General features: G+C 41.1%; 3 protein-coding genes, 1 long non-coding RNA gene and 1 pseudogene across 5 annotated transcripts; 2 read left to right on the forward strand and 3 right to left on the reverse strand.

Moving 5' to 3' along the window:
• Positions 1-4,667: 4,667 nt before the first annotated feature.
• PTGS2 (prostaglandin-endoperoxide synthase 2) lies at positions 4,668-12,513 on the reverse strand. Its single transcript, XM_062211523.1, has 10 exons — positions 12,445-12,513; positions 11,720-11,836; positions 11,474-11,617; positions 10,713-10,856; positions 10,135-10,316; positions 9,279-9,362; positions 8,903-9,149; positions 8,331-8,617; positions 7,684-7,831; positions 4,668-7,542 (listed from the first exon to the last, which is right to left on the reverse strand). The coding sequence occupies exons 1-10, from the start codon at positions 12,494-12,496 to the stop codon at positions 7,133-7,135; spliced, it is 1,815 nt and encodes a 604-aa protein (XP_062067507.1). The 5' UTR covers positions 12,497-12,513; the 3' UTR covers positions 4,668-7,132.
• A 152,147-nt stretch (positions 12,514-164,660) lies between these two features.
• On the forward strand, positions 164,661-315,178 carry PLA2G4A (phospholipase A2 group IVA). 2 transcript variants are annotated; one of them, XM_062211524.1, is made up of 19 exons: positions 164,661-164,748; positions 189,806-189,889; positions 194,881-194,983; positions 207,754-207,835; positions 232,680-232,828; positions 233,800-233,913; positions 245,406-245,443; positions 249,679-249,820; positions 258,254-258,390; positions 266,458-266,680; positions 267,317-267,431; positions 276,372-276,509; positions 276,607-276,699; positions 281,766-281,837; positions 286,712-286,951; positions 296,146-296,330; positions 303,267-303,462; positions 304,781-304,938; positions 314,605-315,178. In XM_062211524.1, exons 3-19 carry the CDS (start codon positions 194,951-194,953, stop codon positions 314,734-314,736), a joined length of 2,247 nt encoding a protein of 748 aa, XP_062067508.1. In that variant the 5' UTR covers positions 164,661-164,748; positions 189,806-189,889; positions 194,881-194,950; the 3' UTR covers positions 314,737-315,178. The 2 variants fall into 2 exon arrangements, with proteins under 2 accessions (XP_062067508.1, XP_062067509.1); XM_062211525.1 differs by lacking the exon at positions 189,806-189,889 and having other exon boundaries at positions 164,662-164,748.
• Positions 175,990-176,522, reverse strand: LOC133773667 (large ribosomal subunit protein uL23-like). The gene has a single exon (XM_062211229.1). It carries the CDS (start codon positions 176,512-176,514, stop codon positions 176,038-176,040), a length of 477 nt encoding a protein of 158 aa, XP_062067213.1. The 5' UTR covers positions 176,515-176,522; the 3' UTR covers positions 175,990-176,037.
• Positions 315,179-318,937: 3,759 nt separating the features above from the next.
• LOC133773942 (uncharacterized) lies at positions 318,938-821,415 on the forward strand. Its single transcript, XR_009867982.1, has 3 exons — positions 318,938-318,982; positions 471,265-471,325; positions 821,302-821,415. It is a non-coding gene; the product is annotated as an uncharacterized LOC133773942 (long non-coding RNA).
• Positions 334,128-340,473, reverse strand: LOC133773812 (interleukin enhancer-binding factor 3-like; annotated as a pseudogene).
• Positions 821,416-1,153,433: the final 332,018 nt, after the last annotated feature.

Below are 1,153,433 nucleotides of genomic sequence, written 5' to 3' on the forward strand. Positions count from 1 at the left end.
GGTAGAGGCAGTTCCTCATCTGTCCAGGCAAGCCCTAAGCTGGGTCATACTTGGGTCTCACAGTTGCCAGGCCCTGTGAAGTGTCCAGGGTACACACCAGGCCCACCTGAGGCTGCTGCTGATACATGCTGACAAGTCCATCCCACTTGACCATGGATCTCTGCCAGTAGCCAGGGAAACTCTAGATACTCCTTTTGTGAGCACTGGCCTGGAAAGAGGGGTCTTGGGTTTTATGGGGTGCTGCGTCTTAAAGTGCTGGGCCTGGCTCTGAACTCCAAGGCAAAGGTTTTAAGCTCCCTCTCCTGCTCTGCCCTAAAGCAGCTGCTGTCTTGATCTGCTTTCTGCTGGAAGCTGGAAGAAGTGTGGCCGAGGTGGTCCCCTGGCCACTTGGTTGTAAAAGTCCAAATACTGTCTGCAGATATAGGTCTGGAGAGAGGCCCATGGGGCCCTGTCCAACTCTGAGTTTTGTTGCAGTGAGCCTCGCACTGGTCATCAAGTCTAAGGACTGGACTTTATTCTTTCTCCCGCCTCTAAGTAAGAGACATCTCTCCATACTGTGCTACCTGCAGCTGTTAAGTGGTAATGTGGGCAACTCTCTCCTTCCTGTCTTCTTCAATGTGATGCTTCTTACCAGGCACCATGGCCTCTTACCTGACTTCCACAGCTATGTGAAGGGGACTTGATGCCTGAATAGCTGTTCAAATTGGTGTCTCTGGGGGAAGATGGTTGCCAGAGCTTATGACTCAGCCCCCATCTTGCTTCTCCCCCTAGTAGGTAATTGTTTAAGTCTGACTTTTTCACTACACACAATTCATATAATTTCCATGAGTTCCATTTCAAGTTCCTATTTCAGGTTTCAATAGTTCCTTTTTTGCTATGTGGTATCCCATGACACAGATACACCACAGTTTTTTTTTTTTTTAACTATTCACCTATTGAAGGACAGATGGGTTCTTTCTGGTGTTTGATGGTCATGAACAAAGTTGCTGTGAGCATTCACATAGAGGATTTTGCATTATCATAGGTTTTTGGTTTCCTGGGATGAATGCCCAGAGTGCAGAATTGGGCTGTATGATATGGAAATATTGGTCCTCCCAAAGATGTCCATGCCTTAGTCCCTGTAGCCCCTGAATATGTTGACATGGCAAGGGAGTGTTTGTAAATTTGAAGAAATTAAGAATCTTGAAAAGGGGTGATTTTCTCTCACCTCAGAATCAGCCCTTAAGGCATTCAGATCTGGCTCAAGAGCCCATGAGAGTATTTTAGGCATGGGAAGCCAAGACACTCTGGCAAAAAAAAAAAAAAAAAAAAAAAAAACCTAAATGAAAGATCTCTGCGAGTGAGATCCCGGTAGAAAGAACAGGCCATCAAAGAAGGAGGTACCTTTCTCTGAAGGGAGGAGAGAAGTTCCACTTTGACTATGACCTTGTCTAAATAAGATCGAAGTTGGTGAACTCAAAAGGTTTCCATAGCCTTGGCAACTCATGACTAGAGCCTAGGGAGATTACTGACACCATAAACAAGAGTGTCAAATTGTTAAGTCAACAACAGGAGTCACTGTGTACTTACTCCTCATGTAGGATCTCTGTCCTTAATGTGTTGTCCAATGTGAAGTAATGCTATAACTAGTACTGAAACAGTATTTTATACTTTATGTTCTGTGTGGGTGCAAACTGATGAAATCTTTACTTAATATATACTAAATCGATCTTCTGTATATAAAGATAATTGAAAATGAATCTTGATGTGAATGGAATGGGAGAGGGAGTGGGAGATGGGAGGGCTGCAGGTGGGAGGGAAGTTATGGGGGGGAAAAAGCCATTGTAATCCATAAACTGTACTTTGGAAATTTATATTTACTAAATAAAAGTTTTTAAAAAATCAAAAAGAAAAGAAAAGAAAAGAAAAGGGGTGATTTTATTGAATTATCTCTGTGGGGCTGTGGTGATCAGAATGGTTCTTTGGGGGCAAGAGGGCCAGAGGCTGAGACACTAGAGGATGCTACTCTTAACCTTGAGGATGGGGGAAGGGGCTGTGGGCCAAGACATAAAGGAAGTCTCTAGAAGCTGGCAAAGGCCAAGGACTGATTCTTCAGGAATTTTTATGGAAGCATAGATCTGTTCACACCTTGATTTTAGCTCAAATGACTTATTTCATCTGATCTCCAGGACTTTAGGTAATGAATTTGCCTAATTTTAGTTGATAAATTTGTAGCAATTTTTTATTAGTAGGAATGGAAATCATTACATATTGTTAAGTGAATGTTCAGCTGTGGAAGAAACTGCCAGACTTTCCCAAAGTGAAAACTTCTCTTTTCCAAAATCTTACTCTTTCTTCAAGAGTTGCCACGTAGTCTACTTTCATGAGGCTTATTATTATTACTTAATCATGTATTGTTGATGTTTTTGATGCCAGACACTGCTTTGAGGACAGTGAACAAGGCAGCAAGGTCCTTGTTTTCACAGATACAGAATTCTGGAGAGAGTAAAGTTAGTAAACCGATAAACACAGAAAACAGAATCATTTCAGATAGGGAGAAATAAATGGTATAAAGGAAATGCAGCAACAGCCTGAGTACTTGCTTTAGTTTGGGTAGCAGGAAGAGGCCTTTCTTGGGAGGGGAAATTTGAGCTGAGATTTGAATGTCAAGGAGCATCTGAAAATCTGCAGAAGGAACAGTCTATTTATTTATTTAAAGATTTATTTATTTATTTATTTGAAAGGCAGTTACAGAGAGGCAGAGAAAGAGAGATCTTCCACCTGCTGGTTCACTCCCCGGATGGCCACAATGGCTGGAGCTGCACTGATCCGAAGCCAGGAGCCAGGAGCTTCCTCTGGGTCTCCCATGCAGGTGCAGGGGCCCGAGGACTTGGGCCATCCTCTACTGCTTGAAGAACAGTCTCAATTGGCACAACAGCTTGTGCGTCTCCACTGATGGAGTAAATCACAAGCAGGTCAATGGGACTGGAGCATAATGAATACAAGTGAGGCCATGGTTTGTCCTCATCAGAACCCGGGCTGAGATCTGCTTGCCAGTGTAATGGTGTTGGGAGCTGGTGGGCCCTTTAACAGGTGTTTGGGTCACAAGGTTCCACTCTCATGAAGGGACTAATGGAATTCCCAAGACAGCTTAGCTGTTGCAATGTCCCTTCTTCCTTCGCATGAGCCCATTTGCCCTTCAGTCTTTCCTTCAATAGTCGACTCAGTGCAGGCCCCTGAAGGAAGCCAGTCAGATGCTGGGGCCACGCATTTGAACTTCCCAGGATCTGGAGCATGAGCCAAAGCCAACCTTATTTCTTTATTGAAAAAAAAATGCCCAGTCTCAGGTAATCTGTTACAGTAGCACCAGAAAATAGACTAAGATAAATAGGGAATTATAATAAATGAGATCAGATAGGCCAGGCATAGATCATTGAGCTTTACATAGGATAGGGTGAGGAGTTTATATTTATCCGTCATGTAGTGGAAGCCACAGGAAGATGCAAAACAGAAAGAGGCAAGATCTGATTGAAGTTTAGAAATGATTCAGATAGTGATCGTACTCACTGCTATAAGGAGAATGGTTTGCACTGGGGAAAGAAGATTAAACACCAGTGAAGGGACTGATAAACTGACTAGGTAGTGGAGCTGGAGGGGAGGTGACAGACTATGGTTTGTGGCATATGGTCCACAAGATTGCTGCTGATAAAAACTAGGGGGTACTGGTGTCTTCAACCTGGGGTAATTATTATTTGAGGTATATGATACTAAGAAGAAAGAGATATTAAATAAGCAAGTAAACTTATTAATCTCGGTGGAGAGGTTGTCAATTGACAATTAGTGGTTGGTCCTGGAGACGTAAGTTTGGGAGTGATTAGTGTTTCAAATTATGTGCTTAGATATGATTAACTTGGAGGAGCAGAGAGAGAGAAGAAAGGGGTCAGACACTTTGACTTACAGCTCAGGAGAAGAGGAAGAGCTTTTTTAAAAAAGAAAGACCAAAAAGTAGCACTCTGTGAGGGTGGAAGACCAGGAGCATGACTGTGAAGCCAAGGGAAAAAAAGCAGTAAAGAAGCTGCAGACATTTGTGGTGAATGCTCTGAGATGTCCAATAATAAAAAGAGTAGGAGAATGACTGAAAGTAAATTGTGCCAAATGAGTACAACAAGGGGAGAGGAAACAGGGGCCAAGGGAATAACTATAATGATGGGCGATGAGAAGAAGGAAATGCGGACATAAAATGGGTGACAGATGACAAGAGGATGAGACTGAAGAACAGCAATATCATAATTTGCCCAATGAGTATAATCGCTTCCTCTTTGAACTTTATTTTGTACCTCTTCGGAACATTTGTCTTGTGTTTTTTTTTTTTTTTTCTACATCAGAAAATGAAAACAAGTTTGTTGCTGTCTCCTAGAGCACAAAGCACGCATTTTCCTACACAGTGTCACAGAGAAGAAGAGATTATAAATAGTGACTCTAGGGGGCCTCTGTGTGATGATGGTAGAACCCTTTCTCTAAAGGTCAGCACAGTTTTGAACAGACAGGAGAACCCCAGATAATGATTTATTTTAGAGATCACGCTTCAGGGAAACCATAGATCATAAGACAAAGGTATATGGAAACAGTCAAAATTTATTTTCAGAAAAGATTTTTCAATCCTTAAATAGTATAAAAATAAACAGACATTTGTTTCAAGGCTTGCTTTACATAAATTAATTTAAATACACATTTGTCTGAGGCACTGAGACATTCACATCAAAGCCCGAATCCCCAGGTTCAGTCAGCAGGTTGATATCTATGACAAATCAAGGTCTCTGTTTAATCTCAAATCAGTGAAGTCAACAGTTTTCACACAAGACCTTCTAATCTTGACTATTTGTTTTTTAGATGCAAAACTTTTCAAACATAAAATCTTAATGAAAGATTCTCCTGAGTTATTTCTGTTTAATGAAATTCACTTCATTTCTGCCTTCTTCCTAAGAGAAACATTTTTCAGTTATTTACACAAATACTGATGTTATTTGTAATCAGTGCTTGATTTTAAAACATTATAACCTATAGTACTTTGTACAGAATATTTTCTTATTAAATTGTAGTTGAATGAATTAATGAACCACCCGCAGCTCCTTCAAAAATGGATAAATGCCCAGTCTTAGGTCACTTGCAGACTAACATGACAGCGTCCCGACAGGGGTGGGTGTACAGGTAAATCACAAAGACGTAAACTCTGATCTTAAATATCTCAGTATGCCAGAGTTGGGTTCCAAAAAAATCCATCCACAAACCTTAATCCAATCATTTCTTCTGATGTTTACATAACAATTCAGAGAAGTAATCACAAAACACATACATTGATTCTGACATAGTGAAAAAAATCAACAATTGTAAGCTTAAACAGTTTGTAACAATTATGTCTCAATAAAGCATAAATAATCACCCTTAATAAATTAAGTAATATACAGTACCATTAAGTTCAGCTGACAGTGAGATGCGGCGTACTGCTCTCATTATTGCTGAGAACGACACAGAACTGTTTGGTTTCGTCTCCAGACAAGAAGGAGCCCTTGTTGAACAGGACTATAACTTTCCTCCTGTCCGGAACCCTTCAGTTCCTTCTGAGTACCAGCCTCCGTAGGCTCCTTGGTGATAGTTAAAATTCTCTATAAATAAAATCCTCTGCTTTGCACTTAAAATAAGTGCAGTTGTTGTTGTTTTTTTTTTTTTAAAAGCGCCATATTTTCTCTTTTATTCCTCTTAGGAGGAACTAAATAGTAGTCCTGAGCTGAGGTTTTCCTGAAAACTGCAAAATTTCAAGTAAGAAATATTGGTCGAATTCAAAGAAAGAACTCTCATCTTCAAACCAGGAAAACAAACCAGAAGAAATACATGAGTTAGACGAGAGATTCTCTTAGCACAAAAGGCTGTAAGAGAAACAGCAAGAGGAGCAGCATGTGCGTGGCCCGACTTGGTTCTGATGCACAACTGAACTGGCTGATCAAGATTTGGAAGAAAGCAATGCCTGAATGGATTCAGTAATACCTAATGGATTCTGAAGAGGCATTTCCCGAGGCCACTGCGAAGCCACACTGTACAACAGAAAATCTAAGAAAACGGCCCGTCAGTGAGGCCAGCTTGGAAGTTCAAGACCCTCAGAGTGAAGTCTGTTGAGTACCAGGCCCGTAGTACACACAAGGCTAAAGTAAAGTCTCCTTAAAGAGTTTAAACCCAAATTTATACTGCTTTGGTTTTCTTCTATTTTTATTGCTGATTGTAAATGTAGAATCTTGCTATCATAGGTTTTGTTACTAGGCACAAAAACAAATTGTGGAATCTCTCTACAAAAAATATTTTAAGATAGGACCTCAGTGGCTCCACCACCTTAATACATTTGGCATTTTTATTTGAAAGGAAGTTGTAACAGTCACATTAGACTTTTGCTCTTAGTGGAAATGCAAAGTCTCTTCTGCACCTTTTAACCAGCAGTTTGTAATATAATTTCCACTGACTTTAGAGATTTAAATCTATGAAAGTTTCTTCTACTGATATGAATACAAGTTTATAATTGGTACAGAAAATAAAATAAATTTTTAAAAGTGATTCTACCCAGTGAATTTAGAAATTTCAAATTACTGTTTCAATGCTGCTTTAAAAAAGCAGACATGAAATTATTGATAATGTCTGAGCTAAACATTCCTTTAAAAACAGACTTGAATCTTTTTATTTGATGAAAGAGAAAAATGCCCTGTAGTTCTTTAAAATCCAAAGATGTTCTTTGCTTCTAATGCATCACGGAAGAAACACAGATCTGACAGTACAGAAACCTGCAGTGTTTTCCATGTTGCAATGACATTAAGCATTCAGACATCTTTGACTTTGTTCTTATTCTAACATCATATAAATTTAAATTCAAGTAAAAAGATGTCAAAATTCATTTACCATTGGTTTATAAAAAAGAATGAAAACTTGAAGAAGAAAATATATCTTTAAAGTAGTGACATGAAAGTTTTCACAAGTATGAGCTCTTTCTCTGCAACTAGAGTACTGCCTTCTGTTACAGAAGATGTTAGGTAACATAAGGAGTTTACTATAAATATTATTAAATAAGTTAAAAGAACTGGCTCATAAATAAATAAATACAATCACTAGACATCTACAGTTCAGTGGAACGGCCTTTCAGCAGGACTGTGGGATTGATGTCCTCTAGCCGGGAGTGGGAGGTGCTCGCGTTGATGGTGACCGTTTTGGTGAGCTGAGGATCTGGGACATTGAATGACGTGGAGGGACAGCCCTTCACATTATGGCAGATGAGGGACTGAATCGAGGCAGTGTTAACGATTTTGAAACCAACTTCTCCACCAAACGTGCTTGGCTTCCAGTAGTTAGGGGAACATATAGGATTACCCATCAGTCCTTTCAAGGAGAATGGTGCGCCCATTTCTACCATGGACTCCCCAAAGATGGCATCCGGGCGCGGTCTCTCCACCAGAAGGGCGGGATACAGCTCCACTGCATCAATGTCGCCGTAGAGCGCTTCCAGCTCGGCAGCCATCTCCTTCTCCCCTGGGAAAGGATGAAGACAGAACACAATGAACGTGAACCGTGACAAAGCAGACTGTAGTGTTACTCGGTTTACTCTCAGGGTCCCCATGACTTCCCTTTGGCCCATGGTTCTCTTAGGAAAGGTTGGAAACTATTTCTCACCTGTAAGTTCCTCAAACGATTCATAGGGCTTCAGCAAAAAGCGCTTGCGGTACTCATTAAGAGACTGGTATTTCATCTGCCTGCTCTGGTCAATTGAGGCCTTTGCTACTTTCTGCACCGCAAGTGGAACGTTCCTGCCGCCGGCAACCTGTGGGAAATGAACTGCATGGTAAAACAGGGTTTTTAGGCATATTTACTATGTCTGTTCTCTAGGTATCAAATAGTTAAGATCAATGCTCCTGGCTGAGATCTAAGCTATTTTTCTTTCCTGGAAAGAAGCTTTCATGTATTCCAACAGCAGCTGTGCTTATAATTCAACAAGACAATAATCTAGAACTTCTGGCCTTTTGAGATGATAAAAATTAAGCTGAAATTCAAGTCTGAAATATTTATTTCTATAATCTGTAAGAGCATAGAATGTTTTTGAAAATGTCTACTTTTAAGGTATGGATACCTGTTATTTGGTTGAAAACTGGAGACTGAAATTTTAGATTTTTTTTTAACAAAAATTAGCCTTGTTTTATGAAAATAATTTCACTAGCAAAATAACTATTATCTTAGTAAGCTCAAGAAAAATAATTTCTATGGCTGAAATTCTAAAGTTATTGACCAGCCTTTTGTTTTTGTTTTTCAGAAAAAATGCTTACCCTGCCAGCAATTTGCCTGGTGAATGATTCAACAAACTGGGTAAGTCCATGTTCCAGTAGTATAGAGTTGTTGTAGAGAAACTGTTGATAGTTGTACTGCTGGTCATCAATTTGAAAGGTGTCAGGCAGAAGGGGATGCCAGTGATAGAGTGTGTTAAACTCAGCAGCAATCCGGTTTTGGTACTGAAATTGTTGGTTGAAAAGCAGCTCTGGGTCAAACTTGAGTTTGAAGTGATAGCCACTCAAATGCTGTACATAGTCTTCGATCACAATCTTAATAGTCTCTCCTATTTGCACAAAATAATGAAGTAGGAACATTAACTCTTTGTGATAGCAACTGAAATGCAATTTTGTTAATTATTCCTTATTTTTTTAAATTTTTCCTTATTACTATCAACATAAAAGGTAACTATATTATCAGACATGCTCACAGCTTGAATTATAGCGTGTGCTTTTCTCATTCACTATACATTTCCTTGGCATTCCTCGAAAACACAGCAAAGGTGGCAATGTGGTTTTCTCAGAGGAGGAGGGTTTTACTGTATTTTAAGTTACTTTCTTGTCTTGCTTACCTATCAGTATTAGCCTGCTTGTCTGGAATAACTGCTCATCATCCCATTCTGGATGCTCCTGTTTGAGCACATCGCACACTCTGTTATGTTCCCGGAGCCAGATTGTGGCATACATCATCAAACCAGGCACCAGACCAAACACTTCCTGGCCCACAGCAAACTGCAGGTGCTCAGGGATGTGAGGCGGGTAGATCATCTCCACCTGCGTATCCTTGACTGTTGGAGGATATACCTCTCCATCAATTACCTAAAACATAACAGTCATAAGTAAGCATTAGTAAAAGAGTTAGGAAACAAGTTTCTATCATTGAGGATATTAAAATATGAGAGTAAGGGATGAGTCATAAGTGATTCGTAGCATTCACAGGGAATATACCTGATATTTCATTTTTCCATCCTTGAAGAGGCGCAGTTTATGCTGTCTGTCTAGAGTTTCACCATAAATATGATTTAAGTCCACCTAGAAAATTATGGAAAGTTTAAAAAGTTTAAATGTGTTACTGTTGAGGTGTTTATTATATAAAGTGTATTTATCGTGAAATACTTTGATGTTTTATCTTTCTTTAAAATTTTTCAATAAAACACTTTTTTTTAAAAAAAACACGTTTTTATAGCCACAAAATACTACATTAATGGATTTACACATCAAGGTTGCAAATATATATATATATATATATATATATATATACATCTGCATCTCCTGTGTTTCAAGGAATTAGTATCCAATATGGAGCTTATGAGTATACCATATGCTTCATTCTAATCACATAGCATTTCTAACCAAAGTATCAGCAAATTTATTATTGCCACTAAATCCTTACTAATAAACTGAAGCTGTGTTTTGGGATCTAAGAGCTAATGCTGCAAAAGTCTCACCTTCTAATAATAAACAGCATAATCATGGCACAACCAGGTTTAGGTAGCATAACATTTTATAGCGCTAAAATTTTCGACTATAAGTATGAGACAAATTACAAATAGTAAAAATATCTCTATCACTGTCTAACTCTATCAAATAAAAAATATCTATATATATATCTGCTTGAATGTGTATATAAATATATATTATAAATATACATACACACATGTGTGGGTGCACTTTTAGTAAGTCACTGAATTAATGGAAACTCTGAAGATTTTCATAGTATAACATTTTTTAAAAGAGGCCAAATGGTTTGGTGTGGCAGTACTTCATTCTACTTTGCTATGACTTTAATTTAATTCTGTCTCACCCCATGTCCCAGTCCTTTGGTGAAGGCTGGTCCCCGCTTAAGATCTGTCTTGAAGAACTGGTGGGTGAAGTGCTGGGCGAAGAATGCAAACATCATATTTGTGCCCTGGGGATCAGGGATAAACTTTCTTCTTAGGAGAAGTTTCTCCACCACCTCTTTAGAGTCAGGAAGTTCTTTCTTCCCTGAAAAATAAGAAAGCTATGATTAAAAAAAAATCTAAAAGTTCAAGGAGGCAGACAGTGACCGCTGTCACTTACAACTGTGAACAGGATCATAATAGGAGTCAAAGTCCTTAGATATGGAGGGACAAATTCTCTTGGGACAACTTAATTGTTTCAACCAGCATTAATTCAGTTTTAACAAAAGAATGTAGAAATATGAAGACATTATACCAAGAAGCCCATTTACTTTTATGGGACAGTTTATATAAATTCATACTTGAAAATAAAATCTCTACAGATAATCATAATGAAAAAACCCATACTTTTGTGAACACATGGTGGTTTAAGGGGGCACTTTCTAGGGAGCTGTCCCATGCCCACTATAGTTACCAGCATCCCTGAGCACTTCTCACTCACCTTTCACACCCATGGGCGTTGGGCAGTCATCGGCCACAGGTGGAAGGGCTCTTGTGTAGTAGGAGAGGTTAGAGAAGGCTTCCCAGCTCTTGTAGTTGTAGTGCACATTATATGTTGGTGGACTGTCAATCATATGTGATCTGGCTGAAATTTTCAAGGCAAAAAAAATCTGCTTTATTTGTCTCTATATGCGAAACAAATCTAATGCTCACTATCACTGCAAATGTGCACAAGCGGCACTAGAAACTTTTACTCCAACAATCAGAAGTACTCTTAAAACAACTCCACTCTAACATCTACCTTCACTTGGAATGCATCTTTCCACAGTGTCTGCACTCAGGGCATTCCCTGTAGCCCTCCTGGTACTTCAGGTACCCACCCCACTCACTGCTGCAGGGGTCCCTGGCAGGAATGGCTGGCCCTGGCTCTGCTGCTCTCTTTGAGAAGTACAGAGAGTTCTTTTCTTGTTGACCCAAGCCCAAATGAGCCATTTATCTGAGTAGGGGATCCATGGGCCTTCGACAGACAGCTGGCCCACACCTCCCTTGCAAAGTGGCCAGAACAGTTGAGGTTAGGGGAGGTGTTCAAGAAGGCACGCATGGGACTGTCAGTATTCTGGGCCGTGGAGACAGAAGACAAACTAAAAATGTCTCTCTAAAGTCATGTTGACAAGGCAGGATTAGGCTTGGTAAAACAGGGTGCCTAAAAGGCACATTTTTCTTTGAGGAAGCTAAAAACCTTGGAAAGAGACTTGTACTCACATGTCAGCACGTATTTCATGATTGAATTGCGCAGGAAAGGAATGTTATTGACGATGTTCCAGACTCCCTTGAAGTGAGTGAGGATGTAGTGCACCGTGTCCGGCGTGGGTTTCAGGAGCAGTTTGATTCTGGTCAGAAATTCCGCTGCAGGAAGAGGGCAACAGAGGGAGAATTCAGCAGGGCTCCTTACAAGACAGCTGCAATTGCTGACGCTGCAGGCCCCATCCCAAGTGCAGGCAGACTTACGCGTGGAGCAGTTTTCACCGTAGAATCCGGTCCGGGTGCAGTCGCACTTGTACTGGTCAAATCCCACGGTCATACACACACCTCGGTTTTGACATGGGTTGGAACAGCAAGGATTTGCTACAATGAAAAAGAGGACAGAAAACAGGTCATTCTTCAGTGTCTTAATCTTGACCCAAACACTGGTTGCATTAACTGATGGTCAATTTACAAGAATAAATTCAAGAAAAGTAAAGGCAGCCAAAGAAAAACACTGTTTTAACCCTGCTCCCACAGATAAGTGGAAAATGCCAACTTCTATACTGAAAACTTAGGGTTAACAGAATATTGAAACCCGGTAAAAGGCATCAAGCAAGCTCTTCCTTAGTAACTTTTTGGACGTTGAAGTCAGCATCTTTAAGAAGCTCCAAGAAGTAAATAGCACTTTCAAAATGAAAACATCAAAATTGAGGAAACTTTCCAAACGTCTACTTTAAAAATATCTTGCCTGTGTTTAAAAATAGCCTGGGCTTTCCTCGGGCAGGCACCGAAAGCGAGGATCCCAGCGGTGGCCTGCGCAGCACCCTCGGCCCCGCGGCCTCCGGGTGACCACCTGCGCAGCGGCAGCTCGGGCCGGTTCCTGGGACGCGCACAGGGACCGCGCCCTGCCGCCGGGGCTGGCGGCTCCGCGCTTCCTTCGGGTCCCCGAGGGGCGCACGGGCCGGGGCGGGGCGCGGCGCGGGACTCACCTGCGTGGCTGAGCGCCAGCGCGGCGCAGAGCAGCAGGGCGCGGGCGAGCATCGCGGCGGGCTCGGGCGTCCGGGACGGCGGGCGGAGCTGGGCGTGCTGCAGACGCTCGGCCAGGTCGTTTGACAACTGCACGCTAACGGGGGAAGCCTGCTTTTATGCGCGAGCTCCCCGGCCACGTGACCGTGACGGTTCTTTTCCGCCTCCCCCAATCCTGCAACTCTGTTTCCTCCCCGTCGTCCCCCCCTCCGGGGGGGGGGGGGGTTGCGTAAACCCCTTGCGGACAGGACTTTTTTTTTTTTCTTTTTTTTTTTTTAACCCACGCAAATGAGAAAATCGGAAACCCGGGAATCCGCCTTGGGCCGCCCCAGGTGGGTGCAAAGCGGGTGTCCCCCCGCCCTCTGCTGGACTTCCTGCGCCCCCCGAGGGTCCCGGCGGCTGGGCGACCTTCTGGCACGCCGCGTTTTACTTTCCCGGAGCAGCCGCAGCCTCCTCGCTCGGGAGCGCGTCTGAGGTTCGCGGCGCAGCCGCTCCCGCACGAGCGAAGCCCGGGCGCGCCGGCTCTTGGGGTCTTGGCGGTGCGGTCCCCGGGGCACCAGCCGAGCTTGGCGTCCGGACCGCGGCGCGCCGCTGGGGTCCCTCTCCCCGTCCCCGCCTGGCGGGGCTCACGTCTGCTGCCCAGGAGCGCAGGCGACGCGGGATGAATGGACGGAAGGCTGATTTGGGCAGTTTGGGATTTCCTTTTCCTTGTTTAGCATTTGTTTTCAGAGAGTGGAAAGTGAGGGCGAAATACTTTAAACACACACACGCACAATGGCCACAGCAGAGAGTGGAGAACGAAAGACTCATTTAAGCCTCACACAGGCTCAGCATTCGTGGGAGAAGATGGAATCCATAAGGAAACCACAGCGGCTGTCTCAGTCCCTGGGAGTCTTCCAGGGCAGGAGAAGAGAGTGGCTGGAGCGCTGTGTGTCCACTGTTGGCCTGGTGTCCACTTGCTGGCATCTGTGCCCACTCGCTGGCCTGGGGTCCACTTGTAGGCCTCCAGTGCACTTGATCTGACCCTCTGAGACCCCGGTGACCAGGGCTCCTGCCTCCTGCGGGCGCCTTGTGACGCCTGCCCTTTGCCAGCCCCTGCCTCCCGCAGGGCTCCCTAGCCTGGGCTGGGGTCCTGGCTCTGCCGGCTACTAGCCCTGTGAAGTCCTGCTGCATGTGGGGGAGAGTTGGAAAAAAGCAGAGCGCTGAGAATGACCACACCTGGACTGCTTGGAACTTAAAAGAAATTGACCTCTGCCTCATGATGGAAATCCAATTTTAAAAACATTTCATTGGATAAACGACTGGGTTTAATCTGTGACTTCTGTGGCAGGATAGAGTGGAGAGAGTTCCACATAACAAAGTCGGGAGCGAGTTCCAGCAGAAACTGGGACCTAAAGGCTGGGAGCAGTTTTGAAAGGAAGTCCAAGTATGGGCCTAAGGGGGGTGAGGGCATTATTATATAATGTATTAAATAACTTTGGCAACTCTAAGACAATAAAACAGATGAGTATGTTTTGAGACAATGGTCACAGGATAGTAAGTGCTCCAGACCAAATCCGGGTGGCCAAACCTATTTTGTCCAGAAAAGTACTGTAAATATCGTGCAGCATAAAAACAAGGTTTTGAGTATGTTAAGATTCTAGCTCTCAGTTTTGTGTACATTCAGCGTCTCTGTGCATATTTCAGGCAAATGTGTCTGTTGTCCAGTTTCTTTTATTGACTTCTGAAATTGGTTGGGAAATCTTCTATATGAAGAGAAAATAAGGAGGAATTAAAAAAAAAAAAAAACCTTCCAGAGCTTTCTGTTGAGTTTTACTGCCCCCTTCTGCTGTCTGAGTTTTTATCTTTTTTTTTCCCCTAATATTCTGGCCAGATTGCTAGACAGATTTTGTCTAATGTTAGTGTTCCCAATCATTCCCAAATGCGTGCTCCTTTAAGATTTAAGTTTCCAGAATATACTGAAAAGGAATGAACTGTTCATTAACCAAACCTAAGTTACAAGCACTTGAAACCATAGATTCTTTATCTCCAAAATTCCAAATGAGCTAATGCTCTTCGGAGAGACATGTCCTGCTGCCAGACCAGGGTTCTGTCACTCAGAGGCAAAAGGAGGCTCAAATCCTTGCCCTAGGCAAGGAGTCCTTTCCACTTCCTTCCTTGGTTGACCTAGGGGGCTCACTTAGGGGAGATTGCGCCTGTGCTTTTTCCTTCATGGCATGCTGCCCAAAAAAGAGCTTTGCCATCTCCCACCCGTTGTCCTGGAGAGACTTTAGCAAGGTGTGCCACAGAGCGCAGCTGTTCCTAGAAGGGCGGAGTGTTCGTGGTGCAAGATGCCTTTGTTAGTCCTTTAGAAGATTCTGCTTATTCCTGGCTACTCAAAATAGAAATTTTGAGGCTATAACCAAAAAAGCAAATCATTTTAAAATTAAAAAAATAGTTTCAAATAAATCAACGACGAAACACCAAACAATGTAAATTTTTAAATTTTGTATAGCATTGATCTTTCTTCTCAACTAAATTCCTTCCTCTCTGTCTCTCCCTGTGTGTCTCTCTCTCCACTTACCGTGATTGTTTATCATGATACTCAGATGGGTCCTTGTCCCCGGCATTTCACAGGGGTGCCCAGGAGGCAGGAGAGTGAGCTGCCTGAACTGGGGAGCGTGGTGAGAACCCGGCCACTCGTGACCGAGAGGCTTGGGGTTTCCTGTCTGATTCTGCAGGGAAGGAGCTTGGAACTGGCTGCTCCATCCTAACAACAAGTAAAATTCTGAATAAATTAAGAAGCCAACACTCTCACTTTCAGGGAAGTGAGGCAACAAGGCCAACCACTTCCCAAAATACTGGGGAGAACAACTCACTGAAGTGGAAACTCACAGCAGAAAGCCCACGGAGCCAGCACCCTGCCAGGACAAGCTGAGCTCCAGTGGATGAATTGCTGGGGGATCAGGTAGGACAAGCCTGGGGGCTGGAAACTCCAGAAGCCCCACACTTGGTGGGCCTGCCTGCCTGGAGCTCTACCAGATTGTTTAGTGACTGTCAGGAAAATCCCCCTCTGCTTTCCAGCAGGGGGCAGGAAAAGGAACTAGGGGAACCAGACTGTACTGTTGTGACAGGGCCCATTCGCAGGAGAAGCTACTTGGGTTTTGCCACAGCCTAACTGAACTGGAAGAAAGCAAATGCCCAGGTGCAGCTGTTTTTGGCTGTCCTTGGAGGAAAAGGTACAGCCCCTGTGCAGCCGCCCTCCCCAGCTATCCTGTCCCACATCAGCGGAGGGAGGGAAGGTGGGGACTGAGAGGCCCAGGCTCAGGAACAGGTGAGGCCCAACCAGGACATTGCCGGACCCCTCTCCTCCTGCTCCCTCCCCTCACACTGCGGAAGTGCTATTTATTGCAGCTCCTTTCACCCTGTGCACTGTGTCCAGTTTTCAACAAAAACGTAGAAGGTATAAGACAAAAAATACGGTCTGAAGAGATAGAGCAAACATCAGAATCTGACTCAAATGTGGCTGAGGTTTTTTTAGGTTTCTGAGATGGCGAATCTGAAACAACTATGAGGCCTCTAATGGAAAAGGCCTCAGGCCACTAATGGAAAATAGACAACAGGCAAGAATGGTTGGGCAATGTAAGCAGAGAGAGAGAGGGCAATTCTAGGAACAAAAACGGAAGGCTGGAGATCAAAACGACAATGACAGAAGTGAGGAGTGTCTTTATGGGGCTCATTAGCAGATTGGAATCTCTGTGACTGGGGAAAGAATAATAAAAAAGAGAAGAGAGAGAGAGAGAGACAGAGACAGAGAGGAGAGAAAGAAAAAAAGAAAGAAAGAAAGAGAAAGAAAGAAAGAAAGAAAGAAAGAAAGAAAGAAAGAAAGAAAGAAGAAAGAAAAGAACTTCCAAACCTAAGAAGTAAAGAGAAAAGGCACTGGAAAAGAACAGAATGAACATCCTGAACCGTGGGGTGCCGGCAGGAGGTGTACTTCATGTTCCAAGGGAAGACAGGAAGGAGGAGAGAGAGAAGGGGCAGAGCGGTATTTGAAGCAACACTGAGAATTCCCCCCAAATTAATCAAATTAATGTCGGACACAGAGTCACAGAAGCTCAGAGAACACCAAGCAGAATAATGCCAAGAAAGTCCACACATAGGTGTATCCTATTCTAAAACAAAGAAAAAAAATTCCTGAAGTAATCTAAAGAGAAAAGCGCCTTTGGTGGCACAACAGGTTTGAGCTACCTCCAGCGACGCCGGCATCTGGTATCCAACGGCTCCATTTCTCATCCAGCACTCTGCTAGTATGCCTGACAAAGCAGCTCATGGACGTGGGCCCTTGCCCCTCACGTGAAAGACCCAGTTGAAGTTCCAGGCACCTGGCTTTGGCCTGGCCCAGCCCCAGTTGTTGTGGCCATTTGTGAACCAGCAGATGAAAGGTCCTTCTTTCTCTGTCTCTTCCCTCTGTACTTTGCCTTTCAAATAAATAAAATAAATCTTTAAAAAAGAGAGAGAATTAGACACAGCTGCTCCTCAGAAACTGTGCAAACCAAAAAGTGGGGTGCGATACTTAAAGTGTTAAGAGCGTATCAGGCTAGAACTCTGTACCTGGGAAAGTTGTCCTTCCAAAGTGAAAGAGAAATAAAAACCTTCTCACACAAACTAACACTGAGAAAATTGGTAGTTGGTAAGTCTGCCTCAAAAGAAATGTTAGAAGAAGTTGTTCAGAGAGAAAAGATTGAATCCACATAAAGAAAGGAATAATGTGAGAAAGAATAAGTTAAGGAAAACTTTTCTTTTTCTTATTCTTAATATATAACAAGTTTTTAAAATGCTACAATACTGCGTTCGAGGTCATGGCTTATGTATAAGTGAAAAGAAGGACAGCAATGACACAGAGGATGAGGAATGTATGTTTTGTTGTCATAAAATCCTTGTGCCACACATTAAGTAGCCTTGTATTATCTGAAGGTGTAATTAGGTGAATTTAAATGTGTATTGCAACCTTTAGCGAAACCACTAAAAAAAGGTAAAAAAAAAAAAAAAACAGTACAGTCGATATGCCAAGAGAGGAGAGATTAGAGTCATATAAAGTTTTTAATTAGAACCACAAATAAAAACCAGTGATGGAAGAACTTTCCCTGTCTTCCTTTGTCTCTATCTCTGTCTTTCTCTGTCTCTGTCTCTGTCTCTGCCTTTCAAATAAAATGAAAAAAAAGACACATACCTTACACCTCTCATAAAAATTAACTCAAAATAGATTATACACCTAAATGTAGAATGTAAAACTATGAAAGGGGATGGGATGAATTTTTACCTACATCACCAAGGGCATCGCCTGAGAAAGAAATCATTGATAATCTTATGTGCAATAAAACTAAAACTTTCTACTCTGCAAAAGACACTGTTGAGAGTGAGTAGGTAAGTCCAAAACTGGAAAAAAAAATTTACCAAAAAAAAAAAAAATCAGATAATGGACTGTTATCAAAATGTACAAAAAAATCTCTTAAAACTCAATAAACAACCTAGTTACAATAAGAGTCAAAGACCTCAACAGATAGCTAACCAAAGAAGAGATACAGATGGCAAGTAAGCATATGAGAAGTTCTTCTATTAGGGAAATGCAAATTAAAAATGAGATGCTACTCTATACCTGTTAGAATGGCCCAAAGCCAGAACATCTGACGAGGATGTGGGACAACAGGAACTCTCATCCCTGGTGATGGGGAAACAAAATGGTATGATCACTTTGGAAGAGAGTTCGGCAGTTTCTTAAAAAAATTAAACATGTTCTTACCACATCCTCCAGCAGTCCTGTGCCCGGGTGTGTACCACAATGAACTGAGAACTTCTGTCAGTACAAAAACTGCATGCAGATGCTTACACCAAGTTTATTCTTAATTTCTTGAGCTTGGAAACAACCAAGATGTTCATCAGAAGGTGTTCAGGTAAACTGTGGTACCTCCAGTCTATGAAATATTAGAACCTAAAAAATAATAGGCATCAACCACTGAAAGACATGGAGGGATCTTAAGTGCATATTACCAAGTGCAAGAAAGTCTGAAATGGTCACATGCTATGAGAGTCCAACAACATGGCAATCTGGAAAGAGCAAAACTAGGCAGACAGTAAAAGAAGTGGTTACCAGGAGTTTTGGGGTGGGAATGAAAAGACAGAGCACAGGGGGAGCTTCAGGGTAGTGAACTTATTCTGTACATTACTGTGATGGTAGATGCATGTCATTGTACATTTGTCAAAGCCTGTAGATGCTCCACCAAGAATGGACCGTAATCACTGTGGCCTTTAGGTGACACTGAAATGTCAGTGTAGATGTCATCAATTGAACAAATGTGCCAGACTGGTGGAAGAGCTGATGGTACAGAGGGTTGTATGTGTCGGGACCAGGAATAAATTGAAGCTCTTTGTTTTCTCCTCAGTTTTGCTGTGACCTCACACCTCTAAAATAAATAAATAAACTTTGTTAGTCTAAAAAGTCCACAGAGAGGGCTTTTGATTTTAGCTGCTCTCTTCTATTGGTTCCGCCTTGGACAGATGTTACCCTTTATTCTGAGGGATGTAGAAAACAACCACAGGTGAGACACACGCCTGTTTTGCTGAAGGCTGTGCGTGTTTGTTTGCTGACTGCTCACAATCATCGGGAAGAATCTGCAAGGTTGGATCGCTGCAGACGCTCACTTAGGGTAGTCATGGAATTGGCTGTCTACTTCCTTTTTTAACCAAGACCCCACTCTTTCTTAAGGACAGTGATTCCCTCGCAGGCATCTGAGGAATTTTTCCATTCTCTCATTCCCCTCATCTCCAGGGTTGCATGTGTGTAGGGGAAGCATGCCTCTCCCTCTCTTGTCATTGAGATCTCATCTCTTCCAAGAGCTCGCACCAGCACTTCAGGGTTCTTGCTTCCAGCGCTCTTATCTCGTAAATTCCCGGTACTCTCACCTAAGCCTCATCTGTGCTTGTCCAGTTGTCCCCTGAATCCTTTGGTTTAACAAAACTAAAACCCAAATTTAATAATATTTTAATAAATTTTAATACTCTCCACAGGAATTAATAGGCTCACAATCCACCTAGAGTTATTACTTATTAGTATTTATCAAAATCTAATGTGCTATGTATTTTGCTTACAATTTTGTTGACTGTCTTTCCTACCACTCAATATGTGAATTGCATGAAGACTGGGATTTTGTCTGCTTTGATCACAGTTATATTCCAAGTACATAGACAGATATCTTCTGTGAAATCAACTTTAAAAAGTAGATAACTCGAGGCCAGTGCGGTGGCATAGTAGGTTAATCCTCTACCTGTGGTACCAGCATCCCATGTGGGCACCGGTTCTAGTCCAGCTGCTCCTCTTCTTATCCAGATCTCTGTTATGGCCTAGAAAGCAGAAGATGGCCAAAGCCCTTAGGCCCCCGCACCCTCATGGGAAACCCAAAAGAAGCTCCTGGCTCCTGGCTTTGGATCAGCCCAGCCATTTGGGGAGTGAACCAGTATATGGAAGACCTTTCTCTCTGTCTCTCCCTCTCACTAACTCTGCCTCTCCAATAAATAAATAAATAAAATCTTTAAAAAAGTAGATAACTCTCAAGTCATTATATAACCATTCCCTAAAAATAGAATTCTGAAATTGAAGGCATCAACATTTTAAAAGCTCTTTTTTAAATACAGTGACACTGCTGGAGTCACCTCCATGTGATGCTTGGAACTTCTGTGGCCACCTTATACCTGAAGAGCAAGTCAACGTATCAATGATACAAAAAGGGAATGTTTAAAAGGGAATGTTTAAAAGAACCTGGGTCCAGGGTGTTATTGAGATACAGTCCTGATGGATTTCCCCTAGAGCTTGCTCTCTCTATTTCTAGTGTAGTAAGTCCCAACAGCTACACATAGGCAGTTGAGCTGAACAAATGCCAAGTTTCAGGTTCCTAGTTTTTAGATATATACCATTAAAAATTGATGATAGCCATCACATTCTACTTGTTAAATGTAACAGCTACCCCACAATGCTCTTAGAATAAATCCAAACTCTTCATCATGGTCAACATTGCCTTTGCTTGCTCTTCAACTTTTTTTTTTTTTTTTTTGACAGGCAGAGTGGACAGTGAGAGAGAGAGAGACAGAGAGAAAGGTCTTCCTTTTGCTGTTGGTTCACCCTCCAATGGCCGCCGCGGTAGGCGCGCTGCGGCCGGCGCACCGCGCTGTTCCGATGGCAGGAGCCAGGTGCTTCTCCTGGTCTCCCATGGGGTGCAGAGCCCAAACACTTGGGCTATCCTCCACTGCATCCCTGGCCACAGCAGAGAGCTGGCCTGGAAGAGGGGCAACCGGGACAGGATCGGTGCCCCGACCGGGACTAGAACCCGGTGTGCCGGCGCCGCAAGGCGGAGGATTAGCCTGTTGAGCCACGGCGCCGGCTCAACTTTTTCTCATACAACTCTCCCTCCCTCCCTGTCACCCAGTCCCACTGAGCTTAATGTGTCTTAATGATATTTATCTCTTACTCGAGGGCCTTCGCATTTGCTGTTATCTCCAAACAGCTAGTTTTCCACTGTGTCTGGAGTTTTCTTATTTTCAGTTCAAACATCATCATGTTCCCTGGTTACTATCTCCACTGCATCTTCTTATTTTGATTATCGTGCTTTTTACAATCTCAAAAAATTTATTTATTTTCTCATTGTTTTTCTCCCTCTCTCGAATAATTCATCATGAGTACATAATCCTTGTCTCTCCAGCTCGCTTCTGGTTGTCCAACACTTAGAAGAATGCCTGGTACATTTACTTAATTCATGGTTTGTGCTCAAAAATATTTCTGAATAAATGAATGTGAATCTATGATTATCATGATGAAGGTTATATAAAAATACAAAAAATAACTTGAAATACCTGTGTGTTTTTGAAATTACTTACAACAAGCAAAATTAAAAAGATGAATTATTCTAGAGGAATACATTTGGCAACTATTATGGAATTCACTAAATAAAGAACATTTGAGAATCTATAAAAACATAAACATACCAATAGGTAAACATAAAACTATGTTTTATGCAAAACTATGACCAACTAACTCAATAAAGAATTGCACTAAAGAAAATAGATATAAAAATAGATTGCACTAAGAAGCGAAGAAATACAAATAAAATCAAGAGATCATTTTTTAGCACAAATTAATAAATTAATGTGAAATAAGCACTATCAATAGTGTCTGCATGTTGATTTACCACTATATGCCAATGTAAGTTATTTTCCATCTTTACATACATGCAATGGAGTGAAAATGGTCACTGTTAGAAATGTTCAAGAAACAAGGCCAGCATGTCTGGCTGGCAGAGACAGGAGAGGCTGAGAAATGGGGTCTGAGAGACAGTGTTTCTGGTAGTCAACAGGTGCTTACTATTTTTTTTTTAATAGCTTTGCTGTCTCTTAGTAGTGGGGCTTATGGTCATTTTTATTTTCATCCTGTTATATAATCTGTTTCTTATTTTTTTAGAAAGATTTATTTATTTGAAAGTCAGAGATACACAGAGAGGTGGCGGGAGGGGGGAGGGGGAGAGAGAAAGAGAAGAGAAGAGAGAGAGAGATAGAGAGAGAGAGGTTTGCCACCTACTGGTTCATTCCCCAGTTGGCTCTAACAGCTGGAATTGCACCAATTCTAAGCCAGGAGCCAGGAGCTTCTTCCTGGTCTCCCACGTGGGTGCAGGGGCCCAAGGACTTGGGCCATCTTCCACTGCTTTCCCAAGCCATAGCAGAGAGCTGATCGGAAGTTGAGCAGTGGAATGCAAACAGGCACCCATATGGGTTGTTGGCACTGGAGGCAGTAGCTTAACCTGCAACGCCACAGCACTGGACCACTGTGTTTCTTATTTTATAGATGAATGTCTATTACCTTAATATTATAAAATACATTTTAATAAAACTCATATATAAATGAAATGCCATCAAAGGAATATGAAAAAATAGATTGTTCTATGAGATACTAAGAATGCCTAATTTTCTTCATAGATACAATATAGTTCCTTTCTTCCCTCTGTCCTATCATTTACTTATTTACATAGTCTGTATCAAAGTCTCTATCGTTATTGTCAAAATAGTTAATGAAAGAAATGCCTAAATAGAGGCATTGGCCATACAGCCTTGCACAAGTGCTTCCATTGGTTATGTCTCTTAAGTTTATTATGAAGACAAATAAAATATGTTAACCGCTTTAAGTTATGAGAAGCAATCTGAATCTAACACATGCAGGCTGCCTGAAATCCCTCGCTTGAAATGCAGACAGGTTGTTGTTGTGCTCTGTGCACTTTCACCTTTGCAGTTGCAGAGTTCGGACTATTCTGAGATCAATCCTAGGGCTGTTGGCTGTTAGAAAACATGTTATCTCCCACAGAGATGATCACTGAGCCGATAAAACATTCAAGGGAACAGGTCAGCTTTTGTGGTTCAGCTTGATTCCGTTTTGGTTATGTCTGAAGAGCTGCAAATAGGGTTTTGAATTTCGGTTCTTCATTTGACATTTAAGCAAAACTTTACTCTGTAAGTCAGCTGTTTTCACTTACAAGTGCTGCATGGAATTTATTTTAGAGTCAGTGGGGGGAAAATCTAAAGAAGATGCCTGCCCCCAACTTTCGCAGTCCTTGCCAACTTTTTTCATATACAAGTAATTTGGAAAAGCAAAACCAAAAATGGTAAAATTATTTAATGGGTGCATTTAATATTTACTAGGCCATTTAATGTCCATTTCCAAAATGTTTCCCTAAAGTAATCCTCTTATATTAAGCTATCTTTTATATCCTGTTCATGTTTCTTCATTGAATGCTTTACCCATTCATTATGATTGCATCTGCTGCCTTATTTTCTCAAAATATTTACTAAGAGTAGATATTACATAGAAGGTAATAAGTATACTGAACCACGCAGGTGTTCACCAAGCTCAGTACTCCTTTAATGAGGAGAGGGGAGAGACGGAGACTCTGGATCACTGGAGGACCCTGGTATTAATCACAGAACCTGAAGAGCTTGGCCACACCACAGGATCATAGTAGCCAACCTGTATGTAAGCCTGCTGTCTACGTGGTTCTATATAAATTTCCACACATTAACTCACTTAATTGCTAAAACAGTTCATGGAGGTAGTAGCGTTATTCTCACACAGTTTACAGATAAGGGCCCTGAGGCACAGAGATCACATGCAGTGTACCTAAAGTCACACATATCTTAAGTGGCAGAACCAAGGAGTGAACCAGGGAACTCTGATGCCAAAATTCATACTCTTCACCATCCTGCTAAACACAAGGCTTGTAGTTGTTGTTATCAAATATGCCTGATAGACTTTTCTTTGTTTTTTTTTTTATAATTTATGTGTTTATTTGAAAGGCAGAGTTACACACAGAGAGAAGGAGAGGCAGAAAGAGAGAGAGAGAGAGAGAGAGAGAGAGAGAGTCTTCCATCTGTTGGTTCACTCTCCAGTTGGCTACAACAGCTGGAGCTGCACCGATCCAAAGACAGGGACCAGGAGCTTCTTCTGGGTCTCCCATGTGGGTGAAGGGGCCCAAGGACTTGGACCTTCTTCTACTGTTTTCGTAGACCACAGCAGAGAGCTGGATCAAAAGTAGAGCAGCCAGGACTGTAACCAGTGCCCATATGGGATGCTGGCACTAGCAGGCAGCAACTTTACCTACTGTGCCGCAGCGCTGGCCCCAGAAGACTTTTCAAACGAGCTTCATAGGTACATATTTCCAAACCTCTTTTTCAAACAGAAATATAAGCTTGTTTAAGGCAAGAAAAATCAGGGGACATTTGAATAAGGATCTATTTAATAGAGTCATTTTAGAAAACATTCTTGATTTTCCTTAGAAGCAAATTCACACCAACAAAATCTCTCGTGTCAGCCCAGGAACACTTTCTACCTGACGGATGATTATTTACACACACGGTCTCTGAAAAGAAATTCACACTAGGTGATGGTGATGAACCATCACCATCACAATCACCAATCACAGTGCATTTTAAGCATTTCCTCCTGATGAGGAAATGTAACTGAAAGACTGTTCTGTCCCCTAGACAATGCCTGATGTCCACCAGGTACAGGGTATCCTAACAGGCTTCTGGGAATCACTCAAGACAACTCGGGCAATGCTCTGCTCTCAGTGGGCCCAAGTGTCCTCGTATCTAAAGTTCTTTCTAAGGTTTTAAATTTTTCTATGATGTTCTAGTAGAAACAAATGACTCGATTAAAAATGAAAGGACTCATCTGAACATGTATGCATATCAGTAAAACTGTATAGCTTACATATATAATGTGAAATACAGAGACCCTTATGTATTTATTTGTAAAGTTGAAACGAGAAGAGTCGTGAAGTTTAAAGAGTACTTAGACTGATGTAACTCTACCCTGATAGCATTTGGGAGCGTGAAATGTCAGAGATCCTTTTATTTTATTTTATTTTATTTTTGTTAAACATTTACTTGTTTATTTGAAAGATAGAGGTAGAGGTAGAGATAGAGATAGAGAGATAGAGAGAATCTTCCATCATCTGGTTCACTCCCCAAATGTCAGGGGCTGGGCCAAGCTGAAGCCAAGGGCCCAGGGCTCCAGCCAGGTCTCCTACATGGGTGACAGGGGCCCAACCACTTGGGTCATCTTCTGCTGTCTTTCCAGACCTATTAACAGGGAATTGGGTCAGAACCATCATTCTGGTACGGGATACTGGTATCACAGGCTGCACCTTGACCCTCTGCACTTCCATTTCGGCCCCCAGAGATCCTTCTAATAGGTACGGTTGAAAACGTGACAAATATCTTTGAATAAACAAAAGAAATTTAGCAGGAGAGCCTCACTGCTAAATCATATTCTCACACAATTTTTATTTTTATCCATGTATACTTTTTATTTTTATCAAATTTGAGAGCGCTGTATTCACTGGTCTGCATCATATTTTTATCACTACAAAATACGTGTTGGAGGCAGTTATTTGTTAGCACATCCTATCTTTTGTGAACATGTATCCTTTCTTGACCTCCGGCTAGGATCAAGTGTGAACATCTACATGATGTGTCATAGCATCAGTCTTTTTTTTTTTTTTTTATTTAGTGAATATAAATTTCCAAAGTACAGCTTATGGATTACAAAGGCTCCCCCCCCACAACTCCCCCCCCCCCCGCAACCCTCCCCTTTCCCACTCGCTCTCCCCTTCCATTCCCATCAAGATTCATTTTCAATTCTCTTTATATATAGAAAATCAGTTTAGTATATATATAGATTTCAACAGTTTGCCCTCCCATAGCAACACAAAGTGAAAAAAATACTGTTGGAGTACTAGTTATAGCATTAAATAACAGTGTACATCACATTAATGACCGAGATTCTGCAAAATAATTTTTTTTTAAAAAAAAGATAGATTATTTTTCTATGTAATTTCCAATTTAAAAAAAACCAAGGTTTTTTTTTTTTCATTTTCAATTATCTTTATATACAGAAGATCGCTTCAGTATATACTAAGTAAAGATTTCATCAGTTTGCACCCACACATAACCACAAAGTGTAAGAATATTGTTTCAGTACTAGCTATATCATTACTTCACCTTCAACAACCTATTAAGGACAGATCCCACATGGGACGTAAGTACACAGTGACTCCTGATGTTGTTTTGACAATTTAACACTCTTGTTTATGGCGTCAGTAATCTCCCTAGGCTCTAGCCATGAGTTGCCGAGGCTATGGAAGCCTTTAGGGTTCGCTGTCTTCGATCCCATTCCAACAAGGCCATAGTCAAAGTGGAAGTTCTCTCCTCCCTTCAGAGAAAGGCACCTCCTACTTTGATGGCCCCGCTCTTTCCACTGGGATCACACTCGCTGAGATCCTTCATTTAGGTCTTCTTCTTCTTCTTCATATTTTTTTTTTCCCCCCAGCGTGTCTTGGCTTTCCATGCCTAAAATACTCTCATAGGTTCTTCAGCCAGATCCAATTGCCTTAAGGACTGATTCTGAGGCCAGAGATCGCATCAGTCTTGATCCGTTTTTCATCAGTTCCACACTTAGGATTTATATAGTTTCTAGTTTTAATATATGAGTAATATCGCAAATAATGTTGATAACTTTTGGATTTATCACACACATGTGAATATAACTAAGAAAAATTCCTGGATGTGTAATTAAAAATCCAAATGATATGTACATTAAAATATTCATAGGTATTGGCCAACTGATTAAAAATGTTTAAGGAAATTAAAATTTAATTCTGTCATGTTCAACATCTATTAATTGGCCATTGCTGAGTTTGAGGGATTATTGTATGTGTGTAGCTATGTATTTATCTGTGGGGATACAGCAGTAAACAAAATATAAGCCTGAGATCAAATACTAAAGAGACGTTAATGACTAAAGATAAATACATACATAAAGGAATTTTTCCACATTGTTCACCTGTGCCCTGAGCCAAGGCTTGGCCTGGACCCTCTTGTCCGTGGCAGGTGTTGCAGGCATCGCCCTTCAAGATCCCGCAGTGGCTTCCAGGGGTGTTGGCTGCGAACAGCTGCTGTTCCATGGCTCCTTTCTACCTAATACTACTTCTTTGCCACTCACGTTCTCTGGGGCATTCCTTCTTTGACACACGTCCGTTGTGAAAGTCTGCGTCTCAGAGACTGCTTCCTGAGGAACCTGAGCTAAACACCTGACTGCATGCAGCAGGTACCCTGACCAAGGGAGTCACGTACTCTGGGCTAGAGACTGAGGCCTTGGACTGGGCCTCAAATCTCCCTGAGCCCTTCCAGGACTGGCTCCCAGGGACAGGGTGATGGTTCATGCTGCCTGGTGAGCATGTTTCCCTGACAGAGGAGCGCTCCTTCACTTCCTTTCCACCCTGCCCAGGGTGCCCCGCATAACTGGCTCAGACTTTCTTAGGGTAGGCTCCTGCCAGCCTCCTTCCTAATGTGTCTTTTTCCTGCTGCTGTTGTCAGTGCCTATGTGTATAAACACACAAACATGCACACACAAAATGCATGCATACCTCCATGGTGGCAGTTACTGATAGTTACACACTGGTGTTACTTTTTTTTTTTTTAAGATTTATTCATTGATGTGAAAGTGGAATTATAGAGTGGCAGAGAGATAGAGAGAGATCTTCCATCCACTGGTTCACTCCCTAGATGGCCACAATGGCCAGGGCCAGCCTGAAGCCAGGAGCCAGGAGCCTCTTCTGGGCCTCCCACACGTCTCCCACATGGGTGCAGGGCCCCAAGGACTTGGACCATCTTCTACTGCTTTCCCAGGCCATAGCAGAGAGCCGGATCGGAAGTGGAGCAGCCAGGACTTGAACTGGTACCCACATGGGATGCAGGCACTGTAGGTGGCAGCCCCACCCGCCACACCACAGCGCCAGCCCCATTACTGTTTTATTGTAGTGCACTCCTGTTTGTCAGCCTCTTTTTGGCCTCTGAGTGTCGAGTGTGAGGAAAGGCCTCCTCACTGACCGCCTCCCAGGTTTTCATCTGGACTCTCACTTTCTCATTGTTTTTGCAGTACACATGTGATACGCTGGGGATTTCCCATAGCCTGAGGGCCTATGGAAGAGCACAGCTTAGGTTTATTCTTTTCACAGCAGCCATACAGATAGCCAGCATCACTGATTGCAGGCTGTCCCTGTTACAAAATGCCGTCTCGTCGCATCTCTGACTCCAGGTCCCTTCCTGAACTCCATGCTATTGACCTTTCTGTTCGCTGCTGACGTCCTTGCTTCAGTGAGTAAACATCTATGGCACTTAAAATCTGACAGGGAAGTCCGTCATTACTTTTTGTTTGCTTAGTAGTCTCTATTTTCCTGCACAAATTTTGCTGTTTCTTTTTCCCTCGACTACATATCTGGGGGCCAGTACTATGGTGCAGCATGTTAAGTTGCATCCTGTTATCAGTGCCAGTTCAAGTCCTAGCTTCTCTGCTTCTGAGCCAGCTTCCTGCTAATGCTCCTGAGAAGGCTCCTGACCCAAGTGCTTGGGCCCCTGCTACCCATGTGGGAGATCTGGGTGCAGTTCCTGGCTACTGACTTCAGCCTGGTTCTGTCCTGGCTGTTGCAAAGCATTCTGGGAGTAAACAACAGATGCAAGATTCTCTCTCTCTCTCTGACTCTCCCCTTCTCTCTGTCATTGTGCCTTTCAAATAAACAAATATTTAAAAGTTTGTATTTATATTTTATTGCATTTATAATTTAAGGAAAATAAACACAATTATAACACTGAACCTTTTTTTAAAGCACTGATCCTTATTCAATTTTTAAAATATGTCTTTTTGTGTATATTTTCATCACATAGTTCTCATACATTAAAGTTCATTCCTATATATTTTTGTTTTTGCTGCTGTTGCTATTATAAATACAATAGTTCTTCATTACATTTTCTGAACTGATCACATGGATAGTCACTGTAAGAAAGCAAGTAATGTTTGTATATTAATATGTGGCCAACCAGCTTAATTGTTTTTTTTTAAAGATTTATTTATTTATTTGAAAGACAGAGTTACACAGAGAGAGAAGGAGAGGCAGAGAGAGAGAAGTCTTCCATTTGCTGGTTCACTCCCAAGATGGCCGCAATGGCTGGAGCTGTGCCGATCTGAAGCCAGGAGCTTCTTCCCAGTCTCCCATGGGGTTCAGGGTCCCAAGGACTTGGGCCATCTTCTACTGCTTTCCAAGGCCATAGCAGAGAGCTAGATCAGAAGTGGAGTAGTCAGGACTCAAACCAATGCCCATATGGGATGTTGGCACTGCAGTCAGTGGCTTTACCTGCTACACCACAGTGTCGGCCCCCCAGCTTAATTCTTTTCTAAGCTTACAATGTATGCAAGTTGATACCTTTGGGTTTATAGATATACATTCAAACTATCTGAAGTAAATTATATTTTCTCTCTTGTTTTCAGTTTTTATGGCTGTTACTTTTCCTTTTTCTGATTATATTATTTTTCTAATTATATTAATTATAATTTATTTTTTTGAAGTTATGGTAATTAAAATTAAGTATTAAGTGTGCTATTTAATATTAAGATAGTAGGCATGCGGGGCCGGTGCTGTGGCTCACTTGGCTAATCCTCCTGCAGCGCCGGCATCCCATATGGGCGCCGGGTTCTAGTCCTGGCTGCTCCTCTTCCAGTCTAGCTCTCTGCTGTGGCTCAGGAAGGCAGTGGAGGATGGCCCAGGTGCTTGGGCGCCTGCACCTGCACCTGTATGGGAGACCAGCAGCAAGAACCTGGCTCCCAGCTTTGGATCGGTGTAGCTCCAGTGGTAGTAGCCATTTGGGGGGTGAACCAACGGAAGGAAGACCTTTCTCTCTGTCTCTCCCTCTCACTGTCTAACTCTACCTGTCAAAAAGAAAAAAAAAAGATAGAAAAGATAGTAGGCATGCACACTTATTGTGTTCCTGATGTAAGAGTGTGAATATAGTTTCCTCATTAAGCATTATGCAATTTGAGTTGGCAAAAACAATTTATTATGCTATAAAAAAATCTATTCTTTCAGTTTTATGAAAGCTTTATTTTGAATCACTAATGGATGTTTAATTTTATCATATGTCTTTTTGGCATCTATACTGATGATTAAATGGCCTGTTTCCTTTGACCTTTTAATTACACTAATTATTGCAGTAGATTTCCAAATAATGAAAACCTGTGGGAAAACCCCTCTGAGTCATGGAATTATTTTTTAATAAGTTGCTATAGTATATGTAAGCTGGGCCTATACTTTCAAAAGATATCTTGGACAGAGTGTCTGGCATAGTAGTTGTCACTGCTTGGGTCACCGGTGGCCCCCTATGAAAACTCCTGGGTTCAAGTTGTGACTGTTTCTGATCCAGCTCCCTGATATTGTACACTCTGGAGTTAGCAGATGATGACTTAAGTACTTGGGTCCCTGCCACCCACGTGGAAGACTAGATTGAATTCCAGGCTCCTGACTTTGTCCTGAATCAACCCTGGCTCTGTTATGGGCATTTGGGGAACGAACCAACAGATGGAAAATTTCTCTCTCCCTTTCTCTCCACCTTTCAAATCAATAAATTTAAAAATTTTTTAAAGAGACATTTGTCAGCCTTTGTTATCAGTGTTTTATTGTGTGTCCATCGGGATTCTCAATGGAAAGAAACAGAAACATACTCTAACATTGGTAGAAAATGGATTTGTAAAATCATCTGGGAGGCTCACAGGATCTCATATTGGGAACAAGCTAGGAGGTTACACATCCAGGAGCTGCGCCACTAGGCCTGTCCAGCATGGAGAAGAGGACAGCATTTCTGCATGGCCGGGCTCCACACAGGGATCCCCCTGGGACCAGCAGATCACCTGCCACTGCTGCTTCCGGGCACCACGGATGAAGGCAGTCAATTCTGCTGCTTGTTGTCTGATTTTATTTTATACCAGCTTTGGATCTGGAATCACTGGCTGATTCATAGTCAGGGGTGGGTTTGTCTGCTCACTGGAGCCTTAATTTTGTGCTTAGCTTTGGCTGCAAAGGAGGCTTGGAAAGTAAGTGACTGGTATTTCCTCTGCTACAGCAGAAATGACCAGTCTGGCGAATGCAGAATTCCCTAGTCAAGAGATGGCCTGCGCTGCCCAAGAAAACCAGAAGCTTGGAGATTGTTAAGAAAAAATTTTTTCTCTCTGTAGGGTTAAGGATAAGTTAAGTATTATTGAAATCATTTATTTGAGTAATGTATGATTTATTGGCAAGATCATTCAGATCTCTATCTTTTTAGGAAGTAAGTCTTTGACCCCTTCCTCAGTTTTTTTCTAATAACATTCATCTGTTTAAATTTCCTGTTTCTTTTGATTCCAGTTTCATTGTTTATGTTTCCAACAACCATATTTTTCATTCAGATATTCAAGTGATTTTTAATCACATGGAACAAAGTATTTAGTTTGTATTAATACAGTTTCTAGTATATGAGGGATCTTCAAAAAGCTCACAGAAAGTACATATTATGAAAAAACTGCATGGATTTCAAAATTTTTTTGCACCAGAATAAACTTGTATTTTAATTCTATTTTCCATGAGCTTTTCAGAGTACCCTTATATAGGTCTGGTTATTTTTCTCTTCTCATTTATGGTTTTTGTTGTTTTAGGCATTTCTATCTTTTCTACTTTGACTGGTTTTGTTAGCTGGTGTTTGGTTGGACCAATAGTTTTTATTTGCTTATTTATGAAGCTGGATCATGGATTTGGCTATTATTTTAGCTGCCTCCTGCTACCTCATTAGTCAGAATTATCCAGAGAAACTGAACCAAAATGATATAAATGAGAATACATTATTGGCATTGGAGACACACACACACACACACAGAGAGAGAGAGAGAGAGAGAGACAGAGAGAGACAGAGACAGAGAGAGAATCTTCTATCTGCTGGTTCATACTCCCAAATGCCCACAATAGCCAAGATTGCCCCAGATGGAAGCCAGGAGCCAGGAACTCCATCCGAGTCTCCTACACGGGTGGCAGGGATCTTAGTACTTGAGCCATCTTCTACTGCATTCTAGGCCATTAGCAAGAAGCTGGATCAGAAGCAGAGAAGCTGGGACTCAAACTGGCACTTGATATGGGATGCAGTGTCACAGTAGCAGCTTAACTTGCTGCATCACCACACAGACCCCATTTGTTTTAATTTTGATTATGTTTCATTACTACTTTATTTCACGCATAAACAATCACAATAAACAGAGCTTCATTTTTGGTGTCTACTTTAATAAATTCTTGTTTATTTTCATTTAATGTTTTCCTCTCACTCATTTATGATTATACTGAGGTTGACAATGGTGCTTTCTTTTTCCGTGCATTTACCTGTCATATCCTTTCCTGTTCCGCTCCTCCTAGTCTTCCTTAGTTGTTTTGTTTTATTTGTGTTTTACATATTGCAAATAGGCTTTGTTTTTATGATCTAACCATGGTCGTGCAGACTTTAAGAAAACAAATATACTTATCTCTGAGAAATGTTGAACTCTTTTGATCTCACACGACTTTGCACAGTGCAATGGTTCAGAGATTATGTGTGTGTGTTAAAGTACTTGGTAACAGCACCTGGCCTAATTGGAGAAGAGTGACCAGGTGATGCCTCCCCAGGTCCAAAAATTCCATTGTTTAAACAGGCTTCACATGCCTGGTGGGCCAATGTCCTTGCAATTGGACATATGTCTATGCACATTTAAAGTAATAAGACAGAAGAGGTGAGGAAAATGGTAATTCTCCAGACTTTACAGTACTTAATCTCTCAGCGCACAAGTTGCTGTTGGTTTGCCTTTTGAAGTGCTCTGGGGTGGATATTTGGCCTAGTGGTTAGGGTCTGGTTCAGACCTGGGTAAGAAGCCTGCATCTCACATGAGGGTACAGTTCCTGGCTCTGGCTTCTAATCCCAGTTTACTACTAATGCAGACCCTGGGAAGCAGTGCTGATGGCTCAAATACTTGGGTTCCTGCCACCCACAGTGGAGGTCTTTGGCCCAGTTCCAGCCATTGTGGGTATATAAGGAGCAAACTGGAGAATAAAAGTTGTCTTCCCCTCTCCCTATGGCTCTCAAATAGATAAATAACAACTTAAGGTGCCCTTTCCTGTAACTTGTCTACAGCTCCCATGGCTTTTCTCCATCTGTGACCACTCTTCATCACACATCTGTACAGGTTCATCACCCCTGCTCTGTATTGTACACCTTCCAAAACCTGATCTTAGCTTCTCTCTTCTCACTTTCTTTTCTCTCTCCCCAGGTCAGTTGTATGCAGGCTGTATGCTCAGATGTCCCTGTCTCTACTCTGACTTCTCTGGGCTTCAAATCTGAATATCTAAAGATCTGCTTGCTTCACTTGAGTATTTCAAAGTTACCTCAAGCTGGAACCTCCAAATCGAACTCACGACCTAAGCCCTGTCTGCTCACCTCAACACAGCTGCCTGCTTGCACTCTCCCCTTTCAGTAGCACGATCCTTCATTTGTGATTTTACTTCCTGAAAATATTTTACATTTCTGTAATTTTTTTCCATCTCCACCACCCACCACCACCCTGGCTCAAGCCCTAATCTCCTTTCACACCTTTTCCCTGTCTCCTTCCTGTCTGTTTCCCATTGCAGCCAAAATTATCTTTCTCCAATAAAAATTTGATGAGTCATCCCGTGACTTAAACCCCTCCAATGTTTGCGGATGCTCTTCCAGTAAAGAAAAACCCTCACCAGAGCCTCGAAGGCTTTGCTCGGCCAGCAGCCTGTGCTCTCTGCCGGCTGCACTCACCTTTCTGTTTGCACAGATGCTCCCTCCACCTGGCACGGTCTTCCTGTCTTTTCCTAATGGTGTGTGTCCACCCTTCAGACCTCACTGTGTCACCTCCTTATGGAAGTCTTCCCGTGACAACTCCCTATGCAGTGCATGCTTTTTATTCATGGTACTCAGGACCATTGCATTTTCTATACTTTCTTAGGGGATTGTTTGAGTGAGAGACATCGCTCCTGTTAGACTCTAAGCTTCATAAGGAGGACTGATGGTTTTACTCACCACTATGTTACTATAGTGCATATACCCCTCTAGTGATCGAAGGAATAATTCAACGAGTAGTAAGAGACTGAGGCTATTCAAGCGGATATTAAGATATCATATTGAAGCTTCATGTAACACATATCCCATCATAACAGTTGAACTTTCCACAAAATAATGAATATTCTGAAAAGTGAATTATATGCACATTTTCTCTCTTTTTTTTAAATTTTATTTAAGTTAAACAAGTTTCTTGTATTTCATATACACAGATTTAGGAACACAGTGATATTTCCCACCATCTCTACCCTCTCACCCATGCTCCAACCAACCATTTTTCCTCCTCCATCTCCCATTCCCACTCTTAATTTTTCCAAAGATCTATTTTCAGTTACTTAGTGATCATAAAGTTAACCCTACACTAAGTAAAAGAGTTCAACAAATAATATGAAGGAAAAAACTATTCCTCAATGGAAGAAACAAGGGCTGTAAACAGTCATTGAATCTCAAAATGTCCATTTCCCTCCAATACATTACATTTTAGGTACTCTATTAGTTACCTCGGATCACGGAAAACATATGACATCTGTCTTTTTGGGGCTGGCTTATTTCACTAAGTATAAGGGTTTCCAGTTGTGTTCATCTTGTTGCAAAAGACAGGATTTCTTTTTCTTTTTCTTTTTTTTACAATTGAGTAGTACTTCATAATGTATCTATACCATAATTTCTTTATCCAGTCAGTCAACAGTTGATGGACATCTGTGTTGGTTCCTTATCTTAGCTATTGTGAATTGTGTTGCAGTGAACATGGGGGTACAAATAATTCTTCCAGATGCTTATTTCTTTTGGTTTGGGTAAATTCCCAGGAGTGGGATGGCTGGATCATATGATAGGTCTATATTCAGATTTCTGAGATTATATACACATTTTCGTGACTGAGTGAAATTTCTCTGCATATAAACATGATTTAATTGAAAGGTATTAAATTGCAGAATCTTTTGTTTGAAAATGACTTCTATACTAAATATCATTAGAAGTCAAATGATCTATATTCAGAAGACCAGGCTTGAAAATAAGTAAACAACTACAGTCTTTAAAAAGTCCAGCGATTTACACAATGCTGTGTATTTCCACTTTATTCATGTGGCATTAATCAGAATCAACAGTTTTATGGTTCAGAAGTCCGTCATTGCCATAATCACATTAATTTTAAGACAGCTTCAGTGACAACATATGTCATAGTTGTTGCAAACTGAATATGTAGAAACACAGTGTGTGGAGTGAAAGCGTCTAGGTTCTACTTCTGGTTCTATCATTTATCAGTTCTTCAAGTGTCAATCTTCTTTAACTTGAGAAAAATACTTTCTGCCTTATGGTGTTGCTAATTATTACCCAATGAATGGCCTGACTTCCTTCTTGGAGACCCGCTTTTTAGAAGCCAGCCCTTTGTCAAAGCTCTACAGGTGATTCTGGTGATGAGCCAGCCTCTTCCACCTCAGCTTGGGTGTGTCACTCTTTCTGTAACTGCCATTTAGTGTGATGAGACAGTACTTTACTTTTATTACTCACAATGGTTCCATAAAATTTCTGTGGTACAGAAAATTTAAATAATTTGTCTAAGTTCCTATAGTTAGTTTATGGACAGGGTATGAGTCAGGTGTTGATAAATTCCAATGTTTATTTCCATTTACTTATTTATTTTGAAAGGCAGACACACACACACACACACACGGCATCCATCTACTGCTTCACCCTACAAACGCCCACAATAGCCAGGGTTGGACCAAGTTGAAGACAGAAGCTTGGAGCACAGTTTGGGTCTCCCACGTGGGTGGCAGCGATCCAAGTATTTGAGCCATCGCCTGCCTCTGCCTCCCACCCCCAAGTATGCATTAACAGGAAACTGGAATCAGAAACAGAACCAAAACTCCAATTGGAATGTGGGCATCCCAAGGGGCAGTTTAACCACTGTGCCAAACATCACCCCAAGGCTGGTTTTCTTTACCGCTCTATATAGCCTCTCCAACCCAATAAGGGTGAAAAACTATACCTGGCAATTTTTCCAAATTCTTTACTCTGTCACTTCTAGGATGATATCTGATAAGAACCTTGAGGCTGCCTCGATGGAATGAGTAGCACCAGATTCTGGGTGGGAGAGATGGAATGAGTGTCACTTCTGACACTCTGGCTTTGTGGCTTTGGGCAGATCTTTAAATTTGTCTGAGTCTTGGCTTCCCCAGTTGTAAAACATAGATGATACATCAGATTATAAGAATTCTCTCATGACATTTATGATGATAATAAGAGGATGTGGCATGAAATGACACATCAATATGACCTTGGTTTGTAGTGTTGGAACTCTGAGTAGGACCCCTTACAATCAGGCATTATTCTAGTACAGTAAGAGAACAGGTGTGTATCTGTGAGTTTTTAATTAGCTGGTAGTTCTACATTCTCTCAACTGTTAACCATTTCATAGGTCTTTAGAAAGAGACCCAGTTAAATGAGCATTGTTTTTCAACTTTTATTTAATAAATATAAATTTCCAAAGTACAACTTTTGGATTATAGCAGCTTTCCCCCCCCCATAACCTCCCTCCCACCTGCAACCATCCCATCTCTCACTCCCTCTCCCATCCCATTCTTCATCAAGATTCATTTTCAGTTATCTTTATATACTGAATATCAACTTAGTATATACGAAGTAAAGATTTCAACAGTTTGCACCCACACAGACACACTAAGTATAGAGTACTGTTTGAGTAGTGGTTTTACCGTTAATTCGCATAGTACAACCTATTAAGGACAGAGGACCTACATGGGGAGCAGGTGGACAGTGACTCCCATTGTTGATTTAACAACTGACACTCTTATTTATGACATCAGTAATCACCTGAGGCTCTTGTCATGAGCTGCCAAGGATATGGAAGCCTCTTGAATTCACAAACTCCGACCTTATTTAAACAAGGCCATAATCAAAGTGAAAGTTCTCTCCTCTCCTCAGAGAAAGGTATCTCTTCCTTTGATGGCCCGTTCTTTCCGCTGGGATCTCACTCGCAGAGATCTTTCATTTAGGTCATTTTTTTTTTTTTTGCCACAGTGTCTTGGCTTTCCATGCCTGAGAAACTCTCATGGGCTTTTTAGCCAGAAAAATGAGCATTTTTAAGTAAACTTTTACAAATCATCATTACTGTTCATTTGCAGAGTGCTGAGTACAAACTAAGATCCAAAGATGTCCAAGGGTCATTCTTACATTGCCATGGTAACTTACAATTCCTGTTGTGCAGGTTATAGTTGCACCTGAGATAAACAGAAGACATGTTCTTCTGAGATAAAGGGTGAGGAAGAGGGGCTGGCATTGTGGCATAGCAATGTAAAGTCTGCACCTGCAATGCCGGCACCCCATTTAGGCACCGGTTTGAGTCCTGGCTGCTCCACTTCCCATCCAGCTCCCTGACAATGTGCCTGGGAGAGCGGTGGAAGTTGGCCAAGTGCTTGGGCCCTGCACCCACACAGGATATCTGGAAGAAGCTCCTAGCCCTGGTTGTTGTTGCCATTTAGGGAATGAACTAGCAGATGGAAGACCTCTCTTCTGTTTCTTCCCCTCTCTCTCTGTAACTCTTACTTTCAAATAAATAAATCTTTGAAAATAAAGGATGAAGAAGGAAGTGACTTGGGGAGATGTAAACATTATGTATTTTACTTGAGCCAGTAACATCATGCAACACTGAGTTTATGGGGGATATGAGGGAGGAGAGTCCTTGACTGAGGTTGTATTGCCATCTCTTGTAATGTGATAGGTTAAAGACCAGCGTTTATCAATCATGTTTGGATTGAGTTCTTGCTATAGGCCACTCTTCCTCCGACCAGTTACCACCATCCCTACGAATTTAACAGGTTATGTGATCTCAGGCTGTTGAGACTTTGGAGACACTTCCTGCATGTTCCAAGACTGCTTACAAACGGAGCCTAGAGGACTGACTGGAATAGGTCACAGTGAGGGAGACATTTGTAATGTAATCTTGAAGATTACTCTGACTCAACGGTAGGCACCCAATTTCCTGTGATTTAGTTTGCTCTCTCGGGAGCACACAATGAAGTATATCAGCTGGAATGCATCCCCCTCCCCAAGTCTAGTTGTCCCAAAGGAACTTTAAAATCTCTAAACAAAATATTAATTTGACATGCAAAATATAATTTAGCATAAATTCATATGAAAAATATAATTTAACATGAAATTATGTATAAAAATATAATTTTACACTAGAAATGATGAAGCAGAGGGAAAGACACTGGTAATGGAGAAGAGGAAGCTATTTACGTATACTAAGATGTTAATAGGTGATGTAGTATTGTCACATTGAAAGCAAAGGTAGGTGTGGACATATCTCCTACTGAGGAGTAACTTGAAGATATTATGAGTGACTACAGAATATTTAGTCTCTCATCAGCTTCACTACGTGACATCTATCAAATGCGCAAAAACCCAAGTTGTAAGACAAAGATTTCTTGAGATTTCCTATGTAATAGTAAGAATGTTAATTTTAAAACTAATAGTTTTCATTGTGTATGAAACTTAGTGAGCTTTTTAGTGATGGATGTTAACTACAGTGGGAAGAAACAGTGCTTATTCCAAAAGCAATGATTTAAAAAAGTAGTAGGGGTAGCTACCTTCCCATATGGGTGCCAGTTAATAATATCATGAGTGCTCCACATGCGGCTCCCTGCTGATGGCCTGGGAAAAGCAGCATAAAATGGCCCAAGTGTTTGAGCCTCTGCCACCCATGTAGGAAACCCAGATGAAGTTCCTGGTACCTGGCTTTAGCCTGGCCCAGTGCTGGCCATTGTGGTTATCTGGGGAGTGAACCAGTAGATGGAAGATTCTCTCTCTCTCTCTCTCTCTCTCTCTCTCTCTCTCTCTGTGTGTGTGTGTGTGTGTATTTCTCCCTTTCTCTCTCTGACTTTCAAAAAATGAATAAGTAAATATTTTAAAAAAGAACAATAAACCTTAAGTTTTTGGCAAGATACAGAGTCTAAGATGCAGGGCATCAGAACCCAGCTTTGCAGGAAAACAGCACCAGGGTTGCACAATGGCTTAGCCAAGGTGTGTAGGAATGGTGAGTGGATGATGAGTGGGATCTCAAGGGGACACCACATTTGAAAACCCTGTCTGCCTTGCAGTTGTTACTGCTGGAAAATCAGTAAGAAAGCAGCAAGGCTCCAACTCACTTAGTGGACAATCTCTAGGGCTGTGATCCTCTGAGGTGGGCATGGTGGGCTAGGAGACTAGGAGGGGGAAGTCCTGGGATAGCATTGCTGTTGTAGAAGACAGACTTTGGTCCAAGGTAGAGTTCACTTCTAAAACCTGGGTACAGGGTCAGGGATAGCTAACCAGTAAGATGGATTAGTGCAAAGGCCAACCATCTGTTGCAGCTGTTTACCATGGCAGGACCTGGTTCTGAACCTTGGCTCTACCAGATCACAAGCTGGTCGTCTTGGACAAGTAGCTTGACCAACTGTAGCCTTCCTTTACTCCTTTGGACTCTTTGCGGCTGTCTTAAGAAATACATAAATGCTAATTTATAATTCCTCCCCATCACCCCCCAGGCCCCCCCCCCCCAGTCACCTAAATTCCCATGTTGAGCTCCTCAATCTCAGGATGATGCTGTTAGGAGATGGGGGCGTTCAAGGTGATTATGTCGTGGGGGCAGAACCCTCATGAGTAAGATTAAGTTCCCTTATTAGAAAAAGAACAAAAACAAAAAAACAAGAGAGACCTTTGCCCCTTCTACTACGTAAGACATAGCTAGAAGATGTCTTCTATGAACCAGGAAATGAGTCCTCACCAGACACAGAGTCTGCTGATGCCTTGATCTTGGGCTGCTATGCCCTAGAGCTGTGAGCACTCAATTTCTATTGTTTACAGGCTGCTCAGTCTATGATATTTTATTATAGCCGCCCACATGGACTAAGACACTCATTAGGAGACTTAGGCTTGCACCCTGCTGTATCTTGCACCGACAGACTTGGTTTTGGCTATCACCTTGTCTTTTTCAATTCTAGTCCATTTCTGGTGTTTGTTTGTTTGTTTGTTTGCTTTTGCTTTTTTGAATTCCTTTTACTTGCCTATCCCAAAGATGGAAGTTGGCAGGGCAAGTAAATGTTTCCTAATCCCTCTCAAAGCCCCTTTCTATACAGAGGAGCACTCCATACAGCACTGCTACACCTTCTGAATGGCTGTGTGAGAGCACTTTTTGGACTTCATTCTCTGTTTCTAACATGATGTCCCACTTGGGAAATACACTTAGTACTAAATTCTGATAGTAATTCTAAAATACTTCAATGTTTTCTTCATTTTGACAATTAAAGACTTATAATTCATGCTGTATCCTTTTCTGCTTTGCCTACCAATAACATTAAATCAAATGTGAAATAGCATTGTGTGTGTGTGTGTTTACAGTCCCTAGGTCTTTTAGTTTTTTGTTTGGTTTTCTGTTCATGCTTACATTTAGGATGTCACAGACTCCTAGGGAATGGGACCCAGCAGCTCAGGCCTCTTTCCTTTGGTTCTGACACGGTGGGCTTCTTTGGATGGAACACGGGAGCAGGCTGGAGCTTCGTTTGAACCCAGGTGCTTTCTCTTTAGCTTCCTTCTTTTTATGATCATTTTCCTTCATGTATTTAAAGAAGCCACCTCTGCTCTTAGAATGCTTAAAATGTGCAGTACTCCCATGAAGTCTCTTGGCAAGAATCTTGCCTTTATTTACAACAATGCCAACAGCATGCGTAACCCTGTAGACTCTTCCAGTTCTGTTATAATCTATGGGGCACTCCTTTTTGAACAGTGCCCACTCCCATGATGTCTGCAATATCACATTTCTTATAGCTTCTCATGTATGTGACCAAAGGAACAACTCCATCTTTTCTTTCCTTTTTTTTTTTAAGATTTATTTATTTATTTGAAAGGCAGAGTTACAGGGAGGCAGAGGCAGAGAGAGAGAGAAAGTCTTCCATCCACTGGTTCACTCCCCAAATAGCTACAACCACTGGAACCAGGCTGATCTGGAGCCAGGAGCCAGGATTTCCTTCTGGGTCTGGGACTTGGGCCATCTTCTTACTGCTTTCTCAGGCCATAGCAGAGAGTTGGATCACAAGTGGAACAGCTGGGACTCGAAGTGGTGCCCATATGGGATGCAGGCAGCAGCTTTACCCGCTTGGCCACTGCGCTGTCCACTCCATCTTTTCTTAAAGGTCTGGGGCACATGTTTCTGAGCCTCTTTTCATCCCCGCTGTGTTCATCATCTTAGCGAGATACTGGAAGCTTGTGGCTCCAGCCAAGAGCTATGTGTGGTCTTATGATCTACATATTTGGTTTCCTGATTTTGATGTGTTAATTTAATTCATGTTTACTTGATTCTGATTTTTAAATTCATACTTACATTTTATACCTGTATTATAGGCTTTTTGTGCTGACAACTTTGGATCCTTTGCAGGAAAAAGTTTAACACAAGCAAACTTCTAATTCTGTCCTACTGTGGTTCTTATCACTCTAGGAATGATGGTTAGTGTGTTATATCTTCCACATGGCTTTAAATCCGTGTTAACGCTTATATTTACAGCCTTTGATTTACTTATTACAAGTAAGTAGCAAGCATGTGTTTGTTGTATGAATGAATGATAAAGTGTGCAACATTGGGAGATGGAGATTGACAGTGTCATTTGTTCATTCATTCATTCATTCATTCATCTAAACTATTAAACAACAACAGTTTTTCAGACACTCCTGTAAGTGCTAGGGATATATAAATGGAAGCATCGATTCGAAATCTTACTGGACTTTCTGGAAACAGAATGAATGTTCCTTTGTGGAAAGCTACCAATTCAGGACAGGATTTTGAGGGATTTTCTGTTTTGAGCAGACAAAGGAGAAACAGCTTAGGCTAAATAATTGTGAGTGGATTCTCTCAGGAACACAGGCAAAAGGTGAGCAATTGTATCTCACATACAAGAATATAAATAATAAGGATTAAGATTTGTACTATAAGAAGAATTCCTAAATATCAATCATAGACTTCTCAATGAACATATGGATAAATAGATAGATATTTCAAAGGAGAAATACAAAGTTCCAGAAATATATGAAAAGTTGCTCTATCTCCTAATTATAATTCAATGCTCTATCATTTTGTATCCACCAGAATGTCAAAATTTTAAAAAGTCAATATTTTGAGAGCAAGATTATAGAATGAATTTGCTTGAGACTAGAGAAACTCTTAAATTGACCATCAACTAAAGCTACTACAACACTGAAAGTCAAAATGGACTTGTGATTGAAATGAGTAGTTTTGAAAGTATACTACGTGTAAGACTCTCTGTTTACTGGATTGTTTTTGCCAATAGAGTAAGATGTGTATCTGTTTTGTTTTCAGCTTGATCCTTAGTATTTAGTACAATACTGAGTGCTCATAACATCTTTGTCTCATGTGTAATTCATGAAAATTAACTTGAAGTTGATTTGAAACAAGTCCAACTTAACAAATTTTGAATGAGAATACATTATCTTTGTGAAGAGGTTGTTAGCTAATCTGTAGCTTTCCATTCTTATTTGAACATGGTGAGAACTTGGAAAGTGGAAAATTCCAAATCTTAGGAAAGGGATTTTTAAAATCATTGGATTAATAAAATGGTGTACTTTTAATAAACTCAGTCAAAATTTATTGCTCTTGATGCACTCTATGAGCTCTGACGTTATAAATCACTGAGAGGATGTTTAAAGATTCACAGTGATTACAGAAAACAAAGGATTTTTGGGGAGTGCACATCATCTTTCTGTGTGCACTGTTTTGACTTATTCATTCTGGTACAGAGGATGCAGCACGGAATTATATCTCACTTACTTCCCTGCCACTAATTCCTGGAACTTTGTTCACTTAACTTCTGTGGGTCTTTTTTTTTTTTTTCCTACATACACGAGTGAGATTCTTATGACCTTTCCTGTCTGTAAAAATGCAGGGAACTGACTTATATATTAGGTTGGCTGGTGTAAAGAATCTTGTTTATTATGCATGTAAGGTATGAACTGAATTTACTTGGAATTCTTTGAGGTCTTTAAGATACCACCACAATAATCAAAAGTGTCCCTAATCATAATTTAACTTAATTTTGTCTTCATCTCACCCCATTCTTTCTCAATACTATTAAGTCTCGTCTTTGGGGACCCTTGGCCAGCATATGAAGGATTTGTCTCCCCCAACCTTTTTCCTGAAGTTGAAAAATAAAGTGTCTGATAATAAAAGTCTTACTGGAGGGGGCTGGTGCTGTGGCGCAGTGGGTTAAAGCCCTGGCCTGAAGCACCAGCATCCCAAATGGGCGCTGGTTCTAGTCCTGGCTGCTCCACTTCCGATCCAGCTCTCTGCTGTGGCCTGGGAAAGCAGTGGAAGATGGCCCAAGTCCTTGGGCCTGTGCACCCACGTGGGAGACCTGGAGGAAGCTCCTGGGTCCTGGCTTCGGATCTGCTCTACTCCAGCCATTGCAGCCATTTGGGGAGTGAACCAGCGGATGGAAGACCTTTCTCTTGCGTCTCTACCTCTCTACCTCTCTTTGTAACTCTGTCTTTCAAATGAATAAAAATAAATATAAAAAAAAAGTCTTACTGGAGTCAGAATGTAAATTTCCAGTCTATTCATGGTCTATGATACATCTATGATACATTTACTTGACATTATCCAGAGCCTTTCCCTTCTACCCGCAACTAACCCCAACCTATTCATTCTAAAAAAATCCGACTCAAATGTCATATTCTGGAATGCCTTGTGTCCTCTTGCTTTCTGCTCTTATTTCTCCTCTGACATTTGTTCTTGTGACTTCTGTACTGTCACCTGACCTTTCCAAGATCATTGTATTATAAATTTCATGAGGGCAGATGACAGTCCTGTTCATGTTCAAACCTCATGCCAAATGCAACCTCACACACAATGAATTAATGAATGAAACAAGTTAATTGAGTGTCTGTTGTCTGAAGAATTTCCTTTGGTACTCTCTCCTAGGCAGAAACTTCCCCAGAGATTCTTCTATTTCTGCCAAGCCCTATAATTTGTACCTATTGGAAAGACAGCTCTGTGCAGAGAGAAAGATAAAACTTATGCTCCAGCCCCAAACATTTATTAAATAAGTGAAACAGCCAATCAGATCTTTCCCTAAATATTTAGTGAAGTCCTTTCATTTCTTCTGCACTCTGCTGGCACTTCTGTTAGTAAATTACATGTTGAGATGAACCCCGTCAGCTCTAGGATTGTGAATTTGTTCTGGTCATAGCTGGTGTAGGTGACTGCTCCACCCTCAAAGGGTACCTCAAAGAAATATAAGTTTCTACCGGAGCTGGAGCTTTTAGTGGTGGTGGTAGGGGAATGTAAAGAGAACCAGGCTGGGACATATCCCCCACATCTTTCTTTTGCCCCTCTGCCTCTTGGAGTTTTCATCTTTTTAGGCAACCACAGATAAATTCCTACATATTTCTGTCCTTGCAAAACTGAAAAGAAACTGGAGAGTAGCCCAAGAACAAGAGTGGAGATCTGAGGCAGGCTGAGCTACACTGTGCAGTTCACTAGAGTAGAATTACACTAAGGCTTGGAACCAATACTCGGGTTAAAAATAAAGAATAGAATGGCTTCTTAAAAATTATATTATATATTTCTTGGAGATCTAGCTATGGTATCATTCATTTTTGTTAATCAAGGATTAATGGATTTGGCTTTAATTATCTCTCCCAGGAAATATAATTAATAGCAGAATGCCTGGGTAAATTTTTGGATTGAAGAGTGATGTGATGAAAACAATGTGCTGTGAATATTTTTGTAGCAGTGTCCAGGGACAATTGAGAGGGTACTGTTCCTGCACCAATCAGGAATTTGTTTTGTTAATGCAGGATGTGGTAAAGAGGAATAAACTAGTGAGTTCATGGGAGTGGAGATGAGAAGAAAAATTAAAAAGTGCACTGTTATTGCATGAATCATGGATTATAGACAAAGACAAATATTATTTTATGTAGTTTACCCATTATGCAACAGGCAGATTGCAGGCAGAAAATTCGCTTTCAGTTTATGGAAAAATTTGAATAACTTTCAAAATATATACAATTTAAGTTAAACACAGTTTCTAAATTTACCATGCTTCTTAATTTTAACATTTTCTTAATACATTCATTTTCAAAAATTCCTCTTTTATCCAAATTTAATGTAAAAATGCATGTTAATTAAATGTGACTTTTCAATCTGATATTAGTACATCTTCACAATGTTGTAGTGAGTAGAAGGGAAAATATACATAAAATATATAGAATAGGAGCTGGCACAGAGTAAGCCATCTTAAAATGTTATTTCTCAGGGGCTGTCATTGTGTTGTAGTTCATTAAGCCGCCACCTACGATGCCAGTATCCCATATGGGTGCTGGTTCAAGTACCAGCTGCTCCACCTCCAATTTAGCTCCCTGCTAATGCACCTGGGAAAGCTTTGGTTATGTTGAGCTTTTGTATTTTATGTTTTGTTGTCAATTTTGTTGATTTCTTCTCTAATTTTTTTATTAAACTTTTATTTAATGAATATAAATTTCCAAAGTATAGCTTATGGGTTACAATGGCTTCCCCACTCCCATAACTTCCCTCCTGCCCGCAACCCTCCCCTTTCCCGCTCCCTTTCCCCTTCCATTCATGTAAAGATTCATTTTCAATTCTCTTTATATACAGAAGATCAGTTTAGTATATATTAGGTAAAGATTTCAACATTTTGCCCATATAGCAACATAAAGTGAAAAAACTACCATTGGATTACTAGTTATAGCATTAAATAGCAATGTACAGCACATTAAAGACAGAGATCCTACATAATTTTTTTTTCAAATTAATTAATTTTCTATGCCATTTCCATTTTAACACCAGGTTGTTTTTTTTCATTTCCAATTCTCTTTATATACAGAAGATCAATTCAGTATATAATTAGTAAAGACCTCATCAGTTTGTGCCCACACAGAAACGCAAAGTATAAAAATACTGTTTCAGTACTAGTTATAGCATCACTTGGCTTTAGACGACACATTAGGGACAGATCCCACATGGGGTGTAAGTACACAGTGACTCCTGTTGCTGATTTAACAATTTGACACTCCTGTTCATGGCGTCAGTAATCTCCCTAGGCTCTAGTCATGAGTTGCCAGGGCTATGGAAGCCTTTAGAGTTCGCTAACTTTGATCTTATTCCGATAGGGTCATAGTCAAAGTGGAAGTTCTCTCCTCCCTTCAGAGAAAGGTACCTCCTTCTTTGATGGCCCCGTTCTTTCCACTGGGATCTCACTTGCAGAGATCTTTCATTTATGTCTTTTTTTTTTTTCCATGGTATCTTGGCTTTCCATGCCTGCTATACTCTCATGGGCTCTTCCTCCAGATCCGAATGCCTTGAGGGCTGATTCTGAGGCCAGAGTGCTGTTTAGGACATCTGCCATTCTATGAGTCTGCTGTGTATCCCACTTCCCATGTTGGATCTTTCTGTCCCTTTTTGATTCTATCAGTTAGTATTAGCAGATACTTGTCTTGTTTGTGTGATCCCTTTGACTCTTAGACCTATCAGAGCTATCAATTGTGAGCTGAAATTGATCACTTGGACTAGTGCGATGGCATTGGTACATGCCATCTTGATGGGATTGTGTTGGAATCCCCTGGCACATTTCTAACTCCACCATTTGCAGCCAGTCCGATTGAGCATGTTCCAAATTGTTCATCTCCTCCCTCTCTTTTTCCACTCTTAGATTTAACAGGGATCACTTTTCAGTTAAAATTTAAACACCTAAGAATAATTGTGTGTTAATTACAGAGTTCAACCAATAGTACTAGAACAACAACAACAACAACAACAAATACTAAAAAGGATAAAGTATTACATTGTACATCTAAAGTCAGGACAGGAGCTGATCAGTTCATTGTTGCTTCTCTAATTTTAATTGTTTCTTTTCACCTACTAGTTTTGGGTTTGGTTTGCTGTTGTTTTTCTAGTTCCTCTAGATGCATTGATTGTTAATTTATTTGGTGCCTTTCCCATTTCTTGATGTAGGAACCAAGTGTTATAAACTTTCCTCTTAACACTGCTTTTGCTGTCTCCCATAAGTTTTGATATGGTATATTGTCATTTTCATTTCTTTCCAGAAATATTTTGATTTCTCTTGATTTTTTTCAATGACCCACTGTTCAATCAGGAGCATGTTATTCAGTATCCATATGTTTGCATATGCTCTAGAGATTCCTGAGCTGTTGATTTCCAGCTTCATTCCATTGTGGTCAGAGAAGATATATGTTATGATTTTGATTTTTTTTTGACAGGCAGAGTGAGACAAAGAGAGAGACAGAGAGAAAGGTCTTCCTTTTTGCTGTTGGTTCACTCTCCAATGGCCACTACCACCGGCGTGCTGCGGCCAGCCGCCATGCTGATCTGAAGCCAGGAGCCAGGTGCTTTCTCCTGGTCTCCCATGTGGGTGCAGGGCCCAAGGACTTGGGCCATCCTCCACTGCCTTCCCGGGCCACAGCAGAGAGCTGGACTGGAAGAGGAGCAACCTTGACAGAATCCGGCACCCCGATCAGGACTAGAACCTGGGGTGCTGGCGCTGCAGGCAGAGGATTAGCTTAGTGAGCTGCAACGCTGGCTGATTTTGATTTTTTTTTTTAATTTTCTGAGACTTGCTTTATGGCCTAGCATGTGGTAAATCCTAGAGAAAGTTCCATGCACTGGTAAGAAGGTGTATTCTGCATCTGTAGAGTAGAAAGTTCTGTAGATATCCGTTAGGTCCATTTGTTCTATAGTTTTGATTAACTCTGTTGTTCCCCTGTTGATTTTCTGTCCGGCTGATATGTCCATTTCTGAAAGTGGGATATTGAAATCCCCCATTACTATTGTGTTGGAGTCCATGTCTCCCTTAGATCCATTAACATTTCTTTTAAATATCCAGGTGCCCTGTAATTAGGTGCATGTATATTTATTATAGTGGCATCTTCCTGTTGAATTTCGCCTTAACATTGCATAGTGCCATTCTTTGTCTCTTTTCACAGTTTTTGTGTTAGAGTCTATTTTGTCTGATATTAATATGACTACACCTGCTCTTTTTTGGTTTATGTTAGCATGAACTATTTTTTTCCATCCTTTTACGCTCAGTCTACATGTATCTTTGTTGGTGAGATGTGTTTCTTGTAGGCAGAAAATAGATGGGTGTCATTTTTTTTAATTTAACTTTTATTTAATGAATATAAATTTCCAAAGTACAGCTTATGGGTTACAATGGCTTCCCCCTCCCAAAACTTCCCTCCCACCCACAACCCTCCCCTTTCCCGCTCCCTCTCCCCTTCCAATCACATCATGATTCATTTTCAATTCTCTTTATATACAGAAGATCAGTTTAGTATATATTAGGTAAAGATTTCAACAGTTTGCCCCCATATAGCAACACAAAGTGAAAAAAAAATACTGTTGGAGTACTAGTTATGGCATTAAATAAGAGTGTACAGCACATTAAAGACAGAGATCCTACATAATTTTTTTTTTCAAATTAAATAATTTTCTATGCCTTTCCAATTTAACACCAGGTTTTTTTTTCATTTCCAATTATCTTTATATACAGATCGATTTAGTATATAATTAGTAAAGATCTCATCAGTTTGTGCCCACGCAGAAACACAAAGTGCAAAAATACTGTTTCAGTACTAGTTATAGCATCACTGCACATTAGACAACACATTAAGGACAGATCCCACATGGGATGTAAGTACACAGTGACTTCTGTTGCTGACTTAACAATTTGACACTCCTGTTCATGGCGTCAGTAATCTCCCTAGGCTCTAGTCATGAGTTGCCAGGGCTATGGAAGCCTTTAGAGTTCGCTGACTTTGATCTTATTCCGATAGGGTCCTAGTCAAATTGGAAGTTCTCTCCTCCCTTCAGAGAAAGGTACCTCCTTCTTTGATGGCCCCGTTCTTTCCACTGGGATCTCACTTGCAGAGATCTTTCATTTAGGTCTTCTTTTTTTTTTTTCTTTTCCATGGTATCTTGGCTTTCCATGCCTACAATACTCTCATGGGCTCTTCCTCCAGATCCGAATGCCTTAAGGGCTGATTCCGAGGCCAGAGTGTTGTTTAGGACGTCTGCCATTCTATGAGTCTGCTGTGTATCCCACTTCCCATGTTGGATCTTTCTCTCCCTTTTTGATTCTATCAGTTAGTATTAGCAGACACTTGTCTTGTTTGTGTGATCCCTTTGATTCTTAGACCTATCAGAGCCATCGAATGTGAACTGAAATTGATCACTTGGACTAGTGAGATGGCATTGGTACATGCCACCTTGATGGGATTGTATTGGAATCCCCTGGCACATTTCTAACTCCATCATTTGGGGCAAGTCCGATTGAGCATGTCCCAAATTGTACATCTCCTCCCTCTCTTTTTCCACTCTTAAATTTAACAGGGATCACTTTGCAGTTAAAATTTAAACACCTAACAATAATTGTGTGTTAATTACAGAGTTCAACCACTAGTACTAGAACAACAACAACAACAAATACTAAAAAGGATAAAGTAGTACATTGTACATCTAGAGTCAGGACAAGAGCTGATCAGTTCATTGTTTCTTATAGTGTCCATTTCACTTCAACAGGTTTCCCCTTTGGTGCTCAGTTGTCACTGATCAGGGAAAACAAATGATATTTGTCTCTTTGGGACTGGCTTAATTCACTCAGCATGATGTTTTCCAGATTCCTCCATCTTGTTGCAAATGACTGGGTTTCATTGTTCCTTACTGCTGTATAATATTCTATGGAGTACATGTCCCATAATTTCTTTATCCAGTCTACTGTTGATGGGCATTTGGGTTGGTTCCAGGTGTTAGCTATTGTGAATTGAGCTGCAATAAACATTAATGTGCAGATGGCTTTTTTATTTGCCAAATTAATTTCCTTTGGGTAAACTCCAAGGAGTGGGATGGCTGGGTTGTATGGTAGGGTTATGTTCAGGTTTCTGAGGAATCTCCAGACTGACTTCCATAGTGGCTTAACCAGTTTGCATTCCCACCAACAGTGGGTTAGTGTCCCTTTTTCCCCACATCCTCACCAGCATCTGTTGTTGGTAGATTTCTGAATGTGAGCCATTCTCACCGGGGTGAGGTGAAACCTCATTGTGGTTTTGATTTGCATTTCTCTGATTGCTAGTGATCTTGAACATTTTTTCATGTGTCTGTTGGCCATTTGGATTTCTTCTTTCGAAAAATGTCTATTGAGGTCCTTGGCCCATCTCTTAAGTGGGTTGTTTGTTCTGCTGTTGTGGAGTTTCTTGATTTCTTTGTAGATTCTTGTTATCAACCTTTTATCTGTAGTATAGTTTTCAAATATTTTTTCCCATTCTGTCGGTTTCCTATTCACTTTCCTGACTGTTTCTTTTGAAGTACAGAAACTTCTCAATTTGATGCAATCCCAAATGTTAATTTTGGTTTTGACTGCCTGTGCTCCTGGGGTCTTTTCAAGAAGCCTTTGCCTGTTCCTATATCTTGCAGGGTTTCTCCAATGCTCTCTAATGATTTGATGGTTTCGGGTTGTAGATTTAAGTCTTTAATCCATGTTGAGTGAATTTTTGTGTAAGGTGAAAGGTAGAGGTCTTGCTTCAAGCTTCTGCACGTGGAAATCCAATTTTCCCAGCACCATTTATTGAATAGACTGTGCTTGCTCTAAGAATTGGTTTTAGATCCTTGATCAAATATAAGTTGGCTGTAGATGTTTGGATTGATTTCTGGTGTTTCTATTCTGTTCCATTGGTCTATCCATCTGTTTCTGTACCAGTACCATGCTGTTTTGATAACAACTGCCCTGTAGTATGTCCTGAAATCTGGTATTGTGATGCCTCCGGCTTTGTTTTTGTTGTACAAGATTGCTTTGGCTATTCGAGGTCTTCTGTGTCTCTATATGAATTTCAGCATCATTTTTTCCAGATCTGAGAAGAAGGTCTTTGGTATCTTGATGGGTATTGCATTGAATGTATAAATTGCTTTTGGGAGAATAGACATTTTGATGATATTGATTCTTCCAATCCATGAGCATGGAATATTTTTCCATTATTTGGTATCTTCTTCTATTTCTTTCTTTAAGGTTTTGTAATTTTCATCGTAGAGATCTTTAACGTCCTTGGTTAAGTTTATTCCAAGGTATTTGATTGTTTTTGTAGCTATTGTGAATGGGATTGATCTTAGAAGTTCTTCCCCGCCATGGCATTGTCTGTGTATACAAAGGCTGTTGATTTTTGTGCATTGATTTTATATCCTGCTACTTTGCCAAACTCTTCAATGAGTTCCAGTAGTCTCTTAGAGTTCTTTGGGTCCCCTAAATAAAAAATCATATCATCTGCGAAGAGGGATAATTTGAGTTCTTCCTTCCCAATTTGTATCCCTTTAATTTCTTTTTCTTGCCTAATAGCTCTGGCTAGAGCTTCCAGAACTATATTGAAGAGCAGTGGTGAGAGTGGGCATCCCTGTCTGGTACCAGATCTCAGCAGAAATGCTTCCAACTTTTCCCCATTCAATAGGATGTTGGCCGTGGGCTTTTCATATATTGCTTTTATTGTATTGAGGAATGTTCCTTCCATACCCAGTTTGCTTAGAGTTTTCATCATGAAAGGGTGTTGTATTTTATCAAATGCTTTCTCTGCGTCTATTGAGAGAATCATATGGTTTTTCTTCTGCAGTCTGTTAATGTAGTGTATTACATTGATTGTTTTGCGAACGTTGAACCATCCCTGCATACCAGGGAGAAATCCCACTTGGTCTGGGTGGATGATCTTTCTGATGTGTTGTTGCATTCTATTGGCTAGAATTTTATTGAGTATTTTTGCATCTATGTTCATCAGGGATATGGGTTTGTAATTCTCTTTCAATGCTGCATCTTTTTCCAGCTTAGGAATTAAGGTGATGCTGGCTTCATAGAAAGAATTTGGGAGGATTCCCTCTTTTTCGATTGTTTTGAATAGTTTGAGAAGAATTGGAGTTAGTTCTTCTCTAAATGTCTGGTAGAACTCAGCAGTGAATCCATCTGGTCCTGGGCTTTTCTTTGTTGGGAGGGCCTTTATTACTGTTTCAATTTCTGTCTCAGTTATGGGTCTGTTTAGGTTTTCTATGTCTTCCTGGCTCAATTTAGGTAGGTTGTATGTGTCCAAGAATCTGTCCATTTCTGATAGATTTCCCTGTTTGCTGGAATACAAGTCCTTGTAGTAATGTCTGATGATTCTCTTTATTTCTGTGGTGTCTGTTGTTACATTTCCCTTTTCATCTCTGATCCTATTGATTTGGGTCTTTTCTCTTCTTTTTTTAGTGAGTTGGGCCAATGGGGTGTCAATTTTGTTTATTTTTTCAAAAAACCAGCTCCTCGTTTGGCTGATTTTTTGTAATTTTTTTTTATTCAATCCTGTTGATTTCTTCTTTGATTTTAATTATTTCTCTTCTCCTACTGGGTTTGGGTTTGGTTTGCTGCAGATTTTCTAGATCCTTGAGATGACTTGAAAGCTTATCTATTTGGTGCCTTTCCAATTTCTTGATGTAGGCACCTATTGATATAAAGTTTCCTCTTAACACTGCTTTTGTTGTATCCCATAGGTTTTGGTATGTTGTGCTGTTATCCTCATTTACTTCCAGAAAACTTTTGATTTCTCTTTTAATTTCTTCTATGACCCATTGTTCATTCAGGAGCATGTTGTTCAATCTCCATGTGTTTGCACGTGCTCTAGGGATTCCCGAGTTGCTAATTTCCAATTTCATTCCTTTGTGGTCTGAGAAGCTGCATGGTATGATTCTAATTCTTTTGAATTTGCTGAGACTTGCATTATGGCCTAGTATGTGGTCAATCCTAGAGAAGGTTCCATGTACTGCTGAGAAGAATGTAAAGTCCTTAGATGTAGGGTGAAATGTTCTGTAGATATCTGTTAGATCCATTTGGGCTATAGTGTCATTTAAATCTACTGTCTCCTTGTTGATCTTCTGTCCTGTTGATCTATCTCTGAGAGTGGAGTATTGAAGTCCCCCAGTACTATTGTATTGGGGTCTAAGTCTCCCTTTAAGTCCCTTAACAAGTCTTTTAAATAAGCTGGTGCCCTGTAATTAGGTGCATATACATTGATAATTGTTATATCTTCCTGTTGAATGGATCCCTTAATCATTAAATAGTGCCCCTCTTTGTCTCTCCTAACAGTTTTTGTGGTAAAGTTTATGTTGTCCGATATTAAGATGGCTACGCCCGCTCTTTTTTCATTTCTGTTGGCATGGTATATATTTTTCCAGCCTTTCACTTTCAGTCCGTTTGCATCATTGTTGGAAAGATGAGTTTCTTGTAAGCAGCAAAAATATGGGTTTTGTTCCTTAACCCAATCAGCCAATCGGTGTCTTTTAACTGGACAGTTCAGGCCATTAACATTCAATGTGACTATTGAGAAGGAGTAACTTTGCCCTGTCATTTGTCAAAGATTTTTTCTAATATATGGTTTGAGACTTCTGTGATCTTTTGCTGTGAGGTTTCCTTCCTTTATCTTCTTTCATATTGGTTACTGTGTTTCTGTGTTTCTGTATGTAACACATCTTTAAGCATCTTTTGCAGGGCTGGACAAGTGGCGACAAATTCTTTCAATTTCTGTTTGCTGTGAAAGGTCTTTATTTCACCTTCATTCACAAATGAGAGCTTTGCAGGATATAATATTCTGGGCTGGCAGTTTTTCTCTCTTAGTACCTGGGCTATATCTCGCCATTCTCTCCTAGCTTGTAGGGTTTCTGATGAGAAGTCAGCTGTGAGTCTAATTGGAGATCCTCTGAGAGTAATCTGGCGTTTCTCTCTTGCACATTTTAGGATCTTTTCTTTGTGTTTCACTGTGGTGAGTTTGATTACGACGTGTCGTGGTGAGGATCTCTTTTGATCATGTTTATTAGGGGTTCTATGAGCTTCTTGCACTAGGATGTCTCTGTCCTTCTCCAAACTTGGGAAATTTTCTGCTAGTATCTCACTAAAAAGGCCTTCTAATCCTTTCTCTCTCTCCATGCCTTCAGGAACTCCTAGAACCCGAATGTTGGGTTTTTTAAGAGTATCCTGTAGATTCCTGACCGTATTTTTTAGATTTCTGATTTCTTCTTCTTTTCTTTGATTTGACTGTTTCCTTTCCTGTTCTCTGTCTTCTAATTCCGATATTCTCTCTTCTGCTTCACCCATTCTGTTTTTAAGGCTCTCAAATGTTTGTCATTTGATCTATTGAGTTCTTCATTTCATTGTGGTTTTTTGTCACTATCAGAGTTTCCTGTTCTACTAGTTGTTTCATTTCATTTTGATTCCTCCTTAATATTTCATTTTCACGAGAGAGATTTTCTATCTTGTCCATTAAGGACTTCTCTAGTTCAAGAATTTGTTTTTGAGAACTTCTTAATGTTCTTATCAATTTTTTGAGATCTGCTTCTTGCATTTCCTCTATCTCTTCATCTTCATAATCTTGGATTGGGGTGTCTTGTTCATTTGGGGGCATCATAGTGTCTTCCTTGCTCTTGTTACCTCGGTTTCTGCATTTGTTGTTTGGCATGTTGGAGGTAATTTATGGTTTTTTTTTGACTGTGGTGTTTTTTTTTCTCGTTATACTATGCCTCTAAGTGGGCTGTCTGCTTTGATGGATCCTTAGAGGCTGTGATGGGTGTGGCCAGAGAGCTCTGCTTGATTCTTCGGGTTTAAGGCTGTGCAAAAAGCCACTCACCTAGATTGTTCTCTCCCTTGCTCCTTGCTGGATTGCGCTCTCTCTCTCTCTCTCTCTCTCTCTCTTTTTTTTTTTTGACTCAGTTGGGAAGTTATTCGGTACAGGTGAGTGGAATTGAGTGTAGTTGAAATCTGGCCTCTGTGAGTATTCATTTGATCTACCCCTGGGACCACACAAAGAGTTTATGCAGCCCTCAATGTGTTCTCAAGTTTCAAGTTACTGAGTTTGTGAACTCCTTGGCAGCGCTTTAGATATGTAAAATGGTGCCTGCTTTTTGTTTTGCTGGGTGAGTGAATAGAGAGGCCTCTGCTCCCCCCCCCCAATGTCTCAGGTTTCTGACGCCTTTGTCTTACCTCCAGCTCATTCCTGCGCTGGCGAGATTCTGCGGCTTGGCTCCTGCGGTTGGGTTTCCACGTGGTGGGCTCCCTGTAGGTTCTCTGTGTCTCATCCACTAGATCCGGAAGCGTTTCCTCTGCAGTTTTTTTCTTGCATATTTTCCTGAGGCTACAGTAATTCCACTTTTATGAAACTTTATTTTCCCAAACTATGGCGCACGTCCTCACTATCCGCCATCTTGGCTCCGCCCCCCAGATGGGTTTCATTTTTTAATCCATTTAGCCAGTCTTTGTCTTTTAACTGGAGAGTTTGAGGTTGTTTACATTCAAGGTAACTTTTGATAAGCAATGACTTGGCCCTGACATTTTTCCATAAATATTCCTACTGTTTACTTTGGATTTTCTTTGTACTTTTACTGGGAGATTTTCTGCCTTCACCTTCTTTCATAGCGATGACCATGTTTCTGTGCTCCTGTGTGTAGCACATTCTTAAGCATCTCTTGTAAGGCTGGACGAGTGGTGACAAATTCTTTCAATTTCTGTTCATTATGAAAGGTCTTTATTTCATCTTCATTCATAAATGAGAGCTTTGTAGGGTATAGTATTCTGGGTTGACAGTTTTATTCTCTTAAGAGAGAATTCGCTCCTAGCCTGTAGAGTTTCTGATGAGAAGTCAGCTGTGATTCTAATTGGAGATCCTCTGAAAGTAATCTGACATTTATCTCATGCACATTTTAGAATCTTTTTGTTATGTTTTGCTGTGGAGAGTTTGACTACAATGTGTTGTGGTGAAGATCTTTTCTGGCCATGTCTATTAGGAGTTCTATGTGCTTGTTGTATTTAAATGCTCTTTTATTTCTCCAAATTAAGGAAGTTTTCTGTAATTATTTCTTTAGAAGTCTTCTAATCCAATATCTCTTTCCATGCCTTCAGGAACTCCTAAAACCCATATGTTGGGTCATTTGATAGTATCCCATAGATATCCAGCACTGTTTTTTAGTTTTCTAATTTCTTCTTTTTCTTCTCCTTCTCCTTCTCCTCCTCCTCCTCCTTCTTCTTCTTCTCCTCCTCCTCCTCTTCCCCCTCCCCTCCCTTCCCCCCACTCCTCTTCTTCTTCTTTCTTTTTTTTTGTCTGCTGAAAAATTTCCAGCAATTTGTCTTCTAACTCAGATATCCTTTTTTCTTCTTCACTGAGTCTACTGTTAAGGCTTTCCACTGCGTTTTTATTCTATTGAATTCTTCATTGCCAAGATTTCATTTTGATTTCTCTTTAAGATTTCAATTGCATGGGAAAGATTTTCTTTCACGTCATATATGGATTTCATTAGTTCGTGGATTTACTTCTGAATACTTCTAAGTAATCCTAAAATCAATTTTTTGAATTCCATTTCTGGCATTTCTTCAATCTCTTCATCTTCACATTCTAATATTGAAGTGTTGTTTTCTTTTGGGGGCACCATGTGTCTTCCTTATTCTTGTTTCTTGAATTTTGCATTTATTATTTCGCATTTGTGGAGAAATTCATTGGTTTATTTTTTTGTTTTGTTTTGTTTTTTTCTGTGATGGCTTTTATCTTTGGAATAGACCTCTGTGGCTTAGTGGAGTGTCCACTTTTTCAGTGAATACCTAGAGGTGTGTGATGAGTATGGCCAGGGAGCTCTGTTCAGTGCTCCTAGATGAAAGGAGTGTTCAAGGTGACACTCAGGTTGGACATGATAAATCTCTCTCTCTCTCTCTCTCTCTCTCTCTCTTTACCAGAGGGGAGATTAGTTCTGCTTTGTTGGCATAGTCTCATGCTAACCTCCTCTCCTCAAAGAAGACCAGTGCCTGTGCACTAGCCCCAGTGGGTACAATATTTGTCCACCCTGCCACAAGAACCACACAAAGGATCTGTGCTGTCCTTTGTGTAAGCACGAATTCTGCAGCAATGACCCTCACCAGGGAATCAGGGAGCCCTGAGCATGTGAAGCCTCTCACAGTGACTGCCCAAAGTCCCAGCCACACCCTGAGTCTTCCCACACAGCCACTGTGTGGCACATGAGCCTCCCACAGTCATGCACACCTAGCCCTCTGTTAGGTCTTCCAGCCACACTCAGCTGTCTCTGCTTGGCTAATTGCTGTAAGCATGGACATGAGCTGGTACAGCTGTTACTTATGTTCCAAATGGCACCCTCCCTCTCTTGGCATGTTACAGGAAATCAGTGCAGAGCTGACAGAGAGAGAGAGAAATACGCCCCCTTTTTTTCTCCTCTAGTTTGGCAGGTACACTGTCCTCCATAGGGCTCCAACTTGGATTCCCACCAGCCTATTTCTGCAGCCTTATTGCCAATGGTTTGGGCTGATGAAGTTTGATCTCACTCACTCTCTGAAGGTGGTGCTGAGTTTCTTGGCTGCTGGGATCCTGAGTTATGTGTGTCCACACCCTCCCCATAGGTCCAAAGTGTCCCTCTAATTTGCATGGAGTTTCCTCTGGCATTTTCTCCCTAACTCTTCCCTGAGGCTGTACTCTCTCCACTTTTCATAAACTATCGTATCCTGGACTAGAGCAGTAAGCTCCCTTCCTACTCCACCATCTTGGATCCATGACGCAGAGATTTCATAATGCAGAGCTAACTAGGTTTACCATTCAATCCATGACAAAATAGTACACATTTACCCAACTGATAGTTGGGAATAAAATGGAATGAATTTTTTAAAAAGACAAAAAAAGAAAAAAAATGAGAAAGTACAGGTAGGGAACTTATAAACAGAAGCAAATTTAACACAAATATGTCAGTAAATACATGACATGTAAGTCAAATATTCCAAAAAGAGAATGCCATATTGGATAAATTTACAAAAACTGACTATATACTGATTACAATAAGAACAATATTTATAATATTTAAGATTTAAAATATTGCATAGGTAAAAGGATGGAATAAAATATAGTATAAAAATAAAATGGTTAATAATATATTAGTCTCGGAGTTAGCACTGTGGCGTAGCAGGTAAAGCTGCCACCTGCAGTACAGGCATCCCATATGGATGCCAGTTCAAGTCCCAGCTGCTCTGCTTCCAATCCAGCTCTCTGCTATGGCCTGGGAAAGCAGTAGAAGATGGCCCAAGTGCTTGAGTCCCTGCACCCTTGTGAGAGACCTGGAAGAAGCTCCTGGCTTTGGATTGGCACTGCTACGACTGTTGCAGCCAATTGGGGATTGAACCAGTGGATGGAAGACCTCTCTCTCTCTCTCTCTCTCTCTCTCTCTCTGCTTTTCCTTCTCTCTCTGTGTAACTCTTTGAAATAAATGAATAAATGTTTAAAAAAATAGATTCACCCCCTTTAAAAATAATTTATTATTGTTAAATTAAGTGTACTTTAAGGCAAAAATTACCATAGATGAAGAGGATCAGTTGATAATGATGTAAAATTCAGTTCATTAGGAAGATAATCAACTCTAAATTTGATGTACCTATACCATAACTTCAAAATATATAAGGCAAACACTTGCATGTTCTAAGGAGAAGTAAGAGCAGCAGTATACTTCTGAGAGCCTCTCCCAACCATGCCCTAAGCAGCATCTCTTGACGGTTAGTGAAGTCATTTTGTCTATTATACTCTTCCTGACATGTCAGTTAGTAAAATGAAACTATTCTAGGCAACAAAAATGATCTCCATTGTAAGAGTAAAAAAAGAAATTGTAGTACCTGCCAGAAAGGGAGAAAATAAACAAAACAAAAATGGATCAAGTAGAGAAAAATGAAGTACTATTTCCTTAACACAGCATCATTTGGTATTCAAACCAACAGCTACATTATGGCACTGTACAGCTTTCCTCTAAAGCATTCTAAATGGGCTTGTGGAACTATACCAGGTATCCTATATTCATAGCAGTGACAATTCATAGCCTTTTGGAAGGAGCCATTTGACTGCCTGATTTTTAATGCTATTATGATAAAATTTGGCGCTAAATAAGCAAAATGTGATGACCAGCCACACAGAGATTTTAGCAAATCCAGACCTCCAAACAGTGAAGTAAAACCAGTAGTAGTTAACGGATCAGAATGTAGAGGCAGGCACCTGAGTTCAAGTCCTGATTGTATCACTTACTAGGTGTGTGATTCTTGTCAATGTTTCTTAACCTTTCAACGCTTCAGTTTCTTTATTTAAAAAATGAGATTGGGCTGGCACTGTGCAGTAGCAGGTAAAGCCATTGGCTGCAGTACCAGCATCCCATGTGGGCTCTAGCTCAAGTCCCGGCTGCTCCTTTTTTGATCCAGCTCTCTGCTATGGCTTGGAAAAGCAGTAGAAGATGGCTCACATTCTTGGACCCCTGCACCCTGTGGAAGACCCAGAGGAAGCTCTAGGCTCCTGCTTTCAGACTGGCTTAGCTCCAGCTGTTGCGGTCATTTGGGGAGTGAACCAGCAGATGGTTCACTTTTCTCTCTGTCTCTCTCTCTCTCTCTGCCTCTACTGCTCTGTGACTCTTCTTTCAAATAAACAAACAAATGTTAAAAGAAAATAAAAAATAAAAAAATGAGATTGTAATAAGACTTGGTTGAGAATTAAAGTAAGATAACATATAGAAAACACTGGCACATGTTAGGCACTCAGTAATTGGCTGCTATTAGTATTTGTTACCTATTTCACCTTGTGGGAGTCTCTCCAAATCAACTTATGTAGCTCAAAATCATTTCCAATAGGTGAGTAATAGACCAATAGGTGTGAAATATCTTCTATTGATGGAAATATTAAATTATTTGTAACAAAAAACACACTGATCATGACATGATTTGCCATGATTCACGTACTGAATCATTGAAACGAGTCCTATCATGTAGCTACTACAATGATTTGGAATAATTTTAGTATGAATGTATTTCTGGCAAGAGCAAGAGTAGACTTCAGATAGCCCCTCCCAACCACACCTTAAGCAGCATCTCTTGAGTGATTAGTAGTCGCCATGTGGTCTTCTATTGTTTTGTCCGGTAAAATAAAAGCCAGTAGGGAGCAAGTGACTTGTAATTGGCCATTTAAAGATTGTCTCTCTTTAATTCTCACTTACTGTTTTTCTTAATCGAATAGGGGGCTGCCTTTTCTATTCTTCAAGGATTATTTTTCATTTTCTATTGCTTCGACTCACAATTCTGTTACTTAGTATTCAGATAATCAATTGTTTGGCCCAAGCTTGCTGTCTAAATCTGTCTCATATGATACTCTTTCCAACCTGGAGCACTTCACCTTTTTCCTGGTGTGCTTTTTCCTTAGCCTGTTCTGTCTTTTCACCCACCCTCGCCAGTATCAAGGTCCAAGACTAACTGAGTGCCACCTTCTCTGCTACCCGGATATCCTGCCTTCACTCAACCCATGTCATTAAGTCTCTCTCATGACTCCTTATGTGTTCTATTTGAGTTTTGTGGCAATGTGATTGCATTTCTGATCACCTCTATCAAATTATAATCTCACTCATCTCTTACTACTCTTTAAATTAGACTAGTATATTGCCTTGCATATATTTAATGCTCAGTAATGTAGTCTAAACAAATGAATGCATACAATAGACAAAAACAACTAAAAGACAGTTGCACTCTTAGGTAAACGGCTAGAGGAACACCGTTACCATGCTCAATTGATTAATTCACAGCTTATTAGCTAGGGTTACTAGTAACTATAGAAAATATGAATGATTATTTGTATTTCAGAAGTATAAATACTACTAGAACTAGTTAATTTGCTTAGAAACAAGGCATCAAATCAATACATTGCTTTAGAGAAATTAACTCATGGAAATACCCTTCTTTATATTTAAGAGACTGTAGAAAAAATTTCCAGGGAAATGCCAAAGCATTGAGACCTTGCACAATTTCTTATCTTTGAGTCTGCCAGGATCATTCCTTTAACGCTTTCTTTTTCTATCTATGTTTAATGTACGGTGGGCATCTTACTTAAATAATAGTGGCTACATATCTGAAATACTTTATGAGTACCATTTCCTTTAGCTTATTCATTTATTTTTTTAAAAAAGGAATGCTCATTTTAAAAACTGATTATAGAGTCACTGAAATGAGCCGAGCCATTTTTAAAACTGCTAGCCTACATTTGCTTTTCCTAGCTGCATTTTATATAAAGATTTTAAGAAATGCAAAGTTTGGAGAATTTTGTTAATTGCAGAAGCTCAGTGGAATGAATAGGTCAAGTAGAAATTATTAGTTAGATGGCCAATGTCCACTGGACTGTGAATTGCCAGATGGGATTGTGAAGTACTTAAAGACCAAGTTCATGCCCATGTTTGTCTGAATTCCTGGTTCCTGGGACATTTTTAAAATGGCTTTCAATGTCTGCTGAATCAACAATGCATGAGTGAATGAGTAAGTGAATGAATGAATGTTAAGCTTCCTGCCTGCACTGCACTTGGAAATGACATATCTGTCAGTCTAACAAGACAATAGGCTTCAACTCCAATTGTCAGAAGAGAATTGAATTCAAGACGTGACAGGACCTGCTTCCATTAATTGCCTAGTGACTTTCTATGAAGTCTGATTAGTTTTAAATGGAGAGAAATTTTCTTTTATGCTTCACTCACCATCCACTGCCTCCTATTCCAGTTGTTTAGAGACTCTTGTATCTACCTGAGCATAACTTGACTTTTGGTCAGTGATGATTCAGATGGGCACCCTTAGGTGATTCAGAAGTATGCGCTGCACCCAGGTGACCTATCATTTCAGAACACCTTTTCTAATTATGATGCTGCAAGTTTTGTCTAGAATGCAGACCTCATTCAGATGCCATGCCTATTGGCCAGCAGGCACTTGTTTTACATGGGAAATTAATTTATAAAATTCTCATCGTTCTGTGAAAAACCTCGAATTGTTTAAAAATGTGAAAATCATTAATGAACAATCATTGTCACTGTCACCTGTTCCTTGGTACCATTGGGCATCCACTATTTATATGTCTTATTTATATTAGAGGATGAAAAGGGAAATTCTACTTTTTCTTAATTTGCTTTTGAGAAGCAGAGTGTCAGACAGACAGACATAGCTCTCATCTGCTGACCCACTCCTCAGGTGCCCCAACAGCTGGAGCTGATCTGGTTTAAAGCTGGGACCCAGGAACTCAATTTAGATCTCCTTGTGGATGGCAGGAACAAAAATCACTTGAGCCATCGCCACTGCTTTCCAGAGTCTATGTCAGCAGGAAGCTGGAGTCGAGCTGGAGCTGGATACTGAGCCCAGATACTCCAACATTAGACGTGGTATTTCCGTCCGTGTGTTCACCATTAGGCCACACCTGCCCCAAATCCTGCTTTTGAGAGGATTTAAATTCATTCAGAAACAGGTGACACACCATAAAAAAAGTAAAAATAGCAATATGTTTATCTTTATATTAAGTTATAAATGCATGTGTCTATAAAATTATTTGTGGTGAGGCAGTCACTGACATCTGAGGTATTGCATTCAGCTGGGATCAATCCTAGAAGTACCGTGGGCATTTTTGTGAGTATCCATAATAGACTATCACAATACAGACTTTATGGACAAGTGTAGGAATAGCCCTACCACCTGGAATATTTCTTTCTGGATACAAGGTAGTCATTAGGTAGGAGCCACCTCAATTGCTAGTTTTCTAGTCACAAACTTTCTTAACACTATGTATTTTCCCATTACATCAATGGAAGAGGTAACACCTGGCAATTATTTCCACTACTTGTACTCCAGACTCCAGCCTCTCTTCTTTCACTGGAAACTTTGGGTCAGGCTGAAGCCAAGAGCCAGGAGCTTCTTCTGGGTCCCCCACATGGGTGGCAGGGACCCAAACACTTGGGCTGTTGCTCACTGCTTTCCCAGGCACATGAGCAGGGAGATGGATCAAAGTGGAGCAGGCCAGCGCCGCGGCTCAATAGGTTAGTCCTCCACCTTGCAGCGCTGGCACACCGGGTTCTAGTCCCGCTCGGGGCGCCGGAGTCTATCCCGGTTGCCCCTCTTCCAGACCAGCTCTCTGCTATGGCCCGGGAAGGCAGTGGAGGATGGCCCAAGACCCTGGGCCCTGCACCTGCATGGGAGACCAGGAGAAGCACCTGGCTCCTGCCTTCAGATCAGCGCGATGCGCCGGCTGCAGTGGCCATTGGAGGGTGAACCAACGGCAAAAAGGAAGACCTTTCTCTCTGTCTGTCTCTCTCTCACTATCCACTCTGCCTGTCAAAAAATAAATAAAATAAAATAAAAAAGAAGTGGAGCAGCTGGGACTCGAACTGGCACTCATGGGATGCTGGCCCTGTGGACAGCTGCTTAACCTGCTACGCCACAATGTTGGCCAGTTTCATTCTTAAAATAAGAAAATTCCACTCAACTTTGTAGCCTTGTATTTTTTACTGACTTCTTACACTTTCTACTTTCCATTTCAAAGAGTAATTTCATTCTCTCTCTCCTGATCATTTGAAAACACTTCAGTTTGGTCTAACTCTTCAGAAACTTTTGTTCAAAATATCAGTAGTGATTTTTGTTGCGTAACCCAGTTAGTACTTTTGTTTTGTTGTTTTTTTAAAACTTTTATTTAGTAAATATAAATTTCCAAAGTACAGTTTATGGATTACAATGGCTTTTTCCCCCTATAACTTCCCTCCCACCTGCAGCCCTCCCATCTCCCACTCCCTCTCCCATTCCAGTCACATCAAGATTCATTTTCAATTATCTTTATATACAGAAGATCAATTTAGTATATATTAAGTAAGTATTTCATCAGTTTTCACCCACACAGAACATAAAGTGTAAAATACTGTTTCAGTACTAGTTATAGCATTACTTCACATTGGACAACACACTAAGGACAGATCCCACATGAGGAGTGAGTACACGGTGACTCCTGTTGTTGACTTAACAATTTGACACTCTTGTTTATGGCGTCAGTAATCTCCCTAGGCTCTAGTCATGAGTTGCCAAGGCTATGGAAGCCTTTTGAGTTCACTGACTTCGATCTTATTCAGACAGGGTCATAGTCAAAGTGGAAGTTCTCTCCTCCCTTCAGAGAAAGGTACCTCCTTCTTTGATGGCCCCGTTCTTTCCACTGGGATCTCACTTGCAGAGATCTTTCATTTAGGTGTTCTTTTTGTTTTGTTTTGTTTTGTTTTTTTTGCCAGAGTGTCTTGGCTTTCGATGCCTAAAATACTCTCATGGGATCTTCAGCCAGATCTGAATGCCTTAAGGGCTGATTCTGAGGCCAGAGTGCTATTTAGGACATCTGCCATTCTATGAGTCTGCTGTGTATCCTGCTTCCCATGTTGGATCATTCTCTCCCTTTTTTATTCTATCAGTTAGTATTAGCAGACACTAGTCTTGTTTATGTGATCCCTTTGACTCTTAGACCTAGTAGCATGATCAATTGTGAGCTGAAATTGATCACTTGGACTAGTGAGATGGCATTGGTACATGCAACCTCGATGGGATTGTATTGGAATCCCCTGGCACATTTCTAACTCCACCATTTGGGGCAAGTCCGCCTGTAGTCCCAGCTACTCGGGAGGCTGAGGCCGGAGGATCGCTTTAGTCCAGGAGTTCTGGGCTGTCGTGCCCTACGCAGATTGGGTGTCCGCACTAAGTTCAGCATCAATATGGTGACCTCCCAGGAGAGAGGGACCACCAGGTTGTCTAAGGAGGGGTGAACTGGCCCAGGTTGGGAACGGAGCAGGTCAAAACTCCCATGCTGATCAGTTAGTACTTTTTTAGCCTTACCTTACCTAAGCTTATAATAATATTTAAAATTTTGAATTATCCCTTCTTTTGAAGCACATTATTCCCTAGATTTCTGTAATAGCATGCCCTCATCAACATCTACCTCTTTTTTTCTTTTTTAACAGAACCCAGATTATTTTTTTCAAATATCAGGTGACACTGTATTCAAAAAACATTATCTGGTTCCCCTTTAGGAGTGACTGGCTTAGGAGAGGACATATGTTTAGTTCTGGCTAATCAGGCATAAGGAGAGCTTTGTTAGAGGGCAACTGGCAAGCTCTCTAAGTTAAAAAGAAAGTGATGTCTAAAATTCTGGAAGCCATGTTACTAGTCCAAATGAGCGGTAGTAATACATAGTGTTTTAGAACATGAACCCCAGAATCCACTGTTCAAGTCCCTATTCCAAAACATTATCCGTCCATGGTTGATTGAATCCACAGATGTAGAACCCACAGATGCTGAAAGCTGACTGGATTGTTTATTCCTTGGTGTATAAGGGATCCACACCTGTGTTATTCTTGAGGTCCTCTCCCCAGTTACCTCAAGTTTCATGGCTCCAGTTGCCATATCATGATGACTCCCAAATGTAAATGCACAACACAGAGCTCCCTTCTGAGCTCTGAGCCTACGTATCAAATGATTATTGTATTCCTACAGGTGTCTCAGAGGCAACTCAAATATATTTTCCAAAGTGTGCTCATTATTTCATCTCAGCTCCAAAGCAGGTCTCTCATCCATACTCCCTTCTGTGTAGTAAATATCCCTAGTGGGCTGAATCACAAATTTAGGTTTTAATCCTAATTATTCCTCTCCTCCACCAATCCACATGCAAATCAATCCTTTGGTCTTGTCAAAAAAAAAAAAATCCAGGAGTAGCATTGATGGAGCAGAGTGAGCAAAGTGGAGAGATTAGAAGGAGATTAGGTCTGAGAAGAAAGGCAGGGCCACATCACAAAGACCTTACTAGCCTTTGGCTTTTCATTGATGAAATTGAAACCATAGAAGTGGGGTGGTGGTGCTGAATCAAACATGGCATGATCTGTCTTCGTTGTGGATAACAGGCTGACAGTGCAGGACAAAATCAGACAGACAGACAAATTAAGAAGCAATTAAAATAATGCAGATGACCCATGAAGGTGGCTTGAGGGCTGTAATCCATTTTGGATATATTTTTAAGGAAGAGCCTGTGTGATTTATTAATGGATTCATGTGGTCTAAAAGGAAAAGAGAAAAATCAAAGATTACTGCAAGATTTTGGTCCTGAGTAACTGGAAGAACAGAGTTATCATTGGCTGAGACTGGGAAACTCTACATAAAGAACAGATTTCAGAAGTGAGTGTCTACAATTTATTTTTAAGAATGTGAAGTTTATAATGTCTATTAATAATCCAAGTGAAGAGTTTGAGTGGGCTGTTTAGTAGATATGTATAGATTTCAAGGACAAGATTGGACAGACAATACAAATTTGGGAGTCATCAGCATATAAATGAAATGTAAGACCATACAACTGGATATATGACTAGGGATTGAGTGCAGAATGAAAAAGAAATAATAAAAAATGGAGCCCAGAGGAACTGTGACATTCCTCAGAGGATCTGAGGAGTAAAGGAGATTAAGCAAAGGACACTGGGTGAGATCTGTGGTAGGAAAGCCAGAATAGGGTGATTTTCTAGAGTTCAAGTTGAAGGAAACAAGCAGCTCTGTCAAGGCTGTTGACAGACTGTTCAACTAAAATGAAGACTGATAACTGACTACTGGATTTAGTAACATGGATGACAATGATTATCCGGGTGAGTTAAATTCTATTTACTTTGGTTTCATCTTAAATGCTATCTCCATTTAGAAGTCTTTTGTGACCATACAAAGCTGGATGTAGCACCTCTGAATGTGGGGGCAGGTTTGGCCTAGCAGTTAGAACTGTTTGGAATGCCTGCAACTCATATCAGTATGCCTGGCTGGAGTCATAGCTCTGTGACAGCCCAAGTGGTTGAGTCCTTGCCATCATGTAGGAGACCTGGATTGAGTTCCTGCTTCCTGACTTCAGCCTGGACCAGTCCCACCCATTTTGTTCATTTGTGGGGGTGAACCAGAAGATTGGACTACTGTCTCTTTGCCTCTCAAATCAATACAATAAATAAAAATAAAAAGAGAGAACCTTTCATTGTGTGTTATATCACACCTGCCATTTTACATTCTAATGATTTGAAACTGCCATTTTATTTATCTGTCTCCTCTAGACTATATATGCCTCAAATGCAAAGACTTGAGTTTGATTACTGTTTTGCTTTGCACAATATCTGCCAAAGAGGGGTCAGCACTGTGGCATAGTGGGTAAAGCTACCGCCTGAGTGAGTGCCAGCATCCCATATGGGCGCCAATTCGAGTCCCAGCTGCTCCACTTCTGATCCAGGTCTCTGCTACGGCCTGGGAAAGCAGTACAAGATGGGCCTCTGAACCCGCATGGGAGACCTGGAAGAAGCTCCTGGCTCCTGGCTTTGGATTGGTGCAGTTCCAGCCATTGTGGCCATCTGGGGAGTGAACTAGTGGATGGAAGACCTCTCTCTCTGCTTCTACTTCTCTCTCTATGTAACTCTGACTTTCAATTAAATAAAAAAAATCTTTAAAAAAAAATCTGAGAAAGAATAAAAGTATAGGAACAATATTACCAAGTGAAATTGAATTGAATTGCTTGTGATTTGTACTAGATGTTAACCCGTCAGGTTAAAAAAAAAAAAAAAGTGTATAGCAGGGAGTAGCCAGGTGTAGCAAGTATCAGTGACACATCCTTCGATGACAAAGACTGAAGTTTTTACCTCATTTGGTCTACTTCCGATTCAGAGTAGCTTGTTAGGACAATCCAAAGTGAGCTTCTAATGGAATATATAGGTGTGCCGGTTACCTGAGGGCAGAACAGCCCAAAGCCAGCTAAGCAAATTCATGAGCAATTGTCATCAGTCAGCTATGCCCACCTCAACAAAACCTTATCGATGGGTAGCTTGTAATTTTCCTATAATTTTTATGGAAGAGTTGCTAACAATGGGAATCATATGTGCATACTCATCTACTAACTGAGAAGTTGGCCAAGGAATACAAATTTTTTTAGTCAAAGATTATAAATTGGTTTCACTATTATTTCTAAAGATATGTATTTTTCATGTTCCTTTTTGAGGTGTAAATATTCCTAAAAGTCAGCTGTAAGACTAACTATAATATTAAATAAATTAAAAATTACATAATGTTATCAATAGCTTCATGTTTGAATAATCATTATAGTAGGTCATTTAATTTTGAGGGTAAGTGATAAACACCAATGTGAGAACTAACTGAATAGGCTTTGTTTTTAGGACTTGTAGACAACTAGTTAAGTTAAATTTCTTTCTAGAGGTGAGAGTAGACCTCTAACTGTAAACTTTTATATGATAGTTAATTTTGTATTAGTAATAGTTTATACCATGCTAATTACTGATTACTGTCTTGTAAAGCATCTTCAGCATACTGAGATTTATATTATATTTCCATGTAATTGCACCAAAATCTCCAATTTATAGGTGTATTATAGCTATATATATAATGTAATATATATATATATAGATACAAATCTTAGGCATAAAACAGTTGCTAGGTTAGATGTAACTATATGAGTACAGTGTTCTTATTTTCCAGAAAGTAATTTTTAGACATACTATCAAAATTGCACCATTCATTCATTTATTTGCTTATGTGTTGCCTGCCTCTGTGGTCCTCCTACTTTTCTTTTTCCCAAGAGCTATTTCTTCATAAAACTCCATGACTTCTGTAACTTGTTTTGTTCACTGCTCTATGCTGTATGCTCAGCAAAATGACTAATATGTGCTAAGTTTTTAGCAAACATGAGTTGAATGAATGAGGAAATAAATGAATACTCAAGTTGTAAAGAAAATAGAATGTACATAGATACTGCTTCTTTCAAAGCACTATTGTGGCTTCTAAAATAGTACTGGAGACTAATAAATTTTTGTAGTAATTCACACAGTAACCTCAAGGTTTTTTTCTTTTTAATCAGCTGATACATTGCCTCTGTCCTCACTTGAAAACACATTCGCATTTCCAGTTTAAACACGCTCTGTAATAAAAACGCTTTCAAAATAGTGACAATACCGAAGTCCGTTAGACCATTATCTCACCCTTGGTCCCCACTTTCTTTTTCCCGTCTCCCTTCCTTCCACTCCCTTCTCCTCTCTGGAATCCATGCTCTCTCTCCAGGCTTCCAATAAAGGAACATCACATCAGAGTAGGAGAAGTGGATCCCAACTTCAAAACTGGGACAAGCATCAATAACTTGATTTCTGTTGACCACGTTTACTCCAGGACAGCTGGGCAAATGTTTCCTGAACTCTTCTGCACTACACGTAGTAACTTGGTTCCAAAGAACAGAGTATGGGAGGGCTGTGAATTACATTCATAGTGCAGAAAATTGTATCTTTTAAGTAAATCTAAGGCTCTTCTAAAATACAAAGATTTTGTTAAAAAAATACCTGCAGCCACTAAATTCTGTATTGATGTCTTCTATAGCTTTGCACAGATATTTGTTTGAATATTACATTCCTTTATAATCTTGTTTTTGCAGTAATCATAATTTAAACTCTGGTTTCTTGGTAGCATATAACTAATATAAAAATCTGGTCCACATATTTCAGCAAGGGAACTTCAATAATCAGCAAATTTAAAAATTTTACAATGGTCATTTTCACCATTCCAGATTTTTGAATTTATTTTTTAATTTGTTGTGTTATTCATATGAAGACAACAAACTGAATGTAGTTCATAGATAGGATTCTAAGAATATAATGATATTCCCTTCCCTCCCTTCCTTCCTCCCTTTTTTCTCTCTTTCTTTCTTACTTGTTTGATTTTTTATATTTAGTTAATGTCTGCCCTTTCCCTAGGGGCTACTCAGGCATTCATAAAATCCCGAGTTAACATTATTTGAATATCTCTGCTATTTTGACATGTTAATTCTTAATATGAGAGTGCTTCACAAAGTTCTGGGCAAAATGGAATTGAAAGATAAGATAAGTTTACGTTGGTGCAAGGTAGACATTTTGAAATCCACACATAGTTTTTCATAATATGTACTTCCCAAGAGGTTTTTTTTTTTTTTTTTTTGACAGGCAGAGTGGATAGTGAGAGAGACAGAGAGAAAGGTCTTCCTTTTGCCGTTGGTTCACCCTCCAATGGCCACCGCGGCTGGCGCACCGCGCCGATCCGATGGCAGGAGCCAGGTGCCTATCCTGGTCTCCCATGGGGTGCAGGGCCCAAAGACCTGGGCCATCCTCCACTGCACTCCCTGGCCACAGCAGAGAGCTGGCCTGGAAGAGGGGCAACCGGGACAGAATCCGGTGCCCTGACCGGGATTAGAACCTGGTGTGCCAGCGCTGCAAGGCAGAGGATTAGCCTGTTGAGCCACAGCGCCGGCTTCCCAAGAGTTTTTGATGACCCCTTCATATGCATGAAACCCAAAAGGTCTTGACTAAATAAAACGTATTGTAACTCTGTTTTCTATGAGCTTTTTGAAGCACCCCTGAGTAGTGTTAATCCAGTGGTGAAGAGAGAAGAGGGAAATGATTATCTTTTCTTTATTCACTTTTCTGTTATTCCCTTTGCTGCGTGAGCTTATAATTCTCAATGCAATACCATTCAGAAAAATTATTGATCGTCAGTGAACATTATCCTGTCAATAGGCATTAACTTTACTCTGTTTTATAGTGACTTTTATGTAGAATAACTAGACAGAAACAATTGCTCAATGCTAACATTTTATAAAGCTCCATCTCTAAATTGATTGAAAAGATTTACAGTGTCCTAGGATGGTACAAGTTAATAAGGTTTTGATCCTCAATTGTGCTCACAGTTAATACGTTTTGTTGCTATTTTTTTTGGCTACGTCAGTCCTTTTTAATTTTTTCCATTTACATGAACTTTCAAAGGAACAATTTCTTATGGTTTTGAAAATTGCTGGCTTGCTATTATTTATATTCATTAACTTCCAAACACTCAAGGAATACGTGCCTCAGGGAGCTGGGGTAATTGTCCATGCTAACCAAGTAGAGTGATAAAGTGTTTGACAAATAAAACTTTCCACTTCTACTTCCCTTGTAGGAAGTGTATTAACATTTACAACCCCCATGATGTTTTAGCAACCAACACTTACTAGAAACCACTTTGTGAAGAGATACTGCCAGTTTCGTGCCAGTTCCCAAGAGGGATGGGACTAGCTGGCAGTGAGTTTGATGGGTCAGCTCTCATTACTGGGGTCATCCAGACTGTAGCAGGGAGAAAACCAGGGCCATTGCTTGCTTGCTCGGGAGGCAGCCAGGGTTTCCTGTGATGGCTTGGGAAGCTTGAGGACGGCTTCACTCAGCATCCAGGGTATTTCAGAAGTGGGACGTTTGATGCTGCAATGAAGTGACCACACTTTGGTTGTTCTCTCCTCTGACAGAGCAGTTAATTGTCGCCTCCATCTCTCTGTTAGAAAGCAGCCCTGTATATAACGAAGCATTGACTGCCATCGAATTTAAAGGTTGAAGAGATCTGGCAAAGTCATGAAAACTTTTTGGGTATTGTTTACTTCTAGTAAATGAGGAAAACAACACATATCTCATAGGTCACTGAAAGGAAAATCAAGACCTCGTGTGTTAAGATGCCATAAAAATGTGGAGCATATGTGGGAACCTCTTCCAGATCTGAGGAAGGAATTGGATTTTCTTATTCCTTTTTGACTAATTTTGTCACCTAGCCTTCAAGATACCAACAAAAACAATAGCTAAATTGTTGCCGTTATGAATAAAACCATCCATTGTTAGTTTCTTTCAAAGGAATTGAAACAAATGACTCAGCAGGAAACTCTATGTTTTTATTATTTGCCTTAGTGTATAAAATTGTGGGTTTGCAAAGATATCAGATCCTAAATATTTAACTTAACACAAGGCATTTGAATTAGTATTTCCATTCAATCATTTCTGCACACTTAGTGCCAATCAGGCTCTTTATCACATAATCATTTTTCCACTTGGATCTCAGAATATAAACCAGAACTCCTCTTTTCAGTGTGTTTGTTCCTGTCTAGGTATGTCTGTGTGGGCTTGAGTGTTTTACAAATATTTGTTACAAAGCAGATTTTTTTCCCCAAGCAGATGTTCATCAACTACTTCCACAAATTTATACTTACCAAGATTAAGCTAACTTTAAGAACAATGTTTATGGATGGAAAACAGGTATAAAATAAATGGCTAAGTTCTTCTTGAAAAATAATAGTTCCTTTAGTGCTGGTGAGAACATCTGAACTTTACAGAGGTCTATAAAAGTCACAATCTTGCTGACTTTATATACCAAGAATTTCAGGAAAGTAAAGTTTTCTGATGCTAGTTAGATTTTGCATCCCCATTGTGCAGTTATAAATGTGTGAATTCTTTCCCTTGGAGCATTGAATACTGTCTTCATTACTTGCAGACTGCTCAGATCTCTGTATGTATTTTGTCTACATTTTGCCTGTCTCACACAGATGAGGCACATGCATCTTTCCTGGCTTGGGAAACCATCCAACCTACTTGTTAAGATATTTATTTCAACATTAAAAAATAAGAAGAGGAGAAATTCAGGTAGCCGAACAGCGTGGTAGTTGTCAGCACAAGGGTCACTTTGTGTCTGGAAAGGAAAGCCCTTGCCGGATAGTGATAGTTATTAGCAAGCTGAACAAAGGTATGCAGATGAGAGCAGCAATTAATCAAAAAGTTGGGGAAAGGAAATGTTGCAAAGCATAGCTGAAAGCTAAATTAGTCAAATGTGCCTGGAGGGATCCACTGTAAAGAGGTAATACAGGTCTACAGTGTGTTCCTGGCTATCCTGGATGACCTGGTGGCTAAACACCCCAAAATGCAGAACCCTGGTACCAGCCACTGGCGAGAAGGAGCTCCTACAAACGACAGCAATGCACCTTGCTCAGCAAGACAGCCTTGACGATCCAACTAAGTGGTGCTGTTCTGTGGTTTTGTACTGCTGAAAGTAAAACTTGCCACAAAGTAGAAATCAGTTCTCCAAAATAAAATCCTGTTTTGTATGATGGATTACAGTAATGACATCCACATTATATTGATTTTTTTCCCTGAAATTTGTTTTTGTAGATTTCTCATAGACAAATTTGGAAAAAAAGATAGGGAGAGGACATTTCAAAATGCTAGAGTCCCCCCAAAAGTATGTAGCTAAAAATATGTATAAAATACTGCACCGAATAGGTCATAGTCAACAATAAATGTATGTTTATTAACTGCTAAGTTACCAAATTCACGCCACTCAGCAGCCCAGTAATGCTGACTAATAAAAAATCAGCATTTTTAATAAGCGTTATGGCATTCTCTGATCTGGCCATGAAAATAATCAGGTGTTCACATGCCCAAGGTGAGTGCTAATAGGAGCCTCCCAAATTCTTGCACCACGTTTACTTCTCCTGGGAAAATACCAGTTACGAGAAACGTAGAGGACAACAACGTAATTTGAATTTTGAGTCTACTTGCCTTGTTCTCTCATAAACTGAAATTGAGCTGTTGACTCTTTTTTTTAATGAGTCTGTTGAATTATGCCTTTACACAGGGCTGGTCATCATGTGTGGTGTCAAACTCAAGTTCTAGTCTAAATCAAAACTTGTAAAACTAGGGACTAGTTGAAAAACACGATAGACTACAACATATTAAATGTTTTAAGTGATTTATCACTTGCCTAAGATCTACTGAATAGTATGTCCAGCCTGGCTTTAGAAACATAATTTTCCAGTATAAAATCCTGCCTAAGTACAGTCACTAAGTATTGGGTTGGAGGGCCAGGCTGGCTCTCATCTACATGAAGAAAGCAAACTCCTCAAATTGCAGCTATACACATAGAGATGAAACAAGAACATATCTGAAACAGAAATTACATAACTCTCTCTTAAGAACAACCAGAATTTAAGAAATTGAAAGACGGATATGAGATAGTCTAGGAAAAAAATTTCCTGGGAGAAAAAAATCAGACGTTAAAGAGGGTCTTAAAGAAAGCAAAATTTAGTCAATGACTCCCAGCCCAGACTATGCACTGGAATTGCCCAAGGATCTTTTGAAAACTTTCTGGGCCCCACCCTCAGAAATTCTGATTTAATTGGTCTGGGGTGGGGCCCAGACTATTTTTTATAAAGCTCCCCAGGTGATTTTAATGTGCAGGCATGGGTGAGAACCCTGAAGTAAGACAATGAAGAAGATAAAGGGAAGCTGGAAAGTAAAAGTTTAAGAGCACGTAGCAATTTATTGACTCACTCAATAAAAACATTTATTCAGGGTCGACTTGATGCTAGTCATTGAACTAGGTGGTGGTGGGGGGTGTCAAACAAAACATGATTGAGAAATGATGCTTCAAGTTTTCCATGTGGTAAAGCGATTCATATATAAGCAAGTTATGACGAAGCAATGTGATACACTGCACACAGAGTGGGGGTTTCACCTAGTGGTTAGGACACTAGACAAGAACGCCCCTTTCCAAATCCCAATTCCAACTTCCTACCAATGCAAACCCCCGGACGTATTAGATGATGGCTTAAGTGGTTGGGTTTCTGTCATCATGTGTGAGACCTGTATGACATTCAGGTTCCCAGATGTGGCTTGGCCCTGCCCCTACTGGACATTATCTCTGTCTGTCTTGCTGCTCTCAAATAATTAAGTGTGTGTGTGTGTGTGTGTGTCCATCTACTATGCTTCACAGCACGTTATAGGAAAATTATTATCCATTTTTGTTGCTTAGAGCACTGGTTCTCAAGGTGGCTGCAAATTGTAATCTCCTGACCAGCTTTAACAAGCACTAATGTTTGGATCTGACACTCAGATTCTTATTGATTGGTTTTAGAATCAGAATTAAAAAAAGAAAACCTTCCTAGGTTATTCCAGTGTACACCACTGAACTAGAGGCACTGGCCTGATCCAAGTGAAAGGTGCCTTTGGCAGTCAGATTAGATTGTCAGGCAAAACAGGACACAGTGAAGTCTTCAATTCCCAGGGGAGGATCTGGGGCTCACCACTGAGTGTCCCTGAAGTCCTCTGTGATTTGGGGAAGTTGTAGGAGTATTCTCTAGCAACCAAGACTGGAATAAGGGAGGGCTTCCAAGGGCGATTAATCCAGCAGGCACAGTAGCCACAGTGCTTAGCAGCCCACGAAAAGGTTTTCAGGTTCTTTAAAATCATAGAAAAAATTAGAAATAAAAAACACACCAGCATATTGGGCTTTACCAATACAGTGGTAAAATACAAACTTCAGTGTGATTTTATGGAGGAAGCAGCCTTCAGAGGCAAAAGTACTTAGTTGGACAGAAGTCAAAAGTTGTAGCTCTGGGTTAAAGGAGAACCTAGTCCCAGCTAATTTTGATTTCTATCAAATGTAGTAATTTTACAGACAAGCAAGCATTTGCTTTCCCATTCCCTTGAATCCTTTCTGCCTTGATTCGGTGGAACTAGACTGCAAGAACAATTATTAAAATGTGTAGTTCCATGTGCTAATGGACATAAGGTGTCCTGTAGCTTAGAATGTCACCAAATAATCACATCGCTTAGAAAGCACATCCCCATAGCTTTTTAAGGAAGGGTTAGGGGAATGTCTAGCATGTCAATAAGGGGAAGTGGGAAGGCTATTTCTGCTCAAGCAACATATATCTTTATATATTGTATGTTCAAAAGTCTGACTCAAGGGCCAGCATTTGACTCAGCAGTTAAGTTGCCCTTTGAGATGCTTGCATTCTGTATTGGAGTGCCCAGAGTCCCAGCTCCTCTTCTTCGGAGCCAGTTTCCTGCTAACATTCACCCTAGGAGGCAGAGGGAGATAACTCAAGTGCTTAGGTCCCTGCCACACCTGATGGAGACCTGGGTGGAGTTCTGGGCTCTTACCTTCAGCCCAGGCCAACTCCAGTTGTTGGCAGCATTTGCGGAGTGAACAAGCAGATAGAAAATCTTTCTATGTCCATCTCTTTGTCTGCTTTTCAAATACGATGAAAATAAATAAATAAATAGTATAAAAATCTGAGTCATATTGGGCCTCTTGCAGCTTTCCTTATGTGTGAAAGTATAGCCTCTCTTGAGTCCAGTGTTGTAAGATAAGTCTTCCTGGAATACCCTCTGAAAAACAAGCTCTGATGAGAAAACTGCTCCAGATTGTCCCCGTTCCTCTGCCCAACTCTTGCCAAAATCCTACACTCTTGGTTACATTTTCTGCAAAGAACTGATTGAATGAATCAAGAAGTCTTGTTTCAAAGGGCTATCGATTTTCACGAGACACATGGTGTTTTCTCTGCCTTGAATGCTCTTAGCCACTGTGTCCAACTGGAGAAGTTTATCCTTCAAAATTTACCCAAAACTTTTTAATACTGAGTGTAACTTTCTCTACTCTGTCCTGTCACCTACCTAAAGAAGTAACTGTGACTTGTCCACCCATCACCATTCTGTGCGTCCATTGTTACTGTGCACTCAGTGCGAGTGGCTATTAAGTGTGGATTGGTCTCTCCCAACCTGACCCCAGCATCCTGGTTTACTCACTGCTGCATTCCTAGGTTCTATCATAATCTCTGACATACAGTAAGTGCCTCAAGTTATTTGCTCATTAGCATGGTGGGTCAATGTGTTATTAAATATTGAAACCTACAATTTGAACTATTTTTTGGAGGATAATTCAGTAGGTGAGGTCAAGTTCTGGATATCAAAATTGTTTTTTAGTAAAATGAAGTTAGATTGCTTCTCAAACAATTTACACTCCAAATAAGCTAAGACATAAATAGATGAAGAATGTTAGTTAAAACCTTACACTTCCTGATAGCCCTCAAGGAACAATTTTTTTTAAACTGGTTCAACGGATGGTCAAAAAACAGAAAGGCCTCAGCAAGAAGCCATCACCTTGTACCCTTTGTTTTGAACCGCAGCATGTGCTGCACTTACTCTGCCAGAGCTGGACAATGTGTGGAGCATCACTGGCCACACATCTAAAGAAACTAGAAGAATGAATGTAAACCCATCATTCTGGAATTCATGGTAACTGTTTTTTCATAACCCTTTAAAAAAAATAGGTCCATCTGTTCACATTTAAAACATGCTTTCTTTATCTCAACTATGATCAGACTAAAAATTTGGCTGCTTTTTGCATTTTCCAGGAAGCACGGAGGTCCAGAGTGCTATTTTAGCTGGGACAGTTGTGTAAATGCTGGTTCAATTAAAGACAGAGGAGCATTTGAGTTCTCTTTAATCTCTGGCTGGTTGTTTTTAAGCCAGTACCTAAAGAGTACTTGCACTGACTGTAAAATAGTCCACCAAGCTTGAACCTGAATGCCAGCTATGCTGATTTCACCTCTAGAAATCACGCAACTGCTTTTTACGGTGTATTTATAGCTTTGAGTCAAAGACCATCTCCTCTAAAATGCAGTAACTAAGCTGAGATTGAGGAGCTGGGAGAGTTATCTGACCTGAGCTGAGAATTTTATGGGTTGCTGCGGAAAGTTGGGAGGAGGAAATCGTGGAAGAACGGATCTGATCAGTTAGTGGAAGAAGGATATAAGGAGAAGAAATGGAAAAAATAGGAAAGATTTGGATGATCCAAAGGAAATACACTTGACACTGACTAAGTGTGACTGGCATGTGTGTCATCATGGACGTAGTGGACCTTCAGGCCCCAGTGGAAATTTGTTATCACGACAGGTCTAACTCTGTGAGTGGCAAGTGTTTCAGGCTGAGTTGGAAGTGAATGTCTAAGGGAATTTTCTGAAGTGAGATCCAGAGATAATAAAAACACTACACAATCACAAGAGGGTCACAGTCCAGTAGCAGTGGTTGCAAGTTAAAATGACTGTGCAGTGTGTTGAGTGGACCCAAGGAGAGAGAGGGCAAAAATAGGAGCCCGTGGACTCATGTGATGCACGTGGCAGTGGTACGAGAAACGGGGGCACTTTCAATGTCGTGAGGAAGTGTGTGCACCCTCAGTGTAGGGCATGAGACACACGCGAAAGCATAGCAACTTGGAGCTGAAGGAGGCCTTGGAGATCATGACACCATGGCCTCATTGCTCACGTGACAAAGGCAGCTTGCTGCCGTGGTGAAGAGCACAGGCTCTGAGGTTAGGCTCAGATCTGAATTCTTCCACTTAGGTAGTGCAGGAAGGATGATGAACCATGCTGCCTTCTGGTTCTGAGATTTAAATGAGCTATGCCAGCTGGAATGTTCAGCAGCTGGCATGTGATAACTTCTCGATAAATGATAATTATACCTTTGTATGGTTGTAGAGACTGGGATAACGTCGGCAGTGTAGACGGACACCTCCAGATGTGCAATGCTTCTCCACCCCAGCCTTGTTGGCGTTTGTGTGTCAGGTAAGTGACAGAACGTCAAGTCGTAGCCCTGTCACCTTTTTGAATTTGTTTTTTGCTTGTTTTCTGGTTAATTATGTGATTTTGTTTAAATAATTAAATTTGTGTTAAATAAGCTCTTAACAAGATTATAGACACTCTTACGTTTGTGTCAGTGACAAAACCAACCAAAGCTCAATGTACTGGAATTGTGCATGTTGGAAGGCCTCCATAACCAAGGTCACTTCCCATGGAGCCTCCCGGTAGCTGAGAGCGGTGGGTTCCCTGCAAATACAGCCTGTGCTCAGAGTCTCTGAAGAGCAAGGGTCCAGCTGAGAACGCTGACCAGCTCGCTCATGTCTCCTAGCTTGGAATTCTTTGCTGTTTTAAAGGAAAGGAAACAGTTAAATCCTGGCTCCAGGCCCAGCAAAGGGGAGATGGGAGGGCTTCCTGCCTCAAGCATGCATGGCACACAGATCCAAACACATACATACACCGCGACACCTGTGAGCTGAACCGCGTGGAAGAACTGCTGCTGGGTTGCACCACCCTAAATTGCATATCAGCCTGCTCTCAGTAGAAATCAAATTGCATAGTGAGAAATTTAAGGAGAGCTTAATAAAGAAACTGTTTACAAGCATGTAAATGATATTTCAGAAAAAGCAAAAAAAAAGCAAATGCCCTACTCAGGGAAGACTTTAGATCTTTAGGCCTGAAGGGAGAGCAAAAGTTTGGAAGAATCTCAGACAGAGAGAGCTATGCACAGAAGTCCGCTCACAGGCGCAGTGGCTTTCACCTAAGGAATGCAGCCACCTTGGGGAAACTTGGCAGGGAAGAAACCCATAGCTTGCTTTTCTCATGCCTTTCCTATCTCTGGCAATGCATCCCTGGGCTGAATCAAATCAGTCTCTAGGGGTCAAATCCTTGGGGGAAAATAGGATACAGATTGTTACCTGCAGGAGCACATTCCAGCCTTTTGCTTTTTCATCATCAGTTCTTGTCTGGGTGAAAAGTTTGCATCCTCAACACATGGAACAGACATGGTCCTATTTCCTAGGGTGCTGTTGTAGGATGATCTCAATTTTGTCATAATCTTACCTAAAATACAAGGGTACCATGAAAATTTGGTGGAAAATGGAATTAAAAGATGTTTATTTTTGTGCAAAAATTTAGAAATTTATGCACAGCTTTTTCATAATACACTTTTACCATGAACTTCTAAAAAAGATATGTTTAGAAGGCAGATTCACAGAGAGAGAGGGAGAGACAGAGACTGAGAGAGAGAGAACGAGTGATCTCTTCTATATGCTGGCTCACTCCCCAAATGGCTGAAATGGCCAAGGCTGGGCCAGGCTGAAGCCAGGAGCCTGGGGCTCCATCTGGGTCTCCTGAGTGGAGTGAGTGCCTAAGTACTTGGGCTGTCATCCACTGCTTTCCTAGGCCCTGACCCAGCAGGGAGCTGGATCAGAAGTGGAGCAGCTGGAACTCAATCTGGTGCCCAGGTGGGATGCTGGCATTGCAGGTGGTGACTTAACCCACTGTGCCACAATGCCAGCGACATCCATGAACTTTTTGAACTGCCTTTGTATTAGCCACAACCAATTCTGTCCAAGTAAAATGCATATAAAGCAGTTTGAGTGCTGTGTGTTCATAACAGTTTCATTAAGGTCAGTATAGTGACAGCTTAATCAGCTTACTGATTAGTGTGATCAATGCATTTATAGTACACATTGGATTGTCAGAGTTGTTAGCTTATGAATGCAAGTTTATGATATCCATCTGTGTATCAAGTGAACTTTATTTAAGCTAGGTGAACACTAGCTATTCTAGTTTTGCCTGCATAATGATATTTGTATGTATTCAGAATTATGCAGAAAATTACAAATTTTTTTAGAGAGGACCTGGAATCGGTATATAAGTTGGCCCAAGTACTTGAGCCCCTGCCACCCATGTGGGAGACCCAGATTGACTTCCAGGCTCTTGGCTTTGGCCTGACCCAACCCTGGCCGTTTTAGCCATTTGGAGGGTGGATGGAGAATACCTCTTTCTTTCTTTCTCTCTTACTCTCTCTCTTTCTCTCCCCCCTCTGTCTTTCTCTCTCTCTTTCAAATAAATAAATGAATTAATCCTTTTAAAAAAGGTTTAGAATTGAAGAAATAAAGAACACAATCATAATTGGACACTGTAACACATCTGTCTCAGTAATTGTCAGCAACGATGTAGGGGATCTGAACGATGCAGCTGGTTATCTTGTTGTTTTGTTTGGTCTTTAATTGAAACCTCACCCAATAGCTGTGGAATGAAAATTTGTTTCTGGTGCACCGGATACTTTCATGAAATGGACTATCCTAAGGGTCATAAAACAAATCTTCGTGTATTACATAATATTGGTATCTTACAGGCTGTATCCTCTGATCGAAATGTAACAGAGTTAGAACTCAATACCCACACGTCACCTAGAGATTATTTCATTCCTATTCTCCTGCTGTGGGTTAAAGAATAAATCACAAAGGCAATTAAAAATATCTTGAACTGAATGATAAAAGCACCAAATAGAGCAGCTGTACTAATGCTTAGAGGGAAAATTCATAGTTCTAGATGTTTTACTAGAAATAAAGAAAAGTCTAAAATGAATTTCCTAAGCTTTCAATTTAAGAAGCTAGACAAATAAATGCAAATAAGTCCAAAGTAATTAGAAAGAAGGAAATAATAAAATTAAGATAGGAAATAAATAAGATAGGAAATAAATTAACTATAGAGAACAATGAAATGGTGGTTTTTTTGACAGATAAAAATCAATAAAATTGATAAAACTTTACTGAAACTGATCAAACATAAAAGGAAGGAATGGTCACAAAATACTGTTGGTAATAAAAGAAGGGCTACTAATACCAACCTGTGGACATTAAAAAGATAATATTGAAATGTTATGGGCAACATTATCCAAAAATATTTGACAACTTAGGGGAAATGGACAAATTCCTTGAAAAATGTAAATTTACCAAACTAGCAAAAAAAAAAAAAAAAGCATGCAGAAAATCTAGACTGGTCTTTATAAAAGATACCAAATTTCTTATCAGAAACCTTGAAAAATAAAAATCTTGAAACCAAAACTCCATGCCCACATGACATAATTGTCGGATCTCCCTAAGATTTTAGAAGTAATGCCAGTATTCAGCTATTTTTATCAGAAAATGGAAGAGAATAGACCACAACATATGCCATTAAGCCAGTATTACCCTGCTGTCAAAACCAGACAATGTTATTTGCAGGAAAACTACATACAGACCAATAATCATCATATAAGATGCAAATAATCTTAACAGCAAATAAGCAAGTCAAATCCAAGCATATACAAAACAATATTGTGGTCATCTGGATGCAAAATTAATTTGATACTTAACAACCATTGCATATAATTCACTAGATTAAAACATTTGTAAAAATTATATGATCATCTCAATTGATGGAGACAATATATCTGATAAAATTCAGTGCTCATGATAAAAAGAACTTTAAGCCAAATAGAAATAGGATGGAGAGTCCTCAACTTGGTAACAGAGTCAAGGGAAAATGTATCACTAACATTATACTTAAGGGTGAAAGATTGAAAGCTTTTTCTCCAAGATTGGAAACCAGCCAAGGACTGCCATCATCACTACTTGTATTTAGCATTATATTGGAGGCCTCAAGCTTATGCAATAAAGAAAGAGAAATAAAAAAGCATACAGACTGGAAAAAGAAAAATTGCCCTAATTTTCAGATAATTATATGCATAGAAAATCTTAAGAAATAATGAAAACCATACTATAATTAAGTTATTTCAGCATAGGCACAACATTCAAGATGATATAATACATAAAAACCAATAATAATTTATTTTTAGATTATTTATTTATTTTCCTTTATGTTTGAAAGGCAGAGAGAGAGAGATAGAAAGGGAGAGGCAGAGATGGAGAGAGATCTTCCATCCACTGATTCACTCCCAAAATGCCCTTAACAGCAGGATTGGGCCAAATCAAAGCCAGGACCCAGAACTCAAGCTAAGTCTCCCATGGGGGTGGAAGGGATCCAGGTACTTGAGCAAGCATTAGAAGGGACTGGACTGGAAATGGAGTAGCTGGGGACTAGAGCCAGGCACTCTGTGAAGGGATCTGAGTGTCCCAGGCAGCAACTTAAACTCTCCGTCAAACATCTGCTGCCCCCACCAAGTATTTTACGTTAGTATAATTACAGCAATTTCATTTGCAGTAGTACAAGGAAATATGAACAGCATAGGAAAAAATTTAACAAAGTACATGTAAAACTGATCAGGAAACTAAAAAGTCTCTGAATTAGAGACCTATCTAAGTGAATGGAGAGATCCACCATATTTAGGAATTAGAAGATTTGGCATTCTTTTTTAAAAGATTTATTTATTTACTTACTTACTTAGAGAGAGAGAGAGAGAGAGAGAGAGAGAGAGAGAATCGACCTTCCATCCACTGATTCACTTCCCTAAGGGCTGCAAAGGCCAGGGTTTGTCCAGTCTTGAGGCTGGAGCCTAGAACTCCACCTGGGCCTCCCACATGGGTAGCAGGAGACCAATTACATGAGTTGTCATCTGCTGCTTTGCAGGTACATTAGCAGAGAGCTGGATCAGAAGAAGAGCAGCCAGGGCTTAAACTGGCACTCTGATACAGGATGCTGGCATTGCAAGTGACAGGCTAACCCGCTATCTATAATGCTGGCCACAAGACTTGATATTCTTAAGATGTCCTTTCTACCCAATTTGATCCAGAAATTTAATGCAATTTCAATGAAACTTCAACAGTTTTAAAAATAGAAATTGATAAACTTATTCTAACATTAATATACAAATAAAAGTATCTTAATAAAGCCAAAGCACTTTTTAAAAGGAAAAATAGGGGACTGGTGTCTTGGTACAGTGGGTTAAGCCACCACTTGAAATGCTAGCGTCCTGTATGGGCACTGGTTCGAGTCCTGGCTGCTCCACTTACAGTCCAGCTCTATGCTAATGCACCAGGGAAAGCAGCAGACGATCCAAGTTCTTGGGCTCCTACCACCTACAATGCAGTTCCAGACTTCTGGCTTCAGCCTGGCCCAGCCCTGGCCATGATGGCCATTTGTGAGTGAACTAGTGGATGGAAGATGGCTCTCTGTCTCTCCCTCTATCTGTCTGTAACTCTGCTTTTCAAGTAAATTAAATCTTAAAAAAAAAAGAAAGAAAAATAAAGTGGGAGGGATTATACTAGTTGATTTCAAAGCTTAGGGTAGAGCTACAGTCATCAAGGCAATGTAGTGTGAGTGGAAGGTGGACATGTACATCAGCGGAACAAAACACAGCAGGCAGAGGAGCACTTAGGGGAAAATCACACCTGTAGGTGTATGACCACTTTGCTTTCAACAGAAATGTAACAAATATTTAGTAGAGAAAGGAAATCCTTTTAACAAATGATACAAATCATTGACCTTTACCTTACCACTGACACAAAATTAACTCAAAATAAATTCTAGACCTAAAGGTAAAAGCTGTAATTATGCAATTTTAGAAAATATCTGCGTAAGTTCAAGATTTTTTAGCTAATACAGAAAGAGTAAAAACATGAAAGAAAGAAAAATAAATTGGAATTTATCAAAACTAAAACTACTTGCTCTTTAAAAGAGAGACTATTAAAAATAAAAAGTCACAGAATAAGAAAAAAATAACTATTTGACAAAGAACATGTATGCCAAATATGTAAGAACATTTTCAGGGGCCACTGTTGAGGCATAGCAGGTAAAGCCACCACTTGCAATGCTGGCATCCCATATGGGTGCCATTTCATATCCTGGCTGCTCCACTTCTGATCCAGTTCCCTGTTAATAGCCTGGAAAAAGCAGCTGAAGATGGCTCAAGTGCTTGGACCCTTGCTACCTTTGTGGGGAACCTAGAAGAAGCACCTGGCTCCTGGCTTGGGCCTGGCACAGTGCTGGTCGTTGTGACCATCTGGCGAGTGAACCAGCAGACAGATCTCACTCTGTCTCTCCCTCTCTCTGTACCTCTGACTTTCAAATAAATAAATAAATCTCTTTTTTAAAATAAATAAATAAATCTCTTTTTAAAAAAAGATTTATTTTATTTATTTGAAAGAGTTACAGAGAGGGCTAGAGCCAGAGAGAGAGAGAGGTCTTCCATCCACTGGTTCACTCCCCAAATGACTGCAACGGCCAGAGCTGAGCTAATCTGAAGCCAGGAGCAAGGAGCTTCTTCGGGTCTCCCACGTGGGCACAGGGGCCCAAGGACTTGGGCCATGTTCTACTGCTTTCTCAGGCCATAGCAGAGAGCTGTATCAGAGGCGGAACAGCTGGGACAGGAACCCGTGCTCATATGGGATGTTGGGTACTGCAGGCCCCGGCTTTAACCCACTGTGCTACAGTGCTGGCCCAATAAATCTGTTTTTAAAGAATATTTGCAACTGAAAACAAAACAAATGCCCCCCTTAAAATATTAATAAAATGTTAAACAGACACCTCACAAAAAATATAAATAGTACATAAAAGGCCATATGGGATTTCCAAATTAAAATCACAATGAGATCCTACTACACACATTTTATATTAGGTGAAATTTTAAAAGGCTAAAAACTAATAATCCAATTTAAAAATGGGCAAAGGACCTGAATAGATACTTCTCAGAAGAAGACATACAAAAGGCTAATAGATAAATGCAGAGGTGTTCAACGTCACTAATCATTAGGGAAATGCAAATTAAAACCACAATAGGCTCAAAATCCAAAATATCTGGTTGAAATAAGATTTCTTAAAATCATGACATAACATAGACCAAATTTGATCATTGTTACAAGGTGATTATTCAAATTTTTGAAAAAAGCACATATTTAAATAACCCATAGCTCTTAATAAAAATTCAGCTGTTTTTGAACAATTAGAATTTAACAGACATCAAGAGAACATAATAGATTACTTTAACACATTGCTTTAACAGAGCATCAGAGTTTAATTCTATGTCAAAGAGAAATTGAGCTTCCTGTGATCTTTTGCTGTGAGGTTTCCTTCCTTTACCTTCTTTCATATTGGTGACCATGTTTCTGTGTTTCTGTGTGTAAGACATCTTTAAGCATCTTTTGCAGGGCAGGATGAGTGGCAACAAATTCTTTCAGTTTCTGTTTGCTATGAAAAGTCTTAATTTCACCTTCATTCACAAATGAGAGCTTTGCAGGATATAGTATTCTGGGCTGGCAGTTTTTCTCTCTCAGTACCTGGGCTATGTCTCGCCATTCCCTTCTAGCTTGTAGGGTTTCTGATGAGAAGTCTGCTGTGAGTCTAATTGGAGATCCTCTGAGAGTAATCTGACGTTTCTCTCTTGCACCTTTTAGGATCTTTTCTTTATGTTTCACTGTGGTGAGTTTGATTACAACATGTCGTGGTGAGGATCTCTTTTGGTCATGTTTATTAGGGGTTCTATAAGCTTCCTGTACTAAGATGCCTCTGTCCTTCTCCAAACCTGGGAAATTTTCTGCTAGTATCTCACTGAAAATGCCTTCTAATCCTTTCTCCCTCTCCATGCCTTCAGGAACTCCTAGAACCCGAATGTTGGGTTTTTTAATAGTATCCTGTAGATTCCCGACAATATTTTTTAGATTTCTAATTTCTTCTTCTTTTCTTTGGTTTGCCTGTTTCCTTTCCTGTTCTCTGTCTTCTAAGTCTGATATTCTCTCTTCTGCTTCGCCCATTCTGTTTTTAAGGCTCTCTAATGTGTTTGTCATTTGATCTATTGAACTCTTCATTTCATTATGATTTCTAGTCACTATCAGAGTTTCTTGTTCCACTAGTTGTTTCATTTCATTTTGATTCCTCCTTAATATTTCACTTTCACGAGAGAGATTTTCTATCTTGTCCATGAAGGATTTCTGTAGTTCAAGAATTTGTTTTTGAGAACTTCTTAATGTTCTTATCAATTTTTTTGAGATCCACTTCTTGCATTTCTTCGATCTCATCATCTTCATAATCTTGAATTGGGGTGTCTTTTTCATTTGGGGGTGTCATAGTTTCTTCCTTGTTCTTGTTAGCTTGGTTTTTGCGTTTGTTGTTTGGCATGTTGGAGATATTTGGTTTCTTCACTGTGGTGTTTTTTCTTGTTACACTATGGCTCTATATTAAGTGGACTGTCTGCTTTCAGTGGAGCCTTAGAGGCTTGAGATGAGTGTAGACTGAGAGCTGTGTTTGGTTCCTCAGGGTTGAGGGTGTGTCAAAGTTTCAAACAATCTGGTCTCTAAAATTTCCAGTAAATCCTGGACTTTGGTTTTTCCAGTTTGGGCCCAACTGAAAAAATTGAAGGACCTATGTCTCTCATCTTATAGAGACACCGACTAATCAGTCTATTTGGAGTATATTAGAAGTACTGTCAAGATGTGATGTGGTACCAGACTTTAAGTTTCTATAATGGAAAATGCTATTAATACAAATGTTTGAGAATTAAAAAGTCTAATGATCTTGTGTTACTAGACATGATAGTTATCTTAATGAGAAAGCCCCAGAGGCTTAAAGGGTTAAATACTTGTAAAATCCTACAGGTGCTTTCAAAACTACTGTGAAGTAAGCAAGTGCCTCTTGTTGGTTGATGAGTTTATAATTTTAAACATGGCGACTTAAAGTCTTTTGTCATCCACAGTTATATATGATCTGCTGCTCATAAAACTAAAGCGTTGTTGGTTCTGTGTTTAGCTGTCTCCTATAGGTTCCTATGGACTTTTTCCAGCCACTTTTATTGTATTCAGTACTTTGGGATGGCTCTGTAAACAGATGAAGCCAATAATGTATTAACAGTACCAACTGAGAGAAAGTATGGTTAACTGAGGTTACTAAAAACAAAAAGCAATTCAAATCAATTGGCAATCTACAAAAAGAGTTAAAGATGTTAAAAGCTATTATTAAACTTGCTATATTGGTCTATTATGCTATGTTATATCTGTGTACATATTGCATGTCCACATGGGGAAATTTTATTAAGAGTTTTATTTTAAATGGCTTATAGATAAGATTGTCCATAAATTTAAGCTGCTAAAATCAATCAAAGATACATTTTAATTTGTGTGACCTGAATCTGTGTATCATATGTTTTAGACTTGTTAGTAGAAAGAAACTAAAAACATTTTAGATGGTTGTGCTTAAGTTTACTGGCTAAACAAACTACACCATGTTAGATATTTAAGAGGTGTTTTCAAATACATGATTCTTAAAATTTCTAGAAGGCATTGGACCTTCTGGTAAATGTTTTCTTAAGTTGTTATCTAATGGTTGAAACGGTTTGCTAAGTATTCATGTGATATTGCTATTGTCAGCAAGCGATCTAGGACTTGCTCCCTCATTTCTCTATTGTAAGCCCAACTTGTTCTTTAATTTCTCTATTCTCTTCAAGGTAGGAAACTAATTCTATTATGAAGGAATCTGTAGGATGCACAATTTAATCTTTAGACCTTATATAAGAGATGGCTAACATTTTTCTGCAATAGCATAGCCAAAATAAGAACTTAAATAATAATCTCATAGCTAGATTCACTTCGCCATCAGCGAAGTATACAGTAAGTAGAAAAAACCTCCCTTTCAGACCAAAGGGAAAGAAAGTTTTAAAGTGAGAATATAATTTTCCTCATGGGCATTGTCTACCTTAGAAAAACTACTACAGAACATGCCTGTGACTATAGACTTGTAGTTCAGGCCACCGAAGATTAGAGATGGGACATGGGCACTCCCTTGACTTGCATCCTCTGGTCTGCTTTAACAAAAACCAGGAGGAAAAGAAAGCTCGGCATCAGAAGCAATGGGTGGCAGGCCTATTAATGGCTGATCTGTACAGTGATCTGCCCTCAAAGAGACCCAACAGGCCAGTCCACTGCAGTGGCTTTCAATGTGGTAAGCCTGGGCTTCAGCAGAAGTCAGCTTGTGAAGAGCCCTGGCAGCTCTGCCAAGAGTTGGATCACTGGAAATGGACCTGCCCTGGAGTCGAAGGATGCCCAGGTCAGAGCCACAGATCTTATTGGCTCTAAGCTGAAAAGCCCTTCACTCAGCCCAACTTCCAAAGGGACCACTGCACCTGAGGGGATGGTCAAGTAGGGTCAGCAACATTGCAGGCAGAACTGTAAATTTCTTGTTAGAGATGCCACCTGCCTTTACCTGGCCAGCTCTCCTCCCAGCCCAGCCAAGTAATGAAAGTCAACAGAGTGCCTTCCCCTAGGAGGTTCACACCTCCCTTAGGATATACCCCATGTGAAGAGATAGATAGGTCTGGCCTCTGAATTTACAAGGCCTAAAGCCCAACGGATTATTATCAAGCCCCTTCTATCAGGTTCTATTTGCCTCTCAATCAGAAAACTTAATTGTAGCTTAGACAGCACCTTTCTTAGCTCCTCTAATAATGACTCTGTCCTTTGTTCTAGGCCCTGTCTAGTGCACTTGGGCCTCATCCCTTTGTAATCATAACCTCTACTCTACCACCAATGGCTCTACTCCCAACCTGTGTGTACTGATGGTCCTCTTCCCCACTTAATGCTGTATAATTGTTCAAACCTGGTAAATGCCACTCTTAGGATCATTGGTTACTATCCTCACTCTGTCTTTTATGACCTTGTCTAAATATGATCAGATCGGGGAACTTGGAAGGCTTCCATAGCCTTGGCAACTCATGACGACAGCCTAGGATGGTTACTGGCGCCATAAACTAGAGTGTCAATTTGTTGGGTCAACAACAGGAGCCACTGTGCACTTGCTCCTCATGTGGGATCTCTGTCCTTAATGTACTGTACATTGTGATTTAATGCTATAACTAGTACTCAAACAGTATGTTTCACTTTGTGTTGCTATGTGGGTGCAAACTGTTGAAATCTTTATACTAAATTGATCTTCTGTATATAAAGAAAATTGAAAATGAATCTTGATGCAAATGGAAGGGGAGAGGGAGCGGGAGAGGGGAGGGTTGCGGGTGGGAGGGAAGTTATGGGGGGGGGAAGCCATTGTAATCCATAAGCTGTACACTGGAAATTTATATTCATTAAATAAAAGTTAAAAAAAAAAAACCACAATAGGTATCACCTCCTACCAAGGGAGCTCTTGCACACTGTTGGTGGGAAAGGAAATGGCACGGCCATTGTGGAAACCAGTGTGGAAGTTCGTCCAAAAGTTAAAAATAAAACTACCTCGTGATCCAGCCGTTCCACTTCTGGTATATACCCAAAAGAAATGAGATCTGTGTGTAGAGGAGATATTAGCACTCCCAGGTTCATTGCAGCCTTCATCATAGTAGCTAAGCGAAGGGAATTGACCTAAGCCTTTATCAACGGATGGATGGTTAAAGAAAAGGTAATACATGTACACAGTGAAATACTGTTCAGCCGTGGAAAGGAAGAAAACCCTGTCATTGTGACACCACAGCAGGAGCCTGGAAGAAATTGTGCTAAGTGAAATAAAATGCATAAAGAAAGACAAATACGAATTCACTTCTATGTGAAGTCTAAAACACATCAAACTCATAGAAGCTGAGCAGGATGGTTATTACCAGGGAGGGGCTTGGGGCAAGGGGTGTATGTTTGTTAAAGGATACAAAGTTTCAGACAGACATTAGGAAAAGTTCTGGAGATGTATTGTGCAGCATGGTGACTATAATTAGCAATAATGTGTAGTTCAAAGGGGCTCCAAAAAGTTTGTGGAAAATGAAATTAAAAGAGAAGTATATTTTGGTGCAAACAGATTTTTGAATCCATGCACTTTTTTCATAGTGTGCATTTGCCATGAACTTTTTGAAAATTCTTCTCATGTATTTGAAAATTTCTTAAATAATAGATTTTAAATGTTCTTATCACAAAAATGATAGGGATGTGAGATGATACATAATTAACTTGGTTTAGTCATACTACAGTATATACATCTATCAAAAGATTACATCATGCATCATAACAAAATACAACTTGCCATTTGTCACTTCAAGAAAGATATTAAAGCTTCTAGAAAATTGAAGAAAAAACCTGAGAATACCAGATGTTGGCAAAACGTGGATCGACTGGAACACTCTTACGTGCTGCTGATATGAATGAAAAGTGGTACACCTTCTTTGAACAACTGTCTAGCAATTTCTTGAAGATTTTAATCATGTACCCTGCCATTCTGTTCCTAGGTGTTTACCTAAGGAAAAGGAAAATAGCGTCCACACAGTTACTAGCACATGAATGGTCATGGCACGATTCACAGTATCCAGAACTTGAAATAACCTTATCACCTGCAGGTGAGTAGATAAATAAAATATGGGATTTTCATACACTGATATAGTCCTGAAAATCAATGAGTTACTGATGCATTCAACAACATGAATGAATCTCAAAATAACTGTACTCGGAGAAAGAATACAGACAGAAAAGTATGCATGTATGCACTCACTTTATGTTAAATTCTAAAAAAAAGAAAATTAGTCTAAAATAGCAGAGAGTAGATCTGTGTTTGCTGGAGCTGATGGTGGACAGACATACTGACTTTCAAGGGGCATGAGAGGTTTGTCGCAATGGAAACATTCCGTATCTTCATGGTGACTGTGGTTTCCCAGATAGATCCACATCTGTCAGAAATCACTCAGCTGTGTGCTTTAAGTGGGTACATTTTATTGAACATATATTGCACTTTGATGCAATTGTCTCTGAGTTTTTAAAAGACATGCCATTAAGGCCGATCTGAATCCCATACCTCTGAGCAGTACTTATTCCCTCACATCTGGTCTAGGTGCTTGTCCTTATGTTCTGGTGATCTGTAGACTGGAAAGAACAAGTTATCTGTGCCATCCTCTCCGCCCTGCGAGCAGCGGTGGATCAGGTGAAGTAGAACCAGCAGTGAATGTTTCCACTCAGTAAAGGAGGGAAGGGAAGCCTGTGAAAATTGTGAAATCCTGCTGGGCACGCACTGTGAAGTCCCGTACCCCTGCGTGTGGGGGATTTCCTTGTTTAGATGTCAGTTTTACTCACCTGGGGCAAGGCCCTTGTCCGTTGTTCGTGATAGCTGCCTTGCTGCAAGTTGTTCCTTGTTCCTTCCCCTTGGCCACCTCGGAAAGGGCTGTTGAGGTGTTGGGGCCTAGAAAGTGATTCCCCAAAGGCCAGGGGACAGGTGCTCTTCAATTCTCTCAACAGAAGACAACAGAGGGAACCTGATTGCCTTCCACCCCCCACTACAGTCTCCTTATCCCAGAAGAGAAGATTGAAGTATGTAGCCACATCTGGATGGACTTGGTCATTGTTTCCAGCTCATGTAGAAGATAAAGTCTGCCTCGGGTCTGCTCATTTTCCCAGAAACACAGACGATGACCCATCCCAAAGATGTACACCTCCCCTTCTTTCCTCCTCTGAATCACTGTGGGCCAGGGGGCCACGACTTTGCGATTGCCTCCCTGCACGTTAGTAAAGTGTGTGTTTTCTGCCCCCATTCAATCTGTTACTGTCAGTCCATTCCCGCTTTCCCTTTACCCAGAAGATGAGTCCTTCACACATCTGTAGTCACCCCTATGTAGGGCAACCACAAATACCTGGAGGTTGTCCTAGGCGTTGAGCTGGGGGAAGTGTTTTTACGGTGGGCACGTGATTCTTGCTATGCGGTCTTTAACAAGGTGAATTTCCAAACCTGTGGCTTCCCAGCAGTACCACTGGCCAGAAACTGCCCCTCATCAGAACTGATAAACTTATCTCTGCTAACAGCTTGAGCTTAACAGCAGCATTCAAAAAAAACACCAAGATCGTTTTGTTTTGTCTTGTTTGATTTAAAACAAGGGCTGAGTCTGACTTTACCTTTGTAGCATAGAAACCTTCCAAAGTGATTTCCTCCTCTCTGGGTTCTGGAAACACCCGGTTTTCCAACCCTTGGGGTTCCCGCATAATGGCGTGCTCATTCCCCTCCTATCTGCTGGCCAAACAGCTACTGCTTGCCCGAGTTTATGTTCCTTTTAATAACAAGCTGTATATGGCCACGCTTTCAACATCCTGTGATCTAACCTCTACCCTAGTTCCAAGGCCTCTTTAGACCTTTATCCCAGACAATGTCTTTACCAAATGCTTGGATGCCTAACCTCTAGCCCATACCACATAGCTGGGTTTTTTTTTCTGAACGACAACCTCATGTGTAATACAACTTCTGTATTAGAGAAGCAGGGTGGAGGTTATAAAAGATAAACCCTGAAATCTCACAGACTTAATCGGCATTTGTTTCTTGCTGGTGTAGAGGCTTGTCTGTCTGTGGCAGGGGTAGGGTTCTGCTGCACGCAGTCGTTCCAGTCACAGGTCTGTCGCACTCTGCTTCCCTCCAAGTGTGGCCCTCAAAGGTTTTCCTGGGTGCTGGTGTCCTACTGGATAATGGGAAGAAAATGGCACATGGAATTTCTGCCCACATCTGACAACTAGACAAAGTCACCCAGACACATTTAACTGGAAAGACATCGAAGCTGTGTTTTGATATGGCATTGTAAGCAGTGGCTTAACCTTGCTGCCCTACAAAGCTGGTCCCATGAGATAACCTTGACTGTACTGTTGTACATCTGTAGTTTAATGACTGCTTTAAAAAGGACAGTAAAGTGTAAGGTTGTGTCAGTGTTTCTGCTCCTATACCACTGAAAAAAGACAGTAAGACACTAAGGGCCGACTATCTGGTGGATATAAATGTTCCAGTCATTTAGAAGAGCATATTTTCTATAGTTAAAAAGGAAGAATTCTCTGACCTGGGAACATTCTTCAGTCCATTTTGCTGTATTTATTCTCATTAGAATTCTGATCATTAATTTTATTCTTTTTTTTTTTTTTGACAGGCAGAGTAGACAGTGAGAGAGAGAGACAGAGAGAAAGGTCTTCCTTTTTGCCGTTGGTTCACCCTCCAATGGCCGCCGCGGCTGGCACGCTGCGGCCGGCGCACCACGCTGATCCGATGGCAGGAGCCAGGTGTTTATCCTGGTCTCCCATGGGGTGCAGGGCCCAAGTACTTGGGCCATCCTCCACTGCACTCCCTGGCTACAGCAGAGAGCTGGCCTGGAAGAGGGGCAACCAGGACAGAATCCGGTGCCCCGACTGGGACTAGAACCCAGTGTGCCGGCGCCACAAGGCGGAGGATTAGCCTATTGAGCCGTGGTGCCGGCCAGAATTCTGATTATTAATTTTAATAGATATTTGGGGCCAGTGCCGTGGCTCACTAGGCTAATCCTCCGCCTGTGGCATCGGTACCCTGAGTTCTAGTCCTGGTTGGGTCGCTGGTTCTGTCCCGGTTGCTCTTCTTCCAGTCCAGCTCTCTGCTGTGGCCTGGGGAGGCAGTGGAGGATGGCCTAGGTGCTTGGGCCCTGCACCCGCATGGGAGACCAGGAGGAAGCACCTAGCTCCTAGATTTGGATCGGCGCAGCGTTGGCCATAGCGGGCATTTTGGGGGTGAACCAACGGAAGGAAGACCTTTCTCTCTGTCTCTCTCTCTCACTGTCTAACTCTGCCTGTCAAAAAAAATATAGATATTTGGACCATGATGTTACATATTTACCAAAAGCTAGTCCCTACCATTGTGCTTTGAAAAACTTAATTTATTTTTTTTTCTAGCAACTCTCAGTTCCCCGTTTCACTGATGAAGAAACAGACTCATAGTGATAAAGTGAGTTGGACATAGGAGACTCAGCAGGCAATTTTAGGAGTGGGATTTCAGCATGGTTTTATCTGACGACAAGTCCCTCTGTCTCAGAGGATACACTGTCTCGCCAGTAGTGGGAACTAGATAATGTCATTGGAAAGGGGAGCTCTGGATAGTGGAAAAGTACATCTTCAGTGTGAACAAATGAGTTTACCTCCTGTTGTGAGCTTCCGTGGTTTTGGTAGTGTCCCAGGTAACAAAGAAGAAAATTAAAAAACCTGTCGTATATGACCATTGTTGGGGTGTTAGTAAGATACTTAGGGGCTGGCATTGTGGTGCGTTCCATACTGGTGATGCTGGCACCCTGCGTGGGTGCCACTTCAAATTCTGGCTGCTCCACTTCTGATACAGAACTCTGCTGATGGTCTGGGAAGGCAACAGAAGATGGACCAAGTGCTTGGGGCCCTGTCATCCACGTGTGAGATCCAGTTGGATTTCTGACTCCTGGCTTTGGCTTGGTCTGGCACAGACTATTGCTGTCACTGGGGAGTGAACCAGTGGCTGGAAGATCTCTCTCTGTCTTTCAAGTAAATAAATAAATCTTTTTTTAAAATAAGATACTTAAACTTTGCCAATTAAATACTAGACATTAGTCCCCATTTTTGCTTAACAAACACCCTACAGATGATCCTACTTTAACTTTGTATGCTTCCTAGACCTGAAACTACATCCAAACCACCTGTGCACCCCACTCCCTTGGGGATGTATCACTGATCTGGTGTTCAGTATCCTAAGAGAAAAGTATTTATCACCAGATCACACAATGCTGGAGGCAATTTGAGTGGAAAATGTAAAATTTACAAACATGCTCAGATCATGATACTCTCATTTTACTCAAATATGAAAATTCATATAACTCAAAGGACAAACTGTATCCTATGTCCTGTCTACCCTTTTCTGGCTTGTTCTTGCTGGGTCACATTTGCTCTTTTTTTTTTTTTTTTTTTTTTGACAGGCAGAGTGAACAGTGAGAGAGAGAGAGACAGAGAGAAAGGTCTTCCTTTTGCCGTTAGTTCACCCTCCAATGGCCGCCGTGGCCGGCGTGTTGCGGCCAGCGCACCACGCTGATCCAAAGGCAGGAGCCAGGTGCTTCTCCTGGTCTCCCATGGGGTGCAGGGCCCAAGGACTTGGGCCATCCTCCACTGCACTCCTGGGCCACAGCAGAGAGCTGGCCTGGAAGAGGGGCAACCGGGACAGAATCTGGCACCCCGACTGGGACTAGAACCCGGGGTGCCGATGCTGCAGGTGGAGCATTAGCCTAGTGAGCCGCAGCACCAGCCCACATTTGCTCTTGGCTTCAGACTGGCAGCAGATACTTCCACATAAACAAATTTCATTGCTGCACTATGCTAAAATGTGGTGAGCAGTGTCCTCCATGAGTATTTCTTTAACTACGGCTCATAGTTATTCCTCTCCTGTTTTTTCAAGATTCTTACAGGACTTGACAGTTAATGTGTGTGTTGTCTCCCTCTGGCTGTGAGATTAATTCACCAGGACCATTCTATGAGTTGCCTGAAAATAGACCCTACACACCAGGATTTGAAAGTTTGCCTTGTACTTCCTTGTAAAACTGTGTAGCAACGAAGAAATGCAAGTGGAAGAGTGAAGACAGATGAATCAGTTAGCTAAGTAAAGGGTTGACATTTTCCATCTTACTTCTTCCTTGCTATAGATTCAAGTTGAGAATTATATGATAGTTGTATCTGGAAACAAGGGCTACCCATCCAGCCAGTCATATCAGCCGTATCACTGCATTTCTTACTGCTCTGGACATCACGTCTAGAAGGCAAGCAGAAATATTGACATAGGAAATGAGTGAGTGGTGTGTAAGTAGGCAGAGTGACGCAGAGAGAGGGAGAGGCAGAGAGTGATCTTCCATCTGCTGGTTCACTCCCCAGATGCCTTCAGCAGCCAGCTCTGACCAGGCCAAAGCCGGGAGCTAGTTACTCCGTTCAGGTCTCTGCCGCGGGCAGCAAGGACCCATGCACTTGGGCCACCTTCTGCTTCCTTCCCGGACACCTTTGCAAACAGCTGGATTGGAAGCAGAGCAGTCAGGACTCAGAGTGGCCCTCTGATACGGGATGCTGCTATCGAAAATGGCAACTTAACAGCTGTGTCAAAATGCCAGCCCCATACCCACCTTTGCTGTAAAACATCTTATAGGTAGGAAAATGACTACTCAATATTATTCGTCCACATGTAACCACATCTAAAATGAATTAGGACGGGCTTGGATATCAAGATCTCACTGACTTACGTAATTCCATAGCAAGCTGACTTTGAGGAAAGCACTGGGCTGGGCGGTTGTGCACACAAATAGCCTTCCTTCCATGGGGAACCCTGCAGAATTCCAGAAACATGAGCTGACCCTTCAGTAACTATGACAATGTTATCAAACACAAACAGACAAGGCGTTCTTTTCCAAAGTGAGTCTACAAACATTGGGATTTCCTACCTAAGGCTGTTTTCATTGGAGAGAGCTTTAATAGGGTGAAAAGTTTAAGCTGTCAGAGGCAATGCAGAGCGAGTTTTGAAGTCCCAATGTCACATCCTCTCTTTCTCTTGCTTAGGGTGACTGACTCATTTCATGACCGCAGTGACTCATTGGCCTCTCCGTGCCTCAGTTTACAAACCAAGCTTACAAGACACCACCACTGTCATTGAGAGTTACATCGTTGTTTGTTTTTGAGATTCACCACTGGAGGATAGGTTCGTGTGTGTGTGTGTGTGTGTGTGGTTCCATTTATAAGGAGTGTTTAGAAAGGGTGAAACCATAGCGACAGACAGTGCCCCAGTGGTGATCTGGGGTGGGGTGGGGGGGGGGAGGAAAATGCCTGTGACTGCAGGAGGGAGCCAGGGGGCTTTCTGAGGGGCAGGTGTGTTTCCTGATGTGCCTGTGGTCACGGCTGCTCTCCACAACTCCACAGACAAGCCGAAAGCCACTGAGCTCTGTTCTAACAACAGGGGGGAACCGGCATTATCTGTTATCCCTGGGTGGAGGGGTGTCCTCCTATGGTGCCCCCTTCACTGGGAGTGAAGGTAAAGTCCTCTTCTCCCAGGACTTGGCATGATCACGCTCCTCCCTGCCTCTCTGCTTTCACTCTCCTACTGCAGACATCTCCCACCTCAGGGCCTTCGCACTGGCTCCTCCTGTCACTTGGTGCTTTGTGGGCAGGGTCTGGTGGCTATGGACGCAGTCCTAAGACACTGTTCCTGCCCTTGGGCCCACACATCCAACCTCACACATAATTGTCAGGTACATTCCCGAAGGGGCTAGGAGGCAGCTTATTCCAACACTGGCATAAGAGAACTCCAGCACAGCCCAGCCTGTTTACGACCATTCTTTCTACAACCTTTGTGCACCTGTTATGTGCCTGGCTGAGTGAGGGAGTGCTGGTGACATGGTGGTGATCAGGAAGTCCTGGCTGTGCCCTCCTGGGGACCAGACAGAGGAGTCCCCAGACAGTGGTGTTCCGGAGTGGGCAGGCCCGGGACAAGGAAATGCGGTGGGGCTGTGGGGCAGACATCTAAGATCTGTAGAACTAGAAAGGCTTGACCTAGCGAAGAGGGCAGGACACACACAAAGGCTGCTAGGAGTGAGGTAGCGAGGCAACTATTGGAAATGACCGAGGTGTGGAGTGGTGGGTCCTCCTCTGGTCCCGTGGCTCTCAAGCAGGGGACATTTGGAGGGATCTGGAGGTATTTTTGGTTGCCATTAGGGAGGCCGTGTGCTGGGACAGCCTCAAAGGGAAGCCATTGGTGCTGAGATTGGGAAACCCTGGTCTTGCCTGAAGAGTCAGGTCATGCAGAGTCTATCTGCTCTGGAATCTGTGCTTTCTCCTGAAGGCAGAGAGATAAGTCCGGAAAGGCTTTCAGCGGAGGTGGACAAGTGGAGGCTGTGGTGATCTGGAAGCTCAGGCTCACCATCTGTCCCTGCGGCAAGACTGGGCAGCCCTGAAGACAGGATGAGCAACGAAGGGCGTCTTCACCTCAACACAAACTCAGCAGACACCCTCGGAGCAGCCCCTGGGTATGCCTGGTTGGGGACGTCTCGAGATTCAGAACAAAGATCTCCTCCCACATCCTCCACCAGAGAGGCTTGGTCTGGCTCTGGACCCCTGCGGTACCTGGCACAGACCTGTGCCACTGCCCTTGCCATCCAGGTCTGCAACTTGTTCACATGCCAGTCCCATCCCTGTCTCACCCCCACTCCACTCACCGCAGGGTCATGTCTGGAGCCATCCTTGGGGCCCACACAGGGCTGACCCTCCTGTCCACCCTTTCCATGTACAACTGGAGAAACACAAGGAAGCAGCCCAGAGTCACCCAGAGCGTCAGCTTCATCCTCCCCTCCAAACCCTGCATGCCTCCCTTGGGGCTGCCTCCCATGTCAAAGAGACGGCTCACAGCACTTGGTGTCCTGCATCCATCCTCAGATGCCCCAGCCATGGCTGCCCGAATCTCCTGCAGGGCCCTGCAGCCCCAGAAGTCACAGAATTTGCAGTAATTGCCCATGGAACAGTGAGAGCATCCTCATCCTCACCCGCTGGGATCAGTAATTTCTAGAAGATTCTCCTTGGAATGGTTCACGTGAGCGACCTGCAAACACCTTGGTGTCTGTGTTCCTTGGATTCCCACCTGTAAAATGGGTCTGTCTGCCTCCAGGCTGATGCCCTGACTCATAAAGACTACCTGAGCTTTGAGAGGTAGAAAGCTCTCCCTAAATCATTCCCCACAGCTCAGTTGCTGTGAACAAGGCACTGAATACTGGACACTCTCGGAACAGTGTGGAGCCTGGAACTGCAGAACCAAGACCCCGGAGTGCCTGGGACAAGTCTGCACCTGTCTATGCCACAGTCTCCCTCTCCAACAAACAGCTTGGTGGGTGCTGGTGCAGGGGGACCTTGCACACAGAGATCCCAATCCCAGCACCACCACCCCTTCCTGGGCCAGGCACTCAAAGTCCCTCTGGCACTGTGTCCCCCAAACCACTGGATCCTATGAAAAGGGGCAGACACCACCCAGTGGCGGCAGCCCCTCACTGTCCAGTGGTCTGGGTGCCTGACCAGAACTCCTCTTGCTCTACCTGTCTTCTAAGATTTTCAATGCAGGTGACCCTCCATATCTGTGGATTCCACAGCCCTGATTCTACCAGTCACAGAGAGACAATACTCAGAAGAAACAAATTGTGTCTGTCCTGGACATATACAAACAGTTTTTTCTTGTCACGATATCCTAAACAATACTGTACGGCAACTATTTATGTAGAATTTGCATTGTATTAGATATTAAGTCAACTAGAGGATTTTTTTAAATGATATTATTTATTTGTTTGAGAGAGTTACAGACAGAGAGAAGGAGAGACAGAAAGAAGGAAGAACTCAAAGTATCCCTCTTTGCAGATGATATGATTCTTTATTTAGGGGATCCAAAGAACTCTACTAAGAGACTATTGGAACTCATAGAAGAGTTTGGCAAAGTAGCAGGATATAAAATCAATGCACAAAAATCAACAGCCTTTGTATACAAAGGCAATGCCACGGCTGAGGAAGGACTTCTAAGATCAATCCCATTCACAATAGCTACAAAAACAATCAAATACCTTGGAATAAACTTAACCAAGGACATTAAAGATCTCTACGATGAAAATTACAAAACCTTAAAGAAAGAAATAGAAGAGGATACCAAATAATGGAAAAATCTTCCATGCTCATGGATTGGAAGAATCAACATCATCAAAATGTCTATTCTCCCAAAAGCAATTTATAGATTCAGTGCAATACCAATCAAAATACCGAAGACATTCTTCTCAGATCTGGAAAAAATGATGCTGAAATTCATATGGAGACACAGGAGACCTCGAATAGCTAAAGCAATTCGTACAACAAAAACAAAGCCGGAGGCATCACAATACCAGATTTCAGGACATACTACAGGACAGTTATTATCAAAACAGCATGGTACTGGTACAGAAACAGATGGATAGACCAATGGAACATAATAGAAACACCAGAAATCAATCCAAACATCTACAGCCAACTTATATTTGATCAAGGATCCAAAAATAATCCCTGGAATAAGGACAGTCTATTCAATAAATGGTGCTGGGGAAAATTGGATTTCCACATGCAGAAGCATGAAGCAAGACCTCTACCTTACACCTTACACCTTACACAAAAATCCACTCAACATGAATTAAAGACTTAAATCTACGACCCAAAACCATCAAATTATTAGAGAGCATTGGAGAAACCCTGCAAGATATAGGTACAGGCAAAGACTTCTTGGAAAAGACCCCGGAGGCACAGGCAGTCAAAGCCAAAATTAACATTTGGGATTGCATCAAATTGAGAAGTTTCTGTGCTTCAAAAGAAACAGTCAGGAAAGTGAAGAGGCAACCGACAGAATGGGAAAAAATATTTGCAAACTATGCAATAGATAAAGGGCTGATAACCAGAATCTACAAAGAAATCTAGAAAATCCACAACATCAAAACAAACAACCCACTTAAGAGATGGGCCAAGGACCTCAATAGACATTTTTCGAAAGAGGAAATCCAAATGGCCAACAGACACATGAAAAAATGTTCGAGATCACTAGCAATCAGAGAAATGCAAATCAAAACCACAATGTTTCACCTCACCCTGGTGAGAACGGCTCACATTCAGAAATCTACCAACAACAGATGCTGGTGAGGAAGTGGGGAAAAAGGGACACTAACCCACTGTTGGTGGGAATGCAAACTGGTTAAGCCACTATGGAAGTCAGTCTGGAGATTCCTCAGAAACCTGAATATAACCCTACCATGCAACCAGCCATCCCACTCCTTGGAATTTACCCAAAGGAAATTAAATTGGCAAACAAAAAAGTAGTCTGCACCTTAATGTTTATTGCAGTTCAATTCACAATAGCTAAGACCTGGAATCAACCCAAATGTCCATCAACAGTAGACTGGATAAAGAAATTATGGGACATGTACTCTATAGAATACTATACAGCAGTCAAAAACAATGAAATCCGGTCATTTGCAACAAGATGGAGGAATCTGGAAAAGATCATGCTGAGTGAATTAAGCCAGTCCCAAAGGGACAAATATCATATGTTCTCCCTGATCGGCGACAACTAACTGAGCACCAAAGGGGAAACCTGTTGAAGTGAAATGGACACTATGAGAAACAGTGACTTGATCAGCCCTTGTCCTGACTGTTGATGTACAATTTAATACTTTATCCCTTTTAGTATTTTTTTTGTTCTAGTACTATTGGTTGAACTCTGGAATTAACACAATTATTCTTAGGTGTTTAAATGTAACTGAAAAATGATCCCTGTTAAATATAAGAGTAGGAAAAAGAGAGGGAGGAGATGTACAATTTGGGACATGCTCAATCGGACTTGCCCCAAATGGTGGAGTTAGAAATGTGCCAAGGGATTCCAATACAATCCCATCGAGGTTGCATGTACCAATGCCATCTCACTAGTCCAAGTGATCAATTGCAGTTCACAATTGATCACACTGATAGGTCTAAGACTCAAAGGGATCACACAAACAAGACTAGTGTCTGCTAATACTAACTGATAGAATCAAAAAGGGAGAGAATGATCCAACATGGGAAGCAAGATACACAGCAGACTCATAGAATGGCAGATGTCCTAAATAGCACTCTGGCCTCAGAATCAGCCCTTAAGGCATTCAGATCTGGCTGAAGATCCCATGAGAGTATTTTAGGCATCGAAAGCCAAGACACTCTGGCAAAAAAAAAAAAAAAAAAAAAAAAAAAAAAAACTAAATGAAAGATCTCTGCAAGTGAGATCCCAGTCGAAAGAACGGGCCATCAAAGAAGGAGGTACCTTTCTCTGAAGGGAGGAGAGAACTTCCTCTTCGACTATGACCCTGTCTGAATAAGATTGAAGTCAGTGAACTCAAAAGGCTTCCATAGCCTTAGCAACTCATGACTAGAGCCTAGGGAGATTACTGACGCCATAAACAAGAGTGTCAAATTGTTAAGTCAACAACAGGAGTCACCGTATACTTACTTCTCATGTGGGATCTGTCCTTAATGTGTTGTCCAATGTGAAGTAATGCTATAACTAGTACTGAAACAGTATTTTACACTCTGTGTTTCTGTGTGGGTGCAAACTGATGAAATCTTTACTTAGTATATACTGAATCGATCTTCTGTATATAAAGATAATTGAAAATGAATCTTGATGTGACTGGAGTGGGAGAGGGAGTGGGAGGGGTGCGAGTGGGAGGGAAGTTTTGGGGGGGAAGCCATTGTAATCCATAAACTGTACTTTGGAAATTTACATTTACTAAATAAAAGTTAAAAAATGATTTTATTTATTTATTTGAGAGAGTTACAGACAGGGAGAAAGAGAGACAGAAAGAAAGGTCTTCCATCTGCTGGTTCACTCCTCAAATGGCAGCAACAGCAGGAGCTGGGCCGATCTGAAGCCAGGAGCCAGGAGCTTCTTCCAGGTTTTCCATGCAGATGCAGGGGCCCAAGCACTTGGGCCATCTTTCACTGCTTTCCCAGGCCATTAGCATAGAGCTGGATCAGAAGAGGGGCAGCCGGGACCTGAACTGGCACCCATATGGGATGCTGGTGCTGCAGACAGAGGCATTTTAATTAATCAGAGACCTTCAGTGGCTTTGAAATGTTAAAGTATGGCTGCATTACTGTTCTAAACTTCCCACATCTCTCTTAATAATCACTGGACAGCCACTTTTAAGGATAAATCTCAGGATAATGATGTTAGGAATTAACCTTTCTGGGGGTGGGAGTTTGGCCTAGTGGTTAAAATGCTGATTGGGTTGCCCACATCCCGTATCAGATGGGCTGGGTTGGAGTCCCGGCTCCACTCCCAGCTTCCCGCTAATGTGTCCCCAGGGAGGCAATGGTGCTGGCTCAAACAGTTGGGTCACTGCCATCCATGTAGGAGATCTGGATCGATTTTCTGACTCCAGCTGAGGTGGCCAACAGGGGGATGAGCCAGCAGATGGGAGTGCTCTGTCTCTGCCTGTAAAATTTTTTTTAAAAAATGAGATTTTCTTGGTAGATGATTTTCCAGACCTTGAGCTCTGAAAGAAGAAGAGTTATGGGGGTGCTGGGCAAGTTGTTCAATATCCTCATCATTCAGTTTCTTCATAAAATAGGGAAAATAACAGTGTCTATCTGATGGATTGATTATAAAACTAAATGCCTGTGTAAAGTATTTAATGCAATGCCTGGCTTACAATCGGCACTCAGTGAATGTCTGCTCTTGTGCTCAGCCTTGTCCTTTCTGCTCTGAAGAGGCAGCCTTGCAAAGCTCAGAATTTGGAAGCAGGCAGATGTTTCTGATTTTGCTTTATCACATAGACTGTATATGCACTGCCTAACTATGACCTCTTCTGGCTACAGTTTCGTCATCTATAAAACCCTGAGGAATATTATAAAGATTATGACTCTTCTACAAAAGAATCTATTTACAAAATATCTATTTTCATATTATGTATTTTGCCTCTTGCTCATTTAAGCCGTCGTATTCAACACTGTCTTATCAGCACCTGGTACAGCGGCTGCATCTTGTTAGGCACCCAACAGATAAGCACCTCGGGTAAAGGGGTGAGGATTCTCTGCAGGTGAGAACGGCCACAGAAGACTTTATGAAGAAGGTAGGACTTAGGTGGATGATGTGAAATGCTTAGAGAAGATAGTTGTCCTAGAAGTACACAGGATGGCATTTAGGAAACCTGCTCATGACAAGCAGCCTCCAAAACCTAAACCTCACACATAGGGAGAAGGGAAGATCCTTGTAGAAATTCTAGAGGTGAGAGCCTTCACATGTGGTACAGGAGATGCCGAGGGCTCCCAGGCAGGAATGGCATGTCCCAGGAGGAGCAGAGGGAAATAGTGGCTTCAGAACTGGGAAAGACCAGTCAAAATGACCTTTCTTTCCCTTGGAAATCGTGGCAGAACGGTTCATGAAGCCATATTCACAACTGAAATGGTAAAATCAGTTTCTCCTCCATATGTTTTCCAAAGTTTAATTCTAAATTTTCTATTTTGGTTGACATTAAAATGATTAAAATGCTACTTTGAATGGCATTCCACACTCATAAAAGGAAACTTTGGAACAATGGCTGCCTGTGACTATGGGTTACAACACTGTTGGAAGGTGATGTTTCAAGAGCAGGGAAAACCGCACCGGCATCAGTATCTCATTATTCCGTGTTGTTGGTCAGCAGGCTGGGCTCTTACTTAGTGGAGGTACAAAGACTTGCAGACCTATCAGTGAATCTTCTTCAAAGCACTCCTTGACTGCAAGTGAAAAATTGTCGCAGTGCAGAGGCAAGGTTGTGTTTGGCAGGAGTTAAAAGTGGCAAGGACATGGAAATTATAGATACATCACCCAGGTGTCTCAAGGGCGTGGATCCAGGTGTCCTGGTTTTGAAATTTCCTTCTGAGGCTACCTCCTATTGTGTTAGAGGACAATGGTTTATTTCTCTCCGTATTACGCATGCTTCAATAGAACAGGACTAGGTTGACCTGAGAGTTGAGCTCCAGATCCATTCTGCCTGCCTATTAAAAGGACTTTGCCTATTCATAAGCCCTTTCATTTCCTTATTTCTTTTGTGAAACTCTCTCATTTCCATTTCCAGTGGCCACACTCTGGAGACCGTCACCATCCGGCATGACTGTACCTGAAACCTAAACTCAATCTACTCTCTGGCCCCAGTCTTAGTTACACCCTCACCACCTGCCTTATGACCTCATGAGGACTTGGAGTTCCAGAACACTTCCCCTGTGTCTTTCCCTATCGGTTTATTCTATCGTGCACAGCTTTGCCCTCCAGCTGTGACTCCACGCTCATCACTCCCGTCATTGCTCTCACCGGTCATCCATCTAGAGTCCAGTTTACTGTCACAAATCCTTGTAAAGCCCCAGAAACGAGGGATCCAGCATTTCCAACACTAGCCCAGTGTTGACAAGCGTCCTTAGAGAAAACGTTAGCACTTCTCATGTTTTTTGTATTTGGTTTGTTTTTTGTAACTGACAACCACGACAGAACCCCAGAGTTCTGCTCAGCATTCCTTCACATTTCTTCCTGTGCACACTCTTTCCTTCTCCAAAGCTTCTACCCTAGACCTTTTACAAACAAGGTAACTTATCAATGTCTTCCCAACTTCCCCTTATGCGTAGAACACCTTACTGATTAAGAACATGTGGCTGGCGCCGTGGCTTAACAGGCTAATCCTCCACCTTGCGGCGCCGGCACACCAGGTTCTAGTCCCGGTTGGGGCACTGGATTCTGTCCCGATTGCCCCTCTTCCAGTCCAGTTCTCTGCTGTGGCCCAGGAAGGCAGTGGAGGACGGCCCAGGTCCTTGGGCCCTGCACCCCATGGGAGACCAGGAGAAGCACCTGGCTTCTGGCTTAGGATCAGTGTGTTGGACCTCTCAGTTGCAGAGATGCCCACTTGCTCGGGAGGACGCCCAAAGATCCAGACTCCAGACCAGTTGATGCAAAAAGCACGAGGTTTTTATTGAACGTTTGCACAAACGAGCCCCCACCTCAGGTAGTGAGGAGCCCTGAGCGGCAGTTTCACACAGGTTATATAGGCAACGAATTAGCATATTCCTAATGCGCATGCGTAGGATTGGTCAGTTCAGAGGGACCATTAGCATATGGGAGAATGCTGGCGAAGAATGCTGGTGGAGAGTGCTGGTGGAAAATGCAGAGGTGGCATGGGATTGGCTGGTTTGGAGGGACAATTAGCATACCGGAGAATGCTGAGGGAGAGTGCTGAGGTGTTACAGGATTGGCCAGTCGCAGTGACATCATAAGTGCGCGCCTAGAGACTCTCCGAAGGGGAGGGGCAGTTCTGCTCTGGGCGCGCCCAGAGGTTTCCCGGAGGGGAGGGGCAGCTCTGCTCTGGGCGTGCCTAGAGGTTTCCCGGAGGGGAGGGGCAGTTCTGCTCTGGGCGTGCCTAGAGGTTTTCTGAAGGGGATTGACTTTTCCTTCCCAGAGAATGTCCTGCCCGCTAGACTCTGGGGAACATCTAACCTCTTAAGAAGCCCCTGATATTTGCCCAGGCCTAGTTTCTTGTCCCTCTCCCCCATAAGGGTCCTTCATTCCCTCCTTTTCTTTTTGCACAGATTTTAATCCTAAAATCTATTGGACCTCGGAGGTCTTTGAAGCTTGACACTGGTACTGTTGAGTCAGCACCAGGGTTTGGACAAGGAAAAGCCTCTCGCGGATAAACTGGAGCAACCTGTTAAGAATACATGGGCCGTCTCGTATAGTAACATTGTGGGTGACATTGCACCAGTGTCGGTGGGACAAGGGAGGATTTCCTACACAAGTACCTTGTCCCGACACCTCTGTAAGAGTGAGACGCGGCTGAAGGGGCAAGAGGCAATTATTTGCCTCTGTAGTGCCATTCCAGGTCCTGGGGACCGCGAGGCCCTCGTAATAAGGTGGACCTGGGGCTAGGCATAGCCAGCAGGACTCGGTCAGCTCCGGATTGGTCTGGTTGAGGGCCAGAAAGGCCCCTGTCAAAAGGTTAAACAGCCGCTGTCCGGTTGTACGGGGGCTTGAAGCGTTTGGAGTTAAACTTGCCAAGCTAGGCGAAAGAGTGGCTGGCGGGAGGGGTGGCCTGGGGAGAGCCTGCCTCACTGGAGGGAGGGAACTCTGTTCTTGCTGGACTGGGTTGGGTCCCACTGACTGGGGACTGGGAGCCATACACGCCCCAATAGTTAAGACTATTTCCAGGGATTTTTGTCAAATTATCCTGGTCAGGTACATCCCAGGTATCTAACCCAGTAACCAGTTGACATACGTCCGGGTATAAGGTGGGCCACCACGCCCCGGGGGTATGTAACCCACTAACAGACCAGGCCACCCGTCCTGTGGAGGAAATTACTTCCCACGTTAACAATTGTGGAGCATGGGGATTGGAAAAACAATGGGGAAAGGCCAGGAACATCACAAATATTAAACAGTTTTTGAAAGTCTTAGCTTGAGTGGGTTCTGAGTGCGCTGGTCTATCTGGATCCTCGGGGCCCTGGGGGGGTGGTGCTCGCTTCACGTGTGAGGCGTGGACCCAAGCAGCGATTCCGTCGACCTTGAGAGCGGTGGGAGTTGTCAACAGCACAGTGAAGGGGCCTTTCCACCAGGGCTCTAGAGTCTTAGATTGGTGCCTTCGGACATACACAGCGTCTCCGATTTGGAAAGGATGTGGGATGGTTGTCGTCTTGGGTTGGTAGGCTGCTGCAAGAGGTTTCCAGACCTGGTTCTGGATGATCTGGAGCGCTCTCAACCGGGCCTGTAATTTATGGGCATCGGCAACGGAGTCACTGGCAAGGTCAAGCAAGCCTGCTACTGGTGGGGGCCCTCCATAAAGGATTTCGTATGGCGTCAGCCCGCAATGAGAGGGCGTGTTTCGGACCCGGAACAACACCATAGGGAGGAGTTGGACCCAGTCTTTAACGCCAGTCTCCAACGCTAATTTGGTCAAGGTCTCTTTAATTGTTCTGTTCATTCTTTCTACCTGTCCTGATCTTTGGGGTCTATAGGCACAGTGCAATTTCCAATTTATGCCTAATGCTTTGGCCACCAACTGACTTATCTGGGAGACAAACGCTGGGCCGTTGTCGGACCCGATTACCTTAGGCAAGCCGAACCGGGGGAAGATCTCCTCTATGATCTTCTTGACGACCACCCGGGCGGTTTCCCGTTTTGTGGGGAATGCCTCAGTCCATCCGGAGAAGGTGTCTACAAAAACTAGAAGATACTTATTCCCATAACTGCCCGGCCTTATCTCAGTGAAATCGACCTCCCAGTTGATTCCTGGTCGGTCTCCTCTTACCCTAGCTCCCTCCGGGAGCTTGAGGTGTCTGGCATTTACCTTGGCACACGGAACACAGGATTCAGTCACCTGCTGGACTAAAGAGTCAAGTCCGGGGATGTAATAAGACTGCCTATCTTCCTGTAAGGCTGCTTTTAGCTTTTTGTGTCCCAAATGAGTCCATTGATAGAGGTTGGTAATTATTTCTTTAGCCAGTTGGTGTGGCAGGACTATTTTCTCTCCGAGCCTCCAAACCCTTATTTGTTCATCATACTCCGCACCGAGCCGCTGGATCGTATCTAAGTATTGGTCCGAATAGAGGAAAGGTGGTTCCCTCGATCTCAGTTGTCTTTAACGGGAGCACCTGTTGGCCCAGGGCTACCGCCCTAGCGGCCTCGTCTGCCATCCTGTTTCCCCTTGCTACGGGGTCGTCTCCTCGTTGGTGCCCGGGGCAATGGATTATACTCAACATTTTGGGCAGGAACAGGGCCTGTAGAAGATCTAGGATTTCCTGCTTATTTTTAATGTCCTTGCCTGCCGAGGTTAAGAGGCCCCTTAGCCGTTTATCTCCCCATGTACATGGGCAGTGGCGAAAGCATACCGACTGTCTGTGTAAATGTTGACCTTTTTATCTTATGCCAGTTTTAAAGCTTGAGTTAAGGCTATGAGCTCGGCTTTTTGAGCAGAAGTTCCAGGCGTTAAGGCACTTGACCAGATAACGGTTTTTCCATCCACCACCGCTGCCCCAGCCCTCTGCTCACCGTTCTGTAGAAAGCTGCTCCCATCCGTGAACCAGGTCATTTCGGCATCCTGCAGAGGCTGGTCGGTTAGGTCTTTTCAGGTGCCGTGGGCCTCAGCCAGGATTTGGTGACAGTTATGGATTACCTGGGCCTGGGGCCCCAGTTCCGGGAGCAGGGTGGCCGGGTTTAAAGAGGTGGCAGTCCCAAACCGGACCCGCTCTGAGTTTAATAACATAGTCTGGTAATGAGTTATCTGAGCATTTGAGAGCCACCGATCTGGTGGCTGGCGGATAACTGTCTCCACAGCATGAGGTGCCACTATGGTGAGAGGTTGGCCTAGAGTCAATTTGTCCGAGTCTTTCACCAGAACTGCCACGGCCGCTATCATGCGGAGGCACGGAGGCCAGCCGGCTGCTACATTGTCTAGCTTTTTTGAAAAGTATGCCACCGGCTTTTTCCAGGGTCCAAGCATTTGTGTTAGCACTCCCTTTGCCACTCCTTTGTTCTCATCCACGTATAATGTGAAGGGCTTGGTCATATCAGGGAGGCTCAGGGCTGGGGCTGACAATAGGGCCTTTTTTATGTTGTCAAACGCCCGCTGTTGCTCTTCTCTCCATTGAAAGGGAGCATTGGACTTCGTGAGGGGGTACAATGGGGCTGCCAGCTCTGCAAACCCAGGAATCCAAAGGCGGCAGAATCCCGCACTCCCGAGGAATTCCCGCATCTTTCTGGCATCGCAGGGGGGTGGAATTAGAGCAACCACCCTTTTTCGGCTCTCCGTCAGCCACCGTTGCCCTCCTTCTAGGAGGTAGCCTAGGTAGGCCACCTGTTTCTGACATATTTGGGCCTTTTTCGCGGAGGCTCGATAGCCCAATTCCCCCAGTCTCTGTAGCAGGGCCCCGGTACCTTTTAGGCAGTCCTGCTCAGTTTCAGCGGCAAGGAGGAGATCGTCCACATATTGCAGGAGGACCAGGTCCGGATGGTTGACTCGGAAGTCGGCCAAATCTAGGTGCAGAGCTTCGTCAAACAAGGTAGGCGAGATTTTAAATCCTTGGGGCAACCTTGTCCAGGTGAGTTGTCCTGAAAACCCGGTCTCTGGGTCTTTCCACTCAAAAGCAAAGATGGATTGGCTCTGAGGGCTCAGTCTTAAACAAAAGAATGCATCTTTTAGATCTAACACAGTGTACCATATGTGGGTCGGAGGCAAGGTACTTAGCAGATTGTAGGGGTTGGGCACTGTGGGATGCATATCCTCCGTTCTCCTGTTAACCTCCCGCAAGTCCTGTACCGGGCGGTAGTCACCCATACCAGGCTTCTTTACTGGTAGTAGGGGGGTGTTCCAAGGTGAACGACAAGGTTTTAAAATGCCTAGGTGTAACAGTCTCTGGATATGTGGCCGGATACCTTCCTTAGCTTCCTTGCCCATCGGATATTGACAAACTGACACGGGAATGGCTGTGGGCTTCAGATCTATGATCAAGGGAGGCCGGTTGACGGCCAGCCCTATTCCCACAGTCTCTGCCCAGGCCTGAGGAAAATCTGCGAGCCACTTGGGGTCCAGGGGAGCCATGGTGGACGAGGGCCTCTCGAATAATCGGTGTTTGTCCTCCAAGCATAGTGTTAATACCTGGAGGGGCCACCCTCCTGAGTCTGTGATAGTAGCTCCTTTCTCATGGAAGTGAATTTGGGCTCCTACCTTCGAGAGTAGGTCCCTGCCCAGGAGGGGGTAGGGGCAGTCTGGCACTAGTAAGAACGAGTGTGTCACAAGTCCTGTACTCAACTGGACCTCTCGATTGGTTGTCCAGCGATATAACTTCCCTCCAGTTGCCCCCTGAACCCAGGAAGTCTTGGAGCTTAAAGGCCCTTTTTCTGAAGTCAGTACCGAGTGCTGGGCTCCCGTGTCAATCAGGAAGGTTACCGGTCTGCCCCCCACTTTAAGGGTTATCCTGGGCTCAGGGGGGGGCTCCTGGCCCTGACTCACCTAATCGTCTTCTTCCAGGGACAGGATTGGAACTGGTCTCTTCTTTGGTCCCTGTGGTTTCTTCGGGCAGTCTTTGACCCAGTGTCCTCTTTCTTTGCAATAGGCACATCGATCTCTTTCCACCCGAGGCTTTCGTTTGTCTCCCAAGTCCCTATTCTGTCCTGGTCTACTCCTTTCTGTATCCTGCACTATGGTGGCCAAAATTCTACTAAGCTCTCAATTACGTCTTTTGTCTCTTTTGTCTTCCCTTTCCTCCTTCTCCTCTCGGGTCTCCCTTTTGTTGTAAATCTTTTCTGCCTCCTTCATTAAATCTTGTATAGTATACACCTGAAGCCCCTCTAGCCGCTGCAATTTATTGCAGATGTCCGATGCTGACTGTCCTATAAAGGACATGATTACATCTCCCTGCCGGTCCTCTGCCAGGGGGTCAAACGGGGTGTACATATGGTAGGCTTCCATTAATCTTTCTAGGAAGCCTGCCGGCGTTTCCTCAGCCCCCTGCACTACTGCACGTACCTTGGCCAAATTGGTGGGGCGCTTTCCAGCCCCTCTGAGACCCGCAAGGAGAATCTGGCGGTAAAGACGAAGTCGCTCCCTACCAGCAACGGTGGTGTAGTCCCAATCAGGACGGGTTAAGGGAAACGCCTCTTCGATTTCGTTTGGCAGTAGGGTCGGTCGGCCATCTGCTCCAGGGACGTTTTTCCGTGCCTCAAGGTAGACACGCTGCTTTTCCTCAGTAGTGAGGAGGGTCTGCAGAAGCTGCTGACAATCATCCCAGGTGGGCTGATGAGTCAATACAATTGACTCAATCAGCCCAGTCAGAGCCTGGGAGTCCTGAGAGAAAGAGGGGTTATGGGTTTTCCAGTTGTAAAGATCGGAAGCAGAAAATGGCCAGTACTGCATCTGGCCAGCCACTGAATGAAGAGGAAAGGTCTGTGAAGTCCAGACGCTTCCCGAGCCCCTGCCTGCCCCCGATGGAGGCGCAGGCGGATGGAGGGCAGGGAAGGTGCTGAGATTCTTCCCCTGCCCTCGTGGAATCAGGGGATGGTGCAGAAGGTTGCACATCCCGCTCTGGTTGTTGTGGGGGTTCCTGCGGGGGAGCAGGCTGGCCAGGAAGATAGGGTGGGGGAGAGTCAAAGAGCAGAAGGTCCTGATCAGCCGGAAGAACCGGTGGCTTGTCAGGTTTTGGATCTCGAATCTCCTTCAGAGGGTATAGGGAGGAGGTTGGCGCAACCGGGATGGGAGGAGGGGGTATGGGGGAGGAAGGTCCCAAGGGGGAAGGTATTAAAGGAGTTGGGGATGGCCAAGGAAGGGGTAACAGGGTCCGTATGGGCTCCGTCGGAAAGGAGAAGGGTTTTATCCAGGGAGGGGGGTTACGTGAAAGATCCTCCCACGTGGTAATGTAGGGCACCTGATCAGGGTGTCCATTGGATCCTGGCTGAAAGACTCGCGCCTTAATCTGTAAAATAATATCGAGGTTAAAAGTGCCGTTCCTTGGCCAGCCGACCTCGAAGGCCGGCCACTCTGAGGAACAGAATTTTGCCCATTGTTTCCTTTTAACCTCCACTGAGAGGTGGCGCGCCCGTTCTCGAACGTCCTTCCAGTGATCTAGAGTGAGACTTAAAGGGGTGGTTATTTGTTGACCCATGGGTGCAAGGATTTCAGCCCAAACAAAAAGAACAGCCAATGCACAGACACATACAGTAAACAAGACAAACCACATGGCACCAGATCTAGGACAAATCGAACGCTATTGCGCTATTTTTGGGAGCGGCTGCCTGACCAGCCCTCCCCGGGAAGGAGGGAGACTTGGTCTGCGACCCACCTCCAGACCACCCCGGGAGCGTCTTCCGGGGGAACGGACCGAGGGTTTCCCCTACTGGTCTCACAAACCAGAGCGTCCTCCGGGGAACGGACCAGGGGTTGCTGGGCACGCCTGCCTCCCCCACTGGTCTCACAGAGTCAGGTACTGGCCAGTCAGAACACTCAAGACGAAGAACAACAAACAGAAAACACTTAATCGTACCTCCAACTGGTCCGCAGGGAATGGGTCTGAGGGCGACCTAAAATCCCCATACGGGCCACCAAAATGTTGGACCTCTCAGTTGCAGAGATGCCCACTTGCTCGGGAGGACGCCCAAAGATCCAGACTCCAGACCAGTTGATGCAAAAAGCACGAGGTTTTTATTGAACGTTTGCACAAACGAGCCCCCACCTCAGGTAGTGAGGAGCCCTGAGCGGCAGTTTCACACAGGTTATATAGGCAACGAATTAGCATATTCCTAATGCGCATGCGTAGGATTGGTCAGTTCAGAGGGACCATTAGCATATGGGAGAATGCTGGCGAAGAATGCTGGTGGAGAGTGCTGGTGGAAAATGCAGAGGTGGCATGGGATTGGCTGGTTCGGAGGGACAATTAGCATACCGGAGAATGCTGAGGGAGAGTGCTGAGGTGTTACAGGATTGGCCGGTCACAGTGACATCATAAGTGCGCGCCTAGAGACTCTCCGAAGGGGAGGGGCAGTTCTGCTCTGGGTGCGCCCAGAGGTTTCCCGGAGGGGAGGGGCAGTTCTGCTCTGGGCGTGCCTAGAGATTCTCTGAAGGGGATTGACTTTTCCTTCCCAGAGAACGTCCTGCCCGCTAGACTCTGGGGAACATCTAACCTCTTAAGAAGCCCCTGATATTTGCCCAGGCCTAGTTTCTTGTCCCTCTCGCCCATAAGGGTCCTTCAAGTGCGATGCGCCAGCCGCAGCGGCCACTGGAGGGTGAACCAATGGCAAAAAGGAAGACCTTTCTCTCTGTCTCTCTCTCTCTCACTATCCACTCTGCCTGTCAAAAAAAAAAAAAAAAAAAAAAAAAGAACATGTGCCAAATCCAAAAAGAGCCCTCCCAACATCTGTCTCCTGATCTAGTGACTCACTTTTGCTATCTTTCTCCTCTTGAAATGAAGCCAGGTGCTCTCTCCTCCACCTCTACCTGAGCTCTGCATTTCTGTCCAACTTGTCCTCACAGTATTGAGGACATATCACTTCTGTGGCCTCAGATTCACCTTCCGTGTTTGCCCCCTCCCATCTGCAGTAAGCTTGCTGAAACCTTAAGAACAACAATGAAAACGCCCATTGACCCCACATTCGCCACAGTTGGCTATCACGGGCTTCCCTGACGGGCCAACCCTTTGAATGAGTTATCTGCCCTCACTTTCCCACTACCCACAAACTCCCTACTTTTCTATATACAGGTTCTGCTTTTATAAATCCACTCCTCTCACTAAGACTCCTCACTAATGACTGCTTATGGTTAATTCTAATGGACGCTTTTTATCACTCTCTGTAGAATTCAACCTTTTCCATGGATCCTTCCTCTGGAAACCGTATTCCTTGGTGTCTGTGGTGGTACACGTTTTTGTTTTTGTTGTGTCTCTGCTTTTCCTTGCTTTGCCTCTTGGTCATTTTTGTTAGTTTGTCTTGCTTGTCAAACTTTTAAATTTAGATGTTTGAGTGGGCTTTCTTTTCAGCCAGCTTCCCTTTATTATCTAGATTTCCCATTCAAACTAAAATCCATGGTTCAATTTTATACCTATATGGTGAGAGCTCCCAAATCTATGTCCTTATTCCAATGGCTGTGTTCAGTAATAGATTCATGCATGTATCTCCAGTTTATTTTTCACAGCTATATGTCTGTCTTTGCCTGTTTAGGCTGCCATAACAAAATACCATAGACTGGATGGCTCGAATAATAAAAATTTATTTTCTTATTGTTCTGGAAGCTGGGAATTTGAGATCAGGGTCTGAGCATGGCCAGGTTCTTGTGAGGGCTCCTTTCCTGGATTGCAGACATGCCTTTCCACTGTGACTTCACGTGGGAGAGAGAGAGAGAGAGAGAGAGAGAGAGAGGAGAGGAGAGAAGAGGATAGGAGAGGAGAGAAGGAGGGGAGGGGAGGAGAGAGAAGTGGGAGGGAGGAAAGAGGGTGGGAGGGAGGACAAGAGATACCTTTCTCTTCTTCTAAGGCAATAGTCTGACTGGTTTAGGGCCCCACCCTATGACATCACTTAACTTTACCTCCTTGAAGACCTTCTATCTGATAATAGTCACATTGAGGGTTAGGACTTAAATATGTGGATTTGGGGTAGGGGCATAATTCAGTCCTTAGAAATGTCCAAGATTGCCAGCGCCGCGGCTCACTAGGCTAATCCTCCGCCTAGCGAAGCCGGCACACCAGGTTCTAGTCCCGGTCGGGGCACCGGATTCTGTCCCGGTTGCCCCTCTTCCAGGCCAGCTCTCTGCTGTGGCCTCGGAGTGCAGTGGAGGATGGCCCAAGTGCTTGGGCTCTGCACCCCATGGGAGACCAGGAGAAGCACCTGGCTCCTGCCATCGGATCAGCACGGTCCGCCGGCCGCAGCGCGCTGGCCGCGGCAGCCATTGGAGGGTGAACCAACGGCAAAGGAAGACCTTTCTGTCTGTCTCTCTCTCTCACTGTCCACTCTGCCTGTCAAAAAAAAAAATACTGTGAAGAAATGTCCAAGATTGGATTCATCAGCTGTATACTAAAACCAGCTCCATTTTCTGTGTTCTTCATCTCAGTAGATGGCTTCCATGAGGGACTGGTTCCAAAACCCCTGCAGATGCTCAAGTTCCTTCTGTAGAATGGTGTAATATTGGCATGTCACTTATGCCCATGCTCCTGTGTATTTTAAATCATCTCTAGATTACTCATCATATCAAATACAATGAAGATACCATATAAATCGTTGTTAAGTTGTGTTGTTTAGGGGGTAATCACTAACAAGAAAACACTGGGCACACGTTCAGTTCAGACACTTTTTTCAATTCACTATTGTTTGAATCTGTGGATAGGGAGGCTGTAGATACCAATGGCCGACACTATAATGTAGTGTGAAGAGAATGAGCCTTCTTGGGCCCAGCTCCAGGGTCTTCTCTTTTATTCAGTTTGCCTTTGGGCCTGTTTTTTTTTCCCATCTGAACATAGGTTTAATACAGTAGCTATCTGATAGGAACATGCTAGGATTAAGGAAATTGATATAATCCTTAAAAAGAGTTCCAGACACATGGATGGAATTCTGAAAACAGGCTTCGTTGAAGATCAATTATTATTATTACTGGTTGGAAACAAATGCCTGCAATTCATTCCAGACCCCCAGTTCTCCCTTCCCCTCAGGATTTTTAGTTACCAGATTCTGTGTTTTCTATCCCCTTCACATTCAAGGGGTGGTTCACACTTTCCACTCCCTTTCTCACTACTCTTCCGATTGACTGCAGTAACATAGTGGCTGGTCTTCCTTGCCCTGTGGTTGGCCCCTTCCAGTAGATTATCCGCCGCTCCCATAGAAGTTCTCCAAGTGTGCAGATCTGAGTCCGTTTTCTGCCAAAATCCATTAAATGGCTTACCATATCTTTATAATCATTGGCAGAGTCCTTCATGATCCTCCCATGGCTGCCTGTGCACATATCTTCATTTTACTTACTGACCAAATTTGGCTCAATGTTGTAGCCATGTCAGCTACTTTATGTACTCCATAGTAGCACTTTTTTCTTCACATCACAATGAAAAATGCATGGTGCACTGGAATAAACCAACACATTTACTTGTTGTCTAGAGACAGTTGGCCCAAGAACTACCTAACCCCCCACAGATGAAAGATTTATTTAATTACAACTCATGTACAACACAGCAACATACGAAGGGGCCCTTAGCTCGCAAGCCCTGTCTCATCCTCACATGTCAGATGCTCTCAATGATAAAGTCCCAGCACCACCACAATCACGGGCCAAAACTCCTTGAAAGCTAATACTCCCCATCCCATTTGACAGCTCGCTTCTTCCAGAAGCCCTCACAGCCCTTCACGTCTAGATTGGGTATTTTTCCTATGTGCTCAGAATATCTGCTTGAAACTCTTCTTTTCATGGCATATATAAAAACACGCTCCCCAGGAACTTTCCATGTGCATTGGTAATGCAATAATAGATGGATGCCTTGGACCCGATGAGAATGTAAAAAAGTCTGCAGAGAGATTGTAAAGATCCAATACTCCTATAAAATTAACTCTTACTGGGGCCAAAAAATTCTTACCCATGTTGTTACTTTCTATGCTTAATTAGATCAATGTTTTCATGGAAAAATGAAACACTTCTTAGATATCAAGCCAGCTCCCTTTGTAGCTAATGCAACTGCCTGCCTTAGTTATCAGTATAAACTAGCAAACTAGTTGCTTCTCTGAAAAAAGGAAGCGCTCTGCATCCTACTGAGACTAGAATCATCTAATTGAGGAGATTAGTCTTAGAGTTCTTTTTTGTGGGGGAAATTCTTAATTTCCCTCAAGCATCAGATTCTCCCTTATACAAATGTGCATTCCATTACATCTTTCCAAAAACAAATGTGTCTTACAAGCACAAGGACTTTACCCTTTTGAATTCTTGACCTACATCTATTTCAAACTGTGTGAATAATTGAGAATTCATTTGACATTTTAACATTTCAGTTTTTGGAAATACAATGATTCAGCTAATTCCAAAGTGGTTTTAAAAGATAAACTCAGTTTGTTTAACATTTAATATCTGTTTCATCTTCAACACTGATTAAATATATATATATATATATACACAAACAAATGTATCTTATTTTGAATTATGAGCTATTTTTAAGACAAAAGTTTTACATGAGAGAAACATAACAGATATAAGAAAAATGATTATAAGTATTTAGGATTCTAAAGTGAATTCTTCAAAACAGGAAATTTGTGGTTTTTCTGCTAATAAAAACAAAAAATACTTTATTAATTGATTACTTGTTACAAAAATAATATCAAAGGGAAACATAGGAAACCCTATTAGGTAAGAAATTAAAGCCACCTGACTGTTTAGCAAAGTGGTTCTGAAATTTCTTTTACTAGAAATTTGGTTTGTTTTCCTCGGAAGAAGAGAGGGTTGACCAGATGACATTTTGGGGTTCTCCCAAAGTTGTCCTCTTACTAGTCTTTGCTTCCCTTGGCATTCTTTCCCATCTTTTTGCCCTCCTCTCCACTGTATTTCCCCCCTTTTTTGACTTTTACCCATGGTTGCTAAGATATTAGAATTTCTCACTTAGGCCAGTGCCACAGCTCACTAGGCTAATCCTCTGCCTGCAGTGCCGGTACCCCAGGTTCTAGTCCCAGTTTGGGGCACCGGATTCTGTCCCGGTTGCTCCTCTTCCAGTCCAGCTCTCTGCTGTGGCCCAGGAAGGCAGTGGAGGATGGCCCAAGTCCTTGGGCCCCTGCACCCGCATGGGAGACCCAAAAGAAGCACCTGGCTCCTGGCTTCGGATTGGCGCAGCACTGGCCGTAGTGGCCATTTGTGGGGTGAACCAGTGGAAGGAAGACCTTTCTCTCTGTCTCTCTTTCTCACTCGGCCTGTCAAAAAAAATTCTCACTTATCAAATATGAAAGAGAAAACATTTCCTTGGCCTTACTTCCTCCTCTGGCCGTCAGCCGGTTTCCTCTTTTCCCCTTTTCAAACTTATTTAAACGGAAATATCTCCATGTTTCTTACATTTCCTCAACTTTTCTTTATTCTTCCACATGTTGCAGTCTGTCTTCTCCTTATCTTTTGGCTGGAACCATGTTCAGTAACAGGACAATAACCTTCACCTAGTATAACCGGACAGTTTATCTCAGCCCTGCCTGTTCTGTTAGCAACTCCTGATACTACTGATAATATTGCTACTTCTTGACCCTCTCTGTCCTGAAATAGTAAAATTGATCCAATGCATTTGTGTCTGGGCCGTCCAAGAATGGTGAGAGACAGCATTACAGGTGCAACAGTGTACTCCAATGGACCAAGGTCTGTTGGACAATCCGTTGTTAGGGCAGCAGCACCAGCTGTAGCTGTCTGCTCACTCATATTGCTCTCAAATCCCCAATCTAAGAATGAGGAAAGTGGGGTCATTCCCTATTCTGTTAGCCTGAGAGTGAGTAGTACAGTCAACCTCCAACAGTATGGCCTGGCCACCACTGAAGTCACTATGAGAGCCACCAGAGTCATCATGGAAACCATGTGGCAATGATGATATCTAAGGCATTAGGTATTTGAGTTATCTTCTCTGGCAACATTAATCCCACTGCCACGGACCTTATGTCCAAATGTCTTATGTTGCAAGCTGGAAAGCTTGACTTTACATTTGAAGCTGATATTTACTGATGACAGACTCTTCTTCCGGCATTAATACATACTCTGTTCTTTGTAACTCTGCTTATCTATTACTCATTTTCCTACTCATTAAGTGTTAGTGTTTTTTCTACTAGTCCCATTATTTTTTATTTTTTTAATAGACTTTATTTTTTTTAATAGATATAGTTATAGACAGAGAGAGAGAGAGACAGAGAGAAAAGTCTTCCTTCCGTTGGTTCACTCCCCAAATGGCCACCATGGCTGGCACTGCACCAATCTGAAGCCAGGAGCCAGGATCTTCTTCCTGATCCCTCGTGCAGGTGCAGGGCCCAAGTACTTGGGCCATCCTCCACTGCCCTCCTGGGCCACAGCAGAGAGCTGGACTGGGAGAGGAGCAACTGGGACTAGAACCAGGCACCCAAATGGGATGCCGGCGCCGCAGGCGGAGGATTAACCTAGTGAGCCATGGCGCTGGCCCCGTCCCTTTATTTTTTATCTTCTTACCTTGTGTGGTCAACCCAGGTGAGCCCACTATTTTTATTCCAAATCCATGTATCCATCCCAGGCCCGACTTCCAAACTTCAAGCCCAGAAACCATTGAACAGTTCCATCTGGATGTCAGATAGACTCTTCAAGGGAACATGGCTAAGAGTCCTGCTGTGCTTCTGTTTCTGATGTTGTGACAAACTGAGCTAAGGGGGAGCCTTCTCCATTACAAATAAATAATGAAAAGGGTGGCACAGAAGGTAATAAAGCTCACAAATACCTACATGCATGTATACATGTTTTCCGTAAGTAACTATGCTTGGAACAAATAAATCCATGGCCGGCGTCGTGGCTCAACAGGCTAATCCTCTGCCTAGCAGCGCCGGCACACCGGGTTCTAGTCCCGGTTGGGGCGCTGGATTCTGTCCCGATTGCCCCTCTTGCAGGCCAGCTCTCTGCTGTGGCCTGGGAGTGCAGTGGAGGATGGCCCAAGTCCTTGGGCCCTGCACCCGCATGGGAGACCAGGAGAAGCACCTGGCTCCTGCCATCGGATCAGCGTGGTGCGCCGGCCTCAGTGCGCCGGCCTCAGTGCACCAGCCGCAGCGGCCATTGGAGGGTGAACCAACGGCAAAGGAAGACCTTTCTCTCTGTCTCTCTCTCTCACTGTCCACTCTGCCTGTCTAAAATAAAAAATAACAAAAACTGAAATCCAGAGTATCAGAAGCAAGGAGGGTACTAACAGTAGTAACAAACTCACGGCTTCTACACTGTGGTAATCAAGGATGTTGGACCTGAATGTTTGCATTAATGTCCAAGTATTTGTTGTTTTAGCATCTATGTGAAAAAAGCAGATACTGCCTTAGGGCTGCAGGAAGCAAGCACTTGAAATGGAGATACCTGGTAAGGCTGCCTCCTCACAGAGAAGGGGGCAGAGCCCTGAACTGGAAACAGACAAGCAAAGCCAGCACTTGAAGTTAATGCCTTCATAGATATGGGACTCACGTAGTACAAACATGCTTTAGCCCAAGAAGTAAGTAAAGATGAGTCTTGGGACAATAAAACCAAGGACATATTGTAACGCTTTAAAACTTGGGGTATCTTGGGCTCTTAAGAAAACAATCCCTACTGCAGATTATTTCTCAGGACAAGTCAGAAACCAAATTAGTGGCTCAGGGAGGCTTCGTCTGTGTTGCAGCACTGCTGTGTTGGAGCCCTGTCCTCTTACTGTGTAGATGGGCACAGGTGTGGAGAAAGCGTACTTGCTCTTCATTGCCTTGGACTGGGAATGACACATCACTTTCACTCACATTCTGTGTGTGAGGATCCATCAATGACACCATCTAGATATATGAGGCTGAGTAATTTGGTGTATCAGTGTGCCCAAAAGAACCTAACAACTTGGTGAACACAGAGCAGTTATCTTTGCCTCATCAAATGAATTAGTAAGTTATGGATCAAATGTATTAGTTATGGATTCTGCCTCGGGTATCACTGACTAATCCCCAGTGTCTTCAAGCCTGCTTAGACTATCATCTTGGAATATTTCTTTTTTTTTTTCTCATGGGATGACAACAGTATTATAATACTTTCTTATTTGTATTAAAATTAGCTCTTTTCAGATTAGTACTAGCAGATTCTGATTTTTAGTACAGGTTGTATATCTCTTATCTGAAATACTTGGGACCAGAAGTATTTTGGATTCTGGGTTTTTCTGGATTTTCTAGTAGTTGCACAAGCATAATGAGGTATCACAGGGACGGGAAGGGACCAAGCCTAAATATGACCTTCATTTAGGTTTTGTCAAGCTTTATGCACACAGCCTGAAGGTAGCAGGACACGGGATGTGTAACAACGCTGTCACGATGTCCTACTTGAGACACTGTGTTGGCACTGACAAGGCTTCAGACTGTGCAGTGTTCAGGAGTTCAGATTAGGGATGCTCAAACTGTACTGTGCTAAGGCAAGAGAGAAACATAATACTTTCTATTTATTTTTAAATTTCCTATGAACTATTTTCTAGTACAAAACTGTTTGGCATTAAGTGTTTTTATCTCAAATTCTAAAAGTGACCATAGCCCTCAGCTGAACGTTGTGCTCCCGGGCTTTTCTACCTTAGGGGCATTCACACAGTAAACATCACTTCAGTCACTGAGCTCCTCCGCATCACTGAAGTAGGTGCTGTTCTTCATCCTCGGCCGTCTTGAGTCATCGGATGTTGAGGGACCCCTGGACCGGTCTCCATTTTCTTTGTTCTTCAGTTGGGCTTGCGGGAAGGCTATGGCCTGGTGAGGCTGTCCAGAGCAGGGTCTTCCCCTTCATCTTCACTTTCTTCTACTTCCTCAATTCTTCTTCTGGTTCAGGAACTTTCTTTTTTCTTTTTTCTTTTCTTCTTTTCCTTCTTCTTTGGAGGTTCACGTTCTCCAAGCATATTTTTAGGACAGGCATAACTTAAGTGTCCACTTTCCCCACATTCTTAGCACTTGGATTTCTCAAAGTGGTTTTGTCTTTGGATGAATTCAGCTGCTCAAAATGTTAAAAGTACAGTGAAACGTATGATCCAGTATTTGCACTCCTGGGTATATATATCCAAAAGACATGAAATCAGTATGTAGAAGAGATATCTATTCCAATTTTTAATGCATCGTTATTCACAGTAGCCAAGATATGGAAACAATTGAAGTGTTCATCTTTACATTAGTGGATACAGAGAATGTACTAAATAAAGTTGTTTCTTGGCTTCCATAGGGGATTGGTTTCTGGAGGTGCCAGATCTCAAAACTTGTGAATGTTCAAGTCCCTTATATAAAATGATACACTATTTGCATACAACAGTTATACACCCTCAGATATACTTTAAATTATCTCAATATAACTTATAGATGATTTACTTGAATAACAATAGGTTGTTATACTATGTTGTTTAGGTCTGAGGAAAATATTTGTGCATATTTACTACAGGCACATTCTTTTTTCAAATATTTTGGTCTGAGGTCAGTTGATCCAATGCTATACACAATGAAATAGTATTCAACTTTTTAAAAACAGAAGTCTTGTCATTTGCAACAATAGGAATGAAACTGGTGGGCATTATGTAAGTGAAATAAGCCAGGCACACGAAGGTAAATACTACAGTGATCCTGTGTTTGGAGTCAAAAGAAATCAGACTCATAGACACAGAGAGTAGAACAGTGACCATCAGAGATTGGGAGGTAGGGAAACTGGGGGGAAGTTGGTGAGAATCTCAGTTGGGCAGGAAGATGAAGTTCAAGAGACCCATTGTGCACTGTGTTGACTGAAGTTAATAACAATTAATTGTATGCTTGAAAGTTTTAAGAGAAGTGATTTTTAGTGTTCTGGTCATAAAAATAAATGACAAGTAATGAGATAATGAAGATGTTAGTTTAATTGAGCCATTTCATGCCCCATATGTATATCAAAATGTCATGTTGTACACAATAAATAAATACGATTTTACTTGTCAATTAAAAAAGGTGGGGGGGGGGGCGATGCTATGATGCAGCAGGTTAAGGCCCTGGCCTGCAGCGCCAGCATCTCACGTGGGCACCAGTTCAAGTCCCGGCTGCTTCACTTCAGATCCAGCTCCCTGCCGTGGCGTGGGAAAGCAGTGGAAGATGGCTCAAGTCCTTGGGCCCTTGCGCCCGCATGGGAGACCCTGAGGAAGCTCCTGGCTCCTGGCTTCGGATCCGTGCAGCTCTGGCTGTTGCCGCCCTTTAGGGTGTGAACCAGCGGGTGGAAGACCTCTCTCTCTCTCTGTCTCTCTCTGTCTCTCTCTCTCTCTCTCTCTGTATCTACCTCCCTTTGTAACTTTGTCTGTCAAATAAATGAGAGGGAGAGAGAGAGGGAGAGAGAGAGAGAGAGAGAAGGGTAGTAAGAATAGAGGAAAGATAGTTAGTTGAGTGGGGGAGCCAAAACAAAAAGGTGTCTCATGATGTCTAGGTCTCCAAGTAGAGGGACAATTGAATTTTATTTTACCTGCTGAATGCTCTCTGAGTCTCAATGATTTTCTTTCTGCCATCTCCTGTCCTTGGGACCAGGGAGTGAAAACAATTCAAAAGGAGAAATGGATTAAAGTTGAAAAAGAGAAAGTCAAAAGCAAGTGTGTGGTTGGAGGATAGAGCAGGGTGCAAGCCCAGGTTTCGCAGTGTCTTAGTCCATTTGGGTGACTGAAGCCAGGATCCAGGAGCTTCTTCTGAGTCTCCCTCACAGGTGCCAGAGGAAGCACGTGGGCCATCATCTTCCACTGCTCTCCCAGGCCATTAGCAGGGAGCTGGATCAGAAGTGGAGCAACCAGGACTCGAACCAGTGTCCACATGAAGTGTCAGTGCCACAGGTGGAGGCTTAGCCTATTCTGCCACAGTGCTGACCCCAAAGGAAACTCTTGAGTCTTCTTCTCTTAAGGGGACTAACCCCATCCTGAAGGCCCACGCTCAGAACCTACTCTAAACCTAATTGCCTCCCACAAAACCTGTCTGCAGGGCATCACATTGGGAACCAGGGCTTCACTGTATGGCAGTTGAACTGGAGCTATTTTCTGCTGTGTAACTGAATTAAGCCACCTATGACAGCTAAACGTATTTTCCTTCTCCCTTTCCCGGATAGCTTTCCATCTTAAAATATAAATTTGGAAAAAATTAATTAATTTTCTATGCCATTTCCAATTTAACACCAGGTTTTTTTTTTTTCATTTCCAATTATCTTTATATACAGAAGATCGATTCAGTATATAATTAGTAAAGATCTCATCAGTTTGTACCCACACAGAAACACAAAGTGTAAAAATACTGTTTCAGTACTAGTTATAGCATCACTGCACATTAGACAACACATTAGGGACAGATCCCACATGGGATGTAAGTACACAGTGACTCCTGTTGCTGACTTAACAATTTGACACTCCTGTTCATGGCGTCAGTAATCTCCCTAGGCTCTAGTCATGAGTTGCCAGATCTCTGTCTTCAATGTGCTGTACACTGTTATTTAATGCTGTAACTAATACTCCAACAGTATTTTTTTCACTTTGTGTTGCTATATGGGGGCAAACTGTTGAAATCTTTACCTAATAATACTAAACTGATCTTTATATAAAGAGAATTGAAAATGAATCATGATGTGATTGGAAGGGGAGAGGGAGCGGGAAAGGGGAGGGTTGTGGGTGGGAGGGAAGTTTTGGGAGGGGGAAGCCATTGTAACCCATAAGCTGTACTTTGGAAATTTATATTCATTAAATAAAGTTTAATTAAAAAATGCAATTAAAAATACATATATATATATATATATATATAAATTTGGGGATTCTATTTGAACCAATGCTACATTTATCTGGAGCATTAGCTTCTAAAATGCATGTCTATTTATGTCAACTTGCTACTTTCAGAGTGATCCATCCACAGATTTAGGTCAATAAAAATTACAACTTTATTGTGTAGATTACTTCTATTTTTTATTTTTTATTTTTTTTTTAATTTTTTGACAGGCAGAGTGGACAGTGAGAGAGAGAGACAGAGAGAAAGGTCTTCCTTTGCCGTTGGTTCACCCTCCAATGGACGCCACGGCTGGTGCGCTGCGGCCGGCGCACCGCGCTGATCCGATGGCAGGAGCCAGGTGTTTATCCTGGTCTCCCAGGGGGTAAAACTTCTTTTTCCTCCCTTCTTCCCATCCCCCTGCCTCCTCCACTTTGGTCACACTGGCCTCTGCTCTGTTCCTTGAGCAAACTAGCCTTGCCCTGCAAGAAGTCTGCTTGGCTAGCTACCCCCCTAGCTCTTTTAACCTTTCCCCCAAAGCTTTGTCCATGAGTTTCCTTGAGATTATCCCAGAGATCCTGAGGATCCCAGCCCTCCACCTCTCACCCTGATCATCCGTATCCACTCAGGTTTACACTTTTTCCCATGGCACTAATTATCTTCTATGCATTGAAAAAATGCCTGTTATATCCATGGTTATTTTCTATCTTTCCCCACTCAAATGAAGGCTCCCTGAGAGCAGGGATTACTTTGCTCACTCCTGTATCCCACACATCTAGAACAGTGCAGGGGACACAGCATGCACTCAGTAAGATTTTGTTGCATTAGTGGGTGGAATAAGTGCATGAAGAGCCAGCAGGGTCCTTAGCATAGCAGTTGACTGAATGTCCACCTCTGTGCTCACCGGAGTTTGCCGTGACATCACTGCACTTCTCTTGCAAAGCATAAAAGGAGGAGATGCATAGCACTCTTTTCTTATTATTCTAAAGGAAGTGCTGCTTCTTTTCAGATGAGATGGAGCTAAAATCTATTAGATACTTTGGCCTTTTAAAAAAGTAGATACCCAGGGGCCAGTGCTATGGCGCAGCGGGTTGAAACCCTGGCCTGAGGAGCCGACATCCCATATGGGTGCTGGTTCGAGTCCTGGCGGCTCCTCTTCCGGTCTGGCTCTCTGCTGTGGCCCGGGAGGGCAGTGAGAGGATGGCCCAGGTGCTTGGACCCCTGCACCACGTGGGAGACCTGGAGGAGGCTCCTGGCTCCTGGCTTCGGATCGGCATAGCTCAGGCCGATGCAGCCAATTGGGAAGTGAACCATCAGATGGAAGACCTCTCTCTCTCTCTGCCTCTCCTCTCTCTGTGTAACTCTGACTTTCAAATAAATAGATAAATCTTTAAAAATCAGTAAAAATTAAAAGTAGATACCCAGAAAAAACATTCATCCAATTTAAGACGTTGTTTAAACAGTAAAACAAGTTATCCTCCAAAGTAAAAAAAAAAAAAAAAATGTACTTATAAATCAGGTCAGAGTTTGTGAAGTTAAAAAAAAAAAAAGACTATTAGAGATAGAGTCTGGGCAGAGGTGGTTCTTGTGGTATGTTTCTCCTGGTGACTTGCTCTCTGATTCTGTGTTCTCTGTTCTACCCTGTCTTTGGCTTTCCAGGCCTCTGCTCCACAGAGATGAAAGCATGTCAACCCCCAAATTCCGTCCCACAGCAGGCAGGAGTGACTGGAGAAGCGGCCTCCTCGCCTCACCCTCTCTGCTGTCACACTTTCAGTGCTGCGGCCCCATTGCATTTCCTGATTCCAACAACCCCCAGGTGGTGAAATCACTTCCTAGCTGAGAATCTCTTGTGGTCTTTGCAGTTTCCCTTCCAGCCCTGATTCCTTCTGCCTGCACCTGACAGTGACTACCGTGCCTCAGTCTCCCCCGCTGATCCTCCCAGGGCACCTCACCCTGCAGATGTCTAGCTCTGTGCATGCTTCTGGCTGTGGGAATGGCAGTCTTCGCCACAGCTGCTGCTGCAGTCCATTCCGTTACTGCTCACCCTTGAGCTACCTTCCCTCTATTTCAGGGTCATTTTCTCCCTGCAGAGGTGGGCTCATTACTTGCTATCTGCCTCACTCAAGGATGTGGCTAGGACGGCAGTCCCCAGACATTCAGAGGATGTCACATCCTGCTACAGCTCATATCCAAATGTGCTAGGCCACATTTCAAGACAGGAATTCTAGCTAGCTAGCTAGCCATCAAGATCTGAATAAATATACTAGGCGATTTACAGTCTTTTCCTGATCTAAGTGTTTATTATGTGAATTTCTAAAAACAAGCAGCCAAACATGTCATGATCTTGTCTTCTGTAACGCACATGGGCATCCAGTAGCTCCTATGCCCAATTTAAGAATGAGCAAGACATACCACTGCTTTTGGCATAATTTGAATGATATGCGAGTGTTATAGATGTATTCACAAAAGCATCTTATTTGAAAGGACTCCATTATATCATTCAGAATTAGCAACAAATATAGAGGTAAAAAATCATTATTGGCTTGCAAGGGGATTTGCAATAAAACTACTTGGGGAGAGGAGGAAGTATTTGGGCAACACATTTGAAAAATAGGAAGGAAATACTTCATGTTTTGGAGAACAAAGACAAAGAAATGGTCTCCGTGTTGGGAGTGCATTCTGCTTCCCCAGTGTCCAGGGAACTTTCTAAGCCTTCTGTTGGCCCAGGCCTGTTGCTGAGTGGGCAGAGGGGCAGCTCCCCATGAGTACTTTGTACTTTCATGCCGTCTCTTCTCCTGCTTCTCCTCTTCGGCAATCCTGCCCCGGGTGGTGTTTCTAGGACAAGACTTCTTGTGCTGCAGGTCAACTGGAAGTGCCCTGAGGAGCTGCTGTATGTGTGTGGGCACGCGTGGCCTCCCTCGCCACACATGAGTGTGCACAATGCCACCGTGGGCTTTCCCAGGCACAGTGATCTCTGGTTCAGTGTCTGTGTCTATGCTGGTCTAAAGTCCACAATGTTTTCTCTCTTTAAAGCTTGTGCTCCCAAAAGCAGGGCCTACTTTATTACATATCTTATAACTTATGGCTTATAAATTAGAACTTTTAAAAACGTTCTTGACATTACAGTCCCATCAGAGAAATGCCACAAACAGGATAAAGGCCATGCAATGAAAATCCCTTCATATGAAAGGGGAGCCCAGCTAGCACCAGAGAAGACAGCCAGAAGTGGTTGTTAGGTATTTCCCGCTGTTTATTTAAGGCTGGTAGCAGCCAGAACTCTGACCTGACAGACTGCGTCTTGCCCTGTCTTGTTTTCTGGGCTTGGTGGATAAGCCTTCTACCCCACTGAAGCTTAGGAACCGCACGATGTACTGGGAAACAGGCTGAGGCCCTCAGAGCAGAGCCGCTGCAGCAGACTCTGCACCTTGGAGCTGGGAAGGAGTCTTTCAGGTCTTTAAAAACCCCCGTTCTTCAGGTGAGGGCACTGAGGTCCAGGAAAGCTTGTGAGTTACCGAGGGTCACAGAGACGGTGCGTGTGCCAGCCTGCAGAACCAGGACTGTTTCTGCTCAGGAAGCCAGTCCCTTCATCACGTGGTCACTGTGCCACTGTTCTTCGTGCCTGTCCTCTAAGGATTCTTCTGCTGGCTTCCTGAGCTCAGGGGAATGAGCTCTGTGTTGACAACCCGGGTGCCCCCCACAAGTTCAGATCTGTAGCCAGACTGCACAAGATCTAGAGTAAAATCCCAGTGTTGGCCACTTGAGCCTTAATAAGTAACCTTCTCTCTTCCATTCCAATTTCATCACAAATAAGAAACTAACCTTAGAGGGCCATTACACTGCGTCCAGCACCAGTGTCTCTCAACTCCTGATTTCTCTCCACAAGATTCCGTGTCTCCAGTCACAGCTTCTTCAAGCAGAATGACGCAAAATCAGCTCTTATTTGGAAGGCATTTTCGATGGTTGTCCTTGGAAGGTAAACCTAAAGGGAATTAGACAGAATGATCACCTGACAATGCCCACTTTCATTATGGGGCGAGGGAAAGGAAGCACTCCCACTTTATCTTCTAAAGATCCGCTTATCTTTGAAAGCCTTAGATTATAGTGACCTCCAGGGTAATTACAGCCAGCAACTAGAGCAGAGCAGCTACTCAGGTAAGAAAGCAACGTGCAGTTTGCTCTCTTCTCTGTAACAACTCATGCCTTTCGGGAAACCCTGCTTCTGCTTTCAGGAAAGGAACAGATGATAAGCATGCTGGAACTAGTCTTGCCTTTCCCTCCCCAGCGCACTTGGGGCACTGGCCTTACTACGTGCTGGTTTGAAAGGGCCTTGCAGAATGCCTCCCTTATCTTCTGAACACCCTCTGCTTCATATCAGACCAAGCCTCTGCCTGAGTCCCATTCCTTCGTCAATCAACCCACTTACCTGTTTTCAACTTCTTTCTTCCCCTTCAGCTATGAACACTGACATTGCTGTCAATCTAAACAAAATGAGGTTCCATCCTGCCTTGTCATTCACACATCATTCATATTCATACATTTTTCATATCCTTAACAGCCAATTAAAACAAGTTTCTCTGTGCCACCCATTATAAGCTGACAGCTTCAGACCCTCTGCTGAAACTGTTCTTGCTAAAGAGTCAGACAGGTGACTACCACCAAAGTTGATGAATCTTTTCAGATCAGAAGAAACTTGGATTACTTTTATGCATTTGACACTGGTCCACTCTCTTTCATTTTTAAAATGCTTTTGTTTAAATAAAAAATAGAATTTCCTTTTGGAAAATTAGTATAGTAGCAATAGGAATCAAATAACAATGGCCAGTAGTCCACTACCTAGGACAAATTCCTGAGAACAGCTGTGTGTGTTATCTTTGACATGCATACTCACTGTGAGCACGTACACCCTCCCTCTTAGTGGTGTGATTTATTGCATTTGGGGATCTGTTCATTCACTAATGTATTGTGAACATTGTTCTGCCTCGACGACATAATCTGATTCACAGGTATAAAATTGTCTTCAATGGTACAATAAATTTTAATGAAGAATTAATATTATCAATACAAGATATTTGTTTTTTCTACCAGAGAGGCACAGGTTGTCTTAAAGGCATTTTCTTGTCCCCACCACCCTAAACCTTTCAAGATCTTAAGATTTTCCACTCTCAGCCAGCACAGCAGGGAATGATGGAGGTGGTCTGCTCCCATGGGCTCCGTTAGCAAGTCAGAGGAGATGTGGAGATCACTGCTTTGTGCACATTGCTTTCTGACTCTGCTAGTCTATTAGCACAAGTGACGCAGCACGCTGGGAGGATATTACAGAACAGGATTTCCCAGGGGGCTGAGTCTTCATTGCTAAGGTGCATTTCTTCTTGGCCCATAGATCTTTTGTGGTCAAAGTGGTCTTTGACGTGATAGTTCTTTTGCTAGAATGTTTAAGGTCATGGACGTAAGTATAATCAGTGGTGAAGTACTTTTTTTTAAAGCAACAATTCATTCTTGTTATTTTCTCATTGATGCAGGGGCACACAGGAGAAATGATTGGCAAGCTTTTAGTTTCCTAGGCTGCAACAAAAATTCCATATCAAGTATCCTATTGTGTTTTGCTTCATGTTTTCCGTGTTACTGTTTACTCATTGTATGAAATTGACTGAACAGCGCTAATAAGTAACCAGAAGTACTATACAAACTGTATCCTAGGCTACCGGTGTCTATGAAATTTGAGATTTACAGTACAAAATTTTGGTTTTCATTTTGCATAAATGTATTTTAAAGAGAGAAGAAAAGGGATTTTCAAGTTTCTTGTTACAATTTCTGGGTCCATACCTTGATGAAAGAGATGCTCTACTTTTTCTTACTGGAGAAGCTTGAATGTGAAGGCAAAGTGCTAAGAATTCCAGCAGTTTCAGGGGGCCCTTCCCATCTTAATATTGTTTGGGTTTTGAATGTGTTAGCAAATATTTGCAAACCTAGACTATTTTGGTTACACACTGAACAACTAGAGAAGTGGATTCTAACACCTCCTCACTCAGTATGCCATGAGAAGAAAGCATTATTTTGAGGGGTTCTTCTTGTACCTGCTGAGTCATTGAAGAACAGAGAAAATACATACTTGAATGAACTCAAGTGTAGCTGAACTGCACTTATGACCTTTATTGTCGATCTGGACTTGCCTGAAGCTTAATCTCTTGGGATTTATATGTTCTGGAACATGTTTTCCATTCATAATCATAATATAATGATTATTTGTAAAATATTAATGTGTCTGGGCAGCTAAAGCCTGATGGAACTGACTCAGTACACTGACAGATAACGTTGGGGTAAAGACGAGTAATTCTCAATTTAACATTCACTGGCCTGTGAAGTCTTCCTGCTCCACTCCTTTTCTAAGTCTGTAGCCACTCCTGCATTTGGTATGTATTTTTGCATTGCATTTACTAATTCATTGTATTTATTTTATAACAGTTTTATTAAGATATAATTCATGTACCATAAAATTTCCCCTTTAAAAGTGGACTTCACTGCTTTTTAAGGTATTCTTAGAAATGTGCAACCATGATTATAGTCTAACAGGAGAACATTTTGAGCAGCCATTATAGTCATTTTCTTTTCTCTCTGCAGCCTCTGGCTACTACTAATCTAATTAAGTCTCTATGGATTTGCTTATTCTAGATATTTCATATCAGTGGAATTATACAACACATGGCCTTCTAGATTTTTTTTTAAGATTTATTTATTTGAAATGAAGAGTTAGAGAGAGAGAGAGAAAGACGAGAGCGAGAGAGAGAGAGAGAATGAATATCAGTCTTCATCCGCTGGTTCACTTCCAAAATGGCTGCAACAGCCAGAGCTATGACTGGCTTATTTAACTTAACATAGTATTTTTAGGATTCATCTGTGTTATAGTACCTATCTTTTGGCACTCCATTTCTTTTTATTGCCATGTAATCCTCCATCCTGCTGATATGGTCCATGTTTTCTTTACCTGTTAATTGATTGTCTCTATGTGACTGAAACTGGGAAAAAGCACTGTGAACACTTGTCTATAAGTCTTTTTGTGAACACGTTTTTCTTTCTCTTGGGTAGACACACAGAAGTAAAATTGCAGGGTCATACAATAACTCATGATTAATAATTAAAAAAAAAATACCCAACTGTTCTCCACAGTGACTGGATCATTTTATATTCCCACTAACTATGTAAGTGTACCATTCCTTCACATTTTTGCCAATGTTTCCTATTGTTTATCATTTTGATTAGAGTCATCCTGTTGATTGTGAACTAACATCTCATTGTCATTTTGATTTGCATTTCCCTAATGACTAATGATTTTGAGCATTTTTTCCATGAGCTTCTTGGCTCTTTGTATATTTTCTTTATATACAAGTCTATTCAAATCCTTTATTTTTAGACTGCTTGTTTGACTTTTTGTTATTGAATTATGAGAGTTCTTCACATACGAAGGTATTTCGAAGACTTATGAAGATAGAATAAAAACATAAACTTATTTTTGTAAAATACAAGCATAGCTTTTTCATAATATCCATTTTTCATTGAAATTTTTGGAACCCCCCCTCCCTTGAATTCTGGATACAAGTCCGCAAGATACCTGATTTAAAATAAACACATTGTGTTTCAAATATTGTCTTAACTCACAATCATTACTTTCTAGATGGCATTCTCCATATGTATGCAATAAATAACTGTTATGAAATATGTGTAACTCCTAAAAGAGAATTGCTGTAGCTGCAGTTAAGAAGATGAGGGTAGATTGTATATATTGTTACTTTGTCTTCTACTGAGTTTATACATTTCTGCCTTTAATAGTCCTCGGGCAATGGTTACCACTCTACCTTGGTAAATGCTAAATGGTAAAATATCCCTTTCCTGTCATTCTACCTTGATAGATGGTAAGTCTCTTTCACAAGTTGGTTTAACGGTCCATGGAGTGGCGGTTGGACATGTGGTATCTGAATACAGTGTTCCTTCTTGCACTCATCAATCCTCCCATGCACTTAGACATGCTTTCACTAGTCCCACAGTAACTGGCAGGGAGCTTTTGCATGGGAGGTAGATAGCACCAAGCACACAGACAGGAACTAGCGATAAGTGCCATTTAAGACCTGGGGATCTGACCCACTTTGTCAGATCAGGGTAGCATTTCCCCAAGAAGAGATATTTGGACAGTTTGAAGGAAAAAAAAGTTACTAGGTGATAGGGTGTGGAAGAAGTGTCTTAAGGCAGAGGAAACAGTCAGTGGAATGCCCTACAGCATAAGATTTCTGTGTTCCAAGTCTAGAGAAGTCAGTGAGCTGGAGGAAAGGAGAGGAAGAAAGCAGCAGGCAGGGAAGAGCAATTGCCTGAAGAGCAATGTGCTGCCTCTGGAAGATTTCTAGAAGAGAACCAAGGCAAAGAGAACTAAGGCAGCTCACAGAGACTGCAGTGAGGGAGGATTGGTTGTAGTGAACAGGGGACAGAAAGGGAAATCAAACTAGGTGGTTACGCAGAAATCTGAATACAGACCTGCCATCTGACCCAGCCATCCCACTCCTGGGCATTTACCCAAAGGAAATGAAATCAGCATGTGAAAGAGTGATCTGTACACCATGTTTGTTGCAGCTGTATTCACAATAGCTAAGCTGAGGAGTCAACCCAGATGTCCATCAACTGAAGACTGGATAAAGAAATTATGGTATACATACACTAAGGAATATCACGCAGTGGTAAAAAATAGTGAAATTCTGTCACTTGTAACAAAATGGATACAACTGGAATCTATTACACTGAGTGAAATAAGCCAGCCCCCAAAGACAAATACCATATATTCTCCCCGATCTGTGCTAATAACTAATAGAGTCCCTAAAAGATAATTTATAGAAGTGAAATTGACACTTTGAGATGCGATGATTTTGAACAGCCTCTGTCTTGACTGTTGAGGAACAGTGGTTATTTATTTTTTTCTTCATACTTTTTGTTGAACTCTTTACTTAGTGTAGGGTTAATCTTAAGAGTATAAAGTTAACTGGGGCCAGTGCTGTGGCTCACTTGGTCAATCCTCCGCCTGCGGCGTTGGCATCCTGTGTGGGCATCTGGCTCTAGTCCTGGTTGCACCTCTTCCAGTATGGCTCTCTGCTGTGGCCCGGGAAGGCAGTGGAGGATGGCCAAGTGCTTGGGCCCCTAAACCCGCATGGGAGACCAGGAGGAGGCACCTGCCTCCTGGCTTCGGATCGGCGTAGCTCTGGCCGTATCAGCCATTTGGGGGGTGAACCAACAGAAGGAAGACCTTTCTGTCTCTCTCTCTCTCTCTCTCTCTCTCTCTCTCTCTCTCACTGTCTAACTATGTCAAATAAATAAAAATAAAAATAAAACTAGGAGTATAAAGTTAACTGAGAATAGATCTTTGCAAAAAATAAGAATGAGAATAGGAGAGGGAGGAGGAATAAAGGTATGGGTGGGAGGGAGGGTAGGGTAGGAAGTTTCACTGTGTTCCTAAATTCATACATACAAAATGCATGAAATTTGTATACTTTAAATAAAAGGTTTCTAGGTTAAAAAAATTAGGAAGTTACTGTAAAGACCTTGTTAATAGAATTAGTGTAGAGACGATGAACAGAAAGACAGAGGGACACAAATTTAAACGGTAGTTAAGAGGTGACATCAAGCTCCAGGTGATGGAGGATGTTGAGGGATAAGATGCTGAGGACAGCAGTCAGCTATAGAGGGCACTTGCAAAAACAATTTGTGCAAAAGTGGGGTTTAGAGATAAGCTTTTTTCTGATACAAAAAGGTTTGAAATCCATGCATATGAGGGACCTCCAAAAATTTGTGGAACATGCATATTATGAAACACTATGAATGCGTTTCAAAACATTTTTGTTTCAAAATTCATCTTTTAATTCCTTTTCTCCATGAACTTTTTGAAGTCCCTTCATATATGACATTCACTGAGAGAGGTGACACCTCTCCAAGTCTAAGGTCAGGAATTAAATGTTGGTCATATTGAACCGGGGGTAACTTTAAGACAGAAGTGCAGATGTCAGGTAGGGAGGAGTGTACCTGGGTCTCAAGTTTGGAGTTTTTAACAACTTGAAAGGTCAGTGGGAAGGAAAGGTTTTTAGCCTACTCGATTTCATAAGGAGGAAAAAAAAAAACAAAACTGCTCATTTCAGATTTCCTTATCAAACCTAAATACAAGAGTATCAGTGATTATTTACAAAATAAAATGCATTTCCTGGAATTTTCCCTGAGGGTATAAGAATAAAATAAGGGCTGGCGACGTGGCTCACTAGGCTAATCCTCCGCCTGCTTGCGGCAGCGGGTTCTGGTCCTGGTTGGGGCGCCGGATTCTGTCCCGGTTGCTCCTCTTCCAGTCCAGCTCTCTGCAGTGGCCCGGGAAGGCAGTGGAGGATGGCCCAGGTCCTTGGGCCCTGCACCCACATGGGAGACCAGGAGGAAGCACCTGGCTCCTGGCTTCAGATCAACGCAGCACACCAGCCATAGTGGCCATTTGGAGGGTGAACCAATGGAAGGAAGACCTTTCTCTCTCTCTCACTGTCTAACTCTGCCTGTCAAAAAAATAAAATAAAATAAGAACACCCCAAATTGATATCCAATCCCTTCATAAAATCGCACCAAACATGCCTGCCTTTTGTCAGTCACTCAGTCACTGTGATAAATGATTTCTTTGACTTCTGTTCCCGACCTGCCAATTCCTTCTCTTTCTGCTCATTAAGCATTTTTATGCATAGCCAGAGCTTTCATTTTGTAAGAGTTTGTGCCTGAGTGACTTGTGTTTCTATGGATTTGTGTTTTACAAGACTTTTTCATTATTTATAAACTTCATAAAGTAGCAAATGTTGTTATTTTCTAAGGGAACTATATACTCCTAGGAAGGAAACATCCTTGAGCAAAAAAGTTGAAATGCCTCAAATAAAGTAAAACAAACAGAAAACCCAGTAGCTCATGGAAATCAAAAACTGTAACAGTCTTATTAGTAGCAGGCTGAGGCTGCCCACTCCATAGTCTCATCTTGCTTTCTGGTTTCCAAAACATCAGTAAATATTTACTTACCTTGTTCATATGTGTTAGCTTCTAAGTCTCTTGAGACAAGAAGTAATCCCTTTCCAATGATTCTTTATCAGCCGAAAGCCCTCGTGGGAGTTTGAGTAGGAAATCGTACCTCATTTTAAATGATAACATTTGGATTTACAAGTGGAATTCCTGACAGTGCCTGGCAGTTGGACAATGCCCAGAGCCAATTTCAGGAGCCAAAGCTTTGATTCAGGCAACCGTACTAGCACAGTGCTCTGTTGAACTTCAGTATTTGCTGTTTGGGATGCTTCTTTTATTTTATACTGCCCACACTCCCTCAATCTCCAGAACTTTTTTTAAGCAGCTAAGAGACTGCTAGAAGCTGTGTCCATACAGAGCAATCATCTCTGTGCCACGGACCACACGAGCCATCACTTCCACTCTGCCCAGGGCTCTGTATGGTCCCCAAACCCTTTTACCTAAACTTTACCGAAATGTTCACCATTATTATTTCATTTCTTTACACCAGCATTTATATTTTTTGTTGCAAATACTTCTGTGCATGTTAATTGATAAAAGCCCCATCCTACATATACAGTATGACTGCAAGGATTAGATAATTGCCCAGCAGGGGAATTTGACCACACGATGGTGAAGAAGAGTTATCTTGAAATGAAGAGGAAGCTGGGCTGAAGAAGAGAGCCCCAGGGTTGAGGAACAGGAGGGAGAGGCCCAGGGCACTCAGACAAACTTGGCAGCCCTCATGCTCCGGAACAGGCTGGGATGTTTTCATCTAGACTTTCCATGGATTTTGTCATTGACAGACTTCAGTTTAAGGTGGGTCTCACTGTGAACTAGGCTGACAAAACAAACTGATACATTCTGCACAAATATTTCTCAAACATGACCTTCGTAGACAATGTGGGACAACATATAATTTTCGTTTTAAAAAACGCGGGACATTTTTTGCATAGATTGTCTATTATGAGGGGAAATCACAATTGGAGAACTTGAGATCCAACCCGTTGTTTCTTCTTCCGCACCTGATTGGATATTGATGAAAATCTCATGTAAGCTAATGAGATATTGTACGTTTGGCTGGTGATTCAGCTCTGCCATAGTGACATGAGAAATCTGTTCAACTGTTACAACAAAGATGAAACAGGAGTGGAGTAAATAAGAGATACTAAACTGGGGTTGTGGATTATAATACTGTTAAATAATTAAACTAATGGGAAATACTGCCAGTAATTACTGAGCCAGATGGTTCAGGGACACCTCATCCCTTTCAACTCTCTAAGTCTACCCTTAACCACCGAGGAAATAATACATTTTTGTTTATTCATAGTATCCTAAGCTTGGTAAATGATGGTCCTGTTTTTCGTTTAATTTCCTCAGTTTTTTCCTGGGTCGTTCTACTTCCCCTTTCTTTCCTTTCTTCTTTCGTTTTCTTTTCTCGTTTCTCATCCAGTTCTACTCTTAAAATCATGATGACAGCCAAATTATTTGTCCATTCAGATACTCTTGCTAATTTTTCTGCCTAGATTTCCCCCTCTACTTAGAAAAAGTCCTGTGTGAAGTATGGTAACAAAGAGAACACATTTTATCCATAGCCTAGCTTTCCCTTTGTAAAACATAATGAATTATCTTTCTTGATGTGTCTTCATGTTACAATGTAAGCAAGGGTGTTATCTAATTAGTTGCTAATACTTGAGGACATTCTATACATATATTGTATAAAATGGGGTTGACAAAGAATGTTTTTTTAAATTGCAGGGAATTTGTGATTGCCAATATTATGAAATGATACATGTTGTTTATAACGTGTATCACCATATCAATCTTACTCAACGTATCTTCAAATCTGTCACGTGTCAAAGCATGTTCTCTGCAGGTTCAGCCCCCATTACAAAGGCATTGCTCTGTGGACAGTCAGGCTGCAGGGCCTGTGCACCGCCCTCCCACCCACAAAAGATACTGTTGCTGAGTACCCTGACCCCAGTTTGGACACTGTGGTTCTGCTCTGTGATGGTTTTAGAATTTATGACGTCCACATTCCTGGATTTATATCACTCACTCCAACCTGAGTCAGTTTGAAAATGTTATATCACACTTAATGAATTCAATTTAAAAATTATGTTTCTTGCTTTTTTTTTGCCGATGCCAGACTAGATTTTATCCACTTGGTAAGTTTTTTCTGGTAGTGTTTTATCTGATGTTATCTTTTTTTTTTTTTTTTGACAGGCAGAGTGGACAGTGAGAGAGAGAGAGACAGAGAGAAAGGTCTTCCTTTTGCCGTTGGTTCACCCTCCAATGGCCGCCGCGGTAGCGCGCTGCGGCCGGCGCACCGCGCTGTTCCGATGGCAGGAGCCAGGTGATTATCCTGGTCTCCCATGCGGGTGCAGAGCCCAAACACTTGGGCTATCCTCCACTGCACTCCCTGGCCACAGCAGAGAGCTGGCCTGGAAGAGGGGCAAGCGGGACAGGATTGGTGCCCCGACCGGGACTAGAACCCGGTGTGCCGGCGCCGCAAGGTGGAGGATTAGCCTGCTGATGTTATCTTGATGGGAGATAAATAGATGTGCAGATTTATTGAAGTGGAATTTTGACAAGATACTGTGTCTTACTTTTCCTTCTTAGGAACTGTTTTCCTGGTTTACTCTGGTTTAAAGCAGATGTTATCTCTGTGCAGGTCAGTTTAGAAACAGCAGAGAATGGGCTTTACTTAGAGTCCTGTTGGACTGACTTTGGTGTTTTAGAAATTTGCAAAGATATTGTATGCTTAAGTTGTGGCTGGAGTACTTCAGGCCTTGAAAACAAATTACTTTATTTAAGCAGTGTTTGTTAAACATATTGTTTTTACAAGTTGTAAGGTGATTTATTAAACTTTACAAAAGTAAAACATATTGAACCCTACAAAATATTTATGTGAGAGCACTTTAAAAAGTTCATGGAAAGTGGAATTAAAAGATAACATACGGGGTTGGCACTGTGGCATAGTGTGTGAAGCCACCGCCTGCAGTGGCGGTATCCCACATGGGCGCCAGTTCTAGTTCCAGCTGCTCCACTTCCGATTCAGCTCAAAGCTGTGGCCTGGGAAAGCAGTAGAAGATGGACCAGGTCCCTGGGCCCCTGCACTTACATGGGAAACCCAGAAGAAGCTCCTGGCTCCTGGCTTCAGATCGGCAGAGCTCTGGCCATTGTGGCCAATTTGAGAGTGAACCAGTGGATGGAAGACCTCTCTCTCTCCTTCTCTCTGCCTCTCCTCTCTCTGTGTAACTCTGACTTTCAAATAAATAAATAAATAAATCTTAAAAAAAAAAAGATAACATTTTTCCATAAACTTTTTGAAGACCCTGCACGTGTATTTACATCTTTCAACTGAGATAACCATGGACATTTGTTTTGAGTAATAACTACCAAATGGTTATATCTTAATAGAAAAGTTGACATGACATAAAGCATTAAAATTGTTGCTTATTACAACTTACTTCTTGGATACCCTTCTCGAGTATGAATAAGCTTAATGTTGAACAAGGAATAAAATAAAAAGGAATATAAATAAATGAGGAAGTTATGTAACATGGCTTGTGCAACACAAGAAAAACTTTAGATGTCCAAGTTTAAAATTAAATACAAATACATCAGGGATCAGTAACCAATAAGTTGAATCCAGCTGATCTTTATTTATTTATTTTTTTCATTTACTGTTCTAATAAAATAAAATCCTGGATAGAGAGGAATCATTGCCGTCAAAACATGGGCAAGAAGTGCATCAGATAAAATTACCTGGGCCGGTGCCACGGCTCATTAGGCTAATCCTCCACCTGCGGCGCCGGCACCCCAGGTTCTAGTCCTGGTTGGGGTGCTGGATTTGTCCCGGTTGCTCCTCTTCTAGTCCAGCTCTCTGCTGTGGCCCGGGAGTGCAGTGGAGGATGGCCCAAGTGCTTGGGCCCTGCACCCGCATGGGAGACCAGGAGGAAGCACCTGGCTCCTGGCTTTGGATCAGCACAGTGCGCCGGCCGTGGCGGCCATTTTGGGGGGTGAACCAACGGAAAAGGAAGACCTTTCTCCGTGTCTCTCTCTCTCTCTCACTGTCTAAATCTGCCTGTCAAAAAAAAAAAAATTATCTACATGAACTTAGTTGCAAAACTCTGAGGATACTGATGATATATTCTTTTCTGATTCTTTCTTTGGCCCAGGAGAGCAAAAGAACACTTAAACTTGTGATGAATTCCAAATCTGCTTTTTAGAGGAATATTGGCCAAAGATTAAGAAAGACTCCCTTCTTACTGAACCCAAGAGGAATTTATTTTTTTTAGATAGCAAAATATTAAGTACTCCAATAAAAGGATATCAGACAGAAACATTTTTCACTTTGTCTTTTTTCTGTTTTAGTCAAGAAAAATTAAGCAAATGTGCTCATACCCAGGGCCCTTCCTGTGCAGAGGTCCTGTTCTCACCCTCACAACCTGCTGGATCCTGAAGAGCAGGCTTCTCTTGTCTCTGATAGAAATGTCACAAAAGAGCAGCTAATGGTGATTTTTTTTTTTATGCTCCTCTTTAGGAGAAGAAAGAATTTTCCATACAGCAAATGGCCAAGAGGCTTGACCTGGGAGATAGGATTCCCTACAAACCCTCAGGGTATCTCCCAGCCCAGAAATGTGGAAACTGATACTCCTGGTAAAGCTGGGGGAATGTGAGGCCTGTGTCCCTGGCCACATTAGGTTGAGTTGTCCTCACAGAGGGAAGTTTCCAAGACAGCCCTTGCATCCCACAGGAAGATGTGGCTGCTGTGGGGGTCCTGCCTGGCCAGGGGGAGAGAGGCAGTGTTGTCCATGTGCGGGTACCGCGGTGTTAAAGGCTGCTGCTCTGTCTGGCTGCTTCTTGTCTCTGTTGCTGGAGGCGCTTGACAAATCCCTCTGCACCTGCACTCCTGACCCCAGCACCAAGGAGGCAGCCATGCCCACCCTGCGCTTCACCCACCGGTGACCAAGTGTCTGCAGGCATGGCAACTGTGGCTTAGTGGGGAGAGTGAGAGCTCAGGCCTCAGGGGTCGTGCAGATTTTTCTTGCTGAGTAATGATGTAAATGTGTATCATCTCCTAGTGTGAGTTGCAAAAGGAGGCAGAGCAAATGACGGTCTATATTTTTAATAGATGAACAATTCCTGGTACCGTGGTATTCTGCATGCCACAACGGAGTTTTCCAAGCAGTTGGAATGCTGACTAAACACCACACTTTTATTTTTCCATCCCTGAACTCAGTGATTTCAAGAAGTCATAAGAGTTTGACCTGATGAATTCAGTGTCAATGTTGTATTTTTTTAAATAGTCAGTAATGACTTTTATAAGGTAATGGAGGCTTAGTGTAAATTAGAAATTTCCGTTGCTGTACTTCCCACCAGAACGGGTCCTTTTTCCTTTTCTCATTATGTCTGGGAAGGCACCATAACTGATCCTTATCCACTATCCATCTGCTTATGCATCTATTTAACCAAAACAAGTACTTAATACTCAATATAACTCAGGTGCTGAGATACGTAGAAACCAAATGCAGCTGGAAATTCAGGCATTGTTCCAGAGTTCTCTCTCCTGCCCATTGATCATAGTCAGTGTCCAAGCCCTATAGATTCTACTTCTTTAATGTTATTGGATAAGATTCATTTTCCTTTATTCCTTTTACCACCAGCTGGTCTAGCTCCTAACCACTCTCTACACTATGCTGTAGCACAGACAGCGTGATGATTCAAAGAGGCACAGATGAAGGGGCGTTGTGTGTTTTTACTGAGGGCAGATTTGAATCCCTGTTCTCTGAACTCTGTCGGGGCAGGGCGATTGCAGGGCAGGTGGAGGAGGCGAAAGCATTGCCCACACATCCTCTCTGCAGGCTGACACCTTGCATCCCGCCTCCTTTCCATTCTGCTTTCCATGTTCCACTCTTGCTTTCAGAGAAGGAGCCACCCTTGTTCTACACTGCTTGTTCGCAGGAGCTAAGAGGTGGTTGTGAAGAGTGCCTGCCTAGACTTCTTTAGTGATGGTATTAGACAGTGTGATCCGGGCGGCACCAGAGGAGTGGTTGTCACTGAAGAAGAGGGGATCTTAATGCAGGAGAGGCAGCGGAGCCTGCAAATGAGCATATGAGCTCCTGTGGTTGGTTGTCATCAATTTTCTAGAGGAAAAATATCAGTTTGGTCTGATCCTTCGAAGACAATATTAAATTGAAAGTATCAGAATGCACTGATATCCGGGTGCATCAGGGGTACTGGATACCAATAAGGCAGATGTTTTTCAAAATCACCTATAAACCTGAGCATTTTTGAAAACATATTGGGGACCCCCTTCGGAACAAAGGAGCTGCTGCATAGCAGTGCCTGTGAGTGAGGCTTTCCTATTCAGTGTGTGTGTCAAAGTCTTCCATCCCCATAACAGGATATTGCCATTTAAACAACTCCCTTGGGGAAAAGGGAAATGGTCGTGTCGTTACTCTTTAACCACCAACAAACTTTGAAATAACTGAACAGGGTATTCAGAAACCTAATGAACTATGCTGTAAATACTATTGAATCTGCAGCTTCAAGGCAGACAGGGTTATTACGCAGTTATTTTCTCAAGGGCACCCAAGGTCATCCATCTCACTGTCTCTTTGAATATTTACATGCCTCAACCCCCTGCAGTTTAAAAAAAAAAAACATATTCATATTGAATCCACATAACAGTGGAGAATTTTAGAATAATGGAAGTGCTTTGAAATTCCTCTGTGCCTAGGCTCACTATGTAAGCTGTCTTAGAGGGTATTTAATGAATCCGCTTGTCATTGAAACACCATCAAGCACTTTAAGCTTCACTCCTGTTGTCTTTCAGGTCTTGTCCATGTTGACTGGATCAAAGGCATCAATTTAGGCTGTGTGTGTCTAGGTGAATTATTGGATACAAAGTTAGTTTAGAAAAAAAGGTATGTTCAATAGTTATGGTTTCCTTTCCGCTGGAAATGTTAATGTTTACTCAAAAGTTGATGAATTGCCCTGCTTTCTCCCCTGAGCCCACTTGAGAACTACTGGTAACCGGCCTGACGAGAACTACTCCCCGGCAGGCAGGCCTCCATCCACGTAGGTTGTCCCTGGGTCAGAGCCATGTTTACTTATTAATGCAGAAGATGTTATGTAACTTCACTTACCTTCTATCTCTTCTTCAACACACACGTTGCTAAAATCCACTGAGTTGCGCTCCCGAGGGAGACGCTAGTGGTAGGTAAGCACCAGTGTATAGTTCCCAGGCTCCACGACAGACAGAATGTGTAAGCCCAGTTCTTACTTTTCTCTGGCGTGCAAGAAGAACTGCAGAGAGCGCAGGCTTGCTCCGCATTGTTCTCCCTTTTTTTAAGCTTAAAAAACAAACAAACAAACAAACAAACTTCAGGGTGTCCTCTTTTATGTTAACACTCCAGCCAATCATTAAATTCTTTCGGAATTTTTTTCTTTTTAAAAGTTAAAAGAGGGCTGGCACCGTGGCTTAACAGGCTAATCCTCCACCTTGCGGCGCCGGCACACCGGGTTCTAGTCCCGGTTGGGGCGCCGGATTCTATCCCGGTTGCCCCTCTTCCAGTCCAGCTCTCTGCTATGGCCCGGGAAGGCAGTGGAGGATGGCCCAAGTGCTTGGGCCCTGCACCCGCATGGGAGACCAGGAGAAGTGCCTGGCTCCTGGCTTCGGATCAGCAAGATGCGCCGGCCGCAGCGGTCATTGGAGGGTGAACCAACGGCAAAAAGGAAGACCTTTCTCTCTGTCTCTCTCTCTCACTGTCCACTCTGCCTGTCAAAAAAAAAAAAAAAAGTTAAAAGAGAAAATTCTTCATAGCCTACTGTTCCCTGCTCCTGTCTCAGCACCAGTCTTGGCGTGATGTGCTGTGATCATATGCACATTTAAGTGCTCTCAACATGTCAGGCCAGGATGCAGCTGTGCACAGGGTGTAAACCATCTCTTAATGCAGGATTTGAACTTCATAGAGAAAACTCTTGCCTAATTGTTCGTAACAGAGTCATTTTTTCTTTAGGTTTCCTATGGAATTACACTCTAATGCTCCTTGTTATGTGAGAAATTCTATTTTTCCTGAGCTGATTCTTCTTCTTTTTTTCTTTTGAGAAACATGATTCAATCACAGATAAAAGTAGGCTGATTTTTTAAAGAAAGTGATAAATAGATAAGCACCTGTTTGTAAAATAACAAGCTATGGATTTTAAATGTGTCTGTATGGCAGTAGATTAGTTTTTTACAGACTTGTTAGAAGATAGTCCTGAAAACCTAAACAAAGGCTTAATGAAATTTCAAGAGGAGTCACTACATAGGTGAGTTTTATGTGACTGTTCTCCAGCAACTATAGGAGCTTTTAGGGTGATGGGAAGAAGGCTGGTGATGTGACACCCCCTGCTGACCTGCAAGAGAATACCATATGCTTATCCTTCAGCACTGACTGGCAGGTGGAATCTCAGGGCTGAGTGTCAGGACCTCTGAGACTTGCTATGCTCCCTTGCCCTGGACTACAGTTAAACTTGATAACTGCAAGAAACCTTTGGTTCAAGAACGTGGCTCATGGAGTCCTTTACTGTTAGCTTCTGCAGCACCCAAACTGTCTGGTAGTTTTACCAGTTCTAGCCAGGAATTTGCTGTTGTGGAATACCCTAAATTATTTGGGTCCATTGTATTAGGCTAATTTTTACAGATACAGAAACAAAGTTTAATAAACAAGAGGGTCCAGATGATACATGCTAAATTTAGGGATGCTATTTTTTGTTTGTTGGCTGTTTGTTCATTGGTTTGTTGGTTGTTTATTGTTTATCTAGGTTTGTGATGGTTGGCACACACTGACATCTATATAGGATGCAAGAGTCTTTCCTGTTGTCTATTGCCTTAAGGTGGACTCCATAGCACCACTTGCCATTTCCACAGGGGAACCTAATTTCACTTCTGAATGACTCTTAGTTTAGAATTTGAGCCAACTCTGGGTTTTTCTAAAGGGCACAGACATGAGATCATTTTCTATTCTTTTAGATTCTTCCACTAGTTCTTTTATTCTTTTCATTTACTGTTTCCATTATTCAGGAGATATTTATCAACTGCCCACTATGTGTTAAGAATTCTCCCAGAACCACGAGGTGATGATAGATAAGGATGAATCACATGAACTTTGGAAAAACTTCCAATATTGACTATTCAGTGATTGTGAGGTTGGGGTCACAGGAAGGTGGGGTTTTTCCCCCAAGGGAATTAATATTCACACAGGCACTCATTTTGGGTTTGGGCAGGAAATGAGTTGGCACTTTTGGGGGTTTGGGATTATCAAACTTCTTTCTCTCTGAATCCAGGAAGAGTTGGACACATCCAAGTCACAGAAAGGCACAGATGATTCTTTGTGGGCATCATTAATTCTTTAAGTCCCCAAAAGTTAGTGATTTGCATTATGCAACGTTTAAAGAAAATGACGAAGTTGGAGCTAAACGTGATTGTAAGCACATACAATCCTCTTGAAATAGGAACTTAATCTTCCTAAAATTGCAGTAATACCAAGTAGGCATACTGTTTGCTAAAAATATTGGCTAATTCCTTGGCCAATTAAAGAAATTTGTGTTATGAGCCAGTGTTGTGGCATAGCAGGTAAAGCCACCAACTGAAATGCCAGCACGCCATATGGGTGCCTGTTCCAGTCCTGGCTGCTCCGCTTCTGATCCAGCTCCCTGCTAATGTGCCTGGGAAAGCAGCAGAAAATGGCCCAAGTGCTTGGGCCCCTACACCCACATGGGAGACCTGGATGAAGCTCCTGGCTCCTGGCTTCAGTTTGGCCTAGGCCTAGCTATAGTGGTTGCTTGGGGAGTGAACCACTGGATGGAAGCTCGCTCTCTCTCCTCTCTAAAATAAATCTAAAAAAAAACAAAAACAAACAAACAAAAAAAAACCAACACATCCGTGTTAAGAACTGAGGAAATTTAACTCTGTTGTTTTGAAAAGTATGTTTCAGACCGCGAGTGCCTGGGAGCATTTATCCCGCGTGGCGCGTTGACAAGCGCTCTCCCATTGCAGTCTGTCCTCCAGCTCCTCTGCCTCCACTCAGCACATGCACATGTCTCAGATCTAAGGCAGCAGAGTGCCCGGCACAGACTGGTACATAGCAAAGGCCATGAATGGCTGTCGTTGTCAGAATGTTCCAGAACGTGATCCAGGGACCCCAGAATCCTAGTAGGAGGCCCACAAAACAGGCTGTTTTCCTCATAACACTGAAGTGCTGTTTACTTAGTGTTGATTATGTAACCCTTGCTGCTAGTCACAGTACACATAGAAAACGCATGTATGAAATGCAGGTATTTTGAATTTTTTGCATCAAAATAAGCTTAGCTTTAAATTCTGTTTTCCCACAACTTTGTGAAACACCCTTGTGAGCACTGACACTCAAATTAATAGTCTTAGTATTCTCTACCACCATACCATCTTTTTTTTTTTTTAAGATTGCATTTATTTATTTGAGAGGTAGAGTTAACAGAGAGAGGGAGAGACAGAGAGAAAGGTCTTCCATCTGCTGACTTACTCCCCAAATGGCCACAACAGCTTGAGCTGGGCCAATCTGGAGCCTGGAGCTTCCCTCAGGTCTCCCACTGAGGTGCAGGGACCCAAACACTTGAACCATCTTCCTCTGCCTTCCCAGGCCATAGCAGAGAGCTGGATCAGAAGAGGAGCAGCCAGGACACGAACTAGTGCCCATGTGAGTGCCAACACCAAAGGCAGAGGCTTAGTCTACTATGTCACAATGCCAGCCCCCATGCCATCTTAATTTAGAGAAATCAAAACGTTTCACCTAAGATTGCCATTGAAAAGTGGTACCAAAAAAAAAAAAAAAAAAACAAAAAAACAAAACCACAGTAATTTATATTCAATCTAAGCTCCTGCACAGACATAATTTTACTATTCTATATAAAATAAGAAAAGAGGGGGCTAGCTCCATGGTTCACTTGGTTAATCCTCCGCCTGTGGTGTCGGCATCCCCATATGGGCGCCAGGTTCTAGTCCCAGTTGCTCTTCTTCCAGTCCAGCTCTCTGCTGTGGACAGGGAAGGCAGTGGCGGATGGCTCAGGTGCTTGGGCCCCTGCACCCACATGGGAGACAGGGAGGAAGCACCTGGCTCCTGGCTTTGGATTGGCGCAGCGCCAGCCATAGTGGCCATTTGGGGAGTGAACCAACGGAAGGAAGACTTTTCTCTCTGTCTCTCTCTCTCACTGTCTAACTCTATCTGTTAAATAAAAAAAAAAAAATAATAATAAAGAAAAGAAAAAAGAGGGGAGAAAAATGTCAGAAAACACCCCTGCTGCCCATTGGAGGCCAGCACTGTCCTGCGTGAACCTGAACTAAACCACCTTCATTTCTTGTGAAATACCAATTTTAATTGAAAGTCCAACTGCCTGACAAACCACGGTGACATTAGTCTGGCAGACCTTGTCTCAGAAATGGATGCGGCAAGCCTGTCTCCCCAAGGACAACAGAAGCAATATTGGTTGCCAGCAATATTTGAGATTTCACTTGAAAAGTTGATCATCTTAATCTTATTTACTTGAGAGACAGTGGTTCACATACCACCCCCCACCCCAACACCGCCTGTGCCCACAATGGCTGGTTGATGAAACTCAAAGCTGGGAATTCAGTCTGAGTATTCCATGTGGATGGCAGGAACCGTCGCTGACTGCTACCTCCAGCTGGAGTCAGGAGCTGGAGCCAAGGATCAAACCCAGCAACTCTGATGTGGGTCATGGAGGCCAAACCCTTGCCTGAGAAGTAGAATTTAGGGAAACTCACATCTACCACTGTGATCTTGACAGCTTCCCAACACGTAAAGGCTGCTTGATGACACTGGTATGATCTTAACACATGTGATGCTTCATTTTCTGTAACAAGACATTTCAGTGTTGAGAGGAACTGCACAACTCAATGAGGCAACTTTTTTCCAGGGGCTGGCGTGGTGGTGCAGTGGGTTAAGTGGTAGCCTCCTATGCCAGCATCCTACATGGGCACTATTTCAAATCCCAGCTGCTCTTCTTCTGATCCAGCTCCCTGATAATGCACCTGAGAAATCAGAAGATGGCCCAAGTCCTTGGACCTCTGCTACCCATATGGGAGACCCAGATGAAGTTCCAGCCTCCTAGTTTTGGCCTGGCCCAGAACTGGCCATTGTAGCCATTTGGGGAGGGAACCAGTGGATGGAAAACCTCTCTCTCTCTCTATCTCCCTCTTTCCCTCTGACTCTTTAACTCTGCCTTTCAAATAAATAAAACACATCTTAAAAGAATTTTTTCCCTAAATGATGGACTTGTTATGCTACAAAATTGTGAATGGATAAAGGACTTTTTCACAAGATAGGCCAATTGATCCTAACATTAAAAAGTACAAAATATTAATTGATATTTGATATTCGATTCCACATTTCAAATCACACTCTTGATTTTTGGCGTGGTATGAAAGAATTCCAGTACTTTTCTTAAAAAGAGTATTAAAAGACTCCTCTCCAGTGACGAATCTGTGTGAGGTTGCATTTGTGAATCACATATAAAAACAGACTTTAACCAAAAGAATATATTGCAGTAGACAGAATACAGTCACAATATGAAAATCCAGTCATCTTCTATTCAGCTAGACAAGAAAGTGGTTTGCAAAGTCATCCAATAATGCCACTCCAGTCAGGTTTGAAAAATCAAATAAAACGTGCCTACGACCATGTCCACAAGTGCTAGCCTTCTTAGGAACCCAGTAGTGGGCTCCTTCTCTGCTCTCCAACGCAGAGTAACACCACTGCTCTCTCTATGCATAAGTGTCTCATCCAGAGCTAGAGAGCTCCATTTTTTTTTTTTTTTTGGTCTGTTGCCAAATTGTGCTGCTTGCTCTTGTGACAGTTCTTTCTCATTTGTTCTTTCCCTCTGTCCCCACCACCCTCCTGTCATCCAGACAAGATCTCCGTAACAGCTTTGAAGCTGCCTCTCGGCTTCCAGGTGCTAAAGTCCTCTACAGCATTGGTTTGGCGCAGCCACTTGCAGGGATGAAACCCTGCCGAGGCTCTCATTCCCTTTCGAGTTCCCAGCCCAGCATTCCGGGGCACTCAGCATTCTTATTTGTCCCCACAGCTCATCTGCAACACTGTCCCTGGTTCCGCATGAGATGTGTTGACACCTATACAGCAGAATGCCACCTCTCTTTTCCAGTCACAACTTCCCATTCTCATTCCTAGCTTGTGTCCTGACTTTTCCTTGAAATGTTCTTCTCTTTTTTTATAGAACACGTAGAAATAAAAATATCAACCAGCAATATGATTGGAGTGCTTTCTCTGTGTTCTGCACCATTCTAACACCATATGTGTGTTCTTACCTCAAATCCTCATGCTAGGTGACATGGACACATCATTGCTTATTGTTGAGAGGCAGTTAGAGAAGCAGTAGCCTGTGGGTTAGAGGACTGATTTCTGAGCTCATAAACTCCACTTATTGTTAAGGGAATTTGGACAAGTTTTAACATCTTTTCGTGTTTGGTTTTCTCATTTGTAAATGGATATATGCTAATAACATGCATCTCACAGGATCATTGCAAGATAAAGTAGTCCTAAGAGAATGTCTTACAATTGGGAAAGCTTCATGTGCTACTCAGAGTTCTCCAGAGAAATAAGCCCTGTAGGATATATAGGTATAGATGGAGTTTTCTGTAAGAAGAGATTTTTGTTTAAATGGAAACTAGCTGATGTGATTATGGAGGACAAGGAGTTCCACAAATTTCTACCTTCAAGCTGGAGAATCGAGGGAGACAGTGGAACAATTCATTCCAAGGCCCAGCGCCTGAGTGGCAGAGGAGCTAGTTATTTAAGTCCCAGGTCAAGGTCTCAGGCTTAAGACCTGTGAGTTCTGATGTCCCAGGACAGGAGAAGATGATGTCCCAGCTCCAGGAGAAGATGATGTCCCAGCTCCAGGAGAGAGAGCAAATCCCATCTACCTTTTGTTTGATCCAATCCCTCAGTGGATTGGATGGTGCTCACCACAATGGCTCAGGGAGATCCTCTTTACACAGTCGACTGATTCCGGTGCTAGTCTCTTCCAGAAACTCACTTACAAACACACCCAGAAATAATTTTCCCATCTATCTGGTTGTCCCTTAGCCTGGTCAAGTTGGCATTTTAAAATTTAGCATCAAGCTTCATTAGAATGCTTGTTTTTGTTGTTTCACAGTTTCATGTGTGTATGTATTTTTATATCTCAAATTAGTTTATGAGCTATTGAAAGGGAAGTATTGAGTAACTCTTTACTTTTGAATAGCCCTGGGTAACTAGTGTATGATAAAGATTTGAATAAGCCTTGTTGGATGTGGAAATACGTTTTCACAAAAGAAAAGCTGGGAGGGCTGTGGTATCCCACAGTAATTTTCACTTATTTTGCTAAGGAAAGATGATACAGGATGGAGAGGTTAGCAATAGGGAGACTAATGCTACTTTCAGTGAGGGATTGTCTCGTACTTAGGAAAACAGCCTTACTACTGAAATTCCTTGAACCACAGGAATTTTTAAAACATTCCATGATAAATCATTCATAGCTTTTCAATTGAGAATGAGGCCAAATTTTTTCAGGGAAGGAGCGAATCCACAAAGAGGAGACTTAGTATGAATCAACATGAAAAAAATAAAACTATAATAGAGAAGTAGTTTAGCTAACTTCTGGGAAGGTAGCTTGCCTCTTACACAAAATAACTTCTTAAAAAGATTAAAGCTGAAGTCATCTACATAGCTAAGCTCCTAGTATTCAGCCAGCTGAAGGATCAGTAGCTTATATGAAATGTTGTGGGACTACAAAGAAACAAGGGTGAGATGAGTACCTTATGGTGCTGCCAGAATTATAAGAAATGTGATGAAATTCCCAGTAACAAAATGCTACTTGAGCCAGCACACAGCGATGACCCAATGAAAATGTATAACCTGTTCTGGAATGGGCTGAAATAGACCAACAAGAGAAGGACCACAGCACCGTGTTTGTGTGTGCTTGTGAGAGAGAGAAGTCAGCAGTCCTCCCAGACAGAGGCCTCAGAGGCGTGTGATGAACTCACAGGTGTGTGCACCCAAGAGGATGGTGTCTGCCTGTCTCCTTCCCACTGCCTTTCTCCAGGCAGCACACCTGCACCTGCCTGACCCCTGTGTGCGGTGTGTGGTTCTGCTTCGGGCTCTGGAACCGAGTCTAGGGAAATGTCACGAGCCCTCGTTTGTTTGCTGACTCAGCCTCAAGTAAAGAAGTTACTAACCCTTCTCTGACTCTGAGCTTCACCTAGCTCTTGTCTTCTGCTTCTTAGGATGGAAGTGAGTCCTTCCTTGGATAACCCTGCTTCTTTGTTCCTACGCCGAGGCTGAATTGATGTCCTGCTCAGTAAACAGGTTACTTTTCACTTCTCTTTTCCTATTTGTCACAAACATATAACCTATTCTTCTTTTTGCCTTGCTACAAAATATAGAAAATAGATTACATGGCTTTAGACTGCTTAAGTTGTAAAAGCACCTTAAATCTAGTTTTCTTCTCATTGAGGAAAGAGTGGATATTCCATGAAAACAAGTGAAAGGAGGTTAACAAGAATGTCGGACTCTTTATTTGTTGACATGAAGTCCACAAGCAAAGCCTTCTGCCCCTGAACCGTTGAGCAAGTGTGGTGGCACTTGGTGACAGTGACTTGGGGCCAGAGCAGTAGAGCCAGCCCTTAGCTCCACATTCCAAGCTGTGGATGGAGTGGAAGACCTGCACCATGCTCCACAGCACTGTTGGAAACATGGCTCGTTTATGTCGGTCTTCAGCGAAGTGTGCGACGTGCCAAGCTGCATGCTAGCTTTTAGGGATTTGTAAGCTGAGTGAGACAACATTTCTGTCCTCCAGGAGTGCTTGGTCCATAAGGTGGAGAGATGGGGCTGTGGTGATACACCAAAACATTACTGAGATGAAGACGTGAAGAGACTTGGAATGTGGTGCAATTCATCCATGCTGAATAGTTACAAGCAGCAAAATTGCAAAATATCAGTAATAGGCTGGTGCCGTGGCTCAACAGGCTAATCCTCTGCCTGGTGGCGCCAGCACACCGGGTTCTAGTCCCTGTTGGGGCGCCGGATTCTGTCCTGGTTGCTCCTCTTCCAGTCCAGCTCTCTGCTGTGGCCCGGGAAGGCAGTGGAGGATGGCCCAAGTGCTTGGGCCCTGCACCCGCATGGGAGACCAGGAGAAGTGCCTGGCTCCTGGCTTCGGATCAGCACAATGCGCCGGCCACAGCAGCCATTGGAGGGTGAACCAACAGCAGAAGGAAGACCTTTCTCTCTGTCTCTCTCTCTCACTATCCACTCTGCCTGTCAAAAAAAAAAAAAAAAGATTTATTTATTTATTTGAAAGTCAGAGTTACACAGAGAGAGGAGAGGCAGAGAGAGAGAGAGAGAGAAGTCTTCCATCCACTGGTTCACTCCCCAGTTGGCCGCAAAGGCTGGAGCTGAGCCGATCCGAAGCCAAGATTCAGGAGCTTCTTCCAGGTCTCCCATGCGGGTGCAGGGGCCCAAGGACTTGGGCCATCTTCTGCTGCTTTCCAAGACCATAGCAGAGAGCTGGATTGGAAGAGGAGCAGCTGAGACTAGAACTGGTGCCCATATGGGATGCCGGTGCTTCGGGCCAGGGTGTTAACCCGCTGCACCACAGCACTGGCCCCCAGTATCATTAAACCTTAAAGTCAACATTGTTAAACTTGTAATTCTGGTACAACTTGAGTAAATTTATGAAGGACCTGATTACAGGAGATTCTTATTTGAAGGTAATTAGAGCAGACTTTAAGAATAGTGGAATTATAGGCCGGCGCTGTGGCTCAACAGGCTAATCCTCCGCCTTGCGGCGCCGGCACACCGGGTTCTAGTCCCGGTCGGGGCACCGATCCTGTCCCGGTTGCCCCTCTTCCAGGCCAGCTCTCTGCTGTGGCCAGGGAGTGCAGTGGAGGATAGCCCAAGTGTTTGGGCTCTGCACCCCATGGGAGACCAGGATAAGCACCTGGCTCCTGCCATCGGAACAGCGCGGTGCGCCGGCCGCAGCGCGCTACCGCGGCGGCCATTGGAGGGTGAACCAACGGCAAAAGGAAGACCTTTCTCTCTGTCTCTCTCTCTCACTGTCCACTCTGCCTGTCAAAAAAAAAAAAAAAAAAAAAAGAATAGTGGAATTTTAACCAGGGTCTTAAGATAATGATGGAAATAAATTCTAATCCTATAGTCTAGGTAATGTTCTGTGTTAAGTCAGTTTGGTTGGGGCTGGCACAGTGGTGTGGTGGGTAAAGCCACTGCCTACAGTGCTAGCATCCCATATAGGGGCCGGTTTGAGTCCCAGCTGCTCAACTTCTGATCCAGCTCTCTGCTATGGTCTGGGAAAGCAGTAGGAGATGGCTCAAGTCTCTGGGCCCCTGCACCTGCATGGGAGACCCTGAAGAAGCTCCTGGCTCCTGGCTTCAGATTGGTGCAGCTCCAGCCATTGCGGCCATTTGGGGAGTAAACCAGCAGATGGAAGACCTCTCTCTCTCCCTCTCTCTTTCTCTCTCTGCCTCTCTGTAACTCTGCCTTTCAAATAAATAAATAAATAAATCTTTTTTAAAAAGTGAGTTTGGTTGAAGGATGACAATTAGAAGTTATTTACTAAGGTAGGGGAGTCAGATTGCTGACTAGTAGATGAGAATTAAAGTTGGGATAGGCAGACAATTGGTGCCGTGAATACATGCGTAAGAGGCTTCAGGGACCTGTGTGGCAGCCAGTGAGCAGATGTCAAGATTTTATCACTTGCATTGTAGTGAACACAGCAACCCAGCATTTCTGCATGTGTGGGGAGCAGGGATCTATAATCAAGAGGCAGAGATAATCCCTCCCCCATTCCTTCATTTAACGTTCACTGATGCTATTATGTTCTGGGAGATGTTCCAGCACTGAGGATGCCACATAGCACCAAACATGAAGTCTTGAACCTTACAGCACTTACATTCTAGTGAGAGGAATCAGAACTACACAGACAGAAAGCAAATGAGAAAATCACCTTCTAAGAATTGCAGGAAAGGAAAGGAAGGTGACTAGCAGGGAAGAGAAAGACATCGAGTCACTGTTTGCAATTAGAGATGGGGAAGGGTGGTTGGGAGGGAAGCCCTCTCTGAAGATCTGACTTTTTTTTATTTTTTATTTACTAAATATAAATTTCCAAAGTACAGTTTATGGATTACAATGGCTTTCCACCCCCCCCATAATTTCCCTCCCACTCGCACCGCCCCCCCCCGTCTCCTGCTCCCTCTCCCATTCCATTCACATCAAGATTCATTTTCAATTATCTTTATATACAGAAGATCGATTTAGTATATATTAAGTAAAGATTTCATCGGTTTGCACCCACACAGACACACAAAGTGTAAAATACTGTTTCAGTACTAGTTATAGCATTACTTCATGTTGGACAACACATTAAGGACAGATCCCACATGAGAAGTAAGTACACTGGCTGGCGCCGTGGCTTAACAGGCTAATCCTCCGCCTTGCGGTGCCAGCACACCGGGTTCTAGTCCCTGTTGGGGCGCCGGATTCTATCCCGGTTGCCCCTCTTCCAGGCCAGCTCTCTGCTATGGCCTGGGAAGGCAGTGGAGGATGGCCCAAGTCCTTGGGCCCTGCACCCACATGGGAGACCAGGAGAAGCGCCTGGCTCCTGCTTTCGGATCAGCACGATGTGCCAGCCACAGCGGTCATTGGAGGGTGAACCAACGGCAAAAGGAAGACCTTTCTCTCTGTCTCTCTCACTATCCACTCTGCCTGTCAAAAAGTTAAAAAAAAAAAAGAACAAATTTCAGGCATCATGTCTCATGTTCAAAAAGAAAAAGTTCCTTCAGAATTAGGGAGCATCGTTGGTAGCATAAAGGAGAAACATTCGACGCAAACACATTATTGTTATCGCATATAAAATGCAGAGCTACAGAGCCTTGGGAGTTGGGATATCCATTCATCATCTTGTGGTTTCAGTTATTTGAGATGAGCTGTTGACTGTAACAGCCAGAATGAAAAAGAAAATCAAGAGAAAGAGGTTTTAAAGAGACTAAATGGAGGGAATTCGTTTTTGAACACTATTTATCAACATATGCAGACATCACGTAAGCATTGATTATGCAACAGAATACAAAGTAGATGGTCTCTGCCCTCCGAGCGCTGACAGTGTAGATCCTGACAGTGTGGGCATCGTGGGCATGAACCGTTGCTATGAAGTTGGCCGTTCCTCAGAACTCCTTCACTCCTTCTCCCCTGGTGCTTTAATGTACCCCAACTATGCTTCCAGAGAACCCAGAACACACTCCCTCTCTCACAACAACAACAGTGGCATTCAGGCTGTCTATGGACCTTCAGGCTGCCCTATCCAGCCCACTGGACCAACCGGACTAAGCTCTGAGGCTTATCTCCCCACTCTTGGTGGGGAGATAGTTTTCTTTAAAGACAAGTACTTTTGGAGATGACACCCTCAGCTACAAAGAGTTGAACCCAATTTTATTTACCCATCACTGCCAAGTGGTATTCAGGCCCTCACAAGGATTTGGATAGGGACCACAGTTTCCTATTTAAAAGCACCAACACTGGGCTCTGAATAGCCATGACATTCAGAGATAATGTCAGCCTATGGCTTCCCCAGCACTGTCCAAGCAGTTTTCTACAAAAGAAAAAATATCTCTTTGTTAACAGCTAGTTCTGGAGCTAGGATAACAAAAGGCAATCCATGGATCCAGGCTGCCCCAGGAGCACATCAAGGACATGTCCAGGCATAGAGAGTAGAGTCGGTGCGGTTTCCAGCATGATGTCGTCTTCCTTCCCTTTAGTGGACCGACGTTTATGCCTTTGACCTTAATGCTCATACAGAATTGCTCGAGTTCTCAGATTTCAAGAAGCAATAGATGACTGAACTGTAGATACATCAAATGGAAGTCAGATATGACTGGACCCATGTTGTGAATACAGAAGGGATATCTAACTTGCACACACCTTATACTGTGTCCTGCTTAGGGTTTTCTCAGTACTAAGTTATGTCATTTCCAATTCCTACATTCACTGGGCCTTTCCTCAGTGAAAATATGTTTGGAAAATTCCACTGTTTGCAGAAGTTGATGGAGTTCTTACATATTTTATGTCAGGTTAGTGATTCTATCAAAAAGAGAGCAAAAGTTGGCATTTTTGTCACTTCAATACTATTTCATTATTTGTTTATCAGACTTCATATGTTCCCAAGTCTTTTTTTTTAAACATGTCTTATGCGTAACTGCTAATACAATTTGCACTGGATTTTCGTGAGAAGTAAGGATAATAAGCAATATTACCTTTATAGAAAATATGGTGCTGGGGAAAGAAATGTGTAAGATGCATGCAGTGGATTTGATTGTGTCCCCCCATGAAAGAGATGTTGCAGTCCTAGCCCCAGGTACCTATGGATGTGAGTGTAGTTGGAGCCAGAGTGCCTGCAGGTGCTATAAGATGGGTTCATACTGGATTAGGGTGGACCCTAAATTCAATATTGCTGGTGTCCTAAAAAGAGGAGACAGGACGTGGCCACTGAGAGGAGACATCATGTAAGACAAAGTCCGAGATTGGAGTGACGTCTCTACAGGTCAAGCAATGTCAAGGCTGGCTGGCAACCAGCAGAAGCTGGAAAGTGCCCAGGAAGGATCCTTTGCTGGAGCCCTCAGAGAGGACAGCGGGCCCTGTGGGCAACGCCTGTGGGTTTCAGACTTCTGGCCTCCAGAACTGTAACAGAAGAGATTTCTGTTGTTTTAAGCCTGCAGAATGTAGTGCGCTTTTACAGCAGCTCTAGAAAGCTAACACAGTACGTCTACACGTACGAAAACGGATCAACACGGAATTCCCATGTTGAATATCTGCTAAGGGTTACTGGGCATTTTGCCAGGGAAGCAGCAAACAGGAGAGAGACCACCTCCAGTCCTCTGAGGGGCCAAACAGGCCAGTTGTATCATTCTTCCCTGGGTCTTTTTTTCCTGGGATACTCGGGAGGGCACACTTATGGATAGCTGGGGTGGTGTATTGTACAACCAGAACAGTCTTGCACACAAAATTTAATAAATCTTAGGAATTCAGTTTAAACTGAGCTCAGGTGTATAAATACACTAATGACTTTCCTGTTCAGGATTTTAGGACCTGTGGGATGATAATGCTTGGTTCAGATGTCAGAATCATTATAAAGTCATACTTACAGTTAAAATGTAATGTGGCTTATTACACAATAAACATATAGATCGTAAAATGTATTTCTCACTTGCACATCTTTATTTTCTTCTGTGTTAAAGTTTTAAAATCCCACAGATGATTAATTTGGCACCTCATTTTTGTTTCAATATTGACTATTAGTCGAGTTCAAAATGACCGTTTTTATATTAAATGAAAAAAAAAAAAACAGTTAAAAATGAAGTAGGTGTCAGCAAGGCACATGTTGGGAAAGGACAAGAACACATGTGGAGGTATCCAGAGAGAAAAGAGTAGGGGATGTTCTTGGAAGTGGGTCACATCCGTTACAGCTCTGCACGCAGAGCAACAGGCGAAGTTGATTCGAGACAGGGTCGGGCGATGCACTGGCAGAGCGTGCAAAGAGGACAGCTGGCCTCCCAGCGGGAATGGGGACCACTGAAGGGCTCTGTAGATCACACAGATGCTGAATTCCACAGTGTTGCTCCGTGGGATGGACCGGGAGACTCAGCCTCTCTGTTTCTGAGGTGCTTACTCACTGGGAGAGGGCAAATGTTTCTCAGAGTGCTCTTTCGTATCCTGGCTTTTAGATTTGAAAATTTTGCCCGACATGATGTCTCCAAGTGTTCTGATGAGTTCTGTTTTCACAGAGGATGCTGAAAAGAGGCCTGAGAATAGGACAGAAACTGAAAACTTCCTATTTGAAGACTTTCCCAACTTGTGTGTGTTTTAAGGAACATACACATAACCTGTGTATATCCTTTCATACAGAAGCCATTTAGAAAATTAAGATAAAGGATCATCTCTGATAACATTGGTTGCACACAGTGGACATTTCAATTTTGTTTTTACAGATAAGAGTGAAGGCAAATAATAGGTGATGAGAACAGGTGTTGAGTGATTTAACAACTCTTTTGCTAACTGGTTCTTCTGGTAGAAGCTGGAACGCTGGCATCAGGCACGTGTAGCACCCACCTCTAGACAGCCGGCTTGAGGAGGTGTGTGGTTTACTGTGACCTGGGAAAGAGTGAGACAGGCACCAGCGCATCAGGAAGAGGTTACCATTTGCTACGTATGTTAGAGCAGACTGAATACTACTGTCATTCGGTTAGCTGTGGCTTGTGTAAAATGGTGAAGTCAGCTGAAATTGAACAAACAGCTGTCTTTTTAAGATTTCTTTATTTATTTGAAAGGTGAGTTACAGAGAGAGGAGACTCACAGATGTCTTCCATCTGCTGGTTCACACCTCCAGATGGCTGCAACAGCCGGAGATGAGCCTATCTGAAGCCAGGAGCCAGGAGCTTCTTCCGGGGCTCTCACGTGGGTGCATGGATCCTAACACTTGGGCCATCTTCCACTGCTTTCTCAACTGTGTTAGCAGGGAGCTGGAATGGAAGTGGAGCAGCCAGGACACAAACCAGAGCCCACACAGGATGCCTGTGACGCAGGCGGTGGCGGCTTAACCAGCTGTGCCACAACCCCGGCCCCTGGAACTGTCTTGTTTGACAGCTTTGAAGTAAGGAAGACTTGGGTTTGGATGCAGGCTCTCACAGTTGGTGAGAATGTGCAGTGTAGTAACGAGATAGCACCCATGCTGGTTGTCTGCAATCTGCTCAGGGCAGCCAAGCCTCCCGTTCACCTGTGTTCCTGTGCTCATCCGGGGTTCTCTCCATCGCCCGCCTGATCATACTCTGCCCGATGGGATGCATGATGGCTACCATTCTCATTGTCTCACAGTAAAACCTGCCTCTCAGATGAACTGTGGGTTTGGACTGAGATTTTAATTTCAAAAATATGTCGTCAAAATTTGTTTATAATGTTGGAAAACTTGGAAACACTATGACATGTAAAACGTTATTTTTAATAACTACAGCATACTCATACTCATTGTAATATTATATCACCATTAAAAATATCTTAGTGGCACCAAAAGATATTTTTAATAAGCTGTATATAGGAAAAATAGAGATTTAAAATACTATGTAGGGGCTGGCGTTGTGGCATAGCAGGTTAAGCCTCTGCCTGCCCAGCCAGCATTCCATATGGGCACCAGTTCGAGACCCAGCTGCTCCCACTTCTGATCCAGCTCCCTGCAAATGTGCCTGGGAAGGAAGTGAGGATGGCCCAAGTGCTTGGGCCCCTGCACCCATGTGGGAGACCTAGAGGAGGCTCCTGGCTCCTGGCTCCTGGCTCCTGGCTTCAGATCAGCTCAGCTCCAACAGTTGCAGCCGTCTGGGGAGCGAACCAATGGATAGAAGAAATTGAACAATTTCTCTCTCTCTCTCTCTCTCTCTCTCTGCCTCTGCTCTCTGTATCTCTGCCTTTCACATACATAAATCAATCTTTTTAAAAAAAGTCATGACTTAGCTTGTTCCATGCATCCTCTGCCCTTTAGGATGTGAGTTCCATGAACTCACGGACCTTGTCTATCCTGCCGGCTCTGTTTCCAGTGCTGAGCCACATAACCACATGCCTTGTTCTGTTTAGGCCCTCAGGGAACTGGGTGATGATGGTCCACCCACATGGGTGCAGTGGCTCTTGTGTACTTATTCTGTTGATTACGATGCTAATCTCTTTGGTTAACACCTTCACAGACACACCCAGAAATAATGTTTTACCTAGCTTTCTGGGTATCCTTGGCCCAGGCGAGTTGACAGATGGAATTCGAACCTTATAGTAAGGTATCTATTAAGAAATAAAAAAAGAAATATTTAAATGTATTGTGCCATCAATGTTTTCCTTAGTGGTTTCAGCTGTATGAATGAAACATGTGCATCATTTTGCTAATTTGGAAGGATTTGGATTACAGTAAGTGGAGTTGTTTGTTTTCATAGCATCTTTGGGAATTCTGTGGTTGTTGTAAATTATCTCAAGTTTTACTTCACCCTGGGAAGTAAACGTATGATAAACTATGGAATTTAAAGCCAGGGCATAAGTCTAACGAAATTAAATTCTGGTAGGTGACTAGCTTTGTTGTTGGGGTGAAGTTTAAGAGCTACTTGCCTTGTTCTTGTCCCATTTCCCATCAGAGAAAAATGACACATATATAGAGAATGAAGGCAGACAAACTTTTCAAAGAGAAATTTTTGGGCCTGACAAAGTATTCGCAAAATCAAGTAGCAAAGATGTTTTGAAGATTTTTAGTCATTGGTTTCATAAACATAAGAATGCTGTTAACATCTAAGTCCTAGACTACCAAATGTTCTCTTAAATCCTTGTGCTGGCATCTGTCAGAGTCCAGCTACTTAAACGCAGGAAACTCACTTAGCAGTTATTCCTCCTACCCAGGATTACCTCAGAGCAAAGGACACGGACTCAGCCTCTCCCATTGTCGTCATCACTTTTAAATTCCAAGAGCACAAGTATTTCTAAAACCCCGTAAAGTGCCTGCCAGTCAGTCTCCGAGCTGAGTAACTGAGCCCATGCCCATTTTTACAGAATTACTAAACCAGACATGCACTTGCTTTACCAAATTTAGAGGCATCTTGGGGCTCAGAAAACAACCTGCAAAATTATTGCCAGCATAGGTAAAATAAATTAGGATGAACTGACTTTGTAAAAACTTTGTTTGTAGCCAAACTTTCTACTGTGTATTAAGTCTCATTTACTTTTGCCAGTTTGAATCTTTCCATTTGTACAACATAAGTTTGTAATTTGTGATAAAATCAGAAGGAATTGTGATTTGGTTTTTATTTCTATATCTGCAAAAGAAAAAGATATTTCTAAAGTATAGCAGCACATGCAATGGGACACAAAGAAAAGTGGATGGTGTGGGTTTGGCAGCCTGATCTGAGTCATATGGGAGGGAGTAGCCTCAGTTGACCTGAAGAAGTAAGAACAGGGTCATGTGGTTGTATATGAAAGTGAGAGTTAGGCAAGAGTACAAACCAATATTCTGACAGTAAAATGAAAAGAAAAATGAAGATACAAAAATTTGACCCAGAAACTGGAAGGTGAGTGTAGGAGCTGAGCATGGGGGAGGAAGGGACAAGACCATGGCTATTGGTGATCTAAATGAGAGCAGATGAAGGTGCCATTTTCTACTAGTAGCTTCTCTACTACTGATGTCAAATAACCAAGGATTTGGCTGACTGAGAAGATGGTCAAACAAAATAACAGTAAGAAGTAAGATATACTGGAAAAATTGTGGGCTCTGGGATGGTGCAAACTACTGCATTACTAATATGTGTGCTTACATATATCAGGATTTCAAGTAAAGATGCTAACATAGATGTTGCTGATGGAGCACACGTAGTGATCATAGAAAATAACAGCTTTTGCTTTCTCTACAGGAGAAGGAACAGTGATTATCACCAGGGCTTTGTCTCTCTCTCTTTTTTAAAGATTTATTTATCTGAAAGAGTTACACAGAGAGAAAGGAGAGGCAGACAGAGAGAGAGAGAGAGAGAGAGAGAGAGAGAGGTCTTCCATCCACTGGTTCACTCCCCAGTTGGCTGCAACAGCCGGAGCTGAGCTGATCCAAAGCCAGGGGCCAGGAGCTTCTTCTGGATCTCCCATGTGGGTGCAGGGGCCCAAGGTATTGGGCCATCTACTGCTTCCCCAGGACACAGCAAAGAGCTGGATCGGAAGTGGAGCAGCTGGGACTCGAATCAGCACCCATATGGGATGCCAGCACTGCAGGCAGTGGCCTTACCCACTATGCCACAGCACCGACCCCTGTTTATCTTTTTTATTATTATTATTTATTTATTTGGAAGGCAGAGTTACAGAGAGAGAGAGAGAGAGAGAGAGAGAGAGAGAGAGAAAAGAGATTTTCTATCTGCTAGTTCACTCCCCAAATGGCTGCAATAGTCAGTGCTGGGCCAGGCTGAAGCCAGGAGCCAGGAATTTCTTCCCAGTCTCCCACATGAGTGCAGGAGCCCAAGCACTTGGGCCATTTCCTGCTGCTTTCCCAGGCACTTTATCAGGGAGCTGGATCAGAAGTGGAGCGGCTGGGACTTGGACCATGCTCATATGGGATGCCAGCAACTGCAGGCAGTAGCTTAACCTGATGTGTAAAAATTGAGGAAAGAATGTTTTATAAAGTAGTAGTAGTATACCCAATATGTTCAATTAAAAAGAATAAGAAAGTGATTTTTTCTGCTTTTCAGGTCAAAAGGTTGGTGCAAATGTATATGTAGCTACTAGTAGAAATTTGGCTATTAAAATATAGTTTTTGCCGGCGCCGCGGCTCAATAGGCTAATCCTCCGCCTTGCGGCGCCGGCACACAGGGTTCTAGTCCCGGTCGGGGCACCGATCCTGTCCCGGTTGCCCCTCTTCCAGGCCAGCTCTCTGCTGTGGCCAGGGAGTGCAGTGGAGGATGGCCCAGGCCCTTGGGCCCTGCACCCCATGGGAGACCAGGAGAAGCACCTGGCTCCTGCCATCGGATCAGCGCGGTGCGCCGGCCGCAGCGCGCTACCGCGGCGGCCATTGGAGGGTGAACCAACGGCAAAAGGAAGACCTTTCTCTCTGTCTCTGTCTCTCACTGTCCACTCTGCCTGTCAAAAAAAAAAAATAGTTTTTATTAGTAATAAATACTTTCAAAAGCTATCCTTTCATCATTGCATCTAACTTTTAGATTCATGATGAAATAGCTTATTTAGGATCCATTTCACCCTTTCCTCTAATTGAGTTTCATACTTCCAGGAATTTATTGATGTGTTGGGAGACATGGAATATAATGACAGAGGTGGCAGTGATAAGCAGAGTGCTCCTTGGGTGTCAGGTTTAGGATCTCTTTGACCTCAAGATCCTGGACTATAAATACAACACTGACCCACTGAGCTCCTGATGTGTTATGGACTTCGGTTGCAAAGAAGGCCTTGTCTCCTTCCCTCTTGGAACTTGACATATTTTATATAGTCAAGGGGGATATATGATCCATGCTGTAGTGAGTGCTCTGACTCAAATGGGATGAGGGGAGCGTGAGGGGGAATTGCAGACAAGGTGGTCATGCAGGATGAACAGGAGTGTTTCAGTGGCATACGGAGGAAGGGGTGCAAGGAGAATCTGTGTGTTCGTTTGAGTGCAAGGCTGGGATCAATTAACAGATGCCAAAAATAAATCAGAGGGTTACTTCAACCCCTTTGACTTGGCCACTTACTAACCTGATGGATTTTGCTTATATATTTAAAGAAAAGAATGACTTATGTCAGTTGCATTCTTAGGCATGGGTAACTCGCAAGTTTATCAACTTAAAATTTTACTGTGAATATGGCTGCACCAGGAGACCCAAGCATAGCAGTGGCACAGGACACATGGTGGTAACCAGTCAGTTGAGTGATAGCCATTTTGAGTCCACCTGCCATCTGGATGAGACTTCTCTGCCCAACTCTCTTACCACCCCACGCTGGCTAATCATTGTCACTGGACACAGGGACTTAACCCTCATCTAGCATCTCGTTCCCCATGTCCAAGCTCATGGAGCAAACATCACTTTTCTGTAGAGGACAGGAGAGTGAAGTGGAGTAGCACGAAGGAGAATAGAAAGCCCTGCACCTAGAGGAAGGAAAAGTTGTCATGACAACATCAGGTGTTCCACCTGATGACCCACCTGCCCTGGTGGACAGGCCCCGTGGCGAGGGTCCCAGATGACCCACCTGCCCTGGTGGACAGGCCCCGTGGCGAGGGTCCCAGATGGGCCACCTGCCCAGGTGGACAGGCCACGTGACGAGGGTCTCAGATGAGCCACCTGCCCAGGTGGACAGGCCCCGTGGCGAGGGTCCCAGATGAGCCACCTGCCCAGGTGGACAGGCCCCGTGGCGAGGGTCCCAGATGAGCCACCTGCCCAGGTGGACAGGCCCCATGGCGAGGGTCCCAGATGAGCCACCTGCCCTGGTGGACAGGCCCGGTGGAGAGGGCTCTCCTGATCTGCTTGATCCCACAGGTGACAGCTGCCTGAAAGGCACAAACCCTCACTGGCCTGGAACTTGAAGCAGAGGTTCTTTAAGCCACGAGGCCAGCGCTGAAGGTGCTACTGAGGAACTTCACATCGTGAGCCCTAACTCTGTGTCACCCAGCTGACCAGCTCTTCAAGGCGGCCTTTCTTCAGAGTCTCAGGATGAACATGTCCTGCAGGACACGTGCATTCTTTTACCAAGTTTACCGGGGGGAAGGGCGAAACATAGCCATATTCTCTGCTGCTTGAGTTAGCACACACTTTTCAGAAAACTCAGGGTCTTCTTTGGAAAGTGAAAAATTAGATACTCCTGGCCACTGCTAAGAGAGAAAGGTTGCATTTATGGGAGAAACCAAAAGGAGTTGAGTCTTCGGCTACTAGAAGCAGAGAATGTGGAAGATTTAAAGATTTCTTTCAAAGTATTGTAAGACAGGACAATGTGTGCAGTATTTGATTAAAGAAAAACGGAAGATGCCGTGTCTGAAAATAAATTGCATGAACGCGTCGATATTTAAAGACACGAATCTGTGTTTATGGAATTTGGATCAATCTGAATTCACATTGCAAGTCTGGAATTCAACTTGATTTGATATCTCCTCTCTAACCCAAATCTCAATATATATATGCTTTGATATGCTTTTAATTTTTAAATTATTTTTGAAAGGTGCAGGACAGACAGAGGTACAGAGAGGCACAGATAGAAAGAGAGGTACAGACACACACAGAGAATGCTCTCATCCCAGATAACTCAGCCAAAACACACATACCAGGCCCAAGCCAGGGGTGGGGAGAGTCATTGCAGAGCCAGGTCAAATCTGCTCCTCCTGATTTTAATTTTGCATTTAAAAACGAGTGTCAACCCAGGTGTTTTACGTTTGGAAAAAAAGATTTGAACACACTTGATTTTTTTTTTCCAGTGGTCTTCTATTCATCTTTAACGTGCATATTTTATATTCTGACTTTGTTATAAAGGGCTGTAGGTTACTGACTACCTTTTCGGCTTTGTTCTTAGTTTACTGGGAGAAAGCAAAAGGAAACAGTATTTAAGCAATCGCAGACACGTGGTTCTGATGTCCGGGGGTTCCACAGCAGAGACCCTCACCGCTGATACAGGAGTTCTACCTTAAGGAGCCCGCAGACTGGGGAGCCCCGCCCACGCCCGGGCCCCGCCCACACCCCGCCCCCGCCCACCGGGGGCGGGGCCACGCCGTCCTTAAGTCGGAGCCCGGGGGTCCCGGCGGAGCCCGAGGCCCGGAGCGCGGAGACCGCTGTAAGTCGGGGCCCGCGGGCCGCGTCGGCGCCCTCCCGCTGCGGGGTCGGTGGGAAGCTCCGCGGGAGACGGCGGGCGGGGCCGGGCTGCGCCTGAGGCCCGCGCGAGCGCGCCGAGGGGGGGGGGTCGGGCGCGGCGGGAGGGGTTCCCACAGCCGGGGGCGCCGCGCCCCCGCGAGCAGCACCGGCCAGGGGCTCGGTGGTCGCGGGCGCCCGGCGCGGAGGGTCGGAGGGCGCGGGCCGCGGGGCCGGGCGGTCCACGCGCGGGCCGGCCAAGTGCGCACTGGGGCCCGGGAGCGTCCACCAGGGATGCGCTCGGTTTATCTTAAATGCCTTTAATTAGTTAACAGATTCCGTGTGCTTTGTACTTAACAATTCCGAGGACATACTTACATCCCCTCCCTCCCTTCTTTTCAGTTTTGGAGCTTTTAGAGTTACATCACACAGTGGGGGATAATTCAGCTATCAAAAACAACACAGTTCCACCACTCGCAGCCACGTTTTGAGTGTCAATAACCTGTTTCAGTGATTGCATTGCAGAATCAGGAAAAAACAAACACAAAAAGCTCCAAGGCGTTTGGTCTGGAAATGCCAGCGGCTTCCCACAGCTCATTGTGCTGCACCTTGCAGCCCCTTCCGCCTGCGCAGCTGCGGTTTTGGGCGCACACGGGTGAACGGGACAGGCTGTTCACGCCGGTGGTGGGAGAGCAGGAGCTGTGCTGCAGACGCAGGTGTCCTGGGCGGGGGGCGGGCCCCTCGTGGGCGTGGGCTCTGAAGTTCTGCAGATGCAGCTGGGGTTGCTATGGGCGGGGATAGGAGCCACAGCCCACCTGAGGTTCCCAGGCAGCCTAGTGCAGCAAACCCGGCTAAGCTTTAAAAGTGACTCCCCAGAGGTGTGCGGTCACATGGCTTCTGCAGCCAGTGTCTGCGTTTTCAGAACTGGGGAAGAGTTCGGTTTGCAGCTTGGGCAATCATTGTGAAATGTGTAGAGACGTCTTGAAGCTGCCTTTGCTCAAAGCCTTTTCAGAAACTTCCTGGAGTGGGAGCATCTAATACAGGAGGAGAGACTGCTTCCGTTTGAATGCATAAGTTAGTTTTGTTTTTGTGTTTAATTAGGAAAAAGGAAACTTATGAATTAGATTTCTTAGCACCAGCTACAGAAATAACTTGTCCCTGTGTTTTTTTTTTTATGCATCTTAATCTTTCCAGTGCTGCTACTTAAAGAGCGAAGTCATCAAACCAGATCATTTACATACTCAAAAAAAGTTGGAGGAATAAAAAAAGCGGAAGACAGAATTAGAAGTGGTTCCTTTTCTTCTTGCGTGCCTTTGACTTATCAGTCTTCCTTTTCTCTTGCTAGTTTCACGGGTTTAGTTGCTTACGGTCCTTCCTTTTCTCTCTGCTCTCTGTCTCTCTCTCTGTTTTGATCAGAGACCCTCTCACAGGCCTTGTCCCAGCTCGGGACCCCTGCGCAGAGTGCTGCACCTGTACCTTTCCAGCACACACAGATTTGGAACTGCTTTGGGGAGCTCAGAAATCCCCAAAGATGCTTCGTGTCATGTGGCATTTCTTAGAACTCAAAGTTTTTTTCTTTTTTAAAGATTTGTTTGAAAGGCAGAGTTATACAGATACAGATACAGAAGCAGAGAGAGAGAGGAGTCTTCCATCCGCTGGTTCATTCCCCCAGATGGCCGCAATGGCCAGAGCTGCGCCGATCCGAAGCCAGGAGCCAGGAGCTTCTTCCAGGTCTCCCCTGTGGGTGCAGGAGCCTAAGCACTTGGGCCATCTTCTACTGCTTTCCCAGGCCATAGCAGAGAGCTGGATCGGAAGTGGAGCAGCTGGGACTCGAACCGGCGTGCATATGGGATGCCGGCACTGCAGGCAGCGACTTTATCTGCTGTGCCACAGCACTGGCCCTAGAACTCAAAGTTTTATGATAATATCAAGTGGTTAATTAGTAAATCATCTTACTTCTGATAGGACACTTGTTTTTGATTGGGTTGTGGAATGTCTATATTGGCTCCTTTGAAAGTAGAGGAGATTGGGTGAGAACTAAGGGTGACGGGTCTATACAAAGACTGTGAGAAGCGTGCGGTCCGTGTTCGGCAATAACCAGCATAGGGAACACGAGCTCAAGTTCTGGGCCACTCTTCATCTTCTACTTCTGGACTGTGAGGGTCACAAACACGGAGGGCACAGGAAGGTGGATTCTGGAGCTCTTTCCAGAGCTGACAGTGCACGCGTGGGTATTGTTCTGCTCTCTCGTATCCGTGCCTCCCTGAGACTAACACGGCCGTGGCATGTTTTTGCTGCTCTTGTTATGTTGTTATGAGTTGCTATGTCCTGAGTCTCAGTTTTGGATTCTCTGTGGTTCTTGGTCTAGAACACTCTGCAAATACAGTGTACCGCTCCCCTGCGTCACAGGTAGCTGGTGCTGCTTGTGAGCAGTTTTCCGAAGCTGCACCTCCACGCTAGTCACTTACGCAACGCTTCGGATTGCTTGTGATGGCCCCATCGCTCTGAGTGAGCCATCTCGGAGTTTAACACCTCTGGTCAGCGATAATGGGCCCTGCCTTGTGAGTCGGCCACTTCCGTTCCTCAGCCTTCCTCATTTGCTTGACCTCTGGAGTCTGCCGAGAAACCTAGGCAACGGCAGTGTGCTGAGTTAGAAACCGACGGCTGCCCATGGTGTGCGCACCTCCACGGCCTGGACGGTACAGGGGTCCTACCTTCGGAGCACTCCGCTTGGACTTGCTTGGTTTTCCATTTTGCTGTTCTCTGATTTACAAACTGTTTTCTGACTATTTTAGAAAAACATCTGGGCCCAATGATCTCTCATGTAGCAGCATTTTATGATTTATAAATAAATTACTTTAAACTCTATCCATTCCAACAATAACCATATGAGATAGCAAAAACGTGTTACTATCTACAGTTTTTTTTTTTTTTTGACAGTTAGACAGTGAGAGAGAGAGAAAGGTCTTCCTTCCTTTGGTTCACCCCCAAAATGGGCACTATGGCTGGCACTGCACTGATCCGAAGCCAGGAGCCAGGTGCCTCTTCCTGGTATCCCACACGAGTGCAGGGGCCCAAGCATTTGGGCCATTCTCCACTGCCCTCCCAGGCCACAGCAGAGAGCTGGACTGGAAGAGGAGCAACCGGGACTAGAACCTAGCGCCCATATGGGATGCTGGCGTGGCAGGCAGAGGATTAACCAAGTGAGCCACGGCGCCAGCTCTCTACAGTTTTTTAAAAAGCTTTATTTATGTATCTGAAAGGCAGAGAGCGGGAAGACAGAGGAAGAGGTCTTCCATCTGCTGGTTCACTCCCCAGATGGCTGCAATGGCCAGGGCTGGGCCAGACGCCAGGAGCCAGGAGCCAGGAGCTTCTTCTGGGTCTCCCACGTGAGTGCAGGGGCCCAAGCACCTGGGCCATCTTCTGCTGCTTCCCCAGGCGAATTAGCAGGGAGCTGGATTAGAAGTGGAGCATCGGGGACTCAAACCGGAACCTGTATGGGATGCTGGTACTGCAAGTGGCAGCTCAGCCCACTGAGCCACAAAGGTCAACCCTTACTATCTGCATTTACAGAGCTGAAAAAGAGGTGTGGGCAGGTCGAATGGCTGTTTTCATGTTCAAGCCTTAGGATTTTCATTTTAGTGCCTTTTGTATGTTTAAACTGATTGATTATTTGTCTTCTCAGTTTTGATGTGTGTTTTTGAAGTTATTAACCATTTCCTATTGTGCTGAACATCAGAAAAACTATAGATTTGGGGCCAGCACTGTGGCATAGTAGGTTAAGCTTCTGCCTGCAGCACCTGTATCCCATATGGATGCTGGTTCTTGTCCCAATTGCTCCTCTTCCAATCCAACTCTCTGCTATGGTCTGAGAAAACCGTGGAAGATGGCCCAGGTGCTTGAGCCCCTGCACTCACGTGGGAGACCTGGAAAAAGCTCCTGGCTTCAGATAGGTCCAGTTCTGGCTGTTGCCACCATTTGGGGAGTAAACCATCAGATGGAAGATCTCTCTCTGTCTCTCCTTCTCTCTCTGTAACTCTACCTCTCAAATAAGTAAATCTTAAAAACAAAACTATGAGTGAAGGGCTAGTAAGTGCATGGCCCCAGTGTGCTAATAACTCAGTTGTCTGTCCTTTTAACTTGGTTACTGATTGACATAATAGAGGAAGTGGCAAAACACTTAATAATTGGAACAAGTAATGTATGATTTATAATTTTGCTTTTTTGGAACTGTTTTATATAGCTGTGTACTGTTTTAAGAAAATAAAATATGACATTTTATAAAAAATAGAAAATGGACACATTAAGTACGGCTCTCATCCTAGGTTTTGCTTGGGAAATAGAGACATTTCTTAGAATATCCTAAGTATAAGCAACAGTACCTGTGTTGCTTTCTGACTGTTATTAAACCCAGCAGTTGGCATCGAAGTGGCTGCTTTGACCATGGATATATTACTTGTAGGAAAAAAAAAGTTATTATTTTACTTTTCCAAGCAATCCAGTAGCTTAAACAGATGCTCCTCAGGAGGTATAAAAAATCTTTAGCTCTAAAGATGGCTTAGTATGTGTATGTATGCCTTTATAATCAATGAGATCATAGAGCAGGTTTGACTGCTAGGTTCGGTCAGCAAGTGGCTTCTTAGTTTCAGTTGGTAAATTGACACGTTTCCTATTTGCCTCATGGTTTTATGCCCACAGCTTCGACGTGATAAGCGAGCTTAGTGCAGAGTGTGGTCAGAAAACAGGAGTGCCAGCCCCAGGTGGAAAGAGACATCCTGCTGAGTTCCTAGGTCCATGGTCAAGAAGGCAGTCTTTGCCCGGCAGAGTATAGGGTGGAGATCAGGCTCTGATATTTTACTCATTGAAACAAAAAAGCAATTCTTTTGGAGCACAATTTTTTTTTAAAGATTTATTTATTTATTTAAAAGAGTTACACACACAGAGGAGAGGCAGAGAGAGAGAGAGAGAGAGAGAGGTCTTCTATCCACTGTTTTACTCCCCATTTGGCCACAATGGCTGGACCTGCACCATCTGAATCCAGGAGCCAGAAGCCTCCTCTAGTCTCCTACATGGGTCTGGGGCCCAAGCACTTTGGCCATCTTCCACTGCTTTCCCAGGCCATAGCAAGAGCTGGATCAGAAGTAGAGCAGCCAGGACTCGAACCGGCGCCCATATGGGATGCTGGCTCTGCAGGTGGCGGCTTTACCTGCTACACCACAGTGCCGACCCAGCACTTTTTTTTTTTTTTTAATATTTTGTTTATTTGAGAGGTAGAGTTAGAGATAGAGGAAGAGAAGGATATTCCATCCGCTGGTTCACTCCCCAAATGGCCACAACAGCCAGAGCTGGGCCAATCCGAAGCCAGGAGCCAGGAGCTGCTTCTAGGTCTTCCATGTGGGTGCAGTGGCCCAAGCACTTGGGCCATCTTCCACTGCTTTCCTAGGCCATAGCAGAGAGCTGGATTGGAAGAAGAAAAGCTGGGATAGGAACTGGCACCCATATGGGATGCAGGTGCTGCGGGTGGAGGCTTAGCTTACTATGCCACAGTGCCAGCCCTTGAGGACTTTTAAGACATGTGTTTGATGTGACATTATGAATATAGAGAACAGGAATTTAGGGATTAAGAGTGGTTACATAAGAAGTCATAGAAAAGCAGTCTGGGGAAGGGTGCTAAGGATGAGTGTCCTTTTGGGCTCCTCCTTATGGGCTTCTGTATCTGTAATTGTGATCTCCAAAAATTGTCAGTCACTTGTGGCTCCTACAGACTTCAAGCAGGTATCAACTGCCTTTTCATTCACCTGTCATGAAGGGGAGGCAGGTGAATTTAAAGTTAGCTGAGGTCATGAACTTGGATCTGACAGGTAACTGGGACCTCTGTGTAGTCTGAGGCAGTGCTCCAGTGCACTATGGTGAGAGTGCTTTGAGGGAAGGCTTGAAGGGTCCCTGTAGATCTGAGAATTCCACTCACACATGTTAGCAGCTTTGGCTGTTGTCATACTTAATTGCACAGGTGCTTAGCGATATCCTGTCTCTTGGTAGTTGTCCCTGGTGACAGCTAGAGGTTCGTGTTTGAAATACATAAGTGTTCATGATATTTACGTGGGATTTCCTGTCATCTTTATCACTGTCTGCATTGCTGCTCTTGTGACTGAAAACCAATACAAGAATGAGTTTTGTTAAACTCACTTGCTGCTTGCAGAGGTTCTTACTGTCTGCTTAAACTATGGTTTGGATTGATAAATTGGTGGTTAGTTAATACCTTACCTATTACTCTCTTGTCTATCAATGCATGTTAATTGGTATTAATACACATTGATAACCAATACAGGGCAATTTATGTTAACTAGAAATTATTCTATCTTAATACTTTAAGTAATATGTACTAATAAATAACAAATTATTTTAAATTACATATTAGCACAATATTAATATGATAATTAAGATTATTATAAATTGTTAAAATTATGATATTAATATGATAATTAAGACTATTATATAATTAGCAAACCAAGCCAACTTGTCAATCTAAAAGATAAGTTAAACATTTCTTAAAGATTTCTGCACTTTTCATCATCACAGTAAAAATAATGCTCTTATATAAATCATAATTTTCAGTGAGAAAAATAATTTCAATATAGCATTTTAAAATATATGTATATAGTTTGCTTTGAAAAGTAGTAGAAGACTGTGTTTTTTGAGGACTCAGAAAACAGACCAGATATTGGGTGAAGCAATTTTGATAGTCTTTGATACTCTTCTTTTTCTTTGTTTGACAGGCAGAGTTAGAGAGAGACAGAGACAGAGAGAAAGGTCTTCCTTCCGTTGGTTCATCCCCCAAAAGGCCGCCAGGAGCCAGGTGCTTCCTCCTGGTCTCCTATGTGGGTACAGAGCCCAAGCACCTGGGCCATCCTCCACTGCTTTCCCGGGCCACAGCAGAGAGCTGGACTGGAAGAGGAGCAACCGGGACAAAACCGGCGCCCCAACAGGGACTAGAACCTGGGGTGCCGGCGCCGCAGGTGGAGGATTAGCCAAGTGAGCCGCGGCGCTGGCCAATACTTTTCTTTTTCACATAAGGATTTTTACCTACTGGATCAAACAAAATGAGCTATGTTCATTCACTTCTTCACCAATCCAGTACGTTTTAATTAGTATTTAGTAAGATGCGAGGCACCGTGCTACATTTAGGGCAAACCTGGGTGAATAAAGCAGGTGTAGTTCATTTGCCTTTGGAGGCGAGAGACTGTGTGAACAAACAGGTAACAAGTGATAGAAGAGAAGCAAATGAGCTTTGATGATAGAGAGCTTTAGATGATAGAGCATGGAGAGTGGAAGATGGGGTGCACCCCCAGAGGCGTGAGGAGGGCAGGGTGAGGAGCGGGCTGCACGTGGAGAGCAGCAATGGTGGAATAGCCTCAGAGAAGCCAGCAAGACATTCGATGGAGAACTGGGGATTAGGGAGATGCCACGGAGTAAAGGGGGAGGGGAATGGCTTCAGAGGAAGCCCAGAGCTCGAGAACTATGTAGGCGGGGAAGTGACCGCCGCTCTTGGAAACTTGGCGGTCACTGATGATCTTGGAAGCAGTGGTTTCGGCGGAGGGGGTGGTCTGATGTCGGGAGGCAGTGGCGCTGGTGTGGGAGTGAGGACGGGAATGAGGAGTGGAGGTGGGGTGGGAGGGAATTGGGTGCTGGGGTGGCCGGCACAGGGAAGCAAGGTGAGCATTTGAGCCCTTAGAGAACTCTGATGACGAAACGCAACTGAAGCATGGAGACCTAGCAGGGGTAGGAGGGGTAGGGGGTCTGTCCTAGATGCCCCCAGATCTTGGGGGGAGGAGCCTCTATAGAACCCCCAGATTGCATCTGCTCACCTGATGCAGACAAGCCAGTCCCTGTGTCTGAGGTGCGGGGAGAAGGTGGGAGTTTGTTGCAAATCACGAAGCAGGGAGCCTGACAGATACCGCTTCCTTCCTGGGCTCCTCGAGGGGTGCAGTAAGGGATCCTACGCTCTGAAGCTGGGGCCGGGCAGCACATGTTCAGCTGTGTCCATCTCTGGTTGATCTGCAGTGCTCCTGGTCCCCCTTGGGCAGGGATGTCGTGTTCTTTGGGAATTGTAACGATGCATGACTGGGCTGCAATCAGTGAGGTGGTAGTGACTTCTTGCTTGGGGCCTGGGGTTGCTGGAAAAGAAACTCCACAAGATGTTGTCCAGGAGGAGATAAAGGATGTCGTGAGTCTGTGTTCAGGGACCCCAAGGGCCAGCTGGACCACTCCCTAATTTAGTGTGTTAGGTGTGGTAATAGCGGGGCAAGGGAACTGTGAGCTGAAGGAGGGAGGCCAGGAGATGTGGGAGACCAGGACCTTCTGGTATCTGGCGTCTGCATCAAAGACCCCGGATTGGACGGAGAGATGGTTTGAAAGTGACGTTTGATACTGCAGGAAAGACGGTGGTGGGAGTGAAGCCCCTGAGGTGGAGAGGAGGAGTGTGCATGCAGAGCGCAGGCGTGGGGCAGCTCTGTAATGGGACACGCTCCCCGGCACCTGCAGACTGGAAGTGGGAAGATGAGAACCTCCCCTCTGCTGCTTTCTGTTTTCTCAGCACGGGAAGGGGAGGTCATGCTAAGTGTGGGGTGGGGTGGTGCAAGACTAAGGGAACAGTTACTTCCTGCAGTGGGAGCGCAAGTGCCCTGGAGACGCCTAGAAAGAAGCCTGCCCTGCCGTGGAGAGGGGCCCTTGGGGTTTGAAGACCTGAGCCTGCAATGGAACCATACGCCAGGTTCTGTGGTTTTTCTCCAGCCAGGAGCAGGGAAGCCAGATGATTGGGTTCTTCAAGAAAAAGGCTGGAAATCCTTAAAAATGAACCACAGCACCAAGCAAAAATTAAACAAAACAACCTACTCCTGTGAGATCCCAGATCCTCGTATGGAAGGTAGTTAGTGACTGCTGGAGGGGATTTCCAGCCCTGCTGGGCAGGGATAGAGCCTGTGTGCTTTCCAAACTCTTGGTGGGTTCATCGCCCCCCACCCCTGACCCCCCCCCCCCAGTAGCTGGGCCTGGTTCTGCAGCTCCGTGCGTCTCGAAGCCGTTCCCTGTTGCTGGATCCATGGTTCTGGGAGTTTTTTTTCTTCATACCCTGGGTGGTGGGATAGTTGCTGTTGTCATCTGCACTTGGGGAAGTTTCACATTCTGCCCCCCAGGCCTTCGCTGAATCTGGGGTCTGTCTTGTAGCTGCCTGCTCCCCACCTCCCAAGGCTTCGTCAAGTTCCCTGGGTTCCTGAGGGTACGGAGAATTGCCTGACAGAGGGCTCTAACCGTTGGAGCTGCAGTGTATGGAGATGTCTAAAACATTAGCAGGAGCAGGCACCCGCCAACCAAAACAAAACCCAATCAGCGTTCCTACTGCTGTTAGATCCCAGATCCTCGTACGGAGGGTGATTAGTGACAGCTGGAGGGCAGTTCCAGCCCCTGGCCGCACCTGCTCCCTGGTGCGCTTTCCCTAGCTAGACAGAAACCCTGCCCTTGTGTCGAAAGGCACTCCCCTTTCTTTTTCCATCCTTAGAGCTTTAGACAACACCTGGCCACCAGGTTGTGTTTGGGGGACTAAATTTATAGGGGTACTGACCCTCACGTTTCCTGCAAGGACAGAGATGCTCTCCCTGGGAAGTCCATCTCAGTCCTCTCGGGAGAGCCAGGCTGCCTACGGAAGGAAGCAGGGAGTCCGGTGGGCCAGGCTGGGCTTCGAGGTGGGGAGGGGCACGTGCCCCGTGCGCAGGCATGCGAGGCTGCCTTGGCTCTGCCCCTCTCCCCATTCTTCCCCCACCTCATGAGACGCATCACGAATGGGAAATTGTGCTCTGGACTCTTGGCGCTGCCGCATGTGTCAGGCTGTGGTTTCGCTGCTGTTGTCTAACTTCCTCCTGGCCAGTTCCTCATCTGCAAAATGGAGGGGAGAGTCCAGTGTTTCTGTTCATTGCGTATTTAAGGGCAAAAAAACCCCAAAAACCCTGAGTCATTATATGTCATCAGCAGATGCCCGGCTGAAAGCTCCACACGCTGTGCTAACCGTCCTGGAAGCAGGGCTCCATCTTGGTGACCGGCGCTTGGGGCAGTGTGTGCCAGTGTGTACAGATGCCCCGGCTGTAGTTCTCTTCCATCCGTGTGGACCACGCGCCGCACCTGAAATACAGGATGTGCCACTCATTCCCTACGGTGCTAGCAGCGGTCGGCATTGCAAAAAGAAGGCCATTTTCTATCCTTCTACCTAGAGTCCTTATGTCTGGAGAAAACTTATATACCAGACTTTGGAAGTGTCAGAAACAGACAGGGGCAACCAGCTACAAGGGTCCCAGGCAGGCATAAATGCGACCTCGCGTCTGTGGTCTGCTGTGGCCCAGGGGCTCCTCTTGATTCCCTTCGTTTATGATCTGCTGTTTTATGTGGTGATTTTTTTTTTTTTTGACAGGCAGAGTGGACAGTGAGAGAAACAGAATAGTCTTCCTTCTGTTGGTTCACCCCCTAAATGGCCACTACGGCCGGCGTGCCATGGCCAGCCACTGCACTGATCCGAAGCCAGGAGCCAGGTGCTTCTCCTGCTCTCCCATGTGGGTGCAGGGCCCAAGGACTTGGGCCATCCTCCACTGCACTCCCGGGCCACAGCAGAGAGCTGGCCTGGAAGAGGGGCAACCGGGACAGAATCCGGTGCCCCTACCGGGACTAGAAACTGGGGTGCTGGCACCGCAGGCAGAGGATTAGCCTGTTGAGCCGCTGTGTCGGCCGTTATGTGGTGATTTTTAAAATGTCACCCTGTGTCAATGGGTCCTCAGACTGCCAGATGGCTCTCTGGCACAAAGAAGTTTAAGAACCCCAAATGCGTGCTTTACCTTTGCCGTCTATAGAGCTGTTAATCCTGCAAGAGATTTGTCTCCTGTTCCCTTGCAAAGGTCAGTCTGCCTTCCTGGCATCTGGAAGCCCATTTCTGAGACTTATTACAGCCTTAGAAAAGAATGGTGAGCTGGAGTTCCTATCACATTTGCGCAATCTCGGACTTGTCCAGTGCTGGTCTCAAGTTTAGTGGCTTGATTTCACAGTACTGCCTGGGACGGGTGGATGCACAGCTCCTCAAGTTTAGTGGCTTGATTTCACAGTTAATGCCTGGGATGGGTGGATGCACAGCTCCTTGGAGCTTCCTCAATTCCTGCTATATTTTTGTCCATTTGCTCCTCTTTTTTTTTTTTTTTATGGTGGAAAAACATATATTTAGAATTAGCCAGCTGGACTCAGTTCAGATGATCCCAATTTTGTTGGCAACGTCCAGAGCATCATAGTCAGGAGCCAGCCGCACATAGGCCTTCTTCTTCTTCTCTCCGTCAGGTCTGATCAGGGTGTTGACTTTGGCCACATCAATATCATAGAGTTTCTTCACAGCTTGTTTGATCTGGTGCTTGTTGGCCTTGACATCCACAATGAACACCAGGGTGTTGTTGTCTTCTATCTTCTTCATGGCAGACTCCGTGGTCAGGGGGAACTTGATGATGGCATAGTGGTCAAGCTTGTTTCTCCTGGGGGCGCTCTTCCGAGGGTATTTGGGCTGCCGTCGGAGGCGTAGTGTCTTGGGCCGCTGGAAGGTGGGGGACGTGCGGATCTTCTTCTTCTTGTGGCTGTGGACGCCTTTCAGCACTGCCTTCTTGGCCTTTAAGGCCTTTGCTTTGGCTTCGACTTTAGGAGGGGCAGGAGCTTCCTTCTTCGCCTTCGGCGCCATCTTGGTGAAAAGGCCATTTGCTCCTCTTAAAGATGATAGTCAACATCTATATTTTTATCTGCAAGATCAACCTCACCAGCTGTCTGCATGAGTTCCCATGATAGTTAAAAGCAAGGCAAGGGGCTGGCGCTGTGGGGCAGTAGGTTAATCTTCCGCCTGTGGTGCCGGCATCCCATATGGCTGCCAGTTCTAGTCCCGGCTGCTCCTCTTCCAATCCAGCTCTCTGCTATGGCCTGGGAAAGCAGTGGAAGATGGATGGCCCAGGCGCTTTGGCCCCTGCACCCACATGGGAGACCTGGAAGAAGCTCCTGGCTTCAGATCAGTGTAGCTCTGGCCATTGCAGCCATTTGGGGAGTGAACCAGCGGACGGAAAACCTTCTCCACCTCTCGCTCTCGCTGTCTATGACTCTACCTCTTAAATAAATAAATAAAATCTTTAAAAAAGAAAAAAAGGCAAAGCAAGACTGGGTGACTGAGCCACTGATGAAGTGACTCTCGCGTGCAGTGAAGCCAGCGGGATGGTCTCCCTGGAGGTCTTCCATGACTGCTTACCCTGGAGAGAACTAGGGCTTTCCCTGCAGGGGCTTCTTAAGTAAGGGGGAAAAAGGCAGCAGTTAGAGAGGGCGTGGAGCCCTCAACCAAACACTGATGCTCCCCAGGGGAGTGTGTTTGCAACACTTCCGGTCTGGAGAGAAAGCTGCAGAAATGAGCCTTCCCTGAGCGTTTGGTGCCGCGTGGCCAGAGCTGGGTAAGGCGTGCTGGCACTGAGTGCCTCACCACGACCAGGTTAGGCAAAACAATGTTCCTCATTGACACCTGTCCGTCTGAAAGGATTCCAGAATGGTCTGTGTGGGAAGAGGGTTTTTTTAAAAATATTCTAAGATGTATAAGTAAACGACTCACAACCATGCTGAAGCTTAGAAAAGTAGAAAGGCTGAAAGGGACTCTAAGGTCTGTTTGAGCAGTCGTAAGGGGAAATCCACGTTTTGAGCCTACAATACATCAAACGATAATTTGGTAGCATGAGTTTTGGTCACACTAGAGTTTATATATGTCCTCTTTATTTCCATTCTATCTCTTTTTTTACCTGCATGTGAGTGGTGAGAGAGGAGGTGCCGGTAGTGTGTAAAGGAAGAGCACTTGGTTCAAAGTGAGAGGTTGTGTGCAGTTGATTCCCTACGGAAACCTCGCTAGGTTTGCTGACGTCTGCAGACTTCAGCTTACAAATTTGCATAGTGAAGTACCCTCTAGGTGGTGATTATTTTTTTTAAATTTTTTTTATTTTTTACTTATTTATTTTTTTGACAGGCAGAGTGGACAGTGAGAGAGAGAGACAGAGAGAAAGGTCTTCCTTTTTGCCGTTGGTTCACCTCCCAATGGCCACTGTGGCTGGCGCACCGCACTGATCCAATGGCAGGAGCCAGGTGCTTCTCCTGGTCTCCCAGGGTGCAGGGCCCAAGGACTTGGGCCATCCTCCACTGCCTTCCCGGGTCACAGCAGAGAGCTGGCCTGGAAGAGGAGCAACCAGGATGGAATCCGGCGCCCCGACCAGGACTAGAACCCTGGGGTGCCGGTGCCGCAGGCGGAGGATTAGCCTAGTGAGCCGTGGTGCTGGCCAGTGTATTTTTTTTTTTTTTTGAAATGTGAGTGTAGCTTTTTCTTTTTTAATTATTTATTTATTTATTTATTTATTTTTTTGACAGGCAGAGTGGATAGTGAGAGAGAGAGACAGAGAGAAAGGTCTTCCTTTTGCCGTTGGTTCACCCTCCAATGGCCGCTGCGGCCAGCACATCTCGCTGATCCGAAGCCAGGAGCCAGGTGCTTCTCCTGGTCTCCCATGCGGGTGCAGGGCCCAAGCACTTGGGCCATCCTCCACTGCCTTCCCGGGCCATAGCAGAGAGCTGGCCTGGAAGAGGGGCAACCGGGATAGAATCCGGCGGGACTAGAACCCGGTGTGCCGGCGCCGCAAGGTGGTGGATTAGCCTGTTAAGCCACGGCGCCGGCCTGTAGCTTTTTCTTAGGACATATTTTTTATGCACTTTTTGCAGGCCTGCTGTGCTTCCTCCAACTCCACACTTTGGTGACCTTAAAGTACCTTAAAGTATAGCCAGAGTGGTCACCTGCTTTCCTCCCCAGAGAGCTGAAACAATGGAAAATGCCAGCAAACCAGGAATGTCTAGGAAAGAAAACCCGAAAACTGGCCTGGGAGTGGGGAGACATTCCTGCCGTGTTTGTAATGTGGTGTATGGAACTGGACTGGCCAGTTTCCTGCTGAAGTAGGCACGCTCACCTGCACTTGAGCTTCCCAGAGGTGAAGTGGAACAAGAAGCTGTGTTAGGTAGTCAGTTTTCTCCGTGTGTGTGTGTGTGTGTGTGCGTGTCTGTCTGTCTGTCTGCCTGAGAGCTCTGAAACTCCGCTGCCCGCCACATCACTGCTCAGCTGGGTGTCCCGTCCCATCCCGGCTTCTGCAGTGGCCATTGCCCCTGCTCCCCAAGCACCACCTGCTCCAGCCGCGGTTTGATGCCGCTGGTTTACCTGCTGCAAGTGTGCTGTGGAAGTATGTCACTCACACACTGAATCATGGCCCTTCCCAGTTCATCCATGGGCGTCCTGACCCCCAGCACCTCCAGAGGCAGCCGTCTTTGGAGATGAGACCTTCTCCAAGCTGACTACATTAAAGCAAGGCCAGCCGGCTAGGCCCTCATCCAGTGAGACAGGCCTCCTTCTTAGGAGAGGAAATATTTTGGGAACCCACCTGCACAGAGAAAGCACCTGTGGAGAGACAGCAAGAGTGTGGCCCTCTGCAAGCCGAGAAGAGAGGCCTCAAACAAACCAAAATTTGGTGTTGGACTTCCACCCCCAGAACTGGGCGAAAGCAAGCTTGTTTGTGAGCTGCCTGTCCTGCGGTATTTTGTTGAGGTCCAGAGTGCCGCATCTGTCCCCCTGGCACCCTGGGAAGGCTCCGTGATCACTCTGTTGCTGACTGGGTAAGCGGCTCAGGGCCTCCGTCTGTGTGTGGGCTCTCTGGGAGAGTGGCAGGATGACATGCAAAGAAGGAGAATTGGTGTGAGTGGCACCGGTCAGGATTCCAGCACCGGCTCCAGCAGCTCACACAGAGGGCCTGGGAATGTCCGCAGCCTTCCTGACACACAGCTGTCCTGCAGAGTGTGGTGTGGAGCTGCCATCCTTCGAGTTCTCAGTCAGAAATCACTTTTGAAAGCAGTCTCTAAAATGGCAATAATGATCATAACCTTGTTATGAAAATTAAGAGATGCTATTTGTATATATGTGTGTGTGTGTGTGTGTGTATAAATCACTTAACAGAATACTGTACTTGGGAAGTTTTTTTTTTTTTTAAAGATTTATTTATTTGAAAGTCAGAGTTACACAGAGAGAGGAGAGGCAGAGAGAGAGAGAGAGAGAGAGAGAGGTCTTCCATCCGATAGTTCACTCTTCAGTTGGCTGCAATGGCCGGAGCTGCACCGATCTGAAGTCAGGAGCCAGGAGCTTCTTCCGGGTTTCTCATGCAGGTGCAGGGGCCCAGAGACCTGGTACATCTTCTACTGCTTTCCCAGGCCACAGCAGAGAGCTGGATCAGAAGTGGAGCAGCAAGTCTCGAACCGGTGCCCATGTGGGTTGCTGGTGCTTCAGGCCAGGGCGTTAACTCGCTGTGCCACAGCGCCGGCCCTGGAAAGTTGTTGTTATTATGTATTTACTTGAGAGGTAGAGAGAAAGGTCTTCCATCTCTGGGTTCCCTCACCTGGGGAGTTTTAACAAGCGTGAAGTATCCTGCTGAACTACTGCTGAGGTGTCTTCCAGTTTCTCTCTCTAGGTTCTGTGAACCGACCCTGCTTCCTTTGGCTGTTTCTCAGCACAAGACCTTGTTTGTGATCTGACCACTTTCCTCCAGTGTGTCGTGCCGGGTCCCACGTGTGTTCGTTCATCCTTCTGTCCGTGGGAGTTGAGTGATCACTCTGGGCTCGCGAGCAAGGCAGGGAGAGGGAGGCAGAGCTTGCCTCACGTTGCCCACCGTTCAGGAGCCGCGCACCACGTGCGATGGTGTTTGGTGTATAAGTTGTGGCAGGAAGTAAAAAGAAACACAGGGTCCCATCCTGGAAGCTAGGTGGAGGGACGGCGTACTGCGGAATCCTGAGTGATGGGCAGACGGGGTCCTTGGGAGTAGGTATGGGGAAGAGAGAGAGCGCCTGCGGTGGGATGGAGCATCTCTGATGCGCGTGCGTGTCCTCAGAGGAAGCGCCTCCATTTCCTCTTCTACTCAAATACTTCAACAGGTCATGGGAAATGAAATTAGAAGGAAAGCTTGTTTAAGGTGCAGATCCTTTTTGAAATCCACGCGTGGTTTTCTCAGTGCATTTCCCACAGACTACTTGAAGACTCTCATACATCTAAGCCCTGTCGTGTTGTCACATGCCAGCCCAGTTATTTATCACTTCTGTGAGGCCTTTCCCGTTTGAAGCCCTTCACTCTCTCCCGTAGGTAGGTGTGCCGTGTGCACTTGTCTGTTTAAATGATGGGCTTTCAATAATACAAGTTTCAGAGCCTAGGGAGCATTTTCAGAGCTGGGGAAGGAAAGCAGTGAGTGAGCAAAGCGTGGATGTGAGCGAAGGGCAGCAGGAGCCTCACCGGGGAGGAGCCGCAGAGTCTGCCCTGTTGGGTGCCGGTTGGGTTCTGGTTTAAGAGATGGAGCCAAGGACTGACCACCTGCCGTGGTACCTGGGACTTGTTCTCACCTTTCCTGGGGAGCAGGGAGGTTCTCCTAATAAATTTTCTGTACTAAACAGGCATTTCAGATACACAGCAGCTCATTTATCCTCTTAGCTGCTCTCATCTCTTCATTGCCCTGTGCCTGTGGTGATGTCAAAGTTTGCTTAGCACTGGCAAAGACAGTTAAGAAATTAAAGTTTCAGCCATAGTAATTATCGGATAAGAATGGTGATAGTGGAAAGACAATAATACACTGTCTTTTGGCTTTTTTTTTTTTTTAAGATTTATTATTTGAAAGGAACAGTTAGAGAGAGAAAAGAGAAAGAGAGCTCTTCCATCCACTGGTTCACTCTCCAAATGGCCACAATGGCTGGAGCTGGGCTGATCTGCAGCCAGGAGCTTCTTCCACGTCTCCCACGTGGGTGCAGGGGCCCAAGCACTTGGCCCATCTTCTGCTGCTTTCCCAGGAGCATTAGCAGGGAGCTGGATCAGAAGTGGGATGCTGACACCATGGCTTTACCAGCTATGCCACGGCCCACCCCGTCCTTTTAGCTGTTAAGACGTCTTTTTATAGCCAGTATAGCTTTAGCACAAGGTCAAACGTCCAGTGTTTGAAAGTTTAAACATTTTAATGGGTTCAAAACAGCATTCCTTAATTTCTATTAAAAACTCATCGTGGAGTATGAAGAAGTGTACAGTCTCTATGAAGGGTACTCAGCCGACCTGCCTGCGTTACTTCGAGCTCTCCACAGAGCCCAATAAGCCTCAGAGCAGAGGTGGCTCCGGAAAAGCACGTTTCATAAACAGCCCCAAAGACGCATGCTGGCTCCATGTGCTCCTGCCCTGCCAGGTGCTGTGCGTGGCGACTGACGTCCACTCCCCTCCCGGTGTCTGTGTGCACTGTAGGCACCCTTTCCCCGTGTTACGGGTGGGGAAAGTGAGGACAAGGATCCTGCAGCTGGGGAAGGAGGAGGCAGGCTTTGTGCTGGGCCTGGCTCCCCGTGAGAAGCTGCCAGGACGCACTGCTGAGCCTCCTCTCTCAACACAGTGAATGGAGCGAGGCAGAAAAGCACCTTCCACACCCCCACCCCTTCCTCGAGGCCTTCCTAACAGGTCCCTCCTCTGGCCGTAACCCATGGTACAGAGGGAGGTGGCCAAACGCTGTCTCACGTGTCCCGGGAAGTCCTCCGGCCCTGCCTGTGTGACAGAGCTGGGAGAGCCCGCACGTGGCCCGCACTCATTGGAAACCAGCAGTCATGGTGCACAAGCAAGTGTGTGATGGGAAGTGAGTCCAGATCCCCCTCTCTTTTGTGTTCAGGAAGATTCTATTTACAGGATGGGGGAAAGAAAAACAAAGGAAGAAAAAAGAAAGTATAGGTTTCATATCTCTGACTTCACACTTAAAAGACCATGTATATTCACCAAGACTGGTGATTTAGCTCAGTTCTAAGCAACAAAAAAACCCAAAGGCCCTGCTGTTTCATGCGCATTCATTATAGTGGTTGTGCAATCTGATTTGAATAAGGTTTCCAGGACTGAGTTAAGCGTGGGCGTTAGTGGCGGGGGGGATGTTGGCCTGGCCTTACGCCACAGAAACCTAGAATAGCTGCTGCTGCCGCCACCGCTGCTCACAGCTGGGGGGAGGAGGAGTGACTGTCACTGCCGCTGGAAGTGCCCTCACTGTCTGACCACAGTCTGTCCCCAGGAAGGTGACCAATGCTGACCGTGTGCCCCTATTGCTGGAAAGAAAATTGTACAGAGCAGTAAGACCTATGCACATGTATTTGATTCTTTTTAACTTTTTATAAAAAACACTTCTGGGGCCTGCACTGTGGCGTAGCAGGTTAAGCCGCCACCTGTGATGTTGGCATCCCACATGGGTGCTGGTTCAAGTCCCAGCTGTACCCTTCTGATGCAGCTCCCTGTTGATTTGCCTGGGAAAAGCAGCAGAGGATGGCCCAAGTGCTTGTGTCCCTGCACCCTTGTGGGAGACCCCAAAGAAGCTCCTGGCTTCTGCCGTCCATCTGGCTCAGCTCTGGCCTTTGTGGCCATTTGGAGAGTGAACCAGTGGATGGAAGATCTCTTTCTCTCTCTCTCTCTCTCTAGCTCTGCCTTACAAAAAAAAAAATTAAAAAGTATTTATTTGAAAGAGTTACAGAGAGAAAAGAGGAAGGAGAGGGAGAGATCGATCTTCACCCCCTCCTTCATTCCCCAGATGGCCCCCCAACTTCCAGCACTGGGTCAGATTGGAGCCAGGAGCCAGGAGCTTGGGTGCAGGGGCCCGAGCACTTTGGCCATCTTCTGCTGCTTTTCCAGGCTGTTAGCGGGGAGCTGGGTCGGAAGTGGAGCAGCTAGGACACGAACCGTAGCACATATGGGATACTGGTGTTGCAGATGGTGACTTTATCTGCTGTGCCTCAATGCTGGCCCTAAAAAATCTTTTTAATTTTAAAAGAATTTAATAGATTGTGTGAAAAGCATTACACAGAGTTCTCATATATGCTTCTTTTAGCTTTTTCCACTATAAAATCTTACATAACCAAAGTACATTATCAAAACCAGGAAACTGACCTTGGTATAATGCTACTAAGTAAACTACAGACCTTATCTGGATTTTTCCACAATTTTTGATGTGGGAGATTTAATCCAGGCTGACAACTATGTCATTGGAGGGTTAAATCCACTCACATTTAAAACATTTTTTTTTTTTATTCATTTGAAAGAGGGACAGAGAGAGAGAGTCAGAAAGACAAAAAAATCTTCCATCCACTGGTTTTCTCCCTAAATACCCATAGCAGCTGGATCATACTTAGGTTGAAGCCAGAAGCCCCAGACAATCCAGGCATCCCACATGGATAGCAGGTACCCCAGTGTCTGAGCCATCACTTACTGTCTTCCCGGTTGTGCCCTGGTGGGAAGCAGAGCTGGAACGCAAACCCAGGCACTGTTGGGGGATGCTGGTGTCCCAGGTGGCGTCTTCACTGCCGTGCTGAATGTCCACCCCGTGCTGTCATATTAATGTAATAACATTAATGGAGACATGGCCGCACTGCCGTCTGCCATCTTGTTCTCTATGTGTCTCATTTCTTTTCTTCCGTTTCTTGAATTAGGAAGGTAATTTCTGGTGGTTTGTTTAAGTTCCTTTTTTGAATATATATATATATATATATATATATATATATATATATATAATTTTAATGGGAGGTAAAATAGCAAGGTTTATTAGGAAGGGACATCTGTAAGGACGGATGGGCACCTCTCCAGACAGAGCCTGAGAGACTGGGGAGGAGGAAGGAGGGAGGTTACATGTTGAGTGGAGAGATTACACCTGACCAGGCCAGGCGGGTGGCTCAGCAAAGATGCAGAGAGCAGAGCACACAGTCTAGTTGAGGCTGGGGGTTTTTAAGGAGATGGGTCTTGCTTCCCCACCTCTGCTTCTCTTGGAACAAAGGGATTTTTGGATGTAAATAGAAAAACTTCTCTTGAAGGTCTGAAACAAAGGACTTTATGGATGCAAATGTTATCAGACAGGAGGAAGGGAGCAGGGTATTTGAGATGCAGATACTAGGCTGCACCTGGGAGATTGTGGAAGATTGTCAGGCAGAAGGGGTGGGGACCTCCACCTGGCAGGTTATCATGTAGAAGGGGGCAGGGCAGGATGCGAGGGCCAGGCTGCCCCTGAAACATTATCAGGATGACTTTGAGATGTAAATGCATATGCTGGACATAGATGTCTTCTCTTTAGGCCTGTTACACACACATAAGCTCATAACTGACTTCCTACCTAACATTCCCCCCTCAAGAGGTAATACCCAAAATTCTTCTTTGGGATTATGGATGGAGTTCTGTTTTCTGTAACTTCTTCAAAGCTGGCATGTGGGCATCGAGGAGGATTTGGGTATTTTCCTCTTGCTATCTGTCTTATGGTGTGCAACAGTGGCCTTGGAAAGACTGTCCTGCTCAGTCCAGGGGGCTGCTCAGGTCGTCCAATGGAATGGGCTGGAAGCCTTGTCTGACGGCCATTTGGAGTTTGATAGCCTTTAGTCTGTTAGAGACAAAAGGAACAAGGGCATTAAAAACATAAGGTCCGAAGAGAAGCAGCAAGATTACAGAAGTTATTGGGCCAAGGAGAGGAAATAGGCATGACAGATGTCAGGCCAGAAATCCCAGCCCTGCTTGGCCTGGTCCTGGAGCTGTTTGGAATTGTCCAGGAAAAGTACAAATTTGGGTTTGTACCTGTCCAGTCTGATTGACCCAGAGACAACATTCTTCCTGGAGCATGGCACAGATACCTCTCGGAGCAGCAGTTAGCATGTCCAATATTTCTTTCTTTTATAACCTTTTGTGACTTCCACACACCCTCTTCAACTTACTTTAAACATTTCACCATTTCCATTTCAGTCTAGAGTAAACTAGCCATCAGGATAAAGTCTTTCTTACAAACCATGTCCTTTCCTTATTTAAAAAGCTCTTTCCTTTTTAACCCTTCTTAAGTTCCTTTTTTGATATTTTAACTATATTTTTGAGTGGTTTTCTTAGTGGTTGCTCTTTAAGGAGATATGCACCTTAATTTGTTATAATCTACTTCATATGGATAACGATTCTTGTAAAATAGAGAAACTTTGCATGGATTTGCATTTGCTCCTCATTTCTTTGTACTGTTGTTGCTATATGGATCAAACACGTTATAAACCCAATCATATAGTGTTGTATATTGTTAATTTATAGATTCTGTGTCTTTTAGAGAATTTAAGAGAAGAGGAAAAACTATAGAATATTTTATATTAACCTACATGTTTGCTGTTTCTGGTAGTCTTCATTTCTTTCTATGGATTCAGTCAGTGACTATCTGGTATCATTTCCTGGGTCTAATCTAGTTCTCTCTTTTCCTTTTTTACCTTATATATTATACATTAACTTTCATATATATTTAAATTCAATATATTTCATATATATATATGTGTGTGTATATATATATATATATATATGAAACTGAAGTTGAGAGTAGAAAAATGTTTTTCCTATCTTTTACAGTTGTCCATATTCTTAATGTTGCTGGTACCCTCTGTCTCTGTGTGGATTTGAATTACTGTCTAATGGCACTTCTTTCAGCATGAAGAATTTTCTTTACTAATTTTTGTAATGCTCGTATCCTAGCAATAGATTCTCTGTTTTTTATTGGTGTGGGAATGTGTTTCTCCTTGAGTTCTGAAGGGTAGTTTTGCTGATCTAGTATTCTTGGGTTAAATTTTTGTGTTTTGAACACTTTGAATGTGTTATCCCACTGCCTTCTGGTCTCCATTGGTTCAGTTGAGAAGTCATCTGTTAAAGTTATTTTGATTACTTTGTATTTGAAGAGCAATTTTTCTTTTGCTGCTCCAAAATTTTCCTCTCTCTCTTTTTAAAAGTTTTTTTTAATTGATTTGAAAGTCAGAGTTTCAGACAGAGAGGAAGAGACAGAAAGAGATCTTCCATCTGCTGGTTCACTCCCAGATGGCCAAAATGGCCAGCACTGGGCCAGGCCAAAGCAGCTTCATCCAGGTCTCCCACATGGGTGCAGGGGCCCAAACATGTGGGCCATCATCCGCGGCTTTCCCGAGGCCATTCGCAGGGAGCTGGCTCAGAAGTGGAGCAGCTAGGACTTAAACACAGATGCCCATATGGGATGCCGATGTTGCAAGCGGTGGCTTTACTTGCTGTGCCACAACACTGGCCCCTTCTTTTTCCTCACTGACTATCCAAAGATTGGTTATTGTTTCATGTATATCCCACTTGGAATGTTTGGGTTTTTTCGTTGAGTGTTCAGTTAAGTTTGTTAAATCTTCAGCCATTGTATTTTTAGATTTTTTTTCTTTACTTTTGTCTTCTCTTCTGGAACACTGCTCATGTGTACATTAGTATGCTTGATGTTGTCTCCACAGCTGAGACTCTGCTCATTTTCATCCAGAACTTTATTTCTTCTTTCTGTTTTTCAGGTTGGATAATTTCCATTCTTATATATTTAAGTTCAGTGATTCTGTCAGTTTAACTCAGGTTCCCTCTTGTAAACTTTTAAATTCCAGTTATTGCATTTTTAACTCCAGAGTTTCCATTTGATTCTTTCTTTCCTAATGTCTGTATCTGTTTGTTGATATTCTTTATGTTTCTCTTAGTTTTCTAAGCATGGTTTACTTTAGGTTTTCTGACGTGTGTATCAGATGATGTGAAATGTTTGTCATCTCAGTTCACATGTGGAGTTCCCCAGAGACAGTCAGTATTAACTGTGTTTCCCTGCGTATGGCTCATCCTTTCCTGTTATTGTTGCTGTTTTTAAATATTTTTTTAAAATTTATTTTTGACAGGCACAGTGGACAGTGAGAGAGAGAGAGACAGAGAGAAAGGTTTTCCTTTTCCATTGGTTCACCCTCCAATGGCTGCCACGGCCAGCGTGCTGTGGCTGGCGCACTGCGCTGATCCGAAGGCAGGAGCCAGGTGCTTCTCCTGGTCTCCCATGGGGTGCAGGGCCCAAGGACTTGGGTCATCCTCCTCTGCACTCCCGGGCCACAGCAGAGAGCTGGCCTGGAAGAGGGGCAACTGGGACAGAATCCGGCGCCCTGACTGGGACTAGAACCTGGTGTGCCAGCGCCGCTAGGTGGAGGATTAGCCTGTTGAGCCAAGGTGCCGGCCTTTTTTTTTTTTTTTTTTTTTTATTTTGAAGGCAGAGTTACATAGAGGCAGACAGAGAGAGAGAGGTCTTCCATCCACCGGTTCATTCCCCAGATGGCCGCAATGGCCAGAGCTATGCTGATCAGAAGCCAGGAGCCAGGAGCTACTTCTGGGTCTCCCACTTGGGCTCAGGGGCCCAAGGACTTAGGCCATCTTCCACTACTTTCCCAGGCCATAGCAGAGAGCTGGATTAGAAGTGTAGCAGCCGGGAATAGAACTGGCACCCATATGGGATGCCGGTGTTGCAGGTAGTGGCTTTACCCATTATGCCACAGCACTGGCCCCTGCTGTTTTCAAAAGTTGTAAATTGGCGTAGTAGGTTAGGCCTCTACCTGCGATGCCAGCATCCCATATAGATGCTGGTTTGTGTCTCGGTTGTTCTGCTTCTGATCCAGCTCCCTGTTAATGGTCTGTTAAAAGCAGCAAAAGATGGCCCTAGTGCTTAGGCCCCTGCTACCCACATGGGAGACCTGGAAGAAGCTCCTGGCTTTGGCCTGTCCCAGTTCTGGCCATTGCAGTCTTCTGGGGAGTGAACCAGCCAATGGAAGATCTCTGTCCATCCTCTCTGTAACTCTTTCAAATAAATAAATAATTCTTTTAAAAAATAAAAATTGTAAATTTTAAGTGATGTATTAACTTGTAGATTATGCTGTAGATTATATTGTGGTGACTTTGGATTTTGATCCTTTTCCTGGGAAGATTCCTGTTCAGTTTGTCTGTTTTAGTAACTTTCCTCAGCTTGTTCTAAGGACTCTTTTAAAGTGCTCAGTTTCTGATATATTTGTTCAATTTCCCTCTTTTAAAGTTCTTATTTTTGGGGCTGGCACTGTGGCATAGTGGGTTAAAGCCCTGGCCTGCTGTGCTGGCATCCCATATGGGCTCTGGTTCACGTTCCAGCTGCTCTACTTCCTATCCAGCTCTCTGCTATGGCCTGGGATAGCAGTAGAAGATGGCCCAAGTCCTTGGGTCCATGCACTCACGTGAGAGACCCAGAAGAAGCTCCTGGCTTCAGATCAGCTCAGCTCTGGCCATTGCGGCCATTTGGGGAGTGAACCAGCAGGTGAAAGACCTCTTTCTGTCTCTCTCTCTCTGTCTCTACCTCTCTCTGTAACTCTTTAAATAAATAAAATAAATCTTTTTTAAAAAAGGTTCTTTTATCTAAAAATTTGTTATAATATTTATTCAAAAGCTCAGAGAGAGAGACAATCAGGCAGAGATCTTCCGTTTGCGGGTTCACTCCCAAATGCTCACAGCAGCTGAGGCTCGGCGAGGCTGAAGCCAGGAGCCAGAAATTCCATTTGGGTGTCCCACGTGGGTGTCAGAGACTCAAGTACTTGAGCCGTCACATGCTGCCTCCCTAGGTGCACATTAGCAGGAAGCAGGAATCAGAAATGGAGTTCCGGGGCTGGCGCTATGGAGTAGTGGATAAAGCCACTGGCTGCTGCGCCAGCATCCCAGGTAGCCGCTGGTTTGAGTCCTGGCTGTTCCACTTCTGATCCAGCTCCCTGATTGTGTGCCTGGGAAGGCGGTGGAAGATGACCGAAGTGCTTGCGCCCCTGCATCCTCGTGGGAGAACCAGAATAAGCTCCAGGCTGCAGGTTTCAGATCGGCCCAGTTCCAGCCTTTGCAACCATTTGGGGAACGAACAAGTAGATGGAAGGCCTCTCGTTCATGCTCTCGCTCTCTCTGCCTCTGCTTCTTTAACTCTGCTTTTCAAATAAATAAGTCTTTAAAAAAAAACAAAAAAAGAAATGGAGTCCGGACTTGAACCTAGGCAGTCCAATATGTGATGTCCTAGCTAGCCTTTTAACTGCTGAGCCTAGAGTTTATTCCGTAATTCTTGGTTTGTTTTCGCTTTTAGGTCTGCTTTCTTAAGGTCACCTCCAGGTCAGTACAGCTTAGCTGTCAGTCATCGAGTGGCTAAGGATCGGCTTAAACATCTCCAGTGAGTATGCGTTTCCTCTGCCATTTGATATGTATGAGGCTTAGGGAATGCTTTGGAGTTCAGGGAGTTTAACTGTCCTAGGCTGTTTTCATTTTCTGTGTTCCCCAGACCTTATTGTTTGCTTGAATACGCACAGCTTTCTAGCTCTCCAGGAATAAGTTAGGTCTTAGCAAGGCTCTCTTAGCTTGTCTCTCTCTTCAGAGCTCCGTGTTACATTGCTGGCCGATCTCCTGTTCTGTTGCTGGTCCCAACCAGACAGCATTAGACTTCCCTGATTATTTGGTACTGTGATCTCTGTGGTCTTGTTTGTTTGTTAAAGATGTCAGTTCACTTTATTTTCAACTCTACAACCAGGCAGCACGTCATTCCATAGAACAGAGTGAGTGTTCTGTGTTGTTTTGGACAATACTCTGGACATGGAGTTGTCTATGCCTGCTCCAAATACAGTTCTATCCACCCTGCCCCACACCCCCACCCCAGTACCACCAACAAAGGGACTGAGCTACGAGTTCTTAGGCTGACCTGCCTTCATGTTAGAGTTTCTGAGCTGTGGAATTAGAACAGGGTGAGAGTAACCCTCAGATTCCAATTGCTGTTGAGATTTAGTAGATTTAAAGAAATAAATACTTTCCATTTGTTGTATGTCCCTTGGTCGGTCTCCAGAGTTAAGTGGTTGTGATAATTCTTCCTGGTTTCTTCAGTGCTTTTTGGAGAGAAGATTTTCCAGGTCCCCTGCTCATTTTGGAAGTTGGTCCACCTGTGTATTTAACCTTAAAATGGAAGCTTTTGTCAACACTCTAAATATATAAAATACTATAATGCACTGTGAAGCAGCCTACCCTTTATATTTTGTAGTGAGCAGATGAACTAGAAAATTACATGAATCTAAAACTTGACAACGTCACAAGTATTAAAGGACTGAGGTAGTGTAGCAAGGGAGAACCTTGGAAGAGTTTTTGAATGTTGTTTGTTCTGGAGAGCTCTACAGTGAGTAAATCCCTCTGCCCTTGGGGAGAAATGTAGGGGGGAATGCACCTGCTAACCTCCCGTTCCAAAGAAGGCCTTTAAGGAGACTGCCCACAATCTCATCAGGATTCAATGTGTGTCTGCTAGTGTCCGCTGATGTCTGGTTTTGCTTGAGAATTGTAAAGAGACACATGTAGTAGAATAGAGAGCTTCATTTTGGAAAGGATCGCATTCTCAGAGTCTTCTGGGAGAAGGAAAACATGAGTGGACTAAAAGAGAATTCTGGAAAATAGACTAAAGAGAATTCTGGAAATGATTCTTAAGTCCTACTCAAGATATACAGTGGAGTGAAAGGACCTCAGAAAAAGAATCCTGGAAGTGGACCATGAGACGCATTGGGGATGTCAAAGAAAACACAAGTCCCCAGCTAGAGCAAAGTTGAATTTGCGTAAGTCAGGGCACACAAGGAAGAGATCTCAACCATAGGTTGTCTCAGAAGAATCTATACAAATCAACCCTGAAGGAAGAACTTTAACCTGTACTAGTCCCTGGAGAAAACTAAGCCAGCTTAAAGCAGTGCCTGGAAGTAACTACTTTCTCGAACCCTAAATCTCTTTCCCTTCCTTGTTCTCCAACCATGAGCAGCAAAAAACCAGATTCATCGCGCTTGGAAGGGTTAGACTGGGCAGAGAGGAGGGAAGAAGTCTGTGACCTCGCCCTGCCCTGCCTGCAACAGGCTCCAGCTTGGGGAGAAGAGAGACTTCAATGCTAAGTGCAGCTGGTGTGTCAAGCTCCAAAGTCTTTTTTTTTTCTTAAATAAGATCCAAGAGTTAGCAGAGAGGTTCTGAGGCTGATTGAAGTTTCATCAAGGCGGGAGAAGAGTTAGTGCTGCATGGCGTTAAAGAACAAAAGAAGGACTAAAAGATTAAAGCCATGAGTCATGTTTGTTTAGCATCTAGCTATCTTGTACCTAATAATCTGGTGCGCGCACACACACACACACACAACCAGACCTGGAAAGTCGCATCAGAAATATCTTAGCATATTCTCACCTTGGGTTTTCATGTCAGAGCAGTTTCCCTCCAAGTCTGGCTTCAGGTTACAGTGATGCCCAGTTACTTAGGTGGTCAACAGGTGGTTATAATGGAATGGCCAGAAGTGAGCAGAACTGAAGTTGCTGACAACAAACTTTGGGCCCTAGCAACTGATTTCCTTGAAGTGTTTTCAGACTTAATCCCACCCCACTGGAACTTCACTTGTTCTGTTTTTTTTTCTTAATAGTAGAGATTGATAGTTAATACCCTTTGACCTTCAGGATATGAAAAGATGATGCTGTGAATTCCCTTCTTGCATAACCTGGCCTTGCCTTGAGAATACTATCTGTCGACCCACACACAGCACAGATTTTATCCCGATCTTAAGATATTTTAGGCACGGTGCTGTGCACTGTGAACTCTATCGACAAGATGAATTGGGTCCCTGACTTCATGCATCCTTGGATCTTTGAGAAAAGGTGACTTGTGGAACACAGGCTTGGAGCAGGAGTCCAGGGTGCAGACGAGATCTGGGACAGGTGCCCAGAGCACACTCTGAAATGGAGAGCACTTCTTCTATTTGGACTTAAGCCAGTTCATGAAGAATAGGCTGATTTAGCGAGGTGAACAGTGGTTGCCTCCAAGGCCCTCCAAGGCCTGCCCCTGTCTATGCTTCCAGCCTCATCAGCTTGCTTTTGGTCACCATTCACCAGTCACATGTCTTCTTTCACTTCTTCAAACTGCCTGCCCAGAACTTGGTGCTCCAGCACCCCTAACCATGGCCCTCCTTTCCCTCTGTGGCTTTCCAGAGCCCAGCTTCAGGTTATTCTTTGCTGTTTCCATCATTTTATGACTCTCTAGTGCTTTGTTCTTGGATTACTTGTTTTGTGACTACCCTCTAGAAATGCAAGGTCCAGGATGGAAGGGGATGCTATCTAATTCATCACTTCTGCCTCTCCAGTTCCTGAAACAATGCTTGACATTGAGAGTTAGGGCTTAAATGTTTGCTGAATACATGGATGAATGGAAGAGTTGGGCTACAGCCCTGAGTCAGGTGGAGCCTGGCACATTTGGAGAAAGAAAAGAAAATCCACTGTGGCTGTAGCATGGGAGCCATGGGGCTGGAGAAAGGGATGGGATCCAACTTTGAAGTCTTTGTAGTTTTTAAAGGACGTTAGTGAGTGGTGGAATCGATTCAGTGAGCTACTACCACTGTTTAAACAAATGAAATAGAACACAAATCGGGTACATTGTTCTTAGTAAGAGTTTCACATCAAATGCTCGTCTATATTTTATTTCTGCACATGTGTGTAAGTGTCTTCGTATTACATTGTGAAATATAAAGGTCTTCCTGTTTTGGTTTACAGTGAATAGATGTGAAAGCCACAGCTGTAGACCAAGTTAAGGATTTCAGACTTTCTACCAAAGGAGTAGAAACTCACTGAACATGTGTTTTCACAGGGGAGTAGGTTTCAAGTTTCCTTTCTGACTGGAGACATTCATCACAGAACATATTACTGCTCTTAGGCTGAGATGTTCAGAGGTCGAGGCATGTGTCCTTCAGAGGAGAGAGAGGCTGGATCCTCACATGGCAGAGGCAGTGAGAGGGTCTAGGGGGAAGTACCCACTTCCTTGAGTGCTTTCGTTAAGTCACTAAACCCATCCCTGAGGGTGGGGCTCTCCTGGCCTTTTCCCTCTCTTAAAGGCTTTACCTCCTAGCACTGTGGCATTGACAGGTAAACTCCAGCATGGGTTTGGAGGAGCAGGTAGTCAACGTGTAGGACTGAGGCAATTGCTGATTGGCTGATGTTGCTATTAAATTTTCTATGAGTTTTAAAATGGGCAAATTCAAGAAGAGATTATAGTGATTTATTCTGATAAAATCAAAATGATGGTTTGACCTCATCTTGATAAAAAATTATTTAAAATGCTGTACACAGTGTTAGGGTGATGAAAATGGGTGACATAAAGATAAAAATAAGAAGTAATTGATTAACATAAGCAATTTTTAACATGAAAAGCAATGTCCCTCTCCCCACCAGTGACATTTTGATTGGATGGGCTAGAATGAAGACAAGACGAATTTTCTTTTTCTATAAATTTTAAATAGGGGGTGATGGGTGATTTTTTACTTTTATAATATCGCTTCACATTTTTCACATTAATAAATGATAAAGGAAATGAGTTTTGGTGATGTTTAAAAAATTATCTAAAAATGAAAACAAATTTGATTTATTTTGAACTAAAACATTTTTAAAATTTACAACTAAACAAATAATAATGATATTTGAAAAGATGTTCCAAATTAGATATGAATACAGAATGCTGAGATATGTGTATTATTTTATAAAATTTAAAAAGGGTCTATGATGGAATAATACAAATGTTCATTGAATAGCTTTTATTTTAATTTGAATAATGTTACATAATTGTGAGGCTAAAAAGCTATACAGAATATTTTTTATTAAAATATTTTAACTGCTTCCAAACTAAACTGACACCTTAGAATGAACAAGTATTTCTTTAAAATGGCAGTACTAAAGTTTCAATTTAACATGACTAAATTTTTAAAATTCCTAACAAATAGTCCAGGTGAAAAAGTCGTCCTTTCTTATTGTGAATTTGTGTAATGCCGACCAACTGAAGAAACAAGCAAAGACATGTGGCTATTTAATTATAAACAACAAAAACAATTTTTTTGACTTTCTGTAACTTCAATGAGTTTTTCATAAAATGCTTGGCAAATGAAAAAGCAAACCCTAGTTTCCTAATAATTACGCACAGAATAAATATAGAAATTAAACAGTGATATAAAAATGAGTTTCTCTTTCCCCGTTTATGTGCACACTCATTCATATACACAGTTAGGGAACTCGGTCCATCTGGTCCCTTGGGTGTTCTTTGGCTTCTCAAGGTACCTACTTGTCATCACTTAAATATTGGAACTGCATCCAAGAGGAAACTGAACAATAGTGACTGTTTATTTTGTAGGTTTTGAAGAAGCTCGAGTGCCAGAGAAGAACTTTGAAGTGTGGAAAGATTTCCTGTAATTGAAACCAAAATGTCATTTATAGATCCTTATCAGCACATTATAGTAAGTCACTTACTGTTTATATGTTCTCTCTGGGAGGGGACAGACATATTTTTGAGTATCGGTATTTTGGTTTTGCTGGTAAAGCTCTGTGACAACCCCTGGATTTGTTCATGAACTCATATGACCTTAATGTGGTCCAGATAGGCTACAATAAATAAAACTAGCTCATCGCTTCTTTTTATTACTGTAAGTTTCCAGAAAAGAGCAACTTGACAAGGAAAAAAATAGCAGAACAACTGTAGCAATACTGAACTTTTATGGGACAATAAAATATGTAGTTATCACTTAGCAATTTTCAGCCTGCATAGTTAGACCCTTCACATGACTTGGAGAAGAGATAAAAGGATTTCTGAATTCAGAGTTACATTTTGGCATTTATTTCAAAGGTAATTAATTCTGTAAATTTTCCCTTTTCAATTTTTAAACAGATTTTTCTACAAGTGGTTTGTTTTTGGTAAAGAGTTGAGTAATTCAGATGTTACTATGTCATTTTCCAAACTTCATTGGAAGTACTCATTTCTCTTGTAATAAAAAACAGAAGAGGGGTGGGTATTTAGCATGGTAGCTATGCAGGCTGATTAAGACACCACCTTGGAGTACTGGGATTTGATGCCCAGCTCTGGCTTCTGAGTCAAACTTCTTGCTAACACAGACTCTGGGAGGCAGTGGTGATGCCTCAAGTAGTTGGGTTTCTGCCGCTGATGTGGGAGACCTGGATTGAGATCCCAGGTTGTTGCAGGCATGTAGGGAGTTACCCAGGAGATGGGAGTGCTCTCTGTCTGTCTGTCTGTCTTTCTCTCTGCTCCTTGAAAATAAGTAACAGAGGATAGATTTCCTTGCTCAGTTCAACACTTGAGACTCAATTAGGTTTATATAGATTGGAAGTTGCTTAAATAGATATTAAGAAATAACCCACAGGACTGTTTAACTTGAAGTAAAATCCTGTTTTTTTCCAACCTCATTTGATTTGCCCTGCTAAGATAGCAAGAGAGAGAGAGAGAGAGAGAGAGAGAGAGAGAGAGAGAGATTTGGACTGTAGTAATTACCTGTGTGACATCTTCCTATGATGAAACATGCAAAAAATCCCATGCATCTATCACATTTTACTTTCTCCAACATCAGAGCTAGACAATAATTAGTCTTTCAACTCATAGCCCTTTAAACTGATGAGGATCCCAAGAGCAGTTTTGTCCGTTCTTTGTTTTTGTTGTCTGTGTGTGTGTGTGTGTATGTATGTATATATATAAAACAGAAAACTGTGTGCACATGTTTGGATGTCTGTTATTGTGAGACAAGACTCTGGCTCTGGTTTTCATAGAAATATACTTTTCAAAATACATGAGTGAGCACAGTCCACACAGAGTGTCGGCACAAAGGAGAGATGAAGGGAATCGCACCAGCTAACCAGCAAGGAGCAGTTGGTGCCCAAGGGGCCAGTCTGGTTTTGGCTTTCTCCAGGCACAGAGAACTCCACTCCTTTTCAGCACAGCTGTGATGCAGGGACGAGTTGGAGAGTCCTGTGGGCTGCTGCAGCAGTTTGCAGCCGGCCAGCTCTCCTGTTCCCACCAGCGCTGGCTCCTGAAAAGGTGGTGGGAAGAGGACTGATCTGTGCATGACAGCATTTGAGTTTCCTGTGTCAGGAGTTGTGCTTTGCAACCTTAAGGATATCTGCACCTTTGGAATTGCGGTTTTTTTTTTTTTAAGATCAAAGAGGCGTCAGCTTACAAGGAGAGGTCAGGTATAAAACATTTATAGAAATTTCCTCTTTTTACTCTGAAAATATCCCTGGAACAAAAAAACTCACCTCTCTTTTTAGCACCTGTGAGCCATAGATGCCATCCCCACTACACACACATATACACACAATAGAGACAGACAACCACACAGGTGTCCTAGCCTGACTGCCTGCCAAAGTCCAAATGATATTTAGAAAATGTCATTGTAGGATGGCAGGAAATTTTACCAAAAATTGTAGAAAGGTTTCATTCTAGATTATTACAGTAACATAAGAGGGAAAAAAAAAAAAACCCATCGGGTAAGCAGCCAAAGAGCCAGTGTTCAGCGGAGATTCTCGTCTTACCAGTTACGTGCTCATGAGCACTCGGACGCGGCCCCTTCTGGAAAAATGTATGAATAGTTCCTGGTGTGTCTGCTTCCTATAAATAGTAAATTATTATGTGCACAAAGGATTCCTTTGAAACTTAACCAACTAACAAATTTCCAGGGAAGCTGGAAGGTGAGATGCTGCCACTGGGGAGTCAGAAGTATGAAAAATTGTCCCAAAAGCACAGCACCGCACACAGCGAGTGAGTGTTGAGGCACGTAGTCCGCACCGCACGCAGCGAGTGAGTGTTGAGGCCGTAGTCTGCACGCAGCCAGTGAGTGTTGAGGCCATAGTCCGCACACAGCGAGTGAGTGTTGAGGCCGTAGTCCGCACACAGCGAGTGAGTGTTGAGGCCGTAGTCCACACCGCACACAGTGAGTGAGTGTTGAGGACGTAGTCCGCACGCAGCGAGTGAGTGTTGAGGACATAGTCCGCACTGCACACAGCGAGTGAGTGTTGAGGCCTTAGTCCGCACTGCACGCAGCGAGTGAGTGTTGAGGCACGTAGTCCGCACCACACGCAGCGAGTGAGTGTTGAGGCCGTAGTCCGCACCGCACGCAGCGAGTGAGTGTTGAGGACATAGTCCACACCGCACGCAGCGAGTGAGTGTTGAGGACATAGTCCACACCGCACGCAGCCAGTGAGTGTTGAGGACGTAGTCCGCACCCCACGCAGCCAGTGAGTGTTGAGGACGTAGTCCGCACCCCACGCAGCCAGTGAGTGTTGAGGCACGTAGTCCGCACTGCACACAGCGAGTGAGTGTTGAGGATGTAGTCCACACCGCACACAGCGAGTGAGTGTTGAGGCACGTAGTCCACACCGCACACAGCGAGTGAGTGTTGAGGCACGTAGTCCACACCACATGCAGCAAGTGAGTGTTGAGGCACGTAGTCCGCACTGCACACAGCGAGTGAGTGTTGAGGACATAGTCCACACCGCACACAGCGAGTGAGTGTTGAGGACATAGTCCACACCGCACACAGCGAGTGAGTGTTGAGGCCGTAGTCCGCACGCAGCGAGTGAGTGTTGAGGCCATAGTCCACACCACATGCAGCAAGTGAGTGTTGAGGACGTAGTCCGCACTGCACACAGCGAGTGAGTGTTGAGGCACGTAGTCCACACCGCACACAGCGAGTGAGTGTTGAGGCCATAGTCCACACTGCACACAGCGAGTGAGTGTTGAGGCACGTAGTCCACACCGCACACAGCAAGTGAGTGTTGAGGACGTAGTCCGCACACAGCGAGTGAGTGTTGAGGACATAGTCCACACCGCACACAGCGAGTGAGTGTTGAGGCCGTAGTCCGCACACAGCGAGTGAGTGTTGAGGCACGTAGTCCGCACACAGCGAGTGAGTGTTGAGGCACGTAGTCCGCACACAGCGAGTGAGTGTTGAGGACGTAGTTCATTTTGTCTTTGGTGAACACTACCCAATGTAGCGTAAGTGAGGTAGAGGAAGTGATTAGGGTTTTCTGGTGAAACAGAAGCAATAGGAGGTATTAGGTAATTTTCAGGAATTAGCCCCCATGATGATGGAGACAGGAGTCCTAGGAAGTGGCTGCTCAAGCCAGAGACCCAGGAGAGAAATCAGGTGGTGTAATTTACTCCTAATCTGATGGCCTCAGAACCAGGGGAGCCCGTGGCATTAGTACAAGTCCAAGGGCTGCACAAGATAGGAGATGGCCCAGCTCGAATGGTGAGGTGGGAGGCAAAGGATGAGCTCCTTCCTCCGCCGGCCCTTTGCTCTGCTAGGATTAGATGGTGCCCAAGCACACTGGGTGGTCTCCCTCAGTGAGGCCGCTGGCTCAAAGGCCGATCTCATCCTCACTGACACACCTAGAAACAGTGCTTAACCTGGGCGCCATGCAGCCCGTTCAGGTGCCAGGGAAGATCAACAACTGCCTTCTTCATAGCAGCCATGCCCTGCCCAGCCTCTTTCCAGAGGCTGAAGCCCACGGATTGAAGGCAGTGTTTATCTTTCTGCTTCTCGACCACAGAACACAGATCAGAAGTCTAGAAGGTCATCACATTTTTATCTTTCTGTTCACAAGTTTCTGTTTGGTTCCTTAAAAGAAAAAACTGTCTCAGCCAGTTTTTACGGTTTTTCAGTTCTGTGTATGTTTCAGTTTGACTTTTACATCGTTGAGCATAGTACACGTGGTATAGCTGTGTTATGGACTGGCCCGGTTTTGTGCCTGTTAATGGATCATGCAGGTTTGTAATCTTGGTCTCCTGCCTCCTCACTTTCCCAGCAGCTTTTGATTGTGCATTGAACGATAAAATGGCAAATTCTCCACTGACTCGGTCCTTTGAAGAGAGCTTCACGTGCCTCTGGCGGGGTTCTAGGGAAACCAGCAGCTTGGCGTACATGTAAGCCTGGCTTCAGGTTGGTGGTTTTCTGGGCAGCTGGAATCCAGAGCCAGGAAGGGCCGCTCTTCCTTTGGTCTTGGTGAAGCTTCCCACTGGGGCCAGCAGTGCGGGTCACTGGAGTCTTTATCCTAAAACTCTCAGAATCCCTCTGGAGCCCCAGTCCTTCAGTCTTCCTGCTTCCGGGTCAGCTGGTGCCCCTAGGGCAAAGCCAAGCCCACCACCTTGGGTTGCTGTGAGCTCCTTGAGCTCTGCCTCTGTCCTGGTAGTTCACGTTTTCCTATCTTGTTACGGCTTTGCTACTTGCTTATTTATTTATTTATTTATTTTTATTTATTTTTGACAGGCAGAGTGGCCAGTGAGAGAGAGACAGAGAGAAAGGTCTTCCTTTATCTGTTGGCTCACCCCTCAATGGCCGCTGCGGCCAACGCGCTGCGGCCGGCACACGGCGTAGATCCGAAGCCAGGAGCCAGGTGCTTCTCCTGGTCTCCCATGTGGGTGCAGGGCCCAAGCACTTGGGCCATCCTCCACTGCCTTCCCGGGCCATAGCAGAGAGCTGGACTGGAAGAGGGGCAACCGGGACAGAATCCGGCGCCCCGACCGGGACTAGAACCCTGTGTGCCAGCGCCGCAGGCAGAGGATTAGCCTAGTGAGCTGCAGTGCCGGCCCGTCTTTGCTACTTTCAGGAATGTGTTTCTTCATTTTTTTTTTTTACATTGTTATCAATTTTTTAAAAAATTATTTTCAGTGGGATGTGGTCATTTGGATTTTTTATCTGCTATTACCACACTGTGAAATTCCTGACTACTTCTACATTCAGTCAAGTGTATCCCCAGATAATCTCAACAAGATAGATAATTGTCCCATTTTACAAGATTTTCACTTAGGGGAAAATTGTCCCCCAAGCTTGGCAGTCAAGATTTCCCTATGTGAAATTCTAATGTTTGGAATCGTGATTTGTACTGAGGGTCCTTTTGATCCTCTGTCCATGGCTGGAGTGTTGGTTCTTAAGACAGTTTCAGTGCCCAGTTCTTTCCCCATGAAGAGTGTGAGCCTACGCTGCTCACTCATAAGTAAAAGAAGGATTCCTCCCATCAAATGCTGAGTGATGAGAATAAGAAAATCTCATCTCATTTCACATTACCATAATAATAGAAACAATTATGATCATGAAATACTAAAAACTTTTCATAGTTTGCTTTTTAAGATTTATTTATTTGAAAGAGTACAGAGAGAGAGGGAGAGGGAGGTATCTTCCAAATGGCTGCAATTGGCTGTAGTGGGCAGGTCCGAAGCCAGGATCCAGGAGCTTCTTCCAGGTCTCCCATGTGGCTGCAGGGGCCCAAGCACTTGGGCCATGCTCCTCTGCTTTCCCAGGTGCATTAGCAGGGAGCTGGATTAGAAGTAGAACAGCTGGTACTCACAGCAGCACCCACCTGTCTGCGTTGCAGGAGGCAGCTTTACCCTCTACACCACAACACTGGCTCCATCTTAGTACTTTATAGATAATAATTTAATTTTAGAAAAATCCTGTGACGTTGGTAATATTATGATTACCATCTTACAGATGAGAAACCAAGGCAGAAAACTGGGAAACTAGGATTAAAAAAAATAGATACTTTATTGCAAATGTCCTTCTTTTGTGTATCTGTGGTCTTCAGTTGTGAATATTTTATTTATTGCTTAATAAAAGGAACACATAAGGCAATGAAAAGTTTTTAAGAAGTCGCTTAGAGTAGACATGGTTTTGAATGTGTTGGTAAAAGGCCACCACAAAACACATCAAACACCAGAGTAAGGGAGCAGGTTTATTGCCAGGGGAAGGGGGTGCGCAGAACCCAACAGGTTGCCTCCCTGTACACCAGAGAACAGCAGCCTGTACTGGGAGAACAGGTCTTCTATAGCTTCGCAGAGGTAAGGAGGTGGGAGCAGTGAATCCCGTTAGGGTAGGGATGGAGCTGACGCTTACGGCTGGGCTGGGCCATTTGGTCACCTGACTTCTAGTAAGCCAGGCTGGGCTTAAGTTCGAAGCTTATTGTACAAGATGGCAATGGGCGCAGAACCGAAGATGCCATCTGGGGCTTCAGTTGTCACCATTTTACTGTCGGCTCTGCTAATGTTAAGGTTTTCCTCTGAGAATCATCAGTGTGCAATCATATCTCTGAAGGGCCATGGCATGTCACTCGGGCCAGGAATTCTAAACCAAACAAATATGACTGCCCCCAAAGTGTCTTGGAGACTGTGGGAGACATTTTCCTGATGTGTCCAGTGAGCTCCCCCAGGAATGTGAGGGTGTACCTGTCCTTCCCAGCCCTGCCCTCACCCATCGCTGCCCCCAGGGGAGTGAAGATATCTTCAGGAGTATTCAGCTTGGAAAGGCTGAGCTTGAGATGTCTTTTTGTGAAGTTGCAGCTGTTTAATTTCCACTGGATTGGAATCTCTATTGCATTTCCATTTTAAGTGCACCAAGTTTGGGTGACAGTTTCATTCTAAGTATCTTGGAGATACAATAGTCACTGTAAACTCAAGCTGTCTTGAGTAAAGGAAGATTTTAGACCCAAGCTGTCTACATTAAATATTTTCTTGTACTAATTTTCCCTGCAAGATCAGTCTCTTCTGTAATCTTCATCCAAATAGGACTTAAAAATCTTGCTGCAATGAGAATATATTCTGTGTTTACTTTCATTTTTACAGATACATTACCAAATTTGATCTCATATACCTCTAAGTGGCAACATCATTGCTCAGAGAGAAGAATCTCAAGTCCTGTTTCTGATTATAATGAGGTCTGCTAGAGCCAACAAACTCTGTTGCCAAATTAGGTGTTTCCAGCATTCATTTGTGTACATAGCCAACCCATGACTGAGAATTCTTAATGCAAGTGAGACAGCATTGTAGACTCTAACTAAATACTAATAAGACTAGATACTGTTGATTATTCTTTGAAAAATGTGGGTGACTCTTAGCACAATGTCTGTGCTCTGAATTGTATTAGAATGGAATTCCACACTAGGAAATGAAACTGAAAATAAGTACCTAATCACAAAAGGCATCCCTGTTTATATTTGACATCAATGGAACTATATTTTTAAAACATTTCTGAGATTGTTTGAAGTTGCCTGTTGTTGATTTTGTTGATCGTAATCTCTGGGTTCGGTAATAGGATTCTGTAATCTTTATTATACTGATAGTCTATAGTTTTAGTTTGGGTTAAAATTAGGTAACGGTAGTTAAGAAGATGAAAAAATAGCATTTTCAGCTAGACTCTACCTTCTCTTCCATAAGATTTATCTTATAATTCTTTATTGGTTCTTGTAACAATAGACTTTTAGGCAAATTGATAAAATCATCCAGTTGACTTGGTACAAGTGGACTGGTGCTTTTTTACGGTCCCCAATCATCTTAGTTACAGATATAACTCTCCAGGATGAATTTTATGCAGTAGCTCTTTCCTTATGACTGAGAAATTATAAATATGAAAAGAAAAGAGGGTCTTGGTTTTCACCATGGAAAAGATGATGGGTGAAGAATGACATTCAAAGTCAGATAATCCAAGACTTGAAGGAAAAATTTACTCTTGGTGACTAAGTCGGTGGACTGAGCTTAGATTTGACATCTCAATTGAAATACGGCATCGTTCTCTGCCAACCACTGACTATCATTGTCCTGAGTCATTGGTTTCCCCTGGGGAACACTGGCTGTGGATTCACTCATACTATTTCCTCTGGCACCATCCCTGAACTGTAACCAAAAGTTCTCTATCCAAGTCAGAACCTAGCCCTGTCTGGACAAGTTTGAAATTCTATGAACCTTAGGAGAATGGCAAGGGAGTATCAAAAAGACTATCTGGATAATCACTGGCTGAAACTGAAAACTTTGTCCAGGAAGGCGCATTGTACTTTAAAGACAATCCCTTGTTAATCTTTATAGCTCTTAGAAAGAGATAGCTATACATTTTGACACTTGTGTTTTGAAAATAATTTATAGGTGATCTGAAACCTCACAGTGTTTCCCAAAATCATCTTATAAAAATCAAGGAAGAGATCAGTTTGTCCATATTTTCTGTGAACTGTATGAGTACTTCGTTTAATAAGAGGGTAGAATTGAGGCTGATGAAAAAAAAAGCAGTTTAGAAAGGAGAACTAGATGGATTTACAGGAAATAATTCAATTACTAGGTCTTTAGATCAATTACAGATATTACAGATAAATTACATATGGCCATTTATATTTAATAAGTGGAAACAAACTATTACTATTAATTAAAGTTATTGGTTTTGGTATCATTATTATCTATGTAAGTAAAAGAATGTAGAAAGAGTAAAGGCATTGGATTATAATAAAGTTGGCTATTTAAAATTTGTCAGTTATTGGAAATTTAATTTCTCAGATTCTCACTTTAATCATCTATAAATGTAAATAATGATACCAATGTTATAGTACTGTTTAGAAGATTAAATGAGACTTGGTATCTAGTAGTATGTGTAGTGTAGAGTTCATAATCGTTGAGTCCTATTACTGTTTGTTATTAATAAACGCTTGACATATGAATATATTTGTAGCAATTTCAAAAATCTATTTAATAATCTATTAATATTAATCTATTAATAATCTATTAAATAATAGATAAAATCATGTCTCACAATTTTATGTTACAGGAGAGTTTTTAGGCATTTGTAAATCCATGCAGTTTTTGGTATTCTAGAATATTTGAAAATTCATATACTTTTAGATGTTTTAGGATATAGATCTATATATATTGGGGAGGGAATCATTGTTACATATAATAATTACTACTTAGCAGGTCTCTTCGGTGGAAGAAATTAAACCTAAAATTGGGCTTTCAGGATATTTTCTCATTGTATTTCAAGCCTCCTTACCATTTCTCTGGATTCATTTTTTTTTTTTTTAATGTGCTGTATAACTGCTATAGCATCACTTTAAAGAAAACGGTTTCTTCCCATTATAAAACTGTTCTCGTTTCTTTGGCAAAGAGCAGTTAACCATGTATGTCCATTTCTGGACTCTGTCTTCACTTCCATTAGTCTGTTTGCCTGTTTTTCAGCAATATCACACTTCTTGGTTCCTGCAGTTTATATTGTCTTGAATCAGATAGTGTCTGATCTCCAGCTTTGTTACTGTCTCTCAACATTGCACTCACTATTCTTGGTCTTGCCCTGTAAGTCTTCAAATCAGTTATCATATTTATAAAATAGGTTACTGTGATTTTGACTGGTACAGTGTTGAATAGATCAAGTCAAGAACAAATGGCATGGTGACACATTGCTGTGGCACAGTGGGTTAAAGCCCTGGCCTGAAGTGCCAGCTTCCCGGATGGGTGCCGGTTCTAGTCCTGGCTGCTCCTCTTCTCATCCAGCTCTCTGCTATGGCCCGGGAAGGCAGTGGATGATGGCTCAAGTTGTTGGGCCCCTGCACCCACATGGGAGACCCAGAAGCTCTGGCCATTGCAATCATCTGGGGAGTGAACCAACAGATGGAAGACCTCTCTCTCTGCCTCTCCTCTCTCTGTGTAAATCTGACTTTCAAATAAATAAATCTTTTTTTTTAAAAAAAGAACAAAGGACATTCTTGACTGTATTGAATCTTCTTGTCTGTGAATATGGAATATCATTCAATTTATTTAGTTCTTTGGTTTCTTTCCTGAGTTTTGTAGTTTTCCTTATATAGATCTTGTATATACTTCTCTAAATTTATAACTAAGTATTTCATTTCTGAAGATGCTAATGTAAATGATGTTGTGTCCTTAATTTTTTTTTTAAATCTTTTTAAAAAATTTATTTGAAAGGTAGAGTTAGAGAAGGGGACAGGAATCTTCCATTTGTTGGTTTACTCCCCAAATGGTCGCAACAGCTGGGGTTAGGCCAGGCCAAAGCCAGGAACCCAGAGCTTCTTCCAGGTCTCCCACATGGGTGCAGGGACCCAAGAAATTGGGCTGTCTTATGCTGCTTTCCCAGGTGCATTAGCAGGGAGCTGTATCAAAAGTGCAGCAGTCAGTTCTCAAATCGGCACCCATATGGAATGCTGGTGTCACAGACAGAAGCTTAATCCACTATGCCACAACGCTGGCCCTATAATTTCAAACTCCAGTTGTTTATTACTGGTATATGGGAAAGCAATTGACTTTTAAATGATTTATCTATAATAATTATTAGTTCCAATTTTAAAAAAATCAATTTTATTGGTTTTATACATAGATAAACTTGTCATCTGTAAACAAAGGGTTTTATTTCTTCTTCTTATACTTTATTCATTTTTTTTTGTTCCTGCATCAGCTAGGGCTTCTAATTCAATGTTGAAAAGGAATGAGGAGAAAGGGGGTAGCTTTGCTTTGTGATTTTTGTGCCAAGTCTTCTAAGTCTCTCAATTAAGTATGATATTGACTGTTGACTTTCTGATGATATTTTTCAATTTGAGAACGTTCCTGTATATTCATAGCTTGCTGAAATTCATCATCAATGTGTATTTAATTTTTCAAATGCTTTTTATGCAACTATGGAGATGGTAATATTTTTTTTCTTCTTGAGTCTGTAAATATGATGGATTATAATAACTGATTTTCAAACATTAAAGTAGCCTTGCATACCTGGAACAAATCCCACTTGGTCATGGTTCATCATTCCCTTTATATACTGTGGGACCCAATTTGTTAGTGTTTTGTTGAGTAGTAGTAGGTAATGGGCCATTCAGATAGTCTATATCTTCTGGTGAGTTTTGATAAATTGTCTCTTTCAAAGAATTAGGCCATTTCTTCTTGGTAATCAAATTTGTAGGCATAGAGTTGTTCATACATAATATTCCTTTTATTAGCCCTTTAATATCTATGAGGTGTGTAATAAGATCTGTTCTTTCATTTCTAATATTAATTTGTGTCCTCTCTGTATTTTTCTTAGCCTGGGTAGGGCTATCAATTTTGTTGATCTTTCCAAATAAATGTGGTTTCATTAATTTTCTCTATTTTTGGATTTTGTTGAGTTCTTCTCTAATTTTTACCATTTTTTTATTCTGCTTACTTTGAATTTAATTTGATTTCTGTTTCTAGTTTCCTAGAGTAGAAGCTTAGTTTATTGATTTTAGATATTTCTTCACTTGTAGTAGTGTGTTCATAGCTATGCATTTCCCACTGAGCACCTCTTTCACTTCATCCTACACGTTTTCATAAGTTGTCTTTTCGTTTTCCTTCAATTCCAGACCTTTTAAATGTCTCCTGATACTTTTTCTTGACTCAAGTTTTGGAACATTTATATTTTCTTTATAATTGATATTTCCCTTTATGTAGAGCAATACCTGGGCTAATCAGAACTTTTCAGCGTTGAAGACACTCCTCTTTGAAAATAAAGTTGAATAAGCATCATCTTGAAAGATTTTCATGCTTCTCTGCCTCTCTTGAACAAGGTCATGTCCCTCATGCGTGACTTCACCTCTTCTTCGTACCTGTGCTGTGCTGTGCTGTATATCTGAACACTGACCACTCTGTGCATAGTGAACTCCTCAGCAGCTGTTGAGAGCTGGGTAACTTGGCCCTGATGTCCCACTGCCACTGGTGGCTTATGAGTTGGTCTTTGCTATTTACACTTGTTGAATCACTCACTTCTCACTGTTGAAAGTATGTTAGCCACTTTTACAATCAATTATGGACTTTTTAACCAATTAAGCAGCCTCTTAAAACTCAGTGTGGCAGGCTTTTCTAAGATTAAAACAGAAAACACTCGGGCCTTTGGGGCTTTTTCACTTTTCCAGTTGCTCTGAGAACTGAGTTCCTGCTTCCCCTTTCTGTGTTAGTGAGGAAGGTTGTCTGATAACTAATTTCCACTTAGGTGCGGTGTTTAAAATAGCCTTCTACCTGTTAATATTTATTATGGCATGCACCTATTGGGCCAACAGAGACTTATAACATCGCTACTCATAGTTTATAATGGATTCCATTCAACAGCAACAACAAAAACAAACAAACCTAAATGAGGCAGTCTTGCTCTGAGCCGGGCACCCCAGCACAAAGCCTGATTGTGCTCCTGGGATGCCTGTGGTGCTCGTTTCCATCTGTTCCCCAGCACAAACCTGACAGCAGAGAAGGGCCAACAGTCGAGCTGTCGTGACAGTTTGAAGTGGGATCCAGACTTCTCCATGACTCTCTGGTGGGAGAGAAGGGAAAGGCAAAAGAGGGACCAGCCGTAGGATCAAAGCATGTTTCTGGTCTGTGTGCTGTGGATTTTCAACGACAACTTTTTAAGTTATTCTGAAGGAAGCCAGAGCTTGTTTTAAATCAACTGTCATTTGTTTGCAGGTGGAGCACCAGTATTCCCACAAGTTCACGGTCGTGGTGTTACGTGCCACCAAAGTGACAAAGGGGGCCTTCGGTGACATGCGTAAGTGCCTGCTTGCTTTGCCGTTTGCTTCAGTGGCTTGAGTTCCTGGACAGCCAGGAGCTGTGCCTTCCTCAGCTGTGGTTGCCTTTGTGCAGATCTTTGAGTGATGGCTCTCTGAGCAGTGTTCTGATGCAGCTTTCTGTCAGCACGCGTTTTACCCTGGCTGTACGTGAGCCGAGAACACTGGACTCTCCTATGACATGTAGATCTCTGCGGTTCAAGGAGATTCTGTTTCGTTCTGTTTTGGGAGGAGTGCGGAGTCAGGACCTCAGCACGCTGGAAGCTGTGGTACATACAGGATTAAAAAGCAGCAGTTTCTCCTGTTCTCATGCCTCTGAATGTGTAGATGATGTGGGACACAGCTATAGAAACTTGTCTATGGCAGCCTGAGATGCTGTGAACCCCAGCCTGAGAATACTGGTTTTTTTTGTTTTGTTTTGTTTTTTGTTTTTTTGTTTTTTGTTTTTTTTTGACAGGCAGAGTTAGACAGTGAGAGACAGACAGAGGGAAAGGTCTTCCTTCCGTTGGTTCCCCCTCCAAATGCCCACTACAGCTGGCGTTGCACCGATCTGAAGCCAGGAGCCAGGTGCTTCCTCCTGGTCTCCCATGCGGGTGCAGGGCCCAAGCACTTGGGCCATCATCCACTGCCTTCCTGGGCCACAGCATAGAGCTGGACTGGAAGAGGAGCAACCGGGACAGAATCCGGCACCCCAACCAGGACTAGAACCCGGGGTGCCGGCACCGCAGGCAGAGGAGTAGCCTAGTGAGCCATGGCGCAGGCCGAGAATACTGTTGACTTGACTTGTCGACAGTGTTCTTCATGCTTTAAAACAAGTATTCCTTGTTCATCTTATTCAGCTGGCTGGGGTTCATGGATGTGGAAGTTCAAAGATTATGGTGATGAATTGGTGAACCTTTAGACTACGGCCAAAATATGGGAACAGGCACTTCAACTTTCAGACAAGTTTTGGAGGAAGAACCAGATTGTCATTTCTCAGTCAGACTCAGGGAGGTTTCCCTGCTGCGATGAGAGCAAGACTTCCCAGGCAGAGGAAAGGGTCCACTCAGAGGGGGAGGAAGGGCAGAGTTCGTAGGAAGTAACCGGGCCAGTTTTGCTGGAGAAGACCCAGCCCAGGTGCAGGCTTGGGACATAACAGGGTGAAAGGCCCCAGTAGGACAAGGTCTAGCACTGAGACCGGATTGGCAGCATTTAGCCAGCAGGTGGTGTGACTGATTTTTTGAATTTAAAAAATATTTTAGCTGTAGTGCACTTAATATATTTAGGGGGAGGGGTGTACAGAATATTATTTTGTTTCCAGAGAATAGGAGGGACTTGAGCTTGTTGAAATGGCAATGAAAGGCCCACAGACAGGGAGACACTCCAGAGAGAAGGTGAGGTCGCCCAAGCCATCCAGGACTGCAGTGTCCAGGAAGGTGGGGAATAGCACAGGTGAGGGGAGAAATGAGAGGTGGCATCTAATGGCATGCATTTGGATGAGCAGTGGCTTTCACGAGGGTGAGGGGTGCACTGGCAGTTGCCTTAGGGGCGTCCGGATCAAAGCTTTGTATTCTGAGCTTTATCTCGGATCTGACCCCTCCTTTGCCGATGCTTTTCCTAGGTTATTCTCATTTTCATTTAGGATTCCTTGCATTGTCTTCATTGTAGATAAGAGCTCACTGGATGAAGGCTCCTTTGAAAGAGCAGCACATCTGAAATCCTGTATTAGGAGTAGTGTCCCCTTGAACTTAAAGACACAGACCTACTGCTGAAAAGGTGGCATTGTTAGAAAAGCCCTTGTTCATTCTGCTACCACTGTGCCAACAACTCATCAGGCTTGCAAAAGACAGGCCTAATTTGCCTTTGCCAGTGTGGTTGTTATCTCTTAGACAAAGCAGCGGCAGCTCTTTACTGTCCCAGAGACGAGCGATGTGACTGCTGGAGATGAGCTTCCCAGCAGGTGCAACGCTGTGCTCCTAGGGTCTCTTTCCGCTGGGGTGAATCAGATTCTTTAGCAGCTTTCACTGGGGGCTTCAGGTTATTCATTATTAGTGCAGGGCAGAGCATGAGCTGCAAGGACCACCTCAAACCTGAGTCAGCACTGGCAGGGATACTGAAAAACCGAGCCCGAGAGAGTCATTCATCACACAGAACGGGGCACAACACAGGCGGGTGAGACCTCTGAGCTCTCTTTCTAATGAAGCATCCGTAGAAAAAAGAGCCACTGCGGGTTGACTGCTGACTGCTGCAGGGGAACGGGCCCGCAAGGCTGCTCTGTTAAACTATTTTGTGCAGAATTTGTAATTTACTCTTGTTTTATTTGAGACATTGCATAGCATTTGGGGGTGAAGGAAGTTGTTGCCAGTCTGTTACATCAGCTTTGTGAGTTCTTGCAGGCAGCCAGGAAGAAGCAAAAGGGAGTTTTGGAGAAGAGATTTAATGGCAAGGTTCGTCTAACTGGAGGAGGACTTGCCCGTGACAGCCACTTTACTTCTGAGAAGTTACAGGGAGCTGTAACAAGGAAGGATCGAGGCTTTGACCTTATTCTGTCTCTCTCTCTCACTGTCTAAAACTCTACCTGTGAAATAAGTAAATAAAATCTTTTTAAAAAATGTATACAGACGTTGGAGTTCTTTCATACCTAACTGTGGCTGTGTACTGAGGTTTCTTTTTTGGTGCCTTCATGGGACACTGGACTCTTCATCCCTGTAGAATTATCATGGTCCATGTTAGTTCTTCTGAGGGTAGTTGTAGGATTGTGAGTGGATCTGGTTTGTTTTTTTTAAATATTCAAATGCAGATCTGGCTCAGTAGGTATAGGGGAGCACTCTGCGTCTGTAACCTACACGTCTTGCAGGCCTCGCTCATCTGTGGACTACTGCTGGGTTCAGGCACATGTGGGTCCAGGCAATGTCTGGTTTTCTGTTTGCTTCCCTGAGGTGCACAGAGCTTGTGAGCAGAGCAAACACTTAAAATGTTTCAAAATACAATACATGTCTTCAGGTTTTTAATGTTTTTCTGATTTTACTTTCTAAAATGAAATCACTGTAAAATCCTTAACACTTCTTATTTTTAAAATTCTAATAAATATATGTAATTAATGACTCACCACATGATCATTAGGTGTGCGATAGAAAAAACATTTTAGATCTGTATTACAATTACATTTTATAATTCTGAAATTCTTTTTTTTAAAAAAATTTTTATTTATTTGAAAGGCAGAGAGATAGAAAGAGATGCAGAGATGTAGGCTGGCGCCGTGGCTCACTAGGCTAATCCTCCGCCTTGCGGCGCCGGCACACCGGGTTCTAGTCCCGGTCGGGGTGCCGGATTCTGTCCTGGTTGCCCCTCTTCCAGGCCAGCTCTCTGCTGTGGCCAGGGAGTGCAGTGGAGGATGGCCCAAGTGCTTGAGCCCTGCACCCACGTGGGAGACCAGGAGAAGCACCTGGCTCCTGCCTCTGGATCAGCGCGGTGCGCTGGCCGCAGTGCGCGGGCCGCGACGGCCATTGTGGGGTGAACCAACAGCGGCAAAGGGAGACCTTTCTCTCTCTCTCTCTCACTGTCCACTCTGCCCGTCAAAAAAAAAAAAAAAAAAGAGAGAGAGATGGAGAGATCTCCTTCCATCCACTGGTTCACTCCCCAGATGTCTCCAATGGCTGGAGCTGGGCCAGGCTGAAGTCAGGAGCCTGGAACTCCATCTGTGTCTGTCATGTGGGTGGCAGGGGCCCAAAGAGCCATCATCCACTGCTTTCCTAGGCACATTAGCAGAGAGCTGGAATGGAGAGTGCTCTGATATGGAGTGCTGGTTTTGCAAACGGCAGTTTAACTAGGTGTGCCAGAATGCTGGTCCTTGAAATTCTATTATACTAGAACCATGATCATACTAGACTTCCAGCAATGGAAAAAGAACATGCATGTTTTATTGTTCCAAAGATCACAGTGCTTAGCTAAAGTCAAATGCTCAAGTGTATGGAATGATCCATATATGCACATGTTCAACAGATAGCTGTTTTCCTCATATACATGAAGATATCTTCTGTAAGTATTTTAATATGGCTTAATGCTCCCCCCAGCTTAACTTGTGATTAGATGGTATTTGGTACATGGAGTGTGTAACTCCATGTAACTCTCAACTTCACTTTTAATCACTGCAACTTGTGGAATACTAGTTCATTCTTCGCTGCCAGAGCTGTGGGTGAGAAGTGACAGATCTGTGAGGTAACAGAGGCACGTGGCCTGCGGGAAGCTCAGGTTACTCTGTATTGCTGTTGAAAACATCCCCTTTCACATGCTGGCAGAGAATGGTAGTACAAAACCAGGGTGATTCAAACAGAGTGAAACACTTTTTTTGGTATATTTATTTGAAAGGCACAGAGGGAAAAAGAGAGAGACAGAGATCTTCCATCTGCTGGCTCACTTCACTTCCAAATGCTTGCAACAGCTGGAGCTAGACCTGGCCAAAGCCAGGAACCCAGAACTCAGTCTGAGTTTCCCGAGTAGGTGGCAGGGACGTGAGTACTTGAGCCATCACCTGTTGCCTCCCAGGTGTGCCCTAGCAGGAAGCTGGATCGGAAGCGGAGCGAGAACTTGAACCCAAGTGGCATGTTGATTGCTGTGACACAGCCCCTCCCCGGATACTTTTACAGCATTTTAGGCCATGTGCCTTCTTGTGGGAGTTCCTGAAGAAATGGGGTTTTACCACCTCAGAGCCCTGTGGAGAGAAGGAACACATGCAGCTGCAGTTCCCGGGAGCTGTGCACTCTGACATGGGCTTTGGGACGTGAGGGGTGTGTGTTGAGCGTAAGATGACTGCAGGTTCCATTACAAGTCGGCTTTGGCTGCATGTCCATATTTAAAATAGTAACTGAATACTAAGATTTGCAAAAAATATTTGATTTTTGCTGTGTTGCTTTATATGTAGATACTTCACAAGTTCATGAAAAATAGAATTAAAAGACAAGTTTATTTTGGTGCAGAAGTTTTGAAATCCATGCATAGTTTTTGTTTATGTTTTTAAAGATGTATTTATTTATTTGAAAGTCAGGGTTACACACAGAGAGAAGGAGAGGCAAAGAGAGAGAGAGAGAGAGAGAGAGAGAGAGAGAGGTCTTCCATCTGCTGGTTCACTCTCCAATTGGCTGCAACAGCTGGAGCTGCGCTGATCTGAAGCCAGGAGCTTCTTCCCGGTCTCCCACACAGGTGCAGGGGCCCAAGGACTTGGGTTATCTTCTGCTTTCCCAGGCCATAGAAGAGAGCTGGATTGGAAGCGGAGCAGCCAGGACTTGAACCGCGGTGCCCATATGGGATGCCAGCACCACAGGCAGTGGCTTTACCCGCTACGCCACAGCACCAGCCCCTAGTTTTTTAATATGTGTTTTCCATGAACTTTTTGTGGTACCCTTGTATGTCTTTGTAGCCCCATGGAGCTTTTGCTCTAAAAGTCAACACAGTATTGTGGTGTGGGTCCTCTCCATGTTTATGCTCAGGTCTGTGAAACCTCACCTTGTGTGAGTTTTCTACATCAAAGAATTTTGACTCTGCACCCCTACTCCCTGGACCAGATAGGAGGAGTGTGGGTGATCTCCCTTTTGTCAGTCCTATATGAATTCCAGGCATTTTGATTTGCCTGCAAGTTGGGAGTGGGACCCACTTGAAGTCTTGGCAAGGGCCACCATTGCTGTCCAGCCTTCTGTTAAGTGTTGTTGTCGTGGGTCCTGGCCTTCCATCTTGACAGATACTGAAATGCCTCCCAGAGTAATCTGGTCTTCCCGAGAGAGAACACACTTCATCCCAGTCACCCTGTCACCATTCTCAGGTGACAGTGCTTGAAGTCCATACTCCAAAGCCATCCTTTAGGTATTACCCTGCCATGCACCATGGGCAGGAAGACTGGGTTCCCCATATGTATAGAAACTCATGAAAATCCCAGTCCTGAAGAGTTTTGGGGGAAGGTAGCTTGAGTTCTCCCAGCGTTACGCCCCGTTTTAATCTTCTTCAGAGGACCTCTCAACAGAAACTGTTGCTAATTCCCTGGGGAAAGGAGCTTCAGCTTGCAGTCTCTCTGTAAGCCTTGGGATGAGAGGCAGCGGTGGGTCTGTGTGCGGAGGAGCGTTGTTTAGTGCTCTGAGTGACACAGAGAAGTCCCCAGGGACAGCACATGTTCTCAGTCCTGGAGCATTTCTTGCATTGCACAGTGGTTGGAAGCTTCAGGGAGGCAGAACAGCATGGTCTACAAAGGCAGCCTCCCCTGCACCCTGTGTGCTTGGGCAGTTACCTGCTTCCACAGATGCCTTCTCTCATCTTAGAGATGCTGTGAGAATCCAGAGTCGCTACATGTGAAGAATTCACAAGGGGCAGCTTTAAGTAGTTCCTGCACAGATGGAAGTAAATGGTATTGCAAATTTTCCATGAACTTCTGATGCTCCTTCATGTACCTGATGGATAGTAAGTGCTCAATCAACAGTACCAGTTCTTGGGAACATGAATTCACCCATCAAGGAAAAAAACATTTCTTTCTTTTTCTTTTTTTAAAGATTTATTTTATTTATTTGAAAGGCAGAGTTACAGAGAGAGGTAGAGACAGAGAGGTCTTCCATCCGCTGGTTCACTCCCCAGATAGCTGCAATGGCCAGTGCTGCGCTGATCCGAAGCTGGGAGCTTCTTCCCGGTCTCCCACATGGGTGCAGGGGCCCAAGCGCTTGGGCCATCTTCCACTGCTTTCTCAGGCCATAGCAGAGAGCTGGATCAGAAGAGGAGCAGCCAGGACTAGAACTGGTGCCCATGTAGGATGCCTGCGCTTCAGGCCAGGGCTTTAACTAAGCTGCTGCGGCACAATAAGATGTTGCTTATTTCTTAAGCAACATCTTTGTATGATTCAAGGAATACTTTTTTGGGGTAATCTGTATCATGGGATAATTCTGTTTATTACCTTGGAGAAAAGACACTGTCATTCTGAATTTCTGCGTTGAGCAGGTTGTTAGGTCCTTCTCTCTGTGCTGGAGAAGCTGGTGGTAGCGTGGTGCTCCTGTTGGTAAGATTTCTGAAACTGCTTGGGCGCAGTGAGCTTCTGAGCTCCTCTGGCAGGTGTCCCAGTTTCCATTTAACACTGCCACCTTGGAGTGTCATCATGTACTTGTAGAACTGGGGCCTGTGGTTTACGCACTTCCTAAAGAGCTAGTGGTTAGCCCCAAGTCTGGCAGTGTAGTAAGAGCTCAAGAAATAATGAATTAATGAGTAGAGTACAGAAACATATAGCTGTTTTCTTGTTCTTATATATTGCTTTCTTTATTGCCTTACTAAGAAAAGAATTCAAAAATTTATCCTTCACTTTTTTGGTAGATTACAAGTGCCTCTGGCATTTCTATCTACAGTTAACCAGAACTTCTCTAAGGTTCAGTGTACATAAAACTTTGTAGTACCTTTGGATTAATTCAGTTAATCTTTACTTAAGTTAATTACGGAGTTTCAAATCTTATTTTTTTGTAAATGACCTTGTTACTGGCCTATAGATACTTGCTTCCTTACAGTACTTTTTCTGACTGAAACTAGTATCCGTCAGGGTTTTGATTGGACATGAATTTTAGTTTACTAATGATTTTGGAATGTTTTTGAGCATTTAATCTAGATTTAAAAAATTCTACATCTGATGAAATTATTTCCCAAATGGTCTTTTCATGGGAAATAATTTCAGGATGAGTAAAGTGTTCCGTAACACATGTCTGCTCCATATCTCTTATCTTGTGTTTTCTGTGTAATGGAGAAATACAGTGTGTTGGAAGCCCACAGTTCCTCATCCACTTAGAACATCATGCAGTTTATCAAGCTGACAAATAATCTTTTTTCTTCTCTATTTCAGTTACGTTAGATTTTATTTATTTATTTATTTATTTTATTTATTTATTTATTTTTGACAGGCAGAGTGGACAATGAGAGAGAGAGACAGAGACAGAGAGAAAGGTCTTCCTTTGCCATTGGTTCACCCTCCAATGGCCGCTGCGGCCAGTGCACCGCACTGATCCGAAGGCAGGAGCCAGGTGCTTCTCCTGGTCTCCCATGGGGTGCAGGGCCCAAGCACTTGGGCCATCCTCCACTGCACTCCCAGGCCACAGCAGAGAGCTGGACTGGAAGAGGGGCAACCAGGACAGAATCCAGCGCTCCGACCAGAACTAGAACCTGGTGTGCCAGCGCCACAAGGCAGAGGATTAGCCTGTTGAGCCGTGGCGCCGGCCCAGTTACCTTAGATTTTAAAATTTGTGTATATTCATTTGTAAATATATGTTTTAGGTTTGGCGAATGTAGTAAATGTACTGTTCTGTGATGTTCCCATGACATTGATTATTTTTGAGTATATCTAATAGAATAAACAGAACTATATTATAATAGTAAATTTGCTAAGAGTAGGATCCCATGGAGTGAAGAGTGTGTTCTCATAAGAGCAGGCATGCAGCCCAGTGTTCTGTATTTTTTTCCCAAGCCCTATCAGTGATTTGTCCTCCTCATCTAGTTCTTTATCATACATGCTTCATACATGAACTTCATCTTAAACTACTTCTCATTTTAGCATGTCAATGTTGTACGATGTGAAGGAAAGACTTAGTTACCTAATTATGTTACTTAAGAGAGAGAAAGGGATGTAGGGAGAAAGAGATTGGGAGAGAGGAGGAGAATGAGAGTGCTAACATCCGGTGGTTCACTCCTCATGCGCCTTCAGTTGCCAGTGGTCGGGCGAGGACAGACTGGAGCCAGGACTCCCACGAGGACGGCAGGAACTTGAGCCATCACTGCTGCTTCCCAGGATCGGCATTGGCAGGGAGCTAAAGTAAGGCATGGAGCCAGGACTCAAACTTGGGCTGATGCGGGAGGATGATGATGTGGGTACCCCAAGCCCGGTCTCAGCTACTATGCCAGATGCACCACTCCCCGAATAAAATCTTTTACTAATTCCATGTAAAATTTATTCATTTTATTTATTTGAAAGACAGGGACAGAGATACAGAGATCTGGCGATAGCTAGCTAGCTAGCTGGCCAGATAGATAGCTAGATAGATAAAGGGATGGAGAGCTTCCATCTGCTAGTTCAATCCCCAAATGCTTACAACGTCTGGAGCTGGGTGGAGTCAAACCAAGGAGCAAGAAGCTCCGTCCAGGTCTCCCACTTGAGTGACTGACAGGGTCCTAGCCGCTTGAGTCATCACCTGCTGCCTCCCAGTGTGAGCACTAGCAGCATGCTGGAATTGGGAGTGGAGTCGGGACTTGAGCCTAGGCCCTCCAGGATGGGATACAGGCATCCCTTGCAGCTTCCTAATTGCTATATCAAATATCTGCCCCTAAATAATGACATGTTTATATGAAACATTTTACATGAAGTTCCAGAAAAGTTTACTTTTTTTTAATGTTAAAGGTAATTCAAATCTACAGTTACATAATGAAATACAACTCTGAGATTAAAGAAATATAACCCTGGGGTCCATGCTGTCACTTCTGATCTAGCTCCCTGCTAATGGCCTGGGAAAGCAGAGGGGGATGGTCCAAGTACTTGAGTCCTTCCCACTCACTCATGTGGAAGACCTGGATGGAGCTCTGGACTCCTGGGATAAATATGCCTGGCCTAGCCCTGGCCATTGCAGCCATTTGGGGAGTGAACCAGCACATGGAAGGAAGATCTCTCTCTTTCTCCCTCTGTCTCTATATTTCTGCCTTTTAAATAAATTTTATTATATATATATGTGTGTGTGTGTGTGTGTGTATCTCCCTGTGCCTATCCCTGCAAGCCTCTCTTATTAGTATCCTCTCCAAGAAATGCTGAATATTCATCATGTGCTATGTGCTTAGTACATAGTATCTTGAAGAAGTAGAAGAAAAATGAACATAATACTATGGTAGATAGTATTGCTGGCTGTGTGTTTCCTACTGAAGAGGAAGCATGGTGCTGTGAGTGTGGTTTGTCCCTGGAGTGTTAATGTTTGGAAGCGTGGTCCCCCATCTGGTGACTAGAAAGTTGGGGGGACCCATAAGAGGCAGAGCTGAGGACAGGTGACTGGGTCACTGGGGGCACTGTCCTTGGAAGAAATTGATGTTCTCATGGGGATCCTGGGTGGTCCCCCGGAAGGGATGTTGTAGAAGAGTGAGTCTGGCCCTCCTGTGCTCTGGCTTCCTGTCTTGCCATGTGACCTCTCCCACTTGCATGAGCTCCTGCTGTGATGCATGGTGCCATCCCCCATGGTGTGGTGTGACTTTGGGACAGAATCATGCTATTTGGACCTTCAGTCTCCAAAACTGTGAGCTAAATAAATCTCTTCTCTATAGAAGCTATGGTATGGTATAGCAACAGAAAATGAGTTAATACACGTGGCTTAGTTCTTACAGCAAGGACTCTGGCATGGGCTCAATTGGATTCAGATCTTCCTTCCACTATGAATTTTACCATGTGCATTTTGGCAAGTTACTTAGTCTCAGTTTCGCCATCTGTTAAATGGAGGAATAATCGTATTTTCCTTCTAGTTTTTCTTATGAGATTAAGTGATATTGTGGCGAAGTGTGCCCATTGTGTTTGTTAAGTAAACAAAAATGCAAAGCAGAGTTATTAGGATTTTCCTTTATGCTTTGTTTATTCATTTCAGTGATGCTATGCGTATGTGCTGATTTTATTTTAATTTTGCAGATGAAGACATTAGTTATAGATGGTAAATACTCACACTCTCCCAGCTGTTGTGTCTGGGGCTAGAACTGAGACTTGTCCGATGTGTTCTTGCGCAGGGGCTTTGCCTTGGAGTGATTTATGGACAGCAGGAAAGATGACGGTGTCAATTGTTAGCACGATATGTATCCTGTCAATTGAGAGTGGATGCTGTTGAACTGTCTTCTGGACATTTGGTTGATGGTACTTTCTGATAGTTTCATTTCCTTTTACAGAAGGAAATGTGATAATAGAAAGCACTGTTTTGCACTTTGAGGCTATATGAACAATGAAAATAAAAGATGAAGTTCAAATTGGAGGTTCTGCTTGATAAGGATTTCAAAATAGGATTAATGAAGCTGCTGTTGATTTCGAGTGAGAGGAAGGTGTTCTTACCTACCTGAGTTGCTGCACCATGTTGCATTTCCTCTCGGGGCTTTGCTCTTTCCCCGTGTGTAAACAGAGCCACATGGGCTGCTGCACTAACTTGCTAGCTGCAGCACTTCCAGCAGTCTCAAGGATTGCTTTTCAGCTGCTACAGACACAACAGTCCAGTTTGGAGCCCTTTCTGGAAGGTGAACGGGCTGTTCCTTGTAAGCACGTCCCCTGACTTTCTGCTGAGTCTTTGGAGTTGTTTTTAAGGGGAGGTAAGCTGAGATTCCAGGATTCCTTCGGTTCTTTGCATTCAGTACTTGGAAACAAAGGTTAAATACAAATGCACTTGGAAGAAAGGACTGACCATGCTAAAGTACAAATAAATGAGCATGGCCACGAAACAGCAGGAAGACTGAGACCTGTTACTGAACAGCAGGACGATAGGAAGGGAGATTCTTGTGCCTGCAGTCAAGGTTGCCGCTTGCACAGGGTGGCTCAGGGTTGGTCCACCCTCCAGGCCCTTAGCACCGTCTATTGTGTCGCTGGATGTGGCAGTGGAGAGTAGGGATATGGTCCCTGCCATCACGCACCATACACTTTTAATGGAGACAAAACCAGGCGGGAGCCATTCATCTATATTACAGATAATTGTATGGATTGGGCAGAGCAAAGGACTCTCTTCAGCAAGGGTGGGTGAAATCCTGCAGCTGTATGACCTCCTCCTGCTCACTAACTGACTCTGAGCCTCAGTTTCTCCACCCAGTGGTGGGATCTCAGCAGTACCCCTGCCGCAGCAAGTTGGAGCTTTCTGTGGTCATCTGTCCTCTGGGCAGATGTACACACACGGAGCCTCCTGGGAGCGTGGTTGAGTTGCTGGTATTACCCAATGGGAGAATGGAACTAGAGAGGGTGGACTAGATAAGCAACAGAGCAGAGGACATTTCATTCCCCTTATCCCTCAGTTGTGCAGTCTTTGGATTTTTATCTTGGATGTTCGTAGGACAAGAACAACGGGAACGACCTTCTGCTATCAGCGTTAGAGGAATGGTAACGCTATGCACATGTGAAAGTACAGCAGTGTTCTGTTGGACAGATGCTTCTGCCATCAGTGTGCCTGTGTGGAATTTGAAAAATGTGTAGATTCTAACGTTGGCCCGCAAGAATGTCCCACAATACGGGGAGGAGGGTCACTGACCAGAAGGGGAGCTGGGGTTTGGAAGGGCGCGTTTTGGGGTCTTCCTACCCATACACAGGCCTGACTTCACAGGAAATTGGTGTGGAAAGCAGCGACCAGGAGGTGATGTTAGAAGCCCAGGGGAGGAGTCAGTATTTTAGCATTGAAAAATACTGAAACTTGGAGACACATGGAATGTAGTAACCATGAGGAAAAGAGAATGACCCTCGGGTTTCTAGGTCTGAGAGCTACCATAAAATAAAATAAGAATTCAGGAAAAATAGTAATTTTTTGCTCTCAGTTTTTTTTTTTTTTCATTTTATGTTGCTTTGTTTTGTTTTGTCTTGGATTTAGGGCAAGAAAGATTGTAAGAAAATGAATTTGTTCTCTTCATAATGAGTTTGAAGTATTTTCAAGGCATTTAAGGGCAAATTTAAGATCTCAGAATAGAGGTAGGTCTCACAGATGTGATTTTGGGGGACAAGGATATTTATGTGCAAACCACAGCTAAGGGAGAGTTCACAAAGATGCAAAACTGATCCACAATGATTAAAAAAGATGAGAGCCTTTCAAAACATATTACTCAGTCCTGGATTATATATGACCGTGCGATCAAGGACCTGCTATCTGTCACGTTTATCCCGCCTCCTCCTATCAGCCTTGAGGAAATGAAGGAATGTGTTGTGGCTGCCATTTAAATGCTGGAGGTGGTTGACATTAATGGATCTGAAATCAACTAGGCCCCAGGATTGATGTGTGCCCTGCGACCGGGGATGCATATTGAGTGTTTTTAGGACTGTATAAATAACTGCGAAAATTCCTTTACAAGTTGTCTTTTACTACATGAGCAATAAAATTTTTAAAGGACTCATTTCCTTTTGAAGGATTCTGATGGGGATTTGTAAGACATACGAAGGGGAAGCCCACATCTAGTGGTAAATTGAGGAAGACAGAAAAACTGTGAGAGATACAAAGAGGAAATACTTAGAGGGGTAGGTAGGAAATAACAAAGTAGTGATCTATGAGGCACCAAAGAAGGAGAAACTCTCACCAAAGACGTTGCATATCTGCTAGATAAGGTAACTATGAGAAAAACTCATCCACACTGAGGTTATGGAAGGGAGAGCAGACTGATTAGGGTGGTGGAGGGAGACAACGCACACAGTTTGGGAATGTATGGAGTAAAGGGATTTAAGACAGTAATAATGAAATATAAAATAAATAATGTAAAACACATAAGCAATATTTATATTTCCAAAGCACTTATCTTTCCAAAATACTTGATTGAGGCAAAAAAGGCCTTGAGTAACTCACAGAATTAATGAAATTTTTTCATGTTTTAAAGGATGATGATAGATTATAGATTATGATTTATAGATTGAAAAGAGGTAGCTAGGGGAATGTCAGTATTTCTAGATTAAATATAGAGCTGGGTTAATACCTGAGATACGTATGAGTGGAATGGCATGGAATTTGGAGAACAGTATTTCTGGAGAACAGATATTTTCTGTGAAACTTTTTTGTTCATTTTACTTTTTAAAATGATATATTTATTTATTTGAAAATCAGAGTTTACAGAGAAAGAGAGGAAGAGAAACACACACACACACACACACACGGGGAGAGAGGGAAAGAGAGAGAGAGCAAGAGAGAGAGAAGAGAGATCCTTCATCTACTTGTTCACTCCCCAAATAGCTGCAATAGCTGGAGCTGTCCAAAGCCAGGAGCCAGGAGCCTCCTCTGGGTCTCCCACGTTGGTGCAGGGACTCAAGGACTTGAGCCATCTTCCACTACTTTCCCAGGCCATAGCAGAGAGCTGGATCAGAAGTGGAGCAGCCAAAACTCTAAACTGGTGTCCATGTGGGGTGCCAATGTTGTAGGCGGTGACGTTACCCACTATGCTACAACACCGGCCCCTAAAACTTTTTAAATTTAAAGGGAGAAATTAGTATGAATAGGTGCATCTTGAAATGATAAGTATATTTTTCGAGTTGTGGGGAGGGGAACCTGAAAGATTATATCTCTTAGTACCCTTTTATTTTCCAAGGGAAGTGTAAGTCTGACTTAATCCCTCAAATGGGGAGTAGTGAGTAAGGCAGATGATCTGAAAAATTATAAAAGTTTGAGCAGCCATCTGAAAAAAAAAAGAAAGAAGAGGAGGAGTTAGTATGCTTTTTGTCAAGTTAAGAACTAAGTGGTTATTGGTCTATGCTAAAGTGGAGAATGTTCATTTCTTCTAAGAGCAGCTTAAATATTCATGTTAAATCAATTTAAAAAGTCTAAAAAGACTTGAAAGCCATTGAGTAAAGTGAGACTCGAGGGAACCAAGACCTCAGAGAAACGAAGTCATTGAAATAGTCTGAGTATTCCACAAGCCACGTTGCCTTCCCTTCAGTGCCAGCATCCGGGAAAGTTTGGGTGCTGACTGGGAGCTGGGAAGTAGCCAAGCAGTGAACAGGCAGGGAACCTAGCAGAGCTTTGGCGATCCCAGAGGACTGAATAAAAACTGGATTTCAAGATCAAGTGAGATGAAGTTGGGAGACCCAGCTCCCTGAGAGAGGGAAAGCTAAGCAGGCCTATCACGTCATTGTGAGGCAGTAGCCAAATTTTTAATGTGTGCAGAGGGCAACTGACTGAGAAGCAAACATTAAATGCCTGAAAAACAGAACAGTGATAAGAGAAAAAAATAAAAAGGAGACCAGAACTGCCCAGTGCAAACAAGCCTGATAAACACCCTGCACTCAGTTGGGAACCTCAGAATGGGAATAAACAAGAAGCAGATTAAGCTGTACAATGATTTAAATGAATTTAAGTTAATGTATTATATAGCAGGCGTTTCTCTTACTCTTTCTACCAGTCAGAAAATAGATCTAATTTGTCTAGAGTTCTTCATAAAAAGGTCTGTAATTCAATAAAGAAGTGACAGGCTTACCAAAAATGAAAATCAGGAAAAAGAAATATATCTACAAGTTTTAAATATGATCTTTAAAATAACCAAGAGTAATATGTTCCAAAAAATAGATGGCAAAGAGTTTTTCCAGGGAACTTTATGTATATAAAAGAATAAAATGGCAAATTTAGAAATAAAAAAATACAGTACTGAATTAAAAGCTTAGTATAGAGAGGTCTACTATAGCTAAGAGTTTAAAGGGGATCAGTGAGGGTGGTGCTGTGGCATAGTGGGATAAGCTGTGGGCTGTGGTGCCAGCATCCTGTGTGGACACCAGTTTGGATCCTGGCTGCTCCACTTCCTATCTGGCTCTCTGCTGGTGTACCCGAGGAAAACATCAGAGGATGACCCAAGTCCCTGGGCCCCTGCACCCATGTGGGAGACCCGGAGGAAACTCGTGACTCCTGGCTTTGGCCTGGCACAGCCCTGGCTGTTGTGGCCATTTGGGGAATGACCCAGCAGACAGAAAATCGATCTCTGTGTCTCTCCTTATCTCTCTCTGTAACTCTACCTTTCAAGTAAATAAATAAATCTTAAAAAAAAAAAAAAGGAATTGGTGAACTGAAAAATAGATCCATAGAAAATATCCAGACTGAAACACAAAGGTCAAAAAGGAAATAGAATATAGAACAAAAGCATAAGCAATATATGGGGACATGATAGCAAGCACTGGGGATGAAAGAGAGAATGGGAAGAAGCCATAGTTGAAGATTCTGTGTCTGAGAATTTTCTGTAACTGATCAAATATATTGAATCATGCATTGATTAGTGACAGGAATACATCCTGATAAATGTGTCATTAGGCAGTTCTGTTGTGCAGACATCATGGAGTATGCTTAGACAAGCCTGCATAGTGTAGGTCAATCACTAAGTGTGGCCCTTAGTGTAATAGTAGATGCCATGTACATGAGATTTAGGAGGCTGCTGCCAGTGCAACATGGCACACTGCTTACAGTAACCTTTCTTTTTCTTTTTTTTTTTTAAGATTTATTTACTTTGAAAGTCAGAGTTAGAGAGAGAGAGAGAGAAAGAGAGGGAGGGAGGGAGGGAGGGAGGGAGGGATCTTCCATTCACTGGTTCACTTCCCAGATGGCCACAACAGTAAAGTGGGCCAGCTGAAGTCATGAGCCATCTGGGTCTCCCATGTGGGTAGCAGGCACTCAAGGACTTGGGCCATCTTCTGCTGCTTTCTCAGGCCATTAGCAGGGAACAGGATTGGAAGTGGAGCAGCTGGGACATGAACTTGGCACCCACATGGGATGCTGGTAACCATTCTTTAATAAGAGAACAAGGGATGCACTTGAACAACAAAAGTGTAGTAAATGTGTAAACCAGTAGTAGTTGTTTATTATCATTATGGAGTATTATGGACTGTACCTAATTGTGTATCCTGTGCTATGCACTGGAGGTGCAGCCGTGCAGCAGGTTGGTTTCCAGCATCACCATCAGAATGTGTCGTGAGTCATGCTATGACATTATGATGGCTCCAGCGTCACTATTGAAATCCCACGGGACTGCTCTCACATGGGCCGTCTGTTATGCACTGAAGCATAGTTACGTGACATGCAACTGTGCCTATGGATGCTGTGACCCCAAGGATAAAGTGCAAGTTCCAGTATTGGGCGTATTATAGTAAAGCTGCTGAAAATGAAAATAGAAAAATCTTTTAAAAATATTTATTTATTTATTTGGAAGGCAGAGTTACACACAGAGAGTGAGTGCTCTCCATTTGCTGGTTCACTCCCTAGATGGTCACAATGGCCAGCACCAGGAGCTTCTTCTAGGTCTCCCACATGGGTGCAGGGGCCCAAGTACATGGACCGTCTTCTGCTGCTTTCCCATGTACTTTACCAGGGAGCTGGATTGGAAGTATTGGATGTACTGGAGAGCCAGGACGTGACCCAGTGCCCATATGGGATGCCAGCGTCTCGATGGCAACATTAGCTGCTATGGGATGGCAGCAGCCCTGGAAAAGCAAAGATCTTAAAAGACACATTCGAAAAAACAAAAGTCCGAGAGTAGATTTCTTAACAGGACAGACGAGCCATAAGATAACAGGTATTACCTTTGATGAAATGATAATCAAGAAGTTGAAAAATTAGAGGGCTTCGGTGTGGTGTTGGTACAAGCTCAAATGAACAGACATGCAGAAGCAGACTTGCATCTGTATAACTACTGATCAGTGCAGTTTGTATTTCAGCATAGGGGCTAAAGGCAGTATTCCCAGTAAATGATGCTGGACCTGTCAGTTCTAGATAGTGAAACTTAATCCCCGTTATATCATATACAGAAATTAATTCTATTTGGATTTTAGTCTTAAGGTAAAAACAAATATGCAAATAAAATTTCTGAGGAAATCAATGAGGGAGTATTTTATGACAGTGTAGTAATTAAAGTTTTCTTAAATAAAAGACAAAAAACAATTCATCAGGAAACACATGGCTATATTGGACTGCTTTAGAGCTCACTTCTCCCTCCCTCCCTTCCTTTCTATTTAAGATTTATTTATTTATTTGAAAGGCAGAGTTACGGAGTTGCAGAGGCAGAGAGAGCTCTTCATCCACTGGTTCACTCCCCAGATGATCGCAACAGCCAGAGCTGGCTGATCTGAAGCCAGGAGACAGGAGCTTCCTCCAGGTCTCCCATGAGGGTGCAAGGACCCAAGCACTTGGGCCATCTTCTACTGCTTTCCCAGGCCATAGCAGAGAGAGAGGATTGGAAGTGGAGCAACCAGGATTCAAGCCGGTGCCCATATGAGATGCTGGCACTACAGGTGGCAGCTTTACCACAGCGCTGGCCCCAGACCTCACTTTTTCTTAAAAAATACCATTGTAGTGAAGAGGTAAACCCCAGATTGAGAAAAATCTATTTCCAGCATACTTATTTCTGTCAGAGGACTGATATCCTGAATATATAAAGGACACTATAAATCAGTATTTAAAAAACCAACGAGAGCTTGGCCTTCACCCAAGAGAATATCCAGTGGGCCAACACACACATGAAGAAGTACTCAATCTTACACAGTTGTCAAAAACATGTGAATTAAATCCACACTAGGTGGTGGAGTCAATATACCTGATGGAATTGTGCATTAATTCTTCTGAATGTTTAAATAAGAGTAAACTATTGAATGTTGGGAGCAATTGCTACATTATAACTACTATCATTCAAGTATACAATGGCATGATAATTCCATGTCCAACTAATGTAATTTTTAAGAATTTCATAATAGAAATGTTTATGCATGCAAAAAGATATGTATAAAAGTGTCCATAGTGGCACCTTTCTTAATAGTCTAAATTGGGAACAATCTAACTTTTTATTAACTGTGGGATGGATAAATAATTGGTGTGGTACTCATCTCATGGATGTTTTACATCAGTAACAGTGAACAGATTATTCTGCACATAAAAATAGGGATGACTCTTCCAAACTTAACAGCGAGGAAAGGAAGCTAGACATAGTAGAGTGCAGACTGTATTATTGATTTTATAGATATTAAGATAAAAAGCAGGTGAAGATATTTATTGGTGATAGAAGAGAGGGTATGGATCCCTCTCACACAGGGAGGAGGGAACGGCTGCCGACATCCTGGTCCTGTTTTCTGTGCCTCTGGGGGTCAGCAAGCTTGGTGGACACAGCCTGCCTGCTCTTTTACCTCTGTATCTTAGCCGTAAACATTCCAGGTTTAAAAAGAACCGAATTGCTGCTGAAACTCATGCAAACTAGGTGGGACTAGTCATCCCTTTTCTAGTTTCTGACAGCAACTCAGCCAGCTGCATGTGGTTAAAGATGGGCTGCCCTGAAGGGTGCCAGGAGTGCTGCAGGTTTAATGACCGTGGTCCCCCAAATCATAGTGCTTCAAAGGAGCGACCACATCTGAGGATGGCGTGTGGAGGCATCTCTTTTGACAAATTATTATTTAATTTTTGGTCTTGCGGTGGCAATTCTCTTTTGGTGATAATTAAAGCATAATGCTGAGTGTCAGGCCATTGCCAGCAAACACCTCCACAGCTGCTTTATCCTGGGTTTGTTTCCACGTGACCACTTGAACATGTATTTCCTGGCTGGAGAGAAACAGGAGTGAGTGACTGATTGTGCTTAATTTAGTCTGTGGGAAGAACAACTTCTTATGGCAGGCCCTTGAGCTTGTTGCCTTCTCAGTGCCAAAATTCTTCTATTTTTTTTTTCGTGAGTGTTATTATACTAGTGTTTTTAATTCAATCAAATATTATTCCCCAAGCCCGTCATTTTTTTTTTTTTTTAAATATTTATTGGAGAAGCAGACTGGTCAAGTGAGCAAGCAAGCTCCTATCCTCTGGTTTACTCCCCATGCCTGTGAGACCTGAGGCCAGACTGGGGCCAACTCAAGAGCCAGGAGCACAATCCCGGTCTCCAGTGTGGGAGGCAGGAACCTAGTTACTTCAGCCATCATTGCCGCCTCCCAGGGTCTGTGTTGCTGGGACTCTTGCATCAGGAGCTAGAGCCAGGAACTGAACCCAAACACTTTGATGTGGAATGTGAGCTTTTTAACCACTAAGCTGAATGCCTGATTCAAGCTTATGTTAAATTGGGTGGACAATGTCATTGTGGCCAAGTTGTTAAAAATACAGCTTTCCAAGCACAGGACTAAGAATCTGAAGATGCAAGGGGTTTGTATTTTAATGAGCATCCTGGATTTCTGAAGGTTATTGAGTGAATTACATTTTGAGAAACACTGTTTGGGGTTCCCCATCATTGGGTCATAGCTATTTAGATTCATGCTTGGAGGGAGAATTCTTTTGCTGTTTATCATAAAAATCAAAATAGATTACTGATCACCTTTATTTTAGGCAAAGGGTTGAAATTGCTATTTAGTGAAGTGGAAATGAAAAAGCAAAAGGAATATTTAACATAGAATTAGAGTTTTAGGGGCTGGCATTGTGGCCCAGAGAGTTAAGCAACCTTCTGTAACAAAGGTATCACAAATGAACACTGGTTCCAGTGCTGGCTGCTCTACTTCCCATCCAACTCCCTGCTAAAGAACCTGGGAAAGCAGAGGAAGATGGCCCAAGTGCTAGGGCTCCTGCCACCCACGTGGGAGACCCAGATGGAGCTCCAGGCTCCTGGCTTTGGCCTGGCCCAGTCTTGGCCACTGCAGCCATTTCAGGAGTGAACCAGGGGATGGAAGATCTCTTTGTCTCTCCTTCTCTGTCACTCTGCCTTTCAAATAAATTAATACACTTTTTTAAAGACAGAACTAGGGATTTAGAAGTTGCCATCGGTTTCCATCACAAATCACGTACTCATAACTTGGGCAAAGCTGAAGTGACAGAGGGATCTGTTGTTACTTCAGGCAGTCACTCCTTAAACCATTGATGTTTGAGTGTGCATTTTACAACCACAGAATCCTGAAGCTAATTTTGGCACATGTAGTTTCATGTCATCTTTATGGGAACACAAAAGATTTGTATCCCACACCCCCAGCATTTTTGTTTGCCGAGATTTAGATTAAAGGGTGAGATGTAAGAGAGTTTCTGCCCACTCATTACAATTTTGCTTCCCCACCTGTTTGGCTGGAAACGATCAAGGTGAGGCTGATTTAGTGACTCAACACTTAATTGCCTGATAGCCATTAATTCACAAAGCCAGGAAATAAATATACAGGAGGGAAAACAATTCTTACATTTGACTTTTTCTTTCTTAGTGCATTTCTAGGAACCTGTCTAAAGCACTGAGCCATTTTGCTGTCAGAAACCCTTTGTGCAGCTTCCCACTGTGTTTGCTAGCAGGCCAAGACGGTGGTAGGTTATAGAAAGACAGTGAGCTGAGAGAGTGCCCACGGTAATCTGCTGTTAAACTGTGTCTTCAAACTGCTCTTCATCCTGTAGCTTCTGCCGCTGCAACAGATGTTTCTTGCTCCCCAAGATTAGCATTGGTGCACTTGCTGTATCGAAGTCTGCAGCTGCCAGTGGTTTCCCATGTCCATCACCCTTTGACATCTTAGCTTTGAAGTCTCTGGCTAAAGAAGCAAGAGGAGAAACTAGAACAATGGGCATTCTAGACCAACCATTTCCAACATTGATTTTATATTTTAAAGGAAAAATAAATACTAATAATCGGAAGTGACACTCCTAAACTGGCTTCTGTTGATATTTTGACATAGAAAATGGTGCACGCATCTTGTTTCCATGGTGCTTTCCTTTATCGCTTTGTCTGGGTTATAGTGTGTTGAAACACATGAGCTGTTCAGGATCCAAACAGGCTGGGCAGCCCACTCTCTGCCTGATGGATTCATGCCACTGCTACCTACTCTTTCCTATCAGGTTCCTTCCAAGGAACTCCACTTTCTGCTTTCTTTTCCTTGTTTGGTCCAAGGAGTCCTCTGCTTCCTCTGACTTAACGATTCAGATGAAGATACAATTTCAAAAGCCAGTTTTCCCACTGATGATTTGACCTAATTTGTGTGTAATCATTTGGGTGACTGAGTTACTAGTCACTGGCCTGGTGTACCTGCTTGTCTCTAGTTTACCTTGCCTCTAAAATTAGGTATTAGCATCTGACTCACTTCCATAATTTGAATCTGCCGTTCGGGGCTTGGCTTGCTATCCAAGCCACACTGACTTTTGACAGGCACTTCCTGCCATGTGGTGGGCACTCACATATTTGTTGAGTGAGCGAATGGTGTTTACCATTTGCGTGCCTCCCCTTCCCACACACTTTTCATTTCAGATTGGCTTTTACTTGGCTTTGCTTTTTCTAGTATTTCTGGGAAACAGATAGAAAAGAACCATATTCCTATGAAAAGGAAATGGCGCAACAGGGTGAAGAAGGGCTGTGTTGCTTTTCTCTTAATCTGAAGGGTCCATTGAATGATCTCGTTAACATCACACGTTTACTTCTGCTCAGAAGAGGAATACCAGTTTTTCTGAGTGGTCATCTGCACCTGCTCTGCTAGACCTGTCCATTTGTTTCTGGCTTGCGGTCCGAGCACTGGAGAGATGGCAGAAGCACGGTTCAGCCAGGGCCCCTGGTTGTGCTGTGCTGGAGTCACCTCGTGGCATGACCTGTCCTTGTTGGGTCCACGTCCCCTTGCCATGCTTCCCATGCAGTCTTTGTGTTTCCCAGTTTGTCTTTCCTGGGCCTGCGTGGCGTTGGCAAGGGCAGCATCTGCCTCTTTCTCATCTCTGAGGCAGGACATCAAATGCGTGACCAGAAGGTGACCCCCAGCAACCCGGGCTAGACTATTTGTTTATCAGTGCAGGATCTTAATCCCACTGTAGTTCTGTCATGGCCCCCAGGGCCTGAGGAGCCAGGCGTCTGTGTTCCCGTTAGAGGCCCAGGCAGGAGCAACGTTCTCGCTTTTGAGAGCTACTGCCAGGGTCAATGATGCTTGTGCTGCAAGCTGGAAAATCAAATAAAAGATGTTCCCAGGTGTTGATGCCTCCCTTGTACAGTTTCCCGCTTGAAAGAAAAAGGCAAAATTAAGATGAGCCTGATGACCCTGTAACAGAACTATAAGCAGTGTTTAGAAATTTAATGAAGGATGTCGGTCTTATTGTTTGATGACCACATGATTGTTGAAGGACAGGGCACATAGTTTTCTATGAAAATCAGTCGATAGCATAGAAACAGTTATTTTTGTTTCCAACTTTTTGCATTGCTTTATGTGGACCTCCGCCTCTCTCTCTCTCTCTCTCTCTCTCTCTCTCTCTGTTCCTCTCCCCACACCCTCACTTGCTCATGTTCTTTCACTCTGTCTCTTCTCTTTCTCCTCAAGTCCGTCTCTTTTTCAGTAGCAATCCATTCCTTATGATCTCATCTAATGACAGGAGCATGAGGCCACTGAGAGGATGATGGTTACGGTCACATGATCCAGGTTCAAGATCTTGCTCTGATACATGTTAGATGTGTGATGTTGGGCAGCTTACCTAACATGTCTAAGGTCCTGTTACCTCAACACTGCAATCTCTAAGGTCCTGTTATCTTACAGCAATGTTGTGAGATTTAAATGAGACTGGTGGCTGTAAGGTGCCTGAAGCACATCCTACTCATCATTTAGTTATTGGTTTCTGTGGTTATTAATTATAATGGCCTGGGCTGGATGTTTGGCATGGTGATTAGGATGCTGCTTGGGACACCCATGTCCTATATCAAATCATCTGGGTTGGAGTCCCACGTGGGATACCCAGAAGATTCTCCTGGCTCCTGGCTTCGGATCGGCTCAGCTCTGGCCATTGCTGCCAACTGGGAGTGAACCAGCAAATGGAAGACCTCTCTCTTGCTCTTTCTGTCTCCACCTCTCCTTCTCTTTCTGTGTAACTCTGACTTTCAAATAAATAAATAAATCTTAAAAAAAGACATAGATTGAGTTCTGAGCTCCTAGCTTTAGCCTGGCCCAGCCTTGGCTATTGGCAGGCATTTGGGGAGAGAACAATGGATGTAAGATCTCTCTCTCTCTTTCTCTTCTCTCTCTCTGTGTCTGTCTGTCTGCCTTTCAAATGATAAATGTTTAAAAGATTACAATAGCCACAGGAGAAAGACATTTTAAAGTGCATATTTGCTTTGTGTTGCTAGGCTCAGAAGAGTTAATGATGAGTAGATGAGATCCTTGCCCTTAATTTGTTTATAGTATGCAGGAAAAAAACAGAGAGATGTATAATTTCATCCAGAAATACAGCATGTGCAATGCTCTGAGATGCTGCAAGATTCAATGGAATCACTGCGGACAGAGTGGTCAATATTTATACTGATTGGTCATATCTCTCTATATAATACTTACACTGTGTTTGTATGTATATATGTATATAATTATACTGTGTTGGTGTGTATATATGTATATGTATATATACACAGGAGAAATTTAAATATTTCTTTTATTTGTAGTTGTTTCTTTTTTTAAAGAGATTTATTTATTTGAAAGGCAGAGTGACAGAAGGAGAATCTTCCACCTGCTGGTTCACTCTTCAGATGGCTACAGCAGCCAGGTCTGGGACATCCAGGTCTCCCACAAGGGTGGCAGTGGCCCAACTTGGGCCATCTTCTGATGCCTTCCCAGGCGGAAAAGGGAGCTGGATTGGTTACGTGGAGCAGCTGAAACTCCAACATGGGGTTCTGGCACCACAAGGGGCAGCTTAATCTGCTATGCCACAGTGTTGGCAATTTCTTTGTATTTCAGTGGACACACTTACTCAAGGGGGCCATTATGTAATACAGAAAAGGTAGTCATCTGAATGAATATGGTCATAATCAATACATATTGACTATCAGTATGGATGCCATAGAGTTGCTCAGTATACAACCAGTACAATTATACAATTCAACTTTATAACAGTAAACAATATTCCTTTTACAAATGACTTTGGTTGTTTTGCTTGGTAAACAGTAACCAGGGTGATGTTTCTGATGTAGTAGACATCATGACCTTGGGATGAAGGTCATGCTGTAGATAGATGGGTGAGATCATTCTTATCTTGTGGAAGCTGGACTAAGATGCTGACTGCAGAGGGGTGGAGAGAATCCTAATAAGTCAGTCAAGCAATGGTCTCCCCTCACAGGAGCATGATGTGTAGTGTGTGTGTAGCCAACGGTGTTCTTGTCTCAGATGTTATCTCGTCTCAGCTGTTTTGATTCGCTCGCTGCAGATCCATTGGCATGAATCACATTCCTGCTCTTTGTGCTTCCCGTCTGCAGTTGACACCCCAGATCCCTATGTGGAGCTTTTCATCTCCACAACCCCTGACAGCAGGAAGAGAACAAGACACTTCAATAATGACATAAACCCTGTGTGGAATGAGACCTTCGAGTTCATTTTGGATCCTAATCAGGAAAATGTTTTGGAGGTAAGTGAATCATGTGGGGGCTGCTCATGGTCATCACTCACGATGAGAGAAATGCTTGGCTTTGCTCCCTCACTGCCCCCCTTCCCCCGGCCACACTCAGCTGGAGAGCAGCTGGGCCACCTGGTAGACCAGTCCCTAGACCGTGCACATCAAGCCGTGGGAGTGTCCAGGGGAATGCAGCGGTGACGTGGGGCTGGGGACATGAGTGTCCTCCCCTTGTGTTTCGGAGAAAACATATCTTAGATGGCAGAACAGAATTACTTTTGTATGTTTGTTAAAAAAATTGTTTATTTATTTGAAAGAGTTCCAGAGAGAGGGAGAGAGGGAGAGAGGGAGAGACAGACAGAGATCCTCCATCCACTGGTTCACTCCCCAGATGGTCCTAGCAGCCAAGGCTGGGCCAGGCTGAAGCCAGGAGCTTCTTCTGGGTCTCCCATGGAGACCTCCCATGGAGGTGCAGTGACCCAAGAACTTGGGCCATTCTCCACTGCTTTCCCAGGTGCATTAGCAGGGAGCTGGATTGGAAATGGGGCAGCTGGGACTTGAACCAGCACCCATATGAGAAGCCGGCATCTCAGATGGCAACTTTACCCGCTATGCCACAACACTGGCCCCCAGAATTACTTTTAATTTCCTTTAAAATAAATTAAAATAGATTTTTCCCAAAGTAGTTGTATTGATTTTCTATGTTAATTTTTTCTTATATTCCAAAATAGAGAGAATATAAGATTTCATTTCTGAAAACATGATAATTAAATTGACCAGTCAGGATAATATAAGAAAAAATTATGATTTTTAAGCAAATAGAGTGTTCTGTAGGAAGGGATAGAAGTATTGTTATTTGTTAAATACTGGGGACTCAAATAATTACAACATTTGAGAATTTTTATTTTATAAATGTGATAGAGATTTTAGATATAATTTCCAAAGATCCTTGGGAAATTGCCTACTTGTGTTCCTTTACTTCATAGATCACATTGATGGATGCCAATTATGTCATGGATGAAACTCTAGGGACAGCAACATTTCCTGTATCTTCTATGAAAGTGGGGGAGAAGAAAGAGGTTCCTTTCATTTTCAACCAAGTAAGTAACAGAAGAATTGTCTTTAAAATTTATTCCAGGGTAAAATGTACTTATTCTAGTTTGATTTAAAACTTGAAAAGTTATATTTATATAATGTTTTATTTTTTAAAGATAAATTTTTATTCTTCCAGTTACTCCTTGTCATAATAATATTTTACTTTGCTTTGCTGTCTAAATTTGTTAGAGGTATTACACTAAATAGTACTGAGGCACTCATTTCTTGTTGCTTCAAATGGTAGCCTTGAGATTAAGCACTGGCTTTGGACTTCATTGACAGGTCTAGTTGAAACGTTTGGGAGGGCAAAATCTGAAAAGAATGGCAGAGATAGAGAGAGACAGAGAAAGAGAGAGAGAGAGAAGAGGGAGGAGAAAAACTTAAAGATATTGAAAAATACAAACTATTCCAAAATTGCATGCTATTTGACTGTAACCTATATTGACTATTACTATTTTTTTTTTTAAGGGAAAGTGTTTATAGGGGGAAACCCGACAAACTGGAGGGGAGGGGCAAAGAAGGAAAAAGAGAGAGAAGGAGAGTGTGAGAGAGAGATCAAGAGAGATCAAGAGACAGACAGAGAGAGAGACAGAGAGAGGGAGAGATCAGGAGACAAAGAGAAAGAGAGCCAGGTGTTCAGGAACAGGTCCTTTTAAAACTTTGCCGGGGGTGGGGGGCCGTGGGCAGGGAAGTAGGAGCAGCGAATCCCATTAGGATGGGGGTGGAGCTGACACTGGTGGTTGGGCCATGTGGTCACCTGACTTCCAGCAATGACGGCAGAGGCTAGAGCCTAGGATGGATTGACTATTACTTTTATCAGTACATGCATTTATTATTATGTATATTACTATAAATTAGGCCTCACTAGAGGTATATTTCTGTCTCATATATGTCTCAACTAGGGTCAAAGCAGTGAGTGGTCACAGGGTCTAGGTCATTGTGATCTTTTGTTTGTAGGTTTATTTCATTAGGGAAATGCCAGTTGTTTAGGAACAGTAAAAAACCTTAGGAAAATTATATGGAGAGAGCTTACTGGATAATGAGTTCTCTAAGAAACCAATTTAGTATTTGCAGTGAGAAATGTAACACTTGGTGGGCTGGTATTTTGGGGAGGTGCTGGCTAGGAAGTTAATTTATCATTAGATTGACTTTTCAGATCCTTTGTCCCAGAAATCTACCCATCCCTAACTATAACTGCCTCTTGTTACCATCCTGAGTGACTGCCTCTTCTTTGAATCCCCATGAATTGGGAATGAATTGTTTGCATTATCCAGTTTTCCATCTTCCCCCTATAAACTAGAGGCCCACTGGTTAGAAAAGCTGAAACATTGTTTATTCCTGACTGCCAGGTTCGTAAGTAGCTTGTGTTTATTAAGTGAACATACACTTTATTCAGAAAACAACCTAAACCCAAAGTACATCTTCTAAGAAATTTACTTGTTTTTATTTATTTGGATGGAAGACAGAGACATATGTACAGACAGATCTTCATCTGTTGGTTCAGTCTCCGAGTGCCTGCAGTAACCAAGGCTGGGCCAGGACAAAGCTAAGAGCCTAGAGCTCAAACCAGAGCTCCCACATGGGCACCAGGGACCCAAGTACTTGAGTCATCACCTGCTTTCTCCCAGAGTGTGCATTAAGAATCTGGAATCAAGGATGGAGCTGGAGTCGAATACAGAGACTCTGACATAGGGTGAGGGATAGCCTGTACTGTGTGATAATCACTCTGCCAAGGGCTTGCCTCTTGAGGGGCTCTTTCCCAGTCCATGCAACTGGAGTGACCCTCCAATCCCTGCACGCCCAGATGGTGCTAGGAAGTGTGTCCTCTCTCCAGTGACAATAGACCCACTGTGCACATTTCCATTGACCTCTTCACAGCTATTTCATTCATTCATTTTACAGTCACTTACTGAAGATCTACAGTGTGCCAGCCATTGTGTTTGTACGATGAGCAGGAAGATCAGGAAGTTCTTCCTCAGTTATCTTCATCTCTAGGGTGGAGGTGAGGTAGGAGTTGGAATGGGCAGTGGAGTAGAAGATCCATAGGGGTGGTGAAAACAAATCACCACACAGCGAGACAGGTAACAGCAATGGATGCAGGGTACAGTGGAGGACAGAACTACGCAAGATTTTGTTGAGAGAGCGACTAGCAGGTGCACTGCTGAAGTGAGTGGTGTGATTAGTGGTTCACACCTTGGCACTTAATGCCAAGCTATTTGGTGTTTAAATTTCAGCTCTGCCTCTCACCCTCTGTTTCATCCAGGAGAAATCATTTAACTCCTCATGCCTTAGTTTACTCATTTGTAAAACGGAGATAATACCTTATACAGGAGTCATTGTGATTTATTAAATTCATTTTCTATATGAGGAGTCTTCAAAAAGTTCCTTTGAAATGTATGTTATGAAAAAACTATGCATGGATTCCAAAATTTTTTGCACCAAAAAATCACCTTTTAATTCTATTTTCTAAGAACTTTTTGAAATACCTTTGTCTATATAACATTTACATATATATTATAGATAAATATTTTAAATTATATTTTATCATATAAAATATAGAATGCACATTATTATTATATATTTTTTTAATTTTTGACAGGCAGAGTGGACAGTGAGAGAGAGACAGAGAGAAAGGTCTTCCTTTTGCCGTTGGTTCACCCTCCAATGGCCACCGCGGTAGGCGCGCTGCGGCCGGTGCACCACGCTGATCCAATGGCAGGAGCCAGGTGCTTCTTCTGGTCTCCCATGGGGTGCAGGGCCCAAGCACTTGGGCCATCCTCCACTGCACTCCCTGGCCACAGCAGAGAGCTGGCCTGGAAGAGGGGCAACCGGGACAGAATCAGTGCCCCAACCGGGACTAGAACCCGGTGCGCCGGCGCCGCAAGGCGGAGGATTAGCCTAGTGAGCTGCGGCGCCGGCCGCACATTATTAAAATATATATGTCAATTATACTGTTATACTATTCTACACATGAAGTATAGAATGACAGTTTGTTAAAAACATGTGAATACTGTACCAATATAGATGAAGACGTACTTTAGTGCTCACAACAGTGCCTGGTGTGTATTAAGTACTGTACACATGTTTCTTGATATTGTTGCTATTACACATTGAGAAAAGAGTAAGATTTCAACAGGCAAAGGCATAGTTACGAGCACTCTAGGCAGAAGAAATGGCAAAAGCCTGGAGTCTCAAAAAAAGAGCATGTTGGGGCATGGCAAGTTAACGAGCTTAGCAGGTCTGTGCAGGGGAGCGCTCCAGAAGAGCATGGAGGTGGGCAGAGGCTCGATCTGCAGGCCTCACCTGTTGCATGATGCTCAGGTGGGCTCTCAGGAAACCACTGGGGAGGGCTTGGTAAGCACGGTCAGGCCTTCCCAAAGTAAAACATTTACCTTCTGCACTTCAGTCCATGACACAGACTGATAGTAAGAGTAGACACGGTGAGAAAAATGCACTTCCTTTTCTTCCGTCACTTCCCATGTTTAGGTGTGTAACTCCTGGGCTCTACAGGAAGCGTCCACATTCCTGCAGTTCCAGTAGCTTACGTAATTATTTTCTTTAGTGTGCTTGAGAAAATAGTGGCCAAGCATCCTTTCTTCATTTCCCTGTTCTCAAGAGTCTTTTGCAGACTTTATATGAAGGATGGTCCCTTTTGCTGAAGTGTGGGGTGGCTGGTGTGGCCGTGCTTTCTACAACATTCACAGGGGTCATAAAGGGGAGCAAGTGTTGAGGCGATCATGGGAGAGTAGGGACTTGAGCCAACCTTGCAGACGGTTCTAGCAGTGTACTGTTGTACAAACAGTACTTGGACTTGGTGTAGAGAGGACAAATACTTCAAGCCAAGACATTATTAACAAAACCGCTTCCGGCCGGCGCCGCTGCTCACTAGGCTAATCCTCTGCCTGCGGCGCTGGCACACCGGGTTCTAGTCCCGGTCAGGGCACCGATCCTGTCCCAGTTGCTCCTCTTCCAGTCCAGCTCTCTGCTGTGGCCCAGGAAGGCATTGCATGATGGCCCAAGTCCTTGGGCCCTGCACCTGCATGAGAGACCAGGAGGAAGCACCTGGCTCATGGCTTCGGATCAGCGCGGTGCGCCGGCCGCAGCAGCCATTGGAGGATGAACCAACGGTAAAGGAAGACCTTTCTCTCTCTCTCTCTCTCTCTCTCTCTCTCTCACTCTCTCTCACTGTCCACTCTGCCTATAAAAAACAAACAAACAAAAGAAACAAACAAACCAAAAAAACCCTTCCAATTTCGTATTGTCCAGAAGTTCAATAAAGTCAATATGGAGTGATTTCTGTTGCCAGGGGCACCTGGAGAATCCTCACCCTTGTGGAACTTACGCTGTATTCAGTGAGGTAGATAAAAAGCAAGGTACAAAAGTAAATGGCACCACTGCTAGACGGGGACAATGGCAAGTGCTGGATGCACAAGAGCAGCACAAGAGGGTTGCTTCAAAACACTTGTGTGAAATGGAATCAATAGAGAAAACTTTTGGTCTGAAAAGTTTTGAAATTCATACGTGTGTAGGGTCTTAAAATGTTTATGGAAAATGCACATTATGAAAATATGCATGGATTTCCTGCTTTAAAAAATTATTTGTGTATTTTAATTCATTTGAATGAGAATAGAGAAAAGCAGAGTCAAACAAACAGAAAGTTATCCTCCTTCCATTGATTTACTCCTCCCAATGCTCATGACAGCTGGGACCAGGCTGGAGCCAGGAGCCCATAACTCCATTTGGGTCTCCCATGTAGGTGGCAGAGACCCACCACTTGAGCCATCACCTGCTGCGTCCCAGGGTGTTTATTAGCAAGAAGTTGGCATTGGAAGCCCTTTGAGGAGGGGTGCAGGGTGGTTTGAGGACAGTACTGTGGCACCAGCTTTCGTAGGTCCCCAAGAGTTGGAGGAAACACTGAGTGGCAGCAAGGACCGGCTGAAGTTGGGGAGCAGGAGTTTCCCGTGGGCTCAGCCCTTCCTTACGTGATGGTTTATCACTCAACTCCATTTTAAGACTTTCACTAGAGAGTCAAATAGCGGGCTGGGTCCACCTTTCTGTTTTCCTGCGGGACTCATACAGTCTGGGCTAGGCTGTGTTTGTTGGATTTGGAAGCTTAGAGAGCTTCCAGTTGTCATCCAAGAGAAGCTGGTGCGACTGCTTCTTCTGGCCCCAGGTTCAGGGTCACGCTGCCTGGGCTGGAGTCAGGATTGTGCTACTCACAAACTGTGTGGTGTTGAACCTGTGATCTCTCTCTCTTTGCGCTGCATCCTTATCTCTGAAGTAGGGTTACTTGTATTCCTAACTCCTCAGGTTGTAGGTCTGGTTAAATGCAAAGTGTTAAAACAGTGACTGGAAAGCACTGAATAAACATCATATATTCTAACTATAGGCGACCTCACTGGACTGAAACCTCCATCATGTGCTGCATGGTACTGATTTAAGGGAATATCAAGGCCAGCGCCACGGCTTTTAGGCTAATCCTCCGCTTGCGGCGCCGGCACACCGGGTTCTAGTCCCGGTCGGGGTGCCGGATTCTGTCCTGGTTGCCCCTCTTCCTGTCCAGCTCTTTGCTCTGGCCTGGGAGTGCAGTGGAGGATGGTCCAAGTCCTTGGGCTCTGCACCTGCATGGGAGACCAGGGGAAGCACCTGGCTCCTTGCTTCAGATCAGCGCAGTGCGCCGGCCGCAGCAGCCATTGGAGGGTGAACCAACGGCAAAAGGAAGACCTTTCTCTCTCTCTCACTGTCCACTCTGCCTGTCAAAAAAAAAAAAAAGTCTTTTGGGGCCGGTGCTGGGTCGCAGTGAGTTAACGCCCTGGCCTGAAGCACCGGCATCCCATATGGATGCTGGTTCGAGACCTGGCTGCTCCACTTCCTATCCAGCTCTCTGCTATGGCCTGGGAAAGCAGTAGAAGATGGCCCAAGTCCTTAGGCCCTTGCACCTGCATGGGAGACCTGTAAGAAGCTCTTGGCTCATGGCTGTTGCGGCCAGTTGGGGAGTGAACCATCAGATGGAAGACGTCTCTCTCTCTCTGCCTCTCCTCTCTCTGTGTAACTCTGACTTTCAAATAAATAAATAAATCCTAAAAAAAAAAAAAAAAGGAGAGAAGCCTTTTTGTATTTTAGATTATCGGCAGTGAAACTGAAGTCTTTTTTTTTTTTTTGCCGCTTCCACAAGGAGTAATCTACAAATTATAGGGCATTTGAAATGTTCTTGCATCTCTGAGGGTCCTCTGTTGGAGGTAAGTTCTGTCAGGGAGTAGAACATAGCCCAGTTGTTTACCATTGCATACCGGGCCTTGGGCACTTGAATAATTTTTGGAGGAACAAATAACAGAATACACAGAAAACCAGGCAAGCGCTCACATAGGTGTAATCAGAGTAAATGATGTTTAAAAGAGAAGGGCTGGAGGTTCCCACCTGGAGACAAGGAGATACGGAGGGGCTTGGGGTTGTGCTCTAGGAAATCTGCTTTGCTGTATGAAAGTGAACGACTCCTCAGCTCTTCAGAATTGCCACTGATTTCCCCAGAAGCAAAAGGGCCCCCAGATGTCAGGAGGTCACACTATGTAGAGTGAAATAAGGCGACAGGGGAATAGTGCACTTTTTAAATTCCTTTAAAACTTTCTAGGTTTTTTTAAAGTACAATTACTCTGAAATTTTTAAAAAATATTTATTTATTTATTTGAAAAGCAGAGTTACAGAGAGAGAGAGAGAGAGAGAGAGAGAGAAGGAGAGACAGAAAGAGAAATCTTCCATCTGCTGGTTCGCTCCCCAAATGGCTGCAATAGCCAAGGCCGAGTGAGGCCAAAGCCATGTTCTTTCAGGTCTTCCACATGGGTACAGGGACCCGTGGACTTGGGCCATCTTCCATTGCTTTTCCAGACACATTAGCAGGGAGCTACATTGGAAGTGGAGCAGCTGGGACTTGAACCAGTGCCCATGTGGGATGCTGGCGCTGCAGTTGATGGCTTAACCCTCTGCACCATAGCACCAGCCCCAATTACCCTGAATTTTTGAGTGATGGGTTAGATGACTCCTGACAGAAAATACTAATTTTATCTTATGAAAAAAGCTATATATATATTATATATAAAAAAGATATATATATATATATATATATATATATATATATATATATATATATATATTAGTGTCTCACTCAATCCATTTTAAACATGTAAAATTTATACCGATGTGATCTAGCTTGTGTGGTAGGGTTGTAATTTCTGCTCTGTTCTTAAATTTCCTCCTTGTGAGATTCACATCTTGTACTTTATTTTTAAAATATTTATTATCTTGCATAGGTCAGGTAAATACAGATGGAACAGAAAATATTATATAATTTTGGCAAAAGATGTGAAGAATTAAAGCACTGGACAACTGGTGATTGGTTGCTGTTTGTTGCTTCTTAGAAACTAAGTAAGAGCAGTTTTACTTTAGGGATCAGATTTCAAAATAATTTTTATTGAAGGTAAATATTGCAAATACTGGGGCACATAAGAGAAGGCATGGAGTAGTTAAGGACGTCTTTACTAAAGGATAGGTGATCAAATTTAATGTTAGCTGACTATGCATCTTTTTGGAAATAATTTTGTTAGAGGCACTAGGCATGTTGCTTTAGCTTCATTATTCTAGTGATTCTGGATATTTTCAAGAGTATTAATGATTGGCTACTTTAAAACTTACCTTAAAGTCTGCAATGACTTTTCTTTTTATCATTTCTGTTCTCTCCTCCACTCCCCCAAGTGAACATCTCCCATTGTAAGCTTCTGAAATTGCTTCCACTGTGGAAATCAGAGAAGAGAGTGTTTATTTCCACAAGGGTGTTCAGTGGGCCTAGAGTGCTTCTTGCATTTGTAATTCCTGGGAGAGGTGGAGTTCCTCCAGTTTGTTCAAGTTCCTGGCAAAGTCTCATGTGGTTGAAGAGAGCCTGGGAGGTTCAGTTGCCCTGATTTCTGATTTTCCTGATGCTGCAAGCCGTGGGGACCCCTACAGAGCACTGTGTGGGAGCAGTCTCCTGACTGCGAGTGCCTCCCAGAAAGTGCAGGTTTTTGGCTGTTCATTTGAATGACAGGTTCCAGGCAGAAGGTGTGGAGAGACTGTGAACATAGGCACCAAGTGGGAGAGGTTAGAATTCCCTCTCCACTGTGGGTGGCCCCTTGAGGCAACATGTGGAAGTGAGGATCTGAATCCAGTGACAAGGATGGTGGAGACACATCTGGTGGCATCAGAATGGCAGAGAAGTCCTGTGTCTTGTCTTCTCTCATTGTGACTTGATACAAAGAATCTTGTCGCTCCATCTGGGATCTTGAATGTCTTAGAAATGTTATGGAAGGGACATTCTTAGGAAAAGACAAACACAACTATAAACACAGCATGATTGAGTTTCCTTTTATTTATTGTCAGAACAAGTAGGTATTGGATATATTCAAACATTGGGCATTTTAAGATAAGTCAGCTTCTTTGTGACACATTCTGTTAGGAGGTAGCATAGTACAATAGGAGGCCTCTTCTGGTTTTGAATCTTTTCATTGGTTAGAAAACTCTATTGAGTTGTAGCGTTATTCTCTTCATTGCTATTCACCTGTTATGGTTTTTCCCTCTGGGGATAAAAACAGTAAATCTAATATCTTTTTTTAAAAGATTTATTTATTTGAAAGTCAGAGTTACACAGAGAGAGGAGAGGCAGAGAGAGAGAGAGAGGGAGAGAGAGGGAGGGAGGGAGGGAGGGGTGTTCCATTTGCAGCTTCACTTCCCAATTGGCCACAACAGCTGGAACTGCACCAATCTAAAGCCAGGAGCATCCTCCAGGTCTCTCACATGGGTACAGGGGCCCAAAGACTTGGGCCAACTCCCACTGCCCTCCCAAGCCATAGCAGAGAGCTGGATTGGAAGTAGAGCAGCTGGAACTCCAACTGACGCCCATATGGGATGCTGGCACTGCAGGCGCAGCCTTACCCGCTATGCCACAGTGCCGGCCCCTCTAATGTCATCTTACTATTAGTAGTGTTCATGTATTCCTTAACACAAAAGACTATGTTTTACCCGTGTCTTGTTTTTCTTAAAGATTACCAATAGTAGTTCCATTCAACACGCAATGTTTTCTAAGCCCTCTTTGGGAAAGGCTATGACAAGTTTTGAAACGTGTAAGAGACAAAATGTGCTAGGATATGTTTGGAGCAGTGCTACTATCAATAGAATAGATGACAATTGTATTTTGTAGCCAATCAAACTTCTGATGTATAACTGAACTACTATTAATCTGGGCATGTGTAATTCCATTTGTCTGGGGATTCTTCTTCCATTTGCCATAATGGTATTACGATATGCTGCTTTGACCAACACAGGTTCGCATAGTTCACAGAGTTCCGTGCAGGGGAACTGTTCCCTTGGTGAGATCATCCCACGAGTTTTCTCTCTAGCAATGATGAGATACTTCTCAACAAGAAGTGATTGCCTGATCTGCTCCAATACACACACACACACAAACATCTCACAGAGTAATTCGGCAAATATTTATTGAAAATGTGCTGTGTGCCAGAGATTGAAATAATAGATACCTGTATACACACAGAGCTTGCAGTTTTGTACAGATGTTTTTAATATATTTTACCTACTCACAAAACTCACAGAATCCTCTGTGTACTTATTTAAAACTTTTAGTAAACTCCTTCTAGTTTGTTTTGTTTTCATCCTGTGAAACCTAAAAGATAACAAAACTAATAATGTATAGCAATTTAGAGGTTGTAAAATGTCCTTTTCACATAGTAGCCTAGTTATGTTTTATTTCAAGTTATTAACCAAACTCATTCTTTGTTCTTAAGGGAACCAATATAAAAATCATAACATAATTTTACAATTTTCCAACACTGTTTAAAGCATTTTCTCATTTGGTTCTCATAATACTCTAAAGTTGCATTAAAACTAATTCCAGGGCTAGTTAACTAGTCCCGTTCATAGCTGACGCTAGGAATGGTGTTGAGAAGGTCTTTCTGGACCGCAGACTTACAGCCTCCCAGACACCTTTTTAACACCCTGTTGGCTCTGTGGATATCAGCTATTATCTTTTCCATCAAACCAAAATTGTTTCTCAGGTAGGTTGCCGACCTCTGGTGTGTTTGGATTGCTCCAGTAGTGCTGGAAAATAAAAATCCTGGCCCCAGATTCTATTGGTGAATGTTTTTTGAGCCAACCATTGTTGTCTGGGCCCTGGCTCCTGCTGCCCAGCGTGGAGGGATGTTCTATGTCCAGCGCACTAGAGAATGCACGGTCCCCAAGGCACATGGGAGGATTTCCCTCTGGGCTTTCTTTACCCTCCTGGTCACCATGGCCTCTGATTTTGTGACCTGAGGCAGTTCCTGAACAATAGCTACAACATCTTGGAAGTTCTTAGCTCTCAGGCCTTTTTGTTTTTCTCTAAGATTTATTATTTGAAAGGCAGAGTTAGAGAGAGAAGGAGAGGCAGAAAGAGAGAGAGAGAGGTCTTCCATCTGCTGGTTCACTCCCCAGTTGACCGCAAAGGCCAGAGCTGTGCCGATCCGAAACCAGGAGCCAGGAGCTTTTTCCAGGTCTTCCCTTGCGGTTGCAGGGACCCAAGTGTTAGTCAAATGGTGCAGTCTTATCTATGGCACGATCTACACCCGGGACACCATCCTAGGTTCTAGCACCCACCACCGTGGCTGGAAACCAGGTGACCCAATAGCCCAACCACCTGTGTCAGCTCCACCCCCACCCTAATGGGATTCACTGCTTCTACTTCCCTGCCAGCCCCCCGGCAAAGGTTTAAGAGGAATTGTTCCTGAACATGTGGCTCTCTTGATCTCTTTCTTGCTCTGTCTCTCCCTCCCTCTCTCTCTCTTTTTCTCTTATGCTTTCCTCCCTCTTTCCTTCTTCTCCCCTTCCCCAGTCTGTTGGGTTTCTCCCCATAAACCCTTTCCCTTACTCTGCTGTTTGGTGTGTTTTGTGGCAGCCTTATACTAAGGACTTGGGCCATCTTCTACTGCTTTCCCAGGCCATAGCAGAGAGCTGGATCAGAAGTGGAGCAGCTGGGTCTTGAGCCAGTGCCCACATGGGATGCTGGCACTACAGGTGGCAGCTTTAGCTGCCACACCACAGCACCGGCCCTGTCTCAGGCCTTTTTTACATTTTGGATTGTAACTGTGGATCTGCACTATTTCATTTTTAGTGAAGGAAGAAAATGATCAGTTAGAGATAATTCTTATGTTTGTTGAAATAACTTATCAAGTAGACTTATATCGTAAAAAATAGCAAAAAGTTACTTATTGAAATGCACCTATGGTTTATCTGTGTGACTTTTAATTTTTCATAGGTTAAAAACCAATTAAAAATTAAAGTTAAATATTAAAGTTTGAACATTAATAAAAAATAAATAAATGCTAAAAATAATAACCTAGCACTCAAAATTTATTTTGCCTTCATTTGTGGTGTATGTAACAGCCATTTAAAGACCTAATCTGATGACTGTATCTTTCTATAGGTCACTGAAATGATTCTGGAAATGTCTCTTGAAGTTTGGTAAGTAGACAGGAAACATTGTGAATGACTGCTTGGGTGGAAAGTTGTGAGCGATCCAATGATTTATTAAAGAGCGTACTTTTTACATAGGAAATGATTTGGACAGCTTTGAATATGCAAAAGAATTAAAAAAATTCTAATATTCTGTACTTGATTTCCCAGTGGTGGTTAAATAATAAATGTCAACCAGGTGCTTTATTTATTTTTTTTGTTTTATTATTAAACTTTTATTTAATGAATATAAATTTCCAAAGTACAGCTTATGGGTTACAATGGCTTCCCCCTCCCAAAACTTCCCTCCCACCCACAACCCTCCCCTTTCCCGCTCCCTCTCCCTTCCAATCACATCATGATTCATTTTCAATTCTCTTTATATACAGAAGATCAGTTTAGTATATATTAGGTAACGATTTCAACAGTTTGTCCCCATATAGCAACACAAAGTGAAAAAAAAAAATACTGTTGGAGTACTAGTTATAGCATTAAACCAGGTGCTTTATGAAAGTCAGGCACTCTCCCCAAAGGAGTGCAGTTCCCCAGGCCACAATTTTCCGTTGTTTCAGTTCGATACCAGAACATGGACATGCATGTGGAAGGAAGCTATGGTAATTTTTATAAAGAGGAGGAAGTGAAAACGTCACTTTGTTCCTAGTGCTCAGCAGGGTGACAGGTGGTTAAGTTCCATGAGGTGTGTCACTGGTTCACATCGGCCTCCCACGTGAACCTTGGAGAGCCATCTACCTGTTTTCACGTGGTGAATCTAAGGGGACCCAGAGCCGTCTTGATCTAGCTATCTCTGGTCTGAGGCTGAGCTCAGTGGATTCCACCTTCCACAGCCTGTCTCCATCTCTGAACTTCCCTGCTGATGTGGATTTTACTAAGACCACTAGTACACATTTCACACAGATACCATGCACATTAGTTTAACATTCGTGTATCTTGTGAGTTGCCTGATGTATGGTAATGGGTGCATGGGGTCCAGGCGTCTCTTTCTCTTATTTTGATCCCTGACGTCTGTTCATTTCACTTAGTGCTCAGCATAAATTTCTACCACCTCTCCTCAGAAAATATCAGAGGATACCCCAAGTTGGTAATGTTGTGCTATTTTTCATTAAGTTGATTTTTGCTTAAATGTGGTATCTTTTGGCATGAGATTAAAAGTATCTTTGCTATTTGACTGGCTCTGGTATTGATCAGTACCATTTCAAATCGAAAATGATCTTCACTGAGAAAATTAGGACAATATGGTGTGGAATAAATGAGCTTTCACAGGAACACAGCTTGTTTAAAATGTTGGGAAAACTCAGATGGTGCACGTTTATCTAGAAGTGGTTTACATTTTATGTATTACAATGAACTTTAATTAAGCCCACTTTTTATGTGTTAATTTATGTACTGACTTTAGAGTAGGAATTCTTTTTCAAGGAAAAATTCCATTCATTTAAATAAAAACATTCCTCTTTAATGCTTTCCATTAAATGTAACATAAAATCAAGAAACAACATTAATAGGCAAAGATAGTACATAAAAGAAGAATTAAATGAACCATAATCCTCTTACTATATTTATAAAATTGCTAAGCACTGTTTGAATTTTCTATCAGATGTTTAATGACACCTTGTAAAGCTCTATGTTCATTAACACTATTTTTTAAAATCATGATTCTTATTAAAAATAGTATATGACAAACAACTTGGGTTCTAGAATGAGAAATCCTGGAGTTAAGTCTACTACTTGCTAATGATGTTGATGGTTGAAAGATTTCTCATAGCTTTTTTATTCTTTGGTGAAATAAGAAAAGTACTTTATCAGCATATCTATTGTGATAAATGAGAAGTTCTTTTTAAAGTTCTTTTTAGAGTATACTACTGGAAGTGTATACTGTGTTTATGCTGGTGCTCTTTGTTGGCTAATCCTCTGCCTGTGGCTCCGGCACCCTGGGTTCTTGTCCTGGTTGCATCACTGCACTGGATTCTGTCCTGGTTGCTCCTCTTCCAGGCCAGCTCTCTGCTGTGGCCCCAGGAAGGCAGTGGAGGATGGCCCAGGTGCTTGGGCCCTGCACCCGCATGGGAGACCAGGAGGGGCACCTGGCTCCTGGCTTCAGATTGACACAGTGCGCCGGCTATAGCGGCCATTTAGGGGGTGAACCAATGGAAAAGAAAGACCTTTCTCTCTGTTTCTCTCTAAATCTGCCTGTCCAAAATAAATAAATAAATAAATAAATCTCAGCATCAATGGATAAATATGGCATATTCATATAATGAAATTACTCCGCAAGAATATATATTTGAGTTACATCTGTTTATGTAAGAAAAGATGATTCTTAAATGTAAAATATGCAGTGGAAAAATAATTTTCATTGATTGCATTTATAACAAAATTAGAAACCTGAAAAATGACCCTCAATATTATTTAAATAATACCAATTGAAAAGACTGTGGCTCAAGACTAGACTCAAAAACACAAATCCATTATCTTTGATGTGTATGATGTGATTATTATTGTAATTGAATTTAATAAATGTGTAACTCAGCGATTTGCCATAATTTAATGATCATTTGCTGATTGTTGGATAGCGTGGTTAACTGATCATTTGGAGTCCATGACTACTTCCCTTAGAAATCCAGGAGTAGAATTTGTAAATCAAAGGGATTGTACATTTTAATTATTTTTGGTGCTCATTGTCTAATTGCTTTTCAAAAGTGTTTTGCAAATTTATCTTCCCAAAATGAATTATGGAAATAATAGTATTATTTTCCTTTTCCAATACTGGAAAATACATATTTGAAATATTTTAAAAAATCATTAATTAATTTCATAACAATGTTGTTTAAATTTGCTAATGAAATTAAATATTTATTTTTATATTTTTCATTACTTATCAGACTTCCTCTTCTGTGATTTACCTATATGTGTCCTTTGGGAGTAGAAACTAATCTTGTTGATAATGATCCAGCAGTACTATAGAGCACACAGTCCAACGGCTTTGCAATCTCTTTGCTTATGCTTTATTTTACAAGAAAGAAATATAGTGAGCTAACAAACATGAGACTTTAATTTATTCTTAAGATAAGGACTTAACATTTATGTGTAATCAATTATTTCACTGGTGATATTCTTGGCTTCTCTGTTTTGGATTTATTCACATCCCAACATAGATTACTAGGTTGTTTTTTTTTCTCTCTCTCATTTTTCAATCAGTAGCTGGTATGTAGAGTGCAGTATTAGGGCCTGTCTTATTCATGAGGCCTTGCTGCCTGTCTTTGTGGTCCTGGCCTCCCACAATATCAGTGTTCTGACTGAAGACTGTGTGATAAAGGGCCATGTTTGCTCCCATCGCTGTGGCAGTGGTTCACATACAAGTTACCATGTTTTGTCTCTGAGGACTCATTGCCGTTTCTGGAAGGGAAGAGGACATATAGCTTAAGTCCTCCAGCTGTGTACTCACCGGGGGTCACCTCAAGTCAGAGCGGGACGTCTTAGTCTCTTTTCCGTTGCTACAGCAGAATACCAGGGGCTGGGTCATGGATGCAGAGAAGTGGTTCAGTTGGCCCACAGTGTTGATCTCCATCCACTCCACCTCTGGTGAGGGCCCCTGGGCTGCACTACAGTGTGGCAGAAGAATGAATGGGAGCAGCCTCTTGTGCAAGGGACCCCCTGGTGAGACAGGGACCCAGAAGGTGGGAGGGGCCAGTCTTGTTCTTCTGATAATAATGGACTCTTGTGGGAACAGGCTCCCTCCCCGAGACCAGATTTAATCTCTTCTTACCTAATGTCTCCATGACTGCTCCCACTTAGAGGTCCCACCACATCAACAGGGACTGTTCCCAGGACGTGAATACTTGGGGACTGTAGAGAAACCATCCATTGGAACAGGCAGCTTCTGATGGTGTTTCTGCAGGTGTCTTCCTTAGAGGGTAGGGCTTGACGTGTTAGATGGTTCAACGGTGGGAGGAGTCCTGCTGCAGACAGACAATGACCGGATGCTTTATAGAACGTCCCAAGGTCTTTCTGTCATGAGAGACCATTTATCAGGTGCAGTTTGCATGCTTTGTTTGTTTCTAAAGCATCTCATACTCCTTTTTTTGGATTTTTTTTCCTGAGAACATGCCTCAGAGCATACTGCTTAGCGATCGTTGTATTAGGTCCTTCCTGGCTGGTGGGGACAGGGTGGATGTGAAGCAAGGCCACTGGGGACTCTGGCTCACGGCTGTCTGTCTGTCTGTTTATTGTAGTTCAAGTCCAGACCTCCGATTCAGCATGGCCCTGTGTGATCAGGAGAAAGCCTTCAGACAGCTGAGAAAAGAGAACATAAAAGAGAGCATGAGGAAGCTCCTGGGTCCAAAGAAGAGTGAAGGACTGTATTCCACACGCGATGTGAGTTGGACACTGTTCACATGTTCTTACAATGTAGTGACACTTCTGTTTGGATGCTTTCTTCAGAACTTTCACCCCAATACGGCAGTGTTGGATCAAGCATTACTCCTTCAGCGTCTAGGTAAGGCAGGTAGTTCACCAATGAAACTGAAGAGGGCCGTCTCGAATGCTTCCCATGTTTGCAGAGGTTCATCAGACACCTTATTTTTGTTTTTCCTTTTTTAGAGCGGGGTCAGGTTTACAGGAGAACCGAGCAGGAACTATGGAGAGTTCTGTCATACTCACTGTCCCCACACCCGCACTAGTGCCTAACATGTCCCCATGTTAGTTAGAGTTCTCCAGAGAAATAGACCCCGTAAGGCAAATGAACAAAGGTACTTCAAAAAATGTGTGGAGTGAAAATGGAAGAAAATGTTGTTCATTTGAGAGAAGGGGAGAAAGAGACAGAGAGGAAGACAGAGGGAGCTCGCATCTGCTGGTCTACCCCTGCAATGCCTGCACCATTTGGGGCGGGGCCAAAGCTGGGAGCCAGTAACCCAATCCAAGTCTCTCACGTGGTAGCAGGGACTCAGCTGCTTGAGTTCTTGCTTGATGGTTCCTGGGGCCACATTAGCAGGAAGCTGGACGTGGGAGCAGAGCTGGGGCTCAGGTCCAGGCACTTCAGCATTGGATGTGGGCATCTTAACTACCAGACTGGATGCTCTTGTACCCCACACCCCATCCTTGAATTAGCACACCGGTCACTTCTGGAACCTTCTCCTTCATCAACTCCTGCCTCCCTCCCCCAGAGTCTCAGTTAGGCTTCATTTATATTTCCACATGGCACATTCCTGAATTCTCAGCATTTGCTTCTCAGCAGTTGTACTTAGAAAACTTGTGCAGACTTCGTGTCTGTTTTCTCCATCAGAACAGCATGCGTGTTCATCTCTGTGGTCCCAGAATCCAGCGTGAGTCCTAGCCTGGTGAGCCTTGGTGGACAATGTGTCGCAGGAGACAGGGTGTGGAAGTAGGCCGTGGTTTGGTATTGATGAGTGTCAGTGAGGTGATCAGGGCCTCGGATCCCAGCAACCCCAAACTCAGGTTGTTAGAAAGCAGAGGTTGAGGAGAGGGTGTCAGCAAAGACCCCAGCTGAAATGGAATTAGAAATATGCAGACATCTTGTGGCCTTGGTCCTTAGGTTCTTCTAAAGGAGTGCTGTGGTCCCAGCCCCTAGGCACTCCTCTATTGTGGAACGGGGTTGGAAGTCTTCCTGGGAAAATAAGACTTGGCTTAATTTATGTCCATACAAATGAGAGTATGTTAGCTCTTCTGCACCTGATAGGGAGTGAGGTAATTGTGCCTCAACTCTGGAAAATCTGTTGGAAATAGGAAATATGTGATTTTGGAAGTTACTTCTAGAATTAAAATTTTTGTTATTGCTGTTTGGGTTTATGCTTTTTTTTCCCTTGTCTTGATAATCATATTTGACAAAATCAGCACCACGCATTTTCATAAGAAAAGTAAAAATTTTTTTTTCTGCCTTTTTGTTGGCTCCTGGTCTCTGAAGCTCCCACTTGTCTTGCTCCCTGCCTTCATCTTCACTCTGTCCAGTCAGGTTGTTGGCTCCTTGGGGTACACGGGGGAGTGGACTGTCCTCAGGAGAACAGTTCTCAGGGCTCCTTATGGAGACAGCACCTGTCTGGTTTGCAGTTATCAGCACATGGACAGCATTTGGTTTAGGACCTCAGTGTTGATTAAAACAATGATTTTAAATAAAAATAAATTTTCAAAATCATAAATTACATTAATTTTTAGCTCTGTGTCTTCTGAATGAAATGGAGATAATGTCTCTTACAGGGATAAGAGGGTGGGTACTAGTGCTTACAAAACATTCAGCAAAATGTGCAGGGCACATAGTAATTACTCAATAAAACAGTAGCCATTAGACATACTCTTGGGTGCTGCTCTTCTGTTCATAGCAGCCAGAGGCAGCAGTTGCCTAACTCAATAACCTGTGTTTTCCTGCCTAGATAATGAACTAGTCAAGTAGTTAAGGTTTCTGGTAGCTCAAGAGTGTAAGATTGCAGAGTATGAAGATTTTGCTATAAGGTTTATTTCGGTGGAGGTCGGCTGTAATACGCAGTCCTCGCTCAGAAGGAGAGGACTGGGGCGTTCTCGTCTCCTGTCCGGTTCCTCAGCAGCGAGCTGCTATTTTTCCACACGCTGCGTGTGCAGTGAAAGTCGTTTCTTCTCACTTCCCGTTTTCTCTTTCGACTTGGTGGCCGTGGAATTCGGAGCTGCTAAGCAAGCCTGCTGTGGGAGTAGTTTGTCCAGCTGTCATTCTCCGCTGTGGACTCAGACTGAAGTGGTTCCCAGGGAGAGTCTGAATGGGAGAGCGTGGCATCTCTGTCCTCGAGAGGCCGCTTGCAGTTTCCGTGGTAGTAAAGCAGCTTTGGCCCATGAAGCCTCCGGGTTGCAGTCTCTCGTGTGAGGGAGAAATGTTTACGTGGGGCAGAGTCGGTTTGGGAACTGGATTCTGGAGATTGGAGTGGTAGGAAAACGAGAGACGGGAATGGCCAGCCTTAGAGTCTGCGAGAAAAGCTGCTTCTTGGGGAAGACTGGGGGCACTGTATTCCAGGTTTAACAGAGGCAACTGGGAACCTTTGGATGAAAGGCGAGGCCAAGCGGACTAAAAGATGTGTGCTCAGTGCTGCTCCACATCTAAGTTCACGGAATACATTAGTGAAAGCCCAGAGAGGAGAGTGGAACCAGTGAGGGGCGGGGCACGCGGACCTCTGAAGGAGGGAGCTGGCCTTGAGTTGGGAAGAGCGATCATTCCTCTGCTGTCTGCTGTTTCCTCTTGCAGCATGTGCTTCCTCCGTTTCTGCCCTCATCCTAGGGCCCTTGGGGCTGTCGGTGCTTATTCTTCTTTTGGGCCGTAGACATGGAAGGGCACACAGTTGAGGGCTCCTGTTGGTGGAGTGCGGGACAATGAAGCCTTCCACGGGTCAGGCTTCAGGACTCATCAGGTGGGGTTGATGTTTTCCTGTTGGAGGCGGTGGAGAGAAGAGAGAGAAGAGACCCAAGAGGCCCAGACTCTAGTCTGTAGGGGCGTGCCCAAGGAGGGGCCGAGGGCCCAGGCTCTGAGGTGCACAGAGCTGCTGGGGAAACAGGATCCGGGAGGAGCAAACAGATCCGCACTTGTCAGCAGCCGTGGAGGAAGCGGGCTGTGGTGGCAGGTGTTTGCTTACTTTGAGCAATGCGTTACCTCCCTCGTGGGGGTGGGTCTCATCCATTCAGCTGAAGGCCTCCCCCAGCAGCAGGAATTCTCTGCATCTTCAGCCCTCCTGGGCCTAGAGCTCGCTGAAGGTTTGGACTTGCCAGCCTCCATAGCTGTGCAAGCCAGTTCCTTGCATTACATCTCTTTCTGCCTGTATTCTCGCCCTATTAGCTCCATTGTTGTTGTTTCTGAAAACTCTGAGTAATACAGGGGCCAAGAAGACAAATGTCTTTATGTAATTGTCGGATCTACGGAAACCTAAAAACTTAAGCTCTTCAGAATTTCCTTTTGCAAGGGAGGAAATTAGTAATATCTGTAAGCCTCGGTATCAAGACAGAATTCCTATCTGTAAGCCCATGTATCAAGACAAATGAAATCAAATCATGGGGTTTGTTAGTAAATGAAAATTCATTTCCTGTATTCACATGAGAGAAGTATGAGAATATTTGCTGACATCATTCATACACAAATACTCACGATATTAGGTCTAAATATAACTTAAACCTTCTCAACAATGTTTATTTGATTCTATTAGAATTAGCGCCAGGGCTAACAGCTGCCCCTTATAACTTCCTAATTGTTTTGCTGTATCAGAATGACCAAGACTATTAAAACGTCCAGACTTAGCCTGCATTTACACACATTGCATAACATTGTACCGATACTGTTTGAAGTCCTACGTGAATCTGAACTGTGATTTGACTAAGCATCCAGTGGATTCTCTCAATAAAGTTTACTCCTTTTATCTGGGCAATGATACAGCAAAAAGAGCGTGAATACGCACGCAGTCATAGCTCAGTGCACATCCTCCTTGTACTATATATTCGCTTCCTATCTGTCGGCAGGTGGCACATGTGCTCAACTCCTTTGAAAATGGAAAAGAAAACTGACTTCCTTGGAGGTTTTGGAAGAGTAAATAAATGTGTGAAAGTGTATGTGAGGATGCCAAGTACATAGTATGTTTGTGATGTTTCTCATTTCCCATTCTTTTTTATTGTTCATAAATACCTATAATTGTGTACTCTTTACACTTATTTATGAATTATAATATCTAGAATGCTGTTAATTTCTATGAGCTGCCAAAAAAAAATCCAGACACCACCTTCTTGTTTTGTGACATTGGAGAATTTTTCTCTGTGTCTCAGTACTTTAAAGAGAGGGTCCCTGTATACATCTGATGGGATTGTATAAATTAAATTATGTATGAAAATAGTCAAATTCACACACTGAATAAATGAAGGTAATTATAATCTGACAGCCCATTATTTGATTATTGTACTATCATGTACAAATATACGGCATGTTCTTTCACTTGATAACAACCCAGGTATCTGAGTTTTCTTATCCCAAATCCTCCTTTAAAGACTACAGATGGCTAAGTGGTGTATGAAAATAATGTCCATTGTCACTAGTCATCAGGGAAATGCAAATCAAAACCTCAATGAGATATCACTTCACTTCAATAGAATTGGCCGTTATCAAAAAGACAAAAGATAGTAAGTGTTGGTGAGGAGCAAAGGGAACTCTTGCACACTGCTGGTGAGAATGTAAATAAATTAGTACTGCCATTGTGGAAGATAGTGGGGATTATTCAAAAAGTGAGATTGAAACCACTGTCTGATTCAGCATTCCCTCTGCTGGAAATATACAAAGGAAAATGGAATCTACCGGTCAAAGAGACAGCTGCACTCCCATGTTTATTGTGGCTCTATTTAGTCACCAAGAGATGGAAACAAACTGAGTGTCTATCCACTAATGAAGCAGTAAAGAAAACGTTGTACATATGCACAATGGAATATTACTCAGCCACGAAAAGGATAAACTCTGGTCATTTGCCACAACATGGATGGAACTGGAGGCCATTATGTTAAATATATCCTCTCCTCATATGTGGAGTCTAAAAAATAGCTGATCTCATAGAAGTTAGAAATTTGGTGATGATTCCCAGAGGCTGAAGAGGGAAGTGAGGAGGGGATGGTCGAGAAAGGCTGATTGGTGAAAACAAGGTTGTGATCAGATAGGAGTAAGGAGTTCTGGGGCTCTATTACACAGTAGAGCAACTATAGATAAGCTAATGTGCTGTATATTTCTACATTAAAAAACTAGAAGGTAATATTTTGGATATTTTTGGTATAAAGAAAAGTGAAATATTTGAAATGATAAATATATTTATCCTGATTGAACTTTATACCATGTATACATGTAAGAAAACATCGTAAGGTATCCAATAAATAGATACAGTTTTATGTCTGTTAAAATTTGTTTAAAAATACAAAAACAAATAATGAGAATAATGGGTTACCTAATGTATGAATTCCAGTTGAACAGGAGGCTATTTCCAGAATATTCCAAACAACAGAAGATGAACTGTTATATGTGTGTATGGGACTATTGGTGAAAGAAAAACACATGTAGGGAGTTGCTGTCTCAGGATTAGATTCTTATGTTCATTTTCAAAACTTCTCTTATAAATCTCCCTCTAGATTATGCTGTGGACTGTGGGTTGAACAGTGTGATCAGTTACTAAGAACTTAGATTATTTATTTACTTATTTTCATTTTATTTGAAAGGCAGAGGTAGAGACAGGGAGAGAGAGAGAGAGAGAGAGAGAGAGACAGAGCTCTTCCACCCACTGGTTCACTCTCAGGTGCCTACACCAGAGTTGGATCAGGCTGAAACCAGGAGGTTGGAACTCCATCTGGGTCTCCCACATGCGTGGCAAGGACCCAAATACTTGAGCCGTCATTGCTGCCTCCCGGGATGTGCAATAGCGGGAAGCTCATCAGGAGCCGAGAAGTCAGCACTTGAACCAGGAACTTTGGTTTGGGTGCTGGCATCCCAAGTGGTGGTTTAACCACTGCAGCATGCACCCGCCCACTAAGAACATTTAACAGTTCTATTTAAATTACCTTATTGATACTGGGTTTGTTACATTTAATCATACAATGTTATGATTGACCAAACCAAGAGACTCATGTGCCCCTAAATGAGTTTTGAATGATCTTCTGGGTTAGGCCTTGTGGGTCAGTAGTTTGTAGACTGCCACTTGGGATTCCCAAAGCCCATATTGAGGTGCATGTTGGGAGGCAGCAGGCGATGGCCCAAGTGCTTGTGTCCCTGCCACCCACGTGGCAGACCTTGATGGAGTTTTTGGCTCCTGGCTTTGTCTTGGTCTAGCCTTGGCTGTTATCATTTGGGGATTGAAACAAAGGATGAAAGACCTCTCTCTGTCTCCCTCTCAAGTAGATGAAAATAAATAAAGATAAACATTAAAAAATAATCTTCCTTCTTTTCCAATATCAATCTTACTGTTTTCTTTTTGCCTCAAATTCCTTTATAATGCCATTTCATGCCAACTCCCTAATACATTCCTGCTACAATAGTAAGACTGGTTAGTGGGTCTCTAAATCGCACACCCTTTCCTGCTTCTGCTTGTCTTATATGGTACTGTGCACACAGCAGTGGTAAGTATTTGGTGGTGGTGGTGGTGGTGGTGGTGGTGATGATGATGATGAGGATGATACTGCGTCAATCCTTTGTTAAGGCCTTATTCAAATCCCTCTGCATTGTTTTAACTTCTTGTCTGTCTTCTTCACATCTACTGTTACAATTAATAACCCTTTTGCCCACACCATAGCCCACTGCATTTTCCTATCCTAGTTGATTTCCTCCAGATGTGCGTCCAGGAATTATAGACTTTACGTAGTTTCTCACCTTAAATTTAATGTTTGAGGGTAATGTATTTATATATACATGGATTCAAAGCCATTTGAGTTACTCCTTCATACTGATGGGGTAATATTTTAATTGTGTGGTCTCTAGCTTGCATTCAGTTGGAAGCTAGGTATCATGGATTTGAGGCTACCTGGTGTTAGAGAAGTGCTCTGGATTGGGAATCCAATCCCAAGTATCCTATTCATTGGCCTACTTGTAGTAAGTATTGACTTCTAGACTTCCTTTTCTTTAAGAGGCATGGGATCCTTTTGGCTCTTCTAGTTGTAAAATACTCATCCTATGAATACATAGCATTTCAAAAAGTCCATGGAACACAGAATTAAAAGATAATGCATATTTTCTGTGAACATTTTGAAGACCCTTTGTACACCTATACCTCATACTGCTAAGTGGATACTTAGGAGTCAGATTCCAGGCACCTGAAACACAGTACAGGCATGCTGTGTATTCAGCGTTGTTTCTAAGGTTGAGTGCACTATTTCCCACACAGGTGGTATTGTGCCTTTAAATTCTCATCCTGGGTAATGACAATGATGATGTCCTCTGCTTTGGTACAAAGCTCAAAACCTGGCCAGTCTGGCCACCCTCCTTCTCCTCTTCTATTCCTGGTGTCAGATCCCTTACCAGATGTTAAAGGTGGGGCCGGCGCCATGGCTCACTTGGTTAAACCTCCGCCTGCGGTGCCGGCATCCCATGTAGGTGCCAGTTCTAGTCCCGGTTGCTCCTCTTCCAGTCCAGCTCTCTGCTGTGGCCCGGGAGTGCAGTGGAGGATGGCCCAAGTGCTTGGGCCCTACACCCACATGGGAGACCAGGAGGAAGCACCTGGCTCTTGGCTTTGGATCGGCGCAGTGTGCCAGCTGTGGCAGCCATTTGGGGGGTGAACCAACAGAAGAAAGACCTTTCTCTCTGTTTCTCACTGTCTATAACTCTACCTGTCAAATAAATAAAATAAAAATTTAAAAAAATGTTAAATGCACTCCCTGTCAATGTAGCTTGAAGGCACTGTGCTCTCTAGATGACAGATCATCAGCTACTGGAGCTTACACAAGCAGCATCACCCTTTTAGGAATTTCACCTGCAAAATGGACACACATTACCCTTCTACTTGCTTTACAGGATCTCTCAGAGAATTAAATAAATCAATGCACCTGAAAGAAAGCCAAAACTGGCCAAAAGGTGGCCAAATATAGAATAGCATTGCTGCTGTTGTTATTATTAAAGTAAGTTGGCCAATGTAATAATGTCTGCTTTCCTATAGACTTGATTATCTTATGTGAACAGTATTTTCTGCTTTTAAAAAAATTACACATAATAAAGGTATAAATGAATTTACATTTTTTAATAACAAGGTGGAATGTATACCACAGAAAGTGAAAGTAAAAGGTAACATATGCTATGATTTCTACTGTGCATACAATCTCTGTGTTGCATCCTTCCAGGTGCCTGTGGTGGCCATACTGGGTTCAGGTGGGGGATTCCGAGCCATGGTGGGATTCTCCGGTGTGATGAAGGCACTATATGAATCAGGAATCTTGGATTGTGCTACCTACATTGCTGGTCTTTCTGGCTCCACATGGTTAGTGTGCATTTTTAATGTTAGTTCTGTCATTCTAAATGTTTAGGATTTCTCTAACTCAAACATTAGAAAAGAAAAAGGATTTAGAAAATTTAACTTCAAATTCCTGAAATGGTCCAGCTTAATGCCATAATCTACTTAAAATGTTTTTTTAAGACAAATGTATGTATACCTGATAATGACTTTTGCCATGTATGTTTACCCCTTTTAAGCTTGTTTGTAACATAAAATGTCATTAAAACATAAAATTTTCCAAAATTGTATATAATTCTAGATGCATATCACAGAAATGGGATAACACACTCCACCCATAATTAATTTAATCTTCCTATTATTTGCTGATGTGTAGTCCTTCCTTCAGCGAACATGTCTAAGTCTACATGATTCACTGTGTATTCATTTTCTTCTTTAGGGCAAATAGAAAGAAATGTAAGAAGTAGGAAAACCACTTTTGAATTCAGAAATGCAATAAATTTTATTGATTTGTATCTAATTAAGCATGAAATTAGCCCTTCGGATGTGTTGAAGCTCTGCTAGACGTGGAGGGAGTCATAACATCTGCATGAGTAATATTTCTATCCCATAGATTCGCCCTTTCCACAAATAGAACATATTGTGAAAGAAGGCAGTATATACTCTAGGTTTGCCTGCCTCACATAAGCCCACTGGAAATCAAATAAAAGCCTTTGCTCAGATGTCTTAGATATGAATAACACCTGATTATCACAAAACTTCTGACTCAAGACCTGAGTCCCTCCATCATACGAAGCTCACCTATCATCCATAGTAGTGCACAGGTCAGTGCACAGCTTAAAGTCTCTGTGTCATTTTTTCCTGTGACAAGGCTACAGGTGGCTTCATTTCTCAGAAGAAGGAAATTGCACTCAGAAGCGGAGCGACCCATCCTAGATCATTAGCAGAGTTGGCCCAAAACCTGGGCGTTTAATACCTGCCTTCGCCTGGACAGCTCTGTAGGCTGTGGAGAGCTTCAGGTGCAGATAATACGCAGTTCATGAATATTTTGGATTGGGTTCTTTAGTGAAGCCATTGTTGCTGCCTCCTTGTGAGTGGCCCCTGCGTGATTTACCTCCTCTGAAAGCAGGGTGTTGCCGATCATTATTTTCTCCCTTGCAGGAAAGAGCAGGCACCTGCCTGTTGAGTGAGTAATGGGATGGGAACACTTGGACCTTTGCGTTGATTCGCCCACTCGACTGTTTTGTTTTCATTCTTTGGGTGGTTTTCATTCCCTGTGCTTCATAGCTGTTGGGTGCCTGTTGCCCGTCAGTGACTAATGGCAGCAGAAGCTCCCTCTGGGACTCATGCAGAAAGACCAGGCTGGAGCGCCGACGGGCGTTGTCGTCCTGTACCTTGTGGGCTTGAGCAGGCTGCAGGCATGGCTTTGGTTATAGGTTTGAGCAACATCTTACATTCTCTTCTCAGGGGTTTTGGGAATATGTCCTTTGAAATGGAGTTAAGAGAATTTAAGTGTGCAGACACATCTGTGTATCTACAAACGGCTGTCTTCAAAATCTGGTTTCCTTAAAGTGACTTTCCTTTTTTTTTTTTTTTTAATTCTGTTGCCTTGAAGACGCCCCACTCCTCAAGTCCTCACACTAGGTGTTCACTGGCCGGCTACAGATACTGAACTTTCAAATGCAGTGGTGCTTTCTGCAGTTCTCATTTCCCTTGGCTTCTTTTTTTTCTGGCAGGCAGGGGCTTAGGCTTCCCCACATTGCCTGGTCCTTTTGTATCCACCCTAGGCCCTGTCAGGCTCTCTGAGTTTGATCTCCTCTTCCAGTCGCTCATCTGCTGTCCTCACTTCTTCCAGTCCTTCCCGTCTGACTGCAGGCGTCCCTCCAGGACCTTGCTCTACCCCACGTCCTTCCGTGGTAAGTCCAAGTCCTGCTGCTGCAGCTACTGCTGTCAAGAATTGGTGGACCCTCAGAACTTCCAAAACTTTAGTAGACAAAAGAAGGAAGAAAAACCTTAAGGCACACTGTCTGGAAGCTGCCAGAGAGGAGAATGATGCAAAAGACCAGTTCCAAAGGGCAAGGGCAGAGAGGGTTTCACGAAGTAGGATTTTAAGAAATAGGATTGAAAATTTGCAAGAATCTTAGCTTAGGCCTAGGTTTGGCGAGCATTGGTGGTTTTAACAAGAGCCATGAAGTTAAAGTAAATAAAGGGTAATTTTGACCATGCAGTTGTAAAAACAAAAAGGGAATAGAAAGTTATAGAGAAAACTGTGGGAATGAGCTGTGTGTGATTTCAGGCCCTGCGGTTGCAAAGGAACAGCATGAGCAGTTGCTGTTTGCAGAGTTCAGGGAAAAGTTTCTATTTGTTTTGTTCTTTATAATGTAAGAGTCTTGAGCATTTTTGTAGAAGTATGAGATAGAGGACACTAGTGGGCGGGAAAGGTGGAGGCAGAGAGACAGAGGAATCGTAGGTAGGAAAAGACTCAGGCAGGCAGATACGGGATGTGAAGAGCTCGAAGGGACAGGTGAAGTGTACACCGCGGAAGGAAGAGATGTTTCCTGAGAAGGAGGAAATGTGGTCAGGAGGAGTCATGTTGGCAATCATCTCTTGAAGAGTACAGGTGAGAAAGGAAGAAGTTCAAAGGAAGGAATTCGGAAAGACTTAGAAAAACAAATTACACTTCTGGGTTGTGCAACTTTTCATTCTGCTGATCCGTAACCATGATTTTGCATAAATGAGGTAATGCGGAACTATCTGGAGAAGCCCTAGACCTCCCAGAAAGTTTTGTGTGATCACAAAATAGGACTGTAGCCATGACAGAGCTTCCCCTGTAACTGCCACTACCTTTATGGTAATTATTTCTATAGTGATTTTTGAATGATCCTTGTGATTCATGAAATGTAAGTGTTCACCGAGCTGGAGAGCTGATGTGTATGAACTAAAAGACTCATGAGAGTAGACCTGTGTTCTCTCACTCAGGGCTACCACCATTCTCTTGTATCATCATAAGGGGCTAGGATGCTGACAGCCATTTGTGTATGGCTTGGAACATCTCTGCATGTATAGATAAGAGGACCCAATTCATTAAACTAACTAGAACAAAATTTCAGAAGGAAGACTTCAGTTTAACGAGAATTCTTGGAACATTTAATAAAAATAAGAAATTTTAACCCATGTTGTCAGATAGGAAGTGACAAGCTCATGGATCAAGAGAGACAGGAGAGAAGATATGTTCTTTGGGGTGAGGACTAAGCTTGTCCTGTTCCCTAGTGAATCTCTCCCTCTTGGTGCAGTGCTTGGCTTGCCTGAGGTAATGGTTGTTTAATGACTAAATGAAAATATACATAAACAACTTCATTTTATAGGAAAAATTAATCTAGGGCTTTCTTTGGGGTATCAGGATACTTGCCCCACAAATGTCAACTGTCTTATAAGTCATTCCAAATCTTAATTGCATTACAAGAATCACTCTCAGCATTTTTTAAAGCATGTAAAGTCTGCATGTGTATTCATGTAGACTCTGATTCAGCAAGTCCCGGGGGACTAACACTGGTGTTTTAAAACATCAATCATGTGATTTTGGCATCAAAGACTAAAATGAAAATTTCTTCTTTTCTGGCATGACTTGGCCTTGAAAATTTCACATTTAACCAAAAATACTTTTATGTGGAGAAAATTAAATATCCCATTGTATAAATATGTTGCTATTATTAGAGACAAATATTTCCAGATTTATGGGGAAATAAGCATCCGCTTTTAAAAATTTATTTATTGTAATTTTATTTGAAAGGCAGAGAGAGAAACATATAGAAGTCTTCCATCTACTAGTTCACTCCCCAAACACCCACAACAGGGCTGGGCCAGGTCAAAGCCAGGAGCCTGTAACTCCACCTGAGTCTTTCCCATGAGTGGCTGGGACCCACGCACTTTAGCCATCACCTGCTGCCTCCCAGGGTGCCCATTAGCAGGGAGCTGAGTTGGAAGCTGAGTAGCCAGAACTCAAAATGGACAAATGGACACCTAGATATGGGCTGAAGGGATCCCAAGCAGCAACTTAACCACTGTGCCCAGCAGCCACCTCCAGATACCTACTTTTTTGAACCGTGATTGGTATAATTGAGAATCATCTACTGGTAAAGAGATGGTTAGGCTTAACTATGTAGTGAGAAACTGGATGACAGTTACGTGTTGTAGACAGTTTTAAACTCACAGAAACCAATAATATATGAATCTTGATTGGTGCAACCATGGGAACACAGCAAATAAAGCAATTTATGCTTATAGAGCTCCACAGTAAAAGTAATTATTGCCTACTAATCCGTCTTTGGCTATCACCAAATCCCAGACTGGAGTCTTGGATGTAATTGCAGTGACATCATTGAAAGGCTGTCCAGCCCACACTTGCAAACCCTAAGGAATATGTGTTCGTAAATACCAAATCAAGCAAAAACCATGAACCCAATGCCAGTGCTTCACGTATTCTGCGTCTTCTCTCACTAGGGCCCATATTCCCTAGACAGCTGCTCTTTGAGAGAGGAAGAGAGGGAGAGAAAGGAAAGAGAGAACATGAATGAATACGTTTACCTAAACTTTTAGAGAACAGCAATGCACTGCACATCCTGTATGGAACAAGAAGAGAGGGCTGGGTTGCAAGCCATACACACTTTGGCCCCTTAGAAGAATGACCTCTGAAACTATGGTGTGGAGTCCTAGGTTTTCTTAGATTGTAAGTAAGGAAAACAAAAACAAAAACAAAAACAAAAACAAAGAGCATTCAGATCTTGCTAGAGGCAATCTGTTGGGCAGAGGTACATGTTGCAATCATAGATTGATTTCATTTAAAGACCAGCGAAACAGATGGAGAGGGAATTCATGTAACATAAATCAGATTTGCATAATTATACCATTCTATGAACAGTTAGATATGGCCACTCCCAACAGAATGAGCATATCATTTCCTTTCATCTGACTTTAAAAAAATTATTGTGACTAAGGTGCCTATTGATATTCTTTCATTCTTCTCCTTATGTTGATCTTGTCTCATTATAGAAAGGAATTAATATATCTTGTTATAGAGTAAAGCTTTATTGCATACATTAAGGACAAATTTAAGAAGAGGAAAAATGTAATTATAAATCATATTAAAAATTTCTGATGTTAGGGCCAGTGCTGTGGTATAGTAGGCTAAGCCTCTGCCTGTGGCACTGGCATCCCATATGGACACCGGTTCATGTCCCAACTGCTTCTCTTCCAATCCAGCTCCCAAATACTTGGGACCCTGCACCTGCATGGGAGACCTGGATGAAGCTCCTGGCTCCTAGCTTCTGACTGGCCCAGCTCTGGCCGTTGTGGCCGTTTGGGGAATGAACCAGCTGATGGAAGACCTTTCTGTCTCTTCCTCTCTCTGTAATTCTACCTCTTAAATAAATAAATAAACTCTTTTAAAAAAAGTTTAAAAAATTCTGTTGTTTAGCTTTGGGAGACATGCAACACAGTTTTGGATTTAAGCTTTCTAGAATCCATGGCGAATACAAACTATGTACAGTGGCAGGATACATATTTTTTTTTTAAACAAATTAAGGGCAACCCAGTGACCCATGAATATGGAATTATTCCTGGTAAATGATAGCCAAGAGTTTCTTCTTAGTGTTCCCATAAAGACTGAGCCATATCCTGACTGTTTTCAGAAGTGACTACCTAGTGTGATCATACTTTATTTTCCTGTTTTTATGATGTTCTTAAATATAAGCCAAAGCCATAACATCAGTGTGTGCATTTGTTTAAAAAGCATGACAAGGTCCAGAAAATCACATCTGCATTGGTCTGGGTGAATCATATTGCAGACTTTGAGATAACTATAGGAATGAGTGACTGCATCTTGCATATGTTCTAAGCTGTATTTTTTTAAATAAATATTTGGCGATTAGGCTCGAGTTCAGAGTAAGCTAATTTGATTTACCTTTACTACATGCATGGGAATAGTTATGAAGTCTGTTCATGACCAAAAAAAGCCCTTTAAGGAATTTTTCTCTCTCATTCTTTTTTTATTTTTTTATTTGGTTGAGTTTGTTTTTCATTGCCCCTTCATTACTCTCCTTTTATTTTATTTTATTTATTTTTTTTTTTATTTTTTGACAGGTAGAGTGGACAGTGAGAGAGAGAGACAGAGAGAAAGGTCTTCCTTTGCCATGGGTTCACCTTCCAATGGCCGCCACGGCTGGCGCACTGTGGCCAGCACACCTCACTGATCCGAAGGCAGAAGCCAGGTGCTTCTCCTGGTCTCCCATGGGGTGCAGGGCCCAAGCACTTGGGCCATCCTCCACTGCACTCCTGGGCCACAGAAGAGAGCTGGCCTGGAAGAGGGGCAACCGGGACAGAATACGGTGCCCTGACCGGGACTAGAACCTGGTGTGCTGGCGCTGCAGGCGGAGGATTAGCCTATTGAGCCGCGGCACCAGCCACTCTCCTTTTATTAACCTGGCATTATTCCCAACTCATCTCCCAAAAACTTGGATTCCCAGAAGAAATTGCAATTTATTGTGAAGTAGGAATAGTTTTGTTTCTAATAATTAAAATCTTGTGGCTGGTGTTATGGTGCTTTGTGTGACCCAGCACCTACAACTCCGGCATCTCACATGGGCACTGGGTCATGCCCTGGCTGCTCTACTTCCAATCCAGCCTAGCAAAGCAGTGGAAGAAGGCTCAAATGCTTGTGCCCCTGCCACCCATGTGGGAGACCCAGATGAGACTCCTGGCTTCTGCCTGGCCCACCACTGGCTGTTAGGGCCATTTGGGGAGTGACCCAGTAAATGGAAGATCTCTCTCTCTTTATTTCTCTCTCTTTCTCTCTGTAACTCTGATTTTCAAAATAAATAAGTAAATCTTAAAGAATTAAAATCTTACTTAACAGATTTGAAAAGTAAAGCCTTTCAGAAAAGATGGCAAATCCTGAATTCCAGTGGCTGTCATTAATTGGGGAATAAGAGCATATTATTTAAATTCACCAATCCTTCCTTTTCTCATTTTTAAAATAAAAGAACTGAAAGCTACTGTGCGTCTTCCAGACACCAGCCCAGTGCTAGAACAAAGTGGGAGCTCTCTGGCCCCTGTAGGAAGAGAAACCCTTAGGATAGGCATTTTTATTTGAATCCCAAGGGGAAAAATGTGATGTTTTCTCTTTGCTTAGATGAAGTGGTAGAGCGTTTATATCTTTCATTTAGTTTGTTCCATGAATTCATCAGACTGTGCTAACGTGCACCAATAAGGACCATCTTATTTCAGGACCTGAAGGAGGTCACAGTTTATTGAGGGTGACAGATGAGTAAGCAAGTGATTAATATTCAGTCTGAGACCTATAATGCCAGAAACATTGGTTTGTAGGAAAGGAGGTGACAACTGAATGTCTATGGTCTAGACATCAAGTGCCAAGGCCTTGGTGAGTTCCAGTGCTACCCCAAGTTGCCAAATGGCTGGTGGCTAAGAGTATCCACAAGAAGGCATTTATCTCAGAGCCTTGACCCCTCCCCCAGATTTGGCCTTCAGGGAAGCATGCTGAGAAATTCAGAGGCCTAGAGTTGACAGGGTCTGGGATTTTGTTCTCGTTTGCCAATGGATGACTAAAAAAAAATGGTCAACACAATTAGTCATTCATAGTAGTTGGGACAGTGAATTTTCTACATGAAGGTAATCACAGTGGAAAGTCAGATTAAATTGCTGGACTGGTAATACATCTAGACAAGCCCATTTATTTATATGCCTCTGACGGGTCCCCTGTTTCTCACGGTCTGAGAGAGGTACCCATTCCTGGCAGACCAGATGGAGCAGTCAGCCCCGGAGGAGGCATGGTCCTCGCCTCGTCCAGGCCCTGCGTGGGGAGCCAGTGCTTCCTTCCAGACCTCTCCTCTGCTTTGCATCGTTGTAGGATGCTCCTCTCTGCTCATTGCATTCTTGCTTCAGTTAGGTTAATGTCTCCAGCCAGAGAATGCAGTTAGCCAAACATCCCTCCCTCCTCTGTGTGTCGTCTTGCCTGCTTTCCCGGAGGACTGCTGTGTCAAGCCTTCCACCCTTACTGGTGATGTCTTGTTTTCTCTGCAGGTACATGTCCACCTTGTATTCTCACCCTGATTTTCCAGAGAAAGGGCCACAGGAGATTAATGAAGAGCTAATGAAAAACGTTAGCCACAACCCCCTCTTACTTCTCACACCGCAGAAGGTTAAAAGATATGTCGAGTCTTTATGGAAGAAGAAAAGCTCTGGCCAACCTGTCACCTTTACGGATATCTTTGGGATGTTAATAGGAGAAACGCTAATTCACAATGTAAGTTCTGGTTCAATGTGCCATCCTTTTGAGACAAGTAGACAACAAAAATATCGTCATGTTTTAAATAAAAGGAAGTATGGCTCATTTTGTAAACATCACCGTACTCACTTGTTCACCAGTGTGTCCATGGCAGACACTAGAGCTGCCGCTGCCTTGCCAGAAGGTATAAACTCTTCAACGCTTCAAGCTAAGGTGTCCTAATTGACCGAACTAATATCTGCTTTGATTGGGGGGGGGGGCGGATTTGTATTCCTTTTCTTTGGAAAATTCATATTTTTAGTCTTAACTGCCCATTTCTTCCAAGAATGGTAGTCTTTTGAGATGAGGAGGTGAATGCAACGATATTTTAAAAGTAGAGAAGAGTGGACATTACCTGGAAAGAGTTGGGAAAGGGGGTGGGAGGCGTGGGGCGAGTGCATGTGGCACGTGACCACAGCGTGAGGTTTTGTCTGACGATTAGGCAGAATAGGGTGCAGATAATTCCTCTCTTAGAGCTAGTGTTTAGTCTTTTTATTCAGGACCCAGAGATTTCCGGAAGGAATGACTTCTCTTTAACATAAAACGTGAAGTGTTTTGATTGGAAGTTCTGCTCTACGTGTCTTTCGAGCCATCCCTTTCTGTGCTGTGTTCCAGAGGATGCACACTACCCTGAGCAGCCTGAAGGAAAAAGTCAGCACTGCGCAGTGCCCTCTGCCGCTCTTCACCTGCCTGCATGTCAAGCCCGACGTCTCTGAGCTCATGTTCGCAGGTGCGTCCTCCCTGGATCCACACATTTCCCGGAGCCCGTGGTTTCCAGTGATCTTTAGAGGGAGGGCAGGAACAGGTTTGGGTGCTTGTTTTAACATACTTTCTGTAATGTAAGGAGATTTGAAAATATCAAGCTAGGTGACTTGCCAGTTGTAGAGAACATTCCATGAATGGAGTAACTAATTTATCTTCATGAGGCTGGAGAAATAAAATCGTGGACATAGCCATTGACTCAATTTTACCCACTACTCCATCACTTTAAACAAGCTCATGCTTTTAGGCAATGCATGTTCTTTTACTTGCTGGTTATATTTTTATTAATCGGGTGTGTTTGTCTTTCAAAGTGCTATTCTGGTTTCTCAAGTTCAGCACCTGCAGAATCCCAGTCTGTATTTGTAGCAGCTGATGAAGATGCCTTGCTGGGCGAGGGATCATGGTGACCCTTCTTACTTGGCCTCAGTGCATAGGTGCTGCACAGGTGCACGGTGTGATGCTTCTGCTGGCTCTGCTGGGGCTGACCCTCGGGGCAGGGGCATTGCTGACTCTGGCTGCTGGGACTGGTTCTATCTTTAGGAAAAGTATCTCAGTGAGATCAGTCACACCAGGAGCGTAAGAAAGCTCATCACAAATGGAGTGCAATTAGCAGATTTATATCCAGAATCCTTTTGCAATTTCACTGTATCAGTGTTTTTCTTGACTGATTACTCTCAGGCAAGAATTTTAAATGATTTAAATTCCCTGTTGAACAAGTGTTTATTAATAATGTTCAGAAAGCATGTATCGCATTTGTTAGTTTATTTCATTTGTCCTGCAATCCACCAAGGTTGATATTTTTAGCTCTGCTTCACAAAACAAAAACTAAAACCTCAAAGATTAAGTGATGTGCCTATTACCACACAAAAAAGAATTAGCAATGCTGAGAAGTGGTCCAAAAATCCTTTATTATTTTTGTAGTACAGTGTTGTCTCCTCTGAAGACTGAGCATGTATAGTGGGATGGACTGGACATTGCTGGTGGCCCTCCTCCCCTCTTTTGCATGTTGTCCCCATTCTGTAGTCTGTACAAGAAAGTTAGAGTAATCATTAAAGAAGTTAAGGCAAGGGGCTGGTGCTGTGGAGTAGAGGGTAAAGCCACTGTCTGCGGCTCTGACATCCATATGGGCGCCAGTTTGAGTCCTGGATGCTCCACTTCTGATCCAGCTTCCTGCTGGTGGCCTGGCAAAGCAGTAAAAGTTGGACCAACTTGTTGGGCCGCTGCACCCACGTGGAAGACCCAGAAGAGGCTCCCGGCTTTGGGCTGACCCAGCTCCAGCCGTTGTAGCTACTTGGGGAGTAAACCAGTGGATGGGAGCTCTCCATCTCTCCTTCTTTCTCTCTTTCTCTCTGTAACTCTGCTTTTCAAATAAATAAACAAATAAATCTTAAAAAGGAGAAAAGAAGAAGTTAAGACATGAGAGAAGATAGGAATATTCAGATACACTGCCATCTTGGCCAGATTGTATAACCTGGTTAGCCTCAGTTTTGTCATCAGCTAAATAAGGACAAGACCCTCCTGCAGTGTTTTGTAAGCAATAATAAAAATGAGATAAAGTGTGTAGACTCCTGAAAGCAGTGGCAAGCCCAAACTAAGTTTCCAGTAAGTCTTTTATTTTTCTTAATACCACTGATATATTTTTCTTTTAATATGAAATGATATTATAAACTGTTTAACAATTATAAAGCTAATTTCAATGTTTATTAAAGGCCCTAAGCAGATGTAGTATTACTTATATATCTTAGGTCAAGTTCACAAAGTGCATTCCTTTTTTAAAAATATTTTTATCTTTTTTCATGTTTTTATTTTATTTTTAGTTAGCTTTTAAAATTAGTTTACAATAAAAAGGCTTACTACTTCACTGAATAAGAAGTCCAATCTGCAGCTGGCTCTGTGGCGTAGCATCCTTTATGGACACTGTTTTAAGTCCTGGCTGCTGCACTTCCCATCCAGGTTCCTCGCTAATGAGCCTGGGAAAGCAGTGGGAGATGGCCCAAGTACTTGGGCCCCTGCCACCCAGGTGGGAGACTCTGGAGAGGAAGCTCCTGGCTCCGCATCAGCCCAGTTTCAGCCATTGTGGCCTTTGGGAAGTAAGCCATTTGGGGAGTAGACAATCTCTCTTTCTCTTTCTCTCTCTGTTCTCCTCCCTCCCTCCTTTTAACTGTCTGTCAAATATATAAATAAATTTTAAAAAAAGGTCAGAAACTAGAGAATACAAAAAAAAAAAAAGTTTAACCAGTAAAAAGACCCTAGTTTGTTGGGAATATAGGCAATGGCTGTAAGCAGTAGTTGAATGGAAAAATCACTGTTTCACCCGAAATGACTATTTCACCCATATATAGTAAATTGTAACACAATCACATATCATTAAATTTGTAGTAGTAAAGCTTTCTTAACCATTGGTTTAACAGAGGTATAAAAGAGTTTTAAAAAACTATTTTTGCAGCAATACTGATACACACAGATATTTCTTTCTTTCTTTTTTTTTTTTTTTTTTTTTAGTTTTGGCTCCCACATATAAAGGAGAAAATATGGCATTTGCCTTTCTGGGTCTGGCTTATTTCACTCAGCATCCTCCAATTGCATGCATTTAACTGCAAATTTGTAGCTCAATAATACTCTATTGTGTATACCTACCATATTTTCTTTATCCATTCATCTGATGATGGACACTTTGGTTGATTCTGAATGTTGGCTATTGTAAACAGTGCTGTGTAAACATGGTGGTGCTGGTATCTCTTAGATAATTGTATTCAAGTCTTTTGAGTATTTACCCAGTAGTGGGATTGCTGAATCATATGGGAAATCTGTTTCTAGTTTTTTTTTTTTTTTTTTTTTGACAGGCAGAGTTAGACAGTGAGAGAGAGAGACAGAGAGAAAGGTCTTCCTTTTCATCCCCCAAGTGGCCACTATGGCCAGTGATGTGCGGCCGATCCGAAGCCAGGAGCCAGGTGCTTCCTCCTGGTCTCCCATGTGGGTGCAGGGCCCAAGGATCTGGTCCATCTTCCACTGCCTTCCTGGGCCACAGCAGAGAGCTGGACTGGAAGAGGGGCAACTGGGACAGAATCTGCTGCCCCAACCGGGACTAGAACCCGGGGTGCCGTAGCCACAGGGGGAGGATTAGCCTAGTGAGCCACGGCACCAGCCTCTAGTTTTTTTAAAGACATCTTCACATTGTTTCCCACAGTGGCTGCACTAATTTACATTCCCACCAACAGTGTATAAGTGTCCTTTGTCCACATCCTCACCAGCATTTGCTATTCTCTGTGTTTTGGATTTTAGCCATTCTGAAGTGAGGAGAATAAGAACCACAGCTTTGACTGTGAGGGAGCCTGTAGTGGGGAGGTGCAGCTTCTAGGCTCTGTGGTGTCATTGTTTACTCCCCCGGTAGCTATTCTCTTGTGAGCTCTTGAGTTTTTTTTTTGGAATTGGTTGAAAACTAGCACCATCATGCTTGTCAGATATCTCTGTATGACCAATAAATCCTCTCCCCTGCTCCCTCCTTGAAGTGTCATGATAAGGCCAGAAGAGCACTAGGTTCTGTGTTGGCCCTTCTTTCCTAATCCTAAGCTGAAATATCTCATGCAGATCTTTCAATATCGGATTCTCATTATTCAATTTCAATTCGATTTCAATATCGGATTCTCATTATTAAAAACAAAAGCCATCATATTATTACCCATCAGACCATGTTAAGGAGCTATGAAGGCAATCACCTGCAGTATCCCAGAAAACTACAATAGTTTTATTGCTATTATTAGTATTGTTATCATATCTTCACAGTGGCTACTTTTTGTATTGAACTTCTACTCAGTATTCATTCTCAAGGGGAAACCTGACTCAGAAATGCTAACCACCATGATTTGATCTTTGATCTTTACTCTGTGCACCACAAATATATAGAATTAAGGAAAAAAGAGTAAATGATGGTTTGGTGAGTGAGTGAGTGGGGTTCATCTAGAGTCAGAGGAGCCTGCTTTATCTACAGCTGTGGTCTTTGGACCTTAATGTGTCTGATTTGGGCAGCCACCTGTCTGAGGCCCACACGAAGACGACAGCTCACCATCGACCCTCACTGTCTGCCTTCTGTGTGATCTGAGCTGTGCCCCGCCCCCACTTTTTTTAAAAAAAGATTTATTTATTTATTTGAATGCAGTTACAGAGAGACAGAGGCAGAGAAGTAGAGAGAGAGAGAGGTTTTTCATCTGCTGATTCACTCCCCAGATAGAGCAATGGCTGGAGCTGTGCTGATCTGAAGCCAGGAGCCAGGAGCCAGGGGCCAGGAGGCTCTTCCAGGTCTCCCATGTGGGTCCCAAGGCATCTTCTATGCTCCCAGGCCATGGCAGAGAGCTGGATGGGAAATGGAGCAGCTGGGTCTTGAACCAATGTCCATATGGGATGCCAGCACTGCAAGCGGTGGCTTTACCTGCTACGCCACGGCGCCAGCCCCCTGTGTCCTCCCTTAGTCGCATGGGTCTTGTATCCAGATGAACATTTTCAGGTGCATCTTATGTGAGTTTTAGTAGCTTTATCTGAGTTATTGAGGGAAAAAAAAAAGAATGGAGACATATCTATACTTATTCCTTCTGAAGATTCTTAGTTTGAAAATGGTTATATAGAGAAAAACATTCACATAATCTCTGAAATATCAGAGATATACTTAAAATATCAAAGAGCCAAATTAACTTCTGGAAGTCTTATCAACAACTGGACTTCAATACCACAGAATGTTTCTCTTCTCCTGTAGGATAATTTTAAACACCTTTTCCTTTTGGAAAATTTTCAAAAAATAAACATCAGTGTTTCAATTGCTAAGTACTTCTGGCTCCTCCACTCTACTACATTGCTGGGAGGATTTAAAACTTTCATTTAAAAATGTCCATTGCTGAATAAATTGTGTTTACTGAGCATGACTTATGGTTGTGGACTCTGCATCATGCTAAATTCTTTGGCAGGAATGATAGCAGTAAAACATAGTACTTTTCAAGAAAGTTACAATCCCACTTAAAGAGAGAAAAATGAAACATGGTAAATTACTATCACACACCTAGAATATTATTATTTGATAAGGTATTTATACCTGGTAAGGGTAATAGAGAGATTTAGTACAACTCCAATAAAGACTTTTTAGGGGTGATAGGATTTAAGTTCAAGGTGAGCTTGGAAGACTCTATCAAGTGGGGGTTAAAATCCATCTTTCTGGGCCGGTGCCGTGGCTTAACAGGCTAATCCTCCGCCTTGCGGTGCCGGCACACCGGGTTCTAGTCCCGGTCGGGGCACCGATCCTGTCCCGGTTGCCCCTCTTCCAGGCCAGCTCTCTGCTGTGGCCAGGGAGTGCAGTGGAGGATGGCCCAAGTGCTTGGGCCCTGCACCCCATGGGAGACCAGGATAAGCCCCTGGCTCCTGCCATCGGAACAGCGCAGTGCGCCAGCCACAGCGCGCCTACCGTGGCGGCCATTGGAGAGCGAACCAATGGCAAAGGAAGACCTTTCTCTCTGTCTCCCTCTACTGTCCACTCTGCCTGTCAAAAATTAAAAAAAAAAAAAAAAAATCCATCTTTCTGTGAAATGTTACAAAAAATGTTCACAGGAAACTTTTGTTTCCTGTTTGTTTTGTAAATCACTAAAAAACAACCAGCCCAGGAATTGTGCACACATTGGTGAAGAATAAGGGGTATATTTGGGTAAAACCTTAGCGCTAAGCTATGGAAAGATTTGAATTCCAGGCAGAAATTGTTTTACTTAATTTTGTTGATAATGGAAAATATCTAATGCCTTGTGGCAGAGCAATAAAATGATTTGATCAGCACTATTGAAAAAAGTACTTTGATGACTCATGGTGTCTGGCTAGGGAAAGCAACTGAAAGCAGGGATGTGTCTGTCCTTTTGCAATGAGGTCTGGGAGTAGGGAGACACTGATAAGGAAGTAAAAGAGCAGATGGATCTGAAGGACCTAGAAGTCACTGGTGGGGAGGTAATGACCGGTTTGATGGAGTAAAACAGTGGTTTCAGAAAAAGAAAGCAAAAAGCCAAATGACCTGTCTGGGTTGTGAGAGTGTGGTTTACAGAAGTAGGGGTCTGGGCCAGGAGGGGCAGTGCGGTGGAAGGTGATGACAGTACCCTGTAAGTGCCGCACAGGAAGTGGGCCGTGAGTGATGGACGTGCAGGAGAAAGGTTTCAGCTGAAACGTGTGAGTCAGCCACGGGACAGCAGGAGCTGCGTCCTCCCCTCTTCTGTGAGTGGACCATGTAGCTGAGCTCTTGAGAGTCTCCCTAGTTGCTATGTGCACAGACACAGCAGTGATGAAGAAGTGGTCACTATAAAAATTGGCCCTAGGTGGCATTATGTTCCAGGTCCCAAGATAGGTGTGGAATTCAGAGATAACAACTATGTGTCCTGACACAGGAATTTTCCTAATAGCTGCTGACTCATGGCTAGTCATAGCTCACTAACTCCACATAAATCATTATAAAGCACATCACTTTCTGAGCATGGTTATATGTGCCATTTGCTATAATTGAAAATGAACTGTAGTATTATCTTGTCACAAGTGTGATTTTTAACTTCCTTCATAAAGCATGGTTATGAGAAGAGTGCTCCCTCATTTCAACAGTGGTTACTCTCTAAATGAGTTCAGATCAAGTTTTACCACCAAATGAATAACAAAAAAAGCATGTGAATTCTGTTTTTATTTGGGTTTCAGATTGTTGTAAAAGAGGTTATGGATCTATTATAATTTCTCAAAGAAACAAGATGAACCAAGAGTAGGACAAAGCGTTTTGTGTTGGGTGAGTGAGGTGATATGGGACTTTATAGAGGGCTATCTGCAAAGACCTTGGAGTGACGCTCAAGGAGGAGCAAGTAGGCAATGCAAGGATGAGGCACTGAAGTGGAACTGAGTTAAGCCCCTGTGAGGAGCCCCAAGGAGGCCCGTGTTCTCAAGTAGAATAAGCAAGGCAGAATGACGGGAAGGGGCTGCGGAGACGTGGGCACGTGGGGTGAGTCCACGCCATCCTGGAGCCTGGAGTTCCATTGTATTGAGAAGTCATTGGAAACACATTGGTGTTCTGTGGGTTTTGTTTTAAAAAACATAAGCAGTGGCAAGAAGAGTAGTAGGGGAACTGAGTGGAGGCATTTTAGGAGGCGAATGTGGAGGAGTGGAGCAGAGAGCAGGGCAGCTGTACGGGTCTGGTTGTGACCGGGTCCTAACCACACTGACGGATACAGCCTATAACACTTGTTTTTGGGGATGTGAGCTGTAAGGGAGGAGAGCCTTCCTTGGGTAATCCTGAAGTGTTAACTGTGGTAGGAAAGATAATACCATTTTCCAAGAAACAAAAGACTGAAGGGGCTCAAGTGTTGAAATGGGAGTCAGAAACCAGGAGTTCTCTTTGGACCGCTTAGGGCTCAGCTGGTTTAGATTCGGAAGGTTTAGATACAGTTGTACCCAGGAGGATACATGACATACAATGGCAGCTGCCATTTTAGTGAATGATTGTAATACAGGCTGCCTTCTTCTAAGTTGCTTACATTTCTTGCTGAATTGGGTCCTTCAGACAACCCTACAAACTACCTACCTACTGGTTCCACTCACACTATAGGTTAGGGAATGAAGACACCTAAAGTGTGATGTATCCAAGTTTGGAAGTAAGCTTACTGAGTGGCAGAATGGGTTTGAATCCAGACACCGCTTGGACTATGCCCTTTTGGCCATGTGTTTATAAGACCTCCAGCATAAAAACTTTTTTTCTTGTGTGAACTTGTGAGCTAGAATTAGTGGTTAGTACACAAAATAAGTGAAAATGAAGAAAATGTTGTTTTTACCATTTTTATAGACTTGTGCTTTCAGAGAGTCTTTAATTTCTCCTACCTCCTTCAGTTTCCCATTATTTAGAATTAAAATGGACTTTATAAAAGGTGTCTGAGTTTTTAAATGGGCAAGGATATTCAATTCATGCAAATTAGAATGGATCATTTTGTGTCCTCTCATCTCATTTAGTGTTTAGCTTTTCTCCTGACTTCTATACAGTGCCAAGAATGTCAGTACCTGGTTATGTTTTTTTATTTATTTATTTATTTTTATTTTTATTTTTTATTTTTTTGACAGGCAGAGTGGACAGTGAGAGAGAGAGAGACAGAGAGAAAAGTCTTCCTTTTGCCATTGGTTCACCCTCCAATGGCCGCCGCGGTTGGTGCGCTGCGGCCGGCGCACAGCGCTGATCCGATGGCAGGAGCCAGGGGCTTATCCTGGTCTCCCATGGGGTGCAGGACCCAAGCACTTGGGCCATCCTCCACTGCACTCCCTGGCCACAGCAGAGAGCTGGCCTGGAAGAGGGGCAACCGGAACAGGATCGGTGCCCCGACCGGGGTGCCTAGGATTAGCCTAGTGAGCCGCGGCGCTGGCCGGTTATGTTTTTATTTAAATTTTTTATTTTGTGTTTTCTAAAATATTTTCTAAATATTATTTTCTAAAATATTAAAGTTAGAGATAGACTGAGAGGTAGAGTTAGCTAGCTAGAGATATCTTTCATTCACTAGTTTATTCCCCAAATGCTCGCAAGAGTTGGGGTTGGGCATGGTCAAAGCCAAGAGCCCAGGCATCAGTCTGGGTCTCCCATGTGGTTAGAAGGGGCCCAAGTATCTGATTCATCATCTGCTTCCTAGGGTTTGCATTAGCAGGAAACTGAATCTGAAGTGGAGAGCCTGGGACTCTAGTCAGGCACTGGGAATATAGGATATGGTCATTCCAAGCAGCAACTTAACCGCTGTGCTAAATGTCCACCCCTTGTTTGTGTATTCTAAATAAATGAATGAGAGTAATCATGACGTTGTTGAAGTGCTCATTAACTGTGTACATCTCTATAGCATTTTCCTGTTAATGGAATGCCTTATGTTTCAAATGCTTTCAGATTGGGTTGAATTTAGTCCATATGAGATTGGCATGGCTAAATACGGTACTTTCATGGCTCCTGACTTATTTGGAAGCAAATTTTTTATGGGAACAGTTGTGAAAAAGTATGAAGAAAACCCCTTGCATTTCTTAATGGGTAAGTGATCAAAACCAATCATTAATTTGTTTGACTATTTTAAAACCTGATACATTTTGAATAACTCTCTGTACTCTCTGTGTATGGTTTATTTCAGGTGTCTGGGGAAGTGCCTTTTCTATATTGTTTAACAGAGTCTTGGGAGTGTCTGGTTCACATAATAAAGGTTCCACAATGGAGGAAGAACTAGGTATTGTAAAAATGTGCTTACATGTATAAAAATTATGCTACATTGATATATTTTATAGAGAGAATATTCAGTCTTCATAAAGATTTTAATTATTTAAAATTTATCAACAATTTGCTTGAGTCCACTTAAATATTTCCTAGAAATCATATGTAAGTTACTTCATAAGTGTTACTGTGATGCTGAGAGTGTAGAATTCATAAAAACCATTAGTTCTTAAGAATAATTTATATTGGGGCCTCTCCATTCATTTGCCTTGTTATACTTCTTAGCATATTATTTTTGTTATATAGTTTTATTTTTATTAAACAAGGGTAGCTTCTTAAAGATAAGCTCCATCAACAGTTGAACAAAGTGTGACACTGAAAGATAAATTCATGCTTGTCACAGTTTATTTACCCCTCAGTTCTAGCTCAGTAGAATTCTACCAGCACTGTGTATTTAATTTATACTACAAAGAATGGAAAAAATTCAATCACTGCTAGTAAACTAAAATTAATGATTTTCTTTGAATATGACTCATTAGCTCATAATAAAAATGATATTTACATAAAACTTTACAAAAATAAATACCCTCAAGTGAGGACTGGTGGTTTTTATTCATTATTACACCATAGAAACATATTTTCTTACATGAAAATTTGACTGAAAGCAAACAAAATGAAACATACATTCAGCATCTCCCCAAATCCTTGCTGTCTGTATCCCAGTCAACACTAAGTATCGTTATGGCTCTTTTGATTGATGGTAGAGAAAAGCCATGGAATGCTAGATAAGAACTTGGGCCAGACCAGCAAGGACCAGGCACAGGTAGCCTTTGGGCAATCAGTAAGACTCTACTTCCTTGTCTCCGTTTGTGAAGTAACACAGTTCTGTTTGAGAACAGAGAAGATAACAGAAAGACAGGAATGGCTTTCTCCATAGTCAGTTCCTGTGAGAGAGCACATTGATGCAGAAAGCTTGCTGCAGGATTTGAACATTCTGTCATGGGCAGGGGCTGTTGATGTAATGAAGGTTTCTATGCAGAAGAGAAGGCATTAATTAGAGCACCAGAAGATGGTTTATAAGCAGCATTAGCGCTCCTCTTGTAAGGATGTTTTTGTTATTTGGTATTGATATTTGTATTTGGTGCAGTGAACTTCTACAGTCCTTAATATTTTCCTCAAAAGTTTCATTTGTATTTTTGAATAGTTCTTGGTAAGTGAAGGAAAAGTAATCTTATGATTTCATTTGAGCCAAATGTTAAAAATAAATAAATAAAAGCAAACAAAAAAGGCACTTTGTGCTCGAGCTCTCTCCTGTCCCCCCAGCATCACTCTGCCACGGTAGGTGCACTTTTGAGCCCACCGTACCCTGTGATTGGAGGTCACTGCAAGGCCAAGAGTGAAATGGTGACATGGTCTGACCCGGTTTATTTAAACGAGCACTGCAGGCAGGGCAGATGAATGTCCCACTCTCAACTGCAGTGTTTTCAGAAATATCTAACTCTTCTACATGACTGTGAAAATTTCAGGGGACAAAAAGAGTAAACATTAAAAAAAGAAGAAGAGCCACATGTTAGGAGGCCCTCTCCCTGTGCTGCTTCTCTGTGAATAATCCAGATAACTCAGGGTTTGTTGTGTTTTTCTCCCAAGGCAGGAAGAGAGTAGGACTGAAATCACACATCTGCAGGTTGGCGAGACAATGGCTAAAGGCCAAGGGAAAGTTGGAGGGTTTTGCTAAACGGTTTTGAGAAGCCTCTTTGTGGAGAAGTTCCCCTTGAGGCCGGCAGTCTGGCAGCTGCTGTCCCTGTGCTGTGTCAGATGGAGGGACTTCCAGAAGTGAGAGCCACTGAGGTGACATGAGTCAGCAGGATGCCTGTCCCCTTGGATGGAGTCAGGGAACCAGAGCGGACCCAGGGGACCTGAGCCCTGCTGGGAGACTCGGCTCTGGGGGACTGTCCCTCCTCTGGCTGAGCGAGGTCCACGACCGCTCTTCAGAGGGGGCTTGTTTCCCGGCTTGTTTCTCCCTTCTGAAAAAGGACTTTGAGGTACATTGAGCCTCACTGAGGTAACTCTAAATGAAATCATTTTTCAAGGAGTTTTCGATGTGAGCAATTTATGCTCTTGAAAAGATGAAGCTGTGTATTATAAACGGTAGAGATCCCAAATGTATGTGCTCAGAGCCTGAAGCAGGCCGTATCAGGACAACTTCCCCACAGAGAAGATAATATTTTAGTGAATCATCTCTCAAAGCAGAGTATCCATTATGACCAAAACAAAAAGAAGAAAATACTTAAGAAAAGAAGAGAAAATACATGTAGAACCAGAAACATACGTAAGGTATATAATGCCCAGAGTGGGTCATCTCCTAATACCTCTCCTCTTCTACACAACAAACTTGTTGTTGTAGTTATGAATGAAATGAATAATAGTAATAGCCTGTGAACATTTGATTGTATTGAATCTCATAGTTAACATCATGCCATTAGAATTTATTATGGGGCTGGCATTGTGGTGTAGCCCGTTAAGCCACCACTTGTCATGCTGGTATCCCATATAGGAGTCCTGGCTGCTCCACTTCCTATCCAACTCCCTGCTAATGTTCCTGATAAGGCAGCAGATTATGGACCATGTGACTGGACCCTTGATACTCATGTGGGATACCCAGATGGAATTCCATACTCCTGACTTTAGCTTGGCCCAGTCCCAGCTGTTAGAGCCATCTGGGGGGTAAAACAGTAGATAGAAGATCTTTTTCTCTTGTCTCTCTCTTTCTCCCTCTGTCACTCTGCCTTTCAAACTAATAAACTAAGTCTTTTTATAAAAAAAATTAAAAATACAAAAGGTTGTCATTGTGGCATAGCTGGTAAAGCTGCCACCTGCAATCCCATATGAGTAACAGTTTGAGTCCTGTCTGCTCCACTTCTGATCCAGCTCCCTGCTAATGTGCCTGGGAAAGCAGCAGAGGATGGCCCAAGTGCTTGGGACCCTGCACCCATGTAAGAGACCTGAAAAAAGCTCCTGGCCCATGGCTTCGGACTAGCCCAGCTCTAGCTGTTGTGGCCATTTGGGGAGTGAACCAATGGATGGAAGACCTCTCTCTCTCTCTCTCTTTTTTTTTTTTTTTTTTGCACAGGCAGAGTGGATAGTGAGAGAGAGACAGAGAGAAAGGTCTTCCTTTTTGCCGTTGGTTCACCCTCCAATGGCTGCCGCGGCTGGTGCGCTGCCGGCGCACCGCGCTGTTCCGATGGCAGGAGCCAGGTGCTTCTCCTGGTCTCCCATGGGGTGCAGGGCCCAAGGACTTGGGCCATCCTCCACTGCACTCCCTGGCCACAGCAGAGAGCTGGCCTGGAAGAGGGGCAACCGGGACAGGATCGGTGCCCCGACCGGGACTAGAACCTGGTGTGCCGGCGCTGCAAGGCGGAGGATTAGCCTAGTGAGCCGCGGCGCCGGCCAAGACCTCTCTTTTTGTCTCTCCATCTCTCTCTGTAACTCTGCCTTTTAAATAAATAATCTTCAACAAACAAACAAAAACACAAGCTGCAGAGTTATAGAGAAAGGAAGAGACAGATCATCTATCCGTTGGTTAATGGACCAAATGGCCATAATGGCCAGAGCTAAGCTGCGCCGAAGCCAGGAGCCAGGAACTTCATCCAGGCCTCCCAGTTGGGTGTTACAGGCCCAACACTTGGTCCATTTTCTGCAGCTTTTCCAGGTGCATTAGCAGGGAGCTGGATTGGAGGTGGAACAGCTGGGACATGAGCTAGCACACATATGAGATGCCAGTGTTGCAGGTAGTATCTTAACCACTACACCACAATGCCAGCCCTAGCTATTTTATTTTTTAAAAGATTTTATTAGCCTTTCCATTGATCATTTGTGTACTTACCATTTATGTGAGTATAATAAAAATATACAGAGTATTATAAGGAACTCAAACATTGTACCCATGCTTCCCTGAGATTGAAACCTCCAAAATGGTTCTGTCGATGAAATTTGAGAATTTGGTGTTAGTTTCTATTTTTTTTAAAGATTTTATTTATTAATTTGGAAAGTAGAGTTATAGACAGTGAGAGGAAGAGACTGAGAGAAAGGTCTTCCATGTTCTGGTTCACTACCCAAGTGGCTGCAATGGCAGGAGCTGAGCTGATCCGAAGCCAGGAGATTCTTCCAGGTCTCCCATGCAGATGCAGGGGCCAAGCACTTGGGCCATCCTCTACTGTTTTCCCAGGCCACATCAGAGAGCTGGATTGGAAGAGGAGCAGCCAGAACTCATATAGGTGCTCATATAGGATGCCGGTGCCGCAGATGGAGGATTAAACTATTGCACCACAGCTCCGGCGCCCTGGAGTTAATTTCTTGAAATTAAAAAGGAAATTCTAGTGACTAATGGAAGGGGGAAAAGTCACTATTGAGAGAGGATATATACAGCTGTCTGAAGAAAGTTTGACTTCTGTGATTAGGACAAACAGTAATTATGACAATGATTTGCTTACCCTACAATTTAGACACACTTTCCTTGAAAAAAAAAAAAAAACAACTTATGCTAGATTTTGCTACTGTATTTTGAAAAATAAAAAGATTCATGGTTGCTATTTTCATTTTTATGGCTGATCTCTTGCTAGGTCCTTGATTCCAAATGGTGCATTTCAATAGGCAGATTTCAGTGTTGTTAAAAATCAAAAAGTGATTTATATCAGTATATTTTTTCATTTTGAAGAATCTGTTCTTCACATTCTGAAATATTTAATAGAAGAAAAATGTGTGTTTTTTGATGTGTTAAGGAACTTGCTATAATTAGGTTGTTTTTCTTGTCAGAATTAATATAGACAAATAAAATTCTCCCCCTTTAAATTAAGAATGAATGTATTAAATGAATTTATTTTTCATGTCCTGGGAAATTTGTTTTCCAGTGAGAAATGTGAAAACACTAGTAGATTAATCAATCTAGATATATTTAATTGATTTACATTCATACTGGTAGCTCCAACCCACCTCATTCTGCATTACTTTTTCATAGTAAATTCAGTTATGAGTTTTGACATCTGAGATGCTTCAATTTTTCTTTGTTTTGTTTTGTTTCCACAGAAAATATAACAGCAAAGCATATTGTGAGTAATGACAGCTCGGATAGTGATGATGAATCACCAGAACCCAAAGGTAAGGCAACCGGAAACTTCTCTGGCCGAGATCCATGAGGAGCGGAGTGAACGCTCACGTGGTTCCCTGGACTTGCTAACAGTCGTCTCTGACAGCGCCGAATGGCTTGGGCTGTGGCTTTCCACTGAGAGGGGATTGAGCATGGCATGAGCAACGAGAGAGGCAGCAGCTCTATCTCCCTTCCATCCTTCCTGTTTATTCCTTCACAGATATCTCAGTGGAAGAGAAGATCTGAGATGATGGTTACTCGAAGCTCTGTCTGAATAAGGACGTTGGGCTTCCCTGCATGGACATTGTGATTTGGGAATGTGTTTAGATGGCTTTAAAGATTAAAATTTCATCTTTAAAATCTTCCTATTAAGAAATGTGTGAAAAAACATATTCTCACTTCATTCCCGAGCCTATGCTGCGGCCAATCCTCCACCTCGTTGGGAGTGATTAGAGATGAAGTGGGGTAAACTGATCAAGAACAAGCTTCCTATCTTATTTGTTAGAATAAATGAGCCCTGTCCATCCTAACAAGGCAGTTCTGAGTGGCATGCGTCACCACAGTCAGCTATGGATTTGTGTCAGGGATTAGGTGGGTGCCAGTCATATTTATTGGAGAAGTTATGCGATGAAATGGAGAGATCTTACATCTGGCACAGTATTTTGACATTATAAAACATTTATAAAAATGTTCCCAGGAGTTAAATGAAATAAGACATAAACAAACAAAACGAAGACTTTATAACAGCTGGGTGGACATGCCCTATTAACGGTTTGAATACAATCATCTAGATTTTAGAAAATATTAAATGCTTTCATATCTAAAACCTAGTGAGTTGCCCAAGGCATAGGATTGATATTGGAAGAGCCTGTCTTGTCTTTGCATAATTATCAGTAAAAGTAAAATTCTGTTTTCATAGTTGGACTGTCAGTCCCTGGTAAAATGAGTTTGTTTGTACAAGTTAAAGAAAATGAGACTTCCCTGGGGAATGCTGCTGCACAGGGCTGCAGGTCGGCCAGTGTGCAGCATTGTGTGAGCTTTGTGAAGGCCAAGGCTCGTCCTGATGACATGGAGCAGCCGCAGAAGGACCCTGCTGTGGAGGAAGCCGAGTCTTAGGTTGGCTCCTTCACTTAAAAAAAAGTTTAAACATTTTTTGAGTTGTTCAAGTTCATTTTATTTTGAGTTTTTATGAAGGAAGCTAGCTGGTGCTAAGGGAACAGATATCATGGACTTCTCCCTTCTACTGACTCTGTATTGGTATAAGATCTAGTGAGTAAGTAGGGTAATGGTTTGTCAGTTAGGAAAACTGCTACAGATGGTCAGTACACTTGGTGGCCTCCGCAGTACTGGCTGATTCTTAAGGCTGAGATGTTCAAGGACCCCTTGAATGTGCTTGTCTTTCTTTTATTATCAGCTAGATTGGAGTTTGATATTTAGGATGTTTTGGAGGCTTTCTTACTAGATCTCAATAGAGCTAGTAGAGTTTTTTTTTTTTTTTTAAAGACCAACTATAAGTTCAAAGAAAAATTAAGCAGAAAATACAGTTTCCTTATGTCCCCTGCCCTCTGTCTCCCAACACACAGTCTCCTATACTAGAAATATCCCCATCCAGTGTGGCACATTTGTTGGCATCAGTGAGCCTATACTGATACATCATCATTGCCATAGTTGGCATGAAGCTTCCCTCTTTGTGTTGACTATTCCAAAGTTTGGAAAATGCATAATGACTTGTGTCCACCATTGCAACACTCAGTAGAATAGTTTCCTGACCTTGTAGTCCTCTGTGCCCCCCACTCACTCCCTCTTCCCCACCCTCTGGTAAGCACGCATCTTTATTGTCTCAGTAGTTTTGCATTTTCCAGAATATAGTATCCTGGAGTTGGAGTCATACAATATGTACCCTTTTCAAGTTGGTTTGATTCATCTGGTAATATGCATTTAAGTTTTCTCTATGTAGTTTCACAGCTAGATGGCTTATTTATTTTTAGCATGCAATGATATTGTATTATCTGGATGTGCCACAGGTTGCTTATTTATCCATTTGTCAATTGAGAACATTTTGATGTCAAGTTTTGGCAGATACCAAAAACTGTTGTAACCATCTGTGTTCAGGTTTTTTTGTAGACATAATTCTTCGGTTAATGTGGGTATATAACAAGGAGCAGAATTGCTATACCATATGTTAATAGTATATTTAGTTTTGCAAGAACCTTCTAAACTGTCTCCTAACATGGCTGCGCCTTTTTGTATCCTTCCCCCAAGATCCATCCCCCACCCCCACCTTCAGCAATGAATCAGGCTTCCTGTTGGTGTTGCCAGCAAAGTAGATTTTGGTATTTTTTTTAAGATTTGTTTGTTTGTTTATTTATTTATTTGAAAGACTAAATTAAAGAGAGAAAAAGAGGGAGAGACAGAGCCAGAGAGAGAAATCTTCTGTTGATTTCACTCCCCAGATGGTCACAACAGGTGGGGCTAGGCCAGGCTGGGCCAGGCTGGAGCCAGGAGCCGGAGTCAAGAGCTTCTTCCAGGTCTCCTGCGTGGGTGCAAGGGGCCAAGTACTCGGGACATCTTCCACTGCTTTACCAGATACATTATCAAGGAGCTGGATCAGAAGTGGAGCAGACAGGACTTTAACCAGAACCCACATGGGATGCCGACACTGCAGACGGTGGCTTAGCCCACTGTGCTAATGGCCTCAGATTTTGGCCATTCTAATAGGGGCATAGAGATAACTCATTTTAGTTTCATTTTCTTGATGAGATATGCTATGGAGCATCTTTCCCTATGATTCTTTGCCATCTGTACATCTTCTTTGGAGAAGGATTTTTGACCTATTTTTAAACTTGGTTATTACTGAGTTTTTGAGTTCTTTGTATATTTTGGATGATAGTCCATCAGGAAAAAAATTTTTGTAAGTTATTTGTCATGGTAGGGGGCTTGTCTTTTTATTCTCTTGAGGCTCCTTTGTTTTTGTTTGTTTTTGTCATGTTTTCAGGAGGATCTTTGGACGTTCTCAAGTTTAGCTTCTTCAAATATGTACTACAGTCTTCTACCTGATCTCAGGGAGTTGTTGCAATCACCAAAATAGCAAATGTAAACAAAAAGGCATTAAGCTGTAACAAACTATGTGAATTGAAATTTTCTCTTGGTATTTTATCTGATAAGCAACAAGTACAGTGTATCTGTTGCCTACTAAGTCTTGTCATTTTCAAGTGATCATCAAGATGCATTCTCTGCTGGTGCAGAATGGGGCTTGTTGCATAACAATTATGACATGAAGCCCCAACTCTGGAAATAATTGAGTGTCTTATTCATATCCTGTGTAGCTGGGGAAACAAAGTAATTCATTTTAAGCCTGACTTGTAGTGAAAGATATTTGTCATGTTTGGCACTAGAAAAGTGTGGGAGAAGGAAATAAGAATACTTCCAGTGAATATGTAATCATCTGGATTGAACCAAAAGAAAGATCCCTTCCTTTACTCAGCACGGACCAGCTAACCTTTGTGAAGATAAAAATCAGTATTTATTTTGGTTTTATGTATATTTAGTTTACATTTGTTGGAAATTGTGAAGTTTGAATGTAGTTTCTCTTTTCTCTCTTTCAACACACACATGCACAGTCATGTTATATGCATGTATTTGCCTATACCGGGTCCCCAGAAATCAGGACATGATAGGGTAGACAGGTGACGATAGACTCCAGTTCAGTGTCCCTCGACATGGATCGTGAATGCAGAGTGCTGAAAATGATGAGTACACTGGTGCTGCTGCTACACCTGTTAGAATAACATGTGGAGACTTTAACGTGGGCCAAGCACCTTCTAGGAGCCTTCCTAATACATGGCTGCCCAACTCTGCTAATCCCCGCAGCGACCCCATGAGACGTGCTGATGGCCAGGGGAAAGGAGAGATGGGGCAAGAGGGTGGGTGCTACGTGCGGACAGGGGATTCCTGGAGCCGGTGCTCTCGACAGCCCTGGACAGCCTCCCTGTGGAGGTGATGTACCTGGGCTTTAAGGTGAGCGCCATTTAGAACTGCCTCTTTGGGATGATTGCTGAATGTTACAGCATTTTCAGGCAGTGGTTTAAATGGCAGGGTTTTAAATCCCCTAACCTCATATGTAAGGATGAAGCGACAGGTCAGGTGTTTATTGAGCAGCAAGTGGATGTTGAATCCTTCAGCTGTCCACAGTTTGTGTAATTCCTGGATGTTTATTAAACAGGATAAGATTTCTTAAAGAAACACAGACTATGTAGAGAATACAATTGGCTACTGGGGATTTTCCATCTGAGCGTGTCTGCATGAAGTCAGGGAAAAGGAAGAAAAGCCCCTGGGAAGGGAAAATGGAAGAAGTTTACTTGGAAATCTAAGAACAGACCAGATAGTAATGTGAAGAATATAACCTCCACACTGACCATAGGTAAAAGGTAAACTAAGAAGAAAAGTTATTAAGGCCAGTGTTGTGGCACAGTGGGTTTAAATGCCTCCTGCAATGCTGTCATCTCATATGGGCGTAGGCTTGAGTCCCAGCTGACCTACTTCCTATCCAGCTCCCTGCTACTGCACCTGGGAAGCAGCAGAAGATGGCCCACATGGGAGACCTGGTTGTAGATCCTGGCTCCTGGCTTCATTCTGGTCCAGCTCCAGCTATTGTGGCTATTTGGGGAGTGAATCAACAGATCTTCCTTCTCTCTCTCTCTCTGTAACTCTGCCATTCGAATAGATAAGTAAATCTTAGAAGAAACATGATTATTGCAGATATTGACTAGGTTCCTTTGTGTAGGTGAATGAATGCCCAGTCAGAAATCATAGAGCTTCATGGTTACCTTCAGAATTCAACTACCCAAAAATGATGCCTGCACAATGATCTTTTCTTTCTCCTTAGGCACGGAAAGTGAAGACGCAGAGAGAGAATATCAAAATGACCATCAGGCAAGTTGGGTCCATCGCATGCTCATGGCCTTAGTGAGTGACTCGGCATTATTCAACACGAGGGAAGGCCGTGCGGGCAAGGTGCACAACTTCATGCTGGGCCTGAACCTCAACACCTCGTACCCACTGTCTCCCCTGCGGGACTTCACGCAAGAATCCTTTGATGATGATGAACTGGATGCGGCTGTGGCAGGCAAGTCTACGACGTAGGATCCGTGCAAACCAGTTCAGGACAGCTTTCTCTGGGGATGGAGCATTTTAATTATCATTACCACATGTTGAGGGTACAGCCACATGCAGTTAATGTGTGAGTGGGTTCAAATAACTACTTTTATGGTTTTTGTTTTGAAGAGAAAGGTTACCGTGAACAGGAGCTAGCCTAGTCATGCCGATGTAGAAAACTTCCACCAAAACACTGGCAGGGTCCTTAGATTGATCAGCCTCGCTTGCACAAGATAGGAAACCTGCTGTCTCATTTAGCTGCAGAGGGTTTAAAGAGGGGAAGTGGGTGTTTACAAAATTGTTCCAAGGCTTCGAGGAGAAAGCTCTAGGCTGAGCTTCCAGGAATGACTCCAAAAACACTTCAGAACTATCCCCACCAACGCCTCCCCAGCTGAGCTTGGCAGCGGCAGGAGCAGAAGCCATGCCTCTGCCTCACGTCCTCCTTGGGTCTCACCTCATGTAGGTGTTTGCCCTTGGCAGAGGCTGGGCTGGGGCAGAACCAGAGCTCAGGGAGGCTGGCAAGCATGTCTCCCAGGCCGGCGCCCTGGGGCGGGGCAGTCCCGTGTGTAACAGAAGGGCTGGAATGGAGCTGAGGTAGCCAGCCCACACTGCCCTGCCCCTTGGCCCCTTCCGTCCTTGGCAAGGTTCGGTGACTGTCTTACCCTGTAGGAACCTCGCCACGTTCAGGTTTCTCACTTAGCCAAATCTCCAAGAATAATCCCTGTACGACTTAGTTCCTTGCTTTGGTGGCTGACCTGTCATTGTACATTTATGTCTTTCATCAGACCATCATCTTCCCTCTACTGTCCATCATTTCTGGCTGAGAACACTGACAGGACACTATCAAAACGTAAATCAGATACTTTCCCAAAAAGCTTTCTACTGATCTTTGTTTAAGCACAGTACCTCTAAACTGTTTGTGAAAGTTAGGATATGGCTTTCGACTGTGTGGTAGTTTTGGTGGCACTGTTTCTATTTGCTGCTTGGCCTTAAGGGGAATTGCAAAAGCACAAGTGATGCCTGTTGTTTAAATAAGGTGAGCACAAATGCAGGCTACTTGGTATTATGATTGTGGCTTCAAACTCTAGGAGATGACGTACGTCCTACTGTGTACCTGCACTACAAGCCCATTGACATGAACTATAGCAAAGGTCTCTTCGTGATAAAGTGAACGTCTACTTAAAAAAATTCACCCAAAATAGAAATACATTTGGCCATACAGTGACTTCATTTTTCTTGTTTTGTGGCACATGGTTATGCTTATTATTGCCATTGCAGTACCAACTAAATGTGGCCTCTCTAGAAACCTCAGCTTTCCAGATGAAACATGAAAGGCTTAAAGAAACACCTTGTACTCTCAGGACAGCAGGAGGGATCTTCAGTTATTTTACTGTATAGAAAAGAGAGGTCGGAGAAGGTGATTCTGTCATCTTTGCCCAAAATCGCTCTGTGGCTTTGGGATTGGGACACAGTCTCTTGATGTTGCTCCTACGGCTTTCCCTTTGCCCCGGGTTTTCTTAGTCACTGTCGTGATGATGTAAAAGTGGAAGTTTCCTTGTGTACACTTCGTTATATCTGTTTCACGCTGTTGTTTTGATTGCATCAGCCAGTGCTGCTCCTCCTGTGGTTTCACAGCACGTGCTCTGCGTTCCACATTTTAACACTTCCTGGTAGTTTCTGTAGATTTGGTGTTATTCGGATTGCCATATCAAATACAGAATGCCCAATGATATTTGAATTTTAAGTATCTATACTCTGTGTGCAATATAGATGTATAATCCTCGCAACATTTGAGATGCACTTACATTAAACAATTCTTTGTTGATGATCTGAAACTCAGATGAAGCATTCTGCGATTTTGTTAGCTGTGTGTGGCAACCTTGGGGAATGTTCACCTCTATTAGTGTCCTTCAGGTTGTTCTCATTTTCATCTTCCATCTTTTCTTTGTGTTGTTGCACTCGCATAGTGTTTATAGAGCACCTGGTTCTTGGGGTCCAGTGTTCAACAGGACAGATGGACTCTTTGCCTTCATGAGGACTGAAATCATTTCAAAGTTCTTGCTTGAAGTTTTTGTTGATTGGAGGCTTCAGGTGCTTCAGTGAATCATGACAGAAAAGTAGGTGAAACGGAGACCAGCAGGCCTGGGTCTGATGGATCTGTAAGTCAGCAAAGACACAGGCTCACCCAGGGGCCCTGCTGCAGCCTAAGACCATGGGTCGAGTGGATGTTTTCCTCTCCCTCTCTGGAGGGGAGCATGGGCTGAGCGGGTGTTCTCTCCCACCCTGGAGGGGACCATGGGGTAAACGTGGGTGTCTTCTCCCACCCTGGAGGGGGACCATGGGTTAAACGTGGGTGTTCTCTCCCACCCTGGAGGGACCATGGGTTAAACGTGGGTGTTCTCTCCCACCCTGGAGGGGACCATGGGGTAAACGTGGGTGTTCTCTCCCACTCTGGAGGGAACCATGGGTTAAACGTGGGTGTTCTCTCCCACCCTGGAGGGAACCATGGGTTAAACGTGGGTGTTCTCTCCCACCCTGGAGGGGACCATGGGTTAAACGTGGGTGTCTTCTCCCACCCTGGAGGGGACCATGGGTTAAACGTGCATGTCTTCTCCCACCCTGGAGGGAACCATGGGTTAAACGTGGGTGTTCTCTCCCACCCTGGAGGGGACCATGGGTTAAACGTGGGTGTTTTCTCCCACCCTGGAGGGAACCATGGGTTAAACGTGGGTGTTCTCTCCCACTCTGGAGGGGACCATGGGTTAAACGTGGGTGTTCTCTCCCACTCTGGAGGGGACCATGGGTTAAACGTGGGTGTTCTCTCCCACCCTGGAGGGAACCATGGGTTAAACGTGGGTGTTCTCTCCCACCCTGGAGGGGACCATGGGTTAAACGTGGGTGTCTTCTCCCACCCTGGAGGGGACCATGGGTTAAACGTGGGTGTTCTCTCCCACCCTGGAGGGGACCATGGGTTAAACGTGGGTGTTTTCTCCCACCCTGGAGGGGACCATGGTTAAACGTGGGTGTTCTCTCCCACCCTGGAGGGGAGCATGGGTTAAACGTGGGTGTTCTCTCCCACCCTGGAGGGAACCATGGGTTAAACGTGGGTGTTCTCTCCCACCCTGGAGGGGACCATGGGTTAAACGTGGGTGTTCTCTCCCACCCTGGTTGGGACCATGGGTTAAACGTGGGTGTTTTCTCCCACCCTGGAGGGAACCATGGGTTAAACGTGGGTGTTTTCTCCCACCCTGGAGGGGACCATGGGTTAAACGTGGGTGTTCTCTCCCACCCTGGAGGGAACCATGGGTTAAACGTGGGTGTTTTCTCCCACCCTGGAGGGGACCATGGGTTAAACGTGGGTGTTTTCTCCCACCCTGGAGGGGACCATGGGTTAAACGTGGGTGTTCTCTCCCACCCTGGAGGGGACCATGGGTTAAACGTGGGTGTTTTCTCCCACCCTGGAGGGAACCATGGGTTAAACGTGGGTGTTCTCTCCCACCCTGGAGGGGACCATGGGTTAAACGTGGGTGTTCTCTCCCACCCTGGAGGGGACCATGGGTTAAACGTGGGTGTTTTCTCCCACCCTGGAGGGGACCATGGTTAAACGTGGGTGTTCTCTCCCACCCTGGAGGGGAGCATGGGTTAAACGTGCGTGTCTTCTCCCACCCTGGAGGGGACCATGGGTTAAACGTGGGTGTTCTCTCCCACCCTGGAGGGGACCATGGGTTAAACGTGGGTGTTCTCTCCCACCCTGGAGGGGACCATGGGTTAAACGTGGGTGTTCTCTCCCACCCTGGAGGGGACCATGGGTTAAACGTGCGTGTCTTCTCCCACCCTGGAGGGGACCATGGGTTAAACGTGGGTGTTCTCTCCCACCCTGGAGGGGACCATGGGTTAAACGTGGGTGTCTTCTCCCACCCTGGAGGGGACCATGGGTTAAACGTGGGTGTTCTCTCCCACCCTGGAGGGGACCATGGGTTAAACGTGCGTGTCTTCTCCCACCCTGGAGGGGACCATGGGTTAAACGTGGGTGTTCTCTCCCACCCTGGAGGGGACCATGGGTTAAACGTGGGTGTTCTCTCCCACCCTGGAGGGGACCATGGGTTAAACGTGCGTGTCTTCTCCCACCCTGGAGGGGACCATGGGTTAAACGTGGGTGTTCTCTCCCACCCTGGAGGGGACCATGGGTTAAACGTGGGTGTTCTCTCCCACCCTGGAGGGACCATGGGTTAAACGTGCGTGTCTTCTCCCACCCTGGAGGGGACCATGGGTTAAACGTGGGTGTTCTCTCCCACCCTGGAGGGGACCATGGGTTAAACGTGGGTGTTCTCTCCCACCCTGGAGGGGACCATGGGTTAAACGTGGGTGTTCTCTCCCACTCTGGAGGGGACCATGGGTTAAACGTGGGTGTTCTCTCCCACCCTGGAGGGGACCATGGGTTAAACGTGCGTGTCTTCTCCCACCCTGGAGGGGACCATGGGTTAAACGTGGGTGTTCTCTCCCACCCTGGAGGGAACCATGGGTTAAACGTGGGTGTTCTCTCCCACCCTGGAGGGGACCATGGGTTAAACGTGGGTGTTCTCTCCCACCCTGGAGGGGACCATGGGTTAAACGTGCGTGTCTTCTCCCACCCTGGAGGGGACCATGGGTTAAACGTGGGTGTTCTCTCCCACCCTGGAGGGGACCATGGGTTAAACGTGGGTGTTCTCTCCCACCCTGGAGGGGACCATGGGTTAAACGTGGGTGTTCTCTCCCACCCTGGAGGGGACCATGGGTTAAACGTGGGTGTTCTCTCCCACCCTGGAGGGGACCATGGGTTAAACGTGGGTGTTCTCTCCCACTCTGGAGGGGAGTGTGGGCTGAGTGGATGTTCTCTCCCACCCTGGAGGGGAGCATGGGTTAAACGTGGATGTTTTCTCCCACCCTGGAGGGAACCATGGGTTAAACGTGGGTGTTTTCTCCCACCCTGGAGGGAACCATGGGTTAAACGTGGGTGTTTTCTCCCACCCTGGAGGGGACCATGGGTTAAACGTGGGTGTTTTCTCCCACCCTGGAGGGAACCATGGGTTAAACGTGGGTGTTTTCTCCCACCCTGGAGGGAACCATGGGTTAAACGTGGGTGTTTTCTCCCACCCTGGAGGGGACCATGGGTTAAACGTGGGTGTTTTCTCCCACTCTGGCAGGCTTGGGGAGCAAATACTTGTCCAGCCCATTCCCTGACTCCTTTCTTCATTCAGTTCCTTTTGAAAGAAGACTTATGGATGGTGTTTATAAAATCACATGAAGAAAGAAAGAAAATATTAATTGTCCCCAAATGGGATGTTAAATAGACTACATACTTCTTTTGTTGAGATACTTTAAAATGTCCTACCTTAAAATTGTTTTAAATGAATGATCTTTTTTTAAACTTTTATTTAGTAAATATAAATTACCAAAGTATAGTTTATGGATTACAATGGCTTCCCTCTGCCATAACTTCCCTCCCACTCGCACCCCTCCCATCTCCCGCTCCCTCTCCCATTCCATTCACATCAAGATTCATTTTCAATTATCTTTATATATAGAAGATTGATTTAGTATATATTAAGTAAAGATTTCATCAGTTTGCACCCACACAGAAACACAAAGTGTAAAATACTGTTTCAGTAAAATGAATGATCTTTGTAAAGAAATTAACTTTAGTTTTCTGTGTATCTCATTAAAAATTATATTTTGCACACTTTATATTCATTCAGTTAAGAAACTGTGGAGTACTGAGTTCAGTAATAACTTCCATGTTTTGTTGTTTACAGGCCAACATTGCTCCAAGTGAATTTTAGACTGAGTTTTTGGAAGGAGTTAGTGCTTTCTCAGACACAAGATCCCAGTAGGATAGATCATGTTTATTTCTCCCTGGTTGTTTCCAAGTTTTAGAATATTCATATGTTTGGAATGAAAGATTTATCACATCTGGAATCATTTTGGTTCATAAGTCTTTATTAAAGTTTCTATTTATTATACAGATAAAATGCCACAATTTATCAAATCATTAAGACAATTCCTCTTTTAATTTTGTGCATCCTTTCATGTAAAAACATAGGTAGATGTTAATTTAGATGTAATGTTAAAAAATTTTACATTCTAGTTTTGTGGTGACTTTGTTTATACAAATTAAAATTTAAGTATCTTTGAGTCAAAACAATCTCTCAATCTAAAATGAGAAAAAACGGCACTGTTTTTGTGCCTATTATTTCACCTTGCAAGACTATCTTTTGAAAACAAAAAGGGCTGGTGCCATGGCATAACAGGTAAAGCTGCTGCCTGCATTGCCCGCATCCCATATGGGCTCTGGTTCCAGTCCCGGCTGCTCCACTTCCAACCCAGCTCTCTGCTATGGCCTTGGAGAGTAGTGGAAGATGGCCAGAGTCCTTGGGCCCCTGCACCGTGTGGGAGACCCAGAAGAAGCTCCTGGCTTCTGGCTCCTGGCTTCAGATTGCCTCTGCCTCAGCTGTTGCAGCTATCTGGGGAGTGGACCAGTGAATGGAAGACCTCTCTCTCTCTTCTTGTGCCTTTCCAATACATAAATAAAAAAGAAAAGAAAAGGAAACAAAGAGAAATGAGATAAAACCTCCTCATTAGTTTACTGCCAAATAGTTTTATACCTGTAGAAACTAATTTTGGAAAAGCTCTTCATTAGTTACATAACTTCTTTCCTGTTTACTTTTGTGTTTATGTTATTTACTGTGACACACAGCAGCTGGAATAAGAAATCAAGACTCAAAACACAGACATCAAAATATTTGTCCATTATAAACTGAATCTGTGTGATGTGTTTATAAAATGACCATCACAGCTGACTAGCTCTAAGGAAATGCTACATAAAACATAGTAATGTTTCTGTGCCTCTCAGAGAACCCAATGGAAACCTTGTATGCTTTAAACTACCTTCTGCCCTGGTGCTTATCCAGCTTCCTATAGCATTTCAGTAGAAGTTGTTATACAGTAAATTGGGTTCAAGTTCAAGTAAATTTGGAAAAACTGCCAAATTTGCCTCCTTCTTTACAAAGCACTGAGGCTGCACTCTTGAGTTTAATCCTACTTGAAGGTGCCTTGAGTATGGCACTTTGCAAGCAGACTAGCTTTGAATCTTAGTGGGGCCAATTATTAGGTGAACAATCCTGAGTAGTTACTTAGCAGAAGCCTTAATTTACTCATGAAGTAGCGATAGTGGTGATCCCTCTCCTTTAGAGTTATTGTGAAGATCAAGTAGTGATTTCAGACCACGAGCTGTCCCAGGCATAGTACGGAGGATTGCGGCCAGATTAAGAACATAATATAGCATAACTGGCTAGTGCTTTTATGCTGTTGAATCTTGCCTTTCTCAAATCTGTTTGATTATGGAACTCTTATTTGTTTCTCAAACATGTATTTACATCTTACAAAACTATGTTCTTTGTAACACATTAAAGAAACTGAACTTACTGTCCATTTATCCTGAAGGTTAGAACAGCGGTGTTGAGCTGCTGGCCAAAAGGAATTGATCCATATGATAAACACATGTTGCTCAACCCTCTGGTTTCTTCAGTGCTTACCAAATGGGATTTAAAAGCTCTCTCAGAGGGGCCAGTATTGTGGCATGGCTGTAAAGCCACCGCCTGCTATGCTAGCATCCAATATGGATGCTGTGTCCTCTCCAGGCTGCTCCACTTCCTATCTAGCTTCTTGCTAATGCACCTGAGAAGCAGCAGATTATGACCAGTACTTGGGCCCCTGCACCCACCTAGGAGACCTGGATGAAACTCCTGGCTCTTAGCTTCGGCTCAGCCCAGGCCTGGTCATTGCAGCCATTTGGAGAGTGAACCGGTAGTTGGAATATCTCTCTCTCCCTCTCTCTCTGTCACTTTGCCTTTCATATAAATAAGTAAATAAGTACTCAGAGGTCATACACCACAGTCATATATTGCTTTAATACCACAGGAGGTGTACGCATATGCTTTGCCAGCCTTCTCTCTGATGGGGGGGTGGGGAGCAAGTTTGTGGAGCAGGAGACAGAGCAAAGCAGGTGCACATGGCACTTCCTTTGGTTCAATTCTGGTCATACTTCTTCCCCTGCAAAGTAAATTAGAAGCACTGCACCCAAATGTGATGACTGGTGCATCGTTAGTGTTATGTTTTCATCAAATTGATGATCTCCACATCCTGTGTTAGATCAGACCCCCGTCATCTCATTTCATCTTCCTCCTATATGTCGCCTCCTTGGGTTTCTTAGACATGGGATCTTACTCTGTCTGTAGGCCCTTGTCCTGCCTCCTTCCTCTCCCTGCAGACATCCCTGGCTCCCCACATTCTCGGCACCCAGTCTGCACAGCTGTGCTTCAGCTCATTATAGAAGCTCAAGGCTTTCTTCTCAGAGGAGCGTCCCCCAACCTCCAACCATCCCGCTGAAGTCATTCCTTCTCATGCTTCCAGTGTTGTTTGCTTCATTGCTCCTGTCACTGCCTGTCTCCTGACTACGTTTGTTCATTGTCTTACTGGCAGCGTTCCCAGACTGAAGCTCTCAGAGAGCAGTGCTGCTCTCTGGCTTCTTCAGTGCCCAGCTGTTGTACCTGGAGAGTGGGAGACAACACTGGCCGAGTGCTCTGAGTGTTGGTTGGATTATAGGTTCTTGGACTCCTCTCTGGAGTGGAATGCTGCCTCCAGCAAGAGAGGTGGTGTGGCTGCGTTCACCCTCTGCCACTCCCCAGTCACGCCACTCAGGGGTGACTTCTGACTTGTTTCACACCCCATTCATAGCCGTCCTCTACCTCGCCTGTCTGCTACAAGAAGCGCTTACAAAGTAGCATATGAGGAAGTGCTTTTAAGTCAGCAGAGACCTATGTAAAATGAGAAATACTATTAAGGGGATCATAGCTTAGCCTTAACACCGGGGCCAGAGCTAAGTGCTTTCCATGTATTGTGCCCCTAATCCTCACTTGATGATTACTTTTATCCCAATGTCACAGATGAAGAAACCAAAGCTTAAAGACAGTACTTGACCGACACTTGCCAAAGTTGGACTCGGGCCCAGCTTCCTGCCTCTGGAGCCTGAGGGCCTAACCCCGTGGGGATTCTCAAGTTGCAGCAGACATCATTTTATCTTAAATAAGGCCACGCGATCATCTAATTCATTCTTGTCTTTGTGTTTAGATCCTGACGAATTCGAGCGGATATATGAACCCTTGGATGTGAAAAGTAAAAAGATTCACGTTGTGGACAGCGGGCTGACGTTCAACCTGCCCTACCCCTTGATCCTGAGACCTCAGAGAGGGGTTGATCTCATCATTTCCTTTGACTTTTCTGCAAGGCCGACTGACACGAGCCCGCCCTTCAAGGTAGGGAGACGTCTCGTGCTGTCCCGCTCTCTGCCACGTCCTCTTGCGGTACCTTACGGCTCTCTTGGGCCTCCTGGCCCGGCTTGCTTATCCATTTGACATATTCTGATGTGACTGAGTCACTCCCCCGGCGAAGACATGGTTACCTGATTCCAGTGAACTCAGTGAAGTTCAGGACAAGAGCAAGATGCTGGGTCTGCGATTTAGGGAGAAGGTCATTAGGATGAGATTTGGGAGTCAGCCGAGAAGTGGAAACCATGCCGGGGGTGGGGTGGGGGGTGTTCTCTGAGAAGGTAAGCAGATGAACAGGCCCTTGCAGAACAACCATGTTGAGGGAAAAAGGAAGAACACACAGGGAGTGGGCTACACAGTGAAGGGGCCTGAATGTGAGCCATTCCAGTGAGTTATGGGGGCAGAAGTGAGCTTGAGGGAGAGCAGAGCTCAAACAAAGGGAGGCATGTTTATGGGCTGCTCAGGGGAAAAGCAGTTTGCACCCTGTCTGTGAGGAGAGGGGGAAGCAGAAAGCTGTGAGTGTGTGTGTGTGTCTGTGTGTGTGAGTTTGTGTTTGTGTGTGTCTGTGTATGAGTGTGTGTGTCTGTATGTGTGTGAGTGTGTGTGTGTGTGTGAGAGAGAGAGAGAGAGAGAGAGAGAGAGAGAGAGAGAGAGAGAGAGATGTAAGTGCTGGCCAAGACATGAGTATAGAGGACATCTTTGACAGCTGAGTGGATGAAATGCTGCAGGGGCGGGGGACAGGCACATGTCACAGGCTAAGAGACAGAAACACAGAGGCGAGGGGAGTCCATTGAGCCTCTTCCACCCAAGAAGTCAGTGATGACCCGAGGTTCTCGGACAGCACATCTGGCTTCCTTACCCTCGGGACAAGAATAAACTGCACTCCAGACTGATAATGATTATAGTGATAACTTAAACATATGTAAAACCCCACATTTTCAGAGTGTGCTCATATTTGATTTTTTGAGGTTGTGAACCATATTCAGACAAGCATTGGTGAGATCAAGTTTCGTTAACAACTGAAATAAGAGAGTGTATAAAATGAGCAGAGTGCTCGTAAAGTGATCCAGCCTGGACCCAATCCCAAGGCTTCAGAATGAGCACTGGTGCCCTTTCCTATCTGCCCCTCTGGTGCACACTTGGGTAGGCTCTCTCCTGTGTTGGTCACTGGGTGCAGCAGTTGATATTAAAATGTGGTTTCTGATCTCTATAATGTTTGGACTGTTTGTGGGGGGAATATTTTTGTCCATGAGAATCAGTTGGAAAGAAACTGAGACATGTCCTGTTACGTGGTTATTTGAGTTTATATATTAAATATGTGTTTCATAGGAGATCAATGTAAGAGTGAATTGGTGCACCCTGGAGACAGTGAACTTGGACAGTAGATGAACAGAGCACATCTGAAAGTCTGGAGTGATCTGATTAGAAGTGACAGGTACTAAGCTCCCATCAGGAGAGCTTCAGGGGAGAGTGTAAGGCTGGGGGATAGGAAGTTGAGAATCAGTGGAGGATTTCCTGCAGACAAATGACTTTATGGAATCGGAATTTCTGGATGATTAATCTGACTGTGGAACGTAGGGCGAGCTGGAGGATGGAAGGCAGAGGATTAGAATGAGGAATGACTTACTGTAACCCAAGCATAAAGTCATGAAGTCCTGGCCCAGGTGGGTGGCTGTGAAAGCCAAGCAGAATTTGATGGCCCACGAGGAGCTGTGGGGGGATAGGACACTGGGGCACTGTGAGATGCCAGCTTAGAAGCTGGCCGTGGAGCTGCAGGATGCCGATAGGGATGCACAGAGTGGCACAGCTGTCATTCTACATGTGAATCAGGGCTCTGCTGTCTCTGTGAGCTCACATGGGAAGAGGGCTTGGTATTGTTACTTGACACCTCTGAAAAGATGCATTATGCTTTGCAGTAATTTTACAATGTTGATTCATATTTGTGATTAATATATAAAGTATATGAAAATTTAGGATATATATCAAATGCTTCTAGTCAACAGCTGATAATATTTTGGCGTTTTTTTCCATCTAGTCTTTTTATTTTTTATTTTTTTATTTTTGACAGGCAGAGTGGACAGTGAGAGAGAGAGAGAGACAGAGAGAAAGGTCTTCCTTTGCCGTTGGTTCACCCTCTAATGGCCGCCGCAGTAGCGCGCTGCGGCCGGCGCACTGCGCTTTTCCGATGACAGGAGCCAGGCGCTTATCCTGGTCTCCCATGGGGTGCAGAGCCCAAACACTTGGGCCATCCTCCACTGCACTCCCTGGCCACAGCAGAGAGCTGGCCTGGAAGAGGAGCAACTGGGACAGGATCGGTGCCCCGACCGGGACTAGAACCCGGTGTGCCGGCGCCGCAAGGCGGAGGATTAGCCTGTTGAGCCACGGCGCCGGCCCCAGTCTTTGGTGTGTGTGTGTGTGTGTGTGTAAGAAAGAGAGACCACCAGGGTCATAAAATCATTTTGCTTTCTGCTTGTATTTTCCTATGATATTAAACATCTGTAAAACATGATTATAGACATGTAATAACATAAAATAAAAACACATAGCATTTCTATATATGGATGTGAAAGAATTTATTTGACACTTTATTTTCAACTCCTAGATTATTGCTATCTTGTTACTTTTTTCTGTAATTATCATCCTGGCACATTATTGCCTTTTTTTTTTCTTTTTCCTTTTTAAGACTTATTTATTTGAAAGGATGAGTGACAGGGAGAGGGTAAAACAGAGAGAGAAAGAGATCTTCCATCCACTGGTTCACTCTCAAGATGGCCACATCAGCCAGGGCTGGGTCAAGCAGAAAACAGGAGTCTAGAACTCCATCTGCGTCCCCCACATGAGTGGCAGAGCCCCAGGCACTTGGGCTGCCTTTCTGTTACTTTTCCAGGTTCATTAGCAGGGAGCTGGAACAGAAGTAGAGCAGCCAGGACTCTAACCAGTGCTCTGATATGGGATGTTGCACAGGCAGTGACTCAACCCACTGCACCACAACGTGGTCCCTACACATGTATTCTTAATCACATTTTATGATTTCCTTAGAATGGCTCCTAGATACACATCCATTTATGACTTTTATTAAAAAAAAAATTCTGGACTGCTTTCTAGAAAAGCAGCACCAATTTACCTGCTAAGTAAATTAGATATTTACCTTGCAAATTTGAACCCCCATTTAGTGTCTATTCAAGGATAATACCAACGGCATTTATCATATATACATATATATATATATGTATATATATTCCATTCACAGTATGATTTTAATATATTTCTATGCTATTTAAGGTTTTTCGTCATTTTTTAGTACTCAAAATTGAGCATGAACATTTCACAGAAAATCAGCTTTGGAGGTGTTGTCAAATTTTTATTTCCACAGAAAATAGCTTTTGTTAGTGCTATGTAAATTTAACTGTAAATTAATCTGTGGAAGTTGGAAGTTTCTGAGGTGTCAGACAACAACCAAATGGGCACTTGGGACAGAACACCATTTGTGGAGTGCAGTATTTTGTTCACTGCATTTTTTTAAAATACTTTTCTCAGACTTGTGGCTTTACTCACAGTCTATGTCATCGCTTCTCAGACTTGCAGAAGCGAGACATCAGAAAGGAGACAGGTTTTTCCGTCCTGTAATCACTGCGTCTGTCGTCACTGGGTGTTCATCTTTTCCACAGCGGGCTCTCATAAGGAAAGGGAAAGTGCCGGGCTCTTCCTGATTCCAGCGTCTCACGGCAGCTGGCCATCACTTCCCGTTTCCCCTGCCCTGTGCTCCACAGACGTGCACGTCACAGGCCACCCCTGAGTCATGTTTGCAAACACTGGGAGGATCGCGCTTCTCTTGCCTCACGTGGCACTCCACAGTGTGAACTCTTGGTTCTATTTTGGTGCTGAATACTCATGAATGAATAACAGTGAACAGTGCTAGACATGCAATGACCAGCTGGTTAATTTAGCCAGACAGGGGAGAAAGAGCGGGGCGGTTAATGTTAAAAGCTTTATTCTGTTTCAAATGTGAAATTGTTCATACATATTTGGGATTTTCTGGAAGTGAGACAACACTCTTTCTAGCATAGCAGTTCAGGTTGCACATGCTTTCACTTACCCGTCGTCCCCCTGGATTTTTATTTCTTGGTCAGTGGTATTGAGAGAGAGTTGATCAACTTAAAATTCATCATTTCAGAAGCATCGAGAGCAGTGAAAGTTTAGTGAAAAGTGTATTTTCCTCTGAATATAACGTGCCATGTTAAAGCACCTGTTTTTTCCTGAACCTAAATTACTGAGGTTTCTGGACGGTATCTGTCCACATAGCAGTCGTGTGAAGAGACAAAGGTTATTAGCTTAACTTTGCAAAGGCAGGAAACCAGTGCCCGGGGACTGCTGCTTCAGGGTGCTGAACAACCAGTCCCTCTGTGTTGTCACGTGGTCCCTGTGGTGCCGTCACAGGAAGGTCACTGCTCACTGCAGCCCTCTCTCCAAGTAGTTTGTCTCCTGCTCATCTGAGATGACCCAGGGAGTTGTGTCAGGTTGCCCAGACAGCACATGAAGGCATCCGTGTTTGAGCTGGGCGTTTCCAACTGTTTAGCTTGGCCTCTGTCACCCTGTGCTGTGCCAGTCACATCTCTCTCCCATTGCTGTGTTACCTGGAGCACTTCAGCCAAACCCCTCTGTCATGCCTGGAATATAGCAGGTCTCATCATCATTGCTGAATGAACTAATAAGTACACAGAGGAAATAGTGCAGGGGTACTACACAGGCTCAGGAGAGTCTGCAACATGTTCATGGCATTTATCACAGCTTTAAACACAGAGGTTGTTTGAGAGCTCACTCTCGGGCACTGTAAGTCCCATAACGAGAGGCATCAGTGACCTAGTCAGGGTCTCCCATGCCTGGAGTGAGCCAACATCAGCCTCTGGTGAGTGCGGCCAGTGGATCCGTGTGAGTACAAGTGTAGGGCCCTTCAGATTCTCTCCAGGAATGTCCCTGGATCTATTCCGTCTCTCCTCCTCTTTACTTTTCCTGTTTTTCTCCTCACTTTTCCTCTTCTGTCTCTTTTCCTCTTTACTGCTATTCCTTTATCCAGCATTGTGTAGCACTTGACATGTGATAAGCCCTGTTCTGAATACTGCCAGATACTAATTCCTCTAATCTGAGTGCAGTTCTATAGCACACATATTGTTGGGATCGCCTATGCTCTATCTTTCAGGGTATGGAGTCAGGAGCACTGAGTTGGAAATGTGACCAAGGCTCCAGAGCTGTCCTCACTGAACCTCTCCATATTGATTTATGTTTTCCAAAATTAATTTTTTTGTGCTTACACAATAAACTAGTCAGCTTTGATGCAGTGACAGACAAACCTCACATTGGTTGACAACAGCATGTATTTCTTGGTCATGCTACCTGCCAGTCACTGCAAATCAGCTGCTGTGACCCCAGTCTCCTATGCGTCTCTTTCTGCTGGGGATGCACAGTCCTCTTACCAGGAAGGGAGCCAAGAATGGAGCCATAACACAACCTGTTTCTGCCCTCTGCTCAGCTCTTAGTCCTACCACGCAGTCTACTTTTGGCTGCTGCGCACAAAATAGAGATGTGCTGGGGTAGGATGCGGAGCCTGCATCCCATATTGAAATGCTTGGATTCTACTCCCAGCTTTCAATTCCATCTTCCTACGAATGCATATATTTTTTACATTTTTTTTATTTTTTTAAATTTTATTTAAGAAATATAAACTTCATGCATTTAATATATACAAATTTGGGCACATGGTGATTCTTCCCCCTCTACCTCTGTCCCACCATACTCCCACCCTTTTTCTGCCTCCCTCTCCTAGACTTTCCCATTCTTATTTTTTACCAAGGTCCTGGGAGGCAGCAGGCAATGGCTTGAGTGGTTGGGTCTCTGCACTATACAGGAGACCTGGATTGAGTTCCTAGCTCCTGGCTTCTACTTGGTCCAGCCCCAGCGGTTGTGAGCATTTGGTCATTGAACCAGCAGATGGAAGACTCCTCTGTTTCTTTCTATCCCCCACCACCCCTGCCTTTCATATAAATAAAATTTAAATAAATCCGCCAAGGCCAGAAACTTTACTTCTTTGCATAAATGGAAGTTACAAAATCTGACTCAGAGTAACTGAATACGTAATACAATGAATACATTTTAATTAATTAATTTTAACTTTTTTTTTTTTAACACTTTGGCATAGACAAAGGAAGTGAACCCTCCTCCCCAGCCCCAGTTTCAGAGGGTTCTTCCTGCTGTGACATCAGACTCCATTACTAAGGGTTTGAACTCAGAATATTTTTTCTCTAGCAATTTTTTCATTATAATTTCATTAATTTTAGTTCATCAGTGATTTTTCAGCTTTGGAGCTAGCCCTGTGCTAAGAATTGGCATAATAATGATAGTGAGCTTGTTTATAAGAGTACTTAGATAAGTTTTGAGATTGATTAGAAATTTTTTGAAGATTTATTTATTTATTTGAAAGGCAGGATTACAGAGAAGGAGAGAGAGAGAGAGGTCTTTCATCTTCTGGTTTACTCCTCAAATGGCCATAATGATTAGGACTGGGCCAGGCTGAAGTCAGGAGCCTGGAACTCCATCTGGGTCTCCCAAATGGGTGCAGGGACCCAAGCACTTGGGTGCCATCGTACACTGCTTTCCCAGGTGCATTAGCAGAGAGCTGGATTGGAAGTGGAGAAGCAGAGGCTTGATCCTGCACTTAAATGGGATGCCTTTGTTGCAACAGTGGCTTAACCTACTGCGCCACAATGCCAGCCATGGATGGGTTTCTTGAAATCAGGACTGTTGTTCATTCTATTAAGAAGCCTATTGCTTGCAGCTAGTAGAAACCCAATGGCTATTGGGTAATGGTTAGGCCAGCTGAACAAATGAAGACTAAAAATCCCTGAATACATCTTTCATTTTTCCTCATAGGAGCTTCTACTGGCAGAAAAGTGGGCTAAAATGAACAAGCTCCCCTTTCCGAAGATAGATCCTTATGTGTTTGATCGAGAGGGACTGAAGGAGTGCTACGTCTTTAAACCCAAGAATCCTGATGTGGAGAAAGATTGCCCAATTATCATCCACTTTGTTCTGGCCAACATCAACTTCAGAAAGTACAAGTCTCCAGGTATGTTAATAGGTTCTATTCCATAAAATAGAAATCTTCTAGAAGAGCAAGGCTGATATTAAACTGTCTCACACTGACATGGCTGTTCCAGCTATTAATAATTTGAATGCATCCTTTACCTTGATAAATAGCTACTATTTAAGACCTCTCTTACCATAAGGTTCCTGGCATTTCTCACAGCCCAGAAAAACTGAAGTGTTAATAACCAGTTTAGCAAAGATCTTTGGGGCTTTATAACAAGAACTTGGATTGTGTTTGTTCTGATTGATGGGTGCCCTTGTCATAGGTTACATTAAGTATTTTGAAAACCACCCTCGTAAGAGACCTCTTATTCCAGAACAAACCATGCAGATATTCTGGGAATTTTAACTGGCCACAGGATTAATGTGATCTAGATGCACAACTTGGCTAGCAATTACAGGTTGCCATGTTGTATTTCATAGAAAATGAGGATCAAGTTCAAAGAATAGTCAATCCGTTTTATCACATCCTGTGGATTCTTCCTTATCCTAGAAAATGCCAGTTAAGGAAAGGCCATCTAGAGACCAACAGGCAGGATGCTGAAGATTCTAAAATCTGTGTAACGTTGTAGGGCTAGAAATGTAGATTTCCATGTGGTGAATGGAAAGACACAGACACACAAAAATATTCAGAGGAGGTACACCAGGGGAATACAGGGAAGACAGAAAGCACAGATGAGGAGCTCTGTTGCTGTTATGTCTCAAGGGGAGGCTCCCTGAGCAGTTGTCCTGCACAGGGGATTTCTGAGGCATAAATTACATAAGTGTTTCAGTTTGTGTTCTTCTAGGAGCAGGTTCTTAGAAAAGGATTTAAGTGTAAATAGTTTATTTAGGTGAACCAAAGAGCTCTCTGGCTTGTTAATCAGGAAGGGAGGAGGACAAACACTGACTACCACAATGGAACTAGACCCTGCTGGGGAAGTCTAGGAAATGGAACAGGACCTATGTCCCAGAATCATCCTCCCACCCACACACCAGGAGCCAAGGGTGCTGTGTGTTTACAGGGCTAACTCCCTAGAGTGGTTATCTGCTGCCTGGGCCATGGTTTTATCTCCCAGAGTTTCCAGCCAGAGGCATATGAGAGAGCAGCCTCCACCCCTGCAGGGAGAGATCCCAAACCCCCAGGCACAGAGATGCAGACCCTGGTAGTCTGAAGCCTTCCAGGCAGAATACCCAGAACGGGCCTCTGGACAGTAGTCCTAGTGCTTCCTGACTAGTTGGTTGTTTTATTCAGTGGGTTTTAGAAATATTTTCTAGTTTTCAAAATAATGGCATCTATGACTCTTTTCATTATTTAGGTATTCCAAGAGAAACTAAGGAAGAGAAAGAAATAGCTGACTTTGACATTTTTGATGACCCTGAATCACCGTTTTCAACCTTCAACTTCCAGTATCCAAATCAAGCATTCAAAAGGCTGCATGACCTGATGTACTTCAACACCCTGAACAACATAGACGTGAGTGTCTCCTGGGACCTCTGACCCTGGGACCTCTGACAATGTCAGATGACTCCCACACCCCACAAATACAACCATGCAAATAAAATAAGGTGTATGAGTGACCACACCCCAAATAAACCATTCACCTCTCCTGAATTGTTCTGTTAATACCCAGAAGAGCCTTACAAAATTCAGGGCACTAGTGCCTCCAAATGGCATTAGTGGGCAGGGTCCGCATTTTGTACCATTATTTGATTGAATGATTGGTTAAGTTTCTTTCCCCAAGTATCTAATGTATTCATTATGAGGAAGGAAAATAACATACTTATATGAATAGCAAAGTGAGGACAACCAGAAGTTTAGTTGATCTGCATAGATACCATGACGAGTTTTTTTTTTTTTTTAATTAAAATTTTTTTTATTCTTTGACAGGCAGAGTTAGACAGTAAGAGAGAGACAGAGACAGAGAGAGAAAGGTCTTCCTTTTTCCGTTGGTTCACCCCCCAGGTGGCTGCTATGGCTGGCACACTGTGGCCAGTGCACTGTGCCGATATGAAGCCAGGAGCCAGGTGCCTCCTCCTGGTCTCCCATGCGGGTGCAGGGCCCAAGGACCTGGGCCATCCTCCACTGCACTCCCAGGCCACAGCAGAGAGCTGGACTGGAAGAGGAGCAACCGGGACAGAATCGGGTGCCCCAGCTGGGACTAGAACCCCGGGGTGCTGGCACCGCAGGTGGAGGATTAGCCTAGTGAGCTGTGGCGCTGGCCCCATGACATGACTTTTAACAAATACCTTCATGCTTTTAAATGTTTATTTCTGTGGATCTTGGGAATGTTGCCAAGTACAACAGCGTGCCCTCCCCAACCCCCACCTTGAGAAGTCATGAAGTTTTGTTTTAGAAACTTTAGCAGCAGGGTCATTCTCTTTAGTATCAGTCACTCCTAATGGTAGTGTATCTGCCACTAAGGTTCTGTGTCTGTGTAGAATTCCTTAGTTTCTAATTTGCCATTTAGGAGCACTATTGTGTAATTTGAATCATTGGCTTGGGATGACACATTATTATCAGTTGTGAAAGCACAAATTAATTAGCCTATGTGGGTTTTGTACATTAGGAAAAAAGAATATTAGAAAAATAAACAAATCCAATGGAGAAGGAAAAGGTTCCGGTCTGATTTGCCAGTCCTTTTAGAGACCGGATAGCACAAAGGAAGTCAGCTTCAGTGAGTGGGGGGAGCTCTGGCACAGAGTTTACTTGCTTGTTAAGTTTGGCCTGAGACTAGTCATGATCAATTCTGTGCAATCATGGTACTACATTTATTAATAAAACCTTAGATTTTTATAAAATATGAAATTTTCCACAAGAATCAATGCCTACAACTTTAAAATTTCCTTTGCTTCCTGTCTGAATTTGCACATATGTCATAATTCATGTTAAACAAGCTTACCAAAACTTACGGCATATATAATTTTCTCAATATATTTATTCTACTTTTTAAAAGAAATCTCAGAACAGTGGACATTTAAAAGCCCTAGGCTACATTATTTCTGTAGTGATGGTGAAAATTTAAAGACTCTTGAGATAACAATGAGTATTTTAAATTTATAATGTATAGGCAGCAAAAGAGATTCTCAAAATAGAATTGTCTTTTGTAAAACTTCATGCTGTTGAAGAGAACTAAGGTGCAATATCACTGTAAATCCTATTTTTCCAGTGGGAAGTCAATATTCTCAAAATTACATATTCTTTGGAATGAAATGTATTCAATCTGATAGGCCACCCTCAAATGGAAAAACTAGAAATATATAAATACTCTATTGGATCTGTATATGTATGTACATGGATACACACACACACAGATAAACTACATTTATCTTGCTGTTTTCCATTCTGGTTTATATAAATCTGCTAAACTATCTGCTATAAGGAATGAGATAGTTCTGTTTATATAAGTTACAAGCATCCCTCAACATCTGTTTGACACACAGATGAAACAGTTAAAGCCCTAGCAAAAACAGACTGGATTCCAAAATAACCGTCCTGACTGCTTACCAAATGTGGATTCTTTCTGTGCCATTCATTAGGGAATTTTTAACTTCCTTCTGCTTCTACTAACATATCTGGTACTGCAAGTAGAGGCAAGGCCATCATGGTCTTTCTATCATCTTTAGATCCCAGATGGGCCACTCCTAGGACTTTGAATCAGCTGTTCAAGCCTGTTGAGCCCCACTGTGCTCATCTCTGACACAGATGTGACTGGCAGCACTGAACGCTGTGCCCTGCAGAGGGGAGCTGCTCGTGAGTGGGAACCTGCCCATCTGCTCAGGTCTATGTCCTGTATCCCTGAAGGTTCATGGTGAAGGTACCGTGAGACCTTTGCCCATGTCCAGGATTGGCAGCAGACAAGGTTGTGTAGGTTGTAGGTGACAACAGCCCAGACAGTAAGTGAACGTAATTACTGCAGTAAATAATGTAGGCTCTCTCCTGCAGTATGTGGGCATCTAGGCTCATGCTTACGTCATTCTTGTGGAGGTGTGTGTCTCACATCCAGGCAAAACGTCCCATTTTTTTTTTTTTTTTTGACAGGCAGAGTTAGACAATGAGAGAGAGACAGAGAGAAAGGTCTTCCATTGGCTCAACCCCCAAATGGCTGCCATGGCCAGTGCGCTGCGCCGATCCGAAGCCAGGAGCCAGGTACTTCCTCCTGGTCTCCCATGCGGGTGCAGGGCCCAAGCACTTGGGCCATCCTCCACTGCTTTCCATAGCAGAGAGCTGGACTGGAAGAGGAACAACTGGGACAGAAACAGTGCCCCAACCAGGACCAGAACCCAGGGTGCTGGCGCCACAGGCGGAGGATTAGCCTAGTGAGCCGCGGCGCTGGCCAAAACTTCCCATTTTTACTAATATTTTATCTCCCCCTTGGTGACCACTCCTCCCCTTCAAACCAGAAAACCTATGTTTATCATTGTCACAGCTTCATAGTAAGTGATGCCACACAGCCACAAAACCCTGCCACGGTCAGTCTCCTGCACAGTTCCTGAGGCTCAGCTGTAACAGTCTGTCATTGCCACCTGGTTTGGGTGGAGCAGGACCCTGGCGCGTGTTGGCATGGCACGGTATGGAGTTGTTGCAGACGGTGGGCACTGTGAATGTGATCCTTCGACACACTCATCTGCCAGCCCCACAGGAGGTGTTTTCAGCTTTGTGCCCACCATCGCTGTGGCTTAAGGAGACTCGTCCTTTTCGATTCGCACTCTATAATCTTGCATTGAAAAGGCCCTGGTCTCTGGCGGATGCAGGTCCCCGTTGTTTCATTTCCCCTGGTGATCCACACTGGCTTGCGTGCTAACACTGAATTCCAGTGTCTGTTTAGAGGACATGGGCTCTGTGCATGCTCATTTAGTGACAGCCGCCTGCGTTGCTCAGCAGCCTCGTTTCTGTACTTACTCAGTCCTCCAGAATTACTTTTCACTGAGCCTTTCCTCAATGCTTTTATTATTACCGTATTTCAAGTTTCCTTTTAGTGTATAGTGACTTACACTGGTAGATGCATGCTGTGTGGGAGAGGCAGAGTTTGGAGTCAGGCCAAACTGGAAGTTCGAATCCTTGTGCTGCTGTCTCTTGGCTGGGTGCTTGGCCTATTGGTTCATCTTTCCAGTGCTTGCTTTCCTCATTTGTCAGAAGGAATAAGGATACTTGTCTTGTAGGATCAGATGGGGATTAAGCAAAATAATATAACTTGAGGGCTTGGCACGTAATGGCCATCAGTAAGTTGAAGCAGCTAAAGTAATGGCAATAATTATGGGTATTATTAGTGTGCATCGTCTCTTCTCTTAATTATATCCTCCTTAAAAATGGAGCCATGCCTTATTTACCTTGGAGCCGCTGGAGATACCGATCACAATGTCTGAAGCCTGAAATAAATGTGTGTATGTTTTTCATGGTTGATTTTCAAAATGTCACTGCGTCACTGGGGACAGTGAGTGTCAGGAGATACAGGTGCTGTTGCCTGGAGGCAGAGGGCCTGGCTGTCGGTGCCTCTACCTGCTGTGCACCTGGCCGGGTAGCATCACAACACACTCTGCTCATAAACCACAACTTTGATCTTGAGGGAATGGGTCTTCTGAGGTCTGCTTGGAAGGCCTGTTGATTGAGCCACCACAGACGGCTGTGCTGTTCAGCCAGTTAACTCAGGAGGCATTGTCCAAGAGTCTGTCAAGTGTCCATTTACTCAGGAGATGACAGTGATGCGTAATAAGCCTTTAAATTTTTTCAAATCGCCCATCAAGTATTAAATGCCATGTAATAATTAAAGTGGGGAAAAAGCACATCTCCAGAAGTAGTGATGGCTACTTAATTTACTGATGGTTTATCCTCTTGCTAAGAGTTTTCAGCACAGACAAGGTTCTTATCTTTGAAGCTGACTTATGTTTCATGCCTGTGGGGGAAGAAATGCACCGTGCCCCTCCTACCCACGTTAAAGGGGCACTGCCGACATTCCTTTGTTTAAAAATCATTATTTGAAAGGCAGGGTTAGAGGGGGAGAGAGACAGCTTCCATCTGTTGGTTCACACTCCAAATGTCTGCAACAGCTAGGGCTGGGCCAGGCTGAAGTCAGGAGCCTGGGACTCTATCTGGGTCTTCCACATGGGTGTCAGGGGCCCAAGGACTTGGGCCATCATCTGCTGCTTTCCCATATGCATTAGCAGGGAGCTGGACCAGAAGTGGAGAATCCAGGACCCTAACCAGCTCTCATGTGGGATGCTGGTGTCACAGGTAGCAGCTTGATCAGCTGCACCACAATGCCAGGGCTCACTGCTGACATTCCTGTAACAAAAGAGGTTAACAAGAGGAAAATATAACAAATTTATGGTAATGTGGTTTTATCTGACATGGAGCCTTCAGGAGGAAGACCCAAAGAGGTGGGGGTGGCATCTGTTTCTATGTTTGGGTTGGAAGAAGCCTGGACAGCCTTGTGGAGGAGAATATGGCCTGAGGGTACCCGTGCCAGTGGGAATCCAGGCAAGGCTGTCTGCTCGGATTCTTCTGGGCCTCTGAGCAACATTCCTTCCTCAGAGCTGTGGGGGAGGACTCTTAGAGAAAAGAGGGTCTGGTGATCTGCTACCAAACAAAGTAGGTCAGAGTGTTTCCTTATGGCTAGCTCTGAGACAGAAAGGTGGGGGATTACAGGGATATTTTTAGACTTTATGGCTTGTTTTGGGGAAAATAATTCCAGGGAATGTGACACACATTCGGGAAAAGAATTCTTGTTCCTGAGGCTTGCCTTGGGGTGAGGGAAAGTAAACAGGACAGGGAGGCAGGAGAGTCAGAGAGAAACCTTTTCAGAGGCCTTTGTTTTGGGGTTTAACGCTCTGAGCCCCAACAGGCCCAAACTTACCCTATTTTCTGTGCTGTGTGTCATTTCTTCCCATTTCACTTGTCCATTAATTCAACCGTATATATTGCATGTCTACTGTGCCAGATACTGTGTTAGGAATTAGGCATATAGCAATAAATGACACAAAAAGAACAGGGCAAAGTTTGGAGTGCTTACTACGCACAAGTCAGATACTTCCCCCAAATATTTAACACTCAGAATCAGCCTGTGAGGCTTCTTTTTAAAATTCACAAGCGAGGAAACTGAGTCATAGATTATTTAGGCAAATTACTGGATGTCACAATACTCCTATGGGGGAAGCTGAGATGGGTAATAGGGCTTTTCTTGCTGCTCCCTCATTCTTGAGCCATTTATCCTCCAAGCAGCCTTTCTGCTGTTTGTTAGTGTCCCAGGACACAACCTGCTTTCCTGCTGTGTCCTGGTGGGCCCCACTTGCACCTGCAGCTTGTATCCAGTTGTCCCACCGCAGTGCCTGGTCCTTGCTCTCTGCTTACCCAACCCTGCTTGCCCTTCAACTCAAGTTTCCTTGCCCCATGAACCAAACATTATCCTGTCTAGTCGTTCAGTGAGTGTCTTCTGTACTTTTATTAATTTTGCAAATGTTTATTATGCATCTCCATGTTCTAAGTGCTGGAATCATAAATGACAAGACTAATAAGGCCCTTTCTTTCATGACATTTCAATTCTTCCAGGGAAGGCAGACTAAAATTAGCCAGCAAATTCAGTCACCTGGATCAAAATATCTTGCTGTAGTCTCTATTTGTAATATATTTTTTTACTTCTCTCTCAAAATACAATGTAACTTCCTCTCTTGGGCTCTCTTTTACTTCCTAGTAGAGGAAAAAAAAAAAGAGGAAAAAGTTTATATTTGTGAATTGCCTATTATCTGACTTCTCCAAATTTATTCCTCTTTTGGGAGTGGAGGATGAGCTCACCTTTTATGCTTTCATTTAAATTTTGGAATCTTTTTTTTCCCCCTCCTTATGTTCTGCCTTTATTGCCAAGAGTCATCTGTTTCAATGATTAGGGGCTCCTGAATAGCTCCAGTGGAAGAAGACGTGGGTCAGACTTCGGGGTGGGCAGAGGATCTGGAGAAGATTGCGATAATGCTTTGGGATTTCCATGAATTTCCAAGAATGAAAGAGGAAATTAGATATAAATACTTTAAGATGCAGTAAATCTGACATCCTCTTTTGGGTTAAGTCCCATGGTAGTGTGTAGCGTGCCATGGGTTTGACTTTAGCATCTGACCTAGTAGTGAGTTTAGCTTCTTCTGTTTCTTCACAGAGAGCCATGGGCTCTGCTTCACCATTTATAGCCGGAAACCTTCCAGAAATTGATTCAGTCATTTCAGCTCCCAGGAACTGTGTATTTTCTGCAGTACTCTGAGGAATCTGGTTCATAGTGTTAACCTGCCACCTAGTGGTTCAACTTACATATTCTAAGTGCTTATGACTTTCAGGGTTACAAATGAACACTTGTTCATTTTCTTTTATAAGAACAGCCTGCTTACTGGGAACATCAGTTGAGTCCAGTTACGCTGAATCCAGGAGTTAATGTTCTTGATATTGGTGTTTTTGTGCTCATGAATTCATTATAAAGGAATGACAGCAGACATTTCAGTGTAAGTTCCCTGTAGCCTTTTCTATTTCAAAGCTTCATAGGTATTTGGAAAGTTAGTAGTTACTTTTGATTTTACTTGGTATTTCTCTGAGGTTAGGGTGATGTTTTTTAGCTTCTATGAAGAAGGAGCAAGTGGAAAACTTGCTCTGTGGATCTCTAGAAAGGCAGAGAGACTCTTAGATGTAGAAGGATACTTTGAATAATAGAATTTTCTTTTATAAAGATTTTATTGACTTGAAAGGCAGAGTGACAGAGAGAGAGAGAGGTCTTCCATCTGCTGGTTCACTCTGCAAATGGCTGTAAAGGCTTGGGCCTGGTCAGGCTGAAACTGGCAGCCAGCAACTCCATCCAGATCTCCAACATGGGTGGCAGGGGTCCAAGTACTTGGGCTACCAATCGCTGTTTCCCAGGTGAACTAGTAGGGAGCTGGATTGGAAGTAGTGCAGCTGAGACTCGAATTGGTGCTCCTGTATGGGCTGCTGCTATTGTAGGTGGTGGCTTAGCCTGCTACTCTACGATGTTGTCTTCTTCAGAATTGGTTTGTTGACTTATGCCACGTAATAAGGTGACTTATGACTATTATGCTATGTTAATTTCTTGCAAACTTCATAGATTCATTTCTAATTTAGCCTCACTTCAAATTTTTATCACATATAGCCAATTTTAAAATAACATCAGGTTAAGTTGCAGCATATGATCTTGGCATCCCATATCAGACTGCAGGTTTGAATCCCAGCTCTTCTGCTTCTGATCTAGCGCCCTGCTAATGTGCCTGGGAAGGCAGCCATCCCCCAGAGCTTGGGTCCCTTTCTCCCATGTGGGACTACGATGGAGTTCCAGGCTCCTGGTTTGTATCTGGTTCAGCCCTGGTTGTTGGTGACTATTTGGGGAGTAACCCAGTGGATCGAAAATCTTTCTGTCACTTTGCCTTTCAAATAAATGAAAAAAATATTTTGAAAAGAATAGCAACAGAAACAGATACTAGTTTTGAGATGTTTTCTATAAATCAGGCATTGTGTGAAGCACTTTGTATAAATGATCCCAATACCTACAAATCCCCAAATTGGTAACACTATTCCCTTTTTAAAGAAAGGATAACATGCTCAAGGAGTTGGACTAATTTCTGTTAACCTCACATGGCCAAAAAGTATCTGGGCCTGGATGCCTTTGGTCAGTGGCTCCTTCACAGGAGAAGCATTTCCTGCTGCCAGAGGACCCCTGGTGTTTCTCCCAATGTGGGGTCCACAAATATCTGCCTTTCTCAAAAGACTGGATAACATTTGAGCCCATTTTCCCCAGTGGATAATTGTATTATTTTTAAAATAAAGCATATCAAAGAATCACTCTGCTGTGATCAATCCCTCTTTCTGGAACATGACTTCTTGTGGAACAAAATCAGTTGCTATTAGAGCATGGAGGGCCTGACCTGAAGTTACAGATCACTACTCATGACTTGTCACCATGGAGGTCTCTCCTCACTCCTGCAGCTTGTGGGGAGGGGAAAACTCCTGTGTAGTCTTCTCCGAGGCCATGTGGGCTGCCAGCTCTGAGTGGGAGGAGGCCCTGGGGCCCTAAACTGCCAAGTGTGCCTCTGCCTTTGTGTTGCTCAGCAAACTCTGGGTAAGGACTTGCCTTGTTGTCAATCTCTAGCACTGTCCAAGGGAGTGGCTTCTTCCTGATGTTGCACAAGGCCCTGGAGCAGCAATGGCCTTGCTCCAAAGCCCACGCCCATAATTCCATAGTGACTGCTTTTGCCAAGTTCTGAACGTCCCCTCTTCTCCCAAGTTTGTGGCCAGGTTAGCTTCTTCCAGAAATGGTGTATGAAAACCACAGTAGCAATTCATAGAGGTTATTGTTGTCTGTGTTTTATTCTGGCCATCACTTTGGGTATCTGTGAGGTTTATGCTTATGTGAAGTGTGACTTCACAGGGCAAGGAGTTTCCTCAGCAGAGGACGTGGTGGCTTGTTACAGCGTCTGTACAGAGGAGGAGCACCTCCAGGTGGCTCTCATCCCCTTGTCTGCTAACTGTAGAGAACATAAGTCATAGACTTGGAAATACTTGTTTCTTCCCTGCTGTCACCTTCCTTGAGAGGCACAGAACAGAGAAATTCGCTGTGCTTCAAATACTGTATTCCCCAGCATGAACTCAGAGCGCCTTCAGGATTCTTTCTGGTGGGGGAAGAGCAGGCACGGAAGTTTAACAGGTGTGGAATTCAAATGGATAACCAGAGCTTGTAGATTTCATCCTATATTTCAAAAGGAAATCTCTAGTAAGAGGATCAATTATATCTTTGGTTTTACGAACAATTTTTTTTTTTTTTAATTTTTTGAGAGAGAGAGATCTCCCATCCACTGGTTCACTCCCCAAGTGCCTACAATGGCCGGGGCTGGGACAGTTTGAAGCCAGGAGTCAGGAACCAAATCTGGGTGTCCCACGTGGGTGGCAGGGACCCAGCTACTTCAGCCATCACTATTGCCTCCAAGGGTGTGCATCAGGAGGAAGCTGAAATTAGGAGATGAGACAACACTCACATCTCTGCACTCTGAGATGGGAAGCAGGCGTCTTCACCATGTCCTAACCCTTGGCCCCCACCCCGACCTCCCAAACAGATGTTTCAATGAGCTGACCACACACTGATCCCACCCCTTCCATCTCTGTTCACAGGTGATAAAGGACGCCATGGTGGAAAGCATTGAATACAGAAGACAGAACCCATCTCGTTGCTCTGTTTCCCTCAGTAACGTTGAGGCAAGAAGATTCTTCAACAAGGAGTTTCTGAGTAAACCCGCCCCATAGGTTGTATGCAGGAAGAGGAAGCCATTGCTGACGCCGAGGCTGTTGGTAGCCTCCTGAGGACTGGGCCACAGCGGGCAGCAGGGCTGCGGGGCTGCTCCTGGACTGGGCAGCATCAGCGTCGCCTGAGTCGGCCGTGGGCTCAGGCTGACCGGGTGGATCGCGCTGAGGTAGACCTCGCCGCGATTTCCCTCAGCCTAGCATCCTCCGCGCCAGGGTGGCCACACACCAGTGTTTTAAAACATTCCTCACCCGCCTTCTGATGTGTGCTCTTTTTCAAAGTGTGGGTTTCTTTTAAAAATATTTTAACAGATAAGGCTCCTTAAGAGAGGCCTCCCATTGTGTGCGACCGTTCCTCACTGACCAGACTTGTCCGCGCCGTTGAGACAACACTATTTTTTATTTATATGTGCATATATAAACATACATGAAATAAATACGTTATATGCAAACTCGCTTGGTTTGAGGAGTGTTTTGTTTTTTGCAGTGAGATACGGCCCTGTCACATCTGCTGATTCCAGTACAAACAGTGTTAAACCTAAACTCGAATATGAAGCTTTTTATTTTTAAGAAACTATTTGAAAGGCAGAGAAAGAGAGACAGTGGCTGGAGGTGGGGGTGGCTTGGGGTGGGTGTGTGGAGGGAGTGGGGGTGAAGGGAGGGGGAGAGACAGAAGGAGAATTCTCATCCATTGCTTCACTCCCCAAATGCCTGCACTGGCCAGGGCTGAACCAGGACCAGGCCCAAAGCCAGGATACAGGGACTCAAATTCATGTCTCCCACATGTGTTGGCAGTGATGGGTGCTCAGGAGAATATGAAAAAGGGAAAACAGAAGATGGGAAGTCAGAGGTGTGCAGCTTTGAAAAGGGTCCTGGGCAGGGACATGATAAGATGGCCACACAGTGTGAGGAGCTGAGGGAGCAGACCTGTGGGTGTCTGAGGAAGAGCAAATCCAGCACCTAAGGAGAAGTCCAAGCATGCTCGTGTGTGTGTGTGTGTGTTGGGGGGGGGGGGGGTGGAGGGTAAGAATCCGTGTGCCCAGAGCAGAGAGGGGTTTCACCATCATTTGTTCCAAACTTGAAATTCTGTTTGATTTATCATGCACATCCTCCTGTTGAGATAACGAGGACCAAAGAGGTTGAGAAGATTGCCTAAGATTACTACAGTTGACGACTGGGACAGAGTCCTGTGCTTTTGACTTTGTGGCTTTAAAAAAATTTATTTGAGAGGGAGGGAGAGAGAGCATGTGAGAGTGAGAGTGAGCTCTCAGCCAATGGTTTACTCCCTGAATGCCCACAATGGCTGTTGGGCTTGGAACTCAATCCTGGTCTCCCACATGGGTGACAGGAACCCAATCACCTGCTGCCTCCCAGGGTCTTCAATTGCAAAAAGCTGGAGTTAGGAACTGGAGGTTGAAACTGAAGCCAGATATTCTGATGTGAGGTGTGGGCATTTTTTTTTTTTTTGGACAGGCAGAGTTAGAGAGAGAGAAAGGTCTTCCTTTGTCCATTGGTTCACCCCCCAAATGGCCGCTATGGCCGGTGCGTTGTGGCCGGCACACTGTGCCGATCCGAAGCCAGGAGCCAGTGCTTCCTCCTGGTCTCCCAAGCAGGTGCAGAGCCCAAGGACCTGGGCCATCCTCCACTGCACTCCCGGGCCACAGCAGAGAGCTGGATTGGAAGAGGAGCAACTGGGACAGAATCCGGAGCCCCAGCTGGGACTAAAACCCAGGTTGCGGTGCTGACCAGATGTGGGCATCTTAACCACTGGGCCAAATGCCTGATCTGACCTTGTGGCTTTTACTTCATAGCCCAAGGTGCCCTCTAGACACGAGTTAGATGAGCACCAGGAATAGAGAGTGGACAGCCAGGCCATCTAAGACCTGGCTTTTAGTTTCTTGATGACAACATGGAGGCTGAGTCAGCTTTGCTGATTTGTTTCTGAACTTTCCAGAGTTCTCATTGTATAAAAACGCACATTTTGATGATGAATTAAGTCTATACATTTTCTGTCTATAACTCTACCTGTCAAATAAAAAAAAATGTCCATTTTCAGGGGGGTTATTTTAGAGGAGGGTAAGCAGAAAAAGCAACAAAATAAAAACTGTGTATACAAAATATAATTTCATTCATTCTGAAAGATAAAACTTCACATTTTCAGAAATATTTTTGTCCTAATATTAAAACATTTCACACTATTTTTGGTAGTCGTTCTCTTGTTTCTTATCTCTCCCTTACTTTTATTTCCTAAGCAATCTAATCTAAAACCATTGGTTGAGGGCCAGCGCTGTGGCTCACTGGGTTAATCCTCCGCCTGGGTGCCAGCATCCCATATGGGCGCCAGGTTCAAGTCCCGGTTGCTCCTCTTCCAGTCCAGCTTTCTGCTGTGGCCCGGGAAAGTAGTGGAGGATGGCCCAAGTCCTTGGGCTCTGCACCCACATGGGAGACCAGGAAGAAGCACCTAACTCCTGGCTTCGGATTGGCGTAGCTCTGGCCGTAGCGGCCATTACGGGAGTGAACCAACGGAAGGAAGACCTTTCTCTCTCTCTCTCTCTCCCACTGTCTAACTCTACGTGTCAAATAAAAAAAAATAAAGCCATTAGTTGAGGCTGGGACAGGTGGGCATGGTTGCTGGTGGTGTTTGGAGAGGGATGAATCAGAGGACATCAAAGCCTGAGGAGAGTGGTGGGAGAAGGGGTAGCAGCAGGGAGGTCCTTCAGAAGTGGAACAGGGAAAGCAGAGGATGTTTCTAGACCATTTGATTTTGCCCCAGAACAAAAAAATGTTCATAGGATGGGAACTGAAGGTACTCCTGCTGGCTTTCTTTGGGGAAAATTCATCATAAAATAAGTAATGACAGTAACATATTATGAACCATTGAATGATATAGAAAACCATAATTCCATCTGGATTTAAGTAGAAAGTAAGTTGGTAGATTAATAAGGGATCAGATACTTATATCATCTCAAAAGCTTCTTTTTACAAAATAATTATAAAGGAGAGAAAAGTAATGATGTGGTAGAGAAGCCCTACAGGAGAAGAAGCCAAAGTTGCTATCGTCAGTAATGGGGCAGGCTGAGAAGGCGGAGAGAATGCAGCTGCACCATGGGAGTCCTGCAGACACAGCTGGCTCTAATCCTGAAGCCAAGTGAGGCAGACCAAAATCAGGGTGAGTCCCAAGCACAACTGTGTGTAATCTTCAACATGGCTACCAACAGGGGAAATCAAGCAAAGGCTGAAGAACTGTTCTAGAATATGCTCATCTAGTAAGTGAGAGACATGGCAGCCAAAAGCAACGTGTGCCTCTGACCTGACGTCCCGAGTGCTGAATGACAGATATTAGTGGGACAACTGGTGAAACTGGAATGGAGGATCTGATCAGGGTAATGTATCTGTGTTAATATCCTGAGTTTGGTGGTTGCATTGTGGTACTGTAGCATTTTAGCCTTAAATTAATCCAAATTAAAGTATTCGGGGTGATAAGGTGTCATGCATATTGGCAACTTCTAAATGACTAAGAAAAAACTTCGTATTGTACTGGAGTCATTTCTGTAAGCATGACACTGTTAAAAATTTCCTAACATCTTGGTAATATGTTTTCAGTCAGAAGATTCTCTAAAAAATTAAAGAATTTCACATCCTTTTTCCATATCAATGATTTTCTCTTTAAATTCTTTTAACAGCTTTTGAAGGCAAATCATACTTTCTCAACACTAAATAAAAGCCAAAGAAATAAATCACTGGCCAAAAATTCCATAGAATTACTTTTCCCAAATAGTATAGGGTTCAAGTTTTATGACATCTAGTGTTTTTTTTTAAAGTTGCTTTTGTCTTTTAATGCCAAATTACAAACCCAATTTTTGCCAACCTTGGCTTCAAAAGCCTGAGAGCAAACTGAGTAATAACTGATAATAAAAGGTTACTGAATAGAAAAGTTGCTCTTTTGGTTAAACAACTCAATCAACAAACATTTATTGTATCTCGTGTATGTAGATGCCATGCTGGGTTCTGCAGGGACTCTGCAGCAGGTACTTTTGGTCCTCCACCCAGTTGCTCTGAGGGCTAGTTGCTCACAGCCTGTGGCTGAAGACGCTGGAGAACTGTGCTCAGCTGTGAGGTACAGTCGGTGTTCACGCCCTCCTCGTGGAAGCCGTGCCCAATCACTGACCGACTGGGCATAGAGAAGCCTGCCTTCTTTTGCGATGTTTCAATCCTCTGCCATCTCTCTGCTCCCTGGAGTCAGCCCAAGGTAAGATTTCAACTAAGCCCTCTGTCTCCTCTCCCTGCATAGTCCCTTTTTTCCACCTAGGTTCACCAAAGGGCAACACATTTCAGTAGAGTCTTTGTCTCATTCCTGTTTCCTAGACAACCTAACCTTAGATAGATAGCAAAATGCAGGAGACCTGATTGTTGTTTCAGAGTGTACAGACCAGTGGAAGGGAGAGAAAAAAATATAACTCATGAAGTGGCAAATGCCAAGCATTTGATTGCTGTGGGGTGATTCCTTAAAACTGATTAATTAGGGAGATTTTCATCGAGAACAGGCCTTGCGGTTGAGTCTTAGAAGAGGACTAAGTCTTAAGTTGAATCCTGTTTTAGAACCTAAGACTAAGGTGAGGTTGCTTCTGAAGTGAGCTGATTATCTCTTTGCTGCAGGTTCTACCTGTATATCCTTCAGTGCATTTTAATATTTAGGATTTGTTTTGGTGTTGAAACACTGCCTTATAAATGTAAGAACCACTGGAACCTCTCAGTATATTAGTATATTTAAAAAAACAATTTTATATGCTGAAAGCTAAACCTAATTAGTTGAAATTTAACAGGAGCAGTGGAGACCCTGCACTGAAATCCAGCAAACCAAGAGTCAGGTGGGAAAGGAGAGGCGTGTTATGATGGTTTTCAGGTGGACGTTGTCCACAACGTCCAAGCAAAATCCACTCGTGGAGCACTAGAAGCAGTGCCTTCAGCCTGCTCGGGAGGCTTTTATTAAGCTGTTCCTATGGATCAGATGTTTACAGACGTCCCATTTAAACAGAGGTTGCAGAACTATTATAGTCGCCTTTAAACAGTCTAAGTTTGGAATGAAAAACCTACCATGTGTGTTGCCACTTTCTGAGAATTCCTGGCAGGCATAGCCGCTGAATCATGCCCTGATCAGGAACAAATCTGAATGTCGGTTCAAATTCCCACTCAGGCCAGGGTCCATGGTTGGCCAAGTCAACTAATTGGGATTGGCATGGGGTTTAGAAACCACTACTAGGTTTCTTCTGGAAGAAGAATTAGGCATCATATGATTCCAAATCAAATAATAAAGATGTTTCTACCAATTAGATTAATTTAAAAAATGGGGTAAAATTCATGATCAATTCCTTATCACTGTGGTTATTCACATATTCATGGGACACAAATTCAGTGGATTCATTTACTAGGTGGGTGGTAGGTGCCAGTCTAGATAATTTCATGGTGCTAACTCAGAGTACATGATTTTATAATTCTGATTGTATTTAAGTGAGGATGCTTATGATGCTATGAAGCTGCTTTGAAAATGAACCCATGATGATGATGGTACTTTGGGTTGGATAACTGGTTGAAGAGGGAGGTGTCTGAAGCAGAGTTCTAATTATTACCATGTACTGGAACTCCTGAATATGCCTGCTCCAATGCTGTATTTAGTAACATTCCCTTTTCCTAATTTTTAGTCTGAGCAAACTTTCTTTTACTCCATGTTGAGTGAATATACAAAGAGCAATACATAGATTCATTTTGTATGTAAATACTATTTGAAAACAAGCTAACCACACCATGGCTGCTGCACATCCATTGCAGGACCACTTGTCGCCTGATTGCCTACCATTGCTTCCCCTCTCACCCTAGAGCTCACAGGGCTCTGGTTACTAATTTCCTTGTGCCATTCACGATTCCTTTGTACAATCTCTCTCTCTTTCTCTTGATTTGTCCCTTGAGCTCTAGTTGATGTTACTTCTCCAGGGCATCCTCACGACCCCCCTGTGCATAGTCTGGCCTTGGTGTGCGGAGCCTTCACAACAGCATTGTGTCTTACATTCCTAGAGAGGAACTAGCAGATCTGTCTTACACCTGTTTCTGAGATTCATCAGCTAAGCTCTCATTCAACTGATTCTTGATTTAGGTGTTAGCGATTTTGTTACACCTGCTTGAGGTGACCTCTTCCATACTAAACACTGCAGAAGTTTCAGAGAAAGTAGTGACGCACTAAGGTTAATGGAACAACTATATGATTACAGCAGTTCCTCCTTATCCACAGTGTTTTGACTTTCTGTGGTTTCAGTTACCTGTTTTCAACTATAGTCTGAAAACAGTAAGTGGGAAATTCTGGAAATGTTTCATAAGTTTTAAATTCTGTGCCATCCTGAGTAACATGATGAAACCCCACATTATATCTTGGGCATGAATCATCCCTATTTTCAGACTAATCACATTGTATATTACCTGCCAATTCCCTGCCCGTTAGTCACTTAGTAACCATTTCAGTTATCAGAATGAGGTATCATGGTGTTCAAGTAACCCTGATTTTACTTAGTGACCTTAAAGCATGAGTATGGATGCTAGCCATTCAGATGTGCCAAACAGAAACTATAAAATACCTCATTTCAGTGAAAAGGAGAAAGTTCTTGATTTAATCAGCCAAGAGATAATCTCATGCAAGGTTGGAAAGATTTAAAATAAGAACAAATCTTCCAATCATAAAATTATGAAGAAGGAAAAAACAGTCCATGCTAGTTTTGTTGCCTTCTCTCAAACTGTGATAGGTTAAGATGGAAAAGGCATTGCATTTGTATATGCATGTATAGGAATAACTACGGTCTGTGGCTTCAGGCATCCACTGTGGGACTTGGAATGAAACCCCCATGAATAAAGGAAGAACATCCTATATTAATCATGAAAGAAAACCGCAGAAGAAAGAAATAACCAGTACTAAAGCCACAAGAGAGTAAACCCCAGGTTGACCAGCACACGGGAAGACAGAAAACTGTCTCCACAGCCTTGCTGAGACAGTTGTCACCAGCCCCCATGTGGCTTCTAAACTGCTATGAGAATTTCCTTCCCAAATTCAGATTTCATTGTGATCACCTGTTCAGAGTTCTTAACAGCTCTTCATTCGTGTCAGGAAAGCAGAATTCTAAAGGGACACATGTGGGCCCTTCTGATCTCCAGCCCTCTCCCATCACAAGTTTACACCTCAGTGCCCCCTCCACACTCCCCTCACATCACTGCTTGTCTCACTCCACCAGCAGTGCCTTTCTCATTGCCACTCCCTCAGCCTCCAGCCCTCCATCCACGTGTAGCATACGTACCCTCCTCAGAGTCATGGAAGCATCCCTTGACTTCTTGAGTCAGACCAAGAACAGGACCTGGAAAACAATCGGTGGCAATTCTTTTTGATTTAATTAGGAGAAGAGTTTGAAAAGAATGTTTCCCGTGAGGTGAGTGACATGCTTTGGGCTGAAACTAAGAGGATTCTGGCCTCATTTGTTGCCATGGCAACATCACAGCGTGTAGAGGGAAGCAAATGATGGAGTCCAGTAGGGTTGGTTTGATTTAACTTCCCTATTCCTGCAAGACATGCCGTTTGCTTTCCAATAAACACATCTCCCTTAAGTGGCAGAGTCCAACCTGATACATACGACTGATACCTGTCATCCCACGTGGCCATGACTGTCACTGGATGCAACGTGTGGTCAGCTTCCATGCCCCTTGAGTCATAATCCCAAATAGTGTCTGTGCTACTTTGCAGTTTTAAAGCCATGCTTCTCACAGCATGCAATACAATCAGGGTCTAATTTATCAAAATGAGTTATTGGCAATACAATGGACATTTCTCTTTGGGTGAATTATAGCAGCTTTTGTTAATTGCCAGAAATCTGCAAATCTGCAGGGAAGCATTTGTAATAAATTGATTTTTTTCGGACACTGCCTCAGTAAATAAATAAATCCTCCTGGTGATTAATAAATACTCCTTTTGATGTTGTTCTCTTTTAATTAAAAAACTGAAGGCAATCAAGACAAATCTCAGAAATCACAGCGAGAACACAAACCAGATCCCAGGCCCCAAAATTGTCCTCCCTCCAATCTCTACTAGTCATACTCTTTCTGTTGCAAATGATCATAATGGAATTTAGGTAAGATAAAAAAAAATCAGAACATTGTTGAGCTTCTACTACTGGGAATGAGCCTTGTTTCAGGTTTAGTTAGAAATATGAAACATGTCATCCTTACCTTTCTCCTCCTTCATCCTCTGGTTCTTCATGTCTTTCCTTGGAATCTTTTTTGTGCACCCTCTCTAGTTGGCCAAGAACTGGCCACATGATTCTACAACTTGTAGACCCACAGAAAGACAGTCCTCTCTCCCAGTATCCACACATCCACTTGCAGGACATAACACTGGGATGTGAGTTAAATATACCCACTCTGGTGTGGGCCAAGGCAGTGTCGATGTTCATAGGCCCATTCTCTATGCCAGGTATGATGTGAACAAGGGAAACCAGGCCCTGCCCTCTGAGGTTTATATTCTTTCAGGGAAGATGGCAAGTAAACTAACCCAGCTAATCTCTAATAGTAACACTGATTTTGTATTATAAACATGCCCTGAAAGAAAATAAAGCAAGTGATAAAGGGTAGGAGATCACGTGGTTTGGCAATGGTGGTGTTCCTGGTCATTTCAGGCAGTGGGTCGGGAAAGGACCTTTTTTGGAGAGAAGTCCTCTGTCACAACAGCTCTCAGTTCCGTGGATTGCATTGTAGCTTCTTGTTTACATGAGAAAAAGCCAAAAGGGGGGCCACTTGCCTCCTGGGCTGTGAGGAGCATATGTTGCAGTTCTCTCCCGGGCAGCGTGGGGTTGGATGGACAAGAAGGCAGTGCCACAAGGAAGCAGTATGGTTTCCTCCTCCTGAAGAGGTGCGAGCTTCTTGCCCAGACACGTGGCTTCTCTAGATGGAGCTGCGTGTGACTTCCAAGGTCCTTTTCAGCTCTGAAATTCAATGATTCTGAAGTCATTCTCAAAGTAATTCATTTTCATATTTCCTCAACGTTCAATACTGTCAGAATGAATGATGTGAGGAATAAAAAATTGTAGAATTATAATTTACATTAGCCAAATTATAGAAGGACTTTATAAATAACCTTATCCAAAAAACAAAAGTTTTATTTTTTAATGACTCATGTGTCAATATTTGTAAATCCTATTAAATAACTTTTAAAAGTCCAGTGACAGAGTAATTACTTATTTCCCAGCTTCAGAGCAATCTGTGATTAAATTAGCATCTTTGTGGTCAGTTACAGCCTCTAAGTGTAGTTGACATAACCTTGGCAGCTGGGGAACAAATATGTAAAGGAAAACAATCGTAGCAGTTTTCTTTGTGCTTATTAGCAATGGTGCTATTTAATTTGATGAGACCAAGTGAAATATTTGCAGAAATGTTAGTTTGAGAAGCCCTTCCTTTTATTTATCAATCATGCTTAACTAATAAAAATGCTAATAACCATAAACTAGATAGCATTTATGGTGTGGTTACCATACATGGTAGGCACTTTTCTAAATGTTTTATATGTTATTTTAACCCTCACCCATCTCAGAAGCAGTAAAAGAAGTACCCATGGGGAAGAAACTGCCCCAGCCCATGTACCTGGCTGCCAATAGGACTGGGGTTTAACTTGAGGTGTTCTGGGCATTGAGTCAATACTTACCACCTATGAAGTCTGTGGTTTGGATATAGTTTCAGTGTCCCTCATTGTGAGGCATTAAGGAGGTGGACACTTAACCTGTGATGGTGTTTGCCTGGGGCAGGGGAGCGGGTGACACTTTCAGAGGTGGAGGTGATTAGTTTGGGTGAGGTCATCAGAGTGGAGCTCCTAAAACAACCCTCATGGCTTTCTAAGGAGGGGGTAGGGGAGAGCAAGATCGAGCTAGCAGACAGCCACCATACACATCCCATCTCTTGCCATGCATCTCAATCCTCTGCCAGAAAGAAACCACACCAGATGAGACCCCTTGACCTTGTGCCATTGGAACTGTGAGCCCAAACACCTGCTTTTCTTCATGCAGGAGTCTGCTCAGGGGTTTCATTATGGTCATGAAGAGCTGGCTGAGTCATGTGGATGGCAACTTGTATGTATCTTGGTGAGAATCTATTCAAAGGGAGCAGGGAGTTGCAGGACATCCTGCAGCTGTGCTCTGTCACTTTCTCCTTTCCTCTCTTCCCTGTCGCCCTCCCCCCTCCCCCTAACTGGTTCTTTTGCTCTGTGACCCGCAGATGCTGGTATGAGTCATTCACAATGTAGTGTCATCCCAAGTCTTCCCTTTGCCTCTTTGAAGAGGACCTGTAATTTATCCCATGCCTCACAGAGGCACACGTGGGTGGATGAGAGATTTGGAGGGTCAGACTGGAATCACTCCATGGAAGGAAGTCCTCTACTTGCGTAAAGTGTTTTCTCAGTGCTTGCCATTGCAGGACAGGGTGTGCAAGCTAATCATGTTGCATATGGACATGAGGAATGGGTAGGGAGGGCACAGTTGATTTGAAATTGTTCCCCATGATGATCATAGGCTGCCACCCTGATCCAAAAGCCTTGGAGGACAGAAGGGGAAATGGAGTAACAGTCTAATGGTTCAACTGCCTTCCACAGTGGCCAGAGACATCCACAGTGGCACTCACAGGAAACAGTGCTGTCCTGCTTCCCAGACAGACGAAGCAGGAAGGTGGAAGATGTTCCTCTCCCTCCACAGCTGCGTGTGGGCCTCAGGTCTCCCAGCCTCTGTTCCCACCATCTAGGCAGGGCAGGGGTGCTGAGCCAGGACAGCCCAGAGACAGAGCTAATGCCAGTCAGAACCCAGTTTTTCTGGGGTATCTGCTCAAGTATTATTATTATTACTTTAATTTACTTGGCTGCTTTTACCTTCTTGATGCCTTCTATCTTGCCTCAGGTACTGGACTTGGGAAGAAATCCCAAAGAGAATTAGCAGAGCGTGCTCTCTTCGCTTTCCTTGCTTTTATGTTTCTTGTTTCTCCCCCTTACACACACTCTTCTTATCCCCTCACCTCCCTTCTTTCTTGAGAATTTCTGATCCCAGCTGCCTACTCTCGAACTCTGGTCTCACACCTATTTGCTGTGTGACCTTGGGCAAATTGTGATTCTGACTTCTCTGTACCTCAATATTTCATGGAGTCATTTGCAATATTAACTAAATTGAAAACATAAAGTACTTCAGATAGCATCTGATACATGATAAGTATTCAAATATCCATCATCTTTTTTTTAATACAAATTTACTGAGTCCTAAGTTATGTGTGCTAAATTAGGTGAGTAAATGGAGAAAATATTGCAGCAGAACCTTCCCTGCTGGAGGTTGGTGCTCAGAGTTCCCAAACCATGCAGAAAGCTCCCCACGATGGCCTTTGGAGCAGCCCCAACCTCCACCAAGTCTTACTTGTCTGTTTCCCTAGGATGCTCTCTGCCAAGGGACAACAGGGGGCTGGACGGGGTGATCACATGTGCATAATCATGTTAGTGTGACTCCAGTAAATACACGTATTTACAGAAGGACCTTCAAAGAACCCACCTTCCACTACGGTTTCAGATACATAAATCTCGTCTTTTATTCAGTTCTGTCCATCAGCGATGCTCAGTTCACCTCCTGGTCTGTTAACTATTTTGCCTGCACCTGAGGATATACCTCCAACTGAATTCTCTTTTGTGATTAAGGTAGATAATATCAGGGGAGAAGGAGATGTTTTCTACTTGCCCTTCTTAATCTTTTAAAACCACAGGAGATACTCAGTTCTGAGATTCTGATAAGTGTTTTGTTCTGAAGTAATGTGGGCTCATTTCAGTTTCTACTAAGTAATAGTTTTGGAAGCACCTTCAAGTTTCAACTACTTTTTTTATGAGATCCCTGGAAAAGAAAGTTTGCAATCCTGTTGCCACTTTCTATGTCCTTTGCTAGGTTATTTATTGCTCTTGTTTTAAAAATGGTGACAAATTATTTTCTTTCAGAAAGTCATGCATATTGCTAATCTTTTAGCTCACATAGGTTCAAAAACTCATGAAAAAGTACACATTTATGTCTTTTTCTGTCTTTGTTCACTAACATGAGGGACACGTCTGGTTTCCCAACAGTGTTGTAAGATGTCTGGGACTCTCACTGGGTTCACCCTTACAGTTGGCATTTATGCTCCAGGGTTTTCCCCGCAACGCTCGTCTGCTTGTCTGACCTCAGAGTACCCAACGCCAAGGCCGGTCTCTGCTTTCTCCATGCACTGGAGGCAGCATGGAGTCAGAATGATTCATCCAGAGGCCACGGGAGGTTTCTGCAAGTGAACACGAGCAGCCCTGACAGCACAGGGTAGAGTAGAAGGGACAGAGCCCAAAGCCCTGCTCAGAACTCTGATGCCCAGTGTGGAGGCTCCCATTTGGTTGTCTTCCAGCTCTGGGGGATTTTGCCTGCAAACATTTTAAGTACTTTATGAAGATAAATTATACTAGAAAGTGGATTGCGCAGGCCAGCGGATTTGCCTGTTTCATGATCTGTCAGTGGCAGGTTTTAGACAGCGATTTCAGATGCTTCCTGGGGCTGTATTACATTCCAATCCACTGATCTTTCCCTTGGATTAGCACATCTGTGTTGTGTAACATGCCGATGAGTCAGTCATCTTAGCACGAGAAGGGCCCTGTCCAGATGATGGCAAGTGACTTCCTGTGTGCTCATAGGGTCATCGTGAGGATTAAAGAATATGAGCCCCATAAAACATGAGGGCAGCATCTGGCATAGCGATAGGCGCTCATGCTTGTTGGCTCTTAACAGTCGTGCTGTCACTGGTAGGAATTACTCTGGGGTCACTCTAGCCTGTGGTCCTGCCCTGCAATTACAGGAATAGAACCCCAAACCTACACAGGGTTAGGGACACAATAAGAATGATGATTTTAACACTGACTTGCACAGTTCCCTGGCATAAGTTCTATCAGTAGCACTAGCACTGAAAATTCAATGTATGATCATTTTGAGTTCGCTGAGTACCAGTTATTACTGTGGCTGTGTCAGCAATAAGGTAGACATGCTCCATATTTTATTTCTACATGTATTTTCATTAGCTCTCTTTTGTGTTTTGATGAGAAAACCAAAGCTCAGAGACTTAGTTAATTACTCAAGTTCACTGAGCTAGAGAATGCTAAAATCATTCTAATTTACCAAACTGCTTGTAAAAAGTCTTGAAATAAATTCTTTATGATATTTGAGCTGTAGGCTGTCCATTAATTTCTCTTCAGCTCCCTTTGCGTGAGATTTGTTAAACTATTGACAATTTTCCATTGAGTGCTTCATGAAGTTCATGTTAATTTGCTTCCCAGGCATCCTGTCTGCTTGTGACTCTCCCTGTTGACTACTCAAGTTGTTTGCTCTCAACAGTGGGTAGAATAAGAAACTTCCAAACATGCCCATGGCCGAATCCCTGCAGCCTGTGCCTATGCCACTTTCTGTGGGAAGGACACTTTGCTGATGTGGTTAGGTGAAGACTCGGGCGAGAGGTGGTTATTTGTTGCCTGGGTGGCCCAGTGGAATCAAAAGATCCGTAGAACTGAAAAAGGAGGCAGGACAGTCAGATAAGATGTGAGGACAGAAGCAGAGATTGGAGCAATGTGACTGGAGGCTGCAAAGTTGAAGGAAAAGATGCAGAACAGCTGGCAAAGGCCAGGAAAAGGATCCTGCCCTTGAGTGCCTGGAGGACACGCAGGCTGACACGGCTGACTTCAGCCCAGCAAATGCCCACTTCAGACTGCTGACTGCCACATCTCTGATACCTTGGTGTTTTTGTTGTCTGAAGCCGCAGAGTCTGTGGTAATTTGTTACAGATGCAGTGCATCCTCGGTGCAGCATCTGAGAAGTGCCCTTCTTATCTTTGTGCTCCTACAAGTTAGGACTGTGGACTGCTGAGCATCTACGGCAGGGCTCTGAATAACTTGTGTGATGGTATAGCCCATTTTTATCGGTCAGGAGGTCTGGGGGAGTTGACTCAGTCTGTGAGTATACAAGGAAGGATGGGAGATGGGGGCGCTGATTGATGGGAACTGTAGATGATCAGAAAGGTGGGGAGATGGCTCAATTTGAAGTTCCCCCAGGTAGTTCTGATAAGCCCCTGGGAGAGCTTATCTCGCCCCATTGACACTCATGGACTGAATAGGCCTTGCAAGGCTGAGTAAATCTGGGCTACCTGCAGTTCCATGAGCTTTCCGATATTGACTCATCATCACAACAGCCCTGCTGAGGCAGATTCCACTATGCACTCCATGTTAGCAATGAGGAAACTGATGAGGAACAACATAGATTTTTATTTCCTTAGATATTTTGCTTATGGTAGAATTCTTTTTTATTTATTTTTTTAAATTTTTGACAGAGTTGACAGAGAAAAATCTCCCTTTTCCATTGGTTCACCCCCCCCCCCCCCAATGGCTGCTGTAGCTGGTGCACCGTGCTGATCTGAAGCCAGGAGCTAGGTGCTTCTCCTGGTCTCCCATGCAGGTGCAGGGCCCAAGGACCTGAGCCATCCTCCACTGCACTCCCGGGCCACAGCAGAGAGCTGGACTGGAAGAGGGGCAACCGGGACTAGAACCTGGTGTGCCAGCGATGCAGGCGGAGGATTAGCCTATTGAGCCTTGGCGCCAGCCCTATTTTAGAATTCTTAATACCAAGCTGGTTGTGAAATTATAAAACACATAAACATAATTACAGAATTGATGTTCAGTTTTTGGGTTCTGAAAGCTTGTTCCTATCGTTTTGTCCTCAAGCTGCTGTTCAGTCTGGGGTAAGGTAGGTTATAAATGACTGCTCAGCTTGTCCTTGGAGGTATTAAGCAGGAAGCGGCCTCTGTAGAAAGTGTCCACTAGGTGGCAGTCATTTACAAAGACATAAAGAAGCCTCTGGGGTTGTTTGATAGTTAATCTTCTGGGTTTCTTTTTTAGAAAGGGAGACTTTCAACTGTATTTAACATACTTTCAAAATAGAAACAGAGTCTTAGCAGCTTAACACATCCGAGTTATGAAATCTTTTAAAAGAGAACTAACTTTGAGATACATTACACATAAGCTAATCATCACATACCTGTAAAACTGTTTCTGTTTAGAATCAAGCCATAATATTAAATAGTACCTATGGTCTTACTGCCAGTGACTTTATATTAAACCATTCTATTTTTTTTTGGGGGGGGGCATGGAAGGAAGACTAACAAGATATTATACTTGCTCTCAGTCGGTCACTCTTCAGTGCATGACTTTTTACTATGTGCTTAAAACTTTCACGTTAATAACAACCTCATTTGGAATTTCCAGGGCTACATTAGGCGAGATCACAGTTACTGTTTAGTGCTGTAATTCTGGGACAAGGGCAAAGGTATTTTGGAAACTATTTGGTGAATACTTAAATAGTATTTATTTATTTTTGATTTTTAAATAAATATTCATTGATTAGATGGTTGGTACAGAATCTGAACATTTTCATTCTAGACAACTGAATACAAAGAGGTGCAAACTTGTTCTGTTCATGTGGCATAAGCCAGTTTTGTACATAATGTGTAGCAGCAGTTTAACTTTTCGTTGGAAAAATATGAATTCTACACATTTATTATTGCTAAATCAATAGGCTCAACTTCCTTCTTGAAGAGAAAGAGGAGAGGAAAGAGACAAAGGTATGATGAACCTTTCTGAAACTGGCATCTGCCTTCCGGCGGCTGCCCCAGTGGCAGGCGAGGCGGCCCTTGGGTTTGGTTCTCGCGGCCAGGCGGTTCATGTGGTGACTGACTCTCGGCATCCTATGCGCTAATCAGAAAGAAAAAAGTAGAAAAAAACTTGCACCTCAAAAGCTTTGCCGAAGATCCATGTATAGTGTGTGTGGGTGTATACATGTGTGGGTGTGTACCTGTGTGGGTGTGTACATATGTGTGTGTACATGTGTGTATGTGTGTGTGTGTGTGTGTGTAAAAGCCCGAGAGAAGGGGAGGGAGAATCAGACAAGCTGTATGGAAAGAGGTTAGCCAGACGTGCAAAGCAAGCTAGGATTCGCCCTGAGTTTAAACACAATTTCTCAGTTTAATTCTGGGGAGGGGACGCGAACAACAAACCACCGGCCTCACTAATAAAATGTGGAGGCCCTCGGTGATGGCGGGGCCGGGTGGGGAGGAGGGGCCGATCGGGGCGGCCCGGCCTCGTGTGCTCCCTCTCCCGGCTCCGTGAGTCCAGCGTGGAGAGCCGCAGACAGACAAAACACAAGGAACCCCAAGTAAAACCGAAAACAACGATCTCGTAACAACAACAAAAACCCCACAGGGCTGCACGACCCGGCTCTGCCTACACAAAGGGTCGCTGGTTGCGATCTGCGTTCACCTCTGAGGCGGCTCCAACCCCGTCAGAGCCGGGTTCGTCCCTCCCTGTTACAGAGCCAGGTACACCTCACCTCGTTCGCCTTCCCTCACCTCCGGGATCCCGGCTTCCTCAGGTCCCCTCACCTCCGGAATCCCGGCTTCCTCGGGGCCCCTCACCTCCAGGATCCCCGCTTCCTCGGGGCCCCTCACCTCCGGGATCCCGGCTTCCTCAGGTCCCCTCACCTCCGGAATCCCGGCTTCCTCAGGGTGCGAGCGCTGGGGTTCCCGCCACCACAGGGGCGCCGGAGAGCCAGCGCAGGGACGGCGCATGCGTGTCTTCGCGCGCCGACTACAAGCACAGGGCGCGCGTGGCACTGGGGGCAGGCGGGAGGGTCCCGGGGGCGGAGCCACCCCGGGGGCGTGGCCTCCGGTCAGCTGTGCGGCCGTCGATTGCTTTTGCCTGTACACGTGACTGCTGCCTGTCCGGGCCCCAGGGCTTGGTCCATTCACAGGAAGGTCTCTGCGCGCCCTGCGCTGGCCTCTGTGGCCAGAGAAGAAAGGTTTGTGTGAGTCCGGCGCCTGCGACAGCTTCAGGCCTGTGCTCCGGGGACCTGCCCAGGACAGGCGTTACCCACTTGTTTCTGCGGACCGCCCAGGCCAGCAAGCTGACCAACTACAAATAATAATAATAATAAATAATAACAATGTCATCAGCAGCACTTACACCCCAGCGGCAGAGCGGGAAGTCCAGCGTCGGACATCCGGGCCCGTCCTCCAGGCGCCAGGTGGCCGCTGGGTGTGTGACCCTTGAACCGGAACCATTTCGAAGGCGGCCCGCGTGGGGCTGCCCGAGGCTGGGCTGAGCTCTGGGTTTTGGGTGGAGCTGCATCAGAGAGCTCCTCGGCCCACGGCTCCAGTGCTTGGCGAACTCGACCCGGGCCGGGAAGGGGTTGGGCCTCGCGTCTCCTGGGCCTCTCGGTCACTCAGTGGACTCACGGCATCGGCTCCAGGTGCTGGCGGGCGCGGCTTCCCCTCAGTCTGCAGCCCACGGACCAGGAGGGACTCGCCGCGGTCACGAGAGCGAGCTGGCACACCAGCAACAAGAGGTAGTGTGCGCCTTTTGTTGGTTTTATTTAGAGATTGGTTAACTGGGGCCTGCACTGGGGCGCGGCAGGCTCAGCCTCTGTCCGGCCGCGCCGCCTCCCGTCCAGCTCCCCGCGGTGGCCCGGGAAGGCAGTGGAAGAGGCCCAGCTGCTTGGGCCCTGCACCTGCATGGGAGACCTGGAGGAAGCTCCTGGCTTCGGATCGGCCCAGCTCTGGGCCTTGTGGCCGTTTGGGGGAGTGAACCAGTGGATGGAAAACCTTTCTGTCTCCCCTCTCTCTTTAACCCTACCACTCAAATAGGTAAAATCTTTAAAAAAAAATGTTTATTTGAAAGGCAGAGCAAGAGAGAGAGACACAGAGATATTCCATCGGCTGGTTCGCTCCCCAAATGGCTGCAACAGCCAGGGCTGGGCCAAGCCAAGAGCTTCTTCCATGTCTCCCAGGTGGGTGCAGGGTCCAAGCAGTTTTTTTTTGTTTGTTTGTTTTTTGTTACTTTAGCATGTATTGCTTGGAAACTTCCCCTCCCCTTTATTTTTTTAAATGTCATTCAGGATAACTATTTCCTGGTATAAAAAGACATTATTCTCAATCAATAACTTTCTAAAAAGAATACTTCATGCAATCAAAGTTTAAAAAAGTCTCGTTGAACGTTTCAAACCTGTGGGAACAGATCGTGTAGTAACCATGTTACTTGGTTTTTGCCTGAATCAATGCTAAATCTTGCATGTCCAACACAGAGGCGGAGTTTGTCTCTCAGAGATCTGCTGATCAGAGCCAAAGCCATCGTTTCCAAGGAGGGTTCCTGCAAGAAAACACGGGGCTCCGCTGGGAGCCAGAATCACTCCAAGTGCCTCTGCACTCAGCTGCTTCGTGGCCCCTGGAGTGGGTGGCAGCCACGCACCCAGCACAAGGCCCTGCGGAAGCTAGCTCCCTGGGGGAACTCGGCAGGCTCTGTGCTTGAGCATTTTAAAACCTCACTTAAGGGGGGAGGGGCAGAGACATCTAGAATTGCATGCATTTGCAGCTGACTGACGTTATCCACCCTTTGGAGCCTGTCTCTTGCACTAGTTATGGAGGCATGGATGTGATGGCTTTGAGAGTTCACTCTAGCTGAGCAGCCACGAGTGTCCCATCCCCAGACAAGAACCCACCAGAGCATTTACAAAAGGCAGGAGAACTCAGCACGCAGTACAGTTCCCCATGCATCCCCAACATGGTACATGCTCATCACAACAAAATGAAAACGCCGGCTGCTGTGGACTCAGACCTGGTGAATCTCTCACATCGCTGTCAAAGGCATCAGCCAGGTTTGGGGATTTGTTAAAAGGTTAAAAATTCATACAAAATCTGCTGTAAATTAAGACAAAGGTAGATTGGGGCTGGCACTGTGGTACAGTGGGTTAATGCCTTGGCCTGAAGGCGCCGACCGTTGCAGCCATCTGGAGAGTGAACCAACGGATAGAAGACTTCTCTCTCTGTCTCTACCTCTCACACTAACTCTGCCTGTCAAATAAATAAAATATAAATCTTTAAAAAAAAAAAGATAGATTAAAATGTGTCATTGTCTCTTTAAATAAAGTAATGCTTTCCATAGAAAGCAAAGGTGGGCTTTTGCCTTGATGCTGAACAATGCTGGCTCTAGAATTCTGTGCAATTATGCACAAAAAATACATTCTCTGAGAAAATTGTTTTCCACTTATTGTGAACTTCAATATGACCAACTTTAAAGGCAAATCATGATAAAAACTGCCATTGTCTTCAATTCTGCGGGCTGAGTTTCAGACTAACCACAGTGGACACGGTTGAGAAACCCAGTGAAGCACAGGAACATGGCACAGACACTGGGTTTTGGAGTTGGAGGAAATTGGAGTAAAAAGTTGATTTTGTGTGCAGTACTTTGAGATGCTCTAGGAAGACTCAAAATCATGATAGCCGTAGCAGTCTGAAAAAGCCACTGCGGCCTGCTGTCGCTGAGTTGCCTCCGTACCCGTAGCTTCCGTGACCGGTGCCAGCATTCATGTAGCCTGCGTGGTTGGTGCCACCAAATCCTTTGCCTTGCCCTTTCCTGCGGATGTTCCCTCCTCAGCCCCGGCCTTGAAGTTTGGGGGGTGGGGGCACTTCGTTGTGCATGGGGCATCCCATGCCAAAGCCAGGGTCTTGCGGCTTGGCAGCAAACTTGGGCCTGCCTCCGACAGGGACTGGGGCTGTCTTTGTGTTGGCTTCCAGGGCGAGAGGGGCATCAGCAAAAAGCTGCTCCAGCGCAGCATAGGCTTTTGTCATCTCTTTGCTGGAGCCAGCACCTTGAAACTTCTGTCCCTCCACTTCCACGGCAAAACATTTGTCTTGGCTACCCTGGTCTCTGAGATGAGCTCGTACTTGAGGCCACACCTCTTTTTGTTCAGCTCCCTAACTGGGTTCTTGCCATGCTTAGTCAGGATCTGCCCCTGCTTGGCCATGGCAGCGCTGGGGGTAGAGACGACCTCTACCATAGGGAGAAGGGCCACCATTGCAGGCAGCAGGGCCTCCACCGCAGGCTTCGGCTCTGTCTCCTCAGCCGAGTCCTCCCCCTTGCTGGAGTCTCTGCCTTCGGCGCCCGTGGGCTAGCCCATGTCCTGTAACGCCTTGAAGGCTATGTGCAGCTTGGCATTTTTCTTGGACGACCCTGAGGCCCCCAACGAATTGCCATCCACCTCTACCGATGTGGTGAAGATGGGCGTGTGCACGGGGCCTGTCTGCGGAACTATCTTGTACTGCAGTCCTGGCATCAGTCAGCTGGTTCAACCTCATCAGTGCGTTCATGGCCTGGGGAGGCTCAGCCTTCTCCTCTGTCTTCTGAATCTTCTTTTTGCTGGGTGACTTCTCCTCCCCATCCTCTTCCATTGGGCGTTTCATGGGTGTAATGGTGTAGGTGGTCCTGGGGGGTGGGGATTTGAATGACATAGTCAATGGGGTTTTCGTTCTTTAGTTTCTTGGACATCTTAGAAGGCAGGGGGTCCACTCCCAGGACTTTATGGAACTGGTCAAACACTGCAAGGTGCAGTGTGTGCTGCGCACTCTGTGTGATGTCTTCCCATTGCTGTCTGTCTAGATGCCCGATACCATTAGTGGCTTCCTTTTCACAAAAACCGTAAATGCCAGAACCATTTGGCATCACGATGCCTTGCCATGGGTCTGTTGGCTGTGCCAGTGGACTTCCCGCACAGAAGCTCCAGAGGCCATCCTCTGAGAGGACCCCAGGTGGGCACACAGGTGCACAGGTTTCTCAGGACCCTGATACAGTGACACAGGACTTCAGCCCATTGGCTCTGGCCTGGAACCACTTGGCATGGCAGAGGGATGCTAAGGCAGCAAGGCATTTCTGCCTGTCCAGAACATGGAGGTGGGAGTGACTGATAGCATTTCTCCAGCTAATACTTTCTCCATCTCTTCTCTGACAACCGGGGGAGGTAAGGTTGATGGTCAGTCTCGACGGAGGCTCTCTTGTGTGTGTGTTTTTTTTTTTTAATCACAATTGCAGCATTGTCCAGACTGCAGTATCTCACACTTCTGTTATGGCAGTGAATTGGATAGTTGGGCCATCTTCTGCTACTTTCCCAGGTACCTGAGCAGGAAGCTGGATTGAAAGTGGAGCAGCCGGGACTTGAACCAGTGCTAGCATGGGATGTCAGCATCTCAGGTGGCAGCTTTACCTGCTGCACCACAGTGCCAGCCCCTTGAGTAGTATTTCTATCAAAATGTGGTTGATGCATTTATGAGTACACGCACAGTTGCCGGAGTCTGCCCGATGCTGCAGGTAAGGACACAACCGTGAGGAAGGTCTGTACCTCAAGCCCAGGTCCCTGCAACCTGTTCACATTCTAGCACAGCTGATGGATGTGCCCCTTCCTCCTCCTCTTCCCTCAGGACGTTAGCATCATGGTCTCCATGTTTCTAAGACACCATAGTCTCTGACAAACACCCCATCACCTGTCTATCACAGGTGCACGTTCTGAGCTCTGGTTCACTAGATTTTAATATGTAAATGGCCGATTCATGAAAGTTCAAATGAACTTTAAAATGATCAGTGCGGTCTTTGCCCTAATCATGAGAAGGGAAAGATTCTGCTACCAGCCTCTAAACGTAAATGTCAATGACTTCACATTTAACAGTTCTTATTTTAGCTATTGAACTGAATTTATGAGCTGGATTTTTGAGGTATAAATAGTCAGGTATAGTTGAACTTTGATCCTCTTCAGCCCACGTAATGCACAAATAAAATGAAACTCATCAGAATATTTCTCTCTGCTGTTTAGCTGTTTCCTTCTTAGAGGGAACTTGTTCATAACCATTCTCAAATATGAAAAAATCAAACATTAATACTTATTTTACACCTGTACTAAATTTTGCAAATGATTTAAGTTGAGAGGTTTTCATTTCCTTGTCAGAAAAAATTAAACAGGAAAGGAAAGTCAATTACTGATGCTGGTAGACAGAAACAGGCATGATCAGTTAATCAGTGAGGGGTGTATTAATTAACTACTCAGTGATGAAAATGTGGGTACTCAGGATCTCCCTGAGGATTGATGGAACCATGCTTGTTTCCACCAGAATCGGGCATTTGTCATGTTTGCTTTTGGTTTGAAGGATTTATTTATTTGAAAGAAAGAGTGAGAGCAAGCATCAGTATTTGACATCTCCCCCCCCCCCGCTCCCCCCCCCCCCCCCCCCCCCCGCCAAGTATGCTGTCTGGTCCAGATAGAAATGATTGGTCTGTGTTAACTTGGCCAATAACTGTTGTAACACATGTGGTATAACACCAGTTTTGTTGTTTTTTTTTTTTTTTTTTTTTTTTTTTTTTTTGAGTTACATGGCCTGCCAACTGCCATAAAATAAGTCACATATTTTGGAAACGAGACATACTCCAAGTGAACGCCTGGCTAATAAAAGAGGACACATGAAATGACCAAGTGCTAGAAATGCACCTCACTGCTGAGCAAATACCCAGCAAGAGCTCTTTCTCTGCAGATTGTCTGCCTACTAAGGATGAACATCGTGCATCCTTGTTTTTCTTTCAATTCAAAGTAATGCCCTAAATGCCATTTTAAACTATCTTTTCCACTTACTTTGAATTGCAGAATAATATTTTAATTTCCTTAAATAGCTCCATGAAGAAATTGATTTGATCATTTTTTTTTAAGATGTATTTGTGTATTTGAAAGTTTGGGTTACACACAGAAGAGGCAGAGAGAGAGAGAGAGAGAGAGAGAGAGAAGTCTTCCATCTGATGTTCACTCCCCAGATGGATGCAATGGCTGGAGCTGAGCCAATCCCAAGAAAGGAGCCAGGAGCTTCTTCTGGGTCTCCCATGTGGGTGCAGGGGCCCAAGGACTTGGGCCATCCTCTACGGCTTTCCCAGGCCATAGCAGAGAGCTGGATTGGAAGAAGAGCAGCCAGGACTAGAACCAGCACCCATATGGGATTCTGGTGCTTCAGGCCAGGGCATTAACCCACTGTGCCACAGCAGGTGCCCCTAAGACATTATCATAATATATGGAAAATGCATTCCAGAGAAATCTTTGTCAAATGTACCAATATATAAGTTAGTTTCCTCTATAGATGTCTGTAGTAGTATGACAGTCAACACTGATGATCATATTTTTCACATATTCTGATTGTTTTTCTACCAGTCTGTAATTATTCACTTTGGTTTATGGGCTCTTCCCTGTCCTTCAGGGAGTGCTCTCATTCTCTGGGCATGGCAGTGCCATGATGCAGACATAACTGGGAGGCAGATGTGTTTCCTCCATCATGATTTAATGGAAAAAATAATTAGTCAATACTTTGTGTCTCCACACTCCACTCCTGGCATGGCAACATATGGTGAAGCAAACCAGCTGCATTGCCTGGGTATACACTCTGCCACCCAGCATGGAATCAAAAGTATGAGATCAAATTCCTTAAGTTATGAGAATAGGTGTAGTTTTCTAAGTTTGAATTACATCTACCTCAAATAGCCACACAATGTACTTTGCTCCAAATCTGCAACATTTTGTTTTGAAATGCATGTAAGCAATGCCACTTCACACTGAAAAAATGTTCCATTTTCATAAGGAGTTCAGATTGAGAGCAAACCCCATGAAGCAAAAATCAGTTGTGTGAAGCACAAACTTCTGGTTCTCACACGTTATTTATACGCTTCATTTATCCCCTCTGCTGCTCCTCATCCATGCATATAGCTTTCTAGACACGATACAGATGTAGTATCTCTGGGTGTTACAAGCAAAAATATTGGAGAAAAGCACAGTGTAGTTACATTCAGCCTCTGTCATATGCATGGCTACGGGATTGTGGGCCACTTGGTGGGATTTTTTAACCTCTGTCCTAACTGGCAAAATGGGATCGATAAAATCTACCTTATCAAACTTGAAATTGGAGCAACTCTGTTTGATGATGCTGTCACAGGACAACACACACTCGTTACTGATAAGTGATAGAAGTTTGTGTGGCTCCTAGTTCTGGAGTTTGGGACGTCAAAGAGGCTGGTGCTGGCAGGTGTCTTCTCAGTGTCATAACATGGTGGAAGTAAAAGCAGAGGCACCTAAGACAGAGAGGGCAAGAGGTGCTGCACTTACCACAAAGGCATTAGTGTGATAACAATGGTGGTGCTCCAGCTCTTAAAGGTTCCATGGCAACTGGATTTCTTTATTTTTTTTAAAGATTATTTGTTTGGAAGGCAGAGAGAGAGAAACAGAAAAAGAAATTGATCTTTCACCCACTGGTTCACTCCCCAGTTGGCTGCAATGGCCAGTACTGGGCCAGGACAAAGCCAGGAGCCAGAAACTCCAACCAGGTCTCCCACATGGATGGATGAGGCCCAAGCACGTGGACTATCTTTTGCTGCTTTCCTAGTTGCATTAGAAGGAAGCTGGATTGGAATTGGAGCAGCTGGGACTTGAACCAGTGCTCATACGGGATTCCAGTGTTGCAGGCTTCAGCTTAACCTGTTCCACGACAGCAGCCCCAGAAACTGGATTTCAACACGAGTTTTCAAAGGAACATGCAGACTGTTCCAGAGAGTAAATATTAAATGCCTAGGATAGGGGCCTGCACTGTGGCATAGTGGGTAAGGCCGCTGCCTGCAGTGCTGGCATCCCTTATGGGCACCGGTTCAAGTCCCAGCTGCTCCACTTCCAATCCAGCTCTCTGCTGTGGCCTGGGAAAGCAGCAGAAGATGGCCCAGGTCCTTGGGCCCCTGCACCCACTTGAGAGACTCCTGGCTCTGGATCAGCGCAGTTCCAGCCATTGTGGCCATCTGGGGAGTGAACCAGCGGATGGAAGTCTCTCTCTTTCTCTCTCTCTCTCTCTGCCTCTCTGTAACTCTGCCCTTCAAATAATAAATAAATCTTTTAAAAAATTGCCTAGGATATATTATTTTGAATAAATCTATTCATCAAATCACAGAATAAGCAGAGGATCTTAGAATGGAAATAACCTTTAATATTATTTTTATCAGCCTCCATCTCCTTGATAGCATTACTGCAAAGTTCTCTGGGATTGTCAAGTTTGCCCAGCTAGACATGAAGGAGGACCTGGGTGGCACATTGCCAAGTTTTCAGGTGGAAGACTCCCATTGGAGAAGCACAAAGAAGTTCATCACGTTATGAAAAGGCTATTGGTCAGGCAGTTTGGTTGATTTAGTAGCTAATGACACTGAGTCTTTTTTCTGTCTGCTTTGGGATTCTCTGGTTGTACTTTTCTCACTGACTTACTCTCTGATCTCCAGGTGCCTCATCCCTGCCTGGGTGTCTGAGTAGAAAACTCTCTTCCAACTCTAGGACATGGACACATACACATGAAGAACTATACAGTATAAATATACGTGACATGTATATTGGTGTATATATATAAATGTATGTGTGTATATACATATATATAAATGTTTAACACTTAACTCTCCACAAAATTCTGTAAAACAAGCTCATAAATCCTGCTTTAAATCTAAAGAAATAGTAACAGCTAAGCATCTTGCCTAATTTCACAGAGATTGTATGAGGCAGATTCACAAGTTCAACCCCTTATTCTGCTCATCAGCCTGTTCTCTTTCTGGTCAACCAATACTCTAATTGCTGTGATAAATAGAAATAAAAGTATTCTGTGAGACAGTTATAAAGCATAGGCCCCGTGTTTTATGTTGCCTACACCAGAATTAAAGGAATTCCTGTGTTGCTGCTCTTCTTACCTTTTGGCCTTATCCTGAGTGGCATCATGTGCCATGCTATTCCAACAAGTATGTAAAATGGTGGTCAGTGAAGCAGTATGGTTTTTTCTCCCTCCAATCAAACCGATTACTAAATGTAATTATGATCTTGGAGGATGCAGTTTAAAAGATGTTGAATTAAATTGAGCTCTGAAAATTGCTCACCTCATGATTCCTTCTGATTACATCTTGGCATGATTCCGCCAAGTTTCAGCATGTAATTTAGGGATAATGTATAATTGGTACTGGGGCCATTGCTGCTTCTCCACATTTAAATGGGAGGCCGATTTTATTGGTAATAACTATAATAACTCTGCTAAATAGGCTGCATGACTTATGCTCATTAGGAAATTATTTTTCTGCAGGAACATCTTACCTTTATATATTTAATTCATATTTTAAGTAGGAAATTTATTAAACCAAGTGTTTACAAGGAGATACTTTTTATGAATATTGTAGTCAGGTTCTAATCAGACAATTATTTCCCATGGTGTTAAATTCAAGAGCTTATTTTTCATTAAGTCTTATTTTCAGAAAAACTGTTCCCATAAGATGCATTATACAGCTATGCAATAATACTTAGATTCATGAAGCCAAAAACCAGAGAAGTGACATGACTGCCTCTAGTACTTTTTTTAATCACACAGAATTTTGTTGATATGTTTATGTGGAAAATCCTTTTTGTATTAAATCATTACCAAGTTGCACACTAGACATTAATATCCACCAGTAGTGGGTCTCTTACCTGCCATTGAATTGAGGTTAGTGCAACTCACCTAAATGGTAACAGCTCTTAAAGGAGGCTCTCCAGTGAAATAAATTTGAAGAAGCTGATCTAAGTGTTTTTATAGGAGTGAGCCTGCGTATTAAATAAAGCCTATGAGAAGTCCTCGGATGAATAGACCTGTTTTCTCCTTCTCTTCCAAATTTGTTTGTTTACAGATATGTCTTGTTGGGCAACCCTACTGGTGTTTGGGAAATTCTTGAATGCTCTTAATAACTGTTTTGTCCCACTACAATGTCAGGAATCAGAATCTTAGCTGTCTTTGTGTTCTCACATATTGGATAAAACCACGTCTTTACTTGAATGTGTTCTCTGTTTAATCTTCCTGTTGGTTCCTATGGCACAGTCGGAAGGTGAGGACTCAGAGAATGTCAGAGTGATTCCAGGGATGACTGATGGGAATTTGGTCGTCATTGACTCGAAGCTCTTCATCCTCATCTTTTTTTTTTTTTTTTGGACAGGCAGAGTGGACAGTAGAGGGAGACAGAGAGAAAGGTCTTCCCTTTTGCTGTTGGTTCACCTTCCAATGGCCGCCGCGGTAGGCGCGCTGCGGCCGGCGCACCGTGCTGTTCCAATGACAGGAGCCAGGTGCTTATCCTGGTCTCCAATGGGGTGCAGGGCCCAAGAACTTGGGCCATCCTCCACTGCCTTCCCGGGCCACAGCAGAGAACTGGCCTGGAAGAGGGGCAACCGGGACAGAATCCGGCGCCCCGACTGGGACTAGAACCCGGTGTGCCGGCGCCGCAAGGCGGAGGATTAGCCTGTTAAGCCACGGCGCCGGCCCATCCTCATCTTTATAATAAGAAAGGGGCAGGCACTTGGTGCAGTGGTTAAAGCACCACTTGGGACACATATATTCTGTGATGGAGTGCTTGAGTTTGAATCCTGGCTCAGATTCCAGCTTCTTCCTGCTGTGTGCTCTGTGAGATGGTACATGAAGACTCAAGTACTTAGGTTCCTGTCATCTCCTGGCTTTGATGTAGGTCAGCCTTGGCTTTTGTGGGCATCTGTGGAGTGAAGCAGTAGATGGAAGATCTCTTGTCTATCTCTGTTTCTCTGCCTTCAAATAAATGAAAATAAATAAAAGTAAAAATATATTATGTTCAAACTGTGAAATATAATTTTCTATGAAAAGGATTGAAATTCTGAAACAATAATACCATTTTGGTATGTTTATTATAAAGATTAGCAAAAATTTATGGTTTGTAATTCTCCATAAATAGCAACTAGTGATTATAATTTCAGCTATCAAAAACTTTTTATGGTGTGGGTAATGTATAATCTTTTTCTAAATTTTTTTGATACTTACAGAAGTAGTGTACATAAACCATCCAGCTCCAAATATAATAGTGCAGTATATACATGGACTTTAATTCTTTTGGATGTTAGCACTGAAGTACATTTGTTTGCATTTGTTTATTTAGTAGTATTTGGGCCTACCATGTGGAACTATGCTATAGATCCATGAGCAGAAAAAAAAGCAAAAAAAAAAATTCTTTCACATAGCTTTTCAAATTGTAACCAACTTCTGAGACTTTAAAAAGCAAAGAGAAATTTTGTGAGGCAGATAAACAGTAGTGTGCAAAAATTAAATGTGACCACACTAGAACTATGCAGAATCTGATGTTTTGTAAAAGGACCTAGGTTTGATTCCTTGCATGCAGTTTTGGAATATAGCTTATCTACGAGAATGCTGTTCCAAACTCTGAGATTTTTTTTAAGATTTATTTTTATTTGAAAGAGTTACAGAAAGAGGTAGAGACAGAGACAGAGACAGAGACAGAAACAGAGAGAGAGAGAGAGAGAGAGAGAGAGAGAGAGAGAGAAAGAGAAAGTCTTTTATCCGCTGGTTCACTCCCCAAATAGCCTCAACAGCTGGAGCTGAGCCGATATGAAGCCAGGAGCTTCTTCCGGGTCTCCCATGTGGGAGTATAGGCCCAAGGACTTGGGCCATCCTCTGCTGCTTTCCTAGGCACATTAGCAGGGAGAGATTGGAAATGGAGCAGCTCGGACTCGAACCAGCAATCATATGGGATGCTTGCACTGCAGGTTGAGGCTTTAACTTCCTGGGCCACAGCACTGGACCCTGAGCTTCTGGTTTTATGATACAACTCTTTGCATCTTTAACTTACTTATATTTATTTTCCTATGTAACTTTGCAGATACATTTTTATTTGATCTTTGCACACCTTTGTGGAAGGTGATACATGGTTAATTCCATTTTACAGATTGCAGACCCAGGCTCAGAGGAGCTGCACATGTTAACAGATGAGGGGTCAGTGTTGGCAGGGGGAGAACAGAGACTACGTGTGGTCTGGTCAAGGGTGCCCACTCCTGGCTGTGATGGGAGGATGATTCTATTGCTTTCAGTAGGCAATTGCAGCAAAGTGTGAGTGATGCTGATTTCATGCCTAAAATCTAAACATTCTTCAGAGAGATGTCGTTTAAAAAGCTAATTTTGTTTAAAGGGGGATCTTAGAGTATGGCCTTGATCCTGTGTTGCTAATTATTCTAAATATAATTTGCAGTTTTACTTATTTTGAATGAAGTCTAGCAACTTCTTTTTTTCCTGTGCTGTGAACAGGTGCTACAAGATTATGGTAAATCATCCACAAATATGGGTGTACTTTTGATTTCCAGTGGCATTCACAGAGCAAAGGAATTGCTGAGTGAGGTGATGGGAAACTCTGGCTGGGTGATTTATCTAGTAGGGTGATGTGGGCCTATTTGGGGAGCATGGTGACTACAGTTCTGTTGATGGAATCAAGCCAAGGCTCAAATTACAGATCTCCTAATGGACATATTATTTGTCTCCTCTAAGCTGCATTGTTCTCAATGAACAGTAGCAAAGAAACTTCATGACATAAATTTGAGGTTTAATTGACATGCTGGATAAAACTGACAATCATTACTAAGTCAAATATTACTATCTTTCCCATTTGAACTGAATTGAACAATTCAAATTTTATTCAATGGAATTTTCAATGTATTAGGCACCCTGTCATTTATTACTTTAATCAGAAGTTTACCTTGAAGATGTTTTGTGCTTATGGAAATCTTAGTAATAGATAACTATTAAGAAGCCCTAAAATTTGCATAGTAGACATATAAAGAGTTATCATATAGTTAAGAAAGGTATTGTGAACTCGGCTCCCTAAATTTGTCTCATAAATTTCATACTTATATTTACACATGGAGTACTAGAAGCTTGTATTTTTCACAACTCCTTTTAAGAATTCCTTCCATCTATTAGAATGACAGTTAAGCAGATTATCACTTTGTTGACTTTCCAACATGGCAGCCCTAATTTAATTAACTCCTAGGGAGATGGGAGTGGGAGGAAAGCAGAAAGAGAACCTGTAGACCATAACATGCCGATTTATAGCCTGATCATGAAAGAAATCTGATACCCAGAGAGTGCTATGGTGGCAAAATACATGATCCTGGCTTACAAAGTTTGTAGAGAAAATGCCTTGATAAATTCTTGTCAAAGGGTAATGATGGGCCAATTCTGTACTGGGAGTGATCTTCAATTATAATTATTAGGGAGGAGTGGTTACAGAGGGTGAGAATTACATGGAGTGTTCATCCCCAGGGAGACAATCTGCGATTACTGTCTGGGTCGTAACAGGCAATTCTAGAATGTACTACTTTAGGATGGATAGGGAAGGGATGATTTCCCAGTGGTATAATAGTAAATTGCACATCTGAAACACAATGCTTCCACAAGAGGACTTTTTGTTCACTTAGCTATATAGAAAGTAATGCAGTGGAATTAAACTGAGTGTTGTGGCCCTGGGAACCAGGCTGGCTAGGTTCCTAGCTTGGTTCTGTTGCTTTCTAATGGCATGATTGATACATGCCCTAGCTTCTACGTGCTACAGACTCTTCATCCATGAAATAGAGACGATAACAGTTCTTACTTTATAGGTACTCGAAAGGCAGACTGATGGAATCAAGTGGAGGAGGAAGAGGGATAGAGAGAGGTTTTCAACTCATTGCTTCCCTCTCCAGATGTCTGCAGCAGCCAGAACTGGGTCAAATCAAAGCCAGAAGCCTGAAACCCCATTCAGTTTCCAACATATGTGTCATGGTTCCAAGTACTTGAGCTATCATCTGCCTCCCAAGTGTGCATTAGCAGGAAGCAGGATTGGAAGCAGTGTAAGGACTTGGAGCAAAAAACTTGTAGACAATTGGAATTAAAAGTGTGAAGCCACCTTGTACAATTAAAAAAAATTTTTTTTCTGCTTTATTTAATCATCACACATAGTAAGGTTAAAAAAGCACTGTTGTGATGTTCTTCTCTGACCTGTTAGCAAACTGAGTGTCAAGGATTCCAGTGAGTTTCTGGTTTCTGTTGGAATTTATTTGAGCTGCTCTAACAGCATACCTTAGTCTAAGTGATTTATAAATAACTTGTTCCAAGACCAAATGCCCAGATTTGTGCCTGGCAAGGTTCTGCTCCTTGCTGATGGCACCTTACACTTGTCATGTCACAACGTGGTGGAAGGAGGCTACTTCCTTCTGGTTCTTTTATAAGTAGGGGCAAATCCTACTCGTTAGGACAAAGTCCTCATGACTTAATCACTTCCCAAAGATCTCATCTCTCTCATTACCACCACATTAGTAATTAAGTTTTAACTTCAGAATTTTTGGGGGACTTCAGCTTTCAGACCATAGCACTTCCCCAAGTCTTTTTTTTTGGACAGGCAGAGTGGACAGTAGAGGGAGACAGAGAGAAAGGTCTTCTTTTTGCCGTTGGTTCACCCTCCAATGGCCGCTGCGGCCGGCGCGCTGCGGCCAGCGCACCGCGCTGATCCGATGGCAGGAGCCAGGTGCTTCTCCTGGTCTCCCATGCGGGTGCAAGGCCCAAACACTTGGGCCATCCTCCACTGCACTCCTGGGCCACAGCAGAGAGCTGGCCTGGAAGAGGGGCAACCGGGACAGAACCCGGCACCCCGAGCGGGACTAGAACCTGGTGTGCCGGCGCTGCAAGGCGGAGGATTAGCCTATTGAGCCGCGGCACTGGCTTCCCCAAGTCTTATGGTTGGTAAAAGATGTGGTTGGTTCTGTAATGAAATGTCCAGTCTTTCTACTTTAACATCCTCTTTTCCAGAACATGTATTCACCGTCATCATAGTGATAATCTTACCACAGGGTAAATATTTGACAAGATTAGCAGCTGAACAGTGAGAAAAGGCTGTGGGCTCAAAGGAAGTAGGCAGGGGTAACTAGACTGTTCAATTGTGGGACGAATTCAGGATATGAGCACTACTAGGGTTGGATTTTTGTGGATTTTTTGTTTTTAGATTTTATTTAAGGTACACAAATTTCATGTATTTCATATATACAGATTTCGGAACTTAGTGATACATTCCACCCTACCATCCTTCCTGCCCATGTGCCCACCCACTCTTCTTCCTCCTCCCTTTCCTATTCACACTCTTTAATTTTTACAAATATCTATTTTCAATTTACTTTATGGTCATAAGATTAACCCTACACTAAGAGTTCAAGTAGTAGGAAGAAAAAATAACACTGTTCCTCACAGCAGAGACAGGGCTGTAAAACATCATAGAATCTCAAATGTCGATTGCATTCCAATACATTGTATTTTAGGTACTCTATTAGTGACCACAAATCAGAGAAGAAATATGGTACCCATCTTCTTGGGCCTGGCTTATTTCACTAAGTATAAGGGCTTCCAGTTGTGTCCATTTTGTTGCAAAAGAATTTCATTTACTTTTACAGCTGAGTGGTCTTCCATAGTATGTGTGTATAAAAATCAAAATTTCTTTACCACTCATCAGTTGATGACCATCTGGGTTGATTCTGTATCTTACCTCTTGTGAACTCAGCTGCAATGAACATGAGGGTACAGATAACTCTTTCATATGCTGATTTCATTTTGTTTGGGTAAATTCCCAGGAGTGGGATTGCTGGGTCATATGGTAGATCTATTTTCAGATTTCTGAGGTATCTCCATACTGTCTTCCACAATGGTTGCACCAGTTTACATTACCATCAACAGTGGATTAGGGTACCTTTTATCCCACATTCTCACCAGCATTACTGTTTACTAATTTCTTTATGAGACTGATTCTAACTGGGGTGAGGTGAAACTTCACTGTGGTTTTGACTTGCATTTCCCTGATGACTGATGATCCTGAGCATTTTTGCATGTGGTTTTTTTTTTTTTTGCCATTTGAATTTCCTCCTTTGAAAATGCCTGCTCAAATCCTTAGCCTGTGTCTTAACTGTATTGTTTTTGTTGTTATTGAGTTTCTGGAGCATTTTATAGATTCTGGATATTAATCCTTTATCAGTTGCGTAGTTTGCAAATATTTTCTCGCATTCTCTCAGTTGCCTCTTTGCTTTGCTGAGTGTTTGTTTTGCAGTACAGAAGCTTCTCAGCTTGATGTAATCCCATTTGTCAGTTTTGATTTTGATTGCCTGTCCTTCTGGGGTCTTTTCCAAGAAGTCTTTGCCTACACAAATGTCTTGCAGAGTTTCCCCAATGTTTGCTAGTAATTTGATAGTATCAGGTCATAGATTTAAGTCTTTGATTTTTGAGTGGATTTTTATTTTGGTATAAGGTATGGGTCTTTTTCATACTTATGCATGTGGAGATCCAATTTTCCCAGCACCATTTATTGAAGAGATTTTCCTTGCTTCAGGGAATGATTTTAGGTCCTTTATCAAAGATAAGTTAATTGTAGATGCGTGGGTTGATTTCTGGAATTTCTACTTTGTTCCATTGGTCCTCGCATCTAGTTTTGTGCCAGTACCAGGCTGTTTTGATGATAACTGCCCTGTAGTATGTTTTAAATCTGATACTATGATATCTCCAGCTTTGTTTTTCAGTTTTTTTTTAATGTATTTGTTTGAGAGGTAGAGTTACAGAGATAGGAGGGTGGAGACAGAAAGAAAGGTCTCTCCACTGGGTCACTCCCTAAATGGCCAAAACATCTGGAGTTGGGCTGATCCGAAGCCAGGAGCTTCTTCTGGGTCTCCCACTCAGGTGCAGGGGGCCACATGCTTGGGCCATCTTCCACTGCTTTCCCAGGCCATAGCAAAGAGCTGGCTCAGAAGAGGAACAACTGGGACTAGAACCATTACCCATATGGCATTTATGACATGCTGGTACTGCAGGGGGAGGCTTAGCCCACTACACCACAGTGCCACCCCCCACCCCTGCTCTGTTTTTGTTGTTTAAGATGTCTTCAGCTATTCAGGGTCTCTTGTGTTTCCATATGAATTTTAGAATTGCTTTTTATAGATCTGAAAAGAATGCCATTGGTATTCTTTTTTTTTTCTTTTCAACTTTTATTTAATAAATATAAACTTCCAAAGTACAACTTTTGAATTATGGCAGCTTTTCCCCCCATAGCCTCCCTCCCACCCACAACCATCCCATCTCCCACTCCCTCTCCCATCCCATTCTTCATCATGATTCATTTTCAATTATCTTTATATACAGAAGATCAAATTAGTATATACTAAGTAAAGATTTCAACAGAGTTCACCCACAAAGACACACAAAATATAGAGCACTGTTTGAGTAGCAGTTTTACCATTAATTCTCATAGTACAACACATTAAGGACAGAGGACCTACATGGGGAGCAGGTGCATAGTGACTCCCGTTGTTGATTTAACAATTGACACTCTTATTTATGACATCAGTAATCACCCGAGGCTCTTGTCATGAGCTGCCAAGGATATGGAAGCCTCTTGAGTTCAGCAACTCTGATCTTATTTAGACAAAGTGAAAGTTCTCTCCTCCCTTCAGAGAAAGGTACCTCTTTCTTTGATGGCCTGTTCTTTCTGCTGGGATCTCACTCACAGCATCTTTCATTTAGGTCATTTTTTTTTTTTTTGCCACAATGTCTTGGTTTTTCCATGCCTGCGAAACTCTCATGGGCTTTTTAGCCAGATCTGAGTGCCTTAAGGGCTGATTTTGAGGCCAGAGTGATGTTTAGGGCTTTCGCCATTCTGAGTCTGCTGTTATCCTGGTTCATATGTAGCATCATTCTCTCCTTTTTAATTCTATCAATTATTTGCAGACACTGGTCTTATTTATGTAATCCCTCTGACACTTAATCCTATCTTTTTGATCAATTATGAACTTAAACTGATCACTTTAACAAGTAAGATAGCATGTGGTACATGCCACCATGATGGGATTGAATTGGAATCCCCTGGTACCTTTCTAGCTCTACCATTGGGGTAAGTCAAGTGAAATGGATACTATGAGAAACAATGACTTGATCAGCCCTTGTCCTGACTGTCGAGGAACAACTTACTATTTTCTTCCTTTTAGTTTTTTTTTTTTGTTCTACTTAATACCATTGGTTGAACTCTTTAATTAACACACAATTATTCTTAGTTAAGTTTAAGTGAAAAGTGATCCCTGTTAAATATAAGAGTGGGAATAAGAGAGGGAGATGTACAGTTCAGCACATGCTCACTCAGACTTACCCCTAATGGTAGAGCTAGAAACGTTGATATTCTTTTTGGGATTGCATTGAATCTGTAAATTGCTTTCAGCAGTATGAACATCAATTTCAGTAATTTGCGTATTAATTCTTCTAGTCCACGAACATGGAAGATTTTTCCATTTTTTATATCTTCTATTTTTTTTAATGTTTTGTAACTTTCATTGTGGAGATCTTTGACTTCCTTGGTTAAATTTATTCCAAGGTATTTAACTTTTTGTAGCTATTGTGAATGGGATTGGTCTTACAAGTTCTTTCTCCGCCATGGCATTGTCTGTGTATACAAAGCGTATTGATTTGTTTGGTAAATTAGCAGGATATAAAATTAACAAGCTCTTTTATGAGTTCCAGTAGCCTCTTAGTGGGTCTCTTGGTTCCCCTGTATATATAGTTGCATCATCTGCAAATAGGGATAGTTTGAGTGCCTCCTTTCCAATTTGTATCCCTTTGATATCTCTTTCTTGGCTGATGGCTCTGGCTAAAACTTCCAGGACTATATTGAGTGACAATGGTGACAGTAGGATTGGTCTTGATAGAATCTTGGAAGACATAATAAAGCCAGTATAGCATTAGTAAGTAATGGATCTATCAGCCAAAACTGTGAGATATTTTTACATGTAACGAAAAGGCATTAGCAGGCATTGACCTAGTGATTAAAATGCTTAAGTACCATATGGTACATTCTGGGTTGATCCTTAACTCTAGCTCCCAATTCCAGCTTCCTGCCAAGGTGGACCATTGGAGGCAGCAGATTATGGCTCAAGCAGTCATGTTTCTGCCACCCATTTGGAAGAACTGGATGAATTCCCAATCCAGGTTCCTACCATGTTTTTCCTCCAGGTGTTGTGGTTATATTGGGAGTAAACCAGAGGGTGAGAACTCTGTGTCCATCTCTGCCTTGCAAACACATTTTTGAAAAGTATAACATAAAAGATACTGTGTATTACTGAATTGTTTCTACACATCTAGAAACATTCCACTCTATATTTTTTCCTTAGCTTTTTAAGTTTAAGTGGAAGGAAGAAGCCTATATATTTTTAAAAGATTTATTTATTTATTTGAAAGGCAGAGTTACAGAGAGGCAGAGACAGAGGCAGAGAGAGAGGGGGAGGGGGGGGGGAAGGGCAGAGGGGAGAGGTCTTCCATCTGCTGGTTCACTCCCCACATGGTGGCAATGGCTGGAGCTTAGCCAATCTGGAGCCAGGAGCTTCTTCTGGGTCTCCCACATGGGCCCAAGGGCCCAAGGACTTGGGCCACCTTCTATTGCTTTTTCAGGCTGTAGCAGAGAGCTAGATTGGAAGTGGAGCAGCCAGGACTTGAACTGGCGCCTATATGGGATGTCAGCACTGCAGACAGTGACTGTACCTGCTACGCCATAGCAATGGCCCCAAGCCTATATTCTAATAGAAAAGTGACCCCATCACTTAATATTAATTGCCTGGTTGAACAGTTATGGGAGATATTCGACACAGAAAGACAGGAGGAAAATCAAGTCAGCTCTATGAAAGGAGATGCTGTTATTATAGAAAGGCTTTTACTAATGCTACATTGAAAAGCCTTGAGTATCTGTTTTCCTGTTCTGTTATTAAAAACAATATGCTCATGAGACTTGGTCCATTAGTTTTGGATTTTGTTTCACACTGTTCTGTAGAGTAAGATATTCTAATTATCTCATGTAATAAGTTAGCCCTTAGGTGTTTTTTCCTTTTGATTTGGTATGCTCTGATAATGATTTATAAATGCTCAAATGTAACTATTAAAATTTTCATGTATTTAAAAATAATTCAAAATATTGAAGTGATACCTATAAAACTTCTGATTTAAACATAAAAGTTTTGTGTTCCAATTAAGATTTATGCATAACCCTAAAGCTGTAGGCATAGAAGCCTTTGGAGAAGGAAATGCAGTTTATTAACAAAGAATAAAATACTTGGCAACATACATCATGCCATTTTGGAATTATATGTGAAAATGGTTGCAATAAAATAAAAGTTACTAAAGTTGATGAGATTATGAAAGAAACTGTTACACTAAAATTCAGAAAGTCAAAGCTTCATTTTTATTTCTCAGATGGAGAAGAAAAACACTTCATGACTTTAACTACCACAACCTGCTACCAGAATGTCAGATATGACATCCCTGTAAAATGAGTGAGATGTTAAAGAGAATCATTTCTAACTGTCTAGATTATAAATTCTCTCAAGGCACTGATGGAAGTTATTACTGCTCTTTCCAGAAAATGTCACACTGAATCCATGGATTCTAGGTTATAAGAGAAGTTGCTTGTACCACAGGAACTTGCCTTGTGAGATAACTGACTTAGACAACATATTTTTGAAGAGTATTCTCTGTGGAAACCATGGGAAAGATAAGCTTTTCATGTATAGCGCAGCATGTCAGCCAGCCATGAAGTTAATTGAATGATTTGGGGAATTATTATTGACAGAGATACAGGGAAGGCTAAATAGACTGGTAACAATGAAGCTCCAGTGGCTAGGAATGACCCGATTCTGTCTCAGGTGGTGAGGCAGGAAGCAGATCTGGAGAGATGGTGTTGTGGGAGCCAGGTGATAGCTTTTAGATTTTCACTGACTTTCTCCTCACCGTGGGTATTTGGAAAAGATCCACATGTGTTCAACAGAAAAATTTCACCTTGAGAGATAGAGTATCCCCCCCACCCCCCAAAAAAAATAAAACCCTTAGATGGGATAGACAACTTAGAAACAGGAAGACTTAAATAAACAGTTCTAAGATTGGGCATATCATCCAGGTGGTAAGAGAGGATGTTGAATTATTAAGAATTGGTTGCCATCCAAATGAGTGAGTGGAGAATAAGAAAGAGGTCTTCAAAACCAAAAATGTTGACTAATTTAAAAAAACAAGCATGTAGAAAAACAGAACATCTTCAGGATCAAAGTGTCTTCAGCATCAGAAGCTAGGGATCAATCCACCTGCTTCAAGACTCCTAAATACGTATAGTTACATGCATTAAAAGTTTGGGCACACAAAAGGTAGGTAGGACATGAAGAGCGAGTTTATTTTGGAAGATGTGTCAATCTTTATTAGATGTGCTAAAAAGAGCAATTTTAGGGTTTAGAAATCACAAGGTTTTATATATATATATATATATGTATATATAGACCAAAGTTTGATTTTTCTCTCCCCTATACCCTGTAAAAGTCCCATGGAGCATACAGGAAGTACCATGGTTAAGAAAATTCTGCCTACAGAAGTAGATCATGAAACTCAGAAAAACAGGAATTTCTACCAATTGATTGCAAGTGAGAAGACCAAGCATGTTATATGAAACATAGAGGGGAGATACATTTAAAAAGAACCATGAATCAAAAGGAAGAACATCTGCTGTATTGCACACTTTTAAAACCTCATTCCCACTCAGCTATGCAGCACCTGAGAGAGAAGCAATTTGGCTAACCATTTACCAAACCTTGGTTAATTCTAGTTTTACTGAAGGATCTTCTCCTTTTAAAACATTAACATTTTTTGTTACATTTTTGGATCTGTTGTTTGCAGTTTGGATCTCAGTAGACCAGTTCATATAGTTCCTCTTAAGCTTCAAAATGTCTGTTTTTGTATGTCCTTGAAGAATAATATATTGATTTTCAATTTTGGCATGTACACACTCTGAGGGGAAAGTTGTAACAATCTCTAAGTTTTGAGATTGATTACAGAAAGAACAGACTATTGGGTGGGTGCCATGTTTAATCCTTGAAGGATTTATTGAATTGATCTTCAACTTTGAATGTGTTTACAATGAAATAGTAAAAGACAACAATGAAATAAATTTTCAGGTTCTAGAATGAGAGGTAAGTTTATCACTTGAGTCTTAAAGAGCCAATTTCATGCAAAATTCACTTGAACCTAAGTCCCATAGTGAAGAGGTTTTAATTCTGTGTATGTTAGGAGAAGCAAGTACTGTTAATTATCATAAGATCTCCAACAGTTTTGCAAATGACTACAAGCCAGTTTTCCCAATTATGATTTTTGCAACTTTCCTTCTCTGTCTTCCATGGCTTTGATCTATCACAAATTCCTACAAGTGAAAATAGTCCAAGTGCTGCCCATCTAATCTCTCCACCCACACCCACCCAACCTGTCAGCCTCTCAAATCGGAGTCATTTCTTCTGGAGACAGAAGTATTCTTTTTTTTAAAAAAAATATTTATTTATTTATTTGAAAGAGTTACACAGAGAGAGGAGAGGCAGAGAGAGAGTCTGTAGATGCGCTGATCCGAAGCCAGGAGCCAGGAGCTTCTTCCAGGTCTCCCATGTGGGTGCAGTGGCCCAAGGACATGGGCCATCTTCCACTGATTTCCCAGGCCACAGCAGAGAGCTGGATCAGAAGTGGAGCAGCTGGGTCTTGGACGGCGCCCATAAGGGATGCCAGTGCTTCAGGCCAGGGCATTAACCTGCTGAGCCATAGCCTTGGCCCTAGAAATATTCTTCAGTCACTGATCTTTGCCTTATTTTTGTGGAACCTAGAGAGACATTTTGAGATTTATTTATTTGAAAGGCCAAGTTGTAGAAGTGAAGAGGGAGAGAGAGAGAGATGTCTTCCATCCGCTGGTTCAGTCTCCAGATGGCCACAATGGTTGGAGCTGGGCTGATCCAAAGCCAGGAACCTGGAGATTCTTCAAGGTCTCCCATGCAGGTTCAGGGGCCCATGGACTTGGGCCATCTTCTACTGCTTTCCTATACCGTAGTAGAAAGCTGGATTGGAAGTGGAGCAGCTGGGACTTGAACTGGTGCCCACATGGAATGCCAGCACTGCAGGCAGTGCTTCACTCACTATGCCACAATGCTGGCCCCTAGAGAGATATTTTGAAAATATGCTTCTGAACTTTTTTGTCCTGCTTCAAATCAAAAGAAAAACTCAGCAGTGCAGAAGCTGTGCAGTTCCTTGCAGCTACACCAGAAAGGTACACGTGTGAAGGCTAGTGTGACTTGGTTCACACACAATCAAGTATGTACCATGTGGAGAGAGCACAGGCAGGAATGGATGGTAGACCCTGCTCCCTGTCTCTGGCATGAATTCATGATGTAGCCTCAGGAAATTTTTCTTAAGTTTCGACTTCTTAATTTAATAAAGTGAGAGGATTGGATGCAATAATTTCTAAAGTCTGTTTTATTCAATCTAATGAAATGGTCCTGGTTGTGCTGCTATTTCCAGGGAAAGCAGCCCTGAGCAGGACAGCTCTCAGTGCAGTTGATGTGTGGTTAATATGTCCTCAAAGACAGTAGGAGATAGGAGCTGAAAGCAACATGGAAGTGGTGCCACCCTTTTTCTCACAGCCTGTAGTGGCTTGGCATTGTTTCTCTTGCTCTGTGAGGGGCAAGGATATTTCTCCCAACCCTTCTTTATAAGATTTTATCTCATGCAATTTTAACAGTTGGCAGATTATGAGTGGTAGCCATTTTTTACCTTTCTAATATGTTCAGCCCACAGTTGTATATTAGAATATCTGGTCTTGGTCATATTGCTGGTAGAAGAACGATTAAACATCATCATCTCAGGGTGCTGCTAATTGCTGACATTTCCACTGTACAGAGAAAGGAGAGCAACAGGGCACATGGGAGCTGCAGGGGCCGGCTTAGCCATCTTGAGAACTTTCTACAGTGACAGTCCCTGTGAGAATCCTAGCTGTGACCATGGTGAGTGGGATGGAGTCCCTTTGACACTGCAGCTGCCCTGTGGGCAAGTAGAATTGTGTCAGATCCTTGGGAAGACAAAATATGTGACACTTCTAAGAGGGACCACTTTGCTTCTGTGCATCTTCTAGGTATCTGTTGCCTGATGAAAACAAAGTCTTAATTCCTTGTGTGGCAGGGCTACGATCACCAGGTGGTCGTGAATACTTCCTAAGCCTTGCCAGAAAGTGAGACACTTACGCTGAGAGAGAGATTTTTGACCGTTTGGGTGGTCAGACTGTTTCCTACATTTTCATGTCCTATGCAAGTTTGTAGGATTTTTTTTTTTAATCAATTGGAAATGGTAGAGTGTCAGAACAAACTGTCATTCTCTGATTCATTCCTTGAAATCTGCCAATAGCTGAGTTTGGGTCAGGACAAAGCCAGGAGCCAAAACTCCATCCAGTCTCCCACATAGGTAGCAGGGACCCAAATATTCAGGCCATTTTTTTTTGCTGCCTTTCCAGGCACTTTAATAGGCTGGATCAGAAGCAGAGCAGCTGGGAAGTGTACCAGCACTCCCATATGAATTGCTTGCATTAAAAGTGGTAGCTTAACCTACTGCACCACAACACTGGTCCTGAGTTTGTGGTTTTCCAAACCTGCTCAATATTAATGGGCAGGGGCTATAATTGTGGCATAGTTAAGCTGCAGCCTACAGTGCTGGCATCCCATATGAGCACTGGTTTGATTCCTGGTTGCTCCACTTCTGACTCAGATCCCTGTTAATGTGCCTGGGAAAGCAGTAGAAGATGGCTCAAGTCCTTGGGCCCCTGCACCCACTTGGGAGACCAGGAAGAAGCATCTGGCTCCTGGCTTTGGATGGGCGCAGCTCCTGCTGTTGCAGCCATCTGGGGAGTGAACCAACGGAAGGAAGACCTCTCTCTCTGTCTGTCTCTCTCACTGTCTGTAACTCTACCTCTCAAATAAATAAAATATTTTTAAAGAAATTAATGGACTGAGAAGGTGACTTACCCTCTACTCTTGAGAGATGTTAGATTAGGGCTGAAACGTTCCTTTAGGCTAGTTGGGAGGAATGACATTCTGCAGTTATTTAAAGTTCTTTAGTCTTTTTTTTTTTAAGATTTATTTATTTGAAAGAGTTACACTGAGAGAAAAGGAGAGGCAGAGAGGGAGAAAGAGAAGTCTTCCATCTTCTGGTTCACTCCCCAGTTGGCTCCAATGATCGGAGCTGTGCCAATCCGAAGCCAGGAGCCAGGAGCCAGGAGCCAGGAGCTTCTTTGGATCTCCCACATGATGCAGGGGTCCACGGACTTGGGCCATCTTCTACTGCTTTCCCAGGCCACAGCAGAGAGCTGGATCAGAAGTGGAGCAGCTGGGATTGAACTGGCGCCCATGTGGGATGCTGGCATGGCAGGCAGCAGCTTTAGTCGCTATGCCACAGCATCGGCCCCATAGTACATGATTTTAACAAGGGCCTCCTGCAGACCAAGCTAGTACCTAGAGAAGGCTTCTCTGGGAGGAAACTGGACACTGCCAGGTCAGCAGTAACTAAGCCTTTCTGGCACCCATCAAGCCAGAAGACCTCCATTGTGCCTGATGCTACATGTCATCCCCCTACAAGGGCCCAGAATGCCAACTTGACTTTCCAACTCTAAGTTTGGCCTACTGGGTCTGTTGTTAAAACTAACTTTAGAGTTAAGCATGAGATGCTGCTATTGATTAAAACAAAAATCAGGGCACACCATGCCAGTTGTACGCAAGAGATGTGGAGTTCTCACTGTTTGCCACTTTCTTACCTCACATACTCTTTGGTGATGGCAGTTCAGGCATGACATCCTCTCTTGTTCCTCTTCATCCTCTTCCTTCAGAATCTAACATCTGGAAATAATATGAGGAGATATACAGTTCCAAGTGTGAAATTCCCAAGGGATATGAAGAAAATTTCAGCTATAGCTGTTGCTTTTCACTTTTTCTTATGAGGGAAATGATCACATTATTTAATGTTGCATTGAGCTTTTATAGAAAAGCTTATATAAACTTAAATTCATTATGTATGTTACTGACAGTATGGTTAAAATAGTGATGGCCTGATTTTAAATGTGGTTCTAGGGTGGGATATGAGATTACTTAAATTTCACTATTCTACTAATAATGGCAGATTAAAAGCAGTTTATAATCCCAGGGGCAGATATTTCAGCATCCTTGTCCCCTCCAGAGAGAAGTCTTAACAATTACATGTTCATTTTTGGTGGAGGTTGGCATAGGGATGAGATGAAGTTCACTGGAGGAAGTTGGCTGAGGCACATGGATCTGAGATTCCCTGGGAGTATACTGGCATGTCACCATTGTGGCAAAGTGACTCTTGATTTTTGGACTTCAGGATTCATCACAGGAAACTATGCACAAGTAGAGGGCAAATCATAATAGGAGAGTAACCATTTAGAATATTATTTTTTAAAAAAAGACTAAAATAATAGCAATAGCTAAGGAGTAGAGAATCCTGGAAGTAAAGGGGTCTTTTAGGATTCACATAAACCTCATGAATCTTTTTGAATTTTCTTTAATATACAGTTTTTTTTTTACTTTTATTTAATGAATATAAATTTCCAAAGTACAGCTTATGGATTACAATGGCTTCCCCCTCCCATAACTTCCCTCCCACTCACAACCCTCCCCTTTCCCGCTCCCTCTCCCCTTCCATTCGCATCAAGATTCATTTTCAATTCTCTTTATATACAGAAGATCAGTTTAGTATATATTAAGTAAAGATTTCAACAGTTTGCCCCCACATAGTAACACAAAGTGAAAAAATACTGTTGGAGTACTAGTTATAGCATTAAATAACAGTGTATAGCACATTAAAGACAGAGATCCTACATGATATTTTTAAAAAATTAATTAATTTTCTATGCCATTTCCAATTTAACACCAGTTTTTTTTTCATTTCCAATTATCTTTATATACAGAAGATCAATTCTGTATATACTTAGTAAAGATTTCATCAGTTTGCATCCACACAGAAATACAAAGTGTAAAAATACTGTTTCAGTACTAGTTATAGCATCACTGCACATTAGACAACACATTAAGGACAGATCCCACATGAGATGTAAGTACACAGTGACTCCTGTTGCTGACTTAACAATTTGACACTCTTGTTTATGGTGTCAGTAATCTCCCTAGGCTCTAGTCATGAGTTGCCAAGGCTATGGAAGCCTTCAGAGTTTGCCGACTTTGATCTTATTCCGATAGGGCCATAGTCAAAGTGGGAGTTCTCTCCTCCCTTTGGAGAAAGGTACCTCCTTCTTTGATGGCCCTGTTCTTTCCACTGGGATCTCACTCGCAGAGATCTTTCATTTAGGTCTTCTTTTTTTTTTTTTTTTTCCCATGGTGTCTTGGCTTTCCATGCGTACAATACTCTCATGGGCTCTTCAGCCAGATCTGAATGCCTTAAGGGCTGATTCTGAGGCCAGAGTGCTGTTTAGGACATCTGCCATTCTGTGAGTCTGCTGTGTATCCCACTTCCCATGTTGGATCCTTCTATCCCTTTTTGATTCTATCAGTTGGTATTAGCAGACACTTGTCTTGTTTGTGTGATCCCTATGACTCTTAGACCTATCAGAGTCATCAATTGTGAACTGAAATTGATCACTTGGACTAGTGAGATGGCATTGGTACATGCCACCTTGATGGGATTGTATTGGAATCCCCTGGCACATTTCTAACTCCACCATTTGGGGCAAGTCCGATTGAGCATGTCCCAAATTGTACATCTCCTCCCTCTCTTTTTCCACTCTTATATTTAACAGGGATCACTTTTCAGTTCAAATTCAAACACCTAAGAATAATTGTGTGTTAATTACAGAGTTCAACCACTAGTACTAGAACAACAACAACAACAACAAAAATACTAAAAAGGATAAAGTATTACATTGTACATCTAGAGTCAGGACAAGAGCTGATCAGGTCATTGTTTCTTATAGTGTCCATTTCACTTCAACAGGTTTCCCCTTTGGTGCTCAGTTGTCGCCGATCAGGGAAACAAATGATATTTGTCTCTTTGGGACTGGCTTAATTCATTCAGCATGATGTTTTCCAGATTCCTCCATCTTGTTGCAAATGACTGGGTTTCATTGTTTCTTACTGCTGTATAGTATTCTATGGGCCGGCGTCGTGGCTCAACAGACTAATCCTCCGCCTAGTGTCGCCGGTACACCAGGTTCTAGTCCCGGTTGGGGCGTCGGATTCTGTCCCGGTTGCCCCTCTTCCAGGCTAGCTCTCTGCTATGGCCCGGGAGTGCAGTGGAGGATGGCCCAAGTCCTTGGGCCCTGCACCCCATGGGAGACCAGGAGAAGTACCTGGCTCCTGCCTTCAGATCAGTGTGGTGTGCAGGCCGTGGCGGCCATTGGAGGGTGAACCAACGGCAAAGGAAGACCTTTCTCTCTGTCTCTCTCTCTCACTATCCACTCTGCCTGTCAAAAAAAAAGTGAGTTCATTAATATACAGTTTTTACAAAGCCAAATTTGTATTATTCCCAGGGAGATTACCTCTAAATATTCCTTTTGCATCTGTGTGATATTGTTAAACCTCCAATTTGAAAAGTTATCCTCAGTGTTCAGGATACTGGGGAGGGGGGTTAAATAAGAATTACTCAAGAATTTGCACCCCTTGAGAAAGCTTCTGCTGTGATTTGGGATTGGGGTGCAAGGCACCTTAGGAAAGTTCTTTTCAAGGGCGAGAATTTGCACCTCACTGATCTTTAGGAAAGAGAATACTTTAGAGGGGAAAAGAACAGGAAGTTTGTGAGACATCACTGTGACTTCACTGTATTTTCCTGAGGAAGCAGACGAACTCTGTGTGAGGAAATATGGCACTTTCTCTGGACTGGTTGGCTAGGACCCAAACACCAAGCATGAAACCTCGGTGAGTTCTTTTCTCCCTGATAATTCTTGTCCTTTAAAAAAATTGTCAGAGACAAACTCTGTTAGATTCTAATGATCTGTGTATAGAGCATTTCTACTTGTTTTGGGTTTCCAATCATAATTTTAATGCCTGTATCACATCTAATAAGTTAACAGCAGCTCATCCATATTTCATGCCCAGATCATGTTAAATGCTTATTAATTTTCTTTCTTTCTTTCTTTTTTTTTACTTTTTGACAGGCAGAGTGGACAGTGAGAGAGAGACAGAGAGAAAGGTCTTCCTTTTGCTGTTGGTTCACCCTCTAATGGCCGCCGCGGCTGGCGCGCTGCGGCCAGCGCACCATGCTGTTCCGAAGGCAGGAGCCAGTTGCTTCTCCTGGTCTCCCATGGGGTGCAGGACCCAACCTCTTGGGCCATCCTCTACTGCACTCTCTGGCCACAGCAGAGAGCTGGCCTGGAAGAGGGGCAACCGGGCAGAATCCGGTGCCCCGACCGGGAGTAGAACCTGGTGTGCCGGCGCCGCTAGGCGGAGGATTAGTCTGTTGAGCCACGGTGCTGGCATTTTAACATTTTCCATTTTCACTTCATACATAGATATTATATATGTACGCATGCACAATATTCTTGAAAGCAGGATATCAAATCACATCACGTGGGATTCATGATGAAGATCACGGAGTGAGGAAAGAAGGGTTTACTGTGTGAGGGGCATGATTCCATGAGGTCCATGTTTCAGGTACCCACTGTAGGAAGGAACACTCCTCTCTGGAATTAGCATTGAGGGGGCTGCCACACAGAGCTGCACAGAAAGGGGACCGGGAACCTCAGGCATTTGCTTCCTCCCAGCTGCAGAGGCAGAGAGTGCAAATCCCAGGGTAGGGCTGGTTTCCCTCAGGCCCTCTCCTTACCCACAGACTCACTGTGTCTTCTGTTCTTTCCTCTGTGGACAGGTGCACCCCTCCGGTCTCGCCTGCATTCCAGTTTCTTCTTGGGAAAACACAGGTCAGATGGGGTTAGGACCCACCCGGAGGACCTCATGTTAACCTCTTTAAAGACCCTGTGTCTAATAGAGTCCCATGTGTGATACCAGGTTTCTGCTTCACAGTATGACTGGGGAGGGGAACATAGTTCACTCCATCACAGGCCCTGTGTTTAGTCATGTAGGGGAGATTTTAGAGCTAACTGGAGATTGAAATTCTTCTATCTGTCACCTTCAGAAGTGTTGTTGTTAACACTTTTAACTGAATAACTGAGGACGTGTAAGGAATAATTAGCTGTTCCCCCCCCCCCCCATACTAGACTAATTCTACCTTTCCTGAATTCCACAGAAGGATGTAAAAGATTTCCCTTCTGGAAACAATGGAGCAATAAACCCTCCTGGACCTGGAGAAACCTGGGTGCTTTAATGGCTCTGGAGCTGCTTTTAAATGTAGCTTTATAATAATTTTTAAAAAGAAGAGGTGATAATAGCTCTTATTTGTGGTGTGGGTGGTGTTTCCTGTAGTAGTTAAAGGTCAGTTTAGGGTTCCTAGATCCCATATCAGAGCACCTGGGTTCCGGTCCCAGCTCCAATCCCAATTCCAGCTTTTTGCTGATGTGCACCCTAGAAGGCAGTGGGTGATGGGTCAAGTAACTGAGTCCCTGCCACACATGTGGGAAACCTGGATTCAGTTTGGCTCATTTGGAGAGTGAAACAGTGGATAGAAGTTCTCTGTCTCTGTCTCTCCCTCTCTGCCTTTCAATAAATAAAATAAGCAAATAGTCCTTATTTGTTTGAGAAATACGAAGTGAAGCTACCGACCAGAGAGAGAGCAGTGAATGAGTTAGAAACTCAGGCACTTGTCCCAGGGATCTTGGGTGGTGGTTCTCTGTGCTCAGGACTGGGTAGTGAAACCAGGCAAAGGCCATCTAGGGAAAGCAGACAAAGTAAGCTTTCCCTGATGCCTATTGATTCATAACCACCAATGCAGGCTGAGTTAGTGTAAGCATTGTTTATAGTGACAGTTGTGAGCATATACATTGACTTTTCATGTTTGTCCTATTCCCATCAGTAAAACTATTCCCCATGACAGAGTAGGCTTGTTTGACACTCTAAGCATATAAATCCACTCACCTTGCAGCTCAGATCAACACCCTGAGGCTGCACCCAAAGCCCTCGTGTGTCTTAGTTGGACACAGAGCAATGGAGAAGGGAAAGTTATCCAGCTCTGAGCTGCAATATGGGGTTAAAGGAAAAGAACTAGCTTTTTAGCAAAGTGAACTTTTATGTGGAACTTCAAGAAATTAGCATCTACTAGGATATTATGCATTTAGTATAGTAAGTATGAATCTACAAAATCAATAAATACTAGTCTTTGCTGTTGAGAACATTCAGTGTTGAACTTAGTTATGCGAGGAAGGGAGGGCAGAAGGCCTAACTGTGTGTGTGTGGGGTGGGGGGGGAGAGGGAGAGGGAGAGGGAGAGGGAAAGGGAGAATGAGAATGAATGAGAGAGAATGAGCTTTTTCTTCATTTGCCGTCTTCATCGTCCAAGAGTCCTTGGACTTTGAGACCCCCCAGCAGCCAACTAGCTGCTGCTAGTGGGAGGCTTCATCCTGAAACAATTCTATTTGCTCCTAGCATTTCACTTTGATTTCATATACATGGGATTAAGGGTCCTTTGTGCCAAGCTTCAGCAGTGGCTGATGGAATCCTCTTTTTTTATTCTCTGAATAAAGCTGATGACTTAAGCTTCTTGCTTGCTCTAAATTTGGGGTGGAAAAGTCTACAAATGCAGGCACATTCGGTCACCTCAGTTGTGGTGGCATTGGGGAAATATTAACAAAATGGAAATATTCACTCTCTGCCTTTTGCTCTGGGGAAATGTATTCACATGTTTAACCTTTGGAGTAAATATTCCTAGTTGGGAGCAAGCTTCAGAGAGGATAAAAGGAAGTCATGACTGCTCACCTCCAATTAGCTAAGGAATTTCTTAAAGCAAGCAGCTCCAGAATCCTCTGTTGTCACTGGCACAGGGTAAAGGCTGACTGGAGTGTTTTATACTGAGAAGTGCAATTTCTAGTATGTTTACTCAGTTTTTACTGATAAGAAAAACCAACTAGGCCGGCGCCGTGGCTTAACAAGCTAATCCTCCGCCTTGCGGCGCCGGCACACCGGGTTCTAGTCCCGGTCGGGGCACCGATCCAGTTGCCCCTCTTCCAGGCCAGCTCTCTGCTGTGGCCAGGGAGTGCAGTGGAGGATGGCCCAAGTGCTTGGGCCCTGCACCCCATGGGAGACCAGGATAAGCACCTGGCTCCTGCCATTGGAACAGCGCAGTGTGCCGGCCACAGCGTGCCTACCGCGGCGGCCTTTGGAGGGTGAACCAACAGCAAAAGGAAGACCTTTCTCTCTGTCTCCCTCTACTGTCCACTCTGCCTGTCAAAAAAAAAAAAAAAAAAAAGAAAAGAAAAGAAAAACCAACTAATCTACTCTCAAACAGTCAGGACGCACTAAAGCCAAGAGGGAAAATAACTATACAGAGCACAATTTGAGAGCCATTAGCTTAAATGGAAAAGTTGTGAGAAGGAGTCAACAAACAGGTAGGATGGGGTGGGACAGTTGGGGACAAGGAGTCAGCAGGAGATTGAATTTCTAGAATGCACAGTTAGAGGGGGCACTGCGAAGTATCTATGTGGCTTTCACTCCCTGGAGCACAACTCTTGAAGTAAGACAGGTGAATGGTGTCCCTGGCTGTGCTTCTTAGTGTGGCCTGGGAATCTGAGGCCCTGGTGGGGAGGGGTTCCATAATAGATTATGTGTGTTCCTGGAGAATGCATTTGGTTTATGTCAGTGTGTATTAGATGTAAAAAGATTGAACCCGTGGAATGTGCTTAGCCGTGGCTCTAAGATCTGGCAATTTATCTTCCTGTTATTTTTCAGAAAAATCACTGTGTTTGGAAAGTAATTTCTAGGGAATTCCTTTCTTGAAATTGTCTAACCTTTTGATAACAGAGTGAGCTCTGGTAGTAGAACATGACAGACCCCTTGTGTTCTCAATTTCTATAACATTCCCTTTATGTTCTGCTGCTTTGCTCCTCAAATGCGTGTATAGGGATATAAGAATTTACTGAAAAGGATCCTTTTGCTAAAGGTTCATTTTGGCACACAAATATTTATTCTCTGGGCTCTATGAAATTCAGTGTACTTGGTTAATCCTCCGCCTGTAGCACCAGCATCCCATATGGGTGTCAGGTGCTAGTCCCAGTTGCTCCACTTCCTGTCCAGCTCTCTGCTGTGGCCCAGGAAGGCAGTGGAGGGCTTCGGATCCCATTTACAATAGCTACAAAAAAATCAAATACCTTGGAATAAATTTAACCAAGAATGTCAAAATAATTTTTTTTCAGAAACTGCATCTGAAATAGAGTCTCCATTTGATGAATTGAAGGCACCCAAGTTTATACATAGGGCTGAGGCACAAGGATTGATCATAAAGACTAAAGTGATAGACTAAGAGGTTAAATATAATTCCTGAATTTCCCAACAGAAGCAGGATTTTTCATAGAACTTGTTAAAAATACTAAGTGTCAGTTGGGTACGTGTAATGGATTTAATATCCATTTGCCTGCTATGTGCTTCATCAATTCATGGAGAAAAATCATTAGTATTTAGCTAGCATATGGACTAGTCAGAAGGCACAATATTCCTTGCTTTGTATGTCTGGTACCTTCATGGGTAGGCTGGACAGCAGGGTTCAGCAGGAATGGTTTTCCAGAGCACCTTCACCTGGCAACTTCAGTTCAGCCATCTCAGGGTTTTCTAACTTCTCAGTCGGTGGCTCAGGCCTTTCTGGAACGATTTGCCAAACAAAGCCAGGAGAATATATATATTTCAATCTGAGAAACATTTTATTTCTCCTGAATTATACTAATTATGCTCATCGTTAAGGCCAAGCCAGATTTAAAGAAACGAGTTTTGAAACCTCCTAACAAAGAAAAGCCCAGGACCAGATGGCTTCACTGCTGAATTCTACCAGGTATTTAAAGAAGAACTAACTCCACTTCTTCTCAAGTTACTCAAAACAATTGAAAGGGAGGGAATCTTCCCAAATTCTTTCTACGAAGCCAGCATCACCATAATTCCTAAACTCAGAAAAGACACAACAGAGAAAGAGAACTAAAGACCAATTTCCCACTGAACATAGATGCAAAAATCCTCAACAAAATTCTTGCCAATCAAATCCAACAATACATCAGAAAGATTATTCACCTGGACCAAGTGGGATTTATACCTGGTAGGCATGGACGGTTCAACATTTGCAAATCAACCAATGTGATACATCACATTAAGAAACTGAATAACAAAAACCAATTATGATTATCTCAATGGATTCAGAGAAAACATTTGAAAAAATACGACACCCTTTCATAATGAAAACCTTAAGCAAATTGTGTATAGAAGGAACATTCCTAAACAAAGTCAAGGCAATTTATGACAAACCATGGCCAGCATCCTTTTGAATGGGGAAAAGTTGTAAGCATTCCCACTGAGATCCACAACCAGACAAGGATGTCCAATCTTGCCATTGCTATTCAATATAGTCCTGAAAGTTTTAGCCAAAGCCATTAGGTAAGAAAAAAAAAATAAAAGGGATTCAAATCGGGCAGGAGGAAGTCAAACTCTATTCGCAGATGATGAGATTCTATATATAGGGGATCCAAAGAACTCCTCTAAGAGACTATTGGAACTCATAGAAAAGTTTGGTAAAGTAGCAGGATATAAAATCAATACACAAATCAACAGCCTTTGTATACACAGACAGTGCCATGGCTGACAAAGAACTTTTTTCTTTTATTATTATTTATTTTACAGGTAGAGTTATAGGTAGTGAGAGAGACAAAGAGAAAGGTGTTCCTTCCATTGGTTCACTCCCCCAGATGGCCGCCACAGCTGGCGTTGTGCTGATCTGAAGCCAGGAGCCAGGTGCTTTTTCCTGGTCTCTCATGTGGGTGCAGGGGCCCAAGCACTTGGGCCATCCTCCACTGCCTTCCTGGGCCACAGCAGAGAGCTGGACAGGAAGTGGAGCAACTGGGACTAGAACCTGACACCCATATGGGATGCTGGTGCTGCAGGCGAAGGATTAACCAAGTGAGCCACAGCACTGGGCTGAGAAAGAACTTCTAAGAATAATCCCATTCACAATAGCTACAAAAAAAAAAAAATCAAATACCTTGGAATAAATTTAACCAAGAATGTAAAAAATCTCTATGATGAGAATTACAAAACATTAAAGAGGAATAGAAGATACAAAAAATGGCAAAAACTTTCATGTTCATGGATTGGAAAAATCAATATCATCAAAAAGTGCATTATTCCAAAAGCAATTTACAGATTCAATGTGATACCAATCAAAATACCAAAGACATTCTTCTCATATGTAGGAAAAATGATGCTGAAATTCATACGGAGACACAGGAAACCTCTAATAGCTAAAGCAATCTTATACAACAAAAACCAAGCTGGAGGCATCACAATACCTGATTTTTATTTATTTATTTATTTTTGACAGGCAGAGTGGATAATGAGAGAGAGAGAGAGAGAGAGAGAGAGAGAGAGAAAGGTCTTCATTTATGGTTGTTTCACCCTCCAATGGCGCAGTGGGCCATACTCCACTGCACTCCCGGGCCAGAGCAGGGAGCTGGCCTGGAAGAGGGGCAACTGGGACAGAATCTGGCGCCCCGACCGGGACTAAAACCCGGGGTGCCAGTGCCAAAGGTGGAGGATTAGCCTATTGAGCTGCGGCGCTGGCCACAATACCAGATTTTAAGACATACTACAAGGTAGTTATAATCAAAAGAGCCTGGTACTACTACAAAAGCATATGGAACAGAATAGAAATGCCAGAAATCAATACAAACCTCTACAATCAACTTATATTTGACCAAGGAGCTAAAGTCAATCCTTGGGGCAAGGATAGACTCTTCAACAAATGGTGCTGGAAAACTGAATTTCCACATGCAGAAGTATGAAGCAAAACCCCTACCTTATATCTTACACAAAAATCCATTCAAAATGGATTAAAGACCTAAACGTGTGACTTGATACCATCAAATTATTAGAGAACATTGGGGGAAACTTTGCAAGACATTGACACAGGCAAAGAGTTCTTGGAAAAGACTCCAAAGGCACAGGCCATCAAAGCCAAAATTAACTAATGGGATTACATCAAATTGAGAAGCTTCTGTAATTCAAAGGAAACACAGAGCAAAGTGAAGAGGCAACTCATAGAATGGGAGAAATTATTTGCAAATTATGCAACTGATAATGGATTAATGGATTAATATCCAGAATCTACAAAGAGATCAAGAAACTCCACAACAACAAAACAAACAACCCAGTTAGGAGGTGGGCAAAGAACTCAGACATTTTTCAAAAGAGGAAGTCCAAATGGTCATTAGACATGTGAAAAAATGTTCAGGATCACTAGCTGTCAGGGAAATGCAAATCAAAACCAGAGTGAGGTTTCACCTCATCCTAGTTAGAATGGCTTTCATACAGAAACCAACAAACAACAAATGCTGGCAAGGATGTGGGGGGAAAAGTGACCTAATCCACTATTGGTGGGAATGTAAACTGGTAAAGCCACTATGGAAGACAGTATGGAGATACCTCAAAAACCTGAATATAGATCTACCATGTGTTCCAGCCATCCCACGTCTAGGAATTTTCCCAAGGGAAATGAAATCAAATTAAAGAATCATCTGCGGCCGGCGCCGTGGCTCAATAGGCTAATCCTCTGCCTTGTGGCGCTGGCATACTGGGTTCTAGTCCTGGTCGGGGCGCCGGATTCTGTCCTGGTTGCCCCTCTTCCAGGCTAACTCTCTGCTGTGGCCCGGGAGTGCAGTGGAGGATGGCCCAACTGCTTGGGCCCTGCACCCATGGGAGACCAGGAGAAGCACCTGGCTCCTGGCTTCGGATCAGCGCGGTGCGCCAGCCACAGCGCGCTGGCCACGGTGGCCACTGGAGGGTGAACCAACGGCAAAGGAAGGCCTTTCTCTTTCTCTCTCTCTCTCTCACTGTCCACTCTGCCTGTCACAAATAAAAAAAAAATCATCTGCACCTCCATGTTTTTTGCAGCTCAATTCACAATAGCTGAAACATGGAATCAACTTAAATGCCCATCAATTGAAGACTGGATAATAAAAATGTGGAATATGTCCTCTAAGGAATACTACACAGCAGTAAAAAATGAAATCTGGTAATTTGCAACAAAGTGGATGAATCTGGAAAACATCATATTTAGTGAAATAAGCCAGTCCCAAAGGGACAAATACCATATGTTCTCCTTGATCTGTGATAACTAATAAAGCACCTAGAAGGAACAGTGTAGAAGTGAAATTGACACTTTGAGAAGCAATTACTTGAACAGCCTTTGTCTTGACTGTCGAGGAACAGTTTGTTTATTTTTTTTTAATGGTGAATGGGAATGGGAGAGGGAGGAGAAGAGATGGTATGGGAGGGCAAGTATGGTGGGAAGAATCACTATATCCCTAAAGTTGTACTTACGCAATTTGTACTCATTAAATAAAAGGTTTCTTTGCAGGGGAAACACTTCTTTTCAATGAAATAAGTGCTGAAATACTGCCATCTCAACTGATATGTAGTGCTATCCATAAAAAGTCATGTAGTAGGAGTAGGAGCCAGCAACTGAAGAGGTCTTTAAAATATTAGTCACCATTTCCCTACCTCTTAATTTCAGAATTCTTATTTCCATAGCACAATGAAGCGTTTCAACAATCGGATCATCTCATTCTTATGTTTTTTTTTTGTTTTTTTTTTCCCTAAAATGTACTGTCAGAAAATTTGGCTCATATTTCAGTATTTATAGGATTCTTGGACCTTAGGGTTGAATAAGATATTATAGGTAATTTTCAATTCCTGTATTCAATTACCATCTCAATTAGTAGTAACCGCAGGTGTTAGTTTTAAGTAAGGCAAGAGAAAACCATCCAGCCCTGTGACGATTGCCCATTTTTCCCTGTTCTCATTAAAGAGTGATATGCGAGGTCCTGACTCATCAACCACCACTGCCTTTGGCATATTTGCTTTAGGAATAGACATATTTTGTCACCTCAGCCATAGATCTTCAAATAGCTTGGGGACAGAGGCTGTGATCTGAAGTTTAAGAAGCGTACTTCTGTGAAGCTTAGCTGTGATATATTTGAGATTCAGTAGGGGTGCTATAATACCCCGCAGTCATGGAAAGGATAGTTCCACTTTTGGAATCAGTTAGCAGAATTGATGGTAAGACTATATGGAGGCCCATCTATGATGAATAATGAGACAAAGGTTTTAAGGCAGGGGATAATGAACAGAGCTGACGGTTAAATGCAGAGTTATTAGTGGACTGGAAGGAAGCAGGGAAAGGAAAAGATAAAGACAGAGACGCAGAGCAAGAGGCACACAGGACATACCAAAAATTGTATGTATAGGCCCATGCAGCTGTCTGAAGTCCTTTTGGGAATGAAATAAGGCATGTGAGCTTACCAATGAATAAGAATCACAACACAGAGACAGGAAATATAGACAAAGGAATAGAGGCATAACCACCAAACATGCAAATGGACAGAGGCCACCATATACACATTTTTGTACAAACCATAGGTACAAACACAGAGGAGCTGCCTTACAGCAGGCTCTTTCTAGAATAAAATAGGATATTAATTAATTCATATAAAAGTAGCCCATAAAGAAATGCTAAGGTTGACAGGGACTTAGAAACCCAGGTGAAAATGCTTGGAGACATATCTCACAGACACACATCTATTCTAATCTCTTATAATGACATCTGCCATGGAGTATTTTAGGATTTTGCTTTTAAAGCCATTAAAATATGTATTTCACTATAGTATCACATGAAGATATCACCACCCAGGTATTTGCTTAATAAACTGTATAAAACTCATCAAAGTAGATTTTTGGCTCAAGGAATGGAGATTGTTTACTTCTGCTTTACTTTTGGTATTAGTGTAACTATCTATTGCATTATCTCAGAATTACTTGACTAGTTTAACATGTTTTATATTGTAAGAGTAGTTGCTAGCATCTTACTTCAAGTTTAATATTTATATTGCAGTGAGACATTCACATAAGACATTCACATAATTCTCACATTTATTTTTCAGGCAATGAAATATTTTTAGTGGGAGAGGATATGAGAAATGAACCATATTGATAATTATAAATTAAACCTTTTTTGAAATTACATATTAAGGATGAACTTCAAATACTACCTTCTTTTCCTTCTAAATTTTTGTTTATTTGAAAAGCAGAAAGAGAGGGAGGTCCATAGAATGATACATAAACAGATTTCATCAGTTGGCTTATAACATCAATTTCATCAAAGCTTATAACACAAGGGCTGGGTAGCCAGGTTAGCTAGAAGCTGGGAATGCAATCCAGGACTCACACATGGATGGTAGGAATCAACTTATTTGATTCATTACCTGCTACCTCCTAGGATCGGCATTAGCAAAAAGCTAGAATTAGGAGCTGGAGCCAGAATCAAAACCAAACACTCTGGCCAGCGCTGTGGCTCACTTGGCTAATCCTCTGCCTGCAGCGCCGGCACCCCAGGTTCTAGTCCCAGTTGGGGTACCAGATTCTGTCCCGGTTGCTCCTCTTCCAGGCCAGCTCTCTGCTGTGGCTCGGGAGTGCAGTGGAGGATGGCCCAAGTGCTTGGGCCCTGCACCCATGGGAGACCAGGAGAAGCACCTGGCTCCTGGCTTTGCATCGGCACAGCGCCAGCCGTAGCAGCCATTTGGGGAGTGAACCAACAGAAAGGAAGACCTTTCTCTCTGTCTGTCTCTCTCACTGTCTAACTCTGAGTGTCAAAAAAACAAAACAAAAAACCAAACAGTCTGATATGTGACAGGCATAACTGGTAAGCTAAATACTCATCCTCCACCCCCTTTTTGTTCCTAGAAAAGTAAAATTTAAATTCTTTAAACATTGAATTATTGTTCTAGCTGAAATTTAAAAGTGTTTACATTCTCTTTGACATTAAATGAAACCACTGCTAATGCCCATCTTGCTCCATCCTCATTGAAGTTCATGATGATATTATATGAGAACTGATTGATTCATAGGATATAGGTGATGTGCTGATATAGAGTACACATTATGATTGTTGAGAGAACAGAATAAAGAGTACGTATCTCTCCAGAGGTGGCAGACATTTCATAGAGCTTTTAAAGCAGAAAGATAAAATTTCTCTACTTAGAATTTTTAAGCTGAGAGTATGCCTTTTTAAGGTGAATACTGAAAGTGTCAAATGAGATCAATATAGATTTTATTAAAGCATCACAAATTAATGATACATTATCTTTTGAAGCTCTATTTTCTCATCTTGTTACTAGATGACACACCAAATCATATGATTGTCAAATCATAATATGAAATGTCTGGTGATAATAAGACATGAACTGTCATGCTATTTGTGGTAAAATCATGAATTATAAAGGACTGACAATGACCTAAACTTTGTTACTTGTGAGGTAAAATTGAAGGATGAATTGCCAAGATACCCATGGTAGACAACCTTCACAAGCACCAAAGGATTCTTCTCAACATTCATGCACTTCTGTGTCCCTCAGCTTCGACACTGAAGGAGAGAGGTATCTTGAGTGGCTAAAAGGGTATTGCAAATAAGATGGAATGTGACTTCCAAGACTCTTGTATAAAATAGATTGAAGCTCCCCCATTGCCCTCTTAAACCATGAGCTCTTGGGACGAGCCACTCATGAGGACACCTGGAGCTGCTGTGAATGGTCCTGGTGTTAAGGAATGGAGACCCATGACAGCAGCCATGTGAGTAAAGCATCTCAGAAGCAGACCCCACAGCCCTAATCAAGTGTTCTGATCCTGCATCCCTGGTCAATGTCTTGTTTGCAATCTTATGACATGCCATGAGCCAGAAATAACAAGCCAGGCCACTCTGAACTCAGGACTCAAAGACTCTGAGATTATAAATGTGTGTGCATGTGTGTTTGTATATTTCATATGTCAAATGTTAGAAGAGTTTCTTACATTATACTTGCTAATGTTGAGTATATATTGATGATATGGGACTAAATCTAACTGTCATGATTAGATGGCATTGAGATTAATCACTTGCTCATTCTGGGCCTCAGTTTCATTAAGATATATATATATATATATGTATATGTATATATATATATATATTTGCACATGCATGCATATACTTCAAGAAATTCATGGAAATGGAATTAAAAGATAAATTTATTTTGGTTCAAAAAATTGTGAAACTCGTGCACATGAAGGATCTGCGAAAAGTTCACAAAAATACACAGTATGAAAAAAACTACATGGGTTTCAAAAATATTTTGCACCAAAATAAACTTATCTTTTAATTTCATTTCCATAAACTTTTGGAAGTACCTGTGTGTGTAATGCATATTCATTTCACATAAATGAAAGTTATGTATGTCTTATATGTAAATTATAAATTAAATGATCTCTTTGATCCCTTTCAGATAAGTACTGTGGGTGTTGGGTTAATCAGGTTCATTATCTGATTTGAATATTGAAGAAGGGCTGCTTATTCTTAATTGACTATTTTCATTTTATGCTTAAAATTATATTAAAATATAACAAACTTTTTAAAAGACTTAGCAAGCTAACCTATGCTGAAAACACTTTATGCTTGACATATCTATTGTAGAAGGGAAGTTTTTTATACAGCATGTTGAGGTAAGTGGGAAATGAGTTAACGTGGGATGCAGTTGCTAACTTGAGCCTCGGATCACCTGCAGAGGTTTTTTTTTTTTGAATTTTAAAATACTGATGATGGGGCCCTACCTCAGATGGTTGAATCAAATGTTCTAATAAGGGGATGAGATGAAGAGAATTTTGATGTACTTCACAGATAATGACAATTTATGACAATATTGAGAACACCCCCTACACACCTCAGATACTTTTGAGGAGTCCCCAGCAGACTGAAGAGCTGTTACGCAAGTCCAGTGTAGTTAGAAAATCGGGTCTGGGAGGCTCTACAGGGGACCTTCCCTTGTGGGGATTCCCAGGGGCCAGGCACTTGGACTGTTCAGGGGAATGCTGGGCAATGAAGGTTGTGCTCCTACCAAGGGCAAACATAGGAGAAAAGCCAGAGGGGTTGTGCTCACCTGGCCCAGACATGTAGCAATGTGTTGTGACCCTCATCTGAAAAAATGCAGGTCTTCTGTGGGTTGATAATACAGCATTGGCTGAGCTACTTCCTTTTAAAATAATAGTAAAAATATTTGATTAGTCCTCCTAAAGTAATTTGGGAAAATTTTTTTCTTGAGTTTATTTTCCAGTCACAAATGAAATACTACAGGTCAGCTTTTCAGATATGACATTCTCATTATTTCTAAAGACAGTAGTGCCATCTGGCCATAACCCTTCATATGTAGGCATCAAAGATTGCTAACTTTGCAAGTATTATTTGAAGTAAGTACTTCAAGTGCCAAAACTAAAGCACAACATTTTAAAATAAGGTGGAAAACATTTTCAACATAATAAGTAAGGAACTCATTAATCAAACAAAAATAGATTATATTAATAAAAATATGAGCAAAAGACATGACCTGGCAATGGTAAATAAATACATTAGAAGAGGTTCACCCTCATAAGTAAATAAGTTTGTCATATTTGTGATTAGTAATGTTTTTAAATGACTATATTAATACAGTCCATCCATTCACTTATGAAGTTAAGTGTTTCTTTTTTTTTTTTTTGACAGGCAGAGTGGATAGAGAGAGACAGAGAGAAAGGTCTTCCTTTTTGCCATTGGTTCACCCTCCAATGGCCACCATGGCTGGTGCGCTGCAGCTGGCGCACCACGCTGATCTGAAGGCAGGAGCCAGGTGCTTCTCCTGGTCTCCCATGTGGTGCAGTGACCCAAGTACTTGGGCTATCCTCCACTGCACTCCCTGGCCATGGCAGAGAGCTGGACTGGAAGAGGGGCAGCCGGGACAGAATCCAGTGCCCCGACCAGGACTAGAACCTGGTGTGCCGGCGCCACAGGTGGAGGATTAGCCTATTGAGCCACAGCGCCAGCCGAAGTTAAGTGTTTCAAGTGTAGAATTTAGTGTTCTGTAACCAAAATTCAACATGTACAAATTTACTTGACTTTGAAGTTCTGCTCTGGAAATTCAATTTTGAAATATTAAGTGGATAAGCGTAGAAGTATCAGTCTCCAAGTTCACATTATCTTTGCAAAATTTCAGATAATTTGAAATGTTCCAAATGACATTGAAAGGGTTAATATTATAGCTCATCTATACAATGAAATATTTCAACTCTTAAAAATGTTAGTGAATATTAGTTAAACATTTATTGAAGGAGAACAAATCCAAGTTTTTTTCACTGTATTTCTTCTGATTTTATTTTGTATTTACTTGCTAACAAAAGATTCATCCTTTCAAGTGCTTATTGACTCTCTGTACCTTCTGTGAAATTTGTTGGCATTTTGTATTATATTGATTTATTATCCAGTCTTAAAGCTTCTTTACATATTTACATACAAATAAGATAGATGTATTTCATAAATATTTTCTCCAACTATATTGTTCTTTTTTAGATTTTAAAAAAAATTTAAGGTGTATAAATTTCGTGTATTTCATATATACAGATTTAGGAATACAGTGATACTTCTCACCCTACACTCCCTCCTGTCCATGCTCCAATACTACTTCTCCTCCCTCTACTATTCCCACTCCTAATTTGCACATGGATCTATTTGTAGTATACTTTGTACTCGTAAAGTGTTAACCCTGCACTAAGAGTTCAAGAAATAATATGTAGAAAAAACACTGTTCCTCAACAGTAGAGACAAAGGCTGTAAACAACCATTGAATTTCAAAATGCCCATTTCACTGCAATACATTACATTTTGAGTACTCTATTATGTACTCCGGATCAGGGAAAACATATATCTGTCTTTTTGGGACTGGCTTATTTCACTAAGTATAATGGTTTCCAGTTGTATCTGTTTTGTTGCAAAAGAAAGCATTTCATTTCTTTTTATTACAACTGAGTAGTACTCCATGGTGTGTGTATACTATAATTTCTTTATCCAGTCATCAGTTGATGGACCTCTGGGTTGACTCTATAGCTTAGCTATTTTGAATTGGGCTTCAGTGAGCTTGGGGTTACAGATCATTCTTTCATATGCTGATTTCTTTTTCTTTGGGTAAATTCCCAGGAGCGGGATGGCTGGGTCATATGGTAGGTATTCATACTTCTGAGGTATCTCCATACTGTCTTCCACAGTAGCTGCATCAGTTTACATTCCCACCATCAATGGATTAGGGTATGTTTATGCCCACATCCTTGCCACCATTTGTTGTTTCTTGATTTTTGTGTGAGAGCTGTTATATAATTAGGATGAGATGAAACTTTATTGTGGTTGTGATTTGCAGTTTCCTGATGACTAGTTATCCTGGGCGTTTCTTCATGTCTGTTGGACATTTGAATTTCCTCTCTTGAAAAATGCCTGCTCAAGTCCTTTGTTCATGTTTTAACTGAATTATTTGTTCTGTTGTTGTTGAGTTTCTTGAGCTTTTTTTTTTTAATAGATTATGGATGTTAATCCTTTATCAGTTGCGTAGTTTGCAAATATTTTCTCCCATTCTGTCAGTTGCCTCTTCACTTTACTGAGTGTTTGTTTTGTAGTGTAGAAGCTTCTCAGCTTGATGTAATCCCAGTTGTCAGCTTTGGCTTTGATTGCCTGTGCTTCTGGGGTCTTTTCTAATAACTCTTAGCCTGTGCCAATGTCTTGAAGAGTTTTCCTGATGTTCTCTAATGATATGATGGTATTGGGTCATAAATTTAGGTATTCTATCCATTTTGAGTATATTTTTTATTAGGTAAAAAGGTAGGGATCTTGTTTTATACTTCTGCACATGGAGATCCATTTTTCCCAGCACTGTTTGCTCCAAGGATTGATTTTAACTCCTTTATAAAAAATAAGTTGGTTATAGAGACATGCATTGATTTTGGAGTTTCTATTCTATTCCATTGGTCTACAAGTTTATTTCTGTGCCAGTATCAGGATGTTTTGGTGATAACTCCCCTGTAGTATGTCTTGAAATATGGCATTGTGATGCCTCCAACTTTATTTATTTATTTATTTATTGGTATAAGATTGCTATAGGTATTTGGGGTCACTTGTGTTTCCATGTGAATTTTTTAAATTTATTATTTAAAGCATATAAATTTCATGAGTACAACTCTAGGAATATGGTTATTCTTCACCATACACGCCCTCCGACTCACACTCCCACCCCTCCTCCTCCTCCCTCTCCCCTTGCCAGTCCCATTATCCATTAAAATTCATTTTCAAATAACTTTGTACACAGAAGACCAACTCTACACTAAGTAAAGATTTCAACGATTTGTACTCACCCACCCACCCACCCACTCACAAACTGTTTGAAAACTAGTTTTACAGTTAACTCTCATGATACAACTCTTTGAGAACAGAAGTCCTACATGGAGAGTTAGTGCACAGTGACTTGTGTTGTTAATTTAACAATTTACACTCTTATATATGACATAAGTTACCACCTGAAGCTCTTGATATGAGCTGCCTAGGCTATGGAAGCCTTTTGAGTCCACAGACTCCATCAGTATATTCCATCCATAAGCAATGCAGAAGTTCTCTCCTCCATTTAGAGAAGAGTACATCCTTCTTTGATGGCCACTTTTTTCTGCTGGGCTCTCACAGATATCCTTCGTTTAGAACATTTTTTGCCACAGTATCTTGGCTTTCCATGCCTGAAATGCTCTGATGGGGTTTTCAGCCAGACCAGGAAGACTTAAGGGCTGATTCTGAGGTCAGAGTGTTACTTAAAGTGATTGTAATTTCGTGAGTTTGCTCTGTGGTCTGCTTCCCATGTTGGAACATTCTTTTCTTTTTAATTCTATCTATTATTATTACCAGGCACTTGATCCTATCTATGTGATCACTTTAACAATTATATCTATATATTCACATTAATACTTAATATGATCACTTTAACAATTAAGATGACATTTTTACCATCAAGGTTAATGGGATTTGGAGTCCCATGACAAATTTTTAAGCTGTACTATTAGAAGTAAGTCCGTAGGAATGTATGGAGAACTATACAGTTTTACAGTTGAAAACTTCCTCCTCCTTCTCTTATTCCTACTCTTATTTTTTACCAATCTATTTTCAGTTGACTTTATACACCTATGATTAACTCTGTGTTAAGTAAAGAGTTAAATAGTATGAAGAAGAAAAAAAGAAAAAATACAAAAAAAAAAAACAAAAAACATTTCCTCAACACTCAAGACAAGTGCAGTTCAAGTCGTTCCTTCTCAAACTGTCAGTTTCACTTCTACACAGTTCTTTTTAGGTGCTCTATTATTTATCACAGATCAGGGAGAACATATGGTATTTGTCCCTTTGGGTATGGCTTATTTCACCAAATATATTTTTCAGATTCATCAATTTTGTTGCAAATGACCAGATTTCATTTTTTTCTGCTGGGTAGTATTCCATAGAGTACATATTCCATAATTTCTTTATCCAGTATTTGGTTAATGAGCATTTAGATTGATTCCACATCTTAGCTATTGTGAATTGAGATGCAATAAATATGGAAGTGCAAATAAGACTTTTGTAAACTGATTTCATTTCCCTTGGGAAAATTCCTAGACGTGGGATGGCTGGGTCACATGGTAGGTCAATATTCAGGTTTTTATGATATCTCCATACTGTATTCCATAGTGGCTTTACCAGTTTACATTCCCATCAGCAGTGGGTTAGGATACCTTTTTCCCCACATCCTCACCAGCATCCTTGCCATTTGTTGTTTGTTAATTTCTGTATGAAAGCCATTCTAACTGGAGTGAGGTGAAACCTCACTGTAGTTTTTATTTGCATTTCCCTGACAGCTAGTGATCCTGAACATTTTTTTCATGTGTCTGATGGCCATTTGGATCTCCTCTTTTGAAAAATGTCTAAGTCCTTTGCCCGCCTCCTAACTGGGTTGTTTGTTTTTTTGTTGTGGAGTTTCTTGATCTCTTTGTATATTCTGGATATTAATCCTTTGTCATTTGAATTGTTTGCAAATAATTTCTCTTTTAACCTCTTAACTTTGCTGAATGTTTCCTTTGAAGTACAGAAACTTCTCAATTTGATGTAATCCCATTTGTTTTTTGTTTGTTTGTTTGTTTGTTTTGCTTTGATTTCCTGTGCCTCTGGGGTCTTTTCCAAGAATGCTTTGCCTGTGCCAATGTCTTGCAAGGTTTCTCCAATGTTCTCTAATTTGATGGTGTTGTGTCGTAGATTTAGGTCTTTCATCCATTTTGAATGGATTTTTGTGTAATGTATAATGTAGTGGTGTTGCTTCATACTTATGCATGTGGAAATCCAGTTTTCCCAGTACCATTTGTTGAAGATCCTGTCCTTGCTCCAGGGATTGGTTTTAGCTCCTTGGTCAAATATAAGCTGGCTGTAGATGTTTGGGTTGATTTTTTGCATTTCTATTCTGTTCCATGTTTCTGTACATCTATTTTTGTAGCAGTAATAGGCTGTTTTGATTATAACTGCCTTGTAGTATGTCTTTTTTTTGACATGCAGAGTTAGACAGTGAGAGAGAGAGACAGAGAGAATGGTCTTCCTTCCATTGGTTACCCCCCACCCCCCAAATGGCTACTATGGCTGGCGCTGTGCTGATCCAAAGCCAGGAGCCAGGTGCTTCCTCCTGGTCTCCCATGGGGTGCAGGGCCCAAGCACTTGGGCCATCCTCCACTGTCTTCCTGGGCCACAACAGAGAGCTAGACTGGAAGAGGAGCAACTGGGAAAGAATCCGGTGCCCCGACCGGGACTAGAACCCATGGTACTGGCTCTGCAGGTGGAGGATTAGCCTAGTGAGCTGCAGCGCCAGCCTGTAGTATATCTTTAAATCTGGTATTATGATGCCTTCCACTTTGCTTTTGTTGTATAATATTGCTTTAGCTTTGAGGTCTCCTGTGTCTCCATATGAATTTCAGCATCATTTTTTTTTCTAGATCTGAGAAGAATGTCTTTGATTGGTTTCACATTGAATCTGTAAATTGCTTTTGGAAGAATGGATATTTTGATGATATTGGTTCTTCCAATCCATGAACATGGAAGTTTTTTTCCATTTTTTCATATCTTCTTCTATTTCTTTCTTTAATGTTTTACAATTCTCATCATAGAGATCATTGACATCCTTGGTTAAATTTATCCCAAGGCATTTGATTTTTTTGTCACTATTGTGAATGTGTTTGATCTTAGAAGTTCTTTCTCAGCCATGGCATTGTCTGTGTATACAAAGGTTGTTGATTATTGTGTGTTGACACTATATTCTGCTACCTTACCAGCTCTTCTGTTTTTTTCAATAGTCTCTTGGTGGAGACTTTTGGATCCCTTATATATATAATCATGTCATCTATAAATAGGGACAGTTTGACTTCCTCCTTCCTGATTTGAATCCCTTTGATTTCTTTTTCTTGTCTAATGGCTCTGGCTAAAGCTTCCAGGGCTATATTGAATAGCAATGGTGAGAGTGTCCATCATTATTTGGTTTCTAATTGCAGTCAGAATGCTTCCAACTTTTCCCCATTCAATAGGATGGTAACCATGTGTTTGTCATAAATTGCCTTGATTGTGTTTAGGAATGTTCCTTCTATACCCAATTTTCTTAGAGTTTTCATCATGAAAGGGTATTGTCTTTTATCAAATGCTTTCTCTTCATCTATTGAGATAATCATATGGATTTTGAACTTCATTTTATAAATATGATGTATCACTTTGATTGATTTGCAAATTTTGAACCTGCCTTAAATATCAGTGTTAAATCTCACTTGGTCTTACTGGATGATTTTGTGTGTTGATGCATTTGATTTGCTAGAATTTTGTTAATGATTTTGCATCATGGAAATTGATCTGTAATTTTCTTTGTTGCGTCTTTTTCAGGTTTAGGAATTAAGGTGATACTGGCTTCATGGAAAGAATTTTGAAGGATTGTCTCCCTTTCAATTATTTTTAATAACTTCAGAATCTAGTATTTAAGTGTTGTGTTCTTTTGGGGGTGCCATGTTGTCTTCCTTATTTTTGTTTCTTGAATTGGTGTGTTTATTGTTCAGCATTTGTGGAGATACTCATTGGTTTCTTCATTGTTTTTTGCTGTGATGGTTTTTATTTTTGTGCAGTGCCTCTGTATATAAGTGGAGTATCATATTTCAGTGAATATCTAAAGGCTTGTAGTGGGTGTGGCCAGGGAGCTCTGTTTTGTTCTCTAGGGTGAAGGGCATGTCTAAGGTGACACATCCAGGTTTGATACGGTAACTCTCTCTTTTTTTTTAATCAGAAGGGAAGTTTATTCTCAGCTGAGCTCTTCTCCTCAAAGAAGACCAGTGCCTGAGCTCTTGCCCTAGTGGTTATAATATTTGTCAGTTCTGCCCCAACGACCACACAGAAAATCTGTGTAGTCCTCAGTGAAGTTCAGTTCCCCAGCAATGTCCCTCACCAGGTTCCAGGAAGCCCTGAGCATGTGGAGTCTCTCACAGTGACTGCCCAAAGTCCCAGCCGGACTGTGAGTCCTCCCACACAGCCTTAGTTCTTTTCATAGTCCCAGCACAGAAACCTTCCACAATCACGAGCTCTGAGCCCCCTGTTAGTTCTCCCTACAAGATTCAGGGGTCTCCACTCAGCTGTTTGCTGGCTGCTGATGTAAGATCACACAGCTGTTATATATATTCAAAATGGTACCCACTCTATTGGTTTGTTACATGATGTTACTGTAAAGAGTTCAGGCAGAGAGAACATGCCCCTCCTTTTTTTTCTCCTCTAGTTTGGCTGGTGCACTATCCCCTACAGGGCTCCTAGCCAGGTTCCCTCTAGGCTCTTCCTGCAGCTTTATCACCAGTGGCTTGGGCTGCTGCGGTCTGGTCTCACCTCACTTTCCAACGCTGATGCGTAGGCTCTTGACTACTGGACTCCTGAGTTGTGGGTGTCCATGCCCTCCACATAGGTCCACTATATCCCTCTAAATTGCATAGTTTCCTCTGCTGTTTTCTCCCTAATTTTTCCCTAAGACTGCACTCTCCCCCCCACCCCTTTTTTTTAAACTGTAAGCTCCCTCCCTACTGCACCATCTTGGAACTCTCTCTCCATGTGAATTTTAGCAACACTTTTTCTAGAACAGAGAAGTATGTCATTGGTATTTTGATTGGGATTGTATTGAGTCTGTAAATTGCTTTTGGTAATATAGACACTAGCTAATCAAATCCAACAACACATCAGAAAGATCATCTACCGAGACCAAGTTGGATTTATTTCTGGTAAACGGGGATGGCTCAACATTTGCAAATCAATCAATGTGATACATCACATTAACAAACTGAAGAACAAAAACCATATGATTATCTCAATAGATGCAGAGAAAGCATTTGAAAAAATATGACACCTTTCCATAATGAAAACCTTAAGCAAATTGTGTATAGAAGGAGCATTCCTAAACACAGTCAAGGCAATTTATGACAAACCCATGGCCAGCATCATACTGAATGGGGAAAAGTTAGAAGCATTCCCACTGAGGTCCACAACCAGACAAGGAAGCCCACTGTCACCACTGTTACTCAATACATTCCTAGAAGTTTTAGCCAGAGCTATTAAGGAAGAAAAAGAAATCAAGGGGACACACAATGGAAAGGAAGAAATAAAAATATCCCTATTTGTAGATGACATGTTCTGTATATAGGGGATCCAGTAGAATCCACTGAGAGACTATTGGAACTCCTAAAAGAGTTTGTTAATTTTATGTCCTGCTACTTTACTAAACATAAATCATTAGCCTTTGAATACACAGTGCCATGGCTGAGAAAGAACTTTTAAGATTAATTCCATTCAGTAGCTACAAATTAATTAAATACCTTAGAATAAATTTAGCCTAGGATGTAAAAGATCTCTACAATGAAAATTACAAAACATTAAAGAAGTAGAAGACACCAAAAATGAAAGAATCTTCCATGCTCATGGATTGGATAAATCCAAGTTATAGTGAAATCATGGACAGTGAGACCCTGCCTACACAAAAGACAGTGTCCAGACCGTGGAGGAAGCTGATAATAAAACCCTTACCACAGGCCATGGGCAATCATTCTGCAAGAAAAGCCATTAATTCTGCAGTCTAGAACACAAGGACTTGGTCCATCACTGCTGGGTTACATCTTGTTTTTCTGTTTTTCCTCCTCTGCTTCCAACTCTGAATCATCCAGCAAAGGTCAAGTCCATTTTGCTAAGTAGTCACACGGTGCATCCTGCAGGTTGGCCCCCTCCAACTGTGTCACACAAATTACCTCCCATCAGACTCAAAGCTTTCCCTGGCCTCTGCCTGCCTTTGGTTCTGATGGATGCAAGTGGTAGTAAGGAGTCTCTCACTATGCCAGCTCTAAATTAGAAGCCTTTGTTTGCTCTCATTTAAGGGGTCTTTGATTATTTCCACAATAATGTAACACTATGAAAACTTTGTGAGTGCTTGTGTGAGCAAGCTCTTCTGTGTGTATGCCTGGACAGTTAGCTCAGAGCAGTCACCGAGACATGACATGTGGCTACCTCTGACAGGCCAGAGCCATCTTCGTTTCATAGTATTTTGTATCTGAATTTTTTCAGTTAGCACATATAATTTATGTAAATAGAAATGAAGCTACCTTGTGTTTATAAATTAGGTTTTCATTATGCTTAATATAATAGAAACCTCGTATCTACAATTACAAATATTTTTATCCACATATGTTGTATGTGATGATGTGTTGATTTTCCTTTTTTCGTTCTTTAAAAACATGTCTTATATTGAGTGTCTGAAAAGTTTTATTCTGATATTCATTAAATACAAAAAAATTGAGCTGAGAGGCCGGCACCATGGCTCAATAGGCTAATCCTCTGTCTGTGGCGCCTGCACACCGGGTTCTATTCCTGGTCGGGGCGCCGGATTCTGTCCTGGTTGCCCCTCTTCCAGGCCAGCTCTCTGCTGTGGCCCGGGAGTGCAGTGGAGGATGGCCCAAGTGCTTGGGCCCTGCACCCCATGGGAGACCAAGAGGAAGCACCTGGCTCCTGGCTTCGGATCAGCGTGGTGCGCCGGCCACAGCACGCCGGCCGCAGCGGCCATTGGAGGGTGAACCCATGGCAAAGGAAGACCTTTCTCTCTGTCTTTCTCTCTCACTGTCCACTCTGCCTGTCAAAAAAAATTGAGCTGAGAAATATATTTTTAATTACAAAAATGATTAATGAATGTTAGCCATAAGGGGGCTCACTGATTCAATAGTTTCCATTATTCAGCCATAACTCAAATAAGTATTATCATTTCAGAGCTAGAAAAAAAATCCCCTTAGATTAATAAATATAAATCTTTATGGCCATCAATTTTCTCTGATGTTTCTTTAACAAAGTTCCAGAAAGATTAGGTTTTTGAAGGGAGCGTTGTTCATTTCTGGCAACATCATATTATTTATCCTTCTTAGTTAAACAAAACCCTGCATATGACACGGTCTAATTTGGAATAGATATACAAGCTTAAATTCCACAATACAGGGAGCAAAGGAAGTGCAAGGGCAGGCCAGTGTCTCTCGACAAAGCTCCACACTGATCTTAATTAAAGGGGTGCTGTGGACCAGTCAGGGCTCCTGCCTACACCCCTATCCAGCTTCCTTTTCGGCCCTGAGCCCTGTATGTGTGAGGCCATCATCAGGGGAGGACTCATGAGAGATACAAGTGACCATCAAACCAAGATCTTGCTTTTTCTCCTGTGGTATTTTTTGTTTGCTTTTATAGTCGTGGTATTGTTCATGACTCACTGTGCACATGTACACACATGCATTGCTGATAAGGCAGAGCCCTGAGTAGTGCATTACACATGTGCAAGTTATAGCTGTTATTTTTTGTTTCAGTTTTGCAATCAAATTGGAACCTTGCTAAATGTCACCAGTGTGTTTCCTTTTGCCTAGGTTGGAGTACAGGCCTTATTTCTTGCTTCATTACAATTATTAATGAATTTTAAATTATAATGATCTTTTAATACCATTGAGCTTCCCACTCCAAGTTTCTAAAATTCTCACAAAATGCTTACATTGGTCCAGGAATCAGTCTTCCTCCTGGTGGGCAGAACTCAGCAGTGCCAGCAAAACTGTTGCCTGCAGTTGAAGATGCATGATCGCCTGCAAGTTGGGTCTGGGTCCTCAGCTCCACGCTCCAGCCTGGCCTCAGCCATGTCCAGGTTAGGGGCCAGTCAGGGCAAGGCTCTAAGGAAGCTCAGGGCAGTTCCCATCCTCGTGCCACTACCACAAGGGATAAGGCCTTTGTGTTTTGTGGCCATAATTACAGAGTCATCCTAGGAGACCCCTCCACAACAAAGGAATTCGATCCCCAAAATAGAATGAAAAATCCAGTTCGTAGAGCTGCTAGAAGAAGGGAGTAGATTTTAAGTAGTAGTATTGATGCTTAAAATAAATTAAATGGCTAGGTGTTGGATGTATGAAATATTTGTGGCCTGAATTCCCATTGCTTAAACTGTTGCATTTGTGTCTCAGTTGGCAATAAAATTACCAAATTAGGCTCATTCTCTTCCAGTGTCCTCTCATATATACTGCAAGTGGCTGTGTATCTGTTGAGGAACTTTGTGTGTTATGCTTTTTGGCAGGAAAAGAATTTTTCCAAGTTGGGTACTTTCTGAAAATTCCTTCTATACTATAAGGAATAATGCATTACTTCCTGTGGCATTGTATTTTCAAACACCAACTGCCCTCAGTACTCTCAAGCCAACCCCACAGTAGTATTGTAAAATTATTTAGTTCACCCATTTTGGAATCCCTTGTCTATTTCCTCAAAAATTTTTATCATTCTGAAGGCAAGATCTTCAGTCACATTTCCTTGCATCTTTTCCAGCTCCTTGAGCAATGTTTACCATGAAATTAGGTTAGTTTAAGTTGTTTAATCAATTAATTTATTTATTTTGACAGGCAGAGTTAGAGAGACAGAGAGAAAAGTCTTCCTTAAGTTGGCTCACCCCCCAAAAGGCCATTACGCCCAGTGCTGCGCTGATCCGAAGCCAGGAGCCAAGTGCTTCCTCCTGGTCTTCCAAGCGGGTGCAGGAGCCCAAGCACTTGGGCCATCCTCCACTGCCTTCCTGGGCCACAGCAGAGAGCTGGACTGGAAGAGGAGCAACCGGGACTAGAACCCAACACACATATGGGATGCTGGCGCCGCAGGCGGAGGATTAGCCAAGTGAGCCATGGCGCCGGCCCCTAGTTGTTTAATTTTTGATACCAGTGTGTGTCCCAATGTCACAGTTTGCACCTGTCGAACATATTTTGCAGTCATTTCCACTGATAAAATACTGCCCAAGCACACTGGAGGCACAGATCTACTTTAAAATTCATGACCATGTCTGGAAAATTGCAGCAAGTTCACATAGTGAGTGTGTTGGTATTCTGAGTTCATCTTAACTGATTTGATCTGATTGTGTTGGGTTCATTTCAAGGATGGAAAGTCGGGCCACCATTGTGGCACAGTATGTTAGGGTGCTTTCTATGACCCCAGCATCCCATGTTGGTGCTCTGGCTCAAGTTCTAGCTGCTTCCCTTCACTTAGCTTCTGATCCAGTTCACTGCTAATGCACCTGGAAAACAGTGGAAGGTGGCCCAAGTGCTTGGGACTCTGCTGCCCAAGTGGGAAGCCAGGATGGAGTTCCAGGCTCCTGGCTTCAGCCTGATCCTGCATGACCTTTGTGACCATTTGGGGCGTGAACCAGCAGAAGGAAGACCTCTCGCTCTCCCTTCTGCTTTCACGCCTTGTCCTTTCTGCCTCCTCACCTGCCTCCACCTCGCCCTCTCTGTCATTCTGCCTTTCAAATAAATATTTTCTTCCTTTCTTTTCAATGAAGGGGCTACTGTGTGATGTAGTGGGTTAAGCCACTGCCTGAGATACTGGCATCCTATATGAGCATTTGTTGGAATCTCAGCTGCTCTGCTTCTGATCCAGTTCCCTGCTAATTAGCCTGGGAAAGCAGCAGATAATGGCCCAAGTGCTTGGGCCCCTGCATCCATTTAAGAGACCTGAATGGAGTTCCAGGCTCCTGGCTTCTGCCTGGGCCAGCCCTGGCTGTTGCTGCCATTTGGGGTGTGAACCAGTGGAGGGAAGACCTTTGTCTTTCCCTCTCTCTGTAACTTCGCCTTTCAAATAAATCTTTAAAATATTTTAAACAAAATTAGAAGCTGGGTTTTGAAGCTGGGTTTTGAATAAGACATGAATGCTGTTCTGTTTTGAAGATGCTCTTCTCCCTTATGCTGTCCTTCAGTTGTCTTGTCAAATGTCTCTGTACGACCTTCTCACTATGGGATCAGCTCTGAGGGCAGAGTTCTCTCTGTGCCCTCTTCCACTCTGAGCTTTCCTGTGCTTAACCTTTGAGGTACAGGACAGCACTTCCAACACACGCTCCTTGCCTTGTAATGGAGGGGTGAGGATGGAGGTTGTGCCAGGAACAGGGCCAGGACATTGGGAGGGAGACTTGAAGACAGGCTGGAGGCTTTCCAGTCATCTTTTTCAAACAACTCTCGTTTTTCCCCTTTTCAGTAGTTCACCTATGTCACTTGCAGAGAATCCTGGGAAGGGTCCAACTTCCCCATTCCCTGGGGAAAAGGCAGGAGACACTTTGTGTGGCTTGTGATGACCTCACTGCCTAATGAGTTCACGATGAAAGCTTGTCTTTCTTCTTTTGTTATCTATTCTTTCTCTGAAAAGGTGATCCTTGGCTAATGCTTTGAGTGAGTCTTTGCTAGCAGTGATTCCTAACAGCCTTTGATGAGCACTTGTGTCACTAAGATTGTTCTTATTAAAGAACTCTCTCTCAGCAAAGGGCCAGGGAGATCTGCTCTCTGGCAAGTTCATCTTTGACCTCATTCAGTGCTGAGGAAAAAGTGCTCCTATGACTACTTTACCAATGGGAGGAAAAACTATGGAACCTACCAGACACGGTGGGGCACAGACCCTTGTGTGAAGATGGCTGCTACACTATCTTCAGGAAAGCACCTTTTCTGTCTAAGGACGGGAAAACATGGGTAGTATTTGAGGTTGGGTGATTTGGTCATTACATTTGCTGGGCATCTAGGGAGGACAATTTACATTTCTGGGAGGAGGTGACCTCATGTCAGGCTCTGCCACCAGGACTTCCCTTCTAAGCCGTGCAGAGTGGGAAAACTCCTGAGAACTCTTGTCATCAAATGGAGAAGGAAAGCCTGGAGTAAGGATTTGCCGGCCTCCAGGATCGATTCAGTTTGCTCTCAATTGTAAGGAAATTAAATACAAATCTAGCTGAAAATAAGACTGAAAACTCCAATTAGTGTCATCATTAGGAGATTCAAGAAATCCATAATCTTCTTTACTGTATGTTTGAGCATCGGACACTTATTACAAATGACTATCAAAGCTAAGTATTTTTATAGACATAGAAGTCCATATTTTATTTCTTTTTTGCTGAAGCCACTATGTTTTTATAAGTTGAGGAGCATACTTTTTTCTCATGAGTAGTGAAACAGATGAAGAAAAGTATACCTGATAGGCCATTCAGGCATCTCAGGAGAGAACTGATAGCACAGTTTGCATTCAGACTAGGGTTTTCATGAACAAGGGTATGGGGCATCCATTTCTCCTCCCTCCTCCCTGTCTGGAATATCTCCTTGGGTGTGAAATTCTTAAAATTCCTCCCAGAACTTCATGATGGATCTAAGAGCCCCTTTGGCATAGGGTAGGGGAGCTTCCCCTAAGCTGGCCTCCTGGGAAGGGGCAAGACCCCCACAACCAACTTGTTGAACAGTGGCGAGATTTTTGATACATAAATGCTGGTTTGCTTCTAGGCTTCTTCCCTCATTCAACCACACAAAAGATACATCCAACTAGGGTATTGAACAGGGTGAGACTTTTGATATGTAAATGCTTGTCTGCTCCCAAGGCTGGCCTCTATATTTCTTCCCTCATTCAACCACATTGGTCAAATATTGACCCATTGTACACACATAGGCTGATGTGTACCTAACTTCCTTAACATTCCCCTTTCAAGAGAAATGACCCATAGTCTTGTTGGGGCAGTATGGACAAAAGTCCATCTTCTGTATTTTCTTCATGCTAGCGTGTGGGCCTAGAGCTGATTATGCATATCCTTCTCTTGCTGCCTGTCCTGTGGTGTTTGTGAGTGGCCTTGGAAAAGATTGTCATTGTGGTCCAGAGGATCAGTCACATTGTTCAGTGGGAGAGGCTGGAAGTCCTGCCTCATAACCATCTGGAGTTGCATGGCTTTTATTCTGTTAGAGACAAAATGAGGGTATTAAAAACACATGATATGAAGAGAAGCAGTCAGAGTATGGGGGCTGTAGAGCTAAGGAGAAACAACAGCCAGGATTTCCATGACCCAGTACTGGACCAGAAATTCTAATCCTATTTGGCCTGGTCCTGGAGTTGTCTGACCTCGTCATAGAAATGATGAGTATGGCTTTGAACCTGTCTAGTTTGGCCAGGAAAACATTCTTGGAGCATGGCCCAGACACCCTCTTTGGCAGCTATTTGCATATCTAGCTGCTTACTTGTTTTGAAGGTCTGGGTTTATCGACTCTAGAGCACGGATCCTAGGCAGCCGTCCACTGGGTGGGTGATGGCTTTCCCAAAGTAGGGGCCACTGCTCTGGCTTGCTATTGAGGAATCTGATAATAGGGATTTTTCTGCTTTCCCAGGTATAGGGATCCATAACCTGTTAGTCCGAGCAATGCTATTGCTGTCTTAAGGCTGTAGGGGTAGACATTTGCTGCAGGGCCTGCTTACTCTCAGGTAAATTTCAAACCACAGAGGTGAGGATAAGCTCTAAATATTTTCCTTCCTGACAAACTAGTGCTGCTTTTTCTTTGTATATCTGGTAGCCATGTTCTGTTAGGAAGTTAAGGATGTTGGTCAAATGCTGAAAATAGGAGCCTCAGGTGAAGGATATAGACTAGCCAGCCATCAACGTGTTAAATCATCTCTACTCCATCTAGTCTTCCACAAGGGCCTGTCCAAATAGGTGTAGGCTATCTATCAGTCCTGGTGGTGCTATTGTCCAAGTTAGCTGTTACTTTACACCCTATTACTAACCTATTTAAAAGCAAATAGGAACTGATGCGGAGGGAGGTGGTGGTTAGGCTTAACAATGTGTAGACTTAGGCCGGCGCCATGGCTCAATAGGCTAATCCTCTGCCTGCGGTGCTGGCATCCCGGGTTCTAGTCCTGGTCGGGGTGCCAGATTCTGTTCCGGTTGCTCTTCTTCCAGGCCAGCTCTCTGCTGTGGCCTGGGAGTGCAGTGGAGGATGGCCCAAGTCCTTGGGCTCTGTACCCGCATGGGAGACCAGGAGAAGCACCTGGCTCCTGGCTTCAGATCAGCGCGGTGTGCTGGCTGCAGCGCACCAGCCACAGCAGCCATGGGGGGCTGAACCAACAGAAAAGGAAAACCTTTCTGTCTGTCTCTCTCACTGTTCACTCTGCCTGTCCAAAAAAAAAAAAAAAAAAAAAAAAAATGGGTAGGCTTTAAGCTCTGACCAGATATGTGTGAGGCTCAGACCAAACTATCTCTTCATATGGGGTACTGGGATGAGATGTCATCTCATTGACTCCCATTACCTGGCTGGACTTGGAGGAGAACTGGCCTGAACAGGAGGTTGGCAGATTAAGTGGCAACTCTCCCGGAAAGAAAATTTATGGTCCCACCTGTTTTGTCAGCAATGACTCCAAACTCTGTCCCCTCAATTGTGGTTGTTGGCTTTAGAAGCCATGCAAAGCAAAGGCCTTCTTCAGCTTACAGCCAGCAGAGTCTCCAGTCCTGCCTGGGAGTCCTTCAGTCCTCGAGGCAGTTCCATTTTCAGCGATCTGATTTTTCAGGGTGGGTAGTGCTTCTTCAGAAGCCAGCTCTGTCATGACCGCAGTTTGCTCAGTGCCTTGGCTCTCTGCATCAGGTGTTATCTGGGGGGTTGACTGGCTTTGTTGTGTCTCCTTAACAGCAGATCATTGAGTACAGCAGCATTTATTTGGGCCTGCCCCCATACTTATTTTACTCCTTTTGCCTATCTCATGAGGAACATACTTCAGAGGCTTCTGAATATCAGGATGGATGGGCATATTAAGCATATGAAAAATGACTTTAAAATTTTTACTGGTATTCCATTCTTGAGATAAAAAAAATCTTGTAATTTTTCCCAGGAGGTTTAAAAAAGTCTAAATTTGTATCTAGTATACTATTTTTTAAAAATATTTATTTATTTATTTGAAAGAGTTATACAGAGAGAGAAGGAGAGGCAGAGAGAGAGAGAGAGAGAGAGAGAGAGATATTGATTGATTGATTGATTTTCCATCTGCTGGTTCACTCCCCAATTGGCTACAATGGCTGGAGCTGCGCTTATCCAAAGCCAGGAGCCAGGAGCTTCTTCCAGGTCTCCCACACTGGTGCAGATGTCCAAGAACTTTGGCCATCTTCTGCTGCTTTTCCAGGCCATAGCAGAGAGCTAGATTCAGAAGTGGAACAGCCGGAACTCGAACTGGTGTCCACATGGGATGCTGGCACTGGAGGTGGCGGCTTTATCTGCTACTATTTCAAGAGAATCTTGTGCAATATTTCTGCAGTGTTAGGATGTATTATGGTTAACCCAGGCAGAGAGATCCCTTCCCACCACCCTTAAGCAGTCCTTGTTGTGACTTTTGTCAGAATAACTTAATGTTGCTCTTGACCTGTGTCTTTAGGTAACTCACAGCTGAAATATTCTATAGGACAAATCTGTTCAGTTGGTTTATTCCCAGATAAGCACAGTAAACAGGTGTACTTTATCAAAGTGACAATAGCTCTCTCATGAGCTATACTTGCTGATATACTCTCTGTTTTCAAAGCTAATCTATTTTCTGACACATACAAAACCCATATATGAACTAAACCTTCACTTGGGGTGAATGTCTTTGAATTGTTAGTGCAAGGGTGTTCTTAAATAAATCAAAAACGTTTTACTTGGAAAAAATGTTTCTTGAGCTGTGTTAAAAATTAATTAGAAAAAAAGCTAGTAACAAATTTAAAAAAGATTTTATAACATAACACCTAAAATCACAGGAAATAATAAATGTTGTCAAAATATTGTTTGTACTTACCAATCAGCAGTCATTGTGCAGAATAAAGCAACTTCCTAAATCAGAATTTTGACATCATATAATGATTTGCTTTTCATTATTAGCTTCTCTCTCTCAGTAACAAAGCAGACCTTTATCTGATAGCAGTATACTGTAGTTTCAGATAAAGAACTCAGATAATTTTTTTTCAAAAATTTATGTTTGGAAGTATCATAAATAGCATTTTTCGGTATGTCTGCCAATGTAAAATACTGATTTTTCAGCTAATTATTTTAAAAAAAATTAAAAAACACATAGACCAGTGCAACACTATAACACTAAAAAGCTTTTTGCAAAGAAAATCACAATGAAAAAGCAGCACACAGAATGGGAGAAAATACTTGCAAACCATATGTCTGATAAGGGATTAATTTCCAAAATAAAGAAGGAACTCCTACAACTCAACAGCAAATCCCTTAATAACCAAATTGAAAAATGAATAAAAGATTTGAGTAGGCATATCTGTAAATAAGACATACAAATGACCCTGGGTTTATGAAAAGATGCCACCATCACTCACAGTAGGGAAATGCAAATCAAAACCACAATGATGGGTAAAAAAAAAAAAAAAAAAAAAAACAAGGCATGTGTTGGTGAGCATGTGGAGAAACTGGAACTTTCGTAGACTTTGGGTGAGAATGTAAAATGGAACATTTGTTTGTTTTGAAGTTCCACAAAAAAACTAAAAATGTCCAACAGTCTAACTTTTGGATAGTTATCCCAAAGAATTGAAGGCAGGGTCTTGAAGAGATATTAGCAGCTCCATGTTCATGACTGTATAATTCACAATAACCGAGGTGTAGAAACATTTTAAATATCCATGGACAGATGAGTAGACAGAGAAAATATGATAAATACAAAGGCATATTATTCAGCCCTAAAAATAAGAATCCCATATGCAACAACATGGACAAACCTTAAAGGCAGTATGCTGAGTGAACATCACAGAAGCGCAAATGGTACGTGACTCCACTTACGTGAGCACGTAAAATAGTCTGAATCATAGAATTCAAGGATGGAATGCCGGTTGGCAGGACCTGGGGGGGAGGGGAAATTGAGTAGTTAATCTAGGGAATAAAGTTTCAGTTAAGCAGCGTGATTACGTTCCGGAGACCTGCTTTCAGCATCCTGCTCAATAACATGGTATTACACACTTAAAAACTTGTTCAGAGGGTAGAGCTATGATAAATATCCTTGGCACAATAAAATAACACATTTAAAATTGTGTTACAGACAGTGACGTGCATTTAAAGGCACACTTTTTTGGCCCAAGTGTTAGGAATGTATGTATCAGTTGTGTATATTTCATGGGAAGTGACATTTAAACACCGCTTCTGAGAGCTGTGCTGCTGATGAGTCTGATGATTAGTCCTGCAAAAGAGCAAAAATAACAAGTGCTTGGCTGTTCTGCCCTGACCACTCATCTCCGCATGAAAGCACATTTCCCCTGTGGCTTTCCCTCCTTGCTAGGGCAACGGATATGCCCCTCAGCATATCAACTTAAGTACAGAAAAAAAATCATTTTTGCATAACTACTTAATTTTCATTTAGCACTTCCATTCCACCATGAGTAACAGATTCTTATTATCAGTTAATCTCTTTCCCAAGCATGTTATGTGTGCTTTATTTTGAGTTATGTCTAATCTCAAGGGGGTTATGTGTTGGAGTTCTTGAGAGGAGCAGACGCAGCAGTATATATGCGTGTGTGTACTTGCACACACTGAACCACACACATTCACACAAGGATGTTCAATATATAATGAATGTGCGTCGAGAGGGATTTATTTTTAGGAAATGGCTGATGAGTTTGTGGGCAACAGCAAATCCACAGCCTGCAGAGGGGATCAATGGACTGGAGACCCAGGGTGTGGTGGTAGCTTAAGCCCAGGGATCGTCTGCTGTCAAATTCCTTGTTCAGAGGCCTCGGTCATTTCCTGTTGGGGCCTTCACCTGACAGGACTAGGCCCACCCATATTAGGATGTGACATGCTTTTTTTTTCAGAGTCTACTGATTTAAATTTTAATCTATATTTTTTATTTTTTATTTTTTTATTTTTATTTTTTATACAGGCAGAGTGGACAGTGAGAGAGAGAGAGAGAGACAGAGAGAAAGGTCTTCCTTTTGCTGTTGGTTCACCCTCCAATGGCCGCCGCGGTTGGCGCGCTGCGGCCGGCGCACCGCGCTGATCCAATGGCAGGAGCCAGGTGCTTTTCCTGGTCTCCCATGGGGCGCAGGGCCCAAGCACTTGGGCCATCCTCCACTGCACTCCCTGGCCACAGCAGAGAGCTGGACTGGAAGAGGGGCAACCGGGACTAGAACCCGGTGTGCCGGTGCCGCAAGGCGGAGGATTAGCCTAGTGAGCCGCGGCGCCGGCCCTAAATTTTAATCTAAAAGTATCTTCCCAGAAGCATCTAGAACACCGTTTGACCAAGTTTGTGGGCACCATGGCTCAGTGTCATTGACACACAAAGCAAACCATCACCACTCCTTTCACACCATGGCAGTGGAGGCAGGCAGGGGCTTGTCTTGGTTTTGATACCTCTGTTCCATGTGGGTGTCACCAGAGACAGTCGCAGTCGTGGTCTCCTTGGCCCTGTTTTCCTGACCCTTCAGGTATGTAATCTGTTGTCCTGTGAGTACGAAAACAATCTGATGCTTCCTTAAGGTTGTGCAGCAGAATCCAGGAAACTCTATGCTGCTTCCTCTACTCAGAGGTGGGAGGCAGCAGGTCCCTGATCACTGCACTCCCTTCTGGGCACCCTATGGCCTTGTCACTTCCATTTCTCCTGCTGCCTTGAGGTTCCGAGAAACCCTGTGGGAAAAATCTTTCCTCTGTCTCTACCAGGATCTCTCTCCCACTTTCTGGTCCAACCTCATTCCTGCTGCCAGTGTGTGGACTTTTTGAAACTCAAAACTAAATATTAACTGGAGTTTCGCTTTGTTCTGTTTCTGTTTTTCAAACTGTCCCTTCTGTGGCCATCTGCTTCTGTAGCAGTAAGAGCAACGGGGTGGGGAAAAACATAAAGAATACACCTTTATTTATTTGTATGAGTTAAACAGACTATCTTAGAAAGGGTTTGACTTCCAGCCTAGGAAGGAGTTGCTTCTGGCGGTGGGCCATGGCGAGCACCAGGCCACACTCACCTGCACCTACACTTGCCTTGGTGCTTCTTAAGGCTGCTGTGGCCTGGGCCCTTCCTAGCTGCAGAAGCAAATGCAGAGATTTTGTGATGTCCAGCAGATGTCACTGCAGACCTGAGAAATGCGACTCCATTGCTTCAGCGCTGAAAGGACCCAGTGTCAACAGTGACCTGATCCCTTCAGTCCGAGAAGGAAGCAGGCAGGAGGCGCCCGCCTTCTTAGAGCTATGACTGGGCAGCACCAGGAGGGAGCTTGGTGCCAGCTCTGCCCCAGGTGGGCGAGTGGAATGTCCCTTGAGGTTGCTGGCCTAGTTCCTTCCCCAGCCAGTCCTCAGTGCCTTGAACCTTAAATTACCAGTCGGAATTTGGTCATCTCCCCCAGTTTGGAAATGTTATAATTTCTGCTTCACCAATTGCAGAGAAACAAATGCCTCCTCAAAGTCACTGTTTCCTAAGAGTCTGTGCTAGGGGTCATCTACCCCCTATTGCGGGCCATAGACTCTCACTCGGGCAGCCCCCTGAGCTGCTGCTCTCCCTGCAAGCACACGGGAGATCCGTGTCCACTGGGAGCGTTTCCCCCACAGCCACTCTGCTTCCCATGCACTTAACCATGTTTACAGTAGGAGGAATGAGGCTACACAGGGTTCCTTAAAATACTCTTCTTTTTCATTTCCAAATTTCTTCCTATGTGGGGGAACTGGATATGCAAATACATGCCTGTGTACATATATGAATAAAAAATGAACACACGTGCCCATCGCTCAGTTTTAGAAAATAAACATCATTCCTGCTTTATTACACAAAGAAATCCAGTCTTTTATCCCACCAAGACTATGTACAGACCTAAACTTATACCCCCAAATGACATTTATACTAACAAAAGATTATTTCTTCTCAGTATCTAGTGTTTCATAGCTTCATACTGTTAGCGTTTTGCTCTCTTAGAAAAATCAAGTTAATATGTAAGATGCATTTTTACTGCCTATAATCTGTATTTTAAACATTGTGGTCTGATAATGTTTGTTAACTTTTCTATATTTTGAATTAAAATTATAGATTACAGTTCTCATTTTATTAGAATAGAAATTGTTTCATTTCTGGGTGATCCTTGAAGAAGAGAGTAGAGCAAGCATAGAAGAGTGAGGGTTCAGCGTCCCAGAGAGAAGGAAGTTGGGGAATTTTCTAGAAAAATGGACATGGAAATTTCTGAACCAAGAATATCTACAGATGACATTTGAAATTGCCACGGAATAAGTTCATCAGGTTTTCCTGTTGCATATTTACCTTCCATTTCTTTCTGTAGAATTTCCTGGCAGTCCCAGAAGGTCAGGGGCACCACAGATTTCCTTCAGCCTAGAATGAAGTAACACTGTGTTTCTCGGTTGAGGGGCATCTGCCACCCTCCCAAGGGTTAAGAGCAGGCTCTGGAAATGGAGCAGTGATTCTGTCTGGACTGGGAAAACTGCCTGTCATTCCTGATCTCTGACCTGCTTTGCTTGGTGCCAAGCCACTCTGCCTTTGGAATTTATGCCCTAACCACACTTCACATTTGACCATGTTCTGCATTTTTCAAAGCACATTTCAACAGACTTTTCCTTGGACATTATCCCTGTTGCAAACCTAGACTTCTAGGGCAGACATTAGCAGCTATGTTTGGCTCATGGGAATCTGGGACAAGAAAAGGTAAAACTTTTTTTTCTCAAGGTCACGCTAAGCTCAGAAAAATCCCTATTTCCTGCATCCAACACTGTTCAGATGTAGGGTGCTACTTTCTGTCTAAACATAACTCCACTTCATTGTTGGTGATAAAACTCAAGCTGAAATGGCTCTCAGCTCCACACCAGGGCTAGTACCATTTTTTTTTTTCTGTATATATTCTTTCTATTTTCTTTATGCCCTGGGAAATTAGCTCTAGGGAAGTTAGAATAGAGTAATGAATTAGTTATTTCTGTAAAATGAAGAGTGAAATTTGTGATGGGACTTTGAGCCTGACTTCCTCCTTTAAATAGAAGCTTCAGGATCATTATTCACAGTGTTGCAAGAAGCATCACAAATCCAGACCATTGTGAAGGGCCACTTTAGTATTCCCCAAGTGTAATATTAAATGTGTTTTATGGAAAAAATTAGCCAAAATCGTTTGTCAGAGGCCCTGTCCCAGCTTCTAGAGTGTATACTTCTTGCTAAGAAACAGGATGAGTGAGGAGTGTCTTTCGCTAACTTATTTTTCCACAAACATTGTTTTATCAAGTGTTTTTTTTGTTTTTTGGTCAGATTATTCTGTGTGGGAAATGATTCTGTAATGTCTGTAACACTTTTCCTTAGCACAGTTTTTTTGAAGAAATCATCACAGTTTTATATTTCAGAATAGTTTGAATCAAATGGTAGTTGCATAAAATCTTCAGATAAATGTCAATAATTTGTTTTAAAATTTAAAATGTGCAGAGGTTTACATTTCCTTGATTTATTAAGGAAACCAAAAAGAGAGTTCATGTGCACCATGCATGTGTGCAGGTCACAGGTGACCCACACTGCACAAGCTGAACACAGTAGGGATCTGGTTTTTGCTGTGGAAGGTAACACAAAGGGGAGGGTCAAGTTCACAGATTCACGTGATTTCTTCCACTGTCCTGGGTGGAGGTGCTACCACTTCCTAAGAGTCACAATTCCTGATGGTACGTTCACCCTCCAGCCTGTCCCTCTGGCTGAGTTTGAATGTCCCTGTATGTTCAGAAGGCCAGCCAAGAGCATGTGTTCCTCTCAGATGCTTACTTTGCTCTGAGTCCAGGAGTGGATTAAAGATGTCCAACCTCAGACATACATGTCAGATTGGTTGGATTGCAAGCTCAGTTGCATATTTGAAAGGTGATACTTTAACTTCTCCTTCTTCAGAAATCTTATAGCTGGTATAGTATGAAAAGGAACAAAATCCCAATCATTTCCATGATAATAGCTCTGGAGGTTGTTAGTCTTGATAGATTCTGGGATTTTTTTAGCACTTTTACTTTCAGCTCTCATTTCCACTTTGCAGGACATTGTGCATAGGCAGGGTAGTGATGTTCTCTATACGAGGACCCAATGGCCTGTGCAGGAGAGTGAGGGTGGGCACTGTTCCAGAGGGGCTGCCTGACTTGAGCAGTTCATGCTGTGTGCATGTGTGTAGGAGTATTGTGCCCCATGAAGGAGTGCAAGTCATACATGTTGGTCAGCCATAAAACCGTTAAGAGGGGTGAGATCCATGACCTCTGCTTCTCCATTTGGTGTCTATTGTTTTTTCATTATTTGTACCAGCCTGCTTCTTGGCACAAGGCACACTTTCTAAGATAACATCAAAATAAAACATTCTACTTATGAGTTTTGCTACTGTATAAAGCTCTGTCTTATTTTAATGGCAAAATAAATATGCTTACATGTCTCTAGATGGTGTCAAGAGCATTGTATATCAATCAATGAAATATAGTATTTCTCTTTATATTACACATGTATCTTTTTATTTATTTGAAAGGCAGAGTGACGGGGTGGGTAGGGAGAGAGACTGACCAGAGTACCTGGTTTGAGTTTCAGCTCTTATGCTTCTGGTCCAATAATGCATCCTTGGAGACAGCAGGTGATGGCTCAAGTGGTTGAGTCTCTATCACCCATGTGGGAGACTTAGATTGAATTCTATGCTTCTGGCCTGGGTGTGGCCTAGCCCTTACTAATGTGGGTTTTTTGGGGAATGATCCAGCAAATGGAAGCTCTCTCACTCTCTGTTGCTCTTTCAAATAAATAAAAGTAAATAAACATTTGTGGAATAGTGTATTATGAAAAAACCATGCCTGAATTTCAAAAATTTCCCCCAAAAGAAAACTAATTTTTATTACATTTTCCACAAAATTCTTCAGTATCCATGTATTTATACCTTTTAGAATACATTGAGCTTCTGCCCAAAATGCAAGATGGACTTCTGAACTGTTGATTTTGAAGGGGAGAAAATCTTTTCCTGTGTATTCATTGCTAGAACATTGCAATTCATGTAGTAACTCAATTTACATGCATCATACAATTGGTCGGTTTTTGTCTAAATGTGATCAGAGTAAAATGACATATTCTAAGTGGGAAAAATAATTGACATTAAAAGACAACAAACTGTCGATGGAGGGTAGATTTGTCTTCCTGCCTTGCCCTGTTATTTCTGGGAGGAGACAGGCAGGGGACCAGAATTTTCTTCTCATTACCAGGGACCCCCAAGTACTTCTGGCCAGAGATGTTGGCACTCTTTCTTCTCTTCCTGCTCATTAAATTGCCAGATTTTCTTCTTAGTTCCAGAAAACAGCCTTCCTGACACCAATTTCTTAAGTGTGAATTCTAAGGTAATTATTTTGGTTTTCTATTTCATGGAAGAACTGAGGATATAAAGTGGGACATTTTGGAGAAGGCCAGATTGGAGGCTGGATGAATTTAGAGAATTTTCAGAGCTGGTGGAATGTGAAATATACCTTAGTGGGAAAGGCCTGGAAAGATTGCTATTTAAAGAGAGTGGTGGATAGAATAAATATCCTATATGTTTCTATTAGCTATATTTTAAAAGGAAGATAATATATTTTCTTCCTTTTAAAATAATTCCTCTATTTATTTTTGTGCCAAACACTCATTGCCTGCTGCGTGTTGATCCTTTCTTTATGAACCACATAATCCATATTCTCTAATGAGTGAAAAGCATACTTGAACATGACTGAAAACACAAATTCACATCATGCATACTACACAGGCCAGCAGTGTGCAGGGAAAGGTAAGGGGTTACCTTTTAGAGAAGGGGGTTGGAGAAGATGACAAGGACACGAAAATTGATTGTAACGTGAAATGGCAAGCAGTTAACAAAGACATAGCAGTGGAGGTCACCCCAGGCAAGGGAATAAGACCCTTCCCCGTGCTGCTGAGAGAAAGACAGGGTGAGTACGTGCCTTGGAGTGTACAGAGACTTATGGGCAGTGGCTCAGGGCAGCTAAGCAGATGGGCTAGAGGCTGTATGAGATGAAGAGGTCAAAGTGCAGGGATTTGTATGTAAGGTTTGAGCCTTATGCTGTAGAAAACAGAGGTAGCAGGAGGAATGTAGTCTCATGGGAGAGAAACTGGGATTCTTCAATAAAATGGATGAGAATACTCATGTATGGTGAGAAAAGCAAGTAAAAGTGTTAGGATTATGTTCTAGCTGTAAGAAGACAAAATATCTTCATTCTTTCATCCTGAAAGCTCAGGGAAAAGAACACCTGCCATATTAAGACGGCTGTTGCTCAGTGGGACCACACCCCACGACTATCCTCAAGGAAAGTGAGAGCTTCCACACCTGCCTCCTTTGCTCCTTCCTCCTTGTGCAAGTCCATCTCAGTCTGTCCTCTCTTCACTGTGGTCTAAGACCTTCATGTACTTTTCTTTTTGGGGAGGGGGCAGATGATTAATGTTTTCCAAGTTTAAAAATATTAAAGCATTTTAGTGAAATTCAAATCCTTATAAAAACATAAAATACTAGCAAGGCTCTGAATACTGACTCCACCTGCTGTGCATGCAGCATGGACTAGATGGGACTTTGCCAGAAGGGGCTTTGTCCTCTGGGGTCTGAATTCTTTTTGTGTCTTTCCCCTGTTTTTTATTTTTTGGTAACTGATTGAGTTCAGTTAACCAGTTATAACCTCAGCCCTTACAGGCCTGAGAAAGTGGGGCTGCTAGGCTTGGCGTGGTAGGAAAAGCATTCAAATGTTAGAGGACATTTTGGTGCAGGAAAACCCTGGTGTTCTGGTAGCACACATGTAAAACTGGGGTGAAAAATGACTTCCTGGGACATATATTCTTGGAAAAATAGGCTCAGGGAATTGAACATACTCTAGAAGCCACATGTATTTTACATTCACATCTCCCTTTTGCCTGCCTTCTCTCCACCCTCAAAAAAACCTCACAGTGTGTATCTGAAGTATACCAATTAGTCTGAATGTCGTTTCAGTTGGTTGGCAGGCTATTTGGCAAGGTGTCATAGCATATGAATTCCTTTTTCTGTGTGTCAAGTTCAAGGTATAAATTAAGAATAACAATATAATACAATTATGTAAGCAGTTCATACAAGGTAATTGATATAATTTAAAGTGGGCCATTACCTAATTGCTGTATCCTACTTTTTCATGCAGATAACATTTCCTATTATTTAATGTTATATGATGAGATTGGAAAGGAGCAGAACTACCAATAAAGACAGAGAAGAACATCATTAGACTGGAAAGGTGGCAGAAATAACAGATATTTTAAAATCAAATGTAAAATAGAACTTTATATTGGGGGGATGCTGTATCCTGAGGCAGAAAATGCTAAAGAGTACACACAGTGGGGAATGTATTTTTGGAAAAATAGAGAAAAACCTGCAAAGACCTGGCTATAACACTGTACTGGAACACATAGGTCTCTAAGATGTGTGCGGGCCACTAACCTTAGTATGGGGATTTCAGTATCAGAAAAATGGAGATAAATTAGAACAGGCTCCTATGCAGAAAGATAAAGGCCCATGGAGTTGAGTTTACCCATTAGGAAACATAATTGAGTGAAAATGTTTGACCAGCACTAATGTGATGAATGTCAGTAACCAGGCCCCTGGACTTTAGTGGGAATGCATTAGAACCCTGGTGGGGTGAACAGGTCCTCCATCTTGTGGGCCAGGAAGTCCCACTGGGCTTTGCTGGCTGTGTGTCTCCTTAGGTGGGGTCATCAGAGAATTTAAGGGTGGATTCTTAGCATTGGAAGAGACATCATCCCTTGAAGAGCATAGACCATTCCAGGTAGTTAGGGCAGCCTACACCTGGGCACAGGGACACTGGCTACCAACAGCCACAGAATTTCTCCAAGTGTCCTGTACTCTGATCTAGGAAGTTGCTGATCTGAGATTATGTTGTGAAGACCAGAAAGCTGCAAAGAATCCTGCAAATCAATAACTCCAGAAGCAAGGCCTTTGGTTTCTAGCCAAAGTTATAATTTGCCATGGGAACCAAGAAGAGGAACAGAGAGAATTCCCAATTCCCAGGGAGCTGAGCAGAGGGAAGCTGAGGCAGAAGGGCAGGGGTGTGGGTTCCAACCAGTTCACATAAGGTTAGGGCTCTGAGGCACCGTGGGTAACACCAGAGGGGTATATGTTGGTGGTGACACAGGGTACCTGGGTAGCACAGGTCCCCAGCTGCCCCAGAGCCAGGGGAAATTGGGAGTACACTGCAGCATCCATGATGCAAGCCACTGTTCCTCTGGCAGGCACTGGAGACCAGCAGGAAGGCTCTGGAATGGTGAATAGTGAGAGTGTCCTTGTCAATGTTAAATAGTAACACAGGAATCACAAGAAAATTTAACTGAGTCAGTGGGGCACAGATTCACTGTCTGCCCGACTCACAGCCGTGGGCAAAATCTTGGCATGGACCCCTATATCAAAATATGCCTGTACTAGGACTTTGTGACTTCAAGGAGTCAGTGTTGTCCAATTTGGGATCTGTAAGTGAATAATGTCAAAAGGCTCCATTATAGTTTTAGAGTCGGATAAGCAGGAGTGATTACAGAAGTACATGCTAGTTTGTCACAGCGTTCATTAAAGTGCCTTAGGGATGCTTATGTTTCATATCCATAGGTGTATTTTTTATTAATATTTATTTATTTGAAAGAATTACACAGAAAGAGAAGGAGAGGCAGGGAGAGAGAGTTCCTCCATCCACTGGCCCTCTCCCCAGCTGGCCGCAATGGCCATAGCTGCACTTATCTGAAGTCAGGAGCCAGGAGCCTCCTGATTTTCTAGGTCTTCCCGCTTGGCTGCAGGGGCCAAGGATCCGAGCCATTCTCTGCTGCTTTCCCGGGCCACAGCAGAGAGCAGAATCAGAAGTGGAGCAGCCGGGATCTAAACCGGTGCCCATATGGGATGCCGTTGCTGGAGGCAGTGGCTTTACCCACTAGGTCACCACAGTGATAGCCCCCATAGGTGTATTTTCAACTGTTAGCTCTCATTTCATTTTATCCATCTCAGTAGTCATTTTCTTGTGCAAGGAACACAATAGTAATATGGATCGCTTTTATATAAGCCCACCTATAATTCAAACTCTCCAATGCACATGTACATATGTTTGAGTTATGTGATATAGTCATGTTTCACAATGGGAATAGTATTTACTGCACCAAGATGATAGTTATCACAGCCTTCATTTATTTTCCACTTATATTTCCAAATTGCATATTTGTTTACATATATGTATCTCTGATTATTGTGACATAAATGGTATTTTATACAAGGCTGAAAATGATGCAACTACTTAAAGATAATTTTAGTATAACATATCAAAGCAGATATTTATGCAATGATGTAAAATTATATATGTATTGGTGGTTGCACAAGAATTTGGGTTTCGTTTTGGGTCTTGGGAGCTGGTCCATGTTACCTGGGTCATCACTATCCTTCAGGAAGCAGCAAAGAAAAAAAGGATGCTCTTGCACACAGAGAAGCCATTGGACACTTAGATTTAGGAGAAAGGCTTTATAAAGTCGAATGCAGGAGAATAGGGTGGAAATATGATATTCTATATATTTATTTAGAGATAAAAAAGTGAGGATGGATGCATGAAGCTTGTATTCTGTGGATGCTTTTCCTAGAAGTGGGAGATAGGAAATGGGTCAGACAGTGAGTCTTAGCTACTCACAAGAAGTGTGGTCCAGTTCATAGGACTGAAAGGTGTTGAAGCCTGTCATGAAACTTATATACTACCTACTAGTGCTTGTGCCATTGTGGAAAACTCTGCAATCTGTCTTGAAATCTAAAGATATCATGTGAGGAAAACAAGGGAAAAAATCTCAAGGTCTTCAACATTGTGGGTATAGAGATACTGATGTATAAATAATGTTTCAGATGGAATATTTGCTGGGTTGAAAATAGTTCATGATTACATTATCCTAATGGAGAATAGGAGAAACTGAAACTGTTGCATATTTGCTTAAAGATGATTCAGCTTTTTAAACTGACCTAATAAGCAAGGCAGTTGTAAGAATGGTTTCAGCATATCATGTCTGTTTCTGTAGATTCTTGGGGAACCTGGAGGAAAGATTCATCTTTGGCTGGGAAAAGAATCACTCTTGGCAGTGAAGCAGCGTCTTAGAGGAAAGTGAAATCACGCCGGGGAGAGGATTATGCTCCCGAAAGGGTGCTGAGAACTCACCTTCATTATGTTACCAAGAAAAATACAGGAAACATGTCAGCCACAAACCATTTGGGGTGATGGGAACATGAATTTTCAAAAAAATATTATTTTCTATACTTATATAATTTTACAAGCTTAAAATATCTGATTAAACGGAATTATTGTAATCTATTATGCCTCACATCTGCATTTTCAAGGTTCATGTATGAGTGTGGAAAATGACAGAATGAAAACATACCGCAAAGAAAGCCACAGATATCGACTTACTGTAACAGCTTTAATCATGTTTTCTGGCATTCAAAGTGATGGCTAGACATCTACTGTTTCCATTTTTTCTTATCTGACTGTACTTCTGTAAGAACGTTATAACAAAATTGGAAGGATTGAGGGCAAGCAGCACTCCAGTCCTGTGCTGTGCATGTGCTGGGCAGTGTGTGTGTGTGTCAGGTGGGGGCAAACTGGCCTGAGGGACAGTGGCAGGAGCTGGAGCCGCTGGCTCTGCAGACTGATGTGGTTCCCACCGGCTGCACTGTTCCGGGAAAGTTATGTCACGTTCTGCCCTTCATTTCCTCATCTGTGCAGCACGTAGGTAAATGGGACTTGTCCTCCTAATTGTCGGTGTACATGGCTGTGAGGGGTGAGTCAGTGCGTGGTTAGTCCTGAGGAGGGGCATCGCTGTAAGATGCCTTGAGAAAAATCTTACTATCACAGAACAGAGAATCCTGTTCCCAAGGAAAAGCGCCCAACATCTCTTATGGCTCAGTCCTTCTTTTGCAGAGATTCTTTTACAAGGAAAATAATTACATTCTTTCAACAAACTAGAACATCTCAGAGGAGCTTCTCCCTGATGAGCTTGTGGTGACTTCAACAGCATCCTACTTGAAAATGGGGCAGCGGAGGTGCTTTGGAAAAAGAGCTCAAGACCAGAAAGGAATTAAGGACATTAAAGAATATTAAGAAATGTAATAATCGGATAGATGTCAGAAGGCATTAGCATCATGTGCTGAGCAAAGGACCACGTCAAGGTAGTGAATGCTAATGGAGTGTGTTCCTCAGAAGACTCTTCACAGGAAGAGCACATTGTGCTGCTGTCAAGAATTGCTGGGAATGTGAGGTCGAGGAGGTGGGCTGAAAGAAGACGACAGGAGAGAAATAGAATATTTAAGGGGGCAAGGTGAAAAAATTGGGACTAAACTAGCCATCCCCCTGTGACACACACACACACCCCTGCTCACACACATGCCACACAGCAGTCACACAGTGGCAAAGGTGGGGCATTGTTTTATGATGTGATCCCTCCTGTTGCAAACCACCAAGGTAATATATCACATCTGTTATTAACATGACTCAGAGACAATATACTGTTGGCATGTGTTTCAGTCACTCCATTCCTCAGTGTGCTCATGTCTCACTGTGGACTGCAGGCACAGATCTGTGGGAAAGGTAAAGAACGGTGCAGGTAGCAGAGGCAGGTGCACCTGTGAATGCGCCGTGTGCGTGGTGATGACTCTGGGGAAGTGTATCTACTCTGAAAGGGAGGCAGCTGTTTTGGCTGATCCTCGGGCTTGGTGTTCCAGAAATTGGCATTTTATTTGAAATCTTATGATTTTAAAGGCCTATACAAAAATTGAGTGAAATAAATTTTTCTTCTTTCCTTCTTGGTCACTGACCAGTGAAACAGGACTCTGCGAATGTGACTTTCCTATCAGGATTTGGTGCCACACAGAATGTCCCTTTGTATTGCTCTGTGGCTACACTGAGCACTTCTTGTTTCCTTCCTATGCCAGTCCTGTCCTGTAACTTATTCTTTCTTCGTATTATAAAATCTCTTCTTTTGTTAATTCCCTGACGGTCTGAAATCCTCTTGGACAAATGCCAGGGTCACCTGAAGCTTGATGTAGTCACTGCCAATTGAAAGAAACTTTTCCAAATGTAAATCCCTGTAGCACTTCATGCCCTCTCTTCTGATGTTGAAATGTTTCTACCTTGTGCTATGAATATTTGCATGAAGTTTATGACCTAGTCTTTCATATTTGAGCAAAAGAAAGCTTAGCTAGTGCACTCTATGTAGCCTTGAACACGTTTTTGTTTTGATACATTTTCTTCTATTCTTTGCCATGGGAATGTGCCAAAGTAATCTATTCAGCTCCAAGGTGGTTACCTCAGGTTAGCTGGGTATAACCGAGGCAGGAGTAGGTGCCCAAACAGCATGGAGAATCATTATTTTATTCAGGTTTATGCTACACTCAGGCAATAGTTAAGGAAATTTCCATGATAGATGGAATTATAATAGTATTATCAGTTATACTACACATGTGTTATCCTAACCATTTCATACATTGGAATTCACATAATCCTTGGGAAAACCTTATGATGTCTGCATTGCTCCTATCCTGCTGTTATGGAAGATGAAACTGGGATACCAAAAGGTTATGTGACTTACCACAATGGCCCAGTTGCTAAGAGACAGGTAGCGCCAAAACCCACTCTGTTTGGTGCTGAACAACCCCTCAGGGTGACAACTGTGACACCTAGTTTTGTGGATGCTGCTCATCAAACAATGGCTCTCATTGTATGTAGTGCCCAGGTGGGGCATAAAGGGTCCAGGAGAGTTCCAGTTCCTGTCCAGGAGCACAGAGAAGTTGGACTTGCTAGAAATTTCTACTGAAGTGGTTTTTATTTCCATATTAACAAAATTATTTTTGATAACAATTTCAGCTTGGATTTTTGACAGCTAAAAGTTCTGTGGAACGGTATCTGAGCCCAGGTACATTTTAAGCATAAAGTCATAAAGAATTTCACTTGGAGTGAATCTTTTGAGGATATGCATAATATGGATGAAGATGCGGTAGCCCAGGGTGGCAAGGATTTCACATTCCCACTTGTGGAAAACTTTATATATTCCTGAACTTGCACAGGTACATTCTTAGTAATGGCTTTGCTTTTTGCTTCTTGGAATAAAAAAAGAAACACTGCTAGTCTTACCGGATTTAGAAAACACATTTTGATGAATTATTAAATGCATTCAGTAGAAACAAGGGGAGTGCTGGTAAGATTGGGAGACCTCGGCGGGGGGGGGGGGGGGGAGCTTCCTTGTAATTCCTTTGGTCCACCTGCCAACATGAAAGGAATCAAAGAAGCACGGTAATCTGGCTCAGAAGAGCTATTCGCAAGGCAACAGCTGTCTCTGTAATAGTCAAACATGCTGTATTTTACCTCCCAGCTCCTCGGGTGAGTCATCTCTCCCCTCACAGCATCTCAAGGCTGTCATCTTCTGTGACATGTGGGTCAGCCACACCCCTGCTTTGCACGCACCACGCGCAACCAGGGTGTGCTTCCCTCTCCCCCAGGGCATCCTCTGCTGCCTCAGTGTCTGCTGTGTGGCAGTCTTTCCATTTAATGTGTTTAGGGAGGGCCAACTCTTTTCTCTTTGCATTCCATTGTGGCACCTACATTTCAATTCCTTTTTTCAAGATTGAGTACTTACATTGTGGATGTTCTTTTACATGTTGTTCAATTATACATGATTTTGCTGTGAGATGTGTTATCAGCTTTCATTCTACATGCTGTGTCTTCTGCTGGAACTGTGACTGCCACCTTCCCTTGGTATTGAGGGCTAGAGGACACTGTTGGAAGAGATGTGGGTCTGCTTTTCACATTAGGTAGAGATTCTGTGTTCCCAAGTTTGCCACAGAAATTTGCCCTCCTTGCCATTGGATCCTTATTCACAGTATTGTTCTCTGAGAAAGTTCTGTGCACCATAAGTAATCTCATGTTGTGAAAATAAAGAGTGCTCTGTATGTGCGCACACGCATGCGTGTGCATGCATGTAAGTGGGTTTGTTCAGTGAAGATTAGCGCAAGAGAGGAAGAAAGATTTGTTTATTGCCTATAATGATAAGCACACTGAAATGTGATTTCCATATAGTAATCATCATTTTTTTTAAACTTTTATTTAATAAGTTTAAATTTCCAAAGTATAGCTTTTGGATTACAGTGGCTTTTTCCCCCCATAACTTACCTCCCACCCACAACCATCCCATCTACTGCTCCCTCTCCCATCCCATTCACATCAAGATTCATTTTCAATTACCTTTATATACAGAAGATCAATTTAGTATATATTAAGTAAAGATTTCAACAGTTTGCACTCACACAGAAACACAAAGTGTAAAGTACTGTTTGAGTACTAGTTATAGCATTAATTCACATTGGACAACACATTAAGGACAGAGATCCTACATGGGGAGAAAGTGCACAGTGACTCCTGTTGTTGATTTAACAAATTGACACTCTTGTTTATGGTGTCAGTAATCTCCCTAGGCTCTTGTCATGAGTTGCCAAGGCTGTGGAAGCCTCTTGAGTTCGCCAACTCCAATCTTATTTAGAAAAGGTCATAGTCAAAGTGGAAGTTCTCTCCTCCCTTCAGAGAAAGGTACCTCCTTCTTTGATGGCCCCGTTCTTTCCACTGGGATCTCACTCGCAGAGATCTTTCATTTAGGTTTTTTTTTTTTTTTTCCCAGAGTGTTTTGGCTTTCCATGCCTGAAATACTCTCATGGGCTTTTTAGCCAGATCTGAATGCCTTAAGGGCTGATTCTGAGGCCAGAGTGCTGTTTAGGACACCTGCCATTTTATGGGTCTGTGTATCCCACTTCCCATGTTGGATTGTTCTCTCCTTTTTAATTCTGTCAGTTAGTATTAGCAGATACTAGTCTTGTTTATGTGATCCCTTTGACTCTTAATCCTATCATTATAATCAATTATGAACTGAAACTGATCACTTTGACTAGTGAGATGTCATTGGTACATGCCACCTTGATGGGATTGAATTGGAGTCCCCAGGCACGTATCTTAACTCTACCTTTTGGGACAAGTCTGATTGACCATGTGCCAAACTGTACATCTCCTCCCTCTCTTATTCCCACTCTTATATTTAACAGGGATCACTTTTCAGTTAAATTTAAACACCTAAGAATAATTGTGTGTTAATTACAGAATTCAACCAATAGTATTAAGTAGAACAACCAAAAAAATACTAAAAGGGATAAAGTATTAAGTTGTTCCTCAACAGTCAGGACAAGGGCTGATCAAGTCATTGTTGACATATGGTATCGTAAACTGAGATGTTTGGTTTTAAATCTGAGCTTCGTCATTTGACATCATCAGTTAACCTCACTCTGATCCAATGTACTTTTCTGTAAGATGTGAACCTCTGTGGAGGTGGTTTTTGAGGAGTTTAAACATGCCAAAATTGGTGCAGGAGTTAAAATGCTGCTTGGGACACCCACATCCCGCATTGGGGTACCTGGGTGTATATCTTGGCTCCAATTTCAATTCTAGCTTCCTTCTAATGCTTACCCTAGCAGGCTGCAGGTGATGGCTTAGGTACTTGGATCCCTGCCACCTACATGAGAAGTAAAGATTTTCAGCTCCTGACTTTTGCCTGGCTCACTGAAGACTGTTACTAGCATTTGGGGCGTGTGAACCAGCAGGTACAATATCTCTGTTCGTTTCCTTCTCTCTGTGTCTCTTTGGCTTCTAAATAAATACATTTTAACATATTAACGTTAAATAATTTGGTTTGAATTTTGCTCCTCTTATTGTTGTGCTAACATTTGTTCTGGAACTTTTAGTTATGGTTGTTCCTTTGGGCAAAAAAGTCATTGCTTCCATTTCTAAAGATGCACTGAGTAGTCTGATGGGAGAATGTTAAGGAATTGCTCAATCATAAAATACCCAATTGGTGATTGTGATGGAATCAGGACCAAAGTATGCATTTCAGATAAGATATGGGTTTGTTGTGAAAGAGACCTAAAATATGCTACAAGGTGGCAGATATTTTGTATTTTATATGTCAGTCGGTTGGAGGGTCCAGTTAGAAACAAGGAACCCACAGTCCTGTCTTGTTGCTCCTCCATTCTTCAGGGTACCCTGTTTGCCTGCTTCAAGGTGGCAATCCTGGAGGGGAGGGCATGCCCCTTCCAGCATGACAGCCATGTTCAGTCTGGTTGGATGTTAGAATCACTGCCGGGAACATTTAAGAAGTATTGATCCCCTATAGCTGTGTCTCAGATTGACACAGTTGATCTGTAGAAAAGGCATTGGAGTTTGGTTTTATTTATTTTTAAGCTTATTTAATTGCCTCTCTTTCAGCCCGCTGGTGAGGGAGGAGTCCTGCACTAGGTCAAGGGGGCAGCTGAACATGTAATACCCAACCCTGGGCACATGCACTCAGCTACTCTTGATTAATCACCTGTACTCAGGGAAGGAGGACTCTGTAGGTCTGGTGGGGTCTTCAGAGCTGTACCACGGAGCAGAACAACCAGAGGCCACAGGAGGTCAGGGAGTGGGGTTTCCTGGTTGCTGGGAGACAGTCTAATTGGTGTTTGGGTGATTCTGTGGGTTGGCGGAAAACGGAAACCACCACCCAGGGATGAGGAGGAACTGTGCCTGGGTCCTTGGGTCAGAAGGGAAGTGTAGCAGGGCATCTTCTCCCCAGCAAAGAGGGGGCAGGGAAACTTGCAGTTAGGCCATTCGAGGTCCTCCCAGTTTACTGAGGTCAAAGCAGCACACAATGTGGAGCCTTTACTTTAGGAGTCGCCCCACTGTGCTTTGTGTGGATTTTCCAGGTTGGCTGGCAGCTGTCTTCCACCCAGAGAGTCAGGGATTCAGGTTCCTTCTGTTTCATGGGTTGATCCTCTGGGGTGTACCTTCATCTGCCACCTATCAGCCAGAGACCAAAGGCAAAAGCCAGCATAGAGTAAACATTTTTGTTTTTAAAACACATAAGTAACTGTACTAAGTCATGGCATACCATATGTTGTTTTATCATATATACATATTGTATGAAGTTCAAATCAGAGTACATTTATATCTGTGTCCTCAAACATGTATCATTTGTGATGAAAGAAATCAAATTCCTACTTCTGGATATATATATATATATATATATATATATATATATATATATTGCTTATTTAGAGACTAACACAGTGCGTTATCGTGATCTATAGTCACTCTGCCATGCCATAGCACATTAGAACTCCTTTCTAGGAGTTCTAGGCATTAGGCAGCCTCTCCAGCCTCTGCTAGCCACCGTTCTTCTCGCCACCTCTGTGAGACCAAGTTGTACATATTTCACATACGAGTGAAATCACGTGTCCTTGTCTTTCTGTGCCCAGTTCATTTCACTTAACCTCATGGCCTCACTTCCCAGCCATGTTGTAAATGGCAGTGTTTCATCCTTTCATGGCTGAGTAGTATTCCACTGTGTATTTGTACCACATTTTCTTGATCCGTTCATCAGCAGATGCTCACTTCTTTCTGTCTCTTGGCTTGTAAATAGAGCTGCAGTAAGTGTGGGAATTTAGATGTGTCTTCAGCTGGCTGATTTCATTCCCTTTGGATGCATACCCAGTTGTGGGTTTGCTGCATCATATCATAATTCTATTTTCTTAATATTTTGAGGGAATTTAATTCTCTTTTTTAAAATAAATATTTATCTATTTGAGAGACAGAGTTACAGACAGGAAGAGGTCTTCCCTGTGCTGGTTCACTCCTCAGTTGGCCACAGCAGCCAGAGCTGGGCTGGTCTGAAGCCAGGAACTAGGAGCTTCTTCTGGTCTGCCACGTGGGTATAGGGACCCAAGCACTTGGGGAAGCCTCTGCTGCTTTCCCAGGTCATAAGCAGAGAGCTCAGTAGGAAGAGGAGCAGCCGGAACATGAACAGGCACCTTTATGGGATGCCAGCACTGCAGGCAATGGCTTCACCTACGATACAGCGCTGACCTCCATACGCTTCTCCACAAGGGTTGTACTAATTTGCATTCCCACCAACAGTGTGCAAGGGTTCCCATTTTGCTACAACCTCACCAGCACTTGCTATGTTTTAAAAAATGTCATAGGACTTTAATACCAAACTTTACTTTCTACCCAGGAGCCAGAAGATCTGGGGTCACAACTTGTCGTGTTGCTTTGACAGCTCAGTTGCATCTTAAAGCTCAGCATCCTGTGCTGTTTTGTCTGTTGGCCTTGTCACAGAGTAGGTGTTTTAACTGCATAAATACACAGAGTAGGTGGTTTAATTACATAAATATATGTATCATTCATGAATATACTACATTGACATATTTAATGTGTACAAATTTGGGGGTGTATTTAAAATTTAATTTTGTTTTGATCACTCATTCTACATTTAAATTTTATTCAGCAAAGGTTTTTCTCCTTGCTACTAAATAAAGACAGTGGCATATCATATGGCCCTCATGGTCAAACCTGAATAGTAGAACCTTTTTATTCATAGGTACCCTTAAATTAAAAAACATAGAGCTTGCAGTCCAGTGAATTCATCTTTTCTAATTCCTACTCAGAAACCACATGTTTCTTATTTCTTCTTCAGCATTTCTATGTATCTATTGGAAGAAAGATGGAAACTAGTGGTTTCCTCTTTCTTCCTATTTCTCTGGCTGCTAGGCCTTTGTCTGTGTTATCTCGCATTTCCCATCTCTGCTAAAAAACACCTGTTTGGGAGAATTCTTGCATTTGGGTAAGATTCTGCAGGTCTCTTTCTAGATATGTTAGATTTTTCCTGTTTTATCTTATAATTTGTAGTAACTTCCCCTTTATCCTTTTTTACTACTTAATTTACTTATATTTTCAATCTCCTGGAACTGTCTTCTAAAAGTTTCACTCCTTGTATTTAATTTCCTAAGCCTAAAAAAGTTTCTTTCTTCCATCCCAGGGGATAGTCTGGAGGAATGATATTTTCTTTCTTCCTTTTACATTCTTGGTGTACCAATTTCTAAGGCTTTTTCTTTGGATTTTTCATGCAGTGTTGAAAGGTCAAAGCATGTTCCCTTGTCACCTTATGTCTATGTTCTGTGTAGTATAGACCTTGCCTTGTTTCCAGTGTTTTTTGCAACATCCTGTGTTCTTGTTTTCTGGATGAGAGTCAGAACTTCATCTTGATTCTGTGTCCCCAGTTTTGTTGCCCTTTCCCTCATAGCAGGTGGCCTGAGCTCCTTTCTTGGGCTGGTGAGGCCCTGTTCTGTCTTTCATGAAGTCATTCTGTAGCATCGCTGTTCTAGTGTTTGGGCCCACAGATTAAATCTTCCCTCGATCTTTCAGTAGATGAGTCTCTATTAAGCCTAACAAAGCTCAGCAAGTTGTTATTGTTACTCTCACTGTGTGAAATCATCACCTTTTCTTCCTTTTGTCCCAAGTTTCATGGTCTTCTCCCCTTGGCCCAACAGGTGAATTGGCTAGGAAAGATTTCCCATCACTTCTGTTATGCATCAGTTTCATATTTCACACTTAGGTCCATGGTTTGGATTTTTTTCTCATAACCAGAAGCTATTTTACTTACCCTTGTGTAGTGAAGAACTTCTAACTATTTTGTTTGTTCTACCTTACAGAACTTCTTTTTATTTGACACTTCAGGTAGAATGCATTATATATTTCCATTCAAACAGCCAGTTTCCCCTTGGCTATTCTTTGTTATCTTGGCAGTACATCACTACTGCTTTTTCTGTAACACAGAGAGATTATGTTTACTGGAGGAAGATCCATGTAGGTATAATTTTTTCACACACAGCCTTCATGAATTTTATGCATATTTTTATTTTTGTTTGGTTAAGACACAATGACAATTTCTGACATACCCTGAGTAATCTGACTGCTCAGAGTCACTAGATAACCATTATATTTTGCTATTATAATCTTGGGACCCATTAGAGTCTTTCATTTAATTTCCTTTTGTCACCAATATCTGTTTTCGGTATAAAATTTTTTCTTTCTATGTATTTTTAGTGCATCCCCAGTTCTCCCAAAATATTGTAATCCAAATAATCTATGCTATCCTGGTCCTATGGGAAATACTATACTCTCAAAGTGACCAGGATTTTACTGAATTTTGCAATAATAAACATATATAATAAATAGTCTTTGACCCTAAGAAAGTAGTAATCTAGAAGGGGAAGAATATATGTAACCTCATAATTAAACTTCAGGTTGATATACAGAGTAACAAAAGTACTGAGGAGTAGGAAAAGTAGTAGTGGAGAAAGGAGAGAGTTATTAAGAGGTATAAAAGGTGCTTCGTAGAGGCGGGCAGCCCCAAGCCATCTTAGGGCAAATGGGACGTGCTGGGCTTTGGATGTCATTTTGTCCCCCAAAGCTTCCAGAATTGGAGGTTTGGTCCTCCTTGTGGTGATGGGGTCCAGTGGGAGACCACAGTCAGCTGGGGACCTACTCTGGGGTGGGAGTGTGGGACTTCAGTCTCCCTTGGCTTCCTGTATCCCACATGCACTCCAGCCATGACACCATCTACCATAGACTGCCTCCAGAGGCTGAAACTGGGGCTGCCTGATAAGGGACTTTCAGTCTCCAAAACCCTGAGCAAAATCAACCTGTTTTCTTCATAAAGAAGCGTGCCCCAAGCATCTAACCAACACAGAGCAGACTAACAAGTGGTCATGTGAACAGAAAGGAAGGGATTCCTGAGCGATGGAGTGACACAGGATGAGGATTGAGGTCTGGGGCCGACGAGACCTGTTGGGAGCTTCTGAGTAACCCAGTATTTCCAAAGCGCAAACTGGGCCTGCAGGTGTGGGTGAGCTGCAGGAGAGGAGGGAAAGGCAGGTGGGCGGAGGCCGTGAAACATCCTGCCTGTCAGGGATGGGAGTGCAGACTTTATAAGTGAGAAGACATCACGGAAGGCAAGTAATCAGAGGAATGATCGGGTCAGATAGGGCAGGTCACTGTGAAAGATTGGTTTTGAGGGTAGCAGGTTGGAAGTTAACAAGGTCAGGTATGAGGCAATTGCCTGGGAGAGAAATGAGCAGCTGAGCGGCATTAGTGGCAGCGCTGATGGCAAAGGAAAGGCTGGATGTGGGCCTGAGCAGGAGCACGGACCTGGGATGATGGGCAGTGTGGGGGCCTTGGGGTGAGCCCCACTCAAGGCGCTGACCTTGCAGGAATAGCAGAGCGTCCTTGCCATCTGCCTTGTCAGTTCTCTGGACTGTAAGTGCAGAGCTGCGCTCCTCAGGAGGCCTGGCTTCCTAGATGTCCTGCCCCTCAGGCCGGTCACTCTCAGTGCTGTAGATCACCTCATTATTGCTTGTGTAAGAACAGCAAGCTTAACAGGCATTCAAAAAATCAAAGTTTCAAACAATCTGGACTCTAAAATTTCCAGTAAATCCTGGACTTTGGTTTTTCCAGTTTGGGCCCAACTGAAAAAATTGAAGGACCTATGTCTCTCATCTTATAGAGACACCAACTAATCAGGCTATTTGGATTATATTAGAAGTACTGTCAAGATGTGATGTGGTACCAAACTTTAAGTTTCTATAATGGAAAATGCTATTAATACAAATGTTTGAGAATTAAAAGGTCTAATGATCTTGTGTTACTAGACATGATAGTTATCTTAATGAGAAAGCCCCAGAGGCCTAAAGGGTTAAATACTTGTAAAATCCTACAGGTGCTTTCAAAAATACTGTGAAGTAAGCAAGTGCCTCTTGTTGGTTGATGAGTTTATAATTTTAAACATGGCAACTTAAAGTCTTTTTGTCATCCACAGTTATATATGATTTGCTTCTCATAAAACTAAAGTGTTGTTGGCTCTGTGTTTAGCTGTCCTCCTATAGGTTCCTATGGACTTTTTCCAGCCACTTCTATTGTATTCAGTACTTTGGGATGGCTCTGTAAACAGAAGAAGCCAATAATGTATTAACAGTACCAACTGAGAGAAAGTATGGTTAACTGAGGTTACTAAAAACAAAAAGCAATTCAAATCAATTGGCAATCTACAAAAAGAGTTAAAGATTTTAAGCTATTATTAAAATTGCTATATTGGTCTATTATGCTATGTTATATGTGTGTACATATTGTATGTCCACATGGGGAAATTTTATTAAGAATTTTATTTTAAATGGCTTATAGATAAGATTGTCCATAAATTTATGCTGCTAAAATCAATCAAAGATACATTTTAATTTGTGTGACCTGAATCTTTGTATCATATGTTTTAAACTTGTCGGTAGAAAGAAACCAAAAACATTTTAGATGGTTGTGCTTAAGTTTACTGGTTAAACAAACTACACCACGTTAGATATTTAAGAGGTGTTTTCAAATACATGATTCTTAAAATTTATAGAAGGCATTGGACCTTCTGGTAAATGTTTTCTTAAGTTGTTATCTAATGGTTGAAACTGTTTGCTGAGTATTCATGTAATATTGCTATTGTCAGCAAGCGATCTAGGACTTGCTCCCTCATTTCTCTAATCTAAGCCCAACTTGTTCTTTCATTTCTCTATTCTCTTCAAGGTAGGAAACTAATTCTATTATAAAGGAATCTGTAGGACGCACAATTTAATCTTTAGACCTTATAAAAGAGATGGCTAACATTTTTCTGTAATAGTATAGCCAAAATAAGAACTTAAATAATAATCTCATAGCTAGATTCACTTCACCATCAGCGAAGTATACAGTAAGTAGAAAAAACCTCCCTTTCAGACCAAAGGGAAAGAAAGTTTTAAAGTGAGAATATAATTTTCCTCATGGGCATTGTCTACCTTAGAAAAACTACTACAGAACATGCCTGTGACTATAGACTGGTAGTTCAGGCCACCGAAGATTAGAGATGGGACTTGGGCACTCCCTTGACTTGCATCCTCTGGTCTGCTTTAACACAAACCAGGAGGCAAAGAAAGCTAGGCATCAGAAGCAATGGGTGGCAGGCCTATTAATGGCTGATCTGTACAGTGATCTGCCCTCAAGGAGACCCAACAGGCCAGTCCACTGCAGTGGCTTTCAATGTGGTAAGCCTGGGCTTCAGCAGAAGTCAGCTTGTGAAGAGCCGTGGCAGCTCTGCCAAGAGTTGGATCACTGAAAATGGACCTGCCCTGGAGTCGAAGGATGCCCAGGTCAGAGCCACAGATCGTATTGGCTCTAAGCTGAAAAGCCCTTCACTCAGCCCAACTTCCAAAGTGACCACTGCAGCTGAGGGTATGGTCAAGTAGGGTCAGCAACATTGCAGGCAGAACTGTAAATTTCTTGTTAGAGATGCCCCCTGCCTTTACCTGACCAGCTCCCCTCCCAGGCCAGCCAAGTAATGAAAGTCAACAGGGTGCCTTCCCTCAGGTGGTTCACACCTCCCTTAGGATGTACCCCATGTGAAGAGATAGATAGGTCTGGGCCTCTTAACTTACAAGGCCTAAAGCCCACCAGATTATTATCAAGCCCCTTCTATCAGGTTCTATTTGCCTCTCAATCAGAAAACTTAATTGTAGCTTAGACAGCACCTTTCTTAGCTCCTCTAATAATGACTCTGTCCTTTGTTCTAGACCCTGTCTAGCACACTTGGGCCTCATTCCTTTGTAATCATAACCTCTACTCTACCACCAATGGCTCTACTCCCAACCTGTGTGTACTGATGGTCCTCTTCCCCACTTAATGCTGTATAATTGTTCAAACCTGGTAAATGCCACTCTTAGGATCATTGGTTACTATCCTCACTCTGTCTTTTATGACCTTGTCTAAATATGATCAGAGTCGGCAAACTTGGAAGGCTTCCATAGCCTTGGCAACTCATGACGAGAGCCTAGGATGGTTACTGGCGCCATAAACTAGAGTGTCAATTTGTTGGGTCAACTACAGGAGCCACTGTGCACTTGCTCCTCATGTGGGATCTCTGTCCTTAATGTGCTGTACATTTTGATTTAATACTCAAACAATATGTTTCACTTTGTGTTTCTATGTGGGTGCAAACTGTTGAAATCTTTATACTAAATTGATCTTCTGTATATAAAGAGAATTGAAAATGAATCTTGATGTGAATGGAAGGGGAGAAGGAGCAGGAGAGGGGAGGGTTGTGGGTGGGAGGGAAGTTATGGGAGAGGGAAGCCATTGTAATCCATAAGCTGTACACTGGAAATTTATATTCATTAAATAAAAGTTAAAAAATGAAAAAAAAAAAACAGGAACAGCAAGCTTGGATTCTCCAGATGCAGCAGAGATGGTGGGTCCTGGAGTCTCACCAACCACGTCTCACACACAGTCTGCTTACATGAGGACTGAGCCACAGAGTGCGCATTTAATGGCAAGATAGGTACGTGCTTTATTCCATTATGTCCACGAAGCTGAATCAATGCTACTTGATGGCAAGCAGATTTGTTAACATTCCAGGCAAGAAATTGGTTGGTTCTATTTCAGGCCAAAGTTGTCTGGGGGATAGAGGGGATGTTGACCCAGAACTATTCTGTAAAACTTGTTTCCTGGTCAAATTCAGGCATAAGTGTGCTGATGTAAAATGTATTTGTTTTTCTCCATTTAAAATCCTTAGACAGCTATCTTTAAAAATGTAGAATTTGAGTTACTATGCCCTAGATGGACCAGGTATTACTGAGTTAGTTGGGATGCCTCCTCTGTTTACTCTCTTAGCCTTTTCTCCCCACCCCCACACCCCCAGGAAATGCTGTGGGAATCATCTTTTTTGCTTAGATATGGGGCAGTACTTTTAGTGTCTGCCCAAGCTCTCCAGATTTTTTTAAAAGATTTATTTATTTTACTTAAAAGGCAGAGCTACACACAGAGAGAGGGAGAAACAGACTGAGAGATTTTCCATCTCAGGTTCACTCCCCAAGTGGCCACATAGCTGGAGCTGGGCTGATCTGGAGCCAGGAGCTTCTTCCAGGTCTCTCATGTGGGTGCAGGGGCCCAAGCACTTGGGCAATCCTCTGCAGCTTTCCCAGGCCATAGCAGAGAGCTGGATGGGAAGTGGAACAGCTGGAACTCAAACAGGCATCCATATGGGATGCTGGCACTGCAGGCAGAGGCTTAACCTACTGTGCCACAGCTCCAGTCCCTCTTCAGATGTTTTAAACACTCCTTTAAATGCATCCTAGAGCTTTGTTTCTGGATTTTCTTCTGTTACAGATTTTTTTCTTTCACCTCCCTTCCTTTCTTCTTATTTTCTTTTTTTTTCTTACCATTTCCCAATTGCTATCATTCCTATCTTTCTTTCTGTATGCTCAAAATACTCAGTTAAGGATGAGTGTTTTGGTACAGTGGGTTAAGCCTCTGCTTGGGAGCCTGCATTCCCTTTCAAAGTGCCAGTTCAAGACCTGGCTGTTCCACTTCTGATCCAACTCCTTGATAATGTGCTTGGGAGGCAGTGGATGATGGATCAAGTACTTGGGCACCTACAATGCCAGTGGGGGACTCAGATGGAGTTCATGGTTCCTGGCTTTGATCTGGTCCAGTCTTGGCTTTTGTGAGCATTTGGGCATTGAACCATTGGATAGGAAATCCTCTCTCTCCCTCTCCGTCTCCTTCTGCATGTGTGTGTGTGTGTGTGTTCCTCCCTTTCTCTCTCACTCTCACTGTCTTTCAAATAAATAAATCGATCTTTAAAAATCAGCTGGAAAACCTTCATGCTACACGTGTGTCACCGATGCACAGTGTACGTCCGTTTCCTTCTTTGTGTAATTATGATTTCCTTTCTTGATAAATTCCTCCTGCTGCATTTGAAGCAGTGCTTTGCTGGCAGTGCCGACATGCCTGTCAGTGAGCACCAGGTCCTCACTTTCCCTTACTAAGTCTCAAGACCTTACTGTCCTCGCAGTGTTCCCTGGAGCCCCGTGCCATGCGCCATGCAGCAGCAACAACTGCACCTTCTTCTTCACCTCCTGCCCTGCCCTGGCCGTGCACCCCTGTGGCTTCCAGATGCTCCTTCCCCCATATGCTTCGTGTGTTCTTGATGGGGTCCAGATGCCCTGTATTTCCTGGCAGGGAGGGGCGGGATCTTTACGAGTGTCCCCTCTGAGTCATCTTTTCTGTGTCTGGCCATGTCTCTGGAGTTTCCCCCAAAGTGCCACAGGTGCATATGGCTCTCCTGCTTCTTGGCACAGATGTGTGAGGCCCTCACCTTCTGTCTCCCATCACTGCTGTGCTGTGTGTCCCCGAATGGCTGTTTACCTCCCATGCTGCCCCGCTGTGTTGCTTTTCTCATCACAAGCGTCTATCAACCTTGCTTGCTCGCCGGAGAGTAATTTACTCTTCTGGCTTTACAACAGAGATGTTTCCATTTCCCCCTGGCTCAGGTGAATGTCTCATTTCTACTGTGTATGATGTGCACTTTGCTCTTTGGTGCAGCGACTGCTTCTCATACTCTCCACCATTGCAATAGGAACATGCAGTGTGTCAGTGTGGGTCTTTGTTTTGAAACAGGACCTTGGGTCATTATTTGCCTTTTGATTTGTGTTCATTGTGGCAATAAGAGAACACCTGTTCAGAGATTGCTAAGGGCAAGGCCTAGAGCTATAAATACTTATCAAAATCTAGGCATAGGGGATATGCTAACTGTTGGGTACAGTATAATCTCACCTCTAAGCTTTGGGAGAAATGGGTGAATTTCTTAGGCATATTTTTGTACCTATTGGAACACACAAATGGAGCTCTGTCTGTAATTTCATAACTTTCGTAGCTATTCCTTGCCATAAACCAGCTGTTCTGACTTCTTCAAGCACCCATGTAGTAGAGCTTCCTTTTCTGCACTCCCGTGATCCATGGGGACCTGTTTTGTCGGCAGTTCTCGATTCGGTTTGCCCATCTGTCTATGTGCTAAAGCAACAACATGATGACATCAAGACTCTGGCCAGAGTGGAGGTACCTGCTCAGAATCTTATTGATGGTTTTTCCTAAAATAACGCAATGCTTGTCTCTCATCCTCTCTGCAGTGCCCTATAGTCAGTTGTCTGCATAATTATTGTAAGCTATAAATTATATTCATGATTTTTTTCTGCCTCCCAGAGATTTTACCAATGAACTTCTGTTTATAATAATTTTACCTGCAAACATTGCAATTTTTCTCCTCTTGTGTCGACATTGTCTTTGAATAATTGTCTTATTCCCTGTAGTTCTGTGAGAGAAGCTGTTTTGTCTTTTTTTTTTTACTTTAGGTGGTAGACCCATACTCCTGTTTATTTATTTTTATATGTTTGTTTATTTTCATCTACTTGGAAGGCAGAGTGATGGAGACAGAGATTTTCCATCTGCTGGTAGGCTCCAGGTGGATTCTATATGGGTCAGGTAGCAGGGCCTGAGAAGCACTTGAGTCATTGCCTGTTGTCTCCCAGATGCATTAGTGGGAAGCTGGATGGAAAGCAGACTAGATGGGACTCAAATCAGGCTCTCTGATACTGGATGCAGGGGCCCCAGGTAGTCTTAATCAGGTGCCATGATGCCTGCTTCAGGGAAATTGTTTTTATTTTTAAATGTTAAAACTTTATGAGGGTGGGGTTTGGTGCAGTGGTTAAGGTGCTGTCATCCCATATTGGAGTACCTGGGTTTGTGGACTGGGTTTGCTCCTGATTCCAGCTAATGTGCCCTTAATGTGGCATTGGGTCCCTGCTACCCATGTGGGAGTTCTGGATGGGATTCCAGGCTCCTGGCTTTGGCCTAGCCCAGTCTTGATTGTTGTGGGCATTTGGGGAGTGAATTAGATGATGGAAGATTTCTTTCTTTCTTTTTTTTTTGACAGGTAGAGTTAGACAATGAGAGAGGCAGAGAGAAAGGTCTTCCTTTTTCTGTTGGTTCACCCCCCAAATGGCCACCATGGCCAGCGCACTGCGCTGATCTGAAGCCAGGAGCCGGCCCAAGCACTTGGGCCATCCTCCACTGCCTTCTCAGGCCACAGCAGAGAGCTGGACTGGAAGAGGAACAACTGGGACAGAATCCAGTACCCCAACCAGGACTAGAACCCGGGGTGCTGGCACCACAGGCGGAGGATTTGCCAAGTAAGCCGCGGTGCCAGCCACTGATGGAAGATTTCTACGTTCATTGTCTTTTAAAATATAATTAGTTAATTAAAATTAAATGTATTAATAATACTAAAAAGTCAGTTAATAAAAGACTATGGAACCTAGCTCCCACAACAGCTTTTATCCATTTAGTTGGTTTCAAGATAACAAAATCCACTGGAAAAAAAAAAGCAAAAAAAGAACCAAACCAGCTAAATTACCTTTATTCTCTCCACTGCTTCATTGTCCTGTATTCTTCCAAGTATCGAACCATCAGTTTTTCTTTTGTCTGAAGACTGAACTAATTTATTCATACTTTCAGTACTCATTCTCCAGATCTTTAATGGGCATGTTCTTGTGTGCCTGGAACAATAGCACAGACCTAAACAAAAGCCCTGCTGTTTTAAGTCTTCCTGTTTAGAGAGGCAGACAGACAGTCATCTGAAAAGCAAAACACGGATTGCTGTGTAGAGAGAGGTAAGGGCGTAGGGGGAAGCGAATTCTACAGAAATGTGTGGATGTGTGTACCTGTGCGGGTGTGTGCCTGGTGGGATAGACTGTGTTCAGGTGGGTGTCTAGGCAAGGTATCATGGAAGGGTGAGAGAGTCAGCCGTGCTGATATGAGAAAGAAAGATCTCTTTAGTGAAGGGGACAAGAATTCCAGTGCTCTCATCTGGAGCATGAACTGAGGGATTGGGAAGTTTGGGACATGCCCTTGTGGCTGGCGTGCCCTTGGTGAGGACAAGGGTGGAGCGAGGGCAGGTTCAGATGAGGAGAGCTTGAAGGTTTTTTTTTTTTTTTTTTTTTTTTTTTTTTTTTTTTTTAGATTTATTTCATTTATTTGAAACACAGAGTTACAGAGAGAGAGAACCAGAGAGAGAAAGGTCTCCCATCTTCTGGTTCACTCCCCAAATGACCACAATGGCTAGAGCTGAACTGATCCACAGCGAGGAGCCAGGAGCTTCCTCTGGGCTCCCACATGGGTGCAGGGACCCAAGGACTTGGGCTATCTTCTACTGCTTTCCCAGGCCATAGCAGAGAGCTGGATGGGAAGTGGAGCAGCCAGGACTTGAACTGGTGCCTGTATGGGATGCTGGCGCTGCAGGATGGGGCTTTAACCCACTGCACTACAGTGCCAGCCCCGAAGGCATTTTACGTTTCTCAGAATCCCTGTGGCCAGGCTTTCCCAAGTAGTCTTCATTCCCTGTGAGATCCTGGATTATTACCGCTTCTTTCCTTCGTCTAAGGGCTACCGACTCTTCCCCAACAATCCTCGTCGGTCCCTCCCTTCCTCTTTTACCCCATGATACACCTGCTTTTCTCACAACTTACCCTAATAAACATGGCTTCCTCCTTCATGAGCATCGCCTCCCATCGCCCAGACAGGTCCTCTCATGGAGGACGACGCCTGTGCATCAGCTGTTGCCAGGACGCTGTGTTTCCCATTGATTCCTGACTCCCAGGAGAACACAGTGCTCCAGTGTGTGCTGCAGGAATGACAGGAGCAGGCCTCTTCTGTCTCTGCACTTCAGAGCCGTTTCTGGCTTCCTGCGGCCTGCCTTCTCTCCTTCGCTGCCGCATCAGGTGCACAGCACAGACTGACTTCTCTCCTAGTGCCTGGTAGGCCCTGTTTGCACACCTTTCGGCTCAGGCTTTGCAGAGAGGCCGCTTGGCTCTGTGTGGTCCCCGCCCACTTCCTCACTGCTGCCCTGGGGCATGGCTTTGGCCCTAGGGCTCTAAGTGTTGTGTGTCCCTTGTCCCCGTTAGCACTCCAGTGTGACACAGGAGAGCAGAGTCCTGGCCTTGCAGGCTGCGGGGAGTTCTCTGGGTGTTCAGCACTGCTCCATAAGCAAAGCAGTAGACTTTTCCTCTTTGCTCTGCCTTGCAAGGAGGTGTGTGGACGCACGGTTGTGCTGCTGCTGTTCTCCCATAAATCTGCCTTCGGTGGTGGTTTTCCCTCTGTGGATATGGAATACTGACACGATTGTCAGCTCGCCCTAGTTGCATTGTCACATTGTCTCTAACCTCTCCTACTCTCCAAGAGGTCAAAGAATCTACTTTCTCTGTGAAGACTTTCGGCATAGCCTCTGCCTTCACTCTTTGTTCTGTCCTGGACTGCTTTGTCCTTGGAGTTGATGCTACTTGTCAATAACCTTATATTGTTGAATGTGTACATCCATAATTACGTTGATGTTTAATATATTCTTTCTTGTAGATTGATAGCTCCTAGACTCAGTTTATTTTTCTCACTCTCTTAAATTTCATATCTACCACACACTAAAGCAATGCCCAAAAGTAAGTGCTCAATAGTATATTTAAAAAAATGTTCACATAATATGCTTGTCCTCCCTCAGTTTAAGACTTTTCTATTTGGGGCTGGCATTGTGGTGCAGCAGGTTAAGCTGCTGCTTGCCATGCTGGTATCCCAAATTGGAGTGATTGTTCAAGTCCCAGCTGCTCTGCTTCTGAGCCAGCTCTCTGCTAATGTGCCATCCATGTAGACCAGGATGGAGATCCTGGCTCTGGCCTGGCCCAGCCTTTACTGTTGCAGCCATTTGGAGAGCAAAACAGCTGATGGAAAATCTCTCCCCCTCTCTCTGTCACTCAGCCTTTCAAATAAATAAATCTTGAAGAAAAAACAAAGGAGATTCTTTTATCTGTTGCCCTCACTGGAGTGTGAGATGTGTTGGCTTTGCCCAGGCCATGGGGCCCTTCCCTGTGCTTTCCTTGGGAAGAACATTTATCCTGCTGACCCTGGAAAATCTGCTTTGAACTCTTGGTTCATTTTCTGAGTATCTGTTTTTTTCAAAATGTCCCCCACCCAGTTTTTTCTCTCTATAGCCAAATTAAACCAACTGTTTATTCTTTGTTTCTCCTTTCCCTGAGTTCTACATCTGTTTCTTTACCATTCGACACACAAAAGAATCTTTCACAATGCATTTGCCTTGATTTTTTTGTAAAAAGCAATTTAATAATTATCCCACCTAAAACACAAAATTAGTTCTTTTCCAATAGCATTGTTCACAATCTGATAATACAAAAGGGATATGTGTTTCTTGTGGATAATTTGGAAACATTTATTTCCCACTACATCATTTTTACTGTCTACACAATAGTTTATCCTATGAATATTGAGTGACTTGTTTTCTCAAATTCAATTATGAAATATTAGCTCCTGGTGTTTTTCTCTTATAATTCTGAAATTAATCTCACTGAAGACATTGTTTCTTAGTCTTTATTTTAGTTTAAGATGATCAACAGTCTGTGCTGAATGGGCTGTCATATGTGCACCAGACTCTCCTCCAGATCCGTGGGCATGCACTTATGGGGTCATACGGGATGTGGGAGCTGTGGATAGGGTCCCTCTAGATGGAAGCACAGTGAACAGGGTCACCCAGCATGTGAGAGTGCTGTGGACAGGGTGCCCCTGGGTGAGAGTGTCATGGACAGGGTCACCTGGGATGTGAGAGTGTTGTGGACAGGGTCCCCATAATAGGTTTGTCATGGACAGGGTCACCCAGCATGTGAGAGTGCTGTGGACAGGGTGCCCCTAATAGGTTTGTCATGGACAGGGCCACCCAGCATGTGAGAGTGCTGTGGACAGGGTCCCCCTAATAGGTTTGTCATGGACAGGGCCACCCAGCATGTGAGAGTGCTGTGGACAGGGTGCCCCTGGATGGGATTGTCATGGACAGGGCCACTCAGCATGTGAGAGCTCCGTGGTCAGGGGCTCTCGAGAGTACAGTATTTTCTTTTTTTTTGTATTTAGCTTTTCCATATAGCATAGCAGGCTATGATATTATTTTGTAATTTAATATTTCCTGAAATAATAATGCAGTTGGAAGTTTAAAAAGAGATCTGGGCCATTTGTGTGTCTTCCTTTGGGAATTAGCATCATCATCAATCAGCGTCTTTTTCATATTCATTTTGGAGAGATGCCTTGATATTGGAATTGCGAACTCTTTGTCATCCAGTCTGTCAATAGTTCTCCTACTTTGTTGCAGATTTACTTTCTACATTTTTTCATGATGATTTTCAACATGTACACCTCTTATGAGCCTGGGGTGGCTGTTCTGTATCTGAGATTAGATAAACGTTCGCCATATTTTCTTTAAAGTATGTTTATTATTTCTCCTGAAATGGCACAAACTGTGTTTTGTTCCATAAATTGGCTAATCACAGATTTTTTTTTAAAGATTTATTTATTTATTTGAAAGGCAGAGTTACAGAGAGGCAGAGGCAGAGAGGGAGAGAGAGAGAGATCTTCCATCTGCTGGTTTATACCCCAAATGGCCGCAATGGCCAGAGCTGAGCTGACCCGAAGCCAGGAGCCTGGAGCTTCTTCTGGGTCTCCTACGCTGGTACAGGAGTCCAAGGACTTGGAGCTATCCTCTACTGCTTTCCCAGGCCATAGCAGAGGGCTAGATTTGAGGTGGAGCCACTGGGACTTGGGGCCCTTATGGGATGCCAGCATAGCAGACCGTGGCTTTACCTGCTATGCTACAGTGCTGGCCCCTAGTCACAGATTTGAAGTTAATTTTGTAGAATACTTACAGATATACAATATCTCCAAGTTTGCACAGCTACTGATTTGGCCCTTGGTTTATTTATGTTTTTGCCTATGTAATTCAGCTTTGTTCGTTTGTTTCATGTTAGGTATATTTTCCCTTCCAGAGATTGAGATGCTCGTCATTTGTGGCATTTGGTTAGGGAAATCTTCGTTTCATCCCCTGCCCCACTTTGCCATCCTATCTTACAGGGACGCCCTTCCTGTGAGTGTTTTGCTGGTGTCTTGACTTTTCCCATGGTGCTCTAGCGAAGACCTCGGGCTCTGGAAAGCTTTGGTGTTTCAGCTCATGTTTAAACAATTCCCCTCCCCACAAACAGCACAAGATGATTTTTCTTAAGTTCATTTTGTTCTGGTTGCATTGTTTTCCTACTTTCCTCATAACCCCAAAATATTATTTTGGTTTCTCTGAGTCTCAGACTTTCTCTCTAGCCGTCTTCTCCCTTCCCTGTCTTTGGGCCCAGTTCACTATGTGTCGTCTTTGTGATTCCCTTGCAGGTTCAAGTTCCTGCTTTGTCTGTGTTAGGTGTCTGATGACCTCTTTCCTGATTTCATGTGTATTAGCAATTTCCCGGGTTCTGAATCTGAACAGGACAGGGGTTGCAGTTTTAAAGGAAATGATTGATTTCTTTAGTGTCTCACCTCCTTTGCAGTCTCATATTTCAGCGTACCCCAAGGTTATCTTGAATCCCCTTTATGCGTCTCAAGGGCCTCACTTTACCTGATTTCTCCGCTGTGTGTGTCAATAGTGCTCTTGCTCATTTTTCCTGGGTAGCTCTCCAGACTTAATTCCTTTTCCTTTCGGTAAGTTTGCTTTCTCCTTCATGTTCTTCAAATATGCACATCTGCCCTGATTTCCTACCTCCCCCTTCAATGAATGATTTGCTTTTCCCTTAGCTTTTTTTGTTTTTCTGCTTCCCTTCTCTATGTTGAGAACTCTGGTATTCCACTTGCTAGCTTTCTTTTTATTTGGTCTCTTTTTGTAGCTGAGGTGCTTCGTGTGGCTCTGTCTCCACTAGCATGCTGCTGTAGCAGTTACATCATCCTTGTCATTGACAAACGAGCCCCATTTCCTTGTAGATCCACGGTGAATAGGCGTTCTCACCTTCAGTTCTAAAGTGACGGTCTGTCTGCTCTTCTTTTTATGCCCCATATCCTTTTATTTTATTCAATTTCAGGCTCATGGACCCACTATCCTCTATCATTGATGGATTCTGTTTTTTCTCTTTTTCAGATCGAAACATTTGCCTTCTAATAGATTCTGAGTATTTCACTTTCTTACTCCCTAAATGTGAAATTGGGTGATTTTTAAAAAGTCATTTATTCAGTGACTGTGTCATTACTGGAATGGGATATACTAAAGCAGAAACAAGTTTTTGAGAGACAGTGATGGAATCAGTTTTTAGTACTGTGTGTTCTAGCACTCCTCAGTTACTCACATGAGGAAGTCCAGCAGCTAAGGAGATAGGCATGTGGTGGTGGGAGAAAGACCTGCACTATGCATATAGATTTAGACTTAGCATCATGGAGAGGTTGACTGATGCCACTGAGGGAGAGAGGTGTTTTGGGAGTCATTTTAGGGGATGCAGGGGGAGGGATAAAGACAGGAACAAGGAACAGTGGCATTGGAGACTTGAATACTTTCTCTGAAGCAGCGAGGAAGAGCAAGAAGGGGCATGGTGGGGCTGGGGGGCAAGAGTGTAACCACCTGGAGACTGAGGGAAGTTGTAGGAAGAAGGCGATGTCCCAAGTTCCCAAAGCTGAAAGGGGCAAAGAACCGAGAGGGGTCTGAGAGTTCCTACTTGCGAGCTCACACATTGTTTTGCCAGACTTGCGAGGATGTTTGAGGCAGAGCCACAGGAATGTCTAACCTGTGACTGCACAGCACTGAGCTGCTCAGACATAGGGGATGGTAGGTCCCAGTGGGTGCTGCATGCTGGGTGACTTTGCTCCCCTACTGTGGTCCCTGAGCTTGGGCAACACCAGCCTTCTAAAGTGACCTGTGAGCAAAGCCTCCCAGCTCAGCATGGCAGGGAGACAATTTGTTCACGCTACTGGGCATTGAGTAGGAAACCCTTCTCTCTTGAAGGAGGCTTTTATGTTTCAGGAAGGTTCCAGGCACAAAATTCCCTGAACAGGATGTCAATACAGAAGTCGTAAAAGCCACTGTTCTCATGGTGTGGAAATGACGAAGAACTCTTGGGAGGTTGTATTCCATCGAGGGGAGGGTACAACATGGTTGCAACCCCAAATGGCCATTCAGCATTTATCTTACACTCTGCATTCCACTATCATTCCTCTAATTTACTTGTCAAAACAACTTTATAAGTTTTTTATTATTTCCATTTTATAGATAAGATCAGATACTAAAAGATTAATGAACTAGCCCAGGGTCTCATAACTAATGAGTGGTTGATTGCGTGATTTGAACTCGGACACTCTGCCTTCCAAGCTCTGCCATGTCCTTGCTCATCCTTGAAGCAGAAAGAGCACAAAGTGTGTTCCTGTCTGCAGCAGGACAATGGCCACCATGGCCTTTCTGAAATTAGTGCAGTGAGGGGCAGAATCCAGGCTGGTACAGCAGCAAAGAAATTGGGGCAGGCATGATGGAACAGTGAGCATAAACAACTTGCTCAACAATCATCGTTGTAAAGAGAGGGTAGCAATGAAAGAGGGGGTAGAATAAAGATTTTAAAAGATAATTGGAGGCTCCCTCTAAATTTCTCTTGTTCTTCTTCACCCTCTCTCTCTACACCCCCACCCCCTTCTTCACCCCTTCTCTCTGACCTGTTGGATTTCCTCCATCAACAAACCCTTTCCCTTAACTCTGATGTGTTTTGTGGTAGCCATACGTTGGTGCTGTGACTCTAATGCTACAGTTAGGTAAGGGAGAATTTTCTTTGGTATTTTCAGTCTTATATTTAGCCTTCTACACTAATTTGACACGTAATATCCATTATTTAAATTCAAATCTCATTTAAGGCAGTGAAGTCTAAGACAAGAGTCTTAGACATGGAGACAGTTCACAGTGACTTGCCAGTTACCATGTCTTGGGCTTTTGTTAAAGCAGAGCAGAGGAAATCTTTAGGAAGATGCAAGTCTGGGGGGTGCTCAAGTCCCATCTCTAATCTTTGGTGGCCTAAACTAGAATTCTGTAGTCACATGCATGTTCTGATAGTGCTTTTTCTTTGATGTAGACAATGCTCTGGCAACTCTGTCAGCCGATATTTGGGTCATGGAAATGGAACTGCTCTGGAGTCGAAGGACTTCAGACAGAGCCACAGACCTTGCTGGCTCTAAGCTGAAAAGCCTTTCGCTCTGCCCAGCTACCAAAATCACCACTGATGCTGAGAGTACAGCCAAGTGGGGTCAGCAACATTGCAGGCAGAACTGTAAATGTCCTTTAGAGATGGCACCTGCCTTACTTGGCCAGCTCTCCTCCCGGGCCAGCTAGGTAGGGAAGTGAACATCATGCCTTCCTAAGGAGGGTCACACCTCCCTTATGATGTACCCCATGTGGAGAGATATATAGGTCTGGGCCTCATAACTGACAAGGCCTTAAAGCCCAACAGATCATTATCAGGCCCCTTCAGTCAGTTTCTGTTTACCTCTCAATAAGAAAACTTATTTGTGGCATAGACAGCACCTTTCTTAGGTCCTCCAATAATGACCCTGCCCTTTGTTCTAGACCCTGTCTAGCCCACCCATTTGAGGACTCATTCCTTTGTAATCATAGCCTCTAATCTTTTTTTTTAAACTTTTCTTTTTTTGACAGGCAGAGTGGACAGTGAGAGAGAGAGAGAGAGAAAGAAAGGTCTTCCTTTTCCGTTGGTTCACCCCCCCGCCATGGCCACTGCGGCCGGCGCATTGTGGCTGGTGCACCGCGCTGATCCAAAGCCAGGAGCCAGGTGCTACTCCTAGTCTCCCATGTGGGTGCAGGGCCCAAGGACTTGGGCCATCCTCCACTGCACTCCCGGGCCACAGCAGAGAGCTAAACAGGAACAGGAGCGACCAGGACAGAATCTGGCGCCCCAACCGGGTACTAGAATCTGGTGTGCCAGTGCCGCAGGTGGAGGATTAGCCTATTGAGCCATGGCGCCGGCCCCATAGCCTCTAATCTTGGGGCCGGCACCATGGCTCAATAGGCTAATCCTCCACCTGCGGCACTGGCACACCAGATTCTAGTATATTGATGGTATATTGATGGTCCTCTCCCCTACTTAACGTTGTATGATTGTTCAGAATTTTTCTGCAAACTCCTCTACGCACAAGAGGCAAGCAGCCCTTCTCCAAGTCTTGGTTGGGATAAGCTTTGCAGCCTCTCTCTCCTCAGTAGTGATCTCAGCAACAGTTTTGGGCCACAACATGACCTCAACTTCAAAAACAACAGTTACAAGAGGGGGTCACTATGTCCAGTGAGACCTCAGCTGATGCCATCTGAGGTCTCTAAAGCCATATCACCTCACTAATAGCCATGGTACTGTGGAACAGACAGGCCTTAACAGCATTGTTATTATGTTAACCACTCAGGCCATGTAATACCATATTCATCATATCAGGTATTCACTAGGGTCTTCACTAGGGTCCAGAGAGCCTCGCATGTCCTCTCCTCTATGAAATGCTCTCATTACTTGATTAATGCCACTACTAGGACCATTGGCTATTCTACTCACCCAGGCTTTTATACTATCTTGTTTGTATAAATGTTTACAAGCAGTGATAATCAAACAACTGAAGCCTTCACCAGGCAGGCGATCAACCAAATGCTTTTACAGGGATATACTCGGCTCTCCACCCATGAGATCACAGCTTGACACACTGTCCCATGCGAGCAGAGAGTAACTCATCACCCATGTCAGCAGGAAGTAGCTCTAAAGACAGATCATCATCCTTCCACTCCTCCTGGACTTCTGGGGGCTGATGTAATCCCATACCACACTTGCTTTATAAAAAAACAAAGGGGGGTGTTAGTAAAATGGCGCAGTCTTATCTGTGGTGTGATCTGTGCCCCAGACAACATCCTCGGTTCTAGCCCTGCCGCCATTGCTAGAAGTCAGGTGACCAAATGGCCCAACAACAGGGGTCAGCTCCACTCCCACCTTAATGGGATTTGCTGTTCCTATTTCCCTGCCCCCTGCAAAAGTGTAGTAGGACCTGCTTCCTGCAGATGTGTGTTCTCTCCAGATCTCTCTGTCTCCTTCACTTTCTCTCTCTCTTGATCTCTCTCAACACTCCTTTTTCTTCTTTGCCCCTTCCCTCTGACCTGTCAATAAAACTTTTGCCTTAAAAAATAATTGGAGTCTTTGCCTGTGCCTATATCTTGCAGGTTTCTCCAATGTTCTCTAATAATTTGATGGTGTTGGGTCATAGATTTAGGTCTTTAATCCATGTTGAGTGGATTTTTGTGTAAGGTGTAAGGTAGGGGTCTTGCTTCATGTTTCTGCACATGGAAATCCAGTTTTCACAGCACCATTTATTGAATAGACTGTCCTTACTCCAGGAATTGGTTTTCGATCCTTGATCAAATATAAGTTGGCTGTGGATGTGTGGATTGATTTCTGGTGTTTCTATTCTGTTCCATTGGTCTATACATTGTTTCTGTACCAGTATCATGCTGTTTTGATAACTACTGCCCTGTAGTATGTCCTGAAATCTGGTATTGTGATGCCTTTGGCTTTGTTTTTGTTGTACAAATTGCTTTAGCTATTCGAAGTCTCCTGTGTCTCCATATGAATTTCAGCATCATTTTTTCCAGATCTGAGAAGAATGTCTTTGGTATTCTGATTGGTATCGCATTGAATCTATAAATTGCTTTTGGGAGAATGGACATTTTGATGATATTGATTCTTCCAATCCATGAGCATGGAAGATTTTTCCATTATTTGGTATCCTCTTCTATTTCTTTAACATATTGGAATTCTCATCATAGATATCTTTGACGTCCTTGGTTAAGTTTATTCCAAAGTATTTGATTGTTTTTGTAGCTATTGTGAATGGGATTGATCTTAGAGGTTCTTTCTCAGCTGATGAATTGCCTGTGTATACAAAGGCTGTTGGTTTTTTTGCACAGATGTAGCCTTTTTACATCATGTGAAAAATCTTACGATAATAAAATTAGTGAGTTAAACCACCACCTGCAGTGCTAGCAGCCTGTGTTGGAGTCCCAGTTTGAATCCTAGCTGCTCTGCTTCTGATCCAACTTCCTGCTAAAGTACTCGGGAAGGCAGTGTAAGATAGCCCAGGTACTTGCATCCCTGCCACCCATGTGTGAGACCCAAATGGAGTTCCTGGTACCTGGCTTCAGCCTGCCCCAGCCCTGGCTCTTGAGGCCATTTGGGTTGTGAACTAGTAGATGCAATCAATCAATCAGTCTATCTCCCTCTCCCTGCCTGTAAAATAAATAAATCCTCTAAAAAATAAAAATAATCTTATGATCACAGACAGTGAGAACTTGAGATTTAAGCTCTGAACCTTCCTTTACCACTGAACAGATGTCGACAGTGGGTGGTGTCCAGCACAGGCAAGGACAAAGCCCTGTGTGAGTCTGCCAGGCAGTGAAACACAGCCAAGAGAGAGCTCATAAATTAGAGGAAGCTCTTTGTTCAAGGAAATAAGGTTTCCAAGGCAGAGACCATGTGTGTTCTCAGAGTAGTGCAGCACCAGAGTTGGCACACATCGGTGCTCACCTGTGCTCCGGGTTGACGTGAGAGCCAGTGTTGCTGTTGGCAAAGTGGCTTGTAAGTGAGGTTTGTTCCATGTGCCCAGACCTCCCCTCTGCACTTTCTCCCAGTGTTTGGAGCCCTCTTCCTGCTTTGGTCCCTACCCTTTCTCCATGGCTGCATCACTTTTTAGCCACAACTTAACAAGGAGTGGTTTTCAGGCTTTCTTCGAGGCATTGAAGATAGGGTGAAAACATGAATTTGAGTTCACTTTAGTGATTTTTTTCAATTGCTGCTGCTGTTCTCTATTTTACATGGCTCCTTTTGAATCCTAGCCACTAGACCACCAGGAACACACACATGGCTCCCTTTTGATCCCCTTATAGAGCCTCAGTCTGGATCCCTGACCATTACAGGGGATGTTGCTAGGTGCTTCCCATAAGCGTAGCATTCCTATGTGCTGTTCACACATCCACTTCTCCTTCATCCTCCGTTGGAGAACCTCTATTTTCCTCTGGGATCATTGTTCAAGAGCTGAACTTCACCTATTCTCGCTGTCTTGTGACAGGGTTGACCAGTAAAGCTGATTTCCCTAAAACCAAGGGATTCTGAGATGTGAGGTTTTTAGTAATAAAGCTGGGAGGTAAGCCTGGGTGAATTGATCAGAAATACATTTGATTCATTTTCAGCCAATAGTAGGTGGAGGAAATGTATATATATATATATATATATACATATGTATATATATTTTTTAAAACAAAGATATATATATATACACATATGTGTATATATATATATATATCTTTGTTTTAAAAAATTTAAATGGCATAATACTTGGATATATTTTGGGGGGTACAGTGTGCCCATTCAATACATGTTCACAGTGTATATTGATCAAATCAGGGGAATAAACATTTCTGCCTGATTAGCATTCTTCTCCCCTTCCTAACCTCTAATGACTGTTGTTCTACTCTCCACTTCTGTGGCGTTTCCACACGTGAGTTAGAGCACATAGTGTTTGTCCTCCCTCACTGCACTTGTTTTACTTAACATAACATCTTCCAGTTCTACCCATGTTGCTGCAAATGAAAGGATTCTGTCCATTGTTATAGCTGCATAGTATATTGTGTGTGTGTGTGTGTGTGTGAGTGAGAGAGAGAGAGAGAGAGAGAGAGAGAGAGAGAGACATTGTCACTCATTCATCCACCCATAGATATGTGGCTTGATTCCATATTTTGGTTACTGAGAATCATGCTGCAAAGAACATAGGAGAGATATACCCAGAAGTGAGATAGTTGGATCATTTGGTAGATCTGCTTTTAGTTTTTCAGAAACCTTCAGATGAGTACATAGTTGTACTAATTTATATTCCCACCAACAGTGCATATGAAGTCTCCTTTCTCTGCATGCTTACCAGCATTTATTATTTTTTATCTTTCTGAGAGTAGACATTGGGTGTAAATATCTCTATAAAGAGAGAAAGCATATTCTGCCCATCTTTCTTCCTTTCAGGATTATTGGAGCTTCACTGTGAAACTAAAGCTGACCTTGAGAAAGTGCAGCAGGAAACTAGGCACCTGCATTCCAGTTGAACCCGTGCCACCATCCTGCCCTTATACTGTTTCCATTATCTTGGATTTGTTTTCTTGCAGGTGAACTTAACCCTAGTTAACATGGCTGTCTTCCCTTCTTTTTTCTTACTCTAAGTATTTTCTGAAGAAGAAAGGTAATCTTTTGCACTGTAATGGCATAAAGTGGGATATACGTATTGGCTTCACATGGAGCTTTAGACTCAGGGGTTGTAGTTCAGATAGCTGCATGTGAGTACTCCATGTGCTGAGCTCAACATCTTCATGTGAAAGGATGGGCCTCTACCCTGGTACCTTATGGTGCATAGACTGAAAAAAGTTTGGTAATTGTCCTTAAATCTCTCTCTTTTATATCTTTATAACATCAATTAATAGCCAGTGTCTTTCTCATAATATGTATATATGTATCAATATATGTATATATGATATATATTTTGATGTGTACATATATAGGTACTTTTACACTAAATTTTCATTGGTTTTGCTCTTCATTATGTTCTTTTGTATCTTAAATTGCCTCAAATATTTGTGAAGTAATAAGCTATAGTTGAAAATGGCCTCTAGAATTTTCTTTTTTGTTGTTTTTATTGAGAGACAGGGAGAGCTCATATCTACTAGTTTAGTCCCCAAATACCCACAGTAGCTGGGGCTGGGCCAGGTCAAAGCCAGAAACCCAATCCTGGTCTCCTACATAGTTGGCCATGAACCAATGGCTTGATTCATCATCTGCTGGAGGAAACCAGAATTGGGAGTCGAGCTGGGACTTGAACCTGAGCACTCCAACATGGGATGTAGGCATCGTCCAACATGTGGCTTAACCACTAGACCAAACACCTGTCCCCAGAATTATCTTTTAGAATACAACTTGGAGCAGATGCCCTTCTGCATTAAAATCCTTGTCATTGCCCCCATGGTATCAAATCCAATCAGATAAATAGTGATGACTATACCACTTGTCAAAGCTGGTGTATGCTGCCTCTGCCACATCATCTCTATCACTCTATGACATGGACTTCGTCCTGGATGTCTTAGTGCCCTGGGATTACTGGCACAGTTATCTTATAGTAACAGACAAACTGAGTTCTGATTCCCTCACTGCAGGTCCACTGCACTTGGAGCTTTTCCTGCTTGGAGCCCTGACCTCCTGAGAGTGACAGAGTGCTGACACAGAGACTTGCAAACGTTCTTCGTTCAGATCTTTAGTGTCCCAGTAATTTCTCGTGTAGACAATAATTGTTAATATACATTTGACAACTCAGCACAATTTATAAATGTAACATACCTACATCAAAATAAAGTGATTTCGTATTTCTTAAATAATGGCATGTACTTATTGATAAAGTGTGTGCATCCATTGGATAATATACAGCTCCTCAAACTTTAGCATCAGATTAGACTTTGTCATCCTCATTTCTTATCCCACATTGATTTCTGCATAATGAAAGCTTTTGACCCAGAAACCATGGAAATTCCAGCACTACAAAGATGTAGTACATTTGTAGACTATGATCTAACGTTAATACTGTGAACTTTCTCACAGTGGTTCACATTCTGTCAGCACCGCTGTGTTTTCCTAGCAATTTAACAGTGTCCCATGAATCTCTAGTGAGTTTTTCATGGTACCCTGGAGTGTCTTGACAGGAAGGTTTGTAGTTTGGCATTGAAAAGAATGTTGTAAGAATTTACTCCTTCAGTAAAAAGGTACTGATTATTATGCCCAAGACATGGTAATTGGCAAGTTACTGTGAACTAACGGTCTCCATGTCTAAGATTCTTGTCTTAGACTTCACTGGCCTTAAATGATATTTGAATTATTATTTTTTTTGACAGGCAGAGTGGACAGTAAGAGAGAGAGAGAGAGACAGAAAGGTCTTCCTTTGCCGTTGGTTCACCCTCCAATGGCCGGCGCACCGCGCTGATCTGAAGGTAGGAGCCAGGTGCTTCTCCTGGTCTCCCATGGGGTGTAGGGCCCAAGCACTTGGGCTATCCTCCACTGCACTCCCGGGCCATAGCAGAGAGCTGGCCTGGAAGAGGGGCAACTGGGACAGAATCCGGCGCCCCGACCGGGACTAGAACCCAGTGTGCGGACACCGCTAGGCGGAGGATTAGCCTGTTGAGCCACGGCGCCGGCCAGATATTTGAATTTAAATAATGGATATTACATGTCCAATTAGTGTGGAAGGCTAAATATAAGACTGAAAATACCAAAGAAAATTCTCCCTTACCTAATTGTAGCATTAGAGTGAATATTGAAGCACAATACCTAAACTGCCCCTTTTAGTAAGACAGACCAGTTTGTCAAATGCTAAAAATATTTTAAAAATAAAACTTACTTGTTTGAAAGGCAGAAAGAGACAGAGTGCTTCCGCTTGCTGGTTCAGTCCCTAAATGCCCTCAATAGCCAGGGCTAGAGCAGGCCAGAGCCAGGTGGGTGGTAGGGACCCACGTATTCTTGCCATCCCTTGATGCCTCCTGGCATGTGCATTAGCAGGAAGCTGGAATGGAGAGTGGAGCTGGGACTTAAGCCCAAGCACTCAATTATGGGATTCAGGCATCTCAAGAAGTGACTTAACCACTCTACCCACTACCCACCCACATGCTGGAAGCATTGACTGCTGATATATACTGGGACTTGCACTTGGTCACATGACCTGCTCTGTGCAAGGGTGTGCCTCTCCCTGGAGGCTGCACACGCCTGATGACTGCTCACAATAGCCAAGGCCCAGGTCCCTTGCTTAAATTTGGGCCATTTTAAAAAATATTTATTTATTTATTTGAAAGGTAGAGTTAGAGGGAGAGACACAGATCTTCCAACTACTGGTTCAGTCTCTAAATGGGCGCAGTGACTGGGGCTGGGCTAAGCAGAAGCCAGGAGCCAGGACCTTCTTCTGGGTCTCCCACACGGGTACAGGGGCCCAAAGAATTGGGCCATCTTCTGCTGCTTTGCCAGATACATTAGCAGGGAGCTGCTTCAGAAGTGGAGCAGCTGGGACTATGGGACTAAAACTGGTGCCCATACTGGATGCCTGAGTTGCAGGGAGTTTTTTTATGCATTACACCAGAACACTGGAATTTGGGCCATATTTGAGGAGCCCCTGGTGCTCACTGAGGCATTGTCCTAAACCTCTACTGAGCTGCATCACAGTCAGGCTCTTCCTCTACCCACTGTGGCCTTCCCAGTTTATTCCTGGTTTTGGTGCCTGTCCCCGGCCTCTCCCCTCCCCAGCAAACGTACTGTACACAAATCTCTGTGGGTGATGCCTGAGAACTTGAACTAAGACAAGTTCTTATGATGATCATGCAAAATGTCTTTTAATCAACTGCTGCTTTATTTATGAAAGTGCTGCTAAAATGTTATAAATTTATCTGAATCTGTACTGTTCTGCTGACAAGTCATGATATTATATTAGGTACGAACGCCTAGGAATAAAAAGTTTACCCATGTCTTATTTCCCCAATAAATTCTCAAAAATTTCGTTCTTCACATTACTATAAAACAGAAAAAAAGTTATATTAAACATCTGACACACCTCCCTTTCCCAATAAAACTTAACACATAAATTGCAAGGTGTGGGAAAATTTTGTACATTCATTAGTGATACCCACATTAGTATCTAAACACCGCATTTTAAAAATAACAGGGGAGGGCTTTTGTCATAGTGGTTAAGATCCCCGTTGGGACACCTGCATCCCATATCAAAGTGCCTATGCTTGAGTCCCAGCGGCTCTGCTCCTGATTCCAACTTCCTGCCAATGAGCACTCTAAGAGGCAGCAGGTGATAGCTTAAGAAATTTTGTCCCTTCCACCCACTTTGGAAAACTGGATTGAGTTTCTGGCTTGTGTCTTCAGCCTGGCCTAGCTTATGGTATTGTGGGTAATTTGGAAATCAGCCAGTGGATGGGAGCTCTCTCCTTCTGTCTGCCTCTCAAATAGAAAAATTGTAAAAAAAAATTTTTAAAATTGTCTTGAAAGAACAGTCTTCCGCATATTTTGTTAGATTCAAACATGTGCATAAATAAGAGTATAGAGGTTCCCATACTTCATTTTGTTGTCTATCCAGAGACATGAAACTGTGATCTTATTAAGATTGTACAGTTCTTGGCCGGCGCTGCGGCTCAATAGGCTAATCCTCTGCCTTGCGGTGCTGGCACACTGGGTTCTAGTCCCGGTCGGGGCTCCAGATTCTGTCCTGGTTGCCCCTCTTCCAGTCCAGCTCTCTGCTATGGCCCAGGAGTGCAGTGGAGGATGGCCCAAGTGCTTGGGCCCTGCCACCTGCATGGGAGACCAGGAGAAGCACCTGGCTCCTGGCTTCGGATCAGCGCGGTGCGCCGGCCGCAGTGCGCCAGCCGCGGCGGCCATTGGAGGGTGAACCAATGGCAAAGGAAGACCTTTCTCTCTCTCTCTCTCTCTCTCTCTCTTGCTTGACTGTCCACTCTGCCTGTCAAAAAAAATTGTACATTTCAGTCTTAGAAGTTGAACAAATACAAATTGAGAATTTGTTTGATATATTGCTTAAAATGCTAACAGCAAATGCCTCCATGATGGCAGTCAGATGGGAAAAAGGGTGGGCAGAGTTGGCAACAGTATGTACCGTGGGGAAAGGCAGTGGCTGGAATCCAGCCCAAGCTGAGTGATTCCAGGCTGTGGAGCAGCAGCTGGCAAGCTCTGAAGGAACCTGGGTCATTTTGCAATGAGGTCAGAGCACTTGATGCTCAGGGAATTAGCACTCCTGTGTGAGGCTGCGTTTTTGGATGGGTGCATGAAGTGAGCAGAACACTAACAAGCATGGGATCCAGAAAACCTCTTAATACACCACACCTTCACTCTTTACGCTTAGAGCTATTGTGGAAACACTACCTGTTATTCAGTTCATCCTCTCAAGGCTAAGTCTCTTTAAAACATTGACAGTGTAGTTGTCTCCATTTTCCTCACATTTGAGTCAGTTTTAAAGTGACTACAAATGAAAATACTTGAGAGTTAAGCATTAAGAGAAACACATTCATGATTCATTTTTGCCAACAGGTGGTGCTAATGCATCTGTTATGATGAGTTAGGCAGACTTGAAGAAGACAAAGACAGATTCAGTGCATCTGAAGATAGGAAACCCAAGCTGTGGAATAGTGGCAGTTTACAACTTGTGTTTTGCCATATTGCATTTGAAAAGTAAACAACTTCATTTGAAATAAACATTTTCCTGAAAATGTACCATTAGCAGCCTCTCACAAGAGAGTTAACATCTCAAAACCCTTATAAAAGAAATGAAGGATTCTGCAACCATTTTACTTTCTTGCATTCCAGCAACAAAGCTGGGAACAAAGGGAACAGTGAAATAATACCCGAATGGCACGTTTTGTATGTTAGTTTGAAACCTAGACTCTTGTTGTTTTGTCTGTCTACATCTGCATATGATGTGTATTACAGCATCTCCAATATCAATTACTGAGCTTCTAATGTGTGGAGACTTCAAAAAGCTCATAGAAAATGGAATTAAAAGATGTTCATGTGGTGCAAAAATTTTGGAAATCCATGTATAGCTACTTCACAGTGTGCATTTTGCATGAACCTTTTGACAGTCCCTTGCATACTTGGCACTGTGGTGTTTTTCCTCTGAGATTTTATTTTATCCTCACAAAAGCTTTAAGAAGAGGATATTACTCTTGTCAAATCATCTTTTTTTAAGAGTACAGCTTTAATTAATTTATTTTTTAATTTTTATTTAATAAGTATGAATTTCCAAAGTACAGCTTTCAGATTACAGTGGCTTCCCCCCTCCATAACTTCCCCCCCACCCTCAGCCCTCCCCTCTCCTGCTCCCTCTCCCATTCCATTCATATCAAGATTCATTTTCAATTATCTTTATATACAGAAGATCAATTTAGTATATACTAAGTAAAGATTTCAACAGTTTGCACCCACACAGAAACACAAAGTGTAAAGTACTGTTTGAGTACTAGTTATAGCATTAGTTCACATAGTACAACACATTAAGGACAGAGCTCCTACATGGGGAGTAAATGCACAGTGACTCCTGTTGTTGGTTTAACAATTGACACTCTTGTTTATGGCGTCAGTAATCATCTGAGGCTCTTGTCATGAGTTGCCAAGGCTATGGAAGCTTCTTGAGTTCACTGATTCCAATCTTATTTAGACAAGGTCATAGTCAAAGTGGAAGTTCTCTCCTCCCTTCAAAGAAAGGCACCTCCTTCTTTGATGGCCTGTTCTTTCCACTGGGATCTCACTCGCAGAGATCTTTCATTTAGGTCTCCCCCCCCCCCTTTTTTTTTTTGCCAGAGTGTCTTGGCTTTCCATGCCTAAAATACTCTCATGGGTTCTTCAGCCAAATCTGAATGCCTTAAGGGCTGATTCTGAGGCCAGAGTGCTGTTTAGGACATCTGCCATTCTGTGAGTCTGCTGTGTATCCCGCTTCCCATGTCAAATCATCTTAAAATGGGGACAGTGAAGCAAGTGTAGACATGGCAAAAGCTTGTGGTCAGTATTTGAACCCAGGCCATCTAAGTCAGTCTTAGGCACCATGGCATGTTGGCTTTGTAAGTGTTCAGTTTGGAATTTGAGTTCCAGGTCTACAGAATGTTACTTAAACTCTTCCATGTTACTCCTGAAGGCAGTTACTTTCCATCTGTACCCTTGTAAACAGCAGGCATGTATGTACTCTGCCCTCCTGCCTCTTTGGATAGCACACCAGCAACACTGACCCTAGGGGTATCATCCTGGGACCTTCCCTGTATGTGGCAAGTAGCAGAGCGCTGGTTGTGGAACAGAAATAGTGCATGAGTAGCATTGTTTCCAGGAAGCACTCATGGGTAGGCAGAGAGAGGTGGTATTTGCAGGAGAGAGCTAGTAAAATATGACAGTTCTGCAGGCAGATACTCAATCATTAGTTCTATGCAAAAGTCACTGAGGTAAACATTCATCCTTTAGGTAAAATCTGAACATACGTTTCTGTGTAGGTATGTTCAGCACTGAAATATGCATTGTGTGTCGCTTCAGAATTATCCATAAAGCTGATTCTTCAGTTGCAAAACAATTCTTTACTAAGGATTATAAAATGATACATTTTGTGGTTGCAATTTGTTTTAATGTCAAAACGTGATGCACTGTCATGTTTTATAATGTAAATTCCATAAAGTGAGATGAAAGTCAAAGTGATTATTCAAAACCATCAACTTTTAATACTTTCATTACCAGATCAAGATTATGTTAAACTGTGGTGAAAATTATTTTGCATATTTTGCTTCCCCACAAGGTTCTAGATTCATTTATTTCCATAGAAAGTAAATGTGATGAAGCCTATCTGAATCAAACCTTACTGAATTGAAACAATTACCCTGGAAGTCATGAGTGTACCGTGAATTTGTTAAGTGAGGACTACAGGTATAGTTTCTTTGTATATTTTGTATTTTGACTAAAACAAGATGTAATTTAAACGCACGTATGCATTTTAAAATACTTAATTATAGCCATTTCCATTGTGGTTTTTCCCCCCAACTACCGTCCTCTAGTATAATTTAAATTTGAAAATTCCCCCAAAGTCATGATACAAATGTATGTTTAAAAAACACTCAGTCCCTTGGTGAATTTATGTTAACACATCGCCTCCTGCATTTTGTTATGTGGATTAGTCTTTAAAAATGAAGAACAGCTGGCCTTCGCCTGCTGCGCAGCATCCTCCCATGCGCTTCTCCAGGCTAAATAACCCCAATTCCCTGAGCCTCTCATCCTAAATCCTATTTTCGAACATTTAAATCACTCTGCTGATCAACCTGGCCCTCTTCAAATTTACTCACCTCTCTGTTATGCTAAGCAGTCATAATTCATTAACCAGTTTCCAATCAGAAATAAAGCAGCTGCCACTCACCACATTCCCTGATGCACAGGAAATGGCCCACGCAGAAGAGCTGCCATGGACTCAAGTGGACTGAGTTCTTTCCCACGACCCTTTGGCCACACATTTGTTTATACTTATACATCAACTTAAAGATGGATGTAGCATGTACTGGGGGCCAAATCTACTTCACTCTTTTATTGGCATCTACCTTGTTCCTGGCTGGAGCTTTTGGTACAGGGACGAACAATATAGGCCTACTGTGGGGCTTATAGAGTGGATGGTTATTGATCGACTGTATTGACTTTGAAAACATATTAACAGCACTGAGAAAAAAAAAAATAAAACACAACAGAAGAAAGTTTAGGCAAAGGGCATGTGATTAGTAAGTCAAAGTTGGTTGTAGCTTCTCCTTATTGGCCGGGAGAAGAGAGTCTGAATGTACAATGATAGTGATGCTGATAAAAAGCTAATGTTCATTATGTGTTATTAGGTAATCATTCTCTTAGCTGAAGTATGTGTATTATCTCATTTACCACAATGCATCTACAAAGCAGACACTATTATTAGTCTCATTTTCCTAATGCTAAGACCAAGGCTTAAAGAAGTTGGGGAGCTTTCTAAACTTCTGAGTTGTTATCCAACAATTCAGTAGCAAGACCTGGATCAAAACCAGGTCTTTAGGAGTCTGAAGCTTAATTTTTTAATCCCTATATGGTCAGTTACAAATATGTATCAGCAGTTATATACTGTGTGTGTGTTCAGACACAAAGCCAGTTTGAGATATTAGCTGCCCCAATCATGCAAATAATGTGGTGTTCTCAGGAAGGTTAATAATTTAGTATTCTGTCAAATTGGTATTCTAAAAATATGAGTTTACAATTTATTTCAGGGGTCAGGATAAATGCTGTTAGGCTGAGTGGGAAAGGAAATTGTCTGCTTTTCTGAACTTTGAGAAACAAAGCTCACCAAAACCCACATCCCAGAAGGATGTTTTGTGACTATCTTTTGTTACCAAGTGTTTCCTTGAGGGTCTCACCCTATAGTCCCACTCCAAGTATCATTACAAAATATTCCTTCCAACTCTGTTAGGTTGCTCCCTGAGATGATTAAACAAGACTTTCTTCTTGAACAATTATATCCACAATTACATACAATTTTTGTGTTTTAATCATGTCTGTTGATAAGGGATTTGACTGGGTTCTTCTTCTTAATCTGGCTGCCTCAGGGACTGGCACTGAGTTGCACCTGGAGCCATAGAGGGGCAGGAACAAAGGCGTAATATAAGATCCTGGGTCTGATGGGGCCTTCTGTCCTGGGGGGGGGGGGCGTATGAAGCCACATGACTGACTCTGCTGCTCTGTGGAATTATTAAAAAGAGCATAGGGGAGACCCAAGCTTTCATATGCGGGTTGCCCAGTTTTCTTCTTAGACCTCACAAACTAGTAACAAAATTCTTCCTTTTTTTTTTTTTTTTTTTTTTTAAATTAAGGGACTGCAGTAGTCATTTGAATACAGTCTAGTTCATTTCCTTGTAACCACAGTATTTTTGCCACAGGGCTTGTGTGAAGAAGCACGTGAGGAGAACCACTCTTTGGCATATGGTAATTTCTGCCGTTGGCCCTGGTGTTTGCGTTGAAATCCTGGGAAATGGAGAATTGCGGTCAAGGCCAGGAGCTGGGATAATCCCCGTCCTTCCTGATTCCCCATCAAGTCACAGACTACTTGCCTCTCACTCTTACGTCTTCTGACTGTCGATTGTCTTTACTGCAGGAACCTCCCTTTCCCCTCATTGTATCTGCAGTCTGTGCTCTCCTGCCAACGCCATGTCTTCCTGCCGTGGCCCACCCTGTACACACACACTCCTCCATGCACTGCACAGGGCAGGGTTGATGATGCTTCTCTTTCACATGGTGCCCTCTAGGGACATCGCTCCCACCTGTCCAATCACCCTGCTCCTCCGCTGCCTGCTGTCCCCAGTGGTGCTGCTCATCTTTGGGTGCTTGGCTTGTGTAGGACAAGTGATGCACCTCTGCCCAAATGTATGGTATCCTGCCCTCTTTCTGTGGGAGATGGGGGCAGGTCATTATGTTGAAATAATGTTTTCTGCTTAAAAGTTCTTTCATAGAACCTAGAAGTCTTTGGGGACAAGACACTGAATAAATCCAATAAAGAATGAATACATAAATAATAAAAGGCTGGTCATTGTTGAGTACAGTAAGACAATTTTTTTGCTGCTGGGTAAAAGACAGTATAAATTACTATTTTTATAAGTGTGGCAGTCTTATTAAAAGAGGGAAAATTTTCAGATCTTTCCCTGTCTCCCCAGGATAAAATAAGAAGAAACAGGTGTAAATTGTGGTAGAAGGAATTTGGGTGGATACAGCCAGTTTCTACAGGGCCATTATGTTTAAGTAGACAAAGTCAGTATTCTGAGATCATTCAGTAGGAACTGATGAGTGATTGGACTTGTCAGTAATGTTAATCCCAATTTCTGCAAACTGATTTCCATCCTGTGGAAGGTTCTTCAGGTGCTGGATGACTGAGTGGGAGATGACAGCCGTGCTGAGAGTGCCATGCCTGTCTAGGAGATGAGGTTCGGTTCTGTTGTAAGCAGTGCTTGGGGATCAGAAAGACCCACATTTTCCAAACCTAGTTTAATGTCCTCTCAGAGCCTGTTTTCTCAACTGGAATGTTGGGTGATATCTGCCACCTGTGAGGATTATTAGGCACTTTTAGAGAGAATGCATGGAAAGTGCATGGTGTGGTTATCTGCAGGCATCAAGGCCCAGGAACTGGGATGAGTCACACCTGTGGTCTCTAATAAGTTACTAAGAATTGCTATCACCTTTCCCTCCTTACTCTCTCCTGTACTCCTTTCTTCTGGCAAGAATTAATTGGTCTACTGGGAGTCATATTCTAGGCACTCCAGACTGAGGGATACATGTTCTTATAAAATACTAATTGTCAAACAGGGAGAATGAGAAGCCCAGACGTGGTAGAGTGACTGTGCTGACAGTACTGCAACTGCAGCTCCTTAACACCTTTTCCTGTGGCTGTCAACCACGTGCGGATTCCAGCTTCACCTTCAGTAGTCATGATTGGTTGAAGATAGAGGCAGTCAGAATGAAATTTATGAATAAGCATTTATCTAGATAGCATCTTATAAACATTTAAAGAAATAAAAAGGCACAGATACTCTACAGCAAAGGAATGACAGTGAGATTGGCCCACAACAGATGTCAGCCTAGAAACTGGCAGCAGGTGGTACATGGTGACCTCAGCAGATGTGAGGGATCTGCCTTCCTGCCATAGGAAGAACGGTGACCTAGAATCAGGCCAGTTTCCTCTGCTCAGTGCAGAATTCCAGGAAGACTCTGAAATTTGAGGGACCTGAGCAAGCAGCAGTACAGTTGGGGTTGAGACTGGGACTCATAGTTTTCAAACTTGCCAGATTCCCTCCCCAACTCCCCATAGTCAAATGTATGTGCCTTTTCTGACAGTAGGGCACTGGAGTTTTAGTTCCTAGAGGGAAAAAGGTCACCAAAGTGGACATACCTGGGGGTGGGACAGTGTCCCACACGAAGTCCAAAGATACTGTTCCACTCCACCCTAATTCTCTCCTTCCTTGGAAGTGGGCAGTTTATTTCTATGGTCTCTTTACCCACAACCCAAGGGGATTTTAAACATTTTGCCATTGGATAAAACCAGGCCAAAATAACACCAAGGGTCCTGCTGAGACCACCTTATTTATGATTTGAGGTAGGACACAAGCATCAGTAGGCTTAAAACCTCCCCCAGAAGATTTGTTAATGTGAGCAAAGTTGAAAATAACTGCTCCAGGCCGGTGCCTTGACTCAATAGACTAATCCTCTGCCTGCGGCGCCGGTACACTGGGTTCTAGTCCCGGTCGGGGTGCCGGATTCTGTCCCAGTTGCCCCTCTTCCAGGCCAGCTCTGTGCTGTGGCCCGGGAGTGCAGTGGAGGATGGCCCAAGTGCTTGGGCCCTGCACCCTATGGGAGACCAGGAGAAGCACCTGGCTCCTGGCTTCAGATCAGTGCGGTGCGCCGGCCGCAGTGGCCAATGGGGGGTGAACCAACTGCAAAGGAAGACCTCTCTCTCTCTCTCTCTCTCTGTCCATCTGCCTGTCAAAAAAAAAAAAAAAAAAAAAAAGACAGAATGAGGACCTGAGATTCACACAGTAGAGAACAGAGGTAGACCTCTGAAGTCTGTAATGAACCTTGCAAAGAAAGATATTGAACACTGGAGAAAAGAACGCATCACAACACAAAAGATGGAATCAGAGAATTTCAGATCTCATCTGTCTTGAAAATGTTGGCAGTTCACATTACTTGCCATGCTATGAATCCTCTCCCTCCTGTTTCAATCGCTACCCCTCCACACTCTTGGCGTGTTGTTCTCAGCTGCAGCCACCATCAATGCTCATCAATTCTTGTCCCTGGCCCCAGGTGCTAGGAGGTCTCACTTTGGAGCTCGCCTAGATATTGCTTGCTCAAATGCCCTGCCTTTGTCTTGGCAGCACCCACCCTCATCCTGAGAATGTCACACTGATTTCATCTCTTCTACCGCACTTTTCCTGTCTTCCTGCTAGAATCGGATAAACCTGCATGATAATGTTCTGATAATAACATGTGTCTCTGTTATGACTTCTGTATTAGAGGTTCAAAGCACAGCTGTGGAATCAGATAGCCCTGAGACCTGGCATTGGCTGTATTTGAGTTCTTTGCATTACTGAGCAAGAAGCTTTGTTTTTCTGAGCCTGTTTCTTCATTTCTGAGTGAGACTCATCAACCCTGCCCATCTTGCAGGGTTGTTGTGAGCGCAAAATCCAGCCATTGTACACATTACCTGGCACACAGGAAACACACACTTGCTCAGTCTCACTCAGGTTTTGGGCTCTTTTTATGCCACTAGGATGGTCCACCACTCTGGGAGAGTGATCCAGCCTCTGCATGTTGTCTGTTTTGTGGCAGGATGTTGCTATTAGGCCGCTGAAAATCAGAATATCAATGTTCTATTGGTGACACTGAGGGTCACTTAGAGCTGTGGATAGAAGGGTCCCTCCCAGCAGCCATGCGATACTTAGCTCCTCAAATGTTCTGCAGACCATGTCTGGGCTCTCCCTCACCTGCCAGAGTGGCACTCTGCATTTCCTAGGCTTAGTACCTCCTCCCCATGTTGTCTCCATCTGGACTGCTCTTGCTGTCTTCCTGACAGCACGCATCCTCCTCTCCCTCAACCTTTTCCACTCGGAGGCTGAAGACTCCTGGAAGCACGCTGGATCCCTCTGTGTTCTCTTTTTAGTCCTTGTGGTGGCATGTGCTAACCTGCTCCCTTTCTCCTTTCATGTTTTATTTTCCTCAGTCTAATTAGAAGATAACACAACAATAAAAACAACTTTCTTTCTATTGTCTTTTTCTCTTTGGAATCTTGCTGAAGTAATCTACATTCTCCCTGGCAGTGACAGTGTAGAGGGAAATGCTGGAGAAATGATGGCTATTTCAGACTCACTTTGTACACTCTAATGTGATTATGCATTTTATTTATTGTAAACTCTAGTTTTGGTCTCTGCCCCCCCACCAGAACATAATCTGCCTGTGGGCAGTGAGTGTGTCTCGGGTCTTTCACCACAAACACAGGGCTTGGCACTGTTAACTGAACGAAGACTGCCCAGTGCTGTAAATGACCCTTGGGATGGGAAGATGCCTCATTGTCCCGAAAATGGCGTTGTTTACTTATGTGCTGTTTATTGTCAAAGAATTAAGGATGTAAGCTTGCCAGTGTCAATGTGACCTTTGAATTTAATACAATGATTTTGATTTTTTTTTCCATTTTATCAATGCATTTGTACAAGTTCTCAGACTCCATACTAAACGTTCACATGACCAAGTTCATAACACATAGGTGGCCTTGTGTGCTGGAGCTGGGGGAGCTGAGTTTGTACGGTGCTGCTTTGGTGTGTGTAGGAACCACATGGGCTTGCTAGAGAACAGTTCTGAACCAGTAGGCCTGAGATTCTGTCGCCCTGAGAAGCTTCAGTTTATGGAGCATACTCTGAAGCGCAAAGCTCTAGATACATGTGAAAAAGATACCTTACAGAATTCAGAAACAAAGCAAATGGATTGCAAATACAATAATATGCTGTCAGCACAGAGAAAAAGGGCAATAAAAACATGGAAAGTGTTTATCATAATGGAAAGTAAATAACATTACCAATTTTTCTGTAATGTTTGCTGACATTCTGTGTGGATGATCACAGCATAGAAAACCATGCTCCCTCGCAGCGGTTGCAGGGGAATTTTACTCATTGGTGATTATTGAATTGCCTGATTGTTTTTAAATTTCTTTGGTAAAATTTAGACAACTTGCTTGTTTCATGACATTGTTGACAATATGTATACTTGATTGTCATGGAAATTCTACTTTATTAAAAATGACAATTATAAAATGATAATCATGAAACATTAGTTCTTGAAAGTTCTGATATTTGCTTAAATCATGAATAATTTATAGTTAAACTACCACTGTTTTTAATTACAGTAATGAGAAATGGTAACATCTGTCATTTACAAAATGATTTATTTTTTATTTCTAGAGAAAAATCTCACATAGTTTAGTTTCTGTTAGGAAAAATCAATCCATCCAAAATCAGGGACAAAATTATTAGTGAATGTTTTTAAAGTACTTTGCAGACAATGAATAATTTCTATCATGCTGTGTCATGATGTTTATTTGTAATATGCTGTGACAAAAATTAGAATATGTTTGCTAGACAATAAAGTGGCATTTTGTTTCATATTGGAAAACATCTACGGAGAAATATCTGAGCACTTTGCTGCTTAAAATGTGAATTAATTTCATAGGAATTAAGAAAACTTAATAAGCTTAAATGTCTCATAGAAATTGTTCAACAGATCATGAAGCAAATGTCTCCTCTGATGTTAAAAAATAATTTCCAATAATGCTTAATGAATTGAAGGGATATTTTGCTGTTTGCTCTGGCAGGAGCACTGCTGACTGTCTGGGCTGACTGCTGGCCATTGGTCTCCAGCCCTCCCCACATCTGCTTCATGGCACTAACCCTTGTCTCTTTAAAGCAGCAGCATCAGGCAAGATGGACTTGCCCATGACAGCAGGAGCAGACCCAACCACCTCAAACAGGTCCCAGTGAAACTTGGGTCAGAAGAAACAAGATTTTAGAAAATTTTTATCTGTTGTTTTAGTTTTAAGAATTAACATTTTTCATAGTGTCCATTTCACTTCAACAGGTTTCCCCTTTGCTGCTCAGTTAGTTGTCGCCAATCAGGGAGAACATATGATATTTGTCCCTTTGGGACTGGCTTAATTCACTCGGCACAATGTTTTCCAGATTCCTCCATTTTGTTGCAAATGACCCGATTTCATTGTTTTTGACTGCTGTATAGTATTCTATAGAGTACATGTCCCATAATTCCTTTATCCAGTTTACTGTTGATGGGCATTTGGGTTGGTGAGAAACAGTGATTTGATCAGCCCTTGTCCTGACTGGTGATGTACAATTTAATACTTTATCCCTTTTAGTATTTTTTTTTTGTTCTAGTACTATTGGTTGAACTCTGTAATTAACACACAATTATTCTTAGGTGTTTAAATTTAACTGAAAAGTGATCCCTGTTAAATATAAGAGTGGGAATAAGAGAGGGAGGAGATGTACAATTTGGGACGTGCTCAATCGGACCTGCCACAAATGGTGGAGTTAGAAACGTGCCAGGGGATACCAATGCAATCCCATCAAAGTGGCATGTACCAATGCCATCTCACTAGTCCAAGTGATCATCTTCAGTTCACAAGTGATCACACCGATAGGTCTAAGAATCAAAGGGATCACACAAACAAGACTAGTGTCTGCTAATACTAACTGATAGAACCAAAAAGGGAGGGAATGATCCAACATGGGAAGCGGGATACACAGCAGATTCATAGAATAGCAGATGTCCTAAACAGCACTCTGGCCTCAGAATCAACAACAGAGTCAACAACAGGAGTCACTGTGTACTTACTCCTCATGTGGGATCTGTCCTTAATGTGTTGTCCAATGTGAAGTAATGTTATAACTAGTACTGAAACAGAATTTTACACTCTGGGTTTCTGTGTGGGTGCAAACTGATGAAATCTTTACTTAATATATACTAAATCGATCTTCTATATATAAAGATAATTGAAAATGAATCTTGATGTGAATGGAATGGGAGAGGGAGCGGGAGATGGGAGGGGTGCGAGTGGGAGGGAAGTTATGGCGGGGGGAAGCCATTGTAATCCATAAACTGTACTTTGGAAATTTATATTTACTAAATAAAAGTTAGAAAAAAAATTAACATTTTTTTCAAAGTAGTTTTATCAGTGGAAAATTTGAGTCTGGCCTTTATTTACTTTTTAAGATTTATTTATTTGAAAGGCATAGGAGAAAGAGAGGGGGAGTGAGGGTGGTTGGTCTTCTATCCACTGTTCACTCCTCAAATGATCCTAACAGTCAGGGCTAGACTGGAACAAGCTGGAAGCCAGGAACTGCATCAGGGTCTCCTATGTGGGAAACAGGAACCCAAGTCACTGCCTTTCTAGGCACATTAGCAGGAAGCTGGACTGGAAGTGGAGCCACTGGGGCTAGTCTTTAAAGTTGGTTAATTCTTCACTTTTCCATACATACACACACCCAGAGGTGCACGTGTGTGTGTGTGTGTGTGTGTGTAAATATATCTGTATATATTGCAGCATTCAGGTTCACAGCATTTACTAATAGGCTTCCTTCAGCTGAAGGACTTTTCACATTCGAAATAGACTTGGAGATTTTAGATTGAAAAATAATTTTTTTCTTGTCAAGTCCTAGAACAGCATAATGTGATATACTTTATTAGTGAAAAAATCACTTTATCTCTCTCTAAAGTATATTGATTCCTGGATTCTGGAGTAGAACAGAAACAACACATTTGAGGAGACTAAGGATGGAGATCTCTTAGGAGCAGGTTTCCTGAGAAGGTAGAACTGAAACTCATGCCAAAGATGGAATACAAATAATTGTGAGATAATTCAAGAAAAATACCCACACTTCAACAGGCTTAAAACTACTTGTGAACCAAAGAGGCAGGTAAATTAAGTTCAGTGTATACTGATTAAGAAGATGCAGTTATAATAATTTAGGGATGAAAACATGCTTCCAGTTATTTCAGATTCACGGACATGGTCTTCTCTGGCACAAAGTGAGTCCTAGCAGAGTCAGACTCATGGCAAAGTCCTGTGCTGTCATGGCTGTGGCGTGGTGCACGTCACTCATGACATGGTCCGGAATTATCATGGCCGGAACATGATACTGTCAGACTAATGACTTCATCTTGTTCATATGTGGCTAAAGCATGGCACTGTCGTTTGGATGTGGTTTTTCCCTAGTAGGTTCTTGCTTTGGGAGCTTAGTCCTCACTATGGAGCTATTAGGAGGTGGTAGGATGTTCAGATGTAGAGCCTGGTGGGAATGGATTAGAGCACTGGGAGTGCCACCCTGGCCAGGAGGCCAAGTTTGTCTCCTGTTACCTGACTCTGAGGGGGTTGTTACCACCTGGCTCCTTCTCTTCTGGCTTCCTGCCTCCTGACGTTATTTCTCCCTCTGACACAGGTCCCTGCTGCGATGCTCTTACCATGAGGACACAGCCATTGGGTCCTTGCCAGAGCCCACACTGCTGTTAGGGCTTTTAGTCTCCAAAACTACAAAGGAAATAAACCTCTTTATAAAAAAGTATTGGAAAACTGCTACATGCGGGTCAACCTATATTTATATATCAGCCACAGTCCTTAAAGTGCTCATGGACCAGTAGGGCACGGCACAAACAGTTGTGTGCTAGCTGCAACCATAAGTATTTGCAAATATGAGTGTATTGTAAGAAGACGGAGTGATTCAGTGATTAGGGAGTAGGGAGGACTTTACATGGGAGAGATTATTAAACTGAGTTTAAAAGGAGTAATAGACAATGGCAAGAAAGGGATGTGAAGCATGGAGGTTTTAATTAAGGTTTATTTGGATTTCCCTCATTGGTTTCCTTTTTGTGTTGATTCAGTTTTCCATCACCTCAGGGAAAATTAAGGCCATTATAGCAGAAGGAGGTAGAAGAGAGATGATTCCATCCATGTTATTCTTGCATGCATGTATGCCTCCCTCCATTCATTCCCCTGCCCATCCATCACCCGTTCATTCACTGTCCTGTGCCCATTATTGTACTTGAATATGTTAGGTAGTGTTGCTGGAATATTGCTGGAAAATGCTGGAACAGGCCCACGATGATGGGTCAGTATCTGGAGGTAACCTGTGAAGGGGTGTGCACTCAATGCAAAGAGACTGCCAGCTTTCACCCAACCCACACCCTTCTCCTCCACAAGGTGGGCAGGTCCGTGCCTGTGGATTATCAGTCAGAAGAACTGAGAACTTAGATGACTATTTTGCCATCACGGATGTCGTTCTTCCTGTGATGACCATTGGTCATACCTCACGAGCTTTCCCATGGCACCCTGGGGCTTTCCTCAATCCCAGTTAAGAAACCTTCTTTTAAGAGGTCTGGACCACTCATTAACCCCACTATGCCAGGAAATGCGGTCTCCAAGGCCCAGAGGTGTGCTGGTGTGACTGTTTAAGTGGGAGAGCATTTGTGCTTGAGCCAGTTCAGGGGTTCTCCTTGTTGGAGAGAACAGAAAGTCGGAGCTCCAGAGCGGGTTGTTGTAAAGTAGGCTCTCTCAGCTTGCTCTCTTGCTTCTCCTTTCACGCACATTCTGCTCCCACACACTCCTGCTCACCCATCCATGTCATGATGAAACCAGACCCATGGCCAAGCCCAAATTCCATGCTGGGTGGACCTTCAGCCACCAGAATTGTAAGCCAAATACACCTCTTTTTTTAGTGAAAAAGAAAACCAGGGCTCCACTTGACACATAGACTCCAAATTTCCTTTAGAAAGTATTAGAAGGTTTTCAGTGATCCATTATAACCCTCTCTGGGTCCCCATGGCAATTTGAATATGCCTTTATTGAAAACCTGTCACACTTGAAATCACTGATGATTTTTGTGTTTAAATTTCACCCTTATTGGAAACTCTCCTGAGTTAAGAACAAATCTTCTTTGACCTTGGATCCTCAGCACCTATCCCAGTCTGGACACAAGGCAGTCTTCAACTACGTGATTGTGGAATAACCAAGGCATGGAGTAAGGATTACCTGGGTGGGGGAGAGATGCAGTGAAATAGCCCAGCCCAGCCCAGCGTGGCAGAGCGGAGCATTTGCTGGAGAGAGTGGTGGAGGGCAGTGATGGGAGACAAGGTCAGAGGGGACACGCGGGGAGGGGATGAGGTACCTGGAGTCTTTGGAACCTCATGAAGCAGGGAAGCACGTCTAACCAGCAGGTGGCATCAGTGCATTGACATTTTGAGAAGGGATGCCCCAGGATGATGAGTTTCAGTGCCATGAATCTGGAGGACAAGTGGCTGTGGAAATGGATGGGCAACGATGATGTCATAGTTCTTAAAAAGACATAATCGACAACACTGGTGCAGTGTGGGTCATGGACTCCTCTGTGGAGTGAGTGGGGCCTCAGGACATCTGACACTGCAGTAGGAAAATGTCACTGATTGGGAAGCAGCACACACTTGGTAACTTGGTAATGTGGTAAGCTCCTGGGTGCTGTCATGGGCCTTCCACTGGCCAAATACTATGACGGGCAGGACGCCCTGAAATCTGGGATTTATTATTATTATTCCATGTGGCCGGCATTGACCCTCACTCTCTGGCACAAATCTGGAGGGAATTAAGGATACTGCCAGGGAGTTTAGTCTATTTAAATTCTTAAATTCATATACAGCATTTCCATGGCTTATTGCTTGGTTAATGGATAAGCCTTAATGAAAGTAAACTTAAAGTTGATCTTAGTGGGCAGTCTCCCCAATTGCTGGAGACTGACTTGCCAAGTTCACTGGGAAGTAATTACATGGAGGTGATGAGGCAGATAAGGAATAGAAAACGACTCTCAGGTTCCTGGCGTAAGTGACTTATAGCTCCCTTAGTAAGAATAAAATGGCAATGCAGGGAAAAGCACAGACTATTGAGGACTTCTATGAGTTCTGTTGTTGATATGTTGAGCCTGAAGAACGTTGAGATATACAGAAGGAGGCCAGAGCTTAGAACCCTGGTCAATGGAGTGATGATGACAGCTTATTTGTATCAGTGGGTTCATCTTAGCATCAATGCTATTTAAATTGATTAATCAATCTTAAAGTGCTTCCTTTCTTACAATCTCTCTGCTCCATTTTCAACTGGTGATTGAAATTAAGCTCAAAAGACAGGATCGTTCTGTTTGTGACCGACACCTCCTCCAAGGCAGTGGGGACTGTGATGATTGCGATGGGAGCAGAGCATTTGAAGAGCCTGCTGAAGGAAACTCGAGGTAATGACGGTGGTGCAGTGACCAGTGTGTTGGCTTAGAAGACTGTTTCACCAGGTTGTCCCTAATGATGTGTGGGGTGAAAAGTTTCCAACAGATGTCTGTATAAGCACTGTTCTCTCTAGATCTAAAGAAAGCTGCAATTGCTGCCTGAAGCCCGCTGTTACAGGTTTGTTGCCAAGGAAGATAGTTTCAGGTTTTTAAATGCTGAGATAAATAAAGAAGTGTGTTTGTGTTTTTTCATGATTTAGACCTTGGATCCAATGCCTTAGCCAAAGATCATGGGAAACTAATGTAGCTAAACAAAAAAGGTGCTCATCAAAGGCCCCTCTGAGCCTGAGGTAGGAACAGAGATTCTTGAATCCCCAGCAGCCCAGACAGAAGCAGAGAAGCCCAGCTTCTGATGTTTAGCTATGCCTGTGGTGTTCCAGTTGGTTTCCATAGCACTGCATTGTCTCTCTGTGGGTGATTTAACTCTTTAATGCTTATAATAGAAGTGACTCTCTTTTTCTCAGACATATGGATACAGTCAGAAGTCCGTGGTTGCATCGCAAATTAGGGAAATTAGACCCCATTTTTGAGTACTAAGAAAAAACAATGGCTACTTTTATCTGGCTCCCAAAATATGTGATGGGTAAGAGTTATATGGTCAATGGGAAGAGCAGTTTTTCCCTTCATCTTCTGTTCCCAGCCAGCAGATGGCCTGGAAAAAAATCCACACATAATTTAAACTGGTGCTAAGAAGTCACTGAGAGATTGATAAACTCTCCTCTTATTTTAAAATATATATGTGTTCCTCGCACCTAAAATCACATCTGACAATTAATATTTGCTCAATAAATTTGTTATACCAAATTAAACTTAGCATGCTTTTAAAATGTACTTTTAACTTCAACTATTTCCTAACTTTTTTTTTTTCCATTTGGAACTAAATTACTGGTTTTAAAATACCTGGTTAGAGTAGATATTTTTAATAAACACTTGTTGAACTTAACTGTTATGTAGGAGACAAAGAAATAAAAGTTGTTTTCCTATTGACAAATGGAGGAAATAGAGATTTATTGCATATCCAAAAAAGGGTTATATAATGTGTATTTTTGGTTAAAAATAATCCCTGGCACCCATGAAGGTGTCTGCCATACTGAAGCTGGGGTGACCAGTTCAGCCTGGCCTGTCTGTAACTGTCTTGGTTTTTACATAGAATGGCCCCCATCTGGAATACTCCTCAGTGCTGAGCAGCCTGGAATTGTTGGCTACCCTACGCCAGAATACGAGATGTGTGTGTTTCACAAATCCATTCCACAGATGCTGTAGGAAGAAAGCATTCTCACGCTGTAATTTGCTACAAAGGAATTCAGTATGAACCAGACGTGATCGTGTAAGCAGGTGACAGGGTGGTGTGGTTGGAGTTTCATTGGTGGAAGTGAATGTGGTGCAATGGTCATCAGAACATTTGACTGTAAATGACGTGAAGCTCAGATAGCCCCTCCCATCCAGCTCACCGCCCCTCAGTGCAGCTGGAAATCTCTGAAACCCTGTTTGAAGGTGCTTGTCTTAAACAAAGAGCATTGGCACATTATATTTGGGATTCCTCGGCATGACTGCATGATTTCTCATGGCTGCCATGATATCTAATGCTTAAATGTTCTTCCCAGTCCCCGGCCCTCTCTCTGATTGGGATTCCTGGAACTAGGCAATGTCTGGGTATGGAAACCATGCTGTACTTTCCAGGCATTTGCATGTTTGTTCCTTTACAGACCCTCCTCCAATGATTCACTCATTCCTTTAATTAGTCATTCAGCAAATAGTTTGGGAGCCCTTGTTCTGTGTGGACACTATCTAGGTACTAGGAAACCTCAGTGAACAAAATAGTCAAATATTTTCATTGTAAGGGAGCTTTCTGACAGAGGGAAACAGAAAATAAACAAATAAATATTAGATGGGGTTGCTAGGGAGATAAATCAAGAAGATAGTGTTGGGGTAAGGGAGTCAAAGAGAGTGTGTAATAGGGTCATTAGGGAGCCCATACTGGATGAAGATGTTTGAATCAGGAATAGAGAAGGAGAGGGGGAAAGGAAGGAATCTAAAAGGAATAAAGTAGCCCAATGACAAGGGGCCGGTAAGTACAGTGTTTCTGCAGTGTCTGAATTATAGGGCTAGTGAAATAGGGTGGCCAGAAGACAATATGCAATGGGATGAGTAGCAGATGATGAGAAAATAACAGGTGTTGAGGGCATAGGAAGGCGGCAGAGACCACAACACTGTATTGTGCTGTTTTGGTCATTCTACATCGTTGTCTTCTGAGTGATTTGGGAGCCTCAGGGCTGACGAGAGGATTGCGAACAATAGGACCTAATGCATTTTTTTAGTGGACTCTGCTTGCTATATTGCCAATAGACTGAAGAGACAGTGGGTAGAGGCAGGAAGACCCATTGAGAGGCAAGGATACGATTCTGGCAAGAAACATTAATTCCTTTGGAGAAGGATGCAGGCAGTTGAAACGGTGTTAGATTTTGATGGCAGGGGCTGTAGAGCTCAGAGGTTGAAGGCAAAATATAAGAAAATCGAACTGATTACTATAAAGCACTTGCCCAGAGAGACTGGAAAAAGATGGACAATGTGTTAAATATGTAATCCCTAACTGCAATCATGTTCTATAGTAGTGCTTTCTCGTAATCTGACTCCTGATCCTCTGTTCCATAATATAGTGCCCAGTGGGCAACAGTTCTCCATATTAGTCTTGGGTGGGATGGACTCATGCCAGTCTAGGCTCCAAGAACTGACAAATTCTCATATATTTAGATGTTAGTTTCTGGGATATAAAGAAATATCGTATCAGACTTCACATAATAGTTTTCTGACTACTAGCTTCAGTTGCATGTTGTTTCCTGAAATATTAGACATATTTCCTGTAAACCTGATTGACAGAATATTTGATCCTTCCCAGTTCAGCAGTCAGTCATTTTACATTGGCTTTTTAATGTTTCCAAATACATCCTCAGAATTATATTTGTGATTTTTTGATTGTATGAAACTCACCTGTAAAAATGTTTGTTGAGGCAGCCAAAAAGACACAAAAACAAACAAAACACTTCTCTGCAATCCATGTTAGAATGTACTCAGAGCTTGGAAAATGTTCTCATTACCTATCAATTTGACAGTGTAATTACCTTCAAGGAGAATTTAAATGTGTAGCTTTATTTCTCCCTTAGCATTATCCATAAAAGACCATATTGGATAAATGCCATGACAAATGGCATGCTGAAAAGGTACTAACAATCAGAAAGATAACCAATTGACTGATGCACCATTGAGCTTTTTGTAATGAAAATACTCCATCCCTAGTGATTATAGTAGGCTTATTTAGATTTCCTTTAACTCTTCAAAGACTATACAGATCACTTTTATGTGAGATTGTTGACCTTGGTGAAGCCTATTAGGAATTAAAGACTCATGCAATAAAGCTGAATTGTTTTGTTCTAAAAAAATGAAAAAGAATCTCCATTAGACTTCATGTAAATCAATGACATTGCCTGTAATGGAAGATAAATATAAATTCAAACTCTTCAGGATATGAAATAAAATGATGTATTTTTGAAGGTGTGAAAGCACGTATTGCAGTCTGGGAGAAGTCAAACCATAAACAGATTCTATGGTTCTTGAAATAGTGGCATAGTATTTCTTAGGATGGAATTTTAAGTAGCAATAAAATAAGGCATGATAGATCTATAAACTATGGAGTACAAAGCACAGAATTCTGGACCCCACTCACATAACTTATACAAGGAAACTCACAATTTGTCTCTATAACAGGACTTTGTTCATTTTCCCTATATGATGTGTTTGACTACGACAAGTATCTGGAGATTATCAACTAGTTTATTTTCAGCTCTTTTCAGAAGACAGTTCAGATAGATTATCTGTGATGTGATTGTGATGGTGGCGACAAGATGGCACCTTGTTGGATTTTTTGCATTGAGAGTGCAGTTCCAGTTGTGGTGCCAGGTTTAACAAGAAAGCACAAAGTCTGGTAGTCGTTGTGATCTGTTTGGGTGATGCAAGCACAAGGCGGAAGACTAGTAGTTGCAGTTTAACTGTTGATTTCACTTGATTTGTTTCGTGTTTCAGTGTCAAGTAGATGTCTTCAGTGGCAATCTTTCGCCATTCACCAATGAGTCCATGTTCTTGTTGGCCTTTGGATCATGTTTTAAATTTTTATGGGTCTCAGATGCCCTTGGCATTCTCCTAAATGCTGTGAACTACCAGAAACATCTAGGACACATTCTGAAGCTTTCTCTGAATAACATTTTAAAATCTATGGCATAAAACATGACTACTAAGGAAACCAAACATATTGATATTTAGTTCTATTTGGTGAGTCTTTGGGACTTCACTTTCGAATCAGCTGCTTTTTAAATTTATTTATAAAGGGAACAAATTTCATATATTTTGTATATAGTTTTAAGAGCATAATGATACTTCCCACTCTGTTTCCCTTCTTTCCTTGCTCTTACCCTCTCTCCTCCTCCCTTTCTTGTTTATTTTTTCAACTTTTATTTAATAAATATAAATTTCCAAAGTACAACTTTTGGATTATAGCATCTTTTCCCCCCATAACCTCCCTCCCACCCACAACCATCCCATCTCCCACCCCCTCTCCCATCCCATTCTTCATCAAGATTCTTTTTCAATTATCTTTATATACAGAAGATCAACTTAGTATATACCAAGTAAGGATTTCAACATTTTACACCCAACACAGATACATAAAGTATAAATCACTATTTGAGTAGTAGTTTTACCATTAATTTGCATAGTACAACACATTAAGGACAGAGATCCTACATGAGGAGTAGGTGCACAGTGACTCCCGTTGTTGATTTAACAATTGAGGACATTGTATGTACTTTATAATCACATGCTTAACTGCCATGTGGAGGAGGAATTAGAACCTGCCATTGCATATAAGGGGAAGAGGCCAATAGAGAAAAATCCTTGACTTCTGTTTCTCCAAGCTGAGAATAACCAATCCTGTAATAAGCTGGGGAAATTCAAGGAGAGATTTCAGTGTTTGTGTGTATACTTCGGAATGAAAAATGGTGGGAGGTAAGAACAGACACATGTTTACTTTGCGGAATGGTCATTTTGACTTTTCAAGCTGAGAACTCTTGTTTCCTGAATCCTTAGATCCAATTCCCTTGGAAAGGTGTTTTACTATCGAATGCCACTTGGATTGGCCTTACAAGTACTAATAATACTGGTAAGACACAGAGGGTGTTTTGTCTCCTCTCTACATATACCCAGTCCATTGTGTAGAATGGGTAAAGCATGAAAAGGAAGACAGTCTTTCTCCAGGTCACCCAGTGTTTATGTCAGTTTCATCATCAGAGTTTGAAGCAGGAAGGTTTCTGGAATTTTATAAGGCTTGAATTGACTCACTTGAGGAGTACTTATCTTGATGGCAGTACTAATCTCAGGTTCTATAATACTGCACATTTAATTCACCAAAATGGAAATGCATTTTTGTCAACACTCATTTAGGCTTCTTGAACTTCTTATTTCCCTGCTCTGAGAAGGGATACCTGCATTCACCTGTGGGGTCCCAGTTTGGCTCCATGCCTGTACTTAGGTTTTAGAGTTTTCTTACCATTTGCTTGCTCTGGTGAGGTCCTTTTATCTTTATGTTAAGCCGCAGGGCTAACAGTTCTTTCAGACCCGACTCATCCTCATGACCTAATTATTCACCCAAGTTGTGTTTGGTCACAGTTTCTGATGATAACAGTGTATAAAAAGTTATTGTACATTGCATTCTAGGAGTAGTAACAGTGATTATGTGATATGAACCTCACCAAAGTAACAGTCCTAGCAAAATTTTATTACTTACATTTTTTTTTTCTTTTTGAAAACAGCAGTTTGGAAGACTCTTAAAAAATAAGCTAACAGTTCTCAGAGATTTGCTTTCTGTAAGAATCGCTCTGCAGGGGAAGAGTAAGTCTGATTGCATGCCCTGGAGGCTGGACCCCTCGTTCAGACTGGTGCTGGCCTCTGTCTCTGCTTCATCCTGGCATATCACAAGGCAAATGGGCACAATAACATTGACAGATGGGCAAGAGAACAACCCTGCCAAGGCTCCAGCCTGCACGTTCCATTTGAATACCAATAAGAGACTTTTCTCAAGAACATCCATGTGACTGTGTTGGAAAATAGCCTGTAGATTTCAGTTGGCATAGCCCAGTGAGTTAAAAAATATCAAATTAAAAAAATCTGGGATATATACGTACATACATACATATATTTAAAATATTAGTCTATCAAATAATATATTCAGAGTAATCTTAAATAATTGAAGAAAAGACATTAAATGATATCATAAATATTTATTTTTGTTGACTTCCTTTTTTTTAAAAAAATTATTTGTTCAAAAGGCACAGTGATCAGGAGGGAGAGACAGAGATCTTCCCATCTGCTGGTTCACTCCCCAAATTCCTGCAATAGCAGGGCTAGGCCATACTGAAGCCAGGAGTGAGGAAATCCATCTGGATCGCCCATGTAGGTGGCAGTATTTGGCCTGAGTATTTGGCCCATCTTATGCTGCCTTCCCAGGTATATAAGCAAGAAGCAGAATTGGAAGCAGAACAGTCAGGACTCAAGCCTTCACTCAGGGGATGCCAGAGTTGCAAGCAGCTTAATCTGTCATACGGAGATGCTTGCTCCTGTTAACTTCCACTTCATGGGGATTTGCAAGTTGTGCTTAAATGATTCTAGAGTCTGGATTTATGTTGTGTCAAATAGTTCAAAGATAAGCAGATCCAAGGCTGAATCTCACTGAGAGAAACAATGGAAAAAGACTCCATTTTGTTATTTTTCCCTCTGGGTTATCTTTCAAGAGTGAAAGAGATTTTTGTAATACACATACCCATGGATCATGGCTGGGATTTGCATATTATTCATATACAGTATGCAATTAAAGAAGTTGTATTCTCATTTTGTGAGCTTCTTTCAATATCATTAGTTTAACAGGCATGATATCAATAATCAGAACATGCAACATAAATGATGATAGCTGACAGTATTGCTCTGGTAAAAAAAAAAGCAAAAGAATCATAAAAATTAACTTGTGAAAATATATGTCAAGACGATGGATAATTTAGCTGTAGGTGAAATGATTATTGTTTTGCTGAAGATCGAGAATTGTGACATTTGCTGTTCTTTTAGCTATAAATGGATTTTTCTGCCTGCCTGATTTTGTAATCAGAATCTGCCAGAATGCTATTTACATGTACCATCATTTGCAAAGGCAGAGCCACATTCTGGGCATCAAAGTTGATATCACATGAAGTAAAGGCGCTTGCTGAAACTTTGTTATTTAACTGAAATACTAAGATGAATTGTGCTACTCAAAAGTTAGGTTAGTCCATGCACAATTGGGCAACTTTCAATTATAGAATTCTTGAAGCTTCCCTTGAATAGGGCTAGTTATTATCATTGGCCTCACACCGAGATCAAACTGCATTTTTAATCTTAAAGTGCTCATGGTGTATAAAGCACCACCGCTGTCAGAGCTTTTCTGGTTTCCTTCTGCTCCAGCTCACGTTGTCGGTGTCATGAGAAATCTAGGCTTTGGGAATGCTCAGCTGATGGCATTAGGAAAAGGCATCCGAAAGGCTGGCTGGGGTGATGGTGTTTAATGTGGTCCCCATCATTGTCACAAGCCTTCAAGATGCAAATGTTTTTTATTAGGATAAAGCATGCTATTTTATGTGTGTGTGGGTTTGTGTGGGTGTGTGTGGTGTGCTCTCGTGTGTACACAAAGACTCATTTTCTTTCCTGGGAGAAGGGAGGAAAAAAGAGTCTAAATGATTATAATGGAGATTTAAGAAAGCAATTGCAAGTAGAAGAAGTATTTTTGAACTGCTTCTCTGACTCAAAAAATTGATCATCTATCAATTCAATAACAAGAATTCATTAGGGTTACTATGAGTTAAAACGTGATGTAAAATTACTATTTTCAAATCGGTAATCTTGATTCTTTGTTTTCATTTGGTCAGAAATAAAGGGAAGCAGATAAGCAGCCTGTCAAGTAGAATAAAGCTCTACAAAAATTAAACAAGATAAAAGTGCTTTTAGATTTTGCTGCTTTCTTGGTTCTATCACAAGAAAATGTTCTCTTAAAGCTGCAGAAATAAAAGTATTTTTATTTCTGTAGGACTTGGGGAATAGCCATTATAAGCCTGGGTCTCTAAGGTGAACATCAGTTTGAAGATTAGAAGGTAACAGGGTCCTTTATTATTATAAAATGATTCAAAGAAAAAATGAAATAAGGAGAACACTCCACTGATGGAAGCACCCATCCACACTACAAGGGCTGCATGGCCACAAAGTAAACCCAGGCCTTTGATATTCAGCAAAGGTTGGAATAAAAACTTTTTAGAAATCAGATGCAGCTTAGAAATCAGATGTGCTTGGCCATTGCTGAATACAGGACATGGGGAATTGGAGGAACAGGAATTTACTTATTGGGACCTCCATGCTCTGTGGATGAGAGAGCGGATTTTAAAGTGTTGACCCTAGTTCTTCTCCAATGGATGCTGTTTTTTAAATTGCTAGAGAGCACAAAGAAGGATGGAAAACTTCCAATAACTATTATATCATTAGTCCATGCAGATATTAAATAAATTTCCTAGATTATCATGCTAAATACAATGACCAATGAAAGGACAATTTTACCTTCAAAATAATATTTTTGAAGAAAGGAACACTATTCCCTTGGCTGCTACATGGAAATCTCATTAAAACCACACATTTACCCTGATTCAGTCCTCATCAAGCTGATTTTCACCTTCATGTTCAGAAACGAAACAGCTCAGGGGTAACTGCCACTGCTCTTTAAATTCTTTTTTTTTTTTTTTTTTTTTTTTTTTTTATTTTCGCCAGTAACCACCCTAGGCTGTCGTCATGAGTTGCCAAGGCTATGGAAGCCTTCCAAGTTCCCCGACTCTAATCATATTTAGACAAGGTCATAAAAGACAGGGTGAGGATAGTAACCAATGATCCTAAGAGAGGCATTAACCAGGTCTGAACAATTATACAGCATTAAGTGGGGAAGAGGACCATCAGTACACACAGGTTGGGAGTAGAGCCATTGGTGGTAGAGTAGAGGTTATGATTACAAAGGAATGAGGCCCAAGTGCGCTAGACAGGGTCTAGAACAAAGGACAGAGTCATTATTAGAGGAGCTAAGAAAGGTGCTGTCTAAGCTACAGTTAAGTTTTCTGATTGAGAGGCAAATAGAACCTGATAGAAGGGGCTTGATAATAATCTGGTGGGCTTTAGGCCTTGTAAGTTAAGAGGCCCAGACCTATCTATCTCTTCACATGGGGTATATCCTAAGGGAGGTGTGAACCTCCTAGGGGAAGGCACTCTGTTGACTTTCATTACTTGGCTGGCCTGGGAGGAGAGCTGGCCAGGTAAAGGCAGGGGGCATCTCTAACAGGAAATTTACAGTTCTGCCTGCAATGTTGCTGACCCTAATTGGCCGTCCCCTCAGCTGCAGTGGTCACTTTGGAAGTTGGGCTGAGTGAAGGGCTTTTCAGCTTAGAGCCAATAAGATCTGTGGCTCTGACCTGGGCATCCTTCGACTCCAGGGCAGGTCCATTTCCAGTGATCCAACTCTTGGCAGAGCTGCCAGGGCTCTTCACAAGCTGATTTCTGCTGAAGCCCAGGCTTACCACATTGAAAGCCACTGCAGTGGACTGGCCTGTTGGGCCTCCTTGAGGGCAGATCACTGTACAGATCAGCCATTTATAGGCCTGCCACCCATTGCTTCTGATGCCTAGCTTTCTTTTCCTCCTGGTTTGTGTTAAAGCAGACCAGAGGATGCAAGTCAAGGGAGTGCCCGTGTCCCATCTCTAATCTTCGGTGGCCTGAACTACAAGTCTATAGTCACAGGCATGTTCTGTAGTAGTTTTTCTAAGGTAGACAATGCCCATGAGGAAAATTATATTCTCACTTAAAAACTTTCTTTCCCTTTGGTCTGAAAGGGAGTTTTTTTTTCTACTTACTGTATACTTCACTGATGGCGAAGTAAATCTAGCTATGAGATTATTATTTAAGTTCTTATTTTGGCTATGCTATTACAGAAAAATGTTAGCCATCTCTTTTATAAGGTCTAAAGATTAAATTGTGCATCCTACAGATTCCTTCATAATAGAATTAGTTTCCTACCTACAAAAACAAAACAAAACAAAAAAAAATAAAATCTAAAAACTGTCACTTTTTGTTTCATAAAGAAGTCATTGTTATATAAACTACCTCCTCCCTCTCTTATTCCCCCTCTTATTTTTTACTGGTGTCTTTTTAATTGACTTTATATACATATGATTAACTGTATAGTTCTGCATACAGTCCTACGGACTTACTTCTAAGAGTACAGCTTAAAAACTTGTCATGAGACTCCAATCTCATTAAAATTGGTGGTAAAAATGCCATCTTAATTGTTAAAGTGATCATAGTAAGTGTTAAAGTCAACATATAGATAGGATTAAGTGTGAAAGAGATCAAATAACATCAAGTTCTTGGTAATAATAATAGACATAAAGGAAGGAATGTCCAATATGGGAAGCAGTCCGCACAGCAGAGTCCTAGAACGACATTCACTGTAAATAACACTCTGACCTCACAATCAACCCTTAAGGCTTCCTGGTCCGGCTGAAAGGCCTGTGAGAGCTTTCAGGCATGGAAAGCCAAGACTCTATGGCAAAAAATATCCTACACGAAGGATCTCTGTGAGACCCCAGTGGAAAGAAGGGACCATCAAAGAAGGATATAATTTTCTTTGAAAGGAGGAGAGAACATCCACTTTGCTTTTAGCCATATCCAAATACTGATAGCCTTGAGAGCGCATAGCAAAAGCCGTGGGTGATCATTGACATCATAAATAAGAGTGTTAATTGTTAGATGAACAACAGAAGTCACTGTGCACCTACTCTCCATGTAGGACCTCTGCCCTTAATGAGTTGTACTATGAGAATTAACTGCAAAACTTGCTCTCAAACTATACTTTATATGTTGTGTATGTGGGGGTGCACACTGTTGAAATCTGTACTTAGCATTGAGTTGATCCTCTGTTTATAAAGTTATACTAAAAATGAACCATAATGGAGAAGGAGATGGGAGAGGGAGTAGGAGGTGGGACGGGAGTCAGAGTGGAGGCAGGTATGTGGGAAAGAACCACTATATTCCTAAACTTGTAGCTACAAAAAATGCATTCATTAAATAAAAGCTTTAAGAAATTCATTGAGGAATTTTGCTGAGAAATGTACTGAATCAAATAAGTTTTAAGTATAATGGAAATATAGGAACTTAGATCACACTTGATCATTTTGTAATCTGAATAAGATATCAAAGTCACATTTAAAATTTACACTACTACCTAATTTAAAACAAAAAATACATTTTGGAGTAAACTTGGTAGATGTTAAGTTTGTCAAAATGTCAGCATGTGGAATGAAGCAAACTTACCACAGTATAGGGGATAAATAAATTTGCCAATTTTGTTTAACATTAAATTACATCTTTTTTTCCATTCTTTTTTTTTAAGATTTGTTTTATTTATTTTAAAGACAGAATTACAAAGAGAGGTAGAGACAGAGAGAGGTCTTCCATCCTCTTGTTCTCTCCCCAGATGGCCGCAATGGCCGGAGCTATGCTGATCTGAAGCCAGGAGCCAGGAGCTTCTTCCGGGTATCCCATGTGGGTGCAAGGGCTCAAGGACTTGGGCCATCTTCCACTGCTATCCCAGGCCACAGCAGAGAGCTGGATCAGAAGAGGAGCAGCTGGGACTCAAACCGGCGCCCATATGGGAGCATTAACAGGGAGCTAGATTGCAGATGGAGCAGCCAGAACATGAACTGGTGATTGCTTAACCCATTATGCCCCAACACTGGCACGAAGACAGTCTTTTACCAGGGGACTCCTATTGACTGGTTTTGGAATTAGTTGACTATTCCTTTTCATCCCCTCTTTTATTTCAGTCTTCAGCTTTCAGTTCTAGTATGAAGGTACTTCAAAATTTGCATAAAAATAGAATTAAAAATAGATTTATTTTGGTGCAAAAGTTTGTTGGAATCCATGCATAATTTTTAAAAATTATTTATTTATTTATTTGAAAGGCAGAGTTATGGAGAGGCAGAGGGAGAGAGAGAGAGAGAAAGCCTTCCACCTGCTGGTTCACTCCCCACATGGTCACAATGGCTGGAGCTAAGCCAATACAAAGCCAGCAGCCTGAAGCTTCTGTTGGGTCTCCCCCGGGGGTGCAGAGGCCCAGGAACTTGGGACATCTTCCACTGCTTTCCCAGGCACATTAGCAGGGAATTTGATTGGAATGGGGCAGCCGGGATTCAAACCAGTGCCTATATGGGATGCCAGCACTGCAGGCAGTGGCTTTACCCACTATGCCACAACTCCGGCACCCATGCATAATTTTTAATAAAATATCTCTTCCATAAACTTTTTGAAGTCCCCGCATATTTCCATCTGCTTTCTTTTTGTGTGTTTACACATTCAGATTTTCCATATTTTTATTCACTAAGGCCATATTTTCCTTTGTATCATTAATCTTAGTTATAAAAACAGTTTTAAATTCTTGTTGATAATTACATTATCTGGTTCATCTCAGAGTAGGTCTCTATTGTGTTTCTTCTTGAGATTGGGTATTTCCTTAATTATATCCTGAAGATGGTTACTGTGATGTTGAGGCCCAAAATTTTCTTTCATTCCTCTGCAAAGTCTTGTTTTAATGAGCAGTTAACGTGGTTGGGAAAATTTTTCTCTTGAGAGGCAGCTAAAATCAAAGTTCAGCTCTTTAATCCTTAACTGTGCTACTGTGAATTAAGACCATTTACGCATAGAGCTCCATGGTCAAATATTTGAGTAAACTTTATAAACAGAATTTGAGACTCTCCTCCTTTGCCTTTCCTGTTCTGAAGTTCCCCTAGACTTTACAGTGACTCTGGTTAGGATGCCCTCTGGTTTGTAAAGCCAGAGAGACACGGGTATGAGTTTAAAGGCTTGTTCCTTTGCAAAGCTCATGTTGCCTTGTGATGGTACTGTGGGGTGAGGCCTTTGAGAGATGCTGACGACATAATCCTCTGCCCTTGTGAGTGGAATAATGTCCTTATCACAGGGATAGGTTACCCCCACTCCCTCCCTCTGCCCTGTGATGAGAAGACAAGAAGCCCAGGCCAGATGCCAGCCCAGCACAAAACCAACTGAGACAGAATTTAAGGCTCTGGACAGTGGCAGCTGCAACTTTCTATCAAGTTACAAGTCTTTTAAAAATGAAAATGTTTATCACAAGTCTATATAGAACCTGTAAACCATAATGAGTTAGTTTTAAACACTGAATTCGTCGAAACTCTGACATAAAGAATTATCAGTAATAGATAAAGACACAATAATTCTTAGCGCTTGTTCTCCAAACTTGTAAGAATTCTAAAATAACATGGCTTAGTCTGGTTTAATATGCATGGTTAACTGTTTTCAAATGACCTGTGAAATTAATAGCTAATAGTTAAGTCTTGGCCATTGATGTATCTTGAATTGCTGAATTTTCACATGATGATTAAACAGAAGAAAGAGATAATTACGAGAATGGTTTCTCCTGCCTCTTAATTCTGAAAACAGGTTTGTGGAACTTAATTTAGATATTTTCCCTTGAATCACAACCATATACAGTACTTGTACCTGAAAGAACTTAGCAACAGCACTGATCTCCTTTGAACCACAGGCACTGAACAGATTAGGGAGCCCTTACCTGGCTGCTTTCAAATGATTGGCCATCATATAAAGAGACTTGCAAGGCTTGGCACACACTGGGGCTCTGTCCTCAGTCTCTGCGTAGGGATTCATTAAGAAGAATAATTTGCAACTCAATAGTCATTTACTGAGTAAGTGAATGGGAGTGATTCAGAGTTTATGTTATGTTCAATATCCCACATCTTAGGAAACAGTGGGGAAAAAAGCCCACTAAAAGCAGTATTTCTTGGTTGTATATCATAACTTTATACTTGTGTTAAAAAAAATCTTTGTTCTTAGTACAATGCTGTAGCTGTATTCTCCTTCTTTTAAACTTAATGATCAATGTGCCTTATAAATTAGCTTCTCCGACTAACAGAAATGGGCACTAAATTTAGTTCTTATTTTTGGCTAGTTCCAAGGACCACGCAGAATACTTAAAAAAAATTAAAAAACAAAACAAAACAAAAAAAACTGGTGTGGGTTCCATCAAGTAGGAATTATTTCTTGATGGAATCTATTGCCTGTTTTCCTACTACATTTCTTTTTACTTCTTTATTTTATTTTTATTTTTGACATTTAGAGTTAGACAGTGAGATAGAGATAGAAGGTCTTCCTTCCGTTGGTTCACCTCCCAAATGGCCGCTATGGCCGGAACTGCGCTGATCCAAAGCCAGGAGCCAGGTGCTTCCTCCTGGTCTCCCATGTGGGTGCAGGGCCCAAGCATGTGGGCCATCCTCCACTGCACTCCCGGGCCACAGCAGAGAGCTGGACTGGAAGAGGAGCAACCTGGACTAGAACCCAGTGCCCAATGGGATGCCGGTGCCACAGGTGGAGGATTAACCAAGTGAGCCATGGCGCCAGCCCCACATTTCTTTAAATATTTATTCACTTGAAATCGGAGGGAGGGAGGGGAGAGATATCTTCTGGTTCATTCTCTAAATGCCCAAAGTGTCAGGGCTGTGCCAGGGCCATATGAGTGGCAGGGAGCCTGATAATTGTGCCATTCCCTGCCGTGTCCAGGGTTCGGGAAGCTGTAATTCAGAGTGTGGCTGGGACTCAGATCTGGGCACTCTGATAAGAGGTGTGAAGATCTGAAGCAGCCTCCTAACTGCTGTGCCAAATGTCTGCCCCCATTTTTTTAGAGACAGCTTTATAAAGATATAATTGATACACCAAAAACCTATACTTAATATATGCAATTTGATGAATTTGAACACCTGCATCCACCCATGAACCCCTCACCGTACTCAAAATGATAGAAACGTCCATCATTTCTAAAAGTTTTCCTTGTGTCTCTTTGATTTTATTTTTTTGTAAGAACATGCAAATGACACCTACCTTCTTAACATTTTTAGATGTGTGGTAGAGTACTGCTGACTGTAGGCACAGTGTTGTATAGTTCAGCTCTAGAACTAATTCATATTGACAATGAGGAAACAATTCCCTGCTCCACACTGGTTGGATATGGGCAATTGTTGTCCACTGGGTGCAACTGAAACATTATGCTCATTAAACAGCTCACCTCTGCTCACTTCTAGCCCCTGCCACCCTTAACCTATCCTCTGCTTCTACCACTAAAGGCCCCACTGTAGGACCTGGAAATGTAAAACTGAGAATAAAACATAAGGGGAAAACTTCTTACCATTAATCTTTCATTATTTCTTGAATATGACATCAAAATTCCAGGTACCACCAGCAAAAATGGAGAAAGAGAACCACATTAAACTAAAAACTCTGCAGAGATGATGGCGATCATGTATAAAATGAAAGGTCAACCTATGGACTAGGAGAAAATATTTATAAACTGTATATGTAAACTGTATATATAATTAGAGGGAAATATCCAAAATATATAAGAAAATTCTACAACTCAACAGCAAAAATCACACTACATATTTAAAATATTGGCGATGGGTTTGATGGGCACTTATCCAAAGGCATACAAATGACCAACAGGTACATGAAAAGATGGTCAACTTCACTAACCATCAGGGAAATGTAAATCAAACCCACCTAGGGGCATCATCACATTCTTTATAAGATGGCGTTATCAATAAAAGAATAGATAATAAGTACGGGTGAGGATGTGGAAAATTTGGAATCCTGGTACACTATTGGTGGGGATATAAAATGTGAGTTCTGTGGAAAATAGTACAGCAGTTTCTTAAAAATTTGCACTCTCACGTTCATTATTATTATGTATATGGAAAAAATCTGAAAGTTCATCAACAGGTGAGTGGACAAAGAAAATGTAGTACATTCATATAATGCAAACATTCTTAAGACTTAAAAAAATAAGAAAATCCTGCCATCTGTAACAATGTGGGTGCATCTTCAGGTCATTAAAATAACTGAAATAAGTCACTCATAGACAAGCAAATACTATGCGATCTCACAGTTGAGAGATACTTGAAATGCACCAGATTTCTGGATATCTGTATAGAGATTAAGTTAATCTTTTCACCAATATGGCAGCAGCAAAGATTGATGTCATGATGATATTTAACTCTCTGGCTGATTCTATAAAGATGAATGTCACAAATGCCACTTTATAGACAATTGTGATTAACTGACACATTGTTTAACACTTCCCAAAACACTTTTTGAATTTATACATTATTTCCCTTTATAGGAAGAGATATCCTATCGACGGCAGTGGAATGGTTCCCCCTGCTAAACCTGAACAGTGCTTTGTAAGTAGCTCAAAGGCAGACATTTTATAAATATGTGTATTGAGACTTTCCTCCTTGAACCATTTAATATATGTTCTATTGTACTTATTGAAGCATGCCGTTTCTAAAACATGAGCCTGGGATTGATTAAAAGAAGTAAGATATCTTGACTCCTTTAACTGAGGTTTTGAAAAATCGGCCCAAGTAGTTTCAAAGCAGAGTCATGAAATTTTAAATGTCTTTGGGCACTATTTATCTTTTTTCTGTGGAAATGTGCGGTATACCTGGGAAAACATTAATTTGGGCACAGTGCTTGCTTTTCCCTGCTGACACCTATGCCAGTTATCCAGAGGAATTCAATTCTGTCCCAGCTGCTTCCTGGCTTTATTTATAGGTGCCTGTCAGGCCATTCCTAAGTGTATATCTGGTAGTCTAGAAATGTCATCCTCTTCTATGAGACAAACAATTTTGATAAGCACTGCATCTAAAATTTCAGAAGTACTCCAGACGTAGTGAACACAAGTAGCCTTGATATATTTTTTAAAATTAGTTTTTTGTGGTCAAGATACCTTTGGAACATAAACACTTGTATGAAGATAGTAGTGATTGAAACTTGTTTATGGCCCTAAAATTGTATATTGTTCTCTTCTTTGAAAACACATCCTGTAGTAATAACTATTTGTACTTAGAAGAGATCTTTCATCTTAGATCATCAAACCACAATCATCAGTGTGAATGGTGAGGTAGATAAGTGTTCTGTTCACTTCTTAGTGTTTATACTGGAACAACTACAAAATCCCAAGACAAACAATTGAAAAGATGAGAGGACTCAGTCAAAATAGATGTCCTTTGGCTGTACAGCAAGTGCAGCCTTTTAGACTTCTTTGATGTATTTTCATAGATTTGACTGAAATGACTTTGGATTCCAAGTTTAGGATTTTATCTATGACCATGTTCTCATGAAGGTGTGGTTCTTAGCATTGTGTTGAGCCCTCTGAATCCCAACAGCCATATGACTGAGCCCTATGGAGGGACTGAGCAAGCTGGTCATTTTGGTCGTCTGTTGTGCATCAGTGTATTTTATTCCAACTCAGGGTCAGAACATCCAACGTGTATCTCTGTCAATATAACTAGGGATTCAGTTTTGATATTTCAATGATTATAGAATATTCTAGCATATCATTTCAATGTGCTAATCATGAAAAAGTTTGTAGTTTTTTTTAAAAAAGATGCTAAAACAAACAGTGTTAAGTCTGGGCCATGCACCCTTTGAAATACTTTGCAGAAGTTAACTTGAATTATCATAAAAACAAAATAGATATTATTTGTTTCCATCTTATAGATGAAGAAGATAAGGTACAAGGCAATAAGAAATTTGCTCAGTTTCACTTCTGTTAACTGTTAGAACTGTTATGCTAACCTAGAAAATTTGACTATAGACTTACTAAGCATCAGGTTGATAAAGAAGCATCAATAAAGATATGCTCAATTTATGCTTAAATTCTTGTTTATGACTAGATATATCATTTGACAATTATCTTTCTAAAAATGAAAGCAGTCCCTTTGAATAAACGTGATGTTTTATTTATTTAGGGACTTTTCCACTTCTAAAAATTAGATCTCAAAATGTCATTTTAGATAAAAAAAAGAATGAGATCATGCAGAAGTAGTAAATTACCTAAAACAGACAAGTAGGCTTAGTTATATGAGAATACCTCAAGAAAAAAATAGAAATTAATTGAGGGGGTCAAAGGCAAAGCTGGGGAACCTGTATATCTTGTATTTGTTAAGATCTTTTGCATGTATGTTTTGATTCAGTCTGCAACAAACTCCTTAGAGGAGGATATAGCATCCCCAGTTCACAAAATAGTGCCATAAAGCTCGAAGAATTCTAAGTGCGTCATCCCAATTCTCAGGGCTAGGAAGCTGGGATTGGAATCTGGTTGGCAAAAGGCACAGCTGTCCCATCCCACTTCACTTCCAGTGTGTACAGAACATGGGCATAGCTGCATTAGCAGAAGCAAGCTCCTCTCTGGAACTGCATGTACTGCTGGATTTATCTCATGAACCTACATATCAGCTGTGATGGCTACAAAAATGGTCAATGCTATCAGCTAATCTATGAAGATTATTATAGGTCTGCTGAAACAGATGCTTCTGATAGAAAACCTCTACAAATGCAGTCACATTAATTAAGGCAAAGTACACCTGCTAGAGGGAAGCGTGTAAGAGAAAAGAATATGAGGGAACATAATAAAGTTCATATGGAATGACCAAAGACACCCTGGGGATATGGTACATTATACGGTAACTTAAGTTACCATAAAATGAAGAAGAGGATTCAAAAAGAAAAGGAATAAGCAAATGTGAAGCATTAAGAAAATGACAGTCTGATATAAAAATGTCAATGATTGTTATCATTTCTGGGTGTATTTTATATGTCACTTAATATATAATAGAGCTACTTTGCATGATAAATGTCATTATCACCATTTTAGAGAAAACAAAGTCAAGTATTGGTAAATGAATACAGGAAGATAGTGATACATTATTAGAACATGGAACTATGTAGTAACTGATTAGGTATCTTGTCTAGAGTAAGAGCTGACCAGGAAGACAATTCTAATAAAGAACTTTTGTGCTTTGCTCACAGTATTCTAAGCATGGTGGATAGAATTTCTTATTTAAATCTTCACTGACCTATGAGGGAGCTATTGTTGCCACTAAGGTATACATTCAAAAAAATTCCTGAGTCTCAGAAATTAAGTAAGTTGATCAATGTTGGAAAGCTGCCAGTGTAAACATCTTGAGATTAGCTTTTGGCAGATCTTCGTTCTTTTTCTGGGGGAAATGGAATGTAGCTTATATGAGTGTCACAAGGGAGTGATAATGGAAAAAGATGCTGAGAACTGCCACATTGGTTCAAGGAGGGCACTGGTGCATAGGTGGGACCAGATCAGGGTTTGGTAGAGGGCAACGTTTGAGCAACATGTCCACTCGCTAGCCTCTACAACTTGTTTGTGTAGAGGACTGAAGATGACAGGGTGACAGCTTCTCATTGTCAGAGAGCATTACAAACATGAAAGAGTGTAGGCTAGAATGAACCCTGTGGTACTGGGATGGAGTTGGTGATAGTGACAGAACACATGACTTCCCTGTGTGGGGATGGATAGAGAATATATATATATATATATATATATACACATACTCGTAAATATGTGTACATATGTGCTTTGCGCACCCCTGCAGCCGCGTGCATTCCCAGGCACAGAAGGATTAGGACATTTATCTACAGTCCCCACGGCCAGTGTCAGATGAAAGTGGGTTTGAACCCAGACAGTAGGACTCATGGACTTCACTCCTTAACTAGAGTGCTGTCGAAGTTAAAAAATTTTGGTCAGTGAATAAAATGTCAGAATTTTTACTTAAGAAATGAAATGAATACATCTTTTTGTCTGAAGCCTCCAACAGAACCATTTCACTTCAGCACTAAATCTTTTGCATGTTAACAATATTGCCTCAGATCCCTCACTTTGTATAAGTTTTCTTGGGTTAGTCCCTATTGTCTTTATTCTGAAAATATAAAATTGTACAGTTTTTTTCATAATTAAACCTTCATGTAAGTATTTGCATACATGAATATGATGTTAAAATTGTGAAATTTACAGAAAGCTTATAAAAACCTCTGTAGTGTGTTAGCTGCTTTATATAAATTACCTCAACCACTACAACAATGCTCTAATTTTATTACTGATGGATCTCAGGGAGTCTTGAAGTTGTTGCTCTAGTCATTTGAGTTAGAGGCTCTATATTCTGCCACTGGTTGCTGTGAACCCACTGGCATTCATCGTGGAAGCACAGATATGTGGTGCTATGACTCAGATTTCCTGGATGTCCAAGACAAAGAGATTAAGCTGACATGCATCTCTTTTTCCGAAACAAAGCCTTTTGTGGAAAGTGACTGCCTGACCCCTCTTTGTAGTCTGTTTCACCCTGGATAGAGGGAATTTTGTGAGATCACAAAGAACTGTTTTAAGGAACTTAAGGATAGTTCGAGATGAAAGCATTTATCAACTTCTGCTATCAGACTTATTTTTTTTCTAGACATTGTATCACACTGTCCAAAAAAGAGGTATTTTATCATAGAGAGACAGGCCTAGAGCCACTGTGCTCCACACACCTGTCACTGACAAACTAGTCAATTGGCAGAAATGTGAGTGAACTAAAGACAAGGCTTTCAAAGATCTAGCAGCACTGAACTTGCTGAGAAAGGTGTGGAAGCGTAAGCCCCAAATGACTCAGCTGGAATCCCTGTAGAGATTTGAACCAACTGCAGTTGGAAATACAAAGTAGAAGCAGTAGAAACACAGATGAGAAGCAAATGGCAGCCTAAAGCAAACAGAGTCAAATTTGAGATCAACTACCATTCAGTTGCTTGTGAAGGGAAGTGGAAGGGAAAAAATGGAGGGGCTGGAGTTTGATCAAAATAGAATATCTAACAGAACCCGGGACCCAGAGTACAGCAAGGGACAACCAGCTGTCATGTTTTGTGTAACACATTTCTTTTATTTAAATGATTAATTCCATTAATTTATGACTTTGGGAGATTGGAAGCCAAATCTTGTTCAAATCAAGCAATATCTGTGTGTAGGGTTTTTTTTTTTTTTTTTTTTTTTTTTTTTTTTTTTTTTTTTTTTTTTTTTTTTTTTGACAGGCAGAGTGGACAGTGAGAGAGAGACAGAGAGAAAGGTCTTCCTTTTTGCCGTTGATTCACCCTCCAATGGCCGCCGCGGTAGCGCGCTGCGGCCGGCGCACTGCGCTGTTCCGATGGCAGGAGCCAGGTGCTTATCCTGGTCTCCCATGGGGTGCAGAGCCCAAACACTTGGGCCATCCTCCACTGCACTCCCTGGCCACAGCAGAGAGCTGGCCTGGAAGAGGGGCAACCGGGACAGGATCGGTGCCCCGACCGGGACTAGAACCCGGTGTGCCGGCGCCGCAAGGCGGAGGATTAGCCTGTTGAGCCACGGCGCTGGCCTGTGTGTAGGTTTTTGTGTGGACCTAAGTTCTCAAATCTTTTGGGTAAATGCCACGAGAACAGTTTGGAGGTTCTACGGTAAGAGTACAGTAGTTTTGTAAATAACTGCTGAGCTGTCTTCCAAAGGATTACAGCATTTTTCTTTCCCACCAGCACTGAATAAGGGTTTCCATTGCTTAACATCTTCCACATATTTGGTAATGTCAGTGTTCTGGATTTTAGCCAAGCTAATAAGTGCAGTAGTACCTCATGGTTATTTTTTAATTTTTATTTTCCTAATGGTGTATGATGTGGAACATCTTTTATATAATTATTTGACATCTGTATTTTTTCGATGCATTGTGAGTCCATTCCTTAATCAGGTTGCTCATTTGTTCATTTTCTTATTAAGTTGGAAAAGAGTCCTTTATCAGATGTGTTTTTTTGCAAGTGTTTTCTCCTTGTTTTTGGCTTCTCTTTGGTTCTTTCCCTAATCTTTCTTAGATAAATTCCACTTATAAATTATTTCTTTCTTAGGTCATGTCTTTGGTATTCTATCTACACTTATACCATTTCTAAGGTCATACAGGTTTTCTCTTATATTCCAGGAATGTTAAAGTTTTTCTTTTTGCAGTTAGGTGAATGATTAGTTTGGAGTTGATTTTTGTGAAAGACGTGAGGTCTATACTTGTATTCATTGTTTTAAATGTGGACATGCAGTTAGCACCATTTTTTTTAAATGATTGTCTTCATTTCATTCTGTTGTTTTTGTTCCTTTTTCAAAGACAGGTTGCCTATACCTCTGAAGGCTTTCCTCCATTTATTTGCCTACTTATTTGTTTTTTTTTTTAACTTTTATTTAATGAATATAAATTTCCAAAGTACAGCTTATGGATTACAATGGCCTTTTCCCCCCATAACTTCCCTCCCACCAGTAACTCTCCTCCTTCCCTTTACATCAAGATTCATTTTCAATTATCTGTATATACAGAAGATAAATTTAGCATATATTAAGTAAATCTTTCAACAGTTTGCACCCACACAGAAACACCACGTTTTTGTGGTTACAATAGCTTTATAGTGAGTCTTTTTTTTTTTTTTTTTTTTTTTTTTTGGCAGGCAGAGTGGACAGTGAGAGAGAGAGAGAGAAAGGTCTTCCTTTGCCGTTGGTTCACCCTCCAATGGCTGGCGCACTGTGGCCGGTGCACCACGCTGATCCGAAGGCAGGAGCCGGGTGCTTCTCCTGGTCTCCCATGGGGTGCAGGGCCCAAGCACTTGGGCCATCCTATAGTGAGTCTTAATTTTGGGTATCGTCAGACTTCCAACGTTTTTCTTCTCTTTCAACATTGTGCTGACTCTTCTGGGTCTTTTCACTCTACATATAACTTCAGTATTGGTTTGTCAGTATCCCAAAAATAATTTTTTGATTTTGATTGGGGATTTCATTGATTCAATTTATTATGATTTTATTGAGGATTTTGGTATCAATGTACATGACAGATGTTGGTCTGTAGTTTTCTTACAATATCTTTGGTGGTTTCGTTACTGGGACAATGCTGTACTTGGAGAATAAGTTAGGGAATATTCCCCTACTTTTATTTTCTGAAAAGGATTGTAGAAGATGTGTATAATTTATTCCTGAAATGTTGGTTGTAATTCACCCATGAACCCATCTGGTACTGGTGCCTTTTACTTTGGAAGGTTATTAATTTTTTATTCCATTTATTTGGCAGTTACAGACCTATTCAGATTATTTCTTCTTGTGTGAGTTTTAGCATGTTAGGTCTCTCAATAAATATATTTCACTTAGGTTATCAAATTTGTGGGCATGAAGTTATTTACAGTATGAAAATTATGATGATGTAATGTTTAGGGACTCTGTAGTGATGTGTCCTCTTGAATATTTGATATCCTTAATTCATATCCTCTCTTTCTTTTGTTCTGAGTTAGCCTGGGTAGTGACTTGTCAAATTTACTGATCTTTGCAAAGAATCAGCCTTTGTTTATATTGACATTCTCCATTGGTTTCCAGTTCTCAGTTTCAGTGATTTCTCTTCTAATTTTTGTCATTTCTTCTGCTGACTATAGATTTAATGTATGCTGCTTCTTCTAATTTCCTAATTTGGAAACATAGTTTGCTGATTTCAGATATTTACTTTGGATTGTATGCATTTAGTATTATAAATGTGGCTTATACCATGGCTTTACTGCACTCCAAAGGTTTTGATACATTGTGTTTCCATTTTCATAATCTCAAAATAATTTTTTAAGATTTTATTTATTTATTTGAGAAGTAGAATTACAGAGAGAGATGGAGGCAGAGGACAAAGGTCTTCCCTCCACTGGCTCATTCCCCAAATGGCTGCAACGGCTGGAGGAGCTGGGCTGATCTGGAGCCAGGACCTTCTTCCAGGTCTCTAGTGCAGGTGCAGGGCCCAATCACTTGGGCTATCTTCCATTGTTTTCCCAGGCCGTTAGCAGGGTGCTGGATTGGAAGAGGAGCAGCTGGGACATGAACTGATGCCCATAAGGGTGCTCATATGCCACAGCACCAGCCCCAATGTTTATTTTCTTTTGAAATTTCTTCTTTGACCCATGTGGTATTTAGACATATGTTGTTTAGTCTCTACATGTCTTGAAATTAATTCCTCAGAGCAGGCATTGTGTGATTTATGTTCTTTTAGGTTTCAGGTGTGTGTCATGGCCCGGGATGTGGTCTGTCTTGGTGAATATTTCAGGTGAGCTGAGAAGAATGTATATTCTGCTGTTGTTGGAGGAAGCTGTTCACATGTTTCAGTTACATCCAGGTGATTGATGGTGTTAAGTTCAGCTCAGTCATTACTGACGTTCTACCTGCTTGATCCTTCCATTTCTGACAGGATAGGGCTGACGTTTCCAACCAGATCCATCTGTTTCTCCTGCGGTTCTATCAGTTTTTGCCTTATAGTTGATGCTGTATTATAGGTACATACACATTAAAGATTCTTAGGTCTTTTTGGAGAATTGTCTCCTTCATCAACATGTAATATACTCCTTTATCCTTGATAACTTTTCTTTGAGATATGCTGTGTCTGAAGTTAACATAATTGCTCTCAGTTTCTTCTGATGACTATTAATGTGGTTTATTTTTCTCCATTCATTCATTTTAATTTGTACTTGCCTTTATATTTGAAATGTGTTTATTGTACATAGCACATAATTGAATCTTACTTTTTGATCTACTGACAAATGTCTTTGATGCATTAAGCCACTGATGTTTAATTTAATTATTGATTTAGTTGTATTAATATCTACTATATTTGTTTACTGTTTTCTGTTGCTCTTGATCTTTGTTTTTGTCTTTCACTATTTTTCTGATTCTCATTTTTCTATTTTGCTCAAAAACTTATTTATTTGAGAGGGATGGAGGAAGAGTAGGAGGGACTCAGAGAGAGAGAGTGAGAGTGAGAGCGAGAGCGAGAGCAAGAGAGAGAGAGAGAGAAATCTATTAGTGAAAATGCCTGCTGTGGCTGTGCTGGCCAAGGCTGAAGCCCGGAGCTGGGGGCACAATTCATGCCTCCCATCTGGGTGGTAAGAGTGCAGCTGCGTGGCTGGCGCCGTGGCTCACTAGTTAATCCTCTGCCTGCGGCACCGGCACCCTGGATTCTAGTCCTGGTTGGGGCGCTGGTTCTGTCCCCCAGCTCTCTGCTGTGGCCCGGGAGTGCAGTGGAGGATGGCCCAAGTGCTTGGGCCCTGCACCCGCATGGGAGACCAGGAGGAAGGACCTGGCTCCTGGCTTTGGCGCCGGCCATACCGGCCATTTGGGGGGGTGAACCAATGGGAGGAAGACCTTTCTCTCTGTCTCTCTCTCTCTCACTAACTCTGCCTGTCAAAAAGAAAAATAAAAGTGCAGCTGCGTGAGTCATTGATGCTGTTTCCCAAGATCTGCACTGGCAAGGAAGCTGGAACATGGAGCCAAAGCCAGGAGGCAAAATCAGGTACTGTGATGAGGGTTGCAGATGTCTAGGTGCTAGGACAGACACTCAAATCCTCTCATGGTTTAATTAACATTTTATATGATTCCATTTTCTCTTTTCCCCTAGAATATTATACTTTTTTGAGTTATTTCCCCTGATTTTTCAAAATACATTTGCAACTAATACAAGTATACTTTCAAATAACACTATACTGCTTCACAGGAATTGTATGTAGCATATAATAACAAAAGAATCCTAATTTCTCCATTCTTTCCTTCCCTTGTATCATTTTTGGGGTTATTCATGTCACTTAAGCAAACATAGGCACATGTATTATTGTATTTGTTCTGTGGTCAAATTGTTATCTTTTGGATTTTTTAAAGAAAATAGAGATGAAAGTTTTTATTTTACCTTTGCTTATTTCTTCCTGATGCTCTTTTTAAGCAGACTCAAGTTTATTATCTATGTTATTTTCCTTTTCTCTAAATAACTTATTTTAATATTTTTTGCAAAGCAAGTTTATTGGCCCAAATACCTTCATTTTTTTTTTTTAATGAATATAAATTTCCAAAGTACAGCTTATGGGTTACAATGGCTTCCCCCCAAAAAAAATTTCCCTCCCACCCACAACCCTCCCCCCTCCCGCTCCCTCTCCCCTTCCAATCACATCATGATTCATTTTCAATTCTCTTTATATACAGAAGATCAGTTCAGTATATATTAGGTAACGATTTCAACAGTTTGCCCCCATATAGCAACACAAAGTGAAAAAAAATACTGTTGGAGTACTAGTTATAGCATTAAACAAGAGTGTACAGCACATTAAAGACAGAGATCCTACATAATATATATTTTTTAAAAAATTAATTAATTTTCTATGCCACAATACCTTCATTTTTTTTTGATCTGAGAAAGTCTTCATTTCTCCTTTGTTTATGGAGAATGGTTTCACATAGTTTTGAACTTAAGGTAGGTGGCGTATTTATTTCTCTCTTGTCTCAGCACTTTTAAGTATTTCAGATTTCTCTCTCCTTTTTTGCTTGGTTGTTGACAAATGTAATTCTTATTTTTGTTTGTCAACAGATGAGGTGTTTTTCCTGCCACATTATTTCAGAATTTTTCCTGTATGTTTGGGTTTCTGTAGTTTGAAAATGATATGCATGAGTGCAGATATTTTTAGCATTTATCCTGCTTGGTATTCTCTGAGTTTCATGGATCTGTGGTATATTTCTGTTACTATTTCAGGAAGATTCTCAGTCATGTTTGTTTTTCATGTTTCTTCTATTCTTTTCTCTTTTCCTACTCTTTTTGTTACTCACATTGTACACATTATCATGTTATTCCTTTTGTGATTGTCCCACAGTCCTTGCATAGTCTTTGATAATCTGTTTTTTTTTTTTTTATGTTTTGCTTGTTTTCATTGCTTTTCAGTTTTTGTTATCTCTGCTGATATTCCTCAAGCTTTGGGAGTCTGATTCAAGCTCCTTAATTCTTTCCTTAGCAGTTTCCAGTCTATTAATATGCCCACCAAAGGCATTCTCCATTTCTGTTACAGAGTTTTTGATGTCTTACAGTCATTTTTCATTCTTTTTTTGAGATTTTCATCTCCCTACTTATACTCTCTGTCTATGCTGGCATGTTGTCTGCTTTATCCATTAGATCCCTCAGGATATAGGTGTAGTGGTTTTAAAGCCCTGGTCTGGTTTTCCAGCATCCCTGCCAAGACTGGATCTGATATTTGCTACCTCTCTTCTAACTGTATTTTTCTGGTCTTTTGACATGCTGGTAATTTTTTTCTCGATAGCCAGACATGATGGAGCAGATAGAAGAAACTGCTGTACAGATGGCATTGGTAACATGGTAAATTGGTGAAGGCGGGTGAAGTGTCCCATAGTTCCATGACTGTGCCTCTGGATGGTGAGCCTCACAAGTTCTTCTCACGCCCCCTGGCCCTACAGTGACATAGACTGGCTAGAACGGGCTGGGACTGGATATCTCCCCCTTTCTTTGTGTAAGGCCAGAGCTGCTGGAGTTGGATGTTTCTCTTCCCAACATCAGCTCGGTTTTTCTAAGACCCCAGGAAGTTAGAGTTTGGTTAAATAGCTTATTCTGAGGACAGATTGCTAAGAAGAGTGGAGAGCTGTCACACATGTTACAATGGGTCCTTACATAGTTGTGAGCACAAGGGAATTTTTTTCCTAAGATATCTATGCACAGTGCCTGTTTTACCTCTAGAGGTAAAATATACAAAAGGGTTATCCCCCAAAATGGCTGCTATTGGTGGTTTTAAGCCTCAGACTGGTCTGTGTTGAGCCTCTGGAGTTTTTCCTGTTACAGTTGATATCTTCATCCCCCCAGTAATGATTGCTGGGTGACTACTGCTCAGACACCCCTGCCTTGTAAGCTATGACTCCCTGTATCAACCTGCTTATCTCTCCAGTTTTGGGGGCAGAGAGCTGCCCTTTGTCCTCACCTCTGTCACAGATCCAAGAAGAGATGTGCATTCATGGATCTGCTCTACTGCACACTTGTTAGATTAGCAGCACCCAAACCCCTTGCCTTGCTGGACCAGAAGCCAGGGGTCTAGTTGTGACATGCTTTAAAATTACTTTTTGACCTTTTTACTTCTCAAGGTCATTTTGTTTTGCTTTTTGGCGCCCGTTTTTGCAGGCATAGCACTTGTTGCTATCTGAGCTCCTGACTGCGGTTCCTTATCCTGGTCATATTGGTTCCCAAATCACTTCTCCCTGCCACTGCCTCTGCTTACCCTGGAAAGTGCATAGGCTTTAAAACCAATCCACCTGATTAGAACCCATGTTCTCTATGGCTTTTTCTTATGAGTTGTACAGATAACTTGTTGTCTCTGAGCCACAGTTTTTAAATTTGAGAGAAAATATTCTATCCTTTTCAGTTTATTTTTGGATTATTAGACTCTGGCCTATACCCTATGCTATTTAATATTAGATAATGATGATAGCGTGTTTGCTGATCTCATGTTAGACAAAACATAAACTGCTTGCAGAACTTCATGTGGAACTCCTAATTATTCATTTCAGTAGGCATGTACACTTAAAATGTTTAATACAACTTAGTCATTAAAACTTTTTAAGAACACCTAGGATAAATGTTTTAATATTCTGCATAAAACTTAGGTCTCACTACATAGTTCTCAACTATTTTTGATACAGGTAAATTATATAATAAAGATAAACTATGGACCTCAAGGACATGCAGTGGCAAACTTGGCTCTTATCTCAGAAACAAGAGTGAAAAACTCCAGTAAACATATTTTAAAATTAAGTGTGCAGATATTTTAAATTCATGCATATAGAAACTCAAGTACAGTCTTTCAATATATTCACATATTTGAAAACATAAAACTGTAAGGCAAAATTATGTAGTATGCTCTCCACTAAAATGTTAAAGGATGCCTCTACTCTGTATTCAGTCAGGTTGGTATAAATTTCAATCACAGAACTGAAATATAATATGGTAAAATTTCCAAAGGCTGAAGAATGTTAGGTCAATGGAATATGAATATTTGTAGAGAAAGGAAACTCTACAGTCATCGAGAGTGTGTTTGTCAATAATACAGCATCAAGTGGATAACTGAACAAGAAAGAATGAACGGTAATTTCGTGCTGTCATTAGTTCTTTCTTCCACTTCCCCCTTCCTCCTTTCCTTTTCTTTTTTTTCTTCTTTATTGCTGTTTATTTTTGAAGTGTATCACACTGCATGCAGTTTTCAATGAATCAGCAATGTAAGTAGTAAGACTTCACATGCTGCATACCCGGTATAAGACCTGGATCACTGCCAAGGTCTCAGGAACTCTTTCATGCCCTTGTGTGATTACATTCCCCTCTACTTTTTGTACTATTTTCAAATATGCACATATCCTTAAATAGTATAATGGTTAATTTTGAAAAATATACAGCAAAGCCAAATCTAGTTACAAAAGAGGAGGACAGTACCGTGACTGTCAAAGGAAGGGCCCAAGAAAACAGGCTGCAGGAACCTCTGAGTCACAGCCTGACCTGGTCTCCTGGGCAAGTTAAGAGGACTCCTTTAGAGGAAATCAGTGAATATGGATGTGAAACGGTCCTTAAAAACATAAAGCTTTGAAAAATCAGGATATATGACCCAGTTAGAAAGCAGGCCATGTGCTAGAATTCCAGAAGTGTGGAAGTCTACTGCTTCAACCCTCCATTGGCCTACCTCCAACTCATTAACTGTAGCCAAAGCAGACTTCTGTGAGGGATAAGGGAGAGTCATCAGCTGCCCGTTCCCAAGCAGCAGGATATAAAGGAGAGAGGAGTAATGTCATTAGGACATGCTGAGGGATGCCAAGTCAAGATACGAATTTCAGCCAAGTGTACTAAAGCCCTGCTCAGATCTTTCTTGAGTTACAATGCTGGAACCATCACACCAGGCACCGTTAGTTTGTACCTCTCAGTTTGGGGCTCTCTCTTCCCCTTCCTTTTGGGAAATCCGTTGAGGTATCTTCTTCTTATCTCTTGTTGCAATCCATTGCTTCTTTCTTGGTTGTGTTCTAATCCTGGAGAAATACATCATCAATAGAATTCTCAGGAAAAGTGTTTGGGAGATAAATTTTGGAAAGGCCATGCAAGTATGAAAGTGTTTTAGCCTGCTGGCTATTTATTTGGTGTAGAATTTTCATCATAATATTATGCTCCCTTGTGTTCTTGTTTCTGATGTTGCATTTGGAGACATACTAATTCTTGGTACTGTACAGATGATTTTTAAAAGGTTTATTTATTTGTTTGAGAGGCAGAGTTACAGACAGAGAGAGGGAGAGACAGAGAGAAAGGTCTTCTATCCACTGGTTCAATTCCAGAATGGCTGCAATGGCCAGAGCTGGGCCGTTCAAAGCTGAGAGCCAGGAGCTTCTTCCAGGTCACCCATGCGGTTGCAAGGGCCATAGCACTTGGGCCATTTTCTGTTGCCTTTGTCCCAGGTAATAACAGAAGCTGGATCAGAAGAGGAGCAGCCAGGACTTGAACCAGTACCCATATGGGATGCCAACACCACAGGCAGTGGCTTTACAAAATATGCCATGGTGCCAGCCCCTATATATGATTTTTTAAAAAAATTATTTAAGTTATACAAGTTTCATATTTTTCATATATGCAGATTTAGGGACATAGAGACACTTTGCCCCCTACACTCCCTCCTGTCCACACTCCAACCTTTCCTTCTCTTCCCATTCACATTCCCACTGTTAATTTTTATAAAGATCTATTTTCAGTTTATCTAATGATCATATATTTAACCTCACACTAAGTAAAATAGTTTAATGTTCAACAAATAGTATGAAGAGAAAAAGACCCACTGTTCTCAATGGAAGAGACAAAGGCTGTAAACAATCATTGAATTTCAGAATGTCTATTTCACTCCAACACATTACATTTCAGGTACTCTAGTAGTTACCTCAGATCAGGGAAAACATATGATATCTATCTTTTTGTGACTGGATTATTTCAGTAAGTTAATGGTTTCTAGTTGTGTACATGTTGTTGCAAAAGACAAGATTTCATTTTTTAAAAAGATTATTTATTTGAAAGGCAGAGTAACAGGCTGTGAGAAGGAGACACAAAGAGAAAGGTCTTCTATCTGCAGGTTCACTCCCCAAATGGCCACAATGGCCACAGGGAGTCCAATCTGAAGCCATGAGCCAGGAGCTTCTTCTGGGTTTACCATGCAAGTGCAGGGGGCCAAGGACTTGGTCTATCACCCACTGCTTTCCCAGATCATATCACAGAGCTGGATCGGAAGTAGAGCAGCTGGAACTTGAACTGGCACTCATATGGGATTCCAGCACTGCAAGCTGAAGCAGAGGATTCGCCAAGTAAGCCGTGGCGCCGGTCCCCAATTTCTTAATGTAGGCACCAATTGCTATAAATTTCCTTTTTAACACTGCTTTTGCTGTATCCCGTAAGTTTTGATATGATCTATTGTCATCATCATTTGTTTCCAGAAATTTTTTGAATTCTCTTTTGATTTTTTGTATCACCCAGTGTTCATTCAGGAACATGTTGTTTGGTCTCCATGTGTTTGCATGTTATCTAAAGATTCTTGAGTTTTTGAAACAAGCTTCACTCCACTGTGGTCAGAGAAGCTGTATAATTTTGACTTTTTTGAATTTGCTGATACTTGCTTTATGTTATAGCACATGATCTATCCTAGAGAAAGTTCCATGCACTGATGAGAATAAAGTTCATTCTGCAACTGTGGGTTGGAGTGTTCTGTATATATCAGTTAGATCCATTTGTTGTATAATGTCTGTTAGCTCTGTTGTTTCTTTGTTGATTTTCTGTCTGGTAGAACTGTCCATTGATGAAAGTGCAAAGCTGATGTCCACCATTACGATAGTATTGAAGTCCACGTCTCCCTTTAGATCCATTAACAGTTCTTTAAATAGCTAGGCACACTGTAACTGGGTTCATATACATTTATTGTAGTCACATCTTCCTATTGAACTGATCCCTTAATCATTACATAGTGCCCTTCTTTGTCTCTTTTAACAGTTTTTATGTGTTAAAGTCTATTTTGTCTGATATTAGGATGGAAACACCTGCACTTTTGTACTTTCTGTTAGCTAGAATTATTTTTTCTATCCTTTTGCTTTTAGTCTCTGTGTATCTTTGTTGGTGACATGTGTTTTTTGTAGGCTGGAAATAGATGGGTCTTGTTTTTTAATCAATTCAGCCTCTCTGCATCTTTTAACTGGAGGGTAAGGCCATTTATATTCAATGTGACTATTGATAAGTAAATTTGACCCTGCCATTTTTCCATAAATATTGCTTTTGTTTACTTTGGGTTTCTTTTGGACTTTTACTGGGGAATTTTCTGCCTTCACATTCTTTCATAATGATGGCTATCTTTCTATGTTCATGTGTATATACATCCTTAAGCATCTTATAGCTAGATAGCTAGATAGTGGTGACAAATTCTTTCAATTTTGTTTGTTATGGAAAGTCTTTTATTTCACCTTCATTCATAAATGAGGGCTCTGCAGGGTACAGTGTTTTGGGTTGACTGTTTTTTTCTTTTTTTTTTTTTTTTTTTTTTTTTTATTTTTGACAGGCAGAGTGGACAGTGAGAGAGAGAGAGACAGAGAGAAAGGTCTTCCTTTTGCCATTGGTTCACCCTCCAATGGCCGCCGCGGTAGCGCGCTGCGGCCGGCGCACCGCGCTGATCCGATGGCAGGAGCCAGGTGTTTATCCTGGTCTCCCATGGGGTGCAGGGCCCAAGGACTTGGGCCATCCTCCACTGCACTCCCTGGCCACAGCAGAGAGCTGGCCTGGAAGAGGGGCAACCGGGACAGGATCGGTGCCCTGACCGGGACTAGAACCCGGTGTGCCGGCGCCGCTAGGCGGAGGATTAGCCTAGTGAGCCGCGGCGCCGGCCTGTTTTTTTCTTAAGACTTGGAGTATATCTTGTCATTCTCTCCTAGCCTGTAGTGTTTCTGATGAGAAGTCCTCTGTGAGTCTAATTGGAGATCCTCTGAAAGTAATCTGGTTTTTCTCTTGTGTACATTTTAGAATCTTTTCTTTATGTTTTACTGTGGAGAGTGTGATTACAATGTATCATGGTGAAGATCTGCTCTCATCATTTCTACTTGGAGTTCTATGTGCTTCCTGTATTTGGCCATCCTTTTCTTTCTCCAGATTGGGGAAGTTTTTTTTGTAATTGTTTCACTAAATAGACTTTGTAGTGCATTCTGTCTTTCCACACCTTCAGCAACTCCTAAGAACCGTATTTTGGGTCATTTGAGAGTTTCCTTTAAATTTCCGTTGCTCTTTTTTTTTTTTTTAATGATTTATCTACTTATTTGTTTGAAAGGCAGAGGTGCAGAGAGGAGAGAGGAAATAGAAAAGAGGAGAGAGGATAGAGGATAGAGAGAGAGAGAGAGAGAGAGAGAGAGAGAATGTCTTCCATCCACTGGTTCACTCCCCAAGTGGCCACAACAGCCAGAGCAAGGAGCAGGGAGCTTCTTCCAGGTCTCCCACATGGGTACAGGGGCCCAAGGACTTGGGCCATCTTCTACCTCTTTCCCAGGCCATAGTAGAGAACTGGATCAGAAGTAGAACAGCCAGGAGTTGAATTGGAAGCCATGAGGTATGCTGGCCACCACAGGTGGCAGGTTTACCCTCTATGCCACAGTACCAGCCCCCTCCAATACTCTTTTTAAGTTTTCTATTTTATTCTTTTTTTTTTTGTCTGACTGTAAGGTTTCCAAAGATTTGTCTTCTAGTTTGGATATTTTCTTCTTCGTCAAGTCTGCTGTTAAGGCTTTCCGTTACTTTTTTTTTTTTAATCTTTTGAATTCATCATTTCTAATATTTCATTTTGATTTCTTTAAAGCCTCAATTTCATGAGAAAAATTTTCATTCATGTTCTATATGGTTTTCTTAGTTTGTGCATTTGCTTCTGATTGGTTTTGAGTAATCCTATGATTAATTTTTTGAATTCTATTTCTGGCATTTTCTCAATCTCTTAATCTTCATATTAATGTCAAAATGTTATTGTGTTCCTCTGGAGGGGTCATAGTGTCTGTCTTATTCTTGTTTCTTGAATTTCTGCATTTGTTTTAAGGCATTTGTGTAGTTGCTTTTTGTTTTTTCCTCTGATGGCTTTTATCTTTGAGCTATGCCTCTGTGGCTTGGTGGAATGTCTGCCCTTTGACTGAATTCCAAGAGGTATGTGTTGGTTGTGGCCAGGGAGCTCTGGCCAGTGCTCCAGGTGGGGTGAGTATGCAAGGTAGCACCCAAGTTGGCCATGGTAGATCTCAGTGCCCGGATGTTAGTCTCCAGGGTGTTCCTCACCACCATATGAACCACACAAATGATCTGTGCAGTCCTCACTGTGAGCACAGTTCCCACCAAGAAGCTGTGAGCACCCAGTGATTTCCCAGAGATTCAGCTACACTCTGCACCTTCTCATATAACACCCAAGTCCAAATATCTCAGCATACGAGGTTCCCACAGTCTCTGGGTACAGAGGAGTCTCTGCCAGGCCAGCCGGTCCAGGCAGCAGAGAGGCAGCTGATCCCCCAGACAGATCTGCCTAGACGTCTTTATCCTTGGAGGTTGCAAGTGCCTCAACAGCCTATGTAGTTGCCCAGCCACCTCCCAGCCAGGCTCAGAATCAGTGGGGACTGCAGATTGTTTCCTTTGCTAGAATCTCTGTATCACATGCACACCCATGAGCCGAATGTTGCTTTCTCCCCGCTACTGCTGCCACTACTGCTGCCAATTTCTGTGTGCATGCACAAAGTCTTCCACAGTTCCCGCCTAAACCTGAAATGGTGCTTGTCCTTTCTCACCCGGGGAAGTGGATGCTGCTGTGGGGAAGTTGTAGCAAGACAGATGTGCACTCTCCATGTCCACTGGGTCAGCGAGCAGCTGCCAGCACTGGCCATCCCTTAGGCTCCAGTCTGGACTCTTGCTGCACCCTCCTTCTGGTTATATCACCATGGGTTGCCAAGCTGCCACCTGCTCTGGCTCTGAGCTGCTTCAGCTGTGCACTGTGTTCATGTTTGTGCTGTGTGTCTATACCCTCCACATAGGTACATGGCTTTTCTCTTGAAGAATTTCCAGTGCAGTTTGCTGTTCAGTTCTGCCCGAGAATGCACTTTCTACACCTTTTTTTTCCTCACTGTTTATCCATAGCCTTGCACCATAATCCACTATCTTGGAATCTGCTATGTATTATTTTTTTAAAAATCTGTTTCCATAGACTTGTCAATAGAAAACTCACAACATATAGATCTGGTTTCATTCATTGGACTAAGAAATCAATCTGGAAACTGTTCTATGAAATTTTCTAATTCTTTTCCTGAATAAAGAACTCCCTTGATATATTCCATTTCTTATATTTCTGGAAGTCCTTGGAGTATTTTGCAATCTCTCTGTTCTACCTCCAACTTTTTGCTTTTCCCTCTGGAAGGCTTATCAATTTTACCTTTGTAACCTCTTGTCTGGATTTAAATATGCTGTGAGGGTTTTAAATTGTAAAAACTTTTTCTTATTCTCTGTTTCTTTATACTACTCCATCGTGCATCATGCATATATGATTGTGTCTTTCTGATAATACTAAATGCTCTTCCTTTTGAAGACAATACCACATTTCCTTCAGTTATGTTCTTTATGTTTTGTTTGGATTTCTCTTGTTATTTTCAATAAAGAGAGAAACAATGCCTAAGAATGTATAGCATCATAGGTCCCCTTAGGAGATAGGTATTTGAATGGAGAGTGTGATAAAGTTGTAGAAGCAGGTTAGGGAGTAAGTGGGTTGATACAATTCCCTTAGAGCAGGAGGGAGGGGACCTGGAGAGATGCTTGACTGAGGAATGAGAGGACCGTCTCCGATGGGGGCTGAGAGGGAAAGTCAGCAGGAGTGTCTGTACATTCAAGATATTCAACAGTGACAGGGAGGATAACTTCACAGGTGAGAAGAATCAGGTGACGAGCATTGGCTGTACAAACTCAAGCTTGTAGCGGTGCCGCGGCTCACTAGGCTAATCCTCCGCCAGGGGCGCCGGCACCCTGGATTCTAGTCCCCGTTGGGGTGCTGGTTCTGTATCGGTTGCTCCTCTTCCAGTCCAGCTCTCTGCTGTGGTCTGGGAAGGCAGTAGAGGATGGCCAAGTGCTTGGGCCCTGCACCCACATGGGAGACCAGGAGGAAGCACCTGGCTCCTGGCTTCGGATAAGTGCAGTGCGTCGGCCATAGCAGCCATTTGGGGGGTGAACCAACGGAAAAGGAAGACCTTTCTCTCTGTCTCTCTCTCTCTCACTGTCTAACTCTGCCTGTCAAAAACAAAAACAAAAACAAAAACAAAAACAAAAACAAATTCAAGCTTGTTCTGAGAAAGCCATTTTTTTTTTTTTTAATCTGAAGCACACAACTACTGAGGAAAATAATCTGGTTGTAAATGCGCAGCAGCTGCCAGCCTGATTGTTTTGCTTCAGTAGTTCTCTGATTAGTCCCTCAAGTTTTCCGTCTATCACTTTCTGTTTATATACTTGTGTGTTTTAAAGGGGGGCTGTTGGTAGGACTAACGACCTTGGACTGGAAGGAAGTGAAGGTTGGAAATTCCTATTGGCTTTGCATTGCCGTGTAAGTTTGACCAGGTTTTCCGTTCTGTTTAACAAAGCAACAATTTAGAAAGCTAATGAGGACATTTATAATTTGTGCCTGACATTACTATGCTAAACTTATTTACTTATTAAATTTCCAACTGTAACCATAGCATTGCATGTTGCGTATGATGCAAACATTTGGAGATTTTTAAATATAAAAAAAGCTTAATATACCTAAACTATTGCAGTGTGTAAGTATTCAAATTTAAAAGATCTAAGTAACATGGCAATAACTATAAAATGAATATGCCCTTGGTAACAGTGCTGCAGCTTGTACGGCACAGTTGCCTTTCTCAAATCATTTCCCCTTGGATCTCTGTTGTACTTTACATTTTTCATGTTCCTGCAAGCTCTGCCTGGTCTCTCAACAACAGCTGGCTTGGACATGTGGTGATAATGGTAGCATTTCACAACAATTAAGGTGAGGACAGCTTTCAGGAAAAGTTGCCTGAAGTTAGCAAACCCCCAAAGACTTTCAGTAGTCAGAATTTATAATCCTTTTCTTAAAGAAGAAAATACATACCAAACAACCCAACCCAATCCAACCCCAAACTCCTACTGTGCTGAACATTCAGTAGAGAAGTCTATGTAATTATGATAATAATGGATCCCTGGGGCCGGTGCCATGGCCCACTTGGTTGGTCTTCCAGCTGCGGTGCTGGCATCCCATATGGGGGCCGGGTTCTGGTCCCAGTTGCTCCTCTTCCAGTCTGGCTCTCTTCTGTGGTACGGGAGGGTGGTGAAGGATGGCCTGGGTTCTTGGGCCCCTGTACCTGCATGGGAGACAGTGGGGAGGCACCTAGCTCCTGGCTTCCGATAGGCGTGGTTCCGGCCATGGCAGCCATTTGGGGGGTGAACCAACAGGTGAACCTTTCTCTCTGTCTTTCTCTCTCACTGTCTAACTCTGTCAAATAAAAGTAAATAAATAAAAATAATGGACCCCTAGAATGCTTTTTTCTTCTTGATAAAGTAGCAGTAGTGATTTTTATGAAGGGCATAAACTTCATTTATCAATTTTCCGTTACTTGTTGGTAAGGCAATACTAAGTACTGTTTCATTATCCTATCCATAGGAAGATAAAACAAAGGGACTTTAAAAAGTGTGTGGAGGCTGGCGCCATGGCTCAATAGGCTAATCCTCCTCCTGCGGCGCCAGCTCACTGGGTTCTAGTCCCAGTCAGGGCGCCGGATTCTGTCCTGGTTGCCCTTCTTCCAGGCCAGCTCTCTGCTGTGGCCCAGGAAGGCAGTGGAGGATGGCCCAAGTGCTTGGGCCCTGCACCCGCATGGGAGACCAGGAGAAGCACCTTGCTCCTAGCTTCGGATCAGCGCGGTGTGCCGGCCGCAGCATATTGGCCACCGTGGCCATTGGAGGGTGAACCAACGGCAGAGGAGGACCTTTTTCTCTCTCTCTCTCTCGCTGTCCACTCTGCCTGTCAAAAAAAAAAGTGTGTGGAAAAAACTGAATTAAAAATAAATTTTATTTTGGTGTATGAATTTGGAACTCTATGCATAGTGTTTTCATAATAGGGATTTTTGTGAACTTTTTAAGGATTCTGTGTGTGTGTGGAATCACCTGTGGAGGACAGGCCTTTCATTGCATGCTGTGTCCTCATAGCCATACACATTTCCTGATGAGCACCCAAGATCAATAAAGGGAATAAGGAAAGGGGAAAAGGTGGGTGCCACTGCTGCATGAGGTTGAGCCATCCCATTGTCCAGGAAGCCGAGCCTGGCCCAATGCTGTCCTCTTTTGAATCAGGCGGTCTTCATCCTAAGGCCAAACAGCTAGTCTGCAATAGAGCTGGGCTTTTAGAACTCCTGTCATGGCCCCTTGACGTTTTGTTGCTTTATGTTCTGGACTGGTGCTGTCTAATATGGTAGCCACATCTGGGTATTTATATTTAAATTAATTGATTAAAGCTTTCACACTGGTTTTATCACAAGGACTCGATAGCCATGTTTCATTCGTGGTTATTGGATAGACAGATACCATTCCCATCATCTTGGAAACTTCCTGGGGTAGTGCTATTCTAGGCACTAAAATAATACATTTCAAATTAATTCAGAAGCCTCCTGACTGAAGCCCATGAAAATGAAGTTTGAGTATTATGTGGGACTTCTCTATTATGGGTCCATATAAAAATAGAAAAATTTAAAAATTGCCAAAAAGCGGTTAGGAAAAGAGGATAAAATGATATTACCTGAATAAAAGTTTGAGTTCCATGAAGTGATTCTTTGTGTAATTGATCCGAAATGTGAAGCCTTAAGGGAATGGGGAAATCTGTTTTTGCTGCCTCTGTGTACTTGTTACTCAAATGTAAAGTCTTATCTACACAAGAAGGCTGTGGTCTAGAGATCGGTTAGCTTGCACCTGTGGTTAACAGTCTAGTATGGTGCACTTTAAAACGTGTTAAGAAGATAACTCTCAAGTTGTGTTCTTAACACATGCACAGAAAAAAGAACACAAGTAAATGTTTTGAGGTGCTGGCAATGTTTAACCTCTCTATTTTGGTAATGAGATGAAGGGAGTATTTTTATGTCCAAACTCACCAAAATGTATACACAAAATATGTGCAGTATTTTGTATATCAAGTATAACTCAATAAAGCATAAGGTTTTCCAATTCATCAAGGACAATTTCTTTTCAGAAGTCTCTAATTTTATGCCCAAGTGTTGAATTACACTGAAGAGTTTATAAAAGCCAAATTAACTGGACAAATAAACTCATTTAAAAATCCGTAACTCCAAAACATCCAAGTATTAGCGTGCTTGGACTCTTTATTTGTCTGAGTTAATGGTGGAGAATCAAAATTCAAATAATTTATAGCTGATAAGTAGAAAAATGCCTTTGTTTATTGATGTTTTATTATCTGTTTGGCTCTAGAGAATAATAAAATCAGTGAATAACACTGTTGCGGGCTGAATAAGATAGTGATCCTCCTGAAGGTACAAACTATCAGGGCGATTGGTTTAAGCCTAGCAAAAACCTAGCTCACACAGTGTAATTTATAGTAATTAGCTCAGGCCTTCCCTGTGGGCTTCTTCAAATGATTTGCACTAAAGGCCGGCTAAACACTGCAAACACATACTATCTGGAATAATGGCCTTTCACATTATAAAACACTGCAAACATAAGCATCCTACTCTCCAGTAAATATTATATAATAGGGTTTTTAAATAACATATATAGTGTCTGGGGGAGTGTTAAGTGTAATTTTCAGTCACTGAAGAAACAGAAGTGAGGAGAGATGTGTTTTCCAATGATAAGATTGACTTTCTAGGTGAAACACAGGCAGGGGAGCAGAAGCTTAGTTTAATGAAAGGGGACCAGTGTCAGAGAGGAGTGGACAGCTTTCTCTGATTGGGCACCTTTCCTCAGACAGCCCCCTCGTGCAGTCTCCCTTATCTCCTGTGTCATGTGGGAGACATGGGGTGTCTTTCAGGAGGTGATTACCACAGGCATAACTAAAACTCAAGGAAAAGCAATTAGACCAAAATGTAAGTCTTGTGTTTGTAGCACTTGGAGTCAATCACTAGAACCAATGGCTTAAGACTACGAGGTTGTAGGGCAGGTGTTGTGTAATGCTAGGCAAAGCCACTGCCTATGACATTGGCATTGTATATGGGTGCCAGTTAGTGTCCCAGCTGCTCCATGTCTGATATAGCTCCCTGATAATGAGTCTGGGAATACAGGGGAAGATGGTCCAAGTGCATGGGCCCCTGTCACCCATGGGGGAGACCCACAGGAAGTTCCTGGTTCCTGGCTTTTGTCTGATCGAAATGGCCATTGTGGTCATTTGGGGAATGAACCAGAAGGTAGAAGATCTCTTTCTCTGTCTGTCTCTCTCTCTCTCAGTCTCTCCTTATCACTCTGATTTTCAAATAAATAAGATAAATCTTTAAAACAGTAGGGGGTTGTAAAAGGACCCTTTTGGGATGGCCCTTGGTCTTTGGCCCAGTCTCACACCAGATCCTAGACAACAGAAGCCACCCACACGTATCTACAGGAGTCATCGATGTCTGCACTGTGGACAAACACAAGCAGCACAGCTGCTGCCGGGAGTTCAGCTGAAACAGGGGTGACTCAGAGATCCAACAGCAGATCCGTTCTGATGTATGACAGACAGCCCTACCGACTACCTGGGGTTATTTGTGTTCTCAGCATTTCATCATGGACAATTTTAACAAATGTGAACGGGTTGCCTCCAATGCACCGAAGCATTTGTGTCCGTCCAGAGTCGTCTGCTGACATCCTGATCTCAGTGGGATGGTATTTGAAGGTGGCACCTCTGGGAGGAGATCAGGGCTTGATTAGGTCATGAGACGACATTTGCATGAGCTTTGTGTCCTTGTGAAGAGTTGAAGGTCCAGAGAGGATACAATGAGAATAAGGCCATGTGAAATCCTGGGGAGGGCTCTCACCCGACACCACATCTGCCAGCACCCCTTCCTTTTCAGAAAGGTTCACTTTATTTATTTGCTTTATCCTAATACACTCACAAAATAATTTCACAGTTAAAGAAATAGTACTGCCACCAAAACTATAAATTCAAGACATTTCTACATGTTCTGTGTGCCATTAGAATGCTTCAGATTTTTTTTATAACTTACTTGATTTCAACTATATTTCTTTCTGTATACTTTTATCCTTCTCTCAGTGTGCAATGTTTTATTGCTTTGTGTATATTCAATTTATAATTTTTCATTTTGTAGTTTCATGTTTTAAAATGTAAAACATACACATGGTTCAAAATTTTTAAAAAATTAAAAAAATATACACAGAGAAGAGTTTTACTCCTTATTCCTTCTCATCCTCACGTCTCCTATAGCTTTCCATTTTTTCTTAGTTTCTGGTTTATCCTTACTGCTTTTCATTTTTCAGAAGTAATATATTCAAATATTACTCTCTCCTCTCCCCTCTTACTTACACAGAGACAAGCATACTATCTTTTCTATTTTGCACCTTGCATTTTTGGCTTTATCATCGTTGTGTTTGATTGGCTCATGATTGTACTGATTCAAGGTATAATTAGCGTATCCATCACCTTAACCTTCTCTAAAACTTCTTTATGGTGAGTACATTCTGGTGAAATGTGACAGATAGGTTGCACAGTAGTTTAATATATCTAGCAAAATTGCATGGTATATCTCAGCAGAAATAAATTTAAATTTACTGTGTGTTTTAATAATACATTTTAGAAATCATTCTTCATCAGTTTATAGAGATTTTCTCCATCCTTTTTTTTTTTTTTATTACACAGGTAGAGTTATAGACAGTGAGAGACAGACAAAGAGAAAGGTCTTCCTTCTGTTGGTTCACTCCCCTAATGACTGCCATGGACAGCACTGCGCTGATCCAAAGCCAGGAGCCGGGTACTTCCTCCTGGTCTCCCATGCAGCTGCAGGGACCCAAGCACTTGGGCCACCCCCTACTGCCCTCCTGGGCCACAGCATAGAGCTGGACTGGAAGAGGAGCAACCGAGACTAGAACCCAAGGTGCCAGCGCCGCAGGCGGAGGATTAGCCAAGTGAGCCACGGCGCTGGCCTTCTCCATCCTTTTTTTATGGCTGGCTGTATTGAACTTGATATTGTGAGTATATTATAGAACATTCAACAAGTTTCTTATAGGTGAGAATTTTTAAAAATATGATTCATGATTCAAATATAGCTTTATGAAGTAACTTTATGTTTTTTTTTTTTTTTTTTTTTTTGCTTTGTGTGATTGGAGGTATATCTTCAGGGTAGATTCCTAGAAGTGTGAATGTTGGGTCTAAAAGTAAATAGAGGTGTGGGTTTTCTAGATCTTACCTACTCTCTTTCAATGAGACTGCACTGTGTGCATTTCCAAAGCAATGCATGAGAGCAGGACAACACAAATATCCCCAAAGACTCACCAGCAGATAGAAACCTTTGAATATGGTGACTTCCAGGTATTCATGAGCCCCTTTGAGATATAGACCAGACCTTCACTCATAATCCAGAGAACTATATTAGATTGCATTTAAAATTGCATTTAAAATTAGGGAATCCATATAAGCATATATTGGATTTCTTTGCTTAGTTTCTTTATTATCACTTTGTCATTGACGATTTAATTTTTTTTTCATTTGTGTTCTTTTGACTGTTTTAAGTCCCCTTTTGTACTTAGCCACATCTGTTTTTTACGAGTACATTGGTAGTTAAGACTTTACTTCTGGGGTAATTTTACACTGTTTTCTTCAATTTATTGCGTGATTTCACCAAAATTTCATTTAATATGTAACTTAAAATCCGTATCTTTTTGAGCTTTAGAAATTCTGATTTGAGATGCTTTAATTCATATCTGTAAAAGCTTATTAAGATGATCACATATTTTCATTGCTTTTTTTTTTAATGGAAGCATCTTTGTTAGTCAAAATGTTATGATTTTCATTTTACTGACATTGTGTGGCTGTTACTTGGTGAATGCTAGGGGAAACCAGAGACAGGGAGGGAGAATGAGTGAGTGAGTGAAGGCTTCTGGAACGTGGCTACAGGTATAAGTCACAAATCAATCCACCGGCAGCACTCCTTGTGATTTGAAGTCATTTGCCAGGGCAGTTGTGCATGGGGAAAAGGAAATACTTGGAAATTCTAGGCAGCATTTGAAACTGGTCCTGAACCCTTGCTAATATTCTGAGACTTAAAATGTAAACGTGGTCCGCCATTCTGGAGATTTATGGCAATGAGGCTACTGATTGAATTTTTTAAAGATTTTTTTAAAAATTTATTTGTAAAGCAGAGTTAGGAGGAGAAGGTGGAGTGGGGAGAGAGAGAGAATACGAGAATATGAGAATATGAATGAATCTTCTCTGTCTGTTGGTTCACTCCCCAAATGGTCGCAATGGCCAGGCCAAAGCTAAGAATCTGGAGTTTCTTCTGGGTCTCCCACTTGGGTGCATTAGCAGGGAGCTGGATCAGAAGTGGAGCAGCCAGGTCCTAAACCAGTACCCATATGGTATGCTAGCATCACAACCTGAGTTTTAACTTGCTGTGCTACAACACTGGCCCCTGCTGGTCATAGTGGATCCAGTGCAACTGTCCTCCTGGTTACTGATGTTCTCCAAGCCTAAATAGTTGGTGGGAAAAGATGTTCTTAGTGTCAGTAAAATACATTGTTCCTCTAAGTCCTTGAAAGAGGGACTGTTACACCATTAATTGCTCACTGGGTGCTTCTGGAACTGTCTTTGCTAACTGCCAAAATAAACACCACATCTTGGAGCCGATGGATGGAATTATGCAAGGCTGGAGCATCCTGTAACATTTCCGGTAAGGTTGCCTTTTTGGTCTATGCATAAGGCATGAGTTGTGGAGAATGGCTGCAGTTTTCAAGTGGCTTAGTCAAGTGATAATGCCAATATCTGTGAATCCAGAAGTGTGTTTTTATTAAAGCCAATCAACATTGGCCTTGATGCCTAACGTGTTAAGCCTAAAATGCTTTGCCTTACTCCGTATCTATCTCTAATGAAAAGCAGATGCATTTTTCCTTACTCAAACAGATAGAGTCTCCTTTATTGTCTTGCCTTGAAGCTGTGCCAGTTACCTGGTGCCCTTTAACACAGTGAAATGCTATCTTGATCAACTTTGCATTCAACAGAACATCACACAGGTTCATTATATGTATAGTATTACTCCAGTTCCATCTGAAGAACAGGAGAGAACAAACATCCTGGATGCTTTAGTAAGACCTTTGTGCAAGATACTGCGATATCGTCTCTGCGAACATCCAGGGTGTAGCATACTTGGGAAATTTCCAAGGGTCTACAGGTATTTGAGATGCTGTTCCAAACTGAGAGATATTTTGATGCGTTTTGAATGACTTAACATACACACACATACACAAAGAAATACAGTACTACATGAGCATCCGGATTTTAGAGATAATAAATATCACATTTGTTAAATGGTTTGAGCCTGTTTTCTGGGAATTCCACTGGGCTGCTGGCTATGAAATGTCTCAGCAAGAAATGAGATACAGACCACATCATGAGCCACCCTGTACCATGGCATTACTTCACACAAGTTCCGAGTGTCTGAGTAGACACTGGGTAGCGAGCTTCAGTATTAGAATAATAATCGCTACTCCTGAGGCTTTGCAGGAAGACTGTAGCATGTTCTGACAGTATGTTTTGCTCATAGAGAAGCAGCTCTTGCTTTGCTATTGAAACACAACGTGACGATGCACCCCCAATTGCCCATTATGAACTGAGTATTACCTGCTCTACCCAACCATAAAATTGAAGGCTAACAGCAGCATTCTGCTGTGAAAGGGAAAGAGTATGTTAAAGACTGGGACTGAGCAGGTCAGAAGGAATGAGTAAATCATGCTGGTAGGTGGCTCAGGCTCCTGGCACTCCTGCTTCACCTGCTTTATTGGTTCTTCCTCAGCCTGTATCTTTCATTGCATGGGGAGTTATACATAGAAATTAGAAACATTTCTAAAAAGTTGCTTATTGAATTTTAGCTATCGAATGGAGGTCAACCATTTATAATTTATTGCACTCATTGCCTTTTGTTGATCATAGTCCTCTCTGACTTTTATTTATTTATTAATTTTTATTTATTTGACAGAGTTACAGAGAGAGAGACAGAGAGAAAGGTCTTCCTTCCATTGGTTCACTCTCCAAATGGCCGCCATGGCTGGCGCTGCACCGATTTGAAGCCAGGAGCCAGGTACTTCCTCCTGGTCTTCCATATGGATGCAGGGACCTAAGCACCTGGGCCACCCCCCACTGCCCTCCTGGGCCACAGCAGAGAGCTGAACTGGAAGAGAAGCAACCAGGACTAGAACCTGGTGTTCATATGGGATGTAGGCGCCACAGGCGTAGGATTAAGCAAATGAGCCATGGCACCAGCCCCTCTCTGATTTTTAATCCCTATGATTTCTTCAGCAAAAATTGGACTCACTCTTTTTTGTGCATTAAAGTGGTTTCCCAGCTCTTGAGTTCTTTTGAATAATTTATTTTTTAGTAAATATGAATTTTTTGAGAAATATTGTTTTATAGAGATTATAAAACTTCAAGGAAAAATAAGTTGCTTTAAAACTCAAATGAAGAGGAGAATGCAGGGCGGGGGAGGAGGAGATAAAGGAGGAGAAGGTGATGAAGAATAAAAAACAAGAAAAAAACTCAAGGCTGACTTACAGAGACATCTGTGTGATAGCTGACATTGGCTGGCAGTGGGCATCCTCTCTGTTGTAAACCCACACAGGAGAGGTCCCTAAAACAATGGGAAGAGAAATCTCAGTGGACAGAACCTTCTGTGATATATTCACTATCATAGAAATAACTTTATGGTCTGAAGTATATTCTGCAACTCAGTTTCTTAATCATCATTCCCTCTATTTCCAGGAAATCATGGGTCTTCTTACCATCTTCGTATTTTAAAAATTTTCTACAATGTCATGTAGTTGGGGTGATAGAGTATATAGTTGGCTGTTTTCGGTTTAGCAATATGCATTGAAAAATCATCCATGGTTTTTCATTATTTTATAGCTCATCACTTTGTTTTGAGTTGTGATAAATTACACATGTCCTGAAATTTACCATCTTGAACATTTTTAAGTGTACAGATTAGTGACATTATGTACTTTCACAGTTTGGTACAACCTTCACCCCGTCAGCCTCCAGAACTCTTTTCATCTTACAAACTGAAATTCTTTACTCATTAAACAGTAATCCACCCTTTTCTCCTCTGTCCCAGTTCTGGAGACCACCATTCCACTTCTGTTCTTGTGAATTTAACTCTATCACCTCACATAAGTGGAATCACACAGTACTTTTTTTTTCTTTTGACAGGCAGAGTTAGACAGTGAGAGAGAGCCAGAGAGAAAGGTCTTCCTTTTCCATTGGTTCACCCCGCAATGGCTGCTGCGGCCGGTGCACCGTACTGATCTGAAGCCAGGAGCCAGGTGCCTCTCCTGGTCTCCCATGTGGGTGCAGGGCCCAAGCACTTGGGCCATTCTCCACTGCACTCTTGGGCCACAGCAGAGAGCTGGCCTGGAAGAGAAGCAACTGGGACAGAGTCTGGAGCCCCAACCGGGACTGGAACCCAGTGTGCCGGCGCTGCAGGCGGAGGATTAGCCTAGTGAGCTGCGGCGCTGGCCAAGTGCTTGTCCTTTAATGGCTGGCTTATTGCATTTAGCAGAATGTCCTCAAGGTTCATCTGTGCTGTGGTATGTGTCAGAATTTCCTTCCTTTTTCAAGATTGGACATTATTTCATTGTATGTGTGGACTTCATTTGGTTTATTTACTTTTCAATGGACACTTGAGAGAATAATGCTCCTACAAATATGTTCAACTGTTCAATTCCCTGCTTTCATTTCTTTTAGCAATATGTCAAGAGATAAAATTCCTGAGTCTTGTGATAATTCTATTTTTAATGTTTTGAAGCCACTATGCTTAATGTATTATTACAGATTCCTACCAACAATGAAGAATTTATGCATATCCTCACCAAAGAATGTTATTTTTTGATAATAATTATTCCAATGAGTCCACAATGGTTTCTAATTTTTTGATTTTTCCTTTTTTAAATGATTTCCTTTTTAATTTCCTCAGTGAACCATTGTTCATTCAGTAGCATGTTAATTTCCATGTATTTGATTGTTCCATTTTTCTTATTGTTGATTTCTAATTTTATTCCATTGTGGTCTGAGAAGATACATGGTATGATTTCAGTCTCTTTAAATTTACTAAGACTTGGGGCTGGCACTGCGGTATAGTAGGCTAAGCATCTGCCTGCAATGCTGGCATCCCATTTGGGTGCCAGTTCATGTCCCAGCTGCTCCACTTTCTCTCTTTTTTTTTTTAAAAGATTTTATTTATTTGAGAGGTAGAGTTACAAACAACAAAAGGGAGAGATAGAGAGAAAAGTCTTCATCTGCTGGTTCACTCCTTAAATGGCGCAACGGCCAGAGCTGTGCTGATCTGAAGCCAGGAGGCAGGAGCTTCTTCTGGTCTCCCACACAGATGCAGGGGCAAGGACTTGGGCCATATTATACTGCTTTCCCAGGCCATAGCAGAGATCTGGATTGGAAAAAGAGCAGCCAGGACTAGAACTGGCACCCATATGGGATGGCAGCGCCACAGGTGGAGGATTAACCCATTGTGCCACAGTGCCAGTCCCCCAACACCCCAGCTGCTTCACTTTCAATCCAGCTCTCTGCTTATGGCCTGGGAAAGCAGTGGAAGATGGCCCACGTGCTTAGGTCCATGCACCTATGTGGGAGACCTGGAAAAAGCTCCTGGCTTCGGATGGGCCCAGCTCCAGCTGTGCAGCCATTTGGGGAGTGAACCAGCAGATGGAAGACCTCTCTCTGTAACTCTGCCTCAAATAAATAAGTGGAATCTTAAAAAATTACTGAGACTTGATTTGTGGCCTAAAATACAGTCTACCCTAGAGAATGTTTCATGGCTGTTGAGAAAAGATCTATTGTGGGGCCCAATGTTGTAGGTAAAGCTACTACATATGGCACTGGCATCACAGATGGACACTGATTTGAGTCCTGAGTATTCCACTCCCTATCCAGCTCACTTCTGGTGGCCTGGGAAAGCAACAAAAATTGCCTAGGTGTTTGGGATCCAGGCACACCTGTGGGAGACCCAAAAGAAGCTCTAGGCTCTTCTGGCTTTGGCTTGACCCAGCCCTGGTCGTTGTGGCCATCTGGGGAGTGAACAAGCAGATGGTAGCTATTCTCTCTCTCTCTTTGTCTCTCTTTCCCTATCTGTAACTCTTTCAAATAAATAAATCTTAAATAAAAAAAATTTATCTGTTGGGTGAAATGTTCTTTAAATGTCAGATCCACCTGCTCAATAGTATGGTACTGTTCTCAGGTTTCTTAGTGATTTTCTGTTTGGATGTTCTCTCCATTAATGACAGTGGAGTGTTGACGTCACCCACTATTATTGTATTGGAGTCTCTTTCTCCAGTCAGATCTAATAGTGTTTGCTAACTGTATCTGGGTGGTCTTATGTTGAGTGTATATATATTTAGGATTGTTATATCTTGTTGAATTGGCCCTTTTGTTTATAATATCATTCTTTGTTACTATAGTTTTTAATGTAAAGTCATGTTGTATCTGACATGAGTATAGCTACTCCTGCTCATTTTTGATTTTCAATTTCCTGGTATATCTTTTTCCAGGCCTTCAGTTTCAGCCTATGTGTACCTGTGAAGTGATTTTCTTATAGGTAGCAAATACTTGAGTCTTATTTTTTAACCCACTCAGTCAACCTAAATGTTTTGGCTGGGGAATTTAATCCATTTATATTCAAGGTTAGTATTAGTAGGTCAGAATTAACCCTGGTCAGTTGGTTAATTGGCTGTTAAATATACCTGCTTTGTTAGTGAATTTGGTAGTGTAATAGGCTTTTAGTGCCTGTTTTCCATATTGGAATGCCTGAGTTAGGGTCTCCACACTGGTTTCCATTTCTACTTCTTGCTAGTGAACACCCTGAGAGGCAGTGGAGGAAGACTGAAGTACTTGGGTCCCTGTCACCCATGCAGGAGACTAGTATTGAGTTTCTGCCTGCTGGTTTCAGCCTGGGTCAACCCTGGCTATTGCAGTGTTGCAGGCTTTTGGGGGAGTGAACCACTGAATGGGAAATTTCTGTTTCTCAAGTAAAAAGTAAAAAAAAAAAAAGGTTGATTACTATCTTTTTTGTGATTGCTTGAACATTTTTTTGGTAGAATTTTTGAAGAAATTTGTACCATAATATTTGTTATTCAACTTATTTTGCTTAAGGTTATTTCATTAAAAAAAATTCTATTCTTTCACTTCTTAATTTTAAGCCGGATCGGCCATTTGCTAAAGAATATATATTGTGTGTATGTATGAGTGCACATGTGTATGCATGCTTATGTACATGTGTAGTTGTGTCTCTTAGGCACTGGGGAGGTATGTGGCTTGCAACCCATTTACTTGTCAGAAAATCAACGGGAGATCAGGAAACCTTTGACATATATTCGCTCCCTGAGATAAATATGTTCTTGGTTTTGAGGTTCATGAGGTCTCTACAACTAACAACAAGGTTCCACACACTGTTTTGTTAACTCCTGATTGTCCTCAATTTATTTATTCTGATTCTTGGGCCTCATCCAGGAGTTTCATATCAGCCTGTTTTCTTCTTTATCACTGCATTTTGTTTTTATGTTGGATTGGCACTAATTCTTTTCAGGGACACTTTGTGTTTCTGCCACTGACCGCTCCCTTATTCCTAAGTTTCTTGGCTCTAATCAAAGTTTTTGATGGGTGAGACTTCTAAGGTGATCCTGGTTTTAAGCATGCTTTTGCCACATTTGGCATGTAGAATATATGGACTGCTTTCAAGACATGGATTTAAAGATGTTTACTGACGTTCCTACTTGCAATTCTGCTTCTTTATTTGGTTTGCAGAAGATGAGATTTTTCTTCTGTTTTTCAATTTTTTATATTTAAGAAAGAAAAATATAAATGCATGGCATTTTTACCTAAACAATCAGATGTTTTTTTGAAATGTTCACGTTGATTCTCATATCATCTTCTGGTTAAAGGATATGCAGGATAAAGAAGCCACAGTCAGTTGTTACAATGCAACATGGAATTAAATCTTCAACTCCAATTTTTCTTGTTTTCTATGGCATATATGGTTTTTAATTCATATGTTAGTGAAAATCCTGTGGTAGGTAGAAATGATAAAAAGCTCAGAATTCTTTGAGATATTTTTACGGAGTCGGTGTCATCTTTTGGTTACCAGGTATACTTGTATATCCAGGGTCTCATACCTCTCTACCCACCCTGGGAGTTCAAGATCACGTCTTCCTCAGGGCCCTGAAAGAGTAGAGAAACCGCAGTGATTCCAGGGCGGGAGTTCCTGAGAGCCCAGAGCTCTGTTTCCTTGGGCTCGCAACAGTTTAGTCCAGGTGTACTGAAAATTATAAAATCGTGTCTCAGTCTCTTAAGTTAAAAATGAACCTAATGTCTTTGTTCAGGAGGGGTAGGTGGATTAGTCTAATCCTCATTTCTCCCTCATTTTTGAAGTCCTACACTCTGTGATCTGGTTTAGCACAGTTTGAGAATATGTGCGTATTATTTTACTAAGGCTAGGGGATATTAAGAAGCAACACAGTAGTAGGCAGGTAAATAACCTGATGGACATTAATGTTTGCACGTTCAGCTTCCTCCCTTGTTCTCTAAATTCGCTTCGTGTGGTACACAAGGTGATTGGCAGTTGTCCCTGTTACTAAAGACCAGATCCAAAAAGAGACCTCACGGAGGAGGCAGAAACTTCCCCCTCTAGGAAGCCCTGTTCGGGCAGTTCTACATTCTTCTCTAAAGCAGGGCAGGAGCTGGTTCATCCTGAAGCCCAAATCTCATCAGTCTTTGAGCAAGGCTTCCCAACTTCCTATAGCCCATCCAGCATTTCAGCGTTAGGATTGCTTAGTGCCGCCTTTATTTTGGTGTTTCTGCTGGGATTGGCTGAGCAGCTGTGGAGCAGCCTGAGGTGAGGGAGCAGTGGCAGTGCTGTGCAGGAGCCTGGGAGGAGAGCATGGTGGGGACGAGTCAGCACCTTTCACCTGTGTCGACCCTGAATGGAGTGGTCCTCTTCAGGGCAGAGTGCCTGAATAGTTCACTGGGAAAGAATTTTCTTTCATATTTTTAATTTTTTTAACTTTTATTTAATGAATATAAATTTCCAAAGTACAGCTTATGGATTACAATGCCGCCACCCCAACTTCCCTCCCACCCGCAACCCTCCCCTTTCCCGCTCCCTCTCCCCTTCCATTCACATCAAGATTCATTTTCAATTCTCTTTATATACAGAAGATCAGTTTAGTATATATTAAGTAAAGATTTCAACAGTTTGCCCCCACATAGCAACACAAAGTGAATAACTACTGTTGGAGTACTAGTTATAGCATTAAATAACAGTGTACAGCACATTAAAGACAGAGATCCTACATGATATTTTTTAAAAATTAATTTTCTATGCAATTTCCAATTTAACACCAGGTGTTTTTTTCATTTTCAATTATCTTTATATACAGAAGATCGATTCAGTATATACTAAGTAAAGATTTCATCAGTTTTTTTTTAATTTTTAAGATAACATATTTTAAAATTTATATTATAGTCAAAAGCTTAATGACCATAGATCAGCAGGAATATAGGCAAGGGCTATAAACTATAATCAAATGAAAAGTGTCAGTTTCACTCACAGTACATTTTAAAATCACAGATTACTAATCTATAGTGGTATGTCATTCTTAACAATTTGAGAAAGACATAAGCAAATTTTATTTACAGCAACATGATATACATAGGCATGTCTTTCTTTTTTTGTTCTTGTTTTTTGATTTTTTTAAAAAATGTTAACAGGAGCCAGCATTATAATATAGTAGGTAAAGCTATCACCCACAATGCTGGCATCCCATATAGGTGCCAGTTTGTATCCCAGCTGCTCCACTTCCGATCCAGCTCTCTGCTATGGCCTGGGAAAAACAACAGAAGATGATTCAAGTGTTTAGACCCCTGTCACCCATGTTTCTTCTTTGGCATTTTTTTAATTTTATTTTTTTAACTTTTATTTAATAAATGTAAATTTCCAAAGTACAACTTTGGATTATAGAGGCTTTTCCCCCCATAACCTCCCTCCCACCCACAACCATCCCATCTCCCACTACTTCTTTCATCCCATTCTTCATCAAGATTCATTTTCAATTATCTTTATATACAGAATATCAACTTAGTATATACTAAGTAAAGATTTCAACAGGCTACACCCACACAGACACACAAAGTGCAGAGTACTGTTTGAGTAGTAGTTTTACCGTTAATTCTCACAGTGTTTAATAGACATCTTTGCAGTTTAAGATGACACTTTTACAAATAAGATTCTCTTAATGATGACTTGAGCACCGCCACGCGATAAAAAGCTCAGCAGAACCGTAGGATCTTAGTTGGAATTGGCACTCTCTGTTTTAATTTTGTTCCTGTTTATTTTTAAATTTTCTTTTTGTTTCTCTGGAACAGATGATGCTCAGTTTTCAGTGTTAAAAGTGGGGCTGGTGCAGTGGCACAGTGGGTAAAGCTGCTGCTGTCATTTGTATCTCACCTGCCCCACGGTTCTGATCCCGCTCCTGCTAATGGACTGGGAAAAGTGGTGGAAGATGGCTCAAGTGTTTGAGCCCCTGCAACCCACATGGGAGACCCTGGTGAAACTCCTTGTGCCTGGTTTCAACTTGGCCTGACCATGGCCATTGCAGCCATTTGTGGACTGAACCAGTGGATAGAAGATTGATCTCTCTCTGTAGCTCACCCTCTCTCTGTAACACTGACTTTCAAATAAATAAATAAATATTAAAAATATATTTAATTAATGCATAACCCCAAATTGACAAACTCTCTAGTCTTACAGTATTATAACCAATTTTTATTGCACCAAATAGTAATCATCAGGTTATCAAATATTTGGGTAACCTAAAGAAAATTCTGGGTCATACTAGGAATTCACGTTGAGCTTTAGTGTGCATTGATGAACTCCGCTTTCCGTTTTATTAGTATGCAGTAATGCACTCTCCGTAATTCCTCTTCTGAGGGCTTCACAAGTTACTTTAAGAGAGGTGGAAGAGCTTAATCCACGTTTATTAGATGAGGAAATTAAGATGCTTACAGATAAGAAGGGAACACTTAGCTTGTGTCTAGAAAGAATATTTACATTTATAACTGTTGAGATAAGTAACCCAGGAAGCCACTGAAATTGTTCTTGTAGTATTGTTATTTTCATCACTAGGAAAATTGAAGTATTCTAAAGAGGACACATCAATTTTTAACAAAGCTTTTTTGAAAAATGTCTTTGAAACCATCACCAGTCCTTGCAGGTTTTGGTTCAGATAGAGTTGGTTGTGATGCGAATAAATTGATACACTGTAAAAAGGACTAGCAGAATAATTTACATTCGGCAGAAGCTCAAATACTAAATTCAGAGAGATTTCAAGATGAAATGTATCCTGGAGTAAAAAAAAATCTAATTACCCTGGCTGCTGCATTCCATAGCAACCCAAATTTTGCTTTGTATCTCTTCTATTAGAGCAAAATCCTGGTAGCGTTAATATCTATAGATTTTGTATGGTTTAAAGTGGTGATTTTTCATTAAGCAGATGTATCTCTAATTCCAGCTTCTTAATTCTTTTATTTAGTGATTACGTTTATTTCAAGTCTTGTTAGAAATATATTGAAATTACAAAATCTGCATATCAAAAAATAAGTGTTTTTTCCTCTTCAGTATATTCATTTATATATATATATATATATATATATATCATGAAAAAAACTATGGATTTCAAAACTTTTTGCACCAAATTAATCTTTATATATATATACATATATATATACACACACTGGTGGCATGCATTCTTAGTTCTTATTGTCATGTAGTTTCACAGTCCTGTTCTTTGCACTTCTTATTAATCTTTCCATTTGTAATGTATTTTAGATGCCCTTGCATGGTAAAAACAAAAACAAAAACACCTGAGGGCCCAGCTCTGTGGCATAGTGGATAAAGCTGCCTCCTGCAGTACTGGCATCCCATATGGGTGCCAGTTCAAGGCCTGACTGCTCCACTTCCAATCCAGCTCTGTGTTACGGCTTGGGAAAGCAGTAGAAGATGGTCCAAGTCCTTGGGCCCCTCCACCCATGTGGGAGACCTGGAAGAAGCTTCAGGCTCCTGGTTCTGATCAGTGCAGTTCTGGCTGTTGTGGTCATCTGGGGGGCGAATCAGTGGATGGAAGACCTCTCTCTCCCCGCCCTCTCTGCCTCTACCTCTCTGTAACTCTGCTTATCAAATAAATAAGTCTTTAAAAAAAGAAAAAAAGACTAGTACACTTAAAAAAAAAGCACCTGAGCAAATTACAGCCAAGAGAAAAATAACACATGTCACCGTTTCAGGTTTTAATTTTCATAATCTTTAAATTTCTTGTCAATAGAATTCTTGTCCTCCTTCTGTGCAGGCAGCTAATTGCTCAGGATAATCCAATTTATGTTGTCAAGAAGAAGGAAACTATAGTACATCATGAATATGACCTTCTTTATTACATATTCTACCAGCATCGCTCATGGTTACTGAATTGAATAAGCTCTTGAAATAGACCTGAGAGCCAACAAGGATCCTGATTACAAATAACAAATCAGACTTTATTAATTGTCCACAGAGCTACACAGATGTTCTTTTCCCCCAAACTTCCTTGAAGTAAAGCAGCATAATAGATACATCAATACAGTTAACCACACAAAAAAATCATTGCTCAACTTTTAAAGTTGTAGTTCATTCTTATTACTTTAATCTTCTTATCTTAATGCTATTTCTGATTTCTTAAAGTACTGTATTTCTTGAGGTTAAAAATAAATACCCAAAGATTTATACATGTAGGATGAATGATTGTAGGTTTAATTATATTAGAGAGATGGTTTCATTAATTGTTATTTCAAGAGAAATTTCCAAGGCTAATGAATGATATTGGGAGTTGATGGTCAAATAGTATAAGTTCAGTTATTTGTGATGAATCCATTCTAGAGATCTAATGTATAGCATCGTGAGTGTAGTTAATAATATTGTGTTGTATACTTGAAATTTTCCAAGAGGGTTGGCCATAAGTGTTCTTACCACACATGCACACACACACACACACAGAGAGAGAGAGAGAGAGAGAAGAGAAAAGCTTTGTAAGGCAAGGGATATTTTAATTAGCTTGTTTGTGGTAATCATGTTGCAATGCATGTGTATATTAAAACATTACTTTGTGCAAGGGTACTCAAAAGTTTGTGAAAAAATGGAATTAAAAGATTAATTTGGTGCAAAAAGTTTTGAAATCCATAGTTTTTTTCATGGTATGCTTTCTGGTGAATTTATGACACCTCACTGAATGCATGGATTTCAAAATATTTTTGCACCAAAACTAATTTATCTTTTAATTCCATTTTCCAAGAACTTTTAGAACTGTTCATGTACTTTAAATATATACAGCATTTAATTGTCAAATGTACGTCAGCGCAGATGGAAAAAAGAACACTGCTCAAAAACGATAGTGGCAAGAAAGCACTGATTATGTAGGTAGAGGTAAAAGCATGCAATGTTAAAAGTCCAAATTCAAACAGATTCTTAAAATGCAGATAGGAAATCATTGTATCAGAGTCATCTAAGACGCAATATCTACAGGGGATTCAAAAACTAAATTGGAATATAAGAGAAAAGTTTTCAGCCTTGAGCTTAATTAACAGAATGTCATAATAAATAATCCTCTACCAAACCTGTAGCTAATGAGAGAAAGAAGTAGACTATCAGGGCAGAAGGGAATTTGGAGGAACCAAATTAATAATGGTATTAGTGAAAGAAAAATGATTAATAAAGGGAGAAGTGTAGAGGAGTTATACAGTGACCTGAAAAAATACACGTATCTTTCAGGTTTTTTAAAAATTTATTTGTCTGAAAGGCAGTTATGTGGGGGAGGGATGAAGAAGAAGAAAAGAGAGAGAGAGATACATACATACATACATAGATGGATGTTCCATTTGCTGGTTCATTCTCCAAATGGCCGTAATGGCCAGGCTGAGGCCAGGATGCAGGAGCTTTGCCTGGTCTCCCCAGACGAAGGGGGTACAGAGTCCAAGCACTTGGTCCTCCTTCTGTTACTTTCCCAGCTACATTATCAGGGAGCTGGATTGGAAGTGGAACAGCTGGAACTTGAAATTTCGCCCATATGTTACCTTCAAAGGTAGGGGTTTAACCTTCTCTTCCACAACATTAAACCCCCTTTCAGTTATTAATAAACTAAAATATATGAATTGCCTTTGTATTTTGAGCAAGTATATCTTTAGGGTACCAAAACATGGTATACCCAAAGTATGGTTCATGCTTATTTTACTTATTAAATGTTTTTTTTTAACTTTTATTTAATGAATATAAATTTCCAAAGTACAGCTTATGGATGATAATGGTTTCTCCCCCCATAACTTCCCTCCCACCCGCAACCATCCCATTTCCCGCTCCCTCTCCCCTTCCATTCACATCAAGATTCATTTTCAATTCTCTTTATATACAGAAGATCAATTTAGTATATACTAAGTAAAGATTTCAACAGTTTGCACCCACACAGACACACAAAGTGAAAAATACATTTGAGTACTAGTTATAGCATTAAATCACAATGTACAGCACATTAAGGACAGAGATCCTACATGAGGAGAAAGTGCACAGTGACTCCTGTTGTTGACTTAACAATTTGACACTCTTGTTTATGGTGTCAGTAATCATCCTAGGCTCTTATCATGAGTTGCCAAGGCTATGGAAACCTTTTGAGTTCACCAACTCTGATCATATTTAGACAAGGTCATAGTCAAAGTGGAAAGTTCTCTCCTCCCTTCAGAGAAAGGTACCTCCTTCTTTGATGACCTGTTCTTTCCACTGGGATCTCACTCACAGAGATCTTTCATTTAGGTCATTTTTTTTTATATTTAGTATTTTTTTATTAATTTTCTTTTTTTATTTTTTTAAAATTTTATTTAATGAATATAAATTTCCAGTGTACAGCTTATAGATTACAATGGCTTCCCTCTCCCATAACTTCCCTCCCACCCACAACCCTCCCCTCTCCCGCTCCTTCTCCCCTTCCATTCACATCAAGATTCCTTTTCAATTCTCTTTATATACAGAAGATCAATTTAGTATAAAGATTTCAACAGTTTGCCCCCACATAGAAACACAAAGTGAAACATACTGTTTGAGTACTAGTTATAGCATTAAATCACAATGTACAGCACATTAAGGACAGGGATCCCACATGAGGAGCAAGTGCACATTGACTCCTGTTGTTGACCCAACAAATTGACACTCTAGTTTATGGCGCCAGTAACCACCCTAGGCTGTCGTCATGAGTTGCCATGGCCATGGAAGCCTTCCAAGTTTGCCGACTCTGATCATATTTAGACAAGGTTATAAAAGACAGAGTGAGGATAGTAACCAATGATCCTAAGAGTGGCATTTACCAGGTTTGAACAATTATACAGCATTAAGTGGGGAAGAGGACCATCAGTACACACAGGTTGGGAGTAGAGCCATTGGTGGTAGAGGTTATGATTATGAAGTAATGAGGCCCAAGTGCACTAGACAGGGTCTAGAACAAAGGACAGAGTCATTATTAGAGGAGCTAAGAAAGGTGCTGAATAAGCTACAATTAAGTTTTCTGATTGAGAGGCAAATAGAACCTGACAGATGGGGCTTGATAATAATCTGGTGGGCTTTAGGCCTTGTAAGTTAAGAGGCCCAGACCTATCTATCTCTTCACATGGGGTATATCCTAAGGGAGGTGTGAACCTCCTAGGGGAAGGCACTCTGTTGACTTTCATTACTTGGCTGGCCTGGGAGGAGAACCACAGCGTCTTGGCTTTCCATGCCTGAAATACTCTCATGGGCTTTTTAGCCAGATCTGAGTGCCTTAAAGTCTGATTCTGAGGCCAGAGTGCTATTTAGGACATCCGCCATTCTTTGAGTCTGCTGTGTATCCCACTTCCCATGTTGGATCGTTCTCTGCCTTTTTTTATTCTATTGGTTAGTATTTTCAGATAATAGTCTTGTTTATGTGATCCTTTTGACTCTTAGTCCTATCATTATGATCAATTGTGAACAGAAATGGATCACTTGGACTAGTGAGATGGCATTTGGTACATGCCACCTTGATGGGATTGAATTGGATTTCCCTAGTATGTTTCTAACTCTACCATTTGGGGCAAGTCTGACTGAGCATGTCCCAAACTGTACATCTCTTCCCTCTCTTATTCCCACTCTTGTATTTAACAAGGATCACTTTTCAGTTAAGTTTCAAAGAATAACTCTGTATTAATTACAGAATTCAACCAATAGTATTAAGTAGAATAACCAAAAAAATACTAAAAGGGATAAAGTATTAAGTTGTTCATCAACAGTCAGAACAAGGGCTGATCAAGTCACCGTTTCTCATAGCATCCATTTCACTTCAATAGGTTTCATTTTTGGTGCTCAGTTAGTTGTCACCAATCAGGGAGAACATATGATATTTGTCCCTTTGGGACTGGCTTATATCACTCAGCATGATGTTTTCCAGATTCCTCCATTTAGTTGCAAATAACTGGATTTAGTTGTTTTTTACTGCTGTATATTATTCTATAGAGTACATATCCCATAATTTCTTTTCTTTCTTTTTTTTTTAACAGGCAGAGTGGACAGTGAGAGAGAGAGATAGGGAGAAAGGTCTTCCTTTACCGTTGGTTCACCCTCCAATGGCCGCTGTGGCTGGCGCGCTGTGGCCTGCGCACCATGCTGATCCGAAGCCAGGAGCCAGGTGCCTCTCCTGGTCTCCCATGTGGGTATAGGGCCCAAGGACTTGGGCTGTCCTCCACTACACTTCCAGGACACAGAAGAGAGCTGGACTGGAAGAGGGACAACCAGGACAGAATCCGGCGCCCTGACCAGGACTAGAAACCGGTGTGCTGGTGCCGCGGGTGGAGGATTAGCCTATTGAGCCATGGCACTGGCCGCCATAATTTCTTTATCCAATGGACTGTTGATGGGCATTTAGGTTGATTCCAGGTCTTAGCTATGGTGAATTGAGCTGCAATAAACATTAAGGTGCAGACTGCTTTTTTGTTTGCCAAATTAATTTCCTTTGGGTAAATTCCAAGGAGTGGGATGGCTGGGTTGTATGGTAGGGTTATATTCAAGTTTCTGAGGAATCTCCAGACTGACTTCCATAGTGGCTTAACCAGTTTGCATTCCCACCAACAGTGGGTTAGTGTCCCTTTTTCCCCACATCCTCGCCAGCATCTGTTGTTGTTAGATTTCTGTATGTGAGCCATTCTAACTGGGGTGAAGTGAAACCTCACTGTGGTTTTGATTTGCATTTCCCTGATTGCTAGTGATCTTGAACATTTTTTCATGTGCCTGTTGGCCATTTGGATTTCGTCTTTTGAAAAATGTCTACTGAGGTCCTTGGCCCATTTCTTAAGTGGGTTGTTTGTTTTGTTGTTGTGGAGTTTCTTGATTTCATTGTAGATTCTGGTTATCAACCCTTTATCTGTAGCATAGTTTGCAAATATTTTTTTCCATTCTGTCGGTTGCCTTATCGCTTTCCTGACTGTTTCTTTTGCAGTACAGAAACTTCTCAGTTTGATGCAATCCCAAATGTTAATTTTGGCTTTGACTGCCTGTGCCTCTGGGTTCTTTTCCAAGAAGTCTTTGCTGGTACCTATATCTTGCAGGGTTTCTCCAACGTTCTCTAATAATTTGATGGTGTCAGGTTGTAGATTTATGTCTTTAATCTGTGTTGAGAGGAATTTTGTGTAAGGTGTAAGGTAGGGTTCTTGCTTCATGCTTCTGCACATGGAAATCCAGTTTTCACAGCACCATTTATTGAATAGACTGTCCTTACTCCAGGAATTGTTTTTAGATCCTTGATCAAATATAAGTTGGCTGTAGATGTGTGGATTGATTTCTGGTGTTTCTGTTCTGTTCCATTGTTGTATACATGTGTTTCTGTACCAGTACCATGCTGTTTTGACAACTACTGCCCTGTAGTATGTCCTGAAATCTGGTTTTGTGATGCCTTTGGCTTTGTTTTTGTTGTACAAATTGCTTTAGCTATTCGAGGTCTCCTGTGTCTCCATATGAATTTCAGCATCATTTTTTCCAGATCTGAGAAGAATGTCTTCGGTGTTTTGATTGGTATTGTATTGAATGTATAAATTGCTTTTGGGAGAATGGACATTTTGATGATATTGATTCTTCCAATCCATGAGCATGGAAGATTTTTCCATTATTTGGTATCCTCTTCTATTTCTTTCTTTAAGGTTTTGTAATTTTCATCGTAGAGATCTTTAATGTCCTTGGTTAAGTTTATTCCAAGGTATTTGATTATTTTTGTAGCTGTTGTGAATGGGATTGATCTTAGAAGTTCTTCCCCCGCCGTGGCATTGTCTGTGTATACAAAGGCTGTTGATTTTTGTGCATTGATTTTATATCCTGCTACTTTGCCAAACTCTTCTGTGAGTTCCAATAGTCTCTTAGTAGAGTTCTTTGGATCCCCTGTCGGGGCCAGTGGCCCTGGCCCGACATGAGATGCAGCAGGCTGAGGCTGTCCCTTATCTAATCCTGTTTCCTGTGCTTATTGTCCTGAAGGCTGAAGGCACAAGATTTTTCATCCCACATTCCTGCAGGCAGGATGTGACTTCTGATGAAGGTTTATGATGTTCTTTGCTCTATCTGCAGAGCTTGTACCCTGATCATTGCTACTTTGTAAACTTGCTCTATTCCTGTGCTATGCATGATTGCACACAATGAATGTTATCTGTATGGGGCCTGGGGTATATATCCTTGTCTTTCTGTGTGCTCGGGGCTGGAGACTGAAGGGTTTCCTTAGGGAGACTGCCTCCAGTCCCTCATCGGCGGGCCCCCTACTTTGGCTTGGAACGCGATGAGGCAATAAACGTGGTGATGAATTGACTGAGTGCTGCATGTCTCCGTGTGGTTTGTCGGGTGGCCTCCGACAATCCCCTAAATAAAGAATCATATCATCTGCAAAGAGGGTTAGTTTGAGTTCTTCCTTCCCAATTTGTATCCCTTTAATTTCTTTTTCTTGCCTAATAGCTCTGGCTAAGACTTCCAGAACTATATTGAAAAGCAGTGGTGAGAGTGGGCATCCCTGTCTGGTACCAGATCTCAGTGAAAATGCTTCCAACTTTTCCCCATTCAATAGGATGTTGGCCGTGGGTTTTTCATTATTGCTTTGATTGTATAGAGGAATGTTTCTTATATACCCAGTTTGCTTAGGGTTTTCATCATGAAAGGGTGTTGTATTTTATCAAATGCTTTCTCTGCATCTATTGAGAGAAACATGGTTTTTCTTCTGCAGTCTGTTAATGTGGTGTATCACGTTGATTGTTTTGTAGACATTGAACCATCCCTGCATACCAGGGATAAATCCCACTTGGTCTGGGTTTATGATCTTTCTGATGTGTTGTTGCATTCTATTGGCCAGAATTTTATTGAGGATTTTTGCATCTATGTTCATCAGGGATATTGGTCTGTAATTCTCTTTCAATGCTGCATCTTTTTCCAGCTTAGGAATTAAGGTGATGCTGGCTTCAAAGAAAGAGTTTGGGAGGATTCCCTCTTTTTCAATTGTTCTAAATAGTTTGAGAAGAAATGGAGTTAGTTCTTCTCTAAATGTCTGGTAGAATTCAGCAGTGAATCCATCTGGTCCTGGGCTTTTCTTTGTTGGGAGGGCCTTTATTACTGTTTCAATTTCTGTCTCAGTTATGGGTCTGTCTAGGTTTTCTATGTCTTCATGGTTCAATTTAGATAGATTGCATGTGTCCAGGAATCTATCCATTTCTGATAGATTTCGCTGTTTGCTGACGTACAACTCTTTGTAGTAATTTCTGATGATTCTTTTTATTTCTGTAGTGTCTGTTGTTACATTTCCTTTTTCACCTCTGATCTTATTGATTTCGGTCTTTTCTTTTTTTAGTTAGTTGAGCCAATGTTGTGTCAATTTTATTCATTTTTTCAAAAAACCAGCTCTTCGCTTGGATGATTTTTTGTAATGTTATTTTGGATTCAATCCTGTTGATTCCTTCTCTGATTTTTATTATTTCTCTTCTCCTACTAGCTTTGGGTTTGGTTTGCTGCTGATTTTCTAGATCCCTGAGATGAATTAAAAGCTCATCTATTTGGTGCCTTTCCAATTTCTTGGCACCTATTGATATAAACTTTCCTCTTGTTGAACATTGCTTTTGCTGTATCCCATAAGTTTTGATATGTTGTGCTGTTCTCCTCGTTTACTTCCAGAAAGTTTTTGATTTCTCTTTGATTTCTTCTATGACCCATTGTTCATTCAGGAGCATGTTGTTCAATCTCCATGTGTTTGCATATGCTCTAGGGATTCCTGAGTTGCTAATTTCCAACTTTATTCCTTTATGGTCTGAGAAGCTGCATGGTATGATTCTAATTCTTTTGAATTTGCTGAGACTTGCTTTATGGCCTAGTATGTGGTCAATCCTAGAGAAGGTTCCATGTACTGCTGAGAAGAATGTAAATGCTTTATGTATAGGATGAAAAGTTCTGTAGATATCTGTTAGATCCATTTGGGCTATAGTGTCATTTAAATCTACTGTCTCCTTGTTGATCTTCTGTCCTGTTGATCTGTCTATTTCTGAGAGTGGAGTATTGAAGTCCCCCAGCACTATCGTATTGGAGTCTAAGTCTCCCTTTAAGTCCCTTAACAAGTCTTTTAAATAAGCTGGTTCCCTGTAATTAGGTGCATATACATTGATAATCATTATATCTTCCTGTTGAATTGATCCCTTAATCATTATATAGTACCCCTCTTTGTCTCTCTTAACAGTGTTTGTGTTAAAGTTTATCTTGTCGATATTAAGATGGCTATGCCTGCTCTTTTTTCATTTCTGTTGGTATGGTATATCTTTTTCCAGCCTTTCACTTACAGTCTGTATGCATCTTTGTTGGAAAGATGTGTTTCTTTTTTTTTTTTCATTTTTTTTAACTTTTATTTAATGAATATAAATTTCCAAAGTACAGCTTATAGATTACAATGGCTTCCCTCTCCCATAACTTCCCTCCCACCCGCAACCCTCCCCTTTCCCGCTCCCTCTCCCCTTCCATTCACATCAAGATTCCTTTTCAATTCTCTTTATATACAGAAGATCAATTTAGTATAAAGATTTCAACAGTTTGCACCCACATAGAAACACAAAGTGAAACATACTGTTTGAGTACTAGTTATAGCATTAAATCACAATGTACAGCACATTAAGGACAGAGATCCCACATGAGGAGCAAGTGCACAATGGCTCCTGTTGTTGACCCAACAAATTGACACTCTAGTTTATGGCGCCAGTAACCATCCTAGGCTGTCGTCATGAGTTGCCAAGGCTATGGAAGCCTTCCAAGTTTACCGACTCTGATCATATTTAGACAAGGTCATAAAAGACAGAGTGAGGATAGTAACCAATGATCCTAAGAGTGGCATTTACCAGGTTTGAACAATTATACAGCATTAAGTGGGGAAGAGGACCATCAGTACACACAGGTTGGGAGTAGAGCCATTGGTGGTAGAGTAGAGGTTATGATTACAAAGGAATGAGGCCCAAGTGCGCTAGACAGGGTCTAGAACAAAGGACAGAGTCATTATTAGAGGAGCTAAGAAAGGTGCGGTGCTGTCTAAGCTACAATTAAGTTTTCTGATTGAGAGGCAAATAGAACCTGATAGAAGGGGCTTGATAATAATCTGGTGGGCTTTAGGCCTTGTAAGTTAAGAGGCCCAGACCTATCTATCTCTTCACATGGGGTATATCCTAAGGGAGGTGTGAACCTCCTAGGGGAAGGCACTCTGTTGACTTTCATTACTTGGCTGGCCTGGGAGGAGAGCTGGCCAGGTAAAGGCAGGTAGCATCTCTAACAAGAAATTTACAGTTCTGCCTGCAATGTTGCTGACCCTACTTGACCATCCCCTCAGCTGCAGTGATCACTTTGGAAGTTGGGCTGAGTGAAGGGCTTTTCAGCTTAGAGCCAATACGATCTGTGGCTCTGACCTGGGCATCCTTCGACTCCAGGGCAGGTCCATTTCCAGTGATGCGACTCTTGGCAGAGCTGCCAGGGCTCTTCACAAGCTGACTTCTGCTGAAGCCCAGGCTTACCACATTGAAAGCCACTGCAGTGTACTGGCCTGTTGGGTCTCCTTGAGGGCAGATCACTGTACAGATCAACCATTAATAGGCCTGCCACCCATTGCTTCTGATGCCTAGCTTTCTTTTCCTCCTGGTTTGTGTTAAAGCAGACCAGAGGATGCAAGTCAAGGGAGTGCCCAAGTCCCATCTCTAACCTTCGGTGGCCTGAACTACAAGTCTATAGTCCCAGGCATGTTCTGTAGTAGTTTTTCTAAGGTAGACAATGCCCATGAGGAAAATTATATTCTCACTTTAAAACTTTCTTACCCTTTGGTCTGAAAGGGAGGTTTTTTCTACTTACTGTATACTTCGCTGATGGCGAAGTGAATCTAGCTATGAGATTATTATTTTTTTTAGCATAATAGACCAATATAGCAATTTTAATAATAGCTTTTAAAATCTTTAACTCTTTTTGTCGATTGCCAATTGATTTGAATTGCTTTTTGTTTTTAGTAACCTCAGTTAACCATACTTTCTCTCAGTTGGTACTGTTAATACATTATTGGCTTCATCTGTTTACAGAGCCATCCCAAAGTACTGAATACAATAAAAGTGGCTGGAAAAAGTCCATAGGAACCTATAGGAGGACAGCTAAACACAGAACCAACAACACTTTAGTTTTATGAGTTTTATCATATATAACTGTGGATGACAAAATACTTTAAGTCGCCATGTTTAAAATTATAAACTCATCAACCAACAAGAGGCACTTGCTTACTTCACAGTATTTTTGAAAGCACCTGTAGGATTTTAGAAGTATTTAACCCTTTAGGCCTCTGGGGCTTTCTCATTAAGATAACTATCATGTCTAGTAACACAAGATCATTAGACTTTTTAATTCTCAAACATTTGTATTAATAGCATTTTCCATTATAGAAACTTAAAGTCTGGTACCACATCACATCTTGACAGTCCTTCTAATATAATCGAAATAGACTGATTAGTTGGTGTCTCTATAAGATGAGAGACATAGGTCCTTCGATTTTTTCAGTTGGGCCCAAACTGGAAAAACCAAAGTCCAGGATTTACTGGAAATTTTAGAGACCAGATTGTTTGAAACTTTGATTTTTTGAAGGCCTGTCAAGAATGCCAAGAAGGCTCAAAATCCAAAATATCTGGTTGAAACAAGATTCCTTAAAATCATGACATAACATAGCTCAAATTTGATCATTGTTACAAGGTGATTATTCAACTCTTTGAAAATAAGCACATATTTAAATAACCCATAGCTCTTAATAAAAATTCAGCTGTTTTTGAACAATTAGAATTTAACAGACACCAAGAGAACATAATAGATTACTTTAACACATTGCTTTAACAGAGCATCAGAGTTTAATTCTATGTCAAAGAGAAATTGAGCTTCCTGTGATCTTTTGCTGTGAGGTTTCCTTCCTTTACCTTCTTTCATATTGGTGACCATGTTTCTGTGTTTCTGTGTGTAACACATCTTTAAGCATCTTTTGCAGGGCAGGATGAGTGGCAACAAATTCTTTCAGTTTCTGTTTGCAATGAAAAGTCTTAATTTCACCTTCATTCACAAATGAGAGCTTTGCAGGATATAGTATTCTGGGCTGGCAGTTTTTCTCTCTTAGTACCTGGGCTATGTCTCGCCATTCCCTTCTAGCTTGTAGGGTTTCTGATGAGAAGTCTGCTGTGAGTCTAATTGGAGATCCTCTAAGAGTAATCTGACGTTTCTCTCTTGCACATTTTAGGATCTTTTCTTTATGTTTCACTGTGGTGAGTTTGATTACAACATGTCGTGGTGAGGATCTCTTTTGGTCATGTTTATTAGGGGTTCTATAAGCTTCCTGTACTAAGATGCCTCTGTCCTTCTCCAAACCTGGGAAATTTTCTGCTAGTATCTCACTGAAAATGCCTTCTAATCCTTTCTCCCTCTCCATGCCTTCAGAAACTCCTAGAACCCGAATGTTGGATTTTTTAATAGTATCCTGTAGATTCCCGACAATATTTTTTAGATTTCTTTCTTCTTCTTTTCTTTGGTTTGCCTGTTTCCTTTCCTGTTCTCTGTCTTCTAAGTCTGATATTCTCTCTTCTGCTTCGCCCATTCTGTTTTTAAGGCTCTCTAATGTGTTTGTCATTTGATCTATTGAACTCTTCATTTCATTATGATTTCTAGTCACTATCAGAGTTTCTTGTTCCACTAGTTGTTTCATTTCATTTTGATTCCTCCTTAATATTTCACTTTCACGAGAGAGATTTTCTATCTTGTCCATGAAGGATTTCTGTAGTTCAAGAATTTGTTTTTGAGAACTTCTTAATGTTCTTATCAATTTTTTGAGATCCGCTTCTTGCATTTCTTCGATCTCATCATCTTCATAATCTTGATTTGGGGTGTCTTTTTCATTTGGGGGCGTCATAGTGTCTTCCTTGTTCTTGTTAGCTTGGTTTTTGCGTTTGTTGTTTGGCATGTTGGAGATATTTGGTTTCTTCACTGTGGTGTTTTTTCTTGTTACACTATGGCTCTATATTAAGTGGACTGTCTGCTTTCAGTGGAGCCTTAGAGGCTTGAGATGAGTGTGGACTGAGAGCTGTGTTTGGTTCCTCAGGGCTGAGGGTGTGTCAAAGATGACACTCCCAGGTTAGGTGTGGTAAATCTCTTTCTTTCTTTCTTTTTTTGATTTAAAAGGGAAGTAATTCCGCACAGCTGAACGTAATTGGAGGTAGTTAGCAGGCAAATGATATACCCACAGGAGCCAGAGATCGGAAGCTCTTTCCCAAGGACCACACAGGGAATCTCTGCTGCCCTCAGTGTGGGCTCCAATTCTCCTGCAGTCTCTCACTGGGTTGCCAAGTTAGATGCTAATCTCCTGTTATTTCACCCCTCCCCCCAGAACTGGTGCCACAACAGGGACTAGAACCTGGTGTGCCAGTGCTGCAGGCGGAGGGTTAGCCTATTGAGCCACGGCGCTGGCCCCTTATTGAATGTTAATACCAAGTTTTATTAATTTAATACTGCCTTTTTGATTTTCATACATTATTCCTTCAATCACTATTTTGTATGTATATATAGTAGCATATTCTTTTTATTGAGAATGTAGACTCAATTAGCACAGTAAATAGTAGTTGATTTTGTATCTCTTTGAATGAACTTGTATATGATGGCAGAGTAACATAAGTCATTCCAGAATCAAAAGAGATAGGGCCTAGCTCTGCCCATCATTTTTTAAAAAAGAAGTACTGGTTATGTTTCTCTGTTATGAAATAGAAATAATAATACCAGCTTTACCACCTGTTAAGTACATGAGTCTATTTCAATCTTTCTTTTTGAAACCACCCCCACTACCAGACTGTCCTGTGTCCATGCTCACAAGCTCACAGGGTAAATCTGTTTTTCACTTCTCTACTGTCTTATACCTTGTAACCTTATTCAATAGATTCAGAGATGCATTTTAAAAAAATTAACTTCTGTGGTTGGGATGTGTTTTTCCATGTCTGGAGTGTAGAATCACTTCTGACCATTCAGTGCTGTGAATTGTTGCTGCCATAGACACCCCTTGATTATGTGCTGTCTTCTGGGATGATCGAGAAAGTGACAGTATCCAAACTTAGAAACCTTGAAAGAAAATCCAATAGCTAATTTATTTGATAATATTGTGTGAAAAACACAGAAAAATGACTGAGTTGAATGCCATAAGCTTCTTGGTGGCTTTGTGTAACACACAGTCTGTTTGCATTTTAGCAATGACTTGTGGAGCGCAGCAGTCCAAGGGCTGATTCTAGTGACCGATCTCTCAGGTGCTGTGGTCAGTTCATGCTTCCTCCATCCGCTCTTGTCACTCTTGACGGTTCTCAGGTTCTCCCCAGGCACCCTCATTAGAGATCACTTGGAAAATGAAATGTAACTATGTTTGTATAATAATCCATGTAGATTGTAGAAAATGTGGAAACACACTAATGTAGGAGAAATAGAACACTCATAATCTTAACAGAAAAGGCAGCTATGGTTTATACGTTCTCATATTTCTTTTCTGTCATTTTGTTGTTTTTATATAATGGTGATAACATGAGTAGGTAATAGCGTTTCCGCTTTTCATGTAACACTGCCAGTTTACCATGCTATGAAACCGATTGTATGTATTATTTCAATGTCTGCATACGATTCAAGTCCAAGGGTTTCATGAACCACTTACAGTTTGGTGATTATTAATTTGTATATTTCCTGAAAATATCTTTGAACACAAAATTTTTGCATGATTTAAAGTATTTCTTTACCATAAAAAAACACAGAATCTATTGCCAAAGAAAATGGCTTTCTTACTTTTTGCTTTTAACACCAAATTCCTTTCTAAGACCTCCAAAAATATTTGCAGTCCTAACAGCAATGTGTAGGTCGGCATGAATATACTTTTCATTAGATATGAAGAGAATAAATTGTCTTACTTCCCTTCAAGATTCTTTGATTTTACATCATGGCAGTGAAAATTCTGATATAATCAGAATTGGTGACCAGTGTTAAAGCAAAATCTATGAGGACACACAGAACACTGATTAAACAAGTTGATAATATAGTTTGAACAATGTAAAATTAAAATAATTACAAGGTGATTTGAGCCTGCAATAATATTCTTGATCATTTTGTCTATGAATTTTGTAATCCTGAGCTGATATTGTGACACAGTGGGTTAAGCTGCCTCCTGCAACGCTGGCATCCAGCAGTGGAGTGACGGTTCAGGTTAGCACCCTGCTAATGTGCCTAGGAAGTCAGCAGCAGATGACTCAAGTATATGAGCTTCTGCCACTCACGTGAGAGACCAGTATGGAGTTACTGGCTCCTGGCTTTCAGTGGTCCCAGACTGAGCTATTGTAGCCCTTTGTGGAATGAACCAGTGGGTGGAAGATCCCTCTCTCCTTCCCCTCCGTCTTTCTGCTTTTCAGATAAATAAGGCTTAAAAAGAATTTAGTAATCCTTAAGTGTGAAGGATATTTAAGATTAATGAGATACTTCCTATATTCATAGAACATTTATAATTTTGCTCAAATTGTACAATGTGCTGCTAATGTAAACACACCTCTGTGTTTGATACTCTGTTGTATCATAGCTCTTCGTGTTCATAGAACTTTGTACCTATATGTGACATTTTTAAAAGGTTTTTATTATTTGAGAGGTAGAATTGCAGGCAGAGAGTGGGTGAGACAGATTTAAAAGTCTTCCATCTGTTGGTTCACTCCCCAAATAGCCTCAATGGCCAGAGCTGAGCTGATCCAAGGCCAGGAGTCAGGAGCTTCTTCCGGGTCTCCCACATGGGTGCAGGGACCCAGGGACTTGGATCATCTTCTGCTTTCCCAGACCATAGCAGAGAGCTGGAACAGATGAGATGCAGCTGGGACACTAACTGCACCCATATGGGATGCCGGCACTGCAGACGCCACAGCACTGACTGGTTCCCCCTACATGTGCAATATCTTAAAGTTCATTTTGAGAATGGAGTGTTTCTTGGGATCATTTGTATCTTCACTATTTGCTAAATATTTTCCACTGAACCCTTTTAGCCCTGGGGATGTTTCACTGTCTGCTACATGGCCCCATCTCTTGCAGACTTTTTCTATTCTGAACACTTTGTGTTCTACCCATTGTGACTTGTTAAGTACTAGACGGGAGGAAGATCTTTGCAATTGGGGCACAAACATGTGCACTGTAATACTTTAAGCCATTCAGTGTCCTCACTATCTCACAGGGTTCAGCATTTTTATATTTTGTCCTATAAATTCCTCTTCTCCCTAAGTGCTGTTTACCAAAATCCTAACCTCGTTTGTGAGTCATAAGTAAAGCACATCGATTAATCTCCTCAGAAGAGATTATCATTGTTTTAGGTGTGTATGATGCTAATCTGCTTGTGGTTTCCCAACATCTTTCTATTCTCTTAACCATATCTTTGACATTTTAATTTACCCACAGAGGATTTCACTTCTATTTTTAATCTATACAAATATTCTCATTAAATGATTGCAAAATCTGAATTTGTAGCAGTGGAATTTTAGAACTGTATTTTCCTCTGTATTTTACTTTATTATTCCTCTTCTGCCTATTAAACATGGAATCATCTTCTTTGAATACAGGCATATTTCCTACTTCTTCTATCCATTGCCAATACTCTTTTATGTCTATTTATGATAAAATAAGCCTCTGACTGTCCACATATTAGCAACACCACACTTCACATGAAGCTGGCTTGTGTGCTTGTCATTCTTTTCAAACTACCCATTCCCATCTTATATTGATTCTCCAGTTGGAGAAAGATGCTTCTCAGTCTTCCTTTACATTGGATTGACTAATAAACATCCACTTATTCCTAGAACTTTTTTTCTTCCCATTGTAAGTCATTCCTCTTCCCTACACAGTATAAGAAAATCAGACTGATCCCTCAGCTCTGGAGCACATTCTGTTTTGGAGCAGTCTGAGTGAAGTCCATGTCCTTACATCTTTTCTATTGTTGACAACGTCCTTAAAATAATCTCTTTCAGTTCAGTGCTTTCTACTCTGTGCAGCTGAGCTGGTTTGGCTCTCCTAAGATGCCCCATCAACCTACATCTTTATTTTAATTTTTTAAAGATTTTATTTATTTATTTGAGAGGTAGTGTGAGAGACAGGGAGAGATATCTTTCATCTGCTGGTTCACTCCCCAATTGGCTGCAATGGCCAGAGCTGTGCTGATATGAAGCCAGTAGCCAGGAGCTTCTTCTAGGTCTCCCACGTGGGTGCAGGGGCCCAAGCACTTGGGCCATCCTGTACTGATTTCCCAGGCCAAAACAGAGAGCTGGATTCGAAAAGGAGCAGCTGGGACTAGAACCAGTGCCCATATGGGATGCTGGCATTGAAGGTGGAGGATTAACCTATGCCACAGTGCCAGCCCCTACATCAATGTAACTCTTAATATTTGTTCTATATCATTCTTCCTGAGACTTTATTCTTTTTAAAATTACAGTTGAGTAATCAAATCCTTCCAAAATGTTTTCTCCTTTCAACAGTTTTTAAAATTTATATAAAGGCAACAAATATCATACATTTCATATATGCAGTTTTAAGGACATAATGACACTCCCCACCCTACCACTTCCCTTCTATCCCATACTCCCTCCTCCTACATTTCTTATTTTTCTTTTAATTTTTAAAATGACATACTTTCAGTTTACTTTGTAATTGCAAGATTAATCCTCCACAAATAAAGAATTCAACAAGTAGTAAGTAGAAAAATCATTATTGCTCAGGAGTATAGACATGGGCTATAAACAAAAATCTCAAAATGTCAGTTTCACCCACATACATTACTTTTTTGGTACTTTATATATTACTGCAAATTAGGGAAAACATATGATATTTGTCTTTTGGGGACTGACTTATTTCACTAAGCATAATGGTCTCCAGTTGCATCCATTTTTTTTGTGAAAGACAGGATTTCATTCATTTTTATGGTGGATCAGTTTTCCATTATGTATATATAAAACAATTTCTTTAGTCATCAGTTGGTGGACATCTGTGTTGACTTCATATCTTAGCTATTGTGAATTGAGCTGCAGTAAACATAGAGGTGCATATAACTCTTTCACATGCTGATTTCATTTCCTTTGGGTAAAATCCCGGGAGTGGGATGACTGGGTCATATGATAGATATGTTTCTGGATTTCTGAGGTATTTCAGTAATGTCTTCCATAATGACTGTACTTGCTTACATTCTTACCAAAAGTGTATTAGGGTAACTTTCCCCCTTACATCCTCACTAGCATTCCTTATTTTTTTTTTTTTATTTTTGTATGGTAGCCATTCTTATTGGGGTGAGGTTAAATCTCATTGTAGTTTTATTTACATTTCCCTGGCTAGTGATCCTGTGCATCTTTTCATGTGTTTCCTGGCATTTGAATTCCATCCTTTGAAAAATGCCTGTTCAAAACTTTAACCCAGTTCTTACCTGGACTGTTTGCTTTATTGTTGAGTTTCTTGAGTTTTCAAATAGTTTTCTCCCATTCTGTCAGTAGCCTGTTTACTTTATTGAATGTTTTCTTCTCTGTGCATCATCTAAGTTTGATGTAATCATACTTGTCTATTTTCTCTTTATTGGCTGTGCTTCTGGGTTCTTATTCGAGAAGTCTTCACCTAAGCCAATGTCTTGCAGACTTTCCCTTATGTTTTCCTGTAGTAATTTGATAGTTTCGGGTCTTATATTTAGGTCTCTGATCCATTGTGAGTTGATTTTTTATAGGGTGTAAAGTAGAAGTCTTGTTTCATACATCTGGAAGCACAGATCCAGTTTTCCCAGCACCATTTGTTGAGGAGACTGTTCTTTCTCCGCGGGGGTGATTTTAGATCATTTGTCAAAGACTAGTTGGTTATAGTTGCGTAGATGGATTCCTGGGGTTCTATTCTGTTCCATTTATCTGCATGTCTACTCTTGTGACAGTACCAGGCTGTTTTGAATATAACTGCTCTGTTTAAGTCTTGAATTCTGGTATTGTGATGCGTTCAGCTTTGTTTCTGTTGATTAAGATTACTTTAGCTTTTTGGGGTCTCTTGTGTTTCAATATGAATGTTAAGGTAATTTATTCTAGTTCTGAGAAAGATGTCCTTGGTGTTTTGATTGGGCTCACATTGAATCTGCAAATTGCTTTGAGTAGTATGGACATTTTGATGATATTAATTCTTCCAATCCATGAACAGGAAGATTTTTCCATTTTTTTGTGTCATCTTCTATTTCTTTCCTGTTTTGTAATTTTCATTATAGAGATCTTTACATCCTTGATTAAATTTATCCTAGGGTATTTAAGATTTTTTTGTGGCTGTTGTGAGTGAAACTGAAATTACAAATTCTTTCTCAGCCATGGCATTTATTTGCATACACAAAGATTGTTGGTTTTATTTATTTATTTTTTTAATTTGACAGGTAGAGTTATAGACAGTGAGAGAGAGAAAGCTCTTCCTTCCATTGGTTCACTCCCCAAATGGCCGCTACAGCCGGTGCTGTGCTGATCTGAAGCCAGGAGCCAGGTGCTTTTTCCTGGTCTCCCATGCAGGTGCAGGGGCCCAAGTACTTGGGCCATCCTCCACTGCCCTCTTGGGCTACAGTAGAGAGCTGGACTGGAAGAGGAGCAAGTGGGACCAGAACCCAGTGCCCATATAGGATGCCAGCAGCAAAGGCGGAGGGTTAACCAAGTGAGCCATGGCGCAACCATGGTGCTGGACCCCGCTGTTGGTTTTTATGTGTTGACTTTGTATCTTGCAACTTTATCAAACTTCCTTATGAGTTCCAATAATCTCTTAGTGGAGTCTTCATTCCCCTCTGTATAGGATCATGGCATCTCAAACAAGGATAATTTGACCTTCTCTTTTCCCATATGTATTCCTTTGATTTCTTTTCCTTGCTTAATGGCTCTGGCTAAAATTCCTAGAACTATATTGAGTTGTAATGGTGAGAGTGAGCCTCCTTGTCTGGTTTGGGATCTTAGTGGAAATGCTTTTGGCTTTTCCCCATTCAGTATTATGCTGTCTGTGCGTTTGTCATATATTGCCTTGATTGTGTTGAGGAATGTTCCTTCTATACTCAGTTAAGGTTTTTATCATGAAAGATGTTGTATTTTATCAAGTGCTTTCTGTGAACCTATTGAGGTAATCATATGGTTTTTATTCTTCACTTTATTAATGTTATGTACACATTTTTGATCAGAATTTATTGAATTATCCCTGCATTCTAGGGATAAATCTCACTTGGTCTGTGTGGATTATCTTTTTAATGAGTTGAGCTCTATTTGCTAGTATTTAGTTTAGGATTATTACACCTATATTTATCAGAAATATTGATCTATAGTTCTATTTCTTTGTTGTATCTTTTTCTGGATTTGGAACTAAGGTGATGCTAGCTTTATAGGAAGAATGTAGGAGGATTTCCTCCTTTTTAATTGTTTTGAATAGTTTATTAAGAATTGGGATTAGTTCTTCTTCAAAGGTTTGCTATAGTTTGGCAGTGAAGCCATTGGGTCCTAGGGTTTTCTTTTTTGGGGTAGTCTTTATTCCTGTCAATCTCTATATTGGTTTTTGGTCCATTTATATATTTATGTACACATCTTCCTCTTGATTTAATCCTTTAATCATTACATAATGCCCTCATTTGTCTCTTTTAAGAAAACAAATTATGTCTTCAAGTCTATCTTGTTTGCTATTAGGATGGATACTGCTATTGATTTTTTGCTTTCCATCCTTTCACTTTCAGTCTGTGTGTGTCTTTGTTGGTGAGGTGTGTTTCTTGTAGGGAGCAAATATATGGGTCTTGCTTTTAATCCTTTCAACCTATTTGTATTGTTCAATTGGAGAATTTAGGCTATTTACATTGAAGATTGTTATTGATAAATAATGACTTGGTACTTCCACTTTCCCGTAAGTATTGGTAGTGTTTGTTTTAGATTTCCTTTGTTCTTTTACCAGCAGGTTTTCTGCCTTTACATTCTTTCATGATGCTGTCTTTCCCTGTTTCTTTGTGTAGCACATTCTTAAGTTGTAAGGCTTGACAAATAATGATAAAGTCTTCCATTTCTGTTTCTTCTACCAAATGGTCACGGTCTTGAAACTGCAAGCATACACTTTCATCTGGCCCCTGCACATCTTCAGGTAAAACATGCATCTGAACTTCAATGCAAACTCATTGCCCACCCCCCTGCATTTTGATCATTCTCAAGTTTTCATGCAACCTGGGTGTATTTTACTGTCTGTTTACATGGCTGTCTCCTGTAGCCCTTTCCTGTTTTTAAAACTTTGTGTTCCATAAGCTGTGGCAATGAGACACATTAAGTATTACTGCTTCATAAATGACATTGTTATATCTTCAGCTTCCTAAACCAGAAACTTTCTCCATACATCATATTCAGTGAATAACTTAGCCTCAGTTTTATTTCCCCTATTTAATGATTTCATTCAGTTTTCATCATCTCTCACTTAAGAAGGCTGCAATAGGATCATACTCATTACCACTGCCTTATGTCATACTTTCTCTCCAAATCATCCTCAACAGCACTACTAAAAATGCCTTCTTAAATGCAAATCTGATCTTACCTCCTATTCACCAACAGATCATGTCAAATTCCTTACCTTGGTACTGAAGATTCCTTGGGATCTGGACTCATCTGACATCTCCCAACTCAGTTCTTTCAAGTTCCATCTATATTCAAAATAAATGCCAAAATGCCAGATTATTTCTGATGTATCCTAAATGTTCCCTGTTGCTCATGTTTATGTTTGACACTGTCTGGAACACTCATATCTTCTTGTCTGCTTTCATTAAAACTCCACTCAAACATTTCTCCTAAAAAATGTATTGTAAGCTTCCTTTCTTTCTCTTTAGTTATGTATTCCTGCTATGTTCTTTTTATAGCATCCATATTATACTGCATAATGATTGTTCAGTTGTCTTACCTATGCAGGCTCTTCACACTGTAGAGATGAATAGGTCAATCTTATTCTATGCTCTCATAAATTTTCCCATTGCCTTATGATTTGCTTTTATGCTCCTAGAAGGGATTCTGTGCAGGCCTCTTCCCTACCACTTACAACAGTGTGAGAATATCAGAACTGATGTTGGTTAATAATCTTCCAGGCCTTGCTGGTTTAGAATTTTCATAGCAATATAGGAAATGAAAGGGAAATCCCAAACACCTGACGCTTCAATGAGCACAGCTGTATTTTCTCAGAAACAAAGATATACCCATATAAAACTCTTCAGTGGGTATGGAGAGGTGTTCATCTTGTGTCCCCTGGGAAAAGCCACACAGCACAGGTTTGAAACAAAAATCATTATCTAATATAGAGCAGTTTTATAGGAAATTTTACCTTTTGTACCATTCCTCTGTGTTTCTGTAGGCAAAGAATCAGGGCCATAATTAATACTTTCAGCTTTGTTTTGATAAAAGGGTTTCTTACTAAGGCACAGAGCAAGATGGATGATCTGCCCTTGACAAATATTGAAGTAATTTCACACCACTTCCCAGAAAGTTTCTCTCATGATTGGGAATCTGGGAATCAGGTTTTCTGTTCACACCCCTCTAGTTGTTTTTTCATCACCCATGGTTTCTGAGGCTCTAACTCTATCGGTTTTATCCACCTCAGTTCAGTGAAGGGAATACCAAATTCCAAGAGTTTTGACCTCCTTGATTTCAAATACAAAGTCCTTTTCCTTGTAAGTATTATGTGGGATGGGAATACAGTCTTTGTAGTCAGATGTTCTGGAGTTCTCATTGGAAACTCCTTTTCCAGAAGCCATGAAATTGAGATTTTTTCTTTGAAATTTATTTATTTTTATTTGAAAGAGTTAACAGAGAGAGAAGGAGAGGGAGAAGGAGGAAATGAGAGAAAGAGACAGAGAAGGAGAGACAGAGAAAGAGAGACAGAGAGAGAGAAAAGATTCCATCTGCTGGTTCATTCCCAATATGGTATCAACAGTCAAGGCTGGACCAGGCTGAAACTAGAAGCCAAGAACTTCACGTGGGTCTCCCAAGTAGATGGCAGTGGCCCAAGCATTTGGGCAATCTTCCACTGTTTTCTCAGGCCAATAGTAGAGAGCTAGATTGGAAGTGGCAAAACCAGGGCTTGAACCAGTTCCCCTATGGGATGCTGGCATTGCAGATGATATCTTTACTTGTATGTCACAATGACAGCCCCCTTATTGGGACTCTTGAATCCAGCTCTACACATGAGAGAGTGAGGCTTTGCTTGATGAATAAATACATGCAACTCTCTCGTTCATGTTTGTGAAACAGGAGTAAGTTCCTTGACCCAGAAGCAGACCCTGGGGGGTTCTGACTTCATACCCTCCCCATCTTTATTTTTCCCATGAAAACTCTTTGTTCAGATATCAATCCCTCATCCCCATTCATAGCCATACATAGTTGGCCCTCGAGAAAGGTATAATTGGCATCCCATTTCCTATGTCTGCTTTAGGAGTAAACCTATATCTATCCCAATTCCTGACACTCCACAGACCCTGGTGAAATTGTATTCAACACTTTGTTAAAAAGTTCTTTGATTGTCCCGAAGCTGCATATTCACTGGGTGGGGGAGATCATTTCCCTGACCACAATCCAGCCTCATTCTCCATTCTTCTCCCAAGTCATTCTTGCTAAAAAAAAATGGAGCTTCTCTTAGAATGTCATCTCTTCTACTTTTAGTTTACAGTTGAGGAAGCGTATCTTATTTGACATCCTGCTGGCTCTGCTGATGTGGGTTGGAGAGAAGGGTGTGGGTGGAACAAGTGCTAGGAATGGAGGATTTGTTCAGGGATTACAAGTCATTTTGTGTTTTCATAAATATTATTAAAAATCCTTGAAAATATGGAATAAAATAGTCCTCAATATTCAGGACAAGGGCTGATCAAGCCATTATTTCTCATAGTGTTATTTCACTTCTACAGGTTTCCTTTTAGGTGCTTGGTTAGTTGTCACAGATCAGGGAGAACATATGATATTTGTCCCTTTGGGACTGGCTTAATTCACTCAGCATGATGTTTTCCAGATTCCTCCATTTTGTTGCAAATGACCTGATTTCATTTTTTTTTACTGCAGTATAGTATTCTATAGAGTACATATCCCATAATTTCTTTATCCAGTCTTCTGTTGATGGACATTTAGGTTGATTCCATGTCTTAGCTATTGTGAATTGAGCTGCAATAAACATTGAGGTGTAAGAATTATTTTTTACTACTCCATCATCAGATTACATGTATTGTGTGTGTGTTTGCACACACACATTCATATTCCCCTCAGGACTCATTTATCTTCACTGTATTCTCATTAAGGGTCTGTCCTGTTGACATGCAGTGGCTGAAACCGTGGACAGATTGGCTCTCTTTAACCCCTTGGACTTCCCTGGTAGCTCAGCTTATCCTACCAAGTTTCAGAATGCTCACATTCCATTCTCCATATTACTCCTTGAAATTCTCTCCAAATATGCCCTTGTATGGGGATTCCCAGAAAACAGATGTTTTTATCCTTTCTGATGTGCAGATGGCACGTCCTGGGCTCCCCTCCCCAGTGCAGACCACCTCTTGCTGTCCTCTGTATCTGCCTCTGTTGAGAAGAGCTCTTCTTTGCAAAGTTGGTCCCTTAGTAGCATAGCAGTGACGTCCTGGAGGTTCAAGTCTGGTTCTAAGCCTGTCATCCATCAGAATGTACAAGGAAGGATCCACTGGGGGCTCTTTGGTAGAGGTATGCAGGGAACTCATTGAAATAGAAAATTTTCTGAAAGTAAGGAGTTGTCTGTCCTGGAATCCAGGCCTCAGAACATGAAAGTAACAGTTCATAAGGCCAGGGCTCCTTCGGGAAGAGAGAATGATTGGAGATTAAAAGGAACAGGGGCAGATAGGGAAAGAAAGAGGGAGAGGGGTAGGGAGAAGGAGACAAAGAGGAAGAGGGAGAGATCGCCCCTTGTTAATTGTGCCAGTAAAGTGTTTTGGGAAAAAACAGCTGAGCATGAAAGTGAGTTGTGACTTCGAAGCTCAACTACTGGGTTTTCCTGCAGCTGAAGCAGGGACTTGGACCAGCAAGAGCATTTCTCAGAGAGACAGGACTGTCAAGACCAAGCTTCTGGGTCAATGCCCTGAGACATCAAGAAGCAGTAGAAATAGACAATGAATCAGGTTAAATTTTATACCTGCTGGACATTTAGAAGCAAACATACCTCTTTTGGATCTGACAAAAATTAGGGGTTCATCTAGGGTAGCCTGAAATCTTTTAATTAGGTGCATTTGGGATCTGGGGAGATTACCTCAAAACCTAAATAAAAGTACATAATGAGCTATTGCAATTGTAAAAACTAAACAAAGGGACGTTCAGATTACCTGTACTACAGTGTATTATGAGAGCAAATCCATTTTTCTACGCAAACAAGAAAATAACAAAACCATTCAAATATGTTCTCTAGCCAGTGAAAGAAATTGCTTATTAAATAACAAACTCCACTTTTATAAATATTCTAAAGTGGTAAACATGATATGAAGCTATTTATGACATCCATCACACTGTAAGAAAATGTGATGAGGGAGAGATGTCTATAGAATTCTATGAAGTTCGAGGCTGTGGAAACTCCAGTATTCTAGAATAATCTGTTTTACCCCCAGGACAGGAAGACGTTCAAGAATGTTAGCACGTGTGTGTGTGTGTGTGCGTGCATATTGTAAACTTAAGGGACAGTCTGTACTGGTCATCTCGCTATCACAGAGGCAGTTTATCTTGAGATTGTAAAAGCAAAAATTTGAGCGGTGAAATATTATACCTTGGGCCAAATGAAGAAACAGGTCTATACTAGGGAAAGAAAATGCCTCTGAAAATGTATGTTTTCAAGGAGAATCAGTCAACAGACTTGAAAACAACTAAAATTTGCCTTTGGGGAAATGCAGCAAGCATTTGAATACTTTTGGCTCTTTTAATCCCATTGCATTAAAAATTAAGAAACAAAGCCTGGTTCACATGATTTTAAAGTCTAATGAGAGTGAATTTTAAATACTTGTATTGTAGTACAACTTTCCCTCCCCTCACTTTCATAACATTTTTTGTGCTGGAGTGATAAACAGTAGAAGTCTCTTGCTGAGCTAAATCTTCAGGTTAGGATTATGCATAGGAGAATATTCCTACTTGGTGTGAGAAAGTGTATGTTAGAGCAGCTCCATAAATTTTGAGATTAACAAATTCCTGGAGATCTCTGTTTCCTAAGAGTCAAAGTCAGTTTCAGGATAAAGGAAAAACTAATGACTGGGCAATTAAATTAGGATAAAGTCAAAAATACAAGGTTGTAGCTAAGATTTACCGTTCTTTATGATGGCAAGAGGACTTAAGGTCACATGAGTGCCTTTGTAGCTCTGCTGTGGACATTTTCTGAGCAAACCAATACCTTCAGGATCTGCTGTGCCATGGAGGGGATTGGGGACGCATCTCTCTCCCTCCCTCTCTGTGGAATGTTGCTCCTTAGCTAAACTTCCACAGTTTTGTTAATAAATACCAGTTAAACAACTGTATTATGGGAAGCAATTCCAGGGACTGCTAGCTGTTTAGAGAGATGGCCCTGGCACAATGAGCAAATTCCAGGCAGAGCAGAAGCTCAGCTGAAGAATCAGGCATTGTATTAGACTTGTTACATGAAAAGTGTTTTAAATGGAATTTTTAATAATTATGAATTGTGGCTATCCATGAGAAGCCAACGATTACAAGGGCAACTAGTGCTTACTTTTAGCATATTGAGAGAGAGGAAGAGAGAGACAGGGATAGATAAAAGGAAATAAGTCGGGTCCAGTAACCCAGTAATTTAGAATTTGATCAATGAAATTATTTTGATGAAGTCTTCATGGTCACTTAAAATAATGCAGTAATACTTAGACTTTTCCATTGCTAGAAAATGATCTGTTATTCATTACCATGTAATACTCTGTGTAACAATTATATTTTTGTCATTGAATAATTAGCCTAATATTTACCAAAATGTAGAAGGTTGACAGCACTGTGTGCATCTCAAACTACCTGTGTTTCCTCCTTCAATCCATTGAAAGACCAAGGCTTTAAAATGACAAAAATTAATCAGTGATTGAAAGAAATATGACACTTAGATGTCTCAGTGATAGTGCATTGAAGTAAAGATCTCTGAAGGTTGGCACTCAGCAACGTCCCCATCTCGTCCCAGACTGTATTAGTCTGCAGTCCTCCACTGGTCCAGAGAGCACACTCAAGCAGGATTGTTTCAGAGTTGTTTTTTTTTTTTTCCCTGCTTTTCCTGTATTGAAGGTCTCCTTGTGAAACCACAGTCACTATAGAGAAAACCTTCTGATATCTCATAACATCCAATTATTTAGACTTCATAGGAAGGTGTGTATTTTTATCACTTAGTTGGCATATGCAAATAGAAAGAGTCTTGGGGCTGGCTCACTTGGCTAATCCTCTGCCTGTGACGCCGGCATCCCATATGGGCACCGGGTTCTAGTCCCAGTTGCTCCTCTTCCAGTCCAGCTCTCTGCTGTGGCCTGGGAAGGCAGTGGAGGATGGTCCAAGTATTTGGGCCCCTGCACCCGCATGGGAGACCAGGAGGAAGCACCTGGCTTCTGGCTTCAGATTGGTGAAGTGCCAGCCATAGCGGCCTTTCGGGGAGTGAACCAATGGAAGAAAGACCTTTCTCTCTGTCTCTCTCTCACACCGTGTATAACTCTACCTGTTTTTTTTTTTTTTTTTAAAAAAAAAGAGTCTGACATCTTTAGGACTGGAGTGGTATTTAGGAAACTGTATAAAGAGACAAAACAATGAAATGCCTCTTTTAGAGCTTTGATTTATGAACTCTTATTTTTTAGGATGGTCCATTGTGGCTTACAGTTTAGAAAAACTAAATTTTAATTATAACCAGAAGAGAATTTGATTATGGAAGGATTAATCGTAGTATCCTTAGCAAAGATCATAGTTTCTCATCCCATCAACATTAAGAATGTCCAAAACAACTCACACTTCATCCAACCACTTTTAATGAGTCTGTAAAGTTCTCACCCTGTCTAAAAGCTTGTAGCTATTTTATATTATCCCAAATTTGCCGCATTTCTACACAAATGATTCTCTAATTGCTGCATAAATTTACATTTTAAGCTTAAAAGCAACTCAAACAGCTTCTAAACACCATTGATATTCAGGATGGTGTCTAATATACATCAGACAGCAAACCGTTTCTTGAGACTTAGAATATTACCCACCCATTTATTTTATTAATTTATAATCTCAAGCAATTATTGAGTCAGAGCTGTTTAAATTTTGCTTTTCTATTTGTATGTATTCATTCCTTCAGGGGGAGTGCTCCTAAATATTTGGTACTGAGGGTAACTAATACAATTGATATATAACTTCAAATACTTGCTATTAAAAACACCTTTAACTGACTAAATGAGGCTGTGTTGTTGAATTTAGTTAAATGATAATTCACTTTCATAAAAATATTTACAATGACTTTTCTGTAGGTAAATTTAAATTGAATTTACCTATAGACACAACAGCTCTAAAAGACTGAAAAAGTTTGAGCACATATTTTCTTCTTCCTATGTGAAAGGTTAAGTACATTCTGAAAATATGTGGAAGTTTAATTTATGAACTGTGTTTCACCAAATTACTGTCATTCTCAGTAACAATATAGTGATAATATAGATTTGTAAACAGATATCTACCTGTATGACTTGCATGTGTATATACAATAATATCTATATAGGTAATGAAATAAATATGCAGATTAGTTATAATAAACATGTCTGTTTGTCTTAATAGGTTTCCTATACTTCTGATGGGTACCATATAAAGATATAGCAGGAGAGTATATGTAAAAATTCCAGTTTGTTCTAAAGTCACTTGCACTGGTCTTCATTTTAGTATTCTCTTTGTACAGATTTTTCTCCTAGTGCTTGATGCACTGAATATATGATAACAATGTTATTACACACAATGTTATTGTCCATTTACATATGCATATTTTAAAGATTTATTTATTTACTTGAATGTGTCACAGCGAGAGGAGAGATAAAGAGATCCCCATCTGCTGGTTCACTCCCTAAATGGCTGTAATTGCCGGGCTGAGCCAGGCTGGAGCCAGACAGAAGCCAGGAGCTTCATCCAGGTCTCCCATGTGAGTGCAGTGGCCTGAGCACCTGGGCCATCCTCTGTTGCTCTCCCAGGCCACCACAGGAAGCCCAATACGAAGTGGGGCAGCCAGGACACTAACTCATACCAATATAGGATGCCAGCACTGTAGGTGGCAGCTCAACCTGTTACACTACAATGCCAGCCCCTAATATATTAAAGTTGAAATAAATTCTGATCAATTCAAACTATTTTTATTATTTTAGTTATTCTTCCTTCATAGAAAATATACTATTTTAAATTTTCCTTGACAATCAACCTTCTTAAAAGTGCACTCTTCCTCCTGACCAGTCCTAAACTGACCATACTGTGTCTCCAAACAATCTGGATAAATGGTCTCTCATCAAGGTCATTGATAATTCTCATTTTTAAACTTAAGTCTCACTTTTTCAGTTCTTAATTTATTTAAATAGTTGCATTTAATTCTATTTTCTATTTTTTCCTTCAGAGTTCTTTTTCTCTTTGCTTCTGTGACACTGATCTCCGTTTAAGTTTCCTTAAACTCTGCCTACCTGGGAACCTTGAAGACATTCGTGTGCGCTTCAGATGAGGGTGCTCCAGGGAGCTCTGTTCTTTGTACTTTTCTTATACACCACCCCGAGATCTCACCTGCTTTTATTGTTTTAATTAGCATGCATAAGCAGACAACTGATAATTTCTTTATTAGCAAAGAGGCACCTGGCTTTTCTTTAGTATTGAGCAACCCCCCAATATCTCAGAGGCTTACCCCAGTGAAGGCTCATTTTTCACAGGTTAGCTGGGGAGTCAGGTTTCTTTGTGGTCACTAAAGGAACTGATGAATTACACACTGCCTCTTAGAGCATCTTTGCAGAGGCGACACACATTGCTGTTTATAGCATTTTACTGCCATGACCTTACCTTTTAGCAAGGGCTCAGGGGAGTACAATCCTGCTTGAGGAAAGGTGGAGTATCTGTAAATGGATTTAACACTTTCACAACCTCTCACCCCTCCCTCCAGCTCAGAATGTAAGACTTTTATGTTCCTTTGCCTATTGGAAACCTACAATTATCCTCCTGGATGAATTTGAGACACATGTCTAAAACCGGGACTCTTATCTTCCCACTCACAATTGAACAGCTCTTGTTTATATCCTATCTTAGTGAATGGCATTGATTGCCTATCTGGTTACTCAGGTTGAAACCTAGGAATTCATCCTTGACACTGCGATCAGAATGATCTGTCTAAAGTTAACTTTCTTGTATGAAGTCCTTTCCTAGACACATCTTGCAAATAAAATAAAATTAAAAATTTACTAGTGTGGCCAAGGGCTTTTTAGGATCTTGCTTTAGTTATATTAGAAGAGTTATGACCCCAAAGTACACAGTTTGCAGCTTACATTCTTGCTGAATTTAGCTCTGTATTTTAATTCTTGAAAGTCTCTCATATTAATTAATGTCTTGGGTGTGAAAGGCTAGAAGATCTTTCTTGAGCTACTTCTAACTGACCCTGCCAGACTCTATGCTTGCTGCCTTCTCAGAATCCCCACTCTCCCACCCATTCTAATGCCCTACTACACACTCAATTCACTTCCTTTATCAAATTTTATTCAATTACATATTCATTTGTTAATTCTAGAAATTTACTGAGGGCCAACTATAGAAATGATTAATATACTCATAGAAAAATGGTTAGAACTACTCTGCGGTTTAGGTGGAAAACTCAATAATCAGATCAACAGTGTCATTGCATGCCATAGAACATGTTTTAAGGAAATGAAGAGTGAAGTGAGAGGGATTCCTAGTGGCGGTTGTGGGTACTCAGTGGTCACAAGACAGGTGCTCTGAGGAGACAGTAGTTGAGCTAACAATGCCCATGAAGAGCCCACTTGCTGTATAACAAAGGTTGTGAGGCAGGAAAAGGTTTGGTAGGATTAGGGAACAAAATGGAGGCCTATGTGAGGCTACTGCAGTGAGCAAGAGGGCGTTAGGGTGCCCGTGAAGTGATCAGCAGACAGATTAGCGGGGTCTTTAGGTCAGAGTGAGCTTTATCTTAAGAGCAGTGGGAAGGCATTTGAAGGCACACAACTAGAAGAGGAGCTAGAGAAGAAGGAGGTGGCCAGCGAAATTACCGGATCTGTGATTTTTAAAAACTTACTCTGTGTCTTTGTGGTGAATTGTTAGTAGCAGGTAAAAGGGAAACAGAGGACCACTTGGAAATTGATTGTGGTGGTCCTCAGGAAAGAGATCATATGTTTACCACCGTTCTCATTGTGCTGCCATCCCAATTAGCACACAATGCATGAGGTGCTTAAATTTTTTTTTGTGCAGGAGATCTTCACGTGGTAGCATTTGCATCTCCCAAAGGTATAGTTTATTCATGGATAAAAGTCTCTTAATGAATATTCATTGAGTGTTGCATATTAAAGAGAAAGAAAAGATTAGAAAGGAATGAAAAATTACTGATATGAGTAGCATGGCTGCATAGTATCTCATTAATTATAAGTTAAAGACAATTTTGAAGAGCCGTTGGTCCAATTTTCAGAGAGAGAATTTCAAGAAACTCTCAAGATTTACCTACGATGTTGCCATTGGATAACTTTAGAAAGTTTATGTTTTATCCTGAGAGACTCTGTAAGTGATAAAGAACAGAGGTACATGTAAAAGAGTTGAATTTATGAAAAAACTTGCCGTAGGTTCACATGCCCCAACAATTTCTTTGTAATACATTTGGAAATCCATGATTTACAACCAGCTTTCTCTCACCTTTTCTCTTTTGTCTTTTATCCTTCTTCTCTTTCTTCCTTCCCCTTCCCTCTCTTTTACCTCCTTCTCCTTTTCCCTCACCCTACCTCCTTCTCTTCAATGTTCCTCCTAGGCATTGACCTCAAATATTTTAATTGGTTATTTATATGATCATAAAACTGAAGTGCTCTTTAGATTGAGCTAAAATCGAAGGATCACAATCAAAAGGAAAATTACTTTTCAAGGATTAGTGTGAATATGAGATAAAACTAAGAGATTTAACAGAATAGATCAGATCAAGAATGAAGGAATATCAGAATGTTTGGTGAGTTGGACCCATTGGATTGAGAAAAATCCCCAAGTATACAACAGCTGTCTGTACGTCTTGAAGGAGTAGATTGTGTCATTATCATCACATCCTTGTTAGCAGTTGATTTACATACAAGCACTAAAATATTTGTTGAATTAAATTTGGAGATGAGAATGGTGGATAAGCATGCTTCATCTGATCTGACCTAAATTTTAAAGAAAATTATGGTAAATTGAAAAATAAAAGGAAGCTATATTCAATAGCTTGATGTTTGAGAAAAAAAAGTAAAATAAACACAGTAAAGCCATAAGACATAAAATAATTTTTGCACTGCAGTTTAAAGTTAGAAACACAAATTAGGATACACTTTGCTGAGGATAACATAAAAGGTTTAGTGAAATGGAGTGAAATAGACAGTAAAGGAAACAAATAAAAGGCAAATGGACCTTCAAGTGGTAAACACTGGCTATGGACTATATGGTCCCCTTTTCTCTTGCTAGGACCATGATATCCCAGACTGATTGGATTTTAATGAAGAATGCTTTATTTAGGCTCAAACTTCTGGAGGACAAAGGCCAAAAGGTCCCAACTGTTGATGGTTTTTTGCAGGCAGAAGTGGCACAACACATCACGTGGCAAGGGTTGGGGAGCCTGTTTGTGTGTCTTGGTGTCTTTCTCTCCCTGTAAAGCCGACGAGATTCAGTCAGGGGCTCTAATCCTAATCAAATGCCCACTTCTGAACAGCACAGTGATGTTGCTTTCACCCTCTCAATACCTCACAATGGAGATGACATTTTAGTATATGAAGCCTTGGGGGACACTCAACCCATAACAAAGCATCCCAGGATGTGCAAAATGAATAAAAAATTAATGAAAAGATTAGAATATTTTAAAAAGTCCTCTAAATCCAGTATTACTTACATATCCTGAATTTCTAGGAAAAATGAAGATAAGTGGTTTTTTGACATGTGAAATGGTATGACCCCTTTTGAGAGTGTTTAAAGGTCTCATGAGCCAAATGATACAGTTTCTAATTCACTGATCTGGCTTGGTGTCCATTGAGGTCTTATCACATGAATTTGAGTTATTTTAAGTTGAAGGGCACATTTAGAGACTTTTATGTTTATTTATTATTTTTAATTCCTAGGTGTTATGTTAGTAGCCTATTACCAAAATCAGTCTTTAGTAAAGAGATTCTTATTTTAGTAGGCATGATCCTTATACCTTTTTGCTTGTTCAATTTATTTTTTATTTTCTCTACTTTCAGAAATTGATTGTTAGCCTTTCTATTAGCTATCTAGCGAGCAGGCTTCTGTGGCAAAAAAAAAAGGGGGGGGGGCAGCTAAAGCATTTGAACTATTCATTTAGCAAGCCAGATGATGTATTCTTTTTTCAGGAGGCAATTGCAAAAGATAAAGGGTTCAATTCATTACACAGTGCTTGCACATGTAATTGGAATTACATACCTTTTCAGTATAAGAATCATCTTATCCATTGTGGGCTGCATTTCTTAATTAAAGGAAAAACTTAACACAATTCAAATAATTATATTTTCTTAATATTTGTTTCAAGAACAAGTCACTTAAGAATCTAATTTATTGGGAAAGACACCACTGTGGTAGGTTTGTGTAGATGTACACAGGGCACAGAGTCTGTTTAGAATAACTATCATTTTCTGGCTTTTTTTCTATAAAGTAAATATGTCAGTAATTTGTTTCTGTTGACTTAGAATTTCTCATACTTTGCTTAGGAGATAAATGCAAGATTATTTTATGATTGAAAAACTGTAATTCTGATAAAATTTTATAATTTCTCTGAATATGAACATATTTACTTGTTTGATAAGTAGAGGAGAATGTGAGTACCACATCACCTCAGTCCTATTCACCCACCCACAGAACACCCCTTTTGATTGCATATTCTCCTTCTAGATACTTATTTATGCATTATATGTAAGTTCCATTAATCTTTTTAAAAATATTTGTTTATTTGAAAGGCAGAGTTATAGGTAGAGATGGGAAGACACAGAGAAAGAGAAAGATCTTGCATCTGCTGATTGACCCTCCAAATGTTTGCAACAGCTATGGATGGGGCAGGCTGAAGCCAGGAGCCTGGAACTGCAAGTGGGTCTTCCACTTACTCTGCTCTCCCCGATACATTAGTAGGGAGCTGGATGGGTAGTAAAGCAGCCAGGACTCGCACCAACACTCATGGGATGGTGGCATTGCAGGTGACAGCTGAACCTGCTGTGCCTCAATACTGGCCCCAGGGCAATTAAGCATGATTCAACAATCTTGTATTCTGCTTTTCAACTTAGTAGTTTCTTACATAAACACTGATTATTTAATAATGTTTGAAAACATAGTTTTAGTGGTTGCATTTAATGGCTTTGTATGACGTCACTGTTTCTGCTGTTGAGCTTTTCATTTTTATTCTTTTCATAAATCATCCTAATATAATAGCTTTATAAACAAAGCTGTTGACTTCCTATATAATCTGACTAATTTCTTGTTGTTGTTTTCAAGGGCTGGACACAAGCCAGAGTGGTTTAAATTAAAAGAGAGTTGCTAGGTGGATAGTTTGATGAGTCACAAAATCTAGGCATCTAGAGTGGCAAGAATGACACAAGAACTCCACAGCACTTGGAGCTGTCACTGTAAAAGCTGCTGTGATCTCTTGATTTTCTGTTCTTCACAAGTTTTCACATTACCTTTCCTCTTCTGAGCTTCCTGGGCTTCCCTTGGGTGCATGGAATGCAGATGCTACAGCTGGCGTTGTCTTAATGTCTTTGATCATCAGTGAGAAGCTCACACTACTCTGTCTCCAGACCCAAAAATCCAGGGACAGTGCTCTGGGCTGTACTTGAGCCTATTCACCTTTTCTTATCTTTAATTGCGGATTCATCACACATACACAAACACACACGTAGTATATATTCAGTAGCTTGAAAATATACCTGGTTTTAGTCATTCTGAAATTTCACAATTTAGAAATGTTAGATGAGTGTATTTTACAAATGGATGAAATTGTGAAGAATGTCCTGTTTCTTAGCAATCATGATCATGGCATGAATAGCTGACTTTTGCTGTGCTTGCACCCGGTGTGAGGCACTGTTCTGTGTGCTCTAACATACATACCTCTTTGCATTTTCAAAACAATTCTCTGAGCTAGGAAGTCAACCTCTTGTCATGATGGTCCTGGCACCCAAGAATCTCTGAAAACAGAAAGATGTTTTGATTCCTTTGATGAAGAAATTTGCTAGCAAAAATCCGAGTAGAATTGATTTGAAGTGGATCTTAGTCTTTATCCAAATCTACACAGTGCAGTATTTTATATGGTTAGCTGAAAAAGTATTATATTTCCATGTTGGTACTTCTGCAGCTGTGGTGCCATATGGGGAACATGGTATGTGGAGGGGCTTCTCTCGCTAGCCTACTGCCAAATCTTAGATGTCCATCTGAATCCTGGGGCTCTGGAAGGGGGATTGTGAAACTAGTTTCAAGCCTCACTAAGGAAGCAGAGGTACAAAGCTCTCTGGGAAGTTGATCAGGGACACAGTGTTAGTGTGAAAAGAGCTGGAGTTAGTACTGAAGCCCGGTCTTAGAAACCTGCAAGTCATTTTCCTGACTACACTCCAGCAGTGACTTACCTCTTTCATATTCAAATAACATATGAAGAGACATTGATGAATCAGTGCTGCAGAAACATAATTTAGGGGAAAGAGCTTTTGTCTAGGCATTTTTTAAAAAGAATTAATTCTAAGTTCTACTACTAACTAGTTATGTGACCTTAAGCAAATCTCTTAAATTATCTCTGTCCTAAATTCTTGTTCATGTGATGAGGATCATTATCCTTACCTTAAAAAATCTTGTAAAGCTAAAGTGTGATAATAGTGGTTGAAAGTACTTTGAAACTAATTAATGCTACACTTATAAGATTTTACTATAATAGTTTCATAATATAGAGATATTTTTACACCATTTAAATGAAAAGAACATTGGGAACATCAAATCTAAAATACTCAAGAGAAGCATTTCCCAAGTGTGTTCCATGGAGCGTGATGCCACAATATTCCACAAAACATGACTCGGTCTTCCGCAGAACACACTGTTCCACGTGTCTATTCCAGAACCAAAAGGGCTCTGAGCTCTCAGACAGTTCTGAAAAGATTCACGTTTGTTCTCCCCCTGGAAGACCGCAAGACCCAACCAGGTACTAAAGACTCTTATAATCACGACTAAAGAATTTTTTTTTTTTAATTTAACCTAGGAGTTCCCATTGTTGAGACAACTTTTGTATCTTCCAGTGACACCGTGGGGAAAACCTTGGAGACAGTTTTGTTGTATATTTATTAGGAAATTTCCACAAAAGAATGAGTATTTAAAAACCCCAAGTGTTCATTATTTTGTCACATTTAATCTTTACATGAAAATTTTTTATTAATGCCAATTTTTATATCTGTAAAATTAACCAGTTTTATTTCCAACTACCAAAAATATTCTCACAAAATGTTATTTTGTCTTGCATGTGATTTCTCCTCCACAAATCTAACTTGAGAAACAGTAATTCACTTCATTTCATTGATGTTTCTACGGCATACTATACCCCCTGGAACTAAACTTAAGAGTTTCCACTTGCACATTTAAAAAATGTGTAGTAAATTGTACCCACAGTATTTATTATATTCTTTTTGGAGTCTTCTTACATGGATCATAGGGTGTCCAGATATTTGGTCCTGTGTTCCTTCGGGGGCTTCTGTCAACTTGTTTCTGGGTGAGATTAATAATTGAGTCAGTAGACTAAATACAGCAGATGGCTCCCCTCAATGTGGATGAGCCTCTCCTTGTGAGCTGATGGTTTGACTCGAACAAATGGTCGCATGGGATCTGCCTGCCTGACTGTCCTTGAGTTAGAATATTGGTGTCTTCTGACTTCAGATTCTGCCTTGAGCTGAAATGACACCACGCCAGTGCAGAGCCTGAGCTGAGCCTTTTCCTCTCCCTCCTCCTCCCTCCCCCTCTCCCTCTCTGACCCTTCTCCACAATTGATTCTGTTATTCTCAAGAATCTTAACACAGATTGCAGATTTTGTCACTAACAATAGTTCTGTAGGAACAAATATTTTGAGGATGCCTTTTCTGAGTTAGTTCTGAGGTATCTGGAATTGACTTGCTAATGCAATTTGAGTTGAAAACATTAGAAACTCCACATATCCCAGTAGCAAAGAGAGCATCAAGATCTACAGTGTGTGTTGTAGAAATAAAAATCACCTACAAGAGTATGAAAAGAGGCGAAGTGCTCCAGGGCAGCTACCATTGCTGGCAGTTGTCAGCATTCAAGTAGGCAGTGGAGTGGGAAAATGTTACAGTGAAGAAAAGTAAAGAATTCCCGGAGCTGTGGTGCAGTGGGTTAAGGCCTTGGCCTGAAGCACCAGCATCCCATATGGGCGCCGGTTCTAGTTCCAGCTGCTCCTCTTCCAATCCAGCTCTCTGCTATGGTCTGGGAAAGCAGTGGAAGATAGCCCAAGTACTTGGGCCCCTGCACCCACGTGGGAGACCCGGAAGAAGCTTCTGGCTCCTGGCTTCGGTGCAGCTCCAGCCATTGCAGCCATCTGGGGAGTGAACCAGCAGATGGAAGACCTCTCTCTCTGTCTCTACTCTTTGTAACTCTATCTTTCAAAAAAAATAAAATAAATCTTAAAAAGAAAAGTGAAGACTTCACGTGTTTTCTACTTCTAGAGAGCTGGCATGGGGAAGCTGGAGGCAGACTAGCTCTAATTGAGGAGTCTTGTGTAATTGATCTGGGGAGTTTATTTGGCTTTATCTGGATGGTCTTGAATCTGAAGAGAGGACAAGCCCCATGGAGGCTGACAGTCACTGCCAAGTCTTGATGGCTCTGTGCCAGTTGCCACAGAGGTTATGACTTGGCTTCCTGGACTGTGAGTATGGGTTCAGAGTTCTACTGTGCTCTGTGTTTGCTGTGGGTATATTTGGTTTCTCAGTGTGATATTATTATAGTTAAATAACTTTCAGAGATATAAAAAGTGAAATTGCACATTATTTACAAAAGGGAGGATACTCTTAGCTGGTTCTTGCACATACTTCATGTCGATGAGATCGCCCCACAAGTACCCGATTATTATCAAAGTGAAGTAGAAAGGGGAGACTTCAAAAAATCACTCACTCTGGATTTACATGACGAATGAAAGTTGATGTTTATGGGGAAGAGAAGCAGTGTCTTCTCTAGTGCACATTGTTATAACATGCCTTGCTCTGATATAACTTTGCTTGTGGCAGCATCAGCACATTCCACACTGATGCTCCAATTTAGCAAATTCTCCTAGCTGACTTTAGCCCATTTATCCCAGCAGTTGGTCTCCTAATTCACATTAGCCTCTGTGGAAGAGAAAATGGCACTCAAGTAGAAGAGTGATGCACTTGAATGATTAATGTTCATGTACAAAATTCTGCAAATCAGGAATATGAAAAGGTGAGGAGCAGAAACACTGGCTACTTGTTTTTCTTTGAATCATCATTTACATCATTCACCTTCAAAACATAAATGGACTGTTTGTTCTGGGTCAAACATAAATCTGCCACAGATTATCAGAGAGCATATGCACGGCAAAACATTAGGAAAATAATGTGTACATTATTGTGAAATAGATCATTTATTTTTCAAATACCATGAAGAAGAAAAAATTATCTCCTCATGCAATAAGGTTCCTTTACTAAGATAAGTGTTTCTTTCTTTAAAGGCTTTCCAAAGTATTGATAAATACAATTACAGATATATATTTCACAAATGTTTAACTATTGCCTTTGTGTTTTTCATTTATGTACTTCCATTGAGTAAAATATTATAATTTATGTCTGTGATTACAATGATATGTCTTTGAGAGGTTCAGCTCTCAAGACCATTAAGTTGTAAACAATATAGCCTCTTGTTTTACAGACTAATGCCTGCAGACACACAGACTGTCTTCAAGTTCCCAGGCACTGGAGGGTGGTGGGGACATATATGGCACTGGTGGCAATTTTTAAAGAGTTCCTTGAAGATTCTAGGTGGGAGGGTTGGGGAAGGAAAGATCTCTTTCTTTCAGGTCAAACTTGTTGGCTTTCACAGGGTTTCTAGGGTATTGACAAGCGACTTTATGGGAACAATCCTGAAAGTCTTTCCAGTGATGACAGAAGCTGGGTAGTGTCATTTATTTCACCACAGGTGTTATACCGTGCTTCACCTGCAAAATTTATTAGCTCAATTGCCTCCAAATTTTCTCCCTCTCTCAAACTTAATTTTAACTGTAGTAATCTCATTTCCTTGCCTAAATCAAGAGTCCCTGATCTAGCTAGAAAAATCATTGAAGTAGATATTAAGGTAAAAAAAAATAGCTTTGCTTAAGTAAGTTGTCATCTGACCCTTTATCACTAAGCTACTCTGACCCTTTATTGCTCCAGTGTATAGTTATTTTGTTTTCCATATTTCCTCTGTATTTTGCCATGCAATCTTAATTTTCAGTGTTCCAGGGGCCCTTGTTCCAAGGACAACTAACATGTAGGTAGTGTAGCTGCCAACAACTGAACTGACCTGATGGATTGGGGCACTCAGCTTTTCTCCCTTAAGAGCCTGGCTAAAAGCATGTATAATTTGGGTATCTTGTTGGGAGCTGTAGCATTAGGAGCTGTCCAGAGTGCTAGTTGAGCCTAATAAAACCTGTACCATATGAGGTGTAAGTTGACATGGCTAAAGGGAAGAGTTACTTTTAGTGGGAAATACAGGAACCAATCTAAAGGTGGTTTACTCATCTTAATTTTGTAACATCACAATGAAATCCACAACTTCTTTTTCCACTAGGATTATCGTACTAAGCCACGTCAATGCTCTGCCTCCCATTCCTGTCTCCCGGGGACTGGCTGTGCTAGGGCTCTTGGCCTTGATGTTCCTCTAGGGACTCAGTTCCTATTGCTGCAAGGTTAAGGTGACTACAAACCAGCATGATCTGGATGAATTATTTATTTTTTCTTGCAATCACAGTTTCTTCAACAGATCACTTGCTTTAGAAAAATCCTTGTTTTCAAGGGCAGAAATTTTGTAAATAGTGAGAATATTTGAGATCACATATCTAGGTGAGATTCTACAATTACCATTACTTTTGCCTATACATATTTCATTATAGTATACCTATTTCCTGAGTTGTATGACATAGACTTATTGAATAACAAGATACAAAATTTTAATTTATCCAATGCAGAATATAGTAAAAGAGTTTATTTTATAACAGTTGATGGGACTAACCTATATGAATGAGAAAATTTCCAACTTAATATGAAATTAAAACATAGTTAGTATGTGTGCTCTTTTTCCAACCTCAAATGCTAAACTTTTCATCTTTTTAAATTCTTAAATTATTTAGTGACAGGTGGTTCTCTGTCTTAAGACCTGTATTACTGCAGAGATGTGACATATAGGAGTAATCAGAGATGTAGATAAACTATGTTTACACTTGTGTGAGTTCTCTTGACTTCACATTATACTGGGAACGTGATCTCAAGCATCAGATATTTCCTTTAAGGAGCTCCAAGTCGGGGTGACACTGTGGCGCAGTGGGTTAAAGCCCTGACAGCACCAGCATCCCATATGGGCACCAGTTCAAGTCCCAGCTGCTCCGCTTCTGATCCAGCTTTCTGCTAATGTGTCTGGGAAAGCAGTGGAAGATGGCCCAGGCGCTTGGGCCCCTACACCCAAGTGGGAGAACCGGGTTAAGCTCCTGGCTTCTGGCTTTGGATCAGCTCAGCTCTGGCCATTGAGGCCATTTGGGGAGTGAACCAGCAATGGAAGACCTCTCTCTCTCTCTCTGTCTCTCTCTCTCTCTCTCCCGCCTCTCCCCCTCCCCTTCCCGTTCCTCTTCTCCTTCTCCCTCCCTCCCTCTCTCACTTTCTTTCTCTACCTCTCTCTGTAACTCTTTCAAATAAATAAAATAAATCTTAAAAAAAAGAAGCTGCAAATGCTTCTGCATCAGTTGTGAGATCACTTCTCTTGCCAAGAGAAACAGAGAAACTCTTTGTATGTCCAGGAAAATCTGCTTGATGAGTTAGGGAGCAATATCAGCCTGGGAGTCCATGGAGAGCAGTGTCCAACAGCCCTCATACCAGAGAAAATTTCCTTCTTTGGAATCACCAATTGTTTTGGGTCCAGCTTGAGTGTGATATTAGCTTGTCTGGAAATGGCAATCTCAATGGGTCAAGTCCAGTGGCTGCTGACTCTAATAGGACCTGTCTTGTTTCTGGGGTGTGTGGAGAACAGTGCCATTTAGAGAAATGAGAAAGGAAAATTGAAGTTTGAAATGACTTTGTCTTCACTCCATGCTTTATTCACACTGGCAATTTAAAGCCTCATGCTCCAGTCTGTCAGGGTACATTACCACTTAGATTCCTTCTTTCTTTGTGAGTTCAGGGTGTGGGGATGGTTATGTGACACATTTTTTTAAGTGCACATTGGCGTCGCTTGTGGAGGCTTAACAAAGCAGGCTGTTCCCCTGTGAATGCAGAGATGCACAATGGCGAGTGTGCAGCCCGCTGTCTGTAGGCTGTTTGGTCCCTGCCAGCAGTGCTTTCTCTGGGTTGACAGCGGGATTTGTCAGTGGCAGCTGCTTGGCAAGGTGAAGGGAGAGGCATGGGAAAATGGAAGGAAATCACGTTGTAGTACAGCCTCAGAGGCTCTGCACAGCCACCGGGCCTGCACAACACAGCCGTGAACAAGCAACAGATAGTGTGTCACGTAGCAGAGGAAGAGGCTCCACAACCAAAGCTGGTGTTTGAAGTGTTGTGTGAACTTGTAGCTGTAAGGGCACACTGAGCTTTAACACAGTGGGTGTCACACAAAATTTAAATTATGAAAATGCAAGGGTTCATATTTTCAGGTGCAGAGAGAAACAGGAAACAATGTTTTTGACAGTAGATGTCATTGAGGGTTTTGCTACATACGCCCAGACATTGCTGCTTTCTGGACTCCCTGTATCTCCCCACTGTTATTTGTCCTTTCAAGTCAAAGGTATGTAGCTCTTGTTGTTTAACAGCAGTTGTCCTAAAAGCACACGAACAGCTTTAATTTTATGTCAGATTGCGAGATTAAGGTGACAGACGTGGTATACTGTTCTCTAACTTAACCAGTTTTAACAGCTTTCAAGGGAATTTTTGCCATTTCCTGTTTTTACTACATGCATTGATATTAGCATATTGATGGTCAGTAAGGTGAGCACATAGTAAACACGTATATTTCACAGGAAAAGGAAAGGAGGACTTTTAAGGCATGTTGTAATTTGCAGATTCCATTCAATCCCATGATGAAATCCTTGAATGAGCACACAACTACTCATAGTAAACACCAGCTGGAAGTTATATGTGCTAGTAATCACAATCTAAATTTTATAGGTGTTGGTACTTGGGTAGTACTTACATGGTAATTGCTGTTTAAAAGTTATCCAAGTTTGACAGTGACTGTCATCTGAGATGCTTATCGATCTTCACGTGATTATTGCATGCATAGTAAAGTAACCATCAAAGGTGATTGTACCACACAATAATAATGTTTAAAGTATAATTCTTATTATTTTACTTTCTTAGAACAGTGATGGACCTGGGGTGTGTGCTGGGTAGCTCATTGGGGTAAAAGAAGAAAACAATAAACTGTGTTTCTTTATGTTTTAAGTTTTGTTTTTTTAAAAAAATTATTTTTTAAAATTAACATTTAGTAATTAAACATATCTATGAGGCATAGGGCAATATTCCAGGACGTACAGACAATGGGTGCTGACTAAAGCGATTAACTCTTCTATCTCCTTGTTATTTCTTTGTGTCCAGTTTATTTTACTTAACATAATGTCCTCCAATTATATCTATTTTGCTGCAAATGGCAGGATTTCATTCTCTTTTATACCTTAGTGTTCTATTGAGTTTATATACCACATTTTCCTTATCCATATATCTGTCGATGGACACCTTGATTCATTCCATATCTTGAGTATTGTGAATAGTCCTGCACAATAACATTGAAAAAGTCTCTTAATAAGTGCTTCAGGTAAACTTGATACCATATGCAGGAGATTGAAACCAGCCCCTGATTTTTCACTTTATTCAAAAATAAAATAAAAATGTGTCAGTGACCTTAATATAAGATCTGGAACTACAAGACTACCCAAAGAAAAAGTAGGAGAACCACTTCCAGATATCAGTATAGGCAGTGTCTATAAGACAGCAAAAGGACAGAGAACAGAAGCAAAACAGTACAAATGGGATCATATAAAACTATGAGCACAGTAAAGGAAACAATAAATTGAAGAGAAAGCCTATTAACTGGGGGAAAATACTTGCAAACTACTCATCTGAAAGAGGATTAATGGACACAGTACATAAGGAACTAAAAAACTCAACAAAACCCGAATAATCCAATTTTAAAATGGGCAAATGATTTCTCAAAAGAAGTACAAATGGCCAATTAGTATACAAAAAATGCTCAATATCATTAACTGTAATGGTAATGCAAATCAGAATCAAAATGAACTAGCATCTCAGCTTTCAGAATGGTTGTTGTCAGAAAAGCAAAAAATAAATACTGGTGAAGACGCATGCATGGTTAGTAGGAAAGTACATTAGTGTATCCATTATAGAGAACAGTGGGTCTACCATATGATCCAGTTATCCCACTCTGGGTATACTTCGAAGGAAATGGAGTCAGCATATCAAAGAGATACCTGTATTCGCATGTTTACACAGGTACAATGTGTATTTTCTTAATATAAAAATTAAGGAAGAAGTTCATCTTCCTTACTTTTGAGGATGAGTTGACAATTGTGACCCCATCAGTTTCTATTTTTTAAAAAAGTCCTCTATATAAAATCAGGTGTTTAACCTAGTGGTAAAGATAAAGTATCTCAATGGGTGTCTGGATTAAAAACACATCTCCAGACCGTATTGCAGCAGACCCTAGGAGGCAGCAGGTGATGGCTCAAGTAATTGGAATCCTTCACCCATATGAGAAATCTTGATTGAGTTCCTAGTTCTCAGCTTCAGCCTAGTTGTTGTAGACATTTGGGGAGTGAACCAGCAAATGGGAGCTAGCTCTCTCTTTTTCTCTCTCTCAAATAAATATAAAATAAAAAGTAAATGTCTTCTATAAAATATATAAATTATCAAAGAATATTGAGTGTTGCATGGAAATTTAAATATACAATTACTTGATGTTATGTTATTTTGTAAATCTTAAGTTTGGGACATATTAAATATCTCTCATTGTTAAATGTCAGATTTGGACAACAATGATTTCATGCCTGATGTCTTAACAACTCAATATTGATTTTAAGGATGTAAAAATTTGATTAATTAACACTGTCAGTCCAACCCTGCAGTAACCCACCTTGGTGAAAGAATTGAAAACAAACACAAGAAAAAAGCTCTCTACCAAAGTAGCTGTTACATGGCTCACCTGCTGCTCCCCTCCTCCTACTAGCTTCTGCCTTTTGTCTATAGCCTTTGACACGTGTTTAAGCAGAAATGTTAGTCTTCGTAGTAGGATCATGAGTGGCTTTCAGTTTTCAGAAATATTTCTTTCTTGGCACAAATTTTATTTCTATTGACTGTAATAGTGGCTTTAAAAAATCCTCTCTTACTGCTCTGCTAAGGGAAATGCAACACTTTTTTTTCTTCTTACGTTGAAGCAGTACCCCCGTTATTAAGCTAACAGTTCTGATGAAAGCTTAGAGAGAACATTTACAAGAACTGTTAGCCATGCTGTTTAAATGTTACTTAAATAGAAGGGCTAAAATACTTGTCTTTTGTTCTCAGTGGAAAATGATTTCACCTCTAGAAGCAGGCGATCTGTTTCCAAGCATCATAGTATCAAGCTGATTAATCACTGAGAGAATATTGTATTAGCATCATAATAAAGGATCTTATTTATTTATTTATTTATTTTACTTAAGAGCAGGTCTAACCCTAGACTTTTAAAATTGTCCCTCTGCCCCTTTTCTCTTTCCCGTTGGAAGCTTCCACCTGTCTCTCCCCCTTGGCTTTGAGTGTGCCTTGGAAGGCATGGTTATCAGGGGCTCTTCACCCTTGGCCTAGAAGCCTTAGTTACAGAGCTCCCAGCGTCCCTGGCAGACAAAGTTAAATTTCACTATTCAAAGACTCATAACTTTTCAGGTCAGTTATGGGGAGCGAGGACATGAATGTAAGTTACTGGAGGGCTGTGTGAGCCAGGAGGAAGCTGGTCAGAAATTACTTGCTGTCCTTTAGTGGCCTGGCTCAGAAACAGAGACTTAATTTAAATATCAAGATGTGACTCAGAAATATCATAACACAGAACTTTCTAAGCTGTAAATGTACCTAAAGAATTTCCCAATGAAATCTCTCCTTCATATAGTAGAATAATAATTCACGCAAATAAGATTAAAGCTTTCTAATTGTACTTTTTATATAAATAAGACAGTGAAATTCTAAATATATTTATGAAATGCAGTTTTATGTGTGAATAGGTATATTATCCAAAGGATATCTGTTATGGAGATTTCCAAGATTACAGAACAAAGAAAAATAAGACTTGCAAATAGATTTTAATATCAGGTCATAAAAACCTAAAAAAAAAAGTAGCCATGACAAGAAAATAAAAAGGAGTCCAGGAATCCTTTTATATAAGAATGAACAAAATCAAATTTTAGTACAAAGAAAGGACAATACAGAAGTAAAGTAATTGGAGTTGTGCACAGAAAAGTTACCCAAGAGATATAAGCAGATCTAAGTAAGGATAAAAATCAACTATACAGATCTTAATAACTCTTATTGTCAATGAAAGTAGAATCCCAAAAGAGACGCTGGAAAGTTGAACAATTCATTGGCTGGCAATAGAAGAAAATAAAATGTGAAAACAGCTAGATAGGGACTTAGATGTTATTTTAAAGTTAATGCACTGTGAAAAGGAGCAGAGAAATGAGCATACCCAGCATCGCTGTAATAACCAAAGTTCAAGAAAGTTGGTAAGAAAATTCAATGTGTCTTTTTCATATTCTATACACAGAGGAAACAATCTGCCAAGAAATCTTCACAGTAGGTTCAACGCAGAACTTTAAAAATCAGATGAACTAGAAAACATCATTAGCAAGAAGTAGAAAAAATGTAATTATGTTGCAGGCTCATCCTTTTAAGTGGAAGAAATAAAAATGACAACTCAGAAACACCATAGAATCCTTTATAAATCCTGCTGGGGGCATGGGCGATGCCTTCATTTCAAACATATTGTGTTTCTCTTTCTGAAAATGGTTTTTATGTTTCAAGGGCATATGGTTTGATTAGCTCTTTCTTCTATTTTCCCTCTAAATCTTCCTGACCTTTGCCACCCCTGTTTTCCTCCACCCCACACCATACTTTCAGAGGCTCATTTTATTTCTCTGACCTCCTACTTTGTTGAGAAAATTGAGATTTCCAGGCTTGAATTCTCTCAGCTATCCTCTCCACTCCTGTAGACTTACTTATGTCCACTCCAACCTTTCCTTCGATATCCAGTGCTCCAGGTTTAATTGATGGGGTGCACTTTCTGCTTTTAAAAACTTTGGCAGCTCCACCCTCATGCTTAATCTTTTCCTTCTACAGTAAGAATGTATGTATGGGAAGACCAAGATGACCTTGAAGTTTCCCTCATACTGGGACTCCCTTTAGGTCAAACCCTAAACTCTTAACTCTTCTTGGAACATTTACTTTAGAAAACTTGTAAGTCATTTCTTTGTTTCTTTGAGATGTAAATTTTTAAAAAGATTTATCTATCTATCTATTATTTATTTACTTATTTATTTATTTGAAAGGCAGAGTTAGAGACAGAAGCAGAGAAAGAGGGAGAGAAGAAGGAAGGGAGTAGGGGAGAGCGAGAGAGGAAGAGAAGAGAAATCTGCCATCTGCTGGTTAAGGCCCCAAATGACCACAGTGGCAGGGGCTATACCAGGCCAATGTCAGGAGCCGGGAGCTTCTTCCAGGTCTCCCACTTGGGTGCAGGGGCCATATTCCACTGCTTTCTTAGGAAGATTAACAGGGAGCTGGATGGGAAGTGGAGCAGCCAGGACTTGGCCTGGCATCCATATGGGATGCCAGTGCCACAGGCAGCAGCTTTATCGTTGATGCCACCGTAACAGCCTTTGAGATGTAATTAAAAGAAAAAAAAAACCTACTTGAGGGTCTTAAAGTGCAAACATGTCTTTCTCTAGGACCCAGAAGCCATCCCTTTGAAATGTAACCCTCAAGAAAGAGGGTGCAGCTATCTCCCACTTTCTCTGGGAGTATAGGTGCTTAACTTTGGTGAGTACCTGCTCTGAGTTGTGAAACAACCTTCTGTCATGAAGGTATGGGAAGGTCTATCTGTCCTTTAAGTGCAGCCTATGATCCTATATCCAAGCTCTTCAATGCTCTCCAGCTCTTTGTTTCCATGGAGTTGAGGACAGATTGGGTTCTGTACTCTCTCCTGTAACAGTAGTCTTGAATGCATCCTTTCATGCCTGCATAGTGCAAATTTTGCTTTGAGAATATTATCTACCTCCCCCCCCACCCCCAATGTAAAGCCCTTTCTGTCTATGGGTCACTTCACCAATTGTAGGAAGGTGAATTGTCCTATACTCTTTCAAATACCTGTAGTCCAACTTATTCCCCCCACCCCCCGTCTCTCTTATCCAAGTTTCTTGAAGGAAAAAAATTGTTTCATTTCATTTAATTTTTTCTTTGTAAAATGTTTATTTATTTATTTTATAGTCAAAGTTACAAATAGAGAGACAGAAAGAGGAAGAGACCTTCCATTTGCTGACTCACTTCCCAAATGGCCATAAAGGACATGGCTGGGCCAGGCTGAAGCCAGGAGACTGGAACTCTATCTGGGTCTCCCACTTGGGTGTATGGGCCCAAGTACTTGGGCTGTCTACCACTTCTTTCCTAGGCACATTAGCAGGGAGCTGGATTGGAAGTGGAGCAGTGGGTACTTGAATGACACTCATGTGATGCTGACATTGCAGGCGATAGCTTAATCTTCTAAGCCACAATGCCAGCCCCTCCATTTAATTTTCTCACCTACCATTTACTTCTCAAATTACTGTGCCATCATTTTCCCAGTATAACTTCTGAGCTAATAGTACTCATAAATTCAAAGTTGCCAAACCCGATAGGCTGACAGTTCAGATCCTTAAAAACTCTGGTAGTTGAGCTCTTTAATAAAACTCTACAATGTTGTCATTGTTGACTTCTTTCTCTTTAGCATTCTGGTCTTGTCACCTGTGACAAGATGCTTACCCTTGCTGTCTTCCTTCCTTCTTGCATACTGCTTCTTAAACTCTATTGTTGGATTCTGTTTTTCTGACCATCTCAGTCCTTTTCCTCCTCTGCATGTTCCATTCACTCCCTGAGAAACAATTTATCCACCTGTTACAAACGCTGAGAACACAGATGTCCCTCGGTTTCCTAAACTCAGTATCCATCACTTTAGTGAACATCCTCACTTGATACTTACAGGCTCCTCTAACACATTAATGTCCTTGTCCTGAATCAACCTTCCCTCCATAAGGTACTTCCCCCAGTACACTCTCCCTCTAAGACAGCACATATTGTTTCCTAGTTTCAAATTCTGGGGGCCATTTCCTTACACTGCACATTTAAGTAACTGGCATTTTTTTGTCTCTGAAAACTTTCTTGAAAACAATCCCTTCTTCTTCTGTAGTTCCACCTGCTTCATGAAGATGCTCTCCTTCATGATCCATTGCTACTAAAAAGTAGATTCTACTGACATTGTTTTGCCTCCAGCCTCAATCTTTCCTTCACCTTTGCAACAGTGAACTCTCCAACACATCTGTGTGATTGTCATATCTATTCATTTTAATTTTTTCAGAAACTTCCTGGCTCCTCAACTGCAAAGAACAAGTTCTTTAGCAGACCTGAAGAGTATAAATGACCTCATTTTGTTCATCTAAATTATCTAAATTATATCAACCACCCTTCTTTTTCTGGCACTTTAGTAATGTTGACTCATCTGTTCTTCAGATTTTTACTAACAACTTGGGTTTTGACACACATTGTTTAAAAATTCATCTATGCGGTGCCAGCACTGTGGTATAGTAGGCTAAGCCTCTGCCTGGGGCGCTGCCATCCCAGATGGGTCCTGTTTGAATCCTGGCTGCTCCACTTCCAATCCACGTCCCTGCAAATGCCTGGGAGAGCAGTGGAAGATGGCCCAAGTGCTTGGACCTCTGCACCCATGTGGGAGACCTGGAAGAAGCTCCTGGATTCAGATTGGCTCATATCCAGCTATTGTGGCCATTTGGGGAGTGAACCAGCAGATGAAGACCTTTCTCTCTGTCTTTCCCTCTCTCTGTCTATAACTCTACCTCTCAGATTAAATTAATAAAAATCTTAAAAAATTTCATCTCCATTGTTAAGACTCACCTCAGGTACTATTTCCACTGGAATATTTATTCTAAGCTACATCTCTCTCCTGATGATCATTTACTCAGTGGTTGGTGCAAGTATAGCAATAATAAGTTTGAATTGAAATTAATAGAACTATAAAATGTTATAGAGTAGTCTACCTCCACAATTTATAGTTCTTTTAAACTGCTGAAATACTAATTGAGTAAAATATGGGGAGAAAAAATAAATTTAGGATGATTTTGTGTATTTTTTTGTAAGTTGGGAAGGTGTGTCATGTAGCTAGGTTTGGTAAGGCCCCTTCTGAAACCCTGTCTATGGCTGGCGCTGCGGCTCACGAGGCTAATCCTCTGCCTGCAGCGCCGGCGCCCCGGTTAGGGCACCGGATTCTGTCCCGGTTGCTCCTCTTCCAGGCCAGCTCTCTGCTGTGGCCTGGGAGTGCAGTGGAGGATGGCCCAAGTGCTTGGGCCCTGCACCCGCATGGGAGACCAGGAGAAGAAGCACCTGGCTTCTGGCTTCTCGGCTGTAGCAGCCATTAGGGGGGGTGAACCAACGGAAAAGGAAGACCTTTCTCTTTCTCTCTCTCTCTCTCTCTCTCTCTCTCTCTCTAATTCTGCCTGTCAAAAAAAAAAAAAGAAAAGAAAAGAAAATCACCCTAAATGAGGATGGGTCAGTGTGCCTCAGGGTCTTCCCCAAGAAGAGCTGCCCTCTCTGGGCTGGAACAGCAGCAGCCTCAGCTTCCAAAAAACTAAAGACACAAGGCAGAGGCTGCTTCCCTCCCACTCACTCCAAGGAACAAGGCCCTGCAGCTGCAGAATTCCGAGTCGCCACTCCCCTCATGATTTAGGAGGGAAAGGCTGGGATCATGACTTTCTGGCAACGTAACTGATACTTTGCAGCTAAACAATGATTGGAACAAATTGACAAGAAACATTAGATGTCTCCATTACCAGTAGAAGTGAGGAAAAATGAGAAGCATGTCATCCTGGAGCAGATTCATTTAAGCATGGAATCAATCATTTAAACTGGAATCAATCATTTAAACTGGAATCAGTCATTTAAACTGAATCAATCATTTAAACTGGAATCAGTCATTTAAACTGGAATCAGTCATTTAAGCATTCCAGTAAGTGGGCTCTCAAAATGTTACGCTGGAGCCCGTTCACATCCTTGCCTGACATGTACCTGCCATCAATTAATTTACCTGAGCTCTTCCTGAATCTGTGACTTTCAACACGACCTTTCTGGGAAAAGACTTTCGTATGTTTATAATCACTTTCAAGTGTGAAAGGTAACCCTTATTCTGATAATTAGAGATCAAATAACGACACCTGAAGTCCCTGTATACACATCCTTCAAAATGTTTAGACTTCAGTCATCTCAGCTCTCAGCTTTTATCTTCGGAGGTTAGAGACCTCCTTTTTTTTTTTTTTTTTTTCTATGCATCATTAAATGGAAACTGGTCAATCCCATTTCATCTACAACTCTGTTGAAATGTCCAATGTCTTTTTAAAATGTGTTCACTTACTGGAAAACTACTAAAAATCTATTCTAAAATTCCTTTTGAAGCAAAAGCACTTTAAAAATATTCCCAGGTAATAACATGTCCAGAAGGACCCAGAGCATTTGCTTTTCATGTTCTCTGTTTTGTTTTGCTTTTTTTAAATATTGCATAGACAGCTAACAAAAAGCTAGTATAGAGTAAGTCACACGAGACAAACAGCTACCTGCTCATGCAAAGACTTTCCTTCCCAAAATAATCATCGTCTATCCATGATGCCCATCACTACTACACCCATTTTGGTGATAATTTTTGTGAGTACTCTATAGATATTTAATTAAAATTATTTTGAATAAAATGAGAGGCAACATCTTAGTGAATATGATACTTATAAAATTAATGTACACTGTAATATTGATTTATGTTTAATGTAAAATCCAAGCATACTCTTTGTGTGTCTCTTTTCCCTCATTAAACTATAGTGTTGAACAATATCTAGATTTTCCCAGTGTTTAGCAAGGCAGAGCTGAACCCACTGTCAGCACCTTAAATATGATTCAGTGGGTAACGAGGCAGCTGTGGGCCAGCACACCTACCACCTATGCGTTCTGTAATAAATAAAATATTAAAACCTACTTACTCCATAAGTAAAATAGTATTGCATGATAAATTTTGAGTAAACAAATGCTTCAAACACTAACCCAAGACATTAAATAGATCAACAAAAGGTCATATCACAACACTTTGAAGATAATATTAGTAATACTGAGAAGATTTTCCACTAGCCACTGACTGAATAAAGAGAAAAAATTATCTGCAGAGCTGCACATACAAAAGGTACCTGTACCCCTTACAAATATGTAGAATTTGTATTTGCTTACAAATAATACAGGGACTCCCTAAAAATTTAACTAACTACAAAAATGTAAGTATTGTTTTCTTTAATCTCTCGCTTTTAGAAAATGTAGATGGATGATAAAAAATAATAAATCATTTCCTGGTTCCTGTGGGATATAAGAAATACCCTACCATAAAAATCTAAGTAAACATTATCAAGAGATTTTCAGATATAATTTTTAAAATGCCCCAACATGACTACTTCACTAAGTCTTCCCAAACACAGAAGGAACCAGTCCCTGCTTGTACTCATTCGTCAGTACATTCGCCAAACGTACTACGTACCAACGAGGGGGCAGGCACACAGAAGACAGCAATTTCTTCACAGACATCTCCTCCACAGCTGTTGACAGATCAAACATGTGAAAAAATAATAGTTCTGAGTATGAAATTGTCTTGAACTACATTCAGTTGTATTCTTTTCATCCTTAAAATGTATGTAAATAAATCACTATAATAAACTATTAATTGAAGAAAGATTAAGCACATTTTTGAAGAATGATTATATCTTAAATATTACATCTGCATTCATACTATGTAAATATAGTAATATAAGTATTATAGTTTACACAAAGTCTACATTCATGGATTTGAACCAAGAAATCTTTAAAAAATGTTTAAAATTAAGCAAAATGTTCAATTTGGTTATATCTTAGAAATATAGCTAGTGAAATGCTTTATTGTTTTCTTTTTTTCTCAGTGTGTATTTTTTTCAACTTTTTTTTAATAGATATAAATTTCCAAAGTACAAATTTTAGATTATAGCGGCTTTTCCCCCCATAACCTCCCTCCCACTAGCAAACATCCCATCTCCCACTCCCTCTCCCATCCCATTCTTCATCAAGATTCTTTTTCAATTATCTTTATATACTGAAGATCAACTTAGTATATACTAAAATTTCAACAGATTGCACCCACACAAACACACAAAATATAGAGTACTGTTTGAGTAATAGTTTTACTGTTAATTCACATAGTAATTTTCTTTTTTTTTTTTTTTAAAGATTTATTTATTTGAAAGTCAGAGTTACACAGAGAGAAGGAGAGGCAGAGACAGAGAGGTCTTCGATACTCTGGTTCACTCCCCAGTTGGCTGCAATGGCTGGAGCTGCGCCGATCCAAAGCCCGGAGCCAGGAGCTTCTTCTGGGACTTCCCTATGGAAGTGCAGGGGCCCAAGGCCTTGGGCCATCTTCCACTGCTTTCCCAGGCCATAGGAGAGAGCTGGATCGGAGGTGGAGCAGCCACATCTCAAACCGGTGCCCATATGGGAGCCGGCACTGCAGGTGGTGGTTTTACCAGCTACGCCATAGCAAGGGCCCATTTTTTTTTTTTTTTTAAGTCAGAGTTACGCAGAGAGGAGAGGCACAGAGAATATTGTTTTCAGTGTGTCTGGCACCAAGGCAGAGGCTGACACAGGGCTGAAGCTGTAAAGACAAACTAGGATGGTTTGTTAGATCTCAGTAAGATGGCCAGATGGAGAAGATGCTGGACAGAAGGCCAGAATCACATCTGAGCTCAAAGCGATTTTCTTCTTAAGATTTATTTATTTAGGGGTCGACACTGTGGTGCAGTGGGCTAATGCCCTGTCCTGAAGAGCTGGCATCCCATATGGGTGCCGGTTCAAGACCCGGCTGCTCCACTTCTGATCCAGCTCTCTGCTATGGTCTGGAAAAGCAGTAGAAGATGGCCCAAGTCATTGGGCCCATGCATCCATGTGGGAGATCCGGAAGAAGCTCCTGCCTCCTGGCTTCAGATCAGCGCAGCTCCGGCTATTGCAGGTAATTGGGGAGTGAACCAGTGGATAGAAGACTCTCTCTCTCTCTCTCTCTCTAACTCTGACTTTCAAATAAATAAATACATCTTTTTAAAAACTGTATTTATTTATTTGAAAGGCAGTTACAAAGAGAGAGAGGGAGAGAGGGAGAGAGATCTTCCAACCACTGGTTCACTCACCAGTTGGCTGCAACAGCCAGGGCTGGGCCTGGCCAAAGTCAGGAGCCAAAAGTTTCATCCCTATATCCCTGGTGAGTGCAGAGGCCCAAATACTTGGGTCATCTTCCACTGCTTTCCAAGGCATGTTATCAGGGACCTGGATCAGAAGTGGAGCAGCTGGCACACCAAGCAGTGCCCATAAGGAATGTCGGCATTGCAGGCAACAGCTTAACCCACTGTGCCATAGCACTTGCCAGACCAAGCTTTTCTTAAAACCTGTGTGGTCTGCAATGAATGTCTATGGCATCACGTGGGAAACACTGTCACCAAGGCTAATGCATGTAATTGAAGAAAAATACTGAGGTTAGATTCTATCAGAAAGGTCAGGGAGATGGATCTAAGTATCAAATAGACAATCTATATTCAACAAATGGCTTATAACAAGGGTGTTAATTCTAAAGAAAAACTAAAATCTAGTTTCAAACAAAGGAGTGAATATTTCTTAATGATTACTGCAATGATCTGAATTCCATTCTTGGCTCTGCATAGAGACTGCATCATGTTGGGATAGATGAATGATTTAGTCTTTCTGGGCTGCCATCTATCAAAATATCTTGGCAGAAATTATATGTTAAGTCCCAGAGGAAATTTATGAGGATGAGCTTATATGTCTTTCTTTGCCAAAAGGAACAGGAGAGGGCAGGACAATATCTGCAATTATTATTCTACACAAAAAGATAAACAAAGGCATAGGAACTTAATTTTTCCCCAAGAGAATTCTGGTTCAAAGGTAAATTTCAATTCTCTAGCATTTTCAAAGTGTATACAAAAATGTGGCTAAATCTTTTCCTCATTAGTTTTTGTTTGAAAACTATAGCATGCCTTTCTATATGGATGCTAAAATGAATCTTTGGGATTATTCTAAGGTCAAATTGTAAGAGGATTTTAATTTCTTCTCCTTAATATTAATTCAGAATTTCTAAAGCACCGTGACAGAGAAACTAGGGGGAGAACTATTGTGTGTAGATTTTTTTAAGTGACAAAATTAAACTATTTAAAATCCAGGCAGACTAGGACAGGCACTGTGGTGCGGTGAACTAAGCGACTGCTTGATATGCTCATAAGCCATGTCAACGTGCCTGGAATAGAGTCCCACCTCCACTTCCAATCCAGCTTCCTTCTAATGCAGCTGGGAGGCAAAGATGATGTTAGAGACCTGGATAGAGTTCCTAGCTCCTGGATTCAACCTGTCCCAGGGCTTGCTATTGCAGCCTTCTGAGATGTGAACCAGTGGATATAGGATCTCCCACTCTGTCTTCTTGTTTCTCTGTCCTTCAAAGAAATAAATAAAATATTTTTTAAAATCCAGGTGGATTAATATAATGAATTTTACTCTATATTTTATTAAGAGAAAAATTAAATAATTTAAATTGTATTTTAAATGTTTTATGGGTGAATTAAAATTATAATAATATGCATGTATGCATGTCAAAATAAAGTATGAGATTAAACATTTTAGAACATTTATCCTGCAAAAAAGTTTGTGAAAATAGCCATGACAGATGTCTGGGAGAGATTTTCAGATTTTTAGGATAGGTTAGTACATTATTTTATGCAATATATATATATATATATATATATATTTAATTTATTGAGGATGAACCTGAACTCCCTAGAACTGAACCATCTTGTTCAAACCTACATTTCCATTAGTTTCACTGTGTGCACCTGTGAGAGATTTCTGAGGCCGGATTCTACATACAATACCATATTTAGGTCAACAAAAGGACACTGACCCTGAGAAACCCATTTAAGTGACTGTTCTTCACTTAATATTCTCTCTGGTGTCCTGTTCAGTGGTAAGTCTTAGAAGGAAAAAGTAAATAAAGGTAATAATTTATGCTCATCAAATATGGAATACATAAATCTGTAGACATATATGACTTTTAAAGCGGGATTTATATTTATGTACAGCCTTGATTCAACTGGGAGAAAGAAGAGAACAAAAACCACAACTCATAACTCACTGTTTATTTCTGGAATTCCTAGACTTCATTCCCAAAGGTCTTCCTCTCTGGGAGTAAATAAGAGGGTAAGGTTGCAGATAGTAGAGAGATTCAAAGGCAGAGAGAAAAGTATGTTATTCATGTAGGCCCGCCATTACACTAGGGCTGTGAATACACTAAGATTGATCATTATTCCATTGCTGAAATACGTTTTTCAATTTAGAAATCTTCGTGATCCATTCAGCTGTCAGTGGTCACTTAGGTTATTTCCGTATCTTGATGACTGTGAATAGTGCTATAATGATCACGGATGTGCAGACCTCATCTTCAGGACACTGATTTAATTCCCCTTGCAGATACACTCCCAAGAGGGATTGCTGGACCACACGGGAGTTCTGTGCTTACTTTTCTGAGGATTCCCCATACTGTTTTCAAAAATAGATGTGAGGCCGGCGCCGTGGCTCACTAGGTTAATCCTCCACCTGCGGTGCCGGCATACCGGGTTCTAGTCCCAGTCGGGGCACCAGATTCTGTCCTGGTTGCTCCTCTTCCAGTCCAGCTCTCTGCCATGGCCCGGGAGTGCAGTGGAGGATGGCCCAAGTGCTTGCGCCCCGCACCCCATGGGAGACCAGGAGAAGCACCTGGCTCCTGCCTTTGGATCAGCATGGTGCGCCGGCTGCAGTGCAGTGGCCGCGGCGGCCATTGGAGGGTGAACCAACGGCAAAGGAAGACCTTTCTCTCTGTCTCTCTCACTGTCCACTCTGCCTGTCAAAAAAAAAAAAAAAGATGTGCTAATTTGGATTCCCACCAACAACATGGTACAGGCAAACTTTTTCTCCAGGCTCTTGCCAACACTTGTACCTCTTCTCTATCACAGCCACTCTAACAGGTGTAAAGTGATCTCACTGCAATTTTGATTTACCTTCCTCTGATGATAAGTGACATTCAGAATACTTTCATGTACTTATTGACCCTTTGTATATCTTTGGAAAAAAACATCTGCTAAGATATTCTGTGCATTTTTAAGCGGGCTGTTCTTTTGCTATTGACTTTGTGTGAGTTTCTCATATATTTTGGATATTAACTCATGACCATATGGGGTTTGCAGGTATCATCTCGCAACTACAGATGGTGTCTTTACTCTATTGACTGTTTCCTTTGCTGTGTGGCAGGCTCTTTTTATGTAGTCCATTTGCTCATTTTTGCTTCAGTTGTCTGCTTTTGTCATGTCCCAAACTTGGTGAAAACCAACACCAAGGAAGTTTTTCCATTTTCTTCTAGGAATATCAAAGTTTCAGATCTTACACTTAAGCCTTTAATCTATTTCAAGTTAATTTTTGTATATGATATACAATAAGGTTCCAGTTTTATTCTTTTGAATGTGGTTATCCAGTTTTCCCCACACCATTTATTAAATACAATATGCTTTCCTTAATGTGCATTCTTGTTCCCCTATTCAAAAATTAGTTGACCATATGTGTATGTATTTATTTTTGGGAACTTTGTTCCACTAGTTTATGTGTTTTTGGTTTATGTGTATTTTGGGGAACTTTATTCTGTTCCATTGGTTTATGTGTCTTGTTTTGGATGACAGTACTATGTTGTTTTGATAACTACAGTTTTGTCTTATATTTTGAAATCAGGAAGTAAATGTCCCCAGCATTCTTATTCATTCTCAAATTTTTGTATAAGGTATTTTGTAGCTTTGCATAAATTTAAGCATTGTTTTTCTATTTCTATGAAAAATAACACTGGAATTTTGGTAGAGGTATTGTTGATTCTGGAGATTGTCTTGGATAGTTGCCATATTAATAATAATTCTTCTAACTCAGGATTAGAAGAAAATTTTGAATTTATTCATGTATTTCTCAATTTCTTTCATGAATGTCTTATAGCATGCAACAAAAGCTAATTCTAGGAAGTATCTAGAGCTGGATTCTTCTACACTGAGGAAAAAGATAGGTCTTAACCCAACAACCTTATGTCATATCTCAAGGAAATATAAAAATAAGAACAAACTAAGCCCAAAGTCATCAGAAGGAAGGAAATAATAAAGATTAGAGCAGAGAACATGAAATAGAGACTAGAAATGCAATATAAAAATCAATAAATGTAAAGACAATTAAAAACCTATCAAAGAAAAGCTCTCTCTGATAAGAGAAAAATTAATCCCAACCATTCTTTAACTTTTCCCAAAAAATGAAGAGGATGGAACACTTCTGAATTTATTTTATGAAGCCCATGTGACATTCATCCCAAAGTCAGATAAATATACTATAAGACACTAAAATGATAGGGAAGTAGCCTTGAACACAGATACAAAAGTCCTCAGTGAAACATGAAGTTAAAGAAGACATTAGAAGAATCATGTGCCATGATCCAGCGGGATTTATCCTGAGATGAAAGGCTGGTTCAACAAGCAAAAGAATCAATAAATGCCGTATATTATAATACCAAAATGAAGGACTTAAAACCATATGAGGGCTGGTGCCACGGTACAATAGGCTAATCCTCTGCCTTGCGGCGCCGGCACATTGGGTTCTAGTCCCGGTCGGGGAGCCGGGTTCTAGTCCCAGTTGCCTCTCTTCCAGGCCAGCTCTCTGCTGTGGCCCGGGAGTGCAGTGGAGGATGGCCCAAGTGCTTGGGCCCTGCACCCCATGGGAGACCAGGAGAAGCACCTGGCTCCTGGCTTCGGATCAGCATGGTGCGCCGGCCGCAGCCCGCTAGCCGCAGCGGCCATTGGAGGGTGAACCAATGGCAAAAAGGAAGACCTTTCTCTCTGTCTCTCTCTCTCTCACTGTCCACTCTGCCTGTCAAAAAAAAAAAAAAAACATATGAGGGGCCAGCACCATGGCTCAATAGGCTAATCCTCCACCTGTGGCGCCGGCACTCCGGGGTTCTAGTCCTGGTTGGGGCGCCGGAGTCTGTCCCGGTTTCTGCTCTTCCAGTCCAGCTCTCTGCTGTGGCCCGGGAGTGCAGTGGAGGATGGCCCAGGTCCTTGGGCCCTGCACCTGAATGGGAGACCAGGAGAAGCACCTGGCTCCTGGCTTCGGATCAGTGCTGTGTGCCAGCCACAGCGGCCATTTAGGGGTGAACCAATGGACAAGGAAGACCTTTCTCTCTGTCTCCCTCTCTCACTGTCCACTCTGCCTATCAAAATATATATATATATATATATATATATATATATATATATATGTATATCAACAGAAAAAGCACTGACCGAAATTCAACACCCTTTCATGATAAAGATAATCAGTAAGCTAGAAGCAGGGAATGTATCTCAATATAACAAAAACCATCTAAGAAAAGTCCACAGCTGATATCACACATACTGCTTGATGAAAACCGAAACATTTTCCTCTAGATTCAGGAATAAGACAAAGATGTTCACTCTTTCAACTTCTATTCAATATTGTACTGGAAGTCCTAGTCACAGCAATTAGGCAAGAAAAAGAAATAAAAGTAATCAAAGTTGGAAAAGAATAATTAAACTATCTGCTTATGACATATCTGTGTATATAAAAACCACTAAAGACAACACCAAAAACTTTTTGAAAGCAATAAAGGAATTCAACAGTTAGTTACAGGATACACAATCCACATATAAAGACAATTGACTTTCCCTTTTTTTTTTTTTTTTTTTTTGACAGGCAGAGTGGACAGTGAGAGAGAGACAGAGAGAAAGGTCTTCCTTTTGCCGTTGGTTCACCCTCCAATGGCCACCGCAGTAGGCGCGCTGTGGCCGGCGCACCGTGCTGATCCGATGGCAGGAGCCAGGTGCTTACCCTGGTCTCCCATGGGGTGCAGGGCCCAAGCACTTGGGCCATCCTCCACTGCACTCCCAGGCCATAGTAGAGAGCTGGCCTGGAAGAGGGGCAACCGGGACAGGATCGGTGCCCCAATCGGGACTAGAACCCAGTGTGCCGGCGCCGCGGCTCACTAGGCTAATCCTCCGCTGACAATTGACTTTCTAAACACTAACAACAAGCTATCTAAAAAAAAAAAAAAAAAAAAAAAAAAAAAACTTATTCAATAGTATCAAAAAGAATAAATGTACTCAGAAATAAACCAATAACAACCAGTCTCTCCTACTTGTGATGAGTACAGGGGTTTTCTTTTCCATCAGCTCACTACTTGACATACACAGCAGGTATGAATCATATATTGAAAAGGAATACTTGGAGTGTCAGTAATTTTCCCCTGAAAGTAGAAGATTTGGAAAAAGTAGGGGTACTTTTGGGTACGAGAAATGAACAATTACTAGAATGATAGGCCTTGGAGGAAAATCTCCCTAAGTGTCTCTCCTTTTTAGCAGTGTTACGTTTTCTTTTATTGAATCGGGAATTTAAAAAACACCTATTAGAGTGCAAATAGTTTTGCCACAAAGTTATAATATATCAACTCATTAATGTCCATTCTCAAATAACAAGCAAACTAGAGTTTAAAGAAATGTCTAAATGTAGATAATATAGTTTACCTATGATAAGTACTACCTGGGGAAAACAGAACAAAGTAGTGGGCACCACAGTGAAAACTAAACACAAAAGCTGAACAGGGTAGGCAATGAATATAATGCCTAATTACATCTGTGGAGAAAATATTCAGGATTTTAAAATCATCAATAAGTATGGAAGATGAGAAACTAAGGAGATAAAGGGAAAAATTTAATTTAAAAGGAAAAAAAAATCACTGCCTTGAAGTTCTACATACCAATAGATGCTCGTGATATCCTCTGTCCTCGTGCCACCCTGACCCATGTGTCCCCTGTGACCATCATCACCGAGCATCTCTCGCATTCCTATAGGAGCTCTTTCCAGCACACCCTCAGCCCTGCCATGAAACAAGGCTGATGGTGTCAGCCTCAGGGTTCTGGGCTTCCTGCCAGCTGCTCGGTGGCTGTTTGCACTCCACACAGCAAAGAGGAAAAATGTGCTCCCCTTGACCTTGTTGTTTGACTTTCTTTCATTTCCTTCTATCTTGGATCATCTCTTTAGTCAAAAAAAAAAATCTGATGATCAACTATACTGTTTCTTCTTCTTCAACTAAAAATTGCATTCCAAGTTTGAGCATAACTTTCCATTATCGTAATAATTTTTAGTTTCTGTGATATTTCAAATAATATATATATACACATATGTACACACAAATAAATTTACAAGTGTGTATATTTGTACACAAACAAATGCATGTGTATATATAAATGAATATAGCTCTACTAGCCTAAGGCTCCATGGCAGGTTTTACAAAATATGGCCTCAGCAAGTGAAGTGTTTTCTTCCAGTACTCTTTGCATGCCCTTCCAACATCCCTTCCTCTATAGATTCACAGCTTCTATTCCAGAAGCCAATATAAAATTTTAATAATAAAAGTAAACACTGATCCTTGGTAAGCTCTAAGGTAGCTCCAGCATCAGACCCAGAGGCAAACCTCATTAAATGAATTCCTGGCTCCTCCTCTTATCAGATTTAACAATTTAGCTTCTGAAATTAGAAATGGCATTGTTTAATTTCTCTTTGTTTTCTTACAAAGAAAATGAAACTAAAATCTGTGGTCACTCTATAATTGTTGGGATTACTATTTGATGTAAAGCACAAAAAGGAATTTATGCAAATGTAATATGGTATAGCCCACAGCATACATAAATTGTCCCAGTGCAATGAGGGATTATATCAGTGCCCCCATACTGTTCTCATCATGTATTTATTGATTATTCAGGTAACTGTGAGGTTTCACTTTTTGACTCCAGAACACTCAGATGACTCCCCTTGAGGTTGAACTCCAAGGTGTAAACCTTTGTCAGGTGACAAGTGTGACAGGCTCCTGAGCACAGGCCGTGTCAGTGCAAAGAACCTGGAATTGGTAACAACCCAAGTCATGCCAGCAGCTCTCAGATGACAACTGCTTTATCTCTGGAATATTAAGGGACTTTTGTGAGTTCCATCTCCTTGTCTATTAAACGATAATAAAATGCATATTTTATGATGGTATTCTGATAAGTAAGTGCTAGGTAAAAAGAACTTAGCCAAATGCTAATCATGTTTTGTGGGAAAGAGGGTTTTTTGTTTAGATGGAACACAGGGTATCACTTTGGCTTGTTGCTTTGGATTTGGTTCTGAGTGAGCCCAAAAGTCTAACCTCTGAGTGATTTCTTTGTGTCAACATTGTTTACCACTAACTAATGACTACAGCCATAGTGATGACTGCAAGGAAGCTGTTCAGTCTGTGGCAGTTTGAGGAGGTAGAATTCGTGACTTGGAGTCAGATGTTGGTTTCCTAGGGTGTCATCTTCAGTTTCCAGAGAACTGGGTGTCGTTAACATTAGGATTTTTGGAAGACGGAGCCTCTTTTTAGTGCTAAGGGACACTGAAGGAGCTGTCTCCTTGTCCCACTGGGGCTTGTGGCATCAATAGCTGTGGCTCTAGGATTATGTAATGTGAATGGGATCTTCTTCAGGGAGAAGGTAGTGTGCTGGTGCTGGGGCTTATAATACCAAAAACTCTAGACCCAGAAACGGGTTTTGTGAAGGGGATCCTGCTCTGGTCCTACAGGGTGACTATAAGATCTGGGAGATTTTGCACTAGCAGGTGCGGGTCCAGAGAGGTGGAAGGCAGGCAGGTTCTTCCTTGGATCTCACAGGGTAAATTCCAGTGAGTCTGAGGAAATTAGTACCACTTTTTGCTTTTCTGATGCTGTGGGATGTTGGACATGGTGGTAGTCACCTGCCTGAAATAGCAATGTAGAAAAAGCTTCCCAGATTCTGCAAGTGAGTGCGAGTTCCCCCAGAGATTATAATAGCCGCATCAGCAGTCTCAGCTCTGCAAGGGGCTAAGAGAGGAGATGCAGAGGGAACTTTTTAAAATTTATTTAACAGATAGAGTTATAGGCAGTGAGAGAGAGAGACAGAAAAAAAGGTCTTCCTTCCATTGGCTCACTCCCCAAAAGGCTGCTATGGCCGATGCTGCACCGATCCGAAGCCAGGAGCCAGGTGCCTCCCCCTAGTCTCCCATATGGGTGCAGGAGCCCAAGCACTTGGGCCATCCTCCACTGCCCTCCTGGGTTACAGCAGAGAGCTGGACTGGAAGAGGAGCAACCAGGACTAGAACCTGGCACCCATATGGGATGCCGGCACTGCAGGCAGAGGATTAACCAAGTGAGCAACAGTGCCGGCCCCAGAGGGAACTTTCTCAGGTCTGGTCCTGCAAGGAAGCTTGGACAGTTGAGTTTACATGAAAACTTGATTAGTCTAAGTGCTGCCAACAGTAAACATGTTTACTGGGTGTGTCTGTGGCAGATGTTTGCAGATGAGATGGGCTTTTGAATCAGTGGATACCTCAAGATTCCCCTCTCCAATGTGAGTGTCCATCAACTAATTTCATTGATGGCCTAAAAGTCACCCTTTTTGCTTCTTGCCTGCAATATTGAGCTGGGACATTGGTCTTGTCCTATTATAGACTGGGATTTAAACCCTTGGTTCCCTGGTTTTCCAGCACTGGGACCTGGACTGGGATGACACCACCAGCTTCCCAGGGCTGCCAACTTGCAGGGGCAGACTATTGAAATTCTCAGCTCCCAAAACTGAGTGAGTCAATCCCTCACACTAATTTTAATATATGCTGCTATTAGTTCTGTTTCTCTGGGGAACTCCCACTGGGGTGGTTCTCCTTGGCATCACTGATATCTGCAACTTTGTTTTACCACTTCTGGGTCTCTAATTTATGAAAACTTTGACACAGTGAGTAACAGCATACAACCTGAATCGCCTAGTCTATAAAAAGTGAATAATCATTCAGGACATACTACAGGGCGGTAGTTATCAAAACAGCATGGTACTGGTACAGAAACAGATGGATAGACCAATGGAACAGAATAGAAACACCAGAAATCAACCCAAACATCTACAGCCAACTCATATTTGATCAAGGATCCAAAACCAATCCCTGAGTAAGGACAATGTATTCAATAAATGGTGCTGGGAAAACTGGATTTCCACGTGCAGAATCATGAAGCAAGATCCCTACCTTTCACCTTACACAAAAATTCACTCAACATGGATTAAAGACTTAAATCTATGACCAGACACCATCAAATTATTAGAGAGCATTGGAGAAACCCTGCAAGATATAGGTACTGGCAAAGACTTCTTGGAAAAGACCCCAGGAGCACAGGCAGTCAAAGCCAAAATTAACTGTTGGGATTGCATCAAATTGAGAAGTTTCTGTACTGCAAAAGAAACAGTCAGGAAAGTCAATAGGAAACCGACAGAATGGGAAAAAATATTTGCAAACTATGCAACAGATAAAGGATTCATAACCAGAATCTACAAAGAAATCAAGAAACTCCACAACAACAAAACAAACAACACACTTAAGAGATGGGCCAAAGAACTCAACAGACATCTTTCCAAAGAGGAAATCCAAATGGCCAACAGACACATGAAAAAATGTTCAAGATCACTAGCAATCAGAGAAATGCAAATCAAAATCACAATGAGGTTTCACCTCACCCCAGTTAGAATGGCTCACATATAGAAATCTACAAACAATAGATGCTGGAGAGGATGTGGGGAAAAAGGGACACTAACCCACTGTTGGTGGGAATGCAAACTGGTTAAGCCACTATGGAAGTCAGTCTGGAGATTCCTCAGAAACCTGAATATAACCCTACCATTCAACCCAGCCATCCCACTCCTTGGAATTTACCCAAAGGAAATTAAACTGGCAAACAAAAAAGCCATCTGCATATTAATGTTTATTGCAGCTCAATTCACAATAGCTAAGACTTGGAACCAACCCAAATGCCCATCAACAGTAGACTGGATAAAGAAATTATGGGACATGTACTCTATAGAATACTATACAGCAGTCAAAAACAATGAAACCAGGTCATTTGCAACAAGATGGAGCAATCTCGAAAACATCATGAGTGAATTAACCCAGTCCCAAAGAGACAAATATCATTTGTTTTCCCTGATCGGTGACAACTAACTGAGCACCAAAGGGGAAACCTGTTGAAGTGAAATGGATACTATGAGAAACAGTGACTTGATCAGCTCCTGTCCTGACTGTTGATGTACAATGTAATACTTTATCCATTTTAGTATTTTTTTGTTCTAATACTAGTGGTTGAACTCTGTAATTAACACACAATTATTCTTAGGTGTTTAAATCTTAACTGAAAAGTGATCCCGGTTAAATAAAGAATGAGAAAAAGAGAGGGAGGAGATGTACAATTGGAGACATGCTCAATCGGACTTGCCCCAAATGATGGAGTTAGAAACATGCCAGGGGATTCCAATACAATCCCATCAAGGTGGCATGTACCAATGCCATCTCACTAGTCCAAGTGCTCAATTTCAGTTCACAGTTGATCACACTGATAGGTCTAAGAGTCAAAGGGATCACACAAACAAGATTAATGTCTGCTAATACTAACTGATAAAACCAAAAAGGGAGAGAAGGATCCAACATGGGAAGGGGGAGATACAGCAGACTCATAGAATGGCAGATGTCCTAAATAGCACTCTGGCCTCAGAATCAGCCCTTAAGGCATTTGGCTCTGGCTGAAGAGCCTATGATAGTATTTTAGGCATGGAAAGCCAAGACACTCTGGGAAAAAAAAAAAAGACGACGACCTAAATGAAGGATCTCAGCGAGTGTGATCCCAGTGGAAAGAACGGGACCATCAAAGTAGGAGGTACCTTTCTCTGAAGGGAGGATAGAACTTCCACTTTGACTATGACCCTGTCGGAATAAGATTGAAGTCGGCGAACCCTAAAGGCTTCCATAGCCTTAGCAACTCATGACTAGAGCCTAGGGAGATTACTGACGCCATAAACAAGAGTGTTAAATTGTTAAATCAACATCAAGAGTCACTGTGTACTTATGTCCCGTGTGGGATTTGTCCTTAATGGGTTGTCCAATGTGAAGTAATGATATAGCTAGTACTGAAACAGTATTTTTACACTTTGTGTTTATGTGTGGGTGCAAACTGATGAAATCTTTACTTAGTATATACTGAATCAATCTTCTGTATATAAAGATAATTGAAAATAAAAAAAAAAAAACCTTGGTGTTAAATTGGAAATTGCATACAAAATTAATCAATTTTTTTTAAAAATATCATGTAGGATCTCTGTCTTTAATGTGCTGTACACTGTTATTTAATGCTATAACTAGTACTCCAACAGTATTTTTTCACTTTGTGTTGCTATGTGAGGGCAAACTGTTGAAATCTTTATATATTATAAACTGATTTTCTGTATATAAAGAGAATTGAAAAATGAATCTTGATGTGAATGGAAGGGGAGAGCGAGTGGGAAAGGGGAGGGTTGTGGGTGGGAGGGAAGTTATGGTGGGGGGAAGCCATTATAATCCATAAGCTGTACTTTGGAAATTTATATTCATTAAATAAAAGATAAAAAAAGTGAATAATCATACCTATGTTAAAAGGAGGCTGTAATACTTTCTAAAAAAGATGGTTATAAAATACTTAGTCCAATGTCTTAAGTGTTTACTGCTTAATAGTTGAGACTATCCACTGATAACACAGATAGCACCATATGCCCTTCAAAAGGGGCAGAAATCAGAGGCTACAAATAGAGGAAGAATGCCAGGACAGAGACTGACATCATGGGTGTTTACCATAACAATTGGGGCAAATAGCGACTTCTCAAACTTGCCAATCATATTTCTGTTTTCAAAGCTAACTTTGAGAAGTTGATTTTACTTAAACATTAGGTACCTGAAGTAAAGGAATTTCAAAACTACTCAAAAGGAGTTGGAGCTTTTTGAAATATACATAGGGAATTCATCAAACCTGGACAATGAAAGCTGAGAAATACTTCCTGGGTTAAAATAAAGACATCTTCACAGCACACAAGCACACATGGCCCAAGATTTCTTCCAGATTACCAAATGGTGCTAGGAAAACTCAACTCATAATTCCTTGTGGCATCTGTAGTTCTGAGCATAATGTGATGTCAACTAACAGGGATCACACGCTGACTGGTTTTCACTATGCTGGGTCAGAATCCATTGAGGCATTGTAGAAATGTGATGTGTAGCTGAGAAGCAGCTTCCAAGGCTGTGAAGAGGCTCGTATCCAGAATGGGTACAACTTGATGAGCAAAATATCTAAGTAATTTGTTCGAATAAAAATATCCCTTCCCTTGCATGCTATGAGTTGCATTTATGCCAAGTTATTATAGAAAGAGAATTAATTTTGAAACTGGAAGACACACGAGTTTATCAGAACTGTCATTGGCTTTCTGCAGAAAGCATGATTTTCTGCATGTTTTCTCAACCTTCTCTGCAAACACACCCACAATCCACAACAGTCAATGCTCTGCATTATTAAAGCAATGCAGGTGTGCCAAGATTCCATAGCTTGAGGCTGATTCAGGGTTTCATAGGTTTCTGAACTTAAACAATTTGGTTGCAGCAACAAAAGCAAAAACAAGTTTCTTTTTTAAAAAATGTCATCTGTCTTTTGGTCTTGAGAAGCAAATAAATAACACAGTCCATCAAGAGTCTGCCATTAAACACTGGTGTTGTCTTGCATGTCTCAAGAAGATGTGATTTGGGGCATCTCCATAAATAATATATTGTAGTGGCTCATTTAGTGAATCAGCTTGCTTGGGCCACAGGATGTCCAGATAAGTGATGAAACATTTCTTCTGGGTGTGTCTGTGAGGGTGTCTGTGGGTGAGGTTAGCATTTGAGTGGTTGGGTTTTGGGCTAAATGAAGCAGAGTCTTGCTGTGTGCGTGTGCAGCGTTGGTTCTGTTGAGGGCTCAAGTAGATCAACATGGTGGAGAAAGACAGCATTCGCTGTCTGCCTGATGGAGCTAGTACTTATTTTACCCTTCCCTTGGCACTCTGGATTTCAGTACTCCGGATTCAGACCAGAATCAACACCATTTTCTGTGTTTCCAGCTCACAGAGGGCAAGTCTTGGGACTCCCTGGAATTCATAATTGCAGAACCAACACCCTTGATAAATCTCTTTCTCCATCTAGAAAAATATTTACATTTACAAATAATAAGAGTGTCTCAGTAAAAAAGATTGTGGAATCTGTGCAGTTTTTCATAATCTGCATTTCCATAAACTTTTGAAGACTCCTTCAGATGCACAGGTTTCCCCCATTTCATTTCACCAAAATAAACTTATCTTTTTTATTCTATTTTTCATGAACATTTTGAAATACTCTTTGTAGCCTACTGAATGTACACAAACAAATTAAGACAAAGGTTATTCAGTTTTTCATTTTTTTTTACTTTTTTGGGAAGATTTATTTATTTGAGAGGCAGAGTTACAGAGAGAGAAGGAGAGAGGTCTTCCATCCTCTGATTCAGTTCCCAAATGGCCACAACAAACAGAGCTGGGCCAGTTGGAATCCAGGAGCCAGGGGCTTCTTCTGGGTTTCCCATGTTGGTGCAGGGGCCAAGGGCTTTGTGCCATCTACTGCTGCTTTCCCAGGCCATTAGCAGGGAGCAGGATTATAAGAGGAGCAGCCAGGACTCACACCTGCGACCATATAGGATGCCAGTGTTGCAGGCAGAGGCTTAACCTACTATGCCACAGTGCCAGCCCCAACTTTTTTTTCAATTTTAAAGTATACAAATTGCATGCATTTCAAATATACAGATTTAGGAACACAGTGATCCTTTCTACCATACCCTCCCTCCTGCCTGCACTCCCAACCTTCTTCCTTTTCTCTCTTTTATTCTCTTAATTTTTACAAAGATCTATTTTTGGTTTACTTTATACGCATGAGATTAACTGTACAGTATGCAAAGAGTTCAACAAACAGTATGAGGGGGGAAAACACTGTTCTTCAACAGTAGAAACAAGAGCTGTAAACAATAATCAAATCTCAAAATGTCAATTTCACTTCTATACATTGCATTTTAGATACTCTGTTAATTACAATAGATCAGGGAAAACATGGTATTCGTCTTTTTGGGACTGGCTAATTTCACTAACTATAATAATTTCCAGTTGCATTCTTTTTGTTGCAATAGACAGGATTTCATTTTTTTAAGAGTTTAATAAGGAGTGAGTTGAGAGATAGTATTTGAAGCCAAGATAAAAGTAATCTAGCAATGACCTGATTTTTCCCTTCAAGTAAAATGTAGAAGAATCAAACACACATCTATTACAGAGCATCTTTCTCCATTAGCGTGTACATCATTAATTAGGGAGCTACTAACTTCAGGATAGGACTTAATTAACTGTGAGATCAATATCCAATGCTGATTCCAGTTTTACATGCCCCTAGCAGCACTAAACCGATACAAGTGGTTATGTTTTTGAGTAAAACTCACTGGGCCAGAACTTCAGAGTGAAGAGTTCCTGAGGCCCTCTTCAAGAAGGAGATGGTTGGGTTGGTAAAGTTGGCTGTTTATCAATAACTAAGAGAAAGTCAGAAGCTAGAACATGCAGATTATCTGAGTTATAAAAATACTTAACATTTTGTACTAACAATAATTGTGCACATCTATGTGTTACAGTGTGGTATTTCAGTATATGCATACAGTGTATATTGTTCTATGAGAGTCAACATTTAACCTTTTTTGACATTATGGATTGGGGGCTTGGAGATTCTTCTATTTGCTTATGTAATATAAACTGGATGCACTATAAACTGGATGAACCATGGTCCCACTACTATCCTGTGTAACACCAGGAATTCTGCCCTTCAACCTAACTGATTTGATACCCATTGTCCAAATTCCTCCTTTGTTCTGCCACCCTGTTAGCATTTGAAAAATTTGTCATAGCACAATGAATAGATGTCAAGCTGTGTCATCCTATGGACATTGTTCCACACCTAAATGCATTTTAAAATTATAATTTATCAGACATTCAAAATGATGCCTGGTTTTCATCAGACTCATAGCTGATCCATGGGTATTTTATATAAATTTATTTTGCTAGAAACTGTAATTGGATGACTTATATGTTGCTAATGTAAAAAGCAAATGATTTCTGTTTGTTGCTAAGATCCCTAGCTGTAAGTTCTTAGAATTTTTAATTACAGCATTTTTATACTATGAAGAAACATTGTCAGAAATAAGATTTTTCATTATTTCATCGCAGTATTTTTATGTAGATGGACTTTGAGTTAAATTTGTTTATTTACATCATAGTCAGGAGTCATTCTCAGGAGAACACAAAATATTTCTTCCACCTATGAAGGTGCAGGATTTCCACATTAAAAGTGAGTACTTTTAGTTCCTTGAGGATATTCTCACTTCCTAGTGAGAAAGTTTTGACCCAAACTCTAGGCCCCTTTAGGGGAAATTGGGATCTACTTTGTGTGATGCTTTTTAGCCTGCTAGGTAGAAACTTTAGTTATGGGAGCTTTGTTCTAAACACAGCAGCAATGAGAAAGCATCTGTTTATCATCATCATCCAATACTAGTGCCCAAAGTGTCTATTAAGGAATATTAATGTTAGAGGCCAAACATTAACCATCCTGAAACTGAGCATGAAATTGAAGTGCGGAATGCATCTAACATTCTTCACTTTCCTCATTCCTCTCTCTGAATCAAGGACTTGACATTCTTCCCCCAAGGCATAGTATCTGTGTTTTCATAATGACTTTGCTTTGTTCCAAACTAATTGCTTTCGAAGGCTCTGTTCCATTTTGCATTTTTTATGGTCCTCTTGATAGAGACCTGTGTTAATGCATGAAAAGCATGGAAAACACTGTCTGCCCCCTGCTGAGCACTGATGCCTGATTGCCATTGTTGCTGTAATTGTTATTAGACACCATTATTTTAAATATTCACCGTCTAGTCTGTAATAATCTACATAACACAGAATATGTAAGATAGAAGATGTGAGGAGTGGGGCACTGAAGATGGTGGCTGTGAGGACTGGACACTTCCAGCTGCTCCCAAACAGTAGAGCGGAAATGGCAAAACCAGTGACTCCCAGACATCGCTTATAGCAAAACCACTTGTCACACCATCTAGAGACACATCAGCATAAATTAACTATATACTTGTTATATTTATAATATAAGTGCAATATTAAAATGTATTTGCTCTGTTTACCATTTGGAATATAAACATTAAATATGTATTTACCTGCAGATCTAAGGACATGTGGTTAAATGGAGATAATATCTATATATTTTAATACATGAAGATAAACGGGAGGAAAAAGGGAATGCTTATGAAAAGTAGGATGAACTTGCTACTTACAAATATATTCTAGCTACTAAACAAAGACAAAGTAATAGAGAAGAATTTTTTTATCACAGGTATTCATGAATCAGTTTATATAAGAGCTGAGCACTATCTCATAAAAAGAGTTAAACTGATATCATAAACCTTTAATGCAAGAGCCTTTATAATAAGCTCACCTTTAAGGTTAGTGTATTGAAGCAGGCATATTTCTGTGTTCTGCCCTCAGAAGTTTTATGGAGATCCTTCAGTTATTAGTTTAATAAATAATTATCAAAAACCAATTATGTGCCGGGCACAATTATGGTTGATTGGTATAGTGAATTCCCAAACAAAGCAAACAAATAATAAGAAACTAACCCAAATGTATAGTTCAATAGGAGATATGATTGTTAATCAAATGACCTCATCAATGGATGTGATATCTCTGTGATAAGTGGAGAGGTGTATGGTTCTGAGAACAAAAATAGGAGGAGCACACCCAGGCAAATGGGCAAAGAATGGATTATCTAAAAAAAGTGGTATTTAGGGAGGCCTAAGGTGGGAATCGAGGATGGGTGGAAAACAGTGCTTTGGACTGGTGCTGGGTGGCGGTGGTGTGGTAGAGAGATGATGAATAGGCCCTAGGTCAGGAAGGAACTTCATGTGATCCAGGACACTAAAGAAATGAAATCCAGCATGTTAGTGGGTGCAGCATAAAGAAGGATGGAAAAAGAGAAAAATCCAGAACTCAGAGAGGTAATCAGACAACTTCTTGTCTGACCTGGCTGATGTTTTCACCAGAATAAAAGCTGACAGTGGGGACTTTGGTCACCATCATTACAGGCTGTGTAAAGGATGGTTCTTCATAAAGGGTGACCAGATCGTTTGGAAGGGTTTGAGACAGAGGTTTACATGTCTGCTGCTTGTAGTGTGGAGAGCAAATTTAAATTAGTCTGGCTTGCTGTGGGGAGACTGCTCATCCATGAGGTTTATCCAGGATCTGTAGCTGTTATTGTTTGTTAGGTGGTGTATGCCCCCTTGTTGCAGGCACAGAACCTGGCCTAAGATTACCCTAGGAGTTCCTGAGCTATCCTTTCAGGGTGTGCTGCCTTCCACTTCCATGCCGGATCGAGGGATAAAGTTAGGACACCCAGAAGACTGTTCAAGTAGCTGCAGCATACTGTGTTCTCTCTCTTTCTCTCCCTCTCTCCCTCTCTCCCTCTCTCTCTCTCTTTCTCTCTTTCTCTCCACACAAACACACACATTATTATTCACTTTTTGAGGTGCTTCAAAAGGTTCATGGAAAATGGAATAAAAAATTTATTTTGACACAAAGATTTTGAATTATGAATTTTTCATAATATGCAATTTCATGAACTACTTGAAGACTGCTTATAATATATACTTAACAAGCTGTACTAGAAAATCAGTACAGACCCTATCAGTGAGCCACACTGCCTTCAGAGAAGTGTCAGCTGTTTTGTAAGTAATTCCAGATTTAAAAATGGGAGTGGATCTGGTTTCTCTCTTTAAGAAAAAAGTGGCTTTCTTCAGCTTCAATAGGAAAGCACATTCCTAAAATAAATAAGTGGAAGTATGGAAAAGTTATCTTTAAAGGCGAGCAGCAAATCAAAACCACAATGCGGTTTCACCTCACCCCGGTTAGAATGGCATACATACAGAAATCAACTAACAACAGATGCTGGCGAGGATGTGGGGAAAAAGGGACACTAATCCACTGTTGGTGGGAATACAAACTGGTTAAGCCACTATGGAAGTCAGTCTGGAGATTCCTCAGAAACCTGAATATAGCCCTACCATATAACCCAGCCATCCCACTCCTTGGAATTTACCCAAAGGAAATTAAATTGGCAAATAAAAGAGCTGTCTGCACCTGAATGTTTATTGTAGCTCAATTCACAATAGCTAAGACCTGGAATCAACCTAAATGCCCATCAACAGTAGACTGGATAAAGAAATTATGGGATATGTACTCTATAGAATACATACAGCAGTCAAAAACAATGAAATCCGGTCATTTGCAACAAGATGGAGGAATCTGGAAAACATCATGCTGAGTGAAATGAGCCAGTCCCAAAGGGACAAATATCATATGTTCTCCCTGATCGGTGACAACTAATCGAGCACCAGAGGGGAAACCTGTTGAAGTGAAATGGACACTATGAGAAACAATGTGTTGATCAGCCCTTGTCCTGACTGTCAAGGAATAACTTACTATTTTATTCTTTTTAGTATTTTTTTGTTCTACTTCATACCATTGGTTGAACTCTTTAATCAACACACAATTATTCTTAGGCATTTAAAATTACCTGAAAAGTGATTCCTGTTAAATATAAGAGTGGGAATAAGAGAGGGAGAAGATGTACAGTTCGGCACCTGCTCACTCGGACTTACCATTAATGGTAGAGCTAGAAATGTGCCAGGGGGTTCCAATTCAATCCTATCAAGGTGGCATGTACCAATGCCATCTTACTTGTTAAAGTGATCAATTTAATTTCATAATTGATCAAAAAGATAGGATTAAGTGTCAAAGGGATTACATAATATGACCAGTATCTGCAAATACTAACTGATAGAATTAAAAAGGAGAGAACGACCCAACATGGGAAGCAGGATACACAGCAGACTCATAGAATGGCAGATGTCCTAGACAGCACTCTGCCTCAGAATTAGCTCTTAAGGCATTCGGATCTGGCTCAAGAGCCCATGAGAGTTTCTCAGGCATGAAAAGCCAAGACACTGTGGCAAAAAAAAAAACAAACAAACAAAAAAAAAGCAAACCAAAAAAAACCAAAAAAACAAAAACAAAACCTAAATGAACGATCTCCGTGAGTGAGATCCCAGCGGAAGGAATAGGCCATCAAAGAAGAAGGTATCTTTCTCTGAAGGGAGGAGAGAACTTCCACTGTGACTATGACCTTGTCTAACTAAGATTGGAGTTTGTGAACTCAAGAGGCTTCCATAGCCTTTACAACTCATGACAAGAGCCTCAGGTGATTACTGACGTCATAAAGAAGAGTGTCAATTGTTAAATCAACAATGGGAGTCATTGTGCACCTGCTCCCCATGTAAGACCTCTGTCCTTAATGTGTTGTACTATGTAAATCAACAGTAAAACTACTACTCATACAGTACTCTACACTTTGTATGTCTGTGTGGGTGCAATTTGTTGAAATCTTTAGTATATACAAAGTTGATCTAATGTATATAAAGATAATTGAAAATGAATCTTGATGAAGAATGGGATGGGAGAGGGAGTGGGAAATGGGATGTTTGTGGGTGGGAGTGAGGTTATTGGAAGAAAAGCTGCTGTAACTCAAAAGTTGTACTTTGGAAATTTATATTTATTAAATAAAAATTAAAAAGTAAAAGGCGAGCAGCACAAGGACCCTAAATGTCAAATCTTTTAAACCTCACTAAAATCATTGTGTATATAGAAGAAGTTTGAATCCTTGGCCGGCGCCATGGCTCAACAGGCTAATCCTCCGCCTTGCGGTGCCGGCACACCAGGTTCTAGTCTCGGTCGGGGCACCGGATTCTGTCCCGGTTGCCCCTCTTCCAGGCCAGCTCTCTGCTATGGCCTGGGAGTGCAGTGGAGGATGGCCCAAGTGCTTGGGCCCTGCACCCCATGGGAGACCAGGGTAAGCACCTGGCTCCTGCCTTCGGATCAGCATGGTGCGCCGGCCGCATCGCGCCGGCCGCGGCGGCCATTGGAGGGTGAACCAATGGCAAAGGAAGACCTTTCTCTCTGTCTCTCTCTCTCTCACTGTCCACTCTGCCTGTCAAAAAAAAAAAAAAAAAAAAGAAAAAAAGAAAAGAAGGTTGAATCCTACTTTTTAAGAAGTCAATATTATAAGCTTCCAGTTTTCCCAAATAAAAGTACACTCTGTCCTATTCAATTTCAACGATGAACAATGCTTGTTTCTTGGTATAAATATTAATTATTTTATGGGACATAACTTGTACTTGAAAATGCATTGCTTCTCTGGAATTCAAGTTTAACTGGATGTCCTGTATTTTTTCTGGCAATGTTAATTATAAACACTCTCCTTGTTTCTTTAATGTAACATCCAGAAACTGTTATAAATAATAACATTACATGTACAGGAAAAATAACTTACTTTTGAAGAGTATGTCTTTGAGGAGCCTTCCAAATGTAAACTTCTTAGGTGAGATTAAATATGTGTATGTGTGTGTATACCCACACACTCACACAGATAGGTGTGTATGTGTATATGTGTGTGTTATAGTCCCCTGTTTCCATTCCTTTTCATTCATGTGTTTAGTTAAGTTCAGGGTTGAACTTGGGTCAGCACTGCCTCACCTATAGCTGCTTTTTCCTTTCAAGTAGAAGTGATCCAGATGATCCTGGGGGAGTGCATTCTCCCTGGATGGCAGTCCCTGCAGTCCCCAGTCCTGGAGTGGATGTCTCGAGGAAGGGGACTTCTGTTGCTGTGCTCAGACCGTTGACCACACCCTGTGCCATGTCTCTCAGTCCTGCTATCCTTCTTGCCTTTTTCATGTGAGAAAGATGCCTTTAGGTTTTAAACAGTGTCTGTAGGATAAATGCCTATTCAAGTGACGCCTTACACTTTCAAAATTGGCCTTTTACATTTACCAATGGGGTGTCCTTGGTCAAGTTCCTTAGGTTCTCTGTGCTTTGTTTCCTTTATTTACAATAATTCCACAACAGCGATATGTCATCATGATATTTGAGAGTGTCTCGGGGACAACATTTAATGTGCCAGGCACTCAGTGTGTTCCTGAGAATGGTGATGCAGTCAAAGACAAGTGGACGTGGGCAATGCTTTCTGAGAGTCACTGTTCACCTCCTGGGGGCTTGGAACCTTGGTTATCATCATCAGCTAGGATACCCCTAAACAGGTTCAGTCGTCCTGTGTGTGGTCCTCACCAGAGACTGGACATCAGGAAGATGAGCTGAGGCAGAGTAGACCTACAAGCTGAGTTAGCAATGAAGACATTTGGTGCAGTTACTGCTGTCATGGAGGGATGCGGCTCAGGTGCAGCCTGGCAGCTGGGGGCAGGGAGGGACACTGTGTGGAGCAGTCACTCCTCTTCTGACCCACGGGGCCTTGGATGCTCTGGCAATGTGCCCATTGCACCACCGTGGACGTTCATGTATAAGGGGACCCAGTTCACTAATCACAAGTCAGTCTTTATCTTCTCCACTTTTCTATGGTTTTTTTCCCAAGAGGGCTGCATTTTCCTCGGTGCCTGGACTGTTCTGTTAAGCATCATGTTCTCCAAACATTGCCGACGCTGTAACTGTGTATTAGGGGCCTTCAAACCGCGGCGGCCATTGGAGGGTGAACCAACGGCAAAAGGAAGACCTTTCTCCCTGTCTCTCTCTCACTGTCCACTCTGCCTGTCAAAAAAAAAAAAAAAATTTGTGGAAAGTAGAATTAAAAGATGCTGTGCATTTCCACAAGGCTTCTTCACACAATCACTATGTGTCAATCATAAACCAAATTAAAAAAAAATGTTGTATTGGCTAGGAACAGAGTGCTACATTTTCTCAAATGCCTGTCATCATTTATGTCATATCTGGGAAGGGCTATTCTGGTTTTCTTGATTCCACTGATTTTCTCTCTTGCTCGTGCTTCTGAGGCATGTCAGGCAGAATTCTTACAGGTAATTATGCTGAGGAGGGTGGTATGCACCTCTAGATTTTTAGCTGAAAGAGTAACTTCCAGATTATGCCTAAAAAGGAAAATAACTCCCTTGCTGTTAAACAGTCAAATGTATGAAGCTATGAAATACTTCCCTCATACAGTGGTAGCTCAAGATTTTACCGTTTAATCTGCTTGCACTTCTGTGGGATAGACCTCATTCTCATTGATCTGCTCTCACTTCTATCCAATAATGATTAATCAATACATATTAAATTCCTCCTAGAGTTTGCCCCCAAATCGTGGTAATGAATCTTCTGATCAGAAAGTGGAATCTGTTACTCAGCTTATTTCCCACAGCTATAAGACATGCAGATGGATGTAGCCTTGCACTGCAGCCGCTCAGTCAAGGCAGGGATCTGGAGCATCTCTTGCCAGTTCTTTTGTATACATTTCTGGCAGTGTTGAAAGTGTTTAGCGTGTACAGTGTTTAGCTTTTAGAAATACTTTCAGTCATTTTTGATCAGTGCTCTAGGTAAACAATTGAAATAGGCCAGTCACCCTCAGGTTTTTACACTGACGGCTGAATTTCAGTGGCAGCAGGTGCAATTCTGCCTCTGGTGCTCCCCTCTCTCTACAGCGTTCACCCTTGATCTTTGTTGATTTGCCTGCGCCTCTGTGTACTTCTGCCCCTCATTCACTGCCATGCTGCAGCTTTGCCACTGAGGGGCACCCTGCCACCTTATTTAGACATCTTCTGTCCTTCAGCACTGTCGCAGGGGGGTCAAAAGCTGTGTACTGAACCCAGGTGCCCCTGTTGGGATTCCAGGCTCTGACATCTGTTCTCTGACAATGGACAACCTGGATTCCGTCTCATCAGCAAAACAGTTTGTAGTGGTAAGTGACTTTAGGGTTCTTGTGAGAACTAAAAAGTTGATTTAAAATGCTTAGAAGAGCTGCAAATTAAAAACACTCTCTAAAACTTATCCATTATTTTTATTGCCTTATTCAGGATATTACAATGGAATCTGAATATGCAAATGAAAACATAACACAAAATTTGAAGAACAGACTAAAAAAAAGCTGGTGATTCTGTTGCTAGGGTAACCATGAAGGATGGCAAATAGTAGCATTTGAAGAAGATTTATGGTGGGAGTTGCAAAATAATTAATAATCTCATAATAATTGATTTCTTACCATTTATCAAAGTCTTTGTAAAACTAGATGTCTGAGTTTGTCCTATACAAGTATTGGTTCATATCTCCTTCACAATAACTATATGAAATATTTTATACCCCTTTTCCAGATAAGGAAACTGATGTTCTCCTGTAAGGAGACCATAGATTTCAGTCTGTGTTGGGTTTACTCCAAGTCTATTCTGTGTGCTCTTCCTCTGCCATCTGGCTACATTTTCTATCTCAGCGCTCCATGGCTAAAATTTTATTGCCTCCCTCTCAATATTGATTCAATATTCTGGAAGCATTGAGTGCCCTGCGACACCTTGTAAGGAAATCTGTGTGTCTGTGGATTGAACTCTTGTCTTATGTGACAACAGAACTGCCGGTCCCTCATGGAACTGCTCACATTTCTGTGATGGTCCCTTTCTCTGTGACAGTGGTTTCAGCATCTCTATTGCTTGTCTTGAGAAAGCCTCTGGAACACACACTCCCAACAGGGATCGTGTCATGATGCACTCATGAGGGAACTCCTCTCCAAAGAAGGTCCATGTAGGAAGGAAGGTGTCCTGTGTATTTTCAACTACTTTGCAGACCAACTGAACAATTCAAATGTGGTTTTGGAGATGTGGAACAAGCAAGTATTTCCAATAATTTGTACTGAAAGAAATGAATTAAAGTTATGAAGATGTTAAATAATAAAGATTTTTTTGCTTCCTATTCAAGACTTAGACTTGATTACATAAAATAAGGAAACCAGAAAGAAGATGAGATAGAAGTTGATGAAAAATTTGAATATTATAAACTTTTAAAATTATGGTAGTCACTCATCATCATTCAATATGTTTCCTAATATTCAAGGGTACTTCACAATTTCATGGAAAAATGATTTTAAAGTATGAGTTTAATTTGATGCAAAAATTTGAAATTCATGCATACTTTTTCATAATAGATATTTTCCATGTACATGTAAAATTTTATAATAAAACTTGTCTTTGCATCAAGATAAACATACTTTAATTCCATTTTTTCACAAATGTTTGATGTGCCTTCATTAAATATTGCTCGAATATCTTAGTCACTCTTGTTTAGGATGTAAATGGAAACAGAAGTATCTCTATAGAACAAAGGTGATGACTGTGCGGTGTGATCGCAAAGGTCCAAAAAGCCTTTCCTGCATACTCCCTGTAACATCAAACACACACATCACCCTCCTGTACCACAACCTTCAACATCCACATCCACCAGTGTACAGAGAGAAGACACACTTTCACATTGTCTAGGCACAAACACACAACCACACTACTCTCCCACCGCTGAGGGAAGGGCAGGTCAGGGGAAAAATAGTGGCCCTGGAAGGGTAAGGTCATAACTGGCCACAGCTGAGATTCAGCTGCGGGGGCTTCGGTGCAAACTCAGTGCTTCTGATTTGGGTGGCACAGAAATTCAGAGTTCCTTGAACTGCCTCATGTTAGAAATGGCTGTTGGTCAAATATATTCAGTGTGAATGTACTGCTGATTACTTCTTGAGGGCAGATTTTGATAGGCAACTCATACATACTGAGTGCCTAAAGCTAAAGTGAAAATAAGAATAGAGCAAAAAGAGAGGAGCTGGGGTGCCCCAGACACACAGTCAACAGTTATCAGTCCTGAGGTCAGTGCCCAGCAAAATCCTGCAGACACCACTGAGATCAATCCATAGAAATAAATAAGAGGTTATGCAGAAAAGCCTGTAGCTAAGCAGTGTGTTTCCTACTTATATCAGTGAGATGCTTGAAAGGTCACTGTGGTCCCTGTACATCTGGATGTTATTGACCACCACGAAACTGAAGGAGGCACTTCAGACCTCAGTGTGGGTGATCAGAAATCCCAGATCCTAAAATCTCCAATCCAGGAGAAGGCTTAATACTTCTGTCTTTCATAAAAGCAAACATGTGTGTGTGTGTCTTTAATTTACATAACTAAGGGCATGTTTTAATATCTGGTAGAGGTTGTTTATGAAGAACTGCTAGGGAGTTTTGAGAAGCTGAAAACAAAGGACTGTGGTTAACATAGGAGACTTTCTGTGTCAAAGTTAGTGTGCATCAGCCAGTGCATTATCGTAATCTCTGGGGAGTCAGTGACTCAGTCTGGGTGTCTATGAAGAGTGTCATTAGACACAATCATTAAGGACCGTCTTCTATTGCTCTCGGTGTCCTCCAACCTGAGCTTTAGGCTGCCATTCTCCTAATGTCTTAAATGTTATCTAAGTCACAATGGAGTGGGGAATATTTCTTTGAAGATCCATTAGCTTTAAACTTACTTCCTTTATCCATCTGACAAAGCCACATCTATTAACCCAGAAAGTGTTCCTGGAAGGGCTATTTGTTCACTCATAGTTTCAACTGTGAAAATGACTTACGGGACACATGGAGACCAAGTTTGGTATAAGAGTGCTTAATATTGGGTTACCCTGACTGCATTCAGCCTGAATCAATGTAAGGTAATCTTGAGATGATCAAGAATTTTTACTGTAGCAGTAAAGAAATAAAAAATGAATATAGCTATCTTGATATATTAGCTGGGAAATTATGTTTTTTTGCAAGGTTGGGAATATTCTTACCCATATTCTCTAAAAATATTTAGTTGAAAATCAGTAGAGGCAAATATGATGAACAAATCTGTACACTAAGTTTCATGCATGTGCATATTTCTTTCTGATAAAACTCTGCCTTTATTTTTGTGATAGTAAAATTACCCTCTTAATGTCTCAGTTTTCTGAATAATTCATATTACTCATCTTTGTTAGAGTATATTTGGTAACAGTACAAGAGAAAAATGTAAAGAGGGAGTGTCTAGAGTTTAAAAAATCACATTAGATAATGGTTTTTAAATTATTAGACTGAATGGTTGTTTCATCCCTTTTTTAGTATGCAAATATTTATTGAGGACGTGGTTTGTGCCAGGTTATGTTCTAGGATTTGGAGACTGTGCTGAATTAAGACGGAGAAGAACTCTCTCCTCAGTGGATCTTATATTGTAGCAGAGGAGACAGACAATAAACAAATAGGCCTCCTATTCCCATTAAAATATGTGAAGTAAGAGAAGAAAAAAATAAAAACTCACAACATAAAACACCATGTCTGCAGGGAAACCAATTTCAGAAGTTTTATTAACTTTAAACTCAATAAAAAAGAAGAATATTTTAAATTTCCATACATCACCCTGGGAGATAGCAAACTGAACCACCTGGAAGAAGGTGAAATGGGTTGTACCTCTCCCATACTCTCTGTGTATTGGCCCGAAGACCCTGTACTCCACGAGCCAGTGGTCTGCACGGTCACCTTGTCATGGCCCACATGGTGTTTCCACAAAGGTTAACTTCCATCAACTGCCACACTCCCAGAGCCTTTGAGTATACAAAACGAAGGTGCCACACGTATTTTATCAACAACTTGGGAGCCTATGCTCCCAAAATGAAATGAGCATAATACTATATGTTAGCAGTATGTTCATTGCATGTGTGGTAAGAATGACAGAAACCTAAAAATACCGGCATGTGTCACTTAACAGGATTTGTGCTGAGAAATGGAGTACTAGGTGGTTTCATCATTGTTCAGACATCCTCGAGTGTACTTGTGCAAACTAAGACGGCTGCTGCTTCACCAGGTGATTCCATCTCGGGGAACTGTCATTGTGTCCATGGTTCATCGTTGACTAAAACCTCATAATCAGCACATGGCTGCATTCTAGTCTGTTCTCCTCCAATACCTTCCAAAGAGGAGAATTTTTTATTAGGTCTCTGTTATGTGTTGATTTAGGAAATGGGCAATAATAAAAACTTTGAAAAGATAATCTATTAGATTATAGGTTTATGTGTTGTAAACAAGAGGGCATGGCTTAAATAGTATTTCTCTCTTAGGTCACAGTTCAGAGGTTGGTGCCTCCTGGCTGATTGGGTGCCTTGCCATGCTTAACATAAGGCTTCAAACTCAGACTCTCAGATGGTTGCTATCACACACTTTGTCCCTCAGCATCAGGAAAAAAAAAAGGGGGAGTGACAGGGGTATATACACATTATTAGGAAGTGGCGTTATCCCTTCTGCTCATAGACTATTGGTTTTGACTTTGTCACACTTGCCTGCAAAGCTACAAGGATGTCTGGATGTGTAAACTCTAGCTGTGTGGTAGGAAACCGGCTAAAACTCAGGAATTTTGTCATGAGAGAAGAAGTGCATCTATACTGGGACCACCTAGCAATCCGTAACTTAATCCATCCCTCTGGCTACCCTATTACACATCTCTACTGCCTTTCCACAGTGGAGCACAAATAACCACATCCATGCATGGCCACCGAAGCTACCTCTAGCCACAGAGCTCAAAGTGCAAGGTTTCTGAGTAGTGACTATTCCTCCCTATTAACACAGTATGTTCCCTAGCATTTTGGTGACCTATAAACTCATGGAAAAGTTATCTGAGAAAAGTCCATTCCCACATACCCTAAATAATGAGAAAGGATAGGATAATTTCAATTTTTAAAAAATCTCAGAAAAAATAATAAAGGGAAGCACAGAGCAGTCACTTGCCCAGGGCCATACTCAAGTCCTGCTGAGCAAGTGTTGGCATCGCATGATGTCCTGAGTTGATCTGGGTTCTGGCTGGTGGAGGAACTCTGTCCATTTCCACTCTGGCCACTTGTTCCATTTTCCCCAATGGCCACATTTGAAGTTGCATTGCAAAATGTGCTCTCTGGGGGCTGTACAACTGGTGTGGTTTTGGGATTCAAGGGTGGCTTCAGGAGTAAAACAGTAACAGGTGTCTCAGGCCAGGTCACACTTTCCTGGAATAAAAAAAAAATAACATAGTAGGTGCATTCAATTTAGCTTGATATTTCATTTCCATGTGAGAGAGGTAATCATGATCACTGTGCCTGGGGGTAGTTTTTCAGCTTGAAGTCTCCTTGCTTATTTACAGGTCCTGGACTCAGCTTCACCCTTCCCAGTGCATTAGTGTGACTTACTTTGGTCCTTGTGAAAAGCTAGCCTCACTCTGTTATTTATGTGCATCAAATCTGCGTTCCATGTTATCACAGCAGACAGTTACAGCATCCTTCCCAGCCACTGCTAAGCCAATGCTGTATTATTTTGGGGTTTTGTGAGAGCAGTAGGCCACTTTCTGTATAAATTTCTGTACTGGATTGAGTAGAGCCTGATCTTTGTAACAAAGAAACCTCAAATATAACTGCTTAGGTAAGATCAATTTTTATTCTTTTTCATTCCTTAAGTAGTCCAGAGCTGGACATACAGTGCTGTTAGAGATGTGTCTGCATCGTTGACGTGAAGTTTCATTTGAGCATCACTGAACAATCTCTGCTTGGCCTGTTGGAACAGAGGGAGAAGGAGAGGCTTGGGGGAGATTTGGCTCATTTCTTTCCAGGGCATGGCCAGAAAGAAACACTTCTGTTCCCACTGACGTGTTAGGGTTGAGTCGGGAGGCCCCACCAAGCTCTCAGCAGCGTGCAAAATGCTGCCCTAAGGTGCGGAATAATGCAGCTAGCTAAAATGGGGGCCTCTTGTTACCAGTGAAAGCGAGGGTGAGAGTTTGTGAAAATCTAGACCATGGCCAGACTTCATTAAGAACAACGCTAAATTATCAAGAATGGAAATTATACAAAAAGTTGAACAGCTCTAATGTCTGGTTGGGGAATCCTATGTGATTTTAGTGTTTCCTCTATGATTTATTTAGATTTTACTGACTTACCAATTTTACCATATCTCACTTTTTAGAAGTTTTACAATCATCTGTAATTCACATACTCCAAAATGACTTTAGAAATTCCACAAGTGCTCATTGTGTGAGACGCTGTAATGAAAGCTGTCTGCAGAGTTGGTGTATATGGCTAGCCTTCAAAGGACTCTGGAAGAGAAGCTCTAGTGCGGGGAAGGAAAGCTCTAGTGGGAGACATCCAGGAAGAGGGAGGGAAAGCTCGTGTTTGATGATGGAGAAACACTTGAGAAATGGGACAGATGGAGTGGTTTAGAGGGAGAGAGAGCGTCAGCAACACAGAACACGCTAGAATCTTTTGGCATGGTGATCTGGGGAAATGAGTGCTACTTGCTTCACATAGCTATAATTTAAACAATATCATATTGCTGTTGCTGTTGTAAGATATATTCTAATTATTTCTAGAAATCACAATAAAAGGGTAATTTCAGCTCAGGCACTCTTCAGGAAAATAATTGCACCACGGAGTTGGTATAAAATAATAATAGAGTAGGTCTTTGATTTGAAGTTGCCTAAAAATATGTCAAGTTATATTAGCAAAATAAAGAAAACCTCAGTAGGTTGAAGGAAAAACATATCTTGGATTTAGAGGTCTGAAGAGTGTGATTTATGTTTTCACTGTAGGGTATAATTTTTAAAAAATCAGCTGACTCTAGGAGACCTTATAAATGTTCCCCGGATATTCTTAGATGTTTCTCTCTTTCTGTAGAAATGTTGTAGCAATATTAACCCTCTATAGGAAAACAGCTAGTAATTTAAAAAGACGCTTTTATCCTTGGTACTTAAAATTTGACTAAATTCTTAGTGACTAATTTATTCTTACTGTGTTAAACTATTAGAGTAAAGTCAACATTGAGTGGATTTGGGGGGGGGGGGGTTATGAGTTTGAGAGTAGGAGTAGTTGAGCCATTAGCTATATGCAGTGCAGGTGGTAGAATAACCATGGTGCTCTCAAGAGAGGGATGTGTAGACATCCTTTTATTCTGCCTTGAATGTCTGAGATCTATCTCATTCTCAGCCTTTTCCCCTCCCTTTTTCAAGATCCAGATAGCCAAGGAAAAGAACACAGTTGTCCTGTCATGGGTCAGGCATCTGCTCTTGGTCAGCAGGACCACTGCCCAGACAAGCTCTGTACGTGAGGGCTTCCTTGAGACGGGGGATCCTCGAGAAGCAAGCACTCGGTGAGGTGTAAGCCAAACCACAAAATGGAAGGGAGGCTAATAGGAATTTGGTGAGTTATTTTTTCTTTTAGAAATATTTGCAAAAACTAGGAGCAATTAATAAACAATAAACAATCTACCTTTTTATCAGCCAGAACTTCTTATTTCTCTGTTTTTCTTTTAGAGATCTATATATCTATTACCTATCTATCAGTCTACCTTTCTATTTGAATGGCAGAGTGATGGAGAGACAGGGAGGAAAGAGAGATCATCCATCGGCTGATTGACTGCCCAAATGCCCATACCAACCAGGGCTGGGCAAGGCCAAAGCCAGGAGCCAGGAACTCCATCCAGTTCTTCCATGTGGGCTGCAAAAACCCAAAAAGTTGGGCCATCATCTGCTGCCTTCCCCGGTGCATAAGCAGGGAGCTGAATTGGAAGTGAAGCAGCTGGAACCTGATACTGCACTAGGTGTTGCAAGCGGCAGTTTTACTTCCTCTACAACAATATTGGCCCCGATTTTTCTTATAAGCGCACATGAGAAGTACTCATCCAATTAATTTAATCTGTTTGTAACATTTTAATTTTTTAAAAAAATTTTTGACAGGCAGGGTGGACAGTGAGAGAGAGAGACAGAGAGAAAGGTCTTCCTTTTGCCATTGGTTCACCCCACAATGGCCGCTGCGGCTGGCGCACCGTGCTGATCCGAAGCCAGGAGCCAGGTGCTTACCCTGGTCTCCCATGGGGTACAGGGCCCAAGCACTTGGGCCATCCTCCACTGCACGCCCGGGCCACAGCAGAGAGCTGGCCTGGAAGAGGGGCAACCGGGACAGAATCCGGTGCCCTGAGCGGGACTAGAACCCAGGGTGCCAGTGACGCATGGCAGAGGATTAGCCTATTGAGCCATGGCACGGGCAACATTGTAAAGGGCGGTGGAGGAAGAAGAGTATAGTATATACGTATATATATATATATATATATATATGTATATATATATGTAATATATATTATAAGTATAGGTGCTTGCATATTTGATCAATAGAGAATTCCTCTTAATGAATGTTTTGAAAACAGTAAAATTATGGGGTCTTTTTCAGTATAATTCCTTATTTCATGAGTTAGAATAAAAATGTTCTCATCTGGTGCCTGTGTACCTCAACTGTAACCTATGAAATGGAACATATCCATTTATATAAATACTCTGTATCCTGCTGCAGAAGCTTGAACGCCAGTGCCTTGCGATGTGTCTGGGGGAAACCTGGGGAGGGTATAATAGTTTGACTGTTGAACAGAGAAGATGACTTGCCTGTGTCCGTGGTGATTAGCACTTTGAGGAGGTGTTTATCTGTGAGCTGGTAGATACCAGGGCACATGGTTAGAGTTGCTGGACAACAGGTCCACTTGGATGGATGAAATTATCTTGGTAGATATTGGCTAAACTGTTGGTTCAATTACATTCCTAGTTACAATATTTAAAAAAAAAAAGAAAATGATGTGGTATAGTCCAACATTTTTTATGACCCTTTCCTTTTTCTGGTACATGCTTTGGTCACAGGAGAGTAGAATGTATTAAACATTATAATTTCAAAAAGTATGTGTAAAAGGAATGATAAACGGAAGACAGTAGAAAAGGAACCCTTTAAAAAGACTGCTATATGCTCATAAAACTAAAGCGTTGTTGGTTCTGTTTTTAGCTGTCCTCCTATAGGTTCCTATGGACTTTTTCCAGCCACTTTTATTGTATTCAGTACTTTGGGATGGCTCTGTAAACAGATGAAGCCAATAATGTATTAACAGTACCAACTGAGAGAAAGTATGGTTAACTGAGGTTACTAAAAAGAAAAAGCAATTCAAATCAATTGGCAATCTACAAAAAGAGTTAAAGATTTTAAAAGCTATTATTAAAATTGCTATATTGGTCTATTATGCTATATTATATGTGTGTACATATTGTATGTCCACATGGGGAAATTTTATTAAGAGTTTTATTTTAAATGGCTTATAGATAAGATTGTCCATAAATTTAAGCTGCTAAAATCAATCAAAGATACATTTTAATTTGTGGGACCTGAATCTGTGTATCATATGTTTTAGACTTGTTAGTAGAAAGAAACTAAAAACATTTTAGATGGTTGTGCTTAAGTTTACTGGCTAAACAAACTACACCATGTTAGATATTTAAGAGGTGTTTTCAAATACATGATTCTTAAAATTTATAGAAGGCATTGGACCTTCTGGTAAATGTTTTCTTAAGTTGTTATCTAGTGGTTGAAACGGTTTGCTAAGTAATCATGTGATATTGCTATTGTCAGCAAGCGATCTAGGACTTGCTCCCTCATTTCTCTATTCTAAGCCCAACTTGTTCTTTCATTTCTCTATGCTCTTCAAGGTAGGAAACTAATTCTATTATGAAGAAATCTGTAGGATGCACAATTTAATCTTTAGACCTTATAAAAGAGATGGCTAACATTTTTCTGCAATAGCATAGCCAAAATAAGAACTTAAATAATAATCTCATAGCTAGATTCACTTGTCCATCAGCGAAGTATACAGTAAGTAGAAAAAACCTCCCTTTCAGACCAAAGGGAAAGAAAGTTTTAAAGTGAGAATATAATTTTCCTCATGGGCATTGTCTACCTTAGAAAAACTACTACAGAACATGCCCGTGACTATAGACTTGTAGTTCAGGCCACCGAAGATTAGAGATGGGAAATGAGCACTCCCTTGACTTGCATCCTCTGGTCTGCTTTAACACAAACCAGGAGGAAAAGAAAGCTAGGCATCAGAAGCAATGGGTGGCAGGCCTATTAATGGCTGATCTGTACAGTGATCTGCCCTCAAGGAGACCCAACAGGCCAGTCCACTGCAGTGGCTTTCAATGTGGTAAGCCTGGGCTTCAGCAGAAGTCAGCTTGTGAAGAGCCCTGGCAGCTCTGCCAAGAGTTGGATCACTGGAAATGGACCTGCCCTGGAGTCGAAGGATGCCCAGGTCAGAGCCACAGATCTTATTGGCTCTAAGCTGAAAAGCCCTTCACTCAGCCCAACTTTCAAAGTGACCACTGCAGCTGAGGGGATGGTCAAGTAGGGTCAGCAACATTGCAGGCAGAACTGTAAATTTCTTGTTAGAGATGCCACCTGCCTTTACCTGGCCAGCTCTCCTCCCAGGCCAGCCAAGTAATGAAAGTCAACAGAGTGCCTTCCCCTAGGAGGTTCACACCTCCCTTAGGATATACCCCATGTGAAGAGATAGATAGGTCTGGGCCTCTGAATTTACAAGGCCTAAAGCCCACCAGATTATTATCAAGCCCCTTCTATCAGGTTCTATTTGCCTCTCAATCAGAAAACTTAATTGTAGCTTAGACAGCACCTTTCTTAGCTCCTCTAATAATGACTCTGTCCTTTGTTCTAGGCCCTGTCTAGTGCACTTGGGCCTCATTCCTTTGTAATCATAACCTCTACTCTACCACCAATGGCTCTACTTCCAACCTGTGTGTACTGATGGTCCTCTTCCCCACTTAATGCTGTATAATTGTTCAAACCTGGTAAATGCCACTCTTAGGATCATTGGTTACTATCCTCACTCTGTCTTTTATGACCTTGTCTAAATATGATCAGAGTCGGCAAACTTGGAAGGCTTCCATAGCCTTGGCAACTCATGACGACAGCCTAGGATGGTTACTGGCGCCATAAACTAGAGTGTCAATTTGTTGGGTCAACAACAGGAGCCACTGTGCACTTGCTCCTCATGTGGGATCTCTGTCCTTAATGTGCTGTACATTGTGATTTAATGCTATAACTATTACTCAAACAGTATGTTTCACTTTGTGTTTCTATGTGGGTGCAAACTGTTGAAATCTTTATACTAAATTGATCTTCTGTATATAAAGAGAATTGAAAATGAATCTTGATGCAAATGGAAGGGGAGAGGGAGCGGGAGAGGGGAGGGTTGCGGGTGGAGGGAAGTTATGGGGAGGAGGGGAAGCCATTGTAATCCATAAGCTGTACACTGGAAATTTATATTCATTAAATAAAAGTTAAAAAAAAAAAAGACTGCTATATGATGATGTGCCATCTCCCAATGCAAATGTTATACTAAAATGATGTCACAAACAAAGAGATAGAAGGAGTGCAGATCCGGTAAGCATAGCTCCTTTCGTGGGTTATTCTGTCTGATGTGTACGTGCATATAGTCATGCAGCTTGAAAATGAAGCCTTACGGGATGGGTCATCGCATCAGGTAGCAGCTAAGTTTCCTTGGCCTGCATTTCGGTCCTATTGGGAAAATTGTGATCTGGATGGCCCAGCTTAGCTTTAATGCTGAAAAGTTTCTTCATACTTCGCTTTAACTCGGGAAGTTGCCAAATATGGTTGTCATCTTGATAAATGAGAAGCAAAAGTACTACATTCATATGTTTTTGAAAAATATATGGGGAGGCTCATATGACAAAATTTACTAAGATTTATATAAAAGCCCTGTAAACTTTTCATAGAAAATTCTGGCAAGTTCTAGCACTATATTTATTAATTCATTTAAATATGTATTTTAATTTTGATTTTTCAAATAAGTATATTTTCTTTAAACTGTGTTATAATAGAGAACTGAATGTCCTTTTCTGTTTTTTGGAAGATTTATGGATGATATGAGGAAAAATAGTATCTTTGAAATATATTTTGTATTTATGTGTCTAAAAATAAAATTGATAAAGATTTCAAGATAATGAAATTTCCACTGAAATTTGAAGGAAAACTTTCTTTAGCCTTTAAGAAAAGCAGCTGTTAGCGATTAAGAGTCCCCCCACCATCCCAGAACTAGTAAACTATGTAGAGAATACACTCAATCCCAGTCTTTCTGGCTCTAAAGCACATCACCCAACTAAGAAAAAATACACAAACAATTTGATGGAAACTAAATGACAAAATGTCTAAAGGTTAGAAATAGCCATATTTTCCGCCTTGAGGTGCCGGCACACCGGGTTCTAGTCCCAGCCGGGGCGCCGGATTCTATCCCGGTTGCCCCTCTTCCAGGCCAGCTCTCTGCTGTGCCCCGGGAAGGCAGTGGAGGATGGCCCAAGTGCTTGGGCCCTGCACCCGCAGGGGAGACCAGGAGAAGCGCCTGGCTCCTGGCTTTGGATCAGCGAGATGCGCCGGCCGCAGCGACCATTGGAGGGTGAACCAACGGCAAAAGGGAAGACCTTTCTCTCTGTCTCTCTCTCACTATCCACTCTGCCTGTCAAAAAGTAAATAAATAAAAATTAAAAAAAAGAAATAGCCATATTTTGTGGTTGATTGAGATAGCAGAAATATGAGTTCAGAGGATAGAGGGAGGATGCCCATTCCAGGAGAGTTTAAAAAAATTATGAGACAGGGGCCGGTGCCATGGCACAGTAGGTTAATCCTCTGCCTGTGGCACCAGCATCCCATATGGGCACTGGTTTTAGTCCCAACCGCTCCTCTTCTGATCTATCTCTCTGCTATGGCCTGGGAAAGCAGTAGAAGATGGCCCAAGTCCTTGGGCCCCTGCACCCGCATGGGAGACCTGGAAGAAGCACCTGTCTCTTGGCTTCGGATCAGTGCGGCTCCAGCCATTGTGGCCATTTGGAGAGTGAACCAATGGAAGGAAGACCTTTCTCTCTGTCTCTCCCTCTCACTTTTTGTAACTCTACTTCTCAAATAAATAAAAATCTTAAAAAATTATATGAGAGCCAGAAAATCATTGGACTTCTGCCATGTGTGAATTCCCTACGTGGAGTCAGCACTGATTTGAAAAAAAAGATCTACCAGCCATGTGAATATCAGTTGAATGTCCTCATTTCAGAAATACCTTGGTGTCTAAGTATGTGATGAATAATCAGCCATCAACTACTGTGTTTAAGAATATTATCTGGGGGCCGGCGCCGTGGCTCACTTGGTTAATCCTCTGCCTGCAGCGCTGGCATCCAATATGGGCGCCGGGTTCTAGTCCTAGTTGCTCCTCTTCCAGTCCAGCTCTCTGCTGTGGCCCAGGAGGGCAGTGGAGGATGGCCCAGGTGCTTGGGCTCCTGCACCTGCGTGGGAGACCAGGAAAAAGCACCTGGCTCCTGGCTTTGGATCGGCGCAGCACCAGCCGTAGCGGCCATTTTGGGGGTGAACCAATGGAGGGAAGACCTTTCTCTCTGTCTCTCCCTCTCTCACTGTCTATAACTCTGTCAAATAAATAAATAAATAATTTGAAAAAGAATATTATCCGTAATTATTTAGCAGAAAGAATGGTTAAGGCTTAACTTACAAAGGTTTTTGCATCAAGTTTAGATTTTATCCGTTTGATAATTGAGAGTCAATGAATTCTATAAAGATAGAAAATGCTTCCTTAAAACACGCATTTATGTTACTTGGATGTGACAGCAGTTAGGAGGCTGGAAGGAGATAACTGGTTAGAAAGGCACAGCTCAGTGGCTCTTATGTGTGCATAGATGCACCTCAGAGATATTGAAGAGCTGCACTGATAACACAAAGTTGTTGTCGTTGGCTCTCTGGGTAATGCATGGAGAAGAATTATGAGGCTGGGTCTACAGTAAATAGGAAAGAACATATGGCCCATTCGCAATGTCTACCACATTGAGAAAGTGAGGGCAAAAATGTCATTTTGTTTCCCATCCTTGATAAAGATGCAAGCCTCCATCATTAAAGTAATTGCTACTTCCCTGAGAGATGACATAGCCATTCCCATGTGCCCTATTTCTTCCATTTTGGTCTCTTTCCCAAGTTCCTGACCCGATGATTTTCTTGTCCATGTATGTTCCCGTCTTTCTAAATTGCTGTTCTTGAATTTCTATTCAAGTCATCTGGTACCAGAGTCCCTCACCTACATTAATTGTTTTATATTCCTTTCCCAGGAGTTATAGCCTTTCCTTAAGAAGCCATTAGGTGACACATCCCTAGCCACCAGCACATGTACCCCAAACACTTACTGGTTGCTTTCACATACCTTGAGTGCACTTTTTATTTACCCATTATAATGCTTTGCTATTTTGCCTAGTTCTACCCTATTTTAGACATTTGAATAAAACTGGAACATGCATTTTTGAGGTACACATTCTTAACACGTATGGCTGGGGCAACTCATTCATTTGCTTTCCCAATCACAATGACAGTGTCAAGTATCTCTCTATCCATAATTTCTCCTTTATTAGATTGGCTATATCCTGTGAAATCTGAGATCCAAGCATAACTTCATGGGAAAAACAAGTGTTAACAGCTATTAAACAACTCCTGGCCTAATATTTAACTAAATAAGATGTTTTATTAGGATCTGTATATTTATAGCACAGCTACTTTTTAACAACTATAATAAACTCATTCAAAGCAATATGCTACAAGAGATCAGAGAGCTATGTTCAATTAGAGTTGTTCCTTGTTAACCATAGTCATAAAAGGAGTAAGAAACAAATCAAAAGGTGTCCAGTATGTCCTTTAGTGGACCAAGAGTAATGTCACTGTGGTGTGTAGCTTTGAACCAAATTAAAAGCCTGTGGAGCACTGAAGCTCCCTAAGCTATGAGAATACACCTGCCATGGAGACTCTGTCTCTGTTTCTGATACTGATGCCACCTGCAAGCTCTTCCTAAGAATCAAGAGATCAAAGACGAAAAGCAACACCAGCACACTCTGAGGATGCAGCCAGTTTGCTGGCATTGAAGTGAGGTACAGCATAAGTCCACCATACTGATTTTTGTTCGAACAAAATAGCTACAGGTTTCTAAGTGGCTATTGTATATTAGATGAAGTGAGGTCAACAGATGCAGTAAGGGCAGAAAATGACTTAAACTGTAATTCACTGCAAGAAACAGCCCTGTGTCAAGTGGCATGGCGCAAAACCATAGCAGCATGCAGGAAGATGCAATACATGGACACAATGGGTGCAGTTAACCTCTTTGAACAGGTCCGTGAAACCACCTTAATTGCACACAATTCTCTCTTCCTTCCAGGTTCAAAAGTAAATCAGCTTTGATTGTTTTCACTTATTTTATTTACTTGAAAGACAGAGTTATGGAGGGAGGTGGAGACAGAGAAGTCCTCCATCTACGGGTTCACTCCCCTAATGGCTGCAGTGGCTGGAGCAGAGCTGATCAGAAGCCAGGAGCCAGAAGCTTCTTCTGGGTCTCCCACGTGGGTGCAGGGGCTCAAGGACTTGGGCCATCCTTTGCTGCCTTCCCAGGTGCACCAGCAGGGATCTGGATTGGAAGTAGAGCAGCCAGGACTCCAACCAGTGCCTACATGGGATGCTGGTATTGCAGGCCAGGGCTTTATCTTGCTGAGTAACATTGCTTGGCCCTTGTTTTCACTGATTCATGACATACATCCAAGCTCTACATCTGTGGATTTCTCCCCTACATTTTACCATATATGCATGTATTTACCTTTCTGTTTGTCTTTCTTTTTTTAACTTTTATTTAATAAATATAAATTTCCAAAGTACAGTTTATGGATTACAATGGCTCCCCACCCATAACTTCACTCCCACCCACAACCCTCCCATCTCCCACTCCCTCTCCCATTCCATTTGCATCAAGATTCATTTTCAATTCTCTTTATATACAGAAGATCAATTTAGTATATATTAAGTAAAGATTTCAACCGTTTGCACCCACACCGAAACACAAAGTGTAAAATACTGCTTGAGTACTAGTTATAGCATTAATTCACATTATACAACACATTTTTTTGTCCTACTTAATACTATTGGTTAAACTCTATAATTAAGACATAATTATTCTTAGGTGTTTAAATTTAACTGAAAAGTGATCTCTGTTAAATATAAGAGTGAGAGTAAGAGAGGGAGGAGAGGTACAGTTTGGGACATGCTCAGTCTGACTTGCCCCAAATGGTAGAGTTAGAAACATGCCTGGGGATTCCAATTTAGTCCCATCAAGGTGGCATGTACCAAGGCCATCTCACTAGTCCAAGTGATCAATTTCTGTTCACAATTGATCATAATGATAGGTTTAAGAGTCAAAGAGGGCCGGCGCCGCGGCTCAATAGGCTAATCCTCCGCCTGAGGCACTGGCACACCAGATTCTAGTCCCAGTTAGGGCGCTGGATTCTGTCCTGGTTACCCCTCTTCCAGGCCAGCCTTCTGCTGTAGCCCAGGAGTGCAGTGGAGGATGGCCCAAGTTCTTGGGCCCTGCACCCGCATGGGAGACCAGGAGAAGCACCTGGCTCCTGGCTTCGGAGCAGCGCAATGCCGTGGCAGCCATTGGAGGGTGAACCAACGGCAAAAGGAAGACCTTTCTCTCTGTCTCTCTCTCTCTCACTCTCTACTCTGCCAGTTAAAAAAAAAAAAGAGTCAAAGAGATCACATAAACAAGACCAGTGTCTGCGAATACTGATAGAATAAAAAAGGGAGAGAATCATCCAATATGGGAAGCAGGATACACAGCAGGCTCATAGAATGGCAGATGTCCTAAACAGCACTCTGGCCTCAGAATTAGCCCTTAAGGCATTCGAATCTGGCTGAAGAGCCAAGACACTCTGGAAAAAAAAAAAAAAGAAGAAGAAGAAGAAGACCTAAATGAAAGATCTCTGCAAGTGAGATCCCAGTGGAAAGAACAGGTCATCAAAGAAGGAGGTACCTTTCTCTGAAGGGAGGAGAGAACTTCCACTTTGACTATGATCTTGTCTAACTAAGATCGGAATCAGAGAACTCAAAAGGCTTCCATAGCCTTGGCAACTCTTGACAAGAGCCTTGGGTGATTACTGACGTCATAAACAAGAGTGTCAATTTGTTAAGTCAACAACAGGAGTCACTGTTTGTCTTTCTTAAAACATATCTCTGAATTAGTTATTTTATCGTGATTTGTAGTGGGAGAAAGGTACTAGATAAATTAAGTTCCTTTCTCAAGAATAAACTGTAATAAGCAGAGTGGTCTGATTTCTTTTCCTATGTGAAATACTTGTCAACTGCTCAACCACATGTCCTGATAAACAAAGGCTATTACTTCTTATTTCAAACCACATCTGTGACTTAATTACTTTCTCTTAAATCCTCTGTCTCTCATATTCCCATAGATAGGAACACCCTAGGGTTTGAGTTGCTCTAACTTGTGGATTCCTAGTAGGTTCTTTTCTGTGAAATGTCAATCATTAGCAAGGGAGTGGACCAGATATGTGTCAATCTCACTTTAACCCTTTAACAACCAAAGTATATCCAGAATTCTAAGTACCCTTGGTATTTTTTCATATGATAACCCTATTTTTTACTTCCTCTTAATTCAGCCTTGTGCTTCCATCCTAAGGAAATGAAACCTTTCTCAAGAAAGAGTAGAAAACCTCTTGCTCTCTCATTTAGTATTCTTTTCACCATCTTTTGATCTCTTCTGATTTTCATTATCAGTCAGTTTACTCTATATAAGCTTCCTAGACTAATCTAGATGCTTTTGAAATTTTAACATTGAGGAAATCACTTTAACTGTTTTTCAGAATGCATCAGAATAACGTATACTTCACATTTTCATAAGTCTCTTGTTTTGAGCTCAGGCATGATGAAGGGTGCAAATTCTAGTATTTTACCTTAGGAAATAAAGGAAATTCAAAATATTTTAATCCTAAAAGGAAAACAGGATTTCTTCATATGATCCTTTGTGTAAATATTATCCATGGAATTTCATGCAAACCAAAGCAGTGAGAGGATAGGTTTCATTGTGTAAAGCGAAGAAAATGAACAGTATCAGAGAATAAGTGGATTTAAGCTAGAACACAGGTAAGAACAATCTATGCCCATGCAAACCTTAGAGGGGTGCATGCCAAAGACAGAATCAAACTGGCTTTTATAACAGAACTGTTCAAGATAATGTATTCATCCATGAATGGATGAATAATTTGTTGAAAGCATAGTCCCCTCATGACTTAAGTACTGTTGAAAGTCCCACCAAGCCCCCTCTCTTATGTGGGGATTAAACTTCCACAAAGTTCAGCTGGAGACATTCAGAACATGTCACTCTGTTGTAAAAAAAATCTCAGGAAGCAGACAGAAAATTATTTTTGGAAACAGATACTGTAAAATCTCACACTGGGGAATTTTACAGTGCCAGTACAAAATACTGAATTATTAATGGATTGTTTTAGAAAGTCCTTTGCTGTAATGTAACCTCACAATACAAAGATACTAGGAAACATAGGTCCATCACAGTCAAAGGGGACATGGCCAAACTGAGAAGCTAATTGACAGTGGGGATGGCAATGCTAATCATGTTGCTGAATTATTTGAATTATGGTGCAAGTTTTTTTTTTTCTGTACTGCAGTTACACCAAAAAAATTCCAAATCAAGTAAATGAATAAAATACATTAGGAGGAATTTTATGATGAGAAATTACAAGAACACACATTAGTGTATAGTTCTACCACTTTTGTTAGTTTGGTGTTTTGAATGTTTAATTTTGAGTATCTCACCTGCACTTGGAAGTAGGTGGAAAAATCCTTGGCTGTGCAATTGTTCTTAATTTTTACCTAACTATAATGTAAAATTACTTGTGGAAGTTTAACTTGCTATGTCAACATAATGAAATAGTTTGGATTATTGGGTTGACATTCTGTGTAATTAAAAATTTTTTTGATAAGGAGGACTCAATGTCAATATGTGCTTGAAACCATAATCATATTTCTTTTCTTGCATTATTTGAGTAGATTCAATAACTGGGTCATAAACATTTTATTGAGCTGAGGCATGACAGGGTCTTTTTTTTATTGGCTGTTAACATTCTTGTCATATTTAATGTTTCACCTGGGAGTTGGCTTTTAGTCAGAGTTCACTGTTATGTATGTCTACCTTTCAACCTTGATGCAAAAGTAATGACTTCTTATTATCTCAGTCATAAATGAATCTTCAAAAGACACAGGGGACTCTCTGTAATCCGGTTAAGGGTCCCTACCGTGGTAGGTATTAATTGTGCCATTTATTTTATTGAGTTTAATGACTTAAAATCTTTTCTTTATAACAAATGACATTTAGCTAAAATGTCTCAGGATTCCTCTTTAGTATTCTTTGAGCACTATCCAGAGTATGATAATTTATATAATTTACACATCTTTATTTGTAGTTTATGTTCTGGGCTTGAAGAAAACTTTTTTGAAAGTCTTTCATGCCTAGAGCTACAAACATCTAGTAAAAGAGTCCTGCTCAGTAAGAAGGATTTCATGAATATCTATTTCCATCTCCACATCCCATCCCCTCACCTGATCCCTACCTCCTACTCTACCATACCCTCATCTCCATCTCCATCGATATCTATATAGCTGTATCTTTTGTTTTTATAGCTGCTTAAAAATTTTAAATTTTATCCCGTGTTTAACTAAAAGTTGCATTTTTCTAAAGATCCCTGATACTGTGTAGTTATGTAGGTAAGTATAAAAGTTGCATGGTAATGATATACACCAACTTTACTATTTTGGAAAATAAAAGTTTTGAAAGAAATAAAGCAAAATATGAACACCTTTTAAATCTAATTACAAATCTATATTGTTTAATTATGTTCTGCTTATTGGGCATATGAGAGAGAAAATGAAATCAAATGAAGATATAGATTTTTAACTTAAGTTTCTTCCTAATCAAGGTTTCTAGTTCACATTTTCTTGTGCTTTTCTTTTTTTAAAATATTGATTTATTTGAAACGCGGAGTTACAGAGACAGAGAGAAAACAGCAAGAGAGAGATCGTCCATCGTCTTGTTCAGTCCCCAAGGGTTCGAGCTGGAGTTCACAGGGGATGCCAGAATTGCAGGTGCCAGCTTAACCTGCTGTGCCACAGTGCGGCTGCTTGTGCTTTTCTTAATACCCAGAATCTGTACCACAGCTTTTGCTACTCTTCCCTATTTATTTCTTATTAATAATTTCATTTTGTTTTTAAAAGACAATCTGTTTTTACTTTTCCCGTACCCATAACAATTATAAAAGTTTAAGTTTACTTTGTTTTTAAAATTTTATTTTACTTTATCCCAATATAGATAGAAATCCCGAGTATAATCCTCAAAAATTGCACTTCACCACTTCAGCTTAAAAACCTGAGTCAATTTTTTGTATTATACATCTCCTCAAACCTTGACTTGTCTGTCATGTTTCAGACTACTGTTTTTTCCTTTTCACAATTGTCATCACCTACAGTTTGCTTTATTTCATAAGTGTAACATGTATTGTGGTCTGACAATTGGCAAAGACTTGATAGGAATGGAAGTTGACCTTATGTCCTTCCTGTACTTTTATAGATTTTCTTTTTAATGACAATCCCTCAATGCCCTCATCCCAATTGTTTTGACTTTCATTGCCAATCCTGATCTGCTTTCAGCTACCTAAGGTTTTGCATGGGTCTGTGAAATAATTTTCAACAATAAAACTCTATGTTTATACATCAGCTGGCTGCCTGGGGTTATTCTAGTGCCAGAATTAATATCTGAGAAACACATCACTGGTTGTGAAAAGCTGGGCCTCCTTAGGCTTCTCTTTGGAACAAAGGTGTAAAACCTGTGTCTCTTTATAGTTCTGTTTGCTTCCCTCTACCTTTCATTTCCATGTCTCCCTGCAGATTTCCCTATGGGTGATTTATGGTGGGTTCTACCATGTTGGGGCACACCAGAACAGTCAGAGTGTAGAGTCCTGGATCTCTGGGGGTGTATGCTCATTCTTGGGAGGGTTGGTCTTTGCACTGGCACATTTATGATCCCAGTTACACCATGGGAATTACTGGTGACGAGATGAAGGCATGGGCCAATCCCCTCCATAAGCAAGAGGAATCCTCTCTGAACAACAAACCCTGAGTACTCAGGGTGAGATTGTTCCTCTGGTCCAAGGAGCTCTTGGGGCTGTGTTACAGGATTCCCTTCCTGGCCTTTGTCTCTGGCTCAGACTCTGGCCTCAGAGTCACCTTCAAACAAGCATCAGAAGTGGTTGTAGTTCCCAATCTCCATGAACAAGAACTTCTCCTCCTGGTCTTTCTCTCCTACATTCTTCTCTCATTCCAATTTCTGCAAATGAATTTTGGCCAAATATAAGTGTTTCTGTGAAGTTTTTATATCAGATATAACATTTTAAAAGATTGATTTATTTTATTTGAAAGGCCAAGTTACAGAGAGGCAGAGGCAGAATGAGAATGAGAGTAAGAGTGAGAGAATGAGAGAGAGAGAGAGAGAGAGAGAGAGAGAGAGAGGACTTTCATCTGCTGGTTCAATCCCCAGATGGCCGCAATGGCTGGAGCCAAAGCCAGGAACCAAGAGGTTTTTCTGGGTCTGCCACATGAGTGCAGAGGCCCCAAACACTTGGGCCATCTTTTACTGTCTTCTTGGGTCATAGCAGAAAGCTAGATCAGAAATGTAGCAGCCGGGACTCATACTGGCATCCATTTGGGATGCCTGTACTGCACGTGGTAACTTTACCCACTACACCACAGTGCTGATCCCCAGATATAAGCTTTTAAGAAATAGAATCTACATATACCTATAAGAGTTTGTAAGAAAATATGTATATTTATCATAAGGTAAGTAAATCACTTTGACAAAAGTCTTTCAGTTTTAGGATGGAATAGTTCCTTAAGGTTTTTTCATACTTATTTGTTAAACCTTTTGATAGTCCTGTGTTCATAGGAGTTTCAGTATATTCTAAGTTACACTACAAATGTGTCCTACTTTCAGGTAATGTAGGTCATGCCTCTTGGTCTGAAATTGAGCACCTACTATGTGCCAAAAACACTTTGGTAGGCATTGGGATATAGCAGCAGAGAGTAGATGTAGTTCCTCCATTTATTGTATCTATGTTCAGATTAACTCACCACTTACTGTTTGTGAAAATTATTCACTAAATAATTAGTCTCATCTGTTTAAAAAAGAAAGGAAAAGAAACAGAATCCTGATACCTACTATATCAAACTCATAGGTTGTTTTGTGACTCATGAGCTAATGTGTGTAACAGTATTTCATAACTATGATGTTCCAAATTACAGTTATTCATATTTTTAATTTAATTTTATTTTTTAAAGATTTATTTATTTATTTGAAAGTCAGAGTTACACAGAGAGAGGAGAGGCAGAGAGAAAGAGAGGTCTTCCATCCGCTGGTTCACTCCCCAGATGGCTGCAACAGCCGAAGCTTCCCCGATCTGAAGCCAGGAGCCAAGAGCTTCCTCCGGGTCTCCCATGTGGGTGCAGGGGCCCAAGGACTTGGGCCATCCTCTACAGCTTTTCCAGGCCACAGCAGAGAGCTGGATCGGAAGTGGAGCAGCCAGGACTAGAATTGGTGCCCATATGGGATGCCAATGCTTCAGGCCAAGGCGTTGTTAACCCATTGCATCACAGCACTGGCCCCCATATTTTTTTTAATTGTAGAACATTATCAGAAAATATGAAGAAATTCACTAAGAAAGAAAATTTAAAACTTTTTATAAAGTTCCAATAGAACAGGCAATAAAGCCTTCTGCATATACTTAGCTATTTGTAAAATTTCCCTTGGATATCACTGTTTTCAAGTATTTCTTACCATTATTATGTAGCGGTTGTGTTTCTATCATAACTAATTAAGCATAGTCCTTCAGAATTGAAGGGACTGATCTCAAGAAAGATTTTACAACTCGAGGCAAAGTCAGCAAAAATGCTAAAATTATTAACAAATGTTAGAGTTCAGATTTTTTTAAATGGCATTTCATAAAATAGAAGGAAATGAAATAATATTTATGTGACCAGTACCTTGAGATTTATGTAAGCATACATGCTTATCATTGTGTATGTCATAGGAAATTGCATGATTTTATTGCTCCCTTCCCTTGTCTGAGGGATGGTGATTTTTATTGCACAGTTGGTGTCTGAGAGTTATCAATGACACAGGAAGGTGACCAGAGAAGCATCAAACACAGTTGATGAAGAAAACTAGAATTCCTCACTAGGGGGTTTGACCTAGTTAATTATGTTCTTAGTAAACTTTACATGTTAAGATACCTAAGATACCTAGTTGACACCAAAGAATTTAAAGTAATTTGTATGAAAGGCACAAACTGTAGCAATTGGAAAAGTAAAACAAATTGGAAAAATCAGTGGGTTTTATAAATTTGATACTGTTTGGGGGATCTTTTGCTTTCTCTTTTTTTATAAATAACTCATCATTTGTATCCAAGGGCATTTCTGTTCACCATGTGGGTGGCATAACTGCATAGAATACTTTAAATAAAATAATCTTCATGTAACTGCTAACTTATAATCGGAACTTGAAGTCACACATACTCAGGGTTTGATGAATATGCTTGTATTACATGTCAAAATAGGATATAATGTTCTTTTTCTAAAAATAGGATCTAATAAAGTGAAATGATTTAGCATAGATTTAATAGCACAGGTACTCTTTGTCTTCTTAGGGTAACTAATTTCTGTGACACTTCAAAGTCTTGAAAAATAAGTGTTGAAGGTGACCCCTCTCTCCTATTGAGGTCATAAAATACATGGGTGCTGTCTTCAAAGAATATTTAGAAAGAAATACTGTCTTTCTTCAGCCTCCAGTACTGTCTTTAATACCCATTAGTTTTCACCTGCTCTGTGCTATCTCCACTTCCAGGTTGATGAAAAAACATTCCCCTCTCTGGAGAAATAGTTTATTTTTCATCTCCCCAAACTCAAATCTTAAATTTCCCTTTAGTTTCTGATCAAACAAGTCATCTATATTTAGTGTATACACATTTCATTGCCTGTTCCTATGGTAGCTACTAGTAAAAGACACAAAAATTATAGGAACGTTTTACCTTCAAGAAGTTCTTTGAAGAAAGGAATTCCATCTTAAACTTGTCTGCACAAGTATTTGGTTAATATATACAGTGATTTGATCTGACAGGAAAATCAGATGTAAGACTGTATCAGTGCCAAATCTGATTTTATGTTTTATAATGAAAGCTTCTCTATTAGAAATTGTGTTGATGAGAATATACTTGTATATTTTCTTTTATCTAATACAGATGCAAGAATATTTTTGACAACATCTTAAAATTAGAAGAGTATAAAAATTAGGAAAGAATTCGGTTCCAGAATATAAATACAATCATTGGCAACCATTGATGACATCTTGGTATATATATTTTTTTCTATGATTAGGCTAAAACTATCACTGTTATCACTCTCTATATAATTGTATAACTTTAATTTTCAGGTAACATTTTATGTAAATATTTTTATACTGTTTCATCTTTTTTTAATTAAACTTTTATTTAATGAATATAAATTTCCAAAGTACAGCTTACGGGCTACAATGGCTTCCCCCTCCCAAAACTTCCCTCCCACCCACAACCCTCCCCTTTCCCGCTCCCTCTCCCCTTCCAATCACATCATGATTCATTTTCAATTCTCTTTATATACAGAAGATCAGTTTAGTATATATTAGGTAACTATTTCAACAGTTTGCCCCCATATAGCAACACAAAGTGAGAAAAAATACTGTTGGAGTACTAGTTACAGCATTAAATAAGAGTGTACAGCACATTAAAGACAGAGATCCTACATAATATTTTTTAAATTAATTAATTTTCTATGCCATTTCCAATTCATCTTTTAGATAGTAATTATTTAATGTAGAAGCTTCTTCCTTTTTTTTTTTTTTTTTTTTTAGAATTTACTCTGTTTTAGGCTCTAAAGTCTGGACTAAGTCATGTGTTTAAGAGATTATATCCATGACCATGCAAAATACAATTATGCAAGCAGTTTTAGTCCAGTAGAGTAAGTTATAAGGAGACTAAATATATTTCAACAGTTGCAATGTAGGTGTACAAATTGATTCCGTAACCTCACAAAATATTTCACTTGTCCACCATTTTTAATATCTTGAAACATTTAGCACTGTTGATGGTCCATCAGTTACTTTTTAAAAGATTAAAAAATTATATAAAATGAGCAAATTTCGTATTTACAGACTTAGGAGCACAGTGCTACTTCTCATCCCACCTTCACTCTTGTCCACTCTGCCTACATCATTCACTCTTACAAGATGATTTTATTGATCAATGTCCATGGAAATTACCTCACTTTGGGATTATCTCCTTTCTGCTCTTACCTCTTTTTTTTTGTCTTCTGTTATTCTGGGACTCAGCTTCTTGGTTAGGTACTATTTTAGAAATGTTTTGAACAGATCAGATCATTCTTGATATTTACATACTCTTAAGATGGAAGATTTGCATCTTGAGCATGTTAGTATAAGGTCCCTCAGGTCTCCCTGCTTTTCTCTTGTCCTGAAAGGTAAATGCAGAACCCCTTGGCTCCTCTGTAACCTTGCCAGCTACAGATTTTTCTCTATCTTGAACCCAAGCCAGGACCTTGAACCTTCCCAGGCACTGACAAAAATGTTTAGATTCTTGCCCAAAACACACTAAGAAGCTAATCTCCACCCTGAGCCAAATTCTTCAATTATTTTTTAAAGACTTATTTATTTATTTGAAAGTCACAGTTACACAGAGAGAGGAGAGGCAGATAGAGAGAGAGAGAGGTCCTCCATCCACTGGTTCACTCCCCAGTTGGCCTCAACAGCCAGAGCTGTGCTGATCTGCAACCAGGAGCCAGGAGCTTCTTCCGGGTCTCCCACGCGGGTGCAGGGGCCCAAGGAGTTGGGCCACCTTGTACTGCTTTCCCAGGCCATAGCAAAGAACTGGATTGGAAGAGGAGCAGCTGGGACTAGAACTGGTGCCCATATGGGATGCTGGTGCGTCAGGCCAGGGCATTAACCCACTGCACCACAGCGCCGGCCCCCTATTTTTTATAAACTCTCTACCCTGACTGCTTCCTTGTGGACATACCAAGGCAGAGCATCCCTTCCTCTCCAGGCAGTTTCCTCTAATAAATGCTCTGGACAGATCACCTTTGTGTTTAGTGCTGCTTTCCTTAGAATCCCAACTGCCCATCTACACAGGGTTTGGGAAGCACCCTGGGGGAACTCCCTTGCTTGCTCCCATGGAGCCACTCCAGCTGCAGTTTGAATGGGATGAAACAGTTAGGCACCAGCACCTCCTGTGACGATGGTTGGCAGAGATTTCTCCATTACTGGATCCCTTCTATAACATTCAGTTTTTAAAATTTTGTAAACTCTTCCAATGTAGGATAGCTGGTGTCCTGTGAACACAAAATTGCTCAGGACTGGCCTTATTTGTTTACCCTACCAATAAAGAATTTGGGACATATGTGTGCATATAAGAGCTAATAATACCTACCCCCCCTTTTGAGTCCCTGTTCCATGAAAGTCAGTGTAAAATGTTTCTTTTATGTTTTCTCTTTTAATCTCCATAAAAATCCTTACCTATTAATGACTTGCACTGGTATATAAAAGAAAGAAACCGAGATTCTGAAAATATGAGTAGCTAGCATAATACATGCAAAATAAAAATCTATATTTTTAAATTATCATTTTATATAATATATTTCACATGATATACTTTTTTGATAGATCATGGAATCAGGAAATGTGATGCCTCTGGCTTTATAATTTCTCAAATTGACTTTCACTGTTCTAGATCTTCTGTGGTTTCACGTGAATTTTAGAATTTTTAAAAAATTGTTTTAGAAAATATCATTGGAATTTTGATGGGGAATACATTGAATCTATAGATCAGTTTGGGTTGTGTGACATTTTAACAAGATCAAGTCTTCTAATCCATGAATAAAGATGTATTTCCAATTATTTTTGTTTTCTTTAATTTCTTTCATTAATATCTTATTTTGTTTTCATTTTCAATTCTCTTTATATACAGAAGATCAGTTTAGTATATATTAGGTAACGATTTCAACAGTTTGCCCCCATATAGCAACACAAAGTGAAAAAAAAATACTGTTGGAGTACTAGTTATAGCATTAAATAAGAGTGTACAGCACATTAAAGACAGAGATCCTATATAATATTTTTTTGAGTTTATAATTTTTTTTATTTAGTGAATATAAATTTCCAAAGTACAGCTTATGGATTACAAAGGCTTCCCCACCCACAACTTCCCCCCCACCCACAACCATCCCCTTTCCCACTCGCTCTCCCCTTCCATTCCCATCAAGATTCATTTTCAATTCTCTTTATATATAGAAAATCAGTTTAGTATATATATATATATAGATTTCAACAGTTTGTCCTCCCATAGCAACACAAAGTGAAAAAATACTGTTGGAGTACTAGTTATAGCACTAAATAACAGTGTACATCACATTAATGACCGAGATTCTGCAAGATATTTCTTTTAAAAAGATTGATTATTTTTCTATGTAATTTCCAATTTAAAACCAAGGTTTTTTTTTTTTTTCATTTTCAATTATCTTTATACACAGAAGATCGCTTCAGTACATACTAAGCAAAGACTCCATCAGTTTGCACCCACACATAACCACAAAGTGCAAAAATACTGCTTCCGTACTAGCCATATCATTAATTCACCTTTGACAACCTATTAAGGACAGATCCCACATGGGACGTAAGTACACAGTGACTCCTGATGTTGATTTAACAATTTAACACTCTTGTTTATGGCATCAGTAATCTCCCTAGGCTCTAGTCATGAGTTGCCGAGGGTATGGAAGCCTTTAGGGTTCGACGACTTCGATCCTATTCCGACAAGGCCATAGTCAAAGTGGAAGTTCTCTCCTCTCTTCAGAGAAAGGTACCTCCTACTTTGATGGCCCCGTTCTTTCCACTGGGATCACACTCGCTGAGATCCTTCATTTAGGTCTTCTTCTTCTTCTTCATCTATGGAATACTATACAGCAGTCAAAAACAATAATATTTTTTTAAAAAATTAATTTTCTATGCCATTTCCAATTTAACACCAGATTTTTTTTTCATTTCCAATTATCTTTATATACAGAAGATCGATTCAGTATATAATTAGTAAAGATCTCATCAGTTTGTACCCACGCAGAAACACAAAGTGTAAAAATACTGTTTCAGTACTAGTTATAGCATCACTTCACATTAGACAACACATTAAGGACAGATCCCACATGGGATGTAAGTACACAGTGACTTCTGTTGCTGACTTAACAATCTGACACTCCTGTTCATGGCGTCAGTAATCTCCCTAGGCTCTAGTCATGAGTTGCCAGGGCTATGGAAGCCTTTAGAGTTTGCTGACTTTGATCTTATTCCGATAGGGTCATAGTCAAAGTGGAAGTTCTCTCCTCTCTTCAGAGAAAGGTACCTCCCTCTTTGATGGCCTCGTTCTTTCTACTGGGATCTCACTCACAGAGATCTTTCATTTAGGTCTTCTTCTTCTTCTTCTTTTTTTTTTCCATGGTGTCTTCGCTTTCCATGCCTACAATACTCTCATGGGCTCTTCAGCCAGATCCAAATGCCTTAAGGGCTGATTCTGAGGCCAGAGTGTTGTTTAGGACGTCTGCCATTCTGTGAGTCTGCTGTGTATCCCACTTCCCATGTTGGATCTTTCTCTCCCTTTTTGATTCTATCAGTTAGTATTAGCAGACACTTGTCTTGTTTGTGTGATCCCTTTGACTCTTAGACCTATCAGAGCCATCAATTGTGAACTGAAATTGATCACTTGGACCTGTGAAATGGCATTGGTACATGCCACCTTGATGGGATTGTATTGGAATCCCCTGGCACATTTCTAACTCCATCATTTGGGGCAAGTCTGATTGAGCATGTCCCAAATTGTACATCTCCTCCCTCTCTTTTTCCACTCTTATATTTAACAGGGATCACTTTTCAGTTAAAATTTAAACACCTAAGAATAATTGTGTGTTAATTACTGAGTTCAACCAATAGTACTAGAACAACAACAACAACAAATACTAAAAAGGATAAAATATTACATTGTACATCTAGAGTCAGGACAAGAGCTGATCAGGTCATTGTTTCTTATAGTGTCCATTTCACTTCAACAGGTTTCCCCTTTGGTGCTCAGTTAGTTGTCACTGATCAGGGAAAACAAATGATATTTGTCTCTTTGGGACTGGCTTAATTCACTCAGCATGATGTTTTCCAGATTCCTCCATCTTGTTGCAAATGACTGGGTTTCATTGTTTCTTACTGCTGTATAGTATTTTAATGTACAAGTCTTTCACTTCCTTAGTTAAATATTTTTATGTTTTTGATGCTATTATAATGGAATTGATTTAACTTTGTAGTGTTTCATTGTGATTCTACAGAAGTGAAATGAGTTTTGCATACTGACTGCCTTGCAGCTTTACTGAATTCATTTAATTACTTCTGGTAGTTTTTTATGAATAATATGTATGATTATTTATTATATTACATATAATATATTACCAAGTACGTAAGGAATGTTATATATTCCTTTTAAGTTTAGATGACTTTTTAAATTTTCCTTGTTTAATTTCTCAGAATGGACTTCTAGTACTATGTTGATTAAAAGTAAAGAGAGAGGGAATTCATCTTATTCCTGAAATCAGAGGAAAAACTTTCAGTTTTTCATTGCTGAGTATTATGTCAGCTGTGGGTTTGTCATGTATGGACTTTATTATGTTGAGTACATTCCTTTATTCTTAGTTGTCAAGCACTTTTGTCACAAAAGGGTATTGAATTTCATCAAGTATGTTTTGTGCATCTTTTGGGATAATCATATTGTTTTTGTCCTTTACTCTGTTGAAGTGGCATGCTATATTTAGTGACTGGCATATATTGAGCTATCCTTGCATTCCATAAAGACAGATGTGCAGACCAATGTAACAGAATAGAGAGCTCAGAAGTTAATCCTTGTAGGTAAAGTTAACTGCTCTCTGAAAAGCTTACCAAGAATACATAATGGATAAGAGACAGATTTTTTTTCAACAAATAGCGGTAGGAATACTGATTATCTCCATGCAAAAGAATGGACTTGGGCATCTGTCTTACATCATATAGTTAAATAGATGAAAAATAAGCAGAAAAGGCTTAAATGTAGTACTTGAAACTATAAAACTCTTAGAATAAATGTAGGGGAAAATCACCTTGACAGTGATCTTGGCAGTGATTTCTTAGCCATGGCACGAAAAGCATAGGTAACTAAAGCAAAAATAGAGAAATGTGATATTAAATTAAGAAACTTCTGCACAGCAAATAATCAACAGATATAAAGGAGACCCATGAATGAGAAAACATATTTGAAAACCACTTATCTGATAAGAAGTTATCCAAAATATGTCTGATACTACTAAGACTCAGTGGTAACTCACATAGACACATATAAGCATAGCAACAAATTTTAAAATGAACAACAAAAAACACAATAGAAATTCTCCAACAAAGAGACATAAAAATGACCACAAGATACATGAAATGAGGTTCACCTCACTAATCATCAGGAAAGTACAGGCCAAAACTGCAATGAGCTGAAAACTTACACCTGTCAGGAGGCCTTTTTATTTATTTATTTATTTGACAGGTAGAGTTATAGACAGTGAGAGAGTGAGACGGAGAAGAAGGTCTTCCTTCCATTGGTTTACTCCCCAAATGGCTGCTATGGCCAGTGTGCTGCATTGATCTGAAGCCAGGAACCAAGTGCTTCTTCCTGGCCTCCCGTGCAGGTGCAGGGGCCCAAGCACTTGGGACAAGGAGGGCTATTATTTTTAAAAAGGTAATAAATGTTGGTTATATTGTAAAATAACAGTAATGGTTGTACACTGTTGATGTGAATATAAATAAGTGTAGTCTCTACAAAAGCAATATAAATGTGGATGCAGCACTGTGGTGCGGCGGTTTAGGCTGCCACCATATGGGTGCTAGTTTGTGTTGGGCTGCTCTACTCCCAAACCACCTCCCTGCCAATGCACCTTGGAAAGCAACAGAAGATGGCTGGGTCTCTGCACTCATGTGGGAGAGCTGTCTGAAGCTCTTGTCTTCAGTCTGCCCCAGTCCTGGCTTTTGGATCATTTGAGTGAATCAGCAGATGGAAGATTAATCAATCTCTCTCTCCCTCTCTCTCTCTCTTTCTCTAACTCTACCTTTCAAATAAATAATAAGTGTTTAAAAACAAATAAAAAGACTCTATAGTTGTTCTTCAGGAATTAAAAATAAAACTACCCAATGGCCCATAAGTCCCATTTCTATGTATTTATCAAAAATAGCTGAAATCAATATCACAGAAATATCTGCACCCTCACAGATTTATCGCAGCATCATTCACAGTAGCCAAGATAATTAAACAACCCAAATACCCATCAGTGGATGAGTGAATAAGGAAAATGTGCTATATGCATACATGGAGTATTACTCAGATTTTAAATAGTTTTTTTTTAAAGGGGTTTAAAAAACAAAGTCTTTAAAAAGCAGTTCTTTGCTAATAGCCTGGAAAAGGGAATGGAAGATGTCCTAAATGTCTGGGGCTCTGTGACCCACTGGGAGACCCGGATGAAGCTCCTGCCTCTTGGCTTCTTAGCTTCTGCCTGGCTCAGCCCTGGAAGTTGCAGCCACCTGGGGAGTGAATCAGCAGATGGAAGATTCTCTCTCTCTCTCTCTCTCTCTCTCTCTCTCTCTCTCTCTCTCTCCCTCTCTCTCTCTCTTCTGTCTTTGTCTCTCTTTCCCTCTTTCTATGTAACTTTGATTTTCAAATAAATAAACCTAAAAAATGGCGGCATTAACCACATGCACACAAATGAGTTACTTGCATAAGTTTACAAAACTACTAACTTGATATGGTTGGTCTGCTTTATTCTATGAATCTGATGGGTGGTGAATTTCATAAGTTCTTGAATTCTTAAATTCTTACCTGTTTTCTTTGAAATATTGCCCAATACCTATTTTTTTTCTTTTCTTTTTTGGATTTCAGTTAAATATATATCATGACTTCTTACAGTATTCTCACTATCTCATAGCTTCTGTTTTATAATTGACTATTTTCAGTTCACTGTGATATATACTGGTCAATTTCTTAACTAGTTTTTAGTTCACTGCCTCTTTCTTTTTTTCCATTGACTGCCAAGTATGTCTGAAGTGTTTTTAATATTGGTTGCTCTACATTTTTATTTCTAGAAGTCTTTTTTGTTTGTTTGTTTCTTGCTGTCATTTGTCTTAGAGCTTCCTGTAACTTGTAGATAATCCCAATCTTGTTAATTTGCTTAAACAGAGTGAGAGGCATATTTCATAGCGTCCGATAGTTCTAGTATCTAAAGTTGGTGTGTGTCTGTTTCCAGTGTCTACTTCCTTGTTTGTTTTCACTGATGATGCTGGGGGTGCCTGGTTACTTGTAAGTGGGCTCATCATTGCCACTGGGGAAGTGTGTTTGTGTGTAGGGGGCATGGGAGTCTTCAGATGAAAATGCCACCCCAGGAGAGTTTGCATTTGCCTGTAATGTAGGAGCCCTTCAAGTTAGATACACCCACGTGGACCCCACACTCTGCTAGCACAGTTCTTCAAGGAAAGCTTTGATTTCTCTTTTCCTTTGGTTGTTCAGGTTTGTTTCAGTGCCGTGTCAAATGTCTCCACCTGTCCTCACCAAGGCGTGGTAGTGGTGGAGGTCCCAAATCTGCTCATTTTTCTTTGGTCAGTGTTGATTTGGGGGATTCTCCCTCACTGTGGGGGAGCATTCTTTCAGTGACTTCTTTCCCAGACTATCCCAATGAAGCCAGAGACCAAATTCGAGGTTTTCTACACTGGCTTGCCAGTACCCTCAGGGTCACCAGCCTGGCACTGAGAAGCACCTCTTGCTGCTGTGGATGTAGGTTTTACTGCTCCTTGGTTGGCCCAGACAGTAGTTTGTTATCTTTTCAGCTTTCCTGTGCATTCATGTTTATAAAAAACATTAACATGTCTTTATCTAGTGTTTTAGTTGTTTTCACATAAACTCTACACACCAGAAAATAAATTATCCCACCTAACTCCAAAGTGGGACTCATAACAGATTTTTCTCTAGATTATGATGAATACCCTATTATTTTCCAGTTTAAAAATATTTATTTATTTGGAAGGCATAAGTGGGGGTGTGAGGTAGGAGATATCTTCCAACCCCTAGTTTACTCTCCAAATGTCTGCCACGCTAGTGCTAGGCCAGGAACTGGGAACTGAGTCCTGGTCTCCCATATGCCTGGCAGGGACTCAGCTACTTACCGTTTATTTCCCAGGGTCTACATCAGCAGGAAACTGGAATAAGAAGCAGAGCTAGGCATGCACCCCCTCTGATACAGGATATAAGCATCCCAAGTGGTGGCTCAGCCATTAGTCTAATTGCCTGCCCCAATCTTGTTTTTCTTTAACATTATACCTGCCACAATTGTTACACATTGTTTTTCTTTACTGATAAATCTACATGTTCTTCTTTCAGGGGTCAAGTAAAGACAAAAATCTCTAAGAAGTTAGCATGAATAATGCCAACCTACTTAAAAATTAATGTTCAAACTCTTTACAAGTTACACAGAAACAGGGTTTCACACTTGAAAATTTAGGACTGCAATGTGTTCTAACCTTTCAGGACTTTGCATTCATTTTAAATCACAAGATGCAGGAATTTATTAGCATTTGATGTGCAAGTGATGGCATGCTTAATATGTTATATGAGTATGGTGTCCTGTAGTGTTCCCCGGGCCAGCATAAAAACAAAAAGTTGCATCTCATTGGAGCTGTTGAAACACAAAAATTTTAATAAATAAGAATTACGGTGCAATAAAATTCATCATTATGTGAGGAATTGGGATAGCACTAAATGTCTTTGGAAACTCATATTATTCTTTTGCTCTTTGTGTTTCTCTTCCTTTCTACAGTGTGATGAATTTTTTAGATATTTCCTATGGGTTTTTTAAAGTGCAGAGGACCCTCAAATCCCCTTTTCTCCGGAACTACTCCAGGATTCAATTTTAAGATTATTTTCCTTTTCCAAAATAGGGCATCTACACAGGCTGCTTGAAGTTTGCGTTGCACAGACATTCGCAAGTGCGGTTTTGGTTCTGGCCTTTCTTTTTCCACATCCTCTGCAGCGGATGCTGACAGATGCTGCCCAGAGCCCTTGGCTCCCGTTACCCGAGGGCGTGGAAGTGGCGTTTCCAACTGCAAGAGGCTGTGATTCTGAGATGGCTCTCTGGACCCACAAACATGGTCTTTCCTGCGTCACACTGCAAGTGTCAAGGCATTCCCGTCACCTAGGCAGCCCTTAACCAATGGCTGCTGGACGTCGGTGAATAAACAACCTGTGCTTTCACTTTTTGATTCTGCTGTGTGCTTGCTTTCAGATTTCACCAATGGTACACTTTTGACTTCTCTAGTAGCCTCCCTTTCTCACCTGTCTTTTCCTCTCTTTAATACCTGTGTCAGAATCCTTGGATTACTCTTCTAGACTATAGTGGCATGGAAGAGGTGCTGATTAACTGAAAAAATGCATGATTTAGTGCTGTCAAGGGAATTCACAAATTTTCAGATCTATATATCTCTTACAAGAAAATGATCTAGAGAATAAGATTTCTTTTTTCTTTTTTTTTTAATTTGACAGGCAGAGTTAGACAGTGAGAGAGAGACAGAGAGAACGGTCTTCCTTCCATTGGTTCACCCCCCAAATGGTTGCTATGGGCGGTGCAGCCAATTTGAGGCCAGGAGGCAGGTGCTTCCTCCTGGTCTCCCAAGCGGGTGCAGGGCCCAAGCATTTGGGCCATCCTCCACTGCCTTCCCAGGCCACAGCAGAGAGCTGGACTGGAAGAGGAGCAACCAGGACTAGAACCTGGCACCCATATGGGATGGCGGCACCACAGGCGGAGGAGTAGCCAAGTGAGCCATGGCACCGGCCCAAGAATAAGATTTCTAACAGCTTGCTTAACTTATTTAGATTGTACCTTAGAGTGGGAGTAGCAGATATTGGTAAAAAGATGGTAACATATAATGTTTCTCGAATTCATAAAGTAATGCTTCCATGTGCTAATTCTTCACAGTTTAGTATATTAAATTTATTATTAACAGCAGCACTTCCAAGCAAGAAACACAGGGAATGAGAGGTTAAATAACTTGCCTAAACATAGATTCTGCAAGTGATGGGCTAGGGGTAAGGAACCATTTTTCTGACAAGGGTCATGTGGATACTTATTATCATTTGCAGGCCATAACAGAATTAGCAACTTAAAAATTAGCCTGATATAGATTTATTGAATTTTTAAGATTTATTTATTTATTTGAAAGAGTTGCAGAGAAGCAGAGGAAGAGAGATAGAGGTCTTCCATTCGCTGGTTCACTCCACAAATGGCTGCAATAGCCAGAGCTGTGCTGACGAAGCCAGGTGCCAGGAACTTCCTCCAGGGCTCCCAAATGGGTGCAGGGGCCCAAGGACTTGGGCCATCCTCTACTGCCTTCCCAGGCCATAGCAGAAAGCTGGATTGGAAGTGGAGCATCCAGGACTCGAACTAGAGCCATATGGAATGCCGGCGCTGCTGGTGGTGGCCTCCCTTGCTAAGCCACAGTGCCAACCCCGATTTATTGAGTTTTGAGTCCTGCCTACAGTTGCCTTGGCAGAGCCAGATTGTCAGGATCTCCCCCTTTGGGAACTGGCCGGGTTACCATGAAGGAAGAGTGGAGGAGATTGAGGAAGGTCAAGCTAAACACACTTTATTGATACTCTAGGCGACTAGGAGGAGAGATCGCTCAAGCCTACTCTTGTGGACACTAGGCACTACAGACCACAGACCCGGGAGAGAGGCTGAGCACCTCTGGTTTACAGCGGCTGAGGGTCCCCTTATATACAGTGTCTAGAGGCTAGCCCTGCCCACATTCCGACCCCCCAGGGTCCCGTCGTCATGGCAACGACAGTTTGTGGTTAGGCCATCTAGTTAGGCCATCCGTTTTCAAATCTTGCCAGCTAGGGTGGTTACCTTTCTACTTTTCTTTCAAGCTGTGCTACTGCTCAGTTACTTTCTTTCAAAGGGCGCTACAGTTACTTTGTTTCAAAAAGCGCTACAATTACTTTCTCCATGAATGGTTCCCTAACACAGATGAAATGATTTTGTGGGCTTTATATCACTCACAGGCTGGACATTCTCCACCCCTACACCCTAAATACAATCCTAAAAACCATGCTCTAAATTATACATGGTTTTATTTCTTTTTTTTTTTTTTTTTTTTTGACAGGCAGAGTGGACAGTGAGAGAGAGACAGAGAGAAAGGTCTTCCTTTTTGCCGTTGGTTCACCCTCCAATGGCCGCCGCGGTAGGCGCACTGCGGCCGGCGCACCGCGCTGTTCCGATGGCAGGAGCCAGGCGCTTCTCCTGGTCTCCCATGGGGTGCAGGGCCCAAGCACTTGGGCCATCCATCCTCCACTGCCTTCCCGGGCCATAGCAGAGAGCTGGCCTGGAAGAGGGGCAACCGGGACAGGATCGGTGCCCCGACCGGGACTAGAACCTGGTGTGCCGGCGCCGCAAGGCGGAGGATTAGCCTGTTGAGCCACGGCGCCGGCCTGGTTTTATTTCTAGGCAGGGGCAGAAGGTAAACCATACTCTGTAGTTTTCTACAGATATTCATGAAATCTGTGATTTAATACAAATGAGTCTGAGAACATACCACTGTTTTCCCAGACTGATGAGAAGCAAAGCACATGAACTGTGATGCATCTCTTGTCGACTTGCAAAAGTCTAAAGTCCTGGAAACTGAAGTTGTATAGGATGCTTGGGCTTTGGCCCCACTATGATCTTTATTGATGCTCAAGTCTTGCTTTGGAAATACTCCCCCAAGCCTTTGATTTGATCTTATCCTTCTGTGCTTCCCAGATTGTTTAATTACCTTCTGAAAATTGCACACACAGTTCTGCTTTCTGCTTCTATCCAAAATGGAAATGTTCTTCAGGTATTTGTGGCTGCCTTCAATTTAACAACTTTAATTATATAACTGCATGTGTTCATCTTTTGGAACTTATGAGTGTTGTGTTGCTATTTAGTAATATTTTAGTTATGAAATGACAGGTTTTCAAAACCAATTTTCTTTTTTTCTTTTTTCTTTTTTGACAGGCAGAGTGGACAGTGAGAGGGAGAGAGACAGAGAGAAAGGTCTTCCTTTACCATTGGTTCACACTCCAATGGCCACTGCGGCCAGCGTGCTGTGGCCGGTGCACCGCGCTGATCTGAAGCCAGGAGCCAGGTGCTTCTCCTGGTCTCCCATGTGGGTGCAGGGCCCAAGGACTTGGGCCATCCTCCACTGCACTCCCGGGCCACAGCAGTGAGCTGGCCTGGAAGAGGGGCAACCGGGACAGAATCCGGCGCCCCGACCGGGACTAGAACCCGGTGTGCCGGCACCGCAGGTGGAGGATTAGCCTATTGAGCTGCAGTGCCAGCCCAAAACCAATTTTCAATTCCTCTAAATTTCATCTACTGAATTTTTGTGGACATGTGATTGTGCTCCTACATGGAGCAGCATCAATTAAGAGAAAATGTCTTTAAATATGGCTTATTCACTACTATAGTCTATCTAATTTAAAAGAAACCTTGCCAAAATGGAACTGAGGTCAGTACCTGAATTAATAATAATAATATTGATTAACATAATTGCATGTATTTATGGGGCACACTGCAATACTTCAGCACATGTATACAGCATGCACTGAGCAAATCAGCAGAGTTCGCATTTTCATTTGCAGCCTTCAAAGTGTAAATCTCAAAATAGATAGAATTGATATTTTTGAAAGTGCTCATCATGCAGAGATTATAAAAGTTTAAGGTAACAGATATGCTAATGGAAAGAAGTACTATGAAGAACAGAAAATAACATTTAAGTAGAAATTAGAATCTATGAGTTTTTGCTTGGTCAAGAAATATTTCAGAGGAATAGAGGTTATACTTTACTATGATCTGGCAGCATTTTTCTGAGTGAGATGGAAAGTGACTAGAGGAAGATGAACAAAAGTATGGCATATTTTTACATGCTTCAAAAAATTTCTTAAACAATAATGGTCTTATTGATTGATCACAGTTTGACATTTCATTCCACATAAAATGTTACTCATGAAATTAGGTTAGTCAACATTTTCCTGTGTTTGGTGCTACAGTTAGGATTAGAGTCTTGAAGCTCTTCTTTTTCTGTTTGCTCATAAACTATAAAATGATGATTGTGAATGACATTGACCCCACCATGCTTTCTAACAGTGGTACTTATTTTTTAATACTTATTTATTTATTATTATTTGAAAGGCAGAGTTACAGAGAGCCAGAAGCGGAGAGAGAAATAGAGATAGGTGGGAGGGAGGGAGGTCTTCCATCTGCTGGTTCACTTCCCAAATGGCTGCAATGGCTGTTAACTGGGCCAATCCAAAGCCAGAGTACATATAGGATACTGGCACTGCAGGTGGAAGCTTTACCTGCTACACCACAGCGGTGGCCCCAGAATTTATTTCTTTTCTCTAACAGTGATTTAGTACCTATTGCCCAAACTTCCTCTATTCATTGCCCTTCCACTTCTAAGCGGGATTCTTGGTACTGGGTCGGTAGTAGACCTAGTAGGACAAGGGCAGAGCAGAAGATGTTTGGGAGACTGTGCAACAATTTCCTAGAAAGATTTGGTGGCTGGACCAAGGCAGTAGCAGTAGGGATGGGGGAGAAAGTTAATTTCTGGACATGTGATGTAGTTTGATCTGGCAGGAGCTCCTGATGGTAAATATTGAATATGAGGCAAAGAGGAATCAAGGTTACACTAACGTTTGGGGCCAAGCAAATTGTCAGTGTGGAGTTGCATGAATAGATAGGAGGAGTCCAGAAATGGCTGATTTGGGTTTAGACAGATATGCTCAGTTTTGAATTATGTCAAATTTGAAATGGTTTCTATAGAAAATGGAGAAAATGTGAGAAATTATTCTCAGAAATACTGAAGAAGTGGTTTTTATAGGCCATAGGACTTTGGGAATAGTGTTTCCTTAAAAATTCACCCACTTCACTTGTGTCAGCAATTTTTGAGTGGAAAGTAATCTGTCCAGTAGACTTCCTGTCTTTTTTTTTTTTTTGGTGAAGATGAGCCAATTAAATATGAAAATCCTTCAGGCCCTTCTATGAGATAATGCAACACGTTTTTCCAGAGGCTTCTCTAACACCACCGCCATCACTAACAAAGTTGTTCTGTGAATTCCCTTGGCTGGTGTTTATTCTACATCCATTGCTTGATCTAAAATCAATACTCCTGTCTCTAGTCACCAGCTCAGAGGTACTATTCACTCATCTTTAACAGGTGAAATCTAACTTGTTCTCATCACAAACGGGTGAGTGCAGGCTGCCATTTCTGTGCCCATTCTTTTCCTTTTCTCTGTGGTGTGCCTTCCTGGCATGTTGAGAAAGAAACATCCAAATGGGACATCAGCTTCTCATTTTGGCATGCCTGAAACTCAGCATGTAAATATGGCCCCTGAGAGAAGCAAAGAGGAGCTTCCCTCCCGGCAGATGTTTCCACAGGTAAACCATTGGTTTTTCACCTTGAGGAGATAATAAAGCAATGCCGCTTCTCTTTATCAGCAAGAGAGGGAAGTCATCCATCACCCCCAGGGGTTTATGATACTTACAAATGAACAGTGGTGCCAATGTCAGTGTGACTCTTTTGATACTGCAAACCCTTAGATCTCTTTGAGCTGGGATCTTACACTAACAGACCTAACTAGAACAGTGTATTTTTAGAGCTTTCCTACAGATGCAGACACTAATAGGTTTTTCTACATATTTTCAAAGACTTTCAGACTGACATCAGCCAGATTACCTCCTTTACCTTTGAAATTGTTGTGCCCATTGAAAAGTTTTCCAAAAGCACTTAAAATGATATAAGTTTTAAAATGGATTATTTTTCTTTTGGGAAACATATTTTATCTAAAAATAATCAGAAAGTACTACTAAGCAAACAAAATATACCTCTAATCTCACACCCAGAGGAAATGACCATTCATTCATTGTGTATATAATTCTAAGCTGAGATCTTTATATGTGTTTTTGTCTTTGCAAAATACTCATTTTGCATTCACCTTAAATATTCTCCTTCATTTAAGATTATATTTCTTGTGTTTTTCCATATAAACAAATTATCTTTCATGAGTTCATTGTTTTGTGGTTACAAAGGATTCCATGTTATGGTATAAACTATGATTTATTTAACCAAATCTGTTGTCAAACAATTAGATTTATTCTAGTTTTTATCTACTTAAAATATTGTTATGATGTATATCCTTATTATTTATTAAGGGGATATGTTGCTTTTTCTCAATTTAAAATGTCAATATAATATACACATAGAGAAGTGTATATGATTATACAGCTCAAGGGATTTCTACTGAGTGAACACATTTGTATCATGAGTGCGTGAATCAAAACCAAAGCAAAAAGAAAAACAAAAATCCCAAAACAAAATCCCAATCCCTGGGGACTGCTTCTACCCTTTTCCCGGGGACTGTCCACCTTTCAAGAAAGCTTCACCCTTGACTCTGACATTGCAGCTAAGTTTTTTAGTCACATTTCACATTCTCTTCTGCATTTGGAACCTTCCTCTTGACACTGTGACTATGTAATTCATCCATGTTGCTGTGTGTAGTTGTAGCCAGCTATTCTCACTGTGTTATGATAAGGGTCAAAAAGTATTTTCTTTAAAGAATAAGGTACATTTTAGGTTTTGTGGGTCCCACACAGTTCTGTGGCATATTGTCGTGTTTATGTGTATGTTTTGTAATCCTTTAAAATATAAAAACAGTTCATACACAAAAAAGTCTCACATGAGAATTGGCTTATAGGTTTTAGTTTGCTGATATATACAGTGTTGAATTACATGAATATATCACTCTTTACCCATGCCACCATGGATGGACATTGAGTTGAATTTTTGTTTATTAAGAATATAGTAGAGCGGCAAGATGGCGGAATAGGAAGGGAGCACGCTGATAGTCCGGGGAGAGACAGTTTAATAAAAGTGGAGATACTGCAGGTTCAAGGAAGAGTAGGGGAAGAAACAGCAGAGGAAACTCTTCCAGAACTAGTGATTCACAGTGGACCTGTGTGGAGAGTGTGGGAGCCCAAGTTCGGGACACCAGCGGCAGACTCGACACACCAGTGCTGGAACGCGAGGTGAGCCGAACCTCAATAGCCCAAGACACCAGCGGAAAGTGGAAAGAGGAGACTAGAGGGAACGAGGCTTGAAACCCCGTGGGGAAAAGTTCACCAGGCTAACTAGAAGAGAGAGAAAAAAGAAAAAAAAAGTGACTGATACGGACAACGAGTTTCTCTCTCTCCGCTCACCTCTCAAAGGTGAGCAAGACAAAGAGCAGAGGCCATTTTGGACATATGTAATAAGCAGGGCATACTCAGGTCTGCACCAGCCCTGAGCATAGCAGAAAAACCTTACTCTAGAGGGGTGGGGTAAAATAACAGGAGATTAGGATCTAATGAATGTGTGGTGCTAATGAACTGAGACTGTGAAAAATTCACGTGAGTACTCTCCAGAGACGCTACAATTCAGTAACCTTGGCAACCCAGTGGGAGTCTGCAGGAGAATTGGAGCTCACATTGAGGGCAGCAGAGATTCCCTGTGTGGTCCTTGGGAAAGAGCTTCCGATCTCTAGCTCCTGTGGGTATATCATTTGCCTGCTAACTACCTCCAATTCCGTTCAGCTGTGCGGAATTACTTCCCTTTTGAATCAAAAAAAAAGAAAGAGAGATTTACCATGCCTAACCTGGGAGTGTCACCTTTGACACACCCTCAACCCTGAGGAACCAAACAGCTCTCAGGTCACACCAATCTCAAGTCTTTAAGGCTCCATCGAAAGCAGACAGTCCACTTATTCTAGAGTCATATTATAAAAAACAAAACAAAACAAAAAAACACCACAGTGAAGAAACCAAAGAATATCTCCAATATGTCAAACAACAAACACAAAAACCAAGGTAACAAGAACAAGGAAGACACTATGATGCCCCCAAATGAAAAATACACCCCAATTCAAGATTATGAAGATGATGAGATAGAAGAAATGCAAGAAGCAGATCTCAAAAAATTGATAAGAACTTTAAGAAGTTCTCAAAAACAAATTCTTGAACTACAGAAATCCTTAATGGACAAGATAGAAAATCTCTCGCATGAAAATGAAATATTAAGGAGGAATCAAAATGAAATGAAACAACTAGTAGAATAAGACACTGTGATAGTGATGAGAAATAATAATGAAATGAAGAATTCAATAGATCAAATGACAAACACATTAGAGAGCCTTAAAAACAGAATGGGTGAAGCAGAATAGAGAATATCGGACTTAGAAGACAGAGCACAGGAAAGTATAAAGTCAAACCAAAGAAAAGAAGAGGAAATTAGAAATCTAAAAATTATTGTTGGGAATCTATAGGATACTATTAAAAAACCCAACATTCGAGTTCTAGGAGTTCCTGAAGGCATGGAGAGAGAGAAAGGATTAGAAGGCCATTTTAGAGAGATACTTGCAGAGAACTTCCTGGGTCTGGAGAAGGACAGAGACATCCTAGTACAGGGAGCTCATAGAACCCCTAATAAACATGACCAAAAGAGATCCTCACCACGACATGTTGTAATCAAACTCACCACAGTGAAACAAAAAGAAAAGATCCTAAAATGTGCAAGAGAGAAACGTCAGATTACTCTCAGGGGATCTCCAATTAGACTCACAGCAGACTTCTCATCAGAAACCCTACAAGCTAGGAGGGAATGGCAAGGCATAGCCCAAGTACTAAGAGAGAAAATCTGCCATCCCAGAATATTATATCCTGCAAAGCTCTCATTTGTGAATGAAGGTGAAATTAAGACTTTTCATAGCAAACAGAAACTGAAAGAATTTGTTGCCACTCATCCTGCCCTGCAAAAGATGCTTAAAGATGTCTTACACACAGAAACACAGAAACATGGTCACCAATATGAAAGAAGGTAAAGGAAGGAAACCTCACAGCAAAAGATCACAGGAAGCTGAATTTCTCGTTGACGTAGAATTAAACTCTGATGCTCTGTTAAAGCAATGTGTTAAAGTAATCTATTATGTTCTCTTTGTGTCTGTTAAATTCAAATTGTTCAAGAACAGCTGAATTTTTATTAAGAGCTATGGGTTATTTAAATATGTGCTTGTTTAAAGATTGGAATAATCACCTTGTAACAATGATCCAATTTGGTCTATAGTATATCATGATTTTAAGGAATCTTATTTCAACCAGATATTTTGGATTTTGAGCCTTCTTGGCATTCTTGACAGGCATTCAAAAAATCAAAGTTTCAAACAATCTGGACTCTAAAATTTCCAGTAAATCCTGGACTTTGGTTTTTCCAGTTTGGGCCCAACTGAAAAAATCGAAGGACCTATGTCTCTCATCTTATAGAGACACCAACTAATCAGGATATTTGGATTATGTTAGAAGTACTGTCAAGATGTGATGTGGACCAGACTTTAAGTTTCTATAATGGAAAATGCTATTAATACAAATGTTTGAGAATTAAAAAGTCTAATGATCTTGTGTTACTAGACATGATAGTTATCTTAATGTGAAAGCCCCAAAGGCCTAAAGGGTTAAATACTTGTAAAATCCTACAGGTGCTTTCAAAAATACTGTGAAGTAAGCAAGTGCCTCTTGTTGGTTGATGAGTTTATAATTTTAAACATGGCAACTTAAGTCTTTTATCATCCACAGTTATATAGGATTTGCTGCTCATAAAACTAAAGCGTTGTTGGTTCTATGTTTAGCTGTCCTCCTATAGGTTCCTATGGACTTTTTCCAGCCACTTCTATTGTATTCAGTACTTTGGGATGGATCTGTAAACAGAAGAAGCCAATAATGTATTAACAGTACCAACTGAGAGAAAGTATGGTTAACTGAGGTTACTAAAAACAAAAAGCAATTCAAATCAACTGGCAATCTACAAAAAGAGTTAAAGATTTTAAAAGCTATTATTAAAATTGCTATTTTGGTCTATTATGTTATGTTATATATGTGTACGTATTGTATGTCCACATGGGAAAATTTTATTAAGAATTTTATTTTAATTGGCTTATAGATAAGATTGCCCATATATTTAAGCTGCTAAAATTAATCAAAGATACATTTTAATTCATGTGACCTGAATCTCTGTATCATATGTTTTATACTTGTTGGTAGAAAGAAACCAAAAACATTTTATATGTTTGTGCTTAAGTTTACTGGTTAAATAAACTACACCATGTTAGATATTTAAGAGGTGTTTTCAAATACATGATTCTTAAAATTTATAGAAGGCATTGGACCTTCTGGTAAATGTTTTCTTAAGTTGTTATCTAATGGTTGAAACGGTTTGCTAAGTATTCATGTAATATTGCTATTGTCAGCAAGCGATCTAGGACTTGCTCCCTCATTTCTCTATTCTAAGCCCAACTTGTTCTTTCATTTCTCTATTCTCTTCAAGGTAGGTAACTAATTCTACTATGAAGGAATCTGTAGGACATACATTTAATCTTTAGACCTTATAAAAGAGATGGCTAACATTTTTCTGTAATAGCATAGCCAAAATAAGAACTTAAATTATAATCTCATAGCTAGATTCACTTCACCATCAGCGAAGTATACAGTAAGTAGAAAAAACCTCCCTTTCAGACCAAAGGGAAAGAAAGTTTTAAAGTGAGAATATAATTTTCCTCATGGGCATTGTCTACCTTAGAAAAACTACTACAGAACATGCCTGTGACTAGAGACTTGTAGTTCAGGCCACCGAAGATTAGAGATGGGACTTGGGCACTCCCTTGACTTACATCCTCTGGTCTGCTTTAACAAAAACCAGGAGGAAAAGAAAGCTAGGCATCAGAAGCAATGGGTGGCAGGCCTATTAATGGCTGATCTGTACAGTGATCTGCCCTCAAGGAGACCCAACAGGCCAGTCCACTGCAGTGGCTTTCAATGTGGTAAGCCTGGGCTTCAGCAGAAGTCAACTTGTGAAGAGCCCTGGCAGCTCTGCCAAGAGTTGGATCACTAGAAATGGGCCTGCCCTGGAGTCGAAGGATGCCCAGGTCAGAGCCACAGATCTTATTGGCTCTAAGCTTAAAAGCCCTTCACTCAGCCCAACTTTCAAAGTGACCACTGCAGCTGAGGGGATGGCCAAGTAGGGTCAGCAACATTGCAGGCAGAACTGTAAATTTCTTGTTAGAGATGCCCCCTGCCTTTACCTGGCCAGCTCTCCTCCCAGGCCAGCCAAGTAATGAAAGTCAACAGGGTGCCTTCCCCCAGGTGGTTCACACCTCCCTTAGGATGTACCCCATGCGAAGAGATAGATAGGTCTGGGCCTCTTAACTTACAAGGCCTAAAGCCCAACAGATTATTACCAGGCCCCCCTCTGTCAGGTTCTATTTGCCTCTCAATCAGAAAACTTAATTGTAGCTTAGACAGCACCTTTCTTAGCTCCTCTAATAATGACTCTGTCCTTTGTTCTAGACCCTGTCTAGCGCACTTGGGCCTCATTCCTTCGTAATCATTACCTCTACTCTAACACCAATAGCTCTACTCCCAACCTGTGTGTACCGATGGTACTCTTCCCACTTAATGCTGTATAATTGTTCAGACCTGGTAAATGCCACTCTTAGGATCATTGGTTACTATCCTCACCCTGTCTTTTATGACCTTGTCTAAATATGATCAGAGTCGGCAAACTTGGAAGGCTTCCATAGCATTGGCAACTCATGATGACAGCCTAGGGTGGTTACTGGCACCATAAACTGTACAAGGTCCTTGCCATTTTAATGGCTTTTATGCCTTTTTAATAATTTATAGGTATTATATGTATTTTTTCTATATTTATGGGATCCATGTTTACAACTATTTTCTGTCTCTTTTAATGATGTCTTTGGATGAAGACAAAGGTAAACATAGTCTCTATATTTTATTTGTATTTAGCACTTTCTATATCTTTCTTTTTTTATGCTTTTTAAAATTTATTTGACAGATAGAGTTAGACAGTGAGAGAGAGAGAGACAGAGAGAAAAATCTTCCTTCCGTTGTTTCACCCCCCAAATGGCCACTATGGCCATCTAAATCTTTCTAAATAAATTTTGTTCAACCACAGGTCGTGAGAATATTTGCCTTCCTTTTAATTGAAAGCTTTATTGTTTTTCCATTGACATTTATTTATGACCCATTGGGGATTGTTTGCTGTGTATGTGCAAAGTAGGAATCCAGATACTTTTTTCCTCCATGTGGTTAAGCAAGTGATGCAGCACTCTTCTTTAGTGTTGACCCATTTGTAACTCAGGTCACCACTTATGAATATATCTAGGGCACTTGTAGTATACTCTACTGTACATTTGTGTTAATTTTAAGAGTTTTTTGGGGTGCATGCATCATGATACAGTGGATTAGGCCACTACTTGGAATCCTAGATTGGAATTCCAGTTTGAGCTGTGGCTGCTGTGCTTTCAGTCCAGCTTTCTGCTTACGTGCCTGGGAAGGCAGATGAGGTCTCCGTGTTTGGCTACCTGCCACCCAGGTGCAAACCTTGGCTGGAGTTCCAGGCTCCTGGCTTTGGCCTGGCACAGCACCAGGAGTTGTGGGCCTTTGGGGATGCACCAGCAGATGAAATTAATCTCTCTCTCTCTCTCTCTCTCCTCCCTTCTATTTCTCTCTCTTTCTTTCTTCTGTCTCTCTATTTCTTCTCACATGCTAATTCTTATTCTCACTCTGCCTTTCAAATAAATAAACCTGTAAAAATATCTTTTAAAAATGAATAAAACCAATTGAGGGGCTGGCGCTGTGGTGCAGTGGGTTAACGCCCTGGCCTGAAGCGCTTGCACCCCATATGGGCGCTGGTTCTAGTCCCAGCTGCTCCTCTTCCAATCCAGCTCTCTGCTGTGGCCTGGGAAAGCTGTAGAGGATGGCCCAAGTCCTTGGGCCCCTGTGCCCACATGGGAGACCCGGAGAAAGCTCTTGGCTCCTGGCTTCAGATCAGCACAGCTCCGGCTGTTGCAGCCAGTTGGGGAGTGAACCAGCGGATGGAAGACCTCTCTCTCTCTCTCTCTCTCTGCCTCTCTTCTCTCTGTGTAACTCTCTAACTTTCAAATAAATAAATAAAAATCTTTAAAAAAAACTAATTGAAGAAATAAATGCTTCAAAATTGTTTTATTCCCCTTTAAGGTAGAGGAAATGTAGAAGCCAGGACTTGAACCAGTGACCATATGGGACTCTGGCACCACAGGTGGTAGCTTTACCTGTTATGCCACAGCACCAGCCCCTGCTTCACTTCTGAGCTAGCTCTCTACTATGGTCTGGAAAGCAGTAGAAGATGGTCCAAGAGCTTGGGCTCCTGCAACTGCAATGGAGACCCAGAGGAGGCTCCTGGCTCCTAGCTTCGAATATGCTCAGCTCTGGCTGTTGCAGCCGTTTAGGGAGTGTCCAATGGATAGAAGACTTTTCTCTCTGTAACTCCCTCTCACCGTCTGTAACTCTACCTCTGAAATAAATGAATGAAATCTTAAGAAGACTCAATGCAAAGAAAATGGTCAAGAAAATAGTAGGGCTTAATTATTTTGGAGAGATTAAGTTCATTTCATTACCTATGTTGAATCCAACTTTTTTTCAACTTATATTTAATAAGTATAAATTTCAAAAGCTGCTTTTCCCCCCATAACCTCCCACCCACAGGATCCCATCTCCCACTCCCTCTCCCATCCCATTCTTCATCAAGATTCATTTTCAATTATCTTTATATACAGAAGATCAACATCGTATATACTAAGTAAAGATTTCAACAGACTACACCCACACAGACACACAAAGTATGAAGTACTGTTTGAGTAGCAGTTTTACCACTAATTTGCATAGTACAACGCATTAAGGACAGAGATCCTACATGGGGAGTAAGTACACAGTGACTCCCATTGTTGATTTAATAATTGACACTCTTGTTTATGGCGTTTACAGGGATATATTATAGGATACACACACACACACACACACACACACACATATATATATATATATATATATATATATATATATCACATACACACACACACACATACATATAGGGATATACCTAGGAGATCATCATCCCTCCACTCCTCCTGGACTTTTGGTGCTGATATAATTCCATACAACACTTACTTTATAAAAAGGGGGAATGTTAGTGAAATGGCACAGTCTTGTCTGTGGTGCTATCTATGCCCTGGAATCCATCCTAGGCTCTAACCCGTGCCACCGTCGCTGGAATCCAGGTGGCCAGATGGCCCATTGACCAGTGTCAGCTCCACCCTTACCCTAATGAGATTTGCTGCTCCTACTTCCCTGCCTGCCTCCTGGCAAAGGTTTAATAGGACCTGTTCCTGGACACATACTCTCTGTCTCTTATACTCTCTTACCCTCTATTACTCTCTTTTCCTCTCCCCCTGGCCTGTCGGGCTTCCCCCACCCAACAATAAACCTTTCCTCTAAAAAATAGCTAAAATTCTGCCTTTGCATCTAATGACACACTGAGAACTTATTTGTGAATAAATGATATTTGTCAAATTGTATTTGTAAGATGAAAGCAAATTTAACATATTTACTTGCTAAAGAGAATTAATTTCTCTCATGAAAACACCTTCATCTGGGCTCAGTCTTTCCTCTCTGTTTTCCTCTGTGCATTGGTGAGACTTTGCTCAATCGTTATTGAAAAGAAGAGGAAAGATGGCTATAGAGGAGCTTGTGTGTTCATGGGAGGGACTTAAAGGTAGGAAAGAGGCGTTCAGATGAAAATAGGGCAGAAATGGCAATTTAAGTTCAAAGGTAATTATAATTGGCCAAAGGACATTCTAGAAAATTTATTGTAATGACTTTGAAGCGTTATGCTGGCATAAATCAAGCGCTTCCTGACACCATAGGTTGTCCAAACTCCACTAGCTCTCAGTTCACATCTGCTTGTATAGTGGCACAGTTGGGTTATTATTTTGCATGCTGATAGAAGTGTTCATGTGGTAAGAAAGGCTAAAGAACTGCTGAGCTGGTGTTTGTCAAAGATGGGTGATCATAGGCAGGTGACTTTTTGTGGTATGTCTGGGCAGTCCTGATTTATATTTACTGTACTGGTGTAAACGTTAATTGGACCTCTTTTGTTCTGCACTGGGCTTCTCTTTGTTAAGTTATATCTTATCACAGTAACAGACCGTGTGTGTGTGTGTGTGTGTGTGTAATGTGTGGCTCTGCTCAGTCCAGAAAAGTCCCCTTCACAGTGGGACAAGGAAGGACCGCTCAGTGGTTACTGCTGCCTTTTCTCTCCTTGGTGTCGAGTAAAGTCAGCAGTGTGTTTTCAAGTGAAATGAGGAGACTAGTAAAGAAGGTCTATCTTCCTATGAATGTTTTGCAAAGCCGTGAAATACAGCTGGAGTTTAGGGAAATGGTGGCCGGTGGCCTTCTGAGCTCTGGGGGGAGCTTAACCACTTAGCATAAGGCTGCTCTGGAAGCCACACTCAGCAGAGCCACTACAGCCCAAAGCATTAAAAGCTCCAGGGAAAAAGAGAGTCCATTTTCTTCTCTCCACCACATTCCATACTTCTGGGATTATGAAATGCCCTACTGCGCACTTCATTCAATCTAAATTTAAATAGAACTTTTCACTGCTTCCCAAGAGAGAGACAACAATGAAGTAGATGCGAGAGGCCCTGGAAGAAGGCAATGCTCCATATCATTTGGTTAATCTATTCTTGTTTATTAATTTATTACACGGAACAGCAAGTTTAATGGTTTTCACTTTGAAGTGGTAAAGAAGCCCCTGAAGTACACTTTGAAAAAAGTGCAATAATGACTTCAGGAAGACATAGGACAAGGATTGCATTTAATATTTTAAGTTATTTTGTAAGGCCCGCTTTAACCTTAGCCTTCAGATTTATCATTTTACATTAGCCAAAATAAACTACCACCATAAGAAACCATGTTTTATTAAAATCAGAACAGTTTCCTATATTTATTAGTTCAGTCATAAACTTGCTATTAGAAAGGGCATACAGATGAGTTTGATATCCATAAAATCATTGAAACATAAAATGACATTTACTACCTGTGGTACATAATTATACTCACATACTCTTAGATGCATTTATTTCTGTCACAGAATCATTATTTTCAGCAAGTTGTACTGCATTTTCAGAAGTAGAATTTTAATTTTCTCATGCCTTTTACACTTCTGATTTTGACAAGTTGTCATTTCAAGAAAGATTATTCAGGTGGAAAATATCTTAGGGTACATATATATATATATATAAAACTATTTTTGATTTTCAGTAATCTCACTTTTTGTTTATGTTATGAAATCTATCAAACTGCAATAGTATAGACGCAATGATTTTAAAATTTAGTTTTTTTTATTTTTAAGGACTTATTAATACATTGAATTCTCAGGATCACATAAATGCAGGGTAATTACTATAACACAATTGTCATCATTATACATTGATTTATTGATATATTTATAACTGCACCCTAGCTTTTAAAATAAATTTGAGAAACTTGAAAGACTAATGATTTGTGTCTATCACTTGCAGTGTATTTTCTTTCATTCCCTTATTCACTTTATAGACACTAATATTAATAGGTTTATGATTTTTTAGTCTTTTAAATGCACAGAAATGCACTATGATGTAAGTTGGTTGAACTATGCTTTTTAGTAACCAATATCTTGAGAATGAAAAAAGAGAAGTGAGCTACTGAATAATTTAGCCACTCAATATTCAAATCCCATGTGGCTTCATGATTTTCCTCTCTCATTAGCTGTCTATTTTAGTGGGAAATTTGCCTACTCCCATTTGAAAATTCAAGACATTCCTAAAATACCCATCAAGTGAAAAGCTCATTGTATTTTATAATGATAATTCAGCTGTTTGCATATTTTGTCTGAGGGAAGAACATGAATCTAAGGCTAGCAGCAAGAAATGGACATCCTCGATGAAAACATTTACAAATAAAACTCCCAAGTGAGTGTAGGCTTCAGGGTCATTTGTGGTATGGAATGTCACTTTACGAGGCCAAACTTCACCAGCTATGCAAAGCCAGAGAATATTTGAATAGAGAAGAAACATAGCTTCCCAACCCGTCTTACTAATGCTTGTGCTTCTGCATTACTGACGCGAATTTATTTAAAGAGAAAGAATCTATGGCAAATGGGCAGGGGAAAGACACCTAGGAGACAAAATACTGCAGAGAAAAGTCCACATCACAGTAGTAGCTGTAGCTGCAGAAATCTTTTGTTTAGACTCTCTCATGGCCTCAGTGTCATGCGTGCCACAGTAGTGTTTCAGGTTCTCCAGTTCTATTTGTGTTGTCTCTTATTGGAATTATGATGGGATCCTGTTCTGCAGTATCAATTATGTAGGTTTAAGTACTAACCCATAAAGCTGATAGTAGATAGAGCTGGGAAAAAAATAAGGAAAATATCACAGGGACAAGGGATTGTGACTGGGAAACTGAGTCCTGGGATGTCTTGCCCAAGCTGTGTGGAAGTAGAACTGTCTGTCCCCTGGCCTTCTGATGAGTCCCAGACATCTCTTGGGAGGGGCCATGCTTGGTTTACAGAGTTTTTTAAAAAATACTCACTTATTTACTTGGATGGGGGGGTGGATCTTCCATCTGCTGGTTCACTCCCCAAATAACTGCAATGGCCAAAGCAGAGCTGATCTGAAGCCAGGAGCCCGGAGCTTCTTCCAGGCCTCCCATGTGGGTACAGGGGTCCAAGCACTTGTGCCATTTTCCATAGCTTTCCCAGGTGCATTAGCAGGGAACTGAATTTGAAGTAGAGCAGCTGGGACTTGAACCAGCACCATAAATGATCCTGAAGCCCATATGGGATGCCAGCACCATAGGTGGTGACTTAACCCACTACACTCCCGTACAAGATGTTACCCAACCCTCTGGCCTACCAATCTTTGCAGTGACTCAAGATACACATTTGACTTGCCAAGCACAGGGAGGCCTTGCTAGTGATAAGGTACTGGAAGAATGCAAGGAAACGTGTATCTGCACCAGCTCAAGGGACTAAATGAAACCAACTTATTCACCAGCAAGACAGAGGGGGCTTGGTCCTGTGGTGACCATCATCTTCACACCACTCCATTCTGGTAACTGTTACTGTAGGTCAAGCCAACTGCTGGCAGCCTCATTGTGATGACAATTGTGTGCTGTGCTGTAGTATATGGATGGCCTAGTGCTCTGTTTTTGTGTTTATTCCCTGTGCTGTTAGGGTCTAATCGAGAAATCCTTACCGTTCCTATGTCCTAGAGAATTTTCCCTACACTTTATTACAGCAGCTTCAGAATTTCAGGCCTCTCATTCAGGTATTTCATCCTCTTTAAGTTGGTATTGGCAATGTTACATTAAACACAACTAAAAAGTATGAAGTAGCACTGCACTGGAGTGGGTTGATGGTAGATGATGATTTTTCCTTCATTCTGTTTTTTTTTTTTTAATTTTTACTGAATATTTGTTTGAGTTTTATCCTAGAGGTGCCGTTTAATTCAATAATATAGACGTTTTATTAAAAGAAACATTCATTGTGTTTAGATGAATATTAAAAGTCCTTTTTGTGCACTGAAGTAGAAAAATAAGTAAATATAAAAATAAAATGTCTGTTATTTTGAGGGTACTTCAATAATTCCTGGAAATTGGAATTAAAAGATAAGTTTATCTTGCTGTGAAAAAGTTTGAAATCCATGCATAGATTTTTCATAATATATACATTTTTTTTTGACAGACAGAGTTAGGCAGAGAGAAAGGTCTTCCTTTTTCCGATGGTTCACCCCCAAATGGCTGCCACGGCATCCATTCGGCATCCATTTGCTGCGCCCATCTGAAGCCAGGAGCCAGGTGCTTCCTCCTGGTCTCCCATGGGGTGCAGGGCCCAAGCACTTGGGCCATCCTCCACTGCCTTCCTGGGCCACCATAATATATATATTTCATGAAGCATTTGAAGACCTCTTGTAAGGTATCAAATCATACATGTACTGTTTTAAATAATGAAATGCATACTTGTGTGTGTTATTGTAAAAGCAAAGGATGTGGTATCATTTATAATGGTTTTAGGGAGCAGGAATTCAGTCTACTGGTTAAGATTCTCACATCAGGTGCCTGGGTTTGATTCCTGGCTCTGGTTACTGATTCCAGCTTCATATCATGCAGTCCCTAGAAGACAGCAGTAATGATTCAAATAATTGGGATCCCACCACCTACATGGGAAACTTGGAATGCATTCCCAGGTCCTGGTTCTGGCCCTAGCCCAGCCCCGGCCGTTGCAGACATTTGTGGAATGAACCGGGAGAACTTTGTATCTCTATCTGACTCTCAATTAATAATAATAATAATAATATTAATAATAATTAATGGTTTTAGTCATCCATATTTACAAATAATTGTTTAAGATTTATTTATTTATTTGAAAGAGTTACACAGAGAGAAGGAGAGGCAGAGAGCGAGAAAGGGGGAGAGAGAGAGAAGGAGGTCATCCATCTGTTGGTTCACCGCTGAATTGGCTGCAACCACTTGAGCTGCGCTGATCTGAAGCCAGGAACCAGAGCCAGGAGCCTTCTCCAGGTCTCCCACACAAGTGCAGGGGCCCAAGGCCTTACGCTATCTTCCACTGCCTTCCCAAGCCATAGTAGAGAGTTGGTTTGGAAGTGGAGTAGCCAGGTCCTTAACCGGCACCCATATGGGATGCCAACACTGCAGGCGGTGGCCTTACCACTACGCCATAGAAGATTCATTTTTACTATTATAACATTCGACTTCCAACTTTTCTTTTTTTTAAGGTTTATTTATTTATTTGAAAGGCAGAGTTACAGAGAGGCAGAGGCAGAGAGAGATCTTCCATCTGCTGGTTCACTCCCCAAATGCCTGCAATGGCTGGAGCTGGGCTGATCTGAAGCCAGGGACCAGGAGCTTCTTTCAGGTCTCCCACACGGTCCTAGGGCCCAAGAACTTGGGGCATCCTCTACTGCTTTCCCAGGCCATATCTGTGAGCTGGATCAGAAGTAAAGCAGCCGGGACTCAAACCAGTGCCCATATGGGATTCTGGCACTGCAGGCAGTGGCTTTACCGGCTACACCACAGTGCCAGCTCCCAACTTCCAACTTTTCTAAAATACAGGAATTGATTGTGCTTTTATATTTGTAGAAATTGAATATCACTCTTTCTCTTGATTTACTTCTATTTCTCAAACTTATTCCACCACGTATGAAGGAAAGTTTTGATATTTATAGTTTGTAAAAAGCAATGATGAAATCTGAGAAGCTGAATTCAGCAATAAAGATACAAATTGTGCCATTGAAAGATTAGAGTGAGATGAGATGTCTGGGAAGTATTAGAATGGCATCCCTAATAGAGGCAAATGAAAAGTGAAGACCTACTTGGATACTTGTTTCATTCATTCTATTATGTTCTCCCTGAGTCAGAAAAAATAAGTGTTAGAGCAATTTTTCTTAAGCTGATTGACTAAAGTTTTAGTAATTATTCTGCAGATCACGCAGGATGTGTTTTTTTGCTCTTCAACTATGTATGTAAATGCATTATTTTCTCATAAGAGAATATTTTTTGTTTAATTCAGATTTAGATATTATGACTAATAAAGGAATTGGGAAGATGCACCCAGATTGGCTTCATGATATTCCTTATTGCATTTGAACAGTACCTGGCTCTGGCTTCCAAATGACCTGTCCATATTGCGAGGACCATCAGCGTGTGCTCTGGTTCATGAGGATTTGTGGGTGAGGTGAAGTTACACTAGCTGCCTTTTGAAGCACTAGGAGTCTGAGCTCCTCTCGGTACAGTCCTTGATGAGAATGAGCTTAGATCATTCCTAAGAATTTGAAATCTGATCACTGATAAGGTAAAACGTACACTTCTGAGGGGTTCTAGAAGGATTTATGGAATGCTTCACATGGGGTAGGCATGAGCTTCTACCTTGGACAAAATTCGGTTTCCACCTGGAGAAGCTTGGGCAGGTGATATCAGCGGAGATTTTCTGTTGTGGGTACATATGCAATGTGCCTTGAGAGCCCAGCCTGCCAAGGTGGGAACCTCTTACGCAATCAGACATTCAAGTGAGTCTAGCAAGAGGGGCCTCATTCAAGGACGGGTGACAGGGATGTTTTATCTCCGTACTGATTGAAATACCTTTCTGCCACGCCATCTTCCTGGTCAAAGACTTTATTCTGATATGATATGGATGCCATGGCACAATCCAGGTTTCTGTCTCCCTTAGAGAGTCTTTATCTTTTCCAGAGAAGGAGAGTTGTCAGTAATTGTCACTGGACATGTGTGAAGGGATGTATGATTTATATAGCTGGTGGTCTCCTGCATGTATGCGAGGCTGGACAGAAGGTCTCAGTCTCTTTCTCCAAGATCCCAGGTTATCTTGAAACCTCTGATTATGGTTAATGAAGACTGCGCTTACTTTAGAATGCAGTCTTTAAGTTCTTCAAACAGTGGTAGCACCATGGTGTCCCTGACAGAGATGGCTATTTCTAGTCAAGTTTTTTTTTTATCTCCATTACAATTTAAAGTCAATCCTGAAAATAATATTTAACCACAGTGATCTGTTGTCCCATGCCACTTAGAAATATGAACTGGGCCGGCGCCGCGGCTCACTAGGCTAATCCTCTGCCTTGCGGCGCCGGCACACCGGGTTCTAGTCCAGGTCAGGGCACCGATCCTGTCCCGATTGCCCCTCTTCCAGGCCAGCTCTCTGCTGTGGCCCGGGAGTGCAGTGGAGGATGGCCCAAGTCCTTGGGCCCTGCACCACATGGGAGACCAGGAGAAGCACCTGCCCCCTGCCATCGGATCAGCGCGGTGCGCCGGCCGCAGCGCGCTACCGTGGCGGCCATTGGAGGGTGAACCGATGGCAAAAGGAAGACCTTTCTCTCTGTCTCTCTCTCACTATCCACTCTGCCTGTCAAAAAAAAAAAAAAAAAGAAAAAAGAAATATGAACTGGCCATTTCCTTTTATTTTTAATCAATTGAAATTTTACTTAGAGGGAGGGAAAAGATTTTTCAATGCATGCAAAGTGTGTGAAGCAAAACAAAAATGCTTTCAGACAAGACCCAAAGGGTAATCCCTCATTGCTTTTGGCAGCCCCCTGTCCATTGAAGCAAGTCATGAGCCCATCTGCAGTTGATCAGTTGATAGATCAGCAGTTCTGTGAAGATGAAAACTAACCTTGGGCAGGTTTAGAAGGGAAAGGGTGTCCTGTGATTTATTATGCCATTCTGGGCTTGTGCCATTATTCCCTTTCAGCTACTCAGGCTGTGTTAAGTGGAAGCATCCAGCATTTTTAATAAAGTGCTTCATTCAAACCAAATAGTAACCAGAAGCAGTTTTGAAGGGTCTTCTGATTAGAGTAAATGAAATAAGGATCATCCAATTCTGTTCAATAAGAGAGAGTATGCGTAATGAACAGGATACAACATTCTAGTGATGACAAACCATGCTGTCACTTCTTTTCCATGTCAGCTGAGGTCTAGGTGTCTTCTCAGGAATACAGAAACATTTGCATTTTAGTGGGTGGCAGTGCAGACTAGTTATGTTGATAGCCTCAGTAAAAGTTACTCAATAGTATATACTACATTGGTATGTCTGGGTAAAGTTATTTTGAAAATGGTTGTTTTTCTTTTTTGCCCTAAGTCAGTATTAATAGCCATTTTATATAATTTGGGTTTTGTAGCTTAGTCAAACTTCAATATTCAAATTTTGTTTAATTCTAAAATATTCCCGTTAGTTTCTCTGTATTGCATCTTCTAGATCTCATAATCTATTTTCTTCAGCACATTTTTCTACAGCTTCTAAATGACTTAAATGCTCTCAGAATTTATGCTTTGCTGAAGAAATATATAAGATTTAGAGGAAACATTTCTTTGGCAGGAATAAAGAGAAGTTGATAGGAAAGACCAATAATATTAGACATTTTGTCACAAAGTAATCATAAAATCACAACAGCTTTCTTCTAAGCTTTAATCGTAGGTGTTCCTCTCTAATTCATTGTCATGTTTAATTGTATTCTTGCTTCAAATTGTTTAACTAATAGTGTATACCTTACAATTGATAGATTAAATGTGATTTTTTTTGTAATAAACTGATTTAAAAATTAGCCCATTTGAAAATTATCGTTTCTTGTTATATTTAAGGATTAATCTTAGGAAATATTATGAGAAATTGTTGAAATAGACGGTCAGGAAAAGGATAATTGCACTGCTCCATTTTGAGAACAAAAAGATTATAATTAAAAAGGGAAAAGCAGGAGCAAAAAGGGAACAATATTGGATGGGTGTAGAATTTTCCTAAATTGAATAAAAGTGGTTTATGTCAGAAATAATCACATTGGGAGAAAATATGAAAAAAAAGCATTTGGGGATATAGTAGATAATAAACCAGAAAAAATATTTTAAAGTTATGTTATATTTTTACCACTTATTTGATGTCAATAAGCTAAAAATGAAGCCTGGTTTATTTATATTCATCTATTTTCCAAAGGTTTATAGAGTATCTGCTATGTTTTTGATACTGTTCTAGCTTCTGGGCCGCAAAAGTTGGCGAAATGGAGAGGAAAGGTCATTGTGAGCTCTCAGAGTGACTGGGAGTGCTGGTGGAAATGAAACCAACTTGAGCGCAGATGCACACCACCATATGTAGCAGGTGGGTGCCTGCAGCAGCAAGTCCATGCTTGTGCCAAGTGAAGTGAACCACTTGCCAACCTACTTGGTTGAGCCTATACTTAACCAAGTGTTTAGAAAGAATGGAATTTTGTGTCCATGAAACTAATAGAGGATAAATGATATTGTTTGAATTTCTTAATTTTAAAAATTAATTAATCAATTTATATAAAGGGAACATATTTCATATATTTCATTAGAACACAATATCTTCTACTCTGCCCTCCTCCCTCACACCCTCCTTTCTCCTTCCCTTCTTATTTTTTGCTCAATTTTTGCAATGACATACTTTCAATTTACTTTATAATTTTAATTTTACTTCTCCACCAAGTAAAGAATTCAACAATTAGTAGGCAGAAAAGTCACTCAAAAAGCAAATTTTAAAAGGTCAATTTCAATCATACATATTATATTTTTGATAGTTTATTTTACTTCATTTTTTAATCTGGTCTATGTATTTTAAGTGGAATGTTATAAATAGTATCTTAGATGAAAATGGTTTCATAGTATTATAGCCCTGGGATTGGTAGATTTTTCTCTAATGACTTTGTCAAAACCTACTGTGATGTCAGTATTACTAAAACTGAATTCATTCTTTGGCCTAAAGTTCGTGCATAAAGACAAAAGACCAAAATACTAAAAGGAGATTAATAGAGTCCTTTGAATGTGCTGCAACTCTTGAACTTCTTGTTAAATTTTTAATTAATTAGCCTCTTAGAAAAGAGATCATTTTTAAGCATTGTAATTGTCAATAAAAAGAAAACGAGATTTCTTGGGTACATGAATCAAGAAAGAGCCATTAGTCTGACTAACTGTGGTTTAATACTTGCAGCATCAATGACTAAACGAAAATCAGAGGGTTTCTTTTTTTTTTTTTTTTGCCTCCATAGATGACAGTATTTATTTCTTTACTTTGTGGAACATAACATAAAGCTGAGGATATTATAATATAAAGAATATATAAATAAATAATATACATAAATTATACATTACAAATAAATATTATAAGCAAACATTCTGTAGCATTTGTGGTTGGAATAGACTTCAGCTAAAATACAAAAGATAAGTTGTTTGACAGGACAGAACGGTTGTTTCCTAAGTGGTCTCTGCACCACACCTGTCTGTAGGATCCCTTTCTCCATGTTTAGTTAGTTAGACACCTAGCATCTGTCATCTTTAACTTCAGCATTCGTGTCCACAGGATAAATTTAAAAAATTTTCAAAAAACTCCACATCAGTGTGTGAAGGAGCTTCAAAGGTTCATGGAAAATATATATGATGGCAAAACTATGTGGGAATTTCATTTTTTTCTCCAAAAGAAACTTACCTTTGAATTTAAAAGTTCCATTAACATTTCTTTAAACTTTTAAATATAAATTTTCAAAGTACAACTTTGGGATTATAGCAGCTTTTCCCCCCATAACTCCCCTCCCACTCGCTACCCTCCCATCTCCCGCTCCCTCTCCCATTCCATTCACATCAAGATTCATTTTCAATTCTCTTTATATACAGGAGATCAATTTAGTATATATTAAGTAAAGATTTCAACAGTTTGCACCCACACAGAAACATAAAGTGTAAAACACTGTTTAAGTACTAGTTATAGCATTACTTCACATTGGACAACACATTAAGGACAGAGATCCCACATGAGGAATAAGTACCCAGTGACTCCTGTTGTTGACTTAACAATTTGACACTCTTGTTTATGGCATCAGTAATCTCCCTAGGCTCTAGTCATGAGTTGCCAAGGCTATAGAAGCCTTTTGAGTTCGCTGACTTCGATCTTATTTAGACAAGGTCATAGTCAAAGTGGAAGTTCTCTCCTCCTTCTTTGATGGCCTGTTCTTTCCACTGGGATCTCACTCACAGGGATCCATTAACTTTTTGAAATAGCCTCATATATATATATAATTTTTATATAGCTATGTATTTTTTGTACATGGTTTTGGTAGAACAAACATTTCAGCATTTTATATGGTTGCCTTATTCACCCTAGTCATTGAAAAATGGGCTAATATGATTTTCTCAGAGATGTATTTAGCAATTGCTTTTACCAATTACGTTTAGTTTACTAATGTCTCTCCAGATCAGAAGGTAATGTGGCTTAGTTTATAAAGGCAATGCCATATTAAGAACAGAAAAGAATCTAGAGCCAAATGAAAGGTTCTGGGAAAGTGAATTAATTAAAATTTAAAATTTTCCTTACTGCTAATAAATTTTCCTAATGCTACAGCAATAGGATACTAAATACAGAAACTCCCAGTTAGTTCATTATGCTATTAAATAAAAAATTTGGAAATATAATTTTAAAAGTTATCTCATATCTGACAAATCCTTAAAAAAGACCTGTGAATGGAATAGGGAGTAGTGTTAATAACACCAATTCCCCACTTATGTAATAGTTGATAGTCTCCTAAAATTCTCATTGTTTGGCTTAAAATTGTACCTCCTTCTTTCTTCTTCTTTTCAAATACAACTCTATAGTGGCATTTTTCCTTTGAAAGAAAAATCGCTTGACACAAGCAAGATTGTCAAAAAATGTCATTTGCTGAGAAAGCAGTGACAAATGAGAAAGAGCTGAGTCACTCAGAAAGTGCCACACAGACAGCCCCTTAACCAGCACACAATTGAAGACGAGAGTGGGTGGGGGATAGGTCAGAACTGACCAGTGAAGCACGGTCATTACCTGACAAGGCGACCAGCTGTGTTTGCACGGCTGGTAGCCAAGTTGTTTATTATCAGAGCTTTCGGTCTGAGGACTCAAAAATTATGTACATTGATTTTATCACACGCCTTGGTTTTGTGATACTTGCTTCTGCTGAATTTCAACAAGGAGTCATTTATCTTAAATTCCTAAATGGCTCAGAGTAGCTTTATGAGCACAGTGCCGACTGAAAGAATATATTGTTGCATTTTTCAAGAAGCATGTTTACTAAAATTGGAAACAGTCATTTGTGCTTAATGTAAGCTTCTGAAAATAGAACTGCAAAAGTATGTAAAACATTTCTCTAATTCAAAAAAGTTAAAAATGTGGCAGTAGGAAATATATAGGATATTGACATATATCAATCATGGCCTAAGTAAATTGGTAGTTTTTACTTAAAAACAAACATAAGACGGCCGGCACCATGGCTCAATAGGCTAATCTTCCACCTGCGGCGCCCGCACACCAGGTTCTAGTCCCGGTTGTTCTAGTCCCGGTCGGGGCGCCGGATTCTGTCCTGGTTGCCCCTCTTCCAGGCCAGCTCTCTGCTATGGCCCGGAAAGGCAGTGGAGGATGTCCCAAGTCCTTGGGTCCTGCACCCCATGGGAGACCAGGAGAAGCACCTGGCTCCTGCTTTCGGATCAGCGCTGTGCGCTGGCCGCGGCGGCCATTGGAGGGTGAACTAACGGCAAAGGAAGACCTTTCTCTCTGTCTCTCTCTCTCATTGTCCACTCTGCCTGTCAAAAACAAACAAACAAACGTAAGACATTAAGTGATTGCTCATATATTGATTTTCTTCCTCTTTCCGGCTATGAAATGACAAAGAATAAAGCCAAAGTAAATAACACATTCCCTTTGTTCAAATAATGTCTTTAAGAGGATACTCAGAATATAATGTTTTTTTTAACATTTTAATTTTAATTTTTTAACATTCAATATGATTTATACATACATATATATTATAAATATATATATATATATATTATCAGAAGGATCTTTGTCATATGTTAAAATCATCACATGGAAATTCTTTCCTCCCACCCTTAACCCCTTATCTCTACACCTAACCTCAGCTAATGTTTCAATATCTAGGTGTGATTGGTCATCTTGCTTCTTCAACATCAGTTCCAATTTCAAGGAATCCACTTAATAACAAGTGAACTAAATACCTTAAAAATTTCTGGAGTTCTACATAGATTTTTTTTCAATCCCTGGAGTAGTTGTAATTTCTCAAGATATTAAGCTTCTATTAAGCTTGCTCACACCCAAATCTTCACTTGTTTCTTAGACATAGTTATGTCCTATAAATTTATCTGATGTCCCATCAGCCTGTGCATCAAATCAAAGAACCATTAAATTTCCAACAGTTTACCTCTTCTGTACTATAACTCAGGTGTCAGGGGGGTTTCTGTAACTTCTGTCTGAAATGAAGAGGCCATTCTTTGTTTTATTTGAGTATGCACTTAACAGTTATATATATTTATGGGCTACAGTTTAATACTTTGTTACATGTACAAAATGTATGTTGATCCAATCAGGGCAATTAACATTTTCACACCCTTATCATTTCCTTGTATTTAGAGACTTTAATATCCTATTCATCATTATAAATACATAGTCTTTTACTGTGAATAGTAACCCCCTTACTATGCTATGGGACACAAGAAAATATTCCTCATATTTAACTACTTTTGTACTGTGGCACTAAAATGTTGGGGATGTTTGGAAACCTCGGATTTAAAGCAGATCTGCCTTCCTACTAGACACTGAGAAACAATTTGGGCTTGCAGTGTTACTGTTGGAAGGCATTTAACAATGAATTCAGTTTCTTCAACAAATGTTTGAATTCAGGTTATATTTGTGTTCTTGCATGTGGTTTAGTGGTTTCTACCTTTTTAGGAAGGTTCTCATTTTATCTATGATGTTGAATTTGTAGTCATAGTGTGGCTGATAGTATTATTTTATTTTATTAACCTTCAATGCCTTTGTTTCTATAGCGATGCCTTCTCTTCCATTCCTGCTGTTGGCAGCTTGTATACTCACTACTTTTTTCCCTCACATTCTCATTGGCTGGGCATTCATGATAAAGGTTTATTATTTTTATTGCTGTTTTCAAAGAATCAGTTTTAGATATCGCTAATTTCCTTTTTTCATTTCATCAATTTCTCATACAACTCAATAGCAAAACCCAGACAAACCAGTTAGGAAATCAGCAACATAACTGAGTAAATGTTTCTCCCAAGAAAGCACACAAATGTTTAATGCATTCAAATTAAGTTATGAATTGAAGACTGGGGTTTCTTATAAGAGTAAGAGCAAAACTGGGACACTCCTTGTAGTTTTCTAAGCTTGAAGTAGACCAGTGTTATGAATGGTTACCCACAGAAAGGTTTAGCATCTTTCTCTAAGGAAACTTTTTAGCAAGTGTTCATTTATTCAACACGTTTTATTGAACATCTTCTATTGAACATCTTTTTATTGAACATCTTTTTATTGAACATCTTCTATGTGTGAGGAAGTATTTTTGAAGGCAGAGGTACATAAAACAATCTCCATAGTGTCTAGAAACCCACATTCTTAAACAAAAACATAAACAATGAAATAATGCATATAAAATGTGAATGGAATTTTAAAAGTTGTTAACTTTTATAGGAAAATTGCATAAAATTGAGAGCCATAAGGGGGATAAGTAGTGCCATCACGGGATGATTTTAATTTTAAATAAGGAGGTCAGAGAAGGTGTTATTGAGGAGCTGTCATTTGCGCAGGGACTGAAGCGGGAGCTTGCCCTGTGGGTGTCTGGGGTAGAGAAGCAGCATGTCGAGTAGATGACACAGTCAGTGGGTAAGGTCCTGAGGTTCGACAAGCTTGGCACTTGAGAAAGGGTGAGGGAAACAGCCACAGGTTACTGAGGGAGGTGAGTGATGGGGGAACAGGCTGTTGGAATGCCCTTGGATTTTATTCGGAGGGAAATGTGGAAGCTTGGCAGGGTGCTGGGAAAACGAATAACATGATCTGACTTTGAGTTTAAAAAGCCTGACTCCAGACAGCACGCGGGGAATAGTCTGGGGTGTTGAGCATGAATGGCATAATCAAATTGTCATGCTATTTAATAAGGGTGACCTTTCAAGAAGATTTCTCCTTTGAGTCCAATTCAGAGTTCTTTCTCCTTTCCAGTAAAATTGTACTTAATTGTCAAAAATGAAGCATGACTTTATTCCACAATTAATGGGACTTAAAATGGTCAGCTGCAAATCATAATGGCTTAAACAATGTATCAGTAAAATCTGAAAACTGTTGTGATGTATCACATCTAATCAGCTTTTTTGGTGATATTCCTGCTTTGTCATCAATCATATACATTTAGGATGTCCTGAAGGCATTATAGGCTAAATTTGTATATTTTCTTCCTTGTTAAAATGTTTAACTTCTATTTCCTATATTTTTCTATCAACCAAACAATTAAATACTTAGAGTTAACATTCTGTAGTTTTCTAGAATAACAGACATAACTTTTCAGGCTAAGAATTCTGCTACCTGTATCACCAAACCTGTCTTCATGGCAAACTCACTGTATGTAAAACTTAATCACTCATATTTTATGTGGAGTTTATTTTCGAGGTTTATTATATGATGGTGCAATTAGCAGACAGGTGCTTTTATTCTGCTAACTGGAAGGACAGACTAAATGTATGGCTACTAATATTTTGAAAATAATGATATACAGTCTATATGTTCTTGGTATATTTTAATATGTTTAATGAAATTTTTAAAGAAAATATCATCTTAATAACTAACTAGGAATTTTCTCAACCAAAACACCAAATTCAATTAAGATTGAATTCATAGAATGTTATTTATTTTTATTTTCTACTCTTTTTATGGCTGTCACATCTACATTAAAATTAAACCGCCCAAATCAGGTGTTTTGTCCATTTTATTCACTTCAAACAGTGTCAAAATAGTTCCAAAAACACAGACTTTAAATTTTGTTATTGTTAATGACTATATGAACTGTGATAGCACGGTGTGGCACCTTCTTTTCTTATCTGCTAATCTATAAACCTGTATCTTTTACTTGCGTTGTACCTAGACAACTTACAAATACCTCACATTCAGTGCAACAACAATGGAACAAATTTCCGCCCAATTTCAACTTTGGCCTTTCCGAGGTGTTTTACTGCAGCCACAGTCCTTTGGCTCTGCAAACCAGGGGTCTGGGACCCTCTATGGCCCTGTCTTCTCCTTTCTCCTCTCCTTGCGGCCAGTGACTGCTACATCTTGATCATTTCCCAAACCGGTCAAGTTCTGTGTATCCAAACCACTGCCAGCTCAGTCGAAGCCACCGTCTCAGCATTTTGAAATGTTTTCCCAGCCGCACCCTCATTCAAACCCTGTCCTCTGCAGCCGAAGAGAGCACTCAGTCTCTCCTCTTGTTTCCTTTACATCATTTTCATAGGTGCCCATTGCTCCTACTATAAGGAGAAAACTTGATGGAGTCCCTGAAGTCATGCCTGACCCAGCCTCCCAGCTCATCATCCCAAAACATATCCGGCTGTTTGTCTCCAGCCCACGGTGTTTCTTCCAGTCCCTGAGAGGCACCTTGAACTTTTCCCACTTGATGTCTTCCTTCCTTCCTAGGGTGGACCATATTTTCCTTATTCGGTCTCCAACCCCATGTCACTCTCACTCTTGCCACCAGCCTCTGTGGGCTGAGTTGTTTTCACTTCTGCAGTCTTTGCTTAAATGCTTTGTTTTGCTTGTGTATGATTTTTTTTTTGTTGTTCTTGCTTAAATTCCCAAACTGGGTTTGGTTTTCCTGCACTCACTTCCAGAGTACACTTCTCTGGCCACAGTCTTTCCCTTTTTCTTTTTTTGAAACTTAATTTTTTTTCATGTTAATCAAATATTAATACAAACAGAGCTGTTTCAGTGTAGTTCATAGGTAATTCTAAGAATATATTGATTTTTTCTTTCTTCCTTTCCTTTTTTTCTTTCATTCTTTCATTTTTTAGCTTCTGAGATAAAATATTTTTAATTAACATTATAAATAAGGGCTTAGTGGCCCACTAAATAAAGAGATCAACAAGTACAAACCAAAAGAACCCTGGTTCAGTGGTAATACAGGCAGGGGCCGTAAACAATAGTCAATGGAAAGCTGACCATTTTACTCATATACAGAAGATTTTAAAATAATCACAGATCATCAAAACAACAGTAGTAAAACTCTCTTAACCATTGGTTTGGCAAAGATATAAAGCAAAATTTGACCAAAAATATATTTGTGCACATACTCTTTACTTTTAATTATTGTGTTTTTATTAACTTTCACACAGATAGATTATAAACACTATAATGTTGCAGATGCTGTCTATTTTTTTAAAAATACTTATTTTATTTGAAAGGCAGAGTGACATAGATAGAAGATATAGAAGAACTCCCATCTGCTGGTTCACTCCCCAAACGCCAGCAGCCAGAAGCCTGAACCCCAGCTAGGTCTCCCCACATGTGTTTTAGCAACCCAAGCGCATGAGCCATTATTTGCTGTCTCCCAGTGGCATCAGCAAGGAGCTGGATTGGAATCACGGAGTAAGTGGAACTTGAACAGGCACTGCAATGTGGGATGTAAATATCCCAAATGGCAGCTTAACCCACTCTTGCCCCAAATACTGACAATTTAGATCACTGAATTATCCCAAATGTTTTTTTAACATTTTTAAAAATTTATTTCAAATAAAAAGTGAGACACACAGAGAGAGAATGAATAAATGTTTCCATCTCCTGGTTCGCTTCACAAATGGCTGCAATAGCTGGGGCTGTGCCAAGTTGCAGCCAGGAGTCTACAGTTTCTTCCAGGTCTCCCACATGGGTGCGGGCCAGGGGGTTGTTATCCAATTCTTGATACAGTGTTTGAGACACAATGTGTCATCAGTAATTATCTGTTGAATAACTAAATTGGTAGATTTCTTTTTTTCACATAGTTCAAATGTATCACTTTATTATTATTTTTCCCCAAGAAAGCTTTTATTTAAAGAATACTAGCTTCATGCATTCCATTAATAGAACTTTAGGGATATAGTAATTCTTCTCAGTGTACCCACACTCCCACCCCATTTCCTCCTCCCTCTCTGGTTCCCATTCTTATTTGTACTAAGATCTATTTTAAATTAACTTTATATACAAAGAATTGGAAATCCAGGTTTCCCATCATCATTTGTTGAAGGGATTGTCCTTGCTCTAGGGATTGATTTTAGCTCCTTTATCAAGGATAACTTGATTGTAGATATATGGGTTTATTTCTGATATTTCTATTCTGTTCCATTAGTCTTTCCATCTGTTTTTGTACCGGTACCAGGCTGTTTTGATTATAACTTTCCTGTAGTATGTCTTGAAATCTGGTATTGTAATGCCTCTGGCTATATTTTTGTTGTACACAATTGCTTTAGCTATTTAGGGTCTCATGTGTTTCCATATGAATTTCAGCATCATTTTTTCTATATCTGAGAAAAGTCTCCTTGGTGTTTTGATTGGTATCACATTGAATCTGTAAATTACTATCAATAGTATTGAAATTTTGATGATATTGATTTTTTCCAATCCACAAACATGGAAGATTTTTACATTTTTTTGTATCATATGTAATTCTCATCAGAGAGATCTTTAACATCGTTGGATAAATTCATTCCGAGGTATTTGATTTTTTTTAGCTATTATGAATTGATCTTAGACGTTCTTTCTCAAACATTGAATTGTCTGTGTATACAAAGGCTGTTGATTTTGTATGTTGATTTTATATCCTGCCATTTAACAAATTCTCCTATTCCAACAGTCCAGTAGTTCCAATAGCCTCTTAGTGGAGACTTTTGGATCCCCTGTGTATGCAATCAAGTCGTCTGCAAATAGGGATAGTTCCAATTTGTCTCTCTTTGATTTCATTATCTTTCCTAATGGCACTGGCTAAACCTTCCAGGACTATATTGAATAGCAATGGAGAGAGGAGGCATTCTCATCCTGTTCTGGATCTCAGTGGGAATGCTTCCAACTTTTCCTCATTCAATAGGACACTGGCTGTGGGTTTGTCATAAATTGCCTTGTTTTTGTTGTGGAATGTTCCTTCTATACCCAATTTGCTTAATGTTTTCATCATGAAAAAGGGTATTGTATTTTATTGAATGCTTTCTCTGCATATATTTCAATAATCATATGGTTTTTGTTCTCCAGTTTGTAGATGTGATATCACATTGATTGATTTGTGAATTGAACCATCCCAGCATACCTGGAATAGATGCTACTTGATCCAGTGAATGTTCCTTCTGATGTGTTGTTGGATTTGATTTATTAATATTTGCTGAGGACTTCTGCATATGTGTTCATCAGGGAAATTGGTCTGTAGTTCTCTTTGTCTTTAATATCTTTCTCAGGTTTAGGAGTTAAGGTGATGCTGGCTTCACAGAAAGAATTTGGGAGGATTCCCTCCCTTTCAGTTGTTTTGAATAGCTTGAGAATTGGAGTTAGTTTTTCTTTACATATCTAGTAGAATTCAGCAGTGAAGCCATCTGGTCCTGGGCTTTTTTTTATTGGGCGAATCTTTATTACTGACTCAGTTTCTATCTTGGTTATGGGTCTGTTTAGGTTTTCTGTGTTTTCATGGCTCAATTTTGGTAGGTTGGATGTATCCAGGAACTTATCCATTTCTTCTAAGTTTTCTGATTTGTTGGTATACAGGTCTTTGTAGTAATTTCTGATAATTCTTTTTTATTTCTGTGGTGTCTGTTATTACATTTCCATTTTCATCTTTAATTTTATTGATTTAGGTTCTCTCTTTTTTTTGGCTAGTTGGGCCAGTGTTGTGTCAATTTTGATTATTTTTTTCAGAATTCAAGATTTTAGTTTTGCTGATCTTTTGTATTTTTTCGTTTCAATTTTATTTCTTCTCTAATTTTAATTATTTTTTTCCTACTAGTTTTGGGTTTGGTTTACTACTGTTTTTCTAGGTCCTAGTGATGCACTAAAAGCTTATTTATTTGGTGCCTTTCCACTTTTTTGATATAGGTAACAATTGCTATAAGTGTTCCTCTTCACATGCTTTTGCTGTATCCCATAAGTTTTGATATGTTGCATTGTTATCTGTATTCATTTCCAGAATTTTTTTTATATCTCCTTTGATTTTTTTCAGTGACCCACTGTTCATTCAGCAGCATGTTGTTCAGTCTGCATGTGGTTATATATGTTCTAGAGATTCTTGAATTGTTGAATTCCAGCTTCATTCCATTGTGGTCAACATGCATGGTATGATTTTGATTTTATTGAATTTGCTGAAACTTGCTTTATGGCTTGCCATTTGGTCTATATAGAGAACGTTCCATGCAGTGGTGAGAAGAATGTGTATTCTGCATCTTCAGGGTGAAGAATTCTATATATAACCATTAGGTCCTTTTGGTCTATAGTGTCAATTAAATCTGTTGTTTCCTTGCTGATTTTCTGTCCATTGCTGAAAGTGGGCTATTTAAGTCCCCCTTTACTATGATATTGGAGTCTGTCGCCCTATAGATCCTTTAACATTTCTTTTTAATAGTGAGGTGACCTGTAATTAGGTACATATACATTTACAGTAGTCACATCTTCCTATTGTACTGATCCCTTAATCATTACATAGTACTTTCTTTGTCTCTTTTAACAGTTTTTGTGTTATAATCTACTTTATGTGATGTTAGGATGGATACATCAGCTCTTTTTATGGCTTCTGTTAGCATGGAAAATATTTTCCCATCCATTCGCTTTCATTCTGCTTGTTTCTTTGTTGGTGAGATATGTTTCTTGTAGGCAGCAAATAGATGGGTCTTGTTTTTTATTCCATTCATTCAGCCTGTATCTTTTGACTGGAAGTTGAAGCTATTTATATTCAAAGTGACTATTGATAAGTAACAACTTGGCCCTGCCATTTTTCCATATATATTCCTAATGTTTACTTTGGATTTCCTTTGTACTTTTACTTGGAGATTTTCTGTCTTTACCTTCTTTCATAGTGATGACCATGTTTCTCTGTGTGTGTAGCACATCCTTAAGCATTTTTTGCAAGGCTAGATGGGTGGTGATAAGTTCTTTCAATTTCTCTTTGCTATGGAAGGTCTTTATTTCACTTTGATTCATAAATGAGAGCTTTGCAGGGCACAGTATTCTGGGTTGACATTTTTTTTTCTCTTTGGGCTTGGAATATATTTCACCATTCTCTACTAGCTTGTAGGGTTCTGATGAGAAGTCACCTGTGAGTCTAATTGGAGATCACTGAATGTAATCTGGTGATTCTCTCATGTACATTTTAACATCTTTTCTTTATGTTTTACTGTGGAGAGTTTACAATGTGTCTTGGTGAAGATCTTTTCTGGTCATGTCTATTAAGAGTTCTGTGTGCTTCCTGTACTTGGATGCCCCTTTCTTTCTTCAAATGAGGGGACTTTTCTGTAATTGTTTCAATAAAAAGACCTTCTAATCCATTCTCTTTCCATACCTTCAGGAACTCCTAAGACCTGTATGTTGGGTCATTTGATAGTATTCATAAATCTCCAACATTGTTTTGTAGTTTTCTGATTTCTTCTTCTTTTTCCTCTTCTTCTTCCTCCTCTTCTTCCTCTTCCTCCTCCTCCTCCTCTTTTCTTCCTCTTTCTTTCTCTTTCTTCTGCTTTCTTCTTCCTCATCCCCTTCCCCATCCCCTTCCCCTTCTTCTCCTTCTTCTTCTGTCTGACTGTAAAATCTGGAGATTTGTCTTCTAACTCAGATATTCTTTCTTTTGCCTCACTGAGTTTCCACTGTGTTTTTTGTTTGTTCTTTTGAATTCTTCATTTCCAATGTTTCATTTTGATTTCTCTTTAAAATCTCAATTTTTGTGAAAAAACTTCATTCATATCATGTATTATTTCTTTAGTTCATGAGTTTGCTTCTTATTACTTTTAAGTTATCCTATAATCAATTTTTTAATTCCTTCTGGCATCTCATCAATCTATTCATCTTTACATTCTAGTATTGTTGTGTTGTGTTCTTTTGGGGGCATCATGTTGTCTTCCTGATTCTTGTTTTCTGAATTGCTGCATTTATTATTAGGCATTTGTGCTTATACTTGTATTTTTCCCCTATGATGGCTTTGATGTTTGAGCCATGCCTCTGTGGCTTAGTTGAGTGTTGATTCTTTCACTGACTATCCAGAGGAATGTGCTTGATGTGGCCTAGAAGCTCTGTTCAGTGCTCCAGGGTGAAAGGAGTGTCTAAGGTGATGCCCAAGTTGGGTGTGGTAAATCTCCTCTTTTTTTTTTTTTAATAGAAAGGAGATTTGTTCTGCTCTGTTGGTATATTCTCATGCTCACCTCCTCTCCTCAATGGAGACCAATGCCTGGGCACTAGCCCCAGTGGGTACAATATTCATCTGAGCCACCACAGAAACTACACAACAGATCTATGCAGTCCTCAGTGTAGACACAGATCCTACAGTAATGACCCTCACCTCAGAATCAGGGATCCCTCTCAGAGCACGTGGAGCCTCCCATAGTGACTGCCCAAAGTTCCAGCCACACCCTGCACCCTTCCACATAGCCACAGTGTTTTCACAGTCCTGGCAAACAAGGCTCCCAATGTCATTAGCTCTCAGCTCCCTGTCAGTTCTCCCAACCAGACCCAGGCATCTTTTCTTGGCTGATTTCTGGGTGCACCAACATAAGCTGGTGCAGTTGTCAACGTATATTCAAAATGGTAATGGCACTCTCTCAGCTTGTTATGGGATGCCAGTGCTGGGTGGTCGGGAGAGAGAAATGTGCTCCCCTTCTTTTTTCTCTCTAGGTTTGTAGGTACTTTGTTCCCCACAGGGCTCCGAGCTGGACTCCCACCAGACTATTCCTGCTGCTTTATCACCAGTGGCTTGGGCAGCTGCAGTCTGGTCTCACCTCACTCTTAAGCTGGTCCTGAGGGTTTTGGTTGCTGGGATCCTTAGTTGTGCATGTCCACTCCCTCCATGTAGGACCACAGTGTGTCCCTCTAATTTGCATGAAGTTTCCTGGGCCGTTTTCTCCCTAATTGTTCCTTGAGATTGCACTCTCTCCACTTTGTTTTTCTTTAACTGTCTTCCCCTAGTCTAGAGCAGCAAGGGCCCTTCCTATTCTTCTATCTTGAAAATCTAAATTGGTAAATTTCAAAGGAACTTTTGGAATATAGCCAAATTTTTATCAAGTAAGCTGTGAATAATATACACTCTACTTATTTCCTAATGAGTTATCTAAACATCACATTTTTCTGATCATACATTTACATAATAAAGCTGTGCCATGTTTAAGAATTATTTTCATATTTTATAGAAAATGTCTAATTAGAACTAATGTTATAATATAATTAGCATAAAGGTATTTGTTCTATTCTTGAATTCTATAACATTTGTCTTTGGGAAAAAATATAGTACAATAAATCCCTGGCAAGCATCCAATTTGTAATTAGGAAATATGACTTTTCATGAGCAAGAATATCTCTGAGGCCCTTTTACTAGTCCTTTTGCTCATTGTGTTGTTTTAATATCTTTTGAAAGTATCTCTTCCTCACTTTCAAAATTGCTAAAAGTGTCTTATATTTGAGAATTATTTCAGTTTAATTTTTTAAAACTGTACTGCATATACTGATTTCAGTTTATAACTTAGGGCATTAAATCAAAAGTATATGGATAGTGGCAGAGGAAGACTGAACAAACCACACTTCGCAGAAAATAACAAGTTGGTGTACCATAAATGAACTTTTAAAAAGAAGTATTAAGAACTTTCCCTTGGGCAGGCTGTCATATATCAATGCTTGCATCAGGAATCAGATGCATATGTGCCTGGACATTGCTTTGTTTAAGAGGTCACTGGCATTTAAAAAGTAGAGCCAACTCCTACTTACTAATGTCATTGATGCATGCCAAGCACCACTTCTTTATCTGACAGCATTCACCATATTCTAATTAATCATCAAAGAAGGAAAAAAAACTATTCTTCAGATATGGACCAATAAAATGGAAAATTAGATGATCTTTCAGAAATATTTCATTTTCTATTGCTAAATAATGAGTGCAAATGAATCACAACTAGTTCATGTTAAGTCATACTCTTTGAGATGCTCCATCTTATCTATAGAGATCCCTCTGCATTTAAAATCTGCATTTTTTTCATTAAAGTCATTTGCAGTGTTATGAAAAGCAACAAACTGTCATTCACAAACTGTAAGGGGAGCTTCAGCTGAAGCTGGGTAACACAGAAGAGCATAATGAAGTCGAGGCTGAGTGGATAGGTCGCCACAGGGGATATGGACCTCCATTTAGTACTATTTTTTCTCGTTCAGCCTCAGTCTCTTCATTATTAGAGTTGATGACATGGCAGTGTCCCATTTTTTCACTATTGTACTCATCGTAGTACACATAGAGAAACAATGGTCCTGGGGTTTGAATGTTTGTGTTCTTCATGCCAAATCCATGTTAAACCTGATCCCAAGATGATGAAATTAAGGGATGAGACCTTTGGGAAGTGGTTTGATTGGAGGGCAGAGTTTGTGAATTGGATCAGCGCCCTAACATAGGTCTGAAGGAGCCCCTTTGCCTCTTCCACCACCACAGAAGAACAGAACTTGGAGGGTCTGTCTAGGAACCAGGAAATGCGGTCTCTGCAGTCCCTGATTTCCTTTGACGTTACTCTTCCCAGCCTTCCAAACTATAAGAAGTAAATTCCTCTTGTTGTAAGCTACCTACTCTGTGGCTTTTTAAATCGTAGCCCAAATTAAGAAAAATTGAAAAGAAAAAAATCCTTAAGACCCATTTGTATTTGTTGTTTTTTAAATTCACAGTCTCTCTTTTGATCAGTAGTTGAGAATTTCTGTGTATTTTTTAGTGACACCCTGTGCAGTGTTAAAGCCCAAATCTTCAAGGTGATTGGCCTTGGATATTATTGTGGTTCTCATCCACACTTTCATATCCCAAAACCATTGCCATGACCCAGGGACTCCCGGTTTATGTCCTTGAATCATGAGGGAAATGGAAAGCATGAGGGGACAGTTTTAAATACTCCACTTTACCCCAGAATCAGAGACACCTGCTCCCATTTAAGTTTTTAATAGAATAATTTTGTTACCATTATTTCAAAACTGAATGATGACATTTTCAGTGTATAATTCCAATACACTAACTCAATTTACAAACATATTTGAAAAATTAGGTCACATTAACCTTGCCAAACAAATTTTAATGTTTCAAATTCTCATCCATTGCAAAGTGGTACCTCAGACCCCCCCCACGTCTACCCTTTTTGGACCTTCCCCTCTGCCTTTCCTACTAGCATATTATGATGTAACATCCTCATTCTTCAGGCATGGTCCCTTCTTCATATGATCTAGGACATTTAAAGGTTGCTTTTAGTTTTCTGAAGTTGTAATAATAATATACACATTAGTAGGTGCCAAAAGTGTTAATGGAATATTAATAGCCACTATACTCTCAGTTTTCTGTAATTTTATATATTAGGATAGCATATGAAAACAATTCTCTCATATAAAAATAACAGAAATATAGGGCAGATGTCTTGTTAGGCGTGAGAAGATTAAGTTGTGAAATCACATGCTGACCTAATTTTGTGCAATAAAGATGTCCTGTTTACTAACGTTCTTCTTGGAGAAGGGACAGGGACAGACCAGGCAGAGTCGTCAGCCAGCAGGTTAATAAGAAGATAGTAGTTATTTCCAGTTGCTGCCATAGAAACAGGGATATTCCTTACATTTATTTAGCTTTGGTTTATCTCAGCTCCCGTGCTAAAGTAGCCATAAGTGTACCTGGTGAAACGGATTCTGATGAATCAGGAGACCCTGTGAGATCCAACCCTGGTCTGGAGGTTTACCAATATAGAAGTTAGATTTGGTAACGACCAAGCATGATGACGTCACCTCTGTCTCCTTGTAGACTCAGAAGCCCTGGGTAACATCATGTAGGAATTCTTCCACTCTAGCACTGGGGTATGGTGAAGGAGAGGCTGTGTCATTTTGTTTCATTTACAAATATATTCCACAATATATTAGATTACATTTAGGACTCAATGTTACAAAGACATTTAAATGATGAAACCACTGTTTATGAAGATCGGAATAAGCTTCTGCTTATTCATCTAAAGATATTAAGGCTGTAGGTAAGGCAGATCTTTGAAATTCTACTAAAAGACACTAGGAAGCTAGGTCCCATTTTCCAAATAAACAAAAATTAAAACTTTAAACTTCTGTCAAAGATAGATGCTGTGCATAAAGGCTTACACAGTTTAATGTCATTTTGAGAACGGACCTTTAAAGCATAAAGTTTGATTAGTCATAAAGACCCAAATTTGAACAAGACACATTTGAAGGGTGTTACAGCTCACAGAGTTACTGTTTTGTAATTTGCTATTTCTTAAGGATTTATACAATGTTCATGTCGTATAGAGAAGAACCAACATCCAGGGATGGGACTTCCTATATGGGCTTCAATGACTCACATCAGAAAACGTTACTCCAGTGATGTTTTCCCCTGGCCAAGATATTTCAGTCTGAGATGACATGTATAAGGGCAGATGACACTGTTCGCTGCACTGCAGGTGCTGTGATTGTCCTCACACCTTTACTTTATTCTTGACCCTCTGACTTGTGGCCACTGATGTGCAGAATGAAGGACTCTGCCAGCTCAAAGCTTAAGCCTAACAAGTTTGTGTGCTCTAGTTGTTGGCCTTGCACCTTTGCAATTGCCAGGAAAAACTGCCCCAGGTAACTCACATATCCAAGGGAAGTACCAGTGCCACAGGCTAACATCGGCCCCGGTGCTCCTCAGACCTGCAGTGAGGCAGTGTGGTCCCCCAGTTTCTGTGTCTTGGCGCTGAGACTTCTGCAGAGCCCAGCCGAGATCAGCCAAACCCCTTAATCTTCAGATCTGTGAATCATAATGAACCGCATTGTTTGAAACCGCTGAATTTTGGAGTGATGAGCAACTCGGCAAAGATTACAGATACAATAATAAAAAACACAGAAAGCAAGGCAGAGCTTCATTTTGCCCAGACCTTGCCCTAGTCAGTAGCAGATGAAGGACAGGTCTGTACGTCCTTCTCCAAGCTCCCTGTCTCAACTCTGTGTCTCCTGAGAAGAGAACACGGCTTGGCAATGTGACAAGAAGGTGTGCCCCCCAGAGCAGCACAGTCACCGCACACCTGACTTAGAAGGGAACATAAATCCTAACAAACACAATGTCCGCAGAGGCAGCTCTCTCATTAGAACACACAGCATAATGAAATGTGTTCCATAACGAGCACTTGACTCCACTGTCTACAAGATTGCATTTGAGTTAATGGATTCTCAGTTTTTCCTTCTAAATGAGAAGTATGCACTTGCCTTATATGTGAGTAATTAAAGGGCTCATTAAAGTTGTTCAAGGTAGAACAAAACTTACACAAAGGATAATTCAAGTTTTCACCACTGAAAAGGTAAAAACTTTGTGTTTTAACATTTCGTTTGGAGCTTTAGTTCAGAAAATATGGTACATCAGAAACAAAGTCCATGAAATAAGAGGAGCCTACTACACGTGTGTATGTGTGACCATTTCTTCTGAACATTCAAATTTCATACATTTCACTATTGCTGCATAATATATCATCAAATCAATTTGCCACAATTTATTTGACCTATCCTGCATTTCTTCATTAAACTACTTCCAGATTTTCTGGTTATAAAGTTACAAACGAACATATTATGGTATATGTTTATTTTTTATGATGATTTTATGGTAAATTTTTGGATTTGAGTTGCTTCTTTGTGCATTAAAATGGTTTTAAGTATTCTGATTTATTCATTTTTTCATCTTTAAAAGATTTATGTATTTGAAATGCAGAGTGACAGAGAATGAGGAAGGCATGAAGGGAGGGAGTGATTTTCTATCTATTGGTTCACTTCCCAGATAGCTGCAACAGCCAGGGTAGGGCCAGACTAAAGCCAGGAGCCAGGGATTCCATCCTCGCCTCTCACATGGATGACAATAATGCGGACCTGGGCCACCCTCCACTGCCTTCCTAAGTGTGTGAGGAAGCTGGATTGGAAGCAGAGTATCTGGGACTCAAATCAATACTCCATGGTGGGATACGAGATTGCAAGCAGCAGCTCATCCTACAACACCACAATGCCAGTCCTTACTTATATTTTAAAGGCATTTTTAGATACTTAAATACTATTTTCTAAATATGTTAAACTAAAAATATATAGATAAGTTTGAATTGTTTCCTCTACTAGATGCTATTTGTACAACACATAACACATATGTATACACAGAGACATAAACATTTACTAAGGATTCAGCATGTATGTCTTTATTACTTGTGAAATGGGGTCTTTGAGAAACCAGAGACTATTTCCTCACAACTACATTCCAACAACACCTAGGATATTACCGGGAAAAAGAATGTTCTGTAAATATTTTGTCAATGAATCAATAAAATGAAATTGTATTTCCAATAGCTATGTGACTAAAGTTTATTTCAGCTTCATTTGTTGCTAGAGTGCACCTTGGCCATTTTGAGTACTGCTGATGTGAATTAATTATTCATTGCTTTTTTGCTGCCTTTGAGGGTTATGACTGACTTAGAGAATCTACCTGGGGGGTTTCCAGGCAAATTCAAAGAGAGGCCAGATCTCTTCTGAATTAATTATGCAAAATACCAGTCCAAAAGCAGTCTTCAAAATAATCTAGAATATCCTAGAGCCACATTAATTTTAAAATGAATATCTAGATTGATCGTTAAGGAATCCACAATACATCTACAATTATGAGAATGTGTGTAATTTTCCCATTGATGATGTTGTGTTTGAAAGGGTGTAGTAACTCACTTTTAGCTATATTTAAAAATATTATTTTCATTTTATCTGAAAGAGAGAATTTGAATGAAAGAATTATCTTCCATTCAGTGGTTCACTCCCCAGATGCCTGCTGACTGGGCCTAGCTGACACCAGGAGCCAGGGACTCAATTTGAGTCTCTCATGTGGGTAGTAGGGATCAAACTACTACAGCCATCACCTGCTGCCTTCCAGGGTGTGCGTTAGAAGGAAGTTGGGTCAGAAACAGCAGAGCTGAAACTTCAATCAGACACTCCAACATGGGATGCATGTACCTCAAGTGACAACCACTGTGCCAAATGCCTGCCCCTCAACTATATTTTTGTGAGTTTGCTTCGATTACTCTGATTTACAAATACTTGTTTTGAATCTATTTGTAGTCTACCCACTATGTTTTAATGTCTATATATTTCTCAATATATGTTTTTACTTGTCTCTCTAGGAGACTATATATATATATGACTACATATATATATATATATATATATATATATATCTCACTTCTGGTAGCTGTAACTCTACATTATCTAGTCGGAGGCAGTTATGTAGGATATTATAACTTTGAAATAATCGTTGAAGTTTCAAATTAAAGTTAATTTTTAAAACAAACTTCATGCTATTTAAAAAATATGCTTTAGCAAGATAAATGAAACATTTGCTAAGGATAAATAGAAAAGTAGGAAGTAGAGCCAAAGCCAGTCTGGGCTCAGAGCTGAGTTCTTGACTGCTTCTTGTGGATATAAACAGAGTTGACGGTGTTTTTAGCACTTGTTTTTTTTCAAATAAGACTTTGTAAATGAAGAACCACAACATAGTCTAAACAAATGTCAATGTTCTGCATGCGGAGAAAACACTGAAACCCAGAAAATTAGAAAAATCTCGGCTGTGAGAGAAATTTGCCATTGGGCATGATATGTTTAAACTATCTAGAGAGACTGGGTTTTGAAAAAACATTTCATAAAGAAGTAAAGCCACAAGCAATCTGTAAACATCTGGTTTATTTTGGTCTAGAGTTAGGAGGTTTTAATCTCATATTCCGTTAACAGGTGAAAAACAAGACTTTCTCCCTGTGGATACATGAATATTTAGTATATTATTCACAATGCCTCCTGAGCCAAAAAGAGCCCTGTGTAAGTCCCCATCACTGCAGTCATGTTGCTTAACAATCAGAAGGCCCTGACGGTCTGTAATCTAGCATGTGCTTCTGAAGTCCAGCCTGCTTCAACAGAAGCAGTCAACCTTTTCAGGAAGCTGGCTAGGCAGCACTCTCTCATCACAGTGGTGATGGCAACATTTCCAGTAAACACGCAGACACACACAAAACCAGGTGCTGCTAAAACCCAGCTCAGAATGGGCAAGCCACATTTCTGCTACATTCAGTTGACCAAGGCAATTTACGTGAGTGAATTCAGATTGAAATAACGGATAGACAGACACTTCCTCTGTAGTAGATTAACTGCAAAATCCATTGGCAAATGATGTGGATTGCAGAGGGGTGAAAAATTGGGGCTATTAGTTAATCTTCGACAGCGCTGTCTATCCTAAACTCCAGATGTTCAGGGTCAGAAGCACTGACTTAGGAGTATCAGGCATCTGATACTAAGATATATGTGAGCATCGCTTATATGATCTTAGAATAAGTGAGCCAGAGGTGCATGTAGAGTTACAGCATGACAGGCTCTGTCCTCTTTTTATATTAAATTCTCCTCTCTGAGATGAGGCATTATCAAAGCTAAACCCTTTTTCTGTCATTGCTTTGATTTCACATACAAAGGCTTTCTGTTTTCTCCTGAAGCAGGAGAGACAGTGGTTGTCCTTGTTTTCTATTCTTTGGTCTGGCATGGACACTGTTTTTACCACAAATTGAAGTTAAATATCTTAAAATATTAACACTACTTGATGATTCCTTTTAACTTTAATGGTTAGTTAAATAAGATTTCTTAAAGAAACATAATTTCCATTGGCAAGAAAAAAGAAAGACCCCCTCATTAGATACAAATAGGGAAGTCACAGCATGAAGGATGCAGAAGGTTCTATGGCCCCTGACTGCCTGCTCAGTAAGCAAACAGCAGGCACTTGACCCTCAGTTTTGGGCTTAGTTCTCTTAAGTACTGAAAATTCCTGTTTATTTGTCCTATTGTGTGACTAGTTTGGGTGATGATAGAAAAAGTAGTCTGCCTTTGCCCAGTCTTTCTCCACCTCTGGCAAGACTGTTACTGTCCGTTGATGGGTAAGGTGCTTTGCCTTTTTGTTATTTTGCAGTTGTTAACAGCAATTGTGGTTACCATTTTAATTATCTTATGAAATAACATTGCAGTCTCTACTACAAACTATTCTACAACTCCTGAAAGTCAGAAACATGATTGGAACTGTTTAATCTGGTCCCTAAGGTGACTTGCCACCAGGCCTGGACTGGTCTTGCCACAGTCCCACACTTCTCTTTTCAGTCCTGCAAGCATGTCTTCAGCCTTCCCAGCCATGGGTTCTGTTTCTGGCCTGTCTGCCTATTGTCCAGAAATTTCGATCCATCTCCTCCTGGTCTCTCAGAGTCAGCTCAGCATGCAGCAGTCCTACTTCAGCCCTATTTCTGTAGCTTTCCCAGATTTCAAACAATTCCAGTTTTTTCTCAATACTGTCACAGACACAACATAAGTAGCTTTAATTGTATTATGATATAAAGAGGCATATTGTTTATGGTTTCCTCCTCCATCTATGGACATTATACCAGCTTTTTAAATTAATATGTATATAACTTAAAGAAGACAACTAGATCTTGAATGAGTTAACAGTAAGGATTGCAAAGTATTGCAGCATAGAAAAAAGTAGTATGCCATGTGTGTTCTGCAGCATGCTGTTCTGGGCTTTCTGATTATAGTCAGGCTTATTTCATACTTCATGGGAATCTTAATTTTAACTTTCTTTAAACACTTCTTGGCAGCAGTAGAATTTTTTTGAACAGCTCAATGCCTTGATATTGAGTCTGTTTTTCTTAGATAGCCATTATTGCATTTAAATACCGCAGGGCCCAGCAAATCAGAGTTTGTGAACTCAGGAGGCTTCCATAGCCTTGGCAGCTCATGAGAAGGGCCTTGCATGATTACTGACATCATAAATAAGAGTGTCAACTGTTAAATCAACAATAGGAGTCACTGTGCACTTAAACCCCCTGCTTGCAGGATTGAAAAGAGAAGTGTAGGACTGTGGCAAGACCAGTCAAGGCCTGGTGGCAAGTCACCCATGTAGGATCTCTGTCCTTAATGTGTTGTACTATGAGAATTAACAGTAAAACTAGTCTTCAAACAGTACTTAATACTTTGTGTGTCTGTGTGGGTGTAAACTGTTGAAATCTTTACTTAGTATATACTAAGTTGATCTTCTGTAAGTAATGATAATTAAAAATGAATCTTATCAGAGTTTGTGAACTCAAGAGGCTTCCATAGCCTTGTCAACATATGACAAGAGCCTTGGGTGATTACTGACCTCATAAATATGATTGTCAATTGTTAAATCAACAATGGGAGTCACTGTGCACCTACTCCCTGTGTAGGATCTCTGTCCTTAATGTGTTCTACTATGCGAATTAATGGTAAAGTACTACTCAAATAGTACTCTATACTTTGTCTTTGTGGGTTCAGTCTGTTGAAATCTTTACTTAGTATATACTAAGTTGATCTTCTGTATATAAAGATAATTGAAAATGAATCTTGATGAAGAATGGGATGGGAGAGAGAGTGGGAGATGGGATGGTTGCAGGTGGGAGGGAGGTTATGGGAGGAAAAGCCACTATAATCCAAAAGTTGTACTTTGGAAATTTATATTTATTAAATAAAATTTGAAAAAATGAATCTTAATGAAGAATGGGATGGGAGAGGGAGTAGGAGATAGGATGGTCTGCAGGTAGGAGGGTGGTTTTGGGGGGAAAACCCGCTATAATCCAAAAGTTTTACTTTTTTTTTTTTTAAAGTAACTAAAGTTTATTACAGCAAAATGTTTTCCTAGAAAATGCCTCCAAAATGTTTTCCATGGTTGGTAAAGCAGGGGAGTGGAATGAGGGGAAACTTCATGGAAAAGGCTTTTCTTTCTTCTTTGTATATTTTAATTTATTTTTTAATTTTTTAAGGTATACAAATTTCATGTATTTCATATAAACAGATTTAAGGACATAGTAATACTTCTCAACCAACCCTCCTTCCCACCCACACTCAAACCCTTCTACCTCCTTCCACTCCTATTGCCACTCTTAATTTTTTTTTTTCATTTTAAGTTTTTATTCAGTGCAAAAGATGCATGGAAAAGTGAGAGCTTTATCTAAGAGAGGGGTAAATCTGGATTCATACCGAGTACCAGGAACCAGACACATGGAAGAGCATCTAGGCCAGGAAGCATGGGGCAGGTGGCCTGAAGGCCATGTGCCCTGGAGGCGCAGTATTGCAGCCAGACCCCTACTGGCAAGAGGCCAGGGAAAGGAAAGAAGGGCAACAAAGGGCCTGACACACTGTGTCCCAGGCTTTAATCCACTTTCAAAGGGGAGTGGTTACATAATCTGATTGGCTGGTGGGCACTCAGATGTGACCAAGTAGGAGCATGAGGTCACATGGGGTGTGGTGAAGGCGTGGTCTTCCAGCTCACAAACCTAATCAATTTTAACCTGTATGCCTGTCTACTTCATTCCCACCACTCTTTTTTTTTTTTTTGTGGTTGATTAAGTTTTATTTTTTTTTAACTTTTATTTAATGAATATAAATTTCCAGTGTACAGCTTATGGATTACAATGGCTTCCCCCTCCCATAACTTCCCTCCCACCCGCAACCCTCCCCTCTCCCGCTCCCTCTCCCCTTCCATTTGCATCAAGATTCATTTTCAATTCTCTTTATATACAGAAGATCAATTTGGTATAAAGATTTCAACAGTTTGCACCCACATAGAAACACAAAGTGAAACATACTGTTTGAGTATTAAATCAAAATGTACAGCACATTAAGGACAGAGATCCCACATGAGGAGCAAGTGCACAGTGGCTCCTGTTGTTGACCCAACAAATTGACACTCTAGTTTATGGCGCCAGTAACCATCCTAGGCTGTGGTCATGAGTTGCCAAGGCTATGGAAGCCTTCCAAGTTTACCGACTCTGATCATATTTAGACAAGGTCATAAAAGACAGAGTGAGGATAGTAACCAATGATCCTAAGAGTGGCATTTACCAGGTTTGAACAATTATACAGCATTAAGTGGGGAAGAGGACCATCAGTACACACAGGTTGGGAGTAGAGCCATTGGTGGTAGAGTAGAGGTTATGATTACAAAGGAATGAGGCCCAAGTACGCTAGACAGGGTCTAGAACAAAGGACAGAGTCATTATTAGAGGAGCTAAGAAAGGTGCTGTCTAAGCTACAATTAAGTTTTCTGACTGAGAGGCAAATAGAACCTGATAGAAGGGGCTTGATAATAATCTGTTGGGCTTTAGGCCTTGTAAGTTAAGAGGCACAGACCTATCTATCTCTTCACATGGGGTATATCCTAAGGGAGGTGTGAACCTTCTGGGGGAAGGCACTCTGTTGACTTTCATTACTTGGCTGGCCTGGGAGGAGAGCTGGCCAGGTAAAGGCAAGGGGCATCTCTAACAAGAAATTTACAGTTCTGCCTGCAATGTTGCTGACCGTACTTGACCATCCCCTCATCTGCAGTGGTCACTTTGGAAGTTGGGCTGAGTGAAGGGCTTTTCAGCTTAGAGCCAATAAGATCTGTGGCTCTGACCTGGGCATCCTTCGACTCCAGGGCAGGTCCATTTCCAGTGATCCAACTCTTGGCAGAGCTGCCAGGGCTCTTCACAAGCTGACTTCTGCTGAAGCCCAGGCTTACCACCACTGCAGTGGACTGGCCTGTTGGGTCTGCTTGAGGGCAGATCACTGTACAGATCAGCCATTAATAGGCCTGCCACCCTTTGCTTCTGATGCCTAGCTTTCTTTTCCTCCTGGTTTGTGTTAAAGCAGACCAGAGGATGCAAGTCAAGGGAGTGCTCATTTCCCATCTCTAATCTTCAGTGGCCTGAACTACAAGTCTCTAGTCACAGGCATGTTCTGTAGTAGTTTTTCTAAGGTACACAATGCCCATGAGGAAAATTATATTCTCACTTTAAAACTTTCTTTCCCTTTGGTCTGAAAGGGAGGTTTTTTCTACTTACTGTATACTTCGCTGATGGCGAAGTGAATCTAGCTATGAGATTATAATTTAAGTTCTTATTTTGGCTATGCTATTACAGAAAAATGTTAGCCGTCTCTTTTATAAGGTCTAAAGATTAAATTGTGCATCCTACAGATTCCTTCATAATAGAATTAGTTTCCTACCTTGAAGAGAATAGAGAAATGAAAGAACAAGTTGGGCTTAGAATAGAGAAATGAGGGAGCAAGTCCTAGATCGCTTGCTGACAATAGCAATATCACATGAATACTTAGCAAACCGTTTCAACCACTAGATAACAACTTAAGAAAACATTTACCAGAAGGTCCAATGCCTTCTATAAATTTTAAGAATCATGTATTTGAAAACACCTCTTAAATATCTAACATGGTGTAGTTTGTTTAGCCAGTAAACTTAAGCACAACCATCTAAAATGTTTTTAGTTTCTTTCTACCAACACGTTAAAACATATGATACACAGATTCAGGTCACTCAAATTAAAATGTATCTTTGATTGATTTTAGCAGCTTAAATTTATGGACAATCTTATCTATAAGCCATTTAAAATAAAACTCTTAATAAAATTTCCCCATGTGGATATACAATATGTACACACATATAATATAGCATAATAGACCAATATAGCAATTTTAATAATAGCTTTTAAAATCTTTAACTCTTTTTGTAGATTGCCAATTGATTTGAATTGCTTTTTCTTTTTGGTAACCTCAGTTAACCATACTTTCTCTCAGTTGGTACTGTTAATACATTATTGGCTTCATCTGTTTACTTTACTTTCAAAATTTATATTTATTAAATAAAAATTTTCTTTAAAAATGCTGTTTTCAGCTGGTGCTGCGCCGCGATAGGCTAATCCTCCGCCTGTGGTGCCGGCACACGAGGTTCTAGTCCTGGTCGGGGCTCCGGATTCTGTCCCGGTTGCTCCTCTTCCTGTCTAGCTCTCTGCTGTGGCCCAGGAGTGCAGTGGGGGATGGCCCAAGTCCTTGGGCCCTGCACCAGCATGGAAGACCAGGAGAAGCTCCTGGCTCCTGGCTTCGGATCAGCATGGTGTGCCGGCCGCAGTGGCCTTTGGGGGGTGAACCAACGGCAAAAAGGAAGACCTTTCTCTCTGTCTCTCTCTCTCACTATCCACTCTGTCAAAAAAAAAAAATGCTGTTTTCATAGAGCCCTTGTAAACAGTTTCTACTCGTGAATTTAGAAATGAAATTTTGTTTTCTGGAGTGCTTTTACTTTAGGATAGTTTAAAGTGGCTCTGTGATTAAAAAATTTTTTCATGTCTTTTCTGTTCAAACCTGACATTTTAAGTATTTAACTAATATATTTAGCATAACCTGAAGCCTTTGGTTATTTTAAAATTATTTTCTAGAGATATAACAAAACATCTCTTCTTGTGGTTACTTTTATGTTATCAGATTGTTAAGTTTCCCTACCTGAATACCGGCGCTGAATATTTCCTGATTACCCTTCTTAGTGGTCATATAACTTCATTCATTTATTGCGTGGCTCTTCTGAGGTTTTCCATTTAGATGTTTCTGACTATTTTATATTTACAAAATTCCTTAACCACATTATTATTAATATGGTTCTAGAGGTTATATGAATTCTAAAGTATATAAGGAAAGCTAGAAGAGCTAGAAAAACTGATACAGTATTGAAAAAGAACAAAATTGGATTCATGCTGACTACTTTCAATAGTTAATATAAAGCCATGGAAATCAAAGCAGTATTGTATTGGCAAAAGAATACCCAGATAGATCAATTAAATAAGAATAGGATATCTCTAAATAGAAACACACAGATACAACCAACTCATCTTTCAAAAGGATGATTTAATGGAAAAGTATAATCTTTGCAATAAATAGCACAGTGTCATTATACATCCAAATGCAAAACAAAGATATATTATTAACTTAGATGTCCATCAACAGATTAATGAATACAGAAAAATGTGGTATTAATCCACAATGGAATATTAGTCATAAAAAAGAATAAAACCCTGACATTTGCAACAAAATGGATGGATTTGGAGATCATTATGCTACATGAAGTAAGTCAGATCCAGACAAATATCTCTCATATGTGGAAATTTAAACATGCACACACCATGTGAGCGTGCGTGTGTGTGTGTGTGTGTGTGTGTGATGTGAACCTCAAGTAGTGATTACTAGAAGCTGAAAAGTGTGAGAGGATGGGGGAGATTTGACAGTGGTGCCCACCTTCAGTTAGGTCACAGTAATGTGTTCATGATCTGTGTCTGATAAAGAAAGCAGAAAGGCTAGTAGCCTGCTATGAAGTTGAAAACTCTCTGGGTATCTGTTAAAATACTGCACAATATACCACAAAATGTACAAGTATTTCATGTTAGCCCCAAATAAAAAATTAATAAGATAAAAAGGAAGGAATAAATATTATAATAATTTGTGTGTAAGCAACATACCTAACATATATACTTTAAAAACAGACCTAATATTTTTCACAAAAATTAATTCAAAGTATATAATAAATATAAAGGAAAATGTAATATGATCAGATGTATAGAAGAAAATGACAAAAAGCTATATGGTCTTGAGTTTTTAACTACAGTTCTTCAAAGTTTCATGGAAAATGTATATTATGAAAAACTTATCTTTTATTATTTCCATTTTCCATGAATTTTTTGAAGTCTTTTATTGATACAACAATGAAAATAAAATCCACAAAAGAAAAAATTAAGACTTACTAACATTTTGAAAAGACAAAAGACTGAGAGAAAATATTTGCAAAACATATGACTGACATCTCACTAAAAAAGATACATGGATATCAGCTAAGCATATGGAAAGATCTTCAACACTATTTGTCATTAGGAAGTGAAATTAAAACAATCCTTTCTGAAAGACCACTGTCATCCAAACACCATGCAATCCAGCAGCACACACACTTGGATATTTACTCACTATGAAAACCTGTGTGCCATCAAAAACGGCATGCAAGTACTTATACAGCTTGATGCACACTCACCAAAACCTGGAAGCAGAGCAGCAGGTTCCTCAGTAGGTGAGTGGATATTATGACTGAACAATTGTAAATAGGAGGTGGACAGTGGGAGCCAGAGATCTCACTGTGGATGGGAGAATGTAGATAAGGAAGAAGGCTAGAATGACTGATGTGTTAATGAGAGTTTGAAAAAAGAGTTTAATATGGATATATATATTGTATATCTGGATATATACATATATACACATATGTACATATACTATATATCCATATTTAATATATAGTATATATAATATGTATATGATATATATTATAATATAAAATATATAATACGTAGTATACTATATAATATATAGTATATAAACTACATGTAATATAGTATATATAGTCTATATACTATATATTGTATATATACAATATAATATATATGGTTTATAGTATAATAATATTTTTTATTAAACTTTTATTTAATGAATATAAATTTCCAAAGTACAGCTTATGGGTTACAATGGTGTCCCCCCTCCCATAACTTCCCTCCCACCCGCATCCCTCCCCTTTCCCACTCCCTCTCCCCTTCCATTCACATCAAGATTCATTTTCAATTCTCTTTATATACAGAAGATTAGTTTAGTATATATTAGGTAAAGATTTCAACAGTTTGCCCCCATATAGCAACACAAAGTGAAAAAACTACCGTTGGTGTACTAGTTATAGCATTAAATAACAGAGTACAGCACATTAAAGACAGAGATCCTACATAATATTTTCTTAAAAAATTAATTAATTTTCTATGCCATTTCCAATTTAACACCAGGTTTTTTTTTTCATTTCCAATTATCTTTACATACAGAAGATTGATTCAGTATATAATTAGTAAAGATCTCATCAGTTTGTACCCACACAGAAACACAAAGTATAAAAATACTGTTTTGGAAATGGAATAGAAAATTATTTAATTTTAAAAATATATTATATAGGATCTCTGTCTTTAATGTGCTGTACTTTGTTATTTAATGCTATAACTAGTACTCCAACGGTAGTTTTTTCACTTTGTGTTGCTATATGGGGCAAACTGTTGAAATCTTTACCTAATATATACTAAACTGATCTTCTGTATATAAAGAGAATTGAAAATGAATCTTGATGTGAATGGAAGGGGAGAGGGAACGGGAAAGGGGAGGGTTGCGGGCGGGAGGGAAGTTATGGGAGGGGGGACGCCATTGTAACCCATAAGCTGTACTTTGGAAATTTATACTCATTAAATAAAAGTTTAATAAATGAAAAAAAAATACTGTTTCAGTACTAGTTATAGCATCACTGCACATTAGACAACACATTAAGGACAGATCCCACATGGGATGTAAGTACACAGTGACTCCTGTTGCTGACTTAACAATTTGACACTCCTGTTCATGGCGTCAGTAATCTCCGTAGGCTGTAGTCATGAGTTGCCAGGGCTATGGAAGCCTTTAGAATTTGCTGACTTTGATCTTATTCCGATAGGGTCATAGTCAAAGTGGAAGTTCTCTCCTCCCTTCAGAGAAAGGTACCTCCTTATTTGATGGCCCCATTCTTTCCAGTGGGATCTCACTCACAGAGATCTTTCATTTAGGTTGAACTCTGTAATTAACACACAATTATTCTTAGGTGTTTAAATTTTAACTGAAAAGTGATCCCTGTTAAATATAAGAATGGTAAAAGAGAGGGAGGAGATGTACAATTTGGGACATGCTCAATCGGACTTGCCACAAATGGTGGAGTTAGAAATGTGCCAGGGCATTCCAATACAATCCCTTCAAGGTGGCATGTACAAATGCCATCTCACTAGTCCAAGTGATCAATTTCAGTTCACAATTGATCACACTGATAGGTCTAAGAGTAAAGGGATCACACAAACAAGACAAGTGTCTTCTAATACTAACTGATAGAATCAAAAAGGGAGAGAAGGATCCAACATGGGAAGCAGGATACACAGCAGACTCATAGAATGGCAGATGTCCTAAACAGCACTCTGACCTCAGAATCAGCCCCTAAGGCATTCGGATCTGGCTGAAGAGCCCATGAGAGTATTTTAGGCATGGAAAGCCAAGATACCATGGAAAAGAAAAAAAAAAGAAGAAGACCTATTATATAGTATAATAATACTAATATAGTATAATATATAGTATATATACTATATAGTATATATAATATGGATATATAGTATATCTGTTGATGTGTGTATATGTACACAGGTGTACATACACATCTGTTTCCTTACTCTGTTAGCTGAGATGAACTGAAACAATGACACCCCAATGGTGAAGAACATACCCAGCCCCAGATCTTGGTTTTAACTGTGTCCTAAAACAAATAAAACTAGTTGCTTGGAGAAATGGATTGTTCTAAGACTCTATAGAAATCAGACATAATTAATAAGACTTTGGACATCTTGTAGTCCTGTAAAGTAAGGAAGGTTTCAAACACATATGCACAAAGATAAGGATTTTTCACAGTGACACAGAAACCCATTGAAATACCTTCTTCAGCCAAAACTAATAATTTGAGCAATGAAATGTAGTCTTGGATTATAATTGTGTGTAGTAAGATTCTGAAATCTCATAGAAGTAACAAGAAATCTCTCAGGCAAGAGATCCCAAGTAGTATATATGGATATAGCCTCCTTTCAAAGCGGCGAAGCATATGATCCACTACTGCCATGTAGACTGAATATGTTATAGAATGGGGAGAAAGAAGGTTAGAGTAGAGAAACCTGAGAAACCCTACCTTGGTCAGGTGATCAAGGTTAGTATCAACAGTAGTAAGTCATTTTAATAATCTGTGCACTGTGCCTCTGTGGGCCTCTTGCCAAAACTCAGTCTAATCATAAGAGAACTAGAAAAGTCTGAAATGAAGTCTATCCACAAAATGCTGATGCTTCTCAAAACTGTCAAGGTCATCAGAACAAGGGCCGCCTGGGAGATCTTCAGGCAGAGGAGCCTAAGGCGGCATCATAGTTAACTGCAGTGTGACAACCTGGGAGAAAAAGGACAGTTAAAATTAAAACTAGGAATACAGTATGACTTTCGCGTGTTGATGTTGGTTCATTAATTAAAACAGGTACACAAAACTAGTATAAGAAGCTAATGACAGGGAACTGATGTGGGTTGTATGGAAACTCTCTACTTTATTCTTAATGTTTCCATAAATATAAAATTACTTGAAAATGAAACTTTTAAAAAAGAGTGTACCTTGACACCATAGTCATATAACCACAAAACTGGATTTTCATTAGCTTAAAGCAGTTCCAAGACCAGTGTCATGAGAAAATACTTAGCAATACGGGTAGATACTAGGCTAATGTTTCTACACGTTCACTGTATTTCACTTGTATCTTTTCCCTGTCTCTTTTTAGGGACTTCTTAGAGACTATTAGAAAATTTTTAAAAAAATCATATCTCATAACTTTTGCATTTCAATAGCTTCTGTATTAAATTCTTTCAAAATATTTTAATATGGCATTATACAGTCTAGTTTTGGTCTAAAGAGGAATGAAAACCCAAGAATTTTCAGTGTTCTGTTATGAAATCAATTTTGACATTATGTTTATATAGTAAACAACAGGGCAAAGTACTTAGGAGTTTTCTGAATGGTCTAAGCCAAGATGTAATTTAATCCATATGTTTTCTACAAATGGTTCATCAATTATTGATTAGGCTTAATGAGTATGCTAATAAGCAGAACTCAAGTGGCTCCTTTAGCCCTTCTGTGCTTTCCAGGTCTTCATAAATTTTTGAAATGGTGACTGCTGAAAATAGATTATGGATTGGTGCCAAGGAGCCATAATGCAGACCACATGTGGTGTTCAAGGACTGATGTGTGTCCTTTTCGGAAAGTATCAAAAGTATACTTGTGTGACATTTGTTCTCAAATGTAAATTAATTTATAAAGTTTCCCATGAGTTCCTGATACACATTGGTTCATCTTTACAGGAGATATTAAAATATAGTTTTTGCTCATTTTGAGGATTAAACGGTGGATGACCTAGCTTGAGTCATTGTCCTCAGACAGGCATAAAGACTAGATTTCCAAAAACTTCTGGTGATTGGTTTCACTGTAAGAAACTCCATTATCAGCTTCCTGAAAATAATTTCTGAAACCCGACTCATTTACCTTGAACATGACACTGACTTGTGTAGTTGTTGTATTTAAACCTGTTAGCATATTCTGACAAAATCACAAGTTCAGCGCAGCTGCTCTCTCAAGCTCATAAACAGAAACAGGATGGTTGAGAGCATAATTACAATATGCTTTTTGTGTGAGACAGTGAGCTACAAGCAGTCCTATATATATACAGCTGATCTTCTGCAACATGATGCTGAAGCTATATGAATAGAAGACTTTAAAATAGTTATTGGAAACAACTTCTCCAACTTTGTTTAAGATATTTATATTAGCATCCTAGTTAACTAAATTCTCTCTGAATGGATATAATAATGATGGTTCATTAAAATAATTGCAAATATATTTAAAAATTCACATTCAACTATGTAGATTCTATTCTTATGTTATAAAAGATATGAAACTGTCTCTGTTGTAACTTAGAATTTATTTCTCAAGGATGCTCTTGATTAGAAATATCCAGAGAATTAAGTAAAGGATATAATGACACCTAGACACACTGGTTTTGTTTATCAGAATATTAGATTCCCTGGTAGGTATTTAGAGAAGGCATCATTACATAAATATCACTACTGAATATTCACATGAGAGCCTACATGAATGAAGAAATGCTATAATATATGACACGTTGAGTGCTAAAATAAACCATTTTTTGTGTTGTTCCTTCATCCATTTTTGTGACAGATATTTTATATTTCAGTGTTCTAATGCAACAAAATACTAATTTAATTTTATATAACTTTAGGTAAAAATTTTATTATTTCATTTTGAAGTTGAACAAAATGACTAAATGTCAAATTATTTAACTTCTTTCCTAAAATTCAAATTTCTTGACATAAGTATCATGCTAAAGATAAAACAAAAGAGTAAAACTATAAAAAATTAAAAATATAAATACCTAATTATGCTTACCCAAAAGCAGTAGTTTAGGTAGCTGGGTAAAACACTAGTCAATTACTTGATATTTCCTAACAAAACATAGATTATAATTTATATAATAAATTTATTATATTTATATAATAAATATAATAAATATTTATCGAGATATTTTGTCTCATTGTCAATGCAACTTAAAACTAAATAACCTTTACTAATCTATTCTGATGTTTATTTCTTTTACTACTTTAGTTGGATAAGCTGATAATAAAGCCAATTTGCTCTCCCTCTTCAGAAATTTGCAGTCCCTAGAAAAATATCATTTTCTTCAAAATTGTGTTCAGTGTTATGATTGAACATCAGCAGCTAGGATTCCTAAAGAGAGAGATTTCGCAGTGAAGTCATGACATGATTAGCATTGTGGCTGAGCGCTGACGTGCTCTTTACTTCAGATGCAGTACATGGTGCTGTGGCATTTTTCCCACGTTGGCTCATTTCTGTGGGTTATCAGTTTTAGTTTAGAGGTATTTTGCTTTCAAAAGCATTAGTTGTTTCACTCTCAGAAAAATCAAAACTTTACAGAAAGCCATAAAAATCATAGAAATAAATAGCAGGATCCTAATTTACATTTAACCTTTGTTTTAAATGATTAATGGGTGCTATTTATGTAAACTACTTCTACAATGCAGCATGAAATGGAATTTAAATTGCAGATTTTACAGTGGTGTATTTTAACTAGTGACCCTATCCCCACAAAGAAAAAGAAAAGAAAACCAATTACATTTGTAATAAAGATGCTAATGTATTTCTTGGTGTAAAGTTATTTAACTTGAGATGTGTAAGAAACTTTTCTTTCTAACGAACTTCAAAGGGATGCTGTAGTAGAACTTTAAAAGAGGGGGGAAAAACAAAAAACAAAACACAACAACTTGGCTTCTGCTCTATTCTCAGGTAAAAGGAATGTCCTCCTATAGGCCAACTACTGTTAGGGTCAGCAAGAGGTTTGGTGTGAATTAGGCCTGTGTGTATCCAGTTAGTGCAGAGCCTGGGAGTTTTATTAGGCGTGTTGGTGGAGAAGCTGACCATCTAGTCAGACTGCCCTACTGTGGCTCTCAGAACGCATAGCATCCAGGAAGAAAATGAGTTCACAACAGATTTGAAGTTTCTGTGGGAAGGTTGATACCAGCCCCTCTAAGTGCACCTGATCTCTCTGTTCCCCAAGCATCCAAAGAGGAATAGGGAGAAAAAAAAAAAGGAGGGGGGGAGGGGGAGGGAAGGGGGGGAGGGGAGGGAGGAACAGGATGGGGAGAAGGAGGAGGGGGAGGGGGGGAGGAGAGGGAGGAAAGAAGAAGACTGCATGCTATCAAGGTTTAGAGACCTTAGGCAGATGCTGCTCCTCCATTGGTGGCGTAAGAGAGGACCAGACTATGGCCAGCTGCTGCAAACCAGGCACACTCAGATAATGCTTGCCAAGGTGTCACTCGTGGATCTCCTGGACCTCCTGACTTAATACCTGGATCCCACCTCAGGATCTCCAAAGGGAGACAACAAAGGAAACTGAATAGGCAGAGATTCAACTCAGCAGAACCCATGGAGGAGACAGAACATCTTAAACATAAATGAAGATGTAAAGGAAATTTTTGAATGAGAAAAACAAAAGATAGTCTAGGAGAAAAACAAAAATATTTTAATCTATGGGGAAAATACAAAAGTATATTTACAAAATTCACAAGTCTTAATGGAAGATCCATGGGACTGCTGTCAGGTATAGAAGGAGAAAAAAAAATGACAGAGCAGAAATAATAAACAAAAAATAGAAGGATGTTTAGTTGAGAAAAGAATAAATCAGTGTATCTGTTTTATACTCACGCAAGATGCCATATTTTGTATAGATAATTAGATACTTGTGGATATGGCAATATTAATATATAGTAGTACATATCCTAAATAAGGAAAATAAAGACTAAAAGTAAAGACTAAAGTCAAATAATAAATCAACTGGAAAAATACGATGGAATTAGATCATGTAAGATTAAGAAGGCACACTACTAGGCAGATAACAACATATCTATGCATGTAGGGACACAATGAAATGATTAAATAAATGGGACCAGAGAGCCCAATTGCATAAGGTCAGAGTTTGCATTATTGTGGGGTTTTTTTTTTTTTTTTTTTTGATAGGCAGAGTGGACAGTGGGAGAGAGAGACAGGGAGAAAGGGCTTCCTTTACCGTTGGTTCACCCCCCAATGGCTGCTGCGGCTGGCGCGCTGCGGCCTGCGCACCATGCTGATCCAAAGCCAGGAGCCAGGTGCTTCTCCTGGTCTCCCATGCAGGTGCAGAGCCCAGGGAGTGGGCCATCCTCCACTGCACTCCTGGGACACAGCAGAGAGCTGGCCTGGAAGAGGAGCAATCAGGACAGAATCTGGCGCTGCAACCAACACTAGAACCTGGTGTGCCGGTGCTGCAGGTGGAGGATTAGCCTAGTGAGCCACGGCACCGGTCATTATTGTGGTATTAAAGGAAACAACATTTTTAGTCTATCTACTAGTTTTGAAAGTAAAAGTGTGTAAGTATGAGATGCAATAAATACCAATGTATTTTGAGACTTCAATAGGTATCTTTAAAATTTGGAAGAGTGAAGAAGAAAAGCACAGCATATTCAGAGAGAGGTCTTCCATCCTCTGGTTCACTCCCCAAATGCCCGCAACAGCCAGAGCTGGGCCGATCTGAAGCCAGGAGCCAGGAGCTTCCTCCCCATCTCCCATGTGGGGTGCAGGGCTCAAGGATTTGGGCCATCTTTTACTGCCTTCCCCAGCCACAGCAGAGAGCTAGACCAGAAGTGGAACAGCCAGGTCTCCAATTGGCACCCATATGAAATGCTAAGACTGCAGGTGATGGCCTCCCTTGCTACACCACAGAGCCGGCTCCAGTGCAGAATATTCAAATATGCACATATACACATTCTGTAATCATAATCTCAAAACAATAAGGATGGCAGGCGCCACGGCTCAATAGGCTAATCCTCTACCTGTGGCGCTGGCACACGGGGTTCTAGTCCCTGTCAGAGTGCCGGATTCTGTCCTGGTTGCTCCTCTTCCAGTCCAGCTCTCTGCTGTGGCCAGGGAGTGCAAAGGAGGATGGCCCAAGTCCTTGGGTCCTGCACCCTATGGGAGACCAGGAGAAGCACCTGGCTCCTGGCTTCAGATCAGTGTGGTGCGCCAGCCGCAGCACACCGGCCGCAGCGGCCATTGGAGGGTGAACCAACGGAAAAAGGAAGACCTTTATCTCTGTCTCTCTCTGTCTCTCTCTCTCACTGTCCACTCTGCCTTTAAAAAAAAAAAACAATTAGGAAAAATAAAATTAGAAATTTTGCCCAAATTGAAATTTTATTTCAATTTTATTTATATTCCTAGGCAATATTGCATAAGAATCCTAACATTGTATAGTATTTGAATGAAGTGTTGGTACAGGGAAGACTCTTAACAGAGGAACAGAGAAAACTGAATATGCTCTTATCCTTGTCTTTGAAAACAGAACAGTGTACAAAATTGTGAATCTAACCAACCATTGTACAAGTAGAGCAGTACTGTGTGAAAATGGCACCTGTCAGGTCACCCTTTTCTCTGCCCACCTCATCCTTCTCATCTCTCTAAATATAACCTGTAATGTTGGTTGTGCCAGGGGCTGGAATTCACATAATTGAGGGTATACAGAATACATCCTTTGTGTTGGGTTCTTTCACTCAGTACTATGGCATGTTTATTCACATTTACGCCTGGAAAATAGTTCAATTATTTTTACATCTGTGTGTGCTTACTCTACAATATATTTATTCCATAAACAGCTGATGGACATTTGGGTTGATTCCAAGTTAGTAATGTTAAGTATAATGCTGTTGTGTAGTTTTAAAAAACGCATTTTATGTTTTGTTTTGGGTATCTATCTAGGAGTGAATTTACTGGATCGACTATGTCTGTCTATTTATCTATCTATATTTTCTCATAAGAGCAGATGCTTTCTGTGAAGAACCATGGGATAAATATGTCTGGCTAGATAGGCCATATCATCTCTGTTGCACCTGCTCAAGGTCACTGTGGTGGAACAGATGCTGCATGGAGAATTCCTAGACTGACCAGCACATTATGTTGCAACAAGTCTTCATTTTCAGAAATCAAAATTTGGAGTCCGTGATATTTTCAAATATCATGAAATGGCATTCTTTTATTAATATTTTAAACATTAAAAACTATAGAGACTATTCTTATCTTCCAGACCATACACAAACATGTGGTAAACTGATTTTGGCTTGTAGTCTTTTCTAAAGTCTGAAATATTTGTCCTTTCATATTTATACTTACAAACTACCTGAAATTTATTTTTGTGTGTGATTTGAGGTGGAAGAGTAAAAAAAACAAACAAAAAAAACAGAAGGTGGTATTTGTATCCAATTTTAGTAGCTATGTTTACTGAACTATTCATTTGCTACTGCTCTGCAAAGTCAACTTTGTTCAAGATCAGCTGCCCGCACATGTGTCAATCTGTTTCTGGATTCGTGCTCCAATGTTTGGTGTGTCCATGCTGGCAATTAAACCACATGTTCTAAATTACTTGTTAAAAGCTTAGGCATCTAACAAAGATTATCCCCCCTTTTTTTACTTCAAAATTATTTTGGCTATTTTTAGTATCTATATTACAAAAAGGACCCATTTCTTTAAATCTTTTCCATAATTATTGTTGGAATTATATTGAATCAAATGAGGACCAAGATCTTAAAACTATGATCTAATACATGGCTACATTTATTTAGGTCCTCCTTAATTCTACTGATTACATTTCTTGTTTTTTTTTTAACTTTTATTTAATAAATATAAATTTCCAAAGTACAGCTTATGGATTACAATGGCTCCCCCCCCCATAACTTCCCTCCCACCCACAACCCTCCCCTTTCCCACTCCCTCTCCCCTTCCATTCACATCAAGATTAATTCATTTTCAATTCTCTTTATATACAGAAGATCAGTTTAATATATATTAAGTAAAGATTTCAACAGTTTGCCCTCACATAGCAATACCAAGTGAAAAATACTGTTTGAGTACTAGCTATAGCATTAAATCACAATGTACAGCAGATTAAGGACAGAGATCCTACATGATATTTTTTAAAAAATTGATTAATTTCTTATTTTAGAATAAAGATATTACACGATTTTTGCAAGGTTTGTTCTTCACTGCTTTATTTTTCTTATTGCTGCTATAAGTTACATATTCAAATTTAGAATTACACTTTAAATTTTAGTGCATGTGGTATATGGAATACATCACATGTATGTACATATAGGTATATATACAGGGTAGTTCTTTAAAAGGTTCATGGAAAATGCATACTATGAAAAAATCTATGAATGGATTTCAAAATTCTTTACACCCAAATAAATATTTCTCATTCCATTTGCCATGAACTTTATGAAGTGTGTGTGTGTGTGTGTGTGTGAGGGGAGGGGGAATTTATTTGAAAATCTTGTTTGCAGTTTACTTTGGTTTGCTTATGTATACTGTTATGTCATCTGTATTTATTTCTAACTTTTGGCACCTTTTCAAATTTCTTGCCTTATTACACTGAACAGGATCTCCACTGCAACACTACATTTAAAGTATGATAATGGAAAAATTTCAGTATTTCACAGTCACCTTTGATGCTTGAGAGATAGAGTAAGGGAAGTTTACTTTTATTCCCAATTTCACTCAAAATATTTTATCATAAAAATGTATGTTAATGTTTCTTGCATGTGTTGGGATGACTGTTTTTGTTTTTTCCTTTATTATTATGGTGAAGTGCAGTGACTTATGTTTGGATAATATTGAAGGCTAATTCTTACAATACACCCAATTTGATTTTGAGATACTACCTTTTTCTGCTATCATTAGATTCACTTTACTATTATTTTGTGTAGAATTTTAGGATTTATGCTCTTTTGTTCTAGAATTTTTCTGCATTCAAATGTCCTTGTCAAGTTTTGCTTCTAAGGTTGCACCAGTTTCATAAGAAGACTTGTGAAATGAGCCTCATTTTATTCACTATATTAATATTTGCAAAATTAAAATTAGTAATATTTGCCCCTTAAGTATCTGAAAATTTTATAAATTGAGCAATTTAGACCTCTAGCTTTCTCTGTGATAAGACTTTTAATAGTGACATCACTTTTTAAATAGGATTATTCTGTGATATAGGATACTGTTTGATAAGTTTTTATATGACCTTATTCAGAATTTCTGTATCTTGTTTTAGGTTTACTGAGTTGATTTTTGTATTTTTAAATTTCATATAAAAATTCAGGTTCATAGGCAATATTCTTTCTCATTTATTTTCTCACTTTTGTGTTACTTGATTTTAGTTTAAGAGTATTTTTCAAATATTTTGTGATAATTTCCTAGATTTGTTTTGAGTCTTTTTTGCTGATATGCTGTTAATGCTATATTAATATATATATATTGTATAACTACTATATATTGATATATATTAGTACCCTCTAAGCTACATCTGAATTCAAATAAACTTGTCTAAATATGCTTTCTCCTTCTGTACTATGCATATATTTCCTTTGTTTGTTGTAATTTGTATATTTCCTATTTTTTTTATTTGACAGGTAGAGTTATAGACAGTGAGAGAGAGACAGAGAGAAAGATCTTCCTTCCGTTGGTTCACTCCCCAAATGGCTGCTACAGCCGGCACTGCGCCGATCCGAAGCCAGGAGCCAGGTGCTTCTTCCTGGTCTCCCATGCGGGTTCAGGGGCCCAAGCACTTGGGTCATCCTCCACTGCCTTCCCGGGCCACAGCAGAGAGCTGGACTGGAAGAGGAGCAACTTGGACTAGAACCCGGCACCCATACGGGATGCCGGTGCCTCAGGCAGAGGATTAGCCAAGTTGGCCATGGCACTGGCCCCTGTATATTTTCTATTGACCTAGCTTACATTTTGGTAGCCCCTGTGCTAGACAATAGCAAGTAGTGGGATGACTTCCTTTTCAAAACAAAGGATATACCTAGCAGAAATCAGCTAATTTTCAAGTGTCTACATTAATAAATATATTTTTTTAAATTTTTTTGACAGGCAGAGTGGACAGTGAGAGAGAGAGAGAGACAGAGAGAAAGGTCTTCCTTTTTCCGTTGGTTCACCCTCCAATGGCACTGTGGCCGGCGCACTGCACTGATCCAAAGCCAGGAGCCAGGAGCTTCTCCTGGTCTCCCATGCAGGTGCAGGGCCCAAGGACTTGGGCCATCCTCCACTGCACTACCGGGCCATAGCAGAGAGCTGGCCTGGAAGAGGGGCAACCGGGATAGAATCCAACACCCTGACCAGGACTAGAACCCGGTGTGCTGGTGCTGCAGGTGGAGGATTAGCCTATTGAGCTGCGGCGCCAGCCAATAAATATATTTTAATGCGATACCTGTAAATCAGAATTATCAGTGCCTCTCTATGAGTTAGGCTCATATTTCACTACTGTCATGTTCAACTAACAGTGCAACATTATTAAACCTGAACTTTTAATTCAAATTTATGTTACAGTGCTCAAGTCATGTAACCAGGATCTAGATATGCACAAAATTTCATATTGGGTTTATTTTTAGTGAAAAATAAAATAGAAAATGCAAGTAAGTACAATATAGTACTTTGTAGCGAACACAGAATACTTTTGCAAATTGTTTTTTCATTACTATTCTGACAGATTTTTAAAAATTCAATCCATTGCTTCAGTGCTGCAGTTATTGGTACAATTATGTACACATTGACTTAACTAAGTGCTTGGGATGAAGGGTAAAATCCATTTCAAATGCAGGTGCAATTTTATAATTGAAAGACTTAAATAAAGTCTGTGCAAGTATTGTTCGCAGAACGTGACTTGATTTTACAATCTTTGCACATAGAATTATTTCAATATATTCAACAATAGTTCTGTGCGTGAACGGGATGCAGTGAGTGAAGTTTTCAAAGCTTCTTAATGACTTTTGGGATACAGGTTGTTGAACCCATTCAAATGTTATACCAGAAATATGTCGGATGGGAACCCAGTGTATGGAAATTCCATGGGCTTTCCACCATCTGCTTTTAGATCTTTCCATTAAACAAATGTACCTGTTTAAGGTATTTGTATAATATACTTATGACATGGAGTATCTTTAAATGAACAGCAAGAAATCATTCTCTTTGAGAAGACACAAATTTATGCATCGATAATTCATACATTTGATACAAATCAAGGGTAATACTTAATCAGAGTCACACAATCCCTTGATATTTTTTTTCTTTTAACAAATTTATATTGTTGAAATACTGAAAAGCTTATGTTAAAACATTTGGAATATAATATTTTCATAATATCAACATGGAATTTTCAAAATTCAGTTAGAGAAAAATAATGATATACATTATAGAAAATTTTGTATAATATACCCCAGTGGCTTTAAATACTGTAATTTTGTATTCTATTTTTATTTACATAGTATGTAGGATTCCTTATGTGAGACATAATGTTTATTCATGCTTGTTATACTTATTAATTGCATTTCTAGTCCAATCACTGATTCAGATTCTAGTTACTTTTTATTGACTTTGTTTCCTTTGCAATTTTTTTTTCCAAAGGGATTTAGGAAATAATTGAGTTTGGGTTGAATTAGTTGACACTCGCTGAATGGAAGCGTAATTCAATTTACTGTAGAGTTCACTGTTTCCGCGTGGCCACTTCCATGTGGTTAGGTAGAAGAGCACCGACTTAGTCCATTTGTGCTGCAGTAACTAAAGTCTTGGAACTGGGAAATTTACAAAGAACAGAAAATTGCCTCTCACTGCTCTGGGGCTGAGGGGCCTTCCGTGGAGGTGGTGCTGCTGTGAGGATCATCAAGGTATGCTCTCATGGCACAAGGGGAAGACTGTTTCCCCTGAGGTGGGAGGCAGAGGGCCCAAGGACAGAGAGAGTGTCTCCACATCCCCCACGAGATGGCTGACCCCACTCATGAGGGCTTATGTCTCACTCACCCTCTGAAGGCCCAGCCTCGTAAGGCTAGCACACTGAGAATTTCAAGTAAACATGAATTTTGAAGGGTTGCCAAGCATTCATACATTGGCAGGTACTGCAGGAATCAAGGCAGAGTGTGTGAGTTTGGCTTTCACACTCCCCTGTGTAGGACAGAATGTCGCTGGGCCGGGGGAGGGAGCAGGCAGAATTGTCTGGAACTCACGGGGAACAAAGTCCGAAGCCTGATCACAAAAGTGCTTCCTGTGTCAGGAGGGGATCCCTGTGTTTGCACTTTCAAGAGGATGGATATTAACAGGGTACATGGATTGTACCATCACTTGGATGACACAGTAACAACTAACATGTCTTACACTATTTATTGGGTCTCTTGCTTTCTAAGCACTTTGCACTTCTTAATTGCATTATATGGATGTTTTTAACATCATTCTCTAATAAATGAATGACATAGACCATACAGTCATGGAGTGCCTTGCAATGGAAAAGTTATTACTTGCTGCTTTAGCAGTACCTGGGTGATGGGTATGTGGACAGGAGACTAGGAATCCACAGAACTTAGGATCTTGTTCTCTCCTACCCTTTTCCTCTGACCCCTGCACTGATCAGTGCTAGTGTCCTAGAAGAGGAATCCTTCCAGATTCACCTCCCCCTTCACCGTCGTTGATGCCGGTCTCACCCAGTGTCATCTTCTCTCCCGTAGCTGTGTGTCTGGTAGTTTCCTCCTCGCCCAGTCCTTGCTGTGGGTGGTTTCTGTGGGAGGATTGTGCTGCTCTTTGCTTCCCCTACAAGCCTCTTGGGTTAGTGCCTTAGTTTCACAAACTACCTCCCTGTTCTCCAGTTGGACGGAAAATAAAAACAAGCCAAAATTGGTAAAGAAAAACGAGCAGGGCATTTTAAAGCTAGATCTCCTGATAACATCAACAAGCAGCATTTTGTTTGTTTTTAATAAAAGAACTGGGGGGTGAGTAACTTGAAAATACATAGAAAAGCATTCAGGGGTTGTCACATTTGGAATTTAATATTCTAAGCCAGGACTAATTCTGGAGCATACTATAATTACATACTTAGCATGAGGAAGGGGAAGATGAATTGGGACTAACCTGAATGGAGAGGGAAGAGGTGACCACGCACAGGTACAGTACAATGTTCTAGACCAAGCCATGGCCATTGTCCAGCCATCGCAGGTTGTTCCCTGGAATCATTTTTGTTACCTGGAGGGTAAGATAAAATACGCCCCCCAAGCCACTCCCCTTTGAGCCTGACTGGGTCACAGGTGTGCTGAGAAGGGGCTGGAGATGATCCAGTAGATCACATTCCTCCCACACTCCTCTTCAGTTTACTGACCCTGGATTGTCCAAGGGATGCTGAGGGCCTCCCGAGGTACCTGGAAAAGAGGGCAGTGTGCGTGGCTGGCTGTTACGTGGGGCCTCGTCCGCCTAGGTTTTCACTGTGGGTGATTTGAGGCAATGAGAGGTTTTTTAAAATTTATTTATAAAGCCAGAGTTAGAGAGGGAGGCACACACAGAGGGAGAGAGGGAGAGATAGAGAAAGCGAGTGATAGAGAGAGGTCAGTCTTCTGTCTGCTAGTTCACTCCCCAGATGGCCACAACAGTCAGGGTTGGGCCAGGCTGAGCCCGAGAGCCAGGGGTTTCCTCCAGATCTCTGGGTGCAGTGGCCCAAGCACGTGGCCATTTTCTGTTGCTTTCTCCGAGGTGCATTAGCAGGGAGCTGGATTGGAACTGGAGCAGCTGGGACATGAACCTGTGCCCATATGGGATGCCGGCATTGCAGGCAGTGGCTTACTCCCTACACCACAATGCTGGCTTTGGGCAATGAGTTTTAAAAGAGAAAAAAGTCCCACTTTTCCTGTTTACTTTCCTTCTGCACAGCTCAGCAGCTTTTACCACCACCTCTCATTGTATTCTACCTGGCAGGTGGGAGCAAGTGAGGCAGAGGGCCCTTCTCAGATAAAGAATTTCTCTTAAATAATTCTCATAAACTCAACCAGGGCTGGTGTAGGCTGAAGCCCAAACTCCAGGAACTCCATTTAAGATTCCCAAGTAGGTGCAGGAGACCAAGTACTTGAGCCATCATCTCTCTCCCAGGCGCCTTAGTGGGCAACTGGATTGCAAACAGAAGTGGGACTCAATCCAAGCCATTTCTATACGGGATACGCAGCAGGTTATCCTACTGGGCCACAGTGCCTGCCTGTCAGACATTTTTATCACACTGAAAAGAGGCCTATAGCAGGAAATCCCATTGCTCTAGCCCTAGGGTAATATTGTCTAAGAAGACCAGACAAAGAATAAACATGCCAATATCCAAACCACAACTAAGAGTATCTGGAAGAATACCCTGTATCTCTGTGAAAATATAGTAGAGATATCTGGAGAGTCATGTGAGAAAATGACAGAGGCTCAGTGAGCCAGCCAAGCTGACCTTCCTGTTGAACATAAAGTAGGAAATATCCTACTCACATCAGTTTTGATAAAAAATTAGAACATCCGCCACCAGGTAGCAGATGAAATTGTTAAAAGGCTATGCCTTACTATTAACAGAATAATGAAATGAATATCATTAAAATATAGCGTGTAAGTATTTAGTGGACAATTATTTATGAAAGAAAAAAAGTGGTAATTGCAATTCCCAATCTTGTTTTAATTACAACAGTATTTACCAAACTAAGAGACTAGAGCAACGTAGAAAGTAAGCAGTACCATGAAAGAGGCACCAGACTTCAAGTTCATTTTTGTCTTTGTGATTTCGGGAAAGGTGAGTTCATGTTTCTAACTGCACACACTGGATAACATGTAGAAATAAATTTTTAAGACGACTTCCACTTAAAATATGCAATATCCTACCACCTTTTTCCACTTCCAAAACTCTGAGTCTAACACTGCTATGGGCAAAGCCGTTAGAAATTGAACAAACATACAACTATAATTATCCAATGATGGAAGAGAAAAAAACAGCCACAGTATTTGACAAACTTTGTTACCACAAAGCAAGGGGGTTAAGTGGTAACCACATTAGCATCTGGGCTGACTGAGTCACACACAACGTGAAGACCAGAGAGAGTCTGCTTGAGCCCATTTGTAAACCTCGCAGAACACTTGCTGTTGCCTCTGGACATGGAGTGAAGGAGACATGGATTAAAGTGAGCAGGGTTTCTTTGAAACTCTTTGAAAACTGGTTAGGTTCCTGATCCCCCTACTGATAAGTAGATTCTGTGTGTGGAGGCCCAGGTGAGTCAGCCTGCAGTGAATTTAATGATCCAACAACATGCTCACACTTCCAATCACCTTTTTATTAAACATTAGCCACAACTGAGGATTACAGACATCAGAGGAAAATCTCTAATATGGAACAAAGAAAGCAAAGTAAATGAATAAAATTATGAAAAGCAACTTTGAGCAAACGGAGCTTCCAGAGGCGAAACGTTCAGAGCATATTTGTGTGATGGCTGCAGGGATGTAAGTTAAGAGATTGGATTAGTTAAAAAGCACCAAATGCGATGGATGGAATATTTAGAGAACAAAAAGAAACTCTTGGAATTGCAACAGGGAAAGCAGAAATGAAAAGCTCAGAAGATCTGTAAAGTAAATTTGAGGGAACCTTCTAGATAGGACAGCAAATCAATGAAAAGATGAAAAACAGGAAATAAAAGAAAATTAGAAAAATGGCCAAGGAGATGCAAAAATCCAAGTAAATCATATGGTTTCTAAAAGTTTAAAGAAAAGCAGAGTTGAGATATCATCAATGAACTATCTTCAGAAAATTACACAGCACTGACGATAGGCGTTGCCAGCCTAGGAAGGCACAGTGAAAGAAAATGGGAGGCATCGAGATCCTGGGAACTGAGGGGAGACCTCCAAGACTCCAGTCAGTAAAGAACAGTCACAAGGGAGGCCTCAGATAATCTGACCCTTCAGTGTTACATAGGAGCGTGATCCTTCACCATGCTGACTGCAAAACCTTCAGTGGAACAATCCCCACCTATTGGGAAGGCAGGAAAAGGGTGTGTGCAGATGTTGGAGTCAGTGTCCTCCAATGGGTCGTTTCTCAGGGATTAGTGAAAGGTCTGGACAAGGAGTCAGGCTCTGAAAACGCCAGGACGATGGGGAGGGAGTGCCTCAGGTTGAGCAGGGAGGCTCCATTTGTAGTGAAGCTCTTACTGGATAATAATATGAACATCAGTTGTTTGATTAAAATTATAATTACACTGGGGAGATTTGGAAAGAAAAGCAGAGAGGATGGTGGGATAGAAGTCAGAAATGTTCTTACCATTACAGAAGATCCACAGAAATCATCTGAAAGAGTAGACATGTTTGGTAGCAAGACAGATGCTCCTCCACTTATGACGGCGTCGTGGACAGCAAACCCACCATAAGTGGGTAATACCATCAGGGAAAGTGCACTGAATGCTTCCGGCTGAGCCCCACATTAGGTGGGGAGCCTGCTGGGGGCCGCTCAACATCCCTGTGCAGCATCTCCAGGCGGACCCACACCAGGCAGCACATCACTAGCCTGGGGAAAGTGCAAAGTCAGGAATTCTCAGTATGGTTTCCACGGAATCTGTATTGCTTTTGCATTATCATAAAGTCACAAAATTGTAAGTTGGGCCATCATAAGTTGGAGACTAGTGGTATATGCATGCAGTTTAGAAAATGAAATGCAGAAATGCCATAAAAAAACAGTCAAAATGGATAAAATAACCTGAGGATGATGGTTGTGGAGAATGGGGAGGGACAAGTCAGGGATTTTTTTTATTGACCTTAAATTTTAAATTCTATGAAGATTTATCTTTAAAAAGATTATTATTTCAAAATTTAAAAATTCAGTGTAGACCCCACTTAATGCTGTATAATTGTTCAAACCTGGTAAATGCCACTCTTAGGATCATTGGTTACTATCCTCACTCTGTCTTTTATGACCTTGTCTAAATATGAGCAGAGTCGGCAAACTTGGAAGGCTTCCATAGCCTTGGCAACTCATGACGACAGCCTAGGGTGGTTACTGGCACCATAAACTAGAGTGTCAATTTATTGGGTCAACAACAGGAGCCACTGTGCACTTGCTCCTCATGCGGGATCTCTGTCCTTAATGTACTGTACATTGTGATTTAATGCTATAACTAGTACTCAAACAGTATGTTTCACTTTGTGTTTCTATGTGGGTGCAAACTGTTGAAATCTTTATACTAAATTGATCTTCTGTATATAAAGAGAGGCAGTTCTGCTGAGGCAGAACTCATCATAAAAGAATCTTGATTTTCAATTGGACATATAACTACCTGGAACATTCTACAAGATATTCTGAGGATGGAATGAAAGGGGAAAGATGCATGTGGAACTTTAGAAAAATGTCTTGGGGCCAGTGCTGTGGCGCACAGGGTTAAAGCCCTGACCCGCAGTGCCGACATCCCATATGGGCACTGGCTCTAGTCCCGGCTGCTCCACTTCTAATCCAGCTCTCTGCTAAGGCCTTGGAAAGGAGTAGAAGATGGCCCAAATCCTTGGGTCCCTGCACCCAAATGGGAGACCTGGAAGAAGCTCCTGGCTCCTGGCTTTGGATCAGCTCAGCTCTGGCCACTGTGGTCATTTGGGGAGTGAACCAGCAAATGGAAGACCTCTCTCTCTCTGGCTCTACCTCTCTCTGAAACTTTCAAATAAATAAATCTTTTTTAAAAAAGAAAAAAAAATTCAGTGTAGAAAAATTAGTTTTAAACCAACAAAAAAGCAAATAAGAAGCATACTACAGAAATATTTTAAAAGGAAATAGCTTAAAAGTGTTCAGAAAGAACAAACGTACCAATTATAATAGTCATTGTGAATGGGATAAAGACATTCTTAATCCCCACCTGCCAACTTGAAAGCTTTCTTGTTAAGTTTTTATTATCTGTTTTTATTTATTTTAGCCTCAGAGAACACACAAGACTTCAGGGATCAGAGTACAGGCTGACTTATTTTATAAACTTACAGCAATAGCACCAGGATCTCCCACCCCCATTTCTCTCTCCTGGCAAAACATCATGAAGGCAGATGTCACCTGACAGGTGCATGGGAAGGAAGCCTTACTGAAATTATGTCTACAGGAACTGTGGCACCACTGCCTCCCTCTTCTCTTGAGAGAGGGAAAGAAACTAACTTTCTCTTGTAAACAAATCTTCCCTGTGAAGGAAAAAGGAAGGTCCCTAAGTTGTTACAACCCTTTGAAATGCAAACGAATGCCTCTGGGTGATTTTTTCTCCCTTTGAAATGTAAATAAGTGGCAAATGGCTCCCAAGGAGATAAATTTGTATATCTATCTGTAGTAATTCAGTATCTCTAACTTCCAAAATAGGTCTACTATTCAATTATCCTCTAATCCTGGCTGCCAAAAACCTTTGCTCAGTCAATTCTAACCATATAGAAACTTAAAAATAATTGTTTCCCAACACTTCACCCCAAACTTCCATGTTTCAGTCAATGCGGCCATTATTCCAACCTTCTAGCCTTTGTGTTATCACTCATCAGACCTGACTGGTTCTCAGATCCTACCAGTCCTTTCAGAATGTATCCCCATTTCAGCCACTTCTCACTGGCTTCTGTGCTAATACACCCCAGTGGAACCCTCTTCTGATCTGGATTAATGCACACAGTTTTAATGGCCCTGCTACTTATCCTTTGCGCTTGTCTAGTCCCACTTCAGGAGGAAGCCCAAGCATTTCCTTAATAGATCAATATATTTTATTCCTCTGCCTTTGAGCTCTCTTGTTGACCCCAAAAAGGTTTTAAAGGTCTTTTCCTGTACTCTACACAATTTTACATGGCCATAAACCCCGCAAATACTCTGCCCTCTTTCACTGCTCTCCCATTGGCTCTATCATCCTCATTCTGTTCCTCTTGATGGTCACTCCTGCAAACACTCCAAGTGAGCACTCAGCTTCTAGCTCTGTATATCTCATGGGAGTGCCCTTTGTGCAGACTCTCAGAGGACCCACTCCCTTCTTCCTGGAAGGCTCTGCTTAAAGGCCAGCCTCTCTGAGATGCACTCCTCTCTCCATCATGCGTTATGTTTCTTCATGGCACTTACCAATAGCACAAATACTGCAATCAACTGATCGCTGATTGTCCATTTTGCTTCACTAGAACATACACTCCACGAGGGCAGGGACTTGGTTTATTTGGAAGTATGTCCAGCTCCTAGCACATTGTCTGGTGCAGAGTGTCCTCTTCTTGAAGTGAATGAATAGGAAAAGTCAACATTTGCAGACCCCAGTAATAATGTATTCAATTGTAAGCAGTGTGTAAAGTTAAGTGACATAGAAATTGTAAAGGAAATGTGAAAGAAACCATAAATTGAAATGCATTCTAAATGAATGCAGAGACTAGAATACCGATGGCATAAAACACACAATTTTAAATAAAAATCTTAGAGTATCAAGAAACATTGAAAAGAAGTATGCTTCTCAATTATGAAACATTATGTGTATCTTGCACTAAATATCTTGACTCAAATATAGGTGTATATGTAATATATGTTAAAAACTTTAAAAATTCAACAAAACCAACATTTTGACAGAAATTTTGGGGAGGGAGCATCATAGTTATCTATCATCAGTTTCTTCCTTTTTCTGTTTCTTAGCAACTGGTCTTACCATAAACATATACCTTTAAGTGAACATTTTCCCAGGCAGAATGATTTAGAGAAATTTCCCCTTGCAAATTTGGGAAATTTACAGCTGTTGTGCCGTGGAGTCTGCCAGTACTCCTTGTTTGCTCTGGTGATGAATGTTGTGTTAGGGGTTAGGCAAAGTTTACTTACCTGAGAAATACAACTGCTGCCTCTTTGCTCTCTCCCTCTGGCCAACCACATTCTATGACTTATTCACGCATATACGGCTCGCTGCAGTGCAGGTGCGATTTAAATGCAATAATAAATTCAGTCATTTTTATTCCTCTAAATGACACAGGGATAAATTGTGTATTGAATTACCCTTCTTGTATCTTATAATGAGTAAAACAGTGACTCTTTTTGCATTTGATTTTTATAACTGATTTAAAATATACGTTGCATATTTTCTTATCAACTCGTTATTTCATCCAATTTTCTTTTTGGTACTCATTTGTAAGTGATTAAGTCATCATTAGGTGCCCAATCTTTGGGATATTATCCTTTCTTTTCTCAAGGCTAATTTGTAATCATGTTTTCTTTGAGAAACTATCTTTTTTAATCACCTGCAACAATTTATAATTTTTGTTATGTAATTTGATAGTATTTGATATATTGCTGTAATTATCTTAATAATAAAACTAATATATTATATAGCTGTTTTTGTCTGGAAAAAATGTATGAGATGAAATTGAGCTAAAGCCTGTAATTAAGACTTTGGGGGAAAAAGGTCTGGATACACAATGAACAGCTTAGATATGTGAAGAAACCTTTTCTAGCTTAGAAAGGGAGACTGGGAAAATTCTATTTTTATTTTCCTTCTGATCACAAGTGCTCCTAAATCTCTAATATGAAATAAATGAAAATTGTTCACCTTATATACATTTAAAAATATAAAAGTGATCTTGAGACCTACCTTTTTCATAACAATTTTAAGTTTTATGGTTTTGTAAATGATATGCCTGTGAGTTAAACATTCATTAAAAATTCAGTATTCTAAAATATACTTTTTGAGATATATATGTAGAATAAAAAGCAAACATAAGCCCAAGTAATTGTTTAGCTAGTGAGCTGTGATGTCACACTACAGAGGGAGAGACCAGTAAAGAAATCAACCAGGGCTGCAGTTGTGATGGAGTGGATTAAGCCACCTCCGCGGATGCCAGCATACCTTATGGGCACCAGTTCAAGTCCTGGCTGCTCCACTTCTGATCCAGCTCCCTGCTAATATGCCTGGGAAAGCAGTGGAAGATGGCCCAAATAGATGGGTCACTGCCAACCATGTGGAACACCTGGATGGAGTTCTGTGCTCCTGGCTTTCACCTGGTCCAGCTCCAGCTGTTGTGGGCAGTTGGGTAGTGAGCCAGTGGATGGAAAATACCTCTCTGTCTCTCAGTCTCTCTCTGTGACTCTGTCTTGCAAATAAACAAATAAATATTTAAAAAACAAGAAACCAACCATCAAAATTTGAGAAACTTAGCAATTCTTAATCTCCAATCTAATACTAATTAAGCACCAATTCTCCCTGAGCTAGTGCCAGCTACCATGTAGGAGGGCTAGAATGTGATGTAAATCATTACATGTACTGCTTATATCCAACCTCGGTTGATCTTATTTATTATTTCAGCATCTTTACTTGAGTCTCCTCATCTCTGCCTAGCTGCATCTTTCTTAATTTAAACATCCATAGTAAGAATTTACCAAATACCTTTGTCTGTTATCTTTCATTCTGTCAAACTCTCAATGGCAGGAGCTTTTCTTTTGAGAGGCTTGCCCTTGGTATATAAACTGTGTGCAGTACGTGGAGAAGACTTAAAGGTTTATTTGGAGTTTGTGTGGTGGGAAACCATGACGAATTAATGATGGTTGATTCAGGTGAGGAGCTACAATGAACAATGTGTACAGTAGATGATCCTTGACATGTATTTGTCTCTGTCCACCCAAGCATTAGGATCAATGAGCACTGAAATACGCTGAACATAATTCTGTTCTGTGATACTTCATTCTGAAATCGCTTTGGTCATTTCCTCAGCTACCCACACCTAAAGGCCACTTGGTCCCTAAAACACAACCATTGTTCTAACAATAAATCCCCCTCTACCCACTCTGGTTCTCTATCAGCAGAGGTATGATAGCGCTGTCACATTTAGCACTACAGGCTTCTGATCACATCCCGGTACAGAAACACTGCACCAAGTCCAGCACGTGTACACAGTACCACGCCTGGCACACGTGCACTGTACCACGTCTGGCACATGCACACTGCACCAAGTCCAGCACGTGTACACTGTACCACGTCTGGCACACGTGCACTGTACCACGTCTGGCACATGCACACTGCACCAAGTCCAGCACGTGTACACAGTACCACGTCTGGCACACGTGCACTGTACCACGTCTGGCACATGCACACTGCACCAAGTCCAGCACGTGTACACAGTACCACGCCTGGCACACGTGCACTGTACCACGTCTGGCACATGCACACTGCACCAAGTCCAGCACGTGTACACAGTACCACGCCTGGCACACGTGCACTGTACCACGTCTGGCACATGCACACTGCACCAAGTCCAGCACGTGTACACAGTACCACGCCTGGCACACGTGCACTGTACCACGTCTGGCACATGCACACTGCACCAAGTCCAGCACGTGTACACAGTACCACGCCTGGCACACGTGCACTGTACCACGTCTGGCACATGCACACTGCACCAAGTCCAGCACGTGTACACTGTACCACGCCTGGCACACGTGCACTGTACCACGTCTGGCACATGCACACTGCACCAAGTCCAGCACGTGTACACAGTACCACGCCTGGCACACGTGCACTGTACCACGTCTGGCACATGCACACTGCACCAAGTCCAGCACGTGTACACAGTACCACGCCTGGCACACATGCACCGTACCACGTCTGGCACATGCACACTGCACCAAGTCCAGCACATGTACAGTACCATGTCTGGCACACATGCACCACACCAGCACATGTGCACTGCACCATGTCTAGCACACATCACCACACCATGTCTGCACTCCCTGTAGGCCTCTCCTTGCCAATGCCACAGAATTCACTGCACACTGTGAAATACACACCCTTGGTCCCACCACTCTTCTCCTGTTAGTCTGGTAGCTACCTTGCCATTCTCTTCCATTTTCTTTTGGGAATGATACTCTAGTCATGAGAGCTCTGTGGGACTCTGCCCTCCTTCTCATCTCCTTTTCTCAGCGTATTCTCCCTGTTCTGTCTTTGTGGAGATCAAATCCATTCAGTTAAGAGCTATGGCAACCAATTCTATAAGACTCATTTGCTATAATAATTAAGAAGTTGCTCACATTCCTTGTGTTCTGGCCTCACACTATTTGGGTCACATTTTCTCTCTCCATTTTATACCAGTGTGTCATCTCAACCACTACATTCGTAGATGACTAAAGCAGAAAATAAAAGGAAATGAGAAGGTTATAGAAATTTCTGGCAGGTGCCGCGGCTCAATAGGTTAATCCTCCACCTTGTGGCATTGGCACCCCAGGTTCTGCCCTGGTTGCCCCTCTCCCAGGCCAGCTCTCTGCTGTGGCCCAGGAGTGCAGTGGAGGATGGCCCAAGTGCTTGGGCCCTGTACCCCATGGGAGACCAGGAGAAGCACCTGGCTCCTGCCTTCGGGTCAGCGCAGTGTGCCGGCTGCAGCGCGCCGGCCGCGGCGGCCACTGGAGGATGAACCAATGGGTAAAGGAAGACCTTTCTCTCTGTCTCTCTCTCTCACTGTCCACTCTGCCTGTCAAAAAAAGAAAGAAAGAAAGAGAGAGAGAGAAAGAGAGAGAGAGAGAGAAAGAAAGAGAGAGAAAAGAAGAGAAGAGAAGAGAAGAGAAGAGAAGAGAAGAGAAAAGAAAAGAAAAGAAAAGAAAAGAAAAGAAAAGAAAAGAAAAGAAAAGAAAAGAAGAAAGAAAGAAATAAAGAAATTTCCATCAGGCTGGACAACTGAGGGAGAAATGGACAGAACTGATGCCAGGCAGTTGACAGTACTCCTGACTCCTATCCAACACCCTGCTTCAGGCCTATTTCCGCTCATGCTACCCCCTGTGTCTGACCACCTGAGAGGTAAGAAAGACGGAGAAGAGGTGAAGCTGATGGCAGACACCTAGAGATCCACAGTATTTAGAAGTCTGATGATAAGGGGCAACTAAGGAAGTAGGAACCCTTTCAAAAGACAGCGAGGGGCTGGCACTGTGGCGTAGCAGGTAAAGCCACCACCTGCAGTACTGACATCCCATATGCGCCCCGGTTGGAGTCCCAGCTGCTCCACTTATGATCCAGCTTTCTGCTATGGCCTGGGAAAGCAGTAGAAGATGGCCCAAGTCCTTGGGCCCCTGCACCCAAGTGGGAGAATTGGAAGAAGCTCCTGGGCCCTGGCTTCGGATTGGTGCAGCTCCAGCCATTGCAGCCATCTGGGGAGTGAACCTGTGGATGGAAGACTTCTCTCCCTCTGCCTCTCCTTCTTTCTCTGTTTAACTCTTTCAAGTAAAATAAATAAATCTTGGGAAAAAAAAAAAAAGACAGTGAAATCCAGAGAAGGGGGAGGTGAATGTTCAACAACAAGTATTTCAGAGGTCAAGCTAGATAAAGATCAAAGTAGATTTTTGGGATGTCTGTGGTTGGAGTGAAGGGAGCAAAGTTGTATGTATAAATGGGGTTGCCATTTAGAGTGTGAGAAAAAGCATCTACCCAGGCACCTAGCTGTAAACCTTAGATTTTGCATTTTGCAATTCTCTTTCTTTTTCTCCTTGTCATTGGGTATTTAAATTCATAAAAGCAGAAAGAAAATCAAATGCTGATTTAGGCAAGCCCTTTGACAGATGTTTTCACATTTGATCTCCTGCATTACATTTTCAGTTGGTGCCTTTAATATCTTCCTGTGAATTTAGTGACTACATTTATATGCTTTGCCGCCTGGTAGTTATATACTGTCAACGTTTTTCTTTTTCTTTAAGGTTCCCTTTTAAAACTCAATTTTGACACTTTAAATGCTACATTAAATATATTTTTGTATCTTTTTTATTTTGACTTTAAGCAATTTCATTATTCTAATTTGAAATTTTGGCTTTTCTTCACATTTTTAAATTATTAACATATATATCAAATTTTTCTTATTTATTCTTAAAGTATTAAAATTTCATTTCATAATAAAATATTTTAATTAAAATTTGTTGCGGTGTTTATACATATGTAAAAAAATTGCATTGTAACTATTATATACATAATTTTTATTAATTTTTTATATTATTTCATTACACATTCTCATATTTTCAAGAATTTTCACTATTATGGGCAGAGCATCATTTAATTTTATATTTGCATGTATATACTTATTTAAAATAAGTAGAGATCAGGCACGTTCAGGGTGGTATGGCCGTATGGTCAGCCCTTGTCCTGACTGTTGAGGAACAGCTTACTCTTTTATTCCTTTTAGTATTTTTTGTTCTACTTAATACCATTGGTTGAACTCTTTAATTAACACACAAATCTTAGGCAATTAAATTTACCTGAAAAGTGATCCCTGTTAAATATAAGAGTGGGAATAAGAGAGGGAGGAGATGTACAGTTCGGCACATGCTCATCTGGACTTACCTTTAATGGTAGAGCTAGAAACGTGCCAGGGGATTGCAATTCAGTCCCTTCAAGGTGGCATGTACCAATGCTATCCTACAAGTCAAAGTGATCAGTTTAAGTTCATAATTGATCATAATGATAGAATTAAGTGTCAAAGTGATCACATAAACAAGACTAGTGTCTGCTAATACTAACTGATAGAATTAAAAAGGAGAGAGTGATCCAACATGGGAAGCAGGATACATAGCAGACTCATAGAATGGCAGATGTCCTAGACAGCACTCTGGCCTCAGAATCAGCCCTTAAGGCATTCGGATCTGGCTGAAGAGCCCATGAGAGTATTTAGGCATGGAAAGCCAAGACACTCTGGCAAACAAACAAACAAACAAACAAACACAAACCTAAATGAAAGATCTCAGCGAGTGAGATCCCAGTGGAAAGAACGGGCCATCAAAGAAGGAGGTACCTTTCTCTGAAGGGAGGCAGGAACCTCCAATTTGACTATGGCCTTGTCTAAATAAGATCAGAGTTTGTGGACTCAATAGGCTTCTATAGCCTTGGCAGCTCATCACAAGAGCCTCAGATGATTACTGACTTCATAAATAAGAGTGTTGATTGTTAAATCAACAATAGGAGTCACTGTGCACCTACTCCCCATGTAGGATCTCTGTCCTTAATGTGTTGTACTATGCGAATTAATGGTAAAACTAGTATTCAAACAGTACTTTATACTTTGTGTATCTGTGTGGGTGCAAACTGTTGAAATCTTTGCTTAGTATATACTAAGTTGATCTTCTATATATAAAGATAATTGAAAATGAATGTTGATGAAGAATGGGATGGGAGAAGGAGTGGGAGATGAGATGGTTGCAGGTGGGAGGGAGGTTATGGGGGGAAAAGCTGGTATAACCCAAAAGCTGTACTTTGGAAATTTATATTTATTAAAGTTGAAAAAATAAAAAAAATAAATAGAATAGCAACTTTATACCTTCATGAGTAAAATATATAGTACAAACAGTATAATTATAAAAAAAATCTTAATTTCAGTTTCTATAGGACATTTTAGTTATAGCTGAGTACATTAATCTAAAATCCTCCTTGATTTCTAAAGTGTAGGTACAATGACTTCTTTATCATTTTAATATTCAGTTATACTAAGTACAGAAAATAGAGATTTTAGTTAGCAATTTAAAAGTATATTCCTGAGAAAATTGCTGAGAACTGCATAATGAATATAAATATAGTTAAACAAAAATGACAAGTAGGTATTTTAAGTTTTATAAATGAGATCTGTAAAGTGGCATATTAGAATGACATGTTTACATTTCTCTAGGCATTGACTATTTATTTTTAGATTCTAGACTTAGGATAAAATTAGGATAAATGAAGCAAGAAGGCCACAGTTATTGATGGGCCATTGAGTACACATGTTCACAGAGAATTTCCGTTTTTCAAAGCCTTTTCATAAATCAATACCAAAGTTTATTTTATCATCCCTATGTAAACTTTACCTTAGCAAACTTATAATCATTCATTGCCAAACTCTTTTAACTGGTTAAGTTGGCACAAATATACCCGTTAATTTTGTTCAACTACTATTAATAGGTGCCTAGCATTCTCCTTTGTATAAAAAAAAAACCTATAAATATATGCATGTGCTAGCTTGCTGCAAATGAACCATTCTTTGATGAATCTCCATGAGTGCAGCTAAGTGTAGGTGATTCTCAGCTGTTCACCAGAAAAACTTGCCAAATGATTGCTTTCAGACACTTCATTGTAATTATTGGTTTCTTTTGGCTTTTTTCTTCAAGCATTATTTGTGTGAAGAGAATAGTCATTTTTCCAATGCTAGCTGTCAAAAATACATGCTTTATCCTAAATTTTAGTAACTTCTTCCCTAGATAATTAAAAGCCTAAATGGTGATAGTATGTATCACAATAAAATATCAAGAATAATAAAAAAGAAAAAAAAGATTGCATGACAAGCAGAATTGGGAAACAATTATATGACTGATGTCTGCTTTCACTAACCTTTTAGTCAAAGCTCATAATTAGCCTCTCAGTTTCTTTTCTCCTTTTAAACACACCAGGTTATCTTTATATTAGATCATTTTCCATCATGAATGATTAACATCTTATAAGTTTTCATGCATATCTAATCATTTGTTTCAATAATATCTATTTTGGGCCTGTCATGGGAAAGTTACTGTTTAGATTCTATGAGAGACAAACTTCTCTTATCTCATGAGTTTTGTGTTCCCAGAGAAAGTAAGTACTTAAAGGAATAAGCAAAGACAATGAGTTAAATTTGGTTTTGATTAGTGAAAATGGCTCCAAAGAACATAAAAATAAGATGGAATCAGGGAATGGATATGTCAGCCTCAGTGCTCAGAATCCTCCTGGGATAGATGCCTGTGCTGAGGTCATCACTTGGAGGCCAGGGAAAAGAACATTCTGTCAGAGGAGCACAAACCCAAAGGGTCCAAGGCTGACCCTGGGTCCCCATGTTTGATGGTAAACGAGGGGAGGAGAATGGTGAGGCAACTGTATAGGTGGTTGGAAGGAGGACTGTGGGCTTCCTATCCTTGGTAAGGACTTAGATTTTGTTCTAATTACAATAAAAACTATTAGAAGGTTTCAAGCCAGGGATGATGAAATCGGGAAGACATCTCTTTGCTATCAGCTTTGGTGCCATGGCCACAGTACAAGTGAGAAATGTGTGCACTTCGCGCCAGAGTGGTCATGATGGTGACATTTAGAAATTATTATATGATGGGTATATGTTCATGGTAAAGGTGGCAGGACTTGTTGATTGATGGAAAATGGAGTGTGAGGGAGAAAGAGATATTAAATATGAACACTGTGCTCAGTAGCCTCATGCACACCACCTCCTTGAACTGGCAAATAGACGCAGGAGACAGAGGTGGTGGGAAGAGACACTTGGACATCCATAGATCGGTCCAGGACCTGTTTCCATGATGGGCTACTCCATGGGTTATCTTGTTCATCCATACATTTTTCATCATCTAATAATTCATTTAAATTGTGACAAGTCCGTGGTTCTCACTTAATGAAGATTGAAAGTTCATTCTGTGTTCAGTTGGTGTGAGGATTTTCCTTAGGGCAAGAGTTAACTTTCTCAAGAAAGTAGTCTAATGAGTTTGGTTAAAGATGAGACAAGAAGAGACTTGCAAAGCTTGGTGTTTGGGAGTGCTAAACCTCAACTGTTCTACATTGGGGAGAAAAAGGTGGTTTTCATGAAAGAAACTGACTGCAGAAAGAGGAGAAATGTTAGTGTGGGCAAAAGGAACAGTGGAAGACCATTTTCGCCATCATTTTGCCTTGTCTCATTGTCCTGATCTAGGCAAAGCAACCAAACAAACACATCCTTGACTTTTCGATGTGTGTTTGTGTGTAGATGTTAATGAGTTTGGTAAGGCACAGGTAAGTTAGAGGTGAAGGTATGAATGCTTGGGGTAGGGTTGGGGTTGGTGTTGAGTTACCAGAGTTCATGGCATTGGGATTTCAGTCAAATGCAATTTGCTCTCTGCAGGAACAGGAATTGTCAGCTAACTAGAGAGCTAGCTGGATACACATCCACAGATGTTCTTTATAGAAATTCTCCTTATATTATACGTCCTCATTATATGTACTCTCTATCATATAAAATAGACATGTGCATATATTTTCTCTTAATAAGTAGTAATTCTCTTGATTACAAATAAAGATATGAATGAATAAATGAATATGTAATAAATCCTGAAGTCCTTGTTTCATGTGGCCATTTTGTATATTTTTATATGAATTGTAGAAACATTCTCTTTTCCATGTCTCTAAAGCCCTAGTGCCTTTTATAATACTTGTTATATAGCCAATGATAAAAATCTATTGAATAAATGTCAGTGTATAGTACACACATAGGGAAACAATGTACAAGTATACCTCAATTTTTCCTATGAAATTCTTAAAACTTACATAATGAAGTAATTTGGAAAAATTTTTTAAAAAGAACATTATTTCTTCCTGAACAGTTTTTCTTAAATATTTCAATTTATTTGAAAGGCAGACAAACATGCCCACAGAGAGAGAGAGAGAGAGAGCGAGCAAGTGAGCGAGTCAGACAAATAGGTCTTCCATCTCCTGATTCACTGAAAATGAGCCATAGCCTCGACTAGGGAAAGCTGAAGCAAGGAGCCTGACAGTACATCTGGGTCTTCTATATGGATGGCAGGAACTCAAGAAATTGAGCCATCATTTGCACATTAGTGGAAAGCTGGATTATAATCCTAGAAGTCAGGGCTTGAGCCAGGACATGATATGAGATACAAGGACCCCAAACAGCGTCTTGACTGTTGTGCCAAATGCCCACCCCTTCCTCAGTGGCTTTGCTAGGGATGTGTCAACTTTTTTAGTCTTTTGCAGGTGTCAGTTCTCTATTTCCTCATGTTTTAAAATCATTGTTTCATAAAGTTTCCTCTTATCTCAAAAAAAAGGGTCAAAAGCACATTTTGAAGGAGATTATTTATGTCTGTTTTCCCTGTTGGCTGAAAGCTACCTGAGATCAATAATTTTTTATACTCTATATATTAACTTCCCAAAATAAGACAAAATTTATATTTGTCTATCTGAGTCTGGCTTATTTCCCATTAGCATAATCTCTAGTTGTGTCTACTTTGTGTCAAATGTCAGAATTTTATTTTTTATGGCTGAGTAATATTCCATTGTGTATATATACCACAATTGCTTTATCCAATCATCAGCTGATAGACATCTAGGTTGATTCCTTATCGTTGTTATTGTGAATTAAGCTTCTATAAACATGAGATGCAGGCATCTCCTTCATATACTGATTTTTCCTTGAGAAGTGGGGTAAATGGGCCATCTGTTTTCCAGAAAGGATATACCAATTTGCATTCTCACCCACAGTGTCTTAGGGCACAGGAACCAGGACTTCAATCCAGGCACTACTACGTTGGATATAGAGGCCCAAAGCAGAGTCTTAACCACTACACCAAATACCTGCTGGTCAGTTTATCCTTTAATTCCATTCCCCATGAACTTTTTGAAGTACTCTTAGATATTTCAAAATAGAAGAGAGCATTTTGAATATACTCACTGTAAAGAGGTGGCACAAGTTTAAGGTGATAATGAACTAATTGTCCTGAATTGACCATCACTCATTAAATACACGAATGAAGACCAATCACTGACTTTGGGGTGGTGAAGAAAAGTAGGTATTTATTGCAAGATGCAGAGCAAGGGCGGGCGCCACGACTCACTAGGCCAATCCTCTGCCTGTAGCACTGGCACTCTGGGTTCTAGTCCTGGTCGGGGCACCGGTTCTGTCCTGGTTGCTCCTCTTCCAGTCCAGCTCTCTGCTGTGACTCGGGAGTGCAGTGAAGGATGGCCCAGACCCTTGGGCCCTGCACCTGCATGGGAGACCAGGAGGAAGCACCTGGCTCCTGGCTTCAGATTGGTGCAGCATGCCAGCCACAGCAGCCATTTGGGGGGTGAACCAACGGTAAAGGAAGACCTTTCTGTCTGTCTCTCTCTCTCACTGTCTAACTCTGCCTGTCAAAAAAAAAAAAAGAAAGAAAGAAATATTATGTGTCAGCCAAAAAATAACTGATCAAGCTGATTAAAAAGTATAATTCAAATAACACAGAAATTGAGATTAAATATTTTGATTCAAGTACTTGGAAATGACATTAATAGACAAGAGTAGTGCACTATAGAGGGAAGAGTTCAAAAGCTCTAGGGCACAGGAAGTTGGAAAGGATGCAGCGCGTCTGAGCTGCTCAGTTTCCATAACGACAGTCCTCATGAATCATCTAGGGGCTATTTTCATGAAAGCAAAAGAAATTTGTTGGGGCAGACATTTGTGCAATAGTTACTCCGTGTGATGCCTGCAGCCCATATCTGAGTACCTTGTTGCAGTTCCACTCCCTCCATTTCCAAGCCTATTTTCTGGTAGCGTATATCCTTAGAGGCAACAGATAATAGCTCAAATACATGGCTCCCTGCTACCCATGTGGGAGACTGGGGTTGAGGTCTGGGTTCCTGATTGTGGCCTGGCACAGTCCTGACTGTTGCAGGCTGTGGGCAGTGAGCCAATGGATGAAATATCATTCATTCTTTCTGCCTTTCAAAAAGAAAACAAATAAATTACAAAAATACATTAACGTGGGAGTTCAAGCATGCATTTAAAGTCCTCTGCTGGCTGTCTTCAGATGTCTAGTGATAAATGTGATGGAGTTGTTTTGACTGCCCCAAATTCACATACTGTGGTGCTAACATGGGGGACTTCAGAGTGTGACTGAAGTAGGGCTTCGAAGGCAGTTAAGTTGAAAGATGGCTGTTGGGGTGGGCTCTGATCTGATCTGATTGATGTCCTTATGAAAGGAGACGAGGACAGAAAGAGAGACACCAGAAATATCCTCATGACCTCAGAGGCCAAGTGCCAGCCCGGAGGGGCCAGAGCAGGACTGCTCTCTCTGGCCTGGGCTTCAGAGCTTCGAGGCACAGAGGGCTCTTCTCAGTCATAAGACCACAGGTGTTTGCCCTGACAGGTTTTGGACTTGCTTGGGACCTGTGATTCCTGCTTTCCTTCTTTAACTTACTCAAATACAGTCGTTTAATAATATTACCTTCTCTTATTTTCTTTTTCTTTTTTTTTTTTTTGACAGGCAGAGTGGACAGTGAGAGAGAGAGACCTTCTCTTATTTTCTATTGTGATTATGGATTGATTAATTTATTGATCAGTTCTAGGTAATGCAGTGGGAAGAACCTGTTGGCACATAAGCTCTATCAGCATCTGGTTAGAAATCAGACTCCCACCCCTAGTTTTTTCTTTAGCTAATGCATATATTTGCCATAAAAACTTAGCCTGCAGATGTATTGCATTTTGAATGTTTTGTTCATAACATTAATTTCAGTGAAACAATAGTTGATATTTGAATAGACATACAAACTTTGTGTAGCCATAATATCATCACTGGCAATTTGGATTGCTTTTAAATATCTGATATTTTGAACTGTTATAAAATGAACATTTTCTTCAAAACAGTTGATCCCATTTGCTATTATTATTTTAGTATGGATTGCTATATATAGAAATCCCTTTAACCATGTCTGAATCCTGCAGTAATCTTATTACATATAGCCAAATTGATTTCTAGAATAAATGAACTTGAATTTCTGATTTATTATCAGCATTTAAAAATACTTCTCACTAGCCTTTGTGATTATGATTGAATTTTTAAATTTGAGCCTGGCAATGTTTTAGACGTGCATTCTTTATTCTTTTAAGAGCTTTCATGAACCACTACTCTGCATCAGACAATATTCTAGGTGCTGGGAATACCACTGTTGAACAAGGTAGATGGTGCCTGTGTCCTCAAGCCTTGTGGAGTTTGCCTTCTAGGTGGGAAAGAGTGAGAAAGGGTAATAGACAAGGAACAGAGTAAGTTCGTTCCTAAGAAACTAGCAGGGTCTTGTGGAATGGAGAAATGAAGTGGGGAATGGCAAGGCAGCCTAGTAGTCATTGTTGCCGTCACTCTACACTTGCTACTCTCAGGTTTCTTTTTTTTTTTAATTAAACTTTTATTTAATGAATATAAATTTCCAAAGTACATCTTATGGGTTACAATGGCTTCCCCCTTCCAAAATTTCCCTCCCACCCACAACCCTCCCCTTTCCCGCTCCCTCTCCCCTTCCAATCACATCATGATTCATTTTCAATTCTCTTTATATACAGAAGATCAGTTTAGTATATATTAGGTAACGATTTCAACAGTTTGCCCCCATATAGCAACACAAAGTGAAAAAAAAATACTGTTGGAGTACTAGTTATAGCATTAAATAAGAGTGTACAGTACATTAAAGACAGAGATCTTACATAATATATATTTTTTAAAAAAATTAAAGGTGAGGCTTCGTTCAAGATGGACGCTTGACATAACCATGTTTTCCTGTGCGTTTCTGAGGGAAGGCTCAACAGATTTCCAAAGTCTCAACCCCCAACATGTCTTTCAAAACCTGTCGGTGCCTGGAGGCCCTGTAGAGGATGCCAGAGAGCCTGGGTGTTCCCTCACGAACCCGGGAACGACCAATACGACGCACTTGCCAATGCACGCCCTTTTCGGTAAAGCTCATTCCTGTTTCCTCTTCTGTGATGTGCTTGTTCAGGCTCCTGGGCAGCAGCCATGAAAGGGTCATGACCCTTGGGGACTGCAGGCCTGAAAAATGAAACTTCCCAGCTACAAAGACAGGAAGAGTTTCAGCATTCTGGATGGAAATAAGACAAGCTCCCCGCAAGCAGGTTTAGAGAATGAAAAGGAGTTCATGGGCTTGTCACCGGGAAGCCCTGGCAGGCTAGGGCGTCAAGTTCAGCTTCACCCCAGGGTCCAGGAGGCATCAGCGGTTCGGGTCCATTTTCTTCTTCTTCTGGTTCGTCAACTTTTCATCAGACCCCGACCCCCGTGTGCCTGTGCCACTATGGAAGCTCTGACTCTCCCTCCCTCCTCCCCTGGCCCAGGCTCAGGGATCCGTCACTCCATGTTCTACTTCTATGATGTCACCCCTTCTGTGATCCCCACACAGGGAGATCGCCCAGTGTTTGTCTTTCTGTGAGAGACACCCGCCCGTCACCTCCATCACCTCCCCAAGGTGCACACAGGGACCCAAACATCACACGGGACCAAAGCCATGCACACATGGTGAAGTTTATTCATGGGAAGCATTTGCAAATGCTTAGAATAGAAAAACGTTCAGTGGGCTCAGCCCGCGGATTGCTCCTGGTGGCTGGGGCTGAGCGAGGCTACTTGGGGACCACTCTGCAGCAGCGGCCAGGGCTGCTCCCTCGGGACGGCAGGATGCAGCACGCCCTCAGCAGGAACCGGAGGATCCTCCTGCTGACCCCACTCCGGCCCTGCCTCTTGCCCTGGGCGCTGGCCTTGGTGTCTGTGCTGTCAGCGGTGGCTGCGGTCCCAGAGTCCTCGGGCTCATGGGCTGCTGCGGCGGCTTCTGGCTCTGCGAGGTCCCTGCGGCTCCTGGTACTGGGGCTGGAGGGCGATGCTTTGGAGGCTGGCTGAGGGGTGGCACTGGGAGCAGGGCTCCACTCCTGCTGTGGCTGGCCTGGTAGGAGAGAGTCAAGTGTGGGGTCACCTCAGGGGGCCTTGGGCTCAGCTCCTATAGGCCCCAAAGTGGCAGGGGATGTGGGGAGAGGGCAAGACTCACTGGAGGCCTGGGAGGAGTCGGGGGCGGCGCTGGAAGCTGGGCTCCACTGCTGCTGTGGCTGGCCTGGTATGAGAGAGTCAAGAGTGGGTCACCTCAGGGGGCCTTGGGCTCAGCTCCTGTAGGCCCCAAAGTGGCAGGGGATGTGGGGAGAGGGCAACTCACTGGAGGCCTGGGAGGAGTCGGGGGCGGCGCTGGAAGCCGGGTTCCACTGCTGCTGTGGCTGGCCTGGTATGAGAGAGTCAAGAGTGGGGTCACCTCAGGGGGCCTTGGGCTCAGCTCCTGGAGGCCCCGAAGTGGCAGGGGATGTGGGGAGAGGGCAAGACTCACTGGAGGCCTGGGAGGAGTCGGGGGCGGCGCTGGAAGCCGGGTTCCACTGCTGCTGTGGCTGGCCTGGTATGAGAGAGTCAAGAGTGGGGTCACCTCAGGGGGCCTTGGGCTCAGCTCCTGGAGGCCCCGAGGCAGGGGGGAGGGCAAGACTCACTGGAGGCCTCGGAGGAATCGCTTCGTGCGGAGGACACGTCGACGGACATGCTGTCACAGGTTACTGACACCAGAGACAAGGGGTCCTTCTCTATGGGGTGCTGCTCCCCGCCCTGTGAGGACTCGGGCAGGGCCTCGGGGCCGCAGGGCTGAGGGCCTGGCATCCCCTCGGTCCCCGTGCCTGGCAGCAGGCCGAGGCCCGCCAGGTACTCCTTGGCCTCCGAGTCCCGGGGAACGCCCAGGGGCTGCAGCAGGGTGACAGTGTCCTCCTCCTCCTCCTGGGCAGCTTCTCGGCTGGGGCCAAACCACCAGTGGGTCCTGGCATCCTCCGCACTGGGCCTCCCCGAGGCGTCGACAGTGAGCAGCCAGGCCAGCAGCTCCTGCAGGGCCGGGCTGACGGCACGCGGCAGCACATAGCAGCCACACAGCACCGTGTCCTTTAGCTCCTCTGTGTCCTTGCCGCGGAAGGGCAGCTTGGCCGCCAGCATGGCAAACAGCACCACCCCCAGGCTCCACAGGTCAGCCTTAAAGGGGTTGTAGGCCTCCCCGAGGAAAAGCTCGGGGGCACAGTACTCGGGGGTCCCCCAGAAGCCCCTTACCAGCGTGCCCTGCTCCAGCCGCAGGCTCAGGCCGAAGTCCGCCAGCTTGAGGTTCAGGTGGGCATCCAGCAGCAGGTTGCCCAGCTTGAGGTCCCGGTGCGCCACGCACTGGCCATGGCAGTAGCTCACGGCGGCCAGTGCCTGGCCGAACAGGGTCCTGGCCTCAGCCTCGGCCAGGCCGCCGTGCTCAAGCACGTAGCTCTCCAGCGAGCCCTTGGTCGCCAGCTCCATGACCAGGAACAGGTGCATCCTGGTGTGCCGCTCCGCCAGCAGCCGCACGATGTTGTCATGCCGCAGGCTCCTCAGGATGTCCGCTTCCCCCTGCGCGGACAGCGGGCTGCTGGGAGAGGCGTCTTGCAGGAGGATCTTTACGGCCACATATTTGCCAGACGCCAGGTGCCGGGCCAGCTTCACCAGGCCGAAGCTGCCCCGGCCGAGCACGTCCACAAAGCGGAACCCGTCCAGAGGAGGATGGAAGTCCAAGGGGCCTTCCATGATGCCCGTCACCTAACTACGCTCTCTCGACTCCCTAACTCGCTCGACACACACTAGCTAATCACGGACCCTCACTGCACTACCTACAACACAAAGGGACCACAGGGGACTGACTACCCAGCTGACTAAGACACAGCACCAACTACTCTCACTACTCTAGAGGCAAAGCCGCAATTCTATCTCAATAAAGTAGAACACAACAAAGAGGAAAAGCCACTAAATCCTCGAACGCTGATACTTCTGAGTATGCTAGCTGACTAGAGTGGGGGAAGCCAAAATAAAGAAAACTGCAAAAAAAGGCCAAATGGGCAAAACAACAACGAGGAGGAAAACAACAAACTAACCAAAATGGGGAAAAAGCAAAAACCAAATAGACCCAGAAACAAACAACCAAGAAAAAGCACAAGCAACAGCAATGAGCGCAAAGGGCTAGTTGCGGTCCTAGTTACACAGATCACAAAAAGAGTGCTCTCTGGGTAAGGCGGACGAAAATCTAGGCCCCCGCAGCGGCTATATATACTTTTTGGGGGCTCACCTCACAGAATGGCGCCTTGTGAGATCAGAGCAAGAAATGGACCAATCACAGCCCAGCCAGGGACTGTGTAATAATACGACTTTCCTAACAGTGGTGCCTTATGAAGTCAGAGCAAGAAATGGACCAATGGGAGCTGTAGTTCATCCACAGTGGTTTTCTTGAGAATCTTCCCATTAAATTAAAACGATACCCAAAGAGTTTTTGGCCTAGGTTGGTGATAGGGCTGGATACTTAATTGTTGAGAAACTCCAACCTGTGGATTGCTTCGGTGGCCTTCTCATGCCTAGTTTCAATATGATGATCAGTTGTGTCTTTTGAAGACCTCCTAGTGTCTCCACTTAGTATATCCTCTCCTTTGTCTTTACTCTCTGAGTGATGGGACTCAGAATGATGGAACAACATCTCTGGCCTCGGTAAACTCGACAAGTGTTCTGCTGCCCAAGACACTGCCAGGTACACTGTTCGCACCTCCAGAGCTGAGACAAAGGTGGCTTTGTCACCCTTTCCCCCTAAGTCATCCTCAGATATCTTGGCAGAAACGCTGGAAGCCCAGAAAGTAGTGGGGTCCATGCAGTCCAAACATGGAAGGCCCAATCAGAGGCAGCCGAGAAAGCTACATCCTCTGAGACTGTCCTCCACCTGGTAGGGAGGAATCGAGGCTCTGCCAGGACTTGGGGTTTTGGGGCTCCTGTCACAACAACAACCAAAACTCCTGGCTCCTGGCTTCAGCCTGGCCAAGGCCTGGAGGTCATTTATGGGCTCTATCAGAGGATGGAGGAGCTCCCTAGCTTCCTCTCCTTCTCTCTCTCTCTCTCTCTCTCTCTCTCTCACTAACACTGTCTCTTTCCCCTCTTCACTCTCACACACACACACACACACATTAATTAATTTTCTATGCCATTTCCAATTTAACACCAGGTTTTTCCTTTTTTCATTTCCAATTATCTTTATATACAGAAGATCAATTCAGTATATAATTAGTAAAGATCTCATCAGTTTGTACCCACGCAGAAACACAAAGTGTAAAAATACTGTTTCAGTACTGGTTATAGCATCACTGCACATTAGACAACACATTAGGGACAGATCCCACATGGGATGTAAGTACACAGTGACTCCTGTTGCTGACTTAACAATTTGACACTCCTGTTCATGGCGTCAGTAATCTCCCTAGGCTCTAGTCATGAGTTGCCAGGGCTATGGAAGCCTTTAGAGTTGGCTGACTTTGATCTTATTCCGATAGGGTCATGGTAAAAGTGGAAGTTCTCTCCTCCCTTCAGAGAAAGGTACCTCAAACTTTGATGGCCCTGTTCTGTCCAGTGGGATCTCACTCACAGAGATCTTTCATTTAGGTCTTTTTTTTTTTTCCAGAGTGTCTTGGCTTTCCATGCCTACAATATTCTCATGGGCTCTTCAGCCAGATCCGAATGCCTTAAGGGCTGATTCTGAGGCCAGAGTGTTGTTTAGGACGTCTGCCATTCTATGAGTCTGCTGTGTATCCCACTTCCCATGTTGGATCTTTCTCTCCCTTTTTGATTCTATCAGTTAGTATTAGCAGACACTTGTCTTGTTTGTGTGATCCCTTTGACTCTTAGACTTATCAGAGCCATCGAATGTGAACTGAAATTGATCACTTGGACTAGTGAGATGGCATTGGTACATGCCACCTTGATGGGATTGTATTGGAATCCCCTGGCACATTTTTAACTCCACCATTTGGGGCAAGACTGATTGTGCATGTCCCAAATTGTACATCTCCTCCCTCTCTTTTTCCACTCTTAAATTTAACAGGGATCACCTTTCAGTTAAAATGTCAACACCTAAGAGTAATTGTGTGTTAATTACAGAGTTCAACCACTAGTACTAGAACAACAACAACAACAACAACAACAACAAATACTAAAAAGGATAAAGTATTACATTGTACATCTAGAGTCAGGACCTAAGCTGATCAGGTCATTGTTTCTTATAGTGTCCATTTCACTTCAGCAGGTTTCCCCTTTGGTGCTCAGTTAGTTGTCACCGATCAGGGAAAACAAATGATATTTGTCTCTTTGGGACTGGCTTAATTCACTCAGCATGATGTTTTCCAGATTGCTCCATCTTGTTGCAAATGACTGGGTTTCATTGTTTCTTACTGCTGTATAGTATTCTATGGAGTACATGTCCCATAATTTCTTTATCCAGTTTACTGTTGATGGGCATTTGGGTTGGTTCCAGGTCTTAGCTATTGTGAATTGAGCTGCAATAAACATTAATGTGCAGATGGCTTTTTTATTAGCCAAATTAATTTCCTTTGGGTAAATTCCAAGGAGTGGGATGGCTGGGTTGTATGGTAGGGTTATGTTCAACTTTCTGAGGAATCTCCAGACTGACTTCCACAGTGGCTTAACCAGTTTCCATTCCCACCAACAGTGGGTTAGTGTCCCTTTTTCCCCACATCCTCTCCAGCATCTGTTGTTGGTAGATTTCTGAATGTGAGCCATTCTCATCAGGATGAGGTGAAACCTCATTGTGGTTTTGATTTGCATTTCCCTGATTGCTAGTGATCTTGAACATTTTTTCATGTGTCTGTTGGCCATTTGGATTTCTTCTTTCGAAAAATGTCTATTGAGGTCCGTGGCCCATCTCTTAAGTGGGTTGTTTGTTTTGTTGTTGTGGATTTTCTTGATTTCTTTGTAGATTCTGGTTATCAACCCTTTATCTGTAGTATAGTTTGCAAATATTTTTTCCCATTCTGTCGGTTGTCTCTTCACTTTCCTGACTGTTTCTTTTGAAGTACAGAAATTTCTCAATTTGATGCAATCCCAAATGTTAATTTTGGTTTTGACTGCCTGTGCTGCTGGAGTATTTTCCAAGAAGTCTTTGCCTGTGCCTATATCTTGCAGGGTTTCTCCAATGCTCTCTAATAATTTGATGGTTTCAGGTCGTAGATTTAAGTCTTTAATCCATGTTGAGTGAATTTTTGTGTAAGGTGATGGGTATGGGTCTTGCTTCAAGCTTCTGCATGTGGAAATCCAATTTTCCCAGCACCATTTATTGAATAGACTGTCCTTATTCCAGGGATTGGATTTGGATCTTTGGTCAAATCTAAGTTGGCTGTAGATGTTTGGATTGATTTCTGGTGTTTCTATTCTGTTCCATTGGTCTATCCATCTGTTTCTGTACCAGTACCATGCTGTTTTGATAACAACTGCCCTGTAGTATGTCCTGAAATCTGGTATTGTGATGCCTCCGGCTTTGTTTTTGTTGTACAAGATTGCTTTGGCTATTCGAGGTCTTCTGTGTCTCCATATGAATTTCAGTATCATTTTTTCCACATCTGAGAAGCAGGTCTTTGGTAGCTTGATTGGTATTGCATTGAATGTATAAATTGCATTTGGGAGAATAGACATTTTGATGATATTGATTCTTCCTATCCATGAGCATGGAAGATTTTTCCATTTTTTGGTATCCTCTTCTATTTCTTTCTGTAAGGTTTTGTAGTTTTCATCGTAGAGATCTTTAACGTCTTTGGTTAATTTTATTCCAAGGTATTTGATTGTTTTTGTAGCTATTGTGAATGGGATTGATATTAGAAATTCTTCCTCAGCTGTGGCATTGCCTGTGTATACAAAGGCTGTTGATTTTTGTGGATTGATTTTATATCCTGCTATTTTGCCAAACTCTTTGATGAGTTCCAGCAGTCTCTTAGTAGAGTTCTTTGGGTTCCCTAAATAAAGAATCATATCATCTGCAAAGAGGGATAGTTTGAGTTCTTCCTTCCCAATTTGTATCCCTTTAATTTCTTTTTCTTGCCTAATAGCTCTGGCTAAAACTTCCAGAACTATATTGAATAGCAGTGGTGAGAGTGGGCATCCCTGTCTGGTACCAGATCTCAGCGGAAATGCTTCCAACTTTTCCCCATTCAATAGGATGTTGGCTGTGGGTTTTTCATATATTGCTTTGATTGTATTGAGGAATGTTCCTTCCATACCCAGCTTGCTTAGAGTTTTCATCATGAAAGGGTGTTGTATTTTATCAAATGCTTTCTCTGCGTCTATTGAGAGAATCATGTGGTTTTTCTTCTGCAGCCTGTTAATGTAGTGTATTACGTTGATTGTTTTGTGGACGTTGAACCATCCCTGCATACCAGGGATAAATCCCACTTGGTCTGGGTGGATGATCTTTCTGATGTGTTGTTGCATTCTATTGGCTAGAATTTTATTGAGTATTTTTGCATCTATGTTCATCAGAGATATTGGTCTGTAATTCTCTTTCAATGTTGCATCTTTTTCTGGCTTAGGAATTAAGGTGATGGTGGCTTCATAGAAAGAATTTGGGAGGATTCCCTCTTTTTCGATTGCTCTGAATAGTTTGAGAAGAATCGGAGTTAGTTCTTCTCTAAATGTCTGGTAGAACTCAGCAGTGAATCCATCTGGCCCTGGGCTTTTCTTTGTTGGGAGGGCCTTTATTACTGTTTCGATTTCTGTGTCAGTTATTGGTCTGTTTAGGTTTTCTATGTCTTCGTGGCTCAATTTAGGTAGGTTGTATGTGTCCAAGAATCTGTCCATTTCTGCTGGATTTCCCTGTTTGCTGGAATACAAGTCCTTGTAGTAATTTCTGATGATTCTTTTTACTTCTGCGGCGTCTGTTGTTACGTTTCCCTTTTCATCTCTGATCCTATTAATTTGGGTCTTTTCTCTTCTTTTTTTAGTTAGTTGGGCCAATGGGGTGTCAATTTTGTTTATTTTTTCAAAAAACCAGCTCCTCGTTTGGCTGATTTTTTGTAATGTTTTTTTTGGATTCAATCCTGTTGATTTCTTCTTTGATTTTAATTATTTCTCTTCTCCTAATGGGTTTGGGTTTGGTTTGCTGCAGATTTTCTAGATCCTTGAGATGACTTGAAAGCTCATCTATTTGGTGCCTTTCCAATTTCTTGATGTAGGCACCTATTGATATAAACTTTCCTCTTAACACTGCTTTTGTTGTATCCCATAGGTTTTGGTATGTTGTGCTGTTATCCTCATTTACTTCCAGAAAACTTTTGATTTCTCTTTTAATTTCTTCTATGACCCATTGTTCATTCAGGAGCATGTTGTTCAGTCTCCATGTGTTTGCACGTGCTCTAGGGATTCCCGAGTTGCTAATTTCCAACTTCATTCCTTTGTGGTCTGAGAAGCTGCATGGTATGATTCTAATTCTTTTGAATTTGCTGAGATTTGCTTTATGGCCTAGTATGTGGTCAATCCTAGAGAAGGTTCCATGTACTGCTGAGAAGAATGTAAAGTCCTTAGATGTAGGATGAAATGTTCTGTAGATATCTGTTAGATCCATTTGGGCTATAGTTTCATTTAAATCTACTGTCTCCTTGTTGATCTTCTGTCCTGTTGATCTGTCTATCTCTGAGAGTGGAGTATTGAAGTCCCCCAGAACTATTGTATTGGTGTCTAAGTCTCCCTTTAAGTCCCTTAACAAGTCTTTTAAATAAGCTGGTGCCCTGTAATTAGGTGCATATACATTGATAATCGTTATATCTTCCTGTTGAATGGATCCCTTAATCATTAAATAGTGCCCCTCTTTGTCTCTCCTAACAGTTTTTGTGGTAAAGTTTATGTTGTCCGATATTAAGATGGCTATGCCCGCTCTTTTTTCATTTCTGTTGGCATGGTATATCTTTTTCTAGCCTTTCACTTTCAGCCTGTATGGATCATTGTTGGAAAGATGAGTTTCTTGTAAGCAGCAAAAAGATGGGTTTTGTTCCTTAACCCAATCAGCCAATCGGTGTCTTTTAACTGGACAGTTCAAGCCATTAACATTCAATGTGACTATTGAGAAGGAGTAACTTTGCCCTGCCATTTGCCAAAGATATTTTCTAATATATGGTTTGAGATTCCTGTGATCTTTTGGTGTGAGGTTTTCTTCCTTTACCTTCTTTCATATTGGTAACCGTGTTTCTGTGTTTCTGTATGTAACACATCTTTAAGCATCTTTTGCAGGGCTGGACAAGTGGCGACAAATTCTTTCAATTTCTGTTTGCTGTGAAAGGTCTTTATTTCACCTTCATTCATAAATGAGAGCTTTGCAGGATATAATATTTTGGGCTGGCAGTTTTTCTCTCTTAGTACCTGGGCTATATCTCGCCATTCTCTCCTAGCTTGTAGGGTTTCTGATGAGAAGTCAGCTGTGAGTCTAATTGGAGATCCTCTGAGAGTAATCTGGCGTTTCTCTCTTGCACATTTTAGGATCTTTTCTTTATGTTTCACTGTGATGAGTTTGATTACGACGTGTCGTGGTGAGGATCTCTTTTGATCATGTTTATTAGGGGTTCTATGAGCTTCCTGTACTAGGATGTCTCTGTCCTTCTCCAAACCTGGGAAATTTTCTGCTAGTATCTCACTAAAAAGGCCTTCTAATCCTTTCTCCCTCTCCATGTCTTCAGGAATCCTAGAACCCGAATGTTGAGTTTTTTAAGAGTATCCTGTAGATCCTGACAGTATTTTTTAGTTCTGATTTCTTCTTCTTTTCTTTGATTTGATTGTTTCCTTTCCTGTTCTCTGTCTTCTAATTCCGATATTCTCTCTTCTGCTTCACCCATTCTGTTTTTAAGGCTTTCTAATGTGTTTGTCATTTGATCTATTGAGTTCTTCATTTCATTATGGTTTCTTGTCACTATCACAGTTTCATGTTCTACTAGTTGTTTCATTTCATTTTGATTCCTCCTTAATATTTCATTTTCACGAGAGAGATTTTCTATCTTGTCCATTAAGGATTTCTGTAGTTCAAGAATTTGTTTTTGAGAACTTCTTAATGTTATCAGTTTTTTGAGATCTGCTTCTTGCATTTCCTCTATCTCTTCATCTTCATAATCTTGGATTGGGGTGTCTTGTTCATTTGGGGGCATCATAGTGTCTTCCTTGCTCTTGTTACCTCGGCTCCTACGTTTGTTGTTTGGCATGTTGGAGATAATTTATCTTTTTTTTTTTTTTTTTTTTTTTTTTTTTGCTGTGGTGATTTTTTCTCATTATACTATGCCTCTAAGTGGGCTGTCTGCTTTGATGAATCCTTAGAGGCTGTGATGGGTGTGGCCAGAGAGCTCTGCTTGATTTTTCATGTTTAAGGCTTTGCAAAAAGTGACTCACCTTGCTCCTTTCTGGATCTCTCTCTCTGTCTTTTTTTTTTTTTTTTTTTTTTTGACTCAGTTGGGAAGTAATTCCGAATGGCTGAGTGGAATTGAGGGTAGTTGAAATCTGGCCTCTGTGAGTATTTGTTTGAACTACCCCTGGGACCACACACAGAGTTTATGCAGCCCTCAATGTGTTCTCAAGTTTCACCTTAGACCCAAAGTTACTGTGTTTGTGTACTCATTGCCGCTTTACATATGTAAAATGGTGCCTGCTCTTTGTTTTGCTCACGTGGAGGGAGGGGCCTCTGCCTTTCCCCACTAATGTCTCGCGTTTCTGAGGCTTTTGTCTTACCTCCCCTTGGTTCCCACGCTGGGGAGATTCTGAGGCTTGTCTCCTGCGGTTGGATTTCCACGTGGTGGGCTCCTTGTAGGTCCTCTGTGCCACATCCACTAGATCCGGAAGTGTTTCCTCTGCAGTTTTTTTCTTGAATCTTTTCCTGAGGCTCCCGTTGGTTCCCGCGCTGGGGAGATTCTGAGGCTGGTCTCCCGCGGTTGGGTTTCCACGCGGTGGGCTCGCTGTAGGTCCTCTGTGTCACATCCACTAGATCCGGAAGCGTTTCCTCTGCAGTTTTTTTCTTGAATCTTTTCCTGAGGCTACGGTAATTCCACTTTTATGAAACTTTATTTTCCCAAACTATGGCACACGTCCTCACTATCTGCCATCTTGGCTCTGCGCCCCCCTCAGGTTTCTAATGAACCCTGGAGGCCCATAGTTGCCTGGGGCTGGTGTTCTGCCCCATGATCATTGAGTCAAAAAGGCCTGTGCCATCTCTTGCTGCCTCGTCTGGCAAAGTTCCAGTTTCTGGTAACCTTGGTCTGGTTTGAAGGTACTGACAGTATCGAATGGAGCCCTTGCCTGTTGCACAAATGATAAATATAACAAGAACAGGAAATAAATCATCATGATTTAGACTCCTGCAATTCTGGTTTATGCATTTTTTTTAAACATAGAGGAAGTGTAATGTATTTTGTTCCTTTTGAAAATTGCTTTTATTGATTACTATTCAGAATTAGAGTCTTTATCAGTTTCCTCTCTTTGGTACTCTCTACTCACTTATTTTCATTATTTTTTTTTCTAATAGACTTACTGCTTTATTGTTGTTGTTGTTGATATCAAAGCTTTTATCCCCTTGAGGTATGTGGATTAAAGATGCCAACTTTGTGTAACATATGTAAAATATCTTATAAGTTTAACCTTTGTGGTCTTTTAATTGGCACGATTTTTACTTTGTGCTTTTTATTTCTGTAACCGACTCTTATTGACATTTATCTTCTGAATATGTATGATGGCATGCACAGTGCATGTGGGTGGATGTGAAAGCTAGTGATGCCTGAGAAGGGACGCACATCTCAGGAAGCTGGGGAGGGAACACATGGCCTGTAGGGCCTGCTCTCATGAACAAGGGAGAACACTCCTCTGTTGAAATGGATTAATTGTAAATCACTCAGCACGGCGCAGGGCCTCAAAGGATTCCAGATACCTGTTTGTTTCCCATACAACTGCCCCTGAGATAAACCTGCTCTCATACCAGAAGCTCAGCAAAACGTAGTTTTCTTGTGTGGCTGTGACTTGTTCAACACAAACTGTAGATATTTATAAACTTCAGGTGGGAAGACTTTACTCAGTTCCCTGCAGCTCCTTGACTTTGAAGGAAGAAAGATGGTAAGATAGTGTTGGTTTCAGGGTGTCAAAGTTTGTGTCTAAGCAGCTTGAGACATCACCCCATGACAGCAGGGAGTACCTCATCACCCCATGTTACCAAGAAGTAGCTCTAAAGAAAGATCATTGTCCCTCTACCCTGGACTTTTGGGGCTAATGTAACCCCACACAGCTCTTGGTTTATAAAAAACAAAAGGGGGGAATGTTAATAAAGTGGCACAGTCTTCCCTGTGATTCGATCTATACCCCAGACACCATCCTTGGTTGTAGCCCCTGCCACCATTGCTGTGAATCCATGTGACCACATGGCCCACCACAGGTGTCAGCTCCACACCCACCCTAATGGGATCCGCCACTTCTACTTCCCTTCCTGCCCCTGGCAAAGATTTAACAGGACCAGTTCCTGAACACTTGGCTCTCTCTCTCTCTTTCTTCCTCTCTCTCTTGTTCTCTCTCTCTTATGCTCTCTTTTCCTTCTTTACCTATTCCCTCCGGTCTGTCGGGTTTCCTACTAATAAATCCTTTCCCTTAAAAAAATTTTTTGTGGGTGTCTAAAAGAGAAAAGAGAAATGAAATAGTCATTGAGCTCATCCTGTGTGCTAAATCAGTGTAGACTTGTGAGAGGAGAGAGGAATCGAAGACAATTACTAAACCTTAGACATAACCACACTGCAGCTGCAAGCAAGGGAGCGTAAGGCAGAGTGGGGATACAGAGGCAATACTGAGGGTTCAGGAGCAGTCTCATCCAAACTTTCACCTTTGGTTTTGTTGCTTGTTATTGTTTTTGCAAAGACAGCAGTTACTGCACAGCTCCGTGGCCTGTCTGACTGGAATGCCTGCCACTGTTTCATCCAGTCTGTGTGCTGAGGGGGAACAGGTCTCCAAGCAGAGCACCATCCCCTGCAGGCAGAAGCAGTGTCGGGGGTGCTCCGTCTGGTCCAGCACACACCAGGGCCCGTGTACACTAAGTGTAGTAAGTGAAATGGAAGACATAAGTACTAAGTATAGTAAGTGAAATGGAAGACATCTAAAGGATAAAATGTAGCTTCAAGTATTTTTAGGAAGAATATGAATGTCTCCTATGTAATTTTATGCTAATATTTATACAAAGTGAACATAAAAATGGAAAAAAATCAATGCAAAACTTACCACTGTTCACTCAGTAGTAGTTTATTGAACAGCCTCTGTGTGCAAGAAACTTTCTCATCTGCACAGTGGTTCCAGGTACACACACATACCTGGCTATGCTGCATCATCACTAACACAAACACTAACCCTAACCTTAATCCTAACCCTATAACATGTATCTGAACACACAAATTCTTCCTCTTACCTGGACAATGGTTATAGGCACTCACATAGCCAGATATACTACAGCCCTGCTCTTAGAGAGATTGGGATATCTTTGAGTAAAGTAGCAATATTTCATTCAATACCATTTCCCTAGTCCAGCATTTCTTACTATTTTTTAGAGATTTATTTTATTTAGTTGAAAGAGTAACAGAGAAGAAGAAGTATGGAGAAGAAGAGGGAGAGGGAGAAGAAGGAAGAGGGAAAGAGGATATTTTTCGTCTGCCAGTTCACTTCCCAGGAGGCCACAACAGTCAGGGCTGTGTCAGGTTGAAGGCAGGAGTCTGGAACTCCATCTGGGAGGTCGATGTTGGTGGCAGTACTTGGGCCATCTGCTGCTGCTTTCCCAGCAGGGAGCTGGATCAGAAGTGGAGGAGGTAGGACTTGAACCTGCACTCTGATATGAGGCACCAGCATTGCAGGTGGTGATTTAACTTGATGTGCCACAACTCCAACCGAACTATTCCTTACTGTTTAGTAGGCATTAGCTTATTATTGACAGAAGAAGGCATTGGATAAGTGTCTAGATCAAAGTAATTAATTAATCCTCTTTAGATTGTCAGAGAAGCAGAGACATAGATAAAAACAGAGAGAGAAAAAGAGAAAGGGAAACAGAAAATTAGTTTTATTAGAAGCAGACTTTTCTGATGATAGAAACAGAAATTATACTTCTTGACAAAGACATAAAAGCCTGACATTCCCTTTATGAGAGAAAGGAGAAAAACTTATCATTGCTTTCCTTGTATTTTTTCTTGAATGTGTTCATTGGCGTAGGTTGGGGAGATGCTCATAGAACAATTTGAATCCTGGTGTCCAGCCAGCAGCAGGTGTTTAGGGAGCAAAGCTGCAGTCAGAGAGAATCCTGCTTTAGAAAGACGGGTCTGCTAATTCTCCCTCAGTCTTACATCCCTCACTCTTGGGTAAAGTAGGTTCATGCCATTCATTTTCAATGATATTGCCTGTTTGAAAGAACCATGTATGTTAAAACCAGAAATTGGAAAATTGTAACCAAAAGACTATGGGTTAATTAGTCTATACTTTCCCTGTGTGGTCTGTCCCACTTGATTTGTCTTACTTTTTCTTTCCTCCTGCTAATCACTGTGAAAATTGCTTCTCTGTTGTCATCCCCCTTTCTGTCTCCTATTCTCTGAGAGAAAAAAAAAATTGGCCTAAAACGTCTTGGAAAATATGCATGCATATATATTATGTTTTATATGAACTACTGCCTACAAATTAGAAACCATCAGAATGTCTTCAAAAGCATGATATACAATGTGGGAAAATAAAATTTTAAAATAATTTTAATTTCTTCATCCAATGCTTACTAAATATCCCACTCTGTACTATTATTGCATACAAACATTTTTTAAAGATTTATTTATGTGAGAGGCAGAGATACAGAAAGAGAGAAGGGGAGAGAGAGATAGAGATGGAGAGAGAGAGAGAGAGAGAGAGAGAGACAAGAAGAGAAGAAAGAGAAGAAAAGAGAGAGATCTTCTGTCCTCTGGTTCACTCCCTAAATGGCCACAGTGGTCAGGACTCTGGCCAGGCTAAAGCTAGGAGCCAGGAACTTCTTCCTGGTCTCCCATGTGGATGTGGGGGCCCAAGCACTTAGGTCATCTTCCACTGCTTCCCTAGGTACATCAGCAGGGAGCTGGATTAGAAGTGGAGCGGCTAGGACTTGAACCTGTGCCCATATGGGATGTGGGTGGTAGCTTAACCTTCTACGCCACAGTGCTGCCCCCTACCTACAAAACTTCTTTAGTAAGAAGGGGAAAAAAAACACTAAATTATTATTAAAGCTGTATGTGCACTTAGCTGACATCTATTAAATATGCAATGACAGATGGCCGAAGGGACTTCTCAAGAGCCATGTTCCTCAGGGCTGGTGCTGTGGTGTGCTGGGTAAAGCCGCCAACATTCCATATGGGAGCTGGTTTGAGTCCTGGCTGCTCCACTTCTGATGCAGCTCTCTGCTATGACATGGGAAAGCAGTAGAAGATGGCTTAAGTCCCTGGGCCCCTACACTCATGTGGGAGACCTAGAAGAAGCTCCAGGTTCCTGGCTTTGGATGGGCCCAGTTCTGGCCATTGTGGCCTTTTGGGGAGTTAACCAGCAGGTGGAAGACCTCTCTCTCTCTCTCTCTCTCTCTTTCTCTCTCTCTGTCTATCTCTGTAGCTACATATTTCAAATAAATAAATAAATCACTGAAAAAAGAAAGGGTTCCTCCAAATTGTTGGAAATTCTCTTGTCCTCAATTTCTGTATTATGCCAGTGGAAGCTAAATCTTCTATTCCTCTAACTATGCCATGGGGTTACTCTAAAAGACCTAATTCACCTGACTACATTCATGAAAGGAGAGGCTACATTAACATCATAAGACCTGTGACTCAGCTTCATGGCATCCCATGGCAACACTGGGCCTTGGCTGGCATGTTTCTAGCATTTGCCACCAGCCAAGGTTCACTGCACATTCACAGCATCTTCTCATTATGTTGCCTTGTCTTTTTTTTCACATTAGTCTCAATAATGAAACATAATTCAGAAAATTAAGGAGATGGAGAAGGACAAGGAAAGCAAAGGGGGCAGGAAGGGATAGAGATCAAGAAGGAGAAAAGGAGCAGTCAGGGAGGGGGAAAAGAAGGCCGTAGAAGGATACCCTTCAGTGAATTTTCTTGTTTACATATTTTCAGTCACCATAAATGTTTCAAAAATGTGTCATCTGAAATTACACTGGGTTTCAAATTGATGTCCAAAAGAAGCAGTCATTCGCAGATAGCTACATTGGATAGGGTAGTCTAAATATTTTTATTGCAAACCTTTATAAATTAAAATAGAGATAAAGAGTACTTTATTGCTTTTCTTGAATTGCTGACATTTTATAGGAAAATAATTAAAGTTTTAGAATTAATCAGAAAAATAACAAGATAAGATACACCCAAGACTAAATTTCTACCATTATATTTTTTAGGAAGAAAACTATAAAAAGTATTTAACGATTCTTTCGGTCTCATCTTTCCAAGTGATACATTTCCAAAATATCTGCTATGTTGAATGATATATGTGGTCTCACCTAACAGAGCAGCCAATTAGGCAGGACACTTCAACCATTGCTGTTGGAGGGCTACAGACTCTACTAGAGTGGTGCTTGGGTCACCTATTAAAAAGAGCTTTAAAAGCCAAAGATGCTTCCAGTGAATCTCTCTTAAGTTTCTCTACAGGCAGATTTCTAAGCTGCATCTTTTGGTCAGGAGTAGGGAAGAAATTCTTTAGTTCTTTCTAACTTTCCTGATGGATAGTCAACTAAGGTATATTATTATATTACTTAATATACTATAATTTCTAAAATATATAAGTTTAAAACACAAAATCCAGGTTTTGGATTTGTGAGATTGGCATTTACTCACATTTAAAATAACACAATACGGCCGGCGCCGCGGCTCAATAGGCTAATCCTCCACCTGTGGCGCCGGCACCCCAGGTTCTAGTTCTGGTCCAGGCGTCGGATTCTGTCCCGATTGCCCCTCTTCCAGGCCAGCTCTCTGCTGTGGCCAGGGAGTGCAGTGGAGGATGGCCCAAGTGCTTGGGCCCTGCACCTGCATGGGAGACCAGGAGAAGAACCTGGCTCCTGCCTTCGGATCAGCGCGGTGCGCCGGCCGCAGCGGCCATTGGAGGGTGAACCAACGGCAAAAGGAAGACCTTTCTCTCTGTTTCCCTCTCTCTCAGCCTCTCTCTCTCTCACTGTCCACTCTGCCTGTCAAAAAAAAAATAATAATACAATACAATACAAACTTAAAAAGAGGAGGTGCAATCAGTTCAACAAAAGGGCAATGAGTCACAAAAATAGGACCAGGAAAATTACTTGTTATTTCAAATACTTTTATTTTAATATTCTGATGTGGCTAATGAGACAACCCACATTTGTTGTTTATTAAATAGTTTGTTTAAGTAAATATTGTATATTAAATAGTTTAAGAGCATGACAGTCCCTTTGTTTAAGATAAAGGGAAAAAAGTGTGCTTCTATATCTGTTTATCAAAAATACCCCCCCTTCTGTTGAACCAAATGGTTAAATAAATAAGAAAGCCTTACAGCAAAAAATAAAACTACATGAAAACGCTGTGGTTTCCTGATCAGTTTGCATGTTATTGTTGACCTTCATAAAGTACTTAATGGACATTGTTGGGGTAAGGGGAATGGGGATGCACTGCCAGAATGAAAATAATGCCCCCTGCTGCAGTTGAGGTCTGGTCAGATAACAAACAACATCCTGTGTCTGTTTGAACTTTAGGTATGCTGTTCATCAAGGAATTTTTTGGTTAAATTTAATTTTGAAATTGTGTATTAAGCATCATCTTTGTTGTTGAATTTTCTGGCATGCTCTTATTTTGTTCCCACCATGAATGCCTCCTGCATTTAACCCTAATCCCAGCCTTGTATAATGCTAAAGCTCAAGCAAAATCTGTATTCCTGGAAGAGCCTTACAGAATGAGATTCAATAGGGGAGCTAGGAAATATTTGGAAGCCAACACTCATATCACAGTTGTTGGTACAAAAAGGGTGTCCTCTCGCATGATGGAACCAGGAAAAATCCTAAAATTCTTGAGCAAAGGGAGGTTGAGGACTGCTAGCAACTTGTTAACCAATCCAATAAGTCATGAATGTCTACATCTAGTTTTCTGAAGCAAAAAGGAAACTAAGCTATAAAGAAACGCTTCTCTGCCATGCAACCCTACACTTACATATTTTCCAAAGTTAACTGACTGATGAGAATTCTTGATCTCATCCTCCCTGGATCCCCATGATAAAGGATTCAATTTAATCTTGCCTTAAGGAGAGAGGCTGTTTGTTTAACTCTCTTTTCTCAAGTGGTAGAAATTAAAGCTTTAATCTCAAAGCAAAACCAAATTAGCAGGGATATATCCCCAAATTCTGTCACTTATTCACTCTGATAGCTCCCTGAACACAGGGCCCCTTGTCTTCCACATCATCTCGCTGCTTCCCTCTTGCCTTGTGTATTCAAATAAGCCTGCAAAGGGACTAAAGGGAGACTGGCGCCTCTTCCTCTGATAATGGATAATTGAGCTCAATATTATTTTATCACCAGCCCCTGTGATTTCCAAATAGCCTTAACAGGTTGCACTGTATAAAATCGAGCTAGGGAATGATTCTTTTGAAAATTAGCATGTTCAATCAAAACCCAGCCGGCTTTCCTTTTCAAAGCATCTGTTGTCATTTCAAATTCATGAACCACTTTAGCACTATCTGTGACATCAATTGGCTTTTAGCTATCAGTCCTTAGTATGTAGCAATGTGTCCCACTGAATGTTAGTGAAAGACAATATCAGGCTTTGATGGCTTATCAAAGTGTTTTGATTAAGCTACCTTTCAGGATAATTTTTGTGATATGCTTTGGAAGTAGAGCCTAGGGAGATCTGTGTATTTGAAAGAAATGGAAAAATGCACTTGGGCAGATCCAAGTCTTACAGCTTTCTCTGTCCCCCAGGGAGTAATTCTCATCCTTAAGAGAAGGGGCAACTGGCTAAAGGTTCAATGTCTTAGTAGTATTTGACTACCCTCCTCAACAGGTCCTAATTCTGTAATTAAGCCTCATGGACAGAAATTCTTCACATGTAAGCAGTCAGTTAAGACATAAATAGTAAGAATTTAAATTGTGTAAACAGTGTCTCTTTCAAAATGTTAATTTAGTTTTTGTGTTTTTATTACTAATGATCTGCCCATGTTAGTGGAGGACAGTGAGACAGTTCAGCACATGTATACAATGTGATGGTCACAACAGGGTCATAGCACTGCCTCTTCTCTACCTTACTTAAGGGTAGGAGTTCAGATAATATATCCTGATTTACTCAGAAATATCATCACCCACTCTGCTGTGTGACACTAGAGATTTGTTCCCTCTAACTCAGATGTGGTGACTGTTATTCAGCCTCCCTCTGTCCCCCAACTCCACACAGACCTTTCAGCCTTTGTTATTTACCTGTGATTGTTTTTTCAACTTTCATATAGGAGGGAACATGTGATGTTTGCCTTTCTGTGCCTGGCTTATTTTACTTACCATAATGGCCTCCATTTTCAGCCATTTTTCTGCAAATGACAGGATTTCATTCCTTTTTATGACTGAATAATATTCCATTGTATTTATAACTTTTTAAATTATGATAGGCAGAGTTAGAGAGAGAGAGAGAGAGAGAGAGAGAGACAGAGAGAAAGGTCTTCTTTCCATTGGTTCATCCCCCAAATGACCGCCACAGCTGGCGTGCTGCGCCAATCTGAAGCCAGGAGCCAGGTGCTTTCTCCTGGTCTCCCATGCGGGTGCAGGGCCCAAGCACTTGGGCCATCCTCCACTGCCTTCCTGGGCCACAGCAGAGAGCTGCACTGGAAGAGGAGAAACTGGGACACAACCCAGCGCCTCAACCAGGACTAGAACCTGGGGTACCAGCGCCGCAGGTGGAGCATTTAGCCTAGTGAGCCGCGGCGCAGACTTATAACATGTTTTCTTTATGCATTCAAGTGTTGATGGACACCTTTGTGGATTCCATGTCTTGGCTATTGTGTTTGGTACTGCAATTAACTGAACATGGTGGTGCAGATATCTCTTTGATGTAAAGATTTCATGTCTCTTGGGTATATACTTGGTAGCTGGATTGCTGGATCATATGGCAGTTCTATTCGTAGTTTTTAAAAGAATATCCATACTGTTCTATTTCTGGTTTTTCAAAGAATACCATAATGTTTTCAAAATAACTGTACTAATTTACACACCCAATAACAGTGTATAATGGTTTCTTTCTCTACATCCTCACCAAAAATGAGTTTTTGTCATTTGGTTACTTTTGTCATTTTGATACTTTTAGCCATTCAAACTGGCATGAGTTAGTACATAAAGAACTCAGAATAAAAAAAAAAAAGCTTAAAGACAACGAATCCAGCTAAAAATAGGCAAAGGACGTCAATAGATCTCAAGAGAGAAAAAATAGCCAACAAAGTGTGAAAAAACCAAAACTCAGTATCACTAGCCACCATGGATGTGCAAATCAAAATGGTATCTTTTTGGTCACATTGTAAGAGATTTGACCTAGAAAGGGGGCCTCCTACAATATTGTTGGAGTCCACTCCCCAGCTGTATCCCCTAGAGATTTTGTTTTAAGTGCAAGTTTAATTTTCTGAGAGGGAGGGAGGGAGGCAGAGAGAGAGAGAGAGACAGAGAGAAAGGTCTTCCTTTTTGCCGTTGGTTCACCCTCCAATGGCAAATGTGCGGCCGGCACATCTCGCTGATCTGAAGCCAGGAGCCAGGTGCTAATCCTGGTCTCCCATGCAGGTGCAGGGCCCAAGCACTTGGGCCATCCTCCACTGCCTTCCCGGGCCATAGCAGAGAGCTGGCCTGGAAGAGGGGCAACCAGGATAGAATCCGGCGCCCCAACCGGGACTAGAACCCAGTGTGCTGGTGCTACAAGGCGGAGGATTAGCCTGTTAAGCCACGGCGCTGGCCTGATGGTGGCTCTTTATCATGTCCTAAGTTATTTGTTTAGTTAGCACCCTTATCATATTTTTTCTTCTTCCTATTTTTTTCTTTCTCACCTTTAGAAGTTTATTGTTTGCTTTTTGCCTAGTTCTACTCTAGTGCAATCATATGTATAATAGGAAAAATCAAAATTTTAAAGATAAACTCAAGTTTACGTACTACCTCTGAAAGGAATAAATATATAACATTCACCACTGACATTTTATGAGGCTCATATGTGTTTTTCTTATTCTTGGTTCATTCAACACCAGTAATTTAGCTGCTACTTAAATAGAATATATCAGTATGTTATGGTGGTCTGCCTCTACATTGCGGCATGGTCAAAGAGATTAACGTTAAACTGGTAATCTGCATGGAAAATTTTGATGTAACTAGGTGCTACAATGGGATACTAAATAATATAAATAAACACTCTGAGGTGTAAAGGAGGTACCTACTTGGCTCCAAGCCATTCAGTGAATACAATTCCATCTATGTCTGTTGGCTGGTGATGAGGTTGGAGTGGAGAGGGCAGCATTTAGCGCTGCCTTTAACACAAATGGAGTACCAGGACTACTGACTGAGAAACTGCTTTAGACATGATTAACTTTTCACAGGATACGCATGAGAATACTTCAAAAAGTTTGTCAGAAATGGAATTGAAAGTTAAGTTTATGCTGAGAGTTCCCCCATGATCTTTTCCAGTCATTTAGCCACAGTTTTCATTTTGCCATTTTTTTTTCTTTTTGAGATTTATTTACTTATTTGAAAGTCAGAGTTACACAGAGAGAGAAGGAGAAGCAGAGGGAGGGAGGTCTTCCATCCGCTGGTTCACTCCCCAGTTGGCCACAATGGCAGGCACTGCGCCGATCAGGAGCTTCTTCTGAGTCTGCTACACTGGTGCAGGGGCCCAGGGACGTGGGCCATCTTCTACTGCTTTCCCAGGCCATAGCAGAGAGCTGGCTTGGAAGTGGAGCAGCCAGAACTCGAACCTGCACCCATATGGGATGCCAGCACTGCAGGCAGTGGCTTTACCCGCTACGCCACAGCGCTGGCCCCATTTGCCAATTCTTAAAGTTCAGACACATAGTTCCACATATCATATACTCCTGATACCTACCTTGTCTTGTTCAAAATCAGCTTTTTGGAATTTATTCCATTATCCATATATCAGAAATGTGTTCTATTACTGAGTCACATTCCACTGTATTATACCACATCTTGGTTTTCTGTTTTCCTATAGATTGACATTTGGGTTATTTCCAATTTATGTTTACTAAGAATAAAGTTACCATGAACATTCTTAGAAAAAATAGTGGGTTTATTTTGATGGAAAAAAAACTTGAAATCATATATACCACTGATGTTTGAAAGTTTCATGGAAAATGTATATTAAGAGAAAATTGTACTTGGATGTAAAATTTTTACAATAAAAAAAATCTTAATTCCATTTCCAAGAGATTTTGAAGTACTCTTGTGTGTGTGTATGTATGTGTGTGTATATCTCTGTCTGTATGTATGTGGTCATCTAGCCAAACAACCTTAGTTTTGGTTAATACAAATTTACTTGCATTAGCTAAATGACAATAGGTAATACCTAATGCAATATATTTAAATAAATTGGCTTTCATGCATGAGTACTTTATGTTCATGAAAAGCAATGTGATTCTATCATTCTTAAAAATTTGGGGGATACCATTAATAATGTTGAGTAAATTATTTATTATGAGACTAATTTATTATAAAATAATACTTAAAATAATTATCATTAAAGAATAACATGGGCTCTGCCAGCATACATGTTGTAGAATGTTATCAGCTTACATGAAAATAAGACAATGAAGTGCTTTATTCCTTCTTCAATTATTGATCCCTCATCTTTGAATTATTTATAATTTTTAAATTGCTTTTTTCAATTCTTTTTTTAACTTTTATTTAATGAATATAAATTTCCAGTGTACAGCTTATGGATTACAATGGCTTCCCCCTCCCATAACTTCCCTCCCACCCACAACCCTCCCCTCTCCCGCCCCCTCTCCCCTTCCATTCACATCAAGATTCATTTTCAATTCTCTTTATATTCAGAAGGTCAATTTAGTATAAAGATTTCAACAGTTTGCACCCACATAGAAACACAAAGTGAAACATACTGTTTGAGTACTAGTTATAGCATTAAATCACAATGTACAGCACATTAAGGACAGAGATCCCACATGAGGAGCAAGTGCACAGTGGCTCCTGTTGTTGACCCAACAAATTGACACTCTAGTTTATGGCGCCAGTAACCACCCTAGGCTGTCGTCATGAGTTGCCAAGGCTATGGAAGCCTTCCAAGTTTGCCGACTCTGATCATATTTAGACAAGGTCATAAAAGACAGAGTGAGGATAGTAACCAATGATCCTAAGAGTGGCATTTACCAGGTTTGAACAATTATACAGCATTAAGTGGGGAAGAGGACCATCAGTACACACAGGTTGGGAGTAGAGCCATTGGTGGTAGAGTAGAGGTTATGATTACAAAGGAATGAGGCCCAAGTGCACTAGACAGGGTCTAGAAATAAGGACAGAGTCATTATTAGAGGAGCTAAGAAAGGTGCTGTCTAAGCTACAATTAAGTTTTCTGATTGAGAGGCAAATAGAACCTGATAGAAGGGGCTTGATAACAGAAGTTTCTCTAAGTTTTTGGGAAAGAACATGAACAATTTTTATGAAAAATACCGCAAAGGCAAGTCCTAGAGTGTAGTTGGATTAAATTTATACCTGAAACAACACTTGACACACAGAAGAAATCAACAAGTGTTTATCCATATTCTACCTTTCTGTTGTTTCAACTCTCAGTTTTAACTTTAAGCATGCTGATATTAATAATGCCAAAGTCTGATTTATATTTCACATTGAAATTATTCCTTTTCTCAGGAAAAAATATTTTCTTTCCCAAAATAAAGTTTTAGTTGACTTTTTCTTGCAGTTGTATTTTGCCTTGTAATCCTCAAATTCATACTGAATGTGAAGAGGGAAATAAAATCCTAGTGTTGCAAAAAAGCATTTCCAGCACCTTTCTTTCTAGAATGAACCCAGTCCCTAGAGTAAGCAAAACCTTTACTGGAAAATCAATTTCTATTTTTACAAAGATAAATATAAATTGGTAAGTGCTCAGAAAACCTTGCCTTGAAATGGATTAGACTTTAAAGAAACCAATCTATAGTCTAATAAGGATTTAGTAAAAAAAAAAAAAGAAGATTTAAAATGCATTAAAAAGTTAGTTCTGGATTTTCTACCATCATTATACTATATGCAATTAATATGGATCCTTTTGTAACATAGCTAAAATTAGAATTTTTGATTAAAGCCAAAACAGGATTTAATTTGAAAGTTATCTCTATCTTGGTCTCAAAATATCAATAAACACACATTGCTGAGTTATGTAATGTTGACATATCTTCCAACCTTTTGTAGGAATAGTTTCTGTGTGTTAAGGCAAGTTATGCTTTCAATTTAACCCCATGCAGAGGTCCCCATTCATTTCACGTGATCCAACCAGGGGTCTTTTCTGCCTGGATTTGATTCCTGTTGGATTCATTGCCCACCCCATATCTTGTGGTTCATGGAAGAATGGTTTCTCATGCCTTTCAGGTACCCTAGGTTGTGCTGCTGTTCAAGTAAGAGTGTGGCATGCCTTAGTCCTGTAGATACTCTGTCCTGCTGAGAATCTACAGTCTGCTCGTTACACAGGAGCCTATGTTGTGTGTGCATCCTGAGTAGGCTTGCCTTATAAGTGACAGTGTTTGATTTCAGAGTCCTAGAGAAGCTGGCCCTAACTTAAAACCTATAGTTAGACTGGAAATTTCATCAGTATGCATCCATTCCTTTGGGATTGCCCCCACCGTCTCTTCATTTATTAAAAGATCTATTTATTTATGTGAAAGAGTTACACAGAAAGAGGGATAGACACATGGAAGACTTTCCTTCTGCTGGCTCACTCCCCAGATGGCCGCAATAGCTGGGGCTGGCCAGGCCAGAGTTAACTTCATCTAGGCCTCCCATGTAAGTGGCAGGGGCCCAAGCACGTGGGCCATCTTCTGCTGCTTTTCCCAGGCCACTGTCAGGGAACTGGATGAGAAGCAGATGAACCAGTACACAAACCTGCATCCACATATGGTGCCAGTGTGGCAGGTGGTGGCTTTACCTGCTATACCACAATGCCAGACTCTTATTTTATTTTTATGTAGATAAAACACAAAACACCATTGAAAATAAATTAATCATCCTGTATTTGTTATAAACCACATAGTCTGAGTCAGATATTTAGATTTTTCATTTTTCTGACAGTGATTCTCCATAGCAAGAAGTTTAAAGGCATTTGAGATTGACATCTCTGATGGGTAAGTTTGATAGAGCGGAGTGTGTGTGTGTGGGGGGGGGGTGGGTGGGTATGTGGGAGAGAGAGAGAGAGAGAGAGAGAGAGAGAGAGAGAGAGAGAGAGAGAGAATAGAGAAGTGCAGGTTTGGGAAGCAACTTAAAGAAGTATCTAAAGAATAGTATCTTCATGTTACATTTTATTACTTAATAATTTATTGCAGGGCTTGCACTGGGTATTATGTGCAGTTTTAGTTTATTATGGAACTGTCATTTAGAAGCATCCTACCTAAAAAATGATAATGTTTGCCAGCTGACTTGGTTAACACCTGTCACTGACTTGTAGCACAGAGAAATGATTTTAATAAAACACTTTTATAGGCAGAGGGGAAGTGCAGCCACTGTCTGGTGAGGGACAGTGGCCTTTCAGTTCCCTGGCGCAGTGTGGGTGTCTCCACAGAGCATGTAGTGCCCTCAGATTAATAACTGGGTTGGCAAATGCGGATCTGCTTTTGCCATTGCTTGGGAATTTAAATGCCTGGTATATAACTTAAAATTTGGTCATAGTACAGGTGACCATTTTGTTTTTTTATTCCAGCTCAGCGGCCTAATGTAATACATGTTTTATTTCATTTTTGAAGTAAGGCTTCAATAGATACACAGATGATAGACAAAATACTTCTATTTAAACAATTATTGAACTATGCAATAAAGCAGCAAACTTTTTTTTATAAAGATGAAGAATTGTACTGAGGGCTCAGAGAAGGGAGGTAAGAAGTCACTAAAGCAGGGAACAGTAGTGCAGAAGAAGTGGCCTATATTTTCTCTCCCTCTCTCCCTCTCCCTCTCCCTCCCCTCTCCCCGCTCTTCTCTCCTCCTTTCCTCTCTCTCAAGCTTTTTATCATGGTGCCTGCAGTGAAAATGTTTGGTTGTCTTAAAAAGACTCTTAGAAAATTTCCCAGGTTTCCTTTTACCTGTTTTCTATTAGAGTGCTTGTAATTTAGTGAAGCTCAATATTCATATGGCATATGAATTCATATGGCAGGCAGGAGCCACTATGTGCAAGGTGAGGAAATGGAGAAGGGACATTTAGTGACCTTTCCTGGCTGACCATATACAGTGGACACTGTGAACTTAAATTTGACTCCCCGTGAAAGACTTCTCTCTAGTCTGTTCCCTTGGTTAGTCCAGTGCTTTCGTCATAGATCAGTTTCTCCTGAAAGAATATATAGCTATATAGGTATGTATATGTTTCTGTCTCTGTCTCTCTCTCCCTCCATCTCTTCCCCCCTCCCTTTCTCTCTCTATGTGTTTGTGTGTATGTGTGTGTGTGTGTGTGTGTGTATATATATATATATATATATATATATATATATATGAGAGAGGAACAGAGACAGAGAGAGACAGAGATCTATATGGACAGACATTCAAGAAATAGAAGAGAGAAACAAGGAAAATAAATGACAAGGGTACAAGAGCTACATTCTTTCCTTCCTAAATCTGAGACTCCACTGATATTGCTGACACATTTCTATTCAACTGATAGATTAATTTATTCTAAAACGGTTTTACATTAACCCATCCTGATGTGTCATGGTGTGCCTCAACAGAAAAGGAAGTTTAAGGTGAGGTAAAAGCTGTTTACTTAATTATTGCCAGTAACATTTTTTAGATCATTAGCATTTATGGATAGGCATTGGGGCTCCATGGAGCACCCCAAAAAGCATTTATTCCAGAGCAGTAGTCTTTTGTGGTATTGAATCATGGGGGCTCAGTAACCACATTTCTGAATTGAAATCCTTTATGACGAGTGCTTGGCTTCTTTGGCAACTGAGTGGACTTCTCATGCATTCACCTTTTCCTTCCTGACCATGAAAAGGAAAGAACAGTGTTTGTTTCAGAAAGTAAATGACAATACATGTAACAAATGTGCCTGTAGCAAATTATCACAAAGTCAGTGTCCTAGACAACACAAATCTATTATCTGACAGTTCTGCAGTTCAGGATTCCGAAGTGCTTATCACCAGGCTAAAATCCTGTGTCAGCAGGTTGTGCCTCTTGCTGGAGAGTCCTGCAAGAATCTGTTCCTCCCCATCTGGCTTGTGGAGACACTCAGCCATCCCTGCTCCTGGCCCTCTTAGGTCTCAGAGGCAGCAATGCTGCTCTTACACCTCAAGGTGTTAACTCTCCAACTTTCTCTTCTGCATCTGAAGGACTCTTGTGATGTTCCCAGGTCCACCAATATTCCAGGACAATCTCCTGGTGCTAGGGTCAGTCAATTGGCAACCTTAGCTGCCCATTGTTGTGTGAACTAATGCACTCACAGGTGTCAGGGATTTGGATTTGGGCAAATTTTGGTGGGGTTGTTACTTTCCTCACACAGCAAGATAGAAACATAGTAAAAATTTAAAATACCAGTTATTGTTAAAATATCTTTGAGAATAAATACATGTGAATTTTTCTGTGAAGTTTCATAGCTTTAATAACCTCAAATCATCCAAAAAGGAGAAAGGAGCATTGTAGAAATAAAATCTGTGAGTTAGAAACTAATGTGTTTGTGTTGAGTACAGAAGAGTGTGTTGGCCATTTGAATTTCCTCTCTTTAAAAATGCCTGTTCAAGTGCTTCGCACATTTCTTCACTGGATTGTTTGTTTTACTGTTGTTGAGTTTCTTGAGCTCTTTATTGATTCCAGATATTAGTCTTTTATCAGTTACATAGTTTGCAAATATTTTCTCCAATTCTGTCAGTTACCTCTTCATTTTGTTGAGTGTTTCTTTTGTACTGCAGAGGCTTCTCAGTTAGTTGTAATTTCATTGTCAATTTTGGCTTTGATTGCCTGATGGCCTTTCCCAAGAAGTCTTTCCCTATTCCAGTGTCTTATAGGGTTTCCCCAATATTCTCTAGTAATTTGGTGGTATTGGGTCATAGAAGCCAGTCCCCAAAAGACAAATACCATATGTTCTCTCTGATCTGTGGTAGCTAATAGAGTACTAAAAGGTAATCTGTTCAAAAGCCTTGGTGATCACTGACATCATACAGCAGAGTGTTAATTGTAAAATAAAAAAACAAGAGTCACTGTGCACCAGCTTCCCATGCAGGACCTCTGTCCTCAAAAGAGTTATATTATGAGACTTAATAGTAAAGCTTGTTCTCAAATTATTACTTAATTTTAATGTATTAAATAGAGGATATTCTTATGTCTCATAAGTTATAGTTATGTTTAAGAGCTTGCAAAAGATGTGTCATTCTCGAGTTCCTCTTTAAAGATAACTAAGCTTCTGAAAAAAAATAGTGAAATTACCTTCAAGATGAAATGACTTTGAACAGCCCTTGTCTAGACTGTTGAGGAACAGTTTTTTCCCTCTTTTTCTTTCTCATACAAAGTGTTGAACTCTACCTAGAACAGAGGTAATCTTCTGTATATAAAATTAAATGAAAAGAGATCTTGGTAAAAACAAGACTGGGAACAGGAGAGGGAAGAGGAAGAGGAGTGGGAGACTGGGTGCGAGGGCTGGGAGGGTGGGAAGAATTATTATGTTCCTAAAGTTGTATTTATGAAACACATTCGAATAAATGAAAAAAAATTAAAAAGGTAATCTGTGGGAGTCCAACTGATACTCTTGAGATGCTATGGTTTTGGACAACCTTGTCTTGACTGTTGAGGGACAGTTTTTTTCTTTTTCTGTTTCTTTCTTTTTTTTTCTTCATACTATTTGTTGAACTCTTTACTTAGTATAGGATCACTTTTATGAATATAAAGTGAACTGAAACTAGATCTTTGTAAAAAATAAGAATGGGAATAGAAGAGGGAGGAGGAAAAAGGGTGGGAGTATGGGCAGGAGGGAGGATAGGGTATGAAGAATCACTATGTTCCTAAATTTGTATATATGAAAAGCATGAAGTTTGTATTGTTTAAATAAAATAAAATAAGAGAAGGGTGAACAGACATGGGGCTGGTTTTGTGATGCATTGGTTAAGACACTACTTATAATATTTCCCATATCCTAGTGCCAGTTCGAGTCCCAGATGCTCTGCTTTGGATTCAACTTCCTTCTGTTACACCTGGGAAAGCAGTGGAAGGTGACCCACGTCTTGGGCTCTGTCATTCATGTGAGAGACCTGGGTGGTGTTTCTGGCTCCTGGCTTTGCCCTCGTTCAGAGCTGGCCATTTGGGGGAGTAAACCCATAGGTGGAAGTTCTCTCTCTTTCTCTCTCTCTCTCTCTCTCTAACTTTGCCTTTCAAACAAACAAACAAGCAAACACACAAATAAATAAATATCCCTTTAGAAAAAAAAAAACTGAATGCACCATAAGATGACTGTTCATGTTTTATATGTGTCTTGACCCTGTCCAGAGTCATCCTTATTTCTCTTGGAGATGTACTTTTTTGTTCGAAATATCTGTCCAGTGCATTTACTTTATGTCCAGTTCTAAGCATTCTGTTGCACACACAATTAACAAGAAGCTGATAAGGATAATTGGGCTTCACAGAGACATATCATAGACACACCACATCAGTCACTTCCAGAGCAGCCACTTGTAAGAAGTGAGGACGGGGAACTTAGGAAGGCACCTGGCGCATCAGCCACCATGCCAGGTGTTCTCTTGGTTACCTTATTCCCACCAAAAGTCATTTATGGCCCAGCAGTAATTGTCTTATGTTCCAGATAAGCCATTTGAATTTAGAATTGAGCACCTCAGTAAAGTTTACACAGCCAATAAGAGGTGAAGTGAGTGTAACAGATTTCTCTGACTCAAAGCCATGCTTTTCTCACCACATTCTTCTGCTTCCTCCCAGATGCAGCTTATATCTGCACCACCTCATTTCTCATAAGATGTTCTTAGTCTCCATTGAATGTACAACACTCATAGCATAAACACACATAATACAGCATTCTGGGCAGCTGTGACATCATTTCCCAATGCCCCATTAAGTCAGCAGAAACTACCATTTTCCAGGAAAATAATGTTTTCCATTCAGTACTTGGCATATTTATAATTTTCAGTCAGTGCATGTTTCCAATTTCACACCATGTGATTCTGAACTAACAGTTTTAGGCCAGCGATATTTGTCTTTGTCTCCCTCTTAATGAACTGAATGTTTCCAAAAAACATTTAATAATGTAATTGTGTTGCCCGGAAAGATAAAGTCATTTTCTCTGCAGATCGTACATCCTAAAAAGATTGGAATTAGTTGGGAGTGACCCATAAGCATAATTAAGTTCAGTTTGGTCAAGCTTGGTAATTGGTTGTCCTCAAACACAAAAACTCTACTTAAGGTTGTTTTTGTTCCCTTTCCCTTACAAGCACTCGTGCTGTAAAATAATTTTCACGTTGTATAAACAAAATCACTTTCTAATATGTCAAGAAATTTTGAACTAGAATATGAGCCTGTTGAAGGCAAAGCTTCTTTTTCGTGTTGTAATCTGCTTGTAGGAAGCACTTAGCAGAGGCATTTTAAAGACTCGGATGGAGCTCTGTGCTTGCCTCTCCTAAAGCCGTTTGTTGTAAACACTTTACTGCAGTTCTAACAGAGCATGGCAATGGCTGTGGCATCCAGAGCCACCTCCTTTGTGTCACCAGCTCCTGATCAGAAGACTCAAGGCAGGCAAAGTGGCTAGAAATGTAAATTCCTCGTTTAGAGTCTGGAGTTATAATGAGAAGTGTGTTGGTGAAAACTGTATCCATAATTTGTAGGCAAATCAACAAAAATTATAAATGGTTCAGTGAGCAAAAGCAGTTTACACAAAAATAGATTTTAAAAATGTGAATTTGCCCTGTTTTTATTGGCTCTCATATTTTCTAATTGCAAAGTGGCATTTTGGAGCCAAGGGAGACAGAAATGTATAACTTCCTCTGAGTTCCACCAGAATACACTTGGAATCAGCTTCTAATTGACTTAAACAGTAAAAACAAGGGAAAAGCTGCTCCCTTCCATTTTTGGCGTACTTTTATGTATTTCATTACATAGGAAAGCAATGCTATCACTATGAGAGAATTTTTCTCCAGTAGTGAGGATTACATTGAAATCTCCCTAGACAAGTATTCTCATTGAGGAAAGAGAAAAATGTGAATTAAATGTTATTAAAGTCTTAAATGTTAGCATTCTACTAGCTGAACTAGGGATACATTTGAGATTCATTAATTAAGCATTGGGGGGTTTTGGAAACAAGTTCTTCTTAGATAATTCATTTTTGCTGCCATCCCAGAATCTTGTACATCCCTGTATTAATTAGGAGTGGAATTGCACTTAGCCCTGAACATCTCGTCATTTTCTTGGTTGCTAGATGAACCTCCATAATTTGAGTACTTCGCAAAGTGTTGATGCCGGCTTAGGGTGAAGACGTGTGAAAGCTAATGTGAAGTTGGATAACTGGGCTTCAGCACAGGGAGGGAGTGGGCACTGAGCAAAGGAAGAGGCCAGCAGAGAGGTACAGGGGCAGGGGCGTCTCTGATGTCTCAGTCAAGATGTCCATTATGGAGTTTGGGGAGACCCCCTCCTCTGAGTGCCTGGGTTGCCAGGCAGGGCATCACAGTACCGCTCACATCTTTGCTCCTGTGAGGCAAGCTCAACATTCCCAAAGTGGGTTCTGACCCCTTCCTTGGAAGAGCGTACACCACAACCTGAGCAGGTTTGCTGTCTTCACCATCAAACCTTAACACTATCGTTTCAGAAAAGTCACCTTATTCTTATCTTGACTCATTGTCCTCATTAACAGTGAACTCTCAAGGGTTTTTGTTGTATGTATTTACACTTTTGAATAAGCCTGAACTTATTTTAAGCTGTTTTGTTCTCTTGACACTGCAACTCCTTTGTATAATTATACTTGGTCTTATGGCCCTCTTTCCAACGTCTATACAGATCATTAAAATTCCCAGTTCATCATAAAGCTCTTTGTCATTTGCATTAATTTTAAGTGCCTTCTTTTTTCTTCACTGGAATAATTTCTGATTATATTAGCATAACTTTTATAGTGTTCAAGTCTTCTTGAGTTATCAATATTCTTAAGACTTTTAGAATGCAGAGTCATAAAAAATTTCCTGGAATATTTTAATATTTTATTATTATGAAGTGAGACATGTTTATTATTTACTATTTGCTGGGCTACTCGTGTCTTATGAATTCATGAATGTAAGTCAGGTGGGCATGTAGCAGATGGTCTACTGGCAAACATTAGTAACCAGTTCTCTGGGGGTAGGAAAAACCTGCGTTGTAGCATTTCTGGAATTCCATGGGATGAACACTCTCACTGTGACTGATTTCAAGCCACCAGCACCATATCAATGAGTCAGGGGCAGATGAGAAGAGTTGGCAATGGGACACTGGTGTGAGATGGCTCCAGCACACCCTGTTCTCATCTACAGCTCTGGTCCAGGCCCAGTACCGAGTCTTCTCTCCACAGTGACAGCTTTGGACTCTTGATTATTTCATCTGGCATTTAGCATCACTGGATATGTTTTACCGGTATGGGGTTGTAGCTAGTTTTATCTATTTTAAATAGACTACATTGGCTTCCTATTATAATACCAAAGGATTTGATTCCTTAACACTGCCAGTTCTTTTGGCTTTTCTTTTCCCCTTCCTTTCAGTATTATTGAATGATAATTTTTGTTTAAGACAGCGTAATTTTTACTTGACTATGCTTATAAATATATAATTCACACTCTTTTTATGTATTTTAAAACTTTTCATTTCCTGCCCTTTGCTAAAGTTAATGATCACCTTTTATAAAAATTGCATGGTTTTCTTTGTACCTGTTACTAATTTTTCCAAGTCTTCCAATAGCTTCTCAGTATAAGTAAAAAAATCATAGGCTGTAATCTGATGGTTTCAAAGTATTCTTGTAGCCATTTCTCCTTAAGGCCACTTCTTCTATCAGGACTGTCTACCCTACCCCACCCCCAAGTATAATTGAAAACCTTTCATTCCAGGATTTTCTTTAATGTTATTATAGGAACTCTCCTTTGCTTTACTCTTAATTGCTTTGTGTATTTACTCATTTAATGGATACTGCATCTCTCCCTCCCTCCCTCTCTGTGTGGTGTGTGTGTGTGTGCGCGGGAGCATGTATGCATGTGTGACTTCTCTAGCAGTTTTATCAAAACAAAAATACAGGCGGTACTGTCGTGACACATGGGTTAAGCCACTGCTGGCATTGCCAGCATCCCATATTGTAGTGCCAGTCTGAGTCTTGAAGGCTCTGCTTATACTCCAGCTCTCTGCTAATGTGCCTGGAAAGGCAGCAGACATTGTACAAGTGCTTGGGCCACTGCCACCCATGTGGGAGACCCAGATGGACTTCCAGGCAACTGACTTTGGCATGGTCCAGCATCAGCCTTTACAGTCATTTGGGGAGTGATTCAGTGGATGTAAGCTCTTTTCTTCTTTCCCTGTCTCCCTTCCTTGCTTTTTCTCACCCTGCATTTCAGATAGATAGACAGACAGACAGACAATGAGAAAATAGCAGAGAACATGGTGTTGGTGCCATGCTTGCTCAGTCACACTGCATCCCTCCAACTCTCCCTGTCTGGGATGCACCTGTCATTCTGGGCCTGCTTTTCATCGCATACTTTGAGGAGGAGGCTTAAACTTCTCTCCAGGATCTGTGCTCCTGCCTTCTGATTATCTTCCTCTGTATGAGTTCGCTCCTTTCTTTTTGTGGAGCATCTCTTCTAATAGTTTCCTAAAACAGGCAGGCAAATATTTGAGATCATGTAAATCTGAAACTGTCTTTTTTGTACTCAGCAATTTTCTGGATTGAAAATCATTTTTCTTTCATATTTTGGAGGTGCTTTGCAAATGGCCTTCTCTCATCCACCTTTGCTGTGAAATAAAAAATTTGATGCCATTTTGATTTCTTACTCTGTGTGCTTGTGCACACCCAATACTTCATTGTGCTCTGAACTATCCAAATGATGAAGCTTAACATCAGTCTGTTTTTCTGTCTGCTGGCTCTTTTAAAAATATCAACTTAAGATTAGGACAATTTTCCTGAATTATGTCTTTGATATTTTTCTCATTTCTTTCTTGGTGGATATTGGGGATTTTTTCAATATTGGATTTTCTTAACTCATAATTTTATTATATTTTCTCCTATTCATGTATGTATTTTCATTTTACTTTCTGGGGCATGCCCTCAGTTTTATCCTCTAATTTGTTCAATTTTTATATTGCTATTATCATATTTTTTATTTTAATAACATTTCCCCTTTTTGTGGATGATCTTTATTATGTCATTTCTTTGTTAGATGAAATATCTTTATTTTTTCTAAGGTTATTTGTTACACATTTTAAAGATTTTTTTCTTCCTGGATGATGTCTATTTCTTCCAAGATTCTTTATCTCTTCCTTGCTTCTTATTTCTTTTTAAGGGTTTATTTATTTATTTGAAAGACAAAGAGAGACAGAGAGAGAGGGAGGAAGGGAGGGAGGGAGAGAGAGAGAGAGAAAGAGAGAGAGAGAGAGAAAGAGAGATTCTTCATCTGCTGGTTCACTTCCCAGATGGCCACAACATCTGGGACTAAACCAGCTCAAAGCCAGGATCCAGGAGCTTCATCTGGGCTCCTATCTGGGTGGCAGGGACCCAAGTCCTTGCACCATCTTCTTCTACTTTTCCAGGCACATTATCAGGGATCTAGAACAGAAGTGGAGCAGCTTGAGACTCTAAACTGGAGATTATATGTGATGGTGGCATCACAGGTGTCATCTTAATCGCTTGAGCCACACAACACCAGCCACTACTTCTAGTTGCTGTGTCACACACATATTGATGTGCTTTTACCAGAGGTTCTGTGTCCCTGGGACATCTCCTGTCAAAGTGTGAGGTGCTAAACAGCTGATCGGCAGCTCTGGGTCTGTGGGCAGTACTTGTATTGGAAAACATCCAAAGATCATTTTTTGACCTGGATACATTCCCTGGAGAAAAGCATGTTTATTCTTCAGCTGTTAGAGTCCCACAGAAAATGATCTATTCTTTTGCTGGAAGAATAATGCCACCCAATGTTTTTGGAACGCCGAAGGGGAAAGGACAGTGGGGCAGAGTGTTGAATGAGGCCTCAGTGTCCAGCAAGCGGTCTGCTTATATTTTGTTTCTGTTTCAGGATGGTATTCCCACCTCTCATTATGGAGGTTTTGCAGACAACAGTATCTCAGTTCTAAACTCCATAGAATGAAGAGTCCGTGTCTGCCAAGATAGGACCTGGCAGTTAGTCATGATCACATGTTTAATGCTCAGTGGTTAACTCTTCCTTCCAGGTATCCAGTTCCTGAGTCCCTGACAGCTCTCTATATGGATAGGGTGGTCTCTTGACTCGTCTTTTTTTTTTTTTTTTTTTTTTGACAGGCAGAGTGGATAGTGAGAGAGAGAGACAGAGAGAAAGGTCTTCCTTTTTGCCGTTGGTTCACCCTCCAATGGCCGCCACGGCCGGCGCACTGCGGCCGGCGCATCACGCTGATCCGAAGCAGGAGCCAGGTGCTTCTCCTGGTCTCCCATGCGGGTGCAGGGCCCAAGCACTTGGGCCATCCTCCACTGCCTTCCCGGGCCACAGCAGAGAGCTGGCCTGGAAGAGGGGCAACCGGGATAGAATCTGGTGCCCCAATTGGGGCTAGAACCCGGGGTGCCGGCACCGCAAGGCAGAGGATTAGCAGGCGGTGATTATGAATATGAGGATACTTCCATACATTCCTAGAGAAATGGAGTTAAAAGATGTCTATTTTGGCTTTTTTTTTTTTTTTTTTTTTTTTTTTTTTTTTTTTTTTTTGGGACAGGTAGAGTGGATAGTGGGAGAGAGAGACAGAGAGAAAGGTCTTCCTTTTTTCCGTTGGTTCACCCCCCAATGGCCACTGTGGCTGGCGCACCGCGCTGATCAGAAGCCAGGAGCCAGGTGCATTCCTGGTCTCCCATGTGGGTGCAGGGCCCAAGCACTTGGGCCATCCTCCACTGCACTCCCGGGCCACAGCAGAGAGCTAGACTGGAAGAGGAGCAACCAGAACGGAATCTGGCATCCCGACCAGGACTAGAACCCCGGGGTGCCGGTGCCGCAGGCGGAGGATTAGCCTAGTGAGCCGTGGTGCTGGCCAGCGTATTTTTTTTTTTTTTTTGAAATGTGAGTGTAGCTTTTTCTTTTTTAATTTTTTTTTTTTTGACAGGCAGAGTGGATAGTGAGAGAGAGAGACAGAGAGAAAGGTCTTCCTTTTTGCCATTGATTCACCCTCCAATGGCCGCTGCGGCCAGCACATCTCACTGATCTGAAGCCAGGAGCCAGGTGCTTCTCCTGGTCTCCCATGCGGGTGCAGGGCCCAAGCACTTGGGCCATCCTCCACTGCCTTCCCGGGCCATAGCAGAGAGCTGGCCTGGAAGAGGGGCAACCGGGATAGAATCTGGTGCCCCGACCGGGACTAGAACCCGGTGTGCCAGCACCACGAGGCGGAGGATTAGCCTGTTGAGCCGCGGCACCGGCCCTCTTGACTCTTCTTATAGCTAATTTGCGGTTGGCTTCTTGATCTTGTTTTGCTTTTTCCTGCTGAGTCAAAATTTATGCATCTACTTTTCAACTTCTAATGTTTGTTGCTGCTCTGTTTCCTCTATTCCCTCCATCCTTGCTGGTCTATGACTTTTTTTTTTAATCCATTTTCTGTAGCTTGGTTGACTTTGTGCAGGTAATGAGTCAGGTGGATGGTTACATCTGCCTTTTGAGTTCAAAAGCCCTTTCTGTGAACTTTACCAAACCTGGTTTTTCTATAGTACAGAGCACATCCTGGAGAGACCGAGGTCTCCCACTCAAAGATCACAGATTCTAGGAGTGCATGCTCCAAATATCCCAGAGCTCCTGTCATTTCCACCTCACGGAGTTTGCTCTCTGTGCTTGCTGGACATCATTTCCATGGTAACAGTCCCCTCATTACTCAGGCTTTAGAAAGATGAAATAAAATGGAAATCAGAGTTTCTTTGTACAAAATATGCTTCCCTTTCTGGACAAGGCTTCCTTCCCGGAGAGAGGGTGGTGATTAGATGAGATGAAGGAGCAGTGGACCCATGCAGGCTCAGCTGATTACAGAGCATCGAGAAGGGCTCCCAATCAAAGACAGGTTTGCTGGTGTTAATGTCAGCTGAGGGTCTCCTTTGGGGCTCACTCTCACAAGTTGCTTTGCACTGTCTAGGACTCAATAACACACATTCAAGTAAATATAAACTATGTAAGTCTACCTGTTTACAAATTGTATTTGAAGTGGAAAAAAGTCATTCCCTGATTCTGAAAACTTTTGAAAATATACGGAACATTATTTTGCTTTGCCTTAAGAGACAAAAACAGTCTCCAAACACTAAAAGCATACTAAATAACATTTCACCGAAGCCCTATTCTGCTGTGAATGGTGGGCCTCCGGTGAAGCTTGTACCCGGCCTTGGGCTAGATGAACACCTCCTTCCTTGTAAGCCACACCATCAGGGCACGTCCTGGCCAGCTCTTGAGCACTCTTGTAGGATCTCAGAAGGTCAAGTCACAGAAACAGAAAACAGAATGGTGATTTCCAGGAGCTGGGGAGTGTGGGAAATAGAAAACATTGGTCAAAGGGTACAGATTTTCAATTATAAGGTATCAGTCCTGGGGCTTATGTACAACACAGTGACTCTATAGTTTATACCCTGTTGTACACTAAAACTTGCTAATAGAATAGATCTTTAAAAAATTTTTTATTAATTTGAAAGACGGAGGCAGACAGATACACACACAGAGAAAGGCAGTAAGGGAGAGGGTGAGTGAGTGAGAGAGAGAGAGAGAGAGATCTTCTATCCACTGCTTCACTCCTTAAATGCCCTCAACAGCCAAGCAAGACAGAAGCCAGGAGCCCAGAACTCAATCTGTGTCTCCCACCTGGATGGCAGGCCTCCAAGTTCTTGAGCCAACACCTTCTGCCTCCCAGGTTGCACATTAGCGGGAAGCTGGAATTGGAAGCAGAGGTAGGACTCTAAAACAGGTCTTCCTAAACCGTGTCACAACCACTGTGACAAAGCCCCACCCTTGAGAGTAGATCTTAACACAAAAAATGTGAAGTGATGCATGTGTTGACCAACTTAATTGTAGTAATCATTTCACAATGTGTTTGTAGATCAAACCTTGTTGTGGACATTACATATCTACAATTTTTATTTGTCAAATGTACCTCAGTAAAATTGGAACAAATGTCTTTTTTGCTCACTGTTCGAAAAGAAAATAAGCAATATTGTACCCAAGATTGAAATTAAAAACCAAACAAAACACAACTCTGCTATTGCTGTGTCAGGAGGTAGAGAATGAAGACTTTATGTTATGGCTGTGTTTCTGTTAACTGCAATCTGATGACAAGGTAACTTTGGTTTCTGGTGATCAATTTTCTTGGTCCATGTACCCTCACCTACTTCAAGGTGATTGTTTGCATGCTCCCAAACCCTGGACATGCTCTCAGTGCTCCCACCAACCTACTTGTCTCTCCATATTCAGACCATGGGCCACCTCTTCCTCATGGTTGTTGTCACTGCTGAGGCAAATTCTCATCTCCACCTGAACACTCCTGCTTGTCTCTAGCCCCTTCGGGTTCTGCAGATATCAATCCGCTAGTGTTTGAGTCTTTGTCTTAGAAGATATAGAACATTTACTGCCCCTTAAAGAAGAAATCAAGTCCATGGATGCAGTGGGAAAAGTGATGACTTTGAACAAAAGATTTGAACTCTACCCAGGAAAAAGAAGTGTGTCTGGTGTATGTCCTTGAATTAGTAACTTCCTATCCTAACACTCAATTTTTCAGTCTCTAAAAGGGAATGATTTCTCCTTGACAGAAGCATCATTTAGTCATTATATTTGTGCTGCACATAGTTCTCCATCTAGTAAACATAGATGGATAATTCATTGTAGCTAATGGCCATATTTATAAGTGCTAAATAGAAATTAGAAATAATTCTAATAAAGTATTTTCTTTCTTTCTTTTTTTTTTTTTTTTTTGACAGGCAGAGTGGACAGTGAGAGAGAGAGAGACACAGAGAGAAAAGTCTTCTTTTTGCCGTTGGTTCACCCTCCAATGGCTGCCGTGGCCGGCACATCGCGCTGATCCGAAGGCAGGAGCCAGGTGCTTCTCCTGGTCTCCCATGCGGGTGCAGGGCCCAAGCACTTGGGCCATCCTCCACTGCCTTCCCGGGCCATAGCAGAGAGCTGGCCTGGAAGAGGGGCAACCGGGATAGAATCCGGCGCCCTGACCGGGACTAGAATCCAGTGTGGAGGATTAGCCTATTGAGCCGCGGTGCCGGCATAAAGTATTTTCAAAAGTAAATAGTATCCGCATTTCTTTGACAGACTAAGTAGCAAAAGGATATTTTTATTTTATCTTCACAAGTTTAACTGGCATTTCTATCTCTATGACCAGCATGTAGAATTGTTTGGCTTGTGGAATATGAACATGGGTTTGAAATTTATGTGTGCCAAAAAAAAATTCATTACTGATAATAGAGTTCAAGCTAAGTATCTTTTTAATGGTCAATCTTGAAGCCTTTTCATTAAAAGATTTAGTGTCTCATCAACTATAGAATTAATAGCTGTGGGTTGTTTTTGAATACTAATCATGACAAACATCTTAGATAAAAATTTATACAAGCTAATGTGCCCAATAATGAGAAAAGATAATATTAGCACTTAACTTTAAGATGACCTTTCATACCATCACTTGCAGTTAATCACAGTTAAAACTCAATTCTTTCTTACTTGGCCATAGTGAAAACATAAAATAAAAATCTATAAAATGAAAACCTGCAAGCAAAGAAGGGGGAAGCACAAATGCCAGAGGTAGATGTGGGTGATCTGGAACGTTGCACTTCATATTTTCATATGTTGTTTTTAGGGGTTCAGTAACTGAGGTTGTTAATCAACCTCAAGAAAGAGAACCCTACATGGTAGCCATCCCTACTGTATCTCACTCATGAGGATAAAGAGCCAAGTAGGACGCGGATCTTATCCTGAAGAACTCGCTGCTCAGTGGAACACAGGACTGCAATGCAGGAGCTCAGGGGCAGTGACTGACCCACCTGAGTTCCAGGGACCCTGGGAGAAAGGAGGGGGAGCCGCCCAGCAGGGGTGCGCGTGGTGGTTCAGGAGGACCCGGAGACAGTTTGACCGTTAAGCTGAGTAAAGCAGAGCAGGAGAAGAGCGTGTGAACAATGCAGAGGGGCAAGAAGCACGTTGGAGGACGTATCCTGTGGAACCACTTTGAGCCTGAAGCCAAGAGCCCTGCAGAGAAGGATGCAGGGACGATGGCAGGGCAGGCGGGTTTCCGCCCCGCTGCTTGCTGGTGGCAATGACAAGCAGTGACTTTGGTTCCCTGTGGGCTCCCTGGGTTGCAGGTGGCTGCTGCTGCTTGGTGCAGTCAGCAGTGCTGAGGACTGAATGTCCCTGGGAAATCATGAATACGAAAGGCTTTGCCCAAGAAGTTCTGCATTTTCCCCAAACCCTCAATTCCTTCATAGCTCAATTAATTACTTAATCCTTTCTCTGCTGCTTTTTAAGTCTCCAGGTCTGTTTTTCCTCTACTATTTCTTTCTTCACTATGTTTCTAGCTCCTGTGAGCTGTTTCTCAAGCATTTCTTGCCTCACTATTTGACATATTGGCCTCTACATGGCCTGCTAGGGAGAGCCTTGCACAGGTACCACACTTGCTGGGCATTGAGCAAGAGGCCAGGCGTGTCTGTGTTATGCCCCACTAGGGCCCCAACTTTACTCGAGTAGGCTCTAGTCTCCCTTGGTCTGGGGTAAGGGCACCAAGAGGATTGTCCGCACCACCCACACTGTTGAAGGCAGGGTGGATATGGGGTTACTCCAGTGTTTATCCTGTGTGTTCAATTCTTCTCCATCATTGCACGCTTTTTCTTGATCTCCCTTTCAGAATCATTGCAGCATCTGCATTTAAGGAAAATAAAAAGTAAGATCAAAGCATTCCCACAAATGTTTCTTATTTTGCAGGTCCCTGATGTTAGAACAAGTGTCAGTTTCAATCTTTTTCTCCTATCATTGATTTTTAAATCCTGTGTTCTTCTACCCAACACCATAAATGACAGCTTTCTGTCACTCTGGGTGCACAGGAAAATACAGGCCATCATTTCAAAGGTGAATTTGATTGTGTGCGAGGCTGCAAAGAAGTTTCATGACTGGCTTCTCCCTCAGCTAGATTTTCTAGTGATCAAATACTAGACTTAGCTGCCGGCTCCTTGCTGGCCAGCTGTGTATGAGAGAAATGGACATGATGTTCTAGGTCTATTCTTTTTGTGTTGGTCTCTTAATGACCTCTGCTCCTCTCCTTTAATTTTAGCAATTTAACTCTTTTAGCTTTTGTTTTCCATGGAAGACAGGCTTGTTCTACGAACAGCACTGAAGCTTTGCAGTCTACAGGCATTTCTTCTACTGAAGGCAGGGGGCGCCATAGGCAAAGGAATCATGTCAGCACCTGGGTAGCGTTTCCACACAGGCACCTGAGGACTTTTATAGTGCCACATCATAGAATGGCTTTAAAATGTATCATTTCTTGCAGGTGCTGCCAAGTGCACTATGATGCATGTCCATACTGAGACACGCAGACAGCAAATGTCACACACATGTTCTGCTCATCAAAGAAGCAATGTGTTGTAACTAATAATGATTTCTCCAAATCACAGATTAATTGGTGTGCAATTAATTTGGCATATCCCAAACATGGTAGACCATCCTCCACTCGAATTCATCACCAGTAATAAAACACTTTACAGATAATATTATTATTAGAATGTTCAGAAATTACCCTTTTTAATAAAAGCTCCAATCATCCTTTGGCCAGATAAAAATTAGAAGCAAGGGAAAATGACAGAGAAAAATGTAAGAAATCAAAAGCTCATTGTTTTTCCTTCCAAGTAAATGCCACATTTTTAACTTCTTCCGCAAATGGTTAAAATTTTAAAATACCTTACTATGTGACTTGGAAACAGATAAAAGGGAAAATAAAGTGCATTGAACATAATTCATACGAATTACAGGCACAAAAGGTAAAATGCAGTACAGAGTGCTACATAATTTCAGAAGCTTCCTGAAAGAGCTGAAAGTACAAACTTTGAAAGGTCAGTGTGTGTTGAAGTGTTTTGACATGTCATACGGATAAAGATCCTTGAGCATAGGCAATTTGACTTGTTCAAAAAAAGGTATTATTTCTCTAAAACATTCACTTTTGATATCTTCCCATATTACAGTTATCTGCTGACTAAATTGTACACGATAGATATGTAAGAGACTTTGAAAGCTTCTTTGCAGCAAGCAATGTCCCACGCCCAAAATGAATTATCCAGGATGAAGCATTCATTTTAAAATGTTTCAGCCTTTCCAAATATTCAGAAGTTGCAAAGGTAAATTTAAGCATTTAGAGGGACTAAACTTAAGAAAGGTTAGATCTATGAGAATACATTCCCAGTTCAAGTTCATGGACACTCATATTTAGCAATCTAAACGCAATATAATATTTTTTTGAAACTCAAAATGTCAAGAAATAAGAGAAAGTTCCCTATTATCAATAATGATTCAATTAATATTGAGTCAGTGATGAACAGGAAATTGTAATTACTGAAGTGCTTTGAAGTTAGAATTTTGTTTGGAGAATTAATAAAAACTAGCCACATGGAATACAAAATGGAGCTTAGTAATTTATATCCAGTGACAAATTAGTGAATTGTTTACTTATAAAAAATTACACTAGAAAATGTATCCACCAGCCTGCTGACTCAACGTTCCCTGAAGCTATATCTGTATCTGCAGCTATATCTATTTATATGTATATTCCAGCATGAAACAGCAGAGTAATAAGACTGGAGCTGAAACAAATTGGCTTGTTGTATTTGGCATGACCCCTGCCTGGGGATAAGGCAGGGATGCTTGGTTGGCACTGATTGGCATTTTTGGAGCTTCAGGAACAATAGTTCTGATCAAGATTAATCAAAAGGTACCACGTAAGCTGTGAAATGCACTTATTTCTGTCTACCAGGTACTTGGATGTGTCTACTTCAGCAATGACATGTTCCCTCACTGGTGGGCAGAAAACAGGAGTGGAATGGTGAAGAGGACACATGCCACATCCTTGGATGCTGAGGGTCTGATGAGGAAAGCGAATCATACAAAGAGTCAACCAAACAACCCAGCCGTGTGTCCAAGGAAGGGGAACGGTGACTTGAATGTGGCTGATGGAACAGTACTGAGGTGGTTGAACAGACCAGACTGAAACCAGACACTCTGGCTTCTAATGTTGGCTCAGCATCTTACTAGCTCTGTAATCTTTGTGCTTGGTCTTTATATCCCTGAGCCTATCTCATCAGTACAGTAGAGTGGAAGCCACATTTCATTGTGTCATTGTGAGGACTACAAGCGAATGCATGTCAAATCACTTGACTCTTGATAAACACACGCCATTAGACTCCCCTCAAAACTGTGCTGCTCCAGCAGCCACAGCCGAGTGTCGTTGTACACTGCGGACTCCTTTTTAGATTCAGTGACAGCTAAGTGGACCAAATCCCCCTCTAGCCCTGATCCTTCCCTGCCTCTTTATGCTGGTTTAAAGGCAGAAGACCATTAGACACAGGGTGGGGGAATAAAGGGTTTTGGTGGTCAGAGGAATTTGATAAGAATAAGGGACTGTTTAAATGCCATCTTGCCAGGCACATCCCAATTGAGAGAGTGTAGTATTAATGAAGAGCTCAGTTGTAAGAACTGGGAAACCGGGGAGTGCATTGGACCCAGTGGTTAAAACGCTGGTTAGGATGCTGACGCCCCTCATTACAGTGCCTGGGCTCCACTTCTAGCTTCGGTTGCCTACTCCAGTTTCCTGCTAGCGTAGTCTCTGGAAAGAAGCAACTGATGGTTCAAGTAGCTACATCCCTGCCACCCATGTGAAAGACCCAGATTGTGTTTCTTGCTCCCAGCTTTAGCCTTGACCCAATTGCAGTCAGGTGGGGAGGGAACCAGCAGTTGAAGATTTATATTCTCCCTCTCTCTTTCTTTTTTAAAGATTTATTTATTTGAAAGTCAGAGTTACACAGAGAGAGAAGAGGCAGAGAGAGAGAGAGAAAGAGAGAGAGAAAGAGAGAGAGAGATCTTTCATCCGATGGTTCACTCCCCAATTGACCGCAATGCTGCACCGATCCAAAGCCAGGAGCCAGGAGCTTCTTCCAGGTCTCCCATGTGGGTGCAGGGGCCCAAGAACCTGGGCCATCTTGTACTGCTTTCCCAGGCCATAGCAGAGAGCTGGAAAGGAAGTGGAGCAGCCAGGTCTTGAACCGGCGCCTGTATGGGATGCTGGAACTTCAGGCCAGGGTGTTAGTTAACCCACTGCGCCACAGCGCCGGCTTCTCCCTCTCCCTCTGCCTCCCCCACCCCCCCCCCCTCTCTCTATTTTATATATATATATATATATATATATATATATATATATGTGTGTGTGTGTGTGTGTGTAAGCATGTACCTCTTCCTCTTCCCATCTCTCCCTCTCAAATAAATAATTAGAAAGTAAGTAGAAGAGCTAGGGTGCAAAGAAGGCTTAGGACATCAACCAAATAACATGCTGTTAAATTTCATATAGCTGAATTAAAGCTCTTTGGTATTCTTTCCAAATTTGATATGAGAAGCCAACCTGGGACTGAGCTTCTAAGATTGAGCAAGTGGCCCCAGGTGTAGAGACAGTAGTAAAGTGGTAGCAGCTGAGACCAGAAACCCCTGACTCTCAGATGGCATGGTCTATTTAGAAAAGGAAGACATTCCCGTGAATTCATTTGTCTAAAGCTTGTTGACCACCTACTGATCTGGGTGCTATAGGTATAACAGGAAGAAAGGCAGACCTCACTCTTGGAACTTACATTCTAATGGGGCAGGAGGGAGAGTCCAGAATCAGGACGGCAAGAATGTCAGATGGTAACAAATGATGAAGGATGACATAAGTAGGATGAGGGAAAGAAGTGTGTCACAGAGATGTAAAATCATACAGAGGCTGGGAGGCCAAGACCTCGATAACAGATAATTTACAGTAAAACCATGGAGGATTTGAGGGATAAAGTTGTGCAGATAATGGAACACAAAAATTCTAAGCACAGAGAAGCTGTTTCAAGAGAAGCAAAGACGTAGTATTGATAGAGTGAAGGAAGTGAGAGAGATATAAACAGGAGACAAGAATAGAGGGACAGCAAGAACAGACGCTGTAGGACTTTAGAGGTGTCTCTTTCTGAGCAAGACAAGATTGGGGCACTGGGGGGTTTAGCAGTCAGCTATTGTCACAATAAAGCATCCCTAAAACTAACTGCTTACAGAACAATCATCTGTTCCTATTTTGCATCCTTGGAGAGCTAGTTATTAGCTGACTTCAGCTGGGCTCTGATGAGCTACTTTTCAAGGTGAAGATTCAGTCTAGGTCTGCTCTGAGTGTCTCATCATTCTTGGACTCCTGAGCTGCCCTGGATATGTCTGAGGTCCATGGATACACATTCAAGTGCAGAGAGACAGTTCAAGCTTCTGCTTGGGTTGCACATATCCTTAGCTGATGCAAGCCATCTGGCTGAATTCATTCAGTGCTGCTCTGGTAGGAATGGTGTCACATCAGATGTCAGAGGGATGGGCACTAGGACTGATCATGGTCCACAGAACTCCAGCCATGAACTTGAACGATTAATTTGAGTCTGACTGCTGTTGACCACAGACTGAAGGAGGGAAAGGAGTTTTGGAGGAATGATGAAGGTGGTCAGATCAGGGTTGTAGTCATATGTCGACAGAGGGCCCTTCCATGGCAGTTGTCGAAGAGAAGTTGCACCAGACAAGTTAAACAGGCATGGAAAATGTCATTCAACATTACTGCAATATGAGAGACAGATGGAAATCATCCTACTGAAGTAAAAAGTGAGAATATTTTTAAACTCTGGGTGAGTTAGTGTTGAAGTACTTGAGACTATTGGGTCTGGGGGTTGGCCAATACCATTGTCATCAGCTCTTGCTAATTGTCCCTTCTCCCAGAAAGTTCAGTTCATACTTTCCCATGGGAGATAGGATGATGGGGCACTATCTTCTCCCAGTTATTACACCTCAGAAGGAGAGCTCCAAGATCTCTGAGAAAGATGTTCTTAAGTTGTAAAGCTGCCAACCAGTATCTACATTTCAAAGGCATAGAGAAATAATTTTCTTACATGTTCTCTAATGTAAGTTCACTAAGAAAAGTGGGGTCAGGAGGTCATGATCAGGAAGGAACCTCTTTAAAGTTTATTCAACTTGAGGGGCTGATTTTGGACGTCTTGCCCACAGTTAAGAGATGAACTTTGTCATGAGACCACCTGGATTGAATTCTGGCTCCACTACTTTGCAACCTGTGGCCTAAGAAAAGTTACTCAATGTCTTAAAAATGGAGATGACAAGGTGTGAGACCCATAAGTTGATGCGGGGATTGAAGTTGCTAATGTGGATGTGCAGTGTTCAGGACAATTTCTGCCACACAGCAAGCACGCATTATCTGTGGTTATTCTCAAAGTGAAGTCACCAGATTGGAGGAGTCAGATAGGTAAGGGAATGAAAGAATCAAGGATAGATCCAACGTTTGTGATCTGAGCGACTGCCACTGTGGAGGTGCCATCTGTTGAGTTAGAGAATGCAGTAGGTACATGTGTTGTCCTGCAGGAAGCAGTGAACCTAATAAAACATTAAGAGTTTACAAAAATTTAGACAAAGGGTTAAGCTAGTGTAAATTCCTTTGTTCCTTAATAATATATACGTTATATACCATATTTTAGAAGGTTCTAAAGAGAATGTTAGGTGATTTTAATTTTAATTTTTACCTCTTTATTCAAAATTAGATATCAGAGGTTAAAGGCAACTGGATCAGATGATAAATCAGCAAAAGATACTAGTAAGCCTTTATTAAAAAGAAAAAAATGCTATGAGGAAATGTTTCAAAAGTTTGGTTGTTAACCTTAACATGAATTTTTAGTGTGATCTTACGGAATCATTCTTAATTCAGTAATGCAGAGTTAGCTTGAACAAATGTCCTACCTACAAAAGCTGTACCTTGTTTATCACAGCATCCCCAGCTCTCAGAGAAATTCCTGCAACAGGGTATTTTCTATAAATATGTGTACAGTGAATGAAGCCACAGGCTGGCCCTGTGTATTGGGGTGTTTGTGTCCATGTGGGTGTTACTTGGAGGACCTTGCCTTGTCTGAGTTGCTGCATATGCAGTTCTGCTTGTCTGCAGTTTGCCAACTCATGGATCAATATGTGAAATCTCAACATGAGGTTTGCATTAGCATTTTAGATACAGAACATAGCCAGGAGGGTACATTTCATCCAAGTCCTTGATGGAATTACAAATCATAATTGTACTATTAATTAATGAATTAAAAACAATTACAAAATAACAATTGGGATTTTACTGCATTGAGATCAAACAGTTTACATAACGTACTGGCATGGTTTTTTGTTGGCTAAGGATTAAATAACAGCTGCTTCTCTCTAGTAGTGAGACCAGCTTTTCAGACGCCCTTTTTTCTTTCTTTCTTTCTTTCTTTTTTTTTTTTTTTTTAGTTTCCTCCCTTTCTCTCTCATTACTTTCTTCCTGTGTCTTCTTTTTTCAAGAGAGATATTCTGATCTCTAAAGTGGGAACCAAATATACAGAATTGGAAGTAGAGTTGTTTTTCTAAGAATCATAAACTCAGAATTTCACTGTGAATAATGTATTTCTTTATTTTATTACCATCCTGATCTATAAATTACTAGAATAAATGTGGTTATAACATCTCCTCATAGAAGGAAGAGGTTATCCAGCAGCATGTTGCAAATTTGTTATCTGAAAAATATCGAAGAATTCTATTTTGGTGAAATTCTTTTTTTTTAATTTATTTTTTATTTATGTGAAAGGCAGACTTAGAGAGAGTAGGAGAGACAGAAGGAAACAAAGGATCTTTCATACACTGATTCACTCCCCAAATGGCCACAGTGGCTAGGGCTGGTCCAGACGGAATCAGGGGCCAGGAGTCAGGAGCTTCTTCCTGGTGTCTCATGTGGGAGCAGGGGCCCAAGTACTTGGTCCATCTTCCACTGCTTTCCCAGGCACATCAGCAGGAGCTGGATAGGAAATGGAGCAGCCGGGACTCAAAGCAACACCTGTACGGGATGCCATCCTTGCAGGCAGCGTCTTTGTGCACTATGCCACAACGATGGCCCCTGGTGAAATTCTTCAATGGTTTGAGACTGGGTTTCGCCATCAGTGATTCTATATTCCACTTAATGTGGAGGAAAAAATAGAGGCTCTGCTGATATCTGAATTTCAACTCCACCCTCCCATTGTGGTCTCAGTAGGAGGCAGGGCTAGGTGGTTGTTTGCATGGAAACCTCTTAAATGCATTAGCACCCTTATGAGATCAGAGAGGAACTCCTCACCACTTCTACCATGACAATGAGAAAAACCATGACTGTGAGGAAGCAGACCCTCATCAGATATCCAGGCTGCTGGATCTATATCTTAGACTTCCCAGCTTCCTGAACTATAAGAAATACATTTTTGTTTACTAGCGACCCAGTCTATAAGCTTCATAGTCTGTGAAAAACACTACCATTACAGTTCTTCTAGCATTTTGCTTGCTTAATAGACAATATAAAAAGTATTTGATTAAAATACATACAGGCCGGCGCCGTGGCTCAATAGGCTAATCCTCTACCTTGTGGCGCTGGCACCCCAGGTTCTAGTCCTGGTCGGGGTGCCGGATTCTGTCCCAGTTGCCCCTCTTCCAGGCCAGCTCTCTGCTGTGCTAGGCAAGCTCTCTGCTGTGCCAGGGAGTGCAGTGGAGGATGGCCCAAGTGCTTTGGCCCTGCACCCCAAGGGAGACCAGGAGAAGCACCTGGCTCCTGCCTTCGGATCAGCGCGGTGCACCGGCTGCAGCACGCCGGCCATGGTGGCCATTGGAGGGTGAACCAACGACAAAAGGAAGACCTTTCTCTCTGTCTCTCTCTCTCTCTCACTATCCACTCTGCCTGTCAAAAACAAAAACAACAAAGCAAAAAAAAAAAATACATACAAATGTATGTACTTTTTTTCATGACCAGAGAAGACAGTTTTTTTTTTAAACTTTTATTTAATGAATATAAATTTCCAAAGTACAGCTTATGGTTTACAATGGCTTCCTCCCCCCCCCCAAACTTCCCTCCCACCCGCAACCCTCTCCTTTCCCGCTCTCTCTCCACTTCCATTCACATCAAGATTCATTTTCAATTCTCTTTATATACAGAAGATCAGTTTAGTATATATTAAGTAAAGATTTCAACAGTTTGCCCCCACATAGTAACACAAAGTGAACAATACTGTTTGAGTACTAGTTATAGCATTGAATCACATTGTATAGCACATTAAAGACAGAGATCCTACATGACTTTTTTTAAAAATTCATTAATTTTCTATGCAATATAAAACCAAGGTTTTTTTTTCCATTTTCAATTATCTTTATATACAGAAGATCAATTCAGTATATACTAAGTAAGGATTTCATCAGTTTGCACCAACACAGAAACACAAAGTGTAAAAATACTGTTTCATCACTAGTTATAGCATTACTTCACATTGGACAACACATTAAGGACAGATCCAACATGAGACATAAGTTCACAGTGACTCCTGTTGTTGATTTAACAATTTGACGCTCTTGTTTATGGCGTCAGTAATCTCCCTAGGCTCTAGTCATGAGTTGCCAAGGCTATGGAAACCTTTAGGGTTCGCCGACTTCGATCTTATCCCGACAGGGTCATAGTCAAAGTGGAAGTTCTCTCCTCCCTTCAGAGAAAGGTACCTCCTTCTTTGATGACCCCGTTCTTTCCACTGGGATCTCACTTGCAGAGATCTTTCATTTAGGTCCTCTTTTTTTTTTCCCAGAGTATCTTGGCTTTCCATGCCTACAATACTCTCATGGGCTCTTCAGCCAGATCCGAGTGCCTTAAGGGCTGATTCTGAGGCCAGAGTGCTGTTTAGGACATCTGCTATTCTATGGGTTTGCTGTGTCTCCCGCTTCCCATGTTGGATCGTTCTCTCCCTTTTTGATTTTATCAGTTAGTATTAGCAGACACTACTTTTGTTTGTGTGATCCCTTTGACTCTTAGACCAATCAGTGTGATCAATTGAGAACTGAAGATGATCACTTGGACTAGTGAGATGGCATTGGTACATGCCACCTTGATGGGATTGTATTGGAATCCCCTGGCACATTTCTAACTCCACCAGTTGTGGCAGGTCCAATTGAGCATGTCCCAAATTGTACATATCCTCCCTCTCTTTTTCCACTCTTAAATTTAACAGGGATCACTTTTCAGTTAAAATTTAAACACCCAAGAATAATTGTGTGTTAATTACAGAGTACAACCACCAGTACTAGAACAAAAAAATACTAAAATGGACAAACTATTACATTGTACATCAACAGTCAGGACAAGAGCTGATCAAGTCACTGTTTCCCATAGTGTCCATTTCACTTCAACAGGTTTCCCCTTTGGTGCTCAGTTAGTTGTCGCCGATCAGGGAAAACAAATGATATTTGTCCCTTTGGGACTGGCTTAATTCACTCAGCATGATGTTTTCCAGATTCCTCCATTTTTTTTTGCAAATGACCGGATTTCATTGTTTTTGACTGCTGTATAGTATTCTATAGAGTACATGTCCCATAATTTCTTTATCCAGTCTACTGTTGATGGGCATTTAGGTTGGTTCCAGGTCTTAGCTATTGTGAATTGAGCTGTGACAAACATTAAGGTACAGACAGCCTTTTTGTTTGCCAATTTAATATCCTTTGGGTAAATTCCAAGGAGTGGGATTGCTGGGTTGTATGGTAGGGTTATAGTCAGGTTTCTGAGGAATCTCCATACTGACTTCCATAATGGCTTAACCAATTTGCATTCCAACCAACAGTGGGTTAGTGTCCCTTTTTCCCCACATCCACTCCAGCATCTATTGTTGGTAGTTCTCTGAATGTGAGCCATTCAAACTGGGGTGAGGTGAAACCTCATTGTGGTTTTGATTTGCATTTCCCTGATGGCTAGTGATCTTGAACATTTTTTCATGTGTCTGTTGGCCATTTGGATTTCCTCTTTGGAAAAATGTCTATTGAGGTCCTTGGTCCATCTCTTAAGTGGGTTGTTTGTTTTGATGTTGTGGAGTTTCTTGATTACTTTGTAGATTCCGGTTATTAATCCTTTATCTGTTGCATAGTTTGCAAATATTTTTTCCCATTCTGTTGGTTTCCTATTCACTTTCCTGACTGTTTCTTTGCAGTACAGAAACTTCTCAATTTGATGCAATCGCAATAGTTAATTTTGGCTTTGACTGCCTGTGCTTCTGAGGTCTTTTCCAAGAAGTCTTTGCCAGAACCTATATCTTGCAGGGTTTCTCCAATGTTCTCTAATAATTTGATGGTGTCGGTTGTAGATTTAAATCTTTAATCCATGTTGAGTTAAATTTTGTGTAAGGTGAAAGGTAGGTGTCTTGCTTCATGCTTCTGCATGTGGAAATCCAATTTTCCCAGCACCATTTATTGAATAGAATGTCCTTGCTACAGGGATTGGTTTTGGATCCTTGATCAAATATAAGTTGGCTGTAGATGTCTGGATTGATTTCTGGTGATTCTGGTGATTTCTATTCTGTTCCATTTGTCTATCCTTCTGTTTCTGTACCAGTACCATGCTGTTTTGATTACAACTGCCCTGTAGTATGTCCTGAAATCTATATTGTGATGCCTCTGGCTTTGTTTTTGTTGCACAAGATTGCTTTAGCTATTCGAGGTCTCTTGCTTCTCCATATGCATTTCAGCATCATTTTTTCTAGATCTGTGAAGAAGGTCTTTGGTATCTTCATTGGTATCGTGTTGAATTTATAAATTGCTTTTGGGAGAATGGACATTTTGATGATATTGATTCTTCCAATCCATGAGCATGGAAGATTTTTCCATTATTTGGTATCCTCTTCTATTTCTTTCTTTAAGGTTTTGTAATTGTCATCATAGAGATCTTTAATGTCCTTGGTTAAGTTTATTCCAAGGTATTTGAATATTTTTGTAGCTATTGTGAGTGGGATTGAACTTGGAAGTTCTTCCTCAGCCATGGCATTGCCTGTGTATACAAAGGCTGTTGATTTTTGTGCATTGATTTTATATCCTGCTACTTTGCCAAAGTCTTCTATGAGTTCTGATAGTCTCTTAGTAGAGTTCTTTGGGTCCCCTAAATAAAGAATCATATCATCTGCAAAGAGGGATAGTTTGAGTTCTTCCTTCCCAATTTGTATCCCTTTAATTTCTTTTTCTTGCCTAATAGCTCTGGCTAAGACTTCCAGAACTATATTGAATAGCAGTGGTGAGAGTGGGCATCCCTGTCTGGTACCAGATCTCAGCAGAAATGCTTCCAACTTTTCCCCATTTAATAGGATGTTGGCCATGGTTTTTTCATAAATTGCTTTGATTGTATTGAGGAATGTTCCTTCCATACCCAGTTTGCTTAGAGTTTTCATCATGAAACGGTGTTTTATTTTATCAAATGCTTTCTCTGTGTCTATTGAGAGAATCATATGGTTTTTCTTCTGCAGTCTGTTAATGTGGTGTATCACATTGATTGATTTGCGAACATTGAACCATCCCTGCATACCAGGGAAAAATCCCACTTGGTCTGGGTGGATGATCTTTCCGATGTGTTGTTGTATTCTATTGGCCAAAATTTTATTGAGGATTTTTCCATCTATGTTCATCAGAGATATTGGTCTGTAATTCTCTTTCAATGTTGCATCATTTTCTGGCTTAGGAATTAAGGTGATACTGGCTTCATAGAAAGAATTTGGGAGGATTCCCTCTTTTTCAATTGTTCTGAATAGTTTGAGGAGAATTGGAGTTAATTCTTCTTTAAATGTCTGGTAGAACTCAGCAGTGAATCCATCTGGCCCTGGGCTTTTCTTTGTTGGGAGGGCCTTTATTACTGTTTCAATTTCAGTCTCAGTTATGGGTCTGTTTAGGTTTTCTATGTCTTCCTGGCTCAATTTAGGTAGGTTTATGTGTCCAGGAATCTATGCATTTCTGATTGATTTCCCTGTTTGCTGGCATACAAGCCCTTGTAGTAATTTCTGATGATTCTTTTTATTTCTGTGGTGTCTGTTGTTACATTTCCTTTTTTATCTCTGATTTTATTGATTTGGGTTTTCTCTTCTTTTTTTGGTTACTTGGGCTAATGGGGTGTCAATTTTGTTTATTTTTTCAAAAAGCCAGCTCTTTGCTTGGCTGATTTTTTGTAATGTTTTTTTGGATTCAATCCTGTTGATTTCTTCTCTGATTTTAATTATTTCTCTTCTCCTACTAGATTTGGGTTTGGTTTGCTGCAGATTTTCTAGATCCTTGAGATGACTTGAAAGCTCATCTATTTGGTGTCTTTCCAATTTCTTGATGTAGGCACCTATTGATATAAACTTTCCTCTTAACACTGCTTTTGCTGTATCCCATAGGTTTTGGTATGATGTGCTGTTATCCTCATTTACTTCCAGAAAATTTTTGATTTCTCTTTTAATTTCTTCTATGACCCATTGTTCATTCAGGAGCTTGTTGTTCAATCTCCATGTGTTTGCACGTGCTCTAGGGATTCCCGAGTTTCTAATTTCTAACTTCATTCCTTTATGGTCTGAGAAGCTGCATTGTATGATTCTAATTCTTTTGAATTTGCTGAGACTTGCTTTATGGCCTAGTATGTGGTCAATCCTAGAGAAGGTTCCATGTACAGCTGAGAAGAATGTAAATGCTTTCTGTGTAGGATGAAAAGTTCTGTAGATATCTGTTAGATCCATTTGGGCTATAGTGTCATTTAAATCTGTCTCCTTGTTGATCTTCTGTCCTGTTGATCTGTCTATCTCTGAGAGTGGAGTATTGAAGTCCCCCAATACTATTGTATTGGTGTCTAAGTCTCCCTTTAAGTCCCTTAACAGATCTTTTAAATAAACTGGTGCCCTATAATTAGGTGCATATACATTGATAATCATTATATTTTCCTGTTGAATGGATCCCTTAATCATTAAATAGTGCCCCTCTTTGTATCTCTTAACAGTTTTTGTGGTAAAGTTTATGTTGTCTGATAATCAGATGGCTATGCCCGCTCTTTTTTCATTTCTGTTAGCATGGTATATTGTCGGAGGCCACCCGACAAACCACATGGAGACATGCAGCACTCAGTCAATTCATCACCACGTTTATTGCCTCATCGCGTTCCAAGCCAAAGTAGGGGGCCCGGCGATGAGGGACTGGAGGCATTCTCCCTAAGGAAACCCTTCAGTCTCCAGCCACGAGCACCAAGAAACACAAGGATATATACCCCAGGCCCCATACAGATAACATTCATTGTGTACAATCATGCATAGCACAGGAATGAAACAAGTTTACAAGGTAGCAAAGATCAGGGTACAAGCTCTGCTGATAGAGCAAAGAACATCATACACCTTCATCAGAAGTCACATCCTGCCTGCAGGAATGTGGGATGAAAAATCTTGTGCCTACAGAACAAAAGCACAGGAAACAGGATTAGATAAGGGACAGCCTCAGCCTGCTGCATCTCATGTCGGGCCAGGGCCACTGGCCCCAACAGTATATATTTTCCAGCCTTTCACTTTCAGTCCGTATGCATCATTGTTGTAAAGATGTGTTTCTTGTAAGCAGCAAAAAGATGGGTTTTGTTCCTTAACCCAATCAGCCAATCAGTGTCTTTTAACTGGACAGTTCAGGCCATTAACATTCAATGTGACTATTGAGAAGGAGTAACTTTGCCCTGCCATTTGCCAAAGATATTTTCTAATTTATGGTTTGAGATTCCTGTGATCTTTTGCTGTGAGGTTTCCTTCCTTTACCTTCTTTCATATTGGTGACCATGTTTCTGTGTGTAACACATCTTTAAGCATCTTTTGCAGGGCTGGAACGAGTGGCAATGAATTCTTTCAATTTCTGTTTGCTGTGAAAGGTGTTTATTTCACCTTCATTCACAAATGAGAGCTTTGCAGGATATAATATTTTGGGCTGGCAGTTTTTCTCTCTTAGTGCCTTGGCTATGTCTCACCAATCCCTCTTAGCTTGTAGGGTTTCTGATGAGAAGTCAGCTGTGTCTCTAATTGGAGATCCTCTGAGAGTAATCTGATGTTTCTCTCTTGCACATTTTAAGATCTTCTCTTTATGTTTCACTGCGGTGAGTTTGTGGTGAGGATCTCTTTTGGTCATGTTTATTAGGGGTTCTATGTGCTTACTGTACTAGGATGTCTCTGTCCTTCTCCAAACCCGGGAATTTCTTTGCAAGTATCTCACTAAAAATGCCTTCTAATCCTTTCTCCCTCTCCATGCCTTCAGGAACTCCTAGAACCCGAATGTTGGGTTTTTAAATAGTATCCTGTAGATTCCTGACAGTATTTTTTAGATTTCTAATTTCCTCTTCTTTTCTTTGGTTTGACTTTATACTTTCCTGTGCTCTGTCTTCTAAGTCCAATATTCTCTCTTCTGCTTCACCCATTCTGTTTTTAAGGTTCTCAAATGTGTTTGTCATTTGATCTACTGAATTCTTCATTTCATTCTGATTTCTCTTCACTATCACAGTTTCTTGTTCTACTAGTTGTTTCATTTCATTTTGATTCCTCCTTAATATTTCATTTTCACGAGAGAGATTTTCTATCTTGTCCATTAAGGATTTCTATAGTTCAAGAATTTGTTTTTGAGAACTTCTTAATGTTCTTATCAGTTTTTTGAGATCTGCTTCTTGCATTTCTTCTATCTCATAATCTTCATAATCTTGAATTGGGGTGTCTTTTTCACTTGGGGGCATCAAAGTTTTTTCCTTGTTCTTGTTACCTCAGTTTCTGCATTTGTTTGACATATTGGAGATATTCTTTGGTTCCTTTGCAGTGGTGCTTTTTCTCATAATACTATGACTCTAGATTAAGTGGACTGTCTGCTTTTGATGGATCCTTAGAGGCTGTGATGGGTGTGTCCAGAGAGCTCTGTTTGGTTCTTCAAGGTTAAGGGTGTGTCAAAGGTGACTCACCCAGATTGTTCTCTCTCTCTCTCTCTCTCTCTCTCTCTCTCCCTCTTTTTTTTTTTTTATGACTCAGTTGGGAAGTAATTCCGCACAGCTGAGTGGAATTGAGGGTAGTTGATGTATGAAATCTGGCCTCTGTGAAAAGTTTGAAATCTACCCCTGGGACCACACAAAGAGTTTATGCATCCCTCAGTGTGGTCTCAAATTCTCCACAGTCTCTCACTGGGTTGCTGAGGTCACCGAGTTTGTGTACTCGGTGAGTTCTCTCACGCCCCCCCCCCCCTCAGATTTTCACAGTCTTAGTTCATTAGCTCCACACACTTTCACTAGATCCTAACCTCCTGTTATTTTTTCCCACCAGAGTCAGGTTTTTCTGCTAGGCTAATGGCCAGTGCTGCTTTGCATGTGTAAAATGGCGCCTGCTCTTTGTCTTGATCGGCTTTGTAAGATGAGAGGAGAGAGGCTAGTGTCCGTGCTGGTTCCCCTTATTTATTCGTTTTTTTCTCTCCTCCAGTCAGCCTGGTGAACTTTCCCCAGTGGGGCCTCAGGCCTCGTTCTGCCTTTCCCCGCCAATGTCTCGGGTTACTGAGGTTTTTGTCTCACCTCCCCTTCCAGCGCTGGCGTGCAGACTCTGCAGCTCGGCTCCCACGGCTTGGCTTCCACGTGGTGGGTGAACTTGCTCTCCCCGTAGGTCCTCTGTGTCATATCCACTAGATCCGGAAGAGTTTCCAATGCAGTTTTTTTCCTGAGTCTTTTCCTGAGGCTACAGTAACTCCACTTTTATTGAACTATCATTTCCCGGACTATTGGTGTGCACCCTCACTATTCCGCCATCTTGGCTCCGCCTTTGTTCATGATCGACAGTTTTAAAGAAACAACCTTTAGACATAATATTTCCCCCTAATATTGGTATAACTTACTTTGTATCTAATTCTCAACAAATTCTGTGCATGCTTAAGTATTGTGCTCTAAATTTTGTTTTCGATGACCATATTGGGGAAAAGTGTTATAAATAATGTCAGATGTGTAGGACATGTGTCTTTTTTTTTTATTTGACAGGCAGAGTGGACAGTGAGAGAGAGAGACAAAGAGAAAGGTCTTCCTTCCGTTGGTTCAATCCCCAAATGGCTGCTACAGCTGGCGTGCTACGCCAATCCGGAGCCAGGGACTTCTTCCTGGTCTCCTATGCGGGTGCAGGGCCCAAGGACTTGAACCATCCTCCACTGCACTCCTGGCCCTCAGCAGAAAGCTGGAATGGAAGAGGAGCAACGGGGACAGAACCGGTGCCCCAACTGGGACTAGAACCTGGAGTGCTGGCACTGCAGGTGAAGGATTAGCCTAGTGAGCCGTGGCGCCAGCCGACATGTGTCTTAAAAACAAGTTCTAAACCATCTTCTAAAATAGCTGACAACTTTTTCAGAAAATAAGCTGTTTCCTCTTACTCTTACATTCATTTCTGATTTTTTCTTCAGTGGCTATATATATATATATATATATATATATATATATGTATGTGTGTGTGTGACTATATATATGATATATATATATATGACTATATATAGTCAGTGTTGTCTTGAGTCCTTCATTGTCTTTGTTACGTGGTTAATGATTTGTAAACAAACATTTAAAAGGTAATTAAGGAAACCTAAAATCATTGTGAGAAGTTATTCCCTAGTTGGATCCAGTCTTTGTGAATTGAATCTGTGTTGGGTCCTAGGATTAATATTTTATTCTACAGGCATTTGCACTTTGTGTCTCAGAGGCTTAAGATAAACAAAAAATTTTTGAAATACTCGGCTCTCTGGGCTTTATCAGTGAGTTTCATTCCAGATTAAACCATGGATTTTTTTTTACACAGGAAAAATGAAAATATATTCTTTGTTTATTTGTATTTTATTTTTTAAAAAAAATGTATTTATTTCTTTGAAAGCAAAGTTACACAGAGACAGGGAGAGACAGGTAGAGAGATATTTTCCATCTACTAGTCACTCCCTAAATTGCTGCAACAGCTAGGGCTGGACCAGGCTGAACCCAGTAACCCCATTCTGTGTCCCATGTGTGGGAAGGGGCCCAGGTGCTGTCAGTGCCATCTCAGGATCATTGGCAAGCAGAAGTGGGGAAGCTAGGACTCAAACCTGCCCTCCAAGTGACATAAGGCACTGTGCCACAATGCCTTCTCCATAAGGTTATTTACAAGGCATTTGGATGGTTTGGGTTTGGAAAAATCAATAACCTTTATTTTTATTTTATTGTCTTCTTAATAATTGTATTCTGTGTCTTTTAAACGTTATGGATTCTAAAATAAAATCTGAAAGATGGGACATGTTCCATTTGTGGTAAGGTGATATCTAGATGTTTAGGGACTGAATAAATTATTAAGACACATTTCAGAATAAAGAATTACACTGAGAGAACAAAGCAAGATGAAGATATCTTGTCAAACAAACATGGATGTTGACATCTAGTGTTGTGTGCCAAGACAGAGGCAATGCCTTGACTTCCATGGGTCTTGAGACACTAGGTAAGGATTCAGCAAGCATCATTGTTTTCACTAAAACATGTTGTCCTTATAGGAAAAAATGCTGCTTCTAGGAGGAAAATAAAACAATGTCGTAATTGGGTTTGTTGGAGGCCCAAGAGAAGTATGCAAAAATAATAAAACCACCTTACACATATAAATTTATTTCACATATTTCATTAGAATCAGTTCTGAAAAAGAGGTGGGTGACATTTTAAATGTATATTTTTTGTTTTCATTTATTTTCTTTTTTTATTAAATATACTGTTTCCTTAATGAATGGTTGGATGGGATTATGTTAATTAGCATATAATATACAAAAATTAAAAGTCTGAATAATACATATAAGCTTTTCTCAATAATATATTATATGCAAGCAATCAGAAAATGAAGGTTTGTTTATGCCAAGCTTATCAGAATCAGGAAATCAATCAACCAAACAAACAATGAATGCACCAGTGTATATACCAGCTGATAAACTAATAAAGTATATTTTAAAAATTACTGATTCTGACTTGATTTATGGGATACATTCAAATAGAGAGAACACAGAGTTAGGTAATATATGTTTAATTGATCGTTTAAACTTCAAGTCATTCATCCTCTTTTATGATCCAAATCTTTTGGCTGCAATTATGGTTGAGTATTTTGTCTCTTAAAAAAAACCCAGACACAATGTTTTTAATAAAGTTTTCACTGTAATTGGATTATAACTGTAGTATTACTAATTTTCAGTGTGTCTAGAATAAGTGTTTTATGCCAATGGTTTGAACATAACACACAATATGTTATCACCACACATTTGTACTGCTTCATATGTAGCTAGTATTTCAGAGGAGAAAAATATTAAAAATAATGTCAGATGTGTAGGGCAAATATCTTAAAAACATGTGCTAACCCTTCTAAAATGATTGACAACTTTTTTTCAGAAAACAGGCTGGTTCTTGGTAGACACAGAAATGGACAAAAAAAGTCTTTTTAAAATAATATTTTAGAGGGGTGGAGATTAAAGGTATGATACTAATGAGACGTTTATTTCAAATTATGTTTCTAAAATACTATACTGAATGGAAAGTCATCATTAAGAACATCTAGGTGAGGGAAGTGCTTCCTATGGAGTATGATAGCAATAGCATGATGCCTTTGAAGATATTTTTTTATAAGTTCAGCAGATTGTAGCATGAAAGCAGTAGGTGAGGAAGCTTTGGACACTATTTCACATACAAGTGTAAAGGGAAGGATAAGTATGCACCCATAGTATTTATCTGAATCTTCAGCTAATCCTGTATTTTTTCAGTTCAAAATTAAAGCAAAGTAACAGTGCAGAAAGATTGTTCAACACATCAGAAGTTAAATTAGTTAATTAGTGACATTAGTAATGCAGTACAAAAATATTTATTGACAATAACTTATCCTTTACATTTTAGAATTCAAAAGAATATATTTTAGTACTAACCACAGTAACTGATTGACTATTGAAAGGTGAGCCTATACATAGATATGCATGCAGAATTTTTATAGCTGGAATTAGTTCAGGGCACTATGTATTTTATTAAAGATTCATTTTCTATTACTGTTTTCATACTTATTTTCCTTTAAAATTATGCTTGAAGTTTTTCAAGTTTGTAAAGAAATTCTTGTTAAGTTGAGTTCATTTTAAGTTCTGTAGGTTAATTTGGCCACTGAGCACAATATAACATCATTTGTTACTTTTTAAATAAAATAGTAGATATTTAGGAACTTCTTTGGGATATGGCTTAGGTACAGGCATCAAGGAAGTTTTCTCTGTCCTTAATGTGTTGTCCAATGTGAATTAATGCTATAACTAGTACTCAAACAGTATTTTACACTTTATGTTCTGTGTGGCGCAAACTGATGAAATCTTTACTTAATGTATACTAAATCAATCTTCTGTGTATAAAGATAATTGAAAATGAATCGATGTGAATGGAATGGGAGAGGGAGCGGGAGATGGGAGGGGTGCAGATGGGAGGGAAGTTATGGGGGAGAAAAGCCATTATAATCCATAAACTGTACTTTGGAAAATTATGTTTACTAAATAAAAGTATTTATAATAAAAATTTTAAAAAGGAAGTTTTGTAGATTGCTGTGACAAACAAATGAACTTCTATATGTCTTAGCACTCCATTCCTAAGAAACCTTACCCCAAATCTCCACATCTATCCCTGTAGGTTTAGATGCTTTGCTTTGCAATAATAACAGGAACAGATAAGAACCTTGACTGCCTAACTTCAGTAGATACAATGAATTAAGTACTAAAAAGTGTCAACAATTCTAACCATCTCAAAGATGCATTTACTTAAGATTAGCAGACTCTGCAGGAGGCGTTGCTGAAGGTAAGGCTCACTTAGTCTCTTTATTTCTCTGGAGCTGCCATCTGCTTTCTTGAGTTGCTTTGTAGAATGAGCATGCATTTCACATCACTGTGCTGTCTGGCCACAGTTTAAATGACCAAAGTGAAACCTACATTGCATTTCTGTAGACAATGCTTATATTAATTAGCTGGTTTGGGAGTAATGTTACACTATCAGAACTTTCTGAGTTGCCAAGCTCTAATTTTATTTACACAGTATAACCACTTTGGGGACTGCAATAATTTTAAATTGTCCCTAGTTTCTGAAACCTAACCCATCTCTTCTTGGAGAACAAATGACTAATCTATGTGAATCTTTTTCACCACAAGGTTTAATCCATGTCATTTATTAACTATTGTACTTGTAGGCAATGATATAAAAAGTCTGGACAGTTTAAATATGACATTAAGTCTGAATTTCCCAGTAGCTAGGAATTGTTAGATTTAAAGGTCATTGTAGAATAGATTGTTTATGTGATTCTAACACAGATATAAGGGGCCCCGTGAGCCATCAATGAAATGAGTTAAATCCTTGTTACCTAGTCAAGGTCGGCGTAAAGACAGAATAGATAGAAGAACCTACCACAGCAATGATCCACTGTGGTTTTAAGAATAAGTTTTTTGGCCGGCGCCGCGGCTCAATAGGCTAATCCTCCGCCTTGCGGCACCGGCACACCGGGTTCTAGTCCCGGTCGGGGCAACGATCCTGTCCCGGTTGCCCCTCTTCCAGGCCAGCTCTCTGCTGTGGCCAGGGAGTGCAGTGGAGGATGGCCCAAGTGCTTGGGCCCTGCACCCCATGGGAGACCAGGAGAAGCACCTGGCTCCTGCCATTGGATCAGCGCGGTGCGCCGGCAGCAGCGCGCCTGCCGCGGCGGCCATTGGAGGGTGAAACAACAGCAAAGGAAGACCTTTCTCTCTATCTCTCTCTCTCTCACTGTCCATTCCGCCTGTCAAAAAAAAATTAAAAAAAAAAAGAATAAGTTTTTATTTCCTAGAACTCAGGAGTGGCACTGCACTGAAATGAACCCGTGCACCCTGAATACATTTTATTACATGCAGAACTCCAATCCCCTGACTTCAGAGCATCTTGCTAAAAGCACTGTTTATTTTTTAATTTTTTTAACTTTTATTTAATGAATATAAATTTCCAAAGTACAGCTTATGGATTACAATGGCTTCCCCCCCCCATAACTTCCCTCCCACCCGTAACCCTCCCCTTTCCTGCTCCCTCTCCCCTTCCATTCACATCAAAATTCATTTTCAATTCTCTTTATATACAGAAGATCAGTTTAGCATATATTTAGTAAAGATTTCAACAGTTTGCACCCACACAGAACATAAAGTGTAAAATACTGTTGGAGTACTAGTTATAGCATTAAATCACAATGTACAGCACATTAAGGACAGAGATCCTACATGAGGAGTAAGTGCACAGTGACTCCTGTTGTTGACTTAACAATTTGACACTCTTGTTTATGGCATCAGTAATCACCCTAGGCTCTTGTCATGAGTTGCCAAAGCTATGGGAGCCTTTTGAGTTAACCGACTCTGATCATATTTAGACAAGGTGATAATCAAAGTGGAAGTTCTCTCCTCCCTTCAGAGAAAGGTACCTCCTTTGATAACCTGTTCTTTCTCCTGGGATCTCACTCGCAGAGATCTTTCATTCAGTTTTTTTTTTTTTTTTCCAGAGTGTCTTGGCTTTCCATGCCTGAAATACTCTCATGGGCTTTTCAGCTGGATCCGCATGCCTTAAGGGCTGATTCTGAGGCCAGAGTGCTATTTAGGACATCTGCCATTCTATGAGTCTGCTGTGTATCTCGCTTCCCATGTTGGATCATTCTCTCCCTTTTTTATTCTATCCGTTAGTATTTTCAGACACTAGTCTTGTTTATGTGATTCCTTTGGCTCTTTGTCCTATCATTATGATCAATTGTGAACTGAAATTGATCAAATGGACTAGTGATATGACATTGGTATATGCCACCTTGATGGGATTATATTGGAATCCCCTGGAATGTTTCTAACTCTACCGTTTGGGGCAAGTCAGCTTGAGCATGTCCCAAATTGTAGGCCGCTTCCCTCTCTTATTCCCACTCTGTAATTAACACACAATTATTCTTAGGTGTTTAAATTTTAACTGAGAAGTGATCCCTGTTAGGAATCTGGAAAACATTATGCTGAGTGAAATAAGCCAGTCCCAAAGGGACAAATATCATATGTTCTCCCTGATTGGTGACAGCTAACTCAGCACCAAAAAGGAAACCTGTTAAAGTGAACTGAACACTATGAGAAATGGTGACTTGATCAGCCCTTGCCCTTACTGTTGATGAACAACTTAATACGTTATCCCTCTTAGTATTTTTTTGTTTGTTCTACTTAATACTTTTGGTTGAATTCTGTAATCAATACACAGTTATTCTTAAGTGTTGAAACTAAACTGAAAAGTGATCGCTGTTAAATTTAAGAGTGGGAATAAGAGAGGGAAGAGATGTACAATTTGGGACATGTTCAAGCTAAAAGCGCTTTGTTTATTGAAAATGCTGAAGTAGCTACATGAGGATGTCTTTTTGTTATTTTTTTGCCATATATTAGTTTTATACTTTGTACTTTATTTCATAAGATATTTCCATACTAAAGCAGATAGAACAAATGACAGTTCATTGAATTTGATTCTCTATTTAGTAATTTACAATTTTCTTTTCCCTGGAAAATCTGCTTTATTAGAGAAACAGAGAAAAAGGGAGGGGGGAGGCAGAAAAAGAGAGTGAGAGAGAATGAGAGAGAGTGAGCGAGAGAGAGCAAGCCCCTCTTTGCTGGCTTAATCCCTAAATGCCTACAAAGGCTGGGATTGGGGAAAGCCAAAACCATGAACCAGGAACTCAATCCAAGTCTCTCATTATGTTTGGTGGGGACCAAACCTGTTAAGCAGTTCCAATAGAAGGAAGCTGGAGTTGAGAACACACCCAAGAGTTGAACCCAGGCACTCTGACATGGGATATGGGCTTCTTAGCTGACATCTTAATGCTAAGCCAAACACCCACCTGCGGCTTATTATTTTCACATAAAAACATTGATAATTTACAATATATTTTGTAAAACCAGTTATGATAAGAAATTCAAAATTTGGTATTATAGTTATTATTAACTTGCAAATAAAGGAAAACACACTGTATTTTCTGCCCTCTCACTCACAGAGCACTCTGACACCAGATGATAGAGGATTTTTCCACACCTAACAATTCCTTAACAACCTGGACACAGACCAAGTGCCCCACACTGCAATGCTGACACTAACTGTCTGAAGTCGGTGAGGGTCCCATAGGTTAGCCTCACGAGGCCTCTTTCCAAGTCTGTCACTCAGTTCAGATGCCAATCACAAGTTGTGGGCTTCCAGGTCACCACCACTTGTGTCTGAGTTGACTACAAATGGAGGTTCCTATGACCCACTTTTTGGGTTTGGTGATTTCTAATGATCAGTCACAGAGTTCACCTTTACTTAATTTGCTCCCTATTTTTTTGGTATACAGTGAATGAATACAGTTGGGCAGCCAGATAAAGAAGGGCATGGGGCGAGGCCTCAAGTACAAGAGCTTTTGTCCCTGTGGAGTTGAGGTGTGATAACCATCCCCACCCCCCAGCACACGGATGTGTTCACCCACCAAAACGTCCACATTGCATACAGAGGACTGAATAGATTCTCAACTCAACCTCTAGTTTCTCCTCCTTCCAAGAAGGATGGCAAGTAGGGCTGAAAGATCCAAGGTCCTAATCATGCCATCGGCCTTTCTGATAGTCAGCCCCTCCCTCAAGGTGTCCAGCAGCCCACCTTGAGTCACCCTGTTGGACCATAAGATGCTCTATCAGGAAGTTCTATGAGACCTAGGGGCTCCGTGCAAAGAACCAAAGTCAAAGACCAGATATTGGAACAACAGATACTCCCATCAGTCCTATAACATAGGAAATTCTTTGTTCCAGGAACCAGGCATGAAGACCAAGTATGTATTTCATATTATATCAAATATCACAACTTATAATGTATAACAACTTACATTTTATTGTCATGCTTATTGTTATATGGAACAAACCTCAGATGAATGTATGAATGGGGTAGAGAGCAGGGTTTCTTTGATTCTTGTGAAGAGAACTCAAGTCCACTGGGGAAAACACTTTAATTTCTTTGAAATATGAATAGGGTATTGTAGGCACAGTAATGTCCACACTTGTGAGGATACCACTTCACAGCAGAGGGTTGAGGGCTTTTTATAATTTTCAGAGATTACTCACATTCCTTGGTTTGTGACAGAGTGTCTTGGCTTTCCATGCCTAAAATATTCTCATGGGCTCTTCAGCCAGATCCGAATGCCTTAAGGGCTGATTCTGAGGCCAGAGTGCTATTTAGGACATCTGCCATTCTATGAGTCTGCTGTGTATCCCACTTCCTATGTTGAATCGTTCTCTCCCTTTTTTATTCTATCAGTTATTATTCGCAGACACTAGTCTTGTTTATGTGATCTCTTTGACTCTTAGACCTATCGGTGTGATCAACTGTGAATTTAAATTGATCAAATGGACTAGTGAGATGTCATTGGTACATGCCACCTTGATGGGATTGTATTGGAATCCCCTGGCACATTTCTAACTCCACTATTTGGGGTAAGTCCGATTGAGCATGTCCCAAATTGTACATCTCCGCCCTCTCTTTTTCCCACTCTTATACTTAACATGGATCACTTTTCAGTTAAATTTCAACACCTAAGAATAAATGTGTGTTGATTAAAGAGTTCAACCAATAGTATTAACTAGAACCAAAAAAAAAATACTAAAAGGGATAAAATATTACATTGTACATCAACAGTCAGGACAAGGGCTGATCAAATCACTGTTTCTCATAGTGTCCCTTTCACTTCAAAAGGTTTCCTTTTTTGTGGTTGGTTAGTTGTCACCGATCAGGGAAAACATATGATATTTGTCCCTTTGGGACTGGCTTAATTCACTCAGCATGATGTTTTCCAGATTCCTCCATTTTGTTGCAAATGACCAGGTTTAATTGTTTTTGACTGCTGTATAGTATTCTATAGAGTATATGTCCCATAATTTCTTTATCCAGTCTACTGTTGATGGGCATTTAGGTTGGTCCCAGGTCTTAGCTATTGTGAATTGAGCTGCAATAAACACTAAGCTGCAGACAGCTTTTTTGTTTGCCAATTTAATTTCCTTTGAGTAAATTCCAAGGAGTGGGATGGCTGGGTTGTATGGTAGGGTTATAGTCAGGTTTCTGAGGAATCTCCAGACTGACTTCCATAGAGTTTTAACCAGTTTACATTCCAACCAAAAGTGGGTTAGTGTCCCTTTTTCCCCACATCCACTCCAGCATCTATTGTTGGTAGATTTTTGTATGTGAAGCCATTCAAACTGGGGTGAGGTGAAACCTCATTGTGGGTTTTATTTGCATTTCCCTGATGGCTAGTGATCTTGAACATTTTTTCATGTGTCTGTTGGCCATTTGGATTTCCTCTTTGGAAAAATGTCTATTGACGTCCTTGGTCCATCTCATAAGTGGGTTGTTTTGATGTTGTGGAGTTTCTTGATCTCATTGTAGATTCTGGTTATCAACCCTTTATCTGTAGCATAGTTTGCAAATATTTTTTCCCATTCTGTTGGTTTCCTATTCACTTTCCTGACTGTTTCTTTGCAGTACAGAAACTTCTCAATTTGATGCAATCGCAATAGTTAATTTTGGCTTTGACTGCCTGTGCTTCTGAGGTCTTTTCCAAGAAGTCTTTGCCGGTGCCAATATCTTGCAGGGTTTCTCCAATGTTCTCTAATAATTTGATGGTGTTGGATCGTATATTTAGATTTTTAATCCATTTTGAGTGGATTTTTGTGTAAGGTGAAAGGTAGGGATCTTGCTTCATGCTTCTGCACGTGGAAATCCAGTTTTCCCAGCACCATTTATTGAATAGGCTGTCCTTACTCCAGGGATTGGTTTTGGATCCTTGATCAAATATAAGTTGGCTGTAGATGTCTGGATTGATTTCTGGTGATTCTGGTGATTTCTATTCTGTTCCATTGGTCTATCCATCTGTTTCTGTACCAGTACCATGCTGTTTTGATTATAACTGCCCTGTAGTATGCCCTGAAATCTATATTGTTATGCCTCTGGCTTTATTTTTGTTGTACAAGATTGCTTTAGCTATTCGAGGTCTCTTGCTTCTCCATATGCATTTCAGCATCATTTTTTCTAGATCTGTGAAGAAGGTCTTTGGTATCTTCATTGGTATCACATTGAATTTATAAATTGCTTTTAGGAAAATGGACATTTTTATGATGTTGATTCTTCCAATACATGAGCATGGAAGATTTTTCCATTTTTTGATATCCTCTTCTATTTCTTTAAGATTTTGTAATTCTCATCGTAGTGATCTTTAACGTCCTTAGTTAAGTTTATTCCAAGGTATTTGATTGTTTTTGTAGCTATTGTGAATGGGATTGATCTTAGAAGTTCTTTCTCAGCCGTGGCATTGCCTGTGTATACAAAGGCTGTTGATTTTTGTGCATTGATTTTATATCCTGCTACTTTGCCAAACTCTTCGATGAGTTCCAATAGTCTCACTCACTGCTAGTGAGATCCCAGTAGAAAGAACGGGCCATCAAAGAAGGAGGTACCTTTCTCTGAAGGGAGGAGAGAACTTTCACTTTGACTATGACCTTGTCTAAATAAGATCGAAGTCAGGGAACTCAAGAGGCTTCCATAGGCTTGGAAACTCATGACTAGAGCCTAGGGAGATTTCTGACGCCATAAATAAGAGTTTCAAATTGTTAAGTCAACAACAGGAATCACTGTGTACTTACTCCTTATGTATGATCTCTGTCCTTAATGTGTTGTCCAATGTGAATTAATGCTATAACTAGTACTCAAACGGTATTTTACACTTTATGTTCTGTGTGAGTGCAAACTGATGAAATCTTTACTTAATATATACTAAATCGATCTTCTGTATATAAAGATAATTGAAAATGAATCTTGATGTGAATGGAATGGGAGAGGGAGCGGGAGATGGGAGGGGTGCGGTTGGGAGGGAAGTTATGGGGGGAAAAAGCCATTGTAATCCATAAACTGTGCTTTGGAAAATTATATTTACTAAATAAAAGTTTTAAAAAAATAAATGATAAGAATCACTGCATGTCACAAATTTGTGTCTGATTTCATAACAGGTAACAGTTGCAAAATCTCATTATCACAGCTACAAAACTTTTACTACGAAAACGAAATTACAGATATCATGAGATATGTAACACAAACACACATGAACACATACACATAGGGTTTCAGAGAAATGTTTCAAATTCTTCCAAAAACTAAACATTTGTGATAACAGGGCTTATGCAGTGTGTTCAGTTACCACCATCTGTAATTAGTATGTTATAAGCAACAAGGTGTGCATTGCACCAGGTGAATGATTATGCAAAAGCAACTTATGATTTTTATTGTGAGCAGAGATCAACACTGAACAGAGACAGTACAATTTAATGATCATTTGCTAAAATGTTGGCTGAATTTTGCTTTAGCTTTTTCCAGAATGTATGTGTTTTATCCAGAAGATGATGCATGCTTTTAATTTTCGCGACATGCTACATTGATGCAAAGCTATATGAGGGAGCGTTTATCACTGTGATTATGTTGCAACACTTGGAATGATGCATGAAGGAAGCCAGCCTGCTTCCACAGTCTCCTGTTTCCTTATTTAGATTTCTGACATAAGGCTGTGTTGTCAAATGCAAGCATGGTGTACTCTCTTGTGATTTCTTTTGTTTGTTAATAAGGTCACTCAAATGTGGCATCTGAGAATTGTAAATTGTGTCTAATATCTTAATAGCTCAAGGCAGAAAAAAACAAAAGACTGTTCTTTATGTTACTTAAGCTACTTTTAAAATTTTCTTACTTTACCATTATTTCTTTTTATCTGATCTGGAAGATGCTTCTGTGTTTTTCTTCTTCTTCTTCTTCTTTTTTTTTTTTTTAGTTCTCTTGTTTTGAGGCACTATTATTTTAAAAATATTGATACTATTACTAATCTTTCTAATAATAGTAATAACCATGTTTTACGTTTATATAGCAATTTTATGACCCAGAAACTGTTCTAAACATTCCCCATGTTAACTCAACCTTTGTGAGAGCCTTACTATTATTAGTCCCATTTCATAGGAGAGACTGAGATATAAGAAATCAGGATATCTATAGTTACTTGTTGATAGAGCTTGGATTTGAATTCCAGAATTGTGGCCCCAGGATTTATTATTCTTTAACCTTCAAATAACCTGTTAAAATAATTCACATGATTTTTTTCATTTGACCTAAAGAACACAGTATTAACAGGTTTTGAAGTATCATAATTTCTTGCAAGTGTTTGAAAATTTCTGTAATAAATAGTAAATGCATTTTATGTGAAAATTGTGAAAGTGTTTGGAAGCCACCAAATAGAATCACCCATTTTCCATGCATTCTATCCATATAACTCTAGTGTTGTTGATTCTGAAGGTGCTATTTCTTTTTTTGAAAAAAATATTTATTTATTTGGAAGACAGAATTACAGAGAGGCAGAGGCAGAGAGAGGAAGAGAGCGGGTGTGGGGGAGGACCTTCCATTCGCTGGTTCACTCCCCAGATGGCTGCAATGGCCAGAGCTAGGCTGATCTGAAGCCAGAAGCCAGGAGCTTCTTCTGGGTTTATCACAAGGGTGCAGGGACCCAAGAACTTGGGCCATCTTCTACTGCTTTCCCAGGCCATATCAGAGAGTTGGATTGGAAGAGGAGCAGCTGGGACTTGAACAGGTTCCCATATAGGATGCTGATACCACAGGTGGTGGCTTTACCTGCTACACCACAGCGCCGTCCCCAGGTGCTATTTATTGCTACAGACTTCATCTTCCTTAATGAAGAAGATTATATATATTTGCTAAATTATTAAGTCATCTTAAACCATATCTGAATATGCATGAATTTACAGTGGAACGATATGTGTTTCCTCTTGAGTACCACTGCTGGATAAGGCTCATATCTGCATTTATCAGTTTTCTGTTATTTTTTCAAAACACTCAATTGAGTGTCATGTAGGTTGGATGAATCTACATAACTTCTTTGCAATATGGAAAATTTTAAATGGGCAAAAATAAGTTGGGCAAGCTGTCATAATGCAGACAGATTCAGCTCCTGGACCCAATTTTCAGTTTAATTTGACAAATACTCCTGATAGGTCCTTGTACATGGCAACCCCATTGGAGCACATTGGGATGTCGGTGTAATCAAATCAGCCACAGAGAAAGGGAAAAACACTGGAGCTGAATGATGACTGCATTTGGGCAGAAGGGGAAGCTTTGATTAAAAAAAAAAAATGAACTATTCCCACCTAGTGCAGCAAGGAAGCCTAAGATTCAATACTAGCATTAATAAGCTTAGGCATGACTAAGGTAGTTATCAATATGTTAATAGAGCTCAGTGATAGAGAATGTAAGTGAAGATACCATTCCTAGGCAATTATAGTATATTCATAAAATGCAATCAAATGGCATAGCAAAGCTGAGCATAGAATTAGTGACCCATTAAAATATCAGGACCAGCATATGGACTGAAATGCCAGGTAGTAGGATTAGTCAGAATAAGAAGCAGGTGGGGATGGGGCCGGCGCTTGTGGGCAGTGGATTAAAACCCTGCCTGAAGCGCCAGCATCCCATATGGGCACTGCTTTGAGTCCCAGCTGCTCCTCTTCTGATCCAGCTCTCTGCTATGGCCTGGGAAACCAGTGGAAGATGGCCCAAGGCCTTGGGCCCCTGCACTTGCATGGGAGACCTAGAGGAGGCTCCTGGCTTCTGATTCCTGGCTTCAGATCAGCGCAGCGCCACATTCTGTGGCTATGTGGGGCAAGAACCAGCAGATGGAAGACTTCTCTCTCTCTGTCTCTACCTTTCTCTGTAAGTCTTTCAAATCAGTTAAAAATAAATAAAAATAAAGTAAGGAAAGACTATTACGTAGATTAGATTTTCAAAAAAAGGAAAATTCCTTGGAAGTATTCAAAACAGAAGGGGGAGGGGATGGTAAGCAGAGGAAGCCATCCTGATGGGAAGGAGAGTACCTGTCTTGTTCAGGAGTCCATTTATTCTGGCCATAAAAACACTGATTCTTCACTGACCGTATCACCACCTCGCTGCACTTCAGTCATTCGCTGTATTGAACCAAGGCGATCAGAATTGTTGAACTCACAGACATCATCCCTAAATAACACTGCGGTAACAGGATATATTAATAAGGGGCATGAGATCAGACTTCCACTTACACTAGTTAAAAGATTAACACTCTGCTGAAGAAAATGTATTGCTAAAATTTTTGCTACTTAGTTATAATTTAAAGATAAATAATATGTATTTGAATTGATGAGAAATGGACTTCAGAGAAATGCTGGCACTTTTATGAATATAATGTGTTTTTTCCACCTGAAAATAGATTCTAGGATATTGATTTATTTTGGGGCCAATATTGCTGGAGACTAGAGAAAAGGTCAGTTTTCTGCAAAATTACTTTCATTATGTTGTCCTGGAAGGTGAAAGACAAGTTAATTTAAAATAGCAATTACATCTTTGAACCAAATATATCTGGTTTAAAAATAACAAGGAAGAATTTTTTGATTAAAATTTTAAAGAAGTGAAATTAACTTAAATGTCACTAAGGTTGTCTTTTATTTTAAGCAAATCTCCAAGAGCTTGTTTATCCAAAATTAAGATATTATACTTTTGAAGTAACTATAACTTTAAGTAACTGATTGCAATGACAAATTAGAAGTTCAGAAAGAGTATCTTCATTTCTGTTTTTATCATGCAGATTTAGTTTCGTAAAACATTATCATTGTTTAAAGAAAGTGGCCCTATATTATGTGTACTAAAGAAATAATATTCTCATTAATTATCCAGTAGAACCCTAGATTTCATTTAAATATGTAATTTGCCATTAAATTTTCTTATAATATCATGTATTAGGTCATTTTCCCCCATACTAGTGATAGATTTATGGGGAGAGAAGAAAATAATATTTGTCTTCTATTAAGTGCTAATGCCTTACGTATGCTGTTTGTTATTGAACAGAAACTGCAGCTGAGAGAGGTTAAATAATTGGCCCAGATCACAAGAATTGCAAGTGTGTTTCAAGAAAAGACTTCTGCTTGGGTCTGTCACACTCTCCCTGTGTGCTCCCTGGCCTTCCAGAGACATTTTCTTCCAGGTGGCTGCCTCTGGCCAAGGTCACCAAAGCTGCTCATGTGCTGGCCTCACTGCAGATGTCACTCCTGGCAGTGCAGGATTCAGGGCCATTACAGAGAAGGTCCAACAAGGCTGCTGCCCAGCACGGCTTTTGGAGGTAGAAAAGACACAGGGTATCCCTCTGGCCACCTGCAGAACCACTGGTTGGGGCAGTAGGATATTGTGGTTGAGGCAACTCCCTCATTTGAGAACTGGGACTGTACACCTCCCTGCCCAGCCTGAATGCTGAGGACAACACTGCCCCTTTGTCTATCTCAGCTCCTCATCAGCTCTGCTTCACTCGTAAGAGGTCCTCCCACAGATGAACAGGAGCTTCTCTGGGCCAGCGCTGTAGTGTGGTGAGTTAAGCCGCACCCTGCAGTGCCAGATCCCACATGGGCACCAGTTCAAGTCCTGGATATTCCACTTCTGATCCGGTTCTCTGCTAACGCCACTTGGGAATTGAACCAGCAGATGGATGATATCTGTCTCTCTGTCTCTGTAAATCTACCTTCAAATAAATAAATAAATCTTAAAAAAAAAAAAGAAAAGAAATAGGAGCACCTCAGGAGGCCCATGTACTCGTAGGGGAAAGTATGAAAGGTTAGATTCCTGCATTATTGCTTTCACCATATTGTCTCTAAAGAAACATAGGCAAGTTAATTTAAAATTGCAATTTGAGTGTATGCCCTAAATTTGTGGAATGCTCTACCAATTCTTACTAATTTTAACCTTCTTAAAATATTTTATTATTCGGCATTTTATTTGAGAGAGGGAGAGATGGGGCGGGGGAAATGAGGGAGCGAGATAAATAGTGCAGGAGGGAGGGAAGAAGGGAGAGAGAAAGAAAGAGGGGAGAGGAGGGAGGGAAGGAGGTATGGAGAGATCTTTCATGTGTAGGTTCAGTCCCCAAATGCTGCAGCCACCAAGACTGGGCAAGGCCAAAACCATGGGCCCAAACTCAAGCCAGATCTCCTGGCAGGGACTCCAATATTGGAGACATCATCTACTGCCTCCCATTTTATCAGAGTTGAGTCAGGCGTTCTGATATGGGATGTGAAAATCCCCAAGCAGCAACTTAATTACTGTTCCAAACGCCCACCCCACAAATTATTTTATCTTGATTCTTGCCTAATCCTAATCAAATCCCTTCTTTGAAAGACCTGCCTTAAATCAAAGTCCTTGGGGCTGGTGCTGTGGCATCAGAGGCTAAGCTCTGCCTGTGGTGCTGACATCCCATGTGGATGCCAGTTCATGTCCCAGCTGCTCCTCTTCTGATCCAGATCTCTGCTTATGACCTGGACGGCAGTGGAGGGTGGCCCAAGCACTTAGGTTCCTGCATCCATGTGGGAGACTCAGAAGAAGCTCCTGACTCTAGGCTTCAGATTGGCCCAGCTCAAGCTGTTGTGGCCATTTGGGGATTGTGCCACCAGGTGGGGGACCTTATTCTCTGTCTCTCCCTCTCTGTAACTCTGCCTCTCAAATAAATAAAATCTTTAAAAAGTCAAAGTCCCCAATTCTCTGTAATTTCTGACCTTACTATCTCTCCTTGGATACATTGACAATGCTTTTCTGTCATTTCGGCAATAATCAATAAACCTGTCTTTGTCTTTTCCATATATCACTGGTGGTATTTTGACAACTTCCAAGATGGCAACATGTTTCTTATAGGTGAATATAAACTATCTGAGAAGGGCTTTTTCTTCTGACCCGTTATAAACACACTCAAGTGCAAGGCCAACATCTGGAAGGTGCCTGTCTACTAGCAAGCAGGTGCCTTGATTGCTATGTTGACAGCTGTATGACATTCCTTGGAGGGGTTCTTTCAGGAAAAAATTTCCATGAGATTCACATGCAGGTGCAGGTTTGAGGTTGCCTATGTTAAAGAAGATTATAAATGAGAAGTTAGAGGCTACTGAGACAGAAAATTTGGGTTATGCACTAGGCAATACTTAGCTTATCTAAATACAGCTGCATAAAATGAACTATGACATTCCCTCTTTTTTCTATCACATAAATTGGAATCTCTTTTCCTTACATAGCCTGACTACATTTCCTAAATCATGGTCCATAGGATCCTCATATATTCTGGGTAATGTTCATAGACATTCAGAAAAGTAATACGATATCACATGCCTCACTTTGAGATTCACATTGTGAATTGTAACATTGAAGAAACTGAATCAGTATGAAGTCCCCCTGTCCCAAATTCTTGAACTTTGTTTAGCCTGGCATTTCCTAGTAGTATTCAAAATATTTTTTTTAACAAAAAGTTTTTCCTACTAACACCTTGCTGACTCCATGTTTCTCAAGGGAAACAATGTGAAAAATGCTCCCCACCTTTGTAAGTACAGCACTGACACAGCTTGTCTGTTGTCTTTCCAGGCTACAATCTGATAACACTCTCCCAAATTGAAATATCTTTTCAAGCCTCCATGCTCTCTGCCAAAATCGAAACTCAAAACAAAGAGAGAAATACAAAAGCAACTTCAGGCTTCTCATCTTGTCATGTCTTTATCCTGTTTTCTCTTTATAATTCTTACATTTTTTTCTTTGATCCACCGTTACTAAATTCTTATTGTTATCTTCATAAATCCCATCACCCAATACTGACTAACCATTGTTCCTTTGCTGATTTGCCTAAGGGCATTAGTTCAAATTTTGTCCCAAAGCTGTGAAATGGGTAAAAACAATTCAGTTGAAAGCAGCTTTTTACCCAAATCCAAAACTTTACCTCCTTTTCTGTTTCCTGTCATCAGCTTTGTCTAAATACATTATTTATAGCAGTCTATCATGGCTCTGCAATGAAATGAAATGATAACACTCAAGTTCAATGATAATAAGAAGTCAATACAGTCATGCTTCAAACATGAATAAATCTTTTCCCAGTATCAAACATTCTGGAAACAAATATGGACCTAAAATTATATTCCTTGACAAATTTTAAAGTGTATAAGTTACAAAAAATCAAAAGTAATTAAAGTTCAAAAGTTATTTTTTCCTTTTTGTGAGCCTGGTGAAATTAAGCATCATCTTAAATGTCTTATTATTCTCAGTTATAGCTCAAGGGGTACTGGATACCCTCCTGGAGTTGCAGTCTTGTACCTAAATATCTTCCATGGAAATGACCGTAATTCCTTCAGTACCTCACAAGGTGAACACCATTGTGAAGTCTGCCATGTGCTTCATTCCTAAGTGCATACAATCAGGTGGAAACATACAAGATGATCCAGACACTCACATCTTCACCCTCCCACCACTCAACACATTTAAGCAACAAACTGACCCTTGGTCTATAGAGAAAATGTGCAATCAAAATTTCCTCTCAAAATCCTTGTTCATAGGTTTACCAATGATCATGGCCGAAAGGCGTTGGTAGTTTTGGGGAGAGGAAGAACTGATGTCTACTCTGGATCTGCTTTGTTGAAGGTTAGTCAGATATGGAGAGACTGCAACATGTAACTGTGAAATCCATTAGCTAAAACTGACCCTACTTGAGGAAAATTGATCGTGCATGGGGAGTGGTGGGAAGCAAACAGGCAGCTGTCATTCCATTACAGAGTGTGCTGAAAGTCTGCAGTCTGTTGGCAAACCTGGATGTCCATCATGGTAGATACTGTTGTCAACTCATGTATTTCTTTGCCACCTACTGGTTGAAACCTTGCAATTTTTCTTTCACTATTACCTTCCATGACACCAGTATGATGGCGTAGAGTTGAAAGGGGAGCCTATGAAGTGACCTCAGCCCCCAAAATGTCATAGGATCTCCTATTTTCTGTGCTGTAGCAGATAGTAGCTACAGCTTGTGACTGCTTATCTGTGCCTCACAAATTTCTTTCAGTTAATATTTCTTTTACCAGCATAATGTTCTTGAAGTTTATTCATGTTGCTGCTATGTATATCAGTAATTCATACTTTTTTATTATTGAATATTACTCTATCATATTAATAATATGCCACATTTTGTTCATCCATGTACTAGTTGATAGATGTTTGAATCTTTTCTATCTCTTGGCTATTATAACCAACATTGCTCTGAATACTCAGGTCCTGGTTTTTGTGTGTGGACATTTTTTCCTAACCTACCAAGGAGTGGAATTATCGGATCTTACATAGCTTTCTAAAGACATGTTTTCAGACTGGTGTTGTGGCACAGTGGTTGAAGCTGCTCTCTGCAATGCTGCATCCCATACTGAATGCTGGTTTAAGTCATGGCTGCTCTACTTTCAATTCAGCTTCCTGCTGGATCCTGCCTCTGATAGTCTGCCTTTCACATAAATAAAAAGTAATCCCTTAATGGGTTTTTTGGAAATGGCTCTGACCGTGATCCTTTTATTAGGAATGTATGAAGGTTCTAATTCTCCATATTCTTGTCATAGTCTGTGTTTTAGAATTGTAGTACAGGGGCTGGAGCTGTGGTGCAGTGTGTTAAAGCCCAGGTCTGTAGTGCCGGTAAACCATATGGGCGTTGGTTCGAGTCCTGGCTGCTCCACTTCTGATCCAGCTCTCTGCTAACGCACTTACAAAAGCAGTAAAGGATGGCCCAGGTCCTTGGGCCCCTGTGCCCATGTGGGAGACTCAGAAGAGGCTCCTGGCTCCTGGCTTTGGATCGGCGCAGCTCTGCATGTTGTGGCCATTTGGGGAGTGAACCAGCAGGTAAAAAACCTCTCTCTGTCTCTACCTCTCTCTGTAACTATGTCTTTCAAATAAATAAAATAAATCTTTAAAAAATAATAAAAGGGTGGTTAAAAGGAATTGTAGTACATATTTAAATAGGACCACAGGGGTTTGAACTGTCATTTTCATATTGAAAATGATGTTGATGATATTTTCATGTATATAATTGCTATTTGCATCTTATTATTTTTAAAATATTTGTCATTTTAAAAGCAGAATTACACACACACACACACACAGAGAGAGAGAGAGAGGGAGAGGGAGAGAGAGGGAGAGATGATTTAGTAGTTCACTTCCCAAATGGCTGCAACTGCTGAGGCTGAGCCGGACTTAAGCCAGGAGACCAGAACCCCATCAGGGTCTCCAACGTGACTGGCATGGGCCCAAGGACTGGGGCCATCTTCCACTGCTTTGCCAGCTGCATTAATAGGGAGCTGGTTCGGAATGGGAGCAGCCAAGGCTTTAAGCAGCACCCATATGGGATACTGGGCAGCAGCTTAACCGACTACTACAATATTGTCCCTGTCATTTGACTATGTTACTAAGTGAAATGTCTATTTAGGTGTTTTTGACTATTTTATTTGGATTGTCATCTTATGGTTGAATTATAAGTGTTTATTATATATTCTGGATACTTGTCTTTTATCAGAAGTCTGTTTTACTTCTCAGTGGCTCATCATTTTTTTTTTTTTTCCAATGATGTCTTTTGGAAACTAAGATATCTAAATTTTGATGATGTCTGATTTTTCATTCTTATTGGTTCTAAAGATTCTGCTTTTTGTGTCATATTCAAGAAAACTTTTCTAATATAAAGTCACAAGGATTATCTTCTGTATTTCTTCTAGAAGTTTTATAGTTTTGTGCTTATGTCTTTGGCCCATCATAAATTGCTTTGTGTATGGTATGAGGTTTCAGGATAATAATTTCATTTCTCTACCATGTGAATCTCAAATTACTCTAGAACCTTAAAAAAAAAAGCCTGTATTTTCCCCCACTGAATTACCTTGGTACTTTTGCTGAAAATCACTTAATCTCATACGTACGGGTTATTTCTGGACTTTCTTTATTCTGCTTCATTGATCTATATATCTACCTTTACACAAAGGCTACACTCATCATTACTGTGCCTTTCTAGTATGTTATGAAAGTATGCTATGTGGTGTGTCTTCCAACTATCTTCTATTTTCAAAGCTATTTTTCTACTATAGTTTCTTTGCAATTCTAGATAAACAATTTTTCTTTTTAAAAAGGAAAAGTGAAATTTGAGAATTATCATCTGAAAGACACGTCTCCCCATACATGAATGTGTGTCTCTGTTTATAAGTCTTTACTCTCACAGCACTTGGGTTTTCAGTGCATAGGCCATCCACTGTCTTGTAAAATTTACAGCTCAGTAGTTTATTTATGTATGTTGTTGTTAAGAGCATTACCTTTCTTAGTACTATTTTTTGATTTTTCACTAGTAATATATATAAACTTATTTAAAACTCCATTGGTTTTTAATTTAATTTTTGAAAAATGATGATGATCTTACATCATGTAGCATTGTTACACATGCGTTTGTTTTAGCGTGTTTTCCTCTTTCTTGGTATATTCTGTAGGATTTTCTACACAGGACAACATATTTACTGTGAATAAAGACAGTATTATTTTCACTTTTCCAATCTGAATGCCTTCAATTACTTAATATAAAATAAAAATAAAATCATCAAAGTCTGCATTTGCTGAGAGCATCCATTTATTGTTGAAATGGCTCTTATATATCTTTATGCAGCCATTAGTCTCCCATCAGGACACTCCTCAGCTAAGCCTGCCTGTATTCGGCCTGTCCTTCCTCTGCCTCCCTTTTAATATTGATCCTCTTAGTTATGCCTTGTGCTAGAGCCCAAATTACACAGACTTTGCAATCTTCTTCTATCAAGACCAGATACCTATATGTCCATGGCCTTGGAACTCACCCAGTAATTATTTTCATATGTTTTGACCTTGAGCATGAGGCCATGCCACAAAATTCAGTTTCCTCCTTGGTCTTTACAACAAAATTTCAGCAACTGATCCAAGACTATCTGCTGAGACCTGATAGTAACAGCTTATAGTAAGATGTTATGGGATTTGCTAGTGTACATGGAACCTAGCTATCTTGGATTGAACAGTAGCAACTATGCTTTTCCTACCAAAGCATAAGAATAAAAAGATTTAATATTGCATAAATTCACTCTTAGTGCCAGGCCAAGCTACCCCAGGTAGATTAAGACCAAATTAAGTCAGCCTTGTGTCTTTCCCGAAACCAGTGCTCAACTCAGAAAAAGGTCTTTAGAGACCTGTTAATGTTGTCTGAGACCCATAATCACTTGATCAAGAATGGATTGCTTGTGTAAGAAGACCGTTAACTCTGGGGCAAAGTGATCTTCCATGTGCCTAGAAATTCAATTGAGACTCACCTGTTGAGCTCATGACCGTAAACATGCAGACATTCACACAAACTCAAGATCACGCCAACCTCCCATGTGTAACTAAGGCTCTACTGGATGCCTTCATCTCATTATTGTGCTTCCCAGATGTCAATCTCATAATGCCATTTTCAGTGCATGCACAATTAGCACTTTTTAAATAAACAAATTTATTTATACAAAGAGAACAGATTTCATGTATTTCACATTTTTCAGAACATAATGATATTTCTTTTCCTCTCTCCTTCTCCACCTTCCCTCATTTTTCCTTTCTTATTTTTCTTTTAATTTTTGCAATGACATACTTTCAGCTTACTTTATAATCACATGTTTAATCCTCTACTAAATAGAGAATTCAACAAGTAGAAAGACCATTGTTTCTCTGGAGTATAAACAGAACTATAAATAATAATCAAATCTCAAGATGCTGATTTTGCACGTGTACATTATATTTTTGTACTCTATATATTAAATACCACAAACTGAAAAACATGTATTTGTCTTTTAGGGATTGGCTTATTTCACTAAGCATAATGGTCTCAATTGCATCCATTTTGTTGCATCAGAGAGTATTTCATTTTTTTTATGGCTGAGTAGTATTTCAGTGTGTGTGTGTGTATATATATATATATATATTTACATATATATACCACGTTTGTTTGTGTATATATATATACACACATATATATATTTAGATGCATACCATATTTGTATATATATAGATACCATACTTGTGTGTGTATATATACACACATATATTTTTAGACATATACCATATTTATACATATATACATACCCATTTGCGTGTATATATAGATCATATTTGAATATATATATATACATGTGTACATATATATCACATTTTCTTTATTCAGACAGCGGACTGATTCTATATCTTAGCCATTGTGAATTGAGCTGAGAATTAACAGTTTCATGAATTGAAACTACTTTCAATTCAGAAATCCCTGCTTCGCCCACATCTCTCCCAAGGAGGAAATTCATGCCGTAGCCTCTTATGTAAGCAGAAAGCATGTACTCCTTGCACTGCCTATGAGCAGATAGCCTCAGACTTTGTCCCCCGCAACTGTCATGTACCCCGCTGCCCACCAAGAGAGAGGTTGGAAGAGAACAGAGAATAGCATTGACTTACTCCTCTCTGTGAAGATCAGGTGGAAAAGGGAGGCAGGGGACATTTTTCTGATGGAGCCCTTGCTATATGTGAATTATTTTTAATTATTACATTATTTACAATTATCACATTATTAGGACTGGGACGGGGTATCCACCCTCATACCACTCGTGGTCACTTAAACTCTCACAAGTGGCTTTACTTTTTCCATTTTGAAATGTTACCCATATTTAATTCTAGGGAGATCCTGTGGTTGACATTTTCTGATCTTGTTTTCAAAGTTTGCCAGGAAAAAGAATTCATAAACACATTTTCATTATGTTCTGGGTTGTGATTTTCTTGATAATATTGTCTCTGAATGGTGTCAGCGTGACTGTTGCTCACTGCTCCCTGCACTCCACTGAACTCATCATTCTGTTGTGCGATTTCTTCAGTGGCTCTCAGTACCCACTTTGTTCGTCTTGCAGTGGGAGTCATTTATTTGAACCATGCCCCATTTCCCTTAGGTACCCAGGTATGGAGAGGCACACCTCAAGTATGTCCTTTTACTCCTTAAAATCCCTTTTGCCCTTAAAGTCTCCTTAAAATCTCACTCTTGCCCTGACCTGCTTTTGCCTGGGAAGTGCGTCATTGTCCTCTTAATCAAGCCAGCCCTGCCACACCTGTTCCTCTTGCCTCTGCTCTCAGCCTCCACGTTTCTCTTTGAGTAGGATGGTCACTCTAATGAACTAAATTGGCACCAGTTTGTGTTGTGAAGTTTGACATGTGGCATTTTACTCCCAAATCTTACTTTTCCTCATTGGTCTGTTTAGTGCTATTTGTTGGTGTGGATGTTGCTGCCCAAATATCCTGAAAATGTAGAGAAGAAACATTGAGATGTGCCTTGGAGACTATCTTTTACTTTTTTAAAAATTTTTTATTTTTATTTTTAAAAATATTTACTTATTTATTTGAAAGGCCAAGTTATAGAGTAGCAGAGGCAGAGAGAGAGAGAGAGAGAGAGAGGTCTTACATCTGCTGGTTTACTCCCTAGATGGCTGCAATGGCTGGAGCTGGGTCGATCCGAAGCCAGGAGCCAGGAGCTTCTTCTGGGTTTCCCACACAGGTGCAGGGGCCCAAGGACTTGGGACATCTTCAACTGCTTTCCCATGACAAAGCAGAGAGATATATTGGAAGTAGAGCAGCTGGGAGTTGAACTGGCATTCATATGGGTTGCTGGCACTGCAGGCAGGGGATTTATCAGCTACACTACAGCGCCAGACGCCCTTTTGCTTTTAAAATGTGTATATACAAAACTCTACATTAGAGTAAGTCTTAATATGTTTGAATTCTTGTCACAAAGAAAGAATAATGTTAGAATTATTGGCAATCCCTAAAAAACTCTGGTTGTTAATCACTTAAGATGTGAAAAAACCCACAGTTGTTTTTTTTTTTTCTTTTCTTTTCTTGTTCTTTGCCTCACTGTGGATCCATTTATTCCCAGCCTGTTAAAAGGCTTATCTGTTTGATAATCAGTCTCAGACATCTCTCCCCAATGCAGTAATTTGTTAGAAACACACTGCTGGCTAGGGCAGCTGGAAAACACAGCCCACAAAGCAAAGCAGAGTGGAGATGCAGAAAAAGAACAACCAGGAGCCTTGTTGGGGGAGAGATGGGCTCTGTTCATTGTGATCCATGGGGCCTGAAGGCTGGCCCCTTTCTTCATCTTTCCATTTACATTAGTTAATACATCCACAATACTTGCTTTTTTGAAAAAATTTTTAAGTTATACAACTTTCATGTATTTAATATACACGGATTTAGGAACATAGTGATACTGCCCACTCTACCCCCCTTCCTGCCCATGTTCCAACCGTTCTTCCTCCTCCCTCTCCCATTCCTCAATTTTTACAAAGATCTGCTTTCAGTTTACTTAATGATCATAAGTTAACCCTAAGCTAAGTAAAAGAGTTCAGCAATTAGAATGAAGGGAAAAAGCACTGTTCCCCAAGAGTTGAGACTAGCACTGTAAACAATCATTGAATCTCAAAATGTCCATTTCGCTCCAATACATTGCATTTTAGGCACTCTATTAGCTACCTCAGATCAGGGAAAACATGTGGTGTCTGTGTTTTAGGGACTGGGTTATTTCACTGAGTATATTTTTTTCCATTTGCATCAATTTTGTTGCAAAAGACAGAATTTCATTTTTTACAACTGAGTATATATAGCATAATTTCTTTATCCAGTCAACAGTTAATAGACATCTGGGTTGATTGCATATCTTAGCTATTGGGAATTATGCTGCAGTAAACATGTGAGTTCAGATAACTCTTTCGTATGCTGATTCCTTTTGGTTTGGGTAAATTCCCAGGAGTTGGAAGGTGGGAACATATTGTAGGTCTATATTCAGATTTCTGAGGTTTCTCAATACTGTCTTCCACATTGGGCACACCACTTTACATTCCCACTAACAGTTGATTAGGGTGCCTTTCCCCCCACATCCTCTCTAGCATTTGCTATTTGTTGCTTTGTTTGAGAACCCATTCTAAATGGGATGAGGAGAAACCACATTGTGATTTTGATTTGCATTTCCCTGATGGCTAGAGATCCTGAGTATTTTTTCAAGTGTCTGTGGCTATTTGAATTTCCTTTCTTGAAAAATGCCTGTTCAAGTCCTTTACCCATATCTTAACTGGATTTTTTTATTGTTGAATTTCTTGAGCTCTTTATTGATTCTGGATATTAACCCTTTGTCAATTGTGTAGTTTGAAAATATTTCCTGCCATTCTGTTGGTTGCTTCTTTACTTTGCTGAGTGTTTCTTTTGCAGTGCAGAAGGTTCTCAGCTTGATGTAATACCATTTGTCAATTTTGGCTTTGATTGCCGTGCTTCTGGAGTCTTTTCCAAGAAGTCTTTGCCTATGCCAATGTCTTGAAACATTTCCCCAATGTTATCTAGTAATTTGATAGTATCAGCTTGTAGATTCAAGTATCTGATAGTTGCTAAAACTTGTTTGAGTTAGCTTTCTGAAACTTGTAAATAAAGAGTGCTGAAACCTTGGAAGTTATAGAACTATGGAATCAGTTGAGTCATGGTAGGGTGGAGGGCAGGGAGACTGTTTTTCCTCTAAATGGAAATTTTTGACATTTTTGTTTTAATGTGGAGCAAACCACTTGATTTGATTGATACCTATTGTATCTCTCTTTGTTAATGTGACATAAAAAAGCTGGATGCATTTTCTGCTACTTGGATCCTATAAAAGAATACTGCAGGAAACTTGGGTCTGAGCTGGCCTTACTGAGAAAAGAGTGTCACTGTTTTCTGTGGCCAGCAGTCCATGCTGGCTTGGAGTTAGACAATGGCTGGGTCTTTTATTGCTGACCCAGTGGAGAGCAGGACTGCCTGCAGGCATGCCACTGGGAAGAGCTGTTACTTGAGCTTCTACTTTTGTGTGAGAACGTCTTTTACCATCTTACCTTCCAAATCAAATTAGTCACCACCTACTCTATACTCATCTAATGTGATCTGGCTTTCTGGCAAAGGGCAGAAAACACTAAACTCTATGTTGCAGCCCCATGAATTTGGAGGCAGGGGCATGGAAGTAGGACTATTAAGGGTATGAAAAGCAAGGTTGTTGGTGGAACACCGAAGTCTATAGCTGTAAGATACGAAAGCAAGGTCCAGATTCATCAACTCTGATATAACAAGGTCTCTAGCTTTAGGTGCTTGATTGGAGTTGAGAAGATAAAATTTTTTCAACATCCTACTGTGATTTTTTTTGACAGGCAGAGTGGATAGTGAGAGAGAGAGAGAGAGACAGAGAGAAAGGTCTTCCTTTTTTGCCGTTGGTTCACCCTCCAATGGCCGCTGCGGCCGGTGCATCGTGCTGATCTGAAGGCAGGAGCCAGGTGTTTCTCCTGGTCTCCCATGCGGGTGCAGGGCCCAAGCACTTGGGCCATCCTCCACTGCCTTTCTAGGCCATAGCAGAGAGCTGGCCTGGAAGAGGGGCAACCGGGACAGAATCCGGCGCCTTGACCGGGACTAGAACCCGGTGTGCCGGCGCCACAAGGCGGAGGATTAGCCTGTTAAGCCACGGCGCCGGTCTCCTACTGTGATTTTAAGAGATACTTTTTTACTAGAAAACCCACAAGCTAGGCTAGAAAATATTCATATGATTTTGCCTAAGGTTTGAAACCAATCTTTCAGGAATTGGATTGTTAAAGCAAAACTCCTGCCCAGCTTTCCTTCCATCATGAGTAGATAAAGCACTGGAAAGGTGAAGTTTCCTGTGATTGTAATCGATGGCACTGAGGTTTGTTGATTAAGAAATAATTTTCCTTCTGCATCGGGGAGCTCTCGCAACCATGCCCAGGAGTTTGACAGATGTCTTACACCTTGTTTCTTTCTTCTTCCTAAATTGGAACTCTTGTGATGATTATCCCATTTTATCTTCATCACTGCACATTCAGTGTGTTGGAGTAATTAAATACATAGTTCTGTCACAGACTGTAGCACCTTGAGGCTTTATCTGGACTTGCCTGGAAAGGACTGCACACTGCTTAGAAACCCTGGCCTTGGAGGGCAGTGGGCCTGGTGAACAGGAAGGGTGTGGTTTTGTATATGAATAAGATGGTTGAATAGGCTTGGGCTGGAAATTTTTAAAGTTTTATGAGTTATTGGAAAAAGTATTTATGGGTGCTACAAAGTCTGGGTGTGGAATTGGAGAAGGCACCCGCTAATTAATTTTTTGTACCCTCCACCACTTTGCTTTAGAAAAGTTATCTCCATGGTTTCATGTGACTTTTGTATGATTGCTCATCAAGATGATTTGTTTTTTCTAAATGATGTAGAGATAAGCTGTGTTATGATCATTTTGTTAGAACACTACATTTACTGTGATAATGAGAAGAGTGTTCTGTCCCTTACTTGTAGCACCCTTGGCAGAGGGCAACCTTTATAACTAAACACTCTGACATTGGTGATTACATACGTGTGACAAGACAGAGCTACATGGATATCACAACTGAACTATCATCCTGGAGCATAGTGTGTTAGGAACCCTGAATAGTTTGGTTTTATAGGAGTAAATTACCCAGAAAGGCTTACAACATCTTGTTTTCCAGGTGTCAGAGATCTTGTGGCTTTAATCAGAAGTTGAGATTTTTATGGCATAAGAAGTGGTGAACCACTGAGAATTTTAAGACAGGAAGTCTCAGGAGCAGAGCTAGGATTCACATTCTGGGGAGTAGAAAATGAATGCAAGGGGAGCCGGAAGTGAGTGTTGTTAAGGACCTGGGGTCCTGGGGGCAGTGTTGAAACATCTGCCTGGAATACTAGTGTTGTGAAAATGACCAGTAGTGTGTACCTAATATACACCTGGTGCAAGGATTTTACCAGAACATGAGGGATTTTGCAGAGTTTTTGATGAAAAATATGTTAGTTTTGAATTATTTATCTGAGTTTCTTTTTAAAATTGACAGAGTGGAAGAAGACATACATAGGAATAATGCTTACATTTACTTGTAAAAATGGGAAACACCAATTTATATATAAACTTTGGTAATATAGGATTTTGTAATACAAATTTTGAGAGAAAATAATTAAGCTGAGTTTATTAATTGGAGCTCTCACCCAGGAGTAGGCTCTTTTAAATAGTGTCTGAATTATAAGCAATCCAAAGTGCACATGACACTGGGAGAGACCAGGAATGTCAAGGATAGCTTACAAGGTCCTGCTGTCCCACACTGGGTAGTCCTTTGGGCCCAGAGTGCACGGGGTCTGTAGTGATGCTTGTAGGGTTCCTCATAGAACAGGGGGTCACAGGCAGTGCTCCTTGGTGGCCCAGCGTTGTGCTGTTCAGGGGTCTTCTCTAGGAAGCTTGGTGCCGTCATTCAGGGTCCGTTTACTCTAGGTCACCCTTAGCCAGAGACATGGTTCTCAGGACACTTGAAAGATACATTTTTTTTTTTCACTAGGAAATCTCATTAGTTGACTTACTTGAAGAAGTACATTTGAAAAGGAAATTGGCCGTGTCACCTGTCTCCCCCTTTCCAGCCTCATCTCATCTTCCCCTCAGGGGTGCTGTGGCTGGCAGAGCCACGGCTTAGTTCTCTCCCAGGAGTATTTCAGAAGTGCTTTGAACGGACGGAATAAATTGAGTTCTGTGACCAGGGATTGCCCAGAGTTGCAGCAATCTGATCAAAGGCATGAAGGATGTGTGCAAAGGACCAGGTGATTTGGGAAATAAAGGGGCTCTCCTGGGAGTGAAATGGACAGTTTCCCGGTCATAGGAACACTGACCTAAAGGAGGTGAGGAAGTTGGCTGCTTACTTTCTCTTTGGCACGTTGACTGTAGTGTGATTGCCTCTGCTGTAGGTCTCCCACATGAACAAATGTCTTTCTCTTAAATTGACAAATGCTTGTCTTCTTTTTAAAGAAAATATCTACATTCTGAGCAAGCATATGGCATGCTTTAAAACTGGTAGCAAATAACTTATATAATTGGACATCCCATTATCATGATTATTATTATTACTTAAAACAGATATAGCATTTTAGTAAAACGGTGTTCATTCAAAGTAACTGACAAGCATTAATTACCCGATGTGTTCATGTTCTTTATGGCTAAGTTAAATATAGTTGAATACACACACACTCGCAGGATTGATAGGGAGTCCAAAGAAATATTCGTTGGTTGCTGAATGGATTTTAGTCTTGTTTTCAGAAATACATTTTTATTTTTATTTATTTTTTTGAGAAGCAATGTGAGAGAGGGAGGGAGCAAGGAGAAGGAGAGAAAATGAAGAGGGAAGAGAGGGAGAACTCTTATTGGCTTGTTGACTCCCCACATACGTGCAAGAACTTATGGCTGAAGCCAGGAGCTGGGAGCTCAATCTAGGTCTCCCACGTGGATGGCAAGAACCCAGTTACTTAAGCCATCACCAATGCCTCCCAAGGTGCTTGTTGGCAGGAGCCTGGGGTCAGGAGCCAGAGATGAGGAATGATGATTGGATGTGTGTGGTGGAATGAGAAGGTCATGCCGAGATGGCCACTGGCAAGTGAGCATCAGTTACTCAGGAATGGCTTTGAAACCCACCTGGCAATGGAGCCTGCCTGGCAACAGGCTGTGATTGGATGGATTTGAAACCCACATGGCAAACGGAGCCTGCCTGGCAACAGGCTGTGATTGTATGGCTTTAGAAACTGCATGGCAACAGGCTGTGATTGGTTGTGGCATAGACCGTCCCTTGACTGGATTGGCTGGTCTTGGCTATATAAGTTGTTGTACTAACTGAAATAAACGAGTCTGCGGGCTGCTCGCCTCAAGCCCACTTTCACCCGACTCTTGGGGTCTGTATGGTGACTCTGCACCTCTTGCCCCCACTACGCTCCTCCTCTCAGAAACGAATCCACAGCAACATTGTTGAGAAATCAACTGCAACAGATGTGGGTATCCTAATTGTCATCTCAGCTGACCCCAGATATGTCTTCAGTAAAAATATTTGTAATTACTTTTATACACATTTCTGGTATAGAAATGCTTTTAGTGAGAAAGTGTTTTACAGCTAAACTTTATGATAATTTTAATCAATTTCTTCATGTGGCAAGTGCCACTGTATCTTTTGTATTATGTTCCTTGAAAGATGCCTTAAGGTATCTTGTATTGATATCCATGGGTTGAGAGCAAATGAGTTGAATGATGCAAGACAGACACACTCCCTCATCCCTATCTGAGCAGGCACTCATTACAGACTGTTGGGTCGATGCCACTGATTACTCTCCTTTTCCTCAGTGTTCTAGCATATTCTACAGAATCCTGTGGCTGCTGCTACACAAAGTCAGCTTCCGCCTATGGGTTAGCTACAGTTGACAGCTAAGACCACAGGTGAATTTACTGCAACCAGGCGGAGAGCAGTGATGTGCCTGGGCACCAGGTGGAAGTTGGTGTTCTGTGTTGTAGACATCTGGATCTTCCAGGATGGAGTAGAGTGAAAACTGTGATGGATGGAGGCTACTTTTTCTTTGCTCATTAGAATTCCTGGAGAAAGGTGAGGTCAAAAGTCCTTGAAGCTCAAAAGGAGGCATCAGCCTCCTACATCCTAGCCATTTCTGACTGAGTTTCAGTCTCATGACACTTGAATCAGTTTTGTCTTCAACTGATCAACATTGCAGTTGATAAAAAAAAAAACGCAGCCCTTTGTCTCCTGAGTCTCATCTATTACACAAACTCATGCTAGATAGGTAATAAATACTAGAGGCTCTGAGAATGGAAAGGAGTAAGATTATGAAAGATCAGTAAATCAGGATGGAATGCCCAGATCCAGTGTAGGGGCTGCTAACCCACAGAGAAGGAAGATTTAGCTAGAAACAATCTGGTCCATAACCTACGCAGTACACTGTCAATTTCACTCTTGTGTTTTCTAGTTCACTTAAGCTCCATTGTGAACTTCTTTTATTAATTATAATTAGAAAAATGCCCAGTCTTATCCTTTCTTTTGGAAATCCAATGAGAGACACAGGACCTCTACACAGGTCAAGCACATATCTAAGTGCACAATGTGAGGATTTTTTTTTTAATTATTTTTTACAGGCAGAGTGGACAGTGAGAGAGAGAGAGAGAAAGGTCTTCCTTTACCATTGGTTCACCCTCCAGTGGCTGGCGTGGCCGGTGCCCTGCGACCGGCGCACCACGCTGATCCAAAGCCGGGAGCCAGGTGTTTCTCCTGGTCTCCCATGGGGTGCAGGGCCCAACTTGGGCCATCCTTCACTGCACTCCCGGGCCACAGCAGAGAGCTAGCCTGGAAGAGGGGCAACCGGGACAGAATCTGGTGCCCCGACCGGGAGTAGAACCTGATGTGCCAGCGCCGCAAGGCGGAGGATTAGCCTATTGAGCCGCAGCGCCGGCCTGAGGATTTATATATAATGTTCATGCAGTGACTTTGTGGATGCCTCAGGAAAGTGCTAACAATATCTTAGTTATATAAATTGCAATGGAATGGTTTTCTATATAATTTAATAATGATACTAGCCTAGAAGGTCAATTGTTTTTGTAAATTATGAAATCACGTATCAAATTCTTTTGGGAAATACATTCTTCTTTTATGATGTAGCTTATATATAGAACTTCTTCTTTTTTTTTCTTTTTTTTTAATTAAACTTTTATTTAATGAATATAAATTTCCAAAGTACAGCTTATGGGTTACAATGGCTTCCCCCTCCCAAAATTTAATCCCACCCACAACCCTCCCCTTTCCCGCTCCCTCTCCCCTTCCATTCACATCATGATTCATTTTCAATTCTCTTTATATACAAAAGATCAGTTTAGTATATATTAGGTAACGATTTCAACAGTTTGCCCCCATATAGCAACACAAAGTGAAAAAAAAATACTGTTGGAGTACTAGTTATAGCATTAAATAAGAGTATACAGCACATTAAAGACAGAGATCCTACATAATATTTTTTTAAAAATTAATTAATTTTCTATGCCATTTCCAATTTAACACCAGGTTGTTTTTTTTTTCATTTCCAATTATCTTTATATACAGAAGATCGATTCAGTATATAATTAGTAAAGATCTCATCAGTTTGTACCCACACAGAAACACAAAGTGTAAAAATACTGTTTCAGTACTAGTTATAGCATCACTGCACATTAGACAACACATTAAGGACAGATCCCACATGGGATGTAAGTACACAGTGACTTCTGTTGCTGACTTAACAATTTGACACTCCTGTTCATGGCGTCAGTAATCTCCCTAGGCTCTAGTCATGAGTTGCCAGGGATATGGAAGCCTTTAGAGTTCCCTGACTTTGATCTTATTCCGATAGGGTCACAGTCAAAGTGGAAGTTCTCTCCTCCCTTCAGAGAAAGGTACCTCCTTCTTTGATGGCCCCGTTCTTTCCACTGGGATCTCACTAACAGAGATCTTTCATTTAGGTCTTCTTCTTTTTTTCTTTTCCATGGTATCTTGGCTTTCCATGCCTACAATACTCTCATGGGCTCTTCAGCCAGATCCAAATGCCTTAAGGGCTGATTCTGAGGCCAGAGTGTTGTTTAGGACATCTACCATTCTATGAGTCTGCTGTGTATCCCACTTCCCATGTTGGATCTTTCTCTCCCTTTTTGATTCTATCAGTTAGTATTAGCAGACACTTGTCTTGTTTGTGTGATCCCTTTGATTCTTAGACCTATCCAAGCCATCGAATGTGAACTGAAATTGATCACTTGGACTAGTGAGATGGCATTGGTACATGCCACCTTGATGGGATTGTATTGGAATCCCCTGGCACGTTTCTAACTCCATCATTTGGGGCAAGACTGATTGTGCATGTCCCAAATTGTGCATCTCCTCCCTCTCTTTTTCCACTCTGAAATTTAACAGGGATCACTTTTCAGTTAAAATTTAAACACCTAAGAATAATTGTGTGTTAATTACAGAGTTCAACCACTAGTACTAGAACAACAACAACAACAACAAATACTAAAAAGGATAAAGTATTACATTGTACATCTAGAGTCAGGACAAGAGCTGATCAGGTCATTGTTTCTTATAGTGTCCATTTCACTTCAACAGGTTTCCCCTTTGGTGCTCAGTTGTCGCCGATCAGAGAAAACAAATGATATTTGTCTCTTTGGGACTGGCTTAATTCACTCAGCATGATGTTTTCCAGATCCCTCCATCTTGTTGCAAATGACTGGGTTTCATTGTTCCTTACTGCTGTATAGTATTCTATGGAGTACATGTCCCATAATTTCTTTATCCAGTCTACTGTTGATGGGCATTTGGGTTGGTTCCAGGTATTAGCTATTGTGAACTGAGCTGCAATAAACATTAAATGCAGATGGCTTTTTTATTAGCCAAATTAATTTCCTTTGGGTAAATTCCAAGGAGTGGGATGGCTGGGTTGTATGGTAGGGTTATGTTCAGGTTTCTGAGGAAGAGAGAGGGAGATTTTCAGTCTGCTGGTTCCCTCCCCAAATGGCTGCAGTGGCCAGAGTGGGGCTGATCCAAGGCCAGGGGCCTCTTCCAGGTATCCTAAGTGGGGCAGAGACCCGAGCACCTGGGCCATCTTCCACTGCTTTCCCAGGCCATCAACAGCCCCGTCTCCCTGGGTATTCTATAATACTATGCAAATACAATAGAAATACAGGTTTGGAAAAACAAAGTTTTACAAAGGTAATTAATTTGACACGGATTATATATCTAAATATGAGAGTTAAGTAAATCCACAAGGGGGACCCCCACCAGCAAACACTCACACAAGAATATATCATCATCACCTTAGGGTATAAAAAATTTTGGGAGGGTCAGAAGTGTGATGTAGCAGGTAAAGCAGCTGCCTAAAATGTCAGCACCTGATATGGTTCAAGTCCCAGCTGTTCCACTTCCAATCCAGCTCCCAGGTAATGATCTGGGAAAATCAGCAGAAAATAACTGAAGAACTTGGGCCCCTGCTACCCACATGGGAGACCTAGAAGAAGCTCCTGTATGCTGGCTTCACCTGGCCCAGAGCTGACTATTGTGGCCTTCTGGGGAGTGAGCCAACAGATGGAAGATCTCTGTGTGTCTCTCCCATGTTCTCTCTGTAACTCTGACTTTCAAACAAAATAAATAAATCTTGGGGCTGGCGCTGTGGCATAGTAGGTAAGGCATCTGCCTATGGTACCAGCATCCAATCTAGTCCTGGCTGCTTCACTTCAGATCCAGAACTTCTTCTTTTAAAGTGTTAAGGATCTAAAACATTAGTCTGTGTGCAGTATTCCACAGTTTTATACATTTTCTGCTTTTATTCATATATTTTCTTTTAATTTTGAGTTAAAAATCTACCTGACTTATGAAATGCATTCTAATAGTTTGTACCAAGGTAAAAATTTCCATTTCATTTTATAATTTTCTCACCTTCTAAGATTATTAAAATCATTAGTTTTGTAATTGATAATTGAAGGATATTGTAGTACATGCATATTGACTATAAATACATTAAATGTGTTATGGTTATGAGCTTTGTAGCTTTTACTTTAATATATAGTCTGATTTCCCTACTTCCCCTCTTATACATTTGGATTTCTTGAATTCCTTATTTGAAAATACTCTGTAAATGGTTGCTTATCCTTCCTCTGAGTCATATGATTACAAAAAGAATACGTACTGAAAACCATAGACAAAAATGTAGAAGTTATAAAAATCATTGTTTCATGTACAATTATTATAGTAGTGAAGTGGTAAAGGAATGGGGAAAAGCTACTGTTCTAATTACCCATTGCTGTGCCATGAACCACCCAGAAACTAAATGGCTTAAAACCACAATTTACTCTCTCTTAGTTTTATGTTTGGCTGCTTTTAGCTTGGTAATTCTCACTCAGAAGTCTCTCGCAGGGTTGCAGGCAGGTAGTGGTTGGGACTGACATCATCTGAGGGACAGACCAATGGACAGAGCTGGCTGTTGACACTTTCTATGGACAGTTGCTCAGCTGGGGTTGACCACTTAGTCTCTACAAGTAGCTTCTCTGTGTGGCAATGGAGTTATCACAGCATAGGTAGTCGGGATTCTTAGGGCTCAAAAAGGAAAGGTAGAAGTTTCCAGGTCTCTTATAAACTCGAGACCCAGAACTGGGATACTTAGTTTGCTATAAATAAACTCTTAAGAACAACCCAGACAGCAGAAGAGGTGAGTAGGAATCCGCTTCTTCCTAGGACAAACATAACAAATGTGCTTTAATCTATCACGGTGCCCTGTCACAGTAGCCACTGGAATATTTCTAAGAGGTGAGCGAGACTGACAGGCTACAAGAACATGGATGTCTGAAATTATATATTAAATTGATAACACTGCTGTGGTATTATAGTAATATTACCTCTAACACCCACATTTTTGTTAGTTTTGCCAAATGCACATATAAATATTGATGTATATATTGGTGAGAGTATTAAATGGAAATATATTAGCTTGCTCCACATTCACTACATTTTTAGCGAAAAAATAAAGCATTCAGCTAATGAGAAACAGGAAAATGAACGGTGGTACATGATGGAGTTGGAAGCACACACATATCTTCTTGATACAGAATCTAAACCAAATATTGAGAACTTCTGCAGTAAAGATTTGAGGTAAATCCTGTCCATAACAATAAAAATAGTTACTAAATGTATTAATGAGTGTGTTCATTCTCTCTCTCCTCTCTCTCTCTCTCTCTCTCTCTCTCTCTCATCTCTCATCTCTTATCTCTTATCTCTGTTTCTTTCTCTCCCTTCCAACAACCATTACTATCTAACAGAATTGGTGTTTGGAAAACACTGCATGGCACCATGACCATGTTAATAAAACATTTTTGAATTAGAGCTTTTGAGATATATTTGATGAGGGAGGTAGGATTCTAGAAGAATCCTTAATAAAACTTGTTTTAGAAGAGACAGTAGAAGACTTTGTTGGAAGGATGTGGTGATCATGTCCTCTTAGAGTTTTCATCTATTTTCAGGGGAGTCTGGCTTTTTCCTGTAGGCATTGCAGACAGGACCAGAAGGGAATGGGGTTGATGAGCCCACACAACTCAATCATCTTTGTAAACAGTAGCCAAAGTATCTCCGTTTGAACCTTTTCATGGTGGGATGTTTGGGAGTAGATTTCATGTGGAATGCAATGCTGATCCAAAGATGAAGAAGAAGAGAAAGGAGAAGGATAGAGGAAGGGAGAACATTCCCGAGTCGGTGACACAACTGGCAATCGTATCCATATCCCGTGGTTATGAGACCAGGCTATTTCCAGTCTTCTGCAAGATTTCTGATCTCTGAGGAGGGGGAGTCCTGAGTTTAACAGAAGTTAGATTATGGTCAGACAATAATCTTACATTTTAGGATAAAGAAATTGTTATCACTCTTGTAGATTTTGAAACTTCTAAAATTTATCTTGTTAGAAAATAGGTTTATGTTTTATTGGAAGACAGAGTGATAGCAGTACAAGATAAAACCAAATAGAAAAATGTTGTGATTCAGAAAACAAGATGAAAACAATTGACTAAGAGTGTATACAAACATTTCTGCCAACAGATGTTGAGTTATAGGACTCTGTTAACTCTAATCCAGTGGAAAGATAAACAGAAAAAGCAGTACATTGTCTTATAAGCATTGGAGCTTCTAAGAAATTTCCTTAATTTTGATCACTTTGATTCTTAATTCTGCATTCAAAATTTCTAACAACTTAATTTTAACTCCTGATAACAGCAATTTGGTTTAGCTACTTATATGTAAGCACTGTATCTCCAAGTCAGAAATATTTGGGATTCTTTCCTTTAAAAACTAGTGTTGAATTTATACATCTAGAATAATTTTGAGATGAAATCAGCTAGTTTTTCTGGATAAACTATTGAAAAAGGAAATTGACAGTCCATTTAATTCTGTAGACAACATTACTGCAGGATAGTATCTGAAACACATCACTTAAACTGTCAATGCCAGTTCTTGTAATTAAGCTAATTCTCTGAACTCAACTTGGGCCAAGAGATATCTATCTTTTAAAATATTTATTTATTTTTAATTTGTATGTGTCTCATAAATACAATATTATGTACATAGTACTTCTTCCCACCTTACCCGACCTCCCACCTATTCTCCTCCTTCTTTCTGCTCTCTTGTTTTATCCAAGAAAGAGAAATAAAAAGAAAGCAAAAGGAAAAAAAAAGAACTAATGGGGTAAAAAATCTAAGAGAAGTGTCTTGCCTTATTGAGTATATTTTTCTCAGTGTCTGTCTTCCTAATACACAAAGTTTTTATAGGACTAATGCATGCAAATTCGTGAAGCTATTTATTTTCATGTTATTAAGTACTGTGCAATGCGCTGTTACATTTTAAAGGTTTATGGAAAATTTAGCAATCCCCAATGACATATATAAGCTCTGTGAGTAAATATGATTCGGTAAAACAAATGTATGACATCTTATTTAGGAACGAATATAATTAAAATTATTTGGATAACCATCAAGAAAAATTTTTGCATATCATGCTACCCAGAGTCTCTTCTTGTTTCCCAAAAGCACACTTCCTGCTGAGTCTAAATTAGTTCTTCCAATCAGGCAAGATGAGGTAATTTTTGACCACATTTGATTTTCCTTCACTGAAAAGAAGGAATTCTAGAAACTGAAATGTGGAAGAAAATTTGCAAGTCTTTTTTATTCTTTTATATTTTTTATTCATTCATTCTGCACTCAAATAAAGAAATATTTTGATGATAAATTTAAGAATCAAATGGTTAGAGAAAAATAATTGTTTATTATAAAGTAAGATTTTGTCTCCACAAATAATTTCCAAAAGCTATTTAACTTGAATATTTTTTAATAAGTGCACATTTAATATTAAACTATTATAATCAGTACAATTGATTTATTTTTGTAAGAACCTGTACCAGGAACTAAAGTAATTTCTTATTATTTTGGATAGGCAGGATCTGATTGCAAATAGCCTATCAGAAATGCTGATTTGCTGTAGTGGATGCCTTTGATTAATGAAAGTGATAAAGTCATCATTAGCTAACATGTGCAGTGTGTATCGTAGGAAAAATCACTTCCAAACCCAAGACACATGAGGAGCATAGGTCTTTGTATCTGGGGTAACAAAAATATTGAGGTCCAAGCAATTCTATTTTGTTGTGGACACCGGTAGTTCTTTGACAAGAAGTGCTCAGTGGTAATTAATTTGCTTTTCCTTCAAGATTTTAAAATCTCCAGCTTGATCTTTTGTCCAATTGATTAACAAGTTTATTAATTTTTTATGTAGATCTTCTGACCTAGTTAATTTTCCAGGAGCAAACGGTAATGGGAAGCAACAGAAAAGGCTCTTCCTGACCCATTGTATAAATCATCGCACCTCGTTTTCTACCTAATGGGCCCCCTACCCCCCCCCCACCTTCCCACCCCGCTTTCATTAGCAGGTGGGACATGGCAGAAACAAATAAACCAAGGTTCCACAGTAGGAGAAGTAAGACAGTGAAGAGAGAAGGAAATTATTGGCAAAACTGAAACACGCAGTTCTTCTCAAGTGGAGAGGCTCTTAAAGAAGGAAATGAAGTGATGAATGCGCATGTGAATGGATTATGGGCTGCCCCAACTACTTTATCAGACTTTTCCTCTGCCCCAGTTCTCACTCAGTCACACCCTTTTTTCTTAGAATTGCAATCCGTCTTTAGTCTTTACATTTATTTATTTATTTGAGATGCAGAAAAACAAAGAAATGTGTACACACAGCTCCTATGCACTCTTCCATTCCCCTTAATGCCTGGGACAGCCTTGGATGGGCCACAGCTGAAATTGGGAGTGGAAACAGAATCCAAGCGCCACACGTGGTGGCAGAGACCGAATTACCTGGGTCGTCACCACTGCTCTCACAGTCTGCATTGCCAGGAAGCTGGAGTCAAGACTTGAAACTGGGAATAAGAACCCTGATACTCTCGTGTGGGATGTGGGCATCTTTACCAGCATCTTAACTGCTGGGTTGAATACCCATACCCAATCTTGCTTTAAAGTCTCCCATTTAAGACATTAACAATCATGGCTTTCCATGCCTGTGAGACTCTCATGGACACGGTGGCAAAAAACAATCTAAATGAATGATCCTGGTGAACAAGACCCCAGCAGAAGGAACAGGCCATCAAGGAGAGAGGCGCCTTTCTCTGAAGGGAGGAAGGAACCTCCACTGTGATACGGCCTTGACTAAACAAGTTCAGAGTCGGTGAACTCAAGGGGCTTCCATAGCAAGAGTCTCGGGTGATTGCTGACGTCATAAATAAGAGTGCCAATTGTTAAATCAACAACGGGAGTCACTGGGTACATGCTCCCCTCGTAGGATCTCTGTCCTTAATGTGTTTTACTGTGAAACTTAAAAACACTACTAGTCAAACAATACCCTATACTTTGTGCGGTTGTGTGAGTGCAGCCTGTTGAAATCCTTGCTTAGTATATACTAAGCTGATCTTCAGTATATGAAGGTAATTGAAAATGAAACTCGATGAAGGGTGGGATGGGAGAGGGAGTGGGAGAGGGGAGGGCCACAGGAGGGAGGGAGGTTGTGAGGGGGGAAGCCACAACAATACAAAAGTTGCACTTTGTAAATTCACATTTATTAAATAAAAAAAAAAACTATATAACAAACAAAAAAAACAAGAAAAATAAAGAACTTAATACTTTACCCTTTTAGTATTTTTTATGTTCTACCTAAAACTATTGGTTGAATTCTGTAATTAATACACAATTATTCTTAGGTGTTTAATTAATGCTATAACTAGTACTCAAATAGTATTTTACACTTTGTGTTTCTGTGTGGGTGCAAACTGTTGAAATCTTTACTTAAAATATGCTAAATTGATCTTCTGTATATAAAGATGATTGAAAATTAATCTTGGTGTGAATGGAAGAGGAGAGGGGGTGGGAGAGGGGAGTGTTGTGGGTGGGGGGGAAGTTATTGGGAGGGAAGCTATTGTAATCCATAAGCTGTACTTTGGAAATTTATGTTCATTAAATAAAATTTTAAAAAAAGACATCAACAGGCCTATGTTTAAAGTTGTAAGAGCTGTGTGGTTTAGGAGGTTAAAAGTGGAGGTGGGTATTGGACAGTGTCGTGTAGAGCAGAGGAGTCATTTAGCTGCCTGGGAAAACAGACAAAGAAGTTAGAAAAGCTATAAGGAATAGAAATAAAAAGAATGTGAAGGTGCTTTTTAAGTTTTTGTGTTTGTGGTTTTTTTTTTTTTTCTCTTTTTGAATTTTAGCTACCATATATAAGGGAGAATATGTGATATTTGTCTTTCAGTGTCTGGCTTATTTCACAAATATGATATCCTCTAGATTCATCCATTTTGATGCAAATGATAGAATTTCATTCTTTTTTACAGCTGAAAAATATTCCATTGCATATATACTAATTTTCTTTATCCATTCATCTGAAATGCCTGTATATATTAGTATTGCTGTAAATCTAGTTTTTGCAAACCTTGTTTTATATGTTTGTCAATCAGTGGTTAAGAATTATATACTATTATGGTTTTAACAATCTGTGATTATCTTAAAATTTACTGTGTATTAGTGAAATGGACATCTTTTCATTTGATTGGTGTTTTTAGTTCTTGCCTATGTTCTCACTGAACTATGTGCTTTTTGCTTTTTACTTGTTGAACTCTTTTTTTTTTAAAGATTTTATTTATTTATTTGAGAGGTAGAGTTACAGACAGTGAGAGGGAGAGACAGAGAGAAAAGTCTTCCTTCCATTGGTTCACACCCCAAATGGCTGCAACCGCCAGAGCTGCGCCGATCCGAAGCCAGGAGCCAGGAGCTTCCTCCTGATCTCCCATGTAGGTGTAGGGGCCCAAGGAATTGGACCATCTTCTACTGCTTTCCCAAGCTGTAGCAGAGAGCTGGATTGGAAGAGGAGCAGCCTGGACTAGAACCTGTGCCCATGGGATGCTGGCACCGCAGGTGGAAGATTAACCTACTGTGCCAAGGCGCCAGCCCCTGAACTCTTTATTTAGTAGAGCAATAAATCTGATTATAATGTAAATTAAAAGTAGTTTATCTCAAAAATTTACAAAAGAAGAAAGAAAAGAAATGAAGGAATGGATGAAGGGAAAGGAACAGGAAAGGAAGAAAGGAAGGTGAGGGAGGGAGAGAGGGAGGAAGGGGATCATCATTATAGTCTTAGAACGGTAACCTGAGGATCTAATGGATCCCTGACAAGGGGAGCATCATTATATTCTTAGAATGGTATCCTGAGGATCTAATGGATCCCTGACAAGGGGAGCATCATTATACTCTTAGAACTGTATCCTGAGGATCTAATGGATCCCTGACAAGGGGAGCATCATTATACTCTTAGAACGGTAACCTGAGGATCTAATGGATCCCTGACAAGGGGAGCATCATTATACTCCTAGAATGGTATCCTGAGGATCTGATGTGTCCCTGACAAGTAAAGGTCTCAAAAAAATAAGAAATAAAAATGCACCTTACAGTTTGGCCAACATCTAGGACAGGCAGTGCATTTCTCCTCCTCCCATCCTCCACCGCCTCTCTTTTCCTTCTCAACTCCTGTTTCTTTTTCTCCTCTTCCTCTTTTCTCCTAACAGAACATCGAGATGTTTATTTCCCAGGCTACAAATTCACAATAAAGTGATTTATTCCACAGTTCAAATGCATTACAGTCATCTACAGTTCAGGGATTTCAGACTAATTTTATAGTTTTTCTCAGAAATGCTGCTTGGTTGAAAACTTTGTCTTTCCTGTAATGACAGCAACACAATTCCCTAGCTGGGGCTGCTTGTGTTTCAGAGCTACGCTTTACCTTTTCTCCTCATTAACATAAAAGTCAAGATATTCTAGTAAATTCTTCACTTATTACCCCACTGATGGCTATATTCGCCAATACCTGTGAAGAAAATTAATGAGCTTTTGCAGAGTGCTAAAACTGTGCATATCCTTGGAAACTAATGTTGTATTTAACTTCAGGCATGATGAATTGATCTAGTGCACTGTCATACTTTGCAGTTTCAGAAAAATATTATCTATAAGAAGAAAAAAACAGGCATTATTTTATTTATGATTTATGGGTTTTGATCTTTAATCCTGAATTTGTGTATCATTAGTCCTGAGAAAGGGATATTGTAAGACAGGTGCAATGAGACTTCTCAAACTTCCATATGTACAAATCAGCTTACTATTCATAGCTCACTCATGGGCTTTATGACAGAGCACACAATCCCTTAACTGTAGTGTAGTTTCTCAAATCCATATACTTGTAGTTGCTAAATTGTATGACCATATATGAATTCATATAGAAGTAGATAGATACATATGTGTACATGTAAATACTCAACTTACGTGTAAGTAAAGGTTGTGATGGATAAATAATTTATTCAAATGAATTTTATCATTGAATACAAATAGTCCATATAGAAAATAAATTCCTTTCTCATTACAGGGGTTCTTCACACTTTATAAAATGAAAAGGTTTTCAAGGATTTATTGACCTAAGTTTGGGACAGTTGCCTTTCTCCTTGCCAAATCCTATTTAAATGAATTGTATTATTTTATAAATGAGTCAAAGATCCAGATCTCTATAAGGACATCAGTCAGAAAGATCTTTCAAAAAATTTTCCTTTTTATCTACTCAAGGTAACATTGCAAAACCATTATACGTTACTTAGGCTATTTTTTCAGGCTCTTCTAGTGTTATTTCTCATTGAACAGTTCCAGAGGTTCAAACTGAGCTTTTTAAGAGGCAGAATGGGTCTTATTTTACATAGAAGCCACATGGTCACCACTTCTTTGAATTGACTGGCTTTCTCCCCTGTGACCCAGATGATGGAGAAGGGTCAAAGGTTCAGCTAGAGAAGCAGAGCCTATGGATGTGTATTAAAATTTTCATTGGCTGCAGGTGTTTGATGTAACTGTTGAGGCGTCACTTGGGATGCCCTCAATCCCACATTGGAATACCTAGGTTGGAGTCCAGATACCCTCCTGATACCAACTTCCTGCTAATGCACACCCTGGTAAGTGACAGGTGAAGCCTTAAGTAGTTGGATCCTGACTCTCATGTGGGAGACCTGGATTGTGTTTCCAGTTCTTGGATTCAGCCTGGCCCAGCTCTGGCTATTCTAGGCACTTGAGGAGTGAACAAGGAGCCAGAAGATCTCCATTTCTCTATCTATCTCCCCCTTCCCTGCCACTTTTTTTAAAATAAAATTTTAATTAAAAAGATTTAACACACACATAAGATTACTCATGTTGTATAAAGTAAACTGAAAGTAGATCATTGTAAAAATTTAGAGAAGGAATAAGAGAGGAAGGAGGAGGAAAGGTGTGTGCCTGGGAGGGAAGCTATGTTCCTAAATCAGCATATATAAAGTGCATGAAATTTGTTTACATTAATTAAAAATTTAAAAAGATTGCTCATATTTATGGGGTACAATGTGATGCTTCATTACATGTAGCAGTGAGGGTAAACATACTTATCCTTTCAAACATTTAACACTTTTTACAGTGAAAACATTCTAAAATAGTATCTTCTATGTTTTTTAATATAAAGAAATACACAGAAAGTTAACAGCATCTATGCTCACTCTAGTGTGCAATAGAAGCCAAGAACTTCCTACTCCTTTCTCACTGTGCCCTACTACCCATCAGTCAATCTTTCCCCACCCCTCCTTTCCCTCCTGAGATTCTGGGAAATAGTGTTATATTTTTAACTCCTATGGGGTCATCTATTTTTTAGACCTCATATGTGAGGGGGATCCTGTGATATTTGCCCTTTGTTTGCTTGGCTTATTTCACTTAACATAATGTCATTTACATCATCCATGTTCTTGCAGTCATGAGATGTCATACTTTTTGTTGTATGTGTGTGCCACATTTTCTTTATCCATTCATCAGTTGATGGACATTTAGGTTATTTTCATTTTGTGGCGATTGTGAACAGTGCTATAATATGGGAGAACAGATGTGTCTTTGAGAGATGGATTTCATTATCCTTTGAAGTGTATATCACCAGAAGTAGGGTTACTGGGTCATATGATAATTCTATTTTCAGTTTTTTGAGGAATCTCATACTGTTTTCCACAATGGGTCCCTTTTCTCCACATCCTTGCTGACATTTTTTATCTTTTGTCTTTATGATAATAACCAGTTTAACTGGAGTGAAGTGATACTTCATTTTAATTTTATTTTGCATTTCCCTGATAACTAGGGGTGTTGAGCTTTCATTTCATGTATCTGTTGGTCATTTGTATATTTTCCTTGATAAATGTCTGCTTAGATGTATTTCTCGTTTATAAATTCAATTGTTTTGGTTTCTGCTATTGAGTTGAGTTCTTCATGTAGTCTGGATGTTAACCCTTTGTCAGATGTATAGTTTCCATACATTTTCTCCCACTCTGAAGATTATCTCTTTGACCTGATGTTTGTTTACTTTGTTAGGCAAAAACTCCAGTTTTATGAAGTATCATTGTTCACTTTTGCTCTTCTTTCCCAAGCTTTTGGGTTTGACTCAGAAAATTCTAGCCCATTCCAATGTCTTAAAGTGTTTTCTTCTTGTAGTGCCAAAGTTTCAGGTCTAACATTAAAGTCCTTAAATTTTGAGCTGATTTTGTAAATGGTGAGAGATAGGGGGCTAATTTCAATCTTCTGCTTTATTATCCTAATTTTCCCATTTATTAAAAAGACTACTCTTTTTTCCAGTGCATGTTCTTAGTTACTTTGTGGAAGATCGATTGGCTATATGTATGAGTTTATTTCTATGATTTCTATTCTGATAAACAGTGGTTCTGGCTCTGTTTTTATGCCACTACCATGCTATTTTAATACTGTAGCTTTTTAGTGTATTTTAGAGTCATGTAATATAGTGTTTTCAGCTTTGTTACTTTTACTGAAAATAAATTTGTCTATTTGGGGTCTTTTGTTCTATACACATTATAATAGTGTTTTTTTTTCTTGTTCTATGAAAAATGTCATTGAGATTCTGATAAGGATTGCCTTGAATATGTAAATCACTTTGGGTAGTATGCATAGTTTAGCAATATTGATTCATCCCCTTGAATACAGCATGTCTTTCTATTTCTTTGTATTCTCTTAAGTTTCTTTTTTCTTTTTTACCCTCCACCCTCCCTCCCTTCCTTCTTTCCTTCCTTTCTTTTTCTTTTTTATTTATTTGAGAGGTAGAGTTACAGACAGTAAGAGAGAGCGAGACAGAGAGAAAGGTCTTCTGTCCGCTGGTTCACTCCACAGATGGCCTCAATGGCCAGATCTGAGCTGGGTCTCCCATGCGGGTGCAGGGGCCAAGCGCATGGGCCAGCTTCCACTGTCTTCCCAGGACACAGCAGAGAGCAGCCTGTGACTACTCATATGGGATTAACCTGCTGGCCTCCAGTTTCTTTCTTTTTTAAAATAGGTTTACCTGTGTGTTTGAAAGGTAGAGCAATGGTGGGAGGGGCTAGGAGAGGGAGGGAGGGGAAGAGAGAGAGAGAGAGGGCGAGCTTCCTTCCATTCACTGGTCCCCCCACTCACACACTGGTTCTGCCGTTAAGCATCCCTGTCCTGGGCTTTTCTTTTACTACTCCTTATTGGTCTGTTTAGGTACTCTGTTTCCTCCTGATTCAATCTGGGTAAGGTGCATATGCCCAAGAATATTTCCATTTCTTTTAGGTTATAAAATTTGTAGCTGTGTAGTTGTTCATAGTCATTTATAATAATTGTTTGTATTTTTGTGATGCCAATGGTAATGTCTCCATTTTCATCTCTAATTCTATGTATTTAAACCCTCTTTGTTTTTTTCTTGGTAGTCCAACTAAGAGTTTATTATTTTTGTTTATGTTTCCTTTTTTTCTATGTCATTAATTTATTCATTGAATTCTATTATCTCTCTCCTATGGATTTTGGATTTCATTTGATCTTGTTTTTTAGTTCCTTAAGGATAAGCAGTTTATTTGAGGGTTTTTTTTTAATGCAAGTATTGATTACATTAAATGTCTCTCTTAACACTGCTCTTGCTGTATCTTGCAGGCTTTGGTACATTGTGTTTCCATTTTCATTCATTTTTTTTCATTTATTAAACTTTTATTTAAGGAATATAAATTTCCAAAGTACAGCTTATGGGTTACAATGGTTTCCCCCTCCCATAACTTCTCTCCCACCCGCAACCCTCCCCTTTCCCGATATCTCTCCCCTTCCATTCACATCAAGATTCATTTTCAATTCTCTTTATATACAGAAGATCAGTTTAGTATATATTAGGTAAAGATTTCAACAGTTTGCCCCCATATAGCAACACAAAGTGAAAAAGATACTGTTGGAGTACTAGTTATAGCATTAAATAAGAGTGTACAGCACATTAAAGACAGAGATCCTACATAATATTTTTTTAAAAAATTAATTAATTTTCTATGCCATTTCCAATTTACCACCAGTTTTTTTTTTCATTTCCAATTATCTTTTAAAAATTCCTCCCTGATTTCTTCATTGATCCTTTGGTTTTCCAGGAAAAAGTTGTTAAAATCCCATGTATTTGTGTAGTTTACAACATTTTTCTTGTTGATTTCCAGTTGTCTTGCATTGTGATCAGCAAAGAAAGACTGATGTAATTTCTATGCTTTTAAATTTGTTGAGGCTCTTTTGTGATCTGTCCTTGAAAATATTGAATGTGCTCTTAAAAAGACTGTGTGCAGTTACCACTGTGGTATCGAGAGCTTAGCTGTTGCCTGCAAGGCCAGCATCCCATATCAGAACACTGATTTGAGTCGCAGCTGCTCCTCTTCTGATCTGCTCCCTGCTGTTGTGCCTGGGAAGGCATAGAAGGATGATCCAGGTATTTGGACTCCTGCCAATCATCTGCGAGGCCTGGACAGAGTTCCAGGCTTCTAGCTTTGGCCTGGCCCACCCTAGCCGTTGTGGCCATTTGGGAAGTGAACCAGCAGATGGAAGATCTCTTTTTTTCTGGCTCTCGCTCTCTCCCGCTTCTTTTCCCTCTCTCTCTCTCCCTCTGCCACTCTGCCTTTCAAACAAATAAATCTTAAAAAGAAAGAAGAATGTGTATTCTGAGATGGTTAGATGGAAAGTTCTGTAGACATCTGTTGGGTCAAATTGATCTAGGGTATAAATTAACTCTGTTCACCAGTGAGATTTCGTCTTTCTCAGGGAAACTTGAGTGACACTTTTAATGCCTTTCACCTGAGTGAATCAGGTCATGAAGATTATGTAGGAAACAAAGTCAATTTACTATGGACTGAAATCACATCTTTAAAACACCGTCCCAGCAACACCTGGATTTGTAATCGATTAAATATTGCAGACTGTAGCTTCGTCAAACTGACCCTTGAAAAGACCATCACATCACAAATATGATATGCAGCTGACACAAGCACAGTGTTTTTCGTTCACATCTTCAATACTGAGAGGGTAATGATTTCGTGATGTGGTGCAGAATCAAGAGACTTCCTTTTTTGTTTGTTTGTTTGAGTTTTAAACTGCCTCCCTAATATTAATTCTATCACTTCCATTTATTCACAAATGACAAATGTACTGGGAAGAATTTCTGGGGCTGGTACAGAAAGGTTCGTACTGGAAATTTTGTTTTTTCATTTCATTGACAATCTAGTCATATTGACTAAAATATAAAATATGCCTAGTGTTAGGTTGTGTTACAATCTGTGGAGTAATTATTAGGGAGATGGAATATTTACTTGCAAAACATCTTTAAATCAGAGTGTCTGCTCCTTTGGGGAGAATTCGCATTTGTTATAATACTTTTACATGAGTAGGGCAGAGGTTAAAGAAAATATCATTTTCACCCAATATACTGTAATACCTTAATTTTACTTAGATTTGAATATAAGGGAATATTCTGTTTACAAATAAAATAAGTGTTTTGTTGAAATATTTCCATCCAAGATATTTTGGGATCAAAATGACTTTAAAATAATTTTGTAGAGAGATGTCAACATCACAGCATTGGGATCTTCATGTGTTCAAATGCTTATACTCATACCACTTGAAACAAGTCAGTTTGAATAAAGTGATAAAGAACTGAAATATAGGGGCTGGTGTTGTGGCACAGCGGGTTAAGCTACCGCTTGCAGTTCATAGTGCAGTGCCTCTTTAAGTTCTGACTGCTCCGCTTCTGATCCAGTTTTCTGTAAATGCACCTGGGAAGGCAGCAGAAATGGCCCTGATATTTGAGGACTTTATTTCTCTCTCCCTTTCTCTCTGTCTCCCCCTCCTCTCTATCTCTGTGTCTCTGCCTTTCAAATGAATAAATAAGTATTTTTAAAGTAGAATCTAAATCATTTAGAAAAGCCTCATCATTTTAAGTCATCAAAATTATAGTAAAAAATAGCAGATTTCTGGAGAAAATGCAATTTTCCTAAACAGAGAGCTGTTTGCTCTGTTTCTCATCCCATGTCCAATCCCTTTTATGCATTTATATTGAGGCTATGGCTTTGGCAATAACTAGCAATCCTGTTTGTTTGTGAATATCTCTGAAGTAATCTAAAATAAATTATAAAGCAATTTATAATTGGCCTTTTTAATTTCCTTTTGCAAGATCACAGAATGTCTACACCCAAGCCAAGTAATTCAGAATTTTATATTAGTCTCCTACCTAGGATTAATTGAGTCTTCATGTTTTCCATTTCTATATTATTTTATGGCAGAATGGGAGCATGTATACACCTAATAACTGTTCAGTAAATATTTGTTGATTGATGGCACAGGCTGTATTGAAAAGTTTTAATGAATCATTAGTACATTAAGTAAATAAATCATGACAACAATATTAATGTTGGCTTGGCTGTTTCTAGATTCTGCTTTCATATTTACCAGCATTCCGTTGATGACTTTGAGTTCATTCATTTATAAAGATAATCAAATGTAATATTCTAAATTATTTAGATACAATAAAATTCCCTGAATTATCATACAAAGGTTATATCTGTATGTCTTCTCATATATTCAGCAAAATATTACATTGGCTTGGGAAAAAATGTTACCTTAGTTCACTTCCTCATTAACATATGTACATTTGAATATAACTGAATTTTTATTTAGTGAGCATCACTTCTCCCATAACCAATGCAAACTGTTTATCACAACAAAGGGAGGTGTCACAAGAGGTCCTTTTCTTTTGGGGGGTACTATTTCCTAATCAATTGGAAATTTTGGTCTCTTCACCATTTCCCAGGCCCAGCAGGACTTCTGTTACCTGTTCATGATGAACAAGAACCAAATTAGAGAAAATAATGTCTTTGTCAGAGATCAGCTAATACTTGCATTGCTTGCACTTTGAAAATGTGGATTTGTTCTATCATTTATATGATCAGAAATTTGATTATATTGCTTAAATCACATTTGACTTCTTTTTAAAAATATTTTTATTTCAAAAGTTACAGAGTGAGAAGGAGTCACACACACACACACACACACAGAGAGAGAGAGAGAGAGAGAATCGTTTCACTTCTTGCCATGATTCAAGATGTCTAAATATCACTGTAAATAGTCAAATAGCACATGAAAATGGTTCTGAAGTTGGACTTCAGATGGCTTTTGGCTCTTTGCTGATTCAGGTGATCTGTTTATCTGTCTGTCTATGAGTAATCATAGAACTTCTCCATTTTCCCCATAACTGCTTCCTACAGGAGGCACACCCAGTGGCTTCAGGGAAGGGCTACAGGGTGGGAAATCGAAGTCCATGGATTCCTGACAAGTGCATTAACTCTGACTCTTTTGTGCCTTATGATGCGGCCAAGGAAAATGTGGGGATTTGGAAATTACAGGCTTTGAGATAAGAAGACCTTCAACAGGTAAGAGAAGTCCTAGATCTGGAGAGCAATCGTGAACAGCATCAACAATGGGAGGGCCGGTTGGGAAGAGTGGAGAGTCCAGGTCTAACTCCTGAGGACTTGCAATGTTCGGAGTAAGAGGAATCCACAAAACAGCAGTGCAATATCAGGAAGACAAGGAGAGTGGTGCATCATGGGGAAAAAGGCATGAAGAAAGTAGGCAACTGAGGAGAACTCTGCTGAAAGAGGAAAACGTGAGGGGCTCAGAACATTCATGGAAAATGTGCTATGAAAGAAATTCCATAAGTTTCAAAATTATTTTTGCACCCCCCCCAAAAAAAGATATCTTTAAGTTTCACTTTTGGATGAACTTTGTGAAGCAATTTAGCAAAACTTGGGGCGCCCATCCTATCTCCAGCTATTGCTCCTGCATCCTTCTCAGCCTTGTGTGCTGTGTCTGACTGAACTTGGAGGTTCAACCAAAGGTCCTCGGTGATACCCTCCCAGCAGTCTCCAGCAGGTGGGTGGTGGCAAGAGCGAGGCCAGTAGAATGATGGAGTTGATTCCAGATTGAAACCTGTTGGGAGAATGGATAGCAGAGTGCCATCCAAAGGGCATGATCTGAGTCACTCAGCTTGTGTCTTAGAGCCTGCCTGGCTGCTGAGTGGGCAAGCACTGGCTCTACAGAACTATTTAGCTCCCCCCATGGAACCACCAGCCTCTGGGATATGAGGGCTAGTGGCCAAATGTCCCAGCATGCCCTTCTTCAGATGCATAATCCAAGGACACCTTTGCTTCTCATGACCAGGATGCTTTACCGTCACACTGACATTTTTCTGTCTTGTTCACCCACTGCAGCTTCCTAAAATCACCTTTTAAGTAAATTTCTGCATTGGTTTCAGGCTTTGTTTTCAGGGAAACTCAAATTAGTGTTGATGGGTAGTGAAGGGAGATTTAGGGTTTCAAGAATTTTGCTCATTTATTTGATTGTTTTAAGGTGGAAGAATTATAAACATGTATACAATCTAAGAAGAACCATTAAAGAGTAAAGGAAAGAATGTATATGCAGTCAACAAAGCGAGTTACCTCAGAGACAGAAAATGGTGGAATACACCATGTCGGATGATTGCCTTTGATGAGAACACACGCACACACACACACACTTATGTATACTCACACACTCACATGCATACATATACTCCCATGCATACTCACATTCTTACATATACTCACAAACACACTTATCTATACTCATACACATTTATATACACTCACACATTCACATATACTCTCACTCACATACTCACATTTACACATTTACTCACAAACACAGGCACTCTCACACACTTACATATAGTCACATACACACATATACACAAAAATAGGTGTGGACAAATAGTTTTGTAGGTTTTATGGTAAGACTTTCTTTTGATGGCTTCTACATTTTCCATGATGTGCACTCATTCATTCAGTGTATGCATGTCGTGTATTGACTACACACCAGATATGAACCTGAACACTTGATCTGAAGAACAAGACTCCCCAGCACCCACGTGGGATACCCAGAGGAAGCTCCTGGCTCCTGACTATGGATTGGTGCAGTTCTGGCCATTGCGACCATCTGGAGAGTGAACCAGTGGATGGAAGACCTCTCTCTCTGTCTCTACCTCTCTCTATAACTCTGTCTTTCAAATAAATAAAATAATTCTTTAAAAACAAAAGCATCAGGATAGTGTGATTAAGTGTACAATTGTTAAGGGTTAACTTTGCAGTAGTTTTGGCAGTTCAGATAATAGAAAAGAAAGTGCAAAACCAAAGGAGACAGAGCAGTTAGGGCAGGAATTTCTCATTTTTTAAAAATAATTTGACCACTACACACAATAAAACTTTTTTTTTTTTTTTGACAGGCAGAGTGGACAGTGAGAGAGAGATACAGAGAGAAAGGTCTTCCTTTGCCGTTGGTTCACCCTCCAATGGCTGCCGCGGCTGGCGCACTGCGGCCAGCGCACCGCGCTGATCCGAAGCCAGGAGCCAGGTGCTTCTCCTGGTCTCCCATGGGGTGCAGGGCCCAAGCACTTGGGCCATCCTCCACTGCACTCCTGGGCCACAGCAGAGAGCTGGCCTGGAAGAGGGGCAACCGGGACAGAATCCGGAGCCCCGACCGGGACTAGAACCCGGTGTGCCGGTGCTGCAAGGCGGAGGATTAGCCTGTTGAGCCACGGCGCCGGCCAATAAAACTTTTTATCAAGCAATCATTTGTAGCACATAGCACAAGCATAGCTAAAATCAAATTTTCATGGCAAATGCTTAACAACCTAACTTTTCCTCTTCTTTGCTGTCTGTTCTATACTTTCCTATTCTATTTTATTTATTCTTTTACAATGCTGGTCCATGAAATTGATGTTATGACACATCATGAAGACTAGGAAATGTCCTGGCGGTGAATTTGCAAGATATCTTTGGTTTTAGCTAGTTCACAAATATGAAAAATGCAGACAAATGGACACGTTGTTTTATCTGAGACAGAATTGACAGACCTTGGCGCTAAATGAATTTGGAGGATGAGAAGGGGACACCAAACACTTGCACACAGGGAAGATGTGCAATTTGACAAGACAGGACACTCTCGAATAGATGTGATCAAAAAAGGACCAAGGACTCGGTTTCAGTTTGGCTACTGAGGGTTAGAGATCTTGCTGCATGTATTGGGTAGTCAGTTGAACATGTGAGCATGAGACTACAGGACTATGTCGGGAGTGTAAACTTGGAAATTTCCAGCCTATGTAATGTAATTGAAGTAATGGAGCTGGGTACAAGAATCTAAGCAAACAGTGCTGTGTGAGAGGAGGACTGTGATGGTTACCTACTTTTTTCCCTACTAGGATTTTGGCAACAATGGTTAAACTGACATGTATGAATGAACAATGCCAGACACTGAAGTGTGAGGAAAACCGTGACATGGTTTAGAGGAAAAGGAGTAAAGTGCTGAAAAGTCGCTCGTTGGATATTGAGACATTGCAGTAACCGGTCACCATAACAAGGGTAGAGGGAGTAAGCTGGTGGTTGGCATTGTGGTGTAGCAGGTAAAGCCATTGCCTGCAAAGCCGGCATCCCATATGGCCACTGGTTCGAATCCTGGCTTCTCCACTTCAGATCTAGACCCCTGCTGATGTACCTGGGAAAACCAGCACAAGATGGTCCAAGTACATGGGCCCCTACACCAATGTGGGAGACCCAGATGAAGCTCCTGGCACCTGGCTTTGGCCTGGCTCAGCACCTGGATGTCGCAGTCATTTGGAGAGTGAACCAGTGGATGGAAGATATCTCTCTTGCTCTCCCTCTTTCTGTAACTCTGCCTTTGAAATAAATAAATAAATATTTAAAAAAATAAAATTAAAATAAAGGAGTGAGCAAAAGTCAGATTTAAATGAGTCTGGAAGCCCATGCATAGGAGAAAATGAAATAGTAACATGGTATAGAGAAGTATTTGGAGAATGTTTTTCTGTTAAGGAAGGTAGTGGAAAGATAAATTGGAGAGACAAATTTTTTTTATTTTTTCCCTCATATTATTTCTTCTTTATTATAAGTGACACTTTAAAAAAGTGATGAGTTCACTAGAGCGATATGGGAACTCAAAATTCAAAAATCAAATGAAAAACTAGTAAGTACGATGACAGTAATAGTTATCACTTGTTTTAATTACTATGACCAAGCACAGAGCCAATCCTGCACAAGCACTACTTTAGTTATTTTTTTAAATTTTAATTAATTTTTAACATATACAACATAGTTGGTAGACACAGTTCTAAGAATATAATGATATTTCCTTCCTCCTTCCCTCCCCCTCTTTCCCTTCCATTTACCCTCCCTATCTCTCTCTCCCTCTTTCTTTTCTAGTTTTTGAGATAACATCTTTTAAATTTGTATTACAGCAAAAAAGCTTTTATAATTTAAAAATTAAAAACACAAACAAAAAATTTATTATTGTTTCCTTGAGTTTTACTCAATAGATATGCAACAATCTATGGAACTTAAATCTTCATTTTGGGAATTTTACATTATAGAAATTGTATGTGATTATTCAAGAAAAATGGAAAAGTGCAGAAAAACAAAATTCAGGAAATTATTTATTTTACTACTAAAAGATAAACATTGTTTACATTTTCATTTACATCCTTTGAGTTCTCCACTCCTACAATTTTAATATAGCTATGAAGGTAATATTTGTACACCTATGCAGTTTATTTTACTTAACATTATAATAGCGCTGTTTTTCTAAGTTATCTATCTTTACATAATAATTTACTTATACTATTTGGATCACAATATAATACAACACCCTTAATAAGTCTTCTCTTAACATGTAGGTTTCTCCAGGATGTTGTGAGTAGCATTTGAATGTAGCTTTCAAGTAGGAGCTAGATTTCCATGGCTGTAAGTCTGGAGGATTTGTAAGGGGAAATCTGGAAAAGGCTCCCCTCACTCTTCCCAGACAGCAGCCTTGCCTGACATCTTTGGAAACTGCTCTCTGGCATCCAACTGAGGTGCAGCCTCCCTCACTTCCATTCCTCCTCCCCTGTCGTGGCCCAGGCTCTCCTGCTCCAGCCCTGGAGGGAATGCCTTAAACAGCACCTAGTGTTGATTTTCAGCTGTCTCCTTTGAACTGCTAGTGCTCCTGCTGCTGCCTTAGCTGCTGGAAAGATGGTGCTAAGAGGTTGGCTTCAACCCTACATCAGCTCATGCCTTGGGGATGTTTCAGTGGCTTTGTAACTGCTCCAGCAAGGCCTGTGGCTGGAATGACTGTGTAGCATTGTCTAAAATCGCACATTTCACACTGGTTAAACAGGTATAAACTGCTTGAGCAAACTGGCACCTATGGTCACCCTATAGCAGTGTGCTCTCTGCTCACTCATATTAGTTTTGTTTCCTTGATGTTTTGCAGCCTGCTTCCTTAAAGGTTTCAAAAATGTCCAGCTGAGTGAATTGGAATAAAAGAGGGTACCACAGAATGCAAAATCCACCCAGATCACCCTCTGATGCTGACAAGACCTGAAAACTGTGGCAGTCCTGAGCGGTAGGATTTAGTGTTTGGTCCCTTTGCCAAAGTCTTAGTTATGGGTCTCTGGGGTTGTGGGACTGCCAGTTGTTCTAAATTCCCTTTCTCTTTTCTGCTCAGAAACCTACTAAGTACCATTTGGTAAAGTTTCAAAAATCAACCCATTGTGGTAAGGGGCAGTTTTAAGGATCTAAGATGACAAATTCAGTTATTATCATTATTATTATTATTATTATTATATGACAAAGAAAGCTGATACTCCAGGAGGAGTGTTATGTGAGTTGCTTTGGCTAAATATTGTATTTGTCCTTATTATTGTTTATATTTAGGGAGCACAAATGGGAGGAATGTGATTTTGGAGGGCTTATGACTTAGTTAACATTCTATGACGTGTAAAGGGTAACATCAATTAACACAATGAAGTGAGGTGACTTTTTGTAGGCATTTTGAGATCAGTGGATTGAAACAAAAATTTAATTATTTCAATCTTTATTGTGTATTCATGCATAATTCAGAGAACAGACAGGAATTGATGTCTTTAAGGTTCTACCTGAGTTGGTTTGGACATTTACAGGCAACTGTTTGAGAAACATTAAAAAACTAAATCAAGATATTTTAAGTATCTAAAAAGTGAAATTGGAAACCAAAAAGCTGGGCTTTTCTTATGCTCTACAAAGATGCCCAACCACAAGATTCTTTAATGTGGATCATTTCACACGGCTCTTGGGAGCTGTCAGTGTTGGACAGTCTACCACCTCTAAATGTTATAATCAATCTGTAGATGAACTCCTAAAGAAAATGAATGTTCCCCAATCCCATAAAGATTGATGGTCCCCTGAAAGGATGGCATACATTTTGTGACAGAGCAAGATTTCTTATCTGTCCTGGGAGCCACTGACTGCAGACACATTGCTATTCAAGTAGTGGTAGTTAATGATTTGATCTTTATTAATAGGAGAAAAGATCCCATTTGTTTAATATGCAGGTTATTTGTGATGCTAAATGCAATGTAATTGATGTAATTTAAAAGTTCTAGAGATAATGTCATGATTAATTCATCTGTAAACAATCTGACATCTTTCATTTTATTAAAGCAGGCAGATTTTTTTACTTGCTGAAATGTGGGTAAGAACATTTATGGCAACAATTATAATTTAAAAATATAATACAGTGTGAAAGATGAGTGTCTTGTGAAAGATGAGTGTCTTGTAGGGCATTTTGCATATGCTGTAGGGTCTTAAGAACTGTAATTGAGAGTGACTCATTGTCTCTGTATGAAAGCGACTGGAGGACAGAATAACAAGCTTTGCGTCTTTGGAATGAACAGGCTTTAGAATTTCATGAAGGAGGTAACTGAGTAGGTTTCAAGGGTCAGTTTCTTGAGTTGTGCAGTCCAATGAGACTATTCACTCATTGAATCATTTATTTATGCATTCAATAATAAATATCCTGGTGTGCTTTTTAAAAGATAGTGCTTTACAAGGAACTGGGATATATATATATATATATATTTTTTTTTTCTGTCATCAGAGAATATCTAAAGCATTAAAGAGAATAGTTTGAGTGGGATAATAAAATGAATACCATGGGAGCAATGAGATAGGACATTCAACCAAGCTTAGAGGATAAGGTGGTCAAAAGCAGCTGGGGGAATTGACACATAAAAATTGCATGTTATTAAAGAATAAAGGCAAGGGAGATGACATGCAAAAGCATAAGGTCTGAAAGAAAACTAAACAAAGAAACCTGTGCTCTTTGTATGCTAATATACTATATTAGTTAGCTTTTCATTACTACAGTGAAATGCCTCAGGTAAGCCGCTTATGAAGAAAAGAGGTTTATTTGGGCTCATAGTTTTGGAGATTCACAGTCCAAGATCAGGTCTGACTCATTGGCTTGGCTGTCTGGTGAAGTTGGAGGATGGTTGTGGTAAACTGCCTGCACTGGGAAGATCATGTGTGGTGAACCAGGAAGCAGCAAGAATGACTGGGCTCAATTATGGTTCTTGCAAACAACTCCCTCGAGAGAACCACCCCTAAGGAGATGACCCCAATTAACAACATATTTGTGAAAAAATTCTACCCTCCTAGTACCAGGAACCTGTGACTCTGAGTAGTAAATGTCTGCATGGATTTGGGAACCAAATCTGTTCAAACCACAGCAACTACACATTTAGTGTTGTTAGAATAACATTGTGCATGGCCAGGAACATTGTGGGGCAAGACTTGAGAGGTAGGGCCACGAGGACATATTATAAAATTTAGACTATACTCTGTAGATTATGAAGTGTCCAGAAAGCACTATTATTTTAGGTAGATTATGTTGTTTGTTGAAAAGGGTAATATTAGAGGAACAGGCATAGAGGTAGTTCAGATCCTATTGATATAACCTGGGGGAAAAGATGATAAAGGTATGATAGCCATAGACTGTGGATACAACTTGATAGTTAGTGGTGAAATGCAGTCTAAATTTGTAGAGTTAGATGCATAGAGATCAAAGGAAGAATAACCATTGGAATTTCAACGTATAATGAAGTGAGGGTTAAGTATAAGGCACAGGAGAATCCATAAAGCTGATGAAATAGAAGTGTTGAGAAAAAAACACTTGGAAAATTAGGAATATTCTTAAGAAATACAGGGAGCAAGTGACTTACAGAATATTCTAGTAATGTGGTGGGAATAAGAGAGAAAACTTCAATTCCTTTGCTTTGGAGAGTGAATTGGACAGAGCAGTGTCATAGAAGACTATTGTGGGTAGAACATGTATTTGAGCAGGGAGAGTAGTGGTGGAGTAGGGATTTAGTGAATTGCAGATAGTATATTGAAGGTTGTGTCTTTTAAAGCATATATCCTGGGGAAAAACTGTCCTGGATTGTCAACTTGTTCTTGACCATGGCTGATATTAAAATGGAATATACAAAGAAAATTACATTAAAAGGTAAGTTTATTTTGGTGCAAAGTATTTTGAAGCATGCATAGTTTTTTTGTGGTATATACTTTCTTCGAATATTTTTGAAGACCTCTCATGTGTAGAAAAGATAAAGAATAATCAAAAGGTTACTCAACAATATTGGCTAAAAGTTTTACCTCAATTTCCAGTGTATGCTTCTACTGAAACATGCTGAGTTAATGATGGAAATTCTTCAAATGAAGGTCTGCCAGTAAATGGTGCTGGGGAGGGGAGTTCATGGGTTGTACAGTGAAGAAAGAATAAAAGTGGAATGGAGTCACATATGGACAGAAGGGGTCCACACAGGTGGACTTTCTATTTGGTGTTAGAGCATAGATTAGGGGAGACATATATAGTAAGTGTAATGCTTTCTAAACTCTTAACAACTGTTAACATCTAAATGCTTTTAAATTTTAATGAGATATACATTGTTATAAATAAGTAAATAAAAATCCAGAAAATGTAGTGTCCAGAGTCACATTTTTTTTAAGTGAAAGGGTTTATTGGGGGGAACCCTACAGACCACAGGGAAGGGGCGAAGAAGGAAAGAGGGAGAAGGAGAGCTTAAGAGACAGATAGAGAGAGAGAAGTCTGGAGACACACATACACATAGAAAGAGAGAGAGAGAGTACCCCGTGTTCAGGAACAGGTCCTCTTAAATCTTTGCTGGGTGGGGGGCCAAAGGAAGTAGAAACAACTAATCCCATTAGGATGGAGGTGGAGCTGACACCAGTGGTTGGGCCATGTGGTCACCTGGCTTCCAGCAGTGGTGGCAGGGACTAGAGCCTAGGATGGTGTCTGGGGTGTAGATCATGCCATAGATAAGACTGTGCCATTTTACTAGCATTCCCCCCTTTTGTTTTTTATAAAGCAAGGGTTGTATTGGATTACATTAGCCTCAAAAGTCCAGGAGAGGTAGAGGGACAATGATCTGTCTTTAGAGCTACTTCCTGCTGACATGGGGTGAAGAAGTACTCTCTGCTGGCATGGGGCAATGTCAAGCAATTGTCTCCTGGGTGGGGAGCCTGTAGAAGCATTTGGTTGACTACCAGTCACATGGTTTTAAATAGAGGAGCCAGGATTGCACTCAGGCAGTGTGGCTTCAAATCCCTGCTCTCTCGAGCTCTAAATATCCTACATGATATAGTTTTTTGTGCTTACCAATACGGATGTAGGATAGTGAATTAAAGTTATCATTTAGTATCTCCTGGATCTAATCTTAATAATAAATGAAGAGGTTCTTTAATTCATAACTTTAAAACGTAACAACAGTTAATTATGAAAAAAATGAAACCTCATGTCACTGAGTTTTGATTTTCATTAATCTATGCTAAAAGTAATACACAGATGTAGTCATACTAATATTTACTCATTGATATGCTTTGTCCTAAGTTTCTGAATTGAATCACCTTCAAGAATGAGAAATCTAGGACTAGAGAAGACAAACATTTTGGAATAAGTACTCAGAGAGATGAGAAATTTGGTGGGAATTCAACTAGAGATTAGAAAAGGCATGTCAATCAGCTACAATGCCTGAGTCTGAATGGCATATGCTGGCACTAGACCAACTGGCCCGGGTTTATGATTTGAGTTTCACTAGAAACAGTTAATAGAGCAAGAAGAGAGAGAGAGACAGAGAGAAAGAGAGAGAGTGTGTATGTGTATGTGAAGGGATGAGGCTGCTTAAGGGAAAGGTACTAAGACAGATGGATAAAGGAGCAATTGGAATTTTAGGAATACATATTTACACAGCTTTGTACAGCTCAGTAATAATCCAGATAAATTGCCTGGACCAGATGGTTGGTTTATCCAGCCATGCTGTGTGCCTTTTTGTATGCAAATGAACTGTCTACATATCAAGAGAGCTTTGGGAAGAATCCAAAATGAAGCAGCCAATTTGACCTAAAAGCTGATAAATTTAAGAAACAGGAAATATTGGAGGTTGACAATATTGTTTCCTAATATCCTAGTGATTTAATTTTAATAGATGAATGTGAACTCCCTGGCCACCTAATTGTTCTCTAACGCATTAATTGTGGGATAGTCTTTTACATAAATAGAATACAGAGGAGTCCAATAAGACTACATGTTTCTTCAATTTTTGTTTTGTTTAAACCATTTAAATTTAAATTTCCAAAAAATTCATCATTGGGAAGAAATTAAGGAGGTCCTACGCAATTAAGAAGTTGAACAGTCTGACAGTAGCTTCAAAGAAATGCCTGTATGATTCAGTTGACCAGGGTGGGGATGAAGTCTGCAGGTCAGGATTAAGCTAATACATACCTCAAAAGTACAGATGGCTTTTAATAATCCTGAAAATTTAGGACTGGGAAAGTATATTTGAGTCATCTAGGATTAGGCACTAAAGAAAATCTTGAAAGAGAAATTATAAAGTATCATAAATTAAGGATAAGGAATGATTAGTCCTAGAAGTGGGAGGAGGCTGGAGCAAATAATCCCACAAGTGAGAAATTAACAAATCCTAGAGATTTAATTAGAAAGAAGTTAGTGATATTGGTAAAGTTTGTTGATTTGTCCAATTATTTTTAACAAACTCTGCTGTTTCCTCCTCTTTCTAATAAACTCTGGACACTGGCTATCAAGGTAACCATATGACCCACACCAAGTCAATTATATTGTTCTCTCTGTCTGACAACGAATGATTGGCCAAAGGCATAGGCATGCAATTCAGAAAGGACCAGTCTGATTTTCTCTGGTTAGAAAGAAGCCCTGTTTATACCTGGAGGTTGCTAAATAAGATGCTGGTAGGAATCTTCCCTGGCTACCAGGAGGTAGCCTATTTGCAGTGGAAGAAAAAGATCTGCCTTTCAAAAAAGAACAAGAGGAAGCTGAGAGGAGAAACGACTGGATAATTTTCATTTCCATCCATGAGACTCTGTGTAGCCTCAGTTCTGTAGGCTGCTTGTGAAATTGTGCTGACTTGGTTACTAACATCTTTTAGGTGCCAATTTTATGTCTAAACAAAATTAATCACCTAAAAATAACCACACAATTTGCTTACTCTATCTCTTTCCCTCTGTTATCCAAAAGTGGGGTTTTTTTTTGTTAGTTTTTTTAATTTGTTTGTTTTGGAAAAAGCACATTACTAAGTAAAACAGTGGTTTGAGATATAAATAATAGAAGGGGGTGGTCACTAAGAGGAATTTCAGATTTCAAGAATTTGAAAATGCAGCAGTTCTGAGAGATGATGCAATCTGATAGAAGCAATGACTGGTGAAATTTTAAGTGGGATCTGTCAAAGCCTACATCTTAGTGGTGGTGAGAAGGATGTGCTGGAGACCCTAATGGGACTACTTTATTGTTTCACTCAGGAAACCATCCAGAGGGAAAGGAGCTTGGGAGTGGATAGGTCTGGTGGTGAGTGTTCGGAGATAATGATGCCTGTAGACAGTGGATTCAGAATGGGGAGCCATTTTCCATATAAGAAGAGGAAAAATACTCAAGGGAGCAATGATGCTTAACAAAACCCACTGAACACATTGGGAGTCAGGAGTGGGCAGAATACTAGGCTATGGCCATTTTAGACTTTAAAATATGGAAAGCTGTTTGTTTTGCTATTTTGGGTAACAATCAGAGCATTTGTGAAGAAGATCACAAGATTCCATTGGAAATACAATCTGTAGAAATCACATGATTTGTGTCCAGGGAGAACTTTACTGTGTAGGCTGGTGGCTTAACTAGAGTGTCGTTTGTTGATTAGCACGAGGAGCACCTGGGTATTTCAAGCCAAGGTTATGGGTTTGTAAAAAGTACAAAACGGGTTTTCCAAATTAATCTCCAGAAGGTGACAGCTTATTATGGTATATATGAATAAACTAGTCTTTAAATATATTTGTAGTATATTTAATTCTCAACATTAAGGCTTGTAATGAAAATTCATCTTTTTTGCATGTTGGTATTGTAAAGAATCTTTTTCTACATTTTTCTTTTTTGACAGATGGGTTTTGTCCAGAACCACCAGCGAGTCTCGTACCAATCAGTTTTGGGCTCTGGCTTGGGACTACCCAGAAAAAGGGCAGATTTTCCAAGTTGGTCTTTCAGAAGTGGATGTAATGCTGACATTTGTTACATTCCACGTGTGGGCTAGCCGTTGACCAACATCTCCTACATTGTTAGCTTAGGCAGAATTAAAGTGCTAGACCGTGACTGTCCACTCCCCTGGGCTTACTCAGGTCTGTCACTGGTGCACTTTTGGCCTAGAGTAACCTGGTATTGGGCTAGTTAATTGCTATCCTCCATGTAAATGGAATACCACGTGATGCCAGGGACCATATATTTCATTCCAATTGCATAAATCATATATTAGAATGTTCCCTGAAAAGCAGTAGGTGCTATCTGGATATTTTTGAGTAGATGTATGGGCCCAAAATATTTTAGGTGGTTACATATTTAGTTATCACCTATGCAAAGCCACCATGTCCTCTATCACTGGGCTTACAGAAAACTTTAGTGAATATTTTTCGGAAGGAAGAAACCAGGGAAACAATGAAGTCACTAAGTTAAAATCTTAGCCACACATAAAAAATGAATGAGCCAGAGAATTTAGGTCAGAGTTGTGCTAACTGGTTTCCAAACAAGACAAAGAACACTATGCTAGGAACACGTTGTAGCTCAAAGGATGGTACAATAACAGCAAACCTCTCTCCTCTGCTTTGCCAATGCTTTCTGCATTGCAATGACACTATACGGTCAAGAATATGCTCTCCTTAGTTCTTAGATAAGCCATGTGTGCTCTGCTTCAAATCACATAGTAATAAAAGTGATTTAGTTCCTCAATAGATTTGCATAATTCTCTAACAGGTCTGCCATTGATTCCCCGTAAGAAATGTATGTAGACTCTCTATGAGAAATAGAGTTTCTTAAATCCAACTTCCTGTGTGGATTGTGTTATTACTTTATAGGAAAATAATTTCTAGCTGCTTTCTCGTTGTTCCCAGAAGTCTTTCCAATTCCTTTCTATATCTATCCTACAATGTTCAATTTTCTCAAACCCCTTCAAAGTCAGTCATGCTTTTCTGCTCATTTTGACTTGTTAGTCTTGACCCAGTTTTAGTTTTCTCCTGGTCTCATATTCTAGCATTCTACTTCCATTTTCTCTCTCCATCCTCTCCAGCTCCCTACACAAATTATATTTGCAGGTCACCATACCTTTCTTTGTTGTACCCACCAAGCAGTTTTCCAGGAGGCTCAGTTGGAATATTGTCAAATAGTAGAGGATGCTATTTTTCCTTAGGACACAAAATTTCTAATTATGATTAATTCTTAGCATATGAAATAACTGATTCATTATGCTTCCAGTGACATTTTAAATTGTGGCACTGGGTCCTTTTGCACTCTCCAAAATGTACCACTTCTTAGTTTAATCAATTAATTTCTCACTCATTTCTCAGTGCATCAAAGAAGCCCTGCGTTTCTTTTTACTTTAGGTTGGCTCTGATTTCCAACCTCATGAGCCTGAGGCACCTGCCTTTCCAGGTGTGTGGTCAGATTCAGACTGTTAAGAAATAAGGGTAAAGAGAAACAATTACTCTTCTAAGTTGAATTTTACAGAGTTGAACTTTAAGAGTTTCCCAAGCAGCAGCAACAGTCAAACCTAGACATCTCAGACAGAAATCTCAGAATGTGTAGGTTTTATACCTACTATCAATGCAGGCAAGGCCTTGAGGTAGTTTTTCCTTTGTAGGATTTTGGAGGACAGGGTAAAGGAAGAACAAGTCTGACCGTGTAGGGAGCTGACCATTGTGGAGCTAGGAGCTTCTGAGAAGTGTGAGAAAGAAGTTTAAGGGAGGAAGCTCAGACGCATAGGTCCCTGTGTCCTCCTCCTAGTCCAAATGTGTAGGGCCCGTGAACTGGAAATGCCCAGTGTAGGGCCTTAGACCAGCAGTTTGCAGTTGCCTCAGCAGACTGCCCTGTGACAGCTTCAGAGTGTCCACACTGGGGGAAGCTTGAGGCACAGTGGCTCCAGAAAGGGCTAACGTGTAGCAGCTTGGAGCCCTGCTTTCCTCTGTGCGACCCTGGTTCTGAGAAGGAATGAGAAGGAGGTTGCCAGTTGGCCCTGTCTATCTGCAGGTGGATGGCCTTGACTGGGGGCTCTGTGCAGGAAGCCCAAAGGTCTCCAGATAAAAGCAGCAGAGGAAATGTGCCACCTCGGCCTTGATCACTTCTAGACCCTGAGCCAGCGAGGGAAGACCAGGCTGTGAATGAAACCCTTCTCAAAACTAAGCCGTGGCTAACAGATTAGCCTTGAGCAGGAGGACAAAGAAGGCCAAAGTTGTGACGGCACTGCGTGGGTCCCAGAAGCTGTGCACAGCACAGAGGACTTCCTACCGCGTGTGGGAGGAGGAAGAGCACAGACATCTGAAAATCTAAGCAACATTTTTAAAGACACTCTGAAGGACCTAAATGTTCAAACTATTTTAAACCAAATAAGTTGGTCAATCTTTTCTTATGCAGATAGAGCAAATCTAACTCCTCTAAAGGGGAGAGGTGAGAAGGTGGAAGAATCTCAAACATTGGATTAGTTATACACAAGGAACAAACTGATTGACTGATTTGTTTGTGCAGTTAAGTTTGTGTGTGAGTAAATTTGCAACTTCACTATAAACATTGAGCCACAGTAGACAAATTATACAAATGCTGTGGCACTAATTCATGTTGTCATTTGGAAAAACAAAGGAGTTATTTTATTTAGCTTGATTTATTGTATTTAACTTTACGAAAGGAGCAACACAAATAATTCTTAAAGTCCTTTCAAGCTGTGAGAGTCTCTATCTGTATGTATTGTGTCCTTTTCCTATGGAGGACACTAACATTCATTTCTTGAATTTATTTTTATGATAGAATTAAACTGATGTATCGAGCTGGTCTCTTTCAGCTACACTTTTGAACAGAGTCATCAATTTTGAAGACAGCAACCAAATCAAGGAATGGCGAAGTCACAGCTATGAAACAGGATGTGGAAATCCAGGCCATCGCGCCTGAGCCTGCCACTCTGGGTGCCCAGCAGAGTGTTCCAGCCAGCTGCAGCACACACTCCTCAGAGCAAGTTCCCTGCTCTCCTGCTCACTGTGCCCATACAGCTCCTGCTGGGCCTCAGAGACACTGGAATACTGCTCTTTCCATTAACCCAAATGCTGATCTTTCCATTAAAGAATTCTTTTTTGTTAACTTCCTGATCACTCTTTACTCTTACCTAGCACTTGACAAATTTAACAAATTTTCCCAGGACTTACCTGAAAAGATGCATTATTTGCAACTGCTCTAGGCTTTCCGGGCCTAGTTATCCCCAGCTAAGTCTTCCTCACCTGCTTCCCACTACTCCCAGGGCCTGTCTCTGTGGCAGCAAGTAAGCTCTCCATTTGTATGAATGGATCCATGTACTCGGCCTAAGTCTAGAGAAGTCAGATTAAACTGTGATCTAATGCACTGCGACCAGAGTCAGCTCTGTCCTAATTCTGACGCAGACACAGGCACTGCTCCATCCGGTCCTTTAGGTCAAAAATGCCCCTTGGCCAAATTTGTACCTGCCATAGTCTCTGAAGGTGCAGCACGGATATTTCACAAAACAGATAACTCTCACTCAACACCCAGATCTCTCGTCCTTGTCCCTTTTTCTACCGGATAGTCTTCTTTTGTGATTGTATTTTCTTCAATTCACCATCTATCTCTCAAATTCTTCCTTCTCTCTTTCAACCAATTCTTTCTGTTGGTTATCAACTGCTTTTTTTGGACAGGTTGTAGACATGGTCAGTACTGTGGGTCAACATTTTCTAATTAAACAGTGATGCTAGAAAATTACATTTTAATTTACTTGGTGACCAAATTTTTCTTTCTTTTTCTTTTTTGCCCTGAGTTGGTTATCCAAAGCTATCTATTAATTTCTTTCTCAAAATAAAAGAAATATAATGATTTCATCATGTTTGTAACTATGAAATGCAATAATTTTAAATTTTAGGTAGGAAAAGCAGCAGGATGCACAAATTTTGAGTGTTCAGAACTTTCCTTTCATAGCTGAGCTAGGCATAGAACATAAGTCAGTTTTATTCCTCACTTGGGAAAGCTAATATCACATCCTTGGTATCCACTTTTGTGATATTCAGTAGAATAAATAATAAGAAAGTGACTCTATTTATAAAGGAGAATGGTCCAGAAAACCTTGAATAGAAATTTCAAATAACATGGTAGTTACAAGCTGAGTGAGTTATTTGTCATGGAATCAATAAAGCTATCTGTGAGAGGTGATGGCAGAAAACGAGACAAAAATTGTATAATTCTGCAATAGAAATACACCTGGAAATGCGAAGAAATGAATTTGAAACCCATTTCATTGCTTGAATGGAGTCTGTGTGCTGAATGATAAGAGGACCCATTGTGGATTTTCTATCTGAATGATCTTTTGTAATTTAAACCACAAGAACATCAGGTGAAACTGCCCAGTGCAGATTTTGCTGAGCTCTCTGTGTGTTCTGAAACAAGTCATGGGCTTGGAATTAGTGAAGTAATGGGTAAATATAAGACTTCAGCATGATACACAATTTGATTTTCAAATGCTGAAAGCATTGGGGTGTGCTGCTGTCACGAATGGCCTTCCTTTTGGCACCACAGCAGAATTGCTTGTTGACAATTACTTTCTTTCAAATTAAGTAACTTCTTGATGCTGCTTTCTGAAAAAATGCTGTTTTCTGACAAAGTCATTTTGTGAGTGGCCACTTGAGGAATGACCACTGTGGTGGTATCCCATGTGCTGCGGACAGTTGATTTCCTTTCCACTGTATCCACAGTAACAGTTTCGTATTCAATTCCTGTTGTAAAAATCTACATTCTTCTAAATCTGAAGAAGATGCAATAAGTTGGTAATGAGTAAAGGAACCTGAAGATTATAACAAGCTAGAGGGGGACAAAGGTTGTTTCTTTACGTTGTAACTTTCCAAAGTAACTTCTTATTTTGAAAAAAGCAAATAGGAAAACCGGTCTTTAGATCCACCTACTTTTTTATGTTGTTGTAAGAATAAGGCATCCATTGCCTCTATACATCTCTGGTCTATTATGTCTGTTACACTTGTAGCATTTTCTACTCTTTTACATACACACACCATTTTTTTTTTTTTTTAGAGTTAGAAAACTATGGCCATCTGAAAAGAATGTAAAGAGAAAAAAATGGAAATATAGCATCAAAAGACATTGTTGTATATCCCATTCCTTCTATAGTCCATTAGGAATTAGTTGATTGGGCTGGCATATGGTGCGTGCAGCCAGTTAAGCTGTTACCTGCCACACTGGCATCCCATCTCAGAGTGTCTGTTCAAATCCCTGCTGCTCTGCTTCTAATCTAGCTGCCTGCTAATGCACCTGAGAAAGTAGTAGGAGATGGCCCAATTCGTGGGCACCTGTCATCTATGTGGGGAACTTGGATTGAACCCCTGGGTCCTGCCTTTGGCCTGACCCAACCCCGGCCTTTAGGGCCATTTGAAGAGTAAATCAGTAGACAGAACAGCTCTCTTTGACCACCCTCTTTCCGCTTGGCAGGGGCCCAAGAACTTGGGTTTCTTCCTCTGCCTTCTCAGGCACACAGTCAGGAAATCAGATTGGAAGTGGAGCAGGAGTGATTCCAACTGGCGCTGTGACTTGTCAAGCGGGCATGACTTAGCTGGCTAAGCCACAGCGCCGGCTCCCATCTGTTTCTTCTGTCAAATATGTTGGTTAGATAGAACTAGAAAGACATTTCTTCACCTGGGAGAGCCAGTGGTTAGCTGTGCTTTCCCAGACCTCCTTCCTCATCACCTTGCACCCTGCGCAACATTCCCAAGCCCACCTGCCTTGCCCCACTGTGCTGCTTCCTCTCCGCTTTCATTGTCACAGACTGTTCCAGTCACTTATGGATTCTTTGCTGCCGTTTTTCTTATCCCCTTCCACATTGCTGTCAGAATATTCTTTCCAAAAAGTAAATCTTATTTCTCTGTTTAAAAGTCCATACCTCAGAGGCACTAGAATAAACCCCGTGTTAGACCTGCTGTGTGGGTGCCTGATCAGCCACCCTGCTGTACCTCTTCCTTCTCCTGTTCATCATGGAAATGCCAGCTCTGCTCAACCCGTTTAGTTTCCTGAGTGTCAGCTTTCTCCTAGCTAGTGGCACTCTGATGTGCTGTCACCGTGGCCTGGAACTCACTCTCCCTGCATTATTCATCCTCAGAGAATCAATACTTAATACAAACATCAGCCCCTTGGAGATTTCGATTCACATCTTCAAAAGCTGGATCTTTTCCCTTGATGATTTCCTGACATCCTCTTTTGGTGAGAAATATCACAATTTCCGTTAGATGACACATGGTGATTTACGTCAACTTGAGTCAGTGATGATATTTTTCTCCATTTTGTAGTCTCAGGACTACAACAGTTACTAGCTAAGCATGTGTTGAAAGAATCAACAAATATTTTTGTTGCATCATATTTTTTGCAAGTCTCTGAAGATAAGAGTAGCAAGTAGGAGTAAAGTTTGCTGCTCAGAGTGTTGGTCTGCACATGTGTCTTCTAGGGACCTACCGGCTACCTGGAATTTAGAATGCTTCCCTGGTTTCTCTGAATCTGTACAAGGAAATTCCATGCTGCTGTTTTCATCTGGGTGCCATTTGTTTCAACTGGAATATTCCTGGAGAACGATCTGACTACCACACTCACTCAATTAAAAAAGAGAATCTCCGTGTTGGGTGTCTGTTCCAGCCTCATCTTCCTTAACCTTTACACCTTATTTTACTTTAATTTCTCGCCCAGAACTATTAAGTACTCCTCTTTCTTAACTTCTGTATCACAGGACTCTCTTTGTCCTGTTCTGATTTCCCTGATGCTTCCCACTTTGGATACTTCTCATCAGATCAAACTTCCATGGATGCTTCCTTTTAAAAATTCTGGCCTTAGCCATCAGTTTTCCCTAATAACTTCTAATCTCTACTTAATAGTTATCTTAACAATTGACAATGGCCGGTGCCAGGTTCTAGTCCCGGTCAGGGTGCCGGATTCTGTCCCAGTTGCTCCTCTTCCAGTCCAGCTCTGTGCTGTGGCCCAGGAGTGCAAATGGAGGATGGCCCAAGTCCTTGGGTCCTGCACCCACATGGGAGACCAGGGGGAAGCACCTGGCTCCTGGTTCCTGGCACGCTGGCCATAGCGGCCATTTTGGGGGTAAAACAATGGAAGGAAGCCCTTTCTTTCTGTCTCTCTCTCTCTCTCTCTCTCTCTCTCTCACTATCTAACACTTCCTGTCAAAAAAAAATTGACAATTTATCTTAACAATTTATTTTTACACTGTTTTAGCCAAATATGTTTCTAGGTGTTGTGCATCGGATTTTCTAGAGCAATCTATTTAGTTTCCATTATTCCTAAAAGATGTCTTTGTAAAGAATTTATTTCTGTGAGTCTACGGCCACACCACCCTGAACATGCCTAATCTCTGATCCGGAAGCTAAGCAGGGTTGGCCCTGGTTAGCACTTGGATGGGAAAATTCATTTATGTGATAGAGATGGGGAGAGAAAGACAGAAAGTGAGAGGGACAGAGATATAGACAGGAGGGGCAGGGGGAGAGATTCCGTCCACTGTTTCACTCCCCAAGGACTCCCTAAGGCTGAGACTTTGGGTCTTTGGGTCCAAAGCCAGGAGCTGGGAATGCACTCAGGACTCCCACATGGGTGTTAGGAACCCAACTATTTGCGCCATCACTGCTGTGTCCCAGGATGTTCATTAGCAGGAAGCTGAAGTCAGGAGCCAGAGCTGGGAATTAAAGACACTGCACTGTGAGATGCAGGTGTCTTATCTGTTTTCCTAAATCCCTGCCCTTTATTCCAAAGTTTTCAAAGCTATGTTGAATATCCCCAACAGCAAACATGTAGAAAATGTTTGTATTCACAAATATGTTCCTGTTTGTGCTTCCTGACACTTTTGTTGGAGCCATCTTTCCCAAATAACCTTAGACGAAAGTGTCAGTGGTGTTCATAACTTATTTCTCATCTTGTGACCAACATATAATCGCTGTACTGTAAACTGTGAAGCATCTGAGGTTTTACTACACTTGTAAGCTAACATGTTGGCTGGCTACCGTTTCGTGGTTTCAGGCAGAAGACATAGAACTCTGGAGTCTGAGGAAAGGGACTTTGTTACCCACGGCATAGCAGTCAGTACAAGCCTCATGTTCAGTAAGGTTCCCTTTGTCTCCTTAGTCCCAGGGATGTGTTGCAGAGAAAACCCAGGTCGACGTTGTATGTTGTACACAAAGTGAACTTGTTTCATAGTCGAGGAGCCCTGAGCTTAGAAGACCTAAATCCTTTGGAAAATTGTTCTTATTAATATAAAGAGAACAGATGTCCATAATCATAGATACAATTCTAAGAGGATAACCATACTTCCCTCACTCCACTCTTCTTCCCTCCCTCAGTCCCTCCTTGTTCCTCCCTTTAGTTTTTTTCCTTTACTTTCCTGCAATTCATACTTTCAACTTACTTTATAATTACAGGCTTAATGTACCACCAGCCATAGTGTTCAACAAATAAAAAGTAGAAAGACCACTATTCCACAGGTGTGTAGATAAGGGCTGTCAACAATAGTCAAATCATAAGATGTCAGTTTCATTCTTATGGGTCATGCAAGCAAAACTATCAACACTTTACCTTGAGAAGCAATACCATCTCAATCTTCCATGAACACAAAAGATACATTCTTGTTAAGTTAGTTAGAGATAAAGAGAGTTAGAGACAATATGAGCAAGTATATCAGTTTCTCTAAATTAGGAACATAAGAAACTCATAGAGACCTTAATCTCAATACATATCATTTTTTTTCTCCAAAGAAACCTCCTATTCAAGTAATATAAACAGTGCATTTTGTAAGTACAACTTAGGAATATAGTGATTCTTCCCACCAAACCACCCTCCCACCCAACACTCCTACCCTTCCTCCCACCCTTCTTCCTTCCTCTCCCATTCCCAGACCCATTCTCCACTAAGATCCATTTTCAATTAACTTTATACATAAAAGATCAACTCTAAAAAGTAAAGAGTTCAACAATTTGCATGAAAAAAAACTATTCCTCAACATTTGAGACAAAGGCTGTTCAAAGTCATTGCACCTCGAAGTTTGTATCACTTTTAAAGATTTATTTTATTTACTTGAAAGGCAAAGTGACAGAGAAGGAGACACAAAGAGAAAGAGATTTTCCATCTTCTGGTTCACTCCCTAAATGGCTGAAGCCAGGAGCCTAGAACTCCATCCAGATCTCCTGCATGGGTGCCAGGTGCCCAGACCCTTGGGCCATCTTCCACTACTTTCTCAGGTGCATTATCAGGGAGTTGGATGGGAATCAGAGCAGCCAGGATTTGGTTCAGCAATCCGATACAGGATGCTGTCATTGCACCACAAAGCTGCCATTCAATGTGTATTTTTCCTACTCTGTCTTCTGCCTCTGAAATATTATTAGCTGTGTGAATATGGACTAGTTCTTAACTTCTTTGTGCCGTATTTTACTCATTCGTCAATCACAATAATAATATTATGTAAAACAGAGTTGGTGAGAGGTTTCAATGAATTAATGAATCTAAAGTAGATCCTGGACATTGTATGTGCTCCTTAAGCTTACTTTTTTTTTTTTTTTTTTTTTTTTTACATTTTAGGCTTTTATTTAGTGAGAAAGATGCATAGGAGAGTGAGAGCTTTATCTAAGAGAGAGAGGGGTAAATATGGGTTCATACCAAGTATCAGAAACCAGCCACGTGGAGGAGCATCTAGGCCAGAAAGCCTAGGGTGGGTGGCCCGAAGGCCACACACCCTGGAAGTGCAGGACTACAGCCAGTACCCTCCTTGGCTAGAGGCCAGGGAAAAGAAGAGAGCGGACACACTGTGTCCCAGGCTTTTAACCCTCTTCCAAAGGGGAGTGGTTAATTAACCTGATTGGCTGGTGGGCGCTAAGGAGTGGCCAGGTTGGGGCATGAGGTCACACAGGGGCGTGGCGAAGGCATGGTCTTCCAGCTCACAAACCTAATCGATTTTAACCTGTATGTCTGCCTACTTCATTTCCCTCTCAGAGACTCCATCCCTTAATCCCAAGGGGAGTTGATGGACGTCGAATCATCTCTTCTCTAACTGCTTCCTGCTTATGAGGGGCGTACTGCAGGCCCTGCCTGTCCAGGGTCTGGAAGACTCTGCCTATCCTATCTAACAAATTCGTTTTGTGAGCTGGAGCAGTTCCGGTCATTGCCAAGTCTGTGTCTCCTGCATGGCCAGTTCCTTCCAGAAGTCGAGTTCCTTAGAAGCAAGTCTGTAGGAATGCGTGCAGAACTATACAGCTTTACAGTCTCTCTGCAGGACCTGAGGAAGTAAAAACAGACACAGCTCTTCACGAGTTAAGCTTACTTATTATGAAGAAACTGAATGGTGATAAATAGTTATTACTGTTTTTGTCACTGCATTCATTGCCACTTTCCCATTCCCACTGCCCTGGCACTTAGCTGCTCCTCCTGGTCTACCATACTGAAACTTTACTGTGATTCTGACCCCAGGCTCTTCCCTCCCCTGTTGACCTGCCACAATTTGCAAAGCATATTTCCCAAAATAAGTATCAGTGATGGCTATTCCATCCTTCTGGAGTAAAGTTTTGACGGTCTCTAGCTTCATGTGTAAGAAACTTTCCTTCATGTGGAATGTAGTATCTCTCCCAATATGACTTTTTGCTAACTTTCTGGACCCTATTTTGTTTAGATTCCAGTAGTTTTGACATTTTTCTGTTGTGTGAGTGGGTTATGCACATTTTACAGATTTGCTATTGCTACTCCCTCAGCTAGAAATTCTTTTACTAGTTATTACCTGTTAAAATCCTTGTAAGATTACTAAGGGGAATTTATGTTGTTGCTTTCTCAGTACGTTTTTGCACCTCAAACTCTGCCTGTTTATCTTTCAATGTTCCCTGGTTGCCAGATCATCTCTAGTGAGCAACATGATCTTTATTCTCATCATCCAGCCTCCGTCTTCACACCTTCCCTGTTAACTCTGCCCACCTTGTTATCTTGGCATTGCTTGTGTACATACTGATACACCTCATACATCATCCTAGCTTGCTTCTCCATCACTCTGCTGCATCTCAGTTCTCAGGCTCTGGTCCTACAAGCATAGAAACAAATCACCAGTTTTCCACAACCTTACTCTCCACTGTGTTTGATCGAATGTGCATTTCTCTATGGCTCTTCATCCAGGTTTTCAGACAAAGTATTCAGTGTCAAGAAATCACCTTGGTGCAAATTGAAAGTATCAAGAGGAGGTTTCTATGAGCATAAAGAAAATAGGCATACCACCTTTGCAATTTAGCCTGCATCAATTGAGACTATGTAGGAGAGGAATTATCACAATTAAGTAATTTAAATTTTATGTATATTTTTAGCAAAACTGTAGCAGAATTTAGAAGAAAAGAGCAAAGAAAAAGTATAAAAAAGCTCCATATTGATATGAACTTATAAAAGAAATTCAATTCAATTCAGGGTTTCTTTAGTCTTATCTCAATTGTATATCTATTTATTATTTACATGGAATATGTTTTTATCTCAGAGTGCAGTATTTCTTGAAAATTGTTGGATGTAAGTTTCTCTGTGTCCCTTTAAAAACCAGACTCAAGAAAAGCCATCAAAGAATGGTCTCTGCCTCCGGAGAAGGAGCATGTCAGCTTAAGAGCACAGTGCTTGTTAATGCACAGGCTGCACCAATATGGATAATGGTGGAAAGTCTAGTGAAGGTAAAATGTGAATTATTCTCTGTGTTAAAATGAAATCCAGACAAAACTTAATTTCAATCAACAGAATGAAAGCTCATAACAAATAAATTGCTGGGGCCGGCACTGTGGTGTAGGGGGTTAACGCCCTAGCCTGAAGCACTGGCACCACATATGGGCACCGGTTCTAGTCCTGGCTGTTCCTCTTCTGATCCAGCTCTGCACTATGGCCTGGGAAAGCATGGGAGACCCGGAGGAAGCTCCTGGCTCCTGGCTTTGGATTGGCGCAGCTTGGGCCATTGTGGGCAACTGGAGAGTGAACCAGTGGATGGAAGACCTCTCTCTCTCTCTCTCTCTCTCTCTCTCTCTCTCTCTCTCTGCCTCTCCTCTTTCTGTGTAACTCTGACTTTAAAATAAATAAATAAATAAATCTTTAAAAAACAAATTGCTAATTTTAAGATAAAGATTACTAAAAATCAAAGCTGGCACATATGATTAAATCAAATATTTGATATAGGAAGAAGATAGGTATGCTGTGAAAGACAGTATAAATAGCCAGTTAAAATGTGTCATCAGAGGTCAAAAGTCTCTTTTAAAAGTTTGCTTCAGATCTATTTAGTGCCACTAATAAAAAACACAGCAAACGCCTTTGTGATATGGGAGATGACCGTTCTACATGTATTGGGCCTTCATAACCAGAGCAAGTGCCTTAGTTCCTGCCAAGAAGTGCCAAGAAGATAAAGGAGAGAGCAGCGGTGGCAGTGCCCTGGCCAGCTGGCACTTGGCTTAGGTCTTTTTCCTTTACCAGCAAGGTGTAGTGTGGCAAGCGATGTTATCTTGCCAGGAGATGATCCCAGATGGCCCTGCATATTAGTAGCTCCTCTTACTGAGGGAGGATATTTCACAGGTTTGAATGACCAACGACTGAGCGGCTATGCCCAATGTGAGTCCTCTCCACAAGCTTCATTCTCTCCCAGATCCCAGCAGCCATCCCCAGCCTCCTGCACAATTTTCCATAAATTATAAAACCGGACAACCCAATGGAGGTGTTCGGACTAACCAGGAACACAAAAGAGATGCACTTGGAGTCCTCTCAACTGAACACCTGGCTCTGATTTTCTTTCCTTGGCTATAATCACTTTACGAAACAATGAGTCCACTCCTATTCCTATTATTCCTATTCCTATTCTGTCATTTCAGAATCCTTTTCCATAATAATTCATTTTCGTTACAACTCAGACTACTGCTTCACTAGATTCCTTCAGAATCTTGGGTCTTGGCTTTCTGTCATCCCCCCAAACCTTGGAAGGGAAGAGACAGATCTGTTCAAAGGATGTGACACAATCAGAATTTCCAGAGAAAGAGAGCAATGCTTCCACTTACAAACAGAAGGGTGAGCAGGACTCCTTGTATATTTTTATTTTGTTTGTTTCTAATTATTGTATATAAAATACAGTGAAACAAACACAGAATGAGAAAATTCGATATTCTTATCCTGTTGTTAGAAAGAGATGATTGACTAAAAGCACTCATTTAAATCAGGGCTTTAATAGAAACATACTTTAGCCATCTGTTAATTTTTCTTTGTAGAACTTGATTATGTACATTTAATTGGCTATTTCTGTTACATTTCTGAGATTAATGCATTTCTGGGAACCTTTTTTCTCCAGCTAAGCTTTATTTATTCACTATATTGATTATCTTTCAAAATCATTTTCATACTTGATTCTGAAAACTATAATATGCTTTGGTTGGAGTATTCCATTTCTAAATACTAAACCTAGCTGCTAATGCAATTGAATTACTGTCCACGTGGTAATAGATCATTTCTAAATTGCAGAATGAATTGGAGCAGATTGAAATAAACTAATCTTAACTGTATTCTTGAATCTTTTCCCACATCATTCTTTGGAATAGAGTTTAGATGGGCTTCTCAATAGATACATAGATGGATGACCAATAGACAGTCTCCTATGCACTCTCCCAGCATAAAATGTTCTCTGCAAATATTGTATTTTAAAATAGTGGAGGACAGTATTTTTGACTATGAAAGAAACAATGATAATGTTATTTTTAATTTTTTTTAAAAAATATTAAGATAAAGAGATCATGTATTTCCTAGCTACAATTCTAAGATTCTAAGACGATAACCATACTTCCTTTCCTCCCTCCTTATTTTTTAATTATAGAAGCTCTATTTAGCAGGTTAAGAAAAATACTGAGTTTCCTAGGGAATCTGTCAACACCTTAAATTACAATGTGCCTTATTTGCTGATATGAGTGACTACATGGACTTGCTCAAGAGAGAAGTCTTATTTTCCACATATTGGAAGCATCCCATTATTGGAAGCATTTCTTTGAAATATGGATACTGGGCTGGTGTTATGGTACAGCAGGTTAGGCCTCTGCTTACAAACCTTATGGAACACCTGTTCCAATCTTGGCTGTTCTTCTTTCAAACCAGCTACCTGCTAATGTGCTTAGGAATACAAAGGAATGTGGCCCAAATACATGGGCCCCTGCCAACCACAAGGGAGATTTCAGGCTCCTGGCTTTGACTTGTCCCAACGCCACCTGTGTGCCCATTTGAGGAGTAAGCCAGGAGATGGAAGATCCCCCCCCCTCCTTGTCAAAGTAAATAAATATAATCTTTAAAAATTATATATAGTGATAAGGCAGAGTTCTTAAAGGTAATAGATAGTCCAAACTCTTCCTACACTCAGCATTCTGATGAAAAACCAAAACAAAACCTGAAAGTTGTCACTTGCCAAGGCATTGTTGCAACCACTATTAACAACAGTATTTTGTTGGTGGTGCTATAAGCAGAGGGAAGAAAAATACATTTACCCCGGGAGCATTTATTCAACAATGATGTATTGGACATCCCTGTTTGCAGGGTCTGAACCGGACTCAAAAATAGCAAGAAAATAGGAGGTCAATACAGGTGTTGTAGCACAGCAGCTAAGTCAGTGCTTGGGACACACATCATGTAATAGTTTCCAGTCCTGCTTCTTCTTTCAATCCAGCTCCCTACTAATGCAAATCTTTGGAGGCAACAGCTGATGACTCAAGTGCTCGAATCTCTGCCTCACACACGGGAGTCCTGAATGGAGTTCCAGTCTCCTGGCTTCAGCCTGGCCTAACGCTGGCTCTTTGTGGGAGAGTAAACCAAAAGATGGACGATTTCTCTGTCTTCTTGCTCTGCCTTTAAAATAAGTGAAAATTTTAAGAGTTAAAAAAAGAAAGGCAAATAGGAAGTCAAAGAAGTCCTCTGCCTCAGGAAGCCTGCATGGCAAGGGGCACAATGAACCTTAAACAAGTAATTAATGTCATTGTTAATGGCACAGCTTGCAGTGAGAGAACATGCAGATTCCACCCTGGTCTGAAGGTATTGAAGTCTCTCCTGAGGAACAGACATATAACTTGAGCTAGAGTTGAAGGGAGTGGAAACTACCAGCTATTGTGGGGATCAAGCCATCTAGCCTTCAATTAAGAGTGATTTTTATAGTATAGATCATACCTATGTTTAAAGAGGGCTTTACAGATTAGCTAACTCCAATCATTTAAAGATGTAGAATGATATGTCTAAACAAAAGTAAAGATTGGATAGCACAGTAATCTGATGAAAATTGGAATTACCAGGAGAATGTGAGCTGGTTCTAAAAGATAAGTAGGTTTGGAGTAAATAAGTAGAAGGAATATCCTACCACATTTTATTCACTCAGTATGCCACCATAGTTTAGAAGGCACTTACTGTGTTCTTAGTAGCTGCGTTGAGTTATAGCAACACAGAGGGAGCACTGCTTCCTTACCCCTGAAGAATTTATTATCTAGTTTTATAAACATGTATATATATATACATATATATATATATATATATACATACATACATTTAAAGAATTTCTGTGTAGTACAAGAAACCTTGACAGTAGATGTCACCACCTTAGAAGAGTGAATAACTGTACAAAGCTTAAAAATAATTCTAATCACCAGTTATTAAGCAAAATGTATAAAATGTGTTGCTTAATGCTAGAACTCAATTTACTGATATACAAACATCGCATCAACAATATGGGTAGAGATTACTCTTGGGCCCTGTTAGCAGACGAGAAAACTAAGGCCCACAGCAGTAAAGGGATGTCTTTAGGAAATGGTGAAGATGGATTCAATTTCAGAAAGTGCATGGCTTTGAAGTGCAAGTTGTTCACCACTCTTCCCATACAGATAAAATGACAACAATTGCAAGGGCATAGAGCAGGTCCCTTATCGCATGTGTTAGAGCAGTAAACATCTCCCAAATCCTAGGGCTTAGTGAGAATCTCTGAGAGATCAACAGATGCCAGGTTCTGGTTCTTACCTTTCCAGGGTTGAGAATTCAACCTCACTGGCCCGTTCCCAGGTACCTTGGCATAGAGCTTAGCTAATGCCAGTCAGCTGTGCTACAATAGCTAACTGGAGGAGCCAGGCCCATTCAGCATCCAGGCTTGATGTCAGACCCAACCAGGGTGGATTCTTGGCTCCACCACTCAGTAGCTGCTTGTCCTTGACCAACATACTTAATGCCCCACGGCCTCATTTCCTAATCTGTAGACTGAAAATAATTAACATTCTGTATTCTGATGCCCAGGTGTGTGGGTGTGTGTAGGTATAAAGCAGTTGGAAAAAGGACTTGGGGCACTATCAGAAATCCATCATCCGGCTTGTAATGGCTGTGGTTGTGCTGTCATTGTTGAAATACACTGGACACCAGTGGTTGTCAGGACAGATTTTCCTCTGGACACTGGGGTGTGTAACCTCTGTTTCTCCAGTCTCTGGGTCAGACACTACTTTTGGGGCCACTTTACAGTCAGGAAAACTGAGACATTGAGAGAAATAGTGAAGCCTCTGGATTTTTCTCGGCTCCACCATTCCTTTTTGAGTGACTTACGGCTTTAGATGTGCAGGCACGTTTGCCCCTTTCGCTCTGCTGGGGCTGGGAGCTGGTCTGGCTTTGCAAATGTCTCCTTTGATCCTTCAGTGTTTGATTGAAAGCTCATGGCTCATGGCTATTTGCGGCATGCGAGAGAGACAGAAGTGGGGGAGGGGGAGTGAGAATGTCACCAGGATTTTATTTTTGGAGGTTGGTTCTGTGACGATGCTGGTAACCTAGAAAACAGACAGGGTGATGAGTAATACAGCAGATTGAGTTTTAGATATAACAACTTTATAATTAGAGTCCTTCTAATCGTCCCTGCCTTTATGCATCTGTATGTACAAAATTTCATGCAATTTTCTTTTAAACATATAGTTGTATTAAAATAGTACAAAATATTCTAAATCAATTCTGGACAGAGATCTATAGCAAAATGTGTTTCCCTTCCCCTTCCAAGTCACCTCTCCTGCTTAGAGGTAAACACTATTAGAATTTAGGTGATTGCATTTGCATGCTAAGGGACCCCCAACACATGTGACATTTACGTATCTGGCTGCTCTTGTGTGCCACTGAGGTCCTCAGTCCCACTGTTCTCCCAACTGAGATTTCACGAGGCCTCTGAGTGCTGTCCACCAACTCCATGCAGCACAATCCACAGGGTATGCCTCCTGCCTGCCCCCGCCCTCTGAGCTCCTGCCTCCTGGATTCCTTTTTAAGGCCTCCACTGAAACACATCTTCTCAGAAGTCCATGCCTGTAGACTCTGGAATGCACAGGCAGAGACAACAGGGGTGCGAACCTTTGACTTGTGGGAGATGAAGGTACGTGGGTAGAATCCTCTAGCATCTCCAGAGAGAGTTGTCCTGTTTGTTTCTTTGGAAATTGTGTCCCTCGAGATGAGGCAGTCTCTGGGGACAATCAGGTGACACCAAGCTGTAGACATTGACCCTCCCCTCTTAACATTCTCTGTGGTTTCCTGGAAATTCTCTTCACAGAACCACAGAAACCTTTTTAAAAAAATTTTTTTATTTGACAGGTAGAGTTATAGATAGAGAGACAGAGAGAAAGGTCTTCCTTCTGTTGGTTCACTCCCCAAATGGCCACCACAGCCGGTGCTACGCTTATCCGAAGTCAGGAGCCAGGTGCTTCTTCCTGGTCTCCCACGCGGGTGCAGGGCCCAAGCACTTGGGCCATCCTCCACTGCACTCCCGGGCCACAGCAGAGAGCTCGACTGGAAGAGGAGCAATCGGGACCAGAACTCGGCGCCCATATGAGATGCCAGCACCGCAGGCAGAGGATTAACCAAGTGAGCCACGGTGCCAGCCCCACAGAAACCTTTGATATGCTCTCCATTCATAGCCACAGAATGACAATTTCACTGTATGTATGGAGGTTATTTTATATCATTGTGGACACACACATTACTGACTTCAGGTAGATTCTGGAGGTGGGTTTATATGACACATTTTAATTTTTATCATCAAATTATTTTTCTGTAAGAACATGTCTCATACTCTGCATATAACTGATATTGTCAATGTTGATAAACATTTATGTATTACGTGAAATTTATTTATGTCAATCAATAGAAGATATATGCCAGAGAGGTTACTGTGGGTTTTCCTGAGGTCTATTTGACAATCAAAAGTATATACTTTAAAAGTGTACAAAATGATGATAGAAATGCAAAGGCCTGTGAAATGATTACCATATCAAGCTTTTAAAGACCTCCATCATCTTACATAGTCATGACTTCTTCCGAGGGGAGAACATACAAGATCAATTCTGTCAGCAAATTTCAGGTGTACAGTACAGTATTATTAAGTGTAGTCACCATGCTATTTATCTCTAGAACTTATTTGTCTAGTGAATGAAAGTTTGTATCCTGAGAATACAACCTCCACAGTTCCTCTACCGTAGCCAGCATTCTATTCACTGCTTTTGTGAGTTGACCTGTGGATTCTTCATGTAAGTGAGGTCATGTGTGAGTTGTCTTTCTGTTGCCATGGCTTTTTCTTCTTAACCTAAAACTTTCCAGGTTTATCCGTGTTGTCATAAATGGCAGGGTTTCTTTCCTATGGTTGAGTAATATAGAAGCCTAGATTTATATAACAGTCTGTTGATGATGCCACCTTTTCTTTGACCATTCTTTGGTTGATGGACACTTCGATTTTTTCCATAGCTTGGCTGTTGTGAATAATGCTGCAGTGATTGTGGGAGTGCTGGTATCTCTTCAATATACCGATCTTAATCCCATTGGATATATAACCAATAGTGATATTGCTGGATCATATAGTAGTTGTATTTTTAACTTTCTGAGGAATGTCCATACTGTTTTCTTTTAATGATTTATTTATTTATTTGAAAGTCAGAATTACAGAGAGAGGGAGGTAAACACAGGGAGAAGTCTTCCATCTGCTGGTTCACTTTCCCAGACAGCTGTACTGGCCAGGGCTGGGCCAGGCCAAAGCCAGGAGCTAGGAGCATCCTCCAGGTTTCCCACTTGGGTGGCAGAGGCCCAAACACTTGGGCCATCTTCCACTGCTTTTCCCAGGCCATTAGCAGGGAGCTAGATTAGAAGTGGAGCAGCTGGGACATGAACCAGATCGCATATGGGGTGCCAGTGTTGCAGGTGGCAGCTTTACCTGCTATGCCACAACACTGGCCCCCATACCACTTTCTATTGCAGCTCTACCAATTTCCTTTTCACCAATAATGCAGTGTACAAGGGTTCCCTTTTGTTTACTACATTGCCAATACTTGTCTCTTGGGATCTCTTGTATTTCTGATAATAGCCACGCTAACAGGTGTGAGGTGACTTCTTATTTACTATGTTCCAGCTTCTATATCCATCACTTCACTAAATTGATCTTGCTAAAGTGACTAATGTTCTCCAATATTTCAGTCCAAGATTCTCTTTGGTTTTTCAGCCTAATATTTGTAATGTCACCACTATTTGGCCACAATTTTCTCATAGATCCCCTAAATACCTTTGACTCTTCCTTAATTTTATCCAGAAAAAAAATTAAGTGTCCACTCTGTTTGACGCTGTGATATGCACAAGGAAGAAACAGTGAGAAAGATTGCTCAGGCTATTTCAGAGTGAAGGGAAACTCTTACAACAAATAATTACAGTGTAATTGTGTAAGTGTTAAACTAGTATATACAAAGGTCCATGCGGCAAGGAAGAGTCAACTTCATTGACCAGCTTGAAATAGTTCTCTTGATTTCATGTGGTTGTATATCTCAAATGTCCACTCATACTATGAAGCTTGCTAGGTATTTCATCTTTCACTCAGAACATCCTCTTGCCTGTAAAAATATAGTCAGAACTAGTGCTTTCCATTAGCACTTGATACGTTGTAGGCATCTGAAATGAACTTTAGATTACAAGTTGGAGAACAATAGTGACTTTAGCGAGATCAGCTTCAGTGAAGTGGTGGATACAGCGTATGGAATGTAGTGGATAGAAATAAACAGAAAGGGATTAATTGGAGTAAGGTAGAAGAGAGTATTATTTCAAAAAACTTGAAAGCAACACCAAAAAGAAACAAAGGACTTTTGGTCTGTGGGAAGAGGCAGTTTTAATGTTACAAATTTCAAGAATTAGGGAAATATGAAGTTTGGGATACAGAGAAAAGCTTTTGAAGTTTACATATGCTGGTTTTATGCTCTGAAGTTGAGAGAATTGAAATTTACATAATGTATAAACTCAAAGTTTTTAAAACATTGTAACTAGTACTTTAGATGGGATTATCAGTTGATTTTGTTTATTTATAGACAACATTTTTTTTTTTTGACAGGCAGAGTGGACAGTGAGAGAGAGAGAGACAGAGAGAAAGGTCTTCCTTTGCCGTTGGTTCACCCTCCAATGGCCGCCGTGGTAGCGCGCTGCGGCCGGCGCACCGCGCTGTTCCGATGGCAGGAGCCAGGTGCTTATCCTGGTCTCCCATGGGGTGCAGGGCCCAAGCACTTGGGCCATCCTCCACTGCACTCCCTGGCCACAGCAGAGAGCTGGCCTGGAAGAGGGGCAACCGGGACAGGATCGGTGCCCCGACCGGGACTAGAACCCGGTGTGCCGGCGCCGCAAGGTGGAGGATTAGCCTAGTGAGCCGCGGCGCCGGCCAGACAACATATTTTGTTACCTATTGTAGGGATATCAGAGAACTATTGGCATAACGTTTTAATTGATAAGTACTTGTGCAGACTTGGGTTCCTGTGAAAAATATACAAGGCCATTTTCCATTTACTGATCATAGCAGATTTCATGGCTGGGTTATCCAAAAACAATTTTGTGTCTCTTGGAAAGAATATTTGTCTCATTTTTCATAATGTTTGGAGGAAGATTTTTTACATGATGTAAAAGTCTGGACAAAGGTTTTTGTTTTTCAAAGATGCCTTCCTTGCAGACTGTACATCTGGTTGTTTACATAAAGATTCAAAATTTGTGTTTTATTTTCTTCACTTTGGGGTTTTGCATGAACTGATGAAAGAACAACCATTGTTGTCATAGAACTGCAAAAAGAATATTCAGATTGCACTTAGCCCCTTCTTGATGGTATTCAAGGGCTATAAAGAAGATGCTTCTCACGTAAAATGTTGATGCAATTAACCACCTTTGAGTTTTCCCGCACCAGCAAATCATACACTTGAGTTATTCAAATTATTGCAAGCACAAACTCTCAGGTAACAGTGAAGATATTATTTTAGTGGATAAAAAGTATACCTCATTGCTACTTAAATCTGAAAAACTAACACATTTGTAATGACAGCTCCCAGTTTTATTAAGTTGGTACTATGCCTCCAAGAAACAGCTATAAGCTGACATCAAGGTAATCAGATGAGAGAGGTGGAGTAATGAAACATTTTTCAGCCTTCTTGCATTGTTTTAATTTATTGAAAATACATATCTGTATTTTTGTTACATAAAGTTTCTGGGTAACACAGATGATTGCACTAATTCAACTGTAAATTTAGAGGAGAAATTACTTTCTTTGAGATGAAGTAGTGCTTCTGCTACTGCATGTGTCACCTTGGCCAGAGCTTGTCTATTCACAGAGTGATGTGGTCAAACAGAGCCCACTTTGGAGTTGTGTGGACAGGGATAAAATACACTGTACCAGTTGCTTGTATTATGTCCTTGAACCAGTGGCTCAATCTCTTCACAATTACCAAAATGGTAAAGCTAACTCCTTGTGGCATTGTTGGATTAGGGAAATGGTATTTAAATGCATACACGTGCTAAAAGCCACAAAACAAAAACAAAGACATAAAAGAACCTTGAGTGCTTACTCTGCCTCCACGTGTACAGTTCTACCTACTCTTCACAATAAGGCTGGGAATGCTCATTGTTTAGTGAGGAAGTGACATACGTAGGGATCTTAAATTGCCTATTTTTCTCAAAATTGCAACTTATTTTTTCAGACTTTATTCCTGAAAAATTCTGCTTCCCCTACTTTTAAATTACATGCTATGGGCTGGTGCCGTGGCTCACTTGGCTAATCCCCCACCTTCGGCGCCGGCATCCCGGGTTCTAGTCCCGGTTGGGGCACTGGATTCTGTCCCAGTTGCTCCTCTTTCAGTCCAGCTCTCTGCTGTGGCTCGGGAGGGCAGTGGAAGATGGCCCAAGTGCTTGGGTCCCTGCACCCGCATGGGAGACCGGGAGGAAGTACTGGCTCCTGGCTTCGGATCAGCACAGCTCTGGCTGTAGCGGCCATTAGGGGAGTGAAGGAAGACCTTTCTCTCTGTCTCTCTCTCACTGTCTATAACTCTCTCTCTGTCTCTCTCTCTCACTGTCTAACTCTGCCTGGCAAAAAATAAAGTAAAAAATAATAAATTACATGCTAGGGTATGATATGAAACACATCCTCTATAATTGCATCCCAGGTGAATCAGTTTAATTAACCATAAATACAGACAATGCCATCATTTCTGATTTCCAGACAGAACCATTCATTCACACAGTATTTGAAAGCTCTATTGTATGCCTGGTGTGTTGCTATTGCTTGTAGGATGCACAGGGTTTGTGGCCTCTGTGGCTTATGTTCTGGTGGGGAAGACAGGGGGAATCACCAAAAGCAGGTGTAGACAATTGCGGTCACCACAGAGGAGACCAGGAGTGCCAGGAAAAGTTAAAAAGACAGCAAAGAAGCACAGTGTCCAAAACGATCAGAAACAACAAATGAGGTGACAGACACTTTGTGTGTTATGATATCTCCATCAAATTTCAGCTGCTTGAATAACATCCAAGAGCCAACCATGAGATCAATCTAACTCTATTGATCCTGTCTATATAAAGCTTCTGGCTTAATTTTACAGAAAATCTAATCCTAAGTGGTTTATATGTCAAGTCTCTGAGGAGTAGGTTGTTTAATGCAATGCTCTGAGTTTGTTGTTCATAATCAAGGTTCCTTTTATCCTTCTGTGCTTCCATTGTCTCATGCCATCTTTCGTCATGTTTGCAAGGGTCCCATAGCATGTCCGTATTGAATGTCCCTTTTCATAGTAACAGAGTGAAGTCATTAATCATTTCAGGTAAAAGGTAGAAAAGGAAAACAAGCTAAATATTTGATAAATAGTAATTAATTTTCATATGTGATCATAATTCCGTGTTAGATCAAAAAATAGCTCAGGTTTCTTATTTTGGAAAATTATATTTGTTATTAATTAGTAAATGTGAATCAACAGGTTTTCTCATTCATAAGATTGGGAAATTATAGGTTGAGTACACATTGTAAATTTTTCACTTATTACACATTCCTATCCTTTTATCACAGATCCATGGATCACTTTTGTAAATGTTACTAAGACAAACTAGAAATTTTTAGAGTAAAAAGACCTCTTTGGGAATAATACAATCCAGAACTTGAATATTAACCACCACTGCAGAATTGAGAAGAGGACCTAGGCTTTGCCAGCTCATTTATTCTTCCTATTTCTAGTTCACTTTATTATTAAATTAACATTAATATTTAACATAACATGTTTATATACAATAGCCTGTGTATCTTTTCAACTTCATGAAAGGTTCTTAAGATAGTTTGTGAAAAATGGAAGTGAAGGTGTACAGATGTAAAGACAAAGCTTTTGCATCTGCGCATGTGTAAGAGTAGTCTTGCATTTGTCTATGAGCAGACTGGAGTCGAAGCTTTGCCAGAGCATTATTGGGTGTGGGAGAGACTGGCCACAGGTACCTCTGGAAAGGGCTTTTCTCTGCAGTCACAGCTTCTCACTGGCCTTTCTCCCCCAGGACTGCTGGGCAGCTACCCCTAATTGTCTCCTAGACTGTTCAGGTTGAAAACCCACCATGGCCATCTTTCCCAGAAGACCTGATGCTGATCATAATATCCAGTGCTCTCATCTCATTTTTTTAAAAAGATTTATTTATTTATTTGAAAGTCAGAGTTACACAGAGAGAGGAGAGGCAGAGAGAGAGAGAAGTCTTCCATCTGATGGTTCACTCCCGAACAGGCTGCAACAACCAGAGCTGCGCTGATCCAAAGCCAGGAGCCAGGAACTTCTTCTGGATCTCCCACGCGGGTACAGGGGCCCAAGGACTTGAGCCATCTTCTTCTGCTTTCCCAGGCCATACCAGAGAGCTGGATCAGAAGTGGAGCAACTGAGACTCGAACCGGCACCCATATGGGATGCTGGTGCTCCAGACCAGGGCGTTAACCTGCTAAGCCACAGTGCCAGCCCCTTCTCTTCTCATTAATGAAGACCAGTTTTGATTGATTCTTGACTAGCTTCATTAGTATATTTTTTGTCATGTAAGTATTTCCAATTTCTCTGCCATCAGTTCACCAAGGAATGAGCCTAAAGTCAACAAATAATATGAGGGGCCTGTGCTCTGTCATAGTGGGTAGGGCCACCGCCTGCAGTGGTGGCATCCCATGTGGGTGCTGGATTCTGGCTCTAGCCCCTGGCAAGCCCCAGCCGTTGTGTGCATTTTGAGTATTCCAGCAGATTGAATTTCCATCTGTCTCTCAGTATTGTTCTGTCTTTCTCCTTGCCTCTCAAATAAATTTTAAAAATATAAAATGATAGCCATTTGGATACCTACATAAAAATTTGTACAGGACTATGACAGTATTCATAATATCCCCCCAATGGAGACATCTCAAATTTTTATTAACTGGTAAGTAGGTAAGTGAAATACAGTGTATTCAGCATTAAAGACAAATGAAGTGCTAATCCACTCTGTAACATAGATGGGCCTTGAACACACATGTGAAGTGACAGGAGTCAGCCATAAAGAATCCCACACTGTACTGGTCCATTTCTGTGGGATGTCCAAGTAAGCAAATCCACTGAAGCAGAAAGTTCACTAGTAGAGGTTGTAGAATTGGAGATTGACCTGATGGGTTCGGGGTTTCTTTGGGGACTGATGAAAATGTTCTAAAGTTGGTAGTGGTGTTGGCTTCACAATTCTGTGAATATCTTCACAACCAATATATTGTTCCATTGAAGTTACTGAATTGTCAGTTATGTGAACTATCTAAATAAGATGTTAAAAGAAAACAAGCAAACTAAAGTTCCTAAGTCATGCAGATGCCATTCGGACCACGCTCACTGCTCACTGTGTGGTGCTGCAAGAGTCCGTGAGATGCCTTGCCTGGGTGCTTTCCCTCATGCACCGTGATGCTCGGTCAGCAGGTGTTAATTATGTGACTACAGCCTGCCAGGCACTGCTCTGGGTCCTTGAGGCACAGCGCTCCAAGAAGCAGAGGACACATCATCGTGGAGCTTTTATTTCAATGGACTTGAGGACAACAAATAAATACACGTGAGGATGATAAGTTATACAGAGAATGGGGGCTTAAGATTAAAACAGAGATTATTTATTTCTGGAATTTTCTGTGTAATATTGTCAGACCACTGTTGACCGTGACATATTAGGGGTAGAGTAAGATACTACTAAAACCATGTCTTTTTTTTTTTTTAATGATTTTGTAAGGGTAAATATTCTTCAGAGTTCTTTGTTCATAACATCATCCTAGTCATTTTCTTCAAATTCCCACTACATGACAATGGCAGCAGCTCAGCTGTTCAAAGATCATTGATTTGAAGGAAATAAAACACACGATGAAATGAAGAAATGAATATGAAATCAACATTCTGGAAAGTTAAGCAAAAGCAATTATACTTTGGTCTATTTTATTATAATGACGTCATAATGACAATCATAATGATGTCCATGGTTTATCTTGCAGTATTATTTTATTTTTAACAGTTGGATAACATGTAACATAGTACTTCAAATCCCAGACAAATGACTTTAAATTTGATATTTTAATTGTGATTGTTATTTTTATGCATCAGAGTAGGATACAGATAGGTGGTAAAGTATTATTTCTGTGTGTGCCTTTAAAGGTATTTATAGAAAAAATTAACATTTGAATGGATGAACTAAGACAATTGCCTTCATCAATGCTGATAGGCATCATTCAATCTGTGGAAGGCCCAATAGATTAGGCAAGCAAAGGATAGACTCCTTCTCTCTTGTTTGAGCTGGGATATTGGTCATTCCCTGCCCTGGACTGTACCACCAGTAGCCCAGGTTCTCTGGCCTTTGGACTCAGACTGAATTGTGGCACCAGCTTTCCAGATTCTCCATCTTGCAGATGGCATATTGTGGGGTTTCTCAGTCTCTATAATCAGGGGAGCTGATTCCTTTAATAAACAACATTCACTTTCATAAATTACTGTAAGTTGTATTTATCAAGATATATTAACATATCAGAGACCTAAGAGTGCCATCAGTGTTAAAAAGTATCTTGGGGGATAAAATCCCACCCAAATCCTAAAACCATATGTAATACTCTAATACGCCTTATTGGTGGGAGAATTTGAGCCTGTACTGAGGGGCAGAAATCAGTATAAAAATCTCACTGTGGAGCCGAAAATGATCTTTGGAAAATACTAATATTTTATACAAAGGAACCTTAACAGATGTTTACTACCAGGAACTTTAAAGTCTGTTTGAACAAGCTCTTATTTCATTTAAAAATTCTCCTTCTTGTGTGTTTTGACGCATCTGCAGGAGGATAAACAGCGTTTAATGCTCTGGGGATCGTGTGTAGGATGTGAGATTAGTATGACAAAGCCTCTTCTATAAAATGCTATGGCAGTTCCCTGAGACTAATACAGCATCAATAAACTAAGTAAATAGGAGACAGTCAATTGGCTGTGCCGCCTTTCCCTTTGCTGGTAAGATTATGTGTCAGCACCCTAATGGCTTTGAAGGATTTGTTTCTTTCCAGAGTTCAAATTACAACTCTAAATAGAGATGAAGCAACTTACTTCCCGGTGAGGAAGGAATTTGAATTGGACAATAAAATAACAGATAACAGGACTATGCTCTAAATATCAAGTTTTATTTCACCAGGGTGAATCATTGACAGCATTCAAAGGGCCATAGGCAATGAGACTTAGAGTTGAAAAGCAATATAACTCATAGTAACAAATAAATAAAACAGTATAAATGGAAAAGAAACCAGAATGAAGTATTTATAATAGGGAAGAGCAGTCAAGGGTTATTGAAGCTAAAATTCATTGTGAAAAATTTTTTCAATCTGAAAAATAGATATGAAAGCAGATATTTTTCTTTTAATTCCCAGTGATAACTTTGAGCAATGGATTGTAGCATGTGGGGATGTCATTTGGGCCCACTGTTATAAATACCATCTACAGTGCTGAAGATTCCCAATGTTATGTCTTAACCCGGGTCACCTTCTTTCTTCAACCCTGAACCTATCATTATGTTACCTACTTTGAATTGTCCACTCAATATATTTTTTAAAAATCTATCAAATCTTGTTAGACAGAACCCTTGACTACCTCACCTGACAATGTCCGTCCCTCCCACAGACCTCTCTGTCTCATCTCAGCCCATGGCAGCACCCTTCTTGCACTTGCCGAGGCCAATGCTTAGGCATCATTTTGTTTCTTCACTTCCTATGGAATTTGACCACTTTTCAGCACCTCTATCACTACTACTCTGTACTATCCCCTGTTGTTTCTCAGTTAGACTATGGTAAGAGCCTCCTAAAGAAGTTCTGCTTCGTTATTTCCAACCCTACCTCTCACCCCATAGCCGTCTCCTGGACACAAAAGCCAGAGTATGTCTTCTACTGCATTAATAATGTTGCAACTCTTGGTGATCTGCTCCAGGCTTCCAGTCTCTGTCTCCCCACAAACATGCCTGTGTGCACCCAGTGGCAGACTCAGGCTGATGTCCTTCTACCCACCACACACTCCCCAGCACAGCCCACTCAAGCCTACTTGCTATCTTCATTGCCATTCCTTAAAATGTCACGAAAGTTCCTCCTTAAGGCCTTTTCAGTGGCTGTTCCCATTTCTTTCTTTCTTTTTTTAAGATTTTATTTATTTATTTGAGAAGCAGAGTGAAAGACAAAGGGACAGAGAGAGAGAGAAACCTTCCATCTGCTGTTCATTCCCCAAATGTCTGCAGTGGCTAGAACTGTGCTGATCCGAAGCCAAGAGCCAGGAGCTTCTTCTGGGTCTCCCACGCAGGTGCAAAGGCCCAAGCACTGGGCTGTCTTCCACTGCTTTCCCATGTCATCAGCCCGGAGGTGGATCAGAAGTGGAGCAACTGGGACTCGAACCAGCACCCATATATGATGCTGTCACCATAGGCACAGGCTTAATCTACCATGCCACAGAGCCTGGCCCTGTTCCCAGTTCATTGAATGCTTTTTCTTTGTGTGACCTGAACACTAGTTCCCCTAACTCCTTCAAACTTTACTCAGATGTCCCCTACTTATGACAGGTATCCTGACCACTGCATGTAGGATGCCTTGTCTGTGCTTGGAGCTTTGTTAACAAATTAGAATAAGAAAGAAGTACGTGATGTAGTAACTTGATTTATATGGAAGAGCCAAGGTATATAAAGTAAAATAAAGTAAATACATATCTAGAAGAAGATACATATTACAGGGATAGAGAGGAGCACGGACCAGATAAGGTACTTGACAATAACTTGCCCTTAACTGTGTAGTCTTTCAATTCAGTTCCATTCTCCTCCCATCCCAGATAACTGTCACCTGATCTCTAGATCTGTTGTTCCTTTATCTTATATGATTTTACTGCATTTATATATGCAAAATACTAATTGTTTTAGTTGCATTGAACTTATTTTTACAGAGTATTATATTGCATGTAGTTTGGGACACATTTTATTGGTTCATATTATGTTTCTAAAATATTCTACAGCCCATTATTATAGTTTAGCTGTTCAATAATGCTTAAATCATGGTGGTTCTGATTTCATTTTATCTTTTAAAGATTTATTTGTTTTTATTTATTTGAAAGGCAAATGACACACACACACACAGAGCTTCCACCCCCTGTTTTACTCCCCAGATGGCCACAGCAGCCAGACTTGATTCAGGATAAATCCAGGATCCAGTAACTCCATCCTGGTCTTCCACATGGGTTTCAGTGGCCCAAGTAATTGGTCCATGTTCCACTGCCTTCTCAGGCACATTAATAGAGATCTGGATCAGAAACTGCTTTTTTAGTCCCTAATTATTGTTATCTCCATTAATATTCTATAGTATAGACACCCACTGGCTGGCGTTTTGAATGTGGATGACCATACACTTTTTCTCTTATGAGTCAGTCCTCTCTTGCTTACATCTCCTTCTACACCTCCTCCTCCTTCACAAAATCCCAACTGTGTTCTCTCTAATTCTTAGGGTACAAGTGTAAAATTGGTCTTCAGTTTGATGCATAGAGCAACATCCTGTTAGTTCCACAAGCCTCTCATCCCCAGTGGTGGGTCCCTGAGTGACAGGGGCTGCCTGCTCCCAGTCGGCTCCCATTCTAAGAGTGTCTTCACAAAGCTGCCCAGAGCAGCTCCGATGGTGCCTGTTTGCCACCGGTGCACCTGCACTGCTGAGCCTGAGTGACCACCCCAGGACATGTTCTCCCCCCACCGCCCTTTACTGCCCACCTTTGGAGCAGCTCCCAGAGATTTTGCTTTTGGGTTACAGATAGTGGGGCAGAGGAGGAGTTTTTATTTTTCTGGGACGAATGAGAGAAAGCAAACTTGTGGCCAGTTAAGACAGCTTCCGGAAGACTTGGAAACTGGAAGGCTGTTTTTCTGTTAAAATGGTATAATGGTTATTGTAACTGTAATTTTGGTTTCAAATATCGTTAGCTCTACAAATCAGCTGTATTATTTCCTAGGAAATGTATTCCAGGTTCAAACTAACCCATTTATAGATGACCTTTGGAACATAACTTGTTTACAAGTTCAGGGCTGTGTGTGATGCATCCCAGAGCTCAATGCAAATGATTTCTCCTGATCGGTTTCTGCGGATCATCTGCCTCGCTGCTCCTCTTCATTAGCACAAATAAGAGGCCTGACTGAGTCACCGCTTCCAGGCACTTCCATTGTATTTTTCTGTACTATGTGAGTTTGCTTGGGATCTTAAGCAGCGTGTCCAGCTTGATGTGTTAGCTCACTGCTTCTGAATTTAAAAAACCCTAATGTAACTAGTGACCTCCATGGCGTGAGTGTAAACAGACAAACTGCATAAGCTCTGTCTGCTTTACTGAACACACGTTTGCTGAGAGCCAAGTCAGGGTACATAATGCGGGTCAGAGACAATCAGGCACCTAGACATAGATCACCCATTCCCTAAGTTTATCAAGCAGTCATTATCAATCTGTTACATACAGGACACTAGTCCAGGTCATAAAGAGACAAACAGAGGTTGGACACATTTGTGCAGCTTGCATTCACATGAGGGAAGATGATTGTGAACATTTTTAAAAAGATTTATTCTATTTATTTGAAAGACAGAGTTACAAAAAGAGAGAGAGAGAGAGAGAGAGAGAGAGGTTTTCTACCTGCTGGTTTACTCCCCAAATGGCCACAATGGCCAGAGCAATGATAACTTAGATTAGTTATTTTAATTGCTAAGATAACATATAGTTATCTAAACTTTTGTATGCACCAGGTGCTCTTCAAAGAACAATAAAAAGCAATTCCTTTGTGTTAAAACTTCCTTATGAGGAGAATCCTATTAAAATATATATTTTAATATGAGGGAATTTTTCCATACAGAGAGATTTAGGAACTTGTCCCTGGTCAAACAGATGGGCCATTATGACACCATGAGTGAAATCCATGTGCTGTGTCACTATGGTTCTTGGTCCTTTGTACACACATTTCTTTGCAGGGTGACCAGGGGCTGTTCCATTAAGAGGTGGAATCAGTTTTCTACCCTGAGAGTAGAGGTTTAACCACATCACTTGCATTTCACCAAAGAGATGTTACCAAGCATAGCACAAGATGAGGTTCAAGCAGTGCTGTCCTCACTGGCTGCACATGACCACCATGTGACTACTGCCATGTGAACCAGTCCGAGTGAGCCTGCTACATGATGCAAGGTTATGCCCATGCATCTCCATTATTGCTGGTAACAGCCACCCCCCCCCCCTGACATGTCTTCTACAGAAAGGGCTCTGTTTTCCACTGCTAGCTGAGCATAGATGTGGCACCACCGAGCATAGCAGAGGCATCCCAGTTGATCTGAGCCAAGATAGCTGGTCCACAGAACTGAATACAAATTAATTGTCATATCAGAGCACTAAGATTTGGGATATTTTGTGACATAGCAAAAACAGACTGACATACAGGCTGGCGACAGTAAAATGTCTTCTTTGATGTGTTTGAAGAAATTGATCAAGCACTCTGCTTTCCCTGTTGTGTTTGAAGAGGCTTCCATTCTATCATCAAATGAAACAAATAGAATAAATGATGTATACTGGGCTCAAGATTGTTTGTGGGATCAACTACTTTGTCTTTTTTTTTTTTTTTAAGGAAAAGGGTTTATTGGTGGGTAAACCCAACAGACTGGAGGGGCGGGGCAAAGAAGGAAAAGAGGGAGAAGGAGAGAGTAAGAGATCAAGAGAGAGAGCAAAAGAGAGAGAGAGAGATCAAGAGAGAGAGAGAGAACGAGACAGAGCGAGCCACGTAACTACTTTGTCATACAAACTTCTATCCTGAAGATCCTGACACTTGATAAAGCACTTAATAAAGCAGAAGTGTGTTTCTTGCCAATCTCATCTGCCATTTTTCCCTGATATTTAATGCCAGTATAATCAAATTATACAATGAGAAGACAGAGAGTAAGCAGCAAGATTGGTATCAGCAATAGGGCTTGGATGATTTCATGAATGCTCTTGTATAGTACTTTGCATATAGAATTTGTCATGGATATCCTTTGGCCCAAAAGTTATGATATTAATAATATCCAAGAAAAGGTGCTAGTCAGTAAAACTATGCCAGCCACCTCTGACAGAAAAATAAAGAAGGTGTATCTAACGTCGTTCACAGCATGAAGTAAGCAAGAAATTTCCAGCAGGATCAGCAAGATCAGATATTGCACTCTCAGGAAGTTTGCTTACCTGTTAAAATCTCCCAATGCCTGCTTCATCTCCTAGGACTTATGTAATATTTACCTCACAGATTGAAAATGAATATCCGTCAATATTCATCAGGTTGAAGTTCAAATTTATTACCACTGCACATCTCCTGATTCTGCAGCACTCCCATGGTTGTATGGAATATTCCTAATACTAGGGTACTTAGATGCTGTGGTCTTGCCATTGCAGCAGGAATTGTAAGTAACTATGAGGAAGAGATGGGGCAAATGGTCTCCAAAGCAGTCTATTTCATAAATCTTGAGAGAACATCAATAACAGACTAAGGAGGAATATTATTCAGACATCCATCATGTTGCCAAAAGCACATGAGGTAAAGAAAGTGAAAATTTCTCTACCCAACTGATGTGGAAGTGAGGAGTAACCATCCCCCGACAACTCCTTGCAGCTTGTAAGACACTGAACTGGACCATTTGCAAATGAGGTTGGGACCTAAGTGCACACAATCCATTCAGTCCTTTCCTTGATTCTGAGCAAACTGTTGCATCAGCCATGTGAGCAGCCATTCTACACGCTCCTCGTATATGTTTTGAGAAGTCTTACTGTAGCCAAAGTTGAATGGGTAAACTGTTAAGTATACTTTGTTAACTCACAGGCATGCAGATATGGTATTTCCATTTGTACTATGGATGTGCATCATGTCCACTCCTCTAAATGTTTCTTACACATGGCATGAAGGCAGGGGAAAATTTTTTTTTCAATTTTTTTGTCACATACAGAAAAAGTCACCCAGGCCAATAGTAATAATAATAGCTTGTATCTTTCTTTTTTGTTTAATTACCAGAACAATATAATAGCATAAAATTTTTAACAGACTTCTCAAATTTTCTATTTTTCTAAGATTTATTTTATTTTTCTCTGAAACAGTGACAAAGAAGGAGTAACATAAGGAAAGAGAGATCTTGCATCTGCTGGTTCACTCCCCAGATGGTCACAGCTATTGGTGGGCCAGGCCTAAGCCAGGAGCCAGAAACTCCATCCAGATGCCCTAGGTGGGTGGCAGGGTCCCAAGTACTGAGACCATTATTGGCTTCCTCCCAGGTGTATAAGCAGGAAGCTGCATCGGAAGTGGAGTAGCTGGATCTCAAAGCAGCACTGTGATATGGGATGTAGGTGTCCCAGGCTGGGGCTTAACCTACTGACCCCTGACACCTACCCCTTCTCCTATTTTCCTTGAGAAAACCATTTATTGAGGAAAGAAAATGAGATTCCTACTATTTGATTTTAGCCAGCATAGTATTTTACTCCCTGCGTAATTGTTTTCAAAATGATTTAAAAAATCATTTTTGGGGTAGCCACAGACAAACGCATCCATGAGTAATTAATAATATGGCACTTGCATTCTACTCCTGTATGGTGAAGGTTGTAAAATCCTTTTTAGAGACAGAAGACTGACCAAGCTCACATTTTCTTCCTGTTCTGCATTCTAAGGTCTCATCAGGGTCAACAAAACAAACAAGCGACTTCCACTGTTCACCACATTTTAAATAAAATGATAAAGATAGCACTTGAGCAGTTTTAACATGTCTTTAGCAAGTTATTTGTTGTGCTTCTCACTCTCTGATGCACAGCAAGCACTGTGTTTTTGGATGCTAGAGAGCAGACAAGGAAATGTTACTTTCTCTCTCTCTCTCTCTCTCTCTCTCTCCCTCTCCCTCTCCCTCTCCCTCTCCCTCTCCCTCTCCCTCTCCCTCTCCCTCTCCCTTTCTCTCTTTCTCTTTCAGAAAACAGTAGTTTTCCAACTAACAGTTTCCTGGAGAGGGGAAGGCTGAATGTATACATTCACATTTATGTTTCACATGTTTATGTTTGTGTAAGAATATATTCTCCAGATAAGCAATGCTGAATGTAACATATTCATAAAGATATCTTTCTGAAGTAGGCAGGCATACAGGTTAAAGTTGATTGGATTAGTGAACTGGAAGACCACGCCTTCACCACGCCCCTGTGTGGCCTCATGCCCCTATCTGATGCCTTTCCCATGCCTCTGAGTGGCCTCATTCCCCTACCTGGCCACACCTGGGTGCCCACCAGCCAATCAGGTTAATTAACCACTCCCCTTTGGAAGTGGGTTAAAAGCCTGGCCTGCTCTTCTTCCCTGGCCTCTTGCCAGGACAGGGCTTGCTGTAGCCCTGCTCCTCCAGGGCACATGGCCTTTGGGCCATGTGCTTTAGGTTTCCTGGCCTAGCTGCTTGTCCATGTGGCTGGTTCCTGGTGCTTGGTATGAACCCCTATTCACCTCGCTCTCTTAAAGAAAGTTCTCATTCTCCTATGCATCTTTCTCACTAAATAAAAGCTTAAAACGTACCATGCTGCCTCGTTTATCTGTGCCGGTATTTAGAATTCTTCTCTAAATATTAGGCAACAACCCTCTTGGGCTTATTAATATCGGGGATTTAGTAATAAGCCCGTGGTGAAACTGTAAGGCACCCCAAATTCTGGTAGCGCATGTGGCACCCGGCTAGCATTTTATGGAACTTTAAGGGGCCACATTTTAGTGTAAATTTTAGGGGGTCTTATCCGATTTCATTTCTATGTTGCAATTTAGGATGTGCTGACTCCTTGAGTAATTATTTACTTTACTACTAATAAAGGTAGTATGAACATAGATGAAGTTGAGGTATAAGGAGTAGAAATGAATGTTGTCACATTTAGAGTAAGGGATAGATTGAAAAATGGTAAAATGACTTTTTCATTCATTGTATTTTACCTATTTGAGCAAATTTTTTTAAAAAAATTGCCAATAGATACATGTTGATTTCATTGCTTGACTAGCTTTTCTTTTTATCTGAGAGGCAAAGGAATCAGGAGAGAGAGAGAGAGAGAGAGAGAGAGAGAGAGAGAGATGTGAGCTCGCCTCATCTGCTGGTTCAGTCCCCAAATGCCTGCAATGGCTGAATCTGGAAGCTGGGAACTCATTCCAGGCTTTTACCGGGATGGCAGGAACCCATACTTGAGGGATCGCCTGCTGCCTCCTAGGGCAGGAAGGTGCCCCTATTGGTAGGAAGTTGGTATTAGGAGCTAACACTGGAACTGAACCCAGGTATTCCAATGTGTAACATGGGTATCTTAGCCACTAAGCTATATGTCCATCCCATTTGACTAGCTTTGTAAAGAAAAATGGAAGTTGTTATCACACTTCCAAAAACCTTTTAAAAAACTGAAGATAGAGGAAAAATTAATTTTTAGGTGTGATTGCCATTGAATCATAAATATTTTATATCAATAGATTATTTTATATATATATGTAGCATCTATGTGCTATTTTAATCTTTTTTATTGAGAAAGTTTATTTGGCAGTATATTAGCAATGGTACATAATATGTTTTTTAAATTTTATTTAAGGTAAACAAATTTCATGTATTTCATATGTACAGATTTAGGAACATAGGGATGCTTCCTGTTCTACCCTCCCCTCCCGCCCATGCTTCCTCTCTTAATTTTTTCAGTTATATATTTTCAGTTTACTTATCATCATAAGATTAACTTTACACTAAATAAAGAGTTCCATAAATACCAAAAAGAGAAAAACACACTTGACCAAATTTGAGATATGAAGATCTAACAAAGTGTTCATTTTCCTCTATGAAGTTTTCAGACAGTTAAAGATCATTTTTGCTTTACTATATCATAGATTATTTTTAAGTTAAAGCAATTTTAGTGATACAGTAAGTCATGAAATAGAACGGAACAGTATGCTAATAATTCAAAAACTTGTATACAATATGCAGTGATGCAAGACTATTTTCAGTTTCTATCCCCGGTCTTTTCTGCTGAAACAAGGCTAGCTGTTTTTCTTTATGTCTCTCTTGACCTCTGGCAGACTGACAGTTGGGATTGTATGCACCTTAATCTGGGAGCCAACATCCCTACCATGTAGCTGCTAATGCATAATGCCGTGTATATATGAACAGTTTCTCTTTTCCACTTGGCCACCCCTTGTGTACACTCTGTTGTGTCAATCAGTTGCATATGTTTTCACAGGAGGGAGAATCAAAGCAGCAACCATTTACCATATGTGCCCACGCCATATGTGATTCTATCCCTTTTGCATTTTCTTGCATGTAAAATGAATAGAAGTGATGCATTTTACTCACACATTTTTGTTTCACATGTAAGACTAACCACAAGTGATCATTACTAGGCTATCCAAAATTCTAAAACCATCAGGGCTTTGGGTTTTTGAGATGAGATGCTAACAAGTTGTCAACAGAATCTCAATAGCTAGGTCATTATTCTACCACTCACTATCACACTTGCCTTTATGTTGATGAGGTGTCAGGTTTAGCAATCCAATCTGCATCTACTTTCAATATAAAATTGTAGGAGGTGATGAAATGAGGAATTTAAACTACTCCACACTCTTGGAAAGTTTCCTAAAATCTAGTCCCTGATGATCCTTTGATGTAAGTCAATCTTGAGCCATGTGTGAGTTAATGAACAAGCTGCCTTTGCTGAAACTTGTGTTAAGTTAGTGCCTGAACTAGGAAAGGGAAGAATTTTGCTGTAAAAGAGGGTACTAGTTATGTGGCTGAAGAATGCCTAAAGCCAGCAGTGCCAATATTCCCACTTCTGTAGGTTTGTTAAGTGAGCTTATGACAAATGAGGAATTGGGTGCTGCTTTGATACTATATGGATATTTGCTGGTGTCCTCCTGTCAAAATTCTAGCAAGGCTTATCTAAGCAGCAATGACCCCTGCATGATTTCAGATCCTGTTCTTGGAAGCTTGTCAATATCTGGCTGGATGAACAAGCAGAGACACCACCTCTTTAATGCATACCTACTGCCTTGAGAAGTAAAAAATGTCCTAATCTAACATTTGTCCAGTATGTCAAGTGCTTCAATTCATATGGTTAACAAGAAGCAATATGGTTACAGGAAGTTTTCTTAGTTCAAAGAGTGGACCAAGGGCATCCCATGAACCCATTTAATTTCACAAAGGATTTGAGAGACTTTTTGCTGTCTATTTATATTTGCTAGCCTCTAAATTAGTTTATGTAGACTTGAACTTTGAAGTCAATAAATATGAGGGTACTTCAAAAACCTCATGGAAAATGGAACTAAAAGATAGGTTTAGGAGACAGTGATGTGGCATGATGAGTTAGTCACTGCTCGAGATACCTGCATCTTGTATCCAGCTTGCTTGATTTGAGTCCAGGCTACCCTGCTTCTGATACAGCTCAACTAGCACAACTGGAGGCTACACTGATGGCTGAAGTACTTGAATCCCTGACACCCATGTGGGAGACCCAGATGGAGTTCTTGGCTCCTGGGCGTGGGCCTAACCTCAACCCTGGCCACCGTGGGCATCTGGGGAGACAACTAGAGGGTGGAGGCTCTCTTTTCTCTCCTTTACAAATAAATAAATAATGAATTCATAAATATTAAGAAATGCCTGTTTATTTTGGTCCAAACCATTTTGGAGTCTCAGCATAGTGTTTTCAAATCACACATTCCCCATGAACTCTCCAGTATGTCTGCACACCTCAAATGTCTGTCTAAAATATTGCTGGTTATTTTGTTTGTTCTGAAGATTGCTTAATTCCAACCCTTCCTCTTGATCATTATAAAGGCTTTCCTTGGTTGTTAAAAGATAAAAGTAATTAATATTCTTAGTTTACTAGTCATCTGCTGTTTTTCACAAATTAAATAATCATTACCATTGCCAATTATAAGCATATAGAATTTGGAGCCGGTGCTGTTGCGTCGTGGGTAAACTGATGCCTGCACTGGCATCCTGTACAGGCACCAGTTCGAGTCCTGGCTGCTTCAGTTCCAATGCAGCTCTCTGCTATGGACTGAGAAAGCAGTAGAAGATAGCCCAAGGCCTTGGCCCCCTGCACCTCTGTGGGAGACCTGGAGGAAGTTCCTGGCTCCTGACTTTGGATGGGTGCATCTCTGGCCGTTGCGGCCAACTGGGGAGTGAACCATTGGATGGAAGACCTCTCTCTCTCTCTGCCCCTGCCTCTCTATAACTCTACCTTTCAAATAAATAAATAAATCTTTTAAAAAAAGAAGTTAACAAATTCAGTTTATAGACTTTGAAAAGTGTGGTTCAGTTTATCTACTGAGTGGGTGCAAGAAATGGAGTCTTAGCCTCTTTCCTGTATTCAAATCAAATGCTTTTCTCTTCTCACTCTGCTCCATTGTGATAGTTATTGCATTTTCTTCCTACATCAATTTAATATTACTTATTTTTGTTCTAATATTAAATTTATTTGCCATTTAAATTAGTTTGTTGGCTTTATAATTTTACATAAAACATAAAGTGATCAAGTAACAAACTGAACTTGTATATGAAACATCAAAACACTTCTTAAAAGATTAAAATACTGTCATATACAACACATTTTCTATATTCACTGGCATTTCAGAAATAAACAATATTTTGTTTTACTGGTACTATTTTTTTTCTTAACAAGCTAGGAAAAGTCCTTTAGTCTCTCTCAATAAATACTTAAATCTTCACCAAGCTTTCCCACTACTGGAACTGCATGGATGAAAACACTTCTCTATACATCCCAGTTACTCAAGTATAATAAAAGTGAAATCAATGTCTTAGAAAAAAATGCATCTTATCCACTATCTCTTTAATAACCATTGAACAACAAAACCTACAGGGAAATATTTTCCCTATTCTCCACAGGATATACTGAATCAAAGTATTTTCATTAAAACTAATGTGAAATGACAGAAAATAGAGAAAAGGAGAATGCTGCTTGTTTATTTTACTTATTTCTGCCACATATCATATATTGATAAAGCAATTTTAAGAGACACATGCATGATATAATTCAGTGAAATTGACTTTTCTTTTTCATAACCACATGTGCATTTTTACATCTACAGCAATATTCTTTTTGAATAGCTACCTGCAGTTAATTTCAAGTTCCCATTGATCTTCTGCAGCCTAGACAAGCTGAAGATGAAGCCGGCATCCTGAATTATCAGCATACCAAATAGGATATGAAGACTTGGTCATGCACAGGCATTCATCTCTGATAATGTATAGTGGCAGACACCAAATTTAAAAAATATATATACTGCATGTTTTTCAAGCCAGAACAGATCACAATGTGAAAAAATAATTTGTTTTCCTTCTTTTGTGAAATTGAGTTGGATAAATATTTATTTAAATTGCAGCAATCACGGAAGCCATGAAAAATAACTCAAATAACCCCCCACATTTAAGAGTATCCACTAAAAATGTTTAGAATGTCTAGTACAAAATTGGCCAAATATTAAACTTCATGTGCACTGAGCAGACATGTAGAAAGAAAGTGTTCCTATGTACAATTCAATGTGAATCCAAGGTAACAGTAAATTCTACAGAGACTTTCTGGACGAGATTTAGGGAGGGAAGCAGGTGGATCAAACTGGGTCATGTTAGACAGGATAAATATTATGGTTCCCCTTCTGCTGCACAACGTAAGAAAACCATACCGTTACAATGCTGATACTCTGAAAATTGACAGCTACTTTTAGGTAAAAAAGACTTGACATCTTCTTTTTTTTTTACAGGTTTCTAAATGGGCTTTTTGTCAAGCAATGTTCTCTGTGATCATTCTAACTAAATACTGACTAAAATCAATCTCAGGCCTCCACCCTATATCTTTCCTGGCCATGGACTGGTTTATACAGCTCTATTGACAAACAGCAAAGTGCCAATTTATAACTCTCTATGGTTAAATGGGAATAAAAATAAGAAAAGCTACTTCATGGGGAAAAGCAATTTCAAAGTGAAAAGATTGCCCAAGTGAAAAGAAAAACCCCTAAGTTGTGGCAAGTCAGCAACATGCGAGAACTCAGGAGAGAAAAAGTAATTTAAGCAGAGTAGTTACTCTTCTTCTGTTTCCAAGATAGAAAGTCACACAAATAATTCATGCATTGTCTTTATGAAATACTTAAGTGGTTTTCCACAACTCTCTTATTATGCATCACACACTCCCTAGTGGGATTTTGGCAAGGTCTCTTTTTGCCAGTCTCTCTCTCTCTGTCTCTCTCTCTCGCTCTCACTCTCGCTCTCGCTCTCTCTCTCTCTCTCTCTCTCTCGTGTGTGTGTGGTGTCATCTCTCTGAAGGTGAATTAGTGCGAGCCTGGAAACAGCTTTCCAGAGCAGCACACCTCTCCTGAACTCAGTATTCAGTGACTATCAAGGTGATCATTTGAAATCAGAGTGTTTACTGTCCAGGGTATTGCAAATTCTCTCAGTGGAGGCTTCTTTACCCCCCACAAGACAGCTGTTAAAAGTTCAGATGAGGGGCTGGCATGATGACACAGTGAATTTAGGCCCTGCCTGCAATGCTAGAACTATAATAATCATCTCTTTTAAAACATCCTGAAAATTTTTATTTGTACGTTTTATTCAGTTTGGACAATAGTATAGCAGGACATAAGGGTCTTGGTGGTGGTGAAGGCACCTTTGCTACTAAGTGTTAACCCACTTGCCTTGCTTTCTTTCCCTTACCTCCATAGACATTGTGAGAAAAATGAAATGAAATTGTGCAATCCACAATATTTATACACTGTAAAAATACTGTATGAGCATGGAGCATATAGAAACATCTTTGTTGCAAGAAGCTGTCTAAAAATGGGAAGTAGATGGGAAAGATAAAGATACTCTCACAAATCTATCACAATTAAAACTTGGTCCTCATATACTTTTTTTTTAAATTTACCTATATATTTTAAAGGCAGAGTTACAGAGAGAGTGGGAGAGGCAGAGAGAGAGATTCTGTCTCCTGGCTCACTCATCAAAATGCCATGGAAGCCAGAAGCCTGAGACTTCGTATGGGTTTTTCACTTAGGTTACAAGGACCAAGCACTTGGATCATCTTCCACTGTCCTCCTGGGCACACCAGCAGTGAGATGGATTGGAAGTGGAGCAGCCAGGACTTCAAACAGTGCTCATGTGGGATATGACTGCATCAAGACAGGGGCTTACCCTGTTGCACCACAATTGCATCCGCCATTTGTATTCATATATAATTGCCACCAAGGCAATAGCATGCAAAACTATATCCAGTCAATATGACAAATATTTTAAAACATACTAAGCTTAGAAAACTAAGATGAAAAATTCTTCCAGAAGGCACTGTTGAGTTGACATAAAAGATGAATTTATGTGTCAGAATTATTAGGTAATAGAAGTAAAAAGATACCATAATCTAAACTCCTAAAATTTCGTACTTCCAATCCTTGGTCTGGATGCTTATTTTAACCTAAAGAGCCAAAACAAAACTATCAATAGGCATTGAAATTCTCTCTGTCCTGATGAGAAACAATACAGAGAAGACTATGGGATTATTTGCCTAATCACTTAAAATACCTTAACAGCAGATAAGTGATATTTTATCAATGTAATTTTTAAGTTTTTTTTGTGAGGTAAGACAAATACAGTAACGAAATCTGTGTTCAAATCATGAAGATTTTTTAATCTGATATTTTTATTTATATCCTTGTTGGTCAAGGTTAAAGTAAAACATAATTGAGATTTATAAATGAAAAGTTATGAGTTCTATACAGAAAAATTGGGCAGTTAGTACCAGAAGTTACAATGGGAAAACTCCGTCATATGTTAAAGAGAACTTTGCCTATTTTCCACATGATGTATTCTTTACTAGATATATTTATTTCTGTTTTGCATAGTTTAGTTGTGGAACAACTAAAAATTAGGTTTCTTTAAAAATATGTATGACAAGACTATGAAAAATTCCTTTCTAAGACCATAAAACAAAAGCTCTTACATATATTTCTGCATGTTAAATAAGACTGCTCCTTTTCTGATCTGGCTCCCTGCTAATGTGCCTGCGAGAGCAATGGTAGATGGCTCAAATGCTTGGGCCCTTGTACTCATGTGGGAGATCTTGACGGAGTGCCTGGCTCCTGGCTTCGGCCTGGCCCAGCCCTGATCATTGCAGCCATTTGGGGAGCGGACCAACGAATGGAAGATATCTTTCTCTGGCTCTCTTTCTCTCACTCTCTTTCTTCTCCACCCTCCCCCCCACCCCTCTGTAACTCTGCCTTTCAAATACATGGATAAATCCTAGAAAACAAACTAGAACAGATGCCAAGAAACTGAGAGTGAAAAAGGAAAAACCTAGAGGAATAACACCGACCAAAATTTTAAAACTTACTATAGAGCTACACTAACCAAATATTCTGGTATTGGCAAAACAATAGATACACTGAACAACTGAACAATATAAGGGATCCAGAAATAGATCCATACGTATACAGACAAGTGAATTTACAATGCTGCATGGAGAAACTCCACGGAGAAACATGTATCTTCTCCACAAATGATGCTGTAGCAGTTGGACTTCCACATGGGAAAATATGAAGCTAGATACAGACTTACACATGTTTCAGACATGATCATAAACCTAAATGTAAAGCAGCAAATATAACATTTCTGGAAGAAAATGTGGAGACACTTTACAGGACCTTGGTTTGATAATGAGTTTTCTCATACACCAAAAAGACATGATCCATGAAAAGAGAAATCGATAAGTTGGAATTTGTTGATGTTAAACACTTTCACTTTGTGAGGCACGCTGTTAAGACAATGAAAAGACAAGCCACAGACTACTGGAAAATATTTGCAAATTATGTCATAAAGGATTTGTATCCTAGCCGGCGCCACGGCTCACAAGGCTAATCCTCCGCCTTGCGGCGCCAGCACACCGGGTTCTAGTCCAGGTCGGGGTGCCGGATTCTGTCCCGGTTGCCCCTCTTCCAGGCCAGCTCTCTGCTATGGCCCGGGAAGGCAGTGGAGGATGGCCCAAGTCCTTGGGCCCTGCCCCCGCATGGGAGACCAGGAGAAGCACCTGGCTCCTGCCTTTGGATCAGCGCGGTGCGCCAGCCGCAGCGCGCGAGCCTCGGCAGCCATTGGAGGGTGAACCAACGGCAAAAGGAAGACCTTTCTCTCTGTCTCTCTCTCTCACTTCACTGTCCACTCTGCCTGTCAAAAAAATTAAAAAAAAAAAAAAGGATTTGTATCCTATATATGGAAAGAACTCTTACTGTAAGATGAACTAACCACTAAAAAATGGGCAACAGATTTCTAGAGATACCAAGGAATTCATCCCGATAGCAAATAAATATGTTAAAAGATTCTCAATGTAATTAGTCCTTAGGGAAATACAAATTAAATAGTCTATGTTAGAAATGATTTCAGGCTCAACTAAAAACTTTGAGAGAAATATGAGTTTATTACATTTTTTACTAAAAATACTGATTCTTATGATCCTAGTTAATGATCTTTTAGCCTAATGCAATGAGAAATCTTAAGTTGCCTTGTATATAATAGGGCATAAGAGTACATGATGGTGATAATTCCTACTGTGGGTCGGCGCTGTGGCTCAACAGGCTAATCCTCCACCTGCGGCACCAGCACACTGGGTTCTAGTCCCGGTCGGGGCGCTGGATTCTGTCCCGGTTGCCCCTCTTCCAGGCCAGCTCTCTGCTATGGCCCGGGAGTGCAGAGGAGGATGGCCCAAGTGCTTGGGCCCTGCACCCCATGGGAGACCAGGAGAAGCACCTGGCTCCTGCCTTCGGATCAGTGCGGTGCGCCGGCTGCAGCGCGCCAGCCGCGGCGGCCGTTGGAGGGTGAACCAATGGCAAAAGGAAGACCTTTCTCTCTGTCTTTCTCTCTCTGTGCACTCTGCCTGTCAAAAATTTAAAAAAAAAATTCCTACTGTGATATACTTGACTAAAAATTGCTTATAAGAAAAACAATGGTCTTGGTTTTTCCCATTTCCTGATGAGTGAATGTGCAAATGTATTTCTAGAAATGAGTACCTCAAGAAAGAGTTGACCACGTTTTGTCTCATGATTGTCAGTTTCCTTTTCTTTAAACTATGTCTTGGGAATGACTTGAGATATTCGTTAGGATCATTTTTTGTTTTGTAATATTTAAGATAGAAAGTAAGCTACTTAATAAGAAGCCCATGTAGGAAAATTCCAGGCACTGCATTTCCCCTAACTTTTAATACCACAGTGAGGCAGACTTGATTTAACTTTACTAATGTGCAGCTTTTATTATTAAGGACTACAAAGTATTGAATAGCACAGACTTGAAATGGTATCATGTTGCCCTGCATAATGTGAAAGCAATTGTTTTGTAATGTGTGATTCACTTTGTAGCACAATCAGAATTTTTTTTTTTTTTTTTTGGTCTGGATCACTCTGAATTCCAGCTGGAATCACCATTGTTCTCATTCAGACCGTCTGGTCATTCATACAGGGAAGATCAGCAGATGTATGATAATGTAGAAGTTACTTTATAGCCAAGATTTCCTGATTTACTTTTGTTTCCTGTCTTCAAAAACTGTCTTTGTGTTAATTTACCTTTAAAATGATAAAAGTTATTTCAAATTCCTTGCAAATAAAATTAAATATGGCAAAAAAAAAATCCTTCTTGACTCAGGAAATCCATGTAGGCAAGCAATTCAATGCTCTCCCTCCCTCCCTCCGTCCCTCCGTCTCTCCCTCTTTCTCTCCCTCTCTCTCCCTCCCTCTGTTTCTCTCTTTCTTTCCCTCCCTCTCTCTCTCTCTCTCTCTCTGTGTATGTGTGCCTGTGTATGTAAAACCCAAATGAGGCACTAGGTAAACCAGAGAATACTTTGCTTCATTCTGCTGGGACTTGACTGCCATTTTGTTTGCTCTATAAAGAATCCTTCATGGGGCTGGTGTTGTGGCATAGAAGGTTCAACCTCTGCCTGTGATCCATATGGGTGCTGGTTCCAGACCTGGCTCCCTGCTAATGTGCCTGGGAAAGCAGCAGAAGATGGCCCTTGTGTTTGGGCCCCTGCAGCCATGCGGGTGACCCCAAAAGAAGACCCAGGCTCCTGGCTTCTACCTGGACCAGCCCTGGCTTTTGCAGCCATTATTTGGGGAGTGAACCAGTGAATGGAAGATATCTCTGTCCTTCCCTCCCTCCCTCCCTCCCTGTTTCCCTCCCTCCCTCGCTCCTTCCCTCCCTCAGTCCTTCTCCCTCCCCCGTCTCTCCTCTTCTCTAGCTTTGCCTTTCAAATACATAAAAATAAACAAATCTTTTAAAAAAGAATCCTTCATGATTTTCTCAGTGCTAGAATCCCTAGCTGCAATTTCTTCCGTATCTAGATTGAATTCTTCTGGAAAAAACCTGTTTCTACGCTCAAATCTGCCTTGGGCTGTTTATTTTTCATATGAAAACAGCTTCATGCCTGTTGTTACCATTTCATTACTTCAAATTTTGTAAATCATTTGCCAAAAAAAGTTTTACTCAACGCAACTATGTGTCGCCTGATATTCTAGACACTTGGGATTTGTGAATCAATGAAGTTCCCTATCGGAGATTACACACCACTGTGTAGAGGCTACAGATGAGCAATACTTTAATAATGAAGTAAATTACCCACTTGGGAGATAAAACATGTTTGAAGAAAAGAAAAAAAAAAAAGATGGTATGAAGAATAAGACAGGCACTCAGCACCAGTGATTACATCAGGATGTGAAAGAAGTGATTGAGTTTAGCTGTACATGATAAGGGCCTGGCAGGGAAGGGAGCAGCAGGCTCCTAGCTGGGTAGTTCACCTGCTAAGTTTGAGGAATGCAACAGGACTGAAGAAAAGGAAGCAGGGGGAAGACTGATGGAAGTTGAATTGGAGAGGTCATTGCATGGCTTTCACTCAGATGGGGATACCAAACAGAGAAGTGATGTATTTTTTTTTTTTTATTTTTGTTTATTTGAGAGGCAAAGAGACACAGACAAATAGGCACACAGATGAAAGACAAACACACTTTCCATCCACTGGTTCACTTCCAAATTGAATTCTTTTTTTTTTTTTAATTTATTTGACAGAGTTAAACAGTGAGAGAGAGAGAGACAGAGAGAAAGCTCTTTCTTCTGTTGGTTCACCTCCCCAAAATGGCCGCTACAGCCAGAGCTACACCGATCTGAAGCCAGGAGCCAGGTGCTTCCTCCTGGTCTCCCATGTGGGTGCAGGGGCCCAAGCACTTGGGCCATCCTCCACTGCCCTCCTGGGCCACAGCAGAGAGCTGGATTGGAAGAGGAGCAACCGGGACTAGAACTTGGCACCTATATGGGATGCTGGCACTGCAGGCAGAGGATTAACCAAGTGAGCCACTGCAGGCGGAGGATTAACCAAGTGAGCCACGGCACTAGCCGCCCAAATTGCATTCTGAAGCTGGGAGTGACGAACTCAGTCCTGGTCTTCCACTTGTGTGGTAGGGACCCTATTCAGCCATCAGCGCTATCTTCTAGGATATGCAGGGAACTGGACTCAGGGACCAGAGCCAGGAATCGAACCAAGGGACTCTGATGAGCATGTGAATGCCCTATCTGGCTAATCATCCATCTGAGTTTCCTTTTCCAAAATGATTACTCTGGCTGAGGAAAGACGCTAGAGAAGGTGGAAGCAGCAGGACCAACGACCTGGCGCTGAGAAGTGGTCGGGGTCCACATGTGCTTTGAAGGACTCTCGACAGCATAGATGGGGCTGTCACTGAGATGAAGACAAAGACGACTCCTCGGGTCAGCTGTGAATCTGGAGTCTCTCCACAGTGTTGATCTGTGCTCTGCCCCAGCACCTAGGATGCTCTTGGTGAGAACATTGCTGCCTAGGGTCCACGCCATCCTCTGTCTCCCAATCTGCCCTTACAACGGCTTCTCTTCACAGTCTGCAGCCACATCCAAGTCTTCACTTTGAAGAAAAGAGCAAGCTGACCCCCGATCCCTCCACCTCCAATAGCCATAGCATTGACCTTCCCTTACACCCCAGCTTTGTCCAGAGGACAGTTTGAATTTGTTCCCTCTCCTTTCTAACCTTCAAGCCTCAACTAAATTAATTGCAGTTTCTGTTTGGCCCCCATCTCTTTTTTTTTTTTTTTTTTGACAGGCAGAGTGGACAGTGAGAGAGAGAGAGACAGAGAGAAAGGTCTTCCTTTTGCCATTGGTTCACCCTCCAATGGCCGCCGCAGCTGGCATGCTGCAGCCGACACACCACGCTGATCCGAAGGCAGGAGCCAGGTGCTTCTCCTGGTCTCCTATGGGGTTGCAGGGCCCAAGCACTTGGGTTATCCTCCTCTGCACTCCCGGGCCATAGCAGAGAGCTGGCCTGGAAGAGGGGCAACCGAGACAGAATCCGGTTGCCCCGACCAGGATTAGAACCTGGTGTGCTGGCGCTGCAAGGCGGAGGATTAGCCTATTGAGCCACAGCGCTGGCCATGGTCCCATCCCTTGGCAGAAAGTACTTAGTAATCCATCTGTAAGTTCCTAAAACATCTTTTTTTAGAATACAAGAGTATGGCACCAGGGACCCCGTCTTCCTACCCATCTTGTTTTTATTTGTTTCCTTGGTATGTCTGTATTGCCCATGTCTTCTATTTTCTGAATTCTGGTGTTTGACATTTGGGACCCTGCTGATTCCCCAAGTGTTAGTTTCTAGAGATAGTGGACAACTAGTGAGCCTTTCAAATGTGAGACCAACCAAACCAGACCTCACACTCCAACCACCTCGCTTTTGGTTGATCTTCGTCCCTCATACATTCATCAATTCTACTTTACTTAATTTAAAAATATCGTTTGAAATGATGTACAGTGCTGTAGTTTAAAAGAATTGCTAAAATAAGAATGCAAGGATAGGGGCCAAACAATGAGGGCAGTGAATGATTATTCTAGAAAACCCAGGTATGGTGAAATGCTTGCTTTGAAAACTAGTAGAAGCAGAGTAGAAATGAGGTTGCTAGGGATTGGGTGAAGTAAGAATTGGGAGGTATTTCTCAAGGGATATAAAGCTTTATCATGCAACAGTTTTGCATTAGCTATAACAAAGAATATGGGAAATCTGAGTGCTGAGTGCCTGCTGAATAACCCTGCAGACCTACAATATAGCATAGTACCTAGAGTTAGTAAGACTACTAGATACTTAAAATGTTGCTAAGACTATAGATTTTATGTTGAGTTCATGTTGTTAAATAAAAATAAAGGGCCGGCACCGCAGCTCACTCGGCTAATCCTCCGCCTGTGGCACCGGCACCCCGGGTTCTAGTCCCGGTCAGGGCGCCGGATTCTGTCCCGGTTGCTCCTCTTCCAGTCCAGCTCCGTGCTGTGGCCCGGGAAGGCAGTGGAGGATGGCCCAAGTGCTTGGGCACCTGCACCCGCATGGGAGATCAGGAGGAAGCACCTGGCTCCTGGCTTCGGATTGCACAGAGCCGGCCGTAGCGGCCATTTGGGGGGTGAACCAATGGAAGGAAGACCTTGCTCTCTGTTTCTGTCTCTCTCTCTCACTGTCTAACTCTGGCTGTCCAAAAGAAAGGAAAAAAAAAAAAAAACAAAGAAAAAAAAAGAGGTCAATTTTTTTTTTTTGACAGGCAGAGTGGACAGTGAGAGAGAGAGAGAGACAGAGAGAAAGGTCTTCCTTTGCCATTGGTTCACCCTCCAATGGCCGCCGCAGCCAGCGTGCTGCGGCCAGCGCACCGCGCTGATCCGAAGGCAGGAGCCAGGTGCTTATCCTGGTCACCCATGGGGTGCAGGGAGGTCAAATATTTTCTTTAGTGGACCCTTACACTCTGGACTACTATCCACCTGTCTCAGTCACCCCAGGCCGGATAACAGACAGGTAAGGTGGTCCCCATGCACCAGAGCTGCCCCTGAAACTATTCTGAGCAGGCAGCTGTGAGCTTCCTTGTCTGCATTGCCTGCTCCTTCCCTCAACGGCTACAAACAAGGCTCTTGCCCACAGCTGCTCCGCTCCCTTGGCCTCCTGCCGGATTCTGGGGCTCCACTGTGTGCTCTCCCTCCAACCCCACGCGTGGAATGCCTCCTTTCCTTGGGATCTGTGAGTCTAATGAGCTGCCTGTTCAGTGGCAGTCATCTCTTGATCTGCCAGCCTTGCCACACCTAAGGAATAATCAAACTTATATCCTAAAGCACTGGCTTCCCAGACTCTCCTCCCTTAAGACTTTTCCTCAGCTTTCTTTGAACTGCTCCTCTGCAAGGCCCTTAAAGTTTACTGTAAATAACTTTTAAGTGAGTGAACCCAAATCCCTATCCGCAGGGTACTCCTGTTTTGCATTAGTTATAACAAAGAATATGGATAATCTGAGTGCTGGGTGCTGCTCCAGCAGTGCCCATACCACGCCTGCCACCAGTCATTACTCAAATAGCTTTTGTTCTTTGCTTTTATTTTAGTCTCTCTCTTACTTAGAAATCCCTATGTGAATACCCTGAAATCTTTAACATTATAAAACAGAATTCATGTTTTCATACTGAAAGTTTGTTTGCTTCATGGAGTGCTCAGCACAGGGTAGTCATTGTATAAATGATTGTTGAATTGAAAACAAAAATGTAAAATTTTCTTCATGTTAGCTTAATCATTATGCAATGAATCATCTAGTGAATAAAGCTAATGATAATGATTAATTCCTTTCCCTCCTCCAGCCCACCTATCATATTTTATCTATCAGATGTCCTATTTCAGTATTTGTCAAGTACAGCTAGTTATGAAACTCTCAAGGGTTGATACAGTGTTTTAAAAACTATTGCCAAGATAATTTAAATGATTGCTCAGGTTTGAAAATTACAGAAGCATAACATTCTTGTTAACCCAATTTTGAGCATCCTTATAACTCAAGATCTACGTTTTTGAAATGCTTGAAGTATTTAAGTATCTAAGGGTCTCACAGGCCTCTCAGTCCTGTGCATGGAGCTTCTTCCTCTCCTCTTTCCGAGCACTTGTCTCAACCATTCAATGATAACTTACCTGCTCTGTAAACAAGAGATTATCACTTCCTTGCTGTCTCTCTGGCAGGGTTGTGTTCCTTCCTTCTATGAACCCAGAGTTCCTTATAATTAATCCCAATATAGTTCTACATACATAGATACATGCATAGGTGTTTAACCTCATTTTATCATGGCAGAATATATATAACATATAAAATATACAATTTTAAGTGTTGGGTTCAGTGGTTTGCTATAAATATTCATGTCATTGTGCAGCCAATCTCCAAAACACTTTTCATCCTGAAACATTGAAATTATGTACCCAGTAAGCAATTATCTGTCTTTTCGTTTTAATGGCATCTTTTTTCTCACTTTAGTAATTCTCAAAATATATGGTTCTGTTTTTATAAAGGTACACAGCACTTTTCCTCATATTTTATTATGATAAAATACACATGCAGAAAACTTACTGCCTTAACCATTTTTAAGTATACAATTAAGTGTATTAAGCACATTCATATGGCTGTATAACTGTCACCACTATCCATCTCCAGAACTACTTTGTTCCTCCAAACCTGAAAATCTCTATTTGCCAATAACCTCATTCCTCCCTTCCCCTAGTTCCTGGCAAGCACCCTTCTATTCAAGGTGACTCAATAAGTGGAATCAGGCAGTATTTCCCTCATCAATGAATGAGTGGCTTAATTTAGAACATTGTCTTTAACGTTCATCCATATTGTAAAACGGGTCCTTTTTTAGGCTGAGTGATGTTCTATTGCATGTATGGAACACATTTTACTTATCCATCCATCTGTTGTTAGATACTTGGATTGTTTCTACTTCTTGGTTAATGTAAATAACATGGCTATAACCACAGGTGTACAAATATCTTTTTCAGTACCTGATTTCACTTTTTCAGAAGTATTTAAACAGAAATGTAATTGCTGGATAATAAGGTAATTTTATATTTAACTTTTTGAGGAATTGCTATCATTTTACAGCACCACAAGAGTTGCAGTTTCTCTGTACTCTCATGGTAATAGCCAGAGTTCTTTAAAGAGACAGGACTTCAAGGACACACACACACACACACACATAAATACACACACAGTATGTGGAAGAATTATTGCTACAGTTTGAACAGTCTGTTCATGCAATCCCTTCTGCTTCTAGGGAGATGAGTCTTACTTTATTAAGGTCTTCACTTAATTTTGTGAGGCTCATCCATAATATGGAGAGTAATGTACTTTTCTCAAAGTCTAATTTAAAAAGTTGTCAATGTTACCTAAAAATCCTTTCCCAGAAATATCTAGAAGAATGTTTGAACAACTATTTGGGTATCATGGTCCAGTCAAATTGCCACATAAAATTAATCATCATACTTGAAGCTAACATGTATTACTTTAATTTTGTTTTTGTTTTTGTTTTTAGGACAGGCAAAGTGGACAGTGAGAGAGAGAGAGACAGAGAGAAAGGTCTTCCTTTTCCGTTGGTCACCCCCCAATGGCCGCTGCGGCCAGCGTGCTGCGACCTGCGCACCACGCTGATCTGAAGGCAGGAGCCAAGTGCTTCTCCTGGTCTCCCATGGGGTGCAGGGCCCAAGGACCTAGGCCATCCTCCACTGCCCTCCCGGGCCACAGCAGAGAGCTGGAATGGAAGAGGAGCAACCTGGACAGAATGGGACTAGAACCCACTGTGCCGGCACTTGCAGGCGGAGGATTAGCCTATTGAGCCACCGCACCAGCCTTCTCACGTGTTACTTTCTATTATTTTTTTTTTCTTTTTTGTGTGTTCCTTGATAACCATCTTTATGGTTATTAAAGGTTACCTTGTAGTATTTATACTTTTCCCTTTTTTCATGATGACCAAAAACATCCATCAAGAATAGGCCAAATCAAGTTAAAACTCTATTCCCATTGATTATCATCTTAATTTTCCTGTCTGTAGACACTTATTTCTGTTGAATTTTCAATGATCTAAACAGTCATCTATGAAGATCCATATTCTGGTAAACAATGGACAAGCCAAGCTCTTGGTGTAAGTAAACATAATCAACAGTGTGTAGATCTAATTTCAAAGGTTTTGTGCTGTTATCTGTCATTTGTGTTGAGGAAATTGAGTTTGAAAATCAACTGATCTCTAAACATAAGATACTCCCCAATAGTCTTTTTAAATGATATATATTATAATTTTGACAGTTAATTTTAGAAAATACACATATTACAATGAGTGGACATGAGGAAAGTACTTACTCCACACTGAACCACATTCACTGTTTTCTGTGTTTTTACTAATAGCCATATCAATGGATGTCCAATGACAGCCATTTTGGCTTTGATTTGCCTCACCCTCAATGGTGGCTATGTGGAAGGTCTTTGCTTGTGCTTATCGTTTATCTGTATGTCTTAGGAGAAATGTCTACTCAATCCTTCAGCCCACTTTTAAAGCCTTGTCATTGAATTAGAGTTCTGGGTGATCTTTTATCAGGTACATGATTTGAAACTATTGAAACTGTTTCTATTCTATGAGTTGCATTTCATTCTATTGACAATGCCTTTGATGCACAAAATGTTGATATAATCCAATTACTCATTTTTTTTCTTTTGTTGCTTGTGCTTTTAGTATTCTAAATCCAATGTCATGAAGCATTTCTCCCATTTTCTTAAAAGAATTTTATAGTTTCAGCTCTTATGTTTAGGTCTTTGATCCAAACACATCAATTTTAATTATTTACCTACATATCTCTTTTCCATACTGCACTCTTAACTATGACAGCACAGGAGAATGTTCTTTACTTGTATGTTTCTCAAGTTGAGAAACTATGGTTGACACTTTATTTAAAAAGTTTTTTTTTTTTATTTGGAAATCAGAGTTAGAGAGAGAAGGAGAGGGAGAGGGAGAAGGTGAGGAAGAGACAGAGAAAGAGAGAGAGAGAGAAAGGTCTTCCATCCACTGGTTCACTCCCCATTTGGCCGCAATGTCTGGAGCTGCTCTGATCCAAAGCCAGGAGCCAGGAGCTTCCTCTGGGTCTCCCACGTGGGTTCAGGGGCCCAAGGACTCGGGCCATCAGCCACAGCACCAGCCCCACACTTTATTCTTTATTAAATTAAAATTACTTTTATCTATTTAAAAGAGAAAGTGAGAGAAAAGGAGAGACCAATTGCTCTTTTATGTGTTGTTTCACTCTCCAGATGTCTATAACAGCTAGGCCAGGACCAGGTGGAAGTGAAGAGCACAGAATTCCATCCGAGTCTCCCATGTGAGTGGCAGAAATCCAGCCGCTTGATCTACCACTTACTGCACCCCAGGATCATATTAGTAGGACTGTGGATTGGAGTCAGAGTATCTGGGACTCGAACTCTGATATGGAATGGGGGTGTTACCTTACACCACAACACCCACCGTAGAGCTCTAAGTTTATGTGTGGGCCAACAATGTGGCTGGCATTCTCTAATCTGAGCGATCTTCAGAAAGTTCATGGAAAATGTGTATTATAAAAAAGCTATGTATGGATTTTGAAAATTTTTGCACTGAAACAAATATATTTTGACTCCATTTTCATACACCTTTTGAAGATTCCTCATGTAAGTGGAGGCACTTTTTAATTTTAATTTTTAATGTGTAATGACTGAAAAGTGGATGATTAGTAAAAAAAATTAACATTTTCTAGTCTCAGAAACTATTATAGCATTTTGGGTGTATTGTGCTCATTTTACCCTTGAAGAACACCTATTATTCAAAAATCTGAAGCAGAGATATTAAATTACTTGGCTGATATTGCACTCATAGTCAATGACAAAACTTACATCCATGTGCATGTACATATGTTAAATGTTGAAGCAATTTAGAACACTGTAATCTTCTAGATGGCACACTGTACCACACAGCGCACAGCAGAGATTCGTAAATTTGGCTGGGCATCAGAGTTGCCTGGAAGAGCTCTAGAAAAAACAGGCTCTTGGATGACACCCAGACCCACTGAGCTACTGAGAATCTGTATTAACATCATCTCCGGTGATTTGTACGTGGTGATCCTGGCATCTGCCTAAGCAGAGTTGCTTAGGGATCGTTGAGCACTCTCGGAGCACTGAAATTTCTCATTTGTGTGGGTTCAGGAAATGAGCACAGTGCCCTGGAAATTTATCCTTGCTGCTGTTCTCCACTCTTCAGACCGTCTGCTCCCAGTGAGAATGGCAGTGATTTGAATTGAGAAGGAATGTTTTGGGGATTTCTAGGGCTTCATTTACTGGTTTAAAATGGGGAGCATTATTGCTGATAGGAGATAAAAGAAGAGTATTAAAGACATGGAAATCACAAACCTGTGTAGTAAGACCCAAAGTAGTTGAGTGTATAACATCAATCTGATACTCTACTGCAAGTCCTTCTTTTATAAGGAATAGTAGGCAAAACCTTTTACTGAATGAGCCAAAGTACAAGTTACACGAGTCAACCAGGGACTACATAAAGAATGAATCAACCCTAAGTATGTGTACACTATTGGCAAGTAAACCTAGAAGATCATTTCAAATGTTTGAGAATATGGAGCCTCATTTTCAGTCATGTGTGGAGTAGCTATGTTCAGTGACCACACAGACTCTCCATACCACTCTTCAAAACCTGCACATGAAATTGGCCTCTGGGCTGGCACTGTGGCTCAATAGGCTAATTCTCCGCCTTGCGGCGCCAGCACACCGGGTTCTAGTCTCGGTTGGAGTGCCGTTTCTGTCCCAGTTGCCCCTCTTCCAGGCCAGCTCTCTGCTATGGCCTGGGAGTGCAGTGGAGGATGGCCCAAGTCCTTGGGCCCTGCACCCCATGGGAGACCAGGAGGAAGCACCTGGCTCCTGCCTTCGGATCAGCACGGTGCGCTGGCCGCAGCGCGCCGGCCGCGGCGGCCATTGGAGGGTATACCAATGGCAAAAGGAAGACCTTTCTCTCTGTCTCTCTCTCTCTCACTGTACACACTGCCTGTCAAAAAAAAAAAAGAAAAGAAAGAAAGAAAGAAATTGGCCTCTGGCTAAGAATCAGACCTGCTACTATTAGAAAGAATTGCATATGTAACGCAAGGATAGTTACACAGGTCACTACAAAATGCGTCCTCTGAAAGTTAGGAATAAAGAAGGTAAACTCACAATCTCTATACACCAGTGGGCACCTTTGTGTCCGTTGTTTTGATTTTCTGAAGTATGAGATGGCAAAAGGCTCTCTCTTTCCCTCCTCATACAGATTTGCATTTTATTGCTTCCCCAAATTCATGTTTTTCATTGAGAACATGGTATACATACAAGAGAGACAGAAAATCTCAGCAGTCCAATCTGGGCAACTAATGTGTATCTGTGTGTGCATGTGGGCATGTGTGCAATATGACAGAGAAAGAACCAGAGTCTAATCAGGGAAGTTGGGAGGGGTGAGTATGAAGGTTCGTGAACCCAAACTCAAAGGGAGTGCTCCAGGAAGGAAGCTGAAAAAGACAAGGTAGGACTCACAGTGCTGTGAAGCGTCCTTCGGGGTCCTGCCAGAATGTAACCTTGAGATGCGATAATCCAACAGCCCTGTGTCACCTGTTGAGGAACAGGTTTTTTTTTTTATCTTTTTTATTCATACTATTTGTTGAACTCTCTATTTAATGTAGGGTTAATCTCATGTGTATAAAATTAATTAAAAATAGATCTTTGGGGGCCGGAGCTGTGGTGCAGTGGGTTAACCCCTGGCCTGAATAGCCAGCATCCCATATGGGTGCTTTAAAAAATTTTTCACATTAAAAGAAAAATAGATCTTTGTAAAAAATATGAATGAGAATAGGAGAGGGAGGATGAAGAAGGGTGAGAGTGTGGGTAGGAGGGAGGGGAAGGTGAGAAGAATCACTATGTTCCTAAATTTGTATGTATGAAATGCATGAAGTAAAAAAAAAGTTTCAAGGTAAAAAAAAATGTGCTCTTACCTTCCAGCTGTTAGCCAGATTTAAAGCATATATTCCAGAAGGAGAAAAATTAATATAGTGGTGGAGTGGGATACTTTTTCTAAATGGTGAGTGAAGCTTTGAGTGTTAGAAGAAAAAGTCACATTTGAGGGAGATAGGGTATGAGAAGCGAAGTTACAAACAGGGATGAGCTCATGGAGAATGTAATGTCATTTGTGCTTCTTGACTATGGGAAGAGCCGCATTGTCATACGTCTTTCAGTTCATGGTTTCATTGTTGTGCTATGTTTCATTTGATATTTGAGTCTTGTCTAAACACAGCATGTCGTCCAAGGAAACATTTTGAGTGGGTCATCCAAGCAGCTGCAGCTCATAAACAACCACAGGCTTCTAGCATAGCTATGTTGTGTTCTCATCACAATATCCATTGACAGTATGGAAGCAAGTCTCTGAGGCTGGGTAACATTTTGTCCATAGAATACCAATATTCTATGTTTACTGGTATGTTTTTCTTGCAATGAATTAATCATATAAAGACAACATTGCAGCCGGCGCCGCGGCTCAACAGGCTAATCCTCTGCCTGTGGCACCGGCACACCAGGTTCTAGTGCCGGTTGGGGCTCCGGTTCTGTCCCGGTTGCTCCTCTTCCTGTCCAGCTCTCTGCTGTGGCCCAGGAGTGCAGTGGAGGATGGCCCAAGTGTTTGGGCTCTGCACCCATATAGGAGACCAGGAGAAGCACCTGGCTCCTGGCTTCAGATCAGCGCAGTGCGCCGGCCGCAGCGGCCATTGTGGGGGTGAACCAACGGAAAAGGAAAACCTTTCTCTCTGTCTCTCTCTCTCACTGTCCACTCTGCCTGTCAAAAATTAAAAAAAAAAAAGACAAAATTGCTATATTACAGACAGGATTGCTCCTTATTCACTTTATCATAATGGGATATTTTATCTTCTGCAAATATTGACACAGCTTTGCAAAGTGTACAGAAAGCCCCTTGTCCTTTTAGCGGTCTCATTATCATTTTACCTCTTGACTTATAAGAAAAGTTTATATTGAGAAGAACCTGTGATTTACCCACTTACTTTCCTATTTCTCTTGGGATTATCCCCTTATACTTTGTGATTTTATCCCATTGCTAGGATGATAAAGACGTACACTCTGTCTTAACATGGGCATCGGTGAGAGAACAGTTTCCACAGACTGATTTGCTCTGGCATATTTCATCTGTCTTGCAATTTAATATGCATCCGTTGTCATTTCCATGAAAATGGCTCTGATTACTAATCAACTGTTTTGAGTATAATAAGTTAACACCTTTCCTAATGATTTTTACATTTTAATGAAAATGTAAATGTTAGATGTAATGCTAGAAATATGCTTTTGTGTGTACAGTCTACTGAAGGTACTAAGTTTGCTGAAGTGAACACTTTGGAATGGTAAAGCTCAGACGCAGTAAGGAGCCAGCATTTTCCTATATCTGTAGACCTTCACCACCAGTAGGTGCATGAGTTTTGAGTGCAATAAGAAGTCAGTTTGTTTCAGTGCTCAACACAGCGTCCCTGAGCACCACTGTACAGTGTGAACCAAAGCTCCCTGTGCAGACTCCCCGCATGGGGCAGACTCCCCACTAGTTTTTAACTTCCACTGCCTGTGCCCCTCAAGTATCACAACAGGCCCCTCCTGCTTTTCCCATCAGTTAACCGTTCAAACCTGGGGTTCAGTGAAGTTCAGTCCCAGACCAGTTTCTCTCTTCATCTCTCCTGTGTAGGTCACTCTAGTCAAGCCTGTGCTGCACTAACCCTCCAGATACTCATAATCCAAATCTTGTCTTTGAACCTAGACTCATGTCGGTATTTCCATTTGGATATCTCACTTCATTTGGATGTTGCAAAAATAAATCATTATTGTCAACAGGTCCAGAAGGGCTGTCATAACATCCATCCCTTCCTTCCTCATCACAAAAACTCCCTCTAGTGTATCAATTACCATAGAATAACACCACCAAATCAAGCCACACAAGCCAGAAATATTGTTGTCTTACTTTCCAACAGCTAATATGTAGTGATCAATGCCTTATCTTTCCTGTTTTACACCTTAATATTTCTTAGGTTTTACCATTCCTAATTGATCACTGCTTCCCTATTTGATCACAAATCTCTGTCCAAATTACCGTCTCAGGAATAGTAATCTAAACAGTGTGCTTCCACCCCAAACCCTGTTTTTCCAGGACAATTATCTGCACCATATCCATGGTCATCTTTTAAAAGTAAGGAATATCTCGTGGCATTCAGTGCTCCCCCCTCTAACTCACTGTAGGCAACTGATAAAGGATTAATATTCAGAATCTATAAAGAGCTAAGAAACTAAACAATAATCAAAAAGAACAGTTAAGAAATGGACAAAGTACATGAACAGGCAGTTTTCAAAGAATGAAATACAAATGACCAACAGACTAATGAAAAAATGCTCAGGATTACTAGCCATCAGGGAAATGCAAATAAAATGCAAATAAAAACCACAATGAGGTTTTACTTCACCCCAGTTAGAATGGCCATCATTCCCAAATCAGAAATTAGTAAATGTAAAGGTACCCTAATCTACCCTTGGTGGGAATGTAAACTAATACAACAGTTTACATACTAGAATACAGTATGGAGATTCCTCAGGAAACTGAAAATAGATCTACCACATGACCCAGCCATCCATTGGCAAGTTACCCAAACAAAACAAAATTGGCATATGAAAGTTATTTGTACCCCCACAGTTATTGCAGCTCAATTCATAATAGCTAAAATATGTAATCAACCCAGATGTCCATCAACTGATGACTAGATAGAGAAAATATAGTATGTATACACTATGGAATACTACTTAGTCATAAAGAAGAATGATACCCTGTCTTTTACAACAAAATAGACGCAACTTGAAACCATTATGCTTAGTGCAATAAGCCAATTTCAAAAATACAAATCTCATGTTTTCTCTGATATATGGCAGTTCATATAGAATATAAAAATGTGTAGGAATGAAATGGTCATTTTGGGATGTGATAGTTGTTTTCAGCTCTTGTGTATACTCCTGTGGAACTGTGATCTTCCATTTTTTACTTGTTGAACATTTAGATTAGTGGCATATTAAGCCAGTGAATATATAAAGAGTGGATTAAAATTATGGCTTTGCAAAAACCCATGAAGAGAGGGGAGGGATTGACGGAGGAGGTTTGCAGGAGAGCAGGGGAGTAAGGGAAGTGTGGTTGTGTTCTTAGAACTGTATGTATGGGATGCAAAAATCTGTTCTCTTTATATTAAAAAAAAATTAACAAAAACAAATCTTTCAGTGGTGGTCGTGGCTCCTGAGGCCAGACCATTGTAAGTACTACTTGTCTGCCTGTGTCCAAGCCCACCCTCTGGCTTCCTCTTTCAATGCTTGTGCTCTTGAGTTTCAGTCCCACAGCTCCCTCCATTCCCTGAGAGAGGCCACATCTCCTCCCCCCACAGAGCCCCGGGTGTGCATTATCTGTCCCTGAAATGCTCTCCCACTTCATCCCCCATCTTTGACCAGGTAATCCCTGCTCACCAGTCAGATCTCAGTGCAGCGTTTGTCTAGAACTTTCCAGATAGTCAGATTAGAAACACCTTATTAAGGTACATGACCCCATGGGATCATGTTCTTTCTTGTAATAGCATTAACGTTCATATGTGATCAGACCGCTTCTGCCTTCTCCCTGGCTTTCCTTCCTGTTGTAAAGTCCTTTTCAGAAAGGCTTGCTTTGGATGACTCTTGATGGTAAGCTTTACTTACAAAGACATATGCACGAATACCTGCAAGCAGTGTAATATTCTCCATGTGTATACTTCCTGTTTATCTTGTGCTTCCTTCCCACTCCCCATTGTTAGAGTTTTTATTGTTTCCTTCGCCTTGGTGCAGCATTTTCTTTGCATTTCCTGGTTTCCTTGATTCATTTCATCCTGGACAAAATCTTACCTCGACTTTGTGGACTTGCTGTCAGGTGAGGGTTGCTATCCACATCTGGTTTATTTTCAAAACATTTTGGCCTGTTTTTGATTGACGTTTATCTTTGTACGGACTTCTAAAAACGTAGTTAGGTTTCCTTAACACAAGTTTTACAGCAAACAAAAGTGAGGTACAGAGAAATGCTGTTACTTCCTATGACTCAGTGGTGGTCTGGGCGACAGCCACGGCTGCCTGCCTCAGGGATCCTGCACACGGCTTCACTGGCTGTGAACTTGATGAAAATGGTGCATCCCAGAGCTCTGCAGGGTTCAAGCTTCACCACCATCCCCTGTGGCCAGGCAATGCATTACGGAGAGCAGCAATCGCACAACTTCTCATTCAGTAGCTTTTCTCTAGCACCAGTCCTCCCTTCTTGCAATGAAATGTGCATACTCACACCACCACCCACATACACACAGACATATCCACTGCAATGTGTTGCCTGTTCATATTCCTTCCAATTGAAATCAATGCTAGAAATAGGAGATGGAATCCACCTTCATGTTAAAACAGTGGAAAATGTTCTGAAATATGGCACGTAGAAGTGTACAGAACAGTACTTCCTAGTAACACACACAGAGTCTGTCTACTACACTGAGTGCTCACTCCTCTCTACTACTTGTGTCAGCATCATAAAATAATTTCAAATAATATTCACAAGTTGAAAATTCTGAAAAAACCTGTCAGTCACTGCATTTACAGTTTGCAGTACAATAATAATTTATTTTTAGAGTTAATTCCAAAATATCTTAATTTCTAATTTCTAAAGGAACTTCAAGGTGAGTTTATTGATTCATGATGTAGGTGGTTAAACTCACTGAATAGTTCCTTTGCATATGGCTACTGAGTATTAGGATAGTGTCTGGTGAATGACAGATATTTGGGTATTACCCAATAGCTTCTTCATGTTATGCCTTGAACATGACCTTAGGCTACAAACTACACCTATAATCCCCAACCATCAATTTTGCTAATGCTTCAGACAGGAACTCATGGAGCAATTGAATTATTGATTAGGTGTGGTCAGTTACTGATGCTCTCTCCGTGTAAGCAGGGAAAAAAGGATATTTCGCCTCATAAAAAGAAAACAGTAGAAGTAAGTCAACCCAGAACTTCCAAGAAATACTATGCTATTGTTTTTTTTTTTCTTTTTTTTTTGACAGGCAGAGTGGACAGTGAGAGAGAGAGAGACAGAGAGAAAGGTCTTCCTTTGCCGTTGGTTCACCCTCCAATGGTTGCCGCGGCCGGCACGCTGCGGCCGGCGCACCGCGCCGATCCGATGGCAGGAGCCAGGTGCCTATCCTGGTCTCCCATGGGGTGCAGGGCCCAAGCACTTGGGCCATCCTCCACTGCACTCCTGGGCCAAAGCAGAGAGCTGGCCTGGAAGAGGGGCAGCCAGGACAGAATCCAGCGCCCTGACCGGGACTAGAACCCGGTGTGCCGGCGCTGCAAGGCAGAGGATTAGCCTGTGGAGCCATGGCGCCGGCCTATGCTATTGTTTTTTAAAAAGATTTATTTATTTGAAGGTAAGAACCTTGGGTAAGGAGAGAAGAGAGAGAGAGCAAGAGAGCATGAGAGAATCTTCCATCTGCTGGTTCACTCCCACATGATTGCAATTGCCAGCCCTGCCCCTGGCTGAAGCCAGGAGCCAGGAACTTCATCCAGTTCTCCTGTGTTTGTGCCAGGTCCCCAGGTACTTGGGGCATTTGCTGCTGCCTTCCTAGGTACATTAGCAGAAGGTGGGTTGTGAATGGAGCACAGAAACTTAAATGGTAGCTCCGATATGGGATGCCAGCTTCACACGTGGAGGCTTCACCTGCTGTGCCACAACACAAAGCCCAAGAAATACCATTTTAGACAAGATTGGACACATTCAGGATGGCGTGGATATGAACGAATACCATCTTAAAGGAGAAGTTGTAAGTAGAACAATTATGCACGATAATCATACCTAACAATTGAAATGGTTGTCACGTGTTTAGTTGTTTCAGTAACAGAAAGTGAAATAGCTAGGAATTTGATTCTCAAATGTTGCTGATGCATTCAACAGCTATAGTTAGTCAACAATTCTAGGAAATAGGAGCAGAGGTTAAAGATACAAGAGAACCTTGTCCTTGGGGAGAAAACAAGTTATTTCTGTGCCTTATGTCTGGATATTGTGCTACTGATTCAACCAAAAGAATTTGAGTTTTCAAAGCTTATGATGCAGAGTCTATTTAGTTCTAAGTCTATCATTGGCAACCAGTCATCAAAATAACTTTCAGACTCTGAGGACAACCCTGGCATTTATCTTCATAAATACCATGGAAATCCCAGACACAGTGGATGCTGCTGACCATGCTTTGATCTCCACTGCTCACTGAGTTAATTTTTTTTTTCTAACAGGCAGAGTGGACAGTGAGAGAGAGAGAGAGAGAGAGACAGAGAGAAAGGTCTTCCTTTGCCATTGGTTCACCTGCCAATGGCCGCTGTGCCTGGCGTACTGCACTGATCTGAAGCCAGGAACCAGGTGCTTCTCCTGGTCTCCCATGGGGTGCAGGGCCCAAGGACCTGGGCCATCCTCCACTGCCCACCCGGGCCACAGCAGAGAGCTGGACTGGAAGAGGAGCAACCTGGACAGAATCTAGGGGTGCAAGCGCTGCAGGTGGGGGATTAGCCTATTGAGCCATGGCGCCGGCTCTGAGTTAATGTTATGCTGTAGCCCTGATCTCCATACAGTTATCTCTTCCAAGACATTCGCCACCACCTCTGACACATTACTTATGTATATTTTATTACTTAGGAGAAGGAGAAATCAAATATCCAAAAATGAGTTCTATAATTTTCAGGATTTGAATCTTTAAAGCAAGGGCATTGAGAGGAAGAGCTCAGTTTATTGTCACTGTTTTCTATTCTTCACAGGCGTTGTCCAGAATTTTAATCACAAATGCTCAAGATTCTAGCTAACATTTCAATTTTTCACACAGACTTATACAGTTAATCATATGGAGAAAGCTTTAGAGGGACTCTAGGTTTATAATTTGCTTTCATTAATGTAATTCAGATCAAATTTTAATTGGTTATGGTTTTTAATATTGTAAAAACGACACATTTGTCTTAATTATTTAAAGAAAGATTGAGTTTTATTTTGAATATTTGAAAAAATCTTCTGCCTAATGAAGTTTCGGTAGTCTTTTCAGGAAAATAGTAATTATGAAAATGCAGAAATTTGTAGAAACACATATAAACTTAGCAATGATATAACCATGTAAATTGGGGGTATTGTCTCTGTAAAAGTGAGTTTTGTATTTGCTTTCCGCAACCAAGTTGAGCCTGCATGATTTCTGGTCCTGCCCTTCACGTACCCTCATAGCTTCTCCCACGTGAAGCTCCTTTAATAGACTGCCACTATAGAAACTTCAGTTCTACTATGAACTCGTGGAGTCCTTCTCTTACTCATTTCCTTACCCCCCAGTTTTCATTAAAAAACCCACAAGAGTATGAGTTTAGGTAGAGAAAAAACAAACCAACAACCAGATTATGAATGGTTAGAGTGATTGTTGTGTAATTCTGTACTAGAATGTGGTTGAGGAAATTCTGAATCCATGAAAGAAATTTCTATAACTAAAACCTCAATGAAAGGTTAAGAGAAGACGACAAAACCGGGGAGTATGATATCAGGAGAATTCAGAGATCCAATCCATTCTCCTCCTGCAACCTACTGCTGTTTCATGGGGGCAAAGACTGAGAATCCTTCCCTACAGCCTACAGGACATAAGGTGTAAAGTGTCATTGCACTGTGCTCTCAATGCATGTGCCAGAAATAGTCTACAATTTTCAGTGGTGCAGTTTCTTTAGAGTACAATTGTACTAGCTATAATGCAATGTATTTTGTGGTGTGAAATACTGCAATATGCTAAGGTTTACAATAAGGGGCAAGGGATCAAGGTGCTCTGAGAGCTAATGATGCTGAATCAAATCCAATATCAGTATAAACTGCTTGTAATAATCTAAGCTTAAATTATCTGCAGAGACAGTGAATCAGCCAGTAGAAGAAGACTATCTCGTCTCAGTCCAGCAGTGGTATCACTGCTGTGTTTCAGCCTTGAAGTTGAATGTGTGACTTACGGTTTGCAATTCTCTAGACCTAGAATTTAAAATCTAATAAGAAAGTTTTCTTAGGCTAGAAAGATGTTACAAAGAAGGATGCAAGAGCTTTGTGTGTGTGTGTGTGTGTGTGTAGCATATTATCTTCTTTTCCAAGACTAAATAAGCTGGGGGAAAATGGGACTTGGTAAGAGATTCATCAAAATGAGCAATGGAAAAAGTCTACCCCAGATTTATCAGAAAATCTCATTTATACAGTATAGGAAAAGAGAAAAAAATTGGAAAATTATATATTGTTTTCAATAAAATTCAATGGATTATGGACTCTGTTAAAGCCCATGAACAAAATTATATAGTACTATTTTAAAGGAAAGCTATCCATAAATGTTAAATGGGATAAGAAGAAGACTGAATGGGCTAAAAAATCCAATATAAGGTTATAATTTATAAAAATATTAGAATAAATGTAAGAAAAATAAGTCGAAGATAAAATAGACATAGCCTTCCTGAGTTGGAGAAATATCTGATTCTACAGATTGACACTAATATGTAACAGGCAAAATAAATCATAAGGAAATGATGTTCAAGCTTATAATTATATTCAGTTATACTAGACAATAAATCAAGATTACATAGGCAAAATTTTGGAAAATGTAATCAAGGAATAAAAAATATACAAGAAAATTGCTATTTGTTGAGAACCTTCTCTCATATTCTCTAATTTTCAAAAAGATAGTCCTGTGCTTCACTTTTGTCTATATACTGTAATTGAGTTAGACTTTTCCTATTAGTGGTGTGCAGGTGGGCATCTGGCCCAGTGATTAAGCCAGTGGCTGGGATGCTGACATCACTTCCAAGTGCCTAGATTTCAGTCTCGTCTCCATTCCTGACTGTAGATTCCTGCTAATGCAGCACTGTGGGAGGCAGCACCATGGGCAGCTCAAGTATTTGGATCCCTGCCCCACATACGGGAGACCTGGATTGAGTCTCCCATTCCTAGGTTAGATCTGGTCCAGCCCCAGCCATTGCATACATTTGAGGAGGGAACCAGCAGATGGAAATAAAGACGTAAATGGCTTGCATATTAAAATAACTTTTTGCAGATTTTACATTCATTTCTATAGCACTTACAAATATTTCTTAGAAGAAAATTTTAGAAGTAGAATTACAGGCTCAAAAATGATCAATATGTAAATGTCTATAATGTATATTTCCAAATTGTTATCTGCAAAATTTGCCTCTTAACCCACTCTACAGATGGTCCATCATCTGCATTAATTCTCAGAATCCTTCCAAATTTGTTCCTTCAAAGTTTATTCTCTTTTTTCTACATATCCACCTCAATGCTCTCTCTGGGACTGTAGCAATGCATTAAATGATTTTTTACAACATTTAGAAATATATTTTCTAGTGGGAGTAGTGGGTATGATAGGGATTTTGCAGAACAGGCAATTATAAAACACTGTGATACATACCGAATAGGTCAGAGACCCAGGGAGTTCATCAGAAAAGTGAAGGAAAGGCATTTGTACCTTATATGAGGATTCAGGGAAGTACTCTTGGTAGACCAGCAGCGTTTGTGGTGACGGTGATTTGCAAAAGTGAAGTTCAAACTAATGAACTGAAAGGCAGGAAGAAATAGTCACATGAATGAAGGAGCAGGAGTGAGATGTGTAAGGGATATACCGAGAATCACTAAGAATTCCACATTTGAGAGTGATGTGTGTGGAAGTAATAGTGAAATCCTCAACAAGACAGAACAGAGGGAGCCATGGGATGGATGACATTGGATACTGATTTTGTGAATTGGGCAGCTGAGTACATTTGGCCATTAAGTGGTCATGGTGTCACTGTGTGGAAAACAGAGACCAATCTATAGGCATAAGTATCATATTGATGAGCTGATTTCTGGTTATTCTTCATTCTAACCTAACAAATTTTCAAGTTACCTTTGCCTTGGACGAGGTCACCACCCAGATTGGTACTGGACATCAGGAATGTCTGATGCCCTCATTCCTATTTGGGTGACAGCCCAACAACTTTGTAGTTTAATAGTGGTTGTAGTCATCTAATTGTTTATGTCTTAGCTCCGTGCAGGGCTTCTCTGGAAGATCTTCCATGTGTGGACTGACTTTCTGTCCCTTCCTGGCAGTGTAGAATCTGTTCTCATCCCTGCCCCAACTATGCCAGGATTTCCTTCTTTGCCCAGAGGGCTACAGTTCTCAAGTACTTGTCAAAATAAATGGGAAAGTTACTGGAAAGATGTTGCAGGCTAAAGAAAGGGTACTTTGATATGAAGTTACCACCCAAACAAGTACATGCCATTTGATTTCCAGGGCTGTGCAAAACGTGTTGAGTAGACAAGGTGCAGACGCTGGAACAGACTAGGAGGGGCCAGTGCTGTGCTGTAGTGGGTAAAGCCGCTGCCTGTAGTGCTGGCATCCCGTATGGGAGTTTGACTTTCGTTGAGTTCAATCAATCTTACCCTTACAGGAAGATACTCTGCATTTTTGGGTTGTGGTCCCTGCTCCCCATACCTTTCACATTTTTGTTGAAAATTGTGATCAAGGGAATAAAGGACCAAAATTCAAAAACATATTTATGCTAACAAATTGTATGACTGGTAAATGTTTAACTCTGAAGAAATAATGAAAAAGAATTTTCAGTATAACTTAACATCAGAAATAATAGAAAATTATCAATGACTTTTGCTTAATGTCCTTGTGTCTTGAAGATGCATAATAATTTAGAGTATGATTGTGAGGAATGGAGAAGATTTAAAAATCAAACTCTTCTCTGCTTGCTTGTAAGCTCTTGCGGTATGACTTACCAGGTCAACAGAACTTTGCAAAACGTGACTCAGGCAGACACATGAAAAGCATTTGCAGTAGAGGTCAAGTTGTGCTGGTCAGACCCAGAAGACCCGGCTAGCAGGTCCACAGAATGTGCAGTGAATGGATGATTTCTGTTTGATGCCTCTGCATTCCCAGTGGTTTGTTGTATGACAAAAGCTGACTGACACAAGGTTTGAATTTCTTTTGGTTAACTCAGGAACCTTCATCCGATTCACTGTATGGTCACATAAAACAAATTCATGGTAGAGTATCAACTTCCAAACTCTGAATTCAGGCTTATTTAATATATGTGACAGATAGAGTTAGACAGTGAGAGAGACAGAGATAAAGGTCTTCCTTCCGTTGGTTCATTCTCCAAATGGCCGCCACTGCTGGAGCTGCGCCTATCCAAAGCAAGGAGCCAGGTGCTTCCTCCTGGTCTCCCATGCAGGTGCAGGGGCCCAAGCACTTGGGCCATCCCCCACTGCTTTCCCAGGCCTTAGCAGAGAGCTGGATTGGAAGAGGAGCAACCGGCACTAGAGCCCGGCATCCATATGGGATTCCGGCACCGCAGGCGGAGGATTAACCAACCAAGTGAGCCTTGGCACCGGCCCAGTGCATTTTTTGAACAATAACACTTTTTGTATGCCAGAGATCAAATATATGAAAATAAAAATATCCATATTGCCACAATTCCTTTCATTGAAGAAAAGTAAATTTCCAAATAGTGATTCTATTAAAAACTTGCTTTATTCTCAATGAGAGAGAATAAAATGGATATAGATTGTACGATTCATAACTAAAACGAATTTCTCTGTATTTATTATAACATTTTAGTTGAGTTTATGCCCATGGTTTTATTATTTATGAAAATTCATGGGCCCTGCGCTGTGGCATAGTGGGTAAAGCCGCTGTCTGCAGTGCTGGCATCTCACATGGGTGCTGTTTTGAGTCCCAGCTGGTCCATTTCTGATCCAGCTCTCTGTTATGGTCTGAGAAAGCAGTAGAAGATGGCCCAAGTCCTTGGGCTCCTGCACCCAAGTGGGAGACCCAGAAGAAGCTCATGGGTCCTGACTTCGGATTGGCACAGCTCCAGCTGTTGTGGCCAAATGGGGAGTGAACCAATGGATGGAAGACCCCTCTCTGCCTCTCTCTCTCCCTCTCCTTCTCTCTCTGTGTAACTCTTTCAAATAAATAAACAAATCTTAAAAAGAAAAGAAAAGAAAATTCACTGTGAACTCTTCATCTAAAACATCAGTGTGAATCAACTCTGTTATGGCCTGTGCATAAATATGTATGCTTTTTGTGGGAAAAAAGTGCACAATTTCAGTAGAATATCTGATGTTATAAAAGATACAAGAGTTACTTTCAAAATATTTTGAAGTCTTTGCCATGTGATATACATAAGAAACTTTCTAAATAAAATTCCATCAATGCTTCCTTACTACCTCTATGCAACTGGTACTGATTGCAATGTGTACTACATGAAACCTTAAGTTTGGAAAGACTACTTAAAATATGATTGTCATGTTACTTAGTAAATCACAATGGACCTCTGTCATTTACTGGGAAAGTTACACTTGGTGAAGCAGCCTGGCAGTATTGAAGTCAGAAAATCAAAATGGTCGTGTTAGTGTTTGCTTGCATCAAATAACTCGTCTTGAATACTCTTATTACTTTATAGATGTTGCTCTGTGATTGTACCTTTTTGTAATTTTTCCAAGACTCTTCAGGCTGTGAAACAAATGTAGTCTTAATTTGAAATCATTCAGGTGATATTTTACCAGGCTATTGATAATTTAATCAAGTTTCTGAAATCAATTACACTCTATTCCATTTAAGTATAACCTTCCATTACCACTAAAGATGCAGAAAATGAAATTTGATGGCTTTCCCAGGTTATTCATCGTGAGTACCTAGTGGAAATTGGCCAGCTGAGCTCCCACACCAGTCTGTGCACCACACCAAAATGTACTCACGAATGTTTTATGGTACTTACTGCTCAGTAATCACAGTTATCATTCAAGGTCCCACAGTGTGAGTTTTTTCTATTGAAGAAAATGAAGTATTATCAAATACTGAACCTCTCATATTTCTTGATAATACTCAGAGGAACTACTCACTTCTTATTCATCATTTCCACATCTTAAAATTCTGTACCTTATCTACAAAGTGATATCTAGGGTTCCAGCAAGCAGAATTTTAGTGCTCTGGATATTTGGTGTGAATGTCAGAGTCTGCGATTTCCCCCATAATAAATTTCAATTGACTGATGTCATTTACTGGAAAGGTTACATGTGATTGAATTTATGACCATTTGCTGCTGAACTCAGCTTATAAATTGCTAATGATTCTGGCAGATAATTCTGTTTCTTATGCCAGTGAAATATTTGAGGTTAATTAAATAGCCCCAATAACCTCTTTTCACCAAAATGCCAATGAACTGCTGAGAAGTTAAATAAATGTACTACCTGGTATCCAGTGATGCCAGATAAACTAAGCATGCACTCTTTTGAGCCTATTTCCGTGGTTTTTCTAAAACAGAACAGAATTATTGAATGCTTAAATGTTACTAAATGGAGAAATTACTTTGAATTTAAATGTTTTTTTATCACCATTAGACAGCATTCTATTAGTACAACATAAATTACATAAATTCACAATGTATTCATTAGACAAAAAGTTTTCATTATACAATTATTAACAAAGATTATAAATAAAAATATTTGCAGAAACAAATCTACCTTTTATTTCAATAGGTGTTTTTTAAAATGTTTCAGATTTCTAAACAAGTAACAATCGAATATTTACATTTCACTCAAAAATTGTGTTAAGATAACAGTTCAAGGAACAAATGTTAAATATAAGATACATAATGGATTTCCTTTAATGAGTAGTAACATTCAGGTCTTGATATTTGGAGAAATATTTCTATTTTGTCATAGGTACAGTGTTATTGTATGCAGTCATCCAAATTCTCTAGGTGTTATATGTGTAAGATTATTATTTTCCTGCCTTATAATATTCTTTTATTCTTAGATCTTACTAGGAACCAAGTTTCTATTTTTATTTACTTAATATTTTATTTGAGTGTCAAAATTCCTAGCCAATGTATATTTCCCAGTTTTCTTACAGTCAGGCATGAACAGTAAAATTCAAGACATTATTGTCTAGGGATTTAAGTAAAGCATCTTAAGGCTTCATCTGGGAGATAAGCCTTTCTACTCTACTTTCTCTCCTTTTGCTGGAAGGAGCTTTGGAGTTCTGGCATCCAACTTTGGTCATTGATGAGAATATTGGAATGGAAAGATAAAAAGCGATGCTCACCACTTTAGATCACCTCAGGGCTTATTGTATGCAAGAAAAAGAGCCATACTCTTATGGCTTATTATTTGGTTTCTTAGTAACTTTTACTTGAACTCAAAGAGCTAGCAAAAATACTAACTGATAGAATCAAAAAGGGAAAAAAACGATCCAACATGGGAAGCGGGATACACAGTAGACTCATAGAAAGGCAGATGTCCTAAATAGCACTCTGGCCTCAGAATCAGCCCTTAAGGCATTCGGATCTGGCTGAAGAGCCCATGAGAGTATTGTAGGCATGGAAAGCCAAGACACTCTGAAAAAAAAAAAAAAAAGACCTAAATGAAAGATCTCTGCAAGTGAGATCCCAGTGGAAAGAATGGGACCATCAAAGAAGGAGGTACCTTTCTCTGAAGGGAGGAGAGAACTTCCACTTTGACTATGACCCTGTCGGAATAAGATCAAAGTCAGCGAACCCTAAAGGCTTCCATAGCCTTGGCAACTCATGACTAGAGCCTAGGGAGATTACTGACGCCATAAACAAGAGTGTCAAATTGTTAAGTCAGCAGCAGGAGTCACTGTGTACTTCCATCTCATGTGGGATCAACCTTTTGAAGAACTAGTATATATGGATTTCAAAAATTTTTACTCCAGAACAAATGTATTTTGATTCTCAACAAACTTTCATAGCCCCTTCATCTGCAATAAAATAATTTAGAGTTAGGATAAATAAAATAATTATGAGTTGGTAGTCTAGGGTACATGATTGATATTAGATATATAATCTAGAAGTAAATTCATATTTGTAAATTTCACAAAAGGCTGTGAGCATAGAATTAAGGGTTGTGGATTAGAGATTGACAGGATGGAAAAGAATTTGTTAGGAGAAGGTGATTATGTAGAGTCCAGAAACAGTCAAAGACACATTTAGGGAAAGTGTAGTGAAAGCATGTAAAAAGTCCTCAAGACAGTGAGAATATGTTTTCAACAAAAGAGGATACGTAAAGGGAAATTGTTGGAAAATGTTGAAGTACTCGAAACAGGTAATTGAAGGGGCATGGCTTACTCCATTAAAGAGATCACTATCACTGCTTGGCTGATATTAGATGGTAGCATTGTAATAAGCTTGGTCTGTTTACTAAACTGAGTCCATAGAAAGTTAATAAACATAATTTATGGGAAAGCCTGTAAAATCAACTGATTGAAAAAATTTAACAAGATTTAAATTATATGTTTTCATTATTTTATTCCAGGGGCTTAAATATTTTTTTAAGAAGGCAAAATCCACTTACAAGTGAAAAAAATATACATGGATGATACACATAGCAATGCTTACACACTGCTGATGAGCACATGATGTCATTATTTTAAGTATTCCCATGTAATTTTTTATACCCAGTGGGAGAATAATTCATGTCAAACTTACTAATAATGGGAAAAATAAAACTAATTATATAAACACAATTTTTTAACATTTAATACTTGATTTTATTGCATTTCAGCAAGGGAAAGACACTCAAACATCATGAAAACTCAAGGATGAACTGTAGTAATTTGACAAAAGTGCCAAATACTGGCAGAAAACATGGGCAGACTTGGAAATGTTCATATTTCACAGGAACATGTGATGAAGTAATAGTGTGGTGGTGCAGTTTCCTGACATCTCCAGGCTAATAGCCAATCAAAAATGATAAATAGAAATATAGCTTAAATAAATATGTAGCTAAGGGAAAATAGAGCCTAAAATGCTTGATTAGTCAAGAACAAAACCAAATAATGAGAGAAAAGTGAAATAAAAATAATTGAGTAAAATATAGAGTACCCAGAGATATCTACAAATCCAAATATATCAGTGATTACATTAAATGGTAAAAGAAAAAATTATTTATTTAGTGTTGAATAAATTAAATTGAAGCATGTGTTCATATAGGAAATTTGACTTTATATGTATGGATACAAGAAGGTTGAAATGAAAATGATGGGAAAACTTGCCATGTAGACTTAACAAAAACAGAAATGCTAATGTAGTTTCAGAGCATGAGATAAACCAACTTTATGCAAGATATTTTTATAATCATAAATGAAGAACATTCCTAGCAGAAGAAATAATAATTCTAGTCCTATGTAGAATTCTGGTCCTATAATAGAATTTCAATTTCAAGTAAAGCAAAAGCTAACAGAAATATGGAAATATGGAAAGAATAAATAGACAAACCTATAATAAAAATGAGCAGTGTTAAACCCACCTCTCTTAGTAACTTATAGGACAAACATAGAAAAATGTTTTTGGAAGATCTGAACTATGTGACCAACAAACTTTGACTGCTATATTTTATAAGGAAACAGAACACACATTCTCTTGATGTGCCCATGAAAATTTCCTGAAACTAAACATTTGCTGACCATAAAACAATATTTAACAAATTTCACATGATTGAAATCATTGTCTTCTCTGATGATAAAAGACTTATGTTAGAAAGTGATCACAAGGGGCCGGTGCCATGGGCAGTAGTTAATCCTCCACCTGTGGTACTGGCATCCCATATGGGTGCCAGTTCTAGTCTCGGCTGCTCCACTTCCTATCCAGCTCTCTGCTGTGGCCTTGGAAAGCAGTAGAAGATGGCCAAAGTCTTCAGGTTCCTGCACCCATGTAGGAGACCCAGAAGAAGCTCTTGGCTCCTGGCTTTGGATTGGCGCAGCTCTGGCTGTTGTGGCCATCTGGGGAGTGAACCAACAGAAGGAAGATATTTCTCTCTGTCTCTCCCTCTCACTGTCTGTAACTCTACCTCTCAAATAAATAAATATATGTTTTAAAAAAGAAAGTGATTACAAGAAGAGTTCACTAAAATATATACATAAAGAGGGGCCAATGCAGTGACACCGTGGGTAAAGATGCTGCCTGCAGTGCTGGCATCCTATATGGGTGCTGGTTCAAGTCCTGGCTACTCCACTTCATATACAGCTCTCTTCTATGGCCTGGGAAAGCAGTAGAAGATGGTCCAAGTCCTTGAGCCCCTGCACCCACATGGGAGACCTGGAAGAAGCTCCAGGCTTCTGACTTTGGATCAGCACAGCTCCAGCTATTGCAGCCATTTGGGGAGTGAGCCAGCGGATGGAAGACTCTCCCTCACTCTCTCACTGCCACTACCTCTCTGTAACTCTGCCTTTCAAATAAATAAATAAATTTTTTAAAAAAAGAAAATACAGGCCGGCGCCGCGGCTCACTAGGCTAATCCTCCGCCTTGCGGCGCCGGCACACCGGGTTCTAGTCCCGGTCGGGGCACCGATCCTGTCCCGGTTGCCCCTCTTCCAGGCCAGCTCTCTGCTGTGGCCAGGGAGTGCAGTGGAGGATGGCCCAAGTGCTTGGGCCCTGCACCCCATGGGAGACCAGGAGAAGCACCTGGCTCCTGCCATCGGATCAGCGCAGTGCGCCGGCCGCAGCGCGCCAACCGCGGCGGCCATTGGAGGGTGAACCAACGGCAAAAAGGAAGACCTTTCTCTCTGTCTCTCTCTCACTGTCCACTCTGCCTGTCAAAAAATAAAAAAATAAAAAAAATAAAAAAAAAAAAAGAAAATACACATAAAGAAGCACATCTAGCAAGGGACTGGCTGATGTCCAAGAGAATGTGGCGTGTGTAGTAGAAGATGAGAATTACAAATACAAGCCACAATAATGTGGTAAGTTACAAAAATAAGGACTGTCATTGTTACGAGTATTTCTACCTTAACTATGTATGTGTTTTTGTGCAGTAAGCAGAGATATTTTATTTTTTTCTCTTGTCCCCTTACCATATAATATGTTAAGGCTCTGTCATGATATTTAGTGTTGTTAATTTTACACTGTAGTATTATTTTTATTGGAAAAGACAGTTCTGAGAGAAAAGTGCCACCCAGTACAGTTTGATGGGACTAAATAAATCCCAAGAGAGACCTGAAGTTCAAGAAATATCAGCCATATAGCAAACCAGCTTTTCATTTTGCTGCTCTTTTGTATTGTTGTGGGTTTTTTATTTCAATTTTGTTGATTTCTTCTCTAATTTTATTTTAAAAAAAATTTTTTTTTTGACAGGCAGAGTGGATAGTGAGAGAGAGAGACAGAGAGAAAGGTCTTCCTTTTGCCGTTGGTTCACCCTCCAATGGCTGCCGCGGTAGGTGCGCTGCGGCCGGCGCACCGCGCTGATCCGATGGCAGGAGCCAGGTGCTTCTCCTGGTCTCCCATGGGGTGCAGGGCCCAAGCACTTGGGCCATCCTCCACTGCACTCCCTGGCCACAGCAGAGAGCTGGCCTGGAAGAGGGGCAACCGGGACAGAATCCGGTGCCCCGACCGGGACTAGAACCCGGTGTGCTGGCGCCACAAGGCGGAGGATTAGCCTAGTGAGCCGCGGCATCGGCCTCTAATTTTAATTATTTCTTTTCTCCTATCAGTGTTGGGTTTGATTTTCTATTGTTTTTATAGGTCCTTGAGCTGCATGAGAGCTCATTTATTTGGTGCTTTTCTAATTTCTTGATGTAGGCACAAATTTCTACAAACTTTCCTCTTTACACTGCTGTATCTGATAGGTTTTGATATGTTGTATTGTCATCTTCATTTTTTTTCATAATTTTTTTGATTTCTATTTCTTCTATGACCCACTGTTCATTCAGGAACATGTTTTTCAGTCTCCATATGTTAGCATATGTTCTAGATATTCCTCCATTGCTGATTTGCAGCTTCATTGTACTGTGGTAGGAGAAGATGCATGGTATGATTTTAATTTTCTTTCAATCCCCTGAGACTTGTTTTATGGCATATCATGTGGTCAATCCTAGAGTAGGTACCATGCAGTGGTGAGAAGAATGTGGATTTTGCAACTGTAGGATGAAAAGTTCTCTGGATATGTTAGATTCATTTGGTCTATAGTGTCGATTAACTCTGCAGTTTCCTTGCTGATTTCCTATCTCATTGATCTGTCCATTGCCGAAAGTATGGTATTGAAATCCCCCTTTACTAATGTATTTGAGTCTATGTCTCCCTTTAGATCCCTTAACATTTATTTTAAATAGCCAGATGCCCTGTAATTAGGTGCATATACATTTATAATAGTTACATCTTCCTGTTGAATTGATACCTTAATCGTTATATAGTGTCTTTCTTTGTCTCTTTTAACTGTTTTTGTGTTAAAGTCTGTTGTTTCCATCCTTTCACTTTCAGTGTGCATGCGTTTTTGTTGGTAAGATGTGTTTTTTTGTAGGCAGCAAATAGGTGGGTTTTGTTTTTTAATCCATTCAGCTAGTCTGTGTCTTTTAACCGAAGAGTTAAGATCATTTTCATTCAAAGTGACTATTGATAAAGTAATGACTTTGCCCTGCCATTTTTCTATAACTACCCCTATTATTTTTTACTTTGGATTTCCTTTATACTTTTTCTGGAAGATGCCTTTGCTTTACTTTCCTTCATAGTGATGACCATGTTTCTGTGTTTCTATGTGCAGCACACCCTTAAATCTTCTGCAATGCTGGATGGGTGGTGATAAATTATTTCAGTTTCTGTTTGTCATGGAAGGTCTTTATTTCACCTTCATTCATAAATGAGAGTTTTTCAGGGTATAATATTCTGGGTTGACAGTTTTTTTTTTCTCCTAAGACTTGAAATATATCTTGCCATTCTCTCCTAGCCTGTAAGGTTTCTGATGAGAAGTCCACTATGAGTCTAATTGGAGATGCTCTGAAAATAATCTGGCATTTCTTTCATGCGCGTTTTAGAATCTTTTATTCATGTTTTACTGTGGAGAGTTTGATTACAGTGTGTGGTGGTAAGGATCTTTTTTGGTCATGTGTATTCTGGGTTCCGTGTGCTTCCTATACTTGGATGTCCCTTTCTTTCTCAAAATTGGGTATATTTTCGGTTATTATTTCACTAAAAAGGCCTTCTAAGCCTTTCTCTCTTTCCATGCCTTCGGGAACTCCTAGAACCAGTATGTTGGGCCATTTGATAGTATCCTGTATATTCTCAACATTTTTTTTTTAGTTTTCTAATTTCTTCTTGTGTTTGGTCTGACTGTATAATTTCCTATGCTTTGTCTTCTAAGTCGGATATTCTTTCTTCTGCCTCACCAATTCTTCTGTTAAGGCTTTCCACTGTATTTTTTATTTGTTCTGTTGAATTCTTCATTTATGATTTCATTTTGATTTCTCTTTAAGATCTTAGTTTTATTGGAGAAATTTTCTTTCATGTCATGTATGGATTTAATTAGTTCATGCAATTGCTTCTGATTTTTTATAAGTAATCCTATTATCAATTTTTTTGAATTCCATTTCTGGCATTTCTTCAATCTGATCTGGGGTATTTTCAAAGAAGTCTTTGCCAGTACCTATATCTTGCAGGGTTTCTCCAATGTTCTCTAATAATTTGATGGTGTCGGGTCGTAGATTTAGGTCTTTAATCCATGTTGAGTAAATTTTTGTGTAAGGTGAAAGGTAGGGGTCTTGCTTCATGCTTCTGCACGTGGAAATCCAGATTTCCCAGCACCATTTATTGAATAGGCTGTCCTTATTCCAGGGATTGGTTTTGGATCCTTGATCAAATATGAGTTGGCTGTAGATGTTTGGATTGATTTCTGGTGTTTCTATTCTGTTCCATTGGTCTATCCATCTGTTTCTGTACCAGTACCAAGCTGTTTTGATAACTACTTCCCTGTAGTATGTCCTGAAATCTGGTATTGGAATGCCTCCGGCTTTGTTTTTGTTGTACAAGATTGCATTGGCTATTCGAGGTTTCCTGTGTCTCCATATGTATTTCAGTATCGTTTTTTCCAGATCTGAGAAGAATGCCTTTGGTATTTTGATTGTTATTGCATTGAATCTGTAAATTGCTTTTGGGAGAATGGACATTTTGATGATATTGATTCTTCCAATCCATGAGCATGAAAGATTTTTCCATTTTTTGGTATGCTCTTCTATTTCTTTCTTTAAGGTTTTGTAATTGTCATCATAGAGATCTTTAATGTCCTTGGTTAAGTTTATTCCAAGGTATTTGAATATTTTTGTAGCTATTGTGAGTGGGATTGAACTTGGAAGTTCTTCCTCAGCCGTGGCATTGCCTGTGTATACAAAGGCTCTTGATTTTTGTGGATTGATTTTATATCCTGCTACTTTACCAAACTCTTCGATGAGTTCCAGTAGTCTCTTAGTAGAGTTCTTTGGGTCCCCTAAATAAAGAATCATATCATCTGCAAAGAGGGATAGTTTGAGTTCTTCCTTCCCAATTTGTATCCCTTTAATTTCTTTTTCTTGCCTAATAACTCTGGCTAAGACTTCCAGAACTATATTGAATAGCAGTGGTGAGAGTGGGCATCCCTGTCTGGTACCAGATCTCAGCGGAAATGCTTCCAACTTTTCCCCTTTCAATAGGATATTGGCTGTGGGTTTTTCATAAATTGCTTTGATTGTATTGAGGAATGTTCCTTCCATACCCAGTTTGCTTAGGGTTTTCATCATGAAAGGGTGTTGTATTTTATCAAATGCTTTCTCTGTGTCTGCTGAGAGAATCATATGGTTTTTCTTCTGCAGTCTGTTAATGTGGTGTATCACATTGATTGATTTGTGAACTTTGAACCATCCCTGTATACCAGGGATAAATCCCACTTGGTCTGGGTGGATGATCTTTCTGATGTGTTGTTGCATTCTATTGGCCAGAATTTTATTGAGGATTTTTGTGTCTATGTTCATCAGGGATATTGTTCTGTAATTTTATTTCAATGCTGCTTCTTTTTCCAGCTTAGGAAAAAGGGTGATTCTGGCTTCATAGAAAGAATTTGGGAGGATTCCCTCTTTTTCAATTGTTCTGAATAGTTTGAGGAGAATTGGAGTTAGTTCTTCTTTAAATGCCTGGTAGAATTCAGCAGTGAATCCATCTGGTCCTCGACTTTTCTTTGTTGGGAGGGCCTTTATTACTGTTTCAATTTCTGTATCAGTTATGGATCTGTTTAGATTTTCTATGACTTCCTGGTTCAATTTAGGTAGGTTGTATGTGTCCAGGAATCTGTCCATTTCTGATAGATTTCCCTGTTTGTTGGCATACAAGTCCTTATAGTAATTTCTGATGATTCTTTTTATTTCTCTGGTGTCTGTTGTTACGTTTCCTCTTAAATCTCTGATAAAATTGATTTGGGTCTTTTCTCTTCTTTTTTTAGTTAGTTGGGCTAATGGGGTGTCAATTTTGTTTATTTTTTCAAAAAACCAGCTCCTCGTTTGGCTGATTTTTTGTAATTTTTTTTGGATTCAATCCTGTTGATTTCTTCTCTAATTTTAATGATTTCTCTTCTCCTACTAGATTTGGGTGTGGTTTGCTGCTCATTTTCTATATCCTTGAATTGAAGTGAAAGCTCATCTATTTGGGGCCTTTCCAATTTCTTGATGTAGGTACCTATTGATATAAACTTTCCTCTTAACACTGCTTTTGCTGTATCCCATAGGTTTTGGTATGATGTGCTGTTTTAATTTCTTCTATGACCAATTGTTCATTCAGGAGCATGTTATTCAGTCTCCATGTGTTTGCACACGCTCTAGGGATTCCTGAGTTGCTAATTTCCAACTTCATTCCTTTATGTTCTGAGAAGCTGCATCATATGATTCTAATTCTTTTGAATTTGCTGAGACTTGCTTTATGGCCTAGTATGTGGTCAATCCTAGAGAAGGTTCCATGTACTGCTGAGAAGAATTTAAATGCTTTCTGTGTAGGATGAAATATTCTGTAGATATCTGTTAGGTGCATTTGAGCTATAGTGTCGTTTAAATCTACTGTCTCCTTGTTGATCTTCTGTCCTGTTGATCTGTCTATCTCTGAGAGTGGAGTATTGAAGTCCCCCAGTACTATTGTATTGGGGTCTAAGTCTCCCTTTAAGTCCCTTAACAAGTCTTTTAAATAAACCGGTGCCCTGTAATTAGGTGCATATACATTGATGATCATTATATCTTCCTGTTGAATGGATCCCTTAATCATTATATAGTGCCCCTCTTTGTCTCTCCTAACAGTTTTTGTGGTAAAGTTTATGTTGTCCGATATTAAGATGGCTACGCCCGCTCTTTTTTCATTTCTGTTGGCATGGTATATCTTTTTCCAGCCTTTCACTTTCAGTCTGTATGCATCTGTGTTAGAAAATGTGTTTCTTGTAAGCAACAAATAGATGGGTTTTGTTCCTTAACCCAATCAGCCAATTGGTGTCTTTTAACTGGACAGTTCAGGCCTTTAACATTTAATGTGACTATTGATAAGTAGTAACTTTGCCCTACCATTTGCCAAAGATATTTTCTAATATATGCTGTGAGCTTCCTGTGATCTTTTGCTGTGAGGTTTCCTTCCTTTACCTTCTTTCATACTGATGACCGTGTTTCTGCGTTTCTGGGTGTAACACATCTTTAAGCATCTTTTGCAGGGCTGGACAAGTGGCGACAAATTCTTTCAATTTCTGTTTGCTGTGAAAGGTCTTTTTTCACCTTCATTCACAAATGTGAGCTTTGCAGGATATAATATTCTGATCTGGCAGTTTTTCTGTCTTAGTACTTGGGCTATATCACACCATTCCCTCCTCGCTTGTAGGGTTTCTGATGGGAAGTCAGCTGTGAATCTAATTTGGGATCCTCTGAGAGTGGTCTGACATTTCTCTCTTGCACATTTTAAGATCTTTTCTTTATGTTTTACTGTGATGAGTTTAATTACAATGTGTTGTGGTGAGGATTTCTTTTGTTTACGTTTATTAGGAGTTCTATGAGCTTCCTGTACTAAGATGTCTCTGTCCTTCTCCAAACCTGGGAAATTTTCTGCTAGTATCTCACTGAAAAGGCCTTCTAATCCTTTCTCCCTCTCCATGCCTTCAGGAACTCCTAGAACCCGAATGTTAGGTTTTTTAATAGTATCCTGTAGATTCCCTACAATTTAGATTTAGACAAATTTAGATTTCTGATTTCCTCTTCTTTTCTTTGGTTTGTTTGTTTCCTTTCCTGTTCTCTGTCTTCTAAGTCCAATATTCTCTCTTCTGCTTCGCCCATTCTGTTTTTAAGGCTCTCTAATGTGTTTGTCATTTGATCTATTGAATTCATCATTTCATTATGGTTTCTCATCACTATCACAGTTTCTTGTTCTACTAGTTGTTTCATTTCATTTTGATTCCTCCTTAGTATTTCATTTTCACGAGAGATATTTTCTATCTTGTCCATTAAGGATTCCTGTAGTTGAAGAATTTGTTTTTGAGAACTTCTTAATGTTCTTATCAATTTTTTGAGATCTGCTTCTTGCATTTCTTCTATCTAATCATCTTTATAATCTTGCATTGGGGTGTCTTGTTCATTTGGGGGCATCATAGTGTCCTCCTTGTTCTTGTTACCTTGGTTTCTATGTTTGTTTAGCATCTTGGAGGTGTTCTTTGTTTCCTCGCTATGGTGTTTTTTCTCATTATACTATGACTCTAGATTAAGTGGACTGTCTGCTTTTGATGGATCCTTAGAGGCTATGATGGGTGTGGCCAGAGAGCTCTGTTTGGTTCTTCAGGGTTAAGGGTGTGCCCAATGTGACTCACCCAGATTGTTCTCTGGCTAGCTCGCTGGCTCTCTCTCTCTCTTTTTTTTTTTAAGACTCAGTTGAGAAGTAATTCCACACAGCTCACTGGGTTGCCTAGGTTACTGAGTTTGTTTTACATATTAAAATGGCGCCTGCTCTTTGTCTTGCTCGGCTTTATAAGGTGAGTGGAGAGAGAGGCTAGTGACCCTGCCAGTTCCCCCTATTTATTCTTTTATTTTTTTCTGTCCTCCAGTCAGCCTGGTGCACTTTCCCCAGTGGGACCTCAGGCCTCGTTCTGTCTTTCCCCGCCAATGTCTCAGGTTACCGAGAGGTCCCTGTCTCACCTCTCGTTCTAGCGCTGGTGCTCAAATTCTGCAGCTGGGCTTCTGAGGCTGGGCTCCCTCGGTTCCCCATTCTTGTGGCTCTGCTCCTGCGGCACAGCACAGCTCGGAGGTGGGCAACCTTGGTCTCCCCGTAGGTCCTCTGTGTCACATCCACTAGATCCGGAAGTGTTTCCTCTGCAGGTTTTTTTTTTTTTTTCTGGGTCTCTTCCTGAGGCTACAGTAACTCCACTTTTGTTAAACTATCTTTTCCCGGACTGTTGGTGCATGCCCTCACTCTTCTGCCATCTTGGCTCCCCTTGTTCCTCCAATTTCTGTGGAGTTTTCTCTGCTGTTTTCTTCCTAAGTATTCCCTGAGACTGCACTCTTCCCACTTATTTAAAACTATCTTCTCCTAGACTCGAGCAACAAGATCCCTCCCTACTCTGTCATCTTAATCCCCTACACTGTAGTATTTAAGTTACAGAATATCAAGGAAAAGTGAGATTGTCAACCATGGACTTTGCGTTGTCTACTGATGAGGAAAGAGTTAATGAGCTTCAGTAATAAATACAGGATAGTTGTGTCATATTAGTTTAAAAATGTCTTGATTATTTTGTTTTTCAACTTTTTAAAATTTACTTTTCATTTTATTTGGGGGGGAGAGAGAGAGAAGAAAAGAAGAAAGGTGGCAGGGGGGATTAAAAGATATCTTACATCCACTGACTCAATCCCGATTTCTGGCAATGGCCAAGGGAAGACCAGGAAGAATCCAGGAGTTTGGAACTCAACCATGTGTTCCTTGTGGGTGCAGGGACTCAAATACCAAGGCATCCCAGGGTGCAAATTAACATGAAGTTGAGTAAGGAGAGAACTTGATATTGATTCTGGCTCTCAGAAATGAGAGTATCAGGGCAAGATGGCGGAATAGGCAGGAAGCACACTTAGTCCGGGGGGAGAGAAAGTTTAATATAAGTGGAGATACTGCAGGGTCAAGGAAGAGTAGCGGATGAAACAGCAGAGGAAACTCTTCCGGAACTAGTGATTCACAGTGGACCTGCGTGGAGAGCGTGGGAGCCCAAGTTCGGGACACCAGCGGCAGACTCAACGCACCAGCGCTGGAACGTGAGGTGAGCCGAACCTCCATAGCCCGAGATACCAGCAGGCAAGCGGAAAGAGGAGGCTAGAGGGAACGAGGCTTGAAACTCCGTGGGGAAAAGTTCACCAGGCTAACTAGAAGAGAGAGAAAATAAAAATTAAAAAAGTGACCGACACAGACACAAGTTTCTCTCTCTCCGCTCACCTCTCACAGGCGAGCAAGACAGAGCAGGCGCCATTTTGGACATACGTCATAAGCAGGGCGACCTCAGGTCTGCACCAGCCCTGAGCAACGCAGAAAAACCTGACTCTGTGGGGAGGGGTGAAATAACAGGAGATTAGCATCTAACTTGGCAACCCAGTGGGAGACTGCAGGAGAATTGGAGCCCACACTGAGGACAGCAGAGATTCCCTGTGTGGTCCTTGGGAAAGAGCTTCCAATCTCTGGCTCCTGTGGGTATATCATTTGCCTGCTAACTACCTCCAATTACGTTCAGCTGTGCGGAATTACTTCCCTTTTAAATCAAAAAAAGAAAGAGAGATTTACCACACCTAACCTGGGAGTGTCATCCTTGACACACCCTCAACCCTGAGGAACCAAACACAGCTCTCAGTCCACACTCATCTCAAGCCTCTAAGGCTCCACAGAAAGCAGACAGTCCACTTAATATAGAGCCATAGTGTAACAAGAAAAAACACCACAGTGAAGAAACCAAATATCTCCAACATGCCAAACAACAAATGCAAAAACCAAGCTAACAAGAACAAGGAAGAAACTATGACGCCCCCAAATGAAAAAGACACCCCAATTCAAGATTATGAAGATGATGAGATCGAAGAAATGCAAGAAGTGGATCTCAAAAAATTGATAAAAACATTAAGAAGTTCTCAAAAACAAATTCTTGAACTACAGAAATCCTTCATGGACAAGATAGAAAATCTCTCTCGTGAAAGTGAAATATTAAGGAGGAATCAAAATGAAATGAAACAACTAGTGGAACAAGAAACTCTGATAGTGACTAGAAATCATAATGAAATGAAGAGTTCAATAGATCAAATGACAAACACATTAGAGAGCCTTAAAAACAGAATGGGCGAAGCAGAAAAGAGAATATCAGACTTAGAAGACAGAGAACAGGAAAGGAAACAGGCAAACCAAAGAAAAGAAGAAGAAATTAGAAATCTAAAAAATATTGTCAGGAATCTACAGGATACTATTAAAAAACCCAACATTCGGGTTCTAGGAGTTCCTGAAGGCATGGAGAGGGAGAAAGGATTAGAAGGCATTTTCAGTGAGATACTAGCAGAAAATTTCCCAGGTTTGGAGAAGGACAGAGGCATCTTAGTACAGGAAGCTCATAGAACCCCTAATAAACATGACCAAAAGAGATCCTCACCACGACATGTTGTAATCAAACTCACCACAGTGAAACATAAAGAAAAGATCCTAAAAGGTGCAAGAGAGAAACGTCAGATCACTCTTAGAGGATCTCCAATTAGACTCACAGCAGACTTCTCATCAGAAACCCTACAAGCTAGAAGGGAATGGCGAGACATAGCCCAGGTACTAAGAGAGAAAAACTGCCAGCCCAGAATACTATATCCTGCAAAGCTCTCATTTGTGAATGAAGGTGAAATTAAGACTTTTCATAGCAAACAGAAACTGAAAGAATTTGTTGCCACTCATCCTGCCCTGCAAAAGATGCTTAAAGATGTGTTACACACAGAAACACAGAAACATGGTCACCAATATGAAAGAAGGTAAAGGAAGGAAACCTCACAGCAAAAGATCACAGGAAGCTCAATTTCTCTTTGACATAGAATTAAACTCTGATGCTCTGTTAAAGCAATGTGTTAAAGTAATCTATTATGTTCTCTTGATGTCTGTTAAATTCTAATTGTTCAAAAACAGCTGAATTTTTATTAAGAGCTATGGGTTATTTAAATATGTGCTTTTTTCAAAAATTTGAATAATCACCTTGTAACAATGATCAAATTTGGTCTATGTTATGTCATGATTTTAAGAAATCTTATTTCAACCAGATATTTTGGATTTTGAGCCTTCTTGGCATTCTTGACAGGCATTCAAAAAATCAAAGTTTCAAACAATCTGGTCTCTAAAATTTCCAGTAAATCCTGGACTTTGGTGTTTCTAGTTTGGGCCCAACTGAAAAAATCGAAGGACCTATGTCTCTCATCTTATAAAGACACCAACTAATCAGTCTATTTGGAGTATATTAGAAGTACTGTCAAGATGTGATGTGGTACCAGACTTTAAGTTTCTATAATGGAAAATGCTATTAATACAAATGTTTGAGAATTAAAAAGTCTAATGATCTTGTGTTACTAGACATGATAGTTATCTTAATGAGAAAGCCCCAGAGGCTTAAAGAGTTAAATACTTGTAAAATCCTACAGGTGCTTTCAAAAATACTGTGAAGTAAGCAAGTGCCTCTTGTTGGTTGATGAGTTTATAATTTTAATCATGGCGACTTAAAGTCTTTTGTCATCCACAGTTATATATGATCTGCTGCTCATAAAACTAAAGCGTTGTTGGTTCTGTGTTTAGCTGTCCTCCTATAGGTTCCTATGGACTTTTTCCAGCCACTTTTATTGTATTCAGTACTTTGGGATGGCTCTATAAACAGATGAAGCCAATAATGTATTAACAGTACCAACTGAGAGAAAGTATGGTTAACTGAGGTTACTAAAAAGAAAAAGCAATTCAAATCAATTGGCAATCTACATTCATTAAATAAAAGTTTAATAAAAAAAAAAAGAGTTAAAGATTTTAAAAGCTATTATTAAAATTGATATATTGGTCTATTATGCTATATTATATGTGTGTACATATTGTATGTCCACATGGGAAAATTTTATTAAGAGTTTTATTTTAAATGGCTTATAGATAAGATTGTCCATAAATTTAAGCTGCTAAAATCAATCAAAGATACATTTTAATTTGTGGGACCTGAATCTGTGTATCATATGTTTTAGACTTGTTGGTAGAAAGAAACTAAAAACATTTTATATGGTTGTGCTTAAGTTTATTGGCTAAACAAACTACACCATGTTAGATATTTAAGAGGTGTTTTCAAATACATGATTCTTAAAATTTATAGAAGGCATTGGACCTTCCGGTAAATGTTTTCTTAAGTTGTTATCTAATGGTTGAAACGGTTTGCTAAGTATTCATGTGATATTGCTATTGTCAGCAAGCGATCTAGGACTTGCTCCCTCATTTCTCTATTCTAAGCCCAACTTGTTCTTTCATTTCTCTATTCTCTTCAAGGTAGGAAACTAATTCTATTATGAAGGAATCTGTAGGACGCACAATTTAATCTTTAGACCTTATAAAAGAGATGGCTAACATTTTTCTGCAATAGCATAGCCAAAATAAGAACTCAAATAATAATCTCATAGCTAGATTCACTTCGCCATTAGCGAAGTATACAGTAAGTAGAAAAAACCTCCCTTTCAGACCAAAGGGAAAGAAAGTTTTAAAGTGAGAATATAATTTTCCTCATGGACATTGTCTACCTTAGAAAAACTACTACAGAACATGCCTGTGACTATAGACTTGTAGTTCAGGCCACCGAAGATTAGAGATGGGAAACGGGCACTCCCTTGACTTGCATCCTCTGGTCTGCTTTAACACAAACCAGGAGGAAAGGAAAGCTCGGCATCAGAAGCAATGGGTGGCAGGCCTATTACTGGCTGATCTGTACAGTGATCTGCCCTCAAGGAGACCCAACAGGCCAGTCCACTGCAGTGGATTTCAATGTGGTAAGCCTGGGCTTCAGCAGAAGTCAGCTTGTGAAGAGCCCTGGCAGCTCTGCCAAGAGTTGGATCACTGGAAATGGACCTGCCCTGGAGTCGAAGGATGCCCAGGTCAGAGCCACAGATCTTATTGGCTCTAAGCTGAAAAGCCCTTCACTCAGCCCAACTTCCAAAGTAACCACTGCAGCTGAGGGGATGGTCAAGTAGGGTCAGCAACATTGCAGGCAGAACTGTAAATTTCTTGTTAGAGATGCCCCCTGCCTTTACCTGGCCAGCTCTCCTCCCAGGCCAGCCAAGTAATGAAAGTCAACAGAGTGCCTTCCCCTAGGAGGTTCACACCTCCCTTAGGATATACCCCATGTGAAGAGATAGATAGGTCTGGGCCTCTGAATTTACAAGGCCTAAAGCCCACCAGATTATTATCAAGCCCCTTCTGTCAGGTTCTATTTGCCTCTCAATCAGAAAACTTAATTGTAGCTTAGACAGCACCTTTCTTAGCTCCTCTAATAATGACTCTGTCCTTTGTTCTAGGCCCTGTCTAGTGCACTTGGGCCTCATTCCTTTGTAATCATAACCTCTACTCTACCACCAATGGCTCTACTCCCAACATGTGTGTACTGATGGTCCTCTTCCCCACTTAATGCTGTATAATTGTTCAAACCTGGTAAATGCCACTCTTAGGATCATTGGTTACTATCCTCACTCTGTCTTTTATGACCTTGTCTAAATATGATCAGAGTCGGCAAACTTGGAAGGCTTCCATAGCCTTGGCAACTCATGATGACAGCCTAAGATGGTTACTGGCGCCATAAACTAGAGTGTCAATTTGTTGGGTCAACAACAGGAGCCACTGTGCACTTGCTCCTCATGTGGGATCTCTGCCCTTAATGTGCTGTACATTGTGATTTAATGCTATAACTAGTACTCAAACAGTATGTTTCACTTTGTGTTTCTATGTGGGTGCAAACTGTTGAAATCTTTATACTAAATTGATCTTCTTTATATAAAGAGAATTGAAAATGAATCTTGATGCAAATGGAAGGGGAGAGGGAGCGGGAGGGGGGAGGGTTGCGGGTGGGAGGGAAGTTATGGGGGGGGGGAAGCCATTGTAATCCATAAGCTGTACACTGGAAATTTATATTCATTAAATAAAAGTTAAAAAAAAAAAAAAAAAAAAAAGAAATGAGAGTATCTACAATGTAATGTATAAGAGTGAAACTGACATTTCCGATTTTCTGATTGTTTACAGCCCTTGTCTACTTTTGAGGAACAGCAGTGTATGTTTTCTTTCATCCTATTTGTTTAACTTTATTCACAGAACAATTAATCTTATGAGTGTAAAGTAACTTGAAAATAGATCCTTGTAAAAATTACTAGTGGAGATAGGAGAAAGAGGAGGAAGAAGGGTGGGAGCACAAGGAGTAATGAAGGTAGAGTGGGAAGAATCACTGTGTTCCTAAATCTGAATATATGAAATGCATGAAATTTGTATATCTTAAATAAAATTATAAAAAGAAATGAGATTGCAAGCCTTCAAAGTGGCAAACTACTGCTAGGAACACCTGCTCCTGTTTTCTGTATGTAAAGAGCAGCTATGGTGTTAAAAGACCTGTATGGGGGCTGGCGCTGTGGCTCAGTGGGATAACACCCTGGCCTGAAGCTCCAGCATCCCACATGGGGACTGATTCGAGACCCAGCTGCTCCTCTTCCAATCCAGCTTTCTGCTATGGCCTGGGAAAGCAGTAGAAGATGGCCTGTGTCCTTGGGCCCCTGCTCCCACATGGGAGATCCAGATGAACCTCCTTGTTCCTGGCTTCGCTTAGGCTCAGCTCCAGCCATTGTGGCCATCTGGGGAGTGAATCAGTGGATGGAAGACTTCTCCTTTCCCCCACCCCACCTCTCCTCTCTCTGTGTAACTCTGAGTTTCAAATAAGTAAATAAATCTTTAAAATAAAAAAAAGACACCTTTATGAATAACAAGTGAACAAGGGGTGGAATTATGTATCAATTTGGTTAGCCTACAGTGCCCAGATGTTTGTTCAAACACTGTTCTACTGTGGCCTGACAGTATCTTTAGGTGGGATTAACATTTAAAGCAGCAAAGATTGAGTAAAGCAGAACTCCCTCCATTATGAGGCTGGGTCTCATCCAATCAGTTGAAGAGAAACAAAAGGCTTCTCTGGAAGACGGGGCTTTCATCAGCAGATGGCCTGCAGGGTCCACTGCAGTGCCGACTCTTCCCTGGTCTGCAGTTTGGAGATCTTGGACAGCTTACATCTGAGAACTATTCATGCCATTAGGCACTGAAAACAAATTAATGGATGGTAATTTAACTGCCTTAAAATGCTCTGATTGGACATTACACAATGTACACATGTATCAAGAAAACACATGATGCTCCTAAAATATGTATAATTTTGTATGTCCATCAAATTTTAAAAATTATCCAAATAGCAACTTCAGTAGAATACTTTGATTTTGTTTTTGTTTTTCAACAGGCAGAGATAGACAGGAGAGAGACAGAGAGAAAAGTCTTCCTTCCGTTGGTTAACCCCCAAAATGGCTGCTACGGCTGGTGTTGTGCTGATCTGAAGCCAGGAGCGAAGTGTTTCCTCCTGGTCTCCCATGCTGGTGCGGGGCCCAAGCACTTGGGCCATCCACTGCACTCCTGGGCCACAGCAGAGAGCTGGACAGGAAGAGGAGCAACTGGGACAGAATCCGGCACCCCAAACGGGACTAGAACCTGTGGTGCTGACGCCACAGGTGGAGGATTAGCCTAGTGAGCAGCTGTGCTGGCCATTTTTTTATTTTTTAACTTCAAATTGTCTGCTTAATGTATTTGGGTTCTTTAAATAGGATAATCTAAATGTACATGGCAATGGTTCCCAGAAAATCAATTTTATTTCAATACTTCATTAAAAATGGACAGAATCTGAATATTTAGATAGTATAGCCTCAATAGCTTTTCTCCACCTATCCATCTGAGTGTTATTGTTAGATTGGTCTTACATTAATACTAATATTCAATCTAAAAGCAAAAGTATACCATTTCATGTAAACTAACATACCCATTATGGAAGACGGTCTGAACACTTCTCAGAAACCTGAAAATAGATCTACCAGAAGACACAGCCATTCCACCCCTGCTGATTTACCCGAAGGAAATGAAGTCAGCCTATGAAAGAGTTACTTGTACTCCCATATTTGTTGCAGCTCAACTCACAATAGATAAGATGTGGAATTAAACGAGATATCCATCAACTGATGACTGGATTAAGAAGATGTGATATTTATGCTTTATGCAATACTACTCAGCAGTAATAAAGAGTGGAATCCTGTCTTTTGCAACAAAATGGATGCAACTGGAGACCATTATGCTTCATGAAATAAACCAGTCTCTAAAGTACAAATATCATATGTTTTCTTTGGTATGTGGTAGTTAATATAGAATACAAGCAATGCATAAGAATGAAACTGACATTTTATGATTGTGTTATTGTTTATAGCCCTTGTCTATACTCCTGTATAACAGTGGTCTTTCTGCTTTTTGCTTGTTGAACATTATGGCTAGTGGTGCATTAAGCCTGTGATTATAAAGTAAATTATAATTATCCTATTGCAAAAATTAAAGAAAAAAAGGTATTGAAAGGGATGAGCGGGAATTGTGAGAGGGAGGGAGGAAGAGGAGTATACTTATCTCATTAGAATTGTACCTATGAAATCTTTTCATTTTATATTAATAAACATTTTAAAAAATAGATTGAAAAACAATAATGGCTCAATTTTCTATGTAACATATTAGTAAGTATTATTTCTTAAACAATAATTATTTTAAGTAACTTGTTTTCTCCATAAAATGAACCCCTGGAAATGTACTTGCATTCAAGGTTATACTGATAAGGGAGAATTATATATGATAAATTTCTTTTAGACTGAACCATTTCATTAAACTGATGAAGGAATCCTAAGCATGCTGTTTCCCAAGTCTGTTATCTCTGTCTCACAAGATGTGTTTATATTTTCTACAGTTATTTCACCATTGATTTACTGATTTAACCTATAGCTTATACATGTCTGCTATGTGGGGATCTTAGGATATTTTTATTCTGTTAGATTTTGTGGGAAGTTGAAAACACTTAAATGACTTATAAGCTTCCTTAAAAAAAATCTCTGCATTTTATTGCTTTGATAATAGATGTGTTTTGAACATAAAAAGAGTACATTAATCTAGATCACATTAATGAAATGTCCAGGAAAAATCAGCAATGTCAAAGGTTACTAACAAGTTTTGCTTTGAGCAGAACCATGAACCAGTTCATTTGATTATTTAGAGGATCAGTCAGCTCAAAGAAGGATTATGCAATCTGTTTGCTTTCTCTTGTATAGAATAAATCACAAATATTGATATTGTGATATACCAAACATGAGCTAGCTAATCTAACTTATGCATAAATCCTACATCAAATGTAAGTAAGAACAATTCAGCTGTACATTGAAAATATAATCCAAGATAATGTGGGTATTTTTCTTAACATGTTACAATTATTAGTATTTAAAAGCCTGTTAATATAGTTCCTCTGTTAATAGACCAGGCAAAAACTTTGATAATGGTTGAAATTAAAGATTAATTCTGGATAACCCCTCCTGGAGTAGGAGGAAAAGTCTATTTACTAAACATGATGAAGAATTTTTTTCTCAGACAGCCAAGTATTTGACAGATACTCTGTGCATTCACATTACAGTTAGGCAGGCAGATAAGACTGCTCTTCTCATATCACTGCATATTCTGACGGCTACAACACAGAAAGACACAGAAATAAAAAAGTCACAAAAAAATGATAATTTGTGATTATCTCAAGAAACTGGAAAAAAAACAACTAAATCAATGGAATAATTCTATACCTATTAAGTGTAAGGAAAATGTTATTCACAAATTAATGTCCTTCTTATACTGGAAAATAACTTTATTTGCATTTTCTATAATGGAATAGGTTCATAAATTTCTCATTTTATAAAGCATAATGTATGACTATTAAAAATTGGGAAGACATCAAGGTGTGTGTTATAAAGACTACGTCAGTGGATATCTCAGGACTCAACAATAATCACTATTTGCACATTGATGATGTTCCTGCAAGAATGTGATTTATTACCAGTGGGTTACTATCACATATTTCTCTCTTACAGCATCTCTTGCTTTTGACAACATTATTTTTTAAAGAGATTTATTTATTTGATTGTCAGAGTTACAAGGAGACAGGGAGAGGCAGAGAGAGAGAGAGAGGGAGACAGACAGAGACAGAGACAGATCAATCTTCCATCTGCTCTTTCACTCCTCCAAATGGCCACAGTGGCCAGTGCTGGGCCAGGATGAAGCCAGGAGCCAGGAGCTTCTTCCAGAGTCCCCATGTGGCCCAAGTATTTGGACCATATTCTGCTGCTTTTACCAGGCCATTCGCTGGGAGCTGTATTTGAAGTGCATCAACTGAGACATGAACTGGCACCTTGTGGGATGATAGCATTGCAGGTGATGGTGTAATCCACTACACAACAACACTGTCCCTAATTTATTTAAATTTTTTAACATGTTCATTCACTATAATCCCAGTATTTTAGCTTTCACAACAGTGTTGACTAAACATAATTATATATGACACTTTCTTCAAGCTCTAATACTTTCAATCCTAGACAACCACAGGGAATTTATTTTCAGGACAGTGCCTTAAATTTTAGTTCTCAGAGCCAACAATACTAAATAGAATTTGTATCCAATTCCACATGCCAAGTTTACAGATGTGTCTGAATCTATACTGTCTTTTCTCTTTTCACATTGGTGACACAAACAGGTGTTTACTCTGCTACTGAAGGTAAATGCTGCCTCCGTTGATGTGAATTCCATTCCTTTTTATATTTATTGAAAAATCTGCATTATGTACATTATTTTCTAAATCCCAAATGTTCAACTTTTCACTTTTAATTGATACTGTCAGCGTTTAAGCATAGGTAAATTGCCTTCAACTGTAAGAAAAAAAAACAGGTAAATGCAAGCAACCTCATCTCTTGACCCTATATTTTCCTGTCTATTGCCTGCTTCTTTCTGAGCTCTGACTTATGAACGTCTTGGGTTCTCAACACCTACTGTCTCCTACTCTGTGATATCTAGATTCTGTACTTACAATGCCTAAAAACTACATCTTCCTAACACAAATAAACCAAGATGAACTTTGAACTTTCATCACTTTAGTGATAAGCTGAGTATCTGCTGTAATGGTTAATTTTATATCTCAACTTGATAGGGCCATGCTGGGGCCAGATATTTGGTCAACCATTATTCTGGGTGTTTCTATGAGGGTGCTTCAGGATGAAATCAGCATTTGAGTACATGTGGTGAAGAAAGTAGTCCGCCTTCCCTAATGTGTGTGGCCTCCACTCACTCAATTCAAGACCTGAGTAGGACAGGAAGGCTGACCCTCCCGTGAGTCAGTGAAGACACCTTCTGTAGGACTGATTTGTGCTGGGATATTGGTTGGGTGAAGCCTGTGGGATGAAACTGAGACATCTCCAAGTCTGTGGCCTGGAACTTACACCATCTGGTCCTGCTGGTCCTCTTCTCAGGTCTTTAGACCTGGACTAGAACCACACAGGGGTACTTCTCGGTCTCCAGCTTGCCAACGGAAGTGTGTGGGACCTTTCAGTTACTGTGGGGAACTTTCAGTTATTGTGAGTCAGTTCTTTTTAATAACAAGCCATATGTTTACACCTGCATATATACATGCATATGTATACACACCACACACACACACACACACTCACACATCAGGGAGCTCCAGAGAGCTGGAGGAACAATGGAGTTGATGCCCAAAGTCTTAAGTTAATGGATGAAGCAAGGTATTTATTTGAATTATGGTATCTGAAAGTAGGGTCTTAGAAATGATTGGTTTGGATTATGTCATTATAGCATTGAGCCCTGTAATCAAATAACTGTGACAATATAAACATACATGTGTGTGAAGACAGAATGTGACTTTCTTTCTGCGTTCTGGATTACCATGTGATTCTCTTTCCACACACATTCTACCACTCTCTTCAAATACCAGGCTAATGGAGCAACCAAATCATGGCCTGTGAACCTCCAAAACTATGAACTGAAATGAACCTTCTTTCCTAAGAAGGTACCCCCAAGTATTTGTGAGAGTGACAATGACATGATTAATATTTTTGACTAAAGGTAATACTAATAAACTGTATATTTTTCTACTCATCTTTTTTCATAACATTCAAAATGCTTATGGGTAACCAAGGAAGAAGTTACTCTGGATTGACATTATTTTTCATCATGGAATTTTTTAGGGGTTTGAATAAGGTTTAGTGTCAACTTTGCATTTGGTAATAACTCCATACTCAAAGTAAGCGCCATTTCCTGCCAAATATTTATACAGTAAAAACTGCCATGATAGAGAGGGGACCTGAAAATCTACTGAGATCTGCTTGCTTTCAGAGCACAGCCATCACCATATAGCACTATATATAAGGAAGAAATTGAAGGGAAATAATCCTTCCTACTTCCATTAATAGAAACCTTTAACCACGTCTCAATATATTTTAGTGTGTTTTAGGTAAGGATCAGGGCAAAATGATTACATGTAAAGTAGTGGGCATTTGGCTAGGTACTTAAAACACCAGTTTGGGCACCTGCATATCATATTGGAGCACCTGGGACTAATATCAGACTCTGTTTCCAGTGCTGCAGCTCACTAGGCTAATCCTCCGCCTGTGGTGCCAGCACTCCAGGTTCTAGTCCTGGTCGGGGCACCGGATTCTGTCCCAGTTGCTCCTCTTCCAGTCCAGCTCTGTGTTGTGGCCCTGGAAGGCAGTGGAGGATGGCCCGAGAGCTTGGGCCCTGCACCTGCATGGGAGACCAGGAGGAAACACCTGGCTCCTGGCTTTGGATCGGTGCAGCGTGCCAGCCGCAGTACACTGGCCATAGCGGCCATTTGGGGGGTGAACCAATGGAAGGAAGACCTTTCTCTCTGTTTCTCTCTCTCACTGTCTAACTCTGCCTGTCAAAAAAAAAATTCCATGGTTAATTATACAACAAACAATGTAATTAACATGTGTTAATTACACAACAGAACAAGATGGTCCTTTATGGAGCACTCCTTAAATTATAGCCCAAGTTCCATGAGGACTCTATAGTCTATGATCAGAGACCTATGAAATATCATGTAGACATACACATCCACATCAGATTTCTATGACCCATCAGAGGGCACTCTAGGTATGGTCAGAGCTCTGTAACCTCTTATGTTTGATCTATATACTGTGGGAACCACATGGTTCCTTATAGAACTCTCTACATGATAGGAGAGCCTCATGGTCTATACACGGGACTTCCTATGCTGTGGTTGGACTTCCATGGTCCATTGTGCAGCACCCTATACACTAAGATCAGAGCCAAGTGGCATATTATTAAGTACCCTACATGCTAGCATTTGGCATGCTACGTAGAGTCCATCATCTGTATGGAGGTGATCTATGTGATTGTTCAGCGTGTAATCCACCGTGCAGCATTTTGTAAGTTAAGGTCACAGCTTTGTGATTCAGTGTGCAGCACTCTGGTTTGTTCAGGGCTCCATGATGGTTTTGTAGTTCTCCTATGCTGTAGTCAGAGCTCCTACTTCATGATGTAGCGCTGTATACTCTAACAATGCTATCAGGATCCTTCAAGCAATACTCGATTATATTCCTAAGTACACTAAGTAGTACTGTATATGCTATGATCAGATCTCTTAATCCATTATTCAGCACTCTATATTCTATTTTTTAGAGCTCCATATTCCTTTACCTTGCACTGCACATACCTTGCTCATAACTTGCTGACTGATCATATTGCACTTCCCAGGTCATTGTCATATTTGTGATCAATCATGTAGCACTCTAGACTCTATATTCAGGTGTCGTTATGCATCGTTCAGCATACTTAATGCTGTGGTCAGAGCACCATGATCCACCATGCAGGAGTCTCTGTGTGATGTTGTGAGCTCTTGATCTGTCACGCAGTACTCCAAATGCTAAGGTCTGAACTTCCTGATCCACTGTATTGCACTCCATATGCTGTGCTCAGAGCTCCCTGTTCTCTTGTGCAGCACACTGTAATGCCGTGGCCAGAGACTCATGAGTCATTACGCAGCACTCCACATTCCATGGAAAATGTTTTGTTACTCATAATGTGGAACACTGCAGATCCTGCATATCTGCAATGCAATGATTCCGATTTCTCTGTGTCCACTACCAAGCCTTTCACTTGTCTCTTTCCCTTTCTTAGAAGTCTATGCAGGCTGGCGCTGTGGCTCAACAGGCTAATCCTCCGCCTAGTGGCGCTGGCACCCCGGGTTCTAGTCCTGGTCGGGGTGCCGGATTTTGTCCCGGTTGCCCCTCTTCCAGGCCAGCTCTCTGCTATGGCCCGGGAGTGCAGTGGAGGATGGCCCAAGTGCTTGGGCCCTGCACCCCACGGGAGACCAGGATAAGCACCTGGCTCCTGGCTTAGGATCAGCGCAATGTGCCAGCCGCAGCGGCCATTGGAGGGTGAACCAACGGCAAAGGAAGACCTCTCTCTCTCTCTCTCTCACTGTCCACTCTGCCTGAAAAAAAAAGAAAGGAAGGAAGGAAGGAAGGAAGGAAGAAAGAAAGGAAGAAAAGAAGACTATGCAACCAACAGCCCCAAGCTGCCTTTTCCTGGCTTTCTATTTAAATTCTTTGTGAATTATTTGGTGATAATCTCTGACTCTAATTTGAGTTAAATGGCTTCATTGTATATTTCTATAGTACCTTTGATACTCTCTTTGAACACTGGTCTCATTGCAGTATCAGTTGTGATCTCTTTGTTTTATCTTCCACTGAACTCTAACCTTGTCAGGTTGGAGGTATAGCTGGTCCTGTTCACCATTATATTTTCAGCACCCAGAAGAACATAGAACTTAGCACAGCCCAAACTAATATTGACTGAGTGAAAAATGTAAATGCAAAATTTTAATAATTATATGCCATTGTGGATATATCAGTTTGATTATTTAAAAAAAATTGCTTGCTAAACTATGACAAGAAGTTTTATACCCTGAAGATCAGTGTGAAAATAGGAGCCTGGGATGCCATCTGGGTCTTCAGTGTGGGTGGCTTGGGTCCAAGGAATTGGGCCATGTTCTGCTGCTTTCCCAGGCACATTAGCAGGGAGTTAGATCAGAAATGGTACAGCTGGAACCTGAACCAGTGCTCATGTGAAATGCTTATATTGCAGGTGACAGTTTAAACTGCTCTGCCACAATCCCTGCCCCTGTGAGTCTATATTTCTAAGTGGAAAGGCTGGTAATAAAACATTATTAACATTAATAATTATATAATAAATGGGCATAATTATGCAGCTAGATATATACCAAATTGTTACTAATTGCTGAGATATGCCATCCTGTATAATTTTTAATTTTTAGTGTGCTTTGATATTCTAAAATTAGCATGATTTTTAAAATTTAGAAAGTAGTAATATTCCTTTTTAATTACATACTTCAAAGGATACAATTATATTTAAAAAGATGTATTTCTGGTAAACATATTCCATTCAATTTTTAAAGCAAAAGGCTTAGTGGAAAGTATGTGAGATCTGAAATGTGACAAATTGTTTTGGTACCAGTTACTGTCAGGACATGTGGATCAGTGAATACAGCCTGTCTCAAAGTTTGTAACAATCTATAAATAGTGAATTCAACATGCTCACCTTTTGGTAGCTGCTCAAGCAATAGGAGTTATGTTTAGGTTGCTTCAGAATACATTGAAGAAAATTGTTTGTTCACGAAAACAAAAAGTCTATGTTGGCAGGCACCATTCATGTCTGTACACACAGAGAAATAGCTGTCATATGGGAGGTATTCAATAAATGGTTTTGAATATTGAGTAAACAAAAATTAGGTAAGAGACAAATACATCTTTATATTTGTGTCTTATCCAGAGCAGTGCTGAATAATGGCAATTTTAAGATTGCTATGTGGGGCTGGTGCCATGGCGTAGCGAGTAAAACCACTGCCTTCAATGTGGGCTTCGCTTATGGGTGCAGGTTCGAGTCCTGGCTGCTCTACTTCCAATCCAGCTCTCTCTTATGGCCTGGGAAAGCAGAAGATGGCCCAAATGCTAGGGCCCCTGCACCCACGTGGGAGAACCAGAAGAAGATCCTGGCTTCGGATTAGTGCAGTTCCGGCTGTTGCAGCCAACTGGGGAGTGAACCAGAGGATGGAAACCATCTCTCTCATTCTCTCTCTCTCTCACTCTCTCTCTCTCTCTGTGCCTCTCTTTCTCTCTCTGTGTAACTCTGACTTTCAAGTATATAAATAAATCTTTAAAAAAAAGATTGCTACGTAGAAGGTGTTGATATTGTAATTGAAATGAATCTCATAAGTAGTATTTCAAAGACTTGAAGGAGCTCAGAGGATTGTTTAACCTGGTAGAAGCAGTTAGATTTGTCCCTCTATTAACAAATAAAACTTTTAAAAACAAAAAAAAGAAATGAAATAGGAAGTAAGGTTAAGGTGATAAATTAGTGCCAAAGAAACTTGTGAACAGTGATTAATTTTCTGACATTTCATGTACCCTATTATTTATCATAATTGTAAATTAATATTTACTTAGCCCTTTCTACTAGATCCATGACTGCAAAATTACCTACAGCATGTCACAGGGCCTTTTTCTCTTATTAACTAGAATTTTTCTCCTCTGGCTTATTTTGAAAATCTGAATATTCTGTAATATAAGTGTTTTCTTACTCACAGCTATATATCTATCATTTTAATGAGTGAATTAGTTACCAAGCTCTGATCAACTTAAAAATACATTTTAAGTTACATATTCATAGTTAAACCACAGCGTAATTATTTTTCTAACAAATAAAATGCCCTAGGAAGTTCAAGAATTTTGAATTATGTATTTAAAACTTGAAATTGTGTTTGTCTTTAAATTTAAGATCCAGAGACTACCAGGGTTAGAAAGAACTTGAAAGATCTTTTTGCTCAATCATTAAAATGAATTCACTCTACATAAGGAACTAGTATTCCAAAGTGTCATACAGATAGCATTCTCATATCACTGGCAATGGATGTTTCCGAGGGAATTATTCTCAGCATGTGATCTTGAATCCTAAAAGAGGGTTTACACATGGTGGGGGTTCAGTAAATATTTCTTGAAAAAAAATTACCTTCTGAGGCAAACCCAAGCTTTTTTCTTTTCTGACTACCAGTGATTCTGTGAAATTAAAAAAAGAAAGAAAGAAATGATACCTTCTACAGAAGAAGAATAGTAACAAGATATAACATGGAAAAATAAGTCATTGACACTGTTTTTTGTCAATAAGCACATATCAATTATATCATGCATAATAGATGTAGGACATTGCTTTGAACAGATATATTGTAATTCATCTTACCAATTCTCTTTTGATGAATATTTATATTGCATCACATTTTGCTGTTATTAATAACACTGTGATAAATATCCTTGTCCTTAGATTGTTCCTTGTCTGTTCGATTAAAAAAAAAAGCCTTGAAATAAATTGTTAAGTTGCCCTCCAAAACATTCAGATCAATTTATATTCTGCTAAAAATGCATTAGAATGCCAACACTGGGTATTCTCAGTGTAATTTAATTTGTGTAACTAACAGGTGAAAATGGCACTTCCTTGTTTATTCAAAGCAGTGTAACACAGGTGGTCAGTGGTGAGCTCTGGTCGGGCTGAGTTCCGGCTTCACACTCCGTGGAAGTTAGTGAACTTACTCCGTGGGTAAGTTAGTGAACTCCTCTGAGTTCGGACCTTCTCACACACAACAAGCCAATAACAGCTTCTCTCTAGGAATCTTATGAGACTTAATGAAGCGGTGTGTGCTCACAGCCTGGAACAGTGCCTGACACACAAGGTGTGCTTTTAAAAAAGCGTTACTGTGTTTATTTTATTGTCTCCAAATTACATTGAATACAAATTTACTTTTGTAAATAATGTCTTTAGCTTATGCTATATATTTCAGTCCCCATTTTCTATATATGAAATATTGATTTATAGGATAGGGATATACATGCTTTTAGGTCATATTATTACATTTTTCCTTTGGTCAGAGAACTAGTCTGCTAGCACCAAATAACACAGACTAGATGGCTTAAACAACAAAAGTGTATTTTGTCCTGGTTACAGAAGCTCGAAGTCCACAATCAAGCTGTTGGAGAGATGTGGTCCTGAGGCCTCTCTGTTAGCTTGCCTGCAGCCACATGCCCACTATGTCTTCATATTGATCTTTGCACTGGGCATGCCTGTTCCTGTTGTGATGAGGACAATAGTCAGATTGGATCAGGCTCCATGATTGGAACCCCATTCAGTTTTAGTTTCCTCTTTAAAGACCATGTCTCCAAATATAGTCTAATTGGGGGTGGGGGGGTGGGAATTGGAGCTTAAACAGACACATTTTGGAGGGATATATTCAGTCCAAAAGTGTCCTTTCAATAACTACCTTTTACCCTATGGTTTTGCCTTAAGGAATCTTCTTCTTAAACATTCAGTAGAAGCTTAATACATATAAATGAAAGTTAACAAATCATAAATGTGCAGTTCAAAACCTTATCCAAAAATGAATGCACCTATAAAACCGATACCTAGGTCAAGAAATTGAAAATGAGCAGCTTGGAGAAGTCCTTTAGCCCTTCCTGCTCCCCTGTTTTGAAGGTTAACTACGTTTATCACACACTACACAGCCATTCACTCATTGCCTCTGGACTCTTTCTCAATGAAACTCTATAAACGGCTACAGTATAGCTTAAATTCCTTCATACTAATTGTATGTAATGTCTTGTTTGAATATATTCTAAAAGGTGTTAATGTGGATTACTATTAATGAACATGGGCTATTTCTAGGTAGGGGCTATAAAAAAGAACACTGCTGCAATAATTTTTTTTTTAAATTACTAATTAGAGAAAGAGAGAATCTATCTCCCATCTGCGGATTTACTACCAAGCTGTCCACAACTGTCAGAGCTGAGCCAGGCTGAATCCAAGACCAAGGAACTCAATCTAGGTTTCCCATGGGGGTGGAAGGAACCAAGCCCACTTGAGCCATCTTTCACTACCTCTGAGGGTGCATATCAGTAGGAAGCTGGAATGGAAAGTGTAGCTGGGCCTCAAACCCTGGTTCTCTGACACGGGAGGCAGATGTCTTGACAGGGGCCTTAACCACTATGCCAAACACCTGTACCAATTCTATTACAATAATTGTTACACACATCACTGTTGGATATAGATTTCAAATGGGATCATTGGGTCATAGGAAATGTACAAAGGTAGACCCTCCCTGGCAAAGCATGAGAGTACTAATGAGTCCAAATCTACAAAAATTGTTAAGACTTTTTTTTTCCTAACTTGTAACATTCCAGCACTGTGTAGTGAGTGGTATCTCATTTTTGGCTTTTGTTTTTTCCATGATTAGTAATGAGTTTGGATTTTTCATATATTTCCCATTTAAAAATAAGATTAAAAATCATATGTGGTTAAATGCAGTTATTTATGATTCCTGGTTCTAAAAACAAAATTAATTCTTCCTACTAAAGATTATATATTAAAAATTCATGTGTGTTATCCTCTGTATTTTTGTGCTTTAATATTTTGTATCTATTTAATTCTATTGTAGTAATTTCTCATGTTTTCTTGAAGGTAGGTACCAGTTTCATTAGACCGAGTGGGCTGATCGCTGCAGGGTTAATCCTAATCTTCTCACCCTCTTCTGCATATTTTGACTTGTCCTTGGTACTGACAGTTTCCTGTGAGCTTTCTTGGAGACATTAACAGAAAGTTGTCACAGCCGTGTGATCCGTATGTGGAGCTATTCTTTTATTTTGTTCCTAGGAGTTTTTTTTTTTTTTCTCTCTGAAATATTGTGGAACTTAATTTGATCTGTCCATTTGACTGGGCTTAGGGCTGCCCAGATAGCTGGTCAAACACTGTTTCTGTTTGTGGGGGAGTTTCCACAAAAGATTATCATTTGAGTAAGTACACTGAGTAAAAGAGATCATGCTTAGCACTGTGGGTGGTACTACGGAATCCTCTGAGGGCTCTAATAGAAACAAAAGGGAGAGGACAGGAAGTTCTCTTTTCTTGCCCTGTGACGTTGCAATTCCTGGTTCTCAGGGCTCTCCAGCTGTGGAATGAGCTATAGCAGTGGCTGTCTTGGTGCAGAGCTTGCATAGGACAGATTGTGGGACTTCTCAGCCTCTTTTCACCATCACAGGAACTAGTCCCTCATAATAAATGTCTTTCTGAATATCTATGCATTTCTTCTTGGTTCTGTTTCTCAAGAGTACTGTGGATAATATAAGAATAACCAAATGTTTGGCATTGTGCGGTCATAAATCTTTATAAGCTAATTCATCATTGCCATTTATCTGATTCTTTATTTCACCTTTCAGAGAGAATCACAGGAAGAGAAAGGTATGCTGGCAATGAACTGTCCTGATGCCTCCCTGTCATATATCAGACACCCAGCTGCTGTCTCTGCAGCTCTTAAAAATAGCTTTATGATTCTGTGGTAACATATTTTTATCCTTCTCATTACTAGTCTCTTACTGCTTTCTGTGTAACCTCGGCTTCTTACATTAAAAATCAGAAATCCACAGTTCTAGGTGTCAAGTTTTTATTTGTGTAATAATATATACATAGTTTTATTAATTCATTGAGTGTTTTAGATTATATGTTCTTAATCAAAAAGTAAAATATTCATTTAATAGTTTCACCTAGGAAAAATTAGTTATCTTTAAGGATTTAGCCCTCATAAACAGACAAGAAGTCATTAAATGTTGAGTTAATGGTGGCTGGCACATAGTAGGGCCCAATAAATATTTATAAAAGCATTAATGGATTGAATTCAGAGTGGAAATGTGTTTATAATCCCTATAAAGGGACCTATTTATCAAGTTCATAAATATTCATATGTTTGGTTTCTTGTAGGAACTGAGACTCTAAAGATAAAAACAAGGAGCGATGCCAGAACACATAGCTAATGCCAGAACTGCAATTAGGTTTCTTGGAATGGGATCAAACCTTTGGATGCTTCCTTAGAATAGAAAGATTATTAGAAATATGTGGACCAGAGAAGAAATCAATGTTATTAAAAAGTCTTATTTATGGACACTTTGACAGAGACCATTTGACAATATTCCTGTGATACAACTTTTCTTGGAGAAAGCATTTTCTTCTGTTGAGAAAAGATAAGATCTCTTCTGTCTTCTAGGAGCCCTTCCTGGTCCTGGCTGGTTCTCAGCCTGAGTGAGGTTTCTTTAGTCTCCTCATCCAAGCACCTTGCATCGTTATCTGCAGTTAAAAGTAGCATCACATTTTAAATAAACAGGCTTATGTCCTTGTGTCTGTTCTCTATGGAAGTTCGTGTGAGCAGGGACTAATGTATTTGTCTTTGTATTCTTGGAACTTTGAGTGATAGTGGATATAGTATAAATAAAATACAAACAATTATTTAACAGTCAAACTTTTAAATTGAAAGTGCAAAGTGAGAACTTCCTTTTATTCTCAGAGGGATCACCCTGCCCTGGTGTCCCAGGGATAACTGATAACAGCTGATATGTGTTAATGACTTATGTGACAAGACACACAGGAGGTGGTGTGTCACATTTATGGCTGCTATAATCAATCACCAAAAACTTGGTGGCTTAGAGCACTTTTCCCCCAAGTTTTGGAAGCCAGAATTCCAAAAGTAAGGTGTCAGTGGGACCATACTCCCTCCAGAAGTTCTCAGTGAGAATCCTTCCTTGCCTCTCCCAGCTCCTGGGGGTTCCAAGAGTACACTGGATTTTGGCACAATCTCCGCCATTGTTTGCACATGGCTTTCTTCTCTCCTCTATCCAGCTGAAACCTCATAAGAAGTATTGTAACTGGATTTGGAACCACCTGGATAATCCAGGATGATCTGATCCATAAATCCACACGTAGCTTTATTACATTTGCAAATACCTTTCTTTTATTTTAAACAAGATCAGATTCATGACTTCATGGGATTTGAATGTGAACATATGTTTTTAGGGGGCTACCATTCATTATATTGTCATTAACCCCACTTATGACTAAGGAAACAGAAACCTAAAAAGCTTCAATAACCTTTCAGGGTCAGGTGATTGGCCTTACGGTTAAGATGCCAGTATAGATATCCACATCTAATGTCAGAATTCTTGGTTAGATTCCTGTATCCAATCCAGAGTCCAGCTTCTTGTGAATGAAAGTCCAAGGAAACATTGTTGAGCTCCTGACACGTAGGTTGGAGACCTAGATCTAGTTCCTGGCTTCTGGCTTTGGCTAGCCACCTTTGACTTAACAGCCATATTCTATCAAACTCTTTATGTAAAGATTGACTTACTTTTTCAACAATGACTCCATGAAGTCACACAGAGCACTGTTTTCTTTATTTTAATTAGCCCTGGTTTCCTGTTTTCTTACCATAGGGATTCCAGTCATCATTACATTGACCTTCTGACACCTTTAGATAGATAGGACTGCACCATCTCAAATTCCTATAACAGTGGTTTCAAAAGAGTACCTAACAATCACACCATTTGTTAAAAACATGGACATTTTTGACCATGCCCTGTGTCTATGATGAAGCTTAGAAGTATACGTAACAAAATTCACCATCCTAATCTTTTTGAAGTGTAGACTTTGGTGGTTCTAAATACGTCCATGATATTGTGCGACTATCACCACCATCCGTTTCCATACTATTTTCAATCGTTTGATGCTGGAAATTTACATTTCCTTAAACAGTTCTTAGTTTCTCTCTCCCCATAACTCCTGAAAGCCACCATTGTGCTTTCTGTTTCTTCTTCTTCCTCTTCTTCCTTTTTTTTTTTTTTAACATTTATTTTATTTGTTTGAAAGGCACAGTTACAGAGAGGCAGAGGAAGAGAGAGGGAGGTCTTCTATTTGCTGGTTTACTTCCCAAGTAGCCACAACAGCCAGAGCTGGACCCATCTGAAGCTAGGAGCCAGGATGTTCTTCTGGGTCTCCTACACAGGTGCAGGGGCCCAAACACTTGGGCCATCTTCTACTGCTTTCCCAGGCCATAGCAGAGAGCTGGATCTTAAGTAGAGCAGCTGGGACTCAAACCGGCACCAATATGGAATGCCAGCACTGCAGATCAGGGCTTTAACCTGCATCGCAGCACTGGCCTCTGTACTTTCTTTATCTATTGATATTTAGCACTCTTAACTACCTCACATAAACAGATTTATACAGCATTTTTCTTTTATTGAAGGGCTCATTTCACTTACCTCAATATATCTTCTAGACTCATCTGAATTATAGTATATTTTAAGATTTCTTTCCCCCTTAAAGATAGAATAATGCCCCATATGTCATTTAATCACAGTTTGCTTATCCATTCACCCATTGATGAACACTAAGGTGGCTTCTGTGTTACAGCTTCTATAAATATGAGAGAAACATATCTTTTTGATATTTGATATTTTATATTTCCATATTTTGGGTATATATTCTGGAAGTGAAACTGCTTGATCATACGATCATTTTTAATTTTTTAAAGAACCATGGGTTACAATTTCTCCATATGCTAACCAATACTGTGTGTTTTATGCTTTTTTATATTAGTTATCATAAAGAGTGATGTTGTATCTCACTGCAGTTTTAATTTGTATTTTCCTAATGTTTAGTGATTTGTGTGTGCTGATTTGACATTTGTATCTTATTTGGAGAATTTCCTATTCGAGTCCTGTACCTATTTTTGAGGTTTTAAATGTCTTAAATGCTATGATTATATTGTCTTTTTCAAAATAATTTACTCGGGGCCGGTGCTGTGCTATAGCAGGTTAATGCCCTGGCCTGAAGCGCCGGCATCCCATATGGGCGCTGGTTCTAGTCCCAGATGTTCCTCTTCTGATCCAGCTCTCTGCTATGGCCTGGGATAGCAGTGGAAGATGGCCCAAGTGCTTGGACCCCTGCACCCACATGGGAGATCCAGAAGAAGCTCCTGGCTCCTGGCTTCAGCTTGGCACAGCTCCGGCTGTTGCAGCCATCTAGGGAGTGAACCAGTGGATGGAAGACCTCTCTCTCTCTCTCTCTCTCTCTCTCTCTCTCTCTGTCTCTACCTCTCTCTGTAACTCTTTCAAATCAATAAAATAAATCTTTAAAAAATATAATTTACTCATTTATTTTAAAGGCAGAGTTACAGAGAGAGAGAGAGAGAGAGAGAGCTCTTCTGTCTTTTTGTTCGCTCCCCAAATGGCCATGATGGTCAGTACTGGGCCAGGCCCAAGCCAGGAGCATGAAATTACAACCAGGTCTCCCATGTTGGTGGAATGAGCTCCCATACTTGGGCTATTTTCCACTGCTTTCCCAGGTGGATTACCAGGGAGTTTGGTCAGAAGCGGAGCAGCCAGCACTTGACCTGGCACTCGTATGTGATGCTGGCATTGCAGCTGGCAGCTTAACTTGCTGTACCACAATGCTGGCCTCTTTGTTGTCTTTTCATACACAAATTTTTAAAACTTTCATTATGCCTATCCGATTTATCTGTTTTCTTTTTTTTTCCTATTCTTTTCACAAAAAAATTATCACCAAGTACAATGGTGTGAAACTGTTGATATACATAAATTGTCTTTTAGATAATGTAGAAAATTAAATTTGAGTGACAGACTCTTGCTAATCCAGTTTTTATGATTTTTATTTTATTTACTTTTTTGAGATCTTTGTTTCTTTATACAGATTTATGTTACTATGTAATGTCCTTCCATTTCACTTGTAAGGTCTCCTTTGTAAGGTCTCCTTTTTTTTTTGACAGGCAGAGTGGACAGTGAGAGAGACAGAGAGAAAGGTCTTCCTTTTTGCCGTTGGTTCACCCTCCAATGGCCGCTGTGGCCGGCGCACCACGCTGATCCGATGGCATGAGCCAGGTACTTATCCTGGTCTCCCATGGGGTGCAGGGCCCAAGCACTTGGGCCATCCTCCACTGCACTCCCTGGCCACAGCAGAGAGCTGGCCTGGAAGAGGGGCAACCGGGACAGAATCGGTGCCCCGACCGGGACTAGAACCCCGTGTGCCGGTGCTGCAAGGCGGAGGATTAGCCTGTTGAGCCGCGGTGCCGGCCTAAGTCTCCTTTTAATATTTGTTTAAAGTAGGCCTAGTCCTAACAGACTCCTTTGGATTTTGTTTATCTGTGTATATCACAATTTCTTCTTCATATTTGAAGGAGAGTTTTGTCAGATATAAAATTCTTGGTTGATAGTTCTTTTCATTTAGTACTTTAAATATTTCAGCCTACAATCTCTCTGCCTCTAAGGTTGCTCATGAGAAATCTGATAATTTTGAGGATCCTTTGTATGTGACAAGTCATTTCTATCTTCCTGAATCTTTTTGAATTTTTCTCCTTTTTCTCTTTGTCTTTTAAAATTCAGATTATACTGTGTCTCAATATGTGTTTCCTTGAGTTTATCTAACTTAGGATACATTTAAATTTTTTCCGTGTCTATAATTATTCCTTTCACCAAATTTGGGATTTTCAGTTATTATTTCTTTAAGCTGCCCTTCTGCCTACCACCACACTTCCTTATTCAACCATCACACACACACACACAAACACACACACATACACTGTTTCTTCTAGGATTACTGTTTTGCGTATATTGGTCTGCTTGGTGGTTTCTTATAGGTCCTTATGCTCTATTAAGTTTTTTCAAGATTTTTTTCTGTCTGTTTCTCAGACTCCATAATTTTCTTCTTCTTCGAGTTTGCTGATCAGTTCTTCTGCTTTCACATCTGCCCTTGAGAAATATGTGAAATCTTTTCTCTTTATATTACTAAAAATAGAAAACAATCGGCCCTTGAAACTTGTGAACTGACTATTCACTTCAGTTATTGTACTTTTTAGCTCTAGAGTTTCATTGTGGTATAATTTTTATATTACGAACTTTTTTGTTGAAATTTCCATTTTGCTCCAGTATCATTTTCTTTATTTTTCTTCCCATCTTTAGAGCTTTGAACATCTTTATGGCAGTCATTATGAAGCCTTTCATCTATAGATCTGCCATCATGCATTTTGTAGGGGATATTCTGTTTTGTTTATTGTGTTAACATTCAGTGAGTTATGCTTTCCTATTTCTTTGTATAGTTTTTTCCCAGAAACCTTTTATTTAAGGGATACAAACGTCATGCATTTCATAAATACAACTTTAGGAACATAGTGATTCTTTCCACTATACCTTCCCTCCCACCCTCACTCTCACACTTCTTCCCCCTCTCTCTCCTATTCCCATTCTTTGTATGTTTTATGATTTTTTTGTTGAAATGATAGGCATTTGAGTCAGGCAATGTGATAACTCTGCAAATCAGACTCTCTCCCTTACACTGGGTTTGCTGGATTTTTAAAATCATGGTAAGCTGTGTGTGTGCTAACAACCAGGTGAAATTGAACATTTAAGGTTTTCTCATATTTTTTTCTCAACCTACACCTTTACCTGTACTAACACGGTCACCTAATTTTTACTGTGTAATTGCTTTTCACTGTTTAGCATCTGGATCTCAAAGGTAAAGAAGAGACCAGTGAAGGGATAAGGGTGTTGGCCTTTTAAATACTCTGAAAGACACTTTAGCCAGAGGGGAGAAGGGTTTGTCAAAGTTGGGTAAGGGTAGGGAATGGAGGTGCAATAATAATGCCTGCCTTGTTGTGTGTACCTTATGAATAACAGCAGGCAGAACACAGATCCCTGAGAGTTAGAGGAAAGGATTCTCTCTGCCAGCCATGTTTCCTCTAAGCTGTGTGCAGGCTACTCCTGGAAAGTGAGCTCAGCTGCCTGTTCTGGGGCTGGGGTGAAGAATGTGCGGTTGCCACTCTGATGCGCCTTGCAATTGAACAAAATTACCTAAAATTTACCTTCCAACTCTTTTCTTGGAAGACAGTAGCCTTCAATAGACTTCATACTTCCAGAAGAGTTACACCAAAGAGATTCTTCCAGTGCAACTCTTGTCTGGGTGTGGAGACATTCCTGGGCTTTCCTATCCCATCATTTTGCCGGAATCCTCTCAGAAAATGTTATAAAAGATCTTCAGATTACTGTCAATCAGAGAGAGGCTGGAAAATTACTGCTACATGGAACCTTACCCCATTGAAGACAGAGGTTGGCCTTGAAGTTAATCATAGCTAATTCAAAGCCTTGATTTTGAAACTTCATGTCTAAGACCAAGACTTCTATCTTAATAGTTTATTGTGGGCTGGCGCCGCGGCTCACCAGGCTACTCCTCCGCCTGCAGCACCAGCACATCAGGTTCTAGTCCTGGTTGGGGCACCATATTCTGTCCCAGTTGCTCCTCTTCCAGTCCAGCTCTCTTCTGTGGCCCGGGAAGGCAGTGGAGGATGGTCCAAGTGCCCTGCACCCACATGGGAAACCAGGAGAAGCACCTGGCTTCTGGCTTTGGATCGGCACAGTGCGCCGGCCACAGCACGCTGGCTGTAGCAGCTGTTGTGGGGTGAACCAACGGAAAAAAGGAAGACTTTTCTCTCTGTCTCTCTCTCTCACTGTCCACTCTGCCTGTCAAAAAAGTAGTCTATTGTGAGGATTACATGAGAACATATAATACAAAACAATAGAAATTTCTACATATTGCTGAATTCTTACCATGTGATCAGCAATTTTATTTAAGTCCTCGCATTCATTATTTTTATTTATTTATTTATTTTTGACAGGCAGAGTGGACAGAGAGAAAGAGAGAGACAGAGAGAAAGGTCTTCCTTTGCCATTGGTTCACCCTCCAATGGCTGCTGCGGCCGGCGCACCGTGCTGATTCGATGGCAGGAGCCAGGTGCTTCTCCTGGTCTCCCATGTGGGTGCAGGGCCCAAGCACTTGGGCCATCCTCCACTGCCTTCCCCGGGCCATAGCAGAGAGCTGGCCTGGAAGAGGGGCAACCGGGACAGAATCCGGCACCCCGACCAGGACTAGAACCCAGTGTGCTGGCGCCACAAGGCGGAGGATTAGCCTGTTGAGCCATGTCGCCGGCCTCATTCATTATTTATCTCTGTCATATACAAGCACTTAACAAGGAATAAAATTATTTCTTGAAACCGGTGTTGGAAAATATTGTGCAGTATAAATTCCATTTTAAAAAAATAATTTTTGCCCAAAATATTTATATAAATGCATTCAGTAACTCAGACCATTTTCCAGAAAGGGAAATAGAGAGAACTTGCATAGTGAGAATAAATTTTAGAGACCATGGCTATTCAAAACTTCTGAAGCTACAGTAAGAGTACAGTGGTTCAGCCACCTTCGTGAGAGAGCCGACTTTGTCACTAAAGTGTGACAATTTTTCTAAAGTGCAAACTCTTCTGTGACGTAGAAGAGGCATCTATCATATGGGAATAATGATACTTGCCCACAGTCTTCAACACATGTAAGCATGTAATAACATTTTAAAGAGTTGACTGTGCTACAAAATACTATCCAAAAATACTATCTACAATAATAACACCAACTGAAGAAAGTAACACTACTCAGTGGTTCCAAGTCCAGCTGAGCCAGCGGTCTGTGCAATGATTACATCTAACCCTGATGTCTGCCATCTGTGAACACAGTGAAGGAGGGTGACTGACACAGGAGCTTTCCTTGGGTGTTGCTGGTTGCTCTCAGTGTTGCTGCTTGTCTGTGTCTAAATCTTTCCCAGGTTAATGCTATGAACTTCTCATGTACAGGACAAAAAAGGTAAAAATTCTCATCAGGGTATTGTGTGTGTTATGTTGGGGTGAGTGATGAAAGTACTCAAAATACTGTCTTCCACCAAATACTTTTAATACGTGGGTAAAACACAATGTTACTTGCCTAATAATATCTGACACACAGAGAAACTTATAGCACCAGAAATAATGATGTTCTCAGTAACTTTATATAGAAAAAGAAGTTTACCACTTAAACATTAGAATAAATGAAATTCAGCAGCAAACTGATTTCAAATATATATATAAACTTTAAATTTGATGTACTTGAAAGATTTGGCATATAACATGTCTTAAGACTCTATTTCCAGATTTAAGTTTAGGGATTTTATTTAAAATGTTAACTTTAAAAATCATAGACAGGTTTTAATTTATTGCATGGTTTTTAATAGATGAATCCATAAGGATAAACACATATACCATAGTGCATTTCAACAATTTCTCCAAATCTTGTCCTGAGTTAAAACCTTTTAGAACTTCAAAAAAGTTAAATCAACATTCCATTTTCACTACTTTTTTATTGTTGATCCCTCAGTGCTTTCAGATAATAAGTGAAGCAGGAGCTAGAAATGTTGAAATATTGTCAACCAGTTTTTCTCATTGAATTTCCAATCTAAGCAGAAATCTCATAAAGAAACTACTTTCACAGTATCTCAAAAAAGTACAGGGCGTTTAAGTAGAATTCCACAGTTTGGACTATTATTTATAAGAATCCCTCAGTCACCCATGATTTTCTATACTCTTATTTGGCCCTGGTCTTTTTTTATGAAGCAAAAATGAATGCATATAAAATTTTTTAATTGTATGTAGTTAATGAAGTATCAATTTTGCAAGTCATAATACAAGTAAAATAGTTTGGTAGAACTAGCAAAGATATTTATAAAAGTTAAATTGGAATTTAATGTAAAATATCAAGATTCTCAATAATCCTTATGCATTACTACCCTTATTTAGATACATATAATTTGCTTAAAATGTCTTGTCCTTTAAGAGTTTGTGTTGAAGTTTAGTTTGTTGACCTAATAGTTTTGGCATTTTGCTCAATAAAAGTGTTTTTGCCTTTTAAGTAATACATGCAAGACAAATAAATTTTTGAATTTCCATGCCATATTGTTGTTGAAAATTAGCCTTCAAAAATGACATCTTAAAGGCTCTGAGAAAGCCTGCGGTGAAACAGCCTCATAACACATTTGATATGGCATTTCACAGTAACATAAAGCATTTTTTTTCTTAAGAAGAGGTTTTTTGTGTGTGTGCCTAAATATTTATACCATTCTTCACTAAATATGAGTAGTTTAAGATGGAATATCTCTTTTCTTGTTTTTTAAAATCCTGGTGAAATGTCTATAAATTACACAAAACAATTTAAATGAACAACAATGAAGAGAGAGAATTGGGATGCCAATGGTTTGTCAAAGCTGTGATTGGATGCGTGGAAAATGTAAAGCACGTTGGAAGGTATTGGCAGGTCATCAGAATCGCAAGGCCAACGTGTTGAAGGCACCACTAACACAGGCAATGGAGGTGGCTTTGTTCTCTTTTCAGAACCCTGCAGAGCCAACACTCTGAATCCCTGGAAAGGGATTCCAGATATCAAATCAAAGGAATGTCTAGTGAACTGTGCTATGGCTTCCAGTGGTTCCTGTCTCCACCTGCTGGGAAACTCTCAGGAGAGTCTCTACCTCAGTCTTTTAAGGTTATCACTGTTCCTAAGCAAACCCAGAACATTTGAGCTTTTGGAAGATTGGGCTTGACTGCCTTTTCTCTAACCATCAACCACAGGGCAAAGAATATAATTTGATGTGCTTATGTACACAAGCAGAGCTTCTAGAAAATTCTCCCCCAAATGAAGAGGTGAAGAAGATACAGGAAGAGTAACTGATCCACACAGCAACACAGAAACCAATGCCAATGGCTACTATGAATCAATCTGGTCTTTATTTTTAGTTAATAGTGGGCATCCAAAGTAAAACAGATACTTGAAAGGAAATTAGTACAAAAAAGGAAAGATCCAATTAAATAAGGAATATCACTAGTCTGAAAGGACACGACAATCAAAGTAAAAAGAAAAATTTCAAAAATATTAATTAGCATCCTTCCAGAGAAGTGAATATATACTTGTATACGAAAACTTGAAAGTCTATTATGAAAAAAGAAGCAGAGAAAAGAGTTCTTTAAAATTAAAATGTGATCCTTCAAAATACTAAAGGTCAACTGAATGTATGAAGAGAAGAATCAAGAAATCTTCCAGAACTTAAAGTGTAAAAGTAATGAGTCAGGAAATATGAGAGAGGAATAGAACAGAGAGAAATGGAAGAGAGTGTGTTCCACTTAAGTTCCAATGGTCAGTGATTTAGAATTAAACAAACAACAGAGGACTCAAAATCACAATAAAAATAATAACATTACATATTTATAGTCTATAATTTTATGACATATTTTTTTTCTTTTTAAAAAATTTTTAAATTGAAATAAAATACCTGTATTTTTCAACAGTTAAATGTAAGTCATTGACACTTTGAGTGTCAAATAGAAAAAATGAAAATCAACTACACAGAACTCATACACCTTCAGACATACAAAGATAAGGAGGATTTTCATAAAGTATTTCCTATTTAATTTATAATATAATCCTGAATGATGGGATTGAATGAACTAAAGGGTGCTTACTAACATTACTATTGGACAATAAGAGTGACCCAGGGTTATCCTAGATGATGAGACTTCTGGTAACTGTACCCATAAAAGAACTAAATTAAGATTGACAGATGTATGATGCTCATGGCGACACTAGACATTAAAAGACAATACAAACATGTTTGCAGTATAATTAGGGTAAGTGATTATAATCCTAGATTTGCCTAGGTATTCAGAATAATTTCATATACAGGAAAATTTATCTTCTATAAACCAACCCTGGTTGAATTTGCATAACAATTAGATGTAAATAATAAACCCCAAGGAAGATTGCATAGGATTAAAGAAGTAGTGGAAACAGGTAGAAAGCCTAAGATTGACAGCCAAATATGAAATCAGCCACTAGAGCGAATATCTCCTGCTTTACCAGAAAGGTGCTGGCTTCCAGCAAGCAAGTCTTTTAAAAAAATATGGATCACATCAATTAAGAATTTAAGGTTTTTTTTTAAGGATTTATTTATTTATTTGAAAGGTAGAGTTACAGAGAAATAGAAGGAAAGATAGAGATCTTCCATCTGCTGGTTCACTCCCCAAATGGCCACAACAGCCAGGGCAAGCCAGGCTGAAGCCAGGAACTTCTTACGAGTCTTCTACATGGATGCAAGGGCCCAGGGACTTGGGCCAGCTTCCACTGCTTTCCCAGGATCATTGACAGGGAACTGATTCAGAAATGGAGCAGCCAGGACTTGAACTTGTACCCGTGTGGGATGCCAGTGCTGTAGGCTGTGATTTAACGCCTGCCCCAGAGTTTAACTTTTAAAATGACCTTGTTAAGGATACAATAAATACAGATGCTTGGGGAAAACTCAAGATAATCAGAACCCAGGAAAAATTTTAAAAACTATTTAAAAGATTGTGATCAAAGTAAGAAGCATTTTATAAAAAATGAAAAAAAAAAGTGCCTATCCAGTCACAATTGAATGCTGTCTTCAAGATTAGTGTCATAGTGTGATGGGTAGCAGTTCCTTCTCTGTAGGTACATCCTCTCAAGTTGAATTGCTTGATTAAAAATTCATTTTATGCATAATTATGTTAAATGCCATTTATTGATTTTTTACAAATAAAGAAATCAACCTGCCAATATAAATACACAGTTTTAGAGTAGAATATACATGGACTAAACATTGTGGATATAAAAATAATGGTCGAGTTGGCAGGAATTTGGACATGAAAGGCAGGCAGTAAGTGCAAGTGGGTCTGAGTTGCTACTTTTTGTTTCATGTGTTGATAAATTAGCCAATAACTTGTATGGTCAAAAATCAAAAGCTTAAGTATATAGTTAGGAATTTAAGGGCTGGCACTGTGGCGTAGTGAGTAAAGCCACCGCCTGCAGTGCCAGCATCCCATATGGGCTCCGGTTCAAGTCCCAGCTGCTCCACTTCTGATCCAGATCTCTGCTATGGCCTGGGAAAGCAGTGGAAGATGGTCCAAGTCCTTGGGCCCCTGCAACCACGTGGGAAGACCCAGAAGAAGCTCCTGGCTCCTGGCTTTGGATCAGCCCAGCTCCACTGTTATAGCCAGTTGGGGAGTAAACCAGCAGATGGAAGACATTTCTCTTTCTCTGCCTCTACTCTCTCTGTGTAACTCTGACTTTCAAGGAAATAAATAAATCTTTTAAAAAATTTAATATATCTGATATGAGATACAACAATGACAAAACTTACACGGATTTAGAGGGAAGAATGTGACTTAAAAGAAATGCAAATGAACTAATTTTTTTTCCAAAAATAGAGATTCTATATTTACTAAATTTGAGTAATCACAACATAAATTTATAAGCATACTAGTTAGAATTTATAAATAATAACTCAGGTTTATTAAGAGAAGTATTTAAAATGCTTGCCTTTGGAAGAGCAAATTCTGGAGTTAGATGATGATTTGTCTGAGAACTTTCATTTCATGCTGTTTTGAATTATTTTCTTTTTTCTTTTAATCATGCGCTAGGCTTATTTTTTTTGTAACTATGGTTTTTAACCCAAAAACATAACTGTCTAAACTATACACAAATGTGTATTTGAATTAATAGCCTCTCAGTACACATACTGCTTTGCAATCTGCTTTTTAATTAAATACATATTTTGGACAGGTTCTATGCACAAAATTAAGTCTAGCATTTTAATAGCAGAATGAGCTGGCTATTTCATACTTGGTCTAACATTTTCCTTTATGCTGAGAATAGATAGTTTCCATTTATTTGATTTTTTACATTTTAAAAAAATATCTTTGTAGGTTTATCATTGTACATTTTGCCAATTTCAATTTAGGATAAATTTATGGGTAGAGATTTATCAGGGAAATTGGTATGAACATGGATGGCATTCCTGAGTATTTAAACCAATAAAAACATCCTGAACAGCAACATGGTGCCCTGCCCAATCCCAAACTTCATCATTCATCAGAATAAAGTAGATGGATAATTAAAATACTAGTGGTTGGGTCCTACTTACCCAGCTTCTGATTTTTACGGATACACCCTGAGAATCTGCATGCCTGAGAAGTTCCCAGTTATATGGATATTGCAGGTCAAGGCATGCCACTTTTAAATCACTGAACATGGGATTGCAATGCATCCTGGACTGAAAACTATCATTATACCATTGCATTTACTAATCAAGACCTTTTTAATAGTTTAATTCCTTCTTGCCTCTATAATTCTCCCAGCTATTTGTTTTATAAAACTTACATCACTTTTGGCATTTGATTGTCAATAATTGTACGAAGTAATTTAATGGAGAAAATTTACATACAACAGTTAAGTGCTTGGATACTTTGTCCTTCCTGATAGGTCCATCTTGCTTTCTGGAATTACTTCGTCATGTTGAAGAACTTTTTGGACATTACTGTAAGGAGAGTCTCCTGGTGAGGAATTCCCTTGGTCTTTATATATCTGAGCACATCTTTATTTTGCCTTAGTTTTCTATGATATCTTCACAGGAAATGAAAGCATGGGTTGACAGTTTGGGGCACATGTTAAGAGTTCCACTCATGATAACTGAAAGATGTAAAATCCCTAAGTCTGAAAGACAGGACTTGCCTCTCTTTGCCTCAGTATGAACTCACATTTTTCACCCTTTCTTCCCAGTCACATATCCTTCAATCTTACCATCCTCATCTATTTTCTGTTTCCCATATATTTCCATTTCTTTCTAAATTCATGCTCTTGCTCATTTTACTTAAATTACAGTACCTTGCCCCTTATAACAGATATGTATATTATTAATAACCAAATCTTTCTTCAAAGCTCAGTGCAAAAGCACCTTATTATGAACCATTTCTTTTTCAGTAAATTCTGAACTCCCAGCATGTAGTCTTTTTCTACATACAATGATCTTCCTAAGAGAATAGTCCGCTGAACTGGCAGTGAACTCTGTAAAAGAAGGGTTACATTACCGTCTTACTCATCTTTCTGTCTCCTTCACGTCTAATGTGATTGTTGCATAAACAACATGAGCTATTTCTTATTCAAAATGCCGCACAGAAAATGCAATTACTATAACAGGTATATTGTTGACCAAAATAATTTTGCTTATACTACTAACTGAATTTTAAACTGCTAACATAATTTCCTATGGCATTGTTCTTTTTGAATCTAAGGAGAGACAATTGACATGACCGATTCACAGCAAATGGCATGCCCGTCTGTGGTGGACACTGTGCTACCCAGATCCCCTTTCAAGAGTGAAGGGCTTGTTTCACCATCTCTGGAAGACTGGCTGTCAGTCAATTTCATAGTCTATTGCATGGCAGAGAGCCATTGTGCCCAAAGACACACCCTTAAGGCCATCTCAACCAAGGATTAGCAGTAGAGTCCATGTCCAGCTCCCACTTCCCAGGATAAGGAGAACTCATGGGAGAACAACTGAGTCCTTAAGCAATTGCGTCACAGCTTGACGCCCTTCCTCTGCCCAGGTCTTTCCTTCCCTCCCATAGGTATTGATTCTTGGACCCTCAATATTAATTTTATTTCCAGTAATCTTCATCTCGGATACTCTTTGGTAGCTAATCCTGTGGCACAAGATCAGAGTCGATCCGATGAAAATCTTAAATTTTAAGGAAGTTCTTCTCTTGCCAGAGATTAAGCTTCTTGTCTCCCACACTCCAACCAATTAACGTGCAGAGATGCAAACCAAGTCTGTTATCTCATGATAACTTGAAGATTGACAGGTGCACTCCATTCTAAAGGCTATAGTTGGTACAGCCAAGAGCAGAGTAAAGATGTGAAATGTGTGACTCAGTTTAATTTATAAAGATTGTTGGAATAAAGCTTTGCACATAGTTAATGTGAGCACATTTGCCAAGATCTAGATATTGCCCTAAGCAGGCATTTGCCGGGAAGTCTGATGTTACAGTTTCAAGGAAGATAAAATGCAGGTATTTATAGAACTGGTTACAAAACCATTTTGTAAAAACTATTTGCTTTCTCACCTGCTGACTGAAGCAATATTTGATTATCGTGGTACAGAGGAGAGATCAATCATACCTTTTTACCAGAATAAAAATAAAAAACAAATGCAAGAAAAATGAGGAAAAGCTTTTGTGTTCCATTTAGTACCCATTCAAACTGCCTACATCCTGGGCTTTAAATTGAAATTCAGCCTTTTCAGATTTCTTTTCCTTTCATGGATGGGCAAAAACCATTCTCAGTTTCAACAGAGAGCTCCAAGTTGAGTGCATCTGCTTAGTGTGTACCAGCTTGCTTGTTCATTGAAAAAGATGAGTTTCTCTTGAAACCCATATAAAGTTTCTTTTCTACTGTGTGATGCTTTCACCATTCTTACTGTGAGAGATGTGAAAAAGAGAAAATACAGAATAAAATTCAAAGACTAGAGAAGGAATGAAAGAATAAAAATAAGCAAACTAAAGTTGAGTGAGGAATGGACTGATGAGGAAAAAAAGTCAGTATTTTCATCAGAAAACTCCGCTGACGCCATTTGGGGAGTGAAACATCAGATGGAAGACCTTTCTCTCTGTCTCTCCCTCTCACTGTCTATAACTCTACCTCTCAAATAAATAAATAAAATCTTAAAAATAAAAATGGGAGAAAGGCCATTGTCGCAGCTCAATAGGCTAATCCTCCACCTGTGGCGCCAGCACACTGGGTTCTGTCCAGGTTGCCCCTCTTCCAGACCAGCTCTCTGCTGTGGCCCGGGAGTGCAGTGGAGGATGGCCCAAGTGCTTGGGCCCTGCACCCCATGGGAGACCAGGAGAGGCACCTGGCTCCTGCCTTCGGATCAGCGCAGTGTGCCGGCCACAGCGCGCCGGCCACAGTGGCCATTGGAGGGTGAACCAACGGTAAAGGAAGACCTTTCTCTCTGTCTCTCTCTCTCACTGTCCACTCTGCCTGTCAAAAAAAAAAAAAAAAATGGGAGAGGAACAGACTCTTACTACTTCTGAGAGGCCCTGGTTAGAAGTGTTCTTCCTTGTTCAGAAATAGATGGGAACATATTGAACATTTCCAGGGGTGCATCGTAGAACAGGCCCCATTCCTATCCTGGGTCACAGATGCACCAGGTAACAACCATTTCTCCCTACTTATCCCACTCTGAACCTCAACTCCTATGATTCCACCCGTTCTAAAAACATCTTCCATTTAAGAAGGTCAACCTAAGGCTGTGCTTCATTGTATTAGCTGGGTTTCATGTCAATAGTTTGTGGCATTCATTAAAGCATAATTGGATGAATACTCCGAATCAGTACCTGTGATAACATGAATAAGACAGAAAAAAAAAATCTCTACCCTCATGGAAATTGAAACTTAAAGTACATTTTTACCTTAAATTTTGTAATTTTCAAATTCATACACAACATAGTCATTAGATGATTTTCTGGTAATATGTTTTATAAGGAAAACAAGAAGCAGTGAATCACCTCCTGCCGGTCTTGACAATAGGCCAGATTTAGAACAAACATACGGAAATGGATTGAATGACAACGGGGGAAATATTTAGGAGAGATTTGTTTTTCCAAGTCAACTTTCAAATTTCATTGCAAAATTACGCTCTGCAGGAGGAAATTCTTTGTTAGTTACAGTGCAAAGTAATACTGATTCTAAAGGAACATCTCCATTGCTTTCACTTTTGGAAATTCACCTGTGAAATATGTTAATTTCTCTCCAGAGGCAGCTTTCTGCCTTCCCAGAGAGGCACTTAGACTGTTGGCTTGAATACTGGAGACCAAATAGCCAGGCTGGCTTTGAGCTTTCACTGCCCACCAACAGATTCACTTTGCCAGAGTCTGTTTGGCCCAGTGGAAGATGATAGGATGCCACTGCAAACCCAGCTCGCAGGGTGTTTGCCACTACCTCTTAATTATTTCAGTCATGTATAGGCTTAGGATGTGAAGAAAGTATGGTGTAGGAATCATAGGTTGGACTTATACTGGAATCATGTCTTCATGCACAAAGGAATTTAGTAACGATGTAGTAGATGAAAAAAGAGCAAAAAGGTAAATTAACTTAAACGTCCATTCACCAACTGGTGAAACGGATGTGTATACGATTGCGCATGAAGATATATACATATTACCGACTAACCAGCGCTTCTTCAGAGCTTGCTACAAAGTGCTGGCTCCTGGCATAATGCCCCCAGCACTCCTCATCCTTGCCTCCCCTGCTAGTTTTAGAAGTGCACATGAAACTTGGCTACTGTGTGTATTCCTAACCTTCCTTCTACCTGAAGCTGGTTCTCTGATATGTGATAGTCAATGAGATGCTAACAGAATAGCTGTGTGCAGCTCGCAAGGCTCATCTCTTAAAAGAAACTGTTTGTCCTCCTGTTTTTCCTTTTCTATTATCATTCTTAGGAATAAGGTGGCAGAAGGGCAGGGCAGTCTTTTCTCTTGAAGTGACAGGGGACAGTGTCACTGGGGATGGTAGAGGAAAGGATGAATTTGCTTATTTTCGCATGTGCAAAAATCTACAAACACATATGCAGCAGGGTACCTGTAAGTTTATTTGTATATTCTTATATTAGCCATGATCCCAAAGTTAAAAATGTATTATTTTCACATCCTTTGTTTAAGATTTATTTTTTATTTATTTGAAAGGCAGAGTTACAGAAAGAGGAGGAGAGAAGAGGGAGAGAGAGAGAGAGAGGAAAAGAGAGAGTTTCCATCTACTGGTTTACTCTCCAAATGGCCACAATGGCCAGGGTTGGAGCAGGCCAAATCCAGGAGCCAGGAGCGTCATCCAGGTGGGTACAGGGACCACAGGACTTGGTCCACCTTCCACTGCTTTCCAAGGCACATTATCAGGGAACTGGACCCAAAGTGGAGCAGCTAGGTCTCGAAACAGCACCCATGTGGGATGCAGGTAGCACAGGTGAAGGCTTAGCCTGCTGCACCACAACACAGGCCCCCTGTATATTATTTTCATAAAATTTTGCATTGTATTGTGCCCCTGTAGCAGAGATTTCTCTCAACAATATTAATGTCTTGGTTTTATAAGACAACAACAAGTGTCTGTTAATCATTGCTTCTTGCTATAGCATGTTTTTACAAGCTTAAAATCATCATCCTTAATCTTCAAGAGTTTAGATGAGATTCTAAAATCAAAGTAGGAAAGGTCTAATAACTGCAGGACTGCATTCTCCAATTACAGAAGCCACTAGCATCTGAAATTTAAGTTTGAATTAATTGATATTAAGTAAAACAGAAAACCCATTCTTCAATTGCATTAGAACATTTCTGTTTTCAATAATATTTTTATTTATATAAGGTGCACAAATTCCATGTATTTCATATATACGGATTTCAGAGCATAGTGAAACTTCCCATCCTACCCTGCCTCCTGTCCATGTTCCTACCCTTAATCCTCCTTCCTTTCTTATTTCTTTTAATTTTTACAATGACATACTTTCAATTTATTTTATATTTACAGCTTAGACCATTTGAAGTATTCAAAAGTTATGCATAACTAGTGGCTTCCATATCAGCACAAAAAAAATTTATTGTCATAAAAGATTCTATTAGACACTGCTATCCAAAACTATATGGTTTTCTCTAGTCTTGTTGCTCTGGGAATACTGCTTATAAGTTAAGGACAGAGCACCTCATTCCTCAATGGAGTCTCATATTTGACCACAGACTATCTTTTTGTACAGCAATATCAATAGAAACAACTGTTATCTAATATTAAGGAAGTCTTGACATTAAGTCAGAAATGGCTGGTTTTTTTTAAGGTAGTCACATAAACAAACACAGCAAGATGAGAGAGTTGGAGGTGGAGACAGAGACAGATTCATCCTTTAGTTTCTGTGAAAATGACTTTAACAAATGATGACTGCTAACAAAAATTTACTTTACAGCCTGAATGGATAGGATGTTAATGACATTGCTGGCAATTCACACAATACTAAAACTCTGAGATACTGATATTTTTATTCATTTTTCCAATTAAAGACACCACCATGCACTCTGGCCCAGCAGGTGTGCACACTGTTGGGAGATATCAAGATGAATAGCTTCAGAATTCTCCAGAACTCAGCAACCCTGGGAGGTAGTGGCCAAGACTCCCCTTAGCAGGACCAAACTTACCAGAGGGCCTTCTCTCAGACTCCAGCTCCCACCTACCTTTTCCTAGAGCAGTTACTATAGAAGATCTGTGACTATAAATCCCTTTCCTGCCCCTTTGAGATGTACGTATTTTTAAAGCCTCTTGCCAGATTTACAACCCAGGGTTGTCTTTCTCAAGCGCCTGGGGGCCTTTCCGTGGAAATGCAACCATTGAAGAAGATTCGACCCTATTTCTTAACCCAGCCTTCTGCAGGGTGGGCGCCTGACGTTGGTAGGCCTGTAAACAAGAAGGTCTGCCCAAGTCTGCATTTCCATGGGAGTGAAGCTGCTTAGTACACACCCATGACCTGAGGTCCTGTTGCCCTGGATCTTTGCTGTGAACCGGGTATCCAGGACCCATAAGGGCTCTCTGCTGTGGCTAGCAGCAATGTCACATTACAGTCGAATTCTGTTTCCTAACCTTGTCCAGCATGATTTTTCATTAACTAGAGATGGCTGACTTCAGGACTCTTGGTTTATATGAAACATAAAGTAAGTGATTGCAAACCAAACACCTGAAATAATACTGTTTCCTCTAATAGTAATCTTGTCTGTTACACTTCTGCGCTCTGGTGATCAAGTGAAGACTACTCAATGTGCTCCCTTGTCCTTCCACCACCCCTGCCTGAATACTCTTCACTGCCATCTAAGGAAAGTCAAGGCTCTCCTGTGAGCTGTTTTTGTTCAGATCATAACACCTGTCCTGGTCGACCTGCCCTGCAGGGATCAGCCCCTGGGACCTGCTGCTCCCCTTACTCCACTGCTATTTTCTTAACTCTTCAGAAAGTGGATTTTCTTCCTCATACTCTTCCAAGCATTCCCATTCTGCTCTCATGAATGATCCTTGCTTTTAATTGAACTGAAAGTAGTTTTTGACCCCAAGCCAACTAAAAGCTTCCCCTAAGCGTGCTATAGCCTCTCCGAGCTCAGTTCCCATGAGTGGGGAGTGATGGCAGAGCTCTCAGTCCTTTCATGCCACACTCTACCTGTGGCTTTGCATAACGTCACTCAGAAAACTGACTCTCCTCCAGGTGTCAGAGAGTGCCTCACTCCTGCTGCCGTAAGCGAGTCATATTCCTGATATGTGCTGTGTCCTATGCAATGCTTTCTTCTGTGAACCTCCGCTTTCCTGTCTGTAATTGCTGTCCAGTGTTGTGGACAATCATTATTTTTTTTTTTTGACAGGCAGAGTGGACAGTGAGAGAGAGAGAGACAGAGAGAAAGGTCTTCCTTTTCCGTTGGTTCACCCTCCAATGGCCACTGCGGCCGGCGCGCTGCGGCCGGCGCACCACGCTGATCTGAAGGCAGGAGCCAGGTGCTTCTCCTGGTCTCCCATGGGGTGCAGGGCCCAAGCACTTGGGCCATCCTCCACTGCACTCCCGGGCCACAGCAGAGAGCTGGACTGAAAGAGGGGCAACCTGGACAGAATCCAGCCCCCCAGCCGGGACTAGAACCCAGTGTGCTGGCACCACAGGTGGAGGATTAGCCTAGTGAGCCATGGCGTAGGCCATCAATCATTAGTTCTTGATTTCATTTTAGCTAGCTGAGAATGGCATTGTGCTGTCCACTAACATACCAGTTCATTTATCTCTCTCTCTCTCTCTCTCTCTCTCTCTCTCTCTCTCTCTCTGTCACACACACACACACACACAGAAAAAGACCCATCTGACTGTGGGATATGTGTTTTGTAGTCAGGGTTGGGTCATCTACTCTTCCCCCTTATCTATTACAACAACTGACGGTCATTTTGTTTCTGGTAAATGCTTATATTTACAGTGGCTGGTGAATCCATTTCAGAGCCCTTTAAGTTAACTGTGTAGCCATTATCTTCAATAATAACTTATTCTATAATAGAAAAGAATGACTTTAGTTCAATGAAACAGAACATTACCTGCACAGCTTGTTTAGTTAGAAAAGTCTCAATAATATCCTGCAGCCTGGTTTGATAAGAACTTTGCTCAAAAGAAAAAGCAAGAGGCAGCTCTGAGCATGCTCAGATACCAGCTGACTCAGTCACACATTTAAGACAGGGGGTTGGGGGTGTTCCCCTCATGAGCATGGTTGATTGCATTCAGTATGCGCATCTGATGAGGACTTTGACCTTGAGGACCACCCATAGCCTTTCCTGAACAAGGATTGCCATAAGGACTCCCCGTCACCACTAATGGTTCTCTCCCTCTCCTGTTTCCAGCTGTGGAAGTGACTGCTGCTTCTCGAATGACAGCCCTAGGCTCACTCTGATCTTTTGGATTCTTAGAAAAGTTCCACAAACACCAGATTGTACCCACTTTTTGGTAGCATCTGCTCCAGAACACATCTTGGCTTCCTTCAACTGTCCTCCAATGAGTCTTCTTTGCTGCTTTTGCCAAAGTGTCCCAAGACTTCTCTTGGTGCCACACAGAGGCTCCCTTGCAATGGCAGCGTAAGAAACAGACATTTGTTGGTCACTGGTGCGCTTTCAAGAGTGTTCAGCTTAGATGTGGGCCGATTTCGGTTCTAGCACAGGAACCTAAAGCAAAGATGTTAACTCCGTCTTCCTAGGCCCTGCAACCAGGAAAGGGCAACAACAAAATTCAGAGTTAGGCTCATGACTCTGTGTTTTCAGGTTGTGCTGTGTTGAGATGATGTGTCATGAACATGACATAAAATATTATTACAGTTGTATACTCAAAGCACTATTCCTATTTTTAACACACATAATTATAACTACATTGTGTTATACTAATTATAGGCTATAATTAATCGATCTCCATTCTTCAATGAAGGAGCTGAGTATTAAAATATTAAAGATTCTGCATATTTAGTCACAAAATACCAAGTCATTCATTCAGCTATAATCTATTATGGGTGGAAAGTATATAATCTGCTTTATGTGCCAACACAATTCTGTTCTAGCTGCAACTACTGAAAACATGGAGCAGAGTAGTTTGACACATTTGACTCAGAGACACACAAAGTGCATAATCCAATAGCTTCCATGCTCCTATTTCAAATGTTCAGCAATTTACTTAAACATTTATGAGTATGTATCTTATTCATGAAATTACAGCTCATCCTATTGCCTGAGGTCTAAACAAAACTGTAAATGTACAGGAAAGCAGCTCCACAAAATATGAACATGCTTTATCTTTCTAATCCTTTCCTCCTTTATCTTTATAGGAATTTATTATTTATGGAAGAATTTATATTCTACCTTAGTTATAGGAGAACAGAAAGGACAGAAAAGAAAATAAGAGGTTGGCAAATGTGAACCTGAGTAGTGTCAAGTCAATGTTTTCTCATGACACAGAGTTATTGTGGACACAACAGAAATTTGCAAAGAAACTGACAAGAATGTTTAATCTTTATTCCTAATATGAATTTTCATTCTGCTTTATTGCCTTATATTTTATAAATTTTATGTCCTATAATGTCTTAAAATATGAAATGCTTGTATCTTTTTTTTTTTTTTTTGACAGGCAGAGTGGACAGTGAGAGAGAGAGAGACAGAGAGAAAGGTCTTCCTTTGCCGTTGGTTCACCCTCTAATGGCCGCCGCGGTAGCGCGCTGCGGCCGGCGCACCGCGCTGTTCCGATGGCAGGAGCCAGGTGCTTCTCCTGGTCTCCCATGGGGTGCAGAGCCCAAACACTTGGGCCATCCTCCACTGCACTACCTGGCCACAGCAGAGAGCTGGCCTGGAAGAGGGGCAACCGGGACAGGATCGGTGCCCCGACCGGGACTAGAACCCGGTGTGCCGGCGCCGCAAGGCGGAGGATTAGCCTGTTGAGCCACGGCGCCGGCCGAAATGCTTGTATCTTAGAATGAATATCTTTCTTCCATAAAAATACACAAAACGTAGCGTGCAATCCTTAGGGTCAAGCAATTGATTATAATGAAAGTGAATCACAAATATGCTATGGGATATATATTTGCTTTTTTGTATTTTTTATTTGAGCAAATGATAGCTCTTTTACCATTTTTTTTCCAAGCCCCCTGACAGGGCAATTAGTAATCTGAACTATCAAATGTGTTTGGAGATAATGGGCCTTGTCAATTCTTGGGTTATAATTGCTTTTCAAGGCCCCCCACCCCTCTCCCCCATCACTTACCCAGTGCACTTAATCCTGTTTAAATAGCAACCACATCAAACATGTCTGCGAATCAACCGGCTGGCAGTTTTAAACACTACATTTCACTGTGTAAGGACTTTTCCCAAATATTGACTTCTGTTTTTCAAGGTTACTGATGATGTGTTGTGGCAGATTAATCATTCTAACCACCTTAACAAAGAAGCTCATTAAAAAGACAAATACATTTATCAAGCAAATCATCAAGCAGATTATATACTTTCCACCCATAATAGATTATAGCTGAATAAATGACTTGGTATTTTGTGATTAAATATGCAGAACCTTTAATATTTTAATACTCAGCTCCTTCATTGAAGAATGGAGATCGATTAATTATAGCCTATAATTAGTATAACACAATGTAGTTATAATTATGTGTGTTAAAAATAGGAATAGTGCTTTGAGTATACAAATGTAATAATATTTTATGTCATGATTAAGCTTCAAATGCAAAGACATTTGAAGTTCAGTGATTGCAAGTTTGACTTAAGATTTCTCCAGAACAACACATTAGTGTTTATGTCTGGGGCCCAACACCCAGTGCCTGCCTCGGAAGTAAGACTTCGTTTGTGGACAACCACTCACAACCATGCCTTCACCCTTAGGCAGTACTGCAGCTGGAGCCAAATAATACTTCAAAAGCTTGAGAAGGGCTTAAGGGGTTAGTTTGCTTTTAACTCTTTTTTTTTTTTTTTTTTTTGACAGGCAGAGTGGACAGTGAGAGAGAGAAAGACACAGAGAAAGCTCTTCCTTTTGCTGTTGGTTCACCCTCCAATGGCCGCCTTGGCCGGCGCATCACGCTGATCCGATGCCTGGAGCCAGGTGCTTCTCCTGGTCTCCCATGGGGTGCAGGGTCCAAGCACTTGTGCCATCCTCCTCTGCACTCCTGGGCCATAGCAGAGAGCTGGCCTGGAAGAGGGGCAACCGGGACAGAATCCAGCTCCCCAACCGGGACTAGAACCCGGTGTGCCGGTGCCGCAAGGCGGGAGATTAGCCTATTGAGCCACGGCGCCAGCCCGCTTTTAACTCTCTTAACTTACAGTCCTACCTCCTGCTAGATTCCTCACCTACCTACCTGGCCCAAATCTGACTTTTGGTAGGAAAAGTTCCCTCTTCTATCTTTGGGTCTTCAAATAATGGACCACAGATAACCTTAAACTGCAGCCTTCACACAGAAAGAGTATCTCTTAGCAATTTTGTAGTTCATAATTTCTCTGTTTTTTTAGTTTCAAAATAAATATACAGCTTAATTAGTACCTCACTAAAATGTATAATGTAGCTAACACTTGATCCCAAAAACTTTTTTATCAAACCCCATGGCACTTTCCTTCTGAATCACAAAAGTAACTTTGCTACAGTTTTTTTTAAATTTTTTGTGATTATTTAATAAACTTTGCTGACTTGAAAGGTAGCTGTCAAAGCAAAAATTGTGCCAGGCACATTTAGGGAGGCAAGGAAGACTTTATTCAATGCAACTGTCCAGGAGTTGAGGGGAGCAAAAGGAGAACTAAGTTTGAGCTCAATTTGGCCAATACAAGAGCAGGCGTGGTTTTTTTTTTTTTTGTTTTTGTTTTGTTTTTTTTTTTTTGACAGGCAGAGTTAGACAGTGAGAGAGAGGGACAGAGAGAAAGGTCTTCGTTCCATTGGTTCACCCCCCAAATGGCCGCTACAGTGGTGTACTGCACCAATCCGAAGCCAGGAGCCAGGCGCTTCCTCTTGGTCTCCCATGCAGGTGCAGGGCCCAAGCACCTGGGCCATCCTCCACTGCACTCCTGGGCCATAGCAGAGAGCTGGCCTGGGAGAGGGGCAACCGGGACAGAATCTGGTGCCCCAACAGGGACTAGAACCCAGTGTGCTGGCGCCGCAGGGGAGGATTAGCCTAGTGAGCTGCAGTGCTGGCCGAGCAGGTGTGTTCTTAACAGCTGATGGCGCAGGGTTAGTGGAGATAGGAGAGGTGTCATAAGCTGGCTGTATTCCCAATTGGCTTCAACAAGGAAAGGAAAACTTGGTTGCACCTTTATGATAGGAGATAGCTTTACAACTTGGAGCAAGAACCCACCAAAGATAGGCACCTGGGAGACAGGCATCCTGTCTTCCTAATAGTCACACTTCAGAGGGATGGCTGCTGCGCCTTATCACACACAGCAACCCTAGTTAGAACATCTGGCTCTCCGCACCAGGTGTTTTTAGAAGACCACCTGTTTGTAAAGGTCACAGGGTTGTCTCAGATCCAGGCTTCGCTCCACTGAGGAAGAAAACAAAGATAGCAGTGACCTGGAGTCAGACTGGCCTGGCCTGGACTTGAATTGGTTCTCGCACTTACGTTTGGTGTAATTTATGCAGCTCTGTGTGTCTGAACCTTAGCTTAATCTACTGTAGAGAAAATAATATGAAAACCTGTCTCCTGGTTGTTGCCAAAATTGAAAGGATTGCATATATCTGGACAGCTACTAAGACCTGGGAATGCTGTGTTTATCATTTTAATGCCAAGCATTGTACCCCTAAGCCCCAGAAGCAAGCCCTCCAACCACGGTTGTATGGGCACTCATCCAAGAGCGCTTTAGACACTTCTACCTCTTGAATCATGCAATTATTAACTTATCTGCAAAATTCCCTGGGAATATTTTAATATCTTAGAGAAGCATGGTAAAACCCTGCTAAATTCTTCTTAAATAGTTTTCTAAATTAGATGGGAGTGGATAAGAAATCTCTTTCCTATCAGCTTTCAGATATTACCAATAAATTAACACATTCAGAAGAGCAAATTCTAGAAATCATTTCAGCTGGTTTCTTGGAATAAAGATATTCAATAAAAATCGCAATTGTTATGGTTAGAAATTAATTCTTACTGTCCAGGAAGTTGAGAGTCACAGAGGGCCACTTCCCACAATAACGATCCTCTTCCTTGTGCTGGTTCTGAACAATGGGAGAAATAAAAGCGCAATAGATGGAAAACCAATACATCAATTTTATCGCTCCAAACTGGAAGACATAAAACAATATTAGCTAATTGGTTGAGCTCCTATTGAGCCTGAACATTAGGTTGATTTAACCCATTTCCCTCTGAAACTTAATAAAAGCCACATGAAAGGACTAGGTTCTCCCCAAGGCCAAAAGCCAGAACCCAGAGGATCAGAAGACAATCTCCATTCTGCCTACACATTGGCAGCCTGCAGAAGCAGAGCGGCTGCAGAGGAGCAGGTGTGCCCCCTCGGAGGCACGAAGCAGCCTCCAGCGGGGCGAGAAGCAGCCCTACACATGTTCAGGACTTTCTGACAAGTGCTGCTGGAGGAGTCTCTCCACCCGCCATATGGAGAGAGAATGGTGCAGTGGACAGGGCTAGGGCAAGTTCAGAGCAAGCATTTCCTTAGGAAAAGCGCCCCAGAGCACTGGGTGACAATGTTGCTTTAACACAGTTCTATTCAAGGACATGACTAAAGGTTTTATCTTTTCCAAAAGGATAAACATGTGTGAAAAAAAATTGTTTTATTCTTGATCATGAAGATCATTGTTTTTAAAGCCATTAAAACTTTTTTAAAGGGTTATTAATTTGAAAGGCAGAGTTACAGAGAGATAGGGAGAGACAGAGAGAGATATTCCATCTGCTGGTTCACTCCCTAAATGGCTGCAATGGCCGAAGCTGGGCTGATCTGAAGCTGGGAGCCAGGAGTTTCTTCCTCATCTCCCACATGGGTGTAGGGGCCCAAGCACTTGGGCCATCTTCTGCTGCTTTCCCAGGCACATTAGCAGGATCTGGATTAGAAGTGGAGCAGCAGGGAATCAAACAGGTGCCCATATGGGATGCTAGCACTGCAGGTGACAGCTTACCCACTACGCCACAGAGCTGGCTTGGATCATGAACTTCCCATTTGTCTTAGATTGAAAGGGATGTGGAGGGCCAGCTCTGTGGTGTAGTGGGTAAAGCTGCCACCTATAGTGCTGGCATCCCATATGGGCGCTGGTTCAAGACCCGGCTGCTCTACTTCCGATCCAGTTCTCTGCTATGGCCTGGGAAAGCAGTTGAAGATGGTCCAAATCCTTGGGCCACTGCTCTCATGTGGGAGACCTGGAAGAGGCTCCTGGCTTTGGATCAGCACAGCTCCAGCCGTTGCAGCTAATTGGGGAGTGAACCAACGGATGAAGACCTCTCTCTCTGCCTCTCCTTCTCTCTCTGTGTAACTCCAACTTTCAAATAAATAAAGGAATCTTTGAAAAAAAAAAAAGAAAGGGATGTGGAGACAAATGTGAATTTTTTTAAAATTTTAAATGCTATGATTCATTTTTATTATTATTGAATACATTTATTTCCATATTATTTACTTTTATAGTTATTATTTATGACCATTTGTTTTCTAATTTGAGCAATATATGGGTTTGCACTGTATTTCATTCTGAAATGAATATTCTTGATATTTTCATTTGCTTGAGCCTCATTGGCTTATCAGACCTGCTTGTCCGTAGAAAGAATCTAAAGTCAACCTTCATTCGTTCAACTAATATTTGTGGAGCTTCGGTTGCAGGAGGCTCTGTGAGGCCTAGGGATTCAGCAGTAAATGGGAGAGCCTTTTTCCTCTCAAGGAGCTTCAGACTAATGGGGAAGACAATACATAGGCAAAAGGCCACATGCCATCATTAAGGCTGTGATATTCTCAAATAATGTGAGTTCGTAAGAGATGCTGCTAGCCTTGGTGCCTTATAGGAGGGACGGGGAAGGCTGGGTAAAGCTATTTGCAAAGAGCAACTGGAATTTATTCTAGGGGCAATGAGGAGGAGAAGATCATCTGTCTCAAAAAATAAAAATACCCTGGATGCAGATGTCTCTGCCAACTTTTTCCTGAGACAGCACTTCCCCACACTTCCTGTGCTAACATCTGCTCAATTTAAAACACGTGAAAGAGCCAAATCCAAACACAGGGAGGCGTAAACGGCACAGGGACCAGGAGCAGGACCCCTGATGGAGAGAACAGTGAGACAGTGGTCACCGCTGGTCCCAGCTGGCAGCTGTGTGCTCTGGCGCTGCTGGAGCTCCTGGTGCTGCACACAAGCAGGTGGCCTCATGTGTCCCGGTGGGTCGCTCAGAGGCTCCGCCTGATTCTGTTCCCTGAGCTCTGTGTGTCTGATGGCCACTGCCACTGGCATGAAATAGGTGTAATGGTGACATCATTCTAGTGCGAAACCCAGCTCAGGTCTGGGATACACTGGATTTCTGAGGCAGCCATACACTATGCTGCCTACCCCGTCCTCACCAGTTTTCCCACCACGGTCATCCTCAGTCGAGGCCTGCTTCATGGGCTGGTCTACAGCACATTCTCACGCAGCTCCAGCTGAAATGTACATGCCATACTTGGGGTTAGACGCTGCCTTGGAATTCTAGACAACTCTGAGTTTGTGTTTTGTCGCTGACGTCAGATGGAACAAAACGGCAGGCCCTGGGAAGTCGGAGGCTCACTCTCCTGTGCTCCTGCCTCTCAGCTACCTGGACCCCAACAGTGACCATTGCCACCCACCACCCACGTCAGAGAACCTGGGCCTGGCCCGCACACTCTAGGCCAAGTCACTGGGTGGGGCCCTGAGCCCATGGCAGGGTCTGCCCAAGCCTAGAGCTTGTTCCTGTGCCCGAAGGAGATCAGGAGTCACCAGGAGAAGTCAAGAGAAAAACCCCAGAGGCAAGGAAGCTTCCCTTCTGGATTTTCATTCTGCTGCGGTTTCCAAAGACTGCATAGACGCAGATGGTCCTACTGAGAGCCAAAGTGCAGGCGTTGTCCAGGAACCGGCCAGGGGAACCTGACGTTGATAGGGTCCTGAGAGTTAGCGTCCTGGCGCACATACCCTTTGATCTGCTTCACTGTTAGAAAGTTACTGTGGTTTTAGATTTTCTGTAGAGTACAGGTCTGCTAGGAATGTTTTCCAGAAAACTTGCCATTCAAGGGAAAGGCCAAACGCTGACTTTGGTAGGGGAACGCAGCAGTGAGAAGCCTGGTGTCAAGCTCTTGGTCGTGACAGAGAAAGCAGCACTAAGGGACAGCTCTCTTCTGAAGGGAAGTGGTGAAAGGTGAAAGCCGTGTCTGAAGTTAGGATCTTCCTTTCCCTCCCACCCCTTGGACCCTGCATCGGTGCTGCTGTTCTGCATTGCTGGAGTGAGCAGCTCTAATGCATTTACATTTAAACAGCTATTTTTGAAATACACTGGGTTAATGTTTTTTAAAAACTGGAGGCTTTTTTCCCCCCAACTAGTGTTTGTGTTTATATCTGTGGGAATACTTGAGAGAAGTAAAAGGGGTGTTCACAAGAGGAAGACACAACTGGCAGCAAAGTTATAAATTAGGATTAATTGCAGTTTTTACAAGAGCCGGTTGCCAGAAGGTGAAGAAGTCTTTAAAGTGTTTTATCAGTTGGTTGATTCTGTGTGAAGGGAATTGCTACTGAAGAAATGCAATGAGGCATCTGTAGATGTGGAATTCAGAAACCGGAATGGACCTTACCCCATAAATAGAATCAACTGAATCACTGAAGATTGCACTGATGGTGAGTCTAGACATATGGATAAGAGGCCAAAAAGCTTAATTTGAAAATGCTGCATTACATAAACAAGACCAGCCCAGCTCTTAAAAGAATAGTATAAATTACTTTGGTGTTTCATGAAACAAAATATAGACCCCTGTGGCCTAAATAAATTAAGTCAAACCGTTTATAATGAATCAAAATTCAATGAGTTTCTTTTGACTTGTAATAAAAATTACATTTTAAAGTTAATTTGTTTAGAATATGTAGAAATGGTTGTTTCTGACCTTTTGTGGACAAATGTCGTATTTACATTTTATAAATAATGAGCTTAGGCTGTGGCCATAAACATCAGAAACTCAGGTTTCTTAATTTTGCCGTTTGTCTCTTGAGAAAGGAGCGCTGTAAGCAGCAACTCCTGGCTCCCAGAAGGGTTCGAGGAAGCCCTGAGCCCTTGGAAGTCTTCAGTGAAGACGGAATTGTGTGCTGTCCTCAGTGCAGTGTGCTCGCTCGCAGGAGCGGCTCAGATGGGAAACAGCAGGGTGAGCACAGTGCACACAGCCAGATGTAAGTCCTGGCTGAGCACATCGCCGGGTGAGTTTCAGGTTTGGCTTGAGTGGTCAGCCTCAGAAGGACGGGTTCTCCTTTCTGTGACAGATCGCTGTCTCGCTGAGCTGCTTTGTAATCTGAGGATGTTTTGCCAATTTATTACATACAGAGTATAATTTTGTAATCTTAATGACTGCAACGTTCATTATCAAGTGCCGATTTGTGGCAGGCACAGAAGGTTCTGGAGCTGCATGCAGACACTGTCGTTGCTCTCTGAACAGGAACATGGACATGCATCCTTTAGGGAAGAAATTGCAAGCATGCATGCAGAAAAAAAAAAAAAAAGAGGAAGAAGTGTTTGGATGATACTAAGAAACCTAAAAATAACAGGAGAGGTTCTCTGTCTATAGCAGAGAGCAGGAGTTTCAATGAAGAACTTGTAAAAGAAAAAAATGAAAAGAAAAAGAAAGTCAGTACGAGTAATAGCAGTAAGCCCAAACTTGTTAATGGACTCTTACTTAGCAAAACAATTTTCCCTTTGCTTATAAGAGAAAAGAATATTAAGCCCAGTATAAAATCATAGAAATATAAAAGCAAGATATGTGTATACATATTATATGCAAATATTCAAGATAGGTAACATTTCTAATTTGTTTTAGCAAATACAGTGCAGAGCTGTAACTTAAACTACTCATTCAAGATGCATTGCAAGTAGACTTCACACATACTGCTGAGTGCCTGTGTGCTCATGCGTCGTGCTTGGCACTGAGCGGAATGAAGCCAGCTCACAGGTGACTCCAGAGGAAGGATGGGACCCAGAGGGGTGCTAGGTGTGAGGATGGAGCAGGAGTAGCTTCACTCTCAGTTTTTGGAGATGTTGTTTCCAATCGCACTTATTTTTACCAAGCTAATTTGTTGAAAATAACATTATCTCCCCTCATTGCCTCAAGACTAGTTGTATTGGTTTATACAGATAATTTATAAAGCTCATTTACTTCTCTAATAGTGTTGTAAAGTTTGCTAAGTAGCTCTACTTAGCGAATGGGATGATTGATGGTATAGGGTGGGACAATTTTCTCAACTTAAAGAATGTCTGAGACTAAAGCAGACCATCTCCCCTCCCTCCTAAGCCATAACCCACTGCCAAAAAACCTTAACTGGTTTATTCTAAAAACTGGCATCATTATAAAAAGAAGTTAATTTGGATTTTTGTTTTATTTTATAATAAGATCTTATTTTTTAAATTGCCTTGAAGCTTCTCCCTAATAGTAAAAAAATAAATTACAAATCATACTTTCCATTTGAAATAGTTCGCAACCCCTGGGAAAAAATCAATACATCAAAATTAAATCTCAAAACTGCATCAACAGCATCTCTGAGGTCAGGTATTCTAATAGTCTCTGAGTGGAAACCAAATTATGGAGTTATTATAGGAGGACAATGTAATTATTTTACCACCTTTTACTTTATAGAATACAACCAAAATGGATTAAATCTGATATAAGGATTCAATTAGAAGTAAAAGTGTGTTTATGTCATCTTCATACCATAGAACATAATGCTTTCACATGAGCATTGGTTTTAACTTACAGACACAGCAATAAAGCATGGATATTTTGAAGTTTTAGCAAAATGGAAAAATTAAAGAAATAATATTATTGGATTTAAGCAATTAACCTCTCTAGAGTCACACTAGCTCATTATAGACATCAAGTTATTATGTAGGAGGATGGGAGACCTGGAAGAAATGTTTAAAAGCAAAGAATGCAATCCATCGTTTTAAAGAAAATGAGTATCCTAATTGTGAGATTCCCAATTTGATTTTGAGCTTTTCTCACAGATGTCCTTTTCCTCCATCCTGTATTTCCTGACATACTGTTCCCAGAAGCTGGGGCTTCATCCCTTGGTGAATTTTAGCACTGGTGAAGCCTATCAGTTCTGTGAGAGCAGGGTTTGAGATTTGCTGTGCTCCTGGGTGCGTTCTCCTTTGTGGGGCTAAGGGGTCTCAAAGCAGGCAGATGGGTTTGGAGAATGAGGACAGAGGAGCCCCCACTTCCCCCCCCCCCCAAGCTGCTCCACATCGCAGCACAAAAAAGAAAATGATTTTGGCACAACGGATTCTTTGAAGATTATCTTGCCTTTAGGGAAAAGGGCTTCTTTTTCCTTAATATGGTGCGTCAGAGATTGATATGCAAATCCCTGATGTCCATTCTCCTGATGTCCATTCTCCATTCTTAACTCAAGTGCAGACACCTGTGTACTTAGCCGGAGAATGTATTTGCCAATCCACCATCCAGCATGGTGTGTCCATTAACTCTTGCCCAGTAGACTCTGAATGTGGAAGTGGGGTGTGGGTTGAATCTCAAAAGGAAGAAACTCTCTCCTTCATCACACTGACTGAACTGTGGTCACCATTAGAGCAAACTGGCTTAGACTTTGAAGAGAAAGACAAGACTTCATATGATGGAGGAATTAAAAACAAATAAACAAAAAGAGATGGGATGAGAATTCCAGGAAAATCCATGGAGGCTATGCCCTGGCTGCTACCAGCTCAGACATTTAAGTAAAAGCAGAATAAATTTTCAATCTTACTTAAGCCAATGTTTAATGCTTTCTGATAAAGACTTCCAACTCTTAGGGTTTGTAATTTGCAAGCTATGTAAAAATTAATATTCTCTATATATCCTAGGGAGAAAGAACTCTGTGTGTTTTCTCTAGGATTCAACTACAAAGTAAATAATTACAGTACAGCAAAAATCTATAGATGGGAAATCCTGTAGGACCACACAGGGAAGCTTTAATTCATCATGTGGCAGGAATTTGAATAACACCTCCACAAGACACGTCCTAGAATTTTCTTCCCACCTGTTACCTGTCTTAGGGTTTGCCTTCAAAGTTTCTAGATTCTTTGTTCTGGACAGTGAATGCCAAGATGCTGTGGGACACTGATTTTTGGTTATTGACTTTTTACTCGATACATAGACAATAGTAATCACCAGCCATCCGTTCCCCTAGGGTGTTGGACTTTGAAATCTGGACTGTACTTGAAGTGGCCATTGCTTCGTTTCTATACTTTGTTCTACTTTGAAATTCTTCCATTCATGTTTTCTATTTTAGAATGTTGGATCTGGAAGATAGAAATTTATGCTCTATCTATGGTATCTGTAAAATTAAATTTTGCTGAAGCTATTCATAAAGTTGATACTTTTTTTATCTTTTTATTTTACTTTACCACCACCATCACTGACACATGTCCTTTCTAATATTAAAATCTTTGCAAAACTCCAGCAGTTTCCTTTTTTTTAAACTTTAAGAGCAGAGTCATGGACAAATTTAGTATTGTGGTGTAGATATTACATAAGCCTGTATGCATCAATCTATTTCTAACTTTGGAATTGTAAGCTTTCTATTTAGTAACTGTGCAATTTCATAACTCTCCCGAAATTTTGATGATTTTAATGCAAGTCTCACCATCTGCCCTTTCTTTTCTTCTACTTTCTCATCCCTTGGTTCTAAATATCCACAACGTTTTCTCCTTGCACAAACACATGAATAGCTCTGGGAGCCTGAGTTAGTTTTTTCTTTCAATGTTGGTTTCAACATCAATTTGAGACACTGATATTAACAGATGAGTCCTGTTTGGTTGTTAGGACTGAAGGGTTGTTAATGCTAGTATAGAACCTAACTCTGTAAAAGAATAATGCACTATGATTAACACTGACATCATCAACTTTTAAAGTGTTTTAAATAGACAATGTTTCAACTTGAGCATCACAATATTCAATAGTAACACTGCAAAAAATGATATATTGCTTCATAAATCTTCAACATGTCCAATATTTCTTATAACAATTATCATTTTGGGGGAAGGCAGCTGTCTAAACATCAAATATCCTAATTTGAGGCATCAAAGCCCTCTCTTCAGCTTTGTGCTGTAAGTCTTGTGAAACTTCACGTCTGAGACATTTCTGGGTTTCCTGATGATTGGGTACATGTGGCTCTTCCCTAGTTAGTGTTAGGGAATCCTTTCTATTTGTCTTCCCAATCCCAGGGGCTCTCAGAGAGAGTAATGATATGATTCTTATTGCAGACGTGCTTGTGTTTGAAATACACACATGTGCTTTATCCATGCACGTGTATGTGTATAATGTATGTATCTATTTATAAATAGTGGAGTTTGAATGGATCTGTAAGTTTCATGTTAAATAAGTTAAACAAAATAGCTGTTGAATGAAATGCTTTTTTTAATTAGAAGGAAATAAATTTATTATATGTAAGAGAGTTTGTATTAAAACATTTTTTGGATTGAGCTGGGACTTTTTTTTTTTTTTTTTTTTTGACAGGCAGAGTGGACAGTGAGAGAGAGACAGAGAGAAAGGTCTTCCTTTTTGCCGTTGGCTCACCCTCCAATGGCCGCTGCGGCCGGCGCATCGCACTGATCCGAAGCCAGGAGCCAGGTGCTTCTCCTGGTCTCCCATGCGGGTGCAGGGCCCAAGGACTTGGGCCATCCTCCACTGCACTCCCAGGCCACAGCAGAGAGAGCTGGCCTGGAAGAGGGGCAACCGGGACAGAATCCGGCGCCCCGACCGGGACTAGAACCCGGTGTGCCGGCGCCGCAAGGCGGAGGATTAGCCTGTTAAGCCACAGCGCCGGCTGAGCTGGGACTTCTGTTTCTATTTTTAACAATTACATGCATAAATTAGCGACAAGACAGAGAATAAATATGATCTCTTCTAAACATATTATTATCAGCCTGATTATGAAAAGGATCTTGCTATATGAGCTTGAGCAATTAATAGCTACCTCACAGGGTTTGGGGGAATAAGTAAATTATTTAATAACAAGGAAACTTAATAAAACCACATTTATTACACCAAACCCTTTCTACCTGTCTCTCTCTAGTTTCAGTTTTTATCACTAGCAAGAGTAAATCTTTAAAACTTACTTTTCTGAAACTCATGTGTCAGTAAGAGAAGCAGCTATTATTATTAGCATTAGTAATATGACTATTTTACTAACCTTAATAATAATACCTAACACTTACTGAAAACTATTATGAGCCAGTCATGGTACTTGCATCATCTCAGAATTATATTATTGTAGAGTACCTATTATTATGATGATGATGATGATGATCTTACAAATGAGGACATTAAAGCTTATAGGCACCCAAGGATGTGCCCATAAGGTTTTCTGTCTATGACTCTAGAGCATAGCATTAATTGATACAGTATGCTGTTTTCTATAGTGCATAGACACTGAGTAACTTTTAAAATATGTATTTTACTGAAATGTTTGAAGATGGTGAAAGTCTCACATTACTGGATAATGGCAGAGTTTGCACTTTGTTTTGCTCTGAGGCAACAGCAAGCATTTGTTGCTCTTTTCTTCCACCTCTGAACACAAGCAAGTTAAATTTTTAGAAAAGACCATGACAAATAACTGAATGTGGTCTGGATCAATAGAGCAGCTGCTGTAAAACAGCCGTGGGCCCCGGAATTTCTGCACAACTATCAACACTGAATGTCAGAGTGTTCTCTAAAGGATGAAAGGCTGATATCTGGAAAGTAATTGTCTTCTTTGTATGTCTGTGATTGAGTTTGGGTCCGTTTCCAAAGTGGGTAATAAGAACACAGAATGTGATTACTCATATCTCTTGTAAACAAAGCAATGACAGTTCACAGAAACTCACAGGTGTCTTAGAGAAAAACATGCTAGTCAAATAATAATTACGTATGTATGTATGATATGTAGGTAAAAATATCAAGACACGAGCAGAGTTTTCAGTACTGCTTTGCGATAATTGACAAGTCCACTAGATCTCTAGATTCTGCTCACACGAAGGTCTTTGCCTGGATATTTCCTAAGATCATCTCAAATTCTAAACTCTCTGAGTCTTTCTCTAGTAACGCTTTTCTTCACCCACCTTGGAAAAGCAAAAAGAGTGTTTTACCAGTTGTTCTTCCTGTTAATAAATGATGATATTGTTGAAGCTTCTTTTAGTGAAGAAAGCAGGATTCTAAACCAGAATCATCTATGTGTCTTCCACTGCCAATACCCAGGGAAATGGGATACCCAGGGGCACCGACGGTGGCTCTTTATCTCTTCCAAGGCACACAATTTAGCTTTTCACATGTAAGTTTTTTATAGAACATTCTTATTTGTGATGTTATTGCCAGTCTTAGAACTTTCTCTAATAGAGATATTAGCTGAGTTTTTATCCTTAAAGAGTCTTTAATAATGTGCTTCTCCTCTATAAACTACCTTTACTGAGTGTGCTTCCACTGGAGATGCCTAAAGTGATGGTATTGAAAAACACTTGGAAAAATGTACTTGCTAATGAAGACAACTCTGAATTAAGAAAAGTAAGCTAAAAATAAAGATAGTTCTTCTTTCTTCAGACCTGAAGTGTGGACTTTATCATCATTTGAACCAACAAGCAATTGTAAAAATTAATTTTTAAAATTTAAATGTTAATTAACTTGTAACAGATTCAACATGGTTCATACATACAAGTCTAAGAACATAATGATACCCCCTTACTTACTTACTTACTTACACTTACTGAAAACTACTTCCTCCCTCCCTTCTTCCCTCCATTTCTCTTTCTCTCTCTCTCTCCCTCCCAACTGCCTTCCTTCTACCTTTCTTTTTTTTAAGTTTTCAAAATATTTTAAATTTTCATTGCAGTAAAAAGCCTTAATACTTCACTGGATAAGAAGTTTAACAAGTGAAAAGCAAAAAGACCCTAGTTCGGTGGGAAGCCATGGAAATCTGATCATGGTCTCACATAGGATGATGCTATAGGATGACTTTAATTTAGCTCCATATGATATAGTGTAATGGGTGCATTTTAAAAATTCATACATTTGTGATATAGTATTATGGTTGCATTTTATAGATTCATACATTTAGAGATGCATAGTGAAATTTGTAAGGGAGAAATGGCAAATAGGATGTGCTTTAAAATATTTCAGCAAAAATAAGTGATAGGTAGATGGTAGATGGATAGAAAAAGTGTGGCAAAATTTAGCATTTGTTGAATATGTATGACTGATGTCTTTATGCGGACTCGTTTTTTTCTTTTTTTTTTACAGACAGAGTGGATAGTGAGAGAGAGAGACAGAGAGAAAGGTCCTCCTTTTTGCCGTTGGTTCACCCTCCAGTGGCCACTGCAACCGGCGCATCTCTCTGATCCGAAGGCAGGAGCCAGGTGCCTCTCCTGGTCTCCCATGCGGGTGCAGGGCCCAAGCACTTGGGCCATCCTCCACTGCCTTCCTGGGCCAAAGCAGAGAGCTGGCCTGGAAGAGGGGCAACCGGGACAGAATCCGGCGCCCCAACCGGGACTAGAACCCGGTGTGCCGGCGCCGCAAGGCGGAGGATTAGCCTGTTAAGCCACGGCACTGGCCAACTAATTCATTATTTAACTGTCCTTCTACTGTTGTGATATCTAAGTTCCCCATAATAAAATAAATCTCTATCTAGAGTTAAGAATCACACAAAGGTAAGAGGGTCGCTTGCTTATAATAGTCATTTCTCAGTTCAGACCCCCAGAGCTTTAGTATGGTATTTCTTTAAAAAAAAAAAAGTTCAACTCAAAACATAACACTCTATGTCTAAAATAGTTGTGATCCACATACAAGCATATGGCTGGAGATACTGAGTACCCGTGAGTTCCTGCCTGTCTCAGACAATCAGTACACAGTATTCCAGTGAATGAATGCAGCCCATCATTTCTCCTATAGGGAGCTATTTTTCTAAGCTTCAGTGGTGTTTAGGTTTATGAGCTTTTTCTAGACATAGGATAACTTCTTCAAAATTCCCCAACATCTCCCATTATGTAAATTAAGCGAGGCTTAAGAGAGTTAAGTTCGTTGAAACTTACAGAAGAAAGAAAAATGACACGAGTAACAAAGAAAATTTTTGCCCTATGTTAGAGCTGCTCCTTGAACCCAGCCTTCACCTTAGTACCCTGAGTCCATGTAAACAAGAAAGCATGCTGTGACTGTGATGTCTATGTAATACTTGTCTAGTTAATACGAAGACAACTTGGGAGAAAATTGTTAGATTGTTTTCCATTTAAAAGGTCAGTGACCAGCTCGTATTAGTCTAGCTGTGCCTCTTATATAATTCATCTACCTCGTATTGTACCGTGTCTGCATTTCTCATAAGTGTTACAGAGCTTTTAATTTTCTTGTATTTGCATTGAAGAATCTGTTTTGTTCTCTCTCAGGCTGTCAGACTCTTATTTCTCTATGCAGCCTCTGCTAGCTGCATCATACTACATTCAGACACTTTTCTTAGAGTTTTTCTGCGAAATTTAAGGGAATATTCTGATAATGGATATGCTACTTATTGTGAACAACTCAAGTTCTTTCTTATAGGTGAGGTAAGATATAACTAAGTCTGTCAATCAACTATGAGCTTGCTTTATTGAACAGAATTGACACGAACAATGATCTGATCAAGGAATGAATTTGGTTAAACATCACTTTATCCTAGAATTGCCAGTGCCTGTCCTTGATGAGACAAATGTCTGATGTGCTTGCTAACCTGACTGTGAAGATTAATTGGGTACTTTATAAAAGACTAATAAATATGTAAAAAGAAAATAAGTGTTAACTCTGAAAGCAAAGACTCCACCAGTTTATCAGGGATAAATCTGTCTTCATCAGTAGCAATCACTGAGATTAATATTAATAATAATCAATACACAAAAGACAGATTACTTCTGACCATTTTTTTTCACCCTTTGTTTTACTCAAATAATACCATGGCTCTAAATGAGAAAGCTACTCCCTGTGAAGAAACTGCTCACCCATGTTAGATAAATGAACTCTCCTAGGCACGATGGTATCATTCAGTAAATGATATCTTTTTGTGCGTGAAATGATACCCCTGTCCTTTAAGTGGTCACACATTTCCATACTATTAAATATGCATTCAATTTCTCCTCACTCTCTTCTTAACTGAACCATTGTAGAAAATTGAAAATAATTGTATATATTTTATCAAAAACCCAGAATATTAATGTCTCTTAGCATTCAAAAATTAACAATTAAATATTTTTAAAAGTCCAGTTGAAAATAAAAACTGAGTTTGCATCTTTTAAATAGAAGAAGTAAAACAAATCCTTTGAATTGCAGATAAATATATGCCCACCCACATATGGCTGGTTTGATTCTGAGAATTTTTTTTTTAACTAAGAAACTTGTTACAAGATATGATTGATATACTTGTACTTCAAAAAGGTTTGGATTGATGGCATTTTATTTAATTTATTTTTATTTAATATTTTTAAAGACTTTTTAAATTTATTTATTTGAGAGGTAGTTACAGACCATGAGATGGAGAGACAGAGAGAAAGGTCTTCCATTGGCTTTCATTCCTCAAATGGCCACAATGGCTAGAGCTGTGCCGATCCAAAGCCAGGAGCCAGGAGCTTCTTCTGGGTCTCCCACATGGAGACTGGTGTCTCAGGCGGCTGCTTGACTCACTGTACCACAATGCCAGCCCCAACCTCATTCTTTTTCAGCTGTTTGAACAGTTGATGTTACTCAAAGACTTTTGCAAAAGTTAAACAGGAAAGATCACATAAGGCCTAGTGAGAATTGTTAAGCACTGGGGCCTTCTCTGTGGCATAGAGGGTTAAGCCCTCAGCCTCTATAGGAAGCCTATATGGGCACCTGCCCCACTTCTAATTTAATCTACCTCCCTGCTAATGGCCTGAGAAAGCAGTGGAGGATGGCCCAATTGCTTGGGCCCCTGTATCCCTGTAGGACATCTGAAAGAAGCTCCTGGCTCCTGGCTTCAGTCTGGTTCAGCCCTGGCCATGGCAGCCATTTGGGGAGTGAACCAGTGGATGGAAGATACCTCTCTCTCTCTCTCTCTCTCTCTCTCTAAATATGCCTTTCAAATAAATAAAATAAATGTTTTAAAATGTTAAACATTTTTTCCTTACTTCTAAGAGAAATTAAGAATCAAGGAAATGGCTTTAATCATATAATAAAGGACCCATAGGTGGCAAAGGGAGTGAGCCTCTCCTGTATTATCATCAATTTAAAATACATCAATCTGGGGCCGGGGCTGTGGTGCAGTAGGTTAATCCTCCGCCTGCGGTGCCGGCATCCCATATGGGCATCGGTTCTAGTCCCGGCTGCTCCTCTTCCAATCCAGCTCTCTGCTATGGCCTGGGAAAGCAGTGTAAGATGGTCCAAGTCCTTGTGCTCCTGCACCCACGTGGGAGACCTGGAAGAAGCTCCTGGTTACTGGCTTCGGATCAACACAGCTCCAGCCATTGCAATCATTTGGGGAGTGAACCAGCAGGTGGAAGACCTCTCTCTCTCCCTCCCTCTCACTGTCTGTAACTCTAGCTCTCAAATAAATAGATAAAATCTTTAAAAAAAATTTAAAAATACATAAATCTGGGGCCAGAGCTGTGGCACAGTGGGCTAGAGCCTCTGTCTGCAGCACCAGTGTCCCATATGGGCACCAGTTCTAGTCCCGGCTGCTCCTCTTCTGATCCAGCTCTATGCTATGGCCTTGGAAAGCAGTAGAAGATGGCCCAGGTATTTGGACCCCTGGCACCCACATATGGGTCAAAGACCAGAATGAAGCTCCTGGCTTCTGCCTGGCTCTAGCCCAGGCCTTTGTGGTCATTTGGGGAATGAAGCAGTGCTTGCAAGAGCGCTCTCTCTCTCTCTCTCTCTCTCTTTCTCCCCCTCCCCCCCTACTCTGCCTTTCAAATAAATAAATAATTTTTTTTTATTTGACAGGTAAAGTTATAGACAGTGAGAGAGACATAAATAAATGTTTTTTTAAAGGGAGGTTGATGTTGGGACTTAGATTTTAGCAAGTGTGCTTGTGATATAAGAATAGTTGCTGAACTTCTCTTCCATCCTCAAGCACAGGAAGTGCTCGCGCTCTCTCTCCTCTCTCTCTCTCTCTCTCTCTCTCTCTCATTGCTTTTCACCTTTGAGGCTTTATTTTTGCTGCTGCTGCTCCCCGCAATGCTCTTGTGCCATCTCTTGCACAAACCCTTCAGTCCTTTACATCTAGCTAAGTACTATGTAGCCTACATGACACAAATTTGATTTTCTCTCTTATCTCACCTCTGTGTGCACAGATATCTCTGAGGTAGCCCCTTTAACCTTGTGATTAGATGACAACAGATTCCCTGTCTGCCTAGTCACAGCTGGAGATTCCCACAGGCGGAAGAGACACTCCCTAAAGCATAAGATGTTCTTTTCCTATTCCCTGTTTTATCCCTACCATCTAGCGAAATCCTGAAACATGGTGGTTTTGGTTTGAAGTAAATATTTAATGTCTACTTTGCATATTATTCGGAGATGCAGTTTTGTGAGACAAACTGGTAACAATCTCTTTGTTTCACAACCCTGCAAGCTAAGCTATGTTGGCCAGGTGCTAAGGGCATAGGATGTGTTCCTTGCCATCTATGCTGTCATTATTGGAATCACTTTATTCTCCTAGAACACACATCTCCTAGAAGTGCTGGAAGATCACCTCTAAGCCACTCTTTATTGCACAACAACCCTGACGGTCCTATGGTCGTCCTCAATCATGAGTGACAATCCACTGCCTTGTCACTTCCACCCCATTGTCCTGGCTCTGCTGCCAGGAGCTAACAAGGTTCTAATTCATTTTCCCAGTGAAAGTCAGATGGATGAAGCCACTGAACATTGTTCCACCTCCTTCCAAACCTTTTCTCCAGAAAAGGAACTTCCTGGTTGCCAAGTGAGGACCTTCTCAATGGGTCTTCCCATTGACCTTCCAGCTTTCTTATTCTTCGTTCTCCTTTGCAAATATCTTAATTTACATTGAGTAAAATCTTACTTCTTCCTAGACAATAAACTCTACTGATAGTCTTGTTTTCATACCTGTCAGCAGCTGCTTTACATTCATGGTTTATACCAAGCTTGAGGAAAACCTAAAGATCTATCTAGATCATCTCTGAACAAGAAGTTTACATTTTTATGTATTTTCCCAAGGTTTTCATGAAAATCACCACTATGTTAAAATGACTATATATATATATATGTGTGTGTGTGTATATATATGTATGTATATATATATATATATATATATATATATATATGTTTTGTGCAGGGAGAAACTTCTACAGAAAACTCCATTTGTAGTGCTGGAGGCATTGGTCAATAGCAGAGAAAACCTGGTTAGTGTTACTATGACTTCAGGCTGCAAACAAGGACCAGTAGGCAAGGAGACAAAGGCAGTGCCCGAGAGGAATGCAGTTCTGCCCTTTCCACACTTGCAGAAGATTTCACATAGACTGGGTCTCTTCAGAGCAGCATCTCTTCTGTTGAAGCTGGAGGCCATGATGGGGAAAACACAGAGTTCTGACACCATTTTATAGCCATGCCTGGGCTTTTAAATTTTTGTTAAGTGCATTTTAAAATTAAAAGGAAATTTCAGGACTCCAATTGAGTTTTAGCAATGAATCTACAGTCCATTATATTTGAAGCCCTCAGACTTTTTTTCCTTCTTTCTTCTTTTAACATTGAGAATATGGGATACAATAAATTATAGGTATTAGATTTCTGGCAAAATGCAGTTTAGGACACTGCACATTTTAGCAAAAAGTACAAAAAATATCAATCTTTTCTGCTGTCATAAAGCTTATTGAAAACTGCTATTATGCCATTAAAATTAATGAAATCACTTTTCTCTTTCTTTCCCAGTCTCATTGCCCTTTTGCCCAACCTTTTAGGTCACCACCCCTTGAGGACAATGAGCCCCTTCTGGTTCTTCCACATGAATTAAAACTCAAAACTGATGCTGTTCAGTGTTGCTTTTCTAATTCATATCCTACACCAAAAGATTTAATTTGCACTGAAGAAGATTGCTGACTTTTCATTTGGATATCCCCCATACTCTTTGCATCTCTCAAAGCCCACTGCCAAAGAAGCACAGAAGGAAAAGGTGTCGCATTTTCCAAATGCATCAAGTCTGAAATAATTTACAGCAACTTTCTGATTGAAGACAAAACTACTGGGCTTGTTATTAGACTTCAGTGTAAGCCTTGGAAGTAATTTATGGTATACTCGTATTTAAGCATGAGTATTGTATATCCTAAGCAGTTCCATGATTCAATTGTAGCTACAAGGCATTCAGTATTAATTTAAACATTTGCTTAAGGAAATGTAGTCTCATTTGCCATGTTGTAAGACTAAACCTAGACCAAGTTTTATTTTATTAGTGCCCGATCTTCTGTGGCTTGGCCTCACTGCCCTTGTTAACATAGAGGAGGAGCTTGGAACCCACTCACTTCTTCAGGGAGGCTCAGTCCTGTGGCAGCTGATTGATCAATGAAGGATGTTTGAACAATAGGGAGATTGGACACAAGGCTGCAGATCCGTGAACCGACTTCAGAGAGAGCTGGTAGTCTTTTCCTTGTACCTGTTTGCCTCTGTGTCCAATCCAGTAAAATATTCAATTGATAGAAGTCTTCATGGGACAGTGAGTTTATTTCAGGTTTGTGCTCACCCAAGCAACAAGTATTGACAAACAGATTAATCCCTGGCCTTTAAATAGTCAAGATTTGATGCAAATTGTTTTTATGGGCATACATACTAAGATTAAAATGAAATCATTCTTGCATGAAAGTTAATAACTTGAAAATAGACCAGTTAGTTTATACTAACTTTTGCTTAGGCATTTTTCCCCATCAGGAATATACACATACACTCTTGTATCATGTTTGGTGAAGAACATTTATATTTTACTTCGTGATTGTGTGGCATGCCCACAATCTTGCTATTTGCAAATATGTAGGGTCTTAATCCACCCAAAGGAGGATGGACGGGGTCCAAGGAAAGGTAAGTGCGCCGCTCGCCCATTCCCCAGCCTCCCCTGATCCCGGAGATAATCAGACACAGCAGGGAGTCAAGTCAAGCAGGAACTCATTTATTGTGTGTAGTGAAGCCTTTTAAGGTACAAAACCTCAGGATTATTGGGGCAGGGCATGAAGACCAGCCAATTACTTAAAAGGTCATTTTACAGGGCAATTTTTTACAGGACCAGCCATATGCCTGTACACTTGTCATCAGTTGTTGTCATCTCTCCTAATGCTGCATGACCAATTAGCTTTGGTGGCAAACAACTTTGGGTTCCGCCCACCTTACTTCCTTTGGGCACCATCTTTGGGTTGCCTCGTGTGCCTAATATCCCTGCACAAACTTGTATTACTTCCCCTCTAGTCTAAAGAGAATACTGTTAGTACTGGACAGAGAAATGAAAGAAGCAATCTGTTCTTCATCAGGGTCTCAAAAAAGTGACTAACATGCATCCCTCCTCTCATTCATTCTGTCACCTCTCATCAGTTTCTGTGCAAGTGTGTTTCTTTTCTTTCCCATCGCCCTGGCTCCAAGATCATACTTGTCCCACAGTATTGCAGGAGAGATACAGCATTGAACTGGAAGCTTAGGATGCTGCTGCTGCTGTTGTTGTCTGATTCTCTGCCATGCCAAAGACACACAGTCTTCACTCACGGACATGGAATGCAAAGCAGCACCAAATATGCACATGTCCTTCACACTATTGTAAATCATGCTTTTTGCCTTGAATAATTCAAAAATATTCATGCAACCTTTCTTAATTAACATTTCTTAATGTCTCATCTTGATATGAATGTTATTTTTTTGAGATTTAAAAATATTTATTAGAGTCAAAGGCCTCCAGACAGAGTGGTGTGGAGGGGGGTTTCCAAGAGAGAAAAACCCAAAGAGGACTGGTGTTGATTGGCTTTATGTACAATTTAAAAGGAAAAAAAAAAAAAAAAACTTGATCACATTGGCATTCAGTTACCAGGGTGGGAAAAACCATCAAAAGACCTCATTCACAATTCTCCATCCAGTCTGGCCTGCTAAGGGTGGGATAGGTAACTTGTTTTTACAATAAGCTGTGAGCTCCAGAAGAGCTCCCTTGCTATTCTCATGGTAAGTTTGGAGATTCCAAAGGAAGGAGGGCTGCCTGTTTGTTCTTGCTAAAGATAAAGTTTTGGGGAAGAAAGTTAATATTTTATACCCCAAATTCCATTGGGATCCCCATGACTATCTGTTAACCCATCTGACTCCTCACATTCCCTCTTCCCAGATAGAAACCCTGACATTTGTTAGTGGGAACTGGGCAATGATTGCTCTGACTGCTTCATGCTGAAAAGGGGCATCTTTGGGAGTCAAGACAGGGGTGCAGTAGGAGGTGGCTTCTCAGCAGGAGGTGGTTTCTCCAGGGGGATGCAATGCCAGCTTGCAGAAACTGCTTCCATCGGAGGTTACTTGTGCAAGGGCACCTAGAATTTTACTTTTCTAAGTCAGGAGAAAATGAATCTAACAAGCAGGTTTTTTTTAAACATTTATTTATTTTACTTGAAAGTCAGAGTTACACAGAGAGAGAGAAGGAGAGGCAGAGAGAGAGAGAGAGAAAAAGAGAGAGAGAGAGAGAGAGGTCTTCCACCTACTGGTTCACTCCTCAATTGGCTGCAACGGCTGGAGCTGCGCTGATCCAAAGCCAGGAACCAGGAGCTTCTTCCAGATCCTCCTCGTGGGTTCAGGGGCCCAAGGGCTTGGGCCATCTTCTACTGCCTCCCCAGGCCATAGCAGCAGAGAGCTGGATAGGAAGTGGAACAGTCCGGACTTGAACCAACGCCCATATGAGACGCGAGCACTCAGGCAGCAGCTTTACCCACTATGCCACAGCGCTGCCCCCCACCCCTCAACAAGCAGTTTAAACTCACAGATCTAAAACTGAGGACAGAGTCATTATTAGAGGCTCTAAGAAAGGTGTCTAAACCATGAGCAAATTTTTTTTTCATTCATTGAGAGGCAAATAAAACTGACAGAAAGGGCTCAAAAGTAATCAGGAGGGCTTTAAGGCTCAAACCTATCTCTCTGTTTACATGGGGTACAGCATAAGGGAGGCACCTCCCAGCTGGCCTGGGAGGAGAGCTGGCTTGAAGAGAAGGAAGGTGGCATTTCTAAAAGGGAAACATTTTTAGTTAATATACAGTTCCGCCTGCAATGTTGCTGACCCTGCTTGGCCATCCGCTCAACAGCAGTGGCTACTTTGGAAGCTGGGGCGAGTGAAGGGCTTTCAGCTTAGAGTGACCAAGGTCTGCGGCTCTGACCTTGAACTACAGGGCAGGTCTGTTTCCAGTGACCCAACTCTTGGCTGGCAGAGCTGCCAGGGCTCTTCATAAGCTGACTTCTGCTGAAGTCCTGGCTTACCACACGGAAAGCCAATGCAGTGGGCCGGCCTGTTGGGTCCCTTTGATGGCAGATCACTGTGTAAACAGCCATTAATTGGCCGCCACCTATCTTTGCATTGCTTCTGCGCCCAGCTTCCTCTTCAGATAGGAGTGTTATTTTAAAATAGTAGCATAAGTTGCTGAAGGAAAGGAACTATTAAGAGATTTGAATTCCAATTAACTGCTGGTGATTGCTTTGTAGCTCTGGGTCAATTGCATTGAGGATTTCAGAGACCAGTGTTTTTGAGGCGGCAAAGGACTGGGTCCTGGAGGCCTGAAAAGCCCCCCTGGTGGTCTGTGAGGCCATCAGTTAAGACTCTGCTATTTTGGAAATCTGCCTCAGGAAGGCACCTAATTTCCAGAAGTCAAAAGAGTGAGGAAGGGTTTCTCTCCCTTTGCTTGTTCTTATTGGGGTTTTTCTCTGCACTTTTTCAGGTCCTCTGCCCTTCTCCTCTGTCGTCCTCATCATTGGATTAATGGCAACCTCCACAGCAAACATTTGGCGTCCCTCAACCCAGATTTTTGAAGGGAACAAAGGAGAGGGAAGAAAGGTTTTACACATCCACTTTAGAAACAATTGCAGATGACTTACATCATCGGTCCTTGACTGACCACGTGCCACTCAGTAAGGACATTCTTTATATTAATTCACTGAAACCTTCAAAAAATCCTATAAGTAGGCTTCGTACACATGTGAAGAAGCTGGGATCTGAAATCGGTTACTTTAGCTCCAGATCCTGAGATGAGCCCATGTACCATATGAATAACTGGTTTAGGAACTTCCTGTGGTGCATGCATATGTCTTTCCCTCAGTGTAGTCTGGGAAACAAACATGGTACCTGGGTAGCAGGAGTGACTTCCTGCCATATCGCTTGATGTAACACTCTTGCTTTCCTTCTGCCTCCTCGATGGCTTCTTGCATTTGTGGTTGGGTTCACTTGGAGAAAACGATGCTTGGATCTGCTTTCCTCTTCCTTTTTTGGAGCTGCCTCCTGCTGTGGCCCCATCTCAGCCCTGGCACCAAGGGTAAAGCCTGCACTTTTCCAGGGCTGTCATGGGTGGTGAGTCTGCATATCAATGGACTACAAAACCAGGAGCCTGGCCATCTTCACAGCTCACTAGGCTAATCCTCCGCCTGCGGCGCCGGCACTCCTCGTTCTGTCCCAGTTGCTCCTCTTCCAGTCCAGCTCTCTGCTGTGGCCCGGGAAGGTAGTGGAGGATGGCCCAGGTGCTTGGGCCTTGCACCCCATGGGAGACCAGGAGGAAGCACCTGGCTCCTGGCTTCGGATCAGCGCAGCGCCAGCTGTAGTGGCCACTTGGGGGGTGAACCAATGGAAAAGAAGACCTCTCTCTCTCTCTCTCTCACTGTCTAACTCTGCCTGTCAAAAAACAAAAACAAAAAAAACAAACCAGGAGCCTACTTCCTCCAACATCTCTCTTGGTAACAAAGCTGGCATTTTGGTTTCCATACAGTTGACTCCTCCGGCTTCCCTCCATAGGTGTGGGGAGGGAGGACAAGGATTTATTAGTCCCATTAGTTACCAACATATCACAAAAGATAATGCAGTTTCAAAGACAGGTGAACAAAACGTTCCCACACCCAGTGAACGCAGTCACCAATGTGGCTGTGAGATTACCGTCAGGCTTTATTGCAGACGTCTGTGCGGACATCAGTCCTGTGCTTCTCCAGACAAAGCTGGGGCGGGAGCACATATTCAAGAGGTGAAACACACAGCGTCTACACAGCCTGGTGCGTCCTCCAAACTCTAGTATGTCCAGGGAGCATTATGCTTGTTGTAACCAGATCACACAGTGCATGATGAGGAGGGTGGAGAGCTGCAACCAGGGACATTGTGATGGCCAGTGATGGAGCAGAGGCGATTTTTGTGATATACAATTATTCAGCAAGGATCCCTGTTGTAGGTAACTGGCATATTCATAGGGCACTAAGTTTGGCAAAACGGTAAAAAAAAAAAAAAAAAAAAAAAAAGCTGGCTGGGGGAGACGAGAAAGCAGCTGCTTGGAGCAATCAAGGAGAGAGATGATGAAGTCATAAATGAAAGGATTTGTGGACGGGATTAGTGAGAAGCCTGGGTTTAAGATTTGTGTCACAGCAATCCTTAGAGATTCAGTGGCAGCATGGAAATCATTGGTAAGGGAGATTTCCTTGACGTTTAGCAATACTATATTTTTGTAATTTCAGTTATGGCGCAAACAAGTAATTAAGGACTAAACCATTTTCCTTTAGAGTTTGGGGAGTAAAAATTGCCTCTCACTTTGAGTTTTATAAAATGAGAAAATAAACGTAAGTACACAAACCCATATTTTTTGTTATTGTTAAAGATTAGATACTTGGATAAATCTGCTCAGTAGAATACACTAAAATCAATGGATAAAATATAATTTTAAATTTTTATAAGTTAACAGCCAGAAAAAGAAGTTAGGAGGGAGGGGAGAAAAGAAGAAATAAAGGAAGAAGTAGAGAGTGCATTCACTGGAACAGGCCACAGGTACTTAAGTTGCTCTTCCCTGGAGGCCAGGGCTTTAGATTCTGATGCCACTGTGAGGGAGGTGAGAGTCAGAACTGAGGCCTGAGGAAGCGGGAAGTTATGTTCTAAGAGGACACCTTGCATAAATCAGCTATGAAGACTTACAACACATGCGAAAAATCACATGCGTAGAAATGCGAAGAAATGAGGATCATCAAGAAAACAACAGAATCAGATTCCCATAGACCTTGGAAAATGAAGAAGAATGTCAACACTAAAAAGCAGTCTGAGAGGTGTGGACATTTAAGCTACCAGTTAAGATGCCAGTTAATATACGTGAGTCCCGTATCAGAGTACCTGGATTTGACTCTGGGCTCCAGCTCTTGGCTCCAGCTTCCTGCTAATGCAAACCCTGTGTAGCCCCAGTGATGACAGTGATAACTTTCCTGCCACCCCTGGAGAAGACCTGGAGGGTCTCTCCCCATGCACCTGCACCCTTGGAATCTATCAGCATGCAGAAATCACTTCTTGTTACAGGGAAATGAGTCAGATTGAATTAGGGCAACCCTTAAGGATTTATTTTAATTTAATCACCAGTTCAAAGCCCCTGTCTCCAAATACAGTCAAGCTCTAAGAAATGAATTGTTGAAGTGCCCATGCTTCAACACAGGAATGTGGAGGGAACATGGTTCAGTCAGTAACACCACACTGGACCTTTAGTCCCAGCAAAAGTTCATTCCAAAGCACTTTGTGCTTAAGCTGCAGTTGAAGCTCAACCTTACTCTTCCAGGAGGGGGTGACTAATGCAGGCTGCTTAGATGCTGCCACCTCTGTGCTAACTTGCCTGGTTGTTTTGGGGAGCAAAGGAGACTGAGAGGAGGGAGGAAGAGAGTGAGTTCTGCAACATCCAATTCTATTCTCTGTCACCTTTGGGTGTCCTAATGATATCGGAATTTGACCCCTTAAAAATATATTGGAATGTGGCCTCTTAAAGTTCCCCAGAAGTCCCATCTGGGGTGCCACATATGTTATCGGAATTTGGGGTGCCGTATGATATCACCATACGCTTATTAATAAATCTCCAATATTAATAAGCCCAAGTGGGTTCTTGCCTAATATTTAGAGGAGAATTCTAAATACCGGCATAAATGAATAAGGCAGCACGGTACATTTTAAGCTTTTATTTAGTGTGGAAGATGCATAGGAGAGTGAGGGCTTTATCTAAGAGAAAGGGGTAGATCTGGGTTCATTCCAAGTACCAGGAACCAGCCACGTGGGAGAGCATCTAGGTCAGGAAGCATAGGGTGGGTTGGCCCGAAGTCCACACACCCTGAAGGTGCAGGGCCAGCCCCCTACTGGCAAGAAGCCAGGGTGAAGAGAAAGAAGGAAAGGGCTGGACACACCCTGTCCTAGGACTTTATTCCACTTTCAAAGGGGAGTGGTTAATTAACCTGATTGGCAGGTGGGGCACTCAGGTGTAGCCAGGTAGGGGCATGAGGTCACACAGGGGCGTGGTGAAGGCGTGGTCTTCCAGCTCACAAACCTAATCAATTTTAACCTGTATGCCTGTCTACTTCATTCCCCTGGCTCAGGGGCCAAATTCCCATAGAACTAGTACGGTAGTCTCCACAGATAACACCCTTAACCTGGTGTAGTACAGAACACTAAACTTAGGTGACATTTTTCCTATACATACACATATAATAGAGGTTAATTCGTAAGTTCAGAACAGTAAGAGATTAGCAGCAATAACGAATAAGATAGAACAGTTATAACAAACTATAATGAAAGTTACGTGAAGTAGTAACTAAGATAAGATTATCTTAGGCAGGACAGAGCTGATATTTCTTCATGCTACTCTGAACTCTGAATGGTGCACAATTTAAAACATAAGATGTGTTTATCTCTGCAACTTTCCATTTAATATTTTCTTTTTTTCTTTTTTTTTTTTTTTGACAGGCAGAGTGGATAGTGAGAGAGAGACAGAGAGAAAGGTCTTCCTTTTTGCCGTTGGTTCACCCTCCAATGGCCACTGTGGCCAGCGCATCGCGCTGATCCGAAGCCAGGAGCCAGGCGCTTTTCCTGGTCTCCCATGCGGGTGTAGGGCCCAAGGACTTGGGCCATCCTCCACTGCCTTCCCAGGCCGTAGCAGAGAGCTGGCCTGGAAGAGGGTCAACCGGGATAGAATCCGGCGCCCTGACCGGGACTAGAACCAGGAGTGCCGGCGCCGCAAGGCGGAGGATTAGCCTGTTAAGCCACGGCGCCGGCCGTCCATTTAATATTTTCTGACTATTGTTGGCCACAGAGAACTGGACCTTCAGAAAGTGAAATTGTAGCTCAAGAAGGATTACTATGTTTGGCTATATGAGCTGATCCATTTCTGTTTATTGCCTCATTTTTTCAATGTGTGCTTTGTTCACTTGCAAGATTGAATGATGCATGGAGCCTGTTTCTGTTAAATGCACAGAGTCCAGGTGATAATTATAATTTGAAAACTCTTCCTTGGAAAATAGAGTACATTGGAACCAAGAAAATTGTCCCATTTCTCATGTATAAGACCGAGAAAATGATTGCATACAATTTATTTCATGCCAATTATTAATAAAATGTGTTTTCAGTTACGTGTTTTATCACCTGCCATCACTGGCACACTTTTTCTGATAGTTTTCCTGCCTAAAATATGAAATAACTATATACAGGTATTCTAAACATTACGTTAGAGGTAACACAGAATTGAGGGCTCACTTCTAAGCTCTATGTCAGTATCAGCAAAGATTCATAGTACGCTGGTAAGGGAAAGAAGTGTAGTTACTCATTCTAGTCACATTGGCTTGGTTGTAGCTGAGTTGAAAATGATTAAATCTAAATAATTTATATGTTTTTAAAAAAAGATTTATTTATTTACTTGAGAGGCAGACAGAGTGAGAGGTCTTCCATTCTCTGGTTCATTCTTCACATGGCCGTAACAGCTGGAACTGGGCCAATCTGAAGCTAGGAGCCAGGAGCTTCTCCCAGGCTTCCCACAAGGGTGCAGGGGCCCAAGCACTTTATATGCTTTTTAAATTTTTTAGCACAGCTACATTGACAGAGTGAATGACCAAATATTATGGAAAACAAAAACCATAAACTATGAACATTTATACTATCCATGTATTTAAAAATTAATCTTTTCATCTTTTCAATTAAAAATCATCTTAAATAATAATATAAAGCTTTTCTGCTAACTTTGTCTCTGTTGGAGTAAAAGTTTTTCTCTTTGGCAGTAGATGGAAAATGTGCTGTATAGTCTGTGGTCTAATGAGGATCCAAAGGAGACCATTATTTGGATGATATTATAAGGTAGACTTTTCATGTTAATTACTTTGATGAACATTTTCTTGACTAATCCTACAAATAAATTCCAAATAAAGATAATATCCCAACCTCTGTTCCCTGTATCTGATAAATTTTGGAATTTTGTGGACTTGTTCAAAGCCATCTATTTATGCATAACTATAATTTTAGTATACTAAGACACTTCAGAAAGTATACAGAACCATTTAAAATCATGTTTCTTGATGTCCAAATTCATACAGAAAATGAAGATTCTCTTCTGTCTAAACATGCCAGACTAAGGACTTACATTTATCTCCCCTCCCTCTTGAAAAGTCGCATAAAATAATGTAAAATGAGTTTAAAGGTATAAGCCATCAAAATTAATGATGAGGTGAATCGTATCTGACAAGATATGCCAACAACATTTGTAAAATTGGAAAGTAGATACAGGATGATAATAGGTTTAGCCCATTGGAGAAAATTAAATTCAAACCAAATTGATCCATGCCATAGACCCCAAGTAAGCCCTAGGATCCGGAAGCACAGGTATCCCCAAGGGATGGCCAGTGGGAGCACTGCTTGGATATTTGTGTAAGGGGCATGAGGGTGTTCAGAAATCCCCAGGTTTGTAAACTACATGGGTGTATGTCCACCAACTCAGAAGCAAATGAGAGATTCTTCCTTAGCAACCTGAATCAGACTGGTCTGAATGTGGTGAGGCCAGGGCTAATTAAGGGTTGGGTAGGTTCTATAATAAAAAGAAGGCCGTGAATCTGCAGCTGGCATATTAAACCCTAAATTTTCTCTCCCCCACTCAGGATGAATTCCCAGAACAAGAGCAGACAACATTATAGGCCCTAGGGAGGAGATAGAAAAATCCCTTTAGAGGGAAATCAATTGAGGCTTCTTGGTAAACCAAAAGTTTAATGGTGAGTGGACACAGAAGAAAGTTGTGCCTGTCAGGGTCCACGACGGAGCAGTGCAATCACCTCCCTAACACCCCCCAGATGAGGCAGATACGAGTGACAGTGTCTGCACGAGACAGGTTTCCCTCAGAACTACTACATGGCCCTCTGGCAGAGACCATCAGATTATACTTGGAGGAGTATAGCTCTTAATTCTTTGAAATAAAGGCTACCTACCCAAGATGATCACAAGGCACATACGTACACTCAGTATGAAAAGCAGTTTCACCCACCCATCACCTTCAGAATTTTTGCCAGCCACATTTTCTTCAGTATAAGGAAGTAAAAAACACCCTTCAGAAATAGTAGGCATCATGCTACCTGGTACCATATGGATTTTATTTGTCGGTATATTCTGGGGCATCTCAGAAAAGGAAGAGGAGGACATGGAACAGAGGACCCTGGTTCTTGCCAGTGAAATACGTCAACAGGATGATGCACAGGTCTTCTTCCCCCAATTTTAATTACTCAGCAGCAAATAGGAATGGTGGACCAAGAGCCCTCAGACAATTGAGCAAAGCCTGAAGCACAAAAAACAGCAAATGGAAATTAGTGCTATTAAGAAGACAGAAGAAGCTGTCTTCCAGACTTTAACATCATGAACACAAGAAAATAAACTGTTGCCAAAAATGAGAAAAATTACCGTGAAATTATTATATAATGCTTGTTTCAAGGAAGTGTTTAAGAACAAGAAAGAGACATTAGAAATTAAAATATCAAAATATACAAACTCCTGTAGAAAAATTGGACCCTTGCCCAAGCATCTAGTGTCAGAAACATTTCTGCTCCTTAATTACATACATTTTCCAGCATATTTTACAAACACCCATTTCTTCACTGACTAAACCCCTTGGTCTTATAGAAGTGCAAATTATATATTATATTATATATATAATTATATCTATATGATATAAATTTAGTTTATAAATTATAAATTATATATAACATATTATATATATATAAATTTAGGTCAGTAATATTACCAGCTTCAGGCTGTTCTTGACAAGGTTATTGTAGATAATCTTCATGAATTACGTTGCTGATAAGTAGTAACAATGAATATTTAGGTACTTGTGATTATGTAGAGTTCTGAAGTAAAGAAACAGTTTGTTGAAGCTTCTTTCAAAATGCCTATTGTGGCATGTTAAGTTGGTGAAAGAAATTATCAGCAAATAGGCACCAGTACTGTTGCATAGAAAGTTAAGCCTCTGCCTGCTGTGCTGCCATCCCATATGGACACCAGTTCTAGTACCAGCTGCTCCACTTCCATTCCAGCTCCCTGCTAATATGCCTGGGAAACCAACAGAAGGTGACTCAATTGCTGGGGCTCCTGTACCCACATGAAGACCAAGAGGAATTTCCTGGTTCCTGACTTCAGCCTGGCCCAGCCCCAGCCTTTGCCGTCATTTGGAGAGTGAACCAATGGATGAAGATCTCTCCTTATCTCTCTCTCCTTCTCTCTCTGTGTCTCAGTCTTTCAAATAAATAAATATTTAAAAAAAAAAAAAAAAAAAAAAAGAAGTGCAAATTTAACATTTCATAAATTCAGGGTGAACTATTAAGTCGTAATGCTTTGTCCTTTGTGAACAAAATTTACTAAAATGCATACTCATAAATCAGAAAAATAAAGGGGAGTAAAATACCTCTCACAGGTAATTAGTGTTAAAGGCAGTTACTGCTAGATGAAATAATCTGCTCATTTTCTCATATTTAGTTGGTATGTGTTAGCATCAAAATATAAGAAATAATTTCTCCAGAATCTTTAACATCTGTAAATCAACACATTGCTTCATGCAGTGAACTTTCAGTCCTATGTTTTTTATTATACCAATAGGCATATTTTCAATTATTTATAATACTTACTAAAGATGATTAACATAACAAGAAATTCTATGATTGTACTTTAAAAATTAAACATTTCTAGGAATACCTTAATAAAGTATAATTTCTTATAACTAGATGTCAAATCCTTGCTAACTCTCAGAACTTCCTGATCAGGGGCATCAGTGCAGTTGGGGAGCTGAGAGAGAAGCATTCTAAGCCGTGATTCTGGACGTTAGTTGTACATTGGAGTCACCTGGAGGCAGCTTAAATCCTGACCTCCAGGTCATAACTTCTACAAAATAAATGGAAATCTCTAGCGACAGGACAGAGATAGTAATATGCTTAAAGCACCCTGGAGGTAAACTGTGTAGCCATTTTTATTTTTTTACTTGAAAAGCAAAGAGGGAGAGAGAGAGAGAGAGAGAGAGAGAGAGAGAGAGAGAGAGAGAGAGAATATCCTGTTTGCTGGTTGATTTCCCAAATGCCTACAAGAGCCAGGAGGGCTGGGCCCGTCCTCCAGCCAGAAACCAGGAACTCCAATGGGAGCTCCCACATGGGTGGCAGGAACTCAGGCACTGGAGCCATCACAAATGCCCCGTGGGTGAATTAGTAGGAAGCTGGGTGGGAAGTGGAGACAGACGCGAACCCAGCAGACCTGTATGGGATGTAGGTGACCCAAGAGGCTTAACTGCTGTGATACAACAGGCCCCACTGCCCTCTGAATGCTTATATTTTCCTTCTGGTCATTATTTTTATGTAGCTTTATTTGGTAATATTTGTGAGTAAATAGAGAAAAAAAATGATGAGAGCAAGGCAAAATTAGGAGAGCAAATTCAAGAAGAGAAAGTTAAGACTAGAAGTTACTGTGTCATTTTACATATTGATGTAGGTGAAAACAGATTTAATTAACTTAGATGGTCAAAAAAAAATTTTTTTTTCACAAAAAAGGTTTAGAAAAAATAGGTTTAGCCCTTTACTGTACATGCTACTTCCTTCTTAGAATTGTTGCCATTTCTAGGACAAACTAAGTTATTTGAGTACATTCACTTATTTTTTCACTCAACAATTGTTTACTGAGCACTTAGATTGTACTAAATATTTTCTGTGGACACTGGGAACTCAAAGGCAAAACAAGACAAAAAATAACAACGAAGCATGTTGAAACCCCAAGGGGCCTTGAAGAGTTGGTCATGATAGCCTTTTGCCAAGTTCAATTTGCTTTTATTATGAAAACGAGCTGAACATACCGAGGCAAGTTAAGAGACACATGCCAAGTTCTCATGAGCTAAGTTAGTAGTGGTTTTGTCTCATGTTAATATTTTATTAACTAATTTATGTAACTTAGAACCATCATAGCATGGAAGTATCAACTTTTAAGCTAAGGAATGATGCTATCTCTGACCATTAAATAAAATGGATTCCTTATTAAACTTGTATTAAAATGGAAATGTCCATGCCAGCATTTATTAAAGTAGCAAAAGAAAAAAAAACAATTTGCAAGATTACAGGGATGAAAATAGAAATAGAAGCTCTAAGAACAAAAGTTGATTGACTCTAATATTACTATGCGTGACATGAATTTTTCCTTAAATTATTCATCCCACTTTCTAACTAATGCCTGGCTTCTCCAGGAGGCTATATAATCATCATTTTAATGCTAGTATTGTAATAAGTTCCTAATCAATTTTGAATTTCTCTTACATAATAAATTTTCAACCTGAGAATTGGAAATCCTAGCAGTACTTTAATATGCACTACATGGAAATGTAGGAACTGCCTTTTCAGGGAACTGCTTTTAAGGGAAAAAGGGTGGTATGGAGGGTGGTATGAGGTAGTCCAGAGAAACAGAAACAGTAAGAACTATTAACTTCAAAGAGTTAATCAAAATTTCAGTATACTTTAATTTCATTTTTTCATGAACATTTTAAGCCCCCCTCATATATGTGCATATGTTTTTATATATATATACATTATAGTATAAATATATATATATATAATTGACTCACATATTCAAGAATATTTACCTTATAAGATACATAATGAAATTCTAAACCCAGGGCCCACGTGTTAAGCTTCTGCCTTCAGCGCCGACATCCCATATGGGCACCTGTTCGTGTACCTGCTGCTCTTCTGTAGATCCAGCTCCCTGATGATTGGCCTGGGAAAGCAGTGGAAGATGGCCCAAGTGCTTGGGCCCCTGTACCCACTTGGGAGATGAGGAAAAAGCTCCTGACTTTTTTCTTGAGATGGGCCCATCTTTGGTTGCTGCAGCCATTTGGGGAGTGAACCAGTAGATGAAAGACCTCTCTGTTTCTTGCTCACTCTAACTCTGCCTCTCAAATAAACAAATAAATCTTAAAAAAAAAAAAAAAAGAGCAAGGCAGAACTGCTTAAAATACTTCTAACTGGACCCCCAGTGTGACTGTGCTTTGGAGATAGGGTCTTAAGGAGTTAAGTAAGATTAAATGAGATTATAATGGCTGGAACTTGATCTGCCAGGAGTAAGGTGCTTGGAGGGAGAGGTACCAGAGAATTCTACAGTTCCCCAGTGGGCATTCACATACTGAAGAAAGGTCATGTGAAGACAAAGAGGGAAGGAGGCCATCTGTGAGCCAGGAAGATGCACCGTGGCAGGAACTGAATTCCTGATACCCTTGATCTTGAACTTCTAACCAACAGAGCTAGGGGAAAGCAAATTTCTGTTGCTCAACCTACCCAGTCTTTCATTTTGTGTTGTGTCAGCCCAAACTGACTAATACATTTTGAAAGCTAAACCAAGTTAAGACAGGTTTTGGTATCTAATAGTATACCCAGACTATCTTGCTGCTTCATTTATTTGTATATGTAGTACATGATTCCTGAAGACTTGAATGCAGGGGTTTTTGTAATATGAGCCAGAAATTTTGTCAACTATATGGCTGGTTACAGGGACATCATAGGACATTCATTGAAGTCTACGATTCAGATTTGCTGTGAATCTAGACCTCAGTTTCATTAGGTTATGAACTTTGAGGTCAGTGGTCCATTGGACATGATTACTTGTAAAGCTGTGGCCGAGGCTAGAGTTTTGACTGTTCTTCCAGGTTTGCTTATCCCATAATTTTTCTTCATCTTGGTAAATGACATCACCATCCATTTGGTTGTGAAAACCAAAACAACTGTGTTGCTGCTTGATTTGAATATCTTTGTTGAATGTCTTTTCCAAAAAGATTTCTCTAACTGCTGAATGGAGAATACCAAGCTTGCTTCTCTGTGTCACAGGTCTCTGCATAGCATTTATCACAGAAAGCTATAGCTATTGCTGAAAGTTTTTCATTTATTTGAATATAGGCTCTCCTCCTTCCACATAAGCATTCAGACTCCATGGCCAGAGCACCTTAATTCCCTCACTCACGTCTTCATTCCTAGTACTGGACCTGCACCAGTCATGTAGACGGGGCTGAAGAACGATTTGTGAAAGAAACCGTTATTAAATGAATAACCCTCAGACAAGCCCTGAGAAGTGTCAGTCACATTATTTAAAGGAACAGAGATATTAAATTGCTGCTGAAAACCCATTTAACTTTCATGAGGCTTAGATGTCTTTATCCTAAAAGTGGAATTAAGACCCACAGGATTTTTTAAAGTTAATTTATTTATTTATTGAAAGGCAGAATGATGAAGGGGTGGGGGAAAGAAGGGGAGAAGAGGGGAGGGCAGAGGAGGAGAGGGGAGGGGAGAGGAGAGGCGAGGCGAGGCGAGGAGAGGAGAGAAGAGAGAAGAGAGGAGAAGAGAGGAGAAGGGAGGAGAAGGGAGGAGAAGGGAGGGAGATATCTTCCAGTTCTAGTTCCCTTCCCAAATGGCCACCGCAGATAGGACTGGGCCATACTGAACCCAGGGGCCTAGAACTCCGTGCTAGTCTCCCACATAACGTGGGTGGCATGGGCCCAAGCACTTGGGCCATATGCTGCTGCTTTCCAAGGCTCCTCAGAAGGGAGCTGGATGAGAAGCAGAGGAACGGGGACTCCCAGTCTAATGTGGGATGTCAGTGTCACACCTGGCATCTTAACCCTCTGTGCCAGAATGCCGACCCTACTTACAGTTTTTGATGAGACAGTGAAAGGAGTCACAAGCCTTAGCTGAATGTCCATCACATAAAAGGTTTTCTATAAATATTTTCTCACGATTTTTCTCAACCTTGATGAACAAGGAATGTTAGAATTCAATCTGATGCCATTTTGCCTTAATAAATCATATCATGTCTGTTAAAACACAAATAGTGGGTCATCGATGTAAAAATGAAAACACGGAGAAAATCTTTAGAAATAAATGCATACACTGTAAAATTCACCTTATTTAGTGGTCATGGAATATAATATTTCATGGCTACTAACAATTGTGAATGTCACCAATGCTGAGATGCTGAACAGTCCTATTTTACCACAGATTTCCCTTGTACATCTTGGCAGCCTCTGTCAACCCTAGCCTCTTGGGGATACCGAAGTTCTCTTTCCCATAATTTTTGGTTTATCAGACATGTATCACTGTTTTCTTTCTATCTGTGACACTTCTAAAACAATGGTTTTTGATGGGCATTTGTTACTTTTTATGAAATGCAATTCATCAAATTTGTCTTCAATATGTTTTTTTGTGTTTGTCTTATATGTAGGAAAGTTTACATACTCCAGATCATAGATTTTTTTTTTCTAAAATGTTCTCCTTGGAGTTTTATGATTTATATAAGAAATCCCATCCCAAGAATCATTTTCAGTTTTTTTTTTTTTTTGTATAAGTTGTCATATACATGTTAACATTTTGGGGGTATATTTAAATTCAGTTGTGTCAGCACCATTTTTTTTAAAAAGACCATGCTTTCTCTAGTAATTAGCTTTTGTACTTTTGTAGAAAATCAATTTACCATTCCTATTTTGGTATTCCCAAAATAGAGAAAATAACAAAATTCCTATTTGGTATTCCCATTGATTTATGCACCTATAATTTTGCCCAAATGATATTGTCTTGATTATTTTTACTCTATGATACTTGCATAAAAGAGAGCATGAATTCTTCAGCTTTGTTTTTATTGTCTAAAATTGTTTTTGGTGTTGCAGATATTTTCATCTCCATGAAAACTGTAATAAACTTAGCAGTTTCTACAAAAATTATCTAGGATTTTTATTGTTAATAAATTGTGTAGATCTTCTGGGGAGAGTTCATATGTGTATAGTGTTGAATCTTTCAATCCATGAACATGGGATATATTTAAATTTGTTTATGATTACTCTGATTTCCTTAATGAACACTTTGTAATGTATAATATGCATAGCTTGAATATATGTTTTGTATATTAACACCTAAGAATTCATGGGCATTTAAAAGATGGACACTATTTTAAATAGTACTGCAATTTGATGCCTGCCCCAAGGCATTCCTTTATCCTGTGGTATTGTTAATCTCATAGACTAGGCACATAGCATTTCTTGATACTTATCGAAAATTGGCATGCCATTTAAAAGCTCTTTCTCTTTTCGACTGTCATGTCTTATTTAATTGCCTTATTTAATTAATATGCTTGATATACAGCATAACCTCTTGTTGAATTGGAGTACTGTAAGCATGCTTCCTTTCCTTGCTCTGATCTTAAGAAGAAAGCATTCATTCTCTACCTTATAAATGTGATGCTAGTTGTAAGCTTTTATAAATACCCCTTGGCAGGTTGAAATCTTTCTTGCATTTGTAGTTTGCAGGGAGTGTTTTACCATGAGATGATATTAAATTTGGATTAAAATCCTTTTCTGCATCTATTGATTCTCTTCTTTGGCATTGATGCTTTAATGTTAACTCAAACTTACACTTTTGCATATACTGTTATCTATCTATTAGAATCCCCATTTGTATATCATGCTGGATTCAATTTGCTTATGTTTTATTGGGAATTTCTACTTTTATATTTATGATAGATATTAATTTGTAAATTTCTTATAATGTTTGACTTTGAAATGGTGGAAATACTGAAACCATATAATGAGTTATTAAATAGTCCTTCCTCTTCTATTTTCTGGAGGCCATATCATAGACTTGATACCTGCTTCTCATGAAGCTTATCACAGAATTTGCTAATTAAATTATCTTGCACTGGATTTTTCATTGGTGAAATGACTTTGCTTATAAATTCAGTTTCTTTTAATAAGCATGGCTACTCTAGTTACCAATATATTCTTTAAAACTATTACTTATTTGAAGATTGAGTGACTGAGAAAGGCAGAGATAGAGAGAGACAAAATAAATAAATCTTCCATCTGCTTGTTCACTCAAATGGCTGTGAAGACCAGGGATGGACCAGATCAAAGCCAGGATCCTGGAACTCCATCTGCATCTCTCAAGTGGGTGGCTGGCATGCAAGTACTTGACCATCATCTGCTGCCTTCCCAGGTACGTTGGCAGGAAGCTGGATCAGAGGCAGAGGAGCTGGGTCTTGAACTGGCACTTTAATACGCGGCACAGGCATCCAAAGCTGTGGCAGACCTGCTGTACTGCACTTGCCCTTCAGTGTCCTCTTTGCTAGGCTTTGGGAGTTTGAATCTAGGAATTGGTAATTTACCTAAATTCTCAAATTTATGGGCATAAATTTGTTTGAATATTTTCTTACTGTGAATTGAATGATTTATGGAATCTGTAGTGACATGTAGTTTGCATCCCCTGTTTCATTTCTATTATCTGGAGCTTCTCTCTCTTTCTCCTTCCTTGATTAATCTTGTTTTATATATTTTAGTTAAAATTTCCAAAGAAGTAGCTTTGATATATTTTTTTTTCTGTGCGGTTTCTAGTGTGTTGATTGTTACATTTGTATTTGTAATTGTTGTTCTTATTTTCTGCTTTGGCTTAATTTTGTGGCCTTTTTCTGCTTTATTTTTTAAAGGTAGAAACATATCATTCATTGGAGATGCATATTTTTTTCTAAAATAAGAATTCAGTTCAGTAAGCTCCCTCCAAGCATTCTGTTACTTTTTATGAACATTTTTATCTTTTGTTATCATTTTCACTTACTTCAAAATATTTTCAAAGTTCCCTGATGGCTTTTGTCTGAATTGTGAATTATTAGTAGCATTGACATGGGGATTTCCCAGGCATATCTGTATTAACGATTTTTAGTTGAATTCAGTTTTTGTAAGAGAGATTATTTTCTATGTTTTCAGTTATTTTAAATTTGTTGAGTTTCAATTTAAGGGTCAAGAGAGTATCTTTCTTGGTGAATACTTCATGAACTCAGAAAATTTGCCTTTTCTCCCTTTGTTGAATACAGTGCTCTTTAATTGTGAATTTTGTTAACTTTGTTGAGCATATTGCTCACATCTATATCCTTCTTCCTTCTTTTATGCACTTGTTTTATTGAGTATTGAGGAATAACACTAAGACTACTAATTATAATTGCATCTATGCCTAATCTCCTTTCAGTTCTATCAGTTTTTAAGAAAGATTTATTTATTTATTTACATGAAAGAATAACAGAGAGAAAGTCTTATACATTAGCTATTTTAAGTACACATGCTGTCAGCATAGTTACCCAACTGTGCTACAGGAGTTATTCCTCCTGTCCAACTGTATCCCTGTACCCATTAACCATGCTAACTCTTTTTCTTCATCCCTCTGCCCTTCACAACCTCTTGTGACCACTATTCTGTCCTCTATGCCTGTGAGCTCGTACAGTATTTGCTTCCCTAAATTAAATGAGCACTGCTTGTCTGAGCTCAAATTATTTCACTAACTGAATGCCCTCCAAGTTTATCAATGTTGCCACAAATGACAATGGTTCATTCTGTTTTTATGGCTAAATAAACCGGATTTTTAATTCATTGAGTAGTGTAAATAATTCTCTCAAGTCTGTTGTTGGCATCTTATTCACGTTAGTATATTTATTTATTTATTTATTTATTTCTGACAGGCAGAGTGGACAGTGAGAGAGAGAGACAGAGAGAAAGGTCTTCCTTTTTGCCGTTGGTTCACCCTCCAATGGCCGCCACGGTAGTGCGCTGCGGCCGGCGCACCGCACTGATCCGATGGCAGGAGCCAGATGCTTCTCCTGGTCTCCCATGGGGTGCAGGGCCCAAGGACTTGGGCCATCCTCCACTGCACTACCTGGCCACAGCAGAGAGCTGGCCTGGAAGAGGGGCAACCGGGACAGGTTCGGTGCCCCGACCGGGACTAGAACCTGGTGTGCCGGCTCCACAAGGTGGAGAATTAGCCTAGTGAGCCGCGGTGCCGGCCATGTTAGTATTATTTTTTAAAAAAGTTTTATTTATGGGGCTGGTACCGTGGTTCACTTGGTTAATTCTCTGCCTGCGGGGCCAGCATCCCATATAGGCACCGGGTTCTAGTCCCATTGCTCCTCTTCCGGTCTGGCTCTCTGCCTTGGCCCGAGAGGGCAGTGGAGGATGGCCCAAGTGCATGGACTCCTGCACCTACAAGGGAGACCAGGAGGAAGCACCTGGCTCCTGGCTTCGAATCAGCCCAGTGCCAGCCGTGGTGGCCATTTGGGGGTGAACCAATGGAAGGAAGACCTTTCTCTCTTTCTCTCTCTATCTGTCAAATTAAAAAATAAATAATTAAAAAGCAAAAAATAAAAAGATTTATTTATTTTATTTGAAAGTCATAGTTATACAGAAAAAGAAGGAGAGGCAGAGAGGGAGAGAAGTCTTCCATCTGCTGGTTCACTCCCCAGATGACCGCAGTGGCTGGAGATGTGCTGATCCAAAGCCAGGATCCAGGAGCTTCCTCCAGGTTTCTCCCATGGTTGCAGAGGCCTAAGGACTTGGGCCATCTTCTACTGCTTTCCCAGGCCATAGCAGAGAGCTGGATCAGAAGTGGAGCTGCTGGGACTCAACCTGACTCCCATATGGGATGCTGGCACTGCAGGTGGCAGCTTTACCTGCTACACCACAGCACCGGCCCCAACTTTAGTATTTTTTTTTATAATTTAGTGTTTATTGATATTTGATAATATTTTAAAATTCATTTCAGTATTAGTCTTATGGCTGTTCCAGATTTTAAGATATGCATGTCATTTGTTTATTCATACTTTATGATCAAATATCAATATATGGCTTTGTGTGTAGTGTAATTTCCTTAAAATATATTTCCAAATCATCCTTCCATGGTTTGTTGCTATCACTGTCATGGTTTTATTTTTCTCATGTTATAAACCTGTAAATCACTTCTATGTTTTTCTTGGAAAGTCACTTACTTTTTAAAATTAAGAACCCTTATTTTAGAACAGACTTAGATTCACAGCAAAATTGAGAGGAAGGTACAGAGATTTCCCATGTATCTTTGCCCCACACATGCAGGACCTGCACTTCTGTAAGCATCTACTACCAAAGTGATAGAATTGTCACATTTATTTGACCTTTAACACATCATTATTGATCATTTTGTAAAACAGCTAAAATAAAAGGGTCTTTTATATTTATCTTTATAAATTTTCCAGAATTTTTTTTTATTTCCTGTAGTCCTAACATTCCTTCTGCTTCATGCCTTTCTTTTAATAATGTCTGTTTTATTTTTATGAGGTGGGCTTCAAAAGTTGTATTTTTCCTAAATTTTTGAAGCAACTTCCTGGTATACTGGGTTACTTGGTCATAGATTTTTGGAAAGTTAACTTCATGGGACATGGAATAAGGAGTCGATGTCTCAAATGCCATTCAGCTTGCACAGTGTCAGGCAGAGTCTGCTTCCCCTCTCCCCGAGATTATCTTTGTTGCTGTGTTGTGTATGTGTCTCCATTTTCTTACTGCCTTCAAGATTTCCTGTTGTATGCAACAACGAAGATGTCAACTTTCACTATGAGCACAATGCTAATCTTTTGCAGAGTTTGAACAGGGGAATGTCATAGTGTATCACTGATAACAAGATTACTATGACAGTCTGTTAAGAACAGACTAGGTGAGGACAATGATAGACATCAGGATCCCAGTTAAGAGGTTGTTATAATGATATAGGCAAGAGATTGTAATTGCTTGAGACAGATAATGGCTTATTTTTTATTTGCCAATTTCACAAGATTATAATCCTCAGTTATCCAATCATTACTTGCAAAGAAAAATATCACAGATGTAATTAAAATCCCTAATCAGTTGAAATCATCCTGGATACTATACATAAAAAGAAACCATCATGAATAATATACATGAGGCTGACTTAATCAGTTGGAAGAGATTAATAGTAGGATTGATTGCCCCTGAGTGAGTTAGAGAAATTATGCTTGTGGGAAAAGAATTTTGACGGTACACATGGATTCCAGTGGGGTTTTTAATTTTCACTTCCAGATGGTCTACGCCAAAAGATTACAGGTTTGCACATCCAGCCCCACAGGCATGCAAGCCGCTTGGTAAAATTTCAGACTCTCTATGTACATGCACACACACACATGCACACACATTTATTCTACTGGTTCTTTTTTTATCCTGAATCCTTCCTCATACAGGCATAACAAAGGGTCAGATTGTGGCAATAAGTTTGTAACTGGGTATCTGCATCTGCATCATATACTTGGGCTTCAGTGTCCACGTATGTATCATGTAATATGTCATAAAATTACTCAGTAATACAGAGCTATACCATCATCTTGACAGCCATGTTTCCTGTTGCTAAATGAACGCCATTATTATTTATTCTGTTTCAATAACAGGAGTAATGTTAATTTGAACTGCTTTTGTGCATAAATGTGTGTGACATTTAAACGTAATTTTCAACTAATTGTACTGACACATCATAAAGCACCTAATGAATGAAGGATTTAGGGATAATTTTTATATTTAACTGCAAAATAAGGAAACCACATTATGCATTTATTTGGAAAGTCTGTGTTTAAAATATAGTGTGCTTAAAATACATGTTGTTTATTTCATTAAATTTATTTAATTGTATTTTAAATATGAGTGCACATTTAGATGCATGCAGGTTATAAAATTACACTATGAGTGCTTTGGAAAATCATAAGTAGAAAGACTGAACATTATATGACAAAATAATGAATTTCACTCCCCTAAGAACTTTCTCAGATTAATCCAGAATCCATTCCTTTTTAAAGAATATGAAATGACCCCATTTTTCTCTGTTCATTCATTATTTATGCAATAATTCCCATAGGAGTTAATGGTTTGTTTCAAAATGGAATGTGCAAAGTCCTTTGCAAATGAAAATACTGTAAGCTGGAATAGGCTAGCTGGCAGCAGGCTTTTGAAAACACGGCAGACTTCATTACCGCAAAGAAATCCACACCTCGTCCCCTATGTATTGATGTTTCAGTGGGCAGGATGATGTTATGAATTCAGGGGTGTTTATGGTTTGATAGAGTCATCCTCTAAATATTAAAGATCTCTACAAGTTGACATTTCAGAAAAGGCCAGCTAATAACGGAGGCTGGGAGGGTGGAAAGTTGTTCCTTGTTCTTGCAGCTGGGAGGACTGTCATTAGTGCATGGCGCTCTGAGAATATATTTCATTCTTGACAAGCAACTCTGTCAAATGATGGCATGTCAGCAATTGGTGATATTTTGAAAGGATGTCAGGTGCAATGCAGGGAAGAATCACTGGCTTAGTGGATTGTTAAAATAAACATTACATCTGATTTCTGAATACTTTTGGTTTCATCGAACGTAAAAGGTTCATTTCTTTTCATTTTTGAAAAATGTTTTTTCTATTTTGGGGATGAAGAAGAGAAAATAACAGATTGTGTTAATCTAGACTCTTTCTTCTTTACATTTACTTATAGTTGCAAGTACTGCAGAAATATTTTACAACCTCAGTTTCTATTTCTGATCTAACTTTCACATTCAGGACTCACTTCAGTCTGATAAATGTAGAATGTAAGTCTGTTAGCTGTATAGCACGTGTGTAAGTTTCATACATGTGTTATACGTACATATAGTTATGTATTTTGAAACTCTCCTAATATGCACTGTATTTTCATTCTTGCAAAGAAAAGGAAGTATTATCCTGATTCTAAAGTAAAACAATCATGATAGAATTCTTACCTTGCCATTTATTAGCTACATAACTTAGGGAAACTTATATTTGTGGGTATGCATGTGTATGTACAAACCTAAGGTTTTTGTTGTTGTGTAACGGAGATGCTAATGGGATCTACCTTACAGGACTGTTGTCTGGATTTAAGGAGTTAATATGAAGTCCTTAGACATTAGCCTGGTGCATAGAACAGGTGCAGTGATTTAGGCTCTTTATTGGGTATAACATGCAGATTGGAGTACTACCTGCAGTATTTAATCTAGTGACAACATCACAGGTTGTCACAATTGGAACTGGTCCAGTAGCAAATATTATTAAATGAATCCTTAAGTATATACTTTGGAATTCAAACTTCAGTTGTATACTAATAATTACTTTAGAAGAGAACTTATTTCAGTAGCAGGTTCCAGTACCAGCTCTGTCACCAGATGGATATGTGACTTCAGGCAAGTTACATAGTTTTATAAAATTACAGACATTTGAAACTAGTATTTGAAAGCTAGAAAATTTGAAGTAATTATAATTAGAGAAATTGAATTCAGAAATCACATTCCTAATACGTGGCAGAATTTAATCTCTTTGTAGAGTGCTATTCAATTATACTTCACTAATACAGTCAACAAATATTTATTAGCAACCACTGTGTGCCAATCAATCAATGTCAGCCTCTATAAATGAGATTAGATGGATGTATTATGTAATGAACTTCTGAAACCTAAAATTTCCTTTGTCTGTGAAACATAATTAAGAATCATTCTAACAATTTAATTGACTCATTATATTTTTCATAAGTTTGAATTAAACTTTGGAACTTTTTAAAAAATATTTATTTTATTTGAAAGGCAGAGTTACAGAGAGGCTGAGGGAGGGAGGAAGAAGGGAGAGGAGAAAAGAGAGAGAGAGAGAGAGAGTCTTCCAGCTGCTGGTTAACTCATCAGATAGAGGCAATGACCAGAGCTGCGTGGATCAGAAGCCAGGAGCCAAGAGATTCTTCGGGGCTCCCACGGGGATGCAGACACCCAAGTCCTTGAGCCATCTTCTACTGCTTTCCCAGGCCATAGCAGAATGCTGGATTGGAAGTGGAGCAGCTGGGACTCGAACTGGTGCCCATATGGAATGCCAGCACTGCAGTTGGCAGATTTACCCGCTACACCACAGGGCTGGCCCCAAACTTTGGGACATTTTACCTAAAGACTTGAGAATTCAGAAGCCCTGGTGTTTAATAGGGAAATAGCCTAAACTATCTTCTGAGCTTCTTGTTTTCAGTTTTCTTTTTAAAAATCTTTTGACTTATTTATTTGACAGGTAGAGGGAATAAAGAGAGAGAAAGAGCTCCCTCATCCATAGGGTTTGGAGCCAAAGCCAGGAGCCACATGGGTGTCAGGAACACAATTATTTGAGCCATCACCACTGCCTCGTGAGGTCATTAAGAGGAAGCCAGAGGCAGGGACCAGAGTTGGGATTCCAACCCAGGTGCTCTGTTATGGAATGTGCCAGCACAGCTGAGCGCCACAGTTGGCAGCATGTCCTAAGCTCAGAAGCTACTGCATGGGCAGAAATACTAACAACCAGTTTTATCATAGCCACGAAATTGCTCCAGAGTTTGAGATGTGGAGTTGGGGATGCTGTTCTACAGGAATCGCAAGTGTCTTTTTATGAAGTGCACTGTAACATTACTGTTGCTTTGCCTTTAGAATCATACAAGGTTAAGGCTGCCTGGAGTCCCTAGACTCCATTCTTGGTTGACAAACTTGAGAGAGAAGAGCTGTTTTAATTGTAGTGTAGGGGGCTACATCTTGTATCTTCATGATTCTATTGTGTTATTTTTATTCTGAGTAAATTCCTCTAGCAATCCTTTTAATGTTGGCCTATTGAAAATAAATTCCATTTTCTCTTTTCTTAATTTTTGTATATTAGGTATCAGTGTAAGTCTAGATTGGCAATGATTTTTCTCTGTACTAAAGATGGCATTCCACTGTTGGTTTGATTTCATCAGTTCATTTGGTAAGACAATTATCCAGCTGTCAGTCTTATCCCCACCCTTTCCCCATGACCCTGTTCCACATATACGTGTGTGTGTGTGTGTGTGTTTATTTATGTACTTTAGGTCTAGGTATTTTTACTGATATCAATTCCAGGTTACTGGTCTTCTTTTCTGTTGGGTATGAAAATTGAACCCATCTTTTAACTCTTATTTTTTATTGAGATATGATTTATGAAATACAGCAAATAGCTTTTCAGAGTCAAGGTTGATGAATTTTGACAATTGTGTATGTACATCATTATGCATTTATATAGTATGGGAATAATTCAATAATTTTCAAGACATGCTTTCAATCCACTCTGTAATCACAAGCTTAATTAGAAAAACTGAATTTTAATGTAAGTTTATTTTGGTGCAAAATATTTTAGTCCATGCTTATCTTTTCATAATAGGTATTTTCAGTTAACTTTTGAAATATCTTTGTGCTTGTATATTCCATTAATTTAATTCCATATGAAACCCTTTACAGTAAATTGTACTCTTGACAAAGGCAGTCACTTTCAATGTTTATGTGTGTATATGTGAGTGTGGTCTGTATTACTCCATTTTTCTCACTATGATGGATCGGCTAAGGCAGGTTACTTGATATAGAAAAGGCATTTGTTTAGTGTAGGTTTTCAGAGACTGAAAATTAAAGACCCAGTGACTCCATCTAAGTGCCTTCTGGTGAGAGCCTGATGGTGGAGGATAATGGCAGGAGCAGAATTAGAGACAGGAGATGTGTAGATGTCACTTCACCAGAGAGGAAGCTAGGGTGGGGGGCAGGTTTGCTCCTTTTACAATGACTAACTCATGATAACTAATTCCAGGTCCTGTGAAAACTGCTTAAAACCCTTCTGAGGGCACAGCACCCAAAGGGTTCCCACTTGGCTTCATATCATACAGCCCCACCACTCCAGATCAGCACATCGAGGACCATGCCACCATTGAACAAAACCCTTTTGTGTCTGACTTATTTCACATAATATGTTGAAATTTATCCCTGTTTTGAGCTGTATCATCAGCTGAGTAATATCCCATTGCTTAGTTTGTTTATTCTCCTGTTGTTTGGATTGTCTGGTTCAATTATTAATTATTCATGAACATGACTGTTTGAAACATGCTTTTTCAAGTCATCTTATGATAATATGCTATTTTTCTTTTAAAAAGTTTTTAAAGTTTTATTTATTTTTGTTTATTTGAAAGGCAAAGTGACAGACACACAGAGAATAATAGATCTTCTGTCTGTTGGTTCAGCTCTTGAATGCCCACACAGCTGAGCTTGGCCAATCCAAGGCAGGCACTCAGAACTCAGTCCTGGTCTCTGAAATATTTAAGCCATCACACTGTCTCCCAGGGTGCTTAGCAGCAGGAACCTGGAATCAGGAGCCAAGTGCGATTTCAACTCTGTCACTCTGATATGGAAAACAGGCATTCCAAGCAATTTCTTCTTTTTTTTTTAATCTTTTTTTTTTTTTTTTGACAGGCAGAGTGGATAGTGAGAGAGAGAGAGACAGAGAGAAAGGTCTTCCTTTTTGCCGTTGGTTCACCCTCCAGTGGCCGCTGCAGCCGGCGCATTGTGCTGATCTGAAGCCAGGAGCCAGGTGCTTCTCCTGGTCTCCCATGCGGGTGCAGGGCCCAAGGACTTGGGCCATCCTCCACTGCACTCCCGGCCATAGCAGAGAGCTGGCCTGGAAGAGGGTCAACCGGGATAGAATCCGGCGCCCCAACCAGAACTAGAACCCGGTGTGCCGGCGCCGCAAGGCAGAGGATTAGCCTGTTGAGCCACGGCGCCAGCCTCCAAGCAATTTCTTAACCAGTGCACCAAATGTCCTCCATTGCTTTTATTCTTTTTAAATAAACACGTAAGAGAGAAATTACTGAGTCATGTGATAGTTTTGTATGATTTTGTAGAAAATTATCTATACTTTTTTGGTGTATTGAAGACATTTTGCATGCTCTGTGCCAATACATGAGCAATGCCTGTCGTCAATGATGGTTGAAATTGTTTTTCTATATATCTGTATCTATATTTATTTTTCATTGACACTAAAGATTGCATACCTTAATGGAGTACCAAGTGATGTTTTGATGCATGTATACATTGCATAATGTCTAGCCAGGTAAACATATGAATCTCCTTAAACATGTATCATTTCTTTATGGTAAAAGCCTTCAAAAATCTTAAAACCTTTTCTCTCTTTTTTGGAAAAATATACATTTATTATCATGATTTAGAGTCATGCTACTGTGCGGTTAATATTTATATCTAATTATAACTTGCAATCTGTTAAATAATGTTTTTCCATGCCTCCCCCCTCCGCGGCCATCCCCAAACTCTAAACACCACCATTAAATGCTCAATTTCTATGAGATCAACTTTTTTGTTTTTGATTCTGCATTTGCATGTGATCCTATACTACTTGTCTTCCAGTGCCTGGCTTATTTCACTTCACATAAACATTGCCTCCAGTTCCATCCATGTTGATGCAAATGAGGTCTCACTCTTTTATGACCAAGTAGCATTCCACTGTACATTTAGATACAGCTTTTTAATCATTCATCTTTGAATAGACCCTTTGTTCCCAATTCTTAGCTATTTTGAATAGTTCCTTAGTGAACAGGGGCCTGCAAATGTCTCTTCAAACTACTGATTTCACTTATCTTGTCATGTACGCTATAGAGAGCTAGCTGAGTCATATGGCAGTTAAATTTTCAGCTTATTTTATTCTTTTTAAATTCTATTTAAGTTATAAAGTTTCATGTGTTTAATTTATATATATATATAGATTTAGGAACAAGTGATACTTTCCTTCTTCCTGCCCATGCTCCAACCCTTCTTCCTCCTCCCTCTCCCATTAACACTCTTAATTTTTACAGAGAGCTACTTTTAGTTAATGATCTTACGGTTACCCCACACTAAGTAAAAGAGTTCAACAAATAGTATGAAAAAAAAAAAAAAACACCACTGTTCCTCAACAGAAGAGACAAGGGCTATAAACAATCATTGAATCTCAAAATGTCAGTTTCATTCCAATACTTTACATTTTAGGTACTCTGTTAATTACTCTTGATCATGGGAAACATATGATATCTGTCTTTTTGGAACTGGCTTATTTCACTAACTATAATGGCTTCCAATTGTGTCCATTTTGTTGCAAATGACTGGATTGCAATTTTTTTTAGGAAACACTACGCTGTTTTATACAATGGCTGCATATCTTTTTATTTTGATCATTTCAGTGAATGCAGAATGAGACTTCATCATGTTTTTAATATGAATTTCTGGCCGGTTCCACAGCTCACTAGGCTAATCCTCTGCCTGTGGCACCGGCACCCCGGGTTCTAGTCCTGGTTGGGGCGCCGGATTCTGTCCAGTTGCTCCTCTTCCAGTCCAGCTCTCTGCTGTGGCCCGAAAGTGCAGTGGAGGATGGCCCAAGTGCTTGGGCCCTGCACCAGCATGGGAGACCAGGAAGAAGCACCTTGCTCCTGGCTTTGGATTGGCACAGCACGCCGGCCATAGCGGCCACTTGAAGGGTGAACCAATGGAAGGAAGACCTTTCTCTCTGTCTCTCTCTCTCTCTGTAACTCTGCCTGTCCAAAAAAAAAAAAAAAAAAAAGAGTTTCTTAGTTAATCCATGGTATTGCATGTCAGGTCATGTGCACATTGTTCTTTCACATGCCTTCTTTTATAAAGTTAAATATCTTGCTAATTTTCAGGTACTGATTGATTGTTTTTACTGTTGTTTTGTGTGACTCTATGTCTTTTGCATGTGGATTCCTTGAAGATATGCAAACTCTGAATTATTTTTCCAATCTGAAACTTATTATTTCTTTTCCATTTTTAAAAAGATGTATTTATTTGAATTGCAGAGTTACAGAGAGAGAGGGAGAGACCTAGAAAAAGAGATCTTCCATCCACTGGTTCACTCCGCAAATGGCTGCAATGGGCAGTGCTGGGCCAGGCTGAGGCCAGGAGCTTGGAATCCATCCTGTCCTCCCTGTGGGTGACAGAGGCTCAGACACTTGGGGTATCATTCCCTACTTTTGTAGGTGCTGCTTTCACAGCTGTACTAGCAGAGAGCTAGATTGGAAGTGGACCAGCTAGGACCTGAACTGGCACCCATGTGGGATGCTGGCATCACAGACAGCAACTTTACCTGCTGTGCCACCATGCCGACCATGGTATTTATTTTTCTTAGTGGCAACTCAAGCAGGAATTTTTAAGTTTCATGAACTCCAATATGTCTTTTTTTTTTTTTTCCTTCTATGGTTACTGCTTTTTTTCTATGTAAGAAATAATTGGTTATGTAGTATTCTATAACATCAAGTAGGTCAACAGGGTTGATCAGTTGTGATTTTCAAATACAGATGTTCCTTGATTTGCAATGAGTTTAAGTCCTGAGAAACCCATCATAAGTTGAAAACATAAGTGCAGAATGAATTGAATAAACCTGATCTATAGAACATTAGAGCTTATCAACACTGTACCATAGAGTGTCCAGTGTTCTTCCTAGTGACTGTGGTGGGCTGTCCTCTTCCCAGCATTGTGGAAAACTTCACAGTGTGTGGGAGAGCCTAGCGCTATTCAGGTTATGATCCAAATTCAGGATCTGAAGCATGGTTTCTACTGAATGCATATCATTATACACTCAAAAAACTGTAAATTGAACCATTATCAATCTGAGATCTTCCTATCGTATTTAATTACTTCCTCCCCAACACCTGATTTTTTCTATTTTTTACCCAGAAGGATTTTAGCCTTCAATCATGGTTATTTATTTTTCTATCTCCCCCTTAAATTTTGTAAAATGTTTATTAATACTTTTAGAGCTGTGTTTTGGGGCATATATGGGAACTAAGAAAAACTCATGGAAAACTGAATGAAAAGATGTTTATTTGGTCCAAATCATTTGAATAATAATCTATGAATAGCTTTTTGTGATACTCACATCTTTATGAACTGCTGATATGCCCTCATGTAAGCACTGAGCAGTATATCATTTTGACAACTCAATGCATCTGTTGTTATATTCCTTACTTATTTCCTTGCTTTAAGATCTGTCTTAATTTAACCACATCTGCTTTATTATTATTGGTGTTTACATATTTTATCTTTTGATATCCTTTTGTTTTTTATTTGTCTTTAAAGGGTTTCTTACAAACAACAAATAGTTGGATCTTCCTCTTTCTGATTTCCAGCTTAACAATCTCTTCCCTTTCATTGTTGTGTTTCAGCTGTATATGGGGCATTGTAATGTCTTTAAGTTTACTGCATTCATTTCAAATCCAGCTGTCCAAGGTAGACTGGGAGGGGGAGGGAGAGTGTCTCCTAAAACTAGGCTGGTCACTCTAGTTGGGTAAATAGATGGACAACAAACCCATTTCCTCCCTTTCAGACAGTGGCAGGAGGGGAAGCATCAGCTCAAGGTGTCTATGTGTTGACAAATGACATCAACTCCAACCACAACAGCTACTGAGAAAGCTGTGGAGAAGCCTGAGCCAGGTGAATTGAGAATGGCTCTTGTTGTTCCTGTGCCAAAAATAGGGCTGGATGAAGAAGCACAAAATTGTCACACAGCTCCTTGATTTTTTTTTTTTTTAACAATACGCCAGAAACAGAACCTGGCTATACAATGAGGCTGTCTGTTTCTGTATTCCCCCAAATTATTGTGAAAATCCAAGGGGAATACACTCACTTCCATACTTTGTGAAATTCTGTGTAAACTGTAATAGTCTGTCAACGTTAATGACATTTGAAGTGCATTGTCAAAACAATTGCAGCTATCTTACTTGCAAAACATATTAGAAAAGCTCCCTAAACTTGCATTTTTCTTAAGTTTATTTTCATTTTTTCCTAGGGATGAACTTGAAAATAATTTCATTTCTTAATTAAGATGCTATGCATGAATATCCTGAATAATTTAAGACAATTGTTCATTTAAATGGTTACTAATTATGCCCTCCTGGCGTAGTTGTTGTGTTATTACTACACTTAGGAAAAACATGCTATACTATTTGGACTTGAAAATATTTCTGACATTTTAATGAACACAACACTTAGTTATTTTTTACAGGGCTTTTCAGTGAACCACAAAGGATTTTAAAATGTCATTCAAGGGTTGGAGATAATTAAACTGACTGAATATAAGAAGATTTAGATGGAAGGGAAAATTATGTATGAATTTTGTTGAGCTGAAAATGTGTTTTACTAAATGATTTTAGATTTGTTACTTTTAAAATGCAAGATGAAAGAGAATCAAGGGGACACCTTGTTCTTACCTCAATTCATTCCATTTGCATAAGTGATTTTATCTTTCAGCCTCCCTTTTCGTATTTCATTTGGGACCTTGGACAAATTAAGGATCATTTAAAATAAATCAATCTCAGCTTTGAAGTATTGTTAACTATATTCATTAGACTATACCAGTTGGAAAATTGGTTCATATCAGTCCACGCATGTACACACACACACACACAAACCTCATAAAACAGGTTTCCAGTCAAGTTCTAAGAGGAATAAAGTTTAGATATAGACATATAATTGCATTCATATAAGACAAGATAAGAATTTTTATTAATTCCACAATAGTGTTTTACTTGCTTATTAATGCAGTTGATCTTTCTCTGTGGTGCTGGTGTCTTCTAAGTGCCTAATCTATAATTATATTAACGTCCTCCTATGTCTACCAAATTGATTATTGTTGCATTTCCATGGACCGTTACTTTTTTCTATTCCAGAAAGATCCCCATAGTCAAGCTCCTGAGGGATCTCTGTTACCATTTTCTGTTTCAATCATGTGCATTGGATGTTTACTATTAAAGATTTAAACAATGGCACATTCTCCAAATGACCATAAGTTTAATTGTGATCGGCCTCCCTGGAGAATCCTCTGAGCTTTCACATATGGTGGAGAACTCCAGTGAAAACATCTCTTATGAGGAGTTTCTGGGACAAGAAATTACAGATGAGCTATTTTTGAAAAGAAATGACAAGTCAGTGAATACCTTGCTTCACATAAAAAGTCAGTTAAGTGACAGTTCCCTAACAAGTTGGTTGTTTTAACTAAGCAAATTGTTCAAATATTTCAGTTATCTTGGTTATTTTTGTCTCTTAAAATATCTTGACATGAATTTGTCTCACAATGTAAGTCTAACTAGTCATGATGTTGTATGGCTGTATTCAAAGAATGCTATTATTCATAAAGCCATAATTAAAGTAATTTTCTATACTAAAATACTTTATCAAGGTTATATGACTTTCTGTATTTGAAGAAAATAAAGCTATAACAATTTATAAAATTTTATCAAATTAATTGATTAAAGCTAAAAATCACTTTTATGTTATGGTTTTATAAAAACATTTTCTAACTACTACTTTTTGCAACAGATTGGTAGTCTAAACTTATAGAAATAAAAAAGACAATGGCATGTTTGTTTCCAGCTGTCACAATTAAAACATATTTATGAAGAATTGTGTGCTGCTGCACACAAATTATACACTTCCTTTCCTAGAAATCAATTATTACTCATTATCTCAGATTGTGCTAAATTTCAAGTTGGACCACTGGGGTTGTTTCTTCTGAAACTTGAATTTCTTTCATAGGGAGTTGCCAATAAATCACAGTTAAATTCAAATAATTAAGTCATTTATTTGAACGTTGTTATTCTCAGAGACATAGGAGTAAAAATAAGAAAACAAAAATAATGCAAACAGCCTGCACTTGTTATAATGTGTAGACTACTTTGCAATCCCCTGCAAAATTCTTCGCGGCTTACCAAAACATGACCAAATCTCTTGCACATGATGGTTCCTGCGTACATCACCAGGACCCACAGTGATGCTGATTAGGACCCCACCACATCGTACTGGTCTGTCACGGCATCAGAGGACGGCTCTGGTGCATAACCCTTGTGAATTGACTGCCTCTGGCGAGAATTGACGTGTGTCACTTGCACTCAAATTGTTTCAGCCAGCATGACTGGCATGGGCCTGCGTAACTGAAAGGGTTCTGGGCAATGTGTGTTGGGGAATTAAAATATTTGGCTATATCAGTGTCCCTGCCACACGAGTATCTACCCTCCCTGACACTCTGGCTGTCAAAATGTGTTTCAAAAAATAACCGAAAACAAAACCAAGAATCTCTGGGAGAAGTCACACCTTACAAAATAATTGAAAACTTGAGAGCAAATCATTTTCCTTCTATGGGAGACCTGAATCAATTTAAATATCCTGGAAAATGAAGAAAATGGGAAGAGTCATTTTATTTATTTATTTATTTTATACTATTGTTCTGTTAGTTTCTCTTGTGGGTGGCTGGCATTTGACTATACACAATACTCCCCAAGCTTCCTTCTTTCCTCCACAGAAATCCTGTGCATTTAACAGAGCTGAGCTTAAAATGCACGCAGCTGGAAATTAAAATACATGTGTAGAAGGTTGTATAGACAGAAGAACGAATCCGATATTACCGATGGGTGAGGGGGGCAGAGAATTCACAGGAGACAGGTTTTATCTCTTGTGCCTGGATTTCCTGTGGCTGCTGTGAGAAATGTTGCAGACCCTGTGGCTTCAGACAGAGAAATTCATTATCTCCCATGACTGAAGGTCAATACTCTGAAGTCGGCCTCCCCAGGCCCAAATCAAGGTATTGTCAGGGCAGTGAATCCCTGGGGAGAATCCTGTGAGACTCACTCAATCTCTGGGGGCTGCTCCCCATCCTTGACCTCTGGCTGTATCCTTGCAGTCTTCAAGGCCAGCACCTTCAGATCCCCCTCCTCCTCATGTCTGCCTCATCTCCCCTGCGTGTGTGTCAAATCTCTTTCTGTCTTGTTATAGAGGTACTTGTCATGGCATTCAGAGGCCCCCAGATAATCCTGGACAGTCTCACCATCTCAAAATCCTTAACATAACCACGTCTGAAAGGACATTTTTCTGAGTAAAGGGTAGGATACCACTTACAGGAGGGCCTATTTCTTTGAGAGCCATTACTCAGCTTGCTCTGTGAGAGCTTTCTTTTATTTCTTCCCTAAGCCAGACGAAATCTGTCCAAACAGAAAGGCATCCATCGAGATCATGTCTTCAAACAAAGACTGCGGGAAGAGTGGCGGCAGAGCTGGCTTGATGCCCAGGGAATTCCACCCTGTTCTTTGCAGTATTACTTAGCGGACCTTGGAAAAGCTTAGGTGACTGAAGGCATCAGCTCCTTCCTCAAATGAGGGTGTCAGGGAATGGAAGGAGGCCTGGAAGCTAACTGGTAAAGGGGCGAAGGCAGCGTTGCCTGCTTCATTCACGATGTCAGCCATGGTGAGTCTCTTTCACCTGGGCTCCAGGCAAAAGGAGAGAAACAGCTGCGTGAGTCATGGCAGAGCTAACACATTAAGGATTTTTTAAAAAATTTTTTTCTTATTTGACAGATTTAGACAGTGAGAGGGACAGACAGAGAGAAAGATCTTTCTTCCGTTGGCTCACCCCCCAAATGGCCGCCACGACCGGCGCACTGCGCCGATCAGGAGCCAGGTGCTTCCCCCTGGTCTCCCATGCAGGTGCAGAGCCCAAGCACTTGGGCCATCCTCCACTGCCCTCCCGGGCCACAGCAGAGAGCTGGACTGGAAGAGGAGCAACTGGGACGAGAACCTGGCGCCCATATGAGATGCGGGCGCAGCAGGCGGAGGATTAACCAAGTGAGCCATGGCGCTGGCCCCACATTAAGGATTTTCAATAACACTTTGTAAAAGAGAACCCTCAGTCAAAATTAAATAAGCAGTCGTTTCACCAATCTGCAAAGGGACAACTTGGTTATACTCGTGTCCAGGAAGCAGCTAACCGGACCTGAGCCTCTGCTTTATGTGTTTGTGCCCATGTATTCTGCCCAGTGAGCTCTCGTAGCCTTCTTGTAGTGATTCACACCTTCCAGGCTCTGGGTTTTCATTTTTAACCTCCAGTCACATCCCCTCTGCAGATTTAGATACTGCATCTCTCATTGTCCTCCAGCAGATAGCTAGCATGCATTCCAAAGGCACCCCACACAGGGGTTCCTGCACAAATTCATCCCACCATGCCCTCAACACTGACTCAGCTCACACATGCTGAGTATCAAGGCTCAATTCTTTCCCCCTCTCCTGTCACCGTCTCATGTTGGGCAAACTTGGCCTGCCACGTGGTGAGAGTGTTTATCATCACATCCATTGGACCAAAGAAGAGGGATATGCCCTCTGTGACCCTAATACTGCTAATCCAATTCATAGCATGTAGCCTCTTAAGGTGATGACGTTGGCTTTTTAACTTCACTAAGCTGAGTTTATATCTAAGGAGACAATCTAAAGCACACCTGAGAATGACAATATAATGAGTGAAGTATCTGTCGAAGTCTGTTGCATTTTAAAATTGGATCCTTTACTTTTTATTACTGCGTTGTAAGAATTTGTGGTATTTTTTAATAATAATACTTTATGAGATACGTCTTTTGGAAATATTTTCTCCCAGTCTAGTTTTCCTTTTAGTTTTCTTTCTATTTATTTATTTATATTTTAAAGTTTATTTAAGGCATACAGATTTCATGCATTCCATATACCGATCTAGGAGCATAGTGGTTCTTCCCATCCTACCCTCCCTCCTGCCTATGCTCCCACTCTTCCTCTTCCTTTCTCTCCTATTCCCACTCTTAATTTTTACAAAGATCTATTTTCAGTTTATTTTATACTCATAAGATTAACATTCTAGTAGGTAAAGAGTTCAACAAATAGTTTGAAGACCAAAAATACAATGTCCATCAACTGATGACTTGATAAAGAAAATATGGGATAAATATACTATGGAATACTGCTCAGTGGAAAAAAAAATCATGTATTTTGCAACAAAATGGATGCAACTGGAAACCATTATACTTAGGTCATGGGGCATCATCCCCAGGAAGGATTAATGTGGGTTTCATGGAGAAAGTTCTCGAGAAAGTCCTGAATGTCTCTGGCTTTGTGTCCTACATGACAGCTGTCTGCTTACCACACAGGCTGCCAGCGTGATGTCATCCACCACGTTGTGCTGTAATCAAGGGGGCGCCCAAGAGTCCAAACACGTGGAACTTCCTGATCTTGAGTTTCAGTCTCCAAAACTGTAAGGTAAAGAAAGATTCTTTACAAAGTGCCCAACCTTGGATACTTTGCTGCTACAACAGGAAATGGACTATGTCCATCTACAGTTGGCTTTGTGCTCTCTCTGTCTGGAATGACCACTCTACATCCAGTCCCTTTAACTTGGAAAAGCTTGATTTATCCCTTCTGCGCTGAGCCTAACTGCTCTGGGTTTCCAGCAGTTCTCCCTGCTGTCGACCCCAGACTGTGTTCTCTGTGTCCTGAGTTGTTCCTCGGCATCCCTGCTGCCCACACAGCTCTCTTTGTGTCTCCCCAACCCAAAGAGTCGCTGCTTCATGGGAGCAGCCATTTTGTTGCTGGTGAATACTCTGTCAGCGTCCACCAGACGCTTAACAAAATAGTGATTGGCCGTCTCAACACAGCTTTCTCCTCTGTTGCCTCATATCTTTTTTCTTCCACATCCTAAACTACCTGTGATATATCTTCTCATTGTTGTCAAAAATTTATTAATATCCAATTTTATACAAATTCCTAGAGATACCAAGAGGGTCACAACATATAGGGGAAGGAAATCCCATGAGGTAAAGTCTCACAAGGTTTAGCTCTGCAGTCAGACTGCTTGAGTGAATATGCCTGTTTGACCTTGGATGATTTACGTAACCTGCGTGTCCCATTCTTCTCACTTCCCAAACAAGAAGTGACAGGACTTACTAGTAGAGTTACCAGTAGGGTTCATCTGTGCTATCAAGAGTGAAAATATTGGAAAACCCATGGAGCAGCACTTACCCAATAATGATAAATAACACTCTCTGGTCAAACTTTGTAATCCCTGGCCTATGTCAGTATGGAGAAAGGTGTGTGAAACCTCACAAATTACACACAATATTCCTGGATAAAGGAAGCAAATAATAGCACAAGTTGCCCCAAATTCCATAGTTGAATCTTTTTACTTAATTCATCCTAGCATTTTGTAGCTATTTGAGGTTTATAGTATTTATTCAGTATTTAAATAATGCTCAGTGTACTTGTGGGTTGAGGACCATCTGAACACGTTGGTACGCAGGAGACTGCACTCACAGCGCTGGCTCCTAGCACCTGCCCAGTGTTGCACCCCGGACACTCATGCTGACTTACTGCAGGAGCGCAATTCTCACTGACAGCTGCAAAGGACAGAAAGGGCTGCTGAGCGCCCTGTGTCCTTCATCACAGGCGGCTTTGGCAGATATGGCAAGGACACCGAGCTCTGGGAGGAGCCCCAGTGGGTGTGCCACCAGGGGCTAAACTGCAGCAGGGAAGGGGTGGGAATATATGGCGTGTCAGAACACTGGAAAGAGGTGTGTTAGGGTCTCTGCCTTGAAATAAGCAGACTACAGAGGGATTGTGTGCAAACCGTGTGGTGAGACCATGTCTGTGGGGGTGTCATAAATGAGGAGCTACGGCTAGTCCTACATGAGCGACACGAAGGGAAGATGGATACCAAGCTCTTGGAAAACTCCCGATAATGGTTCTTGGAGGGCTCTTGGATGCCAGTGTGGATTTGTGTGACTTTGGTGGAAGACATAGAGGAGTGGACTAGAGAGGGTAGATCTCTGACTTAAAGGAACTGTGTTTGTGGTGTATAAAACAGTGAGCAGCATTTGTGGGGGGATGCACACTGATGTAGACAGTGTGTTATGCACACCATGCAATAAGCTCCCAGTCCTCTGAGGGGAATAAAGGGAGAATGGGAATGCCACCAGTGTAAGGGACAGGAAGACACAGAAGGCAGCTGCCTCACATCCTAGAGACAAAGCTCAGTGAGCATTCTGAGTTACAAACCGAACCTTTCTATTCTGTCTCTCTCTGGTTTGCAAACTCCATAATCACGTGTTCTTTAACAAAAAACAAAAAAAAATTTAAAAAAAAAAGCCTTTTTGGGAGACACGTCCAAGCTGCCTCATTGGGACATCGTGAGAGTCGACAATCACACTCGGCATAGGAAGAATCAGTTAATCAAAGAAGTGAATCTGCAGATTTGGCTTTCTTATCCAAATAAGGAAATTGAGCTTAAAACACACTAAATGTACATAGTAGAAAAGATGGAAATGCGTGAAGTATTTATAGTATAAAAGTATGGTTCTTTTGATTCAGTTTCCAACTCCCCAAATACTTTCCTCACTCCTTTCTTCCTTTTTAAAATCTATTCATAGAGAAAATATTCATTGAATGCATCTTAGCAGCAGCAGGGTCGAAGGCCAGGTACTAGGTCTCCTTTTTATTAACCTTCGAGTTCCACTTTCAATGCCTCTTATATTACAGTCACATCATTTCTGTATCGTAGAAGGCTGCTGGGGGAGACTGTGTTCCTCAGCAACATGGAGCTGCTGCGTTCTCGGCTTTGCCCATTACGGTAATGGTTGCATCATCCTGTGGAAGCTGTATTGCATGGTTATGAATCTGACATCACAATGAACAACCAGCCTGACACATACTGTGTGGGGAGAGAAAGAGCTCGGTGCAAGGGCTCTGAATCTGATACAGAGACTTTACTGACGTGTGATTAGGATAGTTCTTGTGTCACGAGACAAAAGCTTGGTATGCTTTCTTCCACAAAATGTAGCCCACAAAGAATAATTGTTCATGGTGCATATTCACATTTGAACAAAATTTTCCTCATTCTCTCAAAGTGGTACTCAGTGTATTACAGGCTACAAAATGATTTTCATCCTTTATCTTCTTGGCTTTTCCTACTGTTTTTAATTAAAGTTTAAAGAATTAGTTGAACCAAAGATGCTGGAGTTATAAGAATGAGAAAAGAGGAGGTTGCCAAATCCATGGAAGTGTGAGGGGTCACAGCAGGTTTTGGATTTATTATGCACATTTTTTCTCTAGTCTAAAGTATAAATGTCAACATTTATATTTAAAACTGGGTGGATTATAGAGAACAGAGTACCAGGTCAGACTCAGGCAGTAAACGTATCTTGGATAAAGACAACCTTGGAAATACTTCAGAGATGTTTGACGCATCATCTCTGTCATTGCGGTTTTTTAAGCATAATAAGGTTATCAGTTTTGTCACTTATTTTGAGAATTTTGCATTCCACTTAAAATGGTGGTTCAGGGATTGAAGAAGCCTTCACATATATACAGCTCCATTCTGTGTCAACATAATGTGGGGATGCCTGTGAATGCTCAGGTCCGTGGAAAAAAAAATATAAGCAGAGCTTCCTGGCAGGTGGGGGTCCTCAGATGAGGCCAGAGTGGGCCGCTTGGGCCCACGGACTCCTGTACCCAGGGCCTTGGACCCTGTGCTTTCCCTTTTGAGATCTGCTGCCCTGCCTGCGCCTGGAGGAGGTGGACTCGTAGGGAGATGTTCCTGAGATGGTCCTGGTTGCTATGGCATCTCCCGCCTGAGCTGAGCCAGAACAGGGTTCTCCCGCCAGCTCCACATTTTCCTGTCTGTCCCAGGGACCCTGGGACCTTGGCAAGTGACACAGCTGTGGGAGGACATGGGCTTACAGGGTCAGCAAAGAGGACTTGAGGACCCGGGCCTTTTCCTTTAAGCAGTGCCAGCCACTGAAATGTTTAAAGCAAGAAGTCAGGATTAACAGTGTTTCATTTTACGTCTGTTTTGTGGGAGGTGGAAGAATGAATTTGAGGGCTATCATTAGCGGAGCAAGATATCAGTAAAGTTTTTGCCTCATTACAAGAAATAAGGAGTAGGTGGTGGAAATGGAAAGAAGAGAGGGAAGAAGGGAAGGAAGGAAGAGTCGGTATTAAGCGGAGGAAATCAGCAAGACTGCTGATTAGCAGGAGCATGGGGTGCGCCGGGGCTCCTGCAGGTTCTGTTTGAGGGCATGGAGGTGGCACAACTGGACACAGAGATGAGAAGGAAGGAGGGTGAGTGTGTGGTCAGCTTATGGAAGACTGAAGACCTGGGAGGAGATCTGGGTGCTATCTGCCTGATGAGAAGTCTTTCAGAAGTTCAGGAAAAATACATCTGATGATGAAAAAGCTGTGTAGGGATTTTTAAAAATCTGATGGGACAAAGTAAGCTTATCTTTTAATTTCATTTCTTCACACACTTTTTTAAAGCATCCTCGTATGAGAGCTTGAGGTACTCCTGAGAGGGTTTGTGGAATGAAAACAAAGTGGAGGTCAAAAGAGAACACGGGTAACATTCCAGCCTTGGAGAGCAGAAAGAAAGCATCCAACTGAGCAGGAAAATATGCATGGGTCAGGACAGGCATGCAGACACAGCTCAGGACACCCATGTCCCAGACGAGAGCATCTGGGGTTGCCGGATCTTGACTCTGGTTTCCCACTAATGCGGACCCTGGGAGGCTGCGGGTGATGTTGAGTCTCTGCCACCTTCGTGGGAGACCTGGAGTGAACTTCAGCCCACAGCTCCCACTTTGTCCAGTCTTGGCCATTGTGGGCGTTTGGGGAGTAAGCTAGCTGAGAAGAGTATACTTTCATTCACACTTATTTCTCAATCTCTTTCTCTCCCTCTCTCTCTCAAATAAAACTTGAGATACGTATGTATGCACCCACTATGAATGGATGCATATGTATTCACCAGTCAGTGAAACAGGACATAACCCATCGGCACGGGGTTTTCAGAATAGAAGAGTGAAGAAAGAAGCAACAGATAGAGACAAATGCTGCAGAAAGGCCCAACAAGATGAGGGAAACTGCCTTTTGCATGGGTTGTTGCAACACTTTTCCATTGTTCGAAATGGCCAGGATATAGCTTGCTTTTCCGACTCTGTTGAACACATCACATGACCCATCAAGCAATTCTGCCGCCATGAAAGTGCACACCTGCTGTCAGCACTCCTTTGGACATCACACCCTAGAAGTGCGTGGTCCACATGGTGACTGGCTGTGAGTGTAAAGTATGTACTGGCTTTCAGAAGCATAGTGTACACTTGTGAGTCTACACTGATTACATGGTCAGATTATATTATGTTGAAGGCACTTGGTTATGTAAAACACATTATTCAACTTAATCTTTCTTGCTTACTTTTCTTACCATAACCACTAGCAAAAATTAAAATCCCCTCATGTCTTGACTTTTTGGATGATATAGTATTTTAGACTGTGGTACTCTATATGGGGCATGTTTGTTTCTGCTTCTGCTTTTGACAGCTTCCAGGGCAGCTGTCACTGTGATAGCAGATTCACTCTGTGAATGTCTACACCCACTGAAGCCCAAATCCAGACCCACTGCAGTCTTTTTTAAAAAAATTATTATTTATTTATTTATTTGAGAGGTAGAGTTACAGAGAGAGAGAGAGAGAGAGAGAGAGAGAGAGAGAGAAAGGTCTTCATTCCACTGGTTCACTTCTCAGATGGCCACAATGGTCAGAGCTGAGCTGATTTGCAGCCAGGAGCCAGGAGCTTCTTCTAGGTCTCCTACATGAGTGCAGGGGCCCAAGCACTTGGGCCATCTTCCACTGCCCTCCCCAGGCCATAGCAGAGAGCTGGATTGGAAGAGAAGCAGCAGGGACTTGAACCAGTGTCCATATAGGATTCTGATACTGCAGGCGGAGGCTTAGCCCACCATGCCACAGCATTGCCCCCCAACGACAATCATTACGACATTTTTAACAGTCTCAGTTCATGGTGATTATAGTTGCAGTGTTATTACACACATGAAATTTTGTTCTCTAATTTTCTCCTCTGAGTATTTTAAAACAATATTGCTATTTTTATATTGTAGTTCACTGCCTATGCTATGTACAAACATAGATACATATGCTATATTATATTAATTAGTATATCCTGGGGCCGGTGACGTGGCACACTAGGTTAATCCTCCGCCTGTGGCGCCGGCATCCCACATGGGCGCCAAGTTTTAGTCCCAGTTGCTCCTCTTCCAGTCCAGCTCTCTGCTATGGCCCAGAAGGGCAGTGGAGGATGGCCCAAGTGCTTGGGCCCTGAACCCACATGGAAGACTGGGAGGAAGCACCTGGCTCTGGCTTCAGATTGGCACAGCGCCGGCCATTGCGGCCATTTGGGGAGTGAATCATCGGATGGAAGACCTTTCTCTCTGCCTCTCTCTCTCACCGTTTGTAACTCTACCTGTCAAATAAATAAATAAAAAATCTTAAAAAAATAATTAGTATATCCATAAGTTAAAATTAGAAAATGCAATAAAGCAAGCTATTTCTGCCTACCAGCACTAATATAAACCAAGGGGAGAATGCTCTGGTTAGTTCTGTGTTCTCATGATCTGATTTGTGCCAGTGTAAGTACTGAATCAAAAATGATGAATATTTTTATTGTTAATTTATCAAACATTGAATATACTATAAGTTACATAATATTTACTAGCACTATCTAGATTAAATAGGTCTTCTTTACGCAATTAGTTTTAAAATGCCCAAAACATATTAAATCAGCAAAAAAATATATCTTTTCCAAAATTTAGTTGGAATATTTCTCATTTTTTGAGTAAAAGTGCGTAATTTCTATTTAAGAGTACAGTGTAAAACAAACTTTTTTTATGCAATGTATTTCACAGAATCAAAATGAATGTGAACTTTTATTATTACCCCATTAAACTATCTCATTTATTCGGTATCTGCGATTAGTTAGTATATTTTGTAGTATTTTTTTCATTAGAAAGGTATTGCATTACTATAAATTAGTATCACTTATAAAATACATAATTACTCAAGAGAAATTATACTAAACAAAGGGATGAACACTTCTTTATTAGCCATCATCTACTAAACATACAGTGAATTCATTTACTAGACTAAAATTCCAATTTAAAACAATCTATTCATTCTTGTGTCTAGTTTAAAACTGATCAAATCATAAAAAATGCATCTTCACTCTGAAGCTGGTGACCATTACTTTATTGATGTGCCGTCAGCTATCTGTATAAATTTGACTCAGATCTGAATTTCCCAAGTTGAATTATGTTTTCTTTCATAATTACTGTTCTACAGATAAAAAGTTACTCATTGGTGCCCCCATTCTACTTCTACGTAACTCTCTGCGTATTTATGTAAATGAAGGAATGCAAGCTTCCACATATGTGTATCACTTATCTATATGTACTCTTCATGTATGATTTACCTGGCAAGGATAAACCTACCCCTGACAAGAATTTCACCTTCAACATGGTTTACCGCCATCTAATTCCTCCCTCCACCACGGAAGGTTCCCAGGAAGAAAGAGGATAATTGGGGATGCCTTGTTGTAGAGCTCTGCTCATATTTCTACCATTAGTCCTCCAGATCTAATCCTTGTAGAAGCCCACGTGGTCCACACAGCTGCATGACAGGGTCAGGGAAAAACCTCACCTATCACTTGACACCAAAATTAAACATAGCAATAATTTCAGCTGAGCCAATTTGGCATCATACAGGTAGATCATGATAATTTCCTTCTATACATAGACTATATTGGCTACATAATATAGTCAAGGCTGTTAAATAAAGTTCAAGAGAATATTAAATACAAAGAAATATTTAAATTATAGTTTTGGGAAATTCTAATTTTATCCCACATAAGCAGTCCCAAGCTATAGAAGTCCTTTGCATTTTAAAGATTAGCTCTTTAGGGTTCACGGAATCTCAGAATTGAAAGGAAGCTTGCAGAACCATTTGATTACCCAATCAGGCTACGGCTAAGCTTCTTGGTGATTAGAAATCAAAGCCTCCACCAGAAGTAGGTGTCATACAAAGTAAACTATTTTCAGTAAACAAGGAGACCACAGGGCACCATTTCAAAAGCTGTGGTTCCTGGAGCAGAGGGAGGTGGGCGTATTTTGTATCTGGAGAGATGTGTACACAAGAAGACAAGGACTTGCCATGATATGATGGGGAAGGCACAAGCTCACACAGGTAAATTAAAAACCTGCTCAGACACACATCCTAGGGAAGAGAGCATAGCACGGAAATCAGGGAAATGTTCATTTTTGGTCTTGGCTGTGGTCTTAACCAGTGTCACTAAGGTTCTTGGTTAGGACAAAGTCTCGTTCTTTGGTTGAAGCCACCTCTTTCCTGTTTCTGGGCCTGAATGATAACTTTTGATGAAATGTTTCTCTTTACTAACCATTTAGATGGGTCTTGTTTTGTGGTTTACAATTTAGCCCATTTTTCTCTACTGTCAACAAAGAAACTGAAGTAAATGTTCCAAAGCCATACTGAAAATTTTTGCATGATAGAAACAAACTCTAGATCTTCTGTCTTTCTGCTACTCTGTGCCTGGGCTACAACCAGTTAGGTACTGTCCAATTTTGGCTTAGGATACAATATGAATGCACTCAGATTACAACTCATGGAACCACTAATGCAGGGAGAGAGAAATGGCTCCATTGCGTGGTTTTGAGATAATCTGATAACTGCCTCAATCACTAGAGGATGCCAGATGAAGGAACCTGGTGGGCACTCCCAGGGCACCATGTATTATGGGGAACACATTGCATTGCCCACATCATTAGCTTGTATGAGCACTGGTGGGCAGAGCCCGAGAGTTCTGAACCCCTGTCTGTATCCTGAAACCTTGGAAGTAGCTGGGGACTCCTGGGGGAGATACCCAACTCTATGAAGCTGCTACACTACGTGTGGTCATGCCTCCACTCCCACAGGCCACTGACAGGGACACCGTGCGAGGGCACCTCAACCACCTCTGTTCCTAGAGGGTCGATTGCTGTGAACTTTGGGTGTGAAATGTTTGTCTCACTGCAAATGTGTCTAAAAGAGTGTAGGGGAGCAAAGGAAGGTGTGGCTAAGATCCTGGCCAGCCTTGGGCTCGGCCCACTTAATGTTACTACATCAGACTCCTCATGGATCATTCAGGGTCTCATCAACAATTGAAAACATGGTTAATTTTTGGAGCAACCAACATATTTTTTTCCTTTCATGTTTCACTAAAACCCCATATATTGGATTCCCCCACTTGAAAACTAATAATGGGTTGTGCTGACTCAAAACATTTTTCTTTTTTCCCTTTACTTTTTATTGATATAAAAAGAACAGGTTTCATGTATATCATAGGTATAGTTCTAAGAAGATAGCCATACTTCTCTCCCTCTGCCTCTCCCTCCATCAATCTCTCTCTTTCCTTCCTTGTTTTCTTTTATGGAGTCTCTCTAATCTGTTCCATTGTTCCACATGTCTATTTTTGTGCTGATACCAAGCCATTTTGATTATAACTGACCAGCACAACTGAATACTGGCACCAGAAAAGATGTATGGAACAATGGAACAGATTAGAGACCCCATAAAATAATCCACATATCTACATACAGCCAAATAATCATTGAAAATAAGATAAAATCACCCCCTGGAGAAAGCACAGTCTCTTCAACAAACGTGTTGGGAGAATTGGATCTCTGCATGCAAAGTATGAAATAAGACCCCTACCTTACACCCTATAGAAAAACCAACAAACTGGATGAGAGATCGAAACCTATGACCTGAAGTCACCAAATTACTACAGGAAAACAGAGGAAGCACTGTAGAACATTCACATAGGTGAAGGCTTCTTAGAGAAGACCTCATAAGCCCAGGCAAGAAAAATAAAAACAGACAAATGTGATTAAATCAAGCTAAGAAGCTTCTGCCCAGCAAAGGAAAGAGTCAACAGACAAGTGAAGGATGGCAGAAAATATTTGCTGACTATACATCTGCTGAAGGATTAATATCCAGGATATATAAGAGGCTCAAGAAACTCAACAACAGCAAACAATCCAGTTAAGAAATGCACTAAAGATATGATCAGGCATTTTTCAAAGGATGAGATACAAATGGCCAACAGACATATTAAATGCTGCTTAGGATCACTAGTCATCAGGGAAACACAAATCAGAACCTCTATGAGGTTTTCCATCACCCCAGTCAGAATGGCTATCTTTCAAAAAACAAATAAACAAACAAGCAAAATGTCAAATAATGGTGAGGATTTGGGAAAAAAGTAGTTATTCTGATATGCCGTTGGTGAGAATCTAAGCTAGTACAACCATTATGGAAGAAGGTATAGAGATTCCTCAGATATTTGAAAACAAATCTACCATATTACTCAGGCATTCCACCCCTGGGAATTTACATAAAAGAAATGAAATCAGCATATGAAATAGTTATCTGTGCCCCTATGTTTAGAGCCACTCAACTCATGATGACTAAGATATGGACTCAACCTAGATGTATGTCAACTGATGACTGGGTAAAGAAACTATAGTAACTAATATACAGAGGACAAAAAATTTAATGCCTATGAATGAAGTTAATATTTTGAGATTTGATTATTTATTATAATAACAGTATAATTATTACATTTGTACTCCTATAAAACTGATTTTTCTACTTTTTGAATTCTTTATTTAATGGAGGGTTAAGCTTGAAAGTATGTCATTGCAAAAATGGAAGAAAAATGAGGAAGGAGGAGGAAGGGTAGCATGGAAGATTCATTATGTTCTTAAAACTGTATATATGAAATTTATTCCCTTTTATAAATAAAAAATTGAAGCAAAATTATTATTTAAGATTTCACTTCCTATTTGTTTTCCATCTGTGGGCTAATAGTGAACCTCATGTTACATCAGAAATGGATGGTGCATGTTCTGCTTTCTCAAATCAAATTTGCACCATCATTTCCCTTTTTAAGGTTACATTTTATATTAATTTATATAATTATGTTTATGATTTATTGTGATTTATCTCATCTATATAATTTTTTTAAAGACTTATTTATTTTTTACTTGAGAGTCAGAGTTACACAGAGAGAGGAGTGGCAGAGAGAGAGAGAGAGAGAGAGAGAGAGAGTTCTTCCATCCGTTGGTTCACTCCCCAATTGGCCACAAAGGCCAGAACTGCGCCGATCTGGAGCCAGAAGCCAGGAGCTTCTTCTGGGTCTCCCACGCGGGTGCAGGGGCCCAAGGACTTGGGACATCTTCTACTGCTTTCCCAGGCGATAGCAGAGAGCTGGATCGGAAGTGGAGCAGTCGGGACTAGAACTGGTGCCCATATGGGATGCTGGCGCTTCAGGCCAGGGTGTTAACCTGCTGTGCCACAGTGCCAACCCCTCATCTGTATAAATATAAATAATAAATATGTAATTATTTTATAGTGTCATAGCCATTTATTCCATACTGAAGTCCAGCATGCATACCTTATCCAAATTCTTTAATTCCATTACAAAGGATAAATGCCGCAGGAGGATTCCCTAGGAAAAATGATTTCACATATAAAATACCCCATATGTCAAGTCAAATTCTTTCTTTAAAAACAATGCATCTTATACAATACTGCCAAAGTAACACAAACATATATTTTGATGTTTCTTCTGAGAGAACTGTTGAGTCAAAAATCAATTATGATCTTTCTTTCTAATCAGGCTCTCTGGCAACAAAGCACTTCACAATGATTTCAAGAAGTCAGCCTAGCCAGTGTCCAGGCATGTTTGATTGTAGCCAGGGACCACCAGTTGCTCAAACACCAAGGAGGTGAAGAAAGCAGGGCCCATGACAATAATGGACCTTGATTTCTGAGATTCCAGCGTCCCGTAGGACAGCAGGAACACCAGAAACATGGGCCTCCGACTACTTGTAGCAGCTTGCCTTCCTGACGAGGATCCCTGGCCCCTACAGCCTGGAGACTGAGCCTGAAGAGCAGAACCCTCCTTCAGACCCACAGCTTGGAAGGGACAAACCATTTACATACGAAGTCATTGTTTATGTGCAATGTGTTTGACTCTAAAGTTCAATGTTATCAGCTTCTACTTCTACAAGAAGAGAAGCACCAAGGATGATATTTTTATCCAAACATCCCAGAGCCCAATCCAACTGCACACCTATTTTCAAGTCCACAGTGGGCGTGTTCTTCACTGTGGTGACAGCTCTAGCCTTTTATCCTGCAGCGACCAGAGGAAGACTGCCAGATAAAATCCAAGTAACAGTAACACAGTTGAAGGCCCTAAGTTATTAGCAATGGAGTGCTGAGCCTCCATATGAGGGCCGCAGTGGAAAGTGGACTGCTCTTCGTCGTCCACCCCTTTTATCTCCTCTGAGTACAGGTCCGGTGTAACAAGTGCATCTGGGACGACAGATTTTAAACGCTTTTTAATTTATAAAAAGGGCACACATTTCATGTACATCGTATATACAGTTTTAAGAGCATAATGATACTTCCCTCCCTACCCTCCCTCTCTCCTTCACCCCTACTCTCCCTCATTATTTTCTTATTCTTATAATTTTTAGAATGATGTACTTTTAATTTTCTATCTAATCACAAGTTTAACTCTCCACTAAACAAAAATTCAACAAATAACAAGTAGAGAAACCACTGTCCCTCAAGAGTATAGACAAGGGCAGATGTTTTCATTGACAGGTGGGGGAACAGTAGCTTTTTTTTAATTTGACAGATAGAGTTGGACAGTGATAGAGACAGATAGAAAGGTCTTCCTTCCATTGGTTCACCCCCGAAATGGCTGCTACAGCTGGTGCAGATCTGAAGCCAGGAGCCAGGTGCTTCTCCTGGTCTCCCATGCAGGTGCAGGGCGCAAGCACTTGGGCCATCCTCCACTGCCTTCCTGGGCCACAGCAGAGAGCTGGCCTGGAAGAGGGGCAACCGGGACAGATCCTGGTGCTCCAACCGGGACTAGAACCCAGGGTGCTGGTGCTGCAGGCGGAGGATCAGCCAAGTGAGCCATGGCTCCGACCTGGAGCAGTAGCCTTTGGCATCTTGCTCTGCAGACTTAACTAGTAGCTTCTGGACTGTCTGGCTCTACAGACCCAACAAGTTGCCTGCCTATTTTATCCCACATCAACAAGGATGCTTGGGATGCCTAAATGAATGAGCGGAGACACTGCTGAACATGTGTAAATTGTGGTGATTCTATTTTTGCTCCATACTTTTGATTTCCTAAATTCTTCTGAATTTGATATTCATGCTGAAAAGTATGTATATTATAAAGTGGGGTTCTGTGTCTCAAGAATTACTAAAGTAATCAAGGAGACTCAGTTACAACATGAGGGCAAGAAACCATTGTCATGAGAAGGGAAAAAAATACATTGGTATGCTCTGTCCACCATTGTCTTCATTGAGTTTATGACTTCTGACTTTGAACAGTAAACATAGTAGGCAGTGTCCTTTCTACACATAGGTTCCTTCTCATATATTAAAAGAGCAGATTAGAGGCTGTTTTTTTTAAAACTTCCTAGTGTAGACTGAATTGTGTTTTATTAGGCATATTGAGAGATTGAATTGAAATGCTATCTTAAATAAAATCCATTAATTACAATGCTTATATACACTTGGTTTCCACTTTTAAAGTAGTACAGAAAACCTTGTTTCCATATCTGATAAGAAAACATTTTATTATGACATTATCAAGTTGTGATTTGCTGTCAAAACTTTGAAAAACTACAGAGAAGTGAGAAATGAAGCCAAGTAAGTGAAGATGACCTGGTAAAGGAGCTGCAGTCACTTCAATAATTCGTCATGCGCTGGAGATTTAGAGTGATGGTAAATTCAGGATTATTCCAAGCTGCTCCATCTTGATTGCCTTTAGTTAGAAAGTAAGTATTACACATGAAGAAGTCAGCTTGAGATCACAAGATGGTTATTCTAGGCTGATTTCACCTGCAAAAATATTTTGTTTGCCTAGAGTAGCATTTCATTTATTTCTTTATAAGATTGATTGTTTTAAATTGAGAAATATTATCTGCTTTGGCATCCTGCAAATTTTGAAAGCTGTGCCTAGTAAAAACATATTTTTGTGTCCCTGTCTCTGGCTCTCTTTCTTCCTTTCTTCTCTCTCTCTCTCTCTCAAACACACACACACACACACATTCTGAAATACAAAACAAACTGACCACTTACTACATTCCTGAAAAATGTTCTGATGTTTTCATTCTGTTATTCTATTCTATTCTATTCTTTTTTTTGTAGTTAATTTTTTTATTAAACTTTTATTTAATGAATATAAATTTCCAAAGTACAGCTTATGGGTTACAATGGCTTCCCCCCTCCCATAACTTCCCTCCCGCCCACAACCCTCCCCTTTCCCGCTCCCTCTCCCCTTCCATTCACATCAAGATTCATTTTCAATTCTCTTTATATACAGAAGATCAGTTTAGTATATATTAGGTAAAGATTTCAACAGTTTGCCCCATATAGCAACACAAAGTGAAAAAACTACCGTTGGAGTACTAGTTATAGCATTAAATAACAGCGTACAGCACATTAAAGACAGAGATCCTACATAATTTTTTTTCAAATTAATTAATTTTCTATGCCATTTCCAATTTAACACCAGGTTGTTTTTTTTTTTTCATTTCCAATTATCTTTATATACAGAAGATCGATTCAGTATATAATTAGTAAAGACCTCATCAGTTTGTACCCACACAGAAACACAAAGTATAAAAATACTGTTTCAGTACTAGTTATAGCATCTGACAACTCATGACTAGAGCCTAGGGAGATTACTGACGCCATGAACAGGAGTGTCAAATTGTTAAGTCAGCAACAGGAGTCACTGTGTACTTACATCCCATGTGGGATCTGTCCTTAATGTGTTGTCTAATGTGCAGTGATGCTATTCTATTCTTTTTTAATTTAAAAAGTTTTGTGTATGGCCCACTGAACTCAATGTGCAATTGAAAACATGATCTACTCTCTTTGCCAAATGTCACATTTCATTAGTTATGTTGTCCTCAAAGACATTTGCATTTGTGAATCTTTGTCTGTGTTGGACAAAATCATTCTAGAATCTCATGAGGATGTCTTAGAAATTAAACAGTTGATCAACAGAGGTAAAGGAACCTTAGATTCAGGAAGGGCAGTAAAACTATGTACTTCATATTTCCTGTTAATGTTGTGTATCGCCAATGAACCTTGCAAATCAGTGGACAAACTTATTCTGTAAGAATAGAAAATCTTGAAACAAACAACTTTAAACAGTAAGTGTATATATACATATACATGTATATATGAATATTTTAAAACATTTGGAAAGAAATTACAGGATGTTTATTTTTGTGCAAAAATTGTTGAAATGCATTTATAAATTTTTCATAACAAGCAAAATCCATAGAGTGTTTGAAGATCTCTCATACTGATAACAAACTAACATAAGGGATAAGGATATTTCTTTTCTCTGTGTCTAGAAGTGCAGAGATGTAAGGACTGTTCATAATGATTCAATGATGCTACTAAGTAATTATCTTTTTTCCTTCTTACTATCTTGCATATTTGAAATATCTTAAACCTAATTCACCTTATGGCCCCCAAGCAGCTTTTCATGACAATTAGGCCTTCTTGTTCATGACAGAGAGGAAAAATTCAAGGATACTTCAACATGTTCATGAAAAATGGAGTTCAGGGCTTGCGCTGTGGCGTGGTAGGTTGATCTTCCGCCTGCGGTGCCAGCATCCCATATGGGCACTGGTTCTAGTCTCGGCTGCTCCTCTTCTGATCCAGCTCTCTCCTATGACCTGGGAAAGCAGTGGAAGATGGCCCAACTGTTTGGGCCCCATGCCCATGCAGGGTACTTGGAAGAATCTCCTAGATCCCGGTTTCAGATTGGCCTAGCTCCAGCTGTTGCAGCCAGTTGGGGAGTGAATCAGCAGATGGGAGACCTCTCTCTGTGTTTCTCCCTCTCACTGTAACTTTACCTCTCAATTAAATAAATAAAATATATTTTTAAAAAAGAAAAATGGAGTTCAAACATGAGTTTATTTTGGCACAAAACAATTTTGAAATCCATATATACAAAGGTCTTCAAAAAGTTCATGAAAAATGCATATTATAAAAAAAAATCTGTGGATTTCAGAAGTTTGTGTTGCACCAAAGTTAACTTATCACTTTATTTCATTTTTCTTCCACAAATGTTTTGAAATACCTTCACTTGTCTTCTTGGCTCAGGAGGCAAGTCCTTGCTCTACTCTTTCTGAGCTAACCCAGCTCATGAGCTTGGGATTAACAACAGTCTCGAGAGAATTTCCAACAATGGATTCACCACAATTAATTGCAGTCCATTCCTAGTGTTCAGAATGAGTTAAACTTCTGAGTCACATAATGGAGGAGGTGATCTTGCACCAAAATTAAGGTTCTATCAGAATGGGAAAAGTTGGGGCATGGACTAGACAATACTCACTAGAAAGGCAGTACTCACAGCTTTTATAGACCCTTTTTGTTGGAAAAAAATCTTTTTTCATGGTTTCTATATTCAAGTTCCTGTAGATGAAGACTTTGGCTGTCATTTGAAGTTTGTCTTTACTGCAGGAGCTTAGACCTGCACTATCTGTAGTCAGGGGCAAGCAAGTGTTGCTCCATTTATATCCGATTTCTTGTATCAGTTATCTTTATATATGATACTTGCTAATCACCTGCTGTACTTAAGTGACTGAGATTCACCTTTATGCTTTATAACTTTTGTAGATTTATTTTCATTCCATTTGAAAGAGAAATGGAAATGGAGACTTGCACGGAGAGATAATGAGTGCTTGCATCTGCTAGTTCACTACAAAAATGCCTGCACCTGCTTGGGCTGGGCTGGGTCAAAGCCAGGAAGCCTGGAACTCAGTGTCAGTATCCCACATAAGCGGCAGTGATACAAATACTTGAGTTATCACCTGCTGCCTTCCAGGGTCTGCAATAGCAGGAAGCTGGAATCTAGAGCAGAGCTGTCCCAAATACCAGCTTAGCTGCGGCACCAAACTGCCACCTTGTTTTTATTTTTACTGACAGATCTTGCTCATACTTGATTTCCTTGCATTTCTGTATGTCCGCTTATAATAAACCGAGTTCCTTGTCATAGCATAACTGTAGACTTGACTGATCCAGGTCACTCTCCTTAGCTGGGAATTTCAGTCCTCCTCTGATAGCAAACTTTTAAATCACAACAATCTTTCTGCAGAAAAGCATCTTCCCACCTGTTTGGATGTCTGAATATCTCCTCATTCTTATGTTCCTGATGCTATGTTTGTGGACTCTCTTATTTTCAGCCACATTTATTTAATACAAGCTGTTTTTCTTTAAATTCTCTCAGTGCATCTCGTCATACTCTGGCATTTCTTTTTAGCCTATTCTAGGTTTTCTGCAAATTTCAGTAGTACCTTACAATTTTAACATATTTAGTGCAAAGTTGTCTACTCTAAGACATTCAGTCGCACTTGACTCTCCTGTGCCTGACACAGTATCATGTCTATCTGCTTCCCAATGTGTGAGACATCTGTCTAGATCAAATGTAGTACTTGACCCCTTAACATACTTTCTTAGCAACTGTAAAACAGATCTTAAAATTTTACTTTCCCATTCTGTTCAACTTACTTATTTGTAACCTTACATTGAGTTCATAGCTCATTAAGTATTTTTTAATTCCATCCCATATGGGATTTATTCTTTTACCTTAGAACCATCAGTCAATAAGTTGATACCTAAAAACTGGATAAAGTAATGAATCCATTGAGCCATTGATTTCATTTAGTTCTGAAAACTCTTCTTGGTGCGTATAAAAGTGCTGCCTGGATATTCTTTGCTTCCTGCACTAAGATAACCCCAAGGTTTTCAGTCCTGGGTGAAAAACTAATGCTTTATACTTCCATTCGCACCTGTATAACATTCAAATTGTGACGATTCTTTCGAATCTACTGGTCTTCATTATTATTTAAGAACTATTTAGTCCTTAGGTCACGATTCTGGAATAAATGGAGAAGTGGCAGCCTGCTGTCCATAGAATGAGCATGGCTGGGATCAAGCCCTGACAGGAAGACTGAGAAGCTACCTTAAAGGAAATGGAATGGGGACCTTCCTCAATGGTTAATTGACATGCTAATACTACTTAGAGCTTGGACTCCTGAAAAGAAAACCACAGGACTGTAAGAAATCAGCACTGGTGTATGTGCCTACACTAGACTCCACACTGAGATAGCCTGGATTAAATCACAAAAACATTTAATATATCCTTGGTGAATATCTAAATATTAAATTGACAAAATATTTACAAATACATGGCATATTTTAGGAACAGTATGCAAAGTAGAAACCTTAGTTCTGCAAATTCATCTTCATGTGAGGACTGAAGTTTCTATGTAGACATTCAGGAATGTAGACTAGGAGAGAATTTTCTTTACTTGTAGAAATATTCAGAACTCACCTGGGGCAAAAAAATTTTACTTCAACAAGGTGTAAGTGGAGTCACCTTTTTACATGTCTTTCTTCTTTTATTTTTATTTGTAACATAAGGATAATCCCATGACAGTACAATTATGCCAGAGGCACAGAATGAGGGAATGAATTTAAAAATTGGCAGAGACAGCCTCATTTGAATAGGCATCAGTACAACCTAGAAAACTGCTGAAACAAAAAAAAAATTGTGTGTTTAGGATGAACACTTTTCATGATTGCCTCTAATTGATGTTGCCAAAATGAAAGAAAGGGACTACTTTCCAAAATGCACCTTCCTCATAAAACCTTATTAGTTTGCAATATTTTAATGTCCCTGCTCACTGCACTTCAAAGGAAAGACCAAACTGTAAGTACTATTTTCATGAAATCTTGATAGATAACAAAATGCAGCATTGGAATTGCAACCAAATATTTATCCTAAACTTTTTAAAGGTCTGGATTTCGTTCTGTTATCTCTATCTATCCATATCTGTCAGTCAAGGTTTCTTGGGATTTATATTAAAGCATACCTACCCTCTATAGGAACAACATATAAGTGAGAACAGACTGCATTTTCTGAACCGTGCCCCTGTTTTAGAGCCTTTGTGTCGAAATTAAAGTTTTCTTCATTCCTCTTCAACTGTGCCCTCTAACTAAGAATTAAGGAATATTACTAACATTTGTTATCCTCAGAAACATCAAATTTTTAATTTTAAGGCAGTATCAACCTGGTATTCATGGGGGATTATCCTGTGTAGAAGTGACATACAGCGACGTTCTCATTAACACACTGAGAACTGTATGTTTTGTTTCATGTAAGTCTCAACTCCAAAGAGGAAACTTTTATAAACTGAGCATTGCCTTAGCCAGAAACCAACAATACTTGCATAATAACAAAATAAGCATTGAGAAATTAAAAGCTGAACCAGAGCAGATTTTTCATAAAATGACATGATCAGAAACACTGCTTTCCTTGCCAACTATTAGTTTTGAAAGTCAAAGCAGTTTGTATGTGTAACTAGTGATCACATTAAGTTTTACGGCTTGCTGTCTGTTTAATAAAGAATTATGTGCACATTAGAAAAAACTATTGCTAGAAAAAGAAAACAATAACCAAATTTTGTTGATTTTATATATTTTAATCAAATTAAGAAAGGCAGTACAGAATTGAGTAAGAAGAATAAGTAGGGGTTAGCAAACCTACTGTGGTCACATGGTTAAGTGATTAGAAGGGCAAAGATTATAAATTAAGGCATATTTTAAAAAAGAGAAAAGGCTAATTACTTCAGAGAGAAGTTGAAGAGGATGTTCCAAGAGTGTGACAACGTAACAGAGGCACTTATACATCATGCAGAGATGGAAGCCACTTATGGGACCATGGTCCCCCCTCCCTCTTTCCTCTCCTTTTGTCCTTCTTTCCATCAATTTGTCCAGTAAATATTTATCAAGCATCCCCTGTATGTTAGATACATTTTCTTCAAAAGACATCCCTGACGGTGGTACTTTGGTTGGGCTAGTCAGGGAGGACCCCTGGTTGTGCTATTTATGCAGGCAAAGAGCAGAATGAAATGAGAGATGGAGACGGAGTGGCAGAGAGGCACATTTGTGGGATGAGTGTGTCAGGCAGAGTAGCCAGTGTGTCAGCCATGTCCTCGAAATGAGTTTTCCACCATATTATTAGGGCTACTGCCACAGGCTTGGCCATGTTCTTAGGAAACTATACTTCCCAGCTTACGATTTGCCCAGTTTAGTACCTGACTGAAATTGGAGCAGTCAGAATTCTTCTCTGGGGTTTTTAAAGCATCTAACTCAGAAAGGTAGCTACTCTGTCTGCAGTTATGGGACCCAGGAGACAGTTGTATGGAATTAAGAATCCAGAGCGTCGCTACCATGGTTTCCACCATGGGGTAAAAAGTCAGTGTGCAGTAAGAGAAATGAATGAAACACAAAAATAAAACCAGGCAAAATACCAGAAGATTCAAGGCCTTGATGTCAGTGTTCCAGGAAGTTTCACGATTTGATTAACACTTTTCTCATGACCAAGTTCAAAATGGCTCAGATTCCATCATTCGCAGCCATTGGGTCCATGGCAAGTGCCATTGATGCTGCAGCCATTGGGTTCATGGCAAGTGCCATTGATGCATTAAGTACTAGAAATTTGGAGGCAGCTACTCCAACACTCCTGGTAAAGATTGGCAGGGACCAAAAAACTATACCTTTCTACCTCCATGAGTTTGAAACCAGGGTAGAGATGACCATGTATTTAAAATGTCGAGGTTAAAATATGTATTACATTATTTGGCCGGCGCCGCGGCTCACTAGGCTAATCCTCTGCCTTGTGGCGCCGGCACACTGGGTTCTAGTCCCGGTCAGGGCGCCGAATTCTGTCCCGGTTGCCCCTCTTCCAGGCCAGCTCTCTGCTGTGGCCAGGGAGTGCAGTGGAGGATGGCCCAAGTGCTTGGGCCCTGCACCCCATGGGAGACCAGGAGAAGCACCTGGCTCCTGCCATCGGATCAGCGCGGTGTGCCGGCCACAGCGCGCCTACCGCGGCGGCCATTGGAGGGTGAACCAACGGCAAAAGGAAGACCTTTCTCGCTGTCTCTCTTTCACTGTCCACTCTGCCTGTCAAAAATAAAAAAATAAAATAAAATAAAATGTATTACATTATTTGAAATAACAATCTCTAAGACCTTGATTGGATGTGCACGGACTCTTGTGATCTTGAGAATTTGGTTGTATTAGGTCACAGAGCTGAGACAGCACAATGTCCCCAGGCAGCTCTTTTAAATCCAGGCTCAGAATCAGAAAAATTGTGTGAGTTTTGTAGACTGGCTCTAAAGAGAACTGAGACAGAAGTCTCTGCCTCCTTCAAGGGGCAATAGAGTAAAATATTCAAAGAAAAGCCAACATTGTCACTCCAGTTGAGTTCTCATATGAGGATATGACATATGGTAGTGACTCCCTACAATAAAAGTATCTCCTTGGAACTGTAAGCATACAGGTGTAGTGGGGGAAGACTTTGGAACTGGACAGACCTGGAATCATTCCTGTTCCTCTTAGGCAAGCTGTTTAACTTTTTGAGTATAATTATATGAACCTCAAAAATGGAGAATGATATTATCTATGCTCATATGATTATTTTGAAAGTCATTTGAAGTGAGACTGAACTATTTGATCTATTACTACATAAAATTTTCTATATGATGTTTAATTTTAATTTAATAATTGTTATTAATATTTCCTTAATATGCTAGACACATGTTATATGGGAAAGGTCATAATATTTATTTTCGTTAAATATGACAATACCAGATGCTAAGCTACTGTATTTCCTGGCTAATGAAATTCACTGCAGCATTGCCCAGCCCACTGAGCCCCAAGTTAGGAGGAAGCTGCCTTGCTGACACTCTTGTGGCTGACACTGTCCCTCTGGGGTCGGAAGCTCTGTCACTCCTCAGATCTCATGATTTTGACATCTCTTGATCTTACATGGTTCTGTAAAGATACAGAGAAAATTGAAATGCAACAATATTGACAGGCTGTTTATGGAAACTTTGGCTCTTGGCTTCCAGCTAAAATATTTGTAGCTTAATATATCCATGGGTTTAACTGAATTCTTGAAAAGAGGATATGTGGTTCAAAAAAAAAGGTGGGGGGCAGCACTGTGGCATAGCAGGTAAAGCCAACACCTGCAGTGCCGGCATCCCATATGGTCACCAGTTTGAGTCCTCGCTGCTCCACTTCTGGTCCAGCTCTGTGCTATAGCCTGGGAAAGAAGTGGAATATGCCCCAAGTCCTTGGGCCCTTGCATCCACATAGGAGACCTGGAAGAAGCTCCTGGCTCCTAGCTTTGGATTGGCACAGCTCCAGCCATTGTGGCCATTTGGGGAGTGAATCAGCATATAGAAGATCTCTCTCTCTCTCTCTCTTTCTCTCTCTCTCTCTCTATCTGTTTATCTCTATCTCTGTCTCTATCTCTATCTCTCTGCCTCTCCTTCTCTCTCTGTGTAACTCTGACTTTCATAAATAAATAAATCTTTAAAAATAATAAAATAAAAAATAAAACAAAATCAAAGTATAAAATTAGTATGCTATGAACTATTCTTGCACAGTTATAGATAGGTTTTTTTTTGTTTTGTTTTGTGAAAGGCAGAGTGACAAGGTGACAGAGACAAAGCTGGGAGAGGGAGCAGAGATCTTCCATCCACTGGTTCACTCCCCAAATGTCTGAAACAGCCAGGGCTGGGCCACGTGGAAGCCAGGAGCCAGGAACTCAACGTGGGTCTCCCACAGGGGTGGGAGGACAAAGCCATCACCTTCTGCCTCCTAGGGTTTGCATTAGCAAGATGATGGATAGGAAGCACAGGTGGGACTCAAATCCAGGCACTCCAGTATTGGATATGGATATCCCAAGGTGTGGCTTAGCCTACTGTGCCACAATGGCCACACTGGACTGGTTACTTTCCTATTGATTTAAAAATCACAAATGTGGAATCTGCCTTATTGAAGTTTAAAGTTCATGCTGTTCCTTATTCCTTTTATGCCTCTTTGAAACTCTTTGGCTAGAAAGTTATTTTTTATGGTTTTTAGAAGAAAATTGCATTTTCTAATTTTAAGGGATATTGTATGTTATAATTTTTAGCTTTGAATTTTAAAGTATGTAGTAAGAAAATATATATTTAGAAACACATATCATGAAGCACATCATAAAGATTTTAAAAATTAAGAGTGACTTAAATATATTCCAGCTCACTGTGACATGAAAACTATTTTTAGTGAGCAGGCTCAAAATTCATTGTCTAATGTCTAGCTATTAAATTATTTCAAAAACAGTTATTTTTCTTTGAAAGGGGATGCTGAAGTTTCTTGGGAAAAAAAGAAACATTAACCTTTTTGAAAATATGTTTTAATCCTTGATTCTGAGAGACCAGGAGAAATTTTAAACTAGCCAAAAGAGAAAAACAAAGCAACAACAAAATCTTCTAGTATCAGCTGAAGCAGAAGGTTCTAAGTGACTGGAAACTACTTATTACAGGCCTGAGAGACTTTGAGCTGCACAAATCTGGGTATTAATACATGGGTGAGCACAAGACAGGCAGGCAGATGTCACATTAACCAAAACCCACTGGAACTGGAGAGCAGCCGTCTGGTTTGGGATGGCCATTCTGGAACATGATTTATGCCAGGAACAAAGTAAATACTACTCTACATTAAAAAAAAATTAAGGAGGAAAAAGCTAAATTCCATTGTAAGACCTGGCTAAAATCAAATTATGTCCACATAACAAGAGAACAGTCAATCATAATATATGAGAATTAGGGTTTTCCCCAGGCAATAAACCCTAAATTCCCAGAGTCAATTGAAATGTAAATCGCCTCACTATCATTTTAAATCTAATATATCTTCATTAGCATAAAAGTATAGCTGGCCAACACAGAGTCCATCTCAATCATAATACAGAATAGTGCTATTAATTCACAAATGACTTCTAAATTCTCATCTGTCCAGAAAATTAAGACTCTGACAGCTCCAACTTTTTGTGTGGGAGGCTGAATGCTATAATGGAAAGAGATTAGGGCTCAACAGGGCCAGATGATCTCGGCATCACTGCTTACCAGTGAACACTTATTTTTTGTTTGCTTTCTTGAATTTGCTTAATGTCAGTGGCAGAGAAACAGGGACGGCTTCCATCTATTGGTTCACTCCTCAAATGCCCACATGGCTGGGGCTGACCAGGGTTGAAGGCAGGAGCTGGAGATTCAATCCAGGTTTCTTAAATGGTGGCAGGAACCCAATTACTTGAGCGGTCACTGCTGCCTCCCAGGATCTGTGCTAGCAGGAATCTGGAGTCAGCAGCCAGAACCAGGGATCAAACGGTTCCTTCAGAGTGGGATGTGTGCTTCTTAACTGCTGGGTGAAACACCTCTCCAAGAGACTTTTGTGAATAAAGTGATGATATCTTTCTTCACTCCCCTTCCCCCTACTGTAAGAAGGGGTATCTATAACTGGCCACCCCACTTCCTCTTCACTCCCCTTCCCCCTACTGTAAGAAGGGGTATCTGTAACTGGCCACCCCACTTCCTCTTCACTCCCCTTCCCCCTACTGTAAGAAGGGGTATCTATAACTGGTCACCCCACTTCCTCTTCTCTGTTTGAGTTCATGCTAGATATGCTCATTCTCACCTTCCACTGAGTGAGCTCTTGCCAAAGTCCCTAATGACTTCCATAGTGTTAACCCTAGGGTTAAGTCTCCACCTACATTTACATGTCTATAAACAACAGTTTACACAGTGAAAATCATTTGATTTGATTTTGTGAGGGCTCTATTATCTTTCAGTGGAACTCCTACTCCATTGGAATTTTTTCTCATTCTTTTTAATTTTTTTCCCCTTTCTAAATTAAAAAATCCCAAAGAATCTTCATGCTGAATATTAAAGTGCATGTTTGTTTTGTTTTTTTTTTCCTTTAGTATGTTGAGACAGCGCAGAGGATCTGAGAGTATATATTCCTTGCAGTCTAACACGTTAGCTTGGCACTGCTTCATACATGTCAGAAAATATGAGCGTTCTGGGACTGAGACTAAAGAGTTTGTTACTCACAGCTGCCAGAGTAGCGGTGTTGTGTCAGTTACCCTGAGCCCTATTCCCACAGGGTGATGTGGTAAGGACTGGCTGCCATCTACACACCTGTTGGCATCTGTTGCCAGGAAGAAACACTGTTACTAGGCAGCCGGGATCTTATTTCAGAGACTGTTGGCAACTCTGCCCAAGCTCCTCTCTGGAGATGTTATTTTTATTGCCTGGGAATGTAAGCATACATGCGCCAATGTGGAATATGCTGTTTTTATTATCCCGGAGAGAGACATTTAAATCTTCAATATCCTGGAATGTGAGGAAACCATTGATGGGGAGAAGACTTTGTTTTCCTTGTTGTCTTTAAACAAACATATTGAAAATACCATTTGGAGCAAATGGGCTATCAATGCCTGGACCTGAACACACAGGAGCAACCAATGGGAAAGTCTTCCAATACATAAACTTCTTTTGTTCTTAAATGTTGAAACCGTGCTGTTTACTTTTCCTGAGTTGGTTTCCCATGAATACTAATGATGCTTAGGTAATAGACAACATAAAACATGATTTCAGAGTGTTTCACAATCACCTCCACATCTTTCTACCTTTACAATATCTTATTTTTAAATATTTAGAAAGACACATGGTCTATGGTGGATTTGCAAACACCTAAAACTCCTTGGCCTTTATTGGGTAGCATTTGAATAATGTAACATTTGTGTCTCCTTGCAAGTTTAATAACATTATGGAAAATAACTTGGTGGAGTTTTTAATTTTAATACATATTCCTTTCCTTTCGAAGCATGCTAGTTCTTGAAACACTATTTATAGAGTTTTCAAAAAATTACATCTGTATTTAAACTTCTCAAAAATTATTTAATGATGGGATTGGGATGGCTGAATGCAGAGGATTTGCATCTATGTCCACCAGAAAAAACAAACAGGTTCAGAACAATAAGGGAAGATCCGTGTTTCCAGAAGTTTATCTTAAGGGAAGCTTTAGTAAAGAAGTGACAGAAACTCCAAATAGCACAGAGACTCCAAAAGCCAACAGAGAGAGAAACAGCATGCTGCCTTCTTAGTTCTCCAACTGGGTGATGCCATCTTATTGGGAAATATATAAAGTCAGAGCGGAGGGAAAGACTTCAGTGAGGACATGATGAGACCTGCAAGCAGCATCAAGACTCACAAGGCCAGAGTGAGAGGGGAGAAGGCATGCCTCCAGCTGCACTGCCCTGTCCTCCTTCCCCTGCTCCCTGGCTGTGGGGCATCACTTAGCCAGGAAGAGGGAAGCAGGAAGCTCCATGACCCTCTGTGCTGTCACATACAGGCAGCCCTAACTACAGGAAAATCTGAGTTCTCACTGACTTTCAACCACGTCAAGAGGGCTGACTGGCATTGCTCCAAAGGAACCCCCATGATCTCTCTCTACTGCCAAAGTGTAGGACCAGAGGTGCTGCTGTGGAGTGGCTAAAGGCCCCCTGTTTTGGGGGAAGCAAACAGCCCCCTCACTACTGGAAACCTACAGAAACAGCAAGGGAACTTTAAAGACCAGGCCCACATAAACCCTGCAGCCACCTGAGGTCTGGGTCCATATCCTGAACTTGTTATTTTTTAAAAAATATTTATGTATTGGTTTATTTGAAAGGCAAAGATACGGAGAGAGAAGAAGGGGAGAGAGAGAAGTGGGACAAGGAAGCAGCTCTCTCTGGGTCCACAGCAGCAGAGATGTGGTCATACCATCACCAACACTAATGTGTGACACCCAGCTCTCTGGAGACTAAGGAGATCCATCTTTGGAAGTTCGCATCCCCTTCAAAGTCATAATACTGTATACTCTATCCGCTGAGACCAGACAGCTGTGGAGCATGTAGGAACTGCTGACACTGATTATTGCAGAAGAAATCACTCAGAGGTCGAATTTCTGGACTCGTATAGAGTCAAAGCCAAATCAGCAACCCAACTGACACCTCACATTGCATCTAAATACAAAATATTTTTCCAATGATACCTACTGCCTAAAAAAGAAACTATTATTCCAGATGTGCAGGAATCAATGTAGGAACAACACATAAAGCATGAAGAACCAAGTAAGCATGACACCTCCAAAAGAGCGTAATAGGCCTTCAGAGATACATCCTTGTATTAAGGGAATTTATGGACTGTCTGAAAACCGATTCAAAATTCAAAATAAGATCCTAAGGAAACACAATCAGATTCAAGAGAATACAGATAGAGTGTAAATAAAGAAAACAATAGATGATATTAATTAGAAATTCACTAACAAGATAGAAATCATTAAAAAGAGCCAAACAGAAATTTGGGAGCTAAAATTCTCAATCAATGAGATTTAAAAAAAAAAAATACAATGGAGAGCTTCAGCAGCAGAACAAATGGAGTAGAAGAAAAATCTGGAGGACAAAATAAGCCAATCAGGCAAAATAATAATAAATGAAAATTCTGAATAAAGCCTACATAATATATAGGATACCATTTAGTGAAGAAATTCCCATTTTGTAGGGATACTAAACGAGAAGAGGACAAAGGAATTGAAAACATACTGAATAAAATAATAGCAAAACACTTGCATGTTTTGAATGAGGTATGGATATTCATATACAGAAAGCTCAAAGGCTCTCAAACAGATTCAACCAAAAAGAAATTCTTCAACGCATATTGTAGTCGCACTGTCAAAAGCTAAGGAAGAGGAGAGAATCCCAAAGACAATAGAGAAAAAGATTATATAAAAAGGAAACCCAACTAGATTAACAACAGACTTTTCAGCAGAAACCCTAAGGGTCAGAAGAGAGTGGGAAGAAAGGTTCAAAGTCTTGAGAGGAAAAAAAAGAATTTCTGAACAAGCATATTATTTACCGTGATACTAACCTTTAAAAGTGAGGGAGAATTAAGCAGAACAGATACAGAGCAGATAGAATCAGTAACCAATCAGCAAAATGACAGGAGTGCCAATGGATTCAGTTCCCCAATTCTCCAGTCAAAAGTATAGATTGGTCTAAATCAATTAAACATGACAATGTATTAAGAACAAACTATATTCTGTCTACAGGAAATTCACTTCACAGGTAAAGAAAACCACGGGTTGGAAATGAAGGGATGAAAAACCGTGTACCATGCAAATAGAAACCAAAAATGAGCAGAAGAAGCTATATTTTATCAGATAGAACAGACTTTAAGTCAAAATAGTGCAGACTTTAAGTCAAAAACAATAAAAAAAACACAAAGGACATAATATATACTGATAAAATAATTGATTCAGCAGGAAGATATAGGATCATAAATACAGATGCATCCAACACAAGATCACTCAGATATATACAGAAAATATTATTAGACCTAAAGAGAGAAAAATGGAATTAAATAATAGTGGGGGAATTCTACACCCTACTGTTATCAATGGGCACATCATCCAGACAGAAAACCAACAAAGGGATATCAGATTTGAACCAAACTATTGAACAAATGCACCTAAAAGACATTAACAGAATATTTCACTCGACAATTACAGAATGAAGATTCTTCTCTTCAGCCCGTATGACATTTTATTTGATAGAACATATGTTAGGACACGGATAAAATCTCAGTAAATTAGAAAGATTGAAATCATACCTTGTATTGTATCAGAACACAGAGGAATAAAATTAGAAATCAACAACAAGAAGAAGAGAATTTTTTTTAAAATGAAAATCAGACAACATGCTACTGTCATTGAAGGAATTTCTTAAAACAATGAAAACTTAAAACAATGTATCAAACCCATGTATACAAAATGGTATTAATGGGAAAGTGTATAGTGCCATCATTAAAAATAGAAAAATCTCAAAAAACAATCTAGTGATTCATCTCAAGGACTTTGAAACATAAGAACAAACCAAACCCCAAATTATCAGAAGATAAGAAATAATAAGAATCAGTTAAAAATAATTGAAATTGAAACTTACACACATGCAAAAGAAAAACAAAATGAAAATAAATTTTTGAGAAAATAAAGAAGACACATATTTAACTATACTAACAACAGAAACAACATAAAACTTAAATAATAAAATTATACATATTACAACTGATACCACACAAATACAAAGGATCATTACAAACTACTTTAAACTATATACTAAAAATTAGAAAACTCTGAAGAAATGGGTAAATTTCCTGGCTACAATTAATCTACCAAGATTAAATAACAAAGGTATAGAAATTCTAAATAGATCAAATACAAGCAATGAAATTGAAGCAGTAATTAGAAGTCTTCGTTGAAGCAATAAAAAAAAAAATCCACAATGAAGTTTCACCTCACCCCAGTCAGAATGGCTATCATACAGAAATCAAAATAAATAAATAAATAAATGCAAGCAGGGATATAGGAAAAACGTATCCTAATACAGTGTTAGTGGTAATGTAAACTAGTACAGACATTGTGACATTGTGGGAGAAGATAGTATGTAGATTCCTCAAAGAATAAGGTATTTGGAAAAAACATGGCGTGATTGGTTTGGTTCATTGTTCCTAAGGGAAGTGCGGAGAGGGATATATGGCAGGTCATTGTACTAATATCTGACACTTTTTGTTTTGTAAATTTGGAGTTAATAATCATAAAAAGATAAAAATGTAATTTGAAAGAATGCTTCATTTTAACAGCTGATGACACCACATCCTGCATGTTGTAGGATCAGTTCATGCAAATATTGGACTTAAACTTCACACACAGGTGTTACTGTCTTCTCTCTATTTGATGTTAGCAGATTTGAAGTTTTGTCTTTTTTAAAATATTTACTTATTTGAAAGTCAGAGTTACAGATAAATAGGAGAGAGAGAGAGAGAGAGAGAGAGAGAAAGAGAAAGAGAATATCTCCCATCCATTGGTTCATTCCCCCAAATGATTGCAATGGCCAAGGCTGGACCAGGTCAAAACCAGGATTCACTAATTCACTAATAATCAAAACTCTGTTCTTTTTGTGTATAAAATTGACACACTGATTCTAAAATGTACTTGGAAATTCAATTTTGAATATCAAACAATTAAAAAAAAAGTTTGAATTAGTCCAAATTATATCACAGAATGATAGTTTGAATTTCTGATATCTGAGTAATATTAAACTGCAAAATTATGCCATGTTATCTGTATCCATTCTCTTGTTCACATGATCTTGAATCATTTCTGGTTTGATTTATTTACTAAGTTTGCTATGGCTGTTGCTTTACATATACTTTCATGGACATGTATTTTCATTTCTTTTGATAAATACCTAGGGAAGATTATAGAATAGATGTAACAAATTTTACATGAAACTTCCAAACTATTCTTCACAAAGCATTGAACCATCTTACACTACCACCGGCAATGTGTGCTCAATTGCTCTGTACAATTGCTGAAGTATTTCATTATCATTTATATTTCAGTTATTTTAACATCCATTTCGTACGTTCAGAAGAGTATCCATTGAAGATATATGTGCGTGTTTGATTTATTGTCTTTTAGTCATTGACTTTTCCAAGTTCTTTTACATATCTTAGGTCCAGGTACCTTCTCAGATATATGTAGTTTAAGTATATTTTTCAATGATTGCCTTGATTTTAACTTTATAATCAATTTAATGGCAAGGATACGTACTTGTTTTTTATTTTGGAAGTTAAATTCATTCTTTTTGCAACTAGTTTTTTTTTTTTTTTTTTGTTTTTTTTTTTTGTCCTGCATAAGTAAGGTTTGGCTGCCCAAGATCATTTAAACATTCCCCCTTTACCTTTTGAGAAACTATTTACAAGATTCCATTGAAATCTACAGTAGAAGCAACTTAAATTTTGTATATTAAGTGATGGTAAAAATCAAGATTTATGTTTTCATATGTTAAAAAGACTTGTTTCAAGCCAACAAAATACTAAGAGGAAAAAAAAGAAGACCAAAATCCCTTATGAATATTGATGCAATAATCCTCAGCGAAATACAAACTGAATTCAGCTGCATATCAAAAGAATTATACACCATGATCAAGTGGGATTTATTCCTGGAATACAAAATATGAAAACCAATCAATGTAATACATTGCATTAACAGAAGGGGAAAACAACATGATCACATCAAATGTCACAGAAAAGGCATTTGAGAAAATTCAACACAGGGAAGCGATTTCAACATAATAAAGGCCCTCTATGAAAAACATACAGTTCAATATATTCAATCATGTCAGAGTGAAAGCTTCTCCCCTAAGATCAGGACCAAAACAAGGCTGTCTGCTTTTAGTACTTCTATTCAAAACATTACTGAACATCCTAACTAGAGAAGTCAGATCAAGAGAAGAAACAAAATGTACCCAGACTGGAAAGGAAGGAGAACTATATGTTTAAAAAATATGACTTTATGTGTAGAAGACTCTAAAAAATTCAACAAAATGTCAGAATGTCAGAACTGATAAATGAATTTAAAATAGTAGTGGAAAAAAGTCAATATGCAAAAATGGGCTATATTTATAGACACAAACAATGAAAATCTAGGGAAATTACAATAAAGATTCAATGTACAATAGCTTCAAAAAAGATAAAACATTTTTGTGCAACCTAATCAAGGAAGTAAAATCTTTTGAAATGAAAACAATAAAACATTTCTGAAAAAGTAAGGGATTTATAAAAATAGAAGCACACCGCATTTTCATGGATGGGACCATTTAACAATTGGTAAGATGTTTGATACTATTAAAATTATAGATTCATATACACCATTTCAAAATCCCAATGATGATTTTTTCAAAAATACAAAACCCCTGCTAAAATTCACATATAACCTGAAGGGACCATTCCTGAATTGCCAAAGGAATCTTGAAAGAGGAAACAAAAGCTGAAGTACACAGACTTCTTGATTTCAAAGATTACCATAACGCTACATTAACCAAAACCACTTCCTGCCATCTTCAAGACAAATGTATTAATTGATGGAGTAGAACACAAAGTCTAGATGTAAACTCTTGCTTACACGGTCAAATAATTTTCTGACAAGAGTGCCAAGACCACACAGTAGGGAAAGGATATAGTTTTTAACAAATAGTGTTGGGAAAATTGAATATTTACATGCAAAAGAATGAAGCTGGAGCCTTATCTTACAACATATACAAAAGTGAACTCAAAATGATCAAGGAACTAAAGCTTAACTATCATATTATTAGAAGAAAACATAAAAGAAAATCTTCATGACACTGCATTTTGGTATGATTTTTTAGATATGATACTGAAAGCAATAAAATATATTGAACTTCAAGATTTTACAAATCTATAACAAGGGGTATGGGTCATAAAATAAAATATTTCAAAATTATATATCTGATAAGAGATTAATATCTAGAGTACATAAATAACTTGTAAAGCCCAACACCAAACCCTAGCTACCTAATGCAAGTATTAGCAAAGGATTTTACAATTATTCAAAGAAGATACAGAATGGTTAGTAAGTGTATAAAAATGGTCAGCATCACTTTACGTTACAAACATTTTAAGATTTACATTTTGAAAGTCTAAATACTGATGTAACTGCATCTGGAGATAGAAAAGGTTAAGGAAAGTCATGAGTGGGGTCCTAATATGATGAAACTGTGCCATTGCTCTATATCCACTCCATGAAAACACAGGAAAAGGTAGCTTCCTGCAAGCCTGGACCCTAATTCGGTGGGAAGCCATGGAAATCTGATCATGGTCCCACATAGGATGATGCTATAGGATGACTTTAATTTAGCTCCATATGATATAGTGTAATGGGTGCATTTTAAAAATTCATACATTTGTGATATAGTATTATGGTTGCATTTTATAGATTCATACATTTAGAGATGCATAGTGAAATTTGTAAGGGAGAAATGGCAAATAGGATGTGCTTTAAAATATTTCAGCAAAAATAAGTGATAGGTAGATGGTAGATGGATAGAAGAAGTGTGGCAAAATTTAGCATTTGTTGAATATGACTGATGTCTTTATGGGGACTTGTTTAATTTTTTTTTTTTTTTTTTTTTTTTTTTTTTTTTTTTTTTACAGACAGAGTGGATAGTGAGAGAGAGAGACAGAGAGAAAGGTCTTCCTTTTTGCCGTTGGTTCACCCTCCTTCCTTTTTGCCGTTGGTTCACCCTCCAATGGCCGCTGCGGCCAGCACATCTCGCTGATCTGAAGTCAGGAGCCAGGTGATTCTCCTGGTCTCCCATGGGGTGCAGGGCCCAAGGACTTGGGCCATCCTCCACTGCCTTCCCGGGCCATAGCAGAGAGCTGGCCTGGAAGAGGGGCAACCGGGACAGAATCCGGTGCCCTGACCGGGACTAGAACCCAGTGTGCCAGTGCCGCAAGGTAGAGGATTAGCCTGTTAAGCCACGGCGCCGGCCTCATGGACTGCTATCTTAAGGTTACTTTAGAGCACCAGTTTGAGTCCTGGCTGCTCTGTTTCTTATCCAGCTTCGTCATAAAGCTCCTGAGAAGGCAGGGGGAGATGATCCAAGTACCTGGGCCATGGCTACCTATGTTGGAGACCAGAATGGAGTTCTTGTCTACTAGCATTGGCCTGTCCCAGACCTGACTGTTGTGGACATTTGGGGAGTGAACCAACAGGTGGGCGATCTCTCTCTCTGTTTTCCTCTCCTTCTCCCTCTGTTGCTCTACCTTTCAAAAATAAGTAAATCTTTAAATATATTGAGGATGAACTTCAAGAGCTAAAAAAAAACATTTTTTAAATGAACATAAAAGTAGAGAGACTTTCATTATCTTGGGCCCTGATTGAGTTTAAATGTGCTCTTTTTTTAAATTTTTTATTTATTTATTTATTTATTTTTTGACAGGCAGAGTGGACAGTGAGAGAGAGAGACAGAGAGAAAGGTCTTCCTTTGCCGTTGGTTCACCCTCCAATGGCCGCCGCGGTTGGCATGCTGCGGCCGGCGCACCGCGCTGATCCGATGGCAGGAGCCAGGTGCTTCTCCTGGTCTCCCATGGGGTGCAGGGCCCAAGGACTTTGGGCCATCCTCCACTGAACTCCCTGGCCACAGCAGAGAGCTGGCCTGGAAGAGGGGCAACCGGGACAGAATCCGGTGCCCTGACCAGGACTAGAACCCCGTGTGCCGGCGCCGCAAGGCGGAGGATAGCCTAGTGAGCCGCGGCGCTGGCCTTAAATGTGCTCTTAAAATAATGTCAGCCCTTGATAAAATGGCAAAAATGCCCTCAATGGCCATGGACAAGATTTTTCTACTGTAAATAGGAGTATCTGCTCTACACATATTTCACAGGAACCCTCCTTTTAAAACGTTTTTAGTTTGCTCGTTTTGTTTTTAATCACTTGCCATAGCTCCTTTATCAACCAAGGATTTTTATTAAAAAAAAAAATCAAGAAAAGTTTCTTGAATATATTTTGACTAAATCTTTTAAGAAAAAACTGTTTTGAGACTCTGTGAAAGTTAAAACAACTTCATCTCACACCCCCCAAGGTTTTCATTGTGTTCAATATAATCCTTATTTGGTATCTTTAGGTGGCTAAGTGGTATGGAGTACGACAAAGATTTAGTAATGCACTTCCTGTTTTAGAATAAATTAAACATAAATAGAATTTTAAAAATCAATAGAGGCCATACTAACATATCTGAGCTTGTTGTGTGTGGGTTTTGCATAAACAACGTAATGTTTTACACAAGCAAATTCCAGTGTAGAAGGAATGGTTTAGTGTTGACTTGCTTCTTAAACTTTAACAACCTGAGCTTTCACCTCATTTGTAAACAGTTATAATTTCTTTTTTTTTTGAAAGATTTATTTATTTATTTGAAAGGTAGGCTTACAGACAGAGAGAAGGAGAGACAGAGAGAAAGATTTTCCATCCGCTGGTTCATTCCCCAAATGGCTGGAGCTGCATGGATCCGAAGCCAGGAGCCAGGAGCTTCTTCCAGGTCTCCCAAGTGGGTGCAGGGGCCCAAGCACTTGGACCATCTTCCATTGCTTTCCCAGGCCCTCAGCAGAGCGCTGGATCAGAAGAGGAGCAGTGGGGACATGAACCAGCATCCTTATAAGGTGGCGGCGCCACAGGCAGAGGCTTAGCCTACTATGCCATAGTGTCGGCCCCATACTGTTATAATTTCTATTTGTCCGTCTCATTTATCATGAATACTGAAATAAAATGGGAGAAAATATTCATTAATTATTCAAATAGATATAGCAAGATAGTTTTTGTATCATACTATTGTTGTCATTAGGGATTATAAATAGATGAATTTCATAGACTTTAGTATCTGATCCAATTCATTAACACTGATGAAAGATGAAATATATATATATATATATATATACACACACACACACATAGATATTTCATAGGTATGTGTTTACAAGGAAATACATGTCTCTATACATACATACGCACACAGGAATGTAATATCCATGTCAATTTATGTGCATATGTAAATCTCTGTCACCTGCCTGTATTATAATTTATATGCAGGCTTTTTTCCTATTGTTGCTGATACAGCAGTTTGCTCAGAGCAAAGCTTGATGTACTTGCTCTCAATTATTCGTAACCTTTAGACCACTAATGTAATTACTTTCTTTGCCAAAAGATAGTAAATGTTATTTACTGTCACTTTTTTTAAAAATAACATTTTAAAAACAGCTTCCTTTTGTTTTCACTGAAAAAAACATATATATATATATATATATATATATATATATATATATATATATGTATTCAAGGCCTTAGCTCCACATGCCTCTTTATGGTCTTTCCAGCAAGTTGGCTTTGCAGTGTACTCTAAGTTATGTTTGTGATCGCTAATTTCCCTTTTCATAATAGAATGGTAACTTATATTCTCTGATATGACATATGATAACTAAATGCTGTGTTCTGGATAAGTGACTTGTTTCTAATTTCGGATATAGAAAATACGGAGATCAACTCTTTGGACATAGGCATTTTTCTGAATTGCTGATTATTAAATTAGGATACATGACCAGACATTAAATTACTATGTTTTAAAAATGTCTTGAGGCCGGTGCTGTGGTGCAGCGGGTTAACGCCCTGGCCTGAAGCGCCGGCATCTCATATGATCTCTGGTTCTACTCCTGGCTGCTCCACTTCCTATCCAGCTCTCTGCTATGGCCTGGGGAAGCAGTAGAAGATGGCCCAAGTCCTTGGGCCCCTACACCCACGTGGGAGACCTGGAGGAAGCTCCTGGCTCCTGGCTTTGGATCAGTGCAGCTCCAGCCATTGGGGCCATCTGGGATGGAAGACTTCTCTCTCTGTCTCTACCTCTCTCTGTAAATCTTTCTTTCAAATAAATAAAATTAAAAAATTCTTATTACATATTACCACATTTACATTGGCATCTTCACATTAACAAGCTAATCTACTGTACACAGGCTGAGAGTAACATCAGTTAACAATGATTTGCAATTGGTAAAATGAATGCAAGTCCTTATTTAAGCACTTATTTGACTGTTTTCTTATTGATGAGGTTAAACATTTTTCATCAGTTTAACAATTGTTCTTAACATTTCTACAAATTATGTTTATATAATATCACATTGTTTCACATTGAATTTTCAATGTTTTCTTTTCTTTTTTTTTTCTTTGTTTTATATTTGCTGCTTCAAAAAATCTTTGTATACTAAGGGTATTAGTATCTAGTATTATTTGTGGAAATCTACAGAATTGCATTTGCTTTCCTTTACTTCAGTTATTCCTGATTCTTGGCTTGTAAATATTTCAGCTTCTATACCTGAATACCGATCGCCTTTTAAAATATATTGTTGCGGCAGGCACCGTGGCTCAATAGGCTAATCCTCCGCCTGTAGTACCGGCACACTGGGTTCTAGTCCTGGTCGGGGCACCAGATTCTGTCCCGGTTGCCCCTCTTCCAGGCAAGCTCTCTGCTGTGGCCCAGGAGTGCAGTGAAGGGGCGCCAGATTCTGTCCCGGTTGCCCCTCTTCCAGGCCAGCTCTCTGCTGTGGCCCAGGAGTGCAGTGGAAGATGGCCCAAGTGCTTGGGCCCTGTACCCCATGGGAGACCAGGAGAAGCACCTGGCTCCTGGCTTCGGATCAACGCAGTGCACTGGCCGCAGCGTGGCGGCCATTGGAGGGTGAACCAATGGTAAAAGGAAGACCTTTCTCTCCATCTCTCTCTCTCTCTCACTGTCCACTCTGCCTGTCAAAAAAAAATTTAAAAAAATATATTGTTGCCATATATTTAATATATTTGCTTACAATACTATGGTATCTTCTATTTCCATTTTATTTACATCAAACTCTTTAATCTGCCTCTAAATAGTTTTGTTGTATTTGAATTTGCTATCACAAAATTGTTTCTTTGCATTCAGTAGTGGTTATAGTAGTGATAGTAATAGTAGGAATAATGGCAGTGGTAGTGCAAAGGGGAGTGTTATTAAATGGCCTGTCTTATCTCAATGAGTCCAATAATCTAAGAGGGCATTTGTTATTACTATTTGATAAATGAGAAAATTGTGTTTGCTGTATTTAGAAATACACTACAAGTAGTAAGAATGAAGTCTCAGATTCCAGTCTTTCTTATTCCGCTCATGGTACTGTTTCATGGTTCAGTTTTCATCAAATATTTAATACAGATTTCCACGCCGTCTTTCATCTATTCCTTTCCTCTGGCTTACCTTTCTCTTGGAATATCATGAGTTTATTATTACTGGTTTTTAATATGCTTTAAGCAATACAAGGGCAAACTCACTATTCAGTTCAACGAAGTTAATGTCTCAATGAAGTCTTCAGAATTAAGCCAGATTCATTGTTAATGGTGATGCATTCTCAACAATCAGTCCACTCTATTATTTGGATTGATGACGACAAGGTCTAAATTCACCACGGCCTTTAAACAAAATTAAATAGGGGTGGGGTGCTGCTGATCAGTTTAATTTCATCCTTATCATAAACATGAGATGTCTGAACACACATACACACACACACACGCACACACTCATTAACAACTACTCCAGGAATGCTTTTAATAAAATAGCTCCTCAAATTTTTACCTGTGGCACGTGACACATATACAGATGGATCACAGCGGCTGATCACCAGCTGTGTATGTCAGACAGTTGAGAAAGTCTGACACTTGTGAGACAGATGGTGGAAAAGACTAGCACAAATATATATTCTGGATTTCTGAGCTTTCATAATAATGTCTATTTTGCCAGAGCGACAGTTGGCATATCTTGCTTGTCATTTTTTGTGACTTTAAAATACATGGATAGATAAAGACTTATTTGTAGATATAGGTATCATGTATAATCCTACTTTAATTTTCCCGTCCTTCTTCAGAGAAGTTTAGTCTACCTACTTAGATGGTAACTATCTCAGTAACGTATGTCTGTTCTGACAATCTTACCATCAAGTAGGGAGGCTATGTGGTACTGAGGGATCAGTGGCTTCTTCTCAGCCTCTTAAAAGAGAGAGTATTATGGTACATTTAAGAATCTGAGTTTTGTGTCAGGAAAATGTCAAATCACATCCCAGTTCTGCCACGCCCTAGCTGTGGGGATATAAGCAAATTATTTTAATTTTAACGTCTTGGCTTCGTTATTAACGTAAACAGTAATACCAATGTTGTAGTATGGATGCTCATGAGAGTATCAGTTTTTAATTAACTTAAATGTGGTCTGAGGCTGCCTGCTTACCTTGAGTTTCCATGTAACACAGTGCAACTTACTTGGTAAACAAACTGTACTGTACCTTACAGTGTGACAATAGGTGGGCTTTGTGGAGCAGCAGGTTAAGTGCTGCATGGCTTACCCATGTCCTGGAATGAAGTGCTGGGTCTGGTCTCAGCCAATCTCATCACACCACTGCCTGATGAGACAGGCTTACCTGGAGCCCGTCAGGTGGTCTGTCTCCTCTGCTCTGTGTCTTGCCTATTTAAACTCACTGGTTACCAAGGCAGAGCTCTGAGTGGCTTCTGCTTCTGAGTGCTGCCTGATTCATGAATTGTTCTTTGCTCAAATAAACTTTGGTAAATCTAACTTGTCTAACAAATTATACCACCAAAAACAGTGATAATAAAAAAAATAGATGGCACATTACATGCCAGCAGCAGAATGCTGATTACTACCTTCTAGGATAAGTGCTTCAAATATATTGTCTCCTTTATTGTTCTCTTAGTGAGAGAGAGAGGGAGGGAGGGAGGAAAAGGAGAGAGAGAGATAGAGAGAGAGAGAAAATTTCATTAGCTGGTTCATTCCTGAAATCCCTACTACATAGCTGGGCTGAGCTGCAGCCAGTAGCCCAGAACTCATTGCAGGTTTCCCACGTGGGTGACAATGACCCACTTACTTGTTCACCACCCGCTTCCTCTCAGAGTGCACATTAGCAGGATCTAGAATTGGGAGAGGAACCAGGAATCTAACTCTGGCACTCCAACATGAAATGGAGGAATCTCAAGCTGTGTCTTAACTGCTATGCCAAACTCCTGACTCCAAATGCCACTTCTGCGTACACACCCAAAAGAAATGGAATCGGGATCTTGAAGATATGGTATATGTAGTCTCACATTAATGCTTGCCTTATTCACAGGGGCAATATATGGAAATAAAGCCCTGCTGACGGAAGGATGAGTAAAGATAACGTGATACATATATGCAATGGGGCATTATTCTGCATTAAAAAATAAGGAAATCCTGTCATTTGGCATAATTCTGTAAGACATAAAGCCAAGTGAAATAAGTCTGATGTAGAAATGCAAATACTGTGTGGTCTCATTTAGTGGAATCTAAATACCCAAAGCTCCTTGGTGTAGTGGGTGTGGGCATGGCTACCAGGAGTTAGGTAGAGGGGACAGTGGACACATGTTAATCAAGGAATACCTGGTTTCAGTCATATGAGATGAGCAAGTTCTGGTGATGTAACATGCAACGCTGTAATTAACAAGGTGTTTCTGTATTGCAATTTACCCAGGGTAGCTCTGAAGTGTTCTCACCACAAGCAATGAGACAGGAGAGGGTGACTTTGTAAAATGTTGACTATGTTAAGGAGCGGCATTGTGGCAGTTGTATACAGAATCATCAGGTTGTACTCTTTAAATATGTCCATTTTAAATTCTTGATTACACCTCCAAACAGCTGGAAAAAACACTTTGGACAACTATGTATAGATAGATGGGTATTTTCTTCAGTTCGACCTGTTGTCTGCCATGGAATGCAAGGCTGCCTTGACAAAATCTGCGATGCTATGTGCAAGGCTGAGCTGAAGTCCCAGGATTTGGGCTCTGAAAATCTGTCCTTGGAGAGTGACACTGTAGGAATAGGGGGAAATTTCACAAGAACCTCTGTCCAGAAGCATATATTAAGTTTCCTTGATTATGGACCACCTACTACAGGAAACAATGTGCACCTGGGTTAGAATGTAGACATTTGATCCTTTGTCATGTTAAAGGGGTTCCTTTAACCAACTGTGAGTCAGTTTCTCCTTTTGTTCAGATGTCATGAGCCCTCAGTTCTAAACTTCAGCCTGTTCTTTCAACCAAAACCTAATTGCAGAACCATAAAGTTTATGAACTGATTTTCCCATTTCTCATTAGAAGTTACTCCTTTTAAAGTTTTATGGTTCATTTTACAGTTTTATGGTGTCAAGTTACCACACATGTTCTGACAGACCCTACATTTTTATGCTATAATCATTGAACTCCAAATTTTCCATAAGAAATTTGGTATGTAATATCCAGGGTTTGGGGCTTTAAAATATACAAGATAGTTATATTAATGAGTCTTTGAAAACATTTTTTCTGTGAGCTCATGCCAAAAATTCATTACTGCATGGCGCCAGCACACCGGGTTCTAGTCCCGGTTGGGGCACCGGATTCTGTCCCGGTTGCTCCTCTTCCAGGCCAGCTCTCTGCTGTGGCCAGGGAGTGCAGTGGAGGTTGGCCCAAGTGCTTGGGCCCTGCACCCTATGGGAGACCAGGAGAAGCACCTGGCTCCTGGCTTCGAATCAGCGCGGTGAACCAGCCACAGTGCGCCGGCCGCGGCGGCCATTGGAGGGTGAACCAACGACAAAGGAAGACCTTTCTCTCTGTCTCTCTCTCTCACTGTCCACTCTGCCTGTCAAAAAAAATTCATTACTGCAGAAGATATATTTGTTCATAAACTCATGGTTGTAATTTGTTTTGTGCTGTTATTCTTATCGCAAACTACTGAGTTTGCTACTCCTGTCATTGGAGGTTCATATTTGGCACATGGTAAACCTGTGAATTACTTTGGTTCTTTAAATTCAAATTTAGTCAATCATTTGCATAATTGCCCTTTTTTTCCATGCTCAAAATCTTGGCCTCTGTATTTCTACTTCATCTGATAGACACCAAACATAATTTGTTTACCAATAACCTTTTTCTAGTAATGAATATGAGAGTATATTTTAAAGTTCATGGAGAATGGAATTAAAGGAGAAATTTTATTTTGGTGCAGAAATTTTTTGAAGTTCATAAATACAATGTATCTTTAAAAACTTATGAAAAAATCTTCAAGGATTTTGATTTGTAGTAAAATACACTTTTTTAATTCCATTATTTCATAAACTTGTAGAAACGCCTTTATGTGATGCATGCAACTGATTTCTTTTTTTATTTTTTACAACTAATTTCTAACCTCTCAAAAAAGATGTTTTCTATTCTCACTTACTCCATGTGTTCTAATTCCTTGTTTTATCACAATTCATTTCAGGAACCTAAAGTCCATTTGTTGCAATTATGTAACACCATGTAACAGACTATCTGTAAATCTTAGTGAGTTAAAACAGCAAAAATTAATTATTTCACAGTCTTCAGGGGTCAGGACTCAGCACTGCACTGGGTGCCTGAAGCTCCAGATCCCGTAAGGCTGAGGCAGGGCTGGCAGTCTAGACGGCTGTCTCCATGAGAGGCTCAGCCGTGCAGGGTCCCCTGCTCACCTCACGTACGTGACTTTTAGGTCCTGGTCTCTTCTTGGATATTTGTATGGCGCCTCTGTTGAGGCTGCTTGACGTGAGATGTCAGCAAGCTTTTCCAGGCTCCATCTCTTGAAAGGAGGCATACCAGCGTTATCCGTAAGCATGATTTTAAACCCACTACATCCATTCTGGGTGTCACAGCTGCAGTAATCATATTCCAATAGTATTTTAAACATCCCAAGATGCCCTATTTTTCCACTGAATTAAGTCTTTCCCGTACATAATTTATGCATGGAAAAGCTGTACTGTATCCAGCCAAGAGAAGAAAATGTCTTTAATTTTGTATTTCTGACTCAATCAATGTGACCACGGAGAGGAATCCAAACAGTATCTTGGCAGGACACCTGGGAGAGCAAGCAGCTAATTTCTGCCATAGGGGTGTTTCCATTTCGGTACTGGTTAGTCCTGGGAACTTATGTTTAGCTTATTGTAAATTGGTCATTGTGTGGAACATGTTAGGTGCTTTATTTCATTCAAAGAAGTCCTAACTTGATGCTAATACACTGCCTATTTTACAGATGAGGAAACCTGAATTTAAAAGTGTAAACTAAATAGCCTTTGTTCAATGGTAGAGGTGCGGAGATTGAAATACCAATACACTCTTTCTCCTTGAATGTTACTGAAGGTATGTTTCCATTGTACAACCTTGCTACATGCTAGGTCACTAGAAAGCTTCCTTTTCCCATTGTTTAACAGTCCCTTTACTGACTTGCATAAATCATAGTCATCTATCTGTACTGTAGTCCACCTTCTGGGAAAAAAAGAATTAAGTACCTTTTTAAAGCCACAGTGATAAATAATTAAAAAAAGGGTCGTTGGGTTTTTAATTAAAAATGGGGGGAGGGTGAGCATAGAAATGATTAACTAAGCCTGACAATAAGAAAAAAGAACTGAGACATAAGGGGGCACGTTTTGTCTAGTAGTTTCCATGTCCATATTCCATATTCCAGTGCCTTGAGTTCAGTACCTGTCTCTGACTCATGAATCCAGCTTCCTGCTAATACAGACTGGGAAGTAGTAGGGGGTATATCAAGTAATGTATCTTGTGCCACTCATTGGGGGACCTGGATCCAGTTCCCAGCTCCTACTTTTGCCCTTGGCTCAGCCCTGGCCATCCCAGTGAATAGCAGATATGAGCTCTCTGTGGCTTGCTGACCGCCTCCGTCACTGTCTGTGCCTTTAAAATAAACTAAAAAGAACGAGACATTGGGTAAAAACCATAGAAAGGAGAGAGCAACATCCTTCAGGCTGATGGCCATATAAGATCTATGAAATCTTTTAATTTGGTACTGGTGTTTTGGCCATCTTTACAAGCAGGTTCAAGATATAAACCTAAAACAAATGCAAAAAATGTGTGAATGGGAAAATGTATGAATCCTTTCTTATTTATGTGAGTGTGCATTTCACAACAGCTCTACCTCCTTTGATTTCCAAAATACTTATTCCTGTCTTGTGTGCTGGGTCTGAGATACAGGAAGCAGCTTACTCAAAACCACGCTAGCTGAGAAGTGGCAGGCTCAGGATGAAAACCTGTGTTTGTCTATCTTCAAAGTCTGTTTCACTGTGTCACACTGTCTCCATAAAAATGAGATAAAATGGTTGTGGTGAAAAGAAGCAGGCTGGACCCCTGTCCAAAATTTGGCTTGGATCTCAAGACTGCTGGTGCCACCCACACACCAAGAGGGTGAATAATGGGGATTTGTAGGGGAAAGCAGAGCAGGCCACCAAAGCTGGCCTAAGCATGGATTGAGAAAACAAGGAAAAGAGGCAGCTTAGAGAATGGGAGCATAGGGGCCAGTGCTGTGGCACAGCAGGTTAGTGCCCTGGCCTGAAGCACCAACATCCCATATAGGTGCCAGTTCAACACCTGGCTACTCCACTTCCCATCCATCTCTCTGTTATGACCTGGGATAGCAGTAGAAGATGTCTCAAGTCCTTGGGCCCCTGCACCCGCATGGGAGACCCAGAAGAAGCTCCTGGCTCCTGCCCTCAGATTGGCGCAGTTCCAGCCGTTGCGGCCAATTATGGAGTGCACCAGTGGATGGAAGACCTCTCTCTTTCTCTGCCTCTCCTCTTTCTGTGTAACTCTGACTTTCAAGTAAAATAAATAAATCTTAAAAAAAAAAGAATGGGAGCATAGTGAGAGCTGTCACTCAGGTGAGGCTTGTGTGATTTAAATTTTCATAGGCACCAAAGGAGGGAGGACCTAGCTTATTAACTTGCCTATGTGCTTAGAAGAAAGGAAGCAAGAGGGTGAGAGTCAAGAGATGGAAGCAGGAAAACACTGCAAAGTGGAGTCAAAATCTATTATCATGGAATCTTGGTTTTGGTTGATTACTGAAATGTACCACGTTTATCAAGTTTTAGCTTTTTATATAAGCCCTCCTATGACATTTGTAGCCCGAGGCCACTAAGGGAGGTCAAAGTTCAGTTGAATGCCTTGGTCAGATGTCCAGTACTATGGATTCTAGAGGCTGACACAAGAGCCTCAGGTATTACCAATAATGTGTGGAGCTCCAAGGAGGATATGGACTCTCTTGTGACTTCAGTACCTGTAGAGTTACTTGCAACGTTCATGCATAACTTAGGTATCTATTATGCAAGACTTTCCCAGGATTCTGCACCTCGAAGTGGGCAACACTGGACAAGGAATTTTTATTATTCTCTTTGGCCAGATCAGAGAGCAAGATCATTGGCAATGGCCTAGTGTGTGTGCTGATGTGCACGTGGGACTCATTGTTGGCCAAGGCACTCAGGCTGTGATCAGTGCCTGACGTTTGGTCAGGTGTGCTGACCCTTGCGTCTGTCCTTGGTCAGCGATTAGAAAGCAACGTCTCTGCGGTGAGTGTGGGGGCGATGCCATCAGTGCAGTTTATGAACTCACTGCTGCACATGCATTGCTGATGACCCTTGAACCCCTGGGGCTCGGCAGGTTGTAAAAGGGACCAGAGAAGTTTTGGCCGGTGCAGCGCTGGGTCAGCTGACGAGGGCCTGAGCACAGGAAGGCATCACCTCCTGCATCTGTGGTGCACTGGAGAGCCCAGGTTTGGCCCCATTGTCAGTGAAGTGGCCATGCCAAGCCTATGCAGGTGATGTGGGAATCCAAGGCATAAAGCAGGCTCAGGACCTACAGGAGCCTGCTTGTCCAGAAATGCTCAATATTTTATCAAAAGCAGCTGCCCTGATGATGTTGAGCTCAGGGGGAGGGAGGACCAATTTATGCATCAGAAGTCCCAAGGCAACTTGCACCGTCAACTGTCTCCCAGAGGCTTGAGAGGAGGGACTAGAACCTAACTAGAACCTTCTTGGGGGCACTAATGAGAGAGTCTGATATGTGTAGTCTGAGTAGAGGTTAGAGCCTTTTGTGAAGGGATCCTTTTTAAGTGTGGGCTAGTTTGTGGCAATCGTATAAACCAATTTAAATAAAACTTGGAAATGAGGAATGTGATTTCTCTGGGAGACCCCAAAAAGCCTAAAAGAGGAAGCTGAGGTCATGGATGGAACTTTCCTTGTTTGACAAAATGCTTTTCACATATGGCAGTGAAGTGTCGGGATCTTGCACTATCTGTAGGGGGATGGTCCACTCCTTTTTGTGAACATTTGCGTGTCAGACATAAGGGTGTCAAATGAATGTTCTCAAAACAGGAGGCCATCAGTGTTAGTGCACACCTGTGTCGCTGGAGGCGTCAGATGCAGTTCAGGTCGCTGCCTCCAAGGATTCTGTGAGATGAGGGATGATAGGGGCATGTTTGTCATGTGCCTGCAGAGGGGAAGGCAGACTGCCTCTGAAAAGCTGCTGAAAGAGGCACTGAACAGACATGATCCAGGTTGAGTGGGGTTGGTAATTTTGAGTCTCCGTGATGGTGGGCATTGAGGTTGCAATGATTCACTGTGAGGTGTTGTTCAATCTTTCCAACTTGAAGAACAAGCCAAACTGGGCCATGGAATAGAGACACAGTGGGGATAATTACCTCTTTTCTAGACTGGCCTAGCACATTGGGTTTTAATCCCTGAAAACCTGTTTTAACTTACATTGAGTTGGATTAATTGTCTTAATCAAGGACAAAGGAATCAGTCCCAGGGGTTCCATTGTGCAAGTCAATTTTTAAGTGCCAAGGACTTAAAGATTTTAATTGAGCAACACTTTAATTGGGCAACACACTGCTCATGTCTGTATCCCAATTTATAGGATACAGCAATGTGGTCGTGAGAATTTAGTAAAGCGATAGCTCCAATGGCCAACGTGAGACATACTTTTATCTTCTATTGCATATCAAATAACTTTCCTGAATTCCTCAGGGAGTACTTCATTTACCTTCAGAGGAATCCCAAGTATTTCTGTAATCTGTACCCCAGTAATGGCCAGGGAAGGCCAGGGTGCTTGCCGTTAGTGCATCTCAGAGGATGTTGTTTAATTCAGAATCTATTTTGCTATAGATGTGAGGAAACCAATCATTACCTCTGTATTCCTTGGGCATATACATTGTTTTAGTGAACTTTATCTTTCTACTTCAGTTTAACTGTGGACCTTTATTTATTTTTTTAATTTATTCCTTTCCCTGTGTCCAATTTTCTCTTTTATGCTTCCCACTCCCAATCTTTATTTCTTGTTTGTTTTTTCTTTTATACTACTTTTTTTTCTGTTTTTAGACATATTTCAAAGAGGTTCCTTCTCTCCTGATGTTATATATAAATTTTTTCTTTCAGTATCATCAGGATCAGGGTTCCCCTGACAGAGTGGAGCCCCTCGATTATGTGGTATTGTCCCACAGATGTCCCATAGATACTGCTAAGGGCCAAGATGCTGGGTGGAGACGATGGCAGCAGAGTCAAAGGCATTTTGTGGAGTCCAAGAGGGATTCCGGCCTTCAGGAGTGTAGATCTCGGTCAGCCAGGTTTTCAAACAGCAGGAACACTTCCTCTGCACCAGGAACTGTCGTGGATCTGTATGCTCTGCAGGGCCCTCTATGAAACAAGTGATGTCATCTGGTCATAGACCAACAGGTCCCTGAGAGTGTAGCGTCAGTCACAGCTTTTGGCTGAACTCAAGACCCGTGATTTAGTCTGAGACACACTGGCAGGTCTGGACTGAGATGCTTGTCCCAGAGATACCTTAAGGAGGGTGTGGTCCTGAATTTCTGACTCTAAATGCCAGTGATCGAGACTTGCACCTTAGACCGGTTAATCCAGTCATGGAGGCTCGACAGAACTCAGCCAGAGCAGTGCAAGCCTTGTAGCTGGAAGGCTTGCTCCTGGTCGCCAGGGAGCCAGGTCAAGTGAACAAACACATTGTACCTGCTTAACCCTCTGAGTAGGCCATCTAAATCCTGCTCAGCAAATACCCAAGAAACAATTTAAGGTGAAAAATACTATAATATAAACAAAAAATTGAGGAGGGTGTTTCGACACAGCAGATTAAGTCACAGCTTAGGAGGCCTGCATCCCAAATGATAGTGTTTTGTTGAGTCCTGGCTACTCCGTTTCCGATTCAGCTTCCTGCTAGTGCACAGTGGGAGGCAGCAGGCTATGATGAATCATGTGGGAGATGTGGCCCAGTTCCTGGCTTCAGCTTGGCCCAATTCTGGCTCTGCCAGGCATTTGGGGAGTAAACCAGCAGGTAAAAGATCTCTCTCTGTCTGTCTCTCTCTTTCTCCCTCTTTCTGTATGCCATTCAAATAAATAAAAACAAACATATAAACATTTTCTAAGAGAAAAATAAGACATAATTCTTCACTCAACTCTTTTCAGGAGTTTTGGGAGCATCTAGAGGATATGTTTGTTAATGAAAGAGTAGTAAATTTCTACAAAGAAGGAATCAGGAAAGAGTGAGAGACCATGGGTTGGAGGTGATTCTGAGTGGCCTGGGGGTAGTTGTAGGTAAATTCTGGGTCCTCTGGGGGCTACAGGGGTGAAGAGAAATAAAGGAAAGGCAGCTTTTGAAATGAGAGGTTTTACTTTGGGGTCGCCTTTATTTTCCTAAGAAAACTAGCAATATTCTGCCTTATTTTTCAGTGTTTCTGAAATCAAATTGAATTCTCAGATGTGAAGGCAAACTGGGATAGGTGTCAAACTGTGTAGAATTTGGCTCAGGGAGTTACAGCTAAGAGTCGATTTACAACAGAAGGTGTAGAATGATCTTTTTGGTGTAAGAAATAATAAAATTGATGCCAGTAAAAATATAGGAAAAGAAAATAATGCAATATGAATGATAACAGATTCCTGAGAGCAGGTTTCTTTTAAGCATGATGGGGAGGTGAATGGAACAGATACTATGGATAGATATTTCTGTAGTGTTTGTGTTTTGTCTTTTGTAATTTAAACATGACTTGACTTTCTAATCAGGCAAACAAATAAGAATAATACCTGGTCTAAGACACCTGTGTCTGGTTGTCTTCGGCAGACTGAAAGCTCTGTAGGGAGCTGAGAGGCTGAGAGAGATGAGGTATAGTCGGGTAAGTGAAATATCCTGAACTCTGTGTCTAACACAGAGATTGCGAAACCAGTTTGAACCTTCAGACCAAAACTGTCTGGCAGGTGTTATTAGCTCCTTGTTACTGATGAGGACCATGACCCATGGAGAGGTGAACAACCTGCCCAAGTCCACATAGCCTGTGAGTGTCAGGTCTGGGATTCGAGCCTGATGTGGACTCTCTCTAGAGTCTGACATATATTATATCACTGGACTGTGTCCCAAGGAAATTGATGACTATTTAATGGATGGGAGTGGATATATTATAGTAGAGCAATTAATGTGGTAACTCGTTTTTAAGTGGAGAGATCAACGTGAAGAGTAAATACACATGCCATACACCTTAATCCATCACGATCGCGTGGCTCATACTACTTAAGACTTGTTGAAACAGTGTTATTTTTATACGTATGTTTCCCTTTTCTTTCCTTTTTCACTAGACTGGCTAATAAAATATTTGGATATATGATTTATGAAATAATTAATGGTATGTATTTGAAAGTTTCTCATGAGAATTTGTTCAAGAGCGTGTTAAAGTTATTATGACCAGATAGTTTCGGATAATTTATGTATCGGCCCATCAGAAGTCTGCTTGTAATGTTCGCTCTTAACGTCTAGATGGCAGCAGAGGTACAATGAACATTTTTACAACTATTTAGCACAATATATTGACAAGTTGCTAATAAGAAACACAAACTTTAAAAATCTTGAAATCTGATGTGGAAATGACATAAGATTAAAATTGATAAGTGATTTATTGTTGTGTTATCTGGAGCATGTTAGCTAATTATTTTCTATTATTTTTGAGAAGCTGGCCTTCAATGTAAATAAGAGTTAATGATATTGAACATATATTACATTTACTGAGGTGGATTTTTTTTTACTTTCTCCAATTGCTCCATTTATGAATGCTTTAAACTCTTGTAGGAAAGAGATAAATGGGGTGAAGTTGATGTGAAAATGTTGTGAGATCATGTGAATTAAATTCTAACATTAAGTCTACCTCTCTGAATCCATAGAGCAACCTGCAATTATGTTGAGGAGATTAAAAGCATCAACTCTAGTAGATGAACAGATTTAAAGGGTGTTACAAGATAGCCATTCACTAATTACTCTTTGATTATGCCATCTATTGAAGGCACTGTGATATTTTATATGAAGAAATAAGAAAGAGATCATGCAATACCACAAGGTATATATTGTAATTGGATAATGCTTAGTTTTTGATTTGGACTTCTTGAGATCAGAATGTTTCCTATAAATCTGCTAAACTATGGCTCAGTGTCCTGGCAGGGTCAGCTGGCTCAAATGGGGTAATTGAGGGCAGCAAGTACTTGACCTCAGGTAACGACAGCGTGGGGTGTAGAGAGATAACCTTGTGAAAGCAGCAGGCAGGGTCTTCCCAGCCTTAAACCTGAGGGACAATTCAGGAAGGCTACAGGGACCTTGAGCCAGCCACTGAAATTGTGGTTGAGGGTGGCTTGGTAGAGACGTGGTTTATAAGGGGTTCCAACTGTCCAAAAACATCTGGCCCTAACAAGATCAGTAGAATAACGCTCATCTCTCTCCTCCTGGCGGCAGGCAGGTCCTCAGCTGATGTTTCACTTTCACTGTAGCCAACCTGAAGCTGGAGGGTAAGGGTAGCTGTAGGGTAGTGGGAACCATTGGGTGGCAGAAGTCAATCTACCTTAGATTTGTTGCCTCTGTGACACAAGAGAATGGATAACACCCCTTAATTATTTGGCTAGGGTTGCTGCAACCAAAGACCAGATAGGGTGATTTGAAAGCAGAAATTTGTCCTTTTGCAGGCTGCAACCCCAGGTCAAGGCACTGACATCTTTTGTTTCTTCCAAGGATCGCTCTTGGTTTGTAGCCAGCTGCTGTCTCTCATGGTCGTCTCTCTGCCTGCACCCTCATCTCCTCTTCTTGTAAAGAGATGAGTTGCATGGGAATGTGACCCACCTGATGACCTCATTTAACCATAGTTATTCACTTTAAGGACCTGCCTCCCATTCTAAGGAATTGGGCCTTAGAGATTCAGCATATGAATTTGGGGTAGGGGCAAAATTCTGCCCACACAAGTGAATTATGTGATCACAGGAAATCCAAGTACAACGTGTTGAGGTTGCAGTGCTGTCTGAGGGAACATTAATGGCAATAGTAGTAATAATTGTTAAACTAAGATTTAAAACTATTGGTTAACCATCATGATTTTCAAAGTTCTTCATTTTTTAAAAAGATTTCTCTTATTTATTTGAAAGAGGCACGGAGATAGAGAGAGGGAGAGAGAGAGAGAAATCTTGTATCTACTGGTTCACTCCCCAAATGGCCGCCTCCTCAGCAGGGGCAGGGCCATGCTAATGCCAGGAGCCAGTCGTCTCCTCCAGGTCTCCTCATGTGAGTGCAGGGGCCTGAGAACCTAGGCCATCTTCTGCTGCTTCCTCAGGCATACACAGCAGGCTCTGGATGTTAAGTGGAACAGCCGGGACTTGAACTGGTACCCACATGAGATGACAGTGTCACAGAACACAATGGTGGCCACTGACATTCTTGAACTTTTAGCATTTTAAATATTTATATTATATACCTATCATGAAGACACTCTGTACATTGTTTTTAAGATTTTATATATTTATTTGAGAGGTAGAATTACAGACAGAGAGAGGGAGAGACAGAGAGTTCTTCCATCTGCTAGTTCACTCCCAAAATGGCTGCAATGGCTGGAGCTGAGCTGATCCAAAGCCAGGAGGCAGGATCTTCTCCCGGGTCTCCCATGCAGGTGCATGCACCCAAAGACTTGCACTATCTTCCACTGCTTTCCCAGGCCATAAACAGAGATCTGGATAGGAAACGGAGCAGCTGGGACATGAACTGGGCTCCATATAAGATGCCAGTGCTGCAGGTGGAGGCTTGGCCCACTACATCACTGTGCTGGCTCCTCTGTAAACAGAAAAACAGTCAATGTAAACCTCTCTAAACCACATCAATTGCTTTGTTGCAACATCAGCAACCTAGGTGGAACCAGGATGCTCCCTCTTGGAGCTGTGGGTATTGGAATTAAATGGATTAGAAGATGTTCCTGTTGCTTTATACCCTGGACTTCACCCAAAGAAAGCTGGCCATGAGGGCAAGGTGTCCCTTCTACCAACACTACTGTCTTCATGTCTCTCCATTCTCCCTTCTCCGAATCAATGTATAAAAAATTGGATAGATTGAATATATGCTTAGTAAAATAAAGCTTAATGGGATATCGCGTTTGCTTTTCAACAGAGGATACAGTCACTTCCCAAATTCTGTTTCCATCATACTGATATTCTGAGAGGATGATCTACAGGGTCTCTAAAAAAGATGGTTCTGTATTAAAACCACAGTGGAAAATGTTACAAAATGTGTATTTCTGTTAGAGATTCTCAAACACTGAAATTTTCTTCAGCTTGCCACAAAGGAATCCTCAAACCTAACTGAAGACCTCCGTCAGGGTATGGCAGGGAGCGTTGAGGGGGCGGGGGTCTCCTTGGCCTGATGCTGTGCTAGCACTTGACCACACGTCCTTGAAGTCGCAGACAGAGCCCTTGTGCATTGGCCAATGTGCACTGCACCAGACGAGTCAGACACTTTTGTGCAGAACCAGAGAATGCAGAAAAGAAGATCCTGGCATGAGTGTCATCCTGCACTCTCAGGCTTCAACAAAACAAACTTCCGCGTGAAAGCAACTTCTGACTTAGGCGACAGCGGCAACTGAAGAGGCTGCTTGTGTGTGTAACTCAGTAGTGCGTTTGGAGAAAAAGACAAAAGCATCCCTCTGGGATGGCACTGGAAGTCCCACAGGCTGGAGTTTCTTATACCCCTTTCTTGTCACTTGGCATCCAAGCAGGCACTCAGAACACTGGAGAGAGCCTACTATGGTCATGTATCCACCAAATTCAAATTTCAGTAGAAAAAACAGTGTAAATATACCAAGTCACCTCTGAGAAGTAGTGGTGTTGGTGTTCACAATGATTATGTCAGTTTACTCATATGGTACAATCATGGGACCTCATGTCTGAAGAAGGAGGTAGAATAAAGAGAATTCAGCGTAGGCTGTGTCACGCTAAAACAAATTGTGTTTTTTAACACTCAACTCTACTATGAAAGCACTCACACACATGCACACTAATGCACGCACTCACACTCCCACATTCACACACCCAGCTACAGGCACCATCGTCATAAATGCACATGCGTGCTCATGGCTCGAAGTCCCTGGTTAGAGTCCAGGCTACTTGAAAGGAACTCAGAACAGCTTGAACCTCGAACCATGCCTTGAGCATTGACTAAAATTAAGCATAATTCCCTTCCCTTGTGTAACCCTGAGTTTTTGCTTATTTGTAGTGCTAACAATGTGGAAAGCACAGGTCGTATGGAGTAACATCTCTAGTTTTATGGCATTATTTAGGATCCTTCATATTAAGTTAAAAACCCTTACACTGCATTTGAATACCACACTGTCTTCAGTTACCTCTATGATAGGAATTCTTTCAGGTGCCTTCTTAGACTGCCTGACTTGTGACTTGCTTCCAGTAAGCTGCTTAATAGAGACACAGGAATATCTACTTATTTTATGAAAAACATTTATTTATTTATTTGAAAGGGGTAGAGGGGTAGAGCGAGAGAAAGAGATCTTTCATCTGCTGGTTCACTCCCAAAATGGTCACAACAGTCGGCACTGGACCAGGGTGAAGCCACGAGCTGGGAACCCATCTGAGTCTCTCATGTGGGTGGCAGAGACCCAAGCACTTGTGCTATCTTCTGCTGTTTCCCAGAGGTATTGGCAGGGAGCTGGTTTGGAATCACAGTGGCTGGGATATGAGAGCTGGCATCACAAGCTGTGGCTTAACCTACTGCTCCTCTGTCTATTCCAGGAGCAACTCTGTGCAGGTGAATGTTCTGTTTCTTTCTTTCTTTTTTCTTTTTCTTTTTTTTTTTTTTTTTTGACAGGCAGTTAGACAGTGAGAGAGAGAGAGGGAGAGAGAGACAGAGACAGAGAGAAAGGTCTTCCTTCCGTTGGTTTACCCTCCAAATGGCCGCTAAGGCCAGCGTGCTGTGCCGATCCGAAGCCAGGAGCCAGGTGCTTCCTCCTGGTTTCCCATGCAGGCCCAGGACCCAAGCACTTGGGCCATCCTCCACTGCACTCCCTGGCCACAGCAGAGAGCTGGCCTGGAAGAGGAGCAACCAGGACAGAATCCGGTGCCCCAACCGGGACTAGAACCCTGGGTGCTGGTGCCACAGGCGGAGGATTAGCCTAGCGAGCTGTGGCGCCGGCCTAAATGTTCTTTTTCTTGACTTCCTTGCTTCAACACTCACGCTGACTCCCGTCGTTTCTCTGAGGGAGTCCCCGGGGCCGAGCAGCTTCTGCTACAAATCAGCATTGACAGAACTGGCAGAACTTTTCTTCATGAGGCTTAACTAACATCACATGATCCTTTTGTTGAGAAAGTGAATTTTTTTCTTGTGCAAAAATTCTTAACATTTTGTCATGTGTAATTTGCTCTACATGTACATATATATTTTTCTTTTTATATTATAAGAAAGAAGAATCTTAACAGTAAGACTAGGATAATTTACTAGGAATTTGATAGGAACTCATTTCCTATAAATTATGTACCTTAATGTTGGTCAATGTGTATAATCTTGCATAGATTATTTACCCAGAGATGCTATCTGAATCAGATGACAGGACATCTAATAAAAAATAAAGGCCACATCCCATATTTTGGCAAGGCAAAGAAAAGGTAGAAGGTTTAAAACTTCAGTTTGTGGGGCTGGTATTGTGGCATAGCAGATAATACTGCTGCTGTCATTCCATATGGGCACTGGTTTGTATCCTAGCTGTTCCTCTTTGGATCCAGCTCACTACTAATAGCCAAGGGAATAGTACTGGAAGATGGTACAAGTATTTGGACCCCTGCCACCTATGTGAGAGACCCGACTCAAGTTCCTGGATCCTGGCTTTGACCTGGTTCAGCAATGGCCATTGCGGCCAGTAGGGGAATGAACCAGTGGATGGAGCATCTTGCTCTCCCTCCCTCTCTCCATTTCTTGCTCTCTAACTCTGACTTTCAAAATAAATAAATAAATCTTTAAAATTTATTTTCACAATACTCATGTTTTAAGCAGACATGAGACAAAATACAGTATGTAGGAGGTTTTGTTTTTTATCTCAGTCTCCGTAAAGGGGGAACAAAGACCTTGCCGGTTTCCCTTGTGATGATTAAGAAGTCCTGCATGTCAGGAGACACATGCCCTCACACTTCCACAATCCAAAGAAATTCATATTAATTCATTCCAGAAAGCAAATAAATATCCCTAAACTCTGCAAGACAGAAATGCTATATATACATGTATTGTGGATGTAAGCTTTCTTTCTTTTTTTTTTTTTTTTGACAGGCAGAGTGGATAGTGAGGGAGAGATATAGAGAGAAAGGTCTTCCTTTTTGCCGTTGGTTCACCCTCCAATGGCCGCTGCGGCCGGCGCATCTCGCTGATCCAAAGCCAGGAGCCAGGTGCTTCTCCTGGTCTCCCATGTGGTGCAGGGCCCAAGGACTTGGGCCATCCTCCACTGCCCTCTCGTGCCATAGCAGAGAGCTGGCCTGGAAGAGGGCAACCGGGATAGAATCCGGCACCCCGACCGAGACTAGAACCCGGTGTGCCGGCGCCGCAAGGCGGAGGATTAGCCTGTTAAGCCACGGCGCCGGCGTGGATGTAAGCTTTCTAATAGGCATACATATCTGAAATACACAGTATATAGCTCGGCTTTACTTTTAGACAAAATTTCCAAGATTCATTATCACTCAATGCAGGAGTCTTCTCTTTAGAAAACTGTGGCTCCCTGAAGAGAAGAAATCTTGATATTTTCTTTTTGCAGTAGATATTTCTCAACTAATGCCATACATTGTGTGTTTAGCACCTACTCAGCTACAGGCCATGTGTCTCTTAGAGACTCCATTCCATCGGCCACTGATGGCATCAGATTTCTCCTTCAGAGAAAGCTGTTGTAATTTGGTGCATGTAACTGAGACGAGCCAATGCATTCTAAGGCAGGCATTTGCTGGGTCCTTGGAGTGGGGCGCAGTGGCTGTTACTACTGTAAGCACCAGATACCGTGGAGTGCTGCACATGATAGATCCCATTCAGCCACGGATACCTGGAGCTCAGTCATGTCTACGTGTAGGTGGTACAGATTAGACGTATTTGATGCCTGTTGTAGCTCTGGGAGGGTTGATAGGAATCTATTATTAATCTCATTACCTAGCATCAAAGAGTTCTAGACTACTGGAGTTGACTAATTAATATACTGCTGGGAAAGTAATTACAATGTAGCAAGTACAACTGCAGATTAATATTTATCTTCCATTCTGACAAGGAGAATCTGCAAATGTATCTTTCTTCTATGGAATAGGATTTATTACCTTGGCTTTAATACAAATTATACAAAAGTTATATATTTTATACAAAGGTGTATGTGCATGCTCTCAGAAGTTAAACAGCCAAAAATAGAATTCCAAAGGATTAGCATTAGAATTTGTTTACTTTTCTGGTTTTTGCATCTTTTCTCCTTAGAATTGGGACAGTTTGGAGGAGAGCGGAGCATGGGTCGAGTACCCTGGGCTTCCTCCTCGCCCACCCCATCACCCTTCTTCACCTGCAGCATCTGGATGTTGCCTTGCTTTACAGGTGAGATGCCCACTGGAGCTGCAGCTGATGCATGATTTGCTGCCTGAGAAGTCTGAGGAGTGGAGACATCTGAGCGGTGACTTTGGAGACTTTTCACCTGAGTGAAAATCTCTGCTCTGTCATCTGACAGCTGTCACATAAACCATTTCTCCATTATGTTCTCAAATGTGAATGGGAGAAATGATAGAGGCCCTTTTGTAGTACTGTAAGGGAATCAGGTATGTTAGTACATGTGAGTGTTAAGAACAATGCCTGTCATATGGCACACTCTATATGTTAGCACTCACATGGACACTGGACCAATAGAGCTAGTGGACTGACAACGCATGGCTGGTGTGGGACTCAACAGACCTCTACTGAGAAGCAGGAACATCAGGCAAAGGGTTTATGTTTGCATTGCTAAGCAGTAACCAAGACAGCATCAGAGCCTAGATCACCAAGGCATTTTATAGTCATTCCATTAATAAAATCATCCCAGCTACCCAGAACAGTTAAAATACATTGAGTCTAAATATGGAGATGCCTTGACTCCATGATTTAAATAATTCTGCTCAAAATTTTTAAAATGAAAAAGGTCCATTATTTAAGATATAACCTTTGATTTTTTTCCCCTGAGAATGCATTGTAGAGTTTGCCTTTGTTATCCACAGGTTCTACATCTGTGGATTTACCCAACTGTGGGTCAGAAATAGTTGGGAAAAATTATATCTACATTGAACATGCATGGATTTTCTTCACCCTGATCATTAATCCCTAGACAATGCATATAACAACTCTATTTATTTAGCATGTACATTGTATTTGGTAGTATAAGTGGTCTAGAGATGATTAGATACATGGTAGGATGTGAATTAGTTGTAGAAAAACACTACTATGCTGTTATATATACAGGACATGAGTGGGATTTTGAGATCCACAGGGTGAGGGGAAGGATCCTGGAACCAGCACACTGCAGATGCCAAGGGTCAGTGGTACATGTGGCGCTGGGTGGATGAAGTACAGCTTGGCCACAAGCTGGCCACTGCTGGTCACTCACCCTTCTGGCCTGACCACTGCTCTTAGCATTCAAGTGGTGGCTTAGCTGGATCAGAAACAAGCACAACACCTGGGACAGACCAGGTATTCAAGAAGTCTGGAATAAACAAGCAAAGGTATGAGGCTCTTCCTTCTCTCTTTTTATAAAAATTTTATCAATATGAAGAGAACATATTTTGTGTATCCCATAGGTACTATTCCAAGAAGGCAGCCGCAGTTCCCTCATGCCCCTGCTCTCCCAAACCTTCCCTTCCTCCCCCGTCTTGGTGCTTCTCTATCTAAGGGCCTCATTCGTGGCCTGCCTTTTTGAGACTGTGTTTGATGCAGGAACGCTGCACACACCTGGACAGGAGGCTTTGCACAGAGCTGGGCAAGGACTGCTCTGCATCGTGGAAGTAGCTTGTGACCCTTGCTGAACCACTGTGGAGATGAATCAATGCAAATGAAAGGGACTCTCTCTCTTTTTTTTTTTTTTGCTTTCGATAAAGGTGCCGCAACTTTCCACCTATGTATGCATCAATGGGGTTGTGTCTGCTGGGAGAAGACCCATTCTGCTATGACCCACCATGATGACACACCTCTGCTAGGATCAGGGCAGCATTCCCTCTGGACCAGTGTCTGCATTGTTGATGAGTCTCCTGTGACTCCTGTGCCTGTGGCCGCTGATTTATTTGTACTGGTAACCAATGCCGGCCAGTAGGCATTTTGACACTAATTCGTCTATTTGTCAGTACCCTGCGGTCCTTGATTCCTTGTTAGTTCTGCTTGTTAACTGTGGTTTTATACTTTGACTTGTCCTCAGTTCATTTGCTCTGTTACTGCACGCTGACAAGCTGCAAGTCCTAGCCGTTTGCTTATCAAGCTTGTTGCTATGGTGCCCTACCTCCTCCTGTAATGCCTCTATCTCATGGTGGTGTTCTGTCGAACGCCAGACTTTTCTCATTCTTTTTGTGAGCTCAGACCCAATCTCTGCTTCTGCATTGTCTTTTGGACTCTGATTCCCAACACTGCACAGGTCCAATTGCATTTCTGCTCTATTAGCTATCAGTGGAATCTCTTAGAAATACGTATCCTTCCAGTCTGTGCCTACCCATGGCCATTCATACTCTAGTTTCTCTACCTGACTTCTATCTGTACAGTTTGTACTATGAATTAAATAATTTGTAAGTGTATAGTTAAGCTCATATAATTCTTCAGAAACACAGGCAGATAAAGTGATTTTTTTCCACAATATTTTTGGTAGACGCTTCAGTTACTTTTTGTTTTTTTAACAATTTGAACTTAATTAGACATAAAATTAGCAACTGGACCACAGACTGTAGCTTCCTGCTGGTGATAACATTTTATCTTGAGATCTGAATTAGAGTTTCAAATTTGTATACTAGGCAGAAATTGTCTGCTGAGACTCTTCTGCTGTTCTGACACTGCCAGCACGTTTAAGGTATGGGAATGCCAAAGGAACAGGCTCTAGTATGTGCACAGAGGTATTTGCTGTTGCATGCATCTTTCCATATAGTCTTTCACATTGTTGTGTGGGCTATAAAAATTATTATGAAGATCAGTGTTCTAAGTTCAGAGTTGGTGAACTCAAGGGGCTTCCATAGCCTAGACAGCTCATGGCAAGAGCCTCGGGTGATTGCTGACGCCATAAATAAGAGTGCCAATTGTTAAATCTACAACAGGAGTCACTGGGTACAGGCTCCCCACGCAGGATCTCTGTCCTTAATGTGTTTTACTATGAAACTTAAAAACAACACTACTAGTCAAACAATACCCTATACCTTGTGCGGTTGTGTGAGGGCAGCTTGTTGAAATCCTTGTTTAGTATATACTAAGTTGATCTTCTGTATATGAAGGTAATTGAAAATGAAATTTGATGAAGGGCGGGATGGGAGAAGGAGTGGGAGAGGGGAGGGCCGCGGGAGGGAGGGAGGTTGGGGGGGAAGCCACAACAATACAAAAGTTGCACTTTGTAAATTCGCATTTATTAAATAATAAAAAGAAAAAATAAAAATAAAAATAAATAAATAAGTCTTTAAAAAAAATGAAGATCAGTTTTCTTAAGCCGTATTTTCAAAGCAAATTTGAATTCCTGTCCCTTCCTGTCTCTCACACAGCTTGCCAGTGCTCAGTTATAACTTTTGTTTAGCAGTGTTTTTGTCACTAAAGAAGCATAATTAAAGAAAACCATTAAAAAAATTCACAAGCTCTTACAGGTTTGGAGCAATTAGGCTGGGTAATTAGAAACATGATAAAAGAGAAGCTTGGGAAAATGATTTAAACCCCTATTGAACATTTGTATTAAAAGATGAATAAGGAATAGAGAAAATTAAAAGCATAGTTTATATCTGGCCTGCAAAGGATAACGCCAATTATTCTGGCACGTATTTATTTACCTAGATTTAGTTATTCAGAGAATGTAGAAAACTCAGATGTGCTGGAGAAAAACAAATAGGTGCTCCTATTCATCTTGCAGGCAGTGTAATACGCCCACACAGGGGAAGAGTTTTCTTCCTTGCCATATTTTTTTTCTTTTCAGTTATTTAACAACAAATTAAAGAGATGTCCAATATATTTCTGAAGTCAACCAGGTAAAATTATCTACTTTGCAAATCAGGAGATGAATTTCAAGAAGAGACCAGCAGTTCTACATGCAGAGGTTACTCTGGGAGCAGACAGTTAACGGTCTCGCAGGAGAAAGCCTTCAGACATGATTATTTGAACAAACGGGGGTTTCAGCTGAGCAGTGCTATGACATGAATTACTGCTACATAGGAGAAATTCATGCGGGACAAGTAAAAACAATCTGAGATGACTGGTAAATGTAAAACTCACTGTTTGCAACCTAAACTGAGCAGAACTCAACACAACACAATCAAATGATCAAACATTTTATTATTAAGAGGAGGGACATTATGTTCTTCCTAAATTTTAAAGATAATAATGTAAAAAGTTTTGTGTAGTTATCAGTTTTGTCATTTTCTATTTCTCACTTGTGAAAAATATACATAGCATACAATTTTACCACTTTTAAAATATTTATTTACTTGTACGGCAGTTATGGGGCAGGGCGGGAGAGGGGAAGCCAGGAGCGAGGAGCTTCCTCCAGGTCTCCCATGTGGATGCAGATGCCCAAGTCTTTGGACCAGCTTTTGCTGCTTTCCTAGGAGCATCAGTGGGAAGCTGGATCAGAAATGCAGCAGTGGGAACATCAACCAGCACCCATATGGGATAGTAGCATCGCAGGCTGCAGTTTAACCAGCTATACCACAATGTCAGCCTCAATTTTACCACTTCAGCCATTTTTAGGTATACAGTTAATTCAGTGGCATTAAAGTATATTCACATTGATTTGCAAACGGCACTATCATCCAGCTCCCCAACTCCTTCATCCTCTCTGAAGGATGCACTTACTCATTTAACTTGAACAAACCATTTCACCATCCATGTATGAATTTGTTTACTTTAAGAATCTCCAAGGGCCTGCACTGTGGCATAGTGTGTAAAGCCACCACCTGCAGTGCTGGCATCCCCTATGGGCACCGGTTTGAGCTTCACTTCTGATCCAGCTCTCTGCTATGGCCTAGGGAAGCAGTAGCAGATGGCTCAAGTCCTTAGGCCCTTTCAGCCATATGGGAGACCCAGAGAAAGCTCCTGGCTCCTAGCTTCAGATCAGCATGGCTCTGGCTTTTGTGGCCACCTGGGGAACGAACCAGCAGATAGAAGACCTCTCTCTCTCTCTCCCTCTCTCTCTTTGCCTCTGCCTTTCAAATAAATAAATAAATCTTAAAAAAATCTCATTAGAGGAAACATATGATGTTTATATCTTTGTGATTGGCTTTACTTAGCATGTTTTCAAGATTGATTCATGTCACAACATATGTCAGAATATTCTTCAAGACTGAATAATATTCCAGAATATACTCACACATTTTGTTTATCCATTCACCTGTCAATGGACAGTTGGGTTGGTCCCATTTTTGGTTACTACAAATAATGATCCTATGCACAGGGATACACAAATATCTGTTCCAGTGTTAGCTTTCACTTCATTTGTGTATACTCACAGCTGGGATGTCTAGGTCAAATGCTAAGTCTGTGTTAGTTGTTACTGTGTTGTAAAGCAGTGTTTCCATTAGCAGTGCCCCAGGGTTTCCATTTCCCCATATCTGTGTCAACTCCAGTGATTTTCTGTTGTTTTTCTTTTTGTCATAGCTGTCGGAGAGGGTGTACAGTGTTATCTCATTGTAGTTGTACTTCCCTCTTTTATTAGAGTTTTCAACCCTTGGCTCCAAATCAGCAAGAATGCAACAAAATCACATCCATGCCACATTCTCCATGCTATCTCATCTCAAATCTTATGTCTGCAGACAGGGTTCATATAGCTGGAGTTCCAGAGACACATATCGCCGTATGCATATGGGGTTTCAGATTCTTTTTGACCATAGACAACACAAGCCCTAGCCTACGGGATGAAATATAGCTGATATTGCATCGTTCTGAATCCAAAGCGTGTGTGTGTGTGTGTGTGTGTGATTCTATATATATTCTCTATATATAAAATGCTCAACATGGGTCTGTTAAAATAAAGTATTAGACTTTTGACAGTTAACTATGAAGATATATGTAGATTGAAATTGACTTTGGAAAGTGTTTGGCACACCATATCTGAAGGGAGTCCTGCATGCGTCCGTCTGTTTCACAAGCAAATTAGTCAAAAGATGAATGACTTAATTTTGCTTCTTCCCTGCCTCGGGCTTATTTTAAATATCTCAGGTGGTCCGATGCAACTGGGCAGTAACAAGACATTTAATACAGTTTTTATTTGCCTGGTTACCACTTGCACCAGTAGTGTCATAAAATTTAAAAGCACAGATGAAGAATTTTCTCCACCTGGGCCAAAGATACCATTTACTTTCATGGTTTTCCCCCTAAGTTCAAGGTTATAACAATCTCCATTTTATAATTGCAGTTTAAATTTATGCATTTGATAGCATTGATTACTTACCAAGTAACCACAATCTTCTTTCTATTATTTTTTATTTGTAGTTCAATTGTTTGGAATGATAGTTTTCAAAAATATACTTGCTAAAAATATTTTATACCAACATCTTATTTAAGTAATCATATTTTTATTATTTTTGCTTCCAGAAATTAAATAGTTTCAGAATATCGGAATTAGAAGAAAATCAGAAAGTTAATCTTATGTATAATAAGGTTGAAAAAGATAATTGATTTCTAGAAAAGATGACCAGGGCAGCAGAAACTCTGACCCTGGAACAGGGAAACTATTCCTGATGTTACAATGGGAGAAACTTACTGGTGGCTTTAAAAATATTTATTAATTCATTAATTTGAAAACAGATGGAGAAAGAGAACTCCCATCTGCTGATTCACTCCCCAGATGTGCTGGGAGCCAAGAATGGAATCTGAGAACTTGACCTCCCATGTGGCAGGAACCCAAGAACTCGAGCCATCACCCACTGCCTCCCAGGGTGCACACTAGCAGGGAGCTGGAACCAGGAGTGGAGCTGAGATGCAAAACCAGACTCTGCAATAGAGGTCGCCAACATATCAAGTGGCGTCTTAACCCTTGGGTCAAATGCCCAACCCTGCATGGCTTTTCTAACATTAGTCATGGGTATAGAATCACAATCAAGGGCTATGCGGAAATGAGATTAAGATACAAAGGGGTTTATCTTTTGCTGGCTTTTAATTTTAATACTTTCCTAAACACTTACCTTCTACTTGTGGTTTTTAAATGTCAATACTTAAAAAAAAATGGAGGGGATCTAATAAGATAAGTATCCATTGGATATTATGAAGAGCACAGAACATTGCATTTCCCTATAGCTAAATGTCTCCTACACATTAAAAATGATAGCCTGAGCAGTGATTTTATTTACTTAGATACATTTCTTCTCACCCCAGGAGGGAACTGCAGTGGTACCAGTAGCATCAAACGCAATTTATTCCATTATTTACAAGGCGGAAATGAAGATGCAGACCGTATCTGCAGATTATTCTTCCCCAGAGCTTTACATCAGATTTCCCTGGACCTCTCTGAAGACCTCCCATCTCAGGACTGTGATCTTGAAACCTATGGACACAGATGGCCCTATAAATGTTGTCTCCCAACACGACACCAGCCCCTGCCCCAGGCTTTCCACAGGCTTCCTCTGCAGGATACGGCTCTTCCTGTCTTTCCGTAACCTCGGGCAGTTTTGCTGCCCTGACAGCAGGGCACCGTGCTGGTTCCTTTTCTCCGCAGGGGGTGTTGTCACCAGACTGTGAGCCCAGGCATTTGATCACACATTTAATTGGCAGCCTCAAAGGCCAGCACAGATAACAGCCAAGGAAATCAGTCTTTGGAATTATGATTGGAAAATACCAGAAACAATATCATATCATTTAATTTTGTAAAAATATGATGGTTCTAGACTCAATGAAATATGTACATGTTGTGCAAGCGAGATGCTGTAGTCTGTACTAGGTGTGCTTATGAAGAACCACAGACCATAGGGCTGAGGGACGCCTCCACAGTGCTGACCCCTCGCCCTGTGAAAACAGCTTGCTTCCACTCTGCCCAAGACTCTGGAGCTCAATAACTTGATCTTTCTTGCAGTGGTTATAATTGTTAGGTATTGAGGAAAAACCTAGGAGAAATGGATGATTCTCTAAATAAAGATGATTTAAATTATCCCAGAAATATAGTTTTTTTTTTATTTTTTATTTTTAGAGGAAAGGTTTATTGTCAGGTGGGGGACGCCTGACAGGCTGGGGGAGAGGGCGAGGAGAGAGTTAAGAGAGAGGGGTGTCGAGAGAGGTCAAGAGAAAGAGAGACCACATGTGCGGGAAGCGGGTCCTCTTATACCTTTGCAGGGAGCAGCAAATCCTGTCATGGAGGTGGAGCTGACACCTGTGGTTGGGCCATTTGGTCACCTGGCTTCTAGCTGCGGCAGGCGTGCCTAGAGCCGAGGATGGTGTTCCAGGCATAGATCATGCCAGACATAAGACTGTACCATTTTACTAATATTTCCTCACCCCCCTTTTTTTATAAAGCAAATGTGGTATGGGATTACATCAGCCCCCAAAGTCCAGGACGGGTGGAGGGATGATGATCTGTCTGTAGAGCTACTTCCTGCTGACATGGGGTGACGAGTTACTCTCTGCTGGCGTGGGGCGATGTCTCAAGCTGAAAAAAAAAAACTACACTGTATTTTTATTTATAATCTAACACTAAATTTCGTCTTTTAAAGTAGCCACATTGACTATATTAGATTTTATATGTGCATCAAACACGAAACACATTATGAGATTTCAATTTAAAGGAATTTGTTAAGAATACTATACACAGGGCCATTAAGCCACCACCTGCAATGCTGGCATACCACATATGAGCACTGGTTTGAGTCCTGGCTGTCTTGCTTCTCATCCAGTTCCCTGCTAATGCAGCTGGGAAGGCAAAGCAAGATGGCCCAAGTCCTTAGGCTGCTGCACCCACGTGGGAGATGAGCATGGAGCTCCGGGTTCCTGGCTTCAGCCTGACTTAGACCTGGCTGTTGTGGCCATTTGGGGAGTATCCTAGCAAACAGAAGATTCTCTCTCTCTCTCTCCCTCTCTCTCTCTCTCTCTCCCTCTCCCTCTCCCTCTCTCTCGCTTTCTCTCCCCTTCTCACTGGCTCTCCCTTTCTGTATCACTCTGCCTTTCAAATAAATAAAATAAATACTAACAAGAAAATTGTCCATTAAGCCAACAAAGAAATACTTATACTGAACTTTTATTTTTAGTGGATAATAAAACTTTTATTTATTTAGTGCATACTAAAAATTAACCCCCAGAAGGACCAGTATTGAGAAATACTCATCAGATGTGCCTACTTAACCTCATATATAAAGCACAGTGTCTGACAAAACTGCGAGAAGCTGCCTTTTGTATTAGAGGACGCCATGCTCACACACTGGTGCAGCGTAAGCAGTGTTGTGGTTGGTTGCTGCTATTTGTGTTTTTAAGGCAGAGCATCTGCCATTATAAAGTTTACTCAGAAATAAATTATTCTTTTTAAAGAAGACGTATTTATTTATTTAAAAGGCAGAATATTAGAGGGAGAGAGACAGAAGAGAAGAGGGAGAGGGAGAAATCTTCCACTGGCTGATTCAATCCCCACGTGGCTGCAATAGCCATGGCCAGGTCTGGAAATCCATATGGGTACCAAGTGCCTGTGGCAGGGGCCCAAATATTTAGGCCTTCTGCTGCTGCTCTCCCAGGTGCATTAGCAGGGAGCTGGCTCAGAAGTGGAGCAGGTGGGACTCGAACTGGCACTCACATGGGATGCTTTGCTTGTATGCAGTGGCTTAACCTGCTGTGCCACATGCCAGCCCCAGACATATTCTTAATAGCCATAATTTTCTTGAATCTCTCTACTTAAATATATCAAGGCATAATTTAATTGCATCTTTATTGATAACATATTGGTCTCTGAATTCCATCTTCAGAGGTCCACAAAATTCTACATGGATTAAGAAATCATGTTCTAGGCCAGCACCACGGCTCAATAGGCTAATCCTCCACCTGCGGCACCAGCACCCAGGGTTCTAGTCCCAGTTGGGGCACCGGATTCTGTCCCGGTTGCTCCTCTTCCAGTCCAGCTCTCTGCTGTGGCCCAGGAAGGCAGTGGAGGATAGCCCAGGTCCTCGGGCCCTGCACCCACATGGGAGACCAGGAGGAAGTGCTTGGCTCCTGGCTTCGGATCGGCGCAACACGCTGGCTGAAGTGGCCACTTGGGGGGTGAACCAATGGAAAAAAGGAAGACCTTTCTCTCTCTCTCTCTCACTGTCTAACTCTGTCAAAAAAAAAAAAAAAAGACAAAAACAAAAACAAAACAAAACAAAACAAAAAAAGAAATCATGTTCTAAATTTATTCCTTAAGTGAAAACCAGTTCATTATAAAGAACATTATTAGGATCATATTTGAACTATTTATAGAATTAGTATTTCTATTTTTTTTCTAGCAGCAGTGAAAATGATAAGCATTATAAGTAAAAACTTAATGCAAAACACTACTACGTATGTTTTAGAGATGTTTTTCTTAACTGGAGTTTGCTTATTGGACTCCTGACCAGAGCTAGGCAGGCTCTGTCCGTATCCACGCTGATACAGAGGAAAATGCTTTTAAGAATCCTGTTCTTCGGAAACTCAATTGATAGTAATTGTTGGTTCAGACAATACGCAATAACAAAAATTAATGGTGTGTTCTATTATGGGATAATAAATGTATGGGTAATCATATAATATAAGGCTGAAGCTGGGATCCAGGAACTCCTGGATCCAGGTCTCCCACATGGGTAGCAGGAACTCAAGTACTTGAACCATTATCTGCCACTTGCAATGCACATTGTCAGAGACCTGGGTCAGAATCAGAGTAGTAAGGCCTAGAACTGGCCCTTCAATTTAGGATACAGGTATCCCAAGCAGTGGCTTAACCCATTGTGCCATAAGAACCAGCCCCCTCCAAACTTTAATATTTCCCATCATCCATGCTCCTTGTAACAGTAGCCTCTTGGTTCAGGTGTAACGTAGAAGGTAGAGATAATTTGGCAGTTTCAATTGTTTTGTAAAATTCATTATTCTACAAAATGCCAAGTTTATTTCGAGCTAGAATTCAGATGAGTTTTTTGAAGTTACCAGAATTTATAAGGTCTAAAGCATCAGTAACTTCTCAAGTCACTTTGAAGACATTTTTTTCTACAAGCACTATAGACAGCATTCCAAGCTCTCTCCTCACCTTCCCTACTCAACTTTAAAGGTTTTTGTGTGGTGGTTATTTTCTTGTCCTACCTGCTGCTGCTCTGCAAACCCATCCACTCTGAGACTCTGCTACCTACATCATCACTGACTTTTGGGCAGCTGGATCTTAATCTACCTAACATCTCAGAGGCATTAAGAGGTATTGAAACTTCTTCCCTGAAGCACTGTGCTATGAACTAAATTGTGTTTCCCTCCAAATTCATATGTTGACACTTTAAATTTGGAGATGAAACATTTAGGAATTAATTAAAGAGGCCCTTATAAGTAGAGGAAGAGGGCCTGGCACTGTCACATAGTGGGTAAAGCTGCTGCCTGTGAGGCTGGCATCTCACATGGGCGCCAGTTTGTGTCCTGGCTACTCCATTTCTGATCCAGCTCCCTGCTAATGCACGTGGGAAAGCAATGGAGGATGTCCAAGTTCTTGGGCCCCTGCACCTATGTGGGAGACCTGAATGTGGTTCCTTGCTCCTGGCTTTGGTCTGGCCCTAGCAGTTGCAGCCATTTGGGGAGTGCACCAGTGGATGGAAGATTTCTCTCTCTGTGTCTCTCTTTCTCTCTCTGTAACTCTGCCTTTCAAATACATTAAATTAAATTAAGTTAAAAGGAAAAGAATGATTCCACTCACTCTTATGCACAGGAGGACATCATGGGGTGGCAGCCTCTGCAAACCAGGAAGAGGTTGAAGTCCAGACCCCTCACACTGACCTGATACCTTAACTCAGACTTGTAGTCCTTCTGACTGTGAAAAATGAATTTCTGTTGCCTTGGCACCCATCTGTGGCTTTTATTATAGAAACGTAGGTTGGTGTAGACAAATTTTCTTTCATCATATCCTACATTGGCTTGTAACAGAGTCCTGGGTGTCCCTTTCAACTGTGTCTATTCCAGCTTTGTCTTTTTTCAAGCTATGTGTTTTTCCAGACAGTTAAGAGACCGAATATCCTCAAAGCTCAACCAATATCCTAATTTATCCTCAATGTCTGCCTTTCAGCAAGTCTGATCCATGGCTCTGGCTTCAGATGGAATCATTTCTGTGACCCCACAGTTGATAATTCTGTTACATCCACACCCATACATCTAACCACCTACTTTCATTCAACTTGTATTTTATGAAGTTATTTCCAAATTAGCATGTCCAAGATGGAGCTCATGATCTTAGTGAAGGGTGTAAATGTCTGTTCTGTATATAAATCTAGTAATTCTGAACTCTTACCCCTCACCAATGAATCCACCATTGGATCCTCTACATTTTATTTTCTATGGCTCCTCCCTATGCATTGTCTTTTCCAAACTATGGGCCCCACATCATAGTCTAATTATTACACCTGACTGTAAGGACCTCCAAACTATTCTGCCTCTCTTTCATCTGTTTTCCGCACACATTCAGAGTGATAGATTCACCATGCAGACCCAAGCAGCTTATCCTCCTGCTTTGACAGCACTTCTTGTCCACACTCTATGTGCACAAGAACATACTGTTCCTATATAATTTTAATTCTGTACCCAGTACCGTATATGGACCTTCCAGCCCCTATGCTTCACAGTGTCATATGTAACTACAATTATTATGATTCAATTAAGAAAATTAAAGATCACTGCTGCAGGGGTCCTTCCAGGTCCTCCATGGACTGGCTCTGCTTGTACCTACTGACTCGCTGTGTTTTCCCTCCCTCTCATTTCTGCCACTGACTGCCACTGTTTTACTTGCTGGAATATGCCTCGCATTTTTTCACCGTTAAGTCTTCTAACTATCTTCCCTTCCCAACAGTGCACTTGTTTACTCCTTCTCCAAATGAACCCTGTTGTTCCATGTCAATTCTTTCATCAGTTTTTAATAGTTTCCCAAAGTTACACAGTTCCTGTTGTAATTCACTCCTTTTTCCCCAGAAACCTTTTATTTAAGGAATACAAACTGCATGCATTTCATAAATACAACTTTAGGAACACAATGATTCTTCCCACTATGCCCACCCTCCCACAGACACTCCGACCCTTCTATCTCCTCCTTCTCCTATTCCCATTCTTATTTTTTTTACTAAGATTTATTTTAATTAACTTTATACACATATGGCTAACTCTATACTAAATAGAGAATTCTACAAATAGTGTATATATATATATATATATATATATATATAAGCTGTCCCTCAGCAGTTAAGACAAGGGCTGTTCAAAGTCATTGCATCTCAAATTGTCAATTTCACTTCTATAGATTACCTTTTAGGTGCTATATTAGTTATCACAAATCAGGGAGAACATATATTATCTGTCCTTTTGGGACTGGCTTATTTCACTAAGTATGTTTTCCAGTTTCATTTATTTTGTTGCAAATGACAGGATTTCATTTTTTACACTGTATATTCCATGGTGTACATAATTTCTTTATCCAGTCTTCAGTTGACAGGCATTTGGACTGATTCCATATCTTACCTATTGTGAATTGATCTGCCATAAACATGGGGGTACAGATAACTCTTTCATAGGCTGATTTCATTTCCCTTGGGTAAATTCCCAGCAGTGTGGTGGCAGCATCATATGGTAGGTCTATATTCAGATTTCTGAGGTATCTCCATACTGTCTTCCACAGTGGCTGTGACAGTTTACATTCCAACCAACTGTGGATTAGTATACCTTTTTCCCCACATCCTCACCATCATTTGTTGTTTGTTGAATTCTGTACAAAAGCTATTCTAATGGGGATGAAGTGAAACCTCATTGTGATTTTGATTTGCACTTCCTTGATGGCTAGTGATCCTGAGCATTTTTTCATGTGTCTGTTGGCCACTTGGAATTCCTCTTTTGAAAAATGCCTATTTAAGTCCTTTGCCTGTTTCTTAACTGGGTTTTTTGTTTTGTTGTTATAAATTGATTGGTATCATATTGAATCTGAAAATTCTCCATGTGTTTGCATATGTCCTAGAGATTCTTGAGTTGTTAATTTCCAGATTCATTCCATTGTGTTCAGAAAAGATGCATGGTATAATTTTTTTTTTAATTTGCTGAGACTTGATTTATGGCCTAGCCTGTGATCTATCCTAGAGAAAGTTACATGCACTGGTGAGAAGAATGTGTATTCTGCAAGTGTAGAATGAAAATTTCTGTAGATATCCATTAGGTCCATTTGGTTTATAGTGTCAATTAACTGTTGGATCCTTGCTCATTTTCTGTCTGGTTGATCTGTCCATTGCTAAAAGTAGTGTATTGAAGGCCCCATTACTGTTATATTGAAATCTATGTCTCCCTGTAGGTCCATTAACATTTCTTTTAAATAGCCAGGTGCCTTGTAATTAGCTGCATATATGTTTATAATAGTCACATCTTCCTGTTGAATTGATCCCTTAATCATTATATAGTGCCCTTCTTTGTTCCTTTTACAGTTTTTGTGTTAAAGCCTATGTTGTCTGATATTAGACTGGTTGTACCAGCTCTTTCTTGGTTTCTGTTAGCAAGGAATATCCTTTTCTATCCTTTTACTTTCAGTCTACGTGTATCATGTGTATCATTGTTGGTGAGATGTCTTTCTTGTAGGCAGCAAATAGAGGAGTTTTGTTTTATAATCCATTTAGCTAGTCTTTATCTTTTAACTGGAGTGTTGAAGCTATTTACATTCAAGGTGACTATAAGTAATGACTTGGCCCTGCCTTTTTTCCATAAATAATCCTATTGTTTGCTTTGGATTTCCTTTGTACTTTTACTGGGAGATTTTCTGCCTTCACTTTCTTTCATAGTGATGATTGTATTTCTGTGTTTTTGTGTGTAGCACATCCTTAAGCATCTTTTGTAAGGCTGGACAAGTGATAAGAAATTCTTTCAATTTATTGTTTGTTATGGACAGTCTTTATTTCACCTTCATTCAGAAATGAGAGCTTTGCAGGGTATAGGATTCTGGATTAACAGTTTTTTTCTCTTAAGATTTGGAATATATCTTTCCATTCTCTCCTAGCCTATAGGGTTTCTGATGAGAAGTCAGCTGAGAGTCTAATTGGAGATCCTCTGAAAGTAATCTGGCATTTTTCATGAGCATTTAAAGATCATTATGTTTTACTATGTTGAGTTTGACTACAATGTGTTGTGAAGATCGTTTCTGGTCATGTCTATTAGGAGTTCTTTTTGCTTCCTGTACTTGGATGTCCCTTTCTTTCTCCAAATTAGGGAATCTTTATGTAATTTTTTGCTAAAAAAAGTTCTTACAATCCATTCTCTCTTTTCATACATTCAGGAACTTCTAAGACCTGTATATTGGGTCATTTAATAGTATCCTATAAATTTCCAACATTATATTTTGATTTTCTAATTTCTTCTTTTTCTTCCTTTCTTCTTCACTATATAATTTCCAGATTTGTCTACTAATTCATATTCTTTCTGCTGCCTCACCAAGTGTATTGTTAAGACTTTCCACTACATTTTATATTTGATCTATGGAATACTTCATTTCCAATATTCCATTTTGATTTTCACTAAGAACTCAATTTCATGGGAAAAATTTTCAGTCATGTCATAAATGGATTTATTTAATTCATGGATTTGCTTCTGATTACTTCTAAGTAAACAATCAATCAATTTTTTGAATTCCATTTCAGGTATTTCTTCAATCTCTTCATCTTCACATTCTAGTATTGAAGTGTTGTTGTGTTCTTTTGGCGCCATCAAGTAGTTTTCCTTATTCTTATTTCTTGAATTGCTGTGTTTATTTTTAGGCATTTATGGAGATACTTGTTGGTTTTTTTAACCCACTGTAATGGCTTTTATCTTTGGACTATGCCTCTGTGGTTTAGTGGAGAGTCTCAGTAAATACCCCAAGTCATATGCTGGCTGTGGCCAGGGAGCTCTGTTCAGGGTGAGGGCAGTGTCCAAGGTGACATCCAAAGTGGGCATGGTAAATCTCTCTCTCTTTTTTTATTTCTCAGAGGGGAGGTTTGATCGGCTTTGTGGAATAGTCTCACGCTCACCTCCTCTCCTCAAAGGAGGCCAATGCCTGGTTGCTAGCCTCAGAGGGCATAATATTCATCCATGCTTCCACAAGAACCACATAGGATCCTTGCAGTTCTCAGTATGAGCACAGATCCTACAGCAATGACCCTCATGAGGGAATCAGAAAGCCCTGAGCATGTGGAGCTTCCCACAGTGACTGCCAAAATCCCAGACACACCCTGTACCCTCCCACACAGCCACAGTTCTTTCAAAGACCCAACAGAGTTCCCACAGTCACGACCACCCAGCCCCCTGTCAATTCTCCCAGCCCGACTCAGGCGTCTCCTCTTGGCTTGGTTGCTGGATGCACTGACATGACCTGGAACAGCTTTTACGTGTGCCCTCTGTCAGCTAGTTACAGGATACTGGTGCTGAGTGGTCAGGAAGAGAGAAATGTGCCTCCTTTTTTCCCCTCTAGGGAACAGATAGGAACACTGTCTGCCACAGGGCTCCAAGCCTGACTCAAGCCAGGCTCTTCCCACAGCTTTATTGCCCGTGGCTTGAACTGCTGCAGTCAGATATCACCTCCCTCTCCAAAGCTGTTGCTTAGGCTCTCGGCTACTGGGGTCCTGAGTTGTGCTCATCCACACCCCTCACATAGGTTCACAGTGTGCCTCTAATTTGCATGGAGTTTCCTCTGAGTTTTTTTCCTAACTCTCCCCTAAGATTGCACTATATCCACTTTTCTTTTTTTAACTATTTTCTCCTAGACTAGAGCTGTAAGCTCCCTCCCTATTCTGACATCTTGGAGACCTTCCATAATTCACTCATTTGGGCTCTAATCTTACCTCTTCTCCATGTCACTTAATGGAAATGCTGTTTTCTATTCATCATTTAATTGTGGTGTGTGGCTCTTTTTATAAGTGTGTGTTCCTGTAGTGGCCTGCAAACTTTATGAGGGTGGGGAATGAACCTGGACATTTTTTGTATTGTTTACATTTTGCTCACTATTTTAGGTTTAAAACCAAACAGAGACCAGTTCTTTCCATTTGGTAAGTGCTCAGTCAACAGTACTTCAATGAATGCGTTAGAGAGGACTGTATACTGTGGGAGAGATAAGGGATAGGGATTTGTCAAAACAAACACGGTTCCGATGTTGAACAATCCTAACCTTCTCAGTACTAGCATGAATGTCTGATTTTGCAGACCTCAAATTAGCTTACTTAACATACATCAGTGGCAGTCTAATCCTTGAGAAAGATAACAGAGACAATGCAGTGGTATTTAATCAATTAGAAAAGTATAGCGATGAAGTTACTACGCATTCACACATGTGCCTTTAAACAAATTCAGCTAAAATGAAATTGTTTAAGATTATCTAAGATTCAGATTGAGTATCCTTTTTTATCTCTCATCAAAGGTATTTCCTCTTTTTTTTTTTTTTTTTTTTTTTTGACAGGCAAAGTTAGACAGAGAGAGAGAGAGAGAGAGAGAAAGGTCTTCCTTCTGTTGGTTCACTCCCCAAGTGGCCGTTACGGCCGGCGTGCTGCGCACATCCGAAGCCAGGAGCCAGGTGCTTCTCCTGGTCTCCCATGCGGGTGCAGGGCCCAAGCACTTGGGCCATCCTCCACTGCCTTCCTGGGCCACAGCAGAGAGCTGGATTGGAAGAGGAGCAACTGGGACAGAACCTGCGCCCCAGCCGGGACTAGAACCCAGGGTGCCCGTGCCGCAGGCAGAGGATTAGCCTAATGAGCCACGGCGCCGGCCAGTATTTCCTCTGTTAACTATAAGAATCACTTGATTTCAAAACATCCTTTAGTTTCTTGAATAGTTCAAGTAATGTCTGGGTAGTAGTGACATTCTTGATGATGAGGTGAGGGATACCACCTAGGGCTATGGATCCATATTAAGCCAGGAGCTCCTTAGGGATAGATAATACTCCATAGCTCATTTTCCTAGCCTCATTGTATAACATATGCTGTGTATTTTATTACTATTTATTCAAATATGACTACTACTTTATGAATTCGATTGTATTTTAAATTAAGCCTGGTATTATCATTATCATAAAGCCTTGGCATTATCTGCTCTATTAATGAACTTAAATGCATATAAGATATATTATACATTTCCAATTTAAGTGCCATTTGAGAAATGAATTCATTTCTCTTTCTGGTCCATGTGCTGTTGATAGCCATAATATCTTAACCTTTGAAAATTTTCGTGTATCTTCTCAGGCAATTGATTTCATAGGAGATTGTCAAGTGGAATTCTGTCCTTTCAAATATTCCTGCTATTACCCAAAGAAAGCATTCTTATAGCTAAGTTACATGAAAATTATTAATTAAAGCTATCATATAGCACACATATGAAACAATAAAGAGGAAGGTTGCATACAGACACCAATATTTTCTTGGACACCTTTATTCTACTAGTTCAATCATCTCATACATGAAGATTAATGTTGCAATCTCACTGCAGGAAGATAGGAACTATCTGGAGCTGCTGTTTTCCTGACTTGAGCCAATACTATGGGCTTGGTTCATCTCAATTTTCCTCTCAGGTTCCCTGGCTCCCAGTGAGCCATTAGGTGTAGCAGGTGTCAATATGTGGAAACTGGACCCTGTGTTCTGCCTCATTAAAGGCCCAAATGTGGAGTCTTCCACTCATCTTGCTTACAATTAATTTTCTCTGGTTGCTGTGCCTATTAAGCATGGTATTCTAAGTATATAGTGCAAAAGGAAGTATTACTATAGAGAATTTATAAGATGAAAATGTTACAGTCTATCTTCATAAGAAAATTTAATTTCTTTATTAAAAATCTACTTTTCATATTAAAGTATGTTCATATTTTAATTTATTCTTAGTTAATTTGATTACTGAAATGCAGTAAGAGTAATTTTTGATTTAAGATCATGGGCTAATATCCAGCACCATCTATGGAACTTGCCACAGATATCTCTCATGAGAGGTGGATTTAACTTGGATAAACTAGCATTTCCAGTGTGCTGTTTTTAAGTGAATCAGTTGTGAAATAAAATTATTACAGATCTTATTTATTCAGAGAAAGCACCAGATAAAAATTATGGAAGTGGAAAAGAAGAAACAATCTTAAAGGCATCTGCAGATCACCTGGTTTTTTTTTTTTTTTTTTTTTTTAGTTTTTGACAGGCAGAGTGGACAGTGAGAGAGAGACAGAGAGAAAGGTCTTCCTTTGCCATTGGTTCACCCTCCAATGGCCGCCGCGGCTGGCGCACTGCAGCCGGCGCACCGCGCTGATCCGATGGCAGGAGCCAGGTGCTTCTCCTGGTCTCCCACGGGGTGCAGGCCCCAAGCACTTGGGCCATCCTCCATTGCACTCCCGGGCCACAGCGGAGAGCTGGCCTGGAAGAGGGGCAACCGGGACAGAATCCGGTACCCTGACCGGGACTAGAACCTGGTGTGCCGGCGCCACAAGGCGGAGGATTAGCCTATTGAGTCACGGCGCCGGCCCAGATCACCTGTTTTATAGGAAGCAGTGGTTAGAGACAATGTCTTTTCATTAATTTATTCCTGAGACAAACATTCATGGAGTTTCACAATTTGCCAAGATGTTATGTTATAGGTTGTGAGAATATTTGCAAGGAAAGAAAGGTGCCCTTTGGCCTGCTGAAGCCAATAATGTGGTTGCAGAGATTGGTAGCAGACAAATACCTACACAAAAGTGCATCAAAACATGCATGGGAAATGGGACTATAAGATACATTTATTTTCATGCAGAAAAGGTTTGAACTCCATTCATTTGGAGGGATCTTCAGAAAGTTCAGGGAAAATGTGTATTATTAAAAAAATGCCTGATTTTCAAATGGTTTTGTATCAAAATTAATCAATCTTTTAATTCTACTTTCCATGAATTTTGTTTATCCTCTTGTAAAATAAGAGCTGAGGAGGTGGTGGGTGCTGAGAGAAGTGAATCAAGGTAAAGAAATCCACTGGTGGGGGATAGCGGTGGGAGTCACTGTTGGAGAAAGAGGCTCAGAGGATGCCTCACCTGACGACTTGGGAGAGACTTGGCCAGAGTGGGAGTGACCCGGCTATCCAGTGAGAGCAGAGACTCTGTCAAAGAAAGCAGCAGGTGACAATTCCTGAAGAAGCTCTGAGTTTTGTATTCTGCAGTGTAGCAAGCAAACATGTTGTGGCTAGGTGGAGGTGAGCTGGACACAGCCTGGCAGGAGACGGACTTTTTGAGTGGGGGCCAGGACAGGTGAGGTCCCCTAGATCACATGGCAGAACAGTGGACTTGATGCTCAGAGCAATGGGAAGCAGTAGAGATGGAGCAGGTGAGGGATGTGACCCAGTGTGTGCTTTGAAAGCATTCTTCTGGCTGCTATGTGTAGGGTGCATTCCCAAGGTACAAGACTAGATGGTGACACTTAGAAAGCTAACCCTGTGGTCCCAGGCACGATGGTCCATACCTGGATGGGGTCTGCAGCAGGGTGGTTGTGAAGGCTGGGCAGAGTCTGTAACGCCGTGTTTTGGATGTGGAGTGTGAGAGAAATGGCAAGCCAGGGATGACCCTTGGAGATAACGTTTGGGTGACTGTACAGACACTGGTGCCCTTTCCTGTGATGAGGAGTCTGAGAGGTCTGGTTTTAGGGGAGTCTGAAGTCCCACTTAGATGAGTTGTACTGATGTGTCTATTAGACTTGTTTACTTGGCAATAAATCACCTGTGACTAGAGCAGAGGGGAGAGGGGAGAGTGGGGTTTAACTGAGGGAATCATGAGAGTATCAGTGGGATTTAACTGTTGGGGTCAGGACATGGATACCAACAAAGTATCTGCAAACTGGGGTTTCTCCAGCTCAGTCCTACTGACATTCTGAGCTGGATAATCCTGCTTTGTGGGGCTGGCCTGTGCACTGAGCCACATTCAGCAGGTCCCTGACCTCTGCCCACTGAATGCCAATAGCACCTCCTCTTCTGCTCAGAGTAAAAACACAAACGTGCCTCCAGAAATTTCTAAATTTCTTTGGCAGAACCACACGTATAAATCAAGGAAAGAAGGCAGAAGAAGGAGCACAACACCAATCCCCCCCCCCCCCCCCCCCCCCAGTGCTTAAAGGATCGGGAAAGGGTGAGCTGCAAATTCAGAGGGTGAACCAGAAAAGTGTGGAAAATGCCCCCAGGCTTTTAAGTGAAAAAATAAAATAACCAACTTTGCTCCTTAGCATAAATAACACTGCTCCAATAGAGCCCCGATTCCGGCTGGCCCTAGGAATGCTCCTTGGAATCCAGTGAGCAGCAGGGGCTCCTTCAGACTCAGGGCGACACTGCTCCTCTGTCCTGATTTTCCCAGAATTCTGATAATGGCCCCAAAGTCCCCCTGTGATTTGGACCCCTTGCCCTCCCCCTCACTCTGTCTTTGTGTCCTATAGATGCCCCGTGCTCACTGCACTGTGCAATGGCCAAGTTCTGTTGCCGCTGCTGCTGCTGCCGCACACAGGCCAGTCCCTGTCCAGGCATCCACCACTGCTCTTGTCCACCCTGGGATTGTCCTCCCTGGGGTCTTCAGGCCCCTTCTCAGCACCTTCCGTTTTGCTCAGATGCATTCTTTCTCCTGCCCTCAGGAGGCCTCCTTAACCCTGCTTTTGTCTTGCTTCCCTTGAAATTGTTACCATGGAATACACTACTTATTTTTACTTATATTTTGCTTATTATCTGTATGTTCATATTAAAATGAACATTTTCAGAGGGGGGTTTTGTCTGTGATTTTCACTGCTCTACTCTTAGCACCTTTAATAGTAATTCACACAGACCAGACACCTCATTTATTGAATCAATGAACAAATAAATGGACTAACATTTATTGAGTCCTTAGGATGTACCAGGCACCATTAAAAGCATGATAATATTATCACATCAATTAATGACTTTTGTCATCTAATTTTTTATTGACAATTTTGATTCATTCTTTTAATTAACAAGCATGCCGCCCGTTAATTGCTCAACACATTCAGTGGTTACCATGCATCAGGGATTGTTAGGGTCTGGGAATAAAGTAACAGCTGCACTGCAGAGAAAGGCACCATAGGCAACACTTTCAGCAGGGAAGTGTCAGGCAGGTTCTGTAAGCGAGGTCTATGCAGTGGGACAAACCTACAGTGGATTTGGGATCAAGGAGAGCTTTCTGGAAGAGCTGATTGTTGAACTTTGTTTTAAAGACAACAGGAATCCTAGGAATTAAACTGGCAAGTGACAGTCTGTGGGTTAATGTGAAACCATGTAGTATGGTTTGGAATCTCCAAGGTTTCTATCTGCATTCAAGAACCTACTGAGTTTTCATATTCTCAGATCTGTGAAAGAGAGCCACTCAGAGATTCCTAAGCCAGAAAATGAGATCGGATCATGATCACCATTCAGCAATTGCAGTTGGACATAAAGGAAGGGAGCACAGGGAAGGCTGGAGGGTGAGAATGGGGTATAGGATTTTCCTGCAGATCAAATACCTTGGCCCAAGTGCAGAGTTGGCACTAGGATGGGCAAAACAGGGTGTTATCAAAGTCCTGTTTGAATTATAGTTACCTGACAAATATATATCATGATGAAAAACCCATGCCTAAAGCCACTGTTTCTTATTGTTTTACTGACTTTTTGGAAAATGATGCTTCATGGATCATTTGCATGACTATATATGGGACCAAAGGGGATTGAGCTTTTAAAAAGTATGCTTACTAATATTAGGGAAATAAGCAGTATTTTACTTTAGCTGTATTCAAATTTATTAGATATCTACTTAAAGTACATATGTGTTCCAAATATTAAACATTCTGAACACCTAGAATTCAGTGAAAATAATGAAATAAAAAGTAAAATCATAATACCTATAAACCATACATTTGTTGTGATTTATCAATGTGACATTAATGTAGATTTGGATTTTTGTGGAAAATACACTAATGATTGAGAAAAATGATGGCTCTATTATCTTTTTAAATATGATCCCTCTAGCCCTTATTTAATCATAGCTTTTCTGTTGGTTCATCTAAATGTTGCCCTTCGATGAGATTTAGACTTTATCAGTTTAAGGAGTGCAACCCTCAGATTAATGGGCAGGCTGAGAACCAGATGTCTGTTGTCAGGGATGAAAACCCAATTAAAATAGAGGCCATGGAGGTGAAAGGAGGAGAATGGGTCAACCAGAGCTGGTCTGAGCAGGATGCAAGCAGGGAGAAATCAGAAATTCAGTGCTACACTGGCAGACCTGCTAAGGAAAGCTAATCCATACCTCATTTTATCAAATGCTTTGAAACTCCTGTACAGTATGGGATTTAGGGAGATGTTCTCTACAGAAATTTCAGAAATCATTTGGCCTAAATGTTGAACTCAAAAGTAAGACCAGTTTTGAAAAACCCATTAAGACCTATTTATAAGTCCTGTTATCAAAAATCTCAGAAACAAAGTTTAAAGCACCTTTTTGGCTGGATATATGAGTGAGCTACTTATTTATTTATCTCTACTTAGTCAACAACTTACTTCAAAACTTTCTTACTATTATTCCTTTATCTTCTGCAGCTGTCATGCCATCCAGCATCCACTCCTGATTAGTCTTTCTGAAATTATACTCTAACATGTCAACATTTTGAAAAATCTATGAAACCTCCCAATTGGTAACTAAATAAAGTCCAAATAGCTCTCCTCCAAAAGCAAGGATTTGTGCAGTCCTATCCAATTTTCCTTGCATTCATGTGTTCATTCAGTATGTATTTATCATATACCTGAACATTGATCATATGCCTACAGCATGCCAGATACTCATCCAGGCACTAACAATGTATCTATAAACACATAAAATGCTCACCCTCATCAAATTCATTATTTTAAGGTGAGGAGAGGGGCTGGCATTCTAGCACAGTAGGCTAAGCTGGTGTGTGAATGCCAGGTTGGAGTTTCTGCTACTCAGATAAAGTTCCCTGCTAATGTGCCTGGTAGAGCAGCAGACGAGGGCCAAAGTACTTGGGTCCATGCCACCCATGTGGAAGACCGGGATTGAGCTTCAGGCTCCTGGTTTTGACCAGGGCTGAGGCCGTTTTGGGGGTGAACCAACAGGCAGAAGATTCTCTCTCTCTCTGTCTCTCAAATGCACACACACACATACACACACAGAGCCTTTCAAAAATAAAATAAATCATTTTTAAAAAAAGGAGAGGAGTTAAAAGTAAATGCAAGAAAACACATACAAACACACAGGATGAAATTTAATCTGGAGGACAACAACAGACAGCCAAAAGTAGGTAAGATATTGGTATGGTATTTTTGTGTAGAAGTTGTATGTGCGCGCGTGTGTGTGTGTGTGTGTGAATGGTATGTAGATAAAGCTCCAAGAAGAGGGTAAATTCACAGCAGAAGCTTTGAGGAAACTGGAAGAGATAATTCTGTAAAGGGAACACTAAGAGCAGCTATCCTACAAAATCAGCCTGCATGGTGAATTGGAAATAGACGAAGGTTGTGGGTCTTCAGCAAGATGAAGAAGGAAGTACTCAGTAGGTGATGCTGTCAGAGAGGTATTGAGGAGACCAGACCTGAGAGGATATAACAGAGGAACAATAAGCCTATTGGCTCTGGATGAAATGATGGGAAATAATATCAGAACTCACATAAAAAAATCATCTTCTCAATGATGTTGGGAAAACTGGATATTCATGTACAGAAAGATAAAATCAGCCGCATTTCTCTTATCATACACAAATATCAACTTAAAATGAAACTACTAAAAGAAAGCACAGAGGAAATGTTTGAACACATTGGGATGGGCGAGGATTCTTTGAATAAGACCCGAAGTCCAATAAATAAATTTAAAAATATACAAATGGGATTGCATCTTGTTAAAAGCTTGTATATGGCAAAGCAAATATCAACAGAGTGAAGATATAACCTACAGAATGGGAGAAATATTTGCAAACTACACATCTAACATGGAGATAATAGGCAGAATATAAATGGAACGCAATTCAATAGCACAGGTAGAAGTAATCAGATTAAGCCATGGGCAGCAGATCTAAATAGACATTTTTCAGAGGAATATTTATAAATGGTCAATAGCATGAAAAAGTGCTGACCCTCAATAATGATCAGAAATGCAAATCAATACCACAATGAGTTATCACCTCATTCTAGATAGATTTGCCATTATTGGCTAGATAAAAATTACTAAAAGCTGACAAATAGACAGAAAAAGGGCCATTTGAAAGTATTGGTGCAAAAATAAATTAGTATGTCCATGTGGAAAGCAGTGAGGGAGTTCATTAAAAAACTAAATGTAGATTTTCTAGATAAGCCAGCAATTCTGTTCCTTAGTGAGCTCATGTTGTCAACTGCTGCTGTCCATGCTGTTTTGTCGAAGGGCATAAATATATTTATTATGGTTTCAAAATTCATTCTGTACGATTGCAGATCAAGGTTTCTCTTCTGTGATACATGGGATATTATGTTTTAAAGATCATCTTGGAATTTTGATGTACTAGGACCTATTTTTTGGCTGGTGCTGTAGCATAGCAGGGAAAGCTGCCACCTGCAGTGCCAGCATCCTATATGCTGGTTCAAGTCCCTGCTGCTCCATTTCTAATATAGCTCTCTGCTATGGCCTGGGAAACAGTGGAAGAAGGCCCAAGCCCTTGGCCCCTGCAGCTACGTGGGAGATCCAGAAGAAGCTCCTGGCTCCTGGCTCCTGGCTCCTGGCTTCAGATCAGCCCAGCTCCATCCATTGCGGCCATCTGGAGTGTGAACCAGTGGGTGGAAGACCCCTCCCACCTTCTCTCTCTCTTTCTCTCTGCCTCTGCCTCTTTGTAACTAAGCCTTTCAAATAAAATAAATAAATCTTAGAAAAGACCTGTTTTCAGTTTAATATATTACCTTTGCATAAGCTTCAATTAAAGATATTTAAAAGTATACAAAGGAAATGAAATCAGCCTCTTGAAGAGAAATCTGGGCTTCTATAACTATTGCAGCTCTATTTGCAAAAGCAAAGAAATGGAAGTAACCTAAGTGTCCATAAACTGATGAATGGATAAGAAAAATGTGGTACATATATACTATAAAATATTATTGTTATGAAAATAGATGAAATGCTTTCATTTGTGATGTAAGCAGAATTGGATTTCATCATGTTAGATGAAATAAGTACATACAGAAAGACAAGGAATGCATGATGTCACTCATCTGTGGAATCTAAATATTTGATCTCATAGAAATTAAGAGTAAAATGATGAATGTCAGAGCCTGGAGGCAGAAGGGAGAGTAACAAGAAAGGAAACATTTTACTTTTTTAAAAAAAGATTTATTTATTGATTGAGAGGCAGGATTACAGACAGAGAGAGGGACAGACAGAGAGAGAGAGGTCTTCCATCCATCAGTTCACTCCCCAAACAGCCACAAGGGACTGAGCAGGACCAATCCGAAGCCAGGAGCCAAAAGTTGCTTCTGGGCCTCCCACATGGGTGCAGAGGCCCAGGCACTGTGGCTGTCTTCCACTGCTTTCACAGGCTATTGCAGAGAGCTAGAGAGCTACATCATAAGAGGAGCAACAGGGATGCAAAGTGGCACTCATGGGATGCTGGCACCACAGATGGCCCCCTGGGGAAATGTCATTAATAAGTATCGAGTTATAGTTAGATATGAATAAGAGTTTTTGGTGTTTTATTGCACTGTAAGATAACTATAGTTAACAATAAAGTATGAGTACTGTAAGACAGGATTTTGACTATTTTCAGCATAGATGATAAATGTTTCAGGAGGTGTGTTTACCCTGATTTAAACATCACACAGTGTATATATGTGTCATGACATTGCATGATGATATCTCATACATATTCTTTATGTACAGTTTAAAGATTGAAGGAAAATGATTCCAAGAAAAGGGTGACAAGGCATGGCTTACATTGAAACAGATACTCTGGTTGGAATGTTTGGAATTGACTAAGGGGAGAAATAGATACGTGGATATAATGTCCTTACTAATTTTAAAGATTTTTTTGTTTACTTATTTAAAAGCAGATTGATAGAGGAAGCAACAAAGAAATTGAAATCTTCTATCTGCTGGTAAACTCCCTAAATGCCTGCAACAGCCAGACCTGGGCCAGGCCAAAGCCAGGACTCTGGAACTCAGTTTGGGTCTCTTTCATGAGTGGTAAGGAACCCAGTACTTGGAAGATCATTCTTGCCTCACAGGGGAATTAACAGAAAGCTGGTTCATAAGTGGAGGAGCCAGGACTCACAAACCAGGCAATCCAAAAAGCGATGTGGTTGACCCAAGCAATGGTTTAACCTGCTGTACCACAATGCCTGCCCCAATAGATGTTTTTAAACTTCCAAGTTCACCAGTAAGTTGGTCTGACCGCAAAGAGGATGGACTGCCTGTAACTACACCAGTATTTATGCTCTAGCAGATGGAGGGCAGAAGGGGAGTCTCCAAAGGAGTGGCCTGCCAGCAGGAGGAAAACCAAGAAAGGAAGTTTCTGTGAATGGAGTGAGGAGGCCCTAGTACACACACCCCTCCTTCAGCCACTGAAACAAGGATGACGAACGTAGAACAGTCACTGACCCAGCGCCTGGCTGGGGAGTCTCATGCTCCTGGAAGAGCCAGGGATTAGAACAAAGTGACTATTCCTAGAAGCCGTGGAAGACCTAAGAGATGTTTCAGAAAATTAGTTACAGCTCCAGAGTACACAGCAAGACGAGTTGTGGATAAGGTGTGTGATAGGGGATGAGGTAACCTGGAGATTGAAATTTTGGGGAAGACAGAATCAAGAATTAATCTGAGGTGGGCCAACCCATCCTTAGTGACTCTTGGACAGACTGCGTTGAAGAGGTTGTGTCTGTTGATGTGAATGGAGGAGAAGAGATGGGGGGGGGGGGGTGCAGATTGCACAAAGGCATGAGCAGGTATGAGGAGGTGTCACTGGACAAGTCCCCGATGCTGCCTGCCATAGAAACATTCAAGAGGCATGTTTCATTTAAAACTGACCACTTTCCATGTCCCTGTGCTGTAATGGGTAACTTAGGAATCCTATAACCCCTTCTGCCATGATGCCAGTGGAGGGGACGGAAGTTGAAGAATCATCTTCACCTTAGTCGTGGGACTGTGGAATATGTTCCTCACTCCTACAGGCAAAGGCATGGAGGCTTGGGTAGGGGCAGTAATAGTAAGACAACTGAAATTCTGTGGATCCTGTTTCAATTGTTTTTCTTATGGCTCCCTTTTGAACACTTGTCCTTTTCCTCTATTGTCTATTTCAGTTACTTCACTCCTTTTTTACTTTGCTCATATTATTTTCTCTATCTGCGATGACAGCAGTGTATGAAGTTCTCACTCTTCCAAAGATCCCTGAGATCTACGGTTTATTTGACTGGAAAGGATATAGCAGGTGGAAGAGAGGGTGAGTTCCAAAAATGGGAGTGGTTTCCCTTAAGAGATGCATTTTTGTTTTCCGTGACTAAATGCTGCTTTGAGGAGCATCTCAGAAAACGTGGACACCTAGGACATCATGGAGGGCTATTGATTAATTTGCAAGTGCGTAGGCACTACTGCCTATTGGTTTTGAATTTTTCACTCCTCCATGTGCACTGTATACTTTGAATATGCAGGCACCACACAGCTACACACCTGCCTCATCAGTAGCAGAGCTGCTTGTCCACTGGGTGAGCACTTAGAGTCACTGCAAAACACCTCCATACATGTCTCTGTGAGCTCCATCAGGGCTTTATGAACTCCGTGCTTACACCCAATGCGGTCCCTAAAGGCAGAGAGAGGGAGAAATAAAGAAATGGATCTTCCATCCACTGGTTCACTCCCCAAATGGCTGCAATGGCTAGGGTTGGGCCAAGCCAAAGCCAGGGGCCTGGAACTTCATCAAAGTCTCCCTTGTGGTTGGCAGGATCGTAAATACTCGGGTCATCTTTTGCTGATTTTTCAGAGGGCTGGATAGGAAGCAGAGCAGCTGGGACTCAAACTGCTGCTCTAATATTGGATGCCATTCTTTCAAGCTGTTCCTTACCCTGCTGCACAGTGCTGGTCCCTGAATGCTGATTTTTAAGATGTTGGTGAGTGGCTGGCGCCATGGCTCAATAGGCTAATTCTCCACCTGCGGCGCTGGCACACCGGGTTCTACTCCCGTTGGGGGTGCCAGATTCTGTCCCTGTGCCCCTCTTCCAGTCCAGCTTTCTGGTGTGGCCCAGGAAGGCAGTGGAGGATGGCCCAAGTGCTTGGGCCCTGCACCAGCATGGGAGACCAGGAGAAGCACCTGGCTCCTGGCTTCAGATCAGCGCGATGCGCTGGCCACAGCGCGCCAGGCCATGGTGGCCATTGGAGGGTGAACCAATGGTAAAGGAAGACCTTTCTCTCTATCTCTCTCTCTCACTGTCCACTCTGCCTGTCAAAAAAAAAAAAAAAAAAGATGTTGGTGAGAATTTTTGGACTGTAACTCACCCATAAGTTATTACCATTCTGCCTTTCATCACCACCTATAAAGTAGGTTTTCAATAATGCTGAACCAGAATACAATTAATCTCCTGAGTCTAAATTCTGTCCTTATGGAGAAAATAAGAAATTGCTGATTGACAACTTGAGTAACAACCTGACAAACCCAGAAGGTGGTAGACTCTGTTGGGGAACTTGCTCAGTCTCTGTAGAAAGAACTAGAGGTGAAGAAAGGAGGCAATTGCTATAAAATAAGAAGACATAAGAGAAATGATAATAAACCTAATTAGATTTTCAACTTTGTTGGTTGTGAAGATTATATGTGGTGATACAGGATAGCATGTTTGTTTAATCTGCATACTGAAATATGTAGGTGTGAAATGTCATCTGAAATGGTATCTGTAATGTATTTTGAAAAATTACAGAATATATATGAATAAATAAGATGAACTCTTAAGTATTGCCCAATCCAGAACAGATTTTCATTGATTAATTATTATATGTTTATTTGCTCTTTTCAATATAATTAGAATTTTATAATGTAGCTTTTTAAAAGGTATATAAAGGACATGAGTATGTTATGCAGACAAGGTTTATTTTACAATGAGGGATGTATAATTTAATGACTCCAGGTTTATTTCTGTTATAGATTTGAACATATTTGAACAATCATCAATGCTTTAGTAATGGGTATTTTCTTCTTCACTTGACTTTATATTTATAGGTCTTTTTTATATGATGTTAACAGCTGAAACCTTACAAGAATTTAATCCAAATTCCTTATAAGGAATTTCATACTACTAGATATATTTGAACTTGTTTCCATTTCAATATTACTGGAATCACTTAATAGGTTTTCTTTTCAAACTTCCACATCCCTTTGCTCTGTAGAAAATCAATATGAAGTTAAGAATGGACTGTTAGATAAAACTACAGGAGGTTGACTCTTCCTCATTTACAGATTTATCTACTTGATAATGATGTTAAATCACATTCTCATTATTAAATTTTTAAATGGAAGCTTTTGAAAATAATTACCTTGTGCCTGAATATTTCTTTTATTAAACAGAATAGGATATAAAATGTTTGAATAGATAAACAGTGGGAAGCATCAGTATGGACTTGAATTATATTGATGAAATCTGTTCTCTTTATGTAAATAAAACATAGCAAAAGCAACAAAGCATTGTTAAATACCACATATAATTATAAACAGTAATCAAAAATGTTATAAAAGCCAGAAGTTCTCTCAACTTAATTTGTGCTGTGCTTTCAAAGTTCCAGTGTAGGTTATCATTGAGCTACATGTGAGTAGTATCTGTGCTTTGATAATGTAAGTAATTTATGGGCTGTAAATTGCATGCATATGATTTGATTGTTTCCATAGAGTAAACGGGCAAGCATATTTTGGCCTTTATTGTGAGAGTCATTTGATAGCTTTTGTTTGTGGAGCTTCCAGTGTTAACCCAACTTTAATTAAACTTGAATGATAGTATTGAAAGTTCACCAGTTAATTACAAAGATTTTATATAGATCTGTAGCTCAGTTTGAACTAGAGAAGTAAAATGGCTTAAAGCATACAGTTAAGTAATCTGATAGCTGAGATCATTTCAGCTCAGTTAGATCCAATTCAGACTCACAGAATAACAACCTTTTATTGATTTGTTTATTTAAAGACACACACACACACACACACAGGGATCTTAATTGCGCCCACTGACTTCTATGGTTGCCTGTTACGGAGGGATCTCCTTGACCGGCTGCTTGTTCTTTTTGGTGAGTGGTGAATTTCAATTGACTCTTCCTCAACAAGAAAATTGGTTTCTTTTCACTTCTTTACCTGGGATCTGAGAAGTTCTGACATTCACAAACCGCATTTACAGAGTTATCTTTTAATCTTCTTTGGATCTTTCATCCAGAATCTGTATTCATGGATTTATTTCATATAAGAATCAACTTTATTTACATAATAAATTTATGTTGATTATAAATTAAAGATAAAACTAATGTGTGTATTTCATCCCAGGCAAAGCCACAGGTGTAATCTAAACCCTGTAATAGGCTTTGTCACATTTAGTTTTACCTGACATTGGATGGTAAATTTGCCACAAGGATTTATAGCATTTTATTTTTACTTGAGAGGTGAAGCGATAGAGAGAGCTCCCACATGCTGATTCGTTCCTCAAGTGCCTGCAAGGGCTGTGTCTGGGCCTGCGTGAAGCTAGGAGCCAGAAACTCAATCCAGGTATCTCAGGTGGTGGCAGGGACGCAACAGCTTAAAGCTTCACTTGCTGCCTCCCAGGGTTTCCAATGGCAGAAGGCAGGAACTGGGGACTGGTCATCAAATGTGGACAATCTCAAATGAGATGAAGGTATCTTCACCACTGGGCCAAATGTTTTGTCCTGCACACTATGACTTAAGTAGTTCATTTACAGTGTATTGTGGAAGAATCATAAGATATGTGCAATTGACTACAGTTTTTATGTGGATACAGGAAAATGCAAGTTAGAAAAATTGTAAATCCTCTTCCTTATACCAAAACAACAGGTGTTTTTGGTGTAATAGTTAATTCTATTCTGCATTTTATTGGCACTCTTAGGTAGTAGGGTAAATTCCTAGGTGCTACATTGAATGAGTTAATGAAACAATGGGTTTGCCCTCAGGAAACCCACAATCTATCATAAAAAGTAGAGTAAGTCCAAAAATGATAAGACTGTTCTCACAGGAGCAAGATCAATGAATACATTTTTGTGGGACCAGTACTTCATATGAAAGTATAAAACACTGTTGCTAGTCAGGGATACATGTGTTAATATAAAGTGTTAAATAGTCTCCTACAAGGCCAAAATTATATTTAAAATACCCTAAGAAATTTATATCTGATGTATCTCAGAATTTAAACTAAGTTTAGACCATAAGAATAAAATTAGCAAAGACAAGTTATATAAGAAGAATTCAATTTTTTATAGTCCTGGAGGTTTAAAACAACTCAAGAAAATTTTAAGCAAGACATTCATCCTGAATAATCATAATTTTGTATCTTAACCACCATACCTAATAATAAAAAGGATGGGATAGTTAATGAAATCTTTTACAAAACTAAAAGAGAACTCCAAGCTATTTCCAGTTCTGTCATGCTTAAGAAAATTGACCACAATAGAGGTCCCTGGAGAGGTACACTGCATCAGGAGTCAAAGGCAGTCAGTCCTTTACCTACAATGGGTAAGTGGTGTCCAAGCTTCCTAATCACTTTATTACTAACTTGGATGTTTTTACAGTAATAACAATAGATCTGCATCTGTAGTTAAATAGATATACCCAACTTCAAGGGAAATATAATTAATTATCATTATGATTTTCATATATAATGATTTTCTTTTGAGGTTAGTTGCTTTAAATGAATGTGTAATAGTTCATAAATCCTGGAATCATTGAGAAAATGAGCATTAGATCATCCAGTTTTGAGGAGCAGTCTCCCAATCCTGGTTCTTATTTTTTTAAGATTGGATACCAACTGTAAGTTGTACCCTCTCAAGAATGTTTCTGTGTTGAACTTTTTTGGTCAGATTTATATATTTATTTGAAATTAGAGAGGGAGAGGAGAGGAGAGGAGAGGAGAGGAGAGGAGAGGAGAGGAGAGGAGAGGAGAGGAGAGGAGAGGGCTTCCATCAGCTGGTTCACTACCCAGATGGCCACAATGGTCAGGGCTGGACCAGGCTGAAGCTAAGAGCCAGGAGCCTCTTCCAGGTCTCCCACATGAATGAATGGACCTAAGTGCTTGGGTCATCTTCTGCTTTCCCAGGTGTATTAGCAGGGAAATAGATCAGAAGTAGAGTAGCCAGGACAGAAACTGGTGCCCACATGGGATTCTGACTCCAGGCAGTGGCTTTACTCACTGTGCTACAGCACCAGCCTCAATCTTGACCTTATAAAGTCAAGAGAGAGAGAGCATGGGCCAAGCCTTGATATGCTTTTCTCTTACAATGCCCAGAAAGCTCATATTGTGTGACTTGATCTACTTATACAATTAGACAGTTTGTCAAGAAATATCTAGCTAGGAAGATTTGCTTTATTTAAAATTTCTCCTCTCAGAGAAAACTCAAATTATATAAGTTTTAGTTTGTTTTTTTGTGTTTGAGTTTTGTTTTGGATTTTCTGTAAAGGAGAACACTTCTTGTATAAATAAAATTTGCTGAGAAATTACTGTGGGTGGTCAGGAGTTTTCTAAATATGATTAAACTAAAATAAGTACAGATGAAGGCAGATGAAACTAAAGTGCATATGTGTTATAATCAAATGAAAATACATGGGATACCCAAGTGATAGAGAACCACTGTGAGAGATACAAAGAAGAATTCACTCACTCACTCACTCACTAACTCATTAATAGGCTTCTTCATATACTAAATAATATTTGTAGAATGCTTAATATATTCTAGGCACTGTCTTAGTTACTAGTCTTGTAATGTTGTGCAAAAGTTATGTCACAGGATCTCATGAGTTTAGAAGGTTTGCAAAATGAATCAAGGTTATCAAATTAATGACATATAGAAGATTTCATAGGAAAATATTAGAGATAAATAGGGTTAAGACAGAAGATTGTCAATAGTTGATGATTTTGTCCATTTCATTTAAAAATGAATGCTCTTTCCTGAAAGTGAAAGAAGAGGGAAGGTTTCAAAGCAAAACATACAGAATCTTTTTTGTTAGTTAATATAGCTTTTGATGGACTGGCCAGATTGGAGACTCAAGAGTCCTGTTAAATTTTCGAACTGAGTTTCCAGCTACCAGTACTTCTACAAGAATCCAGATGGTGCTTTTTCAGTAACTTGGCATTATTCAATACCATCATTAGTAAAGAGAAGACATCTAAGTTCAGAGGATTGCTTTACACCAAAGCTTGAACATATTTAATTTTTTTGCATACTGAAGTTGCACACTGTATTCACATGCATATTTAAATGTAATGTTGACATGAGATCACTGCTATCATCTTTGAAACTCATTGTATTTCATAAAGCAAATGCCTTGTCATATTTGATTATTATGCCCCAAATTTCAAGCTTCTTTTTTTAGTAGTTTAAAACAGGGACACACTGTTTATGACAGATGATACAACCCTGGAAATACAGGAGCATTAACAAAATCAGTGTCATTTTGGGTTGATGGAACATAGTGCTCTTGTGAGCCTCTCCCAGTGATGCACACTGAACTCTCCATTATGTGTGCTTTGAGGTGCCTGAAGCCCTTAATAGGTACGGGTCACTAACCTCTGTCACAACGTTCCATGGAAACAGATTAACCTGGAAGTGTCTTAGTAAGGAGCGTGTATTCGATCAACATGGCCAAGAGACTTCGGATGGGAATGGGGAAAGCACAGTTCAGCCAGAACCACAAGGGACATTTGCAGCAAGGGGTGCCTTTTCAGAGATGTTAGAGTAAGGGCCCTGGAAACGTGTATGTCCATATCTTAGCAGACATTGCATGGGAGTGGATATGAGCTGCATCTTCACCAAAGAGGTGACAGATAAGTTCTTTCTGCCAGATTTCCTTCAGTCCTACGGGTAGCATCCACTCTAAATATCCTCAGTGAGAATTATCTTGGGAACTATTCCACACCATGGTTCATCCACTGCGAAGATTCAGCAGTACTCAGAGGACGATGAGTAACACATGCTGCGTCACATCACTTTTTTGTTTGATATACACATACATAGAAGTATGTATTTATATCTATGTATTTATAACATTATCAGTTCTTGTTGTAACTACTTCCAAAATTTCTGAAATTATCCACACACATATATACACATCCTCACACTCTTTTGTTAGTTCTGGAAGATTCTTTGAGAAAAATGTTTTTTTTTTAATTAACCAGTGATGAGGGTTGACATGGATAGTATATGTTCCAGAATGCTCATTGATTAAATGATTAAAGGAGACCCTATTGTACATAGCATCCTCTCAGTTTTGCTTCCATCTAGCTTGGTACTGCAATTTTTCTCTTCTTATTCATCTATGCCTACTATAAGGTTACAAACCCTTAGGTGGAAGAGATTCTGGATTTTTCTTCATGACTTCAGCATCTTGTCTTATAAATTATATGATGAAATGCACCATAATTTCATATGCTAGTGTGAATAATACAGCTTTAATGTGCTTCAAGCACTGCATTACCTCTCTTGTGAAGCTTTCAAATATTTGCATGCCTCTTTGTTATGCATATTTTATTTCTCAGAGGAAATTGCCAAGCAGAAGTTCTGTGATACTTCAATAACATCCAACTGTAAAGGTGAAGAGTAAGCTGCTCTGTTGATTTAAAAACATGACCCAACTATCTTTCAATCTTATGCTTAGACTGCCCTGGTACTTAATTAGTTTCATTTATTGACAGCTTTTTTTTTTTTTTACCATGACATTATTTACTGAGAAGTTAGCTGAACTGAGATTGTCAACTCACTGAAGAATAGATAATAAACAGAAGGGGAAATCTTTCACTCAGTTCAGATCTTGGAAGGATTTCAAAAAATGACCTTAAGGTGGAAATTTCTAAGCTTCTATTTAATTTCTTAAACACCTATTATTTTTTATGTACAAGTTCAAGATAACTTTTAAGTACAAAAGATTATCAGTGAAACACTATTATAAAAATAACATCCTTTTGTTATAAGTATGTGAATTGCTGAGTGTCTTTATTATTAATTTTAATTATACACTTAAAATATTTTATTTATGATCACCTTTAGAATGTGAAATTAGGGCTGGTGCTGTGGCATAGCAGGTACAGCCTCCACCTGCAGTGCTGGCATCCCATATGGATTCCAGTTCAAGTCCCAGCAGTTCCACTTGCTATCCAGCTCTCTGCTGTAGCCTGGAAAAGCAGTGTAAGAAGGCCCAAGTCCTTGGGGCCCTGCACCCACATGGGAGACCTAGAAGAAGCTCCTGGCTCCTGGCTTTGGATTGGCTCAGCTCCAGCTGCTGCAGCCACCTGGGGAGTGAACCAGCAGATGGAAGATCTCTTTCTCTCTCTCTCTCTCTCTCTCTCTCTCTCTCTCTCTCTCTCTCTTTCTTTCTCTCTCTCTGCCTCTGCCTCTCTGTAGCTCTGCCTTTCAAATAAATAAATAAATCTTTAAAAAAGAATGTAAAACCTAACACACACTTGAAAGTGTGATTTTGTTAATGATCTTTTAAATTAGCAATAAATATATAGAAATACAGCATAGTGCAATTTGGGTATGGATAGAATTAATGATGAAAGCTCATTTTGGCTCAGCACCACCGAAACTACATATAATCCACATAGTAGACACTGATGCTGTTTCCATGTGAGTAAGGAGATTATCTTCTTATTCATTATTATTCAGCACTTAATACAGTGCCTATTTAATGGTACACTCGAAAATACTTGTCAGATAATGAATGAGTATATTTTTATGAGACATCCACTGAGTCTTTATATCCACTGAGTGGATATAAAAATTCTTTAGGTATACCCTTTTGAAATGTCAGTATTTACTAAATAACATTTGAGTCATGGGTGTGGGACAGAAGTGATATATTAGGAATTCACATTCTCTTCTAAAATGTATTTATTTCTGTCCAAAATATATAGCAAAATATCCTTAAGAAATCAATTTATGTAAATTGTAACACAAATAAGTATATTCCTTTCCTGAGTTTGAAATAATTTTGAAACTGAGAACATTTCTCTCTGCATCATTTAGAGGTACTGCATTTCTTTGCTATTGAAAATGTTGTATTACACATTAAAGGACACAACATAATGTCATTGGCAGTGTTCTTCATCATTCTTTTAAAATGCACTAAATGATATTCTGTCTGCATCATTAGGTTACTATACAACAATGTCCTTTGAGAATATGGTTTTGCTATCATTCCTAGTTGTAATTACTTCTCAGAAAAACTGTACGGGCTTATTGAAATGACGTGATGTGTGAAGGTTGAGAAGACAGAGCCCACAGACTCTGTAAATAACTACAGCTTCACTGAAATGCATGTTTATTTCATCGAAGCTAACCCTGACAAGGTGCCACATTTCTGGGGGTGGACTCGAAATCTCCCAGAATTTATGATTTTCTATAAAAGCCTGAAGTTAGAGGTTTCTCTACTATGGAACTTTTGACACATTGGACCAGAGGGCCAGATCATTTTTTCCTTTTGAAATGAACTGCTCATTGGTGAACACTGAACAACATCTGTTGACTTCAGCTAAGAGATAGCAACAGTGCCCTCCATCTCTCGTGATCATCAAAGACATCTCTCGACTTTGCCACATTCCTTCAGGGGCAAAAATCGCCACTGTCTAAAAAGCACTGTGCACCTCTTCTTTATTGTATGTGGGGTGTGTGTGTGTGTGTGTGTAAGAGAATTTTCAGGGGGATGTTAGCATCTCTGCATGATGCCTGACATAAGACTGTGAGTGATGTGTTGAGTGCCACATGATTAAAGAGATGTGCTGTGGACCTCCCCAAATGGAAACTAAGCTCCTTGCTCAAGGGCTTCCTTGGAGGAAATCTAGCTCTTCTCTAGCACACATCACCCTGTCCATCCTTCTCCCCACCTAGTGATCTACTAGAGAAAATGATGATCATAAAGGCAATTCCTTCACTTCTGGGGAGTGTTGAGTTTGTGCCCAAAGCCTCCTCACATTGGGCAGCTGCTGAGGGGAATTCTAATGGGGCCCTCTGAGGTCCCCACACCTGCCCTGTAATGGATTTAATATTGGGTCACTGTATGAAGAGACAACAGACGGATGAATCAGGTACCTGAATCAGGTTGAATACAGACCCCAGATTCTGTGACATCCTTGCAGTGGGGGATTGATAAGAGGCCACCTGCTATCCCAGTAAGATTTATTGGCGGTACTTGTGGGGGTTATGCTTGTGCAGTAGTGGGTCAGCACAGCAGGAGGAGGTTTCTCTAGCTGTCTCAGCTGCCTCAGTCAGGGGAGCTGGCCAGGGGTTTGTATCAGAGAGAAAGGGGTGACAGTGTCCTGGCATGAAGCATTTCAATCTGCATATGGCCTGGTGTTCTGGTTTGTTCCTCTCCGGGCAAGACACCTTGATATACAGCTGCTCTGGTGTTACATCCATGTGCTGGTATTTTTCTAGCACATGGCATGCTCAAAACGGGGGTATTGCTCACTACTGTTACCCTAGGAAGGTCACATATTGGTCACACTGGGCTACTGTGGGCACACAGGCAGACAGGAAGGGGTCCTCTGTGGTTAAGCTGTGGGCTCCTTGCTCACAACAGATTTGAAGTTGGCTGGAGGGTCCTGAGGTCCAAAAAGGGTACAAATTCCTGTGGAAGATGGAAACATGTCAGGTCTACAGAGGCTGGCTTTTGTGAATTCTGCTTCTAACCTATTTCACTCTCATTGTGCATTTTAATTATTCCCAGTGTTTGATTATCAATAAAACTTATAAAATTTTTGTTGATGCTAGTTTAGTGGTGTGTGTGTGTGTGTGTTGATTTTTTATAAGATTGTTAAAAATTTATTTGAAAGGCAGAGTTACACGGAGAGAGAAAGAGAGAGAGAGAGAATCTTCCATCCACTGGTTCACTCCCCAAAGGACTGCAACAGGGCTGGGTCACACCTAAGCCAGGAGGCAGGAGCTTCCTCTAGGTCTCCCACATGGGTGGCAAGGACACAAGCACTGAGCCCTGCTCTGCTGTTTTCCCAGGCACATTAACATGGAGCGGGCTCAGAAGTAGAGCCACCAGGACTTAAACCAGGGCCCATATAGGATGCTGATATCGCAGGCGGTGGCTTTACCCTGTGTGTTGGCCTCTTTTATACAAATAATAAGCTCAGGGAGACCATAGGTATATGTATACTAAGCTTCATAAAGAGCTGCCACAGTTTTTTCAGAAGACACCCAAGGCCAGTTAGGTTTTGGCTATAGCAGCTCTAACAGGCTATAGACCATTAGGATTTTCTTCGTTTCTTTCTCTCCCTTTTTGCCCCAAAGTACTGGAGAACCAAGGGCCTTGGTGAGAGCAGAAGCATGATGGTATATTTAGAATCAGATACGACATCAAAAGTTTCCAATTAAGTGGACCAAGGTTAACTATCAAAGCTCACCAGCAATGACAGCATGGAAAATGAGCATACAACAACATGATTTGAAAAATCACTAGAGAATAATAAAACAGTATTTTGTTTCAAGGAGTTGAGACTGGAACAAATGTGTTTCACGCAGACATATAAGGATCTACACACATATGCATGCTAGCATTTGGTGTTAGGGTTCTAATGTATGGTCAATTCTCAGAAATGTAGAAATAAAATTATTTTAATTTTTAACAGATCACAGCTTAGCTTTAGCACTTCTATTTACTCTCTTGAGGATAAGAAATAAGAACAAACAAACTCCACCTTGATAACCATGACATGGTAATCTTGCTATCACTTAGGGGTCAAAATTATTTCATTAAGCTCAAATTAAAATGCAAACCTCAATCAGATTAAGACTATCTTCCTCCTTTGTTTTCTCTCTCTTGCCCGTGGTGCATAAATAAAAGGTGGTGGGGTGTGCGCATTGACCATCAAGGAGGTACATGGTCCATTGTGAGGGGCTCAACTCATGCTTGCTTTCAACAGCATCCTCCATCCTCAGTGCACCTCCTCCCCATGTCTCCAGGGTTTGTTGGAGTCAGGTGAATGGACTCATAGGACACTCAGACCTCCTAAACTCAACCAGTTCTTAGTAGCACTGCCAATGCCTGAAATCAGCTCTACCATCCCTAGTTCGCTCACTTTGTGCTGTTTATCCCAACTCCTTTTGTTTTCTTTTTTTTCTTATCCTCCTCTTTTTTTATTTGAGAGGCAGAGAGACAGAAAGACTGTCAGACAGAGAGGTCCCATCTTCTCATTTGCTCTCCAAAAGCCAATAACAGCTGAGATTGGAACCAGGAGTTGGGGAGGTAGTCCAGGTCATCCACACGAGCAGCACAAGCTCCATTACTTGAGCCAACATCTGCAGGAAGTTGGAGTCAGGAGCTGGAGCCAGATATTGAACCCAAGCAGTCTGATACGTGATATGAGGATACTAATTGTCATCTTAACCCCTAGGCTAAATGCCCGTTCCTATCCCAGAACTTCTGGCAGAGCCTTGGGAAAAGTTTCTTTTTGTTCTCAGGAATTTTAAGTCAGCTTTCTGGTGGGCATGCTCTAGTTCAGTTTTTTTTTTTTTTTTTTTTTTTTTTTTTTTAACAGGCAGAGTGGACAGTGAGAGAGAGAGACAGAGAGAAAGGTCTTCCTTTGCCCTTGGTTCACCCTCCAATGGCCGCTGCGGCCAGCGCACCGCACTGATCCGAAGCCAGGAGCCAGGTGCTTATCCTGGTCTCCCATGGGGTGCAGGGCCCAAGGACTTGGGCCATCCTCCACTGCACTCCCTGGCCACAGCAGAGAGCTGGCCTGGAAGAGGGGCAACTGGGACAGAATCCGGTGCCCCGACCGGGACTAGAACCCAGTGTGCCGGCGCTGCTAGGCGGAGGATTAGCCTGTTTAGCTACGGAGCCGGCCAACTTGTTATTTTTTTTAAAAAAATATTTATTTGTTGGTTTATTTGAAAAGCAAAATTATTTGAAAAGCAAGGCGGAGGATTAGCCTAGTGAACCGCGGCACCGGCCACTAGTTCAGTTTTTTTAAGAACTATCACAGTTTGTCTTCCTTTTGTTTTTGCTTACACTGATTATGGTATTTCTTCTATGTAGGCTCCTCTTGCTTAATGCCATCATGAATATAGTTTATTTGCATTCTTAACTGCATAGTCAACAAGGTATTTTTAGAATCTGTGAATATCAGGAAAGTTCACAACTCACTGTGTATTTGTACATTGCTCGAAAGTTATGTTTTTTTTTTTTAGGTCAATACCTGATTTTGCATTGAAATATTAGTATCTATAAAACAGTTTTCATTAAAATCAAGATAAATTATATAAATAGAAAAAATATACTAGTGAAATAAATTGTATAAGAATTATAAGAATAATATATTAGAATTAAATTTCACACTCTAAAAACCATGATGTATCCCTTTGTCATGTTACTATTTTCTTCCAAAAAATATTTTCTAAAGAAATCAAAGTATTAGACAAAGGAAAGAGGACCAGAAAGACATGATGATTGTGGTTGCATAAAATTCTTCTATCATCTAGGACAATAAGTCTAAAATAATATCAGGACATCCAATGTTAATTATTAATGAGAACAATTTTGGCCTTTATCCAGTTATAAAATACCATAATCTTGCTTTATCCTTCAAATATAAAATGAAACCCCATGTTGTAAGTTTTGTTTTTTTTTCCTCAAGAGAAACATATGTTTAGTTTTTTTTTTTTTTCCCTTCAAATACTAGAATTGATTTCAAGATGTGCTCTGTGCTATTGCTTAAAGATGGCAATTTACTTCAAACTCCTGCTAGAGTTTAATCTCTATTGTGAGGTGTGAACTGCTTTGTTTACACATGGGACTCATGGAAGATGGGTGAGGTCAGATGAAGTCCTCTGGGTGGGGCCCACGTAACTGAATACTGGTAACAGAGAATGCACATACATACATACATACGTGCTTCTTAGCTCTGCTGTGTGGTTCTCCACTGGTGAGAACGTCACTAGTGGTCCTTGACCTTGGGCCTCAGGAACAGTTCTGTTGTAATCCTAACAACAGAAAATGGGCTATTACAATCTAACATCCATAGGAACTTTGTTGCTTCATATTTCCTGCATTGCCTATAAAGAGGAAGAGTGGAAACTCGCTTTGAACATTGAATAGGAATTTCATTATCTTATTTAATCAATATATTATAAAAATTATTATTTAATATCTAGCGATAAAGATTATTTTAGTTAACAATTTGTTCTGTACAGGACATAACTTCTGGTAGGAATTTTGAGACTAAAGTTTAAAAGGTTGTAGATTAAAAGGAATCAAATGATTTATATGTACACATATGCTTGCATGAGTAAACAATGAAATTACTTAGGAAATGCAGAATCTTGGGTAGGATGAAAGACAAAAGGCTGATGAGCAGCAACAAAAAGCAAGCTGACAAGAATAACAACAAACCAAAAAGCACAACTTTATGTGGCAAGTCTATGAGATATTTGAGAACTCAAAGAGTTCTAGAACTATGGATTCTAATCTTCTTTTTTGTTGTTTCTTATATGTACAAATATTTTATATAGCATCCAAGATTAAATTACAATAATCACACCAAATTTATATTTAAACCTATGGTAGATATCTGGCAAATTATATTTTGGGGTAATGAAAATAAAGGAGATTGAACTTAAAATCTGCTTTTAATACTTTATTCCTTTTAGTATTTTTTTTGTTCTAGTACTATTGGTTGAACTCTGTAATCAACACACAATTATTCTTAGGTGTTTAAATTTAACTGTAAAGTGATCTCTGTTAAATATAAGAGTGGGAATAAGAGAGGGAGAAGATGTACAATTTGGGACATGCTCAATAGGACTTGACCCAAATGGTGGAGTTAGAAACGTGCCAGGGGATTCCAATACAATCCCATCAAGGTGGCATGTACCAATGCCATCTCACTAGTCCAAGTGATCAATTTCAGTTCACAATTGATCACATTGATAGGTCTAAGAGTCAAAGGGATCACACAAACAAGACTAGTGTTTGCGAATACTAACTGATAGAATAAAAAAGGAAGAGAACGATCCAACATGGGAAGCGGGATACACAGCAGACTCATAGAATGGCAGATGTCCTAAATAGCACTCTGGCCTCAGAATCAGCCCTGAAGGCATTCTGATCTGGCTGAAGAGCCCATGAGAGTATTTTAGGCATGGAAAGCCAAGACACTCTGGCAAAAACAAAAAACAAAAAACAAAATCAAACAAACAAACAAACAAACAAAGAACAAAACACCTAAATGAAAGATCTCTGTGAGTGAGATCCCAGTGGAAAGAACGGGCCATCAAAGAAGGAGGTACCTTTCTCTGAAGGGAGGAGAGAACTTCCACTTTGACTATGACCCTGTCTGAATAAGTTCGAAGTCAGTGAACTCAAAAGGCTTCAATAGCCTTGGCAACTCATGACAAGAGCCTAGGGAGATTACTGATGCCATAAACAAGAGTGTCAAATTGTTAAGTCAACAACAGGAGTCATTGTGTACTTACTCCTCATGTCCTTAATGTGTTGTCCAATGTGAAGTAAGCTATAACTAGTACTGAAACAGTATTTTACACTTTGTGTTTCTGTGTGGGTGCAAACTGATGAAATCTTTACTTAATATATACTAAATCGATCTTTTGTATATAAAGATAATTGAAAATGAATCTTGATGTGAATGGAATGGGAGAGGGAGTGGGAGATGGGAAGAGTGCGAGTAGGAGGGAAGTTATGTGGGGGAAAGCCATTGTAACCCATAAACTGTACTTTGGAAATTTATATTTACTAAATAAAAGTTAAAAAAAATCTGGGAAGAAGAAGCATGGAGAACAATTAGTCTAATAAAAGGTTCCAAAAACTGAGTCAGGTAATATAAAGTTTTCCTAAAATTCATGGAAAGTGTGAGAAAGTCTTGGGCATTCCATAGAAGGAATCCCAAAAGACAGGACTCCAAGTAAATGATCTCAAATTCACAGTGACTGATGAGGAGGCATTCTAATGTCAATCTAACAGTGATGGAATTGAATCATCCCTAAATCTTCCTGTTAACAGTTGCAGGACTAAGATTTAAACTCGAGTTAGCCTAAACCTACATCAAGTGTTCATTATTCCTATGGATAAGACACATGGAGGGAACTGGAAGCTGTTGTAATGGTCTGAGGAAGGTTTATTTTGAAGAGTCTATTTATTTATTTGAAAGGTAGAGTTACAGAGAGAGGGGACAACAGATATGTTCTGTCTGCTGGTTCACTCACCAAATGGCTGCAACAGCCAGGGCTGGGCCAGACTAAAGCCCGGAGCTTGGAGTTCCATCTGAGTCTGCCACATGGGTGCAGGGGCCCAAGAACTTGGGCCATCTTCTGCTGCTTTCCCAGGTGCATTGGCAGGAAGCTAATTGGAAAGTGGAGCAGCCAGGACTCAAACTGGCAATCATATGGGATGTTGGTGTGGCAGGCAGTGGGTTAACCCAATGTGCCATAATGCCAGCCACCAAGGTTGTGCTTCCTAATCCTCTCTCTCTCTCTCTCTCTCTCTCTGGCCTCCCCACCACCCTGTCCTTCTCATTCTTGAATATTAGAAATATAAGAGTAGTCAATAGTCAAGCAGGAAGCGCTTTTAAAGACCAGCCTTTGGGCCGGCGCCGCGGCTCACTAGGCTAATCCTCCGCCTTGCGGCGCCGGCACACCGGGTTCTAGTCCCGGTCAGGGCACTGATCCTGTCCCGGTTGCCCCTCTTCCAGGCCAGCTCTCCACTGTGGCCAGGAAGTGCAGTGGAGGATGGCCCAAGTCCTTGGGCCCTGCATCCCATGGAACAGGAGAAGCACCTGGCTCCTGCCATCAGATCAGCGTGGTGCGCTGGCCGCAGCGCGCCTACCGCGGCGGCCATTGGAGGGTGAACCAACGGCAAAGGAAGACCTTTCTCTCTGTCTCTCTCTCTCACTGTCCACTCTGCCTTTAAAAAAAAAAAAAAAGACCAGCCTTTGTTGACAGTACAGTCACATTGCAATAGACATAGGATGATCATGCCTGCTTTATCTCCCCAATCTTTTATGGGAATTTGGTGGCTTCTAAATTTTTTAAAATATTGAACTTTGAGAAATAATGGTTGTAAATAGATATGCATTTGTTGGTAATTACTATAAAACTATGTTTAAAATAGTGATCAAAATTCAACCAGTGCAAGATGTTATTTTGGGCATTCAATGTATGCATATGTGTTGTTACAGGGATGATTTAAGAAATAATTTTACTCAAATATTTAATTAAAATACCAAGAAATTTAAGATTTAAAAGTGAATATCTCATGTATGCATAACATGATAGAAAATTATAAAATATAGTGTGTTTAGTACTGTTATACATTTTTGGAAAATTATATACATCTCTTTTATTAAAGAAAGATATTAAATATATCCATTTTAATAAAATAAACTGATAGTAGTGTGCTTGTAAAAATTAGAACTTTGAACGCTATGTGAGTAATTAAATGAAATGGCTTATTAATTCAGAAGAAAAGCTTGCATAAATGTGAACTGGTGTGTGGAGAATAATTAAGTTGTGATTCCAAAAGGTTAATATGGCAATTTACTTGTCCTGATTTTTTAATTTAGATAATAGTGCATATTTTGCAATATGGCAAACCAATCTGTGACTTATTTTCCAATGTGCAAGGGAATTGTACATCTGTGTTAAGTATGTTACCTACAACAATGCATTTGATATCAAGTGTTTCTACGTACTGCACACCAAATTTAATTAGCATTCAGATTTCAAGAGTTTAAGATGATTCTGAGTGAAATAGTCATAAAATCTCTTTTATATATAAATTGACTGATGAATGCCTTGAAAAAGGGAAAAATTAAACTTGCCCTTTATAACACTATTAAAAGTGTTTCATTTTCCTTATTTGTCACTGTTAAAATCACACTTTTTTCTGGAGTCATTCAATTTTTTAGGCAAATTGTGTTGATATCTTACATTTTCTTCTTTTTCCAAATTAGAAATTAATAGAATTATTCAGATGTGTAGGCAAAAAAGATGAACTCTATTAATTTCTTTACATTGAAACATTAAGTATGTGAATTATTATTTACCAAGTTGAAAAATACTATAAACTTTGCTACCAAAATTAAAACCTACAACATGTTGTTACACTATAATTACAGAATATATTTCAATTATTCTTCCACTCTTTTTATTGTTAGTTTATATGTGCCTTCTAGCTTATTTTATATAACACACTTCTAAAAGATAGGCATGTATAGCATTTACATTTTTATACTATTATATAAATACAAGCTGATTTGTAAATCCATTTGTGTTTGAAGATTTCTTACTACAGAATGATTTTTGAGAATGAGTTTTATTATTTACATAAGGAATTCATTTTTAAGACATCACTCTCAAAGCATTTATCTGATAAAATGCAGTAGATAATAAAAATCATTTTTGGGAATCTTGGTGCTATGATTCTGAAGAGCATGATGTGTTACTGGTGTTAAGTATTTTGGCCAATACACATGGCTATTTGACATCTGAAATTTTAAATCTCTCTACTGATGGTGGTAGTTGAAGGAATTTACAAGTGGGTTCATAAATAAGGGAATTTCTACATAATGTGTGATAGTTGTTTTTTATCTTACCTATTTTTGGTACACTAAGTCTTGTGGACATTAATGTTTTTACAAAAGAGTTCACCAGAAAACAAAGAGTTAATTTATATATTTTATTTTTTAAAAGCCTCCTTTGGAAAACATTCAGACCCAACACTCAGTGTTGGCAAGAACTGTCCTTTGACTTTTCTAGAACCTATTTGGAATTATGATGCCATTAACAACAGAACTCTCAGAGCCACCTCTCCAACACCAATTGTCCATCTTGCTTTCTGATTTCTATACAGTGGTGCCAAATAATGAGTAGGGACAACCAAAAGCACTCAGCCACAGTGTAACCAAGAAAGCACTGATTTTCCCTTCTCATGATTTAACCATCTCAATAGCTACTAGAAGGCAAAATAATGATGCCACTTAGTCCTAGACTCTGTTGGTTTCCTCATCCACTGTGGTGGATAGGGGCTGGATAACAAAACACTCTGCAAGTGTGATTTGCTGGAAGCTTACCTTCTGTGGTCTACTCTGAAGCTGATGGGTCATGACTTGACATTACAAGATGGTGTAATTAATAAATTCACGTGAATAAGCAGGCTCATAAAAAGCTGCGTTTTTTAGAGCAGTGCTTCTAACACTTTTGTGTTCAGAAGAATTGCTCAAAGAGCTTAGTTAAAAGATGCACTTCTGGCCCTCACCCCTGAGAAAGTGATTGAAGAATTCTTGCAAAGACCCCAAGTATTTGCATATCTAACAGACTCCCAAGTGACACTGATGCTTCTGGGACAATATTTCTAGTCAACGGTTAAAATATCCTTTTTATTAGTTACTTAAAAACTACGTGAGTGCTGTTTTGCATGCTAGATTGCGAATCACTAGAGCAATGGTACAGTGGATTTACCACTGCCTTCAGACCCAGTTTAGAAAGATGTTTAACACCACGAAAAGATGAAAGCAAGGGGCTGGGATGTTTAAAATGCTAGACTTCCGTGCATTTAAATGTTTAATATATATTGTTGAACGCCAGCTGAGGGTTTGCTCTTGTCAATGTGTGAAGTGTGGTGAATTCTGTGAGCTTACATTCAGAGACACGAGGTTTGCATTAATGCTAGAACATAATTCAACATAAGAGGGTACTTCAAAAAGTTCATTGAAGATGGAATTAAAAGATGAATGTATTTTGGTACAAAAGATTGAAGTGCATACATTTGAAGGGTATTCAAAGAGTCCATGGAAAAAAAATAAATGTAGATTTGTTAAAAAGCAACCTTTGGCACCAAAATAAACTTATCTTTGAATTTAATTTTCTTATGAATTTTTTGAAGTAACCTCATATACATACTCACAAATTCTGATAGTTTCTTTTTAAAAAAAAATAGAAATGCCACAGGATGTTTTATTTTTAATTTGTGGCCCCGTAGTAGCATTTTCATGAGTAAAAATTTCATTTAAAATATTTGTGAATAGTTCACAACCCTTGAACATTTTTGTAAATATCTCCATGTACATACATACTACATGAACATACTACATGAGTCAGCCAACATGCCTTTTCTTCTCCTCCTCTTTTCTGTCTTGCTGGAGCCTACCGGCACCTCTCTTATGGTTCTTAGACAGCAAATAATACGTTGCTTTGAACTACATTTGCCAGGACACGAGACATGGTTATGTTTCCCTGACTGTGTGCTGGTACTCAGTAAGCAGTCTCCTGAGAGCCCCTCCCACCACACTCCCCAGCTTCTAGTAATCACCGTTTTGGGTTCATGTAGATTATTTTGGCATTTTGTAACTTCTTCATGGGGAGCAAACTATGAAAGAAAATGGGTGCTATGTGAGATCCCCAGATGGACCTTCCCGGGAGATGAGGTGATTGAGAAATCTAATTAAGCTGCATGGTTAAAGTCAGATTTGTTTGTTGAGGAAACAAATCTAAGGGTGACAGAGTGTTGGGTTCAAATTCCACGTTGGTGTGTTGGTAGAAGAGCAGAGGCCTCCAGCACAGCATGGCTCAGCAGGATAAGGCCTTGTGCACTCAATCAGAGAATTTAGATTTCACTCAAAGTGAAGTAGAAAGCTGTGGAAGGTTTGCAATAAGTGTTAAAGATTTTATGGCTTTTAAAGACCATCATTCCTTTGCTTAAAATGGATGGGGAAAAAAAAACAACTTAAGGGTAAAATGGAAAGACTGTTTAGAAGACTACCAGGATTATTCATTTAATGCATAATGGTAGGATAAATCACTAAGTCAGTTTTGGTCTTGTTTCCTCTTAGTTCACTCTAGAATTAACCCACGGGAATGCTCTCTGTCTGCCGTTTGTCCAGCAGCTGTGCGTCTCTTTGGGTCACACTGCAGTATCTGCTGCACATCTTTATAGAATATTGCAGTAGCTGCATCATAGCTGTGTGAGGCTATTCAGTAACAGCAGCACAGCTTTATGCTACACTGCAGTAACTTCTGTGTATCTTTATATAGCACTGCATAGCAGCAGCACAGCTTTGTGTCACAGCACAGCAGCTCTTGTGTATTTTATGTCACACTGCAGTAGCTGCTGCACATCTTTATAGAATATTGCAGTAGCTGCATCATAGCTGTGTGAGGCTATTCAGTAACAGCAGCACAGCTTTGTGTCACAGCACAGCAGCTCTTGTGTATTTTATGTCACACTGCAGTAGCTGCTGCACATCTTTATAAAATATTGCAGTAGCTGCATCATAGCTGTGTGAGGCTATTCAGGAACAGCAGCACAGCTTTGTGTCACAGCACAGCAGCTCTTGTGTATTTCATGTCACACTGCAGTAGCTGCTGACGTCTTCAGTTTCCTGGAGAAGGTGCTGATGCAACAGCTGCTGCATACCTGTACCGTAAAGTGGCGATGGTCACTGAAAGTGTACATTTTCAGAAACTCTTGTCACTCTTGCTCTTCTCCTTTAATTTCTTAAGGCTCAGCCCCAGGCTGGCTCGGGTAACCTCCAGCTGACCACAGAGCGGCGAGCTGTGGTTAAGACCACACACTTTGGGATCCCACTACAACGTTCACCAAAGGGTTCATATCAAGCTCCTCCACCAGCATGCTATTTGGCCTAAGTCTGGCTGCTTAACTTTTAACTTTGATTGTATCATCCATTAAGTGGGAAATAAACACAGGTCACAGTGTAATCCCCTCATAAAGCAAAACTATTATCATCACCATTTTTTCTCATGTAAACCCGAAATAGAAGCTCTTTCATGGACTTGTGTGCCTTATAGTTATGAAACTTTCCTGGGAGCATTGTATCAGATTACAAATACAGATGATTATTTCTACTAGGGGAAATGTTTGCTAGTACCATTAATTGCTTATTAAGGTTAAAAATTTGATAGATCTCATTTAATTTTGATGAAACATAGTACAAGTCAGTAGTTGATATATTCAAAGTGAAATAAGAAAAGTGCTAATATTTGAAAGTTACAGATTATTACAATAAACTATTGTTGAAACAGATAATAGACAACTGCAATTAACACACATCTATGGAAACAACTAAGCAACCTATCAAAACACAGCCACAGTCTTTTTGGCAGTGCATGATCAAATCAGATCGTCTGGCGTGCAGTTCACCTGGACGATTCTTCGGAATATGGGGATGCAGAGGGCAGCATTGATGTAAAACACCCACACTGCCTGGGAGAATGTGGTGAGGCCACGTGGTCCCCAGCGACTAGGATTTCAGATGCATCAGTGCATCACCGGCGTAAGCTCTGGGCACGTGTGACTCAGCGAATCTCCTCCAGGAGGAGACTCATTTTGTAAATTATTTTATAACAGAAATGGAAAAACTAGAGATACTTATGAAATTTTAACAAAGTATTGAATATTAGTGTAACATCCTAAGTTTCTAAACAAAAAAGATATTGCTGAAAAGATTGACAAAGTAAATTTCACCCCATTTCTAACAGCCACTGCTACATCTCTACTTGTCTATTGCTCGGTGCTAATCTCTAACATGTGTATGGCCATTCAGTAGCAGACTCAAAGCACTACCAACTAGGAAGACACCGAAAACTTTCCTTATGTCTATTGTGAGAGTACTCTTGTGCTGTTAAAATAAGTAGCATAATATGAAATAAAATATGGCTTATTAGAACAAAATGCTTAGATTGCAATAATTTAATGTCATGGAGTATACATATTTTCTAATATCCAAACATTTGTGAGAAGCATACAAAATATTGACTGAGCTCCTGCTATGCATTATCTTCTAATCTGCTTGGATTTGAACATCAAAATTAGCTTAAGAGACCTCCCGGTTGCTGCTTTCTTCAGGGAAGGGCGTAACACACACACACACACACACGTATACACACACATAGATAGATGATATGCACATACATACTCACAGGCATGCACTGCTGAATGACTGGTAGGCCAGCTGAGAAGGCAGCATCAGGTGATTCCTGTATTATATCAACGTCACCGACCACAGTGATGCCAGCATGGAGGGTGGAGCCTCCCGCATGCCGAGGTGCCTCTTCCTTCAAGGACTGCAAACCTGTACAGTGTGTTGTTCTACTCAACACTGTAGACAGTTCTAACACAGTGGAGAGTGTAAATGTTTCTAAACATATCCAGACACAGAAAAGGCAGAGCAAAAATAGCATGGAAGGGTAAAAGCAGTCCACCTTCGTAGGGCATTGATCACGCATGCAGCTTCCAAGGCTGGACAGTGCTGGGTATGAGCCCATGATGAGGGAGTGGACATGAAGTGAAGGCCATTACCTTGCACCAATGCTGACTGTAAGACCCTGGGCACATTTCTTTCTTCACTAATGGATTCATGGTAGCTTCCTGTAGCTATTTTTTTACAAACTTATTTTTTTAATCATATTGACACTTGTATTATTACGCTTAGCTTAAAACATACATGCTGAGCTGCACAAAAATATTTTGTTCTTTTGTATGTTTGTTCTATGAGTTTGCTTGCATTTTTAAATTGTGCTTCTTTAGTTTAAAACTTTTTTAATATTGAAAATGAAGATACAAACACACACAATAGCCAAGGCCTATACAAGGTCAGGATTAGTGGTATCACTGTCTTCCATTTCCACATCTTGTCCAACTAGAAGGTTTTCAGGGATAATAATAGAAACAGAGCTGTCATCTCCTGTGATAGCAATGCCTTCCCCGGACACCTGCTGCAGGACCTGCATGAAACTCAATTACACTTAATTGTCTTACAAGTATAGTATCGTATATAAGTATAGTGGTTGTAAGTATAATGACAGAGAGTAAAATATAGTATTTATGTAAGCCAGTAATGTAATGTAGTATTTATCATTATCAAGTATCATGTACTGTACATAAATGCATGTGCTGTATACATTTAAAAATTTTTATTTATTTTATTTGGAAATAGAGAGGCAGGAAGATATCTTGAGATCTTCTATTCACTGGTTCATTCCCTGAATGCCTGCAACAGCACAGGCTGGGCCAGGCCAAAGCTCCATCCACATGGGTCACAGGCACATAGCCTCTTGAGCCATCACCTGATATATCCCACACTGTGCATTAGCAGGAGGCTGGAACTAGAAGTGGCGCTGGGACTTGAACCCAGGCACTGTTATGGGCTGTGGTTGTCCTAAAGGGCCACTGAAGCACTGTACCAAATGCTCACCTTTGCCGTGTGCTCTGCTTTCATAGATTGGCACACAGGAGGTTGTTGTACCTGCATCTCCACAAACATGTGAGTGATACTCTGCAGTTTATACAGTCACAGATTCAAGGCCCTCTGAGAGGCTGCCCTTTTACCAATGGGGGCTAGGGAGGCTTGGGAGATGAAGGTGGGTAGAATCTGAAGGAAGCAACAGGAGGGAATCCAGCAAAGGAGCGCTGTAGGCAGAGAGCTCTGTGTCTGCAAAAGCTTTGATGGCAGCTGTCCCTGGATGTTCTGGCAATGGCTGGCTGGCGAGTGCATTTGGATCACAGTGAGAATGGATCAAGAGCAGGAGTAGGGGACGTTGGGGAGGTGACCAGTGGCTGATAGCTCAGGAAAGACTGTGAGGTCTGCTGTGAAATTCAAGCTCTGTTGTGTGTCAGGAGAAGGTAAGATGTTGAAGGCTTTTGAGAGAAGTCAATGAATCTAAGTAAGAGTTAAAGGACAGTAGTTGTTGTGTGTGGAGAGCTGACTTAGAGCACTAAGATGGACTCAGGAAGGCAAGAGAGCAAGCTGGCATGGCTATGCTGGCAAGAGATGGTGGCACACTGGAGAGCTGCATTCCAGCATGTGGGATATTCAAGTATTTCAGAGAGATCCACTGGGTAGGTGATGTTTTGAGAAAGGAAGCCGTCTATGCAATCCTAGTTGCAGTAAGAGAAGAACACATCCATTATGATTCTCCGTGATCTGGCTATCTCCGTAGCCAGATGCCGGTTTGCTCTTGCATTGGCATATTTAATTTTCTTGTTACCTTTTCTCCCATACATCATATTAGTCTAATCCTTTTAATGTGGGAAGCATCCATTCTCTACATGCTTCCCAAACAAACTGAAAGTCCCCGTTCAGGATTAAGTCTTCTGGGAACCATTTCTCAAACTTCACCCCAGTGTAAGCTTGAGGAATCCACTAAGGACTGCAGTGACCTTTCAGCCTCTCTCTCTCTTTCTCTCTCTCTCTCTCTTTCTCTCTCTCTCTCCTCTCTCTCTCTCTCTCCCTCCCCCATGCAATCTTGTGCATAAATTCACACAAGCATATTTACTGTTCTGTTGCAATGCAAGTGTATTTTTTCCTTTCTTGCTTTTACAAGCTCCTTTATGTTACATACTTGATTTTTTTTTATTTTAAACAATTGGCTTATAGTTTGGATCCAGAATTTTTAGCTGCTCAATAAACTAATACATCTTAACTTGTCCTTTAACTTTGTCCTATGAAAAAGTATTCTCTGATGCATAAATGTATATAATATATATTAACTTAGATTATGTAAATATTTCTGGTATTTTTGAATACTTCAAAGTTCACATGTAATATCTTTCATAACATATATTATTTGAAACACTTTTTGAACATTGTTCTCTTTGAACTGAGACAAAAACATGTATATATCAGCACAAAATAGAATTCAACAATATACAAATGTGATCAAATATAAAAACTTATAAAGTATGGGAAAGACTAATTAAAAGAATCTATGAGGGGTGAGTTTTGTGCCAAAGCGGGTTAAGCCGCCACTTGAGATGTCCACAATCCCATTTTGGAGTGTCTGATCCTAGTAGCAGCTATTGCAGTTCTGATCCAGTTCCCTGCTAGTTCACACCCTGGGAGGCAGCAGTGATGGCTCAAATATTTGTGTGCTGCCATCCTAGTGGGGGACCATGCTGTGGTTTGTGGTTCCAAGTTCCAGCCTGTAATGAGTCAATGGATGGAAAATTCTCTCTCTCTCGCTCCCTTCCCCTCTCTCTCTCTCTCTCTCCCCCTCTACCTCTCCCTCTCTCTCTCTCCTTGTCTGTAACTCTGCCTTTCAAATAAGTAAAATAACTACTTTAAAATGTATATATTTTCTACTCTCTCTCTCTTTCTCCCTCCCTCTCTGTAACACTGCCCTTCAAATAAGTAAAATAACTTGGTAAAAATGCATATAAAATCTATATGAGGAAAGTTACACAACTCTGATTAAAGAAGTCAAATATGATTGAAATCATTGGAGAGATAGTACATGTTCATGGATAGGAAGACTGAATGTTGTTAAGATATCAGCTCTTCCCTACTTCATCTATAGATTCACCAGTCAAAATTCAATCATGTTACTTTATAGATATTCACAAAATGATTCTTAAATTTGTGTGAAAGGAAAAAAGTCCTCAAATAATCCATAAAAATACTTAAGAAGAAAAGCAAAGTTGGATGGATGCCATGAATCAACTTCTAGATTTACCACAAGGCTACAAAAATCCAGGTAGTTTTGTGCTGGTGAAGGGAAAAAGAAAAAAGTTGTAAATGCTGCACAACAGAGTCCAAATATAGACATACTCATGTATAGTCAATTAATCAAAAAAGGAATAAAGACAATCCAGTGGCTAAATGAAGGACTTTTTAACTAATGGTGCTGAACAATTGGAAATCTACATACAAAAAATGAATCTACACACAAACCTTATAACTCACAAAACTCAACTCAAAAGGCATTTTAGGTTGAAATGTAAAAATATAAACCTTCTGGAATTAACATAGGAGGAAAATGGAATACACTTGACCCATTAAAAAAGGATGGATAAACTGGTTTTCATCAAAATTCAAAACTTCTGCTCCATGGGAGGCACTGCCAAACGAATGAACAGACAAGCAAGAGACTGGCAGGAAATATTTGCAAAACATACCTCTGATAGGGACTAGTGTACACAATACAGAAAAGTATTAAAACTCAACATAAGAAACTAAAGACACAAGTGAAAATAAGCAAAAGATCTCAACAGACATTTCCTTTTTTTTTTTAACTTTTATTTAATGAATATAAATTTCCAGTATACAGCTTATGGATTACAATGGCTTCCCCTTCCCATAATTTCCCTCCCACCCGCAACCCTCCCCTCTCCCGCCCCCTCTCCCTTTCCATTCACATCAAGATTCATTTTCAGACATTTCCTTTTTAAAAATTTTGTAAATTTGAGAGGAAGAGTTACAGTCAGGAAGAGGAAGAGACAGAAAAAGGTCTTCCGTCCACTGATTCACTCCCCAAATGGCTGCAACGGCTGGGGCTGGGCCCCTCCGAAGCCAGGAGCCAGGAGTTTCTTCTGGCTCTCCCACATGGGTTCAGGACCTCAAGCACTCGGGCCATTTTTCACTGCTTTCCCAGGCCATGGCAGAGAGCTAGGTCAGAGGGGAGCAGCTGGAGCATGAAATGGTGCCCATACGTGACGCTGGCGCTGCAGCTGGAGGCTTAGCCCACTATGACACAGTACCAGTCCCCTCAACTGATATTTCATCAGAACGACTGTCAGATGGCAAAGGTGCATCAGAAAAAGTACTCCATGGGCTGTGTCATCAGGAAACCCCGCGTTTAAACATTGATGCATGATGATAAGTCTTTTTGGGTGGCTAAAATGACAAACTCTGACAACAACATTTAGGGTTATGAATAACGGGAACTCTCATTTGTTGTGGGTGAGAATGTAAAACTGGACAACCGTGTTTGGAGACTGGGAGGCACTTTTTTAAAAAGCTAAATATATTCTTACCACAATACCCAGCAATTGCACTTCTAAGTTTACACAAATGAGTTTAAAACTTATGTTCTCACAGAAGCTTACGTACAAATGTTTATAGAAGCTTTATTCATGATCTCCAGATATTGGAAGCAATCAAGATATCCTTCTATCAGCTAACAAGCAAACTGTAGCAAATCGGTAAAACGTAATGTTATTCAGCAGTAAAAGGAAATGAGCTATCCAGCCATGAAAAGACTTGGAGGAATCCTAAATCCATATTTCTAAGTTGAAGAAGCCTGTCTGAAATGACTACATGCAATATGATTCCAACTACTATATGCTGTTTTGCAAAATTCTGTGAAGTGTTCCAGGCTTGTGGGTTGGTGAGATAAAGGGAAAAATGGATAGTCACGGCACAGGGAAATGTTAAGGCAGTGAAACCACCCACTACTGCAATAGTGGATCCATGATGTTATGCCTGTGCCAGAGCCCATAGAACCATATAACCAAAAATGTGACCCGTAATGTAAACTATGGACTTCATTAATAAAGTATCAACATTGGTTCAATACTTTTAACAAATAAACCAATTTTTGTTTAATTTTTCTATAGATCTAAAATGGAACTACAAATATACTCTACAAAAAAAAAACAATAAAAATAGGCTCTCAAATAGCCTTATACACTAATAATAAGGTCAATATGTTTGAATGGGTTCATAAATTTTTCCTCTCTTCATGGACAAATTTAGAGCTTACAGTATTTTAGGGGTTTCTTTCTTTCTTTTCTTTTTTTTTTTTTTTGACAGGCAGAGTGGACAGTGAGAGAAACAGAGAGAAAGGTCTTCCTTTGCCGTTGGTTCATCCTCCAATGGCCGCTGCGGCCGGTGTACTGCTCTGATCCGAAGCCAGGAGCCAGGTGCTTCTCCTGGTCTCCCATGGGGTGCAGGGCCCAAGCACTTGGGCCATCCTCCACTGCACTCCCTGGCCACAGCAGAGAGCTGGCCTGGAAGACGGGCAACCGGGACAGGATCGGTGCCCTGACCGGGACTAGAACCCGGTGTGCCGGCGCCGCTAGGCAGAGGATTAGCCTAGTGAGCCGGGGCGCCGGCTTTTAGGGGTTTCTTTCTAAAAATGAAGAATTAAAATAAAATAAGGAATATCTTGACATTGCTTTACAAAGCTTTGTATTTGTGAATGAGAAATCAAATATTTCGATTCTAGTAACCTTTTTTTCCTCAAGCTTTAGGATCTTAAAAATTCCGGAGACAAAATTGCTGGTGTTTTAAGTTGTAGATCACCATAAGGGTGGTAGCAGAATCTCAGCGTTCTCAGAGTTCTGCAATACTTTACAGCTAAGGTACACTGAAAATGCCTCACTTGACTAGAATGTTCCTAAGGAGACCGACTTTCTCCCTTAGCTTAAGGGTGCAAGTTAAAACACTGCCCAAAAGACTCCAAAATACAAGGACTTCAAAGTGATTGAAGTCAATTTCACTGTCAAGGAATACAACCTGGGTGGCCACGTACTTATGCAAACTTCAGTTAATAAGACAGAAGTGGGACCCGCGTCCTGGCTTACTTGGCTAATCCTCCACCTGCGGCGCCGGCACCCAGGTTCTAGTCCCAGTTGGGGTGCTGGATTCTGTCCTGGTTGCTCCTCTTCCACCTGCTGCCAGCTCTCTGCTATGGCCCGGGAGTGCAGTGGAGGATGGCCCAAGTGCTTGGGCCCTGCACCTGCATGGGAGACCAGCAGGAAGCACCTGGCTCCTGGCTTCGGATCGGTGTAGTTCTGGCCCATGGTGGCCATTTGGGGGGTGAACCAATGGAAGGAAGACCTTTCTCTCTGTCTCTCTCTCACTGTCTATAACTCTACCTGTCCAAAAAAAGACAGAAGTGGGTATAAACCATCAGATAAAACTCATTGTCGGCTGGCGCCGTGGCATAACAGACTAATCCTCCGCCTTGCGGCACCAGCACACCAGGTTCTAGTCCCAGTCGGGGCACTGGATTCTATCCCGGTTGCCCCTCTTCCAGGCCAGCTCTCTGCTATGGCCCAGGAAGGCAGTGGAGGATGGCCCAAGTCCTTGGGCCCTGCACCCACATGGGAGACCAGGAGAAGCACCTGGCTCCTGGCTTCAGATCAGCACGGCACTGGCCGCAGCGGCCATTGGAGGGTGAACCAACGGCAACAAGGAAGACCTTTCTCTCTGTCTCTCTCTCTCACTATCCACTCTGCCTGTCAAAAAAATAAAAATTAAAAAAAAAGGAAAAAAAACCTCATTGTCATTCGGGAAATCAACATCTACTGCCCTATTAGAAGAATCATAAGTCTCATGGACCAATCCATTTTGCCACCACAATGGTGCTCCCGACGTTTCTGTCGTATCGCTGCTGGAACAAGAGAAGTATTCACCTCGGCTCCAGGGACTGTCTTCCTTTGGAGCTTCCCGATGAGCCTGCAGAGACGGCAGTAGTTTCTACAGAAGGCAGTGGCTAAGCATTTCACATTTGGATGTGATTGTGTTGTCCTCTTGGGCCAAGACAAATAAAGCAGCACACACTCAACAGTACCTATGGCAGGGCTTGGGCTCCTTCCCTCCTCAGAGAGCCAAATGTAGCACTCAATTAATGCTGCTTAGAAGCAGGGAAAGGTCAGCAGCTGCTGTCCGCATCACCATGGGCACAACACAATCCGATATTGTTTTAACCAGCTGTCACCCAAGGGCCCCCTTGGAAACCTTTTACACTCTCTACCTTAGATAAATACAAGTTAATAACAAGGGCAGGGTGTTGGGAAGCTCCCCGGGCTTTGGCCAAGAGGCTGCAGGGTTGGACAAGGACATGCACAAATGCTAGGGGGGCTCCGAAGACTTTTGGGCCCAAAGCAGAGCTACAGTGATGAGAAAAATCAGATTTGTTTTGTGCTTGGCCAGACAGCTGAACTCCAGCCATGAGCCCAGTCTTGGTGTCACTGGTTCAATGGTAATATGCAAATTTAAGTCAGGCAACCTCCAGGATTAAAAAAAAAAAAAAAAAAAGGAAATGCATGACTTGATTTTCTTTCTTTTGTCTTTTTTTGGTCAAATCTGGATATCTCCTGAAAAAGAGATGCTGTGATAATAAAGAGAAAGGGGCCTGGCCTTGTGGCACAGCCGGTTGAGCCCCTGTTTGTGACACTGGCGTTCCGTAAGAGCACCTGTTGGAGTCCAGCTGCTCCACCTCTGGTCTAGCTCCCTGCTCATGTCCCTGAGAAAATAGCGTAATATGGCTCAATACATGGCCTCTGCACCCAGATATGAGACCCTCATTACCTAGTGGGTGAAGAAGCGAGAGAATTCTCTGCTGCAGCTTATTGCATAGGGGAAGCTTATCAATGCCACGGCCTCAGGGCCTCGTCATGTCTCCTGGGTCTGCAAATATTCTCATGATGTTGTTTAACTCTGAGTAGCAAATCATCTGCCCTTCAGGAGCCGGGAATTCAGTCCAGGTCTCCCACTTGGGTGGCATGGACTCAATTACCTGAGCCATCATCTGCCACCTCCCACAGTGTGGATAAGCAGGAGACTGGAGTCAGAAACAGCTCACACTTGAACCCCGGCACTCAGATGTAGGATGCAGGTGTCCTGAGCCAGTTTTTAACCGCCACATCAGACACCTGCTGCCAACTTTGCCTTCTTATCCACATAATTAGTTATTCCAAATATGTTAGAACATATTTCCACTCCCAATATGTTATTTAATTTTATGTAATTCGTATTTTGGAAACATAAAGCAGCTGTAAAAGGGAAGACCTTTTATGCAAGCACACCTGTTGTTTTACTATATACTCTGCAGATTTACCTGGTTTGAAGGTACAGCATAGGTCAGTGGATCACTTATTTCCTGTACTAAACAGATGCCTATAAAGCAATCCCAAAATTCCAAACAACAGGTGATTTGTTGGAAGTTTATTCTCCAGCTCACATCCTGGAGTGTGCTCTTCCATGTGATGATTTAAGATCTGGGCTCCTTCTGGGTTGTGTCCAGCAATGCCTTATGTCAGCATTATGTGTGGAACCACAAGGAAGTCTTCATGGATCAAGGTCGGAGATGGCAGCCACCACTTCCATCCTCCTCCAGTTAGCTGAAACGCAGCGACAGTCATTCCTCCTCACACAGGAATGTCTGCAGCTCTGCTGTAGCTGTTCCAGACAGGATGAGAAAAAGAGTTTGATAAAAAGGTAGCAAATCTCTGCTACAGTCACCTGGAAAGACCAGCATGTTGGAGCCTTCTTGTTAATGCTTCTTGAAGGTTTAATCAAAAGCTATTATGCTATCTCTACAACAAGCACCTCCAGATAATTAATTTTTATGACTACCCTTTTAAACACTGCTTTGAATTATCAAGTGTTCCCATTTTCAAGCAAATAAAGTGCCTCATGATAAATATATACTGTCTTCTCTTTGACCCTGGAGCCATGGGAGTCTCCTAATACCACAACTTCAGATCCAGCTCTGAGTCCTGGCTCCCTTGAGAGAAGTTTAAGGCAACCAACAGAGCAGAGTTTTAATGAGTTTTTCCTCAACGCGATACTTCACATATATCTAATAGGGCCTGATTTATTCTACTGTGTCACTATAGAGAAGGTGCCTGCTTGAAAGCCTGCAGAGCTGTTGTGTTCGTCAGAAACTCTTTAATAGCAACCACTTACGTTATTTCTTTAAGACACTCACCCTTCAGGACTGCTGTAAGTCATCCGGGCTGGTGTTGTGTGTGGTTTCCGATGTCCACATCCAGTAACAGCCTCAGGTAGGACAGGTTTGTATTCCTGTTAGACTCAGCACTGAGGGGACACCCAAGGGAACAGGTTCTGATCCATACTGCAATGGGGCAGTGCGAGTGTTAGGAGCATTGTGTGTGTGCTCCGTCTGTTTGTGTGCATGTGCATGTGCTGTGTGCATGTTCACATGTGTGTTCTGTGTATGTATGTATGGCATGCCTATGTATATGCATGTGTGTATGTGTGTTGTGTGTATGCATGCATGTGTGTATTCTATGTGTATGTGTGAGTGCTGTATGAATGTGTGTTTTGTGCTGTGTGTATGTATGTGTATATGTGTGTGTGCCATGCTGTGTGTGTACGCTGTGTGTATGGATGTGTGTGTGTGTGCCATGCTGTGTGTGTGTACGCTGTGTGTATGGATGTGTATGTGTGTGTGCCATGCTGTGTGTACGCTGTGTGTATGGATGTGTATGTGTGTGTGCCATGCTGTGTGTGTGTATGCTGTGTGTATGGATGTGTATGTGTGCCATGCTGTGTGTGTACGCTGTGTGTAAGGATGTGTGCTGTATATATGTGTGTGCTGCTTGCATGCATGTGTTCTAGGCTGTGTGGATGTTCTGTGTATGTATCTGTGTGTGCTATGCTGTGTCTATGTATGTGTATATATGTGTATTGTGCAGTGTATTTGTGTGCGGGTTGTGTGTACGTATGTGTGTATTTGTTGTGCTGTGTATATGTGTATATAGTGTGTGTGCATGATGTATATATGTATGTGTGTGTTGTGCTGTGTGTATATGTGTTGTGCTGTGTGTATGTGTTGTGCTGTGTGTGTATATGTGTGTGTTGTGCTGTGTGTTGTACTATGTATTATACTGTGTGTGTGCATGCTGTATATATATGTGTGTGAGTGTTGTGCTGTGCATATGTGTGTTGTGCTGTGTGTGTTCCATGAGTATTGTGCTGTGTTGTGAGTGTATGGACTGTTTTGCATGTGTGTGTGTGTGGACTGTTTTGCATGTGTGTGTGTGTGTGTGTGCTTGGGGCACATAGAGGATGAGCTTGTACTCTCACTTTGCCTGACATAAATGAGACACATACTCCAGTGTTTCTCTTCAGCCTGGTACTTGCACCAACGCCCCCTCCTCCATCCACCACACCTCAGCGTCTCAGGCTTTCATCCCTGGGGAGAAGAAGGACATCAGTTCTTCCCTGGTTCTGAGGCGGCCATGCTGGGATGGAGCCATGCTACCAACACCTCGGGGCTCCAGCTGGCAGAGCAGGTGGTGGGGCTTCTCATCATGGGAGACAACTTTCCTGGTAAATTCCTTTCTCTTTCTCTCTCTCTCTTTCTCCCTCCACCCCGTCCTCCCACCCCTCATCTCCCTATTGCTTCTGTCTCTCTGGAGGACCCTGGTAGAGGAGGAGTAGGAAAGCTTGGTGTAGAGTGACAGCCACTCTGAAAAAGCGAGTCAGGGCAAGTTTCCTTGAAATGTTTGAGACATTTGTGGACAGCAGGTGTGAGTAAGGGCAGAACATGAAGGGACAAGGCACGTGGGAAATTAGCATCAGATCCCAGAGAATATCACAGAAACTTGTTGCTATGGGAGGTATCACTTTATTCTATGTTGCAAGATTTTGAACAAAGGAGTGAGGCAACATTAAAAAAAATTGTGTGTGTGTGTGTGTCTTATATACATACAGTTACTGTCTAGTCTGCTGGATAGGAAACTCAGGTCTCCCCAAACTCAGACCTCAACACTTCTCCTTTCATTTGTTGCACTTCAGTTCCTAAAAATGGTTGGAAGTGAATTGGACAGGAACTCACCTGCACAGGGTGCTCCAGGGTGCTGGCTGTTGCTCCTGCTGCTGTTGTGCACAAATCACACAGCCATGCTACCTGTTTCCAGTGCCTGGATGGGCTGTTCCACTCTTCCTTGGTCACTCATTAGACGCCGGCCTGTGTCTTGGAGTAAAACATTATTGAATCATCAGTCCATGGAGGTCTTCCACTTTGGTTCCACTTTGGTAAGTTAGGCGACATGTATTCCACTGGAGCTGCTCACAAAGAAGGGTTCTGCCATTCTTCACTCAAAAATATGCGTTCTCTGTGGCCACTGAGGACACAACCACCCCTCCTCAAACCTCTCCTCTGGGAGATGAGTTTTCATCCCAGGTGATGGGCCTTTCAGTTTGTTCACACAGCTCCTTCTTCCCCAAGGTGAGTTGGCAGTGCCATGGGGCAGTCCTAGGCTATATGTGGCACAATGCATTCTGACCATGAGATACTGCAACCACACTTACCTCAGTGGACCCCTTGCAAACTCTTGTCATCTTTCCCCTCTGGCCCATTCGTTCCCTCCCTAAAATCTGGTGTTCACAGAGGTCCTCAGAAAATCAGATGTCAAATAACTTCTCTAGGTGAAGCTCATGCATGTTCTGATGTATACAGCACTACACACATTGAAGGCAGATAATGGGTGGAAATACTCACAATGTGACCATTTAACAAAGCAGTTGACACATCTGGATAGCCCAGATGTTAAAAACAGGAATGATGGCAGGCGCCGCGGCTCAATAGGCTAATCCTCTGCCTAGAGGCACCGGCACACCGGGTTCTAGTCCCGGTTGGGGCACCGGATTCTGTCCCGGTTGCCCCTCTTCCAGGCCAGCTCTCTGCTATGGCCCGGGAAGGCAGTGGAGGATGGCCCAAGTGCTTGGGCCCCTGTACCCACATGGGAGACCAGGAGAAGCACCTGGCTCCTGCCATCGGATCAGCGCGGTGCGCCAGCCGCAGCGCGCAGGCCGCAGCTGCCATTGGAGGGTGAACCAATGGCAAAAGGAAGACCTTTCTCTCTGTCTCTCTCTCACTGTCCACTCTGCCTGTCAAAAAAAAAAAAAAAAAAAAAACAGGAATGATTTGGCTTAACATGTGATGTATTCTCCATAGCTATGTGTCCTGAAGTAGTTAGGACGCAACGGTTGCCTAGGAACTCAGTGCAGGAAAACTCTTGATTTGTGTGGAATGAGTGCTCCCAAGCAGGCCTCTCCATAAACCTTCACAACCGAGGACCGGTAGTTATTTAACAAGCCTGTGGGCCCTCAGCATCCAGGATATCTAAATCCTGGAGGCCAAGGGACAGGTGAATGCTAACTGCAGGGCCGATATGGAGAAAATGAAAGGGACATAGCTGTGGACATTTGGCCTACAGAGTGAGATGCCACATGCCATATCCAAGTGTCTGAGTTGGTCCCAGCTCTTCTCCCTGCTCTGGCTTCTTGCTGTTACACAACCTGAGAGGCAGCAGGTGATGGCTCCATGATGGGATCACTCACATGAGAGACCTGGATTGAGTTCCCAGCTCCCGGTTTTGGCCTGGTCTAGAGCCAGCGATTGTGGGCATTTGGGGAATTAACTGGTGGGCCAGAGTTCTGTCTGCCTCTGTCTCTCTCTACCCCTCTGCCTTCAAATATAAATTAAAAAGTAGACAAAAGGAGGTAGTTCTATCTTGTTATTTCCCTCCTTGCAAACTCAGGGAGTACAGGATAATCTAGTGCTGCTAGATCTCAGAAAGGTAGGATCTCAAAGTTCAGACATTGACGTAGGCACTCAGCAGTGGTGATGGAAAGAAAGACTTCCAAGGGTGAAGCTGATCATGCCATCAGAGTCTGATCATATGGCAGTCCTATGGGTGCTGCCATAGTGCCATAGCAACACACTCCTCTGTCCTGGTAACTTACCTTTGTCTCTGTCTTTTAGAGAAAAAATGCATCTTCAGGGCAAGACTGGAGTACGCAAGTGAGACTAGAAGCAGGTGACCACATGGATGGGACTGTGTAGGACGTAGAGATGGCAACATGAAGGGTAGATTCGAGAGCTAGCTATCAGTTCTGGGCTTTCTGTGCCTGGCCCCCACCCACACACACACTTGCTTCCAGGTTGTTAAATGAAACTCTATTGAATAATGATTTCAGGCTGGAAAATTCTTGAACTACGAGTGCTCTGTGTTCCTTTTCAAATTTCATCTTTTTTGGCATTCATGATTTTGGCAGCTCTGTAGATCTCTGTCTATATCATACTTTTTCAGTACCATGAAAACATTTGAAAGCATACTGCAATTTATAATTCATCCCCAAAACATTTTGAAAATTTTGCTTGGCCTTAACACTGCACAGATTTACACAGTGCAATGTTATAATACTGAACCAGACCTGAAAGCCATTCGTATCAAGAGTGGATGTGAAGTTTTGTTTTGTTTATGGGGCGTTATTATTTTAACTTCTTTTCAAGATGATAAAGAGGACACATAAACTTATCTGCGGGAAACAGGCTGCCCATTTCCAAATTCCTGCTCACATCCCAACGTGTAATCATCCAAAGCCAGGACATAGTCATGGAGAGAGCTGGCGAGGTCTCGCTCTGCGTTACAAATGTATTCACTTAAACGTGTTCTGCAGGAGACCACAGAACGATAAAACCATTATCCTCCGTAGGATGATACTGAAATTTTATTTTTTCACTTAACTCTTGATAGCATAATATGAAATTCAGTTAGGTCATGGAGAGTGCTATTAAAACTTTTAGCCTTTTAAAAAAATGTACTGTGAATCTGTAGCTGGTGTATATTGAAAAGTGAATTCAAGGTCAAGACGGTTGAAGTGGGAAAGAGAGGAGGAGGGAGGACAAATAAGCATGGTCAAATTTAACTTCTAGGGGGCAAACTCAGTTATGCTGTAAATAAAGAAATTCAGTAGCTTCAGTATTTGAAAGATTTTTTTTTAAGCAGCTCCTATACAAAATACACAAAACATTGAAAAGTCAGTTGTATAAGAGAAAATGAAAATCGCCCCTCATGGGGCAGGGTGATAGCTCTTATCTTTGTTACTTCTCTCCTGATGACCTCAAGTGAGACTATTCAAGCCAAGACTTCTATTGATTTGTTTAACTTTCAGAAGTTAGTTTCTGGGCACAAGATCAAAAGTGAAATGTAAAAAAAAAAAAAAAAAAAAAAAAGTTGCACTTAAAACTCACAGACAAAGTAAGAGGGTGAGATACACCTTGAGCTGATACATCTGCTATTTTTGAGAAACTTCTAGGAGAAGAAAGATACAAAGATAGAGTTTTTTAAAATAATTACATATTACCACACTAATTTTAAGGATCTTATTTTAACGATATTATTGGCTGCTTTGTCTTTTCCCATTTTTCAAGTCAAAAGCTTCTTCACGGGACCAGCGCTGTGGCGCAGCAGGTTAACACACTGGCCTGAAGTCCCAACATCCCATGTGGGCTCCGGCGCCGGTTCGAGACCCAGCTGCTCCACTTCCTGTCCAGCTCTCTGCTGTGGCCTGGGAAAGCAGATGGCCCAAGTCCTTGGGCCCCTGCACCCACATGGGAGACCTGGGAGAAGCTCCTAGCTCCTGGCTTCGGATTGGCGCAGCTCTGACCATTGCGGCCAACTGGGGAGTGAACCATCGGATGGAAGACCTCTCTTTCTCTCTCTCTCTCTCTCTCTCTGCCTCTCCTCTGTGTAACTCTGACTTTCAAGTAAAATAAATAAACATTTAAAAAAAAAGCTTCTTCACCTCGTACATACAAACTGGACATTGCAAAGGACAATCACTAAAATAATTGTTTAAACATTCTACAGTCTATAACCTGACATATGTGTGTGCTTCAAGAGGTTTGGGGGAAAAAAAAAACATTGTTATGAAATCGTATGCACAGATTTTAAAATGTTTTGCACAAAAATAAACATTTTTTCAATATTTTACAATTTTTAAATTTTTATTTGAGTACAAGAGAGCATTCCCATCTGCTGGTTCACTCCCTAAATACCTGGGAGAATTTGGGCTGTATCAGTCCAAAACTGGGAGCCAGGAACCCAACCTATATTTCCCACGTGGGCGGCAGAGACTCAAGCACTTGACCTATCATTGGCGCTTCCCAGGTTCTGCGTTAGAAAGTAGCTGGCGTCAGGGGCACAGCTGGGTCTAGAACCCAGATGCACTAATAATAGGGGATACAGGTGTCTTAACTGCTAGGCCAGTTGCCTGCCCATGAAATCATCTTTATACTTTTATTTTTAATTTTATGTATTTATTTAGACACCATCCAAAGAATCTTTTTCATATTCAATTTATATGCAGCTGATATATAGTCATTTTTCAGTCTCATTCATCCATTTAACAAATCCGTATTACGTGCTTGTTATGCTGTGCCTCCATGGGCATGTTTCTCTGAGCTGGTTTATTTGTGCTGTGTACTGGCACTGTGAGGAGCAGTGGGGGCTGGAATTTGGGAAGTAGAAAATAACTGTCGTTAGGGAAAGTTGAGGAATCCCTACGTATCCACCAGCCTACATTGTCCTCTTTTCAATAGACTTCTTTTACAAAATATATGTTAATAATATAAAGAAAATGGATTTCATGTATTTTGAAGATACAATTTTAAGAACATAATGATATTTCCCTCCCACCTTCCCTTCTCTTTCCTTCTTTTCTTTATAAATTTTTCTTTTAATTTTTGCAACAGCATATTTTCAATTTACTTTATAAATAAATCACAGGGTTAATTCTCTACTAAATATACTGTTCAACAAGTGAAGAAAGTAGAAAGACCACTCTCCCACAGGAATAAAGCCAAGAGTTATGAATGATAATCAGATCATAAGACATAATTTTTTGCTCTTGTACATTCAGGTTTTTTTTTTTTTTTTCTATATGTATTAGCTACCACAAGTCAGAGAAAACATGATATTTGTCTTTTTGGGTCTGGCTTATTTCACTAAACATAGTGGTCTCCAGTTTCATCCATTTGGTTACAAAAGACAAGTTTTCAGTCATTTTAAGGCTGGGTAGTAATTCTATCGTGTGTATATATATATGACATTTTCTTTATTCAGTGATCAATTGATGGATGTCTTTGGTGATTCTGTATCTTAGCTATTGTGAACTGAGCTGTTATAAACACGGGGGTACAGACAATTCTTTCGTGTGCTGATTTCATTTACTTTGGGTATAATCCCAGGAGTGGGTTATCTGGGTCATATGATAGATCTACTTTCACATTCTTATTTTTCTGCCTTAAGTGGTGATACATTCATTCAGTCATTCCCCAGACCATACAAGTTACCATGGCATCTTCAGTATTTCTCAGCTGTCCACGTGGCTAATTAATGTCCAATCTATCATCATTAACCAATCCTCATTGCCTTGGTATCATCTTGGTATCACCTGCGCGGTCACCATGGCCACCTCACTGGCAACGTCCTCTGTCCATCTCCAATTCACTTTGACCATGTACTTCACCATGTTTGAGCTAATTGCATTTCACAGTGAACCATACCTCTGTTTTAAATACTTTCACAACCTCAGATTTATTTCAACCCTAAGATAAAATTTAAGCTTCTTAGAAAGAACATAAAACTCTCAATAAGCTGGCACATTTATATATAATTTCCTCCAAGTCCTGACTCTCAAATACCATACTCCCAGACCATGAAGCCTTGTAGAGTTCAAGAAAAACGTTCCGTCAGACCTCTGTGCCCTTGAGCATCTACCGCACCGGCCTCCTGTTTGCCTCATGGAATTCAGGCGATACATATGCTACGAAGCTGCGTTTTTATCTGAGACTTCTCTCTGATTTTGGAGTTAGGGTTGGGATACAGTGGAGATCTGACTGGCTATGCTAATACATGCCTTGTCACTGGGTCATCTGTGTCCACTATGAGTATGTGCCACACACCTGGGAGAGGATTTCTCTAGACTGCTTCCCATGGCACTCCAGTCTGACCAGTCCTGGAAACTCTGCCTCTGGAGCCCACGGAGCCCAGACCTTTCACAGTAGGTGCCGGCAAGAGTGAGAAATTGAACAGCAGGGTAGTGAAAGGAGTGTCTGCTCGAGGCTTTCAGGACACAGGAAGTGCTGTGGCCCAGAATGAAGCGCTGCTCCGAGTGAGCGTCTCCCAAGGTTCTCCTTGAGATGAAGCAGGGAACAGTTCTGTTGCTGTTGTTGGCATTTCCAGGTCATTCTATCACCACACAGGCTGCGTAGCTATAAACTCATTTTTCTGGAAGGTAACTCTCAACTAGGTTCTAGTACCTGGTGTTGAGAAGGAAAAGGCTCACGCCCTTTTTTATTCTCATCTACATGTGTTTATTTTGTTCTCCCTCTAGACTGTTACCTTTCGTCCTCTACATTACACCTTACACAGGAGCTTGTGCTAGATATTCTCTGTCCTGAGCATCTCATGCCTGGAAAATCTTTGTTCTGGAACCATCAAACCTTTTACCTTCTATCTATTACAATACACACTTATATGTAACAAGTGTATTATATATACACATATAGAATATCTCCTGGGTTTGCTCAGTTTCAGGCAGAGAAGCATTGGATACTCTAGAATAATGCTTTCAATATCTTTTCTTTCTTAATAATTTTAATTCCTGGGGCTGACACTGTACTGCAGCAGGTTAAGCCTCTGTCTCCACTTCCAGTCCAGCTCTCTGCTCTGTCCAGGGAAAGGAGCAGAGGGTAATCCAAGTGCTTGGACCCCTGTATCCACATGGGAGACCTGGAAGAAGCTCCTGGTTCCTGGCTTCTGCCTGGCCCAGCTCTGGTTGTTGTGGCCATTTGGAGAGTGAACCAGTGGATGAAAGACTCTCTCTCTCTCTCTTCTCTCTCTTCTCTCTCTTCTCCCTCTCTCTTTCTATATATATATGTGTGTGTGTGTGTGTGTGTATGTATGTATGTCCTCTCTCTCTCTCTCTCTCTCTCTCTCTTTCCTTCTCCATGTCTCCCTCCCTGTGTGTTTGTGTGTGTGTCTCCTAACTTTCAAATAAATAAATAAATAAATGAGTCTTTAAAAAATAATTTCAATTCCATTACTTACTGATTTTGTTTCTGAGAGGTATTTCCTTTACTGTTTTCTACCCCAGATTTAAACATATTTTTAAAGTCTACTATCAAATTTTTAATTGCGAAGAGCTTATCTTTTTCTTAGATATGTACATTGCTTTGCCAGTCCTAGGTTAAGTGGGTGGTCCTCTGCATCAGTACACTGATGGTCCTGTATTTTTTAAATATCTTCTGTTTCTAATAACATATCTGCTTTCAATGTTCAGCCTTTGTTTATCGAGGCAGAGAGTTGCTTGGCAAGCAAGGAAGAGGTTGGAGTGAGTCCTCTGGACTTTGAAGTCCTGCTCTTCGGTCCAGTTTCTCTGGAGTACAATCCTCCACCATCTGACTTGCACAGAGGCCCATATGCAGCTAGATGGTGGGTGTGCGTTACCCACCTGATCACTTTCTGATGCTTTTTGTCTTATTCTGCCCATCAGAGAACTGTGTCCTGCATGATTCACAAACATGGATGAACCAGACCATTGTGCTTATTTCACAGAACACGGGGAAACTCCATAGACATTGTCAGATAAAACCTGTGCATGGGAGTGAAGGACATACACACACCTCTTAATAGTGGATGGATTTTGGAAGTTTTAGGCCCAAATCTCCACTCACCTAGCAGGCCGAGGCTGCCAGTTTGGGGCTCCAAATTAGGAAGAGGCAGGTGGGTAATCAACACCTATGCAGAGGGACCCAGGATGTCCCCTTCCTGGGGGTTAAATCTCTCACTCCATCCCCACCTGCTCCCATCCCCCAAACCTGATGAACTGGGTCTCCCTCAAAGACCCTTTTGGGCTCTGCAGAGCCATTGACTTCTCTCTGTGCTGCCTCCTCCTTGAGTTAGAGCTTCGTCCTGCTGTGTCAGCCTTTTACAGCTGCTGAGAGCTTTGCTAACTGTTCCTCTGGACTCTCATATTAATACTTTTTTTATTTTTAAATATAATTTCAGAGGGTCTTGGGCATGAGAAGATAAAAGTGCATGCATATTTAGTTATCTTTAAAAACAGTATTGAAGAAGCTAATTTACATATAGTCTTGAACTGTGAAGGGGTTTATGTTTTTCAGATTGATAGAAATGACCTCATATTTCCCCCAATACATTTAGGAGCTGAAAGTAAAGGGTTGGACGAGGCAGGTGATAATAAATTCTCTCAGTATTTCTAGGAATAGGTGCTGAATTGCAAAGCTCCCTCTCCATATGCTGTCATTTATATATAGAAGCACAAACTCTATACATTGGAAGCAGCCAGATGGCAACTCTTGTCTTCATTACAGAAATGGAATAGGGATTACAAGAATTCTCTGGTGAAAACAGACTGCAGTATTTTGTTTTAAAACATATAGTTTTGAAATGAACATAAGTTTGCTTTCACCTTTTTTTTTAACATTTGTTCTCTTTTTTAGAACCACCCTGACAACAAAAGAAATGCCTTGAATTCACTACCCTTATATTTTAGGGTAAAAGTGAAAAGCTGAATAATATTAGCGTAAACATTTGCCACTGTTACCTGAGAGAATTCTGATAGTTGCCTCAACTCTCTGTGTGAAATTATTCTTGCATGACATTTGTAATTGTTTGTCAGGAAAACGGAAACCGTACAGATATTTACTAATGTGCCTTGGAGACTGGGTAGCCTTGGAGATTTGTGTAATGTACCTCTGGAAATGGAAATGCTGCAGAACTTCATAAACCAACTCCTGGGCTCGTGACAGCTGAATTCTTCCCGAGGCAGTATTTGTCCTTGGAAAAACTTGGTTTGTTACAGTATTATTTATAAACAATAGAAGGAATTAACCGGATGCATTTATCAGGAAATTGTATGTATATCACAAAGTTGAGATATCATGTTTAACACATGACCTCGAGTCTACAAAAAGTCAGAACTGAGCTGTGACCCAATCTATCATTCCTACTCCGACAGTAATGCAGTTAAAAGACAACGAAGATAAAAGTTGTTTGAAGGATTTTGCTTTAATGATATGAATAAAACTCACATAAAAGCTTTCTAAATAATCTTTTTTATTAGAAGTAAATCTGTGGTTGCAGATAGTCATAACAAATTTTACTTTCAATTGAGTCTTAGAAAGTGGAACTACTAAAAATAACTGAATTAGTCTTTTCAACATTTGAGCCGTTAAGAAATTTGACAGAAAGAAAATTGGGATAATAGGAAAAAGGCAAGTTCTATGGAGAAAAACACATAGTGATATATATGCGTTTTTAAAGATGCTAAGGCCCTAGAATTTATATTTTTCTAAAATATCTCAAAGTACACATCCTGCTCCACACTTTTTTGCTATCTCCCGAAGTTCAGTGCCTAACTGTGCATGACCCTGGATGACTGTGAGGGAGCAGAGGTTATTCCACATTCACCAGTGGGAAGACTGAGGGGCAGAGGCATGGGGACAAGGATGTACAAGAGCAGTGCTGCACCTGGACCTTCATCATAGCCGTGGGCAGCAAAACAATGCTGTTTAATTTTACAGAATCAAAGTCCAACTTGATTAATCAAATAAAATGGAACATGACACTGGAATTCATCGAAGGCATTTAATTAACCCTTTTTGAATTTTCGTATGGATTTTAGGATTTTTAGTTACCTTGAAAATTCAAGTATGAATGTAACTTTCTAAATATGTTAATGTTGGTGTTACATTAACTAATCTTAATAATGAACATTTACACTGAAAAGATTCCTAAAAATAAATGGCATAGTAAGAAAAATTTCAGTCAACAAATCAGCAACCAAAAATGGGAATGTATCCACTTTCCTATATCTAATGCAAGACCTTCATTAGCAGTTGACAATAATCACAATGCCAAGAAATAGAAGAAGGCATTCAGAATAATGGAGTTTATGAGAAAAATAGATTTTTATTCAAAATCATAACTATTGAACCATTTTCAAGTTAATGAAGTTCCTGGAAATATTATCTAATGGCGAACATCTGTGCAAATTAAAAGTTAATAAATATGCACACAATGAGTGCACCTGCTAACAACTTTTTACTTTAAGGGACTATGAGCTAAGCAAGTTAGTTGGAAACTGAGTTACCCTGGGTTGCATCCAAGGGGCACAGCAGCATTTAACACAGCTTGTTAGAAGTAAGTAAGTAAGATCTTTCATAGTCCTTAGTGGATTAACACTCAGTTCTTACAGTACATACCTTGAATGAGGTCATAGGCATGAAAGAAAGAAGGAAGGAAAAGACAGGAGAGGAGAGAGGAGGGGAGGGGAGGGGAGGAGGGAGGGCGGGAGGGATGGAGGGAAGGTAGGATGGAAGGAAGCAAGGAAGGAAAGAAGGAAGGGAGGGAGGGAGGGATGAAGGAGAGAGAAAGGAGGGAAGGAAGGAGGGAAGGAAGGACCTTGAAGGTATACTCAGACTTTCTAGAGCAGTTGTCTGAGTGAAGAGCCCCATGAGGTCCCAGTTAGAGAGCCAGAATGACAGGAGGCACTAGGAGAATGAGGGACATTTTGCAGAATGTACTGCAGAGTCTGAGTTTTGTCAGATAGTGTTGCAATTATGAAACAAGAATTTTAAATAGATTATGTTCTATCGATCTTAACAATTCCTTCTGCTACTATCACTGAGTTTAAAAAATAATCCTCCAAATGAACTGTTAAATATGGACATGTAGATCTGATGAGAATTAAGTGCCCAAATTAAGGTGATAGTGAACAGAAATCTTCTCAGGATTCACACATTACAAGGTGTATCTGTTTTAAAGATTTATTTATTTATTGGAAAGGCACAGTTAGAGAGAGGCAGAGATAAAGACAGAGAGATCTTCAATCTGCTGGTTCACTCCCCAGATGGCATCAGCAGCCTGAGCTGCACCAATCTGAAGCCAGGAGCCAGGAGCCAGGAGTTTCCTTCAGGTCTCCCACATAGATACAGGGACCTAAGAACGTGGGCCATCTTCTACTGCTTTCCTAGGCCATAGCAGAGAGCTGGATCAGAAGTAGAGCATCTGGGACTCGAACTGGCACCTCTATGGGATGCTGCACTGAAGGTTTTAGCCACTGTGCCACAGTGTCAGCCCCTGCAAGGCACATTTTTACTGAGTCCATTTCAGTGCAAGAACTTGATTACCAATTTCTGCTTAGAGCATGATAAATAAAATATGAGTGAATTATTAATATGTCGGTAATCATGCCTACCTTTAATTTCAATGTTTTTTAATATATGTAAGACGAGAATTCTAGGTGAATTTAATTGTTTTCAAGTATTTTTCACAAACATAGCATATTAATATATCAGTGTATGGAAAGATTTAGCATGCTTATTTTCTACCCCACCTTTGAATGTTTCAACTGACTCATACTTTCAGGAGTACGTTAGTGTGTATAAATGTAAGTAGATCTAAATTGTCAGTGTTTCGTTCAGCAAGTATTTCTGAAAATATATTATGTGATAACATTGTAAAACACTGCATAAATTCTTCCCAGCCTTATGTTCCTTTTCAGTATGGAAGCTTTTTCCCTCTAGCAGTGAAATCCTGTCCAGTCCTTATGTTTGCTCAATAAGGCACAAGCAAATGGGATTCAAGCTGAGACCTAAAGAGTAGTTGTGTAGTCAGTGTGTGCAGAGTAGAATATGTAGCGGTTAGTTCTTGCTGTACGGAGACTCCTAAGAGTAGCAAATGAAAAAGACCTACCTAACTTACAGGTGTGGAGCAGAGACCCAGTGGAGAAAAACCAAGGTGTTCCAGCTCCTAGTCTGATAGTCACTGGACAGAGCAGAACCATCCTCCATCACTCAGCCTCCAGCCTCCTACTAGCTGGCCATGGACATTTGAGACAGCCCAGTGCAAATCACACAGGCTGACCCAGGTTAGAAACACAGAGCCAGTCCAGGGAATTTTGAGGTCAGCACAAGTGTGTGTAAGTGTATATGTGAGTGTGTGTGTTATCTGAACTCACTAATATTGAGGTAGTTTGTTAGGTGAATATTGATAACTTATGCATAATGAATTATCTGTTAGGTCAAACATGAAGCACTTTTTTTCCTTAAAAATATGAAATGGCATAGAAAATTAATTTTTTAAAAAAATATTATGTAGTATCTCTGTCTTTAATGTACTGTACACTGTTATTTAATGCTATAACTAGTACTCCAACAGTATTTTTTTCACTTTGTGTTGCTATATGGGAGCAAACTGTTGAAATCTTTACTTAATATATACTAAACTGATCTTCTGTATATAAAGAGAATTGAAAATGAATCTTGATGTGAATGGAAGGGGAGAGGGAGCGGGAAAGGGGAGGGTTGTGGGTGGGAGGGAAGTTATGGGAGGGGGGAAGCCATTGTAACCCATAAGCTGTACTTTGGAAATTTATATTCATTAAATAAAAGATTAATAAATGAAAAAAATATTTATTTTTTTAAAAGCAGAGTTACAGAGAGAGAGAAAGAGAGAGAGAGAGAGATCTTCCATTTACTGATTCATTTCCTAAATGGCAATAATGCCTTGGCTGAGGTCAGGAAACCTGGAAGTCAACTAGGCCTCCCATTTGGGTAGCAGGGGCCCAAGTACTTGGGATATCTTCCACTGCCTTCCCAGGTGCATTAACAGGGAGATGGATCAGAAGTGGAGCAGCCGAGACCCAAACAGTGCTCATATGGGATGCTGGCATTAAAATAGTAGCTCAACCCACTGCTTCACAACACTGTCCCCAAACGTAAAACACTTAGATGCAAGCATCTGTCAAAGAAGCCTTTTAACACATTATGTGAAAAATTAATCTACAATGTAAACAGGGTTGACATATGAAACTTGATATTACTCACTTCCAACTGCTAGATCAAACACTACCCTTAAGAAGGCTGCCCAAGTTCTTTTTCTTATAGAAATATATATCTATTTTGTTCTTCTTATCCTTTGTATTCCATTTCTCCTAAGACGCTTAGTGTAATGGTTTTTCAAGTACATTAGTTTTGTATGTGAATTCTCATCTCCACTGCTTATTTGGATCAGGCAATGGCCATGGCTCCTTTTGTTTCACCCTCACTCTTGTGTGGTAACACAGTGCTTGGGGTATAAAACTGTTGAGTATATTGCCTTGCTGGAAGTCCTATTAATTTCTTGCTGTACATTATTCATTTGGTATTGTGGTTTTCCATGATCCCAAGTTTATCCTCCAAAATAAAAAGTTTATGTATGTGGAGTACCAAGATTTTACATGAATAAATATTGAAACCCTAACATGAACATTAAAAGCCAGCACTAGGAAGTACCTTTGGACATCGTCCTTGTTTATCCAGTTTGCATTAAAAGCGTGCTGTGGACCACCAGGCTTGTTCCTCTCAGGCCCTCTCAGCTGCCTGAGGAAGGAAACGTGTGTGCGTGTTAACTGAAGTGTCTTCACATCTAACAAGCTGTGAGCCAACGCCTGCACCTGTGTCGAGTGAAGCCCGAGTTCACATTGATGTCACCACACATTAAAAAGCCTGACCACTGGGCTCATGCCAGCCTCCTCTCCTTATTTGTCCATTAACCTCACTCAAAATTGTTAAGAATCTTGGCCTCCACTCAGTTTTTTCAACTGGTTCAATGCTACTGCACAAATAAAGCATTTTTTGTTGTTGTTGTTGTGTGTGTTTTTGTTTGTTTGGTTTTTTTTTGTTTTTTTTTTTGTTTGTTTGTTTGTTTTTTCTGACAGGCAGAGTGGATAGTGAGAGAGAGAGACAGAGAGAAAGGTCTTCCTTTACCGTTGGTTCACCCTCCAATGGCTGCTGCGGCCAGCTCATCGCTCTTATCCGAAGCCAGGAGCCAGGTGCTTCTCCTGGTCTCCCATGCAGGTGCAGGGCCCAAGCACTTGGGCCATCCTCCACTGCCTTCCCGGGCCATAGCAGAGAGCTGGCCTGGAAGAGGGGCAACCGGGATAGAATCCGGTGCCCCGACTGGGACTAGAACCCAGTGTGCCGGCGCCGCAAGGCAGAGGATTAGCCTGTTAAGCCACAGTGCCGGCCTCAAATAAAGCATTATATAAATTGTTCAGGCTGGTGCTGCAGCTCACTAGGCTAATCCTCTGCCTGCAGCGCCGGTACTCCAGGTTCTAGTCCCGGTTGGGGCGCCGGATTCTGTCCCGGTTGCTCCACTTCCAGTCCAGCTCTCTGCCTTGGCCCGGGAGTGCAGTGGAGGATGGCCCAAGTCTTTGGGCCCTGCACCCGCATGGGAGACCAGGAGAAGCACTTGGTTCCTGGCTTCGGATCAGCGTAGTTACGATTATGGTGGCCATTTTGGGGGGTGAACCAACGGAAGGAAGACCTTTCTCTCTGTCTCTCTCTCTCTCTCACTGTCTAAATCTGCCTGTCCAAAAAAAAAAAAAAAAAAAAAAAAGAAAGAAAGAAATTGTTCACTCCAAGCCCTTGGGAAACTGTTGACTAAAGTGAAGCCTGTAGTTCCTTTTGCCTCCAGACTTACAGACCCAGTTCCCTTCAGAGGCACTTAGGTCAGTGGCTCTTCTTCAGGGAGATTGCTTTCCATGTCTGTAATATAGTTATATTCTCCTGTCAAGCTTTGTAACTCTGCCTGGGATTCTCTAAACTCTCAACTGATTATTTCAAATTTGCATGCATTAAAGTTCAGCATAATGTTCTGTTTCATCATCATCACACTGCTGTGGGGAACAGTTTCATTGTCCTAAAATTCCTCTGATTTCCCTCTTTATCCTACCCACCACTCCCAAAGCTTATGCAACCACTGACATTTTTAATGTCTCTATGGTTTAGACTTTTAAAAGGAGTATATAATAGTTGGAATACTCACTGTATAGACTTTTCAACTGACTTATTTAGCAATATACCTTTAAGGTTTCTACATTCTTTTCATGAACTGCCAGCTCATTTATTTTCTTTTTAATAAGTAGACCTAAGTTTTAGAGCCATTTTAGGTGTCCAGAAACATTGAGCAGAAAGCACAGAGAATTCTCCTATGCCTATGTGCCTCCCCTGCCACGTTGGTTACAATGGAGGAACCAGTACTTGTGCATTGTTATCAACTAGAGTCCATGGTTTCCTTTAGGTCCTCTCTTCATGTGGTGGGTCCTGACACATGCATCATATGATACATCCACAATCACAGTAGCATATAGAGTGGATTCACTGTGCTTCCTCTTCTCTCCTGATGGCTCCCTGGTAGCCACCCATCATTGTACTGTCTCCAGGATTTTACCACTTACAGTGTCTTATATTTGGAAGAATACACCATTTGCCTTTTTCAGACTGTTTTTTTGATCATGTGTTTCCTTGTGTTTTCATCACTGGACAGCTTATTTATTTTTATCTCTCAGTAATACTTCTTTGAATATATGAGAGTTTGCTAAACCTTCCAGGTTTGGTCACTTATGAAAAATGTGAATCAGGAATATGTAAACCTCATGTGCATGATTTTATGACATACATGTTTAAATAGTTTAGGTAAATGCCAAGGAGAATAGTTGCTGGATCAAATGTAAGGTTATAATTTGTTTAGTCAAAAGCTACCAAGCTGTCTTCCTGCTTTCTAACAGTGAGTGAGAGTTCCTGCTGCTCCATGTCTTCACCAGGACTTGATATCATTTTGTTTGTTTGTTTTAGCTATACCAATAGGTGTGTCATGAAGTCTCAATGCTGTTTTAGTTTTTAGTTCTTTAATGACATGATACTCAGCGTCTATTCATATACTAATTTGCCACATGTATATATTTTGAGGAAGTGTTCAGAATTTTTTTCTGATTTTCAGTTGTCTGTTTCTTATTGTTGTGTTTCTAAGAGTCTTTGTATATTTTCGATATGGGTTCTTATTTAGATATGTGTTTTGTGAATATTTTTACCTTTCTTTGACCTTTATTTTCATTCTTATGACTGTCTTTCACAGAGTAGTTTTTAGTCAACAAATTCAATTTATTAGTTTTCATTAGTGGATTATGCTTTTGGTGTTGTTTTAAGATTTTTCACTTAATCCTTGGACACCTAGATTTCCAATTCTATTTTCTCCTACAAATTTTATATTCAGCTTTAGGATGAACTTGGAGTTAACTTCTGTCAAAAGGTATAAGATGTGTATCTAGAGTCTTATTAATTTTTCATTTTTGTATATGCGCATTCAGTTGTTTCAGTGACATTTGTTAAAAAAAATATCTTTTATTCATTGCAATGTCTTTGAAACCGTGAGTAGTGTACTATATTTGTCTGACTCTATTTCAGGGTTCCTGATCTGTTTCTTGATTAATATGTCTTTTCTTTTACTAATACATGCTCTTTCACTTAATGTGGCTTTGTAACAGATTTTAGGCTGGGTAGTGTCTACCCTCCAACTTTTCTTTTTCTCAATATTATGTTGACTATTGATATTTTGACATTCCATGTACAGTTTAGATTTTGTTTCTTGGTGACTTCACAATAGTGTGGTGGAGTTTCTATTGGTACTGTGCTGAATATATGGGCCTATTTGGAAAGAGCTCACATTATAACAACATTAAGTCTTCCAACCCATGAACACTAAATAACTCTTAAATATATTGTGTTTGATTTTTAATCAGTTTTGTAGTTTTCTGCATATACATCCTCCTAGACATGCTTTTTTCAAGCCTATGCCAAATTATTTTAGCTTATGGTAATATTTTTTACTGTTATAAATTTCAAATTTCAATCCTTCAACACTGGTATATTGAGTAAGCAATTGGCTATATATTGACATTGTATTGTGTGATCTTGTTGTGTTTGCTTATTAATTCCAGGAGCTTTTGTTTATTCTTTGAGTCTTTTTTTATGTAGACAATCATGTCATGCATGAACAAAGACAGTTTTATTTTTCAATTTATAATATGCATACCTTTGCTTACTTGTCTTAATGCATTAGTTAGGACTTCTAGATGATGATAATAGGAGTTCTGGCAGAAGATTTTTTTAGCTTTTTCTCAGATGTTGTTGGAAAAACACCCAGTTTCTCATCACTATGAGCAACATTAGCTGTAGCTGTTCTTCATCAAATTAAGAAACTCCCCTTCACTCATAGTTTTTCGTGTGCTTTTTTTTTAACCATTAATGGGTTTTAGGTTTTGCAGAATTAGGATTACATTTTTGATGTTTTTTGATACAATTCTATGGTATTCCTTGGTTTTTAGAGCATGGGTTTGGTGAATTACATAAATGGATTTTCAAATGTCTTTTGTTTAAATATTTATTTTTTATTTTTTAATAGATTTTCTATTTTTTTGATAGCCAAGGCCACAAGAAAGGGGATGATGAGAGAGAGAGAACCATACATAGGGAGTACTGGCTTACTCACCAAATGACCAGAAAAGTCAAGTCTGGCCCAGGCTGAAGCCAGAAGCCAGGAACTCCACACTGGTCTTCCACGTAGAAGACAGTAGCCCAAGCATATGGGTCATCATCCACTATCTCATTTAAGGAAGGGGCCACTACCTTACTCAAGAGCACATTTGTTTTGACTTTATGGCCAGTGCTGACCTCGCCGGTATCCCTACAGGTAGAGGATCTCCCAGTAAAAGCTTTGCCTCACTGAGTCTGCTAAGAGTCTGGCACAACCGCTTTTGCTAGTTGAAGTGTTATCTCAAGACAAATCCATTGTTGTATCTTGTCCTATGGTTGTGATTTGTCCTTATGGTGCCACTAACCTCTTTGTCTTATTGACCTTATCCTGGTGACTGTAAACACCCTGTTGGACTGGCACATACCTTCACTGATCCTTGGTTGTGAGATATAGGGGTGGATGGGATTTTGCTGCTGGGGCAGGAAATGGAAAAATTGGCATCTTTGATCATGCATTCAGCTTTGCAGCAATGGCTTCAAACTGTCTATTGCATGATAGAGAAACATTCTTTTTTAGATTAGATTATTGCAAGAGCTCCCCAATGGTGTAGTCCAACGCCAGACATTTACCTGGGGATGTCAGCAGGTGGCAGACATATGATGAATTACAAGTGTTGTGACAACTTGGGTGTGTGTAATGCCATCTTTAACATTGGGATTTATGGGCCACATGAAGAAGTTTTCTCTGTAGGGATGCTGGATCTGGTGCTGCAGACTGTTTCCTCTGCCCTGTTCACCCCCATGGTGGCCACACCAGCTCCATATGTGAGGCAGATTGTCAATGTGATTGTCTATACTGTTGTGGATTTGGCTGATTTGGGAGTGGTTGAGACAATGCACACATGGAAGAGGGTGCAGGCCACAACCTGGAAGAAGAGAGAAGGGAAAGGACCAATTAATGTCACTGAAACCCAGATATAGGTTGATCACCTGGCATCAGAGTTAGACACAACAAGTTAGATGGACAGATTAATAAGATATTGCTAGAATTATGGCACAATTAAAACCAGAACAGTTCTAGCCTCTTAAGAAATACAATTTGAGTAAAGCACGCAAGGGTGCACCAAGCGCATTGGTTGACACAGGGGCTGGTTATACATTACAGTACAGCAACACAAGGGATTTCTTGGATCACCAATAGCCAGAGGTGGATATGGAGTATGCTCTATCTAGGTAAAAGCAGTAAATCTGCCGTTGGAAATAGGTATCTGCCACATTAGAAATACACACTGTATGCATCTCCCATACCTGAGTACATACTGGGCACTGCTGTCCAACAGGGCGTATTGTTAAAATTACAGTTGGGGAAGTTCTACCTGCAAATGCTTGTGGTTAAAACTATACTGAGGGAACATGCTGCCCCACCCTCTCTTACAGATACTTAGGCAAGTGACAAACACCAAACACTACAGTGGTTTGTATAATGAAATTACTGGAACAATCTTGGAACTGAGGAAGGTGGATATTATGAGACTGACACATAACCCATTTAATTCACCAGTTTGGCTTGGAAACTGTCAGATGTGACATGGCATATGATGATGGATTTCTGAGAGCGTAATAAAGTCATTCCTTCCTTGAATGCAGGAGTTCCAGCAGTGAGTGACGTCATGGACCACCCCAGCCATGAACTTATCATTAGATTTTAGATCTAGCTAAAGCTTTCTTCTCTGTAGATTTATCACCTAGGAGACAAGACCTGCATACCCTCACTCAGGATGTCCAGCAGTGAGTGTTTGTGGTTCTTCCACAGGCTACTTACACAGCCCCATCTTGTGTCATGGTTTTGTAGTGGCAGATTGGGCACAGAGGCCTGGCCTTTGACAGTGCTTATGCTCCATTCTAAAGACCTTGTGATGTTAAACTGCAACTCTCATGTAGGTTTGGAAGCAACTATTCCCACTTTTCCAAGCCATCTAAAGTTATGTGGCTAGAAGGTCTATGAGCCCAAAATGCAGGAACCAGGACTGTCTGTTGAATCCTTGGGAGTTGTCTGGTCAAATGAGACAAAAGTAATCCCAAGGAAATTTTAGACAAAATCCAGGCCTTTCCCATCCCAAGGACTCTAAAGGAGTCACAGGAGTTTGTGGGATGGTTAGGATACTGGAGAGTGTTTATCCTGCATCTGCCATGATTTCTGAGGTCCTTGGAACATTTTGGTAAAAAGGGATGTCAGAGGGGAGTGGGGTGAACAAGTGGTCTTCACAGGAACTTAGCAGAATGGGCAACCTGCCCAGGCCCTTAACATGTTTGATCAAACCCACCCACGTGAACTTGACCTGCAGTGTGATCTTGGGCTGAAGTGTGATGATGTCACTGGAGAAGGGTTCGGATGGGGCCTTTGGCAGTGGCACAAAACACTGAGGGAGCCCACTGGGTGTTGATCCCAACCGTGAAAAGAACAGGGACTCAGTGTTCCTTAGCTGACAAGTGGCTTGCTGTAGTATATGCAGGCTTGATGGCCACTGAAAGCATAATGGGCAGTGCCCCTGTCCTTGTGCACAATTCTAGCCCTGTTGCTGTCTTGGTAAGAGGCTGAGCAGTGAAATGTCACGCTGGGACACTGCAGATTCCCGCAATGTGATACCTACCTGCGGCAATGGGAGTTTTACACACAAGCCCATTGCAGGCTAAATTATAAGTGCTTTTGAGTCCTGTGACATACATGACTGGCAGCAAGCTCCCCAAGGCCCATGTGGCATGGAGTACCTAGTCCATACCTTGAAGGAACCCCACAGTTCCTGGCAGAGACCTGGTACATGGACAGATGCAGCAGAGTATGCTCCATGCAATGGACCATGGTGGACTTTAAGCCTTTCACCATGATGAGTTGGTGGGCATCAGGTAATCGCCAGATAAGTCAGTGGGCAAAACTATGAAGAGTATGGATGGTTGCTACCCATGAACTTTTTTTTACAGGCAGAGTTAGACAGTGAGAGAGAGAGAAACAGAGAGAAAGGTCTTCCTCTTTTGGCTGGTTCACCTCCCAAATGGCCGCCACGGCCGGCGCGCTGCAGCTGGCGCGCTACACCAATCTGAAGCCAGGAGCCAGGTGCTTCCTCCTAGTCCCCCATGCAGGTGCAGGGCCCAAGCACTTGGGCCATTCTCCACTGCCTTCCTGGGCCACTGCAGAGAGCTGGACTGGAAGAGGAGCAACTGGGACAGAATCTGGCATCCCAACCGGCACTAGAACCTGGGGTGCTGGCGCCACAGGCGGAGGATTAGCCTAAGTGAGCCACAGTGCTGACCGCCACCCATGAACTTTTACAACTGGACTGTCAAGGCCTGTGTGGATAGGGACATGGCATGCAGAACATTGGGCAGTTATTCACTGACCTCTATGGTTCACTGACCTTTATGGGGCAAAGCCATACAGCAAGATGTGTGGGGATGGGACCCATAAGGAAATCACTGTATGTCATGTAGTGGGTCAAAGGTCACTTGCCCTTCCAGGCAATGATGAGGCTTCTACCCTAGCTAAGGCACACTGGCTGGAAAAGGCCCAGAAAATGACTTCCTTCATTGGATACATTGGTGGGTGCTACACATAGGACTAAACATGGTGTGGGCTCCAGTAAAAGCCCGGAGCCTGGCCTGTTACTGATCAAGAGGTTCTAGATGCTTGCAAAAGATGTGCTGTCTGTTCCAGGAACAGATCACCCAATTGCCAGTGGTGACCTGAAAGGTGCTGTCAGGGTGGGTGCCCCTTGAAAAGTGGCAAATAGACTTTATCAACTGATGGATACAGGTGTGCTGCCACTTATGTACACACTTACAGCACTGCTTTTTGCCCCTCCTGTCAAGCGTTTGATGAACACGTGGTCTTGTGTGCCTTAAAAAGACAATGCACTGTGTATGGAAGATGAAAAATTATTGAGAGTGACTGTGGAGAGCATTTGATGGACTCTGGAGTACAGTGTTGGGTTAAGTGCCTAGGCATTGACTGGAAGCTACATGTACTATACTGTCCCCAAGGATCCTGGATGACTGAATGCTCTAATGGCTTATTGATGCATGGCCTCAAAAAGGAAACCAACTTGGGCTCCCTGGTAGGATGGACCAAGAGAAGATGGACTGTTTTTTGGTGATTGAATAAATGATCTCGGGTAGGAGCACTAGGTCCCATAGAGGATTTGCTGCATTCTTCAACAGTGCCCATTCAACTGCAGGTACAAGTCACTGACCTGCTGAAACCAGGTTTTGGAAGACAAGACAATGTGTTGTTACCTGCTCTCAGGATCTTTGAGCCTAGGGAACATGTCACCTGGCAGTGGCCATGGAAGATACTAAAGCCAGCCAAGTCTGGTTTGCTTTGCTGTTGCTGTGGAGAGGACTAGAACATGATTATATCATTAGTAAAAATCACTTGGCGTCCTGTGGCCAAAGTACATGACACATTTAAGGAAGGGGCCGCTACCTTACTCAAGAGCACATTTGTTTTGGCTTTATGGCCAGTGCTGACTTAGACAGTATCCCTACAGGTAGAGGATCTCCCAGTAAAAGCTTTGCCTCACTGAGTCTGCTAAGAGTCTGGCACAACCGCTTTTGCTAATTGAAGTGTTATCTCAAGACAAATCCATTGTTGTATCTTGTCCTATGGTTGTGATTTGTCCTTATGGTGCCACTAACCTCTTTGTCTTATTGACCTTATCCTGGTGACTGTAAACACCCTGTTGGACTGGCACATACCTTCACTGTGGTAGCCAGCTTATTAGCTTGTTGAGTGTGCATGGAGTTGCCTGTCAGCTCTGCAACTGGACTGCCTTGGAAGATAACCACAGGCATTGACCAAAACTGCACTTAGAAGCATGAGTTTCTTCTAACCTGTACTCATGTGAAGACTTTAATCCTAGAATGGTATAATAAAACACACCAGGGTTGGGATATTCTGTGTGGAGTGGTTTGGGCTCACATTCTAAAGAGGCAGTAGTTACCCGTAGACATCCCAAAATGTGTAAAACAAACCAAGAATATGTTTCCACCTTTGTGTGTCTTACAAGCTTCTGTATCCTATGGATGATGCACAGCCCTATTAATTTGGTGTTACCTACTCACTTGCAGTTTGTTGCTGTAGCTTATATTGTTATGACCTTTGAAGGAATTTGTCCAAACTCTTTAGAGACTCCTCACACGGGGACCCTCCCAGAGGATTACACACACATAGATTACAAGGTGAGGAGCTCTGGAGAGATTGAGTATTGGGGAATGAAGTTATTCAGGCTTGCTCACTCTCTCGACAACTGGCAGACCCAGAACTGCTAAGAGGAGGAACTGCTGCAACTCTGTTATGTAACTGTGTGAGACTATTGTCTCTAAGCTTCTGTAAGGAATTAGGAGCACAATTGGGGGCAGGCCTCTTAGCAGCTACTGCTGCCATGAGCAAGAGGGTGTGTTTGCTGTGCACTTTTGCCCACTGCTGTAAATAGTAAGAGGTCCAAACTTGCCACAGGCTCCTACGTTATTCTTTGACCTGCCTGAATCCAATAGGATTCTCCTGGTGTGGAACTCCTGACTTGCAGCACCCATCTACCTTCCGTCAGTTGCATCTTTGCATGGCAGAATATAGGTCCCATACCCCTTTTGTATTTGCTAGGGAATCTGAGAATTTAGATTTCGTTTTCCATTGATGAGATGCAGGACACACAGAGATTTTTTTCAGTGATGGTGGCTGTCAATCAGCCATCACATATGTCATATATCAGCTACTCTTATTATGTTTACCATTTTTGTTTCTTGTCCCGTTTCCTTTTGCCCCACTTCCAGGGCAGTCTCTCTCAACAGGACTGCAGGGCTGACAGCTGTTATGACATTCGCTGTTGATTGCACTATTACTGGAATTTTGTTTCCTTTCCCGTTTCCTAGAGTGGACCTGATCTACGACCCCCACAGAAGCAGGCAACAAAAGCAAGCAGTTATTGATAAGTGTCATGCAGGGTATTCAGGCTCTAAAATGTGACTTATAGTTTTTTTGTGTTTTGATTTTGAAAATTAGTACCCTTTGCAAAGATTGCTTCTTTGGCCTCCTGTCAGAATGAATGGTAGGAAGAGAGTAACAGCATTGATAGGACCCTAGCTCCAGGATGCTGGTCTTTACTTTTTTAGGTGTGAAGCCTGCCACACTATTACTAAAGAGATGCTCAGACTGCAGAGTGAGCAGCAAAAGAGACAATAGTAGCAGGAAAACCCCAGCTGCCCAGGAGAGCACATCATTGTCTCTACCCTCTAGAGTATGATTTCTTAACAAACAATTGTGGAAAAGTGCACACACTGGGCTCCATTCCTACCCATACACTGATTTGGGAGGTCTGGGTTAGTTCTCAGACATCTGCCATATATAAACAAATATTTCTTGTGATTCTTTTTTTTTTTTTTAAACAGGCAGAGTGGACAGTGAGAGAGAGAGAGAGAGAGAGAGAGAGAGAAAGGTCTTCCTTTTCCGTTGGTTCACCCCCCAATGGCCACTCTAGCTGGCGCGCTGTGGCCAGTGTACCGCGCTGATCTGAAGCCAGGAGCCAGGTGCCTCTCTCGGTCTCCTTTGCGGGTGCAGGGCCCAAGGACTTGGGCCATCCTCCACTGCACTCCCGGGCCACAGCAGAGAGCTGGACTGGAGAAGGAGCAACCGGGACAGAATCCGGCGCTCCGACTGGGACTAGAACCCGGTGTGCCGGTGCCGCAGGCGGATGATTAGCCTAGTGAGCCGAAGCACTGGCCTCTTGTGATTCTTAAGTGTGATCTTCGTTTCAAACTCTTGTCTAATGAAAGCAATACCTTTATGCTGGGGGATAATTTTGGGAGAACTGATATGCCATGTTTGGTCAGTGGCCTGGAATGAAAGACAAGAGAGTAATGCATGTGCACATTCCAACTCTGATATCCAAAGACAACTTACATAGAGACAGTGGAAGGGCATGAGAGCAATGGTCAGAAAGAAACAAGGCTCTACTTCTTCAATATTCTGGCAACCAAAACACTGAAAACAGCATAAAATATCTGAATTCTGAAAACTAGGAATGTGTTGTATCAGTTTTATATTAGTTTAAGCCACTGTACATATATGATTCTTTGTCTAAATTCTCTTTACTAGCAATATTTATTTATAAGATAGATGATTAGATGAAGGGTAAAGCTTTAGAAAAGAAACAAAATCTTTGAGCTGTCTTTTCAGAAAACAATTGATTCATAACCTATCTTATTTACCCACATGAGATCTATGAGTTTTTTTATTACATTGAATGCAATTCCATTCCATAAAGTAAAATGTGAGAATGAACCTGTGTGTCTCAATCTTGATAAAACACTCTATTAGTATATGCTGTTTCATCATGTCATTCTTCCATTGTGGTTCTAAACCCCAAATCTAAATCACATAACAATTAGACACTATTCCATGCACGTTTTCCACTAACAGGTCCCTTAAAATATAATGGGAGTCAGCAAAATTTATTTGTACAGGTATTCCCTTCTTCCTTTCTGATATTATTGACTTTAGGGTCAGTGTTCCTGGAGAAACTGATAGGGTCTTTATAGGAGGGGAAACTGCTTGGTTTGAAACCTGAGCAACAAACTGTGCTGTGGGCAGAGCTAAGTTGATTAGTCATCTGGGTTTCAGTCTGGGGGATTTGTGTTTCTGTTGATCCTTTTTGTTCAGCATATTGTGGATGCAG

The sequence above is a fragment of the Lepus europaeus genome, chromosome 14, assembly GCF_033115175.1.
Source record: "Lepus europaeus isolate LE1 chromosome 14, mLepTim1.pri, whole genome shotgun sequence".
NCBI lineage: Eukaryota > Metazoa > Chordata > Mammalia > Lagomorpha > Leporidae > Lepus > Lepus europaeus.

Coding starts and splice junctions, on each gene's coding strand:
- PTGS2 (XM_062211523.1), bottom strand. CDS start 12,496: ATGCTCGCCCGCGCCCTGCTGCTCTGCGCCGCGCTGGCGCTCAGCCAC. Junction 11,618..11,719: donor CGGTGAAAACTGCTCCACGC/GTAAGTCTGCCT, acceptor CTCTTCCTGCAG/CGGAATTTCTGACCAGAATC. Junction 9,363..10,134: donor CCAAAGGACTGGGACATGGG/GTGAGACAGAAT, acceptor ATAATTTTCTAG/GTGGACTTAAATCATATTTA.
- LOC133773667 (XM_062211229.1), bottom strand. CDS start 176,514: ATGGCGCCGAAGGCGAAGAAGGAAGCTCCTGCCCCTCCTAAAGTCGAA.
- PLA2G4A (XM_062211524.1), top strand. CDS start 194,951: ATGTCATTTATAGATCCTTATCAGCACATTATA. Junction 267,432..276,371: donor CTCTGAGCTCATGTTCGCAG/GTGCGTCCTCCC, acceptor AAATGCTTTCAG/ATTGGGTTGAATTTAGTCCA. Junction 296,331..303,266: donor ACACGAGCCCGCCCTTCAAG/GTAGGGAGACGT, acceptor TTTTCCTCATAG/GAGCTTCTACTGGCAGAAAA.